Here is a 1,021,553-nt window from a genome sequence, read left to right on the forward strand (position 1 = left end):
GCGTAAGACAGCCCTGCCATCCCAAGAATCAACCTAGTGAATCTACGCTGCACTTCCTCGATTGCCAGAATGTCCTTCCTTAAACCTGGAGACCAAAACTGTACACAATATTCCAGGGGTGGTCTCACCAGGGCCCTGTACAAATGCAAAAGGACATCCTTGCTCTTGTACTCAATTCCCCTTGTAACAAAGGCCAACATTCCATTTGCCCTCTTCACTGCCTGTTGCACTTGCTCTTTCACCTTCATTGACTGGTGAACTAGGACTCCTAGGTCTCTTTGCATTTCTCCCTTACCTAACTCTACACCGTTCAGACAATACTCTGCCCTCTTGTTCCTGCTTCCAAAGTGGATAACTTCACATTTATTCACATTGAATGACATCTGCCAAGTATCTGCCCACTCACCCAGCCTATCCAAGTCTCCCTGTATTTTCCTAACTTCCTCTTTGCATGTCACACTGCCACCCAGTTTAGTATCGTCAGCAAACTTGCTGATATAGTTTTCAATGCCCTCATCTAAATCGTTGACATAAATCGTAAAGAGCTGTGCTCCCAATACAGAGCCCTATGGTACCCCACTAGTCACCTCCAGCCAGTCCGAGAAACACCCATTCACTGCTACCCTTTGCTTTCTATCTGCCAACCAGTTTTCTATCCATGTTGAAACCCTGCCCCCAATGCCATGAGCTCTGATTTTACTCACCAATCTCCTATGTGGCACCTTATCGAATGCCTTCTGAAAATCTAGGTACACAACATCCACTGGCTTACCCTCGTCTAACATCCTTGTTACACCCTCAAAAAACTCCAACAGATTAGTCAAGCATGATTTGCCCTTGGTAAATCCATGCTGGCTCGGCCTAATCCTATTTCTGCCATCAAGATGTGCCACTATTTCGTCCTTAATAATGGACTCAAGCATCTTCCCCACGACTGACGTTAGGCTAACAGGGCGATAGTTCTCCGTTTTCTCCTTCCCTCCCTTCTTGAAAAGTGGGATAACATTAGCCACTCTCCAATCTTCAGGAACTGATCCTGAATCTAAGGAACATTGGAAAATGATTACCAATGCATCCGCAATTTCCTGAGCCACCTCTTTTAGAACCCTCGGATGCAGACCATCTGGACCCGGGGATTTATTAACCTTCAGTCCTACCAGTCTACTCATCACAGTTTCTTTCCTAATGTCAATCTGTCTCAATTCCTCTGATATCTTATGACCCTGGCCCATCCATACATCTGGGAGATTGCTTGTGTCCTCCCTGGTGAAGACAGATCTAAAGTACGCATTAAATTCTGTTGCCATTTCCCTGTTTCCCATAACAATTTCTCCCAATTCATTCTTCAAGGGGCCAACATTGTTCTTAACTATCTTCTTTCTCTTCACATAGCTAAAAAAGCTTTTGCTATCCCCTTTTATATTCCTGGCTAGACTGAGCTCATACCTGATTTTTTCTCTCCGTATTGCTTTTTTAGTTAAGATCTGCTGTTCCTTAAAACTTTCCCAATCATCTGTATTCCCACTCATCTTAGCCCTGTCATACTTCTTTTTCTTTAATGCTATACAATCTCTGACTTCCTTTGTCAACCACTGTGGCCCCTTCCCCCTCTTTGAATCCTTCCTTCTCATTGGAATGAACTGCTTTTGCATCTTTTGTATTATCCCCAAGAATATCTGCCACTGCTGATCCACTGTCTTTCCTGCCAGGGCATCCGCCCATTTAACTTTGGCCAGCTCTTCCCTCATGATCCGCAGTCTCCTTTATTTAATTGCAACACTGACACCTCTGATCGGCCCCTATCCCTCTCAAATTGTAGATAAAAACTTACCATGTTGTGATCACTACTTCCTAATGGCTCCTTTACTTCAAGATCACTTATCAATTCCTGTTCATTACACATCACCAAGTCCAAAATAGCCTCGTTCCTGGTTGGCTCAAGCACAAGCTGTTCCAAAAATACATCCCTTAGACACTCCACAAACTCCCTATCCTGGGGTCCAGCACCTACCTGATTCTCCCAGTTCACCTGCATGTTGAAATCTCCCATAACGACTGCATTACCTTTAGCACATGCTAATGTTAACTCCCTAATCAACTTGTACCCAATATCCACGCTACTGTTTGGGGGCCTGTACACAACACCCATTAGGGTCTTTTTACCCTTACTGTTCCTCAGCTCAATCCACACAGACTCTACTTCCCCTGTTCCCAAGTCACCTCTTGCTAAGGACTGAATCTCATTCCTCACCAACAGGACCACCCCACCCCCTCTTCCCATATTTCTGTCTCTACGATAGCACGTATACCCTGGTACACTCAATTCCCAGGCCTGATCCCTTTGCAGCCATGTCTCCGTTATCCCAACAATATCGTAGTTCCCCATTTTCATCTGAGCTTCAAGCTCAGCTGTCTTATTTCTGACACTACGCACATTCAAGTATAGAATTCTGAGCCCATTCCTCCTCTCTTTGCTTAAAACACTGTCTACTCCTTGAACTTCCATCGGGCTAATTGCACCCTGAATTTTGATGACCTTCTCAAGATCACCCAAACCTTCTACACATTTAACCCCATGCTCCTTCTGACCAACCCTAAATGTTACAAACTATTGGCTTGTTAATTGAAATCTGCTTTGGCTAAACATCAGATTATTAAAATTCCTAAACGAGATGGAACTATGATGGTTGATCATGATGAGATAAATAAACCTTTTCAAGAATTTTACACCTCCTTATATCAATCAGAATTTCCTGATGACCCCACTATAATGCACGAATTCTTAAGGAAATTGAATGTTCTGATATTATCACCTAATGAACATTTAGTATTAGATGCTCCTATTACAGAACAAGAAATAAAAGATGCTTTTTCTTTGATGAATTCAAGTAAAGCACCTGGCCCAGATGGCTATACAGTAGAATTTTTAAAATCCTTCTTTACTATACTTTCTCCCTGGATATATAGAATCTTTAAGGATGCATTATTTATAGGTAAAGTACCACAATCTTTTTATGGTGCCTCTATTTCCTTAATTCTTAAAAAAGATAAAGATCCCACTGAATGTGCATCATATAGGCCTATATCCTTATTGAATGTTGATTCTAAGATCTTTTCTAAAATATTGGCAACTAGATTGGTGAATATATTGCCTCAAATTATTTCGATTGATCAGACTGGATTTATTAAAACCCGATATTCGTCCTTTAATATTAGGAGATTAATGAATATTGTTTATGCTCCTTCATCTAGAACTCCAAAATGAGTCATCTCATTGGATGATGAGAAAGTGTTCAGTAGAGTTGAATGGCCATACTTATTTAGCACACTTGAGAAATTTAATTTTAGCCCACAATTTATATCTTGGATTAAATTGACATACTATACCCCTATGGCTTCGTACTTACCAATAGTATAAGATCTCCATTTTTCCAGTTGTTTCATGGCACTAGGCAAGGCTGTCCTCTTAGTCCATTGTTATTTGATATTGCCCTGGTTCCTTTACCTTTTGCTGTTCGTGACTCACCTACTATATTTGGCATTTCCCATGGGAATGTGATACATCAGTTATCATTATATGCCGATGATTTGTTACTGTATATTTTGAATCCTGAGAAATCCATTCTTGCTGTTAAATCCCTGCTTGTTCAGTTTTTCTGGTTACAAACTAAATCTTAATAAGAGTGAACTTTTCCCTTTAAATATGCAAGTTTCAATTTACAGACGTTTACTATTTAGATTGGTTACGGATCACATTACTGATCTAGGTGGTAAAATTACTAAAAAAAACCATAAGGATTTATTTAACGTCAATTTTTTACCTTTAATAGACCAGGTCAAACAATCGCTTACTAAATGGTCCTCACTGTCTATATCACTGATTGGTTGAATTAATGCTGTTAAGATGATTATTTTACCTAAATTTTTACATCTTTTCCAAGTGGTACCAATCTTTATTCCCAAATCCTTGTTTGATACTATTGACTCTAAAATTTTGTCTTATATATGGCAGAAAAAAAATCCTAAGTTAAGGAAAAAAAGTACTTGCAGAAATCCAAAAAGAATGGTGGCCCGGCACTGCCAAATTTAAGGTTTTATTACTGGGCAATTAATATTCAATATTTAAGATTTTGGACACAAGATGTGGATATTAATGTCAGTCCACAATGGGTTAATCTTGAATGTAATTCTGCACAAGGATTTTCATTGCTTTCCAGTTTAGGGACTTCGCTTCCCTTTGTTCTTTCTAAATTGAATAAACAAGTGGTTAATCCAATAATTAAATATACATTATGAATATGGGTTGAATTTTGTAAATTTTTTGGCTTGAGTAAATTTATTTTATCAAGTCCTATTATATCTAATTTTTACTTTCAACTCTCTGTCATGGATCAAGCCTTTTTGGTATGGAAAATGAAGGGTATAATATGTTTTCGTGATTTATTTTTGGATAACTGTTTCATGTCTTTTGAACAATTGAACAAATATAATTTGCCCAGATCCCATTTTTTTTAGATATTTACAGATCAGAGATTTTTTGAATACGGAACTACCTACTTTTCCAACTTCATATCCAACCAATATCAGGGCAAAAAATTTAGGCTTAAACCTCAAAAGGGTTTAATAGCAATCATTTATGATATGATTATGAAAATACAGTCAGATATATCCAATAAAATTAAAAATGAATGGGAGGAATTTCAACTTTCTTTACCTATAGAGAAGATCACAAGATCACAAGACAAAGGAGCAGAAGTAGGACATTCTGTCCATCAAGTCTGCTCCGCCACTCCACCATGAGCTAAACTATTCTCCCATCTAGTTCCAATTCAAGCTTTTTCCCCATATCCCTTGATACCCTGACTAATTAGATACCTATCAATCTCCTTAAACACCCTCAATGATTGGGCCTCCACAGCTGTATGTGGCAACGAATTCCATAAATCCACGACCTTCTGGCTAAAAAAATTTCTCCTCATCTCTGTGTTAAATGGGTACCCTCTAATTCTAAGACTGTGACCTCTTGTCCTGGACCCACCCACCAAGGGAAACAACCTTTCCACATCTACTCTGTCCAACCCTTTCAACATTCGAAATGTTTCTATGAGATTCCCTCTCATTCTTCTGTACTCTAATGAATACAATCCAAGAGCCGACAAACTCCTCATATGTTAGTTCCTGCATTCCAGGAATCATCCTCGTGATTCTTCTCTGAACTCTCTCCAACATCAGCACATCCCTTCTAAGATAGGGGGCCCAAAACTGCACACAGTATTCCAAATGGGGTCTCACCAGTGCCCCATAGAGCCTCATCAATACCTCCTTACTCTTATACACTATTACTCTTGAAATGAATCCCAACATAGCATTCGCTTTCCTTACTGTCGATCCAACCTAGTGGTTAACCTTTAGGGTATCCTGCACTAGGACCCCCAAATCCCTTTGCACTTCCGGTTTTTGAATTTTCTCCCCATCTAAATAATAATCTGCCCAATTGTTTCTTCTTCCAAAATGTACAACTGTACATTTCTCAACATTGTATCTCATCTGCCATTTCTTTGCCCACTCTCCTAAACTGACCAAGTCTCTCTGCAACCTTTCCGCTTCTTCAACACTTCCTGCTCCTCCATCTTTCTTGGTGTCATCCACAAACTTAGCCACAAAACCATTTAATCCATAATCTAAATTGTCAATATACAGTGTAAAAAGAAGCGGCCCCAACACCGACCCCTGCGGAACACCACTAGTAACCGGCAACCAACCAGAATAGGATCCCTGTATTCCCACCCTTTGCTTTCTGCCTATCAGCCAATGCTCCACCAATTCCAATATCCTTCCTGTAATTCCATGGGCTCTCATCTTATTAAGCAGCCTCTTATGTGGCACCTTATCAAAGGCCTTTTGGAAATCCAAATATACAACATCCACAGCCTCTCCCTTGTCAATCTTATTTGAGATTACCTCAAAAAATTCCAATAGGTTGGTGAGGCAGGATCTTCCCTTCATGAAACCTTGGGCCTATTTTGTCATGCACCTCGAGGTAATTCATAACCTCATCCTTGAGGATCGACTCCAGTAACTTTCCAACTACTGATGTCAGACTAATTGGTTTGTAATTTTCTCTTTGCCGCCTCCCCCCTTTCTTAAACAACTGTTGTGATGGAAAATAACTGGTTCTTTGAGTCTCAACAGCAGAGGCCTGGACACACACAGTTATAATAATAAGGAATTTATTTACAAGGGGAAGTCAGGTCAACACAAGAAACTACAATATTCTAACAAAAAACGCTTAGGGTTAGCACAGGTGGGGAAGGTCGGGTCGGCTATACAATACACAGGAAGCGGTGTGGGGACAGGGTACAGTTACACATACAAAGAACAAGGGAAAAGCACTACGACAGCTATCCCCCTTGACCTTGGATAGCTGTGGCTCCCTTAACAGAACATACGATAAACCTTTCCAAACATAGATCAATGCACTTACCTTCAATGAGGTGGTCTGTAAGAGAGAGCGAGCCAGGCACATGTCTCACCTTTTATAGCATGGGGCTGGGTGAGATAATCCAATTAAGGTGACCAATAATTTAAGTGTACATTGATTAGTTGGGAGGGGCCAAATGTTGATTGGCATGTGGTGTGTCCTCCAACCAGCCAGGTGGCAGTGCGTCTGTCACGTGGACGGTATCTCTGGATACAACAACAGAACTACATTTGCAACCTTCCAGTCCTCCGGAACCGTGCCAGAGTCTACTGATTCCTGGAAGATCATTTCCAATGCCTCCACAATCTCCAAAGCCACCTCCTTCAGAACCCATGGATGCACTTCATCCGGTCTGGGAGACTTATCTATCTTCAGTCCATTTAGCTTTCCAAGCACTTTCTCTCTAGTGATCTTGACTGTACCTTATTCTATTCCCTGAGACCTCTGGCTATCAGGTATGTTGCTAATATCTTCCACTGTGAAGACTGATGCAAAATACTCAGTTAGTTCCTCAGTCATCTCTTTGTTACCCATTATAATTTCTCCAGCATCATTTTCAATCGGTCCTATATCCACCCGTGTCACTCTTTTACTCTTCATATATTTAAAAAAAAACTCAGTATCTTTTTTTTAATGTTAATTGCCAATTTCCTTTCATAATTCATCTTTTCTTTCCTAATGACTTTTTTAGTTTCCTTCTGTAAATATTTAAAATTCATCCAGTCCTCAGTTTTCCCACTAATTTTGTGTGGGCCATACTCCTCGCTCCTGCCACCTGGTGTTGTGTGGGCAGTACTGCTGGTTCCTGCCAGCTGGTGTTGCTTGGGCAGTCCTGCTGGCACCTGCCACCTTGTGTTGTGTGGACCATACTCCTCGATCCTGCCACCTTGTATTGTGTGAGCAGTACTTGCTGGTTGCTTCTACCTAGTGTTGTGTGGACAGTTCTGCTGTCTCATGCCACCTAGTGTTGTGTGGACAGTTCTGCTGTCTCATGCCACCTAGTGTTGTGTGGACAGTTCTGCTGTCTCATGCCACCTAGTGTCGTGTGGGCAGTACTGCTGTCTCATGCCACCTAGTGTCGTGTGGGCAGTACTGCTGCCTCCTGCCACCTAGTGTTGTGTGGGCTGTACTCCTCACTCCTGGCTCCTGCCACCTAGTGATGTGTGGGCAGTTCTGCTGGTCTCTGCCACCTGGTATTGTGTGGGTAGTACTGCTGGCTTATGCCACCTAGTGTTGTATGGACCATACTCCTCGATCCTGCCACCTGGTATTGTGTGGGTAGTACTGCTGGTTCCTGCCACCTAGAGTTGTGTGGGCAGTACTGCAGGCTCCTGCCAACTAGTGGTGTGTGGTCCATACTCCTCGGTCCTGCCACCTGGTGTAGTGTGGGCAAAACTCCTCGCTCCTGCCACCTAGTGTTGTGTGGGCTGTACTCCTCCCTCTGGTTCCTGCCACCTAGTGATGTGTGGGCAGTTCTGCTGCCTCCTGCCACCTGGTGTTGTGTGGGCAGTACTCCTCGCTCCTGCCACCTAGTGTTGTGTGGGCTGTACTCCTCCCTCTGGCTCCTGCCACCTGGTGTGTGGGCAGTACTGCTGGTTCCTGCCACCTAGTGATGTGTGGGCAGTCCTGCTGGCACCTGCCACCTTGTGTTGAGTGGACCATACTCCTCGATCCTGCCACCTTGTATTGTGTGGGCAGTACTTGCTGGTTGCTTCTACCTAGTGTCGTGTGGGCAGTCCTGGTGGCTCCTGCCACCTAGTGTTGTGTGGACAGTACTGCTGTCTCATGCCACCTAGTGTTGTGTGGGCAGTACTGCTGTCTTCTGCCAACTGGTGGTGTGTGGGTCATACTCCTCCGTCCTGCCAGCTGGTGTTGTGTGGGCCATTCTCCTCCATCCTGTCACCTGGTGTTGTGTGGGCTGTACTCCTCCCTCTGGCTCCTGCCACCTGGTGTGTGGGCAGTACTGCTGGTTCCTGCCACCTAGTGTTGTGTGGGCTGTACTCCTCCCTCTGCCTCCTGCCACCTAGTGTTGTGTGGGCTGTACTTGCTGGTTGCTTCTACCTAGTGTCGTGTGGGCAGTCCTGGTGGCTCCTGCCACCTAGTGTTGTGTGGACAGTACTGCTGTCTTCTGCCAACTGGTGTTGTGTGGGCCATTCTCCTCCATCCTGCCACGTGGTGTTGTGTGGGCCGTACTCCTCGCTCCTGCCACCTTGTGTTGTGTCAGCAGTACTGCTGCCTCCTGCCACCTAGTGTTGTGTGGGCTGTACTCCTCCCTCTGCCTCCTGCCACCTAGTGTTGTGTGGACAGTACTGCTGTCTTCTGCCAACTGGTGTTGTGTGGGCCATTCTCCTCCATCCTGCCACGTGGTGTTGTGTGGGCCGTACTCCTCGCTCCTGCCACCTTGTGTTGTGTCAGCAGTACTGCTGCCTCCTGCCACCTAGTGTTGTGTGGGCTGTACTCCTCCCTCTGCCTCCTGCCACCTAGTGTTGTGTGGGCTGTACTCCTCCCTCTAGTTCCTGCCACCTGGTGTAGTGTGGGCCGTACTTTTCGCTCCTGCCAGCAAGTTTTGTGTCAGCCATACTCCTTGCTCCTGCCACCTGGTGTTGTGTGGGCAGTTCTGCTGGTTCCTGCCAGCTGGTGTTGCTTGGGCAGTACTGCTGCCTCCTGCCACCTAGTGTTGTGTGGGCTGTACTCCTCACTCCTGGCTCCTGCCACCTAGTGATGTGTGGGCAGTTCTGCTGGTCTCTGCCACCTGGTATTGTGTGGGTAGTACTGCTGGCTTATGCCACCTAGTGTTGTATGGGCCATACTCCTCGCTCCTGCCACCGTGTGTTGTGTGGGCAGTACTGCTGGCTCCTGCCAACTAGTGTTGTGTGGGCTGTACTCCTCACTCCTGGCTCCTGCCTCCTTGTGTTGTGTGGGCCATTCTCCTCCATCCTGTCACCTGGTGTTGTGTGGGCTATAATCCTCCGTCCTGCCACCTGGTGATGTCTGGGCCGTACTCCTCTCTCCTGCCACCAAGTGTTGTTTGGGCTGTACTCCTCGCTCCTGCCACCTAGTGTTGTGTGGGCTGTACTCCTCCCTCTGGCTCCTGCCACCTGGTATTGTGTGGGCAGTACTGCTGGTTCCTGCCACCTGGTATTGTGTGGGTAGTACTGCTGGTTCCTGCCACCTAGAGTTGTGTGGGCCATACTCCTCGGTCCTGCCACCTGGTGTTGTGTGGGCAGTACTGCTGGTTCCTGCCACCTAGTGTTGCTTGGGCAGTCCTGCTGGCACCTGCCAACTTGTGTTGTGTGGACCATACTCCTCGGTCCTGCCACCTAGTGTTGTGTGGGCAGTACTGCAGGCTCCTGCCAACTAGTGGTGTGTGGTCCATACTCCTCCATCCTGCCACGTGGTGTTGTGTGGGCCGTACTCCTCACTCCTGCCACCTTGTGTTGTGTCAGCAGTACTGCTGCCTCCTGCCACCTAGTGTTGTGTGGGCTGTACTCCTCCCTCTGCCTCCTGCCACCTAGTGTTGTGTGGGCTGTACTCCTCCCTCTGGTTCCTGCCACCTGGAGTTGTGTGGGCCATACTCCTCGGTCCTGCCACCTTGTGTTGTGTCGGCAGTACTGCAGGCTCCTGCCAACTAGTGGTGTGTGGTCCATACTCCTCCCTCCTGCCACCTTGTGTTCTGTGGGCAAAACTCCTCGCTCCTGCCACCTAGTGTTGTGTGGGCTGTACTCCTCCCTCTGGTTCCTGCCACCTAGTGATGTGTGGGCAGTTCTGCTGCCTCCTGCCACCTGGTGTTGTGTGGGCAGTACTGCTGGTTCCTGCCACCTTGTGTTGTGTGGGCTGTACTCCTCCCTCTGGCTCCTGCCACCTGGTGTGTGGGCAGTACTGCTGGTTCCTGCCACCTAGTGATGTGTGGGCAGTCCTGCTGGCACCTGCCACCTTGTGTTGAGTGGACAGTACTGCTGTCTCATGCCACCTAGTGTTGTGTGGGCAGTACCGCTGTCTTCTGCCAACTGGTGGTGTGTGGGTCATACTCCTCCATCCTGCCAGCTGGTGTTGTGTGGGCTGTACTCCTCCCTCTGCCTCCTGCCACCTAGTGTTGTGTGGGCAGTCCTGGTGGCTCCTGCCACCTAGTGTTGTGTGGACAGTACTGCTGTCTTCTGCCAACTGGTGTTGTGTGGGCCATTCTCCTCCATCCTGCCACGTGGTGTTGTGTGGGCCATTCTCCTCCATCCTGCCACGTGGTGTTGTGTGGGCCGTACTCCTCGCTCCTGCCACCTTGTGTTGTGTCAGCAGTACTGCTGCCTCCTGCCACCTAGTGTTGTGTGGGCTGTACTCCTCCCTCTGCCTCCTGCCACCTAGTGTTGTGTGGGCTGTACTCCTCCCTCTGGTTCCTGCCACCTGGAGTTGTGTGGGCCATACTCCTCGGTCCTGCCACCTTGTGTTGTGTCGGCAGTACTGCAGGCTCCTGCCAACTAGTGGTGTGTGGTCCATACTCCTCCCTCCTGCCACCTTGTGTTCTGTGGGCAAAACTCCTCGCTCCTGCCACCTAGTGTTGTGTGGGCTGTACTCCTCCCTCTGGTTCCTGCCACCTAGTGATGTGTGGGCAGTTCTGCTGCCTCCTGCCACCTGGTGTTGTGTGGGCAGTACTGCTGGTTCCTGCCAGCTAGTGTTGCTTGGGCAGTCCTGCTGGCACCTGCCAACTTGTGTTGTGTGGACCATACTCCTCGGTCCTGCCACCTAGTGTTGTGTGGGCAGTACTGCAGGCTCCTGCCAACTAGTGGTGTGTGGTCCATACTCCTCCGTCCTGCCACCTGGTGTAGTGTGGGCAAAACTCCTCGCTCCTGCCACCTAGTGTTGTGTGGGCTGTACTCCTCCCTCTGGTTCCTGCCACCTAGTGATGTGTGGGCAGTTCTGCTGCCTCCTGCCACCTGGTGTTGTGTGGGCAGTACTGCTGGTTCCTGCCACCTAGTGTTGTGTGGGCTGTACTCCTCCCTCTGGCTCCTGCCACCTGTTGTGTGGGCAGTACTGCTGGTTCCTGCCACCTGGTGTTGTGTGGGCAGTACTGCTGGTTCCTGCCAGCTAGTGTTGCTTGGGCAGACCTGCTGGCACCTGCCACCTTGTGTTGTGTGGACCATACTCCTCGATCCTGCCACCTTGTATTGTGTGGGCAGTACTTGCTGGTTGCTTCTACCTAGTGTCGTGTGGGCAGTCCTGGTGGCTCCTGCCACCTAGTGTTGTGTGGACAGTACTGCTGTCTCATGCCACCTAGTGTTGTGTGGGCAGTACCGCTGTCTTCTGCCAACTGGTGGTGTGTGGGTCATACTCCTCCGTCCTGCCAACTGGTGTTGTGTGGGCAGTACTCCTCCCTCTGGCTCCTGCCACCTGGTGTGTGGGCAGTACTGCTGGTTCCTGCCACCTAGTGATGTGTGGGCAGTTCTGTTGCCTCCTGCCACCTGGTGTTGTGTGGGCAGTACTGCTGGTTCCTGCCAGCTAGTGTTGCTTGGGCAGTCCTGCAGGCACCTGCCACCTTGTGTTGTGTGGACCATACTCCTCGATCCTGCCACCTTGTATTGTGTGGGCAGTACTGCTGGTTCCTGCCAGCTGGTGTTGTGTGTGCTGTACTCCTTGCTCCTGGCTCCTGCCACCTGGTGTTGGGTGGGCAGTACTGCTGGTTCCTGCCAGCTGGTGTTGTGTGGGCCATACTCCTCGCTCCTGGCTCCTGCCACCTTGTGTTGTGTGGGCAGTCCTGCTGGCTCCTGCCACTTGGTGATGTGTGGGCCATACTCCTTGGTCCTGCCACCTTGTGTTGTGTGGGGCATACTTTTCGCTCCTGCCATCTCGTGATGTGTGGGCAGTACTGCTGGCTCATGCCACCTAGTGTTGTGAGGACAGTACTGTGGGCTCCTGCTGCCTAGTGGTCAGCATAGGCACCACTGCTCCTTTTTCCAGAAGGGGATTTCCCTTCCTCCATTATTGATAATGCTTTCATCCACATCTGCATTTCCTGGACATCTGCCCTGATTCCATCTTCCTTCTGAGTTTACAGGAATAAAGTTCCTCTTGTTCTTACCTATCACCCGAAGTCATTATGTGCAACTTCTGCCAATTTCTCCCTCACAGTTCCCTCTTCTTCAATACCCTACTCTGGCTCACCTTTTACCTTTTCCTTGCCTGCCTATAACCTCCCCCTAGTTCCCATTTTCTTTCCTTTTCTCGCATGTTCAACTTTCCTCTCCTATTGGGTGCCATGGTAGTACAGCAGTTAGCATGATGCTGTTCCAGCTTGGGACATTCTGGAGTTTGGAATTCATTTCTGGTGCCATTCTGTAAAGCATCTCTGTACAACCTCCCTGTGGAATGTGTGGGTTTTCTCCAGGTCCTGTGGTTTCCTTCTACAATCCAAAGACATATGGGGTAGGTTAATTGGTCATTGTAAATCATCCCTTGATTAGATTCGGATTAGTCAGTTTGTCAGCAGTTGCTGGGACCGCGTGGTTCAAAGGACCAGAGAGGCCTACTCCCTGATGTATTGTTAAATAATAAATCAGATTCTCCCAGGCCTTTGTGTTTTCTTATCCCTGCTTCTTACTTCATCCCCATTCCCCACCCCCCCCCCCCCCCCCCCCCCCCCCCGCCATCTGCTTCCCCTGCCACCTGCTGGCTTTTACTCCTTCTGCTCCTGTCACCTAGTGGTCAGCATTGGTACTGACTCTCTCATGCCACCTGGTGGTCAGTGCAGGCACTCTATTCCCTCCTGCACCTGGTGATCACAGTGGGAGTATTTATTTCAGTTTTGTTTTTATTTAGTGATACAGTGTGGAACCATTGAGTCACACCACCCAGCAGTATACTAACTTAATGCTAGCCTAATCACAGGACAATTTACAATGATCAATTAACCTAAGTCTTTAGACTATGGGAGGAAACCCACACATACACACACAGGAAGAACGTACAGACGCCCCAAGCTGTAATCATGTCATGCATTTGACATTCCACGCTGGTCCCTTTGATCGCTCCTGCCACCTGCTGGTCAGTTAGGGCACTGCAGCTCCCTCATGCCACCTGGTGGTCAGTCAAAGCCTCAGATCACAGAGTCTTACAGCAGAAACAGACCCCTTCGACCCATCTCGGTGTATTTACGTGATATATCTGGGTGTCATGCAAAGCAAAGGTTTTCACTGCATCTCAGTACATGTGACAATAAAAGCATAAAACTGTCCATATTGCCATCTCAAAGACTTTGGGAGAAATCTGGAGATTATCATCTTCAAACATACAAAATGCTGGAGGGCCAAACTGTCCAGGGCCATCAGAGGGGCAAAGCGTGCACACGCCCAGCTAATCCACAGTTACTTCCAGGACAGCGGTGACACGAAGCGCATGTGGAAGGGCATCCAGGACATCACCAATTACAAGACAACATCAGCTGACTGTGCAGGTGATGCTTCCCTCCCAGATGCGCTGAATAACTTCTACACCCAGTTGTAGGCGGAAAATGACGTGGCAGCGAGGAAGTCCACCCCTTCTATAAATGACCAGGTGATGTGACTCTCCGTGGCCGACGAGAGAAGAACCCTGTGCAGGGTCAACCCACGGAAGGCTGCTGGACCAGACAACGTCCCTGGTAGAATGCTCAGAGGATGTGCAGACCAGCTAGCAGATGTTTTCACTGACATCTTCAACATCTCCCTGAGCAGCACCACCATTCCAATGTGCTTTAAGGCCGCCACCATCATCCCCGTGCCAAAGAAGTCTTCAGTGTCCTGCCTGAATGATTACCGTCCCATTGCACTTACACCCATCATCATGAAGTGTTTCGAGAGGCTCGTCATGAGGCATATCAAGACCCTGCTGCCCCCCTCACTGGACCCCCTGCAGTTTGCGTACCGTCCCAACCACTCAACAGACAACGCCATTGCCACCACCCTCCACCTGGCCCTAACCCACCTGGACAAAAAAGACACATACTTTCGATTGCTGTTCATATACTGCAATTCAGCATTCAACACAATCTTCCCTCAGAAACTGATTGGAAAGCTGAGCCTACTGGGCCTGAACACCTCCCTCTGCAACTGGATACTAGACTTCCTGACTGGGAGACCTCAGTCAGTCCGGATCGGGAGCAGCATCTCCAACACCAACACACTGAGCATGGGGGCTCCCCAGGGTTGCTTGCTCAGTCCACTGCTGTTCACTCTGCTGACCCACGACTGTGCTGCAACACACAGCTCGAACCACATCATCAAGTTCGCCAATGACACGACCGTGGTGGGTCTCATCAGCAAGAATGATGAGTCAGCTTACAGAGAGGAGGTGCAGTGGCTAACAGACTGGTGCAGAGCCAACAACCTGTCTCTTAATGTGAACAAAACAAAAGAGATAGTTGTTGACTTCAGGAGGGCACGGAGCGACCACTCCCCGCTGAACATCGACGGCTCCTCGGTAGAGATCGTAAAGAGCACCAAATTTCTTGCTGTTCACCTGACGGAGAACCTCACCTGGTCCCTCAACACCAGCTCCATAGCAAAGAAAACCCAGCAGCGTCTCTACTTTTTGCGAAGGCTGAGGAAAGTCCATCTCCCACCCCCTCATTCTCATCACAGTCTACAGGGGTTGTATTGAGAGCATCCTGAGCAGCTGCATCACTGTCTGGTACGGAAATTGCACCATCTCGGATTGCAAGACCCTGCAGCAGATAGTGAGGTCAGCTGAGAAGATCATCAGGGTCTCTCTTCCTGCCATCATGGACATTTACACTACATGCTGCATCACAAAGGAAACAGCATTATGAAGGACCCCATGCACCCCTCATACAAACTCTTCTCCCTCCTGCCATCTGGGAAAAGGCTCCAAAGCATTCGGGCTCACGACCAGACTATGTAACAGTTTCTTCCCCCAAGCTATCAGACTCCTCAATACCCAGAGCCTGGACTGACACCTTGCCCTGTTGTCCTGTTTATTATTTATTGTAATACCTGCACTGTTTTTGTGCACTTTATGCAGTCCAGTGTAGGTCTGTAGTCTAGTGTAGCTTTCTCTGTGTTGTTTTTTTAATTACATAGTTCAGTCTAGTTTTTTGTACTGTGTCATGTAAACCATGGTCCTGAAAAACGTTGTCTCATTTTCACTATGCACTGTACCAGCAGTTATGGTCGAAATGACAATAAGAGTGACTTGACTTGACTTGAGGTCAGGCAACATCTGTGGTAAGGAATAAGCAGTTGATGTTTTGACCAAAGGCACTTCATTCAGTGTTTGCATTTATGATTTCCTGCTTTTAAACCTCCCACTCACATCTACAGTGATGAAATGCTTTGAGAGGCTGGTCATGACCAGACTGAACTCCTGCCTCAGCAAGGACTTGGACCCACTGCAATTTGCCTATTGCCACAATAAGTCAATGCCAGATACAATCTCAATGGCACTTCACAAACACCTACGTCAGGATACTGCTCATCGACTATAGCTCAGCATTTAGCACCATCATTCCCACAATCCTGATGGATAAGTTATAGAATCTGGGCCTCTGTACCATCATCTGCAATTAGATCTTCGACTTCCTAACCAGAAGACCACAATCTGTGCAGTTTGGTGATAATATCTCCTCCTCACTGACAATCAACACTGGTGTACCTCAGGGGTGTGTGCTTAGCCCACTGCTCTACTCTCTCTATACCCATGACTGTGTGGCTAGGCATAACTCAAATACCATCTATAAATTTGCTGATGTTACAACCATTGTTGGTAGAACCTCAGGTGGTGATGAGAGGGCGTACAGGAGTGAGAAATACCAACTAGTGGAGTGGTGTTGCAGCAACAACCTTGCACTCAACGTCAGTGAGACGAAAAAGCTGATTGTGGACTTCAAGAAGGGTAAGACGAAGGAACACATACCAATCCTCATAGAGGGATCAGAAATGGAGAGAATGAACAGTTTCAAGTTCCTGGGTGTCAAGATCTGAGATCGAACCCATTCCCAACATATCGATGCAGTTATAAAAAAAGCAAGACAGTGGCTATACTTCATTTGGAGTTTGAAGAGCTTTGGCGTGTCAACAAATACACTCAAAAACTTCTATAGATGTACTGTGGAGAGTATTCTGCATCACTGTCTGGTATGGGGGATGAAGCTGCACAGAATGAAGCTGCAGAGGATCATTAGTTTAGACAGCTTCATCTTGGGGACTAGCTAAACAAAGTAGCCAGGACATCTTCAGGGAGCGGTTTCTCAGAAAGGCAGCGTCCATTATTAAGGACCCTCAGCACCCAGGACATGCCCTTTTCTCACTGTTACCATCAGGTAGGAGGTACAGAAGCCTGAAGGCACACACTCAGCGATTCAGGAACAGCTTCTTCCCCTTTGCCATCCGATTCCTAAATGACATTGATCCCGTGAGCCGTGCCTCACTTTTTAAATATATATTCTTTCTGTCTTTGCACAATTTAAATCCATTCAATATACATATACTGCAACTGATTGATTGATGGATTTTTCTTCTAGATTATGGATTGCATGGAACTGCTGCTGCTAAGTTAACAAATTTCACAACACGTGCCAGTGAAAATAAACCTGATTCTGGTTCTGCATTCACTCTGTAGGGCATCATCTCTTTCTACCTCAATCGTTGGTAGTAATGTGCACCACAACTCTGGCTGCTCACTGTCTCCTTGGGAATATTCTGCAATCACTCAGAGACATCCTCAACCCTGGCACCCAGGAGAAATGGCCACAGAATCTCCTGATTGTCCTCCTAATTAGGCCTCTATTACTCTAGTTCTCATCTCCACTCTCCTCGACAATGCATCTGAATCAGTCGCTGATACACTTGTTAGAGAGGGAAATGGCCACGGGGAACCCTGTGCTCTCTTCCTTACTCCATAGAACTACAGAACATTACAGCACAGAAACACTTCTTGGCTGTGCTGAACCATTTTTCTGCCTAGTCCCACTGACCTGCACCAGGACCATATCCCTCCATACACCTCTCATCCATGTACCTGTCCAATTTTGTCTTAAAAGTTAAAAGTGAGCCCACATTTACCACTTCATCTGGCAGCTCATTCCACACTCCCACCACTCTCTGTGTGAAGTAGCCCCCCCCAATGTTCCCTTTAAACTTTTCCCCCTTCACCCTTAACCCATGTCCTCTGGGTTTTCACTACCCTAGCCTCAGTGGAAAAAGCCTGCTTGCATTCACTCTATCTATACCCATCATAATTTTATATATCTTTATCAAATCTCCCCTAATTCTTCTACTGTCCAGGGAATAAAGTCCTAACCTATTCAACCTTTCTCAACCTGGAATGTATGCGGGATGGTTTTCTGAACCAACATGTCGAGGAACCAACCAGAGAACAGGCCATTCTAGATTGGGTATTGAGCAATGAGGAAGGGTTAGTTAGCAATCTTGTCGTGCGAGGCCCCTTGGGTAAGAGTGACCATAATATGGTGGAATTCTTCATTAAGATGGAGAGTGACATAGTTAATTCAGAAACAAAGGTTCTGAATTTAAAGAAGGGTAACTTTGAAGGTATGAGATGTGAATTAGCTAAGATAGTCTGGCAAATGATACTTAAAGGGTTGACAATGGATATGCAATGGCAAGCATTTAAAGATCACATGGATGAACTACAACAATTGTTCGTCCCAGTTTGGCAAAAGAATAAACCAGGGAAGGTAGTGCACCCGTGGCTGACAAGGGAAATTAGGGATAGTATCAAGTCCAAAGAAGAAATATATAAATTAACAAAAAAAAGCGGCACACCTGTGGACTGGGAGAAATTCAGAGACCAGCAGAGGAGGACAAAGGGCTTAATTAGGAAAGGGAAAAAAGATTATGAGAGAAAGCTGGCAGGGAACATAAAAACTGACTGTCAGAGCTTTTATAGATACGTGAAAAGAAAAAGATTGGTCAAGACAAATGTAGGTCCCTTACAGTCAGAAACAGGTGAATTGATCATAGGGAACAAAGACATGGCAGACCAATCGAATAACTACTTTGGTTCTGTCTTCACTAAGGAGGACATAAATAATCTTCTGGAAATAGTAAGGGACCGAGGGTCTAGTGAGATGGAGGAACTGAGGGAAATACATGTTAGTAGGGAAGTGGTGTTAGGTAAATTGAAGGGATTAAAGGCAGATAAATCCCCAGGGCCAGATGGTCTGCATCCCAGAGTGCTTAAGGAAGTAGCCCAAGAAATAGTGGATGCATTAGTGATAATTTTTCAAAACTCCTTAGATTCTGGATTAGTTCCTGAGGATTGGAGGGTGGCTAATGTAACCCCACTTTTTAAAAAAGGAGGGAGAGAGAAACCGGGGAATTATAGACCGGATAGTCTGACATCAGTGGTGGGGAAAATGCTAGAGTCAGTTATCAAAGATGTGGTAACGCCACATTTGGAAAGAGGTGAAATCATTGGACAAAGTCAGCATGGATTTGTGAAAGGAAAATCATGTCTGACGAATCTTATAGAATTTTTTGAAGATGTAACTAGTAGAGTGGATAGGGGAGAGCCAGTGGATGTGGTGTATTTAGATTTTCAAAAGGCTTTTGACAAGGTCCCACACAGGAGATTAGTGTGCAAACTTAAAGCACATGGTATTGGGGGTATGGTATTGATGTGGATAGAGAATTGGTTGGCAGACAGGAAGCAAAGAGTGGGAATAAACGGGACCTTTTCAGAATGGCAGGCAGTGACTAGTGGGGTACTGCAAGGTTCAGTGCTGGGACCCCAGTTGTTTACAATATATATTAATGATTTAGACGAGGGAATTAAATGCAGCATCTCCAAGTTTGTAGATGACATGAAGCTGGGCGGCGGTGTTAGCTGTGAGGAGGATGCTAAGAGTATGCAGGGTGACTTGGATAGGTTAGGTGAGTGGGCAAATTCATGGCAGATGTAATTTAATGTGAATAAATGTGAGGTTATCCACTTTGGTTGCAAGAACAGGAAAACAGATTATTATCTGAACGGTGGCCGATTAGGAAAAGGGGAGATGCAACGAGACCTGGGTGTCATTGTACACCAGTCATTGAAGGTGGGCATGCAGGTACAGCAGGCGGTGAAAAAGGCAAATGATATGTTGGCATTCATAGCAAAAAAATTTGAGTACAGGAGCAGGGAGGTTCTACTATAGTCGTACAAGGCCTTGGTGAGACTGCACCTAGAATATTGCGTGCAGTTTTGGTCCCCTAATCTGAGGAAAGACATTCTTGCCATAGAGGGAGTACAGAGAAGGTTCACCAGATTGATTCTTGGGATGGCAGGACTTTCATATGAAGAAAGACTGGATTGACTAGGCTTATACTCACTGGAATTTAGAAGATTGAGGGGGGATCTTATTGAAACATATAAAATTCTAAAGGGATTGGACAGGCTAGATGCAGGAAGATTGTTTCCGATGTTGGGGAAGTCCAGAATGAGGGGTCACAGTTTAAGGATAAAGGGGAAGCCTTTTAGGACCAAGATGAGGAAAAACTTCTTCACAAAGAGAGTGGTGAATCTGTGGAATTCTCTGCCACAGGAAACAGTTGAGGTCAGTTCATTGGCTATATTTAGTTAGATATGGCCCTTGTGGCTAAAGGGATCGGGGGTATGGAGAGAATACAGGTACAGGGTTCTGAGTTGGATGATCAGCCATGATCATACTGAATGGCGTTGCAGGCTCGAAGGGCCAAATGGCCTACTCCTGCACCTATTTTCTATGTTTCTATGTTTCTCTGTAACTCAGCTTCTCAAGTCCTGGCAACATCCTTGTAAACCTTCTCTGCACTCTTTCAACCTTATTAATATCCTTCCTGTAATTCAGTGACCAAAACTGCACACAATACTTCAAATTTGGCCTCACCAATGCCTTATACAACTTCACTATAACAGTCCAACTCTTATATTCAATACTTATAAAGGCCAATGTACCAAAAGCTCTCTTTACTACCCTATCTACCTGTGATGCCAGTTATAGGGAATTTTGTATCTGTCTTCCCAGATCCCTCTGTTCTACTGCACTCTTCAGTGCCCTACCATTTATCTTGTATGTTCTACCTTGGTTTTTCCTGCCAAAGTGCAATACCTCACACTTGTCTGTATTAAACTCCATCTGCCATTTGTCAGCCCATTTTTCCAGCTGGTCCAGATCCCTCTGCAAGCTTTGAAAACCTTCCTCACTGTCCACTACACCTCCAATCTTTGTATCATCAGCAAATTTGCTGATCTAATTTACCACATTATCATCCAGATCATTGATATAGATGACAAATAACAATGGACCCAGGACTGATCCCTGTGGCACACCACTAGTCACTAATCACAGGCCTCCACTCACAGAAACAATCCTCCCCTACCACTCTCTGACTTCTCCCGTTGAGCCAATGTCTAATCCAATTTACTACCTCACCATTATACCTAGCGACTGAATCTTCCTAACTGACCTCCCATGCGGGACCTTGTCAAAGGCCTTACTGAAGTCCATATATACAACATCCCTTCATCCACTTTCCTGCTAACCTCTTCGAAAAACTCTAATAGATTTGTTAAACATACAAAGCCGTGTAGACTCTACCTAATAAGTTTCTGTCTATCCAAATACTTGTAGATCCTATCTCTTAGTACTCCTTCCAATAATTTACCCACTACCGACGTCTAACGCATCGGCCTATAATTTCCCAGATTACTTTTAGAGCCTTTTTTAAACAACAGAACAACATGAGCTATCTTCCAATCCTCTGGCACCTCAACCGTAGATACCGACATTCTAAATATATCAGCCAGGGCCCCTGCAATTTCAACACTAGTCTCCTTCAATGTCCGAGGGAATACCCTGTCAGGTCCTGGGGATTTATCTACTCTGATTTTCCTCAAGATAGCAAGCACCTCCTACTCTTCAATCTTTATAGATTCCATGACCTCACTACTTGTTTGCTTTATTCCTATTGACTCCATGCCAGTTTCCTTAGTAAATACAGATGCAAAAAACCTATTTAAGATCTCCCCCATTTCTTTTGGTTCCATACATAGCCGACCACTCTGATCGTCAAGAGGACCAATTTTATCTCTTACTATCCTTTTGCTCTTGATATACTTATAACCATATAACCATATAACAATCACAGCACAGAAGCAGGTCATCTCGGCCCTCCTAGTCCATGCCGAACTCTTAATCTCTTGTAGAAACTCTTTTGATTATCCTTCACCTTGACTGCCAAAACAACATCATGTCTTCTTTTAGTCCTCCTGAATTCTTTCTTAAGTATTTTTTGCACTTTTTATACTCCTCAAGTACCTTATTCGCTCCCTGTTTCCTATACATGTCATACATCTCTCTCTCTTCTTCTTTGTCAGAGTTCCAATATCCCTAGAGAACCAAGGTTCCTTATTCTTATTCACTTTGCCTTTAATCCTGACAGGAACATACAAACTCTCCACTCCCAAAATTTCTCCTCTGAAGGCCTCCCACTGACCAACGATATTCTTACCAGAGAACAACCTGTCCCTATCCATGCTTTTTAGATCCTTTCTCATTTCTTCAAGTTTGGCCTTTTTCCAGGAGGAGGAGATGCTGTTCCTAAAGCATTGAGTGTATGGTTGAGGGCCCAGTACCTCCTCCTTGATGGTAGCACTGAGACGAGAGCATGTCCTAATGCTGAGGGTCCTTCACGATGTATGCCGCATTCTTCGGGCATTGCCTTTTTAAAGATTTCCTCTTCTAAGGTCGTTTAAACTAAATACAGGATTGATCATTTAAATGAGGCGTGTTGGAGCAGAGGCTTAAGGAGACCAGCTCCCTACAGCTATTTAAAGAAGTAGGTACATTTTTGAATGATCAGTACAATGAGGGTGGTGGTGAACTGGTACAGTGGGGAGGGGCCGGGGGCAGTTCAGCCATAATCACATTTAATGGACACAGAACACCATAGCACACCATTCCACCCATCTAGTCTCTACCAAACTATTAATCTGTCTAGTCCCTGGTGGGCAGAATGGCCTGCTCCTGCTCCAAATTCCTTTTGATTTTATTTCCTATTTCAGATCAGGCTGATGGGGCTTGTTAGCCATGATTGGCAGCTTGTCTAGGAGAAGGAAAAACTCTAATCACAAATCTCTGTTGCGTTGCAACTATTCATACTCATGGAGAAGGCTCTGGGAGTTAACCCCGAGGGAAAAATCGGGAGCTGAAGTCCTACTTTATGTTCAATGCTGACTGGCAACTCGTGTGATGCTGCTGGTGCCAAACTGCATTGGTCTTTGGATTCGTAGAGGGGAGCCTGCTACGTGGGCAACAGCTTGCTTTCCATATTGTACTGTCCTGGCTAGTGCATGGTCGGCCTATTACGGAGAGCCTATTACAAATGTTATCAATGCACCATGGAAAGCAGCAGCTCTGTCTGCGGCCACCACTGGTCACCGGCAGCCAATCAGAAGAGACTCCTTTTACTCTCACTCTTTGCCTCCTGCCAATCAGCCACTGCTTTCCTGTAAAACCATGGGCTTGTAGCTCGTCAAACGGCCTCATGTGTGACACCTTGTCAGAGGCCTTCTGAAAATCCAAGTGCACAACATCCACCAATTCTCCTTTGTCTATCCTGCTTGTTATTTCTTCAAAGAATTCCAGCAGATTTGTCAGGCAAGATTTTCCCTTGAGGAAACCATGCTGACTACGGACCATTTTATCATCAGCCTCCAAGTACCCTGAGACCTCATCCTTAACAATCAACTCCAACATCTTCCTAGCCACTGAATCAGACTAATTTCCTTTCTTCTGCCTCTCTCCCTTCTTTAAAAGTGGAGTGATATTTATAATTTTCCAGTCTTCCAGAACAATTCCAGAATCTAGTGATCCTTGAAAGATCATTACTAATGCCTCCACAATCTCTTCAGCCCCCTCTTTCAGAACCCTGGGGTGTACACCATCTGGTCCAGGTGATTTATCTACCTTCAGACCTTTCAGTTTCCCAAGAACCTCTCTCTGGTAATGGTAACTTCACCCACTGTCACTACGGTCAGATATGGCCCAAGTGTGGAGTGAGAGACACTGAAGCAGGTCGATGGTTCACAGATTTTAATGTGAACAGAGCTAAAGGGAAAAGAAAACAATAAACGCTAGGCCAAACAGGGCCGTTAACTAAAACTCTCACATGTTTAACGAAGCCAACACTGCAGCTGAAAGGAATAACTAAATATAAAACAAATACCGCTGGCTTCAGAGACAGTTGGCTCGACAGTCCAATATCCGAGGCAAGGCCGAATACAAGCAGACAGCGGAACGATGCTGTGCTTTGCTCAAGTCTTGACAAGCACTATGACAAAATGAGTGGAGTTAAATACCATCACAATAAAATAATAATTAGCTGACACGTGCATATTCACAAGCACAATTGCTGTATCTGCTGTATTGCCGAATCTGTGGTTGTGAAAATCACTTCATGACCCCTGACACCTGGAACTTCGCCTAGTGTCTTCCACAGTGAAGTATGATGCAAAATACTTATTAAGTTCACTTGCCACTTCCTTGTCCCCCTTCACTATTGCTCCAGCATCACTTGCCAGCAGTCTGACATCCACTCTTGCCTCTCTTTTACACTTCGTATCTGAAGAAACTTTTGGTATTCACTATATTATTGGCGAGCTGACCATCTTTATGTTCTTAAAGAATTTTTAGTTGCCTTCTGTCAATTTTTATGTAACATGCTGTAGGGTTTCACTGATAGTGTAATGGTTTCTCTGTAGCAGCAATGTTTGGGTTCTGACTAGAGATAACGGGGTTTGGAAAGCTGTTGTTCTTTCTTGTGAGTCTGGAAGACAGATTTTCACGATCTTTTGCCTTGGAGAGTTGAGGAGAGAAGACGCGAATGGAGAGAGTTGTTAGACCGCCGGACAGGGTGGACTCGGAGCGAGGGTCCGAAGGGCAGCGATGATCGGAGGAGGTCGATGGTGGGCAATCGGCTTGTCAGTGAGATCCAACATTGTGCACAGATTGCTTCATAAGATTTGGCCCTTTTTCTTATATTTAGTTTTCTTTACTAGCCATATACTGTAGTCAAAGTAAGAAATATAAAGCTTAATCGTTTAATTGCATATTGTGAACTGTTAGTTATTTTGTGGTACTGATTTGTAACAAGGGACACATTGCACAGCATCCCACCAAACCAGATTTCTAACAGTTTGGCCGGGCCGGGGGCTATCACCCCCTATATTTAACCACTAGCCGAAGCGAGAGTTACATTTAAAAGCTTCCCAATTGTCTAACTTGCCACTAATCTTTGTATTATATGCCCACTCTTTAGCTTTCACATTGTCTTTGTCTTCTCTCATTAGCCACGGTTGAGGCATCTTTCCTTTAGAATACTTCTTCCTCTTTGGGATGTATATATCCTGTGCCTTCTGAATTGTTTCCAGAAATTCCAGCCATTGCTGTTCTGCCGTCATCCCTGCCAGTGTTCTTTTCCGATTAACTCTGGCCAAATCCTCTCTCAAGCCTCTATAATTCCCTTTACTCCACTGTAATAATGTTACATCTGACTTTAGCTTTTCCTCAAATTTCAGTGTAAATTCGATCATATTATGATCACTTTCCCTAAGTGTTCTTTTTCCTTCAGCTCTCTACTCAATTCTGGTTCACTGCACAACACCCTCTCCAGAATAGCTGATACCCTTGTGGGCTCAACCATGAGCTGTTCTAAAAAGCTATCTGGTAAGCTTTGTAGAAGTCCCCCTCTTGGAATCCAGCACCAACCTGATTTTCCTAATCTACCTGTATATTGAAATCTCCAATGACTATTGGAGCATTGCCCTTTTGGCATGCACTTCCTATCTCACATTTTAAATTGTAGACCACATCTGTACTTTTGTTTGGGGGTCTGTATACAACTCCCATTAGAGTCTCTTTACCCTTGCAGTTCCTTAGCTCTATCCACAATGAATTAACATCTTCCAATCCTGTGTCACCTCATTCTAATGATTTAATGTCATTTTTTACCAAGCCTGTCCCCTCTGCCTGCCTGTCCTTTCAATACACTACACGTGCCTCTCCTCACTACACATTGCCTCTGTTTATAAACCAGCTACCTCATCTGTAGCACTATCATCTACCTTTCCTATGATACTTCTTTCATTGAAATATAGGCAGCTCAGAACACTAGTCACACCATGCTCAACTTCTTGACTCCTAACTTGTCATGGTCTTACCAACATTTATCTCCACAACATCTCCACTAACTGTTCTGACACTCAGTTTCCCATCACCCCACCATGTAGCACTAACAACCCTTCCCACGATGATCACCCTACAACTCTAGTTTGAACCCCACCATGTAGCATTAACAAACCTTCCCACGATGATATTAGTTCAGGTGCAAATGGACTGTACAGGTCTCACCGTCCTTGAAAGAGAGCCCAATGATCCAAAAATCCTATGACCTCCTTCTCTCACCAACACCTTAGCCACATATTAAACTGTATAATCTACGACTGAGAAGGTGCTCAGGAGGCTTAATGGTCTGAGGGTGGATAAATCTCCCAGACCTGATGGAATGCACCCTCAGGTTCTGAAGGAAGTAGCTGGAGAGATTACAGAGGCATTGACAATGATCTTTCAAGAATCGATAGATTCTGGCATTGTACCGGATAACTGGGAAACTGCAAAGGTTACTCCACTATTTAAGAAGGGTGGAAGGCAGCAGAAAGGAAACTATAGACCTCTTAGCCTGACATCAGTGATTGGGAAGCTTTGGAATCAATTGTTAGGGATGAGATTATGGAATACCAGGAGGCACATGACAAGATAGGCCAAAGCCAGCATGGTTACCTGAAAGGAAAATTCTACCTGACTAATCTACTGTAATATTTTGAGGAAATTACAAGCAGAGTAGACAAAGGAGATGCAATAGGTGTGATCTACTTGGATTTTCAAAAGGCCTTTGACAAAGTGCCGCACATGAGGCTGCTAAACAAGATAAAAACCCATAGAATTACAGGGAAATTACTAGCATGGGTGGAGCAGATAACAGAGAGTGGGAATAAAGGGATCCTATTCTGGCTGGCGGCCAGTTACCAGTGGAGTTCCACAGGGGTCAGTGTTGCGACCACTGCTTTTTACAATGTATGTCAATGATTCACTGATGATACAAAGATAGGTGGAGGAACGGGTAGTGTTGAGGAAACGGAGAGCCTGCAGAGAGACTTAGATAGTTTAGGCGAATGGGCAAAGAAGTGGCAAATGAAATACAATGTTGGGAGGTGTATGGTCATGCACTTTGGTGGAAGAAATAAATGGGCAGACTATTATTTAGATGGGGAGAGAATTCAAAATGCAGAGATGCAAAGGGACTTGGGAGTCCTTGTGCAAGATACCCTAAAGGTTAACCTCCAGGTTGAGTCAGTGGTGAAGAAGGCGAATGCAATGTTGGCATTCATTTCTAGAGGTATAGAATATAAGAGCAGGGGTGTGATGTTGAGGCTCTATAAGGCACTTGTGAGACCACACTTGGAGTATTGTGTGCAGTTTTGGGCTCCTTATTTTAGAAAGGATAAACTGACATTGGGGAGGGTTCAGAGAAGGTTCACGAGAATGATTCCAAAAATGAAAGGGTTACCATATGAGGAATGTCTGGCAGCTCTTGGGCTGTATTCCTTGGTGTTCAGGAGAATGAGGGGGTAACTTCTAGAAACATTCCGAATGTTAAAAGGCCTGAACAGATTAGATATGGCAGAGTTATTTCCCATGGTAGGGGAGTCTAGGACAAGAGGGCATGACTTCAGGACTGAAGAACATCTATTTAGAACAGAGATGTGGAGAAATTACTTTAGTCAGAGGGTGGTAAATCTGTGGAATTTGTTGCCACGAGTAGCTATGCAAGCCAAGTCATTGAGTGCATTTAAGGCAGAGATAGATAGGTTCTTGATTAGCCAGGGTATCAAAGGGTATGGGGAGAAGGCAGGGAGTGGGGATGACTGGAAGAATTGGATCAGCCCATGATTGAATGGCAGAGAAGACTCAATAGGCCGAAAGGCCTACTTCTGCTCCTACATCTTATGGTCTTATGATCTATCGGCCTTTAGCTTCTCCCTTTCAAATTGCAGGGTAAATTTGATCATATCATAATCACTATCTCATAATGCTTACTTTACCTTAAGCTCCCTATGGTATGACCCACATAGACCATGGGCAAACATCCTCCTTCTCTGAAAATTTTCAATGTTTCCAGATTTCTGCCCACTTAACTTGATCATCTTTGTGTTTTCACAGTTGAGATCTTTCCCACTATTGATCACAGGCCATGTCTCACGCCTTCTTGGTTTAAATTCATATCTTCAACATTTTATCCTGTCACTTCTATTATCAGTCCGGAAATGCAATCATGAAATACTGGACAGTAATTTTCACAAGTTAATTGAAGAGAAATTTCTCCGGTGCTCAGTGGCATTCGTAGAGAGTGGAACTGACAAGGGAATTTTTCACAGAGCCAGTGGGTTGAAGAGCCTCTGGGCTGTACTTCCCTCATGTTGTTATTTGCATTGCTGTCTTTGCTGAAGGGGTGAACTCGGCTAATCAGCTCCTCACTCAGTGACACACACATAGTGCTGGAGGAATCTGACATGCCAGTTAGCATCTATGGAGGAAAATGGACAGTTGACATTTGTGGGTTGAGACCCTTCATGTGAGCTGAAACAAAACATCAGGCCGGCCATTTCACTCCACGTATGTTGCCTGATCTGCAGCACTCTGTGAATTGAATCTGTAGTCTGCTGTGTCTCCAGCTCTACCTGAAACCTGGCCCTACCCCGTCTACACTGATACAACCCAAAAGGGTGCTCTGTTCTGGTTAATGAGCCATTTTCTCAGCATTGCCAATTCCCTTGGTTGCCCCTCCCTTGTAACTCAACAACTAACTGCCTCTAAAGATAACATGCCTGTTTATTTTACAGAACAAATGTCATTCCTTAAACTTGAGTAGATTTTCCTTTGATGAACTTTAACAAGTTCTGTTAATTGTATGTTAAAAAAAACACAAAAGATTTGCAGAGGCACTTGAGCTGGAAGATGAAGTGTGGCCCTGGTCCGAAAGATTTTAGTTTCATTGTGAGTCAGGCTCCCTTTCTGTGTTTTGCCTTAGCGTGACTGTAAAAGGATCCTCCAGCTCAGAACTCATTCAGGTGACAGGGAGTGTCCTGGCCCTCGAGACCTGCTTGAATCCGATGGTCAGTGATGAATCACAGAGCAAGTAATGATATCGCTCTTCCTTTCTCCCTCCCATCTCTAGGTTAAATCTCAAAGGAGCCTGAAGACACACACTCAATGTTTTAGGAACAGCTTCTTCCCCTCTGCCATCAGAATTATGAATGGACACTGAACCTATGAACACTACCTCACTATTTTTGCTATCTTTTTGCACTAATTTATAGAAACACTGACAAAATGCAGGAGGAACTCAGTAAATCAGGTAGCAACAATGGAAATGAATGAACAGTCGGCATTTTGGGCTGAGACCCTTCATCAGGACTGGAAAGAATGGGGGAAGATATCAGAACAAAAATGTGGGGAGACGGGAAAGAGGATAGGTGAAGACAAGTTGGTGGGAAAGGTAAAGGGCTAAAGAGGAAGGAATCTGATATGAAAGAAGAGAAAGAGGAGGAGGGGACTCAGGGGGAGGTGATAAGCAGATGAGAAGAAGTAAGAGGCCAGAGTAGGAGGTAGACAGAGCAGAGGAGGGAATTTTTTTTAACAGGAAGGGGAAATTGATGTTCATATCATCAGGTTGGAGGCTACCCAGATGGAATATAAGGCGCTGCTCCTCCACCCTGGGGGTGGCAGAAGAGGAGACCATAGACCAACATGTCAGAATGAGAATGGGACTAGGAATTAAAACATTTGGCCACCAGGAAGTTTCATTTTTGGCAGATGGACGGAGATGCTTGATGAAGCAGTCCCCCAATTTATGAGGGGTCTCACCGATGTAGAGGAGGCTGCATAGGGAGCACCAGACAAACGAGACAACACCAGAAGATCCACAGGTGAAGTGTTGTCTCGCCTGGACGGACTGTTTGGAACCCTTGCAGTTGAGAGAGGAGGTAAATGGGCCAGTGTAGCACTTTATCCACTTTGGATAAGTGCCAGGAGGGAGATTTTTGGTAAGGGACAAGGGAATCATGGAGGCAATGCCTGCAGAAAGTAAAGATATGTTTGGTGGTAGAACCCCTTTTGTTGTGTCTGTGCAATCACATATCAATTAAATAAAAGCACGCACACTGGAGATGGGTTTAACTGGTGTATGCACATTGCAGAAAGAGAGAGAGCAGATCAACTGCATGCGCAGACAACAGATCAATATGTGTAGGTAAATTTTCTGTCCAGACGTGTATCTAACGGGAGTCACTGACTTAAAAGTAATAGATCCATATCTTACAGCGTTGGAAATGGCAGAAGTTGCAAAGGCTGATGTGTTGGATGTGGAGGATGATGGGGTGTTAGGAAAAGACAAGAGGAACTCTATCACTGTTAAGGCAGTGGGTGTTTGGAAAAAGAAGGAGATGCAGATACTACTTATTTATGTTTTTATATATATTTCTTATTGTAAGTTATATTATATTGAAATGCACTGCTGCCACAAAACAACAAATTTCAGGACATATGTCAGTAATAATAAACCTGATTCTGCTGATCTTGGGTTACCAATTCATTGCATCAGACAACTGCAGAATGTCTCTGCAGACCAGAGGTGTCAAAACCAAAATGGTTGAGGTTTATGAGGTATCTGAAGTGATGGTGGAGACAGGAACCCTCAGTACATTTAACAAGTATTTAAACGAGTACTTAGCCAGCCAGTGCTGCAGTGGCATTGGCACTGGACTTCGAAGTGAACGGTCCCAGGTTTGAATCCAGCTGGCCCCTTGCACGCTATCCATTCATGCTGAGTTGAGCATCGAGCTAGCAACTTGGCCTCAAAAAAACAAACAAATGCTGAGGAAATGGCAAAAATGCCACTCAATGCACCACAAGTTGAAAAGGAACAACAAATGAGTACTTGAATTCCAGCATATAAAAACCTGTAGGCTAAGTGGCGGTAAATGGAATTAGTATAGATCAAAGTTCGAAGTAAATTTATTGTCAAAGTGCATGCACGTCCCTATACACTACTCTGAAATTCCTTTTCTTGTGGACATTCACAAAAAATACAAAGAAACCCCGTAGAATCAATGAAAAACTGCACACACCAAAGATGTACAAACAACCTATGCACAAAAGACAATAAACTTTGTGTGCTACTGAAAGAAAGAAAAAAAATATCGATCAGTGAGCAGAGAGCATGGTCTGGACAGTGGGAGCCCTTGATGATAGATCCTGCTTTCTTGTGACAGTGCTTCTTGTAGACCTATTTTTCTATGTTTCTATAGATATGCTCAATGGTGGGGAAGGCTTTACCCATGTTGGACTGGGCTGTATCCACTACTTGTTGTAGGTTTTTCCGTTCAAGGGCATTGGTGTTTCCATACCAGGCCATGATGAAACCATCGTAATTTTTTTTATCTTAAAAAATTTAAACTTCATAGTTTCATTTATCAAAATTATTTTTTAAGCCTTCTTTGAGTGCTTTAATTCTTTTTTGGATCTATTTAAAGAAGATAGACTGATGTGTTTTGAACAATTAGTTGATAAATATTCTCTTTCATATTCACACTTTTTATAATACCTCCAAATTAGACATTTTTTACAAAAATACTTAAGTAATTTTCCTTACATATTGGATGCCGACCTGTTAGATACTATTACGAGTATGAACCCTTTGATGAAGGGGTCCACTGGAAGAACTTATAATTTACTATTACAATGGGATAAGTGTCCTTTATTTAAGATTAAACAAGATTGGGAAAAGGAACTCAATTTGACTTTTACGATGGAGGACTGGACACGGATTCTGAAGTTGGTTAACTCTTCTTCAATTTGTGCTAGTTATTCACTGATTCAATTTATAATTGACAAAGGAAAGATTGCCTAAAATCTTTCCTAATGTTGATAGTTATTGTGATGGATGTAAAACTGAGACAGCTACACTGACACATGTTTTGGTCTTGTTCTATACCGGAACAGTTTTGGAAGTCAGTTTTTTCTACAATTTCTAAAGCACTTAAAATTAATTTACAGCCTAACAAATTAACTGTGTTTTTTGGAATAATTCCTCAAAATGTTTGTGGTATTTCTCTGTCTGACCAACATGTTATTGTGTTTGTTACATCGATAGCTAGGTGGGCCATTCTGTTGAAATGGAAAGATACGTCGGCTCCCACTCTGTCACAATGGTTCACTCAAGTGATGTTATGTCTTAGTTTGGAGAAAATTAGAAGTCAAACCTATGTTTGATTTTGAGAAAAGATGGGGTTCATTTGCTCATTACTACCATTTGAGTTAAGTGATAGATTTCCTCCACGATCTAATTGTAAATGTTGGTATTTTTTTGCTGGCGGTTTGATGTTTATCTTTAGAAGCTTTTTGTATGACACATGGCTCCGGGGTTGAACACCCAATGGGGTTTTTTTCTCTCACTTATCTTTGCTTTAGTAGGGTTTTTTTCTTTTTTTTGTGTCACCGTATTTTTCAATCTTTAAAACATTATTTTTTTCCTTTGAGACGTTGTAAGAACCATAGAACTATAGAACATTACAGTACAGAAACAGGCCTTTTGGCCCTTCTTGGCTGTGCCGAACCATTTTTCTACCTAGTCCCACTGACCTGCACCTGGGCTATATCCCTCCAAACCCCTCTCATCCATATACCTGTCCAAGTGTTTCTTAAATGTCAAAAGTGAGCCTGCATTCACCACTTCATCTGGCAGCTCATTCCACACTCCCACCATTCTGTGTGAAGAAGCCCCCCACCCCTAATGTTCCCTTTAAACTTTTCCCCCTTCACCTTTAACCCATGTCCTCTGTTTTTTTTCTCCCCTGGCCTCAGTGGAAAAAGCCTGCTTGCATTCACTCTATCTATACCCATCATAATTTTATACACCTCTATCAAATCACCCCTCATTCTCCTATGCTCCAGGGAATAAAGTCCTAACCTATTCAACCTTTCTGTGCAACTCAGTTTCTCAAGTCCCAGTAAACATCCTTGTAAACCTTCTCTGCACTCTTTCAACCTTATTAATATCCTTCCTGTAATTCAGTGACCAAAACTGCACACAATACTCCAAATTCAGACTCACCAATGTCTTATACAACCTCACCATTACATTCCAACTCTTATACTCAATACTTTAATTTATAAAGGCCAATGGCCCAAAAGCTCTCTTTATAACACTATCTACTTGTGACGCCACTTTTAGGGAATTATGTATCTGTATTCCCAGATCCCTCTGTTCTACTGCACTCCTCAGTGTCCTACCATTTACCTTGTATGTTCTACCTTGGTTTGACCTTCCAAAGTGCAATACCTCACACTTGTCCGCATTAAACTCAATCTGCCATTTTTCTGCCCATTCCTCCAACTGGTCCAAATCCCTCTGCAAGCTTTGAAAACCTTCCTCACTGTCCACTACAATCCAATCTTTGTATCATCAGCAAATTTGCTGATCCAATTTGCCACATTATCATCCAGATCATTGAGATAGATGACAAATAACAAAGGACCCAGCATTGATCCCTGTGGCACACCACTAGTCACAGGCCTCCACTCAGAGTAGCAATCCTCCACTACCACTCTCTGACTTCTCCCATTGAGCCAATGTCTAATCCAATTTACTACCTCTCCATGTATACCTAGCGACTGAATCTTCCTAACTAACCTCCCATGTGGGGCCTTACTGAAGTCCATGTAGACAACATCCACTGCCTTCCCTTCATCCACTTTCCTGGTAACCTCCTTGAAAAACTCTAATAGATTGGTTAAACATGACCTACCACACACAAAGCCATGCTGACTCTTACTAATAAGTCCCTGTCTATCCAAATATTTGTAGATCCTATCTCTTAGTATTCCTTCCAATAATTTACCTACTACCGATGTCAAACTTACTGGCCTATAATTTCCCGGCTTACTTTTTGAGCCTTTTTTAAACAACAGAACTGCATGAGCTATCCTCCAATCCTCTGGCACCTGACCCGTGGATATCGACATTTTAAATATTTCTGTCAGGGCCCCTGCAATTTCAACACTAGTATCCTTCAAGGTCCGAGGGAATACCCTGTCAGATCCTGGGGACTTATCTACTCTGATTTGCCTCAAGACAGCAAGCACCTCCTCCTCTTTAATCTGTATAAGTTCCATGACCTCACTACTTGTTTGCCTTGTTTCCATAGACTCCATTCCAGTTTCCTTAGTAAATACAGATGCAAAAAACCCATTTAATATCTCTCCCATTTCTTTTGGTTCCATACATAGCCGCCAACTCTGATCTTCAAGAGGACCAATTTTATCCCTTACTCTTTGCTCTTAATATACCTGTAGAAGCTCCTAGGATTATTTTTCACCCTGACTGCCAAAGCAGCCTCATGTCTTCTTTTAGCCCTCCTGATTTCTTTCTTAAGTATTTTCTTACTCTTTTTATACTCCTCAAGCATCTTATTTCCTCCCTGTTGCCTATACATGTTATACATCTCTCTCTTCTTTATCAGAGTTCCAATATCCCTTGAGAATCAAGGTTCCTTATTCTTATTCACTTTGCCTTTAACCCTGACAGGAACATACTGACTCAGCACTCTCAAAATTTCTCCTTTGAAGGCCTCCCACTTACCAATCACGTCCTTGCCAGAGAACAACCTGTCCCAATCTACGCTTTTTAGATCCTTTCTCATTTCTTCAAATTTGGCCTTTTTCCAGTTTAGAACTTCAACCCGAAGACCAGATCTATCTTTATCCATGATCAAGTTGAAATTAATGACGTTATGATCACTAGAACCAAAGTGTTCCCCGACACACACTTCCGTCACCTGTCCTAACTCGTTTCACAATAATAGATCTAATATTGCATCCTCCCTAGTTGGTACATCTATATATTGATTTAGAAACTTTCCTGAACACATTTCACATACTCTAACCCATCTAGACCTTTAACAGCATGGGAATCTCAAACAATGTGTGGATAATTAAAATCCCCTACAATCACAACTTTCTGTCTCCTGCAGTTGTCTGTTATCTCTCTGCAGGCTTGCTCCTCCAATTCTCACTGACTATTAGGTAGTCTATAATACAACCCTGTTAATGTGGTCATACTTTTCCTGTCTCTCAGCTCCACCCATATGGCCTCGGTAGACAAGCCCTCTAATCTGTCCTGCCGAAGCACTGCTGTAATATTTTCCCTGACTAGCAAAACCACCCCCCACCCTTCATCCCTCTGCCTCTATCACGTCTGAAACATCCGAACCCTGGAACATTGAGCTGCCAGTCCTGCCCCTCCTGTAGCCAAGTTTCAGTAATGGCTATGATGTCATAATTCCCTGTGTCAATCCACACCCTCAGCTCGTCTGCCTTCCTCACAATACTCCTCGCATTGAAATATACACACCTCAGAAGATTATTACCAGCACACACAACCTTACTATTTGTGACTTTGCATGAACTACTAACATCATTTACTTTTACCCCCATTCCACTACCTACTCTGGCACTCTGGTTCCCACCCCCCTGCAAATCTAGTTTAAACCCCCCCCCCCCAATAGCACTAACAAACCTCCCTGCAAGGATATTGGTCCCCTTGTAGTTCAGGTGTAACCCGTCTCTCTTGTACAGGTCCCACCTGCCCCAGAAGAGGTCCCAATGCTCCTGAAATCTGAAACTCTGCCCCCTACACCAGCTCCTCAGCCACGTGTTCATCCTCCAGAGTATCCTACTCTTACCCTCACTGGCACGTGGCACAGGTAGCAATCCTGAGATTACCACCCTCGAAGTCCTGCTTTTCTACTTCCTACCAAGCTCTCTGTACTCACTCCTCAGGACCTCCTCACTCTTTCTTCCTACGTCATTGATACCGATGTGTACCACAACATCTGGCTGATCACCCTCCCACTTCAGAATGCTGTGCACGTGATCAGAGACATCCCTGACCCTGGCACCCGGGAGGCAACAAACCATCCGGGAGTCTCTGTCACGACCACAGAACCTCCTGTCTGTACCCCTGACTATGGAGTCACCTATCACTACCGCTCTCCTCTTCTTCCTCCCTCCCTTCTGCGCTGCAGAACCAGACTCAGTGCCAGAGATCCGGCTGCTGCAGCTTGTCCCAGGTAAGCCACCCCTCCCCCCCCAACAGTATCCAAATCGGTATACTTGTTGTTGAGGGGAATGGCCACAGGAGAACCCTGCACTACATACCCTTTCCCCTTCCCTTGCCTGACAGTAACCCTATTACCTGTGCCCTGTTCCTTAGGTGTAACTACCTCCCGGCTGCTACTATCTATAAACTGCTCAGTCTCCCGAATGATCCAGAGGTCATCCAGCTCCTGCTCCAGTTCCCTAACGTGGTCTGTTAGGAGCTGCAGCTGGATGCACTTCTTGCAGGTATCGTTGTCAGGGACACCAGAGGTCTCCCTGACTTCCCACATCCTGCAAGAGGAGCATTCCAACATCCTGCCTGGCGTATTCCCAAGTCTAAACAAAAAAAAAGAAGAAAAACAGAAACTTACCGGAACCTACCGTCGCCTCTGCCTGTTTCTCACTGAAGCCTGTTGAGCCAAAGCCGTCCCACTCTGACTCCATCCACTCCAACGATGGCCACTGTATTTGGCAGTCCTTCTTTTAAACCTTGGTGCGCTATGTCACGCGCCTGCGCAGTAGAGCCTCTTTTCCCCGATCAGTTAAAGAAAAGAAAACTGACCTTCCCTCCACGATACTTCATCTTCCACTCTCAGCCTCCTGCTTTGATTGTAAGTGTTACGTACTTCGATGTACACTTGTTGTTTTGGATAATGATAGTAAAAAGATTTGAAAAGAAAAGAAACCATCAGTATTGCCGTGCATCTATAGAATATGGTTAAAGTTTTAGATGACATGCCGAACCTCAGTAAACTTATAAGATTCTTCTAAAACTGGAAAGTAGAGGCACTGCTGTTCTTTTTGCATAATGGCACTTCCGCGCTGGGTGCAGGACAGATCATCTGAAATGATTACACCAGGGAATTCAAAGTTGTTGGCCCTCACCACGTCTGATCCTTTAATGAGAGCTGCTGACTCATGGACTTCCTGTAGATGAGTAGTTGATGCTTGGCATGGACAAAACAGCCTGGTTTTGTTTGATTCTACATTCACACAACACTTCAGACTGGACACAGGAACCACAATCCAAGGAGATAGAAGAACCATAGTGTGAGGAAATTCCTGATGTGCAGAAGGTATATTAGACCATTACAGAGACCTTTAAATCTTTGCTGTCCACTAGTGTGGTGTTAGGTAACTGGAAGACCATTAAGCATGGCTTACATCATAAAACCATAAGATATAGGAGCAAAATTAGGCCAGTTGGCCCATCAAGTCTGCTCCACAATTTCATCTTGGCTGATCCTGCCTTTTCCCCGTATCCTTTTTGAGATTGGTTTCCCTGTTTGAGAAAGGGAACAGGGACAATTATAGGTTACTGAGGCTAATGTGTGGACATTACAGGGGCAAGAATGGTCCACACTTAGAAAGATTGGAATTAATCAAAGATGGTCAAAATGGTTCGTTACAGGGAAGCTTCTGACTGGACATTACTTCAGTGACTGGAACTTTAAGACCAGTGGTGTAACGCAAGGGTCAGTACTAGACTCTACATCGATTCAAAACGGGCAGCACAGCCAAGGCAGCCACCAGAGTGAGCAGGGCTGGTGTGGTGGGCTGAGCAATAGAGGGACAGGATTGGAAAGGTTAGGGTGATCAAGGAGTCAGCCTGATATCATAGAGTGGACAGCACTGAAACTGTACCTTCAGCTCATCTAGTCCATAGAAACATAGCAAACCTACAGCACAATACAGGCCCTTTGGCCCACAAAGTTGTGCTGTACATGTCCCTACCTTAGAAATTACTAGGCTTACCTATAGCCCTCTATTTTTCTAAGCTCCATATACCTGTCCAAAAGTATCTTAAAAGACCCTATCGTATCCACCTCCACCGCCGTTACCAGCAGCCCATTCCACGCACTCACCATTCTCTGTGTAAAATACTTACCCCTGACATCTCCTCTGGACCTACTCCCCAGCATCTTAGACCTGTGCCCTCTTGTGGCAACCATTTCAGCCCTGGGAAAAAGTCTCTGACTATCCACATGCTCAATGCCTCTCATCATCTTATACACCTCTACCATGAAAACTAACGTGCCTTCCTGAGCATGTGCTTTGGCCCATGGTCATTATCCTTTCCTATCGATGTACCTGTCCAAATGTCTTTTAAACATTGTAATCATTGCCCTGCTTTACTTTCCCAAAATCACACTTGTCTGGGTTGAAAGCGAAGGACATGGGTAAAGACCTAATGAGTACTTTACGTTAGTATTTACCAGACAGAAGGATGATGAGAAGAGGGAGAACAGTGCTGAGTGTATAGATACAGAAAAGTACAGCACAGAAATGGGCCCTTCGGCCTATCTAGTCTATGTCAAACTATATAAACTGCCTATTCCATCAACGTGCATGGGACCATAATCCTCCAGACCTCAACCATACATGTACCACTTGTGCTGGTGGCTTGTTCCACACTCTCACGACCCTCTAAATTAAGAAGTTTCCCCTCATGCTCTCCTTAAACTTTTCACCTTTCATCCTTAAGACATGGTGTCTGGTTATAGTCCCACCCAAACTCAGTGGAAGAAGCTGCTTGCATTTACCCTTTCTATACCCCTCATAATTTTGTATACCTTTGTCAAAATCTCCTCTCGATCTTCTACTGTCCTAATCTATTCAATCTTTCCTTCTAACTCAGGTCCGCTAGAGCCGGCAACAACCGTGTAAATTTTCTCTGCACTCATTCAAACTTATTGACAACTTTCTTGTAGTTAGGTGACCAAAGCTGCATGCAATACTCCAGACTGGGCCTCACCAATGTCTTATACAACTTCAACATAACATCCTATCTCCTGTACTCAGTACTTTGATTTTTAAAGACCAATGTGCCAAAAGCTTTCTTTATGACCCCATCTACCTGTGACATCACTTTCATTGAATTTTAAAACTCCTCAGTGCCCAGCCGTTCACTGTATAAGACCTATCCTGGTTGGTCCTACCAAAACACCTTGATCTTTACTGTATTACATTCCATCTGCTCATTTTTCCAGCTAGTCCAAATCCCACTGCAAGCCATGATAGTCTCCTGCACTTTCTACTGCATCTCCAATCTCCGTGTCATCAGCAAATTTGCTAATCCTTTTAACCTCATTATCATTCAGATCATTGATATAGATGACAACAATGGACCCAGCAGGGATCCCTGCAACACTCCACTAATCACAGGCTTCCAGTCAGAGAGGCAACAATCTATTACCACTCTCTGATTTCTCCCACAAAGCCAGTGTCTAATCCAGTTTACTATCTTATCTCAAATGCTGAGTGACTGAACCTTCCTGATCAACCTCCCATGTGGACCTTGTCAAATGCCTTCTCAGGTCTGTGTAGACAACCTCCATTGCCTTGCCTTCATCAACTTCCCTGGTAACTTCTTGAAAACCTCAATAAGATTGGTTAGACATGACCTACCACATACTAAGCCATGCTGACTATCCTAAGTCAGTCCATGTCAATCCAAATACAGATATATCCAGTCCCTCAGAATACTTTCCAATAACTTTCCCACTGCTGATGTCAGGTTCACCTGCCTATAATTTCCTGGTTTATTTTTAGAGCCTTTCTTGAACAACATTGGCTATCCTCCATTACTCTGGTACCTCATCTGTTGCTAAGGATGATTTAAATATCTCTGCTAGGGCCCCAGCAATATAGAAACATAGAAAACCTGCATCACAATACAGGCCCTTTGGCCCACAATGCTGTGCTGAACATGTACTTACTTTAGAAATTACCTAAGGTTACTCATTGCCCTCTATTTTTCTAAGCCCCATGTACCTGTCCAGGAGTCTCTTATAAGACCCTATTGCATCTGCCTCGACTACCGTTGCTGGCAGCCCATTCCATGCACTCCCCACTCTCTGCATAAAAAACTTACCCTGACATCTCCTCTGTACCTACTTCCAAGCACCTTAAACCTGCGTCCTCTCGTGCTAGCCATTTTAGACCTGGGAAAAAGCTTCTGACGATCCACATGATCAATGCCCCTCATCATCTTATACACCTCTATCAGGTCATCTCTCATCCTCCGCTGCTCCAAGGAGAAAAGGCCGAATTCACTCAACCTATTCTCATAAGGCATGCTCCCCAATCTCCTTGTAAATCTTGTAAATCTCCTCTACACCCTTTCTATAGTTTTCACATCCTTCTTGTAGTGAGGCAACCAGAACTGAGCACAGTACTCCAAGTGGGGTCTGACCAGGGTCCTATATAGCTGCAACATTACCTCTCGGCTCCTAAACTCAATCTCATGGTTGATGAAGGCTAATGCACAATATGCCTTCTTAACCTCAGAGTCAACCTGCGCAGCTGCTTTGAGCGTCCTATGGACTCGGATCCCAAGATCCCTCTGATCCACCACACTGCCAAGAGTCTTACCATTAATACTATATTCTGCCATCATATCTGACCTACCAAAATGAACCACTTCACACTTATCTGGGTTGAACTCCATCTGCCACTTCTCAGCCCAGTTCTGCATCCTATTGATGTCCTGTTGTAACCTCTGACAGCCCTCCACACTATCCACAACTCCTCCAACCTTTGTGTCATCAACAAATTTACTAACGCATCACTCACTTCCTCATCCAGGTCATTTATAAAAGTCACAAAGAGAAGGGGTCGCAGAACAGATCCCTGAGGCACTCCACTGGTCACCGACCTCCATGTAGAATATGACCTGTCTACAACCATTTTGCTTTCTGTGAGCAAGCCATTTCTGCACTTGCCTTCCCCAGGGGCCCAGGGAACACCTTGTCATGCTCTGGGGATTTATCTCAGGGCAGAAAACCCCTCCTCCACTGTAATTTGTCAAGGGTCAATGAAGTTGATGCCGCTTTGCCTCACTTCTATAGACTCTGTGTCAGTCTGCTGAGCAAATGCAGATGCAAAGAAAATCCATTTAAGATCTTCTCCATCTCTTTTGGCTCCATGCATGGATTACCATTCTAATTTTCCAGTGGACCAATTTTGTCCCCAACAGTCCTTTTGCTCTTAACATACCTGTAGAATCCCTTAGGATTTTCGTTCACCTTGTCTGCTGCAGCAACCTCATGCTTTCTTTTAGCCCTCCTGATTCCTTTCTTAAGTGTTCTCTTGCATTTTTTATACTCCATAAGCATCTGGTTTGTTCCTCCCTGTTATGCACCCCTTTTTTCTTAACCTGGGCTTTAATTGTTACAAGCGGGCATTGGGAACGGACCCAAGTGCAGGACACAGACATAGAAGTAGTATAAAGAGAACAGTATTTATTGATAGTTACGAGGGAGGTCAGGGAGTGAGGACAAAATGTCAACATGGATGTAAACGTTGGATAAGAAACCGTTAAAACCTGGAATAGGACTTGGTCTTGTACTTGCATCCCATGAGGCGAGGTGAGGCGGCACGGCATGGCAGCAGCAGCCTTTCAGACCTGGTATTACTTTAATTTAATTTTCTGTTTTAAGTTTGATACACAATTTTCGATTAGGGCACATGGATAACAGAGCGGCTATCTACCATCGCCAGATACTACTACAACACAGAGATCGCCCAAAAACAAACCTTCACAAAAATCTGCTGGCTGAATTACGCTACGTCGGCTTGCTGAGGGGAATGGGCCTACAATCCTCGGACTTGCCTGATGTTGGGAGCCGGAGATGGAGACGTCGAAAGCGATGTGCGAGGAAGCAGAAGCGAGGCAAACGGGCAGGGGTCCGTGCCAGGCTAAAAACAAACCCTAGCCGGCTTTCCCGTCCATTCTGCTCTCCAATGTCCGCTCCCTGGATAATAAAATGGACTACATCCAACTCCAAGGTAATACTCGGCGGGAGTACAGAGTTTGTCTTCACAGAGACCTGGCTCACTGATGGGATTTCGGACGCTGCCATCCAGCTAGACGGGCTCGCTTTGTTTCGTTTGGACAAAGATGCAGCTCTCCGGTAAGGTCCGCGGTGGCGGTGTCTGTGTTTACATCGACACGGAATGGTGTAAGAACTCTGTGCTGGTTTCCAGTCACTGCTCATCGTTAGTGGAGTTTGTGGCAGTTCGATGCAGACCATTTTATTTGCCTTGGGAATTCACCTCTGTCCTTATATTCGATGTCTACATTCCCCTCTGTCCTTATATTCGGTGTCTACATTTCCCCCAGCGCTAATGCTAAGGAGGCGCTCTGTGAACTGTACGGGGCTATTAGCGAACAGCAGAACGCACACCCTGATGGTCTGTTTATTGTCACCGGTGATTTTAACCATGCGAACCTTAAGTCAGTGCTCCCCAAATTCCATCAGTATGTGGACTTTGCAACGAGGGGGAGAATACCTTGTTTACACAAACATCCCCGACGCGTACTGGGCGGAGCCCCACCCCCACCTCGGATACTCAGACCACATCTCTGTTATGCTAATCCCAGCATACAGACCGCTCGTCAGGCGCTCCAGACCAGTTCAGAAGCAGGTGAAAACCTGGCCAGCAGGAGCCATCTCTGCTCTTCAAGACTGCTTTGAGCACACTGACTGGCACACGTTCAGGGAGGCTGCAACTGATGGCGACTCTACCAACTTAGAGGAGTACACGGCATCAGTGACCAGCTACATCAGCAAGTGCACTGATGATGTTACTCTGTCCAAGACCATCACTACATGCACTAACCAGTAGCCATGGATGACCGCGGAGGTGCGTGTGCTGCTGAGGACCCGTGACTCCACCTTCAGAGCAGGCGACAAGGCAATTTTAACAACAGCGAGGGCCAAACAGTCCCCAACCATCAGAGGGCCAAAGCATACACATGCCCAGCTAATCCACAACCACTTCCAGGACAGCGGTGACACGTGGCGCATGTGGAAGGGCATCCAGGACATCACCACATACAGGACAGCATCACCTGACTGTGCAGATGATGCCTCCCTCCCAAATGCGCTGATTGACTTCTACACCTGCTTTGAGGCGGAAAATGATGTGACAGCGAGGAAGTCCACCTCTCCTGCGAATGACCAGGTGCTGTGTCTCACCGTGGCCGACGAGAGAAGAACCCTGTGCAGGGTCAACCCACGGAAGACTGCTGGACCAGACAACATTCCTGGTAGAATGCTCAGAGGATGTGCAGACCAGCTAGCAGATGTTTTCACTGACATCGTCAACATCTCCCTGAGCAGTGCCACCATTCCAACGTGCTTCAAGGCCGCCACCATCGTCCCCGTGCCGAAGAAGTCTTCAGTGTCCTGCCTAAATGACTACCGTCCCATTGCACTTACATCCATCATCATGAAGTGTTCCGAGAGGCTCGTCATGAGGCATATCAAGACCCTGCTGCCCCCCTTCACTGGACCCCCTGCAGTTTGAGTACCGTCCCAAACGCTCAACAGACAACGCCATTGCCACCACCCTCCACCTGGCCCTAACCCACCTGGACAAATAAGACACGTTTGGATGCTGTTCATAGACTTCAGTTCAGCATTCAACACAATCTTCCCTCAGAAACTGATTGGAAAACTGAGCCTATTGGGCCTGAACACCTCTTTCTGCAACTGGATCCTAGACTTCCTGACTGGGAGATCTCAGTCAGTCCGGATCGGGAGCAGCATCTCCAACACCATCACACTGAGCACGGGGCCCCCCCAGGGCTGTGTGCTCAGTCCACTGCTGTTCACTCTGCTGACCCACGATTGCGTTGCAACACACAGCTCGAACCACATCATCAAGTTCGCCGATGACACGACTGTGGTGGGTCTCATCAGCAAGAACAAGTCAGCTTACAGAGAGGAGGTGCAGCGGCTAACGGACTGGTGCAGAGCCAACAACCTGTCTCTGAATGTGAACAAAGAAAACAGATGCTTGTTGACTTCAGGAGGGCACAGAGCGACCACTCCCCACTGAACATCGACGGCTCCTCGGTAGAGATTGTTAAGAGCACCAAATCTCTTGCTGTTCACCTGATGGAGAATCTCACCTGGTCCCTCAACACCAGCTCCATAGCAAAGAAAGCCCAGCAGCGTCTCTACTTTCTGCAAAGGCTGAGGAAAATCCATCTCCCACCCCCACCCCCCCCCCCCCCCCCCCATCCTCATCACATTCTACAGGGGTTGTACTGAGAGCATCCTGTGCAGCTGCATCACTGCCTGGTCCAGAAATTGCACCATCTTTGATCGCAAGACCCTGCAGCGGATAGTGAGGTCAGCTGAGAAGATCATCGGGGTCTCTCTTCCCGCCATCACGGACATTTACACTACACACTGCATCCACAAAGGAAACAGCATTATGAAGAACCCCATGCACCCCTCACACAAACTCTTCTCCCTCCTGTCATCTGGGAAAAGAATCCGAAACATTCGGGCTCTCACGACCAGACTATGTAACAGCTTGGACTTGGACCATGCCAAAAACAGAATACCCAACTTGGAGTAGCAGCAAACGGCTGGACCTACTCAGCTGGAAGGACTTGGACAACAAGGAGACAAAACCACACAACGACAGTCCGTACATAGAAAAATAGAAACATAGAAAACCTACAGCACAATACAGGCCCTTCAGCTCACAAGGTTGTGCCGAACATGTCCCTACCTTAGAAATTACTAGGCTGACCTATAGCCCTCTATTTTACTAAGCTCCATGTACCTTTCCAAAAGTATCTTAAAAGACCCTATTGTATCCGCCTCCACCACCATCACTGGCAGCCCATTCCATGCACTCACCACTCTCTGTGTAAAAAACTTACTCCTGACATCCTCTGTCCCTTCTTCCAAGAACTTTAAAACTGCGCCCTCTCACGTTTGTCCAGATGGTGTACTGGAAAAAGTACCCCTGACATCTCCTTTGTACCTACTCCCCACACGTTAAACCTGTGTCCTCTTGTGGCAACTATTTCAGCCCTGGGAAAAAGCCTCTGACTATCCACATGAACAACGCCTCTCATCATCTTATACACTTCCATTAGGTCACCTCTCATCCTCCATCACTCCAAGGAGAAAAGGCCGAGTTCACTCAACCTATTCTCATAAGGCATGCTCCCCAATCCAGGCAACATCCTTGTAAATCTCCTTTGCACCATTTATATGGCCTCCACATCCTTCCTGTAGCAAGGCGACCAAAACTGAGCACAAAACTCCAAGTGGGGTCTGACCAGGGTCCTATAGAGCTGCAATATTATCTTTTGGCTCCTAAATTCAATTCCATGATTGATAAAGGCCAATACACCATACGCCTTCTTAACCACTGAGTCAACTTGCGCAGCTGCTTTGAGTGTCCTATGGACCAGGAGCCCAAGATCCCTCTGATCCTCCACACTGTTAAGAGTCTTACCATTAATACTATATTCTGCCATCATATTTGACCTACCAAAATGAACCACTTCACATTTATCTGGGTTGAACTCCATCTGCCACTTTTCAGCCCAGTTTTGCATCCTATCAATGTCCCTCTGTAACCACTGACAGCCCTCCACACTATCCACAACACCTCCAAACTGTGTCATCAGCAAATTTACTGACCCATCCCTCCACTTCCTCATCCAGGTGATTTATAAAAATCACTAAAAGTAAGGGTCCCAGAACAGATCCCTAAGGCACTCCACTGGTGACCGACCTCCATGCAGAATATGACCCGTCTACAACCACTCTTTGCCTTCTGTGGGCAAGCCAGTTCTGAATCCACAAAGCAATGTCCCCTTGGATCCCATGCCAAAGATACGTATCTTTGCTTGAAGCTGCAGCAACCTACCACAAGTCTCTGCCAGCCATGACAACTACAGAATTTGGAGCAAGAGGCTGAGAATGTAGGAGTAAGGAATCTCGGAGAGAAGCCATTTTCTTTTACCTGCTCGGGGAAAAGAGGTTAGACTGCACAGGCGCGTGACATAGAGCGCCAAAGGTTTGAAAAGGCAACTACCATATCCAGCAGGCAGTGGAGTGAGAGGGAGCAGAGTGGGACAGCTTTGGCTCAACAGGCTTTGGCGTGAACAGGCAGAAGCGAGGATAGGTTATGGTAAATTTTGGTTTGTTCATTTAGAGTAGAGAGAATGCCAGGCAGGAGGTTGGAATGTTCTTCTTGCAGGTTGTGGGAAGTCAGGGAGACCTCTGGTGTCCCTGACAATGACACCTGCAAAACGTGCATCCAGCTACAGCTCCTGACAGACCGCGTTAGGGAACTGGAGCAGGAGCTGGATGACCTTCAGATCATTTGGGAAAATGAGGAGTTTATAGATAGTAGTTTCAGGGAGGTAGTTACGCCAAAGGGGCAGTGCGCAGGTAATTGGGTTACCGTCAGGTGAGGGAAGGGGAAAGGTCAGGCAGAGCAGGGTTCCCCTGTGGCCATTCCCCTCAACAACAAGTATGGATACTGTTTGGGGGGTGGGGGGAATGACTTATCCGGAACAAGCTGCAGCAGCCGGATCTCTAGCACTGAGTCTTGTTCCGCAGCGCAGAAGGGAGGGTGGAAGAAGAGGAGAGCGGTAGTGATAGGGGACTCGATAGTTAGAGGTACAGACAGGAGATTCTGTGGTCGTGACAGAGACTCCCAGATGGTTTGTTGCCTCCCGGGTGCCAGGGTCAGGGATGTCTCTGATCTCGTGCACAGCATTCTGAGGTGGGAGGGTGATCAGCCAGATGTCATGATACACATCAGTACCAATGACATAGGTAGAAAGAGTGAGGAGGTCCTGAGGAGTGAGTACAGAGAGCTTGGTAGGAAGTTGAAAAGCAGGACTTCGAGGGTGGTAATCTCAGGATTGCTACCTGTGCCATGTGCCAGTGAGGGTAAGAATAGGATGCTCTGGAGGATGAACACGTGGCTGAGGAACTGGTGTAGGGGGCAGGGTTTCAGATTTCAGGATCATTGGGACCTCTTCTGGGGCAGGTGGGACCTGTACAAGAGAGACGGGTTACACCTGAACTACAGGGGGACCAATATCCTTGCAGGAGGTTTGTTAGTGCTGTTGGGGAGGGTGGGGTTTAAACTAGATTTGCAGGGGAATGGGAACCAGAGTGCCAGAGTAGATAGTGGAGCGGGGGTGAAAATAAATGATGTTAAAGGTTCATGCAAAGTCACAAATAGAAGGTTTGTGTGGGGTGGTAATAATGTTCTGAGGTGTGTCTATTTTAATGCGAGGAGTATTGTGAGGAAGGCTGATGAGCTGAGGGTGTGGATTGATATGGGGAATTATGACATTGTAGCCATTAGTGAAACTTGGCTAAAGGAGGGTCAGGACTGGCAGCTCAATGTTCCAGGGTTCGGATGTTTCAGACGTGACAGAGGCAGAGGGATGAAGGGTGGGGGTGGTGGCATTGCTAGTCAGGGAAAATGTTACAGCAGTGCTCAGGCAGGACAGATTAGAGGGTTTGTCTACCGAGGCCATATGGGTGGAGCTGAGAAACAGGAAAGGTATGACCAAATTAATGTCCTGACGAAGGGTCTCGGCCCGAAACGTCGACAGCGCTTCTCCCTATAGATGCTGCCTGACCTGCTGTGTTCCACCAGCAGGTTGAGTCAGTGGTGAGGAAGCATTCATTTCAAGAGGTCTAGAACATTAGCAGGGATGTAAAGCTGAGGCTTTATCAGGCAGCGCTGAGGCCGCAGCTTGAGTATTCTGAACAGTTTTGGCCCCTCATCTTCAAAAAGATGAGCTGGCATTGGAGAGGGTTCAGAGGAGGTTCACAATGATGATTCCGGGAATGAAAGGTTTATCATACTAGGAACGTTTGATAGCTTTGGGTCTGTACTCGCTGGAAGTTAGAAGGATGAGGTTGGATCTCATTGAAACCTTTCGAATGTTGAAAGGCCTGGACAGAGTAGATGTGGAAAGGATGTTTTCCATGGTGGGGGAGTCTAGGACAAAAGGGCACACCCTCAGGATAGAGGAGTGTCCATTTAAAACAGAGATGCGGAGAAATTTCTTTAGCCAGTGGGTGGTGAATTTGTGGACTTGCTTCCACAGGAAGCTGCGGAGGCCAGGTCGTTGGGTGTATTTAAAGCAGAGATTGTTAGGTTCTTGATTGGACATGGCATCAGAGGTGACAGGGAAAAGGCTGGGGAATCGGGTTGAGGAGGGCAGTAAAGGATCAGCCATGATTGAATGGTGAAGTAGAAGGGCCTAATTCTACTCCTGCGTCTTATGGTTTTAAACAACCCATGTTTGACCAGTCTCTCCTTATAGTACACACCCTCAAATCTTAGCAAGATTTATATGATTATGAGCGATATACTAGATAAATAGCCAGTATCTTTTTACCAGGGTTGAAATGTACAATGCTGGAGGGTTGAGTTCAAATGAGAGGTGTGAAGCAAGTTTGTTACACAGAGAATAATAGGTGTGTGGAATGTACTGCCGGGGTGGTGGAGGTAAGTACGACAGAGATACTTAGATAGGCACGTGGGTATGCAGGAGAGATATGGATATAGTGTAGACAGAAGGGATTAATTTATTTGAGGATTGAGCATGGTGAAATGGCAGAGCAGACTTGATGAGCTAATAGCCTAATCCTGCTCCTAAGTCTTATGGTCTTTTGATTATTACTTTAATCAGTTTGACACAACATTGTGGATCAAAGGGCCTGTTCGGTATTGTGTTCTGTTTATACTGCAGGGAGATCCACAAACGTTTGTAGATCAGGAATCTGATCTACCACTGAAACACCACTGGATTAGGGATGTCCACAGTCCGGGGAAAATCCTGCAGAAAACAGAATAGCTAGTCACCTAGTAAAGGTATAGAAGCTGGTGTACAGTGAATGTATCTTATTTCAAAACTCTTTGACCATGTCATAACATTCAGGATTGAATTCATCTCTCAGGAGTTGGTCCAGAGCCAAGGTGACAGGACTGTGTGTGGTATAGCTGTATGAGTATGGGGTTGGACTGCAAGAACTATTGTGGTTGGAGATTTGATACTAAGGGACAGACAGATGAATTATATGTTACCAACACTTGGGGGTTTGTAAGGGAAGAACGTGTGTGATTTAATTGGAAATCACTGAACTCCAAGCACCAACATAGGCGTAACAGTCTCCTGAGGTTCTCCCACACCTTTGCTCCAGATATTCCCATGCAGGTCTTTGACAGTGTTCCACTTCCCACAACAATTCTACCCAGCTCCTGTTACAATCTCTCCTTTCTGCCCCATGGACCTTCATCAACTGACAATGGAGCTCTGGTAATGACCTACCAACACCCCAGCACTTTCTCAGTAACTCAAGCCTCAGCCACTCTATCAACCAGCTCCCCATGGAGTCTTTACATTCACCTTGAAACAGATGCTCTATTTCATATTCATATTTTCATAAATAGCGACAACAGTACAATTGTTGCCAAATGTATCAAATACTTCTGCAACACTGTAAAATGTTCCCTCTGAGGACAGGTTGAATATGTTGTACTCCTTGGAAAACAGGAGTCCGACAAGTGTAGATCGTGAAAGGTTACAGAGTCCCTCGTTAGGGTGGTCAAAAAACAGACAGGGAAACAATCCTGGCTCCCACCCCTCTCTGTGTGAAAAAATCTGTACCATATATATCTCCCTTAAACTCCCCCCCCCCCACACACACCTTAAATGTATGTCTCTATTACTTGAATGGGAGATTGTTATGTTGACCATTTAGGACTGACATGAGAAGAAAGTTCTGCACGCAGAAGTTGTGAACTTTTGTTTGTGTAGTTGGTCAACAAACACACTTAAGGGGGAGGCAGATGGACTTCAAGAGTCAGAGTGCATCAGTCAAGGTCATTTTGAATGGGAGAGCAGTGTCACTGCCTCCATGTTTCTAAAGTACTGAGAATATTCAGTCGGTCAGATCAGTGATGCTTTTTCAGAACTAGAGAAGTGAATAACCAGGTGAACATTAAGTGGTGGAGAGGAAGCCGGGTGGAAGGACTAGGAGATGTACCTGATGGTGTAATCTTGTTCACTGTTTTGGAAAGGATAGTCTGTCTGTTGAAGTGGGAACTGGCAGGATGAAAAGAGAGGGCCAAGGAATCTCATGCTTGCCAGCAGGAGACCAAGGAGTACAGAGTAGCGACCAGACTACCAATGCAGCCAGAGGATCCAGTGCTGCCCTCATTGGCAGGAGCCGGTCACCATACCTTCACAGAGACCCACAACTTGGCGGACACAGTCCTACCATCATACAGCGTGGAAACAGGCCTTTGGCCTATACGATCCATGCCAACCAAGATGTCTTTTCCAAGCTAGTCTCATTTCCCAACATTTGGCTTGTAACCTTCTAAACTTTTCCGATCTATGTACCTTAGCCCATAAGACCATAAGATATAGGAGCAAAATTAGGCCATTTGGCCCATCAAGTCTGTCCTGCATCATGGCTGATCCATTTTTCCTCTCAGCCCTAATCTCTTGTCTTCCCCTCATATCCCTCATGCTCTGACCAATCAAGAATTTATGATACTCTGCCTTAAATATACATAAAGACTTGGCCTCCACAGATTCCACAAAATACTGGAGGAACTCAGCAGGCCAGGCAACATCTATGGAAAAGAGTACAGTCAACATATTGGGCTGAGACCCTTCAGCAGAACTGGAAAAAAAATTCTGAGGTTGTGTCCTCTGTTCTTCAACTCTCCCACCATAGGAAACATCCTCTCCACATCCACTCTATCAAGGCCTTTTACCATTCAATAGGCTTCAATGAGGTCACCCTTCATTCTTCTGAATTCCAGTGAATACAGGCCCAGAGCCATCAAACACTCTTCATATGACATGCTGTTCAAACCTGGAATCATTTTCGTGAAACTCCTTTGAACCCTCTGCAGTTTCAGCACATCCTTTGTAAGACAAGGGGCCCAAAACTTCTCACAATACTCCAAGTGAGGTCTCACCTGTGTTTTATAAACATATCTCAACATTGTGGGAGCTAGGGCTTTACTCTTTGGAGAGAAGGAGGATGAGAGGAGACATGATAGAGGTGTACAAGATATTAAGAGGAATAGACAGAGTGGACAGCCAGCACCTCTTCCCCAGGGCACCTGGGAGGGAAGTTCAAGGGGGATATTAGAGGAAGGTTTTTCACTCAGAGAGTGGTTGGTGCATAGAATGCACTGCCTGAGTCAGTGGTGGAGGCAGATACACTAGTGAAATTTAAGAGACTACTAGACAGGTACATGGAGGAATTTAAGGTGGGGGTTATATGGGAGGCAGGGTTTGAGGGTCGGCCCAACATTGTGGGCCGAAGGGCCTGTAATGTGCTGTACTATTCTATGTTCTATGTTCTATTACATCTTTGCTTTTATATTCTAGTCCTCTTGAAATGAATGCTAATGTGGCATTTGCCTTCCTGACCACAGACTCAACTTGTAAATACCTGTTCAACTGTCTTTTAAAGTTGTTATCGTACCTGCCTCTGCCATTTTCCCTGGCAGCTAATTCCACCGATTAAATCTCTCCCTCTCACCTTAAACCCTCTAGTTCTTGATTCCACAACCCTGGGAAAAGACTGAGTGCATTCACCATAGTTATACCCCTCTTGATTTTATTCACCGCTTTAGTTACTGCCTCCCTGTATATTCACCACCTTCCAGTTTCCTACACTACAAGGAAAACAGTCCTGGCCTATCCAACCTTTCCCTATAACTCAGTCCATCAAGTCTTGGCCTATCCATTTTCCCTCTAGCCCTAATCTTCTGCTTTTGCTGCACTCCATCCAGTTTAATAACACCTTTCTTACTGTAGAGTGACCAAGTCTGAAAGCAGTTCTCTAAACATGGCCTAACCGGCATCCTGTACATCTATACTAGATTGTATACTTTCAGACAGTTTACGATGTCCAATGTCATCTCTGAAGTGACGCAAATTATCTGCAAGACATCCGCATCGACTTTCTTTAGTTCTGAATTTTTCATGGTAAAAACAAAAGAGAAATATTCATCAAGGATCTCATCTATTTCCAGCAACTCCACACAATGATATCCACATTAGCCTTCAAGGAGTCTTATTCTCTTCCTAGTTATTCCTTTTCCCTTAATAGCCACAAAAATCTTTTAACTCTGCTTAATTAATATTATCTGCAATAGCCACCTCTTCCCCTCCTCCCATGCCATTCCAATTTCCTTCTTGAGTACCCTCATATATCCCATATCTTCTTCCAGTGATCCATATCAAAGTTCAAAGTATTTATTATTAAAGTACATATATGTCACCTCATGCAATCCTAAGATTCATTTTCTTGCAGGCATCCTCAAATCCAATAACATAATTACCACAAATCCAATAACCACAAGTTAGAGAAGTGTTTAATTGGAGTAAGGGGAATTATGAGGCTATCAGGCAGGAAATTGGAAGCTTAAATTGGAAACGGATGTTCTCAGGGAAAAGTACAGAAGAATTGTGGCAAATATTCAGGGGATATTTGTGTAGAGTTCTGTGTAGGTAAGTTCCAATGAGACAGGGAAGTTATGGTAGGGTACAGGAACTGTGGTGTACAAAGGCTGTAATAAATCTAGACAAGAAGAAAAGAAAAGCTTACAAAAGATTCAGAGAGCTCAGTAATGTTATCTAGAAGATCATAAGGCTGCTAGGAAGGAGCTTATGAAGGAAATTAGAAGAGCCAGAGGGGTCCATGAGAAGGCCTTGGCAGGCAGGATTAAGGAAAATCCCAAGATATTCCACAAATATGTTAAGAGCAAGAGGATAAGACGTGAAAGAGTAGGACCTATCAAATGTGACAGTGGGAAAGTGTGTATGGAACTGGAGGAAATAGCATAGGTACTTAATGAATGCTTTACTTCAGTATTCACTATGGAAAAGGATCTTAATGATTGTAGTGATGCCTCGTAGCAGACTGAAAAGCTTGAGCATGTAGATATTAAGAAAGAGGATGTGCAGGAGATTTTGGAAAGCATCAAGTTGGATAAGTCGCTGGGACCAGACAAAATATGTCCCAGGCTACTGTAGGAGATGAGGGAGGAGATTGCTGAGCCTCTGGCGATGATCTTTGCATCATCAATGGGTCAGAGAGAGGTTCCTGAGGATTGGAGAGTTGTGGATGTTGTTCCTTTATTCAATAAAAGGGAGTAGAGATAGCCCAGGAAATTATAGACCAGTGAGTCTTACCTCAGCGGTTAGTAAGTTGATGGAGAAGATCCTGAGAGGCAGGATTTATGAACATTTGGAGAGGTACTGTATAATATGATTAAGAATAGTCAGCATGGCTTTGTAAAGGGCAGGTTGTGCCTTACGAGCCTGATTGAATTTTCTGAGGATGTAACTAAACACATTGATGAGGGAAGAGCAGTAGATGTAGTGTATACGGATTTCAGCAAGGCATTTGATAAGGTACCCCATGCAAGGCTTATTGAGAAAGTAAAGAGGCATGGGATCCAAGGGGACATTGCATTGTGGATCCAGAACTGGCTTGCCCACAGAAGGCAAAGAGTGGTTGTAGACAGGTTATATTCTGCATGGAGGTCGGTCACCCTTGGAGTCCCTCAGGGATCTGTTCTGGGACCCTTACTCTTCAGGATTTTTATAAATGACCTGGATGAGGAAGTGGAGGGATGGGTTAGTAAGTTTGCTGATGACACTAAGGTTGGAGGTGTTGTGGATAGTGTGGAGGGCTGTCAGAGGTTACAGCGGGACATTGATAGGATGCAAAACTGGGCTGAGAAGTGGCAGATGGAGTTCAACACAAATAAGTGCAATGTGGTTCATTTTGGAAGGTCAAATATGATGGCAGAATTAATGGTAAGACTCTTAGCAGTGTGGAGGATCAGAGGGATCTTGGGTCCGAGTCCATAGGACACTCAAACCAGCTGCACAGGTTGACTCTGTGGTTAAGAAGGTATATGATGTATTGGCTTTCATCAATCGTGGAACTGAATTTAGGAGCTGAGAGGTAATATTGTAGCTATATAGGACCCTGGTTAGAGCCCACTTGGAGTACTGTGCTCAGTTCTGGTCACCTCACTACAGGAAGGATGTGGAAGCCATAGAAAGGGTGCAGAGGAGATTTACAAGAATGTTGCCTGGATTGGGGAGCATGCCTTATGAGAATAGGTTGAGTGAACTCGGCCTTCTCTCCTTGGAGCGAAGGAGGATGAGAGGTGACCTGATAGAGGTGTACAAGATGATGAGAGGAATTGATTGTGTGGATAGTCAGAGGCTTTTCCCCAGGGATGAAATAGTTATCACAAGAGGACACAGGTTTAAGGTGCTGGGGAGTAGGTACAGAGGAGATGTTAGGAGATGTTTTTTACTCAGAAAGTGGTGAGTGTGTGGAATGGGCTGCCGACAACAGTGGTGGAGGCGGATACAATAAGGTCTTTTTAGAGGCTTTTAGATAGGTACATGGAGCTTAGTAAAATAGAGGGCTATATGTAAGCCTAGAAATTTCTAAGGTACTGATGTATTCAGCACAACTTTGTGGGCCGAAGAGCCTGTATTGTGCTGTAGGTTTTCTATGTTTCTATAATAGAATCAATGAAAGACAATACCTACAGGGCAGACAACCAGCGTGCAAAAGACAACAAACTGCAAATACAAAAAGAATAAAAGAATAATAATAAATAGGTAATAAGTATCAAGAACCTGAGATCAAGAGTCCTTGAAAGTGAGTCCATAGGTTGTGGGAACATTTCAATGATGGGGCAAGTGAAGTTAAGTGAAGTTTTCTCCTTTAGTTCAAGAGCCTAATGGTTGAGGGGTAATAACTGTTCCTGAACCTGGTGGTGTGGGTTTTGAAGTTCCTGATGGCAACAGCAAGAAGAGAACGTGGCCTGGACAGTAGGGGTTCTTGATGATGGATGCTTTCCCTGAACTGGGCTGTATTCAATACTTCTAGCAGGATTTTCCATTCAAGAGGCATTAGTGTTTCCATACCAGGCCATGATGCAACTATCAATATAATCTCCACTGCACATCTATAGAAGTTTGTCAATGTTTTAGATGACATGCCAAATCTTTGCAAACTTCTAAGGAAGTAGAGGCACTGTTTTGCTTTCTTTGTAATGGCACTTACATGCTGGACGCAGTTCTGAAATGAAAACACCAAGAAATTTAAAGTTGCTGACCCTCTTGAGGACAGGCTCATGGACCTTTGGTTTCCTTCTCCTGTTCTCAGTAACCAGCTCCTTGGTCTTGCTGACGTTGTGGCACCACTCAGCCAGATTTTCAATCTTCCTTCTATGTGCTGCTGCATAACCACATAACCATTTGGCCTACAACTTTGTGGCATTGTCAACAAACTTAACTATGGCATTAGGGCATTAGTGGGGGTAGTGGAGATTTAATTTGTCCATTTGTGCTGATCACCCCATCCTTGACTAAGCTGTTCCACCATGAACACTATCTGTTCTGAGTCACCATGATGCTATCAGATCAGGTCATGCAAAGCACACACCTCCGCCGCACTGCTCAGCTGTATTTCTGGGGTACAGGGGCTAGTGACCCTTCTGCCTGTTCTATGTACTTGCTATGAGTTATAAATCTAAACCTCGAACGGACAGATCTAAATGGAAATGACCCACGCCTACCCATCGACTACGTGATAAAGGATTGCGGACATGGGGGGTAAACATACGTGGACTCTAATCAAATATAGGTGAACTTGCCAACCTGTGCACTAAAGAGAAAACTTCCATCATTATTGTTGTTGAAACATTCCTCGACTCATCAGTCCCAGGTGGAGCGGACTGCATTACCATCCCTGGCTACTCAGTGTGTTGCCGCAGAGATCGGGAGGGAACATCAGGAGGTGGCATTGCTGTTTACTGTTTGGAGGGTATTGCGATACCCCATAACCCTAGGAGAGATCCGAAAGACCTTGAACTCGTGGTTCAGCGTGGCTCTTCAATCACAGAAACTACTAATTGGTGCCATCTACCGACCACCTAGTGCGAACAATGACATCCTCGAATACCTAGACAGTAACACCTTCCCCAAGTTGGCAGAGTTCAGTGCACACTCTGTGATGCTTATAGGGGACTTCAACGTGCATCACCAAGACTGGCTGGGCAGCAGAACAACAGACAATGCTGGCCGGCGCACACCGCAACTAGCTGATAGTCTTGGTCTGCAGCAGATTGTGTCAGACCCAACAAGGGGGTGAGTATATCCTTGATCTTGTAATGACGGACCAACCTATTAAGGCAACAACTATGGCTCAAGTGGGTTCTTCAGACCATAACCCCGTGCTAGTGAAGTTGGATGTTCCAGTTTACCGTGACCAGCCATACAAGAGGAAAGCTTGGTGTTATGACAAAGCCAACTTTTGGGCTATGCGTGGTCATCTTTCATCAACTGACTGGTCTAGCATTCTCGAAGACAAGGACCCTGAGAAGGCTTGCACCAAGCTTACAGAATTATATGTGAGGCCATGGACATTCACATTCCCAGCAAAATTGTTACTAAAGGCTGATTTATACTTGTGTGTACGGGCTACGCCGTGGCGAGCATGCATTGGTGTGCGCCAAAGTGCTAGTTGGTGATGGGGTTTCTATGCCACTGTGTTGAGTTTCTTCGTGAGAGAAATGGACGAGGAAATGCATTTCAAACATTTTCACATGTCGGCAGGTAGATTTGACAATTTGGTTCATCTGTTTCACATCGGTGTACAGACATGGCGGAGAAGAAGCAACTGGAAACGTGTAGGAGGAAATGCGATGCTACCAAGCAGACCAATCACAGTTATTGCATCTGCGTCGCTGCGATGCATGAGTTACTTTTTTGGGGAGGTGCACGTCATCCTACGGTATAGGGTACGTGGTACCTACGGCGTAGATGCGACACACAAGTATAAATCAGCCTTTAGAAGATTGGTGATAAAGTACGGTTTGATGACAAGTGCAGATGAGCAGCAAAGAAGAAACATCATCACTACCACTATCTAAAGAAGTGCAACGCTCCTGCTAATAAGGAGAAGTTTGCACAGGCTAGGCAATCATATAGTCGAGCAGAGAGACAGGCCAAAAGAAACCATAACATCAAACTCAGAAATGACTTAACCAGTGGTAACCTTAGCAGCAAGAAGTGGTGGAATGTTGTGAACTCCCTCTCTGGAAGAAGAGGACACCCTGACATCCCTGTCATGGAGCACAATGGGTCTGTACATACAACAGCAAAGGATAAGGCCAATGTGTTCTGTCAGGCTTTTGCAGATAAATGTCAGCTCACAAATGCTAATGACCAGCCACCAGATGTCAAGCAGCTTACTACCACCTCGCTGAACAAAATCATATTCAAACCTAAAAACATCAGGAGAATTATGCAACAGCCTCAGCCTAATAAAGCATCTGGTCCTGACCAGATTCCATCTAGGGTCTTAAAGGAATGCAGTGTAGAACTTGCAAGTCCTCTCTGCCGCCTCTTATAGCTATGCTTCTCAAGTGGTGTATTCCCAGAACAGTGGAAAATAGCATCAGTAACACCAGTACACAAGCGGAATTCCAGAGCTGGTCCTACAGATTACTGCCCCATATCCTTACTCAGTGCCCTTACTATGGAGCTATGAGGGAGGAGCTGGCCAAAGTTCAATGGAGCAATACCCTAGCAGGGAAGACAGTGGAACAACAATGGCAGGTATTTCTGGGAATAATGCAGGAGGTGCAGGATTGGTTCATTCCAAAGAGGAAGAAAGATCCTAAGGGGAGTAAGGGGCGGCCGTGGCTGACGAGGGAAGTAAAGGGCAGTATAAAAATAAAAGAGAAGTATAACATAGCAAAGATGAGCAGGAAACCGGAGGACTGGGAAGCTTTTAAAGAGCAACAGAAGATAACAAAAAAGGCAATACACCAAGAAAAAATGAGGTACGAAGGTAAACTAGCCAAGAATATAAAGGAGGATAGTAAAATCTTCTTTAGGTATGTGAATAGCAAAAAAGTAGTTAAGGCCATTGAAGACAGAAATGGGTGAATTTATTATGGGGAACAAGGAAATGGCAGATGAGTTGAACAGGTACTTTGGATCTGTCTTCACTAGGGAAGACACAAACAATCTCTCGGATGTAATAGTGGCCAAAGGAGCTAGGGTAAAGGATGAAATGAAGGAAATTTATATTAGGCAAGAAACGGTGTTGGATAGACTGTTGAGTCTGAAGGCTGATAAGTCCCCGGCACCTGATGGTCTGCATCCCAGGGTACTTAAAGAGGTGGCTCTAGAAATCGTGGTTGCATTGGTAATCATTTTCCAATGTTCTATAGATTCAGGAACAGTTCCTGCTGATTAGAGGGTGGCAAATGTTGTCCTACTTTTCAAGAAAGGAGGGAGAGAGAAAACAGGGAATTATAGACCGGTTCGTTTGACGTCAGTGATGGGAAAGGTACTGGAGTCAATTATAAAAAAGGAAATTACGACACATTTGGATAGCAGTAGAAGGATCAGTCCAAGTTAGCATGGATTTATGAAGGGAAAATCATGCTTGACTAATCTTCTGGAGTTTTTTGAGGATGTAACTATGAAAATGGACAAGGGAGAGCCAGTGGATGTAGTGTGCTTGGACTTCCAGAAAGCTTTTGATAAAGTCCCACATAGGAGATTAGTGGGCAAAATTAGTGCACATGGTATTTTGGGGGCAGAGTACTGACATGGATTGAAAACCGGCTGGCTTACAGGAAACAAAGAGTAGTGATTAACGGGTCCCTTTTGGAATGGCAGGTTATGACCAATGGGGTACCGCAAGGTTCGGTGCTGGGACCGCAGCTGTTTACAATATACATTAATGATTTAGATGAAGGGATTAAAAGTAACATTAGCAAATTTGCTGATGACACAAAGCTGGGTAGTAGTGTGAAATGTCAGGAGGATGTTATGAGAATGTAGGGTGACTTGGACAGGTTGGGTGAGTGGGCAAATGTATGGCAGATGCAGTTTAATATGGATAATTGTGAGGTTATCCACTTTGATGGCAAGAACAGGAAGGCAGGTTACTATCTAAATGGAGTTAGGTTAGGAAAAGGGGAAGTACAACAAGATCTAGGTGTTCTTGTACAGTCAATGAAAGCAAGCATGCAGGTACAGCAGGCAGTGAAGAAAGCTAATGGCATGCTGGCTTTTATAACAAGAGGAATTGAGTATAGGAGTAAAGAGGTCCTTTTGCAGCTGTACAGGGCCCTGGTGAGACCCCACCTGGAGTATTGTGTGCAGTTTTGGTCTCCAAATTTGAGGAAGGACATTCTTGCTATTGAGGGAGTACAGTGTAGGTTCACAAGCTTAATTCCCGGAATGGCGGGACTGTCATATGTTGAAAGATTGGAGCAACTGGGCTTGTATACACTGGAATTTAGAAGGATGAGAGGGGATCTGATTGAAACATATACGATTATTAAGGGATTGGACACACTGGAGGCAGGAAGCATGTTCCCGCTGATGGGTGAGTCCAGAACTAGAGGCCACAGTTTAAGAATAAGGGGTAGGGTATTTAGAACAGAGATGTGGAAAAACTTTTTCACCCAGAGAGTTGTGGATATGTGGAATGCTCTGCCCCAGAAGGCAGTGGAGGCCAAGTCTCTGGATGCTTTCAAGAGAGAGTTAGATAGAGCTCTTATAGATAGCGGGGTCGAGGGATATGGGGAGAGGGCAGGAACGGGGTACTGATTCTGTATGATCAGCCATGATCACAGTGAATGGCGGTGCTGGCTAGAAGGGCCGAATGGCCTACTCCTGCTCCTACTGTCTATTGTCATCAGCAAGAATTCCAGAGCTGATCCTACAGATTACTGCCCCATATCCTTACTCAGTGTCATCAGCAAGAAAATGGAAGCAGCAGTCCACAAACAAGTTCAGAACTACCTACTCCGTAACAACTTAATTTCAAGTAGGCAGTATGGATTTAGACCTGATCACAGTACAGCCAATCTCCTCACCACCTTATCTCAAACGTGGAACACCTTCTTAGACAAAGGTGGAGAAGTGTGTGTCATAGCGCTGGATATCAAAGGAGCATTTGACAAGGTCTGGCATAGTGGACTCCATGTTAAGCTGAGATCCAAAGGAATACCTGGAAAGCTGCTTAGATGGCTGCAGAGCTACTTTCACGGACAGACCATCAAAGTTGTTATCTCTGGTCAGGCTTCTGATTCTTCAACCATCAATGCATGGTAAATGGTAGGACATTGAAGAATGCAGTAGAACAGAGTGATCTAGGAATAATGGTGCACAGTTCCCTGAAGGTGGAATCTCATGTGAATAGGGTGGTGAAGAAAGTTTTTGGTATGCTGGCCTTTATAAATCAGAGCATTGAGTATAGGAGTTGGGATGTAATGTTAAAATTGTACAAGGCATTTGTAAGGCCAGATTTGGAGCATTGTGTACAGTTCTGGTCACTGAATTATAGGAAAGATGTCAACAAAATAAAGAGAGTACAGAGGAGATGTTACCTGGGTTTCAGCACCTAAGTTACAGAGAAAGATTGAACAAGTTAGGTCTTTATTCTTTGGAGTGTAGAAGGTTGAGGGGCAACTTGACAGAGGTATTTAAAATTATGAGGGGGATACATAGAGTTGACATGGATAGGCTTTTTCCATTGAGAGTAGGGGAGATTCAAACAAGAGGACATGAGTTGAGAGTTAGAGGGCAAAAGTTTAGGGGTAATATGAGGGGGAACTTCTTTACTCAGAGAGTGGTAGCTGTGTGGAATGAGCTTCCAGTAGAAGTGGTAGAGGCAGGTTCGATATTGTCATTTAAAGTAAAATCGGATAGGTATATGGACAGGAAAGGAATGGACGGTTATGGGCTGAATGCTGGTCGGTGGGACTAGCTGAGAGTAAGCGTTCGGCGCGGACCAGAAGGGCCGAGATGGCCTGTTTCCGTGCTGTAATTGTTGTATGGTTTCTGACGATTTAGTTGATGCATGCAGTAATGAGTTATACGCTGTATGCGTATACCTGTGCGCTGATGACTCCACACTATTTGCACCAATTAGAGCAGGAGAGAGTAATACAGTGGCAGCAGGCCTTGAATAGGGATCTTGACAGGATGAAAGCCTGGGCAGATGACTGGAATGTCACCTTTGAGCCTACTGAGTGCTAGGTGATGTGATGTCCAGGAAGAGGAATCCATCTAACCCTGACCTGTGTTTTGGGAACCGCAAGCTGGATTTAAAGAAGGAGCTAGTAATCCTTGGTGTTAGTATTGACACCAAGTTGGTGTGGGATAAACACCTTTCCACTATTTCAAACAAGGCTGGACAAAGGCTTGGAGCTCTGTGGAAAGTAGCATCCAAACTAGATAAAAGAGGGGAGAGCCACGGTTCACAAAGCACAGGTACGAAGTATCATAGAGTATGCCTCACAGAGTGTCCACAGCCAGCTTGATTCCATTCAAAGAAAGGCTCTCGGGATTATAGGTGTAGGTGAAGCCACAGCTCGTGAGAAGCTAGCCATCAGTAGCTTACACCACAGATGATAGGTTGCTGCAGCTACTGTGCTATACAAAATGCACCAGCCACAGTCCTGCAGAGCTTCGTGCCATGCTGCCTTCAGCTTATGAAAGACGGCGCACCACACTATCAAGTTTGTCTATGCCTGCTCATGCTGTTTCTATGCCTGATGTGAGAACCTACATACTGGATAGAAGCTTCCTTCACTGTGCTATCAGAATTTGGAACAGCCTTCCAGATGCTGTGGTTGGAAACATCTCCGACGATGGGGTCCAAGACTTCAGGAGTCGAGTGCACAAACACCTCTCATCTCTGGGAGGGAGTCACATGCTTCTTCATAAACTATGAAGGGGACCAGGATGGCAATGCTTGGTTGTTGGCAGGTAGGGTTAATACCCGACTTTCAAGAGCACTTGTGAGTTATGTTCCGGCTGGACTTAGTCCGTAAACTGCTGGAGAACAGTGTGGAAAGATCAGGTGCTGTTTTCTCCCGGTAGGGATTAGTTTTTAGTTTCCAGTGTTCCTGCCACATTTTGTCACCCTCCAACCTTATCCTTCAATCTCTCTGAATTATGGAGGACAGTGTGTGTATAAATGTCTCTCTCATCAGACTTCATCATGATCATCATGACTCCAGTATTTCCATTTTTTTACTGTTTCTTAATTGTACATATGATTTTTTTGTGTTCTATCGCTGAGCAGCAGTGAACCATCTGACTGGCCTATCAGAGTTCTCTTTGGGAACTGGTTGACTTGATCAGCGTTTCTGATCTGGCCATTGTTCACGATTGCACTTAATAAAAAAAGGGCAGTGCATGGCCTCACAATTATAAAGCCAGAAAAGCTGGCTAAGTGGCAAGCCACTCGCATGGGCCACTGGACTGCAGGTGATATGCCATGTGGTGATGTAGCCTAACACTGAGATTCTGGGCCACCACAGCCCAGAGGTTTGAAATGAATTGGGGATTGCTGTCAGAGAAAGTATCAGATGGGCTGCCGAACAGGGCCACCCAGGTGCTGAGGGATAAGCTCTAGCATGGTAAGAAGGTTCATGAAACCATAGGACAGGGGAAGAGGACCAACAAGGTCCCATTGACATGGTTAAACCATCGCTCAGGGACCTCAAAAGATACCAGTGGCACCCAAACATGACAGTTAGTTTTTTTCCCGCTGACACTCCACAAAAGTCCCATCACGTATGTCCTTTCTGGAATGAGGAGGAATGATGCACTGCTGCCTAGCTAAGTATGGACTATCAGCCATTTTAGCAAGCTCCCCATAGTCCTTTACAGGTGCATTAACAAGGACAATGCGAATTTGATAAGGCATTTGCTGCATGAAGAGTTCGTTAAAAATAAAACAAGGTTAGCGGTTTCCCAGGAGAGACAGTTTGTGGTCCATTAGCTCCAAAGGCCTGGAATCACCCAGACTGGGTAAAGAGAGCAACTGTTTGGAGCGCTCAGACACCTATAGTTTACAGCAATCAGCATTTATCTTGTTCAGGCGGGTGTTCAAGCAGAATCACCATTCTCGCAGCCGCGGAATTGGTGAGCAATGCGACTACATATCATCCACGGAGATTTCTCGCAGAATGAACAAACTCAGCGACGACATTTTGCTCCCAAAATTCTGGCAGTTTCAAAGCCACTGCATTGACCAACATGTTCAATAACTTTGGAATCGTCTTAGAGCATCAGGGTCACCAATGTAGGTTTTTGCAAATAAAACAAAGTGAGGCGTTTTATGTTTAATGAAACCTGTTACCACGTTTTATGGAACTCTAAAACCTACACACAAAAGCGTGCTAAAGATCTTTATGTAACAACATCACCATTCAGTGTCAGTGGTTGTGAATTATGTACATTTCCCCCAGTTACATTACCCTACACAGTTAGGCAGGTGAACTTGGAACATGGACCTGAACGTGGAATTATGATGTAGCCATTAATGAGACTTGATTACAGGAGGGAGGGTTTTCAACACGATTGAGGAGGGGATATCAAAGGGGAAGAAATTGCACTACTAGTCAGGGAAAATGTCATGGCAGTGCTCAGACTGGAGGGCTCATCTAATGAGGTTATCCGGGTGGAAATGTGGAATAAAAAAAGGTTGGCCTCCTAGTATCTCCACGATCCAGGGGAGCAAATTTGTAAAGAGATCTCAGATTGCTACAAGAAATATAAAGCTGTGATAGCAGATGATTTTAACTATACACAAATTGACTGGGACTCACATAAAGCGAAAGAACTGGATGGGAAAGAGTTTGTCAATGTATTCAGGAAAGTTTCTTTAATCAATGAGTAGAGATCCCAACTTGAGAGTCAAGTCAAGTCAAGTGAAGTCAAATATGAGGAAATCTGCAGATGCTGGAAATTCAAACAACACACACAAAATGCTGGTGGAACACAGCAGGCCAGGCAGCATCTATAGGAAGAAGCACTGTCGACGTTTTGGGCCGAGACCCTTCGTCAAGTGAAGTCACTTTTTATTGTCATTTTGACCAAAACTGCTGGTACAGTACACAGTAAAAATGAGAGAACATTTTTCAGGACCATGGTGCTATAGGAAACAGTACAAAAACGAGGCTGAACTACGTAAAAACAACACAGAAAAAAAACTACACTAGTCTACAGACCTACCCAGGACTGCATAAAGTGCACAAAACAGTTCAGGCATTACAATAAAAAGTAAACAAGACAACAGGCACAATAGAGGGCAGTAAGTTGATGTCAGTCCAGGCTCTGGGTGTTGAGGAGTCTGATGGCTTGGGGGAAGAAACTGCTACATATTTTGGTCATGAGAGCCAGAAGGCTTCAGAGCCTTTTCCCAGATGGCAGGAGGGAGAAGAGTTTGTATGGGGTCCTTCATAATGTTGTTTACTCTGCAGATGCAGCGTGTAGTGTAAATGTCGGTAAAGGTGGGAAGAGAGACCCCGATGATCTTCTCAGCTGACCTCACTACCTGCTGCAGGGTCTTGCGATCTGAGACGGTGCAATTTCCGTACCAGGCAGTGATGCAGCTGCTCAGGATGCTCTCAATACAACCCCTGTAGAATGTGATGAGGATGGGGGGGTGGGAGATGGACTTTCCTCAGCCTTCGCAGAAAGTAGATACACTGCTGGGCTTTCTTTGCTATGGAGCTGGTGTTGAGGGACCAGGTGAGATTCTCCGCCAGGTGAACAGCAAGAGATTTGGTGCTCTTAACAATCTCTACTGAGGAGCTGTCGATGTTCAGTGGGGAGTGGTCGCTCTGTGCCCTCCTGAAGTCAACAACTATCTCTTTTGTTTTGTTCACATTCAGAGACAGGTTGTTGGCTCTGCACCAGTCCGTTAGCCGCTGCACCTCCTCTCTGTATGCTGACTCATTGTTCTTGCTGATGAGACCCACCACGGTCGTGTCGTCGGTGAACTTGGTGATGTGGTTCGAGCTGTGTGTTGCAGCACAGTCGTGGGTCAGCAGAGTGAACAGCAGTGGACTGAGCACGAAACCCTGGGGAGCCCCCGTGCTCAGTGTGATAGTGTTGGAGATGCTGCTCCCGATCCGGACTGACTGAGGTCTCCCAGTCAGGAAGTCTAGGATCCAGTTGCAGAGGGAGGTGTTCAGGCCCAGTAGGCTCAGCTTTCCAATCCGTTTCTGAGGGATGATTGTGTTGAATGCTGAACTGAAGTCTATGAACAGCAATCGAACGTATGTGTCTAGAGAGTGTGATACTGGATTCCTCTTAGGGAATAAGACAAGGCAAGTGACCGAAGTGAGTGTCAGGAAATACTTTAGATCTAGTGATTATAATTCCATTAGTTTCAGGATAATTATGGAGAAGGAAAGGACTGGTCCTCAGGCTAAGAGTCTAAATTGAAGAAAGACCAATTCTGATGGCAGCAGAAAGAGTCTGGCAGACGTGGCTTGGGACACGTAGTTTTCTGCCAGAGGTGCTTAGTAAGTGGGTCCTTCAAAAATGAAATATGGCAGTACAGAATTGTTATGTTCATGTTATTGTAAAAGGCAAGGCTAACAGGTTTAGGGAACCTTGGTTATTGAGGGATATTGAGACTCCGGTAAAGAACCATTGAGAACAATTTCAAAAGGCAGCATTCATCATCTTCACCATCATGGAGGTGCTCTCTTCTCATTACTACCATTAGGGAGGAGGTTCAGGAGCCTTAAGACACAAACACTCAATATCTTAGGAACAATATCTTTCCCTTGGCCATTAGGTGTATAAGAGATGAGAGGCATTGATCATGTGGATAGTCAGAGGCTTTTTCCCAGGGCTGAAATGGCTAACACGAGAGGGCAGTGTTTTAAGGTGCTTGGAAGTAGGTACAGAGGAGATGTCAGGGGTAAGTTTTTTACACAGAGTGGTGAGTGCGTGGAATGGGCTGCTGGTGGAGGCAGATACAATAGGGTCTTCAAAGAGGCTCCTGGACAGGTACATGGGGCTCAGAAAAATAGAGGGCTATGGGTAACCCTAGGTAATTTCTCAGGTAAGGACATGTTCGGCACAGCTTTGTGGGCCAAGGGGCCTGTATTGTGCTGTAGGTTTTCTGTTTCTATTAAATGCTCCATGAATCCATGCAAACTACCTCCCTGTTTTGTTTTCTTTTTTCACTACTGCTTTTTTTTATATTGCTTATTGTAAGTTGTAGAAATTTTTCATGTATTGCACTCTACTGCCTCTGCAAAACAGCAAATTTCCGAGAGTGATAATTAACCTGATTCTGAAGGAGCGAGCATGTACCAGGTGTAGGTAGTTCAGATCAAATGAGGCCCCTCAGGGGAAAAGGAAATGTAAGAGAAGACGAGAGAATTCAGGTGGGCTCAAAGAGGACATGAAGTTGCTCTGGCAGAGGGCTTTTACTGATATATTGAGAGCAAATGGACAGAATTGGTCTTCTTGTTATTTATGCATGGACCCAAAAGAGATAGGGCAGATGGTAAATGGAAATTTACCATCTGTATTTACTCAGGAGAGTAAATATGGACATATATAAATACAGAGAGTATTTACACAGTGTCTATAGAACTGAGGCAAAAGAGCAGCAAGGTCATGGACCACACACAGATTTCAGAGGAGGAGGTGCTTGCTGTCTTGAGACAAATTAGGGTGGGTCAATCCCCAGGACCTGACAAGATGTTCCCTCGGACCCCATGGGAATCTAGTGTAGAAATTGCAGAGGCCCTCGCAGAGGTATTTAAAATGTCTTTAACCTCTGGTGAAGTGCTGGAAGATGGAGCATAGCTAATTTTGTTCCATTGTTTAAGAAAGGCTCAAAAACTAACACTAAAGGCTCTAAAACCAGTGGTCTGCCATCAGTTTTGAGTATATTATTGCAAGATATTCTAATGGACAGGATATATCAGTATTTGGAGAGACAGGGCCTGATAAGGGATAGACAATATGGCTTAGTGCATGCTAAGTCATCTCTATAAAAACGGAGGTTGCTAAGAAGATTGATGTAGGGAAGGCAGTGGGCATTGTCTATGTGGACTTCAGCAAGGCTTTTGACAGGGCCCTGAATGGAAGGCTGGTCCAGAAGGTTAAATCTTTTGGCATTCTGTATGAGACAGTAAATTAGATTTAGCATTGGTTTAGTGGGAGAAGCCAGAGAGTGGTAGTTGATCATTATCTCTCTGACTCCAGGCAGGTAGCTAGTGTGCCGCAGGGATCAGTGCTGGACTGTTGTTGTTTATGACCTATGTTAATAATTTGGATGATAATATGGTAAATTGGATTAACAAACTTGTGGATTACACCAAGACTGGGGGTGCACTGGACAGTGAGGAAGGCTGTCATGGCTTGCAAAGTGATTTGAACCAGCTGGGAAAATAAGTGACAAAATGGCAGAAGAATTTAATGCAGGTAGATGTGTTGTTGCACTTTTGGAGGGAAAACCAGTTCAGGACTTATACCTACCTTATAGCAGAAATGTTGCATTTATCCCTGCAAGTGATAGAAGTGCTACACCTGCCCATTCACCTCCTCCATCACCTCCATTCAGGGCCCCAAACAATCCTTCCAGTTGAGGCAACATTTCACCTGTGAAACTACTGTTTTTGCTCCTGATCTGGACTCCCGACAGAGATCAGGGTCCTCTTTGTTCAGCACTTTAGCTCCATCCATATAAAGCAGAATTTCTTTGTGGCCAATTCCACAATTTCAATTCCTATCGCCACTGCGTTTCCACATGTCCATCCAGGGCCTTCTCTCCTGCCTTGAAGAGGCCACTCTAAGACTGCAGGAGCAAAACCTTGCTGTCCAGCATAAAATAGTACAGCGTAGGAGCAGACCTGCTAAAAAGCAAATCAAAAACATGAATCCCTCCTACACTTAACACACAGGCACTATGTCCATATCCTTCCATCCTCTTATATCCATGTACCTTTCCAAACATATCCTATTTGCCTCTACCATCATACCAAACAGTGCATTCCAGGCATCCACCACTCTCTGAGTAAAAAACTTACCCCTCACATCCCCCTTGAACCTACCCCCTCTCACATTCAAAATGTGTCCTCTGGTAGTAGACATTTCTACAGATACACTATCTGTGCCTCACAATCGCATAAACCTCTATCAGGTCTCCCCTCAGTCTCCGACACTCCAGAGAAAACAACTCATCTATACAGCCTCTCATGAGAGATTGCCCATGCCCTCTTAATCAGGAAGCATCGTGGTAAACCTCTTCTGCATTCTCTCCAAAGCCTCAACATCCTCCCTATAGTGGGGTGACCAGAACTGTACCCAATACTCCAAATGTGACCTTACAGAAATTTATAAAGTTGCAACATAATCTCCTGACTTTTGAACTCAGTGCCTTGACTAATGAAAGCAAGCGTTCCATAAGCCTTCTTAACCACCTTATTGATCTGTGTAGTCACTTCCAAGGAGCTATGAACTTGGATTCCAAGATCTCTCTGCTCAGCAGCACTATTAAGGACCTTGCCCTTAAACAGTGTACTGTCTCCCTGCATTTGCCCTACCGAGGTGCAGCACCTCACATTTATCTGAGTTAAACTCCATCTGCCAGTTCTCAGCCCATATCTGTAACTGATCTATGTTGTGCTGTATTCTTTGCCAGTCTTCTACACTATCCATAACTCCATCAATTTTAGTATCATCTGAAAATTTACCCATTCACCCATATAAATTTTCATCCTGGTCATTTATATAAATGACAAACAACAGAGGTCCTAGCACAGATCCTTGCAGAAATCCACTAGTTACAGTCCTCCAGCTCTATCAGTCTCTTCAACCACTTCCCTCAATCTGCAAGCCAATTCAGAACCCAGACAACCAATTCACTGTAGATTCAATGAGGGACATTTTCAAACGCCTTACTAAAATCCATGTGGAGAACATCCACTGCCCTAACTTCATCAATCTCTCTCGTCGCCATATCAATAAACTCGATCAAGTTGGTAAGCCACGACCTGCCCTGCACAAAACCACGCAGGCTCTAGCTAATGAGGTCATGGGTTTCCAAATGCTCATGTATCCTATCCCTAAGAATGCTCTCCAACAATTTCCCTACAACTGATGTGAAACTCTCTGGTCCATAGTTCCCAAGTCTTTCCTTTGTTCCCTTCTTAAATAGAGGTACATTAGCCACTCATTAGTCCTCCAGGACCTCCCCTGTGGCTAGAGAGGACATAAAGATACTCGTCAAGGGCCCAGAAATCTCGCCTCTTGCCTCCTTCAATAACCTGAAGCAAATCCCATCAGACCTATCCACCTTAATAATTCTTAGGAGGCCCAACACTTCCTCTTCCCTGACCTCTAAACACTTAACATATTTATACACTCAGCACTGATCTCCTGGTCCTCCCTATTCTTTTCCTTGATAAATACTGAAGCAAAATATTCATTAAGTACCTCACTCACATTCTCAGCATCTAAGCAAATTACCCCCCTTTTATCCTTGAATGGTCCTACCCTCTCCCTAGTTATCCTTTTACTCCTGATATATGTATAGAGTGCCTTGGGATTCACCTTAATCTGATTTGCCAAGGACTTTTCATGGCCCCTCCTGGTTTTCCTAATTCTCATCTTCAGTTCTTTTCTTGCTTCTTTATATCCTCATGTGCTTTGTTTGATCCTGACTTCAGAAGCTTTACATACTTTTCCTTTTTCTTCTTGATTAAATTCATCACTTCCCTGGACATCCAAGATTCTCTTATCTTTCCATCTCCGTCCTTCCCTCTAACTTAAGACCATATGATACAGGAGCAGAAGTAGGCCATTCGGCCCATCGAGTCTGCTCCACCATACAATTGCGGGCTGATCCAATTCTTCCAGTCAATCCCACTCCCCTGCTTTCACCCCATACCCCTTGATGCCTTGGCTAATCAAGAACCTATCTATCTCTGTCTTGAATACACCCAATGATTTGGCCTCCACAGTCGCTCGTGGCAACAAATCCACAGTCAAGTCAAGTGAAGTCACTTTTATTGTCATTTCAACCATAACTGCTGGTACAGTGCATAGTAAAAATGAGACAACATTTTTCAGGATCATGGTGTTACAAGTTACAGTACAAAAAGTAGACTGAACTACATAAAAAAACACAGAGAAAGCTACACTAGACTACAGACCTACACAAGACTGCGTAAAGTGGATAGAGAATTGGTTGGCAGACAGGAAGCAAAGAGTGGGAGGAAACGGGACCTTTTCAGAATGGCAGGCAGTGACTAGTGGGGTACCGCAAGGCTCAGTGCTGGGACCCCAGTTGTTTATAATATATATTAATGATTTAGACGAGGGAATTAAATGCAGCATCTCCAAGTTTGCGGATGACACGAAGCTGGGCGGCAGTGTTAGCTGTGAGGAGGATGCTAAGAAGATGCAGGGTAACTTGGATAGGTTAGGTGACTGGGGAAATTCATGGCAGATGCAATTTAATGTGGATAAATGTGAGGTTATCCACTTTGGTTGCAAGAACAGGAAAACAGATTATTATCTGAACGGTGGCCGATTAGGAAAAGGGGAGATGCAACGAGACCTGGGTGTCATTGTACACCAGTCATTGAAGGTGGGCATGCAGGTACAGCAGGCGGTGAAAAAGGCAAATGGTATGTTGGCATTCATAGCAAAAGGATTTGAGTACAGGAGCAGGGAGGTTCTACTGCAGTTGCACAAGGCCTTGGTGAGACCACACCTAGAATATTGTGTGCAGTTTTGGTCCCCTAATCTGAGGAAAGACATTCTTGCCATAGAGGGAGTACAGAGAAGGTTCACCAGATTGATTCCTGGGATGGCAGGACTTTCATATGAAGAAAGATTGGATCGACTAGGCTTATACTCACTGGAATTTAGAAGATTGAGGGGGGAATCTTATTGAAATGTATAAAATTCTAAAGGGATTGGACACGCTAGATGCAGGAAGATTGATTCCAATGTTGGGGAAGTCCAGAACGAGGGGTCACAGTTTAAGAATAATGGGGAAGCCTTTTAGGACCAAGATGAGGAAATCTTCTTCACACAGAGAGTGGTGAATCTGGAATCCTCTGCCACAGGAAACAGTTGAAGCCGGTTCATTGGCTATATTTAAGAGGAAGTTAGATATGGCCCTTGTGGCTAAAGGGATCAGGGGGTATGGAGAGAAAGCAGGTACAGGGTTCTGAGTTGGATGATCAGCCAGGATCATACTGAATGGCGGTGCAGGCTCAAAGGGCAGAATGGCCTACTCCTGCACCTATTTTCCATGTTTCTATGTTTCTAAATGCACAAAACCAGTGCAGGCATTACAATAAATAATAAACAGGACAATAGGGCAAGGTGTCAGTCCAGGCTCTGGGTATTGAGGAGTCTGATAGCTTGGGGGAAGAAACTGTTACATAGTCTGGTCGTGAGAGCCTGAATGCTTTGGACCCTTTTCCCAGATGGCAGGAGGGAGAAGAGTTTGTATGAGGGGTGCATGGGGTCCTTCATAATGCTGTTTCCTTTGTGGATGCAGCATGTAGTGTAAATGTCCATGATGGCGGGAAGGGAGACCCCGATGATCTTCTCAGCTGATCTCACTATCTGCTGCAGGGTCTTGCGATCCAAGATGGTGCAACCACCCTCTGACTAAAGTAATTTCTCCGCAACTATGTTCTAAATGGGTGCCCTTCAATCATGAAGTTGTGGCCTCTTGTCATAAACTCCACTACCATTGGAGATAACTTTGCCATAACTACTCTGTTCAGGCCTTTTAACATTGTTTCTATGAGATCCCCTCTCATTCTCTTGAACTCCAGGGAATACAGCCCAAGAGCTGCCACATGTTCCTCATACAGTAACCCTTTCATTTCTGGAATCATTCTCATGAATCTTTTCTCAACCCTCTGCAATGTCGGTACATTCTTTCTAAAATAAGGAGCCCAAAAATGCACACAATACTCCAAGTGTGATCTCATGAGTGTCTGATAGAGCCTCAACATCACACCCCTGCTCTTATATTCTGGAAATGAAAGCCAACATTGCATTCACCTTCTTCACCACCGACTCAACCTGGAGGTTAACCTTTAGGGTATCTTGCAGAAGGACTCCCAAGTCCCTTTGCATCTCTGCATTTTGATTTCTGTCCCCATCTAAATAATAGTCTGCCCATTTATTTCTTCCACCAAAGTGCATGACCATACACTTTCCAACATTGTATTTCATTTGCCCATTCCACTAAACTATCTAAGTCTTTCTGCAGGCTCTCTGTTTCCTCAACACTACCCGCTCCTCCACCTATCTTTGTATCATCGGCAAATTTAGCTGAAAATCCATTAATCCCACCATCCAAATCATTGAAATACATTGTAAAAAAGCAGCAGTCCCAACACTGACCCGTGGAACTCCACTGGTAACCGGCAGCCAGCCAGAATAGGATCCCTTTATTCTGACTCTCTGTTTTCTACTGATCAGCCAATCCTCCATGCATGCTAGTAATTTCCCTGTAATTCCATGGGCTCTTATCTTGCTAAGCAGCCTCATGAGTGGAACCTTGTCGAAGACCTTCTGAAAATCCAAGTACATCACATCTACGGCATCTCCCTTGTCTACCCTGCTTGTAATTTCCTCAAAAAAATTGCAGTAGGTTTGTCAGACAGGATTTTCCTTTCATGAAACCATGCTGGCTTTGGCCTATCTTGTCATGTGCCTTCAACATACCTTTCCTGTACTCTGTGCAGTTGAACTTCAAACACCTTCCACATGTCTGATGTGGACTTGCCAAAGGTGTTCCAAATTAATGCTTCTAAGTTCCTGCCTAATGCCTTACTCCAATTTAAAGCTCTCCCACGAGGACCATACCATACCTACCCTTATCTATAGCTGTCCTAAAAGGCAGTTGAAAGGCCATCACCTGGCCAGGCTCGTTGCCCAACACCAGGTCTAGTATGGCCCCTCCTCTCATTGGACTGTCCACAAATTGATTTAAGAAATCTTCCTCGATATACTTAACCAATTCTGCCCCATCTAAACCTCTTGCACTCAGAAACTATTAGGGAAGTTAAAATCCCCCATGACAACAACCCTATTATTGTTATACATTTTCCTCATCTGATTACATATCTGTTCCTCAATGTCCCATTGACCATTCGGGGGTTTGTAATACAACCCCATCAGTGTGATTGTGCCCTTCTTATTCCTGACTTCTACCCAAATGGACTCGATGTCTGACTCCTCCATTATGTCTGCTCTGAGTGCAGCTGTGATATTGTCCCTCATTAATAGTGCAATATCACCCCCCTCTTTTATCTCTTCCTAAATTTTTTCTAAAACATTAAAAACCTGGTACATTAATCACCCATTCCTGCCCCTCTCGCAAACAAGTTTTAGCAATGGCCACAACATCGTAATTCCATGTACTGATCCATGCTTTAAGTTCATTACTCTTATCCATAATATTCCTAGCGTTAGAAATATAGAAAACTTATAGCACAATACAGGCCCTTCAGCCCACAATGCTGTGCCAAACATGTACTTATTTTAGAAATTACCTAGTGTTACCCATAGCCCATTGAAATATACACATTTCAAACTATCCGACCCATCATACCTGTTATCTTGATTTTGCCTTTCAATACTTTTCCTGCTATCTACCTTCCAGTCTGTTCCTTCTGTTACTGATGTCCCCCAGCAAAACTAGTTTAAACTCTCCTGAGTAGCACCAGAAAACTTTCCGACTGGGATATTAGTTCCCCTCCAGTTTAGATGCAAGCTGTCCCTCTTGTACGGGTTACCGCTTCTCAAAAAAGGTTCCAATGAAAGACTTTGAAACTCTGTCCCCTGCACCATCTCCTCAGCCACTCATTCACCCATGCTATCACCCCATTCCTATCTGCACTAGCCCGTGACACAGGGAGTAATCCAGACATTACTACCTTGCAAGTCCTTCTCTTCAGCCTCTTTCTCTAACTCTATATACTCACTGTGTAGGACCTCTTCTCCTTTCCTGCCTATGTCATCAGAGCCAATCTGCACCATGACCTCCAGCTGTTTCCCTTTCCCCTTGAGAATATCCTGCAACTGCTAAGATACATCATGGACCCTAGCACCTGGGAGGCAACACAACATCCTGACCTCTCTTTTGCAGCCACAGAATCTCCTTTCTGTCCTCCTTATTGAATTCTCTATAGCTACTGAACTTCCTGATTTTATCTTTCCCCATCGAGGCTCAGAACAGGCCTCAGTGTCCCAAGCCTGGCTCCTGCTGCCATGATCAGATGGGCCATCCCCTCAGCAGCATCCAAAGGGGTATTGTTGTTGCTGAGGGGACTGGCCACAGAGGAACCCTGCACTGGCTTCTTAATCCCTTTGCCTCTCCTGGTGGTTACCCATCTACTGCCTGAAATCTGTACTCTGGGTGTGCTATCTCTTCAAAGGTCTTGCCTATAATATCTTCAGCATCCCGAATAATAATCAGTACATACAACTCCAGCTCCAACTCCTTAACCTGGCCAGTCAGGCAGTGAAGTTGGGTGCACTTTGCACAAGTGGAGTCATCAGGGAAACTGTGAGGTATTTTGAATTCCCACATCTGACAGGAGGAACATTCCATCCTGACTACTCTACACCAAAAAAGAGAAAGGTTTGCCTCTTTTTAACTGTGCCAATGCCTGTTCATGCTGAAGCCTATTAAGCCGGAGCCTCCACGCTCTATCACTGGTGCACTCCGACAATGGCTTCTCCACTTGAGCCGACTCTCCTTTTATTTGCAGCTGAGGTTAGGCCACTTATATCAACACTTCCTGTGCCTGCACCTTTCCCAAAAAGACTGGCCTTACCCAAATCTGCTCTTTTATCCTTTCTCCCGACTTCCACAGCGATCTGACCCAATATACACACCTCTTACCTGAGCTGCCAAAAAAAGGTAGGCTCCAACCTGATGGCACGGTCATCTTTTTCTCCAACTTCTTCCCCTACCCCTACCCTCTTCTTTATTTCCCTACTCTGACCTTTAACCTCTTCTCCTCACTTGTACCCTCCTCCTTCCCTTTCTGCTATGGTCCACTGTGGTCAGATTCCTCCTTTACCATTTCTACTCCCAGCTCCTTAGCTTATCCACCTCCACCACCCATCTGGCTTCATCTATCACCTTCTAGCTTGTCCTCTTCCCCTCCCCCACCTTCTTATTCTGGCTTCTTCCCCCTTCCTTTCCAGTCCTGATGAAGGGTCTCAGCCTAAAACATCAACTGTTTATTCATTTCCATAGATGTTGCCTGGTTTGCTGAACTGTTTGTGTGTATTGCTCTGGATTTCCAGCATGTGCACGATCTCTTGTGTTTATGACTTATTTAGTGAATGGTAAGTTACTGAGGAATGTGTTAGAACAAACGGGCCTAGGAATACAGACACATAATTCCTTGATTGTGGCATCACAGGTCAAGGTTGTAAAGAGCTTTTGGAACCCTGATCTTCATAAATCAAGGCACTGACTGCAGGAGATGGGATGTTATGTTGAAGTAGTACAAGACATTGTTGAAGCCAAATTTGGAGCACTGTGTGCAATTCTGGTCATCTACCTACAGAAAAGAGGTCAAAAAGCTTGAAAGAGTGCAGAGAAAATTTACAGAGCTGCTGGGACTTGAGGACTGTAGTTAAAGAGATAAGATGAATAGGTTACGACAGAGGGATGCAAGATTATAAGGGGTATAGAACTTGTGAACGCAAGCAGGCTTTTTCCCCTAAGGTTGGGTGAGAGTAGAACTAAAGGTAATCGGTTTAGGTGGAAGATGAAATACTCAAAGGGAAGATTTGGGAAACTTTTTTCACTGAGAGGGTGGTGAGAATGTCAAACAAGCTGCCAGCGGAAATGGTGGATGCAGGTTCAATTGTAATATTTAGGAGGACCTGGATGAGAAAAGTACGGAGAGTTATGGTTTAGGTGGAGATGGGACTAGGCAGTAGACCAGGCTGGCATGGACTAGATGGAGTGAAGGGCCTGTTTCTGTGCTGCAGTGTTCTGTGACTCAATGTAATGAAATGGCCTGTATGGAGAACAGGCAAAAGCCTTGACTTTTTCACTGTACCTTGGTACCTATGGCAATAATAAACCAATTTATCATATTTCAATCTTTGTCAGCACATCATTCCACTTTGCTACTAACTTATTTTACCCAGTATACAATGCATGTAAAATCAGCTCTTCTATGTGTTTTAAAATTCTTATTTATTATAGCCATTACTAATACTACAATTATTATGTGGCTTGTAAGTACAAGGCAGTTAGAAAATATATTGATTGACTCCTCTCTTCTTTCTCACTCCTATTCTACTACATCCTGTACACCCCTCACTCCATCCTCCATCCTTTTTCCACTTACGCCCCTAAACGTCTGTCCCTCCATGCCATCATCCATTTTCTCTCTTCTTTCCCAGCTCCCTCTTTCACTCACTCTTCTCCTCCCTCCCTTCTCCACCTCCCAACCTCCTCTCCCCTCCCCATGTCCTCACCACCCTCCCCTACCCTTCCACTCTTCCCCTCCTTCTCCTATCGCCCACCCCTCCCCAGCCCCTCCACTCCCCTCCTCCCTTCCCATTCACCATTCCACCAACCGTGTTTCCTTCCCCCCCCCCCCACCGTCCTGCTTCCTTTATCCTCCCGATACCCCCACCGTGAAGCTTCTCTTTCTCACCTCTCCCACCCACCTCCGGCCCCTCCCCAGTCCCGCCTCCCGCCTTCCCTCCGTCCGCAGTCCGAGCGCGGGAGCAGGGCGTTCAGGTGAGCTGCTGCGGCTCTGCCTTTCCGCGGGGTCAGGGCGAAGGGTCTGAGGAGCAGGGGGCAGAGAGTAGGGTGAGGGTGAGGAGGCAGGGGCAGAGTGTGAAAGTGAGAGGTTACAGGATCCCATCGCCAGAACCAATGCGACCAGAATGGCTCAGAAAGAACCCTTCAGCCCGTAAGTTTCACGTTACTTCGCGCTCCGCTAAAGCTGTTTCCTCAGCCCCTTTCCCTGAGGACGCAACCCCTCTGCCACTGATCTAAATGCCTTTTCCACGTCTAGACTTCAGTTCCTTTGCCCTTCCTGGCTCTGAGATCCAGATCTAAACTTGGATTCCTCTATTTCTTATCTTGTTTTCTCAATTATGTTACCTCCTTAAAAAAAGACGTTCACAGAAAGGTGCTCAGACAGGTTAGATAGTAGGAAACTTTTTCCATGGCTAAAGTATCTGAACTCGTAGCCACAAGTTCAAAACACATCTGAAGAATTTTTTCACCAGAGGATAGGTGTGAGCTAAAACACACTTTCCCAAGGGTGGTGGAGGCACAGACTGGCACCATGGTTAGAGCATTCACTTGAATCGGCAAAGTAGGATTGGTGTAGATTGGAAATTGATGGAAGTGCTGTTTATGAACCAGTCTGTGTAACCAATATAAAGTTTCTCTGTTGCATCTTTTGTCCCAGATTTTGTAACTGTGCCTCTCGTTCTTGAAGTGCCTGCTTTTGGAGGTTTATCTGCATCAGTTCCAGGACTGCCACACCATTTCCAAAGTGCAGCCACCAGAATTCTTTCAACAGCCAGAGAAAGCAGTGTCCACAGACTAATGATTGGTGAGTTCACGACTTTACTATTGTAACAGAACTAAATTGAATAAATAATAATTTTATGGTAGGTGAAAGGATGATGTTTCAATGGACAAAGATCGGGAAAACATACTGTAAAGTGTGAACATGAGCAATTGTTTATTTTGGCAGGAAACATTTAAAAATGTCATCTGAACAGAGAGGTTGCAGGGCTGTGTGACAGAGTGCTGGAGTACCTGACTCACTAAAGGTGCAGTTCAATGAGAGTAGGCAGTTTAAATAGTTCGGCATGGGCTCGATGGGCCTTAGGGTCTGTTTCTGTGATGTACTTTTCTATGGCTCTGTGACAGCGATGGCAAAATACTGGGAAAGCTAATGGTGGAATTTTGCGCTGAGGAAGGTCAGAAGCAAGAGTTATGTTATTGAATAAAACAAAATTTATTTATTTATTAAATAAATAAAGGCTGCACTTGGAATAAGACCATAAGGTATAGGAGCAGAATTAGGCCATTTGGTCCATTGAGTCTGCTCTCCCTTTTCATCATGGCTGATCCAATTTTCCTCTCAGCCCCAATCACCTGTCTTTCCCCATAATCCCTTCACGCCCTGACCAGTCAAGAATCGATCTGCCTCTGCTTTAAACATTCATAAAGTCTTAGCCTTCTCAGCCACCTCTGGCAATGAATTCCATGGATTCACTACTCTCTGGCTAAAGAAATTTCTCCTCATCTTTGTTCTAAAGGATGCCCCTCTATTCTGAGACTGTGTCCTCTGATCTTAGACTCTCCCACCAGAGGCAACAACCTCTCCACATCCACATATCAAGGCAGTCATCCCCCAATCTTTTGATTTCTGGAGCGGCCCAGAGCCATCAGATGTTCTTCATATGACAAGCCATTCAATCCTGGAATCGTTTTTGTGAACCTCCTTTGAACCCTCTCCAGTTTCAGCACATCCTTTCTAAAATAAGGGGCTCAAACCTACTCACAATACTCCAAGTGAGGTCTCACCAGTAGTTTATAAACTCTCAACATTACATCCTTGCTTTTATATTCTAGTCCTCTTGAAATGAATGCTAACAATGCATTTGTCTTCCTCACCACAGCCTCAACCTGCAAATTAACCTTTAGGGAATCCTGTACAAGAACCTCTAAGTTTCTCTGCGCCTCAGTTTTTGTATTTTCTCTTCATTGAGAAAATGGTCAATGCTTTCATTTCTTCTACCAAAGCACACGACAATACATTTCCCAGCACTATTCCATCTGCCGTTTCTTTGCCCATTCTCCTAATCTGTTTAAGTCCTTCTGTAGCCTTCAAAACTACCTACCTCTCCACCTATCTTCATATTGTCTGAAAACTTTGCACCAAAGCAATCAATTTCATCTTCCAAATCATTAACGTATAATGTAAAAAAAAATCAGTCCCAACACAGACCTCTGTGGAACACCACTGTCACTGGCAGCAAACCAGAAAAGCTCCCTTTATTCCCACTCTTTGCCTCCTGCCAATCAGCAACTGCTTTATCCATGCTCGAGTCTCTCCTGTAATACCATGGGCTTGTAGTTTGTTAAGCAGCCTCATGCATGGGCACCTTGTCAGAAAACTTAGGTACACAGCATCAACCAATTCTCCTTTGTCTCTCCTGCTTGTTATTTCTTCAAAGCATTCCAACAGATTTGTCAGGCAAGATTTTCCCTTGAGGAAACTGTGCTGACAATGGCCCATTTTATCATATGCCTCCAAGTACCCTGAAACCACATCGTTAACAATTGACTCCGACATCTTCCCAACCACTGAAGTCAGATTAAATGGCCTATGGTTTCATTTGATATAATGAGGCAGCCTACAGGGAAGAAGTCATCTCTCTGACACAGTGGTGTCAAGAAAACAACCTCTCCCTCAAAGTCACAAAAACAAAGGAGCTGGTTGTGGATTACAGGAGGAATGGAGACGGGTTGACCCCTATTGACATCAATGGATCTGGGGTTGAGAGGGTTGAGGAAATTTGGTATGGTCCCCCAAATCCTAAGAACTTTCTACAGGGACACAATTGAGAGCATCCTGACAGGCTGCATCACTGCCTGGTATGGTAACTGTATTTCCCTTAATCGCAGGATTCTGCAGAGAGTGGTGCGGACAGCCCAGTGCATTTGTAGTTGTGAACTTCCCATGATTCAGGGCATTTACAAGGACAGGTGTGTAAAAAGCACCCGTAGGAACATTGGGGACCCAAGCCATCCCAACCACAATCTATTCCAGCTGCTACCATCCGGGAAGTGGTACGGCAGCCTAAAAGCCAGGACCAACAGGCTCTGGGACAGCTTCTTGCACCAGGCCATTAGACTGATGAACTCATGCTGACCTGAGTGTACTCTGTATTACATTGACTGTTCTATTTATTATAAATTACTATGATTGCACATTGCACATTTAGATGGTGATGTTATGTAAAGATTTTTACTCCTCATGTATGTGAAGGATGTAAGAAATAAAGTCAATTCAATTCAATTCAATTCAATTCTTCTGCTTCTCTCCCTTTTTGAAGAGTGGAGTGACATTTTCAATTTTCCTGTCTCCGAAACCATTTCAGATCTAGTGATTGTAGAAAGATCATTCCTAATGCCCCTACAATCTCTTCAGCTGCCTTGTTCAGAACGCTGGGGTGTACACAAGAATCAGAATCAGGTTTATTATCACTGGCATGTGACATGGAATTTGTTAACTTAGCAGCAGCAGCTCAATGCAATACTTAATCTAGAAGAGAAAACCAATCAATCAATTACAGTATACAGATATAGAATCGATTAAAAAGTCGTGCAAAAAAATGAAATACTACATATTAAAAAAGTGAGGTAGTGTTCACGGGTTCAATGTCCATTTAGTACTTGGATGGCAGAGGGGAAGAAGCTGTTCCTGATTCGCTGAGTGTGTGTCTTCAGGCTTCTGTACCCCCTACCTGATGGTAACAGTGAGAAAAGGGCATACCCTGGGTGTTTAATAATGGACGCTGCCTTTCTGAGACACCACTCCCTGAAGATGCCCCAGGTATTTTGTAGTCTAGTGCCCAAGATGGAGCTGATTAGATTTACAACCCTTTGCAGCTTCTTTCGGTCCTGTGCAGTAGGCCCTGCATGCCAGACAGTGATGCATCCTGTCAGAATGCTCTCCATGATACATCTATAGAAACTTTGAGTGTATTTGTTGACATGTCAAATCTCTTTAAACTGCTAATGAAGCATAGCCACTGTCTTGCCTTCTTTATATCTACATCAATATGTTGGGACCGGGTTAGATCCTCAGAGATCTTGACACCCAGGAACTTGAAACTGTTCACTCTCTCCACTTCTGATCCCTCTATGAGGATTGGTATGTGTTCCTTTGTTTTACCCATATGGTCCAGGTGACTTGTCTACTTTCAAACCTTTCAGTTTCCCAAGAACCTTTTTATCAACAGAACAAACACCACTTTCTCTGCCTTCCTGCCTGTCCTTTCGATACAATGTGTGTCCTTGGACTTTAAGCTCCCAGCTATAATCTTTCAGCCATGATTCAGTGATGCCTGCAACATCATACCTGCCGATCTGTAACTGTGCCTCAAGTTCATCAACCTTATTCCGTATACTACGGGCTTTCAGATACAACACCGTCAGTCCTGTATTCACCCTTTTTGATTTTGTCACACCATGTTCAACCTTTTGACTCCTAACTTTGTCTGAGTGTTGCAATGGGTTGTAAGGAGTGGATCCAAGAGCAGGACAACAAATAGGAGGAGCTCGGACATGGAGCCTGGACTTGGACTTGGACACTGAACCGACAACACCATACAATGACAGACAATTCGTATCGCGGCTCCGAGCAGCAGCAAACGGCCCACAATACTCAGCCGGACCCAGGAGCTGCGGACCACAGGCTCTCGACTCGACCTAGGAGCTGCGGACCACAGGCTCTCGACTCGACCCAGGAACTGCGGACCACAGGCTCTTGACTCGACCCAGGAACTACGGACGGCAGGCTCTCGACTCGACCCAGAAGCTGCGGACCACAGGCTCTCGACTCGACCCAGGAACTATGGACGGCAGGCTCTCGACTCGACCCAGAAGCTGCGGACCACAGGCTCTCGACTCGACCCAGGAGCTGCGGACGACAGGCTCTCGACTCGACCCAGGAGCTGCGGACGACAGGCTCTCGACTCGAACCAGGAGCTGCGGACGTCAGGCTCTTGACTCGACCCAGGAACTGCGGACCACAGGCTCTCGACTCGACCCAGGAACTGCGGACCACAGGCTCTCGACTCGACCCAGGAGCTGCGGATGACAGGCTCTCGACTCGACCCAGGAGCTGCGGACGACAGGCTCTCGACTCGAACCAGGAGCTGCGGACGGCCGGCTCTCGACTCGACCCAGGAACTGCGGACCACAGGCTCTCGACTCGACCCAGGAGCTGCGGATGACAGGCTCTTGACTTGACTCATTCTCAGCAGTCTGGAACGAGCATAGCCACACTGCCGAGGTGACGAATCAGCAGCGAGTAGATGTAAGTCAGAGTTTTCATGCTGCCGGTTTGAATGAGGATCAGGTGCCCTAAGCAAGGAGCCCAGTGGAACACAGGGAAAAGGGAATTAACTGAAATGAGGAGTCAATGGACTGGACCATGAGACTGAGGTCTTACCAACATCTGTTCTGGCATTCTGGTTCCCATCCCCCAGCAACTCGAGTTTAAACACCCCATTAACAAACCTTCCCGCTAGGATATTAATTCCCCTCCAGTTCAGCGTCCCTTTTGTACAGATCCTGCCTGCCTTCTCTGGAAGAGAGCCCAATGATCCAAAAACCTGATGACCATGTTCCTTCACCAACTCCTTAGCCACGTATTAAACTGTATAATCTTCCTAGTTCTAGACTCACTAGCAAGTGGCACAGGTAGCAATCCTGAGATCACAATCCTGGGGGTCTCACACTTCCACTCAGCACCTAACCCTCTGAACTGCCCATGCAGAACCTCGTCACTTGTCCTACCCATGTCCCTGGTATCCACATGGACTAGGACTTCTGGCTGTCCACCCTGCCTGATACAGTTCTATTTCTGTGCTGTAGTGGTCTATGACTATGAGGGCATGTGGAAAAGTTCAAAGGAGATGTTTAAAGGGGAAGTTTAACTGACTGAGGCACTTTGGGAGCAGCAACCATTGTTTTATGAGTTATGGAAAGGGACCGATCTAGTCCACAAGATAAAGTTCTAAATTGAGGCATGGCAGATTTTGACAGCACTTGACAGAAATTTGCAAACATTGTTTCCAGTGGTAAGCCCAATATCTGTGGTAGATTGTGAGGGTGAAGATAAGCATGCATTTGGAAAGACAGAGTTGAATGGTTTTGTGCATGGGAGATCATGTCTCATGACTTTGATTGAGTTTTTCAAGAAGGAATCATATTGGTTGATGAGGATGGGGCAGCAGGTGTGGTCTAAATGACAGGTACATGGATAGGGAATGTTTAGAGGGATATTTACCAAACATGGACAAATGAGACCAGCTTAGATGTGAATTTTGGTCAGCATGTTGGGCCAAAGGGCTTTTTTCAGAGCTGTATGACTCTGTGGGGTAAGTTCTTTTAACTACAGAGTGGTCATAATCAGAATCAGAATTATTTATTATCACTGACATGTCAAATTTGTTGTTTTGCAGCAACAGTACATAAAATATACTATAAATCTCAAAATATATGTATTGTATAGCATACAATGCCTATAAAAAGTATTCACCCCTTCATGGAAGTTTTCATGTTTTATTGTTTTACAACGATGAATTCAGATTAGATATGGCAAAGTTATTTCCCATGGTAGGGGATTCCAGGACAAGAGGGCACGAGTTCAGGATTGAAAGACGTCCATTTAGAACTGAGATGTAGAGAAATTACTTTAGTCAGAAGGTGGTAAATCTGCAGAATTTGTTGCCACGAGTGGCTGTGGAGGCCAAGTCATTGGGTGCTTTTAAGGCAGAGATAGATAGGTTCTTGATTAGCCGGGGCATCAAGGGGTATGGGGAAGGCAGGGGAGTGGGGATGGCTGGAAGAATTGGATCGGCCATGATTGAATGGTGCAGCAGACTCAATGGGCCGAATGGCCTACTTCTGCTCCTATATCTTGTGGTCTTATGGATTTAATTTGGCTTTTTTGAAAACAATTTTCTACAAATTGGTCTAAATTTATTACAGTTGTTAAACACAAAATAATTAATTGCTTACTCACTCACCCCTTCAAGTCAGTATTTAGTAGATGCACCTTTGGCAGCAATTACAGCCTTTAGTCTGTGTGAACATAGAACATAGAAATTTACAGCATATTACAGGCCCTTCGGCCCACAATGTTGTGCCGACCATACCTACTCCAGAGACTGCCTAGAATTTCCCTAGCACATAGCCCTCTATTTTTCTAAGCTCCACGTACCTATTTAAGAGGCTCTTAAAAGACTCTATTGTATCCGCCGCCACTGGCAGTCCATTCCACGCACCCACCACTCTCTGAGTGAAAAACTTATCCCTGACATCCCCTCGGTACCTATTTCCAAGCACCTTAAAACTATGCTCCTTTGTGTTAGCCATTTCATCCCTGGGAAAAAGCCTCTGGCTATCCGCACGATCAATACCTCTCATCATCTTGTATACCTCTATCAGGTCACCTCTCACCCTCCGTCGCTCCAAGGAGAAATGGCCAAGTTCATTTGACCTATTCTCATAAGGCACGCTCTCCAATCCAGGCAACATCCTTGTAAATCTCCTCTGCACTCTCTCTATAGTATCCATATCCTTCCTGTAGTGAGGTGTCCAGAACTGAACACAGTACTCCAAGTGGGGTCAGACCAAGGTCTTATATAGCTGTAACATTACTTCATGGCTCTTAAACACAATCCCACAGTTGATGAATGCCTACACCTTCTTAACAACACTGTCAACCTGCGCAGCAGCTTTGAGTGTCCTATGGACTCCATGATCTCTCAGATGCTCCACACTGCCAAGGTTCTTATCATTTATATTATATTCTGTCTTCAAATTGGACCTACCAAAATGAACCACTTAACACTTATCTGGGTTGAAGTCCATCTGCCACTTTTCAGCACAATTCTGCATCCTTTTGATGTCCCGCTGTAACCTCTGACAGCCCTCCAGACTATCCACAACACCCCCAACCTTTGTGTCATCAGCAAACTTACTAACCCATCCGTCTACTTTTTCATCCAGGTCATTTATAAAAATCACAAAGAGGAAGGGTCCCAGAACAGATCCCTGTGGAATACCACTGGTCACCAACCTCCATGCAAAATACAAACCATCTACAACCACCTTTTGCCTTCTGTGGACAAGCCAATTTTGATCCACAAAGCAATGTCTCCTTGGATCCCATGTTTCCTTACTTTCTGAATGAGCCTTGTATGGGGAACCTTATCAAAAGCCTCTACCATAGATAGGTGGATAGGTCTCTACCAGCTTTGCACATCTGGATATTGCAAATTTTCCCATTCTTCTTTACAAAACTGCTCAAGCTCTGTCAGATTGCATGGGGATCATGAGTGAACAATTCTTTTCAAGCCCAGCCACAAATTCTCAATTGGATTGAGGTCTGGACTCTGAATTGGCTACTCCAGAACATTAACTTTGTTGTTTTTAAGCCACTCCTGTGCAGTTTTGGCTTTATGCTTGGGGTAATTTTCTTGCTGGAAAACAAATCTCCCTAGTCACAGTCCTCTTGCAGACTGCATCAGTTTCCCCCCGGGATTTCCCTGTATTTTGCTGCATTTATATTACCCTTTACTTTCACAAGCCTTCCAGGGCCTGCTGCAGAGAAGCTTGCCCACAGCATGATGCAGCCACCACCATACTTCACAGTGGGGATGGTGTGTTTTTGATGATGTGCAGTGTTTGACTTGAACCAAACATAGTGTTTAGTCTGGTGGCAAAAAGCTCAACTTTGGTTTCATCAGACCATAAAACTTTCTTCCAGCTGACTTCAGTGTCTCCCACACGCATTCTGGCAAACTCTAGCCAAAATTTCATGTGAATTTTTTTCGACAATGACTTTCTCTTTGCCACCCTCCCATAAAGCTTGACTGGTGAAGCGCCTGGGCAACAGTTGTTGTATGCACAGTCTTTCCCATCTCAGCTACTGAAGCTTGTAACTCCTCCAGATTTGTCCTAGGTCTCATGGTGGTCTCCCTCACCAGTCCCCTTCTGGCACTGCCACTCAGTTTTTCAGAACCGTCTGCTCTAGGTTGATTTACAACTGTGCCATATTCTTTCCATTTCTTGATGATTGACTTAATTTTACTCCAAGGGATATTCAGTGACTTGGAAATTTTCTTGTATCCATTTCCTGACTTGTGCTTTCCAGTAACCTTTTTGTGGAGCTATGTAGAGTGTTCTTTTGTCATCATGGTGTAGTTTTTGCTAGGGTACTGACTCACCAGCAGTTGGACCTTCCAGATACAGGTGTCTCTTTAGCACAATCAATTGAAACACCTTGAATGCACACAGGTCTCCAAAAACAGATACCCATTTAACTAATTACGTGACTTATAAAACCAATTGGCTGCATGAGTGATGATTTGATGTGTCATATTAAAGTGGAATAAACACACATTCAATTATTTTATGGTTTATATTTGCAATTAATTCTCTCTCTCTCTCTCTCTCTCTCTCTCTCTTGCTCGCTCGCTCGCTCTCTCTCTCTCTCTCTCTCTCTCTCTCTCTCTCTCTTCCTCTTCCTCTCTTCCAGCATTTGCAGCCTCCTGTGCCTCCAAAGAAAGACAAATCATTGATTAGTAAAGACTACAGGTTTAAAAAGGAAACTATGCACAAAGGTTAATACAGATACCTCACACAGTGATAGAGAACTGATGCTGGAAATAAGAAAATGGCAGAAAAATTAAATTAAAATTCAGCATAAGTATTCAAGTTGGTTTTATTGTCATGTGCACAAGTTGGCTCTGTAGGTCATATAAAGCACTGTTCAGTCCACAACACAGATCTTGATACCAATTTATACAAAATGTTTGCCTCTATTATCCACACCCCTCCATTCCCTTCATATTCATGTGTCTATCTAAACTTCACTAAACTGCCCCCTTTTTTCACTCTGCTGTGTGATGAACTGAGGCTGTGGGCCTGCTCTTGCTGCACTGGGGTTTGTGTCTATGGACTCACATCCATTCTGCTGTTATACTGCCGCTGTTACTGTTTGCACGATTTGTGTTTCTTCCACTCTCTGCGTGTTGGGTGGTTGTTTTTTTAAAGGGTTCTTTTGTGTTTCTTGTTTTGTGGTTGCCTGTAAGGAGATGAATCTTAAAGTTGTATAATGTATACATGCTTTGAAAATAAATGTACTTTGAACTTTTCTCAGTTCTCTCAGGGAGAAGGTATAGGACCCTGAAGACCCACAGTCAGCATCTTAGGAAAAGCTTCTTCCCATCTGCTATCAGATTTCTGAACAATCTCTGAACTCAGGAACACAACCTCACAGTTCCTCTTTTGCACTTTGTAAAATTTTTATAGTAACTTATAGTCAATTTTAATGTCAGTGATAATAAACCTGATTCTGATTCTGCATGAAGCCCCCCCCCCCCCGGTAACCTTAAAAGGAAATTTCTACCTTATCTATACTCCTAATTTAAAAAAAAATCATTTATCAAGTCAGGTGTCCATATCAGGTCAGGTGTCAGGTCTCTCAGTGGGAGAGCATTTTGGAGATAGTGATCATAATTCTATCTTATTTACAAAAGCACTGGAGAGAGATAGGAACAGACAATTTAGAAAAGCATTTAATTGGAGTAAGGGGAATTATGAGGCTATCAGGCAGGAAATTGGAAGCTTAAATTGGGAACAGATGTTCTCAGGGAAAAATATGAAAGAAATGTGGCAAATGTTCAGGGGATATTTGTGTGGAGTTCTGCATAGGTATGTTCCAATGAGACAGGGAAGTTATGGGTGGGTACAGGAACCCTGGTGTACAAAGGCTGTAATAAATCTCGTCAAGAAGAAAAGAAAAGCTTACAAAAGATTCAGAGAGCTCGGTAATGTTAGAGATCTAGAAGATTATAAGGCTCACAGGAAGGAGCTTAAAAAGGAAATTAGGAGCCAGAAGGGGCCATGAGAAGGTCTTGGTGGGCTGGATTAAGGAAAACCCCAAGGCATTCTACAAGTACGTGAAGAGCAAGAGGATAAGATGTGAAAGTATAGAACCTATCAAGTTTGACAGTGAGAAAGTGTGTATGGAACCAGAGGAAATAGCAGAGGTATATAATGAATAATTTACTTCAGTATTCACTATGGAAAAGGATCTTGGTAATTGTAGTGATGACTAGCAGAGGAGTGAAAAGCTTGAGCATGTAGATATTAAGAAAGAGGATGTGCTGGAGCTTTTGGAAAGCATCAAATTGAATAAGTTTTCGGGACCAAACAAGATGTACCCCAGGCTACTGTGGGAGGCAAGGGAGGAGATTGCTGAGCCTCTGGCAATGATCTTTGAATCATCAGTGGGGACGGGAGAGGCTCCGGAGGATTGGAGGTTTGCACATGTTGTTCCTTTATTCAAGAAAGGGAGTAGAGATAGCCCAGGAAATTATAGACCAGTGAGTCTTACTTCAGTGGTTGGTAAGTTGATGGAGAAGATCCTGAGAGGCAGGTTTTATGAACATTTGAAGAGGTATCATGTGATTAGAAATAGTCGGCATGGCTTTGACAAGGGCAGGTTGTGCCTTAAGAGACTGATTGAATTTTTTGAGGATGTGACTGAAGACATTGATGAAGGAAGAGCAGTAGATGCAGTGTATATGGATTTCAGCAAGGCATTTGATCAGGTACCCCATGCAAGGCTTACAGAGAAAGTAAGGAGACATGGGATCCAAGAGGACATTGCTTTGTGGATCCAGAACTGGCTTGCCCACAGAAGGCAAAGAGTGGTTGTAGACGGGTCATATTCTACATGGAGGTTGGTCACTAGTGGAGTGCCTCAGGGATCTGTTCTGGGACCCTTACTCTTCGTGATTTTTATAAATGACCTGGATGAGGAAGTGGATGGATGGGTCAGTAATTTGCTGATGATGCAAAGGTTGGAGGTGTTGTGGATAGTGTGGAGGCTGTCAGAGGTTATAGCGGACATTGATAGGATGCAAAACTGGGCTGAGAAGTGGCAGGTGCAGTTCAACTCAGTTAAGTGTGAAGTGGTTCATTATGGTAGGTCAAATATGATGGCAGAATATGGTATTAATGGTAAGACTCTTGGCAGTGTGAAGGATCAGAGGGATCTTGGGGTCCGAGTCCATAGGATGCTCAGAGCAGCTGCGCAGGTTGTCTCTGTGGTTAAGAAGGCGTATGGAGTATTGGCCTTCATCAATCGTGGAATTGAGTTTAGAAGCTGAGAGGTAATGTTGCAGCTATATAGGACCCTGGTCAGACCCCACTTGGAGTGCTGTGCTCAGTTCTGGTCGCCTCACTACAGGAAGGATGTGGAAGCCATAGAGAGGGTGCAGAGGAGATTTACAAGGATGTTGCCTGGATTGGGGAGCATGCCTTATGAGAATAGGTTGAGTGAACTCGGCCTTTTCTCCTTGGAGTGATGGAGGATGAGAGGTGACCTGATAGAGGTGTATAAGATGAAGAGAGGCATTGCTCATGTGGATAGTCAGAGGCTTTTTCCCCAGGGCTGAAATAGTTGCCACAAGAGGACACAGAATTAAGGTGCTGGGGAGCAGGTACAGAGAAGATGTCAGGGGTATGTTTTTTACTCAGGGAGTGGTGAGTGTGTGGAATGGGCTGCCTGCAATGGTGGTGGAGGCGGATACAATAGGGTCTTTTAAAGGACTTCTGGATAGCTATATGGAGCTTAGAGGAGGGCTATAGGTAAGCCTAGTAATTTCTGAGGTAGGGGCATGTTTGGCACAACTTAGTGGGCCGAAGGGCCTGTATTGAGCTGTAGATTTTCTATGTTTCTATAACCCTGAGATAACCAGAAATACCCCAATATAACCAACATAACCCTCAGATAACCATAAATACCCTGTGATAACCAGAAACACCCTGAGATAACCATAAATAACCCTGAGATAACCATAAATACACCGAGATAACCATATATACCCTGAGATAACCAGTATAACCCTGAGATAACCATAGATAACCCTGAGATAACCATAAATACACTGAGATAACCATAAATACCCTGAGATAACCAGTATAACCCTGAGATAACCATAAGTACACCGAGATAACCATAAATACCCTGAGATAACCAGTATAACCCTGAGATAACCATAAATACCCCAAGAACTATACATACCCTGAGATAACCATACATAACCCAAGATAACCATAAATACCCCAAGATTTTGGAGAAGGAAGTCAGAGGATCAGAACGGGAGTGCGGTGGGAGCCATTTTGACTTTTTCTTATTCTCATCGGAGTTAAGAGAGGTGGGACTGTGCAGGCATGTGACGTCGGGCAGTGAAGCGGGGAAGATTTCAAAAGGACACAACCTGATACAGCGGGCAGCAGAGTGAGCCGGGAGCAGAGTGAAGGCTTAAGAGCTTTGGCTCAACAGGCTTAGGCGGAAACGGGCAAGGCAAGGTAGGTTGAGGTTTCAGTTTTTCCTGTTATTTGAGGAAAGGGGGAAGTATGAGTGTGAGGGCAGCTTGTTGTTCTCGGTGTCGGATGTGGGAGGTCCTGGAGTCTCCGAGCCTCCCGGACGTCCATATCTGCGCCAGGTGTGCCGAGCTGCAGCTCCTAAGGGACCGTGTTAGGGAACTGGAGATGCAGCTCGATGACCTTCATCTGGTCAGGGAGAGTGAGGAGTTGACAGAGAGGAGTTACAAACAGGTGGTCACACCAGGACCACGAGAGGCAGACAGGTGGGTCATGGTTAGGAGGGGGAAGGGGAAGAGGCAGGTACTAGAGAGTACCCCAGTGGCTGTACCCCTTGACAATAAGTACTCCTGTTTGAGTACTGTTGGAGGGGACAGCCTACCTGGGGGAAGCAACAGTGACCGTGCCTCCGGCACAGAGTCTGGCCCTGTAGCTCAGGAGGGTAGGGAAAGGAAGAGGAAGGCAGTAGTAATAGGGGACTTGATAGTTAGGGGGTCAGATAGGTGATTCTATGGACGCAATCAGGAGACCTGGATGGTAGTTTGCCTCCCTGGTGCCAGGGTTCGGGACGTTTCTGATCGTGTCCAAGATATCCTGAAGTGGGAGGGTGAGGAGCCAGAGGTCGTGGTACATATAGGTACCAATGACATAGGTAGGAAAAGGGAAGAGGTCCTGAAAGGAGAATATAGGGAGTTAGGAAGGGAGTTGAGAAGAAGGACCGCAAAGGTAGTAATCTCGGGATTACTGCCTGTGCCACGCGACAGTGAGAGTAGGAATGGAATGAGGTGGAGGATAAATGCGTGGCTGAGGGATTGGAGTAGGGGGTAGGGATTCAAGTTTCTGGATCATTGGGACCTCTTTTGGAGCAGGTCTGACCTGTACAAAAAGGACGGGTTACAGTTGAATCCTGGCAGGGAGACTTTAAACTAGAATGGTTGGAGGGTGGGAATCAATTTGAAGAGACTAGGAGAGAGGAGATTAGTTCACAAATAGAGAAAGCTAGTAGACAGTGTGTGAGGGAGGATAGGCAGGTGATAGAGAAGGGCAGCGCTCAGACCGAAGATGTAAGGGAGAAGGAAGAAAAAGATAATGAAGTTGTTTGCACCATTAGAGATAAACAGAGAGGAAGAGGTGGAGAGTTTCTTAAATGTATCTATTTTAATGCTAGGAGCATTGTAAGAAAGGTGGTTGAGCTGAGAGCATGGATTGATATCTGGAAATATGATGTTATAGCAATTAGTGAAACATGGTTGCAGGAGGGGTGTGATTGGCAACTAAATATTCCTGGATTTCTTTGCTTCAGGTGTGATAGAATCGGAGGGACAAGAGGAGGAGGTGTTGCATTGCTTGTCCGAGAAAATATCACAGCGGTGCTTTGGCAGGATAGATTAGAGGGCTCATCTAGGGAGGCTATTTGGATGGAATTGAGGAATGGGAAAGGTGTAGTAACACTTATAGGGGTGTATTATAAACCACCTAATGGGGAGCGAGAATTGGAGCAGCAAATTTGAAACGAGATAGCAGATATTTGTAGTAAGCACAAGGTTGTGATTGTGGGAGATTTTAATTTTCCACATAGACTGGGAAGTCCATTCTGTAAAAGGGCTGGATGGTTAGGAGTTTGTAAAATGTGTGCAGGATAGTTTTTTGCAGCAATACATAGAGGTACCGACTAGAGAAGGGGCAGTGTTGGATCTCCTGTTAGGGAATGAGAGAGGTCAGGTGATGGACGTATGTGTTGGGGAGCACTTCGGGTCCAGTGATCACAATACTATTAGTTTCAATATAATTATGGAGAAGGATAGGACTGGACCCAGGGTTGAGATTTTTGATTGGAGAAAGGCTAACTTTGAGGAGATGTGAAAGGATTTAGAAGGAGTGGATTGGGACAATTTGTTTTCTGGGAAGGATGTAATAAAGAAATGGAGGTCATTTAAAGGTGAAATTTTGAGGGTACAGAATCTTTATGTTCCTGTTAGGTTGGAAGGAAAGGTTAAAAGTTTGAGAGAGCCATGGTTTTCAAGGGATATTGGAAACCTGGTTCAGAAAAAGAGAGAGAGCTACCATACAAATAGGTAGCATGGAATAAATGAGGTGCTCGAGGAATAAAAAGAATGTAAAAAGAATCTTAAGAAAGAAATTAGGAAAGCTAAAAGAAGATATGAGGTTGCTTTGGCAAGTAAGGTGAAAATAAATCCAAAGGGTTTCTACAGTTATATTAACAGCCAAAGGATAGTGAGGGATAAAGTTGGTCCCTTAGAGAATCAGAGTGGACAGCTATGCGTGGAGCCGAAAGAGATGGGGGAGATGTTGAACAATTTATTTTCATTGATATTCACTAAGTAGAAGGATATTGAATTGTGTAAGGTAAGGGAAACAAGTAGGGTAGTTATGGAAACTATGATGATTAAAGAAGAGGAAGTACTGGTGTTTTTAAAGAATATAAAAGTGGATAAATCTCTGGGTCCTGACAGGATATTCCCTAGGACCTCGAGGGAAGTTAGTGTAGAAATAGCAGGGGCTCTGACAGAAATATTTCAAATGTCATTAGAAATGGTGTCGGAGGATTGGCGTATTGTTCATGTGGTTTCATTGATTAAAAAGGGTTCTAAGAGTAAACCTAGCGATTATCAGCCTGTAAATTTGACGTCAGTGGTGGGTAAATTAATGGAAAGTATTCTTAGAGATGGTATATATAATTAGCTGGATAGACAGGGTCTGATTAGGAACAGTCAACATGGATTTGTGTGTGGAAGGTCATGTTTGACAAATCTTATTGAATTTTTAAAAGAGGTTACGAGGAAAGTTGATGAGGGTAAAGCAGTGGTTGTTGTCTATATGGACTTCAGTAAGGCCTTTGACAAGGTTCCACACGGAAGGTTAGTTAGGAAGGTTCAATCATCGGGTATTAATATTGAAGTAGTAACATGGATTCAACAGTGGCTGGATGGGAGATGCCAGAGAGTAGTGGTGGATAACTGTTTGTCAGGTTGGAGGCCGGTGACTAATGGTGTGCCTCAGGGATTTTTACTGGGTCCAATGTTGTTTATCATATACATTAATGATCTGGATGATAGGGTGGTAAATTGGATTAGTAAGTATGCAGATGATACTAAGATAGGTGGTGTTGTGGATAATGAAGTGAGTTTTCAAAGCTTGCAGAGAGATTTAGGCCAGTTAGAAGGGTGGGCTGAAAGATGGCAGATGGAGTTTAATGCTGATAAGTGTGAGGTGCTACATTTTGGTAGGAATAATCCAAATAGGACATACATGGTAAATGGTAGGGTACTGAAGAATGCAGTAGAACAGAGTGATCTCGGAATAATGGTGCATAGTTCCCTGAAGGTGGAATCTCATGTGGATAGGGTGGTGAAGAAAGCTTTTGGTATGCTGGCCTTTATAAATCAGAGCATTGAGTATAGGAGTTGGGATGTAATGTTAAAATTGTACGAGGCATTGGTAAGGCCAAATTTGGAGTATTGTGTACAGTTCTGGTCACCAAATGATAGGAAAGATGTCAACAAATTAGAGAGAGTACAGTGAAGATTTACTAGATTGTTACTTGGGTTTCAGCACCTAAGTTACAGAGAAAGGTTGAACAAGTTAGGTCTTTATTCTTTGGAGTGTAGAAGGTTGAGGAGGGACTTGATAGAGGTATTTAAAATTATGTGGGGGATAGATCGAGTTGATGTGGATAGGCTTTTTCCATTGAGAGTAGGGGAGATTCAAACAAGAGGACATGAATTGAGAGTTAAGGGGCAAAAGTTTAGGGATAACACAAGGGGGAACTTCTTGTGTTGAAGAGAGTGGTAGCTGTGTTGAACGAGCTTCCAGTAGAAGTGATAGGGGCAGGTTCGATTTTTGTCATTAAAAAAAAATTGTATAGGTATATGGACAGGAAAGGAATGGAGGGTTATGGGCTGAGTGCAGGTAGGTGGGACTAGAACTAGAACTAGGGACTAGTTCGGCACGGACTAGAAGGGCCAAGATGGCCTGTTTCTGTGCTGTAATTGTTATATGGTTATATGATTATAACCATACATACCCTGAGATAACCATACATAACCCGATAACCATAAATACCCTGAGATAACCATACGTACCTCGAGATAGACATACATAACCCCGAGATAGCCATACATACTCTGAAATAACCATAAATGCCCCGAGATAACCATACATGACCCGAGATAACCATACATAACCCAAAAACCATAAATACCCCGATAACCATATGTACCTCGAGATAGACATACATAACCCTGAGATAACGATATATTACCCTGAGATAACGATATATTACCCTGAGATAACCATATATAACCCTGAAATAACCATACATAACCCTGAGATAACCATATATTACCCTGAGATAACCATACATAACCCTGAGATGACCATACATACCCTGAGATAACCATACATATCCCAAGATAACCATGCATACCCTGAAATGACCATACATACCCTGAGATAACCATAAATACCCTGAGATAACCATATGTAAGCCTGAGATAACCAAGCAAATAATATCAACGAGGATACTAAAAGCTTTTTCAAGTATATAAAGAGTAAAAGACAGGTGAGAGTAGATATAGGACTGATAGAAAATGATGCTGGAGAAATTGTAATGGGAAATAAGGAGATGGCAGAGGAACTGAACGAGTATTTTGCATCAGTCTTCACTGAGGAAGAGATCAGCAATATACCGGACATTCAAGGGTGTCAGGGAAGAGAAGTGTGTGCAGTCACAATTATGACAGAGAAAGTACTCAGGAAGCTGAATAGCCTAAGGGTAGATAAATCTCCCAGACCCGATGGAATGCACCCTCGTGTTCTGAAGGAAGCAGCTGTGGAGATTGCGGAGGCATTGGCAATGATCCTTCAAAAGTCAATAGATTCTGGCATGGTTTTGGAGGACTGGAAGATTGCAAAAGTCACTCTGCTATTTAAGAAGGGGGCAAGGAAGCAAAAAGGAAATTATAGACCTGTTAGCTTGACATTGGTGGTTGGGAAGTTGTTGGAGTCGATTGTCAAGGATGAGGTTACGGAATACCTGGAGGCATATGACAAGATAGGCAGAACTCAGCACGGTTTCCTTAAAGGAAAATCCTGCCTAACAAACGTGTTGCAATATTTTGAGGAAATTACAAGTAGGCTAGACAAGGGAGATGCAGTGGATGTTGTGTATTTGGATTTTCAGAAGGCCTTTGACAAGGTGCCACACATGAGGCTGCTAAACAAGGTAAGAGACCATGGAATTACAGGAAAGTTACATACATGGATAGAGTGTTGGTTGATTGGCAGGAAACAGAGTGTGGGAATAAAGGGATCCCATTCTGGTTGGCTGCCGGTTACCAGTGGTGTTCCACAGGGGTCCGTGTTGGGGCCACTTCTTTTTACGTTGTATATCAATGATTTGGATTATGGAATAGATGGCTTTGTGGCTAAGTTTGCTGATGATACAAAGATAGGTGGAGGGGCTGGTAGTGCTGAGGAAATAGAGAGTCTGCAGAGAGACTTGGATAGATTGAGGGAATGGGCAAAGAAGTGGCAAATGAATTACAATGTTGGAAAGTGTACGGTCATGTACTTTGGTAGAAGAAATAAGCAGGCAGACTATTATTTAAATGGGGAGAGAATTCAAAGCTCTGAGATGCAACTGGACTTGGGAGTCCTCGTGCAGGATACCCCTAAGTTTAACCTCCAGGTTGAGTCAGTGGTGAAGAAGGCGAATGCAATGTTGGCATTCATTTCTAGCGGAATAGAGTATAGGAGCAGGGATGTGATGTTGAGGCTCTATAAGGCACTGGTAAGACCTCACTTGGAGTACTGTGTGCAGTTTTGGGCTCCTTATTTAAGGAAAGATGTGCCGACGTTGGAGAGGGTTCAGAGAAGATTCACTAGAATGATTCTGGGAATGAGAGGGTTAACATATGAGAAACGTTTGACTGCTCTTGGACTGTACTCCTTGGAGTTTAGAAGAATGAGGGGGGACCTCATAGAAACATTTTGAATGTTGAAAGGCACGTACAGAGTGGGTGTGGCAAAGTTGTTTCCCATGGTGGGGGAGTCTAGTACGAGAGGACGTGACTTGAGGATTGAAGGGCGCCCATTCAGAACAGAGATGCGAAGAAATTTTTTTAGCCAGAGGGTGGTGAATCTGTGGAATTTGTTGCCACGGGTGGCAGTGGAGGCCAAGTCATTGGGTGTATTTAAGGCAGAGATTGACAGGTATCTGAGTAGCCAGGGCATCAAAGGTTATGGTGAGAAGGCAGAGGAGTGGGACTAAATGGGAGAATGGATCAGCTCATAATAAAATGGCGGAGCAGACTCGATAGGCCGAATGATCGACTTCTGCTCCTTTGTCTTATGGTCTTATAACCATATATAACCCTGAGATAACCATATACCCAAGATAACTATACATAGCCCTGAGATAACCATATACCCAAGATAATTATACATAACCCTGAGATAACCATATACCCAAGATAACTATACATAACCCTGAGATAACAATAAATCCCTCAAGGTAATCATACATAACACTGAGATAACCATATATAACCTGAGATAACAATAAATACCCCGATAATCATACATAACACTGAGATAACCATATATAACCTGAGATAACAATAAATACCCCAAGATAATCATAGATAACCCTGAGATAACCAGATAAACCCTAAGATAACCATATATATCTCAAGATAGCCAAACATAACCATGTGCTAACCACATGTACCCTGTATCATGTACCCCGTGACCGGGTTACTGAACCAGCAGAAATGGAATACAAGTTGGAGTCTGGTATTACTGTAACTAATACAGTACTATAAAATGCAAATGTATGAAACAGGTTAGCAATGATATATACAGAAGTGTGGAAATATGAATCAGAACCAAGTTCTTTCAAAGTCTCGGGGTAAATGGATAGTCTTACGATGGTGAAGAGTTCAGTTCAGTTTAGGTCGAGGTAATTGCTGGTGTACCGTTGGGGGGAGAGAGAGAGAGAGAGCGAGACGTGATGCCGTTGCCGTCAAACCTTCGGTTATCTTCCTATCCTGTTACGGTCACCAAATGTGACCCCGTACGACCGTTCTTCAGTGGTAGACCTGTCACCCAGGCGAGGGTGGACACACAACAAGTCCCCACCAGTTGCACCTTCACACACTGAACCACTGATCGATTCCCCCGAATCGATCCTCCAAACCCCCACCTTCACGTGAGTGCACAAAGCTCTCTCAGTGTCCCGTGGTGTGTCTGCTTGTGTCTTTGCAGACCTGCTTTTTATCTCCCCTCTGCAGGGCACCAGCCATCCATCAGGCCAGTCCCCCCCTTGCTGTATCTGCAAGAATCTAACAAGCAGGCAAAGAAAGTGTCCTTGGAGCAAAGGTAGACTATTAGCTAAGAAGCCATAATATTAAATCATGTCTCTCTCTCTCTCTCTCTCTCATCTGTGCAGGATGCCTCCCCCCTCCCTTCATCTCTCTCCCTCATTAGCAGCATAGTTCACAGGGGGGTCAACTCTGGACCCCATCTCAGCTTGGTTTGCTCATCATACCTGAGATACCATACATACCGTGAGATCCGCTTGTACACAGCCACGAAAGAAAGAAACACCATGGAGCCCATTCAAAATAAAAATAAGTTACACTGGGTGATAAAAAATGCCTGCCAAAGGGGCAATGTTGCAATAGTCATGGGGGACTTCAATATGCAGGTAGATTAGGAAAATCAGGTGGGTGGTTAATTACAGGAGGGAGAATTCCTGGAGTCCCTACGAGATGGCTTTTTAGAGCAGCTCGTGGTTGAGCTCTATAGGGGATCAGCTATTCTGGATTGGGTGATGAATTGAATTGAATTGACTTCTTACATCCTTCACATAAATGAGGAGTAAAAATCTTTATGTGTCTCCATCTAAGTGTGCAATGTGCAATCATTGTAATTTATAATAAATAGAGCAGTCAATGTAACATAGAAATACACTCAAATCAGTCCGATGGCCTAATTGAAGAAGCTGTCCTGGAGCCTGTTGGTCCTGGCTTTTATGCTGCATTACTGTTTCCCAGATGGTAGCAGCTGGAATAAACCATGGTTAGAGGACTCGGGTCCCCAATGATCCTCTGGGCCCTTTTTACACACCTTTCTTTGTAAATGTCCTGAATCATGGGAAGTTCACGACTACAGATGCACTGGCCTGTCCGCACCATTCTTTGCAGAATCCTGCGATTGAGGGAGGTACAGTTCCCATACCAGGCAGTGATGCAGCCAGTCAAGATGCTCTCAATTGTGCCCCTGTAGAAAGTTCCTAGGATTTGGGGCCTATACCAAACTTCCTCAAGCATCTGAGGTGAAAGGGGTGCTGTCGTGCTTTTTTCACGACACAGCTAGTGTGTACAGACCACCTGAGATCCTCGGATGTCAAGGAACATAAAGCTGTTTACCCTCTCAACCACAGATCTATTGATGTCAATATGGGTTAGGCTGTCTCCATTCCACCTGTAATCCACAACCAGCTCCTTCAGTTTTGCAACAGAGAGGAGGAGGTGGAAAATTTCTTAAATGCATCTATTTTAATGCTAGGAGCATTGTAAGAAAGGTGGATGAGCTTAGAGCATGGATTGATACCTGGAAATATGATGTTGTAGCTATTAGTGGAACATGGTTGCAGGAGGGGTGTGATTGGCAACTAAATATTCCTGGATTTCGTTGCTACAGATGTGATAGAATCAGAGGGAGAAGCTTGTCAGAGAAAATATTACAGCAGTGCTCTGGCAGGATAGATTAAAGGGCTCGTCTAGGGATATATTTGGGTGGAATTGAGGAATGGGAAAGGTGTAGTAACACTTACAGGGGTGTATTATAGACCACCTAATGGGGAGCGAGAATTGGAGCAGCAAATTTGTAAGGAGATAGCAGATATTTGTAGTAAGCACAGGGTTGTGATTGTGGGAGATTTTATTCTTCCACACATAGACTGGGAAGCCCATAGTGTAAAAGGGCTGGATGGTTAGGAGTTTGTAAAATGTGTGCAGAAGGGGCAGTGTTGGATCTTCTGTTAGGGAATGAAATCGGTCAGGTGACGGAGGTATATGTTGGGGAGCACTTCGGGTCCAGTGATCACAATGCCATTAGTTTCAATATAATTATGGGGCAGGATAGGACTGGACCCAGGGTTGAGATTTTTGATTGGAGAAAGGCTAACTTTGAGGAGATGCGAAAGGATTTAGAAGGAGTGGATTGGGACAATTTGTTTTCTGGGAAGGATGTAATAGAGAAATGGAGGTCATTTAAAGGTGAAATTTTGAGGGTACAGTACCTTTATGTTCCTGTTAGGTTGAAAGGAAAGGTTAAAAGTTTGATAGAGCCATGGTTTTCAAGGGATATTGCAAACTTGGTAGAGGAAAAAGAGAGAGATCTACAATAAATATAGGCAGCATGGAGTAAATGAGGTGCTCGAGGAATATAAAGAATGTAAAAAGAATCTTAAGAAAGAAATGAGAAAAGCTAAAAGAAGATACAAGGTTGCTTTGGCAAGTAAGCTGAAAATAAATCCAAAGGGTTTCTACAGTTATATTAATAGCAAAAGGATAGTGAGGGATAAAATTGGTCCCTTAGAGAATCAGAGTGGACAGCTATGTGTGGAGCCGAAAGAGATGGGGTAGATTTTGAACAATTTCTTTTCATCGGTATTCACTAAGGAGAAGAATATTGAATTGTGTAAGATAAGGAAAACAAGTAGGGTAGTTATGGAAACTATGACAATTAAAGAGGAGTAAGTACTGGCGTTATTAAGGAATATAAAAGTGGATAAATCTCCGGGTCCTGATAGGATACCACTAGGACCTTGAGGGAACTTAGTGTAGAAATAGCAGGTGCTCTGACAGAAATATTTCAAACATTAGAAACGGGGATGGTGCCGGAGGATTGGTGTATTGCTCATGTGGTTCCATTGTTTAAAAAGGGTTCTAAGAGTGAACCTAGCAATTATAGGCCTGTCAGTGGTGGGTAAGTTAATGGAAAGTATTTTTAGAGATGGTATATATAATTATCTGGATAGACAGGGTCTGATTAGGAACAGTCAACATGGATTTGTGTGTGGAAGGTCATGTTTGACAAATCTTACTGAATTTTTTGAAGAGGTTACGAGGAAAGTTGACGAGGGTAAAGCATTGTATGTTGTCTATATGGACTTCAGTAAGGCCTTTGACAAGGTTCCACACAGAAGGTTAGTTAGGAAGGTTCAATCGTTAGGTATTAATATTGAAGTAGTAAAATGGATTCAACAGTGGCTGGATGGGAGATGCCCGAGAGTAGTGGTGGATAACTGTTTGTCAGGTTGGAGGCTGGTAACTAGTGGTGTGCCTGAGGGATCTCATATACATTAATGATCTGGATGATGGGGTGGTAATTTGGATTAGTAAGTATGCAGATGATACTAAGGTAGGTGGCGTTGTGGATAATGAAGTAGGTTTTCAAAGCTTGCAGAGAGATTTAGGCCAGTTAGAAGATTGGGCTGAACAATGGCAGATGGAGTTTAATGCTGATAAGTGTGAGGTGCTACATTTTGGTAGGAATAATCCAAATAGGACATACATGGTAAATGGTAGGGCATTGAAGAATGCAGTATAACAGTGTGATCTAGGAATAATGGTGCACAGTTCCCTGAAGGTGGAATCTCATGTGGATAGGGTGGTGAAGAAAGCTTTTGGTATGCTGGCCTTTATAAATCAGAGCATTGAGTATAGGAGTTGTGATGTAATGTTAAAATTGTACAAGGCATTGCTAAGGCCAAATTTGGAGTATTGTGTACAGTTCTGGTCACCGAATTATAGGAAAGATATCAACAAAATAGAGAGAGTACAGAGAAGATTTACTAGAATGTTACCTGGGTTTCAGCGCCTAAATTAAAGAGAAAGGTTGAACAAGTTAGGTCTTTATTCTTTGGAGCATAGAAGGTTGAGGGGGGACTTGATAGAGGTATTTAAAATTAGGAGGGGGATAGATCGAGTTGATGTGGATAGGCTTTTTCCATTGAGAGTAGGGGAGATTCAAACAAGAGGACATGAGTTGAGAGTTAGGGGGCAAAAGTTTAAGGGTAACACAAGGGGGAATTTCTTTACTCAGGGAGTGGCAGCTGTGTGGGACAAGCTTCCAGTAGAAGTGGTAGAGGCAGGTTCGGTATTGTCATTTAAAGTAAAATTATATAGGTATATGGACAGGAAAGGGATGGAGGGTTATGGGCTGAGTACGGGCCAGTGGGACTAGGTGAGAGTAAGCACTTGGGATGGACTGGAAGGGCCGAGATGGCCTGTTTCCATGCTATAGTTGTTATACGGTTATGTGGTTTAACATTGAGGAGAGGTTGTTTCTTGATATCACTGTGTCAGAGAGATTACTTCTTCCCTGTAGGCCACCTCATTATCGTTTGAATTAAGGCCAATCAATGCAGTATCATTGGCATTTTTAATCAGCAGATTGGAGCTGTGGGTGGCAACACTGTCATGGTTATACAGGGAATAAAGGAGTAGACTTAGTACACAGTCCCGAGGGGCTCCTGTGTTGAGAGTCAGAGGGGTGGAGATGAGGGAGCCCACCTTTACCGCCTGCTTCGATCTGACAGAAAATCCAGGATCCAACTGCACAAGGCAGGGTCAAGGCTGAAGTCTCTGAGCTTCCTGTGGAGTCTGGATGTTGAGTCCAAGAACAGCATTTACACATAAGCATCCTTCTTCTCCAGATGTATAAGGATGGCGTGTAGAGCTATGGCTATTGTGTCGTCTGTGATTCGGTTGTGTCAGTAGGTGAATTGTAGGGGGTCCACTGTGAGTGGTAGCAAGCTGCAGGTGTAATCCTTGACCAGCCTCTCAAAGCATTTGCTTATTAATGAGGTGAGTGCGTGAGGACGGCAGTTGATCAGGCATGTTACCTTGATCTTTTTTGGTGCAGGGATAATGGTGGATAATTTGAAGCAGGAGGTCACTCTACACTGGTACAGGGAGAGATTAAAAATATCTGTAAACACACCTGCCAGTTGTGCTGAGCACATCCTGAGTACTCGCCCTGGGATGCCGTCTGGTCCCGCAGCCTTGCGACTGTCCACTCGTTGGAAACATCTGTGTACCTCAGCCTCAGAGATGACCAGGTTGCAGGTTGTAGTGGTGGCTTTCCTCAGAGGCTCAGGGTCAGTGACATCGAACTGAGCATAAAAGCGATTGAGCTCATCTGGGAGAGAGGCCGCGATGTTGGCGGCACCACTACTTTTAGCTTTGAAGTCTGTGATGGTATGCAACCCTCGCCACAAGTCACGTGTACTATTTGTTGTGAATCTTGACTCAATCTTGTCACTGTATTGTTGTTTGTGTGTTGTGCATTGAACCAGAATTGATCAGAGATATTAAGGTAAAAAAAAACCCTTGGGGTCAAGTGCTCATAAAATAATCAAATTCACACTGAGGAAGGGAAGCTAAAGTCAGATGTATCAGTATTACAGTGGAGTAAAGGGAATTACAGAGGCATGAGAGAGGAGTTGGTCAGGATTGATTGGAAAAGAACACTGGTAGGGATGATGGCAGAGTAGCAATGGCTGGAATTTCTGGAAGCAATTCAGAAGACGCAGGATATATACATCCTAAAGGGTATTTATTCTAAAGGAAAGATGACACAACTGTGGCTAACAAGAGAATTCAAAGTCAACATAAAAGACAAAGAGAGGGCATGTAAAAGAACAAAAATTAGTGGGAAGTTGGAGGATTGGGAGGCTTTAAAATACCAACAGACGGCAACTAACAAGTCATAAAGAAGGTAAAGATGGAATACAAAGTAGGCAAGCCAATAATATTAAAGAGGAGACTAAAAATTTCTTAAGATATATAAAATGTAAAAGAGAGGCGAGAGTAGATATCAGTCCGCTGGAGAGGCAGTAATGGGGAAACAACTAAAAGGTGAAAGAACTGAATAAGTATTTTGCATCAGTCTTCACTGTGGAAGACTCTAGAAGTATGTTGGAAGATCCAGGAGTCAGGGGAATAAAGTGTGTGAAGATACCATAACTAGAGAGAAGGTTCTTGGGAAACTGAAAGGTCTGAAGTTAGGAAAGTCACCCGGACCAGATGGTGTATACCCCAGAGTTCTGAATGAGGTGGCTGAAGAGATTGTGCAGGCATTAGTAATGATCTTTCAAGAATCACTAGATTCTGGAATGGTTCCAGAAGAATGGAAAATTGCAAATGTCACTCCACTTTTAAAGAAGGGAGAGAGGCAGAAGAAAGTCTAACCTCAGTGGTTGGGAAGATGTTCGAGTTGGTTATTAAGGATGAGGTCTCAGTGTATTTGGAGGCTCATGATAAAATAGGCCGTAGTCAGCATGGTTTCCTCAAGGGAAAATCTTGTCTGACAGATCTGCTGGAATTCTTTGAAGAAATAACAAGCAGGATAGACAAAGGAGAATTGGTTGATGTTATCTATTTGGATTTTCAGAATGCCTTTGACAAGGTGCAAACTTGAGGCTGCTTAATAAGTTACAAGCCCATGGTACTACAGGAGAGATTCTAGCATGGATAAAACAATGGCTGATTGTTAGGAGGCAAAGAATGGGAATAAAGGGAGTCTTTTCTGACTGGCCGGCAATGACTTGTAGTGTTCCACATGCGGCTGTGTTGGGACCATTTCTTTTTATATGATACATCAATGATTTGGATGATGAAATAGATGCCTTTGTTGAAAAGTTTGCAGATGATATGAAGATAAGATGATAAGAAGAGAGGCTGCAGAAGGACTGAGACAGATTAGAAGACTGCGCAAAGCAAAGGCTGATGGAATAGAGGGTCAGGATGAGTATGGTCATTCACTAGAATTCAGAAGAACGAGGTCTGACATCATTGAAACCTATCACATGGTGAAAGGCCTTGTTAGAGTAGATCTGGAGAGGATGTTTCCTATGGTGGGAGAGGGTAAGCCCAGAGGACTCAGCCTCAGAATAGAGGGGTGTCCTTTTACAGCAGAGATGAGGACGAATTTCTTTAGCTAGAGACTCATGCGTCTGTGGAATTGTTTGCTACAGGCAGCTGTGGAGGCCAAGTCTTTATGTATATTTAAAGCAGAGGTTGGTAGATTCTTGATTGGTCAGGGGATGAAGGGATACAGGGTGAAGGCAGGAGATTTGGGGCTGAGAGGAAAGTTGGATCAGCCATGATGAAATAGCAGAGCAGACTCGATGGGCCAAATAGCTTAATTCTGCTCCTATATCTTGAGGTGTTAAAACATCAAATACCCAACATGCGAAAAACAGAATAAATTGCACCTACAACAAAAAAATGAACAAATTACACACAGAATATTAAATGTTAAACCACAGCCTAGGAATGTTCAGCTTATTTTAGTTCAGTTTAGTGCTGTGTTGTTCATTGACTGCAGGATACAAAGCCAGCCTTTCGGATCTTCCCTTCAAAATGTTACTCTCTAATTCAGATGATATCCCACTAAATCTCCTCTGTACTCTCACCAACATGATCACATCTTTCCTTTGGTAATCAATATTCCAATTGTGACCTAACCAATAGTTTACAAAGTGGCATCTACTTTTTGTGTAATGTGCCACAGCTGATGAGGCTAGCATCCAGAAGCCATCTTCATCAACCTCTCTACCTGCAATGCCACTTTCAGTGCTCGACTTTATCCCAAGGCCCCTCTGATCAACACACTTGTACTTTTGTGTACCCCTCAAAATGCATCACCTTGCACTTGTCAGGATTAAATTGTGTTTTCCAACGCACTGCCCATTTCTGCTGAATTATATCCTGGTACATCTTTAGACAACCTTCAGCTCCACACAACCATCAGTTTCATGTCGCATGCAGACATGCTAACTATACCTCCCTTGTTCACATCCAGATAGTTAACATACCTCACAAACAGCAAAATTCCCAACATCAACCTTTCCATAAGATCATCTCTCTTTCTTCTGCAGTGAAGGTATTTCCAACCACATTCCCCCACGTCAGTCCCTGCTATTCCAATAATCAGTCTTTGTTGTCTCCTTCCATGGGAAAACTCTGCAAATGACCCAGCCATCATTTTGCTTTTGCCACACTGCAAATTTTGGATATAATTTCCCAACCTTCTTTGTATTCCATGGGCTTTTCCTGAACTTCATCCCATGCAAGGTCTTGCTAAAACCCATACAGCCCAAATCCAATGCACAGCCACCAGTGTGGAAAGCATCTTCTGCAGCTGAAGCTACTCACTTACAGTGTGAACTGTACATTGACATAGTGCCTTTCTCTGGTTAACTGACAGGCATTTATCCTTTACGGTCTGCACCAACACTTGCTGCACTAAGTGAGGAATTTCTTGTCAAGTCTCATTGAGAAGCAAACTGTAAAACAGACAGAAGGGGTATTGGCCATCAATGCAATGGAACGAATCCAGAAACGCACCTTAACCAAGTCACGGATTCGGAGGATTACCAGTGACGATGTGAAGAAATTTGGAAAGAACAACGCGTTTGTGCTATTCACTGTGGTGGCTGTTATTGCCGGTTAGTAATGGTGACATCTAAAGATAAGTAGCTTCACTCAGTTTACTTGTACTAACACATGTCTTAGAATATTCAGATCAGCCTTCTTCCAATCCTGAAGCATCATTTCCATCTATCTTTAGAGTTCTTCATAAATTCCCACACTAATCCCATTGCCCTGCTCTCTCCCAATTGCCCTGTCACTAATCCCACTGCCTTTCTCTTTCCCCGCAGCCCTGGGTCAGTCCCCACACTAATTCCACTGCCCCTCTGGCTCCCCACAGCCCCTGGGTCAGTATCATGCTAATTCCATAAGACCATAAAACTTAGGAGCAGAATTAGGCCATTTGGCCCATCGAGTCCGGTCATTTGGCCCATCGAGTCTGGTCTGCCATCAAATCAGGCTGATCCTTCTCTCACCTCCTCAACCCCACTCCCCAGCCTTACCCCCTGTAACCTTTGATGCCACGTCCAATCAAGAACATATCAATCTCTGTCTTAAATACACCCAACGACCTGGCCTCCACAAATTCCACAAGTTCACCAGCCTCTGACTAAAGAAATTTCTTTGCATCTGTTTTAAGTGGATGCTCCTCTATCCTGAGGCTGTGCCCTCTCCTATATCCTCCCATCATGGGAAACTTCCTTTCCACATCTACTCCATCTAGGCCTTTCAACATTCGAAAGGTTTCAATGAGATCCCCCTCATCCTTCTGAATTCCAACGAGTACAAACCCAGAGCCATCAAACATTCCTTGTATGATAAGCCTTTCATTCCCAGAACCTCCTATGGATCCTCTCCAATGCCAGCACATCTTTTCTCAGATGAGGAACCCCAAAACTGTTCAGAATACTTAAGCTGTGGCCTCACCAGTGCCTTATAAAGCCTCAGCATCACATTCATGCTCTTGTATTCTAGACCTCTTGAAATGACTGTTAACATGGCATTTACCTTCCTCACCACCAGCTCTACCTGCAAGTTAACATACCCAAGCCTTTTGCATCTCAGATTTTTGGATTTTCTCTCTAGAAAATAGTCTGCACATTTATTTCTTCCACCAAATTACAGGACCATGCATTTCCAATATTGAATTTCATTTGCCACTTTCTTGCCCATTCTCCTAATCTGTCTAAGTCCTTCTGCAGTCTACCTGTTTCCTCAACACTACCTGCTCTTATACTAATCTTTGTATCATCTGCAAACTTGGCAACAAAGCTTTCTATTCCATCATCTAGATCACTTATATACAGCATAAAAAGAAATGGTCCCAACACTGACCCTTGCAGAACACCACTGGTCACTGGCAGTCAACCAGAAAAGGATCCTTTTATTCCCACTCACTGCCTCCTACCAATCAGTCAATGCTCAAACCGTGCCAGTAACATTGCTGTAATATCATGGGCTCTTAACTTGGTAAGCAGCCTCATGTGTGGCACCTTGTCAAATGCCTTCTGAAAGTCCGAATATACAGCATCCACTGCATCCTCTTTATCTTTCCTACTTGTAATCTCAAAGAATTTCAACAGGTTTGTCAGGTAAGATTTTCCCTTACGGAAACCATGCAGACTTTGTTCTATCTTGTCCTGTGTCACCAAGTATTCCATAACCTTGTTGTTAACAATTGACCTCAACATCATACCTACCACTGAGGTCAGGCTAACTGGTCTATAATTTCCTTTCTACTGCCTTCCTCCTTTCTTCAAGAATGGAGTGACATTTGAAATTTTTCATGCCAGAGTCCAATGATTTTTGAAAGGTTATTGCTAATGTTTCCATAATCTCTAATGCTACCTATTTCAGAACCCTAGGATGTGGTTCATCTGGTCTGGGTGACTTATGTACCTTTTGGTCTTTCATCTTTATGAGCACCTTGTCCCTTGTAATAGTAACTGCACTCACTTCACTTCCCTCACACCCTTCAACATCTGGCACACCGTTAGTGTCTTCCAAAGTGAAGACTGATGCAAAATACCCATTTAGTTCATCTGTCATCTAATTATCTCCCATTATTATTTCTCTGGCCTCATTTTCTAGTGGTCCTATACCCACTCTCATCTCCCCTTTATTGTTTACATTTTTGTAAGAGCTTTTCCTATCCAGTTTGATATTGTTTGCTGGCTTGCCTTCATATTTCATCTTTTCCATTCTAACATTTCTTTTAGATGCTCTCTGTAGGGTTTTAAAGGCTTCCAATCCTTAATCTTCCTGCTAATTTTTGCTTTGTTGTATGCCCTTTCTTTTGCTTTTACAATAGCTTTGACTTCCTTTGTCAGCATGGTTGTACTATTTTACCATTTGAGTATTTTTGGTTTTGGAACACACCTATCCTGCACCTTCCCCATTTCCCCCAGAAATACACGCCATTGCTGCTCTGTTGCCAGCAGCTCGTTCCAGTTTACTTTGACCAACTCTTCTCTCATACCACTGTAATTTCCTTTTCTCCACTGAAATACTGCTACGTTAGACTTTACTTTCTCCCTATCAAATTTCCAGTTGAACACACTCATATTGTGATCATTGGTTACCAAGGGTTCTTTTACCTTAAACTCTCTAATTACCTCCGCTTCATTACATTACACCCAATCCAGTATAGTTGACTCCCTAGTAGGCTCAATGACAAACTGCTCTAAAAAATTATCTTAGGCATTCAACAAATTCACTCTTGAGATCCATTACCAACCTGATTTTCCCAATCAATCTGCATGTTAAAATCTCCCTTGACTATCATAACATTGCTCTTTTGATATGCCTTTTCTATTTCCTGTTGTAATCTATAGTTCGCTTCCCAGCTACTTTTAGGAGACCTGTATACGTATAACTGCCATCAGTGTCCTTTTACCCTTGTAGTTTCTTAACCCAACCTACAAGGATTCAACATCTTCTAATCCAATGTCACATCTTTCTACTGATTTGATGCCATTCTTTACCAGCAGAGCCACACCACTCCCTCTGCCTACCTTCCTATCCCTCCGATACAATGCATTACCTTGGACATTCAGCTCCCAACTACAACTATCCTTTAGCCACAATTCAGTGATGGCCACATCATATCTGACAATCTGTAATACTGGAACAAGTTCATCCACCTTATTTCTTATATTACACACATTGACATTTAACACGTTGAGTGCTGCATTTGCTACTGTTTATGATTCTGTATCCCAAATGTACTGATACTCACCCTGCTGGTTGCAATTATGTCCTATTGTCTGCCTGCCCTTCCTGACAGTCTGACTGCATGGTATTTTTGCTTTTTTACCATCAGTCCTATACTGAGACCCTTCAATCCAGTTCCTAAAACCCTGCCTGAGAAATTAATTTAAACCCTCCCCAGCAGCTCTAACAAGCCTGCCCATCTCCCTCGGGTTCAGGTTCAACCCGTCACTTTTGTACAAGTCAGCTCCCCCAGAAGAGATCCCAATATACAAGAACCTGAAGCCCTGTCCCCTGCACCAATTTCTCAGCCATCCATTAATCTGCTAAATCATCCTGCTTCTAGCCTCAGAAGCATGTGGCACAGGCGGAAATTACTACCCTGGTTCTCAGCTTTCTTCCTAGCTCTCTAAGTTCTCTTTTCAGAACTCTTTGTTTTTCCTTCCTATGACATTGGTACCAATATGTACCAAGACATCTGGCTGGTCCCCCTCCCTCTCCAAACTGTTGTGGATGTGATCTGAGATGTCCCTGACCCTGGCACCTGGAAGGCAACATACCATCTGGGTGTCTCTTTCACATCCACAGAATCTCCTGTCTGTTTCCCTCACGATTGAATCCTCTATCACTCCCGCTCTGTTCTTCTCCCTCTTTCCCTTCTGCACCACGGACCCATGCTCAGTGCCAGTAACCCGGTCTTTGTAGTACTCCCCTGGGAGGTTATCCCCCACAACAGTATCTAAAATAGTGTATTTATTATTGAGGGGAGTGGCCACAGGGGTGCTCTGCGCTAACTGCCTATTCACATTTCCATTTCTCCTGACAGTCACCCAGCAACTCGCCTCCTGCAACTTCGGTGTGACTACTTCCCTGTAACTCTGATTGATGATCTCCTCATTCTCCTGTACAGCTGCTGCTCCAGATCCCTAACACGGTCTTCAAGGAGCTGCAGCCAGATGCTCTTCATGCAGATATTGTTCCCTGGGAGACTCTGGGTCTCTCAGGACTCCAACATCCAGCATGAAGAACACACAACTGCCATTTACTACACTAAGTACAGTAGGGAGAGAGGAAAAAGGGAACCTTATCAGAAACTTACCCAGAGCCAATGCTGCTTCTGAGTCGAAGCCTCCTTTAGCCAAAGCTTGATACTCCTACCCTCGCCACTAACCTACTCCCATCAATGGCTGCCCTGATTGTCCCTTCTGTATTTTTATTCATTTTGCTGTGCTCTGCTCCCACTTCTGAATGGGCCTCTGGAATCCCACTGCCCCACTCTCTCCCCAGAGCTCTGTGTCAGTCACACACTAATCCCACTGCCCCACTCTCTCATCAAGCAACTGCTCTCACTTCTGTCCCCTGACACTCTCAGATTTCTAGTACGCTGCTAGTGTCTTCCACAGTGAAAGACTAATACAAAATACTTCTTAATTTTGTCTGCTGTTTCCTCGTACCGGATTGCTACCTCTCCGGCATTATTTTCCAGCAGTTCGATATCTACTCTTGTCTCTCGTTTACTCTTTATAAATCTGAAAATATAAGTCAACTGGACCAGATGGTGTACACCCAAGAATTCTGAAAGAGGTGGCCAAAGAGAATGCGGAGACATTGGTAATGATCCTTTCAAGAATTAATAAATTCTGGAATGGTTCCGGAAGAATGGAAAATTGTATATGTCACTCCACTCTTCAAGAAGGCAGAAGAAAGGACATTTAACCTGACTTCAGCGGTTGGGAAGATGTTAGAGTCGATTATTAAGGATGAAGTCTCAAGGTACTTGGAGGCACATGATTAAATAGGCTATAGTCATCATGGTTTTCTCAAGGGAAAATCTTGCCTAACAAATCTGTTGGAATTCTTTGAGGAAATAACAAGCAGGATGGACAAAGGAGAATCGGTTGATGTTGTGTACTTGGATTTTCAGAAGGCCTTTGACAAGGTGCCACACAACAAGCTATGAACCTATGGTATTACAGGGAAGATTCTGGCATGGATAAAGCAGCGACTGATTGGCAGGAGGCGAAGAGTGGGAATAAAGGGAGCCTTTTCAGACTGGCTGCCAGTGACTAGTGGTGCTCCACAGGGGTCTGTGTTGGGACCAATTCTTTTTACATCATATGTCAATGATTTGGATTATGGATTGATAGTTTTGCTGAAAAATTTTCAGACAATATGAAGATAGGTGGAGGAGCAGGTAGTTTTGAGTGGCTACAGAAGGACTTAGACTCATTAGGAGAAACGGCAGATGGAATGCACTGTCAGAAAGTGTATTGTCATACACTTTGCCAGAAGAAATGAAAGGGTTGACTGTATTATAAATGGAGACAAAATACAAAAAACTGAGGTTCTTGGGAGTCTTTGTGCAGGATTCCCTAAAGGCTAATTTTCAGATTGAGTCTATGGTGAGGAATGTTAGCATTCATTTCAAGAGGACTAGAATATAAAAGCAAGGATGTAATGCTGAGATTTTGTAAAGCACTGGTGAGGCCTCACATGGAGTATTGTGAGCAGTTTTGGGTCCCTAATCTTAGAAAGGATGTGCTGAAACTGGAGAGGGTTCAAAGGAGGATTATGAAAATGATTCCATGATTGAATGGCTTTTCAAATGAAGAGTGATTGATGGCTCGAGGTCTGTATTCACTCAAATTTGGATGAATGAGAGATGACCTCATTGAGACCTGTTGAATGGTGAAAGGCCTTGATAGAGTGTATGTGAAGAGGGTGGTTCATATGATGGGAGAGTCTAAGACCAGAGGACGCAGCCACAGTATAGAGGGGCACCCTTTTAGAACGAACATGAGGAGGAGTTTCTTTAGCCACAGAGTGGTGCATCTAGTGGAATTCATTGCTACAGGCAGCTGTGGAGGCCAAATCTTTATGTATATTTAAGGTAAAGGTTGATAGATTCTTGATTGGTCAAGGTATGAAGGGATACTGGAAGTAGGCAGGAGATTGGGGCTGAGAGGAAAATTGGATCAGCCATGATTAAGTGGCAGAGCAGACTTTATGGAACAAGTGGCCTAATTCTGCTCCTATATCTTATGGTCTTATGTTCTTATGGTATCCTCTTTGATATTATTTGCATACTGCTTTATTTTTCACTTCTAAAAACTTCACAATCCTCCAACTTCCCACTAATTTTTGCTCTGTTATATGCCCTTTGCTTTTATGTTGCTATGACTTCCTTTGTCAGCCATGGTAGTGTCATCCTGCCTTTAAAATACTTCTGTCTCCCCACACCACTCTATTCAGCACAATCAGTTGACACCCATTTGTTGCTCTCTGTCTGGATAAAGGATGCTCTGTCATTGGTTCCCTCTCCCCAGGTGTCATACTCGGCTTCTGTCTCAGGAAATATCAAATGAGCTTCCGCCAGGTGAAGTACTTCTCCTTCCCGGGAGAACTGCTGATGCGCATGTTACAGATGATGGTGATGCCTCTCATCATTTCCAGCTTGGTCACAGGTATGGGTACTGCTTACATTGGAGCTGGGCTTCAGAGTGACCTGCTTGGCAATCTTCTGTATGTCTGCGGACTGAGCTGGTCAAAATCAGTTCCTTGTGCTAATTTCTAACGGTGGGATGCCCACAATGTAGAGATGGTAAGGTGGTGAAGAAAGCACAAATGATACTTTCCTTCATCAACTGGGGTATAGAAGATTAGTGCAACAATGTCATGGCAGACTTTATAAAACATTTGGTATTGGATGATACCAGGTTCGTAGTACTGTGGATACTGAGGAAGTTTGTCTAAGGCTACTGCAAGGTATGGATCAAATGGGAAGTCAGGCAAAGTGCGGGCAGATGGAATTCATTCCCGATAAAACAACTCAATCCCTTGCAACACAGGAACAGCAGATATTGTAAAAAGTAGGACACTAAGGAGTGTTGATGAACAGAGAAGCAGGTCCACAGTTCCTTGAAAGTTGTCTGTGGACCATGAAATATATGATGGTGAAGATCTATGGCATGCTTGCTTTCACACGTCAGGGCACAGAAATATAGAAGTTAAAATTATGTTGCAACCTTACAAAATACTAGTTAGTCACCCTTTGGAGAACTGTGAGCACTTCTGGTCACTGTGCAATAGGATGCATGTGATTAGCTGGAGAGAGTGCAGAGAAAGTTCACCAAGATTGCAGGAGTTCAGTTATGGGGTAAGATTGGATAGGAGTGAAGGAGGATGAGAGGTATTGATAAGGGTAGGGCATTCACTTGTGAGAAGGAGTTTTAAGGGGATCAGAGGGAAAAGTGTTTTACACTTGAGGCTTGAAGGCCAAATGGCCTACTCGTGCTTCTAGTTCTTTAACGTTTCTACATGTGTGAAGATTGGTGACATGTAAATGCAGTGTGTTTATTAAGTAATTGGAGAATAAACTGTGCTTGTATTCAGTGACTTGCTCAATGAACTGCAGATAACACGTGATCAATGAATAACTTGCCTGAATTTGGTCATGGTGTTGAATGAAATGTGTGTACATATTTGGTGACTTATGAATGAATTATGTGTATTTAGCTAGATGTAAATGAACTGTGTGTATACCTCATCAGTTGCTGTGTATATCTCATCAGTTGTGAATGAACTGTGTGTATACCTCATCAGTTGCTGTGTATATCTCATCAGTTGTGAATGAACTGTGTGTATACCTCATCAGCCGCTGGATAAACTGTCTGTATACATCACGGGACATTGAACCCTCACTACCTCACTTTTTTAATGTATATTTCTGTTTTTGCACAATTTTTAATCTGTTCTATACATATATATACAGTAATTGATTGATTTATTTATTGTTTTTTCTCCTATATTATGTATTGTATTGAACTATTGCTGCTAAGTTAACAAATCTCACGACACATGCCGGTGATAATAAACCTGATTCTGATCGGTTGCTGAATGAATTTCTCAGAACGGTGGCAATGTGGAAAGAGGTTTGTACCGGCTCTCAGCAAGATCCAGTCAAGGTGTTGGGATGTGATGGAACCAGAGAGCCATACAGCATGGTAACAGACCCATCAGCCCAACTTGTCCATGTCAACTGTGTTCACATTTGGCCCGTTGCCCTCTAAATACTTCCTAACACTGCACTTACCATAAGACCATAAGACGCAGGAGCAGAATTAGGCCATTCAGCCCATCGAGTCTGCTCCACTATTCCAGCTGTTCCCGGATTCCACTCATCCCCATACACCTGCCTTCTCACATATCCTTTGCCCTGACCGATCAGGAAACTATCAACTTACGCCTTAAATATACCCAAGCACTTGGCCTCCACTGCAGTCTGTGACAAAGCATTCCACAGATTTAGTACTCTCTGGCTAAAAAAATTCTTCTTTAACTCTGTTCTAAAAGGTCGCCCCCTCAATTTTGAGGCTGTGCCCTCTAGTTCTAGATACCCCCACCATAGGAAACATCCACTCCACGTTCAAACTATCTAATCCTTTCAATATTTGGTAGGTTTCAATGAGTACAGGCCCAAAGTTGCCAAACGCTCCTCATATGTTAACCCCTTCATTCCTGGAAAAATCCTCATAAACCTCCTCTGGACTCTCCAATGACAAAAGATCCTTTCTGAGACATGGGGCCCAAAACTCCAAGTGTAGCCTGACCAATGTCTTATAAAGACTCAGCATTATCTCCTTGTTTTTATATTCTATTCCCCTTAGAATGAATGCCAACATTGCATTTGCCTTCTTTACACCACAGACTCAACCTGTAAATTAATCTTCTGAGAGTCTTGCATGGGGCTCCTAGGTCCCTCTGCACCTTTGATGTTTGAACCTTCTCCCCATTTAGATAATAGTCCACACTATTGTCCCTTTTACTAAAATGTATTATCATACATTTCCCAACACTGTATACCATCTGCTACTTTTTTGCCCATTCTTCAAATTTATCCAAGTCCTGCTGCAATTGCAGTACTTCCTCAGCACTGTGTACCCCTCCACCTATCTTTGTATCACCCACAAACTTTGCCACAAAGCCATCAATTCCATTATATAAAAAGATATAAAAAGGAGAGACTGAGTGAGGTAGTTCTCTTTTGGAAGAGGACAGCGAGGCTTTGAGAGGAAGCACGGGGGTGGCCATTTTCAAATTGTCCAATTGCGTCTCAGATCGGAGTTCTGAGAGGCGGGACTGCGCAGGCGCGTGAGGAGGCCTGGGAAGGAGGGAAGATATAAAAAGAACGCAGCCTCAAGAAGCGGGCAGCTTCGTTTGCGGGCAGCGGAGTGAGCCGGGAGCAGAGTGTAGGGCTTGGGCTCAGGGGGCTTAGGCGGAAGAGGGCACAGTAGGCTTATCTTTTAGTTCTTGTTATTGTCAGTTTTTCGGGAAGTATGAGTGTGAGGGCAGCTTGTTGTTCTCGGTGTCGGATGTGGGAGGTCCTGGAGTCTCCGAGCCTCCCGGACGTCCACATCTGCGCCAGGTGCACCGAACTGCAGCTCCTGAGGGACCGAGTTAGGGAACTGGAGCTGCAGCTCGATGACCTTCGCCTGGTCAGGGAGAGTGAGGAGGTGATAGAGAGGAGTTACAGGCAGGTGGTCACTCCGGGACCACGGGAAGCAGATGGGTGGGTTACAGTCAGGAAGGGGAAGAGGCAGGTACTAGAGAGTACCCCGGTGGCTGTACCCCTTGACAATAAGTACTCATGTTTGAGTACTGTTGGGTGGGACAACCTTCCTGGTGGAAGTGACAGTGGCCGGGTCTCCGGCACAGAGGACGGCCCTGTAGCTCAGAAGGGTAGGGATAGAAGAAAGAGGACCATAGTAATAGGGGACTCGATAGTTAGGGGTTCAGACAGGCGGTTCTGTGGAGGTGATCGGGAGTCCCGGATGGTAATTTGCCTCCCTGGTGCCAGGGTTCGGGACGTTTCTGATTGTGTCCAAGATATCCTGAAGTGGGAGGGTGAGGAGCCAGAGGTCGTGGTACATGTAGGTACCAATGACATAGGTAGGAAAGGGGAAGAGGTCCTGAAACGAGAGTATAGGGAGTTAGGAAGGCAGTTAAGAAGAAGGACCGCAAAGGTAGTAATCTCGGGATTACTGCCTGTGCCACGCGACAGTGAGAGTAGGAATAGAATTAGATGGAGGATGAATGCGTGGCTGTGGGATTGGAGCAGGGGGCAGGGATTCAAGTTTCTGGATCATTGGGACCTCTTCTGGGGCAGGAGTGACCTGTTCAAGAAGGACGGGTTACACTTGAATCCTGGGGGAACCAATATCCCAGCGGGGAGGTTTGCTAGGGCTACAGGGCAGACTTTAAACTAGTGAGATGGGGGGGCGGGAATCAATTTGAGGAAACTATGGGAGAGGAGGTTAGTTCACCAGTAGAGCAAGTAAATAGACAGTGTGAGGGAGGAAAGGCAGGTGATGGAGAAGGGATGCGCTCAGCCAGAAGATGTAGGGGAGAAGAAAGAAAAGGATAATAAATTTGGATGCATTGTTAGGGATGGAAAGAGAGGAGGAGGTGGAGAGTATTTTAAATGTATCTATTTTAATGCTAGGAGCATTGTAAGAAAGGTGGATGAGCTTAAAGCGTGGATTGATACCTGGAATTATGATGTTGTAGCTATTAGTGAAACATGGTTGCAGGAAGGGTGTGATTGGCAACTAAATATTCCTGGATTTAGTTGCTTCAGGTGTGATAGAGTAGGAGGGGCCAGAGGAGGAGGTGTTGCATTGCTTGTCCGAGAAAATCTTATGGCGGTGCTTTGGAAGGATAGATTAGAGAGCTCCTCTAGGGAGGCTATTTGGGTGGAATTGAGGAATGGGAAAGGTGCAGTAACACTGATAGGAGTGTATTATAAGCCACCTAATGGGGAGCGTGAGTTGGAAGAGCAAATGTGTAAGGAGATAGCAGATATTTGTAGTAAATACAAGGTGGTGATTGTGGGAGATTTTAATTTTCCACACGTAGACTGGGAAGCTCATTCTGTAAAAGGGCTGGATGGTTTAGAGTTTGTGAAATGTGTGCAGGATAGTTTTTTGTAACAATACATAGAAGTACCGACTAGAGATGGGGCAGTGTTGGATCTCCTGTTAGGGAATGCGATAGGTCAGCTGACAGATGTATGTGTTGGGGAGCACTTCGGGTCCAGTGATCACAATAGCATTAGCTTCAATATAATTATGGAGAAGGACAGGACAGGACCTAGAGTTGAGATTTTTGAATGGAGGAAGGCTAACTTTGAGGAGATGCGAAGGGATTTAGAGAGAGTGGATTGGGTCAAGTTGTTTTATGGGAAGGATGTAATAGAGAAATGGAGGTCATTTAAGGGTGAAATTATGAGGGTACAGAATCTTTATGTTCCTGTTAGGTTGAAAGGAAAGGTTAAAGGTTTGAAAGCACCATGGTTTTCAAGGGATATTAGAAATTTGGTTCAGAAAAAGAGGGATGTCTACAATAGATATAGGCAGCATGGAGTAAAGGAATTGCTCGAGGAATATAAAGAATGTAAAAGGAATCTTAAGAAAGAGATTAGAAAAGCTAAAAGAAGATACGAGGTTGGTTTGGCAAATAAGGTGAAAGTAAATCCGAAAGGTTTCTACAGTTATATTCAAAGCAAGAGGATAGTGAGGGATAAAATTGGCCCCTTAGAGAATCAGAGTGGTCAGCTATGTGTGGAGCCGAGGGAGATGGGAGAGATTTTGAACGATTTCTTCTCTTCGGTATTCACTAAGGAGAAGGATATTGAATTGTGTAAGGTGTGGGAAACAAGTAAGGAAGTTATGGAACCAATGACAATTAAAGAGGTGGAAGTACTGGCGCTTTTAAGAAATTTAAAAGTGGATAAATCTCTGGGTCCTGATAGGATATTCCCCAGGACCTTGAGGGAAGTTTGTGTAGAGATAGCAGGAGCTCTGACGGAGATCTTTAAGATGTCTGACGGGGATTGTGCCGGAGGATTGGCGTATTGCTCATGTGGTGCCATTGTTTAAAAAGGGTTCTAGAAGTAAGCCTAGCAATTATAGACCTGTCAGTTTGACATCAGTGGTGGGTAAATTAATGGAAAGTATTCTTAGAGATAGTATTAATAATTATCTGGATTGACAGGATCTGATTAGGAGTAGCCAGCATGGATTTGTGCGTGGAAGGTCATGTTTGACAAACCTTATTGAATTTTTTGAAGAAGTTACGAGGAATGTTGACGAGGGTAAGGCAGTGGATGTAGTCTATATGGACTTCAGCAAAGCCTTTGACAAAGTTCCACATGGAAGGTTAGTTAAGAAGGTTCAGTCGTTAGGTATTAATGCTGGAGTAATAAAATGGATTCAACAGTGGCTAGATGGGAGATGCCAGAGAGTAGTGGTGGATAATTGTTTATCAGGATGGAGGCCGGTGACTAGTGGGGTGCCTCAGGGATCTGTTTTGGGCTCAATGTTGTTTGTAATATACATAAATGATCTGGATGATGGGGTGGTAAATTGGATTAGTAAGTATGCCGATGATACTAAGGTAGGAGGTGTTGTGGATAATGAGGTGGGTTTTCAAAGCTTGCAGGGAGATTTATGCCGGTTAGAAGAATGGGCTGAACGTTGGCAGATGGAGTTTAATGCTGAGAAGTGTGAGGTTCTACATTTTGGCAGGAATAATCCAAATAGAACATACAGAGTAAATGGTAGGGCATTGAGGAATGCAGTGGAACAGAGAGATCTAGGAATAACAGTGCATAGTTCCCTGAAGGTGGAGTCTCATGTAGATAGGGTGGTGAAGAAGGTTTTTGGAACGCTGGCCTTTATAAATCAGAGCATTGAGTACAGAAGTTGGGATGTAATGTTAAAATTGTACAAGGCATTGGTAAGGCCAAATTTAGAATATTGTGTACAGTTCTGGTCATCAAATTATAGGAAAGATATCAATAAATTAGAGAGAGTGGAGTGACAATTTACTAGGATGTTACCTGGGTTTCAGCACTTAAGTTACAGGGAAAGGTTGAACAAGTTAGGTCTCTATTCATTGGAGCGTAGAAGGTTGAGGGGGGATTTGATCGAGGTATTTAAAATTTTGAGAGGGATAGATAGTGTTGACGTGAATAGGCTGTTTCCATTGAGAGTAGGGGAGATTCAAACGAGAGGACATGATCTGAGAGTGAGGGGGCAGAAGTTTAAGGGAAACACGAGAGGGTATTTCTTTACTCAGAGAGTGATAGCTGTGTGGAATGAGCTTCCTGTAGAAGTAGTAGAGGCCAGTTCAATTGTGTCATTTAAGGTAAAATTGGATAGGTATATGGACAGGAAAGGAGTGGAGGGTTATGGGCTGAGTGTGGGTAGGTGGGACTAGGTGAGATTAAGAGTTCAGCACGGACTAGGAGGGCCGAGATGGCCTGTTTCCGTGCTGTGATTGTTATATGGTTGTTATATGGTTATTATCTAAATCATTGACAAACCATGTGAAAAGTAGTGGTCCCAATACTGACCCCTGAGGAACACCACTAGTCACTGGCAGCCAAACAGAAAAGGCCCCTTTTATTCCCATTCCTGTCTCCTGCCTGTCAGCCATTCCTCTATCCATGCCAGTATCTTTCCTGTAAAGCCATAGGATTTTATCCTGTTAAGCAGCCTCATGTGAGGCACCTTACCAAATGCCTTCTGAAAATCCAAATAAATGACGTCTACTGCCTCTCCTTTGTCCACCCTGCTTGTTACTTCCTTGTCAGGCAAGATTTTCCTTCACAGAAACCATGCTGACTTTGACTTATTTTATCATTAGTCTCCAAGTACCCTGAAACGTCATCCTTAATAATAGACTCCCAAGTGAACATTACCTAGACTGCTTTTAAATGTTGCCAATGAGAAATCAAGTAGACACGGGAATGAAAGTGTGATGGAGACCAAGGTGAGGTTGTTGGATTCAGGTGTATCAAGGTTGGAATCAAGACATGATGCAGGGCTGAAACAAGAAGAGAATACGAAACTAGATAATGCAAGAGGAACTGATGATTGAGCAGGTGCTCCTTCGATTTTGAAATACTGCCGCCAAAACATGGCTGCCATTTAGTGGGACAGTCCTGAATCCTTAAAGGGGCTGCACTAGCCATCCATACAGCAGAGAGTTAGGGTATCTAAATCCCGGGATCCTGGAAGCTGGTGCAGTTGGGTGCTGGAAAGGGACTCTAATGGGTCAGGCTGGGGTTAGGGTGAATCCAAATTCCATTCAGGTTTATTGCCACTAACTTGTAGGACATAAATTGTATTGTTTTATTACAGCAGTACAGCATAAAGACATAACATTTCAATAAATTACAAACAAATAGATAGTGTAAAGTAAAGAAATTATGAGGCAGTATTCATGGGTTCATAAACCACTCAGAAATCTGATGTGGAGGGTAAGAAGCTGGCTCTAAATTATTGAGTGTGTGTTCCTCCTCCCTGATGGTAGCCATGAGAAGAGGGCATGTCCTGGGCAATGGACGTGCTGCAGGATGTGGGAGATCAGAGAATCTGCCAGTGTCCCATGTGAGTATTCCATTGGGAAGTTTGTCGAGCTGCAGCTCCTAACTGACCACCTCCAGAGGCTGGAGCTGCAGATCGAGTCACTCAGGAGCATCACGTTATAGACAGGAGCTTCAGTAAGGTGATCATGATGGCTAGATGGGTGATCAGCGGGAAAGGTTGAAGGAGTAAGGAAAGTGCATAGTTCCATGGTGGCCATTTTCCTTGCTAATTAGCATTTTGATTTGGATATTGCTGAGGGAGATGGCCTTTTAGAGGAGAGCAGCAGGCAGAAGTGTGGCACAATGACAGACTCTGATGTACAGCTGAGGAGAGTGGAGACAAGGAGAGTTGCAGTGACAGTCAACGGTTAGAAGGACAGACAGGGGAAATCAACAAGAATCCAGGATGATGAGTTGACTCCCAGGTGCCAGGGTCAATATGTCTCTCAGAGGCTGCAGAACATTCCCAAGGATGAGGACAAGCAGCCAAAGGTCAGAGTGCATGATAATACCAACAACATAGTCATAGAGCACTAAAGCACAGTAACAGGCCATTCATCCCATCTAGTCCATGCCAAACTATTAATCTGCCATGTACCATTGACCTGTAGCAAGGCCATAGCTCTCCATACCCCTCTCATCCATACACCTATACAGATTTCTCTTGAAATCAACCCTGCATCCACCAGTTGTGCTGTTAGCTTGTTCCACACTCTCACCATCCTATAAGTGAAGAAATTACCCCCCCCATGATCCTATTAAATATTTCACCTTTCATTCTTAACTCATGACTCACCCAACCTCAGTGGAAAAAGCCTGCTTGCATGTTCCCTGTCTATGCCCCTCATCATTTTGTGTACATCTCCCCTCAGCTGCCGATGAATAAAGTCATAACCCAGTCAACCTTTCACTACAACTCAGGTCATCAATCCTTGGCAACTTCATTGTTGGTGACCAAAACTCAAAGTTCAGAAGTTCAATGTAAAATTAATGAAGTAAATGTATGTCATCATATACATCTCAAAGATTCGTTTTCTTATGGGCATACTCATTAAACCAATAACTATTATAGAATCAATGAAAGACTGCACCAATGGGGCCAACTAGTGACGACAAACTATGCAAATACAAAAAGAAAGAAAACAAATAAACAACAATAATAATACTAAATTTCGAGAACATGAGATGAAGTCCTTGAAAGTGTCCATAGGTTGTTGGAAAAGTTCAATGTTGGGGTGAATGAAGTTATCCCCTTTGGTTCAGGAGCCTGATGGTTGAAGGGTAATAACTGCTCCTGAACCTGGTTGTGTGAGTCCTGAAGGCAGCAGCGAGAAGAGAGCATGTTCTGGGTGGTGGGGGTGCTGCTTTCCTGGAACAATGCTCCGTGTAGGTGTACTCAATGGTGAGGGTTTTACCCATGATGGACTGGGTCATTTACTCTCCACTATACACCTGTTGAAGTTTGTCCAAGTTTTAGATATCATGCCAAATCACCCCAAACTCCTAAAAAAGTAAAAGCACTGCCATGCTTTCTTCATAATTGCACTTCCATGCTGGGCCCAGGACAGGTCTTCTGAAATTATAATGCCAAGGCTTCTGCACCTCTGAGGACTGGCTCATTATCCTCCAGTTTCCAAAGACCATGAGATATAGGAGCAGAATTAGGCATCAAGTCTGCTTCACCATTTCATCATATCTGATCCTTTTTCCCTCTCAGCCCCAGTCTCCTACCTTCTCTTCATATCCCTTCATGCCCTGACCAATCCAGAATATATCAACCTCTGCCTTAAATATACATAAAGACTTGGCCTCCACAGCGCCTTTGCCAACAAATTCCACATATTCACCACTCTCTGGCTAATGAAATTTCCCCTCATCTCTGATCTAAATGGACACCCCTCTATTCTGAGGCTGTGTCCTCAACTCTCCAACCACAGGAAACATCCTCCCCACGTTCACTCTATCAAGGCCTTTCAACATGAAATAGGTTTCAATGAGGTCACCCCTCATTTTTCTGAATTCCAATGAATATAGGCCCAGAGTCATCAAACACTCTTCATATGACAAGCCTTTCAATCCTACAATTATTTTTGCAAACCTCCTTTGAACCCTCTCCAGTTTCAGCACATTCTTTCTAAGATAACGAGCCAAAAGCTCCTCAGAATACTCCAAGTGAGGCCTCACCACTGCTTTATAAAGTCTCAATATTACATCCCTGCTTTTATATTCTCGTCCTCTTGAAATGTACGCTAACATGGCATTTGCCTTCCTCACCAGACTCAACCTGCAAATTAACTTTTAGGGAATCCTGTACAAGGAATCCCAACTCTCTTTATGCCTCAGTTTTTTTGTATTTTCTCTCCAATTGGAAAATAGACTATGTTTTTATTTATTCTACCAAAGTGCATGACCACACACTTCCCGACACTTTATTCCATCTGCCACTTCTTTGCCCATTCTCCAAATCTGTCTGTCCTTCTGTAGCCTCTCAGAATCTATCTGCCCCTCCACTATGTTCGTATCAGCTGAAAACTTTGCAACAAAGCCATCAATTCTGTCATCCAAGTCATTAAGATATAATGTGAAAAGAAGTGGCCCCAACACAGTGCCAGGAAGAGCATGACTAGTCATTGGCTGCCAACCAGAAAAAACTCACTTTATTCTTTGCCTCCTGGTGCAAGTGACTTATCTACCTTCAGAACTTTCAGTTTCCCAAGAACCTTTTCCCTAATATTGGCAACTTCACACACTTCTGACCTCTGCCTTCCAGCACACTGCTAGTGTCTTCCACAGTGAAGAGTGATGTAAAATACTTGCAATGCCCACAAAATGCTGAGGAACTCAGCAGGCCAGGCAGCATCGATGGAAAAAAGCGTAGTCAATGTTTTAGGTGGATGGAGTGTGGATGTCAGAACAAGCAAGATCTCTCAGTGGCCACCCATTTTAATTTCACTTCCCGTTCCATTCCAATATGTCCATCCATGGCCTCCTCCCCTCTAGGGATAAGGCCACACTTAAGTTGGAGGAACGACACTTTATATTCTGTTTGGGTAGCCTCCAACATGAATACATGAACTTCAATTTCTCAAACATCCAGTAATGCCTCCACCACCCCCCCCACCATTTCCCATCCACTTTTCCTGCTCTCATCTTTACCTTATTAATGACTTTTTAGTTGCCATCTGCTTTGTTTTTAAAAGTTTCCCAGTCCTCTAACTTCCCACTAATTTTTTCTCTATCCGTGAATGTCAGGGAGCAGGAGTGAGTGCCATTGCTATTACAAAGGAAAAAGTGCAGGCCAAACTGAAAGGTCTAAAGGTAGAAAAATGACCTGGACCTGATGAACTACCTTCTAGAGTTCTGAGAGAGGTTGCTAAAGAGATAACAGATACATTGGCTATGATGATTTCCGGGGGCTGGAAAATTGCAAACGTCACTCCATTCTTTAAGAAGGGAGGAAGGCAAATGAAAGGAAATTATAGGCCAGTTTGCCTAACTTTGCTCATAAGGGGGCCTTTAATGGTTGGTTGCCAATAACTAGTAGTTTTCCTCAGGGGTCAGTATTGGGACCACTACTTTTCACATTGCTTGTCATTGGCTGATTGTCAGAAAACAGATTGGGAATACAGGGATCCTATTCTGGCTGGCTGCCAGTTACCAGTGGAGTTCCACAGGGGTTGGTGTTGGGACCACTGCTTTTTTACAATGTATGTCAATGATTTGGACTATGGGATTGATGGGTTTGTGGCTCAATATGCTGAGGATACACAGTTAGGTGGAGGAGCAGGTAGTATTGAGCCTGCAGAGAGACAGAGAGACCTAAATAGTTTAGGGGAATGGGCAAAGAAGTGGCGAATGAAATACAATGTTGGAAGATGTATGGTCATGCACTTTGGTGGAAGAAATAAATGGGCAGACTATTATTTAGATGGAGAGAGAATTCAAAATGCAGAGATGCAAAGGGACTTGGGAGTTTTTGTGCAGGATACCCTAAAGGTTAACCTCCTCGTAGAGTTGGTGGTGAAGAAGGCGAATGCAATATTGGCATTCATTTCTAGAGGTATAGAGTATAGGAGCAGGGATGTAATGTTGAGGCTCTATAAGGCACTCATGAGACCACACTTGGAGTATTGTGTGCAGCTTTGGGCTCTTTATTTTAGAAAGGATATACTGACATTGGAGAGGGTTGAGGCAGGATTCACGAGAATGATTCCAGGAATGAATGGGTTACTGTATGAGGAAAGCCTGGCAGCTGTTGGGCTGTATTCCCTGAAGTTCAGAAGAATGAGGGAGGGTGATGCACCATCAATAACTCTCTCTGAGATGTGAAGGGAAGATATTGGATTTTATTGACTGGAAGAAAGAACAAGCAGTAGTTGACCACCATACTACATCCTGGAGACTGAGGGCCGGGCTCAGGCCTCAATCGCCTTTATACCGGGGTCTGTAGGAGGAGCCACAGTCAGTGGGAGGGGCCACAGGAGCAGTCAGCAGGGGGCGTGTCCAGACAGGTATATGTAGTTCACCACAGAGGGATCTCATAGAAACATTCTGAATGTTAAAAGGCCTGAACAGTTTAGATATGGCAAAGTTATTTCCCATGGTAGGGAATTCTGGGACAAGAGGGCACGACTTCAGGATTGAGGGCGTCTATTTAAAACAGATGCGAAGAAATTACTTTAGTAAGAGGGTGGTAAATCTGTGGAATTTGTTGCCAGGAGTGGCTATGGAGGCCAAGTCATTGAGTGCTTTTAAGGGTTCTTGATTAGCCAGGGCATCAAAGGGTATGGGGAGAAGACAGGGAAATTGGGATGACTGAAAGAATTGGATCAGCCACGATTGAATGGCAGAGCAGGCTTGATGGGCTGAATGGCCTACTCCTGCTCCTATACCTTATGGTCTTATGGTTTAGATAATGGAATTGATGTCTTTGTGGCAAAGTTTGCAGATCATACAAAGATCGGTGTAGAGGTTAGGTGGTGCTGAGGAAGCAATGCAATTGCAGAAGGACTTGGACGAATTGGAAGAATGGGCAAAAAAAGTGGCAGATGGAATACAGTGTTGGGAAATGTATGATAATGCATTTTGGTAAAAGGAACAACAGTGCGGTCTATTGTCTAAAAGGGGCAGAAAATTCAAACATCAGAGGTGCAGAGGGACTTCAGAGCCCTTGTGCAAGACTTCCAGAAGGTTAATTCACAAGTTGAGTCTGATAAAGAAGGCAAATGTAATGTTGGGATTCATTCGAAGGGGAATAGAATATAAAAACAAGGAGATAATGCTGAGCCTTTATAAAACACCAGTCAGGCCGGACTTGGAGTTTTGTCAACAGTTTGGGCCGCATATCTCAGAAAGGATGTGTTGTCATTGGAGAGAGTCCAGAGGAGGTTCATAAGGATGATTCTGGGAATGAACGGGGTGTATGAGGAATGTTTGGCATCTTTGGGCCTGTACTCACTGGAATTTAGAAGAATGCATGGGGATCTCATTGAAACCTACCAAATGTTGAAAGGATTAGATAGGGTGGATGTGGCGAGGATGTTTCCTATGGCTGGAGTGTCCAGAACTAGAGCAAACAGCCTCAAAATAGAGGGGCGATTCTGTAGAACAGAGGTAAAGAGGAATTTTATTAGCCAGACAGTAGTGAATCTGTGGAATGCTCTGCCACAGACTGCGGTGGAGTCCAACAGCATAGGTATATTTAATGAAAAAATTGATTGTTTCCTGATTGGTTGGAGCATCAAGGAATATGGGGTAAAGGTAGGTGTACGGGGTTGAGTGGGATCCAAGATCAGCCCTGATAGAATGGTGGAGCAGAATCGATGGGCTCAATGGCTGTTTCTGCTGCTGTGTCTTCTGGTCTCATGATCTTATATGCATTCTTTTTGGCTTTGACTCCCCTTGTCAGCCATGGTTGTGTCATCTTGCTTTCTTTTTCTGTGGGAGGTATATATCCTGCGTCTTCCGAATTGCTTGAAGAAATTCCAGCCTTGGCTGCCCAACTGTCATCCCTGCCAGTGTTCTTTTTCAGTCAATTCTGGCCAAATCCTCTCTCATGTCTCTGTAATTTGCTTTACTCCACTGTGCGTCGAGCGCGCACTTTAAAAGGCAGGACTTCTTGTCAGAGCGGGCAGCGGAGTCCGTGGAAGCAGAGTCCTGGGCTTTGGCTAAGTGGGCTTCGGCGTAAGGGGACTTCGGTAAGCCTGTGTGATTGCTCGCTGAGGGGAAGAAGGTAAGGTCGCTAGGTGCTTTTTAGACATTCTATTAATCCAGTTCAGGTATGGGGGAGACAGTCAGAGCAGTGGTGTACTCCGTATGCAGTATGTGGGAAGTCAGGGTCAACACAGTTGTCCCTGATGACCACACCTGCAAGAGGTGCGTCCAGCTGCAGCTCCTATCAGCCCGAGTTAGGGAGTTGGAGCAGGAGCTGGATGAACTACGGATCATTCAGGAGGCAGAGGCAGAGATATCAGGAGTTATCAGGAGGTAGTCACACCAAAGAACCAAGATTTAGGCAGATGGGTGACGGTCCAGAGAGGCAGGGTGAGCAGGCTGAGAGAGCAGAGCACCCCTGCGGCCATTCCCATTAACAATAAGTATACCGTACTGGATACTGTTGATGGGGATGACCTACCAGGAATGAGTTGCAGTGGTTCTGCCTCTGGCACAGAGGTTGAACCCTCAACTAGAAAGGGGAGGAGGGAAGAGAAGAGAGTGATAGTTTTAGGGGATTCTATAGTTAGGGGGGCAGATAGGAGATTTTGTGGGGCAGATCGGGAGTCTCGGATGGTATGTTGCCTCCCTGGTGCCAGGGTCCGGGACATCTCAGATCGGGTGCAGGCTATTCTTGAGAACGAGGGCATGAACCCAGATGTAGTGGTCCATGTAGGGACCAACGATGTAGGTAAGGTGAGTGAGGGGGTCCTGCTTAGAGAGTTCAGGGAGTTAGGAGTGAAGCTGAAAGGCAGGACCTCCAGGGTGACAATCTCGGGATTGCTACCTGTGCCACGTGCGAGTGAGGCGAAGAATAGAATGATTATGCACATTAAAACGAGGCTGAGAGCATGGTGCAGGAAGGAAGGGTTCAGGTTTTTGGATAATTGGTCTTTGTTCCAGGGACATTGGGATCTGTTTCGAAGGGACGGTCTACATCTGAACTGGAGGGGTACTAACATTCTTGCAGGAGTGTTTGCCAGTGCTGCTCGGGGGGGTTTAAACTAGATGTGCAGGGGGCAGGGATCCAGATCCAGAGGGTTGGTCAGAAGGAGCATGGGATTAAATGTATAGAAGGTTTGGGTAATCTTGAGAAGGTCATCAAAATTCAGGGTGCAATTAGCCCGATGGAAGTTCAAGGAGCTGGGTTAGGTACAGTAGACAGTCTTTTAAGCAAAGAGAGGAGGAATGGGCTAAGAATTCTATACTTGAATGCACGTAGTGTCAGAAATAAGGCAGATGAGCTTGAAGCTCAGATGAAAATGGGGAACTACGATATTGTTGGGATAACGGAGACATGGCTGCAAGGGGATCAGGCCTGGGAATTGAGTGTACCAGGATATACGTGCTATCGTAGAGACAGAAATATGGGAAGAGGGGGTGGGGTGGCCCTGTTGGTGAGGAATGAGATTCAGTCCTTAGCAAGAGGTGACTTGGGAACAGGGGAAGTAGAGTCTGTGTGGATTGAGCTGAGGAACAGTAAGGGTAAAAAGACCCTAATGGGTGTTGTGTACAGGCCCCCAAACAGTAGCGTGGATATTGGGTACAAGTTGATTAGGGAGTTAACATTGGCATGTGCTAAAGGTAATGTAGTCGTTATGGGAGATTTCAACATGCAGGTGAACTGGGAGAATCAGGTAGGTGCTGGACCCCAGGATAGGGAGTTTGTGGAGTGTCTAAGGGATGTATTTTTGGAACAGCTTGTGCTTGAGCCAACCAGGAACGAGGCTATTTTGGACTTGGTGATATGTAATGAACAGGAATTGATAAGTGATCTTGAAGTAAAGGAGCCATTAGGAAGTAGTGATCATAACATGATAAGTTTTTATCTACAATTTGAGAGGGATAAGGGCAGATCAGAGGTGTCAGTGTTGCAATTAAATAAAGGAGACTACGGAGCCATGAGGGAAGAGCTGGCCAAAGTTAAATGGGCGGATGCCCTGGCAGGAAAGACAGTGGATCAGCAGTGGCAGATATTCTTGGGCATAATACAAAAGATGCAAAAGCAGTTCATTCCAATGAGAAGGAAGGATTCAAAGAGGGGGAAGGGGCCACGGTGGTTGACAATGGAAGTCAGAGATTGTATAGCATTAAAGAAAAAGAAGTATGACAGGGCTAAGATGAGTGGGAATACAGATGATTGGGAAAGTTTTAAGGAGCAGCAGATCTTAACTAAAAAAGCAATACGGAGAGAAAAAATCAGGTATGAGCTCAGTCTAGCCAGGAATATAAAAGGGGATAGCAAAAGCTTTTTTAGCTATGCGAAGAGAAAGAAGATAGTTAAGAACAATGTTGGCCCCTTGAAGAATGAATTGGGAGAAATTGTTATGGGAAACAGGGAAATGGCAACAGAATTTAATGCGTACTTTAGATCTGTCTTCACCAGGGAGGACACAAGCAATCTCCCAGATGTATGGATGGGCCAGGGTCATAAGATATCAGAGGAATTGAGACAGATTGACATTAGGAAAGAAACTGTGATGAGTAGACTGGTAGGACTGAAGGCTAATAAATCCCCGGGTCCAGATGGTCTGCATCCGAGGGTTCTAAAAGAGGTGGCTCAGGAAATTGCGGATGCATTGGTAATCATTTTCCAATGTTCCTTAGATTCAGGATCGGTTCCTGAAGGTTGGAGAGTGGCTAATGTTATCCCAGTTTTCAAGAAGGGAGGGAAGGAGAAAACGGAGAACTATCGCCCTGTTAGCCTAACGTCAGTCGTGGGGAAGATGCTTGAGTCCATTATTAAGGACGAAATAGTGGCACATCTAGATGGCAGAAATAGGATTAGGCCGAGCCAGCATGGATTTACCAAGGGCAAATCATGCTTGACTAATCTGTTGGAGTTTTTTGAGGGTGTAACAAGGATGTTAGACGAGGGTAAGCCAGTAGATGTTGTATACCTAGATTTTCAGAAGGCATTCGATAAGGTGCCACATAGGAGATTGGTGAGTAAAATCAGAGCTCATGGCATTGGGGGCAGGGTTTCAACATGGATAGAAAACTGGTTGGCAGATAGAAAGCAAAGGGTAGCAGTGAATGGGTGTTTCTCGGACTGGCTGGAGGTGACTAGTGGGGTACCACAGGGCTCTGTATTGGGACCACAGCTCTTTACGGTTTATGTCAATGATTTAGATCAGGGCATTGAAAACTATATCAGCAAGTTTGCTGACGATACTAAACTGGGTGGCAGTGTGACATGCGAAGAGGACGTTAGGAGAATACAGGGAGACTTGGATAGGCTGGGTGAGTGGGCAGATACTTGGCAGATATCATTCAATGTGAATAAATGTGAAGTTATCCACTTTGGAAGCTGGAACAAGAGGGCAGAGTATTGTCTGAATGGTGTCGAGTTAGGTAAGGGAGAAATGCAAAGAGACCTAGGAGTCCTAGTTCACCAGTCAATGAAGGTGAATGAGCAAGTGCAACAGGCAGTGAAGAGGGCAAATGGAATGTTGGCCTTTGTTACAAGGGGAATTGAATACAAGAGCAAGGATGTTCTTTTGCATTTGTACAGGGCCCTGGTGAGACCACACCTGGAATATTGTGTACAGTTTTGGTCTCCAGGTTTAAGGAAGGACGTTCTGGCAATTGAGGAAGTGCAGCGTAGATTCACTAGGTTGATTCCTGGGATGGCAGGGCTGTCTTACGCAGAGAGATTGGAGAGATTGGGCTTGTACACGCTGGAATTGAGGAGATTGAGAGGGGATCTGATTGAAACGTTTAAGATAATTAAAGGATTTGATAGGATTGAGGCAGGAAATACGTTCCAGATGTTGGGACAGTCCAGTACCAGAGGGTATGGATTGAGAATAAGAGGTCAGTTATTTAAAACAGAGTTGAGGAAGAGCTTCTTCTCCCAAAGAGTTGTGGAGGTGTGGAATGCACTGCCTCGGAAGACGGTGGAGGCCAATTCTCTGGATGCTTTCAAGAAGGAGCTAGATAGATATCTGATGGATAGGGGAATCAAGGGATATGGGGACAAGGCAGGGACTGGGTATTGATAGTGAATGATCAGCCATGATCTCAGAATGGCGGTGCAGACTCGAGGGGCCGAATGGTCTACTTCTGCACCTATTGTTTATTGTCTATTAATACTGATACATCTGACTTTAGCTTCTCTAACTTTAATTTCAGGCTGAATTCAATCAAATTATGATCACTTGCACCTAAGGGTTCTTTCACCCTAAGCTCTCAAATGAATTCCAGTTTGTTGCACAACACCCAATCCAGAATAGCTGATCCTCCAGTGAGCTCAACCAAGACCTGCTCTAAAAAGCCATCTCACAGGCATTCGAAATTCCTCCTCTTGGGATCCAGCACCAATCTGATCTTTCCTCATCTACCTGCATAGTGAAATCCCCCATGACTATTGTAACATTGGCCTTTTGACATGAATTTTCTGTCTCCAATTGTAATTTGTTGGCCACATCCTTACTACTGTTTGGAGTCTGTATACAACTCCCAACAGGGTCTTTTTACCCTTGCATTTCATTAGTTCTGCCCACAATGATTCAACACCTTCCAACCCTTTGTCATCCCTTTCTAATGATTTGATTTAATTTTTTACCAAGAACCACCCCACCCCACCTCACCCTCACCAGCTACATGCTGTCTTTTCCATACAATGTCTATCTTTGGACAATAAGCTCCCAGCTATAATCTTCTTTCAGCCATGATTCAGTGAGGCCTACATCATATTTGTCAATCTGTAAGTTTGCTGTAAGTTTATCTACCTTATTCTGTATACTGCAAGCATTCAGATATAACACCTTTAGTCCTGTATTCACCCTTTTCGATTTTGTCCACCTTTTACATTGCAGCTTATCCTGTTGACCGCAATAAGAGTCAACCTAGCAATTATAGGCCTGTAAGTTTAACGTCAGTGGTGGGTAAATTAATGGAAAGTATTCTTAGGGATGGTATATATAATTATCTGGATATACAGGGTCTGATTAGGAACAGTCAACATGGATTTGAGCATGGAAGGTCATGTTTGACTAATCCTATTGAATTTTTTGAAGAGGTTACTAGGAAAGTTGACGGTAAAGCAGTGGATGTTGTCTGTATGGTAAGGCCTTTGACAAAGTTCCATACAGAAGGTTAGTTAGGAAGGTTCAATCATTAGGTATTAATATTGAAGTAGTAAAATGGATTCAACAGTGGCTGGATGGGAGATGCCCGAGAGTAGTGGTGGATAACTGTGTCAGGTTGGAGGCCAGTGACTAGTGGTGTGCCTCAGGGATCAGTACTGGGTCCAATGTTGTTTGTCTGGATGATGGGGTGGTAAATTGGATTAGTAAGTATGCAGATGATACTAAGATAGGTGGAGTTGTGGATAATGAAGTAGGTATTCAAAGCTTGCAGAGAGATTTAGGCCAGTTAGAAGAGTGGGCTGAAAGATGGCAGATGGAGTTTAATGCTGATAACTGTGAGGTGTTACATTTTGGTAGGAATAATCCAAATAGGACATACATGGTAAGTGATAGGGTACTGAAGAATTGTACAAGGCACTGTTAAGGCCAAATTTGGAGTATTGTGTACAGTTCTGGTCACCGAATTATAGGAAAGATGTCAACAAAATAGAGAGAGTACAGAGATTTACTAGACTGTTACCTGGGTTTCAGCACCTTGGTTACAGAGAAAGGTTAAACAAATTAGGTCTTTATTCTTTGGAGCGTAGAAGGTTGAGGGGGGACGTGATAGAAGTATTTTAAATTATGTGGGGGATAGATAGAGTTGACGTGAATAAGCTTTTTCCATTGAGAGTAGGGGAGATTCAAACAAGAGGACATGAGTTGAGAGTTGGGGGCAAAAGTTTAGGGGTAACACAAGGGGGAACTTCTTTAGTCAGAGAGTGGTAGCTGTGTGGAACGAACTTCCAGTAGAAGTGGTAGAGGCAGGTTCGGTATTGTCATTTAAAGTAAAATTGGATAGGTATATGGACAGGAAAGGAATTACGGGTTATGGGCTGAGTGCAGGTCGGTGGGACTAGGTGGGAGTAAGCATTCGGCATGGACTAGAAGGGCCAAGATGGTCTGTTTCCGTGCTGTAATGGTTATATGGTTAATTTTGCCCTATTATCAGGTTCTGTTTGCTAGTAGTCTCTCCACACATTTCCTCTGTTTGTAAATCAACTACCTCATCCTTAGCACTATCACTCCAGTTCCCGCCTCCCGTCAAATTAGGTTAAACCCTCCCAATCATCTCTGGCAAACCTGTCTACAAGGATATTGGACTCCCTCAAGTTCATGAGTAACCCATCCATTTTGTGCAGGTCATACCTTTCCCAGAAGAGATTCCAATGATCCAAAAATCTGAACCCCTGTTCCCTGCACCAGTTCCTCAGTCACACATTCACCTACCAAACCATCCTATTCTTAGGATGCACTAAATAGTCAGCAATCCAGTGATTACTACCCTGAAGGTCTTGTTTTTTGACCCTTCTACCTCGCTCCCTAAAATCTCTCTTCAGGACGTTCTCACCTTGTCATTATTGCCAATATGTACCATTCTAGCTGCTCGCCCTCCCCTTGAGAATGCTTGGACTCGATTTGAGACATTCCTGATCCTGGCACCTAGGAGGCAACATACCATCCGGATGTTTCTATCACCCTTACAGAATTTTGTCTCCGTTCCTCTGACTAAGGAATGTCCTCTCACTGCTGCAGACCTCTTCACTTCTCTGCACCAGACTCAGTAGCAGATGCCTGGTCACTGTATTTCTAATCCCTCCCCAGTAGGCCAACCCCCTCAATAGTATCTAAAGTGGTATACTTATTATTGAGGGGAATGGTCCCCAGTGTACCGGTGTACTTCCCTTCCTTCTCCTGACAGTCACTCAGTTACCTGTCTCCTGCAACCTCGGGTTGACAACTTCCCTGTGGCTCCTGTCCAGCACCTCCTCGTTCTCCCACGTGGATCGAAGGTCATTAAGCTGCAGTTCCAGTTCCCTAATACGCACCTGGTGCAGATGTGTTTATTCGGGAGAATGAAGGTCTCACATCCCACACAGAGTACAGAACACTGCCCCAGAGCCATTCGCATTAAAATACTATGCCCTTATAGATGAGAAATGAACAATTAAGAACAAAATGGGAAACTTACCAGATACTTCACCTCATGCAATCCTGGTCTCGCTGAAGCCTGATGAGCCAAAGTTTGCTAAGCTCTAGCCATTCACAACAATGGCCATTCCGTTTGTATTTATGTTATTTTTATTCATCCTTCCTAATAAATCCTGCTAGGTCCAACTCCGAGAAACTGCTGTGAATCTCTGCCTTTTAAATCTTGATTGAAAAGGTAGCTCTACTTGTGTACACCCACTTGGTGATTGGTGACAGTCCTACTCCTTCTCCTGTAGTCAATAATTAGTTCCTTACAGTTCGCAGCGCTTCAAATTCGGCATCATCAATGTTTTACATAACTTTATCATAACATCCTAACTCCTGTACTCAATAAACACAAGAGATTCTGCAGATGCTGGAAATCCTGAGCACCACACAAAATGCTGGAGGAACTCAGCAGATCAGGCAACATTGAATAAACAGTTAATATTTTGGGCCAAGACCTTTCTTCAGGACTCAATACATTGATTGATGAAGGCCGATGTACCAAAGGCTTTCTCTACGATCCTATATACCTGTGACACCACTTTCAAGGAGGTAAGAGAAGAGGGAGAGTTGGGTTTTTCGTTATGGAGAACATCAAAGTGGTACTTAAAGAGGATATTCCTGCAGAAACATGGGTGGAAGTTAGAAGTAAGAAAGGAATAATCATATTGATGGGATTGCATTATAGATGATGGAAATTAACAAAACAAATATGTAGATTGCAGATAGCTGTATAAATAGCAGGCAATTTCAATTTCCCTTATATGAACAGTGCCTGGCACAGTGAAAAGAGTTGGATGGGATAGAATTTGTTAAATAAGATCATAAGACATAGGAGCAGAATTAGGCCATTCAGCCCATCGAGTCTGCTCTGTCATTCCATCTTGAGTTTAGAAGAATAAGGGGGGACCTCATAGAAACATTTCGAATGGTGAAAGGCATGGACAGAGTAGATGTGGCAAAGTTGTTTCCCATGGTGGGGGAGTCTACTACAAGAGGGCATGACTTGAGGATTGCAGGGCGCCCATTCAGAACAAAGGTGCAAAAAATCAGCCAGAGGGTGGTGAATCCATGGAATTTGTTGCGACGGGTGGCAGTGGAGGCCAAGTCATTGGGGGTATTTAAGGCAGAGATTGATAGGTATCTGAGTAGTCAGGGCGTCAAAGGTTATGGTGAGAAGGCAGAGGAATGAGACTAAAGGGGAGATTGGATCAGCTCATGATGAAATGGTGGAACAGACTCGATGGGCCGAATGGCCAACTTCTGCTCCTTTGTCTTATGGTCTTATGGCTGATTCTGGATCCCATTCAACCCCATACGCCTGCCTTCTCACCATATCCTTTGATTCCCTGCCCGATCAGGAACTATCAACTTCCACCTTAAATATATTCACGGACTTGGCCTCCACTGCAGTCTGTGGCAGAGCATTCCACAGATTCACTACTCTCTAGCTTAAAAGATTCCTCCTTACCTCTCTTAAAAGGTCTCCCTTTAATTTTGAGGCTGTGCCCTCTAGTTCTGGACACCACCACCAGAGAAAAAGCCCTCTCCACATCCACCTTATTTAGTCCTTTCAACATTCAGTAGGTTTCAATGAGATCCCCCTGCACTCTTCCAGATTCCAGTGAGTACAGGCCCTAAGCTGCCAAACACTCCCATATGTTAAACCCTTCATTCCAGGAATCATACTTGTGAACCTCCTCTGGACTCTCTCCAAAGACAACATATCCTTTCTGAGGTATGGGGTCCAAAACTGTTGACTATATTCTTAAGTGTAACCTGACTAGTGTCTTATAAAGGCTCAGCATTATAGAACATAGAAAACCTACAGCACAATACAGGCCCTTTGGCCCACAATGCTGTGCTGTACATGTACTTACTTTTAAATTACCTAGGGTTACCCATCCTTGCTTATCTCCTTTTCATATTATATTCCCCTTGAAATAAATGGCACCATTGCCTTCTTTACCACAGACTCAAACTGTGAATTAACCTTCTGGGAGTCTTGCACGAGGGCTCCTAAGTCCCCTTGCACCTCTGATGTTTGAATTTTCTCCACTTTTAGATAATAATCTACACTATTGTTCTTTTTACTAAAATGTATCATCATACATTTCCCAACACTATTCCATCTGCCACTTTTTTTGCCCATTCTTCCAATTTGTCTGTCCTGCTGCAATTGCATTGCTTCCTCAGCACTACCTACCCGTCCACTTATCTTCATATCACCCATAAAATTTGCTATAAAGCCATCAGTTCCATCATCAAAATCATTGACAAACAATGTGAAAAGTAGCAGTTCCAATTCTGACCCCTGAGGAACACCACTAGTCACCGGCAGCAATCAGAAAAGGGCTCCTTTATTCCCACCCACTGCCTCCTGCCTGTCAGCCATTCCTCTATCCATGCCAGTATCTTTCCTATAACATATAGGGATTTTATCTTGTTAAGTAGCTTCATGTGTGGCACATTAACAAATGTCTTCTGAAAATTCATGTAACTGACATCCACTGCCTCTCCTTCGATTAAGAAATAATGAATGAACTTGTCTACTTCTGTCTACATGATAGTTTTCTCAAATAATATGTAGATGGCCCTCAGAGAAAAGGGACATTTGATTTGTTTTTGGGAAACCAGGCTGGGTGAGTGAGTCAAGTGTCAGTTGGAGAACCTTTGAGATCAGTGACATTCCATTAGCTTTAAAATAGATATGGAAAAAGATAAAATCTGTGCACACAAAGAATTTTAGTGTCATCAGCAAACTGGCTAAACATTCTCATCCAAGTCATTATTATAGACAACAAACAACAGGGTAGCTGGCATCAATCCCTGTGGCACACCACTGGTCACAGGCCTCCAGTCTGAAAAACAACCCACCACTCATATGCTCAGTACAGATATTGTGGGCCAAAGTGCCTATCATGTGCTATACTATTTTATGTTCTACAGCCAGATGCCGTGGTCCATGTAGGGACCAATGACATGGATAGGAAGGTGGAGGAGGTCCTGCAAAGAGAATTTAGGGAGTTAGGTGCAAAGTTGAAGGACAGGACCTCCAGGGTTGCAATCTCAGGATTGCTACCCATGCCACGTGTTAGTGAGGCCAGAAATAGGAAGATAATGCAGCTAAATACGTGCCTAAGGAGTTGGTGCAGGAGGGAGGGCTTCATGTTTCTGGACAATTGGGCTTTGTTCCAGGGAAGGTGGGACCTGTTCCAACGGGATGGTTTGCACCTGAATTGGAGGGGGACTAACATCCTTGTGGGTAGATTTGCTGGTGCTGCTCTGGGGGGTTTAAACTAGATTTGCAGGGGGAGGGGAACCAGAGTGTTAGAGCAGACAGTGAGGTGGAGGAGGATAAAGGTTTTGCGAGGACTGCAAGTATAGACAGAAATCAAAGGTTTGTATGTGATAGAAATGTTCTCAGGTGCATCTATGTCAATGCAAGGAGTATTGTAGGTAAAGCAGATGAGCTTGGAGTGTGGATTGGCATGTGGGATTACGACATTATTGCTATTAGTGAGACTTGGTTGCAGGAGGGGCAGGAGGGCAGTTTAATGTCTGGGATTCTGTTGTTTCAGAAGTGATAGCGGGGGAGAGATGAAAGGGGGAGGAGTGGCATTACTAATCAGGGAAAATATCCCAGTTGTGCGTAGACAGGACAGCCCGGAGGGCTTGTCTATAGAGGACATATGGGTGGAGCTGAGAAACAGGAAAGGTGTGACCACACTAATAGGGTTGTATTATAGATTTCCCAATTGTCAGAGAGAATTGGAGGAGCAAATCTGTAGAGAGATAGCAGACCAATGTAATAAACAGAGAGTTGTAATAGTAGGGGATTTTAACTTTCCACATATTGACTGGGACTCCTACACTGTGAAAGGGCTAGATGGCTTAGAGATTGTCAAATGTGTTCAGGAAAGTTTTCTAAATCAATATATAGAGATACCTATAAGAGAGGATGTAATACTTGATCTCCTATTAGGGAACCAGACAGGTAGGGTGACAGAAATATGTGTAGATGAACATTTTGGGTCCTGTGACCATAATGTCATTAGTTTCAAGTTAATTATAGATAAAGATAGGTCTGGTCCTCGAGCTGAGGTTCTAAATTGGAGAAGGGCCAATTTTGTGGAGCTGAGGAAGGATCTAGGAAGAGTGGATTGGGATAGGTTGTTTTCTGGCAAGGATGTGTTCAGTAAGTGGAAAGCCTTTAAAGGCGAAATTTTGAGAGTGCAGAGTTTGCATGTTCCTGCCAGCATTAAAGGCAAAGTTAACAGGCATAAGGAACCTTGGTTTTCAAGGGATATTGGCGATCTGGTTAAGAAAAAGAGAGAGGTGTATAGCAGGTATAGGCAACAAGGAACAAATGAGGTACTTGAAGAGTATAGAAAATGTAAGAAAATACTAAAGAAGGAAATCAGGAAGGCAAAAAGAAGACATGAGGTTGCTTTGGCAGATAATGTGAAGGTAAACCCGAAGGGTTTCTGTAAGTATATTAAGAGTAAAAGGATAGTAAGGGACAAAATTGGTCCCCTAGAAGATCAGAGTGGTCATCTATGTGTGGAGCCTCATGAGATGGGGGAGATCTTAAACAGTTTTTTTGCATCAGTATTTACTCAGGAAACTAGCATAGCATATATGGAAGGAAGGGAAACAAGCAGTAGTATCATGGAACATACAGAGATTAAAGAGGAGGAGGTGCTTGCTGCCTTACAGTGAATAAAGGTAGATAAATCCCCTGGGCCTGACATGATATTTCCTTGGACCTTGAGAGAGACTAGTGCAGAAATTGCAGGGGCCCTGGCAGAAATATTTAAAATGTCCTTAGCCACAGGTGCGGAGCCAGAGGATTGGAGGGTAGCTTATGTCGTTCCATTGATTAAAAAAGGCTCCAAGAGTAAACCAGGTAATTACAGGCCAGGGTGCCTGACATCAGTAGTAGGTAAATTATTGGAAGGTGTTCTGAGAGACCGGATAAACAAGTATTTGGACAGCCAAGGGCTGATTAAGAAAAGTCAGCATAGCTTTATGCGTGGTAGATCGTGTTTAACGAATCTTGTAGGGTTTTTCGAAGAGGTTACCAAGAAAGTAGATGAAGGAAAGGCTGTGGATGTTGTCCACATGGACTTTAGTAAGGCATTTGACAAGGTCCCACATGGGAGGTTAGTTCAGGAGGTTCAGACACTAGGTATCCATGGAGAGGTTGTAAATGGGATTCAAAATTGGCTGTGTGGGAGAAGACAGAGAGTGATAGTGGATGATTGCTTCTCAGACTGGAGGACTGTGACTAGTGGTGTGCTTCAGGGATCTGTGTTGGGACCATTGTTGTTTGTTGTCTATATGAATGATCTAGATGATAATATGGTAAATTGGATCAGCAAGTTTACTGATGTCACTGAGATTAGAGGTGTTGTGGACAGTATGAGGATTGGTACGTGTTCCTTCGTCTTACCCTTACTGATGTCCAAAATCAGCTTTCTTGTTTTACTGACGTTGAGTGCCAGGTAGGTGCTGCAGCACCGCTCCACTAGTCGGTATATCTCACTCCTGTACGCCCTCTCATCTGAGATTCTACCAACAATGGATGTATTATCAGCAAATTTGCAGATGGTATTTGAACGATGCCTAGCCACACAGACGTGTATACAGAGAGCAGAGTAGTGGGCTAAGCACACACCCCTGAGTTGTGCCAGCATTGTCAGTGAGGAGGATATGTTATCACCAATCTGCACAGACTGTGCTCTTCCGGTTAGGAAGTCGAGGATCCAATTACAGATGGAGGTACAGAGGCCCAGGTTCTGCAACTTCTCAACCAGGATTGTGGGAATGATAGTACTAAATGCTGAGCTATAGTTGATGAACAGTATCCTGATGTAGGTGTATGTGTTGTCCGGGTGGTCTAAAGGATCTGCCGTTGACCTATTATGGTGATAGGCAAATTGCAGTGGGTCCAGGCCCTTGCTGGGGCAAGAGTTCAGTCTAGTCATGACCAACCTCTCAAAGCATTTCATCACTGTCGATGTGAGTGCTACTGGGTGATAATCATTAAGGAAGCCCACTTTATTCTTCTTAGGCTCTGGTATGATTGTTGCCTTTTTGAAGCAAGTGGGAACTTCTGCCCGTAGCAGTGAGAGGTTGAAAATGTCCTTGAATACTCCCACTAATTGGTTGGCACAAGTTTTCAGAGCCTTACCAGGTACTCCATCTGGACCATCTGCCTTGCGAGAGTTTACACTCTTTAAAGACAGCCTAACATCGGCCTCTGAGGCTGAGATCACAGGGTCACAGCTGTAGTTGTGTTCTCCCTTTCAAAGTGTGCAGAGAAGGTGTTCAGTTCATCTGGTAGCGAAGCATCGTTGCTATTGGGTTTCACTTTGTAGGAAGTAATATATTGCAGACCCTGTCAGAGTTGCCACGCATCTGATGTTGCCTCCAACTTCATTTGAAATTGTCACTTCACCCTTGAAGTAGCCCTCCGCATATCATACCTGGTTTTCTGGTACAGGCCTGGGTCGCCAGACTTGAATGCCACAGATCTAGCCTTCAGCAGATGACATACCTCCTAGTTCATCCACAGTCAGAATATCCTTTTTAAAATAAGGAACCCAAAACTGCACACAATTCTCCAAGTATGGTCTCACGAGTGCCTTATAGAAACTCAACATCACATCCCTTCTCTTATATTCTATACCTCTAGAAATGAATGCCAACATTGCATTTGCCTTCTTCACCACCGACTCAACTTTTAGGGTATCCTGCACAAGGACTCCCAAGTTCCTTCACATTTCTACATTTTGTATTCTCTCCCAATCTAAATAATGGCCTGCCTGTTTATTTCTTTCACCAAAGTGCATGACCATACACTTTCCAACATTGTATTTCATTTGCCACTTCTTTGCCCATTCCCCTAAACTACCCAAGTCTCTCTGCAGGCTCTCTGTTTTCTCAACACTACCCACTCCTCCTCTTTGTATCATTGGCAAGTTGAGCCACAAATCCATTAATCCCATAGTCCAAATCATTGACCTACATTGTAAAAAGCAGCGGCCCCAACACCGACCCCTGTGGAACTCCACTGGTAACCGGCAGCCAGCCAGAATATGATCCTTTTATTCCCACTCTCTGTTTTCTGCCGATCAGCCAATGGTGTACCCATGTTAGTAATTTCCCTGTAATTCCATGAGCTCTTAGCTTGCTAAGCAGCCTCATGTGCAGCACCTTGTCAAAGGCCTTCTGAAAATCCAAGTACTGTACACATCTACTGTATCTCCTTTGTCTACCCTGCTTGTAATTTCCTCAGAGAATTGCAGTAGGTTAGTCAGGCAGGATATTCCTTTCAGGAAACGATGCTGGCTTTGGCCTGTCTTGTCATGTGCCTCCAGGTACTCCATAATCTCATCCCTAACAATCAATTCCAGCAACTTCCCAACCACTGATGTCAGGCTAAGAGGTCTATAGTTTCCTTTCTGCTGCCTCCCACCCTTCTTAAATAGTGGAGTAACATTTGCAATTTTCCAGTCATCCGGTACAACGCCAGAATCTATCGATTCTTGAAAGATCATTGTTAATGTCTCCACAATCTCTCCAGCTACTTCCTTCAGCACCTGAGGGTGCATTCCATCAGGTCTGGGAGATTTATCCACCCTCAGACCATTAAGCCTCCTGAGCAGCTTGTCAGTTGTAATTTTCACTGCACAAACTTAATTTCCCTGACACTCTTGAATGGCTGGTATACTGCAGATGTCTTCCACTGTGAATACTGATGCAAAATACACATTCCATTCCTGTGCCATCTCCACGTCTCTCATTACAATATCTCCGGCGTCATTTTCTATTGGTCCTATATCTACCCTCGACTCTATTTTACCCTTAATATATTTAAAAAAAGCTTTTAGTATCTTCTTTGATGTTAGTCACCAGCTTCCTTTCATAATTCATCTTTTCCTTCCAAATGACCTTCTTAGTTTCCTAATGCAAGTTTTTAAAAGCTTCCCAATCCTCTGTCTTCCCACTAGCTTTGGTTCCTTTCTTCTGCTTTTACTTCGGCTTTGACGTCACTTGTCAGCCACGGTAGTGTCATTCTTTCATTTGAAAATTTCTTCTTATTTGCAATATATCTGTCTCGCACTTCCCTCATTTTCACAGGAACTCCAGCCATTGCTGCTCTGCTGTTCTTCCTGCAAGCATCCCTTTCCAGTCAGCTTCGGCCAGTTCCCCTCTCATGCTATTGGAATTTCCTTTATTCCACTGAAATACCGACACTTTGGATTTTAGTTTCTTCTTCTCAAATTTCAAAGTCAGACAGACAGACATACTTTATTGATCCCGAGGGAAATTGGGTTTCGTTACAGCCACATCAACCAAGAATAGTGAAGAAATATAGCAATATGAAACCATAAATAATTAAATAATAATAAGTTAATCATGCCAGGTGGAAATAAGTCCAGGACCAGCCTATTGGCTCAGGGTGTCTGACACTCCGAGGGAAGAGTTGTAAAGTGAACTTGATCATATTGTGATCACAGTACCCTTAGGGTTCCTTAACCTGAACCTCTCTTATCACCTCCAGATCATCGCACAACACCCAATCTTGCGCAGCTGATCCCCTAGTGGGCTCAACAACAAGCTGTTCTTAAAAACCATCCTTTAGAATTAGAATTTCTGCAAATTCTCTCTTGTGGTTCGGTACTCCCAATCCACTTTCATGTTAAAATCCCCAACAATTATCATGACCTTGTCCTTCTGACATGCGTTTTCTATCTCCTGCTGTAATTTGTAATCCACATCTTGGCTGCTGTTTGGAGGCCTGTATACAACTGCCACTAGTGTCCTTTTACCCTTGCCATTTCTTAACTCAACCCATGGAGACTCTACACTTTCTGGTCCTATGTCATCCCTTTCTAATGATTTAATATTATTTCTTATACACAGGGCCACATCATCCCCTCTGCCTACTAACCTATCTTTCCATTAAACCATATATCATAGAAACAGAAAACCTACAGCACATTACAGGCCCTTCAGCCCACAAAGTTGTGCTGAAGATGTCCCTACCTTAGAAATTACTAGGCTTACCTATAGCCCTCTATTTTTCTAAGCTCCATGTACCTATCTAAAAACCTCTTTAAAGACCCTATTGTATCCACCTCCAGCACTGTTGCCGGCAGCCCATTCGACACACTTACCACTCTCTGAGTAAAAACTTACCCCTGACATACCCTCTGTACCTACTCCCCTGCATCTTAAACCTGTGTCCTCTTGTGGCAACCATTTCAGCCCCGGGAAAAAGCCTCTGACTATCTACATGATCAATGCCTCTCATCATTTTGTACACCTCTATCAGGTCACCTCTCATCCTCCGTTGCTCCAAGGAGAAAAGGCCGAGCTCACTCAACCTATTCTTATACGGCATGCTCCCCAATCCAGGCAACATCCTCGTAAATCTCCTCTGTACCCTTTCTATGGGTTCCACATCCTTCCTGCAGTGAGGTGACCAGAACTGAGCACAGTACTCCAAGTGGGGTCTGCCCAGAGTCCGATATAGCTGCAACATTACCTCTCGGCTCCTAAATTCAATTCCACGATTGATGAAGGCCATTACACCATGTGCTTTCTTAACCACAGAGTCAACCTGCTCAGCTTCTTTGAGCGCCTATGGACTCGGACCCCAAGAACCCTCTGACCCTCTGATCCTCCACACTGCCAAGAGTCTTACCATTAATACTATATTCTGCCATCATATTTGACCTACCAAAATGAACCACTTCACACTTATCTGGGTTGAACTCCATCTGTCACTTTGCAGCCCAGTTTTGCATCCAATCAATGTCCTGCTGTAACATCTGACAGCCCTCCACACTATCCACAACAACTCCAACCTTTGTGTCATCAGCAAACTTACTAACCCATCCCTCCACTTCCTCATCCAGGTCATTTATAAAAATCACAAAGAGTAAGGGTCCTGGAACAAATCCCTGAGGCACTCCACTGGTGACCGACCTCCATGCAGAATATGACCTGTCTACAACCACTCTTTGCTTACTGTGGGCAAGCCAGTTCTGGCTCCACAAAGCAATGTCCCCTTAGATCCCATGCCTCCTTACTTTCTCTGTAAGCCTTGCATGGGGTACCTTATCAAATGCCTTGCTGAAATCCATGTACACTACATCTTCTGCTCTTCATTCATCAATGTCTTTAGAGACATAATCAAAAAATTCAATCAGGCTCAACCTGCCCTTGACAAAACCATGCTGACTACTCCTAATCATATTATACCTCTCCAAATGTTCATAAATCCTGCCTCTCAGGATCTTCTCCATCAACTTACCAACCACTGAAGTAAGACTCACTGGTCTATAACTTCCTGGGCTATCTCTACTCCATTTCTTGAATAACGGAACAACATCTGCAACCCTTCAATCCTCTGGAACCTCTCCCGTCCCCATTGATGATGCAAAGATCATCGCCAGAGGCTCAGCAATCGCCTCCCTCGCCTCCCACAGCCTGGGGTACATTTCGTCCAGTCCCAGAGACTTATCCAACTTGATGCTTTCCAAAAGCTCCAGCACATCCTCTTTCTTAATATCTACATGCTCAAGCTTTTCAGTCTGCTGCAAGTCATCACTACAATCACCAAGATCATTTTCCATAGTGAATACTGAAGTAAAGTATTTATGAAGTACTCTCCTATTTCCTTCAGTTCCATACACACTTTCCCACTGTCACACTTGATAGATCCTATTCTTCCATATCCTTGGATGGTCAGCTCCCAATGGCAGCCATCCTTTAGCCAAGTTTCAGAGATGGCCGCAACTTCATACTTGCCAGTCTGTAGTTAAATTTCGAGATCGTCCATTTTATTTCTTATGCTGTGGGCATTCAAATATAACACTTTCAGTCCAGTATTTGTTGCTTTCTGTTTTAACTGCAGCACGCCTCTATTGCCCTGTAACTCATACCACTGGCTGTGATTATGCCTCATCTCCTCCCTGTCCTTTCTATCATCTCTGTTGCATGCTATCTTTGATTTATTTCTGTTTTCCCCTTCCTCAGCCCTGTCACTCTGGTTCCCATCCCCCTGCCAAATTAGTTTAAACCCTCCCTAACAGCTTGATTAAACTTGCTTGGACGTTGGACCCCTTTGGGTTCAGATGTAACTCATCCTTTTTGTACAGGTCGTACCTCCCCCAGAAGATGCCCCAATGATCCAGGAACCCAAAGTCCTGCCCCCTACACCAGTCTCTCAGACACAGATTAATATGCCTGATCATGCTATTCCTATGCTCTTTGGCACGTGGTACAGGCAGCAATCCTGAGATTACTACCCTGGAGGTCCTGCTTCTCAGCTTCTTTCCTAACTCCCGGAAATCTCTCTTCAGGACCTCCTCCCTTTTCCTCTCTATGTCATTGGTACCAACATGTACCAAGACAGCTGGCTGCTCGTCCTCTCCCTTCAGAATATTCTGGACCCGATCTGAGACATCTCGTACCCTGACATCTGGTAGGCAACACACCATGCTTGTATCTCGATCAGGCTGACAAGTACACCTGTCTAGTCTCCTCACTATGGAATCCCCCGTGACTACCACATTCCTCATCTTCCTCTCTGCCTTCTGCACCATGGAACCAGGCTCAGTGCCAGAGACACGATTGCTGTGGTCATCCTCTGTCGGGTCACCCGCCCCCCACCACCCCCCAGTCATATCCAAAACAAGATAACGATTACTGAGGGGGATGGTGACAGGGGTGTTCTCTACTCTCTGAGCTCTTCCCTTCCCTTCCCTGACAGTCACCCACTTATCTAACTCCTGCAGCCTCAGGGTGATCAACTCCCTGTAGCTCCTATCTATCTCCTGCTCACTTTCCCTAATAAGCTGTAGGTCATCAAGCCACAGCTCCAGATCCCTAAAGCTGTTCACCCTCTCAACCCCAGATCCATTGATGTCTATTGCGGTTAGCCTATCTCCATTCCTCCTGTAATCCAGCTCCTTTGATTTTGTGACATTGAGGTAGAGGTTGTTTTCTTAACACCACTGTGTTAGGGTGATGACTTCTCTGTAGGCTGCCTTATTATTATTTGAGATTAGGCCAATCAATGTAGTATCACCAGCAAATTTACTTTGCAGTGGGTGGGGACACAGTCATGGGTATACAGAGAGTAAAGGAGGGGGCTTAGGACGCAGCCCTGAGGGGTATCTGTGTTGAGGGTCAGACATGAGGAAGTCCACTCTTAGCTCTTGCTGGCGATCTGACAGGAAGTCCAGGATCCAGTTACACAAGGCAGGGTGAAGGCCGAGGTCTCAGAGTTTCTTGTTGAGCCTGGGGGGAATTATGGTGTTGAATGCTGAACTGTAGTCAAAGAACAGCATTCTCACATAAGCATCCTGCATTTACACAGTTTGTGGTCCATTGATCCTGTTTACAGTTACTGTTCTGTAGATTTCCCACAGAAAAAGATACTGAGTGTTGTATGTGGTGATATACGTGTACTCTGATAATAAATTTTACTTTGAACTTTATGTGCCTGAGAAACCTTTGGTTTGCTCTTTAATATTATTGGGCAGCTTTCTTTTGTATTCCATCTTTACGTTCTTAATGACTTTTTTAGTTGCCTTCTGTTGGTTTTTAAATGCTTCCCAATCCTCTAACTTCCCACTAATTTTTGCTCTATTATATGCCCTCTCTTTGGCTTTTATGTTGGCTTTGTCTTCTCTTGTCAGCCACAGTTGCAAGGTGGAGATGACTGGGAATTAAATATCCAAGGGTGTCAGGTAATATGGAAAGATAGGCAGGAAGGCAGAGGAGGTGGGGTGGCACTCTTAATTAAGGATGACATCAGGGCGATTGTGAGAGATGATATAAGATCTATGAAGCAGAATGTTGAGTCCATCTGGGTAGAGATTAAGAATAGTAAAGGGAAAAGAATCACTGGTGGGTATTGTCCATAGGCTACCTAATGAAAATATTGCAGTGGCCGAGGTGATTAACTAAGAAATAACTGAAGCTTGTAGGAACGGATCAGCAGTTGTCATGGGGGATTTTAACTTCCACATAGATTGGGTGAATCAGGTTCGTCAAGGAAGTCTTGATGAGAACTTCATAGAATGCATCCATGATGGCTTTCTTGAGCAGCATGTTAGTGAACCTACAAGGGAAAATACTATCTTAGATCTAGTCCTGTGCAATGAGACAGGTAATATCAACGATCTTGTAGTCAGGGATCCTCTTGGAAAGAGTGATCATTGTATAATCCAATTTTGCATACATATGGAGGATGAAGTAGATCTAAAACTAGTGTACTATGCTTGAACAATGGGATGAGGGAGGAGTTGGCTAATGTGGATTGGGAACACAGGCTATTTGGTAGGACAATTGAGGAACAGTGGAATACTTTCAAAGAGATTTTTCACAGTGCTCAACAAAAGTATATTCCAGTCAAAAGTAAGGACAGTAAGTGTGGGGAGAGCCAGCCTTGGACAACTAAGGAAATCAAAGATAGTATCAAATTAAAAGCTCATGTGTACAAAGTCGCGAAGAGTAGTGGGAGACAGGAGGATTGGGAAAACTTTAAAAAGCAGCAAAGAACAACTGAACAAGAAATAAGGAAAGGGAAGATAGAGTATGGAAGTAACTTAGCACAAAATATAAAAACAGATAGCAGAAGTTTTTATAAATATATAAAGCGGAAGAGGGTGGCTAAAGTCAATGTTAGTCCCTTGGAGGACAAGAAGGGGTTATTGATATTGGGTGACAAAGAAATGGTTGAGGCATTGAATGACTATTTTGTGTCAGTCTTCACGGTGGAGAACACGTCTAATATGCCAAAGAAGGATGTTATAGATGAAATGGGAGGTGAGGACCTCGATAAAATCAGTGTCATTAAAGAGATAGTGATGAGCAAACTTGAGGGCCTGAGGGTAGATAAGTCCCCTGGTCCTGATGGGATGCATCCCAGGATGCTGAGGGAGTTTGCGAAGGTTATATTAGACACATTGGTAGTCATTTATTAAAACTCTCTAGACTCTGGGCTGGTCCCAGCGGATTAGAAGACAGCAAATGTCACACTGCTTTTTGAAAAAGGATGTAGGCAAGACGGGGAACTATAGGCCAGTTAGCTTAACATCTGTAGTGGGAGAAATGCTTGAAGCTGTCATTAAGGAAGAAATAGCGAAAATTTAGAAAGGAGTGGTTCCATTAGACAGATGTAGCATGGATTCAGAAAGGCAGGTCCTGTTTGACAAACTTACAGGAGTTCTTTGAAGACATAATGAGTGCAGTGGATAAAGGGGAACAGGTGGATGTCGTATACTTGGATTTCCAGAAGGCATTCGATGAGGTGCTGCTCAGGAGACTTATAAATAAAATATGGATGCATGGAGTCAGAGGAAGTGTATTGGCATGGATATTGGATTGGTTAACCAATAGAAGGCAGAGAGTTGGTATAAATGCGTGTTTCTCCTGTTGGCAGTCACTGGTGAGTGGGGTGTCGCAGGGGTCGGTGCTGGGCCCACAGTTGTTTAGCATTTACATTGATGATTTGGAAGAGGGGACTGAGTGTAGAGTAGCAAAATTTGCTGATGACACTAAACTGAGTGGAAAAGCAAATTGTACAGAGGATGTGGAGAGTCTGCAGAGGGATATAGATAGGTTAAGTGAGTGGGCCAAGGTCTAGCAGATGAAATACAATGTTGGTAAATGCAAGATCATCCACTTGAAGGAATAATAGAACAGCAGATTATTATTTAAATGGTGAAAGATTAGAGCATGCTGTTGTTCATAGGGACTTGGGAGTGCTTGTTCATGAATCGCAAAAAGATGGCTTGCAGGAACAACAGGTTATTAAGAAGGCAAACGGAATGTTGGCTTTCATTGCTAGAGGGATCGAATTCAAAAGCAGGGAGGTCATGCTGCAACTATATAGCGTACTGGTGAGGCTGCACCTGGAGTACTGTGTGCAGTTCTGGTCTCCATACTTGAGGAAGGGTATACTGGCTTTGGAGGCAGTGCAGAGGAGGTTCACCAGGTTGATTCCAGGGATGAAAGGGTTAACCTATGAGGAGAGATTGAGTCGCCTGGGACTGTACTCTCTGGAATTCAGAAGAATGAGAGGGGATCTTATAGAAACATACAAATTTTTGAAAGGGATAGATAAGATAGAAGTAGGAAAGTTGTTTCCACTGGTAGGTGAGACTAGAACTAAGGGACATTGCCTCAAGTTTCAGGGGAGAAGGTTTAGGACGGAGATGAGGAGAAATTGTTTTTCCCAGAGAGTGGTGAATTTGTGGAATTCTCTGCCCAGGGAAGCAGTAGAAGCTTCTTCAATAAATATATTTAAGAAACAGTTTTTACATGGTAAGGGAATTAAGGGTTATGGGGAAAGGGCAGGAAGATGGAGCTGAGTTTACAGACCGACCAGCCATGATCTTATTGAATGGCAGGGCTGGCTTGATGGCCTATTCCTGCTCCTATTTCTTTGGTTCTTATGTAGTTGTGTCACTTTGCCTTTAGAATACTTCTTCCTCTTAAGGATGTATATATTCTGCACCTTCCAAATTGCTTCCAGGAAATCCAAACCATTGCTGGTCTGCCATCATCCCTGCCAGTGTTCTTTTCTAATCAATTCTGCCCAACTCCTCTCTCATGCCTCTGTAAATTTCCTTTATTCCACGGTAATACTGATACATCTGACTTTAGCTTCACCTGACTTTAATGTCAGTGTGAACTTGATCATATTATGATCACTTTCCCCTTTGGGTTCTTTTATCTTAAGCCCTCTGATCAATTCTGATTCAATGCACAACACCCAGTCCGGAACAGCTGATCCCTTAGTGAGCTTAACCATGTGCTGCTTCAAAAAAATCATCTCGTAGGCATTCTAGAAATTTCCCCTCTTGGGATCCAGCACCAACCTGATTTTCCCAATCTACCTGCATAATAAAATCCCCCATGACTATAGTAACATTGCCCTTTTGGCATGCATTTTCAATCTCCCATTGTAATTTGTAGACCACATCTTGCTACTGTTTGGGGTCTTTATACAACCCCCATCAGGGACTTTTTACCTTTGCATTTCCTTAGTTGTACCCACAACAAATCAACACCTTCCAACCTTTTGTCATCTCTTTCCAATGATTTGATTTAATTTTTTTTTACCAACAGAGCTACCCGATCCTCTCCAGTCTGTCCTTTCAATACAATGTGTATCCTTTAACAAAAGCTCCCAGCTATAATCTTCTTTCAGCCATAATTCAGTGATTCTTACAACATCATACTTGGCAATCTGTAACTATGCTTCAAGTTTATCGACCTTATTCTATATACTGTATGTATTCAGATGTAATACCTTTAGTTCTGTATTCACCCTTTTCAATTTTGTCCACCTTTTACATTGCAAGTTATCCAAAAAGCTCCAAACAGCTGCAGTGATGTGGACTACAAATTACAACAGGAAATAGAAAAGGCTTGCCAGAAGGGCAGTTTTATGATAATTGTGGGGGATTTTAACATGCGAGTGGATTGGGAAAATCAGGTCGGCACAGGATCTCAAGAGAGAGAACTTGTAGAATGTCTACGAGATGGCTTTTTAGAACAGCTTGTTGTTGAGCCAACTAGGGGATCGGCTGTAGTGGATTGGGTATTGTGTAATGAACCAGAGGTGATTAGAGAGAGATGGAAGTGAAGGAACCCTTAGGAGGCAGTGATCACAACATGATTGAGTTCACTGTGAAATTTGAGAAAGAGAAGTGGAAATCCGATGTGTCGGTATTTCAGTGGAGTAAAGGAAATTACAGTGGCATGAGAGAGGAGCTGGCCAAGGTAGACTGGTAAGAGGCACTAGCGGGAAGGACGGCAGAGTAGCAGTGGCCAGAGTTTATGCGAGAAGTGAGGAAGGTGCAAGACAGATATATTCCAAAGAAGAAGAAATTTTCGAATGGAAAAAGGATGCAACCATGGCTGACAAGAGAAGTCAATGCCAAAGTAAAAGCAAAGCAGAGGGCATACAAGGAAGCAAAAATTGGTGGGAAGACAGAGGATTGGGAAGTTTTTAAAAGCTTACAAAAGGAAACTGAGAAGGTCATTAAGAGGGAAAAGATGAACTATGAAAAGAAGCTGGCAAATAATATCAAAGAGGATACTAAAAGCTTTTTCAAGTATAGAAAGAGTAAAAGACAGGTGAGAGTAGATATAGGACCAATAGAAAAGGATGCTGGAGAAATTGTAATGGGAGATAAGATGGCGGAGGAACTGAACGAGTATTTTGCATCAGTCTCCACTGAGGAAGACATCAGCAATATACGGACATTCAAGGGTGTCAGGGAAGAGAAATATGTGCAGACACAATTACGACAGAGGAAGTACTCAGGAAGCTGAATAGTCTTAAGGGTAGATAAATCTCCCAGACCAGATGGAATGCACCCTCGTGTTCTGAAGGAAGTAGCAGTGGAGATTGTGGAGGCATTAATGCACATCAATACGAGGCTGAGAGCATGGTGCAGGAAGGAAGGGTTCAGGTTTTTGGATAATTGGTCTTTGTTCCAGGGACATTGGGATCTGTTTCGAAGGGACGGTCTACATCTGAACCGGAGGGGTACTAACATTCTTGCAGGAGTGTTTGCCAGTGCTGCTCGGGGGGGGTTTAAACTAGATGTGCAGGGGGCAGGGATCCAGATCCAGAGGGTTGGTCAGAAGGAGCATGGGGTTAAATGTGTAGAAGGTTTGGGTGATTTTGAGAAGGTCATCAAAATTCAGGATGCAATTAGCCCGATGGAAGTTCAAGGAGCTGGGTTAGGTACAGTAGACAGTGTTTTAAGCAAAGAGAGGAGGAATGGGCTCAGAATTCTATACTTGAATGCACGTAGTGTCAGAAATAAGACAGATGAGCTTGAAGCTCAGGTGAAAATGGGGAACTACGATATTGTTGGGATAACGGAGACATGGCTGCAAGGGGATCAGGCCTGGGAATTGAGTGTACCAGGGTATACGTGCTATCGTAGAGACAGAAATATGGGAAGAGGGGGTGGGGTGGCCCTGTTGGTGAGGAATGAGATTCAGTCCTTAGCAAGAGGTGACTTGGGAACAGGGGAAGTAGAGTCTGTGTGGATTGAGCTGAGGAACAGTAAGGGTAAAAAGACCCTAATGGGAGTTGTGTACAGGCCCCCAAACAGTAGCGTGGATATTGGGTACGTTGATTAGGGAGTTAACATTGGCATGTGCTAAAGGTAATGCAGTCGTTATGGGAGATTTCAACATGCAGGTGAACTGGGAGAATCAGGTAGGTGCTGGACCCCAGGATAGGGAGTTTGTGGAGTGTCTAAGGGATGTATTTTTGGAACAGCTTGTGCTTGAGCCAACCAGGAACGAGGCTATTTTGGACTTGGTGATGTGTAATGAACAGGAATTGATAAGTGATCTTGAAGTAAAGGAGCCATTAGGAAGTAGTGATCATAACATGATAAGTTTTTATCTACAATTTGAGAGGGATAAGGGCAGATCAGAGGTGTCAGTATTGCAATTAAATAAAGGAGACTACGGAGCCATGAGGGAAGAGCTGGCCAAAGTTAAATGGGCGGATGCCCTGGCAGGAAAGACAGTGGATCAGCAGTGGCAGATATTCTTGGAGATAATACAAAAGATGCAAAAGCAGTTCATTCCAATGAGAAGGAAGGATTCAAAGGGGGGAAGGGGCCACAGTGGTTGACAAAGGAAGTCAGAGATTGTATAGCATTAAAGAAAAAGAAGTATGACAGGGCTAAGATGAGTGGGAATACAGATGATTGGGAAAGTTTTAAGGAACAGCAGATCTTAACTAAAAAAGCAATACGGAGAGAAAAAATCAGGTATGAGCTCAGTCTAGCCAGGAATATAAAAGGGGATAGCAAAAGCTTTTTTAGCTATGTGAAGAGAAAGAAGATAGTTAAGAACAATGTTGGCCCCTTGAAGAATGAATTGGGAGAAATTGTTATGGGAAACAGGGAAATGGCAACAGAATTTAATGCGTACTTTAGATCTGTCTTCACCAGGGAGGACACAAGCAATCTCCCAGATGTATGGATGGGCCAGGGTCATAAGATTTCAGAGGAATTGAGATAGATTGACATTAGGAAAGAAACTGTGATGAGTAGACTGGTAGGACTGAAGGCTAATAAATCCCCGGGTCCAGATGGTCTGCATCCGAGGGTTCTAAAAGAGGTGGCTCAGGAAATTGCGGATGCATTGGTAATCATTTTCCAATGTTCCTTAGATTCAGGATCAGTTCCTGAAGGTTGGAGAGTGGCTAATGTTATCCCACTTTTCAAGAAGAGAGGGAAGGAGAAAACGGAGAACTATCGCCCTGTTAGCCTAACGTCAGTCGTGGGGAAGATGCTTGAGTCCATTATTAAGGACGAAATAGTGGCACATCTTGATGGCAGAAATAGGATTACCAAGGGCAAATCATGCTTGACTAATCTGTTGGAGTTTTTTGAGGGTGTAACAAGGATGTTAGACGAGGGTAAGCCAGTGGATGTTGTATACCTAGATTTTCAGAAGGCATTCGATAAGGTGCCACATAGGAGATTGGTGAGTAAAATCAGAGCTCATGGCATTGGGGGCAGGGTTTCAACATGGATGGAAAACTGGTTGGCAGATAGAAAGCAAAGGGTAGCAGTGAATGGGTGTTTCTCGGACTGGCTGGAGGTGACTAGTGGGGTACCACAGGGCTCTGTATTGGGACCACAGCTCTTTACGATTTATGTCAATGATTTAGATGAGGGCATTGAAAACTATATCAGCAAGTTTGCTGACGATATTAAACTGGGTGGCAGTGTGACATGCGAAGAGGACGTTAGGAGAATACAGGGAGACTTGGATAGGCTGGGTGAGTGGGCAGATACTTGGCAGATGTCATTCAATGTAAATAAATGTGAAGTTATCCACTTTGGAAGCAGGAACAAGAGGGCAGAGTATTATCTGAACGGTGTAGAGTTAGGTAAGGGAGAAATGCAAAGAGACCTAGGAGTCCTAGTTCACCAGTCAATGAAGGTGAATGAGCAAGTGCAACAGGCAGTGAAGAGGGCAAATGGAATGTTGGCCTTTGTTACAAGGGGAATTGAATACAAGAGCAAGGATGTCCTTTTGCATTTGTACAGGGCCCTGGTGAGACCACACCTGGAATATTGTGTACAGTTTTGGTCTCTAGGTTTAAGGAAGGACATTCTGGCAATTGAGGAAGTGCAGCGTAGATTCACTAGGTTGATTCCTGGGATGGCAGGGCTGTCTTACGCAGAGAGATTGGAGAGATTGGGCTTGTACACGCTGGAATTGAGGAGATTGAGAGGGGATCTGATTGAAACGTTTAAGATAATTAAAGGATTTGATAGGATTAAGGCAGGAAATATGTTCCAGATGTTGGGAGAGTCCAGTACAGGAGGGTATGGATTGAGAATAAGAGGTCAGTTATTTAAAACAGAGTTGAGGAAGAGCTTCTTCTCCCAGAGAGTTGTGGAGGTGTGGAATGCACTGCCTCGGAAGATGGTGGAGGCCAATTCTCTAGATGCTTTCAAGAAGGAGCTAGATAGATATCTGATGGATAGGGGAATCAAGGGATATGGGGACAAGGCAGGGACTGGGTATTGATAGTGAATGATCAGCCATGATCTCAGAATGGCGGTGCAGACTCGAGGGGCCGAATGGTCTACTTCTGCACCTATTGTCTATTGTCTATTAGCAATGATCTTTCAGAAGTCAATATATTCTGGCCTGGTTCCAGAGGACTGGAAGATTGCAAATGTCACTCCACTATTTAAGAATGGGGCAAGGAAGCAAAAAGGAAATTATAGACCTGCAACACACACAAAATGCTGGTGGAACACAGCAGGCCAGGCAGCATCTATAAGGAGAAGAACTGTCGACGTTTTGGGCCGAGACCCTTTGTCAGGACTAACTGAAAGGAAAGATCGTAAGAGATTTGAAAGTAGTGAGGGGAGGGGGAATAGACCTGTTAGCTTGACATCGGTGGTTGGGAAGTTGTTGGAGTCGATTGTCAAGGTTGAGGTTACGGAATACCTGGAGGCATATGACCAGTTAGGCAGAACTCAGCACGGTTTCCTTAAAGGAAAATCCTGCCGACAAACCTATTGCAATTTTTTGAGGAAATTACAAGTAGGCTAGACAAGGGAGATGCAGTGGATGTTGTGTATTTGGATTTTCAGAAGACCTTTGACAAGGTGCCGCACAAAGTGCTAAACAAGATAAGAGCCCATGGAATTATGGGAAAGTTACATACATGGATAGAGCATTGGTTGATTGGCAGGAAATAGAGTGTGGGAATAAAGGGATCCCATTCTGGTTGGATGCCGGTTACCAGTGGTGTTCCACAGAGGTCTGTGTTGGGGCCGTTTCTTTTTACATAGTATATCAACGATTTGGATTATGGAATAGATGGCTTTGTGGCTAAGTTTGCTGATGATACAAAGATAGGTGGAGGGGCTGGTAGTGCTGAGGAAACAGAGAGTCTGCAGAGAGACTTGGATAGATTGAAGGAATGGGCAAAGAAGTGGCAAATGAATTACAATGTCGGAAAGTGTACGGTCATGCACTTTGGTGGAAGAAATATACGGGCAGACTACTATTTAAATTGGGAGAGAATTCAAAGTTCTGAGATGCAATGGGACTTGGGAGTCCTTGTGCAGGATACCCTTAAGGTTAACCTCCAGGTTGAGTCGGTAGTGAATAAGGCAAATACAATGTTGGCATTCATTTCTACAGGAATAGAGTATAGGAGCAGGGATGTGATGTTGTGGCTCTATAAGGCACTGGTAAGACCTCACTTGGAATACCGTGTGCAGTTTTGGGCTCCTTATTTAAGAAAAGATGTGCTGACATTGGAGAGGGTTCAGAGAAGATTCACTAGAATCATTCCGGGAATGAGAGGGTTAACATATGAGGAATGTTTGACCGCTCTTGGACTGTACTCCTTGGAGTTTAGAAGAACGAGGGGGGACCTCATAGAAACATTTCGAATGTTGAAAGGCATGGACAGAATGGATGTGGCAAAGTTGTTTCCCATGGTGGGGGAGTCTAGTACGAGAGGACATGACTTAAGGATTGCAGGGCGCCCATTCAGAACAGAGATGCGAAAATTTTTTTTAGCCAGAGGGTGGTGAATCTATGGAATTTGTTGCCACGGGCGGCGGTGGAGGTCAAGTCATTGGGTGTGTTTAAGGCAGAGATTGATAGGTATCTGAGTAGTCAGGGCATCAAAGGTTATGGTGAGAAAGTGGGGGAATGGGACTAAAGGGGAGATTGGATCAGCTCATGATGAAATGGTGGAGCAGACTTGATGGGCCGAATGGCCAACTTCTGCTCCATTGTCTTATGGTCTTATCCTATTGACTGCAATTTTGCTCTATTATCAGCCTTTGTTTCCTAGGAGTCTGTCTACACATTGCCTTTGTTTGTAAACCAACTACTTCATCCTTAGCACAAGGAGGGTTTAAACTAATTTGTGCGGGAGATGGGAACTGGAGTGATTGTGCTAAGGATGAAGGACCACAAGGATATTGGGCCCTCTTGAGTTCAGGTGTAGCCCTGACCTTTTCTACAAGTCATACATCCCCTAGAAGAGATCCCAATGATCCATAAATCTAGACCCCTGCCCCTGCACCAGTTTCTCAGTCACACATTCACCTGCCAAATTATCCTATGTTTACCCTCACTGGTGTGTGGCACTCACTGGCAGCAATCCAGGATTACTATCCTGAAGGTCCTTCCTTCAGTTTTCTACCTTAGCTCCCTGAAATCTCTCTTCAGGACGACAAAAACTTCTGGTTGCTCACCCTCACCCTTGAGAATGCCATGGACCTGATGCACGACATCCCTGACCCTGGCACCTGGGAGGAAACATGTCATCTGGGTGCCTCTATCACACCAAGAGAATCTTGTTTCTGTTATTCTGACTATGGAATCTCCTATCTGCACTGCAGTTCTTGTCACCTCTCTGCCCTATTGAGCCACAGCACCAGAGGCCCTGAGACTGTGCCCCCCCACCCTGCTTTAGTATCTAAAATTTTATAGTTGGTGTTGAGGGAAATGACCACAGGAGTACATTTCCTGTCCTGACAGCCAGCCAGTCTGTCTCCTGCAATCTGAGGGTTACTATCTTCCTGTAGCTCCCGTTATCACCTCCTCATTCTCCTGTATGAGTTGAAGGTCATTGAGCTGCAGCTCCAGTTCTTTGTTCCATCCTCTCAGAAGCTGCAGATGTGTTTATTCCAGGAGACTTCCCCCATCCCACACACAGTACAAAACACTGCCCTGGAGCCATTTTCACTACACTACTCTGCCCTAACAGATAAGAAATGAACAAATAAGAAGAGGAGGAGTGAAATTTCCCAGATATTTTACCTTGCCCAAGCCACTCTAAATCTGACTCACTCCAAAGAATAGCCACTCTGCTGCACTTGAGTTACCCTTTCTAATGAATCCCTCTTGTTGAATGGTCACTCTGAAAATCCAGAGAAACTGCCACGAAGCTTTGCCTTTTAAATCTCGATTGCGGTCTTGATTGAAAAGTAGCTCTTTTTATGCAACCCCTGATGTTGATGGTCCAACTGGTCGAGAGGATATGTCACACATGGGGTCCAAGGTACAGCATAGACTTGGTTGAAGAATGGTAGTGCAGGGTTGTGTATTTATTTTATCTAGCACAGAGTAAGCCCTTCCAGCTCATTGAGCAGCACTACCCCACTGTGAGCAATTGACAATTAAACTACCCAGTAGGTTAATTGGACTATGGAGGAAACTGGAGGACCCAGGGAAACCCCAAGCATTTCACGTGGAGGATGTAGAGACTCCTTGCAGAGAATGCTGAAATTGAACTCTGAGCTCTGACACCCCGAGCTGTAATAGTGTTGTGTTAACCGCTGTGCTATCATGGAGACCTGTGTCCAGTGGTGTACTGGTGGAATCGATGCTGCTCCCTTGGTTGACACACAGTATATATCAATGATTTGGATAAAGATGTAGTTAGTAAGTTTTAAGATTACACTAAAATTGAGGACATTGAAGACAATTGTGTAAGATTACAATAGGATCTTGACGTGGGCCAAATGAATGGCAGACGGTATTTAACTATGACAAACATGATGGGTTGCAATTTGGTAAGTTAACAGGGGCAGGAATTGCACAGTAAAATAAGGCCCTGGAGAATGTTGTAGGACAGAGGAACTGAGGTGTACAGAAACATAGCTCTCTAAATTTGGACAGAATGACTCCAAAGAAAACAGATGTGCAGTCTATCAAATTTCTCGTGATAACTCAGACCCTCCAATGTTACAAACAACTAATGACCATTGGTACACCATTTTTTTTACAGATGTCTAGTCAGAGAAACACCATCCACCACTACTCTCTGCCTCCAAACACCAGGCCAATATTGGATTTACTTCATCAGGAAACCTTGGATCTCTTATAACTGTTTGCATTGACTGTGTTTAATTTTGTTTAAACTTCCTGTTTCCTTAACAAGGCATGGCCGCTCTGGACAGCAAAGCCACTGGGAAGATGGGATTGCGAGCAGTGATATACTACACCACTACCACTGTCCTGGCCGTGATAACTGGGATCATTATGGTGTTGATCATTCACCCTGGAGGAGGAGGCAAGGACAAGATGCATCGGGAGGGCAAGATCGAAAAAGTGCACTCAGCTGATGCATTCATGGATTTAGTCAGGTTTGGAACATACTCTCGATTCAATTCTCCCTCAGAGCCTGCAGTGACTTCAGATCACTCTACTATGGACACACACTCACACTTACTATAGACTAACATAGAAAACTTACAGCACAATACAGAGCCCACAAAGTTGTGCTGAACATGACTCTACCTTAGAAATTACTAGGGTTACCCATAGTCCTCTACTTTTCTAAGCTCCATGTTAGAAGTCTGTTAAAAGACCCCTATCATATCCGCCTCCACCACCGTTGCCAGCAGCCCGTTCCATGCAGTCACCACTCTCTGAGTAAAAAACTTACCCCTGACATCTCCTCTGGACCTACTCCCCAGCACCTTACACTTGTGTCCTCTTGTGGCAACCATTCCAGCCCTGGGGAAAAAGCCTCAATGCCTCGCTTCATCTTATACACTTCTATCAGGTCACCTCTCATCCTCTGTTGCTCCAAGGAGAAAAGGCCGAGTTCACTCAACCTACTCTCATAAGTCATGCTTCCCAATCCAGGCAACATCCTTGTAAATCTCCTCTGCACCCTTTCTATGGCTTCCACGTGAGGCGATCAGAACTGAGCACAGTATTCCAAGTGAGGTCTGACCAGTGTCCTATATAGCTGCAACATTACCTCTCAGCTCCTAAATTCAATTCCATGATTGATGAAGGCCAATACACCATACACTGTATGTGCATATACATTCATGCTTTTGGGGAGGAGTGTAACTAGGACAAACAGAATTTATGCTTGGAGCCAGGGTAATGGGAGAGGTGCAAAACGAGCTCTCTGTGCCGGTATTTACCAAGCAAGGCATGTTAATATGAAGCAGGTGGTGTTAGGTCGCTTGAAGAGCAGTGAGGTGGATAATTCCCCAGAGCCTGATATTCTCTATTCCAGGTTATTGAGAGAGGACATTGCTGAATCCTTTAAAGAGATCTTTGTATCCTCTAGGCATGGATGAGGTTCCAGAGGACTGGAGAGCAGTCACAATTGTTCCTCTGTATACACCATGGAAACAACTGATCCATGCTGACCAAGGTTCCCACCTAACCTAGTCACATTTAGACAATAGGTGCAGAAGTAGACCATTCGGCCCTTCGAGCCTGCATCGCCATTCTGAGATCATGGCTGATCATCTACTATCAATACCCGGTTCCTGCCTTGTCCCCATATCCCTTGATTCCCCTATCCATAAGATACCTATCTAGCCCCTTCTTGAAAGCATCCAGAGAATTGGCCTCCACTACCTCTCTGGGAGAAGAAGTTTTTTCCTTAACTCTGTCCTAAATGAGCTACCCCTTATTCTCAAACTATGCCCTCTGGTACTGGACTCTCCCAGCATCTGGAACATATTTCCTGTCTCTATCTTGTCCAATCCCTTAATAATCTTATATGTTGCAATCAGATCCCCTCTCAATCTCCTTAATTCCAGCGTGTACAAGCCCAGTCTCTCTAACCTCTCTGTGTAAGACAGTCCGGACTTCCCAGGAATTACCCTTGTGAATCTACGCTGCACTTCCTCTATAGCCAGGATGTCCTTCCTTAACCCTGGAGACCAAAACTGTACACAATACTCCAGGTCACTTTCCCTCTAAAATCTAAATTTTCCTATCCATGTACCTGTCTAAATACCTTTTTAGGTGTTATTTTTTAAGATAGGAAATTGAGACAAACTAGGAAATTACAGGTCAATTATCCTCTCAGCAGCCCTCACAATTCTTTGTAGGGTCTTGCAGTCAGCTGCTTTGCAATTCCAATACTGGACTGTGATGCAGCTTGTCAGAACACTCTCAATGGTACTCCTGGAAAATTTGGTTAGAATAGAAGGGAGGAGCCTTGCTTGCCTTAGTCTCCTCAGGAAGGGGAGGCTTGATGTGGTTTCTTGACTAAAGAGGTGGTGTTGAGGGAACAGGTGAAGTCCTATATCAGCTGGATATAGGCTGGTTGGAAATGTGGGCACAGAAATGGCTGATGGAGTTTAACCTGGAAAAATGTGAGGTGCTGCACATTGGGAAGTTAAGCATAAGTTTGATGTTTCAAATTTTTTGAAAGGGTTGCTTCCATGGTTCTTTGTTTCGTGACTGTCTGTGGGGAAGGTGAATCTCATGTTGTGTCCCGCCAACATACTTTGAATCTTTGAAAGTGTTCAGAAAATGGCAGGAGCACTGATATACAAAGGGATTTTGGGGTGTAAGTCCCATTGTTCCCTGAAAGTGGCAACACAAATAGATAGAGTTTTTTCTGTGTTGTACTGTTAACTGTTCTATGCTTTCCCTTTCTATTTTTTGATTAGGGGTACCTGCATTCCATTTCTCAGTACAGCTGTCCCTTATACCTCAAGCCTAGCCCAGGTGATCAAAACAGAAGAATACAGGAGAGGGAATGATTATGATCTCTGACAATAAAGTGATCACTCTGTAATACTCTCATTTATTTTCTTCACAGGAATATGTTTCCCCCAAATCTGGTAGAGGCTTGCTTCAAACAGGTAAGACAGGTCATCAAAGAGAGAATCTAATTTCTTGACATTCAATAGCATTTTGGTTCCCCCCCCCCAATCAATACACTAGAGGGGGGGAAATGCCATGGCTACCAGAGCAGATCACGGGCTGGGGTCCCTGCAGCTGATAACACACTTCTGCATCACATACAAGGAGTAAGTCAGGTGTTTGATAGAACAGTCTTTGGCCCACGCTGACTGTGCTGAGCATGAAACCAATTTAAGTGGCACATCTATCTGCTTGTGGTCTGTATCTCTCCATACTCCACTTGTTATAAACTTATACTGTATGGAAACAAGCTCTTCAGCCCAACACATCGAAGTTGACCAAGATTCTCATTTAAGCTAGTCCCATTTGTCTATGTTTCTCCCATATCTCTCTAAACCTTTCCTATCCATGTACCTGTCCAAATGTCTGTCTTTCGAAAGTTGTTATTGCACTGTTTCAACCACTTTCTCTGGCAGCTCGTTCCACATAATCACCATACTCTGCATGGAAAACTTCCCCCCATGGGTTCCTGTTAAATCTCTCCCCTCTGACCTTCAGCCTATGCCCTCTAGTTCTTGAATTCCCAACCCTGGGAAAAAGACTGAGTACCTGCATGCCTCATGATTTTAAACACCTCTATGAGATCTTCTCTCAGTCTCCTATAGTCCAAGGAATAAAGTCCTAGCCTCTAAAGCATCTCCCTAAAACTGAGTCCTTATCTGGGGGACATGTCCACAGATCACAGGTAGATAGGGTAGAGAATTGTCGAAGATTGCAGTGTGGTAGTGTGGAGGAGCAGAGGGATCTGGGGGAACATGTCCACAGATCACAGGTAGATAGGGTAGAGGATTGTCGAAGATTGCAGTGTGGTAGTGTGGAGGAGCAGAGGGATCTGGGGGAACATGTCCACAGATCACAGGTAGATAGGGTAGAGGATTGTCGAAGATTGCAGTGTGGTAGTGTGGAGGAGCAGAGGGATCTGGGGGAACATGTCCACAGATCACAGGTAGATAGGGTAGAGGATTGTCGAAGATTGCAGTGTGGTAGTTTGGAGGAGCAGAAGGATCTGGGGGAACATGTCCACAGATCACAGGTAGATAGGGTAGTTAAGGAAGCTTATGGGGTGTTAGCTTTCATAAGTTGAGGGATAGAGTTTAAGAGATGCAATGTAATGATGCAGCTCTATAAAACTCTAGTTAGGCCACACTTGGAGTACTGTGTCCAGCTCTGGTTGTCTCACTATAGGAAGGATGTGGAAGCATTGGAAAGGGTACAGAGGAGATTTACCAGGATGCTGCCTGGTGTAGAGAGTATGGATTATGATCAGAGATTAAGGGAGCTAGGGCTTTACTCTTTGGAGAAAGGGAGAATGAGACGAGACATGATAGAGATGTACAAGATATTAAGAAGAATAGACAGAGTGGACAGCCAGCACCTCTTCCCCAGGGCACCACTGCTCAGTACAAGAGGACATGGCTTTAAGGTAAGGGGAGGGAAGTTCAAGGGGGATCTTAGAGGTAGGTTTTTCACTCCAAGAGTGGTTGGTGCGTGGAATGCACTGCCTGAGTCAGTGGTGGAGGCAGATACACTAGTGAAGTTTAAGAGACTCCTATACAGATATATGGAGGAATTTAAGGTGGGGGGTTATATGGGAGGCAGGGTTTGAGGGCCGGCACAACATTGAGGGCCAAAGGGCCTGTAATGTGCTGTACTATTCAATGTTCCATGTTAGGGTCCTAGCAACATCCTCATAGATCTGTTCTGCACTCTTTCCAGCTAAATGGCATCTTTCCAATGGCAGGGTGACCAAAACTGAATACCAGCTCATGTGTCTGTCTAAATGCCTTTTAAATAGCTTATCTGCTTCCACCACCACCTCTGGCAGCATGTACCTGGCATCCACCACCCCCTGTAGAATGAAAACTTCTTTTAACTTTCCCCTTCTCACCTTAAACCAATCATTTTGATATTTAGTTCCCCTTCCCTGGTAAAAGACGTTGTGTGTTCACACTGTCTATGCAACTATCAATTATATATACCTCTAAAGGTCACCTGTCTGTCTCTTACATTCCATGGAATATAGTCCTACCCTGCCCATCCTATCCCTATACCTCAAACCCTTGTAAATTTGAAAAGTGATTTCACCAATGTTTTGTTCAACTGCACCATAACATCCTAACTTCTAAACTCAATATCCTGACTTAAGGCCAGCACGCAGAAGCTTTCTTCACCATGCTGTCTACCTGTGACACCACTTTCAACAAACTATGCACATATACCCCTAAGTTTCTCTGTTCTACAACATTACACACAGCCCATCAATCACCATCTGAGTCCTACACTTCTCAAAATGCAACACTTCATTCTCATTCAAATTGAAAGCCCCTTGCCAATCCTCAGCTCACTTACCCAGCTGATCAAGATTGACCTGTAATTTTAACAATCTCCTTCACTGTCTACGATACAACCTATTTTAATGTCACCCTCGCCATTGATATAAATTATAAACAGAAAAGGTCCCAGCACCGACCCCTTGTGGCAGATGACTAGTCACAGGCCTCCTGTCTGAGAAACAAACTCTATCAAACTCGGTTTACTACCAACGGACTCATTGTGAATCCAATTAGCTATTTCTCCCTGATCCTTTGCAACTTAACTTTCCAGACTTTCTGTCAGGCAGAATCTATCAAGGTCCTTGTTGAGGTCCAACAAGCAAAACCCTACCCACATCTGCCTCCTGAATACCTCTTTAAAAAAATCCATAAGATTAGTCAGACACAATTTCCCATGGACAAAACCATACTAACTATTCCAAATTAGGCCTTGTCTACCAAGTGTTGATCGATCCTGACCTTCAGAAGCCTCTCCAGTAACATTCACTACTGCTGTCAGACTCACAGGCCTGTAGTTCCTTGGCTTGTCTTTGCTGCCCTTAGAGCATAGAATAGTACAGCACAGAACAGGCCTTAGAACATAGAATAGTACAGCACATTACAGGCCCTTCGGCCCACAATGTCGTGCCAACCCTCAAACCCTGCCTCCCATATAACCCCCACCTTAAATTCCTCCATATACCTGTCTAGTAGTCTCTTAAACTTCACTAGTGTGTCTGCCTCCACCACTGACTCAGGCAGTGCATTCCACGCACCAACCACTCTCCGAGTGAAAAACCTTCCTCTGATATCCCCCTTGAACTTCCCTCCCCTTACCTTAAAGGCATGTCCTCTTGTACTGAGCAGTGGTGCCCTGAGGAAGAGTCGCTGGCTGTCCACTCTGTCTATTCCTCTTAATATCTTGTACACCTCTATCATGTCTCCTTTCATTCTCCTTTTCTCCAAAGAGTAAAGCCCTAGCTCCCTTAATCTCTGATCATAATCCATACTCTCTACACCAGGCAGCATCCTGGTAAATCTTCTGTACCCTTTCCAATGCTTCCACATCCTTCCTATAGTGAGGCGACTAGAACTGGACACAGTACTCCAAGTGTGGCCTAACTATTTTATAGAGCTGCATCATCACATTGCATCTCTTAAACTCTATCCCTCAACTTATGAAAGCTAACACCCCATAAGCTTTCTTAACTACCCTATTTACCTGTGAGGCAACTTTCAGGGATCTGTGGACATGTACCCCCAGATCCCTCTGCTCCTCCAGACTACCAAGTATCCTGCCATTTACTTTGTACTCTGCCTTGGAGTTTGTCCTTCCAAAGTGTACCACCTCATACTTTTCCAGGTTGAACTCCATCTGCCACTTCTCAGCCCACTTCTGCATCCTCTTAATGTCTCTCTGCAATCTTCGACAATCCTCTACACTATCTACAACACCACCAACCTTTGTGTCGTCTGCAAACTTGCCAACACACCCTTCTACCCCCACATCCAGGTCGTTAATAAAAATCACGAAAAGTAGAGGTCCCAGAACAGATTCTTGTGGGACACCACTAGTCACAACCCTCCAATCTGAATGTACTCCCTCCACCACAACCCTCTGCCTTCTGCAGGCAAGCCAATTCTGAATCCACCTGGCCAAACTTCCCTGAATCCCATGCCTTCTGACTTTCTGAATAGGCCTACCGTGTGGAACCTTGTCAAATGCCTTACTAAAATCCATGTAGATCACATCCACTGCACTACCCTCATCTATATGCCTGGTCACCTCCTCAAAGAACTCTATCAGGCTTGTTAGGCACGATCTGCCGTTCACAAAGCCATGCTGACTGTCCCTGATCAGACCATGATTCTCTAAATGCCCATAGATCCTATCTCTAAGAATCTTTTCCAACAGCTTTCCCACCACAGACGTAAGGCTCACTGGTCTATAATTACCTGGACAATCCCTACTACCTTTTTTGAACAAGAGGACAACATTCGCCTCCCTCCAATCCTCTGGTACCATTCCCGTGGACAACGAGGACATAAAGATCCTAGCCAGAGGCTCAGCAATCTCTTCCCTCACCTCGTGGAGTGTGTCAGATTAATTAGTAATCAAATGCCCAATCCCTTCTGTCTACACAACATCCATATTCTTCCATTTCCTGCAAATTCAAGTGTAAAAGAGCATCTTAATTGGTTCCATTTCCTTTGAACTGCCCTCTCTCACCTTGGATGCATCCCCTCTGGTAGTAGACATTTCAACCCTAGGAAAAGGATACCGACTATCTACTCCATCTATGCCTCTCATAATCTTACAGACCTCTATCAGATCTCCCCTCAGCCTCTGTCAGTCCAGAAAAAAAATCGAAGTTTGACCAATCTCTCCTTATAGCACATGCCATCTAGGCAACATCCTGATAAACCTTTTCTGCACCCTTTGCAAAGCCTAATGAATCCTTCTCACCTCCTTCCAACCAGAATTTAAATACTCCAGATGTGGCCTCATTACATTTTAAAAAGCTGCAAAGTAACTTCCTGAGTTTCAACTTAATTCCTCAACTAATAAACACAAGCATGCCATATACCTGCTTAATCACCCTATCAATCTCTGTAGCCACTTTCAGGGAGCTATGGACTTGCACTCCAAGATCTCGCTGCTCCTCAACAATATTAAGGCTCTTGCCATTAACAGTGTATTGTCTCTTTGTGTGTGACCCACTAGGGTGCATCACTTCACAATTGGTCCAGTTAAACTCCATCTGCCATTTCTCTGCACAGATCTACATCTGAACTATATCCCGCCATATCCTTTGCCAGACTTCTATACTATGACATCTGTAAATTTACTAACACATTCATGTATATTTTCATTCAAAATATTTATATCTATCACAAACAGCAGAGGTTCCAGTATGGATCCCTCAGGAAAACCACTAGACAGAAACCTCAAACCAGAATAAATCCCATCTACCACTACCCTGTGTCTTCTCTGGGCGAGCCAGTTGTGAATCCAAACGGCCAATTCATTAGGATGAGTCTCCCACGAGAGATCTTGTCAAACACATTTCTAAAATCCATGTTGACAACTCTACCTTTAGTAATAAACTCTTCAAAAAAATTCCATCATTAGTAACACACAACTTGCCATGCACAAAATCATACCATAGTGTTCCAATAGTTCATAAATATTATCACTCAGGATCCTCTCCAGTAACCTTCCTACCACTGACATGATCACACAGTTTAATATGTGGCCAAGGATTTGGTGTAGGAGGAATAGCTTAAGATTTCTGGATCATAGAGCTCCCTTCCAAGGAAGGTTGAACCTGTATAGAAAGGACAGTTTGCACATGAATTGGAGGGGAACAAACATCCTACCATAAAGGTTTGTTAATTGTGCACAGTGGGGTTTAAACTAGAGTTGCAAGGGGTGGGAACCAGAGTGCCAGTACAGTTATTAGAGAGGTTGTGGAGCCAGATGTTCGTAAGACCTTAGACAAAGTTCGAAAGTGCTGAAGATGAGGTAGCTGGTTTACAGAGGCAATGTGTAGTGAGGAGTGGCTGTTGATAGGGCAAAATTGCAGTCAACAGGATGAGATGCAACGTGAAAGGTGGAAATAATTGGAAAGGGTGAACAGAACACTGAAGGTGTTACATTTGAATGCACACACTATATGAAATAGGTAGATAATTTGTATCACTGTTGTATATTGGCATATATGATATTGTAGGCATCACTGAGTCATGGCAGAAAGAAGATTATAACTGGGAGCTTAACGTCAAAGGATATACATTGTATCAAAAGGATGGGCAGGAAGTCAAAGGGGGCAGTGTTGTTCTGTTGGTAAAAAATGGGATCAAATCATTAGAAAGAGGTGACAAAGGGTTGGAAGGTGAATCATTGTGGATAGAGTTAGGGTGCTGCTAGGGTAAAAAGACCCTGATGAAAATTGTATACAGACCCCAAACAGTGTAGCCTACAAATTACAATAGGAGATAGAAAATGCATGCCAAAAGGGCAATGCTCCAATAGTCATGTCTGATTTCAATATGTAGGTAGATTGGGACAATCAGGTTGGTGCTGGATTCCCAGAGGGGGAATTTCTAGAATGCCAATGAGGCGGCTTTTTAGAGCAGCTCAATGTTGAGCCCACAGGGGGATCAGCTATTCTGGATTGGGTGTCATGCAATGAACCAAAATTGATTAGAGAGCTTAAGGTAAAAGAGCCCTTAAGGGAAAGTGATCATAATATGATCAAATTCACCCTGAAAATTGAGAAGGAGAAGCAAAAGTCAGATGTATCGTATTACAGTGGAGTAAAGGAAATTACAGAGGCATGAGAGAGGAGTTGGTCAGAATTGATTGGAAAGGAACACTGACAGGGATGATGGCAGAACAGCAATGGCTGGAATATCTGGAAGAAATTCAGAAGGCACAGAATGTGTACATCCCAAAGAAGAAAGTATTCTAAAGGCAAGTTGACACAACTGTGGCTAACAAGAGAAGTCAAAGCCAACATAAAAGCCATAGAGAGGGCATATAAGAGAGCAAAAATTTGTGGGAAGTTACAAGATTGGGAAGCATTTAAAAACCAACAGAATGCAACTAAAAAAATCATTAAGAAAGAAAAGTTGGAATACGAAAGTAAGCTTGCCAATAATATCAGAAAGTACACCAAAATTTTCTTCAACTACATAAAGTGTAAAAGAGGGGTGAGAATGGATATCAGACCACTGGAAAACAGTGCTGGACAGGTGGTAATGGAGGACAAGGAAATGGCAGATGAACTGAATAAATATTTTGCATCACTTGTCACTGTGGAAGGCACTAGCAGTACGGTGGAAGTTCCAGGTGTCAGGGGTCATGAAGTGGGTTAAGTTACCATGACTAGGGAGAACGTTCTTGGGAAACTGAAAGGTCTGAAGACAGATATGTCACCTGGACCAGATGTTGTACACCCCAGGCTTCTGAAAAAGGTGGCTGAAGAGATTGTGGAGGCATTAGTAATGATCTTTCAAGAATCACTAGATTCTGGAATGGGTCCAGAAGACTGGAAAATTGCAAATGTCACTCCACTCTTTAAGAAGGGAGAGAGACAGAAGAAAAGAAACTACCTCTGTGGTTGGGAAGATGTTGGAGTCGATTACTAAGTGTGACGTCTCAGGGTACTTGGAAGCACATGATAAAATAGGCTGTAGTCAGCATGGTTTCCTCAAAATCTTGCTTGATAAGTCTGTTGGAATTCTTTAAAGAAATAACAAGCAGGATAGACAAAGGAGATTTGGTTGATGTTGTGTACTTAAGGCTTTCAGAAGACCTTTGACAAGGTGCTACATGAGGCTGCCTAACAAGCTACGAGCCTATGGTATTACAGGAAAGATTCTAGCATGGATAAAGCAGTGGCTGATTGACACTGTGGAGGCAAAAAGTGGGAATAAAGGGAGTCTTTTCTAATTGGCTGCATGTAACTAGTGGTGTTCCATTGGGGTCCATGTTGGCACCGATTCTTCTTATGATATACTTGGATGAGCTAGAGATGGTTTACTGGACTGATAACTGGAATCAGTTCACTGTCCTATGTGGAAATATTGGATGCACTAGGCCTGGAAGAGTAAGGAAAACTCAACTGAAACATATGAAATAGTGGGCACAAGGTAGAATGATGTGTGACTGTTAAAAATAAGAGTTTGCCAATTTACTACACAAGTTTTGCCTCTCAAAGTGATAGAGTCTTTGAGAATCTTCCTCACAGGGCAGTGGAAGCAGAGGTTTTGAAGGCAGAAAGATTCCTGATAAGCAGAGTGGGAGTTTATCATGGGCAGAGGGGAATGTAGGGTTGCGATCATGATCAGACCAGCCTTGTGCGGAACAGTTCAGTTAACTCCAACTACTGACACTGGGGTGGTTTACGGTAACCAGTTAACCTAACAACCTGCCCATTTTGATGCGGGAGGAAACCCGTGTGGTGACAGAGAGCAAGGGAGCATGCAGGCAGCACTGGAGGGCACTGAACCTTGGAGATATGAAGCTGCAGCACACTGCCTCCCTGATCCTGTTGAATCCTGGCTGACAGCTGCATGTTCTTTACTTTTAGTTTAAAACTGACTATAGCACAAGAAAGGTCACTCCGGTCATTGTGGAGAATGGAACTCTAAGCCCGCCCATGGTGATCAGCAATGTCACCCAGGCTGTGAAACTGCTCCTGGAAGCCACAGAAGAGCTGATCCCTGTCCCAGGATCTGTCAATTCTGTCAACGCCCTTGGTCTTGTCGTCTTCTCCATGAGTTTTGGACTTGTGATTGGAGCAATGAAGGAAGAGGGAAGAGCACTTGGAGAATTCTTCAACTGTCTGAATGAAGCAATTATGCGTTTGGTGGCTGTGATCACATGGTACGAAGCTACAGTTAATGGAAATATAAACTAATTAATGCAAATATAGACTAGCTGATGCAAATGTAGATTGGTTAATGCAAATATAAACTGCAGAAACTTTGATTCTTTTACCTGGGTCTGGAAGGATGTAGTTATGTTTTGAATGATCTTCTGGATGGCATGCAAACAAAAGATTTTAACTGTATCTTGGTACCTGTGACAATAAAGTTATTACAATCGTCCATGAGACCTTGCTTGAAATTTACTAGGCTCAACTGTATGTTTCTGTTCTGTGCACCTCTCCAGGGCATTAGCTCCAGCATGTCTAACTGTACAAATATGTACTTGTATGTTCTCCTGTGTGTATGTGTGTAGTAATTGAGTTAATATTCTCATATGTACAGAGATACAGCAAAAAGCTTTTGTCTGCATCCCATCTAGACAGGTCATTGCATACATCATTAGTACATCAGAGTAGTAAAAAGGAAACAGAATGTAGAATATTGCATTACAGTTACAAAGAACAGCTGGACAAGGTGCAAGGGTCACAAAGAAATAGATTTGAGGTTCAATTCATCTTTATTGTATGAGGGGTCTACTCAAGAGCCTTATAAACTTTGGATAAAAGCTTTTCTTGAAACTGGTGGTATATGCTCCCATGCTTTTATATCTTCTCCCCAAGGAAAAGAGAGGAGAGGTAGGAAGTGGGGAGTGGGAGAGGTGGGAAGTGGGAGGGTGGGGTGTGGGGAATGGGAGAGGTGGGAAGTGGGATGAGAGGGGTGGGATGTGGGGAGTGGGAGGGGTAGGACTTGGGACGTGGGGAGTGGGAGAGGTCCTTGATTATGTAATGTAAGGCAGTGGGAAGTGTAGACAGAGCCCACAGCTTCTTGTGGTCACAGGCAGAGCAGTTGCTGTACCAAGCACTGATGTATTGAGAAGGGATTTTTTTACGGTGCACTTGTAAATATTGGTGAGTGTATCTATGCCATTCCGTTTTTGTGTCAACGTCTGTATGATTCTGTGTGTTTGTGCATTTGTTTGTCAGTGTGTGCATAGCTGTGAGTGTGTATGTGTCTGAGTGTGCGTGTGTGTCTTTGAGTGTGTCTCTGTGCGCGCATATGTATGTATCTGAGTGTGTGTGTCTCCCTTTGAATGTGTGTCTCTTTGTGAGTGTGTGTGTATGTGTGTTTTTGAGTGTGAGTCTAACTGTGACTGTATGTGTCTGAGTGTGCCTCTCTGAGTGTGTGTGTTTTTGAGCATGTGTATATATGTCTGAGTGTGTCTGTTACTGAGTGTGAGTGTGTGCATGTCTGTGAGTGAGTGTGTGTCTCTGCATTTGTGTGCAAGTTTGTGAGTGGGTATGTGTGTCGTTGAGTGTGTGTGTGTAGATTGAAAGATGCACTGAGAGCTTCCTTGAGAACTTGTACCATCTTTACTGACTCCTGTGAGTGTCTGCCCACATCCACTCCGAGTAGTGTCAGGGTGGGATTAAGAGCCTTGAATTGGTGTGTAAATGGGGGAAAGAGTGGACAACCTCAGAAATCCCCAGCAAGCCAGTCTGTGGTGTCAGGTACTTGTCACACCTCTGGAGGGTACAGGTCTTAAAATGGTCTAATTGGTCACCTCAGACCTACTGAACCAGAGGGAAAACAACTCAGGAAAGGTACTTGGCTCACAGATGACTCAACATTTGTCTGCTGGGTGCGTGTTCCCCATGTATTCAGGTACCTGTCTCACTGTTGAGTGCCAGTGGGGTATTTGTCTGTCTGTTCATGCATGGCTCTCCATCACTTGCTTGTATTTCTCTGATGTTTGAGAATGGAGACAGAGGGATGGGGTCATGGGAGGGGGAGTGGAAAGAGGGGACAGGGAGGAGAGGTTTACAAAGTGGGAGAGGAGGGAGTTAAGAGAAGGAGAGGAATGGAGTGGGTGAAGGAGGAAGTCATAGGGAGAGAGGAGGGGGACAGGGAGGGGAATGGAGCAGGAGGAGAGAGGGAAGTGGGGTGAATGGGAAGGAAGAGGTGGAGAGGGATGGAAGAGGAGGGGATTGGTTTATAGAGCTGTGGGAAAAGAACGCAGATACAATGGGCCAAATAGCCTGGCTGTGTGTCCAGGAATTCAGCCCCAGTAACTCATCCTGACTACTTTCTTTGTTTCCAGGTACGCTCCAGTGGGGATCCTGTTCCTGATTGCGGGGAAGATTGTGGAGATGGAAGACATGAGCATAGTGGGTGGGCAGCTGGGAATGTACACAGTGACAGTGATTACTGGCCTGCTTATCCACGCCCTGGTGGTGCTACCTGCCCTCTACTTCTGCATCACACGCAAGAATCCCTTCGTCTTCATCGGTGGATTGATGCATGCGCTGGTTACGGCTCTTGGAACATCTTCCAGGTGAGACATGTCCCTCAAATGTGTAACATCCCCCAGGTGAGACGTGTCTCTGAAATGTGTAACATCCCTCAGGTGAGACCAAAGGAGCAGAAGTCGGCCATTCGGCCCATCAAGTCTGTTCTGCCATTTAATCATGAGCTGATCCATTCTCCCATTTAGTCCCAATCCCCCACCTTCTCACCATAACCTTTGAGGTCCTGGCTACTCAGATACCTATCAATCTCTGCCTTAAACACACCCAATGACTTGGCCTCCACTGCCTCCCGTGGCAACAAATTCCACAGATTCACCACCCTCTGGCTAAAGAAAAAATTCTTCACATCTCTGTTCTGAATGGGCACGCTTCAATCCTTAAGTCATGCCCTCTCGTACTAGACTCCCCCACCATGGGAAACAACTTTGCCACATCCACTCTGTCCATGCCTTTCAACATTTGAAGTGTCTCTATGAGGTCCCCACTCATTCTTCTAAACTCCAAGGAGTACAGTCCAAGAGCGGTCAAACATTCCTCATATGTTAACCCTCTCATTCCCGGAATCATTCTAGTGAATCTTCTCTGAACCCTCTCCAACGTCAGCACATCCTTCCTTAAATAAGGAGCCCAAAACTGCACACAGTACTCCAAGTGCAGTCTCACGAGTGCCCTATAGAGCCTCACCATCACATCCATGGTTTTATATTCTATAACTCTCAAAATGAATGCCAACATTGCATTCGCCTTCTTCACCACCGACTCAACCTGGAGTTTAAACTCAAGGGTATCCTGCACGAGGACTCCCAAGTCCCATTGCATCTCAGAACTTTGAATTCTCTTCCCATTTAAATAATAGTCTGCCTGTTTATTTCTTCCACCAAAGTGCATGACCATATACTTTCCGACATTGTATTTCATTTGCCACTTCGTTGCCCATTCTCCCAATCTATCCAAGTCCCTCTGCAGACTCTCTGTTTCCTCAGCACTACTGGCCCCTCCACCTATCTTTGTATCATCAGCAAACTTAGCCACAAAGCCATCTATTCCATAATCCAAATCGTTGATATACAACGTAAAAAGAAGTGGCCCCAACATGTCCCCTGTGGAACACCACTGGTAACCAGCAGCCAACCAGAATGGGATCCCTTTATTCCCACTCTCTATTTCCTGCCAGTCAACCAACACTCTATCCATGTATGTAACTTTCCCATAATTCCATGGGCTCTTATCTTGTTTAGCAGCCTCATGTGCTGCACCTTGTCAAAGGCCTTCTGAAAATCCAAATACACAACATCCACTGCATCTCCCTTGTCTGGCCTACTTGTAATTTCCTCAAAATATTGCAACAGGTTTGTTAGGCAGGATTTTCCTTTAAGGAAACCATGCTGAGTTCTGCCTAACTGGTCATATGCCTCCAGGTATTCCATAACCTCATCCTTGACAATCGACTCCAACAACTTCCCAACCACCAATGTCAAGCTAACAGGTCTATAATTTCCTTTTTGCTTCCTTGTCCTCTTCTTAAATAGCGGAGTGACATTTGCAATCTTCCAGTCCTCCGAAACCATGCCCAGAATCTATTGACTTTTGAAGGATCATTGCTAATGCCTCCGCAATCTCCACAGCTACTTCCTTCAGAACACAAGGGTGCATTGCATCTGGTCTGGGAGGTTTATCTACCCTTATACTATTCAGCTTTCTGAGTACTTTCTCTGTCATAATTGTGACTGCACACACTTCTCTTACCTGACATCCTTGAGTGTCTGGTATACTGATGTCTTCCTCAGTGAAGACTGATGCAAAATACTCATTCAGTTCCTCTGTCATCGCCTTATCTCCCATTACAATTTCTCCAGCATCCTTTTCTATTGGTCCTATATCTACTTTCACCTGTCTTATACTCTTTATATACTTGAAAAAGATTTTAGTATCCTCTTTGATATTTGCTAGCTTCCTTTCATAGTTCATCTTTTCCCTCTTAATGACCTTCTTAGTTTCCTTTTGTAAGCTTTTAACAACTTCCCAATCCTCTGTCTTCCCACTAATTTTTGCTTTCTTGTATGCCCTCTGCTTTGCTTTTACTTTGGCTTTGACTTCTCTTGTCAGCCATGGTTGCATCCTTTTTCCATTCGAAAATTTCTTCTTTTTTGGAATATATCTGTCTTGCACCTTCCTCACTTCTCGCATAAACTCCAGCCACTGCTGCTCTGCCATCCTTCCCGCTAGTGTCCCTTTCCAGTCAATTTTGGCCAGTTCCTCTCTCATGCCACTGTAATTTCCTTTACTCCACTGAAATACCGACACATCAGATTTCGGCTTCTCTTTCTCAAATTTCACAGTGAACTCAATCATGTTGTGATCACTGCCTCCTAAGGGTTCCTTCACCTCAATCTTTCTAATCACCTCTGGTTCATTACACAATACCCAATCCAGTACAGCTGATCCCCTAGTGGGCTCAACAACAAGCTGTTCTAAAAAGCCATCTTGTAGACATTCGACAGATTCTCTCTCTTGAGGTCCAGTGCCAACCTGATTTTCCCAATTTATTCGCATGTTAAAATCCCCCACAATTATCATAACACTGCCCTTCTGGCAAGCCTTTTCTATTTCCTGTTGTAATTTGTAGTCCACATCACTGCAGCTGTTAGGAGGCTTGTAGATAACTGCCAACAGGGTCATTTTACCCCTGCGATTTCTTAGCTCAACCCATAAAGATTCTGCACCTTCCGATCCTATGTTACCTCTTTCTTTTTCAATCTTTTTATTAATATCAACATGATAAGATTAATACATAGTTATTGGGATTACAAAATTACAAAATTAAAATGAACATAAAAGGATACACAAGCAATAAGTACAATATAGTTAAGTCTTCCCAAATCATGAATGATACAACTATCATATAAAGAAAACAACAACAAAAAACTAGGTATATCATGTTGAAAAAAACAGAAAAGAGAAAAAAAAATTATTGCCCTAAGAAAAACTAATCTAACAAACTAACCACTAACTAATAGAGGGAGAAAAAAGGTAAAAAGGAAGGAAAAAAATGGGCTGGTTATAGTATCTATAAAAAGACAAAGAATCATCAGTGTCCCCAACTCCAATCCTCTCAACATACATATAATCAAAACCGGAAAAACAAATAGGATTGGAACAGGGTCAAATTACATCATGTGAAAATATTGAATAAATGGCCTCCAAGTCTTTTCAAATTTAATAGAAGGGTCATATATGACACTTCTAATTTTTTCCAAATTTAGACATAACATAGTTTGAGAAAACCAATGAAATATGGTAGGGGGTTTAATTTCTTTCCAATTCAACAAAATAGATCTTCTAGCCATTAATGTAAGGAATGCAATCATCTGACAAGCAGAAGATAAATTAATTGACTCTATCATTGGTAAACCAACAAAGATTGCAGTAATAGGATGAGGTTGTAAATCAATGTTCAATACCGTGGAAATAATATCGAAAATGTCTTTCCAATATTTTTTCAAAAGCGGACATGACCAAAACATATGAGTTAAAGAAGCTATCTCAGAATGACATCTGTCACATATAGGATTTATATGGAAATAAAAATGAGCCAATTTATCCTTGGGCATATGAGCCCTGTGCACTACTTTAAACTGTATCAATGATTGTTTAGCACATATAGAGGATAAATTAACTAATTGCAGAATTTTATCCCAATTCTCAATAGGGATAGTAAGGTTAAGTTCTCTTTCCCAATCATTTTTAATCTTATAAAAAGCCTCTGAATGTATTTTCATAATTATGTTGTAAACATTTGATATTACACCTTTCTGAAAAGGATTTAGTTCAAACTGGTTTTATTAAAAATTGCTATTTTTTCAATATTAGGAGATTATTGAATATTGTTTATACTCCTTCACGCAGTACCTCAGAATGTGTCATTTCATTAGATGCGGAGAAAGCATTTGATAGAGTTGAATGGCCATATTTATTTACTGTGCTTGAGAAGTTTAATTTTAGTCCGACATTTATATCCTGGATTAAATTGATATATCATACTCCAGTAGCCTTGGTTTTTACTAATAATCAAAGATCTTCCTTTTTTCATTTATTTCGGGGTACCAGACAAGGCTGTCCTCTTAGTCCATTATTATTTGATATTGCTCTGGAACCTTTGGCAATTGCTATTAGAGAATCACCTAACATTTTTGGCATTACTCGCTGGATAGATATACATAGGTTATCATTATATGCAGATGATTTGTTATTATACATTACTGATCCTGAGATATCCATTCCTGCAGTTATATCATTATTGGCTCAGTTTAGTAATTGTTCCGGGTATAAATTGAATCTTAGTAAGAGTGAATTGTTCCCCTTAAATAGACAGGTTCCAATTTATGGAAATTTACCTTTTAAATTAGTAAATGACTTTTTTATATACGGGGATTAAAATTACAAAAAATCATAAGGAGTTATTCAAGGTTAATTTTTTACCCTTAATTGATCAGATTAAATGTTTGTTTACTAAATGGTCACCATTGTCTTTATCTCTGATAGGTTGGATTAATGCTATTAAGATGATTATTTTACCCAAGTTCTTATATCAATGTAACCCCCTGGGTCGCCTCAGGCTGGCTCAGCTTGTTTCGTCTAGGGGAGCAGCCTTCGGCCCCGCCAAACTGGGTAATCAGCTGGTGTGGATACTGTGTGATGTCCCTGCCTCGCCCACAAACAGACAGTACACCATATGCGATTAAATGAGTACAATTTATAAAGGTTACTATAACTAAGTGATTAATAACGATACAGTATATATGAAGAGAAAATTAAAGAAAAGGCGCCAAACTTATCAAAGTCCAAACCACTTCATGCACAGCCGTTGGAGCTCAATTACTGAAGTCTTCTGGCCACCATTCGATCCCCTCTGAACTCCTCGACTCTCCAAACAGCTCAGGACCCTCCGAACTCCTCGACTCTCCAAACAGCTCAGGACCCTCCGAGTGGTCAACCAAGCACATCTAGCTTCATCCCCCCCCCCCTCGGAGAATCTCCCGGCCTTGGACCCCCCTTTGGGGTCCGATCCTCGCCCAGCTTAGAGCATTGCGTCCTCTCTCTCGACCCCCTCGCGCCGATCTCCCCAAAAGCCCGTCAACAAAAGCTTACAGACTCAAAAGAAAGAACATTAATCCCCATTTGGTTTACAAAGGAATACCATTCTCGTTATCAGTAAATTAGCATTCCTGCTAGTTAACAAAAAGAAACCCTTTCCCAACAGTAAAGAAAAAAGAAGAAACCCTCTTTATACTCTCCCTCCACCAAATAAAAGTCATGTCCTCATGACTACTAAATAACTCGCCACCTTTCCTGCCATCACACCGTAACCCAAGCACAAACAGTGACATCTCCTCCCCACACAGTAACCCTCACGCCCTGTTCCTCAGGTGCTACTTAGGCCAACTATCTGGGAGTTCCCTAACCCTTCTGAGGCCTCCGTACCCCCTCACCTAAACCCTTCAGGCTCGGACACAACTGGGGATACCTTGGGCCCACTACCAACTCCTCTCTCAACCTCTCACTCATGCCCCACACTGCACACAGCTAACCCTCCCCGCTACACCTGACTCAATGGGAGAAGGGCCAAAGGTCTCTTCCTCAATCGAGGGAAAGTCAGCAAAAGGCAGCATGTACCACACATCCAGCACATCATCCATCAAATCTGTATTCTTCCTCATTCCTGTGATCGGTAGCTGCTGTTTGATCTTCTCCAAACGGAAGCACGTGGCCTGCACTGCTCCCGCAGTCTCTTCAGCCTCCTGTTCAGTATTCACTGCACTTCTCTCCAGATTTTTCTTCCTCATGACTTCTTCCAGATCAACTTTCAGGTTTTGCACTTCATTTGAACTGTCAATGGTCATCTTCAGGTTCCCTTCAAGCTTCCGCTTCTCTCTTCTGAGATTCATCTGTAATTTCTTCACCTCCGCAAACTCCCCTCTCCGGGTTCTCAGTTTGCTATTACCCTCAGTCAGACAACTTTCTTCATTCTCTCCAACTTGTAAGTCTTCCGACTGGTTCCAGATCGCTTTCTCCAGTTTCTCCGTCTTCATTTCAAACTTGATTCCGTAGAGACAGTCACTCACGAGCTGCGACCTTCGCCAGCCCTGGCACGTGTCCAGAAAACACTTTAACTCGGTAGTTCTCAGTTGCTCCTGCAACGACCTCACTTCATATTCTCCTGAGGCAAATCCAAATACCAAGAGATCATCCACATACACCAAAACTCCAAACGCCTCCATATCCCCTATGGTCTTCCACCTGCCCCGCAGGAAGGTTGCAAGGGCTCCAGATATGCCCTGTGGCATCTTTTCGGACCCGAAGACTCCTAGTGAATTTATAACGGCTGTCTTCTCCTTGTCGGCCTCACTCATCGGGATCTGGCAACATCCACTCCTCAGATCCAGCACCTTAAACCACATCGCACCATTCAGACAGGTCATCGCCTCTCCAGCCCTCAGGGCCATATTCTGGTCACTGACAGTGTGCCTCTTCAACGCAATACAATCCACACACATGCTGCCTACGTCTTCCACGGCTTCAGGGGCCAGTCGCCGCAACCTCTCTCTCTCCGAGGTGTCTTCAGCAGTCAACTCCCCTCTCTCGTGGTATTTCACAGCGTCCACTAAGAGGGTCTCACCCTCAGATACTTCCCCCAGGCCGTACCACCACTGGCTCTTGTTTGAATTCGGTATCAGCCCAATGCTGCTACACACGTCCGCACAAGCAGCTCGAAACTCTGGGTGCATCGACAATGCCTCCAAACAACGCTCACCCGCCTCCTCCGGGCAGGCCCCCAAGTGCACCAGCAGGATATTGGTTCTCTCTAGAACAGAAACGCTGCCTGTCTCAACAGGGTCCGGACACATCAGCATTAACGATTCATGAACCTCAGTCTCCTCCACATTTGCCTCTAAGAACTCCATTTTCACTGACCAACAACTGTCGTCTGGATAATCACCGGCACTGGTACCCCGAATCTCCAGAGTCCTCAATGTCGTCAAGGGTAAATGCTTCCAATAACGGTTATGAAACAAACTGTACAGCAACTTAACCGGCGCCCCGGTGCCGAGGATGGCTTTAACTTGACTTCCATCCATCCGTAACAACACCTGTGCGCGTGGCCCCTCTAAACCTTCAGGAATAGAGTCTGCTCCTTTCGGGATTTCCTTGGTACATTGCTGGGAACGTGCTCCCCCAGAGACCCCAAGCCGTTCCCCCACTGGGCCTCCTCTAAGTTTCCCGACACCTCTCGAATCAACGGAACAACTGATCCCCTTGACAGATCCCCTTGGCACCACAAGCAATTTATCTGCCCCCCTAGGCAAAAAGGGATACCCTAAAAACTTCCCACCAATCTCCTGCCATGGGTATGATAAGCCCCCCAGCTGCGGCATTTGACTTCCAGTCGAACCACACGCATTTTCCCACACTTTCCCAGAACCGGCAGCGGTCACTTCGAGGTAATTGCGCCTGACAGTTCTAACAAAGTCACCAGCCCGCCTACTCAAACTTTCAACTCGTCCCTGTCGCTTTTCCTCAGCCAGGTACTGCCACTCACCCAATAACTGAGGGGTCCGTTCCGCCCACGCTTCCGCCCCTTTAGGGCTGGACATTATTAGGGGTCTAGGGGTATGATTCTCGCTTGGGGTGCGAGAGGTCCCGGGTTCAAATCCCGGACGAACCCCCACAATGTAACCCCCTGGGTCGCCTCAGGCTGGCTCAGCTCGTTTCGTCTAAGGGAGCAGTCTTCGGCCCCGCCAAACTGGGTAATCAGCTGGTGTGGATACTGTGTGATGTCCCCACCTCGCCCACAAACAGACAGTACACCATATGTGATTAAATGAGTACAATTTATAAAGGTTACTATAACTAAGTGATTAATAATGATACAGTATATATGAAGAGAAAATTAAAGAAAAGGCGCCAAACTTATCAAAGTCCAAACCACTTCGTGCACAGCCGTTGGAGCTCAATTACTGAAGTCTTCTGGCCACCATTCGATCCCCTCCGAACTCCTCGACTCTCCAAACAGCTCAGGACCCTCCGAACTCCTCGACTCTCCAAACAGCTCAGGACCCTCCGAACTCCTCGACTCTCCAAACAGCTCAGGACCCTCCGAGTGGTCAACCAAGCACATCTAGCTTCATCCCCCCCCCCTCGGAGAATCTCCCGGCCTCGGACCCCCCTTTGGGGTCCGATCCTCGCCCAGCTTAGAGCATTGCGTCCTCTCTCTCGACCCCCTCGCGCCGATCTCCCCAAAAGCCCGTCAACAAAAGCTTACAGACTCAGAAGAAAGAACATTAATCCCCATTTGGTTTACAAAGGAATACCATTCTCGTTATCAGTAAATTAGCATTCCTGCTAGTTAACAAAAAGAAACCCTTTCCCAACAGTAACAAAGAAAAAAGAAGAAACCCCCTTTACATATATTTCAAGCGGTACCAATTTTTATTCCAAAATCCTTTTTTGACAATGTTGATTCAAAAATTTCTTCATATATATGGCAGAATAAAAATGCTAGATTAGGTAAAAGATACTTACAGAAGTCAAAGAAGGAAGGTGGATTGGCATTGCCTAATTTTAGATTTTTTTATTGGGCAATTAATATTCGATATTTGAATTGTTGTTTAAGGGATTTGGATTTATGTCCTAGCTCTCATTGGGTAAATCTGGAAACTAAATCTGTACAAGGATTTTCATCAGGTTCTATTTTAGGGACTTCTCTTCCCTTTGCTCTTTCTAAATTACATAAACGAATTGACAATCCGATAGTCAAACACACTTTACGTATATGGTTTCAATTTCAGAAATTTTTTGGGTTGAATCAGTTTGTTTCAGCAATTCCTATTGTATCCAATTTCTATTTTCATCCCTCTATTATGGACCAAGCTTATTTAGTTTGGAAGACTAAAGGTATACTATGATTTTCTGATTTATTTTTGGATAATTGTTTTATGTCTTTTGAACAATTATCTAATAAATATAATTTGCCTAGATCTCTTTTTTTTTAGATATTTACAGATTAGGAATTTTTTAAACACTGTAATTCCTACCTTTCCAAATCTTGTTTCTTCGGGTATTTTGGAGAAATTGTTAGAACTAAATGTCACCTCTTTCTAATGATTTAATATCATTTTTTACCAATAAAGCCACACCACTCCCTCTACCTACCTGCCTATCCTTCTGATACACCATGTATCCTTGGATGTTCAGCTCCCAGAGACATGCATCCTTTAGCCATGTCTCAGTGATGGCTACAATATCATACCTGCCAATCTGTAGCTGTCCGACAAGATCATCCACCTTATTCCTTGTGCTGCGTGCATTTAAATATAACACCTTAAGTCCAGTATTTGGTACATTTTGCTTTGATTACATTGCAACTCATTCCAATGGCTGCAAATTTGCCCCATCACCAGCCGGTCCTCCCTGACATCTTTACTGCTCACTATCTTAAGATTTATTTTTGTTTTCCCCCTCCTCCGCTCCATCATTCTGGTTCCCATCCCCCTGCCAAATTAGTTTAAACCCTCCCTAACAGCTCTATTAAACCTTCCCACTAGGATATTGGTCCCCTTCGGGTTCAGGTGTAACCCGTCCTTTTTGAACAGGTCATTCTTCCCCCGGAAGAGATCCCAATGATCCAAGAATCTGAAGCCCTGCCCCCTGCACCTGTCTCTCAGCCACGCATTCATCTGCCTGATCCTACTATTCTTGCCCTCGCTAGCACCTGGCACAGGTAGCAATCCTGAGATTACTACCCTGGAGGTCCTGCTTCTCAGCTTCCTTCCTAACTCCTGGAAATCTCTCTTCAGGACCTCCTCCCTTTTCCTCTCTATGTCATTGGTACCAACATGTACCAAGACAGCTGGCTGCTCACCATCCCCCTTCAGAACATTCTGGACCCAATCCGAGACATCCCGTACCCTGGCACCTGGGAGGCAGCACACCATGCAGGTACCTCTATCAGGCTCACAGAATCTCCTGTTTGTTCCTCTGACTATGGAATCCCCTATGACTACCGCATTCCTCTTCTCCCTCCCTCCCTCCTGCACAACAGCGCCAGGCTCAGTGCCAGAGACCCGGTCACTGTGGCCATCCCCTGTCAAGTCATCTCCCTGAACAGCATCCAAAGCGATATACTTGTTGCTGAGGGGGGCAGCCACAGGGGTGCTCTCCACTATCCGGGCATTGCCCCTCCCTCTCCTGACAGTTACCCAGTTTTCTGATCCCTGTAGCCTAGGGATGCCTACTCCCCTGTAGCTCCTGTCTATCACCTCTTCACTTTCCCTAATAAGCAGGTCATCAAGCTGCAGCTCCAGATCCCTAACACGGTCTCCGAGGAGCTGCATCTCGGTTCACCTGGCACAGATGTGGCCATCAGGGAGGCTGGAGGTCTCCCAGGATTCCCACATCTGACACCCTGAACAAAGCACTAACCCTGCAGACATGCTACCTAATTCTACAGGAACGAAATGAGGAAAAATAAGTCTACTCACCCACTTACCTCACCAAACACAGAAACTTTTTAAACTGTTAGCTCGTACCATTACCTGTGTGAGCCCTGCTGTTCCTCTGTCTGTCCGGGCTGATCCACCAAGGTGGAAAAGAGAGATGGTGCCTCGGCCTCGCCTCTTCCCGTTACCGCCTAAGCCCATTGAGCCAAAGCTCTACACTCTGCTGCCCGCTGTATAGGGTGGTCTTCTTTTTAAACTCTCCGTGCTCTGGTGTCTATGTCATGCACCTGTGCTGTCTCGCCCTTCTTGTACTCGAAGAAGTTTTTTTAAAAAACTGCCTTCCTTCAGAATTCAGCTCACGCCGCCCCTCTTGTCCCGATTCAAAAAACAACCGTTGGAAGTCCCCTTCCTTTTTAAACTCTCCACGCTATGCTGTCTATGTCACACACCTGCGCAGTCTCACCCTTCTTGTACTCGAAGAAGTTTTTTTAAAAAACTACCTTCATTCAGAATTCAGCTCACGCTGCCCCTCTTGTCCCGATTCAAAAAACAACAGTGTCCCTGAAATGTGTAGCATCCTCCAGGTGAGATGTGTCCCTGAAATGTGTAGCATCCTCCAGGTGAGATGTGTCTCTGAAATGTGTAACATCCTCCAGGTGAGATGTGTCTCTGAAAAGTGTAACATCCTCCAGGTGAGATGTGTCTCTGAAATGTGTAGCATCCTCCAGGTGAGATGTGTCTCTGAAATGTGTAACATCCTCCAGGTGAGATGTGTCTCTGAAATGTGTAACATCCTCCAGGTGAGATGTGTCTCTGAAAAGTGTAACATCCTCCAGGTGAGATGTGTCTCTGAAATGTGTAGCATCCTCCAGGTGAGATGTGTCTCTGAAATGTGTAACATCCTCCAGGTGAGATGTGTCTCTGAAATGTGTAACATCCTCCAGGTGAGATGTGTCTCTGAAAAGTGTAACATCCTCCAGGTGAGATGTGTCTCTGAAAAGTGTAGCATCCTCCAGGTGAGATGTGTCTCTGAAATGTGTAGCATCCTCCAGGTGAGATGTGTCTCTGAAATGTGTAACATCCTCCAGGTGAGATGTGTCTCTGAAAAGTGTAGCATCCTCCAGGTGAGATGTGTCCCTGAAAAGTGTAACATCCTCCAGGTGAGATGTGTCTCTGAAAAGTGTAGCATCCTCCAGGTGAGATGTGTCTCTGAAATGTGTAGCATCCTCCAGGTGAGATGTGTCTCTGAAATGTGTAGCATCCTCCAGGTGAGATGTGTCTCTGAAAAGTGTAGCATCCTCCAGGTGACACTATAGAGTCTCAGTGGGTGAACCTTCGGAACAGGAAGGGGTCAATAATTTTACTGGGTGTTTTTTATAGGCCACCCAATAGTAACAGGGATATTGAGGAGCAGATAGGGAAAGATCCTGGAAAGGTTTAATAATAGCAGAGTTGTCGTGATGGGAGATATTAATTTCCCCAAGTATTGATTGGCATCTCCTTAAGTCAAGGGGTTTAGATGGGGTGGAGTTTGTTAGGTGTGTTCAGGAAGGTTTCTTGACACAATATGCAGATAAGCATATTTGCATACTTCATTTGGTATTGGGAAATAAACCTGGTCAGGTGTCAGATCTCTCAGTGGGAGAGCATTTTGGAGATAGTGATCATAATTCTGTCTCCTTTACAATAGCATTGGAGAGAGATAGGAACAGACAAGTTAGAAAAGTGATTAACTGGAGCAAGGGGAATTAGGAGGCTATCAGGCAGGAAATTGGAAGCTTATACTGGAAACAGATGTTGTCCGGGAAAAGTACGGAAGAAATGTGAGGCAAATGTTCAGTGGATATTTGTGTGGAGTTCTGTATAGATACGTTCCAATGAGACAGGGAAGTTATGGTAGGGTACAGGAACCATGGTGTATAAAGGCTGTAATAAATCTAGTCAAGAAAAAAAGAAAAACTTATAAAAGGTTCAAGAGCTAGGTAATGTTAGAGATCTAGAAGATTATAAGGCTAATAGGAAGGAGCTTAAGAAGGAAATTAGGAGAGCCAGAAGGGGCCATGAGAAGGCCTTGGTGGGCAGGATTAAGGAAAACCCCAAGGCATTCTACAAGTATGTGAAGAGCAAGAGGATAAGATGTGAAAGAATAGGACCAAACAAGTGTGACAGTGGAAAAGTGTGTATGGAATGGGAGGAAATAGCAGAGGTACTTAATGAACACTTCAGTATTCACTATGGAAAAGGGTCTTGGTGATTGTAGTGATGACTAGCAGCAGACTGAAAAGCTTGGGCATGTAGATATTAAGAAAGAGGATGTGCTGGAGCTTTTGGAATGCATCAAGTTGGATAAGACACTGGGACTGGATGAGATGTACCCCAGGCTACCGTGGGAGGCGAGGGAGCAGATTACTGAACCTCTGGCAATGATCTTTGCATCATCAATGGGGACAGGAGAGGTTCCGGTGGATTGGAGGTTAGCGGATATTGTTCCTTTATTCAAGAAAGGGAGTAGAGATAGCCCATGAAATTATAGAGCAGTAAGTCTTACCTCAGTGGTTGCTAAGTTGATGGAGAAGATCTTGAGAGGCAGGATTTATGAACATTTGGAGAGGTATAATATGATTAGGAGTAGTCAGCATGGCTTTGTCAAGGGCAGGTCGTGCCTTATGAGTCTGATTGAATTTTTTGAGGATGTAACTAAAGGCATTGATGAAAGAAGAGCAGTAGATGTAGTGTATATGGATTTCAGCAAGGCATTTGATAAGGTACCCCATGCAAGGCTTATTGAGAAAGTGAGAAGGCATGGGATCCAAAGGGACATTGCTTTGTGGATCCAGAAGTGACTTGCCCACAGAAGGCAAAGAGTAGTTGTAGACGGGTCATATTCTGCATGGAGTTCGGTGACCAGTGGGGTGCCTCAGGGATCTGTTCTGGGAGCCTTACTCTTTGTGATTTTTATAAATGACCTGGATGAGGAAGTGAAGGGATGGGTTAGTAAGTTTGCTGATGACACAGAGGTTGGAGGTGTTGTGGATAGTAGTCAGTTCCAATTGGCAACATCTACCCCAGAAAACAGCATCCACCACCACCCAGGCCATGCTCTGTTCTCATTGCTGACATCGGGAAGAAGGTACAGGAGCCTCAGGACCTACATCATCAGGTTCAGGAACAGATAATTACTCCTCAACCATCAGGCTCTTGAACCAAAGGAGATAACTTCATTCAGCTTGCCTCATCATTGAAATGTTCCTACAGCCACTTTCAAGGACTCTTGATCTCATGTTTCCAATATTAATTTCTTATGTATTTATTATTACTTCTTTCATTTTGTATTTGCATAGTTTGTTGTCTTTTGCACACTGGTTGTATGCCCAGTTGGTGCTGTCTTTCATTGATTCTTTTATGGTAATTATTCTATTGCGGATTTATTGAGTATGCCTGCAAGAAAATTAATCTCAGAGGTAGTATATGGTATTTGATAATAAATATACTTTGAACTTTCCACTGACAGGAGAAGGGAAAAGGTGGTTTATTGGTGCTTGGAAACCAGTTGCTTCAGTCAGATGGAGCTCGTCAGCTGTGGTTGGCAGCTCTTCTTGGGAGAAGGAAAGCAATGATCTTAAACCTTCACTGCCTTACATCTGTACTCACTCATGGAGGAGCCTTTGGGAGTAAAACTGAGGAAAGCTCTGGAGCTGGAGTCCCTAAGGCAGTCCAACACTGAGTTCAATGCTGACTGACAACTCCTATGACACTGCTGGTACCAAACTGTATTGGCGGTCTCTGCCATTCTTTTGGATTCATAAGCTGCATGGAGAGGGGGAGCCTGCTGTATAGGCAACTGTTTGTTCTCCAGATCACACTGTCCTGGCTTGTGTATCACATAGGTAGTTAGGACACAACATTCCTTGTCAACCCCGAACAACAGAAGGGCCTAATAGATGTAGTTTATGTGGACTGCATAAAGTTCCACATGGTAGACTACATGGAGAGCTATCAAATTGGATGTGCAATTGATTTGATGGTAGGAAGTAGGCAGTAATGGTGGAAGTTTGCTTTTCATACTGGAGGACCATTGATGGCATTAATAATGAAAATGGTTATCAGAATTTTACAGAGGGATCTTGATCAGCTGGGTAAGTGGGCTGAGAAATGACAAATGAGTTTAATTTGGATAAATGTGCAATGTTATGTTTTGGGAGGACAAATGAGGTTTGGCTTTCACAATGAACAGTAGGTCCCTGGGGAGTGCTGTAATCAGACAGACCTACAAGTACAGGTACATGGATCCCTACAAGTGGCATCACAGGTAGACAGGGTGGTGGAAGGCTTTTGGCCTTCATTAGTCAAGGTATTGATATATTTCAGTTTTACAAGACTTTAGTGAAGCCAGATTTGGAATATTTGCTCAGTTTAGATCACTCTGCTATAGGGAAGATGGCATTAACCTGGGAAGACTGCAGAGCAGATCTACAACAATGTTGTCAAGGCTCAAGGGCCTGAATTATGAAGAGATATATATATAAAATCATATCTCTCTGATGATAAAGTGAGGGAACTGGTGAGAGTGAGGGGAGAGGGAGGTCACTGGGTGAAGGATCGAAGAAGATATAGTGAGAAGGAAGGGAGGGGATTGAGGAGGGATTGATGGAGCATGTAGTGGGGAGGGGATTCGTGAGGGATTAAGGAGGATGGAGTGAGGAGGGAGGGATGGTGGTTGAGGTGAGGAGGAGGAAGGAAATTGTTGAAGGATTGAGGAGGATGGAGTGTCATGATATTCTGCTATACCATTTGGGAACAGCCGCAGTAATACAAGGGAACAATGCAGGTCACAGAGCAACACATAGAGCATTGTACATTGGAGAGCACACAGTATGTTCCTCAATTATGCTGCACTTATACTTAGCGCATCTAAATCCTGTATTCCTCAGTTACAACACCTAACCATCTAACTGTATTAGAGACCCGAAAGAAAATGTGTGTGTCCATGTGTGCTTATGTATGTGTGTGTGTATGCATTTGCATTTGTAGAAGGGTGTAAACTGCTAGTGATCAGTGGTTGAGTATGGCAGTGAACTGCATTGCTGGCCTGACATTGACGTGCTAATACCCCTGCAGCTCCGCCACTCTGCCTATCACATTTCAGTGTCTGGAGGACAAGATTGGTCTGGACAAACGAGTCACCAGATTTGTGTTGCCAGTGGGAGCCACGATTAACATGGATGGCACTGCCCTCTACGAGGCTCTTGCTGCTATATTCATCGCACAGGTTAACAACTTCGACCTCAACTTTGGGCAAATCCTCACCATCAGGTAACAGACAATTCCTCAGATAATGAAGTTTACTCAGTCCGGAAATTCCAACTTGGTGATTGAACAATAGGTTCAGAGGCCTCCTCCTGTGGTGTGTCTTTGAGTGTCTGTAGGAAGCAGTGATGTGGGGAGGGATAAAGAATGGCAACTTGAAATTGATTGTTTTTACCATCATACATTTGCAGATAGACTACAAGACATAGGAACAGAATTAGGCCATTTGGCCCATTGAGTCTGCTCTGCCACTCAATCATGGCTGATCCTTTTTTCCACTCCTCAGCCCCACTCCCCAGCCTTCTCTCCGTAACCTTTAGTGCCATGTCCAGTCAAGAACCTATTATGCTCTGCCTTAAATACACCCAACAATCTGGCCTCCACAGCTGACTGTGGTAATAAAATCCACAAATTCACCACCCTCTGGCTGAAGAAATTTCTCTGCATCTCTGTTTTAAATGGGCACCCCTCTATCCTGATGCTGTGCCCTCTTGCCCTAGACTCTCCCACCACGGGAAACATCTTTTCCACATCTACTCTGTCTAGGCCTTTCAAAAAATTTCAATAAGATCCCCCCTCATCCTTTTAATTCCATTGAGTACAGACCCAGAGCTATTAAACGTTCGTCGTATGATAACCCTTTCATTCCCAGAATCATCCTTGTGAACTTCATCTGAACCTTCTCCAATGTCAGCACATCTTTTCTTAGATGAGGAACCCAAAAACTGTTCACGATACTCAAGGTGAGGCCTCACCAATGTCTTATAAAGCCTCAGCATCACATCCCTGCTCTTTTATTCTAGACCTCTTGAAATGAATACTAACATTGCAATTGCCTTCCTCACCATCAAATCAACCTGCAAATTAACCCTTAGGTGTTCTGCATAAGGACTCCCAAGTCTGTTTGCATCTTAGATTTTTGGATTTTCTCCCCATTCAAGAAAATAGTTTGCACATTTATTTCTACTACCAAAGTAAATCACCATGCATTTTCCAACATTGTATTTCATTTGCCACTTTCTTGCCCATTCTCCTAAGCTGTCTTAAGTCCTTCTGCAGCTTACCAGTTTCCTCAACACTACCTGATCCTCCTCACAAATCTTTATATCATCAGCAAAATTGCAACAAAGCCATCTGTTCCATCATCTAACTGAGATGGAATTGGTCCTAATACCAACCCTTGTGGAACACCAGTACTCACTGGCAGTCAACCAGAAAAGGATCTTTTTATTCCCACTCGCTGCCTCCTGCCAATCAGCCAATGCTCTAAGCATGTTAGTAACTTTCCTATAATACAATGGGCTTTTAACTTCGGAAGTAGCCTCATGTGTGGCACCTTGTCAAAGGCCTTCTGAAAGTCCAAGTATAGAACATCCACTGCATCCCCTTTATCTAACCTATTTGTAATCTCCTCAAAGAATTCCAACAGGTTCATCAGGCAGGATTTTCCCTTACGGAAACCATTCTGACTTTGTCCTATCTTATCCTGTAACACCAACTATTCCATAACCTCATGCCTCCATCTTTCCAATTGACTCCAACATCTTCCCAACCACTCATATCAGGCTAACTGGTCTATAATTTCTTTCTGCTGCCTTCCTCTTTTCTTAAAGACTGGTGTAACATTTGCAATTTTCCAGTCCTCTGGCACCATGCCGCACTCCAATGAGTTTTGAAAGAACATTACTAATGCCTCCACACTTCTACTGCTACCTCTTTCAGAACCCTAGTGTGGAGTTCATCTGGTCTGGGTGACTTACGGAAACATAGAAAAACCTACAGCACAATACAGGCACTTTGGCCCACAAAGCTGTGCTGAGCATGTCCTTACCTTAGAACTACCTAGGCTTACCCATAGCCCTCTATTTTTCTAAGCTCCATGTAGCCATCCAGGAGTCTCTTAAAAGACCCTATCGTTTCCACCCCCACCACCGCCACCGGCAGCCCATTCTACATAATCGCCACTCTTTGTGTAAAATACTTACCCCGATGCCTCCTCTGTACCTACTTCCAAGCACTCTAAAAATGTGCCCTCTCATGCTAGCCATTTCAGCCCTGGGAGAAAGCCTCTGACTATCCGCACAATCAATGCCTCCCATTATCTTGTACACCTCTCATCCTCCTTCGCTCCAAGGAGAAAAGGCCGAGCTCACTCAACCTATTCTCATAAGGCATGCTCCCCAATCCAGGTAACATACTTGTAAATCTCTTCTGCACCCTTTCTATGGTTTCCATGTCCTTCCTGTAGTGAGGCAACCAGAACTGAGCACAGTACTCCAAGTGGGGTCTGACCAGGGTCCAATATAGCTGTGACATTACCTCTCGGCTCTTAAACTCAATCCCACGATTGATGAAGGCCAATGCACCGTATGCTTTCTTAACCACAGAGTCAACCTGGGTAGCAGCTTCGAGTGTCCTATGGATTTGGACCCCAAGATCCCTCTGATCCTCCACACTGCCAAGAGTCTTGCTATTAATGCTATGTTCTGCCATCATATTTGACCTACCAAAATGAAACACCTCAGACTTATCTGGATTGAACTCCATCTTCCACTTCTCAGCCCAGTTTTACATCCTATCAATGTCCCGCTGTAACCTCTGACAGCCCTCCACACTATCCACAACACCCCTAACCTCTGTATCATCAGCAAGTTTACTAACCCATCCCTCCACTTCCTCATCCAGGTCATTTATAAAAATCACAAAGAACAGGGTCCCAGAACAGATTTCTTAGGTATGTCAGTTGTTTGAGCACCTTCTCCCTTGTAATAGTAACTGAACCCTCTTCTCTTCTTTCACACACTTCAACATCTGGCACATAACTAGTGTCTTCCACAGTGAAGACTGATGCAAAATACTCATTTAGTTCATCTTCTATCTCCTTGTCCCCTGTTATTATTTATCTGGCCTCATTTTCTACTGGTCCTATATCTACTCTCATCTCTCTTATTTTTTACATACTTGAAAAAGCTTTTACTATCCAGTTTGATATTGTTTGCTAGCTTTTTCCTCTTAATTATTCTAGTTGCTCTCTGTAGGTTTTTAAAAGCTTCCCAATCCTCTATCTTCCTGCTAGTTTTTGCTTTGTTGTATGCCCTCTCTCTTGCTTTTACATTAATTTTGACTTCCTTTGTCAGCCACAGTTGTACTATTTTGCCATATGAGTACTTCGACCATAAGACATAGGAGCAGAATTAGGCCATTCTGCCCATCGAGTCTGCTCCACTATTCCATCATGGCTGATCCCAGACCCCAATCAACCCCACACACCCGTTTTCTCACCATATCCTTTGATGCCCTGACCGATCAGGAAGTGATCAAATTCCACCTTAAAAACACGCATGGACATGGCCTCCACCACTGTCTTTGGCAGAGCATTCCACAAATCCACTACTCTTTGACTAAAAATATTCCTCCTTGCCTCTGTTCAAATGGTCACCCCTCAATTCTGAGGCTGTGCCCTTTAGTTCTGGATACCCCCACCAGAGGAAAGATCCTCTCCACATCCACCCTATCTAATCCTTTCAACATTCAGTAGGATATTGCACCTTACTCATTTTTCCAAGAAACTCATACCATTGCTGCTCTACTGTCATCCCTGCCAGCATCTCCTTCCAATTTACTTTGACCAACTCCTCTCTCATACCACTGTCATTTCCCTTACCCCACTGAAATACTGCTATGTCAGACTTTACTTTCTCCCTATCAAATTTCAAGTTGAACTCAATCATATTGTAATCACTGCCTCCTAAGGATCATTTTACCTTAAGCTCCCTAATCACCTCCAGTTCATTACATAACACCCAATCCAGTTTAGCTGATTGCCCCAGGAGGCTCAAAGACAAACTGCTTCAAAAATCCATCTCAACAAATTCACTCTCTTCATATCCATTACCAACCTGATTTTCCCAATCAACCTGCATGTTAAAATCTGCCATGGCTATCATAACTTTGCCCTTTTGACACGCCTTTTCCATTTCCTGTTGTAATCTGTGCTCTGCATCCCAGCTACTGTTGGGAGGCCTGTATATAACTACCATCAGGGTCCTTTTAACCATGCAGTTTCTTAACCCACAAGTATTCAACATCTTCCGATCCTATGTCACTTCTTTCTACTGATTTGCCATTCTTTACCAGTAGAGCCACATCACCCCCTCTGTCTATCTTCCTATCCCTCTGATACAACGTGTAACCCTGGACATTCAGCTCCCACCTACGAACATCCTTCAGCCATGATTCAGTGATGGAGTGACTAAGAAGGGTTGTGATTGTGTCTGATGGGTACAGATTTCAGAGAGGAGGCGCTGGAATTCTTAATAAAAAAAGAGGTGGCAATTATCTTAGTGGCTTAAAGGTGGATAAATCCTCAGGACCAGATGAGATGTATCCTAGGCTACCATAGGAGGCAAAAGAGAAGATTACTGTCACCCTAATAGATTTTTAAAATTAGACTATTTTAGCACCTCTCTCCACTATATTGATCTCCCTCCCTCCATCTGAGGACACAAACTGTCCCTATTACATTCTTGAACAAAGGCATAACACTTGCTGTTACTACTTCTGTGACCAGTGAGGACCATAAGGCATAGGAGCAGAATTAGACCATTCAGCCCATCTGCTCTGCCATTCCATCATAGCTGATCCCGAATCCCACTCAACCCCACACACCTGCCTTCTCGCCATACCCTATGATACAATGACCGATCAGGAAACAATCAACTTCCACCTTAAATATACCCATGGACTTGGCCTCCACCACAGTTTGTAGCAGAGCATTTCACAGATTCACTACTCTATGGCTAAAAAAAAAATTCCTCCTTACCTCTGTTTTAGATGGTCATCCCTCAATTTTGAGGCTGTGTTCTCTAGTCCTGGATACTCCCACCAGAGGTTCAATGAGGTTCCCCTGTGTTCTTCTAAATTCCAGTGAGTACAGGCCCAAAGCTGCCAAGCACTCCTCATATGTTAACTCCTTCATTCCCAGAATCATCCTTGTAAACCTCCTCTGGACTCTCTCCAATGACACACATCCTTTCTGAGATATGGGGCCCAAAACTGTTGACAATCCTGCAAGTGCAGCCTGACCAGTGTCTTATAAAGGCTCAGCAATGTCTCCTTGTTTTTATAATCTATTCCCCTTGCCAACATTGCATTTACCTTCTTTACCACAGTCTCAGCCTGTGAATTAACCTTCTGAGAGTCTTACAAGAGGACTCATGTCCCTCTGCACCTCTGATGTTGAACCTTCTCCCCATTTAGATAATAGTCTGCACTACTGTTCCTTTTACCAAAATGCATTACCATACATTTCCCAACACTGCATTCCACCTGTCACTTCTTTGCCCATTCTTCCAATTTGTCTAAGTCCTGCTGCAATCACATTGCTTCCTCAGCACTGTATACCCCTCCACTTATCTTCGTATCATCTGCATAGCCCACTGCTCTACTCTCTGTGTGGCTAGGCATAGCTCAAATACCATCTATAAATTTGCTGATGTTACAACCATTGCTGGTAGAACCTCAGGTGGTGATGAGAGGGCGTACAGGAGTGAGATATACCAACTAGTGGAGTGGTGTTGCAGCAACAACCTTGCACTCAACGTCAGTAAGACGAAAGAGCTGTTTTGAACTTCAGGAAGGGTAAGACGAAAGAACACATGCCAATCCTCTTAGAGGGATCGGGAGTGGAGAGAGTGGGCAGTTTCAAGTTCCTGGGTGTCAAGGTTTCTGAGGACCTAACCTGGTCCCAACATATCGATACAGTTATAAAGAGGCAAGACAGATACTTCATTAAGAGATTGAAAAAATTTGGTATGTCAACAAGTACACTCAAAAACTTCTGAAGATGTACCATAGAGAGCATTCTGACAGGCTGCATCACTGTTTGGTATGAGGGGGCTACTGCGCAGGACCGAAAGAAGCTGCAGAGGGCTGTAAATTTAGTCAGCTCCATCTTGGGTACTGGCCTACAAAGTACCCAGGATATCTTCAAGGAGTGGTGTCTCAGAAAGGCAGCGTCCATTATTAAGGACCTCCAGCACCCAGGGCATGTCCTTTTCTCACTCTCAGGTAGGAGATACAGAAGCCTGAAGGCACACACTCAACAATTCAGGAATAGCTTCTTCCCCTCTGCCATCCAATTCCTAAATGGACATTGAACCCGTGAACATTACCTCACTTTTTAAGCATATATTATTTCTGTTTTTTGCACGATTTATAATCTATTCAATATACATATACTGCAAGTTATTTATTTATTATTTTGTTTTGTTTTTTTCTTCTATATTACCTATTGCATTGAACCACTGCTACTAAGTTAACAAATTTCACAACATGTGCTGGTGATAATAAACCTGATTCTGATTCTGATCTCCCAGACTTGTGCTAGCATTGATCACCCCCTATCTTTCCTGATGCATATAGATCTTGTTCCTTAGAATTTTCTTCAGTAACTTACCTACCACAGATGATAGGTTTACTTGCTTATAGTTCTCAGGCAAGGGAAAATTTACAAATACTGGAAATACAAGTAACATACACAAAATGCAGGTCAGGCAGCATCTGTGGAAAAGAGTACATTTGATGATTCGCGCCAATGTCCACTGTACTTTTACCCATAGATGCTGCCTGGCCTGCTGAGCTCCTCCAGCACTTTGCGTGTGTTGCTTATAGTTTGCAGGTTTTTCTTTGTGGCCCTTCTTAAATAAAGGCACAACATTTGCCACCCTCCACTCTTACAGTGCCACACTTGTGACTAATAATGGTGCAGAAACCTCAGCTAGGGCTCCTGCAATTTCTTCTCTCGCTTCTCACAGTGTTCTTGGATAAACCTGGTCAGGCCCTGGAGATTTAAATACCTTCTTACTTTTTAAGACATCTAGCACTTCCTCTTCTGTAATGTGGATTATCCCCAAAGCCTGTTGACTTTTTCCTAATTCCTCCACAGTAAGGCAGGTAAAAACAGAGAAGTATTCATTAAGGACCTTGCTCATCTCATACAATATCACATAAAGATGTCAGCTTTGGGCTTCTCTCTACTTACTTTTTTTCCCTTAATATATTTAAAAATCTTAATGATTCTCTTTCATCTTTTCTGCCATAGCCACCTCCTCATCTTTGGTCGGTGAGGGCACAGAGATCTTGTAAAGGCCCCAGCAGTCTCTTCTTTTGCCTGTTTCAAAACCTTGAGATATATCTCTTTAGCGCCTTGTGACTTATCCACCTTGATGCTCATCAAAAGACTGAGCACTACCTCCTTGCTGATGTCAAAGTGCCATAAACATTTAGTTGCTCTGGTCCTTTTTATGTCACTGTAGAAGCACTTGCATTGGGGGATGAGTGATTCTGCTACATGGTGGAGCAGGTTAAGACACCAGATGGCCCCCTTCTGCCTCAGTTCTTGGGTCTGTCCCGGGTGGTGACGACCGCAAGTGCACTGGTTGGTACGTTGTTTGCACTGGGGGTGGTGTTCACCAGCTGGCCTTTGAAGTGGTTCACACTTCTCCATTGCTTAAACTGTTGCTTTTCTCTTAAACCAGCATCACTGCCACAGCTGCTAGTATCGGAGCTGCTGGAATCCCCCAGGCAGGCCTGGTTACCATGGTGATTGTGCTGACATCGGTGGGACTTCCTACAGACGACATCAGTCTCATCATTGCAGTAGATTGGTTCCTGTAAGTCTGATTTCACATAATGCCAACCAGCAGTAGGCTGTAACAAGAAATTTCTTCACTAATATAAGTGCAGAATTAGGCCATTTAGTCCATCGAGTCTGCTCTGCCATTTCATCACAGCTGATTAATTTTCCTGTCAGCCCCAATCTCCTGCCTTCTCCCCGAATCCCCTCGTGCCCTGACTAATCAAGAACCTATGAACTTCTGCCTTAAACATATCCAATGATTTGGGCTCCACAGCCACCTGTGGCAACGAATTCCACAGATTCACCACTCTCTAGTTAAAGAAATTCTTCCTCTGTTCTAAATGAGCATCCTTCCGTGTGGAGTCACCATAAGAAACATCCTCTCCACATCCAACCAACAACACACACAAAATGCTGGTGGAACACAGCAGGCCAGGTAGCATCTATAGGAGAAGCACTGTCGACGTTTTGGGCCGAGACCCTTCATCAGGTTTTTTCAGAAGGCATTTGATAAGGTCCCACATAGGAGATTGGTGGGTAAAATCAGAGCTCATGGCATCGGGGGGAAGATATTGACATGGATAGAAAACTGGCAGATAGAAAGCAAAGGGTAACGGTGAATGGGTGTTTCTCGGAATGGCAGGTGGTGACTAGTGGGGTGCCACAGGGCTCGGTATTGGGACCACAGCTGTATACGATTTGCATCAACGATTTAGATGAAGGCATTGAGAATAACATTAGCAAGTTTGCTGATGATACTAAGCTGGGTGGCAGTGTGACATGTGATGAGGATGTTAGGAGAATTCAGGGTGACTTGGATAGGCTGAGTGAGTGGGCAGATACTTGGCAGATGCCGTTTAATGTGAATAAGTGTGAGGTTATCCATTTTGGGAGTAAGAACAGGAAGGCAGATTATTATCTGAACGGTGTAGAGTTAGGTAAGGGAGAAATACAAAGAGATGAGTTCTTGTTCATCAGTCACTGAAGGTGAATGAGCAAGTGCAGCAGGCAGTGAAGAAGGCTAATGGAATGTTGACCTTTATTACAAAGGGAATTGAGTACAAGAGCAAGGAAATCCTTTTGCATTTGTACGGGGCCCTGGTGAGACCACACCTGGAGTATTGTGTACAGTTTTGGTCTCCAGGGTTAAGGAAGGACATCCTGGCTGTAGAGGAAGTGCAGCGTAGATTCACGAGGTTAATTCCTGGGATGTCCGGACTGTCTTACGCAGAGAGATTAGAGAGACTGGGCTTGTACATGCTGGAATTAAGGAGATTGAGAGGGGATCTGATTGCAACATATAAGATTATTAAGGGATTGGACAAGATAGAGGCAGGAAATATGTTCCAGGTGCTGGGAGAGTCCAGTACCAGAGGGCATGGTTTGCGAATAAGGGGTAGGTCATTTAGGACAGAGTTAAGGAAAAACTTCTTCTCCCAGAGAGTTGTGAGGGTCTGGAATGCACTGCCTCGGAAGGCAGTGGAGGCCAATTCTCTGGATGCTTTCAAGAAGGAGCTAGATAGGTATCTTATGGATAGGGGAATCAAGGGATATGGGGACAAGGCAGGAACCGGGTATCGATAGTAGATGATCAGCCATGATCTCAGAATGGCGGTGCAGGCCCGAAGGGCCGAATGGTCTACTTCTGCACCTATTGTCTATTGTCTATTGAGTACAGGCCCAGAGTCATCAAATACTCCTTATATGATAAGTCTTTTAATCCTGGAATCATTTTCATGAACCTCCTTTGAACCTTCTCCAATGTCAGCACATTCTTTCTCAGATAAAGTACCCAAACCTGCTCACAATACTCCAAGTGAGGCCTCACTAGTGTGTTATAAAGCCTCAACATTACATCCTTACTATGAGTGAATCTTTGGAATTCTGCTGCTGCGTGAGCTGTGGTGGTCCAGTCCCTGAGAATGTTCTATACAAGGGTATAGGTGTTAAGGGAAAATGACAAGTTACTGCAGAAATGTGGCACCAAGGTATATCAGTTGGAACAGGCTGACAAGGTCAATGGTCTGCCCTGTTTTCAGTTTTAATGTTGTGGACAGTGACTCTCCGGTCACCTGTGTCCTTCAGTTGAAGAAATCTGTCTGGCTGTTGGTGACCATTCACCTCCAGAATGTAGGGTTCATGAGAAATGGTCAATAATTGCTGGCACCACTGGCAACCTATTGTATACTGTTAATAAAAGTCCTAGCAGCCTCCTTCACTTTCCCTCCCTGTGGGTCTTTCTCTTCTTTTCTCCCTTTCACTTCAACTACTACTATGGTAATCATGGGCAGAAGTTGAAGTGCAGTGATCAGTGAACACAGAACAGAAAACACAACAGCAAAGGACCAGGCTTCTGAGCCCACTATAGTTCTGCTGAGCATGATGCCAATTTCAACTGTGTACTAAATCTGTGCCCCTCAGAATCTTATAAACTTCCATCAAGTCTCCCCCAACCTCCAGGAGAAATAACCCAGTTTTGTTCAACCTCTCCATATAGCTCATACACACTAATCCAGACAACATCCTCATGAACCTCACTGCATGCTCTCAAATGGCCTTACATCCTTCCTGTAACACAGCAAGCAGGTGCACACTATACTCCAAATGAGGCTTCATCAAAATTATATACAATTGTAACATGAATCATACTCATTGTAATGACTGAAGGAGACAAGTATGCCATTAGCCTTCTATACACTCTTTCTAGATAAAAGTTGCCTTTTTCAGGGACCTATGCAAGATCTTTCTGTAGATCAATGTCCTTAAGGATCCTAAGAATTTCCTCTTGCAATTGATCTCTCAAAATGCAACACCTCACATTTATCTGGATTATTACTATAGAAAGGGTGCAGAGGAGATTTACAAGGATGTTGCCTGGATTGGAGAGCATGCCTTATGAGACCTTGAGGGAAGGTGGTGTAGAAATAGCGAGGGCTCTGACAGAAATATTTCAAATGTTATTAGAAACGGGGATGGTGCCAGAGGATTGGCGTATTGCTCATGTGATTCCATTGTTTGAAAAGGGTTCTAAGAGTAGACCTAGCAATTATAGGCCTGTAAGTTTGACGTCAGTGGTGGGTAAATTAATGGAAAGTATTCTTAGAGATTGTATATACAATTATCTGGATAGACAGGGTCTGATTAGGAACCGTCAACATGGATTTGTGCGTGGAAGGTCATGTTTGGCTAATTTTATTGAATTTTTTGAAGAGGTTACTAGGAAAGTTGACGAGGGTAAAGCAGTGGTTGTTGTCTATATGGACTTCAGTAAGGCCTTTGACAAGGTTCCATATGGAAGGTTAGTTAGGAAGGTTCAATTGTCAGGTATTAATATTGAAGTAGTAAAATGGATTCAACAGTGGCTGGATGGGAGATGCCAGAGAGTAGTGGTGGATAACTGTCTGATAGGTTGGAGGCCGGTGACTAGCGGGGTGCCTCAGGGATCTGTACTGGATCCAATGTTGTTTGTCATATACATTAATGATCTGGATAATGGGGTGGTAAATTGGATTAGTAAGTATGCAGATGGTATTAGGATAGGTGGTGTTGTGGATAATAAAGTAGGTTTTCAAGGCTTGCAGAGAGATTTAGGCCAGTTACAAGAGTGGGCTGAAAGATGCCAGATGGAGTTTAATGTTGATAAGTATGAGGTGCTACATTTTGGTAGGACTAATCAAAATAGGACATACATGGTAAATGGTAGGGCATTGAGGAATGCAGTAGAATAGAGTGATCTAGGAATAATGGTGCATAGTTCCCTGAAGGTGGAATCTCATGTGGATAGGGTGGTGAAGAAAGCCTTTGGTATGTTGGCCTTTATAAATCAGAGCATTGAGTATAGGAGTTGGGATGTAATGTTAAAATTGTACAAAGTATTGGTCAGGCCAAATTTGGAGTATTGTGTACAGTTTTGGTCACCGAATTATAGGAAAGATGTCAACAAAATAGAGAGAGTACAGAGAAGATTTTCTAGAATATTACCTGGGTTTCAGCAGCTAAGTTACAGAGAAAGGTTGAACAAGTTAGGTCTTTATTTTTTGGAGCGTAGAAGGTTGAGGGGGGACTTGATAGAGGTATTTAAAATTATGAAGGGGATAGATCGAGTTGACATGGATAGGCTTTTTCCATTGAGAGTAGAGGAGATCCAAACAAGAGGACATGAGTTGAGAGTTAGGGGGCAGAAGTTTAGGGGTAACACAAGGGGGTATTCCTTTACTCAGAGAGTGGTAGTTGTGTGGAACGAGCTTCCAGTAGAAGTGGTAGAGGCAGGTTCGATATTGTTATTTAAAGTAAAATAAAATATGGACAGGAAAGGAATGGAGGACTATGGGCTGAGTGCAGGTAGGTGGGACTAGGTGAGAGTAAGCGTTCGGCATGGACTAGAAGGGCCAAGATGACCTGTTTCCGTGTTGTAATTGTTATATGGTTATATATAGAATAGATTGAGTGTACTTGGCCTTTTCTCCTTGGAGCGATGGAGGATGAGAGGTGATTTGATAGAGGTGTATAAGATGATGAGAGTCATTGATCGTGTGGATTGTCAGAGGCTTTTTCCCAGAGGTAAGATGGCTAACACAAGGGGACATAGTTTGAAGGTGCTTGAAAGCAGGTACAGAGGGGGTGTCAGGGGTAAGTTTTACACACTGAGATTAGTGGGTGTGCAGGATGTACTGTTGGTGGTGGAGAGTGATACAATTGGGTGCTTTAAAAAACTCTTGCATAGGTACATGGAGCTTAGAAAAATAGACAGCTATGTGCTAGGGTAATTCTAGGTAGTTTCTAGAAAAGGTTACATGGTTGGCACAACATTGTGTGCCAAAGGGCCTGTAACGTGCTGTAGATTTCTATGTTCTGTGTTCTTAATCTCCCTCTGCCACTTCTCTGCCCACATTTCCAATTGATCAATATCCCCCTTTAACAACCATACTCACTATTCACAACGTCATCATCTGCAAACTTATTTATTCTCACCTACATTTTTGCCCACATCATATCACAAACAACAAATATTCCAATACCAATCCATCCCTGTGGAACTCCCCAGGTCACAGGCCTCCATTCAGAATAACACCCCTTCAGCACTACCCTTTGTTTTCTGAGGGTAAGCAGGTCTTAAATCCAAACTAGCAATTCTCCATGGATCCCATAGTTGTTAACCTTCTGGATCAGCCTATCATGAAGAACCTTGTAAATGCCTTACAAAAATCCATGCAGAAAATATTCACTACCCTTCTCTCATCAGTCACCTTTGTCACTTCTTCAAAGAGCTCAATGAAGTTTGTAAGACTCTCACTCAGTGAAAAGAGTCTGACGGTCCGTCCCACTCTGGCTGGGGTCTGATGGTCAATCCCGCCCTGACCGGGGTCTGACGGCCTGTCACGCACTGACTGGGGTCTGATGGTCTGTTCTTTAGGGATCGACTGCGAACCACAACCAATGTGCTGGGAGACTCACTGGGAGCTGGAATCGTGGAGCACCTGTCTCGTTGTGAACTCCAGGACATGGATGCCGAGGCGGAGGAGCAAGAGATGAAGAAACCTTACCAACTGATGGGTCCAGATCATGAGAACGAGAGGGCCATTGGCAGCGAGACCACCATGTAGAGGTTTCTTGCTGGCTTGGCTGATCTATCATTATGCACTTCACTCCTGTGCCAGCTGATAGTATGTGCCTAACTTCCATCTTTGCCATTTCACAGAATCATAGTCATCCAGCACCAAAACAGGCCCTTTCCTCCAGCCTGTTGATGCTGTCCATCTGTTCTGATCTCATTTGCCAGTACCTGGTCCGTACCTTTCTCTGTCCTCCATGTAGATATTTCATCAACAGGTCTCTGCTTCCACCATGCCCTCATTCCAGATTTAATTCCTCATCAAATGCTCTCTGAACCTCCTCCCATAAACCTCTCTTCTTTAGTTTGAAGTACTGTGACTTTCGGGAAATGTTTCCACCTTTCCGCCCCAATGCCATATAACCAAATGCTAACTTCTGCACCAATGGATACTCCCTTAACTCCCTCCAATTGTTATCGCCTCCTCCCCAATCCCTTCCTCCAGCAACACCTCTCTCCAATTCACTACCTCTCCTGCTCCCTTCCACTTACCTCTCCACTCACCTCCTCTTACATACTCCCTTCCTACTGCTCCCTCTTCTCTCCTCCTCCTCCAGACCACTTCTCTCCATCCTTCACTTCTTCCTGTTTTGAAGTCTCCCTGCTCTCTTTGGCTCCATTCCCCCTCTGATCTCCTTTCCTTTGCCCCTCCAATTTCCTCTCAGTAGAGTTAGCCAGGACAGAAACAGATCGTTTCCTCCAACATGTCCATTCCAACCAAAAAGCCTTCCTGAGCTAGTCCCATTTTTTATACCTTTGGCTTGTATGCCTCTAAACCTTTCTATTCATGCTTTTGACTGTTGCAATTGTACTCACTTCTACTGCTCTCAGTATAATCTCCTCGATATCTTCAGCCCCATCATTTGCTGGTGGGAAGGATAATTAGAGATAGACCCCTCCATTTCCCTTCCTCCTCTCATTTGCTCATCTGTTTATCCCTGTCTCTGTGGGAAGACATTGAGACAACCTTTCCTGACATCAGCAATTCTGTGGTTAGTTCTGGTCTTGAACATTCTGTCCCATCCTTCCCACTTTTGTAGATTGTCCATCGATGTTCCCTCTCTGTTAGTGCTTGCTCAATTCAGTAGACTGAAATAAAAGATTATCACCAGCTCATGTTTCTGCTGCCATTGTTCACTTTATAGTTGGGCATCACATTATACTTGGATGCAACAGCTGACAGGGGCTGAGATCCTGGGAAAGTTTCACGTGTGTATCATGGGGCATTGTCAAAAAATAATGGTCACCTCAACCAAATCAGGGACATGACACCAGAGTACAAAACTACACATGGGTTCAGGAAATGGCAAACGTGGGATGGGCTGCAAGTGTATATCACTTGTTGGGATGAAGATAGACAGAGTCACAAAGTCCTACAGCCCAGAAATAGGCTCTTCAGCTAACTTGACCTTAACAACCATGGTGCCCAACAAGCTAGTCCAATTTGGTTACATTTCAAAGTTCATAAGTTCAAAGTAAATTTATTATCAAAGTACATATACTGTATGTCACCACTGAGATTCATTGTCTTGCAGGCATTTACAGGACAGTAAAGAAATACAACAGAATTTATGAAAAATCATACATAGCAAAGACTGGCTAACAATCATTGGCAAAAGAGGACAAATCATGCAAATATTTTTTAAAGTAAATAAGTAATACTGAGAACATGACCTTGCTTTGCAGATCCAGAACTGGCTTGCCCACAGAAGGCAGAGAGTGGTTGTAGATGGGTCATATTCTGCATGGAGGTCGGTGACCAGTGGGGTGCCTCAGGGATCTGTTCTGGGACCCTTACTCTTCATGATTTTTATAAATGACCTGGGTGAGGAAGTGGAGGGATGGGTTAGTAAGTTTGCTGATGACACAAAATTGGAGGTGTTGTGGATAGTGTGGAGGGCTGTCAGAGGTTACAGTGGGACATTGATAGGATGCAAAACTGGGCTGAGAAGTGGCAAATGGAGTTCAACCCAGTTAAGTGTGAGCTGGTACATTTTGGTAGATCAAATATGATGGCAGAATCGAGTATTAATGGTAAGACTCTTGGCAGTGTGGAGGATCAGAGAGATCTTGGGGTCTGAGTCCATAGGACACTCAAAGCTGCTGTGCAGGTTGACTGTGGTTAAGAAGGCATACGGTGCATTAGCCTTCATCAACTGTAGGATTGAGTTTATGAGCCAAGAGGTTGCAGCTATATAGGACCTTGGTCAGACCACACTTGGAGAACTGTGCTCAGTTCTGGTCCCCTCACTACAGGAAGGATGTGGAAACCATAGAAAGAATGCAGAGGAGATTTACAAGGATGTTGCCAGGATTGGGGAGCATGCCTTATGAGAAAAGGTTCAGTGAATTTGGCCTTTTCTCCTTGGAGTGGTGGAGGATTAGAGGTGACCTGATAGAGGTGTATAAAATGATGAGAGGCATTGATCGTGTGGATAGTCAGAGGCTTTTTCCCAGGGCTGAAATGGCTAATACAAGAGGGCACAGTTTTAAGGTGCTTGGAAATAAGTACAGAGGGGATGTCTGGGGTAAGTTTCTTATGCAGAGAGTGGGGAGTGTGTGGAATGGGCTACCGGCAACGGTGATGGAGGTGGATAAGATAGAGTCTTTTAAGAGACTCCTGGACTGGTACATGGAGATTAGAAAAATAGATGGCTATGGGTAACCTTAGGTAATTTCTAAAGTTAGTACATGTTCGGTACAACATTGTGAGCCGAAGGACCTGTATTGTGCTGTAGGTTTTCTATGTTTAACATGAGTTGAAGAATACTTGAAAGTGAGTCTATAGGTTATGGAGTCAAAGGTGAGTGTAATTACCCATGCTGGTTCAGCAGCCTGATGATTGTTGGTACAAACTGTTCCTGAACCTAGTGGTATGGGACTAAGACCATAAGACAAAGGAGCAGAAGTCGGCCATTCGGCCCATTGAGTCTGCTCCACCATTTCATCATGAGCTGATTCAATTTCCCCTTTAGACCCAATCCCCTGCCTTCTCACCATAACCTTTGATGCCCTGACTACTCAGATATCAATCTCTGCCTTAAATACACCCAATGACTTGGCCTCCACTGCCACCCGTGGCAACAAATTCCATAGATTCACCACCCTCTGGCTAAAAAAAATTTTTGCGTCTCTGTTCTGAATGGGCACCCTGCAATCCTCAAGTCATGTCCTCTCGTACATGGGAAACAACTTTGCCACATCCATTCTGTCCATGCCTTTCAACGTTCGAAATGTTTCTATGAGGTCCCCCCTCATTCTTCTAAACTCCAAGGAGTACAGTCCAAGAGCGGTCAAACAGTCCTCATATGTTAACCCTCTCATTCCCGGAATCATTCTAGTGAATCTTCTCTGAACCCTCTCCAATGTCAGCACATCCTTTCTTAAATAAGGAGCCCAAAACTGCACACAGTATTCCAAGTGAGGTCTTACCAGTGCCTTATAGAGCCTCAACATCAGATCCCTGCTCCTATACTCTATTCCTCGAGAATTAAATGCCAACATTGCATTCGCCTTCTTCACCACTGACTCAACCTGGAGGTTAACCTTAGGGGTATCCTGCACGAGGACTCCCAAGTCCCGTTGCATCTCAGAACTTTGAATTCTCTCTCCATTTAAATAATAGTCTGCCCGTTTATTTCTTCTACCAAAGTGCATGACCATATACTTTCCGACATTGTAATTCATTTGCCACTTCTTTGCCCATTCCCCCAATCTATCCAAATCTCTCTGCAGACTCTCTGTTTCCTCAGCACTACTGGCCCCTCCACCTATCTTTGTACCATCAACAAACTTAGCCACAAAGCCATCTATTCCATAATCCAAATCGTTGATGTACAACGTAAAAGAAGCGGCCCCAACACGGACCCCTGTGGAACACCACTGGTAACCGGCTGCCAACCAGAATGGGATCCCTTTATTCCCACTCTCTGTTTCCTGCCAATCAACCAACGCTCTATCGACGTATTTAACTTTCCCATAATTCCATGGGCTCTTATCTTGTTTAGCAGCCTCATGTGCAGCATCTTGTCAAAGGCCTTCTGAAAATCCAAATGCACACCATCCACTGCATCTCCCTTGTCTAGCCTACTTGTAATTTCCTCAAGAAAATGCACTATGTTTGTCAGGCAGGATTTTCCTTTAAGGAAACCATGCTGAGTTCTGCATATCTTATAATATGCCTCCAGGTACTCCGGAACCTCATCCTTAACTATCGACTCCAACAACTTCCCAACCATTGATGTGAAGCTAACAGGTCATAATTTCCTTTTTGCTTCCTTGTCCCCTTCCTAAATACCGGAGTGACATTTGCAATCTTCCAGTCCTCCGGAACCAGGCCAGAATCTATCGACTTTTGAAAGATCACTGCTAATGCCTCTGCAATCTCCACAGTTACTCCCTTCAGAACATGAGGATATATTCCATCTGGTGCAGGAGATTTATCTACCCTTAGACTATTCAGCTTCCTGAGTACTTTCTCTGTCGTAATTGTGACTGCGCATATTTCTCTTCCCTGACACCCTTGAATGTCCGGTATATTGCTGACGTCTTCCTCAGTGAAGCCTGTTGCAAAATACTCGTTCAGTTCCTCCGCCATCTCCTTATCTCCCATTACAATTTCTCCAGCATCCTTTTCTATTGGTCCTATATCTACTCTCACCTGTCTTTTACTCTTTCTGTACTTGAAAAAGCTTTTAGTATCCTCTTTGATATTATTTGCTAGCTTCCTTTCATAGTTCATCTTTTCCCTCTTAATGACCTTCTTAGTTTCCTTTTGTAAGCTTTTAAAAACTTCCCAATCCTCTGTCTTCCCACTAATTTTTGCTTCCTTGTATGCCCTCTGCTTTGCTTTTACTTTGGCTTTGACTTCTCTTGTCAGCCACGGTTGCATCCTTTTTCCATTCGAAAATTTCTTCTTCCTTAGAATATATCTGTCTTGCACCTTCCTCACTTCTCTTTCTCAAATTTCACAGTGAACTCAATCATGTTATGATCATTACCTCCTAAGGGTTCCTTCACTTTCATCTCTCTAATCACCTCTGGTTCATTACACAATACCCAATCCAGTACAGCCGATCCCCTAGTGGGCTCAACAACCTGTTCTAAAAAGCCATCTCGTAGACATTCTACAAATTCTCTTTCTTAAGATCCAGTGCTGACCTGATTTTCCCAATCCACTCGCATGTTAAAATCCCCCACAATTATCATAACACTGTCCTTCTGGCAAGCCTTTTCTATTTCCTGTTGTAATTTGTAGTCCACATCACTGCAGCTGTTTGGAGGCCTGAAGATAACTGCCATCATGTACCTCCTCCTGATGGTAGTGGGAAGAAAAAAACTGCCCTTTAAGATGGGCGTCCTTGTTGGTGTTGGCTGCTTCATGTGACAGTGCTCCTTGTAAAAGTGCTCAGTGATGGGGAGGGCTTTGCATACGATGAATTGGGTTGCATTCAGCTCTTTCTGTAGACTTTTCCATTCCTGGGCAATGGTGTTTCAAGAGCAGGCCATAATACAACTAATCACTGCCTATCTATAGAAGTTCGTCAATGTTTTAAGTGACATGCCAAACTTATGCAAACTTCTAAGGTAGAGGTGCTTTTGTGCTTCCTTTGTAATGGCATTTAAGTGGCAGCCCCAGCCCCAGCCCCAGCCCCAGGACAGATCCTCTAATATGATAATGCTAAAGAATTTAAAATCACTGACACTGTCCACTTCTGATCCCCCAATGAAGACTGGTTCATGGATCTCCAGCTCCTTCCTCCTGCAGTCAATAATCTGTGCTTTCCTTCTGCTGACATTGAGTGAAAGGTTGTTGCTGTGGCATCAGATTTTCAAGTTTTCTTCTATATGCTGATTCTTCATCAGCTTTGAATCATCCAACAGTGGTGTTATCAGCAAACTCGGAGCTGTACTTAGCCACACAATCATAGGTATAAAGTGAGTTGAGCAAGGGACTAAGCACACAGGCTGGTGGTGCACCCATGCTGATGGTGATTGTGGAGGAGATCTTGTTGCCAATCTGTACTGATGGGTCTACAAGAAAGGAAATCGAGGATTCAGTTGCACGAAGAGTTATTGAGGACTAGGTCTTGGAGCTAATTGATTAGTCTTGAGGAGATAATAATGTTGAATGCTGAGCTGTAGTCAATGAAGAGCACCCTGATATATGCATCTTCACTATCCAGATGTTCCAGAGCTGAGTGAAGAGCCAATGAAATAGCATCTGCTGTTGACCTGTTGTGATGGTGTGCAGATTGGAGTGGATCCAAGTCACTCCTCAGGCAAAAGTTGATATGCTTCATGACCAACCTCTCAAAGCACCTCATCACTGTAGATGTAAGTGCTACTGTACAGGACCATAAAGACATTTACAGCACATCCTTCAATTCATTCCCTATCCATGGACTTATCCAAATGCCAAATGCCTTTTAAATATTGTTAATGCCTCTCCCACTTTCTCTGGCTGTTTGTTCCAAATACTGTCCACCCTCTGCGTAAAGAAGTTAGCCCTTACATTGCTTTCAAACCTTTATCCTCTGGTTTTTAGCTCCCCCTCCTTGGGAAAAAGTGTGCATTCATTCAATCTATGCCCCTCATGATTTTATAACCCTCTAATAAGTTTACCCCTCAAACTCATACACTCCAAGAAGTAATGTCCTAGCCTGCCTAACCTCAGCCCCTAGGAAACAGAAAATGTCAGGCCTCTGTACACCATGGAAACAGACTCTTTGGCACAATTTGTCCATGCCGACTGTTCTACAGCGAGCTAGTCCTATCTGCCTACATTTGACCTATAACCCTCTAAAATACTCTTATCCATAGTCTTATCTAGATGCCTTTTAAATGTTGCTAATAAGTCCACCTAAATGACAAATTCTGGCAACTCATTCCCAATACACACAAAACTTTGCATGAAACAGTTGCCCTGACATTATCCTTGTAAACCTCCCCTACACCATTTCTAGTCTAATCATGTATTTTCTATAACAGGGTGACCAAAACAGTACACAATACTCCAATGTCATGTCATTAACATTTTCTATTACTGCAGGATAACCAACCACCTGCTACACTCAGTGCCCTGACTGATCAAATGCCTTCTTTACCACTGACTGCCTGTAATGCAGCTTTCAGCTACCATGTATTTGTACACCCAGATCTCTCTGTTCCACAACATTCCTCAGGGGCCTGACATTCATTGTGAAAGTCCTCCCCCAGTGTGACTTCTCAAAATGCAACACTTAGCACATCTCTATTGAAAGCCATTTGCTAATCCTCAGCCCATACACCTAGCTGATTAAAATGCCCCTGTAATTTTTATAACCTTTGTCACTGTCTATGATATTACCTATATTATATACAAACTTACTAGCTATGCCTTGTACATTTACAGGTCGACCTTCGCTAATCTGACTACCTGTAATCCGGTTCCTTTGATAATCCGGCACTGATTTCAAATTTTCTGCGCAACTGTAATTTCAAATTTCCCGGGCCACGTACCAATCTGCTGCACATTGTTTTGGTTGTGCTAGATCTGTTACTCTTTAAGCACAGACAGGCGATTCCTGCTTGTTTTCCTGCATTTATTAATATAATTTGCGTGAGGCATGGGCACCCGGCACCCGCCCGCGGCGGGGGAGCTGGGGCGCGCTACGTCGATCTGTCTTCTCACCCACCTGCCGGCAGTCGCGCACTGACCTCCGGCATTGCCTGGCCGGCACACCATTCCCTTCTGCCTACGACCTCAGATCACATGTGGCGACCCACTGAATTTAAGCACATTGCTAAGCGGAGGAAAAGAAACTAACAAGGATTCCCTCAATAACTGTGAGTGAAGAGGGAAGAGCCCAGCACCGAATCCCCGGCCGCCTAGCGATCGCGTGAAATGTGGCGTATAGAAGACCTTTCTCCGACTTCTGCTTCTGCTCGCCCAGATGTGTTGCCACCATCATCAACAGTTTTTGAAGAAACTGTTGTGCCAGTTTCAGCACCAGTTCCTGATGCTTCACTCATTTTTCAAGATGAAGATGTTGATGATCCTGACAACTCCACACTTGCAGATGTATAACTTTGCCTGAAGGTATATTAAATGTCTCACTTTAGAAGTGGGAGTGCTCAACTGTTCTGTATAAGTTAATTCCTGTACATTTACCTGTACCCTTTATTTTAGCTGTGCTTGTACAGTATATTACTTTATTAAAATTTCACTTGCTACTCATTTATTATTTCTGTTTCATTATTATTTAACTTGTACTGATTTACATGTTATTTTATGAGGTGGATAGCTATTGTTAAATGTGATCCTTCTGTAATTTGGCACTTTCACTAATCTGGCACTCCTCAGGTCCCAATGGTGCCGGATTATAGAAGGTCGACCTGTACATCCAAATCAACAAGGAAGGTGCCAGCACCAAGCCCTGTGATGCACCACTAGTCACAGGCCTCCACTTTGAGAAACAACCTTTGAATGTCATCCTCTGCTTCCTACAATTATGAATTCAATTAGCTCTCCCTAGATTCTGCACAATCCAATTTTCCAGATGAGCCCGCCTTACCAAAGCAGGAGAAGAGTTATAAAATCAGACAAAAAATATAGCACAGAAACAAGCCCTTCAGCTCATCTAGTCTGTGCTGAACCATTTAAACTGCCTGCTCCCATCGACCTGCACTCCCATAACCCTCCATACCGCTACTATCCATGTACCAATCTAAACTTCTCTTAAACATTGAAATTAAGCTTGCAAGCACCATTTGTGCTGGCAGCTCGTTCCACACTCTCACAACCCTCTGAGTGAAGATGTTTCCCCTCACTTTTTGCCTTTCACCCTTAACCCATGACATACGGCTGTAGTCCTACCCAACCTCAGTGGAAATAGCCTGCTTGCATTTACCCTCTGTATACCCCTCATAATTTTCTATACCTCTATCAAATCTGCACTGAATCTTCTGCATTTCAAGGAATAAAGTCCAACCTATTGAATCTTTCCTTATGACTCAGATCCTCTAGACCCAGCAACATCCTTGTAGATTTTCTCTGTACCCTTTCAACTTTACTTACATCTTTCTTGTAAGTAGATGACCAAAACTGCACACAATACTCCAAATTAGGCCTCAGTAGTGTCAGTTACAACTTCAATACAACAACTAACACTTTGATTTATGAAGGCCAATGTGCCAAAAACTTTCTTTATGACCCTATCTATCCAAGATGCCACTTTCAATAAATCATGGACCTGTATTCTCAAATCCCTTTGTTCTACCGCACTCCTCAGTGCCCTACCATTCTCTGTGTAAGACCTACCCTGGTGGATCCTACCTTGCACTTGCTTACATTAAATTCTATCTGCCATTTTTGTAGTTGGTCCAGATCCTGCTGCAAGCCCTGATCTTCTTGCTGTCCACTACACCCCCAATCATGATGCCATCTGCAAATTTGCTGATCCAGTTAACCACATTATCACCCAGATCGTTGATGTAGATGACAAACAACAATGGACCCAGCTTCAATCCTGCAACACTCTACTAGTCACAGGCCACCAGTCAGAAAGGCAACCATCCACCACTACCCACTGTGGATGTTCCCATCTCCCGTGTTGTCACTTTCAATTGACTCCTGAATCACTCTGTTCCATTACACTCCCTGGTGCACTACTATTCATAGTACTTTTGTTTGACTTTCCAAATTGTATCACATCGCAATTATCTGTGTTGAAATCCTCAGACTACTTCATGATCCCCCTGTAATCTACAATAGTCTTCTTCACTATCAACAAGATTTCTTAATTTTTATATCCCTGCAATTCTTAGAGATAGTGTTTATAATTATCTGGATAGACAGGATCTGATTAGGTGTAGCCAGCATGGATTTGTGCGTGGAAGGTCATGTTTGACAAACCTTATTGAATTTTTTGAAGAAGTTACGAGGAATGTTGACGAGAGTAAGGCGGTGGATGTAGTCTATATGGACTTCAGCAAGGACTTTGACAAAGTTCCACATGGAAGGTTAGTTAAGAAGGTTCAGTCATTAGGTATTAATGCTGGAGTAATAAAATGGATTCAACAGTGGCTGGATGGGAGATGCCAGAGAGTAGTGGTGGATAATTGTTTATCGGGATGGAGGCTGGTGACTAGCGGGGTGCCTCAGGGATCTGTTTTGGGCCCAATGTTGTTTGTAATATACATAAATGATCTGGATGATGGGGTGGTAAATTGGATTAGTAAGTATGCCAATGATACTAAGGTAGGAGGTGTTGTGGATAATGAGGTGGGTTTTTAAAGCTTGCAGGGAGATTTATGCCGGTTAGAAGAATGGGCTGAACGTTGGCAGGTGGAGTTTAATGCTGAGAAGAGTGAGGTTCTACATTTTGGCAGGAATAATCCAAATAGAACATACAGAGTAAATGGTAGGGCATTGAGAAATGCAGTGGAACAGAGAGATCTAGGAATAACAGTGCATAGTTCTCAAGTAGATAGGGTGGTGAAGAAGGCTTTTGGAACGCTGGCCTTTATAAATCAGAGAATTGAGTACAGAAGTTGGGAAGTAATGTTAAAATTGTACAAGGCATTGGTAAGGCCAAATTTGGAATATTGTGTACAGTTCTGGTCACCGAATTATAGGAAAGATATCAATAAATTAGAGAGAGTGCAGAGACAATTTACTAGGATGTTACCTGGGTTTCAGCACTTAAGTTACAGAGAAAGGTTGAACAAGTTAGGTCTCTATTCATTGGAGCGTAGAAGGTTGAGGGGGGATTTGATTGAGGTATTTAAAATTTTGAGAGGGATAGATAAAGTTGACGTGAATAGGCTGTTTCCATTGAGAGTAGGGGAGATTCAAACAAGAGGACATGATTTGAGAGTTAGGGGGCAGAAGTTTAAGGGAAACACGAGGGGGTATTTCTTTACTCAGAGAGTGATAGCTGTGTGGAATGAGCTTCCTGTAGAAGTAGTAGAGGCCAGTTCAGTTGTGTCATTTAAGGTAAAATTGGATAGGTATATGGACAGGAAAGGAGTGGAGGGTTATGGGCTGAGTGCTGGTAGGTGGGACTAGGTGAGATTAAGAGTTTGGCACGGACTAGGAGGGCCGAGATGGCCTGCTTCCGTGCTGTGATGGTTATCAATGAAGCCTTATGTGTTTGCATCCAAATAATTTATATATATAAAACAAATAACAAGGTCCTAACAGCAACTTGAGTAGAACACTGCCAGTCATCAGTCTCCATTCTGAGAAACAATTTTCAACCACCAACCTCTGCCTCCTTTCTCTGAGCCAATTCTGATAACTAGCTTTCCCTGGATTCCACAGGACCTAACTTTCTAGACCAGCTTACCATGTAGTACCATGTTGAAGGCCTTGCTAAATTCCAAATGGACAACATCCATTGCCCTAGCCTCATCTTCCCTGTTGGTTACCTCTTCAATAAACACTACAAGTTTTGATAAATGTGACTTCCCACATCCAAAGCCTCTGTCTATCCAAATGCTGGTTCAAACACACCCAGGTGCCTCTGAACATCAACAGTCCTGTTCTCTCACCATGTAACAAATACTCCACCTCTGGTTTGTGCACTAAGGTGGGACCTCACAATTTCTCCATGTACTTCATCACGTATTTTCCCAGACTTTATAACACTTTTGAGGCTATTCAGCCCATTGTGTCCATCCAGTACTCAGAGCAGTTCTATTTGCCTGCATATCTCTGGCTATATTCTGTCCCACACACATCAATGAACACTTCACCTACATGAGGGGCAATGAACACATTCTGAGCACCTTTTGGACATGGGATGAAAATTGAGTATTTAGGAAAAACCCAGCAGTCACAGGGAGAATGTGCATGTTCCACACAGACAGCACTGAAGTCAGGATCTAACTTGGCTGTGAGACAGCCATTCCCTCTTATTCAGTCAGCCTGTCTTCCTGGGCTAGAATCATCAGCATGACTCTTACTCTCCTCATTCAAACTAAGTGTTTTATTTTAGGAAGAAGCACTTAATGCACCGAACATGGATTTGGCAAAGACTCCCGCACCGGGGTATAAATGATAAACAACAGGTGGTTTTATAAAAACACAGTCTGGCCACTTCCACAGGCCACCAGAGGGAGCAATAAAAACCACAATCTCACCATCTGTGAAAAGAGTAACAGCACTCACAGGGACACACAGCACGGGTTCAGTGGCAGGAGGCAGCAAGGGAATTGTTCACAGGGATTTTGGTGAGCTGTGGAAAATGCAGTTTTGAAAGAGTCACGTGTCAACTTTACTGCTCCTATGTCTTATGGGTGGAGGAGGAGAAAAAAGCATCATTGAATGGCAGAGCAGTCTCAATGGGCCAAATGGCCTAATTCTGCTCCTATGTCTTATGGGATTTACAATAAAATGATGTGACAGTCCAAATACAAAAGGATCGGAAACACAAGTAGAGACCTTACCGAGTCATACAGCACAGAACTGGGCCCCTTGGCCCATTGTGTCCATGCTGGACACCCCATCTATACTAACCTGATTTATCATCCCTTGTTCATAACCTTTCTAGCCTTCATGATTCAAATGTTCATCTAAATGTTTCATAAATACTGTGAGAGTTTCTGCCTCCACCAGACCCTTAGTTCTTCCACCCTCAAGTTCCCACCAAACCTCCTACTTTTTAATTTAAAACTAGCTCTCTAGTTCCACATAGAAAACTACAGCACAATACAGTCCCTTTGGCCCACAAAGCTGTGCCGAACATGTATTTACCCGAGAAATTACCTGCAGTTACCCATAGTCCTCTATTTTTCTAAGCTCCATGTATCCATCCAGGAGTCTCTTAAAATACCCTATTGTATCCGCCTCCACCACCATCACTGGCAGCCCATTCCACGTACTCACCACTCTCTGTGTGAAAAACTTACCCCTGATAACTCCTCTCTACCTACTTCCAAGCATCTTAAAATTGTGCCCTCTGGTGCTAGCCATTTCAGCCCTGGGAAAAAGCCTCTGCTTACCTACACAATCTATGCCTCTCATCATCTTAAACACCTCAATCAGGTCATCTCTCATCCTCCATTGCTCCAAGGAGAAAAGGCCAAGTTCACTCAACCTATTCTCATAAGGCATGCTCCCCAATCCAGGCAACATCCTTGTAAATCTCCTCTGAATCCTTTCTATGGTTTCCACATCCTTCCTATAGTGAGGCAACCGTAACTGAGTACAGTACTCCAAGTGGGGTCTGACCAGGATCCTATACAGCTGCAACATTACCTCTCAGCTCCTAAACTCAATCCCACTATTGATGAAGGTCAATGCACCGTATGTTTTCTTAATCACAGAGTCAACCTGCACAGCAGCTTTGAGTATCCTTTGGACTCAGTCCACAAGATCCCTCTGATTCTCCACACTGCCAAGAGTCTTACCATTAATACTATATTCTGCCATTATACTCGCCCTACCAAAATGAACCACCTCACACTTACCTGGGTTGAACTCCATCTGCCACTTCTCAGCCCAGTTTTGCATCCTATCAATGTCCTGCTGTAACCTCTGACAGCCTTCTACACTATCCACAACACCTCCAACTTTTGTGTCATCAGCAAATTTACTAACCCATCCCTCCACTTCCTCATCTAGGTCACTTAATTAAAAAATCATGAAGAGTAGGGGTCCCAGAACAGAACCCTGAGGCACACCACTGGTGACTGATCTCCATGCAGAATATGACCTATCTACAACCACTCTTTGCCTTCTGTGGGCAAGCCAGTTCTGGATCCACAATGCAATGTCCCCTTGGATCCCATGCCTTCTTACTTTCTCAATAAGCCTTGCATGGGGTACCTTGTCAAATGCCTTGCTGAAATCCATATACACTACACCTACTGCTCTACCTTCATCAATGTGTTTAGTCAGATCCTCAAAAAATTCAATCAGGCTTGTAAGGCATGACCTGCCTTTGACAAAGGTACGCTGACTATTCCTAATCATATTATGCCTCTCTAAGTGTTCATAAATTCTGCCTCTCAGGATCTTCTCCATCAACTTACCAACCACTGAAGTAAGACTCACTGGTCTATAATTTCCTGGGTTATCTCTACTCCCTTTCCTGAATAAAGGAACAACATCTGCAACCTCCAATCCGACGGAACCTCTCCTGTCCCCATTGATAATGCAAAGATCATCACCAGGGGCTCAGCAATCTCCTCCCTCATCTCCCACAGTAGTTCGGGGTACATGCCTCTGGTTTAGGATAATAATTCCTATTGCCTTCTCTAACTATTCCTCTCATAATTGTGTCTATGTACTCCATAAGACATAGGAGCAGAATTAGGCCATTCAGCTCATCGATTATGCTCTGCTATTCCATCATGGCTGATCCCAGATCCCACTCAACCCTGTACACCTGCCTCCTCGTCATATCTTTTGATGCCCTGACTGTTCAGGAAATGATCAAATTCTGCCTTAAAAATATGCACAGATGTGGCCTCCACTTCAGTCTGTGGCAGAGTATTCCACTGATAAACTACTCTCTGTGTAAAAAAATCCATTCTTACCTCTGTTCAAAAGTGCTGTCCCTCAATTCTGACACTGCCACCATAGGAAACATCCTCTGTACTTCCACCCGATCTAGTCCTTTCAACATTCGGTAGGTTTCAATAAGATTCCCCCCCCACCCCCCAACATTCTTTAACATTCCATTGAGTGCAGGTCCAAAGCTGCCAAATGCTCCTCATTCATTAACCCTTTCATTCCCAGAATCATCCTCGTGAATCTCCTCTGGACTATCTCCAATACATTCTGTATTTCATCTGCAATTTTTTTGTCCATTCTTCCAAGTCCTGCTTCAATCACATTGCTTCCTCAGCACTACCTATCCCTCCACCTATCTTCATATCACCTGCATTCTTTGCCAAAAAGCTATCAATTCCACCGTCTAAATCACTGAAAAACAATGAGAAATGCAGATGTCCCAGTACTGATCCCTGAGGAACACCACTAGTCACTGGCAGCCAACCAGGAAAGGCACCTTTTATTTTCACTTGCTGCCTCCTGCCTGTCAGCCATTCTGCTATCCATGCTAGTATCTTTCCTGTAACACCATAGGATTTTATCTTGATAAGCAGCCTTATGTGTGGCACCTTATTGAATGCCTTCTGAAAATCCAAGTAAATGACATCTACTGCCTCTGTTTTGTCCACCCTGCTTTTACCTCCTGTCCCTTTACAGAAACATAGAAATCTACAGCACATTACAGGCCCTTTGGCCCACAATGTTGTGCCGACCACGTAACTTACTCTAGAAACTGCCTATAATTTCCCTACTGCATAGCCCTCTATTTTTCTAAGCTCCATGTACCTATTTCAGAGTCTCTGAAAAAACCCTATTGTACCTGCCTCTACCACTGTTGCTAGCAATGCATTCTATGTACCTATCACTCTCTGTATAAAGAACTTACCTCTGACGTCTCCTCTGTACCTACTTCCCAGCACCTTAAAACAGTGCCACCTTGTGTTAGCCATTTCAGCCCTGGGAAAAAGCCTCTGACTATCCTCATGATCAATGCCTCTCATCACCTTGCACACCTTTATCAGGCCACTCTCATCCTCCGTCACTCCAACCTTCCTGTAGTGAGGTGGCCAGAATTCAACACGGTACTCCAAGTAGGGTCTAACTAAGGTCTTATAGAGCTATATCATTACCTCATGGCTCTTGAACTCAATCCCACGGTTGATGAAGACTATGTTGACTTTGACTTATAATTAGTCTCCTAGTACCTCTAAACCTTATCCTTAGTAATAGACTCCAACATTTTCCCACCACTGAGGTTAAGCTACTGTCATATAATTTCCTTCCTTTTGTCTTCCTCCTTTTTTAAAGAGACATTTGCAATCTTCCAGTCCTCTAGGAACATATCAAAATCAAGTGATTCTTGAAAGATCATGACAAATGCATCCCTTATCTCTTCAGCAACCTCTCAAAGGACTCTGAGATGTAGTCCATAAGACCATAAGATATAGGAGCAGAAGTAGGCCATTCGGTCCATCGAGTCTGCTCCATCATTCAATCATCGGCTGAACCAATTCTTCCAGTTATCCCCACTCCCCTGCCTTCTCCCCACACCCTTTGAAACCCTGGCTAATCAAGAACCTAACTATCTCTGCCTTAAATGCACCTAATAACATCGCCTTTTACAGCTGCTCGTGGCAACAAATTTCACAGATTTACCACTCTCTGACTAAAGTATTTTCTCTGCATCTCAGTTCTAAAAGGACGTCCTTCAATCCTGGAGTCGTGCCCTCTTGTCCTAGAATCCCCTACTATGGGAAATAACTTTGCCATATCTAATCTGTTTAGGCCTTTTAACATTCAGAATGTTTCAGATCACCCCTCATTCTCCTAAACACCAGGGAATACAGCCCAAGGACCGCCAGACTTTCCTCATACAGTAACCCTTTCATTCCTGGAATCATTCTTGTGAATCTTCTCTCAACCCTCTCCAATATCAGTAATATCCCTTCTAAAATAAGGAACCCAAAACTGCACTCAATACCCAAGTGTGGTCCAATGAGTGCCTTATAGAGCCTCAACATCACATCCCAACTCTTATATTCTATACCTCTAGAAATAAATACCAACATTGCATTGGAGAACAGTACTCCAAGTGGGGTCTGACCAGGGTCCTATATAGATGCAACATTACCTCTTGGCTCCTAAATTCAATTCCACGATTGATGAAGGCCAATACACCATATGCCTTCTTATCCACAGTCAACCTGTGCAGATGCTTTGAGTGTCCTATGGACTCGGACCCCAAGATCCCTCTGATCCTCCACACTGCCAAGAGTCTTACCATTAATACTATATTCTGCCATCATATTTGACCTACCAAAATGAACCATTTCACACTTATCTGGGTTGAACACCATCTGCCACTTCTCAGTCCAGTTTTGCATCTTATCAATGTTCTGTTATAACCTCTGACAGCCCTCCACACTATCGACAACACCTCCAACCTTTGTGTCATCAGTAAACTTACTAACCCATACCTCCACTTCCTCATCCAGGTCACTTATAAAAATCACGAAGAGTAAGGGTCCTAGAACAGATCCCTGAGGCACATCACTGGTCACTGACCTCCTTGCAGAATATGACCCGTCTGCAACCAATCTTTGCCTTCTGTGGGCAAGCCAGTTCTGGATCCACAAAGCAATGTCCCCTTTGATCCCATGCCTCTTTACTTTCTCAATAAGCTTGACATGGGGTACCTTATCTAATGCCTTGCTGAAATTCATATACACTACATCTACTGCTCTTTCATCATCAGTGTGTTTAGTCACATCCTCAAAAGATTCAATCAGGCTCATAAGGCACGAACTGCCCTTGACAAAGCCATGCTGACTATTCCTAATTATATTTTACCTCTCCAAATGTTCATAATTCCTGGCTCTCAGGATCTTTTCCATCAACTTACCAACTACTGAAGTAAGTCTCACTGGTCTGTAATTTCCTGGGCTATCTCTACTCCCTTTCTTGAATACAGGAACAAAATCCGCAACCCCCCCAGTCCACCAGAACCTATCTTATCCCAACTGATGATGCAAAGATCATTGCCAGAGGTTCAGCAATCTGCTCCCTCACCTCCCACAGTAGCCTACAGTACATCTCATCTGGTCCTGGTGACTTATCCAACATGATGCTTTCCAAAAGCTCCAGCACATCCTCTTTAATATCTACATGCTCAAGCTTTTCAGTCTGCTGCAAGTCATCACTACAATCACCAAGATCCTTTTCCATAGTGAATACTGAAGTAAAGTATTCATTAAGTACCTCTGCTATTTCCTCTGGTTCCATACACACTTTCCCATTGTCTCATTTGATAGGTACTATTCTTTCATGTCTTATCCTCTTGCTCTTCACATTCTTGTAGAATGCCTTAATCTTGCCTGCCAAGGCCTTCTCATGGCCCCTTCTCATGGCTCTCCTAATTTCCTTCTTAAGCTCCTTCCTGTTAACCTTATAATCTTCTAGATCTCTAACATTACCTAGCTCTCAACCTTTTGTAAGCTTTTCTTTTCTTCTTGACTAGATTTAATACAGCCTTTGTACACCACAGTTCCTGTACCCTACTATAACTTCCCTGTCACATTGGAATGTACCTATGCAGAACTCCACACAAATATCCCCTGAACATTTGCCACATTTCTTCTGTACTTTTTCCTGAGAACATGTGTTTCCAAATTAAGCTTCCAAGTTCCAGCCTGCTAGCCTTATAATTCCCATTACTCCAATTAAATGCTTTTCTAACTTGTCTGTTCCTATCTCTCTCCAATGCTATTGTTAAGGAGATAGAATTATGATCACTATCTCCAAAATGCTATCCCACTGTGAGATCTGACACCTCACCAGGTTCATTTCCCAATACGAAATGAAGTACAATCTCTTCTCTTCTCCTACATATTGTGTCAAAAAACCTTCCTGAACACACCTAACAAACTCCACCCCATCTAAAGCCCTTGATCTAGGGAGATGCCAATCAATATTTGGGAAATTAAAATCTCCCGTTACAACAACTCTGTTATTATTACATCTTTCCAGGATCTGTTTCCCTATCTGCTCCTCAATATCCCTGTTACTATTGGGCAGCCTATAAAAAATACCCAGTAAAGTTATTAACCCCTTCATGTTCCTAACCTCCACCCACAGAGATTCCGCAGACAATCCCTCTATGGCGTCCACCTTTACTGCAGCCGTGACACTATCTCTGAACAACAGTGCCATGCCCCCACCTCTTTTGCCTCCCTCCCTGACCTTTCTGAAACATCTAAAACCCGGCACTTGAAGTAACCATTCCTGTCCCTGAGCTATCCAGGTCTCTGTAATGGCCACCACATCACAGCTGCAAGTATTGATCCATGCTCTAAGCTCATCTGCTTTGTTCACAATACTCCTTGCGTTAAAATAGACATATCTCAAATCATCGGTCTGAGTGCGTTCCTTCTCTATCACCTGCTTATCCTCCCTCACACACTGTCTCCAAGCTTTCTCTATTAGTGAGCCAACCATCTCTTCCCAAATCTCTTCAGTTCAGTTCCCACCCCCCAACAATTCTATTTTTTTGTAATTTATTTTTTATATTGAAGTTCATCATCAAACAAACATTTCCATAAGATGTATTTCAGACATTAATCATACAGACAATAGGTGCAGAAGTAGACCATTCGGCCCTTCGAGCCTGCACTGCCATTCTGAGATCATGGCTGATCATCTTCTATCAATACCTGGTTCCTGCCTTGTCCCCATATCCCTTGATTCCCCTATCCATAAGATACCTATCTAGCTCCTTCTTGAAAGCATCCAGAGAATTGGCCTCCACTGCCTTCTGAGGCAGTGCATTCCACACCCCCACAACTCTCTGGGAGAAGAAGTTTTTCCTTAACTCCGTCCTAAATGACCTACCCCTTATTCTTAAACCATGCCCTCTGGTACTGGTCTCTCCCAGCATCTGGAACATATTTCCTGCCTCTATCTTGTCCAATCCCTTAATAATCTTATATGTTGCAATCAGATCCCCTCTCAATCTCCTTAATTCCAGCGTGTACAAGCCCAGTCTCTCTAACCTCTCTGTGTAAGACAGTCCGGACATCCCAGGAATTAACCTTGTGAATCTACGCTGCAACTCCTCTACAGCCAGGATGTCCTTCCTTAACCCTGGAGACCAAAACTGTACACAATACTCCAGGTGTGGTCTCACCAGGGCCCTGTACAAATGCAAAAGGATTTCCTTGCTCTTGTACTCAATTCCCTTTGTAATAAAGGCCAACATTCCATTAGCCTTCTTCACTGCCTGCTGCACTTGCTCATTCACCTTCAGTGACTGATGAACAAGGGCTCCTAGATCTCTTTGTATTTCTCCCTTACCTAACTCTACACCATTCAGATAATAATCTGCCTTCCTGTTCTTACTCCCAAAGTGGATAACCTCACATTTATTCACATTAAACATCATCTGCCAACTCACTCAGCCTATCCAAGTCACCCTGAATTCTCCTAACATGTCACACTACCACCCAGCTTAGTATCATCAGCAAACTTGCTGATGTTATTCTCAATGCCTTCATCTAAATCATTGATGTAAATGGTAAACAGCTGTGGTCCCAATACCGAGCCCTGTGGCACCCCACTAGTCACCACCTGCCATTCCGAGAAACACCCATTCACCACTACTCTTTCCTTTCTATCTGTCAACCAGTTTTCTATCCATGTCAATATCTTCCCCCCAATGCCACGAGCTCTGATTTTACCCACCAATCTCCTATGTGGGACCTTATCAAATGCCTTCTGAAAATCGAGGTACACTACATCCACTGGACCTCCCTTGTCTAACCTCCTGGTTACATCCTCAAAAAACTCCAATAGATTAGTCAAGCATGATTTGCCCTTAGTAAATCCATGCTGGCTCGGCCCAATCCTATCATTGCTATCTAGATATGCCACTATTTCATCTTTAATAACGGACTCTAGCATCTTCCCCACTACTGATGTTAGGCTGACAGGATGATAGTTCTCTGTTTTCTCCCTCCCTCCTTTCTTAAAAAGTGGGATAACATTAGCCATTCTCCAATCCTCAGGAACTGATCCTGAATCTAAGGAACATTGGAAAATGATTACCAATGCATCCGCAATTTCCAGAGCCACCTCCTTTAGTACCCTAGGATGCAGACCATGTGGACCTGGGGATTTGTCAGCCTTCAGTCCCATCAGTCTACTCATCACCATTTCCTTCCTAATGTCAATCTGTTTCATTTCCTCTGTTACCCTATGTCCTTGGCCCATCCATACATCTGGTAGACTGCTTGTGTCTTCCCTAGTGAAGTCAGATCTAAAGTACTTATTAATTTCTTCTGCCATTTCTCTGTTTCCCTTAACAATTTCACCCAATTCATTCTTCAAGGGCCCAACACTGTTCTTAACTATCTTCTTTCTCTTCACATACCTAAAAAAGCTTTTGCTATCCTGCTTTATATTCCTGGCTAACTTGCATTCGTACCTCATTTTTTCTCCCCATATTGCCTTTTTAGTTAAGTTCTGTTGTTTCTTAAAAATTTCCCAATCATCTGTCCTCCCACTCACCTTAGCTCTGTCATACTTCCTTTTTTTTTAATGCTATGCAATCTCTGACTTCCTTTGTCAACCACTGTGGCCCCTTTCCCCCCTTTGAATCCTTCCTTCTCCGGGGGATGAACTGATTTTGCACTTTGTGCATTATTCCCAAGAATTATTGCCATTGCTGTTCCACTGTCTTTTCTGCTAGGATATCCGTCCAGTTAACTTTGGCCAGCTCCTCCCTCATGGCTCCATAGTCTTCTTTGTTCAACTGCAACACTGACACCTCCGAGCTGCCCTTATCCTCAAATTGCAGATAAAAACTTATCATATTATATCATATGATAAAACTTATCATATGATATATACAACACAAATCTCCAAAAGTATTTATCTGAGGTACACACTTATAGAAAAGAGTGGAAAGAAAAAACAAGCAAAAGGAAAGAACTATGTACAAGTGGGGGTGATTTTTTTTACAACAGATTCATTGATTTGTGAGAATAAAATCAGGCCTATGAGGCATTATGTAGTTAAACCATTTTTCCCAGTATGAATCAAATTGTTCCAAATTGGATAAAATTCTCTTACGTTTGGTTGGATTTAATAGCCCATTGACATTAAAAGAAATGAATTTTACCTTGTCCACAGCCATCTGCATTTATCTGTCAATGTATCATTGAAATTAGAATAAAACTTAATTGATCTACTCCCTGAACAAATAAGAACCAAGAAATGCAAATAATAACAAAAATGGCAACGAATGTGTGATTCCAAGGCTGAGATCTCTAGTAGATGACCCTGCATTGAGCTAGAAGTAATGTCTAGCTGTGGGGGATAACCCCTCCTACTTGTGAGTTGAGGGCCCCCATTGCAGTATTCATAAAAGTCAGTGAACAAATCCATTACACAGAAAAGATTTCCCTGTGTACTCCTATATATACATATCTATATATGCACACACACAAATATATATATGAAAATGAATTTCCAAGATGGTGGCACGACGCTGCTTGCAGTGGCCACTCTGGAGCTGATTATCTGTTATTTGTGAAGTGGGGTACCATGCGCAATCATAATCAATTGAAAATGGACATGGGAGCACGGAGGAACATCGGGAAATCTCCAGGAAGACCTTCTTCGTTGCTGCTGCTGTGAGGTCCAGGACTCTGCTGGGAAGAACAGGCCCCCAGTCCTTGGGGTCGGGTTGCTGATGACCGTTGGTGGGGCCGTCTTAATATGCTCGGAGAAGCTGTGCCTGAGGGGATGGTTGTCGGCTCGGAGTCCGCTGCAGTCAGGTCGCTTTCAGAGTGTGCTGTGTCTGCGAGGCTGGGTTCGACGGAGCTTTCATTGTGTGCTGCGTCTGCGAGGCAGAGTCGGGCAGCGCCGTGGAAGTCCATAGCGGGGGTATTCCCTTCTGCCGCTGGCAGGAGATGGCGAGTCTGATGGGACCATGGGGACTTGTGGAAACTGTGTGGTGATTTCTTTTGAACTTATAGTCCTTTAACACCTTTGGATTATTTTTACTGTGCCCATGGTCTGTTTTTTTTTTATCAATTATGCTATTGTTTACACTGCTGTAACTATATGTTGTAACTATGTGATTTTGTGCAGGTCTTGTAGCTTTAGTTTTTGGTCTTGTTTGTCTGGTGGATTTGGAGCTCCTTTCCAGGGAACGTGCTAAGATGGTAGTGTGATATTAATACGTGGCAGCCTCTCTGGACTCTGGATTGGGGATTGCCAAACGTCACGTGGATTTTCTGGTGTAGTCTGTTTTGTCATATGCTTTTGTGATATCATTCTGGAGGAACTTTGTCTCATTTTTTAACTGCATTGCATTTGTGGTTTCTAAATGACAATAAACTGAATCTGAATATACACACACACACTCATTACATATATATTCTCATTTTGGTGGGGAAAAAGGAGTAAGTGAGCGAATAAAGAATAACAACTAAGTAATATAAAATCCACATTATAAGTATTTCTTGAGATAGGTATATCACCATTTACTTTTGCTTCCGTTTAGCTTCTCAACATTTTTAAAGTTAGCCAAACCCTATGGTTCTTCTGAAGGGGGTGAGGACTGTCTTTGGGAAACTCCTGGTCTCTTCCTGATATATTTCTCTTGGCCTCCTCCCATCTTCTACCTTCTCAATTCTCGCACTATTTCCCAAGTGGAGCGGGTTAATTCCTCAGTCAGGCTTTCTTTCATTATGGTCATGCTGACAGGCAACCCTCTGGCCTTCATGTCTGTAGTTGCCTCCTCCACTGTCTGGTACAACTGCGTCCCATTGTCATAAAACACTCGAAGTTTAGCAGGGTACGGAGTTTGAAATTTAATCTTTTTTTGCTTTAGTACTCGCTTTACTTCAGCGTATTCTTTGCATTTCTGCAGGACCGCGGGGGGGTGGTAATCTTGGCCGAAATATATTAATTTATCGTCGAAATACACTCTCTTCTTACCCCAGGCCCTTTGTATAATCTCTGCCTTGGTGCTGTACCGAAGGAATTTAATTATTATTGAGCAAGGCTTTCTATCCTGGGTAGGTTTTGGGACTAACGCGTGGTGGGCTCTTTCAACTTCCAGCTTCATAGCTGAGGGAAGATCCAGCGCATCCCGCAGTAACTTTCCAACAAACTCAGTCATAGACGAGCCCTCCGCTCCTTTGGGAACGTTGTAGATTCTGTTATTTTTCCACCGTGATCTTCCCTCCAGGTCAAGCAGTTTACCTTCTTGGTGATGTATTATTTTTATTGTCTTGCTCAGTATCTGTTCCACGTTTTGAGCGCAATCTTCCACCTTCTCAATTCGAGTCTCTGCCACCGCTATTTTTTGATTGACGTTGGCGAGCTCTGACTTACTATCACGGAGCTGCTGCTTTATATCTTTCTGGAACTCCCTTATCTCTTTCAGGATTTCGAAGATATTCGCCGCTTCGCCTAAACAAGGCCCAGCAGCCACCTCGCCAGCACAGGATTGGGTAGGAGAGCTGCTCGCTGCACTCCTCTCGGACGCAGGCTCCACCGTGTTGCTTTTTAAATTTCCATTCCTTTTCCCCATTCTTGCCCCTCTTATCAGTTCAAATATTTTTCGAAAAATATTATATTTGATGGGATAACGGAGCTTAATACGTGTTTTTCTGGAGGAGCTAGTGACCTAACCTGCCATTCTCGACAATGACGTCACTGTAACCCACCCCCCAACAATTCTAGTTTAAACTCTCCCCAGTAGCCTTTGCAAACCTCCCCGCCAGGATATTGGCCCCCTGGAATTCAAGTGCAACCCGTCCTTTTTGTTCAAGTTACACCTGCCCCAAAAGAGGTCCCAATGATCCAGAAATCTGAATCCTTGCCCCTGCACCAATCCCTCAGCCATGCACTTATCCTCCACCTCATTCTATTCCTATACTCACTGTCACGTGGCACAGGCAGTAATCCCGAGATTACTACCTTTTGTGGTCCAGCTTCTCAACTTCCTTCCTAACTCCCTGTAGTCTGTTTCCAGGACCGCTTCCCTTTTCCTACCTACTGTATATTCCGGAGTATAAGCCGACCCCCCCCCCCAACCATTTTCAAGGTTAAGAAAGTGCCTTTTCCTTGTTACCTTTGTATAAGCCGACCCCTTTTGTAGAGGTTTCTGATTTAACCAGAAAAGATCACAAGATTTCACATGCCGGTGGTGGACCTGAGGAGGGCTAAGGCACCGGTGACCCATTTCCATCCAAGGGATCAGTGTGGACATGGTGGAGGATTACAAATACCTGGGGATACGAATTGATGATTGATACACCATCAATAACTCTGAGACGTGGGATAAGTTAGGCTTTTATTGGCTGGAAGAAAGCACAAGCAGCAAGTGACCATCAGACAACATCCTGGAGACTGAGGAAGGGTCTGTGCCTCCAATCGCCTTTATACCGGGGTCTGTGGGAGGAGCCACAGGCGCAGTCAGCGGGGGGGGGGGGGAGTGGGGGCGTGTCCAGACAGGTATATGTAGTTCACCACAACAATAAACTGGACTGGTCAAAGAACACTGAGGCTGTCTACAAGAAGGGGCAGAGCCGTCTCTATTTCCTGAGGAGACTGAGGTCCTTTAACTTCTGCCGGACGATGCTGAGGATGTTCTACGAGTCTGTGGTGGCCAGTACTATCATTATTGCTGTTGTGTGCTGGGGCAGCAGGCTGAGGATAGCGGACACCAACTGAATCAACAAACTCATTCTTAAGGCCAGTGATGTTGTGGGGGTGGAACTGGACTCTCTGACGGTGGTGTCTGAAAAGAGGATGCTGTCCAAGTTGCATGCCATCTTGGACAATGACTCCCATCCACTCCATAAGGTACTGGTTAGGCACAGGAGTACATTCAGCCAGATACTCATTCCACTGAGATGTAACAGAGCGGCATAGGAAGTCATTCCTACCTGTGGCCTTCAAACTTTACAACTCCTCCCTCAGAGTGTCAGACACCCTGAGCCAATAGGCTGGTCCTGGACTTATTTCCACTTGGCATGATTAACTTATTATTATTTAGTTATTTATGGTTTTATATTGCTATTCTTGGTGCGGCTGTAATGAAACCTGATTCCCCTCAGGATCAATAAAGTGTGTCTGTCTGTCTTTGCCGGATCTGGAACCAGGAAATTTTGTGAACCAGTACCTGCTAAGAAAACAGGCCTACACATTGTAGAGCGTTATAAGCGAATTCCAAATCAATAAATCAGGAGGGAAATTTTGGATTAGGTCTCCAATGGTAAAGAATCCTCTGAAATGTAGCTCCCCTCCCCCGTGAAACCATTTAGCACCCATCGTAATCTCGTTAAAACGTAACAAGGGGTGGCGGGATCAGTACGTCTACTCAGTATTGAGTTTGCGACCATCATGTACAAAAGATTAAAACGAATGCGATATGATGCTGGCTCCAAGCTGAAGGTTGTTGACTTTGCTAAAGGTACGAATAATTCTGCAGCTGCTAAGAAGTTTAGTGAAAATGAGAAACAAGTGAGAGAGTGGAGAAAGAAAGAGGACACGCTGAGGGAAATATCAAAGACAAAATGCAAACTGTGGGAAAACATGCCAGTGGCCAGAACTGGAAGAAAAGTTTTAAGAGTAAGTGAATCACCAACGATCGTCTGGATACATCGTTACCAGAGAAATGATTCAAGTTCCAGCTTTGAAATGGGCCGAAAAACACCATGAGGTCAGCGAAAATTTCAAAGCTATGCGAAGTTGGTGCATCCGATTTATGAACAGACGCGATCTTCTGTTGAGACAAAAAAACAAAGATTGCTCAGAAAATTCCCACGGGGTGGTGTTTATGTTCAAGAACGCTGCTGGGTGGACAAAGCCGGTTGCATGAAGTGGGTTAAAGAGGTGTGGCATCGATGTCCTGAAGGTTTCGGGAAGGAAAAGTCACTACTTGTCTGGGACATGTTCAAAGCGCACTTGTCAGGTGAGACAAAAGCAGCACTGAAAGCTGAAAATACGGACATTGCAGTCATCCCCGGTGGTTTGATGTCCGTGCTCCAGCTACTAGATGTGAGTTTAAACAAATCATTCAAAGAATTCATGCATCGACAGTGGAACAAATTTGACTCAAAAACAGCCAATAAATACAACCTGTCTTCCGTGTATTCGTTTTTCCAAAGTTGGCACCCTCTGTATAAGCTGACACCCTAATTTTAGGACCAAAATTTAGGGCCAAATTCTCAGCTTATACACCGGAATTCACGGTATGTCATTGGTACCAACACGTACCATGACCTCTGGCTGTTCTCCTTCCTGCTGCAGGATATCTTGAACACAATCTGGAAACATACTTAAAAAAGCTTTTAGTATCATCTTTGATATTAGTTGCCAGCTTCCTTTCATAATTCACCTTTTCCTTCCTAATAACTTTCTTAGATTCCTTCTGCAAGTTTTTAAAAGTTTCTAAATCCGCTATCTTTCCACTAGATTTGGCTTCCTTGTATGCCATCTCTTTTGCTTTTACTTTGGCTCTGACTTCACTTGTCAGCCACGGTAGCATCCTTCTTCCATTCAAAAATTTCTTATTTGGAATATATCTGTCTTGTACTTCCTTCATTTTTTGCAGAAACTCCAGCCATTGCTGCTCTGCTGTCCTTTCTGCTAGTGTCACTTTCCAGTTAACCTTGGCCAGTTCCCCTTTCTTGTCAAATTAGTTTAATCCCTCCCTACCAGCTCTATTAAACCTGCCTGCTAGGATTTTGGACTCCTTTGGGTCCAGAAGAGGCCCCAATGATCCAGGAACTTGAAGCCCTGCCCCCTACACCAGTCTATCAGCCACGCATTAATATGCCTGATCTTGTACTTGTAAGCACATAGCACATGCAGCAATCCTGAGATTACTACCCTGGAGGTCCTGCTTTTCAGCTTCCTACCCAACTCCCTGAATTCTCTCTTCAGGACCTCTGCCCTTTTCCTACCTATGTCATTGGTACCAACATGTACCAAGACTCCTGGCTGTTCACTTCTCCCTTCAGAATACTCTGCACCTGATCCAAGACATTCCGTACCTGGCACAATGTGGGTATCTCTATCAGGCTGACAGAACCTCCTGTCTGTTCCCCTCACTATGGAATCCTCTATGACTACAGCATTCCTCATCTTCCTCTTTCCTTTCTGCACCACAGAACCAGGCTCAGTGCCAGAGACCCTATCTCGATGGTCCCATCAGGTCACCCCCATCAACAGCATCCAAAACGATTTAACGATTACTGATGGGGATGGTGACAGGGGTGTTCTCCACTATCCGAGCTTTTCCCTTCCCTTCCCTGACAGTCACCCACTTACCTGCAGCCTCGGGGTGACTAACTCTTTGTAACTCCTATCTATTTCCTGCTCACTTTCCCTAATAAGCTGTAGGTCATCAAGTCATAGCTCCAGATCCCTACAATGGTCTCCCAGAAGCTGCACCTCAGTGCACCTGGTGCAGACGTGGCCATCTGGAAAATTCCCAGGATTCCCACATTTGACACCCAAAGCAAAGTACTAACCTTGCAGACATGCTCTCTATTCCTCCAAAAAATATGGAAAACAAACTTAATTCACTTACCCACTTACCTCGCCGAAGCTCGAATGAACCAAAGCTCTACCGCTCTGTCTGAAACTACTCCACGTGGTCCAGGTGACTTATCCATCTTAAGACCTTTGACTTTCCCTCACACATTTTCATTTGTAATAGCAATGGCACTCACTTCTGCTCCCTGACACTCACAGACCTCTGGCACACTGCTAGTGTGTTCCACAGTGAAGGTAGATGCAAAGTACCCATTAAGTCCATATGACATTTCTTTTCCCCATTACTAACTTACCAACAGTACCAGCATAATTTTCTAGTGGTCCAATATCAACTCCCACCTCCTTTTTACTCTTTATATAACTGAAAAAATTTTGGTATCCTGTTTTATATTATTGGCTAGTCTGCCCTAATATTAGATCTTATTCCTTCTTATAGCTTTTAAAGTTGCCTTTTGATGTATTTTAAAAGCTTTCCAATCATCCAACTTCCCACTCACTTTTGCTACCTTATATGCCCTTTCCTTGGCTTTTATGCAGTCCTTAACTTTCTTTGTCAGCCACGGTTGCCTTGTCCTGCCATTTTCAAGCTTCTTCTTCTGTGGGACATATCTATCTTGTGCCTTGTAAACTATTCCCAGAAACTTCAGCCATCTCTGCTCTGTCGTCATCCCATCAGTATCCTCTTCAATCCACCTGGGCAAGCTCCTCTCTCATGCCTCTGTAATTCCCTTTATTTCCACTGAAATACTGATTTATGCTTCTCCCTCTCAAATTGCAGTATGAATTCAATCATTGTATGATCATAGCTTTCTAAGTATTCCTTTAGTTAAGCTCCATAATAAGACTGGGTAATAACCCAGATCTAACACAAAACCCAATCTAACATAGCCTTTCCTCAAGTAGGCTCAACCACAATCTGGTCTGCTAAATATCTGTTAAACAGTCCATATTTGAACATTCCCCAGACACATTTGGAGCAAGAAGGCTGCAAGTGAACAGCTGATTTCATGAGCGAAAGCAGTTTTACTACTTGGGGTACAAGAGAGGCAAGACTGTCAGGTGTGTGACGTCAGCCAGTAGAGCACAAAAGGTTTAAAAAGACCGCCATTTCCAGCAGGCAGCGTCAGAGCAGGCCCCAGAGTGGTAGGGCTTTGGCTCAACCGACTCAGGTGTTAGCGGGATGAAGTGAGGTAGGTTTACCTGTGTTATTTGCGGACAGGAGGAAGTATGTGTGTGAGGCCAGTTTTCTGTGCTCGGTATCAGATGTGGGAGGTCCTGGAGCCTCCCACCCTCCCAGACGGCCATATCTGCACCCGGTGTGTCGAGCTGCAGCTCCTGAGGGGCTGAGTTAGGGAACTGAAGATGCAACTTGATGACCTTTGCCTGGTCAGGGAGAGCGAGGAGGTGATAGAAAGGAGTTACAAGCAGGTGGTCACACTGGGGCCACGGGAGACAGACAAGTGGGTCACAGACAGGAGGGGGAAGGGGAAGAGTCAGGTACTAGAGAGTACCCCTGTGGCTGTACCCCTTGACAATAAATACCCTTGTTTGAGTACTGTTGGGGGCGACAGCCTACCTGGGGGAAGCAACAGTCGCTGTGCATCTGGCACAGAGTCTGGCCCTGTGGCTAAGAAGGGTAGGGAAGGGAAGAGGTGGGCAGCAGTGATAGGGGACTCTGTAGTTAGGGGGTCAGACAGGCAATTCTGTGGACATAGGAAGGAAACTCGGATGGTAGTTTGCCTCCCAGGTGCCAAGGTCCAGGATGTTTCAGATTGCGTCCAAGATATCCTGCAGTGGGAGAGAGAACAGCCAGAGGTTGTGGTAAATATTGGTACCAATCACGTAGGTAGGAAAAGGGAAGAGGTCCTGACAAAAGAGTACAGGGAGTTAGGAAGGAAGTTGAGAAGCAGGACTACAAAGGTAGTAATCTCAGGATTACTGCCTGTGCGAAGCAACAGTGAGAATATGAATAGGATGAGGTGGAGGATAAATGTGTGGCTGAGAGAGTGGAGCACGGCAGGAATTCAGATTTCTGGATCATTGGGACCTCTTTTGGGGCAGGTGTGACCTGTACAAAAAGGACGGGTTGCACTTGAATCCCAGGGGGACCAATATCCTGGTGGGGAGGTTTGCTAAGGCTACTGGGGAGAGTTTAAACCAGAATTATTGGGTGGTGGGAACTGAACTGAAGAGACTGGAGAGGAAAAGGTTGGCTCACAAATAGAGAAAGCTCGTAGACAGTGCGAGAGGGAGAATAGGCAGGTGATAGAGAAGGGACGCGCTCAGACCAAAGGTTTGAGATGTGTCTATTTTAATGCAAGGAGTATTGTGAACAAAGCAGATGAGCTTAGAGTGTGGATCAGTGCTTGGAGCTATGATGTGGTGGCCATTACAGAAACTTGGATGGCTCAGGGACAGGGATGGTTACTTCAAGTGCCGGGTTTTAGATGTTTCAGAAAGGACAGGGTAGGAGGCAAAACATGTGGGGGTGTGGCACTGTTGATCAGAGATAGTGTCACGGCTGCAGTAAAGGTAGACGCCATAGATTGTCTGCGGAGTCTCTGTGGGTGGAGGTTAGGAACATGAAGGGGTTAATAACTTTACTGGGTGTTTTTTATAGGCCGCCCAGTAGTAACAGGGATATCAAGGAGCAGATAAGGAAACAGATCCTGGAAAAGTGTAATAATAACAGAGTTGTCATGATGTCAACTGACATTTTCGTAGAGCAAGGTGCATAGATGAAGTGGAGTTTGTTAGGTGTGCTCAGGAAGGTTACCTGACACAATATGTAGATAAGCCTAAAAGAGGAGAGACTGTACTTCATTTGGTATTGGGAAATGAACTGGGTCAGGTGTCAGATCTCTCAGTGGGAGAGCATTTTGGAGATAGTGATCATAATTCTATCTTCTTTACATTGGAGAGAGATAGGAACAGACAAGTTAGAAAAGCGCTTTGGATACTGTTGGTGGGGATGACCTACCAGGAACAAGTTGCAGTGGTCTTGTCTCTGGCACTGAGGTTGGACCTTCAACTAAGAAGGGGAGGAGGGAAGAGAAGAGAGCGGTAGTGATAGGGGATTCTATAGTCAGGGGGGCGGATAGGAGATTTTGTGGGGAAGATCGGGAGTCTTGGATGGTATGTTGCCTCCCTGGTGCCGGGGTCCGGGACATCTCAGATGGGTGTAGGGACCAACGACGTGGGTAGGATGAGTGAGGGGGTCCTGCATAGTGAGTTCAGGGAGTTAGGTGCAAAACTGAAGGGCAGGACCTCCAGAGTAACAATCTCAGGATTGCTACCTGTGCCATGTGCGAGTGAGGCAAGGAACAGAAGGATTATACAGATTAATACGTGGCTGAGAGGATGGTGCAGGAGGGAGGGCTTCAGGTTTTTAGATAATTGGGCTTTGTTCCAGGGAAGGTGGGATCTGTTCCGACGGGATGGTTTACACCTGAACTAGAGCGGTACTAACAGTCTTGCAGGAAAGTTTGCTAGTGCTTCTCGGGGGGGGGGGGGTTTAAACTAAATTTGCAGGGGGCAGGGATCCAGAATGCGAGAGAGGATAGCGAGATGAAGAATAAAGGAGAGGTGGGGAATACACGGTTCCTTAATATTAAGTGTGTAGTAGAGAAAGGTGAGGCGGAACAAGTGATAAGGAGGACACATGTACAGAGGGATGGTCTGACGGAACATGGAGTTAAATGTGCAGAAAGAATAAGTAAATTTAGGAAGGACAACAAAATTCAAGGGGCGTATAGCCTGATGGGAGTTCAGGGAGCTGGGTTAAGCACAATAGGCAGTGATTTAAACAGAGAGAGGAGAAATGGGCTAAAAATTCTATATCTGAATGCACAGTGTCAGAAATAAGGTGGATGAGCTTGAAGCTCAGGTGCGAAGGGGTAACTATGATGTTGTTGGGATAACGGAGACATGGCTGCAGGGAGATCAGACCTGGGAAATGAATGTACAAGGGTATACGTGCTATCATAGGGACAGAAATGTGGGCAGAGGGGGTGGGGTGGCCCTGTTGGTGAGGAATGAGATTCAGACCTTTGCAAGGGGGGACATAGGATCAGGAGAAGTAGAGTCTGTGTGGATAGAACTGAGGAATAGTAAGGGCAAAAGGACCCAAATGGGTGTTGTCTACAGGCCCCCAAACAGTAGCATGGATATTGGATGCAAGTTGAATAGGGAGTTTACATTGGCATGTGGCAAAGGTAATGTCGCAGTAGTTATGGGGGATTTCAACATGCAGGTGAACTGGAAGAATCAGGTTGGTGCTGGACCCCAGGATAGGGAGTTTGTAGAGTGCCTACGGGATGCATTCTTGGAACAGCTTGTACGAGAGCTGACCAGGGACAAGGCTATTCTGGATTTAGTGTTGTGTAATGAACAGGATTTGATAAGCGACCTTGAAGTAAAGGAGCCATTAGGAGGTAGTGACCATAATATTGTAACACTTACCCAACAGGCTGGTATATGTGTTGGGGAAAAGGAGATCCAGCCACTCACCAACCCCACCTCCCGTACACGCAGATACTGTGAGAATCAAGTTTATGCCGCGCGTACCACACATTATCAAACTCACACCAGATACCGTTACATAATACACTTTAAAGATTTTACTAAAACTAAAAGAATACTATGCAATACAGTATATATGAAGGAAAAGAAAATAAAGCAAAAGGCGCCAACTTATCAAAGTTCAGTCAGATTAGTGCACATCGTTGGAGCTCAACCATCGAACCATTCGACCCCTCTTCACTTGCCTCCGACCTCCACGTCCTCGCACCTGGGACCACCCCGGTGGTCGACCGAGCAATGCAGCGCATGTCCACCTTCCTCGGCGTCTCCTTCCCGCCTCCCCTCAAAAGACCGCGAAACCCCCCAAGCTAAAATAACATTCCCCATTGGTCAGCAAGTTCAAAGCTAAACAACTGCGAGAAAAAAATGCTTATAGACATAAAAGCATTCCTACTCTAGCAAAGCAAAGAAGCCATTTTGATTACATATACAGTACATTGTACAATATGGTAAGTTTTTATTTGCAATTTGAGAAGGATAAGGGCAGATCGGAGGTGTCAGTGTTGCAGTTGAACAAAGGAGACTATGGAGCCATGAGGGAGGAGCTGGCCAAAGTTAACTGGATGGATATCCTAGCAGAAAAGACGGTGGAACAGCAATGGCAGGTATTCTTGGGAATAATGCACAAAGTGCAAAATCAGTTCATCCCCCGGAGAAGGAAGGATTCAAAGGGGCAGAAGGGGCCACAGTGGTTGACAAAGGAAGTCAAAGATTGCATAGCATTAAAAAAAAGGAAGTATGACAGAGCTAAGGTGAGTGGGAGGACAGATGACTGGGAATTTTTTAAGGAACAACAGAACTTAACTAAAAAGGCAACACGAGGAGAAAAAATGAGGTACGAACGCAAGTTAGCCAGGAATATAAAGCAGGATAGCAAAAGCTTTTTTAGGTATGTGAAGAGAAAGAAGATAGTTAAGAACAATGTTGGTCCCTTGAAGAATGAATTGGGTGAAATTGTTATGGGAAACAGAGAAATGGCAGAATAATTTAATAAATACTTTAGATCTGTCTTCACTAAGGAAGACACAAGCAATCTACCAGATGTATGGATGGACCAAGGACATAGGGTAACAGAGGAAATGAAACAGATTGACATTAGGAAGGAAACGGTGATGAGTAGACTGATGGGACTGAAGGCTGACAAATCCCCAGGTCCAGATGGTCTGCATCCTAGCGTACTAAAGGAGGTGGCTCTGGAAATTGCGGATGCATTGGTAATCATTTTCCAATGTTCCTTAGATTCAGGATCAGTTCCTGAGGATTGGAGAATGGCTAATGTTATCTCACTTTTTAAGAAAGGAGGGAGGGAGAAAACAGAGAACTATCGTCCTGTCAGCCTAACATCAGTAGTGGGGAAGATGCTAGGGTCCATTATTAAAGATGAAATAGTGGCATATCTAGATAGCAGTGATAGGATTGGGCCGAGCCAGCATGGATTTACCAAGGGCAAATCATGCTTGAGTAATCTATTGGAGTTTTTCGAGGATGTAACCAGGAAGTTAGACAAGGGAGATCCAGTGGATGTAGTGTACCTCGATTTTCAGAAGGCATTTGATAAGGTCCCACATAGGAGATTTGTGGGTAAAATCAGAGCTCATGGCATTGGGGGGAAGATATTGACATGGATAGAAAACTGACAGATAGAAAGCAAAGGGTAACGGTGAATGGGTGTTTCTCAGAATGGCAGGTGGTGACTAGTGGGGTGCCACAGGGCGTGGTATTGGGACCACAGCTGTTTACGATTTGCATCAACGATTTAGATGAAGGCATTGAGAATAACATCAGCAAGTTTGCTGATGATACTAAGCTGGGTGGTAGTGTGACATGTTAGGAGAATTCAGGGTGACTTGGATAGGCTGAGTGAGTTGGCAGATGATGTTTAATGTGAATAAGTGTGAGGTTATCCACTTTGGGAGTAAGAACAGGAAGGCAGATTATTATCTGATGGGTGTAGAGTTAGGTAAGGGAGAAATGCAAAGAGATCTAGGAGTCCTTGTTCATCAGTCACTGAAGGTGAATGAGCAAGTGCAGCAGGCAGTGAAGAAGGCTAAAGGAATGTTGGCCTTTATTACAAAGGGAATTGAGTACAAGAGCAAGGAAATCCTTTTGCATTTGTACAGGGCCCTGGTGAGACCACACCTGGAGTATTGTGTACAGTTTTGGTCTCCAGGGTTAAGGAAGGACATCCTGGCTGTAGAAGAAGTGCAGCGTAGATTCACAAGGTTAATTCCTGGGATGTCTGGACTGTCTTACGCAGAGAGGTTAGAGAGACTGGGCTTGTACACGCTGGAATTAAGGAGATTGAGAGGGGATCTGATTGCAACATATAAGATTATTAAGGGATTGGACAAGATAGAGGCAGGAAATATGTTCCAGATGCTGGGAGAGTCCAGTACCAGAGGGCATGGTTTGAGAATAAGGGGTAGGTCATTTAGGACGGAGTTAAGGAAAAACTTCTTCTCCCAGAGAGTTGTGGGGGTGTGGAATGCACTGCCTCAGAAGGCAGTGGAGGCCAATTCTCTGGATGCTTTCAAGAAGGAGCTAGATAGGTATCTTATGGATAGGGGAATCAAGGGATATGGGGACAAGGCAGGAACTGGGTATTGATAGTAGATGATCAGCCATGATCTCAGAATGGCGGTGCAGGCTCGAAGGGCCGAATAGTCTACTTCTGCACCTATTGTCTATTGTTTAATTGGAGTAAGGGGAATTATGAGGTTACCAGACAGGAAATTGGAAGCTTAAATTGGAAACTGATGTTCTCAGGGAAAAGTACGGAAGAAATGTGGCAAATGTTCAGGGGATGTTTGTGTGGCATTCTACAAAGGTACATTCCAATGAGACAGGGAAGTTATGATAGGGTACAGGAAGCGTAGTGTATAAAGACTGTAATAAATCTAGTCAAGAAGAAAAGAAAAGCTTACAAAAGGTTCAGAGAGCTAGGTAATGATAGAGATCTGGAAGATTATAAGGCTAATAGTAAGGAGCTTAAGAAGGAAACTGGAGAAGGAAGTCAGAGGATCAGAACGGGAGTGCGGTGGGAGCCATTTTGATTTTTTCTTATTCTCATCGGAGTTAAGAGAGGCGGGACTACGCAGGCATGTGACGTCGGACAGTGAAGCGGGGAAGATTTAAAAAGGACACAGCCTTAAACAGCGGGCAGCGTCATTTGCGGGCAGCAGAGTGTAGGCTTAAGGGCTTTGGCTCAACGGGCTTAGGGTGAAGCGGGTGAGGCAAGGTAGGTTTAGGTTTCAGTTTTTCCTGTTATTTGAAGAAAGGGGGAAGTATGAGTGTGAGGACAGCTTGTTGAATTCGGTGTCAGATGTGGAGGTCCTGTAATCTCCTAACCTCCCGGAAGTCCACATCTGTGCCAGATGCGCCGAGCTTCAGCTCCTAAGGGACCGTGTTAGGGAACTGGAGCTGCAGCTCAATGACCTTTGTCTGGTCAGGGAGAGTGAGGAGTTACAGGCAGGTGGGTTAAGGTTAGGAGGGGGAAGGGGAAGAGTCAAGTACTAGAGAGTACCCCTGTGGATGTACCCCTTGACAATAAGTCAACTGTTTGAGTACAGGTGGTGGGGGTCAGCCTACCTGGGGGAAGCAACAGTGGCCTTGCCTGCGGCACAGAGTCCAGCCCTGTAGCTCAGAAGGGTAGGGAAAGGAAGAGGAAGGCAGTAGTAATAGGGGACTTGATAGTTAGGGGGTCAGATAGGCGATTCTATGGACGCAATCAGGAGACCCGGATGGTAGTTTGCCTCCCTGGTGCCAGGGTTCGGGATGTTTCTGATCGCGTCCAAGATATCCTGAAGTGGGAGGGTGAGGAGCCAGAGGTCGTGGTACATACAGGTACCAATGACATAGGTAGGAAAAGGGAAGAGGTCCTGGAAGGAGAATATAGGGAGTTAGAAAGGCAGTTGAGAAAAGGACCGCAAAGGTAGTAATCTCCAGATTATTGCCTGTGCCATGTGACACAGGAGTGGAATGAGGTGGAGGATAAATGCGTGGCTGAGGGATTGGAGTAGAGGGTAGGGATTCAAGTTTCTGGATCATTGGGTCCTTTTTTGGGGCAGGTGTGACCTGTACAAAAAGGACAGGTTACACTTGAATCCTAGGGAGACCAATATCCTGGCAGGAAGGTTCAATAGAGCTGTTAGGGAGGGTTTAAACTAATTTGGCAGGGGGATGGGAACCGGAATGATGGAGCAGAGGAGAGGGAAAACAGAAATAGATCTAAGGTAGTGAGCAGTGAGGATGTTAGGAAGGACAGCCAGGTGATGGAGCAAATTTGCAGCCATTGGGATGAGTTGCAGTGCAATCAATGCGAAAAGTACCAGATACTGGACTTAAGGAGTTATACTTAAATGCACGCAGCATAAGGAATAAGGTGGATGATCTTGCTGTACAGTTACAGATTGACAAGTATGATATTGTAGCCATCACTGAGATGTGGCTAAAGGATGCATGTCTCTGGGAGCTGAACGTCCAAGGATACACAGTGTATCAGAAGGATGGGCAGGTAGGCAGAGGGGATGGCGTGGCTTTAGTGGTAAGAAATGATATTAAATCACTAGAAAGAGTTGACATAGGATCGGAAGGTTCAGAATCTTTATGGGTTGAGCTAAGAAATTGCAGGGATAAAAGGACCTTGATGGCAGTTATCTATAGGCCTCCAAGCAGCTGCAGTGATGTAGACTATAAGTTACAACAGGAAATAGAAAAGGCTTGCCAGAAGGGCAGTGTTACGATAATTGTGAGGGATTTTAACATGCGAGTGGATTGGGAAAATCAGGTTGGCACTGGATCTCAAGAGAGAGAACTTGTAGAATGTCTACAAGATGGCTTTTCAGAACAGCTTGTTGTTGAGCCAACTAGGGGATCGGCTGTACTGGATTGGGTATTGTGTAATGAACCAGAGGTGATTAGAGAGAGATGGAAGTGAAGGAACCCTTAGGAGGCAGTGATCACAACATGAGTGGGTTCACTGTGGAATTCGAGAAAGAGAAGACGAAATCCGATGTGTCGGTATTTCAGTGGAGTAAAGGAAATTACACTGGCATGAGAGAGGAACTGGCCAAGGTTGACTGGAAAAGGACACTAGCGGGAAGGATGGCAGAGCAGCAGTGGCTGGAGTTTATGCGAGAAGTGAGGAAGGTGCAAGACATATATATTCCAAAGAAGAAGAAATTTTTGAATGGAAAAAGGATGCAACCGTGGCTGACAAGAGAAGTCTAAGCCAAAGTAAAAGCAAAGCAGAGGGCATACAAGGAAGCTAATATTAGTGGGAAGACAAAGGATTGGGAAGTTTTTAAAAGCTTACAGAAGGAAACTAAGAAGGTCATTAAGAGGGAAAATATGAACTATGAAAGGAAGCTAGCAAATAATATCAAAGAGGATACTAAAAGCTTTTTCAAGTATATAAAAAGACAGGTGAGAGTAGATATAGGACTGATAGAAAATGATGCTGGAGAAATTGTAATGGGAGATAAGGAGATGGTGGAGGAAGTGAACAGGTATTTTGTATCAGTCTTCATTGAGGAAGACATCAGCAATATATGGACATACAAGGGTGTCAGGGAAGAGAAATATGCGCAGTCACAATTATGACAGAGAAAGTACTCAGGAAGCATCCGTTAAAAGAAGCAGTCAACGTTTCGGGTCGAGACCCTTCGTCAGGACTGAAGAAGGAGGGGGCAGGGGCCCTGTAAAGAAGGTGGGGGGAGGATGGAAAACCAATCAGAGGAAAGATTAAGGGTTGGGGGGGGGGAAGCAGGGAGGGGATAGGTAGGAGAGGAATCTAAGGGGAAAGCACTATGGGTAGTAGAAGAAGGCAGAATCATGAGAGGTGATAGGCAGCTGGAAGAGGAGAGAGTGAAACTCGGATGGGGGAATGGGGAGGGAGAGAATTACTGGAAGTTGGAGAATTCAATGTTCATACCAAGGGGCTGGAGACTACCCAGACGGTAGATGAGATGTTGTTCCCCCAACCGAAGATAGGCCTCATCATGGCAGTAGAGGAGGCCATGCATGGACATATCCGAATGGGAATGTGAAGGAGAGTTGAAGTGAGTGGCAACCGGGAGATCCTGTCTGTTGTGGCGGATGGAGCGTAGGTGCTCCACAAAGTGGTCCCCCAATCTCCTCTCGTAACTCTGCCTTCTTCTCCTACCCATTACGCTTTCCCCTTAGATTCCTTCTTCACCTCTCCTGCCTATCCCCTCCTCCCCCCCCTTGATCTTTCCTCTGATTGGTTTTCCACCCTCCCCCACCTTCTTTACAGGGCCCCTGCCCCCTCCTTCTTCAGTCCTGACGAAGGGTCTCAACCCGAAACGTTGACTGCTCCTTTCAACGGATGCTGACCGACCTGCTGTGTTCATCCAGCTTTTTTGTATGTTTTGATTTGACCACAGCATCTGCAGTGCACTTTGTGTTTAAGTACTCAGGAAGCTGAATAGTCTAAGGGTAGATAAATCTCCCGGACCGGATGGAATGTACCCTTGTGTTCTTAAGGAAGTAGCTGTAGAGATTGCGGAGGCATTAGCAATGATCTTTCAAAAGTTGATAGATTCTGGCATGGTTCCGGAGGGCTGGAAGATTGCAAATCTCACTCCGCTATTTAAGAAGGGGGCAAGGAAGCAAAAAGGAAATTATAGACCTGTTAGCTTGACATCGGTGGTTGGGAAGTTGTTGGAGTCGATTGTCAAGGATGAGGTTACGGAGTACCTGGAGGCATATGACCAGTTAGGCAGAACTCAGCACGGTTTCCTTAAAGGAAAATCCTGCCTGACAAACATAGTGCAATTTTTTGAGGAAATTACAAGTAGGCTAGACAAGGGAGATGCAGTGGATGTTGTGTATTTGGATTTTCAGAAGGCCTTTGACAAGGTGCCACACATGAGGCTGCTAAACAAGATAAGAGCCCATGGAATTACGGGAAAGTTACATACATGGATAGAGTGTTGGTTGATTGGCAGGAAATAGGGAGTGGGAATAAAGGGATCCCATTCTGGTTGGTTGCTGTTTACCAGTGGTGTTCCACAGGGGTCCGTGTTGAGGCCGCTCCTTTTTACGTTGTACATCAACGATTTGGATTATGGAATAGATGGCTTTGTGGCTAAGTTTGCTGATGATACAAAGATAGGTGGAGGGGCTGGTAGTGCTGAGGAAACAGACAGTCTGCAGAGAGACTTGGATAGATTGGGGGAATGGGCAAAGAAGTGGCAAATGAATTACAATGTCGGAACGTGTACAGTCATGCATCTTGGTATAAGAAATAAATGGGCAGACTACTACTTAAATGGGGAGAGAATTCAAATTTCTGAGATGCAACAGGACTTGGGAGTCCTCGTGCAGGATACCCTTAAGGTTAATCTCCAGTTTGAGTTGGTGGTGAAGAAGGCGAATGCAATGTTAGCATTTATTTCTAGCGGAATAGAGTATAGGAGCAGGGATGTGATGTTGAGGCTCCATAAGGCACTGGTAAGACCTCACTTGGAATACTGTGTGCAGTTTTGGGCTCCTTATTTAAGGAAGGATGTGCTGACGTTGGAGAGGGTTCAGAGAAGATTCACTAGAATCATTCCGGGAATGAGAGGGTTAACATATGAGGAACGTTTGACCGCTCTTGGACTGTACTCCTTGGAGTTTAGAAGAATGAGGGGGGACCTCATAGAAACATTTTGAATGTTGAAAGACATGGACAGAGTGGATGTGGTGAAGTTGTTTCCCATGGTGGGGGAGTCTAGTACGAGAGGGCATGACTTAAGGATTGCAGGGCGCCCATTCAGAATAGAGATGCGAAAAAATTTTTTAGCCAGAGGGTGGTGAATCTATGGAATTTGTTGCCACGGGTGGCAGTGGAGGCCAAGTCATTGGGAGTATTTAAGGCAGATATTGATAGGTATCTGATAGTCAGGGCATCAAAGGTTATGGTGAGAAGGCAGAGGAATGGGACTAAAGGGGAGATTGGATCAGCTCATGATGAAATGGCAGAGCAGACTCGATGGGCCGAATGGCCATCTTCTTCTCCTTTGTCTTATGGAAATTAGGAGAACCAGAAGGGGCCATGAGAAGATCTTGGTGAGCAGGATTAAGAAAAACCCCAAGGCATTCTACAAGTATATGAAGCGCCAGAGGATAAGTTGTGAAAGAATAGGATCTATCAAGTGTGACAGTGGGATAGTCTGTATGGAACCAGAGGAAATAGCAGAGGAACTTAATGAATACTTTACTTCGGTATTCACTATGGAAAATGATCTTGGTGATTGTAGTGATGACTTGCAGCATACTGAAAAGCTTGAGCATGTAGATATTAAGAAAGAGAATGTGCTAGAGCTTTTGGAAAGCATCAAGTTGGATGAGTCCGGATGAGATGTACCCTAGGCTACTGTGGGAGATGAGGGAGGAGATTGCTGAGCTTCTGGTGATGATCTTTGCATCATCCATGGGGACGGGAGAGATTCCAGAGGACTGGAGGGTTGTGGATTTTGTTCCTTTATTCAAGAAAGGGGGTAGAGATAGCCCAGGAATTTATAGGCCAGTAAGTCTTACCTCAATGTTTGTTAAGTTGATGGAGAAGATCCTGAGAGGCAGGATTTATGAACATTTGGAAAGGTATAATATAATCAGGAATAGTCAGCATGGCTTTGCCAAGGGCAGGCCATGCCTTATAAGCCTGATTTAATTTTTTGAGGATGTGATTAAACACATTGATGAAGGAAGAGCAGTAGATGTAGTCTATATGAATTTCAGCAAGACATTTGATGGTACTTTATGCAAGGCTTATTGAGAAAGTAAGGAGGCATGGGATCCAAGGGAACATTGCTTTGTGGATCCAGAACTGGCTTGCCCACAGAAGGCAAGGAGTGGTTGTAGACGGGTCATATTCTGCATGGAGGTCGGTCATTAGTGGAGAGCCTTGGGGATCTGTTCTGGGACCTTTACTCTTCAGGATTTTTATAGATGACCTGGATGAGGAAGTGGAGGGATGGGTCAGTAAGTTTGCTGATGACACAAAGGTTGGAGGTGTTGTGGACAGTGTGGAGGGCTGTCAAAGAGTTTACAGCAGGAGATTGATATGATGCAGAACTGGGCTAAGAAATGGCAGATAGAGTTCAACCCAGTTAAGTGTGAAGTAGAAAGCAAACATGAGGAAATCTGCAGATGCTGGAAATTCAAACAACACACACAAAATGCTGGTGGAACACAGCAGGCCAGGCAGGATCTATATGTGCTGCCTGGCCTGCTGTGTTCCACCAGCATTTTGTGTGTGTTGTTTAAGTGTGAAGTAGTTCATTTTGGTAGGTGAAATATGATGGCAGAATATAGTATTAATGGTAAAACTCTCGGCAGTGTGGAGGGTCAGAGGGATCTTGGGGTCCAAGTCCATAGGATGCACAAAGCAGCTGCGCAGGATTGATTCTGTTGTTAAGAAGGCGTGCGGTGTATTGGCCTTCATCAATCGTGGAATTGAATTTGGGAGCCAAGAGGTAAAGTTACAGTTATATAGGACCCTGGTCAGACCCCACTTGGAGTACTGTGCTCAGTTCTAGTTGCCTCATTACAGGAAGGATGTGGGAGCCAAAGAAAGGGTGCAGAGGAGATTTACATGGACATTGCCAGGATTGGGGAGCTTGGTGAGGCCGCACTTAGAGTATTGTGTTCAATTCTGGTCAACTCATTACAGGAAGGATGTGGAAGCTATGGAGTGGGTGCAGAGGAGATTTACCAGGATGTTGCCTGGTTTGGAGAACAAGTCATATGAAGCAAGATGTACAAAAAAGCTGGATGAACTCAGCAGGTCGGGCAGCATCTGTTGAAAGAAGCTTCTTTCAACAGATGCTGCCCAACCTGCTGAGTTCATTCAGCTTTTTTGTACGTCTGGATTTGACCACAGCATCTGCAGTGTACTTTGTGTTTACATATGAAGCAAGGTTAGCAGAGCTGGGACTTTTCTCTTTGCAGCATAGAATAATGAGAGGGGACTTGATAGAGGTCTACAAGATTATGAGACACATAGATAGGGTGGATAGTCAGTAACTGTTTCCCAGGGCACCAATAGCAAACACAAAAGGGCATATGTACAAAATTAAGGGAGGAAAGTTTCGGGGAGACATCAAGGGTAAGTTTTTTTACGCCAAGAGTTGTGAGTGCCTGGAATGACTTGCCAGTGATGGTGGTGGAGGCTAAAACATTAGGGGTATTTAAGAACCTCTTGGACAGGCACATGGATGAAAGAAAAATGGCGAGTTATGCGGTAGTGTGGGTTTAGTACTTTTTTAAAGGATTTTATGGGTCAGCACAACATGGAGGGCTGAAGGGCCTGTACTGTGCTGTAGTGTTCTATGGTTGCCTTAAAAGAATACGTTGAGTGACTTCGGCCTTTTCTCTCTGGAGCGACGGAGGATGAGAGGTCACCTGATAGAGGTGGAAAAGATGATGAGAGGCATTGATCATGTAGATCGTCAGAGACCTTTTTCCCAGGGCTGAAATGGTTGCCACAAGAGGACACAGGTTTAAACTGTTGGGGAGTAGGTACTAAGGAGATGTCAGGGGTAAGTTTTTTACTCAGAGTGTGGTGAGTGTGTGGAATGGGCTGCCAGTAACGGTGGTGGAGGCGGATACGATAGGATCTTTTAAGAGACTTTTGGATAGGTATATGGAGCTTAGAAAAATAGTGGGCTATAAGTAAGCCTAGTAATTTCTAAGGTAGGGACATGTTCAGCACAACTTTGTGGGCCGAAGGGCCTGTATTGCGTTGTAGGTTTTCTATGTTTCTATACCTTCCTTATTCCAGCATTTCCCCTGTGTACATTGCCTATCACAGTCCATATCCCACCGTTCCCCATACATGGTCTGTAATCCACCATTCTCTCTCTATATACATCCCTCTATTACATATGAACAGTTGCTATCCCTCCATTCCCTGTACACAGTCAATTGTCCATATCCCTCCATTCCCTGTAACTGGACCATCTCCCTCCATTGCATGTACACGGTCCATATCCCTCCATTCCCTGTATATGTTCCATATCCCTCCATTACCTGTACATGTTCCATATCCCTCCATTACCTGTACATGTTCCATATTCCTCCATTACCTGTACATGTTCCATATCCCACTATTCCCTGTACATACTGTAGTCCATATCTCTCCTTTTCCTGTATGTGGTCCAAATCCCTCCATTCCCTGTATATGGTACATATTGTCCTTATTCCTCCCTGTACACAGTTCTTATTCCAGCACTTCCTCTGTGTACATTGCCTATAACACTGCAGACCTGAACATGGTCCATATCCCACCGTTCCCCATACATGGTCCATTATCCACCATTCTCTCTCTATATATATGCTTCCATTACATATGAACATTTGCTATTCCTCCATTCCCTGTACAAGATCTAATTCCCATCATTTCCTGTACCTAGTCCATATCCCATTCTCTGTACACAATCCATATACCACTAGAAATGAATGCCAACATTGCATTTGCCTTCTTCATCAACGACTCAACCTTTAAGATATCCTGCACAAGGACTCCCAAGTCCCCTTGCATCTTAGCATTTTGAATTCTCTCCCCATCCAAATAATGGTCTGCCCATTTATTTCTTCCATAAAGTGCATGACCATACACTTTCCAAAATTGTAATTCATTTTCCACTTCTTTGCCCATTCCCCGAAACTATCTAAGTCTCCCTGCAGACTCTCTATTTCCTCAAAACTACCTGCTCCCTCACCTATCTGTCAGTACCTCCAGTAGAACTTTGTCTTTTTCTGTTTCCTCCCCTAAGATTATTAAGGGATTGGACACGCTGGAGGCAGGAAGCATGTTCCTGCTGATGGGCGAGTCCAGAACTAGAGGCCACAGTTTAAGAATAAGGGGTAGAGTGGTGGGTATGTGGAATGCTCTGCCCCAGAAGGCAGTGGAGGCCAAGTCTCTGGATGCATTCAAGAGCGAGTTAGATAGAGCTCTTATAGATAGCGGGGTCAAGGGATATGGGGAGAGGGCAGGAACGGGGTACTGATTGTGTATGATCAGCCATGATCACAGTGAATGGCAGTGCTGGCTAGAAGGGCCAAATGGCCTACTCCTGCACCTACTGTCTGTTGTCTATAGCTGTCAGTCTGTGGATTTGTATTGCCATGTGCTCTTGTTTGTTTTCATGCCCCATGTGCTCCTGTCCCCACCCCTGCTCTACTCTGTCCCCTGTGTTACTGAGTACTCTGCCTCACACCTGTTTCTCATTATACCTGTATTGCTGCCATTTCTGTCTCATTGTACTCCACCTATCATCTGTCTCTTTGTTTATTGCTCAGTGTATTTTAGTCCTGTGTTTTCACCTGTTTGTTGCCAGATTGTGCCAGTGAGTTTTTCTGAGCCTCTCCAGCATTTGTATCTGAACTTTGGCTGTCTGAATATTGACTCTGCCTGTTTCCTGATTCTGGTTTTTGGACTTCTCTGGAATTTTTGATCTCTGCCTGAACTTTGATGCCAACTTTGTTGCCTGTCTGGATTTATTAATCAATCAGTAAATATCATAGTGTGCACAGTACTTGGTCTGCAATTGGGTCCCTGCTTCAGTGCCCTGGAGAGCTGTCCTGGAACAACAGGGAGTGATGCTGGGGAGTCACCAGAACCAGCTGGACTCCATGTTCAGGGCAGTGGAGTCGCTTTCTGCCAATATAGCTGATCTTGTGGCCCAGACTCAGTCACTCCAGCTGTCCCACAGCACACATCAACATTCTGTGACTGTATTTCCCACTCTGCCCTTTGCATTCTCGCTTACACATCCTGTCCAAGAGCCCTATACCTGCTGCTCTTTCCTTTCCCAGTGCACCCTCATTTTTGAATTACAACCAACAAACTTTCAGACCGATCAAGCCAAGATGGCCTACATCATCACTCAACTGTCTGGTCGGGTGAGAGAATGGGAACAGCCATCTGGGAGGAAGGCTCCCTTGCTGCAGTAGTTTTCAGTTATTTTCTGAGGAGATGAGAAAAGTGTTTGGTCGCTCCAAACATGGGAGAAAGGCTGCCTGTGAAATGCTGCACATGCACCAGGGATGCGGATCTGAATCAGATTACGCCATAGAGTTCAGGACCGTAGCCACCTCCAGTAGTTGGACTTGGAGGCACAATGCAACACCTTCCTGAATGGCCTCTCCGAAGACATCAAAGATGAGCTGGTCACCCAGGACCTTCCTACCACCTTTGAAGCCCTGGTAGATTTGGCCATCTGTATTGACATTCACCTTCAGCAGTGCTGCGGAGGGAGGGGTTCCAGAGGGTCCCTGGGGGCACTGGGTGAGTTGCAAGCTCTTCGTCAGTCTGCATTGCCCTGCTGTTTGCCCCCATCTACAATTCCCGTTCCAGAGGCTGAAGCTGTGAAGGTTGACTGTACCTGCCTGACGCCAACTGAAAGACAAAGGAGAATCAGCACCTGTTCCTGTCTGTACTGTGGCCAACCAGACCACTTCATCTCCACCTCCCTGGTAAAAGCCAAGTGCTCACCAGTAGGACAAGGAGTATTGGTGAGCTTGACTCCTGTCCGGCTCTCCTCGACACCACTCACTCTTATCCCTGCTGCTCTGGCAAGCAGTCTCTGTTCTGGTAGATTCTGGTGTGGAGGGGTGTTTTATCAATTCCAGCTTGGCTGCCCAGTGGGGGTTACCTATGTCTGCTCTCCAGTCACCATTGGTGGCCAATGCCTTGAGCGGTCAGAGACTGGCCAACATCACCCATGTCATGGTTCCAGTAGGTCTCAGTTTATCAGGCATCCATCATGAACAGTTAACCCTTTATGTTATTGACTCTCCTCACGCTCCCATTGTCCTGGGCTATTTCTGGTTAGTTAAACACAACCCCCACATTGACTGGTTCAGTCACAAGATTGTAAGCTGGAGCCCATTCTGTCACTCCCACTGCCTCCGCCATGCACAGATTCTCCCCCCACCCCCCCAAAAGGAATTTCCGGACCTTAGTGCCATCCCTCCTGAATACATGAACATCAAGACTGTGTTCAGCAAGTCCCGGGCCACTTCCCTGCCACCTCATCGTCCGTATGATTGCGCCATTGACCTCTTGCCTGGCACATCTCCCCCCCAGGGGCCGCCTGTATTCCCTGTCCATACCTGAAACAGAAGCCATGAGTAAGTACATGCAAGAGTCTCTGGCTACAGGTATCATCCAGCTGTCTTCCTCCCCTGCTGGTGCCGGTTTTTCCTTTGTTGAAAAGAAGGATGTCTCCTTGCGTCCATGCGTTGATTACCAGGGACTGAATGAAGTCACTGTTAAGAACCGTTACCCTCTTCTGCTCATGACCTCAGCATTTGAACTACTGCAAGGAGTCTTAGTTTTCACCAAGCTTGATCTCCATAACGCCTATTATCTTGTCCCCATCCGCAAAGGGGATGAGTGCAAGACGGGCTTCAGCACCACCTCAGGCCATTACAAGTTTCTGGTCATGCCATTCGGTCTCACCAATGCTCCTGCCGTCTTCCAAGCCCTGGTAAATGACGTTCTTAGGGACATGCTGAACCAATTTGTTTTTGCGTATCTCTATGACATTTTGATTTTTTCCTAAATCCTTTGCTGAACACACAGGTAATGTCCACAGAGTTCTCCAGTGCCTTCTGGAGAACCAGCTCTTTGTGAAGGCTGAGAAATATGAGTTTCATTGCAATAAAGTCTCCTTCCAGGGATATGTAATTTCAGGCGGTTCCATTCAGATGGACCAACAGAAGGTCAAGGCAGTGGTCAAATGGCCCCAACCCTCCACTCGTCAGGAGTTGCAATGATTCTTGGGCTTCGCTAACTTCTATTGCCGTTTCATCAGAAACTACAGTACACTGGCTGCACCATTCATTGCTCTTACCTCATCGGCTGTCAGATTCTGTGGTCCCCTGGTGCTGAAAAAGCATTCTCTGACCTGAAGGAGTGTTTCACCTCTGCCCCCATCCTGATTCATCCCGACACTGACCGGAGGTTCATTGTGAAGGTGGATGTCTCTGACACTGGTGTAAGAGCTGTTCTCTCTGTGCTCGGCCAAGAATGAGAAGGTATACCCCTGCATCTTCTCTCACCACTTCACTTCAACGGAGCAGAATTACGATGTCAGAAACTGGGAGCTGCTGGTTGTGAAGCTGGACCTGGAGGAGTGGAGGTATTGGCTGGAGGGAGCCAAGGTGCCATTCTTAGTCTGGACAGATCACAAGAATCTGGAATATATCTGTACGGTCAAGCATCTCAACTCCCATCAAGCTCGTTGGTCTGTTTCTCTCAAGATTCAATTTTACTTTGTCCTTCTGCCGCCGCCCCCCACCCCCTTCAGTTCCAGGAATGGAAAACCTGATGCCCTCTCCCAAAGATTTCCTTCCTCTGAGACCCCTGAGGTACCTGATGTCATCCTCCCTGCTCACTGTCTCGTGGGTGCAGTGCAATGGGACATTGAAGCCATGGCGCAAGCTGCTCAACAGAGCGAGGCAGCCCCTAGTCAATGTCCCACTAACCGTATTTATGTTCCCAGCTCTGTCCGATCACATCTCTTAGACATTCTACAAATTCTCTCTCTTGAGGTCCAGTAGTGATCACAATATGATCGAGTTCATTCTGAAACTTGTGAAGAAAAATTTAAATTCCAATGTGTCGATATTTCAATGGAATAAAGGAAATTCCAATAGCACGAGAGGGGAACTGGCCAAAGTCGACTGGAAAGGGACACTAGCAGGAAGGACAGCAGAAGAACAATGGCTGGACAATGGTGAACAATGGTGGTTTTCCCAATCCACTTTCATGTTAAAATTCCCAACGATTATCAAGACATTGCCCTTCTGACACACCTTTTCTATCTCTTGCTGTAATTTGTAATCCACATCCCGGCTGTTTGTTTGGAGGCCTGGATACAACTGCCATTAGGGTCCTTTTACCCTTGCCATTTCTTAACTCAACCCAAACAAATCTGCACCTTCTGATCCTATGTCATCCCTTTTAAATATTCTAATATTAGAATATTAATATTTTTTCCATCCCCCCCTTTGCCTACTAACCTATTTTTTGATATACCATTTATCCTTGGAAATTCAACTGCCAGTGGCAGCCATCCTTTAGCCAAGTTTCAGAGAAGGACGCAACATCATACTTGCCAATCTATAGCTGAATTTCAAGATTATCCATTTTATTTCCTATACCATGTGTATTCAAATTTAACTTTCAGTCCAGTATTTGTTGCTTTCTGTTTTAACTGCACCATACCTCTATTGTCCTGTAAATCATCCCACTGGCTGTGCTAATGCCTCATCTCCTACCTGTCCTTTCCATCATCTTTGTTGCATGCTATCTTTGATTTATTTCTGTTTTCTCCTTCCTCAGCCCTATCACTCCAGTTCCCATCTCCCTGCCAAATTAGTTTAAACCCACCCTATTACACCTGCCTGCTAGGGTATTGGACCCCTTTTGACTCAGGTGTAACCCATCCTTTTTGTACAAGTCGTACCTCCCCCAGAAGAGGCCCCAATGATCCAGGAACCCGAAGCCCTGTCCCCTACACCAGTCTCTCAACCATGGATTAATATGCCTGATCATGCTATTCTTATGCTTGTTAGCACATGGCACAGGCAGCAATCCTGAGATTACTGCCCTTAAGGTCCTGCTTTTCAGCTTCCTACTCAACTCCCTGAATTTTCTCTTCAGGACCCCCTCCCTTTTCCTATCAATGTCATTGCTATCAACATGTACCAAGGCTTTTGACTGTACTGTAGCCTCATTTTCTAGCAGTCCTATAACCACTCTCATCCCCCTTTTATTTATATTTTTTTACATACTTGAAAAAGTTTTTACAATCCACTTTGATATTGTTTGCTAGCTTGCTTTCATATTTCATCTTTTCCCTCCTGAGTCTTTTAGTTGTTCTCTGTTGGGTTTTAAAAGCTTTACAATCCTCTTTCTTCCCAATAATTTTTGCTTTGTTGTCTGCCCTCTCTTTTGCTTTTACGTTAGCTTTGACTTCCCTTGTCGTACACAGTTGTTCTATCTCACCATTGACTATTTCTTTGCTTTCGGAATTAACCTATCCTGTACCTTCCTCTTTTTACTTAGAAACACATACTATCTCTACAATCATCCCTGTCAGCATCTCCTTCCAATTTACTTTGGCCAACTCCTCTCTCATACCACTGAAATTTCTTTTATTCCATTGAAAAACTGCTACATCATCTCCCTATCAAATTTCAAGTTGAACTCAGTCATATTGTGATCACTGTCTCCTAAGGGTTCTTTTACCTTAACCTCCCTAATCACATCCGGTTCATTACATAACACCCTATACTGTATAGCTGATCCATAGTAGGCTCATTGACAAACTGCTCTAAAAAGCCATCTTGTAGGCGTTCAACAAACTCACTCTCTAGAGATCCATTACCAATCGACCTGCATGTTAAATCTCCCATGACTATGTAACATTGCCATTTTGACACACCTTTTCTATATCCTGTTGTAATCTGTGGTTCACATCGCAGCTACTGCTGGGAGGCCTGTATATAACTGTCATCATGGACCTTTTACCCTTGTAGTTTCTTAACTCAATCCATAAGAATTCAGCATCTTCTGATCCTATGTCACATCATCTATGGGTTTAATGCCATTCTTTACCAGCAGAGCCATGCCTCCCCATCTGCCTACCTTCCTATCCCTTCGATACAACATTTAGCTCCCAACTACAACCATTTTTCAGCCACAATTCAGTGATGGCCACATCAGACTGGACAATCTGTAATAGATCATCCATCTTATTTCTTATACTTCGTGCACTGACATGTAACACTCTGAGTGCTGCATTTGCTCTCCTTTCTGATTCGGCATCCCTAATGCACTGATACTCACCCTGCTGGCTGCAATTTTGTCTCATCACCTGCGTGCCCTTCCTGACAGTCTGACTGCATGTGATCTTTGCTTTTTTACCATCTGTCCTATCCTGAGTCTCTTCACTCTGGTTCCCAACCCCCTGCCAAATTAGTTTAAACTGTCCCCGACAGCTCTTACAATCTGTCCGTGAGAATATTGGTTCCCCTCGGGTTCAGGTGCAAGCCGCCACTTTTGAAGGGGCCATACCTCCCCCAGAAGAGATCCTAATAATCCAAGAACCTGAAGCCCTGCTGCCTGCACCAGCTTCTCAGCTACACATTAATTTGCAAAATTATCCGGTTTCTACAACAGTCACTTACTACACTAGGTACAGTAAGAGAAAAAGAAAGCCGTAGCCAATGCCTCTTTTGAGCCGAAGCCTCCTTTGAGCCGAAGCCTCCTTTGAGCCGAAGCCTCCTTTGAGCCGAAGCCTCCTTTGAGCCGAAGCCTCCTTTGAGCCAATGCCTCTTTTGAGCCGAAGCCTCCTTTGAGCCGAAGCCCAACACTCCAACTCTCACCACTGGCCTCTCCCAACAATGGCCACCCAGTCCATATCTTTCCATTCACGGTACATGGTTCATATTCCACCATGCCCTGTACATAGACTACATCCCTCCCACTCGGTAGAGAACCCATTTCCTGTCTGAACACGGTCCATATCCATCCATTCTCAGTACTGTCTATATCATTATTTCCCTGTACATGATCCATATCGCTCTATTTCACTGTACATGCCCCATTTTCTTCCCTTCCCCATACACTGTTCATAACCCTCTGTCCCCCGTGGGCGGCCTGTGCCCCTCTATTCCCTGTAGATGTTCCATATCCTTCCCTTCCATGACTGTTGATGCTGCTATGTAAATACTTTCAAATCTCCTTTTCCCACATGAAGATGAGTTTTGGTCTCAAACTTTGACTATTTATTCATTTCCATTGATGCATCCTGAACACCTGGCTCTTGAACAAAGAGAATAACTACACTCACTTGCCCATCCATTTGGATGTTCCCAGAACCAATGATGTCACTTTAAGGACTTTTTACCTTGTTATCTCAGGGTCTTGAAATTTATTGCTATTTATTTACATTTGTATTTGCTCAGTTCTGCATTTTTGTTGATCTTTCCTTGATCCTGCTATAGTTACTATTCTGTTGAATTGCTGAGTATGCTTTCAGGAAAATGAATCTCAGGGTTGTATATGGCGACATATATGTCCATTGTAAATAAAAATATTTTGAACTTTGATCTGCTGAATTACTCCAGCAGTTTGTACATGCTACCCCTTTTACCACCTCTTCTGTTAGTGGATTCTAACGCTTGGTGCAAAATAATTCCCTTCAAAATCTGCTTTAAATATGCTAGGTTCTTCAGTATTTGTCATTTCCACCCTGGGAAAAAGACTCTGGTTGTACAAGACTATATGAAACAAGTATGGAATGAGGCCATTCAGCCTGTCAAGTATGCTCTACTATTCAATCCTGGCTGAATTATTTTTCTCTCAACCTATTCTCCAACCTCCTTCTGTTGACACCCTTACTGACCAAGAACCTATGCATTTTTTTAATATCACATTACTGGTGTCCGCAGGATTTTTTTGCTTTTGAACACATTGTCTGCTTTTGAACTCTTTATTAATATAATTTTCTTTTTGTTTGATGATACCATCTATTGAGTCATTGAGCATTTGAACATTCAAAATAAGCCTTTTGGCCCATCTTGTCTGTTCTGAACTAGTTCCAGTGTCTCACACCTGGCCCAAAGCCTCTCATCTATGTAATTATCCAAACATTCCTTAAAAGTTGCAATTGAACACACATTCAACACTTTCCATACTCTCTGCCTAGATTAGAGGGCATAACAGGATAAGTTGCATGAGCTAGAGGTTTTCTCTTTGCAACAAAGGAGACTGAGAGGTATACAAGATAAGAGACATAGATAGAGTGGAGAACCAGAGTCATAGGCCTAGGGTGGAAATGGTTAAAATGAGGTAGAACAACCTTAAGGTGTTTGAAGCAAAGCACAAGATGTCAGAGGCAGTTTTTTTTTTACACTGAAAGCGGTGGGTGTGAAGAATGTGCTGCAGGGATGGTGGTAGACACAGATACATTAGAGACATTTAAGAGACTCTTAGACATATTATCGGAGGGCTATTCGGGAGGGAAGCATTAGATTAATTTGGAGTAGATTAACAGGTTGGTACAATATCATGTGCCATAGGGCCTGTACCGTTCAGCCATCTTTGGCAATGAATTACAGATTTTCCACCCTCTGGCTAAGAAATTCCTCCTCACCTCTGTTCTAAAGGAACATCCTTTTAATCTGAGCCTCTGGTCCAAGACTCTCCCAGTACTGGAAACATCCTCTCCAGTCCACTCTATCCAGGCTTTTCAATTCTGTACAGTGAGATTCACCCTCATCCTCCTAAACTCTAGCCAGAGCCATCTAACCTTCCTCAGAGAATAATGCACTCATCCTGGGATCATTTTTGTGAACCTTCTCTAGACTGTCTCCAAAACAGCACATTCTTCTTTAGACATGGGACACAAAATTGCTTACAATACTCCAAGTACGATCTGACAGTGCCTTATAAAATCTCAGTGTTGCACCCTTGCTTTCAGATTCTGAAATTCGGTTTCGTTACAGCTGCACCAACCAAGAATAGTGAAGAAATATAGCAATATAAAACCATAAATAATTAAATAAGTTAATCATGCCAAGTGGAAATAAGTCCAGGACCAGCCTATTGGCTCAGGGTGTCTGACACTCCGAGGGAGGAGTTGTAAAGTTTGATGGCCACAGGTAGGAATGACTTCCTATGATGCCGTTACATATACAACTGCAATATGTCCTGATTTTTTTAATACTCAGCATTCCGATTGAAGAAGGGAAGCATACCGTACACTACCTTGACCACTCTATTTACTTGTGTTACCACTTTCAGGGAGCTTTGGACCTGGACCTTAAGATCTTTCTTAATGTTCCCAAAGGCCTTGTCATTTAAACGTACATCTGACCCAGTAACACCTCACGAGCCGTTGCGTGCCTTCAAGCCGAGATGGTCAAGGAGAACCGGGTCCACTCCCAAAGATAGCAAACGGCCGATAGGAAGCAATTCCCGCCAAAAGTGAAGAGGGAATCCGGTCAGCCGCGCACGCGCATTTCTGGGCCTTCGGGTCGCCCGGTGGTGGGACAAGGCGATCTGAAAGCGCGCATGCTCGGACCTCCGGGTCCGGTGCGGGTCTGTGAGCGCGCGGGGGCGCTGCAGCCGGAAGTGGCGTTTGGCGCCTTCATCCTCCCCCCCTCTCCGCTCGTGCTTGTTCGTTCACTTCCGGTCGGCATTTTGTCTGCGAGAGGGGAGTCGCGATCGCCGAGCCCGCGAGTCGGCCGCCGCTCGGGAGGCGCGCACCGCGATAGCGTGAAGAGTAGAGGGCGAGGGGCAGGCCGCTAAGCCCGAGCCGAGGCCGCACAGTGGGCTGGCGGGCGGCAGAGGGAGCGCGCCGCGAGTTCACGTCCCTTCATGTCCGCCGAGTGTTGTTGTTCTGCCCGCCGCCCTGTTTATCGCCGCGGAGACCGGAGGAGACGGCTCGCCTCGGCCGCCGCGTCGACAGCGGCTTATTCCTGAGGTAAAATCTGGGGCGCCGGAGAGAACCCACCTCCGCATTAAGGGTCGACGGGAACGGGGCTGCAGGCGGGCGAGGCCCCGGACTCGGGCCTAGTCGCTGACTTGGTCCGCCCTCGGGCCCTTCCGCTCTCGTTGAGCCGGGAATGATGGCGGTTATGTAGCAGCCAGGCCTACCACAGCGGGGATGAGTGGGTAGGGCGGGAGTGGGTCGAGCCCGACCTTAGGCCGCAAGAGGAAGTGAGGCCTGTTCGGTTTTCGGAGAGTAAAACCGGTCTGGCCCACTGGCCTCACGGGGGAGTGGGCGGGGAGCAGGCAGGACTGAAGGCCTGGGATAGAAGGTGCTGCCGACGATCGGCGCTGTTGGCGGTCGGGTTTCGGCTTGTTAGGGGCAAGGTTTACCTCAGGCCCTGATCAGACACCAGTATTGAGCACTGTGGACACTGGGTCCTGGTCCGAGGAATCCACTGAGTTAGAGCCGATGCAGTTTGGTCCTGATGGCGGTGGGCTGGTCTGATTTGAGGGGGTCATCCCCGGACTGAACCTGCCGACTGTCCGTCTCTCCTTTGTGTTGTTCCGGGACCCGTGAGGCCTCCTGGAAGGCCACGGATTGGCTGCATTGTTCGGCTGCTGTCTCTGGTTGTGGACGGCTGGAATATTTGTTTCATCCACTGAGGCCTAGTCGTTGTGTGTAGTTTGTCTGGAGACCTTGGCTGCCGGAGTATTGAGTGCGGGTGTTTCGTGGCCGTTGTGTGATGTTTGTCATGTGTAATTCATTTATGTTTTGTTAGTGTGGGTTGAAAGCATCCTATCGCTGCCGATGAATATCCGAGTTGTTTTTAATACTTTATGCACGGAGTTTGTGCGTTAAGGACTGAATTTGGTACATTCTCAGGCTTCACACACTTTGAACGAAAGTCTTTTGCAGTGTTTTTAGATATCGGTGCGTAGATCGGCTGATAAATGTAGAACAGCTGTTGCATGTGTTAATGTGATTAATTTTGAAAGGATAACTTCAATTGAAGTGAAAGTGAAACGTTGCCGTTGTTTCATTTGCCTGGGAATATAAGTGCACAGTTGGAACGGTGGTTGAGTCTGTATTAACTAAATTGTTTTGTCAGATATCCAACGTAAATATGCTTTCCTAAAATTTTAGTGTGGAAGTATTCGCATCTGTTGATGGGTGTATACCTAGTTGCACATCTCAATGGCCGGTCGCTAGTGCGTCATCGCTTTACTTGTGTGGGCGAAACTATTGTATCAATATTTGATTCAGTACACTGCAGTGTAAACAGATGCTGAGGCTCATTGTTTGCAAACACGGAAGCTTCATCTTGCCATATTGTATCATCAGTATAATTCTTGCAACTTCAAATACTTGAATCAGTTGATAAATTTAAGCAGGATTTTATCTCAATGGATAAGTTGTACCTAATCGAAATACTGTCGCTATAAATGTCCAGCATTCTAATTTTAACAATCTTATTTCTCATGCTTTGAAAGAATCGATTGGAAGTTTCATTGGCCATATAATGTAATTGATATTCTGACCAATCATGCACGTTGTAAAATATTTAGAAAACTTGCTGCAAATTATTGTCAAAAGGTACTGATGGATTAAACTTTCACTTTGGTCCTCTTATGATTACTAAATTTCCTTGACCTGTGGCAATCTTTGATTAACGTGATTGATATTTAACTCTGGAAAATGCTTTGTTTTCTCACCTGGTATTAAATTCAAAAAGCTCTGACCACTTGGAATTATATTGTCTGATAGTCTGATTTTGACAGTGAAAACTTATGAGTTTAAAAAGCTTTATCAAATTTCAGTCTCAAAAAAAGAGTATCCATGTACTCTGTATCTTGGGATACCTTGGCAGCTGCATGGTTTGAGGATTTATCACTTTTGTTTTAATGTAAAATATCTCTACTACATTATCAAGTGCAAGTGATTTATTTTTTCCTAGTGTATTGAAACTAAAACAATATTGGAAAATAGATTGAGCATAAATGATGAGGAAAACACTTTTGATCAATTATTTTTATCAGGATGTTCATTGTATTAATTATTTCTTATATTTATTTCATTTACAAGGATGGCACAGATTTTGGCTGGCTTGAGATTTCCAGCAAATACAATAATTTTGATTGTATTGATGTTCTGAAGGCTGTTTAGAACAGAGGAAGATGGTTAAATAAAGACCTTTTTTCTTATTTCAGTTTTAAATTTAAGGAAAAAGGATGTGCTTTCTGACAAAATATTAACATGTTTTGCAAGTGCATTTTAATTAGTGTAATGTTAATATTGAGATATTTGGGTTGGAACATCCTACATGGTCAAATCATATAATTATTTTGACACACACTACTTGCTGTGATCTCTATTTTCACTAAGGCGTCATTAAGTGAAATTTATTAACATTGGGTGCACAGTGAAGCACGAGGCAGTGTGGCTGCCTCAGCTTTAGGAACACGGGTGATCTTGACCATGTCTGTGCAGAGTTTGCATATTCTCTCCATGAATGAATGTTTTCTCTAGGCACTCAGGTTTACTTGGATGCTCCAGATATGTGTTGATAGGTTAATTGGTCACTGTAAATTTCTCCTTAACAGTTGACTAAAGGCAAGAATAATCAAGGAAGACCTGATGAGCCTCTAAGATAGAGGATTAGCTGTAAGAAGAGTTGGATAAAGTTGGATTGTTTTTTTTTTGCTGGAGTATTGGAGGCTGAGGGGAGATTTGATCATAAAATTTTAAGCAACATTGATAGTTATTCATTTTCCCAGGATGGAATGTAAAATGGTAGAGGCTTTAAAGAGGACATTTTAAAGGAGTTGCACGAGTCAAATTTTTCACATACATTGGTAGGTGCATGGGACATATTGCTAGGGGAGATAGTACCTGATACAATAAGAGGCAGACTAATTGCAGGCAGATGAAGTTAGTTAACTCGGCATACTTATTGCAGGAATTGGCTCTACTGTTTTTTTTAAGAGCTGCAAGGGTTCATGAAAATAGAAAATGAGGTGAAAATCAGATTGTTCACCTGGAGCTGACATGAACTGTGGACTGAATGACTACCTTCAATGATGTTCTAAGACTGCTATCGCCATCTGGGTGGGCAGAAAGCTCCAGATAGAAGTCAGTGCAATTATTTAAAATAAACTTTGAATTTGAGACTTCTGGCCTTTGAATCTTTTTTTTTCCATTTAAGTGTTACTGACAGTGCCAACATTGGTAATCCTTGGTGCCACTGACTTGAACTGCTGTAGCCCTTTTATTGAACTTTCCAGCATTCAGATCAGTGTTGAAGGAAGAGTAATGATCAAGTTTCAAGTAGTTATTGTTGTACAGCACAGAAACAGTCCTTTCAGCTCATTATGTCCTTTTTGGCCATCAAGACTACTGCCCAAATTTGGACACTACCCTTCTCTCTTGCCTGTCTACTACCCTGTCTAAATGTTTTATCTGATTTAACCACTTCATGCCTGTGCAAATAAAAACTTGGGTCTCTCAAAATTTCTTCCCCTCACCTTAAACCTATACCCAATTGTCTTTGATAATCCTAGCAGAGGAAAATTGATTCTGATTATCTACCCTTCCTTGCCTCTGATTGTCTTATGTACCTCTATCAGAGTCTTCAGCCTCTTCCTCACCAGGGAAATCAAGCACAGCCTCTCCAGTCTCTCTGATATTCAAAGTCCTCCAATCTGGGAAAATACTGGTGAATCTTCTGCGCTCTCCAATACAAGCACATTCTTCCCGTGTGTGGTGATATGACTAGAACTCCCAAGTGCAGCCTAATCTGTGTCTTGTAAAGTTGCAACATCACATCCTGGTTTGTATTCTCTGCTCTGACCTATGGACCTAAGCATGCCATATGCCTCCTTCATCACATGTATCTTGGACAGACTTCCTTGCTACCCATAACACTGTCCACTCATCTGATTGCATTCAGATAGTTAATAAATATCACATGACAAAGTTTTCAGTATTGATCCACGTGATAAACCACTAGTCACACATTTCTAATAAGAGAAATATTCTTCCACCAATACTTCCTGCTTCATATGATATTGCCAGTTGTGACCCCTTTTGTCCTACTTTGGGCACGCTGGCCACCTACACCTATCCTACACACCTAGTTTTAGGCCTGTATGCCTTGCCTATACAAGTACTATCCAAATGCCTTTTAAACATTGTAATTGCATCTGCTCCACCACCTCCCTGGCAGCTTGCTACTGACGAATTCCTAATTGTGGATTCATTTAATGATATAGCCAATTGTGGATTCATTTAATCAGCTTGCATTGGTCACCATGTGTCTTAACCCTCTGAACCTTGCACCTGGAGTCTAACCTGCTCTTGGTGCTATAATATTTACAGAACAAGTCTAGTTGAGCCTTTGGTTAATTGTGTTTGTTGATAGAGGTTCAGGTGGCAGTGTCAACAGGAGATATTTACGTATCCATTGATGCTGATAGTTGTCAACATATTTGCCTTATTTGAAGAGATTTTGTACAGTTACATAAGTTTCATTGAACAGGTAAAGGTCATTGTGGGAACTATATTCTCCACTTGAACTACCTCGTCCTTATCTAAATCTATGAGGTGAACCCTGTATTTCTTGCTATCCCTTACTTAACCTTAAATCTAAAGTCCTTTACCTCTAAAACCATTTTGCGAGATCTCTTTGAGAACCTCTCATGGACCTTTGTTTCTTTCTAAAGTGTATCGAACAGAATTAGTTGTAACTCCAGTTGTGGTTTAAACAATGTTTTGTAATCTCTGCGTTCGTACTCTTTTACCTGCCCTTATTATCTGCGAGGGCTAGAAGCACAGACTTCCTACAGGTACCAATAAGACAGCAGGCAATGATGCAGACTAATAACGTCCTGGTTATCCCCTCTTCGGAGATAAGTTCTATATAGATTTCGGCTTGTCTGAAATAAGAAATAATAAATAATATATGCAATTTATGGCTCCATGGGATCACACTCTGGACCCCAGCTTTGACATTAAAATGTAATCTGTCTTATGGCAAATGAGAATTCTAAACACTGCAGGAAATGGCTCTGGAAATGTTTGCTAACCAGTAATACATGACTGACCACTTGGTTATGGGGTTGTGTGAATAGTAAGGACTTAGTTTATACTACCTAAGATTTCAGTTTTTTTTCCTCTGTTTCCAATATATCCTATCACCCTAAGATTTACAGATATATACTCCAGGTCCCTCTGTTGCTACATATTGTTAGGACCTATGCTGATCTAATCTATTATATTGCTTTGTCCTTTACCAAATTGCATCACTTCCTATTGCTCTGTATTTCATATTCCAGCTGTTTGCTCATTTGAGAGCCATTTATGATCTATTGGCCTTCTCACTTCTTAGCATCCTTCCACATTTGGTGTCATTGTAAGCTTTTCAGAATTTGGCTTGCATGCCGATAGCCACTTGTATATTTTTTGGAGATATGTGCTCCTAGTGCTGAGAACTGGGTGGTAACACTGCTTCCCATTCTTTAAAGTGTGCATCAGATTATTATGACTCTACTTTGTCCATGAGCCAATATCTTACCCATTCTTTTGACCCTTTCATTTCGCCAACCAGATTTTTATGTAATACATAGCCAGATATCTTTTGAAAATCCACATGGATCATATCTATTATGGTGAACCTCTGGAATTTTCTACTCCAGTGGGTTGTGGAGTCTACATCAATAGAGGTATTTAAAGGGTTGGATAAATGACCAGAGAATTTGTGGCAATGACAAACTGGCACAGAAGAAATGAGGCCTGGAGTAGATTAGCATTGATTGTATTGAATGGTGGGCCAGGTAGACTATTTATGTGTTGCGACTCCTTTTTTCTTCTCTATTACTTCTTCAAAAACATTTGTGAGAGACGCTATTTGCCGTTGACAGATTTGTACAAGTTCTTTTTTAACTCATAAACTATGGTGTTTTTTCTGTCTTGATTCAGTGGCTCCATTAGTATAAGTGAACTCATGGATTGTAATTTTAAAATTTGTTACTATATCTGTTTGAACAGTGACATCACATTTGCCAGTTTTTTTGTCCTTTTGTGATATGTCTATCTCTGGAGTATTGGAATTTCACCTTTTTTAACCATTTTATTGCTGACAAGCCCAATAATTTTTACATAGTGGGTCTAATTAATTGGGCCATCAGTTAATTAGGGTAGCTGCTTATTCAGAACAACTTTTAAAGAACAAAAACTAATTGAGAAATTTGTCGGGATTCCCTTCGTTTATTTAGATCACTGTTCTGCCTAATTGGGACAGGAGACTTGCTGAACATTTTAACTCATATCAGTTGCATGCACTTGTGTGGCTGTTGGATGCTACACTGTGCTTAGCATAAGCGGTTTTTAAATAGTCAGCTGCATGTCTTTGTATTCAAAAAACAGTGATTTTTGTCACTGATATTTGGTGGGATGTAAGCAGTAAGACAATTCAGAACTATTTTGCTCACTACTGTTTAAAACATTCAGGCTTGGAGATGCTAGAAATTGCCATGAGTGAAAATGAAACAACGGCACTGCTTCAAGTTAATAACTACGAAGAATTTGAAGGTGTGGACAATAATCTGTGGAAGCCAAGTATTTACCGATATTTAAGGCAGAGTTTGTGAGATTCTTAATTGATCAAGGCATGAAGGGAAATGGGGAGAAGGCAGAAGATTGGGGCTGAGAGAGAAAACGGATCAGGCATGATGAAGCAGACTTGATGGGCCAAATGGCTTAATTCTGCTCCTATGGCTTATGGTCTTATAATCCTGAATGTTACATTGAAAATGAAGATTTGGAGAATGCAGTTGTTGATAGCATTGTACAAAGGCACTTCATTATCTGCACTAGGTGTCTGTGCTGATTTTGTTCATAGTGTACTATTAGGAACTAGTATACAGTGTTCTAATTTCATCTATATTTTATTTAAATGCATCATTTGTAACTCAGTTTATCTTTTTAAAACCTTGACTATTTCCATGAAACTTTGGCTAATTAGGACTGCTGCTTAATTGGGCCAACATGTACTGGTCCTGATGTGTTCCAATCATCTGGAATCCACTTCTTAATTGGTCTTAAAGTTGATCATATGTTGCCTTCTATCATTGCAGTCATTCTGGTTGTAGCTGTTTCCTTGGTACCTTTGATTGTAGAGTTCCACTGTTTAAAGCCAGCAATGAAGGAAAGATAGTTCACTTCCAGTTCAGTATAATCTGTAACTTATAGGACCTCCAGGTGCTAGTGTGCTTTCCTGGCTGGTGTGTGCTTCAGCCCAGCAAATAATCACAATTTAGCCTAGCACTTAATGAGTAGTGTGGTGTCATGGGTATGTATTTCTTGGTTGAAATGTTTTGGTATACAAAATAGTACATTTTGACAGGCCATGCGTTTCTATTTTATTGGAATTTTTCTTATTGTCACACGTACTGAGATATAGTAAAAAGCATGTCTTGAATACTGTTCATATAGATTGTAAAGTTGAATCTATCTTAGTATACTAAGGAACCAGTTAATCTTATAACAGTGGGGTTAGAAGCTGTCCTTGATCCTGGTGGTGCATGCTTTCAGGCTTCTGTTGTTTGCTTGATGGGACAGGGGTAGAAAATACCTGAGGTGGGTGGGGTCTTTGATCTGGGCTGATTTTCTGAAGCATCAAGAATAAACAATGACATAAGATAGTGCAGATACTGGAAATCTAGAGCAATACACAATGAGCTGGAGGAACTCAGCAGGTCAGGCAGCATCTATGGATGGGAAAAAACAGTTGAAGTTTCGGGCTGAGATCTTTCATCAGGACTGATGGAGGGTCTTGGCCTGAAACAGCGACAGCTTATTCCCAGTATTCACAGTCCATAGAGGGGAGGCTGGTGTGTGTATAATTCTGCAGTATCTTGTGCTTAGATGAAGAATAGTTGCCATACCAAGTTTTTGTGCACCAGATAGAATGCTTTTTATGCTGTTTCAATAAAAATTGCTTAAAAACATCTAAATTTCTCAATCTCACACCATTGATGTAGACAGGAACGTGTACATTGCGCCCTCCCTCCCCACCCCCACCTTTGACCAACTCTTGTTTTGCTGATATTGAGGAAAATGTTATTACCATAGTACTAAGCTATCTACTTCCTATTCTCTGACTCATTGTTATTTGAGATGCTGCCCACTGTGGTCGTATCATGGTATCATCTGCACACTCGTACATGGAGCTAGAACAGAATTTGACCACATGTTCACGTGTACAGGGAGCAGGGTAAGGGGCTGAAGACATAACATGGTTGAATAATTGTGACAGAGGTGTCCATGCTGATTGTGGTCTGTTATCAGGAATTCAAGGACCCAGTTGCAGATGGAAACATTGATTCCTAGGACTGAAGTTTGGATAAATTTCAAAGTTCAAAGCAAATTTGTTTCCAAAGTATATATATTGTATGTCACCCTGAGATTAATTTTCTTGCAGGCATTTACAGTACTCAATGAAAATCTATGTAAAAGACTGACAAGGAACCAATGTGCAGAAGAAGACGAACTGCAAATTCAAAACAAATCCAAAAATAATAACAAATAGGTAAATAATACTGAGAAGATGAGTTGTGGAATCCTTGAAAGTGAACACATAGGAATTCAGTGTTGTAAGTGAAATTATCCATGTTGGTTCAGGAGCCTGACGGTTGAAGGGTTAAAAACTATTCCTGAAGCTGGTGGTATGGGACCTATTTCTTCTGTATCTCATTCCTGATAGTAGCAGTAAGAAGAGAAGAGAGCATGACGGGGATGATGAGTGTCCTTGATAATGGATGCTGCAGTGCACTTTGTAGATGTGTACTTGAATTTTCAGAAGATCCTGGACAAGTTATCACATATGAGGCTGCTGAACAAGTTATGAGCCCATGGTATTACAGGATAGATTCTAGCATGAATAAGGCACTGGCTGATTGGCAGAAGGCAAAAAGTGGGGGTAAAGGGAACCTTTCTTGATTGTCTGACAGTGATTAATGTTGTTACATATGGGTCTGTGTTGGGACCAATTCTTTTTAAGTTATATGTTAATGATTTGGATGACAGAATTGATGGTTTAGTTGCAAAGTTTGCAGAGGATATGAAGATAGGTGGAAGGGTAGGTAGTTTTGAGGAAATAGAGAGGCTCCAGATGGATGAGAATGGGCAAAGAAGTGGCAGGTGGAATACAGTGACAGGAAGTGTATGGTCATGCACTTTGCTGGGAGAAATGTAAGGGTTGTCTATTTTCTAAGTGGAGGAGAAAATACTAAAATCTGAGGCTCAAAGGTACTTGGGAGTCCTTGTGGAAGATTCCTTAAAGGTTTATTTTACAGTTTGAATCTGTGGTGAGGGAGACAAATGCAATGTTAGCATTCATTTCAAGAAGACTAGAATATAAAAGCAAGGATATAATGTTGACACTTCATAAAGAATTAGTGAGATCTCACTTGGGGTATTGTGAGCAGTTTTTGGGCCCCTTATGTGCTGAGACAGGAGAGGCTTCAAAGGAGGTTTATGAAAGTGATTCAGGATTGAAAAGCTCTTATGAAGAGCGTTTGTTGGCTTTTGGCCTGTATTCATGAAAATTCTGAAGAAAGAGTGGAGACCAAATTGAAACCTATTAAATGGTGAAAGGCCTTGATAGAGTGGATGTGGAAAGAATGTGTCCTATGGTGTGAGAGTCTTAAGATCAGAGGACACAGTCTCAGAATAGAGCATCCTTTTAGATTGGAGATGAGGAATTTTTTTAGCCAGAGAGTGGTGGATCTACGGAACTTGTTGGCACAGACAGTTGTGGAAGCCAAGTCTTTACACATATTTAAAGCAGGGTTTGATAGTTTCTTGATTGGTCAGAACATGAAGGGATATGGGGGGGGGGGGGGTGCAGAGGGAAGGCAGAAGATTGGGGCTGAAAAGAAAAAATTAATCAGCCATGATGAAATGGCGGAGCAGACTTGGCCCACCGAGTCCATGCCGAAACAATTTAAACTGCCTACTCCCATTGATCTGCACTGGGACTATTGCCCTTTATACCCCTACTATCCAAGTACCTATCCAAACTTCTCTTAAGCATTGAAGTCAAGCTTGCACTTTTGCTCTGCATTCTCATGACGCTCTTTGAGTGAAGAAGTTTCCCCTTGTGTTCCCCTTAAAACTTTACACCTTTCACACTTAACTCATGACCTGTTTGTAGTCCCATCTGACCTCAGTGAAAAAAGCCTGTTTCCATTAACCCTATCTATACCCCTCATAAATTAGAATACCTCTAGCAAGTCTCCTCTCTCAAACTTCTACCTTCTATGGAATATAGGCCTAAACAATCGATCTTTCCTCAACTCAAATGTGTGTGTAGCCGGCAACATCTTTGTAGATTTTTCTCTGTACTACTTCAACCGTGTTTACATATTTCCTGCAGATCAGTGAACAAAACTGTACCGAATACTCCAACTTGGGCTTCACCAAAATTCTTGTACAATGTCAGCATTACATCCCATCTCCTGTACCCAATACACTGATTTATGAAGGCCAACGTGAGAGTAACTGGCTGGTGGCACAGTGACATCAGCGCTGGACTCCGGAGTGAAGGCTCCTGAGTTCGAACCCAGTCGGGCTGCTCCCGGGCATGCTTTCCATCTGTGCTGGGTTGAGGGTCGAGCTCACAACTCAGCCTCATTTTAAAAAAAACCACTCGCAGAATCTTTCCTCCACAACACCACTTGAAAAAAAAGTGGTCGCTGAGGCTCTTGCAGAGTATGGCACACAAAAATGTCAAAATCTATCTTTATGATCCTATCTACCTGTGACTCCACTTTCAATGAATTATGGACCTGTATTCCCAGGTCCCTTTGTTCTACCACACTCCTTGGAGCCCTACTGTGTAAGACCTACCCTGGTTGATCCATCTGCCATTTTTCAGGCCATTTTTCCGCTGCTACCACTCTCCGGCTTCTTCCACAAAGCCAATGTCCAATCCAGTTTACTACCTCATCTTGAATGCTGAGCAACTAAATCTTTTTGAATAACTTCCCATGCAAAACCTTGTCAAATGCTGTGAAGATCAATGTAGACAATGTCCACTGCTTGTCTTCATCCACTTTCCTGTTAATTTCCTCAAAAAGATTAGTCAGGCATGACCTACCATTTCTGAAGTCATACTGATTATGTCTATCCAGTCCATGTCTTTCCAAATACTTCCGTGTCCAGATCCCTTCTAATAACTTGGAATAACTTTACCACAACTGATGTCAGACTCAGCGACCTATAATTTCCTGATTTATGTTTGGAGCATTTTTTAAACAGTGGAACAATATCTTCCAATCCTCTGGTACCTCTCCTGTTGCTAAGGATGATTTACATATCTCTGCTAGGGTCCCAGAATTTCTGCATTTGTCTCCTGTAGAGTCCTTGTCAGTCCTTGGGGACTTACCTTGGGGACTTATCTGCCCTGATTTGCCGCAGGATCGCAAACTCTTCCTCCTCTGTAATCTGTACAGTAGTGGTCGCCAACCAGTCGATCGAGATCAACTAGTTGATCTTTGAGACTTTCACAGTAGATCCCAAAAAAGAAAAAGAAATATACAAGTACATTATGCCTGATAAACCCTTTGATGCAACTGTGTAGTAACTTTGCTTTGAAAAAGGACCACTGGACAACTTCATGCCCAAAAGGAACAACTTTATCTAGGATGGTAAAACGCTATTCGCATACAGAGGTTTTCACTAATGCACACCAGGCAGAAAAGACCGGAAGGAAAACCCCGCAACCCCCGAAACAGTCTCTCTTTACAAGCAGCTTTACCATGATCCTAATTGGTATTAACTTACCTTTATAATGCTCACAGTACAACACTTCTGCCCCTTTAAATTCCAACATTCCCTAAATGTAAAGAAATGGGAAACAAAAACAGTTATTTCATTAACTTGCATACCTCTGAAACTTATACTGATGTCTCAGTAACAGTTTACCAATACCAGAAAAGTTGAGGAGCTGAAGTCGGGGTTGAAGGCTCAGAGGATGTGGATTGCAAGTGTTAATGAACTTGTCACTCTGTGAATATTTTTCACGACAGTTCGATGAATCCCTGGATGTAATGCAAACAGCTCAGCTTGTCGTATTTGTCAGAAAGGCTTTCCTGGACTTTACAACAAAGGAATACTTCCTCACTCTTGCACTTAAAGGAGAGAATGAGAAGAGAGGATATTTACAATGAGTTTAGAAAAAATGTCCATGAAAATGACATCCCCATTCATAAACTGGTGGCTCTAGTAATGCACGGTGTGCGCGTTGATTTTTATAGCACTATGCCGTAATGACCCTGATTTTCCCGACTTCCTGGATTATCACTGTGTGATTCTTTTTGTCTTTTATTATGTCAGTCTTATGATATATATCATTTTATTATGTTGTGCAAGATAGATCTGTTTGTGTGCTTTTGAATAGAATGTTTATGACAAATGTCCTGGAGTGGAATATTTTCTAATGTGCCTTAAACTAGGCTTGCCAGTTATTGTTTGGAAAATTGTTAAGGCAGTTGTGGAGCCTCTGTTTTAGAATTGCAGCCATTTGTTGATGCATAGGGGATGTATTTCAAAGATTGTGTTATACAGCATGGAAACAGGCCCTTTGATCCACTTATTCATATCTACCAAGATGCGTAGCTAATCCTATTTGCCTTGTGGCCAATTTATCTTTAAATATGTGCTATCCACCTGCCCATCCAATGCTTTTGGACTGTGTCTGTTAATCACCACTGGCAGTTTTGATTTGTATATCAACCATCTTCTGTGTGTCGACTTTTTCCTTGGGTTGCTTTAAAATCTTAGCCATCCCACTGTAAACAGACTCCTGTATCCTGGAAAAAGACACTGGCTAGAAGGAAATGGCAAACTGCTGTTTAAAAAAAAATTGCTAAGAATAATCTTTGTCATGTAAAGATCATGATTGTCCACATCATACGATATGGTATGTAATGAATGAACGATCCCGGAAAAGGAATATAGCTATTGACCTGATTGATGACCCTCATAATTCTATTTACCTCTGTAAGGTCATTGTTTGCCATTGCCATCCAATCTATACACTCTTGTCTGTGCCCCATTTCCAATGAATCTTCACTTCACCTTCTCAGGATGACATTCTTCCTATAATAATGGCAACTGGAACTGCACTCAGTACTGTTAAGTGTGGTGTAACTTACAACTGTAATGTGAAATCCCAACTTGTATTCTTCAACTTATGGAGACAAGCATACCATGTGCCTTTTTCATCACAGTTTACTTGTATTTTCAGGAAACTTTGTACTTTTACTGCAAGGTCTCACTGTTAAATAATACTCCCAGAACCTTGTCATTCATTTTGTCATCCCTGGCTTGATATGGCATAACAAAATGAGTGTGATTCAAATTTTACCAGCCATTTCCTTACCCACTTTTCCACTTGATTTAGATCATATTATAACCATCTTCAGTCTACAGGCATTCTGTAGGAAGAACTTAGCAGGTTGAATAACATGTGCATTAGGAAAAGAATTGTTAGTTTTTCAGATCAAAGACCTGACCCAACCTGAAACATTAGTAATTCCTTTTCACCCACAGCTGCTGTTCAATTCACTGAGTTCTTCCTGCTGATTGTAGCTCCATTTTCCAACATCTGCAGTCCTGTATTTTGTTTCTTCACTAATCACTAATCAACTTTGTCATTTTCAAACTTGCTAATCCTGTCCCTTAAGTCCTCTTCCAAATCATTAATGTATACAATAAATCATTAATATATAAAAGACCCAGCACTGATGTTACACTCTACTGGTTAGAACCCTCCACTGCCATTCTCTAGCTCCTTCAGTCAAGCCAATATTTTTTATTCAGTTTATCAGCTGGCCATGTGAGATCATGTCAAAGTCCATAAAGATATTTATCACCCTACCCTATATATGACCAAGACCGGTTTGGTCAAGACACAATTGAAATGGGAGAGTCAATTCTGCCCCTACTGAGCCAAGAGAGACATCAGTGTTGGCAGGAACTGATAGAAAACACAGACATGACCAAGAACAGTAAGAAGGCATGGGCAACTGCTTGGAAACTCAACAATAGACCACCACTGAGAATTGCTGCAGTAACACCCAATCAGGTTGCCCACCAGCTAATACTAAATGGTCGACCAAATAACAAGGAACAGAGGCAAAAGAAAAAGCAACATCAAGAGATTGAATTAACTCTCTCAAACAGGAATAACAACTTCCCACCTCTCACCCTAGAAGAATTAAAGGATGAAGTATCACAGCTAACATCCAACAAAGCTGCTGGCATAGATGGGATTCTTAATGAATTCCTTAAACATCTTGGACCTAAGGCACTCCACTTGCTTCTGTCCCTTATTTATCTGTTGCCTAAGATCATTAAACCTACCTACAAAGTGAAGAAGAACCAAAGTTGTTGCTCTCCTAAAGCCCAATAAAGACCCCAACATTCCTAAAAACTACAGACTGATTTCCTTGCTCTGCACCCTCTATAAACTCTGCGAGAGACACAAGAGACTCATACTGAAAAAAAATCACCCTTAGTCAAAGATCTTCTAACACCAGACCAAGCTGGGTTCAGACCAGACAGCTCTTGCTGCGGTCAAGTCCTGAACTTAACCCAGTGTACTGAGGATGGTTTTGAAATGCAACAAATTACAGGGGCAGTATTTGTTGACTTAACAGCAGCATACGATACTGTGAATCACAGAGGTCTTCTACTGAAATTATCTAAAATGTTAAAGAATGAAACCACAGTCAAAGTAATAAGAAGCCTCCTAGAAAATCGTAGATTTTATGTAGAAATTAATGGAATTAAGGGTAGGTGGCGTCCACAAAAAAAATGGATGACCATAGGGATCAGTCCTGGCACCTCTACTATTTAATGTTTACACAAACAACTGACCAACCTTTCCTAACACATGCAGGTTTATCTATGCAGATGACCTATGCATAGCAACATAAGCTAACTCCTTCCAAGAAGTTGAAATACGACTTACAGCAGCCCTCGAAGCAATGAAGCACTGTTAGGAAAAATGGTCTCTGAACCCAAATCCATCAAAAACTCAAGTGTGTGCATTCCAGCTGAGGAATCGAGAAACAGCTCAGAAACTCAAGATCTTCTGGTGTGAGAAGGAGCTTGAACACTGTCCGACTCCAATTTACCTGGGTGTGACACTGGATAGGACGCTCTCATTTACCACCCAAATCCGAAAACTCAGGGAAAGTTGGCTCTCGCAATTCTCTCTTGAAAAAATTAGCAGGCATGAAATGGGGAGCTAATGCTCCCACACTTAGATCAACTGCCCTAGCACTTTGCTTCACACCTGTGTGGGGCGGGTCAGCCCATGCGAAGAAAATAAACCTGTTGCTTAACAAAGCCTGTGGACTAATCACGGGCACACTGCGCCCCACACCCACTAACATTTACAGACTTGCAGGCATTGCTCCCCCAGAGATCCGAAGACATACTACAACAAAAAATGAAAAGGTAAACAGAACTTGGATCCATGGCACCAACTACATCATCATGTGCCAGTTTCCAACTGCCTAAAATCAAGGAAAGGCTTCGCTACAGTGGAGGAATTGTTGCATGGAACATCTCCCCAAACATACAGGATTGACCTCTGGCAACAAACGGAAGCCAGAACGCCACCAAGCAATACAGTGCAAGCCCCACAGAAATGTTGCCAGATGGGGCACTGCTTGACAGAAATGGTGCACTCTCAACAGAGCGAGAGCAGGAGCTTGTAGGACGGGAGACAATATGGTGAACTGGAGTTTAAAGACCAGCGAATCCTGTGAGTGTGGCGAAAGGGTGCAGAACATTGAACACGTTCTGCGCAACTGCCCACTCTCACCTGATTTAGCTGACACTGACCTGCTCAACATCAACCAAACAACACTAGAGTGGCTGGCTGGCTGTCTGGTGTGACAAGCTATGGTGATGATGATGATGACCACCCTACTGATGTTCTTGATTACCTCAAAAACTCTCAATTAATTTTGTGGAACATGATATCCCAGAATCATAGCCATTGCCTCTGCCTAATTGGTCTTTGTCTTTCCAAATGCGAAAAATCATGCCTCTCCAAACCCCTTACTGTAACTTTCCTAATACATTTGGCCCTCCTTATTCGTGGATTCCGCATGCGCGGATTCAACCAACCGCGGATTGGGAAAACCCGAAAGTTCTCTCTCCAGCACTCGTTTGAGCATGTACAGACTATTTTTTCTTGTCATTATTCCCTAAACAATACAGTATAACAACTATTTACATAGAATTTACATTGTAATAGGTGTTATAAGTAATCTAGAGATTATTTAAAAGTACAGACAGTCCTCGGGTTATGAATGAGTTCTGTTCCTGAGTCCGTCTTTAAGTCGGAACAGGTACATCCAGTATTATTGTCAAGATTCAAGATTCAAAAACTTTATTGTCATTCTAACCGTACATCAGCTCTGCAGGGCAGAATGAGACAGCGTTTCCCAGAGGCAAGTGCAATCATAACATAACAAACGCAACACGAAATAATAAACACAACAATAAGTAGTAAAACACAACAGCCACATGTCAGTTAAAATCAAGTTATAAGTGTCCTGTGCAAGTTAAAAGTGTCCAAAGCAGAGTCAGGTAGACCAGCTATTTAGCAGTCTGACTGCCTGTGGGAGGAAGCTGTTTAGTAGCCTTGTGGTTTTTGTTTTGATGCTCCTGTAATGTTTTCCTGATGGCAGAAGAACAAACAGTTTATGGAGAGGGTGTGAGGGGTCTTTAATGATGTACCGTGTCTTCTGGAGGCATTGACTCTGAAAGAGGTCTTGGACAGAAGGTAGGGAGACCCCAGTAACCTTCTCTGCTCCCCTAACCACCCTCTGCAAGGCTTTTTTGTCAGTAGCACTGCAACTGGAGTACCAGGTTATGATGCAAAAGGTCAGCACACACTCAACCACGCCTCTGTAGAATGTAGTTAAGATGATAGTGGGGAGTGATGCTTGTTTAAGCTTCCTCAGAAAATGCAATCTCTGCTGGGCCCATTTCACAATCCCAGTGGTGTTCCTGGAACAGGTGAGATTGTCTGAGATCTGCACCCCAAGGAACTTGATGTTTTCCACTCTCTCCACTGTGGAGCTGCTGATGCTGAGGGGTGTGTGCTCAGGCTGAGACAGTCTGAAATTATCATCTCCTTGGTTTTGGTAACATTAAGCATCAAGTTGTTTTCACTGCACCAACTCTCTAGGTGTTTGACCTCCTCCCTGTCCATTGTTTCATCATTTTTGCTGATGAGCCCCACCACTGTGGTATCATCAGCAAATTTAATGATCAGGTTCCCCTTGAATCTGGCCGCACAGTCATGTGTTAGTAGTGTAAACAGCAATGGGCTGAGTGCTCAGTGTGATGGAGTCAGAGATGTTCCTGCCAACATGGACTCTCTGTCTCTCTGTCTCTGACTGGTCTCTCTGTCAAGAAATCCAGAATCCAGCAACACAAAGCAGTGTTAAGGTCAAGCAGCGACAGTTTCTCCACTAGTCTCTGCGGGATGATGGTATTGAACTCTGAAATGAAATTAATGTACAGGATTCTGGCCTAAGTGTCTTTGTTGTCCAAGTGAGAGAGAACTGTGTGCAGTGTGGTGGATATTGCATCCTCCGTAGAGGAATTTGCACGATAAGCAAACTATAGAGGATCCAGCGATGAGGGGAGGCTGGCTGTGATATGAGGCTTGACAAGCCGTTCAAAACATTTCATTACTATGGGGGTCAGGGCGACGGGACGGTAATCATTCAGACAGGCTACAACTGATTGCTACATGGATGATTAAGGAGGTTTTGAAGCATCTGGGGACAATGGCTTGACTAAGGGAGATGTTGAAAATGTCTATCAGGACATCTGCTAATACATCAGCACATTTCTTGAGCACACGTCCAGGGATGTTGTTGGGACCTCCCACTTTTTGTGGGTTGACCCTGGCAAGGGTCTTCCGTGTGTGCTCTGAATCAATGATTGGAGCCGGCTGGTCAGATGTTAAGAAGGGACTGGCTCTCCCCCTTGCTGTAATGTTTGATGCTTGGAAGCGTGCAGTTAGTAAAACATTTGTTTTAGTATATAGTATATATTTTACCTTTCTATGCATATACAACTTCAGAAACATATGCATTTCAATAATTAAACCACTGCGTTGCTTAGTAATAACTGTAGCTTTCATCGGGGCAGGGCCTTTCACATGCTCCATTAAAATTGTTCCAATCGTTGACCGACTGTAGCCCAATGCTTTTCCAATGACCGATGGCGTTTCACCTCTTTCTGATCACTTTATTACTTCCACCTTATTTTCAACTGTGATCGTGATTATTTTTTTGAAAAGAAACATTGCGGATTCAGAGCTGCACCAGGTTCTAAAGACCACCACACTGAGACAGGCTAAAGTCCGGGGTTTCGCTAGCTCCTAAAGACCACCACACCGAGCCAGGTTAAATAAAGGGCTTGAGCATATGTGATTTTTGGTATCCGCAGGGGGTCCCAGAACCAATCCCCCGCAGATAAGGAGGGCCGACTGTATTGATTAAAGGCTCACTGGCCTATAGTTTCCTTGCTTGACATTGCTTCCTTTCTTAAGCTACGTCATCTGCCCATCACTCATTGGATTTCTTCCTCCAACTCACTTAATTGATTCCATACTCCACTTTTCTTTCCTATCATATTCCATCATCAGCAGCCCTTTGCCCTACTCCTATCAACTCCCAGCATCTATTGCTATTTTCACTCTCCTTTCTCCACCTGACTCCATCTGTCAATCAACATGCCTCCTGCCCCTACTCCTGACTAGATGCAGGGTCCCAATTGGAAATGCCAGCTGTCCACTTTCCTCTGCTGATAGCTCCCTGACCTGTTGAGTTACTCCAACATGATTTTTTATACAATATAAAGGAATCTCTGCTGGTGAGTGCTCGAGCAATCTCCTCCCTTGTTTCCCACAGCAGACTGTAAAAAAACTAGTCAGGCCCTGGGGATTTATTTCTTTTGTGTTTCAAGCCATCAATACCACCTCCATTGTAATGTTGATGCACTTTCTGTGTTTCACTATTACTTTCCTTAATTCACTAACTTCCACAACCTCCTTTGGTTGGATGAACTCAGCCTTTTTTCTTTGGAGCAACGGAGGATGAGAGGTGACCCGATAGAGGTGTATAAGATGATGAGACCATTGATCGCGTGGATAATCAGAGGCTTTTTCCCAGGTCTGAAATGGCTAACACAGGAGGACACAGCCCCTCTGTTCTGAGAAAATAGCCTGCCCCAATCCCCACTTACCAGGTCCTTTTTGACACCATGAAGATCGGCCTTTCTCCACTTTAGCATCTCAACCCGAAGACCAGATCCTTTTAATTATCCTTTTTCATAATTACTTTGAAAGTAATGGCATTTTGATTACTAGATTTATCCATGGTCATTTACTTCCAAATAGACAGACCTCCAGCGAGATTCTATATTGATCACTGTCCTCTATCTTCAGTGGGCAAGCCGATTCTGAATCCAAATGGCCAAGTTAGTGTGGATCCCATGCATCTCAGTCTTCTGGATGAGCCTACCATGTCTATCCCCTTTGCCACTACAGTAAGGTAGCCAGCATAATCAAAGACTCTGTCCACCCTAGACAGTGTTTCTTCCCTCTCCCATTGAGCAGTAGATACAAATGCCTGAAAGCATGTACCACCAGGCTCAAGGATAACTTCTATCCCGCTGTTATCAGACTTCTGAATGGACTTCTTGTATGATAAGAGAATGCAGAATAAAGTGGAAAAGTTAGAGAAAGTTGACCTTACAACCTACCTTATTATTATTTTTTTACCTTCAATGTACTTTCCACTTTATTTTGCCTTGTTCTACCGCAGTGCACTATGTAATGATCTGATCTGTACGAACGGTGTGTAAGGCAAGCTTTTCACTGTGAAAAGTGAAAAGATGGTTTTGCATACTGTTCATACAGATAAAATCATACTTTCATCTTGGTACATGAGACAGTGTGACAAATAATATGAAGTGCATTAGGGTTATGTGTTTGTGTAAACGCAAAATAATTGATTGCATAAGTATTTAGCCCCTTCAAGTCAGTGTTTAGATGCACCTTTGGTAGCAATTACAGGCTTGAATCTGTATCTATCAGCTTTGCACATCTGGGCACTGCAGTTTTCCCCCATTCTTCTGTGCAAAACTGCTCAAACTCTGTCAGATTGCATTGGGATTGTAAATTAACAGCCCTTTAAAAGTCCAGCAACAAATTCTCAATTGGATTGAGGTCTGTATTCTAACTTGGCCACTCCAGGACATTAACTTTTTTGTTTTTAAGCCATTCCTATGTAGTTTTGGCTATATGCTTGGGGTCATTATATGCTGGAAAACAAATCTTCTTCCAAGTCCCTGTTCTCTTGTAGACTGTATCAGGGTTTCCTCCAGGATTTCCCTGTATTTTGTTGCATGTATTTTACCCTCTACCTTCACAGGCCTTCTAGGGCCTGTTGCAGTGAACCATCCTCACAGTAAGATGCAGCCTCCACCATGCTTCACAGTATGGATGGTTTGGTGTGTTTTTGATGTGTGGTGTTTGACTTACTCCAAACATGGAGTTTGGTCTGATGGCCAAAAAGCTCAATTTTGGTTTCATCAGGCCATACAACCTTCTAGCTTACTTCAAAGTCTCTCATATGCCTTCTTGCAAACTCTAGCTGAGATTTAGTGTTTTTTTTCCCCCGACAGTGCCTTTCTCTTTGCCACTCTCCCATAAAGCTGTGACTGGTGAAACTCCTTGGCAACAGTTGTATGATCAGTCTTTTGGTGACCCGCTCTCTCTCTCTCTCTCTCTCTCTCTCTCTCCCTCTCTCTCTCTCTCTCCCCCCCCACCCCAGTCCACTTCTTGCATGGTCACTCAGATTTTGAAAACGGGTCTAGGCAGATTTACAGCTGTGTCGTATTGGTGATTGACTTAACTGTAATCCAAGGGATACTCAGTGACTTTAACGTTTTCTTGTATCCATCTCCTGACCTGTGCTTTTCAATAACAGTTTTGCTAAGTTTCTTGGAAAGTTCTTTGTCTTCATGTGTAGCTTTTGCCAGGATACTGACTTATCAGTGAGTGGACCTTCCTGATACAGATGCATTTTTACTACTGAAACACCTTGACTGCACATAGCTCTCCAAAAACAGATCTCCATTTATCTAATTATACGACTTGTAAAACCAATTGGCTGCACCATTGATGATCTGTGTGTTGTCAAATTAAAGGAGGTGAATACATATGCAATCAATTATTTTCTGTTTGATAGTCGTAATTAAATTAGATCACTTTGTAGAGATCTATTTTCACTGCAACACGAAAGTCTTTTTCTGTTGATCAGTGTCAAAAAAGCCAAATTAAATCAACCATGATTCAATGTTGTGAAACAATAAAACATGAAAACTTCCAGGGAGGGAGGGGGTGACTTTTTATTGGCTGTGTGTATGTGTGTGTATTGTCTGTTTGTGTTATTTCTTCACCGGTTTGATCAAGGCATGACTGCGCAAGTGCGTAGACGTCAGCCAGTTAGAACAGTGGGAAGAGTTTAAAAGGAGACAGCTTTATAGAGCAGGTGATGGAATAGAAGGAGACAGAGTAGGAGGGCATTGGCGATAACGGGTCGAGGTGGGAAGGTCTGTGCAGAATAGAGACAGGAGTATGTGTGTGAGGCCGGTGTACTTTATTGGGTGTCAGAAGTGGTAGTAAGTCTGGGAGTCTCCCAGCCTCCTGAGCGGCCACATCAGTGCCAGGTGCATACAGCTGCAGCTCCTGTTAGGGACTGCATTAGGGAACTGGAGATGCAGCTCAATGACCTTTGATCAGGGAGAGTAAGGAGGTGATCAGGAGCTGTAGGCAGGTAGTTACACTGGGGCTTCGGGCAGCAGAGAAGTGGGTGACAGTCAGGAGAGGGAAGGACAGGGGTCAGATGCTAGAGAGTACCCCTGTGGCTGTCCCCCTTAATAAGTAATCCTGCGTGAGTGATGTTGGGGGTGATGGCCTACCTGGGGGAAGCAACAGTGTCCGTGTTTCTGGTGCAGTCTGGCCCTGTGGCTCAGAAGGGTAGGGAAATGTTTGTGGATGTAACTAAACACGTTGATGAAGGTAGGTGTAGTGTATATGGATTTCAGCAAGGCATGGGATCTAAGGGGTCATTGCTTTGTGGATCTAGAACTGGCTTGCCCACAGAAGGCATGGGCCTTGGTGACCAGTGGTATGCCTTAGGGATCTGTTCTTGGACCCCTACTCTTAGTGATTTTTATAAATGACCTGGACGAGGAAGTGGAGGGATGGGTTAGTTAATTTGGTGATGACACAAAGGTTGGAGGTGTTGTGGATAGTGTGGAGGCTTTCAGAGGCTGTAGCGGGAGACTCCTCACTCTAGGGAGATGCCAATCAATATTTGGGAAATTAAAATCTCCCACCACAACAACCTTGTTATTATTACTCCTTTCCAGAATCTCTCTCCCTAGCTGCTGCTCAATGTCCCTGTGACTATTGGGTGGTCTTTTTTTAAAAAAAAACACCTAGTAGAGTTAGTGATCCCTTCCTTTTCCTAACTTCCACACACAGAGACTCCGTAGACAACCCCTCTATGACTTCCTCCTTTTCTGCAGCCGTGACACTATCTCTGATCAACAGTACCATGCTCCCAGCTCTTTTGCCTCCTTCCCTATCTGTTCTGAAACATATAAAGCCTGGCATTTGAAGTACTGTAGATTCCGGACTACAGAGCGCACCTGATTAAAAGCCGCACGCTCTAATTTTAGAAAGAAAATCAATTTTGTACTTGTACAGGCCGCACCAGATTTTAAGCCGCAGGTGTCCCACGTTGTAATATGAGATATTTACACAGAAAGATATTACGCGTGAGGATTTTTTAACTTTTAATTAAATCCGTATGGTAACATAAACAAATACATATTGCAAATGCTTTTTTTCAAACAGTGCCTGTAACACAGCTACTTTTAAATATACATATGTATCGGTAACACACAAATTACGTTGCGTATACTTTTTTACTGAACAGTGCACGAACAACATTCCAATATCTCCTAACGACTGGTAAAAAAAATATATATACTGCAGCCTACCAGGAAAAGTTATTGATTGCCTTCTTCATCTTCCTCCTGCGCACTAAAACCATCAAAGTCCGCTTCTTCAGTGTCCGATCTCGTCACTCACTTCAGTCTCTTCGTTGTCGCTCTCACTTGAGCGCACGCGGTCCTCTTCATCACGCAGCAGTCCAGCCTTTCGAAACCCGTTGGTGATGGTGGATGTTGTGACACGGCTCCACGCATTTAGGATCCACTGGCAGACTTGAGTTAAAGATGCTCTTCGCATGCGTCCTGTTTTGGTAAAGGATTTCTCGCCGCTCGTCATCCAAGCCTCCCACTCAACGCGCAGCACCACTTTAAATGCCTGGTTCACGCTGATGTCCAGTGGCTGCAAATACTTCGTGGTGCCCCCAGGAATCACAGCTGGAATTGAGTTTGTACTCTTGATGGCAGCTTTCACTGAACTTTCATTGTCAGCTGCTTAAAAATCACCATCGGTGGAAGCTTTAGTCCGGATGCTGTGCAGCTCAGAACACAAGTAAAATGCGTTCTCTCATGGCCACTTGTTTTCAGTGTGATGGACGAGTCACCTTTTTTATTAACAGTCCGAGTGAGAGCCAGGTCAAACGTCAAAGGTACTTCATTCATATTTATGATATCTGGCCCGATGGAATTCTCCGCTATCTTTGTTTGAGTGAATGTGCGGAAGTTAGCAAGTTTTTCCTCGTGGTCGGGAAGGGAGCTGCTGACACAGAGTCGTGTGTACCCTGACGGACAGGCCTTTTCGTCTCATAAATCTAAAACACCACGATGGCCCACCTCTAAAATCTTCGATTTTCATTTTGGTGGCAATTGCTTTAGCCTTCAGTCTGATCTGCACGGTGGAAACACCGCGGCCGCCTGCTCTCTGTGTGTTAACCCAGTCTTCAAGAAAGTTTTCAAGTTCGGGCCATCTGCTGTGATTACCTCTGAAAGCTTTTGTCGTCTTTTTGCATTGACTCAGTTCTTCACGCTGACGTCTCCACCGTCTCACCATCGATTCATTTATGCCAAGATTATGTGCAGCAGCTCGATTTCCTTCTTCAACCGCCAGATTGATCGCCTTTAACTTAAAAGCTGCATCATATGCTTTTCTTCGAGTGTTTTCCTTGCTGATGAGGGTGAGTACAAATGACTGATATACAATAATTTAATTGTGAAAGTGCGCCTGATTTATCGTACAATTTCATTGGACCTCTGTGAACTACTCATCAATTTTATTGGTCTACTGTTACGAGGCAAAATGTTTTTGGCGGCATGAAAAAAAACATGCATTAGCCGCACCGTAGTATAGGCCGCAGTGTTGCCGCAGTGTTCAAAGCGTGGGAAAAAAAGTAGCGGCTTATAGTCTGGAATTTACGGTAGCTATTCCTGTCTCTGCACCATCCAAGTCTCTGTAATGTCCACAACATCATAGCTCCAAGTGCTGATCCACGCTCTTAAGCTCATACACTTTATTCATGATACTCCTCGCATTAAAATAGTCACACCTCAGACCATTGGACTGTGCTGGTCCATTCTCTATCACCTGCCTATCCTCCCTTTTGCACTGTTTCAAAATTTTCTCTATTTGTGACCCAGCCTCCTCCTCTTCCTCTGTCACTTCAGTTTGGTCCCCACCCCCAGCATTTCTAGTATAAACTCTCCCCAGTAGCCTTAGCAAGCCTCCCTGCCAGGATATTGGTCCTCTTCGGATTCAAGTGTAACCCGTCCTTTTTGTACAGGTTACACCTGCCACAGAAGTGGTCCCAATTATCCACAAATCCGAATCCCTGCCCCCTGCTCCAATTCCTCAGCCACACATTTATCCTCCTCCCTTTTCTTACCTACGTCGTTGGTACCAATATGTACCATGACTTCTGGCTATTCACTTTCCCACTTCAATTTATCGTGGACGGGATCAGAAACATCCTGGACCCAGGCACCTGGGAGGCAAACGACTATCCACGTTTCTTTCCTGCATCCACAGAATTGCCTATCTGACCCCCTAACTATAGAGCCCCCTATCACTGCTGCCATCCTTTTCCTTTCCCTATCCTTCTGAGCCACAGGGCCAGACTCTGTTGCAGAGGCACGACCACTGTTGCTTCCCCTAGGTAGGCCATCCCCGCCAACAGTACTCAAGCAAGAATACTTATTGTTAAGGGGGACAGCCACTGGGGTACTCTCTAGTACCTGCTTCTTGCCCTTCCCTCTCCTGACTGTAACCCACTTCTCTGTCTCTCTTGGTCCTGGGGTGACCACCTGCCTATAGCTCCTCTCTGTCACCTCACTCTCCCGACCAGGTGAAAGTCATTGAGCTGCAGCTCCAATTCCCTAACGCGGCTGCTAAGGAGCTACAACTTGATGAACCTGGTGCAGATATGGTTGTCCGGGAGACTGGGAGTCTCTAGGACCTCCCACCTCTGACACAGCACAGAAAATTGGCCTCGCACACATAATGTCTTTATTTTAAACAGATAACCTACCTGTCCTCGACCTGTTATCATCTAAGCCCCGTTGAGCCAAAGCCTTCCTAATCTGTCGCTCGTTCCTCTGACGCCCTCTCTGTAAATCTGTCTTTTTAAACTCTTCCCGCTGTTCTTACTGGCCGACCTCCATGCACTTGCGCAGTCGTGCCCCTTTCAAAGTACTGAAGAAATAACTGTCACCTTTTCAACTCTGCTGGCTTTTAAACTCTTCCCATTGGCCGACCTCCAAGTGCGGTTCTTCAAAGGTCCTCTGAAAGTTGTTTTGATTGAGATATGGTGCACAAAAACAGATCTTTCTTGAAATGAGTAGGCTCAGTCAGTAACCTGACCCTGTCTTATACAGGTGGCCCCCATTTTTTGAACGTTGGCTGTTACAGAAGACCTACGTCAGTACCTGATTTCGCTAACCAAAGGGGATTTTCACTATTATGGAAAAAAAAAGATGCCTGCTTTATACATGTGTGACCCCGAGAAAGACTACCATGACCGTGAAGCCTTGTGCGGGCAGTTGTGTGCGCATGCATGTACGTGCTGATTTTTTTTTCTCCAAATCAATTTCAGCTCGCAGTCTTCCCGATTTTTGATAAGTGAAACTACACCATACATAAAATATTTCTACTTTATATAGGCCGTATATTTATCATATCATTCCTGCTTTTACTATATTTTCGTGTTATTTGGTGTGATTTGGTAGGTTTTTTTTGGGTCTGGGAATGCTCAAAAAAATTTTCCCGTATAAATTAATGATAATTACTTCACTTTATGACATTTCGACTTACAAATGGTTTCATAGGAACGCTCTACCTTCGGATAGTGAGGGAAACCTGTATATGGCAAGGCAGCTGTACAACTCATACCTCCAATTTCATCTCATTCATTGGAACACCTGACACCAAATAGCTTTTGTACAAGGCATTACCCCAGAGGTTCACATACATTTTCAAACCTAGGGTGTGATTGTTAAATGGTGTACTCAGTACTGACAAAAAAAATAGTTGTTTGTGTCTCATTAGTTTAGGCAGATTGTGTTTGTCTATTAAGATCAGATCACATTATATCTTCCATCTAAACTGGAGGGACATTAATGTCCTAGCAGAGGGGTTTGTTGTTGATGGAGGTTTGGTGGGGTTTTAACTAGAATTGCAGGGTGATATAAAAACCAAGAAAGTAATGTTGAGACTTTATAAAGCACTGCTGAAGCCTCACTTGGAGTCTTGTGAGCAGTTTCGGGCCCCTATTAGAAATGATGTGCTGAAACTGGAAGAGGTTTCAAAGGCCTTAATAGAGTGGATTTGGAGAGGATGTTTCCTGTGATGGGAGAGTCTAAGACTAAGACAGAGGACACAACCTCAGAATAGAAAGTCGTCCTTTTAGAATAGAGATGAGGAGGAGTTTCTTTAGAGGGTGGTGATTATGTGGAATTCATTGTCACAGGCAGCTGTTGAGCCCAACTCTGTATTAATGTTAAAGGCAGAGGTTGTTAGATTCTTGATTGGTCAGAGCATGAGGGGTTGTGGGGGGAAGGCAGGAGATTAGGGCTGAGAGGAAACTTGGTCTAATTCTGGTCCTATATGTTAATGGTCTTATGACTAATGTGTGTGCGTGCGCGTTTATGTATATGTGTGTGTATATATGGTATACATGTGCACACGCACACACCCACCCAAGACATTTGCATAGTGCTGTATTTGTGAATGTGGAGTGGAAAGTGAGTTTGTCAATCTGGTGGGAACAAAAGATGTTGAGAATGTCGAGGGTGGAGTGACATGGGAGAGGTGTGATGGAGGATGTGTACCAGGAGCACTGTGCAAAAGTCACATAAAAATTTTTTGTAAAGCAAGGATGTTTTCAAAAGTAATGAAATGAAAAGTGTCTAAATATCGAAAATTAGTTAAAAGAGCATAAACAGTAAAATAACTAAATAAAATCATTATTTTTGTTGGACCATCCTTTGCCTTTAATCAGCATGAATATTCTTGGGTACATATGTGCAGTTTCTTCAGAAAGTTCCACTATTCTATCATGGCCGATCATGGATCCCACTCAATCCCATACACCTACCTTCTCACCATACCCTTTGATGCCCTGACCAATCAGGAAACAATCAACTTCTGCCTTAAATATATCCCCGGACTTGTCCTCTAATGCAGTCTGTGGCAGAGCATTCCACAGATTCACTACTTGCTGGCTAAAAAAAAATTCCTCCTTATTTTTGTTCTTAAAGTTGTCCCTCAACTTTGAGACTGTGCCCATGAGTTCTAGATACTCCAGCCAAAGGAAAAATCTTCTCCACCTCCACCCTATCTAGTCCTTTCAACATTTGGTAGGTTTCAAAGAGATGCTCCTGCTGAATTTGAAGTTATTGTGTGTAGTTCTGGTCAACTATATACAGGAAAGATATCAATAAGCTTGAGAAAGTTTACAAAGATATTGGCAGGACTTGAGGACCTAAGTTATAAGGAAAGTTTGAATGTTAGGACTTTATTACTTAGAGTGCAGAGGAATGATAAGAAGATCTGATAAAGGTATACAAAAATATGATGGCATAGATAGGGTGAGTAGATGCAGGCTCTTCTCCATCAGGTTGGGGAAGACTATAATCATTCATTGCCTTAGAGTGAAAGGTGAAATATTTAAGGGGAATATGAAAAGGTACTTTACTCAAAAGGTAGTGCGAGTGTAGAAAGAGCTGCCAGCAGAAGTTGTAAATGTTATTTCAATTGTAACATTTAATAGAAATTTGGATAGGTACAAGGATGAGAGGGAATAGAACATTACAGCACAGAAACAGGCCCTTCGGCCCTTCTTGGCTGTGCTGAACCTTTTTTCTGCCTAGTCCCACTGACCTGCACCTGGACCATATTCCTCCATACCCCTTTCATCCAAGTTTTTATCAAACGTTAAAAGTGAGCCTGTATTTACCACTTCCATCTGGCAGCTCATTCCACACTCCCACCACTCTGTGTGAAGAAGCCCCCCTGCTAATGTTCCCTTTAAACTTTCCCCCCTTCACCCTTAACCCATGTCCTCTGGTTTTTTCCTTCCCTAACCTTAGTGGAAAAAGCCTGCTTGCATTCACTCTATCTATACCCATCATAATTTTATGTACCTCTATCAAATCCCCCCTCATAATTTTGTGCATATTTATCAAATCTTCCCTCAATCTCCCAAACTACAGGGAATAAAATCCTAACCTATTCAACCTTTCCTGGAGGTCCTCATGTCCCAGCAACATCCTTGTAAATTTTCTCAGCATTCTTTCAATCTTAATTTACACAGTACTCCAAATTAGGCTGTACAACTTCAGCATAACCATCCTACTTAATGACGGCCAATGTGCCACAAGCTTTCTTTACGATCTGTTGTTCACCATGCAAGTCCTACCTTGTTTTGCCCTTCTGAAGTGCAATACCACACACTAGTTTGCATTAAATTCCGTCTGTCATTTTTCCAGCTGGTCCAGAACCGTCTGCAAGCTTTGATAGTGTTCCTCACTGTCCACTGTGCACTTAATCTTGGTGTCATCCGTAAATTTGCTGATTCAGTATACCACATTATCATCCAGATTGTTGATGATAAACAATGGACTCTGAATTGAACCCTTTGGCACCAGTAACGGGCCTTCAGTGAGAGAGGCTACGATGTACTACCACTCTCTGGTTTCTCCCGCAAAGCCAATGTTGAAAATCCAATTTACTACCTCATCCTGAATATCAAGTGACTGAACCTTCTTGACCAATCTTCCATGTGGGACCTTATCAAAGGCCATGTAGACAACATCCACAGTCTTGCCCTCATTAACTTCCCTCGTAACATCCTCAAACAACTATATAAGATTTGTTAGACACTACCTACCACACACAAAGCCATATTAACTATTCCTAATCAGTCCCTGTCTATCAAAGTGCACATATATCCAGTCCCCTAGAATAACTTTCAAGAACTTGCCTGCTACTGATGACAGGCTCACTGGCCTATAATTTCCTTTCTTATTCTTTAGGGCCTTTCTTAAACAATGTAACCACATTAGCTATATTCCAATGCAACGACACCTCACCAGTCGTTATGCATGTTTTAAATATCTGTGCTTGGGGCGCCTGCAATTTCTGTTCTTGCTTCATACAGAGTCTGTGGGAATGCATTGACTGGGCTAATTTGCCTTACTTCTGTAGATTGTGACTGTCTCCCAAGTAAATGCAGATGCAAAAAAATCAATTTTAAGATCTTCATCTCTTTCGGCTCCATGTATAGATGAGCACTCTGACCTTTCAGAGGAAGCTATCTTTTGCCCCATGCTATCCTTTTGCTGTTAATATATCTGTAGAACCCCTTGAGATTGACCTTTACCTTTTCTACTAGAGCAGCCTCAAACCTTTTAACTCTCCTGATTTCATTAAGTGTTCCCTTGCATTTCTTATACACTTCAAGTGGCTCATTGGCTCGTTCTTCTCTGTACCTGCTGTGCACTTTTCTTAACTAGGGCCTCAATATTTCATTTTAAAAAAATGACCTGCCTTTTAGTTTGATAGGAACATGTAAACACTGTAACTCATAAATTTGTGGTTTGAGACAGAGGGAGAAAAATGGAGACAAGCTTTTTTTAAACTCAGAGGTTATTTATCTTTCACATTTCCTCTGCCCTAGAAAAGATCCCAATGTTCCAAAAGACTGAATCTCGCCAGCCTGTACCAACTGTTCAGCCTTTTCCTGTTTTCTAGCGTCTGACATTGGAGTAATCCATAGATTACCGTCCTAAATAAAGGCCCTACATTTTTGTTTGTGGGAAATGTTTTATTAATTAAAATTTTGTAAGTTGAACTGTTTGCTCACTCCTGTGTATTATATTGCATGGAGACTGGTTAGTGAAATTTAGTTGATACATTATAGTGAAAAATCATAAATTAAATTATTGTAATTTGAGGAATTGTATATGCAATTTGTATTTGTGGCAGGTATAGCAGAGGAATGCATTTCTAACATTGCCTGCAGAAAAGGGAACATGAGTTTTACTTCTCACCACAAGTTGTGTTTAGAAACATCTTTGTGTAATAAAATAGTTCATTGTTATTGCTTCATGCATTAACTTCCATCTAAGTGACTGGTAGGTCTATGTAATATGCAAAACAATCTTTCACTACCCATTGTTCACTACATTTATTTTATAGAGTCGCAGAATTGTGGAGTTAGGAAGTGGATCCTTTGGCAGCCATGTTTATGCCAACTCTTCCCCATCTGCTGTAATCCCATTTGTTCACATTGGGATCTTCCATGTCTTGACTATCAAATGTCTGTCTAAATGTAGCTTAAACATAATGATTGTATCTGGTTCCACCACTATTTGGTAGCACATTCCTTTAAAAAAAACCTTCAGACCCCTTTAAATTCTATCTCACATTCTGTCTGTTGTATTTTGTATACCTCTACCATGGGAAAAAAAATTCTGACTATCTATGCAGGGTGACAACGGATAATACAAGAGGATGCTCTTTTAATGTAATTGGAGGAAGTAAAGGGAGATGTCCCGCAGCTTTTTTTTCACAGAGTGGTAAGTGCCTGGAATATACTGTCAGTGGTGTTGGTAGAAGCAGATACGTTAGGAATATTTAAGAGACTCATTGATGGGCATGGACGAAAGAAATATGGAGGGCTATGTAGGATAGAAGGGTTAGATTGACTTCCAACTCAGGCTACATCCAGGTGAGTCTCCTCTGCACTGTGCCCACAGTCTTCATATAGCAGATACCTGAATTACCAGTGAATAGTAAATTTTCAACCTGATATTTCAATTATTGTGGTTTTTAATGTTCCAATGGACAGAAGGCCTGTAATCTATCCCAAAGACTGTCTTCACTGCCCTGCTTTTACTTTTAAGGAACTGTGGACTAGGACCCCCAGGTTTCTTTGTTCACGATCACTCCTTCGTTCCCTACCATTTAATGTATACTGCATGTCCTAACCTCACTTGACTTCCCAAAATACATACCTTGTGTTAGTCAGGACTATCTTCTGTCTGCCAATTCACTGACCAACTGCACCTGAGTCGTAACAGAGATTGGTGTGCAGGCAGGATTTGTGTCAAAGGTAAATTCTCTGGAACGTTACTGCATTTGTTGCTAATTACATGAGATTGTACTAGGCATTTTGATTCCCTGGACAATTATTTCAAATCAGAACCAGGTTTCTGATGAAAAATATTTTTGTGAACTTGTGTTGCCTTGGATTTTCAGCATCTGCAGAATTTCTTGAGTTTTGTGAAATTTGTTTTGTGCCAACGGTATAGTGCAAGACATAAAAATTGCTGTAAGCTACAAATATAAATAGTGCAAGAGAGGAATAGTGAGATAGTATTCACGGACTGTTCATAAATCTGATGATTGAAAGAGAGAAGATGTTTCAGAGGAGGCTGTGCTTTTATCATCTGCATCATCTGTGATCCTGTGCATTGTGGTCTCCAGACCAGGCCATGATGCAACCAGTCCAAGTGTACTCGACTGTACAACTGTAGAAATTTGCAAGATGCTTTTAGTGACACAACAAATCTTAAACTCTTCAGGATTGCATCTGTGCATTAACCAAAAGGGTAGATGAAAGTAAGGCAATGGATGTTGTCTACATGCAAGGACTTAAACAAGGTCTTTGACAAGTCCCTCATGACAGTCTAGTCTGGAAATTTTCCCTGATGGAATTCAGAGTCACCTAGATAGCTGGATTCAAAACTCCTGGAAACAGATGATAGTTGAAGATTGTTTCTCAGAATGGAAGCTGGTGTTGGGAACCTTGTTATCCATTATTTGTATATGTGAACGCTGAAGGCTATTGTAGGTTATAGGAGGATCTTGATTGGTTAGGGTAATGGGCTGTGAGCTATCTCACAGATAGCTGTGAGATGATGCATTTTGAACAATCAAACCAGTCTATATCTTAACAGTAAACAATAGGGCACAACAGTGTTGTAGAACAGAGGTACTTGGGAGCATGAGTACACTGAAACCCTATTTAATGCTGAGGATGCATTGCTTGGAGGTGGTATGCTGTGTAAATCAGCGCTCTAAAGGGTTATTGTAACATTACGTAAATGGATATGTATGACTGATGAAGGAAAATCAAGCCCTAGTTAAGTGTACATGATACATTATTTTATGCACACACAATAATTTGTGGAGTAACAACATGCAAATAGCCCTAACCTGTATGTCAGTGGGACAGTAACACATCGTGACAGTAACACATTGCAACAGCAACAGAAGGAAGCAGGTGGTGGATACATCTTAGAGGAGGGACCAGGATGTGGGTCTTCTAACTTTGGCTTCTTCAAGTAGGTGTCAAGATTTGACTCCCTTTTCTTAAGCTTCCTCTCATGAAACAGTCCTTGTAGCAGGAAATCACATCGAGAACACCTCTCTTTGCCCTGTTGCTTCGCTGTCAGTCAGGGCCATTGTCGATGAACTAGTCTGTGACTTGCGTGATCGTGGTGATAGTGCTGGGGTTTCTTGCTGGTGTTTTCTCTTCTCCATCTGTGTCCTAAAATTCACCAGGATGCGTTGTTCTGCCAATTCTCGAAGCTCTTTGTTATTAAGACTCTCACGATGAGAATGCAGTAACTCTTCAACATTGCTAACATCCTCTCATCCTGCTTCATTGTCCAGTTCAGTGATGTTTTAGACGACTAATTCAACCTGAAATCCTAGGATGTCATTGCATGCTTCTGGCCTAGATTCTTCCACATTCCGTTTATGGATTTTGAAGTTACTCTGATGTCGAGCACTACTTTCATGATGTCGTAGTTTTTCCAAAATTGCCTGATGGATTGTTTGTGTTGTCATTTTTTTTATCTCTATAAGTTGCTTGAATGTCACTTTAAAATACTATATTGCTCCATTGGTTGGAGTAATGAAATGGTGTTGGGTGGAAGGTAAACTACTTCTACAGGAATGCAAGTCCTCAGGGTGGCTTGGGGCATTATCAGCACCAATGATGCTGTAGGTTCAAGGTCATGCTCCCTAAATACCACATCACTGCTGGAGAAAAATGTGAAACAATCCATTTTTGGAAAATACCAATTGCAACCCAGGTTTTCTTGTTTGATTTCCTAATTACTGGTAGACTTGATTTTTAAAATGCCTTTCATTGCTCGTGGTGTTTCAGAGTGATGCACAATCATTGGTTTTATCTTAATGCCACCTAGCAATGGCTCCTAGCAAGAGAGTTGACTGGTCCTCTGCAGCTTTGAACCCAGGTACACATTTTTCTTCTCGGGAGATGAAAGTATGAGGAGGAATTCTTTTCCAAAATAGGCCCATTTCATCCACATTACTCCATGAGTGGTAGCGGTCTTTTCTTCAGGGTAGGGAGCATAAATAATGGGGTGAGAGGAGAAAGATGTAAAAGGACCCGAGGGACAACTTTTTCTTGCACTGTGTGTTATGTGGAATGAGCTGCCAGAGGGAGTGGTTGAGCAGTTGTAGTAGTTTTGTTGAAGCGCTTGTATAGATTCATGGGGATGGAGGGATGATTGAGCTTGGTGGGTACTGTGATTGGCATGGACTGGTTGGGCCTATATCCTCTGTATTGCTCTACGACTCCCAAGAATTAAATTCTGCATTCTTTTCAATTTGTTAGCTCATGTTTGTGTTGCGAAGCATTTAATCTATAGTTTTAAGATTTTGATTTGAGTTGAATAACGGCATTCTGCTATAGTAGAGTACAATGACATTATTCTAAGCCACTAATAAAATTGCAAAAAGGCAGCAAAGTCTGTAGGGCGAACTTGTGTGCAAATGAAGTTCTGGTAATGTGGGGCTAACTCTAAAACATGCAATCAGTTGGGAATAAAACTTCAGTTTGGCATTTTTTTGCTGTTGTTAAAGAAGTGTGCTATTATCCCTTGGTCTCTCATGCCAATCACTAAATTGAAAGGATTCATGGTAATTTGGATTCAGAATTGGCTTGCCCATAGAAGACATAGGGTAGTGGTCGGCAGACTTTATTCTGTGATTTGTGGTAGTTTACAGATCTCTCTTCTGGGACTTCTGCTGTTTGTGATCATTTGTAAATGGCATGGTGGGTTAGTAAACTCAAACACAATTATTAGTATTATGCATTGTGGAGAAGATTGCTGAAGGTTAGAACAGGATATAGATCAGTTGCAAAAATAGATGGAGAAATTGCAGATGGAGTTTAGACTGTCTAGTTCTGAGATGCTGCACTTTGGGAAATCAAATATAAAGGAATAGTACAATGATAAAAGGAAGGCCCCTTAAAGGGTTGATGTACCATGGAGTCTCCGTAGCTCCCTGAAAGCAGCTGCACTAGTTGATAGGGTGAGAAAGAGCGCAGATGACTTGTTTGCCTTTATTGACCATTGAGTCCAAGAATTTTGCAGCCTTATAAAACTAATTAGGCTGCACCTGTAATATGCATTTAATTTTGGTTGCATTATAGGAAGGATGTCGAAGCTTTGAAGAGAATGCAGAAGAGCTTTACCAGGATTCAACCTGGATTAGAGAGCATTGGCAATGATGTGAGGTTAAACAAAAGTTTGTTTTCTCGAGAGTGGCAGAGGCTTTGGAGAAATCAGAGCCAGAAAGCTAATTCAACAGAGCATTGATTTAAAGTGAGAGGGTATAAGGTCAAAGGAGATGTATGGGATAGGTGCTTTTGTTTTACACTGGTGAGTCCCTGGAATGCATTGCTAGGTGTTTTAGTGATGGAAAATATAATAGAAGCATTTAAAAAGTTTTTCAACTCATCAGCATCTTATAAAGTTGTCTTAGTGAGCAAGGGCTTTTCTACACGAGAGGTGTACAAGATGATAGGAGACATAGATTGAGTAGATACCCAGTCACTTTTTCCCCAATGTGTACTTTTAAGTTGATTGTAGGAATGTATAGAGAAGATGATGGGAGGTTAGTTAGGAAGGTTCAATCGTTAGGTATTAATATTGAAGTAGTAAAATGGATTCAACAGTGGCTGGATGGGAGATGCCAGAGAGTAGTGGTGGATAACTGTTAGTCAGGTTGGAGGCCGGTGACTAGTGGTGTGCCTCAGGGATTTGTACTGGGTCCAATATTGTTTTGTCATATACATTAATGATCTGGATGATGGGGTGATGAATTGGATTAGTAAGTATGCAGATGATACTAAGGTAGGTGGCATTGTGGATAATGAAGTAGGTTTTCAAAGTTTGCAGAGAGATTTAGGCCAGTTAGAAGAGTGGGCTGAACGATGGCAGATGGAGTTTAATGCTGATAAGTGTGGGATGCTACATTTTGGTAGGAATAATCAAAATAGGACATTCATGGTAAATGGTAGGGCATTGAAGAATGCAGTAGAACAGAGTGATCTAGGAATAGTTCCCTGAAGGTGGAATCGCATGAGGATAGGGTGGTGAAGAAAGCTTTTGGTATGCTGGCCTTTATAAATCAGAACATTGAGTATAGGAGTTGGGTTGTAATGTTAAAATTGTACAAGACGTTGGTAATGCTGAATTTGGAGTATTGTGTACAGTTCTGGTCACCAAATTATAGGAAAGATATCAACAAATAGAGTACAGAGAAGATTTACTAGAATGTTACCTGGGTTTCAGCACCTAAGTTACAGGGAAAGGCTGAACAAGTTATGTCTTTATTCTTTGGAGGGTAGAAGGTTGAGGGGGGACTTGATAGAGGTATTTAAAATAAAGAGGGGGATAGATCGAGTTGACGTGGATAGGCTTTTTCCATTGAGAGTAGGGGAGATTCAAACAAGAGGACATGAGTTGAGAGTTAGGGGGCAAAAATTTAAGGGTAACATGAGGGGGAATTTCTATACACAGAGAGTGGTAGCTGTCTGGAATGAGCTTCCAGTAGAAGTGGTAGAGGCAGGTTCGGTATTGTCATTTAAAATAAAATTGGATAAGTATATGGACAGATTATGGGCTGGGTGCAGGGCAGTGGGACTAGATGAGTGTAAGCGTCGGCACAGACTAGAAGGGCCAAGATGGCCTGTTTCCGTGCTGTAATTGTTATATGGTTATATGTCAAGTTAGTTTTTTTTCCTAAGTGACTGTGTGGAACGTGTTGCCAGGGGTGGTGTTAGAGGCAGATACATTAGGACAGGGGTCGGCAACGTTTACCACTGAAAGAGCCAATATGGACCCATTTCCCACAGAAAAGAAATCACTGGGAGCCACAAAACCCGTTTGACATTTAAAATGAAATAACACTGCATACAATGGTTTTATTTTTGCCTTTATGCTATGTATAAACAAACTATAATGAGTTGCATTTATGAAATTGATGAACTCCTGCAGAGAAAACGAAATTACATTTCTGCATGCAAGAAAAACATTTTGAACTCCGAAAAAAAAGACGTTGGGTTGAAGGTTACTCTATAGTTAGCCTACCTTGGATCGAAGAATTAAAAGAAAGCGCGCACTGGTGGGTGTCAGGCATTGGCAGTGGTGTTGTATATTAATAGCGATAAAAAAACACGTTGTAGCGGTGTGCTACACGCAGCGCTAAAATAACGACACTGCAGTCAAAGATAACTTTATTCGAACTAAACAGCCTTGCTTTAAAGCCTCCCTCAACCCGTCCCCGTGGGCGCGGATGCTCCAAAAGACACGTACTCACAAACCTCCGTAGGCTATCTCCCTTAGCCGGAACGGTGGCTAATTGTGAGCCGGTTCGGATGTGCCAGGAAATGGGGTCTCCACAACGTTTTATTTAGATTGTACAAGATCACCATAATATTCAAATTTCGAATTACATTTCAAAAACTAACAAACCACGGGGAGCCGCAGCACAGAGATGAAAAAGCTGCATGCGGCTCCGGAGCCGCGGGTTGCCGACCCCTGCATTAGGATGTTTAAGAAACTCCTAGATAGGTATTTGGATGATAGAGGAAGGGAAGGATTAGATTGATCTTTGAGAGGTTAAAAGGTTAGCACAGCATGGACTGAAGGGTTTGTACTGTGCTGTAATGTTCTATGTTCAATATACAGAAAATGGAGGTGGTTAGACATTGGTTAGTTTAGTTACCATTTAATTACTAATTGGCTTGGCACAATGTACTGGGCTGAAAGACCGTTTTTTGGGCTGCAATGGTCTGTGTTTAGGTTTTATATTAGACTTTTTTGTTTAGGAACCAAAGCATTTGCACAGTGAAATATACTCAGTAGCCAGTTTATTAGGAGTGTACCTAATAACATGGCCACAGGTGTGGAACCTTGTGTAGTCTTCACACCAGTAGCGTGTAGCTATTTAAGTAACTGTGGCCTTCCTGTCAGCTTGAACCAGCCTGGTCTTTCTCCCCTGCCCTCATTAACAAGATGTTTTTGCTTGCAGCCCTGTTGCTTATTGGAATGTTCTGATTTTTGAATCATTCTTGTAAACTCTAGAGTAGTGGTCGCCAACCCGTCGATCGCGATCGACTGGTTGATCTTTGAGACTTTCCCAGTAGATCCCGAAAAAAAAAAAAGAAAGAAAAATAAATACACAAATACTGTTGTGAGATTGTTTCTGTGTTGCAGGGTTTTAGTTTGGTTCTTTCTGCACAGTGTACTTCAGTGGTCCCCAACCACCGGGCCGCGAGGAAACAATATGAGTCAGTTGCACCTTTCCTCATTCCCTGTCGCGCTCACTGTTGAACTTGAACCCATGCGAAGTCATCAGTCGCCTAAATCCAGTGATGCCCTAGTGCCAGGGATCACTGGTTGGCCTCGGGTGGCTGGCGGGAAATGCTGTTGTTACTGGCCTAGAGCGCAGACAGATGGGCGCTGCCTCTAAACATGTTAACCACACCGAATGTTTGTGGGGAACCCGGTACTGAAATATTCGCAGACGACCTAATTCAGGCTCGGGGTTTTCTAAGTAGCAGAGCAGCAACCTTGCTGCGATCTACTGAAAGTCATCCCTTCAGCCAAACTTTTATCGGCCGATAGATCCTACCTACCTACGGGGTAGGTACCTACCTACTTCGCTTGCTTGGTCGCTCTCTCCGGACTGCAACAGCCTTGGCCCTGGCGCAGGGACTTCCGGCCCTGACCTTGTCCTCACACCCCACTCACGACCAGCCGCACCTGGCCAAGGTGTCTGTCCGCGGACGGGCAGGAAGTTGAAGTTCGAGCCTGGAGACTGTCTAATGAGGCAATGAAGCCCTCAAAACAGCTTCGGCAGCTTGAGTCCAAGCACCCTGCACTTAAAGACAAACCCACTGAGTTTTTTCAGCAGAAAAAACGTGAGCAAGAAGAACAGAAGCAAGTGCTGATAGCAACGTAAACTAAATTGAACTAAATTGCGGAATAGATTGGACATGCCCGAGAATTGCTGTATTCCGGTCATGTTTAAAACCCCCCCCCCCCCCCCCCCACCTCTTGACTGGTCCGCAAGAATATTGTCAATATTAAACCAGTCTGCATTGCAAAAAAAATGGTGGTGACCCCTGGTGTACATACATTATTTCTACTTCCGGGTTGCGGGGTTTTACTTCCAGTCTTTTCTGCCTGGTGCGCATGCGTGTAACTAATCGATTTGTGGTCAATCTTGCCGTTCACTAAGGCCGAGGTAGGGATTCTTGGGTTTAAAAAGGTTGGCGACCACTACTGTAGAGACTTGTGCGTGAAAATCCCAGGAGATCTTAAACCATGCCATGTGGTACCAACAGTCATTCACTCACATTACATTTCTTTTCACATTCTATTTGGTCTGAACATCAGCTGAACCTGTTGACCTTGTCTGCATGCTTTTATGCATCGAGTTGCTGCCACATGATTGGCTGATTAAGTACATTAATGAGCAGGTGTACCTGATAAAAGTGGTAATTGAGTATATGTGCTAATGTAATATGAGCAAATGCCAGAACTGCTCAGCAGGTTAGGAAGCATCTGTCGAGAGAGGGAGAGAGAGAGATACAAGTTAATGTTAATGTAAAAGATAAAGTCAATGACATTTCAGAAGAAGAGCAGTGGAACTTAATTTTAATGGTATGTTTTAGTTTTTGAGGTGCACTCTACATTTCTATCATTAAAGATCGTCCTTTCAATCCCCAGTGATGTGAAATGCTTTGAACTAGATGAGGTACTGTTTTCAGTGACACCAAATAGGTGTTTTGTTGTAAAGTCTTGTACATAGATGCTCCCTATAAAACTGCAGCTGGTATTAAGGTGCAGCTAGAAAAAGTTTGCAAAACTTGTAAGATTTTTTTGTAGTATGGTATTTCAATATACTCTTCAATTAATAAATAAAATAAAAAGTTGTGATTTATTTCAGTTTTCATTCTACCTGTTCATAGTATGCATATTAGAAAAAAAACATTTTTCTAGGCAGTGTAGAAGTTTCTTTCTCAGAGCAATTTCTTGCTCAGGTCTTTGTAGCTGTTTAACAAAAAAATAGAGCGAGCGTTGCACATTGAAACAGGCCATTCAGCCTACCACTTCCATGCTGATCCGCGGGTACCCATCTATATTAATCCTGTTCTATAATCTACTTTATATAATTGCACTGCTGTTTAATAAAACACTGGTTATGTCAGACTTAGGAGTATTCTATGTAGTTCTGGTCATCAAGCATAGGAAGGATTGATTGCACTGGAGATGGTGTCAAGAAGAATCAGAATCAAGTCTAATATCACTGGCATATAACCATATAACAATCACAGCACGGAAACAGGCCATCTTGGCCCTCCTAGTCCGTGCCGAACCCTTAATCTCACCTAGTCCCACCTACCCGCACTCAGCCCATAACCCTCCACTCCTTTCCTGTCCATATACCTATCCAATTTTACCTTAAATGACACAACTGAACTGGCCTCTACTACTTCTACAGGAAGCTCATTCCACACAGCTATCACTCTTTGAGTAAAGAAATACCCCCTCGTGTTTCCCTTAAACTTCTGCCCCCTAACTCTCAAATCATGTCCTCTAGTTTGAATCTCCCCTACTCTCAATGGAAACAGCCTGTTCACGTCAACTCTATCTATCCCTCTCAAAATTTTAAATACCTCGATCAAATCTCCCCTCAACCTTCTACGCTCCAATGAATAGAGACCTAACTTGTTCAACCTTTCCCTGTAACTTAATTGCTGAAACCCAGGTAACATCCTAGTAAATCGTCTCTGCACTCTCTCTAATTTATTGATATCTTTCCTATAATTCGGTGACCAGAACTGCACACAATATTCCAAATTTGGCCTTACCAATGCCTTGTACAACTTTAGCATTGCATCCCAACTTCTGTACTCAATGCTTTGATTTATAAAGGCCAGCGTTCCAAAAGCCCTCTTCACCACCCTATCTACATGAGACTCCATTTTCAGGGAACTATGCACAGTTATTCCTAGATCTCTCTGTTCCTCTGCATTCCTCAATGCCCTACCATTTACCCTGTATGTTCTATTTGGATTATTCTTGCCAAAATGTAGAACCTCACACTTCTCAGCATTAAACTCCATCTGCCAACGTTCAGCCCATTCTTTTAACCGGCATAAATCTCCCTGCAAGCTTTGAAAATCCACCTCATTATCCACAACACCTCCTACCTTAGTATCATCGGCATACTTACTAATCCAATTTACCACCCCATCATCCAGATCATTTATGTATATTACAAACAACATTGGGCCCAAAACAGATCCCTGAGGCACCCCGCTAGTCACCGGCCTCCATCCCGATAAACAATTATCCACCACTACTCTCTGGCATCTCCCATCTAGCCACTGTTGAATCCATTTTATTACTCCAGCATTAATACCTAACGACTGAACCTTCTTAACCAACCTTCCATGTGGAACTTTGTCAAAGGCTTTGCTGAAGTCCATATAGACTACATCCACCGCCTTACCCTCGTCAACATTCCTCATAACTTCTTCAAAAAATTCAATAAGGTTTGTCAAACATGACCTTCCACGCACAAATCCATGCTGGCTACTTCTAATCAGATCCCGTCTATCCAGATAATTATAAATACTATCTCTAAGAATACTTTCCATTAATTTACCCACCACTAATGTCAAACTGACAGGTCTATAATTGCTAGGCTTCCTTCTAGAACCCTTTTTAAACAATGGAACCACATGAGCAATACGCCAATCCTCCGGCACAATCCCCGTCAGACATCTTAAAGATCTCCGTCAGAGCTCCTGCTATCTCTACACAAACTTCCCTCAAGGTCCTGGGGAATATCCTATCAGGACCCAGAGATTTATCCACTTTTAAATTTCTTAAAAGCGCCAGTACTTCCACCTCTTTAATTGTCATTGGTTCCATAACTTCCTTACTTGTTTCCCACACCTTACACAATTCAATATCCTTCTCCTTAGTGAATACCGAAGAGAAGAAATCGTTCAAAATCTCTCCCATCTCCCTCGGCTCCACACATAGCTGACCACTCTGATTCTCTAAGGGGCCAATTTTATCCCTCACTATCCTCTTGCTTTGAATATAACTGTAGAAACCTTTCGGATTTACTTTCACCTTATTTGCCAAACCAACCTCGTATCTTCTTTTAGCTTTTCTAATCTCTTTCTTAAGATTCCTTTTACATTCTTTATATTCCTCGAGCAATTCCTTTACTCCATGCTGCCTATATCTATTGTAGACATCCCTCTTTTTCTGAACCAAATTTCTAATATCCCTTGAAAACCATGGTGCTTTCAAACCTTTAACCTTTCCTTTCAACCTAACAGGAACATAAAGATTCTGTACCCTCATAATTTCACCCTTAAATGACCTCCATTTCTCTATTACATCCTTCCCATAAAACAACTTGACCCAATCCACTCTCTCTAAATCCCTTCGCATCTCCTCAAAGTTAGCCTTCCTCCATTCAAAAATCTCAACTCTAGGTCCTGTCCTGTCCTTCTCCATAATTATATTGAAGCTAATGCTATTGTGATCACTGGACCCGAAGTGCTCCCCAACACATACATCTGTCAGCTGACCTATCGCATTCCCTAACAGGAGATCCAACACTGCCCCATCTCTAGTCGGTACTTCTATGTATTGTTACAAAAAACTATCCTGCACACATTTCACAAACTCTAAACCATCCAGCCCTTTTACAGAATGAGCTTCCCAGTCTACGTGTGGAAAATTAAAATCTCCCACAATCACCACCTTGTATTTACTACAAATATCTGCTATCTCCTTACACATTTGCTCTTCCAACTCACGCTCCCCATTAGGTGGCTTATAATACACTCCTATCAGTGTTACTGCACCTTTCCCATTCCTCAATTCCACCCAAATAGCCTCCCTAGAGGAGCTCTCTAATCTATCCTTCCAAAGCACCGCCATAAGATTTTCTCGGACAAGCAATGCAACACCTCCTCCTCTGGCCCCTCCTACTCTATCACACCTGAAGCAACTAAATCCAGGAATATTTAGTTGCCAAACACACCCTTCCTGCAACCATGTTTCACTAATAGCTACAACATCATAATTCCAGGTATCAATCCACGCTTTAAGCTCATCCACCTTTCTTACAATGCTCCTAGCATTAAAATAGATACATTTAAGATACTCTCCATCTCCTCCTCTCTTTCCATCCCTAACAATGCATTCAAATTTATTATCCTTTTCTTTCTTCTCCCCTACATCTTTGGGCTGAGCGCATCCCTTCTCCATCACCTGCCTTTCCTCCCTCACACACTGTCTATTTACTTGCTCCACTGGTGAACTAAACTCCTCTCCCATAGTCTCCTCAAATAGTCTCCCGCCCCCCCCCCCCCATCTTACTAGTTTAAAGTCCGCCCTGTAGCCCTAGCAAACCTCCCTGCTAGGATATTGGTCCCCCCACGATTCAAGTGTAACCCGTCCTTCTTGAACAGGTCACTCCTGCCCCAGAAGAGGTCCCAATGATCCAGAAACTTGAATCCCTGCCCCCTGCTCCAATCCCACAGCCACGCATTCATCCTCCACCTAATTCTATTCCTACTCTCACTGTCGCGTGGCACAGGCAGTAATCCCGAGATTACTACCTTTGCGGTCCTTCTTCTTAACTGCCTTCCTAACTCCCTATACTCTCGTTTCAGGACCTCTTCCCCTTTCCTTCCTATGTCATTGGTACCTACATGTACCACGACCTCTGGCTCTTCACCCTCCCACTTCAGGATATCTTGGACGCGATCAGAAACGTCCCGAACCCGGGCACCAGGGAGGCAAATTACCATCCGGGACTCCCGGTCACCTCCACAGAAACGCCTGTCTGAGCCCCTGACTATTGAGTCCCCTATTACTATGGACCTCTTTCTTCTTACCCTACCCTTCTGAGCTACAGGGCCGTCCTCTGTGCCGGAGGCTCGGCCACTGTCACTCCCACCAGGTAGGCTGTCCCCCCCAACAGTACTCAAACATGAGTACTTATTGTCAAGGGGTACAGCCACTGGGGTACTCTCTGGTACCTGCCTCTTCCCCTTCCTGACTGTAACCCACCCATCTGCCTCCCGTGGTCCCGGAGTGACCACCTGCCTGTAACTCCTCTCTATCACCTCCTCACTCTCCCTGACCAGGCGAAGGTCATCGAGCTGCTGCTCCAGTTCCCTAACTCGGTCCCTCAGGATCTGCAGTTCTGCATTGTTGTGCAATGTGTTGCTTTGCCAGCAGTACATTGCAGTACATAATGTAAGAAAGCTAAATTAAGATAAGAACATATAAGACTGCATTTTATGAGTGATTAATGCAGAAAAATGGGTAATAGCAAAGGTTTCACAAACTTTCTTGCAGCTGTATGTCAGTCATTCAGCTTGCTTTTACTATTAAGTGCTGATCACTCTGCATGTAGTGTTGGCATACAAATATCTGAAGTTTAGATTTACTTTTGATTAGAATGATCTGGACAATAGAGAAGGATTAGAACTTTTTACAATGACTGGAGTCATGAAAGAATATTTTTGTAATTGGATACATACAGATGGACTGCTTTGTCACAAACCATTCATCAGTTTTAATAGAAAAATAGATAAATAACCAAAAAAGAAGATTGAAGTGCTGTGGGGTAGGCATCGCAGTTTTTTTTAACATGGAGCAAATGTAAATGTAAAATTAGTGTAAGATTCTGCAGATGCTGAGAGTTACACACAAAATGCTGGAGGAGTGTCCATGGAAAGGAATAAAGAGTTGACATTTTGGGCTGAGACCTTTCATCAGGTCTTGGTGCTGTTGTTTTATAATCTCTAGTTCTATATTTCCATCTTGGATAGAATCTGTTTCATGATATTGATGGTACCATTTTTTTCTTTGTAGTGTCTGGGAGATGTGAAATAAAGCTCGCTGGGACTTAAACTGAACTATCTGTGCATATACTATCTCTACAACTTCAGGATGAATGGGGATATGCCTCATGTTCCCATCACCACGCTTGCTGGGATTGCTAGCCTCACTGATTGTAAGTACTATTAATTTCTGATGTTTATTGTACTATGTTTATAAAAGTGTAGCATTTTGATCCTCAGTTGGGGTATAAAGTACTTGATTGGCTTTAAATTTTGCTAGCGGCACCCAGAATCAACGTTCTTGATGGGAATGTGTCAAATTGAGACTAAAAACATTTGGTTGAAATGTATTTTAATGTATGATAGTATAGTCCTGCTTATTGGAAAATAATTTTTTACTGGTATATTTTTGCTCAATTTCTTTCTATTGGTGCAACATTGTTGCATAAATATATAGGGTTACCTAACATCCTGTTTTTTGATGCATCAGCTTCTGTTATTACTCCTTGATGAATATATTGATGTGAGCTTCTATCGTGTGAAGGACAGGCTCTTGTGTTTTGAATGGTCAAGTTGTATCACAGATTGCAGTTGGAGAAGGTTCTTGCAGGTACTGATAAATTTCCCCATAGGTGATGTTACTTTAGAGCTTATGTCAAATCATTTTTGATCCTTGAATTAGGCAGTCATAGATGTTTTGCAAAAAGTAATAAGTTAATTGATTTTAGTGAGTACTGTACTAAATGTCAAAGTTGAACCTTTTATCTACATTAATAAAAGTTGCTGTGTTTTGCCTTTGTGTTGGTCTTGCTCTTTTCCCGTTGGTTAATCGAATGTGGCAGCCAATTGGCTTTTGATATTGAATTAATGAGATCTGACTCCCAAGCAAAACAGGATCCGATAGTAAATATTCCTGAATAAAGATGTTTAGGGAAGAAGGGTTAAGGTAACTTTGATGATAATGACAGGCTGTATTGGTTAAAGAACATCTTGCAGTGCTACAGACTATATATTCTTCTGAGTTAAAAAGACCTGATTTAATCAACTTAAAAAACACAGTTTAAATGAAAGTGGAGTCACAAGTAGATAGGTTCATAAAGAGAACGTTGGGCACATTAGCCTTCATAAATCAGGACATTGAGTATAGGAGATGGGATATTATGTTGAAGTCGTAAAAGATTGGTGAGATCATATTTGGAGTATTGTGCATAATTCTGGTCACTTTAGAGCAAAGATATCAATAAGATTGAAAGTACAAAAAATTTACAATGTTATTATGAGGACTTGAGAACTTGAGTTACAGGGAAAGGTTGAATACGTTAGGACTTTATTTTCTGGAGTGTAGGAGATTGAGGAAAGATTTGATAGAGGTATAGAAAATTGGGCATAGATGAGGTAAATGCAAGAAGGCTTTTGCCACTGAGGTTGGGTGAAACTACTAGAGGTCAAAGGTTAAGAGTGAAAGGTGAAATATTGAAGAGGGGCTTGGGGGAAACTTCACTTAGAGGGTGGTGCAAGTGTGGAACGAGCTGCCAGAGGAAGCAGTGGATGCAGTTTTGGTTGCAACATTTAAGAGAAGTTTGGGCAAGAAGATGAATGGGAATATTATGAAGGGCTGTGGTGCAGGTGTACATTGAATGGACTGGGCAGTGTATAGGCATAAAGTATAGCGGTTGAAGGGCCTTTATCTATGCTGTCATGTTAGTGTAGTTTGCAACTTGGTGGCATGAGCATTAAATTCTCATGTTCATGAATTCTGGTAACTGATTCTGGTCTCTATATTCTCTCCCTTCATGATCTATCTGCCTTCCCCCAGCCATTGCCTCATCACCTTCTTTGGCCCTTTGCACTTGTCCATCACCCACATTCCTTCCACTCCTTGACTACTACTCCGTGATATTACAAACTAAACATCTGTTTCTGAGACGCTTGGATTTTCTGGCATGTTTGCTGGTGTCTTCCACAGTGAAGACTGACACAGTATTTATTCATTTTGTCTGTTGCTTCTTTGTTCTGTATTACTACTGCTCCCATGTCATTTTCCAGTGGTCTGATAGTTACCTCTTATATGCCTCTTTTACTCTATATATGGAAAAAAAAGCTTATATAATTGGCAAGCTTTCCTTTACTTTTCATTTTTCCCCTTTTTGCTTTTTTTTAGTTTTTAGTTTTTTTAAAACTTTGCCAGTTGTCAAAGTGAAGAGGTAACAGATGCATTGGTCCTAATCTTTCAAAAATCACTCCATTCTGGCATGGTCCCAGGGGACTAGAAGACTGCAAATGTCACTCCACTCTTTAAGAAATGAGGAAGTCAAAAGAAAGGAAATTATAGGCCAGTTAGCCTAACTTCAGTTGTTGGGAAAGTCTTGGAATCTATTAATGAGGATGAGGTTTCAAGACACTTGGAGACTAATAAAATAAGTCAAAGTGAGCATGGTTTCTATGAAGGGAAATCTTCCCTGCCAAATCTGTTAGTTCTTTGAGGAAGTTACAAGCAGGGTGGACAAGGAAAGGCAGTGGATGTCATTTATTTGATTTTCAGAAGATGTTTGCTAAAGGGCCACACGTGAGGCTACTTGACAAGATGAAGTCCTATGGCATTACAGGAAATATACTGGCATGGATAACAGAATGGTTGATATGCAGGAGGCAGCAAGTGGGAATAAAAGGAGCCTTTACTGGCTGGCTGCAGGTGACTAGTGGTGTTCCTCCGGCCAGAATTGGGACCGCTACTTTCACATTGTTTGTCAATGATTTGGATAATGGAATTGATAGCTTTGTGGCAAAGCTTGCGGATGATACGAAGATAAGTGGAGGGGTATACAGTGCTGATGAAGCAATGTGATTGCAGCAGGACTTGAACAAATTGGAAGAATGGGCAAAAAGTGGCAGATGGAATACAGTGCTGGGAAATGTATGATAATGCATTTTGGTAAAAGGAACAATAGTGCAGACTCTTATCTAAGCGGGGAGAAGGTTCAATACAGAGGGATTTGAGAGTCCTTGTGCAACACTACCAGAGGTTAATTTACAGGTTGAGTCTGTGGTAAAGAAGGTAAAGCAATTAGGCATTTATTTCAAGGAGAAGGAATATAAAAGCAAGGACATAATGCTGAGGCTTTATAAGACACTAGTCAGGCAGCACTTGTTGTCAGGCCTATATCTCAGAAAGGCTGTTTTGTGATTGGAGATGGTCCAGAGGAGATTCACAAGGATAATTCTGAGAATGAAGGGGTTAACATATGAGGAGCATTTGGTAGCTTTGGGCCTGTACTCACTGGACCTTAGAAGAATGTGTGGGGCTTTCATTGAGACCTACCAAAAGTTGAAATAACTAGATAGGGTGAATGTGGAGAGGATGTTTCCTATGGTGTGGGTCTCCAGAACTAGCGGGCACAGCTTCAAAATTGAGGGACAACTGTTTAAAACAGATGTAAAGAGGAATTTTTTTTTTAGCTGGAGAGTAGTGAATCTATGGAATGTTCTGCCATGACTGCGATGGAAGCAAAGTCCATGGGTATATTTAAGGCAGAAGTTTGATCATTTCCTGTTTGGTCAGGGCATCAAAGGCTATGGCAGGAAGACAGATGTATGGGGTTGAGTGGGATCCTGGATCAGCCTAGATGGGAGCAGAAGTAGGCCACTTGGCCCATCCAGCCTGCTCTGCCATTCTATGTCTTATGGTTTGGCTTCTTACTAATTTTTGCACTATCATTTACCCTCTTGTTTTTATGCTGTTTTTAACTTCTTGTGTTAGCCATAGTTGTCACATCCTCCCTTTAGAATGCTACTGCTTGTTTGTGATGAACTGATCCTGCATCTTTTGAATTAGTTCCAGTGACTTCTGTCATCGCTGCTCTGCTGTACTACTGTTAATCCCTGCTAAGATGCTCCTTTTTTTGTAATTTATTTTGTATTGAAGTTTATCATCAAACATTTCTGTAAGATGTATTTCAGATACTGTACACATATATATCATAAAATTGTGGCGACCCACTTCCCAGCGCACTCGAACCGGCTCACAAAGTGGCGTGTGCCGGCATTGAAGTCGGTCCCAAAAAGGGCGCTAGGCCTTCTTCAGCAGCAAGGGGAAGAGCCTGCGCGTGGGACAGGACTGTGAATATGCGCCCCCTACAGCATTCCTGCCCAGGGAGGGCGGGAACAGGAAGGCTTCAAAGCAAGGCTGCAAAGTTTGAATAAATCTCTTTTGCAACTGTAACTCACTCACTGCGTGTCGTTATTTCAGCGCTGTGTGTAGCACACTGCTACAATTAGTGACTCCGACAGCCCAAATGATATTTGGACCAGAGATGAACGACGCCGCATCTGTTCATGCAGTTTCGTTAAAACTGCCAAGCTTCTGGACGCTGCGACCTCACCTATGGTTCCAGCAAGCAGAAGCCCAATTCCACATTCGGCAGATAACCATGGATTCCACACGTTACTCTTACGTGGTGAGCTCCCTCGACCAGGAGACAGCCGCCCAGGTTGGGGAGTTCATACAGTCGCTCCCGGAGGACGGCAAATACACAGAATTCAAAGCCTTGCTCATAAGGTCTTTAGGACTATCACGGCGTGAGCGAGCTGCCTGCTTACTGCACCTGGATGGTTTGATGAACAAGATGCTGGCCCTGGCTGGAGGACACAAGCCCTGCCTCATGTTTGAACAGGCGTTCCTAGAGCAGCTGCCCGAGGACATACGCTTGCTGCTGTCCAACGTGGATTTCAGTGACCCCCGAAAGGTGGCAGCCCAGGCAGACGTGCTGTGGAAAGCCAAGAAGGAGAGTGGGGAGTCTGTCGCACAGATCACCAAGCCACGCTCCCAGCAGCAGACCAGACCAGGCCCGGCTGCAGAGCCCACTAACCTCAGAGGCAGGAGTGAGAAGACCAACAAACAATGGTGCTTCTACCACCAGCGGTGTGGCGCAGAAGCCCGCCGCTGTAGCCCACCCTGCAAGTTCCCGGGAAATGCCAGGGCCAGCCGGCGCTTGTCTGGGACAAGCAGTCAGGACGCCGCTTTTCGATTGACACCAGAGCCGAGATCAGCGTCTTACCTCCAACGAGTTACGACCCCCGCAACAGAGAATCGGGTCCCACCCTGAGGGCTGCAAATGGCAGCACAGTAAGGACCTGTGGCACCCGTACGGTGCGGCTACAGTTTGGCTCCAGCCGGTTCATGTGGGACTTCACATTGGCCACCGTAGCCCAACTGCTCCTGGGGGCGGATTTTTTGTGAGCTCACAGCCTACTGGTCGACCTGCAAGGGAAGAGACTGGTCCACGCCGAGACCTTTGAAACGTTCTCCCTGGGTGAAGCCCAGTTGCCGGCCCCAAACCTAAACTCTATCATGCTGTCCGACAATGACTTCACCAGACTCCTGGTGGATTTCCCATAGGTTCTGGCACCGCAGTTCACGGCAGCCATGCCTGGACACGGAGTACAGAATCACATCCTGACCCAAGGACCACCCCTCCATGCCCGTGCTCATAGGCTTCCCCAGACAAGCTCCGACTGGCGAAGGAGGAGTTCAAGAGAATGGAGGAACTGGGGATCATATGGCGGTCCGACAGCCCATGGGCCTCCCCCCTGCACATGGTGCCCAAAGCGACAGGGGGCTGGAGACCATGCGGTGACTACCGCAGGCTGATCGAGGCTACAACAACAGACCGCTACCTTGTACCGCAAATTCACGACTTTGCAGCAAACCTGCACGGTGCACAGACCTTCTCCAAGGTAGACCCCGTCCGGAGATGCCATCAAATCCCGATGCATTCGGACGACGTCCTCGAAACGGCACTCATCACCCCGTTCGGCCTTTTCGAGTTCCTCCGCATGCTGTTCAGCCTAAAGAATGCCGCACAGACGTTCCAGCAGTTAATGGATGCAGTGGGACGCGACCTGGACTTCGCTTTCATCTATTTGGACGACATCCTCATAGCCAGCAGTAGTCATTAGGAGCGTCTGTCCCACCTCCATCAACTCTACGCCCGACTGAGTGAATACGGTCTAACAATCAACCTGGCCAAATGCCAGTTTGAGCTCAACACCATCGACTTCCTGGAACACAGGATTACTAAAGATGGGGCAACCCTTCTGCCTGCTAAGGTAGACGCGGTCTGTCACTTACCTGACCCAACACAATCAAAGGCCTGCAGGAATTCACGGGTATGGTGAATTTCTACCACCGCTTCCTCCCCTCAGCAACCCGAATCATGCGTCCCCTGTTCGCCCTGATGTCGGGTAAGGGCCAGGACATTACCTGGTACAAGGAGTCCGCAGCTGGTTTCGTTAAAACCAAAGAATCCTTGGCAAACGCTGTGATGCTAGTGCACCCCAGAACGGTCGTCCCTACCGCCCTCACAGTGGACGCATCCAACACGGCAGTTGGTGGAATACTGGAACAACTCAACGAGGGTCACTGGCAACCTCTGGCGTTCTTCAGCAAACACCCACGACAACCCGAGCTCAAATACAGTGCTTTCGACCGGGAACTGTTGGCGCTATACCTGGCAATCTGGCATTTCAGGTACTTCTTAGAAGGTAGGCCCTTCACCGCGTTCACGGACCACAAACCGCTTACCTTTGCGTTCACGAAAGCGTCCGACCCCTGGTCGTCCCGCCAGCAGCGACATCTGTCCTACACCTCTGAATACACAAAGGATGTTCAGCATGTCTCAGGAAAGGACAATGTCGTGGCGGACACTCTCTCTAGACCTAACATCCAAGCCCTGTTCCAGGGGGTAGACTATGAAGCGCTGGCGGTGGCTCAGCAGGCAGACGAGGAGATCCCTAGTTACAGAACTGCAGTCTCCGGTTTGCAGCTCCAGGACTTCCCCGTAGGCCCAGGTTAGAGGTCCCTACTCTGTGACTTAACCACTGGCCAACCACACCCCATCGTCCCGGACGCCTGGCGTAAGGTACTCTTCCAATCAACTTTGGGAGCTCCCCTTTCATCCCCTATAGCTACTTATACTCAATTGCACTTACAATACATTTGATTTTTCTCGGTTTCCTCTCAAGCTGCAGGGTGGATTTAATTATATTTTGATCACTTCAAGTTCATTGTCATTTGACTTTACATATATACAAGCAAGGGAAACAATGTTTCTCAGGACCATAGTGCACCCACAAAACATATATAAACAATATTACCACAAATAAGTTAATAAAATATAATTCAAAATGTTTGGACTGCACAGCACAGACAAACAGTACAGTAAACAGGTTTTTGCTCTAGTGATGAGACCTCAGTGATGGCAGGGTATTTACTAGCCTCACAGACTGAGGGAAGAAGCTCTTGCCCAATCTGATATTCCTGGTCCTGGGCTTCTGTATCTCCTTCCTGACAGTAGTTGGTCAAAGAGATTGTTGAATAGATGGTAGGGTTCCTCAACAATGCTTTGGGCCTTTCGCTTGCAACACTCTTGGTAAAAGTCATAAATGGTGGGGGGGAGGGGAGAGTCCACGATGATCCTCTCAGCAGTTTTTACTGACCTCTATAGCTTCTTGCAATACAATGCTTTGCAGCTTCTGTACTGCACAATGTTGCAGACAAACTCCATTTCCGATGTTGCTTCTGTAGAAAGTTGTTAGAATGGGGCAGGAAGCCTCAGTTTCAAAGTGGAGGTGCTATTGTGCCTCCTTAATTAATGAAGAGGTGTTGTGGGGTTAGGTTAGTTATTCTGTTCTGTGCACACCAAAGTTCCTTGTGCTCTTCACTCTCTGTACAGCACTACATTGATGTGCAAAGGAGTGTGGCTGACCGTACTTTCCTGAAGTCCACAATAATCTTTCTTTTGTCTTGTCCATGCTGAGACTGTTGTTTTCACACCATATATCAAGCCTCTCTACCTTGCTCCCTGTATGCTGACTCACCATTGTTGCTGATGAGGATAACCTCTGTATCAAGAGCGGGTGATGCAAGATGGTGCTGGTGAAACATGGCAATGTGTTGTGGGCAGCTTAAAAACTGCAGTGTACTTCTGAGCTATTCTCACTACAATTTGCAGCCTGTAATTTCTCTTTAAATAAAGTACTTTTGAACCGTCTTTACGAACTAGTAATTTCAGAATCTTCTGAGCAACACTTAATTCTCAAGCATGCAGGTCTGACACCTTTAAGTGGAACTTTAAGTATATTGCCATGGCTGAAAGGAAGGGAGTCCGTGGAGTCAGACTGAAACACTGGGGAATGAAAATTCCTCTACCCAGCAACTTGTTAGTATTGTTCTCCAGTGACTGTACATTTGCTGAGGACCTAAGGGGAAGATCGGAGGGAAACAAAGAATTACTGCGTTTTGTGTTTCATGGAGACATGCCAGATACATTGGTAAGACCTGATGGCTTCTCGATACAGCTGCTGATTCAGAGAAGGCAAAAGGTGGGTATCCATGCTTCGTGATTAACTGCTTGTGTTGTTTTGATAACTTTTGTTATCCTGACCTGGAACATCTAATGATTAAGTGCTGACTGTTCTACTTGCCAAGAGCGTTCTCTGTAATCCTGACTGTAGTTTACATACTGCCAAAGGACAATGTTTTGTAGGCCCTCAGTGTACTGAGTGACTGCATCAGCAAACAAAAAAAAACAGCCTACCCCTGATTTATTTAAACTTTGGAAAACATTGATGGGGACTTCAATCAGGCTTGTTTGAAGAAATCTCCGCCCAGTTAGTCACCTGCAGCACCAGGGGTCCCAGCACACTCAACCACTGCTATATTGCAATTAGGAATGCCTATCGTTCCATGCTTCACTCTATTCTTTAATGCCATATTTAAGTTTGCAGGCAACATCATTGTTGTTGGCCAAAACAAGGGCGGTGATGAATCAGCATATATTCGGAGATTGAAAATGTGGCATTAGGGAAGTGGAGAGGATTGAGAACTTATTTCCTTGTTATTTCAGAGGACCTGTCCTGGATCTAGCATGTTAGTGACATTATGAAGAAAGCATGACAGTGCCTCTGCTTTCTCAGAAGATTGAGACAATTTGGCATGTCATTTAGAATTGTTATAGTTGTGTCATGAGAATATTGTCTGGTTGCATTACCGCCTCATATGGAAACACTAATCCCCTACAAAAGTAAGTGGATACGGCCCAGTTCATCATTGATAAAGCCTTTCCCTCCATTGAGCACATCCACACAGAGTGTTGCTGCAGGAAAGCAGCATCTATCATCAAGGACCCCCACCACCCATCCAGGCTATGCTCTCTTCCGGCTGTTGTCATCAAGAAGTTGTTATAGGAACTTCAGGAGCTCCAGGTTCAGGAACAGTTCTTCCATCAGGCTCTTGAAATAGAGGAGATTATTTTACTCAACTTTGCTTGCCCCATTACTGAACTGTTCCACAAGCTATGGACTTCAAAGGACGCTGCATCTCATGTTCTCCATTCATTGCTTATTTCATTCATTTTCTATTTGCACAATTTATTGTCTTTTGCACATTAGCTGTTTGTCCATTTTGTATCTTTCATTGATTCTATTGTGCTGCTTGTATTTGCTCCGATTGCCCATAGGAAAATGAATCTCAGGGTTGTATATGGTGGCGTATATGTACTTTGATACATACTTCAAACTTTGAACTTGGAACGATGTGGTTTGAGCTGAATCTGGCAGTACAGTAGTGAGTCAGCACCATGAAGAGCAATGGGTTCAGCACACTGTCCTAGTGCCAGTGCTCAGCATTTTGAAACAGAAATAATAAACGTGAGGTAGTGTTGAGTTCAATGTTCATTTAGAAATTGGATGGCAGAGGGAAAGAAACTTCCTGAATTGCTGAGTGTGTGCCTTCAGACTTCTGTACCTGTTTCCTGATGGTAACAATGAGAAGATTCAGATAGAGTTTATTGTCATTTAGAAACCACAAATGCAATACAGTTAAAAAATGAGACAACGTTCCCACAGAATGATATCACAAAAGCATATGACAAAACAGACTACACCAGAAAATCCACGTAACGTTTGGCAATCCCCAATCCAGAGTCTGGAGAGGCTGCTGCATATTAATATCGCACTACCATCTAGCACGTTCCCTGGAAAGGAGCTCCAAATCCACCAAACAAAAAACAAGACCAAAAACTAAAGCTACAAGACCTGCACAAAACCACATAATTACAACTTATAGTTACAACAGTGCAAACAATAGCATCATTGATTTAAAAAAAACAGACTATGGGCACAGTAAAAATAGTCCAAGATGTTAAAGGACTGTAAGTTCAAAAGAAATCACCAGTTTCCACAAGTCCCCAGAGTCCTGACAGACTCGCCATCCCACGCCGGTGGCAGAAGGGAGTGCTCCTGCTATGGACTTCCGCGGCGCCGCCCGACTCAGCCTTGCAGACGCAGCACACACTGAAAGCGACCTGAGTCCGTCGAATCTCCCGAGCCGACGACCATCCCCTCTGGCACAGCTTCTCTGAGCACCATCCTCTGCCGAGTGTATTAAGACGGCCCCGCCAACGGCCATTGGCAAAGTGACCCCGAGGACTAGGGGCCCGTTCTTCCCAGCAGAGTCCCGGACCTCACAGCAGCATCGAAGAAGGTCTTCCTGGAATTTCCCAATGTTTCTCCGTGCTTCCACGTCTGTTTTCAATCGATTATGATTGCGCACGGCACCCCACTTCACAGATAACAGATAATCAGTTCTGGAATGCCTACTGCAAGCTATGTCGTGCCACCATCTTGGATCTTGGAGAAGGGAGCATATCCTGGGTGAAGAGAGTCCTTAATGATGGATGCTTTCTGAGACACCGCCCCTTGAAGATGTCTTGGGTACAGTGGAAGCTAGGATCCAAGGTGGAGCTGACTAATTTTACAACTTACTGTCACTTCTTTTGATCCTGTGCATACCAGCTAGTGTGCAGCTTATCAGAATGTTCTCCACTGCATATCTGCACAAGTTTTTGAGTGTTTTAGGTGACAAACCAAATCTCCTCGAACTCCTAATGAAATATAGCTGCTGTCTTGTCTTCTTTATATCTGCATTGATACGTTGGTACCAGGTTAGATAGTCAGAGATCTTAACACTCAGGAACTTGAAATTGATCACTCTATCCACTTCTGATCCCTCTGGGTTGGTTTGTGATCCCTTGTCCTATCTTTTCTGAAGCTTATGATCACCTTTTTGGTCTTACTGATGTCGAGTTGCATGGTTGTTGATGCTACACCACACAATTGGCTGGTATATCTTGTTTCTGTACACCCTCTGGTTTCCATCTGAGATTCTGCCAACAACGGTTGTATCATCAGCAAATTTACAAATGGCACTTGAGCTATGCCTATCCACACAGTCATGGGTATAGAGAGAGTAGAGAAGTGGTCTAAGCACATATCCCTGAGGTGCACCAATGTTTGTAGTCAGCGAAGAGAAGTTATTAATACCAGTCTGCACAGATTGTGGTCTTCGGGTTAGGAAGTTGAGGATCTAGTTGCAGACAGACGCCCTTGTTTTCTGTAGCTTATCGTTCAGAACTGTAGGAATGTTGGTGTTAAATGCAGTGGGTAAGGTCCTCGCGAGGCAGGAGTTGACTCTGCTCATGACCAACCTCAAAGCAATTCATCGCTGTAGATTTGAGTGCTGCTGAAAGATAGTTATTAAAGCAGCTCACACTACTCTTCTTGGGTACTGATATAATTGTTATCCTTTTGAAGCAGGTGGGAACTCCCAACCGTAGCAATGAAAGGTTGAAAATGTCCTTGAATACATTTAAGAGTTTTCAGAGCCTTACCAGTTACTCCAAAGGGGTCTGCTGCCTTATGAGGGCTCACCCCTTTGAAAGACAACCAGATAGATCTCGGAGACAGAGATCTTAGGGTCACCAGGTGCAGCAGGGATCTTCACAGCTTTGGAGTTTGGTATGTTGCTGCCAACTCAGACTGACCAGGGTCTTTGCTTCAAGAAGTCCAAGATCCAGTTACAGAGAGGAATGTCTCAATGAGGACAGTTTCCCCACCCCCAGCCTCTGAGGGATGATAGGCAAACTTTGCCGAGCTGAAATTGATGGACAGCATTAGGATATGAGGCATTGTGTTCTAGGTGGGACAAGATGGAGTGGAGAATCAGGGCTGTGGCACCATCAGTGGACAGGTTTGAATGGTAGACGAACTGGAAAGAGTGCAATGTGGTTGGAAGGTGGGGTTATATACAGTCGATTACCAGCTGCTTAAAGCACTTCATGATTGTTGAAATCAGTGCCACTGGAGAGTAATTGTTTACGCAATTACTGTTGCTCTCTTGGACACCTGAATTATGGTGGCTGCCTGGAAGCATGCAGGGACAGTGGACTGATTCAGATATTGAAAATGTTTGTTAAGTACTCTGTTATCTGGACCGCACAGTCCCTCAAAGCCTGTCCAGGTATGTTGTCCAGCCCCACAGCTTTGCATGAGTTTACCTGGGCTATGACCCTTCTTACCTCAGCTGTGGTTAGACTCTCCCTGGGGAGAAGGAGCTTTTATCGATGTCACACCATTCAACACATCAAATTGTGCATAGAAGACATTCAGCCTATCAGGAAGGAAGCTGTCACTGTCTTGACGCGCAGTACTTGGTTTTACTTTTAATCACTTCCAAAAAGTCAGCAACTATCTACTCTAATCTCACATCTATCTGATATATCTTCATTTTTTTATGTTTAAGTTGCAGCTGTTTTCCCATCAAATGGAAAATTGGGTAATCCAAGATGTGGGGCGCAGATCATGTGTCAGTAGAAAACTGAGCAAATGAATCTGAAAATGAATCTCTGGGTTGTATTTGGTGGCATGTAATTTACTTTGAGCTTTGAGAGCTAGTCTGATTACAGAAGATGAATTGAGCAGTAAGAGAGCCTGTGATTGAAATTCATCTGATCCAGAATATCATAATGTATATAGAAAGGAAGGTGTCAGGTAGAGGTCTGATAAAATAGAAACAAAATGGAGTCCAGCTGTTTGGAGGCACTGGTATTACAAGAAATTGGCTTGGGAGTACAATCATGGTGAATTTTTTTTCTTGGAGTTGAGGAAATCAGTGGTGTCTCGGAGTGAGAATCCCTGCTTTCTTAATACATGTTCATAACTTGGAATTGGAGACAATTTCAAAATTTACAAGTTTTAAAAAAAAGTTGGATCTAAGAAGTAGGTGAAGAGAGTGGAGATAGTATTCAAAAGAGTCAAGTCAGATAGACTGGATGCATGGGAGAAGAATCTTTGTGTAAAGAAGTGTATAGTGATACAAGACCAGAAAACTGTAAGATATAGGACTAGAATCACCCAATGACCTGGTCGCCACAGCTGCCTGTGGTGATAAATTACTCAAATTCATCATCATCAGGCTAAAGAAATTTCTCCTCATCTGTTTTAAATGGATGCCCCTTTACCCTGAGGCTGTGCCCTCTTGTGCAAGACTCCCCCACATCTGTCTTACTAGACCTTTCAACTTTGGAAATGTTTCCATTACCTCGTTGCTCTTGTACTTAATTTGAGTCATAGTCACAGGAAAGTACAGCATAAAAACAGGCCCTTCTGCTCATCTAGTCTGTGCCTAACCATTTAAACTGCCTACTCCCATTGACTGGCACCAGGACCATAGCCTTCCACACCCCAACCATCCATGTATCTGTCCAAACTTCTCTGAAATGTTGAAATCAAGCTCTCGTGCACCACTTGAGCTGGCAGGTCATTCCACACTCTCATGACTCTCTGAGTGAAGAAGTATCCCCTCATGTTCCCTCAAACTTTTCATCTTTCACCTTTAATGCATGGTTGTAGTCCCACCCAACCTCAGTGGAAGAAGCTTGCTTGCATTTACCTTATCTATACCCCTCGTAGTTTTGTATCAAATCTCCTCTTAATCTTCTATATTCTGAAGAATACAGTCCTAGACTTTTAATCCTTTCTTATAACTCAGGTCCTCCAGACCCAGTAACATCCTTGTAAATTTCCTCTGTACTCTTTCAACCTTATTTATATCATTCCTGTAGGTAGATAACCAAAACTGCACACAATAGTCTCAACACACAAAATGCTGGAGGAGCTCAGCACACCAGGAAGCAGCTATGGAAAAGAGTAAACAATCTATGTTTCAGGCTGAGATCCTTCAAAAAGACTAGGGAAAAATTAAAAGTCAGAGTAAAAAGGTGGAGGGAGGGAAGGGGGAAGAAGTACAAGGTGGTAGGTGCTTGTATTTAAGATGTTGCCTGGATTGGAGAGTGTGCCTTATAGGAATAAGTTGAGTGAACTCAGCCTTTTCTCCTTAGAGCGATGGAGGTTGAGAGGTGACTTGATAAAAGTGTATAAGATGATGAGAGGCATGGATCGTGTGGATAGCCAGGGGCTTTTCCCCCAGGGCTGAAATGGCTAACATGCAGGGGCATAGTTTTAAGGTGCTTTGAAGCAGGCAGGGGTAAGTGTTTCACATGCTTAGTGGTGGTTGTGTGGAATGCACTGCCGGTGACAGTGGTAGAGGCAGATACAAAGAGCATTTTAAGAGACTTTTAGATGGGTACATGAAACTTAGAAAAATAGAGGCTATGCTATGTGGTAGGGTAATTCTAGGCAGTTTCTAGAGTAGGTTACATGGTCGGCACATTGTGAGCTGAAGGGGCTTGTAATGTGCTGTATTTTTCTATGCTGAGTGAAACTGGGAGGGAGAGAGGGTGAACTAAAGAGCTGGGAAGTTGATTGATGAAAGAGATAAAAGGCCTGGAGGAGGGGAAATCTGATAGAGGATGGAAGACCATGGAAGAAAGGGAAGGTGGAGGAGCACCAGAGGGAGATGATGGGTAAGTAATGTGATAATGGAGAGAGGGAAACAGGAATGGTATTGGAGAGGTGGGGAGGGGGTAATTACCGGAAGTTCAAGAAATCTGTGTTCATGCCACCTGGTTGAAGACCAACCAGATGGAATATAAGGTGTTGCTGCTCCCATCTGAGTGTGGCCTCATTACAGCAGTAGAGGCTGTGATGAGGCCAAACACAGGTTGGAGGAGCAACACTTTATGTTCTGTCTGGGTAGCCTCCAACTTGGTGGCATAAATATTGATTTCCTGACCTTCCTGTTATTGCACCCACACCTCCACACCTCCCCTTCACTATTTTTGTTTCTCTTTTCTCACCTATCTCCTTATTTGCCTATTACCTCCCTCTCTGGTGTTTCTTCCTCTTCCTTCCATGGTCTTCTATCTTCCCCTATCAGATTTCCCCACCTTTATCTGTTTCACCATCTCTCTGGATTACTCCCTGCAGTATTCACTTAGCTGTGTAGAGATGATGCATGAGGTGAGGGTTTCCTTAAGGGAAAATCTTACTTGACAAACCTGTTGGAATTCTTTGAGGAAATTACACTTCAGATAAATAGAGGGGATGGAGTGGATGTTGTGGAAGGTAAGTTTTCTAGTGTTGAGAGGGTCAGTGTTGGGACTGCTTTTTGTGCTGTATATCAATGATTTGGATGATTGAATAGATGGATTTGTTGCCAGGTTTGCAAATGATATGAAGATTTGTGCAGGGGCAGGTAGCATTGGGAAAACGGGTAGGATGCAGAAGGACTTAGATTAGGGCAATTAGGTGAGTAGCAAACGAAATACAATGTTGGAAAATGTATTGTCATGCACTTTGGTAGTAGAAATAAATAAGCAGACTATTTTATAAACGGGGAGGGGGGTGAGATCCAGAAACCTGAGATGCAAACACCCTCATGCAGAAAACCCTCAAGATTGACTTGCAGGTAGAGTTGGTGGTGAGGAAGGCAAATGCAATGTTAACATTCATTTCATGAGGTCTAGAATATAAGAGCAAGGGATGTGATGTTGAGGCTTTATAAGACACTGGTGACACCTCACCTTGAGTATTGTGAACAGTTTTAGTCACCTCACCTAAGAAAAGATGTGCTGTCATTGGAAAGGGTTCAGAGGAGGTTCACAAGGATAATTCTGGGAATGAAAGGGTTATCATACAAGGAATGTTTGAAAGCTCTGGGTCTGTATTCGTTGGAATTTAGAAAGTTTGGAGTGGGGGAATCTCATTGTAACCTTTCAAATGTTGAAAGGCCTAGGCAGAACAGATGTGGAAGGGGTGTTTCCCATAGTGGGGGAGTCTAGGACAAGAAGGCACAGCCTCGGGATAGAGGGTTGACCATTTAAAACAGTGATGTGGAGAAATTTCTTTAGCTTGAGGGTGGTGAATTTGTTACTACAGGCAGCTGTAGAGGCTTTGTTGTTGAGTGTATTTAAGGCAAAGTTTGATAGGCTCTTGATTGGACATGGCATCAAAAGTTACGGGGAGAAAGCTGAGGATGTGATGGGCCAAATGGCCTAAGTCTGCTCTTATGTCTTGTGGTCTTTTAAACTAGTAGGGCATTGCAACCAGCCCTGGTAAAGGTGGAGGCTGTGTCAACTTCCCAGACCAATATACTTTAAGGGTAGTTTTCCAGTGTTACAGAGGTTTTAAACTAATTTGAGATTTGGTAAGCTGAATATAGTTTAAAAATTATCATTGAACTGAATATTGTTTAGATGTTAAACATAGAAAATAGGTGCAGCAGTAGGCCATTCGGCCCTTCGAGCTTGCACTGCCATTCAGTATGATCATGGCTGTTCATCCCAACTCAGAACCCTGTAACTGTTTTCTCTCCATACCCCCGATCCCTTTAGCCCCGCATATTCCTGTTGTCAGCAAATTTGCAGATGGTATTTGAACCGGCCTCAACTGTTTCCTGTGGCAGAGAATTCCACAGACTCACCATTCTCTGTGTGAGAAGTTTTTCCTCATCTCGGTCCTAAAAGGCTTCCTCTTTATCCTTAAACTGTGACCCCTCGTTCTGGACTTCCCCAACATCGGAAACAATCTTCCTGCATCTAGCCTGTCCAATCCCTTTAGAATTTTATACGTTTGAATAAGATCCCCCCTCAATCTTCTAAATTCCAGTGAGTATAAGCTTAGTCGATCCAGTCTTTCTTCATATGAAAGTCCTGCCATCCCAGGAATCAATCTGGTGAACCTTCTCTGTACTCCCTCTATGGCAAGAATGTCTTTCCTCAGATTAGGGGATCAAAACTGCACACAATATTCTAGGTGTGGTCTCACCAAGGCCTTGTACAACTGCAGTAGAACCTCCCTGCTCCTGTACTCAAATCCTTTTGCTATGAATGCCAACGTACCATTTGCCTTTTTCACCGCCTGCTGTACCTGCATGCCCACCTTCAATGACTGATGTACAATGACACCCAGGTCTCGTTGCATCTCCCCTTTTCCTAATTGGCTACCGTTCAGATAATAATCTGTTTTCTTGTTCTTGCAACCAAAGTGGATAACCTCACATTTATCCACATTAAATTTCATCTGACATGAATTTGCCCACTCACCTAACCTATCCAAGTCACCCTGCATACTCTTAGCATCCTCCTCACAGCTAATACCGCCGCCCAGCTTCGTGTCATCCGTAAACTTGGAGATGCAGCATTTAATTCCCTCGTCTAATTCATTAGTATATATTGTAAACAACTGGGGTCCCAGCACTGAGCCTTGCGGTACCCCACTGGTCACTGCCTACCATTCTGAAAAGGTCCCGTTTACTCCCATTAAAGAGGGTGCCATTCATGGCAGTGTTCTGTGGACTATGTACAATACTTGTAAATGCACCTCTTGAATTATTGTCACTACAATCTGCAGCATGTAATTTCGCTTTAAAAGTAGTTTTAAATCGACAATGAACTATAGATTTCATAATTTCCTGAAGGACTCGGCTGACTTAACTCTCAAGCAAGCCTTTAGGTGGGCAAAGGTTCATCGCCATGGCTGGAAGAAGGCATGGTGGGGCAGAACTTCAAAAGCCAGGCTGAAACAGGAGTGAGACCCCTCTACACCAGCATATCTTGTTAGCAAATGCGCTGTCTCTGAAGAAAATATTTTGAGGGTCTCAGAGCTAGGTTGCTGTATTGGAGGGAAATGAGAGATTGTTTTGTTCTATGTGTGTTGGAGATGTTGCTTACCCCCAGCATGCCAGAAATGGATGTCAGACCCAGTCTTCTCAATTCACAGGATGGACTGAACTGTTTTGGAAAATGCAAAAGGTGTAGGTGTATGTTTCATGATAAACTCTTGGTGGTGCTCTGATTTAGTGGTTTTGTTGAACTGGTGTTCCACTGAGCTTGAACACCTGATGATCAAATGCTGTCTGCTTTATTTACTTAAGGAGTTCTCCTCTACAATTCTGACTGCGGTTCATGTACCATCAGTGGCTGAGTAGAATTAAGCCCTTAATGTCTCTAAACAAGAAACAGTCCATCCCAATGCATTTCAAATCATAGTTGGGGATCTCAACTAAGCTTGTTTGAAGAAAACACTGCCCAGTTACCATTAGCATATAACCCGTAGCACCACTGGTCACAATAAACTAGACCAAAGTCTACTGTTCCATGCCCAGACCACATTTTGGTAAATGTGATCACTTAGCTGTCCCTCTACCTGCATCCAGGTAGAGGCTAAAGAGCAAAGCTCCAGAGATTAGGACAACAGAGATGGGTGTGTGAGGCAGAGTAGCAACAGGATTGTTTCAAGTCGAACTGCACTGTGTTCAAGAACTCATCTGTGGATCTGAATGAATTTCACGGACTTTATTAAAGCAGTTGTAGACAAGTGTGTTCCCACAAAATCATTCAAAGTATTTGCCAACCAGCAGCTCTGGATGAACCATGATATCTGCAATCTGCTGAAGGCCAGGTCAGAGACATTCAAGTTTAGTGACCAAGAGAGATACAAGAGACCCAGATATGATCTCTGGAATGCTCACATGGGCAGTGGCAAATCTGGACTAATCTTGAATCAACGAAGGATGCTTGACAGCTGTGGCAGTACTTCAATGCTATCACCTCTTATAAAGTAAAATCAAATTATATGGGGGACAGCAGAGGTTTGCTTGCAGGTGAGTTCTTTGACCATCAAAAACATGGAGGAACCATCACAAACTCCCGAATCCCCCAATGATCCTGTGACATCAGTTTCTGAGGCTGACGTGAGAGCATCCTTCAGGAGGGTGGACCCATGAAAAGCATCTGGCACAGGTGGGGTACCTGGCCAAATGCTAAGGAGCTGTGCTGAGACCTTTAACATCTTACTTTGGTTTTCTGAGGTACCCAAGTGCTTCAGGTATTCTTCACTTACAACGGTGCCTAAGAAGAACTTGGTAACCTGCCTCAATGACTGTTGTCCAGTAGTACTTACATCCATGGTGCTGAAGTGTTTTGAAAGGTTGGTGATGAAACATTATCTTTGCCTGCCTGAGAAGTGACTAGATCTGCTCCGATTTGCCTACTGGAGTAAAAGGTCCAAAGCTAGTTGTCATCTGATTGGTTCATTACTTAATGTTGGAGCATCTAGACAGCAGATGTTATGGATCTCCTTATGGACTTCAATTCACTCTTTATTACCATCATTCCCTTCAAACTAATCAATAAGGTTCAAGACATTTGTCTCAAGATCTCCTTGTACAGTTGTATCCTTGATTTCCTTACTTGCAGACCCAGTCAGTCCATATTGGCAACATTTCGTCCACAATCTCCATCAGCACAGGTACACCACAAGGCTGTGTGCTTTAACCCCTGCTCTACTCATTTTACATTTATGGCCACTCCAATGTCATATTTAAGTTTGCTGGCGACATTACTGTCATAGGCTGTATCATAGGTAGTGACAAATCAACATATAAGAGGAAACTTGAAATCTGGTTTAGTGGTACTACAACAACAACCTCTTACTCAAAGTCTGCAAGACCAAGGATCTGATTATTGACTTCAGGAGGAGGAAACAAGAGGTCCATGAGGCAGTCCTCATTGGAAGATCAGAGGTGGAGAGGGTCAGCAACTTCAAATTCCTCGGTGTTATCATTTCGGAGGACCTATCCCGGGCATTTACAAAGAAAGCATGGTGATTCAGCATGACATCTTAAAAATTTGACAAGCTTGTATAGATGTCTGGTGGTAAGTATATTGACTGGCTGCGTCATAGCCTGGTATAGCTAATGACACGGGGGACAACAGAGCTTTGCTTGCAGATGAGCTCTTTGACCATCAAAACATGGAGGAACCATCACAAACTCCCGAAGCCCTTAATGATCATGTGATAGCAGTTTCTGAGGCTGATTGTGAGAGCATCCTTCAGGAGGGTGAACCCACAGAAAGCATCTGGCTTATTCGTAGCCCTTGAGCAGAAAATCCTGCAAAACTTGATCGGACATGGCCCATTCCATCATGCATAAAGCCTTCCCCATCATTGAGCACATTTACATGAAACGTTGTCACAGGAAATCAGGATCTACTATTAGGGACACAACCACCCAGAACATGTTCTCTTCTCACTGCTGCCATTAGGAAGAAAATATAGGGGCCTCAGAATTTACACCACCAAGTTCAGGAACAGTTATTACCCCTCAACCATCAGGCTCTCGAACCAAAGGGGATAATTTCTCTCAACTTCATATGCCCCGTCATTGAAATGTTCCCATAACCTACGGACTCACTTTCAAGCACTTTGGGTCTTGTGTTCTCTATTTATTGTTTATTATTATCATTAGTATTATTATTTCTTTCTGTATTTACAGTTTATTGTATTTCAAATGCCCAAGTTAGTGTGGTTATTATTTTGTTGTGGATTTATTGGGTATGTCTGTTTATAAAAAAAAAAGAAGAAAGAATCTCAGAGTTGTATGTGGTGACATAGATGTACACTGGTAATTTACTTAGAGCACTTTGAACATAAAAGGCAGGAAGCTAGTGAGATTTTAGAAGTCAGAGCAAGCAAAGATTTGAAAAAATATTTGGTGTGCTTGATGGTCTTCCTTTGGTTGTGGGTGACCATGGATATTGTGTCTTAGCTGTCTATGTTGAAGGCCATGTGCAAGACAGGGCAGTATGATATTGAGACCAAGCTATTACCCATGTAACAGCTCCCTCTCTCCATGCAGGTGATAAATCCAAAGGCATGACAGAGGCTGATACAGTGTGGCACCAGCAAGGGTTGATTTTGAACTCAGGGACTGGCTTGGGGACACCAGCTCTGGGTTTTTCCTCTGGGTTTTCTCCTGAATGTAAGGCAGCAGAGGTTTGAGATCAGAGTTTGGTGTGCCGAATTGTGTGTATACTGTCTATAGAATCTCAGAGCAGTGTGGCACCAGCTCTGGGTTTTCTCCTGAATGTAAGGCAGCAGAGGTTTGAGATCAGAGTTTGGTGTGCCGAATTGTGTGTATACTGTCAATAGAATCTCGGAGCATTGTGATTAAGTCACATGAACAGAAGGTAAAAATGAGTGTATATATGCAGTCTATGCTGTGGCCTCATTTGTACTCTCAAAATACACCACAAAGTACATGGATCTGTTGCTGCCTTAGTACATTTGCCAGGATCTGTCTGCCATTTCTGTGCTCCTGAACTTTACAAGCTTACTGGAAAATTAGAATACTTAAAATTCTATAAAGAGGTTAAAGTTGCTGGATTATGAATGTGAGTAATTTTTAGTAGAATGGAAAGTCATGTTGTTGAAGGAGCAAGTCCTCACTGTTAAGATTTGGTGAGTTTATTCAGATTTTTCACATTCCTTGAAGATGATGATTTCAGTTTATATATGGGACTGTGCATGTACTTCTCAGAGATAATGCTGAGTTTCATTAATTTCTCAATGACAAATTTTAGAACTTGAATAGGGATATCATCTCTCAGAGGTCTGTTGTTTCTTAGCTAATTTGTGGCCTCTTCAGCCTTGTATTGATCTTGGGTGTTGGCGGGATTTTACTGGATTCTGTGCTGTGGTATGAAGCTATGATTACTTCAGTGAAGGATGGTGTCACTTAACTAGTTGGATGTTTGTACTCATTGTTTATCCATCCTTGATGAGCTCTCCTCTGATTTTGGCATGTAATGGGATCAGGCATGGGTGTTAAGTGCATTGTTGGTCTAGGTGTCTGAAGATTTCCATATGGGCACAATTGAGAGCATCCTGACGGGCTGCATCACTGCCTGGTATGGGAACTGTATTTCCCTCAATCGCAGGATTCTGTAGAGAGAGGTGCAGACAGCCCAGTGCATCTATAGATGTGAACTTCCCATGATTCAGGACATTTACAAAGACGGGTATGCAAAAAGGGCCAAAAGGATCATTGGGGGCCTGAGTCACCCCAACCACAAACTATTTCACTTGCTACTGTACGCAAAACAGTACCGTAGCATAAAAGCCAGGACCAACAGGCTCCAATTCAGCTTCTTCCACCAGGCCGTCAGACTGTATTTCTATGTTATGTTGAATCAGAATCAGGTTTATTGTCACTGGCATGTGACGTGAAATTTGTTAACTTGGCAGCAGGAGTTCAATGCAATGCATAATCTAGCAGAGAGAAAAATAATAATAATAAATAAAATAAAATAAAACATAAACAAACAAGTAAATCAATTATGTATATTGAATAGATTTTTTAAAAAATGTGCAAAAACAGAGATACTGTGTATCTTTTTTAAAAAAAAAAGTGAGGTAGTGTACAAAGCTTCAATGTCCATTTAGGAATCAGATGTCAGAGGAGAAGAAGGCTTCTGTATCTCCTACCTGATGGTAACAGTGAGAAAAGGGCCATGACCTGAGTGCTGGAGATCCTTAATAATGGACGCTGTCTTTCTAAAACATTGCTCCCTAAAGATATCCTGGGTACTTTGTAGGCATCATTATGTTGAGACCAGGTTAGATCCTCAGAGATCTTGACACCAAGAAACTTGAAGTTGCTCACGCCACTTCTGACCCCTCTATGAAAATTAGTATGTGCTCCTTCGTCTTGCCCTTCCTTAAGTCTACAATCAGCTCTTTAATCTTACTGACGTTAAGTGCCAAGCTGTTGCTGCGGCACCATTCCTCTAGTTGGCATATCTCACTCCTGTACGCCGTCTTGTCACCACCTGAGATTTTACCAGCAATGGTTATATTGTCAGCAAATTTGCAGATGGTATTTGAGCAATGCCTAGCCACACAGTCATGTGTATACAGAGAGTAGAGCAGTGGGCTAAGCACACACCCCTGAGGTGTGCCAGTGTTGATCGTCAGCGTGGGGGATATGTTATCACCAATCTGCACAGACTGTCGTCTTCCGGTTAGAAAGTCAAGGATCCAATTGCAGAGGGAGGTACAGAGGCCCAGGTTCTGCAACTTCTCAGTCAGGATTGTGGGAATGATGGTATTAAATGCTGAGCTATAGTCAGTGAACAGCATCCTGACGTAGGTGTTTGTGTTGTCTTGGTAATCTAATGCTGTGTGGAGAGCCATTAAGGCTACATCCACACTACGCCTGATAAATCCGTAACCGAAGCTTTTTCTTTTCGTTTTTACCCTCTGTCCACACTAAAATGGCATTTCCGTCTCCTGAAACCGGAGCTTTTCAAAGTGGATATTTTTGAAAACACTGCTCGGGCAGATCAGTGTGGACAGCGTAACTGGAGACTTGTGAAAACGCTATCAGATGGCAGCGCACTATTTCATTGTTTTCTTGAACGCAACCTAACAATTTCAGAACAGATGGCAATGAGACTGAAGCCAGAAGGGTTAGAAATGTATTCACCAAATACTTTGACCCATAACTTACTGATTAAATAAGTATACTGTACTCACTTTGCCCTGTTTTCTGTCCTTGTTCGTATGAAGGTTGTTTACCTATTTATGCAAGTACTTCTCTGACAATAGATGTATAACAGCTTAATGTAACCACGTATGGAAATACAAGATAACACTGATGCAGACATGTTTTATAACAAGGGGCTTTATTAATGCAACAGAGTTGGTCAGTTTTTCCAATGTTCGTCGTCAGCCGGGTTAATCTGTCCATGAACTCCCTGTCGGTTGCTGCCATATGCTCCAGTATTTGTTTGTTTTAGTTTTAAGTTCTCCTGCGTGAGAGCCAACAGCTGTCTGTCATTTTAAGTTTTTCTAGTCTGTAACTACACAAACGTGCACTTTCACAGCGAGATTCGACACCAAACATTTCGCTTGTTTTCGGTAGATGTGACCTGCGCATGTGCAGCAGGAGGAGATTTGCCGAAATCTCCGTTTCAGTGTGGATAGAGATATTTTCAAAAATGCATAGTGTGGACACCTATTGTTTTTATGTGAGACCAGCGTTTTCAAAATTATGCGGTCTAGAGTGGATGTAGCCTAAGATTGAGTGTGCTGTTGACCTATTGTGGCAATAGGCAAATTGCAATGGGGCCAGGTCTGTGCTGAGGCCAGCATTGATTATGCTATTGATTATAAATGACTATAAATTGCATATTACATATTTAGACAGAATTGTAACATAAAGACTTTTACTCATCGTGTACATGAAGGATGTAAAATAATAAAGTCAATTCAATTAGGGATTGTAGCAGTGAGTGCAACAGTATTACAGTTTCGGATGTTGGAGTTCAATTCTGACATCATCTGAAAGGAGTCTGTATGTCCTCCCCATCGAATGCATGGGTTTCTCCGGGTGCTCCGGTTTCTTCACATAGGCCGCAGATGAACCCATTAGTAGACCAAAAGATATAGGAGCAGAATTAGGCCATTTGGCCATCGAATCTGCTCCACCATTTAATCAAGGGTGATCCACTTTTCCCTCTCAGCCCAATCTCCTTCCTTCCTCCCCTTATCCCTCTGGTCAGGAATCTATCAACCTCTGCCTTAATTATACATACAGTCTTGGCCTCAACTGTGTGTGACAAGTAATTTGATAGATTCGCCATTCTTTAGTTTAAAAAAAACTCCTTCTCATCTCCACTCTAAAACAGCACATCTCTATTCTGAAGCTGTGCCCTCTGGTGGACTCTTTGGACTCTTCCATCACAGGAAATATCATTGGGATCGAAAAAAACCCCCGAAGTTCTCTCTCCAGCACTTGTTGTTTGAGCATTTACAGTCTTATTTACAGTCTTATTTTTCTTGTCATTATTCCCTAAACAATACAGTATAACAACTAATTTACATAGCATTTATTTTGTATTAGGTACTATAAGTAAGTTGGAACAGGTATTATTTAGCGTCAGTCAAATGTTTGTCTTAGTATATAGTATATATTTTACTTTTCTATGCATATAAAACACTTAAGAAACATATGTATTTCAATAATTAAACCACTGAGTAGCTTAGTAATAATTGCAGCTTTCATCGGGGCAGGGCTTTTCATGTGCTCCATTATTCTCACTTTATCCTTTAAAATTGTTCCAATCGTTGACCGACTGTAGCCTAATGCTTTTCTAGTGACCGATGGCATTTCACCTCTTTCTGATTGCTTTATTATTTCCACTTTATTTTCAATCGTGATCATTTTCCATCAACGGAACAGGAACACTGCGGATTCAGCAGCAGTCAAGGGTGGTGGGTCCCAAGCTCTGCTGGGTCCTAAAGTCCACCACATTGAGACAGGTTAAATAAAGGACTTAAGCATCTTCATTTTTTGGTATCTGCTGGGGGAGATGGAGGCAGATAAGGAGGGCCGACTGTAGTACAGGTCATCAAATCCTGACAACATCCTTGTAAATTGTAAAGAAGGCATCAAACTAAAAGCTTGTGTATACAAAGTTGCCAAGAGTAGTGGAAGACTGGAAAATTAAAAAGCAACGAAGTACCACTAAGTGATGAATATAGAAAGGGTAGCTAGGTTATGAAAATGAACCAGCACAAAATAGAAAAACAGATAGTAAATGTTTTTATAATTGTATAAAGCAGAAAAGGGTGGCTGAAGTGAATGTAACCCTTCGAGGAGAGAAGGGGGAATTGATATTGGGTAATGAAGAAATGGCTGAGGCTTTGAATGACTATTTTGTGCCCGTCTTCACGGTGGAGGACACATAACATGCTGAAGAAAGGTGTTTTGGATGCAGTGGGAGGTGAGGACCTCGATACAATAGCTATCACTAAAGAAGTAGTGCTGAGCAAACTTGTGGGCCTGAAGATAGATTGAATGCATCCCAGGGTATGGAAAGAATTGTCAGAAGTTATAGTAGATGCTTTGGTGATAATTTACCAAAATTTTCTAGACTCTGGGGAGGTCCTGGCAGATTGGAAGACAGCAAATGTCATGCCACTGTTTTAAAAAAAAAACAGGTGTAAGCAAAAGGCAGGTAACTATATGCTAGTTAGTTTAACACCTGTAGTTGAGAAAATCAGAATCAGGTTTATTATCACTGGCATGTGTTGTGAAATTTGTTAACTTAGCAACAGCAGTTCAATGTAATAAATAATATAGAGGAAAAACAAAATAAAATAATACATAGGTAAATCAATTTCAGTATATGTATATTAAATAGATAAAAAATCATGCAAAAACAAATAATATATATTTTTAAAAAAGTGAGTGTCCAAGAGTTCAATGTCCATTTAGGAATCTGATGTCAGAGGGGAAGAAGCTATTCTTGAATTGCTGAGTGTGAGTGTCTTCAGGCTTCTGTATCTTCTAACTGATGGTAGCAGTGAGAAAAGGGCGTGCCCTGGGTGCTGGAGGTTTTTAATAATGGACGCTGCCTTTCTGAGACACCGCTCCTTGAAGGTGTCCTGGCTACTTTGTAGGCTAGTACCCAAGATGGAGCTGACCAAATTTACAAACCTCTGCCATTTCTTTCGGTCTTGTGCAGTAGCACCCCCCCTCCACCCCACAATACCACACAGTGATGGAGTCTGTCAGAGTGCTCTCCACGGTACATCAGTAGAAGTTTTTGAATGTATTTGTTGACATACCAAATCTCTTCAGACTCCTGTTGAAGTATAGTTGCTGTCTTGCCTTCTTTATAACTGCATTGATATGTTGGGACCAGGTTAGAACCTCAGAGATCTTGACACCCAGTAACTTGAAGCTGCTGTCTGTGTCTTTGTCTCTCTCCACTTCTGATCCCTCTGAGGATTGGTATGTTTTTCTTCATCTTACCCTTCCTGAAGTCCACAATCAGCTCTTCTGTCTTACTAACGTTGAGTGCCAAGTTGTTGCTGTGACATCACTCCACTAGTGCTTGAATCTATCGTTAAAGAAAAAAATAGCAAGGCACCTGGAAAGAAATGAATCCATCAGGTAGACACATGGATTCAGCAACGGCAGGTCCTGTATAACAAACTTACTCAAGTTCTTTGAGGATATAGCGAGCACAGTGCATAGAGGGGAACAAATGGATATTATTTACTTGGATTTCCAGATGGCATTCAATAAGGTGCCACATAACATATCCATAAGGTAAGTATGCATAGAGTTGGGATGATTAATTAGCATGGATAGAGGATTGGTTACTAATAGAAAGCAGAGAGTTGGGATACATGGGTGTTACTCTGGTTGGCAACTAGTGACGAGTGATATGCTGCAAGAGTCTGTGCTGGGCCTGCAACTGTTCACAATATACATGAACGATCTGGAAGAGGGGACCGAGTGTAGTATATTTAAGTTTGCCAATGATACTAAATTAAGTGTAAAAGCAAATTGTGCAAAAGATATTGAGTCTGCAGAGAGATATAGATAGACTAAGTGAGTCGGCAAGGGTCTAGCAGACTGAGGACAATGTTGGTAAATGCGAGGTCATCTGCTCTGGAAGGAAAAATGGAAGACCAGATTATTACTTAAATGGTGAAAAATTAGCATGCTGCTGTGCAGAGGGTTGGGTGTGCTTGTGCTTGAATCACAAAAGGTTGGTTTGCAGGTGCAGCAGGCTATCAAGAAGAATGTTGGCCATCATTGCTAGAGGGATTGAATTTAAGAGCAGGGGGGTTATGCTGCAACTGTACTGGGTACTGGTGAGGCCGCACATGGAGTACTGTGTACAGTTCTGGTCTTCTTACTTGAGGAAGGATATACTGGCTTTGGAGGCAGTGCAGAGGAGTTCACCAGGTTGATTCCAGAGATGAGGAGGTTAGATTATGAGGAGAGATTAGGACTGTACTCGCTGGAATTCAGAAAAATAAGAGGTGATCTTATGGAAACATATAAAATTATGAAAGGGATAGACAAGATAGAGGCAGGAAAGTTGTTTCCACTTGTAGGTGTGACTGGAACTAGGGGACATAGCCTCAAGATTCGGGGGAGTAGATTAGGGCAGAGGTGAGGAGTAATTGCTTTTCCCTAGAGAGGCCTGAATCTGTGGAATTCTCTGCCCAATGAAGGGTCCCTCGGTAAAGATATTTAAGACTAGATTGGATAGATTTTTGCCTAGTATTAAGTATTATGAGCAAAATGCAGGTAGGTGGAGATTCCATGATTTTATAGAATGGTGGAGCAGGCTCAATGGGCCAGATGGCCTACTCATGCTCCTATTTCTTATGTTCTTATTTTCTCTGTACTCTTTCAATCTAGGATATCCCCTTAATATCTTTCCTGACCAAAACTGCAAACTGTATTTAAATTGGGCTCCATTAATGACTTATATTGTCTTAACATAACATCCCAACTGCTGCACATTGATTTATGATTATGAAGGAAGGCCAATGTGCCAGAACCCTTCTTTATGACCCCATGTACCATCTTGAGGAATAATGTATTCCCAGATCCCTCTGTTCTACTGCACTCCTTGGTGCTCTATGGTTAACCTGGTTGGTCCTCCCAAAGTGCAACACCTCACACTACATTAAATTTCATCTGCCATAAATAAGTAAATTACTAGTCCTTTTTAATAACTTACCTCTAATGATGTCAGGCTTACTGGCCTTTCATTTCCTGGCTTATTCTTCGGAACCTTAAACAACGGAACAGCATTAGGTGCCCTCTGGCACCCCACCCATGTCTAAGGATGTTTTAAATATCTTTGCAGGGCCCCTGCAATTTCTGCAGTAGTTTCCCACAGGATCTGAGGGAACACATTGTCAGGCCCTGGGAATTTACCCACCCTAATTTGTCTCAAGACAGCAAGCACCTCCTCTCTGTAATCTGTATATGGTCCATGACTTCACTGCTTTGTGTCTGTCTATCAAGAAAATTCAGATTAAAAAAATTATTTAAGATCTACCCCATATCTTGGCTCTACATATAGATTACCACTGTCATCTTCCAGAGGACTACTTTTATCCCTTGCTATCTGTTTCTTCTGATTATATCTGTGGAAGCCCTTAGGATTCTCCTTCACCTTCTGTGCTAGAGCAACCTCATGTTGTCATTTATTAGCCCTCCTGATTTTCTGTTGCATTTCTTATTCCCAAGTACCTCACTTGTTCCTGCCTCCCTTTACCTGCTGTACACTTCTTTCTGTTTCTTAATCTGTCAAAATTCAGATTCAGTTTATTGTCATTTAGAAACCACAAATGCAATGTAGTTAAAAAATGAGACAACGTTCCTCCAGAATGATATTACAAAAGCATATGACAAAACAGACTACACCAGAAAATCCACACGACGTTCGGCAATCCCCAATCCAGAGTCCAGAGAGGCTGCTGCATATTAATATCACGCTACCGTCTTAGTGTGTTGCCTGGAAAGGAGCTCCAAACCCACCAGGCAAAACAAGACCAAAAACTAAAGCTACAAGACCTGCACAAAACCATATAGTTACAACGTATATTTACAACAGTGCAAACAATAGCATAATTGATAAAAAAAAACAGACCTGGGCACAGTAAAAATAGTACAAAGATGTTAATAGTCTGTAAGTTCGAAAGAAACCACCACACAGATTCCACAAGTCCTCAGGGTCCTGATTTGACTCGTCATCCCACACCGGCGCAGAAGGCAATACCCCCCCGCTATGGACTTGCACGGCGCCGCCCGACTCAGCCTCGCAATGACACAATGAAAGCTCCGTCGGGCCCAGCTTCGCAGACGCAGCACACACTGAAAGCGACCTGACTGCAGTGGACTCCGAATCCCTCGAACCTCCGAGCCTCCGACCATCCCCTGTGGCACAGCTTCTCCGAGCAACATCCTCTGCCGAGCATATTAAGACGACCCCGCCAATGGCCATCGGCAACACGACCCCAAGGACTGGGGGCCTGTTCTTCCCAGCACAGACCTGGACCTCACAGCAGCAACGAAGAAGGTCTTCCTGGAGATGTTCCTCCATGCTCCCATGTCCGTTTTCAACCGACTATGATTGCGCATGGCACCCCGCTTCACAAATAACAGATAATCAGCTCCGGAGTGGCCGCTGCAAAGCTGCGTTGCGCCGCCATCTTGTCAGGTACTGTCAAAATCTGTCAAGTACTTCAATATCTGTCAAAAACCAAGGATCCCAAAATGTGTGATCCTTGCCTTTGATTCTAACAGGAACATACAAGCTCTACTCTCAGAATTTCACTTTTGTAGGTCTCCAACTTACCAAACACACCTTTGCCAGAAAACAACCTGTTCAAATTCCACATTTGCCACCATTAAAATTGGCCCTTCTCCAATTTAGAATATCAACCCAAGGATCAGATGTATCCTTTTCCATTATTATCTTGAATCTATAGGCCTATGATCACTAGATGCAGAGTGATCCTGTACTCTAACTTCTGTCATGTGCTCTGCCTCATTCCCTATTAGCAGATCAAGTATCTAACACTCTTGTTGAGACTTCAATGAACTGATGAAGAAAACTTCCATGAACATTTGACAATTTTTTTTCCATTTGGCCCCTTTACAGTATGGAAGTTCCAGCCAATATGTGGGCAATGTGGAAATTGGCCTGCTATCACAACCCTATGTTTCTTGCAATAGTACACCCCAAAAGCACCCATCTCTAGGCCACTCCTGGAGATATTGAAAACATGACCAATTAGTGACCTCCTAGGGTGGGAACACTTTGCCGTCTTGTATTGCATTTTGAGGTCGACTGTAGATCACAGGCTCCAACAGGACTCCAGCCACCTTGAAAAGGAAAACAAAGACATTAGTAGAAGCATTTAAACTTGATGGGCCGGGAGAAGTTGTCCCCTGGCACCATCTTTTTGGGAGATCTAATGTAAAGGATGGTACACAGTAATGGCAAGAACCTGAAGTGTTGATATACAGAGGGATCAGTGGGTTGTTGAGGTGACCAGGAGTGAGATTGGCTGGTTGAGAAGTGTCACAACAACAACCTTGCACAATTGTCAGCAAGACCAAGGACTTCAGGATGAAGTCAGGAGAGCACACACCAGTCCTCATTGAGGGTCGGCAGTGGAAAGAGTAAGCAGCTTCCAAGTTTTTGGGTGTCAACATCTCAGGGGATCTCAGAGAGATGCAATCAAAAGGGCAGAATGCAGTCAGCTCTATTTTGTTAGGAGGAGTGTGATGCAATTCGACATGTCACCAAAAGACATAGAAATTTCTATAGATGTGGAGAACTTTCTGACCGCTTGCCTCACAATATAGAGGCCCCAGTGCACCAGATTGCAAGAGGCTGCAGAGACTTACTAACTCAGCCAGCTCCATCATGGACACAATCTTCCCCACCACCTGTAAGTGTGTTGTATCAAGAAGGTGGTATCCGCCACTAGGAACCCCACTACTGAGGAGATTTTTGAGAGGGGAGACCTCAAGAAGACAGCATCCATCATTGGGGGCACTCACCACCCAGGACTTGCCGTCTTCTCATTAATATCATCAGGGAGGAAGTACAGAAGCTTGAAGACTCCTACTTAATGATTCAATATCTGCCATGATTTCTTAGTGGCTCATGAACCTGCGTGTTGTTTGTTTTTTTTTAAAGTTGTTTTGAAGAACAGCAAATTTCATGGAATACATTTACTTTGAGAGAATAAAATTGATTCTAATTCTTCGTGGTAAAGGTGATGTATGGCTGACTTGCTTTTATTAGTCATGGCATTGTGTTCAAGTGTTGGGAATGTTGCAGCTTCATAAACTTTTTTTGTCTTCATCTGGATATTGCATTCAGTTTTGGTTGCCTCATTATAGGAAGGATGAGAGGCTTCAGAGGGGATGAAGAGGTTTAACAGGGCATGTGATTATAAGGAAAGGTTGAGCAAATATGGGTTGTTTTTGCTGGACTGATGGAGGCTGAAGTTTATAAGATTGAGTATAGATTGAGTAGATTCATGCCATCCAAGATTCTCATCTAAGCTATTCCCAGTCTATATGTCCACATATAACCCCTATCACTTTAAATTATCCCTACCCAGGTGTCTACCCAAGTGCCATTTAGAGTCATAGAAAAGTACAGCACATAAACAGATCCTTTAGACCAATTAGTCTGTGCCGAACCATTTAAACAGCTGGGTCCTATTGACCTGCACCCAGACCATATTCCTCCATACCCCTCCTATCCATGTACCCATCTAAACTTCTCTTGAAATGTTGTTGAAATCAAATCAAGCTCGCATGCACCACTCGCACTGGCAGATCATTCTGTTTCTCCACTACAACCCTTTGCCTTCTATCACCAAAGTTCAAAGTTAATTTATCATCACAGTACATACATTGCCATGTACTACCTTGAGGTTGTTTTTCTGGCGGGTATTTACAGGAAAATAAATATAACAGAATTTATGAAAAAATTACAAAGACAACCAATGTGCAAAAGAAGACAACTGCAAATAATAAAATGTATAAATAATAGTGAGCTGTAGAGTCCTTGAATGTGAGTCTGTTGGTTGGGGAGTCAGTTCATCATTGGGGTGAGTGAAGTTATGCATACTGGTTCAGTAGCCTGATGGTTGTAAGGTTAAAAACTGTTTATGAACCTGGTAGTATGGGACCTAAGGCTCCTGTGCTTCCTGATGATAGTAGCATGAAGAGCGAATGGCCTTGATGATGTGACTCCACGATGATGGGTGCTGCCTTTTTTTGTGGCAACATGCATGGTAAATTGCTCAGTGATGGGGAAGGCTTTGTTTGATGGTCTGGGCTGCATCGAGCACTTTTTGTAGATATTTTCTGCCTGGGCAATGGTGTTTCAATGCCTGACTGTTACGTAACCAGTCAAGATACTCTCTACCATGCATCTGTAGAAGTTCGACAAGATTTTAGATGACATGCCAAATCTCAAATTTGCAGCAGTCTGTGATCTCACAAAAAATTTGTTCCCCTCAATTCCTTGGACTGTTGGGTGGTCTGTAATATAGCCCCATATTGTGGTCATACCTTTATTATTCCTCAGTTCCACCAATAATGCCTCACTAGACTGACTGAGCATTGCTGTGGCATTTTCCCTCACTAGTAACGCCATCCCTCTGGCTCTGTCACGTCTAAAAGAATGGAATATTGAGCTGTCAATCCTGCCCCTCCTTCAACCAAGTCTCACTAATGGCTATAATATCATTATTCCACATGCTAATCCATGCCCTGAACTCATCTGCCTTTCCTACGATACTTCTTGCATTGAAATATATGCAGCTCAGGACATTTGTTGCATCATGCTCAACCTTTTGATTCTTGACTGAGGTCTTAATAACATTGTATTGATGGAAATTATATACACATGGCGATCTTTGAAATTGTTATAATAGGTTTATTTTTCATTAATTAAGCGAGTTTTGTCAAGTTAAAAATTTGGTTTTCCACTTATACCTGACCGGCATACTACGTTTGTGTTTAAGATATGACAAAATGCAGCACTAGTGCCCCACAGATGACTTTATTGTCTCCCTTCCTGTTTACTCTATATATTCTGGATTTTAGATACAACACTGGGTCATGTCATCTGCAGAAATTCTGATGACTCAGCAATAGCTGGGTATATAATGGGAGAATGGGATACAGAGCCCATGGAGGACTTTGTCAAATGATGTAAGCTAGATCTTCTGCAGCTGAGTAAGGCAAACGAGATGGTGATGGACCTGAAGTCTAAAGGCTGATTTATACTTATGCACACAGGCTACACCGTAACCCTGATTTTCACTTCTGCGTCGCTCTACGATAGTGGTCACCAAGCTTTTTAAGCCCAAGATCCCCTACCTCGGCAATCAACCCCAGATCGATTAGTTACACGCATGCGCACCAGGGCAGAAAAGACTGGAAGTAAAACCCTGCGGGGGGTGGGGGGCGTGTATGTGTTAAACATGACTGGAATACAGCGATACTCGAAGCAGGTTCCTTATGTCCAGTCTATTCCTCAATTTAGTTTTCGTGGCTCTCTACACTTAGCTTCCGTCCTGTGCTGCTCACGTTTTTTCTGCTGAGACAAACTCTTAAGTGCAGGGTGCTTGGACTCAAGGTGCCAAAGCAGTTTTGAGGGCTTCACTGCCTCATTAGATAGCCTCCAGCCCACCCGCCGCCAGACGCCTTTGCCTGGTGCAGCTGGTCGTGGGTGGGGTGAGAGGATGAGGTCAGGGCTGGAGGTCCCCGTGCCGGGGCCGCGGCAGTTGCAGTCCGGAGAGAGCAACTGACTGAGTGAGGAGTGTGACAGGACGCGCGCCCACCTGCCCCCCTTGTAGAATCTATTGGCTGGCTAAAGTTTGCTTCAGTAGATCGCCGTGAGATAGCTGCTCTGCTACTTATGAAACCCTGAGCCTGGATTAGGTCGTCTGTGAATATTTTAGCACCGGCTTCCCCATTTGGTGTGCTAAACAGGCTTAGAGGTGGCGCCCATCTGTCCGTGCTCCAGGCCAGAAGCAACGGGTCTTCCTGTCGGCCGTGCGAGGCCAACCAGTGATCCCTGGCACGAGGGTATCACTGAGTTTAGGCGACAGGTGACCTCGCGTGCATTCAAGTTCACTACTTTACGCCGTAGCAAGCATGTGTTGGTGTGCGCCAAAACGGTGGTTGGCAGTGAGGTTTCCATGCCGCTGTGTTGAGTTTCTTCGTGAGAGACATGGACGAGGAAATGCATTTCAAACATTTTCACATGTCGGCAGATAGATTTGACAACTTGGTTCATCTATTTTGCATTGGTGTACAGACATGGCGGAGAAGATGCAACCGGAAATGCGTAGGAGGAAATGCAATGCTACCAAGCGGACCAATCACAATTGTTGTGGTCTGCGTCGGCATGACGCGTGAGTAACTTTTCTGGAGAGGTGCACGTCACCCTACAGCGTAGAGTACATGTTACCTACAGTGCCAATGTGACGCACAAGTATAAATCAGCCTTAAGCCTGCACTGCTTCCTGTTACTATTGATGGTGAGGATGTGGATTTGGTGAGGACTTACAAGTACCTGGGTGACCTTGGATGACAGACTGGAGTGGAGGACTAACACAGGCTATGTAAAAGAGATTTCAAAGGTACAATTAATATCAGAGAAATGTATACAATATGCATTCTGAAATGCCCTTTCTTCACAACCATCCACAAAAATAGAGGAGTGCCCCAAAGAATGACTGACAGTTAAATGTTAGAACCCCAATGTCCCCTACCAGCTTCCCTCACTCGCGTAAGTGTCAGCAAGCAATGATCCCCCCCACCCTGGCAAAAGAAGGATCAGCACCCACCACCAAGCAGTCAAGTGTGCAGCAAAGACACAGACTTGCAGTACTCCAAAGACTGTGTTCACCTGGCATTCGACATACCACAGCTTTTCTCTCTCTCCTTAATAATGTAGAAACAGGTGTCTCTGTTTCACAGCGAGAGGGGAGACATAACAAACAACTTGCTGGTTTATGATGTTAAGTGCATTTCTTTTTCCAAGCTCTAAGCCCAACGATCTCAGGTCTCTGGACCCACAGCCCAAGATCTTCCAGCTCCCACGACACAGCAGTCTGTTGGGACTGGCCTTCGATCTGCCTGTCTCCCAAGACTCAATATCCTAGGCCTCCAAAGGCAAGCCAAACTCTTAGGCCGTGCTCTTGGCATGTCGAATAATGGCCAGTCATAAAACGTCGAGAGTGGTTCCCATTTCTGCTAAGAACCAAAGTCAACATGTAACTCCAGTTCAGGGTTTTCAAAAGAACCCTGAAAGGGAAAAATAGAGATATTTAAAGATGGAAATAGAGCTGTTTCTGAAGATGCAAGGAAAGGAGTCGCCGTTTAGTGCCATCTTAACTAAGCTCTGTCAAATTCACTCTACTTTCTGAGACAGAAGACCTTTGGCGTATGCAGGGCTCTCTTTTACACATCCCACCAGTCTTGCCTGCAGTATGTGGTGATGTGCTGGGGCAATGGCATCAACACGGGTGAGGTCAACAGGCTCAATAATTCTGATCATACTGGAGGTTGTGGTACCCTACGGAAAATCCTGGCAATCCTGGACAAAGTTTCTCCCTTTCTGTATTTCACTTTGGCTGAACTGAGGAGCATTTTTAGTGATAGAATAAACCAACTGCACTGTCCCAAAGAGTGCTCTATGAGGTCTTCCTTACCCTCTCCAGTAGGCTCTATAATGACCCCTCCCCGTTAAGACTGTTTGAGGTAACTTATTTTTTCTTTCTTTTAATATTTGTATATCTGTGCACTTGAAATACTACTATGACACTGTAACTTCCTTTGGTATCAATGAAGTATCTAATGATACATGAAGTCCTTAGATGCTGAGCTAAGTTTGTTCCACTGGAGGGAGTGCTAACAGTTTCCAAAGGATTTTTAGTCTTTGGTAAATGATTATTTCAGCAGAATTGCTGCGTTTTATTTTGACCAGTTGACACTTAATGGAATTCTCTTGAGCAGTCTGAACTACAGATTTTTGAATTTCAATTTTGCAAATATTGTGCATCCACCAGAATGTAGGAGTTACAAATTGCTTACATAACGTTGCATCACTAGAAAAATAACTGGCACTGTTATTTCTCACACAACATTTCAGCTAAGAATAGTGCATTTTTTTTGTGGGCCACCATGGTGAGTCAAGATTACTGAAAATTTTACTTTTATTGAAGCTTGATTGAGAGCAAATTTGATAGAGGCATATGAAATTGAGGTGTATAGGTAGTGTAAACGCAGTCTGCTTTGTAGCTGTGACTACAACTAGTGCTCATGGGTTTAAGGGTGAAAGGTGAAAAGTTTAAGGGGAATATGAGGCAGAACGAGCTGCCTTCACAAGTGGTATATACGAATTCTATTTCAACAGCAAAGTTTGAATAGGTGCATGTATAGTAGGAGTATGGAGGACTATGTTCCTGGTGCAGTGGGAGTAGGCAATTCAAATGGTTTTGACATGGACTAGATGGGATGAAGGGCCTGTTTGTGTGCTGTACTTCTCTATGACTATGCTTAGCCATGCTCCAGGTTGAGGGGTTATTTTAAAAAGTGAACAGGCCATGGCTGAATACGTAGTCTGGAGAAGCACATAAATATTTGAATACAAAAGTATATACTCATCTATCTTTTCTGTACATTGCGGCAGAGCATTTCAATTTAACTCTGTTATCAGACAGTGGATAATTATGCCATTTGATCACAGCTGTTAGATTTGCTCATTGATTGAATCAGCATTGATCAAATTTTTAAGCCAGAAGTTCTGCATTTAAATGCACTGTTACAATGATGACAAGTAGTTTCAAAAGAGAACATAAGATCCATGATATTTTGAGAGTGCAAAGTTCTGACTAGACTAGGTAGTTTTCTCATGCACGTACCTGTTTACTTCCATGACTTAGAGGTGGTGGAGGATATATCATTTAGATTTCTTTTCTGCTCTGATTTTGCTGAATAGATTGTAATTATTGGGCTTTGTGCAAATGTTTTCATAATTTTCATGTATAATTCCTACTGAATGCTATTCTTGTAAAACTGGAGTTGAAGAATATATTTGATTAACCATTTAAATGACTTAGAGTTTGTCTATATTTTGAGTTTTCAAAGTTAAATTAAGAGTTACAGTGAACCTTCCTTAAACAAATAAATAATATTTGCCACCCACCTATATTGTAGCTAGTAGGAATGTATAAGTCATCGCCAAAGGAGCAGCGATCTCTTCCCTTGCTTCTGAGTAACATGGTGCATATCCCATATGGTCACAGGAACTTGTCTATCTTAATGTTTTAGCAAAAATTCCAGCACATTATTTTCCTTAACCTTGACATAGAATCATAGAATACTGCACCTCAGAAACAGGGTCCGTCAGCCCATCTATTTTGTGCTTGACCATCAATATGTCTTGTCACATCTGGACCATAACCTTCCACGCACCCCACCCATCCACGTACCTATCCAAATTGTTAAAATCAGCCCCACGTTCAGTATTTATGCTGGTAATTCTTTCCACACTCTCACTGCCTTCTGAGTAAAGATGTTCCCCTTAAATATTTTTGCTTTCCCTGTTAACCCATGACCTCTAGTTGGAAGTCTCAAACAGTCTCAGTGGGAAAACGCCTGCTTGCATTTACCTTATCTAAACTTCTCATAATTTTGTATACTTCTAACAAATCTCCTCAATCTTCTATGTTCTGGGAAATAAAATCCTAACCTATTCAAACCTATTGACCTATCCTAACCTATTGACTCAGTTCCTCAGCAATATCTCTGTAAAATTTTTCTGTGATGTTTCAATGTAACATCCCTAGATCCATACTCAATACATTGGTTTATGAAGTCCAGTGTGCCAAATACTTTCTTTAGGATCTTCTCTACTTGTGATACAATTTTGAAAGGAATTATGGGTCTGTATTCCCACTCCACAGAGACCTACTGATTACCATACCTTGGTTGGTCCTCCCAAATGCAACACCCCATACTTATATGCATTAAATTCCATCTAGCATTTTTCATCTAGTTCAGATCCCGCTGCAAGACCATAAGAAACAGAAACAGAATTGGGCCATTTGGCTCATTGAGTCTGCTCCACCATTTCATCACGGCTAATCCATTTCCCTTTCAGCCCCAGTGTCCTCCCTTCTACCTGTATCCCTTCACAGCCTGACTAATCAAGAATGTATCGACCTCTGCCTTAGGTATATCCAATAACTTGGCCTCCACATCCACCTGTGGCAACGAATTGTACAGATGGTCAGCACTATCTAGCTAAAAAAAATTCTTCCTCATCATTCTAAATTTACATCCCTCTATTCTGAGGCTTTGTCCTCTAATCCAAGACTCTCCCACCAGAGGAACATCCTCACTATGTCTACCCTTTTGAGGCTTTCAATATTTGATAGATTTCAATTAGATCACCCCTCATTCTTCTGAATTCCGGTGAGTACAGGGCTAGAGCCATCGAACACTCATATGATGAACCTTTCAATCCTGGGGTCATTCTTGTGAGGCTCCTTTGAGCCTTCTCCAATTTCAGCACATCCTTTCTTAGATAAAGGTCCTAAAACTGCTCGGAATACTCTAAATGAGGCCTTGGAAGTACCTTATAAAGGCCTCAAGAGTACAATCTTTTATAATCTAATTCTCTTGAAAGAAATGCTAACATTGAATTTGCCTTCCTCACCACAGACTCAACCTGCAAATTAAACTTTAGGCAATTCTGCGTGAGGACTCCCAAGTCCTTTTGTTCCTCAAATATTTGAATTTTTTTCACCCTTTAGAAAAATTATTTACACTTTTATTTCTTCTATCAAATGGTATGACCTTATACTTCCCAACACCATATTCCATTGACCATTTCTTCTAAGGCCTCCTGTAGCTCCTCTACCTCAACACTACTGCCCCTCCACCTATCTTTGTATCATCTACAGACTTCCAGCAGGCAGGGTATGCACTTTTCTCACTGTTACCTTCAGGTAGGAGATACAGAAGTCTGAAGGCACACACTCAGTGATTCTGCCATCCGATTCCTAAATGGACTTTGAAGCTTTGGGCACTGCCTCACTTTTTTTTAATATACAGTATTTCTGTTTTTGCACATTTTTAAATAATATTTTTTAAAAATCTTTTTATTCATTTTCAAACAGGCATAATAATAATAGTAATACAGGGAGATTGGGAATACATAGTTAATAACAGTATAAGCTATAGATAACACAAATGTATTAAGCCCTCCAAACTTAATTAACATGATGGGAAAAAAACATGCCCAAAAAACCCCTTTGAATTAGAAATAAAAAAACACTAAACTAAGCAAAGCTGGGCTATTATATTACAACAGATATAATCAATAATGTCAATAACTCCGCTCCTCTTTCCAAATATTTAAGGATAATAAAAAGGATTTGGAAAAAGTCAAGTTACATCACATGAAAATGTTGAATAAATGGTCTCCAAATTTCTTCGAATTTAACCGAAGGGTCAAAAAAGACACTTCTGATTTTTTTTAAATTTATAGTTTTCTAAAGATATATTTTGGGAAAACCATTGGAATGTAGTAGGAGGATTAATCTCTTTCCAATTCAATAAAATGGATCTTCTAGCCCAGGCATGGGCAAACTACGGCCCGGGGGCCATATGCGATCCGTTAAGCTTTTTAATCCGGCCCGCAGAACTTGATGAAATTATATTAATAAACCTTGTTAATGTTTTTCCCCTGCAATTCTGGCGTTTTCCCAATAGATGACGCACTCTATATACATTGACCTTTGTTGAGGTGCAGCGTATTACTCCACATTTGCGCTTTACTCTTTGTTCGGCTCGACCTATTTGTGTGAACAGGCGTTCAGTGTCATGAACATCAACAAAGCCAGCCACAGATCCAAGTTAACTGACCAACACCTCAGATCCATCCTGAGAATCGCCACAACAAAACTAAATCCAGACTTTGATGCGCTGGCTAAAAAGGGAGACCAACAACACTGTTCCCACTGAAATTAAAAATAAGTTTCTTTGTTGTGCTATGTAAAAAATGCATTTGAAAATATTTTTTTCAATAAGCCTTACATGTTACATGTCATTTCTGTTAAGTGATGGACATGAGTAGTGCACAGGTGCACGTACGTTCTCAAAATAAAAAATGCGCTCCAGATCAAATAACGCGCTCTGCATACTGGCGCGCTGTCACTGTTCTCTCCTTGTGCTGGTCGTTGTTGAGTTTTGGCACAGGGGACAATTGAATAAGAAGGAGCAGGACAAGTAGACCTGCATCTCCTACCGTTTTTGAAATAAAGACAGTCAGGAGGAGAGTGATGATGATAATATCTTGAAGGATAACAGAATTTTCAGTGCTTTAAAATAATAACTGTTACTATTAAAAAAAACCTGTATTTTATTCATTTAATTTTCAGTGTTTTAAAAGTCATTTCAATAAATAGCTAAATACCATGGGACTTCAAAGACAGATATTTTGTTGTAATGCATTTGTTCATTTTCAATTGAAATTAAAGCACATGTTTTCTACATATCCCATGATATTTTATTTTCTCTTATGAGGTGTATTACCAAAACACTCCGTCCATCTGCTCCTGGTCCGGCCCCCCTGTCAAATTTTAGAACCCTTTGTGGCCCACAAGTCAAAAAGTTTGCCCACCCCTGTTCTAGCCATTAATGTAACAAATGCAATCATCCGACGAGCTGAAGAGGATAAAACTGTTTTCCACCATTGGTAAGCCAAAAAATGGAGTAATAGGATGAGGACGTAAATCAATGTTCAAAACAGTTGAAATAATATCAAAAATATCTTTCCAGTATTTCTCCAAAAAAGGGCAAGACCAACACAGTTGAGTCAAAGAGGCTACTTCTGAATCACATCTGTCACAGATAGGATTTATGTGGGAGTAAGAACGAGCAAACTTATCTTTAGACATGTGGGCCCTATGCACCACCTTGAATTGTATCAGCACTTGTTTAGCACATATAGAGAAAGAGTTAACTAATTGAAAAATTTTCTCCCATTTCTCTGTAGGTAAGGAAAGTTGAAGTTTTTTCCCATTCATTCTTAATTTTATCTGATATACCTGACTGTATTTTCATAATCATATCTTAAATAGTTGCTATTAAACCCTTCTGATAAGGGTTTAAACCTAAATTTTTTTCCGTGATATCAGTTGGGTATGAATTGGAAAAGTCTGTAACATATTATTCAGAGAATTTCTAATTTGGGACCTAGGTAAATTATATTTATTAGACAACTGTTCAAAAGACATGAAACAGTTATCCAAGAATAAATCACGAAAACATATTATACCCTTTGTTTTCCATATCAACAAGGCTTGATCCATAACAGAGGGTTGGAAAAAGAAATTAGATATAATAGGGCTTGAAAGAATAAACTTATTCAAGCCAAAAAATTTAAGAAATTGAAACCATATTCCTAATGTATATTTAATTATTGGATTAACCATTTGCTTACTCAATTTAGAAAGAGCAAAGGGAAGCGAGATCCCTAAGAAAGAAGCCAGTGAGAACCCTTGTATAGATTTACATTCAAGGCTTACCCATTGTGGACTTTGAATTACATCCAAGTCCTGTGTCCAAAATATTAAATATCTAATATTAATTGCCCAGTAATAAAACCTTAAATTCGGCAATGCTAAACCACCGTCCTTTTTAGACTTCTGTAAATATTTTTTACTTAACCTAGGATTTTTATTCTGCCATATATATGAAGAAATTTTAGAGTCAGTGATATCAAAAAAGATTTAAAATCAGTGATAAAGACAATGAGGACCAGTTGGTAAACAATTGTTTAACCTGATCAGCTAAAAGTAAAAAATTGACCTTAAATAAATCCTTATGTTTCTTAGAAATTTTAACACCGAAATAAGTGAATAACTAAAATTGTCTGTGACTTAATTTAAATGGTAAATATTTATAAATTGCAACTTGCATGTTTAATGGGAATAGTTCATTCTTATTAAGATTCAGTTTGTAGCTGGAAAAGTTACTAAAGATAAAACTGCAGGAATGGATTTATCAGGATCGGAAGTATATAGTAACAAATCATATAGTGCATAGTTTGTATGTCCCATTGCATATAGTGATAGCTCGTGTGTCCTATTCCCATGGGTAATGCCAAAAATGTTGGGTGAATCACGAATTACAATAGCTAAAGGTTCCAAAGCAATATCAAATAATAAAGGGCTAAGAGGACAGCCTTGCCTAGTACCCACGAAACAACTGAAAAAAGGAGATCTTTGATTATTGGTAAATACCGAAGCCAAAGGGGTATGGTATATCAATTTAATCCAAGATATAAATTTTGGATTAAAATTAAAACTCTCACGTATACTAAGTAAATATGGCCATTCAACTCTATCAAATGCTTTCTCGGCGTCCAGTGAGATGACACACTCTGGAGTTCTAGGTAAAGGAGTGTAAACTATATTAATTAATTTCCTAATACTAAAAGATGAATAACGATTTTTAATAAATCCAGTCTGGTGAACAGAGATAATCTGAGGTAATATGTCTCCAATCTAGTTGCCAAAATTTTAGAAAAAAATCTAGGAGTCCACATTCAGCAAGGATATAGTCCTATATGATGCACATTCAATAGGATCTTTATCTTTTTTAAGGATCGGAAATAGTGGCTTTGTAAAAAGATTGCGGTAATTTACCTATGGTTAATGCCTCCTTAAAATTTACATAATCAAGGAGAGAGTATAATAGAAAAGGATTTAAAAATTCTTCTGTGTAACCGTCCCGACCAGGTGCTTTACCTGAATTCATAGAAAAAATAGCCTCTTTTATTTCTTCTTCTGTAATAGATGCATCTAATGTTAAGCATTCATTGGATGATAATTTCAAAATATTCAGTTTCCTTAAAAATTCGTGCATTATAGTGGGGTAGTCAGGGGATTCTGATTAATATAAAGAATTATAAAATTCTTGAAAAGATTTGTTTATCTCATCATGATCAACTGTCAGGGTACCATCTCGTTTACGAATCTTGATAATCTGGCATTTAGCCAAAGCAGTTTTCAATTGATTAGCCAGTAATTTACTAGATTTATCACCATGAATATAAAACTGGGTAATAGTTTTACTTAATTGATTTTCAATCGAAGAGGTTAATAGACTATGCTCCATTTGAAGTTCAACTCTCTTTTTATAAAGCTCCTTACTAGGAGCCGTAGAATATTTCTTATCAATTTCTTTAATCTTGTCAACCAGCATAAGTATTTCACTATTGATTCGTTTTTTCACTCCCGTAGAATATGAAATAATTTGTCCATGATTATATGCTTTAAAAGTGTCCCATAATATCCCTGTGGAAATTTCTTCTGTAAAATTTGTAGAAAAGAAAAAATCAATCTGTTGACGAATAAAGTTGACGGAGTCTGAGTACTGAAGTAGAGTAGAGTTGAACCGCCATTGTCCAGCACTAGAAAATGTATCCATTATCTTCATAGATAGTTTCAAGGGCGCATGGTCAGAGATGGCAGTGGAATCATAGTTACAGTCAATAATGGATGGAATTAAACTTTTTAATAATCTATTAAATATGCGTATACCTGTGTGCCTTACAGAAGCCTGAAGGCACACACTCAGCAATTCAGGAACAGCTTCTTCCCCTCTGCCATTTGATTCCTAAATGGACTTTGAAGCTTTGGACACTACCTCAACTTTTTTTAATATACAGTATTTCTGTTTTTGCACATTTTTAAATAATCTATTCAATATGTGATAGATTTACTTGTTTATTATTCTCTCTCTCTCCCCTTCTCCCCTCCCTCTCCTCTCTCTCACCCCTCTCTCTCCCCCCTCTCTCTCCCCCCTCTCTCTCCCCCCTCTCTCTCCCCCCTCTCTCTCCCCCCTCTCTCTCCCCCCTCTCTCTCCCCCCTCTCTCTCCCCCCTCTCTCTCCCCCCTCTCTCTCCCCCCTCTCTCTCCCCCCTCTCTCTCCCCCCTCTCTCTCCCCCCTCTCTCTCCCCCCTCTCTCTCCCCCCTCTCTCTCCCCCCTCTCTCTCCCCCCCCAGATTATGTATTGCATTGAACTGCTGCTGCTAAGTTAACAAATTTCACGTCACATGCTGATGATAATAAACCTGATTCTGATTCTATCATTCACAGCATTGATATGTACAGGTTTCCCCTGCTATTCGAAAGCAGGGTGTTCCTGTGAAACCCCTCGTAAGCCGAAATTGCGTAAAGCGAAGAAGCAATTACCATTAATTTATATGGGAAAATTTGAGTGTTCCCAGACCCAAAAATACCAAGTCATTACCAAATAACACATAAAATCTAAAATAACACTAACATATAGTAAAAGCAGAAATGATATGATAAATACACAGCCTATATAAAGTAGAAATAATGTATGTACAAACACGAGGAAATCTGCAGATGCTGGAAATTCAAACAACAACAACACACAAAATGCTGGTGGAACACAGCAGGCCAGGCAGCATCTATAGGGAGAAGCACTGTCGATGTTTCGGGCTGAGACCCTTTGTCAGCACTAACCGAAAGGAAAGATAGTAAGAGATTTGAAAGTAGTTGGGGGGAGGGGGAAATGCGAAATGATAGGAGAAGACCGGAGGGGTTGGGTGGGATGAAGCTAAGAGCTGGAAAGGTGATTGGCGGGAGAAGGGAGAGGATCATGGGATGGGAGGCCTCAGGAGAAAGGGGGGGGGGGGAGCACCAGAGGGAGATGGAGAACAGGCAAACAACTAAATATATCAGGGATGGGGTAAGAAGGGGAGGAGGGGCATTAACGGAAATTAGAGAAGTCAATGTTCATGCCATCAGGTTGGAGGCTACCCAGCCGGTACATAAGGTGTTGTTCCTCCAACCTGAGTTTGGATTCATTTGGACAATAGAGGAGGCCATGGATAGACATATCAGAATGGGAATGGGACGTGGATTAAAATGTGTGGCTACTGGGAAATCCTGGTTCGACAGCGCTTTGCCCTATAGATGCTGTCTGGCCTGCTGTGTTCCACCAGCATTTTGAATGTATGTACAGTGTAGTTTCTCTTATGGAGGCAAGTTCAACGCATACACAATGTCTTTATTCCTTGCTGCTCGGGGCGCTCTGCTCTGCTCTCGCTGCTTTTTAAAAATATATACAAAATTTTCTTTATTACAAATTCCATGCTATACAGTATATACAAATAGACAATACACATTAAACCAAAATGTTTCCATCTCTATCACTGATGGTGATTACACCCCACGGAGCCCAACGATCCCGGAACGCCGCTAAGGTCACCGTGGACTGTGTGTGTTCCTTTTCAATATTTGTCCCAAGTTCATAACCTGGGGACTGCCCGTAAACTCCTACGGTGTTACAGGACAGATACTGTCATGGATAGAGGAATGGCTGACAGGCAAGAGGCAGCGAAGTAAGAATAAAAGAAGCCTTTTCTGGTTGGCTGCCAGTGACTAGTGGTCAGTATTGGGACATCTACTTTTCACATTGTTTCTCAATGATTTGGATAGTGGAATTGATGGCTGTGTGGCAAAATTGAGGATGATCCGAAGTTAGGTCGAGGGATAGGTAGTGCATTCAGGAAACAATGTGATTTCAGCAGGCTGAAGACAAATTGGAAGAAAAGGCAAAAATATGCAGATGGAATACCATGTTGGGAAATGTATGATAATATATTTTGGTAAAAGGAACAATAATGCGTGCTATTATTTAAATAGGGAGAAGTTTCAAACGTCAGAGGTGCAGACAGACTTGTGCAGGACTCCCAGGAGGTTAATTTATAGGTCAAGTCTATGGCAAAGAAGGGAACTGCAATGTTAGGATTTAGTTCAAGGGGAATAGAATATAAAAGCAATGAGATAATTCTGAGAGACAGTAAGACCCAGATCGGCCACGCTTGGAGTATAGTCAACATATGTCAGAAAGGATGTGTTGTCTTGGAGAGAGTCCAGAGGAGATTCAAGAGGATGATTTTGGGAATGAATGGGGTTAACATATGAGGAGTGTTTGGCATCTTTGGGCTTGTACTCACTGGATTTAGAAGGGTGCGAGTGGATCTCATTGAAGCCTACCGAATGTTGCAAGGACTTGATAGGGTGGATGTGGAACAGATGTTTCCCATGGATGGGGGTATCCAGAACAGAGGGCACAGCCTCAAAACTGAGGGGCAATATTTTACAACAGAGGTAAGGAGGAAGCTTTTCAGCCAGCGAGTAGTGAATTTGTGGAATGTTCTGCTACAGAATATGGTGGAGGCCAAGTTCTTGTCTATATTTAAGCTGGAAGGAGATAATTTCCCGATTGGTCTGGGCATCAAAGGATATGGCGACAAGACAGGTGTATGGGACTGAGTGGGATCCAGAATCAGACATGATGAAATGGCGGAGCAGACTCGATGGGCCAAATGGCCCGATTCTGGAAAGATGTTATCTCACAAGAGTAAGAAATACTCCTCAATGATTAAAGCTTTAGTCATGAATGAGACTATTTAAAATTTACTGTGCTATAGATGTATGTATATAGAGCTGTATTGTATAATATACTGTGTATATAGTTGAGATAGAAACATAGAAAACCTATAGCACAATACAGGCCCTTAGGCCCACAATGCGGTGCCGAACATGTACTTCAGAAATTACCTAGGGTTACCCATAGCCCTCTATTTTGCTAAGCTCCATGTACCTATCCAGGAGTCTCTTAAAAGACTTTACCGTAGCTGCCTCCACCACTGATGCTGGCAACACCACTCTGCGTAAATAAACTTACCCCTAACATTTCTTCTGTACTTACTTCCAAGCACCTTATAACTGTGCTCTCTCATGTTAGTCATTTCAGTCCTGGGAAAAAGCCTCTGACTATCCACATGATCAATGCCTCTCATCATTCTTCTCTGTCCTTTCTGAAACAACGAAAGCCTGGCACTCAAAGAAACCATTCCTGCCCCTGAACTATCCAAGTCTCTGTAATGGCCACAACATCATAGCTCCATGTACTGATCCATGCTCTGAGCTAATCAGCTTTGTTCATAATACTTGCATTAAAATAGACACATCTCAAACCATCAGTCTGAGCGTGTCCCTTCTCTATCACCGTCTATTGTCCCTCTTGCACTGTCTTCAAGCTTTCTCTATTTGTGAGCCAACCACCTCTTCCTCTGTCTCTTCAGTTCAGTTCCCACACCCCAGCAAGTCTAGTTTAAACTACCCCCCCCCCCCCCAGTAGCCTTAGCAAACCTCCCCATCAGGATATTGGTCCCCCTGGGATTCAAGTGTAACCCATCCTTTTTGTATAAGTTACACCTGCCCCAAAAGAGATCCCATTAATCCAGAAATCTGAATCCCTGTTCCCCTGCTCCAATCCCTCATCCACGCATTTATCCTCCACCTCATTCTATTCCTATACTCACTGTCACGTGGCACAGGAATAGTCCCAAGATTACTACCTTTGTGGTCCTGCTTCTCAACTTCCTAAGTTCCTGTAGTCTACTTGCAGGACCTCCTCCCTTTTCCTACCTATGTCGTTGGTACCAATATGTGCCACAGCCTCTGGCTGTTCTCCTTCCCACTTCAGGATGTTGTGGATGTGATCAACGGACCCTGGCACCTGGGAGGCAAACTACCATCTGTGTTTCTTTCCTGTATCTACAGAATTGCCTGTCTGACCCCCTGACTTTTGAGTCCCCTGTCACTGCTGCCATTCTCTCCCTTTCCCGACCCTTCTGAGCCACAGGGCCAGACTCTGTGCCAAAGGCATGGCCACTGTTGCTTCCCCCAGGTAGGCTGTCGCCCCAACAGTACTCAAGCAGGAGTACTTATTGTTAAGGGAGACAGCACGGGGGTAGTCTCTAGCATCTGTCTCCTGTCCTTCCCTCTCCTGACTGTTAACCAGTTATGTCTCCCTAGGCCCCAGTGAGACTACCTGCCTATAGCTTCTAACTATCACCTTTTCACTCTCCCTGACCAGACGAAGGTCATCAAGCTGGATCTCCAGTTCCCTAACGTGGTCCCTAAAGAGCTGCAGCTCGATGCACCTAGTGCAGATGTGGCCGCCTGGGAGGCTGGGAGTCTTCAGAACTTTCTGCATCTAACCCCGAACACAGAACACTGGCCTCACCCACATACTTCCTGTCTGTATTCTATGCAGATAACCTATCTGGCCTCGATCCATTATCACCGAAGCGCAGTTGAACCAGTCCTCCTACTCTGTCTCCCTCTGCTCTGTTGCCCACTCCTTGAACACCCACTTTATAAAGCTGTCTCATTTTGAGCTCTTCTCACAGTTCTAACTGGCTGATGTCCACAACCCAGTTGTATATTGGCTTTAGACTTCTCTTGACAGCCACGGTTGTGTCATCTGCTTGTAGAATACTTTTTCAGTAAGATGTATCTATCCCATGCGTTCTGAATTGCTCCCAGAAGCTCTAGCTATTGCTGCTATGCCAGTATCCTTGCTGGTGTTTCGTTCTATTAAATTTAGGCTAGCTTCTTTCTCATTGCTTCCCGGTCACCAACATCATGGATGGCCCTAATGGCAGCGCTTATTGAAAACGATGGAAAGCATCAAATATTCTTGTTTTAGCCTGCAGTGGCTGAGAGCCATAACTGCATCTATGATGTGTACAGTCAGTGATGAAATTCCAATGTGATTGAGTAATCCATTGCTGCTTAAAACCGACAGAAAAAGAATTTCATGATGTATATTGTATGCATTTCTCTAACATTAAATGCACCTTTGAAATCGCCCAGATTGTTCCTTGCACAATGCCCCTTTAAGAACACATGAAAAGTTAGTAATCAAAAATGGCAGAGTTACTGGAAGTAGTTTGGTGGAATCTCTCCTTCAACAGCCTTAGACCACTTAGCTGATGTAGATACCCATGTCTGGATGCCGTTTTTTGACTATAGACTGTAGCTTAGCATTTAACACCATCATTCCTACAGTCCTGATTGAAAAGGTACAGACCCTAGGACCCAGAACCATCTGGGTAGCCTCCAACCTGAATCTTGAATTTCTGGTAATGTCCCTACCCCCACCCCCGCCATTCACCATTCTCTATCCCCTTTTCTCCCTCTCACCTGATCTCTTTGCTACCCTATCGTCTCCCTCTGGTGCTCCTCTTCCTTTTTCCATGGCCTTCTGTTCCCTTCTGTAAGACTCCCTCTTCTTCAGCTCTACATCTTTCACCAATCAACTTCCCAGCTCTCAATTCTTCCCTAACTTTTCCCCTTCAGGTTTACATATCACCTTGTGTTTCTCTGTCCCCTTCCCAAACCTTTAAAATCTATTCCTGCTAATTAGCTCCAATCTGCTAATTAAATTTGCTGATGATACTCCATTGATTGGCCTAATATCAAACAATAACAAGTTGGCCGACAGAGAAGCCATCACCCTGACACAATGGTGTCAAGAAAACAACCTTCTTCCTCAATGTCGCAAAACCAAGGAGCAGGTTGTGGACTACAGCAGGAATGGAGACAAGCTAACCCCTATTGACGTCAATGGATCTGGGATTGAGAGGGTGAACAGTTTTAAGTTCCTCGGCACACAGAGGATCTAGTGGCTGTGTGGTGAAAAAAAGCTGAATGAGAATGGCGCCTCTTTCAAATCCCAAGAACTTTCTACATGGGTGCTGTCGAGAGCATCCTGACTGGCTGCATCACTGCCCGGTATGGGAACTGTACTTCCCGCAATCGTAGGACTCTGCAGAGAGGGGTGCGAACAAGCCAGCGGTTCTGTAGACGTGAACTTCAGGATCTTTACAAAGGTGTGTAAAAAGGGCCCGAAGGATCATTGGGGACCTGAGTCTTCCCAATCACACTTCATGCACTGTCTGGGTAGTCTTCAGCCCCTTGGCATGAACATTGAATTCTCCAACTTCCGGTAATTCCCTCCCTCCCCCTTCCCAGTTTCACTCTGCCTCCTCTTCCAGCTGCCTATCACCTCTCTCATGATTCTGCCGCCTTCTACTACCCATACTGCTTTCCCCTTACATTCCTTCTTCACCTTTCCTGCCCCACCCCTTGATCTTTCCTCTGATTGGTTTTTCACCTGGCACCTACCAGCCTTCTCCTTCCCACCCTCCCCTCACCTTCTTTATAGGGCCCCTGCCCCCTGCCCGAAACGTTGACCGCTCGGATGCTGCCCGATCTGCTGAGTTCCTCCAGTTTGTTTGTACATGTTGATTTAACCACAGCATCTGCAGTGTACTTTGTGTCTTCCCAATCACAAACTGTTCCAGCTGCTATCATCCAAACGGTACTGAGTGTATATGCCAGGACTAACAAGTTTTGGGACAGCTTCTTCCACCAGACTATCAGACTGATTGATTCATGCTGATACAATTGTATTTCTGTAATATAGACTGTCCTGCTTTAGATATTATTTATTACAAATTTCTATAACTTGCACACTTAGACACTAACTGCATTTACGTGGTATCCACTGCTTATTCTTTGTCACAGTCTCTCTACATGTTGCAACTACCTGTACTTCAAGTGCTCCATCCTCTGACCTATCACTCTAGTTTGCATTCCTCTGCCAAGTTTGTTCTCCCCATCAGATCTAGCAAACCTGCATGGACATTGCTCTAGCATGGGCATTGACTACTCTGTAAATTCAGGTGTAACCCGATCCTTTTGTACAGGCCATAGCTTCCCTGGAAGAATTCCCAATGATCCACATATTTGAAACCCTGTCCCTTAGATCAATTCATCTGTAGTATCATCCTATTTGTACCCTCACTGGCACATGACAAAAGGTAACAATCCAAAAGTTACTACCCCTTGAGGTCCAACTTTTCAGCTTCCTGCCTAGCTCCCTGTATTTGCTCAAGACCTTGACTCTTCATAATGAGGGGCATTGATCATGTGGGTAGTCAGAGGCCTTTCCCCAGGGCTGAAATGGCTAGCACAAGAGGGCATAGTTTTAAGGTGCTTGGAAGTAGGTACAGAGGAGATGTCAAGGGTAAGTTTTTTATGCAGAGAGTGGTGAGTGCGTAGAAGGGGCTGCCGGTGGCAGCGTTGGATGCAGATATGATATAGTCTTTTAAGAGACTCCTGGATGGCTACATGGACCTTAGAGAAAGAGGGCAATGGGTGAAGACTAAGTAATTAACCATATAACCATATAACAATCACAGTACGGAAACAGGCCATCTCGGCCCTCCTACTCCGTGCCGAACTCTTAATCTCACCTAGTCCCACCTACCCACACTCAGCCCATAACCCTCCACTCCTTTCCTGTCCATATACCTATCCAATTTTACCTTAAATGACACAACTGAACTGGCCTCTACTACCTCTACAGGAAGCTCATTCCACACAGCTATCACTCTCTGAGTAAAGAAATACCCCCCTCGTGTTTCCCTTAAACTTCTGCCCCCTAACTCTCAAATCATGTCCTCACGTTTGAGTCTCCCCTACTCTCAATGGAAACAGCCTATTCACGTCAACTCTATCTATCCCTCTCAAAATTTTAAATACCTCGATCAAATCCCCCCTCAACCTTCTACGCTCCAATGAATAAAGACCTAACTTGTTCAACCTTTCTCTGTAACTTAATTGCTGAAACCTAGGTAACATCCTAGTAAATCGTCTCTGCACTCTCTCTAATTTATTGATATCTTTCCTATAATTCGGTGACCAGAACTGCACACAATATTCCAAATTTGGCCTTACCAATGCCTTGTACAACTTTAGCATTACATCCCAACTTCTGTACTCAATGCTTTGATTTATAAAGGCCAGCGTTCCAAAAGCCTTCTTCACCACCCTATCTACATGAGACTCCACCTTCAGGGAACTATGCACTGTTATTCCTAGATCTCTCTGTTCCTCTGCATTCCTCAATGCCCTACCATTTACCCTGTATGTTCTATTTGGATTATTCCTGCCAAAATGTAGAACCTCACACTTCTCAGCATTAAACTGCATCTGCCAACGTTCAGCCCATTCTTCTAACCGGCATAAATCTCCCTGCAAGCTTTGAAAATCCACCTCATTATCCACAACACCTCCTACCTTAGTATCATCGGCATACTTACTAATCCAATTTACCACCCCATCATCCAGATCATTTATGTATATTACAAACAACATTGGGCCCAAAACAGATCCCTGAGGCACCCCGCTAGTCACCGGCCTCCATCCCGATAAACAATTATCCACCACTACTCTCTGGCATCTCCCATCTAGCCACTGTTGAATCCATTTTATTACTCCAGCATTAATACCTAACGACTGAACCTTCTTAACTAACCTTCCATGTGGAACTTTGTCATATTCTAAGATAGGGGCATGTTCGGCATAGCTTTGTAGGCCAAAGGGCCTGTGTTGTGCTGTATGTTTTCTATGTTTCTACCTCTTAACTGTTCCTAGCTTTATCACTGGTACCATGTGGCTGAGAGACTGGTGTAGGGGGCAGGGCTTTGGATTCCTGGATCATTGGAGTCTCTTCTGGGGGAGGTATGACCTGTACAAAAATGACTCATAATAAATTTACTTTGATCTTTGAACAAATTCGTAGGCCAAAGGACTTGTTCTGTGCTATTCTTTTTGATAATGTGCTTGGAATTTGCTCCACTCTTTTCCTGATTCCCAGGGCAAAGAATTAGTTCTATTATCACTGGTATGTGATGTGAAATTTGTTAACTTAGCAGCAGTTCAATATAATACATAATCTAGCAGAGAGAGAAATAAATAAATAAATAAAATGAAGCATAATAAATAGATAAGTAAATCAATTACATATATTGAATAGATTATTAAAAATGTGCAAAAACAGAAATAAAAAAAGTGAATTTAAAAAAAAGAAGTGAGTTAGTGTCCAAAGCTTCAAAGTCCATTTAGAAATCAGATGGCAGAGGGGAAGAAGCTGTTTCTGAATCGCTGTGTGTGTGCTTTCAGGTATCTCCTACCTGATGATAACTAAGAAAAGGGCATGCCCTGGGTGCTGGAGGTCTTTAATAATGGACACTGCCTTTCTGAGACACCGCTCCTTGAAGATGTCCTGGGTACTTTGTAGTCTAGTACCCAAGATGGAGCCGACTAAATTTACAACCCTCTACAGCTTCTTTAGGTCCTGTGCATTAGACCCTCCATACCAGACAGTAATGCAGCCTGTCAGAATGCTCTCCACGGTACATCTATAGAAGTTTTTGAGTGTATTTGTTGACATGCCAAATCGCTTCAAACTCCTAATAAAGTATAGCTGCTGTCTTGCCTTCTTTATGACTACATCAATATGTTGGGATCAGGTTAGATCTTCAGATTTTGACACCCAGGAACTTGAAGCTGCTCACTCTCCACTTCTGATCCTTCTATGAGGATTGGTATGTGTTCCTTTGTCAATTGGCTCTTTTGTCTTACTGGCTCTGAGTGCAGGGTTGAAATAAACCAAAGATAGTGTGCAACAGAGAGGATAGGAAGGACAGGCAGGGAATGAGGTATAATCACAGCCAGTGGGATGATTTACAATAGAAAGCAACAAATACTGGACTGAATGCACGCAGCTTAATAAATAAGATGGACGATCTTGAAATTTGGCTGCAGATTGGCAAGTATGACGTTGTGGCCATCTCTGAAACTGGCTAAAGGATGGCCGCCATTGGAAGGTGAACATCCAAGGATATACAGTGTATCGGGGCTTAGTAGGCGGGGGGGGGGGGGGAGGTGGTGTGGTCCTGTGTATAAGAAATAATATTAAATCATTTGAAAGGAATGGCATAGGATTGGAAGCTGTAGAGTCTCTATGGGTTGAGGTAAGAAAACAGCAAGTGTAAAAGGACCTTAATGGCAGTTGTTTACAGGCCTCCAAACAGCAGCTGGGATGTGGATTACAAATCACAGGACAAGATAGAATAAGTGTGTCAGAAGGGCAATGTCATGATAATTATTGGGGATTTTAACGTGAAAGTGGATTGGGAAAACCCGGTCAGTACTGAACCTTGAGATAGAATTTGTAGATTGTCTAAGGGATGGCTTTTAGGAACAGCTTGTTGTTGAGCCCACTATGGGATTGGCTGTGCTGGATTGGGTATTGTGCAATGATCTGGAGGTGATAAGAGAGTTTAAGGTTAAGGAACCATAAGGGAACAGTGATCGCAATATGATCGCGTTCACTTTGAAATTAGAGAAGGAGAGACTAAATTCCATTGTGGTATTCACCGAAACTAAATTTCAGTGGAATAAAGAAAATTACAATGGCATGAGGGGAACTGACCAAAGTTGACTGGACAGGGACACTAGCAGGAAGGACCACATTGTGAAAAATGAGGGAAGTGCAAGACAGTTATGTTCCAAATAAAACATTTTATCCCAATAACATTCCCAATATAGAAAGAAAAAAATAAGTAGATCAATTACAATAAGTCTATGTATATTAAGTAGATTAAAAAGTGCAAAACAGAAATAATTTTTTTTAAATGGGGGTCATGTTCATGGGTTCATTGTCCTTTTAGGAATCAGATGGCAGAGGAGAGCTGTTTCTGAATCACTGAGCTGAGTTCCTTCAGGCTTCTGTACTTCCTGCCTGATGGTAACAATGAAAAGAGGGCATGACCTAGGTGATGGGGTCCCTAATAAAGGATCCTGGCTTTTTCTAAGACAGCGCTCCTTGAAGAGGTAGTACCCAAGATGGAACTGACTGATTTTACAGCCTCTTTCAGTCTTGTGCAGAGCTCTCCCCCCCCCCCCCCCCCCCCAATATCCAGACATATCCACCATATCCATATCCAGCAGGCAGCGTCGGAGCAAGCAGCAGAGCGAGAGGGTGCAGAGTGATAGGGCTTTAGCTCAACTAGCTTAGGTGGAAATGGGAAGAGGCTTCCTGTGACCGTTGAGTCTTATAATAAAGGGGTAAGTTACAGGTTTATTTATTTAGTAATAACAGTAGCATTAGAGGTGTGCATCTAGGATTAGTGTTGTGCTTGAAGTGCCAGATGTGGGGACCCTGGGAGACTCCCAGCCTCCCCAAGGATTACATCTGCACCAAGTGCATTGAGATGAGGCTCCTTAAGGACCATGTTCAAGATCTGGAGCTGCAACATGATGACCTTCAGCTAATTGGGGAAAGCGAGGAGGTTATTGATAATATCTATAGAGAGATAGCAGATAGCACCACTGTGACAGTCCTCCTCAGAAATTGATATATCATTTTAGATATTGTTAGAGTGGTTGACCTGACACAGGAAGACTACAGTGAACGGGACTCTGGCACTCTGCCCAGTGCAATGATCAGGAGAGCAAGGAGAGATGCGGCAGTTATAGGGGATTCCATAGTGAGGGGAACAGACAAGAGATTCTGCGAGCCGGTCAAGGATACCTGGCTGGGGTGTTGCCTCCCTGGTGCCAGGATACGGGATGTCTCAGATTGGGTACAGAGTGTTCTGAGGAGAGAAAGTGAGCGGCCAGAAGTCTTGGTACATATTGGTACCAATGAAATAGACAGAAAAAGAGAGGAGAGGTCCTGAAGGAAGATTACTGGGAGCTGGGAAGAAAATTGAAAACCAGACCTCCAGAGTAATAATCTCAGGATTACTGCTGAGCCACGAGCTAATGAAGGTAAGAATAGCAGAATTAAGCAGATGAATGTGTGGCTAAGTAACTGGTGCAGGGGGCAGGGCTTCAAGTTCTTGGATAATTGGGATCTTTTTGGGGGAGGTATGACTTATACAAAATAGATGGGTTACAGCTAAACTCAAAGGGTACTAATATTCTGGCGGGATTGTTTAATGTCGCTTTTAGGGGGGGGTTTAAACTAAGTTGGCAAGGGGAAGGAAACTAGGGTGTTGGGGTTGAAGAAGAGGAAAATAGAAATAAGTCAAAGATACTGTGCAGCAAAGGTGGCAAGAAGAACAGGCAGGCAAATAGGCAGGGTAATTTGCTGTGTGATAGAAATATAGCAAAATCAGTAACAGCTACTGATCTAAATGTACTGTACTTAAATGCATGCAGCATTAAAAATAAAGTGGATGACCTCGTTGTACAGCTACAGGTTAAAAGATATGACATTGTGGCCATCACCGAGTCATGGCTAAATGATGGATATGATTGGGAGCTGAATGTCTGAGGATACACAGTGTATAGGAAGGTAGGTAAAGGGGGTGGCGTGGCCCTGATGGTAAGCCACAATATCAAATCACTAGAAAGAAGGGACGTAGGATCAGAAGAGGTAAAATCCTTATGGGTCGAGTTAAGAAATGACAAGGGTATAAAGACTCTAATAGCAGTTATATACAGGCCTCCAAACAGCAGCTGGGATGTGGACTACAGGTTACAGCTGGAAGTAGAAAAAGCCTGTCAGAAGGATAATGTTAAGATAATTATGGGGGATTTTAATATGGAAGTGGATTGGGAAAGTCAGGAAGGCACTGGATCTCAGGAGAGGGAGTTTGTAGAATGCCTCTGGGATGGCTTTTTAGAGCAGCTTATTCGTAAGCCCATCAGGGGAATCGGCTGTTTTGGATTGAGTGCTGTGTAATGAACCTGAGGCGATTAGGGAGCTAGAGGTAATGGAATCCCTTGGAAGTAGTGATCATAATATAATTGAGTTCAGTTTCAAATTTGGAAAGGAGAAGCTGGTATCAGCTGTATCGATATTTCAGTGGAACAAAGGAAATTACAGTGGTATGAGAGAGGAACTGGTTGATGGGAAAAGTAAGCTAGATGGAGGGTCAGTAGAGGAGAATTGGATGAAATTCCTACAAGAAATAAGGAATGTGCAGGAAAAATATATTCCAAGAAAAAGAAAATCATGAATGGAAAATGGCACATGTGGCTAACGAGAGAGGTTAAGGCTGAAATAAAAGCAAAAGCGATGGCATACAAGGAAGCAAAAATTAGTGGGAAAACTGAGGACTGGATGACTTTTAAAAACTTACAGAAGGAAACTAAGAAAGTCATTATGAAAGAAAAGATGAATTATGAAAGGAAGTTGGCAATTAACATAAAAAAGGATACTAAGAGTTTTTTTAAATATATGAAAAGTAAAAGAGTGACACGGGTAGATATAGGACCGATTGAAAATGATGCTGGAGAAATTATGATGGGTAACAAAGAGATGGCAGAGGAACTAAATGAGTATTTTGCATCAGTCTTCACAGTGGAAGACATTAGCAACATATCTTGATAGCCAGAGGTCTCAAAGAATAGAATTAGGTACAGTCAAGATTACTAGAGAGAAAGTGCTTGGAAAGCTAAATGGACTAAGGATAGATAAGTCTCCTGGACCGGATGAGATGCACCCACAGGTTCTGCAGGAGGTGGCTTTGGAGATTGTGGAGGCATTGGAAATGATCTTCCAGGAATCAGTAGACTCTGGCACGGTTCCGGAGGACTGGAAGGTCGCAAATGTAGTTCCGCTGTTTAAGAAAGGAGGGAGGCAGCAAAGAGAAAATTACAAACCTATTAGTCTGACATCAGCAGGTGGAAAGTTATTGGAGTCGATCCTCAAGGATGAGCTTGTGAAATATCTCAAGGTGCATGACAAAATAGGCCCAAGCCAGCATGGTTTCATGAAGGGAAGATCCTGCCTCGCCAACCCATTGGAATTTTTTGTGGTAATCTCAAATAAGATTGAGAAGGAAGAGACTGTGGATGTGTATTTGGATTTTCAAAAGGCCTTAATAAGGTGCTGCATAAGAGGCTGCTTAATAAGATGAGAGCCCATGGAATTACAGGAAAGATATTGGAATTGGTGGAGCATTGGCTAATAGGCAGAAAGCAAAGGGTGGGGGGGAATAAAGGGATCCTATGGTTGCCGGTTACTAGTGGTGTTCCGCAGGGGTGGGTGTTGGGGCCGCTTCTTTTTGCACTGTATATCAATGATTTTGATTATGGATTAAATGGTTTTGTGGCTAAGTTTGCGGATGACACCAAGATAGGTGGAGGAGCAGGAAGTGTTGAAGAAACTGAAAGGTTACAGAGACACTTGGTCAGTTTAGGAGCAACACACACAAAATGCTGGTGGAATGCAGCAGGCGAGGCCCGAAACATCAACAGTGCTTCTTCCTATAGATGCTGCCTGGCCTGCTGTGTTCCACCAGCAGTTTATGTGTGTTGCTTGAATTTCCAGCATCTTCAGATTTCCTTGTGTCAGTTTAGGAGAGTGGGCAAAGAAATGGCAGATGAGTTACAATGTTGAGAAATGTACAGTTGTACATTTTGGAAGAAGAAATAATTGGGCAGATTACTATTTAGATGGGGAGAAAATTCAAACATCATTCAAACACTTTGCTCTTTGGTCTCCCTGACATTGAGTGCAAGGTTGTTCTTGCAACAGCAGTCAACTGTGGAAGTCGAATCTGGATAAAGTCACTCAGAGACTGTATAAATACAAACTCTTTATTCAAAGCCTCCGGGGCACTTCAGTTAGTCGCTCAAACGGGAACAGTCAGTGACTGTTCCTGCTTGGTCCACCAACTAACTGGCAGTTCCTCTTGCAAGATAGATATAGTTGCTCACATACACCCACACAGGACAGGCTGGAGCCGGTCTTATCTATGTGCATGACTGACTGCACAAAGAGACAAGGACCTTCAAGCACTAACTGTCTAACTACAAAAAAATACTGCTCAGCATTGAATAGCAAGATTAGCACATCTGTTGATCATCAGTGGTTTCTTGCAGAAAACAGGCTGCTATGTTTAATGACTTGTGTTGACCCTTTATATACTTTATCACAAGTTGTTCTCTCTCTCTTCTTTATGCTGTCTCATCTCCATCTGAGATTCTACCAACAATGGTTGTGTCATCAACAAATTTATGGATGGCATTTGAGTTATACCTAGTGACACAGTCATGGGTATGGAGGGAGTAGAGGAGTGGGTTAAGCACACATCCCTGAGGTGCACCAGTGTTGATTGTAGGTGTAGGTTGATCAAAAATGTAGATGTTGTGTTTAGTAAGTTTGTGTAAGTTTAAATAGAGGAGGAAAGAATACAGTGAATGGCAGGATGCATGAGACCATTGATGTACACTAGGATTTTTGGGACTAGTCCTATTTCTCTTTGCAGGGACTAGGTGATGAAAAAGGCACACAGCATGCTTACCTTTATTGATAAAGGCAGTGAGTATCAAAGTTTGCATGTCCTGTCCGGGCCAAAATCTTTACTTAAGCTTCCTCCTTCCTCTTTGGGACTGTGGCAACAAGGGAAGTCAAAACCAATATAAACACCTAAGAGAGGGCATATAATAGAGCAAATATTAGAGGGAAGTTAGAGGATTGGGAAGCTTTTAAATACCAAAAGAAGGCAACTTAAAAAGTCATTAAGAAAGTATACATGCAATACAAAAGTAAGCTAGACAATAATATTAAAGAGGATACCAAAAGCTGTTTCAGATACATAAATTGTAAAAGAGAGGAGAGAATGGATATTGGACCACAGAAAACCTTGCTGGAGAGGTAATAATGAGGGACAAGGAAATGGTGGACGAACTGAAGTATCTTGCGTCAGTTGTCACTGTGGAAGACACTAGCAGTATGGTGGAAGTTCCAGGTGTCAGGGGTCATGAAGTGTGAGAGGTTACCATTACTAGGGAGAAGTTTCTTGGGAAACTGGAAGGTCTGAAGGTAGGTAAGTCACCCGGACCAGATGCTGTACACTCCAGAGTTCTGAAAGAGGTGGCTGAAGAGATTATGGAGGCATTAGCAATGATCTTTCAAGAATCACTATATTCTGGAATGGTTCCAGAAGACAGGAAAATTGCAAATGTCACTCTCCTCCTGAAGGGAGAGAGGCAGAAGAAAGGAAATTATAGGCCAGTTACTCTGACCTCGGTGGTTGGGAAGATGTTGGAGTCGATTATTAAGGGTGTGGGGAGGTGTATTGTCATGCACTTGAGCAGAAGAGATGAGAGTATAGACTATTTTCTAAATGCAGCAAAAGGGCAGGGGTCTGGGGTGCTAGGGAGATTTGGGAATCCTTGTGCCGGATTCCCTGGAGGTTAATTTGCAGGTTGAGTCTGCGGTGCTGGCATTCCTTTCAGGATTGCTTGGAGTGTAGGAGCAAGGATGTAGTGCTGAGAATTTGTAGAATGCTGGTGGAGCCTCGCTTGGAGTGTGGTGGGCAGTTTTGGGCCCCTTGGAGGGGATGTGCTGAGGCTGGAGAGGGTTCGAGGGAAGATCACAGTGATTCTGGGATTGAACGGCTCGTTGTGTAGGGAGAGTTTGGTGGCTCTGGTCCTGTGTTCACTGGAGTTTGGAGGAGTGGGGGTGACCTCGTTGGAGCCTATCCAATGGTGGGGGGGCATTGATGGAGTGGATGTGGAGAGGATGATTCCTGTGGTGAGGGAGTCTGGAATCTGCAGATGTTGCCTCAGGGTAGCAGGGTGTCCTGCTGGAGCGGAGATGAGGAGGAATTTCTCTCTTATCTGTAGAATTATCTGCCCGACGAAGCAGTGGAGGCTACCTCCGTAAATATTTTTAAGACAAGGTTGGGTAGATTTTTGGATTGTAGGGGAATTAAGGGTTACGGGGAAAAGGCAGGTCAGTGGAGATGAGTCTATGGCCCGATCAGCCATAATCTTATTGACGGTGGAGCAGGCTCGACAGGCCAGATGCCCTACTCCTTTTTGTTATGTTCTTATGTAATTTCTTTGGTCAGGGAGTGGTGAGTCTGTGGAGTTCTTTGCCACGGGCGGCTGTGAAGACGAAGTCTTTGTGTTTGGGATGGGGTTTGTTGGATTCTTAGTTGGTCGGGGCATAGGGAGGAGGGCTGGAGATTGGGGCTGGGAGGAGGAATGGATTAGCCATGCTGGAATGGCGGATCGGACTCTGGGCCAAGGGGTCTAATTCTACTCCTATATCTTATAGACTTATGGCTTCCATTGATATATTCAGAGCAAAGGGACAGCAAGGGTTACCTATGTATTCGCTGAAAGAGATGGTGGCGTTTGAAATGAATTTTTTTTGCATCTATATTTACTCGGGAGACAGACACAGAGTCTATAGAGGTGAAGCAATGAAGCACTGAGGTCATGTGACCGTTTACAGATTATGGAAGATGATGTGCTTGCTGTCTTGAGGGATTCAGGATGGATAAGTTTTCAGGGCCTTATGAGGCTTTCCCGTGGGAAGTTCGTGCAGAAATTGCAGGTGTCCTAAAAGGGATATTTAACTGGAGGATAGGAGGATAGCTAATGTCCCATTGTTTAAGAAAGAACTGGAGGATAGGAGGATAGCTAATGTCCCTTTGTTTAAGAAAGACTCCAAAAATAATCTGGGAAACTATAGCTGGTGAGTCTGACTTCAGCAGTGGGAAAGTTATTAGATTGTATTCTAAGGGTCTAGATATATAAGTAGCTGGATAGACAGATTGTTTAGGGATAGTTAACATGGTATGGTATGTTGTATCTAACCAAACTAATAAGGCTTCTCGAGGAGATTAGATGATGAAGGCAAGGCAGTGGGTGTTGTCTGTATCTACTTTGGATGGATATGGACATGGTGTAGGTTAGGGTACAACATTGTGGGGCGAAGGGCCTGTTCCTGTGCTGTAACGTTCTGTGTTCAAATATAATTTTAATTACATTTTAGTATTGTGTGCAGTTCTGTTTGCTGAATTACAGGAAAGATGTGGAGGCTTTGGAGGGGGTGCAGAAAAGCATCATGAAAATGTTACCTGGTTTGCATTATAAAGTTGTACAGTGCAGAACAGTGGCCTTCTGTCCTGCTCATTTGTGTCAATCAGGTTGCCTGACTGAGCTAGTCCCATTTTCTGCTTGTCCAGATTCCTCTAAACCTTTCCTATTCAGTAACTGTCCAAATAGCCGCCTTAAATGTTTTATTTCTACCCACCTCTATCACTTCCTCTGTCAGTTCATTCCATATACACCCTATCTTCATTATATGCGGGGATACCTTCCTCGCAGCCAACACATAATGTGAAGTCGCGTAATGTGAATAATTATTTAAATAGAGAAAATAAGTATGCGTTCCAGAGGGCTTCCTAAATATGTTTTATCTGTAATTTATTCACATTTTCATACCAATATGACACAAAAGCAGTACCACAAGGCACATTTGTATTATATATCAATTTAGGGTAATATTCAATGTAATAAATCATAGAAAATTAACATACTAGGGTTTACAGTACTCACCAACAGGGGCAGGTGTGTTCACTCTGGGAGATGAGTGGTTGTTCTGGTGTCGGGCAGCTTTACGTGGATAAGGTGCATGGATGGTTGTGGTCGTCAGGATCATATCAAGCACAGCAAGGGGTGAAGGAAGACTCACAGAACTCTTAGAACTGCCAGCACCAGTTTGAAGAAAGTGGTGAGGGTTGTTTGCTTGGCAGAATTTTGTTTTTCAGCATAAATTTGCTTGTAAGGAAGAAGGGTTGATGGCAGGTAATGACTGAAATGCTAACTCTGTTCTAAACTTGGGTCCATGTCCATTGGCATTTGTGCTAAGTGTTCTGACTTCCACCATTCCCTCACAGTTGGTAACCTCCTGGGATTTTCAAAATCGTCTGTTGCTTGCAGCATCTGAGAGATAGTTTACCGTAAAAAAAACCCTTGAATGTGGATCACACCTTGGTTGAGTGGTTGAATCAGCAATGTTGTGTTAGGTGACAGGAAACGCACTGTCATGTTAGGATGAATGCTGTCCAAATGTTTAGGATGGGCTGGCGCATTGTCAAGCAACAAAAGAACTTTAAAGGCAAGATTCTGTTCCTGGCAGTAGCATCCCAGAGCTGTGTTACCTTCACCTGATGCCGCGCTATTTATAATTTCCAAGTTTTTTTCAAGTGTTAAAGTGGTTCTCGGCTGATGGCCCAGGACATGACATTGGACTCTTAGGAGGCATAGTTAAATATATCAAGCACAAAATCACTGCACCGTAGGTAAAACCAACAAAAGTTTAAGAGTGTAAGATCGCACATCCACACCTTGCCAAAACCAATGCGAGACTGGCGGGAGTGAGACTGTGAGGCGTGTGCACCTGACTTGTATTGGCAGGAAAGCGGCGCTTCTCATCCCAAAAGTGAGACTGTGAAGCATGCGCACGTGACTTACATTGGTGGGAAAGCAGTGTTCCTCACATAACTAAGTTTTGTACGCATATAAGGAGACATTGCTAGAAATAGGTTCTTGGCGTAATTGTGAATCTGCATAGTCTGAAGACGCATATAACGAGCCTAGGGTGTATTAACTATGTTTGTGTGTATGGGGGGAGTGGTGGAACTATTCCACATGTCTTTTTTAAATTCTTGCCCTTATTTTAAAACAGTTTTTTAGTTTTGCACTCTAATATCTTGGGGAAAATGCTTTGGCTATTTGCCTTATCCATGCCTGTCATGATTTTCTACATGCCCAAGTTCACCCCTCAGCCTCTTGCATTTTGGAGTGGGTGCAGTGGGGTTGCAGAACTATGAGAGGCATAGATATCGTAGATAGTCCTTTTAATAAGGATTTGAAATGTTATTGTAGAGGTCACAACTTTCAGGTGAGGGGGAAAGTTGAAGTAAATTTGTGAGGCAGGCTGTTTTTTTTACAGAGTGGTAGTGGGGAGCATTCTGTCAAGTTGCATCAATGCACTGGATTACAAGGCTGTGGAGGGTCCTCATCCTCTTGAATGTACTCTCTTCTCAATCAGGGAGGTGGTACCGGAGTGTGAAGATCCTCACTCAACATTTCAATGCTCCCATTTCTTGTCTTTTGCACCTCTTTTTTTTGTATCTTGAACTGTTCTGATGCTGTAATACAAATTTCCCAGCATGTTGGTGATAATAAACTGATACCGATTCTAACAGGTTACGTGAATTCCACGTTGCTGCACATTGTCTGTATCCTTCTATTTCCCTGTCTCTTTATCTGGAGGCTGCTGGAGGAACTCTTCAACGAATTCTAACAGATTTGTTGGACAAAACTGTGCTGACTTCACTCTAGTTTGTCATGTACTTTCAAGTATCTTGAAATCTCATTAATAATGAACTCTAAAATTAACCAACCATTAGGTGAAGCTAACTAGCCTGTAACTTTGTGTATTTTGCTTCCCTCTCTTATTAAACAAGAATGTCACATTATAGTTTCCCCGTCCTCTGGGATCCTCTCTAATTCCAGAGATTCTGGAAAGATCGTTGCTAATGCTTCTGCTACCTCTTTCACAAGTCTGAGGTTTTATAGAAACATAGAAAACCTAAGCACAATACAGCTCCTTCAGCCCACAATGCTGTGCCGAAGATGTACTTACTTTAGAAATTACCTAGGGTTACCCATAGCCCTCTATTTTTCAAAGTTCCATGTACCTATCCAGGAGTCTGTTTAAAAAACCCTATCGTATCCACCACCACAGTTGCCAACAGCCTATTCCACGCACTCACCACTCTACCCATGACATGTACCTACTTCCAAGCAGCTTAACACTATGCCCTCTTGTGTTAGCCAGTTCAGCCCTAGGAAGAAGACTACCCACATGATGATAGCCAGAGGCTTTGTCCTTTTGGTTTTGGTGATTAATCTATCTTAAGGCCTTTCAGCTTCCCCAGCACCTTCTTTGTAATAGGCTTGAATTGAATTGAATTACATCCTTCATATACATGAAGAGTAAAAGTCTTTATGTTATGTGTTTATTCAAATGTGCAATTATAGTAATCTATAATAAATATTATGTACAACAGGGTAGTCTATATAAGATAGAAATACAATTGCGCCAGCATGAATTAAGTAGGCTGATGGCCTGGTGGAAGAAGCTGCCCTGTTGGGCCAGGCTTTTATGCTGTGGTACTGTTTCCCAGATGGTAGCAGCTGGCACAGTTTGTGGTTGGGGTGACTCAGGTCTCCAAAGATTCTTTTTACACACCTGTTTTTGTAAATGTCCTGAATAGTGGGAAGTTCACATCTACAGATGCACTGGGCTGCGACTGAAGGAAGTACGGTTCCCATACCAGGCAGTGATGCAGCCATCCAGCTAGTGGTGTGCCACAGGGATTGTTGTTTGTATGACAGTGTTGTTAACATGGTTAATAAGTTTGCAGTTGAAACAAAAAAAAAGTATGCTATATTGGACTACGAAGAAGGTTATCAAAGATTACAGCAGGATCCAGATGAACTGGAGAAGTGGACCAAGGAATGGCAGAAGTTATTTAACTTGGATAAGTGCAAGGTGTTGCATCTTGGTCAGCTGAAGCAGGGTACATTCAGTGGCAGGAGCATGGAGATATTGATAGAATAGAAAGTGAAAACACAGATGGACAGTAGTGATTCAGGCCTTTGCCACACTTGGTTTCAATGGTCAGGAGATTGAGTACAGAAGGTGAGTTGTCATGTTGCATCCACATTTGGAATACTGTGCACAGCTCTAGCAAGTATAAGTGTTCCCCGCTTTACAAATGTTCACTTTACACCACTTTGCTTTTGCAAAGGACTTACTTAGTAACCTGTTTTTGCATTACAAAGAGGATTTTTGCTTTAACGAAAATTTTTCTAATATAAGTTAATGGTTCTTCGCTTTATGCCATTTTGGCTTAAGAAAGGTTTCATAGGAACACTGTGCCTTTGTAAAGGGGGTGGGGGAGACCTGTATGTTATTAACGTGGAAAGGATGTAGAAAAAGTTAGCAAGGATTCTACTGGACCTGGAGAGGTAAAATTGTGAGAGGCAGGATAGGGTGGAGATTTTTTCACTGGAGTACAGGATGCTGAGGAGTGATCTCGATGTTTATAAAATTATGGGGGGCATAGATATGAGGATAGCCATTGCCTTTTCCCAGGGTTGGGGAGTCTTAAAATGAGAGGGCATAGATTTAAAGTGTGTGTGTGTGTGTGGGGGGGGGGGTAATGTTCCCCTAAGATTTAAAAGCAACTTTTGGGGAAACTTTTTCAGAGTGAGTGGTGGGTATATGGAACAAACTGATGGAGGAAGGTTCAGCAGTGGGTGCAGTTATGTTTATAAGCCATTTGGATTAGAAGGGTTTGGAGGGATATTGGTCAAAAGCAGACAAATGGAACAAGCTGGCTGAAGATGCACACCCTGAGCTGAATGACGCTAATTGTGTTGCAATTAAATATTGTCTGCACTATAACCAATTGTTTTGCTGTAAAATGTTTGAACACTTGTTCTTTTTCTCCGAACAGTATTGAATCAACTTCCACTTCCCTCTCCCCTGCCTGCTACCACCACCAAAAGCTTACTGTTTGGAGGGAGAATTGCAGAAGATGTAAATTGCCTCATGGGCTGTCGAGATGAGAGCCTTGTCGCACAGTTAGTACATAGCCTCAGTCAAGTCTCCACAGATCATATGTAAGTACAATTGTATTATTTTCTGATTGGCAAAGGGGGTTTAAAAACATATTTTTCTGAGTGCTTTGCCAGGTAACCATGGCACAACACAAGAATGACTAAAGAGCATTTTAGTCATCAAGACTTGTGTATTCAGCAACTTAACCCCAGAAATGAAGTGCTGCTGCAGAAGTGAAGCGGTGTGTGCAAGGTGGGGGCAGCATTTTATTGAGAATGTCCATCTCTTGTCAGTTATTGCAGCCAACTGTTTCTCATTCAACTATTTCAAAAATTTTTGATGCTACCATTTACCTGATTGTTATTTGAGGCTTATTCCTGCAGAATTAATTGTATTACATAGAACATAGTAAGGCTTCCTGGCCCATGATATTGTGCTGTCCTTGTAATTTACAAATTACAAAAAGATCAATTTAGCCCTGCTCTGCTACATCGTCCTTCATTTTCTTATTTAAAAGTTTCTCAAATGCCCCTATTGTATCTGTCTGTACCACCACCCTGGTAAGACATTACATGGATCCACCACTCTGTAAAAAGACACATACACATCTTTCTTCTACCAGCTTCCCTAAACTTTCTTACATTCATCTTAAAAAGGATATCCTCTGGTATCGTTCATTGCTGCTCTGAGAAATAGGCACTGGCCATCCACTCTTGTCTGCACCTTTTATCACCTTATGCTCTTCCATCATGTCACTGTTCATCCTCCTTTGCTCCAAAGAGAAAAGCCCTTGCTTGCTCAGCCATTCTTTATAAGACACACTCTCTAGTCCAGACAACATCCTGGTTAAGTCTGTTCTGCACCTCTCTAAAACTTTGACATCCTTCTTATAGAGAGGTGACCAGACTGAACACAATATTCCAACTGTGGTCTAAGCAGCGTTTTATCAAGCTGCAACATTTACATAGTGATCTTCAACTCGATCCCATAACTAATGATGGCCAACACACTGTATGCCATTTTAACAACCCTAAAAACTTGCGTAGGGTTTGGGATCTATTGTGGGATCAATGGATGTGGATCCAAGATTCCTCTGTTCCTTCACACTGCTAAGAATCCTACCATTAACCTTGTATTTTACTCTCAAATTCAACTTTTCAAAGTGAATCACTACAGACTTTTCAGGGTTGAACTAAATCTGCCCCTTCTTAGCCCAGCTCTGCATAATGTCAATGACCTGTTGCAACTAATGTCCCGAGGTAGAGGGTGGTAGTGGAGAGAATTTTTGATTGCAGGCATGTAACCGGTATTAAATAGTATAGTAGAACAGTGGGGCAGTCCTTTTGATCCACACTTCTAAGCAAGACAACAAATTAAACTAAATCTCTTCTGTCTAACAATGTTACTATCATATCTTCTACCGCTTGCTTGGCATCCTGTTCCAGGCATCCATCATCATTATTTAAGAAAATGATATTGCCCTGTGTATCTTTTGCACTTTCCCACTGTTATCTTAAATGCATGTCTTCTAGTGCTTGTCATTTGTACTTGGTGTAGAAATACAATGGGTCCTTAATTAATCGTCCTACATGTTAATGATTTGGAATATAATGTAGGTGGCGTGATAAGTAAAATCGCAGATACTATATATATTTGTTGTTGATACAATCACGGTTGGTAGAATCAGATGGAGAGAAGGCAAATGGGAACGAGATATGCCATCTAGTGGAGTGGTGTCGCAGCAACAACCTTGCACTCAATGTCAGTAAGATGAAAGAGCTGATTTTATGAAGAGTAAGACTAAGTAACACTTACCAATCCTCATAGAGGGATCAGAAATGGAGAGTGTGAGCAGTTTCATGTTCCTGGATGTCAAGGTCACTGTCTGGTATGGGGGGGGGGGGGGTGGAGGGCTACTGTACAGGACCAAAAAAGTGGTAGAGAGTTGTAAATTTAGGTCAGCCCCATCTTGGGTACTAGCCTACAAAGTACCTAGGACAGTGGTCCCCAACCACTGGGCTGCGAAGCATGTGCTATCGGGCCGCAAGGAAATGATATGATTTGGCGATATGTAACGATATGAGTCAGCTGCACTTTTCCTCATTCCTTGTCACACTTACTGTTGAACTTGAATGCATGCGAGGTCATCAGTCGCCTAAACGCAGTGATACCCTAGTTCCAGGAATCACTGGTTTTCCTTGGATAATTGGCCGCCTTGTGCAGCCGGCAAGAAGTGTGGTTGCTACTAGCCTGGAGCCTGGACAAATGGGCACCGCCTCTAAACCTGTTTAGCACACCGAATGTTCGTGGGGAACCCGGTGCTAAAATATTCACTGACGACCTAATTTGGGCTCAGGGTTTCGTAAGTAGCAGAACAGCTACCTTGCTGCGATCTACTGAAAGTCATCCCTTGAGCCAAACTTTTGTCAGCCGATAGATCCTACCTACCTACAAGGAGGGCGGGCATGCACCCTGTTGCATTCCTCGCTTGGTCGGTCGCTCACTCTGGACTGCAACCGGCGTGGCCCTGGCATGGGGACCTCCGGCCCTTACCTTGTCCTCTCACTGGTGTACTGCAATGATCTTATAAGTTCCTATGAGGAAAATATACGTTATGTGTTTAATATCCAATTATTAAGGACCTCCAGCACCCAGGGCATGCTCTTTTCTCACTGTTACCAACAGGTAGGGCAGGGGTCACCATCCTTTTTTGCACTGCGGACCGGTTTAATATTGACAATATTCTTGTGGACCGGCCGACCGTTGGGGGGTGGTGGGGTGTTATTCAAGAACGGAATATAGGTGATAAGTCAACTAGAAGTCATTTATAAGTGGCTAATACACTCAATTTCATTTCTAAAAGAGTTTATCTAATGAAATCAATATTAAACACACAGCGCATATTTTCCTCACATGAATATACTGATAGTCAAGTATATCTCACTTATAGCATCATAACATTTTAAGTAACGTTTGGATATTACACACACAGCGCGTATTTTCCTCATGTGAACATATAAAATCATTGCACCAGTGAGAGGACAAGGTAAGGGCCGGAGGTCCCCATACCAGGGCCGCAGCAGTCGCAGTCTAGAGAGAGCGACCGACAAAAGTTTGGCTCGAGTGACTTTCAGTAGATTGCAGCATGGTTGCTGCTTTGCTAGTTATGAAACTGTGAGCCCAAATTAGGTTGCCTGTGAATATTTTAGCACCGGGTTCCCCACGAACAATCAGTGTGCTAAACAAGTTTAGAGGCGGTGCCCATCTGTCTGCGTTTCAGGCCAGTATCGCTGGCCGCGTGAGGCAGCTGGTTACCTGAGGCCAACCAGTGATCCCTGGTGCGAGGGTATCACTGCGTTTAGGCGACTGATGACCTCGTGTGCGTTCAAGTTCAACAGTAGGTGTGACAGGGAATGAGGAAAGGTGCAGCTGACTCATATCGTTTCATATTGCCAAATCATATCGTTTCTTCATGGCTCGGTGGTTGGGGACCACTGAGGTAGGAGGTACAGAACAGCTTCTTCCCGTCTGCCATCCAATTCCTAAATGGACATTGAACCCGTGAACGCTACCTCACTTTTAAAATATATATTATTTTTGTATTTTGCATGATTTTTAATCTATTCAATATACTTATACTATAATTGATTTACTTTGTTTAATAAATCTGTTAGAGATTTTTGAGGTGGTTACCAGGAAAGTGGATGAAGGGAAGGCAGTGGATGTTGTCTACATGGACTTCAGTAAGGCCTCTGACAAGGTCCTGCATGGGAGGTTAGTTAGGAAAATTCAGTCGCAAGGTATACATGGTGAAGCAGTAAATTGGATTAGACATTGGCTCATAGGGAGAAGTCAGAGAGTGGTAGTGGAGGATTGCTTCTCTAAGTGGAGGACTGTGACTAGTGGTGTGCCACAGGGATCAGCGCTGGGTCCATTGTTATCTGTCATCTATAGCAATGATTTGGATGATAATGTGGTAAATTAGATCTGCAAATTTGCTGATGATACAAAGATTGGAGGTGTGGAAGGTTTTCAAAGCTTGTAGAGGGATCTGGACCAGCTGGAAAAATGGGCTGAAAAATGGCAGATGGAGTTTAATACAGACAAGTGTGAGGTATTGCACTTTGGAAGGACAAACCAAGGTAGAACATATAAGGTAAATGGTAGAACACTGGAGTACAGTAGAACAGAGAGATCTAGGAATACAGATACAAAATTCCCTAAAAGTGGAGTCACAGGTAGATAGGGTAGTAAAGAGAGCTTTTGGTACATTGGCTTTTATAAATCAAAGTATTGAGTATAAGAGTTGGAATGTTATGGTGAGGTTGTATAAGGCATTGGTGAGGCTAAATTTGGAGAATCGTGTACAGTTTTGGTCACCTAATTACAGGAAGGCTATTAAGGTTGAAAGAGTTAACAGGTTAAAGGTTAACAGAGGAGGTCATGCTGCATCTATACATGGTACTGGTGAGGCAGCACCTGGAGTAATGTGTACAGTTCTGGTCTCCATACTTGAGGAAGGATATAGAACATAGAATAGTGCAGTACATTACAGGCCCTTCGGCCCACAATGTTGTGCCAACCCTCAAACCTTGCCTCCCATATAACCCCCCCCCCCACCTTAAATTCCTCCATATACCTGTCTAGTAGTCTTTTAAACTTCACTATTGTATCTGCCTCCACCACTGACAGGCAGTGCATTTCACACACCAACCATTCTTTGAGTGAAAAACCTTCCTCTAATATCCCCCTTGAACTCCCCTCCCCTTACCTTAAAGCCATGTCCTCTTGTACTGAGCAGTGGTGCCCTGGGGAAGAGGGCTGTCCACTCTGTCTATTCCTCTTAATATCTTGTACACCTCTATCATGTCTCATCTCATCCTCCTTCTCTCCAAGAATAAAGCCCTAGCTCCCTTAATCTCTGATCATCATACTCTCTAAACCAGGCAGCATCCTGGTAAATCTCCTCTGTACCCTTTCCAATGGCGACCAGAACTGGACAGTACTCCAAGTGTGGCCTAACTAGAGTTTTACAGAGCTGCATCATTACATCACGTCACTTAAACTCTATCCCTCGACTTATGAAAGCTAACACCCCATAAGCTTTCTTAACTAGCCTACCTACCTGTGAGGCAACTTTCAGGGATTTGTGGACATGCTCCCCCAGATCCCTTTGCTCCTCCACACTACCAAGTATTCTGCCATTTACTTCGTACTCTGCTTTGGAGTTTGTCCTTCCAAAGTGTACCACCTCACACTTCTCCAGGGTTGAACTCCATCTGCCACTTCTCAGCCCACTTCTGCATCCTATCAATGTCTCTCTGCAATCTTTGACAATCCTCTACACTATCTACAACACCACCAACCTTTGTGTTGTCTGCAAACTTGCCAACCCACCCTTCTACCCCCTCATCCAGGTCGTTAATAAAAATCACGAAAAGTAGAGGTCCCAGAACAGATCCTTGTGGGACACCACTAGTCACAACCCTCCAATCTGAATGTACTCCCTCCACCATGACCCTCTGCCTTCTGCAGGCAAGCCAATTCTGAATCTATCTGGCCAAACTTCCCTGGATCCCATGCCTTCTGACTTTCTGAATAAGCCTACCGTGTGGAACCTTGTCAAATGCCTTACTGAAATCCATGTAGATCACATCCACTGCACTACCCTCATCTATATGCCTGGTCACCTCCTCAAAGTACGCTATCAGGCTTGTTAGGCACGATCTGCCCTTCACAAAGCCATGTTGACTGTCGCTGATCAGACCATGATTCTCTAAATGCCCATAGATCCTATCTCTAAGAATCTTTTCCAACAGCTTTCCCAACACAGACATAAGGCTCACTGGTCTATAATTACCTGGACGATCCCTACTACCTTTTTTGAACAAGGGGATAACATTTGCCTCCCTCCAATCCTCCGGTACCATTCCCATGGACAACGAGGACATAAAGATCCTAGCCAGAGGTTCAGCAATCTCTTCCCTTGCCTCGTGGAGCAGCCTGGGGAATATTCTGTCAGGCGCCGGGGACTTATCCGTCCTAATGTATTTTAACAACTCCAAACACCTCCTCTCCCTTAATATCAACATGCTCCAGAACATCAACCTCACTCATATTGTCCTCACCGTCATCATGTTCCCTCTCAGTGGTGAATACCGAAGAGAAGTATTCATTGAGGACCTTGCTCACTTCCACAGCCTCCAGGCACATCTTCCCACTTTTATCTCGAATCGGTCCTACCTTCACTCCTGTCATCCTTTTGTTCTTCACATAATTGAAGAATACCTTGGAGTTTTCCTTTACCCTACTTGCCAAGGTCTTCTCATGCCCCCTTCTTGCTCTTCTCAGCCCCTTAAGCTCCTTTCTTGCTACCCTATATTCCTCAATATCTGATCCTTGCTTCCTAATCCTCATGTATGCTGCCTTCTTCCACCTGACTAGATTTTCCACTTCACCTGTCACCCATAGTTCCTTCACCCTACCAATTTTTATCTTCCTCACTAGGACAAATTTATCCCTAACATCCTGCAAGAGATCCTTAAACATTGACCACATATCCATAGTACATTTCCCTGTAAAAACAGTCTATATACTGGCTTTGGAGGCAGTGCAGAGGAGGTTTGCCAGGTTGATTCTAGGAATGAAGGGGTTTACCTATGAGAAGAGATTGAGTCGCATGGGACTATACTCTCTGGAGTTCAGAAGAATGAGAGGGGATCTTGTAGAAACATACAAAATTTTGAAAGGGATAGATAAGATAGAAGTAGGAAAGTTGTTTTCATTTGTAGGTAAGACTTGAAATAAGGGACATTGCCTTAAGATTTAGGGGAGAAAATTTAGGATGGAGATGAGGACAAACTGTTTTTCCCAGAGAGTGGTGAATCTGTGGAGTACTCTGCCCATGGAATCAGTTCAGGCTTCTTCACTAAATATATTTAAGTTACAGTTAGATAGATTTTTACATTGTAGGGGAATTCAAGGTTATGGGGAAAAGGTAGGTAGATGGAGCTGAGTTTACAGACAGATCAGCCATGACCTTATTGAATGGCGGGGCAGGCTCAATGGGCCGGATGGCCTACTCCTGCTCCTATTTCTTATGTTATTAACAGGGATGTTGCCGAGACTTGAGAAACTGAGTTATAGAGAAAGGTTGAATAGGTTAGGACTTTATTCCCTGGAGTGTAGAAGAATGAGGGGAGATTTGATAGAGGTGTATAAAATTATGATGGGTTTTGATAGACTGAATGCAAACAGGCTTTTTCTAGTGAGGCTAGGGGAGAAAAAAACCAGAGGTCATGGGTTAAGGGTGAAGGGGGAAAAGTTTAAAGGGAACATTGTGGGGGGGGGCTTCTCACAGAGAGTACTGGGAGTGTGGAATGAGCTGCCTGATGAAGTTGTAAATGTGGGCTCATTTTTAACATATAAGAAAAACTTGGACAGGTACGTAGATGAAAGGTGTATGGAGGGTTATGGGCCAGGTGCAGGACAGTGGGACTAGGCAGAAAAATGGTTCGGCATAGCCAAGAAGGGCCAAAGTGCCTTTTCTGTGCTGTGATGTTCTATGGTACTTACTTATTTATTATTATTCCCTGAAGGTGGAATCTCATGTGGATAGGGTGGTGAAGAAAGCTTATGGTATGCTGGCCTTTATAAATCAGAGCATTGAGTATAGGAGTTGGGATGTAATGATAAAATTGTACAAGTCATTGATAAGGCCAAATTTGGAGTATTGTGTACAGTTCTGGTCACCGAATTATAGGAAAGATGTCAACAAATAGAGAGAGTACAGAGGAGATTTACTAGAATGTTATCTGGGTTTCAGCACCTAAGTTACAGAGAAAGGTTGAACAAGTGAATAAATGTGAAGTTATCCACTTTGGAAGCAGGAACAAGAGGGCAGAGTATTGTCTGAACGGTGTCGAGTTAGGTAAGGGAGAAATGCAAAGAGACCTAGGAGTCCTAGTTCACCAGTCAATGAAGGTGAATGAGCAAGTGCAACAGGCAGTGAAGAGGGCAAATGGAATGTTGACCTTTGTTACAAGGGGAATTGAATACAAGAGCAAGGATGGTCTTTTGCATTTGTACAGGGCCCTGGTGAGACCACAACTGGAATATTGTGTACAGTTTTGGTCTCCAGGTTTAAGGAAGGACATTCTGGCAATTGAGGAAGTGCAGCATAGATTCACTAGGTTGATTCCTGGGATGGCAGGGCTGTCTTACGCAGAGAGATTGGAGAGATTGGGCTTGTACACGCTGGAATTGAGGAGATTGAGAGGGGATCTGATTGAAACGTTTAAGATAATTAAAGGATTTGATAGGATTGAGGCAGGAAATACGTTCCAGATGTTGGGAGAGTCCAGTACCAGAGGGCATGGATTGAGAATAAGAGGTCAGTTATTTAAAACTGAGTTGAGGAAGAGCTTCTTCTCCCAGAGAGTTGTGGAGGTGTGGAATGCACTGCCTCGGAAGACGGTGGAGGCCAATTCTCTGGATGCTTTCAAGAAGGAGCTAGATAGATATCTGATGGATAGGGGAATCAAGGGATATGGGGACAAGGCAGGGACTGGGTATTGATAGTGAATGATCAGCCATGATCTCAGAATGGCGGTGCAGACTCGAGGGGCCGAATGGTCTACTTCTGCACCTATTGTCTATTGTCTATAAGTTAGGTCTTTATTCTTTGGAGCGTAGAAGGTTGGGTGGGGGACTTGATAGAGGTATTTAAAATTATGAGGGGGATACATTTTGTCGTGGATAGGCTTTTTCCATTGAGAGTAGGGGAGATTCAAACAAGAGGACATGTGTTGAGAGTTAAGGGGCAAAAGTTTAGGGGTAACACGAGGGGGAACTTCTTTACTCAGAGTGGTAGCTGTGTGGAATGAACTTCCAGTAGTAGTGGTAGAGGCAGGTTTGGTATTGTCATTTAAAGTAAAATTGGATAGGTATATGGGCAGGAAAGGAATGAAGGATTATGGGCTGAGTGCAGGTCAGTGGGACTAGGTGAGAGTAAGCGTTCGGCATGGACTAGGAGGGCCGAGATGGCCCATTTCCGTGCTGTAATTGTTATATGGTTATTATTATTTATTTTTTTCTTCTATATTATGTATTGCATTGACCTACTGCTGCTATGTTAACAAATTTCACGACACAAGCCAGTGATAATAAACTTGATTCTGAAGATCTCTGCGGACCTAAGTTGGTACCAACATATTGATACAGCTACAAAGAAGGCAGGATAGGGTCTATACTTTATTAGGAATTTGAAGAGATTTGATATGTCAACAAGTACACTCAAAAACACCTATAGATGTACCATGGAGACCATTCTGACAGGCTGCATCGCTGTCTGTTATGGGGGGGGGGGGGGGGGCTACTGCACAGTACCAAAAGAAACTGCAGAGGGTTGTAAACTTAGTCGGCTCCATCTTGGGGACCAGCCTACGAAGTACCCAGGACGTGTTCAGGGAGCGGTGTCTCAGAAAGGTAGCATCCATGATAAAGGACCCCCAGCACCCAGGGCATGCCTTTTTCTCACTGTTATCATCGGGTAGGAGGTACAGAAGCCTGAAGGCACACAGATCAGTGATTCAAGAACAGCTTCTTCCCCTCTACCATCCGATTCCTAAATGGACATTGAACTTGTGAACATTACCTCACTTTTTTAATACATATTAGTTCTGTTTTTGCATGATTTTTAATCTATTCATTATATGTATACTGTAATTATTTATTATTTTTTCCTTCAGTATTGTGTATTTAATTGAACTGCTACTAAGTTAACAAATTTCACAACATATGCCGGTGATAATAAACCTAATTCTGATTCTGCAGGAGGAATCTTAGGGGAGGAGAGTGGGCCATGAGAGAGGGGAGAGGAGGATGACGACTTGGGATGTTTTTGTTACAATTGTATGAATCATTGGTTACACTGCACTTCAAAGATCAAAATAAATTTACTATTTAAGTTACATACAGTATACATCATGATATACTACCTTGAGATTAATTTTCTTGAAGGCGCTCACAGTAGGACAAAAGTCGCTCAATTATAGCATTCTGGAGGGAGTGCAGGAAATGTTGACAGGAATGTTACCTAGGCTGGGTGGGGAGATCGTGTCTTAGAAATTTGATTTTATTTTTGATAAGATGAGAAAAGTTGGGGCAGTGGTTGTTAAATAAATGAATTTTTATCAAACTTTTGACAAGGGCCCTCGTGGTAGGTTCATCCAGAAGATTCAGGTAAAAGGGATCTATGGAGATTTGGTAGCCTAGACAGAGTTGAGGTAGTAACTCTGAAGCCAAAGTCTGAATTCTCCACTCTTAAGAGTGACCCAGTGTCACTGTCACAGTCACCACTCTACTTAACCTTGTTCTGTCATTGCTTAAAATGCCCTCTAATTAGCCAGTCAGTGAGACCTGCTTTTATAAAGGTTCCCACTCTCACTCTTAAATAAGATAGGGGCAGGAGGTGTAGGGTGGGTGTAGTTACCTCTCTTTACCAAGTCAGCAGAGTTCAAAATGAGGGCATTGATTTCAGGTTGCAATGTTCTACAGCAGGCAACTAGACTCTTCAGCTGAACACATCCATGACGACCAGATTTCTTATGTGAGCTAGTCCCATGACCAATGTCCCTTTAAATCTTTCGAATCCATTACCTGTTCAAGTTTCTTTTAAATACTGTAATTGTACTTGCCTCTACCAATTCCTCTGACAGCATGCTCCACCACCCTCTTGTTCTAGATTCTCATCCCTACGCGACTTCCCTGTCCATTCATCCCTCCCCACTGATCTCCCTCCTGGCACTTTTCCTTGCAAGCGGAACAAGTGCTTCACCTCCCCTGACACCTCCACCTTCACTACCATTCAGGGCCCCAAGCAGTTCTTCCAGGTGAGGCAATTATTCAACTGTGAGTCTGTTGGGGCCTTGCTGTACTTGGTGCTTCTGGTGTGGCCTCTTGTACATCAGTGAGGCCCGACGTAGATTGGGAGACTGCTTCGCTGAGCATCTGCTCTCTGTCAGCCAGAACAAGTGGGATTTTCCAGTGGCCACCCATTTTAATTCCACTTCCCATCCCCATACCAATATGTCCATCCATAGCCTCTTCCAGATGAGATGTTGGGAGAAGGCCACACTTAGGTTGGAGGAACAACACCTAATATTCTGTTTGGGTAGCTCCAACCTGATGACATGAACTTCGATTTCTCAAATTTCCAGTAATGCTAACATCCAAGACCCCTTCACCATTTCCCGTCCCCTTATCCCTCTCTCATGTTATCTCCTTGCCCACTCATTGCCTCCTCTGGTGTCTCCTCCCCCCCCTTTCTTCCATGACATTCTGTCTCTTCCACCTATCAACTTCCTAGCTCTTTGTTTCATCCCTTCTGTTTTAAATTTCACCTATCTCCTGGTCAATACCCCTCTTAAGCTTTTCCAACTTACAAATCTACTCCTCAGCTTTTTTCTCCAGTCGTCTTGACTGTACTTTTTCCCATAGATGCTGCCTGACCTGTTAAGTTCCTTCAGCATTTTGTGTGTGTGTTGCTCCCTGTAGAGTATTTTACAACATGATCTTCCAGCTCCTGTATTCAGTGCTTTGATGATGAACATGTTCTTCATCAGATGAACCTGTGTCAGTAATCTAGGTACTTGTACCTTTAGGTCTCAATGTTATATACTCACTGCCACTTTTATTAGGTACAGGAGTGGAACCTGTTGTGGTCCTCTGCTGCTTCAAGTTCTAATGTGATGTATGTTCAGATATGCTTTTCTGTACACCACTGTTGTGGCACATGTTTATTTGAGTTACTCTTGCCTTCCTTTCGAACCAGTTTGGCCATTCTCCTCTGACCCCTCTCATTAAATAGGTGTTTTCACCCACGGAACTGCAGCTTGCTGGACGTTTCTTGTATTTAACACCATTCTCTGTAAACTCAAGACTTGTGTGTGAAAATCCCAGGGGATTCTGATGCTTGGTCTTGACCACGCTTTTATACATTGAGTTCTGCCACATGGTTGGTTGATTAAAGAGCTAGTGTACAAGTATACCTGATGAGGTGTCTACTTATCCTCTGCAATCCTGCCATTTACTGAGATGTGCCTGCTCTGGTGAATGCCTTGAAAATTTAACATTTAGTACTTGTCTGAGTTAAATTCTATCTGGCATTCTTTGGGTCACTGTGCAGTTGATGAAGATCATTTTGTAATCTGACATAAATAGGAGTATTATGTGCAGTTCTGGTCACCTCCTTACAGGAAAGAAGTAAATAAGGTAGAAGGGCTACAAGAAAAATTATAAGGAGGTTGCAGCGTCTGGAGTTGAAAGGAAGGATTGAATCGGTTAGGATTTTATTCCTTGGAACATAGACTGAGAGATTTCATAGAGGTATACAAAATTATGAGGGGTATAGATAGGGTAGATACAAGCAGGCTTTTTCCCACTGAGTTTGGCTGGGACTTCAGCCAGCACAAATGGTGCATGCGAGCTTGATTTCAATATTTAAGAGAAGTTTTTATAGGTACATGGATGATACTTGTATGGAGGCTATTCCCAGTGCAGGTTTATGGGAGTAGGTACTTTAAATAGTTTGCCATGGACTAGATGGGCTGAAGGGCTTATTTCTGTGGCTGTGACTCCATAACATTCAATACCCATGACATCAACAATTTGTGTGGCACCAGCAGATTTACTACTTCCTGAGCTCACTTAACTGCTGGACAAAGTACAAATGCAGTTAATTTTGTCTGTAGAATTTGCTCTTCTAAGGCAGGGGTTCTCAACCTGGTGGCCACAGACCCTTCAATTAATTGTAGGGGTCCATGGCATAAAAAACGTTGGGAATCCATATTCTAATATATCACTATTATTTTTAAAAATAGTAAAAGTAAAATTGAAAGCTAAATTGTTTAAAGGGATTTGTTCTTTTTATAGAGAGCTGAAGGATAACCTTGGCAGTGATGATCCAGAGGGTGATATTCCAGTTCTTCTGCAGGCTGTGCTGGCCAGAAATCCCAATGTCTTCAGGGAGAAAAGCATGCAGAACCGATATGCAGTGCCAACGGGTGAGTAGTTTATATAAAGAAAACTCTGGATATGTTGCTGATTCAAGAAAACTTTTTTATCCGTGCATAGGATTTTAATTAGGAATTATTGTGATTCCATTCAGTAATTCAATTTTTTCATCAATTATTCAGACATGCTGAATAATTAAAAACCTTTATGTAGCATTTCTTATTTCTAGATTGGTAATGAAATTTCACTGTTTGGTACACCTTGGAATGGAACTTTTAACTGTCTTTAGTCTTCAAAGAATGGGGTCAATTAGTAGTTATATCAATGAGAGGGGGTTGGGGAAAATTTAACCTTCATATTTGAAGTTAGCTGCTGGATGAGCAGTTCTCTGAGGTCTGCCCAAATTATGATACCAGATTGTTATAACAAGGGATACATGGTCATTTGAACATTGTTAAATTAATGGCAACACGAGTGAATCTGCAGATGCTGGAAATAAATAAAAACACAAAATGCTGGCATAACTCAGCAGGCCAGACAGCATCTATGGGAGAAGGTAGTGACGACATTTCGGGCCGAAACTCCTGATGATGTAGAAGTAGTAGAGGCCAGTTCAGTTGTGTCATTTAAGGTAAAATTGGATAGGTATATGGACAGGAAAGGAATGGAGGGTTATGGGCTGAGTGCGGGTAGGTGGGACTAGGTGAGATTAAGGGTTCGGCACGGACTAGGAGGGCCAAGATGGCCTGTTTCTGTGCTGTGATTGTTATATGGTTATATGGTTGTCACTACCTCCACCCATAGATGCTGTCTGGCCTGCTGAGTTCTGCCAACACCTTGTGTTTTTATTGTTAAATTAATCACTTGTTAAGACATTGCATAGTTGGAATTGGAAAATTCCTGTGGATTTAAAATTACTTAAACTTAATGTGGCACATAATTTAGTACCAGTTTTAAAAATAAATTGGATTAAATAATTGATTAACACAACCAAGCTGTAGGGAAAATCTGTGGGATCTGCTACTGTTGGATTTTTGATGATCTCCCTAGCATGTGTCAGTTGACTGAATGGGAGCAACAATCTGCAAATTCTAGTTGGGAAATTTTAGATTGTGCTATAGAATCTACTGAATTGTCAAAAACTTGTTCACTGATGTCCATTAGGGAGGGAAGCCAAATGGATCTTATCCGGTATGGCTGATGGCTATTTAATTCCAGGGCAGTAATCGCTGGCTTGACCAGCATTGCCGATGTGAACAAAAAAAGAAGTCCTGTTCAATCATCATTTCGTTTTAAGACTTGAATCATATGTTGACAGTCTCCTCTCTGAAGCTGATTATTTAAAAAAAAATCACATCAGATTAGTTCTTAATGTCCTGACAATATTTATCCTTCATTAAAGCACTTTGTTGATTTTTTGGATTGTGCAATGTACAAATTGGCTATCTAGTTTTCCTGCAAAATGCATAATTCCATTGCTATATGTAATGCACTGGGATTAAAACTGTTTTGGACATCCTGAGGTCATGAAAGGTGCTTTATAATTGAGAGTTTGTGTGGCTTCACTGTATGAACATGCTGTGTTTCAGGTATCATGCAGCAACAGATCATCCAACAGTACAAATTACCCCAGAATTCAATTCATGGAAGCCCTGCATCCTCCACATTTCAGCAGTCCACAATCTCACACAGTCCTTCCAGGTAATGTGCATCATGACACTAGAATCTCCAGGTCTTATAGTGACTTATTTAAAAAATTACATTTTAATGGTTGTGTGCAATTTTCATTCATAACATGAATAATAGAAACAGAGCAGGCTACATGGCCCTTTTGAGCCGGCTTCATCAGATCAGTCAATACAATCATAACTGAACCTCCACCTCATCCACTTTCCTGATAGGTCCCCATAACAATCCAAAAATCATCTTATCCTAGCCTTGAATACATGTGACAATTGGGCATGACTTCCATCAATTTATAACATTCAGTTCAAAAAGCTGGCCTTCACCCCCCCACTTAATCAGAAAGGCAGCAGTACACCATTCCCACCCCCATATTATCCAACCAGAGTGCCATACAGCACAGAGACAGGCCATTTGGCCCACTGTATTCTTCTCAAAATATCAAGTGCTTATCTATATTAATTGCATTGCCCATCACATTTTCTGTAGCCTTCTAGGCTTTGGCATTCAACTCTCTAAGTACTCGAGAGCTTCTGCTTACATTGTTCACACAGTGCTTCCAACTATCTTTTGGGTTAAAAAAAAATCAGATCTGCTCTAAATCTGACTCTTTATCCATAACTTTAATCCAATGTCGGTAGGAAATAATTCCTCATTGCATGGGTGTCTAAAACTAACGATTTTCCTACTGTCTGGCTATGTCTGTCATAATTTTGTATACTTCTATCAGAATTGCCAGCTTCCTTCCCTCTGAAAACACATCCATCCTATCCTGTTTTTTGAAACTGAAATGTTCCATTGAGACAACCTGGTTAATCTCCTCTGCTTTTCCTCCTGTGCAGCTACGTTCACCTACTGTGGTGACCAGAACAACTCAGCGCTCCAGCTATGACCCAAGAACTACTTTATAAAATTATTTCATACCCTCAATCTGTGTGCCCCAGCTGCCATATGTGTCCCAAATGCTGTCTTTGTCACCTTATCTGCCTATGCTGCTGCTTTGAGGAATCTATATATTATACATGAGGGTCTTTCAATTCCACAGTGTTTCCTTGTGTCCTCCCATTCATTGTGCACATCATCTCAGATGCATGACCTCGCACTTAGCAGAATTAATTTCCACCTGCCCGTCTTGTCAATAAATCGGTATAATCCTGTAGGCTACTAATGTCCTCGTTATCAACATCATCAGTATTCTTTATGATTTGCAAATTTAATGATCATATCTCTGACATACAAAACAGAATTGGTAATGTAAAGCAGTAAGGGTAGCACATTGCTTGCTACCCCAATCATGGTCCAAAAACAACCTTTTACCACAGCTTTCTATCTCCAATCAACTTTGGGGCTTTAGATCCAATTTGTCGATGTGACCTGGATTTCTTGGGCTCTAACCTGTCACTGTAGGGGTCCTTGTGGGGCCATGTCAATGTATTACTGAAATCTATGTGGACTTCATTGACAACATTGCCGTTTATTATGCATAATGCATTTTTAGTCATTGATCAGGTCCTCTTCATAGCAAAATCCCACTGACTACCTTTAATTAATCCCAGTCATTCCAATATAGATTAATAATGGGTTTTTTTCCCCCAATAACTTCCATACCATTAACATTAGTTTCACGGGATCACAGTCCTGTAATTATTTGGTTTTCTTGTACCTCCTCATGATTAAAAGTTTAACATCTACTGTCCTCCTGTCATTCAGTCCCTTTGTGTGGCTAGTTAATATTTAAAACTGTGTTGGGGCCTGGATGTCTCCTTCCTTTTTCCTTATAGCTGCCTGATGCACGTCCATGCAGAAAACCTTTTGGTATCTGCCTTCTGTGATCCCGTATATCTGAGTTCACTTTGCCCTGATGCACTTTAGTGCATGTAGGCCAGTTTTGGACCTATCCTGTGAAGAAGAAATTGCATATTCATTCACGGATGTAGAGACCAGAAGTTGTTTCATCAAAGCTCTATAAAATCTCAGCAAGACATTTTCCTCTTTTTCTATTCCAGGGCCCTGCAAAATAAGACACGGTATCATCAGGCTTTTGATATGTTCCTGAATCTTTCTGCACTTCAAAATTTGTGCACCCTATTTTCTGAGCACCAGAGTTTGCAAGGTTCTATTACCAAAATAAGTAACCTTTGATTTCCCACATTTTACATTCGGTGTCTTTTAGTATGCTTACTTAACCCTTCTGTGCCTCTTCACAGCTCACTTCCCACTTGGTTTTGTCATATCAGAAACCTAGATATGTTATGCCTTTTTATACAAGTCATTAGCATGAATCTTAGATATTTTGAGGGCCAAGTACCTATCGATGTTGGATCAGTAATAACGATGTAGTAATCTAAAAAACCTGAAGACAGTTGATCATCCTGCAGTGACTCAAAAATCTACCCTACTGATGATCTCCTCAAAAGTGTTTCTTAGACTTATCAAACACCTTTCCTCCTATCTTTGCTGTTTAACCTCTAGATGGAACTAAGGTTTCATCAACTTTCAAAGTTTTGCTACCCCACCTGAAGATTCTGGTCAAGCTTGCAGATTCTCCTGAGTTCAGTGACTGTAGATTTCTCTCTAATGACAACGGTGGGGGGGGGGGGGGGGGAGTGAACAGAAGTTTTGCTTCCTTCAGCTGCGCACAGGCCATTAAATCTTTTTGTATTTACTATGTTTACATTGTCAGAGAGTTAAGGACTTGCTTTTCTTTCTCAAACTCCCTGTAATGACTTTTATAATTAATTAGTGTAATTCCCTTGATTTTTTTTTGGGAAAGTTTATTTCTGATGAATACTTTTCACTATACAAACTTACTGCACCATTCTGTTCCCACCACCACCACCACCACTTTGGTTAACAAGAATAAAATTTAAACCCTTTTGGGAGTAGTCTCTCAACTTCTCAAGTCTTGATTGTGTGGAATGGACCCATGCAATGTTATTGGAAATGTACAAGAAAAATGCTTTCAAATTTTGTGAACTGTTTAGAGCTGTGTTTCAGGATTCTATTCCCAGTTGCGAGGCAGTATTCATACAATCATAGTCTCATATCATCACCTTTGACCTATACCAGCTTTATACATGGAACACGCATAGCCAAGCAGATAACAGATGTGCATGTTTCCTGCTTCTGTATCATGTAACAATAATACTTCTTAAAGTGTGTTGCCTCCCCTTTATAAAATTTACCATTTGGTGACATGGTTTCACTTAGTTTGCATTCTCTGCATGTAAGCCCTCCCCATCACTCACACTCCCTGCCAGTCATCACTCCCCACCAGAGTCTCGTAGACTCTGATTATCCATTCATTGCCTGCTGCTTGCTCGGACTTTATCATCTGGCTCCCATGCTTCATAAACATTAATAAAAAGATATTCATTCTCTTACTACCCATGTCTTTGAAACTCCACTGAAAGTCTTTCAAAAAATCTTGTAAACTGTGTTTAGCCACTTAAAATTGCTTAGCATCATTTAAAACCCTGATACATTTAACTTTTAATCTCATATTAGAGTAAGTGCCTACCATCCCCTTCTACTGCTCATGTTTGATTTATAGTGAGGTACTTCAATATGGACTGTCCAGGAACAACTAAATTTAATCCTTCACCCTGACTTAAATGTAAACCTTCCTGAAACTATGCTGCACTTTCTGCTGGGTGCAGAAGCCAATGGCCATTTCTTTACAAAATTTCAGTCAGACTGCAACTTGATCACAATCTAACTAGATGCAACTTGGATAAAGGCAAATTCGCTGAAAATCTGAAGTTTAAAGAAAATATATGGTTTACTGTGGTTTGTTGAATATGGTATTTTGATTTTTTAAAAATTTAATAAGATTGAAACCCCAAGTGGAAGTACTTGAGTCCAGCTAGTTTTAGAAATAACAAAACATTGAAGGTTAGTGATACCAAATGGCTCTGTAGGAAGAAAGTGAGAGCAATGCACTTGGTCTCAGTAGAAGTTCTCTCTGGGAGCACTGATCTCAGTTTGTAAACAGTTTGTCTCCCTCCTACTTACTAAAAAGAAAGAGAAAGAAACCTAACATTTCTTGTGGGGAAATGGTGTTCAATTAAGCATGGAGTGGCTGAACTCTTAGTGGTTTTTCAGTTGATCAGTGAGGCTGAGTATGGATTTGTAATGAGCCAACTTAACAAAGTTGGATATTTTTGGAGAGGTAATTGAAATATTGCTAAGGGCATTTCTGTAGGTATTGGTTATTTGGATTTCAAGAGGCAAATTTTATAAAGTCCCTTGTAAGGATATTGGTGCCTGCATTTGAAACTTCAGGAGTTGTTCTGACTTCTATGATATGTATCGGAAATCAGCCATGATAGTGTAGAATGACAGAATTGCCCCCAGAAGCTTAGTGGCCCCCTGACATTAGACTCACAGGCTGGCTTATTCCTGCTGCCCCTCATAATTACAGGTTCAAGATTTGTGGCTTTGTTTCTTCCTATCTTTTTGATTTGATGGGTATGGTAAAAGCAAATTATGTTTGTTTATTTTTATGCTGAGTTTAGTCTGCATAAAACAACTAACGCTATTTTATTTGAAAAGTTCCAGAGTGGTTAATAGTGCAGAAGTTGTGAAATTGCAGCAGCTATCTTTTGGTAGTTAATGTTTTGAAGTAAGCAGTACTCATGGACCTTATGGAAGAGAAAAAGATACATTTCCTATGTGGGCTGAGTTACTTGTACCAGTCATCGTATAGAAGTTCAGAGAATAGTTTAGCCTGAAATAGGCAGGCAAATAACCTAACAGCTAGCTCGATGTTATTGAGATTAGGATGTGGAGTAAAAGGGCACTCTTGTAGAATTGTCGAGAGTACAAGAGATGGGCTTTTAACCTATAAAATTGATGCCAGCTATTAGCAGAGTAAAGCTTTTGGCTCGGAGTCCCTCTGTTATCCATTTCTTTCTTCCTACTACCGTTACACAGAGTGAATCTGTCCTTTTATTGTTGAACATTTGCTAGTGGGGAGGGGCAGTAGTTCTCTGGTTAGCTTTTTGAAATATGTCTTGATCTTGTTTTTTTCCAACCACATTTGTTCCAAAGAAATTCAGTAGCATCTTCTCCAATTAGCTTTGTAGCTGAGATCATCTTTCTTAGTCAGTTGAGAGCAATGCATCAATACAGTGAAGAGAGGTAATGCAAATAGCAGAGGAAAGAGTTCAGCAGTGAATAGTGAACTTTGAACTAGTTACTGTTTTATGAAGACAAAACCACTTGCTATTTGATTTTGCAGCTGCTTGCTATGGATGAGCTGCATAAATGTGGGAATTTGGGTAAACAATGCTTTCTATTTGTCTACAGTCGGTTTGCACCACCTCAGTCAAGTTCTACCAACAGATACATGACTCAACAGAACAGTCCTGTGCCCAGTCCATATGCTCCTCAGAGCCCTCCTGGTTACATCCAATATCCTCAGCATCCTCCAAGCTACACACAGCATCAGCAAATTCAGCAAGGTAAGCACAGAGAGAATTTTCGTTATATTTAGTAACATGCAAGCATGTATGTGTTAATACAAATGCATTGTTTCTCCACAACTGATCAGTAGGAACTGTTTTCCCACCTTGCATCGCTGGTTAGAATCTTTGGGTTATCTGCCTGCACAAATTAAAAATTTTATGAAGGAAAATTTAATTCCTAACCAGGATTCTAGATGGGTTGGATACTACGTCATACTTAACTAACTCTTGATACTGTAGTAATGGTGCATTCATGGCGCTTTTCCAGATAGAAGGTAGTCAGTGTGTAAATGAACCTTAAGGATCTCACAATTGGACCATCTGAAGGGCTCCCATATGTCCCACACACAAAACCCATGTTTCCATAGAGTTGGTGTGTTTTCTCTTCATCTACAGATTCTCTTAGAGTTGGTTAAAAGCTTTCCCCATGACTGCTTCCTCCAACTTCTCAGCAAGACAGTTTCTTCCTAAGCAGCCTGTCTTCGCTGTGCTGTCTGAATCAACAGGAAGATACTTTAAAGAAGCCCAATTTTAACAACTCTTATTTTAGATAGACAATATTGTTCCTACCTGCATTTAAGGTGAAATTTTCTGGGCTGGGTGGGTGAGAGAAGAATGAGATAGGTCATAATTCTTGCTCAGTTCTGAATTCTTGTTTTTCCATCCTTAGAGTTGCATGGTTCCCCTCTGGTATCAGGTCCTACATATTCTGGGAGTCCTCAGAGACCTGTGCAACCCTGTCTGATAGTCCAGGCTCCGCCTTCTCCTCAGCAACAGCAGTCAACTTCCACATTAGGTAAAGAATGCACCATTTCAGTTGTCCTGCATAATTCTAGCAGGGCGTGAAATAAGTGGAGAAGTGTGGCAAATGCTTGTGCAATATCAAGAGCTGACATTAAAATACACAGCTTATTTGGGGTAGGAGAAGCAAGTGGAACACACCAATTCTATCTCCTGATGAGTTAGAATATTCTCTACAAATGTGTACTGATGCTTCATTTAAAAATGAGTACAAATTCCTGGCAGTTGACACATTCCTGTCATTGCATTAATTAGCTTGTTTACTTTGGAGTATCTTTGGTTTAATTTAATTTGCCAGTTAAAGTCACCTTGAGATCTTTTGGTTAACTAGTGTTTTAGTGAAATTTAGCTTAGTTCCATTCCCCAAGAGTTGCCCAGTGCAGAATCATGTCGTTCAGCGCCAACTTGTCCATGCCAACAAAGTTGCCTATCTAAGCTAATCTTCTTTGCCTGTAGTTTGTCCATATCCCTCTATTGCATCTGCTGTTACCACTTATTCTGGTAGTTTGTTTCATATGTCTACACCCTGTGTGTAGGAAATCCTTGCCTATCAAGGCCCCCTTTCAATTGTTCTGTTCATAAAATAAATCTGTAGACTTTACCATGCTGAAAAAATACCAATCAAACCCATCCAGGTAAAAATGCTCTGAACCTATCCAGTTTATCCTTAGGACTCGGGCCCTCTGGTCCTCACCCTTCCTACAAAAAAGTGATTAGAACCCCAGGTGCAATCTCATCAAAGGCTAGTACATCTATAACATGATGTCCCAACTCTTGTACTCGATTCTCTGATTGATGAAGGCAAATGTGCTGTCTTCACTACCTTGTCTCTCCATGTCACCATTTTTAGGGAAATATTTACTTATAGCCACAGGTGACTATGTTTAACAGCAGTAACCAGGACCCTGCCATTTATATGTCCTGCCCTGGTTTAATTTCCGAAAATGAAACACTTTGCACTTATCCAATTTTAAATTGCATCTGCCAATGCATTGCCCACTTTCCAAATTAATGAATAACCACCTTCACTGTCCATTATGCCATCAACTTTGTTGTCATCCACAAATCATCCAGATACCATCTGCATTCTCTGCCAAATTATTAATATTGATGAATACAATGTCAATGTGTTGTCAGTAAGACGAGCAACAAAGCAACAGTCTGAATTTTTTAAATATATTTCAAGTAGATGTAATGAAAAGCAAACTCATGGTTAGTAACACATTCCAAGTGAGCTTATGTCATGGATACATTATATAATTAAAACTATCTTTTGGTGGTGTAGTTATAGTCAAATTGGTGTAGGAAAAAGAGGTCCTGGAAAAAGAGATTTTAAAAAAAGGAGCTTTCGCGGGATTTCGACATTTTTCGGCATGCTGTTGCAGTCAAATTAGTGGATGAGGCCTCACGCAGGGGTTGGGGGGTTGGCAGAGATTTTAAAAAAGGAGCTTTTGTGGGTTTATAGTGGTGCTCTTCCAGTCAAATTGACAGAGGAGGCCTCATGCAGATCCAGAAGAGAGAGAGAGAGACTTTTTAAAAAAAATACTTTTTTGGGATTTTGGTGGCTTATTCACAGTTGAATCAGGGAGGATGCCTCGTGCAGCTCCCGGAGAGAGATTTGAAAAAGGAGCTTTTGCAAGATTTACAGGTGAGTCACAGTCGAATTGGCAGAGGAGACGTTACGCAGGTCCATTGAGAGAGATTTCAGAAAGCAGCTTTTGTGGGATTTCAGTGACACGGTCATAGTTGAATCAGTGTAGGAGGCTTCACGCAGGTCCGGGAGAGAAAGATTTACAAAGGAAGCTTTTGTGGCATTTTGGCTATTTTTGGTGGAGCTGTCACTATTTATTAGCATGGGCAAATAAAAATAAAGCAGCGACAAGTGAAGCGGCCAATTTTTTGGAGCAGCCATTGTGAGAGTAGACCATGGTTAGATTAGGGAAGTTTTGGCTCATCAGGCTTTAGTGCGAACAAGATTGGGTGAGGTAAGTATTTGGTGAGTTTCATCTTCTTTGTTCTTCATTCTTCATCTGTTAGTGCATAGTTAGAGCTGTGAGAATGGGCTGTATTTTCTTCTTTGTGTGAGATGTGGGAATTCTCAGAGACCTCCATCTCCTCAGAGAACCTGTTAAGCAACTAGAGCTGCAGCTTGATGACCTTCAGCTTGTGTGGGAAACTTAAGGAGATGATGGATAAGAGCTACAGGGAAGTAGTCAAGTAGGAGGAGGGAGGTAAATGGGTGACTGTTAGAAGAAGGAAGGGAAATGGCAGCCAATACAGAGTACCTCTATGACTGTTCCCTTCAATAATAAATTTAGCATTTTCAATATCTTTGAGAGGGATGACCTACTGGTGGTGGGAGCTGCAGTGACTAGTTCTCTGATGCTGTGGCTCAGAAGGACGGGTGAGGAGAGGACTGCAATAGTGATAGGGTTTCCATAGTTAGAGGAGTGGATGTAATAGAGACACCCAGATGGTATGTTGTCTCCCAGGTCAGGGACATCTTGAATTGGGGCCACAACATTCTAGAGAGGGTGGGTGAGTAGCCTGAAGTCTTGGTACATGTTGGCACCAATAACATATAGGAAAAGGGTCCTGAAGAGAGAATTTAGGGAGTTAGGTAGCAAGCTGAAAAGCAGGACCTCCAGGGTAGCAACCTCTAGATTGTTGCATGTACCAGGAGCCAGTGAGGGTAAGAATAGGATGATTTGGCAAATCAATGTGTAGCTGAGAAACTGTTTCAGGTGGTAGGGTTTCAGATTTCTGGATCATTTGGATCTCTTCTGGAGAACACATGACTTGAAAAAAAGGGGTGGGTTACACCTGAACCTAAGGGGGAAACCAATATCCTTGCAGGCAGGTTTGCTAGAGCTATTAAGGAGGATATACACTAATTTGGCAAGGGGTTGGGAACCGATGATAGGGCTGTTGGTTTACAAGTGGAGGTAGTAGGTAGTAAGACTGTCAAGAAGAACAGGCAGATGATGGGGCAGAATAGCAGTCAGTGGGATGAGTTGCAGTACAGAAGGATGACAATCTAAAAGGCTGACAGATGCAGGTCTAAAGATGTTAATTTTGCATGCATGCATTATATGGAATAAGGCTGATGATCTTGTAGCATGTTAGAGATTGGCAGATTGACTGAGTCATGGCTGAAAGAAAATTATAGCTGGGAGCTTAACATTGAAGGATATACATTGTATCATAAGGGTAGGCAGAGAGGGAGGCATGACTGTTGATAGTAAGAAATCAAATCCTTAGGTGATTTAGGATTGAAAGATGAAGAATCCTTGTGGGTAGACTTAAGCAAACAGCAAAGATAAAATTGCCCTGATGGGAGTTATACACAGGCCTCTCTCCAAACAGTAGCCAGGATGAGCTACAAATTACAACAATAGAAAAGGCATGCCAGAAGGACAATGTTAAAATTGTCATAAGGGATTTCAATATGCAAGTAGATTTTGGAAAATTAGGTTGGTGCTGGATTACAAGAGGGGAAATTTCCAGAGTACCTACGAGATGGCTTATTTTGAGCATCTTGTTGTTGAGCCCATTAGGGAGTCAAACTATTCTGGATTGGGTGCTGTGCAACGAACCAGATGTAATTAAGGTAAAGGAACCCTTAGGGGTAATTGACCATAATATGTTAGGAGATTGGGAAACTTTAAAACCAACAGAAAGCAACTAAAAAGCCATAAGGTGGGAAAGGACGAAATATAAAGGTAAGTTAGCTAGGTAAGTTTCTTCAGATACATCAAATATAAAAGAGGCGAGTGTTTGGACCACTAGAAAACGATCCTGGAGAAATAGTAATGGGGGAGCAAGGAAATGGTGAACAAACTGAATATGTACTTTACACCAATCTTCACTGTGGAAGACGCCAGCAGTAGGCCAAAAGATTTAGCGGGCAGAAGTGAGTGTCATTGCTATTACTAGTAAAGATGAAAGGTCTGAAGATAGATCAGTCACCAGACTTGATGAGTTCTGAAAGATGTAGCTGAAGGGTAGAGTCACCTGAATGCTTTGAAAGATGTAGCTGAAGATATTATAGAGGCATCAAAAGATTCCGACATGATTCTGGAGAACTTGAAAATTGCAAATGTTGTTCCACTCTTAACAAAGGAGCAAGGCAAAAGGAAGAAAATTATAGGTCAGTTAGCTTGACTTCAGTGGTTGGAAAGATGTTGGAGTCTATTGTTAAGGATGGAGTTTTAGTGTACTTGGAGATAGATGATTGAATAGGCCATTGTCAGGGCAAATCTTGCCTGACATATCTGTTGGAATTCTTTGAAGAAATAACAAGCAGGATAGACAAAGGAGATCAGTGGACATTGTGTACTTGGATTTTCGGAAGGCCTTTGATGAGACTGGTAACAAAATAAGAACCCATAGTATTACAGGAAAGATACCAGTATGAATGAAACAGTGGTTGATTGGCTGGAGGTGAAGAATGGGAGTTATGGGAGCCTTTTCTGACTGGCTGCTGGTGACTAGTGGTGTTCTATGAGTCTGTGTTGGGACCGATTCTTTTTGTTATATGTCAATGATTTGGAGGACAGAATTGATGACTTTTGGCCAGGTTTGTTATAAATCAAGAAGAGAGCAGGAAATGAAAGGAAATTATAGACCAGTGAGTCTTTGTTTAGTAGTGGGCAAGTTCTTGGAGAAGATCCTGAGAGGCAAGATTTATGAGCATTTGGAAAGACATAATCTGATTCGGGATAGTCAGCATGGCTTTGTCAAGGGCGGGTTATGCCTTACGAAACTGATTTAATTCTATGAGGAGGTAACAAAATACATTGAAGGTAGAACGATGAATGTAGTGTATATGGATTTCACTATTTGATAAGTTACCCCATGCAAAGCTCATTCAGAAAGTAAGGAGATCCAGGGAGACCTTGCTTTGTGGATCCACAATTGGCTTGTCCACAGAAGGCAAAGGGTGGTTGTAGATTGGCTCGTGTTCTACATGGAGGATAGTGCCCAGTGGTGTTCTGCAGGGTTCTGTTTTGGGACCCCTCCTCTTTTGTGATTTTTATAAACTACCTGGATAAGGAAGTAGAAAGCTGGGTTAGTAAGTATGCTGATGACACAAAGGTTGGGGGTGTTGTGGATAGTCTGTGGGATGGCCTGAGGTTACAGCGGGACGTTGATAGGATGCCGAACTGGGCTGAGAAGTGGCAGATGGAGATCAGTCTAGATAAGTGTGAAGTGATTTATTTTTGTGGGTTAAATTTGAAGACAGAATATAAGTTAATGGTAAGACTCTTGGCAGTGTGGAGGATCAGCAGTATCTTGGTCCGTGTTGATAAGACACTCAAAGCTGCTGCGCAGGTTGATGGTATTGATAAGAAGGCATGTGGTGTGTTGGCCGTCAGCAATCGTGGGATTGTGTTCAAGCCATTTAAGACCTTGGTCAGACCCCACTTGGAGTACTGTGTTCACTTCTGGTCATCTCACTACGGGAAGGATGTCGAGTGCAAAGGAGATTTACAAGGATGTTGCCTGGACTGGAGGGTGTACCTTATGAGAATATGTTGAGTGTACTTGGCCTTTTCTCCTTGGAGCGACGAAGGATGAGAGGTGACCTGATAGAGGTTTATAAGATGATGAGAGGCATTGATCATGTAGAGTATCAGAAGCTTTTTCCCAGGGTGGAAATGACTAATGTAGTGGGGGGGGGGGCATAGTTTTAAGGTGCTTGGAAGTAGGTACAAGGGGGATGTTAGAGGTAAGATTCTTCACACAGAAAGTGTTGGGTTTGTGAAATGCACTGCTAGCGATGGTGGTAGAGGCAGATATGCAGTAGCATGCAAAAGTTTGGGTACCCCTGTCAAAATTTCTGTTACTGTGAATAGCTAAGCGAGTAGGAGATGACATGATTTCCAAAAGGTATAAAGTTAAAGATGACACATTTCTTTAATATGTTAAGCAAGATTACTTTTTTATTTCAATCTTTTACAGTTTCAAAATAAAAATAAAGGAAAAGGGCCTGGAAGCAAAAGCTTGGGCACCCTGCATGGTCAGTACTTAGTAACACCCCCTTTGGCATGTATCACAGCTTGTAAATGCTTTCTGTAGCCAGCTAAGAATCATTCAATTATTATTTGGGGGATTTTCACCCATTCTTCCTTGCAAAAGGCTTCTAGTTCTGTGAGATTCTTGGGTTGTCTTGGATGCATTGCTCTTTTGAGGTCTATCCACAGATTTCGATGATGTTTAGGTCGGGGGACTGTGAGGGCCATGGCAAAACCATCAGTTTGCGCCTCTTGAGGTAGACAATGTGGATGTTGAGGTGTGTTTAGAATCATTATCCTGTTGTAGAAACCATCCTCTCTTCATCTTCAGCTTTTTTACAGATGGTGTGATGTTTCCTTCCAGAATTTGCTGGTATTGAATTGAATTCATTCTTCCCTCTACCAGTGAAATGTTCTCTGTGCCACTGGCTGCAACACAAGCCCAAAGCATGATCGATCCAGCCCCTGTGCTTAACAGTTGGAGAGGTGTTCTTTTCATGAAATTCTGCACCCTTTTTTCTCCAAATATACCTTTGCTCATTGCCGCCAAAATGTTCTATATTAACTTCATCAGTCCACAGGACTTGTTTCCAAAATGCATCAGGCTTGTTTAGATGTTCCTTTGCAAACTTTTGACACTGAATTTTGTGGTGAGGATGCAGGAAAGGTTTTCTTCTGATGACTCTTCCATGAAGGTCATATTTGTGCAGGTGTCGCTGCACAGTAGAACAGTGCACCACCACTCCAGAGTCTGCTAAGTCTTCTTGAAGGTCTTTTGCAGTCAAACAGGGGTTTTGATTTCCCTTTCTAGCAATCCTACAAGCAATTCTCTCCGAAAGTTTTCTTGGTCTTCTGGACCTCAACTTGACCTCCACTGTTTCTGTTAACTGCCATTTCTTAATTACATTACGAACTGAGGAAATGTTTACCTGAAAACACTTTGCTATCTTCTTATAGCCTTATGCTTTGTGGGCATCATTTATTTTAATTTTCAGAGTGCTAAGCAGTTGCTTAGAGGAGCCCATGGCTGCTGTTTGTTGGGACAAAGTTTGACAAGTCAGGGTATTTATAAAGCTTTGAAATTTGCATCACCTGGCCCTTTCTAATGATGACTGTGAACAAGCCATAGCCCTAACAAGCTAATTAAGGTCTGAGACCTTGTTAAAAATTATCTGAGAGCTGAAATCTCTTGGGGTGCCCAAACTTTTGCATGGTGCTCCTTTCCTCCCCCCCCCCCCCCCACCCTAAAATAGTACAAAAGAACTCATAGAGTATTGTGTTCAATTCTGGTCACCTCATAGAGCAGGCATGGGCAAACTACGGCCCGGGGGCCATATGCGGCCCGTTAAGCTTTTTAATCTGGCCCGCTGAACTTGATGAAATTATATTAATAAACCTTGTTAACGTTTTTTCCCCGCAATTCTGGCGTTTTCCCAATAGATGACGCACTGTATATACATTGACCTTTGTTGAGGTGCAGTGTATTACTCCACATTTGCGCTTTACTCTTTGTTCGGCTCGACCTATTTGTGTGAACAGGCGTTCAGCGTCATGAACATCAACAAAGCCAGCCACAGATCCAAGTTAACTGACCAACACCTCAGATCCATCCTGAGAATCGCCACAACAAAACTAAATCCAGACTTTGATGCGCTGGCTAAAAAGGGAGACCAACAACACTGAAATTAAAAATAAGTTTCTTCGTTGTGTTATGTAAAAAAAATGCATTTGAAAATATTTTTTTCAATAAGCCTTACATGTTACATGTCATTTCTGTTAAGTGAAGGACATGAGTAGTGCACAGGTGCACGTACGTTCTCAAAATAAAAAATGCGCTCCAGATCAAATAACGCGCTCTGCATACTGGCGCGCTGTCACTGTTCTGTCATTGTGCTGGTCGTTGTTGAGTTTTGGCACGGGACAATTGAATAAGAAGGAGCAGGACAAGTAGACCTGCATCTCCTACCGTTTTTGAAATAAAGACAGTCAGGAGGAGAGTGATGTTGATAATATCTTGAAGGATAATGGAATTTTCAGTGCTTTAAAATAATAACTGTTACTATTAAAAAAAGCTGTATTTTATTCAATTAATTTTCAGTGTTTTAAAAGTCATTTCAATAAATAGCTGAATACCATGGGACTTCAAAGACAGATATTTTGTTGTAATGCATTTGTTCATTTTCAATTGAAATTAATGCACATGTTTTCTACATATCCCATGATATTTTATTTTCTCTTATGAGGTGTATTACCAAAACACTCCATCCATCTGCTCCTGGTCCAGTCCCCCTGTCAAATTTTAGAACCCTTTGTGGTCCACAAGTCAAAAAGTTTGCCCACCCCTGTCATAGAGTATAGTGTTCAATTTTGGTCACCTCATTATAGGAAGGATGTGGAAGCTGTGGAAAGGGAGAAGAGGAGATTTACCAGGATGTTGCCTGGATTGGAGAACAAGTCATATGAAGCAAGGTTAGCAGAGCTTGGACTTTTCTCTTTGGAGCGTAGAAGAATGAGAGGGGACTTGATAGAGGTCTACAAGATTATGAGAGGCATCAATAGGGTGGATAGTCAGTACCTGTTTCCCAGGGCACCAATACCAAACACCAGAGGGCATGTGTACAAAATTAAGAGAGGGAAGTTCAGGGGAGACAACAGGGGAAAGTTTTTTTACACAGAGGGTTGTGAGTGCCTGGAATGACTTGCCAGGGATGGTGGTGGAGGCTAATACATTAGGGGTATTTAAGAGCCTCTTGGACAGGCACATGGATGAAAGAAAAATGGAGGGTTATGGGGCAGTGTGGGTTTAGTTACTAAACCTATATATTAAGGATTATATAGTCAGCACAACATGGAGGGCTGAAGGGCCTGTACTGTGCTGTAGTGTTCTATGGTTAAAACAAAAATAATACACTAGTCTTGCTTAAGATGTTGAAAAGAATGTTTCATCTTTTAACTTTGACTTTTGGAGATCAGTTCATCTTTTACTCACTTAACTATTTACAGTAACAGAAATTTTGAACAGGGGTGCCCAAACTTTTGCATGCTACTTTATTAGGAATTTTAAGAGACTCATAGATAGGTGCATGGAGCTTGGGAAAATAGAGGGCTGTGCAGTAGAAAAATCCTAGGCAGTTTCTTGAGTAGGTTAAGTGGTCGGCACAACATTGTGGGCTGAAGGGCTTGTAATGTGCTGTGGATTTCTGTGTTTCCATGAGAGACATTTTACTCAAATTTATTCCTCCTCCTCTTGCAGAGAAAACTATTAGTTGTAAAGGAAAACCTTTGCCATATATTTTTCTTTATTTTGTGCTCTCAAAGGAGGATTGTTTTATTTTGATTCAGTGCATATGAACACTAATATTAATACTCATCAATCAGATTTGATATCACCGATATGTCATGAAATTTATTAACTTTACGGCAGCAGTACAATGAAATACATGACAAATGAATATAGAGGAAAAAGTGATACATTAAGTATGTATGTGTGTCTATTAAATAGGTTAAAATGACTTATGTGAAATAACAGAAATAAAAAAAAGTAGCAAGGTAGTGTTCATAGATTTAATATCCACTTAGAAATTGGATGGCAGAAGGGAAGATGATGTCCCTGAATCACTGAGCATGTGCCTTCAGGCTTCTGCACCTCCTTCACGATGATAACAATATGAAGAGGGCATGCCCCTGGTGGTTGGGATCCTTAATGATGGATGCTGCCCTCCTAAGGCACTGCTCCTTTTAGACATCTTGGATACTATGGAGGCTAGTACCCATGACAAGAGCCAACTCATTTTACAAGTTTCTGCAACTTCTTTCAACCTTGTGCAGTTATCCCTTCATACCAGATAATGATCCAACCAGTTAGAATGCTCTTCAAGGTACGTTTGTAGGTGTTTTCGAGTGATTTAGTTGACAAACCAAATATCCTCAAACGTTTAATGAAATATAGCCTTTGCCCTGCCTCCTTTATAGCTGCATTGATATGCTGGGACCAGATTAGTCCTCAAGGATTTGACATCCATCAGGGATTTTTTCTCTGTTGTTTTTTACGTAGTTCAGTCTAGTTTTTGTACAGTGTAATGTAACACCATGGTCCTGAAAAACATTGTCTCCATTTTACTATGTACTGTACATAGCAGTTATGGTTGAAATGACAATAAAAGTGACTTGACTTGTGAGAGGGAGAGAGATTGATTCACCGAATACAGCTGAACCGCTGTTCACGTGCGCCCTTGGGATATTGAGAAATGGCCAGTTAGTGAGCACCAAGAGCGGGAACCATTGCCGTAAGAGCCAAAGTTTGGTGTAGCTATGGGTCAGGGAGTTCAGTAGAACCCTATCCACCTTGAAAAGGAAGAACAGAGACATTAAAGGTAGAAATTAAGCTGTTTCCACAGATGAGCCAGAAGAAGCTCTGCCGCAGTTTTCATTCCAGCTTCGATTTTAAAATTTGTATCTTCCTGGAATTATGTATAAATCAGTTATTTATGCACTATATTATGTCAAAATTTATTGAAATTAATTTGTGTAAAATAATTTAGTTCCCTAATTTGTTGCTACTGCATCAAAATCTTTATATTTACAAAATTATAGTCACCAAGAAGTACATCATATAAACAGACCTTTTGGCCCATTTAGTCCATGCTAAACCATTTAAACTGCCAACTCCAATTGACCTGCCCACAGACTATGTTTCCCAAAACCCCTACCATTCATTTACCTATCCAGCTTCACTTAAATGTTGAAATCGTGGTTGCATATAGCACTTGCAATGGCAGCTCATTTCACATTCTTGTAACTCTGAGTGAAGAAGTTTACACTCCTGTTCCTCTTAAAGTTTTCATCTTTCAACCTTGACCCATGACCTCTCCACCCAACTTCAGTGGAAAGAGCTTGCTTGCATTTACCCTTTGTATACCTCTACTAAATCTCCCCTCAATCTTCTACGTTCCAGGGAATAAAGTCCTCACCTATTGAATATTTCCATATACAGGCAGTCCCCGGGTTACGAATGAGTTCCGTTCCTGAGTCCGTCTTTAAGTCAGAATCGTACGCAAGTTGGAATAGGTACATCCGGTGTTATTTAGCATTAGTTAGTCATTAAATAATGATGCTAAATAGGATGCTAAATACTCTAGGATTGGAAAATGTTACGGCAGTGCTCAGGCTGGACAGACTAGAGGGCTTGTCTATCGAGGCCATATGGGTGCAGCTGAGAAACAGGAAAGGTATCACCACATTAATGGGGTTGTATTATAGACCACCCAATAGTCAGTGAGAATTGGAGGAGCAAATCTGCAGAGAGATAGCAGACAACTGCAGGAAACATAAAGCTGTGATAGTAGGGGACTTTAACAGTATGGGAGTCCCAATCAATATGTGGAAAATTAAAGGTCTAGACCAGGGGTCAGCAACCTTTACCACTGAAAGAGCCACTTGGACCCGTTTCCCACAGAAAAGAAAACACTGGGAGCCGCAAAACCAGTTTGACATTTAAAATGAAATAACACTGCATACAACGTTTTGTTTTGCCTTTATGCTATGTATAAACAAACTATAATGTGTTGCATTTATGAAATTGATGAACTCCTGCAGAGAAAACGAAATTACATTTCTGCATGCAACAAAAACATTTTGACCTCCGAAAAAAAGACGTTGGGTTGAAGGTTACTTTTAAGTAAAATACTCAATGTCTATTTGAGTCCTTCTTGTATTTATGAAAAACGCCAAACTTAAATTTGCCGCCAGCAGCAAACCAAAAATAACGTCAGCCAGCTGTCAACCTGAAAAATAAAAGGACTATTTCACTGAACAATGAAAACATATGAATATACGCAAAATAATAGGCAATTAAAATATTTATCATCCTTGTTCAGGTTGACTCACACCTGACAATGCAGTCGTATTCAGTAGGGATGGATCGATGCTTAGGGGAGTGACCGGGAAGGATAATGTGTTTTTTTCCTCTCTGAACTCACAGAAGCGTTTCCCAAACGATGTTTGCATTGCGATGATTGCAGAATGTAAATACTCCGAATTTATCAAGTCGTGACCTTGTTTGAACTCTCTCAAATTGGGGAAGTGAGACAATGTGCCTTTCTGTAAATCTCTGGCAAGCACTGTCAACTTGCGCTCGAATGCCAAAACATCCTCCAACATGTGCAGGGCTGTACGTCCTTACCCCGTTGAAGAGCTGTGTTCAGCGTGTTCAGGTGCGCTGTCATGTCTACCATGAAGTGTAGCTTTTCCAGCCACTCTGGCTGTTCCAGCTCAGGAAAGGTGAGCCCTTTGCTGCCCAGGAAAGTTTTCACTTCTTCCAGACACGCGACAAAGCGTTTCAGCACCTTCCCTCTGGACAGCCAGCGATAAAAACACGTTGTAGCGGTGTGCTACACGCAGTCAGTAAACTGCAGTCAAAGATAGCTTTATTCGAACTAAACAGCCTTGCTTTTAAGCCTCCCTCAACCCGCCCCCCATGGGCGCGGATGCTGCAAAAGACACGTACTCACAAACCCCCGTAGGCTATCTCCCTTAGCCTGAACGCTGGCTAATTGTGAGCCGGTTCGGATGTGTCAGGAAATGGGTCGCCACAACGTCTTATTTAGATTGTACAAGATCACCATAATCTTCAAATTTAGATTTACATTTCAAAAACTAACAAACCAACATAAAATACATTTTAATTAAATACTGACCATGTAGCGGTGTGCTACACGCAGCGCTAAAATTACGACACGGAGTCGGTAACTGCAATCGAAGGAAAAAACTTTATTCGAAATCTTCAGCCTCACTTTTAAGCCTCCCTCAACCTGCCCCCATGGCGCAGAGGCTCCAAAGCTCTGTGCTCGCAAACCCCCGTAGGCTATCTAATTGTGAGTCGGTTCGGATGTGCCAGGAAAAGGGTCGCCACAACCAATTATTTCTCAAAGCAACAGGGAGCCGCAGCACAGACATAAAAGAGACACATGTGGCTCCGGAGCCGCGGGTTGCCGACCCCCGGTCTAGATGATTTAGAGTTTGTAAAATGTGTCTAGGAAAGTTTTCTAAATCAATATATAGAGGTACCAACTAGAGAGAATGTAATATTGGATCTCCTATTAGGAAACAAGTCAGGACAGGTGACAAAAGTGTGTGTAGGGGAGCACTGGTACCAGTGATCATAACACCACTAGTTTCATCATGATCATGGATAAAGATAGATCTGGTCCTCGGGTTGAGGTTCTAAACTGGGAAAAGGCCAAATTTGAAGAAATGAGAAAGGATATAAAAAGCGTGGATTGGGACAGGTTGTTCTCTGGCAAGGATGTGAGTGGTAAGTGGGAGGCCTTTAAAGGAGAAATTTTGAGAGTGCAGAGTTTGTATGTTCCTGTCAAGATTAAAAGCAAAGTGAATAAGAATAAGGAACCTTGATTTTTGAGGGATATTGGAACTCTGATAGAGTAGAAGAGACAGATGTATGACATGTATAGGAAACGGAGCAAATAAGGTGCTTGAGGAGTATAAAAAGTGCAAGAAAATACTTAAGAAATCAGTAGGGCTAAAAGAAGACATGAAGTTGCTTTGGCAGTCAAGGTGAAGTATAATCGGAAGAGCTTCTACAGATATATTAAGAGCAAAAGGATAATAAGGGATAAAATTGGTCAATAGACAATAGGTGCAGAAGTAGACCATTCGGCCCCTCGAGTCTGCACCGCCATTCTGAGATCATGGCTGATCATTCACTATCAATACCCAGTCCCTACCTTGTCCCCATATCCCTTGATTCCCCTATCCATCAGATATCTATCCAGCTCCTTCTTGAAAGCATCCAGAGAATTGGCCTCCACCGTCTTCCGAGGCAGTGCATTCCACACCTCCACAACTCTCTGGGAGAAGAAGCTCTTCCTCAACTCAGTTTTAAATAACTGACCTCTTATTCTCAATCCATGCCCTCTTGAAGATCAGAGTGGTCGGCTATGTATGGAACCAAAAGAAATGGGGGAGATCTTAAATGGGTTTTTTGCATCTGTATTTACTAAGGAAACTGGCATGAAGTCTTTGGAAATAAGGCAAACAAGTAGTGAGGTCATGCAACCTGTACAGTTTGAGGACGAGGTGCTTGCTGTCTTGAGGCAAAACAGAGTAGATAAATCCCTAGGACCTTGAAGGAGACTGGTGTTGAAATTGCAGGGGCCCTGGCAGATATATTTAAAATGTCAGTATCTACGGGTGACGTGCCGGAGGATTGAAGGATAGCTCATGTTGTTCTGTTGTTTGCAAAAGGCTCTAAAAGTAATCCGGGAAATTATAGGCTGGTAAGTTTGATGTCAGTAGTAGGTAAATTATTCGAAGGAGTACTAAGAAATAGGATCTACAAGTATTTGGATAGACAAGGACTTACTAGGGAGAGTCAACATGGCTTTGTGCGTGTTAGGTCATGTTTAACCAATCTATTAGAGTTTTTTGAGGTGGTTACCAGGAAAGTGGATGAAGGGAAGGCAGTGGATGTTCAGTAAGGCCTTCAACAAGGTCCCACATGCGAGGTTAGTTAGGAAGATTCAGTCAGTAGGTATACATGGAGAGGTAGTAAATTGGATTAGACATTGGCTCAATGGGAGAAGTCAGAGAGTGGTAGTGGAGGACTGCTTCTCTGAGTTGAGGCCTGTGACTGGTGGTTGCCATAGGGATCAGTGCTGGGTCCTTTGTTATTTGTCATCTATAATCAATGATCTGGATGATAATGTGGTAAATTGACTCAGCAAATTTGTTGATGATACAAAGATTGGAGGTGTAGTGGACAGTGAGGAAGGTTTTCAAAGCTTGCAGAGGGATTTGGACCAGCTGGAAAAATGAGCTAGCAAATAGCAGATGGAGTTTAATGCAGACAAGTGTGAGGTATTGCACTTTGGAAGGACAAACCAAGGGAGAACATACAAGGTAAATGGTAGGACACTGAGGAGTGCAGTAGAGCAGAGGGATCTGGGAATACAGATACATAATTCCCTAAAAGTGGTGCCACAGGTAGATAGGGTCATAAAGAGAGCTTTTGGTACATTGGCCTTTATAAGTATTGAGTATAAGAGTTGGAATGTTATGGTGAGGTTGTATAAGACATTGGTGAGGCCGAAGTTGGAGTATTGTGAGCAGTTTTGGTCACCTAATTACAGGAAGGATATTTATAAGGTTGAAAGAGTGCAGAGAAGGTTAACAAGGATGTTGCCGGGACTTGAGAAACTGAGTTACAGAGAAAGGTTGAATAGGTTACGACTTTATTCCCTGGAGCATAGAAGAATGAGGGGAGATTTGATAGAGATATATAAAATTATGATGGGTATAGGGAGTGAATGCAAGCCGGCTTTTTCCACTGAGGCTAGGAGAGAAAAAAAACCCAGAGAACATGGGTTAAGGGTGAAGGAGGAAAAGTTTAAAGAGAACATGGGGCGGGGGGTGCTTCTTCACACAGAGTAGTGGGAGTGTGGAATGAGCTGCCAGTTGAAGTAAATGTGGGCTTACTTTTAACATTTAAGAAAAACTTGGACAGCAACATGGATGAGAGGTGTATGGATGGATATGGTTCAGGTGCAGATCAGTGGGACTAGGCAGAAAAATGGTTCGGCACATTCTGTGCTGTAATGTTCTATGGTTCTAAGTGGAAAGAACCTACTCGCATTTACCCTGTCTATACCCCTCATTTTGTAAACCTCTATCAAATCCACCCTCCTTCTTCAACGCTCCAAGGAATAAAGTCCTAATCTGTTCAATCTTTCCCTCTAACTCATCTCGTGAAGGCCTGGCAACAACCCAGTAAATCTTCTTTGTACTCTTTCAATCTTACTGATGTCAGAGAAATGTATGCAATGTAAATACTGAAATTATTTTTCTTTGCAAACATCCACGAAAACAGAGGAGTGCCCCAAAGAGTGAATGACAGTGAAACGATAGAATTCCAAAGCTGCGCCTGCTCTGGCTTCCCCCTCCCATGCATAAGCAGCAGCAAAGGAAGGATCCCTCTCCTCCCTCACCACCAAAAAAGCAATGGCAACCCTCCCCTCAACCGAGCACTCGAGTGTTCAGCAAAGCATCAATAAGACGCAGACTTATTGTATCCCAAAGACGACTCATTCATCTGGTAATTTGACTTACTACAAGATCTCTCTCGCCCTGATAAAAGAAAGAGGTTTCCCCATTTCACAGTGAGAGAGGAAGACATAACAAAATAGCTTACTGATTTATGCTGGTAAGTCTGCTGTGTCACTTTTACTGAGCTCTGTGCCCAATATATCTCGGGTATCTGGGCAGACAGTCAGCTCGTTACTTAGGATCTTCTGTCTCCATGGCACCCGTCTTAAATCTGCCTGCCTCCAGAGTCACGAAAATCCTGCACCTTGAAGGCATGCTAGTCTTCTAGGCCGCATCCTTGTCATATCAAAAAGCGGCCAGCCATGAGGCCCTGAGTCAGCGTGTTTACTGCATGTTAGGGTCTTAAAGGGAAAATAGATCTCAAAGATAGAAATAGAGCAGTTTCTGAAGATGAAAGCAAAGGAGTCACCGTTAGGTACCATCCTCCTCCTAATGTCTACCTAGTAGTACATAGAACATAGAATAGTACAACACAGTACAGACCCTTTGGCCCACAATGTTGTGCCAACCCTTAAACCCTGCCTCCCACATAAACCCCCACCTTAAATTCCTCCATTTACCTGTCTAGTAGTCTTTTAAACTTCACTAGTGTATCTGCCTCCACCACTGACTCAGGCAGTGCATTCCACGCACCAACCACTCTCTGAGTGAAAAACCTTCCTCTAATATCCCCCTTGAACCTCCCTCCCCTTACCTTAAAGCCATGTCCTCTTGTACTGAGCAGTGGTGCCCTGTGGAAGGCGCGCTGGCTGAACACTCTATTCCTCTTAATATCTTGTATACCTCTGTAATGTCTCCTCTCATCCTTCTTCTCTCCAAAGAGTAAAGCCCTAGCTCCCTTAATCTCTGATCATAATGCATACTCTCTAAACCAGGCAGCATCCTGGTAAATTTCCACTGTACTCTTTCCAGTGATTCCACATCCTTCCTATAGTGAGGCGACCAGAACTGGACACAGTACTCCAAATATCACCTAACCAGAGTTTTATAGAGCTGCATCATTACTTTGCAACTTTTTAACTCTATTCCTTGACTTATGAAAGCTAACGGCCCATAAGCTTTCTTAACTATCCTAACTATCTTTCTGAACTACCCTAACTATCTGTGAGGCAACTTTCAGGGATCTGTGGACATGTACACCCCGATCCCTCCGCTCCTCCATAGTACCAAGTATTCTGCGATTTACTTTGTACTCTGCCTTGGAGTTTGACCTTCCAAAGTGTACCACCACCCACTTCTCCAGGTTGATCTCCATCTGCCACTTCTGCATCCTATCAGTGTTTTTCTGCAATCTTCGACAATCCTCTACGCTATCCACAACACCACCAACCTTTGTCGTCTGCAAACTTGCCAACCCACCCTTCTACCTCCACATCCAGGTTATGAATAACAACCACGAAAAGTAGAGGTCCCAGACCAATCCTTGTGGGACACTACTAGTCACAACCCTCCAATCCGAGTGTACTCTGTCCACCTTGACCCTCTGCTTTGTGCAGGCAAGCTAATTCTGAATCCACGTGGCCAAACCTCTCTGGACCCCATGCCTTCTGACTTTCTGAATAAGCCTTCTGTGTGGAACCTTATCAAATGCCTTACTGAGGAGACTGAGGTCCTTTAACATCTGTCGGACGATGCTGAGGATGTTATACGAGTCTGTGGTAACCAGTGCTATCATGTTTGCTGTTGTGTGCTGGGGCAACAGGCTGAGGGTAGCAGGCACCAACAGAATCAACAAACTCATTCGCAGCGCCAGTAATGTTGTGGGGGTGGAACTGGACTCTCTGACGGTGGTGTCTGAAAAGAGGATCCTGTCCAAGTTGCATGCTATCTTGGACAATGTCTCCCATCCACTCCATAATGTACTGTTTAGGCACAGGAGTATATTCAGCCAGAGATTCATTCCACCGAGATGCAACACTGAGTGTCAGAGGAAGTCATTCCTGCCTGTGGCCATCAAACTTTACAACTGCTCCCTCGGAGTGTCAGACACCCTGAGCCAATAGGCTGGTCCTGGACTTATTTCCACTTGGCATAATTTACTTATCATTTAATTATTTCTGGTTTTATTTTGCTATATTTCTACTCTATCATTGGTTGGTGCATCTGTAACGAAACCCAATTTCCCTCGGGATCAATAAAGTATGTCTGTCTGTCTAAAATCCATGTAGATCACATCTACTGCACTACGCTCATCTATATGCCTGGTCACCATCTCAAAGAACTCTGTCAGGCTTGTTAGGCATGATCTGCCCTTCACAAAGCCATGCTGACTGTCCCTGATCAGACCATGATTCTCTAAATGCCCATAGATCCTATCTCTACAGATCTTTTCCAACAGCTTCCCCACCACAGACGTAAGGCTCACTGGTCTATAATTACCCGGACTATCCCTACTACCTTTTTTGAACAAGGGGACAACATTTGCCTCCCTCCAATCCTCAGGAACCATTCCCGTGGACAACGAGGCCATAAAGATCCTAGTCAGAGGCTCAGCAATCTCTTCCCTCACCTCGTGGAGCAGACTGGGGAATATTCCGTCAGCCCCCAGGGACTTAACCGTCCTAATGTATTTTAACAACTCCAACATCTCCTCTCCCTTAATATTAACATGCTCCAGAACTTCAACCTCACTCAAATTGTCCTCACCATTATCAAGTTCCCTCTCATTGGTGAATACTGAAGGGAAGTATTCATTGAGGACCTTGCTCAGTTCCACAGCCTCCAGGCACATCTTCCCACCTTTATCTCTAATCGGTCCTACCTTCGCTCCTGTCAACCTTTTGTTCTTCACATAATTGAAGAATACCTTGGGGTTTTCCTTTACCCTACTCACCAAGGCCTTTTCATGCCCCTTTCTTGCTTTCCTCAGCTCCTTCCTAAGCTCCTTTCTAGCTTCCCTATATTCCTCAATAGACCCACCTGATCCTTGCTTCCTAAACCTCATGTATGTTGCCTTCTTCCACCTGAATAGGTTTTCCACCTCACTTGTCACCCATGGTTCCTTCACCCTACCATTCTTTATCTTCCCCATTAGGACAAATTTATCCCTAACATCCTGCATGAGAACCCTCAACATCAACCATGTGTCCATAGTACATTTCCCTGGATAAACATCATCCCAAATCACACCTGCAAGTTCTAGCCTTATAACCTCATAATTTGCCCTTCCCCAATTAAAAGTTTTCCTGTCCTCTCTGATTCTGTCCTTTTCCATGATAATGTTAAAGGCCAGAGAGTGGTGGTCACTGTCCCCTAGATGCTCACCCACTGAGAGATCTGTGACCTGACTGGTTCATTACTGAGCTCTAGATCTACTCTTACACAACTTCAACATATCATTTTATTTCCAGTGCTCAATAGTCTGATTTATGAAGGCGAATGTTGCAAAAGCTTTCATTATCTGCCTGTGACATCACTTTCAATGAATTATTGACCTGTATTCCCAGATGCCTTTGGTTTGCCCACTTCTCAGTGTCCTTCTATTCACTGGGTAAGACCTACCCTAGTTGGTCCTACCTAAGTGTAACACATTGCACTTTTCTGCATTAAATTCCACCTGCCAGTTTTCAGCCTATTTTCCCAGTTATTCCAGATCCTTCTGCAAGCCATGATAGCCTTCCTCGCCATTCACTACACCCCTGATCTTGGTGTCATCCATAAATTTGCTGAGCTGGTTAACCACATTATTATCCAGATCATTAATACAGATGACAAACAACAAAGGACCCAGCACCGATCCCTGTGGCAGTCCATTAGTCACAGGCCTCCAGTCAGAGAGGCGATGTCTAATCCAATTTACTCACTCATCTTGAATGCCGAGGGACTGAACCACTTGACTAACCACCTCTGCAGAAATTTTTCAAATGCCTTGTTAAAGTCTTAACCACTGTCATGCCTTCAACTTTCCAGGTAACTTCCTCAGAAAACTCTTAAGATCAGTTAGACACGATCTACCATGCACAAATCCATGCTGGCAATCTGTCTATCCAAATACCCATATATCTGGTCCCTGAGAATATCTTCCAATAACTTCCCTGCTACAGGCTCTCTGTTTTGTAGTTTTCTGCTTTATTTTGGAGCCTTTCTTAAATAGCTGAACATTAATGGCTATCCTCCAATGGTGCGGTACCTTACCTGTTCCTAAGGATGATTTGTGTTGAGTTATGTGAGCAACGCATGGAGGATATTAACAGAATGACTGGTTGTATCACCGACTGTATTAAATTCTCTGAGAACACAGTCTTTTCATCAGGATAGTATGCCCAACAAGCCCTGGATCATTAGAAACCTGAAGAACTTCTGAATAATAAGAAGAAAGCCTTCAGGTCTGGAGATAGACAGGTACTGAAGCAAGTACAGAGTGAACTAAGGGTAAAGCTGAGGTGGTGCAAAGAATCCTACAAGAGGAAGCTAGAGTATAAGCTCCTACAGAATAGCTTAAGGGACGTGTAGTTTGGCATGAAGCAGATCATTGCCTTTATGGTTAATCAAAGGAAGATCAAGGGCTGCCTGGATCGAGCCAAAGAACTGAGTTTGTTTTTCAACAGTTTCAGCATGGGACTTCTCACTCCACCCTTCTCCTCTGGTGAGTGCTTGTGTTTCCCCCCCCCCAACTTTGGAGTATCCTGCATGCATTTGAGGACCACCCTCCCCTGGAGAGACTACATCAAGACAAGGCTGCTGGATTGGATGGTATCAGCCCCAGGGTATTGAAAGCCTGTGTGAACCAGCTGTATTTTGCTGCACCCTTACAATCTGAGTCTGAGGCAGAAATGGATATGGAAGACTTCATGCTTGATTTCTGTGCTCAAGAAGGTGACTGCATCTGAAATTAATGACTACAGACCAATTGCTGTCACATCTCATGTGATGAAGGTGCTGTAGAGGCTGGACCTGACTTAACTTGGGCCGTAAGTGAGATCTTCATTGGACCCTTTACAGTTTGCCCACCAAGCTTATGTGGGAGCTCGTTGTGGCATTGTATGAATCACATTTTTGGATTTCTCTAGTGCTTTCAATACAATCCAGCTATTACTTCTGAGTGAGAAGCTCCAAAAGATGGGCATACACAAATGCACTGTCTCCTGGTTTACTTAATACCTGATAGCTAGACCCCAGTTTGTACAGCTGGGTAGTTCTCTGTTGGAATTGGTGGTGAGTGACACTGGAGTGACATACAGGACTGTCCTGTCTCTGTTTCTGTTCACTCTGTACATCTCAGACTTGCAGTACAAATGTGAGTGTTGTGACTTGCAGAAGTTCTCTGCTGACTCTGCAGTGGTTGGATTTATCACAGATGGCAGAAGTCAGAGTACAGAATGTGACCAAAAGCAGGGAGATGGTGATTGATTTTAGGAGGAAGAGGACTGTGAGTCCTGGATACATTCTGAGAAAAGTTGCGGTAGTGGAGGTGTGCAGGTTTTTGGGTGTTCACCTTAACAACAGACCTGACTGGAAAACCGACACCAAGGCTGTTTAGAAGAAGGGGATGAGCGTACTCTAGTTTCTAAGGAAACTGAGATACTTCAATATGTGCAGCAGGACATTGGAAATCTTTTACCTGTCTGTTGTAGTGAGTGTGGTCTTCTTTGCAGTTTTTTTGGGGGAGTTGCATCAGTGCTGGTGATGCAAAATGACTAAATATACTCATTAAAAAGGCTGAATCAATTCTTGGCTACAACCCAGTCTCTCCTGAGTTAGTGGTGGAGATGAAGTCAGTAAACAAACTGTTATCCATTATGGGCAATCTGGCACATCCTCTCCATGACCTACTGAATAAGCAGCGGAGCATCCTTTGGAATAGGATCATTCAGCTTTGCTGTCACAAGAATTGTTACAGAAAATCTTTCCTATACAAATGCAATAAGTATATACAACAGTTCGTCTCTGTCCAACAGGAGAACACACATCATAGTACAATAGTCTGTTTTATTATTTCATACATTATTATTGCACATTGGTAAATTATTGTGTATATTATTATTCTGTAATTTATTATTAAGTCTGCACACTGAGAAGTGTTTTTAAATGTTATTGCTGTAACAAAAGAATTTCTCACTTGGGAACACTAAAGTATTTTTTATTATTATCATCATTATGTGTCTCTGTTATGCCCCTGGCAATTTCCTCCCACAAGGTCCAAGGGAATGTCTTGTCAGGCCCTGTGGATTTATCCACCCTAGTTTGCCTCAAGACAGCAAACATTCCTGCCTCTGTAATCTGTATAGGGTCCATGAATTGACGCCACTTTGCTTTACTTTTATGAACTGTTTTAATCTGAGTAAATAGAGGTGCAAAAATATATTTAAGATCTTCCCCCATATCTTGGCACCACACATGGATTATCGTTCTGGTCTTCCAGAGGATCAGTTTTATCCTTTGCAATCCTTTTGCTTTTAACGTATCTGTGGCATCTTTTAGGGATTCATCTTCACTTTGTCTGCTAGGGCCCTCTTTTAGCCTTCTGATTTCTTTGTTTTCTTGCAGTTCTTGTACTCCATAAGCACCTCATTTGTTCCTACTTTCCTGTAAATGTAATGTACCCACATTTATTTTGTTAACCAGGGCTTCACTGTTTCTAGAAAACCAAGTTTCCCTATACCTGTTATCTTTTATTCTAGCAGGTATAATGTGCTTTGTACCCTCAAAATTTCACTTTTGAAGACATCACACTTACCAAGTATACTTTTGCCAGAAAACAGCCTGTCACAGTCTACATTTGCCAGATCTTTTGTGATACCATCAAAATTAGTCCTCTCCAGTTTAGTCATGTTTTTGCTCGTTAGTATTGACTGTATGGTAACTGGAGTTGCAAACATATTGTGTGAAATTGTATCTGTCCCTGCTTCTAACATTGTTCATTGAATCAACCAACTGCATGCATGGAAGCAGTTGCTGAAAATATCTGCTGTGATTCTCCATATGCAGTAATATCCTGGTGTACTGTATGTTGTCTTCTCCTTTTCTGGCTTAATGACATATCTTCCTGGAGCCATGGTGTCCAGACCTCAATACAAAATTGCACGTGTGGTCTTATCAACATACTATTGCAAATTGATGTTCTGAATACCTTGATTGATGAAGGCAGGTGTGCGCAATGTCTTCACCACCATGTATACTGGAGTCTTCACTTTCAGGGAGTTATGTGCTTGTACCTTTGGCCATCTATTATTCTGTTCAGTCTCCTACCATTTACCTCATATGTTCTATCTTGGTTTATCTGTATTTGCATGAATAAGAACTGGTGTACGGACACTTTATAAGTGGCATCCTACTGTTTACCGATAATTGAGGTCATTTTTGTGAAGTGCAGACAGTTTTATATTCTGAGGGAGTTCACTAGAATTGTGTTTGTGGCTGTATATTTTCTCCTTCTCTGCTAATACCGGTGAGGCACTGTGTGAGCTCTACAGCGTCATCAATAACTTTGATGGTATCTTCAATATCACAGGGTATTTTAACCATGCAAATCTAAAAACAGTCCTTTCTAAATTCCACCAGCATAATTATTTTGCTACCAGAGGTGAAAATACTAGAGCTGGTATATACTAACATACCAGTTGCGTATAAATCTGTCCCTACACCCAATATTGGACTTCTCAGATCACTTTATCTGTAATGTTAATTCCAGCATGCAAACTCTGATCAAACAAACCAAATCAGTTCTAAAGGTGATTAAAACTTGGCCTAAGGTGCATCCTCCTGAAGGGTCTCGGCCCAAAATGTCAGCTCTACTCTTCCATAGATGCTGCCTGGCCTGCTGAGTTCCTCCAGCATTTTATGTGTGTTGTTTGTACTGCAGGACTACTTTGATAAAATGAACTAGAGAACATTCAAGGAGACCGCTACCTATGGCAACCATGTTATGGATTATGTGAATTCTTGACCAGTTACATAGAAATTGTACTAAGGAAGTTACCATCATGAAACACAACTGGTGAGGGCAAATCAGAAGCCATAGCTTACTATAGAGGTCTATGCATGGCTGAGGGATTGAGATTTTGTGTCTGTTGCTTGGATTTCCAGCATCTACAGGTTTTCTCTTGATTATGAGATGCTCTGGCTGGTCATGGAGCACATTGAAGCCTTTGTTCTGGCTACATTAGACCCCTTCCAGTTTGCTTATCGCTCAAATCGAGGCACTGATGATACAGTAGCCTTTGTCCTGTATTCTCTCCTGACTCACCTGAAAAATGGGGTCTCAAATGCAAAACTGCTATTTGTAGACTTCAATTCGGCATTCAACACCATTGCACAGAAACTGGCGGTGAAACTGCCCTCGCTGTCAATACCTTCCTCTGGATACTGACTTCTTAACAGTAAAGCCACAGTCAGTCTCTGTTGGCAGCAAAGTCTCTAATCCCATTACGTTGAGCACTGGCGCTCCTTAAGGCTGTTTGTTCAGCCAGCTGCTCATGCAGCTCTGTGTTGTAGAATCTATCTGAAACCATATTATCAAGCTTACAGATGACACAACAGTGGTTCGCCCCATCAAGAACAATTACGAGATCGGTTATAGAGAGGAAGTGAAGCAGCTGGTGCATTTGTTGAGAAGAACAGCCTAAGCCTGAACATGGAGTTGACAAAGGAAATCATTGTGGATTTCAGGAAGGTATAGATGAACCATTTCCCTCTGTAAATACTTGGCTCTTCTGTAGAGAGAGTTAAGTGCACCAAGTTTCTGGGAGTTCACATCATGGATGACCTCCCCTGGTCCCTTAATACCTTCTCCCTGAACAAGAAGGTGCAACAGTGCCTCCACTTCCTGCGAAGACTTGAGATGGGCAAGGTTTCCCACCTCTCCACATGCACGCGCACCTTAACTGCGTTTTACAGGAGCATCATTGAGAACGTCCTGATAACTTGCTCCTCTATCTGGTAGGGGACCAGAAGTCCCAACAAAGGGTTGTGAGAATAGCTGACAGGATCATAGTGGTCTCCCTAACATCCATTAGGAACATTATCAGGAGTTCTGTATATGCAGTGTCCTTAGTATTGTTAAGGATCCTGTGCATCCATTCAGCATCCTCTTTGACTTGTTGCATAAAAACAAGAACGATCAGGATGAGAAACATTTTTCCTCCATGCCACTAGGCTCTGAACCCCCTGCCGCTTCATATTTGAAGTGTCACTGGTTAATCTGTTCCGTACTTTATAATATTTAATATTACTGTACTTTGCTTTGTAATTTGTGTGATTCATCTGTAAATTTTTATCCTTGCCTTCATAAGTTACTGTGTGATATGTGTATTACTGTGCCTTACACTCTTGTGAAACCTTGTTTCTTTTCTATAGACATTATATGGTTATATATGTTTTATTCATGTGTATAGTTAAATGACAATAAACTTGAATTGACTTGCCAAAATGTAACACTTCACATTCCATTTGTCATTATTTGACTCACTTTCCCAGTTGATTCAAGATTGTTTATTTTTATTCTTCAGTACTAGAGTTTAAAAGACAATGAGTAATTGTTACTCAGGAACCAGTGAAGCATAAAAATAAACACAATAAGCAGAATACACCTAATGGGAGTGGACAAATAGTCCATGAGTTAGGGTGAGTGGGATCTGGTGGTATGTTGGGCAGTTTTAGCCACCCATTGTAGAGTCCTTTTGTCTACTGCAATGCAGCTTCTGTACAACATAGTTTGCAGCATGTTAGGATGTTCTCCGCTGCAAATCTGTAGAAAGTTGAGAGTTTCGGTGTAAATAGACCAGCTCTTTTCAGCTTCAGAAAGTAGAGCAAAGACAGGATCTTGGCCTGTTGTAACCTTAGAAACCCCTCTTCATTGCCCAGTATAAAATGAATTTTAGTGACATCTGCAAACTAGATCCTGTTAAGATCCTGCCTAGGTCCAGACAACTTCAGACATTTTGACAGGTACATGAACAGGAAAAGGTGTAAGTGGATATAGGCCAAGTTCAGAAAGACAACTTGAGGTTGACTTGGGGAATTGAAGCAAAGACCCATTTATGTGCTGACATTGGTACAAATTCTTGGGTAAGAGCCTGACATCAGTGGTGGGGAAGATGCTGAGGTCAATTATAAAAGATGAAATAGCGGCACATTTGGATAGCACTAACAGGATTGGTCCAATTTAGCATGGATTTACGAAGGGAATCATGCTCGACTAATCTGGAAATTTTTGAGGATGTAACTATGAAAATGGACAAGGGAGAGCCAGTGGATGTAGTGTAACTGGACTTTGAGAAAGCCTTTGATAAGGTCCCACATAGGAGTTTTAATGGGCAAAATTAGAGCACATGGTATTGGGGGTAGGGTACTGACATGGATGGACAATTGGTTGGCAGACAGGAAACAAAGAGTAGGGATTAATGCGTCCTTTTCAGAATGGCAGGCAGTGACTAGTGGGGTACTGCAAGACTCAGTGCTGGGACCCCAGCTGTTTACAATATACATTAATGATTTAGATGAAGGGATTAAAAGTAACATTAACAAATTTGCAGATGACACAAAGCTGGGTGACAATGTGAAATGTGTGGAGGATGTTATGAGAATGCAGGGTGACTTGGACAGGTTGGGTGAGTGGGCAGGTGCATGGCAGATGCAGTTTAATGTGAGGTTATCCACTTTGGCGGCAAGAACAGGAAGGCAGATTACTATCTGAATGGTGTCAAGTTAGGAAAAGGGGAAGTACAACGAGATCTAGGTGTCCTTGTTCATCAGTCACTGAAAGTAAGGCATGCAGGTAAAGTAGGCAGTGAAGAAAGGTAATGGCATATTGGCCTTCATAACAAGGGGAGTTGAGTACAGGAGCAAAGAGGGCCTTCTGCAGTTATACAGGGCCCTGGTGAGACCACACGTGGAGTTTTATGTGCAGTTTTGGTCTCCAGATTTGAGGAATGACATTCTTGCTATTGAGAGAGTGCAGTGTAGGTTCTCAAGGTTAATTCTCGGGATGGCGGGACTGTCATATGTTGAAAGATTGGACTGACTGGGCTTGTATACACTGGAATTTAGAAGGATGAGAGGGGATCTGATTGAAACATATAAGATTACTAATGGATTGGACATGCTAGAGGCAGGAAACATGTTCCCGATGTTGGGGGAGTCCAGAACTAGAGGCCACATTTTAAGAATAAGGGGTAGGCCATTTAGAACGGAGTTGAGGAAAAACTTTTTCACCCAGTGAGTTGTGGATCTGTGGAATCTGAGGCTCTGCCTCAGAAGTCAGTGGAAGCTAATTCTCTGGATGCTTTCAAGAAAGAGTTAAATAGAGCTCTTAAAGATAATGGAGTCAAGGGATATGGGGAGAAGGCAGGATCGGAGTACTGATAGCGGATGATCAGCCATGATCACAGTGAATGGTTGTGCTGGCTTAAAGGGCCGGATGGCCTACTCCTACACCTATTGTTTATTGAGACCAAACAGTACTCCATATATAATTATACGGAGGTGCCTGTATTCTTCGATTCTAATCTTACAATAATGACAAACATTCTGTTTAACGGTAGACTGTTACAGCATACATAGTACAGCATAAATAGAAGAGATTCTGCAGATATTGGAAATTCAGAGCAGCAGCATGCCAGTGTAGGGTCTTGGCCTGAAATGTTGGTTCTTTGTTCCTCTCCACAGATGCTACCTGACCTGTTGAGTTCCTCCAGCATTTTCTGTGTGTTTCTTAGGCCCATGGTGTTGTGCTGACTTTTAAACCGACTCTAAGATCAATCGAAGTCTTCTCTCCTAGTTAGCCCTGTATTTTTCTATCTTCCATGTGTTTATCTAAGAGCTTCTTAAATGAACCTAATGTATCTGGTTCAACCACCTTGCTCCTGGAAGGGCATTCCGTATACCTACCATTCTGTGTAAACCTCTGACATCCTCCTTGTACTCCATATCCTCCAATCATTTTTAAATTATTCCCCCTTATTAGCCATTCTGTACTGAGGAAAAAACCCTCTGGCTGTCCACTCTAACTATGAATCAAATTGGTCCAAATTCATAGTTCCCTGAAACACCAGGGTCAATAGGGTAATAAAGAGTGTACATGGTATGCTTACTTAATTTGGGTGTATAGAATGCAAGTATTAGGATGTTACATTGCTACTTTACAAAGAAGTCAAACTTGGAAGATTGTTTGCATTTCTGGTTGTCACACTACAAAGAGAATGTGATTGTACTGGGCCAGAGGTCGGCAACCTGCGGCTCCAGAGCCACATGCGGCTCTTTGATCTCTTTGATCTTTGGTAAACGTTGCCGACCCCTGTACTGGGCAGAATGCAGAGAATATTCACCCGAACATTGCTTGAAGTTGAGGACCTGTGTTAGACCATAAGACATAGGAGCAGGATTTGGCCTTTATCCCATCAAGTCTGCTCTGCCATTCCATCATTGCTGATCTCAGATCCTTTTCAACCCCTGTAAAACTATGCTGACCTTAAATTATTTTATCATTTGCCTCCAAGTGCCCTGAAACCTCATCTTTCATAACAGACTACTACACTTTCCCAGTGTAGTAGCTAACAGACCTATAATTTCCTTTCTTCTGCCTTCCTCTCTTCTTGAAGACTTTTGCAGTTTTCTAGTCCTCCGGGACCATGCCAGAATCAAATGATTCTTGAAAGATCATGACCAGTGTATCTGTTACCTCTTCAGAAACCGCTCGCAGGGCTCTGGGATGTAGTCCATTTGGTCCAGATAACATCCACCTTAAGACCTTTTGAGTTTACTGTGCACTTTTTCCTCTTTAATAGCAATGACACTCACTGCTTCTCCCTGACATTTATGGACCTTTGGCACACTACTAGTGTCCTCCACAATGGAGACAGATGCAATGTACACATATGGTTCATTTGCAATTTCTTTGTTCCCTGTTAATACCTGCATCATTTTGCAGTGGTCCAATATCAATTCTCACCTCCCTTTTTATTCTTTAGATATCTGAAAAAGACTTTTTAGTATCCTTTATATTATTGGCTAGCTTACCCTCATATTTGATTTTTTCCCTTATAGCTTTTTGAGATGCCTTTTGTTGGATTTTAAAAGCTTTCCAATCATCCACCTGCCTGCTCACTTTGGCTTCCTTATATGCCCTTTCCTTGGCTTTTATGCAGTCCTTAATTTCCTTTATCAGCCACAGTTGCCTACCCCTCCATTTGAAAACTTCTTCCTCATTGGGACATATCTATCCTGTACCTTGTGAACTATTCCCAGAAAAGTTGATGAAGGTAAGGCAGTGGATATTATCTACACTGACTTTTGTGAAGCATTTTCAAAGTCCCACATAGGAGATAGGTTAAGAAGGTTTCGGTTGCTCGACAATCAGGATGAGGTAGTAAATTCGATTAGACATTGGCTCTGTGGGAGAAGCCAGAGAATGATGGTAGATGGTTACCTCTCTGACTGTAGGCCTATGACTAGTGGAGTCACAGGGATCGGTGCTGGGTCCATGGTTCTTTATCATCTTTATCAACTATCGAGATTATGTCGTTAATCGGATCACCCACTTGCTGTTGACACCAAGATTAGTGGTGTAGTGGACACGAGGCAGGCTATCATGCCAATAGAATGCAGTAGGACCAAGAGTAGGTCTTACACAGCAAATAGTGGGGCACTGATGATCAAGTAGAACAAAGGGATCTAGGAAAATACAGATCCACAATTTGTTGAACACTGATAGGGTTGTAAAGAAAGATTTTGACACATTAAATCAAAGTATTGAATACAGGAGTTGGGATGTTAAAAGACCATAATAGAAAGGAGCAGAATTAGGCCATTTGGCCCATCTAGTCTGCTGTACCATTTCACCATGGCTGATCCATTTTTTCTCTCAGCCTCAGTCTCCTGCCTCTCTTGCCCCCCCACCCCACCCATATCACTTCATGCCCTGACCAATCAAGAACCTGTGAACCTCTCCCTTAAATATACAGGCAGTCCCCGGGTTACATACGAGTTCCGTTCCTGAGTCCGTCTTTAAGTCAGATTTGTACGGAAGTCGGAACAAGTACATCCGGTATTACTTAGCGTCCGTTAGTCAAATGTTTGTCTTAATATATAGTTTATCTTTCTATGCATATAAAACACTTAAGAAACATATGTATTCCAATAATTAAACCACTGCGTTGCTTAGTAATAATTGTAGCTTTCATCGGGGCAGTGATTTTCACATGCTCCATTATTCTCACTTTATCCGTTATCCTTTAAAATTGTTACAATCGTTGACCGACTGTAGCCTAACGCTTTTCCAATGACCGATGGCATTTCACCTCTTTCCGAATGCTTTATTATTTCCACTTTATTTTCAATCGCAATCGCTTCCCGTCAATGGAACAGAAACACTGCGGGCGGCAGCTCCCAAGGTCTGCTGGGTCTTAAGGACCACTGCATTGAGACAGGCTAAATGGGACAAGTGGGGGCTGTGCTGGGTTTGGGTATTTGATCATCCACAAAATTCCACGTGGGAATTTAAAGTGGAGGTGGCAGTGTTTTTTTTTGAGGTCGAGTTGCAAGCTCGACATCAACCCAGCACTGATGGCATGGGAGTCACTGGATCAACATCAACTCGGCACAGAACGGTCTATCACTGGTTCGAACTCAGGAAACTCTGTTCTCCAGCCCAGCGCTGATCTCACTGTGCCACCAGCCAACCGGAACGGGGGAGGGGGGAAGCGCAGGGTCAGGGTGAATCTTATTAAGAAAAATTTAAGTCAAATACAAAGTTAAACACTCAACACAGTGTCAACAGCAACAACCTAAAATGACGGACAGCGTTCTCCTTCCTCGGTTCATAAGTGCGAGATGTTTGTAACTCGGGGACTACCTGTACATGAAGACAAGGCCTTCATAGCTCCCTGTGGTAATGAATTCCACTCTCAGGCTAAACAAATTCCTCCTCATCTCTGTTCTAAAAGAATGCACCCTTATTCTGAGACTGGGTCTTAGGTTCTTACACTCTCCCAGCATGGGAAACCTCTCTTTCAAGGCCTTATACCATTCAATAAGTTTCAATTAGTCACCCTTCATTCTTCTGAATTCTAGTGAATACAGGGCCAGAGCCATCAAATGCTCTTCATAGGAGAAGTTTCAGTCCTGGAATCATTTTGCATCATGTACCTCCTTTGAACCCTCTCCAGTTTCAGAATGTCCTTTCTAAGATAGGGGGCCCAAAACTGCTCACAATACCCCAAGTGCAGCTTCACCAGTGCTTTCTAAAGTTTCAATATTACATCCTTGCTTTTATGTTCTACTCCTCTGGAAATATTAACATTGAATTTACCTTCCTCACCACAGACTCAACCTGCAAATTACCTTAAAGAAATCCTGCACAAGAACTCCCAAGTCCCTTTGTACCTCAGATTTTTGTATTTTCTCTCCCTTTAAAAAACCCTTTGCATGACCATACCCTTCTTGATACTGTATTCCATCTGCCACTTTGTTGCTAATTTTTCTTATCTGTCCAGTTTGTTCTTTAGCCTCACTACTACCTCAAAAGTACCTGCCTCTCCGCCTATCTTCGTATCGCCTGCAAAATTTGCAACAAAGCTGTCAATTCTGTCATCCAGATCATTGGCATATAATGTAAAAGAATAGGTCGAGGCATAGACCCATATGTTGGGTGGGATTTCAACTAGAGGTCATGGGTGAAGGGTGAAAGGTGAAAAGTTTAAGGGGAATGTGTGGAACAAACTGGTGCAAATGGTGCAAACATACTCAAGTTCAATCTTTCAGAGGAGTTGTACAAGACAAGAAATCAGGGCCCCTTTGGTAACAGCTAATTTGGAGTATTGGTCACCTACCTACAACAAAGATGTATGTAAGTTTGAAAGAATGCAGAGACACCTTACAAGGTTTAAAATGTTAAAGGATGTTGCTAGGTCTGGAGGACTTGATTTATATGGAAAGATTGAATAGGACTTTATTCCTTGGAACATAGAAGATTGAGAGGGGTATTATGAGGAGTATAGATGTTGGATGGGACTACAACTGGAGGTCATGGGTTAAGTGTGTAAGCTGAAAAGCTTAAGGGGAACATGGGAATCTTCATTCAGAATTCTGTGTGAGTGCAGTACGAGCTACCAGTGCAAGTGGTGCACGCAAACTTGATTTCAATGTTCAAGGGAAGTTTTGATAGGTACATTGGTAGAAGGGGCATGTTCCTGGTATAGGTTAATGGGAGTTTAAGTGTTTTGGCACGATTGGATGATAATCTGGTTCTCCTTAGCCACGTGTTAAATGTGTAATCTTCTTATTTCTGACCTCTAACGTGGCACGGGTTGGAGTCTCATGATCATGACCATAAGACGAAGGGGCAGAATTAGGCCATCTAGCCTATCAAGTCTGCTCCACCATTCAATCATGGCTGATCATTTTTTTCTCTCCTCCTCAACCCCAGTTCCTGGCCTTCTTCCCATAACCTTTGATGCCATGTTCAATCATGAACCTATCAATCTCTGCCTTAAGTACACTGAACAACCTGGCCTCCACAGCTGTACGTGGCAACAAGTTCCACAAGTTCATCACCCTTTGGCTAAAGAAATTTCTCTGCATCTCTGTTTTGAATGGGCGCCCCTCTATCCTGAGGCTCTGCCCTCTTGTTCTAGACTCTCCCACCATGGGAAACATCCTTTCCATATCTACTCTGTCTAAGCCTTTAAACATTCGAAAGGTTTCAATGAGATCCAACCTCATCCTTCTGAATTCCAGCACGTACAAATCCAGAGCCATCAAACTCTTAAAATATGTTAACCCTTTCATTTCTGGAATCATCCTTGTGAACCTCCTCTGGAGCCTCCCCAATGGCAGCACATCTTTTCTAATATGAGGGGCCCAAAACTGTTCACAATTCTGAAGGTGAGGCCTCACCAGTGCCTTATAAGGCTTCAGCATCACATCCCTGCTCTTGTATTCTAGACCTCTTGAAATGAATGCTAACATTGCATTTGCCTTCCACACCATCGACTCTACCTCAAGTTAACCTTCAGGGTGTTCTGCACAAAGACCCCCAAGTGCCTCTGTATCTCAGTTTTCCAGATTTTCTCCCTGTTTAGAAAATAATCTACACATTTATTTCTACTACCAAAGTGCATAACTGCATTTTTCAACATGGTGTTTCATTTATCAGTTTCTTGCCCATTCTCCTAATTTGCCTAAGTCTTTCTGCAGCCTACCCATTTCCTCAACACTACTTGCTCCTCCACCAATCTTTGTATCAACCCGTATCTTGTCGTGTGTCACCTCATTCTTAACAATTGACTCGTAACATCTTCCCAACCACTGAGGTCAGGCTAACTGATCTATAATTTCCTACTTGCTTCTTTCCTCCTTAAAGAATGGAGTAACATTTGTAACTTTCCAGTCCTTTAGCACCATGCCAGAGTTAAGTGATCTTTTTTGAAAGATCATTTCTAATGCTACCACAATCTCTAACACTACCTCTTTCAGAACCTTAGGGTGCAGTTCCTCTGGTCTGGGTAACTTATGTACCTCTAATTTAAGTTTTTGAAGCACCGTCTCTCTTGTAACAGTGACTGCACCCACCTCTCTTCCTTCACACACTACAACATCAGGCATACTGCTAGTGTCTTCCACAGTGAAGACTGACGCAAAATGCAGTCGGCCCTCCATATCAGTGGATTCAACGAATTGTGGATCAAAAATATTCGGAAAAAAATACCAGGAAGTTCCAAAAGTAAAACTTGAATTTGTCACGCGCCGAGCACTATGCTGAATCCACACAAATGAAGTGATGTGTAGGCATACCCTACTGTAGCCTCCCACCATTTCACAGATCCTCAGTCTTTCTCCAGCATTTGTTGTTTGAGCATTGTTTGCCGCACGTCTCATTCATTTGCTACTTGTGAACAAGAGGAAGGCCAGTAAGGTTTGGCTGGCTGGCTATGTAAAGCACTACAGCCTCAAGAACTTAAAGATCACGGGAGAATCAGCATCAACATTCCCAGAAGAGCTACGATGGTTGTGTCTGTACTGAACATGTACAGACTTTTTTTCTTGTCATTATTCCCTAAACAATACAGTATAATTATTTACATAGTATTTACATTTGTATTAGGTATTATAAGTATTAGGTATTACAGGTATTATAAGTAATCTAGAGATGATTTAGGATGTGCGTAGGTTATATGCAAATACTGAGCGATTTTATATGAGGGAATTGAGCATTCGTGGATTTTGGTATCCAGGGGCAGTCCTGGAACCAATCTCCCGCTGATACTGAGGGACCACTGTACTCATTTAGATTATCAGCCATCTTGTCTCCCATTATTATTTCTCCTGCCTCATTTTCTAGTGGTCCTATATCCACCCTCAATTCTCTTTTATTTTTTACTTGAAAAAACTTTTACTATCCCCTTTGATGTTATTTGCTAGCTTGTATTCATATTTCATCTTTTCCCTTCTAATGATTTTTTTAGTAGCTCTCTAGGTTTTAAAAAATTTCCCAATCCTCTATCTTCCCACTAATTTTTGCTTTGTTGTATGCCCTTTCTTTTGCTTTTACAATAGCCTTGACTTGTCAGCCACGGTTGTACTATTTTGCTATTTGAGTACTTCTTCATTTTTGGATTACACATGTGCTGCACCTTCCTCACTTTTCCCAGAAACATCCTGACATCCTTACCAGCAGCTCCTTCCAATTTACTTTGGCCAATTTCTCTCTCATACCATTGTAATTTCCCTTACTCCACTGAAATACTGCTATATCAGACTTTACTTTCTCCCTATACTGCCTCCCCCAGAAGATATCCCAATCATCCAAGAACTTGAAGCCCTGCCCCCTGCACCAGCTTCTCGGCCACGTGTTTATCTGCCAGATGATTCTGTTGCTACCTTCACTGGTACATGGCCCAGGCAGCAATCCAGAAATTACTATCCGGGAGGTCCTGCTTCTCAGTTTTCAACCTAGCTCTCTAAGTTCTCTTTTCAGAATCTCATTGCTTTTCCTTCCTATATCATTGTACCAAGATATCTGGCTGCTCCCTCTTCCTCTCCAAAATATTGTAGATACGATTTGAGACATCCCTGAACCTGGCACCTGAGAGGCAACATACCATCCAGGTGTCTCATTCATGTCCACAAAATCTCCTGTCTGTTCCCCTCACTATTGAGTCTTCTATCACTACTGCTCCCTTCTTCCCTTCTTTTTCCCTCTGCACCACAGACCCATGCTCGTTGCCTGTAATCCAGTCCTGTGGCATTCTGCTGGGAGGGTATTCCCCCACAAAAGTATCCAAAGCAGTATACTTATTTTTGAGGGGAATGGCCACAGGGGTGCTCTGCTCTAACTGCCTATTTCCATTTTTCTGACAGTCACCTTGCCTCTTGCAACTTCAGGGTGACTACTTCCCTGTAACTTTGATCAATTATATCCTCACTCTCCTATACAAGTCAAGGTCATCCAGTTGCTGCTCTAGATCGCTGATACAGTCTTCAGGGAGCTACAGCCGGATGCACTTCACGCAGATGTAGTTCCCTAGGAGACTCTTGGCGGGGGGGGGGGGGGGGGTGTCCCAAGACTCCCAGCATCTGCCACGAAGAACACACCACAGCCATTTAAGTGGAGCAGTAAGTGAAGAAAAAGAATTAAAAGGAACCCTCAACAGACGCTTTACACAGAATCATTGCCTCTTTTGAGCCAAGGCCTGTCGCTTCTACTCTTGCCACTGGCCTACTGCTGCCACTGGCCTTTCAGCTTATCACTTCTGTACTTTTATTTAGTTCATAGAGCTCTGACACTGCTGATAGGCTCCATACAATGGGCAAACACCCTCGAAGCTTCCTTTTCAAATAACCACGGCTGACTTACGAGAAATACCTTTTTTGGAGAGCTCTGTGGACGCTGCTGATAGGCCCTGTACAATGGACCCTGAAGGTCCTGCCCTTTAGCTTTGCACCTAACTCACAACTCACTTTGTAGAACCTGCCGTTCTTTCTACCCTTGTCATTGATACCTACATGGACTATAATCTCTAGCTGTTCATCCTCCCACTTAAGAATGCTGAGTAATTGATCTGCGTGGCCGATTTTGCTTTTAGTTTACTAAATATGCTCTAAGTAGCTTGAGCATTACTGGGCATTACATAAACTGGACTGGTCAAAGAACACTGAGGCTGTCTACAAGAAGGGTCAGAGCCGTCCCTATTTCCTAAGGAGACTGAGGTCCTTTAACATTTGCCAGACGATGCTGAGGATGTTCTACGAGTCTGTGGTGTCCAGTGCTATCATGTTTGCTGTTGTGTGCTGGGGCAGCAGGCTGAGGGTAGCAGACACCAACAGAATCAACAAACTCATTCGTAAGGCCAGAGATGTTGTGGGGGTGGAACTGGACTCTCTGACGGTGGTGTCTGAAAAGAGGATGCTGTCCAAATTGCATGCCATCTTAGACAATGACTCCCATCCACTCCATAATGTACTGGTTAGGCACAGGAGTACATTCAGCCAGAGACTCATTCCACCGAGATGCAACACTGAGTGTCAGAGGAAGTTATTCCTATCTGTGGCCATCAAACTTTACAACTCCTCCCTCAGAGTGTCAGACACCCTGAGCCAATAGGCTGGTCCTGGACTTATTTCCACTTGGCATGATTAACTTATTATTTATTTTTTATGGTTTTATATTGCTATATTTCTACACTATTCTTGGTTGGTGCGGCTGTAACGAAACCCAATTTCCCTCGGGATTGATAAAGTATGTCTGTCTGCTGAGTAGAATGTTTTAATATATGTGTGACAAATAAAGCTGATCTCTAGAGTCTAGAGTATATGGGAAGCAGGGTTTAAGGGTCAGCACAACATTGTGGGCCGAAGGGCCTGTACTGTGCTATACTATTCTATGTTCTATGTTGCTGGGTCTGGAAGACCATAAGATATAGGAGCATTAAAAGGCTAGTTGGATCATCGAGTCTTCTCCCCAATTTTCCTCTCAGCCCCAATCTCCTGCTGTCTCCCTGTATTTATATGGACCTGAGTTATAAGGAAAAATTGAATAGGTTAGGATTTTATTTCTTATAACATAGAAGATTGAGAGGAGATTTGATAGAGGCTTACAAAATTTTGAGCAGTATAGATAGGGTAAATGCAAGCAGGCTTTTCCCACTGAGGCTGGGTGGGACAAAAGTCAGAGGTCGTGGATTAAGGGTAAAAGCGAAAACCTTAAGGGGAGACTTCTTCACTGAGTGTGGAATGATCCGCCAGTGCAAGTGGTGCAAATGAACTCAACTTCAATGTTTAAGTGTAATTTGGATAGCTACGTGGAGAGTAGGAGAGTTGGGGTGGGGGGCTGTGGTCCCGTTGCAGGTTAATGGGAGTTGGCAGTTCAAATGGTTCAGCATGGACTAGATGGTCTAAGTGACTTGCTTCTGTGCTGTGTGGAAATAAACAGAACCTTTTCCTGGTTGGCTGTCGGTGAGTAATGGTGTGCCACAGGGGTCAGTGTTGGGACTGCTTTTTATGTTGCATGTCATTGATTGGATGTATGAATTATGAAGATAGATGGATGTCAAGTATTGCTGAGGAAGAAGGGAGTCCACAGAAGGATTTGGACAGATTGGGGAATCAACAAAGAAGTGACGGATGGTGTACAGTGTCGGGAAGTGTATGGTCATATTATTTTCTAAACGGGGAGAAGATTGCAAAGGGACTGACTTGGAAGTCCTCATGCTGGATTCCATGAAGATTAACTTGCAGGTTTAGTTAGTGATAAGGAAGGCAAATGCAATGTTAGCATTCATTTTGAGTGGACTAGAATACAATACCAAGGATGCAATACTGTGTCTTATTATAGCATTTGGACTTGGAGTATTGTGAGCAGGGGGCACAGCCTCAGAATTGAGGGACGTCCATTTAGAACAGATGAGGAAAACTTTCTTTAGACCGTATATAGTGAATCTTTGGAGTTCCTTACCACAGACAGTTGTGCAGGCCGAGTCATTGGGTATATTTAAATCAGAGGTTGATAGGTCTTGATGAATCAGGCTGGAGAATGGGGTTGAGAAACAATATATCAGCTATGATGGGATGGTGGGGCAAACTTGATAGGCCAAGTAGCCTAATTCTGCTCCTAGGTCTTATGGTTGGTTGGAGTGTCTTTTAAAAGTTGTAATTCTACTCACCTCTACCAATTCTGTCATTGTTTCATATTTTTCACATAGATGTTCTGCACTTGGAATGTGCTGGCAGAAGAGTTGATGGACTCGACACAATTATTACATTTGAGGCATTTAGAAAGACACTTAAATGCAATTTCATTCTGTCTGCTTTTGTATGCTTTTTAAAAAAAATCTTTTTGCTCTGCCTTGCCTTGCAAATGCTCTCACAAAGTTTATGGCTTTCATTGTAAATACTGTTTTTCTTTCTTTATAATCTCATTTGTTTAAACCTTTTCTAAAAGCACGATAAAGCCACCTGTGAGCATATTGATCTTAGCCATACTGAGGCATCTCCTGTTGTGTTTGACAGGTTCCACTTTTCAGGATTGGCCTCGTATTGCTATGAAACTGGAATTGAACTGCAACGTGAAGCTAAGATTTCATTCCTGAAGCGCTTATTGAGCTCTAGTGACGTAATACAGAAAGCTGTGGGCAGGGTTCATGAGCACAGAATGTTAAATTCAGGAATAAGTTGCTCTTCTTCAGGGAAGTGTTTTGTTTCTTGGGCAGTAAAAATGGAGTAAGTGAAAGGAGAGTTGCTTGTGAAAGCTATTGAACATGATTGAGGAGTGGGTCGAGATGTCTCCAACACACTCTTACCTGTTTTATATTTGATGATTTCCTCAATCACCATTACCTTTCCATAGTAAATCACTTATTCTTTCACTACTTAGTTTTGTCTTGTAATGTATCCCTTTCATCATTTATTTTTTCAGTAGACGTTACCTTTCTTTTCCATGAGATGTGTAATTTTGAAATGCTTCCTGTATGATAACTAGTTATTGACCAGAAGCTCACTCTCTTCATGGAAGCTTCATAGTCTAGATATGACATTGCTGAAAGGTTAAAGCACAGTAGGAAGTTTAGGTTCATTGAGCTTTTACTGGCTTTTTGTAAGATACCATGCTTGCAGCCATAGCTTGTTAGTATTCACTTTTTAAATTGATAAAGCTTGAATCTACTCCGCCACATGTAAGAGTGAATTCTTTTTAAGACTTTTTAAGTAAAATTACACGTTGCTCCAGTTTGGTTGTGCAACATTGGTGATGTATTCTTCATGAGGCGTGTAGTTTCCCTTAGTTGTAGGGGCTTGGGATTGAAGCACGTTTTAGCACACCAGTCGTGTACTCCATATTTATTTAACATGGTTTATTGTGCTTTTCAGCTTCTGTTTCAAGCCCCATGATTCCCAGTGGCATGCGGAATATTCATGATAGTAAAGTGACAAGTCAGTTGTCGGGCTCTTCATCAAATCACCATTCAGATAATTCCAGACATGGATCAAATGAGGACTACATTCACATGGTTCATCGGCTTGGATCAGAGGTGGGAAAATCAGTCATTGATACAGAAAATTTTGTTTGTTCAAGCCTGAACTGCATTCTGTTCAAGCTGTAGGCTGAACCTTAATATACTTCAAGCATTTGTTGGTGAAATTGCATTTTGGATTTTAGATGAGGTTTATCTTTGAGTAACAAGAGAATTTAGCGAGAATTAGCGATAAATTCCTGATTCAGTTGATGCCGAGGTAATAGCGCTGTGTTACACTACTTTAGATGATAATGCTTAAACTCAGAAGCCTATGCCCTGAAAGCTATGTTTACAAATATTTTGAAATGAAATACTGTTTTGAACTTAAAAATTATGTATTCTCCCTAGGATTTGATAGAGCACGTACATTGCTTGCGCCTACACTGATAAAGGACAGCATGAGTCGGCATATTTAAGTGTTTTGAAAAGCTTAAGCAGACTCCTCGTTATTCAACCAAAATGTAATTTTTTTTTTACTCAATGGGAGGAAATGATATGAATTAATCTTTCCTTAAACTTGAACATAAACTTCATTTATGTCTTGATTTTAAAGTTCTTTTACCTTGCCTCATTTGCAGTTCTACCTTTTCATAGCAGCAGGAACATGGAATCTTAGCTCTGCTTTTGACATAAAAATTATAAGGATTAGCTTTATTTGTCACATGTACATCGATGAAGCATCAAAACATACAGTGAAATGTGTTTGCTTTAATGACTGAACCAGTCCTGAGGGATGTGCTGGGTCAGTCCATAAGTCTCACTCTGTAGTTGGTTGTTAAAGCTATTCATAATCAGTTTTTAAAATCTCTTCTCTTTCTCTCCCCCCACCCCACCTCAACCCCGGCTCGTTCTCTCCTCTCATGCGCCCTCTTCCTACTCGGCATCTCCAATTACTTTCTTAACCCTTCTTCTCTTCTGTATACTTGCCTCCCAGCTTCAGTCCTGCTATAGGGTCTTGACCTGTAATGTTGACAATTTTTATGCACCCACAGTTGTTGCTCAACCCACTAGCTTTCTCCATCAGATGGTTTATTGTTCAGATCCCTGCATCTGAAACCATCTGTCTCCTTTAAACTTTTCTATCACTTTAAACTACTAGTTCCTTGTGATAAAGATTCTGATTAGCTTATCTTTGTCCTTCATAATTTTATAAATCTTCATAAGGTTATCCCTGGGTCCCCTGCATTCCAATGAGAACAAGCCCAGTCTATCTTGCCTCTCCTTATAAATGCAGCCCTTCATTCCAGGTAACGCCCTGGTGCAGATCTTCTGCTCTTTCTCTGTTACTGCCACATCTGTGTTAAGTGACAAGAACTGGTGGTCAAACCTATATTTTGTGCAGCTGAAGTATGGTATCCTAACTCTTCTACTCAATACTCCTTGGGTCCCTGCTGCTTATCTTATATGGCTAGCCAGAATCTGACTTGAAGGCATTTGAAATAAATGGGAAAAAAAGCTAGTAATATTCAGCATTATCATACATTACCTTTGGAGAGAGAAGCACTTCTAAATTCCAGGTTGATGACCACTTATTAGATGTAAAAGCAAACTAAAAGACACTTGGTGGTCAAGTGAAGGAATGGAATGGTGGACAAAATTAAAACCTTTCTACTATGGAGGGGAATATTTGAGTATTTTACAGTTCCACTCAACTGAATGTGAGCGTCTAAGGTGCTCACTAGATTTTCCTCTGCGAGAATTAACAGTTCAGCTGTTGAAACTACCCAATGGGCTCTGAAATTGATTAGTATAAATGGTTCACCAACTAATGCTACTGTCTTATTGCTCCAGGGAACTAGGTTAGATCCTACCCTAGAGTGTTGTCTATTTTAGGGCACTTTCTGCATTTGACTATATAGGTTTCCCCAGATGCTCCAGTTTATTCCTAAGGGAGTATGTCACCTCACAATCCATCTGTATTGCCAAGAGCCTCCTGTTTCACCTCTGGCTAAATCTGTAAATCGTACATTGGCTTTACTAGTTATCTCAGAATCAAGAGTTGGAGTGAAAGCAAGACATGCCCAGTCCTTGGGAAGTAAGAAATTGGAAAAAATCTTAAGTTGGAAGATAGGTTGATTTTATAGAATGGCGATGAAAAGCTTTCATAATAGCTATATGAGCAGGTGCGGTTATAGTCAGCCCATGGAAATCAGAAATACAAATAGCTAAGTATTGTTTGTTGTTATTATCATCATACTGGGAAAGACTGATGTTCCACAGGTATTAAGATCCTTTGTTAGGGAAGAATCAGGGATGCACTGAATGATGGTCTGGGAAAGGCAGAACTTGATGGTAAAGTTGAAGGAGCAGACATGTTGAAGTACATTGTTTGTAAGCTTTCTATGCCTGACTATAGATAAAACATTAGTAGGGAGATCCAGTAATGTCTTTTCAGCATTGTCTTTCTTCTCACATAGATGTTAGAAAAGCAGATTGTCCCCTTATTCCAGAGTTCACAGCGGATATTAAGACCTTATTTATAGAATGAAATTCAATATTCCTGGTAAATCTAAGCAATTTGCACACGTAAACGTGTTTTATCCAGAGGGTGGTGAATCTGGAATTTGTTGCCACAGGCGGCAGTGGAGGCTGGGTCATTGGGTGTATTTAAGGCAGAGATTGATAAGTATCTAAGTAGCCAAAGGTTATGGTGAGAAGGCAGGGGAGTGGGACTAAATGGGAGAATGGATCAGCTCATGATAGAATGGCGGAGCAGACTCGATGGGCTGAATGGCCCGCTTCTGCTCCATTGCCTTATGGTCTACATATGATTCTTATGAAATGTGTGTATGGGTAAGTTCAGAAATGTAATCATTGAGAAATAAAATCATTTTAGTTTATTTTTTCTCAACATATTTTGCAAGTTTATTTGCAAATATCATCTATCCCAGGAAACACTTCCCCTTTAGTTCTCAGTTGTCTTTTATTTACGCAAATATTTATTTATTCATTCATTCACACCCTATGCCAAAGTATTCCCTCCTGCAGTGAAAAAATGAGGGTAATTTAGGAAAAATAGTTTAGATCAGTTGAACGATGGACTGAACAATGACAGAATTCAATCCTGCGTGTGAGGTAATGTACTTTGAAAGGTTTAGTAAGCTGATATATAAACAATGAATGGTAAGGCCTTGGGACTTATTGAGGAACAGCAAGATCTTTCTGTTCGAGACCAAAGCTCTCTGAAGGTAGCTACGCATGTCGATGAGGTGATAGATAACTATTTGAGACACTTTATTAGCCAAGACATTTAAGAGCAGGGATATTATTGTACCATTTTGTAAAAATTTTGGTTAGGCCACAGCTGGAATACATATTGCACAGGTGGTCACCGGGCCGCTGGAGTATTTAGTATGCTGGTGGTTAGTGGGAGGCTGGAGTATTTAGTGTGATGGTGGTCACTGGGCGGCTGGTACAATTAGTGTGCTGGTGGTCACCACACGGCCTGTGTGTTTAGTGCACTGGTGGTCACCGGTCAGCTGGAGTATTTATTGCGATGGTGATCAGTGGATGGCTGGAGTATTTGTGCACTGGTGGTCTCCGGGAGGCTGAAGTATTTAGTATACTGATGGTCACCGTACTGTCGGAATATTTATTGTGCTGGTGGTCACTGCCTGGCTGGAGTATTTAATTCGCTAGTGGTCACCACACGCCAGGTGTATTTAGTGTGCTAGTGGTCATCGTGTGGACTGTATATTTAGTGCACTCCTGGTCACCACACGACTGGAGTATTTAGTGCGCTACTGGTCACTGGGTGGCTGGTGGTCACCACAGAGCTGGAAAGTTTAGTGTGCAGGTGGTCACAATGCCGCTGGAATAATTAGTACTCTGGTGGTTACCACGTGGCTTACATATTTAATGCGCTAGTGGTCATCACGCGGCCTGTGTATTTAGTGCACTGGTGGTCAGCGGTCAGCTGGAGTACTTATTGCACTACTGGTCACTGGGCAGCTTGTGTATTTAGTGCCCTGGTGCTCATCACATGACTGGAGTATTTAGTGTGTTGGTGGCCACCATTTGGATAGGTGTATTTAGCGCACTGGTGGTCACCGCATGGCTAGTGTATTTAGCGCGCTGGTGGCCACTGGGCGGCTGGAGTATTTGGTGTGATGGTGGTCAGTGGACGGTTAGAGTATGTGAGCGCTGGTGGTCTCCGGGAGGCTGAAGTATTTAGTACACTAATGATCACTGCACTGTCGGGATATTTATTGCTCTAGTGGTCACTGCACGACTGGAGTATTTAATGCACAGGTGGTCACTGCATGGCTGGTGTATTTAGCGTGCTGGTGGTCACTGCACAGCCTGTGTATTTTGTGCGCTGTTGTATCACCTTGCAACTAGAGTATTTAGTGCGCTGTTGTCTTCAGGAGGCTGAAGTATTTAGTACATTGTTGGTCACCGCACTGCTGGAATATTTAGTGCGCTAATGGTTACTGTATGGCTGGAGTATTTGGTGTAATGGTGGTCAATGGGTGGCTGGAGAACTTAGTGCTGGTGGTCACCACATTGCTGGTATATTCAGTGCGCTGATGGTCACCACGCAGTTGGAGTTTTTAGTGCACTCGAGGTCACCGCACATCTGGAGTATTTGGTGTGCAGTGGTCACTGGTCAGCTGGAGTATGTTGTCTTCAGGAGGCTGAAGTATTTAGTGCGCTGATAGCCACTATGCGGCTGGAACATTTAGTGCATTAGTGGTAGCTGGGAGACTGGAGTACTTAATGCGCTGGTGGTCACCACATAGCTGGAGTATTTAGTGTGCTGATGGTTACTGTATGGCTGGAGTATTTGGTGTGATGGTGGTCACCAGGTGGCTGGAGTACTTTGCGCTGGTGGTCACCGCACAGCTGGTGTATTTAGTGCGCTGCTGGTCACCATGTGGCAAATGTATTTAGTGTGTTGATGGTCACTACTTGGCTGGAGTATTTAGTGCGCTAATGGTTACTGTATGGCTGGAGTATTTAGTGTGCTGGTGGTCACCACATCACTAGTATATTCAGTATGCTGGTGATCACCAGACGATTGGAGTATTTAGTGCACTGATGGTCAACCGGCAGTTGATGTATTTAGTGCGCTGGTGGTCACTGGGCGGCTGGAGTATTTAGTTAGTACACTGATGGTCACCACGTGGATGGAATAGTTAGTGTGCTGATGATCACTGGACTGCCGGAGTATTTAGTGCACTGGTGGTCACCATGCGGCTGGAACATTTAGCGTGTTAGTGGTTGCAGGGAGGCTGGAGTACTCAGTGTGCTGGTGGCCAGCAGGTGGCTTAAGTATTTAGTGCACCAGAGGTCACCATGCAGCTGAAATATTTAGTGGTGGTTTCCGGGAGGCTGAAGTATTTAGTAAACTGGTGGTCACCGCACGGCAAATGTGTTGACGGACACCACATGGCTGGAGTATTTAGTGTGCTGGTGATCACTGGGCAGCTAGAGTACTTAGTGCACCAGAAGTCACCAGGCAGCTGGTGTATTTCATGCGCTGCTGGTCGCCGCACGGCTGCGGTATTTAGTGCCCTGGTGGTCACTGGGCTTCTGAGGTATTTAGTGCACTGGTGGTCATCGGCCGGCTGGAGTATTTGGTGTGCTAATGGTCACTGCATGGCTGGTGGTCACCACATGGCCTGTCTATTTAGTGTGCTGGTGGTCACCACGACTGGAGTATTCAGTGCGCTGGTGGTCACCACGACTGGAGTATTCAGTGCGCTGGTGGTCACCACGACTGGAGTATTCAGTGCGCTGGTGGTTACCACGACTGGAGTGTTTAGTGTGCTGGTGGTCACCACGACTGGAGTATTCAGTGCGCTGGTGGTCACCACGACTGGAGTATTCAGTGCGCTGGTGGTCACCACGACTGGAGTATTCAGTGCATTGTTAGTCACCGCACCATTGAAGAATTTAGTACTCTGGTGATCATCACACTATGGGAAGGAGGTTGAACCATATTACTAATGACTTTGTTACTTTACATGCTTTAAGATCATTTGTTAATTTTATCCCATGCACAACAGCAGAAGGTGAATTTTTGTTCATAATCTCAGGCGCTCCAGTCTAGCCAACGTTCCCCTGAATCATTTTGCCCCTCTCTAGCTTAAATACCTTCCAGATCTCTACACAATATTTCCAAGTGCAGCCAAATCAATGTTTTTACAAATGTAACATGACAGTCAAAAACTATACAGTGCATGAGCAAATATGCCTTCTGCTGTTTTCACTGATGTGTCTACAGGTGTAGTTATTTTCAGGGAACCGTTTACCTGTACCACTAAGTCTATTTGATCGACATTATCTTTTCAGGGCTCTGCCATAGTTTAACTTTGCAAAATCCATCACTTTAAATGTATTAAATTCTATTTGTCATTCTCTTAGTGACTTTGCCAGTTAGCATAGGTTCTGTTGTAACCGTAGACAACCTTCACTGTCCACTACATATGTACCCATCTTGAATGCATCCTCAGACAACTCATTGCAGTTACTCACTGCTATCTGTGTAAAGCTGCCTCCCAAATCTGTTAAATGTCTTTCCTCTTATCTTGCACCTGTGTCCTCTCGTTTTGGATTCACCAAATCTGGTGGAAAAGACTATGAATGTCCTTCTTATCCATACCCTTCATGATTGTATATACTTCTTTGAGGTCACCTTGCGTTCTCCTATGCTTGAAGGTAGAAGGTTATAGCATAGCCAATCTGTCTCTATAACTCTCGTCCAATAAGTGCCCTGAAAAATTTCCAGTGCACTCTCCAGCTTAATGTCTTTCTAACAGCAGCTGAAACTATACAATACTTCAAGTAGATGTAGTGTATATGGATTTTAGCAAGGTATTTGATAAGGCACCCCATGCAAGGCTTATTGAGGAAGTAAGGAGGCATGGGATCCAAAGGGGCATTGCTTTGTAAATCCAGGATTGGCTTGCCCACTGAAGGTAAAGAGTGGTTGTAGATGGGTCATATTCTGCATGGAGGTTGGTGACCAATGATGTGCCTCAGGGATCTGTTCTGGGACTTTGGAAGTCAAATCTGGATAAAGTCACTCAGAGATCATATAAGTACAAACTCTTTATTCAAAACACCTGGTGTTTACTCAGTTAGTCGCTCAAACAGGAACAGTCTATGACTGTTTCTGCCCGATCCACCAACTAATTAACAATTCCTCTCACAACAGAGATATATTCGTCCAGGTACCCCCCCTACACAAGACAGGCTGGAGCCAAAGTTATCCCCTACATGACAGGTCCGAAAGGCAAATTACAAAATAGGCATAATGGCTCAAACATGAAACAGACCGGAGCTGTCCTATCTCTACATATGACTACACAAGACGATAAACATCCTAAAACCCTAGCTGGCTATCTTCAAGAAGAAATAGTGCTCTAATATAATTCGCACATCTGTTGATCATCAAGGTTTCTTGCAGAAAAAACAGTATGTTTAATGACTATGTTAACCTTTTACATACTTTATTAGGACCCCTACTCTGTGATTTTTTTAAAAATGACCTTGATGAGGAAATGGAAAGATGGGTTAGTAAATTTGCTGCTGATGACACGGAGGTTGGAGCTGTTGTGGATAGTGTGGAGGGCTGTCAGAGGTTACAGCAGGACATCAATAGGATGCAAAACTGGGCTGAGAAGTAGCAGATGGAGTTCAATCCAGATAAGTGGGAGGTGGTTCATTTTGGTAGGTCAAATATGATGGCAGAATGTAGTATTAATGGCAAGACTATTGGCAGTGTGGAGGATCAAAGGAATCTTGGGGTCCGAGTCCATAGGACACTCAAAGCTGTTACACAGGTTGATTCTTTGGTTAAGAAGCCTACAGTGCATTAGCCTTCATCAATCGTGAGATTTAAAAGCCGAGAGGTAATGTTGCAGCTATATAGGACCCTGGTCAAACCCCACTTGGAGTACTGTGCTCATTTCTGGTTCCTCACTACAGGAAGAACATGGAAACCATAGAAAGGGTGCAGAGGAGATTTACAAGGATGTTGCCTGGATTGGGGAGCATACCTTATGGGAATAGGTTGAGTGAACTTGGCCTTTTCTCCTTGGAGTGACGGAGGATGAGAGGTGACCTGTACAAGATAATGAGAGGCATTGATCGTGTGGATAGTCAGAGGCTTTTTCCCAGAGCTGAAATGGCTGGCACGAGAGGGCATAGTTTTAAGGTACTTGGAAGTAGGTACAGAGGAGATGTCAGGGGCAAGTTTTTTACTCAGAGTGTGGTGAGTGTGTGGAATGGGCTGCCGACGGTGGAGGCGCAGATGATAGGGTCTTTTAAGAGGCTCCTGGATGGATACACGGAGCTTAAAAAAATAGGGCAATGGGTAAGCCTAGGTAGTTCTAAAGTAAGGACATGTCCGGCACAGCTTTGTGGGCCGAAGGGCCTGTGTTGTGCTGTAGTTTGTCTTGTTTCTAAGTGCAGCTTCATTAATGACTTGTATAACTGCATAATAATGTCATCTCTCCTAATCGCAATGTCCTCACTGATGAAAGCCAGAGTGCTAAGTGCATTCTTCACCATTGTTTACTTGTGAAGCCGCTTTTAGCAAACATTGTACTAGTTTACTCCCAGACCCCTCTGTTCCTCAATACTCTTTGGTGCCCTGCCATTTCTACCTTCTACGTCCTACCTTAGTTTGAATGTCCAAATTACTTCACCTTACACTTAGCTAATTTGAAATTCCTATTTTCTCTCTCTCACCCTTCCTCCTTAACTGTTCAAGATCTTATTGTAATCCATTGTAACCTGCTTCACCATCAGCAAGATTCCTAGTATCAGCAAGCTTATCATGCAGTGTACATGGATGTCAAAATTATTTATAGAAGTAATGAATAACAGAGTTTCCATCACTGAACCCTGGGGTTCAGTCATATGCCTCTAGTTGGAAAATTAACCTTCAACCATCACCCTCTGCTTCCCATTACTTACTTTACTAGCTCCACCTGATTCCTATGTGACCTAGCCTTCCAGATCAGCCTGCTATGTCAAAGGCCTTATTGCAGTCCATACAGACAACATCCCCTGCCTTACCTTCATCTATCCCCTAAGTTACCTCTTTGCAAAACACGGAAAAGATTCATCATACATGACCTCCCATGCACAAAGCCACAGTGATTATTCCTCATCAGGCCTACATAATCCAAATGATGGTAGATTTTATCCCTCAGAATTCCCTCCAGTAACTGCCCTGCAATTGAAGTCAGGCTCACTGAGGTGTAGTATGACCCATTATGTCCTTGATACCCTTGAACAGTGGAACAGCATTAGTCACCCTCGAGGCTTATGGAATTTCACCAGTGGCTAAAAATGAAGCAAATAAGGCCCTTGGTTTCTTATAAGGTCCGGGAATGCACTTAATTGGGGATTTGCCCATCTTAATGTGCTCCAAGGCTGCAAATACATCCTTCCCCATGATATGCATATGTTCCAAAACCTCATCACTTGTAGCATGCAAAACACTTTCTTTGCTATCCATGATGTTCTCAGGAGGGAAATAGAAAAACAGTCATTAAAAATCTTGGCCATCTCCTGAGGGTGCACATATAGCCCTGATGGTCTTTAAGAGGACCTAATCTCACCTTGTGTACCCTTTTACTGTTTTATAACTGAATAACCTCTTGGGATTTTCATTGACATTGCCTGTCAAACCTATCTCATCCCTTCCTGAGTTCCCTCTTAAGCTTGTTCTTAAACATTATATATTCATCAGGGGATTCTTTTCTACCCAGCTGCCTAAGTATGATGCAAGTTTCCCTTTTCCTGAACAGAGCCTCGATATTTCAACACCTCTGTCTCATTTATTTCTGATAACATTCCTATCTTTTTGCTTTACCCTTGGATGCAATTTCACTTTGTTTTGCTTTTTTCCACTTGAACACATGATTTTGGAGGTGCTGTTCTCTACCATCTTGTGCATGCAAGGGATCACCTGGTACTATTCTGGGAAGATCTGGAATGTTTTCTTCTGCACAGGCCAATTTTTGTCCCTTCAGTGAAAAAAGATTAACTGGGCATTGCTGTTTGCAGGACCTTATTTTGCATTTTTTTAATATAGCAGTAGCTATAAAACTATTTCATTTTATTGAAGGATGGTGTTAAATTTTCAAAATTCAAACAGAATATGCTGCAAACACATTTCAGGCAGAAATCATAGATCTGAATTGCCAAATGTTTCTCTCTACGCAAATGCTGCCCAATCTGAATTTGTCTAGCATTTGGTTCTTTTTCCCATCTGCTGTCTTTTGATTTTTCATTTGTTGTTAAAACCAAGGTTTTCTCCTTCAGCTGGTTATATTGGATTTGCTTAGTTATAGAATGTTTTAGGCTAATTTTTTTTAAATCATTTTTGTTATAGGATGGTGATTCTTCATTGAGAAATGCCTCCTTCCCTTTAAGGTCCCCACAGGCAGTGTGTTCTCCCGCGAACAGTGATGGGACCCCAAAAGGTACTTTTATAATGATGCACTTATGTATATTGTGTATAGAAAAATAGATATGTAACTAATTACAGAGAGAGATTAGCTGAATTTGTCACATGTAGATTGAAACATAAAGAAATGCGTTGTTTGCATCAATGGACAACACAATCTCAGGATGTGCTGGAGGCAGCCTATAAGTGTTGTCTTGCTTCCTGCCTGGAGAATGTATGCCCGCAACATACTATTGTGGAAGGAACTGGAGCACAGAGTGGAAACCCACATGGTTATGGGGAGAATGTAAAACTCCCTACAGACAGCGGTGGGAATTACACCCCTATGACTGCTACTGTGTTACCCTAATGTAGCAGCAATGTAATTGAGATGTGATCTGATATTAGCTTTGAAAATGATTATTTACTGATACATCTTTTCGTCCCTAAATTTTGATAATTATACTGATTGAATGTTTCATGTTTTTAGTCTGTAGTCTGGGTTTTTTATGCATAATGGTTATATTGCAAAATTTGTTCTCTCCCAATTCAAATATGTTAAATATGCTAAATTGTCAGGGGTACTGGGGGTGAAGTTGTCCACTTTTGATCTACAATGGTGAAATCTAAAGCTGAAGTGGAGCAATTTCCAGGAATGGCTGTTGGGAGGAGTACCAACAGTTTGCCTATTGAAAATATAGTTGGTTGTGAAAATAGCACTCCTATCTTGCTATCTTTCTATTACTCCATGACTATAAGCTTACCATTGAGGATCAGCATCTGTTAGTTGCTAGACAGTTCTGTATGACCTTATTTGATTTGTGGCTGTTAGGTTTGAGGTGTAGCTATATAAAGAGGATTCTTTGGTGGAAATTGTTTAATCAAGATGATAGATTTAAGTGAATGAGTACATGTGTTTGATAGCTGAATGTCTTTATATTAGTTATACTTAAAACAAAATGCTGGATATTAGCAGATCAGACAGCATCTGTGAAAACAAGAATAGACTGGTTCAGCTTGTTTATATTTCAACAGAAGAGTTGGTCATCTTGAGACATTAATCTGTTTCTCTACTGGTGCTGCCTAATCTGAGAATTGGATGTTCAAGAATATAAAAGCAGGTTGTGTATTCTGTCAGTTTAAATTATCAGTAAAGATGTTTGTGGGTTAAACCTGTACCTGCTCAGCTGACTTTGTAATTTTGATATTATTCTTGCATCAAGCATGTACAATACTGAAGCTTATCTTTACACCTGGATGTTCAAAATGTCCTTTGAAATTCCTAGCTCTGGGTTGTAAGAATCTTGCAACCTGATTTCATGTATCTTGAGCCCTCATTCTTGATGTTCTTCAACTCCAAATGAAAGCAGTACCTGTAGGCAACAGAGGATGTACAAACCTGACTTTCATTTAGCTTTCATGTTATCTATACTTTCATCAGTGTATGAGTACTAAGCTTATGATTCAATCCAAAACCTGGTAATGTCATTTTCACTTTGCTTACCAGAACTGGAGTGCTAAACTTAAATTTGTTATGAAGATTCTACGTCGTTTTTACAACTTTCCTTATGGGGTGTATTGTAGTGAGTATGTCAAGCCATGAGGGAAGAGGCAGTCTTATCAAATAATGAAGCCTATCTATAAACAAGGATGGTGCTTCCATTGTATTCCTTTTGCTTCTAAGATCATTATTAACAGTGCATTCTCTGAAGAATTGTGGTTACTAAATCTCAGGTTTTTGCAGAACTTTAAATGGCTGCTTTCAGGTACTTGGTAATTGCTTCCATCTCATTGTGCATCAACCAGAAATGTACAGTGACACCTTAAGCTGAAATTGAAGTAGTAGTGATTCCCACTAGAGCTCGAATTGTCTTTCTCTGATGGATGAGACCTTCTTGGTCCAAGAACAAATAAACTTATCTCTCAGTTCACCTTGAATATATTGGAAGTGTTTAGCAATATGCAAGTGAATTGCTTCCAAAGGAATTTGCATATATTATTGTCTTAATCTCGAGCAATCATTGACTTTCTGCCCAATGCTCTGAATAGGTTTTCCAAAATGTACTCTAGGAACACATGCAAGTTCATCAACCTGCCCTTGACTCATTTTTAAGTAATGAACTTTCATCACCTCAGACTTTGGGCTCTGGAATCAGCAAACACCCTGGCTCGCAGGAAATAAGATTTCGGCCATTGGAGATGAGCAAGTGAATCACTCTTGAATGTTATGTACCAGTTCACTGGAAGAAATTTTTCATCCTGTCTTTTTTCAGCGCCGAACTTGCACAAGTATTGGTAACCTTTGAGACTTAACAAAGTGACCTTCGTGGGCTAAAGACAGAATTAGTTAGCCTTAGGTATACTTCCACCACGAGCAAAGCTGTAGCAGAATCATCAGGTTGCTCTCAGCAGCAAGTTTTTCCACTATAAAGTAGTTCCCTTTAATTTGTTAACCACATCTGATGCAGTCCTGTCAGCACCAGTTGTTTAATATTCCTTTGGTTTACACCAACATGTATTTAGCAAGCAGTTAGTTAATGAGGACTGAACAACTGGAGTAGAGGAGAAATGAAAGAGAAGAACATTAGTAAATCTAAGAAAAACTTCCAGAAAATTAGTATACAGCACAGTGTATTAAAAACCTTAGTTGATCCTTATCTGAAAGCTTGTATATATATAAAACCTACTATCATCCAGTATTCAGATAGTATTTTTGTTGCAGCTGCATATTCTCAAAGGATGACATCTTTTCACTCTTGGTCTAGTCACAGTTACCTTCACTTGATTTTCTTTGTAGCTGTTTCAGTAATGCTACTGCTTTACATGAGGTTATTGTAGGCTTATTTTCACTTCACTTAACAGATCTTGGTAAGGAGTTCATCGAGCAGGACATTGCAACTGGACGATCTTAGTTGGCCTCAGTCAGAAAGATCACAGTTCTTTCCCCAGAGTTCACAATCTGAAGTGCAGTTTGTGTGATTATTGTAGGAAGAGGGGATTATATGCAGACTTTGTCCTGGGTCAGCTGGTCAGATACAACACCCATGTTTGGATGAGGTTATTTTGATAAAATAACCTTTTTATTTTCCATGGTTATTGTCTTTGCCAGTCTGTGGCACACCATGACTTTGGTGTTTACTTGTTAATTATTAGTAATTAATCCTCCTTAGATTGTTAGCTGAGTTATGGAAATGTAACAGGGGTTATATATCAGTATATTTAAAACTAGGGGGTTGAAGAATTATACTTATAAAGCTATTTCGCACAAGTTAAAATGCTGTTTAGAAGTTTTATAGCCTGCAGTCCATGCGCTAGATTTGAACTCTACCTTTTTTGTGCTGACAGCATCCAGGCCGCCTCTGATCTTGCAGTCGCCGCCTCCTTACACCTCTCCCAGAGATGCCCCACCTGATATTCTGCTGGACTCCCCAGACAGGATGGGAAGCAAGAAGAAAAATAAAAAGGCTAAGCTCACCAAGGAGGATAAAGAACAGGCAGATAAGACTGCTATGTATGACATTGTCAGCTCTCCATCTAAAGACTGTACAAAGCTTACTCTGAGGCTGACTCGAGTTCGAGATCAGCAGGATGATATGCTCCTAAACATGGACAGCAGTACAGAGAATGAGGCAGAAATGAACAGTATGCAATTCCCAGAACAGACTGCAAAGCAGCCAGGGACTCCTAATGATATCCATGGCTCAATGACCGTTTCTGGGCAGTGTGTACCACAACAGGAGCAGGCCTTTCTTCAAGCACAGCAGGTCCCTGTCTTACAACAGAACACTGCAGTTGGAACAGTGAAAACAACACAGTCACAGTTGCAGCCACTGCAGCAACCATCACAACAGCAGACTATGACACCATACGATGAGGTAGAATTGGATGCTTTAGCAGAGATTGAACGGATAGAGCGAGAGTCTGCAATGGAGAGAGAGAGATTTTCCAAGGAGGTACAGGATAAAGGTGAGATTTTAATGTGTTCAAGAGAATCTTGTGGTTTTTTAAAAAAAAGGAAAACTGAGGTATCAAGTTACTCTTCCCTTTAGCCTTCCCTGTTCTTCCCTTTCCACCCCAAAGGAAAGTTCAGCTCACCAGTGATGACAGAGACTGGCAAGGAGCTTGTTGTCAGTGCTGTTGTATCTTGCAGCTAGGAGGTCCTGTTTGTACTTTTGTGAAGGGCTGCTGCTGTTGGTGAGTTTTGGAATACTTTTGAAGGTCCTACCAGAGTCCAGTCTCTTCACATTGGTTTGACGATGTAATCGCAATTCAGCAATGTAGAACTTGGACTAAATACTTGCACTGTACTTTTACTGAATTGTTTTGTCAGGTTTAAGTAGATTCCTTTTGTTTTTAGTTAGCTGCTTTTTGGAAAAGACTGAAATGAATACCTGTGCAACATTGAACCTGGTCCTTTATTTTCATCTCTTCATTGTAGAACGGTGACACTTTTTTATTCCATAGATGTTTAGAGAATACATCCAGATGTTAGTTATCAAACAGTAAACCTAGTTGATGTATTATGATGCAGCATAAAATTTAAACCAATGCCTTGGCTTGCCCCTCCAGACTAACAGTGTATGGCATACTAGACAGCAGGAATCATAACAATCTTTATTTCAGCAGAAATGGGTGCCAATTTCCAAAGGTGCACAGTGCCCGTTACATGAGACTTCAAGTTAGATTTGACAGACTCAGGGCATGAGAAGTGCTGGAATTGTTCTTGGTGCTGCTCTATACCATTTTCTTGTGACCATGAAAGCTGTGATACTTCTACATGCACAAATTGCTAATACCGTAAAGTTATTCAAAACTGTTGTGTGCTATTCTCCACGAGCAAGCACTCTTGTAATGTATGGTAGTTGTTTGCATCTTCATTCTTGGGTTACTTAGGAAGTGCGCATTGTATCGGTGCACTCAAGATTACAGGGATTTGACCTTCTTGGTCATTTGCTCCATGTGAATAAATGTAACTATTAATGCCACATCCAGCAGAAGTTCTTGGATGAATCAAATGAATTTATCGCATGTACAATGAAACATACATTGAAAAGTGTCGTTTGTGTTAACAACCAACAAACCCAAGAATGTGCTGGGGGCAGCTCGCAAGTGTTACCACAATCCATTGTCAACAGAGCATATCCACAGTGTTTAACAGAACAACACAAGCAGCAACAATAACAGCAGAAGAACAAAAGAAGACAGCAAAATAAGCTCTTTTCTTCTCACCCACTTACATGTACTTCTGGTCTTTCTCGTCTCTGGAATGTGAATTTATGTAATTGTCTTTTGTTTGTATAAGGTGAATGATTTGTGAATGGTAAATTAGCTGTGACTTTAAGCTAATTTTTGATCTATACTTTGCTTATGAAAGTAGCTCTACCTGCCTGTTGCAAGGTCTTGCAGTAAACAGCAGCTCTGAAATGCCTAATTCTGAATCTGCACGTGGCATTGTGCAGTGTAAAACATTGCTGTTCTGCCGTTGATTCTGCTGGATAATTCATTCGTTTGAAATTTGAACTTTTCACCTGAAGAATTGGTGCTCAACAAAATTGGTGTTTTGTTTCCCCAAAGGATGTAACTAGTACTACAGATAACGGAAAACCAATGGATAGAAGTTGGTCGTGGAGTTATATAGCTGTTTGGTCAAACTGGCGCATACTGACTGAGATGCCCATCTAAGTTAGTCCCATTTGCTCATGTTTGACCCATTTTCTTTTCCTATCCATGTATCTGTCCAAATATCTACTGTACTTGCCTCAGTCAGCTCCTAGACAGCTCATTCCATATACTGACCACCCTCTGTGGGGAATGTTGCCCCTGAGATTCCTGTTAAATCATCTTTCTCCTCGACCCCATCCCCTAAGATAAATGTATGTCCCATAGTTCTTGATTCCTTCACCCTACCAGCATGCAAAATTATACATCTGGGATTGGAGATAATATATTGCCATGATTGACAGACATGAAATAAAACAGAGATAGAGCTGAGGAGAGAGTGAGCCAATGTGAAAATAACCATGGTTTCAAATTAGACTCTGTGTAGGATTGGGGAAAGGGCAACGGTGTTTCCTGGTCCAGAAAATTGAGACCAGATGGAAGCCAAGGCAAGTTGACTAATTGGATCCAAAATTGGCTAGGTGATGTGAGGTGATGGGTGAAAAGATGCTTTTTTGATTGCAAGTCTGAGTAGTTTTGCAATTCAGGTTTGTTGCTGGAACCTTCACTGTTTGTGACTTCCATGTTCTTGGATGTGAACGTAAGTGATATGTCTAGTAGGTTTGCAGAATATACAAAAGTTGGATCAAATGGATTTAATGCTGATACATGTGAGGTCATACATTTTGGGAGGTCAATTTTGAATAGAACAAATACAGTATATGGTAGGGGATTAAGTAATGTTGACTTATAGACACTTTTAATATCTAAAATATCCTGACACAGAAGCTGATAATGGAATCAGATTCAATTGAGTTTCCTAGATAGTGGGCTGGTTTTACTCGCTGCAGTACTCAATGCCGCTGACTTGCTATAGTGGCCACATTATGTATGTGACTAGTTTGGTTTCTGGTCAGTGGGAACCCACTGAATATTGATAGTGGGGAGATTCAGTGGTACATTGAATGGTAGGGGGTAGTGGCTAGATTTTTCCCTTGGTGGATATCATCATTGCTTGGCAAGTATGGGACAAATATTACTTGTCACCTATCATTTCAGGTCTGGATATTGTTCAGATATTGCTCTATTCTAAGTATTGTGCAATAATCCCAACATCAACTTCTGACCTTAATGAAAGGAAGTCAAAGCTGGTTGAAGCTTGGACACTACCCAGAGGAACTGTTGCAGAGATGTCCTCTGGCTGAGATAATTGACCACTAATCAGCAAGACCATTTTCCTTAGTGCCAGGTATAATTCCAACCAGCAGAGAGTTTTTGCAGTAATTCCCATTGGCTCTACTTTATCGCGGACAACTTATACTGGAACCATTTGGCCAAAGGTGTGGCAAATTGTGGGACGCATGGCTTCGGTATGATTGCTGGAATGTTGTTTGGGTCTGTAGCCTTGACTGAATCCCATGCCTTTGGTAGATTCTTGATATCAGGTAGATTAAAATGAATTGGCATTATGTTAGGGACCACTGGTACAACTTAGCACTTCTGAAGAGTCTTGTAAATGCTTCAGCTTCCTCTTTTGCACAGATGTGCAGAGCTCCCCATCACTGAAAATAGGAATATTTGTTGGAGTCTCCGGTGACTTTATTCCCTGGCCATTCATGACTATAGAGCTAAAAGGTGATCTACCGGTTCACTGATGCATACTGCTTATGTTGAATGCAAGTGGTTCTGTCTTGTAGCTTCACCAGGTTGATTTCGTGTTCTGAGGTATACCTGGTGCCGCTCCTGATATGCTATTCTGTGTTCTTCACTGTGCAAAATGGATCCCCTGGCTTGATGGTGATGCTAGAGTGGGGATATGCTGGCACAGACTATGATTCAGTACCGTTCTGCTGCTGAATGCCCAAAGCATTTCATGGATGTATAATTCTGAGCAACAAGATCTGTTCAGTCTGTCCTGTTTAACACGGCAGTATGCAATATGATGAAGTATACTTCCAATATGAAGATGAGATTTCTTCTCCACAAGGGCTATGCCGACTGCTGTTGTCATGGAAAGATGCAACTGTGACAGGTAGATCAAGTAGGCTTTTCTCTCTTGATTCCCTCACCCCTGCTGCAGACTGAGTCGAGCAGCCTGGTCAGCGGTGCTAGTGAGCCACTTTTGGTGTGTTCATTAAAGCCTCATCCATGGTGTATTACAAGACCATAAGACATTGGAGCAGAATTAGGCCATTTGGCACATTGAGTCTGCTCCACCATTTTATTATGACCGATCCATTTACCCCTCAACCCCATTCTCATGCCTTCCCGCCGTAACCTTTAACACCTATCAACCTCCGAATTAAGTACACCCAATGACCTGGCCTCCACAGTTGCTTATGGCAATGAATTCCACAGATTCACTACCCTCTGACTAATGAAATTTCTTCTCATGCCTGTTCTAAATGTGTGTCTTTCTTTTCTGAGGCTGTATCGTCCAGTCCTAGATTCCTCCATTATAGGAAACATCCACTCTATCTAGGTGTTTCAACATGCAATAAGTTTCAATGAGATTGGCCCTTATTCTTTTAAATTCTAGAGAGTACAGGCCCAGAGACATCAAACACTCCGCATATGATAAGCCTTTCATTTCTGGAATCATTTTCATGAACCTATTTTCAACCGTCTCCAATGTCATCACATCTTTCATAGAACATAGAAATCTGTAGTACATTACAGGGCTTTCGGCCCAGGATGCTGTGCCGACCATATAACCTACTCCAGAAACTGCCTAGAATTTCCCTAGCACATATCCCTCTATTTTTCTAAGCTCCAAGTACCTAAATAAGAGGCTCTTAAAAGACCCTATTGTATCCAACTCCACTGCTGCCACTGGCAGTGCATTCCATGCTCTGTGTGGGAAAACTCACCCTGACATCCCCTCAGTACATATTTCCAAGCACCTTAAAACTATGACCCCTTGTGTTAGCCATTTCATCCCTGGGAAAAGGCCACTGGATAACAACACAATCAAGGCCTCAGCCTCCGTTGCTTCAAGGAGAAAAGGCCTAGTTCACCCAACCTATTCCCATAAGGCATTCTCTCCAATCCAGGCAACATCCTTGTAAATCTCCTCTGCATTCTATAGCATACACATCTTTTCCTGTAGTGAGGTGACCAGAACTGAGCACAGTATTCCAAGTGGGGTCTGACCAAAGTCTTGTATAGCTGGAACATTACCTCAGGGCTCTTGAACTCAATCCCATGGTTGAAGAATGCCAACACACTATATACCTTCCTAACAACACTGTCAACCTGCGCAGCAGTCTTGAGCGTCCTATCAACATGGACCCCAAGATTTCTCTGATCCTTCACACTGCCAAGAGTCTTACCATTAATATTCTGTCTTCAAATTTGACATGACAAAATGAACTCCTTCACACTTATCTGGGTTGAACTCCATCAGCCACTCCTCAGTCCAGTTCTGCATCCTATCAATGTCCCTCTGTAACTTCTGACAACCCTCCAGACAATCCACAACACCACCAACCTTTGTGTCATCAGCAAACTTACTTAATCTACCCTTCTACTTCTTCATGCAGCTCATTATAAAAATCATGAAGAGGAGTTTCCCAGAACAGATCCCTGCCGAACACCATTGGTTACCACCCTCCATGCAGAATTCCCTTTCTTGAACAAGGGAACAACATCTGCAACCCTCCAATCCTCTGGTACTTCTCCCGTCCCTATTGATGACACACAGGTCATTGCAAGAGATTCAGCAGTCTCCTCCCTCACTTCCCTGGGGTATGTCTCAGCTGGTCCCAGTGACTTATCATACTTAATGCTTTCCAAAAGCTCCAGCACATCCTCTTTCTTAATGTCTATATGCTCAAGCGTTTCAGTCTGCTGTAAGTCATTCCCACAATTTCCAAGATCCTTTTCACTGGTGAATACTGAAGCAAAGTATTCATTAAGTACCTCTGCTACCTCCTCTGGCTCCATGCGCACGTTTCCACTATCCACCTGATTGGTCCTATTCACACAATGCTCATCCTATTGCTCTTCACGTATAGAATGCCTTGGGATTCCTTAATCTTGTTCACCAAGGCCCTCTCATAGCCCCTTCTGTTTCTCCTAATTCCATTCTTAAGCTCCTTCCTAGCAACCTTGTAATTTTCTTGAACTCTTAACAGTACCTAGTTTCATGAACCTTTTGTAAGCTTTTCTTTTTAACTAGTTTTTCTTTGTGCATCATGCCATCCTTTCCCTGCCTCAATGGAACATTCCTATGCAGAGCTCCATGCAAACGTTCCCTGAACGCTGCTGTGCATTTCCCTGAAAACATCTGCTTCCAATTTATGCTCTCAAGTTCCTGCCTACTAGCATCATAATTCCCCCTACCCCAATTAAATGTTTTCCTGAATGACTGCTCCTATCCTTCTCAAGCTCAATGGTGAAGGAGATAGAGTTGTGGTCACTACCTCCAAAATGCTTTCCCACCAAGTGATCTGACACCTGACCAGGTTCATTTCCCAATACTCGATCGAGTACAGCCTCTCCTCTAATTACCTTATCTATATATTGCATCAGGAAACCTTGCTGAACACACCTAACAAACTCCACCCCATGTGCTAAGGAGATGCCAGTCTATATTAGGAAAATTAAAATCTCCTATCACAACTACCCTATTATTATTGCACTATTCCCGAATTTGCCTCCCTAGCTGCTCCTCGATATCCTTGTAATTATAGGGTCTATTAAAACACACCCAGCAGAGTTATTGCCCCTTTCCAGTTTCTGATTTCCACCCATACTGACTCAGTAGACAATCCCTCCATGACTTACTCCTTTTCTGCAGCCATGACACTATCCCTAATTAGCAATGCCACATCTCCACCTTTTTTGACTCCCTCTCTTTTCTGTTTGAAACATCTAAAGCTTGGCACACTCAGCAGCCATTCCTGTTCCTGAGACACCCAAGTCTCTGCATGGCTAGAAAGTCACAATTCCACATATTGATCCAAGCTCTTAAGTTCATCCACCTTGTTAATGATGCTCCTTGCATTTAAATAGACACATCTCAAACCATCAGGCTGAGTGCATCTTTGCTTTCACATCTGCCTATCATATCACCATATAACAATTACAGCACAGAAACAGGCCATCTCAGCCCTTCTAGTCCGTGCCGAACGCTTACTCTCACCTAGTCCCACTGGCCTGCACTCAGCCCATAACCCTCCATTCCTTTCCTGTCCATATACCTATCCTTCCTCACAAACTCGCTACGAATTATCTCTACTTGTGCTCCAACTTCCCCACCCTCTGCCTCTTCACTTCAGTTCCCACCCCCCTGCAAATCTAGTTTAAACCCCCTCTAATAGTATTAGCAAACCTCCCCGCCAGGATATTGGTCCCCCTCGGATTCAAGTGCAACCCATCCTTTTTGTCTAGGTCATACCTGCCCCAGAAGAGATCCCAATGGTCCAAAAATCTAATCTTTGCCGCCGCTTCAATCCTTCAGCCACACATTTATCCTCCACCTCATTCTGTTCCTATACTTACTGTCATATGGCACAAGCAGCAATCCTGTGATTACTACCTTTGAGGTCCTGCTCCTCAGCTTCTTTCCTAACTCCCTGTATTCTGCTTTCAGGGCCTTCACCCTTTTTTTTGTCTCTGTCGTTGGTACGACCTCTGGCTGCTCACCCTCCCATTTCAGGATATTGTGGATGTGCTTGGAAGCAAATGATCACCCTTGTTTCTTTCTCGCACCCACAGAGTCACCTACCTATCCCCCTAACTACAGCATTCCCTATAACTGCTGCCATCCTCTTCCGTTCCATAGGGCCATACTTAGTGCCACAGGCAAGCCACTGTTGCTTCCCCCAGTTAGTCCCCTTCCAACAGCACTCAAAATGGAGTATTTATTGTTAAGGGAGACAGCCACAGGGGATGCTCTCCACTACCTGACACTCTCCCTTCCCTCTCTTGATGGTCACCCACTTATCTGTCTCCTGTCGCTCCAGGGTGACTACCTGCCTGTAGCTCCTATATATCACCTCCTCGCTCGATGCACCTGGCACAGATGTGGCCATCAGGGAGGCTGTAAGTCTCCCGGACATCCCACATTTGACACCCAGAACAGAAAACTGGCCTTGCAGTCATACCTACTAATCTTTTAATGGTGGTTGGGGGGTGGGGGGGGGGAGTAACCTGCTTCGCCAAAGACCTACTACTCTGACTTGCACTATTTCTAAGACCACTCCACTAGGCAATGTCTCTCTGTTATTTAGCAGCTTTCACAGCGTCCTTCCTTCAGTAAGGGCCTGAATCTGCTCAATACTCCAAATGAGGCCTCGCCAGTGCCTTGTAAAGCCTTAGCATTACATCCTTGTTTTTAAATTGTTGTCTTCTTGAAATGAATGCTAACATTGCATTTTCCTTCCTCACCATCAACTCAAACTGCAAGGAAGTACATATTCCAAATGTATTTAACCAGAGTTTTATAGAGCTGCAACATAACCTTGCTCTATTGAAGTCAATCCTCCAATTAATGAAGGCCAACGTATATTCCTCCTTAATTAACCTATCTACTTATGCTGCAACTTTGAGTGGCTTGTGGACATGGATCCCAAGCTCCTTCTGTTTCTCCTCATTGCTAAGAATCTTGCCATTAGCCCTGTATTCTGCCTTCAAGATTGACCTTCTGAAATGAATCACTTCACACTTTTCCAGGTTGAACTCCATCTGCTACTTAGTCTAGCCCTGCATGCTGTCAATATTCCTTTGCAACCTACAGGAACTACTATCCACAACTTCACCAACCTTCATGTCATCCGCAAATCTACTAACTCACCCTTTCACTTCCTCATCAATGTCATTTATAAATAAATCGCAAGGAGCAAGGGCTCTCAGAACACATCCTGTTAAATACCACTGGTCACTGAGCTCCAGATAGAGTACTGTCCATCTACCACCATCCTCTGCCTCTGTGGCCAAGCCAATTCTGAATCCGTGCAGCCAAATTTTCCTGGCTTCCCTGCCTTCTGACTTTTTGATGAGCCTACCAAGGGGAGCTTTGTCCAAAGCCTTACTGATGTCCATAAACACAACATCCACTGCTTGGCCTTCTTTGTCACTTCCTCAAAATAAGTGAAACTACCAGATGATTCTAAAACCTAAGCTGATTCACTTCAGGAAAGGAGATCTGTTTTCCTTAACCAACTCTGATCACTGCAAATTACTTTTAACTATCAGGCACCAAATGCAGGTATCATCAGTGAGACTGTCGCATCACCATTTTTAAAATTACCTTCACCTGTCTCCAAATTGTGGCTCAGTTCATATTCTACCTGTGCACAGTTTTCTTTGTTGCTTTGGTGGTTTCTCTCAAGTTAGAGTGTAACTTCATTAAAATTATTGTCGTTAAAGTTTGACTATGAAGTAACCAACTCTGTTCTAATTGGTGAAATGTTCATGTCAATATATTGTTCCTGAATGCTATCTGTACAATGGTTTGTTCTTGTATTCTGTGCCCTTTTCTGTAAATCACGTTGGCTGAGATATTTTGATTATAAGCACAAAAGAATGGCTAAAATCTGTTTGAAAAGTACTCCATACTTCAGTCTTTATTTCAAATAATGTATTCTTGAATCTTAGAGTTGCCATAGAATTACTGAATAAAACATTGAAACTGGTTCATTTAGACTAAGCTAGTCCAACACTCAGTGTCCACTTTATTAGGTACCTTCTGTAGTTAATAAACTGCCCCCTAAATGTATGTTTTTGGTTTTCTGCTGTAGCCCATCCATTTCAAGCTTGGATATGTTGTATGTTAAGAGGTGCTCTTCTACATATGTAGTAATTTGATTTACTGTTACGTTCTCGTCAGCTTCAACAAGTCTGACCATTCTCCTTTGAGCTTTCTCATTAACAATGGGTTTTTGTCCACAGAAATGCTTGCTGTGTGGTTTTTTTTGCAAAGTTCTCTGTAAATTCTAGAGACTATCTTATGTGAAAATCCCAGGAGATCGGCAGTTTTTCAGATACTCGAATTGCTCCATCTGCCATCAACATTCCACAGCCAAAGTCGCTAGGATCACATTCAACACAAAGATGCACACTTTGGCCTTGTTTTCTCCCCAGTTTCTCTTTTTCCCCTTAATATCCTCAAACATTGTGGGCATAATAGTCAAATATGATTTTAACTTTTACCAGTGTTTAGTCACAATCCAACTGAACAAAAAAACTTTATAATTTCTTGTGCTTGTACTACAATACGAAAATGAAAGTCACCTTTATTTTTTTCATTTTAGATAAGCCCTTAAAGAAACGGAAGCAAGACTCATTTCCTCAGGAGACTGCTGGAGGAGCTGGAGGTGGTGGTGCTGCAAGTAGACCTGCACTTTTGGTCAGTATAGATCTACAACATGCAGGAAGAACTGATGGACAAGCAGTGCCTCCTCTAGATTCAGACGGTGTGAAGAAATCCTTGGAGTTGGTGCGACAGGCCACAGAAGCAACTTTAATTTCACGGCAGGAAGATGCAACAGTGGCATTAAAACCTAAGACAGAAGGTCATTCGGCAGTTCCCAGGAAGAAATCTGAAAACGAGGGCCAAAAGGATGATGGTCAGAAAATTGACAGCCGACCTGATGTCATAAAGTCCAGGTCAGAAACACCAAAACAGAAGAGTGAGAACCAACCAGAGACACCAAAAGCAAAGCATGAAAGTAAACGAGATATTTCTAAATTAACACCAGAAAAGAAACCTGAAATATCAAAACACAGACATGAGGGGAAATCAGATAATACCAAAACAAAAATTGAAAATAAATCAGAAACACAGAAAGCACGGCATGAAGGACGGCAGAGTTCAGACACTCCAAAGGATAAACGAGAGCTACACCAGGAGGTACAGAAACAGAAATTGGATGAGAAAAATGATCCTGAAAGAGGAAAAATGGATCCATCAAAGGTCAGGAGACCAGAAACCCCCAAACTAAGTAAAACTGAATCTGATAATAAACCAACACGAAATGAGCCTGCTAAGCATAACCGGACAGAGTCCTCAAAGTCAGTGCGGATAGAAAGAAAGGTATGTTCTGACGCTGGTGACAGAGGCGAGCGAGGTGACAGAAATGAACGCCGTTCACCAGAAGAGCAGAGGTTGCGATCAGAAAGTCCCAGAGTTAAACAAGATAGTAGAGATCCTGGAAAAATAAAGCCTGATGTGAAAGATCGATTTGGTTTAAAGCAAAGTAGGAGATCAGACATTCCATCTGCATCTTTGAGCAATAAAGAGAGAGATGACCGAAGATCAGATGGGAGCAAAGTAAAATCAGAGACCCCCAAATCCCTCTCTGATGAGAAAGAAAAATTTCCGAGCTATCTGCTGGGAGGAGGAAGGTCTGATGCACTTAAAAACTTTGTTATTCCAAAAATCAAGCGGGATAAGGATGGCAATGTTTGCAATGAACAGAAGGAATTGAGGAAGTCTGTGGATAAGAATGAATTAAAGTTAAAGGTAGAAAAAATAGATCCAGTGGAGGACCTGAAGAAAGTGATCAAGCCTGTTGTGGTTCTCCATAAATTACCTTTTGATAAAGTGCAGAAATTTATCAAAGATAATGAAGACAAAAATGCATCACGAAGCTCCAGCAAGTCGAAGAGTAGACTACCCTCTAAGCCAAGTAAAGGTACTAATTTTACTTTACCTGATGGTTTAATTATAGTAAGCCTGGTGTAGTTGAAAGTATAGTGTGGAGTAAATTTATCTGATCACTCTTAAACATTCAGTAGTGTTCAATAATGCATGCAATACACTCTAGTGGCAGAACCTTTCCACAGCTGTTTACAGAATAAATTTTAAATTGTGCACCTGCAATGTATTTTGAAAAGGAACCAGGCATTGCTCTGTTATTTACTTCCCAGCTAATTTCCCCTCTCCCAACACACAAAAAAAATATCAAATGTTCCTAGTCAGACTCAGTGCTGGAGAAACTCAGCAAGTCAGTCAGTATCAATGGAGAGGAATAAACAGTGGACATTACAGATTTAGACCCTTCATCGGGACTGGAAAGGAGGAGGAAGAAGCCAGAATAAGATGGTGAGGGAGAAGGGAAGGGGTACAACCTGGCAGGTGATAGGTGAAAGAGGTAAAGGGCAGAAGACCATAAAAATTTACAGCATATTGCAGGCACTTCGGCCCACAATGTTGTGCCTACTATGTAACCTGCTCTAGAGACTACCTAAATTTCCCTAGCGCATGGCCCTCTATTTTTCTAAGCTCCTGAACCTATCTAGGAAGCTCTTAAAAGACCCTATTGTATCCACTTTCATTACTGCCGCCAGTAGTGCATTCCACATGCTAATCTCTGTGTGGAAAAACTTACCACTAATATCCCCCCGATAACAACTTCCAAGCACATTGTAACTATTCCCCCACGTCTTAGCCATTTCAGCCCTGGGGGGAAAAGCCTCTGGCTATCCACACGATTAATGCCCCTCATCATCTTATACATCTTCATCAGGTCGCCTCTCATCCTCCATCGCTCCAAGGAGAAAAGGCCATGTACACTCAACCTAGTCTCATAAGGTACGCCCTCCAATGCAGGCAGCATCCTTGTAAATCTCCTCTGTACCCTTTCTATGGCTTCCACATCCTTCCTGTAGTGAGGTAACCAGAACTGAAAACAGTTCTCCATGTGGGGTCTGACCAAACTGTAACATTGCCTCATGGCTTTTGAACTCAATCCCACGGTTGATGAATGCCAACACACCATACCTTCTTAACAACACTGTGCAGCTGCTTTGAGTATCCTATGGACAATAGACCCCAAGATCTCTCAGATCCTCCACACTGCCAAGACTCTTGCCATTTATATTCAGTCTTCAAATTTGACCTACCAAAATGAACCACTTCACACTTATCTGGGTTGAAGTCCGCCTGCCACTTCTCAGCCCAGTTCTGCATCCAATGCAGAAGGAATTTAATAGGAGAGTGGACAATGGGATAAAAGGAGGAAGTGATGGATAGGTGAGGAGAAAAAAATGAGTAAGGGGAGCCAGAGAAATAATGCTTCTGGTATTATAACTGAAATTGTACCCAACACCACTTTAACAATTAAATCGTTTTGCACTGTACACTGTTGCAGTTTCAGCTCTTGAACAGCAGTTCTTCAAAACCTCTTAGAGACATAGTCATAGAAAAATCTAGCTTAAAAGCAGACCTTCAGCCTATTTAGTCCATGCCAAACCACTTAAATTACCTATTCCCATCAGCCTGAACATAATATGATTTGGAACAGTCAGCATGGCTGTATGAAAGGCAGGCTGTGCCTTACGAACCTGATTGAATTTTTTGAGGATGTGACTAAACACATTGATGAAGCAAGAGCAGTAGGTGTAGTGTTTATGGATTTCAGCAAGGCATTTGACCAGGTACCCCATGCAAGACTTTGAGAAAGTAAGGAGGCATGGGATCCAAGGGGACATTGTTTTGTGGATCCAGAACTGGCTTGCCCACAGAAGGCAAAGAGTGGTTGTAGATGGATCATATTTGGCATGGAGATGGTGTACCTCAGGGATCTGTTCTGGGATCCCCTACTCTTCGTGATTTCTATAAATGATCTGGATGAGGAAGTGGTGGGATGGGTGAGTAAATTTACTGATCAGACAGAGGTTGGGGGTGTGGATAGTATGGAGGGCTGTCAGACCCCACTTGGAGTACTGTGCTCAGTTCTTGTCACCTCACTACAGGAAGGATGTGGAACCCATAGAAAGGGTGCAGAGGAGATTTACAAGGATGTTGCCTGGATTGGGGAACGTGCCTCATGAGAATAGGTTGAGTGAACTCGGCCTTTTCTCTTTGGAGCGACGGAGGATAAGAGGTGACCTGATAGGGGTGTACAAGATGATGAGAAGCATTGAATGTGTGGATAGTCATAGGCTTTTTCCCAGGGCTGAGATGGCTAGCACGAGAGCACACGGCTTTAAGATACTTGGAAGAAGGTACAGAGGAGAAGTCAGGGTAAGTTTTTTACGCAGAGAGCGGTGGGTGCATGGAATGGGCTGCCGGCAACTGTGGTGAAGGTGGAAGCAATAGGGTCTTTTAAGAGACTTCTGGATAGGTACATGGAGCTTAGAATAATAGTGGACTATGGGTAACCCTAGGTAATTTCTAAGGTAAGGACATGTTTAGCACAGTTTTGCGGGCCGAAGGGCCTGTATTGTGCTGTAGGTTTTCTATGTTTCTTCAATGATTCTATGGCACTCACCGGGACTATTACCATCCATACCTCTACCATCAATGTTCCAATCCAAAATGCTTTTAAGTGTTGAAATTGAATTTAAATGCACCACTGTTGCTGGCAGCTCATTCCACACTCTCACAATCCTCTGAATGAAGAAGTTTCCCTTCAAGTTCCTCTTTAAGCTTTTCACCTTTCCCCCATAAACCCTTGACTACTGGTTGTAGTCCTGCCCAACCTTAGTGAAGAAAGCCTGCTTGCATTTACCCTATCTATACCCCTCATTGTTGTATACTTCAATCAAATGGCCTCTCATTCTTCCACATTCCAAGGAATTAAGTCCTAACCTATTCAATCTTTCTTTATAATTCAGGTACTCTGGTTCCAGCACCATCCTTACAAATTTTCTCGGTATTCTTTCAACCTTATTTACATGTAGGTAGGTGACCAAAGCTACACACAATACTCCAAATTAGGGTTCACCAACTTCTTATACAACTTCAGCATGTTCCAGGCCCTTCAGCCCACAATGTTGTGCCGACATGTAACCTACTCTAGAAACTGCCTGGAATTACCCTACCGTATAGCCCTCCGTGTACACGTAGAAACATAGAAAACCGACAGCACAATACAGGCCCTTCGGATCACAGTACTGTGCTGTGCATGTACCTACTTTTGAAATTACCCATAGCCTTCTATTTTTCTAAGCTCCATGTTCCTATCTAGGAATATCTAAAAAGACCCTATCATATCTGCCTCTACCACTGTTGCCGTCAGCCCATTCCATGCACTCACCACTCTCTGTGTAAAAAAACAACTTACCCCAGACATCTCCTCTGTACCTACTTCCAAGTACCTTAAAGCCGCACCCTTTCGTGTTAGCCATTTCAGCCCTGAGAAAAAGCCTTTGACTATCCACCCGATCAATGCCTCTCATAATTTTATATGCCTCTATTAGGTCACCTCTCATCCTCCATTGCTCCAAGGAGAAAAGGCCAAATTCACTCAACCTATTCTCATAAGGCATGTCTCCCAATCCAGGCAATGTCCTTATAAATCTCCTCTGCACTCTCTGTAGTATCCACATCCTTCCAATATTGAGGAGATCAAAACTGAACACAGTACTCCAAGTGGGGTCTGACCAAGGTCTTATATAGCTGTAACATTACTTCACGGCTCTTGAACCCAATCCCTAGATTGATGAATACCAACACACCATACGCCTTCTTAACAACACTGTCAACCTGTGCAGCTGCTTTGAGTGTACTATGGACATGGGCTTTAAGATCTCTCTGATTCTCTAGACTGCCAAAAGTCTTCAGTATTAATACTATATTCTGTCTTCAAGTTTGACCTACCAAAATAAGCTACTTCACACTTATCTGTGTTGTACTTCATTTGCCACTTAGTGCAATTCTGCATTTTATCAATGTCAATAGAGACAATAGACAATAGGTGCAGAAGTAGACCATTCGGCCCCTCGAGTCTGCACCGCCATTCTGAGATCATGGCTGATCATTCACTATCAATACCCAGTCCCTGCCTTGTCCCCATATCCCTTGATTCCCCTATCCATCAGATATCTATCCAGCTCCTTCTTGAAAGCATCCAGAGAATTGGCCTCCACCGTCTTCCGAGGCAGTGCATTCCACACCTCCACAACTCTCTGGGAGAAGAAGCTCTTCCTCAACTCTGTTTTAAATAACTGACCTCTTATTCTCAATCCATGCCCTCTGGTACTGGACTCTCCCAACATCTGAAACATATTTCCTGCCTCAATCCTATCAAATCCTTTAATTATCTTAAACGTTTCAATCAGATCCCCTCTCAATCTCCTCAATTCCAGCATGTACAAGCCCAATCTCTCCAATCTCTCTGCGTAAGACAGCCCTGCCATCCCAGGAATCAACCTAGTGAATCTACGCTGCACTTCCTCAATTGCCAGAATGTCCTTCCTTAAACCTGGAGACCAAAACTGTACACAATATTCCAGGTGTGGTCTCACCAGGGCCCTGTACAAATGCAAAAGAACATCCTTGCTCTTGTATTCAATTCCCCTTGTAACAAAGGCCAACATTCCATTTGCCCTCTTCACTGCCTGTTGCACTTGCTCATTCACCTTCATTGACTGGTGAACTAGGACTCCTAGGTCTCTTTGCATTTCTCCCTTACCTAACTCGACACCGTTCAGACAATACTCTGCCCTCTTGTTCCTGCTTCCAAAGTGGATAACTTCACATTTATTCACATTGAATGACATCTGCCAAGTATCTGCCCACTCACTCAGCCTATCCAAGTCTCCCTGTATTCTCCTAACATCCTCTTCGCATGTCACACTGCCACCCAGTTTAGTATCGTCAGCAAACTTGCTGATATAGTTTTCAATGCCCTCATCTAAATCATTGACATAAATCGTAAAGAGCTGTGGTCCCAATACAGAGCCCTGTGGTACCCCACTAGTCACCTCCAGCCAGTCTGAGAAACACCCATTCACTGCTACCCTTTGCTTTCTATCTGCTAACCAGTTTTCTATCCATGTTGAAACCCTGCCCCCAATGCCATGAGCTCTGATTTTACTAACCAATCTCCTATGTGGCACCTTATCGAATGCCTTCTGAAAATCTAGGTACACAACATCCACTGGCTTACCGTCGTCTAACATCCTTGTTACACCCTCAAAAAACTCCAACAGATTAGTCAAGCATGATTTGCCCTTGGTAAATTCATGCTGGCTCGGCCTAATCCTATTTCTGCCATCTAGATGTGCCACTATTGTGTCCTTAATAATGGACTCAAGCATCTTCCCCACGACTGACGTTAGGCTAACAGGGCGATAGTTCTCCGTTTTCTCCTTCCCTCCCTTCTTGAAAAGTGGGACAACATTAGCTACTCTCCGATCTTCAGGAACTGATCCTGAATCTAAGGAACATTGGAAAATGATTACCAATGCATCTGCAATTTCCTGAGCCACCTCTTTTAGAACCCTCGGATGCAGACCATCTGGACCCGGGGATTTATTAGCCTTCAGTCCTACCAGTCTACTCATCACAGTTTCTTTCCTAATGTCAATCTGTCTCAATTCCTCTGATATCTTATGACCCTGGCCCATCCATACATCTGGGAGATTGCTTGTGTCCTCCCTGGTGAAGACAGATCTAAAGTAAGCATTAAATTCTGTTGCCATTTCCCTGTTTCCCATAACAATTTCTCCCAATTCATTCTTCAAGGGGCCAACATTGTTCTTAACTATCTTCTTTCTCTTCACATAGCTAAAAAAGCTTTTGCTATCCCCTTTTATATTCCTGGCTAGACTGAGCTCATACCTGATTTTTTCTCTCCGTATTGCTTTTTTAGTTAAGATCTGCTGCTCCTTAAAACTTGCCCAATCATCTGTATTCCCACTCATCTTAGCCCTGTCATACTTCTTTTTCTTTAATCCTATACAATCTCTGACTTCCTTTGTCAACCACTATGGCCCCTTCCCCCTCTTTGAATCCTTCCTTCTCATTGGAATGAACTGCATTTGCATCTTTTGTATTATGCCCAAGAGTATCTGCCACTGCTGATCCACTGTCTTTCCTGCCAAGGCATCCGCCCATTTAACTTTGGCCAGCTCTTCCCTCATGGCTCCGTAGTCTCCTTTATTTAATTGCAATAGTGACACCTCTGATCTGCCCCTATCCCTCTCAAATTGTAGATAAAAACTTATCATGTTATGATCACTACTTCCTAATGGCTCCTTTACTTCAAGATCACTTATCAATTCCTGTTCATTACACATCACCAAGTCCAAAATAGCCTCGTTCCTGGTTGGCTCAAGCACAAGCTGTTCCAAAAATACATCCCTTAGACACTCCACAAACTCCCTATCCTGGGGTCCAGCACCTACCTGATTCTCCCAGTCCACCTGCATGTTGAAATCTCCCATAACGACTGCATTACCTTTAGCACATGCCAATGTTTACTCCCTAATCAACTTGTACCCAATATCCACGCTACTGTTTGGGGGCCTGTACACAACACCCATTAGGGTCTTTTTACCCTTACTGTTCCTCAGCTCAATCCACACAGACTCTATTTCCCCTGTTCCCAAGTCACCTCTTGCTAAGGACTGAATCTCATTCCTCACCAACAGGGCCACCCCACCCCCTCTTCCCATATTTCTGTCTCTACGATAGCACGTATACCCTGGTACACTCAATTCCCAGGCCTGATCCCCTTGCAGCCATGTCTCCGTTATCCCAACAATATCGTAGTTCCCCATTTTCATCTGAGCTTCAAGCTCATCTGTCTTATTTCTGACACTACGCGCATTCAAGTATAGAATTCTTAGCCCATTCCTCCTCTCTTTGCTTAAAACACTGTCTACTGTACCTAACCCAGCTCCTTGAACTTCCATCGGGCAAATTGCACCCTGAATTTTGATTACCTTCTCAAGATCACCCAAACCTTGTACACATTTAACCCCATGCACCTTCTGACCAACCCTCTGGATCTGGATCCCTGCCCCCTGCACATCTAGTTTAAACCCCCCCGAGCAGCACTGGCAAATACTCCTGCAAGAATGTTAGTACCCCTGCGGTTCAGATGTAGACCATCCCTTCGAAACAGATCCCAATGTCCCTGGAACAAAGACCAATTATCCAAAAACCTGAACCCTTCCTTCCTGCACTATGCTCTCAGCCTCGTATTAATGTGCATAATCATTCTATTCTTCGCCTCACTTGCACGTGGCACAGGTAGCAATCCCGAGATTGTCACCCTGGAGGTCCTGCCTTTCAGCTTCACTCCTAACTCCCTGAACTCTCTAAGCAGGACCCCCTCACTCACCTTACCTACATCATTGGTCCCTACATGGACCACTACATCTGGGTTCATGCCCTCACTCTCAAGAATAGCCTGCACCCGATCTGAGATGTCCCGGACCCTGGCACCAGGGAGGCAACATACCATCCGAGACTCCCGATCTGCCCCACAAAATCTCCTATCTGCCCCCCTAACTATAGAGTCCCCTAAAACTATTGCTCTCTTCTCTTCCCTCCTCCCCTTTCTAGTTGAGGGTTCAACCTCTATGCCAGAGGCAGGACCACTACAACTCATTCCTGGTAGGTCATCCCCATCAACAGTATCCAGTACGGTATACTTATTGTTAATGGGAATGGCCGCAGGGGTGCTCTGCTCTCTCTGCCTGCTCCCCCTGCCTCTCTGGACTGTCACCCATCTGCCTACTTCTTGGTTTTTTGGTGTGACTACCTCCTGATAACTCCTATCTATCTCTGCCTCCACCTCCCGAATGATCCGTAGTTCATCCAGCTCCTGCTCCAACTCCCTAACTCGGTCTGATAGGAGCTGCAGCTGGGCACACCTTTTGCAGCTGTGGTCATCAGGGACAACTGTGTTGACCCTGACCTCCCACATACTGCATACGGAGCACACCACTGCTCTGACTGTCTCCCCCATACCTGAACTGGATTAATAGAATAAGTCTAAAAAGCACCTAGCGACCTTACCTTCTTCCTCTCAGCGAGCAATCACACAAGCTTACCAAAGTCCCCTTACGCCGAAGCCCACTTAGCCAAAGCCCAGGACTCTGCTTCCACGGACTCCGCTGCCCGCTCTGAAAAGAAGTCCTGCCTTTTAAAGTGTGCGCTCGACGCTGACGTCACTCGTGCCTGCGCAGTTCCCCCTCCTCCACAGGTATTGACCAGGTAGGCTTAAATCCTACCTACATGGTCGAATTCTCTGAGCTCCCAGCTGAATCACAAGCTGTAACTTGCTCCCAATTCAATGTCCCGCTGTAACCTCTGACAATTCTCCAGATTCTCCACAACGACGCCAACTTTTGTGCCATCAGCACACTTACTAACCCACCCTTCTACTTCCTCATCCAGGTCATTTATAAAAATCTAAAAGAGGAGGGGTCCAGAACAGGTTGTTGCAAAACACCACTGGATACCGGTCTCCATGCAGAATATGAACCATCTGCAACCACCCTTTGCCTTCACATGGGCAAACCAATTCTTGATCCACAATCAAGGGCTCCTTGATTCCCATGCCTCCACACTTTCTGAATGAGCCTTGCATGGGGAACCTTATCAAGTGCTTTAAGGAAATCCATTTAAGCTACAATCCACTGCTGTGCCATCATCAACGTGATTTTTTTTAACATCCTCAAAGAATTCAGTCAGGCTCGTAAAGCACAACCTGCCCATGACAAAGGCATGCTGACTATCCCTAATCAGATTAGGGTTAGGGTTAGCGTTCCAAATGCTCATACATCCTGCCTCTCAGGCTCTTCTCCCAACAACTTGCCCACCACTGAAGTAAGACTTACTGGTCTATAATTTCCTGGGTTATCTTTACTCCCTTTCTTGAACAAGGGAATAACATTTACAACCCTCCAATCCTCCGGTACTTCATCCCTCCCTGTTGATGATGCAAAGATCATCGCCAAAGTCTCAGCAATCTCCTTCCTTGCTTCTCCCACAGTAGCCTGGGGTATATCTCATCTGGTCCCAGTGACTTACCTAACTTAATGCTTTTCAAAAGCTCCTGCACATCCTCTTTCTTAATGTCTATTACTTTGATTTATGAAGGCCAATATGCCAAAAGCTTTCTTTACAACCCTATCAAAATGTGAATCCACTTTCAATGAATTATGCACCTGTAATCCCAGACCTATAAAAGTGCAAAAACGCACATGTGTGCATTAAATTCCATTTGCCATTTCTCAGCCTATTTTTCCAGTTGGTTTTGAATGCCAAGCTATTGAAACTTTTTGACTGACCTCCCATGCAAGAGTTTGTCAAATGCTTTGCTGAAGTTCATGTAGACAACATCCATTGCTTTACCTTCATCAACTTTCCTGGTAACTTCCTCAAAAAACTATAAAGTTGGTTGACATGACCTACCATGCACAAAACCATGCTGACTATCCCTAATCAATCCCTGTCTATCCAAATACTCATCCGTCCCTTAGAATACCTTCCAGTAACTCGTCTATTACCAATGTCAGGCTCACCAGCCTATAATTTCCTGGTTTTTTTTAGTCTTTCTGAAACAGGGGTACAACATTACCTATTCTCAATTCCTCCTGAACCTCAACTGTCCCAGAGAATAAATTAAATATCTTTGCTGGGGCCTCTGCAGTTTCTGCACTTGCTGCTCAAAGGGTCTGAGGGAACACCTTGTCAGGCCCTGTTGATTTATCCACTCTAATTTGCCTCAAGACAGCAAATACCTCCTCCTCTGTAACCTAGATAAGAATTGACACTGCTTTGTCTTACATCTACGGACTCTGCGTTCATATGAGTAAGTATATATGCAAAAATTGTATTTAAGATCTCCCCTATCTCCTTTTACTCCACGCATGGATTACCATTCTGATCTTAGAGGACCTATTTTGCTTTTGCACTTAACCTATCTGTTGAATCCCTTGGGATTCTCCTTCATCTTGCCTGCTAGGGCAATTTCATGCCTTCTTTTAGCCCTCTTAATTTCTTTCTTAAGTGTTCTCTTGCATTTCTTATATTCCATAAGTACCTCATTTATCTGTCCCTGCCTAGGCCTGCAGTGCACCTCCTTTTTTTTCTTAAGCAGGATCTGAATATTTTTTGAAAACCAACGTTCCCTAAAACAACAGGCACATACAAACTTTGTACTCTCAAGATTTTACTTTTGAAGGCCTTCCATTTACTAAATACACCTTTGCCAGTAAACTGCCTGTCCCAATCCACACTTGACACATTATTTCTGACACTAAATTGGCCTTTCTCCAATTTGGAATCTCAACCTGAGGAACAGACCTGTCCTTTTGCATATTTACTTTGAAACTAATGGCATTATGATCACTAGATGCAAATTGTTCTATGCAAGCTTCTGTCACCTGTCCTGTCTCATTCCCTAAAAGCAGATCAAGTATTGCATGCTCTCTTGTTGGAACTGTTACATACTGATCAAGGAAACTTTAATGATCACATTTGACAAATTCTATTTTATCCAGTCTTCTTACAATATGGGAATCCCAGTCAATATATGGAAAGTTAAAGTCACCTACTATGACAACCTTCTGTTTCGTGCAGCAGTCTGCAACCTCTCTGCAGATTTGTTCCTTTAAGTCCTTTGGAGTGTTGGATGGTCTATGTGGTCATACCTCTTTTATTCCTCAGTTTACTCATGAAGCCGCACTAGATGAGTTCTCCACTAGACGAGCACTGCTGTTCAGTCCCTCCCACTCCATTACATCTAAAACAACAGAACCCCAGAATATTGCCATTCCTGTCCCTCCTGTAACCAGCTCATGATATCATAATTCCATGTGTTGATTTGCCCTGAGCTCATCTGCCTTTCCTATGATACTTCCTTGCATTGATATGTATGCAGCTCAGGACATTAGTCTTAACCTTTTAATTCCTGACTTGGAGGTTTCAGCAACATCAAAGTGAGGTGATAGGATATTGGCAGGTATTCACACCAGAGCCTAGGGAGACAAATAAGTGCATAACAGTGAGGAGAGGGAAGGGCAGGAGTCAGAGGCTAGAGAGCACCCCTGTGGCTGTACACCTTGACAATAAGTGCTCCTGCTTGAGTACTGTTTTGGGTGGGGGGCAGCCTCCCTAGGGGAAGCAACAGTGGCTGTGCCTCTGGCACAGAGTCTGGCCCTGTGTCTCAGAAGGGTAGGGAAAGGAAGAGCTTGGCAGCAGTGATGGGTTAACTGTATAGTTAGGGGTCAGACAGATGATTCTGTGGATGCAGGGAAGAAGCATAGATGGTAGTTTGCCTCTCAGTGCCAGGATCTGGGATATTTCTAATTGCACCCAAGATATCCTGAAGTGGGAAGGAGAACAGCCAAAGATAGTGATATATATTGCTACCAATGACATAGGCAGGAAAAGGAAGGAGGTCCTGAAAGCAGACTACACCACAAAGGTAGTAACCTCGGAATTACTGCCTGTGCCACTTGACAGTGAGTATAGGAATAGAGTGAGGTGGAGGATAAATGCATGGCTGAGGGATTGAAGCAGCGGGCAGGGATTCAGATTTCTGGATCATTGGGACCTCTTTTGGGGCAGCTGTGACCTGTACAAAAAGGACAGGTTGCACTTGAATCCCAGGGGGACCAGTATTCTGGCAGGGAGATTTTCTAAGGCAGTTGGGGAGAGTTTAAGCTAGGATTGCTGGGGCGTGGGAACTGAGCCGAAGGGACGGAGGAAGAGGAAGTTGGCTCACAAATAGAGAAAGCATGGAGACAGTGTAAGGGGGAAGGATAGGCAGATGATAGAGAAGGGATGTGCTCAGACCGAAGGTTTGAGATGTCTATTTTAATGCAAGGAGTATTATGAACAAAGCGGTTGAGCTTAGAGCATGGATCAGTACTCGGAGCTATGATGTTGTGGCCATTACAGAGAGTCGGATGGCTCAGGGACAGGAATGATTACTTCGAGTGCTGGGCTTTAGATTTTTCAGAAAGGACAGGGAGGGAGGCAAAAGAGGTGGGGGTGTGGCACTGTTGATCAGTGTCACAGCTGCAGAAAAGGAGGAAGACATGGAGGGATTGTCTACGGAGTCTCTGTGGGTGGAAATTAGGAACAGAAAGCGGTCAATAACTGGGTGATTTTTATAGAGCACCCAATAGTAACAGGGGCATCAAGGAGCAGGTAGGGAGACAGATTCAGGAAAGGTGTAATAATAACAGGGTTGCCGTGGTAGAAGATTTTAATTTCCCAAATATTGATGGGCATGTCCTGAGAGCGGGGGTTTAGATGGGGTAGAGCCTGTTAGGTGTGTTGAAGAAGGTTTCTTGATACAATATGTACATAAGCCTACAAGAGGAGAGGCTGTACTTTATTTGGTATAATGAACCTGGTCAAGTGTCACATCACTCAGTGGGAGAGCATTTTGGGGATAGTGATCATAATTCTATCTCCTTTAGCACAGCATTGGAGAAAGATAGGAACAGACAAGTTAGGAAAGCATTTAATTGGAGTAAGGGGAATTATGAAGCTATCAGGCAGGAACTTGGAAGCATAAATTGGGAACAGATGTTCTCAGGGAAACGTACAGAAGAAATGTGGCAAACGTTCAGGGGATATTTGTGTGGAGTTCTGCATAAGCACGTTTCAATGAGACAGGGAAAGGGTGGTAGGGTACATGTACCGTGGTGTACAAAGGCTGTTGTAAATCTAGTCAAAAATAAAAGAAAAGCTTACGAAAGTTTCAAAAAACTAGGTAACGACAGAGATCTAGAAGATTATAAGGCTAGCAGGAAGGAGTTTAAGAAAGAAGTTAGGAGAGCCAGAAGAGGCAATGAGAAGACCCTGGCAGACAGGATAAAGGAAAACCCCAGGGCATGAGAAAATAGGACCAATCAAGTGTGACAGTGGAAAAGTGCGTATGGAACCAGAGGAGATAGCGGAGGTACTTAACGAGTCCTTGCTTTCAGTATGGTAAAATATCTTGACAATTGTAGGGATGGCTTACAGTGGACTGTAAAGCTTGAGTATGTAGCATTGAGATGCTGGAGCTGCAATTGGATTCATACTGGAGCATCCGTGATGCTGAGAAAGTCGTGAATAGCACGTTCAGTGAGTTGGCCACACCACAGGTAAAGGCTACACAGGCAGAAAGAGAATGGGTGGCCACTAAACAGCATAGCAGTAGGCAGGTAGTGCAGGAGTCCCCTGAGGTCATCTCCCTGCTAAACAGATATACTGTTTTGGATACTGTTGGGGGAGATGTCTCATCAGGGGAAGGCAGCAGCAGCCAAGTTCATGGCACCATGGGTGGCTCTGTAGCACAGGAGGGAAGGAAAAGGAGTGGGAGAGCTGTAGTGATAGGGGCTTCGATTGTAAAGGGAATAGATAAGAAGTTTCTGCGGCCGCAAATGTGACTCCAGGATGGTATGTTGCCTCCCTGGTGCAAGGGTCAAGGATGTCTCTGAGCGGCTGTAGGACATTCTGGAGTGGGAGGGTGAACAGCCAGTGGTCGTGGTGCACATAGGTACCAACGATATAGGTAAAAAACGGGATGTGGTCCTACAAGGTGAATTTAGGGAGTTAGGAGATAAACTAAAAAGTAGGACCACAAAGCTAATAATCTCTGGATTACTACCAGTGCCATGTGCTATTCAGAGTAGAAATAGGAGGATATTTCAGATGAATACGTGGCTTAAAAAATGGTGCAAGGGGGAGGGATTCAAATTTCTGGGGCAATGGAACCAGTTCTGGGGGAGGAGGGACCAGTACAAACAGGACGGTCTGCACCTGGGCGAGACTGAAACCAATGTCCTAGGGGAAGCGTTTGCTATTGCTGTTCAGGAGGATTTAAACTAATGTAGCAGGGGGATGGGAACAGAGAGACAGAGGGGTGAAAAATGAGGGTAGAAGAAAAAAGTAGTAAGGTGAAAAGTAAAAGTGATAGGCAGGCAAATCCAGGGCAAAAAGCAAAAAGGGTCCCTTTTCAACATAATTGTATAAGGACTAAGAGTGTTGTCAAAACAAGCCTGAAGGCTTTGTGTGTCAATGTGAGGGGCATTCGTAACAAGGTGGATGAATTGAATGTGCAGATAGTTATTAATGAATATGATAATAGTTGGGATCATAGAGACATGGCTGTAGGATGACAAAGGATGGGAGCTCAACACCAGGGATATTCAATATTCAGGAGGGATAGACCAGGAAAGTAAAGGAGGTGGGATAGCGTTGCTGGTTAGAGAGGAGATTAACGCAATAGAAAGGAAGGACATTAGCCTGGAGGATGTGGAATCGATATGGGTAGGCCACCTAACAGTAGTAGTGAGGTTAGGGATGGCATCAAGCAGGAAATTAGAAATGCATGCAATAAAGGAACAGTAGTTATAATGGGTGACTTCAATCTACATATAGATTGGGTGAACCAAATTGGTAAGGGTGCTGAGTAAGAGGATTTCTTGGAATGTATGTGGGATGGTTTTCTGAACCAACATACCGAGGAACCAACTAGAGAGCAGGCCATTCTAGATTGGGTAATGAACAATGAGGAAGGGTTAGTTAGCAATCTTGTCATGCGAGGCCCCTTGGGTAAGAGTGACCATAATATGGTGGAATTCTTCATTAAGATGGAGAGTGACATAGTTAATTCAGAAGCAAAGGTTCTGAATTTAAAGAAGGGTAACTTTGAAGGTATGAGATGTGAATTAGCTAAGATAGACTGGCAAATGACACTTAAAGGGTTGACAGTGGATATGCAATGGGAAGCATTTAAAGATCGCATGAATGAACTACAACAATTGTTCACCCCAGTTTGGCAAAAGAATAAACCAAGGAAGGTAGTGCACCCATGGCTGACAAGGGAAATGAGGGACAGTATCAATTCCAGAGAAGAAACATACAAATTAGCCAGAAAATGCAGCACACCTGAGGACTAGGAGTAATTCACAGTCCAGCAGAGGAGGACAAAGGGCTTAATTAGGAAAGGGAAAAAAGGTTATGAGAGAAAGCTGGCAGGGAACATAAAAACTGACACTAAAAGCTTTTATAGATATGTGAAAAGAAAAAGATTGGTTAAGATAAATGTAGGTCCCTTACAGTCAGAAACAGGTGAATTGATCATGGGGAACAAGGACATGGCAGACCAATTGAATAACTACTTTGGTTCTGTCTTAAGGAGGACATAAATAATCTTCCAGAAATAGTAAGGGACTGAGGGTCTAGTGAGATGGAGGAACTGAGGGAAATACATGTTAGTAGGGAAGTGGTGTTAGGTAAATTGAAGGGATTAAAGGCAGATAAATCCCCAGGGCCAGATGGTCTGCATCCCAGAGTGCTTAAGGAAGTAGCCCAAGAAATTGTGGGTGCATTAGTGATAATTTTTCAAAACTCCTTAGATGCTGGATTAGTTCCTGAGGATTGGAGGGTGGCTAATGTAACCCCACTTTTTGAAAAAGGAGGGAGAGAAACCGGGGTATTATAGCCTGACATCGGTGGTGGGGAAAATGCTAGAGTCGTTATCAAAGATGTAATAACAGCACATTTGGAAAGCAGTGAAATTATCAGACAAAGTCAGCATGGATTTGTGAAAGGAAAATCATGTCTGACGAATCTTATAGAATTTTTTGAAGATGTAACTAGTAGAGTGGATAGGGGAGAGCCAGTGGATGTGGTATATTTAGATTTTCAAAAGGCTTTTGACAAAGTCCCACACGGGAGATTAGTGTGCAAACTTAAAGCACACGGTATTGGGGGTATGATATTGACATGGATAGAGAATTGGTTGGCAGACAGGAAGCAAAGAGTGGGAGTAAACGGGACCTTTTCAGAATGGCAGGCAGTGACTAGTGGGGTACCGCAAGGCTCAGTGCTGGGACCCCAGTTGTTTACAATATATATTAATGATTTAGACGAGGGAATTAAATGCAGCATCTCCAAGTTTGCGGATGACACGAAGCTGGGCAGCGGTGTTAGCTGTGAGGAGGATGCTAAGAGGATGTAGGGTGACTTGGATAGGTTAGGTGAGTGGGCAAATTAATGGCAGATGCAATTTAATGTGGATAAATGTGAGGTAATCCACTTTGGTTGCAAGAACAGGAAAACAAATTGTTATCTGAATGGTGGCCGATTAGGAAAAGGGGAGGTGCAACGAGACAATAGACAATAGGTGCAGAAGTAGACCATTCAGCTCTTCGAGCCTGCACCACCATTCTGAGATCATGGCTGGTCATCTACTATCAATACCCGGTTCCTGCCTTGTCCCCATATCCCTTGATTCCCCTATCCATAAGATACCTATCTAGCTCCTTCTTGAAAGCATCCAGAGAATTGGCCTCCACTACCTTCCAGACCCCCACAACTCTCTGGGAGAAGAAGTTTTTCCTTAACTCTGTCCTAAATGACCTACCCCTTATTCTCAAACCATGCCCTCTGGTACTGGACTCTCCCAGCATCTGGAACATATTTCCTGCCTCTATCTTGTCCAATCCCTTAATAATCTTACATGTTGCAATCAGATCCCCTCTCAATCTCCTTAATTCCAGCATGTACAAGCCCAGTCTCTCTAACCTCTCTGCGTAAGACAGTCCAGACTTCCCAGGAATTAACCTCGTGAATCTAAGCTGCACTTCCTGTATAGCCAGGATGTCCTTCCTTATCCCTGGAGACCAAAACTGTTCACAGTACTCCAGGTGTGGTCTCACCAGGGCTCTGTACAAATGCAAGAGGATTTCCTTGCTCTTGTACTCAATTCCCTTTGTAATAAAGGCCAACATTCCAATAGCCTTCACTGCATGCTGCACTTGCTCATTCACTTTCAGTGACTAGATCTCTTTGTATTTCTCCCTTATCTAACTCTACACCATTCAGATAATAATCTGCCTTCCTGTTCTTACTCCCAAAGGGGATACCCTCACACTTATTCACATTAAATGTCATCTGTCAAGTATCTGCCCACTCACTCAGCCTATCCAAGTCACCCTGAATTCTCCTAACATCCTCATCACATGTCACACTGCCACCCAGCTTAGTATCTTTCTTTCTTTTTCAATCTTTTTATTGAATTTCATATATAAAAGAAACATAATATAATAATAAATAGGTTATAAATGCATAAGACTTGAAATTGAATTAATGGTAGGATAACAATATCCTATTAAAATATCAACAGAAATACATAGTACATTATCAATCAAGTCTATAATAATTATATGAAAAAAATAAAAATAATCATCAAAAGAAAAAGAAAAAATTATAAAAATACAGGCAAAAAATATTAAAAAAATACTAAACTAAACTAACATGGGCAATAATAACAGTTTATTTGTATATGATAGTGCCAAAAACTCCGGAACTCCATACCTGAACAAAAATAAGTAAAGAGAAGGTCTGGAAGAGGCCAAATTAATTCATATGAAAATGTCGAATGAACGGTCCCCAAGTTTCTTCAAATTTAATTGATGAGTCAAAAATAGTGCTTCTAATTTTTTCCAAGCTCAGAAAAGAAATAGTTTGAGAGAACCACTGGAACGTCGTAGGAGGATTTACTTCTTTCCAATTTTGTAATATAGACCTTCTGGCCATTAATGTTACAAAAGCAATCATTCGTCTAATTGAAGGGGAAAACTGATTATCATCCTCATTTGGTATACCAAAAATTGCAGTAATAAAATGAGGTTGTAAATCAATATTCCAAATTGAGGAAATGGTAGCAAATATGTCCTTCCAATAGTTATGTAAAGTGGGACATGACCAAAACATATGGGTCAATGAAGCCACATCTGAATGACATCTGTCACATTGAGGGTTAATATGAGAATAGAATCGAGCAAGCTTATCTTTAGACATATGAGCTCTATGTACAATTTTAAATTGTATTAAAGCATATTTAGCACATATAGAAGAAGAATTAACCATTTGTAAAATTTTTTCCCATTTTTCTATTGATATATTGAAGTTCTTTTTCCCCATTCTTGTTTAATTCTACCTGATATTTCTGGTTGTATCTTCATAATCATATTATAAATAAAAGCCACTAATCCCTTCTGATAGGGATTTAAGGTAAAAATCATACCTAAAAAGTCCATTGAAGTTGAATTGGGGAAGGATGGTAGAATTTTATGTAAAAAATTTCTAATTTGTAAATATCTAAAGAAGTTAGATTTAGGTAACTTAAATTTGTTGGAAAGTTGGTCGAAAGACATCAAACTACCTTCAAAGAAGAGATCACGAAAACATTTTATACCTTTCCCTTTCCATATGCTAAAGGCTTGATCTGTCAAAGAAGGTTTGAAAAAAAAATTAAGTAAAATAGGGCTATCAAGAACAAAGTTTTTCAGAGTAAAAAATTTACGAAATTGAAACCAAATTCGTAATGTATGTTTGACAACAGGGTTGGATATCTGTTTATTGAATTTAACTAAATCGGCAGAAAGAGAAGAACCCAGAACAGAGAATAGAGAATATCCCTGTGCCTCATTGCATTCTAAATTTATCCACTGTGGGCACAATGGTGAATCCAAATCTGATTTCCAATAAATATAAGTTACGAATATTATTCGCCCAATAGTAAAATCTAAAGTTAGGTAGAGCTAAACCACCATCTTTTTTAGATTTTTGTAATTGCCTTTTACTTAACCTAGGATTTTTATTTTGCCACACAAATGAAGAAATTTTTGAATCAATGTTATCAAAAAAAGATTTAGGAATAAAAATTGGTAAAGCTTGAAATAAATATAAAAATTTCGGTAGAATCATCATTTTAATAGCATTAATCCGACCAACTAATGATAAGGATAAGGGAGACCATCTTGTAGTAAGTTGTTGAATTTGGTAAAGCATAGGTAGAAAATTCAATGTAAATAAATCTTTATATTTCTTAGTAATTTTTATACCTAAATAGATAAAGTTATCATCAACAACTTTAAATGGTGTCCTTTCATTCAATAAAGTTTGCGCGTTTAAAGGGAATAAATCACTCTTATCCAAGTTTAGTTTGTAACCAGAAAAACTACCAAATTGAGCCAACAAGTATAAAATAGCGGGAATAGACCTGTCAGGATCAGAAATATATAACAACAAGTCATCAGCATAAAGTGATAACTTGTATAATTTCTCATTACGGGTGATACCAAAAATATTAGGAGATTCATGAATAGCAATGGCTAAAGGTTCTAATGCAATATTAAACAATAAAGGGCTTAAGGGACAACCTTGTCTCGTACCACGAGATAATTGAAAAAAAGAAGATCTGTAATTATTTGTAAGAACAGAAGCAACAGGTTTATGATATATTAGTTTGATCCATGATATAAAATTAGGACTAAAATTAAAATATCTAAGTGTTAAGTAAGTATACCCATTCAACTCTATCAAAGGCTTTTTCAGCATCTAGTGAAATAACACATTCTGGAATTGTGGGTGATGAAGTGTAAATTATATTAATCAATTTTCTAATATTAAAAAAGGAATACCGATTCCTAATAAAACCAGTTTGGTCTTCTGAAATAGTCTATGATTATACCTTTTCTAACCTAATAGCTAAAATTTTTGTAAGAATCTTAGAATCTACATTTAATAGTGATATAGGGCGATAAGATGCACATAAAATGGGATCCTTATCTTTTTTAAGAATTAGAGAGATAGTAGCTTCATAAAAAGACTGAGGTAATTTCTTCTTAACAAATGCATCATTAAAAATTTCACATAGCCAAGGGGAAAGCAAAGAAGAAAAAGTTTTAAAAAATTCTATAATATAACCATCAGGACCAGGAGCTTTCCCTGAGTTCATTGATGAGATGGCCTCTCCTATTTCGGCCAGAGAGATAGGAGCATCAAACAAGCTACGATCTTCATCTGTCAGTTTGGGAATATTCAAATTGTTAAAAAAGTTATCCATCATGGACAGATCGCCGTCAAATTCTGATTGATATAAAGATTTATAAAAATCTTGAAAAGTGTTATTGATTTCTTTATGATCAGTAGTCAGATTTCCGTCTTGTTTACGAATTTTAATAATTTGTCGCTTAGTCGAAATAGCTTTTAATTGGTTAGCTAATAATTTACCAGTTCGATCACTATGGATATAAAATTGGGCCCTGGTCCTAATTAATTGATTCTCAATTGAAGAAGATAATAATAAGCTATGCTCCATTTGAAGCTCAACTCTTTTCTTATAAAGTTCTTTGGTAGGAGTCACGGAATAAATCTTATCAATTTCTTTAATTTTATCCACTAATAAAGCAATATCTAAATTTCTTTGTTTTCTTTTACCGACAATATGAGATAATTTGTCCACGGATAAAAGCCTTAAAAGAATCCCAAAGTATTCCTCTGTCAATCTCTTCTGTATAGTTTGTTGAGAAAAACAAGTCAATTTGCTGTTTTATGTAGGTGATGAATTCTGGATCTTGAAGCAAAGTAGCGTTAAGTCTCTAAGATCTAGTATTATTCGAAAAGTCCGAAATCTTGATAGATAACTTCAAAGGTGCATGATCCGAAATGGCAATAGAATCATATTTACAATCAATAACATCTGTTAATAAACGATGATCAATAAGAAAATAATCAATTCTAGAATAACTGTGATATACATGTGAAAAAAACGAAAATTCTTTATCTTTAGGGTTTAAAAACCGCCATATTTCAGTAATTCCCGAATCAACCATAAAAGAATTAATAAGTGAGGCTGATCTATTCGGAAGAATTCAAATAGGTTTAGATCTATCCATTGAAGGATTCAAACAACAATTGAAATCTCCATCCATTATCAACATATATTCATTTAGATTAGGAAGGGAAGTAAATAAACGTTTAAAAAATTCAGGGCAGTCAAAGTTTGGAGCATAAATATTAACTAGAACCACTTTTCGATTAAAAAGTGAACCAGTTATCAACAAAAATCTGCCCTGTGGATCAGAAATAATTTCATGATGTGTAAACGAAATTGAAGGGTCTATAAAAATAGACACACCCCTAATTTTGGCGGTAGAATTCAAGTGGAATTGTTGACCTTTCCAGAACCTAAAAAAGCGTTGATTATCCTCCCTCCTAATATGGGTCTCCTGTGCAAAAATAATATTAGCATTTAGTCTATGGAATACTTTAAATATTTTTTTACGTTTAATTGGATGATTTAAACCATTAGTATTCCAAGAGATAAAGTTAACAGACTTATCCATCATGCCAATATTAATTGTGTATATCATAAAAGGTTAAAAAGACACATAACCCATAAATCTGGAAGAAGGAAAAATGATTCAGGAGCAACCAGAGAACATGACACCTCAACAATATTAATAATTTAAAGTCGGCCCATAAACTAAAAGCAAAAAAATAAAAAGCAAAAGCGTGAAAGAAGATCCCTACCCCCTCCCCCAACCCCACGGAAAAAAGCCAAGCGGCAGGCGCACAAACTAACACTAATATTACCCCCATTTTCAAGATGGCGACTTCATGAAAAGAAAGAAAAGAGAAACTATATAACACCCAGATATAAATACAGGGTTGTAAACAAAAAGAATATATATCAATCAAAATGAAAAAATAATATAAAAAAGCAAAAAATCATTAATAAAAAAAGGATAACCATTGGAGTTTAAAATAGTGTAATATGCCTTTAAAAAAAAATTCCATATTCAAATATAAGGAAATGACGTTTCAAAAACAAAGACTTATGGGAAGAAGAAACGACATTTTGAAAGGACCATATTACAAAATATAGATGTAAATTCACCAATCTTTTTTTTAAAAAAAGGTTATCAAAATAGAATTTAAAAAGGGTTCAATAACCACTACAATATATATATTAAAAAAGTTCAAAAATTCAAAACATTCGTCCCATTCTCAAATACAGGCAAATAAACGCTTACGGAAAGCAAAGTCTTATGGGAAGAAGAAACGACATCTTAAAAAATAAATCATTATTACAAAGTCTTAACATGTATATCTAATCCAGAGGGGAAAAAAATTAATTAAGAAAAAAGTCATTATAGTGAAGTTAAAAAAGCATCTGTAAATCATGATAATAATAATAAAAAAAACCAGGTCTACGGACCAAAATAAAAAGCTGTACCGCAGCTTCATAAGTTAAAGCCTAAAATGGAATGGCGTCTTCTCTCCAAAAGTTCTTCCACATAACAGATAGTTCAAGTTGTACTAGAAGAGCGATATTCTTCAACAAATTTCTTCGCTTCTTCCGGAGTATTAAAGAAACGCTGACTGTTGTCGCTCAACGTAATTCTGAGATTTGCTGGATATCTTAAAGCTTGTTTAAGTCCAATCGAATGAACCTCCGCCATCACCGGTTTAAAAGCAATTCGCAACCTCATTACCTCGAATGAATAGTCCTCCACAATACGAAACTTGTTGTCTTTGTGAGAAATCATACCTTTCTGACGAGCTAATCGAATTAAAAGCTCTTTCTCCCGAGGATAATGGAGACGGACAATCACAGCTCGTGGCTTGTCTTTCGCAGCCGAAAATCTCGAAACTCTGTGGGCACGATCAATAGTAGGTTTAACCCGCAAAGCGTCCTCGCCAAAAATTTCCCACAATAAATTAGAGAAATATTCAGTTAAATCACCGGACTCGAAATTTTCGGGAAATCCAATAATACGCAAATTCTGTCTGCGAGACCGGTTTTCAAGATCGGTGATTTTAAACTTATACTGCTCCACTATTTTAGCGGTCGATCGTACCTTCTCCTCCAAAGTTTCGATTGTACGTATTTTTTCACAAATTATCTTGTCAAGAGCCGCAAACTTTTCTTCATGGCGTTCAATAACTGCTGCCTGCGATTGAAGCTTGATATCAAATGATTTAACGACTTCTTCAAGCTCCGATATTTTCGCAGTAAGTTTGTTTTCCAGACTTGCAAGTTTAGTATCCAGAAGATTGGAGATTGCATCGAGAGTTATAGGGTCTTTAGACGATTTCTTAGGTACAGACATTTTAAGTTTGAAAAAATTAAATCCAGTGTTATTTTTAAAAAGAAAAATAAATCATAAATATCAACCCATATGATTAAGTACGAAAAGATTTGATTAAAGGGTGATTATAGCTTAAAAAATGAAGAGCGCTTAAAAGGCAGATGTCTACGTCGCCATCTTGAAACTCCACCCCCGTCCAGCTTAGTATCATCAGCAAACTTGCTGATGTTATTCTCAATGCCTTCATCTAAATTGTTGATGTAAATGGTAAACAGCTGTGGTCCCAATACCGAGCCCTGTGGCACCCGACTAGTCACCACCTGCCATTCCGAGAAACACCCATTCACCGTTACCCTTTGCTTTCTATTTGCCAACCAGTTTTCTATCCATGTCAATATCTTCCCCCCCAATGCCATGAGCTCTGATTTTACCCACCAATCTCCTATGTGGGACCTTATCAAATGCCTTCTGAAAATCGAGGTACACTACATCCACTGGATCTCCCTTGTCTAACTTCCTGGTTATATCCTCGAAAAACTCCAATAGATCAGTCAAGCATGATTTTCCCTTGGTAAATCCACACTTGCTCGGCCCAGTCCTATCACTGCTATCTAGATAGGCCACTATTTCATCTTTAATAATGGACTTTAGCATCTGGGTGTCATTGTACACCAGTCATTGAAAGTGGGCATGCAGGTACTAGGAGGGCCAAGATGGCCTGTTTCCGTGCTGTGATTGTTATATGGTTAGGTACAGCAGGCAATGAAAAAGGCAATTGGTATGTTGGCATTCATAGCAAGAGGATGCGAGTACAGGAGCAAGGAGGTTCTACTGCAGTTGTACATGGCCTTGGTGAGACCACACCTGGAGTAATGTGTGCAGTTTTGGTCCCCTAATATGAGGAAAGACATTCTTGCCATAGAGGGAGTACAAAGAAAGTTCACCAGATTGATTCCCGGGATGGCAGGACTTTCATATGAAGAAAGACTGGATCGACTAGGTTATACTCGCTGGAATTTAGAAGATTGAGGGGGGCGTCTTATTGAAACTTATAAAATTCTAAAGAGATTGGACAGGCGAGATGCAGGAAGATTGTTTCCGATGTTGGGGGAGTCCAGAACAAGTGGTCACAGTTTAAGGATAAAGAGGAAGCCTTTTAGGACCGAGATGAGGAAAAACTTCTTCACGCAGTGGTGAATCTGTGGAATTCTCTGCCACAGGGAACAGTTGAGGCCAGTTCATTGGCTATGTTTAAGAGGGAGTTCGATATGGCCCTTGTGGCTAATGGGATTGTGGGTATGGAGAAAAAGCAGGTAAAGGGTTTGGAGTTGGATGATCAGCCATGATCATACTGAATGGTGGTGTAGGCTCGAAGGGCCGAATGGCCTACTCCTGCACCTATTTTCTATGTTTCTACATAGATATTAATAAAGTGGATGTGCAAGAGTTTTTGGAAAGCATCAAGTTGGGTAAGTCACTGGGACTGGACGAGATGTACCCCAGGCTACTATGAGAGGTGAGGGAGGAGATTGGTGATGATCTTTGTATCTTTAACAGTTACGGGAGAGGTTCTGGAGGATTGGAGGGTTGCGGATGTTGCTTGGATTGGGGAGCATGCCTTATGAGAGTAGGTTGAGTGAACTCTGCTTTCTTTCCTTGGAATGATGGAGGATGAGAGGTGACCTGATAGAAGTGTATAAGATGTTAAGAACATAAGAAATAGGAGCAGGAGTTGGCCATCTGGCCCATCGAGCCTGCTCCACCATTCACTTAGATTATGGCTGATCTGTCCATAAACTCAGCTTCATCTACCTGCCTTTTTTCCATAACCCTTAATTCCCTTACTTTGTAAAATCCTATCTAACTGTTTTTTAAATATATTTAATGAAGAAGCCTCAACTGCTTCCCTGGGCAGAGAGTTCCACAGATTCACCACTCTCTGGGAGAGACAGTTTCTTCTCATCTCCATCCTAAATCTTCTCCCCTGAATCTTGAGGCAATGTTCCCTAGTTTTAGTCTCACCTACCAACGGAAACAACTTTCCTACTTCTATCTTATCTAGCCCTTTCAAAAATGTGTATGTTTTTATAAGATCCCCTCTCATTGTTCTGAACTCCTGAATGTATAATCCCGGGTGTTCTCCAGGTAGGCTAACCCCTTCATCCCTGGAATCAACCTGGTGAACCTCCTCTGCACTGCCTGCAAAGCCAGATATCCTTCCTCGAGTATGGAGACCAGAACTACTCACAGTACTCCAGGTGCGGCTTCACCAGTACCCTGTATAGTTGCAGCATGACCTGCCTGCTCTTGACAATCCCTCTAGCAATGAAGGCCAACATTCAGTTTGCCTTCTTAAGGGATTGATCGTATGGATAGTCAGAGGCTTTTTTCCAGGGCTAAAAAGGCTAACATGAGTGGACACAATTTTAAGGCGCTTGGAAGTAGGTACAGAGGAGATGTCAGGGTTAAGTATTTTACCCAGAGAGTGCATGGAATACGCTGCCGGTGATGGTGGTGGAGGTGGATATGATAGGGTCTTTTAAGGGTCTCCTTGTCAGGTATACGGAGCTCAGAAAAATAGAGGGCTATGGGTAACCCTGGGTAATTTGTTAGATTAGGACATTATTTGGCACAGCTTTGTGGGCCGATGGGCCTGTACTGTGCTGTAGGTTTTCTGTGTTTCTCACATCTGTCTCCACAAGCTTTCCACTATCTGTTCTGGCACTCTGGATTTCATCCCATTTTTCCCCTTGCAACTATGGTTAACCCCCCATGCAGCACTAGTAGCCTTTTTTCTCATTTGTTTAGGCACTCATAATTAAAGTGTATGTATTTATGTTTATATTGTTTATATCATGTGTTTATATTATGTTTCCTGTCCCAACAAAATGTAGAAAAAAATCAAAACTAATTACTGGTATAATTTCCTCACATAAACTGGAAACATGGGAGGTTAGTTAGGAAGACTCAGTCGCTAGGTATACATGAAGAGATAGTAAATTGGATTAGACATTGGCTCAATGGAAGAAGTCAGAGAGTGGTGGTAGAGGATTGCTACTCTGAGTGGAGGCCTGTGACTAGTGGTGTGCCACAGGGATGAGTGCTGGGTCCATTGTTATTTGTCATCTATATCAATGATCTGGATGATAATGTGGCAAATTGGATCAGCAAATTTGCTGGTGATTGAAAGATTGGAGGTGTAATGGACATTGAAGAAGGTTTTCAAAGCTTGTAGAGGGATTTGGACCAGCTGGAAAAATGGCAGATGGAGTTTAATACAGACAATTGTGAGGTATTGCACTTTGGAAGGAAAAACCAAGGTAGAACATACAATGAAAAATGGTAGGTCACTGAGGAGTGGAATAGAACAGAGGGATCTGGGAATACAGATCCAAAATTCCCTACAAGTGGCAATACAGGAAGATAGGGCAGTAAAGAGAGCTTTTGGTACATTGGCCTTTATAAATCAAGTATTGAGTATAAGAGTTGGAATGTTATGATGAGCTTGTATAAGGCATTGGTGAGGCCAAATTTGGAGTATTCTGTGCAGTTTTTGTCTCCGAATTACAGGAAGGAGATTAATAAGGTTGAAAGAGTGCAGAGGTTTACAAGGATGTTGCCGGGACTTGAGAAACTGAGTTACAGAGAAAGGTTGGATAGGTTAGGACTTTATTCCCTGGAGCATAGGAGAATGAGGGGTGATTTGATAGAGGTGTATAAAATTATGGGTATAGATAGAGTGAATGCAAGCAGGCTTTTCCCATTGAGGCCAGGGGAGAAAAAAAAACAGAGGTTATGGGTTAAGGGTGAAGGGGGAAAAGCTTAAAGAGAACATTGGGAGGGCTTCTTCATGCAGAGAGTAGTGGGAGTGTGGAATGAGCTATCAGATGAAGTGGTGAATGCGGGCTCATTTTTGACATTTAAGAAACACTTGGACAGGTATATGGATGAGAGAGGTTTTGGAGGGATATGGTCCAGGTGCAGGTCAGTGGGACTAGGCAGAAAAATGGTTCGGCACAGTCAAGAAGGGCCAAAAGGCCTGTTTCTGTGCTGTAATGTTCTATGGTTTTATGGTTCAGTGTACCACCAGAGGGAGACAAAGCCCAATACTTAAAATTTCATTGGTAAAATACTTACAGAATTATAAAACTCTTTTAGTCTCAAGCTATTTTTAAATACTCAAGTTAGCTACTGCGAGTTAACTGGTATAGTATTTACAGAAAGAAGCAGGTAGCTATAAAATCAACCCCTCAGGCCTCCGTTGTCATTACAGTTGATCCAGTCCTGGCTTCAGCAGCACTTCTCTGTTCTCTCTCCATACTGGCATTTTTCTGTAATTTGAATATAAAGCATAGAACACCCCACTTGCCTCTCAATGTGCCAAACTAATTAAATGTGTCAATTTTTTCCTCAGTGGTATGTGAAGAATTGTGTTTTTAAAACTATCATTGTCTGTGACATACAAGAGAAAATGCAGATGCTGGAAGTCCAGGCAACTCTCACAAATAGCTGGTGTAACTCAGCAAGCCAGACAACATCTATGGAAAAAAGTACAGACGACGTTTTGGTCTGAGACACTTTGGCAGGACTGGAGAAAAAAATGAGGAATAGATTTAAATAGTGGGGGGGAGTGGAGAAAGCGAAACACAAGGTGATAGGTGAAACTGTGAGGGGAGGGATAAAGGAAAGAACTGGGAAGTTGATTGGTGAACAAGATACAGACTGGAGAAGGGGGAGTCTGATAGGAGAAGACAGAAGACCATCCAATAAAGTAAAGCAGGGAAGGAGCACCAGAGGGAGGTGATGGGCAGGCAAGGAGACAGGGTAAAGGGGATGTGGAATGGTGAAAGTGGGGGGGGGGGGGGGGGGGGTTGGCGGCATTACCAGAAGTTCGAGAAAGTGATGTTCATGCCATCAGTTTGTAGGCTACCCAGGCAGATTACAAGTGTTGTTCCTCCACCCTGAGTGTGGCCTTATCATCATAGTAGAGAAGGTCGTGGATTGGTATATCAGAATGGGAAGGGGAATTAAAATGGGTGACCACCGGGAGATCCCACTTTTTCAGCTGGATGGAGCGTAGGTGATCGGCAAGGGATGTGCAAAGTTAAGTACCAGGAGGGAGTTTTTCTCTGCCCACTGATCCTTGCAAGTGGAACAAATACTACATCTCCCCCTACACCTCCTCCCTCTCTACCATTCAGGGCCCCAAACAGTCCTTGCAGTTGAGGTGACACTTCACCTCTGTGTCTGTTGGAATCATATACTGTGTCTGGTGCTACTGGTGTGGCCTCCTGTATATCAGTGAGACCCGACGTTTGTTGGGAGACCACTTAGCGGAGCACCTACGTTCCATCTGCCAGGAGAAGTGGGATCACCCAGTGGCTACCCATTTTAATTTCACTTCTCATTACCATTCCGATATGTCAATCCAAGGCCTCCTCTACTGTCAGGATGGGGCTACACTCAGGTTGGAAGAACAGCATCTTGTATTCTGACTGGGTAGCTTCCAACCTGAAGGCATGAACATCAATTTCTTTTACTTTCAGTCATGCCCCCTCTCATTCACCATTCCCCATCCCATTTTCCTTCTCTCTCCTTATCTCCTTGCCTCCCCATCACCTCCTTCTGGTGCTCCTTTCTTCTTTTCTTTCTTCCTTGGCCTTCTGTCCTCTCCTAACAGCTCTCCCTCCTGCAGCCCTGAATCTCTTCCACCAATCAACTTCCCAGCTCTTTACTTTGTACCTCCCACTCCTGGTTTCATGTATCACCTTGTGTTTATCTCTCCTTTTAAATCTACTCATCTTTTTGTCTCCAGTATTACTGAAGGGTCTTGTCGGAAACATTGACTGTACTTTTTTCCATAGATGCTACCTTGACTGTTGAGTTCCTCTAGCATATTGTCTGTGGCGTGCTGTTCAGCATGTGTATATTGCTGTTATTTGCATTTTGTCAGTTCATTGGCATTGTCCATCAGCAGACCTTTTAATTAAAATTTTGCACTTTATTAATAGTGACTGATTATCATGCCTAAGTAGTTGTGGTGGAAAAATATCAATGTTTATATAAAAGCATGTCATCATAAAGGCTGTTGTAAAATGCTGCACTAATTTGAAATTCTAATGCTAAAATATCTCAAGGTGTTGCTCCATGCTTCATCTCGAAGTTGCACAGAAATCAAAATTTGTAATGCCACTAATTATTCACACTTACACGTCTTTCTTTGACCACAGCCCCCGATTCTCAATCTCACTCTCACTAGAGCACACTATCCTCCCCTCTCCAACTTGGTACAGTATCTGTTCTTGATGGTGGTTTAACAGTGGTCAAGTGTGTTCCACAGGTGACAAGACATGTTGTTGGGAGTTAGCCAGAGACAACTTCAAGCTGTGCTGGTTGAAAGGGAAGGCATTAGGGTGGGTTGATTCGAGACTGCTGATCATGATGCTCAGTCCCTCTATTGCCAGCCTGCTGTTGGCTGGTGGAGAATGTACACTGCAACCAGGATGATGAAGAAAGCTCCCTCGGCAGATAACATTGGCGGCACTTGACTAGCAGATGTTCCAGGTTAGGGGACCAAAACTGGGACAGAAATGCTACATTTGTGCAATTGCCATTAGTTTCAAAGTAAGTGCGTAAAAAAGATAGAATGGTCCTTGGGTTGAGATTGAGAAACCTGGTAAGTGTGGATTGGAGCAGGCTGTTTTCTGGCAGAGTTGTATGGTAAGTGGGAGGCCTTCAAAAGTGAAACTTTGAGCATCTACGCTACCTACACCTCCTCCCTCACTACCATCCAGGGCCCTAAACAGTCCTTACCGATGTGGCGAAACTTGTGAGTCTTTTGGGGGTCATTTATTGCGTTTGGTGCTCTGGGTGTGACCTCCTGTATATCAGTAAGACCTAACATAGATTGGGAGACTGCTTTCCCTGGCATCTACACTGTGTCCACTAGAACAAGCAGAATTTCCTAGTGCCCACCCATTTTACTTCCACTTCCCATTCCCATTCCAATATGTCCATCCATGGCCTCCTCCACTGTTGTGATGAGGCCACACTTAGGTTGGAGGAACAACACCTTATATTCCGTTTCGGTAGCCTCCATCGACCTTTCCATTTCCCATCCCCTTTTCCCTCACTCACCTCATCTCATCAATCAGCTTTCCAGCTCTTTACTTCATCCTTCCCCCTCCAGGTTCACTGATCACCTGTTGGTTCTTGCTCCCTTCACCCCACCTTTTAAATCTACTCCAGCTTTTTTCTCCAGTCCTGCCAAACAGTTTCAGCCCAAAACGTCGACTGTACTTTTTTCCATAGATGCTGCCTGGCTTGGTGAGTTTCTCCAGCATATTGTGTGTGTTGCTCAAACTTTGAGAGTACTAAGCTTGCACGTGCTTGTCAGAATAAAAGGAAGTGCATAGCAGGTATAGGCTTGTAGAAAAAATTAGGTGTTTATGGAGTGTAACAAATGCAAGAGAACACTTAACAAAGGGATCAGGAGGGCTAAAAGAAAGTATGAGGTTGCCCTAGCAAGCAAGGAGAAGGATAATCCTCAGGGATTCTAGAGATATATTAAGAGTCAAAGGATTGTATGGGACAAAATTGGTCCTCTGGAGTATCAGAATTGTAATCCAAGTGTGGAACCAAAAGAAAATCTTAATTTTTTTTTTGCATCAGTGTTTGCATCAGACACAGAGTCTGTAGAATTGAGGCAAAGCAGCATTAACCTGTTGGATCCTGTGCAGGTTACAAAGGAGAAAGAGGTGTTTGCTGTCTTGAGGTAAAATAGAGTGGATAAGTCCCCAGGCCCTGACAAAGTGTACTCTCAGACCCTCTGAGAGGCCAGTGCAGAAACTGCTGGGTCCTAGCAGAGATATTTAAATCATCCTTAGTGACAAATGATGTATCAGAGGATTGGAGAATAGCCAGTGTTGTTCTGCTGTTAAAGAAAGGCTCCAGGGAATTATAGGCTGGAGGGCCTGACATCACTAATAGAAAAGTTATTTGCAGGGTATTCTAACGGACCGTATCTAACTATTTATAGAAGTGGACTGATTAGGGATAGCCAGCATGGCTTTGTGCATGGTACATCATGTCTAAGCGAGTTTTTTATTGTGTAAGTTACCTGGAAAGTTGATGTAGCCAAAGCATTGAATATTGTCTTTGTGGACTTACGCAAGGCATTTGACAAGGTCCCTCATACCTCAGTCAGAAAGGTTCAGTCACTTGGCATTCAAGATCGGCTGGAAAAATAGGCTGAGAAATGGCAAATAGAATTGTGTGCAGACAAGTGCAATTCATTGGTCAAGAAGGTTCAGTCATTCGGCATTCGAGAAGAGGTAGTAAGTTGGATTAGATATTGGCTTGTGGCAGAGTAGTAACAAATGGTTGTCTCTCTGACTGGAAATCTGTGGCTGGTGGAGTGCTGCCAAGATCAGTGCTGGGTCTGTTGTTGTTTGTCATCTAGATCAATTATTTGAAAGGTAATGTGCTTAACTGGAGAAGCAGATTTGTGGATGGCACCATGATTGGGAGTATAGTGGACAGCAAGAAAGCTATCATGGTTTGCACAAATGAGTTGATGAACTAATGCAGAATATAATCAAAGATAGTCGTTATATAAATGCCATTACAGAAATATGGCTACAGAGTCCTTGAAGTTCAGACTTGAATATTTCAAGGTATTCAATATCTGAAAGTACAAAGTATGTACAGTCGGCCCTCCTTATCCGCGGGTTCCACGTGTGTAGATTCAACCAACCGCGGATCGGGAAAACCTGCAAGTTCTCTCTCCAGCACCTGCCGTTTGAGCATGTACAGACTTTTTAAATCTTTTTATTATTCCCTAAACAATACAGTATAACAACTATTTACATAGCATTTACATTGTATTAGGTATTATAAATAATCTATACGGGAGGATGTGCACAGGTTACTGCGGATTGGGAATTTTAAAAAATGGAAATTCTCTAAGTCGAAGCAGGCACATCCAGTGTTATTCAGCGTCAGTTAATCAAACGTTTGTCTTAGTATATAGTATATATTTTACCTTTCTATGCTTATAAAACACTTAAGAAACACATATATTTCAATAATTAAACCACTGCATTGCTTAGAAATAATCATAGCTTTCATCGGGGCAGGGTCTTCACATGCTCCATTATCCAATGACTGAAGGTGTTTCACCTCTTTCCGATCGTTTTATTATTTCCATTTTGTTTTCAATCGTGATCATTTTCCAGAACAGAAACACTGTGGGTGGCGGGTCCCGAGCTCCACCAGGTCCTGAAGTCCACTGCACTGAGACAGGTTAAATAAGGTCCGGAGCTCCACCGGGTCTGAAAGTCCACCGATTTGAGCATCCATGTTTTTTGGTATCCACGGGGGGTCCCGGAACCAATCCCCCGCAGATACGGAAGGCCGACTGTATACCATACAAACCATTAAAATTCATCTTCTAGGTAGCCACAAACCAAGATACTATAGAATGTATGAAAAGCCCCATGTCTCCAAAGACAGTCAATTGATTAACAGAAAACATTGTAAATATTATCACATGAGCATAATGTGAGCTGGTTTTTGCAATTCTTCAGTAAATCTGGATGAGGTCAGTATAGATCCTGGTTTCTGCTGTTTTTCAGTAAATATGGATGAGATCAGTACATATGCTGGCTTGTGCTATTTTTCAGTGAGATAGAGCAGTAGATGTAGTGTATATGGACTAGTGACTAGTGCGGTACCGCAAGGCTCAGTGCTGGGACCCCAGTTGTTTACAATATATATTAATGATTTAGACGAGGGAGTTAAATGCAGCATCTCCAAGTTTGCAGATGACACGAAGCTGGGCGGCGGTGTTAGCTGTGAGGAGGATGCTAAGAGGATGCAGGGTGACTTGGATAGGTTAGGTGAGTGGGCAAATTCATGGCAGATGCAACTTAATGTAGATAAATGTGAGGTTATCCACTTTGGTTGCAAGAACAGGAAAACAGATTATTATCTGAACGGTGGCCGATTAGGAAAAGGGGAGATGCAACGAGACCTGGGTTTCACTGTACACCAGTCATTGAAGGTGGGCATGCAGGTACAGCAGGCGGTGAAAAAGGCAAATGGTATGTTGGCATTCATAGCAAAAGGATTGGAGTACAGGAGCAGGGAGGTTCTACTGCAGTTGTACAAGGCCTTGGTGAGACCGCACCTAGAATATTGTGTGCAGTTTTGGTCCCCTAATCTGAGGAAAGACATTCTTGCCATAGAGGGAGTACAGAGAAGGTTCACCAGATTGATTCCTGGGATGGCAGGACTTTCATATGAAGAAAGACTGGATCGACTAGGCTTATACTCACTGGAATTTAGAAGACTGAGGGGGGATCTTATTGAAACGTATAAAATTCTAAAGGGATTGGACAGGCTAGATGCAGGAAGATTGTTCCCGATGTCGGGGAAGTCCAGAACGAGGGGTCACAGTTTAAGGATAAAGGGGAAGCCTTTTAGGACCGAGATGAGGAAAAGCTTCTTCACACAGAGAGTGGTGAATCTGTGGAATTCTCTGCCACAGGAAACAGTTGAGGTCAGTTCATTGGCTATATTTAAGAGGGAGTTCGATATGGCCCTTGTGGCTAAAGGGATCGGGGGGGGGGGGTATGGAGAGAAGGCAGGTACAGGGTTCTGAGTTGGATAATCAGCCATGATCATACTGAATGGCGGTGCAGGCTCGAAGGGCCGAATGGCCTACTCCACCTATTTTCTATGTTTCTATGGATTTCAGCAAGGCATTTGACAAGGTACCTAATGCAAGGCTTCTTGAGAAAGTAAGGAGGCATGGGATCCAAGGGGACATTGCTTTCTGAAGCCAGAACTGGCTTGGTCACAGAAGGCAAAATGTGGTTGTAGACAGCTCATATTCTGCATGGAGGTCGGTGACCAGTGGGGTGCCTCAGGGATCTGTTCTGGGAGCCTTACTCTTCATGATTTTTATAAATGACCTGGATGAAGAAGTGGAGGGATGGGTTAGTAAATTTGCTGATGATGCAAAGGTTGGGGGTGTTGTGAATAGTGTGAAGGCTGTCAGAGGTTACTGCAGGACATTGATAGGATTCAAAGCTGGGCTGAGAAGTGGCAGATGAAGTTCAACCCAGAAGTGGTTCATTTTTGTTGATCAAACGTGATGGCAGAATATAGTATTAATGGTAAGACTCTTGGCAGTGTGAGGATCAGAGGGATCTTGGGGTTCGAATCCCTAGGACACTCAAGGCTGCTACACAGGTTGACTCTGTGGTTAAGAAAGCATATGGTGCATTGGCCTTCATCAATTGTGAGATTGAGTTTAGGAGCCGAGAGGTAATGTTGCAACTATATAGGATCCTGATCAGACCCCACTCAGAGTACTGTGCTCAGTTCTGGTTGCCTCACTGTAGGGAGGATGTGGAAACCATAGAAAGGGTATAGAGGAGATTTACAAGGATGTTGCCTGGATTGGGGAGCATGCCTTATGAGAGTAGGTTGAGTGAACTCTGCCTTCTTTCCTTGGAATGACGGAAGATGAGAGATAACCTGTTAGAGGTGTATAAGATGTTAAGAACATAAGAAATAGGAGCAGTAGTCGGCTATCTGGCCCATCAAGCCTGCCCCACCATTCAATTAGATTATGGCTGATCTGTCCATAAACTCAGCTCCATCTGCCTGGCTTTTTTCCATAACCCTTAATTCCCTTACTATGTAAAAACCTATCTGTTTCTTAAGACCCTGCTGACCCCCTCACTGGACCCATTGTAGTTTGCATACAGTCCCAACCGCTCAACAGGCGACGCCATTGCCATCACCCTCCACCTGGCCCTAACCCACCCGCACAAAAAAGACACGTTCAGATGCTGTTCATAGACTTCAGTTCAGCAATCAACACAATCATCCCTCAGAAACTGATTGGAAAGCTAAGCCTACTGGGGCTGAACACCTCCCTCTGCAACTGGATTCTAGACTTCCTGACTGGGAGACCTCAGTCAGTTCGGACCGGGAGCAGGATCTCTAACACCATCACACTGAGCACGGGGCCCCCCCAGGGCTGTATGCTCAGTCCACTGCTGTTCACTCTGCTGACCCATGACTGTGCTGCAACACACAGCTTGAACCACATCATGAAGTTCGCCGATGACACAACTGTGGTGGGTCTCATCAGCAAGAAAGACTAGTCAGCTTACAGAGAGGAGGTGTAGCGGCTAATGGACTGGTGCAGAGCCAACAACCTGTCTCTGAATGTGAACAAAGAAAACAGATGCTTGTTGACTTCAGGAAGGCATGGAGCAACCATTCCCCACTGAACATCGACGGCTCCTTGGTAGAGATCGTTAAGAGCACCAAATTTCTTGGTGTTCACCTAGTGGAGAATCTCACCTGGTCCCTCAACACCAGCTCCATAACAAAGAAAGCTCAGCAGCGTCTCTACTTTCTGCGAAGTCTGAGAAAAGTCCATCCCCCAACACCACCACCCCCCCCCCCCCCCCCAATCCTCATTGCATTCTACAGTGGTTGTATTGAGAACATCCTGAGCAGCTGCATCACTGCCTGGTTCAGAAATTGCAACATCTCAGATCGCAAGACCATGCAACGGATAGTGAGGTCAGCTGAGAAGATCATCGGGGTCTCTCTTCCTGCCATCATGGGCATTTACACTACATGCTGCATCCACAAAGCAAACAGCATTATGAAGGACCCCACGCACCCTTTATGCAAAATCTTGTCCCTCCTGCTGTCTGGAAAAAGGCACCAAAGCATTCGGGCTCTCACGGCTAGACCATGTAATGGTTTCTTCCCCCAAGCCATCAGACTCCTCAATACCCAGAGTCTGGACTGACACCAACTTACTGCCCTCTATTGTGCCAGTTGTCTTGTTTATGATTTATTGTAATGCCTGCACTGTTTTGTGCACTTTATCCAGTCCTGGGTAGGTCTGTAGTCCAGTGTAGTTTTTTTTTCTCTCTCTGGTGTATTTTCCGTAGTTCAGTCTAGTTTTTGTACTGTCATTTAACACCATGGTCCTGGAAAACATTGTCTCATTTTCACTATGTACTGTACCAGCAGTTATGGTCGAAATGACAATAAAAATGACTTGACTTGAAATATATTTCGTGAAGAAGCCTCAACTGCTTCCCTGGGCAGAGAATTCCACAGATTCACCACTCTCTGGGGGAAAAACAGTTTCTCTCATCTCTGTCCTATATCTCCTCCCCTGAATCTTGAGGCAATGTCCCCTAGTTCTAGCCTCACCTACCAATGGAAACAACTTTCCTACTTCTTTCTTATCTATCCCTTTCAAAATTTTGTATGTTTCTTTAAGATTCCCTTTCATCCTTCTGTATTACAGAAAGTATAGTCCCGGGTGACTCAATCTCTCCAGATAGGTTAACCACTTAATCTCTGGAATCAACCTGGTGAATCTCCTCTGCACTGCTTCCAAAGCCAGTATATCCTATGGAGACCAGAACTGCACATAATACTGCAGGTGCGGCCTCACCAGTACCCTGTTTAGTTGCAGCATGATGCTGCCTGTTCTTGAATTCAATCCCTCTAGCAATGAAGGCCAACATTCCGTTTACCTTCTTAAGGGATTGGTCATATGGATAATCAGAGGCTTTTTCCCAGGGCTGCAATGGCTAGCGTGAGAGGGCATAATTATAAGGCGGTTGGAAGTAGGTACAAAGGAGATGTCAGGAGTCAGTATTTTACCCAGAGAGTGGTGAGTGCATGGGATGGGCTGCCGGTGACAGTAGGGTCTTTTAAGAGTCTTCTTGTCAGTTAGAAGGAGCTCAGAAAAATAGAGGACTATGGGTAACCGGAGGTAATTTCTAAGGTAAGGGCATGTTCGGCACAGCTTTGTGGGCTGAAGGGCCTGTATTGTGCTGTAGGTTTTCTATGTTTCTAAATATGAATGAGATCAGTACTCATGCTTGTTTTGTGCTATTTTCAGTAAATATGGACGAGATCAGTATGTGTGCTGATTTGTGCTATTTTCAGTAAATATGGACGAAAGCAGTACATGTGCTGGTTTGTGTTGAAGTTTAGTAATTTGAAGATCACTAAACATTCATGCAAACACTTACTTGTGCATTTATTTTATGACAGGTGGTGGTGACCAGTCGGTGTTGAATGACCTACCCCCTGATCTCCTTGCAGAGATAGAATCCACCATGCCACTCTGTGAACGAGTGAAGATGAACAAACGGAAGCGCAGTACCGTGAAAGAAAAGCCAAACTATGCAGAAATCAGCTCAGATGAAGGTGACAATGACAGTGACTTTGAATGTAAGTAGTTGTGCTAATAATCGTTCGAGTAATATAATGAAGTAAATGTAAGGTATCTAGGGTGTGGATGGGACCTTATTTGTAAAAGGTAGAAAGGAAAGCTGAGTATAATCACCCAAAGACCCCAGGGTTGTACCTCAAGGGTTTTACAAGCACACCTACAGATGCTGGAAACCTGAAACAAAAACAGAATATGCTGGAAACTGTAGATGAGGAAGTATCTGTAGATAGTATTATAGTTAATATTTTAAGTTGGAGGGAATATGTTCCTTTAAATACCCATCAGCTCTTTCAAAATGTTTCCTTAATTCTGGCAAGCATCTTGTTAGACAGGACTGTTCAGAGCAACTTTTCATTGAAGTGAAATTTAACGTATCAAGTCTCTTAAAAAAAATTGAATCTTATGGCAAGATATCAGTAATCCTAGATTCCAAGTATTGAAGTAAATTGAGATACTGACTGTAGTGGACCACTTGGAAAGATGGCAGATGAAATTCCATATTAGGGGAATATTTTGTGGGAAGAATGAGAAGTAGTAATATAAGTTAGAGGGGGCAATTCTAAATTTCAAGAAGGTAGAGAGATGAAGGAAAGTGGTTCTGCAGTAAAAGATCAGCCATGATCTCATTGAATAGAAGAGCATGTGTGAAGGGACAAATGGCTTATCCTATTTTCTGGTTTTCAAGTTCAATTAATAATTATGCCTGAAGCAGTTAGGAAAAGATAACACCAAGTAATCCATATACAAACCCCATTTCCAGAAAAGTTGGGATATTTTCCAAAATGCAATAAAAACAAAAATCTGTGATATGTTAATTCATGTGAACCTTTATTTAACTGACAAAAGTACAAAGAAAAGATTTTCAATAGCTTTACTGACCAACTTAATTGTATTTTGTAAATATACACAAATTTAGAATTTGATGGCTGCAACACACTCAACAAAAGTTGGGACAGAGTTAAAATAAGATTGAAAAGTGCACAGAATATTCAAGTAACACCGGTTTGGAAGACTCCACATTAAGCAGGCTAATTGGTAGCAAGTGAGGTATCATGACTGGGTATAAAAGTAGCATCCATCAAAGGCTCAGTCTTTGCAAGCAAGGATGGGTCGTGGCTCACCCCTTTGCGCCAAAATTCATGAGAGAATTGTTAGTCAGTTCAAAAGGACCATCTCCCAACACAAGATTGCAGAGAATTTAGGTCTTTGAACATCTACAGTACATAATATTGTGAAAAGATTCAGAGAAATCAGAGACATCTCAGTGCGTAAAGGGCAAGGTCAGAAACCACTGTTGAATGCGCATGATCTTCGAGCCCTCAGGCAGCACTGCCTAAGAAACCGTCATGCAACTGTGACAATTATAGCCACCCGGGCTCGGGAGTACTTCGGAAAACATTGTCACTTAACACAGTCCGTTGCTGCATCCAGAAATGCAACTTGAAACTGTATTACGCAAGGAGGAAGCCATACATCAACTCTATGCAGAAATGCTGGCGAGTTCTCTGGGCCCGAGCTCATCTCAGATGGACTGAAAGACTGTGGAACCATGTGCTGTGGTCAGATGAGTCCACATTTCAGCTAGTTTTCAAAAAAAACGGACGTCGAGTTCTCCGTGCCAAAGATGAAAACGACCATCCTGATTGTTATCAGCAAAAGGTGCAAAAGCCAGCATCTGTGATGGTATGGGGGTGCATCAGTGCCCATGGCATGGGTGAGTTGCATGTATGTGAAGGTACCATTGACTCTGAGGCGTATTTTAGGATTTTAGAGAGACATATGTTGCCATCAAGGCGACGTCTCTTCCCGGGACGTCCATGCTTATTTCAGCAGGACAATGCCAGACCACATTCTGCACGGGCTACAACAGCGTGGCTTTGTAGACACAGAGTGCGTGTGCTTGACTGACCTGCTGCCAGTCCAGATCTATCTCCTATTGAAAATGTATGGTGCATCATTAAGAGGAGAATCAGGCCTAGGAGACCACGGACTGTTGAACAGCTGAAGTCTTATATCAAGCAAGAATAGACAAAATGTCCAATTGCAAATCTACTACAATTCCAAAACAATTAAAAAGTGTTATTAAAAGGAAAGGTGATGTACCACAATGGTAAACATGCCTCTGTCCCAACTTTTGTTGAGTGTGTTGCAGCCATCAAATTCTAAATTTGTGTATATTTACAAAATACAATTAATTGTTGGTCAGTAAAACTATTGAAAATCTTTTCTTTGTACTTTTGTCAGTTAAATAAAAGTTCACATGAATTAACATATCACAGATTTTTGTTTTTATTGCATTTTGGAAAATATTCCAACTTTTCTGGAAATGGGGTTTGTATATTTACTCAATTACAATATCATAAATCTTTTACTCCCAGCTTCCAGGAAGAGACACAAGAAGGATCGAGGGGATGACAAAGCCTGGGAATGCGAAGAACGAGATCGACGGATTCTGAATGAATTGCGGAGGGGCAATTCTGTTGAAGGTCGGAGAAGTTCTGGAAGTAGATATCGGGACCGTAGTCCTGGATCTGAGGAAGATTCACCCCCTCCTAGTCTTAGTGAAAGTACGTGTGCAATTTTTGACATTACAGTAAACCAATACTGCTGAAGATGAGTTGCTTAACTTTGTTACATTGTAAGGGTGTGATTAAAATCATTCTAATTCTTCATATTTAAGTTGAGGTCTTACAGATGTGGAAACCATAGAAAGGGTGCAGAGGAAATTAACAAGGATATTGCCTGGACTGGGGAGCATGCCTCATGAGAATAGGTTGAGTGAACTTGGCCTTTTCTCCTTGGAGCGAAGGGGGATGAATGGTGACGTGATGGAGGTGTACAAGTTGATGAATGAATGGTTATCTACAGTGGGACTCATGACCTCAGAATAAAGGGGTGTTCTTTTATAACAGAGATGAGGAATTTCTTTAGCCAGAAGGTGGTGAATCTGTGGAATTCTTTGCCACAGGCATCTGTGCAGTCCAAGTCTTTATGTATATTTAAGGCAGAGTTGATAGATTCTCGATTGGTCAGGGCATGAAAAGATATGTGGAGAAAGCAGGAAATTGGGGCTGAGGATATTGGGTCATCGTGATGAACTGGAGAGAATTGATGGGCTAAATAGCCTTATTCTGTTCCTACATTTTATGAAACATAGAAAACCTACAGCACAGTAAAGGGCCTTCGGCCCACAAAGTTGTGCCGAACATGTCCCAACCTTTGAAATTACTAGGCTTATCCATAGCCCGCTATTTTTCTAAGCTCCATGTACCTATCCAAAAGTCTCTTAAAAGACCCTGTCGTATCTGCCTCCACCACAGTTGCCGGCAGCCCATTCTACGCACTCACCACTCTCTGAATAAAAAACTTAGTCCTGACATCTCCTCTGTACCTACTCCCAGCACCTTAAACCTGTGTCCTCTTGTGGCAACTATTTCAGCCCTGGGGCAAAAATGCCTCTGACTATCCACACGATCAGTGCCTCTCTTCATCTTATACACCTCTATCAGGTCTTCCGGTCTATTGAGCTGTGCTGCCTAATCACGGCGCAATTTAGAATGACCAGTTAACATACAAACCGGTATGTCTTTGGATTGTGGGAGGTAACCGGAGCACCCAGAAGAAACCCACGCAGTCCAGAGGAGAACATACAAACTCCGCAGTTGCCTGTAGCAACAAATTGCACAGATTCACCACTTTATTGCTGAAGACATCCCTCCTCATCTCCATTCTGACTGGACATCCCTCTATTCTGAGGCTGTGTTCTCTGGTCTTCGACTAAGGGAAGCACCCTCTCCAAATTTATTCTATCAAGGCCTTTTAACACTCGATAGGTATCAAGGAGATCAACCCTCATTCTTCTGAATTCCCATGAGGAAAGGCCCAGAGCCACCAAGCACTCCTCATATGATGAGCTTTTCAATCCTGGAATCATTTTCCTTTGAACTCTCTCCAATGTCAGCACAATGTTTCTTATATAGCGACTCAAAACTGCTCACAATACTCCAAGTGAGGCCATATAAAGCTTTAACATTACACCCTTGTTTTATATCCTGATCCCCTCAAAGTTAATGGGAGTATTGCCTTTGCCTTCCTCACTACCTACAAATTAACATTTAGGGAATACTAAATGAGGATTCCCAAGTCCCCTTGGAGCTCTGAATTTTGAATTTTTTCACTATTTAGAAAATAGTTAAAACATTAATTTTTCTACCTCTCTACTTTCTCAAAACTACCTGCCCTTTGATCTATCTTCATATTGCTGGCCAACTTTGCAACGAATCCATCAATTCCATTGACCAAATCATTAACATATAATGTAAAAAGGCAAGGCAGTAGTTTTATCTACGTAGACTTTACCATGGCCTTTGACCAGGTCTCGTATGAGAGGTTGGTCATTAAGGTTCAATTGCTTGGTATTGAAGATGAGTTAGTAAATTGGTTTGGCCATTGGCTTTCTGGGAGAAGCCAGAGAGTGGTAGCAGATGGTTGCCCCTCTGACAGGAGGCCTGCAGCTAGTGGTATGCTACAGGGATCAGTGCTGGGCTTGTTGATATTTGTTATCTATATCAATAATCTATATAATAAAGTTATAAACTGGAACAACAAATGGTTGAAAACTGCCAGATGGAATTTAATGCAGACAAGTGTGAGGTGTTGCACTTTGTGAGAACAAGCCAGGGTAGGACTTAAAAACAGTAGGCGGCAGGGCACTTATAAGAGTGGTCGAGCAAAGGGATCAGGGAATGCAGGTCTATAATTTGTTGAAAGTAGTATCACTCATAGGTGGGGTCGCAAAGAAAGCTTTTGGAACATTGCCCTTTCCATATGGTAGGTTTATTCAGAAAGTCAGAAGGCATGGGATCCAGGGAAGTTAGGCCAGGTGGATTCAGAATTGGCTTGCCTGCAGAAAGCAGAGGGTTGTGGTGGAGGGAGTACATTCAAATTGGAGGGTTTTGATTAGTGGTGTCCCACAGGGATCGGTTCTGGGACCCCTACTTTTGGTAAATTTTATTAAAGACCTGGATGTGGGGGGTAGAAGGGTGGGTTGGCAAGTTTGCAGACAACACAAAGGTTGGTGGTGTTGTGGATAATGTTGAGGATTGTCAAAGATTGCAGAGAGGCATTGATAGGATGCAGACATGGGCTGAGAAGTGGCAGATGGAGTTCAACTGGGGGAAGTGTGAGGTGGTACACTTTGAAAGGACAAACTCCAAGGCAGAGTACAAAGTAAATGGCAGGATACTTGGTAGTGTGAAGGAGCAGAGGGATCTGGGGGTACATGTCCACAGATCTCTGAAAGTTGCCTCACTAGTAGATAGGGTAGTTAAGAAAGCTTATGGGGTGTTAGCTTTCATAAGTCAAGGGATAGAGTTTAAGAGTTGCGATGCAATGATGCAGCTCTGTAAAACTGGTTAGGCCACACTTGGAGTACTGTGTCTGGTTCTGGTCGCCTCACTATAGGAAGGATGTGGAAGCATCAGAAAGGGTACAGAGATTTTTTCCAGGATGCTGCCTGGTTTAGAGAGTATGGATTATGATCAGAGATTAAGGGAGCTAGGGCTTTACTCTTTGGAGAGGAGGAGGATGAGAGGAGACATGATAGAGGTATACAAGATATAAAGAGGAATAGACAGAGTGGACAGCCAGCGCCTCTTCCTCAGGGCATCACTGCTCAATACAAGAGGACATGGCTTTAAGGTAAGGGGAGGAAAGTTCCAACGGGTATATTAGAGGAAGATTTTCACTAGAGAGTGGTTGGTGCATGGAATGCACTGCCTGAGTCTGTGGTGGAGGCAGATGCAATATTGAAATTTAAGAGACTACAAGACAAGTATATGGACGTATTTAAGATGGAGGGTTATATGGGAGGCAGAGTTTAAGGGTCGGCACAATTTTGTGGGCGGAAGGGCCTGTACTGTGCTGTACTATTCTATGTTTTAAATCAATGTATTGAGTACAAGAGATGGAACGTTATGTTGAAGTTGTATTAGACAATTTGGAGTATTGTGTACAGGTTTGGTCACCCACCTACAGGAAAGATGTAAATAAGATTGAAAGAGTGCAGACAAAATTTACAAGGATATTGCCGGGACTGGAGGACCTGTGTTGTATGGAAAGGTTGAATAGGTCTGTATTCCCTAGAGCAGGGGTCAGCAACCTTTACCACTGAAAGAGCCATTTGGACCCGTTTCCCACAGAAAAGAAAACACTGGGAGCCGCAAAACCCGTTTGACATTTAAAATGAAATAACACTGCATACAACGTTTTGTTTTGCCTTTATGCTATGTATAAACAAACTATAATGTGTTGCATTTATGAAATTGATGAACTCCTGCAGAGAAAACGAAATTACATTTCTGCATGCAACAAAAACATTTTGAACTCCGAAAAAAAGACGTTGGGTTGAAGGTTACTTTTAAGTAAAACACTCAATGGCTATTTGAGTCCTTCTTTTATTTATGAAAAACGCCAAACTTAAATTTGCCGCCAGCAGCAAACCAAAAATAACGTCAGCCAGCTGTCAACCTGAAAAATAAAAGGACTATTTCACTGAACAATGAAAACATATGAATATACGTAAAATAATAGGCAATTAAAATATTTATCATACTTGTTCAGGTTGACTCACACCTGACAATGCAGTCGTATTCAGTAGGGATGGATCCATGCTTAGGGGAGTGACCGGGAAGGATAATGTGTTTTTTTCCTCTCTGAACTCACAGAAGAGTTTCCCAAACGATGTTTGCATTGCGATGATTGCAGAATGTAAATACCCCGAATTTATCATGTCGTGACCTTGTTTGAACTCTTTCAAATTGGGGAAGTGAGACAATGTGCCTTTCTGTAAATCTCTGGCAAGCAAAGTCAACTTGCGCTCGAATGCCAAAACATCCTCCAACATGTGCAGGGCTGTACGTCCTTACCCCGTTGAAGAGCTGTGTTCAGCGTGTTCAGGTGCGCTGTCATGTCTACCATGAAGTGTAGCTTTTCCAGCCACTCTGGCTGTTCCAGCTCAGGAAAGGTAAGCCCTTTGCTGCCCAGGAAAGTTTTCACTTCTTCCAGACACGCGACAAAGCGTTTCAGCACCTCCCCTCTGGACAGCCAGCGATAAAAACACGTTGTAGCGGTGTGCTACACGCAGTCAGTAAACTGCAGTCAAAGATAGCTTTATTCGAACTAAACAGCCTTGCTTTTAAGCCTCCCTCAACCCGCCCCCCATGGGCGCGGATGCTGCAAAAGACACGTACTCACAAACCCCCGTAGGCTATCTCCCTTAGCCTGAACGCTGGCTAATTGTGAGCCGGTTCGGATGTGTCAGGAAATGGGTCGCCACGACGTCTTATTTAGATTGTACAAGATCACCATAATCTTCAAATTTAGATTTACATTTCAAAAACTAACAAACTAACATAAAATACATTTTAATTAAATACTGACCATGTAGCGGTGTGCTACACGCAGCGCTAAAATTACGACACGGAGTCGGTAACTGCAGTCGAAGGAGAAAACTTTATTCGAAATCTTCAGCCTCACTTTTAAGCCTCCCTCAACCTGCCCCCCCCCCCCATGGCGCAGAGGCTCCAAAGCTCTGTGCTTGCAAAACCCCGTAGGCTATCTAATTATGAGTCGGTTCGGATGTGCCAGGAAAAGGGTCGCCACAACCAATTATTTCCCAAAGCAACAGGGAGCCGCAGCACAGACGTAAAAGAGCCACATGTGGCTCCGGAGCCGCGGGTTGCCGACCCCCGCCCTAGAGCATTGGAGAATGAGGGGAGCAAAATTTGATACAGGTATACAAAATTGTGAAGAGCCTCAACAGGGTAAATGCAAGCAGGCTTTTTTCCAAGATTGGGTTATATTAGAACTAGAGGTCATGGATTATGGGTGAAAAGTGAAAGTTCAAGGGGAACATGGCGGGAAACAACTTCCCTTAGGGTGGTGAGTTTGTGGAATGAGCTGTCAGTAGAAATGGTGGGTACAATTTTGATTTTAACATTTAAGAGTTATTTTGGTGAGTATAATGCACGGATCTATTTCTTTTAGAGCTTTGACTCCCCTCAGGATTATGTATTGATCTGTTATCTACGCATGTGCATTGTTTTCTCTATCTCACTATCAGTGAAGCTATCTCCTGTGTGCGTGCTTTTATTTTAATTGATATATAGTTACCTAGACGCAACAAATTGGTGACAGGTACGAACCTGAATGTCAGAGAATATCACCAATTGCAACGACAGTTGTGGGATGAGACAGTGAGAGTTAAACAGTACAAAGACAGTCCCAGATGCTAAACAGGGGAAGCAGTGAAAGATACAACTAGCAAGTGGCTTCAGTCGGTAAAGTTGACACAAAGTACACTGCAGATGCTGGGGTCAAAGCCACATGTACAACAAGCTGGAGGAACACAGCAGGTCGGGCAGCATCCGTGGAAATAAGCAGTCAATGTTTCGGGCCTAGACCCTTCGTTGGGACCAAAGAGGGAGGGGGCAGGGGCTCTATAAAGAAGGTGGGGGGAGGGTGGGAAGGAGAAGGCTGGTAGGTTCCAGGTGAAAAATCAGTAAGAGGAAAGATCAAGCGGTGGGGGAGGGGAAGCATGGAGGGGCTAGACAGGAAAGGTGAAGAAGGAATGTAAAAGGAAAGCACTATGGGTAGTAGAAGAAGGCAGAATCATGAGAGAGGTGATAGGCAGCTGGAGGAGAAGGCAGAGTGAAACTGGGATGGGGGAAGGGAGGGGGAGGGAATTACCAGAAGTTGGAGAATTCAGTGTTCATGTCAAGGTGCTGACGGTATATGAGGAGTTGCTCCTCCAACCTGAGTTTGGCCTCATCATGGCAGTAGAGGAGGCCATGTATGGACATATCCTAGCGGGAATGTAAAGGAGAGTTGGAAGTGGGTGGCAACTGAGAGATCATAGAAAATAGGTGCAGGAGTAGGCTATTTGGCCCTTTGAGCTTGCACCGCCATTCAGTATGATCATGGCTGATCATCCAACTCAGAACCCTGTACCTGCTTTCTCTTCATACCCCCGATCCCTTTAGCCACAAGGGCCATATCTAACTTCCTCTTAAATATAGCCAATGAACCAGCCTCAACTGTTTCCTGTGGCAGAGAATTCCACAGATTCACCACTCTCTGTGTGAAGAAGTTTTTCCTCATCTCGGTCCTAAAAGGCTTCCCCTTTATCCTTAAACTGTGACCCCTTGTTCTGGACTTCCCCAACATTGGAAACAATCTTCCTGCATCTAGCCTTTCAAATCCCTTTAGAATTTTATACGTTTCAATAAGATCCCCCCTCAGTCTTCTAAGTTCCATTGAGTATAAGCCTAGTCGATCCAGTCTTTCTTCAAATGAAAGTCCTGCCATCCCAGAAATCAATCTGGTGAACCTTCTCTGTACTCCCTCTATGGCAAGAATGTCTTTCCTCAGATTAGGGGACCAAAACTGCACACAATATTCTAGGTGCGGTCTCACCAAGGCCATGTACAACTGCAGTAGAACCTCCCTGCTCCTGTACTCAAATCCTTTTGCTATGAATGCCAACATACCATTTGCCTTTTTCACTGCCTGCTGTACCTGCATGCCCACCTTCAATGACTGGTGTACAGTGAAAGCCAGGACTCGTTGCATCTCCCCTTTTCCTAATCGGCCACCGTTCAGATAATAATCTGTTTTCCTGTTCTTGCAACCAAAGTGGATAACCTCACATTTATCCACATTAAATTGCATCTGCCATGAATTTGCCCACTCACCTAACCTATCCTGCATCTTGTTAGCATCCTCCTCACCGCCCAGCTTCGTGTCATCCGCAAACTTGGAGATGCTGCATTTAATTCCCTCGTCTAAATCATTAATATATATTGTAAACAACTGGGGTCCCAGCACTGAACCTTGCAGTACCCCACTAGTCACTGCCTGCCATTCTGAAAAGGTCCCGTTTACTCCCACTCTTTGCTTCCTGTCTGCCAACCAATTCTCTATCCACATCAATACTATACCCCCAAAACCGTGTGCTTTAAGTTTGCACACTAATCTCCTGTGTGGGACCTTGTCAAAAGCCTTTTAAAAATCTAAATATACTATATCCACTGGCTCTCCCCTATCCACTCTACTAGTTACATCTTCAAAAAATTCTATAAGATTCGTCAGACATGATTTTCCTTTCACAAATCCATGCTGACTTTGTCCGATGATTTCACCTCTTTCCAAATGTGCTGTTATCACATCTTTGATAACCGACTCTAGCATTTTCCCCACCACCGATGTCAGACTAACTGGTCTATAATTCCCCTGTTTCTCTCTCCCTCCTTTTTTTAAAAAGTGGGGTTTCTAACAAGGGGATGCAGTGGATACAACAGATCTTGTCTGTTGTGGTGGACGGAGCGGAGGTGCTCGACAAAGCAGCCCCCCAATCTGTGTCGGGTCTTACCGATGTGGAGGAGGCCACACCAGATGCAATAAATGACCCCAACAGACTCAAGTGAAGTGTTGCTCACCTGGAAGGACTGTTTGGGGCCCTGAATGCTGGTAAGAGAGGAGGTGTAGGGACAGGTGTAGCACCTATGCTTGCAGGGATAAGTGCCAGGTAGGAGATCCGTGGGAAGGAACGTGTAGTCCAGGAAGTCGCAGAGGGGAACGATCCCTGCAGAAAGCAGTGAGGGGTAGAGATGGAAAGATGTGCTTTGAGGTGGGATCCTGTTGATGGTGGCGGAAGTTGCGGAGGAGAATATGCTGGATCCAGAGGCTGGTGGGGTGGTTAGTGAGGACGAGGGGAACTCGGTCCCTGTTGTGGTGATGGGAGGATGGGGGTGAGAGCTCAAGTGCGGGAAATGGTGGAGATGCGGGTGAGGGCATCATTGATGATGATAGAAGGGAAACCACGATCCTTAAAGAAAGAGGTCATTTGAGATGTTCTGGAATGGAAAACCTCATCCTGGGAGCAGATGTGGTAGAGACAGAGGAACTGGGAATAGGGAATAGCATTTTTGCATTTGGCAGGGTGGCAAGAGGTATAGTTGAGGTAGTTATGAGAGTCAGTGGGTTAATAGAAGATGTCAGTGGATAGTCTGTCTCCAGAGATGGAGACCGAGAGATCGAGAAAGGGGAAAGAAGTGTCTGAGATGGGCCAAGTGAATTTGAGGGCTGGGTAGAAGTTAGAGGCAAAGTTGATGAAATTGACGAGCTCAGCATGGGTGCAGGAAGCTGCATCAATTTAGCGAAGGAAAAGTTGGGGAGCAGTACCAGTATAGATTTGGAGCATAGACTGTTCCACATAACCATCGAAGAGGCCAGGCATAGCTGGGGCCAATGCGAGTGCCCATAGCTACACCCTTGGTCTGAAGAAAGTGGGAAGAGCCTAAAGAGAAGTTATTAAGTGTGAGTACCAGTTCTGCCAACCGGAGGAGTGTGGTGGTGTTGGGGAACTGGTGAGGTGTATTATCAAGGAAGTAGCGGAGGGTTTTGAGGCCTTCTTGATGGATAAAGTTGACAACTTTGATAGCAGTAATGAAGGTTGGGAGAGGCTGGAACTGTATTGTAATGTGAACAACATGGAGGAACCAAAGGAAGTCCCCATGCTTCTTATCTTATTGGGTCCTAGGATATACCGTCTCTTATGCAACCTAGTAACCCCTGAAAACCAGCAAGCAAGAAATTTGATGAAATTGTGATAATTTCATAAAATTACTTGAGACCTAAACTGCTGGTAATTGCTGGAAGATTTAATCTTTACAAAACAGGTCAGTTAAAGGATGAAAGCATTTCTGAATACATTACAGAACTTCAAACTTTCTCAGTAATTTACAGATGGACTTTCTGTTGCTTTAAGGGACAGACTTGTATGTGGTATGTATAGTCAAAGCACTCAGAAGAGCCTACAGTCAAAAAGAGACCTAACCTTAGAATGAGCATTGGCCATTGCAATATTGTTAGAGACTGCAGCAAAAGATGCAGCAGGGAAGAGAGGCTAGAATGTGAAATGCACAAAATATCCCTGAATGGTGCAAAAAGCCAAACATCTTGGTGATGTTGAAGACCTACAGCGGTGAAGAAGTGTCTCCCAAAGGAAAACTTAGTGAATATGCATCACTATCTGATATGGGGGTGGGACAGCACCAGACCGAGAGAAGCTGTAGAGGGTTGTAAATTTAGTTGACTCCATCTTGGGTACTAGACTACAAAATAGCTAGGACATCTTCAAGGAACAATGTTTCAGAAAAGTAGTATCCATTATTAGGATCTCCAGCACCCAGGGCATGCCCTTTTCTCATTGTTACCATCAGGTAGGAGGTACAGAAGCCTGAATGCACACACTCAGCGATTCAGGGGCAGCTTCTTCCCCTCTGCCATTCAATTCCTAAATCGGCATTGAACCAGTGAACACTACCTCACTTTTTTAATATATATTCTATTTTTTCTTGATTTTTAATCTATTCAATATACATATACAGTAATTGGTTGTTTTTATTTTTTTCTTCTATATTACATATTGCATTGAACTACTACTGCTAAGTTAACAAATTTCACGACATACGCCAGTAATAATGAACCTGATTCTGATTCTGAATGTGATGTATAGAGACCAAACACAGCAGCTGGGACTTTTATGTATTGAAAAGTGGAGGACCAGCACTTTTTGGAAGTGGGTGGTTGAGAAAGTGTGTGGTTGGCACTCAATCATAATTTTAACGTGGCATTAACAGGCAACTGTGGCCCAAATGGTAGCACTAACCAGAGAATGGCACAGTTGCTTAATGCTAATAAAAAGGCGTTCGAGAAGGGTATTGGTAAACTCGAAGGCATGAAGGATGGCCAGCTCATGGTAACCCTATGTTTCCAGAATTCTCAGTGAGAAGCGACCAACAGTCAGTATGTCAAAGAACGATCTTGTTTTGTATTTCCCTCTAAACTGTGTACTAGGGTGTTAGAAAATCTGCATGAAGCACACCCAGGTGCAGTCAAGATGAAGAGTCTCATGTGGATCTAAGTTGGTGGCCGGGAATAGATAAACAGATTGAAGACTTGGCTAAAAAGCTGTTCAGGATGCCAGAATTTCAAAATGCACCCCCACAGGCACTGTTACACACATGGGAATGGCCGTTGTCATCATAGCAAAGAGTACATATTGACTTTGCTGGGCCATTCATGGACTCTGTTTCTGATTGCTGTGGATGCTCATTTGAAGTGACCGGAGGTCATACCCATAAAGTCAACCATCTCCACAAAGACTGTCTCCTGAGAACTATCTTCACCAGAAATGACTTACCAGAACAAATTGTATGTAACAATGGTCCACAATGCATGTCATAGCAGTTCAAAAGAAGAAAAATGGGATCAGACATTTGGAGTCAGCTCCTCACCACCCAGCAACAAATGGCGACACCATAGGTCCAGAGGTACTGCGAGAACATTGTCTTTGACAAGATACCTGCCAACACTGATACAACTCCACAGACCCAGAGGCACTATCCGGAAAGAAACAGAGCGCCACCCAAAAGACTGAATCTTTAGAACTGTGAAATGCATAATGGACTGTTATTGTGAAAGCAGGTTTATTTGAATATGGTTTATGAAAGGCAAATTGTGTGTTTTGTAAATATACAGTCGTGTGTTGCATGAAAGAAAGGAAGAAAAAGGAAGTGTAATGTATGGATCTATTTCTTTCAGAGCAATACTCCCCTCAGCACTACATATTGATTTATTGTCTACGCATGCGTGTGTTTTCTCTCACTCTCACCAAATCCCAAGAACTTTCTACAGGGGTACAATTGAGAGCATCCCACTGGCTATATCACTGCCTGGTATGGGATCTGTATTTCCATCAATCTCAAGACTCTGCAGAGAGTGGTGTGGACAGCCCAACACATCTGTAGATGCGAACTTTCCACTATTCAGGACACTTACAAAAACAGGTGCGTAAAAAGAGCCCAAAGGATCATTCGGGAACTGAGTCTCCCCAATCACAAACTGTTCCAGCTGCTACCAGATGGAAAATATTATCACAGCATAAAAGCTGGGACCAACAGGCTCCGGGACAGCTTCATCTACTAGGCCATCAGACTGTTTAACTCATGTTGACACCAACTGTATTTCTATGTTATATTGACTACCCTGTTGTACATACGATTCATTTCAAATTGCACATTTAGACAGAGATGTAATGTAATGATTTTTAATTCTCATGTATATGAAGGATGTAAGTAATAAAGTCAATTCAATTCAATTCGCACTCTCTACCGCCCCTTCTCACCGTGTCCCGTCCCCCCCCCCCCCCGGCAATGTGAATACACTTTGCCATATCTCAGATGCATCCTTTTATTTTAATTGATATGTAGTTGCACAGACACAACAAGTTACCTTGATGGGAAATGTATGGAGGGTTAAGGTTTGGATGCACGTTGATGGGATTAGGCATTTCTGTCTTTATTTCATACCTTGTCATGCTACTTGTGATGTTATACGCTTCTGGTTAGTGTTTGTGTCTTGTGTATGGACACAATACATTGTGTATACATTGCACTTTTGGCTTTTTTTGTAGTGTGCTTCAACATCCAGTCCTAACTAATGCATTATTTTCATTCAATATCTTTTCTATTTCATGCAGCGGTCTTGATTATAACAGTCTAATTCCAGCTGCTTGGGCTTACCGATGGTAGAAGTTATTCAACTCTATAATTCTCATTTGCAGTTGCCAGGAAGATGAGAAAAAGAGAAAAAATAAGGAAGAGGAAAGCATATGAACCAAAACTTACTCCTGAAGGTAAATTTTCTGTCCCAGATGCTTTACATTTTAGATTGAATGCCATGGGCTTTAACAGTATATTAATCTAGTGGACTGTTTACTTGCTGAGTTGTGACGTGAAATCATTGAGGGCCTGACTCGACTGTCAGGCCTTCCATTAGAAATTTGGGTTAGAAAGATTTGTAAAATGCTTCATTACAAATAATAAATTTCAATGAGAATGATCTTACCTGAACAACCTTATCTTTAAAGCTAAATAACACACACAAAATGGAACTCAGCAGGCCAGGCAGCGTCTATGTGAATAAGTACAGTCGACATTAGGATTAATCTAGTATACCTGAGTCCACTGTTATTTAATATATAATTAACAATATGTCTGAGGATATAGGTAGCATGGTTAGTAAGGTACCAAAATTGGTCATATAGTGAACCATAAAGAAGGCTGTTTAAGGTTACAACATGATTTGGTTAATTGATAAAGTAGGCCTCAGAGTGACAGGTGAATTTAATTCAGGCAAATATGGAGTATTACATTTTGGTAAGGTCATTCACAGTAAACTACAGGGCCTTGGTGAGGGTGTAGAACAGGAGGCCTTGGATGTTCAGTTACTTAGAATGTGGAAAAGCACCAGAAATGCTCTTAGCCCATGATGTTGTACTGACTTTTTAACCCACTCTAAGGTCAATCTAACTCTTCCCTCCCACATATCCCTCCATTTTGATTTAATCTATGTATAAAGAAACTGCCTCTTACATGCCCCCTATGCTTTTCACCAATCATCAGAGAGTGGTAGCTGTGTGGAACGAGCTTCTAGTAGCAGTGGTAGAGGCAGGTTCGGTATTGTCAGTTAAAGTAACATTGGATAAGTATATGGACAGGAAAGGAATGGAGAGTTATGGGCTGCGTGTGGGTCAGTGGGACTAGGTTGAGAGTAAGCGTTCGGCATGGACTAGAAGGGCGGAGATGACCTGTTTCCGTGCTGTAATTGTTATATGGTTATATCTTAAATATGCCTCTCGTATTGGCCTTTCCTCCTTGGGAAAAAGGCACTTACTCCCCACTCTGTGCGTCTTATCACCTTAAGCACCTCTATCAAGTCACCTGTCATCCTGCATGCCAAAGAGAAAAGCTCTGCCTAGCTCAATCTTCACTCATGAGTAATGATCTTTAATTCAGGCACATCCTGGTATATCTCCTCTGCACCTTCTCTAAAGCTTCCACATCCTTCGTATAATGACATGACCAGAACTGAACACGATATTCGCATAAGTATGGCCTAACTAGAGTTTTGTCAAGTTACAGCATTACCTCACGACTCTTGAGAAGCTCACGCATCTCCAGATTAAACTCAGTCTGCCACTTATCAGCCCATTTCTGCATCCTATCAATGTACATTTGTAACCTATGACAACCTTCCATACTATTCAGAACACCTGATGAAGGGTCTTGTCCCAGGATGTTGACTTTCCATAGATAAGGGCATAAGGCATTGGAGCAGAGTTAGGCCATTCGTCCCATTAAGTCTATCATGACTGATTTATTATTTATTATCCCTTTCAGCCCCATTCTTCCCATAACCTTTGATGCCCTTTTTAATCAAAAGCTATCAACCTCTGCATTAAATGTGCCTAATGTCTTGGACTGTGCAGACATCTGTGGCAATGAATTCCAATGATGTGCCATTACTCCTCATCTCTGTTGATTCAGGCCAAATATAACCATATAACGGAAACAGGCCATCTCGGCCCTTCTAGTCCATGCTGAACACTTACTCTCACCTAGTCCCACTGACCCGCACTCAGCCCATAATCCTCCATTCCTTTCCTGTTCATATACCTATCCAATTTTACTTTAAATGACAATACCAAACCTGCCTCTACCACTTCTACTGGAAGCTTGTTCCACACAGCTACCACTCTCTGAGTAAAGAAACTCCCCCTCATGTTACCCTTAAACTTTTGCCCCCTAACTCTCAGCTCATGTCCTCTTGTTTGAATCTCCCCTACTCTCAATGGAAAAAGCCTATCCACCTCAACTCTATCTATCCCCCTCATAATTTTAAATACCTCTATCAAGTCCCCCCTCAACCTTCTGCGCTCCAAAGAATAAAGACGTAATTTGTTCAACCTTTCCCTATAACTTAGGTGCTGAAACCCAGGTAACATTCTAGTAAATCTTCTCTGTATTCTCTCTATTTTGTTGATATCTTTCCTATAATTTGGTGACCAGAACTGTACACAATACTCCAGATTTGGCCTTACCAATGTCTTGTACCATTTTAACATTACATCCCAACTCCTATACTCAATGCTCTGATTTATAAAGGCCAGCATACCAAAAGCTTTCTTCACCACCCTATCCACATGAGATTCCACCTTCAGGGAACTGTGCACCATTATTTCTATGTCACTCCGTTTTACTGCATTCTTCATTGCCCTACTATTTACCATGTATGTCCTATTTGCACCTCACACGTATCAGCATTAAACTCCATCTGCCATCGTTCAGCCCACTCTTCTAACTGGCCTAAATTTCTCTGCAGACTTTGAAAACCTACTTCATTATCCACAACGCTACCTACCTTAGTATCATCTGCATACTTACTAATCCAATTTACCACCCCATCATCCAGGTCATTAATGTATATGACAAACAATATTGGACCCAGTACAGATCCCTGAGGCACACCACTAGTCACCGGCCTCCAACCTAACAAACAGTTATCCACCACTTCTCTGTGGCATCTTCCATCCAGCCACTGTTAAATACATTTTACTACTTCAATATTAATATCTAATGATTGAACCTTCCTAACTAACCTTTTATGTGGAACCTTGTCAGTGGCCTTACTGAAGTCCGTGTAGACAACATCCGCTGCTTTACCCTTGTCAACTTTCCTCGTAACCTCTTCAAAAAATTCAATAAGGTTTGTCAAACATGACCTTCCACGCACAAATCCATGCTGACTATTCCTAATCAGACCCTGTCTATCCAGATATATACCATCTCTAAGAATACTTTCCATTAATTTACCCACCACTGACGTCAAACTGACAGGCCTATATTTGCTAGGTTTACTCTTAAAACCCTTTTTAAACAATGGAACAACATGAGCAATATGCCAATCCTCCGGCACCATCCCCGTTTCTAGTGACATTTGAAATATTTCTGTCAGAGCCTCTGCTATTTCTACACTAACCTCCCTCAAGGTCCTAAGGAATATCCTGGCAAGACTTGGAGATTTATCCACTTTTATATTCCTTAAAACTGGCCAGTACTTCTTCCTTTTTAATCGTCATAACTTCCCTACTTGTTTCCCTTACCTTACACAATTCAATATCCTTCTCCTTAGTGAATACCAAAGAAAAGAAATTGTTCAAAATCTCCCCCATCTCTTCCGGCTCCACACATAGCTGTCCACTCTGATTCTCTAAGGGACCAATTTTATCCCTCACTATCCTTTTGCTATTAATATAACTGTAGAAACCCTTCGGATTTATTTTCACCTTACTTGCCAAAGCAACCGTGTATCTTCTTTTAGCTTTTCTAATTTCTTTCTTAAGATTCTTTTTACATTCTTTATATTCCTCGACCACCTCATTTACTCCATGCTGCCTATATTTAGTGCAGATATTTCTCTTTTTCCTAACCAAGTTTCCAATATCCCTTGAAAACCATGGACTCTCTCAAACTTTTTAACCTTTCCTTTCAACTTAACAGGAACATAAAGATTCTGTACCCTCAAAATTTCACCTTCAAATGACCTCCATTTCTTTATTACATCTTTCCCATAAAACAAATTGTTCCAACCCACTCCTTCTAAATCCTTTCGCATCTCCTCAAAGTTAGCCTTTCTCCAATCAAAAATCTCAACCCTGGGTCCAGACCTATCCTCCTTCATAATTATATTGAAGCTAATGGGATTGTGATCACTGGACCCGAAGTGCTCCCCAACACATACCTCCATCACCTGACCTATCTCATTCTCTAACAGGAGATCTAACACTGCCCCTTCTCTAGTCGGTACCTCTATGTACTGCTGCAAAAAACTATCCTGTACACATTGTACAACCTCCAAACCATCCAGCCCTTTTACAGAATGGGCGTCCCAGTCTATGTGTGGAAAATTAAAATCTCCCACAATCACAACCCTGTGCTTACTGCAAATATCTGCTATCTCCTTGCAAATTTGCTCCTCCAATTCTCACTCTCCATTAGGTGGTCTATAATACACCCCTATAAGTGTTACTACACCTTTCCCATTCCTCAATTCCACCCAAATAGACTGCCTAGATGAGCCCTCTAATCTATCCTGCCAGAGCACCACTGTAATATTTTCTCTGACAAGCAATGCAACACCTCCCCCTCTTGTCGCTCCGATTTTATCACACCTGAAGCAGCGAAATCCAGGAATATTTAGTTGCCAATCACACCCCTCCTGCAACCATGTTTCACTAATAACTACAACATCATATTTCCAGGTATCAATCCATGCTCTAAGCTCATCTTACAATGCTCCTAGCATTAAAATAAATGCATTTAAGAAATTCTCCACCTGTTCCTCTCTGTTCATCTCTAACAGTACAAAGAACTTTATTGTCTTCTTTTTCTTCCTTTTCCCATACATCTGTTCGTACACTCTGGTTCCCCTCCCCCTTGTATCTAGCTTAAATCCACTGGAGCCTCTCTAGCAAACCTACCTGCAAGAATACTTGGCCCCCTCCAGTTCAGATGTAAACCGTCCTGCCGGAACAGGTCCCACCTTCCCTGGAAGTCTGCCCAATTATCTATAAATCTGAAGTCCTCCCTCCTGCACCATGTCTTCAGCCACGTGTTGATCTGCATTATCTTACTATTTCTAAACCCACCTGCACGTGGCACTGGAAGCAATCCTGAGAATGCTATCCTGGAGGTCCTGTCCTTTAACGTCACCTAGCTTCCTAAGCTCACTTTTCAGGATCTCCTCACTCTTCCTACCTATGTCATTGGTCCCTACATGGAGCACGACATTCGGTTGCTCACCCTCCCCCTTGAGAATACTGAGAACTCGATCCGAGATATCGCGGACCCTGGCATCAGGGAAGCAAAAGACCATCCGGGATTCTTGATCTCTTCCACAGAACTTCCTATCTGTCCCCCTAACTATCGAATCCCCTATCACTACTGCTCTCCTCTTTTCCCTCCTTCCCTTCTGAGCTGAAGGTCCAGTCTCAGTGCCAGAGATGCAACCACTGCAGCTTGACTCTGGTAGGTCATCCCCACCAACAGTATCCAAAATGGTATACTTATTGTTGATGGAAACGGCCACAGGGGTGCTCTGCTCTTCCCGTCTATTCCCCTTCCCTCTCTTGACAGTCACCCAACTACCTGTCTCCTGACTCCTTGGGTGACTATCTCCCTGAAACTCCTGTCTATTTCTGCCTCTGCCTCCTGAATGATCCAAAGTTCATCCATCTCCAGCTGCAGTTCCCTAACACGGTTTGTCAGGAGCTGCAGCTGGATGCACCTTTTGCAGGTGCAGTCATCAGGGACAACAGTGCTCGCCCTGACTTCCCACATACTGCAAACGGAGCACTCAGCTGTCCTAACTGCTGCCTCCGTTACCTACTCCTAAAGTAATTAGATTAATTAAAGAAGCTTACCTGGCTGTACCTCACTTGGAGTGAAGCTCGTACTCAGCCTCTGCTCGGTATTTAAATTCTCCTGCTGCCTCACAGGCTGACTTTCACGCGCTTGAGTAGTTATGCCCTGTTCAAACCTTGCCTCTGCCTGTTCTCGCCAAACCTGATTGAGCCAAAGCCGACCCTTTCTGCCTCAGCCCACTCTGACGATGGCTGCTACGGCGATGCTGCACGAACTGTAGAGTTGCTCCAGCGTTTTGTGTGTGTTGTACCACCAGCCATCATGTTATCTGCAACTTACTAACCCACCCTTCCACTTCCACACCCAAGTTATTTATAAAAAGGGAGTGTCCCAGAACAGATCCCTGCAGAACACCACTGCTCCTTGACCTCTAGGCAGAATATTCTCCATTTACTATCCTATCTTATGTGGGCAATCCAGTTCTGAATCCACGCAGCCCAATTTCCATGAATCTAATGCCTCTTGACTTTCTAGATGAGCCTACCATGGGAAGCTTGTCAATGTTTTACTAATCATAATCAAAAGAGAAAATCTGCAGATGCTGGAAATCTAAACAACACACACAAAATACTGGAGGAACTCAGCAGGCTAGGCAGCATCTATGGAAAAGAGTACAGTCGACGCTTTGGGGCAAAAACCTTTGGCAGCACTGGAGAAGGGTTTTGGCCTGCTTTTCCGTGGAAGCTGCCTGGCCTGCTGAGTTCCCCCAGCATTTTGTGTGTGTTGCAATGTTTTACTAAAATTTATATATGACACATCCACTGCTCTAACTTGAATAATTTGTTTTGTCACTTCCTCAAAAATGTCAATCAAGCTCATGAGGCATGACACACAGTCACAAAGCTGTGTATCCCTAATCAGACTATGCTTCTCCAAATGCTCATAAGTCTTTTCTCTCAGAGGCCTCTCCAATAGTTCCCTGAAAATGTGACATGAGTAGAGAAGACCATAAGATATAGGAGCAGAATAAAGCCATTTGAGTCTGCTCCACCATTTGATCATAGCTGATCCATTTTCATCTCAGCCCCAATCTCCTGCTTTCTCCACGCTTCCCTTTATGCCCTGACTAATCAGGAACCTATCAACCTCTGTTTTATACATACCCAGCGACTTGGCCACCACAGCTGTGACAACAAATTCCACAGATTCACCACTTTCTGGCTAAATAAATTCCTCATCTCCATTCTAAATGGATGTTTCTCTCTTCTGAGGCTGTGTCCTCTCGTCTTACACTCTCGCACCATAGGAAGCATCTTCTACGCATCTGCTCTATTAAGGTCTTTCAACATTTGATAAGTTTCAATGAGACTCCCCCCTCATTTTTCTAAATTCTAGTGAGTACAGGCCCAGAGCCATCAAACACTCTAAGCCTTTCAATCTCGGAATCATTTTCATGAACCTCCTTTGAACCCTCTCCATTGTCAGCACGTTGTTTCTTAAACAGGGACTGAAAACTGTTCATAATATTCCGTGATGCCTCACCAGTGACTTATGAAGTCTTATTACATCCTTGCTTTTATATTCTAATCTTCTCGAAATGAATCTTAACATTGCTCTTTGGCCTTCCTCAGCACCGACTGAACCTGTAAATTAGCCATTAGAGATTTTTGCACAAGGACTCCCAAGACGCTTTTGAGTTTTGTCTCCAAATAGAAAATAGTCTGTGCTTTTCTTTCTTCTACCCAAGTGCATGACCATACTTTTCAAAGGTTTCAAATGTACATTTAATGTCAGAGAAATGTATACGATATACATCACACTTTTTCTTCGCAACCATCCATGAAAGCAGAGGAGTGTCCCAAAGAATGAATAACGGTTAATTGTTAGAACCCCAAAGCACCCCCCCAGCTACCTTCTTCCATGCATAAGCAGCAGCAAAGCAACAATTCCCCCCCCCCCACCAGCAAAAAAAGCATCGGTGCCCACCACCGAGCACTCAAGCATGCAGCAAAGGAACTGCAAAGACACAGACTTGCAGTACCCCAAAGATTATTCATTCACCCAGTATTTGACATACCACAGGTGCCCTCTCTCCCTAGTAAGTGAGAAAGAGGTGTCTCCTTTTCCTGACACTATTCCATCTACCACTTCTTTGTCCATTCTCCTGAACTCTTTAGTCTGTCTTCTGTAGTCTCTCTGCTTCCTCAACCTGCCCCTCCAGTCTTTGTATCATGTGCAAACAAAGCCATCAATTCCATCATCCAAATTATTGACAGAAAATGTAAAAAGAAGCAGTCCCAGCACAGACCCCTGTGGTACACCACTTGGTACCGGCAGCTATCCAGAAAAGCCTGCCGTTATTCCCGTTATTTTATGCCTCCTGCCAATTAGGCAATGCTATATAAATTAAAGCATCTTTCCTACAATACCATCAGTTAATAACTCGGTAAGCACCCTCATGTGTGGCACCTTGTCAAAGGCCTTCTGAACCTCCAAGTACACAACATCTACTGGCTCTCCTTTGTCTATTCTGTTTATTATTTCTTCAAGGAATTCCAATGTATTTGTAAGGCAGATTTTCCCTTAAGGAATCCATGCTGACTTTAGTCTGTCTTATCATTTGCCTCCAAGTACCCTGAAACTACATCCTCATCAACAGACCCTTAACATCTTCCTAACCACTGAGGTCAGACTAACTGGCTTATAATGGCCTTTCTTCTGCTGCTCTCCCTTTTCTGAAGAATGAAGAATGACATTTGCAATTTTTCAGTCCTTCGGAACCATGCCAGAATCCATTGATTCTTGAAAGATCATTACTCGTGCCTCCACAATTTCTTCAGTTGCCTCCTTATGAATCCTGGGGTGCACCCCATCTGGTCCAAGTGACTTTTCTACCTTCATTCCTTTCATTTTCCAAAGTACCTTCTCACTAGTAATGGCAACTAAACTTCTAGCCCCTAATTCTCTTGAAAGTATAGCTACTTGCTAGTGAGCTCCACTGTGAAGAATGCTGCAAAATATTTATTCAGTTTGTCCATTATTTCTTTATCCTCGATTACTAACTCTCCAGCATCATTTTCCAGTGGTCCGATATCTACGTTTGCCTGTCTTTTACTGTTTATATATCTGAATAAATGTTTTGATACCTTAGGCAATAAGACATAATGATAAGTAGTCTGCTCCACCATTCCATCATGGCTGATCCTGAATCCCACTCAACTTTATACACGTGCCTTCTCATCATATCCCTTTATGCTCCGACTAATCAGGAATCTATTCAGGGGCAGAATTGAGAACATCCTGGCTGGCTGTTACTGCCTGGTATGGGAACTGTATCTCCCTTAATTGCAGGATTTTGCAGAGTGATGCAGACAGCCCTGCACATCTGTAGTTGTGAACTTCCCATGATTCAGGACATTTACAAAGATAGGTGTTTGAAAAGGGCCCGAAGGATCATTGGGGACCCGAGTCACCCCACCCACAATCTATTCCAGCTGCTACTATCTGGGAAATGGTCCACAGCTTAAAAGCCAGGACCGACAGGCTTTGGGACAGCTTCTTCTACCAGGCCATCAGACTGTTTAATTCATGCTGACACAGTTGTATTTCTATGTTATATTGACTGTCCTGATGTACATAGTATTTATTATAAATTACTGTAAATTGCACATTTAGATGGAGACATAACGTGAAGACAAATGCAAAGTACCCATTAAGTTCATCTGCAATTTCTTAAATCTCACATTACTACCACACCAGCATCGTTTTCCAGTGGTCCGATATAAACTCTCACATCCCTTTTATTCTTTATATAATTGAATAAAACTCTTAGTATCCTGCTTTATATTATGGACCAGTTTGCCCTCATAATTCATCTTCTTCCTGATAGCTGTTTTAGATGCCTTTTGTTGGATTTTAAAAACTTCCCACTTACTTTTGCTACCTTATATACCCTTTCCTTGACTTTTATGCGGTCTTTAACTTCCCTTGTCAGCCATGGTTTCCTAACCCTGCCATTTGAGAACAATTTCTTCTGTGGGGCATATCTATCCTGCATCTTATGAAGTTTTCCCAGAAACTTCAACCACCTCCGTTCTGCCATCATCCCCACCAGCAGCCCCACTCCCACCCACCTGAGCAAGTTCTCCTCTCATATCTCTGTAATTCTTTTTGTTCCATTGTGATACTGTTACATGTGACTTATGCTTCTCCTTCTCACATTGCAATATGAATTCAATCTTCTACATTATTGGCTTCCTTACCTTCCTTATCTTTGTTTACCTTAATGACTTTTTTAGTTGTTCTCTGTTGGTTTTTAAAAGCTTTCCAATCCTCTAACCTCTCAGTATTTTTTGCTCTTTTAAATGCCTTCTCTTTAGATTTTATGTTGACTTTGATTTCTCTTGTCAGCCATGGTCGCATCATCCTACATTTAGAATACCTCTCATTCTTTTGGATGTATCTATCCTACACCTTCTGAATTGCTCCCAGAAATTTTGACCATTACTGCTCTGCTGGTACCTCTACTAGTGTTCCCTTCCCATTAATTTTGGCCAGTTCTCTGTCATGCCTCTGTAATTCCCTTTACTCGACTGATACATCTGAATTTAGTCTCTCCTTTTCAAATTACAGAGTGAATTCTATCATATTATGATCACTGGCTCCAAATGGTTCCTTAAACTCAAGATCTGAGCAATTCTGGTTCATTGTAAACACCCGATCTAGAATAGCTGATCCCCTAGAGAGCTCGAGCAGGAGCTGCTCTAGAAAGACATTTCCTAGGCATTCTACAAAATCTGTCTTCTGGGATATAATTCCCCAAGCCTATCATAACATTGCCCCTTTGACCTTCATTTTCTGTCTTATTATTTGTAAATCACATTTTTGCTGCGGTTTGGAGATCTGTATATTAGTCTCTTGCTAGTAGTATCACTACACATTGCCTCTGTTTGTAAACCAGCCCCTTTTGTGCAGGTCGTATCTTCCCCAGAACAGATCCCAATGATCCAGAAATCTGAACTCCTGCCCCCTGCATCGGTTCTTTGCCATGCATTCATTCATCTGGCAAATACCCTATTCTTACCGTGGCATGAGCAGGAATCCAGAGGTTACTTTCTTCAGGACCTCCTCACCTTTCCTATCTATGTCATTGGTGCCAATATGTACCAAGACTTCTGGCTGCTCCCCCCTCCCCCTTTAGAATGCCGTGGAACCATGTTCCTGATCCTGTCATGTGGGAGGCAATTTACCATTCAGGTGTCTCTATCTTGCCCACAGAATCTCAGCTCTGTTCTTCCAACTGTGGAATTTCCTATCACCACTGCAGTCCTCTTCACTTCTGTTCTCTTCTAAGCCTCAGTGCCAGAGACCCGGTTTCTGCAGCTCTCCCCAGTGGGACCCCTGCCCCCTCCACCCAACAGTAAACAAAGTGGTACACCTAGGAAGGAAAGAGATGGTGAAGAGGGGAACCTGAGGGGGAACTTCTTCACTCAGAGGATGGTGAGAGTGTGTCTGCATAAGTGGTGATTGTGGGTTCAACTTCAACATTTGAGAGAAATTTGGAAAAGTACGTGAATGGAAGGTGAATAGAGGGCTATGTTCAGGTGCAGGTCGATGCACTAGGCAGAAAAATAGTTTGGCATGGACAAGATGGGGCGAAGGTCCTGTTTCTGTGCTGTAGTGCTCTATGACCCTAGGAAGGCATTTGACATGCTTGTTTTCATTGGATAGGGTACTGAATGCTGAATTATGGGCATTGGGTAGTCTGAAGGAATGAGTTTAATTCTTGTGTTTAATGAGCATTATTTCACCATGGCACTTGGGCTCAAAGCACCTGTTCCTGTGCTGCACTGTTCTATGTCCTAAAAGTTGGAATATCATATTACAATTGTACAAAATCTTGTTGAAGCTGTACTTGGAGTTTTGTGTGCAGTTCTTGTTGCCTAGCTATAGGAAGGATGTCATTAACATAGTTCAGTACAGCACAGTTCAGGCATTTTGGCCCATGATGTTATGTCGATTTTTTAGCCTATTTTCATAGTCAACCTAACCCTTTCCTCGTAAACAGCCATAACCCTCCATTTTTCTTTTATCCATGTGCCTATCTAAGATGCAAGAAAGATTCACAAAGATATCAGAAATGGAAATCTTAAATTATAATGAGATATTGGCTTTTTTTGTCTTCTGAAGAGTAGGAGGCTCAGGGTGACCTATAGTATATAAAACCGTGAAGGATATATAATCGGGTGAATGGTCTGTCTTTTCCAGAAGAGGGGGTGTCTAAAACTGGAGCGCATAGGTTTAAGTTGAGAGAGGAAAAATTTCAAAGGACCTGAGGGCCAAAACTTTACACGGAGGGTAGTGAATATGTAGAACAAACTGCCAGATGAAGTGGTAAAGGCGGGTACAATTGCAATATTTAAAAGACATTGAATTCGAAATTTGGATAGAGGAATATAGAAGAAATGTAGACAAATGGGACTAGCTCAAGCAGAGCAGGTGTTGAGGCTTTGAAGAGAGTGCAGAAAAGCTTCACTAGGGTGTTGTTCGTCCTTCGGAGTCAAAGATGACTACGACTTCTGTCAGATGGAGGGTTTGTGATTGTGGGTCGGGTGGTGAATGGTGAGGCCAATCCAGGCCCTGAAAGCTCGCCCACATGTGGGACACATGAGGGTAGGTGCTGCAGTGGAAGTGGAGGTAGTCCGAGCCTTGCGCGCGGCACATTTCCTCTGAGCCTCTGTGGTGTGTCTGATTTCTGCTGCATATACTCCGTTAGTGGCCCTTCTCCACCAGGTTGGGCAGTCCAGAGCAAGTGATTCCCAGCTACTGGGATTGATGTTGAGGTCTTTGAGGCAGTCTTTGAAACGTTTCTTCTGCCCTCCAACTGAGCGCTTGCCCTGGCTCAGCTCTCCATACAGCATCTGTTTTGGTAGTCGACTGTCAGACATCCTGACAACATGGCCAGCCCATCTGGCTTGGGCTTTCTGTAGGAGGGGTAGACGCTGTGGGTGCTAGCCCGCTCCAGGACCTCCGTGTCTGGGACTTTGTCCTGCCATCGTACGTGGAGAAGTCTGCGGAGGCAGCTCAAGTGGAAGTGGTTGAGCTGTTTAGCATGTCTGATGTAGACAGTCCAGGTCTCGCTGGCATAGAGGAGGGTGGTGAGAACCACTGCTCGGTAGACCTTCAGCTTGGTGGTAAGGCTGAGTCCTCTCTGCTCCCAAACATTCTCACGGAGTCTCCCAAAGGCGGCACTGGCTTTGGCAATTCTGTTGCTGATCTCTGCGTCTGTGTTCACTGCTTGTGATAGAATACTGCCCAGATAAGTAAAACTGTCGACTGCCAGTAGCTTCTGTCCCTTTACTGTGATGTGTGGTTCCTTGTAGGGCTTACCGGGTGTGGGCTGGTACATAACTTCGGTCTTTTTGGTGCTGATTGTAAGTCCAAAGTTGTGAGAGGCAGTCCATTTCTCGCTGCATCTTCTGCTCTGTGCTGGCGTTGGGCGCAATCATCAGCGAATAAGAGGTCTCTGACGACGGTCTCCTTTACCTCTGTAACAGCCTGTAGACCCCGGAGGTTGAATAGCCCACCGCCAGTCCTGCATCTGACGTGTATACCATCCTGACAGTCACGGAAGGCATCAATCAGCATAGCAGAGAAGACCATGCTAAAGAGTGTAGGGGCGAGAACGCATCCTTGCTTCACACGGTTCGTCACTGGGAAGGCTTCTGACTGTATCAAATCCCTTGGTCAGATCGACGAAGGTCATAAAGAGGTCACTGTGCTGCTTTTGACATTTTTCCTGAGTTGGCGTGCAGCAAATATCATGTTGACAGTTCCACGCTCTGTGCAGAAGCCACACTGGCTTTCTGGGAGGAGACCTTGCTCAAGGTGTTGGAGAAGGCGATTAAGCAGGACGTGAGCCAAGATCTTCCCAGCTATGGACAGGAGGGAGATGCCTCGGTGATTGTCACAAGACTGGCGGTTGCCTTTCCTCTTGTAGATGTGGACTATGCTGACATCTTTCAACTGTTGCGGGACCTTTCCTTCGTTCCACATAGACTGGAAGAGCTCAGTCAGCTTCTGCATCATGAATGGGCCTCCTGCTTTGTAGACTTCAGCAGGGATTGCATCCGATCCTCGTGCTTTTCTACTAGAAAGTTGCCTGATGGCTTTTCTGACTACTACTTCTGCGGGGAGGTTGTCAAGGTCCAGGTTGATCTCCACCTGAGGTAGGCGAGCAATGGCCTCATCATTGATTTCGGCAGGGCGGTTGAGGACCTGTTTGAAGTGTTCAGCCCATCTCTCCAAAATCTGCTTTTTCTCTGTCAGCAGCCGAGTCCCATCTGCACTGAGGACGGGGGAGGAGCCAGAGGACTGAGGTCCAAACATAGTCTTCAAAGTGTCGTAGAAACGCTTGGTGTCGTGACTGTCTGCGTAGCTCTGGATCTCATCGGCCTTATTGCTGAACCAGATATCCTGCATCTCACGGAGTTTCTTCTGCACTCTCCGTCTTGCACTGGCGAAGGCATCTATCTTTGCTTGTGATGTGGGATCGTTCTGGTGCGCTCTGAACAGTTGCTGTTTCTCTGACAACAGTTCCTGTATCTCCTCATCGATCCAGTCTTGATGTCTACGGATTGCTAGTCCGAGGTGTTCGAGAGCGGTAGAGTATACTGCGTCTCTGAAAGCCGTCCACTGCTCTTCAGTGCTGGTGTGGTCATCCTGGGGTGTGTCAAGCAGCCTGCTATCTAGGTCTTCATGAAATTCTTCTGCAACTATGCTGCTCTTCAGTTTGGAGACATTGAGCCTCTTTGCAGTCTTCTGACCTTGGGGTCTTCTCACAAGCAGGATGCGAAGTTTAAACTTGGACACTATGAGTCAATCATCCGTCCAGCAGTCGGCACCGCACATGACCTTTGTCACTCTCATGTCTTGCCAGTCCCTCTTTCTGGTGATGACATAGTCAATCAGATGCCAGTGCCTAGAGCGTGGATGCATCCAAGATGTCTTGTTGCGGGTGTCAGGGAGAGCTAGTACCTCTGACGGGGAACACGTCATACTCTTCTGAGTAATTTCACTAGGGTACTGAATGGGCTAGAGTACATTAATTATGTTGTGACAGATGTCAGTTGTTTTCTGTAGAGTGGTAGATGCTGAGGAGTCCTGATAGAACTGTATAAAATTGTATAAAGATCGCCACTCATTCTTTTAAGCATCGCTATACTTGTCCATACTATTTCTTCTGACAGCTTGTTCCATATACTAATGAAACTTTCTGCCCCTCAAGTCTCTTTAAATCTTTGCCCTCTCATTAGATCTATGCTAATTGTTAATTATGCCCACTTCTTAAGCCTTACCCTGAGATACCCAGGGAAAAACTATTTTATCTAATTATTCTCCTCCCTCCCCCGCCCCATTACTTGAGCCATCTAATCCCAGTAGCATCCTTGTGAATCTCTTTTGCACCTTCTCTAGCTTAATCACATCCTTGCTATAGTATGGAAACCAAAACTGAAAATGGATGTCTTGTATAGCTGTAACATGACATTCCCGTTTTTTACTCATTGTCCTGACAAATGAAGGCAAGTATGCTATATGCCTTCTTCACCACTTTATCTACCTGTGTTACCACTTACAGGGAGCCCTTATGTATCTTCATTCTGCAGCATTCTTCAACGCTTATGAGCCAAGTTTTTTTTTACACAAAGAGTGATAGGTGCCTGGGTTACACTGCTACGGACGCGGTAGAATCTCATACAGTAGCAGTTTTTTAAAAAGCAGGTGGACACAAGAAAAAGCAGAGAATAGGTGGATATGGATCATGTGGAGGCAGAGTAGATTAGTTTACTTTGGTAGTGTGGTCTGTGCAGATATGGTGTGCTAATGGGTTCATTTTTCATTCGGTTGCCTGTACTCTGAGTGTGTTTGCCTGCTATTGACAAATTGAATTAAATGACCCTATATATTAGTGTAAATTTCTGTGAATGCTGTCCATGATACTAAGACAGTTGACTGGAAAATTTAATTGTGGTCTTAAAGCATTGATACAAATAGAAGTTTTGAAGACGTGCTTGATAATCTTTATAGAGCTTCCAAGTGAAAAGCTTTTTAATAGCAGGCAAGTACAACCGTTTGTAGGTTACCAGAAGCAAACTTAAGGTAATTGACAAAAGAATTTGAGCAAGATGAGAAATCTTTTGTCATGTGAATTGCATGATCTGGAATATGTGTTGGAAATGGATTCAGTGAAAATCTAACAATGAAATTTGGTAAATAACTCGGGGGTGGGGAGAGGAGGGAAATGGAGAAGTGGATGATGGGGTCTGTACAGGAGTAGCTTATGGGGAAAATTGGGAAGATTGCTTTGTGTGATGTATTATTCTGCATTTCAGTGTATGTGGGCAATAGTGATTATTGACAGAGATTTAAGTCATGATTCTTTCAAAATAAACTTCTATATTTATATATCATATCTATATCATATTTACTGTGCTACAGAAATGATGGATTCATCAACATTCAAGCGATTCATGGCTACTGTGGAAAATATCCTAGAGAACCTGGAAGACATGGATTTCACTACTTTGGGTACTGTTAACTTGCATACCAGTAAAAGTCGGGAATGCTTTCGTCAAAAAAATAAACACTAAATTACTAACTATCAGGTTTTCTTGTTGATTTCCAAGTGAGTTAAAAATCAAACAATTTCAGATACTAGAAATTCAAATTAGAAACAGAACAGGCCAGAAATGCTAAGCAGGGATATTCAGCACTGTGCAAAGATATAAATAAAAGAGCGTATGTTTCTTGTCAAAGACCCTTCATTGCAAGGGTTGTTTAGGCTTGTAGTTCCCCTTTGTTAGTATTTGAAATACCTCTGTCAAGTGTCCTTTCATCCTCCTTCACGCCAAGGAGAAAATCCCTAGCTTACTCAACCTTTTTTCATAAGGCATGCTGTCTAATCCAGGTATTTGAGAAGCTTCAATTTCAATGTTTCAAAATTTTCATTTTCTGGAGTTCAAATATGGATTCCAAATTCAGATGTCCTAAATGGAGAAGGTGAAAGTTAGCAGCTACAATTGAACAAAGTTCCCAGCGTAACAGTACCAGAGCCAGTTGGAAGCAGGTACATGCTTAGTGTAGTGGGGACTTATTAACAATCCAGAGGGCTGTCAAGTGAGCAGCAGGGAACAAGATGAAACACTTATCAAAACAGGTTAAGATTGCCTTTCGGGCTTGCAACTCAAACCTGTGTTGAGGGTGAACAGTTAATGCCACTGTGCCCAGATCTTGGAAATAAAGAAAACGAAGTTGCACGCTAGTTTGGAGCAGTGTGTTAACTCCTTTTTTCCCCAATAGGTGAAGATGATGAGCTACCTCAGGAGTTGTTGCTGGGAAAACAACAGCTTAATGAACTGAGTAGTGAATCTGCTAAAATCAAAGCCATGGGCATCATGGATCGGGTATGTATTACACACTAATTACACGCTTCTGTGAAGGGATAATTCAGTAGCCTGACATCTGTAGTTCTGATGAGGGTTGAAGTATGCATTTGCAAATTAAAGATTTGGCTTAAAATTTGACTTTAGTACCTGGAAAAGACATATGAACAAGCTTTTGGACAATTTATCAAGTGTCAGTTAGTAGATAGCTGGTCCTGTAATGAAAATACACCACCATAGCAAATACATGTTGTATTTGGAGAGTTTGATAGAATGTTGATTGGTCTGGACATAAAGAGATATGGGGGGAAGGCAGAAGATTGGGGCTGAGAGGAATAATAAATAGATCAGCCATGATGAAATGCTGGAACAGTCTTGATAGGCCAAATGGCCTAATTCTGCTACTCTATATTATGGTCTTAAGGTTGGAGCTCTATCAGAAACTGTTAGTTTGTTTATGGAAGATAGATGCCAAATGATTAATTTTTTTCACTTTGTGTAGCCAAAATCTTAAGGTGTTAATTTTAACAGATTGATGCCTAAATTTTAATGTTCTTCCATACTTAATTTAATAAAGACTCCTTGGCAATGATAATTGATTGATGTGTTAAACTGGTGCCATACACTCACAATGGAGAGGAGTGATGAAACCATCTCCATATGAACTGAATGGTCACTTCTAACTATACTGACATGGACAGTGAATTTGTTACATTTAGATTGGCACGAGCTAGTGCCCAACTTCTTCAGTACAGGTACTTCTACAATGTGACAGTTATGTTCTGAAGAAATCTCATTTTACAAAAAATGTTGTTTTGAAAACAATTTTGTCAATGGGGGAAAGTGGGGTGAAGGACTAGACATTTTTAGACTTTTTTTCTGTGGGATTTTCTGAAGTTTTTTAAATTGCTATGTTTATTTTGATATTGGAACCTGTAAATATTAAAGGCCATATGTTGCCTAGTTCAGTGGAGTATTGTTACACACGTCAGTAGAAACGATTTCCCAAGTAACTTAAGTGGCCTCCCACGGTGAAAGCAGCAATTTTGTTCTTAAACAAAGCTGCCAGATTACTATGGGGCTGTTTCCCAATTAAAGTCATGTTTTAACCAATTCTGCCCACCTGACGTAATAGTGCTTTGTGTTTTATCTAATTCACATTGTGGAAACAGGCGTTATAGCAAAACAACCTGTATTCATTTGTAATTAAGATATTTGATATCAGCTGAGGTAAGGTAAAGAAATATCATCATTACTCCTCTATTTAGGCATTTTTCCAGCAAGCACTGCATTAGGCATTATAAGTCAGGTTATTTGTATACAACATTGTTTAACAGGATTATTTCTTTTGCCCTGCATGGTTATCATTGACTTCAAAATGGTGGTGTTGATCAGCATTTATGACTTAACAGTTCAGTTCACTTTTTCCTCTTTTTGCAGCTTCCAACAGATAAGATGGTAAAGGTGCTAAGTATCTTGGAAAAGAACATACAGGATGGGGCCAAACTTTCCACTTTGTTCAACCATGTAAGTTTTAAAGCCTATTTGTGGTTGTGTTTAGCCAGTGTTCATGTAAGGTAAAGTAATAATGATACTGAACTTAAATATTCCGATGTTGTGATTTAAATTTTCATCTGTTTTGGAATTGAAAATGCATGACTATTGTAAAAAAAAAATCAGCTGTTTCATTTCATGGAATAACATTTGGCTATCTACACCAAAACTTCTGAAGTATATTATTGAGCCTTAATGACCTACGGTTGCCTAAGTAATTGTAAACACTTGCTACCCATTGTCACTATGGCTAAAGACGGTCCCATCAGTCCAATAAGGTAGTACTTGTTGAGTTCTAATGTTCCTAATGTTTGGCACAGCATTGTGGGCTGAAGGGCCTGTGTTGTGTTGAAAGTTTTCTGTGTTGTGTTGAAAGTTTTCTGTGTTTTCTATGTTTCTATATTTTTAAATTTTTAGTCGTAGTCACTGACAGGTGAATAGAAGAACTAAATGAGGTCATTAGTAAAATAGGAATCTGCTGAGAGCTGCTGCCTAAACTGCTGAGCATCTCCAGTATTTTCTGTATTAATTTCAAATTTCCATATATTCATTTCTTTTCACGTCTTTGAAAAATGTCTGCAAAATAGGAGGTAGATGGTTAAACATTGGTGAAGGAGAGTGCTGAAACTTCTGGCAAAGTTAAGGTAGTTAAATCAAAATCAGGCTGAGGTGCAATGTGGTTGCTGAGAACAGGAAGATTAGAAATTTTGAAAATGCTGTTTGTATTCTTGTAATCTTCCCTGGACATGAGGCCAGTGCCAATTGACTGGAGAAATGTAAAACATATTGTCTGGAAACCACTCTTACCCTTGTGTAGAAGCTTCTAGAAGCATGACCAGTGACAATTGAGTAATAATGTGAACGAGTATGGAATAGTAAAGGAAAACTGGTTCAGACCTTTTTAAAAGTTAATCCTCCTGACAGTGGATTTATGATTAGTTCAGAGGAGACAAAAGAGTTAATTTCAGTGTTATGCATGTGAGTGAGCTTCAAGGATTTGTGAGCAAAAGGGTGTGGGGGAGGTTAAGGTGTGGTAGTGCAGAAACAGACGAGGCATTATAGATCTAAAACTGGTTCAGGGACAGAAAATGAAAAAGTCTTGTAATATTTTGTTTCGTCTAGCAGGAAGGTAATATGCAAGTACCTAAGAAGGTAGGGGTTAGGCCATTTGGCTCTCATTTGACAAGATCTTCTACCTCAGACACTAGTTTCTAATGTAGGGTGCTGACCCAAAATGTTGACCATCCCCCTGCATCTGCGAATGTTGTTCCTCCAGCAGTTTGTTTCTGACACCAATTTTCTATCTAGTTCTTAGATTCATCTGTTTTGAATGACATCAATGTCTGAGCCTCCACATTCCCCTAGGAAGAAATACAAAGGTCCATCTCTTTTTGATTATTGAAATAAAATAATATTCCGCATAATTATATGTAATGGTACATTCCCCAAGAGTTAGTACCTTGACCACCATTACAAAAATTATTTGAGCAGGCCACAGTCCGAGGAACTTTCTGTAAGAGGGCAGTGCATGTGAATGCAGCGGCCTCTCAGGGCCAAACAAAGGTGCTTTTCTGTTTGTAAAATTTATTTTTTATGAGCTAAAGACCATTCTACTCCAAGAACATTGGGTACTGCTGGGCTACTCCATCAGTTACCTGCTTATTGATAGGAATAGATGGACTGGTGTCAGTGCATCCGGCCAAGGATAGGATGATGGAAAAGGAGTCAGCTAACATGTTGAAGCATGCTGGGCCCAGGATGGTGGAGAAGGAGCCCATTGGGATGTCAGTTTGTGTACAGGGGAGCTGACTTGGATGCAGACCATGTTGCTGCTTGGTCCTCAGAAGCATCAGAGTTGATGTGGTATAACTGTGGGAGATTGTCTCAGACTTTTAACTTGCGATCGCAAAATTTCTGTTGGATAGTGATAACGTAAGTTGCTGTTATCCTTGTCTGGTGGAGGAGGGACAGTCGACATGGGAGCTTTGTAGCCTCAGTTGTAATGAGAACTAGGCCACAAGCCTCAGGCTTGCCTGTTGCTGTAGTCCAGGTGAATGACATGGCAGCGCTACAGTGGGTTGAACTCAGCTGGGGTTTAGCCTCACCTGTCAGTGCTGTCCTGTGTTTGAATGGAGGAATGATAGGCTGGATTGTGCATGTCTGTACATTGCCAAGTGTCTGTACCATCGATTGCCAAACATTGTTGCTCAGGGTCTTGGACTATATATTTTTTTCCTGAGTGAATTTGTTGCTCGCTCTTTTTTTTTGAATGTTTGCTTACTATTTTTGATTGTTTTGCACCTTGGCCCCTGAGGAACACTGTCTCATTCAACTGTATCTATGTATGGCTTAAATGATAATTAAACTTCTTAAGTTGATTTGATAAAGGTGACTGAAGTGGCAGCTCCAATGAAAACAATCAAATATTCCCGTTTCAAACTGCTACAGCTGAGAGCCACAACTGTATTTGAGGTCTGTACAGTTAGTAACAATATTTTAATGCTTTTAAACAATCTATTGCTGCTCAAAACTGAAAATAGATTGACTGAGCCGGCAGACTATCTCCTTAAGATGGCGGTGGAAACGAGGTTGTTGCGACTTCCAATACCAACTATCTTATGTTGTGGTTTTTTTTAAATAACCAGGAGACGCAGAAGATTCTTCGAGAAGTTTAAGCTTTTATTTGCAAACAAAAGCTGAGACAATTAATGAGCATGTCACTAATTGCCCGCCGAGCCTAGTACACAGTATTCTTTATAGTACTTTCTTATCTCAGTTACATTAGCATACCCTCTTATCACCAGCACATTAGCTTGTCGATTTGCCAACAGTATTTTTTTTGATCAATAGCTTATTTGTTCTACTCTACTCCTTGGAACACGTGTCCTGTTTCCCGGCTTTGACTGGTCCCCATACCATCACACCACTCCATAGCCCATACTTGCTCTAGTCTACTCCCTGGAACACATGTCCCCCTTCCCGGCCTTGACTGGTCCCCAAACCATCACACCACTCCACGATCCTGTCTACCACCGTTATCTCTACATGCTTACTTTCACTGTTAGCTACATTCTTAAGGCACTGATGCGTTCAATAATACAGAGACAATACAGAGATTACATTCTGGCTAATAAACTGGATACATAGTAAATAGCAAACACAAGGCTGGCCATATAGTTCTGGCCACACAGCAACTGATGTAACTTTATTCTCCAATACTTACTGACAAACGTAGTCTCTGGTAAATAAAATTAAAGACCTCAGAGCACGGTGAGGTGCCAGAGGGATGTTAAAAGATGTTGCGTTTTTGTTTCACAGAATCTTGGTTAACCCCTTGCATTCCAGACTCTGCAATTCAGATTGATGGTTCACAATACACTGCTAAGATAGGACTGTTGAGTCTTTTAAAGCTAAAGGGAGTTGGGGGTGGGGGTTGCTTCATGATCAGTTCATCTTGTAGAACGTGGCAGAGCTGTACCAGTCCTATTCATCAGCTCTGGAACACCTCATGATCAAGTGCTGGCTATTTTATCTGCTGCAGGAGATTTCAGTGTCATTTTGGTAGCAGTGTATATTCCACCTCAGGCCAATGTGAAACAGGCTTCAGATGATCTGAGGGACGTAATCAACAGGCATAAAACAATATGCTCTTCCCATAATTTTGGGGGGGGGGGTTGAATTAGGGCCAACTTAAATAATTATTATTTAAATCACTTGTGGTACCAGAGAAAACAGTACACTGGACCACTGTTACATCACCATCCAGAGTGCTTACCGTGCTATTCCACACCTCCCTTTGGAAAGTCTGATCAACTGACTGTACTTAAACCCTGAGTACAGCCATAGACTGAAGATAGCAGCACCAGCAGTGAGGGCCAAGATGGTACAAACAAGGAAGGCCCTGGTGGACTTACAGTTCTGCTTTGAATTTATGGACTAGACTATATTCAGGGATTCTTTTTCAAGTCTGGATGAGTATGCCACTGTTGTCACTGACTTCATCAAAACCTGTGTAGATGGATAGATGGATGAGTGCCTATGAAAACTTACTATACATACCTGAATCAAAAGGCGAACCATAGATTCATAGTCTGCTGAAGGCTAGATCTGTGGCATTCAAGTCTAGCAACGCAGGTCTGTGCAAGAAAACCAGGCCTTGGATCACCTGGATAATACAAATACCCATGTCAGGATGCTGCTTATTGAGTCTAGCTCACCATTGAACACCACCATTCTTGCAGCGCTGATCAAAAAGCTACAGAGCCTTGGCCTTTGTACTTTCCTCTGCAACTGGATCATTGACTATCTACCTAACCAGAAAACCACAATCTGTGCAGATAGGTAATAACATCTTTGCCTCACTGATAATCAACACTGGCGCGCCCCAGGTAGCTCATTGCTCTACTTTCTTTGTACTCATGACTGTGCGGCTTGGGATAGCTCAAATGCCATCTATAAATTTGCTGTTGATACTTCCATTGTTGGCAGAATCTCAGATGGTGGTGAGAGGGCACACTGAAGCAAGATATACCAGTTGAGTGGTATCGCAGCAACAACCTTGCACTCAAATGTCAGTAAGACCAAAGAGCTGATTGTGAACTTCAGAAAGAGCAGAAAGATGAGGGAGCACAAACTAATCCTCATAGTGAGATCGGAAATGGAGAGAGTGAGCAATTTCAAATTTCTGGATGTCAATATCTGGGGACCTAACCTGGTCCCAACATATCGATGCAGCTATAAAGAAGACACAACAGCAGCTATATTTCATTAGGAGTTTGAGGTGATTTGGTTTATCATGTAAAACATTAAAAATTCTACAAATGTACTGTGGAGATCATTCTAACTGGCAGAAGTTTCTTCAGATACATAAAGGGTAAAAGAGAGGTAAGAATGTATATTGGACAGCTGGAATACGATGCTGGAGAAGCAGTTAGGAAGTGGCGGACAGACTGAATGAGTATCTTGCATCAGTATTTGAATAGCTCAGACTCAGCAGAAAGCAGCTGATTGGGCAATCGAGGTCAGGTGACCAAGCAATTTGAAAAGCTCAAGCAAATAAATAGAGGGGTAACTCAAGTGGAACGGCCAGTGAGTGAGTGGGCCAGTGAAGGAGTAGAGCTTTGGGGCTTTGACTCGAGAGGCTTCTACAAGAAGAGGCGGAGGACGAACTTGTTCCCAGTTAGTCTTTACAATGCCTCCTGAGACGGTGATGTGCCTCTCCTATGAGATGTGGCAGTCTTGGGGGAGCTCCCCTCTCCTGCAGAGTCACATCTGCCAGAAGTGCATGCGGCTGGGTGATCTGGAAGACCGTGTGAGGAATCTGGAGCAGCAGCTGGATGACCTTCGGCTCATAAGGATGCTGTTGGTGAGGACGACCGACCAGGTGTGAGCCACGGTGGCAGGGCCTCTGGCACTGAGTCTGACCCTGTGGTGCAGAAGGGTAGGATGGAGAAGAGGAGAACTGTCGTCATTGGAGACTCAATAGTCAGGGGAGCAGACAGGAGATTTGCGGACGCGAGAAGGACACCCACATGGTTTGTTGCCTCCCGGGTGTCAGGGTCCAGGATGTCTCTGACTGGGTGCATGACATCCTGGTACGAGAGGGAAAGCAACCAGAAGTCGTGATACATGTTGGTACCAACGACATAGGCAGGAAGAGGGATGGGGTCCTGATTATGCACATTAACACGAGGCTGAGAGCATGGTGCAGGAAGGAAGGGTTCAGGTTTTTGGATAATTGGTCTTTGTTCCAGGGACATTGGGATCTGTTTCGAAGGGACGGTCTACATCTGAACCGGAGGGGTACTAACATTCTTGCAGGAGTGTTTGCCAGTGCTGCTCGGGGGGGTTTAAACTAGATGTGCAGGGGGCAGGGATCCAGATCCAGAGGGTTGGTCAGAAGGAGCATGGGGTTAAATGTGTACAAGATTTGGGTGATCTTGAGAAGGTCATCAAAATTCAGGGTGCAATTAGCCCAATGGAAGTTCAAGGAGCTGGGTTAGGTACAGTAGACAGTGTTTTAAGCAAAGAGAGGAGGAATGGGCTAAGAATTCTATACTTGAATGCGCGTAGTGTCAGAAATAAGACAGATGAGCTTGAAGCTCAGATGAAAATGGGGAACTACGATATTGTTGGGATAACGGAGACATGGCTGCAAGGGGATCAGGCCTGGGAATTGAGTGTACCAGGGTATACGTGCTATCGTAGAGACAGAAATATGGGAAGAGGGGGTGGGGTGGCCCTGTTGGTGAGGAATGAGATTCAGTCCTTAGCAAGAGGTGACTTGGGAACAGGGGAAGTAGAGTCTGTGTGGATTGAGCTGAGGAACAGTAAGGGTAAAAAGACCCTAATGGGTGTTGTGTACAGGCCCCCAAACAGTAGCGTGGATATTGGGTACAAGTTGATTAGGGAGTTAACATTGGCATGTGCTAAAGGTAATGTAGTCGTTATGGGAGATTTCAACATGCAGGTGAACTGGGAGAATCAGGTAGGTGCTGGACCCCAGGATAGGGAGTTTGTGGAGTGTCTAAGGGATGTATTTTTGGAACAGCTTGTGCTTGAGCCAACCAGGAACGAAGCTATTTTGGACTTGGTGATGTGTAATGAACAGGAATTGATAAGTGATCTTGAAGTAAAGGAGCCATTAGGAAGTAGTGATCATAACATGATAAGTTTTTATCTACAATTTGAGAGGGATAAGGGCAGATCAGAGGTGTCAGTGTTGCAATTAAATAAAGGAGACTACAGAGCCATGAGGGAAGAGCTGGCCAAAGTTAAATGGGCGGATGCCCTGGCAGGAAAGACAGTGGATCAGCAGTGGCAGATATTCTTGGGCATAATACAAAAGATGCAAAAGCAGTTCATTCTGATGAGAAGGAAGGATTCAAAGAGGGGGAAGGGGCCACAGTGGTTGACAAAGGAAGTCAGAGATTGTATAGGATTAAAGAAAAAGAAGTATGACAGGGCTAAGATGAGTGGGAATACAGATGATTGGGAAAGTTTTAAGGAGCAGCAGATCATCACTAAAAAAGCAATATGGAGAGAAAAAATCAGGTATGAGCTCAGTCTAGCCAGGAATATAAAAGGGGATAGCAAAAGCTTTTTTAGCTATGTGAAGAGAAAGAAGATAGTTAAGAACAATGTTGGCCCCTTGAAGAATGAATTGGGAGAAATTGTTATGGGAAACAGGGAAATGGCAACAGAATTTAATGCATACTTTAGATCTGTCTTCACCAGGGAGGACACAAGCAATCTCCCAGATGTATGGATGGGCCAGGGTCATAAGATATCAGAGGAATTGAGACAGATTGACATTAGGAAAGAAACTGTGATGAGTAGACTGGTAGGACTGAAGGCTAATAAATCCCCGGGTCCAGATGGTCTGCATCCGAGGGTTCTAAAAGAGGTGGCTCAGGAAATTGCGGATGCATTGGTAATCATTTTCCAATGTTCCTTAGATTCAGGATCAGTTCCTGAAGGTTGGAGAGTGGCTAATGTTATCCCACTTTTCAAGAAGGGAGGGAAGGAGAAAACGGAGAACTATCGCCCTGTTAGCCTAACGTCAGTCGTGGGGAAGATGCTTGAGTCCATTATTAAGGACGAAATAGTGGCACATCTAGATGGCAGAAATAGGATTAGGCCGAGCCAGCATGAATTTACCAAGGGCAAATCATGCTTGACAAATCTGTTGGAGTTTTTTGAGGGTGTAACAAGGATGTTAGACGAGGGTAAGCCAGTGGATGTTGTATACCTAGATTTTCAGAAGGCATTCGATAAGGTGCCACATAGGAGATTGGTGAGTAAGATCAGAGCTCATGGCATTGGGGGCAGGGTCTCAACATGGATAGAAAACTGGTTGGCAGATAGAAAGCAAAGGGTAGCAGTGAATGGGTGTTTCTCGGACTGGCTGGAGGTGACTAGTGGGGTACCACAGGGCTCTGTATTGGGACCACAGCTCTTTACGATTTATGTCAACGATTTAGATGAGGGCATTGAAAACTATATCAGCAAGTTTGCTGACGATACTAAACTGGGTGGCAGTGTGACATGCGAAGAGGACGTTAGGAGAATACAGGGAGACTTGGATAGGCTGGGTGAGTGGGCTGATACTTGGCAGATGTCATTCAATGTGAATAAATGTGAAGTTATCCACTTTGGAAGCAGGAACAAGAGGGCAGAGTATTGTCTGAATGGTGTCGAGTTAGGTAAGGGAGAAATGCAAAGAGACCTAGGAGTCCTAGTTCACCAGTCAATGAAGGTGAATGAGCAAGTGCAACAGGCAGTGAAGAGGGCAAATGGAATGTTGGCCTTTGTTACAAGGGGAATTGAATACAAGAGCAGGGATGTCCTTTTGCATTTGTACAGGGCCCTGGTGAGACCACACCTGGAATATTGTGTACAGTTTTGGTCTCCAGGTTTAAGGAAGGACATTCTGGCAGTTGAGGAAGTGCAGCGTAGATTCACTAGGTTGATTCCTGGGATGGCAGGGCTGTCTTACGCAGAGAGATTGGAGAGATTGGACTTGTACACGCTGGAATTGAGGAGATTGAGAGGGGATCTGATTGAAACGTTGAAGATAATTAAAGGATTTGATAGGATTGAGGCAGGAAATATGTTCCAGATGTTGGGAGAGTCCAGTACCAGAGGGCATGGATTGAGAATAAGAGGTCAGTTATTTAAAACAGAGTTGAGGAAGAGCTTCTTCTCCCAAAGAGTTGTGCAGGTGTGGAATGCACTACCTCGGAAGACGGTGGAGGCCAATTCTCTGGATGCTTTCAAGAAGGAGCTAGATAGATATCTGATGGATAGGGGAATCAAGGGATATGGGGACAAGGCAGGGACTGGGTATTGATAGTGAATGATCAGCCATGATCTCAGAATGGCGGTGCAGACTCGAGGGGCCGAATGGTCTACTTCTGCACCTATTGTCTATTGTCTATTGAAGTGTGAGTTTCGGAAACTAAGCAGAAGGCTGAAAACAGGACCTCAAGGGTGGCGTTCTCAGGATTGCTGCTTGTACTACGTGATAGTGATGGTAAGAATTGGAGGAGATGGCAGTTGAATGCGTGGCTGAGGAGTTGGTGCAAGGGGCAGGGTTTTACACTTGTCCAAGTTGAATTCTGTTTGCCATTCATTGGTCCTCTTCCCTGGTTCATGTTGATCCACTTGTAATCTTAGATACTAATTTTGATGTCATCAGTAAACAACATTAGCCATCCTCTACTCTTCTGAAAACTCAACCATCAATATCCCTTGTCAGCCAGATACCCACGTTAGGGTTGAAGTCTTGACACATTTCCCTCCATCATTTTACAGCTCTGCCTCATCCTGCCATCTTTGCCCTTAACTTTAGCAGAAATCACACTGTCTTTAAACTCCACCAGTCTCAATGTCTACTCTGCTCATGCCTATTACTTTGTAAGTGTCCAGTTATTATAGTCTTCACCATGTCTTTCATGTTGCCTGGATTAGAAAACATGTTCTATGAGAAAAAGTTGACTGAGCTAGGGCAATTCTCTTTGGAGCAATGGAGGTAAAAAGGCAACTTGATAGAGGTGTATAAGAAGGTAAGAGGCATAGATAGAATGGACAGCCAAATGTTGGAGAAAAGTACAGGTGTATGTCAGAGAGGTTTCTTATACAGAGTGGTAAGTGCTCTGGCACATACTGCCAGGGTGGTGGTAGAGGCAGATGCATTATGGACATCTAAGAACTCTAAAATAGACACTTGGATGAAAGAAAAATGAAGGAATATATGGGTGGGAAGGGTTCAATTGATCTTGGAGTAGGTTGACATCGTGGTCGAAGGGCAAGTACTGTGACATAATGTTCTATGCTCCCTGTTCTATTACTTTGCTTTGCATGACATTGATAGTTCCTTGTGCTCTCTCTCACTCATTGCCTACAAGAGGTAGAGAGGTCACATAGCCTGTTCGGCACGTTGTGGGAACATAAGAAATAGGAGCAGGAGTAGGCCATCCAGCCCATCGAGCCTGCCCCGCCATTCAATTAGATCATGACTGATCTGTCTGTAAACTCAGCTTCATCTACCTGCCTTTCTCGCATAACTCTTAATTCCCTTACTATGTAAAAACCTACCTAACTGTTTTTTAAATATATTTAGTGAAGAAACCTCAACTGCTTCCCTGGGCAGAGAATTCTACAGATTCACCATTCTCTGAGAAAAATAGTTCCTCCTCATCTCCGTTCTAAATCTTCACCCTTGAATCTTGAGGCAATATCCCCTAGTTCTAGTCTCACCTACCAATGGGGACAACTTTCCTACTTCTGTCTTATCTATCCCTCATACCCTTTGATGCCCTGGCTAATCAAGAACCTATCTATCTTTGCCTTAAATACACCCAATGACTTGTCCTCCACAGCCACTCGTGGCAACAAATTCCACAGATTTACCACCTCTGACTAAAGTAATTCCTCTGCATCTCAGTTCTAAAAGGACATCCTTCAATCCTGAAATCGTGCCCTCTTGACTTGGACTCCCCTACCATAACTTTGCAATAACTTTGCCATATCTAATTTGTTAAGGCCTTTTAACATTCAGAATGCTTCTATGAGATTCCCCCTTCATTCTCCTGAATTCCAGGAAATACAGCCCAAGAGCTGCCAGAAGTTCCTCACATGTAACCCTTTCATTCCTGAAATGATTCTTCTCTGAACCCTCTCCAATGTCAGTGTATCCTTTCTAAAATAAGGAGCCCAAAACTGCACACAATACTTCAAGTGCGGTCTCACAAGTGCCTTATAGAAACTCAACATCACATCCTCTAGAAATGAATGCCAACATTGCATTCACCTTCTTCACAACTGACTCAACCTGGAGGTTAACCTTTAGGGTACCTTGCACAAGGACTCCCAAGTCCCTTTGCACCTCTTGCATTTTGAATTCTGTCCCCATCTAAATAATAGTCTTCCCGTTTATTTCTTCCACTAAAATGCATGACCATACACTTTTCAACATTGTATTTCATTTGCCACTTCTTTGCCCATTCCCCTAAGCTATCCAAGTCTCTCTGCAGGCTCTCAATTTCCTCAACACTACCCGCTCCTCCACCTATCTTTGTATCATTGGCAAATTTAGCCACAAAACCATTAATACTGTAGGCCAAATCATTGACATACATCATAAAAAGCAGTGGTCTGAACACTGACCCCTGTGGGGCACCGCTGGTAACCGGCAGCTAGCCAGAATTGGATCCCTCTATTCCCACTGTCTGCTTTCTGCCGACCAACCAATGCTCTACCCACGCTAGTAACTTCCCTGTAATTCCCTGTGCTGTTATCTTGGTAAGCAGCCTCATGTGCGGCACCTTGTCAAAGGCCTTCTGAAAATCAAGTACACCACCTCTACTGTATCTGCTTTCTCTACCCTGCTTGTAATTTCATCAAAGAATTGCAGTAGGTTTGTCAGGCAAGATTTTCCTTTTAGGAAACCATGCTGGCTTTGGCCTATCTTGTCATTCCTCCAGGTACTCCGTAATCTCATCTCCAACAATGGATTCCAATGATTTCCCAACCACTGATGTCAGGCTAACAGGTCTATAGTTTCCTTTCTGATATAAAGCATAAATCTCCTGAGCATAAATTTCTTCTGCCCCCTTGTCCAGCATGACAATGTCTTACCTATAACAAGGTGTCACAGTACTGTAAATGTGGCTTCACCAACGATTTGTGTAAACACATTGCCCTGACTGATGAAGGCTAGCATGCTAAACATCATCTTCACCACCCTGTCTCCTTGTGCAGCAATTTTCAATGAACTGTGCTCTTGTACTCCCATATTCCTCTGATCCCACCACACATGTTAGTGCCCTGCTGTTTACTGTATAGGTTCTACTCTGGTTTGAAAGTCCAGACTGCATCAGCTCACAGTTATTAAGTTGAAATCCATTTGTCATTCCTCAGCATATCTCCTTAACTGATTAAGATCTCTTTGCAATTTATTGTAACTTGCTGCTCACTATAAACAAGATCCCACAGCTTGAGTCTCAAGGATTTGTAAGCAGAGCATGCACCATCTCTCAACTATATACAGTCATTTGAGGATTCAAATTTCACTGGCCACAAAATGGCACATGCTTAATTGAAAGGCACACCACAATATTTATTTGTGTTTTTGCCTCTTTACATTCACTTTTCTTTTTTATATGATGGATGATGGCGACCAAATGGTTAAATTACTGGAGTAGTAATCAGACGTCTGGATGTAGAGGCCGAGTTCAATTTTACCATGGCAATAATGGAATTTACTGAAATTCGTAAATAAAAATCAGCACACTAAAGTACTCATGACCTTAAAATCTACAGTTTGTCAATAACGGCTGGCATTGTCAGCAATATCCAAAGTTCAAAAACTTATTTAAAACAAAAATGCAAATCAACTTGCCATTCATAACTACAGCATATTCTGCAGATGCTGAAAACCTTTTCCTCCTTCCCCTCCCCATCTTCTTATTCTGACTTCTTTTTCTTTCCTTTCCATTCTTGATGAAGGGTTTTGGCCCAAAATGTCAGCTGTTTATTCCCCTCCATAGATGCTACCTGACTTGATGAGTTCTTACAGCATTTTTGTGTATGCTTCTCAACTTGTCTTTCATATCAAGATTTATCTCTTCCTGATCTAATTTTCATCACAATTGACACTAATAATCCAAATCAATAACATTCTAGATCCCATTTATTCCTTTTCTTCTCCTCACCTGCATGTCAGAGGGGCTCCTCTGGTGCCCCTCCTTCCCTTTCTTTCCTCTCAGCTACCATCTTCAGCCCTTTGCCTTCTGTGCCTATCAGCTCCCAGCTTCTCACTTCATCCCCTTCGCCACCCTCCCCCACCTACCCCTGTAGCTAGCACCTACCAGCTTGTACTCCTTCCCCTATCCCCACCTTATTTTGGCTTCTTCCCCCTTCCCTTCCAACCCTGATGAAGGGCCCAAAAGATCGACTTTATTCCTCTCTGTAGGTGCTGCCTGACTTGCTGAGACTGCTCCAGCATTTTGTGTGTGTTGCTCTGGAATTTCAACATCCACAGAATGTTTTGCACTAATAATCCAAATACTGAGTCTCGGTGACCTAATATCTTCAGGTTAATTTTCAGGGATAATTTCCCATTCATTATTGGGGCATTGAATGATTTGGATTGTGTACAAATTACAATTTCTATGTACATTTCTGGAACCTGCAATCCCTTTGTCTAGTGTTCCACCTACTGTCAGTTTTTGGAATTGCACCATTAATTTATTGAGATTGTTCAGAACGTAAAACAGTTCAGCACAAGAACAGGCCCTTTGGGCCACAGAGTTGTGCTGAGATAATTAAACACCTAGCTAAGCTACATCCTTCTCCCTACACAAGGTCCGTGTTCCTCCATTCTCTGCATATTCATTCATGTGCTTGTCTAGAACAAATCTATTGAATTTGCCAGCACCACCAACATAGGCAGTGCATTCCAGGCACCTACCACTCTCTGTAGTAAAAAAAACAAGTACTTTACTCTTGCATCTCCTTTGAACTTACCCCATCCTTTAAATGTATATTCTCAGGTATTAGACGTTTCAACCCTTGTCGATGCAGACTCTCTTTTCAATCTCTGCCTCTCATAATCTTACAAACTTCCAAGAAATGCTCTGCTGCTCCAGAGAAAGTAATCCAAGTTAAACTTTCCTTATACTATATCCAAGTTGCATTGTGGTAAACCTCTTCTGTGCTCTCTCTGAAACATCCTCATCCCTCCTGCAATGGGGTGGCCAGAATTGAATGCAATACTCAAGAGACAGCCTAAAAGTAGTTCTATAAAGCTGCAGCTAAGTCTCCTGGCTCTTCTACTTAATGCCTTAACTAATAAAGGCAACCTCTGCCATACACTTTCTTTGCTATCCTATCTTTTTAGGCAGTAATCCTCAGGGAACTACGTACTTGGACCCCAGGATCCCTCTGCACATCAATGCTGTTAAGGCTCCTGCCATTATCAGAGTACTTTCCCATTACCTTTGATCTCCCAAAGTGCAACACCTCACACTTGGCCAGATTAATTTCTGCCTGCCATTTCTACACCCATAACTACAAATGATCTATACCCTGTTGTATTCTTTGACAATCCTGTGCTCTATCAACAATGCCACTAATCTCTGTATTGTCTGAAAATTTAACTCATCCATTCACATTTTCATCCAAGTATTTATCTAAATCACAATGAGCAGAGGTCCCAGTGCAGATCTCTGCAGAACACCAGCGGTCACAGACCTCCAGCCAGAATAATTTCTAACTTCCTAAGTCCTGTCATCAACTGCCCTCAGTTCTATGGGCAAGCCAGTCACATATTCTAACAGCCAAGTCACCCTAAATCCTATGCATCTCAATCTTATGGAGTTTCCTGATTAAGGGTTTTGGCCCGAAAAGTCATCACTACCTCCTCCCATAGATGCTATCTGGCCTACTGAGGTCTGCCAGCATTTTGTGTTTTTACCCATTAGTTTCAAGATATTATGGAGAAGGATAGGACTGATCCTTGGGTTGAGATTCTAAATTGGAGGAAGGTGTGGATCAGGATGTTGTTTTCCGACAAAGAAAATAGTAGTTTAATTCAAAATCTTGAGTTTAATCACAATACATCTGAAAACCTGTAAATGTCATGGCTCATTGTAGTGATTTATGATCAGAACTCAGTTGTCTACTGAGTAGAATTCTGAGACGAAGGAGGATCAGCATTTGAGCGATTTATTATTTTTCAGGACAATGAAACAGAAGATGAAGAGAAGCTTTGGCGAGAACTCATCATGGAGCGAGTAACAAAGTCCGCTGATGCTTGCCTGACTGCACTGAATATTATGACTTCACCCAACATGTCTAAAGCTGTATATATTGATGATGTGATTGAGAGGGTGATCCAATTCACCAAGTTCCATCTGCAAAACACATTGTACCCACAGTATGATCCCGTCTACAGGGTCGACACCCATGGATCAGGTCTGTGACATCTTTTTTAATGCTGCTCCATCAGTCAGCTACTTGACAAAAAGTAGGAGATAATGAGGTTTCAGCAACATTTCACAATTGTAGTAACATTAAAATCAAAATGTGTATTACAGTGGTGCTAGAAAATGTGTGAACCCTTTAAAGCTCTCTATTTCTGCATAAATATGACCTAAAATGTGATCAGATCTTCACATAAGTCCTAAAACTAGATAGAGAACCCAATTAAATAAATAACACAAAAAAATTATAGTTCATTTACTTATTGAGAAAAATTATCCAATATTACATGTATTTGTTGGAATAATTATGTGAACCTCTAGGATTATCAGTTTATTTAAAGGGGAAATTATAGTCAGGTGTTTGAATCAATGGGACGACAATCAGATGTGAGTGTGGGAGACCCTGCCCTATTTAAAGAACATAAACCTGGGTCTTCACTATCAAAGCCTGATCTTCACCACTTAGGTATTTGGGAGTGTGCCTTGCCTCAATCAGAGGAGCTTTCTGAGGACCTCAGAAAAAGTTATTAATGCTCACCAGGCTGGAAAAGGATACAAAACAGTTTCGAAAGAGTTTGGGCTCCACCAATCCACATTTAGGCAGATGGTGTACAAATGAAGGAAATTCAAAACCGTTGGCAACACTGGTTATCGACCACTAGGAGTGGTTGACCAACAAAAATCACTCCAAGAGCAAGGCTTGTAATATTCCAGGAAGTCACAAAGAACCCTAGGGTTACATAAACAGCTACAGGCCTCTCTTGCATTGGCTAATGTCAGTGCTCATGAGTCTACCATCAAGCAACCGCTGAACTATGGTGTGCATGGCAGGTCTGCAGGACAAAGCCACTACTGTCTCAAGAAGAAGATTGCCCGTGTAAAGTTTGTTAAAGACCACATGGATAAGCCAGAAGGCTGTTGGAATAATGGTCTGTGGACAGATGAATCCAAAATAGAACCTTGTGGCTTAAATGAGAAGGGTTATGTTTGGTGAAAAGCAAACGCTGCATTCCAGCATAAGACCCTCATTCCATCTATGAAACACGGTAGTGGCAGTGTTATGGTTTGGCCCTGCTTTACTGCCTCAGGACCAGGATGGCCTGACATCATTGATGGAACCATGAATTCTGATTTATACCAGCAAATTCTACAGAAAAATGTCAGGGTATCCATCTGTGAACTGAAGATCATGAGAAAGAGGACCATGCAGCAAGACGACGACTCTGAACACAAGTCAGTCTACCAAATATGGCAAATCAGAAGAAATTTCACGTTTTGGAATGGTTGAGTCAAAGTCCTGACCTTAATCCTAAAGAAATGCTGTGGAAGGACCTGAAGCAAGCAGTTCATGCAAGGAAACCCACCAACTCCCGGAGTTGAAACAGTTTTGTAAGGAGGAATGGCCTAAAATTCCTCCAAGCCTATGTGTAGGACTGATCAACGTTACTGGAAACGTCTGGTTGAAGTAATTGCTGTACAAGAAAGTCACATGGTTGCCAAAAGCAAAGGTTCATATACTTTTTCCAACAAATAAATGTAATATTGGATCTGTTTATTTTTGCATTATTTTGGTCATTTATGCAGAAACAGAAAATTCTAAAGGGTTCACAAATTTTCCAGCACCACTATACCTTTTACTTTCTATTGATGAAGAATAGAAGCACAGGTTGTTAGGTTTTTAATTTGTTGTGCCATTGTTATCGGGTGGGAGTGTTGCAGTCTATATCTAAACACAGTTATGCAGAACCCACCATTTCCATGCTAATCATAAAGCAGCCATGTAACCTGGTCTAGGAACTGTGACTTTTAGAACCAAGTGTCATCACGATACAGTAATATAGCACATAAGCAAGCCCTTTAGCCCACCAGTTCAAAACCAGCCATCAGATATGCAGTTACAATAATACTGTTGTATTCTCCCCATAGTCCCATTAATTCCCGCTTCCACCCTTCACTCCCCACCACTATCTGTACACAATTGGAAATTAACTAACCAACAAGAGCACATTTAGGACATGCGAAGAAATCAGAACATCCAGAGGAAACCTACGCATTTACAGGGAGAACTTGCAAGCACAGATACCACCAGTGGATTGGATTGAACATACTCTCCTTAATTGTGAGGCAGCAGCTCTACTAGCTGTGTTACTTATAAAATGTTGTCATCGTCCTGCCAGCCTGTGCTTCTGTTCATTGCTCATTAATTGAACTTTTGACAACTTGCACTTGTTTCTCAATGACATTTTATTTACTTGTGCATGATGATAGTTTAGCCCTATCACTAAATTGCTCTAAAACTTAAGCTCATAATTGTCATTTTATGCAATTATTGACCAATTGAAAGTTAGTGTAGTTTTTAATCACAAACATGGGAAAATCTGCAGTTGCTTGGAATTCCAGCATTAGACACAATTTGCTGGAGGAACTCAGCAGGCTAGGTAGCATCTGTGGAAAAAAGTAAACAATCGATGTTTCCAGTTGAGATTCTTCAGCAAGTTGGGGAAAGAAAGATGAGAAGTCAGAGTGAGGAGGTAGGGGAGGTGAGTGAGGAGGTAGTGGTAGGTGATATGTGAAACTGGGAGGGGTAAAGAAAAGAACTGGGAAATTGATGGAAGAGTTAAGGGGCTAGAGAAGGTAGAATCTTATAGAGGGTAGAAGACTGGAAGAAAGGGAAGGGGGAGGAGCACCAGAGGGAGGTGATGGGCAGGTAAGGTGGGAGAGGGAAACAGGAATGGTGAAGGGGAGGGGGGCAATTACTGGAAGTTTGAGAAATTATTGTTCATGCCATCAGGTTGTAGGCTACCCAGACAGAATATAAGTTGTTGACGCTCCAACCTGAGTCTGGCTCATCGTGGTAGTAGAGGAGGCCATGAATTGACATGTTTCTAATCCCTTATTTGCATACATAGAATGGCAATCATGACACGTTCTTCAGTTTTTACTAACCAATGAAACTACACAGCATTCAATCCATTATTTACCTTGAATCTGATCAAAAGTAGCCAGTTATTGATTAGTGAAGTTATAGTCCACTTGAAAGGTGCACTTTTCAGTCTTTCATTGGCATCCTTTTCTTGGTATGTTTGGTGTCCTTGGGTCCCATTGTGCAAAGTGAAGCTATGCCACTCAGCACAGTTGATTGCAAAGGTGGTGTGCAGACACTTTCAGATTCCATCCATCTTGCCTATTGGTTTAACCTTATGCCATCTAGCTGGAAATGTGGATGATTTATTAGTATTATTGTTGATCATCCCATCTGTGTCCACCACAAGCTTGTTTCCCTTAATGAAGTCTCCCCCTAGAGTGGCCTCCACATCAAGGAAACCAAACTGAAAAGCTCCAATCCAGTCAACACCCTGGTTCACCTCCTTTGCACCCTGTAAGATTCTTCTGACAACATGACAACCAAAACAATGCATGGTATTCTTAGCTGTGGCCTAACCAATGATTTTTAATGTTGTACCATAACCTCTCAGCTCTTACACTCTACTTCAGTGAGTGAGAGCATATTACTGCCTTCAGTATCCCGTGCTGCAATCCATAGACAGCATTAGATTTGTAGACCTCAATATTCCTTGATGTTGTACCATTCATTCTGTATATCATGCCCTCATTAGTCCTCCCAAATTGTATCACCTCACAATTAACAGCATTAAAGCCTTTTGCCATTGCTCTGCCTACCTTACCCCCTCATTGAATCATAGACTCGTACAGCATGGAATCAGGCTCTGGCCCAACTGGTGAATACTGATTAAGATACATATCCAAACTGGTCCTATTTAGAGTCAGAAAATATGACAATACAGAAACAGGCCCTTCTGCCATCTAGACCAGACCAACTTGATCTACCTGCACCTGGACCATATCCCTCTAAACCCATCCAAGTTATGTACCATCTAAACTTCTCTTAAATGTTACGATTGAATCACATCTACATTTCTGCTGGCAGCTCATTCCACACTTGCATCACCCTCTGAGTAAAGAAATTTCTTCTTACATTCCCCTTAAGTATTTTGTCTTTCAAGTTAAATCTGTGACTGCTATTCTACTGTCGCCCATCTTGAGTTAGAAAAAACAGCACCAATCCCTGTGGAGCACCACTAATTACAGACCTCCAGTCAGAGAGGCAACCACCTACTACTGCCCTCTGGCTTCTCCTGCTAAGCCAATGTTGAATCCATCCTGAATGACTTTAACCTGCTGGTCCACCCTTCTGCAACAATTCTTGTGAGATGTTTGCTTGCTAGGTATTTTTGCTACGATCCATGTAGACAATGTCCACCACCTTCCTCTTTATCAAGTTTCTTGGTAAACTCCTCAAAAAAACTTAATAAGATTAGTTAGACATAAGTGATGGTGCACAAAGTCATGTTGACTATCACTAATCAGGCCCTGTCTATTCAAATACTTAATATCCTGTCCCTTAGAATACCTTTAAGTAATTTACTCAAGACTGATGTCAGGCTCACTGACCAATTTTTTATATTATTTGTGGACTTGTGAATGAAAGATGTATGATTAACATCTTGTTACTGCATGTAACAAGCAATAAGGGTCCCAGCACAAATCCTTGGGTACACCAATGGTCACAGGCTTCCAATTACAAAAACAACTCTCTTCCATTACCCTCGGCTATCCATGACAATTTTTGAGTCATTTTTAGATCTAGATTTTGACACTTTGGATACCATTTGCTCTTACTTCTTGAACCAGACTCCAATTAGGGACCTAGCTGAATACCTTATTTATGACGGTATAGACTGCATCAATCACACTGCTATCTATATTTAATGCACTTTAGTACCTCATTGAAAAATCCATCAAGTTGTTCAGAGAGTTTGCTGTGTTAACAAAATCATACTATTCATTAATTATTCCTTGAGATACTAAGTGAAGTTGTCTGCCTTATTCTCGCCGTCCTTATTGAATGAAAGTTCCACATTTGTTGCCTTCCAGTTATCAGATAGTTCATTTATAGTTATAAAGCTGTACAGTATAGTATAGAAAAAAAGATCATTCAATCCACCTTGTCCATGCTGCCCACTGCAACAATCTATGCTAATTCCATTTACCTTCTTTTGCCCTGACAATTCAAGTGCTTGTCTAGCTGCTCAGTAAATGTTATGAAAGTATCTGCCTCCATCACCTCCTCAAACTGTACATTCCAGTTCACAACCATTGTATTTATAAATTAAAAACCTCCTCAGATTGCTAAACATGTACCTCCACATAGGCGTAAAAGATTTTTACTATCTATACCCCTCATTGTTTTGTATACTTCTTTTTGGTTACACTTGATTTCCCCTACTCCAGGGAAATTTAATCCATACTATCATGTCTTCCTTAGAGTCGTGGCAAAATCCTGGTGAATCTCCTCTGTACCCCTGGAGTTGCAATCACATTCTTCCTGTAGTGTGGCAGCTATGGCCTAATCTTTCTTCCATGGTCCATTGTCCTCTTCGATCAGATTCTCTTTCTCTTTAGCCTTTTACCTCTTTCACCTATCACTAGCCAGCTTGTTTCTGCCCACACCTCCTTATTCTGACTTCTGCCTCCTTCCAATCCTTTTGAAGTGTCCTGGCCCAAAACATGGTTTGTTTATTTGGTTTGGTTCTGCCTAACTTGCTGAGCTCCTCCAGTATTCTATGTGTGTGGCCTTACCAGTGTTTTAATGTGACATTCCAGCTTTTATTGTCAGTGCTACAATTGTGAAGGACAGCATTACATGTCATTTCTTTACCACCCCAGCTAATTGTATTGCCACTTTCCTGAATTTATGAACTTGTACTCCTCTGTTCATAAATTCTTCCTAGGACCCTGCCATTTACTGTACTGCCCTCTAAACTATACAACCTCTTGCATTTATGAGGATGAAATTCTGTTAACTGTTCTACATCATGTTGTAGCCATAAACAATGCTCCTTGCTACACGTAACACCATCAGTTTTCATGACATCTACAAACAGTAGTTGTACATTCACATCTGAGTCTTTCTGACGATTGAAAAAATCTTGTCAGAGCCCATCAATCTCCTCCCATGGAGACACAGATACCAGAGCTCCTGCCTCAGCTCCAACAATGTAGTTTCAAACTCAACATCTTGTCTCATTTGTGCAGTTTACTGGTTTCTTTCAAGTGCTCCATTTTCCTCCTGCTCCCCAAAGATGTTGATGTTGGTATGCTCATTGGCCACTGTATCCTACCCCTAGTGTACGTGGTGGAAATTGATGGGAATGTGGAGACAAGAAGTTACAGAGAAAATTAGTGTGAATAGAAATGTTTGAGGAAATATCAACATGTATGTTGTCAGGTCCTGGGGCATTTTTCCATTTTTATTGATAACATATTCTTGAAGTTTGCAGTATCCATGTCTAAATTCTCCAACAATGCTGTCCTTCTCATTAGTGAACACTGATGAAAAATATTCATTGAAAACCTCAGCTTTTTCCTCTGGCTTAAAGCACAGATTGCTCCTTTCATCTCAAATGCTCGATTACATGGTTATGCTCTTGGTTTTCATATATTTATTAATACTTTGCCATCTTCATAATAGCATTTCTATTGTTCACAAAGGTATTTATGCTCCCTTAATTTTTTTTTCAAATTAACATTTTTATCTTGTTGGGCTTCCCCTCTTGTTCGTTCTCCATACCAATAGTTCAATAGTTCCATTTATTATCAGAGGATATGCACAATATGCAGCTTGAAATTCTTGCTTCTCACAGACAACAAAAACAAAATACTCAAAAGAATGAGTGACAGTAAGACATTAGAACCCCCAAAGTCCCCTTCTCACTGTCCCCCTCCCCCACTTATTTCAGCAAAAACCATCAGCTGCCACCACCCACCAAGCAATAACAAAGCCCCCAACAGAGACCATGCTCTGCAGTACAACAAAAACTAATCATTCACCCGACAATTTGACATGTGCTCTCCCCTTACTAAAGGAGCAGAGAGGCGTCACTCAGTGAGAAGGCAGCCAAAAACAAAACAACTCACTGATTACAGTGTTAAAGTCTGTTGAGTCCTTTTATTTGAGATCTCTGAGTTGCAAATCGGCTACAAAGGCTGCCCATCAAGGCCTCTGGTAGCCTCTGTGCCTGATATTCCGTTTTCTTCTGCAATGCTTCAGTCAGCAACACCAGCCAAGAATCAACTCATGCACAGGGCCACGAAACCTCAGAACCCTGAAGGTGTGCCCATCTTCTAGGCCGTGCCCCTGTCAATGTGCCCCAGAAGTGGGTCCCATTGCCACAAAGAACCATAGTTTGAGTGAGGGTGCTGGTCAAGGGCACCAACTGAACCCCATTCACCTTGAAAAGGAAAGAAAGAAGCATTAAATATAGAAATTAAGTTATTTCCGCAGATGAGCTCAGTGACGCTGCTCAATATTTCTTGACACTTGGTGTTTCTTGGACTCCTTCACTTACCTTCAATTTCACCTTTACAGGAACACGTTGGCCCTGAAAGCTGATTATTTCACTTTGAATGATTCTCACTTGTTAAAGATACACTTATCTAGAAGTAGTTGCTCCAGTCTGCATTTGCTCAGTCCTATATTACTGAGTTCTATATTTTCCAGTCCATCCTTATCTCTCTCCTTACCAACCTTGCCTATAGGGCTTCATTTATCTACGATCTCTATTAATGATTTGGAGAGAGAGATTTAAAGGGTTAGCAGGACACAGAGTGCAAATCTGAATGTTGAGAAGTTGGTTAATGAAATATAATCTATGAAGTTATCTATGTTAGAAGGAGAATGAAAAAGCAGATTATTATTTATATGGAATACAATAAACTTTTAATTGTAATGGGATCTGAGAGTCCTATAAGTGTGAGGTTTTTAACTAAGATAGAGAAGTTGAAAGATTATTATCTAAATAAAAAGGATAGCAGATGTTCACTGTACAGAGGGATTTAGGTGTACTCATGTATGAATCATAATGTTGGCAGGCAGAAACAATGAGTGGTTAAATGGACAAATGACATGTTGATCTTTATTGCAGAGCAGTTTAGGAATACAGAAGCTTTTAGGACCTTAAGACAAAGCAGAATTAGGCCATCTGGCCCATCGAGTCTACTCCACCATTCAATCAGGGCTGATCCTTTTTTCTATCTCCTCCTCAACCCCAGTTCCCAGCCTTTTCCCCATAGCTTTTGATGCCATGTCTGATCAATAACAAACTGCTTGATTGTTCTTAGTACAATTTGTTTTTGTTACAAACTGCTGGTGAGACTACACCTGGCGTACTGCATACAGCTTAGGTTCCTTTGACAGAATGGAGTAGTACTGGAGAGAGTTCAATGGCAGTATACCAGGCCAAATCCTGATGAGGAAGGTGTTTAGCAGAAAGAGGGGTGATCTTAATGAAACTTGAGGGATGCTAAGGGCCACAAGGTGTTTCCACTTGTGTCAGAGTCGGAACACAATTTCAAGGTAAGGGGCAAGTCATTTAAACTGGGGTACATAAAAATTTCTTCTCTCAGAGAGTGGTGAAGAGTTGTTGAGGCCTTCTTATTGGAAGTATTAACATTGGACATGGATATATTTTTGAAAGGTTGGGGATTGAGTCATATGAAAATCTGGCACAAAGGAGGAGTTGAGATCAAAGGTTGATAAGCCATGATCATATTGACTGCACTTGAGGCGGCAGTGTGGAGTTGAGGCAGCAGGTGACCTCCTGCCACCACAATTTGTGCTTGTGTGTAAGATGGAAAGTTCAGATGCAGCAAATAATTGGGAATGCTGATGAAACATTGTCATTATTAGGAGGGATTGTAAGATACACGCAGGGGAATTTGCCAAATGCTGACAAGACTTCGTGCAGACTTAGTCTCCATACTAAAGGGGAAAGTGCTTGCAATGGAGTTGGTGCAAAGAAGGTTCACTGGGTTGATTCCTGACGAGATAAATCAAGTGTATGTAGGTTGTCAATACACTCATTGGGACTTAGAAGATTGAGTAATCTTAGATTTACTCTAAGGATCTGTGAATGGGATGGTCATTGAACATAAAATAGAGATTAACAAATATTTCAACTGCAAGAAAATCTCAGAGTATGGGGACAGAGTGTAAGAGTTTGTGGACCAATAACGGATCAGCCATGATCTTGCTGTATTGACAGAGCAGGCTTGAGATTAGATTGGTCCTGCTCTGCCACTTTCATTCTATGTTATATGTCAAGATACTGTGAGGAAAGGCATTTATGGCCAGTAATCTCATAGGTATACTCCTTTTATGATGAATTGCAAATTTTATCATAGAACATGTAACAGCACCGGTAACTTGCATCTGCTTACTTCACAGCAACGTCCAAACACCAGGAGGAGAATCGCTTTCATTCAAGTAAGTGAAGTAACCTAGCATCATCACTGAAGAGACAGTAAAGCATAACATTGTGTTGTTTACATGAGCTAAGTGAGTGGGCAAGAGGGTAAATATTTGAGCTCTGGTCCAGTTTAATACTTTACCTGATATTATGTGTATGATTCTGTATGGCGTGCTTGTAATTTTAGTCTTGTGCTGGCTTGGTTTGAAACAAAGGTTTTGTATGTAAACAGTGCTGCAAGGTGTAGTAATGTTATTGTTCACCTATTTATTCTGCTTACAAAGCCCATCGTGTTATGCTAGCTCTAAACATTCCAGTCAATTCCTAACTATGACTAAAAAAAAACCCTGAAATGCTGGCAGAACTCAGCAGGCCAGACAGCATCTATGGGAGGAGGTAATAACGACGTTTCGGGCTGAAACCCTTCATCGGGAGTGAAGTAACATGGGATGGTCGAGGGGGGGATAAGAAGTGGGGGGAGGGATAGAGAGCTGGGAAGTGATAGGCTGGGGGAAGGTGGAGAATTATGGGAAATAAAAGAGAAAGAAAGGTAGGGCTAGGGGGAGAGATTATAGTGAGGGGGAAAAAAGAGAAAGAAAGAGAACCAGACTAAAATAATAGATAGGGATCGGGGTAAGGGTGGGGGGCAGGGGTATCAACAGAGGTCAGTGAGTTGGATGTTCATGCTGGCAGGAGGGAGGCTACCTAGGCGGAAGATACGGTATTGCTCCATCAACCTGCGTGCGGCCTCATCTTGACGATAGAGGAGGCCATGGACAGACATTTTGGAGTGGGATTGGTCTGTGGAATTGGAAGTTTGTGGCCACAGGGAGATCCCGCCACTGCTGGAGGACCGAGCGCCGGTGTTCAATGAAACGGTCTCCCAGTCTGCAGCGGGTCTCCCCAATGTATAAATTGCCACATCGGGAGCACCAGATACAATATATCATCCCAGTTGACTTGTAGGTGAAGTGGTGCCTCACCTGAAAGGACTGTCTGGGGTGTAGGATAGTGGTGAGGGAAGAAGTGTGGGGGCAGGTGTAGCACTTCTTCCATTTGCAGGGATGAGTGCCCGGAGGAGGTCCGTGGGGAGGGATGGGGGAGAATGAATGGACAAGGGAGTTGTGTAGGGAGCGATCTCTGCAGAAAGCCGAGAGTGGGGGGGGGGGGGGGGGGAAGATGTGGCTGGTGGTGGGATCACGTAGGAGGTGGCGGAAGTTATGGAGGATTATGCGTTGGATCTGTAGGCTGGTAGGGTGATAGGTGAGGACCAGGGGGGACTCTATCCCTGGTGGGCTAGCGGGGGGATGGGGTGAGGGCAGAGGTGCATGAAATATGGGAGACGCGATGGAGGGCAGAGTTGATAGTGGACGAAGGGAAGCCCCTTTCTTTAAAAAAGGAAGACTATTTCTATTTTCCCTAACTATGACTTATTTCTTTGTAATCTGTTCTGTCATACATAGAAACGTAGAAAACCTACAGCATAGTACTGGCCCCTCGGCCCACAAGGTTGTGCCGAACATTTCCCTACCCTAGAAATTTCTAGGCTTACCTATAGCCCTCTTTTTCTAAGCTCCATGTACCTATCCAAAAGTCTCATAAAAGACTGCCTCCTCCACCTTTGCTGGCAGCCCATTCCACGCACTCACCTCTCTCTGAGTAAAAAAACTTACCCCTGACATCTCCTCTGTACCACTCCCCAGCATCTTAAACCTGTGTCCTCTTGTGGCAACCATTTCAGCTACATCTACTGCCCTTCCTTAGAACCATAGAACCATTTTTCTGCCTAGTCCCATTAACCTGCACCTGGACCATATCCCTACATGCACCTCTCATCCATGTACCTGTCCAAGTTTTTCTTAAATGTGAAAAGTGAGCCCGCACTTACTACTTCATCTGGCAGCTCATTCCACACTCCCAACACTCTCTGTGTGAAGAAGCCCCCCCCAATGTTCCGTTTAAACTTTCCTCCCTTTACCCTTAACCCATGTCCTCTGGTTTTTTTCTCCCTGAACCTCAGTGGAAAAAGCCTGCTTGCATTCACTCTATCCATACCCATCATAATTTTACATATCTTTATCAAGTCTCCCTACATTCTTCTACACTCCAGGAAATAAAGTCCTAACCTATTCAACCTTTCTCTGTAATTCAATTTCTCAAGTCCCGCCAACATCCTTGTAAACCTTCTCTGCACTCTTTCAACCTTATTAATATCCTTCCTGTAATTAGGTGACCAAAACTGTACACAATACTCCAAATTCAGCCTCACCAATGCCTCACCATAACATTCCAACTCTTATACTCAATATTTTGATTTATAAAGGCCAATGGCCCAAAAGCTCTCTTTACTACCCTACCTACCTATCTATCTATCTACACTTTTAGGGAATTTTGTATCTGTCTTCCCAGATCCCTCTGTTCTACTGAACTCCTCAGTGCCCTACCATTTATCTTGTATGTTCTACCTTGGTTTTTCCTGCCAAAGTGCAATACCTCACACTTGTCTGTATTAAACTCCATCTGCCATTTTTCCAGCTGGTCCAGATCCTTCTGCAAGCTTTGAAAACCTTCCTCACTGTCCACTACACCTCCAATCTTCGTATCATCAGCGAATTTGCTGATCCAATTTACCACATTATTATCCAGATCATTGATATAGATGACATATAACAATGGACCCAGCACTGATCCCTGTGGCACCCCACTAGTCACAGGCCTCTACTCAGAGAAGCAATCTTCCACTTCCGCTCTCTGACTTCTCCCATTGAGCCAATGTCTAATCCAGTTTACTACCTGACAATGTATACCTAGTGACTGAATCTTCCTAACTAATCTCCCATGCGGGATCTTGTCAAAGGCTTTACTGAAGTCCATGTAGACAACATCCGCTGCCTTCCCTTCATCCACGTTCCTTGTAACCTCCTCAAAAAACTCTTAATAGATTTATTAAACATGACACACACAAAGCTGTGTTGACTCTCCCTAATAAGTTCCTGACTATCTAAATACTTGTAGATCCTATCTCTTAGTACTCCTTCCAATAATTTACCTACTACCGACGTCAAACTTACCGGCCTATAATTTCCTGGATTACTTTTGGAGCCTTTTTTAAACAATGGAACAACATGGGCTATTCTCCAGTCCTCCGGCACCTCATCCATAGATACCAACATTTTAAATATATCAGCCAGGGCCCCTGCAATTTCAACATTAGTCTGCTTCAAGGTCCAAGGGAATACCATGTCAGGTCCTGGGGATTTATCTACTCTGATTTGCCTCAAGGTAGCAAGCACCTCCTCCTCTTCAATCTGTATTGATTCCATGACCTGGCTACTTGTTTGCCTTATTTCCGTTGACTCCATGCCAGTTTGCTTAGTAAATACAGACGCAAAAAAAAACCATTTAAGATCTCCCCCATTTTTTTGATTCCATACATAGCCGACCACTCTGATCTTCAAGAGGACCAATTTTATCCCTTACTATCGTTTTACTCTTAATATACCTGTAGAAGCTCTTTGGATTATCCTTCATCTTGACTAGCAAAGCTACTTCATGTCTTTTGCCTCCCTCCCTGTCCTTTCTGAATCTAAAACCCAGCACTTGAAGTAAGCATTCCTGTCCCTGAGCCATCCAAGTCTCTGTAATGGCCACCACATCATATCTCTAGGTACTGATCCACGCTCTAAGCTCATCTGCTTTGTTCACAACACTCATTGCGTTAAAATATTTACATCTCAAACATTTGGTTTGAGCGCGTCCCTTCTTTATCACCTGCCTATCCTTCCTCACGCTCTGTCTCCTGTCTCACTCTATTTGAGAGCCAGATGCCTCTTCCCAGTCTCTTCAGTTTGGGACCTAAGAACATTTCTGTCACATACAAACCTTTGATATATGTCCATACAAGCAGTCCTCGCATAACCTTTATCCTCTTCCATCTCACCATCTGCTCTAACACTCTGGTTCCATTCCCCCGCAAATCTAGTTTAACCCTCCCCCCACCGGCCGGAGCAGCACTGGATAACCTACCAGCAAGGATGTTCGTCCCCTTCCAGTTCAGGTGCAAACCGCCCCATCGGAACAGGTCCCACCTTCCCTGGTGCAAAGCTCAATTGTCCAGAAACATGAGGCTCTCCCTCCTGCACCATCTCCTTAGCCATGTATTTCACTGCATTATATTCCTATTTTTAGACTCACTAGCCCATGGCACGGGGAGCAATCCTGAGATTGCAACCCTGGAGGTCCTGTCCTTCAACTTTGCACCTAACTCCCTAAACTCTCTTAGCAAGACCTCCTCCTTCCTATCCACATTATTGGTCCCTCCGTGGACCATGACAAGTGGCTGCTCACTCTCCATCCTGAGAATACCGAGAACTCGATCCAAGATATCGCGGACCCTGGCACCAGGGAGGCAACAGACCATCCAAAGTTCTCGATCTCTCCCACAGAACGTCTTATCTGTCCCCCTAACTATCGAATCCCCTATCGTTACAACTCTCCTCTTTTTCCTCCTTCCTTTCTGAGCTGAGGGTCCAGTCTCAGTGCAAGAGACGTGACCACTGCAACTTGTCCCTGGTAGGTCATCCGTACCAACAGTATCCAAAATGGTAGGTATACTTATTGTTGATGGGTACAGCCACAGGGGTGCTCTGCTCTTCCTGCCTATTCCCCTTCCCTCTCCTGACAGTCACCCAGCTATCTGCCTCCTGACAGTTAAGGGTAACTATCTCCCTGAAACTCCTGTCTATTTCTGCCTCTGCCTGCCGAATGATCCAAAGTTCATCCAGCTCCAGCTCCAGTTCCCTAACTCAGTTTATCAGGAGCTGCAGCTGGATGCACCTTTTACAGGTGTAGTCATCAGGGACAATTGTGCTGTCCCTGACTTACCACATCCTGCATACGGAGCAGTCATTTGCCCTAACTGCTGCCTCCATTACCTACTCCTAAGTTAATTAAATTAATTAAAGGAACTTACCCGGCCTTACCTCACTGGGAGCAAGCTCATCCTCAGCCTCTGCTCGCCAAAGCCTCAAAGTTCCACTCCTATCCTGAGCCACTCACACCACTGGCCACTCCTCCTCAGTTATCTGTCCTTTTATTTGTCCCTGACAATTATCTCAAGACCCCTTCGCTCCTCCTCTTCCTGCTGCAACAGTTTCTCAATCACACTGTCCCGAATTCCCGTTGCGTGTGCCTTTTTAAAGCATGCTCACCTCAGCTGCTTCCCGGTACTCAGCGCTCTCACAAGCCCTTCGCTCCTCCTCTTCCTGCTGTTATGGTTTCTCGATCATACATGCTTATTAACATCCTCTAGTTCTGCCAGCAGTCATCTATGTTACACTAGCCAATTAATCTAACTACCAGCACAGCTCTGCCATGTAGAAAAACCCCAGAGTACCCAGGAAAATTCCACACACTCTTAGGGACAACTTACAACCTGCACACAAATGAATATTACTGCAGCTGTACATACGTAGCAATTGTGCTTTGTTGGGAAAAAAATTACTGATTTTCTATAAAAGGAAATGGGTCTATTTTGTCTGTATGTGGAAGTCTAATGCATTTGATAAGTTATAACATAGAGTTATAGAGAAGTACAATGCAGAAACGGGCCCTATGGGCCATTTGGTCCATGTCGAAAACCATTTAAACTGCCTACTCTCAATGACCTGCACCAGGACCATAGCCCTCTTTATCGCTACTATCCATGTACGTATCCAAACTTCCTTTAAATTTGAAATAGAGTCCACATGTGCCACTTGCGCTGGCAGCTCATCCCACACTTTCACGACGCTCTGACTGAAGAAGTTTCCCCTCATGTTCATCTTAAACTTCTCACCTTTCACCCTTAACTTATGACCTCTGGTTGTGCCACTCAACATCAGTAGGAAAAGCCTGCTTGCATTAATCCTATTATACCCCTCATAATTTTGGATACCTCTGTCAAACCTCCTGTTAATCTTCTATGTTCTGAAGAATACAGTCCGAACCTGTTCAAACTTTCCCTAAAACTCGGGTCCTCTAGCCTCGGCGCCATCCTTGTAAATTTCCTGTACACTCTTTCAACCTTGTTTACATCTTTCCTATAGGTAGTTGACCAAGACTGCATAGAATACTCCAGATTAGGCCCCACCAATGGCTTATACAACTTCAACATAACATCCCATCTAGGAATAACTGTGCATAATTCCCTGAAAGTGGAGTCTCATGTAGATAGGGTGGTGAAGAGGGCTTTTGGAACGCTGGTCTTTATAAATCAAAGCATTGAGTACAGAAGTTGGGATGTAATGCTAAAGTTGTACAAGGCATTGGTAAGGCCAAATTTGGAATATTGTGTGCAGTTCTGGTCACCGAATTATAGGAAAGATATCAATAAATTAGAGAGAGTGCAGAGACGATTTACTAGGATGTTACCTGGGTTTCAGCAATTAAGTTACAGAGAAAGGTTGAACAAGTTAGGTCTCTATTCATTGGAGCGTAGAAGGTTGAGGGGGGATTAGATCGAGGTATTTAAAATTTTGAGAGGGATAGATAGAGTTGACGTGAACAGGCTGTTTCCATTGAGAGTAGGGGAGATTCAAACTAGAGGACATGATTTGAGAGTTAGGGGGCAGAAGTTTAAGGGAAACACGAGGGGGTATTTCTTTACTCAAAGAGTGATAGCTGTGTGGAACGAGCTTCCTGTAGAAGTAGTAGAGGCCAGTTCAGTTGTGTCATTTAAGGTAAAATTGGATAGGTATATGGACAGGAAAGGAGTGGAGGGTTATGGGCTGAGTGCGGGTAGGTGGGACTAGGTGAGATTAAGGGTTCGGCACGGACTAGGAGGGCCAAGATGGCCTGTTTCCGTGCTGTGATTGTTATTTGGTTATATGTACTCAAAATAGGTTCAACGGTTCATTTATTATCAAAGTATGCAACTCTCCAGATAGCCATGAAACCAAGATAGAAAAGAATGGCAGAATGATTATCATTTCCTAAATTCCTCCTCCCCACACAAAAAAAAAACCAAACAGAAACGTAACAGGCACATTGATCCCCAAAAATCCCCCTCCCTATACAAAAAAGAGCAAGATCGGATGAAAAACATAGAATATAAAAAATTATAAGAATGGAATAAAAGCCCATATTCATATCCAAAACACAAAAAACCTGCGTAACATTCTCTGGCAGTGGCAGCCTTTCTCCTCTCCAGCAGCAGAACAATCCCACCAGCAATCATTGATTTATGAAGACCAAAGTGCCAAAAACTTTCTTTACAACCCTATCTATCTCTGATGCCACTTTCTACGAATTATGTACCTGTATTCCCAGATTCCTTTGTTTGACCACACTCTTCAGTTCCCTACTGTTCACTCTGTAAGACCTTCCCCTCATTATGCAATGTGCAAAACTTAACATTTGTCTGCATTAAATTCCGTCTGCCATTTTTCAGTCCATTTTTCCAGCTAATTCAGATCCCTCTATACCCCATATCTTGGTTTCCTGCACAAATTTTCTAATCCAGTTAGCCACATTATCATCCAGCTCAAGCACCAATCCCTATGGCATGCCAACAGTCACAGGCCTCCAGTCGAAAAGGCAGCTCCGTACAACTTGCTGACTTCTCCTACAAAGCCATTGTGTAATCCAATTTGCTACCTCATCCTGAATGCTGAACAACTGAAACTTCTTGACCAGCCTCCCATGTGGGACCTTGTCAAATGCCTACCAAAGTCTGTGTAGACAACATCAGCTGCCTTGCCTTCATCCACTTTCGTGGTAGCTTCCTCAAAAAACACAAAGAGATTGGTTAGGTATGACCTACCACACCCGAGGACATTCTGACTATCTTTAATGTCCGTGTTTATCCAAATACTTGTATATCCATTCCTTAGAATACCCTCCATTAACTTTCCCACAACTGATGTCAGAATCTCAGGGTTATAATTTCCTGGTTTTTATCTTTTATTTGGACTTCACAGAGCTGGGTGCTAAGTTAAAGGGCAGGACCTCCCGGATTGTGATCTCAGGATTGTTACCTGTGCTATGTGCTCTTAAGGCCAGAACAATAGACAATAAGTGCAGAAGTAGACCATTTGGCCCCTCGAGCCTGCACCGCCATTCTGAGATCATGGCTGATCAACTACTATCAATACCTGGTTGCTGCCTTGTCCCCATATCCCTTGATTTCCCCTATCCATAAGATACCTATCTAGCTCCTTCTTGAAAGCATCCAGAGAATTGGCCTCCACTGCCTTCCGAGGTAGTGCATTCCAGACCCCCACAACTCTCTGGGAGAAGAAGTTTTTCCTTAACTCTGTCCTAAATGACCTACCCCTTATTCTCAAACCATGCCCTCTGGCACTGGACTCTCCCAGCATCTGGAACATATTTCCTGCCTCTATCTTGTTCAATCCCTTAATAATCTTATATGTTGCAATCAGATCCCCTCTCAACCTCCTTAATTCCTGAGTGTACAAGCCCAGTTTCTCTAACTTCTCTGCGTAAGACAGTCCGGACATCCCAGGAATTAACCTCATGAATCTACGCTGCACTTCCTCTACAGCCAGGATGTCCTTCCTTAACCCTGGAGACCAAAACTGTACACAATACTCCAGGTGTGGTCTCACCAGGGCCCTGTACAAATGCAAAGGGATTTCCTTACTCTTATACTCAATTCCCTTTGTAATAAAGGCTAACATTCCATTAGCCTTCTTCACTGGGAAGAACTAGGAAGATAATACTGGTTAACACATAGTGTAGGAGGGAGAGCATAAGATTTTTGGATCATTGGATTCTGTTCCAGGGAAAGAGGGACTTGCACAGAAGCATCTGAGCTGGAGGCGAACAATATCCTAGTTGGAAGTTTTGTTAATGCTTCACCGTGGGGTTTAAACTAGAGTTGTAGGGGGATGGGAACCAGAGTGCCAGAACAATTGGTGGAGAGGTTGTGAAGGCAGATGTTGTTAAGACCTCAAAGTCAGTAATCAAAATGTTGGGCATGGCATCAAATATACCAGCTAGTGTTCTGAGCTGAGTGTATTTCAAAGACCATAAGACATAGGAGCAAAAGTAGGCCATTTGGCCCATCAAGTCTGCTCTGCCATTCAAGCATGGGCTGATCCAATTCTTCCAGATATCCCCACTCCCCTTCCCTCTCCCCATACCCTTTGATGCCCTGGCTAATCAAGAACCTATCTATCTCTGCCTTAAATGCACCCAGTGACGTAGCCTTCACAGCTGCTTGCGGCAACAAATTCCACAGATTTACTACCCTCCTACTAAAGAAATTTCTCCACATCTTAGTTCTAAAAGGACGTCCTCCAATCCTGAAGTCGTGCCCTCTTGTCCTGGACTCCGCTACCATGGGAAATAAATTAGCCATATCTAATCTGTTAAGCCCTTTTAACATTCAGAATGTTTCTATGAGATTCCCCCTAACTCTCCTGAACCCCAGGAAATACAACCCAAGAGCTGCCAGGCATTCCTCATATGGTAACCCTATCATTCCTGGAATTATTCTCATGAATCTTCTCTGAATCCTCTCCAATGTCAGTACATCCTTTCTAAAATAAGGAGCCCAAAACTGCACACGATACTCCCAAGTGAGGTCTCACAAGTGCCTTATAGAGCCTCAACATCACATCTCTGCTCTTAAAATTCTATATCTCTAGAAATGAATGCCAACACTGCATTTGCCTTCTGCACCACCGACTCAATCTGGAGGTTAACCTTTAGGGTATCCTGCACAAGGATTCCCAAGTCCCTTTGCATCTCTGCATTTTGAATTCTCTCCCCATCTAAATAATAGTCTGCTCATTTATTTCTTCCACCAGAGAGCATGACCATACACTTTCCAACATTGTATTTCATTTGCCACTTCTTCGCCCATTTCCCTAAAGCAAGAAATATCGTAGGAATGGCGAATAAGTTCAGTGCATGGATCAGCACTGGAATTATGCCATTGTAGCCAGTAGTGAGTCTTGGTTGCAGGATTGGCACTTCAGCATTCCAGAGTTCCATTGCTTTAGACATGATAGAGTGGAAGGGATTAAAGGAAAAAGGGTGGCATTACAAATCAGAGAAAATATCATGGAAGTGCTCCTTGAGGGTGGATGGAAGAACTCGACAGGTGAGATTTATGGGTGGAACTGAGAAATATTAAATGCATGGCCAAGTTAATAGGGCTATATTACACACCAGCCAACACTCCTAGCAATTTAGAGGAACAAATTTATAAAGAGATCATAGACTGTTGCAAGAAACATACTCTAGTTTATGTTGAAGATGTATATGGTATATGATTTCAACTCTTCACATATTGACTAGAAATCCCATGCTATAAAAGGACTAGATGGGATAGAGTTTGTCAAATGTGTTCAAGTAATTTTCCTTCATCAGTATATAGAAGTTCCAATGGGAGAGCGCATGTTACTTGATCTGCTATAAGGGAATGAGACAGAGCAGGTATCAGAAGTTTGTGTAGGGAAACACTTTGCATCCAATGACCACAGTGCAATTAGTTTCAAAGTAAGTACAGGCAGTCCTCGGGTTACAAATGAGTTCCGTTCCTGAGTCCATATTTAATTCGGTTTTGTACGTCAGTCGGAACAATACGGTATTATTTAGCATCAGTTAGTCAAACGTTTGTCTTAGTATATAGTATATATTTTACCTTTCTATGCATATAAAACACTTAAGAAATGTATTCTCACTTTATCCTTTAAAATTGTTCCAATCGTTGACCGGCTGTAGCTTAATGCTTTTCCAATGACCAATGTTGTTTTACCTCTTTCCAAACGCTTGATTATTTCCACTTTATTTTCAATCGTAATCGCTTCCCGTCAACAGAACAGAAACACTGCGGGTGGCAGGCCCCAAGCTTTGCCGGGTCCTAAGGACCACCGCACTGAGACAGGTTAAATGGGACAAGCGGGGGCTATGCTGTGCTGACAAGTGGGTATTTGATCCTCCACAATATTCCATGTGGGAATTTAAACCGGAGGTGGAGGTGACTTTTTTTTACGAGGTCGAGTTGCAAACTCAACATCAACCCAGCGTGAATGGAGAACGCACTTGGGAGTGGTCTGTCACTGGATCGAAGTCGGGAATCTCCATTCTCGAGCCCAGCGCTGATCTCACTGCGCCACCAGCCGACTGGTAAAGGGGGGCGGGGTCAGGGTGTATCTTGCTAAGAAAAATCCAAGCGAAATACAAAGTTACACACTGAGCACAGTGTCAATGATGACTTAAAATGGCGGACAGCGTTCTCCTTCCTCGGTTCATCAGTACGAGTTGTTTGTAAGTCGGACATTCGTAACTCAGGGACTACCTGTATGCAATAAGATAGGACTGCTCTATGAAGTAGCTTTTCAAAGCTTGCAGAGAGATTTAGGCCATTTAGAAGAGTGGGCTGAAAGATGGCAGATGGAATTTAATGCTGATAACTGTGAGGTGCTATATTTTGGTAGGACTAATCAAAGTAGGACTTACATGGTAAATGTTAGGGCATTGAGGAATGCAGTGGAACAGAGTGATCTAGGAATAATGGTGCATAGTTCCCTGAAGATGGAATCTCATGTGGATTCCATCTCAGGTGAAGAAAGCTTTTGGTATGCTGCCCTTTATAAAGCAGAGCATTGAGTATAGGAGTTGGGATGTAATGTTAAAATTGTACAAGGCATTGGTAAGGTCAAATTTGGAGCATTGTGTACAGTTCTAGTCACCGAATTATAGGAAAGATGTCAACAAATTAGAGAGAGTACAGAAGAGATTTACTAGAATGTTACCTGGGTTTCAGCACCTAAGTTACAGAGAATGGTTGAACAAGTTAGGTCTTTATTCTTTGGAGCATAGAAGGTTGAGGGGGGGACTTGATAGAGGTATTTAAAATTATGAGGGGGTTAGATAGAGTTGACGTGGAGAGGCTTTTTCCATTGAGAGAAGGGGAGATTCAAACAGAGGGCAAGAGTTTAGAGTAACATGAGGGGGAACTTGTTTACTCAGTGAGTGGTAGCTGTGTGGTACGAGCTTCCAGTAGAAATGGTAGAGGCAGGTTCAATAATGTCATTAAAAGTAAAATTGGATAGGTATATGGACAGGAAAGGAATGGAGGGTTATGGGCTGAGTGCAGGTTGGTGGGACTAGGTGAGAGTAAGCGTTTGGCACAGACTAGAAGGGCCAAGATGGCCTGTTACCATGCTGTAATTGTTATATGGTCAGTGGGTTGAGATTCTGAATTGGAGAAAAGCCAATTTTGATGGGATCAGAAATGATCTGGCAAGTGTGGATTTGGAAGGGCTGTTTTCGGGCAAAAGTGTACTTGGAAAGTGGGAGCCTCCAAAAGTGAAATTTTGAGAGTACAAAGCTTGTATATGCTTGTCAGAATAAAAGGTAAAGACAAGTAGAGGAGGGAACCTTGGTTTTCAAAAGATACTGAGGTCCTGGTTATGAGAGAAAGGGGTCCTAGCAAGTGTGGGCAAGTAGGAATAAATGAGGTGCTGATGGAGAATAAGAAATGCACGAGAGCAGTTAAGAAACAAGGAAGGCCAAAAGAAAGCAGGAATTTGCTCCAGCAGATAAGGTGAAAGAGAATCCTAAGGGTTTCTACAGATGTTTGATTGCAAGGGACAGAATTGGTCCACTGGAAGACCAGAATGGTAATCCAAGTGTGGTGCTAAAACAGGTGGGGGAGTTCTAAAATGCAATTTTTGCATCTATATTTACTTGGGAGACCACAGAGAATCTATTAAAGTGAAGATAAGAAAATTGTTTTGATTGGTAGGTGAGACTTGAACTAGGGGACAGAGCCGGAATATTTGGGGAAGTAGATTTAGAATGGAGATGAGCAGGAAGTGCTTTTCCCAGAGAGTGGTGAATCTATAGAATTCTCTGCCTAATGAGCAGTAGAGGCTACCTCAGTAAATATATTTAAGACATGGTTGGATAGATTTTTGCATACTAGGGGAATTGAGAGTTAGGGGAAAGGCAGATAGGTGGAGATGAGTCCATGGCCAGATTAGCCATGATCTTATTGAATGGCAGAGCAGGCTTGATTGGCCACATGGCCTACTCCTGCTCCTAGTTCTAATATTCTGTTGAAGTGAAGTAAAGCGTTTCATGGATACTATACAGGTTACAGGGGAGGAGGTGTTTGCTACCATGAAGCAAATCAGGGCCTTCCAACCCTACGGGAGGTAAGTGCAGAAAATGCCGGAGCCCTAGAAACATAGAAAACCTAGAGCACAATACAGGCCCTTTGGCCCACAAAATTGTGCTAAACACGTCCCTACCTTAAAAATTACTAGGGTTACCTGTAGCCCTCTATTTTACTAAGCTCCAAGTACCTATCTAAAAGCCTCTTAAAAGACCCTATTGTATCCACCTCCACCACAGTCACTGGCAGCCCATTCCACGCACTCACCACTCTCTGAGTAAAAAAAACTTACCCTTGACATCTCCTCTGTACCTACTCCCACGCACCTTAAACCTGTGTCCTTTTGTGGCAACCATTTCAGCCCTGGGAAAAAGCCTCTGACTATCCACAAGATCAGCACCTCTCAACATCTTATACACCTCTATCAGGTCACCTCTCATCCTCCGTCGCTCCAAGGAGAAAAGGCCGCGTTCACTCAACCTATTCTCATAAGGCATGCTCCTCAGTCCAGGCAACATCCTTGTAACTCTCCTCTGCACCCTTTCTATGGCTTCCACATCATTCCTGTAGAGAGGTGACCAGAACTGAGCACAGTGCTCCAAGTGGGGTCTGATCAAGAGAAAGAGTCCTGTAGAACTGCAACTTTACCTCTTGGCTACTAAGCTCAATCCCACGATTGATGAAGGCCAGTTCACCCATACGCCTTCTTAACCGTAGAGTCAACCTGCACAGCTGCTTTGAGAGTCCTATGGACATGGACCCCAAGATCCCACTGATCCTCCACACTGCCAAGAGTCTTATCATTAATAGTATATTCTGCCATTATATTTGACCTACCAAAATGAACCACATTGCACTTATCTGGGTTGAACTCCATCTGCCACTTCTCAGCCAGGTTTTGCATCCTATCAATGTCCTGCTGTAACCTCTAACAGCCCTCCACACTATCCACAACACTTTCCAACCTTTGTGTCATTAGTAAACTTACTAACCCATCCCTCCACTTCCTCATCCAGGTCATTTATAAAAATCATGAAGAGTAAGTGTCCCTGAGGCACTCCACTGGTAACCAACCTCCATGCAGAATATGACCTGTCTACTACCACTCTTTGTCTTCTGTGGGCAAGCCAGTTCTTGATCCTCAAAGCAATGTCCCCTCAGATTCCATGCCTCTTTACTTTCTCAGTAAGCCTTGCTTAGGGTACCTTATCAAATGCCTTGCTGAAATCCTTATACACTACATTTACTGCTCTTCCTTCATCAATGTGTTTAGTCACATCCTCAAAAAATTCAAACTCTCTCGTAAAGCACAACCTGCCCTGTACAAAGCCATGCTGATTACTCCTAATCATATTATACAGTACCTCTCCAAATGTTCATAAATCCTGCCTCTCAGGATCTTCTCCCTCAACTTACCAACCACTGAAGTAAGACTCACTGGTCTATAATTTGCTGGGCTATCTCTGCTCCCTTTCTTGAATAAGGGAACAACATCCACAACCCTCCTCTGGAACCTCTCCCGTCCCCATTGATGATGCAAAGATCATCACCAGAGGCTCAGCAATTTCCTCCCTCGCCTCCCGCAGTAGCCTGGGGGTACATTTTGTCCGGTCCCGGCGACATATCCAGCTTGATGCTTTCCAAATGTTCCAGCATATCCTCTTTCTTTATATTTACATGTTCAAGCTTTTCAGTCTGCTGCAAGTCATCACTACAATCCCTAAGATCCTTTACCATAGTGAATACTGAAGTATTCATTAAGTTCTCCTGTTTCCTCCAGTTCCATACACACTTTCCCACTGTCACATTTGATAGGTCCTATTCTTTCACATCTTATCCTCTTGCTCTTCACATACTTGTAGAATGCCTTGGAGTTTTCCTTAATTCTACCCACCAAGACCTTCTCATGGTCCCTTTTGGCTCTTCTAATTTCCTTCTTAAGCTCCTTCCTAGTAGCCTTATAAGCTTCATTTCCCAATACCAAATCAAGTACAGCCTCTCCTCTTGTAGGCTTATCTACATACTGTGTCAAGAAACCTTCCTGAACACACCTAACAAACTCCACCCCATTTAAACCTCTTGCTCTAGGGAGATGCCAATCGATATTTGGGAAATTAAAATTTCCCATTATGACAACTCTGTTGTTATTACATCTTTCCAGGATCTGTTTCCCTATCTGCTCCTCAATATCCCTGTTACTATTAGGCGGCCTATAAAAAACACCCAGTAAAGTTATTGTCCCCTTCCTGTTCCTAATCTCCACCCACAGAGACTTTGTAGACAGTCCCTCCATGCACCTTTTCTGCAGCTGTGACACTATCTCTGATCAACAATGCCACGCCCCCACCTCTTTTGCCTCTCTCGCTGTACTTTCCAACCAATCCTGTCCCTGAGCCATCCAAATCTCTGTAATGACCACCACATCATATCTCCAAGTACTGATCCACGCTCCAAGCTCATCCGCTTTGTTCACAACACTCCTCGCGTTAAAATAGACACATCTCAAGCCTTTGGTCTGAGCGTGTCCCTTCTCTATCACCTGCCTATCCTCCCTCTCGCACTGTCTACAAGCTTTCTCTGTTTGTGAGCTAACCTCCTCTTCTCCAGTCTCTTCAGTTTTTGGTTCCCACTCCCCCCCCCCCACCCCAACAATTCTAGTTTAAATTAGTAGAGATATTTCAAACATTCTCAGCAACAGAGATGTACCAGAGGATTGGAGGATAGCCAACATAGTTCTGCTGTTCAAGAAATGTTCTAAAAATACACCAGCAAACTAGGGGCTGGTGAGCCTGACATCAGTACAGTAGTGGGAAAATTTTTGGAAGATATTCTGGGTACCAGATATATGTAACTATTTGGATAGACATGGACTGATTAGCATGGTTTCGTGTGTGGTAGGCAAGGCAGTGGGTGTTGTATACGTGGACTTTAGCAAGGCATTTGACAAGATCTCGCATGGGAGGTTGGTCAAGAAGGTTCAGTTGTTCTGCATTCAGGATAAAGTAGTAAACTGGACTAGACTTTGGCCTCGTGGGAGAAGCCAGTGGTGGTAGATAATTTCCTCTCTGATTGGAAGCCTGTGACTTGTGGTGTGCAGCAAGGGAGACTTTCATAGCTTGTAGTGGGATCTGAACCCTGCTGGAATTTAATGCACACAAGTGCATGGTGTTCTACTTCATTCGAATCAACTGGGGGGGGGGGGGGGGAAGATTCTTACTAAGGAGTGTAGAAGAACAAAGGGATCTGGGAATACAAGTCCATAACTTTTTGAAATTGGCGTCACAGGTAGATAGGGTTTCAAAGTAAGCATTGCCACATAAATCAAAGTATTGCGTACAGGAGGCAAGGTATTCTATTGAAGATGGACAAGACATTGGTGAGGCCTAATCTGGAGTATTGTGTGCAGTTTTGGTCCCCTACCTACAGCAAAGAGTACAGAGAAAATTTAAAGGATGTTGCTGGGTCTTGAGGGCCTGAGTTATAAGGGAAGATTGAATATGTTAGGACATGGAAGATTGAGAGGAGATTCGATAGAGGTATCCAAAATTATGAGGGGTATTGATAAGGTTAATGCAAGCAGGCTATTCCCACTGATGTTGGGTAGGACTACAACCAGAGGTCGTGGGTTGAGGGTGAAAGGTGTGGTTTAAGGAGAACACGAGGAGAAACCTCTTCAGTCAGAGGGTTGTGAGAGTGTGGGATGAGCTGCTAGTGCAAGTGGTGCATGTGAGCTCGATTTCAAAGTTTAATAGAAGTTTCCATAGGTACATGGATAGTAGGGATATGGAGGGCTATGGTCCTGGTGCAGGTCAATAGGGGAGGGTAGTTTAAATGGTTTTGACATGAACTAGATGTGGGCGAAGGTCCTGTTTCTGTGTTGTACTTCTCTGTCCCTGTGGTCAAATGGCAGAGCAGTCATGATGGGCAGAATTGTTTAATTCTGCTCCAATATCTTTTGTTTTTATGGTTTGCAAATGGCACAAATGATAGCATGGCTAATCGAAGGTTACAGAATGATCTTGATCAAATGCTGAGTTGGAGAACCAATGGTATTTAATCCTGATTTATACCATGTATGGCAGGGCCCCGGGGAGATGAGAGATGCTGGCTTTGAGTAGCTGGGGCACAGAAAAATAACAGCATTCATGGCACAGCATTAAGCACTTTGGTTACGTCATGATTGGAACATAGTTTGCAGTTCTGGTAACACATTATAGGAAGGATGTGATTGTATTGGAATGGGAATTGATCAGAATGTTGCTTTGGGTGGAATAGTTTCTCTAAGGATAGTAGACAGGCTGAGTTTGTTTATATTTGGGGTAGAAGAGTTTGTGCAGTGACCTAGTAAAAGTATGCAAAATTGTGAGATGCATAGTTTGTATGGATAGTGATACATTTTTCCCCATAATGGTGACATCTCAAGCTATAGTTCATTGGTTTTAGTTGAGAAATAAGATGATTTGAGGGCATTCTTTTCACTCACAGGGTGGTGACAAACTACAGTGCCTGATCTGATAAAGTGGTGGAGGTAATTTCTCCAGTACAGTTATCTTTGGAGAAAATAACTGAGTTCATGTTTCAGAGCAGTGACATTTGTTAATCATTTACTATATATGTGGCTCACTAAATTAAGGTGGGGACCAATAGAGGGTTTTGCTGATAAAGGAGGAAGCAATGATAGAATGTTGTGGGATAAAGGATCACTATTTAGCGCTAATCCAGAGGATTGTGTACATTTTAGAGTTCTCTATTTTGGAGTACCATTAATGTTCAAGGCTGAGAGTTTGGGCTTTTAAATGACCAAGGAAAGGATTTGAGAATGAAGAAGAAATTATAACAATTCACAGCATAGAGCATATTTTTTTTAAAATTAACTTTATTTGTCTCATGGACATTAAAACACAGTGGAAAGAATTGTGTGTGTTGAGCAATACAGTCCAAATGTGCTGGGGGTAAACCCGCAAATATCACGATGCTTTCGGCACCAACCTGTCATGCCCACTACTTACTAACCCTAACACTTTGGAATGTTGTTTAGAAGGTGGGCAGACTCAGAAACCCTAGCTGTCATTGGGAGAACATAGAAATGCCTCAAAGACAGCAGCAGGAATCAAACCAGGATCTTCTAATTGCTGGCCCTGTAAAGTGTTACACTCAATGCTAGGCTACTGTGTAGACAGCATTATTGTATATGATAGAACAGATAAAGAGTTGAGTGGATTTCACTGCAATTCATTCTTTTGTTCTTATTGGTATTGATTGTAAGCTGGATCACTTTGTTTCTTCCAGAAGGCGGCAGTTCAAAAGCCAAACGAGCAAAGTACTCCAGCCATAAACAGAGGGTAATAGTCATGCTGTACAACAGGGTGTGTGACATTGTGTCCAACATGGCAGAACTACTGGAAATACAGCTGCTCACTGATACCACAATCCTTCAGGTAACTGTTAACTGAGCCATCATTGTGTATATGACATGCTACTCCTTGTTTACAGGCTTTTCTTCCTTTGACTTTAATTTGGGACAAATTTTCTTTCCCAAGAAAAGAATTATTTAGTATAATTTAGAGCTTTCTTTCCTTTAGATGTAGTTTTGAGTGACGGTATAACTAGCCTTGGAAACATAGAAACCCTACAGCACAATACAGGCCCTTCGACCCACAAAGCTGTGCTGATCATGTCCTTGCGTTAGAAATTATCTAGGGTTACCTGTAGCCCTCTATTTTTCTAGTCTAGTAATACAAATCCTCAACATGAGGTTAAATCATCGTGTCCACTACAGACAATCCTTCCTTCCTTCCCCACTGCCCACTCCTCCCACTCTCCCTCCCCACTGGTTTAATGGTGCTGCAATAACAATCTTGCACTCAATGTCAGCAAGACCCAGCAGTTGATAGTGAAGTTCAGGAAGAAGTTGGGAGATGCACATCAGTCCTCATTCAGGGGTCAATGGTGGAAAGGCTGAGCAGCTTTGAGGATCTATTCTCGAGCCAACATATTGATGCATTCACAAAGAAGGCACGCCAGCAGTTCCAGTTAATTAGGAGTTTGCGGAGATTTAAAATGTCGCTCTTGCAAAATTTCTACAAATGTAGAATGAAGAGCATTCCTACTGCTTGCATCATAGGCTAGAATGGATCCCCAAATGCACCGGATTGCACGATACCGTAGAGAGTTGTAGATTCAGCTAGTTCCATGGGGACAGTCCTCCCTATCATCAAAGGCATGTTCAAAAGCAGTAAAGAATCATTACCATTGTTGAGCTGGTACAGGAGCCTGAAGACACATACTCTAAGAACAGCTTCTTTTTGTCTACCATCAGATTTGTGAAGAAGACAAACATGTACTTACGTTTCATGAACACAAACTCCTTATTCATCTTTTCAGCTGTTTATTTTTTTTTGTAAATTATAGTAATTGTGTGTCTTGCACTGTATTGCTGCTGCAAAACAATGAATTTCATGAAATAGGTCAGTAATAATAAAACTGATTCTGAAAAGACATTCTTCCTCATCCCAAGTTTAATTTCATCCCTACTCATTCAGAGAACATTCCACCTATTTCTGACTCACAAGAGAAGACATTATCTCAGCATTAATCCTATACAGCTTCTCAAAAATGTTTCTTTCAATTAGATTGCATTCGTGAAACTCCCAAGTATGGAGAGAAAAATGGAGGGCTATGTTGGAGAGAAGGGTTTGATTGGTATTAGAGCAGGCTAAAAAGTTGCACAACATTGAGGGCCTGTACTTTGTTGTAATGCTCTATCTTCTTAATGATCATTGTGCATGTCTCCTGAAATTTTGTACTTAGTTCACTTTTTTCACTTGTTTAGGTTTCTTCTATGGGGATTACACCATTTTTTGTGGAAAATGTCAGTGAGTTGCAGTTGTGCGGTATCAAGCTGGTGACAGCTGTAAGTATAATTACTTGAAATATTTTTATTCGTTTTGCAGGATGTTGCATCACCACTGAGACTAGCATTCAGTTCCATCACTAGTTACCCTTGACAGCATGTTGGTGACTTGACTAAAAATATTGCACTCCTTCTGACTTGGTGATGGTTATAAGAGTTCCCTGGTTTGCGAGGGAGGACTATGCTGAAGAGCAGACTGGCATAGACTAAGATGAGCTATGGGGCCTGTTTCTGTGCTGTAGTGCTCTATGACTCCATGTTTTGGCCATAACAAAGTCCTGATTGTGGGGGGGGGGGGGGGGGGAGGGTGGAGTTGTCAGGACTGGATGCTAATGTTCCAGGGTTTCAAGGTTTTTTGAAAAAGAGAGGGAAGGAGGTAAAGTGGTGGGGATGGTCCTTGGTGGTAATGAGATGCACTATTAATGGGGGGGGGGGTGCAATATCACACTTGCACTCAGAGGGCACCGGTCTACTGGTGTATATGGGTAGAATTTAAAAATAAGAAAGGTACAATCACTCTCTCCAACAGCCACTGGGCATTGGGCAACAGATATACAGGTAGTTGGGGGAAAGGTGTAAAAATAACAGAGTTGTTGTCTTGGGTGACTTTGACATCCCTAATGTAGACTGAGACTTTCTTAATGCGAAAGGCTTAGATGGGGTAGAGTTAATATGGTGCATCCAGGAGGGTTTCTTAAATCAATTTGTATATAGTCCAACAAGAAAAGCAGCCATACTGAACCTGGTGTAGGGAAATGAGCCTGGCCAGGTGATTGAACTTTCAGTGGGAGAACAATTAGGGAAAGGTGACCACAGCTCCTTAAGTTTTAAGATAGAAAGATTTCCATATGGACCTTATAGGAGTGTATTAAATTGGAGCAGGATAAGTACAAAAGGATTAGGTAGGAACTGGGGTGTGGTAAGCTATGCATACCTGTCTGGACACGCCCCTCTGCTGACTACTCCTGTGGCTCCTCCCACAGACCCCTGTATAAAGGCGATTGGGGCACTGCTGCACCCTCAGTTTTCGACATGTTGTGCTCCCTTTTCGCTGTTAATAAAAGCCTATTGTTCACTTCCAGTCTCCTAGAGTTATTGAAGGTGCATCATAGGGAGAGTTAATTGGGAACAGCTGTTTATGGGCAAATCCACATCTTCAATGTGGAGAATGTTTAAAGACCAACTGCACAGAAACCAGGACTGGTACGTTCAAGTAAGGAGAGAGAAAATGGACAAGGGAACCTTGGAATTTGAGAGAAGTGGTGAGTTTAGTCAAGAAGATAAGGAAGCATGGGCAACATTCAGGAAGCTAAAATCCAATTTAGAGGCATTGATAAGAGGCATAGGTCGTGTAGATAGTCAAAAGCTTTTTACCAGGGCTGAAATGGCTAACACAAGAGGGCACGGTTTTAAGGTGCTTGGAAGTAGGTACAGAGGAGATGTCAGGGAAGTTTCTTATGCAGAGTGTGGTGATTATGTGGAATGGGCTGCTGGTGACTGTGGTGGAGGCAGATTTGACACGGTCTTATCTGGACATTGCAAATTTGATAAGGCATTTGCTGCATGAAGAGTTCGTTAAAAATAAAACAAGGTTAGCGGTTTCCCAGGAGAGACAGTTTGTGGTCCATTAGCTCCAAAGGCCTGGAATCACCCAGACTGGGTAAAGAGAGCAACTGTTTGGAGCACTCAGACACCTATAGTTTACAGCAATCAGCATTTATCTTGTTCAGGCGGGTGTTCAAGCAGAATCACCATTCTCGCAGCCGCGGAATTGGTGAGCAATGCGACTACATATCATCCACGGAGATTTCTCGCAGAATGAACAAACTCAGCGACGACATTTTGCTCCCAAAATTCTGGCAGTTTCAAAGCCACTGCATTGACCAACATGTTCAATAACTTTGGAATCGTCTTAGAGCATCAGGGTCACCAATGTAGGTTTTTGCAAATAAAACAAAGTGAGGCGTTTTATGTTTAATGAAACCTGTTACCACGTTTTATGGAACTCTAAAACCTACACACAAAAGCGTGCTAAAGATCTTTATGTAACAACATCACCATTCAGTGTCAGTGGTTGTGAATTATGTACATTTCCCCCAGTTACATTACCCTACACAGTTAGGCAGGTGAACTTGGAACATGGACCTGAACGTGGAATTATGATGTAGCCATTAATGAGACTTGATTACAGGAGGGAGGGTTTTCAACACGATTGAGGAGGGGATATCAAAGGGGAAGAAATTGCACTACTAGTCAGGGAAAATGTCATGGCAGTGCTCAGACTGGAGGGCTCATCTAATGAGGTTATCCGGGTGGAAATGTGGAATAAAAAAAGGTTGGCCTCCTAGTATCTCCACGATCCAGGGGAGCAAATTTGTAAAGAGATCTCAGATTGCTACAAGAAATATAAAGCTGTGATAGCAGATGATTTTAACTATACACAAATTGACTGGGACTCACATAAAGCGAAAGAACTGGATGGGAAAGAGTTTGTCAATGTATTCAGGAAAGTTTCTTTAATCAATGAGTAGAGATCCCAACTTGAGAGTCAAGTCAAGTGAAGTCACCTTTTATTGTCATTTTGACCATAACTGCTGGTACAATACACAGTAAAAACGAGAGAACATTTTTCAGGACCATGGTGCTACATGAAACAGTACAAAAACTAGACTGAACTACATAAAAACAGCACAAAGAAAAACTACACTAGACTACAGACCTACCCAGGACTGCATAAAGTGCACAAAACAGTTCAGGCATTATAATAAAAAGTAAACAAGACAACAGGCACAATAGAGGGCAGTAAGTTGGTGTCAGTCCAGGCTCTGGGTATTGAGGAGTCTGATGGCTTGGGGGAAGAAACTGTTAATGTAGTTTGGTCGTGAGAGCCCAAATGCTTCAGTGCCTTTTCCCAGATGGCAGGAGGGAGAAGTGTTTGCATGAGGGGTGCGTGGGGTCCTTCATAATGCTGTTTGCTTTGCGGATGCAGTGTGTAGTGTAAATGTCGGTAATGGTGGGAAGAGAGACCCCGATGATCTTCTCAGCTGACCTCACTAACTGCTGTAGGGTCTTGCAATCCAGTACGGTGCAATTTCCGTATCAGGCAGTAATGCAGCTTCTCAGTATGTTCTCAGTACAACCTCTGTATAATGTGATGGGGATGGGGGGGGGGGGGGGAGATGGACTTCCCTCAGTCTTCGCAGAAAGTAGAAACGCTGCTGGGCTTTCTTTGCTATGGAGCTGGTGTTGAGGGATCAGGTGAGATTCTCCATCTGGTGAACACCAAGAAATTTGGTGCTCTTAACAATCTCTACTGAGGAGCCATCGATGTCCAAAGGAGAGTGGTCGCTCCGTGCCCTCCTGAAGTCATAGAAACATAGAAAATAGGTGCAGGAGTAGGCCATTCGGCCCTTTGAGCCTGCACCACCATTCAGTATGATCATGGCTGATCAGCCAACTCAGAACCATGTACCTGCTTTCTCTCCATACCCCATGATCCGTTTAGCCACAAGGGCCATATCTAACTTCCTCTAAAATATAACCAATGAACCAGCCTCAACTGTTTGCGGTGGCAGAGAATTTCACAGATTCACCACTCTCTGTGTGAAGAAGTTTTTCCTCATCTTGGTCCTAAAAGGCTTCCCCTTTATCCTTAAACTGTGACCCCTCGTTCTGGACTTCCCCAACATCGGAAACAATCTTCCTGCATCTAGCCTGTCCAATCCCTTTAGAATTTTATACGTTTCAATAAGATCCCCCCTCAATCTTCTAAATTCCAGTGAGTATAGGCCTAGTCGATCCAGTCTTTCTTCATATGAAAGTCCTGCCATCCCAGGAATCAATCTGGTGAACCTTCTCTGTAATCCCACTATGTCAAGAATGTCTTTCCTGAGGTTAGGGGACCAAAACTGCACACAATATTCTAGGTGTGGTCTCACCAAGGCCTTGTACAACTGCAGTAGAACCTCCCTGCTCCTGTACTCAAATCCTGTTGCTATGAATGCCAACATACCATTTGCCTTTTTCACCACCTGCCCACCTTCAATGACTGGTGTACAATGACACCGAAGTCTCGTTGCATCTCCCCTTTTCCTAATTGGCCACCGTTCAGATAATAATCTGTTTTCCTGTTCTTGCAACCAAAGTGGATAACCTCACATTTATCCACATTAAATTGCATCTGCCATGAATTTGCCCACTCACCTAACCTATCCAAGTCACCCTTCATCCTCTTAGCATCCTCCTCACGGCTAACACTACCGCCCAGCTTTGTGTCATCAGCAAACTTGGAGATGCTGCATTTAATTCCCTCATCTAAGTCATTAATATATATTGTAAACAACTGGGGTCCCAGCACTGAGCATTGTAGTACCCCACTAGTCACTGCCTGCCATTCTGAAAAGATCCCGTTTACTCCCACTCTTTGCTTCCTGTCTGCCGACCAATTCTCTATCCACATCAATACCATGCCCCCAATACCGTGTGCTTTAAGTTTGCACACTAATCTCCTGTGTGGGACCTTGTCAAAAGCCTTTAGAAAATCTAAATATACCACATCCACTGGCTCTCCCCTATCCACTCTACTAGTTACATCTTCAAAAAATTCTCTAAGATTCATCGGATATGATTTTCCTTTCACAAATCCATGCTGACTTTGTCCAATGATTTCACCTCTTTCCAAATGTGCTGTTATCACATCTTTGATAACCGACTCTAGCATTTTCCCCACCACCGATATCAGACTAATCAATCTATAATTCCCTGGTTTCTCTCTCTCCTTTTTTGAAAAGTGGGGTTACATTAGCCACCCTGCAATCCTCAGGAATTAATCCAGAATCTAAGGAGTTTTGAAAAATTATCACTAATGCATCCACTATTTCTTGGGCTACTTTCTTAAGCACTCTGGGATGCAGACCATCTGGCCCTGGGGATTTATCTGCCTTTAATCCCTTCAATTTACCTAACACCATTTCCCTACTAACATGTATTTCCCTCAGTTCCTCCATCTCACTAGACCCTCGGTCCCTTACTATTTCCGGAAGATTATATATATCCTCCTTAGTGAAGACAGAACCAAAGTAGTTATTCGATTGGTCTGCCATGTCTTTGTTCCCTATGATCAATTCAGCTGTTTCTGACTGTAAAGGACCTACATTTGTCTTCACCAATCTTTTTCTTTTCACGTATCTATAAAAGCTTTTACAGTCAGTTTTTATGCTCCCTGCCAGCTTTCTCTCATAATCTTTTTTCCCCTTTCCTAATTAAGCCCTTTGTCCTCCTCTGCTGGTCTCTGAATTTCCCCAGTCCTCAGGTGTGCCGCTTTTTTTTGCTAATTTACATATTTCTTCATTGGACTTGATACTATCCCTAATTTTCCTTGTCAGGCATGCGTGCACTACCTTCCCTGGTTTATTCTTTTGCCAAACTGGGATGAACAATTGTTGTAGTTCATCCATGCAATCTTTAAATGCTTGCCATTGCATATCCACTGTCAACCCTTTAAGTATCACTTGCCAGTCTATCTTAGCTAATTCACATCTCATACCTTCAAAGTTACCCTTCTTTAAGTTCAGAACCTTTGTTTCTGAATTAACCATGTCACTCTCCATCTTAATGAAGAATTCCACCATATTATGGTCACTCTTACCCAAGGGGCCTCGCACGACAAGATTGCTAACTAACCCTTCCTCATTGCTCAATACCCAATCTAGAATGGCCTGCTCTCTAGTTGGTTCCTCGACATGTTGGTTCAGAAAACCATCCCGCATACATTCCAAGAAATCCTCTTCCTCAGCACCCTTACCAATTTGGTTCACCCAATCTATATGTAGATTGAAGTCACCCATTATAACTACTGTTCCTTTATTGCACGCATTTCTAATTTCCTGTTTAATGCCATCCCCAACTTTACTACTACTGTTAGGTGGCCTGTACACAACTCCCCACAGCGTTTTCTGCCCCTTAGTGTTATGCAGCTCTACCCGTATCAATTCCACATCCTCCAGGCTAATGTCCTTCCTTTCTATTATGTTAATCTCCTCTCTAACCAGCAATGCTACCCCACCTCCTTTTCTTTCCTGTCTATCCCTCCTGAATATTGAATATCCCTGGATGTTGAGCTCCTATCCTTAGTCACCCTGGAGCCATGTCTCTGTGATCCCAACTATATCATATTCATTAATAACTATCTGCACATTCAATTCATCCACCTTGTTAGGAATGCTCCTCGCATTGACACACAAAGCCTTCAGGCTTGTTTTTACAACACTCTTAGCCCGTATACAATTATGTTGAAAAGTGGCTCTTTTTGCTTTTTGCCCTGGATTTGCCTGCCTGCCACTTTTACTTTTCACCTTACTACTTATTGCTTCTACTCTCATTTTACACCCCTCTGTCTCTCTGCACTTGTTCCCGTCCCCCTGCCACATTAGTTTAAAGCCTCCTGAACAGCAGTAGCAAACGCTCCCCCTAGGACATTGGTTCTAGTCCAGCCCAGGTGCAGACCGTCCTGTTTATACCGGTCCCACCTCCCCCAGAACTGATTCCAATACCCCAGAAATTTGAATCCCTCCCCCTTGCACCATTTTTCAAGCCACGTATTCATTTGAAATGTCCTCCTATTTCTACTCTGACTAGCACGTGGCACTGGTAGTAATCCAGAGATTATTACCTTTGTGGTCCTACTTTTTAGTTTATCTCCTAACTCCTTAAATTCACCTTGTAGGACCTCATCCCATTTTTTACCTATATCGTTTGTACCTATGTGCACCACGACCACTAGCTGTTCACCCTCCCATTCCAGAATGTCCTGCAGTCAACAACCATCTCTTTTGTTCACATTCAGACAGGTTGTTGGCTCTGCACCAGTCTGTTAGCCGCTGCACCCCCTCTCTGTATGCTGACTCATTGTTCTTGCTGATGAGTCCCACCACGGTCGTGTCATTGGCGGAACTTGATGATATGGTTCAAGTTGTGTGTTGCTGCACAGTTGTGGGTCAGCAGAGTGAACAGCAGTGGACTGAGCACGCAGCCCTGGGTGGCCTCCGTGCTCAGAGTGATGGTGTTGGAGATACTGCCTCCGATCCGGACTGACTGAGGTCTCCCAGTCAGGAAGTCTAGTATCCAGTTGCAGAGGGATGTGTTCAGGCCCAGTAGGCTCAGCTTTCCAATCAGTTTCTGAGGGATGATTGTGTTGAATGCTGAATTGAAGTCTATGAACAGCAATCGAATGTATGTGTCTAGAGAGTGTGATACTGGATTCCTCTTAGAGAATAAGACAAGGCAAGTGACCGAAGTGAGTGTCAGGAAATACTTTAGATCTAGTGATTATGATTCCATTAGTTTCAGGATAATTATGGAGAAGGAAAGGACTGGTCCTCAGGCTAAGAGTCTAAATTGAAGAAAGACCAATTCTGATGGCAGCAGAAAGAGTCTGGCAGACGTGGCTTGGGACACGTAGTTTTCTGCCAGAGGTGCTTAGTAAGTGGGAGTCCTTCAAAAATGAAATATGGCAGTACAGAATTGTTATGTTCATGTTAGTGTAAAAGGCAAGGCTAACAGGTTTAGGGAACCTTGGTTATTGAGGGATATTGAGACTCCGGTAAAGAACCATTGAGAACAATTTCAAAAGGCAGCATTCATCATCTTCACCATCATGGAGGTGCTCTCTTCTCATTACGACCATTAGGGAGGAGGTTCAGGAGCCTTAAGACACAAACACTCAATATCTTAGGAACAATATCTTTCCCTTGGCCATTAGGTGTATAAGAGATGAGAGGCATTGATCATGTGGATAGTCAGAGGCTTTTTCCCAGGGCTGAAATGGCTAACACAAGAGGGCAGTGTTTTAAGGTGCTTGGAAGTAGGTACAGAGGAGATGTCAGGGAAGTTTCTTATGCAGAAAGTGGTGATTGGAATGGGCTGCTGGTGACTGGTGGAGGCAGATACAACACGGTCTCTTAAGAGTGTCCTTGAGTTGCTGAGTCAGACGCAGGCCAGATACCTGATCACTGTGACTTTCCGCTGATTGGTCCTGACTGACTGTCACCCAGTTTCTTGTGTCCTGCACCTTGAGCGTAACTACCTCTTTGTATGTCTTATCTATCTCCCCTTCACCTCCCAAATCATTCGGAGTTCATCAGTTTCCACCAACCAACTCCTTCAGGTAAAGTGTTAGAAGCAGCAGCCGCATGCACTTCTTAGAGGGGTAGTCATCAGGGTCATGACCTTCCCACCTTTCCACATCCTGAAAGAGCAGCATTCAACTATCCTTTTTGCTGTCTCTGCTGTTCTAATTGAATAAGGTTGGTTAGATATCACCTACCGCACACAAAGCCGAGTTTACTGTCCTTAATCAGTCCATGTCTATCCACATATTTATGCATCTGCTCTCTTAGAATATCTCCTAATAACTTTCCCACTACTGATGTGAGGCTTACCTGTTCTGTTGCATTTCTTATAATCCATGAACACTTTGTTCTTACCTGCTATGGGCCTCCCTCTTTTTTCTTAACCAGGCCTCAATATCTCTTTAAAACCAAGGTTCCTTAAGCATATTATCTTTTGCTTTTATTTTGACAGGAACATACAAGCTTTGTACTCTCAAAATTTCAGTTTTGAAGGCCTCCCACTTACCAAGTACACCTTTGCCAGAAAGTAGCCTTTCTCCAATTTAGTATCTCAACCCAGGACCAGCTCTATCTTTGAAATTAATGGCATTGTGATTGCATAATTACAACCATTATAAGAAATTTGAACAGATCCATGGGTCAGAGTTGTGTGGAATGCAATGGTCTGTGTGCAGATTGACAGGACTGAGCAGAATAATAGTTTGGCATGGACTAGATGGGCCAAAGGCCTGTTTCTTTGCTGTTCTACAACTCTATGAAAGGTGAAATATTTAAGAAGAAAGTGAGGAGGAACTACTTCACTCAGAATGGTGCGAGTGTATAAGTGGTAGATGTGGGTTCATTTAAGAGAAGTTTAGATAAGTACATGCATGAGAGGGGTATGATCTGGGTGAGACCTTATTCAAGGATAAAAGGTGGAGCATGTCATCAGAGGCACAAGATGCTCAAAGTTCGAAGTAAGTTTTTTTTCAAAGGTGTACCATCAAAGTAATGTACAGAATACAGCTCGGAGTTTTGTTTTCTCCAGATAGCCATAAAATACAGAACATCACAGAAGTAGTTGAAAGGCATCAGTCCCCACCCCCCTGCCCTCTTGTTGAGATCCCTCCTCACATGAAAAGAGAAAGAAACAAAAACCCACAGTCCTCCGAACTCTGCCAATCCCTCCTCCTCACAAAACCTAGCAAATCACCCACTTGGAAAGCAACAGGAAGAACATCAATCCCCAATCCGCAGACCCTCAGCCCACTGTTGGGCAACAAGAAAGAAGGGGAAAGAACCAGTTTTTAAAAAAACACAGAACTGAAAGAGGCCAATATGAACTGCAGTTAGTTTGAACTACAGCGCAATCCATAAATCTCAGAATTTCGATAACATCTCAAGAGCATAAGCACCCAGTGGCCCCTCCAAGGGCAGCGGCATGAACCAGCTGAGAGCTACTCACTCTCCTCTGTATCTGCCTTGATATTTCAACCTTCCTCATTGCTTAAATTGGCAAGAAATATTGTTGATAATGGCTCCTTGTCTCGTCTTCTCTTTGTGGTAGCTCAGGCTTGCATTTCACTCCTGGAGTTTTCTTGGGGATAGCAGTGCTAGCTCAGTTTATCAAACCACAAACAGTAAGTCACAGGCTCCAACAGTTTCAAAAACTATTATAAGATCAATATAATAAATAGAAGATGTAGAAAAACTGAAATGATTGACTATCTGGAAGATAATAGACAATAGACAATAGGTGCAGAAGTAGACCATTCGGCCCCTCGAGTCTGCACCGCCATTCTGAGATCATGGCTGATCATTCACTATCAATACCCAGTCCCTGCCTTGTCCCCATATCCCTTGATTCCCCTATCCATCAGATATCTATCCAGCTCCTTCTTGAAAGCATCTAGAGAATTGGCCTCCACCGTCTTCCGAGGCAGTGCATTCCACACCTCCACAACTCTCTGGGAGAAGAAGCTCTTCCTTAACTCAGTTTTAAATAACTGACCTCTTATTCTCAATCCATGCCCTCTGGTACTGGACTCTCCCAACATCTGAAACATATTTCCTGCCTCAATCCTATCAAATCCTTTAATTATCTTAAACGTTTCAATCAGATCCCCTCTCAATCTCCTCAATTCCAGTGTGTACAAGCCCAATCTCTCCAATCTCTCTGCGTAAGACAGCCCTGCCATGCCAGGAATCAACCTAGTGAATCTACGCTGCACTTCCTCAATTGCCAGAATGTCCTTCCTTAAACCTGGAGACCAAAACTGTACACAATATTCCAGGTGTGGTCTCACCAGGGCCCTGTACAAATGCAAAAGGACATCCTTGCTCTTGTACTCAATTCCCCTTGTAACAAAGGCCAACATTCCATTTGCCCTCTTCACTGCCTGTTGCACTTGCTCATTCACCTTCATTGACTGGTGAACTAGGACTCCTAAGTCTCTTTGTATTTCTCCCTTACCTAACTCGACACCATTCAGACAATACTCTGCCCTCTTGTTCCTGCTTCCAAAGTGGAGAACTTCACATTTATTCACATTGAATGACATCTGCCAAGTATCTGCCCACTCACCCAGCCTATCCAAGTCTCCCTGTATTCTCCTAACGTCCTCTTCGCATGTCACACTGCCACCCAGTTTAGTATCGTCAGCAAACTTGCTGATATAGTTTTCAATGCCCTCATCTAAATCGTTGACATAAATCGTAAAGAGCTGTGGTCCCAATACAGAGCCCTGTGGTACCCCACTAGTCACCTCCAGCCAGTCCGAGAAACACCCATTCACTGCTACCCTTTGCTTTCTATCTGCCAACCAGTTTTCTATCCATGTTGAAACCCTGCCCCCAATGCCATGAGCTCTGATTTTACTCACCAATCTCCTATGTGGCACCTTATCGAATGCCTTCTGAAAATCTAGGTACACAATATCCACTGGCTTACCCTCATCTAACATCCTTGTTACACCCTCAAAAAACTCCAACAGATTAGTCAAGCATGATTTGCCCTTGGTAAATCCATGCTGGCTCGGCCTAATCCTATTTCTGCCATCAAGATGTGCCACTATTTCGTCCTTAATAATGGACTCAAGCATCTTCCCCACGACTGACGTTAGGCTAACAGGGTGATAGTTCTCCGTTTTCTCCTTCCCTCCCTTCTTGAAAAGTGGGATAACATTAGCCACTCTCCAATCTTCAGGAACTGATCCTGAATCTAAGGAACATTGGAAAATGATTACCAATGCATCCGCAATTTCCTGAGCCTCCTCTTTTAAAACCCTCGGATGCAGACCATCTGGACCCGGGGATTTATTAGCCTTCAGTCCTACCAGTCTACTCATCACAGTTTCTTTCCTAATGTCAATCTGTCTCAATTCCTCTGATATCTTATGACCCTGGCCCATCCATACATCTGGGAGATTGCTTGTGTCCACCCTGGTGAAGACAGATCTAAAGTACTCGTTAAATTCTGTTGCCATTTCCCTGTTTCCCATAACAATCTCTCCCAATTCATTCTTCACGGGGCCAACATTGTTCTTAACTATCTTCTTTCTCTTCACATAGCTAAAAAAGCTTTTGTTATCCCCTTTTATATTCCTGGCTAGACTGAGCTCATACCTGATTTTTTCTCTCCATATTGCTTTTTTAGTTAAGATCTGCTGTTCCTTAAAACTTTCCCAATCATCTGTATTCCCACTCATCTTAGCCCTGTCATACTTCTTTTTCTTTAATGCTATACAATCTCTGACTTCCTTTGTCAACCACTGTGGCCCCTTCCCCCTCAATGAATCCTTCCTTCTCATTGGAATGAACTGCTTTTGCATCTTTTGTATTATCTCCAAGAATATCTGCCACTGCTGATCCACTGTCTTTCCTACCAGGGCATCCGCCCATTTAACTTTGGCCAGCTCTTCCCTCGTGGCTCTGTAGTCTCCTTTATTTAATTGCAACACTGACACCTCTGATCTGCCCTTATCCCTCTCAAATTGTAGATAAAAACTTATCATGTTATGATCACTACTTCCTAATGGCTCCTTTACTTCAAGATCACTTATCAATTCCTGTTCATTACACATCACCAAGTCCAAAATAGCCTCGTTCCTGGTTGGCTCAAGCACAAGCTGTTCCAAAAATACATCCCTTAGACACTCCACAAACTCCCTATCCTGGGGTCCAGCACCTACCTGATTCTCCCAGTTCACCTGCATGTTGAAATCTCCCATAACGACTGCATTACCTTTAGCACATGCCAATGTTAACTCCCTAATCAACTTGTACCCAATATCCACGCTACTGTTTGGGGGCCTGTACACAACACCCATTAGGGTCTTTTTACCCTTACTGTTCCTCAGCTCAATCCACAGAGACTCTACTTCCCCTGTTCCCAAGTCACCTCTTGCTAAGGACTGAATCTCATTCCTCACCAACAGGGCCACCCCACCCCCTCCTCCCATATTTCGCCCAAGATGTCGCCCAAGGAATCGTTGTTCAGTGGCGCCATTTTAAAAGTACATATATGTCACTATATGCAACCCTGAGATTTATTTTCTTATGGGGCATAGGTATAGTTGTAAGAAAAAATTTGTAATCCCTTGCCAACTACCTGATTTTCTGAATTAATTACTCATAAGATGTAGTCTGATCTTCTTCTAAGTCTCAATAATAGATTAACACAATCTGCCTAAGCTAATAACACACAAGCAGTTGCACTGCCTCCCTTCAATACTGAGTACACCATTTAAACTATCACAGTCTAGGTTCAAAAAGGTATGTGAGCCTCTGGGGCAGGGGTCGGCAACGTTTACCACTGAAAGAGCCAATATGGACCCATTTCCCACGGAAAAGAAAACACTGGGAGCCACAAAACCCGTTTGACATTTAAAATGAAATAACACTGCATACAACGGTTTTTTTTGCCTTTATGCTATGTATAAGCAAACTATAATGTGTTGCATTTATGAAATTGATGAACTCCTGCAGAGAAAACGAAATTACATTTCTGCATGCAACAAAAACATTTTGAACTCCAAAAAAAAGACGTTGGGTTAAAGGTTACTCCATAGGTAGCCTACCTTGGATCGAAGAATTAAAAGAAAGCGCGCACTGGCGGGTGTCAGGCATTGGCAGTGGTGATGTATATTAATAGCGATAAAAAACACGTTGTAACGGTGTAGCGCTACACGCAGTGCTAAAATAAAGACACTGCAGTCAAAGGTAACTTTATTCGAACTAAACAGCCTTGATTTAAAGCCTCCCTCAACCCGTCCCTGTGGGCGTGGATGCTCCAAAAGACACGTACTCACAAACCCCCGTAGGCTATCTCCCTTAGCCAGAACGGTGGCTAATTGTGAGCCGGTTTGGATGTGCCAGGAAATGGGGTCTCCACAACGTTTTTAGATTGTACAAGATCACCATAATCTTCAAATTTTGAATTACATTTCAAAAACTAACAAACTACGGGGAGCCGCAGCACAGAGGTCAAAGAATCGCATGCGGCTCTGGAGCCGTGGGTTGCCGACCCTTGCTCTGGGGTAATGCCTTATATAAAAGCTATTTGGCTTCAGGTATTCCAGTCAATGAGGTGAGATTAGAGGTGTGAGTTGTAAAGGTGCCCTGCTATATATGCAAACACACACACAATGTCAGGTTACTGACGGAGCATGCTCCTCTCAAGAATAATCTGTTTACGTACACCATGTCTCGATCAAAACAGCTTTCAGGGGACTTTAGAAGAAGAATTATAGAGACGCGTGAAGCTGGAAACAACTGGAAAAGCTTTTCTAAAGACCTGAGTGTTCATTAGTCCATAGTAAGAGAAATTGATGACAAATGGAGGAAATTCTGTACTATTGCTACTCTCCATAGGAGTGGCTGTCCTGCAAAGATCACACCAAGAGCACAATGTGCCATGCTGAGGGAGGTAGAAAAGAACCCAAGGGTAACAGTAAAAGACCTGCAAGATTCTCTAAAGCTTATTAAAGTCTCTGTTTGTGTGTCCACTGAACAAGAATAGTGTTCATGGAAGATCACAGCGAAAACCAGTGCTCTCCAAAAACAAATGTTGCACATCTCAAGTTTGCAAAAGACCATCAACCAAGATGTTCCACATTGCTTCAGGGATAATATTCTGTGGATGGATGAGATCAAATTTGAACTTTTTGGCAGAACTGTACATGCTGTGTTTGGAGGAGAAAGGGCACTATACACCAACACCAAAACTTCATCCCCCATGGTGAAGCATGGTAGATAGAACATCATGGTTTGGGGCAGCTTGTAATTATTGAGACAATAATGAATTCAAAATTGTATCAAGACATTTTACTGGAGAATGTCAGCGTGGCAGTCTGTTACCTAAAGCTAATAGAAGTTGGTAATGCAACAAGACAATGATCTGAAAGACGAGTAATTCAACAACAGAATGGTTTAAAAAGAAGAAAATGGGTGCTTTGGAATGGCCTAGTCAAAGTTCAGACCTTAACTCAATTGAGGTGCTGTGGCATGATGTGAAGAGGGCTGTTCATGCAATGTATCCCAAAAATACTGATGAATTGGTAGTTTTGTATGGAGGAATTGCCTAAAATTTGTCCTTGCCATTATGGAAGTTTGACCAGCAGCTACAGGAAATGTTTGGTGGAGGTTATTATTGCTGGAGGAGTTCTGCCAGTTATTAAATATAAGGGTTCACATACTTTTTCCAGCCTGGACTGTGAATGATTAAACAATGTATTCAATAAAGACATGAAAAGTACGATTGTTATTAGTTTAGACAGATCGTGTTTGTCTACTATTGTGACTTAGATGAAGATCAGACCATATTTTATGAGCAATTAATCCTGAAAGCCAAGTAATTGCAAAGGATTGACAAACCTTTTCTTACAACTGTAGTTAAATCCAAGAAACACATTAGAATCATTGAAAGCCAACACCTAACAAGACAGATTAACAGTCAATGTGCAACAAACTGCAAATACATAAGAACAAAGTAATAATAAATAAGCAATAAATATTGAGAATATTAGATGGAGTCCTTGAAAATGAGCCCAGTTCAATGGGAATAGTTCAGTGAAGGAGCTCAGAATAGATCTTTTGAAATGATAAGATGTTAAATGATTACTTTGCATTAGTAGTTACCAAGGAGAAGAATAGTGAGATCAGTGTGAAGTTTTTCAAGATGCTGGGGAATTTTAAGACAATGAAGGGAGTGGCAATGTCACAATATACATGTGGTAACTAACATTGGTGAATTGTCCACCTTTATATGCGCCAATACCTTTTAATTAATGTGGATATTGTTACGAACTCCGTAACTGGGTCACTTACCAGCAAGGCTAGAGAGGTCCGTTGAAGTCTGATGATACTATTTCTAACAGTAATAGTAAAAATACACAAAAATAATATCAATGCAAATATACAGATAATATACATCGTCAATACTAAATATAAAAGTGTGGGTATAATAATCAATAAGAAATGAGCTCTATCGTTGTCTAGGGGATAAAGTATTGTCCGATGGAAATATAAAGTTCACTCAGTTCAGGCAGGCTGCAGCTTTTGGGGACCGCTGTGTTGCAATGGTTGGAGAGAGAGAGGGGTTTTGAGAAAAACTTGCCGGCTTTCCTTTTATGATTTCGATCCGTCAGGAGTCTCGTTGTCGTGGCCTTTCAATTGTGGCCTCTCCTTTAGCTAAACCGTTCTTCCGTGATGAGCCCGCCACCCAGGCAAGGGAGGACGCACATGAGCCCTCACCGGCTGTTGCTATTAAACGCTGTCACGGGATCTCTAGCGTTTCTCCTGGTGCGTCTCAAGGGGTTGTTTCCCAGACCCTCTTTTATCCTTACTCACGGGGTCTCAGATGTCAGTCAGGTTGGGATGATGCAATCCCTCAACCAGCCCACTGTGGTTGTCCCCTGAGGGGTTTCAATGAATAGTACAGTACTCAATACACAATTCCTTCTGCAAGAGACAATGGCCGTTATCAGTGGTTCCGTTTCGCTGAGGTCAGGACACATTCCAAACCTTGTGTATTCTGGATATCTCTCTCATTTCCTGGGTCTCAGACCCGATTTAATAGCGATCTTGCGATTCTCAAAAAGGAGGGGGCGACTTTGTACCCTCTGGCCCCTCAGTTGCGTCACATTCGTAACACCCCCTTCCTTCTAAGATTTTTACCACAGGTAAAAATTAATTAATACAGAGTCTTACAGGATTTCAGAATCTAACACAATACAAAAGAGTTTTTTTTTCACTACAGAGTAATACAGTTATACATTCAATTCAGCATCTAAACAGTTAGCGATTGCATTGTCACTTCCTTTAATATCTTAACATCTTGTACCCTAATAAATTCTTGTAGCATCAGACTCCAATTTAATAACCACCTATTTTTATTCCTTTTTCTTCAGCAAAGCAAAACTAAAGGGTTGTGATCTTAGCTTACGTGTATACTACAAAAGTTCATGCAAACACTAATCTTTATTTTACTTTCAAACTTAACAGTCAATCTTCCATGGGGTTGCCTTTATTAGTTACATGCTTTGTCGAAATCCCTTAAAACCGGATCCTGTAATTTAAAGTGGCATCCCGTCAACCCTCGCCCCTTTTCCAGTTAACTCCCACGTGGTTAACTTGTGCACCAGTGTGGAATAGGCTTTTGCATGCTTCTTTCATAGGAGTTATTTTATCAACAAGGTTTCCCAAACGTAGCCCATTTGCTGAATTTTCACCCAATTCTTTATTTTTAAGCAAGTCATTAATTTTATCTTCAGGACTCTTCATTCTATTAGTTTTCAATTTAAGATTTGCAAGCGACCCCTCTTTGTCCAAACAGCATTTCAAATTCTGCCTCTTCACAGCACACTCTTGAATAACAATAGCGCGTGGGGCACCTTTACATTCCAAATCAACCTGTAATTGATTTGCAGGCCCCGTGTTACCAAGCCATTGTCCCTTCAGCCTGGTTACTGCTTCTGACATCAATCCAGACTTTAAATTTTCTTCATTCAATTTAGGAACTGCACTTTTCCCTTTCCCTTCAATAATAATATTCACCTCACCACCTTTTATCTCCTCACTAACTTTTAACACACCTTCAAACACAAACAACTGGGAATTCTCACTTCCCACTAGTACCACGGTTAACCCTTTCTTCACTGAACCAAATCCACAAGGACTGCATTCCTTTTCAACTGAATCAAATACCTCAGACTTTTTCTGAGTTCCATTACTAGGTTCAGTACCACGTGCATCCACATCTTGAACATACTCAAACGGGACATCTGCCTCTTCCAGGCTTTCAATACCCGTACCTTTTTCAAATTCTAAGTTCCCCTGATCCTCCCAGTTACTCTCTGGGCCACTCCCTTCCAGAGTAAACTCAACCCTGCGGGCTGAAACAACCTCATCTGCCAACCCAGCAGACTTCTTCAAGGTAATGGCATCCTTTTCATCTAGGACTGCCCTCATTTCATTATCGGGAACACATTTAATATTGTCAACTTCTTCAAACAGTTCTGTCAAACCAGGCAGATCATCCATGTCCAACCCTGGACCTTCTAACAGCCTTATCTGTTTCTCATTTTTACTCCGTGCCTCTATAAATTTCCTCCTGGTTAAGGGCAGGACTACCTCCTCTCCCTTACTCTCTTTCACCTCCCTATTCTCCGTTTTTACCACCCTCTAACCCCTCTTGGTACAGGCTCGGTAAAAACGTCTCAGCCAAATCAATACTGACCTCTTTCTCAGCTGCTTTTCTCGACATGCTGCGAGTGCTCGCGCATGCGTAATAGATCTTGGAATCTAGGGGTGGGTCCTCAACACTTACAGGCTGGCTCGTCAGTTCCATGGCCGACCAAACATCACCACTAGCTAAATCGTTACCCAGAAGAATGTCTACGTCAGTTCTTGGGAATTCTGATCGCACCTCTATTTCAACTGGTCCAGATACCAGCTCACAATTCATAATGATCCTATGCAAAGGCACAGCTTCCGTCCTTTTTCCTATGCCTCTCAAAGCTACCTCTCCAGTCTTGGGGCCAAAATCTAGTACCGTACTGCGAATCAATGACAGCTCAGCTCCATTGTCTCTCCAGATCCACGTTGGAACTGGTGTGTCTCCCTCTTTCACAGACACGGTTCCTTCTGAAATAAATTTCTCAGGCCCCTCTCGTATTCTGTCTACCTGGGGCTTTCTGGTCGATTTACTGATCACCACAATACATCCTGTAGGGACTGCTGCTTTCCCTTTTCCTTAATCCTTCCTCGGAGCAAGGCACTTAGATGCAATATGACCCACCTTTCCACAATTAAAACAGGTCAAGCCAGGACCTCTCCTGCCGTCTTGCCTTTCCTCCTCCTTAGTTTTACCACTAGCTCCCGGCTGGATCTCTGCCTCAGCCGGCAGGCTTTCTCTACCGTTCCCACGGTCTCTCTGGTAACTTTTATTCGAGGAAAACTTTGTCTTGTGGGTTAGGGCATATTCATCTGCGAACCTAGCAAATTCGGATATGGACTTATTCGGCTTCTCGTTCAAATACATCTGGATATGATCCGAAACACAACCTTTAAATTCCTCAATCAGAATTAATTCCCTGAGACGCCAAAAATCTTCTTCCACCATTTCTGCTGCACACCAACGATCCAAGAGCACACCCTTCTCATAGGCAAACTCTGCATACGTCTGATTCCACCCTTTCTTTAAATTTCTGAACTTTTGTCTATAGGCTTTAGGTACCAATTCGTAGGTCCGAAGAATGGCCTCCTTTACTTTCTCATAATTCTCAGACTCCTCCTCCTTCATGGACAACGCCACATATGCCTGTTGTACCTTCCCTTTTAACACACTTTGTAACAACACCACCCACTGATTTTTGGGCCACTTCTGACTCACTGCCACCTTTTCAAAATGCAAGAAATAACTATCAACATCCATCTCCTCGAACAGAGGTACTAATCTAAACTCCCTACTAACATTAAACCTCTCCTCTCGGTCTGACCCTTGAGCTCTTCGCTCTTGCCTTAACTTCTCCAGGTCCAAGTCATGTTGCCTCTGTTTCTCCTTCTCCCTCTCCTTTTCAGCTCTTTCCCTCTCCTTTTCATCCCTTTCCTTCTCTTTTTCAGCTGCTTCCAGCTGTTTGAACTTAATTTCATGCTCCCTCTGCTTCTCAGCTCTTTTTCCTTTTCGGCTGCTTCCAGCTGTTTTAACTTAATTTCATGTTCCAACCTTAATTTCTCCATCTCTAACTGAGCTGTCCCACTAGCTGGTGCCTTTTCAGGGTTATTTTCCAATACCTCAGCCGAAAACACATTCTTCACAATATAAAACTGAGTTATGGCCCTCTGCACCTCCCGCTTTTTCATTGACAACCTCACCTCTGCGAGGTTTAGCCCTTTCGCAATATTTATCAAGTCTGACTTTGTGGCAGCCTCTAGCGCCTCCAGAGTCGGGTTTTCTATGAATTCGTCTACGTCCATCTTTGCTGGTTTCCCGTCTGGTTACCCACGCAACCAGATCCAAGTTTGGACTTAAAAGCCCAGTTTACTGGCCCTCCAATTTGATATCAAATCTCGAGACGAGGCCCCACATTGTTATGAACCCCCTAACTGGGTGACTTACCAGCAAAGATGGAGACATCCGTTGAAGCCTGATGATACTATTTTTAACAGTATTTATTAGTAAAAATACACAAAAATAATATCAATGCAAATATACAGATAATATTCGTCGTCAATACTAAATCTAAAAGTGTGGGTATAATAATAATCAATAAGAAATTAGCTCTATCGTTGTCTAGGGGATAATGTATTGTCCGATGGAAATATGAAGTTCACTCAGTTCAGGCAGGCTGCAGCCTTTGGGGACTGTTGTGTTGCGATGGTTGAAGAGAGAGAGAGAGATTTTGAGAAAAACTTGCCGGCTTTTCTTTTATGATTTCGATCCGTCAGGAGTCTCGTTCTTGTGGCCTCTCCTTTAGCTAAACCGTTCTTCCGTGATGAGCCTGCCACCCTGGCGAGGAAGGACGCACACGAGCCCTCACCGGCTGTCGCTATTAAACACTGTCCCGGGATCTCTAGCGTTTCTCCTGGTGCGTCTCAAGGGGTTGTTCCCCAGACCCTCTTTTATCCTTACTCACGGGGTCTCAGATGTCAGTCAGGTTGGGATGATGCAATCCCTCAACCAGTCCACTCTGGTTGTCCCCTGAGGGGTTTCAATGAATAGTACAGTACTCAATACACAATTCCGTCTCCAAGAGACAATGGCTGTTATCAGTGGTTCCGTTTCGCTGAGGTCAGGACACATTCCAAACCTTGTGCATTCTGGATATCTCTCTCTCTCTCTCATTTCCTGGGTCTCAGACCCGAATTAATAGCGATCTTGCGATTCTCAAAAAGGAGGGGGCAACTTTGTACCCTTTGGCCCCTCAGAGTTGCGTCACATTCGTAACAATATGTTCCAGCATATCATTATTCATAATCGCTTAATTACTTAGCTTGCATTATCTCTACATTGTATCTGATGCTACTGTAAATGAATAAATCTGACATAGTGTGTTAATTTTGTTTAGTTTAAAGTAATGATTTTTAGAAATACTTTTGCTATTGATACTGCTAATGTACTGATAGAGCTGCCTTATTACAAGCTTAAAATAGCCTGTTCTGACTGCCTGTGCCTTTTTTTTTGTAAAAGTCTAAGGAAACTGTTTTCACAGGTGTTCTCAAGATATGAGAAGCACAGGCAGTTGATACTGGAAGAGATGTTTGCCTCCCTTGCAAAACTCCCAACAAGTAAGAGGAGTTTACGAAATTTCAGGTAACACAGTTAATTCTTCTTGTAACTACAGTAGAATTGGAATATCATGCTCCCTAGCCATCCTGTATCCTTTCAGTTACTAAGTTATCAGACAAGTTGGTTCCGATGTCTAACGCAGGACGCAGTTTTATTTCTTGCTGTAACTTTGTAACTAGCACATGCAAGACTTTTAAATTTTAATCTAAAGCATTGAATTGTCTCTAATGCCTAAACCAGATATTCAGAATTCAGTGTGGCTGAGAGTACATTTCATGGTTCAGTTATTGAATTTCAGCTACACATTAGAACTCTTAATGTTCATTTTGCAACCTTCTTCCACTGTTTTGTTTATATGTCACAAAACAGGTTAAACAGTAGCGATATGGATGGAGAACCACTCTTTATTCAGATGGTAACAGCCTTAGTCTTGCAGTTGATCCAATGTGTTGTACACCTGCCAGCTACAGAGAAGGATTCTAATACTGATGAAGAAGGAGAAAAGAAGGTAGGAAATATCACCTTGATCACAAGTTGGTAACTTGTAAACTGCTTTTGAAATGTACTAGCATCATAACAGTGAGATGCTGATGTGTGATTTTCAGCTGATCAGTAAACAATGGAAATTCCAAAAACATGTCATTCCATAACACCATTGAAGTTATAACATGCATGAACCGGCCGATCATATTGAGACACCCCAGACTATTGTTGAATTATCCATAACCTTACATTAAAACTTCATTTATCAGACTACAGTTAGAAAATGCTGTGATGTCAACGATATTTGATTCAACCACTCCTGGTGGGAATGTTATTCATACATATTGTGGCATCTCTTAACCTTTGGTTCTCTCTCTTGTTGACAATTTTAAACTGCTGATATTTCCCCCATGCATCATCAAAAATTCAGTTTTAAATGCTTCTTTTTAAATTGCCCTTAAATGACTTTGGATGTAGGCTGAGTATCTCATGCCTGTCCTTGAAACTGAAGTCTCACATGGAGACAAATTACACAGCAGGCAAACACTCTTTGGCTCTCCTTCAATACCTGTAGTCCCATAGTGGGAAAATGCAATGAAGAGATGAACCATGATCTTATTATGTGGCAGGTTAGTTTGAGGGATCTGGTGGCTTATTCCTGCTCCTGTTAACAAAACATTCAAACAAATGTAAATGTGCTGTACTATTAAGAAACAGAACCTGGAAATTTATCTAGGTCCTAAATAGCCATTCACAAACGAGAAAATCTGCAGATGCAGGAAATCCAAATAAGACAGACAAAATGCTGGAAGAACTCAGCAGACCAGGCAGCATCTATAGAAAAAGTACAGTCGATGTTTCGGGCTTAGACCTTTTGGCAGGACTGCTGAGTTCTAAATAGCCATATCATATTTTGAGACCATGACCCTTGCTTCCACATCTAACTACCAAGATCAGTAGAATATAATCCGTTTGTTAAAATATATAACTTGTGCACTGAGGGATAACGGCTAGATAAACTGGTTGCATCACTGCCTGCTATGGGATGTTGTAAGCTCAATCAGATCCATCATAGGCACAACCCTCCCTGCCATCAAGGGTATTTTCAAAAAGGGGAGCCTCATGAAGGTAGCATCCATCACTAAGGCCCATTCCCATCCAGGACATGCTCCCTTCTCATTACTGCCATCAGGGAGGAGGTACAGGGACCAGAAAGTGTGCACTTAATATTTTAGCAGCAGCTTCTTCCCCTCTGCCATCAGATTTCTGAATGTCTTAGAAGCATAGAAACGTAGAAAACCTACAGCACAATACAGGCCCTTCGGCCCACAATGTTTTGCCGAATGCATACTTACTTTAGAAGTTACCTAGGGTTACCCATAGCCATCTATTTTTCTAAGCTCCATGTACCTCTCCAAGAGTCTCTTAAAAGACCCTATAGTATCCGCCTCCACCACTGTGACCAGCAGCCCATTCCATGCACCCACCACTCTCTGCATTTAAAAAAAACTTAGCCCTGACATCTCTGTACCTGCTTCCAAGCACCTTAAACCTGTGTCCTCTTGTGACAACCATTTCAGCCTTGGGAAAAAGCCTCTGACTATCCACAAGATCAGTGTCTCTCATCATCTTATACACCTCTATCAGGTCACCTCTCATCCTCCCATCGCTCCAAGGAGAAAAGGCCGAGTTCACTCAACCTATTTTCATAAGGCATGCTTCCCAATCCAGGTAACATACTTGTAAATCTCCTCTGCAGCCTTTCTATGGCTTCCACCTCCTTCCTGTAGTAAGGCAACCAGAACTGAGCTCAGTACTCCAAGTGGGGTCTGACCGGGCTCCTGTATAGCTGTAACATGACCATGAACAGTTCCTCACTGTTTTGCTCTATTTATTTATTACATTTCTTATTGTGACTTAAAATACTTTTTATGTAATGTACTGTACTGCTACTTCAAAACAGCAAATTCACAATATATGTCATGATAATAATCCTGATTCTAATTGTAATCTGTCTGAATGTTCAGATCAGCTTAATGTTTAATGTCTCTTCCAGGGTTAGATCTTGAGTTGGTGGTCTTCACTTGCTCCCTTTCACATTCAAAAGTTCTTTGTTTAACTCCTTTTCTCATTTTTCAGGTTGATCAAGATGTTCTAATTACCAACTCATATGAAACAGCAATGAGAACAGCCCAGAATTTCCTCTCAGTCTTCCTCAAAAAGTGAGTTCATGGTAGATAACTGCATGCCTTAAAGTGGGTTCTTGCTGTCAATACTACTACTCTTTTTTGGGACTTTTTGTATCTTGTGCCTTGCACTGTTCCCCTATTTAGTAAGCAAGTCATACATGTTGTCTTATATGCGCTTCAACCAGATAAGCTAGAGATGATGAGAATTCTTGCTGGTAGAACCTCTCCTTTTAGTTCATTTTAATGAAATACAGGCCTTACTGTGATATGTGTATGGTTAGTGTTGAGGAGGTCAATAATAAATTCCTTCTTGGTTCTTGTAGGTGTGGAAGTAAGCAAGGTGAAGAAGATTACAGACCACTGTTTGAAAACTTTGTACAGGATCTCCTTTCTACAGTCAACAAACCAGAGTGGCCAGCAGCAGAATTACTGCTGAGCCTCTTGGGAAGACTACTGGTAGGAATGTGTTTTCCAAATGGAAGAAGTTGCCATCTAATTAAGAAACCAATAACATAAGTTAAATATTCAACTGGATATTTCCAATCTGGATCATTCCCTTCTCATCCTAAATCTGTACCCTCTAGTTTTAATTTCCCCTACTCTGGGGGAAAACTCTTACTATTAACCTTAATCTATGCCTTCCATAACTTTAAACATGTATATAAGGTCACCGGCGTTCCAAGGAATAAAGATCTAGTCTGGCCAACTTCTTCCTATAACTCAGGCTCTCTAGTCCTCGTAAATCTTTTCTTCACTCTTCCCAGCTTAGCCACAGTAATGTAGCAGTTAGCTGACGCTATTACTGCTTGGGCATTTTGTGGTTCAATTCCAGCACCAATTCTGTAAGGCATCTGTATATCCTCCCCGCTAAATACATCGATTTCCTCTCTCAGTCCTAAGATGTACCAGGTAGAAACATAGAAAACCTACAGCACATTACAGGCCCTTTGGCCCACAAAGCTATGCTGAACATGTCCTTACCTTAGAAAATACCTAGTGTTACCCATAGCCCGCTATTTTTCTAAGCTCCATGTACATATCTAGGAGTCTGTTAAAATTGTATCCATGTCCACCACCGTCATCATTTTGGCTTTTTTGGCATAGCAAAAGGGTTTGAGTGCAGGAGCAAGGAGGTTCTACTCCAGTTGTACAAGGCCTTGGTGAGACCGCACCTAGAATATTGTGTGCAGTTTTGGTCCCCTAATCTGAGGAAAGACATTCTTGTCATAGAGGGAGTACAGAGAAGGTTCACCAGATTGACTCCTGGGATGGCAGGACTTCCATATGAAGAAAGACTGGATCGACTAGGCTTATACTCACTGGAATTTAGAAGACTGAGGGGGGATCTTATTGAAACGTATAAAGTTCTAAAGGGATTGGACAGGCTAGATGCAGGAAGATTGTTTCCGATGTTGGGGAAGTCCAGAACGAGGGGTCACAGTTTAAGGATAAAGGGGGAGCCTTTTAGGACTGAGATGAGGAAAAACTTCTTCACACAGAGAATGGTGAATCTGTGGAATTCTCTGCCACAGGAAACAGTTGAGGCCGGTTCATTGGCTATATTCTTTCTTTCTTTTTAAATCTTTTTATTCATTTTTAAACAAATATAAATGAAACATGAATACAAAGTGTTTGAGAGTACATACTTGATAGTATAAGTAGACATTCAAATATATATAGCCTCCCAAACTCATAGCATTCATGAACAAAAGAAACAAAAAGAAAAAAAAACACCCCCAAAAAAGAGAAGAAAAAAAACACTAACCAACATGGGCCGTTGCATAATGTTAAATATATATAGTAGTGCCAATAACTCCGAACCTCCATGCAAATAATTAAGGATAATAAAAGTAAGGTTTAGGAAAAGACAATTTAACTCGTATGAAAATGTTGAATAAATGGTCTCCAAGTTTCTTCAAATTTAACTGAAGGATCAAAAACAACGCTTCTAATTTTTTCTAAGCTCAAACAAGAGATAGTTTGAGAAAACCACTGAAATATAGTTGGAGGATTAATTGCTTTCCAATTCAATAAAATAGATCTTCTAGCCGTTAAGGTAACAAATGCAATCATTCGTCGAGATGAAGAGGATAAACAACTATTATCCACCATTGGTAAACCAAAAATTGCAGTAAAAGGATGCGGTTGGAAATTGATATTCAGAACTCTTGAAATAATACTGAAAATATCTTTCCAGTAATTTTGTAAACAAGGGCAAGACCAAAACATATGGGTCAATGAGGCAACATCAGAATGACATCTGTCACAGGTTGGATTAACATGAGAATAAAATCGAGCAAGTTTATCCTTAGACATATGAGCTCTATGTACAACTTTAAATTGTATTAGGGCATGTTTAGCACAAATAGAGGACGAATTAACTAATAGTAAAATTTTCTCCCACTGCTCAGTGGATATAAGACAATGAAGTTCTTCTTCCCATTCCTTCTTAATTTTTTTCTGATACATCTGGCTGTATTTTCATGATCATATTATAAATGACAGCTACTAAACCCTTTTGACAAGGATTCAGAGCTAAAATTCTTTCCGTAATGTCCAATGGACATAGTTTCAGAAAAGACTATAACTCATTATACAAAAAATTCCTAACTTGCAAATATCTAAAAAAATGGGTTTTAGGTAAATTATATTTATTAGATAGCTGTTCAAAGGACATAACGCTATCATCCAAAAACAAATCACGAAAACATGTTATACCTTTTGTTTACCATAAGAGAAAAGCTTGATCCATAAAAGAGGGCCAAAAGAAATAGTTAGATATTATAGGGCATGATAAAATAAACTTATTCAAACCAAAAAATTTATTAAATTGAAACCAAATTCGCAATGTGTATTTGACTATAGGATTAGTTGTTTATTCAATTTCGATAAAGAAAAAGGAAGTGAAAATCCTAAGATTGAAAACAATGAAAAGTCTTGTACAGATTTACATTCCAAATTTGCCCATTGTGGGCAAGCAGCTGTAGTCAATTCTTGTGTCCAAAATATTAAATATCGTATATTAACTGCCCAATAGTAAAATCTCAAGTTTGGCAAAGCCAAACCGCCCTCCTTCTTGGGCTTCTGTAAATATTTTTTGCCTAGTCTAGGATTTTTATTCTGCCACAGATAAGAAGATATTTTGGAGTCAATAATATCAAAAAAAGGATTTAGGAATAAAAATTGGTAATGCTTGAAATAAATATAAGAATTTGGGTAATACCATCATCTTAGTAGCATTAATTCTACCAACCAATGACAAAGATAGTGGAGACCACCTGATAGCAAGTTGCTTAATTTGGTCAATTAAGGGTAAAAAGCTGGCTTTAAATAAATCTTTATGTTTTTTAGTAATTTTAATACCTAAATAAGTAAAATAATCTGTAACAACTTTAAATGGTAAATGTTTATAAATTGGAACTTGCATATTTAATGGAAATAATTTGCTCTTATTAAAATTCAATTTATAACCAGAAAAGTTGCTAAGCTGAGCAAGCAAGGACGAAATAGCAGGAATAGATCTTTCAGGGTCAGATATGTATAGTAACAAATCATCAGCATATAATGATAACTTATATGTCCCCTCCCCACGAGTAATACCCAAAATATTAGGTGATTCACGAATGGCTATAGCCAAAGGTTCTGAAGCGATGTCAAATAGTAAAGGACTTAAAGGACAACCTTGCCTTGTACCACGGAATAACTGAAAAAAAGGAGATCTTTGATTATTGGTAAAAACCGAAGCCAAGGGTTTATGGTATATTAATTTAGTCCATGATATAAATTTTGAACTAAAATTAAAATGCTGCATCGTATTAAATAAATATGGCCATTCAACTCTATCAAATGCTTTTTCAGCATCTAAAGAAATGACACATTTTTGAGTGAAGGAGTATAAATAATATTAATTAATTTTCTAATGTTAAAAGACGAATAGCGATTTTTAATAAATCCAGTCTGATCTTCAGAAATGATTCGAGGTAATATATTTTCTAATCTAGTAGCCAAAATTTTACTAAAAATCTTAAAATCCATATTCAGCAAGGATATAGGCCGATAGGATGCACATTCAATAGGGTCTTTATCTTTTTAAGCATTAAAGAAATAGAAGCTTTCTAAAAAGATTGTGGCAATTTGCCTATAATTAACGCATCTTTAAAAATTTTACAAAGCCAAGGAGAAAGTATAGAGGAAAAAGATTTTAAAAATTCTGCAGAATAACCATCTGGACCAGAAGCTTTACCGGAATTCATTGAAAAAATAGCCTTTTTTATTTCAGTTTCCGTGATAGGTGTATCTAAGAATACACTATCCTCTACTGTTAATTTTGGAATATTCAATTTCCATAAAAATTCATTTATTATAGAAGAATCCTCAGCAAATTCTGATTGATATAAGGAATTATAAGAATCTTGAAAATCTTATTTATCTCTTTATGGTCGATCGTCAGAGTGCCATCTTTTCAATTGATTAGCCAATAATTTACCAGACTTATCTCCATATACATAAAACTGGGTTCTAGATTTAATTAACTGATTTTCAATCGAAGAGGATAATAACAAACTATGCTCCATTTGAAGTTCCACTCTTTCTTTATAAAGTTCTTTGCTGGGGGTCACTGAATAAATCTTATCAATTGCTTTGATTTTATCAACCAATGTTAATATTTTAGAATTAGTTTGTTTCCTAACTCCAGCAGAGTATGAAATAATCTGTCCACGAATAAATGCTTTAAAAGTGTCCCATAAAATTCCACTACAGATCTCTGCTGTAGAATTTGTTGAGAAAAACAAATCAATTTGTTGTTTGATAAAATTGACAAAGTCTAAGTCCTGCAATAAAATAGAGTTGAACCTCAAAGATTTAGCATTAATGGATGAGTCCATTGTCTTAATAAATAACGTCAAAGGTGCATGATCAGAAATGGTAATAGAGTCATATTTACAATCGATAACATCTGTAAGTAAATGGTGATAAATGAAAAAGTAATCAATTCTTGAATAATTATGATAAACATGAGAAAAGTATGAAAACTCTTTGTCACTGGGGTGTAAAAAACGCCAAATTTCGAAAATTGCTGAATCAATCATAAAGGAGTTGATAAGAGAGGCCGATTTATTGGGAAGAACTTGGGTGGGCTTGGATCATTGGCTATATTTAAGAGGAAGTTAGATATGGCCCTTGTGGCTAAAGGGATCAGGGGATATGGAGAGAAAGCAGGTACAGGGTTCTGAGTTGGGTGGTCAGCCATGATCATACTGAATGGCGGTGCAGGCTCGAAGGGCCAAATGGCCTACTCCTGCACCTATTTTCTATGTTTCTATCAACAGCACATTCCACGCACTCACCACTCTCTGTGTTCAAAAAAAAATTACCCCTGTTATCTCCTCTCTACCTAAAGCACCTTAAAACTGTGCCCTCTGATGCTAGCCATTTCAGCCCTGGGAAAAAGCCTCTGACTATGCACATAATCAACGCCTCTTAACTTATACGCCTCTATCAGATCGCCTCTCGTTCTCCATCACTCCAAGAAGAAAAGGCCGAGTTCACTCAACCTGTTCTCATAAGGCATGCTCCCCAGTCCAGGCAACATCCTTGTAAATCTCCTCTGCATACTTTCTATGGTTTCCACATCCTTCCTATAGTGAGGAGAGCAGAACTGAGCACAGTACTCCAGGCGGGGTCTGACCAGGGTCCAATAACTGCAACATTACCTCTTGGCTCCTAAATTCAGTCCCTCGATTGATGAAGGCCAATGCACCGTATGCTTTCTTAACCACAGAGTCAACCTGCGCAGAGGCTTTAATTGTCTTATGGACTTGGACCCCAAGATTCCTTTGATCCTCCATGCTGCCAAGAGTCTTACCATTAATACTATATTCTGTTATCATATTTGACCTACCAAAATGAACCACCTCACACTTATCTGTGTTGAACTCCATCTGGCACTTCTCAGCCCAGTTTTGAATCCTATCAATGTCCCGCTGTAACCTCTGACAGCCCTCCACACTATCCACAACACTCCAACCTTTGTGTCATCAGCAAATTTACTAACCCATCCAAAATGCAAAAATTGCAAAAATGCTATCCCCTTCTCACAATTCCTCTGTCTCTGCCGCATCTGCTCTCAGGATGAGGCTTTTCATTCCAGGACGAAGGAGATGTCTTCCTCTTTTAAGCAAAGGGGCTTCCCATCTTCCACCATCAACTCTGCTCTCAAATGCATCTCTCCCATTTCCCACACATCTGTCCTCACCTACCACCCCACCAGCCTCCAGGTCCAATGTATAATTCTCCGAAACTTACACCACCTCCAACGGGATCCCACTACCAAGCACATCTTCCCCCCTCGCTCGCTACGCGACTCCCTTGTCCACTCGTTCCCCCCCCCCCCCCCCCCCCCCATCCCGTCCCACCAATCTCCCTCCTGGCACTTATCCTTGTAAGTGAAACAAGTGCTACATCTGCCCTTACACTTCCTCCCTCACCACCGTTCAGGGCCCCAGACAGTCCTTCCAGGTGAGGCGACACTTCACCTGTGAGTCGGCTGGTGTGGTATACTGAGTCCGGGGCTCCCAGTGTGTCCATTTATATATTGGTGAGACCCGACACAGACTGGGAGACCATTTCGCTGAACACTTCAGTCCGCCAGAAAAAGCAGGATCTCCCAGTGGCCACACATTTTAATTCCACGTCCCATTCCCATTCTGATATGTCTATCCATGGCCTCTTCTACTGTCAAGATGAATCCACACTCAGATTGGTGGAACAGCACCTTATATACCGGCTGGGTAGCCTCCAACCTGATGGCATGAACATTGACTTCTCTAACTTCCACTAATGCCCCTCCTCCCCTTCTTACCCCATCCCTGACATATTTAGTTGCTTGTTTCATTTCTCTCTCTCTCTCTGCCCATCACCCTGCCTGTTCTCCATCTCCCTCTGGTGCTCCCCCCCCTCCCCCTTTCTTTCTCCAGAGGCCTCCCGTCCCATGATCCTTTCCCTTCTCCAGCTCTGTATCACTTTCGTCAATCATCTTTCCAGCTCTTAGCTTCATCCCACCCCCTCAGGTCTTCTCCTATCATTTCGCATTTCCCCCTCCCCCCACTACTTGCAAATCTCTTAGTATCTCTCCTTTCAGTTAGTCCTGACGAAGGGTCTCGGCCCAAAACATCGACAGTGCTTCTCCCTATAGATGCTGCCTGGCCTGCTGTGTTCCACCAGCATTTTGTGTATGTTGTCACTAACCCATCCCTTCACTTCTTCATCCAGGTCATTTATAAAAGTCACGAAGAGTAGGGGTCCCAGAACAGATCCCTGAGGCACACCACTGGTGACCGACCTCCATGCAGAATATGACCCATCTACAACCATTCTTTGCCTTCTGTGGGCAAGCCAGTTCTGGATCCACAAAGCAATGTCCCCATGCCTTTTTCCTTTCTCAATAAGCCTTGCATGGAGTACCTTGTCAAATGCCTTACTGAAATCTATATACACTACCACTGCTCTACTTTCAGCAATGTGTTTAGTCACATCCTCAAAAAATTCAGTCAGGCTGGTAAGGCATGAACTGCCTTTCACAAAGCCATGCTGACTATTCCTAATTATATTATGGCTCTCCAAATGTTCATTAATCCTGCCTCTCAGGATCTTCTCCATCAACTTACCAACCACTGAAGTAAGACTCACTGGTCTATAATTTTCTGGGCTATCTGGTCCCTTTCTTGGAGAATGGAACAACATCTGCAACCCTCCAATCCTCCAGAACCTCTTCTGTCCCCATTGATGATGTAAAGATCATCACCAGAGGCTCAGCAATCTCCTCCCTTGCCTCCCACAGTTGCCAGTCTCGTCCGGTCCCAACTTGATGCTTTCCAAAAGCTCCTGCACATCCTCTTTCCTAATATCTATGCTCAAGCTTTTCAGTCTGCTGGAAGTCATCCCTGCAATCGCCAAGATTCTTTTCCATAGTGAAAACTGAAGCAAAGTACTAACTAACTACTCTGCTACCTCCTCTGGTTCATTCACATTTTTCCACTGTCACACTTGATTGACCCTGTTCTCTCATGTCTTATCCTTTTGCTCTTCACATACTTGGAGAATGCCTTGGGGCTTTCATTAATCCTGTCTGCCAAGTCTTCTCATGGCCCCTTCTGGCTCTCCTAATTTCTTTCTTGAGCCCCTTCCTGCTAGCCTTATAATCTTCTAGCTCTCTGTCATTACCTAGCTTTTTGAACCTTTCGTAAGCTCTTCTTTTCTTTTTGACTAGATTTACAGCAGTCTTTGTACACCACAGTTCCTGTACCCTACCATCCTTTCCCTGTCTCATTGGAACATACCTATGCAGACATCCACACAGATATCTCCTGAACATTTGCCACATTTCTTCCGTACATTTCCCTGAGAACATCTGTTACTAATTTATGCTTCCAAGTTTCTGCCTGATAGCCTCATATTTCCCCTTATTCCCAATTAAATGCTTTCATAACTTGTCTGTTCCTTTCCCTCTCCAATACTGTGGTAAAGGAGATAAAATTGTGATCACTATCTCCAAAATGCTCTCCCACTGAGAGATCTGACACTTGAACAGGTTCATTTCCCAGTACCAAATCAAGTGCAGCCTCTCTTCTTGTAGGCTTATGTACATATTGTATCAAGAGACCTTCTTGAACACTTAACAAGCTCCACCCCATCTAAACCCCTCGCTCTCAGGACATGCCAATAGATATTTGGGAAATTTAAAATCTCCCACCACGACAACCCTGTTACTATTACGCCTTTACAGAAACTGTTTCCCTATCTGCTTCTCGATGTCCCTGTTACTATTAAGTGGTCTATTTAAAAAAAAGTTAGGTTGATTGGTCGTTCTAAGTTCTCTCATGATTAGGTTAGGTTTTATCAGGGTCGCAGGGTTACTGGGGTGACGTGCCTTGAACAGGCAGAAGGACCTAGTCCACACTGTATGACTAAATAAAATAAAATAAATAAATAATCATGTCTTTCCTATAACAGGGTAACCAAAACTGCACACATTTCTCCAAATGCAGCCTCAATAATAATTTGGAATGTCCCAACTCCTATACTCTGTTCTTTGACCAATGAAAGCCAGCATGCTAAATGGCTTTATTACCACTCTGTCAGCTTTTGTTGCTTTCAATGATCAATGGAAGCTCCAATATCCTTCTGTTGCGTTACACTACTTAGTGACCTACCATTCATAGCATTAGTCCTAAGCTAGTTTAGCATTCCAAATGTATTACCTCACATTTAACTGTATCGAAATCCTTTTGCCATTCCTCAGCCCACTTCACTAAATAATCAAAGTCCCCTTGTAATCTACAATAACCTTCTTCACTATCAACAACGCCTCCTAATTTTGCGTCATCCTCAAATTTACTGATCAAACCTTGTGCATTTACATACAAATCATTTATATTAATAACAAATAACAAGGGTTCCAACACCAACTCCTGTGGCACACCATGCATCATTGGCCTCCATTCCAAAAACCACCTGCAACCATGACTCTCTGCTTCCATCCTTCAAGCCAATTTTGAATGCATCTAACTGGCTGTCTTTAGATTCCTGATGTCATAGAAGATGACATCTACCATCTACCTTTTTGGTTACTTCTTCAAAAAACTTTAAAAGATTAATCAGACTTTGTCCTTGGTTGAAAGGTTTGTCCTTCTCGGTAAATATTAATGTAAAGTACTCATTTAGAATCTTGCCCACGTACTCCACCTCTATGCACAAGTTATCCTACTCTTTCCCTAGTTGCCCTCTTGGTTTTGATGTACGTGTGAAATATCTTTAGATTCTCCTTAATTCTACTCACCAAGGATTCTTGATTGTCTTTTCTAGCACTCCTAAATTGTCTTCTGGTTCCTTTATTGGCATAGAAAAGTACAATGCAGAACAGGCCCTTCAGCCCATCTGGTCCTTGCCAAAAACACTTAAACTGCCTGCTCCCTCGACTTGCACTAGGACCATAACCCTCCCTTTCCCTACCATCCATGTACCTATCCAAACTTTGCTTAAAGATTACACCACTTGTGGTGGCAGCTCATTCCACACTCTCATGACAGTCTAAATGAAGAAGTTTCCCTTTGAACTTCTCACTTTCTAACTCAAAAACTTATATAGATATACCGTGGAGAGCATTCTGACAGGCTGCATCACTGTCTGGTATGGGGGGGGGAGGGGGGCAGGGTGCAGGGTGCTACTGCACAGGACCAAAAGAAACTGCAGAGGGAAATAAATTTAGTTGGCTCCATCTTCACCAACATCTAATACAACTTCAATATGACATCCATCTCCTGTACTCAGTCCATTGATTTATGAATTTACAATGTGTCAAAAGCTTTCTTTATGACCCTGTCTACCTGTGACACCTGTCAACAAATTGTGCACCTGTATTCCCAGATCCCTTTCTTCTACTCAGTGCAACACCTCGCAGTTGTGTGCATTAAATTCCTTCTGTCTTTTTCAGCCCAAGTTTTCAGCTGAGCCGGATCCCTCTACAAGCCATGATAGCTTTCCTTGCTGTCAACTACACCCCCAATCTAGGTGTCATCCACAAATTTGCTGATCCAGTTAACCACATTATCATCCAGACCATTGATATAGATGACAAACAACAATGGGCCCAGCACTAATCCATGCAGCCCTCCACTAGTCACAGGCCTCCAGTTTGAGAGATACTTGTCTACTACAACTTCCATCACCTGCCCTATCTCATTACTTAATAGCAGATCTAGTCTCGCTCATTCTCTCTTTGGGATTTTTACATACTGATTAAGGAAATTTTGCTGAACACATGACAAACTTTATCTCATCTTTTAGAGTATGGGATTACCACTCAGTATGTGAAAAGTTAAAATCACCTACAACCTTATGTTTCTTGCAAAAGTCTGCGATCTCTGTACAAGTTTGTTCCTCTAATCCCTGTGGACTGTTTTGTGGCCTATAATACAGCTCTATTAGCCTGGTTAAACATTTCTTATTTCTCAGTCCACCCACAATGCCTCACTAGGTAAATTCTCCCGTCTGTCCTAACTGAGCATTGCTGTGATATTTTCCCTGACTAAACGCCATCCCTTCTCCTTTAGTTCCTCCCACTATGTAGTGTCTAAGACAATGGAACCCTGGAATACTGAGTTGCCAGTCCTGCCCCTCCTGCAACTAATTTTCTATAATGGCTACAATATCATAATTCCATGTGTTGATCCATGCCCTGAGCTCATCCACCTTTTCTACAATACTACTTGCATTGAAATATACGCAGCTGAGGACACTAGTCACACCATACTCAACCCTTTGATTCCTGCCTTTGTCTGAGGTTTCCACAACCCTGCCAGCCCCTGCTCAGTTCCAGCCTCACATATGTTCCTTTTGGCTTGACTAAATTCACCACCTCTCTCATCACTCTTGTTTCCTTGCCTTGCCGTCCTTGTCCCTCTGTCGTGCTGGAGCATACCAGTCATCAACTCTGTGCAGTTGGTCATTAAGCAACCTCTGATGTAAGATATGGATTTACCTAAATTAACTCTCCCTCATTCCTATTTGATGTCATATGTCACAAAACAACAAATTGCACAACATATGTCAGTGATGGTATCCCTGATTCTGGTGCCCTCACAGTTTCTCAAGTATTTATCTACTGAAAAGTTAGTGTCCTGGCCAGATTCATTCACCAGCATGAAATTCATTGTAGCCTCCCATCTAGCAGGACTATCCACAAACTGCTTCAAGAAACCCTCTTGACATCCCTGACAAATTCTGTCCCATCCCCATCTAAAACTTTTTACACTAAGGAGTTCCTCTTTTAGTAAAAGAGGAGTTCCAGATTCCAACATCAACCTCCTTTCTATATTGTGACATCCAAAACTGCACACAGTATTTCAACTGTGGCTTCACCATCATCATATAAAGCTGTGCTAAAATCTTCCTGCTGTTATATACTCTTTCCCCTAGCTAATGAGGGCCAGCGTCTTATATACCTTCTTTCCCATCTTATCAACGTGTGCTGCCACCTTCAGGGACTGTTACACCAAGGTTCATCCGTTCCTCAATTCTTCTTCTGGACCTACCATTAATTGTGTGTGTTCTATCCTATTTGACCTTCCGAAGTGTATTCCTTTGCATTTATCAAGATTAAATTCAATCTGCCAAAAGTTCTTAGCATAAGCATTCTTGAACCATTATGATGAAGTATCTCTAATCCAATTACCTGGGTTATCACTGTCGCCACATAGAATCATAGTCATTCAGCATGGAAGTAGATTGCCCAGCTCTCATGTTTATGACAAGATGTGGGTAAATATCTATATTATACATTTATGTGTAATTTTATTAATCCAGCACCATAGTGTCAACCTATATTTGTGCCTCTCAATCATGCTGTGTGTATTGGGTGTGATGAAAAATGAGGGGCTGAGGGAACTTGTTTTGGACATGGAGTATTAATTAGCTAATCAACTGGGGCATACTATTTCAGAATGTTCACAAGTAATTTGTTCAAAATTATGGAGTTTGTAGATTTTGAAAGAAAGCTTAAAACAGGAAAGTAGGCAGTTTGCATCCATTGTTTCAAGCACTCCATTCTTCTACCTCAAAATACAGGTTCACCAGTTCAGTAATAAGTCAACGGAGATGGCTTTGCGAGTAGCTTCACTTGATTATCTCGGAACAGTAGCGGCACGGCTAAGGAAAGATGCTGTTTCCTGCAAGATGGATCGGGAGTCAATTAACCGGATACTGAAACAGGTGGGAGAATAAGTCATGGTCTTTCATGAATGAGGAATGAATAAGCAGTTCTGAGGTCTGAGAGATCAACAGTGATTGGGATCAGTGGAGACGTTGGGTGATTTGTGTTGAAAGGGGAACTGTCTACTACAGTGGTCCCCAACCACTGGGTCGCGGACCGGTACCGGGCTGCAAGGAAACGATATGATTTGTCGATATAAAATGATATGAGTCAGCTGCACTTTTCTTCATTCACTGTCATGCCCACTGTTGAACTCGAATGCACACAAAGTCATTACCGACGCGAGGTCATCAATCGCCTTACCCTCGCGCCAGGGATCACTGGTTTGCCTCAGGTAACCAGCCGCCTCGCATGGCTGCCGGGAAGTGCCAATGGTACTGGCCTGGAGCACGGACAGATGGGTGCCGCCCCTGAACCTGTTTAGCACATTGAATGTTCATGGAGAACCTGGTGCTAAAATATTCGCAGACGACCTAATTCGGGCTCAGGGTTTCGTAAGTAGCAGAGCAGCTACCTCACTGCAATCTACTGAAAGTCATCCCTCAAGCCAAACTTTTGTCAGCTGATAGATCCTACCTACCTACAAGGCGGGGAGGGCACACGCCCTGTCGCACTCCTCGTTCGGTCGGTCTCTTTCTCCGGACTGCGACCACTGCGGCCCCACTACAGGGACCTCCAGCCCTTACCTTGTCCTCTCACTGGTGTGTTGCAATGATTTTATATGTTCATACGAGAAAAATATGCGCTGTGTTTAATATCCAAACGTTACTTAAAATGTTATGATGCTATTGACTTATAAGTGAGTTATAATTGACTTATCACTATTTTCATGCGAAGAAAATATACACTGTGTGTTTAATGTTAAATTCATTAGATAAATCCTTTTAGAAACGAAATTGAGTGTATTAGCCACTTATAAGTGACTTATAGTTGACTTATCACCTATATTCCGGTCATGATTTACACCCCCACCACCCCCCCCCCCCCCCCCCCGTCGGCCGTTCTGCAAGAATATTATCGATACTAAACTGGTCCGCGGTGCAGGAAAGGTTGGTGACCCCTGGTCTACTAGACAGACTAGTAATTCCTTCATTGAAGTAATTCATCTCCGAAATTTATATAATCTCTTGAAATTACATAAAAGAGATTAAAATTATTTGAGGGAAGGAGGAAATATGGGAAGTTCCTCTTGAATAAAATGTTACTGAGGCCACATTTGGAACACTGAGTTTAGTTTTGCCTCACCCTGCTATTGGAAAGGCGCAAAGCTGGAAAGAGTGCAAAAGTGATTTACAAGGGTTTTACCAGGACTCAATGGACTGAGTTATAGACAGAGGTTGAGAAGGTTGGGATTTTATTATCGGAACATGAAGGAGGGAGTAGTGATATTATAGAGGTGTATACAGTTATGAAGGACATAGATAGGGTAACTGAACAGAGTCTTTTTCCCAGGGTTGGAAAATCAAGAACCAGAGAGCATAGGTTTGAGGGGAGAGTTTAGGAATCTGAGGGGCAACATTTTTCTGGACTGATCTGCCAGAGGAACTGAGCGAGGCAGGTAGATGAACAGCATTTAACAGGTACTTGGACAGGTACAAGGATGGAAATGGTTTAGAGGGATATGTGACTATCTTGGATAGGAACCTTGGTCAGTTGGGCCAAAGGATCTGTTTCCATGTTCAATGACCCTTACGCCCTCAACTCCTCCAAGGATTACCAACAAGTGTTCAAGGACATCTTAGACTTGAATTTCTTACAACAGTCTATAGTTAGAAGTAGATAGATCTGAATGTAGTGAGATACTTCATAAAATTCAGAAGATCTTCACTGTTCCAGAAGAATTTTTTCTAAATATCAATTCTAGAGCTGGCCTTGTACAATTTCAGATAGTGATCCAAAAGCAAATTGTGATTCCTGGGCCTATTTGAACAAGCTGTCAGCTCGAACACAGTCTGTTTTTATAATAGATTATCCCAGCTTCTGTCTTTAAGTTAAGCAATTTGCAGCTTTCCAGAATCAATGCTGAGTTCACAAACATTTTTCCAGAACATTGCTGTTCTCATTTTTTACCTGTTTTTTTCTTCTTAAAATCTCCCTTTGCATCTATGGTATTTTAGAGAGTGTATCTTTAAAGAGATTCAGGTGAAAAAGGAGCACAGTATCACCTGTGGGGAAAAAAATTAAGAAAAATCCCAAAGCAAAAGCAAGAAAAGGCCATAGGGATTCAAGGGGATATAGGTGAAATCTTGTGTGCATATTTACATAATAGAAAGAACAGTACAGCGCAGGAACTGGCCATTTCGCCTACAATGTTGTGCCAAACCAAATGGCCATCTAAACTACTCCCTTATGCCCACACTATGTCCATATCTCTCCCTTTTCCTCACATTCAGGTGCCTATCTAAATGTCTCCTAAAAGTTTCTGCATCTACTGCCACCCCAGGTAGTGCATTGCAGGTGCCCAAGTCTATCTACTGTAAGCCTCTCATAATCTTATACACTTCTATCAGATCTCCGTTCCAATTCAGTAAAGAGAAAAAATGATGTAGTTAAAGAATTACTGGATTGGTGTGTGGATATTTAAAACTAATTTAGGAGGCTCTAGATATCTTTGGTGGTTAAGTCTACAGAGCATGAAGAGATGAGTCCCAGGCTGCCATGGAGGCAGTAGAGGAATACTGAAACTCTGACTGAAATTTAGCCACATGAGAAGTGTCAGATATTAAGTTAATATATATATTATTATTATTATTATTATATATATGTTACTTTCAGATTTTCCCTCAGCCTCCATTGCTCCAACAAAAACAATATGAGTTCATCTAACTTCTCCTTACAGCTAATACACTCCATTTGAGGCAACATCCTGGTGAGCCCTCGCCAAAGTTTCTTCATCCTTTCTGCAATGCATTTACCAGAACAACAAAGCTATGTTTAGGACACATTTGGAGGATTGTGTACAAATCTGGTCACCCCATTACAAAAAGAATATCGAGGCTTATCAGGAAGCCTGGATGAGAGGGTATGTGCTGTAAGAAGAGATTAGACAAACATGAGTATTTTCTCTAGAGCGATGGAGGCTAAGGCCAGAAGCTTATAACATTATGAGAGGCATAGATAGGGTAAATCACAAAATGGCTCTAGATAAAGAAGATACTTTGCTGGCAACTAACAGTAAAAAAGATACACACAAAGAATACTGCAGATGCTGTGTTCAAATCAACACGTACAGATACGCTGGAAGATCTCAGCAGGTTGGGCAGCATCCGTGGAAACGAGCAGTCAACATTTCGGGCCGAGACCATTCATCAGGACTGAAGAAGGATGGGGCAGGGGCTCTATAAAGAAGGTGAGGGGAGGGTGGGAAGGAGAAGGCTGGTAGGTGCCAGGTGAAAAATCAATCAGAGGAAAGATCAAGGGGTGGGGGAGGGGATAGGCAGGAAAGGTGAAGAAGGAATGTAAGGGGAAAGCACTGTGTAGTAGAAGAAGGCAGATTCATAAGAGAGGAGATAGGCAGCTTGAAGAAGTTGTATTGAGAACATCGTGAGCAGCTGCATCACTGCCTGGTTCGGAAATTGCACCATCTTGGATCGCAAGACCCTGCAGCGGATAGTGAGGTCAGCTGAGAAGATCATCGGGGTCTCTTCCTGCCATTACAGACATTTACACTACATGCTGCATCTGCAAAATAAACAGCATTATGTAGGACCCCACACACCCCTCATACAGACTCTTCTCCCTCCTGCCATCTGGGAAAAGGCACTGAAGTATTTGGGCTCTCACGTCCAGACTATGTAACAGTTTCTTCCCCCAAGCCATCAGACTCCTCAATACCAAGAGTCTGCACTGACACCAACTTACTGCAGCTTTCTGTGCCTATTGTATTGTTTACTATTGATTGTGATGCCTGCGCTGTTTTGTGCACTTTATGCAGTCCTATGTCTGTAGTCTAGTGCAGTTTTTTCTGTGTTTTTATGTAGTTCAGTGTAGTTCTTGTATTGTTTCATGTAGCACCACGGTCCTGAAAAAGACTCATTTTTACTGTGTACTGTGTCAGCAGTTATGGACGAAATGACAATAAAAAGTGACAACTTGACTTGACAATCACTTGAGACCTGAGAGCAAAAATTGCTTTATCAGAGAGCTTTGAGGGACAGCTGTGACCTATGTTTCACAGAGACTTGGCTCACCCCCAACTCTCCTGAAATGGCACTCCAACCTGTGATCCACTGCATGGACTAGACTGCAGCATCAGGTATGGGAAAGTGTGGCATCATCTGCTTTAAGATAATCTTATGTGTTCTCAGATGCAGCAGTCCTATTCCTGTCTTAAAACATTTGACTTAAGTGCTGAATTCACCGCCGTCATCCTGACTGCAATTTACATTACACCTCAAGCAGATGTCAAGCTAGCACTTGAGGAACTACTTGCCCTAATCAACAGAGCAAAGCAACGTAACCTGACAGCGGTTCAAAGCATCACTTGTAGCACTAGAGGACCCAATACCCGTGACCACTGCTATACCAACATCAGGAATACCTTCTCACTCCATCCCTTGCTCTCACTTTGATAAATCTGACCACTTGGCTGTGCTGCTTCTGCGTGCATATTGACAGAGACTGAACAGCATAGTACTGATGAGGAAGACTACAAAGAGCTGAATGGAAGAGGCAGAGTATTGAACTAAGGGTTGCCTCGATTCAGTGGATTAGACCGTGTTCAAGAATTCCATGCAGACTTAAGTACTTATGTGGATACGTATGTACCCACAGAAACATTCTGAGTCTTCCCCAACTAGAAGCATAGAAGCCCTTACCTACAGACTGAACCAAGAGATTTATGAGCATTAGATCTGTGACTTTAAGCTGTATGACCCAGAGTCACGTCACAAGGCCAAGTATGGGTTCCAGAAGACCATTGTGAGTGTTAAGAGTAAATTTCGGACTAAACTGGAATACAAATGGAACTTGGCAGCTGTGGCTGTATTACTTCCTACAAGGCAAGATTGGTTAGTTTAAGTGGCAATGACACAACTCCCAAGTGAATTCAATGCCTTTTATGCATGCTTCAGATAGGGAGAACTATGACACCCAAACAAGTTCCCACATCTCCAATTAACCCCATAATCTCGGTTTCTGAGGCTGACATCTTAGCATCCTTGAGGGTAGTGCAGACCAATTAGCTGGGGTATTTATGGACATATTCAACCTCGCATGTCTGGTTCCCACTGCTTCAAAAAGGCATCTGTTGTACCAGTGCCCAAGAAGAGCATTCAATCATGGCTGACCCTTTTTCCCCCTCCTCAACCCCACTCTCAGGCCTTCTCCTATAACCTTTGATGCCCAGTCCAATCAAGAACATACCAAGCTCTGCCTTAAATACACCCAACATCCTGGCCTCCACAGCTGTCTGTGGTAATAAATTCTACAAATTTACCACCCTCTGGCTAAAGAAATTTTTCTACATCTGTTTTAAATGGACACCCCTCTATCCTGAGTCTGTGCCCTCTTGCCCAGTCTCCCCTACCATGGGACTCATCCTTTCCACAGCTATTCTGTCTAGCCCTTTCAACATTCGAAAGGTTTCAATGAGAATCCCCCTTAATGCTTCTCAATTCTAATGAGCATAGACCCAGAACTATCAAACTTTCCTCATATGATAACCCTTTCATTCCCGGAATCATCCTTGTGAATCTCCTCTGGACCCTCTCCAATACTAGCACATCAGTTCTTTGATGAGGGGCCCAAAACTGTTTACAATACTCAAGGTGAGGCCTCACCAGTGCCTTATAAAGCCTCAGTATCACATCCCTGCTCTTATATTCTACACCTCTTGAAATGAATTCTTACCACTGACTCTCCTGCAAATTAACCTTCAGGTTGTTCTGTGCAAGGACTCCAAAGTCCCTTTGCATCTCAGATTTTTGGATTTTCTCCCTGTTTAGAAAATAGTCTGGATACTTATCTCTACTACCGAAGTGGATGACCATTCATTTTCCAACATTGTATTTCATTTACCATTTTCTTGCCCATTTTCTTAATGTGTATGTTCTTCTACAGCATTCCTGTTTCCTCAACACTTATCTCCCTCAACCAATCTTCATATCATCTGCAAACTTGGCAACAGTCATCTTTTCCATCATTTAAATCATTGATATACAGCATAAAAAGAAGCAGTCTCAATGTCGAACCCTGCGCAACACCATTAGTGTCTGGCAGCCAACCAGAATAGGATCCTTTTATTCACACTCACTGCCTACTCCCAATTAGCCAATTCTCTAATCATACCAGTAGCTTTCCTGTAATACCATGGGGTCTTAACTTGATAAACAGCCTCAAGTGTTACACCTGCCCCTATACCTCCTCCCTCACTACCATTCAGGGTCCCAAGCAGTCCTTCCAGGTGAGGTGACACTTTGCCTGTGAGTTTGTTGTGGTCATGTACTGTGTGGCCTCCTGTATATTGCTGAAACCCAGCGTAGATCAGGAGACTGTTTTGCGGAGTACCTATGCTCCATCTGCCAGATGAAGGAGGTCCTCCCAGTGACCACCTATTTTAATTCTGCCTTCCATTACCATTATGATAATGTGAATCCATGTCCTCCTCTACTGTCATGATGAGGCCACTCTCAGGTTGGAGGAGCAACAGCTTATACCCTGTCCTGGTAGCCTCCAACCTGATGGCATGAATATCAATTTCTTGAACTTCATGCAATGCACTGCAACTCCCCCCCCCCCCCCCACCCTTCATTCCCCATCCCCTATTTTTTATTAGTTTCTACTTAGAAGAATACAGAGTCAAAGAAAGTATATATAAAAGATCAGAAAAGATAAAAACAATTACGAGTTACATTATAAAAAACACAAAATGCTGGCAGAACTCAGCAGGCCAGACAGCATCTATGGGAGGAGGTAATAACGACGTTTCAGGCTGAAACCCTTCATCAGGAGTGAAGTAACATGGGATGGTCGAGGGGCGATAAGAAGTGGGGGGAGGGATAAAGTAGAGAGCTGGGAAGTGATAGGCTGGAGGGAAAGGGGCTGGGGGAAGGTGGAGAATTATGGGAAATAAAAGAGAAAGAAAGGTAGGGCTGGGGGGAGAGATTATAGTGAGGGGGGGAAAAAGAGAGAGAAAGAGAACCAGACTAAAATAATAGATAGGGATGGGCTAAGGGTGGGGGGCAGGGGTATCATCGGAGCTCAGTGAGTTGGATGTTCATGCCGGCAGGAAGGAGGCTACCTAGGCGGGAGATAAGGTATTGCTCCATCAACCTGCGTGTGGCCTCATCTTGACGATAGAGGAGGCCATGGACAGACATGTCGGAGTGGGAGTGGTCTGTGGAATTGAAGTGTGTGGCTACAGGGAGATCCCGCCACTGCTGGAGGACCGAGCGCCGGTGTTCAGCGAAACAGTCTCCCAGTCTGCGGCGGGTCTCCCCAATGTATAAATGGTCACATCGGGAGCACGAGATACAGTATGTCACCCCAGTTGACTCGCAGGTGAAGTGGTGCCTCACCTGAAAGGACTGTCTCGGGCCTGGGATGGTGGTGAGGGAAGAAGTGTGGGGGCGGGTGTAGCACTTCTTCCGTTTGCAGGGATGAGTGCCTGGAGGGAGGTCCATGGGGAGGGATGGTGGGGATGAATGGACGAGGGAGTCGCGTAGGGAGCGATCCCTGCGGAAAGCCGAGAGTGGTGGGGGGAGGGGAAGATGTGGTTGGTGGTGGGATCACGTAGGTGGTGGCGGAAGCTACGGAGGATTATGCATTATGAAGAGTTATGAGGCACCACTTCACCTGCGAGTCAGCTGCTGAGTTCTGCCAGCATTTTGTGTTTTTTATTTATTTCCAGCATCTGCAGATTCACTTATGTTACCAGTTACATTATATCTGTTCATAATAACAATTACATTACCTGGTATTCATATAAGTTAATCAATAGTTATATTGAACTATACTAATTTATTACAAAAGAAAAAAAGAGTCTAACCCCTACCAAAACCAAAGCTGTTCATTAAGGAGAAAAGAAGGTAAATACCTTATATAATAAAAATTAATAATAGCCAACATCTGAGTTTAAATAATGAATTGGTTTTGAAAATAATTCAGAAAAGGTCTCCATAATGTTTGAAAGTCTTGACAAGATTCAGAAATTGAACAATGAATCTTTGAAATCTGCTCATCTTTTTTACCCTCCAGTCCTGTTGAAGGGTCTCAGCCTGAAACGTTGACTTCTGTACTTTTTCCATTCATGCTGCTTGGCCTGCTGAGTTCATCCAGCATCTTGTGTGTGTTGCTTGTGTAACCTTCAGTTCGGCTAGCGGCTTAATCTAGGGGATGATAGCCCCCAGCCCAGCCAAACTTAAGAAATCTCGCTTGGGTGGATGCTGTGCGATGTGTCCCCTGTTACGAATCAGTACCTCGAAATAACAACAGTACACATTATGTGATTAGATGATTGAGCTTTATAATTCTTAATTTGACTATATGGTCAGTAAAGAAAAGGGCCCAATCTCATGAAACAGTCTAATGCGCAAAGGTTGGAGATCATAGTTTCGTCCATTTGTTCCCGTCGTCCTCCGGGCGTAGCTGACCCTTGGACCCTCGCTCCGCAGTCCACTCCGTCCAATGGTCTATCAGCTCTCCATTAGCATCCTCTCTCTTCTCTCCCTGACAAGAGTGCGAAAATCCATCTTCCAGACCCACAAGAAAGAACAACACCCTTCTCAATGGGTAACATACATACCAAAATCCCTACTATCTCTAAGACATAACACAAACATTGCTGCTACATAGAAACCATTACTTTAGCCTTAGTAGTAAAACATTACAGAGAGGCCATTACATTAGCAGTGAAACCTTACAGTGTGTTACACTTGGATATCCAGCATCTGTAGATTTTCTCTTGTCATGTGTGTCACCTTGTCAAAAGCCTTCTTAAAGTCCAAATGTACAATATCCACAGCGTTCCCTTTATCCATCCTATGTGTAATCTCCTCAAAGAATTCCAGTAAGTTTGTCAGGCAGGAATTTTGCTGAAGGAAACATAGAACATAAAATAGTACAGCACAGTAAAGGCCCTAAGGCCCACAATGTTGTGCTGACCCTAAAACCCTGCCTCCCATATATCCCCCCCACCTTAAATTCCTCCATATACCTGTCTAGTAGTCTCTTAAATTCCACTAGTTTATCTGCCTCCACCACAGGCTCAGGCGGTGCATTCCTTGCACCAACCACTCTCTGAGTGAAAAAACCTTCCTCTAATATCCCCCTTGAACTTCCCACCTCTTACCTTAAAGCCATGTCCTCCTGTATTGAGCAGTGGTGCCCTGGGGAAGAGGCGCTGGCTGTCCACTCTATCTATTCCTCTTAATATCTTGTATACCTCTATCATGTCTCCTCTAATCCTCCTCCTCTCAAAAGAGTAAAGCCCTAGCTCCCTTAATCTCTGATCATAATCTATACTCTCTAAACCAGGCAGCATTCTGGTAAATCTCCTCTGTACCCTTTCCATTGCTTCTACATCCTTCCTATAGTGAGGCGACCAGAACTGGGCACAGTTCTGCAAGTGTGGCCTAACCAGAGTTTTATAGAACTGCATCATTACCTTGAGACTCTTAAACTATGTCCCTTGACTAACACCCCATAAGCTTTCTTAACTACCCTATCTACCTGTGAGGCAACTTTCAGGGATCTGTGGACATGTAGCCCCAGATCCCTCTGCTCCTCCACACTACCAAGTATCCTGCCATTTACTTTGTACTCTGCCTTGGAGTTTGTCCTTCCAAAGTGTACCACCTCACACTTCTCCGGGTTGAACTCCCATCTGCCACTTCTCAGCCTACTTCTGCATCCTATCAATGTCTCTGCAATTTTCGACAATCTTCTACACTATCTACAACACCACCAACCTTTGTGTTGTCTGCAAACTTGCCAACCCACCCTTCTACGCCCACATCCAAGTCATTAATAAAAATCACGATAAGTAAAGGTCCCAGAACCGATCTTTGTGGGACGCCACTAGTCACAACCCTCCAATCCGAATGTACTCCCTCTGCAGGCAAGCCAATTCTGAATCCACCTAGCCAAACCTCCTTGGATCCCATGCCTTCTGCCTTTCTTAATAAGCCTACCATGTGGAACCTTGACAAATGGCTTACTAAAATCCATGTAGCCATACCATATTTTCGACCATGACCCTTGCTTCCATATAGATCACATCCACTGCACTACCCTCATCTATATGCCTGGTCACCTCCTCAAAGAACTCTAATAGGCTTGTTAGACATGATCTGCCCTTCACAACGCCATGCTGACTGTTCCTGATCAGAACACGATTTTCTAAATGTCCATCGATCCTATCTCTAAGAATCTTTTCCAACAGCTTTCCCACCACACACTGGTCTATAATTACCCGGACTATCCCTACTACTGTTTTTTGAACAAGGGGACAACATTCGCCTCCCTCCAATCCACTGGCACCATTCCCATGGACAATGAGGACAAAAGATCCTATCTAGAGGCTCAGCAATCTCTTCCTTTACCCTACTCGCCAAGGCCTTCTCATGCCCCATTCTTGCTCTCCTCAGCCCCTTCTTAAGCTCCTTTCTTGCTTCCCTATATTCCTCAATAGCCCCATCTGATCCTTGTTTCCTAAACCTCATGTATGCTGCCTTCTTCCACCTGTCTCGATTTTCCACCTCACTTGTCACCCATGGTTCCTTCACCCTACCATTCTTTATCTTCCTCACTGGGACACATTTATCCCTAACATCCTGTAAGAGATCCCTAAACATCGACCACATGTCCAAAGTATATTTCCCTGCAATAACATCATCCCAATTCACACCAACAAGTTCTAGCCTTATAGCCTCATAATTTGCCCTTCCCCAATTAAAAATGATCCTGTCCTCTCTGATTCTATCCTTTTCCATGATAATGCTTAAGGCCAGGGAGCGGTGGTCACTGTCCCCCCAGATACTCACCCGCTGAGAGATCTGTGACCTGACCCGGTTCTTACCTAACACTAGATCTAGTATGGCATTCCCCCTAGTCGGCCTGTCAACATACTGTGACAGGAATCCGTCCTGGACACACTTAACAAACTTTGCCCCATCCAAACCCTTGAAACTAATCAGGTGCCAATTAATATTAGGGAAGTTAAAGTCACCCATGATAACAACCCTGTTATTTTTTGCACCTTTCCAAAATCTGCCTCCCAATCTGCTCCTCAGTATCTCTGCTGCTACCAGGGGGCCTATAGAATACTACCAATAGAGTAACAGCTCCCTTCCTGTTCCTGCCTTCCACCCATACTGACTCAAAAGAGGATCCTGCTACATTACCCACTCTTTCTGTAGCTGTAATCGTATCCTTGACCAGTAATGCCACCCCTCCTCCCCTTTTTCCCCCCTCTCTATCCCTTTTAAAACACTGAAATCCAGGAATATTGAGAATCCATTCCTGCCCTGGTGGCAGCCAAGTCTCTGTAATGGCCACTAAATCATAATTCCATGTATGTATCCAAGCTCTCAGTTCATCAGCTTTGTTCCTGATGCTTCTTGCATTGAAGTACACACACTTTAGCTCTTCTACCTTACTACCCTTACATCCTTTATTTTGCTTCTCTTTCCTCAAAGCCTCTTTAGATGTTAGATCTGGCTTTACTCCATGCACTGTACTTGCAGTTCTCCCATGACCTTTATCCTTCTCCACCTCACTATCTGCTCTAACACTCTGGTTCCCCCTCACCCTGCAAATCTAATCTAAACAACCACCCCCCCCCCCCCCGGACCCCTGGAGCAGCACTAGCAAACCTTCCCGCAAAGATATTAGTCACCTTCCAGTTCAGGCGCAACCCGTCCCATCGGTACAGGTCCCTACCTTCCCTGGAACAAGGCCCAATTGTCCAGAAACATGAAGCCCTCCCTCCTGCACCAACTCATTAGCCACGTATTTAGCTATATTATCTTCCTATTTCTAGCCTCACTAGCACATGGCACTGGTAGCAATCCTGAGATTGCAACCCTGGAGGTCCTGTCCTTCAACTTTGCACCTAACTCCCTAAGCTCTCTTTGCAGGGCCTCCTCTTCTTCCTATCCACGTCATTGGTCCCTACATGGATCACGACATGTGGCTGCTCACCCTCCCTCTTGAGAATACTGAGAACTGGATCCGAGATATCGCGGACCCTGGCACTAGGGAGGCAACAGACTATCTGAGATCTCGATCTCTCCCACAGAGCCTCTTAACTGTCCCCCTAACTATCGAATCCCCTATCACTGCTGCTCTCCTCTTTTCCCTCCTTCCCTTCTGAGCTGAGGGTCCAGTCTCAGTGCCAGAGACGTGACCACTGCAACTTGTCCCTGGTAGGTCGTCCCCACCAACAGTATCCAAAACGGTATACTTATTGTTGATGGAAACGGCCACAGGGGTGCTCTGCTCTTCCTGTCTACTCCTCTTCCCTCTCCTGACAGTCACCCAGCTACCTGTCTCCTGACTCTTAGGGGTGACTATCTCCCTGAAACTCCTGTCTATTTCTGCCTCTGCCACCCGAATGACATCCAGCTCCAGTTCCAGTTCCCTAACTCGGTTTTTCAGGAGCTGCAGCTGGATGCACCCTTTGCTGGTGTAGTCATCAGGGACAATTGTGCTCGCCCTGACTTCACACATACTGCAAACGGAGCACCCGACTGCCCTAACTGCTGCCTCCATTACCTACATCTAAGCTAATTAGATTAATTAAAGGAGCTTACCCAGCCTTAACTGACTGGTTGAAAGCTCGTCCTCAGCCTCTCGAGCCAAAGCCTTCCAGCTCTGACTCCCACTACTCCATTGCCCGCTCCGTTTAATCTGCTTGCTTTTTAAACTCTCCTGCTGTCTCAGAGGCTGACCTTCACGCGCTTGTGCAGTCGTGCCCTATTCAAACTGCTGAAGAAATTACTTACCCCCTCACAAGCTACTTGCTTTGTAAACTGTCCAGCTGTCTCAGAGGCCGACCTTCACGCACTTGCGCAGTCGTGCCCCGTTCAAACTGCCGAAGAAACCATGCTGACTTTGCCCTATCTTGTCCTGTGTCACAAACTCATCCTTGACTCCAGCATCTTCCCAACTACTGAGGTCAGGCTAACTGGTCTATAATTTTTTTTTCTGCTGCCTTCCTCCTTTCTTAAAGAGTGGAGTGACATTTACAATTTTCCAGTCCTCTGGCATCATGTCAGACTCCAGTGATTTTTGAATGATCATTACTTCTGTTCCACAATCTCTACCCTTCTTGATGACCATAAACTCAGGTGCATCTCAAGGCTGATAGCTTCGACTCCTACTCCCTATGTATGCAGCTCCTATGCCATGTGCAAATTTATCAATCAAGTCAAGTTTATTGTCATTTCGACCATAAACTGCTGGTATGGTACGCAGTAAAAATGAAACAACGTTCCTCCAGGACCCGGTGCTACATGAAAGAACACAAAAACTACACTAGACTATGTGAGACAGCACAAGGCCAGACTAGACGACATAAAACAGCATAAAAACTGCACTAGACTACAGGACTGCATAAATTGCACAGAACAGTGCAGGGCAGTACAATAATTAATAAACAAGACAGTAGGCACAGTGGAGGATAAATGATAATAATAAATTATGTAGATGTCAGTCTAGACTCTTGAGTATTGAGGAGTCTGATGGCTTGGGGGAAGAAACTTGCACAGTATGGTCGTGAGAGCCTGAATGCTTCGGTACCTTTTGCCAGATGGCAGGAGGGAGAAGAGCTCGTGTGAGGGGTGCGTTGGGTCCTTCACAATGCTGTTAGCTTTGCGAATACAATGACACCTGGACAAATCACAGCTGGTGATGAGTCTGCACAGGGATGAGAGAAGATACCTGTATATTCCAAAAATCAGAGGACAAATTGAAAATGGTAGAAACCTGGAACAATAAATGCCCTCAGACTTTTGCCACCTTGTTAATTAATATTATTTTCAAGTTTTGCTTTCCCCATAGTCTGAGCCTATGTGCGATCATAGTGGTTGACCCTCTGTGTGTGAGTTTATCATTCTGAGTTTTGCCAATAATGGTTTAAATCCTACAGGTTTCAGGGATTGAGGATGAAGTGCAACAGCTACAGAAGGCGTTGCTGGATTACCTAGATGAGAATACCGAGACTGACCCCTCACTAATGGTAAGTGAAATCTAGTTCAAAATAGAATTGAATTGAGAACAGACATGTTTTCCCGGTCCAGAAGTGAGAGGGAGAAGCTTTGAGAGGGATAAAACATAGAACAATGCAGCACAGTACAGGTCCTTCATCCCACGTAGCTGTCCTGATTTGTATACTTGTTCCATCATCAGTCTAACCTTCCGTCCTACATAATAAGTCCTATCTGTGTCTCTTAAATGTCTCTATTGGGTCAGCCTCGACTACCACCCCAGCACTACATTCCAGGTACTTACCACTCTTTCTGTAAAAACAAACATCATACTTCTGACATCACCCTAAACTTTCCTCCACTTGCCTTAAGAATGTCCTCTGCTGTATAACTTTTTTTTTTGCACAGTGTGTAATACTTGGAATACAAAGCCAGAGGAAGTAGTGGAAACAGGTGCAATCACCATATTGGAAAGGCATTCAGCTAATCACTTCAATAGGCAAAATATAAAGGATACAGACCCTACCTGGGTAAATATAAGGGCAAACAGGTCTTCATAGATCTAATGGGCCAAAATACCCATTTTCATGCTATGTAAGTCAGAGGCTGTTATGACTTTATATTCTTCATTAGAGCATAGAACAGTAGAGCACAAGAACAGACCCTTCTGCCGAACCAAATAAATTTATAATTAAAAAAGGCCACCTAATCTAATCTCATCTGCCTATGCAATGTCCATATTTTACATAGATTCTCATCTTAGCCATTCTGGCCTGCTGTATGGTTTCTATCTTGAAATATAATAATGTGACATGGTCGCATACAAGAACATAGTTCAGCACAGGAACAGGCCTTTTGATATTCCTCCATTCCTTGGTTATATATATATATATATATATATATATATATGTGTCTAAATTACTTTTAAATATTTCTGTTATACCTGCATCCTTCAATTCCACTGGTAGTGTATTCCAGTCACATGCACTCTGTATAAAAATAAACTTGTTTCGTAATCTCCCTTAAACTTTTCCCTTTTTCTATGGTCAAGCCAATTCTGAATTAAATCTACCAAGTTTCCTTGGATCCCTTGTGCCTTAGTTTTCTAGATTACCCACCATGATGGCCCTTGTTAAAAGCTTTCCTAAAGTCAATGTAGTCTTGACTATCTATAATAAATACATGCTTTCTGAGAAGTGAGTAGACCCAAACCTTCAGAATCTTCTCCACTAATCCCCCTACCACTGATTTAAAGGTCAACAGCCTATAATATTCTGGTGGTCCACTGCCCTTCTTAAACAGAGGAATAATATTAGCTATTCTCGGGCAGTCTTCTTGGATTTCTCCTGTGACTGAGTAGAATACAATGATCTGTCACGACGCCAACAATCTCCTTTCCTGCCTCTCTTGCATTCCATAAAGCCCTTGAGATACAGCTACCTTCCTGCTCTTCAAGAAACTAAAGCTGAAGGGCCTGAACTCTTCTATGTCCTATCTACTCTTCCTCAATATCAACATGCCCTACAATATCCAAATATTTCTCCCTCATCTTGCTCTCCTCCATGTTTTTGTCCTTGGTGGATATTGATTCAAAGTGCTTGTTTAATACTACCCATTTCCTTTGTAACTTCTCCATAGTTACCCTCTTGTATGTAATGCAAATATAAAATGCTTTGGGATTCTCTTTAATCCCACTTCCCAAGGATATTCTATGGATCTTTTTAGATCACCTGATTCTTGTTTAAGTTCTTTCCTGCTTCCTTAAAAGGTCCTGTCAGATTTCAGCATCATAAATCTTACAAATGCTTGCTTTGTCTTTTTGCATGTTTAACATCATTTGTCATCTAGAGTTCCCAATCCTTGCCATTTTTGTCATTCTTCCTCAAAGGAGCATGTTGACCCTGTACTCTGACCAGCTGGTATTTAAACAACTCCTATATGTCAATCTTAACATAGTATTTATTTAAGGACAGTAGCTACATGGAATTCCTGAACTACCTGTTACCCTTGGTGGCTTTTCATTCCCTTCCTTCCTGTGCAGTCATTACCTGAAGTCTGACTATTTTACTAAACATGTTACCCATGTATAGCTCAGCATCGTAGGCACTCGCTAGTAAATCCATATTGCAGCTCCACAATTATCAGCTGAATCCACTTCCTGCACATGTGATCACTATGGAAATGTCCCTAACTTTCTACTTTGTTTGTGTATAGCTCTGAGTTTCACCTTCAGGTTTCCCTTATGATTGAAAGCTTTTCATGTTGTTTGAAATTAGCCCAAGTGTTTTCCAAGGTGTCGTCCACAGTGAAGACAACCTAAAAATGATGTCACATGTCTGCTGCTTCATTTCCTGTTATTTAGTCACCAGTCTTATTCTCCAGAGGTTCCACACCAACCTTAGTAGCCTTCTTCCTCTTTACACATCCGTAGAGCTTCTTACTGTTTGTTTTGATACTGCAGTCAAATTTTCTCAAAATAGTCAGTTTAGGCCCTTCTGAACTAGTGTAAGGTTGCTAATTGCTCTGGATGATCCTGCAATAAGTGTGTATGTGTGTTTTCAAGTTTGCTAGGAAATTTTACATTGCACAATGGTTCCGTGACACTACAATGGAGACAGAAAAAGCAATGAAGTCACAGAATCAGAAGGATGATGACTCCTCAGATGGGACACAGCATGCCAAGGAACTTGAATCCACAGGAGAGATTATGCAAAGAGCAGAAAAACGCAAGAAGTTCCTTCGCTCTGTCATCAAAACTACCCCAACTCAATTTAGCACCCTGAGGTAAGGTACAACGCGCCACATTTTTGGGAGAATTTTGTATATGGTACAGGACGATCCATTTATGAAATACTTTCTTCATAGAATAGGTGCTTCTCATTCTTTCTTTGATGCAGGCTTAGTCGTGAAAGTCAGAATGTAGGTGGGTGTAATTCGTGGCAGCATTATGATTCTGTTTGTTGATATATGTGTGTGTGTTTGTTAGTGCAGTGCAATATTCTGCACAGAAAAATATGTCCAGACAAGTTTCTACATTTAAGACCTGTAAACTGAAGGTTTAATGATTTCAAACCTAAAAAATGCTACTTTTTAACAGTTTCTAATTGTGGTACCTCTTGTGTCAGTGAAATAACTGGCCAAGTGGGTAACATTAGGCTGTTTAATAAATTGTTCCTGAGGTGGGCTACTCATCATGCCTTGCCTGACTTCCTTTTGCACCCACAGAATGAACTCTGCTAACGTGGACTATGAAGATGCCTGTTTGATTGTCCGATACTTGGCCTCTATGAGGCCGTTTGCACAGAGCTTTGATATTTATTTGACGCAGGTATGTGTTACTGATTGCAAAAAAAAACTGATGGATACTAGTTGAAAAAAGCCTTTGATGAAACGAGATACTTATAAAGTCGTTTAGTTTTTGGATTATGAACAAAGCATAGAGCTTTATCAGTGGGGATAGGGGCAACAGCATTATAGTCCATGTGAATTGTGGAAATTCACATTTGTGGAAATTGTGGTCTTTTCCTCTATTCTTCAAAGCCAATATATATCACAGAATGGAGATAGTGTTCTGGTTTACATAAAAATGTAAAAAGGGCCCAAGGTATCATTGGGGACCCAAGTCACCCCAACCACAAATTGTTCCAGCTGCTACCACCTAGGAAACAGTACCGCAGCATAAAAGCCAGGACCAACAGGCTTCGGGACAGCTTCTTCCACCAGGCCATCAGACTAATTAATTCATGCTGACATAACAGTATTTCTATGTTATATTGTTGTGCATATTATTTATTATAAATCACTATAAATTGCACATTTAGATGTAAAGATTTTTACTCGTGCGTATGAAGGATGTAATAAAGTCAAAATCAATTCAATTCAAATTCATTTCCTCTCCCACTTCACTTACAAATTCAAGACACCAATTTGGTTTATAGGCATTTCTTCCATTTTAGAGTGATCCTCTATTAAATTCTATGCCATAGACTTCATTACTCTAATTTCATTGCAAGAAGTGCTGCATTTTAGTTGTTAGCAATTTGCACATGCGATATTCAATTAAATTCCAGTGACTTCTACAGGTGCAATAATTCTAAAGGTGGGAGGTGGAGTTTTGTCTAGCCTTGTGTTTTTTAAAGATGCAATGTGGGGAAGATTAATCAAATTAAATACTCAGTTATGTCTAGATGTCAAAATACATCAGGATGTTGCCTGGATTAGAGAGGATGGGCTATAAGGAGAGGTTTAACAAACTTTGATTGTTTTTCTCTGGAGCGTCAGAGGCTGAGAAGGCAACTTGATATATGCTATTTCATCATGGCTGACCTATTATCCCTCTCAACTCCATTCTCCTGCTTCTCCCTATAACTTTTGAAGCCCTGACTAATCAGGAACCTGGTACTTAATGGTACCAATGACATGGGTAAGAAAGGTGAGGAGATCTGGAAGAGAGATTTTAAGGAGCTAGGTAGAAAGCTGAAAAGCAGGACCACCAGGGTAATAATCTTTGGATTGCTGCCGGTGCCACTTACTAGAGAGGGTCAGAATAGGAGCATTTGGCAGATAATTGTGAGGCTGAGGAACTGGGGCAGGAATTCAGATTTGTGGATCATTCAGCTCTCTTCCAGGGAAGGTACAACTTTTACAAAAGTGGCACCTGAACCTGAGGGGAACCAATATCCTTATGGACCTGTTTGGGAGGGTTTAAAGCAATTTGGTAGGGGAATGGGAACCAGAATGATAGAAATGCGAATGGGGCAGTTGGTTTACAAAGAGAGGCAGTGTGTAGTGAGACTGCTAGCAAAGACAGGCTGATGAAAAGGCTAAATTGCAGTCAGCGGGAGAGTTACAATGTAAAGGGAGGACAAAATCAAAAAGGGTGATTGAATATAGGACCAAAGGTCTTATATTTGAATACATAGAGTATATAGCATAAGGTATATCAACTTGTAACACAGAGAATGGTGAGTACGACATTGTGGGCATCACTGAGTCATGGCTGAAGGAAGCTTATAGCTGGGAGCTTAACATCAAAGGATACTATTGTCTCGAAAGGACAGGCTGATAGGCAGAGAGGTGGGGTGGCTCTCTTGGTTAAAAATGAAATCAAATCCTTAAAAGGAGGTGACATAGGGTCTGATGGTGGAGAACCTTTGGGGGTAGAGCTAAAGTACCGTAAGAGTAAAAAGATCCTGATAGGAGTTATATACAGGCCTCCGAACAGCAGCAAAGATGTTTATAAATCAGAGCATTGAGTATAGGAGTTGGGATGTAATGTTAAAATTGTATGAGGCATTGGTGAGGCCAAATTTGGAGTACTGTGTACAGTTCTGGTCACCGAATTATAGGAAAGGTGTCAACAAAATAGAGAGAGTACAGAGGAGATTTACTAGAATGTTACCTGGGTTTCAGCACCTAAGTTACAGAGAAAGGTTGAACAAGTTAGGCCTTTATTCTTTGGAGTGTAGAAGGTTGAGGGGGGACTTGATAGAGGTATTCAAAATTATGAGGGAGATAAATACGAGTTGAGGTGGATAGGCTTTTTCCATTGAGAGTAGGGGAGATTCAAACAAGAGGACATGAGTTGAGAGTTAAGGGGCAAAAGTTTAGGGGTAACACAAGGAGAAATTCTTTACTCAGAGAGTGGTAGCTGTGTGGAACGAGCTTCCAGTAGAAGTGGTGGAGGCAGGTTTGATATTGTCATTTAAAAAAAAATTGGATAGGTATACGGACAGGAAAGGAATGGAGGATTATGGGCTGAGTGCAGGTCAGTGGGACTAGGTGAGAGTAAGCGTTCGGCATGGACTAGAAGGGCCAAGATGGCCTGTTTCCATGCTTTAATTGTTATATGGTTTTATGTGGTTTACAAATTACTACAGGAGATAGAAGAGGTATGTCAAAAGGGCAATGTTATTGGGATTTCAATATGCAGATTGATCGGTAAAATCACATTGCTGCTGGATCACAAGAGGGGGAGTTTGTAGAAGTCTGCAGGATAGCTTTATAGTGCTGAGCTTTTGGTTCAGGCCATTCGTGGAGCAACTATCTTGGATTGGGTATTGTGCAATAAACCTGATTTGATTAGGGAGTTTAAGGTAACAGAACCCTTCGGGTGGCAGTGATCATAATTTGATAGAATTCACCCTGCAATTTGAGAGGGAGAAGCTAAAGTCAGATGAATCAGCAAAGTAAAGGGAATTACAAATGCACGGGAGAGAAGCTAGCCAAAGTTGGTTGGAACAGATGACAACAAATCTGTATTCCGTCTGGGTAGCCTCCAACCTGATGGCATGAGCACTGATTTCTCGAACTTCCAGCAATGGGCCCCCAAACTCCTCCCCCCCTTCACCCTTCCCCATCCCCTTTTCCTTCTCTCAACTTATCTCCTTGTCTGTCCTTTGCCTCCCTCTGGTGCCCCTCCATTGCCTTCTGTCCTCACCCATCAGACTCCCCCTTCTCCAGCTCTGTATCTCCTTCATAAGTCAACTTCCCAGCTCTTTGCTTCATCCCTCCCCTCCCGATTTCACCTATCCCCTTCTGTTTCTTTCTCCCCTTTTAAATCTACTCCTCAGCCTTTTTCTTCAGTCCTGCCAAAATATTTTGGCCCAAAGCATCATCTACTTTTTTCCCATAGATACTGCCTGGCCTACTGAGTTCCTCCAGCATTTTGTTTGTGTTGCTTGGATTTCCAACATCTGCAATTTTCTCTTGTTTGTCCTTGTAATAATGAACAGTGTGGCACAGAGAGAGAATCTGTATTTACCCAGAAGTACCTTTATTGTCTTAACAAGTATGTGAATTCATACACTAAATACCTTGTGTGTACATCTGCTGAGTTTCCTGACTATCCTGAATATTCAAAAAATAGCAGAGGTATTACCCAGGCAAAGGAGACTGTGCTAGCTGGCCAGGCATTCCTGGGAGTCTCGATTCGCTTGCCATGTGTTCCATGCTCATGTAATGGTTATTTTTTGAAGTTTCCGCTGCCAGCACACACAAAGCGCCCACTTTTATATCCATTCCTTATCAATTCAAATATTTTATTCCAGTATCATTGCCCACAGGCGATGTGTCTGACCATTAACACCTTGTTGTTGGCTCTGCTCCAAGGCAGCATCCATGTATTGTTCTCTTTCCAGCAAATGACAGTCGATAATTTACAGCTGTATGTCCTCTAATCAACAACAAGCTATATTCACACAGAACAGATAATAGTCCGTAAGCCAGTAGGGTTGGTCGGTACCATCTGAGGGGAATAGTGCTCATAGTGATTTTTGGCAAGGTATACATCTCTAGAGTTAGAAAATATGTAATTGTATCGGTGTGCTACACGCAGCCCTAAAATAACGACACGGAGTCGGTAAACTGCAATCAAAGATAATTTTATTCGAACTTCACAGCCTTGCTTTTAAAGCCTCCCTCATCCCGCCCTCCCCGGGTGCGGACGCTCCAAGAGACACGTGCTCACAAACCCCCCCAGGCTTTTCACCCTTTGTTGCAGGCCTGGCCTTTGTGCCCTCACGCTAGCTAATTATGAGCCGGTTCGCGTGTGCTAGGAAGTGGGTCGCCACATAATAGCATTGCACCCGTGGTAGCTTTATGTGTGCTATCATGCATTTTATAATACTACCCCAAAATAAGCATTTCTGAAAAGTGGCCAATATAAAGTACAACATATATATTCAACCTAGTGGTATTTTGTCATCAGTGATCCCTCAACATTCAAATTTGTCACAATGATAGCTGAGTTCAAGCAGTTTTCATCAAATGTTATAAAATTCTACATTGAAAACTACGTCATTGGTGGCTCTCGCAGTACAGTGCCCAATTTCAGTAGAGTAAATCATTTCTTTTTTAGAAAAATATTTGTATTTTATTTTGGAAAAGTCAATAAAAACCCTAGGACGCATATAATCACATGGATTTGTAGGGAATTTATTCAGGAATTCAAATAGGTAATCAGTTTTTGTATATATTCCATATTAACATCAGTACAGCAGAAAATGTTACCCCACCCCCACCCCCAAAACATAAAAAACCTCATTTGGAGAAATTTCTGGAGTTCTGTCAATGTCAAGATATTTTCCATATTGTTTCAAATCAAAACAATCTTACGCTTTTATCAGAGCATATAGAATTACAGTACAATAATTCAAATGTGGGGTTCCACACTGCCATAGCGTAGGCCCCATTTGGTTGTAAAATATATTTAATCAAAGACTGCTTTCCATACTTTGTTTTCTATACTTTCATAGCCTATTAATAATCATAATAATTTTCCAAGTCTTCCACATCTGAACTTTCTACACTCTCTGAGGTGGATTCCTGATTCTCACAGTCTGCCAGTCTACACATGTCAGTACACCTGAGGCCATTTGCAACACACATACATCTTGGGAGTGAACATTTCATGTGCTTTCTGGCCTTCCATGCAGTGCACCACCAACTGTTCAGCTTCCTCTTCTTTCTCCATTTTCCATCCTCTGCCGACAGGGCTTGGCACTTATGGGTCCTTCTCCAAACATCTCCATATACCAACATGGTAGTTGGCTCGCTGTGCATGTTTTGTTAAGCAGTCCTTGCATGGTGGGAGTTGATTACTTTCGATTTCACCATTTTGGGTACAGGAAAGGCGATACCTGAGCTCATTGACCTTGGTGGTCGATGCTTTTTTGGCATACAGGAGACATGTAAATGCCTCCAGTTTGTCCAGCAGTTCTGGGGAGAGTTCCTATTCCTCCACCTCTAAGAATGTGTCCTGAGTTTCCCCTTTGCTGGTCAGACGTTTTAGGGCACTTATCTTCCCTTTGCCTGCAAAAGTGCTTACAGTGTCACATCCTGTATATGTGTGCAACCCAAAGAGAGCCCTACAAACCTCTATGCCAACAGTGGCAGCAACCTTCCTGATGTCTACAAGCCTTGTAAGGGTTCTATTGCCACACTTCTGGAACAATGGGGCTTCAATCTTGTCACAAAATGCTGAAGTCTTGACAAAATGCTGTGTCTTCTGAGCAAATCACTACAGATTGGTATCCCTCTCTTGTGGCATAGGTAGCATGGAGAAGTAGGTGGCCATCTGCTTTTTGTTGACACTGAAGAGCAGACACCTCACTGTCTTGAGATGTGATTCTGTAACATTTGTCATTCACAGTTGCATACAGAATCTTCTCCTGTAGCTTTACTCTGTAATCCGCCTTCCTCCATTCATGGACTATGAAGCTAATGAGACTACTTTTGTTACTGACTTTGGTCAGGAAGCTCCTCCATTGCCGCACCATCTGCGAGCCTGTGATACCTTGCAATTTATGACCAGTCTCTCCACCCCGTAGAGATCTTTAACTGTTCTTGATAGAGTTCTCCTTGTATGTGTTGAACATCTGTTCTGCTACTCTGACAGCCTTCCCTCAGAGCCATACCCAGAACTGTTGTGACAACATCTCTGAAAGTAACTTGATCACTTTTCATTCTTTGGACCAAGTTAATTCCATCAACCACTGTAGCAGAGTTTCCTGGGAGTTGCTCTTTTACTGCTACATTTTTCTGCAAGGTTGTGGCTAAAGTAGCTTTATTTGTCTTTCTCAGCAATCCTTCTGGTGTGGACAGGGCCCAGGGCAGTGATCCAAGGGGATGAGAAAGGATATCCTCCACACGTAGACTGCGTCCAAACAAAGACCTGTCTGCTTTCAAGATGATCGCTCTTCCATTTGATTTCACTTCTCTCTTCTTACACATGTCACTGAATGTTTTCAGCTTGTTGGTTTTCATTGGGTCATGGAGTTTCTTTGCTGGTGGGTCTTCCTCTAGTCATTCATTCTTGAAGGTTGCATAGTATTGCTCACCAATCTCATATGCCTTCATCAGGCCAGAGGCAATGTCGGGGGCTGCCTTTGCCGTAGAGATGCAAATGAGGTCCCGCTTCTCTGCAAATGGATTGACCCAGTCACATATGAGGCTAACCACTGCTGAAACTGCTTCTTCATCTTTCTAGATTCTTGGCCGCTGTAGCTCTGCATAACAAAGCTCTGATTTGTTGCCTTGCACCATCTCCCTTAACTGTCCCAGGAATGCAATGCGGTGCTCAGCTGTTATGTAGCTCCAGCATTCAGGCTGAACCGTGATGTGCCTCCAGAAGTCTGTGTGTCTTTGTTCACTGTGGCTTCAATAGCCTGGTCCACAGGGATCTGCCCAAAGGGGTTGTTACTTGACAGCTGCACTGAGAATTGGCCTGTCTTGAAGGCCTCATATACAGAGGGATTCTTCTGTGGGAGGTTCATCATCTGAGCAAAGTAAGGGGACAGGTACCTGGCATAATTCATCTTAGCATAGGCAAAGCACCATGGGATCATGGTTCTTACAGCATGGAAGTGCAACTCCAAGTCTCCCTCACGAGAGGGCGCAGAAGCCCAAGTACTACATTCTCTACCATGTCAATGTATGATATCCAGAATGCGGAAAGGTATATGGATGGTAGGGGTATGGAGGGCAATGGTCCTGGTGCAGGTCGATGGGAGTAGCCTGGACTAGATGGACCAAGGGGCCTGTTTCTGCACTGTACTTTACTATGATTTTATGATATCCTTTGACAGCATGTTCGCCTGTCCTGCAAGACCCCACTCACTGGTTAATACTGAAACAAATTATTCAGAACTTAATGCATTACTCTATATACAGCCTATCTAGAGTTTTATAAACCTGCAACATAACTTACTTTCTCTTGAACTCATTGCCTCAGCTGATAATGGCAAAAATGCTATACACCTTCATTTCCTCCCTATCAAACTATCCTACCAAGTTCAGGGAGCTAAAATCTCTCTGTATATCAACACCATTAAGGGGCCTGCCATTAACAGTGTATCCAATAAGCTACTGAAATTTTCTTGTACTGTGTAATGGATGTGATCTTTTTCATTTCTAGATTCTACGTGTTTTAGGAGAAAGTGCGATTGCTGTACGAACAAAGGCCATGAAATGTCTATCTGAGGTTGTTGCTGTGGATCCTAGCATACTTGCAAGGGTAATGATTTTTATTTCTTTATGATATTTTTCATTTCCCTCTATAGAAATGTGTTTCCCCATCACCTTCAGGGTCTAGTTTTCAGGCTATTATTTCACTGATACATTTTCAAAGACAGTTTGTCATTGTGCGATCTTGGAATTTGTAAAGCTTGACTTGAGAGATGATCTCTGAGGGCTTCCAGTGTCGGAGAATTCCATGCATCAAATGGAAATGAATGCTGAGTCTGTTTCTCTTGCCATGTACTCTGTCACACCCATCCATGTCCCAACTCTTACCCCATAGCCTTCTACTCCTGGGCAGTTCAAGTGCCCATCTAAACAGCTCTTAAATGATGTGTAAGTAAATACTGCTCCCACCACTCTCTCCAGATACTTTGCATTCTTGCAGTTTAAAAAGAACCATATAATGGTCTGTGTCCTAACCTCATTAGTGTTCTCAAAATGCATCACCTCTCTTTTATCCAGATTAAATTTCATCTGGCATTTCTCAGTCCATGTCACCAACATATATCAATATCCTGTGGCATAGGACCACTCTCCATCCGTAAACAACCTCACCAACCTGAGTGTGTTTTGTGAACTTGCTCATCACACCACATACAAATCATTCACATGTTTTTAAAACAATTATGTTACATTGTTTATTCTTGGCACTTTGCTGCTGAATCTTATGGCTGTTGTCTGTTTTATTTACAGTTGGATATGCAGCGTGGTGTTCATGGGCGCCTGATGGACAACTCCACGAGTGTGCGTGAAGCAGCTGTGGAATTACTGGGTCGCTTTGTGCTGAGTCGTCCTCAGCTTACAGAGCAGTATTATGACATGTTAATTGAGAGGATATTGGTACGTCCATTTCTTGACTGGTACAGAAGGCCCAGTCTCACCCAGTAACATAGGCTATCAATGTCATGAGTTGGGGAGTACAGCTGAATAGACCAAGTGCACTTGACTTGTGTGAAATTGCCTGACCTGTGTTAGACATCCAAGTCCTCAGAAGATTATTCAGCACCTTTTGGTCATTGTTCAAGGGATAACGTTTTGTTTGATTATCGCTTCACTGATGTGGCTGGTGTATTCCCAGCACTTGCAAGATATTTTGTTTAAATATTTAAACTTCTGCAACTGAAGAGTCCATTCAGAATGTGACAGTCTATGAAATTGTGAGAACAGATGACATTTTCAAGCAGAGTGGAAGATCATTCAACCTACTATGGCATGCTGACCAGAAATTGATTTAAAGTTAATACTATTCAGTTAGAAGCTTCATCTTTTATTTAATCATGATATGTGAGCTTTGCTGACAGTACTTTTGTTTGAGAGTGAGACTAGGTAAATCAGAGGCACCATGGAATGTGTGTTTATGCATCCAAGAGGCTGTGAACTGTAGAAGTGCACTGTTTCTGCTTTCCATACTTGTGAAACAAAGCTGCTTTTTGTATAGCAATGTCGAAGTGTACAATGTCAACCTGTGTGTAGGTTTCCCCAGTTGTTGTTCACAGTCAGACTTCATATAACTTTCCAACTTTCATATAATTTTCCAGCACACAACTTCAGTCCATCATCTTTGTTTGAATCTTTGAATGAGCGCTGCCTTTGGTTCCAGTAAGTCCATCGATCGGGAGCTGCACATAGGGGCAGAATTAGGCCACTCAGTCCATTGAATATGCTCCACCATTCCATCTGATTTATTATCCCTCTCAAACCCATTCTCTTGCCTTTTTCCCGTAACCTTTGACACCTTCTGACTAAACAAGAACCTATATTTATGATATTTACGCTGTGTTTCTCAAATTAATGGACAGATCTTATAGCTCAGGCCTTTTACTGTGTCTTGGCTTAATGTTAAGAGCAATGTCAAAAGTGAAAAATATATAGGCACTGGACCAGAACTGAAATATTAACCCAGGTCTTCGCTCACCTTCTTTGGTGATTAGAGAACTGTAGAATGATAATCATGGAATAGTTACATTGTTGAAAAGGCTCATTTAACCAGTCCAGCTGATTACTTTTGGATACTTGTCCATCTTCACTTTGCAATTAAATCTGCCTTGTATATTAAAACTGAAAATCAAAGAAAAATTGATGTGCTGGAAATCTGAAATAATAGCAGAAGATGCTGGTAAAACTCAGAAGGCCAGGCAGCACCTGTGGAAAGAGAAACAAGTTAACTTTCTTTTTCAACTGATGCTGTCTGATTTACTGAATGTGTGCGGCATTTCCTATGTTTGTGCTTCAATTTTTACCTCAGAACTGCATTCCAGACATAACCATTTGCCATATTTGAATAAAATCTCTCATCAAATCACTTTTTGTTCTTTTGCCAGCCACCTTAACTCTGTCTCCTGTTAGTCACAAAGAGATGCAGCACGGAAACAGGCACTTTGGTCCTCCAAGTACGTACTGACCATCAATCACCCATTTATCAGAATTAGAATCTGATTTATTATCACTGACATATGAAGTGAAATTTGTTGTTTTACAGTCGCAGTACAGGGCAAAGACATAAAAATCATAAATTATAAACATCAAAGATGTAAAATAATCACTTTTTTATTCTCCCATCAATTTTTTTTCTCCCCTACCCCCCCCCACTGCCACACCACATGAAAACCCAGCCCCAAGATTTTACTACTCAGCCACTTACTAGGGGCAACTTAGCATGGCCAACTAAACTACCAGTGCGCACCTTGGAACGTGGAAAGAAATTAGAGCACCATGGGTGTGTGAACTGGCAACTATTTTTCTTTCCACATTTGCTTCTTGACCTGCTAAGTGTTTCCAGCATTTTCTGTTTTTCGTTTCAGATTTCTGCAGTTTCTTTGACTCCATTATGATATAGTTATCCCTGTAAATCTCAACATGACACTTACATTAAAAATGTGCCATAAATTCAGCCTCGTAAGTAATGCCTACATCCAGGGGCAAATAATTTTCTGAAATCTTTGCCCTTTGCATCATTAATCCATGGTATCATTTAAACAAAATCCTTTAAAATCTTTTACAAACCTCCACTAAATTTTCCTTTTAACTATCTGTGCTCTGAAGAATACAATTTATAATTCTCCTGTTTCTTTTATAATTAAAGTTACAGGGTTATGGTGATTGATAAAAGAACTACTGGAGAAATTATATTTTGTTTTACACAAGAGGTTATTGCAGTGTCTAGATAGTATGCTGTGATTAAGGCAGAAGGGATTCAAGGCATACTAGATGCAAAATTGACTTAAAGATTGGAGGCAAAGTGTGGTACTGGAAGGATACTGCAATGATTGGTGCCAGAACTTTTATTTGTAAAATGTAATACTTGGATGAGAATGTGGCTGTGGACGTAAAAATTGATGAAGATGGCATGAAAGGTTGTCTTAAGATTACAGAAGAAATAGATCAGCGGAAAAGTTAGGCAGAGAGGTGACAGATCAAATTTAATGCAGGCAGTTGTGAGATAATGCTCTTTGGGAAGTCAAATTTTAGTGAGACATATAGCACTCTCCTTAGAAGATTGATGTACAGAGGTACCTTGAGTGAAACTTTATAGCTTGCTGAAAGCGAGAACATGAGTGCATAGAGTAGTGAGGATCCTCATGGGTCAAGGCATGGAATGAAGGGATATTGACCATGTGTAGAATAATGGAATTAGTTTAAATTGGCATAATAGTACAAACATCATGGGTCAAAAGGCTTTTTCCTGTGCTGTGCTGTACTGTCCTGTGTTCTGTGAGTATTGTGTATATTTCCAGTCACCATCACACAAGAAGGATGTGATGGTAATAAAGAGAGTGAGAGGAGATTCACCAGATGCTGCCTAGATTGCAGGGCATTGTTTTAAGGAGAGATAGGATAGGCTGTGTATGTTCTCATTGAAATGTTGAAGACTGAGGGATAAACTTATGAGGACCATAGGTTGGATAGATATAAGGAATGAGGCCCTAGGTTTATGTTCTCGTTGGAATGTTGATGGTTGAGCGATGAACTTAAAAAGGCCAGAGGGATGATGGTTAGTCGCTTTCCCAGGTAGGTAAGTCCATAAATAGAGGCCTTAGGTTTAAGATGAGAGAAATTCCATTGTAGATCTGTCAGAGAGTCACCACAGACAAGATGGGACATATTCTGTGTTACACCTCTGTACTTGTTTTGGGTTTGTTTGTTTCAGAATGAAAGAGAGCTATGCCAGAATCCCTATGTTTATTAAAAGAAGTGATTTTAACGAGATCCATTACTTGAAATCTACACTGCTCTTGCCTTGCATTCTGAGAGCTCTCTTCTTCCTTTAACAAGTAATCTCTTGCAGGACACTGGTATCAGTGTGAGGAAGAGAGTGATCAAGATTCTGCGTGACATCTGTATTGAACAGCCAACCTTCTCCAAAGTGACGGAGATGTGCGTGAGAATGATTCGCAGAGTCAATGATGAAGAGGGCATTAAGGTAAAATTGCACAGCTCATCTGTGGAAAATGCTACCATGCTTTCTAAAGAAGGAACTTAAATTAGTATAAACATTTAAAAAGCTGCATTCTACAGAAGTATCTTGTAATTGACCTCAGACTAACCTAGGCTGAGGTTGGTGTGGTGGCTTTTTATTGACAGTGTGGTTGTTGTGTGCAAAGTTTGCAAGAATTGGAGAAGCATTGAGAGTTTGACTTCAGTGCAGTAACTGAGTGTTTATGGTTAATGTGAGACAGGAATTTTGCTGATTTTGGGAGCAGAGGGCACTGTCAGATTGATGGTGAGAGTGTGGAGAATTAAGGGGTTGGAGTGTGCAAAGTTGGTGTTGGTATACAGAGTTGCAGGATGTCAAGAATTTGGAGATATTTCAGGAGGTGCGGAAATAGAGTTTGAGACCAGTGCAGTTGGGGGGGGGGGGGCAAAAATGTGAAAAGTCTTGGGTTAATGAACTGGTTTAAGAATATGGAGAGTATAGAGTTAGCAGATAGGACAAAGGATGTGGAATTAATTTGGTGATGGCGTTTGTGAATAGTTGTGGGGTATGGAGTGTTTGGGGTTCTGTAAACAAGTGAAGTTGGGCATTATTTTCTAATACAGTGAGCCAGACAGGACCCAGATGGTAAGTTATTTCCTTCCCTGAAGGAATTTTGTGAACTTTTTATTTTAATAGTATACAATCATCTTGGTTAATTTCAAATTTACAGTGGTGGGGTTTGAATCTAAGACCTCTGGTTTGCTGATTCCTCAGCTTGGGGATCTGGAATACTTCAACAGTGAGTGAAAATGTTAATAATAATATAGACAGTTCCCTTCACTATTATGACTTGTATGTTGCTGCTATTTGCTAAACATGCCGTGGAAGTGAAATAGATTTGCATATGGTAGAAACATAGAAAACTTACAGCACAATACAGGCCCTTCGACACACAAAGCTGTGCCAAACCTGTCCTTACCTGAGAAATAACCTAGGGTTACCCATAGCCCTCTGTTTTTCTGAGCTCCATATTCCTGTCCAGGAGTCTTTTAAAAGACCCTATCGTATGTGCCTCCACCACCATCGCCAGCATCCCATTCCACACACTCACCGCATTCTGTGTAAAAGAACTTACCCCTGATATCTCCTTTGTACCTACTTCCGAGCACCATAAAGCTGTGTCCTCGCATGCTAGCCATTTCAGCCCTGAGAAAAAGCCTCTGACTATCCACACAATCAATGCCTCTCATTATCTTGTACACCTCTATCAGGACACCTCTCATCCTCTGTCGCTCCAAGGAAAAAAGGCCGAGTGCACTCAGCCTATTCTCATAAGACATGTTCCCCAATCCAGGCAACATCCTTGTAAATCTCCTCTTTACCCTTTCTATGATTTCCACATCCTTCCTTTAGTGAGGCAACCAGAACTGAGCACAGTACTCCAAATGGAGTCTGACCAGGGTCCTATATAGTTGCAACATTACCTCTCAGCTCCTAAACTCAATCCCGTAATTCATGAAGGCCAATGCACCATATGCATTCTTAACCACAGAGTCGACCTGTGTAGCAGCCTTGAGTGTCCTATGGACTTGGACCCCAAGATCCTTCCAATCCTCCATACTGCCAAGAGTCTTACCATTAATACTATATTCTGTCATCATATTTGACCTACCAAAATGAACCACCTCACACTTATCTGGGTTGAACTCTATCTGCTACTTCTCAGTCCATTTTTGCATCCTATCAATGTCCCACTGTAACCTCTGACAGTCCTCCACACTATCCACAACACCTCCAACCTTTGTGTCATCAGCAAATTTACTAACCCATCCCTTCACTTCTTCATCCAGGTCATTTATAAAAATCACAAAGAGTAGGGATCCCAGAACAGATCCCTGAGGCACACCACTGGTGACCAACCTCCATGCAGAATATGACCCGTCTACAACCACTCTTTGCCTTCTGTGGGCAAGCCTGTTCTGGATCCACAAAGCAATATCCCCTTTGATCCCATGCCTCCTTACTTTCTCAATAAGCCTTGCTGAAATCCATGTACACCACATCTACTGGTCTACCATCATCAATGTGTTTAGTCATATCCTCAGAAAATTCAAACAGGCTCACAAGACGTGGCCTGCCTTTCACAAAGCCATGCTGACTATTCCTTATCATATTATGCCTCTCCAAATGTTCATAAATCCTGCCTGTCAGGATCTTCTCCATCAACTTACCAACCACTGAAGTAAGACTCACTGGTCTAAAATTTCCTGGGCTGTCTTTACTCCCTTTCTTGAATAATGGCACTTATCCAATGCTACATGCTCAAGCTTTTCAGTCTGCTGTAAGTCATCCCTACTATCACCAAGATCCTTTTCAGTTGTGAATACTGAAGCAAAGTACTGATTAAGTACCTCTGCTATCTCCTCCAGTTTCATTCACACTTTTCCACTGTCACATTTGATTGGTCCTATCCTCTCATGTCTTATCCTCTTGCTCTTAAGATACTTGTAGAATGCCTTGGGGTTTTCCTAAATCCTGTCTGCCAAGACCTTCTCATGGACCCCTCTGGCTTTCCTAATTTCTTTCTTGAGCTTCTTCCTGCTAGTCTTATAATCTTATAGCTCACTATCATTACCTAACTTTTTGAACCTTTCGTAAGCTCTTTTCTTCTTGACTAGATTTACAACAGCCTTGGTATACCATGGTTCCTGTACCCTACCATCCTTTCCCTGTCTCATTTCTTCTGTACATTTCCCTGAGAACATCTGTTTCCAATTAATTTTAGACAATGCATGGCTTAAGAAAGTGTGCAGTTGGAAAATTGTATACTGATAACAAAAAAGGGGTATTCACCTCATTGTGCTGTACTGACTCTTCGAAAAACCTATTGAAATCCATCATGACTCTATATTAAAATTGACTATTTTCACAATACTCCCAGGAAATGCATAAGGATTTTTTTATTACTAGCCCAGATTTCCTGTCGTTATATTCCTCGTGTTGCTGACTAAGCCAGAATTTATTGCACATCCGTAATTTTTCCTTGAATGGGGTGATAGCTGTTTTCTTAAACATTTTGAGTCTATGTGAAGATATTCCCAGTTTTGATGGAACCTTGTGATGATGAAGAGATGATCATAAATTTCCATATCTGTCCAGTAAACCAGGAACTTGGTGCCTGGCTTGATCTTGAAATGTTCTTTTCCTCAGTGAGCTTAAAGTCTGTGCTGTCACACTGGAAGTAGTGGTGCATATCCTCATGGCAATCTGCCTTTGCTGTATAATGTCTCTCGAGATCAGGGAAATTGATGGGGTCTTGTAGGCCTGTATGCCAGAGCATTTTTTTACAGTGGGACCAGTTTGGTAGAGGACCTTTCAGTCATAGACCACATCCATACTGACATTTTGTTCATTTACATTATCCCATTTGCCCATATTAAGTCCATAACCCTCTATGCATTGTGTATTTACGTAGCTGTCTAATTGTCTTCTAAAGATAGCGATTATACCTGATTCCACCACCTTTCTCACCCAACCTTACTGGAAAAAGCCAGCTGCATTTACCCTATCTATAACACTAAAAATATTACATACCTCTATCAAATCTCCCACACTCCTGTGAATAAAATCTTAACCTATTCAACCTATCCCAATAACTTAGGACTTTTAAGTCCTGGCAACATCCTTGTAAATATTCTCTGTACCTCAGCATTAGACAAGGTCCTGCATGGGAGTTTGATCAAGAAGGTTTAGTTATTTGGCATTGGATTTGACATTGGCTTCATGGAAGAAACCAGAGATTGATAGTAGCGAGTTGCCTCTGAGTGGAGACCCGTTACTTGTGGTGTGCTGCGGGGATCAGTGTTGAGTCCATTGTTGTTTGTCATCTATATCAATGATTTGGATGATAATGTTGTAAACTAGATCAGTAAATTTCCAGATGACAGCAAAATTGGGGGCATTGTGGATAACGAGGAAGGCTATCTTAACACAGCAGAATCTGGACCAGCTGGAAGAATGCCAGATGGAATTCATTGCAGACAAGTGTGTAGTGTTGCACTTTGGGAGGACAAACCAGGGTATGGCTTACACAGAGAATGGTAGGGTACTGAGGTGTGTTGTAGAACAGTGGGATCTAGAAATAAAGATCCATAACTCCTTGAAAGTAACCTCTCAGGTAGATAGGGTAGTAAAAAGAGCTTTGGGTGCATTGACCTTCATTAATCAAATTATTGAGTACAAAAGTTGGGATATTATGCTGAAGTTGTATAAAACGTTGGTGAGGCCTATTTTGGAGTATTGTGTACATTATGTCACCCTTCTACAGGAAAAATGGCATTAAGGTTGAAAGAGTACAGAAAAAAATTACAAGGATGTTGCTAGGACTTAAGGACCTAAGTTATAGGGAAAGGTTAAATAGGTTAGGATTTTATTCACAGGAGTGTGGGAGATTTGATAGAGGTATGTAATAATATCAGTGGTATAGATAGGGTAAATGCAGCTGGCTTTTTTCACTGAGATTTCACTGAGACTAGAACTAGAGGTCATGGGTTAACAGTGAAGAGAAACATGAGGGGTACCTTCTTCACAGAGGATGGTGTGAAGTGAGATGTGATGTGAAATGAGCTGCCAGTGCCATTGGTGAATGCAGGATTGATTTCAACTTTTGAGAGAAATTTGGATAACTACATGGATGGGAGGGGTATGGGGGCATAGGTCAATGGGACTAGGCAGAAGGGCCTGTTTCTGTTCTGCAGTGCTCTGACTATTAAGTACATTTTTGCACCAACTGCACTATGTTCATCATCCTCTGCACCCTAAGAAATTAATGAGATTAATCTGACACCAGCAAGAGAAAATCTGCAGATGCTGGAAATCCAAGCAACACACATGAAATGCTGGAGGAACTCAGTCGGCCAATCAGCAGCTATGGAAAAGAATATGGTCGCCATTTTGGGCCAAGATCCTTTACCAGGACTGCAGAGAGAAAGATGATGAGTTGAGCTAGGGTGGGGGGGGAGAAACACCAGGTGATAGGTGCAACTGGGGGGGGGGGGGGGGGCGGTGAAGTAAAAGACCTGGGAAGTTGATTGTTGAAAGAGATATAGGGCTGGAGAAAGGGAAATCTGATAGGAAAGGACAGAAGTCCTTGGGAGGAGGGCACCAGAGGGAGGTGATGGGCAGGTAAAGAGGTAGGAGAGGAAAGGAAAGGGAATGGGGAATGGTGAGAGGAGGGGGCATTACTGGAAGTTCGAGAAATTATGTTTATGCCATCAGGTTGGAGACTATCCAGAAGGAATATAAGGTGTTGCTCCTCTGACCTGAGTGTGGACTCAGCAGAGGAGGCCATGGACTGACATGTTGGAATGGCAATGGGAAGTAGAATTGAAATGACTGGCCGCTGGGAGATCCTGCTTCTTCTGGCCGATGGATCATGGGTGCTCAACGAAGCGGTCTCCCAATCTGCGTTGGGTCTCACCTGATAAACAGGAGGCCACACTGGAAGCCCAAATACAATAGATGACCCCAGCAGACTCACAGCTGAAGTGTTGCCTCCATCGCTGCTACTAGGTTCCCCATTTCCAGTTTATCCAGTGTGTGAATAAAAGGTAGTGAGAGACATAAGCTGTTCTAATTTTGTGCTTGCTGATAGCAGTGGCCAGATGAACTTTATTAAGTAGATGGCAATATAACTTGAGTTTGTCCCTCTGCAGAAACTGGTCAATGAAACATTCCAGAAACTCTGGTTCACTCCAACACCTTCTCACGATGCTGAAGGAATGACTCGGAAAATCTTAAATGTCACAGATGTGGTAAGTAAAAGCCTGCTTTCTCTCCCTGTGTAATGTGCTTTGCATTATGGTAAAACATTTCTGGAAACAGTTACTGCAAATCTTGACAATAAGTATTTCTGTCTCAGTTCTGTTGGTGGGGGGGGGGGGGGGGGCAGCCTACCTGGGGGAAAGCAGCAGTGGCCGTGCCTCCGGCTCAGAGTCCAGCCCTGTAGCTCAGAAGGGTAGGGAAAGGAAGAGGAAGGCAGCAGTAATTGGGGACTCGATAGTTAGGGGGTCAGATAGGCGATTCTGTGGACGCAGTCAGGAGACCTGGATGGTAGTTTGCCTCTGTGGTGCCAGGGTCCGGGATGTTTCTGATCGCGTCCAAGATATCCTGAAGTGGGAGGGTAAGGAGCCAGAGGTCAATAGACAATAGGTGCAGAAGTAGACCATTCGGCCCCTCGAGTCTGTACCGCCATTCTGAGATCATGGCTGATCATTCACTATCGATACCCAGTCCCTGCCTTGTCCCCATATCCCTTGATTCCCCTATCCATCAGTTATCTATCCAGCTCCTTCTTGAAAGCATCCAGAAAATTGGCCTCCACCGTCTTCCGAGGCAGTGCATTCCACACCTCCACAACTCTCTGGGAGAAGAAGCTCTTCCTCAACTCTGTTTTAAATAACTGACCTCTTATTCTCAATCCTATCAAATCCTTTAATTATCTTAAACGTTTCAATCAGATTCCCTCTCAATCTCCTCAATTCCAGCGTGTACAAGCCCAATCTCTCCAATCTCTCTGCGTAAGACAGCCCTGCCATACCAGGAATCAACCTAGTGAATCTACGCTGCACTTCCTCAATTGCCAGAATGTCCTTCCTTAAACCTGGAGACCAAAACTGTACACAATATTCGTGGTACATTTAGGTACCAATGACATAAGAAAAGGGAAGAGATCCTGAAAGGAATATAGAGGGATTTAGAAACAGAAAGGAAGCGAGTTGAGAAGAAGGACTGTAAAGGTAGTAATCTCGGGATTACTGCCTGTGCTACGCGACAGTGAGAGTAGGAATGGAATGAGGTGGAGGATAAATGCGTGGCTGTGGGATTGGAGCAGGGGGCAGGGATTTAGGTTTCTGGATCATTGGGACCTCTTGTGACCTGTACAAAAAGGACGAGTTGCACTTGAATCCTAGGGGGACCAATATCCTGGCGGGGAGATTTGCGAAGGCAACTGGGGAGAATTTAAATTACAATGGTTGGGGGGGGGGTGGAAATCAAATTGAAGAGACTAGGGAAGAGGAGGTTAGTTCACAAATAGAGAAAGCTAGTAGACAGTGTGTGAGCGAGGATAGGCAGGTGATAGAGAAGGGGAGCGCTCAGACCGAAGATGTAGGGGAGAAGGAATAAAAAGATAGTAAAGTTGTTTGCACTGTTAGGGATATACAGTAAGAGGTGAAAAATTTCTTAAATGCATCTATTTTAATGCTAGGAGCATTGTAAGAAAGGTGGATAAGCTTAGATCATGGATTGATACCTGGAAATATGATGTAGCTATTAGTGAAACATGGTTGCAGGAAAGGTGTGATTGGCAACTAAATATTCCTGGATTTCATTGCTTCAGTGTGATAGAATCGGAGGGGCAAGAGGGGGAGATGTTGCTCTGCTTGTCAGAGAAAATATTACAGTGGTGCTTTGGCAGGATAAATTAGAGGGCTTGTCTAGAGAAACTATTTGGGTGGAATTGAGGAAAGGGAAAGGTGGAGTAACATTTATAAGGGTGTATTATAGACAACCTAATGGGGAGCGAGAATTGGAGGAGCAAATTTGTAAGGAGATAGCAGATATTTGTAGTATGCACAAGTTTGTGATTGTGGGACATTTTAATTTTCCACACATAGACTGGGATGCCCATCCTGTAAAAGGGCTGGATGGTTTGGAGGTTGTACAATGTGTACAGGATAGTTTTTTGCAGCAATACATAGAGGTACCAACCAGAGAAAGGGCAGTGTTGGATCTCCTGTTAGGGAATGAGATAGGTCAGGTGACGGAGGTATGTGTTGGGGAGCACTTCGGGTCCAGTGATCACAATGCCATTAGTTTCAATACAATTATGAAGAAGGATATGTCTGGACCCAGGGTTGAGATTTTTGATTGGAGAAAGGCTAACTTTGAGGAGATGTGAAAGGATTTAGAAGGGGTGGGTTGGAACAATTTGTTTTATGGGAAGGATGTAATAGAGAAATGGAGGACATTTAAAGGTGAAATTTTGAGGGTACAGAATCTTTATGTTCCTGTTAGGTTGAAAGGAAAGGTTAAAACTGGTGTGGGAGAAGTGAGTTTTGCTTCTTGGGACACTGGCACCAGTACTGGGACAGGAGAGAACTGTTCCGGAGGGACGGGCTTCACATGAACCGGGCTGGGGTTAGTGTCCTGGCGAATCATATAACTAGGGCTGCAGAGAGGTCTTTAAACTAACTAGTGGGGGGGAGGATTCTAGAGAGCAAATAATTAAAAAGACAATGGAGACGGTAATGGATGTAGGTAAAAGTGGAGGAATGAAAAGACAGAGTGTGTCAGGAGGGGAAAGAATGTACAGAGATAAGCGTAAAGTTGTACAAAAGGAAAAGGTAGGAAATAAGTGTCAAACATATTTGAAAGTCCTTTATTTGAATGCACGTAGTATTAGGAATAAAATTGATGAGTTGACGGTACAAAAATTACGTATGGTTATGATATTGTGGTAATTACGGAAACATGGCTGCAGGTTGACCAGGACTGGGAATTAAACATACAAGGGTATTCGACAATTAGGAGAGACAGGCAAGAAGGAAAAGGAGGTGGGGTGGCTATGTTAATAAAGCAAGAAATCACTGCAATAAAGCAAAATGATATTGGTTCAAAGGATCAGGATAACGAAACAATTTGGGTAGAAATAAGAAATAGTAAAGGGAAAAAAGCAGTGGTGGGAGTAGTCTATAGGCCTCCAAACAGCTGTAACTCAGTTGGTCGGAGCATAAATCAGGAAATAGTTGGGGCTTGTAATAAGGGAACAGCTATAATTATGGGGGATTTTAACTTTCATATTGACTGGACTAATCAAGTTGGACACGGCAGCCTTGAAGAAGAGTTTATTGAGAGTATTTGGGATGGGTTCCTTGAACAATACGTTACTGAGCCAACAAGGGGGCAAGCAGTCTTAGATCTGGTCCTATGTAATGAGACAGGACTAATAAAAAATGTCCTAGTAAAGGATCCCCTTGGAATGAGTGACCATAACATGGTTGAATTCCATATTCAATTAGAGGATGAGAGGGTTGGATCTCAAACAAGCGTACTGAGCTTAAATAAAGGAGACTATGATGGTATGAGAGCAGAATTGCTTAAGATGGATTGGGAAAATAGATTAAAGGGTAGATCGGTACTTGATCAGTGGTGTATATTTAAGAAGTTATTTTACAACTATCAAGAAAAATATATTCCACTGAAGAAAAAAGGGTGTAAAAGAAAAAATAGTTATCCGTGGCTAAGTAAAGAAATAAAGCAAAGTATACGACTAAAAAGAAAGTTATATAAGGTAACTAAATCTAGTGGGAAGATTGAAGATCGAGAAGCTTTTAAAGATCAGCAGCAAATAACAAAAAGATTGATTAAGAAGGGGAAGATAGATTATGAAAGTAAATTGGCAAAAAACATAAAAGCAGATAGTAAGAGTTTTTATAGTTACATAAAAAGAAAAAGGGTGGCTAAAGTAAATGTTGGTCCCCTAGAAGATGAGACCGGGAAATTAATGGTAGGGGACATGGAGATGGCGGAAACGCTGAACAAGTATTTTGTATCAGTTTTTACAGTAGAGGACACTCAAAATATCCCAACACTGGATAAACAGGGGGCTCTAGGGGGAGAGAAGCTAACTACGATTCAAATCACCAAGGAAATGGTACTTGTTAAATTAATGGGACTGAAGGTGGATAAATACCCTGGACCGGATGGCTTGCATCCTAGGGTCTTAAGGGAAGTGGCGGTCGGGATTGTGGATGCATTAGTGATAATTTTTCAAAACTCGCTGGACTTGGCAATGGTCCCAGCAGATTGGAAAAATGCTAATGTAACTCCTTTATTTAAAAAGGGCAATAGACAGAAGGCTGGGAATTATAGGCCAGTTAGCCTAACATCTGTGGTTGGCAAAATGTTGGAATCGATAATTAAGGAAACAGTAACAGGGCATTTGGATAAACATAACTTAATAGGACAAAGTCAGCATGGCTTTACAAAAGGGAAGTCATGTTTGACAAATTTGTTGGAGTTCTTTGAGGACATAACATATAGGGTCGATAAAGGGGAACCAGTGGATGTGGTGTATTGGGACTTCCAAAAGGCATTTGACATGGTGCCACACCAAAGATTATTACTTAAAGTAAAAAAATATGGGATTGGGGATAATATTCTTGCATGGGTGGAGGGTTGGCTTTCTAATAGAAAACAGAAAGTTAGGATAAATGGTTTATTCTCAGACTGGCAGTTGGTGACTAGTGGTGTTCCGCAGGGGTCGGTGTTGGGACCCCAACTCTTTACAATCTCTATTAATGATTTGGAGAAAGGGACTAAGTGCAACGTATCGAAGTTCGCTGATAACACAAAGATGGGAGGGAGTGTAATGAGTGCGGAGGACATTGAAACCCTGCAGGGGGACATAGATAGGCTGAGTGATTGGGCAGACATTTGGCAGATGAAATATAATACTGACAAGTGTGAGGTCTTGCACTTTGGCAGGAAAAATAATAGAGCAAGTTGTTATCTAAATGGAGAGAAACTGGAAAGTGCTTCTGTGCAAAGGGATCTGGGGGTCCTGGTGCAGGAAACACAAAAAGTTAGTATGCAAGTGCAGCAGGTGGTCAAGAAGGCCAATGGAATGCTGGCTTTTATTGCTAGGGGGATGGAGTATAAGAACAGGGAGGTCTTACTGCAGTTGTACCGGGTATTGGTGAGACTACACCTGGAGTACTGCGTGCAGTTCTGGTGTCCATACTTAAGAAAGGACATACTGGCTCTCGAGGCAGTGCAGAGAAGGTTCACTAGGTTAATTCCAGGGATGGGTGGGTTGATGTATGGTGAGAGGTTGAGTAGATTGGGACTCTACTCATTGGAGTTCCAAAAAATGAGAGGCGATCTTATTGAAACATATAAGATTGTGAAGGGGCTTGATCGGGTGGATGCGGGGAGAATGTTCCCAGTGATGGGTGAAACTAGGACTAGGGGGCATAATCTTAAAATAAGGGGATGCCATTCCAGGACTGAGATGAGGAGAAATTTCTTCACTCAGAGGGTAGTGGGGCTGTGGAATTTACTGCCCCAGAGAGCTGTGGAAGCTACTACACTCAATAAATTCAATACAGAGATAGACATTTTCCTGGATAAAAATGGCATTAGAGGATACGGTGAGCGAGCAGGTAAGTGGACATGAGGCTAGGTTTAGATCAGCCATGTGATCTCCTGGACCAGTTTTTGAAAGCCTGGATGGGTCGGAGAGGAATTTTCCAGATTTTTCCTCCTCAATTGGCAAATCGGTTTTTATTTTCCTCGGGTGATCACATGGGTTTGGGTGGGATGAATAATAAAATAAAATGGGCGGCATGGTGCCCTGTTGGTTGACACTGTTGCCTTGTGGGATTCGGTGAAAACTAGAGTTAAGATTGGATCAGCCATGATCTTGTTGAATGGCGGAGCAGGCTTGAGGGGCCAATTGGCCTACTCCTGCTCCTATCTCTTATGTTCTTATGTAAAAGTTTGAGAGAGCCATGGTTTTCAAGGAATATTGGAAACTTGGTTCAGAAAAAGAGAAATATCTGCATTAAATATAGGCAGCATGGAGTAAATGAGGTGCTCGAGGAATATAAAGAATGTAAAAAGAATCTTAAGAAAGAAATTAGAAAAGCTAAAAGAAGATGTGAGGTTGCTTTGGCAAGTAAGGTGAAAATAAATCCAAAGGATTTCTACAGTTATATTAACAGCCAAAGGATAGTGAGGGATAAAATTGGTCCCTTAGAGAATCAGAGTGGACAGCTAAGTGTGGAACCAAAAGAGCTGGGGGAGATATTGAACTATTTTTTTTCTTCAGTATTCACTAAAGAGAAGGATATTGAATTGTGTAAGGTAAGGGAAACAATCAGGTAGTTATGGAAACTATGATGATTAAAGAGGAGGAAGTACTGGCGCTTATAAAGAATATAAAAGTGGATAAGTCTCTGGGTCCTGACAGGATATTCCCAAGGACCTTGAGGGAAGTTAGTGCAGAAATAGCAGGGGGTCTGACAGAAATATTTCAAATGTCATTAGAAACGGGGATGGTGTCGGAGGATTGGCATATTGCTCAAGTGGTTCCATTGATTAAAAAGGGTTCTAAAAGTAAACCTAGCAATTATCGGCCTTTAAGTTTGACGTCAGTGGTGGGTAAATTAATGGAAAGTATTCTTAGAGATGGTATATATAATTAGCTGGATAGACAGGGTCTGATAAGGAACAGTCAACATGGATTTGTACGTAGAAGGTCATGTTTGACAAATCTTATTGAATTTTTTAAAGAGGTTACGAGGAAAGTTGATGAGGGTAAAGCAGTGGATATTGTCTATATGAACTTCAGTAAGGCCTTTGACAAGGTTCCACACGGAAGGTTAGTTAGAAAGGTTCATTCGTTAGGTATTAATATTAATGAAATGAAATAATATTGAAGTAATAGAATAGATTCAACAGTGGCTGGATGGGAGATGCCAGAGAGTAGTGGTGGATAATTGTTTGTCATGTGCATTAATGATCTGGATGATGGGGTGGTAAATTGGATTAGTAAGTATGCAGATGACACTAAGATAGATAGCGTTATAGATAATGAAGTAGGTTTTCAAAGCTTGCAGAGAGATTTAGGCCAGTTAGAAGAGTGGGTTTAAAGATGGCAGATGGAGTTTAATGCTGTTAAGTGTGAGGTGCTACATTTTGGTAGGAATAATCCAAGTAGGACATACATGGTAAATGGTAGGGCATTGAAGAATGCAGTATAACAGTGTGATCTAGGAATAATGATGCATAGTTCCCTGAAGGTGGAATCTCATGTGGATAGGGTGGTGAAGAAAGCTTTTGGTATGCTGGCCTTTATAAAGCAGAGCATTGAGTATAGGAGTTGGATGTAATGTTAAAATTGTACAAGGCATTGGTGAGGCCAAATTTGGAGTATTGTGTACAGTTCTGGTCACTGAATTATAGGAAAGTTGTCAACAAAATAGAGTACGGAGATTTACTGGAATGTTCCCTGGATTTCAGCACCTAAGTTACAGAGAAAGGTTGAACAAGTTAGATCTTTATTCTTTGGAGCATAGAAGGTTGGGGGGGACTTGATAGAGGTATTTAAAATTATGAGGGGGATAGATAGAGTTGACGTGGATAGGTTTTTTCCATTGAGAGTAGGGGAGATTCAAATGAGAACATGAGTTGAGAGTTAGGAGGCAGAAGTTTAGGGGTAACACGAGGGGGAACTTTACTCAGTGAGTAGTAGCTGTGTGGAACAAGCTTCCAGTAGAAGTGGTGGAGGCAGGTTCGATATTGTTATTTTAAAAAAAAATTGGATAGGTATGTGGACAGGAAAGTAATGGAGGGTTATGGGCTGAGTGCAGGTTGGTGGGACTAGGTGAAAGTAAGCATTTGGCACGGACTAGAAGGGCCGAGGTGGCCTATTTCCGTGCTGTAATTGTTCTATGGTTATAAATCAACGGAATGAATTGTCCTAGAGAAACAGATTCTGAGCAGGTTGAGTATTCGTTACCTCCAACCTGTTCTGTAATTGAAATTAATAATGGACATGTAGTGGACAGTGAGGAAAGCTATCATAGTATGCAAAGTTATTTCAACCAGCTGTAAAAATGGGCTGAAAAATGGCAGATGGAACTTAATGCTGACATGTGTGAGGTGCTGCATTTGGTAAAGACAAATCACAGGTATGCATGTTTCAGGGCATGGTGGGGCATTGAGGTGTATAGGTGTATACAAAGAGACCTGGAATTGGTCCACAGTAGATGGCATCTCATTGACTCTTCATTCACCAGTGGAATATCTGGACAGCAAAGATGCATGCATCAGGATAGTCTTTTATCAACTGCAGCTCAGCATTCAGTACCATCAACCCCTCAAAACTAATCAACAAGAACTTGGCCTCAGTACCTCCTTCTGCAGTGGATCCTCAAGTTCCTCACTTACAGACCCCAGTCAGTTCAGATTGGCAGCAGCATCTCTACAATCTCCATTAACACAGGTGCACCACAAGGTTGTGTGACTGAGCACAGCTCCAATGCCATATTCATGTTTGCTGACACCACCACTGTCATGGGCCAAATCAAAGGTGGTGATAAAGCAGCATATAGGAGGGAGATTGAAAATCTGGCTCAGTGGTAACACAGCAACAACCTCTTACTCAACGTCAGCACAACCAAGGTGCTAATTATTGACTACAGGAGGAGGGAACCGGTGTTTCATGAGCCAAAACCCTTCAGAGGATCACACATGGAGAGGGTCAGCAACTTTAAATTCCTTATTGTTATCATTTCAGAGGACCTGTAATGATTTCCAATTACAAAGGAAGTACGACAGTACTGCTACTTTCTTGAGAGTTTGCAAAGATTCAACATAGAACCATACCATAGAACATTACAGCACAGAAGCAGGCCTTTTGGCCTTTTTTCTGCCTAGTCCCACTGACCTGCACCTGGACCATATCCCTCCATACACCTCTTATCCATGTACCTGTCCAAGTTTTTCTTAAATGTTAAAAGTGAGCCCACATTTACCACTTCATCTGGCAGCTCATTCCACATTCCCACCACTCTCTGTGTGAAGAAGCTCCCCCAATGTTCCATTTAAACTTTCACCCTTAACCCATGTCCTCTGGTTTTTTTTCTCCCCTAGCTTCAGTGGAATAAGCCTGCTTGCATTCACTCTATCTATACCCATCATAATTTTATATACCTCTGTCAAATCTCCCCTCATTCTTCTATGCCTCAGGGAATAAAGTACTAACCTATTCAACCTTTCTCCGTAACTCAGTTTCTCAAGTCCCGGCAACATCCTTGTAAACCTTCTCTGCACTCTTTTAACCTTATTAATATCCTTCCTGTAATTTGGAGACCAAAACTGCACACAATACTCCAAATTCGGCCGCACTCATGCCTTGTAGAACCTCACCATAACATTCCAACTCTTATACTCAATAACACACACAAAATGCTTGGTGGAACACAGCAGGCCAGGCAGCATCAATAAGGAGATGCTGCCTGGCCTGCTGTGTTCCACCAGCATTTTGTGTGTGTTGTTTGAATTTCCAGCATCTGCAGATTTCCTTGTGTTTGCTCTTATACTCAATACTTTGATTTATAAAGGCCAACATACCAAAAAGCTCTCATTATGACCCTATTTACTTGTGATGCCACTTTTAGGGAATTCTGTATCTGTATTCCCAGATCCCTCTGTTCTACTGCACTCCTCAATGTCCTACCGTTTACCTTGTATGTTCTACCTTGGTTTGTCCTTCCAAAGTGCAATACCTCACACTTGTCTGCATTAAACTCCCATCTGCCATTTTTCGGCCCATTTTTCCAACTGATCCAAATCCCTCTGATTATTGAGACCTTCATGTTCTTTGCAGTTCCTAACTTGTTGAAGTAGTGAAACTGCTTCATTTTCAGAATTGGCTGTTGCTGGAATATACAAGTCTGAATGCTTGAAACCACAGTGAGCAAAACAATTCTGAATTGTCTTGCTGCTTATTTCACACCAAATGTCAGTGACAAAATAGCATTGATTTTTGAGCAGAAGTGCACACAAGTGCAGACACCAACAGAATCAACAAACTCATTCGTAAGGCCAGTGATGTTGTTGGGGTGGAACTGGACTCTCTGACTGTGGTGTCTGAAAAGAGGATGCTGTCCAAGTTGCATGCCATCTTGGACAATGTCTCCCATCCACTCCATAATGTACTGGTTAGGCACAGGAGTACATTCAGCCAGAGACTCATTCCACTGAGATGCAACACTGAGCGTCATAGGAAGTCATTCCTACCTGTGGCCATCAAACTTACAACTCCTTCCTCGGAGTGTCAGACACTCTGAACCAATAGGCTGGTCCTGGACTTATTTCTATTTGGCATGATTAACTTATTATTGTTTAATTATTTATGGTTTTATATTGCTATATTTCTACACTATTCTTGGTTGGTGCGGCTGTAACGAAACCCAATTTCCCTCGGGATTGATAAAGTATGTCTGTCTGTCTGTTTAGAATCTTCATTCTGAGCACAATGTAGTGTCTAATGACCACACAAGCAGCCCTAGGGTACATTAACGCACAAATTTTTGAAAGTGGCAGGAATTGTGGTTTCCATGGAAATTCATGGAGCCTTTAGCTTTAGTGATAGAGATAATGAATAAAAGAAATGCTGGTTACCCTCCCACTGGAATATGGCATTCATTTCTGGAAAAGTGACAAAAGGGACTGGCAACACACTTCAGGAAGTCACAGAGAGAGCTTGAGGGATATTTGTAGGAATAAACCCAGAGTTGAAGTGAAGTGCAGGATTCACAAGACAAAGGAGTGGAAGTATACTATTCAGCCCATCGAGTCTGCTCCGCCACTCCACCATGAGCTAAACTATTCTCCCATCTGGTTCCAATTTCCAGCTTTTTCCCCATATCTCTTGATACTCCGACTAATTAGATACCTATCAATCTCCTTAAACACCCTCAATGATGGGGCCTCCACAGCTGTATATAGCAACGAATTCCATAAATCCACGACCCTCTGGCTAAAAAAATTTCTCCTCATCTCTGTTTTAAATGGGTACCCTCTAATTCTAAGACTGTGGCCTCTTGTTCTGGACTCACCCACCAAGGGAAGCAGCCTTTCCATATCTACTCTGTCCATCCCCTTTAACATCTGAAATGTTTCTGTGAGATCCCCTCTGATTCTTCTATACTCTAATGAATACAGTCTAAGAGCGCGACAAATGCTCCTCATATGTTAGCCCCTGCATTTTAGGAATCATCCTCATAAATCTTCTCTGAACTCTCTCTAACATCATTACATCCCTTCTATTCTGCCATTTCTTTACCCACTCTCCTAAACTGAACAAGTCTCCCTGCAACCTTTCTGTTTCTTCAACATTTCCTGCTCCTCCACCTATCTTGGTGTCATCCACAAACTTAGCCACAAAACCATAATCTAAATCATCGATATACAGTGTAAAAAGAAGCAGCCCCAACACCAACCCCTGCAGAACACCACTAGTAACCGGCAACCAACCAGGATAGAATCCCTTTATTCCCACCCTTTGCTTTCTGCCTATCAGCCAATGCTCTACCGATTCCAATATCTTTCCGGTAATTCCATGGGCTCTCACCTTATTAAGCAGCCTCTTATGCAGCACCTTATCAAAGGCCTTTTGAAAATCCAAATACACAACATCCATGGTCTCTCCGTTGTCAATCTTATTTGAGATTACCTCAAAAAAAATGTGGGATGGTTCACCTTGGAGTAGTGATATTCTCAGATTTATGAGAGGGGTTTGAATCAGAATGGTGGTTAAGGAAACATGCTTAAGGCATTTGGCAAAGAACCTAGAATTGAAAATGATGTATTATTGTCACAAGTACCAAGATGAAATGCTTTTCTTTGGTGCCACATAGACAGGACATTCCATACATAAATTCATCCAGTTGGTAAAAAAAGGAAAACAGTGCAGAATAGTGTTACAGTTGGAGAGAAAGTACTGCGCAGTCAGACAAATAAAATACAGTAGCGACAGTGAGGTTGATTGGGAGGTTAAAAGTTCATCTCATATAAGATTTCTGTTCAAAAGTCAGGTAACAGAAGAATGCAAGCTGTTCTTAAACCTGCTGATACATACTCTCAAACTCTTGTATCTTCTCCCCAACAGGAGAGAAGAGAGAATGACCAGGGTTCTTGATTGTGTTGACTGCTTTCCTGAAGCAGCAAGAAATGTAGAGAGAGTCAATTGAGGGGAGGCTTGCAATGATAGTTTTAGTCGATAGTCAGGTTAAATAAACCTCAGATAAGAATATGAAATTGTACAATGCTCTAGCGAAAGAAGGTAATGGATCCAAATAGAACATACAGAGTAAATAGTAGGGCATTGAGGAATGCAGAGAGAACAGAGAGATCTAGGAATAACTCTGCATAGTTCCCTGAAAGTGGAGTCACATGTAGATAGGGTGGTGAAGAGGGCTTTTGGAACGCTGGCCTTTATAAATCAAAGCATTGAGTATAGACGTTGGGATGTAATGCTAAAGTTGTACAAGGCATTGGTAAGGCCAAATTTGGAATATTGTGTGCAGTTCTGGTCACCGAATTATAGGAAAGATATCAATAAATTAGAGAGAGTGCAGAGACGATTTACTAGGATGTTACCTGGGTTTCAGCAATTAAGTTACAGAGAAAGGTTGAACAAGTTAGGTCTCTATTCATTGGAGCGTAGAAGGTTGAGGGGGGATTTGATCGAGGTATTTAAAATTTTGAGAGGGATAGATAGAGTTGACGTGAACAGGCTGTTTCCATTGAGAGTAGGGGAGATTCAAACTAGAGGACATGATTTGAGAGTTAGGGGGCAGAAGTTTAAGGGAAACACGAGGGGGTATTTCTTTACTCAAAGAGTGATAGCTGTGTGGAACGAGCTTCCTTTGGAAGTAGTAGAGGCCAGTTCAGTTGTGTCATTTAAGGTAAAATTGGATAGGTATATGGACAGGAAAGGAGTGGAGGGTTATGGGCTGAGTGCGGGTAGGTGGGACTAGGTGAGATTAAGGGTTCGGCACGGACTAGGAGGGCCAAGATGGCCTGTTTCCGTGCTGTGATTGTTATATGGTTATATGGTTATCTTATTGGATAATACTGTCAAGAAGCAGTACAGGAATTATGGACTAACTGGCCCTGTATATAACCCACACAAAATGCTGGTGGAACACAGCAGGCCAGGCAGCATCTGTAAGGAGAAGCACTGTCAACGTTTCGAGCTGAGACCCTTCGTCAGGACCCTGACGAAGATGAATGGTCGCAGCCCGAAACGTCAACAGTGCTTCGCCTTACAGATGCTGCCTGGCCTGCTGTGTTCCACCAGCATTTTGTGTGTGTTGTTTGAATTTTCAGCATCTGCAGATTTCCTTGTGTTGGCCCTGTATATAACCTGGATAATAGACTGATTCCTACCTAAAATGTCAGTAGTTGGAGCTAAAGATTTTGTGTAGTTGCTGATGGCTTCTTCCTTTTGGTGCTTCTGTTCATGCTTATCTTTTGCTTATTTTGCAGGTTGCTGCTTGCAGGGATACTGGATATGATTGGTTTGAGCAGCTTCTTCAGAATGTAAGTACAATGTAGCCTCTGGTCACCTTTGCCTGAACATATAACTTCACCTCCTGAAGCAGTGCATTAAATGGATAGTTAAACACCTCATAACTTGCTAGGTAGGGCCTTAGCAGAGAATACTCCCTCACGAGGAGAATTTAATTGGAAGAGTTTGTGAGAGCTTTCTCATGTGACAGAATAAAATTCACTGTAACTAAGGTGGGCTGGATGTGAATTGGAAGTTGTGTCAAGAAATTACTAACAATAATTAATATCTTGATAAAGTCATTTATAATCTTGAAAATCTATTAATTATTTTTCTGCTTTAAACCCACATACCCAGTAACAACAACTCTCATTTAGGCAACTCTTGGGATTGAGGATGACTTCCTTCCTCTCTTGTCCTTTGGGTTTTGAGGTGGCTGATTAGGCTACTATGAGGCTCTCAAACTGCCACAGATGAGGGAGAGATGCATGAGAGGACAGCGAGTTAGGTTGGGAGGTGGTGCCTACACTAATGTGTGTTTCTGAAACAGTGATTTACAATTCTCAGTGCCACTCCAGGTGCTGTTCCACCATTTCTGTTGAGGGATGTTATATTTCTTGAAGGAGGCAATCATTGTGACCTTCCCAACATAATATAAATAGGACCTCAAAGCAAGAATGTTAAGAACTTAGGAAACTGGGAGATCAGTAGTAGACCACTTGGCTCCTCATTCTTGCCACATGATTCAATATGACCATGGCTTTACCTCCTGTATCACTTCCCATTAGCCCTCAATTCCTTGTTCTTTCAAAAAGTGCCATTCTGATGTAGTCTTCTCAACTTCCGGGTTGGGGGGGGGGTGCGGGGAGAGAATTTCAGAAATTCACTGCCGTGTGCAAAAGTAAGTACCTGAACACCTCAGTTTTAAATGACCACTCACTAATCTTTTAACTGTAAACCCCTTCATTCAAAATTCTCCAATTTATAGAAACATTTTTATTTTCATAATAAATACTTCTTTTCGGTGTTCACCAGAGAGAAGCAACTTGATGTGACCATTGCATGGAACAGGCTAATGTGCTACACATTTCGAGGTTAGACTCGTTAGTTAGGGGGACAGACAGGAGGTTCTGTGGCCAAGAAAGGGAAGCCAAGGTGGTGTGTTGCCTCCCAGATGCAGTGTCCAGGATGTCTCGGAGTGGCTGCAGAAGGTTCTCAAAAGGGAGGGTGAGCAGGCAGAGTAGAGATGCACAGTGGCACTAGTGACATAGGTAGAAAGGAGGAAGAGGTCCTAGGGAGCTGAAGAACAGGACCTCCAAGGTCGGATTACACCCAATTCCACATACTAGTCAAGTGCAGGAATAAGGTGATTGTACAGATGAGGAGGTGGTGCAAGGGGAAGGTTTTCGGGTTTCTCAATCATTGGGATCTCTTCTAGGGAAGCTATGACCTTTACAAAAAGGACAGTTTATACCTGAACCCGAGGACGAACAATATCCTTGCTGGAGCTGTTGGGGCATATTTAAATTGGCGGGGGTATGAGAATTGGAGTGATAGGACTAAAATTGGGGCAGTTGGTATACAAGTTGCAGCAGTGTGTAGTGAGAGTGTGAGGATGGATATGTAGATGACAAGGCAAAATTGCGTACAGTGGAATGAGGTGAAATGTAACATTGGGAAAAATCAAAATGGGAGATGAATACAGGATTGAAGTTGTTATATTTTAATGCACTGTTACGTACCCTGTAACGGGTTAAAAGAACCAGCAGAAATGGAACACACCTGGAGTCTTGTTTTGCTATAAACTAAACAGTATTTATTTAGTACCTACCAATAATAGTAAACTTAAAACCAGATAAACCAAGGATTAACGGTGTTAGGCATATATAAGCATATTCTCAAACTCATTCAAGTTTAGGTAGTAAGTGATACAGTCTTACAGTGGTATAGGAATGAAGTCAGTTCAGTTTGTGATATTGAGGAGAGAGAGAGAGGTGATTTGTTTTCCAAGTAAGCTGATGCCATCGATTCTTCCCACGTTGTCCTCCAAAGTTCTGTTAAGGTCATCGACTGTGACCTCACAAAAGGGTACTGTCTTCATGTGGTAAAACTGTCAACCCAGGCAAAGGTTAAACACACCGATAGCTTTCCACTGGTCACTCACTTTACCACACTGCGAGCAAAACCCACCCTTTCGTGGGCACTCAAGGCTCATCCAGTGTCTGTTTCTTCTGTGTCTCCCGTGCGTCTGTCTGAAAAGCCAGCTGTCCATTATATAGCTCCGCCCTTCCGTAATCATGGCAACTCATGAGCCGTTCGGTGCTCTCGCGCTCTCTCTGAATCAGTGCACACACTCTCTTTTTAAAGGCAACTCCATATTGAATAAACCTTAGGATCTCGTCACAGCACATAATTTACGGAATAAGGTAGATGATATTATAGCGCAGTTATAGATTGGCAGGTATGAAGTTGTAGGAATTACTGACTCATGGCTGAAAGAAATTCATAGTTGGGAGCTTAACATTCAAGAATACATGTATTAAAAGGACAGGCAAGTAGGCAGAGGGGATGGGATGTTTCCATTGGTGAAAAAGAAATCAAATTCTTAGAAAGAAGTCTCTTAGAATTGGAAGATACAGAATCCTTGCAGGTAGAATTAAGAAATTACAAGGTAAAAGACCATCATGGGAGTTATATACAGGACCCTGATCAGTAGCCGGGATGTGGGATATAAATTTCAACTGGAAGTAGAAAAGGTGTGTGATATGGGCAATGTTATTGTAGTCATGGAGGATTTCAATACGCAGGTGGATTGGGAATATCAGGTTGGTGCTGGATCCCAAGAGGGAATTTGTAGAATTACTACAAAATGCATTTTTAGTGCAGCATGGGTTTGAGCCCACTTGGGGAACGGCAATTCAGGATTGGGTGCAGTGTAATGAACTGGATTTGATTAGGGAGCTTAGGGGAAAGGAAGATTTAGGAGGCAGTGATCGTAATATGATAGAATTCACCCTACAGTTTGAGAGGGAGAAGATGAAGTCAGATAAATCACTTTTACAATGGAGTAAAGGGAATTACAGAGGCATGAGAGAGGAGCTGGCCAAAGTTGATTGGAAGGGGACACTAGCAGGGATGACGGCAGAACAGCAATGAGTAGACTTTCTGGCATTTGATAAGCTGCCACACATGAGGCTGCTTAACAAGATAAAATCCTGTGGCATTACAGGAAAGATACTGGCATGGATAGGCAGGAGGCAGCGAGTGGGAATAAAAGGGGCCTTTTCTGGTTGGCTGCCAGTGACTAGTGGCACCTCAGGGGTCAGTATTGACACCAGTATTTTTCATATTATTTTTCAGTGATTTAGATAATGGAATCGATGATTTTGTGGCAAAGTTTGCAGATGATATGAACATAGCTGGAGTGGTAGGTAGAGCTGAGGAAGCAATCCAATTGTAGCAGGACTTAGACAAATTGGAAAAACGGGCAGAAAAATAGCAGATGGAATGCAGTGTTGGGAAATGTATGATAATGCATTTTGGTAAAAGGAGCAATAAATAACAAAGAACAATACAGCACAGTACAGGCCATTCGGCCCACAATGTTGTGCCAAACCTTAAACCCTGCCCCTCCCCCATATAACCCCCCACCTTAAATTCCTCCATATACCTATCTAGTAGTCTCTTAAACTTGGCTAGTGTATCTGCCTCCACCACTGACTCAGGCAGTGCATTCCACGCACCAACCACTCTGAGTTAAAAACCTTCCTCTAATATCCCCCTTGAACTTTCCTCCCCTTACCTTAAAGCCACGTCCTCTTGTATTGAGCAGTGTTGCCTTGGGGAAGAGGCACTGGCTGTCCACTTTACCTATTCCTCTTAATATCTTGTATAGTGCAGATTATCTAAATGGGGAGAAGGTTCAAGTATCAGAGGTGCAGAAGGTCTTAAGAGTCCTCATGCAAGACTCCCAGAAGGTTAATTCACAGGTTGAGCATGGTAAAGAAGGCAAATGCAATGTTGGCATTTATTTCAAGGGGAACAGAATATAAAAACAAGGAGACGATGCTGAGTCTTTATAAGACACTAGTCAATCCACACTCAGAGTATTGTCAGCAGGATTTATGAGCATTTGGAGAAGCATAGTCTGATTATGGATTATCAATATAAAGGCCAGGTTGTGCATAATGAACATATGAGTATAATTGAGTTTTTCCAAGGTGACAAACCAAATTGAAGGTAGAGTGGTGAATATAGCATACAGGGATTTTAGTATGACACTTGACAAGGTACCCCATGGTAGGCCCATTCAGAAGGTTATGAGGCATGGATCCATAAAAACTTGGCTGTATATGTTCAAAATCAGTTTGCCCATGGAATGCCTTTTATCAGATCTCCCCTTAGCCTCAACTGCTCCAGAGAAAACCCAAATTTGTCCAGCCTCTCCTTATAGCACATGCCTTCTAATGCAGGCAACGTTCTGGTAAACCTCTTCTTCATCCTCTCCAAAGTCTCGACATCCTTCCTACAATGGGGTGACCAGAATTGAATGTAATACTCCAGATACAGCCTAACTAGATCTGCAACTGATCCTATATCCCATTGTATTCTTTGCCAGTCTTCTACCCTATGCACTACACCACCAATCTTCGTATTATCAGCAAACTTACTAACCCATCTACATTTTCATCCAAGTTATTTATATACATCACAAAGAGTACGTTGAAGAAGGCAAATAACCAGCTACAATGTGCTTTTAGGTGATGTATTTAGAATTGTAGAGTACTACAGCACAAAAACGGGCCCTCCGGCCCACTTAGTCCACACCAATCTGTTAATCTACTTTGTCTCATTAACCCGCACAATAACTTTCATACTCCTTCCGTCTATGTACTTACCCAAACTTCTCATAAATGTTAAAATTGAACCAGCATCCACCATTTCCACTGACAGTTTATTCAGCACTCTCACCGCCTTGAATGAGGAAGCTCTCCCAACAGGTTCCCTTTAAATATTTTACCTTTCACCCTTAACCTATGGCCTCTAATTCTAGGAAAAACCTGCTTATGTTTACCTTATCTATACCCCAGTGTTTATGTGCATTGAAATTTGGGTGAGCTTTGGATAGTGAAATACACTAAACACATTTTGCTTCGTGCTTTCAGCTGTTGAAGACTGAGGAAGATGCCTCATACAAGCCTGTGAAGAAAGCCTGCATCCAGATAGTGGATAATCTAGTAGAACACATTCTGAAATATGAAGAGTCATTAGCAGGTAACTTTTGTGGGAGGGAAGGGTTAGATTGATCTTGGAGAAGGTTAAAGGGTCATCAGAACATCGTGTACTGAAGGGCCTGTATTGCTCTATGTTCTGTTGTAAATTTTAGAATATAGAATGGTACAGCACAGGAACAGGCCATTTGGTGCACAATGTCATGCCAAACCAGCTAAAAGGCAAATCAAAAACACTTAAACATTAATCACTCCTACCTACACAATCTCTATATCCCTCCAGCTTCCTGTCATCCATGTGTCTATCCATTTGTCTGTTAAAAGCCCCCTAATGTATTCGGCTCTACCACTATACCAGGCTGTGCATTCCAGGCATTTATGAGAGTTAAAAAAAACTTGTCCCTCACATCCCCCTTGAACCTACCACCTCTCACCTTCAATGCATGCCCTTTGATTTTAGACATTTCAACCCTGGGGAACAAATATTCCCTGTCTACTCTATCTATGCCTCTCATAATCTTATACAGGTTTCCCCCGTTATCCGAAGGTAGAGCATTTCCATGAAACCGTTTTTAAGCCGAAATGTCGTAAAGCCAAGAAGCAATTACCATTAATTTATATGGGAAAAATTTTTGAGTGTTCCCAGACCCAAAAAATAATCTATCAAATCATACCAAATAGCACATAAAACCTAAAATAACTCGAACATATTTTAAAAGCAGGAATGATATGATAAAGACACAGCTATATAAAGTACAAATATTGTATTACGGTGTAGTTTCACTTATTCAAAATCGGGAAGACAGTGAGCCAAAATCGATTTGGGGAAAAAAACCGGCACGTACACACATGCGCACACAACTGCCTGCACAAGGTTTCATGGTCATGGTAGTCTTTCTCGGAGTAAACACACGTATAAACCAGGTGTCTTTTTTTCGTAAAAGCGAAAATCCTCCTTGGTTAGTGAAAACAGGTACTAATGTAGGTCTTTCGTAACAGCGAGCTATTGTAAAGCGAACGTTCGAAAAACGGGGGCCACCTGTAATCCTCAATCAGATCTTCCGTCAGCCTCTGGCACTCCAGAGAAAACAACCCAGGTTTATACAGCCTCTCATAAAAGTACATGCCTTTGAACCAGGCAGCATCCTAGTAAACCTCTTCTGCACTCTCACCATACCCTCAGCATTCTCCCTATAGTGAGGCACCAGAACTGTATGCAGTACTCCAGATGTGACATAACCTCTTGACTTTTAAACTCAATGGCTCGACTAATGAAAATGAGCTTTCCATTAGCCTTCTTAACTATGTTATAGACCTGTGTAACCAATTTCAAGGAGCTAGAAAGTTTGATCCCAAGATCTCTCTGCTCAGCAGCACTGTTCAGGATCTTGCCCTTAACAGTGTACTGTTTCATTGCATTTGTCATAACAAGTTGCAGCACCTCACATTTATCTGGGTTAAACTCCATCTGCCATTTCTCTGTCCATGTCTGCAACTGATCTATATTGTGCTGTATTTTTTGCCAATCTTCTACATTATCCACAACTCCCAGTCTTGATAAAATCTGCAAACTTTTTAACCCATCCACATTTTCATTTAGGTCATTTATATACAGAAAAAGAAGTTTGTGAACCCTTTGCAATTACCTGGCTTTCTGCATTAATTATTCATAAGATGTGGTCTGATCTTCATCTAAGTCACAATAATAGCCAAACACGATCTGTTTGAATTAATTACACACAAACAATTGTCTCATGTCTTTATTGAGCATTGTTTAATCATTCACAGTCCAGGCTGGGAAAAAGTACATGAACCTTTGCATTTAATAACTGGTAGAACCCCCTTTAGTAGCAATAATTTCCATCAAATGTTTCCTGTAGCTGCTGATCAGACTTGCACAATGTTGAGGAGGAATTTTCCTCCATACAAAACAGAATCAATATTTCTGGGGTATCTTGCATAGAAACATAGAAAACCTACAGCACAATACAGGCCCTTCTGCCCACAAAGTTGTGCTGAACACATCCCTATCTTAGAAATTACTAGGCTATTTTACTAAGCTCCATGTACCTATCTAAAAGCCTCTTAAAAGACCCTATCATATCCACCTCCTCCACCGTTGCTGGCAGCCCATTCCATGCACTCACCACTCTCTGAGTAAAAAACTTAACCCTGGCATCTCCAAAACATGAACAGTCCTCTTCACATCATGCTATAGCATCTCAGTTGGGTTAAGGACTGGACTCTGACTTGGCCATTCCAAAGCACAAATATTCTAATTTTTAACGCATTCTATTGTTGACTTACTCTTATGTTTCAGATCATTGTCTTGTTGCATCATCCAACTTCTATTAACCTTCATATGATGGACTGCTACCCTGACATTCTCCTGTAAAATATCTTGATACAATTTTGAATCCATTGTTCCCTCAATGATTGCAAGCTGTCTAGGCCCTGAGGCAGCAAAGCAATCTCAAAGCATGATGCTCCTTCCACCATGCTTCACAGTCAGGATGAGGTTTTGTTGTTGGTATACAGTACCTTTTTTCCTCCAAACATAGTGGTGGGTATTTCTGGCAAGAAGTTAAACTTTTGTCCGTAGAACATTATCCCAGATGTGTTGTGGAACGTTCTGATGGCCTTTTGCAAACTTGAGACATGCAGCAATATTTTTTCTTGGAGAGCACTGGTTTCCTCCACGGTGTCCTTCCATGGACAGAGACTGTAGCAAGTTCTAGAGATTTCTGCTGTTGCCCTTGGGTTTTTTTTCCACCAAACTTCAGCATTGCATGTTGTGCTTATGTTTGCGGGGTGCCCACTCCTAGAGAGAGTGGCAACAGTACTGGATTTCCACCATTTCTGGTCATTTTCTCTTACTGTGGACTGATGAACTCTCAAGTCTTTAGAAATGCTTTTGTAGCCTTTTCCAGTTTGATGCTCCTCTACAATCCAGTAGGTACATTTAATGTCAGAGAAATGTATACAAGATACATCCTGAAATTCTTTTTCTTCATAGACATCCACAAAAACAGAGGAGTGCCCCGAAGAATGAATGACAGTTAAAACTTTAGAACCCCAAAGTGCTCCCCCAACTCCCCCTCCATCAAAAAAGCATCAGCAGCCTCCACTGAGCACTCAAGCATGCAGCAATGCATCAGTAAAGCCACAGACTTGCGGTACTCCAAAAATTACTTGTTCACCCGATAATTCAACGTGCCACAGGCTGGCTGGCTGGCTCGCGTTCCCTCTCACTCACCCCCTCCCCCTCCCCCCTGCTCCCTCTCCCTCTCCCCCTCCATCTCTCTCTCTCTCCTCCCCATCCTCCTCTTCCCCTCTCTCCCTAATAAGGGGAAAAAAGGTGTCCTCATTTCACAGCAAGAGAGGAGACATAACAAACAACTCGCTGATTTACAATGTTAAGAAGTTGCATTTTCCAAGCTCTGCGCCCAGAAAACCCCAAAAACATGCTGCTGTCTCGACACACAACCAACCCCCAGCAGGTAACTCGCTGCTTCCGATGTTCTGTGTTCTCCCGCGGTGCTTCAGTTAGGGGCACTGGCCTAGAATCAGCACGTCCCCAGAGCCACAAAATCCCAGAACACCGAAGGTGCACTCCTCTTCCAGGCCACATCCTTGGGATATAAAAAAAGCCGGTCACGAGGCCCTGAGAGCAGGTGCCTTTTCCGCAAAGAACCAAAGTCAGAATGTATCTCCAGGTCAGGGTCTTCAAAAGAACTCCACACCTCGAAAAGGGAATGGGAAATAAGAGATATTTTCCAGATGTAAGCAAAGGAGTCGCCATTTAGTACCATCTGGACTTCGCCTTGTCCCTTCTTCCAAGGTCCTCTGAAAGCTGTTTTGGTCGAGGCACGGTGCACGTAAACAGATCTTTCTTGAGAAGAGTTGCCTCTGTCAGTACCTGACTTTGTGTGTCTTTATTATAGGGCAGGACACCTCTACAACCCACACCTCCAATCTCACCTCATTGATTGGAACACCTGACTCCAAATAGCTTTTGTAGAAGGTATTACCCCAGAGGTTCACAAAATTTTTTGAACCTTGTCTGTGATTGTTTAAAAGGTATACTCAGTATTGACGAGAAGTTCAATTGTTTGTGTGTTATTAGTTTAGGCAAATTGTGTTCATCTATTTTTATGACTTAGATGAAAGATAAGACCACTTTTATGAGTGAGTAATGCTGAAGATCAGGTAATTGCAAAGGGCTTGCAAGCTTTTTCTTGCAACTGTACATCAAAAGCAGCAGAGGTCCCAGTACAGATCATGGGACGGGAGGCCTAAGGAGAAAGAAAGGGGGAGGGGAGCACCAGAGAGAGATGGAGAACAGGCAAGGAATTCCCATTCCCATTCTGGTGTGTCTATCCATGGCTTCCTCTACTGTCAAGATGAAGCCACACTCAGGTTGGAGGAACAACACCTTATATTCCATCTGGGTAACCTCCAAGCTGATGGCATGAACAATGATTTCTCTAACTTCCGTTAATGCCCCTCCTTCCCTTCTTACCCCATCCCTTATTTATTCCCCCCCTTTTTTCTCTCTCCCCTTTTTTTTCCTCTCTGCTCCTCTCACAATCACTCCTTGCCTGTTCTTCATCTCCCTATGGTGCTCCTCTTCCCTTTTACTTTCTCCCTAGGCCTCCTGTTCCATGATCCTTTCCCTTCTCCAGCTGTATATCCCTTTTGCCAATCACCTTTCCAGCTCTTAGCTTCACCCCTCCCCCTCCTATCTTCTCCTATCATTTCAGATTTCCCCTCCCCCCCACTTTCAAATCTCTTACTATCTTTCAGTTAGTCCTGACGAAGGGTCTTGGCCCGAAACGTCGACAGCACTTCTCCCTATAGATGCTGCCTGACCTGCTGCGTTCCACCAGCACTTTGTGTGTGTTGTTTGAATATCCAGCATCTGCAGATTTCCTCGTGTTTGCTCCATTAATTACAGATCTCCAGCTCAAATAAGCCCTTTAAATCCTCTGTCTTCAATGAACAAAACAGTTCAGAATCCAGTCAATTTGCCTCGGACTCTATGCATCTTAATCTTCTGGATTAGCCTCCCATGAGGGACTTTGTCAGACACCTTACTAAAATCCACGTAGACAACATCCATAGCCTTACGTTATCAGTCTCTTTCATCGCCTGTCAAAGGACTCAAAGCAAGTTGGTAAGACATGACCTGCCCTGCATAAAACCATATTGGTTCTCTGTAGTTAGGCCATGGGTTATATCCTATTGCTAAAAATGTTTTCCAACAATTTCCCTACAATTGACATGAAACTCACCGGTCTACAGTTCCCAAGGTTTTCCCTTGTTCCCTTTTTAAACAGAGGTACAGCATTAGCCGCTCACCCATCCTCATGGACTTTGCCTGTGTTGAGAGAGGACTTGAACATACTGGTCAAGGCCCCAGCAATCTTTTCTCTTGCCTCCTTCAATAATCTGGAGTAAATCCCATCAGGCCCTAGGGACTCAGCCACTCATTAGAAGGCCCAATACTTACTCCTCCTCAGCGTCAAAATGACATATTTATACACTCAGCACTGATCTCTGGGTCCTCCATATCCTTTTCCTTGGTAAGTACAGAAGCAAAGTACTCATTAAGTACTTCACTCACGTTCTGTGCATCCAAGCAAATGTTTCCCCCCATTATCCTTGAGTAGCCCCACCATCTCCCTAGTTACGCTTTTACTCTTGATAAATGTATAAAATACCTTGGGATTCACCTTTAATCCTGCTTGCCAAATACTCTTCATGGCCCCTCCTAATTTCCTTCAGTTCTTTTCTGTCTTCTTTATGCTCCTTATGTACTCTATTTGATCCTGGCTTCCAAAGCTGTACATTTCTTTTTTCTTCTTGATTAATTCATCACCTCTCTGGATATCCAGGGTTCTCTTATCTTTCCAGCCCATCCTTCCTTTTAACAGGAACATAACCTTTACTGTATTACTGTGCAAGTGCAATTAATCTTTAAACACTCTCCACCTGTCCAGAGAAACAGTGTTCCCAGTTAACTCTTCTTAGTTCCTACTTAATGCCCTTGTAATTTGCCAGACTCCAATTTAAAACTCAGGGTTTTATGCTGGGTTTGTTCCTTTCATACTTCATCTGTAGAATTGTTTTCTTCAGCATCTGCTCTTACTGATTATATCATGACCATTTTCCTTGAATACTTGCTTAATGATAGTTAGTGCTAAAATTAATTTATTGTGATCTATTTTAATATTTGCAGTTATTGCATAGTGAATTAGCAGACCTGTTTGCAAATGTTGAGAACAACATCAGAGACCCATGGTTTTCAATAATTTTCCAGAATGTTTTGAGCCACCTTTCCTTCAATGCAAAGCTCCTTTCATGATTCAGAAGATTCCAACCTTCCATGATATCCAAATTCACTCATTCCATGGTCCACCCACTTACGAGGATAAGTTGGCTTTTCTCTTTAGAGTGAAGGAGGCTAAGAGGTGACTTAAGATTGGTACAAAATGAACAGAGGCATAGATTAAGTGGATATACAAAGGCTCTTTCTAAAGGTGGAAATGTTTAATGCATAGAGACATAATTTTAAGGTGACTGGGGGTATCAGCAGTAAATGTTTTACACAGAGTAATAGGTGTGTGGGTATTAAAGTAATTCTTAAATAGGCACATGGATGATACAAAAAAATGGAGGGTTATGCAGCAGGAAAAGGTTAGATTGAGTAAATTATAAGGTCAGCATAACGTTGTTGACCAAAAGGCCTTTACTGTGCTGTAGTGTTCTTTGTTCAACTGAAGTAGTTGTATCACCTTTATATCACTTTTATTTTGCTCAATATTACCTCTGTACCTTGTTGAATATTTCTAATGGCAGACAGTGCTGATTATCTACTGCCTCAAAATAGGGACTGCGTTTCATTTGACTCCTGTCAAGCCTTTTCCCTATTCTTGGTCCTACTCATTCATGAAGATGTTTAGTGGTGTGTGAGCCAAACACAGGCAAGTGGGTTTGGAACATAGAACAGTTTACATAAGATCAGGCCGTTCATCCCTGATCCTGACACCTGGGAAGCAACATACCATCCTGGCATCTCCTTTATGACCACAGAATCTTTTGTCAGTCAATTTAGTATCAAGTCTCATGTCACTATTGGTTTGTTTTTGCCAGTTCCTGCTGACCCTCAGAGCTGGTACTGTGCCACCAACCTGGGTGCTGCTGCCATGCACTGAGAGGTCATCTCTCCAAAGTGTCCAATGACATGTAGAGTCATAGAGAAATACAGCACAGAAACGAGCCCTTCAGCCGATCTAGTCCATTCCGAAACCACTTAAGCTGCCTTCTCCCATCAACCTGCACTGTGTCCATCTACTATCCATGTATCCTATCTGATGCACCATCAATAACTCTGAGATGTGGGTTAAGGTAGGCTTTTATTGGCTGGAAGAAAGCACAAGCAGCAAGTGACCATCATACAACATCCTGGATTCTGAGGAAGGGTCTGTGGCTCCAATCGCCTTTATACCGGGGTCTGTGGGAGGAGCCACATGAGCGGGGGGGGGGGGGGGGGGGGGGTGCGTGTCCAGACAGGTGTATGTAGTTCACCACACTATCCAAACATGTTGCTGAGGGGGAATGATCCTGGCAATCCTGCTCTGACTGCCTGCTCCCTCTATCTTTCCAGTTAAACCCATCTATCTTCCTCCTGCTTCTTGGGTTTGATCACTTCATTAATAAACCAAACCAAACCAAATCAAATCAATTTACTAAACTTGCTAATAAAATTCTTGCCTTTGATGCTCTCAGTATCCAGGATGGTGCAAAGTATATTCAACCCCAGCACCAGTTTCTCAGTTATGTTTGTCGGGACCTGTAACTGGTCACACTTTCAAACAGGTGTAGTCCTCAGCAAACAAAGTTACAGGTGGAATGTTTAGTTCCAAACTCTCCAATTACAAGAGATAACCACATGGTATCATTACAGCTCCTCTCTCAGAATTAGAGAGTTTAACTTGAGATCATTTTATTTTTTTAATTGTTAAGAACACTGCTGCTCTCTTGTCTCCTCAAAAGGCAGTCTGTTTCTTCCAGATGCTTTGGTTATGATGGTTAACTCCAGTTTGTTTCTCCCTTCAGATTCAGATAGTAAAGGCATGAATACCAACTGTCTGGTAGCCTGCTTAATCACCTTATACCTGTTCAGCAAAATCCAGCCTCATCTGATGGTGAAACATGCAATGACACTGCAGCCATATCTTACCACAAAGTGCAATGTAAGTATCTAACCTCAGTGGCAGCAATCAAATCAAATCAAGTTTAATTATTGTTCAAATCATACATTGATGCAGCTGAACGAGACTGCGTTCCTTTGGGACCAAGGTGCAAACATCAAAATGGCAAGTAATATAATTAAAAATAGTGGGCAAAGAAGCATGTTCACTCAAGGGAAAAAAAACATATATAGTTCAAGAACCTGAGCAACAATGTCCGGCAATCAGTTGGTCAGTCCCAGCGGTGTGCGGAGGCTGTCATTCCACCGTTTGAACACCAGAGGGCAGCAATGAATGGAGCGGCCAGGCCCCAGCCCAGCACCGACACCATCTCATCTGGTCTGCAGCAGCAGGCAAGCCTGAAGCTTGAGGGCTAGTCCTCACTACAACTTAGGCTACACAACTGTCCCTCTACCAGACAAGGATAACAGGCCTGTGGCAACTTAAATTATCACTGTGCAACAGAGTCAAATGAAACGTCCAAGACAATCTCCCAGGGTAACACTGCACCAACTGCGATGCTTCCAGGTAGCAGGCAGCTACATAGTCTGCAGCTAGCTCAGCCTTTCCATACCTAAACTGGCTCCTCCAATATCCTGACTGTCTCCTTTCCTGATATTCCGACAAGCTCCTTGACACCTCAGCAGACTCTTTCTCCAACGTCAGAGCTGGCCCCTTTGACACTTCTGCCAGCCCCTTTTGACACCTCAGCTGGCTCAGATGCTGACAGCAGTCCAGCTACTCCAATCAACGAGCAGCCTTGCAATCCTTGATATTCTTGGAGTCAAATTGTCTTTGCATTATTAAAAAAACAAATTTTACAAAGAAAACAGCACCTTTAGTTGGTCCCTGAGAGGCCGCTGTATTTACACGCATTGCCATCTTACTGGAAGATATTATTTGGGGGGGGGGGGGTTTCTGAGCAATGAGTCGGTCTGCATTTAGAACAAGCATATTAATAGATGATGGCCAGCGTATCTGTGTTAGGAAAGATCCTGTCTGTCCATTTGATTAAATTTTTCAAATATACAGTGGTTAATTGGGTCGCATCAGGACCAGTACATTTTGGCCCAATTAAGTGGCTCCCCCATGTAGCTGAAGTCACAAGGAAATGATTAAAAAGGTGTATAAAAAAAGACAAAGAACTGAAAGAAAGATATAGTGCCTGAGAAAAGTTTATAAGACAAAGTACCGCTTAACAGTAAAAATTATATATTTAAATGAATACAGAACAAATCAGAACACTACCAATATTACTACATTGCTATAAAACTGTATGTTTCTGATAGTTATCAATGGAGGAATTCATGCAGTGTGCGCTTCCATGTTCTTTTATTGACTGGAAATGAACAAAATCAGCACAGAAACCCAGTGCCTCATAGTGTAGATAATAAACTGTTCTCATATAATGCCTTCGATGATTGCATCCTCCAAATCTTCATTTTCATTGTCATATCAAGATGATTGTCTAGACTTTCGAATTCTTTGTAGTTCATAACTTGTTGAAATACTGAAATCATGTAATTTTCACTTCTGGCCCTTTCTGGCATCTCCAAGCCTGAATACTTTAAACCGTAGTTAACTATTAGTGACAAAAATCAGTGCTTTTTGATCAGAAACACACGCAACAGACACTGTTTAAAAATGGTTCTCTTTAGGCACAGTGTAGTGACTAATGGCTGCACAAGTGCACGCAACTGATGCTAGTTAGAAACTGTTTGACAAGTCTTCTGTCCCAAATAAGTGGCTGTCGATTTCACTGATGGCCCAATTAACCGAATCCACTGTATTGATGAGGGCAGCATGCTTACTGTGGTCTACATGCACTTCAATGAGGTCTTCAGTAATTCAGCTCAGAACAGGAATTGTGTAAATTGTCCTGTGTGCATTATAAATTGGCATATTTAATTCATAATAGTGATATTGCAGAAAACAAACAAAAAGCTGGAAGGACTTAGTGGTTCAAGTAACAGCTGTAGAGTCAACATTTCAGGTTGAGGTGCTGGATCAGGACTTGAGAGAAAAGGAAGGATGGCCAATATATAACAGTACATAAGATTAATAGGTTATAGTGGACCATATGAGGAGGATTGACTGGCAGATGCAGTCAGGTGAGCAGCAGTGGGAGAAATGGGAAAGGAAACAGGTGAGTTTGCATGGAAGGTAAACATGGGAATTCGTATTGATTAGCCAAAGTTAGAAAAATCAATGTTCATACTATTGGCCTGTAAGCTCCCTAAGCAGGAGATGAGATGTTCTTCTAATATGCATTCGGCCTTGCTATAACAATGGAGAAGGCTGAATACAGGTAGGTCAGTGTGGGAATGGTAAGAAGAGTTCAGGTTCCAGATGCTCAAGATGACCATTAGGAATAATCTCGTAGTCTAAAGTTGGTTTCTGTGTTGTATCTTTGCATGAAGGGATGTAAGGAGAAAGTAGGAGATTGGGGCTAAGAGGGAAAATGGATCAACCTCTGAGTGAAGAAGTTTTCCCTCATGGTCCATTTAAACTTTTCACCTTTCACCTTTAAACCTATGACCTCTAGTTGTAGTCTATCCAACCTCAGTGGGAAAAGGCTGATTGCATTTACCCTAACTATACGTCTTATAATATTCTATACCTCTATCAAATCTCTCAATCTATTGTGTTCTTAAAAAATACAGTCCTAACCTATTCAAGGCAATGTGGTAAAAGATTTCTTTACCTGTGACATTACTTTAAATGAACTTTGGACCTGTATTACCAGATTCCTTTGTTCTACCACACACCCTGGTTAGTCCTACCAAAATGCTAAACCTTGTACCTGTCTGCATTAAATTCCATCTGTCATTTTTCCAGCTGATGCAAATCCCTTTGCAATCCATGATAGCCTTTCTCACTGTCCACTACACTCCCAATCTTGGTGTCATCTGCAAATTTGACGATCAAGTTCACATTATCATCCAGATGATTGATAGAGATTATGAGCAACAAAGGACCCAGCACCAACCCCTGCAGCACGCCACTAGTCACAGGACTCCAGTTAGAAAGGCAACCATCTACTGCCACTCTCTGACTTCTCCCACAAAGCCAATTTCTAATCTAGTTTATTACCTGATCCTGAGCGCAGTGTGACAGAACCTTCTTGACCAACCTCCCATGTGGGACCTTGTAAAGTGCCATGTAGACAATATCCACTGCCTTCATCCATTTTCCTGGTAACTTACTTGAAATTTTAAAATTGGTTTGTCATGACCTATCATACACAAAGCTAGGCTGACTATCCTTAATCAGTCCTTGTCTATCCAAACGCTTATATATCCAGTCCCATTTGCCATCATTTGGCCCTTAACCTTCAAAACCTTTCCAATCCATGGACCTGACCAGTTGTCATTTAAAACTGTATCTGCCTCAACCACTTCTTCTGGCATCTCATTCCACATGCATGTGTAAAAATAAAAGTTGCCCTGCAAATTCCTATTAAAACTTCCCCTCTCACTTCTAGCACCTTATGTCCTCTAGTTCTTTCTTCCCCAACCCTGTGAAAAAGTCGTGCATCCTTTCTAATCCCCTCATGATTTGTAAACTTCTATAAGAATATCACTGTTTCCTACACTTCAAAGAATAAAGTCCTAGCCTGTCCAACCTCTCTCTTTTAACTCGTTGCTCAAATCCTGGCAACATCCTTTAAATCTTTTCTTTACTCTTTTCCAGTTTAACAATATCTTCTTTGTAGTAGGCTGACCAAAACTGAACATAGTACTTATGTGGCCTTACCAGATCTAGTACAACCTCGCCATGACCTTCAATGTTTATACTCAATGCCGTGACTGTGAAACCACCTTCACCACCCTTTCTACCTGTGACTCCACAATCAGGGAACCGTGTACTTGAACTCCAGGTCTTTCTGTTTAACACCATTCATTCACTGTAAAACTTTGACTTGACTTTCACGCTGATCAATATTTAACTTCCTTTGCCATTATTTGCTCAGCCAATCAAAATCCCCAGTTATATTTGATAATCTTCACTGTCTACTAAGCTAGCTATTTTGGGTCATCTGCAAGGTTACTGGCACCAATTCGTGAGACACAAACCCTAATCACAGCCTCTAGTCTGAGAAACAACTTTCGGCCACATCCTGTTAGTATCCACAGCTAGCTTAATGGTAGGAGATGTGCAGAGCAGACTCGATGCACCAAATAGTCTAATTCTGCTCCTATCTCTTGTGGTCTAATAAGATTACAGATAATGCAAAAATTGGTGGTGTTGATATTAAAGAGAAGGCTACAGGATATTCTCGATTTGTTGGTAAGGTGGGCAGTGCAGTGGTATGTGGAATTTAATCCCAATGAGTGTGAGGTGAGCCATTTAGAGTTAAGCTCAAACAAATGTCGAGTATTGAGGAACAAAGGGAGCTTGGTGAAGCAGGCATTTGGCAACTTGCCTTCATTGTGCAGAATGATGGTGAGAGCTCACTTGCAGTATTTGTATATGTTCTGATTCCCAACTATGAGAAATGTCACTAAATTAGAAAAGCGTACAGAAAAGGTTCACAAGGGTGTTACCAGGACTGAAGGCTCAAATTATAAAGAGAGACTGGATAGGCTGTGTTTTTTCCCCTGGAATGTAGGAGGCTAAGGGATACCAGAGACGTGGTAGGGTTGGCTGCAATTATATTTAAAAAGCTACTTGTACAGGTACATGGATAAGAAAGGTTTGGAGGTAAATGGGACTAACTATGAGATACCTTGGTTTTGTGGATGAGATGGGCCAAAAGAACCTGTTTTCATGCTGCAATGTTCCTTGCTATCCAAGGGTCTATGAAAATTGGTGGAAAGCTGGATAAGGTGGTGAAAAAATATATGGTTATATGTTGTTCTTCTCTATTTCCTATTTGATCTTTTCATTTCTAGACACAGAGTGACTTCCTTGTCATCTGTAATGTGGCAAAGATTTTGGAACTAGTTGTTCCGTTGATGGAGCATCCAAGTGAGACCTTCTTGGCCACTATAGAGGAAGACCTCATGAAACTTATCCTCAAACATGGAATGACGGTAAGAATCTAGGGTGGATATAAGTAAACAGGTTTGAACTACAAAATTTGGTTTCTGCAATGTGATGAGCTATACTGCAGAAGTTAATACAAGTCATGAGTACTAAAGCTTGCAAAGCAAATATTTTGTGAAGTTGAGATTCCTATCAATAATGAGAGGATGAATGGCTTAATCTTGTTTCTAAGTTGGTCAACCACTGTAAAAAATGAAAAGAGAGATCAAATGCAGTTCAGAGTGTACTGCGCCTGAACTGGAAGGTAACTTTAGAGAAATGAAGGAGATTTGCTGGTGTTTGCAAAGTTGGCCTAGTGGCTGATGTCTTTGTATGGTCAGTGATTGGAAAGAGGCTCTTTGCTTAATAGGATTGCTCTACTTTTTCTTAATGATAGTGATCTAAACTTGGGTATGTGTAGTTGTCATGATCATTGATTTCAGATCAGGCAAACAGGTCAAATTTCACCCTCAAAAATGTAGGTGGTATAGGAATAATGGAGAGCTAGTATAAACTAAAAGCTGCAATTTTAGCAAGATGTAGGAATTGAGACAGAGTCTAAATACTTAAGTCTTCAAGAGAAACAAAGCACTTTGATGCTTTTTATTTTAAAGATTTTAAATTAATTTTATTGTTTTATTTAAGTATATCTTAATAAAAATGAAACCTTTAAAACAAAGGGCTAGAATCATAGAAAATTTATGATAGGGGAAGAATCTGGGCCCTCACAAGAAAATTGGAACAGGACTAGGTCAGCAGGCTCTTCAAGTCTGGTGCTCCATTCACTGAGATCGTAGCTATCCTTGCTTACAAATCTCCCTACTGCAGGAACTACATCTTTCCTTTAGCCATCTCTAGTTCTCACAATTCTGTACCCTTTACTTATCCCAAAAAAACTGTCTAATTCTTTAGCATAACTACAAGTTTCAGCCCCTGTTACATCCTCTTAAATTTCTTCTGCGCCAACCCCAGTGGAAACGCATCTACCCTGTTATGTGCAGACCGGAACTCTACACAGTACTCAGGCTGTAGTGTATTTGAAATGGTTTACAGTTCCAGCGGAAGCCCTGCTTCAACTATTAAGAGCAACATCCCATATTCTTTGTTAACCACTTTATTGACCTTTTCAATGTTGTTTAAAATCATTTCCTATACAAACGTATAAAGGAGAAAGAAATTGTAAAATAAAAATAAAGAACAAATAATAATAAAAACGCAATAAATACAGATACATAACATAGCTTGATTTTATGTCCATGATGTGGTGCTAAGCTGTACATAAGGTGACACAGGAAATAGTAAAGTAGTGGTGGAGTTAGTGGGTGGAGGTGTTGATCAGCCTTACTACTTGGGGAAATTAACTGTTTATGAATACCTAGCCTTCTTCCAGATGTAAGCTGGATGAACAGTCCATGAGCAAGGTGACTGGGATCCTTCATGATGTTGTTGGCCTTTTTCTGACGCCTTTTGAAAATCTGTGGACATATAATCCAAAGTCCCATTGTGTTGTTCCTCCACCCCACTGAGTACTCTGCTGTATCCCTCTACATTTTTGCACATTCTAAGTTGCATTATCTTGCGCTTCTCTAGATTAAATTTCATTTTCTGTGTGTTTTCGTGTTTCAACCAGTGAAACAGTCTCTGTCTTGCTGCGGTCTAAAGCCTGATTTATACTTGTGCATTGCATCGACGCCATAGGTATCGCATACCCTACACTGTACCCTACACAGGGTGACGTGCACCTCCAGAAAAGTTGCTCACGCATCGCGGCGACGCAGATTGCAATAACTGTGATTGGTCCGCTTGGTAGCATCGCATTTCCTCCTACGCATTTCTGGTTGCTTCTTCTCTGCCATGTCTGTAGGCTGTGCATATACCGATGCGAAGTAGATGTACCAAATTGTCAAATCTACCTGCCAACATGCAAAAATGTTTGAAATGCATTTCCTCGTCCATGTCTCTCACGAAGAAACTCAACACAGTGACATAGAAACCTCACCAACAACTAGCGTTTTGGCGCACACCAACACTTACTCGCTACGGCATAGAGCGATACAGAAGTGAAAATCAGGGTTACGGCGCAGGCTGTGGTGTAGCCCCTATGCACAAGTATAAATCAGCCTTTAAGCTTGCTTTGTACATGGCCAACTTTTGTACCTGGCCAACTTTTGTACCATCATCTTACTCCTCTCTTATGTATGTATGTTTTAGTCTAAGTTATTCATATATATAAGGAAAGTATTGGGCCAGTTACTGAGCTTTGTGGAACAACCCTCCACTCACAGAAGAATTGCTCATGCAGTGCCTTTGCTTCCTGCCACTGATTCCATTTTGGAACCAGTTGCTCATGGTTTGCTTCGGAACAATCATGCCAAAAAGAGCAAGGAATCTGCAGAAGCTTTTGATTCGGAACAAGAAGGCAGTGGGAAAGCACCTAAGGATTTCCAGTAAGAAGACATTTTGAGTTCTCGGGGGAAAAGAGAGGCCAGACTGCGCAGGCGCGTGACATGAGCCAGTTGAGTGCAAACAGTTTAAAAAGAAGGTAGCCATATCCAGTGGGCAGCGGAGTGAGAGGCAACAGAGTGAAACGGCTTTGGCTCCATGGAACAAGGTGAGGCAGTTGTTGGTTGCAAAAGGAGGTAGTATGTGTATGAGCCCAGTTTTCTGTGGTTGGTGTCAGATGTGGGAGGTCTTGGAGTCCCCCAGCGTCCCGGACGGCCACATCTGCACCCAGTGCATCGAGATGCAATTCCTAAGGGACCGTGTTAGGGAACTGGAGCTGCAGCTCGATGACCGTTGTCTGGTCAGGGGGAGTGAGGAGGTGATAGAGAAGAGTTATAGGCAGGTGGTCACGGGAGATAGACAAGTGGGTCACAGTCAGGAGGGGGAAGGGGAAGAGTCAGGTGGTAGAGAGTACCCCTATGGCTTTACCCCTTGACAATAAGTACTCCTATTTGAGTACTGTTGGGGGGGGGGGGGACAGTCTACCTGGGGGAAGCAACAGTGGCCAAGCCTCTGGTGCAGAGTCTGGTCCTGTGGCTCAGAAGGGTAGGGAAAGGAAGAGGAAGGCAGTAATGATAGGGGACTCTATAGTCAGGGGTTCAGACAGGCAATTCTGTGGACGCAGGAAAGAAACTCGAATGGTGGTTTGCCTCCCAGGTGCCAGGGTCCGGGATGTTTCTGATTGCATCCAAGATATCCTGCGGTGGAAAGGAGAACAGCCAGAGGTCGTGGTACATATTGGTACCAATGACATAGGTAGGAAAAGGGAAGAGGTCCTGAAAGAAGACCACAGGGAGTTAGGAAGGAAGTTGAAAAGCAGGATCTTAAAGGTAGTAATCTCGGGATTACTGCCTGTGCCACACGACAGTGAGAATAGGAATAGAATGAGGTGGAAGATAAATGCATGGCTGAGGGATTGAAGCAGGGGGCAGGGATTCAGATTTCTGGATCATTGGGACCTCTTTTGGGGCGGGTGTGACCTGTTCAAAAAGGACAGGTTGCACTTGAATCCCAGGGGACCAATATCCTGGCTGACAGGTTTGATAGAGCTGTTGGGGAGGGTTTAAACAAGTTTGGCAGGGGGTGGGAATCAGAATGTGAGTGCAGGGATTAAGCTAGAAGGACAAGGGCATGATGCTAAAGAGTTCTGAGTTGATGAGGAAGGACAGGCAGGGGACAAAACATAATTGTAGCCAGTTACAGGGGTTGAAATGTGTCTATTTCATTGCTAGGAGTATTAGGAACGAGGAGGATGAACTTAGAGCATGGATTAGTACGTAGAACTACGATGTTGTGGCCGTTACTGAAACTTGGTTAGAGGAAGGGCAGGATTGGATGATGCAGGTCCTGGGGTTCAGGTGTTTTAAAAGGAATAGGGTGGGAGGTAGAAAAGGAGGGGGGTGGTATTGCTGGTCAGGGATAGTATCACTGCTATAGAAAGGGAGGACGCTGCAGAAGGAGTGTCCAAGGAGTCAGTCTGGGTGGAAGTCAGAAATAGGAAGGGATCAATCACTGTGCTGGGAGTAGTCTATAGGTCCCCAAATAGCCCTCAGGACACTGAGGAGCAGATAAGCAGGCAGATTTTAGAATGGTGCAGGAAATATAGGGTAGTAGTTATGGGTAATTTCTACTTCCCTCATATTGACTGGCACCTCCTGAGTGCAAGGGGGATAGATGGGGCTGAATTTGTCAGGTGTGTTCAAGAAGGATTCCTGACACAGTATGTGGACCGGCTGACGAGAGGAGAGGCTATACTGGATCTAGTTCTGGGTAATGAACCTGGTCAGGTAACAGACCTCTTGGTGGGGGAGCATTTTGGTGAGAGTGACCACAACTCCCTTAGCTTCAGCATAGCAATGGAAAAGGATGAAATCAGACGAAATGGTAAAGTGCTTAACTGGGGAAAGGCTAACTTTGAAGGGATGAGGGAGGAACAAGCGAGAGTAAATTGGAAACAGATGTTCAAAGGGGAAAGCACAGAAGTAATGTGGGAGAAGTTTAGGGACCGCTTGAGCTGGGTTCAGGATAGGTTTGTCCCACTGAGGCAAGGAAAAAATGGTAGGAAAAAGGAACCATGGCTGATGAAACATGTGAGGCAACTTGTCAAGAGGAAAAAGGAAGCAGGATGTAGGAGGGGCTTATGAGAAATATAGGGTAGCCAGGAAGGAGCTAAAGAAAGGACTTAGGAGAGCTCGAAGGGGGCATGAGAAGGCCTTGGCATGTAGGATTAAGGAGAACCCCAAGGCGTTCTATGCGTATGTGAAGAATAGGGGGATGAAGAGAACGAAGGTGGGACCGCTAAAGGATAAAGAGGGCAACATGTGCCTGGAAGTGGAGAAGGTTGGGGAGGTCCTAAATGAATACTTTGCTTCAGTGTTCACAAGTGAAAAGGATCTTGATCAGGATGAGGTTGAAGTAGAGCGGGCCTGTGTGCTGGACAATGTTGAGATTAAGGAAGAAGTGCTGGATCTTCTTAAAAATATTAAGATTGATAAATTCCCCAGGGCCGGATATGATATACCCCAGGTTGTTGTGGGAATTGAGAGAAGAGATTGCAGGAGCATTAGCCATGATCTTTGAATCCTCTTCGGCTGCAGGGGAAGTGCCGGAGGACTGGAGAATGGCAAATGTAGTTCCCTTGTTTAAAAAAGGTAATAGGGAGAAACCTGGGAACTGTAGACCGGTGAGTCTTACATCGGTGGTCTGCAAACTACTGGAAAGGATTCTTAAGGATAGGATCTACGAGCATTTGGAGAAGTGCAGTCTACTCATGGATAGTCAACATGGCTTTGTGAAGGGAAGATCGTGCCTCACAAGCCTTATTGAGCTTTTTGAAGAGGTAACAAAAGAAATTGATGAGGGTAGGGCAGTGGATGTGGTCTACGTGGACCTTAGCAAAGCATTTGACAAGGTCCCTCATGAGAGATTCATCCAGAAAGTCATGAGGCATAGGATAAGTAGAACCTTGGCTGTTTGGATAAAAAATTGGCTTAAAGGAAGAAAGCAGAGGGTAGATGTGGAAGGAAAGTATTCTGCCTGGAGGTCAGTGACTAGTGGAGTGCTGCAGGGATCTGTCCTGGGACTCCTGCTATTTGCAATTTTTATAAATGACCTGGTTGTAGAGGCAGAAGGATGGGTGAGTAAGTTTGCAGATGACACGAAGATTGGAGGAGTTGTGGATGGAGCTGTAGGTTGTCGAAGGTTACAAGAGGATATAGACAGGCTGCACAGTTGGGCAGAAAAATGGCAGATGGAGTTCAATCCGGACAAGTGTGAGGTGATGCATTTTGGAAGGACAAACCAGAAGACTGAGTGTAGGATTAATGGTCAGTTACTTAAGAGTGTGGATAAACAAAGGGACCTTGGGGTTCAAATCCATACATCCCTCAAAGTCACTGTACAGGTTGATAGGGTAGTTAAGAAGGCCTAGGGGATGCTAGGCTTCATTAACGGGGGATTGAGTTCAAGAGTTGAGAGGTCATGTTGCAACCCTACAAATCTCTGGTGAGACCACACTTTTGTGTTCAATTCTGAGTATTGTGTTCAATTCTGGTCACCTCATTATAGGAAGGATGTGGAAGCTATGGAGAGGGTGCAGAGGAGATTTACCAGGATGTTGTCTGGTTTGGAGAACAGGTCATATGAAGCAAGGTTAGCAGAGCTGGGACTTTTCTCTTTGGAGCGTAGAAGAATGAGAGGGACTTGATAGAGGTCTACAAGATTATGAGAGGCATAGATAGGGTGGATAGTCAGTACCTCTTTCCCAGGGCATCAGTAGCAAACACCAGAGGGCTTATGTACAAAATTAAGGGAGGGAAGTTTAGGGGAGACATCGGGGTAAGTTTTTTACACAGAGTGTTGTGAGTGCCTGGAATGACTTGCCAGGGATGGTGGTGGAGGCTAAAACATTAGGGGTATTTAAGAGCCTCTTGGACAGGCACATGGATGAAAGAAAAATGGAGGGTTATGGGGTAGTGTGGGTTTAGTACCTGTTTTAAAGGATTATATGGGTCAGTACAACATGGAGGGCTGAAGGGCCTGTACTGTGCTGTAGTGTTCTATGATTTTATCCTTTTATCTTTTTGACCAGCTTTCCACATGCAATCTTGTAAGAAGCCTTGCTATTATCAGCCTTTTTGATGTTATTGCTCTTGTCACTCATCATTACCTGCTCATAGAAAGGCCACATTAGTCAGGCATGATCTTCCCTTAACATATCCATGCTGACTGTCCCTGATTACCCTGTGTCTTTCTAAATGTAAGTTCTTTCGAACGAATTGCATTAGATTGTCCAACAACCTGTTTTTTGTTTTATCCCATCCATCCTTTCTAAGCAAGGCAAACAGTTGTCTACTCCTGTGGTCCCAATCCTGTAACCAGGAAGTGTTGAAAAATGGCATTCAGGGTTCTGCAGTGTCATCGTAGCCTGGAATTATTTCATTCAGGTCGACAAATTGCCTGCATTCAAGCTAATAAACCACCTCTCTTACTATGTTTATTTCACTTTGTTTCACATTCATCTTTATTTAACTGTAACAAAGGCATGATTTTGTTCTTTTGTGAACACAAAGTCAAAATATTCTTGAAGAACTTTATCCTCATCCTCCAGCTCTACCCTCTTTGCAGTGTACTGCTGATGCAAAATAACAAATTTCAAGAAATATAAGACAATTATAATAAATCTGATTCTTAATTCTTATTTAGCACTGTTTTAGTTATCCTCATGGTCCTTATGAACTTATAAAGGAAAGCCTATTTAAGACGGAGATGAGTAGGAATTTCATCACTTGGAAGGATTCACCACATAAAGCTGTAAAGGTGGAATCATTCAAAACAGAGTTTGACACACATTTGAATTATAAGAGTATTAAGGAGCATTGGGAGAAACTGGGAAAGTGGTGTTTAAGCCAAGATTTTGGAGCAGTCTCAGGAGGCCTGTTTGCCTGCTGTTACTGTTTATTCTTTAGATTTTTTAATCTTACCTGTTGTTATTTTATTATATTCTCTCATTGTTTTTAAGGAATTTCCATGTTTAATTTCATTGCTGTATTTTTGATACTCTTTTTTGGCTGTCTGATATATTATTTGTATCCCACCTAAGCTTCTCTCATACAATTTATCTCACCTACTTTGTGGGAAAGTGCCCCACGTTGCTCTGACAGTGACTTACTGTATATAACTGTTCCCATTAAGCTCTGACAAATAAAAAATCACTTTATTTTAGTTTAGAACTTTCACTCCTATTTCATCTTGATCCTTTTCTGGTATATTTATCTATCACGTGTGTTCTTTTCTGAAATGCCAAATCTAATTGTGTTATGGTCACTTCCTGAGAACAGCTCTCATAGAGACTTATAACACTACAGTAATCTGCCCAGTTCCATTGACCTGCACCCTCCATACCCTTCTTGTAACCATATAACAATTACAGCACGAAAACAGGCCATCTCGGCCCTTCTAGTCTGTGCCGAACACTTACTCTCTCCTAATCCCACTGACCCGCACTCAGCCCATAACCCTCCATTCCTTTCCTGTCCATATACCTATCCTATTGTGCTTTAAATGACAATACCAAACCTGCCTCTACCACTTCTACTGGAAGCTCATTCCACACTCTCTGAGTAAAGAAATTCCCCCTCATCTTACCCTTAAACTTTTCCCCCCTAAGTCTCAACTCATGTCCTCTTGTTTGAATCTCCCCAACTCTCAATGGAAAAAGCCTAACTATCCCCCTCATTATTTTAAATACCTCTATCAAGTCCCCCTCAACCTTCTACGCTCCAAAGAATAAAGATCTAACTTGTTCAGTCTTTCCCTGTAACTTAGGTACTGAAACCCAGGTAACATTCTAGTAAATCTTCTCTGTACTCTCTATTTTGTTGACATCTTTCCTATAATTCGGTGACCAGAACAAGAAATATTCTAATTCCCTGACCAGGAATCAAACCTGGGTCATGGCGGTGAGAGCGCCGAATCCTAGCCACTAGACCACCCGGGAAGCTTTGTATGTATCCAAATTTCTCTTAAATGTTGAAATCAACCCAGCATCCACCACTTGCACTGGAAGCTTGTTCTACATTCTTGCCATCCTCTGAGTAAAGAAGTCGTTCCCCCCACCGGTTCCCCTTAAGCATTTCACCTTTCACCCTTAACCCATGACCTGTAGTTGTAGTGTCATTCAACCTTGATGGAAAAAGCTTACTTGCATTTACCCTATCTGTACTCCTCATAATTTTGTATCAGATCTCCCCTCAATCTTCAATGTTTCAGGGAATAGTGTCCTAACCTATTCAACCTATCCCAGTAACTCAGGTCCTCAAGTCCCAGCAACATCCTTGTAAATTTTTTCTGTAGTCTGGAAGTCTTATTTACATCCTTCACACTGATACTCTTTACATCTCAGCGTAATTCTCTAAGAATTCTGATTTATAATTTCCACTATCTCGCACTTTTTGAGCTTACTACAAAGATAACAATCTGAAATCCATGTCAACTTCCCAGCACCATAAAATGCACCCCTCCCCATGTCCACATCCCCAGTCATGCCTCCCCTCCACGTGTGCCTGCACACACAAAAAATGTCCGGGCTGACTTTAAACCTTGCTTTTGAACAGAACCATCAAATCTCTCTGAGGGTGTGTGTTCCTGTCTGTGGAATTGCCACCTCTCTGGCCCACCCAGGTCCCACCTCTCCCATAACAGCTCTTGGTATCATAAAATCCTGAAGCCTTCCATCCTATAATGCCTTTCTAACCATACCTTCATCTGCACTGTCCTGCTATGATGTACCATGGCACAAAGAATCAGGAGTGCCTTGATCTTGATTTGGCATGAACTGGGCAGCATGTTTTCTGAAAACATCAATAGATTTGGAGAAAGTGTGAAGAAGTTTTACTATCGAGAAAATCTGAGCAATACGTACAAGTTTTACTATATAATATTGACAGTAAGAGACTTAAGTAACATGGAAATAATTAGGTTTCAACTGTTTATCCACTCATATATCTGCACAATGGTTAAAAAAAGCTGTATTTATTGCCCATCTCTTGTCTTGGCTGTCAGAGTGTGGGGTGACCTCCTTGAGCTTCTGAGGTCTGTGTGGTGAAGGTATTTGCATGGTGCTGCAGACTGTGATTTTCGAGATTTAGAGCCAGTATTAATTAAGGAGCTATCAGGACACTTACTAATCTGGAGGGGGCAAGGTCTGCAAGTGGTGATGTTCCATGCTCCAGCTGTGCTTGGCCTTGTGTGTGTGGGAGGTGCTACTGGAGTGATGAAGAAGGATAACTAGTGCATTTAAAAATGGTACTCACTAACCAAGGTGTACTAGTTTTTGAAGGAGTAAATATTTAAGATAATAAAAGTGCTGCCAAACTAGATGTTGTTGTGCATTTTTTTCAGGCAGTGAACAATATTACACCATGCTTCTAACTGATGCCTGGTGAAAAGGTTACATTGAACTTTTTGTGAAAAAGAACTAGATTGGCTATAGCTGTGGTATTGTATCTAATCAGAGTATAGCACTTTAGAAAGGGTCAAGGGTTCTTGAAGGTACAGAAAGAACAGCAATAGGAATAAAGGTTTTCAACTACAAGATTATCCAGGAGAAATTGAATCTCCTCTTCATGGAGCAAAGACAGTTAAAGTCAGTTTAATATAGAATCAAGTTGCATAAGAGAAAGGGGAGTGTTTCCATGGATGTTTCAAGAACTGGAGCAAAGATTAAAGAGAATGAAAGACACTTGAAGTTATGAGCATAAATACACATACCCATCTTGGTGACAATCTGGAGCAGAAGGATACAAGTCAAGGGTTTATAAAGAGAATCAGGTAGACATTTGAGAATGATCTCGGCTACACATTCAGCTACTTTTAGTTCTGGGCAGCCTTTGAGAAATTGGGAAGAAATTGGAGGGAAAGAAAACTGATGATACTAATACTAAATAGATTGCTCCATAAGGAGTCAGTATGTACACATGGCCAGTTAATATCCTATGCTATAATATTTTTGTTATATGATGGAGGGTTATTAGTGGGAGAATATCAACCAGCGATTTCCTGACCAGATGTTTGACCTAAGCCTTGATACTTCATGATGTCCAGAATTGATATTGAGGGATGCTAGGGCTGTTCTCAACAGCTTGTATATTATTTCTGATGTGTCATCTGTCCTGCCACTGAGAAAAGAAGTACGCAGCAATTATGAAGGAAGAGGACTAAGTTGTAGTGATCATTTTCTGAGAGTGGGATTGTACTGATCTCTTCTTAACTAGTCTGGTATAGCCCCTCTCCCCATTCCAATTTAATATCTAGTACAGATTTTCTCATGAGTAGAGTTCATTATTTGGCTGGCCTGTTGATACTCTTTATTGAATCAATTTTTTTTTATCAGGAGTCTGTCTACAAAGTGGCATTGTAGAGGTCATAGGCAGTTGTCTATCGTAGTGCTGGTGAAGGTCAGCATTGAAACGTATCAGAACAAGTCTATTTTAGATCCTCAGGTTCTTCTGCAATTAATTCTCAATATGACTAATCTGTTTTCACACTTTACCCATGTCTATCTCATATTCCTCAATTACATTCTCTAATAAAAATCTGTCTCGGTCATGAAAGTTCCAGTTGACTCACTGCTCTTTAGGTGGCTTGTTGGAAGTGATGGTAAGATTTTCAGGGAAACTCATATAAATAAAATCTTTTGAAGATCACAAAGGACAATAGGGTATGTTGAGGTTGTGTTTTTAACCAGCCTGGAGTATGAAATGTTGTGTTTGGCTAGTGCCATCCACACTTCTTTGGAAGAGGGCTGATCATTTATTACTGGGTAACTTGAAGAAAGCTGTTCCCATTTACAAATGCTTCAAAAATTTAAAATTTTGGGTTTAAAAAAAAAAGTTGTACAAGGCATTGGTAAGGCCAAATTTGGAATATTGTGTGCAGTTCTGGTCACCGAATTATAGGAAAGATATCAATAAATTAGAGAGAGTGCAGAGACGATTTACTAGGATGTTACCTGGTTTCAGCACTTAAGTTACAGAGAAAGGTTGAACAAGTTAGGGCTCTATTTATTGGAGCGTAGAAGGTTGAGGGGGGATTTGATCGAGGTATTTAAAATTTTGAGAGGGATAGATAGAGTTGACGTGAACAGGCTGTTTCCATTGAGAGTAGGGGAGATTCAAACTAGAGGACATGATTTGAGAATTAGGGGGCAGAAGTTTAAGGGAAACACGAGGGGGTATTTCTTTACTCAAAGAGTGATAGCTGTGTGGAATGAGCTTCCTGTAGAAGTAGTAGAGGCCAGTTCAGTTGTGTCATTTAAGGTAAAATTGGATAGGTATATGGACAGGAAAGGAGTGGAGGGTTATGGGCTGAGTGCGGGTAGGTGGGACTAGGTGAGATTAAGGGTTCGGCACGGACTAGGAGGGCCAAGATGGCCTGTTTCCGTGCTGTGATTGTTATATGGTTATATGGTTAAAAAGAGGTTTTCCTGTTTCTCTGCAACTTGCTACTTATAACAGTGGTGCCACAGTGGTGTGGTTAATAGGACCGCTGCCTCAATTTTCATTCCAAATCGAGTTTACATATGACTGCCTGGGTTTCCCCCGTGCTCCAGTTTCCTTCATAGCCAAAGTGTAGGTTAATTAGCTATTACAAATTGCCAGTAGTATCAAAGGGAATTGTGAAATTTAGGGAAATCTGATAGAAGTATGGAAAGAATAAAATGAGAACTCGATAACTGGTATGGACTTGGTGGACCGAGTATCCTGTTCCTTGCTGATTAGCTGTGGTGGAAGTGGTCATTCGGAGCCTTTAACCAGGAACTGACTGGCATTTGAGGAAAACGAATTGAGCTGTGGGGATAAAGCAAGTAATGACGTGGGCCGGAGGGCCTTTAATGTCTGTAGAGTTCTATGTAATGTAATTTCCAAAGTTTGCATTACTCGATGGGCTGTATGGCCACCTCCTGTGGCATGACCGTATTGTGATTCTCACTTGAGTTGCTTGTATGCTCACCCTACGGATCTTTGCCCTGTCTTGCTACTAATGTCATTTCCACAAATGCTGTGCAAAGCAGAGCAGCCCTATCTTTGTTCCGTAGGTTCTCCCAACATGCTGACTTATAAAACTTTACTATTTACAGTGTTGAGGATCTGCAGTGTCTTGCTTTTGTAAAATGTTTTTCCGTCTTTAACTCTGCAACAACTTATTTATGTGAAGGTTGTACTTTGTTCAGTTTGAACAGTAATAATAAACATTTCAGTGCTACTATAGAGCAGAGTCCATTCGATGACTTGTCGTGTACATGATGACTATTAAGAGTTGGTTTGTTTAGTACTTTTGTGTAATGGTATTCATCTTGTTTTCTGACAGGTCGTGCAGCATTGTGTGAGCTGTCTGGGAGCTGTAGTGAACAGAGTAACTCACAACTACAAGTTTGTCTGGGCCTGTTTCAATAGGTATTATGGTAAGCAGGCTTACTGAACCAGAGGTTCTCCTCAGTAGCATATGTATGGTCAGTGCAGTAACATTTCCACCTTATTCAGCCAAAATTAATTTCAGTAGATTAAAGTACTGTTCTTGCACCTCTGCTAATAATTTATATTGTTATTTTGCCATTCTACTTGTTTGGTCTATACACTAATGGTTCTAATTTACCCAAGCCATTTCCCAGCCTTTTTAATCTAATTTCCACAATTTATCTTTTTAATCTATTGCTCCTCATAATTATCAAGCTTTGCTCATTTGCTGTTCTGCACCTTACCCCATCTTCTCGTGCAGTCAATCCTCATTATCTATCGAGGTAGGAGCACAAACTTGCTATGGGTAATATAAGGCACAGATACTACTGGACCCTCTCCTTCATACCTAATATACCCTCAAATAAAAAGTAAAAATATGGCCTATTATATTCCAAAGTATTAGCACATTGGTACCTAAAAAGAAGTTACTTCAACTTAAAAATTACTTCCATTGAAACTTGGAAACGATGATCAGTTTTGAAGTCACAAAGTAAGCTCTCTAAACAAAGGCATGAGTACATAACAGGTAGCCACTTGGCACAGTGATCTACAGACTGAAATCTGTACTTACACAGTGAGTGATTAGTACCTTATAGAGCTCAGGCATGAATAGCAAAACAGCAGCTAAAGAGGACTGGGTGTATTACACCTTATTTGCGGTATGTGGAATAGTTAACTGGGCCAAGCTTACCTAAGTGGGCCTGCAACCCTAGTGAGGGTCCTCCCAAGCAGCTTCTATGTCTTTTACTAGTAGAACAGTACAGGACAAGAACAGGTCCTTCAGCTTGTCGTGCCTGTGCCAACCATGATGCCAGTCTAAACTAATCCCATCTGCCCACTCTGCTCTCTGCCTGGTCATGCATCAATCTAAATGCCTTTTAGTCATTATTATTGTATCTACTTCCACCACCTTCGCTGATACTGCATTCCAGGCCCCGCCACTCTCAGATGATAGGTTAACATACCTAGAATTTCCTTGCTTCCCGGTTTTATTATTCTTAACAAATGATTGGCAAACACTTTTGCATTTTAGTTGAGCAGTTTCTAATTAGTGAAAATTTTCAGGGACTATATTTATTGCTTTATTGTTCATGCTGCCAGCCCATGAGCCAACTGAGTGGATGTCAGCTGTCCATTTATACTGATGTACATACACTAAACCCATCTTTTCCCATCTTCCTATTCCTTCCCCATACGCCTCCAGACTGTACCTCTCACATACACAACAGCCAATGAACCTCCACATGGTATTGGGTTAAGGGTAGAAACTGAATACCCACACAACTACAAGGAAAGCATGCTAACTCCAATAAATGGCACCAAAACTCATGATTGAATCTGGGTCACTGGAGCTGTAAGGTAACAACTCTACCAGCTGCATTAGTCTTCTGCCCAGGGCTTTCCTATTGCTTTAAAACAGCTGCTGCTGCAAGCTATCTAGTCTTAGAAATTTGTCAATTTCATTCCTTTTTTGTGGTTGCAGTTTCATTTTCCAAATTGGCATTAGTTTCCTTGGGATATCTGGCCAACAAACTTCCAGCCTTATTCTGTAATGTTACACTTAAACACATTAATTATGTGGCATATTTGCATATCCTTCTTACATTGCATTTTAATATCACTATTATTAATTTTCAAGGTACCTTCATGTTCTCTGCCATTCTATTTTTACTAACTGTAAAACTTTTGTGCTTGTCGTTGTATCCTTGCAAGCTTATTTTCATACACTCTTTTTGTAGCTATTATTACTTGTTTTGTCATCTTTTGCTGTTCTCCAGTTGCCTGGATTTTGTATTTATATATATATTTTTTAATTTTAGCTTAATATTGTACTTATTTATTTAATCCCTGCTATAATTTTATGCAAGTAGGCTGCTTTTTCCTCAGGGGTATAAAGTGGTTCGATATACTAATTTAATTTTTAATAGTATTTGCTATTAGTTGATTTACACCATATACTGTTGCTAAAGTCTCATCATGTGGAAGTCAACAAATCTAGAATCTTGGTTGGCATTTTGCGTTCCATTGCTTTGAGCAAAACCTTGAACTTAATCATGTGATCACCATTAGATAAATGTTCATGTACTGTTAGACTGTTAACTAAATCTGGCACATTGCTGGTTATTAAATCTTATATGGTCTGTCTCGTTGCTTCTAGGGCATAGTGTACAGAAAGGTATCCAGAATATGTTAAAGAAATTCTGCCCTGAGATAGTCTGCTTATCTAAATCAAAATGAATGTTAAAATCCCATATTAAAACCATGTGCCTTTGTTCCATGTTTATCTTCTAAATTCTATATTTTTACATTCTAACACTTATGCCACTGGGAGCCTACACATAGAGCTTGAATCTTTTTGTTTTTTTACTTTGGTGATCAATATTGGTTAATTTTGGTTGTTAAAAATCGTCAGTCAATAAAGCATCAACTTTTGGTATCTTTCGACTTTTATAAGCTCAACTTAATCAAAATAAAAAAGTCATGGCTGATGTGATATTTCTGTGCACTGATTCTGCAAGCTACATGGTGAAGCTGTTCTGTGATACGAAATCTGCTTACCCTGATTGTAGAGAAACACCCATGCAGGACACCAGATAGACACAGTGATAAAGTCTGGCCTTAACTCTACTTTGTTTAAGAAGGTAGTGGAATTCATCTTTCATACAGACACTGACTTCAGCACCCAAGTATATATGATTATAGTAAACTTTGCAATCTGTCAGGCCACGATTTATGATCAAATGTGATTTCAGCAGTTGAAATATCTCATTGATTTGCTTTACTAAAGCTATTAGCTGCTTGAATACTGGAGACCCATTCACAGAATTTATCCTAGGTGACACAGGCATTGGAGAAAAACCTGTGTGAACATCCTCTGCAAAATCACTATCTTTCTTACCCATCCCATTGCTGCCCACCCCAAGTTTCTGGATTCTCATGCCTGACCTCAGTGACAAATACATTGGTCAGTAGCATAGTGTAATTTTGAAAGCCATGTGAAGGGTTTTGAAAGTAGATTCTGCATGGTTGCTAATTATTGCTGAAAGTTGGGTTCAGTAAGGATGTTCTTTATTTCTTGCCAGTTAAACCTGAAAAACCAAAGTCCAATTCATACCCAACCCACTACCATTTCTTAATTTTGTGTTTATAATCATGATAGCTTGCACACCTCTTGATATATTCTCTCTGATAGTTGATATAAATTATATACTGATGTTTATTTCTAAATAATAGAAGCAGAATTCCACCATTTGGCTGATCTGCTTCCTCAGCAAGACTGTTGTCACTAACCACCTGTCCCTTGATCCTTTTAGTAACCAACAATCTATCAGTCACTGTTGTGATTGTATTCAGAAGCTAGTTTCCATAGCTTTGCATGGTGAATTACAAAGATACACTACTCTTAGAGCGAAAAAGTTCTCATTTGTGTTCTAAGTGACCAATCTTTGGTTCCAGGCACTTCAGCAAAACATTGTTTCTGCACCTACCCTGTCACATTGTATAAGAAATTGGATCTTTCAATAGCAGGGAAGCAGTCATGGTTCAATGTCAAGGTTAGGAATCATAGAACATAGAATAGTACAGCACATTACAGGCCCTTCAGCACACAATGTTATGCCAACCCAAACCCTGCCTCCCATATAACCCCCCCCCCACCTTAAATTCCTCCATATACCTGTCTAGTAGTCTCTTAAACTTCACTAGTGTATCCGCCTCCACCACTGACACAGGCAGTGCATTCCACGCACCAAACACTCTCTGAGTTAAAAACCTTCCTCTAATATCCCCCTTGAACTTCCCTCTCCTTCCCTCAAAGCCATGTCCTCTTGTACTGAGCAGTGGTGCCCTGGGGAAGAGGCATAGGCTGTCCACTCTGTCTATTCCTCTTCATATCTTGTACACCTCTATCATGTCTCTTCTCATCCTCCTTCTCTCCAAAGAGTAAAGCCCTAGCTCCCTTAATCTCTGATCATAGTCCATACTCTCTAAACCTGGCAGCATCCTGGTAAATCTCCTCTGTACCCTTTCCAATGCTTCCACATCCTTCCTAAACTGAGGTGACCAGAACTGGACACAGTACTCCAAGTGTGGCCTAACTAGAGTTTTATAGAGCTGCATCATTACATCGCGTCTCTTAAACTTTATCCCTCGACTTATGAAAGCTAACACCCGATAAGCTTACTTAACTACCCTATCTACCTGTGAGGCAACTTTCAGGGATCTGTGGACATGTACCCCCAGATCCCTCTGCTCCTCCACACTACCAAGTATCCTGTCATTCACTTTATACTCTTCCTTGGAGTTTGTCCTTCCAAAATGTACCACCTCACACTTCTCTGGGTTGAACTGCATCTGCCACTTCTCAGCCCACTTCTGCATCCTCTTAATGTCTCTCTGCAATCTTCGACAATCCTCTACACTATCCACAACACCACCAACCTTTGTGTCGTCTGCAAACTTGCCAACCCACCCTTCTACCCCCACATCCATTCAGCTGTTTCATTTGAGGCACTGTACATGGATCTGTCACAGCATGCATTCGATATGCGTAAAATGTGACTTCAGTAACGGACTGTTAGTTATATTACTTGTAGATCTGATGGTCTCACGTTCACAAGTGCTAAGAGTTGTCTAAGTTTTTCTTGCAAAGTCAACGACTTCATTGCTTGTATCATTTACCAGGTCGTTGATGATGCTTAGGGTTTTTAAGGTCTTTTGGAGTGTTTCATTGGTGTTCATGTTGCAGATTTCAGGAAATTCAAAGTAGGGCTTGCACATGGAGCTACTCAAGCTATGCCAGCTTTGCTCATTGCTTTACAACTGATCCTCATGGCATCCTGGAAATGGAAATTGTGATTGGGTTTCTGAACTTAAGTTGAGCATTAGAATTCTGCTGTTTGCAAATAAAGAACTGCATAACACGTTGGCTCGTTAGCCAAGAGGTACCCAAGAGTTTCTAAGTGAGATTTGCTTTGGTTTTAACCTTAGTTTCACTATTCTGCAAGTATTGCAGTAAGTCATGATGCAGTCAAGAGCATGCTTGTAAAATTCATTTAACTAAATAATTTCACTGTCAGCAGCTAAAAGTTCATTGTGCACCTCATATATCAAATTAGCCAACAAAGGAAAATCTGTTATGGCCTTCCACTGGGGTCAGTCGCAGTACTAGCCCCTTCTGTACATTGTATATGCTAATGATGTGTCTCACTCAAAAATGTGGTTCTTCACTTATATTAAGAATCTAGTTTCAGTTTGCTCACGATGATGGCACCTGATGTTTTCCTTATTTGTTTGTGAGGTGTGGATATCACTGGAAATGTTAGAAATTTTGTGTCTCCCTAATTGGCCCTGAATTTGTGCAGCACTTCAATGACAGGCTTAGAGTCCATAAGAGCAGAATTAGACCATTCATCCTATTGTCTGCTCTGCCATTCAACTGTGATTGATTTTTTTAACCCTCTCAACCCTAGTCTCCTGCCTTCTCCAGTGGCCATGCCTCTGATACTGAGTCTGGCCTTTGGCTCAGAAGAGTAGAGAACTGAAGAGGGTGGCAGCAGTAATAGGGGATTCTATAGTCAGGAGAACATTTAGATGATTCTGTGGGCACAAAAGAGAAAACAGGGATTGTAGTTTGCTCCCAGGTGCCAGGGTCCAAAAGGGTCCAAAATGTTTCAGGGCATGTCCATGATATTCTGAAAAGGGAGAGTGAGCAGCCAGAAGTTTTATATATTGGTATCAACGACATGTATCAGTATCACAATGAAATAAAGGGTATTACCAAGGGAAGAGAGAGGAGCTTGCTCATATGGATTGGAGGAGGATGCTGGCAGGGATGAGGGCAGAGCAAAGGTAACTGAAGTTTCTGTTAATAGTTCACAAGGCGCAGGATAGATATGTCCCACAGAGGAAGAAGTTCTCAAATGGCAGGGGAGGCAACCGTGGCTGACAAAGTTAAGGACAGCATAAAAGCCAATGAAAGGGCATATAAGCAAAAGTGAGTAGGATGTTGGATGATTGGAAAAATTTTAAAATCCAAAAAAAAGGCAGCTAAAAAAGCTTCAAGAAGATGAAATATGAGGGCAGACTAGCCAATGATATACAGTAGGATACCAAAAGTTTTTTTCAGTTATATACGGAGTAAAAGGGAGGTGAGAGTTGATATTCGACCACTGGAAAATGATGCTAGTGAGGTAGTAATGGGGGACAAAGAATAGGCACTTTGCATCTGTCTTCACTGTGGAAGACACTGGCAGGCAGAGGTCCATGAGTGTCAGGGAGCAGGAGTGAGTGCCATTGCTATTAAAGGAAAAAGTCCCAGACAGACTCAAAGGTGTTAAGGTGGATGAGTCATCTGGGCCAGATAGACTACATACCAAGTCCTGAGAGAGATTGCTGAAGAGATAACAGGTGCATTGGTCATGATCTTTAGAATCTCTTGATACCAGCATGGTCCCGGAAGATTGCAAATTGTCATTTCACTCTTTAAGAAGGGACGAAAGCAAAAGAAAGGAAATTATAGGCCAGTTAGCTTAACCTCAATTGGTGGGAAGTATTGGAATCTATTTACAAACAAAATCTGCAGATGCTGAAAATCCAAGCAGCACACACCAAATACTGGAGGAACTCAGCAGGCCAAACAGAATGTTCCTATGACCTAAGCGTGGCCTCCTCTACTGCGTGATGAGGCCACACTTAATTTGGAGGATCAACAACTCAAGAACTTGTATTCCGTTTGGGTAGCCTCCAATCTGATGGCATGAACATCCATTTCTCAAACTTCCAGTAATGACCCGCCGCCCCTTCCTTCACCATTTCCCATCCACTTTTCCCTCTCTCACCTTACCTCCTTGTCTGCCCATCGCATCCCTCTGGCTTTCCACCACCCCCCCCCCCCCCCACCCCTCCATGGTCTTCTGTCTTATTCACCAACTTCCCAGCTCTTTACTTCATCTTTACTCCAGGTTTTACCTATCACCTTGTGTTTATCTCTCCTCTACCCTCACCTTTGAAATCTGCTACTCAGTTCTTTCTCCCATTCTGCCAAAGAGTTTCAGCCTGGAACGTTAACTACTCTTTTCCTGGATGCTGCCTGGCCTGCTGAGTTCCTCCAGCATTTTGTGTTTTTTGGAGTCTGTTATTAATGATAAGGTTTCGAGATACTTGGAGACTAGTGACAAAAAGAAAGTTAAAGTCAGCATGGTTTCTGTAAAGAAAATCTTGCCTGACAAATCCATAAGACCATAAGATATAGGAGCAGAAGTAGGTCATTTGGCCCATTGAGTCTGCTGCACCATTCAGTCATGGCTGATCCAATTCTTCCAGTCATCCCAACTCCCCTGCCTTCTCCCCATACCTTTTCATGCCCTGGCTAATCAAGAAGCTATCTATCTCTGCCTTAAATACACCCAGTGACGTAGCCTCCACAGCACTCGTGGCAACAGATTCCACAGATTTACCACCCTCTGACTAAAGTAATTTCTTCGCATCTCTGTTCTAACGGGACGTCCTTCAATCTTGAAGTCGTGCCCTCTTGTCTAGACTCCCCTACCATGAGAAATAACTTTGCCATCTCTTCAGGTCTTTTAATATTCAGAATTTTTCTAGCAGATCCCCCCTCATTCTCCTGAACTCCAGGAAATACAGCCCAAGAGCTGCCAGATGTTCCTAATACAGTAACTTTTTCATTCCTGTAATCATCCCAGTGAATCTTCTCTGAACCCTCTCCAATGTCAGTATATCCTTTCTAAAATAAGGAGCCCAAAACTGCACGCGGTATTCCAAGTGAGGTCTCACGAGTGACAGACAGACAGACGTACTTTATTGATCCCGGGGGAAACTGGGTTTCATTATAGTCGCACCAACCAAGAATAGTGTAGAAATATAACAATATAAAACCATAAATATTTAAATAATAATAAGTAAATTATTCCAAGTGGAAATAAGTCCAGGACCAGCCTATTGGCTCAGGGTGTCTGACAGTCCGAGAGAGGAGTTGTAAAGTTTGATGGCCACAGGCAGGAATGACTTCCTATGACGCTTAGTGTTGCATCTCGGTGGAATGAGTCACTGGCTGAATGTAATCCTGTGCCTAACCAGTACATTATGGAGTGAATGGGAGACATTGTCCAAGATGGCATGCAACTTGGACAGCATCCTCTGTCCAAGTGTCTTATAGAGCTTCAACAAAACATCCCTGCTCTTATATTCTATACCTCTAGATCTGAATGCCAACATTGCATTCGCCTTCTTCACCACCACCTCAACCTGGTGATTAACCTTTGCTCCACCCATGCTAATAACTTCCCTGTAATTTCATGGGCTCTTGCTATCATGTGCAGCATCTTATCAAAGGCCTTCTGAAAATCCAAGTACACCACATCTACCACAACTCCTTTGTCTACCCTGCTTGTAATTTCCTCAAAAAATTGCAGTAGGTTTGTCTGGCAGGATCTTCCTTTCAGGAAACCATGCTGGCTTTGGCCTACCTTGTCATGTAGGTACGCTGTAATCTCATCCGTAACAATCGATTCCAACCACTGATGTCAGGCTAACAGGTCTATAGTTACCTTTCTGCTGTTTCCTACCCTTCTTAAATAGTGGAGTAACATTTGCAATTTTCCAGTCATCCGGTACAATGACAGAATCTATTGATTCTTGAAAGATCATCATTAACGCCTTCACCATATCTCCAGCTACTTCCTTTAGAACCTGAGGGTGCATTCCATTAGGTCCAGGAGATTTATCCACCCTCAGACCATTAAGCTTCCTGATCAGCTTCTCAGTCGTAATTTTCTCTGCACATACTTCACTTTCCTGACACTCTTGAATGTCTGGTATGCTGCAGATGTCTTCCACTGTGAATACTGATGTAAAATGCACATTCAGTTCCTCTGCCATCTCTGCATCGTTCATTACAATATCTCCAGCGTCATTCTGTATCGGTCCTATATCTACCCTGGACTCTCTATGACCCTTTATATACTTATAAAGGGGCTGCTTAACAATATAAAACCTATGGTGTTACAGGAAAGATGTGGCACGTATAGTGGGATGGCTGACAGGCAGGAGGCAAGGAGTGGGAATAAAGGGGGCCTTTTCTGGTTGGCTGCCAGTGACTAGTGATCTTCCTCAGAGTTTAGTATTGGGACTGCCTCTTTTCACATTGTTTGTCAATGATTTAGGTAATGGAATTGATGGCTTTGTGGCAAAGTTTGCCGATGCTCAGAAGATCGATGGACGGGTAGGTAGTCCTGAGGAAGCAATGTGTTAGCAGCAGGACCTAGACAAATTTGGAAGAATGGACAAAAAAGTGATAGATGGAATACAGTGTTGGGGAATGTATGATAATGCAGTTTGGTAAAAGTAACAGAAGTATTAACTATTATCTAATGGGGAGAAGGATCTAGCATCACAGGTGCAGAGGGACTTAGGAGTCCTCATGCAAGACTCCCAGAAGATTGAGTCTTTGGTAAAGAAGGCAAATGTAATGTTGGGATTTATTTCAAGGAGAATAGAATATAAAAGCAAGGAGATGAGCCTTCATAAGACACTAGTCAGGCTGCACTTAGTGTATTGTCAACCGTTTTGGGCCCCATATCTCAGAAAGTATGTGGTGTCATTGGAGAGAATCCAGCAGAGGTTCACAAGGATGAAGTAGTTAACAAGAGGAGCATTTGGCAGCTTTAGGCCTGTACTTGCTGGAATTTAGAAGGATGCGGGGTGGGGGGGGGAGGGTTCTCATTGAAACCTACTGAAAGTTGAAAGAACTAGAAGGGGCAGCCTTAAAAATTGAGGGGTGAGGTAAGGGGGAAGTTTTTTAGCCAGAGAGTAGTAAATCTGTGGAATGCTCCGCCACAGGCTGCAGTGGAGACCAAGTCCAAACATATATTTAAGGCAGAAGTTGATCTTTTACTGGTTGGTAAGGTCATCAAAGGATATGGCAAGAAGGTGTATGGGGTTGAGTGGGATCTGGGATCAGCCATGATGAAATGGCAGAGCAGATTCGATAAGTGAAAGGCCTCATTCTGCCCCTATGTTTTATTTTCTTATAACTTCTGAGGTCCTGACTAATCAATAACCTATCAATCTCTTCTTTGAATATACCAAATGATTTCGTCTGCACAGCCATTTGTGGAAATGAATTCCAGATTCACCAACCTTTCACTAAAGGAATTCCTTCTCATCTCTGTTCTGAATGGGTGACCCTCTATTGTGAGACTCTGCCCTTTGGTTTTAGTCTCCTTCATTGTAGGAAGCATCCTCACCACATCCACTCTTATCAGGCCTTTCAATATTCAGTTATTATCAATGAGATATTCTATGTTCCCCAAACGAGTTGCATGTAGACTAATCAGGATGGCAGGTTTCCTAATCTGAATGTCAGGGGTGGACCAAATAAACTTTTACAACAATATATTAGTTTTATTTTTACCTCTACTGTAAGCAATTTTAATTGCAGATTTATTTAATTGTTTAAATTTAACTTTCCCAGCTGCCATGGTGGGATATGAAATTGGGTCTCTGGATTACTGGTTCTGGGCAGAGGATACAGATTCAGCAACTTGACTGCTATGTTGTGTATCTTTATGAGGATTCCAGTAGAAGCATTCTGGTTGGTGATAAATATAGGGACAGATGTGGCCTTTGCTGGGGCTTTCTGCTCCATTTCCAACTCTCCCGAACTAGACTTGCACGTGAACTACAGAAGAAGTCTTTTGGCTTATTCTAGTTCTACAGTTGTCTTAGTTGCTCATATTTCCTAATGACATAAAATAAAGTACTTGAGCCAGCCTTCCCTTTTCTATCCCAATAACATTTCTCTGAACTTCTGCGTAATGACTGGTTGGTATGGACCAGATAGGCCAAAGGGCATATTTCTGTACTGTAGTGTTGTATGCCTAATATGCAGTGGCATGCAAAGGCTTGAGCATCCCTGGTCAAAATTTTTGTTACTGTGGATAGTTAAGTGAATAGAGGATTTACTGTTTTTTTTACCAATCGGGGAAAAGAGGCTAGACTGTGCAGGTGCGTGACATAGCACGCCAAAGGTTTAAAAAGGAGAGGGAATTGTTAAAGGTCTTTTTAAATCAAAGCAAGAGGCTGAGAGTGAAGGGCTAAAGACACCTCGGAGAGAAGCCTTTTTTTTTACTGATCGGGGAAAAAAGTCTAGACTGCGCAGGTGCATGACGTAGCACGCCAAAGGTTTAAAAAAAGACTGCCATATACGGCGGCCATCGTCAGAGTTGGAATGAGTCAGAGTGGGACGACTTTGGCTCAACAGGCAGAGGCCAGGGTAGGTTCTGGTAAGTTTTGTTTTTGTTCGTTTAGAGTAGAGAGAATGCCAGGCAGGATGTTGGAATGCTCCTCTTACAGGATGTGGGAAGTCAGGGAGACCCAACAGCTGCAAGAAGCTGCATCCAGCTGCAGGTCCTAACAAACCACATTAGGGAACTGGAGCAGAGCTGAATGACCTCTGGTCATTCGGGAGAATGAGAAGTTTATAGATAGTAGTTTCAGGGAGGTAGTTACGCCAAAGGAGCAAGGCACAGGTAATTGGGTTACCGTCAGGTGTAAGAAGGAGAAAGGGCAGGCAGAGCTCCCCTATGGCCATTCCCCTCAACAAGAAGTATACCGATTTGGATACTGTTGGGGGCGATGACTTACCTGGGACAAGCTGTGGCAGCCGGATCTCTGGCACTGAGTCTGGTTCTGCAATGCAGAAGGGAGGGAAAAGAAGAAGAGAGCGGTTGTGATAGGAGACTCGATAGAGGTACAGACAGGAGGTTCTGTGGTCATGACAGAGACCCCCGGTTGGTTTGTTGCCTCCCAGTTGTCAGGGTCAGGGATGTCTTTGATTGCATGCACAGCATTCTGAAATGGGAGGGTGAGCAGCCAGATGTCATGGTACACATCGGTACCAATGACGTAGGAAGAAAGAGTGAGGAGGTCCTGAAGAGTGAGTACAGAGAGCTCGGTAGGAAGTTAAAAAGCAGGACCTCGAGGGTGGTAATCTCAGGATTGCTACCTGTGCCACGTGCCAGTGAGGGTAAGAATAGGATGCTCTGGAGGATGAACACGTGGCTGAGGAGCTGGTTTAGGGGGCAGGGTTTCAGATTTCAGGATCATTGGGACCTCTTCTGGGGCAGGTGGGACCTCTACAAGAGAGACAGGTTACACCTGAACTACAAGGGGACCAGTATCCTTGTGGGGACGTTTGTTAGTGCTATTGTGGGGGGGTTTAAATTAGATTTGCAGGGGAATGGGAACCAGAGTGCCAGAGTAGATAGTGGAGCGGGGGTGAAAATAAATGATGTTAAAGGTTCATGCAAAGTCACAAATAGAAGGTTTGTGTGGGGTGATAATAATCTTCTGAGGTGTGTCTATTTCAGTACGAGGAGTATTGTGGGAAAGGCTGACGAGCTGAGGGCGTGGATTGGCATGTGGAATTATGACATTGTAGCCATTAGTGAAACTTGGCTAAAGGAGGGGCAGGACTGGCAGCTTAATGTTCCAGGGTTCCGATGTTTCAGACATGATAGCAGCAGAGGGATGAAGTGTTGGGGGTGGCATTGCTAGTCAGGGAAAATGTTACAGCAGTGCTCAGGCAGGACAGACCATATAACATATAACCACGTAACAATCACAGCACGGAAACGGGCCATCTCGGCCCTCCTAGTCCATGCTGTACTCTTAATCTCACCTAGTCCCACCTACCACTAGAGGGCTTGTCTACTGAGGCCATATGGGTGGAGCAGAGAAACAGGAAAGGTATGACCACATTAATGGGGCTGTATTATAGACCACCCAATACTCAGTGAGAACTGGAGGAGCAAATCTGCAGTGAGAGCAGACAACTGCAGGAAACAAAGTTGTGATAGTAAGGGATTTTAATTTTCCGCATATTGATTGGCACTCCCATACTGTTAAAGGTCTAGAAGGAGAAATTTTGAGAGTGCAGAGTTTGTATGTTCTGGTCAGGATTAAAGGCAAAGTGAATAAGAATAAGGAATCTTGGTTCTCTAGGGATATTGGAACTCTGATAAAGAAGACGAGAAAGATGTATGACATGTATAGGAAACGGAGCAAATAAGGTACTTGAGTATAAAAAGTGCAAAAAAAAAACTTAAGAAAGAAATCAGGAGGGCTAAAAGAAGATGTGAGGTAGCTTTGGCAGTCAAGGTGAAGGATAATCGAAAGAGCTTCTTACAGGTATATTAAGAGCAAAAGGATAGTAAGGGATAAAATTGGTCCTCTTGAAGATCAGAGTGGTTGGCTATGTATGGAACCAAAAGAAGTGGGGCAGATCTTAAATGGGTTTTTTGCATCTGTATTTACTAAGGAAACTGGCATGAAGTCAATAGAAATAAGGCAAACAAGTAATGAGTTCATGGAACCTATACAGATTGAAGAGGAGGAGGTACTTGCTATCTTGAGGCAAATCAGAGTAGATAAATCCCCAGGACCTGACAGGGTATTCCCTCAGACCTTGAAGGAGACTAGTGTTGAAATTGCAGGGGCCCTGGCAGATACTATTTAAAATGTCGGTATCTACGGGTGAGGTGCCGGAGGATTGGAGGATAGCTCATGTTGTTCTAAAGGGTCTAAAAGTAATCTGGGAAATTATAGGCCTGTAAATTTGACGTCGGTAGTAAGTAAATTATTGGAAGGAGTACTAAGAGATAGGATCTACAAGTCTTTAGACAGGAACTTATTAGGGAGAGTCAACACGGCAAAAGTTTGGGCACCCCAGGAGATTTCAGCTCTTGGATAACTTCTACCATGGTCTCAGACGTTAATTAGCTTGTTAGGGCTATGGCTTGTTCACAGTCATCGTTAGGAAAGGCCAGGTGATGTGAATTTCAAAGCTTTATAAATTCCCTGACTCCTCAAAACTTGTCCCAACAATCGTCAGCCGAGGGCTCCTCTAAGCAGCTGCCTAGCACTCTGAAAATTAAAATAAATGATGCCCACAAAGCAGAAGGTTGTAAGGTAGCCATTTCCTCAGTTCATAATGTAATTAAGAAATGGCAGTTAACAGGAATGGTGTAGGTCAAGTTGAGGTCTGGAGGACCAAGAAAACTTTCCGAGAGAATGGCTCGTAGGATTGCTAGAAAGGCAAATCAAACCCCCCCCCCCCCCCTCCATTTGATTGCTAAAGACCTTCAGGAAGATTTGGCAGACTCTGGAGTGGTGGTGTACTGTTCTACTGTGCAGCGACACCTGCACAAATATGACCTTCATGGAAGAGTCATTAGAAGAAAACCTTTCCTGCATCCTCACCACAATATTCAACATCAGAAGTTTGTAAAGGAAAGTCTAAAAAAAGCCTGATGCATTTTGTAAACAAGTCCAGTGGACCGATGAAGTTAAAATAAAACTTTTTGGCCGCAATGAGCAAAGCTATGTTTGGAGAAAAAAGGTGCAGAATTTCATGAAAAGAACACCTCTCCAACTGTTAAGCACGGGGGTGGATCGATCATGCTTTGGGCTTGTGTTGCAGCCAGTGGCATGGGGAACATTTCACTGGTAGAGGGAAGAATGAATTCAATTCAGTACCAGCAAATTCTGGAAGCAAACATTACACTGTCTGTAAAAAAGCTTAAGATGAAAGGAGGGTGGTTTCTACAACAGGATAAAGATCCTAAATACACCTTAAAATCCACAATGGACTACCTCAAGAGGCACACGTTGAAGGTTTTGCCATAGCCCTCACAGTCCCCTGACCTGAACATCATCAAAAATCTGTGTATAGACCTCAAAAGAGCAGTGCATGGAAGACGGCCCAAGAAGTTCACAGAACTGGAAGCCTTGTGCAAGGAAGAATGTGCGAAAATCTCCCAAACAAGAATTGAAAGACTCTTAGCTGGCTACAGAAAACTACTTGCCAAAGGGGGTGTTACTAAGTACTGCAAATGCTGGAAATTCAAACAACACACACAAAGTGCTGGTAGAACACAGCAGGCCAGGCAGCATCTATAAGGAGAAGCACTGTCGACGTTTCGGGCCGAGACCCTTCGTCAGGACTAACTGAAAGAAGAGATACTAAGAGATTTGAAAGTAGTGGGGGGAGGGGGAAATGCGAAGTGATAGGAGAAGACCGGAGGGGGTGGGATGAAGCTAAGAGCTGGAAAGGTGATTGGTGAAAGTGATAAAGAGCTGGAGAAGGAAAAGGATCATGGGACGGGAGGCCTCGGGAGAAAGAAAGGGGGAGGGTGGAGCACCAGAGGGAGATGGAGAACATGCAGGGTGATGGGCAGAGAGAGAGAAAAAAAAACAAACAACTAAATATGTCAGGGATGGGGTAAGAAGGGGAGGAGGGGCATTAACAGAAGTTAGAGAAGTCAATGTTCATGCCATCAGGTTGAAGGCTACCCAGCCGGTATATAACGTGTTGTTCCTCCAACCTGAGTGTGGATTCATCTTGACAGTAGAGGAGGCCACGGATAGACATATCAGAATGGGAATGGGATGTGGAATTAAAATGTGGGGCCACTGGGAGATCCTTCTTTTTCTGGTGGACCGAGCGTAGGTGTTCAGCGAAACGGTCTCCCAGTCTGCGTCGGGTCTCTCCAATATATAAAAGGCCACACCGGGAGAACCAGACGCAGTATACCACACCAGTCGACTCACAAGGGAAGTGTTGCCTCACCTGGAAGGACTGTCTGGGGCCCTGAATGGTGGTGAGTTAATGCCCCTCATCCCCTTCTTACCCCATCCCTGACATATTTAGTTGTTTGTGTTTTTTTCTGTCTCTCTGCCCATCACCCTGCCTGTTCTCCATCTCCCTCTGGTGCTCCCCCCTCCCCCTTTCTTTCTCCCAAGGCCTCCGGTCCCATGATCCTTTCCCTGCTCCAGCTCTGTATCACTTTCGTCAATCACCTTTCCAGCTCTTAGCTTCATCCCACCTCCTCCGGTCTTCTCCTATCATTTTGCATTTCCCCCTCCCCCCACTACTTTCAAATCTCTTAGTATCTCTCCTTTCAGTTAGTCCTGACAAAGGGTCTCGGCCCAAAACTTCGACAGTGCTTCTCCTTATAGATGCTGCCTGGCCTGCTGTGTTCCACCAGCATTTTGTGTGTGTTGTTACTAAGTATTGACCATGCAGAGTGCCCAAACTTTTGCTTCAGGCCCTTTTCCTTTTTTGTTACTTTGAAACTGTAAAAGATGGAAATAAAAAAGTAATCTTGCTTAAAATATTAAAGAAATGTGTCATTTTTAACTTTGTCTTTTGGAAATCAGGTCATCTTTTACTCGTTTCGCTATTCACAGTAACAGAAATTTTGACTGGGGTGCCCAAACTTTTACATACCACTGTATATGGAATTTAGTAAGGAATTTGACAAGGTCCCTTATGGGAAGCACGTGGATGCATGTGATCCTCGCTGACTTGACAATTTGTATTCAGAATTGGACTTACCTGTAGAAGACAGAAGTGGTCAATGGGGCTTATTCTGGCTGAAGGTCTGTAACTAGCAGTGTTCATACGGATCCATACTGGGACCTATGTGATTTGTGGCAAAACTGGTGTTGTGGATAGTGTAGGAAACTGGCAAAGGATATAGTGGGATGTGGGTTAGTTGTAGATTAGAGTGGAGAAATGACAGAGTTCAATATGGCCAAATGTGGGGTGTTGAACTTTCGAAGATCAAGTATAAAGGGATAGTACACTCTTAAATGGCAAGATGAAGTCCAAGTCATTATCTTCCTGAAAGTGACTGTTCAGTGACTGGATGCTGAAGAAGGCATATAGCATGCTTGCCTTTATTAGTCGAGGCACTGAGTTTGAGTCAGAAAGTTATATTCAACTTCGTAGAACTCTAATTAAGACAAATCTGGAATATTGCATTCATTTATGGTTGTCCATTATAGGAGTGATGTGGAGGCTTTGCAGAGCCTGCATGAGGGGTTTTCCAGGATGTTGCCTAGTTTAGAGAGCATGTGCCGTGAGAGGATGGGTAAATTTGGATTGTTTGCTCTGGATGGCAGAATCTCAAGGGAGACCTGGGAAGGCTAAGATTACGAGGGGTATAGATAGAGCTATAGAGTACTTTGGCCTATCTAGTCCACGCTGAACTGTTACTCTGCCTAGTCCCATCGACCCGCACCTGGACATACCCCTTCATACTCCTCCCATCCATATACTTAACCAAACCTCTTAAAAGTTGCAATTGAATCTGCATGCAGCACTTCCACTGGAAGCTCATTCCACACTCACACCATCCTCTGAATGAAGAAGTTCCCACCCTCAGGTTCCTTTTAAATATTTCATGATAATAATTCTGACCCAACCTCAATTCTTTATCCTAACTATACCCTCTCATAATTTTGTGTACCTTTTATCAAATCTCCCCTCATTCTCCTACACTCCATGAAATAAAGACCTAACCTATTATTCAGTCTTTCCCTATAACTTGGGTCCTCAAATCTTGGCAATATACGTATATATTTTCTCTGCAGTCTTTGAATCTTATTGATATCTTTCCTATTGGCAAGTGACCAAAAATGCGCACAATACTGCAAATGTGATGTTTTAAGCAAGTGTGCAGGGAATGGAGAAATACGGGCATTGTGTACGCAGATGGGATTAGATTAGTTAAGCATTGAATGAGTAGTTTAATCAGTTTGAACAACTTGGTGGTCCAAAAGGCCTTTTCCAGTGCTGTACTTCTGTATTCTATGTAATGGTTGCAGTTAACTCAGCTTTAATTTCCAGACCTAAGTGTGGAATTGTCTTAAAAAAGTTCTTTCCCACCACTCAGATCTTTTGAGATTTTCTGAGGTACATCAACCTAGTTTTCCTTTTTGTAATTTGTGAGTGATCACACATAGAGTAAACCAGACAGTGGTGACCATATTTAAAAAAGGGTGTTAATGCATTGAAAGCTGAGTATGCTTAAGATGGAGATCAATAGGCTTTTGGTTATTACTGAAATCAGAGGACATGGGTGTAGTTGCAGAAAGCCGTGCTGAGTTAGGAAATAACCACAATCTTATTGAATGACAGCATAGGCACAATGGGCTGAAAGGTTTGCTGTTGTTTCATCTCTTATGTTCTTAAGAAAACCTCTGTGGAGTTAAGAACTCATGAGAATAAAGCTATGTAAAATATTTTGTGTGCCTTCTCTTGAGTATACTAGTTGGAATATATAGTATGGGAACCCCATTTGAAATCTGTCTCCCTCTGGAAACTGAGAGATGTCATCACATTTATCCCCACTTACCCTCATGAAAAGTGGCCTTTATGTGCATTTGGTGAAAGTTCTTGTGTATAGGTTGGAAGGACATTGTATCTGTTAGGAGATAAAAGCCAAACGAAAGCAGAATATTTGCATACTGTTATTCCACTGGGGAAAAATTTACTCTTTCTATTCAAGCAAGCCACATGGCGCCTGCAAAGGAAATCTCAAATTGTACCCTCCTTCTAAGGACTTCGTGATCTTAGTGGATTTATGCTAGAAACTGGTGAGGTTCTGTATACATTGTTATTACAGAAAATGTAATAAACTATTTTTTTTACTAATGTGGCAGGTGCTCTAACTAAGTTGAAGGCACAACATCAGGAAGATTCCAACAGCACCACTCTGGTTGGCAATAAACCTGCTCTCCTTCGTTCCCTTTTTACCGTTGGTGCACTGTGCCGTCATTTTGACTTTGATCAGGAGGAGTTTAAAGGCAACACTAAGGTAATTGAATTGACTTCATTACTTACATCCCTCATATACATGAGTAAAAATCTTTACATCTCCATCTAAATGTGCAATGTGCAATTTATAGTAATTTGTAATTAATAGTATGTACAACAGGATAGTCAATATAAAATAGAAATACAGTTGTCAGCATGAGTTAAAACAGTCTGATGGCCTGGTGGAAGAAGGTGTCCCAGAGTCTGTTGGTCCTGGCTAAAACAAATGCTTAAATAGTTTAATTTACTTTCGAAACAGATTAAATTTTAGTTTTATTCTTGTCACTACAGTATGTGACTCAGTCAAGACAATCAATGGTTATGGATTTCATTGGTAAATAAGTAATTGGTAAATAGTTTTTGGACTTCTTTTTCTCTTTAACGTTTCTTCACAGTATGTGCAATCTGTTTTGCAATGGATTAACAACCACACTTTATTAACTCCCATCTCCCCATCCTATCAATCTGGTACCTTGCTCAACCTTCCTTTCTTAATAGATTCCATTATCTGCAGCCCATTGTTGCCTTATCTATCAGCTTCTCTCACCTTCCAGGTGAGGTGACACTTCACCTGTGAGTCAGCTGGATTTGGTATACTGCGTCTGGTGCTCCCAGTGTGGCCTTTTATATATTGGTGAGACCCGGCGCAGACTGGGAGACCATTTCACTGAACACCTATGCTCTGTCTGCCAGAAAAAGCAGGATCTCCCAGTGGCCACACGTTTTAATTCCACATCCCATTCCCATTCTGATATGTCGATCCATGGCCTCCTCTACTGTCAAGATGAATCCACACTCAGGTTGGAGGAACAACGAGTTATATACCAGCTGGGTAGCCTCCAACCTGATGGCATGAACATTGACTTCTCTAACTTCCATTAATGCCCCTCCTCCCCTTCTTACCCCATCCCTGATATATTTAGTTTTTTTCCCCCTCCTTTTTTTTCACTCTTTTTGCCCATCATTCTGCCTGTTCTCTATCTCCCTCTGGTGCTCCCCTCCTCCTTTCTTTCTCCCTAGGCCTCCCGTCTCATGATCCTTTCCCTTCTCCAGCTCTGTATCCCTTTTGCCAATCATCTTTCTGGCCCTCAGCTTCACCCTACCCCCTTCGGTCTTCTCCTATCATTTTTCATTTTCCCCTCCCCCTCCTACTTTCAAATCTCTTGCTATCTTTCCTTTCAGTTAGTCCTGATGAAGGGTCGTGGGCTAAAAGGCTCAAAACGTCGACAGTGCTTCTCCCTACAGGTGCTGTCTGGCCTACTGTGTTCCACCAGCATTTTGTGTGTGTACCTTCTCTCTATGATCTCTTCTCAAACCCCCCCCCCCCCCCATTCACTTGGAACAACCAATCACTTGCTAGCTTTTACTACAGCCCTTCCCCCCACCTCTTTGTAGTAGCTATCTCTATCTTTCAGTCCAGATGCAGGGGCTCAGCCTGAGACATTGACTGCATATTTCCCTCCATGGAGGCCCACCTGACTCGCTGAATTCTTCCAGCAGTTTGTTTTTTGCTAGTGTTATTGAAGTGTTTCAAAAACAAAATATAGTTGTTCAGAAATGGAAAGTTTAATTGGGACTGCCTCTTGGGATCAGAATGAGGCTTATGGCTGCTGAAGTGTTAGATGCAAAGCTGAGTTAACCTTTGAACACTGGCATTTGGCATTCTGATGTACCATCCTGGTCAAAGAAAATTCTAAAGAGAAAGGTTACGTCTTGTTCAAAATATATTTTTAATGTGTTTAGATGTTGAAAGTGAGAGGATTTACACAGTGACACTTCTGTTCCCTTTACATTCAGGTGATTATAAAAGAGAAGGTGCTTGAACTTCTGCTCTACTTCACAAAACACGAAGATGAAGAAGTTCAGACCAAAGCAATCATAGGCTTGGGTAAGTGGTTGTATTGGGGTTGGACACGGTAAAGGAGGTGATTTGGAAAGTGTTCCCATCATGGAATTTGTTGCCAAATCTGTAATGAAATAAAAATTTTGCAAATAATGGAAACAAACAAAAACCAGTATTCAAAAGTACTCAAGAGTTGGGCACAGCCTGTGCGGAAAAAACAATTAAAGCTTTGGCCTTCAGTCAACATCAGCAAATTTGCTGATGATACTAAGCTGGGTGGCAGTGTGACTTGTGATGAAGATGTTAGGAGAATTCAGGGTGACTTGGATAGGCTGGGTGAGTGTGCAGATACTTGGCAGATGACTTTTAATGTGAATAAGTGTGAGATTATCCATTTTGGGAGTAAGAGCAGGAAGGCAGATTATTATCTGAACGGTGTAGAGTTAGGTAAGGGAGAAATACAAAGAGATCTAGGAGTCTTTGTTCATCAGTCACTGAAGGTGAATGAGCAAGTGCAGCAGGCAGTGAAGAAGGCTAATGGAATGTTGACCTTTATTACAAAGGGAATTGAGTACAAGAGCAAGGAAATCCTCTTGCATTTGTACAGAGCCCTAGTGAGACCACACCTGGAGTATTGTGTACAGTTTTGGTCTCCAGGGTTAAGGAAGGACATCCTGGCTATAGAGGAAGTGCAGCGTAAATTCCTGGGATGTCTGGACTGTCTTACGCAGAGAGGTTAGAGAGACTGGGCTTGTACATGCTGCAATTAAAGAGATTGAGAGGGAATCTGATTGCAGCATATAAGATTTTTAAGGGATTGGACAAGATAGAGGCAGGAAGTATGTCCCAGATGCTGGGAGAGTCCAGAACCAGAGGGCATGGTTTGAGAATAAGGGGTTGGTCATTTAGGACAGAGTTAAGGAAAAACTTATTCTCTCAGAGAGTTGTGGGGGTCTGGAATGCACTGCCTCGGAAGGTAGTGGAGGCCAATTCTCTGGATGCTTTCAAGAAGGAGCTAGATAGGTATCTTATGGATAGGGGAATCAAGGGATATGGGGACAAGGCAGGAACCGGGTATTGATAGTAGATGATCAGCCATGATCTCAAAATGGCGGTGCAGGCTCGAAGGGCGGAATGGTCTACTTCTGCACCTTTTGTCTATTATTAACTCTGCTGGATTATTTGACTGGACAATTGGTGGTTAAGAATGATCAGGCAGCCAGTCTTTGGAAGGAGAAATGTTTAACTGAAAAACAGATGTTGAAAACCTGAATTATAAACAGAATGCTTGGAACTATTGAGGCCAGCATAAACTGTGGAAGATCAGAGATGACATTGGAGCTCGAAGATCTTTCAACAGAAATAAAAACTGACAAAGGAGAAATATTGGAAAGAATGAAGGGTACACCTGTGATTTGATCTTCATCTTAGTGCAAATGAAAGCAGATATCCATCTTTACTCAAATAGAGAATATTTTGTTTCTTGAATTGACGAATTGATATGCAGCTGGAATAAGAACAAATGCTGGAAATACTCTGGGTCAGGCAACATCAGTGGGAAAAGCAGCCAATGTTTCAGATTGGAGACCCTTCATCAGAACTGGGAAAGAGAGAAAAGAAACTTGTTAAACTGCAGGGTGAACATGCAAACTTTTAACAAAGTTATCTGGTTATTGATTGAATGGGAATACTTTGAGAGTGAGAGTGCAGGCAAAAGAATATAGGAGAGAATGCAGAACAGGAGGATGTGCTCAACAGGTAAGGCTGTTGGTAAGACATGAGAGAAATAAAAAGAAAAAAATCATAAACTGTTCAGCTGTTGTCACAAATGGACAACTGATACAGACCAAGAAATCATGTTACTTCAAGTTGTAGAGTTCCATGCTAAGTCCAGAAAGCTGCAATGTACCCTGATTTATCAGACTGTCACATATGATTTATTTATCACATTAACATCAAAGCATGTGATGAAATGCATTGTTTGCATTAACAACCACCACACCCAAGAATGTGCAAGTGTTGGCACCCATTCTGCAACCAATATAGCATGCCCACAGTGTTGCACGGAACAAGCAGCAAAACAATCCCCTTTCCCACCCTTCCCGTCACCTGCCCATTCACACGCCCAGGACGGGCCACTTTTGGTGACCTGAGCTCTCGTGACTCATTCAGTCTTCAACCTCCAGCTTTGCTCTCCAGACTTCACCAGTTTCAACCTTCTGGTTTGGACTTTGGACTTTGGTCTCATGTGGAGCTCTGACTCCAGTGACTCAGGCGCTTACCTGGGATTTGCCACCCATATGAACTTCCAACTCAGGACCAGTCTCCAACTTGGAAATCACTGTTACTGTGCTCTGCACCTGCAAATGACTTCCAGGATTAATGATGAGATGCTGTTCCTCAAACTTGTGTTGGGTCTCATTGTAACACAGACCTATAGGAGTTAACATGATGGGTAGTCAGAAGCTCAGGGTCACTGCTTCAGACTGAATGCAGGTGCTTCTCAGAGTAGTCACGCAACGTGCACTGGATTCAGTACACTACACCAACTATAGTGCAGATTAGAGACAGTGCAGGTAAATCACTGCTTTGCCAGGAGAGACTGTTCAGATCCTTAGGCCGGTGGCGAGAGAAGAAGCAACAGACTCAAAGGAGGCCGGTTCTGTGTAAAGCGTCTGTTAAGGTTTCCTTTTTGTTATTTTCCACCCTCTCCTACTGTACCATCTAAATGGCTGTGGTCTGCTCTTCGTACCGGATGTTGGAGAGCTGGAAGGTCATTCCCCAAAGTCTCCCGGAAACTACATCTTTGTGAAATGCATCCGGCTGCAGCTCCTTGAAGACTATGTTCGGGATCTGGAGCAGCAACTGAATGACCTTCAGCTTGTACGGGAGAGTGAGGAGATAATTGATCTAAGTTAACAGGGAATTAGTCACCACGAAGTTGCAGGAGATGAATAGCTGGGTGAATGTTAGGAGAAATGGAAATAGGCAGTTAGAGCAGAGCACCCCTTTAACTATTCCCTCAAAAACAAGTGTGCCACTTGGGATACTTTTGTGGAGGATGAACTCCCAAGAGAATGCCACTGCATCCGGATTACAAGTGTCGAACGTGAGTCCATGGTGCAGAAGGGAAAGAGAGAGCAGAATGGATCAGTAGTGATAGGGGACTCTAATGAGGGGAACAGTCAGGAGACTCTGGTTGTGAACGGGACACCTGGATGGTATGCCATCTTGGACAATGTCTCCCATCCACTCCATAATGTACTGGTTAGGCACAGGAGTACATTCAGCCAGAGACTCATTCCACCGAGATGCAACACTGAGCATCATAGGAAGTCATTCCTACCTGTGGCCATCAAACTTTACAACTCCTCCCTCGGAGTGTCAGACACCCTGAGCCAATAGGCTGGTCCTGGACTTATTTCCACTTGGAATAATTTACTTATTATTATTTAATTATTTATGGTTTTATATTGCTATATTTCTACACTATTCTTGGTTGGTGTGACTGTAACGAAACCCAGTTTCCCTCAGGATCAATATAGTATGTCTGTCTGTCTGTCGCCTCCTAGGTGCCTAGATCAGGAACGTCTTAGATCGCGTCCACAACATTTTGGAGAGGGAAAGGGGAGCAGCCACATGTCTTGGTACATATAGGTACTAATGACATAGGAAGGAAAAGTAATGCAGTCCTGAAAAGAGAATTTAGAGAGCTAGGTAGAAAGTTGAGAAGCAAGACCTCCCGGGTAGTAATTTCTGGATTGCTGCCTGTGCCACCTGCCAGTGAAGGTAGAAATAGGATGATTTGGCAGATAAATGTGTGGCTGAGAAGCTGGTGCAGGGGGCAGGGCTTCAGGTTCATGGATAATTGGGATCTCTTCTGGGGGAGCTGAGTGACAGGTTGCACTTGAACCTGAGGGGGACCAATATTCTTGCAGGCAGCTTTGTTAGATCTGTTGGGGAGGGTTTAAGCTAACTTGGCAGGGGGTGGGAACTGGAGTGAAGGGACCCAGGATAGGATGGATGGTAAAAAGGTAAAGATAGCGGGCAGAGCCTACTGGGGGATCAGCTATACTGGATTGGGTGTTATGTAATGAACCGGAGGCGCTTAAGGTAAAACGACCCTTGGTAACCAATGATCACAATATGATTGTGTTCAACTTGAAATTTGATAATGAGAAAGTAAGGTTTAATGTAGCAGTATTTCAGTGGAGTAAGGGAAATCACAGTGAGAGAGGAATTGGCCAAAGTAAATTGGAAAGAGCTGCTGGCAGGGATGACAGCAGAGCAGCAATGGCATGTGTTTCTGGGAAAAATGAGGAAGGTGCAGGACATGTGTATTCCAACAGTGAAGAAATACTCAAATGGCAAAATAGAACAACTGTGGCTGAGAAGGCAAGTCAAAGCAAAAGAAAGGGTATGCAACAAAGCAAAAATTAGTGAGAAGATAGAGGATTGGGAAGTTTTTAAAACCTTAGAGAGAGCAACTAAAAAAAATCCATTAGAAGGGAAAAGATGAAATATGAAAGCAAGGTAGGGAATAATATCAAAGTGGATAGTATAAGTTTTTTTAAGTATGTTAAAAATAAAATAGAAATGAGTAGATATTGGACTGCTAGAAAATGAGGCAGGAGAAATAATAACGGGGGAGAAGGAGCTGGCTGATGAGCTAAATGAGTATTTTGCATCAGTCTTCACTGTGGAAGGCACTAGCAGTATGCCTGATGTTATAGTGTGTGAAGGAAGAGAAGTGGGTGCAGTTACTGTTACAGGAGAGAAGGTGCTCAAAAAGCTGAAAGAATTAGAGGTACATAAGTCACCCAGACCAGAGGAATTGCACCCTAGGGTTCTGAACGAGGTAGTATTAGAGATTGTGGTGGCATTAGAAATGACCTTTCAAAAATCATTGGGTTCTGGCATTGTGCCAGAGGAATGAAAAATTGCAAATGTTGCTCCACTCTTTAAGAAAGTAGGAAGGCAGCAGAAAGAAAATTATAGACTAGTTAGCTTTAACCTCAGTGGTTGAGAAAATGTTGGAGTCAATTGTCAAGGATGAGGTGATGGAGTACTTGGTTGACACAGGACAAGATAGTATAAAGTCAGCACAATTTCCTTCAGGGAAAATCCTGCCTGTCGAACCTGCTGGAATTCTTTGAGGACATTACAATTTGGATAGATAAAAGGGATGTAGATAATGTTGTATATTTGGACTTTCAGAAGGCCTTTGACAAGGTGCCACACATGAGGCTGCTTACCAAGTTAAGACGCCATGGTATTACAGGAATGGTACTAACATGGTTAGAGCATTGGCTGATGGGTAGGAGGTAGCGAGTGGGAGTAAAAGGATCCTTTTCTGGTTGGCTGCCAGTGGCTAGTGGTGTTCTGCAGGGATCGGTGTTGGGACCACTTTTTTATGCTGTATGTAATTGACTTAGATGACGGAATAGATTGCTTTGTTGCCAAGTTTGCAGGTGATATGAAGATCGGTAGAGGGGCAGGTAGTGTTGAGGAAACAGGTAGGATGCAGAAGGACTTAGACAGATTGGGAGAATGGGCAAGAAAGTGGCAAATGATATACAGTGTTGCAGAACACCCCGGAGGTTAACTTGCAGGTTGAGTTGGTGGTGAGGAAAGCAAATGCCATGTTAGCATTCATTTCAAGAGGTCTAGAATACAAGAGCAAGGATATGATGCTGAGGCTTTATAAGGCACTGGTGAGGCTTCGAAAGGTTTCAATGAGATCCCACCTTGTCCTAAATTCCAGCGAGGACAGACCCAAACCATCAACGTTCCTCTTATGATAACCCTTTCATTCCTGGAATCATCCTTGTGAACTGCCTCTGGATCCTCTCCAATGCTAGCACATCCTTTCTAAGATGAGGGGCCCAAAACTCTTCACAATAGTCAAGGAGAGGCCTCACCAGTGCCTTATACAGCCTCAGCATCACATCTCTGCTCTTGTACTGTCGGCCTCTTGAATGCTAACATGACATTTGCCTTTTTCAAACATAAAGAAAGTTTCATTCTCTCATGAAACTGCCATTTTTCTGTGCAATAAGCAGAGACTGGAATGCAGCATATTATCAATCTCTGCGTTTTTTGTTGATACCTCTACTTATATAACCATATAACAAATAACAATCACAGCACGGAAACAGGCCATCTCGGCCCTCTTAGTCCATGCCGAACTCTTAATCTCACCTAGTCCCACCTACCCGCACTCAGCCCATGACCCTCCACTCCTTTCCTGTCCATATACCTATCCAATTTTACCTTAAATGACACAACTGAACTGGCCTCTACTACTTCTACAGGAAGCTCATTCCACACAGCTATCACTCTCTGAGTAAAGAAATACCCCCTCGTGTTTCCCTTAAACTTCTGCCCCCTAACTCTCAAATCATGTCCTCTCGTTTGAATCTCCCCTACTCTCAATGGAAACAGCCTATTCACGTCAACTCTATCTATCCCTCTCAAAATTTTAAATACCTCGATCAAATCTTCCCTCAACCTTCTACGCTCCAATGAATAGAGACCTAACTTGTTCAACCTTTCTCTGTAACTTAAGTGCTGAAACCCAGGTAACATCCTAGTAAATCGTCTCTGCACTCTCTCTAATTTATTGATATCTTTCCTATAATTCGGTGACCAGAACTGCACACAATATTCCAAATTTGGCCTTACCAATGCCTTGTACAATTTTAACATTACATCCCAACTTCTGTACTCAATGCTTTGATTTATAAAAGCCAGCATTCCAAAAGCCTTCTTCACCACCCTATCTACATGAGACTCCACCTTCAGGGAACTATGCACTGTTATTCCTAGATCTCTCTGTTCCACTGCATTCCTCAATGCCCTACCATTTACCCTGTATGTTCTATTTGGATTATTCCTGCCAAAATGTAGAACCTCACACTTCTCAGCATTAAACTCCATCTGCCAACGTTCAGCCCATTCTTCTAACCGGCATAAATCTCCCTGCAAGCTTTGAAAACCCACCTCATTATCCACAACACCTCCTGCCTTAGTATCATCGGCATACTTACTAATCCAATTTACCACCCTATCATCCAGATCATTTATGTATATTACAAACAACATTGGGCCCAAAACAGATCCCTGAGGCACCCCGCTAGTCACCGGCCTCCATCCCGATAGACAATTATCCACCACTACTCTCTGGCATCTCCCATCTAGCCACTGTTGAATCCATTTTATTACTCCAGCATTAATACCTAACGACTGAACCTTCTTAACTAACCTTCCATGTGGAACTTTGTCAAAGGCCTTGCTGAAGTCCATATAGACTACATCCACTGCCTTGCCCTCATCAACATTCCTCGTAACTTCTTCAAAAAATTCAATAAGGTTTGTCAAACATGACCTTCCACGCACAAATCCATGCTGGCTACTCCTAATCAGATCCTGTCTATCCAGATAATTATTAATATTATCTCTAAGAATACTTTCCATTAATTTACCCACCACTGATGTCAAACTGACAGGTCTATAATTGCTAGGCTTACTTCTAGAACCCTTTTTAAACAACGGAACCACATGCCAATCCTCCTGCACAATCCCCGTTTCTAATGACATCTTAAAGATCTCCGTCAGATCTCCTGCTATCTCTACACAAACTTCCCTCAAGGTCCTGGGGAATATCCTGTCAGGACCCAGAGATTTATCCACTTTTAAATTTCTTAAAAGTGCCAGTACTTCCACCTCTTTAATTGTCATAGGTTCCATAACTTCCTTACTTGTTTCCCACACCTTACACAATTACTTAAATTACTTAAGTAAGAGATTTTCTGGTTTTACTTACAGTTGGGTATGCTTGATATAGTATCCTGCTCATGTTCTGACTCCTTTAAAATATTGTGGATTGTTCTGTGCAAGAGGAGATGATATTGCACTCCATTTGTAGCTTCATGATACTTTGAATTTAGTGAAGTTGCATGCCAGTTTTATTCAATACTTCACCATCTCCAGTTCACATTGTAAAGGCAAAAAGAATCCAATACCAAATCCCATGACTGGAAAAGCCTGTGATTGAATTTTGTGCAACTTTTCATTTTACAGGTTTTGTTTTTATTCAACATCCGGATCTCATGTTTGAGCAAGAAGTGAAGAATTTGTATAACAATATTCTTCGAGACAAAGAAGCCTCAATTGGCCTGAAAATCCAGATCCTGAAGAATCTTCAGACATACTTGCAGGAGGAAGATTGCCGCATGCAACAAGCAGATAAAGATTGTAAGTATTGTGTTTCTTCCTAGAGTGTTTTCTATTTTTGTTAATAAGAATATCTCTACCAAAATAGACTTCACGGAAAATCTAGATTTAACTTTTTATAAAGAAAACCTTACGCACTTGTCCCAAAGTTTACAAACTGACCAGCCATAATGAGTACTAGCCTACATAGTATCCAGGACATCTTCAAGCAGCAGTGCCAAGGGAAAGTGGCATCCATCATTAAAGGCCCCCACAACCCAGAACACGCTCTCGTCTCATTTTTATCGTCAGAAAGGAGGTATAAAACCCTGAGCGCTCACGCTCAGCAATTCAGGAACAGGTTACCCCATGCCTTCCAATTTCGAAATGGACACTGGATCCACAAACACTACCTCACTACTTTTTAAAAATTATTTCTGTTTTTGAACTACTTATTTTAACAGAACTATTCAATATACATATATATAATCTATGTAATCCAGTTTTTTCTCTATATTTATCATGCATTGCATTATATTGCTGCTGTAAAGTTAATAAATTTCATGACATATGCTGGTGGTATTAAACCTGATCCTGATGAGTTTATTTTGTAACCGGAGGTGATGGAATCAATGATACGGGTCATATTCTGCATGGAGGTTGGTGACCAGTGGTGTGCCTCAGGGATCTGTTCTGGGACTCTTCGTGATTTTTATAAATGACCTGGATGACGAAGTGGAGGGATGGGTTAGTAAGTTTGCTAATGACAGAAAGGTTGGGAGTGTTGTGGATAGTGTGGAGGCTGTCAGAGGTTACAGCGGAATAGCGGATAGGATGCAAAACTGGGTTGAGAAGTGGCAGATGGAGTTCAACCCAGATAAGTGTCAGGTTGTTCATTTTGGTAGGTCAAATATAATGTAGACCCAAGCACAAGCTGCTCTAAAAAGCATCTCATGCATTCAATAAATTCAGTCTCTTGCGATCCAATGCCAACCTGATTTTCCCTATCCCCTTGCATATTGAAGTCCCCTGTTGCAATTTTGTAATTACCCTTATTACATGCCTTTTCCAACTCCCAATGCAATTTCAAACCTACATCTTAGCTACTATTTGGAGACATATATGTGATTCTGATAAAAAAAAATTTAGCCTTGCAGTTTCTTAAACTCCACCCACAGAAATTCAACATTCTCTGACTATACGTCATCTCTTTCTAAAGATGTAATTCCATCACCTATGCCTTCCTGTCTTTCCTTTAGATACAAAGTATATCCTTTGATGTTAGGCTCCCAACTATAGCCGCCTTTCAGTCACGACTCAGTGATGCCCACGGCGTCATACCAATTATGCCCCAATTTCGTCACCTTATTTCAAATGCTATGTCCATTTAAATACAGTGCCTTCAGTCCTACATTCTTCGCCCTGTTGAATTTTGTCTCTGTAGTACAATCTTAACTCTTTGATTTGTCTGCATTTGTACGCCATCATTGGCTTGTCCTTCCTTACATTCATTTTACACCTGTCATTTACTTGTAAACCTGCTCATTCATCTTCAGCTTTATCATCCTGGTTCCCATCCCCCTGTCATATTAGTTTAAGCCACTTCCAACGGCTCTAGTAAACTTGCTACAAGAATATTGGTCCCTCTTGGATTCAAGTGCAACCTGTCCTTTTTGTACAGGTCCCACCTGCACCAGATGTTTTCCCAGTTATCCAGAAATCTGAATCCCTGCCCTCGCTCCATCTTTTCAGCCACACATTTATCTGCCATTGAAATTCTATTCCTATCCTCACTGTCGCATGGCACAGGCAGCAATCCCGAGGTTACAACCCTTGAGGTCCTGTCCTTCCTAACTCCCTGTATTCTTTTTTCAGGACCTTCTCCCTTTTTCTACCTACATCGTTGGACCAATATGTACCTTGACTTCTGGCAGCTCACCTTTCCTTTTCAGGATATTATGGGGTGAGGAGGACGACCTACCTGGGGGAAGCAATAACGACCATGCCTCTGGCATTGAGTCTGGCCCTGTAGCTCAGATGGGTAAACTGCCACCCGTGTTTCCTTTTCACATCCACAGAATCACCTATCTGTCCCCCTGTCTATGGAGTCTCCTATACTGCTGCCATCCTGTTCAGTTCCCTACCCTTCCTGAACTTTCTTGACCAACCTCCCTTGCAGGTCTGTGTCAAATACTTTACTAAAGTCCATGTAAACAATATCCACTCCTTGCCTTCATCCAATTTCCTTGTAACTTCTTTGAAAAACTCGTTAAGATTGTTTAGACAAAGCCATGCTGACTATCCCTAATCAGTCTGTCTCTAACCAAATACTGATATATCCAGTCCCTTAGAATACCAGCAATAACTTTTCCACAATTGATGTCGGACTCACCCAGCCTATGTTTTCCTTGTTTTTGTTTAGAACCTTTCTTAAACCATGTAACAACATTGGCTACCCTCCAATCTTCTGGTACCTCTCCTGTCACTAAGGATGATTTAAACATCTCTGCCAGAGCCCTTGCAATTTCTGCAATTGCTTCCTGCATGGTCCAATGAGCACCTTGTCAGGCCCTGAGGATTTATCTACCCGGATTTGCCTCAGGACAGCAAACACCTCCTCTATAATCTGTCAAGAGTCCATGAATTTGATGCCGCCTTGCTTCATTTCTATAGACTGTGTATCCATCTCTTTTGGTGGCACACATGTATTACCATTCTGACCTTCCAGAGGTCCAGTTTTCTCTTTTGCATTCCTTTTGCTTGTAACATATCTGTAGAATCCCTTGGGATTCTCCTTCACTGCTAAGGCAACCTAATGCCTTTTTTTGGCTGTCCTGATTTCTCTCTCAAGTATTCTCTGGCATTTCTTATACTCTATAAGCACCTCATTTGTTCCTACCTGCCTTTACCGATAATGACCTCCTTTTTTCTCTTACCAAGGCCTCAATATCACTTGAAAACCAAGGTTCCCTACATTTGTTATTTTACCTTTTATTCTGACAGGCACATACAAACTTTGTACTCTCAAACTTTGGAAGGCCTCGCCCTCACCAAGTACACCTTTGCCAGAAAACAGCCTGTCCCAGTTGACACTTCACAGATCATTTCTAGTACAGTCGGCCCTCCTTATCCACGGGGGATTGGTTCCGAGACCCCCCCCCCCCCTCCCACGGATACCAAAATGCGGATGCTCAAGTCCTTTATTTAACCTGGCTCAGTGTGGTGGTCTTTAGGACCCAACGGAACCCCGGACTTTACTTAACGTGCTCAGTGGACCTGGCGGTGCAGCTCTGAATCCGCGGTGTTTCCGTTCATGAAAATAATCACAATCACGATTGAAAATAAGGTGGAAGTTAGAAAGCGATCAGAAAGAGATGAAATGCCATCGGTCATTTGAAATGACCATTGGAAAAGCGTTAGGCTACAGTCAGTCAACGATTGGAACCATTTTAATCAAGCACGTGAAAGGGCCTGCCCCGTTGAAAGCTACAATTATTACTAAGCAATGCAGTGGTTTAATTATTGAAATATGTGTGTTTCTTAAGTGTTTTATATGCATAGAAAGGTAAAATACGTACTATATACTAAGAAATACGTTTGACTAACTGACGCTGAATAATACCATATATACCTTTTCCAACTTAAAATCCGACTTAAAGACGGACTCAGGAATGGAACTCATTCATAACCCGGGGACTGCCTGTACTTTTAAGTCATTTCTAGATTACTTATAATACCTAATACAATGTAAGTAGTTGTTATACCGTATTGTTTAGGGAATAATTACAAGAAAAACTAGTCTGTACATGCTCAAACAACAAGTGCTGGAGAGAGAACTTCCGGGTTTTCCCGATCTGCGTGTGTGGAATTCGCGGATAAGGAGGGCCGACTGTACTATCAAAGTTGGCCTTTCTCCAATTTAGAATCGCAACCCGCGGACCAGTCCTATCTTTTTGCAAATTTACTTTGAAACTAATGGCATTGTGATCACTAGATGCGAAGCGTTCTCCTAGACATCCTTCTGTCACCTGCCCTGTCTCATTCCTTAATAGCAGATGAAGTATTGCACACTCTCTCACTGGGACTTATTAAAGAAACTTTCCTGAATACATTTGACAAACTCTTATCTCATCTAGTCCTTTTACAGTATGGGTGTCCCGGTCAATATGTGGAAAATTAAAATCACCTACTATAACAATCTTATGTTACTTGCAACAGCCTGCGATCTCTCTGCAAATGTGTTCCTCTAAATGTCTCAGACTGTTGGATGGTGTGTAGTATAGCCATATTAGCATTCCACTACCCTGTCTGGTATCTCTACTGTTCTAACTGAGCATTAAATAGAAATAGAAGCATAGAACATAGAAAATCTGAAGCACAATACAGGCTCTTTGGCTCACAATGCTGTGCCGAACATGTACTTACTTCAGAAATTACCTAGGGTTACCCATAGCCCTCTATTTTTCTAAGCTCCGTATACCTATCCAGGAGTCTCTTAAAAGACCCTATCCTATCTGCCTCCACCACTGTCGCCAGCAGCCCATTCCATGCACACACCACTCTCTGGCTTTAAAAACTTACCTCTGGCATCTCCTCTGTACCTTCTTCCAAGCACCATAAAACTGAGCCCTCTCGTGTTAGCCAATTCAGCCATGTGAAAGAGCCTCTGGCTATCCATATGATTAATGTCTCTCATCATCTTATATATGAGTTCAACCCAGGTAAGTGTGAAGTGGTTCATTTTGGTAGGTCAAATATGATGGCAGAATCTAGTATTAATGGTAAGACTATTGGCAGTGTGGAGGATCAGAGGGATCTTGGGGTTCAAGTCCATCTGACACTCAAAGCTGCTGTGCAGGTTGACTCTGTGGTTAAGAAGGCGTACTGTGTATTGGCCTTTATCAATCGTGGAATTGAATTTAGGAGCTGAGAGGTAATGTTACAGCTATATAGGACACTGGTCAGACCTCACTTGGTGTACTGTGCTCAGTTCTGATCGCCTCACTACAGGACGTGGAAGCCATAGAAAGGGTACAGAGGAGATTTACAAGGATGTTGCCTGGATTGGGAAGCATGCCTTATGAGAATAGGTTGAGTGAACTCGGCCTTTTCTCCTTGGAGTGACGGAGGATAAGAGGTGACCTGATAGAGGTGTATAAGATGATGAGAGGCATTGATTGCGTGGATAGTCAGAGGCTTTTTCCCAGGGCTGAAATGGTTGCCACAAGAGGACACAGGTTTAAGGTGCTGGGGAGCAGGTACAGAAGAGGTGTCAAGGGTATGTTTTTTACTCAGAGAGTGGTGAGTGCGTGGAATGGGCTGCCTGCAACGGTGGTGGAGGCGGATACGATAGGGTCTTCTAAGAGACTTTTAGATAGGTATGTGGCGCTTAGTCAATTAGAGGGCTATAGGTAAGCCTAGTCATTTCTAAGGTAGGGACATGTTTGGCACAACTTTGTGGACCGAAGGTCCTGTATTGTGCTGTAGGTTTTCTGTGTTTCTATACCTCTCATCCTTCACCCCTCCAAGGAGAAAAGGCCAAGTTCACTCAACCTATTCCCATAAGCATGCTCCCCAGTCTGGGCAACATCCTTGTAAATCTCCTCTGCATCCTTTCTATAGTTTATATATCCTTCCTGTAGTGAAATGCCCAGAGCTGAGCCCAGTACTCCAAGTGTGGCCTGACTAGGATCCTATATAGCTGTAACATTACCTCTCAGCTCTTAAACTCAATTTCACGGTTGATGAAGGCCAATGCACCGTATCAAGTCAAGTCAAGTCAACTTTTATTGTCATTTCGACCATAACTGCTGGTACAGTGCATAGTAAAAATGAGACAACGTTTTTCAAGACCATGGTTTACATGACACAGTACAAAAAACTAGACTGAACTACATAATAGAAAAAAAAACACAGAGAAAGCTATACTACAGACCTACACTGGACTGCATAAAGTGCACAAAAACAGTGCAGACACTACAGTAAATAATAAACAGGACAGTAGGGCAAGGTGTCAGTCCAGGCTTCGGGTATTGAGAAGTCTGATAGCTTGGGGGAAGAAACTGTTACATAGTCTGGTCGTAAGAGCCCGAATGCTTCGGAGCCTTTTCCCAGACGGCAGGAGGGAGAAGAGATTGTGTGAGGGGTGCATGGGGTCCTTCATAATGCTATTTCCTTTGCGGATGCAGCATGTAGTGTAAATGTCCGTGATGGCAGGAAGAGAGACCCCAATGATCTTCTCAGCTGACCTCACTATCCACTGCAGGGTCTTGCGATCCGAGATGGTGCAATTTCCGAACCAGGCAGTGATGCAGTTGCTCAGGACGCTCTCAATACAACCCCTGTAGAATGTGATGAGGATGGGGGGTGGGAGATGGAATTTCCTCAGCCTTCGCAAAAAGTAGAGACGCTGCTGGGCTTTCTTTCCTATGGAGCTGGTGTTGAGAAAACAGGTGAGATTCTCCGTCAGGTGAACACCAAGAAATTTGGTGCTCTTTACGAACTCTACTGAGGAGCCGTCGATGTTCAGCGGGGAGTGGTCGCTCCGTGCCCTCCTGAAGTCAACAACCATCTCTTTTGTTCACATTAAGAGACAGGTTGTTGGCTCTGCACCAGTCCGTTAGCCACTGCATCTCCTCTCTGTAAGCTGACTCGTCGTTCTTGCTGATGAGATCCACCACGGTGGTGTCATTGGCGAACTTGATGATATGGTTTGAGCTGTGTGTTGCAGCACAGTCGTGGGTCAGCAGAGTGAACAGCAGTGGACTGAGCACGCAACCCTGGGGAGCCCCCATGCTCAGTGTGATAGTGTTGGAGACGCTGCTCCCGATCCGGACTGACTGAGGTCTCCCAGTCATGAAGTCTAGTATCCAGTTGCAGAGGGAGCTGCTCAGGCCCAATAGGCTCAGTTTCTGAGGGATGATTGTGTTGAATACTGCACTGAAGTCTATGAACAGCATCCAAACGTATGTGTCTTTTTTGTCCAAGTGGGTTAGGGCCAGGTGGAGGGTGGTGGCAATGGCGTCATCTGTTGAGCGGTTGGGACGGTACTCAAACTGCAGGGTGTCCAGTGAGGGGGCAGCAGGGTCTTGATATGCCTCATGACGAGCCTCTCGAAACATTTCATGATGATGGATGTAAGTGCAACGGGACGGTAATCATTTAGGCAGGACACTGAAGACTTCTTCGGCACGGGGATGATGGTGGCGGCCTTAAAGCACATTGGAATGGTGGCGCTGCTCAGGGAGATGTTGAAGATGTCAGTGAGAACATCTGCTAGCTGGTCTGCACATCCTCTGAGCACTCTACCAGGGATGTTGTCTGGTCCAGCAGTCTTCCGTGGGTTGACCCTGCACATGGTTCTTCACACGTTGGCCACGGAGAGACTCAGTACCTGGTCATTCACAGGAGGGGTGGACTTCCACGCCACCACGTCATTCTCCGCCTCAAACCGGGCGTAGAAGTTATTCAGCGCATTTGAGAGGGAGGCATCACCTGCACAGTCAGGTGATGTTGTCTTGTAATTGGTGATGTCCTAGATGCCCTTCCACATGCACCACGTGTCGCCACTGTCCTGGAAGTGACTGTGGATTAGCTGGGCATGTGCACGCTTTGCTCCTCTGATGGCTCAAGACAGTTTGGCCCTCGTGGTTGTTAAAGCTGCCTTGTCGTCTGCTCTGAAGGCGGAGTCGCGGGACCTCAGCAGCGCACGCACCTCTGCGGTCATCCATGGCTTCTGGTTGGCATGTGTAGTGATGGTCTTGGACAGAGTAACATCATCAATGCACTTGCTGATGTATGCCTTCTTAACCACAGAGTCAACCTGCACAGCAGCTTTGAGTGTCAGATGGACTTGAACCCCATGATCCCTCTGATCCTCCATACTGCCAAGAGTCTTACCATTAATACTAGATTCTGCCATCATATTTGACCTACCAACATGAACCACCTCACACTCATCTGGGTTGAACTCCATCTGCCACTTCTCAAGCCAGTTCTGCATCCTGTTGTTGTCCTGTTGTACCTCCACACTATTCACAACGTCCCCAACCTTTGTGTCATCAGCAAGTTTACTAACCCATCCCTCCACTTCCTCATCCAGGTCATTTATAAAAATCACAAACAATGTTCTGGGACCCCTTCTCTTCGTGATTTTTATAAGTGATCTGGATGAGGAAGTGGAGGGATGGGTTAGTAAATTTTCTGATGACACAAAGGTTGGAGGTGTTGTGGATAGTGTGGAGGGCTGTCAGAGGTTACAGCGGGTCATTGATAGGATGCAAACTGGGCTGAGAAGTGGCTGATGCAGTTCAACCCAGAAAAGTGTGAGGTGGTTCATTTTGGTAGGTCAAATATGATGGCAGAATCTAGTATTAATGCTAAGACTCCTGGCAGTATGGACGATCAGAGGGATCTTGGGATCCGAGTCCATAGGACACTCAAAACTGCTACGCAGGTTGACTCTGGCTAAGAAGGCACACGGTGTACTGGCCTTCATCAATTGTGGGATTGACTTTAAGAGCCAAGAGGTAATGTTGCAGCTATATAGGACCTTGGTCAGACCCCACTTGGAGTACTGTGCTCAATTCTGGTCACCTCTTTATAGGAAAGATGTGGAAACCATATAAATGGTACAGAGGAGATTTATGAGGATGTTGCCTGGATTGGGGAGCATGCCTTATGAGAATAGGTTGAGTGAACTTGGCCTTTTCTCCTTGGAGCAATGGAGGATGAGAGGTGACCTGATAGAGGTGTACAAGATATTGAGAGGCATTGATCATGTGGATAGAGGCTTTTTCCCGAGGCTGAAGTGGCTAGCACAAGAGGGCATAGTTATAAGGTGCTTGGAAGCAGGTACAGAGGAAATGTCAGGGGTAAGTTTGTTTTTACGCAGAGTGGTGAGTTCACAGAATGGGATGCTGGCGGTGGAGGCGGAAAAGGTCTCCTGGATGCGTACATGGAGCTTAGGAAAATAGAGGGCTATGGTAAGCCTGGCTAGTTCTAAGGTAAGGATGAGTTCGGCACAGCTTTTTGGGCCGAAGGTTCTGTATTGTACTGTAGGTTTTCTATGTTTCTAGATCTCTGAGGCACACCACTGGTCACCAACCTCCATGCAGAATATGACCCGTTTACAACCACTCTTTGCCTTCTGTAGGCAAGCCAATAATGGATCCACAAAGCAAAGTCCCCTTGGATCCCATGCCTCTTTACTTTCTCAATAGGCTTTGCATGGGGTACCTTATCAAATGCCTTGCTGAAATCCATATACCCTACATCTACTGCTCTACCTTCATCAATGTTTATAGTCACATCCTCAAAAAGTTCAGTCAGGCTCCTAAGTATTTCCTCCAGTTCCATACAAACTTTCTCACCTTCACACTTGATAGAGGTCCTATCCTTTCACGTCTTATCCTCTTGCTCTTCACATACTAGTAGAATGCCTTGGGGTTTTCCTTAATCCTGCCTGCCAAGGCCTTCTCATGGCCCCTTCTGGCTCTCCTAATTTCCTTCTTAAGCTTTTCTTTTCTTCTTGACTAGCTTATTACAGCTTTTGTACACCATGGTTCCTGCACCCTACCGTAACTTCCCTGTTTCATTGTAATGTACCTATGCAGAACTCCACACAAATATCCCCTGAACATTTGCCACATTTCTTCCATACTTTTCCCTGAGAAAATCTGTTTCCAATTTAAGCTTCCAATTTCCTGCCTGATAGCCTCATAAATCCCCTTACTTCAATTAAACGTCTTTCTAACTTGTCTGTTCCTATCTCTCTCCAATGCTATTGTAAAGGAGATAGATTTATGATCACTAAATGACACCTGATCAGGTTCATTTCCCAATACCAAATCAGGTACATCCTCTCCTCTTTTAGGCTTATCTACGTATTGTGTGTAGAAACGTTCCTGAGCACACCTAAGAAACCACCCCATCTAAACCCCTTGCTCTAGGGAGATGCCAGTCAATATTTGGGAAATTAAAATCTCCCATCATGACAACTCTTATTATTACACTTTTGCAGGATCTGTTTGCCTTTCTGCTCCTCGATATCACTGCTACTATTGGGTGGCCTGTAAAAAAAAACACCCAGTAAAGTTATTGACCCCTTCTTGTTCCTAACCTGCATCCACAGAGACTCCGTAGACAATTCCTCCCTGGCATCCACCTTTTCTGCAGCTGTGACACTATCTCTGATCAACAGTGCCACGCTCCCACTTCTTTTGCCTCCCTCCCTGATCTTTCTGAAACATCTAAAACCTGGCATTTGAAGTAACCATTCCTGTCCCTGAGCCATCCAGGTCTCTGTAATGGCCACCACATCATAGCTGCAAGCACTGATCCACACTCGTAAGCTCATCCATTTTGTTCACAATACTCCTTGCGTTAAAATGGATGCATCTCAAACCTTCTGTCTGAGTGTGCCCTTTCTCTATTTCCCTCTACCTGCCTATCCTCCCTCTCGCACTGTCTACAAGCTTTCTCTATTTGTGAGCCAACCTCCTCTTCCCTGGTCTCTTCAGTTTGGTTCCCAACCCCCAACAATTCTAGTTTAAACTCTCCCTTGCAGCCTTGGCAAACCTCCCCGCGAGGATATTGGTCCCCCTGGGATTCAAGTGCAACCTGTTCTTTTTGTACAGGTCGCACCCGCCCTAAAAGAGGTCCCAATGATCCAGAAATCTGAATCCCTTCCCTCTGCTCCAATCCCTCAGCCACACATTTATCCTGCACCTCATTCACCTCATAAGGGAGAAGAGGTGTTGGAGTTGTTAAAATACAATAGTATGGATAAGTCCCCAGGGCCTGATGGAATATTCCCCAGGCTGCTCCACGAGGCGAGGGAAGAGATTGCTGAACCTCTGGCTAGGATCTTTGTGTCCTCGTTGTCCACGGGAATCGTACCGGAGGATTGGAGGGAGGCGAATGTTGTCCCCTTGTTCAAAAAAGGTAGTAGGGATAGTCTGGGTAATTATAGACCAGTGAGCCTCACGTCTGTGGTGGGAAAGCTGAAAAGATTCTTAGAGATAGGATCTATGGGCATTTAGAGAATCATGGTCTGATCAGAGACAGTCAGCATGGCTTTGTGAAGGGCAGATCATGCCTAACAAGCCTGATAGAGTTCTTTGAGGAGGTGACCAGGCATATAAATGAGGGTAGTGCAGAGGATGTGATCTACATGGATTTTAGTAAGGCATTTGACAAGGTTCCACACGGTAGGCTTATTCAGAAAGTCAGAAGGCATGGAATCCAGGGAAGTTTGGCCAGGTGGATTCAGATTTGGCTTGCCTGCAGAAGGCAGAGGGTCGTGCTGGAGGGAGTACATTCAGATTGGAGGGTTGTGACTAGTGGTGTCCCACAAGGATCTGTTCTGGGACCTCTACTTTTCATGATTTTTATTAACGACCTGGATGTGGGGGTAGAAGGGTGGGTTGGCAAGTTTGCAGACGACACAAAGTTTGGTGGTGTTGTAGATGGTGTAGAGGATTGTCGAAGATTGCAGACGAGACATTGATAGGATGCAGAAGTGGGCTGAGAAGTGGCAGATGCAGTTCAACCCGGAGAAGTGTGAGGTGGTACACTTTGGAAGGACAAACTCCAAGGCAGAGTACAAAGTAAATGGCAGGATACTTGGTAGTGTGGAGGAGCAGAGGGATCTGGGGGTACATGTCCACAGATCCCTGAAAGTTGCCTCACAGGTAGATAGGGTAGTTAAGAAAGCTTATGGGGTGTTAGCTTTCATAAGTCAAGAGATAGAGTTTAAGAGACGCGATGTAATGATGCAGCTCTATAAAACTCTAGTTAGGCCACACTTGGAGTACTGTGTCCAGTTCTGGTCACCTCAGTTTAGGAAGGATGTGGAAGCATTGGAAAGGTACGGAGGAGATTTACCAGGATGCTGCCTGGTTTAGAGAGTATGGATTATGATCAGAGATTATGGGAGCTAGGGCTTTACTCTTTGGAGAGGAGGAGGATGAGAGGAGACATGATAGAGGTATACAAGATATTAAGAGGAATAGACAGAGTGGACAGCCAGCGCATCTTCCCAAGGGCACCACTGCTCAGTACAAGAGGAAATGGTTTTAAGGTAAGGGGAGGGAGGTTCAAGGGGGATATTAGAGGAAGGTTTTTCACTCAGAGAGTGGTTGGTGCGTGGAATGCACTGCCTGAGTCAGTGGTGGAGGCAGATACACTAGTGAAGTTTAAGAGACTACTAGACAGGTATATGGAGGAATTTAAGGTGGGAGGTTATATGGGAGGCAGAGTTTGAGGATTGGCACAACATTGTGGGCCGAAGGGCCTGTAATGTGCTGTACTATTCTATGTTCCTCTAAGGGCAGTATACCTAAGAATAGCCAAAACCATAATTTAAAATTAAATATTGGTGGGCTCAATGGCTAGGAAGGGGAGAAGAGCACAGGAGAGGTTATTAAAGACTCCAGAATATAAAACAGGACAGAGTTTTGAAAGAGTCTAGCTTAAGGCAACAGAGGGATGACTTTGAGAGGAGAAGCAGTGACTGCAACGTGGACGGTGTTGTATTTAAATACAGTAAATGTAACAAGTTAAATGTGTTTATAGCACCAATCAAAATTGGTGTATGCAATGTCATGGACACCACAAATTTTCTTTCTCATCCTGATTACTCCGCCTTAACCCTCTTACTAATCACGAACCTACAATTTTTGCCTTAAATACAACCAAAGACATGATCATTACTGTTTGAGCACAAATAGACATTCCCCTAGTGATTCTGCTGCTGCTCTTAACTCTACCTGAAGTGATTCTACTTCATGGTTTTCAAACCCAAGATCCTTTCTCTCTACTACTTTTATTATAAGGACTGTACCTTTTCTTTTTACATTTTATGCATCTCTTCTAACAGTTACGTGTATTAGAAGTTCAGTAGTTTCAGTTTTGATAGGATATTTATTTTCCATATTTATTTAATTATTTGATTTTAAATTGCTTCACTGGGGTTCATTATGGTGTGTCTGAGTCAGTAGTGAGATAATGTAATCATAGTGCTACAGTCCTGGCATGGAATTCAGCCATGATCTGTTTATGAATAGTGAGTGATGCTGACCTTTGAGTGGGAAAACAATTTAACAGCAACGTTTCAATGACAGGCTGTGGACAATTAACGGAAATCTCAATAAAAGGAGAAATATAATATTGATGTAAGATATCTACTAGACTTTGCATTTAGATTTACAGAGCCATAGACCAATACAGCACAGATTGAGTTATGTATTTTATTCCTGCAGGGAAGAAAGTGGCCAAGCAGGAAGATCTGAAGGAAATGGGTGATATTTCCTCAGGAATGAGCAGTTCCATCATGCAGCTCTACCTCAAACAGGTTCTGGAAGCATTTTTCCACACACACTCTCCAGTTCGCCACTTTGCACTTAATGTCATCGCTTTGACGCTAAACCAGGGACTCGTCCATCCTGTTCAAGTAAGCTGTCTTTGTATATTGCATTGTAATTAAATGCTAGGTTCTGCATTTAAACATTAGCCACTAAGCCTATAATTGTGGTCATCTATTACACTAGTTTGTATTTAATCACTCAGCGGCTTTGGGCTATTGCATCCCTATTGGTATAAAGGAAATCTCTTTAAATATCTCTTATTTCCATGCTGTCATCTCTCATCCATGTAGGTTGACTCTTCGAGTGATGTCTGGCTTCTTTTAAATATGAGGTCTGGGACTCAACAAGTTCAAAGTAAATCTATTATCAAAGTACATATATGACACCATATACAACACGTTTCTTGTGGGCATACTCAATACATCTGGGGGTACATGTCCACAAATCCCTGAAAGTTGCCTCACAGGTAGATAGGGTAGTTAAGAAAGCTTATGGGGTGTTAGCTTTCATAAGTCGAGGGATAGGGTTTAAGAGACGCAAGGTAATGATGCAGTTCTATAAAACTCTAGTTTGGCCACACTTGGAGTACTGTGTCCAGTTCTGGTCGCCTCAGTATAGGAAGGATGTGGAAGCATTGGAAAGGGTACAGAGGAGATTTACCAGGATGCTGCCCGGTTTAGAGAGTATGGATTATGATCAGAGATTACGGGAGCTAGGGCTTTACTCTTTGGAGAGGAGGAGGATGAGAGGAGACATGATAGAGGTGTACAAGATATTAAGAGGAATAGACAGAGTGGACAGCCAGCGCCTCTTCCCCAGGGCACCACTGCTCAGTACAAAAGGTCATGGCTTTGAGGTAAGGGGAGGGAAGTTCAAGGGGGATATTAGAGGAAGGTTTTTCAGTCAGAGAGTGGTTGGTGCTTGGAAAGCACTGCCTGAGTCGGTGGTGGAGGCAGATACACTAGTGAAATTTAAGGGACTACTAGACAGGTATATGGAGAAATTTAAGGTGGGGGGGGGGTTATATGGGAGGCAGGGTTTGAGGGTCGGCACAACGTTGTAGGCAGAAGGGCCTGTAATGTACTGTACTATTCTATGTTCTATAACACTGAGGAATTTAAAGTTGCTGACCCAGATGACGACTGGCTCATGGACCTTTAATCTCCTCCTCCAGAAGTCTATAATCAGCTCCTTGGTCTTGCTAACGTTGAGTAAGAGGTTGTTATTGCAGCACCACTCAGTCAGATTTTCAATCTCCCTTATATACATTGATTTGTTACTACCTTTGACTCGTCCTATGACTGTGTGTCATCAGCAAATTTAATATGGCATTGAATATGGACCCAGCAACCCCTGATTTAACCCTAGCCTAATCACAGGACAATTTGCAACAGTGACAGTGAGAAAAGCTATCATGGCTTGTAGCAGGGTCTGGACTAGCTGGAAAAATGGACTAAAGAATGGCAGATGGAACTTAATGCAGTCAAGTGTGAGGTATTGCACTTTGTTGGAGCCAACCATTGTAGGTCTTACACAGTGAACGGTAGGGCACTGAGGAGTGTGGTAGAACAAAGGATCTGGGAATACATGTCCATAATTTGTTGAACGTGGCACCACAAGTAGATAGGGCCATAAAGAAAGTTTTTGGCTTATTGGCCTTCATAAATCAAAGTATTAAGTACAGGAGATGTGATGTTATGTTGAAGTTGTAGTAGATACTGGTGAGGCCTAGTTTGGAGTATTGTGTGTAGTTTTGTTCACTTACCTACAAGAAAGATATAAATAAGGTTGAAAGAGTGCAGAGAAAATTTACAAAGATATTGCCTGGTCTGGAGGACCCAAGTCATAAGGAAAGATTGAATAGGTTAAGACTTTATTCCTTGGAACAGAGAAGACTGAGGAGAGATTTGATGGAGGTTTACAAAATTATGAGAGGTATAGATACTGTAAGTGCAAGCAGACTTATTTCACTAAGGTTGGATGGGACTACAGCGAGAGGTTTGCCAAAGTAAATTAGCACGTTCCTCAGTTTTTCCAGAAGCTCACACCATTGTTGCTGTCTGTCATCTGTGCCAGCAACTCCTTCCAATTTACTTGACCAACTCCTCTCTCATACCAGTGTAATTTCCTTTACTCCACCGAAATACTGCTATGTCAGACTTTACTTTGTCCCTATCAAATTATCAACCCATCCCTTTTGTGCTGGTCATATTTCCCCCAGAAGAGATCCCAATAATCCAAGAACCTGAAGCCCTGTCCCCTGCACAAGCTTAGCCACGCATTTATCTGCCACATCAGTGTTTTTTTATCCTCACTAGCATGTGGCACAGGTAACAATCCAGGAATTTGCACACCAAATCTTCACTGGTGCAGCCAGGTTTTAGAAGTCACATAATTAGTTAAATGGAGATCTGTTTTTTGAGACCTGCGTGCAGACAATAAATTGTTTGTACCAAAAATACACCCGTATCTGGAAGGTCCAACTGCTGGTGAGTACTGACTGCAAAAATTATGAAAGCAAAAGAACACTGCAAGCAACTCCACAAAATGGTTATTGAAAAGCACAGGTCAGGAGATGGTTACAAGAAAATTTCCAAATCACTGATGAATATCCCTCAGAGTACAGTTAAGTCAATCATCAAGAAATGGAACAAATATGGCACAGCAGTAAATCAGCCTATTAAACCTCTTCAAAAACTGAGTGACTGTGCAAGAAAGGGACTAGTGAAGTAGGCCAACAAGAGACATATGACAACTCTGGAGGAGTTACAAGCTTCAGTGGCTGAGATGGGAGACTGTGCATACAACTGTTGCCTGGGTGTTTCACCAGTTGCAGCTTTATGGGAGGGAGAGTGGCAAAGAGAAAGCCACTGTTGAAAAATACTCACATGAAATCTCGGCTAGAGTTTGCCAGGTGGTATTTGGGAGATTCAAGTCAGCTGGAAGAAAGTTCTGTGGTGCGATGAAACCAAAATTGAGCTTTTTTGGCAATTACACTAATCATTATGTTTGTTGTAGGCCAAACACCACATCATCAGAAACACACCATCCATAACATGAAGCCCTGTAGGGATGCTTCATTGTCGCAGGTTCTGTAATGCTCGTAAATTGAATTGAATTGACTTTATTATTTACATCCTTCATGTACATGGAGGAGTAAAAATCTTTACGTTACATCTCCGTCTAAATACGCAATATGAAATTATAGTAATTTATAATAAATATTATGTACAACATATTTGTCAGTATAATATAGTAATACAGTCATGTCAGCATGAATTAAGCAGTCTGTTGGTCCTGGCTTTTAGGCTGCCGTAGCATTTCCCGGATGGTAGCAGCTGGAACAGTTTGTGGTTGGGATGACTCAAGTCTCCAATGATACTTGGGGCCCTTTGTTTTTGCGACATTGAGGGAGAGGTTGTTTTCATGACACCACTGTGTCAGAGATGACTTCTTCCCTGTAGGTCACCTCATTATTGTTTGACATTAGGCCAATTAATATAGTATTGTCGGCAAATTAAATTAGCAGATTAGAGCTGTGGGTGGCAACACAGTCATGGGTATACAGTGAGTAAAGGAGGGGACTTAGTACACAGCCCTGAGAGGCTCCTGTGCTGAGAGTCAACGGGATGGAGGTGAGGGAGCTCACTCTAACCACCTGCCGGCGATCTGACAGGAAGTCCAGGATCCAGCTACACAAGGCAGGGTGAAGGCCGAGGTCCCTGAGCCCAGGGGTGTGGGGGTGTTTGATTATGGTGTTGAATGTTGAACTGTAGTCCAAGAACAGCATTCTCACATAAGCGTCCCTCTTCTCCAGATGTGTAAGGACGGTATGTAGAGCTGTGGTTATTACGTCATCTGTCAGTTGGTTGTGTTGGTAGGCAAATTGTAGGGGGTCCATTGAGGGTGGTAGCATGCTACAGATGTAGTCTTTGACCAGCCTCTCAAAGCATTTACTTATTTTTGAGGTGAGTGTGACAGGGCGCCTGTCGTTCAGACATGTCATTCAGACATACCATGGTCTTTTTAGCTACAGGAACAATGGTGGATGTTTTGAAGCAGAAGGGAGAGGAAGAAATTAAAAATGTCTGTAAACGCACCTGCCAGTTTTGCCATGCACATTCTGAGTACTCACCTTGGGATGCCGTCCAGTCCTGCGGCTTTGCAACTGTTCACTTGTTGGAAACACCTGCATACTTCAGCCTCAGAGATGACCAACCTGCCGGTCACATCATCTGCAGGTCTCCTTGGGCTCAGTATTAGCGACATCGAATCAAGCGTAAAAAAAATATTTTGCTCATCTGGGAGAGAGGCAGCGATGTTGGAAACTCCACTGTGTTTAGCTTTGAAGTCTACGTTGGGGTGCAGATCTTGCCATAAGCTGTATGTGTTGTTGGTGGAAAGATGTGTCTTGTCCCTGTATTGTTGTTTTGCTGTCTTCGTGACTTTGTGTAGATGGTAGCTGCGTATCTTGAGCTCTTGCTGATAACCAGCAACGTAAGCTCTGTGTCGCGCAGTAAGTGCTGCTCGCAGAGAACTGTTGATCCAGGGTTTCTGGTTTGGATAGACCCTGACAGATTTCTGGGGAACAACATCCTTGATGCACTTCCGATGCAACTCGTGATCCCTTCCGTGAAAGACATCCTCATCATTCCAGTCATTGTCATCAAAACAGTCCTGTAGCATGAAGGTAGAGAGTAAAATGAATGCAGCAAAATACAGGGAAATCTTGGCGGAAAACCTAATTTGGGAGAAGATTTGTTCTCTAGCAGGACCAGGACCCCAAGCAAAAAGCCGAAACCACACAGGAATGGCTTAAAAACAACAAAGTTAATATCCTGGAATGGCCAAATCAAAGTCCAGACCTCAACTTAATTGACAGTTTGTGGCTGGACTTGAAAAGGGCTGTTCACTCATGATTCCCATGCAATCTGACAGAGCTTGAGCATTTTTGTAAAGAAGAATGGGGAAAAATTTCATTGTCCAGATAGAGACCTATCCACTCAGACTCAAGGCTATAATTACTGCCAAAGGTACATCTATTAAATACTGACTTGAAGGGAGTGAATATTTATGCAATCATTTATTTTGTGTTTTATGTTTGTAATTAATTTAGATCATTTTGTAGAGATCTGTTTTCACTTTGACACAATAAAGTCTTTTTCTGTTGATCAATGTCAAAAAAAGCCAAATTAAATCCATTGTGATTCAAAGTTGTAAAATGAAAAAAATTAGAATTTCTGGGAGTAAGAGTGCATTTTATAAATTCTGTATCTAGTTAGTCTACGCTTTCCTTCAAAGTCTTCTACTGATTACATAAATCATAAAAATTTGAGGTTCCAGTTCTAATCACTGGTGCGCAGCTCACCAACCTGAAAAAGAGCCACTTGTACCTGGTCTATTTCCTCTTGGCCAGCAAATCTGGTATTCATGACAGTAAGTTACATCTTACACCTTCAGCTTGTCCTTAATTCTTGTAGAATTTTGCAGGATTTCCACTCGGCATTATGTTACCATTTTAGTCTGTGTCTTCAATTTTAGTCTTACATTTTTAATATTATTTAGCATATTTCTTAATATTGTTAATTTTCTTTTTAAATTTCACCATTGCACTTGTACTTTCCTAAACTTCCTATGGGGTTGAGATCTACGTCTGCCATTTTGCCTTATCCTATCCATTAGCTTCTTGACATACAAGGGCATGTAGATGCAGGAGTTCTCTGATTTTCTTTCCTGGCATATATTTTGTCTGAATCTTCAATGATTTGAGCAGTCTGCAATATCATCAGCATAGAATCTGGTGGGTTTGTTGGAAGAGAGTCTAGTGAAAGGCATGTTGATGTGCTGGGATAAAGGATCATCCAGCTGTGCTCCTAGTCACTAAGACTGAAACACTATGTTGTGGGCCAAAGGCTTTTGACAAGGTTCTGCACAGAAGGTTAGTTAGGAAGGTTCAATCGTTAGGTATTAATATTGAAGAAGAAAAATGGATTCAACAGTGGCTAGATAGGAGGTGCCAGAGAGTAGTGGTGAATAACTGTTTGTCAGGTTGGAGTCTGGTGACTAGTGGTGTGCCTCGGGTATCTGTACTGGGTCCAATGTTTGTCATTTACATTAATGATCTGGATGATGGGGTGGTAAATTGGATTAGCACGTATGCAGATGATACTAAGATAGGTGGTGTTGTGGATAATGAAGTAGGTTTTCAAAGCTTGCAGAGAGATTTAGACAAGTTAGAAGAGTGGGCTGAAAGATGGCAGATGGAGTTTAATACTGGTAAGATTGAGGTGCTACATTTTGGTAGGAATAATCCAAATAGGTCATACATGGTAAATGGTAGGGCATTGAAGAATACAGTAGAACAGAGTGATCTAGGAATAATGGTGCATAGTTCCCTGAAGGTGGAATCTTATGTGGATAAGGTGGTGAAGAAAGCTTTTGGTATGCTGGCCTTTATAAATCAGAGCATTGAGTATAGGAGTTGGGATGTAATGTTAAAATTGTACAAGGCATTGGTAAGGCCGAATTTGGAGTATTGTGTACAGTTCTGGTCTCCGAATTATAGGAAAGATGTCAACAAAATAGAGAGAGTACAGAGAAGATTTTCTAGAATGTTACCTGGGTTTCAGCACCTAAGTTACAGAGAAAGGTTGAACAAGTTAGGTCTTTATTCTTTGGAGCTTAAAAGATTGAAGAGGGACTTGATAGAGGTATTTAAAATTATGAGGGGGATAGATAGAGTTGACGTGGATAGGCTTTTTCCATTGAGAGTAGGGGAGATTCAAACAAGAGGACATGAGTTGAGAGTTAAGGGGCAAAAGTTTAAGAGAACACGAGGGGGAATTTCTTTACTCAGAGAGTGGTAGCTGTGTGGAACAAGCTTCCAATAGAAGTGGTAGAGGCAGGTTCGGTATTGTCATTTAAAGTAAAATTGGATAGGTATATGGATAGGAATGGAATGGAGGGTTATGGGCTGAGTGCGGGTCAGTGGGACTAGGTGAGAGTAAGCATTCGGCACGGGCTAGAAGGGCGGAGATTAACTGTTTCTGTGCTGCTATGGTTATATGCTTAAAGGCCTATACAGGTCTATGTTTTGAGTTAACCAATGCACAACACTCTTCCTTTCAATCAGAAGGTGGTGGACCTTTGCCTTCACCATCTAGAGGGATCAGGTGATTTATAAGCTCCAAACCATCCTGAATTGGAAATACAATTTTGTTCCATCATCCTTGGAGTGTATAAGATTGAGAGGAGATCGGATAGAAATATACAAAATTCTGAGTGGTATAGATAGAGTAAATGCAAGCAGGCTTTTTCCACTGGGGTTTGGTGGGTCTATAACTAGAGGTCATGAGTTAGGGGTAAAATGTGAAACGTTTAAGGGGAACATGAAGGGGAAATACTTTCAAAGGTTTGTATGAGAGTGGAAACAAGCTGTGAGCACAAGTGATGTCAGTAAACTCAATTTCAACATTTAAGAGAAGTTTGAGTTGGTAGGTAAATGTTTTGGGGTATGTAGGGTAATTGTCCCATTGCTGGTTGATGAGAGTTTAAATGGTTCAGCACAGACTAGATAGGAGGACAACCACTGGGTCTAAATCTATTTTAAAGGCAGCTGGGATGGACATTTCTGCCAAGTTTGCCAGTAGCAGTCATACCTTCAGTGATTTTTGTTCTAAAAAAGACCAGGTGTCATTAGTGCTTCCCACAGAAGCAATTTAAAGATATTGATCAAATGATGCTGGAAGATATTGCAGATCTACAGTTAGATATATTGTGTGTTTGGAGGAGCCAATGTTCACATGACAGTGCTAGTTCCTTTGGTTGTGTTATCGGGGCGGGAGGTACTTTTAAAGTAATACTGATGAGCTGCTACACTACATCCTTTGCTACTCATGTTTTTCTTTTGTTCCTTTTACACAGTGCGTGCCATATCTGATTGCCATTGGAACAGATCCAGAATCTACAATGCGTAACAAATCAGATCAACAGCTGGTGGAAATAGATAAAAAGTACACTGGATTTGTACATGTGAGTTATTTTCTCTCAATGCCAGGTTCCTGTCAATTAGGTGTCAGATGTGGCTCAGATGTAAGATTCTGAAAAACTTGCATGGTTGATGGGAGAGCACTATGACGTCTGGTCAATGGCAGAGTAGTATTGAAATTACCTTGATGAGTTGCTGCAGTCTGAAAATGGAGCCTGACTTGTAATAAAACATCTTTTTCCAGAAGGAGGGTCGTCAAATCTGGAACCATTTTATGAGTGACAGTTGATAAGAACCTGATAAATAGGAGTAGGCCACTCAACTTCTCAAGCCTGCTTCTTCATTCAATAAGATCATGGTTGATCCGATCTTGGCCTCAACACTGCTTCCCTGTTTTCGTGCCTTACAGTTCAAATATATCACTCTCCACTGCAGAAGAGCTGACTCTAACCTGTACCCTCATTGATTCACGGTCAGAGGATTTGCTGATGACACTAAATTAGGTGTCTAGTGACAGTGAAGCTGATTACAAAGAGATTCTGATTGGTTACGCAGATGGGCTGAGGATTGTCAAATGAATTTCAGCTTAGGTAAGTGTGAGGTGATGTATTCTGGACATTCAGACAAGAGTAGGACCCACACAATGAATAGCAGGGCACTAATGAGTGTTGTGGGACAGAGGGAGTCTGGAGTACAAGTATATTATTTACTGAAAACCTCCATGCAAGTGGACCAGGTGGTGAAGGTGTTTAGAATGCTGACCTTCATTAGGGCATCAAGTTTAAGTTGTTGTCTCAAGATAGCGGAATGCATGGACACAGCAGCCACTCTAGTTTCCACCAACGGTGAAATTTCTTGTCCTGTTCATCTTTTCTATGACAGAAAAGATGAACCTTAAGAACACTAAAATCTGCATTTAATAAGATCATGGTATACAGTAAGAACAAAGGTATACAAACCATAATAGGTTGTAAGTCAACCTTGCATATCAACAGCTGCAAAACCTCCCTTCCTGATAGGTTTGAATGCTTTCTAAGTAGTATTTGATCAGTTGAATAATGTGATATTGGAAAGTCCTTCTCTTCCTGAGGAACAAGAGCCCTGTCTGGCTGCTGCCTGGGTGAGGAAGACCCTACCCAGGGTAAACCCATGCAAAGCTGCAGGAGCTTTCACTCTCTCCATGGCAGTCATAGATATGCATTGGAGAATAGTCCTGAAGTCCACAGTCATCTCTTTTGTCCATGTTGAGAGTCAGGTTGTTGTTTAACAAGCCTCCTTACGCAACCAATTGAACACACAGCCCTGGGGAGCATTGGTGCTCAGTGGTGATGTAGGTTGAGATGTTGCTGCCAACTCTGACTGATTGGGTCTTTCCATCACGAAATCCAAGGTCCAGTTACAGAGGGGGGTGTTAAGTCCCTACGAGGACCAGGCAACATACCTGGTCAGGTCCTGAGGAACTTTGTGGCCCAGCTAACAGAGGTCTTAATGGATATCTTTAATATCTCCCTGAAACAGCCCACTATTCCTGCAGACTTCAAGGCAGCCAACATCATTCCGGTGCCAAAGAGAGCAATGGTAATTGGCCTAAATGATTGCTTCCCAGTGGCACTAATTTCACCAGTCATGAAATGCGTTGAATAGCTGATAATGGATTGTATAAAATCCCACCTTCCAGCCTTTCCAGTTTACCTACCGCTCAGGCCAGTCCACTGATGATGACAAAGCCTCAGTCATCCACTCCATCCTGACCCACCTCGTAAACAATGCCTCATTTACAAGGATATTGTTTGTTGACTTCAACTCAGCATTTAACACAATCATCCCTCAGTGATTGGTGGGTCTTCTTTGGGACTCAACATCCCTCTCTGTAACTACATCTTGGGACTTCTTTACCTCATCAGCAACAATAATGAGTTGACATACAGAGAGGAGGTAAAGAGGCTTGTCAAATCTGAGTCTCAATGTGGGCAAGACAAAAGAAACACTGAGGACTTCAGGATCACTCTCGATTGCATATCAATATCTGCCGTGGAGAGAGTGAAAGTTCCTTGAAGTGCATATTATGGATGATCTAACCTTGACCCGCAACACTAGTCAAGAAGATACAGCAGTGTCTACACTTTAAGGAGATTGTGGTGTGCAAAGCACCCCGCCTTCTTTTTAATAACTTTCTACAGGTACAGCATCAAGCATGTCCTGTCTGGCTGCATCATTGTCATATGGAAGCTGCAATGTATCGGCCCGCAAGACCCTACCGAAGATGGTAAAGACCACCAAGAGAATTATCGGGGTCTGTCCCTCTCCTTCCTCAACACCCACCCCATTTGTGACATTTACTGGGAGTGTTGTAGACAAAGGTCCTGAAGCATTGTTGGGATCTTTACCACCCATACTATAATCTCTTTGACCGTTTACCATCAGGAAGAAAATACAGGAGCATCTGGACTAGGACTACCAGACTGGGTAACAGCTTCTTCACTCAGGCTTGAGATTAATGAATACTCTGCTCCCACTGAGGTCTCATCGCTAGGACAGCAAGTTGTTTGCTGAACTATTTACTGTTTACCTGTGCTGCACTTTGCCACATGTATTTTGAATTATATTATTAACTTATTTATTATATAATAATTTGGTTTATATGCTGTGTGTGATAAATGTTGTGCAGATTCACGGTGGTCCGAGAAATGTTTCCTTTGGTTGTGTGTATGTAGAGGACAAACTTGAACTTGAAGACATTATCCAGATTGTTGATGAGGCTGCACTTGGAGTATTGTGCCAGGTCCAATCCTGACCTTGGATGCTCTCTGTATGAAGTTTTCCGTGTGACCCTACAGCTTGCACCAACGTCCCAAAGTTCAAGTCCCTGAAAGTGGGTGTATCTCACAAACAAGTGAAAATCAGCAGATGCTGGAAATCCAAGCAACAAAAAAATACTGGAGGAACTCAGCAGGCCAGGCAGCATCTAGGAAAAGAGTACATTTGACATTTTGGGCTGAAACCCTTCGCCAGGACTGGAGAAAAAAGCTGAGGAGCAGATTTAAAAGGTGTGGGGAGGGAACCACAAGGTGGTAGGTGCAACCTGGAGGGGGAAGGATAAAGTAAAGAGCTGGGAAGTTGATTAGTCTCATTCATGTACCAATCCAAAATTCTATTAAACATTCAAATCGAGATTTTCATGTGCCACTTGCACTGGAAGCTTGCTCCACACTCTTATGGCCCTCTGAGTGAAGAAGTTTTTTTTCATGATCCCCTTAAACTTTTCACCTTTCACCCTTAACCCATGAACTCTAGTTACAATCCCACCCAACCTCAGCGGAAAAGGCCTGCTTGCATTTACCCTGTCTGTAACCCACATCATTTTGTATACCGCTATTAAATCTCGAATCTTCTACATTCCAAGGAATAAGGTCCTAACTTTTCAATCTTTCCATGTAACTCAGCTCCTCCAGACCCAGCAACACCTTTGTAAATTTCTTCTCTGCTCTTTCAACCTTATTTCTGTCATTCCTGTAGTTAGGTGACCAAAACTACACACAATACTCCAAATTAGGCCTCACCAATGTCTAAACAATTTCAACATAATATCCATCTCAGTACTTTGATTTATGAAAAACAATGTGCCAAAAGCTTACTTTACAAACCTAGCAACCTGTGATGCCACTGATAATGAATTTATGAATTTGTATTCCCAAATCCCTTTGTTTTACAACATTCTTCAGTGCTGTACTGCTCTACCGTGGTGGATCCTCTCAAAGGTCCTCCTTCACACTTGTATGTATTAAATTCCAGCTGCCATTTTTCAGCCCATTTTTTCAGCTGGTCCAGATCCTGCTGTAATCTTTGATAGTCTTCCTCACAAATCCAGTTAACCACATTATCATCCAGGTAGTTGATATGGATGACAAATAAAAACAGCACTGATCTCTGCGGCACTCCATTGGTCACAGGCCTGAAGTAAGAGAGGCAACCATCTACTATCACTCTCTGACTTCTCCTGCAAAGCCAGTGTCTAATCTAATTTACTGTCTGAACCGTCTTGACCAACCTTCCATTTGGAACCTTATCAGATGCCTTGCTGTAGACAATATCCATTGCCTTATGTTCATCAACTTTCCTGTTAACTTCCTTTGAAAGCTATAAATTTGATTAGACGTGACCTACCACACACAAAGCCATGCCGACTTTCCCTAATCAGTCCCTGTCTATCTGAATACTCGTATATCCAGTTCCTTAGAACAGGGTCACCAATCTTTTCTGCACTGCGGACCGGTTTAATATTGACAATATTCTTGCGGTCCAGTCGACGGGGGTGGGGTGGGGGGGGTTGTTAATCACGACCAGAATATAGGTGATAAATCAACTATAAGACACTTACTTGTAAGTGGCTAATACACTTAATTTTGTTTCTAAAAGGGTTTATCTAATGAATTTAATATTAAACATACAGCGCCTATTTTCCTCGCATGAATATAGTGATAAGTCAATTGTAAGTCACTTACAAGTCAATAGCATCATAATATTTTAAGTAACATTTGGATATTAAACACAGTGCATATTTTCCTCATATGAACGTATAAAATCATTGCAACACACCAATATCGTGGAATCAGTGGGAGCCCTGGGCTTGTTTCCCTGCAACAAGACAGTCCCATCGAGGGGTGATGGGAGACAGCGATACTCGAAGGGGGTACCTTATGTCCAGTCTATTCCCCAATTTAGTTTTCGTTGCATTCATTGCAGAAAACCCCGCTTCGCAGAGATATGATGTTGGAAATAGAAGCAACGTTTTCAGTGCTTTCGTGGCTATCTCAGGATATTCAGCCTTGACTTTGATCCAGAATGCTGGCAGAGATGTTATGTCAAACATACTTTTTAACCCACTGTCATTTGCAAGCTCGAAGTGTTGATCTTCTTCCCACGCTGACATGGATGATTCACTGGGGACATTCACAAATGGGTCATGGACCCATTCCTTTGCATGTCTTGGGTCATTTGCGGTTGGGAAGTAACACTCGAATTCTGTCAACAGTGAAGATATGTAATCGTACACCAGCTGTGAGAAGGACAGTGCAGCCTCAGTCTCTCCCAAAATCCCAGCTAATGTTGGGGACATGTCAAATATGCCCTGTCCACTCGCCATCCCCACAGTTCCAGTTTGGCTTTGAAAGCAGACGCTTTATCTGCCAACTTGAAGACAATTGTCATTCTCCCCTGAAGTGACAAATTGAGTTCATTGAGCAGGTTGATGTCACACAGATAAGCGAGTTTTGCTATCCACTCCTCATCACCGAAGTGTGCTGCCAGTGGTGACTTTTTTCCTGAAAGAAATCTCTGTAGCGGCTCTTTTAACCCAAAAACCCTGGCCAGGGCTCTGCCCCTTGATAGCCTCCTGACTTCAGTGAGTAAGAGATGGCATTTATGCTCTGCATCCATTTCCTCGCAAAGCTGCTCAGACATAAGTTAAAGGTTTTTGCTTTGATAACTTCAACAACGTCCCTCAATACGCTGTTAAGATCAGGTGACATTTTTCAGCAAGCAAGCATTTCCCTGTGTATGACACAGTGTGTAGACTGGCATTCAGGGGCAACCTCTTTGACTCGGGTAGTGAAACCAGTCAGCCATCCAGTCATAGCTGCAGCCCTGTCTGTGCATACTCCAACACAGAATGACCAGTCCAGTTTGCCTGACATGTAGTCATTCAAAGACTTGAATAGTTCTGCCTCAGTTGTGTTAGTTGGCAGCGGCAGTGCACACAACATATCCTCGTGCACGTAGCCTTGAAATATATATCGCACATAAACCAGCAGTATCACCTTGTTGTCAATATCAGTAGACCCATCGACCTGGATGGCATACCATGGTGACTCGTTAAGCCGTTCCAACAGCTGTGCTTCGATGTCCTCCGCTATGTCATCGATTCTTGAAATTGTGGTAGCTGAAAGAGAAACCTGTGCCATCTTGTTAGCTGCAGCTTCTCCCAACAGTTCACAGCACATGTCCTTGGCAGCAGGCGGAATGAATTCTTCACCAACAATGAAAGTCTTCTTAGTCTTAGTAATATGGCTAGCCACTAAATAAGATGCTCTCAGAGCAGCAGCATTTGTGGAGGTGGTGGCTCTCAGCACTTACTTCTGTCCCAATTGCTCACGTTTTTTTTCCGTTCAAAAAAACTCAACAGGTTTGTCTTTAAGTGCAGGGTGCTTGGATTCGAGGTGCTGGAGCAGTTTTGAGGGCTTCATTCCCTCATTAGACAGCTTGTCGCCACATATCACACACGGGGCTTGGAACGTGCGAGTCACCGGTCGCATTAAAGCCATATTTTATGTACAACTTGTCGTATTTTCTGTTGAAGGAAGATTTTTTTTTGCAGTCTCAGCCTCAGCTGTCTGCGTTATCATCATAGTTAGGCCTTTTATGTCCCCTACCACCTCTTCCAAAGAAACTCTCAAGCAACATTTGTTTTTTACTCATCGAGTAGTTGTAGGTTAATGACCGACTGATATCCTCGTGTGCGTTCAAGTACAACAGTGGGTATGACAGAATGAGGAAAGGTGCAGCTGACTCATATTGTTTCATATCACCAAATCAATATCATTTCCTCATGGCCCAGTAGCACATGCTCTGCGGCCCGGTAGTTGGGGACCACTGCCTTAGAATACCTTCCAATAACTTTCCCACTGATAATGTCAGGCTCACTGGCCTAAAATTTCCTGATTTATTCTTGGAGCCTTTCTTAAACAGTGGAACAACATTAGCTATCCTCCAATCCTATGGTACTTCACCTCATAAAGATGATTTAAATATCTCTGTTAGGGCCCCTGCAATTTCTGCATTTGCCTCCCACAGGGTCTGAGGGAAGACCACATCAGGCCCTGGGGATTTCTCTACCCTCATTTGCATCAAGACAAAAACACCTCATCCTCTGTAATCTGTACAGCATTCATGATCCCATTATAGGTGGCATTACCTAGAGAATGCACATTAAAACTGATTCTTCCCCCCGCCCCCGGAAAAAAAAACAAGGGGAAACCAGGAGGGGTTATCTTGAACAGCAAGTTCTTGTTTTCTAAAGTAAATTTCAGTCGTAATTTTCAAAAGGCATGAAATGGAAAATAAAAATGGAGAGGAAGGGTAGTGGAATGGGGCTCATTGTGAACCATGCAGTTTTAAGTTGCAGTCAGGCTTTTCAATGTGTCATAAACTTGTATGTAAAATAATGTGATGATTTTAATTAGTGTTTGTTCTAATTGAAAACTTGTTTGAAAGACAATAAGAGGTATTAATGTGTTACATACTATTTTTCCAGATGAAAGCAGTAGCAGGGATGAAGATGTCATACCAGCTTCAACAATCCATCCACTCTGAAGTAAAGGAAATAATCCGTGGCTTCCGACAGGAGGAGAACGTGACAGCTTTGTGTTCACATCTCTACTGCATGATCCGAGGAAACCGACAACATCGACGCGCCTTCCTCATTGCCTTACTCAACTTATTTGATGACAGTGCAGTAAGTTAACAATACCCATGGAATTACAATGATGAGCTTCATTTTTGTTAACTGTGTGATTTACTAAGATTGTGCATGTCAATGCTGAAATGGCTAGCACAAGAGTTTTAAGACACCGTTTTAAGGTACTTAGAAGTAGGTACAAAGGGGATGTCAGGGATAAGTTTTTTATGCAGAGAGTGGTGCGTGTGTGGAATGGGCTGCTGGCAACTGTGGTGGAGGCGGTTACAATAGGGTCTTTCAAGAGGCTCTTGGATAGGTACATGGAGATTAGAAAACTAGAGGGCCATGGGTAAAACTAGGTAATTTCTAAAGGAAGTACATGTTTGGTACAGCATTGTGGGCTGAAGGGCCTGTATTGTGCTGTGGGTTTTCTATGTTTCTAACATCAGTCAGGTATCCCATCACTTAATTATTTGAGCAACACACACAAAGTGCTGGAAGAACTCGAGTCCAGCCAGCACCTATGGAAAAAAGTACAGGCTACATTTTGGGCCGAGACCCTTTGACAGGACTCTGCTGTATAGTCTAAGGGTAGATAAATCTCCTGGACCAGATGGAATGCACCCTCGTGTTCTGAAGGAAGTAGCAGCGGAGATTGCGGAGGCATTAGCAATGATCTTTCAAAAGTCAATAGATTCTGGCTTGGTTCCAGAGGACTGGAAGATTGCAAATGTCACTCCGGCATTTAAGAAGGGAGCAAGGAAGCAAAAAGGAAATTATAGACCTGTTAGCTTGTCATCGGTGGTTGGGAAGTTGTTGGAGTCGATTGTCAAGGATGAGGTTACGGAGTACCTGGAGGCATATGACAAGATAGGCAGAACTCAGCATGGTTTCCTTAAAGGAAAATCCTGCCTGACAAACCTAGTGCAATTTTTTGAGGAAATTACAAGTAGGCTAGACAAGGGAGATGCAGTGGATGTTGTCTATTTGGATTTTCAGAAGGCCTTTGACAAGGTGCCACACATAAGGCTGCTAAACAAGATAAGAGACCATGGAATTACAGCAAAGTTACATACGTGGATAGAGCGTTGGTTGATTGGCAGGAAAAAGAGAGTGGGAATAAAGGGATCCCATTCTGGTTGGCAGCCGGTTACCAGTGGTGTTCCACAGGGGTCCGTGTTGGGGCCGCTTCTTTTTACGTTGTGTATCAACGATTTGGATTATGGAATAGATGGCTTTGTGGATAAGTTTACTGATGATACAAAGATAGGTGGAGGGGCCAGTAGTGCTGAGGAAACAGAGTCTGCAGAGAGACTTGGATAGATTGGGGGAATGGGCAAAGAAGTGGCAAATAAATTACAATATCGGAAAGTGTATGGTCATGCACTTTGGTAGAAGAAATAAACGGGCTGACTATTATTTAAATGGGGAGAGAATTCAAAGTTTTGAGATGCAACGGTACTTGTGAGTTCTCGTGCAGGATACCCTTAAGGTTAACCACAGGTTGAGTCGGTGGTGAAGAAGGCAAATGCAATGTTGGCATTCATTTCTAGAGGAATAGAGTATAGGAGCAGAGATGTGATGTTGTGGCTCTATAAGGCACTGGTAAGACCTCACTTGGAATACCGTGCGCAGTTTTGGGCTCCTTATTTAAGAAAGGACGTTAGAGAGGGTTCAAAGAAGATTCACGAGAATGATTCCGGGAATGAGAGGGTTAACATATGAGGAACGTTTGACCGCTCTTGGACTGTACTCCTTGGAGTTTAGAAGAATGAGGGGGGACCTCATAGAAACATTCCGAATGTTGAAAGGCATGGACAGAGTGGATGTGGCGAAGTTGTTTCCCATGGTGGGGGAGTCTAGTACAAGAGGACATGACTTGAGGATTGAAGGGCGCCCATTCAGAACGGAGATGCGAAAAAAAAAATTTAGCCAGAGGGTGGTGAATCTGTGGAATTTTTTGCCACGGGCGGCAGTGGAGCCTGGGTCATTGGGTGTATTTAAGGTAGAGATTGATAGGTATCTGAGTAGTCAGGGCATCAAAGGTTATGGTGAGAAGGTGGGGGAATGGGACTAAAGGGAAGATTGGATCAGCTCATGATGAAATGGCGGAGCAGACTCAATGGGCCAAATGGCTGACTTCTGCTCCTTTGCCTTATGGACTCCTTCCGAAGGGTCTTGGCCCAAAGCGTTGACTGTACTTTTTTCCATTGGTGCTGCCTGGCCTGCTGAGTTCCATCAGCATTTTGTGAGTGTTGCTCAGAGTACATTAGAAGATGTAATTCTTGAATAGTTCCAGTGGACTGGACGGTAGTATTGAACAACAGGATTTCAAATATAGAAGGGAGGAAGCCACAGAAAAGATGGATGGAAATGCAAAATAAAAGTAGAATAAAATTAACAACTGCTACGAATTCTCATGAAAATGATACTGGTTTATTGAATAGCATAAGGATTAAGTTATTAGGAGAAAATTATTCCAATCCTTCCAAGGAAGCTGGGGAAACTAGGCCATTTGTGAGTCTGCTCTGCCAATTCCTCATGGCTGATCCATTTTTCCTCTCAGCCCCAATCTCCTGCCTTACCCTATATCCCTTCATGCCCTGACCAATCAAGAATTTGTCAACCAGTGCCTTAAATATACATAAACGGTTGGCCTCCACAGTTGCCTATGATAACGAATTCCACAGATTCACCATTCTTTGGCTAAAGAAATTTCTCCTCATCTAAAAAAGCGCATTTCTATTCTGAGGCTGTGTCCGATGGTCTTAGACACTTCCACCATCGGAAATATCGTCTTCACGTCCACGTTATTAAGGCCTTTCATCATTCAGTAGTTTTCAATGAGATCACCCCCATCTTTCTGAATTCCAGTGAATGCACGCCCAGAGCCATCAAATGCTCTTTCTGTGACAAGCCATTCAATTCTGGAATCATTTTTATGAACCTCCTTTGAACCTTCTCCAGTTTCAGCATATCTGGGGCCCAAAACTGTTCACAATATTCCAAGTGAGGCCTTACCAGTGCTTTATAGAGTTTCAACATTACATCTTTGTTTTTATATTCTAGTCCTCTTGAAGTGAATGCTAACATCACATTTTCCTTCCTCACTACAGGGTTAACCTGCAGATTAACCTTTAGGGAATCCTACACAAGGATTCCCAAGTCCCTTTGCACCTCAGGGTTTGTATTTTCTCTCCATTTAGAAAATAGTCAGTCCTTTCATTTTGTCTTCCAAAGTGCATGGCCATACACTTCCTGACACTGTATTCCATCCACCACTTATTTGCCTTCTCCAAATCTGTCTAAGTCCTTCTTTAACCCCTCTACTTCCTAAAGCTACCTACCCTTTAACCAATCTTCACATCTTCTGCAAACTTTGCAACAAAGCCATCAATTCCATCATCCAAAACATTGAGACATAATCTAAAAAGAATCAGTCCCAGCACAGAACCCTGTAGAACACCGCTCATCACCTCAGCCAACCAGAAAATGCTCCCTTTATTCCCACTCTTTGCCTCCTGTCAAGCAGGTACTGCTTTATTCATTCTAGATTCTTTCCTGTAATACCATTTAGCTTGTTAAGCGGCCTTGTGTGGCACCTTGTCAAAGACCTCCTGAAAAACCAAGTACACAACATCAACTGATTCTCCTTTGTCTATACTGCTTGTCATTTTTTCAAAGAATTCCAACAGATTTGTCAAACCATGCTGACTGTGGCCTATTTTATCATGTGCCTCCAAATACCCTGAAACTACATCCTTAACAATTGAGTCTAACATCTTCCCAACCACTGAGGTCAGACTAACTGGCCTATTGTTTCCTTTCTTCTGCCCCTCTCTCTTCTAAGAGTGGGGTGACATTTGTAAAATTCCATTCTTCCAAAACCATTCCAGAATCTAGTGATTCTTGAAAGATCACTGCAATGCCTCCACAATCTCTTCTGCCACCTCTTTCAGAACGCTGAAGTGTACACCATCTGGTCCAGGTGTCCTCTACCTTCAGGTCTTTCAGCTTCCCAAGAACATTCTGTCTTGTAATGGAAACTTCACACACTTCATGACCCTGGAACTTTTTCCATACTTTTTTCATAGTGTCTTCCACAGTGATGACTGATGCAAAATGCCTACTCAGTTCATCTGCTATTTCCTTGAACCTCGTTACTACCTCTCCAGCATCGTTTTCCAGCTGGTCTGGTATCCACTCTATCCTTAATAACTTTTTTTAGTTGCCTTCTGTTGGTATTTGAAAGTTTCCTAATCTTCTAACTTCCCACTAATATTTATTATATGTCCTTTCTTCGGTTTTTATGTTGGCTTCGACTTTTTTCAGCCACAGTTGTGTCATCCTGCCTTTAGAATGCTTCCTCTTTGGGATTTATATATCCTGTGCCTTCTGAATTGCTTCCAGAAGTTCCAATTATTGCTGCTCTGTCGTCATCCAGTGTTCTTTTTCAATCAATTCTGGCCAACTCCTCTCTCATGTCTGTAGCTCCCCTTTTTCCACTAATACTGATAACACCTGACTTTAGCTTCTCCTTCTCAAATTGTAGGGTGAATTCAATTATGTTATGATCACTAGCCGCTATGGGTTCTTCTACCTTGAGCTCTCTAATAAATTCCAGTTTATTGCACAACACCCAGTACAAAATCACTGAGCCCCTTGTGGGCTCAACCTCAAGCTGCTCTAAAAAGCCATCTTGTAGGCATTCTGAGAAATCCCCCCTTTTGGAATCCAGCACCAACCTGATTTTCCTAATCTATCTTCATATTGAAATCCCCAAAGACTATTGAAACACTGTCCTTTTAGCGTGCATTTTCTATCTCCCATTGTAATTTGTAGACCACATCTTTACTGCTGTTTGGGAATCTGTGTATAACACCCATCATGGTCTTTTTACCCTTGCAGTTCACAATGCACAATGGTTTAACATCTTCTGACCCTATGTCACCTCTTTTTAATGATCAGATTTCATTTTTTTACCAACAGAGCAATGCCACCCCATCTGCCTTCCTGCCTCTCCTTTCAATACAATGTGTATCCTTGGACATTAAGCTCCCAGCTATAATCATTTTTCAGCTATGATTCAGTGATGCCTACATGCCACTCTGTAACTGTGCTACAAGTTCATCGACCTTATTCCGTAAACTGATATACTGTGTATTGTTCTGTTTTAATATCGTTTTGGTTCATTGCAAAGGAACATTTTTGCCCATATCTAATCCAACCTGTGTGTAACTGCAGACCAGAGTTTTATAATAGGCTTTTAAACCCTGAAATACTCAATGGGTGGGAATAGATGAAGTTGGAAGTGTGGACCAGAACATGATGGAGAGTGTAGTATCTTTGGAATGTTGGAAAATGAAGATATAGATGGTGTTGGCATCTCACTGATGTAGGAAATTGTAGGATCATTAATATCCGCCAGAGCAACAGAGCCTCTTGTTTTATCAAGAATTCAGCATGCACCAGACTTTTGGTTTTGAGTCTGCAGAGCAGATTTTGAATGCCGAGCATTCTGATCTAGAGTAACCTTTCCCGTTATGTTTGCTACCTATTCTGATGGTAGAATTTGCATAAATATAGAAAGCTGTTCTAGTATTAAATAGCTTACCCAAGATCTGAAATAGGAATTTAAACCTGGTCAAACTTTGCTTTCCTCCTATGTAGAAAACTGAGGTGAATCTGCTGCTGTATATAGCGGACAACTTGGCATGTTTCCCTTTCCAGACGCAGGAGGAGCCTCTGTTTATTATGCACCATATTGATATTACCCTCTCTGTCTCTGGAAGTAATCTACTGCAGTCCTTCAGGGAGGTGAGTTTGACTTATGGGATCAACATCAGTTACAGCTCAACAAAACCCAGACCTGAAATTGAAATGATGTCTGTTTATGAGGATCCTAGCAATAACTTTTTAAACAGCTATTTAAAGCAGTTGACTGACTATTTAATCTGTAAACCAACTGTGATTTTCAGTCTCTGTTGAAAGATACGTTGCCGAAGGATAAAGCATCTGCAAATTCGGAAGACAGTGGGAGTGAGGATGAGTCACCACGGCCTCGCAGGCACAGAAAACGATACAACTCAGACTCAAGTGATGATGAGGATGATCTGGAAGATGTGCTCTCTCGGTTACCTCCAGACTCAACCCCTCTCCTGGAGTTTGTCAATGCTTCTCAGGGAATTCTCTTGTTGCTAGTCCTGAAGCAACACCTGAAGAATCTTTATGGCTTCTCAGACAGGTACAAGGATAACTTTAAACAGTGACTGTAGTGTGCATATTCTTTCCTTTAGGTTATTCACCCAAATCTTGTTTATTTTTACAGAATTGAAATAATGAACAATTTCCCAAGCACTAATATTAATTCTGTCTTTTCAACGGTTTCAAAGGTACATTTAATGTCAGAGAAATGTATACAGTATTCATCCTGAAATGCTTTTTCTTCACAACCATCCATGAAAACAGAGGAGTGCCCCAAAGAATGAACGACAGTTAAATATTAGAACCCGGAAGTTCCCCCCGGCTTCCCTCCCTTCCATGCGTAAGTGGCAACAAGCACAAACCCCCCCTTCCCCCATCGGCAAACAAAAAGCATTGGCACACACCACTGAGCACTCAAGCATGAGCAAAGCAACAGTAAAGACACAGACTCTAATGGCATCTCCGAAGATTCTGCCCCTGTAGACGACAAGTGGTTTGAGCAGGTCTTTTATTCACATGAACAGAGGACCATTTAATTTCTCTGCCATTTTATCAGATTACACTCAATCTGTCCTTGCATTCCTCTGTACCTGCTTTTCCTTTGAGGCCAAGTAATAAATCTGTGTACTTTTCCTTGTTTCTGGTTGTCCTGAGGCATTTCATAATTCTTTTCCATGTTGTTCCCAGTCTCACTTGTCTCTGTCCTCTGGAAGTCTCTTTGAATTTATGTTTCCAAGCTTGCTGATAATGTAAAATCGAGTGAGAATGTGAGTAGTGATGAGGATCAAAAGGGTCTTCAAACAGAAGCAGATATAAGCAAAACGACATGGCACATAGTACTATACGAAAAACATAAGTTACTTACTATATTAGATTTATTAATTGAAATACAGCGCGGAATAGGCCCTTCAAGCCAAGCTGCCCAGCAAAATCCTGATTTAATTCTAGCCTAATCACGGGACAATTTGCAATGACCAATTAACCTACCAACTGGTCTGTGTCTGGACTGTGGGCAGAAGCCCATGCAGTCATGGGGAGAACATGCAAACTGCTTACAGGCAGCGATGAGAATTGAACCTGGGTTATCTGTACTGTAAAGCATTGTGCTAGCCACTACCCTACCATGCTGCCCTTAATAGATAATAGGACATTGTGGGTACATCTTAAAAAGGTGAACCATTGGGGAAAATGATGTTCAAAGAGACCTGATTTTTCTTTACCCCGAGTTACTGAAAGCTAGCTTACAGGTGAAGCTGCCAGTTAGGAAGACAAATGATGGTTTGGCCTGAATTGGGAAAGAAAAATTATCACAAAGGTAAAGCTGCTTTATTACTATCTCACCTGATGAAGGATGGACTTCCAATAGACAGATGCAGTGAAGGCCACCAGAATGGCTTCTATGATGGTAGGTTTGTCAGTGGAGAGAATAAATGGGCTAGATGTCAGCTGTGTAGAGTTCAGAAGAATTGGAGGTGACAGTCTTGAAATGGAAATGAGGATTTCTTCTTTCAACTATATAGGACCTTGCTAAGGCCACACCCTGATCTTTGTATGTTTTTTGGGGTCTCTTTCTGAGGATGCTCATGCTATAGAGGTAGTATTAATATTTTGATTAAAGATTGGGTCAACTAGGCATATTCACTCAAGTTCAAAATAATGAGAAATTATCTTGCAAAATGTAAAAGAATTCTGACAAATGTGGATTTCCTTCTGTTCCTGGTGTCTGGGTCCAGTGGATACACCCATTGGGCCAAACGGCCTGCTCCTGTTCCTCATTTCTACCATTTTGTGAAATGTAGATAATTCTTGAGAGGGTTTTAACAGAGTAGATACAAGGGAAATGATTTCCTGATGGAGAACTATAGAACCAGGACAAATCCAGTCTGGCTCAATACTGCCTAATCAGTTAAGTTTAAGCCATCAGCAAAGAGATAGAAAGTGTCATGGACAAGTTTACAAGCTTCATTAACATATCCATAATTTGCTCACATTGGGGTTTTGACTGGGCCACTGGGCACCAGATAACACAGCCTTCATTCCAATGAGTTGAATTCCAGAAGTGAGGTACCCTGTTAAACTGAAATCAGCAGGCACCAAAGGAGCAGCATTCCAGTGGCTGGACCTTGCTCAAAGTAAGGTGCTTATTCATTTAAGCTGGAGTTGCAGGAGGGTGAGAACCAAAGTGCATGAACAGTTGGGAGAGGCTGTGGGGTAAAATGGTTTTAAGAACTCAGACAAGACAGGAACCAAAAGTTTGAGCATGATGCGAGAGGCAGATGAGCTCAGGACATGGATCAACACCTGGAATTATGATATATAGCCATTAGTGAGACTTGGTTGCAGGAGAAACAGGACTGGCAGCCCAATATTCCAGCATTCTGTTGTTTTAGACGCAACAGAGCAGGAGGGATTAAAGGAGGAGAGGTGGCATTACTAGTCGGGGAAAATGTCACAGCGGTGTTCCATCAGGACAGACTGGAGAAATTATGAGGAACTGAGAAATAAGAAAGGTATGAGCATGTTAATAGGCCTATATTGCAGACCACCCAACAGTCTGAGGGAGTTAGAGGAACATATTTGCAGAGAGGTCATGGATAGTTGAAGAAACAAAGTTGCTACAATAGGTGACTTTAACTTTCCACATGAGACTCACATACTGTAAAAGGACTAGATGGGATAGAGTTTGTCAAATGTGTTCAGGAACTTTTTCTTAACCGATGCAAAGGAGTCACAATGAGAGTGTATGATACTTGATCAGATATTAAGGAATAAGGTGGGGTAGGTGACAGAAATTTGTGTAAAGAGGCCTTCAAAAGTGAAATTTTGAGGGTACAACAGATTGTAGGGATATCAGTCCTGTCGAAGGGTCTCATCCCGAAACGTCAACAGTACTTCTCCTTATAGATGCTGCCTGGCCTGCTGTGTTCCACCAGCATTTTGTGTGTGTTGTTTGAATTTCCAGCATCTTCAGATTTCCTCGTGTTTGCTCTTTGCTGCTGACTTGTTCCTTCACTCCAAATTTCTCCTTTTCGTAGCTGTAGATCAGGTCGCCCATCTTCTCCAACTTCTTTTCTGCTGATCCCTTGATGCCACTTAAGATCAGGCTCACATCTGCATTGATCATTTCCCACTCCTTGCTGTTAGACTTTGGCCATTTCACCAACGGCTTATGTCCTTGCATGTTCTCCACTTTGCGATGCGCTGTGTCTTGGACTGCTGCTTGTGCCTGAAACTTCTTCCACATCCCGTAGGGTGCTAATACTCTGCGAACTGTGGGTTTCTTCCTGCTGCTGAGTTTCATCGGACTGATTTGACCTTCCTCTTAACAGAATCTGGTCAATGTGGGGCCCTAGGTTGGAGATTTTCAAGCATTTCTTCCGTCCTTGATGTATTTTAAGACCACAAGTTAATGTTACTTTAGTCCAGCCACACCCACAGGTCTGAAGAACATGTCCAGCTGCGGGTTTCTTAAGAGTATTATATTGCCACTTTCTTGATTTATTGTTATGCCCATGCCAAGGTTGGTTATTGAGAGGTCAGTCAGAGAATCTAATTGCTCTCGTAGACTCTGGGGGTATACTTCTCTTTAAACTTTCCATAGCCAAGTGAGGGTGGCTCTTGTGCCCTGACAAGGTGACAGAGCCTGCTGTTATGGGTAGCTAGCCCATAACAGGCCCGTTGGAGTCTATTTCCTCCTGTCATCTGTCTCTCCAGCTGTCACACGGTCTTCCCCTTGTTGTCAGCTACACTTTCACAGCAGTCACTGGTTTTCTTCCAGAAGATCAGTAGAGCTAATAGGACTTGATGTTTCAATCCCTATGATAAAGTTGGCACTCTTGATGTTGGCAGTAGGCTTGGGAGTGGTGATGAGGAGGGTAACTAGAAGAGATATTTAAATTATCCTTTGTGACAGATGGGGTGTTGGATCACCAGTATTGTTTCACTGTCCAATAAAGGCTCTAAAAATAAACCGGGAAATTATAGGCCAGTGAGCCTGACATCTGTAGTGGGAAAATTATTAGAATGTATTCTGAGGGACCGGATTTATAAGTATTGGATAGACATGGACTGATTAAGGATAGTCAGCATGGCTTTGTGCGTTATAGGTCATGTCTAACTAATCTTACAGTTTTTCAAGGAAGTTACATCAGGAAAGTTGACGAAAACAAGGCAGTGGATGTTTCTTACATGAACTTTAGTATTTGACAAGGTCCTGCATGGGAGGTTGATCAATTAGGTTCAGTCGCCCAACATTCATTATGAGGTAATAAATTGGATTAGAGACTGGCTTTGTGGGAGAATCCAAAAAGTGGTGGTCCTGACGAAGGGCCTTGGCCTGAAACGTCGACAGTGCTTCTCCTCATAGATGCTGCCTGGCCTGCTGTGTTCTACCAGCATTTTGTGAGTGGTGGAAGAGGGTTGCCTCTTTGACTGGAGGCCTGTGGCTAGTGGTGTGTCACAGGGATTTGTGCTGGGTCTGTTTATATCAACGATCTGGATGATAATGTGGTTAACTGGATCAGCAAATTTGTAGATGATACCAAGATTGGGCATTTAGTGGAGAGCAAGGAAAGTTATGATGGCTTGCATCGGGATTTAGACCAGCTGAAAAAATATCAGATGGAATTTAATGCAGACAGGTGCAAGCTGTTGCACTTCGATGGGACCAACCAGGGTAAGTCTTACACAGTGAATGGTTGGGCACTGGCAAGTGTGGTAGAACAAAGGCATCTGGGAATATAGGTCCATAATTCCTTGAAAGTAGCGTTACAAGTAGATAGAGTCGTAAAGAAAGCTTTTGCCATATTGGCCATAAATCAAAGTATTGAGTACAGGAGATGGGATATTATGTTGAAATTGTGTAAGGCATTGGTGAGGTCTACTTTGGAGTGTTGTGTGCAGTTTTGGTCACCTACTTACAGGAAAGATGTAACTAAGGTTGAAAGAATACAGAGAAAATTCACAAAGATGTTGCCAAGTCTGAGGCGCCTGAGTTATAAGGAAAGCTTGAATAGGTTAGAACTTTATTCCGTGGAACGTAGAAAATCGAGAGGAGATTTGACAGAGGTATACAAAATTATGAGGGGTATAGTTAAGTTAAATGCAATCAGGCTTTTTCCACTGAGGTTGGATGGGACTACAATCAGAGGTCATGGTTTAAGGGTAAAAGGTGAAAAGCTTAAGAAGAATATGAGGGAAAACTTCTTCACTGAGAGGGTCCTGAGAATGTGAAATGAGCTGACTGCACAAGTGGTGCAGCTCAATGCAAAGTTTGGCTAGGCATATGGATGGGTATGTTACCTGTGCAGGTCGATGAGAGCAGGCAAATTAACTGGTGTAGCACACACTAGATGGACCTAAGGGCCTGTTTCTGTGCTGTAGTTCTCATAAGATTGGTCAATCCTTTCTTTATGAGGGCATCGCTGCAGCATTTCCTCTGAGTAGTGGCTAATGCCTAACCATCTTCAACTGGTATTCAAAGACTTTTAAGACCATAATGTTATAAGATAGTATGGCATGCACTTAAGGTGAGGGGTTAAGTTTAAAAGAGATGTGAGGAGCAAGCCTTTTACACAGAGAGTAGAAGGTGCCTGGAATGTGCTGCCATGGTGGTAGTAGAGGGAGTTTAGGGACTTTTAGATAGGCCCATAATTGTAACTGGAACTGGAAGAATATGAACGTTGTGCAGTATAAGGAATTAGTTTAGAGGCCATTTGATTACTAATTAATTTGGTTTGGCACAACGTTGTGGGCCAAAGTGCTTGTTCCTGTGCTGTATTGTTCTATGTTCTATTTGAAGTGTACTCAGATGTGGTATAACCTCAGTTTTCTAATGCTACAACTTAACGTCCTGATTCTTGAACTCATTGTCTTGACTAATAAAGGCAAGCATATCACCCTATCAACCTATGCAGCTACTCTCAGGGAGCTTTTGATTTGCTTAATACTGTTTAAATACATCAACATTATTAAGGGTCCTGCCATTAAATGTGTATTGTCCCTTTACATTTGAGCTCCCAAACCTACTCATAAATTTCTGTACCAAGATCTTTCTGCTGGAAAAATAGCCAGTATATCCTGATTTATGTAAACTTTCTCCCTCTCTGCCTTCATCTGGTCAACACTGACCAAGAGTACCTAGACAGTGGTAAAATTTGTGTTGTGTGTGCAGTTGTGGTCACTGAGGAAGCCGTTATTAACCTAACTTGCATGAAAGACCATAAGATATAGGAGCAGGAGTAGGCCATTTGGCCCATCGAGTCAGCTCTGCCGTTCAACCATGACCGGATGCAATTCTTCCAGTCATCCCCACTCCCTGCCTTCTGCTCATACCCTTCGATGCCCTGGCTAATCAAGAACTTATCTATCTCTGCCTTAAATGCACCCAATGACTTGGCCTCAAATTCCACAGATTTACCTCCCTCTGACTAAAGTAATTTCTCTGCACCTCTGATCTAAGTGGACATCCTTCAATCCCGAATTCGGGCCCATGGAATCTACTTTGCCATTTCATCATGGCTGATCCAATTTTCCTTCCAGCCCCAATCTCCTGCATTCTCACCGTAATTCTTCGTGCCCTGACTAGTCAAGAATCTTTCAACCTGTGCCTTAAGTATACATAAAGACTTGACCCCCACAGCTGCCTGTGCCAAAGAATTCCACAGATTCACTAGTCACTTGCTGAAGAAATTCTAGCTGATCTACCATAGAAAAACTCCTCTCCACATCCCCTCTGTCAAGGCCTTTCACCATTTAATAGGTTTCAATTAAGTCACCACTCATTCTTCTGAATTCTCATGAATACAGACTGAGAGCCAACAAGTGCTCTTCATATGAGAAGCTTTTCAATCCTGAATCATTTTCATAAACCTCCTTTGAACCCTCTCCAGTTTCAACACATTAGGCTAAAGCCTACTCACAAAACTCTTAAGTGAGGCCTCACCAGTGCTTTATAAAATCTCAGCATTATATCCTTGATTTTTGAAATTGTGTCTTTAATCTCTGAGAAATTTAATTTTCACAGAAAAATGTAGGGGGTTTGAAATACCACAATCTCCGATTAGTCAAGTGACTTTCTAGAATTATTGTGAATATTTGATCAGGTTCCTGTTTCATTTCCACTGTTGTCTGATTATTGTTATCTTGCCAAGTTGACAACAATGCTACTCACTCCTTAGGTTTTAAACCTTCATCAACATATAAAAGCCGCTGTTCAGTAGTTTTATCTGTTTCATTCCCCAGTAAAATCCAAAAGTATTCTCCATCTGAATCTGCGAAAGTGTATGACAAAGCAGTGAACCGGAAATCAGGAGTGCACTTTAACCCCAGGCAGACGTTGGATTTCCTGAAGAATGGAGTAGGACATGCGGAGATCACAGAATCAGTAAAGAGGAGTATCGTCAAACAATACTTAGATGTAAGTTGAAATTGGTGAAACTTTTTTTTGGGGGGGGGGGGTTAAATTTCAGCATTGCAACAGATTTGGAAAAAACATTGTTCTCGTGACCAATAGATTTATTTGGTCTGTGGTGTTCTCAGTCCTGTGCAAAACAGGCTAGGTACAGGATCATCATGAGCATTTACAAAGTCAAGGGTAGAATGTGTGTAGCTGGAAGATGGGAGACCGCTACCTTGCACTTCAAATTATAAACGGAGGCACTTAATCCTGTTTTTGACTTTCAGGGTCTTTGCCTCAAAGCAGTTGACAAGAAATAAACGATATTTGCACAAATACTGTGAGGTACAGTACAATGGGAAATATTTGCAGCAGCCTCACAGGTGTGTTCATGCAGACAACACACAGGAACTTGGATGGCGGAATTATGGCTTTGTGGCCAAGTTTGTGGATGATACAAAGATAGTGGAGGGGCAGATACTTTTGAGGAAGTAAGGAGGCTACAGAAGAACTTAGGTGAATGGGAGAAGAAGTGGCAGATGAAATACAGTGTTGGGAACTGTGTGGTCACGGATTGGTAGATAAAGTAAAAGCATAGACTTTTTTAATTGGAGTAAATTCAAAAATTTGAGTCGCAAAGGGACTTGGGAGTCCTTGTGCACGATTCCCTAAAGTTAATTTGAAGGTTGAGTCAGTGATGAGGAAGACAAATGTGATGTTAGCACTATTTCAAAAGGACTGCAATATAAAAGCAAGGATGTAATGTTGAAAATTCATAAAATACTGGTAAAGCTTCACTTGGAGCATTGTGAGCAGTTTTTGGTCCTTTATCTAAGAAAGGATATGCTGACACTGGAGAGGGTTCAAAGGAGGTTCACAAAAATGATTCCAGATTTGAACAGCTTATCATATGAAGAGTGTTTGATGGCTCTGGGCCTGTATCCACTAGAATTCAGAATAATGAGGGGCGACTTCATGAAAACCTATCGAATGTTGAAAGGCCTCAATAAAGTGGATGTGGATAGGATATTTCCTATGGTGGAGGTGTTGTAACCAGTGGACGCGTGGAGTGGAGTTCATTGCAACAGATGGCTATAGAGCCAAGTGGGTATACTTAAAGCAGAGGTTGGTAGATTCTTGATTAGTCACGGCATGAAGGGAGAAGGCAGGAGATTGGGGTGAGAGGAAAAAATGGACAGACTCGATGAGGCAAATGGCCTGATTCTCTGGGTATATCTTTTGGTCTTGTGATCTTAGTATAAATTACACTATATAATGAAAATAAACTGTAAGAAAGGAAGACTTTAATGCAAAAAAAATCAAAGTTTAGAGTGCCACTTGTGAGGAACTAATGCATGAACAAGATAAATTGTGTCAGTGGCTATGGTCAATGAACTGCTGACAGAAATTATTCTGATATTTCTGTCGGCCGATCTTCACTGCATTCCTAAACTGAAACATTCCTTTGAAGAGGTTCTAGTCGTCTTCAGCAAACCTGAGCTTTCAGAGATTCTATCAGTTAGTGATCACAACTCCTTACGTTTTAAGATGGTTATGAATAAGTATGGAAGGAATTAAATTGCTATAAAGTATTAAATTGGAGCAGGGTAAATTACAAGAGTTAAGTGTGGATTAGGAACTACTGTTTTTGGGCAAGTTTGCATCTAATGTGGAGGATGTTTCAAGTCCAACTGCACAAAGCACAGGAAGAAGTTCCATGATGTACAGGGGGACTTGGGATCTGAACGCATCACTCCTGAAAATGACTGCACAAGTTGATAGGTGTGTCACATGCTTGCCTTTATTAGTCAAGACATTGATGTTATTATTGTACAAAATTCTGGTTAGGCCACATTGGACATATTATATTCCATTCTGGTTGCCCCATTATAGGAAGGATGTAGAGGTGTCAGAGAGGTTTACCAGGATGTGCCAGGAATAGAGGGCATGTATGAGGTTGGACAAAACAAGGGGTTTTTTTTCTCCGGAGCACCAGAGAATCAGCATCAGAATTAGCTTCATTCTCACTGATATTGTCATAAAATTTGTATTTTTGCAGCAGCAGTATAGTGCGATAGATAAAAAATACTGTGGCGAACATTTGGTCCATAACAACAGACGAAGAAGCTTGTTAAACTCAAAATAGACTGGTCATAACCCAGAAAGAGAACCCACTCAGTCACATACAGATGGGGGAGGTGGCAATCTCACACCCTGGTTTCAGTTAGGGTGACCCACAAATACACAAGCGAATAACTCTATAACTTAATAACAATAAATGAACTGGAACTTCCCACCATAATCCCACAAAAGCATTTAAACACGAGAACCATAGACAGTGCTGTCATTAAAAATGTGGGGTCAGGCTCCACTCCCCCCAGCCCTGAGCATCACAATATTAAACATTACAATAAGAAATATGAAAAATAAATATGTACAAAACAGAGCAAAATAGTGAGGTTGTGTTCACACACTGTTCAGAAATCTGAAGGCGAGGGGAAGAGACTGTTCCCAAACTGTGGAGTGTGTATCTTCTCCCTGATAGTAGTAATAAGAAGAGACCATGTCCATAATTCACTGAAAGTGGTGTCACAGGTAGATAAGGTTGTAAAGAAAGCTTCACACGTTGGCCTTCATAAATCAATATATTGAGTGCAGGAGATGGGATGTTATGTTGAAGTTCTATAAAACATTGGTGAGGCTTAGTTTAGATTATTGTGTGTAGGTTTGGTCACCTACCTACAGGAAAGATGTAAATAAGATAGAAAGAGTACAGAGAAAATTTATAAGGATGTTGCCGGGATGGGAGGACCTGAGTTGCAATGAACGATTGAATAGGTTAGGAGTTTATTCCTTGGAACGTAGAAGATTGTGGGAAGATTTGAGGGGTATAGATATAGATAAGCAGGATTTTTCCACTGAAGTTGGGTGAAACTATCACTAGGTCAGGGGTTAGGGTAAAGGATTAATGTTTGAAGGGAACATGAGGGGAAACTTCATTCAGAGAGTCATGCAAGTGTGGAGCGAGCTGCCAGCGCAAGTGATGCATGCAAGCTGCAAGATAGGTGAACTTGCCAACCTGTGCACTGAAGAGAAAACTTCCATCATTATTGTTGTTGAACCATTCCTCGACTCATCAGTCCCAGGTGGAGCGGACTGCATTACCATCCCTGGCTACTCAATGTGTTGCCTCAGAGATCGGGAGGGAACATCAGGAGGTGGCATTGCTGTTTACTGTTTGGAGGGTATTGCGATACCCCATAACCCTAGGAGAGATCCGAAAGACCTTGAACTCGTGGTTCAGCGTGGCTCTTCAATCACAGAAACTACTAATTGGTGCCATCTACCGACCACCTAGTGCAAACAATGACATCCTCGAATACCTAGACAGTAACACCTTCCCCAAGTTGACAGAGTTCAGTGCACACTCTGTGATGCTTATAGGGGACTTCAACGTGCATCACCAAGACTGGCTGGGCAGCAGAACAACAGACAATGCTGGCCGGCGCACACCGCAACTAGCTGATAGTCTTGGTCTGCAGCAGATTGTGTCAGACCCAACAAGGGGGTGAGTATATCCTTGATCTTGTAATGACGGACCAACCTATTAAGGCAACAACTATGGCTCAAGTGGGTTCTTCAGACCATAACCCCGTGCTAGTGAAGTTGGATGTTCCAGTTTACCGTGACCAGCCATACAAGAGGAAAGCTTGGTGTTATGACAAAGCCAACTTTTGGGCTATGCGTGGTCATCTTTCATCAACTGACTGGTCTAGCATTCTCGAAGACAAGGACCCTGAGAAGGCTTGCACCAAGCTTACAGAATTATATGTGAGGCCATGGACATTCACATTCCCGGCAAAATTGTTACTAAAGGCTGATTTATACTTATGTGTACGGGCTACGCCGTGGCGAGCATGCATTGGTGTGCGCCAAAGTGCTAGTTGGTGATGGGGTTTCTATGCCACTGTGTTGAGTTTCTTCGTGAGAGAAATGGACGAGGAAATGCATTTCAAACATTTTCACATGTCGACAGGTAGATTTGACAATTTGGTTCATCTGTTTCGCATCAGTGTACAGACATGGCGGAGAAGAAACAACTGGAAATGCGATGCTACCAAGCGGACCAATCACAGTTGTTGCATCTGCATCGCTGCGATGCGTGAGTTACTTTTTTGGGGAGGTGCACGTCCCCCTACGGCATAGGGTACGTGGTACCTACAGCGTAGATGCGACACACAAGTATAAATCAGCCTTTAGAAGATTGGTGATAAAGTACGGTTTGATGACAAGTGCAGATGAGCAGCAAAGAAGAAACATCATCACTACCACTATCTAAAGAAGTGCAACGCTCCTGCTAATAAGGAGAAGTTTGCACAGGCTAGGCAATCATATAGTCGAGCAGAGAGACAGGCCAGAAGAAACCATAACATCAAACTCAGAAATGACTTAACCAGCGGTAACCTTAGCAGAAAGAAGTGGTGGAATGTTGTGAACTCCCTCTCTGGAAGAAGAGGACACCCTGACATCCCTGTCATGGAGCACAATGGGTCTGTACATACAACAGCAAAGGATAAGGCCAATGTGTTCTGTCGGGCTTTTGCAGATAAATGTCGGCTCACAAATAGAAACATAGAAAATAGGTGCAGGAGTAGGCCATTCGGCCCTTCGAGCCTGCACCGCCATTCAGTATGATCATGGCTGATCAACCAACTCAGAACCCTGTACCTGCTTTCTCTCCATACCCCCGGATCCCTTTAGCCACAAGGGCCATATCTAACTTCCTCTTAAATATAGCCAATGAACCGGCCTCAACTGTGTCCTGTGGCAGAGAATTCCACAGATTCACCACTCTCTATGTGAAGAAGTTTTTCCTCATCTCGGTCCTAAAAGGCTTCCCCTTTATCCTTAAACTGTGACCCCTTGTTCTGGACTTCCCCAACATCCGAAACAATCTTCCTGCATCTAGCCTGTCCAATCCCTTTAGAACTTTATAGGTTTCAATAAGATTCCCCCTCAATCTTCTAAATTCCAGTGAGTATAAGCCTAGTCGATCCAGTCTTTCTTCATACGAAAGTCCTGCCATCCCAGGAAGCAATCTGGTGAACCTTCTTTGTACTCCCTCTATGGCAAGAATGTCTTTCCTCAGATTAGGGGACCAAAACTGCACACAATATTCTAGGTGCGGTCTCACCAAGGCCTTGTACAACTGCAGTAGAACCTCCCTGCTCCTGTACTCAAATCCTTTTGCTATGAATGCCAACATACCATTTGCCTTTTTCACTGCCTGCTGTACCTGCATGTTCAATAACTGGTGTACAATGACACCCAGGTCTCGTTGCAGCTCCCCTTTTCCTAATCGGCCACCGTTCAGATAATAATCTGTTTTCCTGTTTTTGCAACCAAAGTGAATAACCTCACATTTATCCACATTAAATTGCATCTGCCATGAATTTGTCCACTCACCTAATCTATCCAAGTCACCCTGCATCCTCCTAGCAATCCTCCTCACAGCTAACACCGCCGCCCAGCTTCGTGTCATCCACAAACTTGGAGATGCTGCATTTAATTCCCTCGTCTAAATCATTAATATATATTGTAAACAACTGGGGTCCTACCACTGAGCCTTGTAGTACCCCACTAGTCACTGCCTGCCATTCTGAAAAGGTCCCATTTACTCCCACTCTTTGCTTCCTGTCTGCCAACCAATTCTCTATCCACATCAATACCATACCCCCAATACTGTGTGCTTTAAGTTTGCACACTAATCTTCTGTGTGGGGCCTTGTCAAAAGCCTTTTGAAAATCTAAATATACCACATCCACTGGCTCTCCCCTATCCACTCTACTAGTTACATCTTCAAAAAATTCTATAAGATTCGTCAGACATGATTTTCCTTTCACAAATCCATGCTGACTTTGTCCGATGATTTCACCTCTTTCCAAATGTGCTGTTATCACATCTTTGATAACCGACTCTAGCATTTTCCCCACCACCGGTCAGACGAACCGGTCTATAATTCCCTGGTTTTTCTCTCCCTCCTTTTTTAAAAAGTGGGGTTACATTAGCCACCCTTCAATCCTCAGGAACTAATCCAGAATATAAGGAGTTTTGAAAAATTATCACTAATGCATCCACTGTTTCTTGGGCTACTTCCTTAAGCACTCTGGGATGCAGTCCATCTGGCCATGGGGATTTATCTGCCTTTAATCCCTTCAATTTACCTAACACCACTTCCCTACTAACATGTATTTCCCTCAGTTCCTCCATCCCACTAGACCCTCGGTCCCTTACTATTTCCGGAAGATTATTTATGTCCTCCTTAGTGAAGACAGAACCAAAGTAGTTATTCAATTGGTCTGCCATGTCTTTGTTCCTGTTTCTGACTGTAAGGGACCTACATTTGTCTTGACCAATCTTTTTCTTTTCACATATCTATAAAAGCTTTTACAGTCAGTTTTTATGTTCCCTGCCAGCTTTCTCTCATAATCTTTTTTCCCTTTCCTAATTAAGCCCTTTGTCCTCCTCTGCTGGTCTCTGAATTTCTCCCAGTCCTCAGGTGTGCCGCTTTTTTTTTTGCTAATTTATATATTTCTTCTTTGGACTTGATACTATCCCTAATTTCCCTTGTCAGCCACGGGTGCACTACCTTCCCTGGTTTATTCTTTTGCCAAACTGGGATGAACAATTGTTGTAGTTCATCCATGTGATCTTTAAATGCTTGCCATTGCATATCCACCGTCAATCCTTTAAGTATCATTTGCCAGTCTATCTTAGCTAATTCACGTCTCATACCTTCAAAGTTACCCTTCTTTAAGTTCAGAACCTTTGTTTCTGAATTAACTATGTCACTCTCCATCTTAATGAAGAATTCCACCATATTATGGTTACTCTTACCCAAGGGGCCTCGCATGACAAGATTGCTAACTAACCCTTCCTCATTGCTCAATACCCAATCTAGAATGGCCTGCTCTCTAGTTGGTTCCTCGACATGTTGGTTCAGAAAACCTTCCCGCATACATTCCAAGAAATCTTCTTCCTCAGCACCCTTACCAATTTGGTTCACCCAATCTATATGTGGATTGAAGTCGCCCTAATGCTAATGACCAGCCACCAGATGTCAAGCAGCTTACTACCACCTCACTGAACAAAATCATCTTCAAACCTAAAAACATCAGGAGAATTATGCAACAGCCTCAGCCCAATAAAGCATCTGGCCCTGACCAGATTCCATCTAGGGTCTTAAAGGAATGCAGTGTAGAACTTGCAAGTCCTCTCTGCCGCCTCTTATAGCTATGCTTCTCAAGTGGTGTATTCCCAGAACAGTGGAAAATAGCATCAGTAACACCAGTACACAAGCGGAATTCCAGAGCTGATCCTACAGATTACTGCCCCATATCCTTACTGAGTGTCATCAGCAAGAAAATGGAAGCAGCAGTCCACAAACAAGTTCAGAACTACCTACTCCGTAACAACTTAATTTCAAGTAGGCAGTATGGATTTAGACCTGATCACAGTACAGCCAATCTCCTCACCACCTTATCTCAAACATGGAACACCTTCTTAGACAAAGGTGGAGAAGTGTGTGTCATAGCGCTGGATATCAAAGGAGCATTTGACAAGGTCTGGCATAGTGGACTCCATGTTAAGCTGAGATCCAAAGGAATACCTGGAAAGCTGCTTAGATGGCTGCAGAGCTACTTTCACGGACAGACCATCAAAATTGTTATCTCTGGTCAGGCTTCTGATTCTTCAATCATCAATGCATGGTAAATGGTAGGACATTGAAGAATGCAGTAGAACAGAGTGATCTAGGAATAATGGTGCACAGTTCCCTGAAGGTGGAATCTCATGTGAATAGGGTGGTGAAGAAAGTTTTTGGTATGCTGGCCTTTATAAATCAGAGCATTGAGTATAGGAGTTGGGATGTAATGTTAAAATTGTACAAGGCATTTGTAAGGCCAAATTTGGAGCATTGTGTACAGTTCTGGTCACTGAATTATAGGAAAGATGTCAACAAAATAGAGAGAGTACAGAGGAGATGTTACCTGGGTTTCAGCACCTAAGTTACAGAGAATGGTTGAACAAGTTAGGTCTTTATTCTTTGGAGCATAGAAGATTGAGGGGGGACTTGATAGAGGTATTTAAAATTATGAGGGGGATAGATAGGCTTTTTCCATTGAGAGTAGAGAGTCAAACAAGAGGACATGAGTTGAGAGTTAGGGGGCAAAAATTGAGGGGGGACTTCTTTACTCAGAGTGGTAGCTGTGTGGAATGAGCTTCCAGTAGAAGTGGTAGAGGCAGGTTCAATATTGTCATTTAAAGTAAAATTGGATAGGTATATGGACAGGAAAGGAATGGACGGTTATGGGCTGAATGCTGGTCGGTGGGACTAGCTGAGAGTAAGCGTTCGGCGCGGACCAGAAGGGCCGAGATGGCCTGTTTCCATGCTGTAATTGTTGTATGGTTTCTGACGATTTAGTTGATGCATGCAGTAATGAGTTATACGCTGTATGCGTATACCTGTGCGCTGATGACTCCACACTATTTGCACCAATTAGAGCAGGAGAGAGTAATACAGTGGCAGCAGGCCTTGAATAGGGATCTTGACAGGATGAAAGCCTGGGCAGATGACTGGAATGTCACCTTTGAGCCTACTGAGTGCTAGGTGATGTGATGTCCAGGAAGAGGAATCCATCTAACCCTGACCTGTGTTTTGGGAACCGCAAGCTGGATTTAAAGAAGGAGCTAGTAATCCTTGGTGTTAGTATTGACACCAAGTTGGTGTGGGATAAACACCTTTCCACTATTTCAAACAAGGCTGGACAAAGGCTTGGAGCTCTGTGGAAAGTAGCATCCAAACTAGATAAAAGAGGGGAGAGCCACGGTTCACAAAGCACAGGTACGAAGTATCATAGAGTATGCCTCACAGAGTGTCCACAGCCAGCTTGATTCCATTCAAAGAAAGGCTCTCGGGATTATAGGTGTAGGTGAAGCCACAGCTCGTGAGAAGCTAGCCATCAGTAGCTTACACCACAGATGATAGGTTGCTGCAGCTACTGTGCTATACAAAATGCACCAGCCACAGTCCTGCAGAGCTTCGTGCCATGCTGCCTTCAGCTTATGAAAGACGGCGCACCACACGACCAAGTTTGTCTATGCCTGCTCATGCTGTTTCTATGCCTGATGTGAGAACCTACATACTGGATAGAAGCTTCCTTCACTGTGCTATCAGAATTTGGAACAGCCTTCCAGATGCTGTGGTTGGAAACATCTGTGACAATGGGGTCCAAGCCAAGAGTTGTTGGTAGGTAGGGTTAATACCTGACTTTCAAGAGCACTTGTGAGTTATGTTCCGGCTGGACTTAGTCTGTAAACTGCTGGAGAACAGTGCGGAAAGATCAGGTGCTGTTTCCTCCCAGTAGGGATTACTTTTTTAATTTCAAGTGCTCCTGCCACGTTTTGTCACCCTGCAACCTTATCCTTCAATCTCTTTCAATTATGGAGGACAGCACATGTATAAATGTCTCTCTCATCAGACTTCAACATGATCATCATGACTCCTGTATTTCTACTTTTTTTTTACTGTTTCTTAATTGTACATATGATTTGTTTGTGTTCTATCGCTGAGCAGCAGTGAACCATCTGATTGGCCTATCAGAGTTCTCTTTGGGAACTAGTTGACTTGATCAGCGTTTCTGATCTGGATTTTTAAAAAAGCTTAATTTCGATGTTTAAGAGAAGCTTGTTCATGGATGGGTATGAAAGGCTATGGTCCCGGTGTAGATGGATGGGAGTAGGACTGGATAGGCCAAAAGGCCTGTTTCTGTGCTGCACTTTTCTATGACTCAATGTTCCGTTCAGTGAAGGTCATTAATGATGGATGCTGGCTTCTCAAGGCAGTAGTAAAGATGTGGTTTACAAATTGCAACTGGAGACAGGAAATGCATGTCAAAAGAGCAGTGTTAAAATAGTCATGGGGGATTTCAATATGCAGATAGTTTGGGAACATTAGATTGGCGTTGAATAGAACATAGAAAACCTACAGCACAATACAGGCCCTTGGACCCACAATGCTGTGCCAAACATGTACGTACTTTAGAAATTACCTAGGGTTATCCATAGCCCTCTATTTTACTAAGTTCCTATCCAGGAGTCTCTTAAAATACCCTATCGTAACTGCCTCCACCACCGTTCCCAGCAGCCCATTCCATTACCACTTACCACTCTCTGTGTAAAATACTCTGTACCTACTTCCATCCACAAGAGGGTAACAAAGTTTTTTCAGATATATAAAGAGTAAAAGAGACGAGAGTAGATCTTGGACCACTGGAAAGTGCTGATGGAGAGGTAGTAATGGGGAACAAGGAAATGACAGGTGAACTGAATAAATATGTTGCATCAGTCTTCACTGTGTGGAAGACACAAGCAATATGCTGGAAGTTGGAGTGTGTCAGGAAGCAGAAGTGGGTGAAGTTGCCAGTACTAGGGAGAAGGTTGTTGGGAAACTGAAAGGTCTGAAGATAGATGAGTCACCTGGACCAGATGGCTTTTTACTGCGGCAAAGATACAGGGAATGTGTGTGTTGGTGCTAGAGCGCTACAGAAATTGGGGATGAGGGAGTAGAAAAGGAGCAGATTTGGGGTAAGGTCTGTCTTTCTCAGTTGTATAGGTGCAGTAAGTATCAGCGTCAGAAGCCTAAACTCAGCTGTAAATTAAAGGAAGGTGGGGTTAAGTGGAGTGGCCATTGTGAGAGTGTGCCTGTGATGGAGTAGGAAGGCTTTGGGTTAACAGGCTTCAGCGTGAAAAGGCAGTGGCACAGTTAAGAGGTAAGCTTTTTTTTTCCAGTACAGTGTAGTCAGGAATGGAATATTCCTCCTGTCAGATGTTGCAATTCAGGAGACCTGTCTGTTTCCATGATGATTACATCTGCAGGAAGTGCACCCAACTTCAGTGTCAGACGGACCAAATCAAGGAGTTGGATATACTCCGGAGTATTTGGGAGGCTGAAGATATTATAAACAAGACTTTTGAAGAGGTGGTCACACCCAGAGTGCAAGCTTTGGAGTAGATGGGTGACCACCAGGAGAGGTAAGGGGATTAAGAAGTCACAGAGTTCTGGTGTGGCCATTTCCTCCTTGGATACTGCTAGGGGAATGACCCATCAGAGCGCAGCAGCTGCAGCCAATCTGGTGCACTGTAGTTGGCTCTGAGGTTCAACAGTCAGGCAATGTGGTAGTTATAGGGGACTCAATAGTTAAGGGGACAGAAGGGAGATTCTGTGGATGCAAAGGGGGTGCCAGGATGGGGTGTTGCCTCAATGCTAGGATCCAGGATGTATCAGAGTGGCTGCGGAATATTCTCAAGAGGGATTGTGACCAGCCAGAGGCCATGGTGCATTTTGACACCAATGACATAGGCAGAAAAGGAGAAGAGGTCCTATGCAGTGAGTATACAGAGTTAGGAAAGAGGCTGAAGAGAAGGACCTCCAAATTAATGACCTCTGGATTACTCCCTGTGCCACAAGCTAGTGCACATAGAAAAAGTGAACAACAAGTACAGCTCAGAAATGGGCCCTTGGCCCACCACTGAAACTGCCTACTTCCATTGACCTGCACCAAGACCATAGCCCTCCACACTCGTACTATCCATGTACCTATTCAAACTTCTCTTAAGTGTTGAAACTGAGATTACATGGATCACTTGGCAACTCTTTCCACATTCTCATGACCCTCTGAGTGAAGTATTTTCTCCTCATGTTAGAAACATAGAAAACCTACAGCACAATACAGGCCCTTCAGCCCACAATGCTATACCGAAAATGTACTTACTTTAGATTTTTCCTAGGGCTACCCATTGCCCTCTATTTTTCTAAGCTCCATATACCTATCCAGGAGCCTCTTAAAAGACCCTATCGTATCTGCCTCCACCACCATTGCTGGCAGCCCATTCCATGCACTCACCACTAAAAAACTTAACTCAACATCTCCTCTGTACCTACTCCCAAGCACCTTAAAACTGTGCCCTTTCGTGTTAGCCATTTCAGCTCTGGGAAAAAATCCTCTGTCGCTCCAAGGAGAAAAGGTCGAGTTCACTCAACCTATTCTCATAAGGCATGCTCCCCAATCCAGGCAACATCCTTGTAAATCTCCTCTGCACCCTTTCTATGGTTTCCATTGCCTTCCTATAGTAAGACAACCAGAACTGAGCACAGTACTCCAAGTGGGGTCTGACCAGAGTCCTATATAGCTGCAACATTACCTCTCGGCTCCTAAACTCAATCCCACTATTGATGAAGGCCAATGCACCGTATGCCTTCTTAACCACACAGTCAACCTGCGCAGCAGCTTTGAGTGTCCTATGGACTCGGACCCCAAGATCCCTTTGATCCTCCACACTGCCAAGAGTCTTACCATTGATACTATATTCTGCCATCATATTTGACCTACCAAAATGAACCATCTCACACTTATCTGGGTTGAACTCCACCTGCCACTTCTCAGCTCAGTTTTGCATCCTATCAATGTCCTGCCGTAACCTCAGTAGACCATACCTCCATGACTTCCTCTTTTTCTGCAGCCGTGACACTGTCCTTAATTAGTAATCCCCTGCTTCCATCTCTTTTGTCTCCCTCTGTTCTTTTTGAAAAATATAAAACCTGGCACACTCAGCAGCCCTTCCTGCCCCTGAGACATCCAAGTCTCTGTAATGGCCACAATGTCACAGTTCCACATATTACCTCATGCTCTTAAGTTCTTCTGCCTTGTTTATGATACTGCTTGCTTTAAAATAGATACATCTCGAACATCAGGCTGAGTCCGTCTTTGCTCTAACATCTGCCTATCCTTCCTCACAAAGTCCCTACATACTGTCACTACTTGTGCTCCAACCTTACTTCCCACTCCCCTGCAAATCTAGTTTAAGCCCTTCCTAATAGAATTAGCACACCTGCCCAGGATATTCTCATAGGCAACTTTGTTAGAGCTGTTGAGGAGGGTTTAAACTAATTTGGCACTGGAGTGCAGGGACTCAGGATATGACGGATGTAAAAAAGCAAAGATAGGGTGCAGTCAGACTGTCAGGAAGGGCAGGCAGACGATAGGACATAACTGCAGCCAGCAGGATGAGTATCAGTACATTTGGGGTGCAAAATCAAAAAGGGTAGCAAATGCAGCACTCAAAGTGTTATATCTCAATGCATAGAGTATAAGAAACAAGGTGGATGAACTTGTTGCACTATTACAGATTGTCAGGTATGTTGTGGCCATCATTGAATCACAACTGAAGGATGATTGTTGTTAGAAGCTAAATATCCACGTTGTATCAGAAAGATAGAAAAGTGGGTGGAGGGGTGGCATGGCAAATGAAAAACAATGTTGGAAAATGCATGGTCATGCACTTTGGTAGTAGAAATAAGTGTGCAGACTATTTCCTAAATGGGAAGAAAATCCAAAAATCTGAAATGCAAAGGCCCTTGTGCAGAGCAATGTAAAAGTTAACTTGCAGGTAGAGCCAGTGGTGAGGAATGCAAATACAATGTTAACATTCATTTCAAGAGGTGTAGAATACAAGAGCAGGGATTTGATGCTGAGGCTCTATAAGGCACTGGTGAGGCTTTACATTGAGTATTGTGAAAAGTTTGGGCTCCTCATCCAAGAAAAGATGTGCTGCCTTTGGGGAGGGTTCAGAAGAGATTCATGAGGATGATTCTGGGAATAAAGGGGTTATCGTACGAGGAACATTTGATAGCTGTGGATCTGTACTCACTGGAATTTAGAAGCATGAAGAGGGATCTTATTGAAATCTTTCGAATGTTGGAAAGCCTAAACAGAGCAGATGTGGAAAGGATATTTCCCATAGTGAGAGAGTCTGGACAAGAGGGCACAGCCTCAGGATAGAGGAGCATCCATTTAAAAGAGATCAGAGAAATCTCTTTAACTAGTGAATTTGTGAAATTTATTACCACAGGCAGCTGTGAAGGCCAGCTCATTCAGTGTATTTAAGGCAGTGCTTGATAGGTTCTTGATTGGATGTGGCAAAGGTTATGGGAAGAAGGCTGGGGAGTGGGGCTGAGAAAGGGGGGAAAGGGATCAGCCATGATTAAATAGTGGAGCAGACTCGATGGTCCAAATGATGTAATTCTACTTCTATGTCTTATGGTCTAAGTCACATCAGGCCCTGGGGACTTAACCACCTTAACACTCATTAGGAGGCCAAACGCTTCCTCCTCCTTGACCTCTAACATATTTATACACTCAGCACTGATTTCCTGGTCCTCCATACCCCTTTCCTTGGTAAATACTGAAAGCAAAGTACTTATTAAGTACCTCCCTCACATTCTCTGCATCCAAGCAAACGTTCTCTTTATCCTTTTCCATCCTCTCCCTAGTTATCCTCTTGCTCCTGATGTATGTACAGAATACATTGGGATTCATCTTAATCCTACTTGCCCTCCTGGCTTTCCCAAATCCTCTTATTTCTTTTCTGGCTTCTTTATTCACCTCATGTGCTTCATCTGAGCCTGACTTCTGAAGATGTATTCCTTTTTTTCCTTGACTAAATTCATCCCCTCTCTGAACATCCAAAGATCTCTTAGCTTTCCATCCCTGTCCTTCCTTCTAACCAGAACATACCTTTCATGTACACTGCACTTGATCGTAAACACCCTTTGTGTCTGATGTGGAATTGCCAGAGAAAAGGTGTTCCCAATTAACTCTTCTTAGTTGCTCGTAATTTATCCTCCTAATTTAAAGCTCTCCCACAAATTGTGCCCCATCTAACCCCCTTAAACTAAGAAGGTGCCAGTTTATATAAGAAAAGTTGAAATCCCACATGACTACAACCCTATTGTTATAACATATTTTCTTAATCTGATTATACATCTGTACCTCAACATCCCGGCGGCTATTGGGGGATCTGTAGTAGAACTCCATCAGAGTGATTGCACCTTCCTGTCCTGTGACTGGTACCCAAATTGATTCACGTCTGACCTCTCCATGATGTCTCCTCTGAGAGCAGCTGTGGTGTTGTCCCTGATTAGTAGTACACCCCCCCACACACAAGTCTTTTATACCTCCTCCTCTCATCTTTTCTAAAACTTTGAAAAGCTGGTACATTAATCACCCATTTCTGCCCCCCCTCTCAACGAAGTTTCAGTAATGGCTACAATGTCATAGTTCCATGTGCTGATCCATGCTCTAAATTCATCACCCTTACCTATAATACTCATAGCATTAAAATAAACTATCCAACTCATCATACCTGTTATTTCGAAGTTGCCTTACATTATTTGCCTGACATGTATCTTCTGGTCCGATTCTTCCCCTACTGACCTGGGGCTCCAGTTCACAAACCCCTGTGAACCTCTCCCAAGTAGCATTAGCAAATCTCCTGGCCAGGTTCACTTCCAGTTCAGGTGCTGCCCATCCCTCTTGTATAGGTCACCCTTTCCCCAGAAAAGGCTCCAATGATACAAAAACTGGAAACCCTGCCCTTGCACCATCTTCTCAACCACTCATTCATCTGTGCAATCATCTCAAGGTAAATGCAAGCAGGCTTTTTCCGCTGAAGTTGAGTGGGACTCCAAGCAGTCATGGCTTAAGGGTGAGAAGTTTAAACAGAACAATACTTGGAGCTATGATGGTGTCATTAGAGTCTTGAATGGCTCAGGGGCAGGAATGGTTACTTAGAGTGCCAGGCTTTAGACGTTTCAGAAAGGACAGAGAGGGAGGCAAAAGAGGTGGGGGCATAGCACTGCTGATCAGAGATAGAGTTACAGCTACAGAAAAGGAGGACATCATGGAGGGATTGTCCACTGAGTCTCTGTGGGTAGAAGTTAGGAACAGGAAGAGGTCAATAACTACTGGGTTTTCTTTGTAGACCACCTAATAGTAACAGGGACATCGATGAGCAGATAGGGAGACAGATTCTAGAATGGTACTGTAGCGGTGTGCTACACGCAGCACTAAAATAACGACACGGAGTCGGTAAACTGCAGTCAAAGGTAATTTTATTCGAACTTCACAGCCTTGCTTTAAAGCCTCCCTCATCCCGCCCTCCCCGGGCGCGGATGCTCCAAGAGACACGTACTCACAAGCCCTCGCAGGCTTTCTCCCTTTGTTGCGGACTTGGCCTTTTCACGCTGGCTAATTGTGAGCCGGTTCGAGTGTGCTAGGAAGTGAGTCGCCACAGTACAATAATAACAGGGTTGTTGTGATGGGGGATTTTAATTTTCCCAATATTGCTTGGCATCTCCCTAGAGTAATGGTCACCAACATTTTTAAGCCCAAGATCCCCTACCTCGGCCTTAGTGAAAGGCAAGATCGGCCCCAGATTGATTAGTTATACGCATGTGCAACGGAGCAGAAAAGACAAGAAGTAAAACCCCACGGCCCGGAAGTAGAAATAATGTATGAACACCAGGGGTCACCACTTTTTTTGCACCACGGACCAGTTTAATATTGACAATATTCATGTGGACCGGTCGACAGGGGGGGTGTTACACACGACCGAAATACAGCGATACTCAAAGCAGGTTCCTGATGTCCAGTCTGTCCCACAATTTAGTTTATGTGGCTCTTAGCGCTTAGCTGCTGTCCCGCTTGCTCACGTTTTTTTCGCTGGATAAAAACTCAACAGGTTTATCTTTAAGTGCAGGGTGCTTGGACTCAAGGTACCGAAGCAGTTTTGAGTGCTTCATTGCCTCATTAGATAGCCTCCTGCCTGCCCACCGCCAGATGCCTTGGCCAGTGAGGCTGTTCCCGTGCCGGGGCCGCGGCGGTCGCAGTCCAGAGAGAGCAAGCGAGGGGTGCAACAGTGCGTGCCTGCCCCCCTTCTAGGATCTATTGGCCGACAAAAGTTTGGCCCAAGGGATGACTTTCACTAAATCACAGCGAGGTAGCTGCTCTGCAACTTAGGAAACGCTGAGCCCAAATAAGGTGGTCTGCAAATATTTTAGCACCGGGTTCCCCACAAACATTCGGTGTGGTAAACAGGTTTAGAGGCAGCACCCATCTGTCCACGCTCTAGACCAGTAGCAACGGCACTTCTCACCGGCTGTGCGAGGCGGCTGGTTACCCGAGGCCAACCAGTGATCCCTGGCGCGAGGGTGTCACTGCGTTTAGGCCACTGATGACCTCGCGTGTGTTCAAGTTCAACAGTGGGCATGACAGGGAATGAGGAAAGATGCAGCTGACTTATATCGTTCCCTTGCGGCCTGGTGGTTGGGGACCAGTGCGTGGTGGGGGAGCTACACGCATGCGCACTGGGCAGAAAGAACGGAACTAAAACCCGACAACCCGGAAACAATCTCTCAACAGTATTTGTGGGGGGGTTTTCGGGATCTACTGGGAAAGTCTCAGATCAACCAGTCGATCGCGATCGACAGGTTGACGACCACTACCCTAGAGCAAGGGGTTTAGATGATGTGGAGTTTGTTAGGTGTGTTCAGGAAGTTTTTCTGACACAGTATGTAGATAAGCCTACAAGAGGAGAGGCTGTACTTGATCTGATATTGGCAAATGAACCTGATCAGGTGTCAGGTCTCAGTGGGAGAGCATTTTGGAGATAGTGTTGACAATTCTATCTCCTTTACCATAGCATTGGAGAGGGATAGGAACAGACAAGTTAGAAAAGTGTTTAATTGGAGTAAGGGGAAATATGAAGATCTCAGGCAGGAACTTGGAAGTATAAATTGGGAACAGATGTTCTCAGGGATATGTACAGCAGAAATGTAGCAAATGTTCAGGGGATATTTGTGTGGTGTTCTGCTCCAATGAGACAAGGAAGGATGGTAGGATACAGGAATCATGGTGTACAAAGGTCGTTGAAAATCTAGTCAAGAAGAAAAGCTTACAAAAGGTTCAAAAAAACTAGGTAATGATAGAGATCATAAAGATTATAAGGCTAGCAGGAAGGAGCTTAAGAATGAAATTAGGAGAACCAGAAGGGACCATGAAAAGGCCTTAGCAAGCAGGATTAAGGAAAAGCCCAAGGCATTCTACAAGTATGTGAAGAGCAAGAAGATAAGACATGAGTGAATAGGACCAATCAAGTGTGACAGTGGAGAAGTGTTTATGGAACCAGAGGAGTCAGCAGGGGTACTTAATGAATACTTTTCTTCAGTATTCACTACGGAAAAGGATCTTGGTGATTGTAGGGATGACTTACAGCAGATTGAAAAGCTTAAGCATATAGACATTAAGTAAGAGGGATGTGCTGGAACTTTTGGAAAGCATCAAGAGGGATAAGTCTCTGGGACCAGATGAGATGTAACCCAGGCTACTGTGGGAGGCAAGGAAGGAGACAGCTGAGCCTCTGGCAATGATCTTTGTATCATCAATGGGGACGGGAGAGGTTCCGGAAGATTGGAGGGTTGCAGATGTTGTTCCCTTATTCAAGAAAGGGAGTAGTGATAGCCCAGGAAATTATAGACCAGTGAGTCTTACTTCAGTGATTGGTAAGTTGATGGAAAAGATCTTGAGATGCAGGATTTATGAACATTTGGAGAGGCATAATATGATCAGGCATATAATAGTCAGCATAACTTTGTCAAAGGCAGGTCGAGCCTTACGAGCCAGAATTAATTTTTTTGAGGATGTGACTAAACACATTGAAGGTAGAGCAGTGGATCTAGTGTATATGGATTTCATCAAGACATTTGATAAAGTTCCCCATGCAAGGCTCCTTCAGAAAATAAGATGGCCTGGAATCCAAAGAGAACTTGCTTTGTGGATCCAGAATTGGCTTGCCCACAAAAGGCAAAAGGTGGTTGTAAATGGTTCATACTCTGCATGGAGATCGGTGACCAGTGGTGTTCTGCATGGATTCTGGGACCCTTCCTGTTTCTGGTTTTTATAAATGACCTGGATGTACAAGTAGAAGGGTGGGTTAGTAAGTTTGCTGATGACACAAAGATTGGGGGTGTTGTGGATAGTCTGGAGGGTTGTCAGAGGTTACAGCAGGACATCAATAGGATGCAGAACGAAGCTGAGAAGTGGCAGATGGACATCAGCCCCAATAAGTGTGAAGTGGTTCATTTTGGTAGGTCCAATTTGAAGAGAGAATATAATATAAATGGTAAGACTCTAGACAGTGTGGAGGATCTGAGAGATCTTGGGGTCCATGTCCATAGGACACTCAAAGCTGCTGCGTAGGTTGACAGTGTTGCTAAGATGGCATATGGTGTTTTGGCATTCATCAACTGTGGGATTGAGTTCAAGAGCCGTGAGGTAATGTTACAGCTATATAAGACCTTGGTCAGACTCCTCTTGGAGTACTGTGCTCAGTTCTGGTTGCCTCACTACAGGAAGGATGTGGAAGCCATAGAAAGGGTGCAGAGGAGATTTACAAGGATGTTGCCTTGATTGGAGGGTGTACCTATGAGAATAGGTTGAGTGTACTCAACCTTCTCTTTGGAGTGAAGGAGGATAGGAGGTGACCTGATGGAGATGTCCAAGATGATAAGGGGCATTGATCATGTGGACAGCAGAGGCTTTTTCCCAGGGCTGAAATGACTAACATGTGGAGACATAGTTTTAAGGTGCTTAGAAGTAGGTATTGGGGGGGTTGTCAGAGGTAAGTTTTCCCACTCAGCAATGCACTGCCAGTGGCAGTGGTAAATGTGAGTACAATACAGTCTTAAGAGAATAGAAACATAGAAAACTTGCAGCACAATACAGGCCCTTTGGCCCACAAACCTGTGCCAAACATGTCCTTACCTGAGAAATTACCTAGGGTTACCCATAGCCCTCTATTTTTCTGAGTTCCATATACCTGTCCAGGATCCTATCATATCTGCCTCCACCACCATTGCCAGCAACCCATTCCACACACTTACCACTCTCTGCGTAAAAGACTTATGCCTGACATCTCCTCTGTGCCTACTTCCAAGCACTTTAAAACTGTGCCCTCTCAAGCTAGCCATTTCAGCCCTGGGGAAAAAGTCTCTGACTATCCACACAATCAATGCCTCTCATCATTTTATACACCTCTATCAGATCACCTCTCATCCTCCATTACTCCAAGGAGAAAAGGCCGAGTTCACTCAACCTATTCTCATAAGGCATGCTTCCCAATCCAGGCAACATCCTTGTAAATCTCCTCTGCACCCTTTCTATGGTTTCCATTGCCTTCCTATAGTAAGGCAACCAGAACTGAGCACAGTACTCCAAGTGGGGTCTGACCAGGGTCTTCTATAGCTGCAACATTATCTCTCAACTCCTAAGCTCAATCCCACTATTGATGAAGACCAATGCACCGTATGCCTTCTTAACCAGACAGTCAACCTGCGCAGCAGCTTTGAGTGTCCTATGGACTTGGACCCCAAGTTCCCTCTGATCCACCACACTGCCAAGAGTCTTACCATCAATACTATATTCTGTCATCATATTTGACCTACCAAAATGAACCATCTCACACTTATCTGGGTTGAACTCCATCTGCCACTTCTCAGCCCAGTTTTGCATCCTGTCTATATCCCACTGTAACCACTGAATCTTAGCCATTTGAGCCCCGGGAAAAAGCTGACTCTCCTCACAAATCTCAGTTAGGTACACAGAGTTTAGACAATAGGTGCAGAAGTAGACCATTCGGCCCCTCGAGTCTGCACCGCCATTCTGAGATCATGGCTGATCATTCACTATCAATACCCAGTCCCTGCCTTGTCCTCATATCCCTTGATTCCCCTATCCATCAGGTATCTATGTAGCTCCTTCTTGTAAGCATCCAGAGAATTGGCCTCCACCGTCTTCCGAGGCAGTGCATTCCACACCTCCACAACTCTCTGGGAGAAGAAGCTCTTCCTCAACTCTGTTTTAAATAACTGACCTCTTATTCTCAATCCTATCAAATCCTTTAATTATCTTAAATGTTTCAATCAGATTCCCTCTCAATCTCCTCAATTCCAGCGTGTACAAGCCCAATCTCTCCAATCTCTCTGCGTAAGACAGCCCTGCCATCCCAGGAATCAACCTAGTGAATCTACGCTGCACTTCCTCAATTGCCAGAATGTCCTTCCTTAAACCTGGAGACCAAAACTGTACACAATATTCCAGGTGTGGTCTCAATAGGGCCCTGTACAAATGCAAAAGGACATCCTTGCTCTTGTACTCAACATTCCATTTGCCCTCTTCACTTGTTGCACTTGCTCTTTCACCTTCATTGACTGGTGAACTAGGACTCCTAGGTCTCTTTGCATTTCTCCCTTACCTAACTCTACACCATTCAGACAATACTCTGCCCTCTTGTTCCTGCTTCCAAAGTGGATAACTTCACATTTATTCACATTGAATGACATCTGCCAAGTATCTGCCCACTCACCCAGCCTATCCAAGTCTCCCTGTATTCTCCTAACGTCCTCTTCGCATGTCACACTGCCACCCAGTTTAGTATCATCAGCAAACTTGCTGATATAGTTTTCAATGCCCTCATCTAAATCGTTGACATAAATCGTAAAGAGCTGTGGTCCCAATACAGAGCCCTGTGGTACCCCACTAGTCACCTCCAGCCAGTCCGAGAAACACCCATTCACTGCTACCCTTTGCTTTCTATCTGCCAACCAGTTTTCTATCCATGTTGAAACCCTGCCCCCAATGCCATGAGCTCTGATTTTACTCACCAATCTCCTATGTGGCACCTTATCGAATGCCTTCTGAAAATCTGGGTATACAACATCCACTGGCTTACCCTCGTCTAACATCCTTGTTACACCCTCAAAAAACTCCAACAGATTAGTCAAGCATGATTTGCCCTTGGTAAATCCATGCTGGCTCGGCCTAATCCTATTTCTGCCATCAAGATGTGCCACTATTTCGTCCTTAATAATGGACTCAAGCATCTTCCCCACGACTGACGTTAGGCTAACAGGGCGATAGTTCTCCGTTTTCTCCTTCCCTCCCTTCTTGAAAAGTGGGATAACATTAGCCACTCCAATCTTCAGGAACTGATCCTGAATCTAAGGAACATTGGAAAATGATTACCAATGCATCCGCAGTTTCCTGAGCCACCTCTTTTAGAACACTCGGATGGAGACCATCTGGACCCGGGGATTTATTAGCCTTCAGTCCTACCAGTCTACTCATCACAGTTTCTTTCCTAATGTCAATCTGTCTCAATTCCTCTGATATCTTATGACCCTCTCCCATCCATACATCTGGGAGATTGCTTGTGTCCTCCCTGGTGAAGACAGATCTAAAGTACGCATTAAATTCTGTTGCCATTTCCCTGTTTCCCATAACAATTTCTCCCAATTCATTCTTCAAGGGGCCAACATTGTTCTTAACTATCTTCTTTCTCTTCACATAGCTAAAAAAGCTTTTGCTATCCCCTTTTATATTCCTGGCTAGACTGAGCTCATACTTGATTTTTTTCTCTCCGTATTGCTTTTTTAGTTAAGATCTGCTGTTCCTTAAAACTTTCCCAATCATCTGTATTCCCACTCATCTTAGCCCTGTCATACTTCTTTTTCTTTAATGCTATACAATCTCTGACTTCCTTTGTCAACCACTGTGGCCCCTTCCCCCTCTTTGAATCCTTCCTTCTCATTGGAATGAACTGCTTTTGCATCTTTTGTATTATCCCCAAGAATATCTGCCACTGTTGATCCACTGTCTTTCCTGCCAGGGCATCCGCCCATTTAACTTTGGCCAGCTCTTCCCTCATGGCTCCGTAGTCTCCTTTATTTAATTGCAACACTGACACCTCTGATCTGCCCTCTCAACCCTACCCTAACCCTCTCAAATTGTAGATAAAAACTTATCATGTTATGATCACTACTTCCTAATGGCTCCTTTACTTCAAGATCACTTATCAATTCCTGTTCATTACACATCACCAAGTCCAAAATAGCCTCGTTCCTGGTTGACTCAAGCACAAGCTGTTCCAAAAATACATCCCTTAGACACTCCACAAACTCCCTATCCTGGGGTCCAGCACCTACCTGATTCTCCCAGTTCACCTGCATGTTGAAATCTCCCATAACGACTGCATTACCTTTAGCACATGCCATTGTTAACTCCCTAATCAACTTGTACCCAATATCCACGCTACTGTTTGGGGGCCTGTACACAACACCCATTAGGTCTTTTTACCCTTACTGTTCCTCAGCTCAATCCACACAGACTCTACTTCCCCTGTTCCCAAGTCACCTCTTGCTAAGGACTGAATCTCATTCCTCACCAACAGGGCCACCCCACCCCCTCTTCCCATATTTCTGTCTCTACGATAGCACGTATACCCTGGTACACTCAATTCCCAGGCCTGATCCCCTTGCAGCCATGTCTCCGTTATCCCAACAATATCGTAGTTCCCCATTTTCATCTGAGCTTCAAGCTCATCTGTTTTATTTCTGACACTACGCGCATTCAAGTATAGAATTCTTAGCCCATTCCTCCTCTCTTTGCTTAAAACACTGTCTACTGTACCTAACCCAGCTCCTTGAATTTCCATCGGGCTAATTGCACCCTGAATTTTGATGACCTTCTCAAGATCACCCAAACCTTCTACACATTTAATCCCATGCTCCTTCTGACCAACCCTCTGGATCTGGATCCCTGCCCCCCTGCACATCTAGTTTAAACCCCCCCCCCCCCCCCCCCCGAGCAGCACTGGCAAACACTCCTGCAAGAATGTTAGTACCCCTCCTTAGAGGGCTATGCAGTAGGGTAATTCTAGGCTGCTTCTAGATTAGGTTACATGGTCAGTACAACATTGTGGGCTAAAGAGCCTGCAATGTGCTGTAAATTACTATATTCTATTATTGGTTCCCCTTGGGTTCAGGTGCAGCCTGTCACTTTGAACAGGTCACACCTCCACAATAAGAGATCCCAATGATCCATGAACCTGAAGCCCTACCCCCTGAACCAGCTTCTTAGCCATGCATTAATTTGCTAAATCATCCTGTTTCTACCCTCACTGGTGCGTGGCACAGGCAGCAATCCAGAAATTACTACCCAGGAGGTCCTGCTTCTCAGATTTCTGCCTAGCTCTCTAAATTTTCTTTTCAAGACCTTTTCGCTTTTCCTTCCTATGTCATTGGTACCAATAGGCTGCTTCCCCTCCCTCTCCAAAATGTTGTGGATGAAATCTGAGACATCCCTGACCCCAGCACATGCCATCCAGGTATCCTGTTCATGTCCAGGAATCTCCTGTTTGTACATCTCACTATGAGTCCCTTATTACAACCGCTCCCTTCTTCCCCCTCTTTCCCTTCTACACCACAGACCTGTGCTCAGTGCCAGTAATCAGGTCTCTGTGGTATTCCCCGGAAGGTCATCACCCACAACAGTCCAAAACGGCACACTTGTTTCTGAGGGGAATGGCCACAGGGGTGCTCTGCGCTTACCGCCTATTCGCATTTCCATTTCTTCTGACAGTCACCCAGCTACTCGTCTCCTGCAACTTCAGGGTGACGCCTTCTCTGTAACTGATCGATTATCTCCTCAAGGTCATCCAGCTGATGCTCTAGATTCCTAACATGGTCTTCAAGGAGCTGTAGCTAGATGGACTTCATGCAGATGTAGTTTGTTGGGAGACTCTGGGTCTCCCAGGACTCCAAAGTCCGGCATGAAGAACACATAGCTGCCATTAACTACACTAGATACGTTAAGAGAAAACAAAAAGGGAACCTTAACAGAAGCTTACCCAGAGCCAATACTTCTTTTGAACTGAAGCCTGCTTTGAGCCAACGTCTGACACTCTCCTCTCACCACTGGCCTCCTCCTCCTCCTCTCAACAATGGCCGCCCTGCTTGTCCCTTCTTTATTTTTTAAACAAGCTTCGCTGACCTGCAGGCAACATCGTCACAGTGCCCTGCTGTTGCCACCGATTGGGCTGTTGGATTTATCCCAGGTTATTAAAGGAGACAAGACAAGATTGCTGGGGCATTGACCAGTATCTTTGTGTCCTCTGTAGCCACAGGCAAGGTCCTTGAGGGGCTAATGCTGTACCTCTATTTAAGAAGGGAACAAGGGAAAATTATGTGAAGTATAAATGAGTGAGTTTTACGTCAGTTATAGGGAAATTGCTAGAGAATATTCTTGGGAATAGGATATGTGACCGTTTGGAAACCCATGGCATAGCCTTCTGTGGAGCAGGTTATGTCTTACCAACGTAATTGAGATGGATAGGTTAGTTAGTTTGCAAATGGTACCAAAATTGGCAGAGTTGTGGATAGTGTGGAAGACTGGCAAAGAATACAATGTGATAAAGATCATTTGCAGATATGAATAAAGAAATGCAAGATGGAGTTTTACCCGATAATATGAGGTGTTGCACCTCAGTAGGGCAAATGCAAGGAGACAGTGCACTGTTGAGGACAAGATCTTTAACATTGTTGCTGAACAGAGAGATCCTGGGATCTAAGTTCATGGCTCCTTGAAAGTGACTACACAGGTCGATAAGATTGATAGGAAGGTTTACAGAATGCTTACTTTAGTCAATGTATTGAGTTCAAAAGCCAAGAGGTTATGTTACAGGTCTATAAAAGTCTGGTGAGGCCACATCTGGAGTATTGTGTACAGTTCTAGTCACTCCACTATAGGAAGGATGTTGAGGCTTTGGAGAGGGTGCAGAAGAGGCTAACTAGGATGCTGCCTGCTCTAGAAGACATGTGCAATCTATCATGAGAGACTTGTATTGTTTTCTCTGGCTGAGGGAAGACCTAATGAGGTTTATAAGATTAAGAGGTATAGATGAGTAGACAGTGAGTATGTGTTTCCCAGGTTTAAAATATCTAATACCAGAGGGCATGCATTTAAGATGAGAGGGGAAAGGTTCAAGGGGGATGTGTGGGGGAAGTTTTTTTTTACTCAGAGTCATGGATGTCTGGAATGTGCTGCCGGGCAAATACATTAGAGACTTTTAAGCGACATTTGGATAGACTTATGGATGTAAGGAAGATGGAGGGATATGAGCATTGTGTAACTAGGAGGGATTAGTGTTTTTGATTTCCTTTTAATACAATTTGATAGAACTTTGTGGGCAGACTGGTCTGTTCCTGTGTTGTACTGTTGTTTGTTTACAGCCCAGGTGGCTGAAGAGATTGTAGAGGTATTACTAATGATTTCCCAAGACTCCATTGATTCTAGCATGGTTCCAGAAGACTGTAAAATGCAAATGTCACCTCACTCTTCAAGGGTGGAGAGAGGCAGAAGAAAGGAAATTATAGGCCAATTAGTAATTAGGAAGATTTTGGAGTCAAATGTTATGGATGTGTTTTTGGGGTACTTTGAGGCACATGATAAGTAGGCAGTAGTCGGCCTGGCTTCCTCAAGGGAAAACCTTGCCTGACAAATCTGTTGGAATTCTTTGAAGAAATAACAGGATAGACAAAGGAGAATCAGTGGATGTTGTATACTTGGATTTTCAGAAAAGCTTTCACAAGGTGCCACACATAAGGCTGCTTAACAAGCTATAAGCCCATGGTATTATAGGAAAGATGCTAGAATGGATAGAGCATTGACTGATTGGCAGGAGGTAAAGAGTGGAAATAAAGGGAACCATTTCTGGTTGGCTGTCGGTGACTAGTGGTGTTCCACAGGGGTTTGTGTTGAGACTGTTTCTTATTACGTTATATGTCAATAGTCTGGATTACAGATTGGATGGCTTTCTGGCCAAGTTTGCAGATGGTAAAAAGATAGGTGGTGGGGCAAGTAGTTTTGAGGAAGTAGGTAGGCTTCAGAAGGACTTAGATTAGGAGAATGGGCAAAGAAGTGGCAGATGGTAAGAGTGTATAGTCATGCAATTTGTTAGAAGATATAAAAGTGAAGGCTGTTTCTAAATGGAAAGAAAATTCAAAACTGAGGTGCAAAGGGATTTGGGAGTCTTCATGCAGGATTCCTCAAAGGTTAATTTGCAGATTGAGTCAGGGGTGAGGACAGTAAATGCAGTGTTAGCATTTATTTCAAGAGTACTCGAATACAAAAGCAAGTATGTGATGCTGAGGATTTATAAAGCACTGGTGAGGCCTCACTTGGAGTACTGAGAGCTGTTTTAGGCCCCTTCTCTAAGGAAAGATGTGCTGACATTGAAGTTTCAAAGGAGGTTCATGAAAATAATTCCAGGATTAAATGGCTTGTCATATGGAGAGCTTTTGATAGCTTTGGGCCTATATTCACTGGAATTCAGAAGAATGAAGGATGATCTCATTGAAACCTTTGGAATGTTGAAAGGCTTTGATAGAGTGGATGCGGAGAGGATGATTCCTATGGTGGGAGAGTCTAAGACTGGGGAAACAGCCTCAGAATAGAGGGATGTACTTTTAGAATGGAGGTGAGGTGGAATTTCTGACATCAGAGAATGGTGAACCTGTGAAAGCAAGTCATTGGGTATGTTGCTGGGTTCTTGATTAGTCACAGCATGGGGAGAAGGGAGGAAGTTAGGGATGAGAAGGAAATTAGATCAGCCATGATGAAATGGCAGAGCAGATGCGATGAGACAAATGGCCTAATTCTACTCATATATTTTAAGGTCTATAACAATGTATCTCTCCACACTTTTCTGCATTGTGTGGGGAGGATGCTTCCTATAGTGGGAGAGTCTAGGACCAGAAGGCACAGCCTAATCATATAAAGACATTCCTTCAGAGCAAAGATGAGGAATGTTATAGCCAGAGGGTGGTGAATCTGGAATTTATTGTCATGGAGGCCATGTCATTGGGTATATTTAAAGTGAAGGTTGATAAGTTCTTGATTATCAGGGGTGTCAAATGTTATGGAGGGAAGGCAGGAGAATGGGGTTGAGAGAGACATTGAGTCAGCCATGATAGAATGGCGTTTTAAGACTTGATGGTCTAAATATCCTAATTCTGGTCTGATGTCTCAAGGTCTTATTAAATTTCAGCTGCCTTGTGTCTGCCCAATAGCTTGCCGATGTCTGTCCACTTTAAGTTGGTTGCTGTCCTCCTTATGTCAGGAGACTTACAAAGATTTTCTGTGGAGCCAGACTCTGTTCATTGGTGAGATATTCATTAATTTGTTCCTGGTGGCTTTCAGTTCAAAACACTGATGGAACATCTGGATCCAGATGAAGAGGATGAGGATGGAGAGGTGTCTGCCAGCACAGCTGCCCGAAACAAAGCCATCAATGCACTGTTGGGAGGCAGTAGCCCGAAAAACAATGCAGAGACAGATGAAGAGGAGAGTGATGGCGAGGAGCGAGTGGGTGGAGGCGTTTCAGGGGTAAGAGCAGGTTGCTGATGTTTGTTAACTTTAACAGCTAAAAATGGATTAATCCTTTTGAAATTAATTTCTGCTCATTCACCTTTTTAAATTTACTCACTTGTACTAAAGAAAACAGCAGTGACTCTAGGCCTGTCTAGAATCTGCAAGAATTAAACATCTGAAATTAAAGCAGGGAACTGATTAGTCCTCTGTCCCAGTAAGATGATGGCCATCTCTGATATTACCAGCAATTTCGCAGTGACCCACACTGGCAGTATCCCCTACCATGGCTCCAGAGCTTTCTCCTTTGGTTTTGGTTGTACTTAAAATATTTTGAACCTTCTATTGAAATGTAGTAGCACTAAGTTTGTTCATTGGTGTCTGTCCCCTTTAGTACTGTGGTGTAAAGCGTTTTTACCATCTTTATTCCTGATGCTAACCAAATTCATTGTCATAACTTTTTAAAATTCTATCAGATTCTTGCTTAGGCTCAGACACTCCAATGAACACAGTCCAAGCTCTCCTTATTGTTGGTACTCTCTAATCCAGACAGTATCCTGGTGAATACTTCTATACCCTCTCCAAAGGCAAAGTCCTCATCTCTGCGGCTCTTGCCCAATACTGTTCTAATTAGTCTTTCAACAATTTAACATTTTACCCTGAGGTCCAGTCTTATCTTTACCCATAACCATCTGAAAACTTAAGAGTTATAATCACAGTTGCCAAAATACAAGTCTAGTGTGGCCTAGTCATTGTTTGGACTAACAAAATGGTGTCAAGCAGGTCTGCAGAGCACACCAGACAAATTCTGCCCATCTAAGCTTTTGGCACTAAATCCCATTCAATATTGGGGAAGTTCACTATAGCAACCCTGTTTCTTTTTTGTATAAACCTCTAGTATAACCCCAAAATGTTTGCACCTTTCTTATTCCTGAGTTCTGTGTTACCTCTGAGTGAGCCTTGCTGTATGTCCTCTGAGTGTAACTGTGACATTATCCCTGATCACTCATACAGTTCCTCCATTGAACATAAGAGAATGGCACAGGCACCCATCCTACCCTGATCCAGTACAATTTTATCACCCATTTCTGGAATTGACCCTGCCTAGAGTCCCTAGTGAACTGTCCAGTATTCAGAGGCTCCTTTTTTTTAATGCTTTCATCCATCTGTCGTTGTTTGGTTGTACTGCTGTCATTCCCTTGCCATTGTTTTGTTGTACTGCTCTCATCTACAAGTGGTTACCTGTCATTGTCCAGTTGTACTGTTCTGATCCACATATGATTGCTTCTCTCTTTCAAATTCTTGCTAGGCCACCAGAAGATCGAAGCGACTGTCGGAAGCTGGGGACCCGGGCGCACAGATGCACGAGGCGGTGGAAGTGATGGATGTGATTGCCATTTGCTGTCCAAAGTATAAAGACAGGCCTCAGATTGCCAGAGTTGTGGAAAAGACTAGTAGTGGTTTCAGTGTACATTGGATGGCTGGTTCATATAGCGGTTCTTGGACAGAGGCCAAACGGAGAGAGGGCCGCAAGCTGGTGCCTTGGGTTGATAGTATCAAAGAGACGGACATCATTTACAAGAAAATAGCCCTGACAAGTGCAAATAAGCTGACTAACAAAGTTGTTCAGACTCTACGATCGCTGTATGCAGCAAAGGAAGGCTCTTCCTGCTAACATAACTAACACTGCAGCCAAACACAGCAGTGAGAAAGAATAAACTTGGGGCTAAAAGACCACATTCTGGCAACACTTACAAATCGGATGGTATCACAGTTGGAGTAACTCTGTACTGAGATCTGCACACACAGACAGATGGAAACAGGCGAAAGGAAGGAGCGATTGTCAGATACCATTTTCCTGTGGGAGCTTCCTTCGCTGTTGTACAGCCAAATCATCTTGATTGATTTTAAACTCCCACTGTATTATAGTTTAACAAAACAAAAATTGTTTATATCTTGGAAAAAGAATTCTGTTTAAAAATAAAAGTTAAGTGAATGTTGGAATTTAGTCTGTTAATGTTCTTAATAAAGTGTTCTTGGAGTTTAACCTAGCAGCGATGGCTTTCTTTAGTGTAGAAGTTCCAGAGAGAAGTTATTTTACAGGATGTACAATGCCAGACTGTGCTGGATATAATTTATTCTAATGAAAGCATGCAGTATCTGTGACCTGCACAGGACGAGATTTTATTTGATTTTTTTTGTTTTGTAAATGTAGATTTTAAATGTATTAGGGTCACTCGGGCAAAACAAGAAAAAGGGATCCCCAGCAAAAACAACTGGCGGAACAAATACTGCAATAAATTTTTTACCTCTCTTTGTTACCTGTCTGTTTCCAGTTGGTTGTGTTTTTCATGTCAAGTGGATGTGCTGGAGGTTTGCATTTCCTCAGTGCTGCTGAGAAATTCTGCCATAAAAGCTGACCACTCAGGCTTGTTCATTAGCCTCCTTAATGAAAATCATTAAAACAATAGCCACTGACTGCACCAGACTGGAATCATGTTGGATTTGATAGGCAGTGGGTGAGGAAATTGGAACCTTTGCACATCTCACATTCTGAGCACAGTAGATGTTAATGTAATGTTTGCTTATCAGGCAGGGATGGTATCTCTGCAAGTCATGGCTCTGCCATTGTCAGAACCAGTGTGTTATTCTCAGTGCAGCTCTACCCAGCCACTGGCACACTGCTGCTGGACTGTTTCAGTATGGAGACCTTCCTCTCAACATAGAATTGTTACATTTCACGAGGCAATTCAATCCATCGTGACCCTACAGCTCCGTAGCAGAACTTTCTGCTGGTGCCACACCCAGCCCTCCTGCATAGCCCTGCATGTGTTTTCTCGTACATCCGAGCAAACATAAATCTCCTTTGAACCCTCCCCAGTGCTCACACACTGATAATACCATAAGATATAGGAGCAGAAGTTGGCCATTTGGCCCATCGAGTCTGCTCTGCCAGTCAATTATGGGCTGATCCAATTATTTTAGTCATCTCCACTCCTCTGCCTTCACCCCGTACCTTTTGATGCCCTGGCTAATCCAGAACCTATCTCTGCCTTAAATACGCCCAAAGACTTGGCCTCCACAGCCACTCATGGCAACAAATTCCACATATTTACCACCCTCTGACTAAAGTGGTTTCTCTGCATCTCAGTTCAAAATGGGTGTCCTTCAATCCTGAGTTCATGCCTTCTTGTCCTAGAATCCCCTACCATGGGAAATAACTTTGCCATATCTAACCTGTTCAGGCCTTTTAACATTTGGAATGTTTCTATAAGATTCTCTTCCCCCCCCCCCCCCCCCACTTCTCCTGAACTCCAGGGAATACAGCCTAAGAGCTGCCAGATGATCCTCATACAGTAACCCTTTCATTCCTGGAATCATTCTCTGAACCCTTTCCAATGTCAGTATATCCTTTCTAGAATAAGGAGCCCAAAACTGCACACAATACTTAAAGTGTGGTCTCATGAGTGCCTTATAGAGCCTCAATATCACATCCCTGCTCTTATATTCTATACCTCTAGTAATGAATGCTAACATTGCATTCACCTTTTTCACAACTGACTCAACCTGGAAGTTAACCTTTAGGGCATCTTGCACAAGGACTCCCAAGTAATGTGATCAGAAGTGAACACAACACAGTTGAAGCTTGATTGATAAAGCACAGAATTGCGTTTGCTCTATTAATCACTTTCTCAACTTACCCTGCCACTCACCCATTTTAGAATTATCCTTTATTCTTCCTAACCTTTTTCTTCATACTGAAGTGCATTTCATCAGCCATGATGCTGCTTATTTATAACCTCATGCAGTTCACAATGCTGTCAAAATGAAGGAATTGGATTTATTTCATTTTTATGTTCCCAAATCTTCACATAAATGCCACATGACCACAGTTTGGGTATGCTGAAAATCAAATCAATCATACAAAGGGCTGGAGATCTAAAACAGGTCTTAAAGAATACTCATCTGGTCAGGGTTCATTTCAATCATTCTCCACTATAGAATTGCTGAACTTTTTTTAGTTGATTGTGGCCACATTGGCCAGGAAAAAGCCAATGCCACTTCTGGACAACAAGGGAAACTATCATCCTAGAACTAAATCTGCACTTTCTGTTTCACACCTTGATTCTGGGTTAATAAAAATTGCAACCTTGCAGCACATTAATGTGGGTAAATTCCCCAAGGCTTGACTTAAGTGCATCCTCAGATTCTGTAACAGGCTACAGGAGAAATTGTGGAAGCCCTTGCAATTGACTTCATTGTTAGCCACTGATGAAGCTGTTGAAGATGATTAATGTGACTCCATTGTGAAAGGGGGGGTGGCAAGGACAAGCCAGGAAACTACAGCCTAGTGAGCCTGATATCATTAGTGGGAAAGTTACTGGAAGGAATTTTAAGGGGCAATCAAGCAGCATCTGGATAGAGTCGATTAAGGAGTCACTGTGACTTTGTACATGGGAGGTCATGCTCAAACCTTTTTTTGAAGTAGTAATCAAAAAAAGATGACCCCCATGCTGATTCTCTCTCATTCTTTCTCACCCATCCATCTTCCTCTGGTTCCCCTCTTCCTTTTATTCCATGGTCCACTGTTCTTTCCTGTTAGATTTCATCTTTAGTCACTACCTCTTCCATCTATCACCTACTATCTTCTTAATTCATTCCCCCATCCCACCCACCTTTCCCCTCACCTATCACCTGCCAGCTTATATTCCTTCTGCCACACCCACCTTATTCTGGCTTCTGCCTACTTCCTTTCCAGTGCTGATGAAGGGTCTCGGCCCAGTGCATTGACTATTTACTCCCCTCCATGGATGCTGCTGACTTGCTGAGTTAAGAGTCATAATAGTCCATGCCGAACTATCAATAAGCCTAGTCCCATCAACCTGTTCCTGGACCATAGCCCTCCATAACACTTATGTCCGTGCACCTATCCAAATTTCTTAAGTATTATTGAAATTGAACCCACATCTAATCAGAAAAGGTTCCCTTTGTTCCCTCCCTTTGCCTTCTGCCAGTCAGCAGTGTTCTGTTCATGCTAGAATCTTTCCTATATTACATGGGCTCTTATCTTGTTAAGTAACACCATGTGCAGCATCTTGTCAAGGCCACCTCAAAATCTAAGTACACACTACAGCACAGAAAACAGGCCATTTGGTCCTTCTAGTCTGTGCCGAAACTTTATTCCACCAGTCCCATTGACCTGCACCCAGTCCATAACCCTCCAGACCTCTCCCATCCATGAATCTATCCAATTTATTCTTTAAACTTAAGAGTGAGCCCACATTTACCACGTCAAATCCTCCCTCATTCTTCTACACTCCAAGGAATGAAGTCCTAACCTGTTCAATCTTTCCCTGTAATTCAACTCAACTCCTGAAGACCCAGCAACATCCTAGTAAATCTCCTCTGCACTCTTCCAATCTTACTGACATCCTTCCTATAGTTAAGTGATCAGAACTGCACACAATACTCCAAATTTGGCCTCACCAATGTCCTATACAACCTCACCATAACATCCCAACTCCTATACTCAATATTTTGATTTATGAATGCCAGGATGCCAAAGGCCTTCTTTACAACCCTGTCTACCTGTGATGGCACTTTTAGGGAATTATGTATCTGAACTCACATATCCCTTTGTTCCTCCGCACTCCTTAGTGCCCTGCCATTTACTGTGAATGTCCTACCTTGATTTATCCTTCCAAACTGCAACACCTCACACTTGTCTGCATTAAATTCCATCTGCCATTTTCTGGCCCATTTTTCCATTTGATGCAGATCCCCCTGCCAGCTTTGAAAGCCTTCCTCACTGTCCACAACACCTCCAATCTTAGTGTCATCAGTAAACTTGCTGATCCAATTTACCACCTTTTCATCTAGATCATTGATATAGACAACAAACAACAATGGTCCCAACACAGATCCCTGAGGCACACCACTAGTCACAGTCCTCCAGTCTGAGAAGCAATCATCCACTATCACTCTGCCTTCTCCCACACAGCCAATTTTGAATCCAGTTTACAACTTCTCTATGGATACCTAGTGTCTAAACATTCTGAACTAACTTCCCATGTGGGACCTGGTCAAATGCCTTACTAAAGTCCATGTATACAACATCCATAGCCTTTCCTTCATCTACCTTCTTGGTAACCTCCTTGGAAAAACCCTACAAGATTCATTAAACATGATCTACCATGCACAAAGCTATGCTGACTATCCTTAATCAGCCCTTGGCTGTCCAAATACTTGTATATCCAGTCTCTCTGAACACCTTCCAATAATTTACCTACTACTGATGTCAGGCTCACCAGCCTGTAATTACTTGGTTTACTTTTGGAACCTTTTTTAATCAATGGAACGACATAAGCTACCCTCCAATCCTCTGGCTCCGCACCTGTGGCTAAGGACATTTTAAATATTTCTGCCAGGGCCCCTGCAATTTCTGCACTAGTCTCTCTCAAGGTCCAAGGAAATATCATGTCAGGCCCGGGGGATTTATCTACCTTTATTCACTGTAAGGCAGCAAGCACCTCCTCCTCTTTAATCTCTGTATGTTCCATGACACTACTGCTTGTTTCCCTTCCTTCCATATAGGCTATGCCAGTTTCCTGAGTAAATACTGATGCAAAAAAACTGTTTAAGATCTCCCCCATCTCATGAGGCTCCACACATAGATGACCACTCTGATCTTCTAGGGGACCAATTTTGTCCCTTACTATCCTTTTACTCTTAATATACTTACAGAAACCCTTCGGGTTTACCTTCACATTATCTGCCAAAGCAACCTCATGTCTTCTTTTTGCCTTCCTGATTTCCTGCTTTAGTATTTTCTTACATTTTCTATACTCTTCAATTACCTCATTTGTTCCTTGTTGCCTATACCTGCTATACACCTCTCTCTTTTTCTTAACCAGATCGCCAATATCCCTTGAAAACCAAGGTTCCTTATGCCTGTTAACTTTGCCTTTAATGCTGGCAGGAACATGCAAACTCTGCACTCTCAAAATTTCGCCTTTAAAGGCCTCCCACTTACTGAACACATCCTTGCCAGAAAACAACCTATCCCAATCCACTCTTCCTAGATCCTTCCTCAGCTCCACAAAATTGGCCCTTCTCCAACTTAGAACCTCAACTCGAGGACCAGACCTATCTTTATCTATAATTAACTTGAAACTAATGACATTATGGTCACTGGACCCAAAATGTTCATCTACACATATTTCTGTCACCTTACCTGTCTGGTTCCCTAATAGGAGATCAAGTATTGCATACTCTCTCGTAGGTATTTCTATATATTGATTTAGAAAACTTTCCTGAACACATTTGACAAACCCCAAGCCATCTAGCCCTTTCACAGTGTAGGAGTCCCAGTCAATATGTGGAAAGTTAAAATCTCCTACTATTACAACTTTCTGTTTCTTACATTGGTCTGCTATCTCTACAGATTTTCTCCTCCAATTCTCTCTGACAATTGGGAAATCTATAATACAACCCTATTTGTGTGGTCACACCTTTCCTGTTTCTCAGCTCCACTCATATGTCCTCTATTGACAAGCCCTCCGGGATGTCCTGTCTACACACAACTGGGATATTTTCCCTGACTAGTAATGCCACTCCTCCCCCTTTCATCTCTCCCCCTGCTATCACTTCTGAAACAACAGAATCCCAGACATTAAACAGCCCTCCTGCCCCTCCTGCAACCAAGTCTCACTAACAGCAATAATGTCATAATCCCACATGCCAATCCACACTCCAAGCTCATCTGCTTTACCTCCAATACTCCTTGCATTGACATAAATGCACCTGAGAACATTTCTATCACATACAAACCTTTGATTTCTGTCTATACTTGCAATCCTCGCAAAACCTTTATCCTCCTCCACCTCACTATCTGCTCTAACACTCTGGTTCCCCTCCCCCTGCAAATCTAGTTTAACTTCCCCCCCCCCCCCCACCGGAGCAGCACTAGCAAATCTACCCGCAAGGATGTTAGTCCCCCTCCAATTCAGGTGCAAACCATCCTGTCGGAACAGGTCCCACCTTCCCAATTGTCCAGAAACATGAATCCCTCCCTCCTGCACCATCTCCTTAGCCACGTATTTAACTGCATTATTTTTCTATTTCTAGCCTCACTAGCACATAGCACTGGTAGCAATCCTGAGATTACAACCCTGGAGGTCTTGTCCTTCAATTTTGCACCTAACTATCTAAACTCTCTTTGCAGGACCTTTTCCTCTTTTCCATGTCATTGATCCCTACATTGTCCACAACATCTGGCTGCTCACCCTCCCTCCTGAGAATACCGAGAACTCGATCCGAGATCTCGTGGACCCTGGGACCAGAGAGGCAACAGACCATCCAGGGTTCTCGATCTCTCCCACAGAACTTCTCATCTGTCCCCCTATCGAATCCCCTATCACCACTGCTCTCCTCTTTTTCCCTCCTTCCTTTCTGAGCTGAGAGTCTTGTCGTGGTTCCAGAGACAACCACTACAACTTGTCCCCAGTAGGTCTTCACCACCAACAGTATCCAAAACGGTATATTTACTGTTGATGGGAACAGCCACAGGGGTGCTCTGCTCTTCCTGTCTATTCCCCTTCCCGCTCCTGACAGTCACCCAACTACCTGTCTCCTGACAGTTAGGGGTGACAAAACTCCTGTCTATTTCTGCCTCTGCCTCATGAATGATCTGAAGTTCATCCAGCTCCAACTCCAGTTCCCTAACTCAGTTTGTCAGGAGCTGCAGCTGGATGCACCTTTTACAGATGTAGTCATCAGGGACAATTGAGCTGTCCCTGACATCCCACATACTGCATACGGAGCAGTCATCTGCCCTAACTGCTGCCTCCATTACCTAATCCTAAGTTAATTAAATTAATTAAAGGAACTTACCCAGCCTTACCGCACTGAGAACAAGCTTATCCTCAGCCTCTGCTCGCCAAAGCCTCAAAGCTCCACTCCTACCCTGAGCCACTCACACACTGGCCACTCCTATTCAGTTACCCCTCCTTTTATTTGTCCCTGCCAATTACCTCATGTACTCACTCCCTCTAATCAGCTAATCAACACTCTGTTTAACCCTTCTGTTGCCCTCCGCACTCCTTTTAAAGCACACTCACCTCAGCTGCTTCCCAGCACTCAGCACTCTCCCAAGCCCCTTGCTCTTCCTCCTGCTGCAATGGTCCTGCGATCACACTGCTAGCCAAGATATTTCCTTCAGGAAACCATGCCGATTTGGCCTGTTTTATTATATGCCTCTAAGCACCCTGATGCCCTCCTGTTATTATGTGCCTCTAAATACCCCAAAGCCAACAGCTAACTAACATATAATCTTTTTCTTCTCCTTTCCCCTCCCTCAAAAGAGTGGAGTGACATCTGCAATTTTTCAGTCTTATGGAAACATGCCTGAAGATATTGATTCTTGAAAGGTCATTACAAATACTTCCACAATCTCTTCAGCTAATTCTTTCAGAACCATGGGATTGTAGTCCATCTGGTCCAACTGACTTCTCTATCTTCAGAATTCTCACTTTCCCAAGCACCTTCAACTGCATTCACTTCTGCCCCCTGACAGTCTTGAACTTCAGGCATACTGCTAGGGTCTTCCACAGTGAAGACTGGTGCAAAATACTTAATTAGTTCCTCCACCATTTCCTTGTCACCCATTACTACCCCTCTAGCATCATTTTTCAGGAATCCAGTATCTACTCTCGCCTCTTTAAAAACCTGAAAAAAAACGTGTGATATCCTCTTTGATAATATTGGCTAGCTTACCTTCACGTTTCATCTAATCCCATCTCAAGGCCTTTTTAGTTAACTTAAGTTGTTTTTTAAAAGCTTCCCAATATTCAAACTTTGCACAAGTTTTTCTATTATATGCCTTCTTCTTTGCTTTTATGTTGGCTTTACTTCTCTTGTCAGCCATGGTTGCATCATCCTGCCTTTTGAACACTGCTTCTTTTGGATGTACCTATCCTGCACCTTCCGAGTTGGTCCCAGAAACTCCAACCATTACTGCTCAGCCGTCATCCCTGCTAGTGTCCCAATCAACTTCGGCAAGCTCCTCTCTCATGCCTCTAATTCCCTATACTCCACTGTAATACTGATACATTTAACTTTAGTTTTACCCTCAAATTGCAGGGTGAATTCGATCATATGATCACTGCCTCCTCAAGGTTCCTTTACCTTAAGCTCCCTATTCAAACCTGGTTCATTACACTACACCCAATCCAAAATAGCTGATCCCCCAGTGGGCTCAACCATGAGCTGCTCTAAAAAGCCGCCTCAGAAACAGCCCATGCTGAAACCATTTAAACTGTTTAATCCCATCAACCTGCACTGAGACCATAGCTTTCCATGTCCCTACTATCCATGTACCTATCCAAGCTTCTCTTAAACATTGAAATTGAGCTCACAAGCACCACTTGGCTGGCGCTTCATTCCACACTCTCATGGCCCTCTGAGTGAAGAAGTTTTCACTCATGCTTAAACTTCTTCCCTTTCACCTTTAAGCCAACCTCTGGTTGTCGTCCCACCCAACCTCAGTGGGGAAGGTCTGCTTGCATTTACCCTAAGTGTACCTCTATCAAATCTCCTCTCAATCTTCTATGTTATAAATAGTACAGTCCTAACCTATTCAATCTTTCCTTATAACTCAGGTCCTCCAGACCTGGCAACATCCATATAAATTTTCTCTGTACTCTTTCAACCTTGTTTATGTCTTTCCTGCAGGTAGATGACCAAAACTGCACACAATACTCCAAATTAAGCCTCACCAATGTCTTATACATCTTCAACATGCATACCATTTCCTGTACTCAATACTTTGATTCATGAAGGCCAGTGTGCCAAAAGCTTTCTTTATGACCTATGTACTTCTGACACCAATTTCAACAAATTATAGACCTGTATTTCCAGATCCCTTTGTTCTATTATATTTTTCAGAGCCCTATTGTTCACTGTGTAAAACCGACACTTTGGTCTTACCAGAGTGCAAAACCACACATTAGTCTGCATTAAATTGCATCAGCTGGAAAAATGGCAGATGCAGATCCCTCTGCAAACCATGACCTTACTGTCCACTACACCGCCAAACTCAGTGTCATCCGCAGATCTGTTGATTGAGTTAATAACATTATCATCCAGATCATTGATATAGCTGACAAACAATCCCTACTGCACACCACTCATCACAGGCCCCAGCACCGATCCCTACTGCACGCCACTCGTCACAGGCCCCAGCACCGATCCCTACTGCACTCCACTCGTCACAGGCCCCAGCCCCGATCCCTACGGCACCCCACTCGTCACAGGCCCCAGCCCCGATCCCGACTGCACTCCACTCGTCACAGGCCCCAGCCCCGATCCCTACGGCACTCCACTCGTCACAGGCCCCAGCCCCGATCCCGACTGCACTCCACTCGTCACAGGCCCCAGCCCCGATCCCTACGGCACCCCACTCGTCACAGGCCCCAGCCCCGATCCCGACTGCACTCCACTCGTCACAGGCCCCAGCCCCGATCCCTACGGCACCCCACTCGTCACAGGCCACAGCACCGATCCCGACTGCACCCCACTCGTCACAGGCCCCAGCCCCGATCCCTACTGCACACCACTCATCACAGGCCCCAGCCCCGATCCCTACGGCACGCCACTCGTCACAGGCCCCAGCCCCGATCCCGACTGCACCCCAGTCGTCACAGGCCCCAGCCCCGATCCCTACTGCACCCCAGTCGTCACAGGCCCCAGCCCCGATCCCGACTGCACCCCAGTCGTCACAGGCCCCAGCCCCGATCCCGACTGCACCCCAGTCGTCACAGGCCCCAGCCCCGATCCCGACTGCACCCCACTCGTCACAGGCCCCAGCCCCGATCCCTACTGCGCTCCACTCGTCACAGGCCCCAGCCCCGATCCCTACGGCACCCCACTCGTCACAGGCCCCAGCCCCGATCCCTACTGCTCTCCACTCGTCACAGGCCCCAGCCCCGATCCCTACTGCACCCCACTCGTCACAGGCCCCAGCCCCGATCCCTACGGCACTCCACTCGTCACAGGCCCCAGCACCGACCCCTACGGCACGCCACTCGTCACAGGCCCCAGCCCCGATCCCTACGGCACTCCACTCGTCACAGGCCCCAGCTCCGATCCCTACGGCACGCCACTCGTCACAGGCCCCAGCCCCGATCCCTACGGCACTCCACTCGTCACAGGCCCCAGCCCCGATCCCTACTGCACTCCACTCGTCACAGGCCCCAGCCCCGATCCCTACTGCACTCCACTCGTCACAGGCCCCAGCCCCGATCCCTACTGCACCCCACTCGTCACAGGCCCCAGCCCCGATCCCGACTGCACCCCAGTCGTCACAGGCCCCAGCCCCGATCCCGACTGCACCCCACTCGTCACAGGCCCCAGCCCCGATCCCTACTGCGCTCCACTCGTCACAGGCCCCAGCCCCGATCCCTACGGCACTCCACTCGTCACAGGCCCCAGCCCCGATCCTGACTGCACCCCACTCGTCACAGGCCCCAGCCCCGATTCCGACTGCACCCCACGCGTCACAGGCCCCAGCACCGATCCCTACTGCACGCCACTCGTCACAGGCCCCAGCCCCGATCCCTACTGCACCCCACTCGTCACAGGCCCCAGCCCCGATCCCTACGGCACCCCACTCGTCACAGGCCCCAGCACCGATCCCTACGGCACCCCACTCGTCACAGGCCCCAGCACCGATCCCTACTGCACTCCACTCGTCACAGGCCCCAGCCCCGATTCCGACTGCACCCCACTCGTCACAGGCCCCAGCACCGATCCCTACTGCACGCCACTCGTCACAGGCCCCAGCCCCGATCCCTACTGCACCCCACTCGTCACAGGCCCCAGCCCCGATCCCTACGGCACCCCACTCGTCACAGGCCCCAGCACCGATCCCTACGGCACCCCACTCGTCACAGGCCCCTGCACCGATCCCTACTGCACTCCACTCGTCACAGGCCCCAGCCCCGATCCCTACTGCACCCCACTCGTCACAGGCCCCAGCCCCGATCCCTACGGCACCCCACTCGTCACAGGCCCCAGCACCGATCCCTACGGCACCCCACTCGTCACAGGCCCCAGCACCGATCCCTACTGCACGCCACTCGTCACAGGCCCCAGCCCCGATCCCGACTGCACCCCAGTCGTCACAGGCCCCAGCCCCGATCCCGACTGCACCCCACTCGTCACAGGCCCCAGCCCCGATCCCTACTGCGCTCCACTCGTCACAGGCCCCAGCCCCGATCCCTACGGCACCCCACTCGTCACAGGCCCCAGCCCCGATCCCTACTGCTCTCCACTCGTCACAGGCCCCAGCCCCGATCCCTACTGCACCCCACTCGTCACAGGCCCCAGCCCCGATCCCTACGGCACTCCACTCGTCACAGGCCCCAGCACCGACCCCTACGGCACGCCACTCGTCACAGGCCCCAGCCCCGATCCCTACGGCACTCCACTCGTCACAGGCCCCAGCTCCGATCCCTACGGCACGCCACTCGTCACAGGCCCCAGCCCCGATCCCTACGGCACTCCACTCGTCACAGGCCCCAGCCCCGATCCCTACTGCACTCCACTCGTCACAGGCCCCAGCCCCGATCCCTACTGCACTCCACTCGTCACAGGCCCCAGCCCCGATCCCTACTGCACCCCACTCGTCACAGGCCCCAGCCCCGATCCCGACTGCACCCCAGTCGTCACAGGCCCCAGCCCCGATCCCGACTGCACCCCACTCGTCACAGGCCCCAGCCCCGATCCCTACTGCGCTCCACTCGTCACAGGCCCCAGCCCCGATCCCTACGGCACTCCACTCGTCACAGGCCCCAGCCCCGATCCTGACTGCACCCCACTCGTCACAGGCCCCAGCCCCGATTCCGACTGCACCCCACTCGTCACAGGCCCCAGCACCGATCCCTACTGCACGCCACTCGTCACAGGCCCCAGCCCCGATCCCTACGGCACCCCACTCGTCACAGGCCCCAGCACCGATCCCTACGGCACCCCACTCGTCACAGGCCCCAGCACCGATCCCTACTGCACTCCACTCGTCACAGGCCCCAGCCCCGATTCCGACTGCACCCCACTCGTCACAGGCCCCAGCACCGATCCCTACTGCACGCCACTCGTCACAGGCCCCAGCCCCGATCCCTACTGCACCCCACTCGTCACAGGCCCCAGCCCCGATCCCTACGGCACCCCACTCGTCACAGGCCCCAGCACCGATCCCTACGGCACCCCACTCGTCACAGGCCCCTGCACCGATCCCTACTGCACTCCACTCGTCACAGGCCCCAGCCCCGATCCCTACTGCACCCCACTCGTCACAGGCCCCAGCCCCGATCCCTACGGCACCCCACTCGTCACAGGCCCCAGCACCGATCCCTACGGCACCCCACTCGTCACAGGCCCCAGCACCGATCCCTACTGCACGCCACTCGTCACAGGTCCCACCACCGATCCCTACTGCACGCCACACATCACAGGCCCCAGCACCGATCCCTACTGCACGCCACTCGTCACAGGCCCCAGCACCGATCCCAACTGCACTCCACTCGTCACAGGCCCCAGCCCCGATCCCTACTGCACTCCACTCGTCACAGGCCCCAGCACCGATCCCTACGGCACTCCAGTCGTCACAGGCCCCAGCACCGATCCCTACTGCACCCCACTCGTCACAGGCCCCAGCACCGATCCCTACTGCACCCCAGTCCTCACAGGTCCCACCACCGATCCCTACGGCACTCCACTCGTCACAGACCCCAGCCCCGATCCCTACGGCACTCCACTCGTCACAGGCCCCAGCACCGATCCCTACGGCACCCCACTCGTCACAGGACCCAGCCCCAATCCCTACTGCACCCCACTCGTCACAGGCCCCAGCCCCGATCCCTACGGCACGCCAGTCGTCACAGGCCCCAGCCCCGATCCCTACTGCACCCCACTCGTCACAGGTCCCACCACCGATCCCTACGGCACTCCACTCGTCACAGGCCCCAGCACCGATCCCTACGGCACCCCACTCGTCACAGGCCCCAGCCCCGATCCCTACGGCACGCCACTCGTCACAGGCCCCAGCCCCGATCCCTACGGCACTCCACTCGTCACAGGCCCCAGCCCCGATCCCTACGGCACGCCACTCGTCACAGGCCCCAGCCCCGATCCCTACGGCACCCCACTCGTCACAGGCCCCAGCCCCGATCCCTACGGCACCCCACTCGTCACAGGCCCCAGCCCCGATCCCTACGGCACCCCACTCGTCACAGGCCCCAGCCCCGATCCCTACGGCACCCCACTCGTCACAGGCCCCAGCCCCGATCCCTACTGCACGCCACTCGTCACAGGCCCCAGCCCCGATCCCTACGGCACGCCACTCGTCACAGGCCCCAGCCCCGATCCCTACGGCACCCCACTCGTCACAGGCCCCAGCCCCGATCCCTACGGCACCCCACTCGTCACAGGCCCCAGCCCCGATCCCTACGGCACCCCACTCGTCACAGGCCCCAGCCCCGATCCCTACGGCACCCCACTCGTCACAGGCCCCAGCCCCGATCCCTACGGCACGCCACTCGTCACAGGCCCCAGCCCCGATCCCTACTGCACCCCACTCGTCACAGGTCCCACCACCGATCCCTACGGCACTCCACTCGTCACAGGCCCCAGCACCGATCCCTACGGCACCCCACTCGTCACAGGCCCCAGCCCCGATCCCTACGGCACGCCACTCGTCACAGGCCCCAGCCCCGATCCCTACGGCACTCCACTCGTCACAGGCCCCAGCCCCGATCCCTACGGCACGCCACTCGTCACAGGCCCCAGCCCCGATCCCTACGGCACCCCACTCGTCACAGGCCCCAGCCCCGATCCCTACGGCACCCCACTCGTCACAGGCCCCAGCCCCGATCCCTACGGCACCCCACTCGTCACAGGCCCCAGCCCCGATCCCTACTGCACGCCACTCGTCACAGGCCCCAGCCCCGATCCCTACGGCACGCCACTCGTCACAGGCCCCAGCCCCGATCCCTACGGCACCCCACTCGTCACAGGCCCCAGCCCCGATCCCTACGGCACCCCACTCGTCACAGGCCCCAGCCCCGATCCCTACGGCACCCCACTCGTCACAGGCCCCAGCCCCGATCCCTACGGCACCCCACTCGTCACAGGCCCCAGCCCCGATCCCTACTGCACGCCACTCGTCACAGGCCCCAGCCCCGATCCCTACTGCACGCCACTCGTCACAGACCCCAGCCCCGATCCCTACTGCACCCCACTCGTCACAGGCCCCAGCCCCGATCTCTACGGCACCCCACTCGTCACAGGCCCCAGCCCCGATCCCTACTGCACGCCACTCGTCACAGGCCCCAGCCCCGATCCCTACTGCACGCCACTCGTCACAGGCCCCAGCACCGATCCCTACGGCACCCCACTCGTCACAGGCCCCAGCCCCGATCCCTACGGCACGCCACTCGTCACAGGCCCCAGCACCGATCCCTACTGCACTCCACTCGTCACAGGCCCCGGCACCGATCCCTACGGCACCCCACTCGTCACAGGCCCCAGCCCCGATCCCTATGGCACCCCACTCGTCACAGGCCCCAGCCCCGATCCCTACTGCATGCCACTCGTCACAGACCCCAGCCCCGATCCCTACTGCACCCCACTCGTCACAGGTCCCACCACCGACCCCTACTGCACCCCACTCGTCACAGGCCCCAGCCCCGATCTCTACGGCACCCCACTCGTCACAGGCCCCAGCCCCGATCCCTACTGCACGCCACTCGTCACAGGCCCCAGCCCCGATCCCTACTGCACGCCACTCGTCACAGGCCCCAGCACCGATCCCTACGGCACCCCACTCGTCACAGGCCCCAGCCCCGATCCCAACTGCACTCCACTCGTCACAGGCCCCAGCCCCGAACCCTACTGCACGCCACTCGTCACTGGCCCCGGCCCCAATTGCTACGGCACGCCACTCGTCACAGGCCCCAGCCCCGATCCCTACGGCACGCCACTCGTCACAGGCCCCAGCCCCGATCCCTACTGCACGCCACTCGTCACTGGCCACGGCCCCAATCGCTACGGCACGCCACTCGTCACAGGCCCCAGCCCCGATCCCTACTGCACGCCACTCGTCACAGGCCCCAGCCCCGATCCCTACGGCACCCCACTCGTCACAGGCCCCAGCCCCGATCCCTACGGCACACCACTCGTCACAGGCCCCAGCCCCGATCCCTACGGCACTCCACTCGTCACAGGCCCCAGCCCCGATCCCTACTGCACTCCACTCGTCACAGTCCCCAGCCCCGATCCCTACTGCACTCCACTCGTCACAGGCCCCAGCCCCGATCCCTACGGCACGCCACTCGTCACAGGCCCCAGCCCCGATCCCTACTGCACCCCACTCGTCACAGGCCCCAGCCCCGATCCCTACGGCACCCCACTCGTCACAGGCCCCAGCTCCGATCCCTACGGCACACCACTCGTCACAGGCCCCAGCACCGATCCCTACTGCACCCCACTCGTCACAGGCCCCAGCACCGATCCCTACTGCACCCCAGTCCTCACAGGTCCCACCACCGATCCCTACGGCACTCCACTCGTCACAGACCCCAGCACCGATCCCTACGGCACTCCACTCGTCACAGGCCCCAGCACCGATCCCTACGGCACCCCACTTGTCACAGGACCCAGCCCCAATCCCTACTGCACCCCACTCGTCACAGGCCCCAGCCCCGATCCCTACGGCACGCCAGTCGTCACAGGCCCCAGCCCCGATCCCTACTGCACCCCACTCGTCACAGGCCCCACCACCGACCCCGACTGCACCCCACTCGTCACAGGCCCCACCACCGACCCGTACTGCACCCCACTCGTCACAGGTCCCACCACCGACCCCGACTGCACCCCACTCGTCACAGGCCCCAGCACCGATCCCTACTGCACTCCACTCGTCACAGGCCCCAGCACCGATCCCTACTGCACTCCACTCGTCACAGGCCCCAGCCCCGATCCCTACTGCACTCCACTCGTCACAGGCCCCAGCCCCGATCCCTACGGCACACCACTCGTCACAGGCCCCAGCCCCGATCCCTACTGCACTCCACTCGTCACAGGCCCCAGCCCCGATCCCTACTGCACTCCACTCGTCACAGGCCCCAGCCCCGATCCCGACTGCACGCCACTCGTCACAGGCCCCAGCCCCGATCCCTACGGCACTCCACTCGTCACAGGCCCCAGCACCGATCCCTACGGCACCCCACTCGTCACAGGCCTCCAGAGTGGTGACCATCTGCTACCCCACAAAGCCAATGTCTAATCCAATTTACCACCTCATCTTGAATGATCTTATAGGCATTCTACAAATTCTCTAGCACCAACCTGATCTTCCGACTCTATCTGCATACTGAAATCCCCCTTAACTATTGTAACATTGTCCACTTGACATGCCTTACCTATCTCCCATTGTAATTTGTATACCACTGTTGAGAGGCCTGTATCTAACTCCCATCAGGGTCTTTTTCCCTTGCAGTTTCTTAACTCTATCTGCAAGGATTCTACATCTCCCAATCCTCTGTCACTTCTTTCGAAGGACTGATTTCACTTTTTGCCAATAGAGCCACAACATCCCTTCTGCCTACCTGTCTGTCCTTTTGATGCAATCTATCCTTGGATGTTAAACTTACTGCTATAATCTTCTTTCATCCACAACTCAGTAATGCCCGCACATCACACCTGTCAATTTCTAACTCTGCTACAAGTTCACCTACCTTATTCAATATACTGCGTGCATTCAAATATATATAAAACACCTTCAGTTCTGTATTCATCAACTTTTTTGATTTTGACCCCCTGGTATCCTGCAGCTCATTCCACTGTCTGCAATTTTGTATTGTTGTCTGCCTGTCCCTCGCGACAGTCTCTGCTTGTATACCTGTGGTGAACTACGTGTGCCTGTCTGGACACTCCCCCTGCTGACTGCTCCTGTGGCTCCTCCCACAGACGCCGGTATAAAGGTGATCGAGGCCTGAACCCGGCCTCTCAGTCTCCAGGATGTAGCATGGTGGTCACTCACTGCTGGTTCCTTCTTCCAGTCAATAAAAGCCGATATCTCGTCTTTACGTCTCAGTGTGAGTTATTGATGGTGCATCAATACCAACTGACCCAACCTCAGCTTTATCAGTCCAATTCCCGTCTTCCTGCCAAATTAGTTTAAACCCTCCCCAGCAATTCTAGCAAACCTACCCAAGAATATTGAACCCCCTCAGTTTCAACTGTAAGCTGTCCCTTTCCCAGAAGAAATCCCATTGATCCACAAATCTGAAACCCTACTCCTCAGGCACGCATTCACCTGGCAAATCACCCTATTCTTAACCTCACTGGCACATAGCACAGACAGCAATCCAGAGATTACTAACCTTGAGGTCCTCATTTTCATCTTTGTGCTTAGTTCCCTACTTCTCTATTCAGGACCTCCAAGCTTTCTCTACTTATGTTATTGATGCCAATTTGTACCAAGGCTCCTGACTGCTCTCTCTCCCCCTTTAGAATATCATTTCCCCGATCTGAGATGTGGCATTTGGGAGACAGCATACTATCCGAATGTTTCTATCACATCCACGGAATTCGTGTGTACTCCCCTATTTCTGGAATCTTCTGTCACTTCTGCACTCCTCCCATCTTCCCTTCTAAACCACAGCACTGGACATAGTGTCAGACTACCAGTTGCTACAGCTGCCCTGGTAGTCGTCTCACAAACGGTATCCAAAGCTGTATACTTATTATTGAGGAGACGGTCACACAGGTACTCTGTACTGGCTACCCATTTCCTTTCCTTCTGACAGTCACCCAGATACCTGCCTCCTGCAAGTTTAGGGTGACTATGTCCCTGCAGCTCCTATCTCTCATCTCCTCACTTTCCCAAATATATAGAAGGTCCTCGAGCACCTGGTGCAGTTGTGGCTATCCAGGAAGCTGGAGGTCTCCCAGAATTCCCACACCTTACAACACAGCTGCCGGAGCCATTCTTGCTGCACTTACTTTGCCCTTACAGGCAAAGAATGAAGAAGATATTTACTTCGCCTGAGCCTAATTGAGCCAAAGCCTCCCCACTCTAACACAGACCCACTCACACAGCAGTTCACTTTTTTCTATTTGCTCTTGCTAACAAATTACTGGAGTCTCCAAGCCTCCCGGACGTCCACATCTGCGCCAGGTGCGCCGAGCTGCAGCTCCTGAGGGACCGAGTTAGGGAGCTGGAGCTGCAGCTCAATGACCTTCGCCTGGTCAGGGAGAGTGAGGAGGTGATAGAGAGGAGTTAGAGGCAGGTGGTCACTCCGGGACCATGGGAGGCAGATGGGTGGGTTACAGTCAGGAAGGGGAAGAGGCAGGTACTAGAGAGTACCCCGGTGGCTGTACCCCTTGACAATAAGTACTCATGTTTGATTGCTGTTGGGGGGGACAGCCTACCTGGTGGAAGTGACAGTGGCCGAGCCTCCGGCACAGAGGACGGCCCTGTAGCTCAGAAGGGTAGGGATAGAAGAAAGAGGACCATAGTAATAGGGGACTCGATAGTCAGGGGTTCAGACAGGCGGTTCTGTGGAGGTGATCGGGAGTCCCGGATGGTAATTTGCCTCCCTGGTGCCAGGGTTCGGGACATTTCTGATCGCATCCAAGATATCCTGAAGTGGGAGGGTGAGGAGCCAGAGGTCGTGGTACATATAGGTGCCAATGACATAGGTAGGAAAAGGGAAGAGGTCCTGAAAGGAGAATATAGGGAGTTAGGAAGGCAGTTGAGAAGAAGGACCACAAAGGTAGTAATCTCGGGATTACTACCTGTGCCACATGACAGTGAGAGTAGGAATGGAATGTGGTGGAAGATGAATGCGTGGCTGTGGGATTGGAGCAGGGGGCAGGGATTCAAGTTTCTGGATCATTGGGACCTCTTTTGGGGCAGGTGTGACCTGTACAAAAAGGACGGGTTACACTTGAATCCTAGGGGGACCAATATCCTGGCGGGGAGATTTGCTAGGGCTACAGGGCAGACTTTAAACTAGAATGGTTGGGGGGTGGGAATCAATTTGGAGACTAAGGGAGAGGAGATTAGTTCACAAATAGAGAAAGCTAGTAGACAGCGTGTGAGGGAGGATAGGCAGGTGATAGAGAAGGGGAGCATTCAGACCAAAGATGTAGGGGAGAAGGAAGAAAAAGATAATAAAGTTGATCGCATCATTAGGGATAAACAGAAAGGAAGAGGTGGAGAGGTTCTTAAATGCACCTATTTTAATGTTAGGAGCATTGTAATAAAGGTGGATGAGCTTAGAGCATGGATTGATACCTGGAAATATGATGTTTTAGCTATTAGTGAAACATGGTTGCAGGAGGGGTGTGATTGGCAACTAAATATTCCTGGATTTCGTTGCTTCAGGTGTGATAGAATCAGAGGGGCAAGAGGGGGAGGTGTTGCATTGCTTGTCAGAGAAAATATTACATCGGACATAGAACATAGAATAGTACAGCACATTACAGGCCCTTCAGCCCACAATGTTGTGCTGACCCTCAAACCCTGCCTCCCATATAACCCCCCACCTTAAGTTCCTCCATATACCTGTCTAGTAGTCTCTTAAACTTCACTAGTGTATCTGCCTCCACCACTGATTCAGGTAGTGCATTCCACGCACCAACCACTCTCCGAGTGAAAAACCTTACTCTAATATCCCCCTTGAACTTCCCTCCCCTTACCTTAAAGCCATGTCTTCTTGTACTGAGCAGTGGTGCCCTGGGGAAGAGGCACTGGCTGTCCACTCTGTCTATTCCTCTTAATATCTTGTACACCTCTATCATGTCTCCTCTCATCCTCCTCCTCTCCAAAGAGTAAAGCCCTAGCTCCCTTAATCTCTGATCATAATCCATACTCTCTAAACCAGGCAGCATCCTGGTAAATCTCCTCTGTACCCTTTCCATTGCTTCCACATCCTTCCTATAGTGAGGTGACCAGAACTGGACACAGTACTCCAAGTGTGGCCTAACTAGAATTTTATAGAGCTGCATCATTACATCGCGTCACTTAAACTCTGTCCCTCGACTTATGAAAGCTAACACCCCATAAGCTTTCTTAATTACCCTATCTACCTGTGAGGTAACTTTCAGGGATCTGTGGACATGTACCCCCAGATCCCTCTGCTCCTCCACACTACCAAGTATCCTGCCATTTACTTTGTACTCTGCCTTGGAGTTTGTCCTTCTAAAGTGTACCACCTCACACTTCTCCGGGTTGAACTCCATCTGCCACTTCTCAGCCCACTTCTGCATCCTATCAATGTCTCTCTGCAATCTTTGACAATCCTCTACACTATTTACAACACCACCAACCTTTGTGTCATCTGCAAACTTGCCAACCCACCCTTCTACTCCCACATCCAGGTCATTAATAAAAATCACAAAAAAGTAGAGGTCCCAGAACAGATCCTTGTGGGACACCACTAGTCACAACCCTCCAATCTGTGTACTCCCTCCACCACGACCCTCTGCCTTCTGCAGGCAAGCCAATTCTGAATCCACCTGGACAAACTTCCCTGGATCCCATGCCTTCTGACTTTCTGAATAAGCCTATAGTGTGGAACCTTGTCAAATGCCTTACTAAAATCCATGTAGATCACATCCACTGCACTACCCTCATCTATATGCCTGGTCACCTCCTCAAAGAACTCTATCAGGCTTGTTAGGCACGATCTGCCCTTTACAAAGCCATGCTGACTGTCCCTGATCAGACCATGATTCTCTAAATGCCCATAGATCCTATCTCTAAGAATCTTTTCTAACAGTTTTCCCACCACAGATGTAAGGCTCACTGGTCTATAATTACCTGGACTATCCCTACTACCTTTTTTGAACAAGGGGACAACATTTGCCTCCCTCCAATCCTCTGGTACCGTTCCCATGGACAATGAGGACATAAAGATCCTAGCCAGAGGTTCAGCAATCTCTTCCCTTGCCTTGTGGAGCAGCCTGGGGAATATTCCGTCAGGCCCCGGGGACTTATCTGTCCTAATGTATTTTAACAACTCCAACACCTCCTCTCCTTTAATATCAACATGCTCCAGAACATCAACCTCACTCATATTGTCCTCACCGTCATCAAGTTCCCTCTCAGTGGTGAATACCGAAGAGAAGTATTCATTGAGGACTTCGCTCACTTACACAGCCTCCAGGCACATCTTCCCACTTTTATCTCTAATCAGTCCTACCTTCACTCCTGTCATCCTTTTGTTCTTCACATAATTGAAGAATGCCTTGGGGTTTTCCTTTACCCTACTCGCCAAGGCCTTCTCATGATCCCTTCTTGCTCTTCTCAGCCCCTTCTTAAGCTCCTTTCTTGCTACCTTATATTCCTCAATAGACCCATCTGATCCTTGCTTCCTAAACCTCATGTCTGCTGCCTTCTTCCACCTGACTAGATTTTCCACTTCACTTGTCACCCATGGTTCCTTCACCCTAGCATTCTTTATCTTCCTCACCGTGACAAATTTATCCCCAACATCCTGCAAGAGATCCTTAAACATCCATCACATGTCCATAGTACATTTCCCTGAAAAACATCATCCCAATTCACACCCACAAGTTCTAGCCTTATAGCCTCATAATTTGTCCTTCCCCAATTAAAAATTTTCCTGACCTCTCCCATTCTATCCTTTTCCATGATAATGCTAAAGGCCAGGGAGCGGTTGTCACTGTCCCCCAGAAGCTCACCCACTGACAGATCTGTGACCTGACCCGGTTCATTCCCTAATACTAGATCTAGTATGGCATTCCCCCGGTCGACCTGTCAACATACTGTGACAGGAATCCATCCTGGACACACTTAACAAATTCTGTCCCATCTAAACCCTTGGAACTAATCAAGAGCCAATCAGTATTAGGGAAGTTAAAGTCACCCATGATAACAACCTTATTATTTTTGCACCTTTCCAAAAGCTGCCTCCCAATCTGCTCCTCAGTATCTCTGCTGCTACCAGGGGGCCTATACAATACCCCCAGTAGAGTAACTGCTCCCTTCCTGTTCCTGACTTCCACCCATACTGACTCAAAAGAGGATCCTGCTACATTACCCACCCTTTCTGTAGCTGTAATAGTATCCCTGACCAGTAATGCCATCCCTCCTCCCCTTTTTCCCTCCTCTCTATCCCTTTTAAAGTACTGAAATCCTGCAATATTGAGAATCCATTCCTGCCCTGGTGCCAGCCAAGTCTCCGTAATGGCCACTACATCATAATTCCATGTATGTATCCAAGCTCTCAGTTCATCACCTTTGTTCCTGATGCTTCTTGCATTGAAGTACACACACTTTAGCCCTTCTACCTTACTACCTTGACATCCTTTATTCTGCTTCTCTTTCCTCAAAGCCTCTCTATATGTTAGATCTGGCTTTACTCCATGCACTTCTTTCACTGCTCTATCGCTCTGGGTCCCATCCCACTTGCAAATTAGTTTAAACCCTCCCGAACCATGCTAGCAAACCTACCAGCAAGGATATTGCTCCCCCTCTAGTTCAGGTGCAACCCATCCAATCTGTACAGGTCCCACCTTCCCCAGAAGAGGTCCCAATGGTCTAAAAATCTAAAACCCTGCCCCCTGGACCAACTCCTCAGCCAGGCATTCAACTGCCATCTCCTCCAATTCTAACCATCACTATCACATAGCACTGGCAGCAATCCTGAGAACGCCACCCTTGAGGTCCTCTTCTTCGGCCTTCTGCCTAGTTCCTGAAACTCACACTTCAGGACCTCATCCCTCTTCCTGCCTATGTCGTTGGTCCCAACATGTATCACGACTTCTGGTTGCTTTCCCTCTCGTACCAGGATGTCATGCACCCGGTCAGAGACATCCCGGAACCTGGCACCCGGTTGGCAACAAACCATGCGGGTGTCCTTCTCACATCCACAAAATCTCCTGTCTGCTCCCCTGACTATAGAGTCCCCAATGATGACAGCTCTCCTCTTCTCCGTCCCATCCTTCTACACCACAGGGTCAGACTCAGTGCCAGAGGCCCTGCCACCGTGGCTCACAGCTGGTCAGTCGTCCTCGTCAACAGCATCCAGGACGGTAAACTTATTATCCAGGGGAATGGCTACAGGGGTGTTCTGCACTACCTGTCTACTCTCCTTCGCTTTCCCTCCTTGGACTGTCACCCAACAACCTGCTTCCTGCAGCCTAGTTGTGACTACCTCCCTGTAGCTCTCATCTATGACTGCCTCGATCTCCCTTATGAGTCGAAGGTCATCCAGCTGCTGCTCCAGATTCCTCACACGGTCTTCCAGATCACCCAGCCACAAGCACTTCTGGCAGATGTGACTCTACGGGAGAGAGGAGTTCCCCCAAGTCTGCTACATCTCACACGCAAATTTGCAAGGAGATAGCAGATATTTGTAGTAAACACAAGGTTGTGATTGTGGGAGATTTTAATTTTCCACACATAGACTGGGAAGCCCATTCTGTAAAAGGGCTGGATGGTTTGGAGTTTGTAAAATGTGTGCAGGATAGTTTTTTGCAGCAATACATAGAGGTACCAACTAGAGAAGGGGCAGTGTTGGATCTTCTGTTAAGGAATGAAATAGGTCAGGTGACGGAGGTATGTGTTGGGGAGCATTTCGGGTCTAGTGATCACAATGCCATTAGATCAATATAATTATGGAGAAGGATAGGACTGGACCCAGGGTTGAGATTTTTGATTGGAGAAAGGCTAACTTTGAGGAGATGCAAAAGGATTTAAAAGGAGTGCATTGGGACAATCTGTTTTATGGGAAGGATGTAATAGAGAAATGGAGGTCATTTAAAGGTGAAATTTTGAGGGTACAGTATCTTTATGTTCCTGTTAGGTTGAAGGAAAGGTTAAAAGTTTGAGAAAGTTATGGTTTTCAAGGGATATTGGGAACTTGGTTCGGAAAAAGAGGGAGATCTACAATAAATATAGGCAGCATGGAGTAAATGAGGTGCTCGAGGAATATAAAGAATGTAAAAAGAATCTTAAGAAAGAAATGAGAAAAGCTAAAAGAAGATACAAGGTTGCTTTGGCAAGTGAGGTGAAAATAAATCCGAAGGGTTTCTACAGTTGTATTAATAGCACAAGGATAGTGAGGGATAAAATTGGTCTCTTAGAGAATCAGAGTGGACAGCTATGTGTGGAGCCGAAAGAGATGGGGGAGATTTTGAACAATTTCTTTTCTTCGGTATTCACTAAGGAGAAGGATATTGAATTGTGTAAGGTAAGGGAAACAAGTAGGGAAGTTATGGAAACTATGACGATTAAAGAGGAGGAAGTACTGGCACTTCTAAGAAATATAAAAGTGGATAAATCTTCAGATCCTGACAGGATGTTCCCTAGGACCTTGAGGGAAGTTGGTGTAGAAATAGCAGGGGCTCTGACAGAAATATTTCAAATGTCATTAGAAATGGGGATGGTGCCGGAGGATTGGCGTATTGCTCATGTGGTTCCATTGTTTAAAAATGGTTCTAAGAGTAAACCTAGCAATTATAGACTTGTCAGTTTGATGTCAGTGGTGGGTAAATTAATGGAGAGTATTCTTATAGATGGTATATATAATTATCTGGATAGACAAGGTCTGATTAGGAATAGTCAGCATGGATTTGTGCATGGAAGTGACAAATCTTATTGAATTTTTTTTGAAGAGGTTACGAGGAAAGTTGACAAGGGTAAAGCAGTGGATGTTGTCTATTTGGACGTCAGTAAGGCCTTTGACAAGGTTCCACACAGGTTAGTTAGGAAGGTTCAATCGTTAGCTATTAATATTGAAGTAGTAAAATGGATTCAACAGTGGCTGGATGGGAGATGCCAGAGAGTAGTGGTGGATAACTGTTTGTCAGGTTGGAGGCCGGTGACTAGTGGTGTGCCTCAGGGATCTGTACTGGGCCCAATGTTGTTTGTCATGTACATTAATGATCTGGATGATAGGGTGGTAAATTGGATTAGTAAGTATGCAGATGATACTAAGGTAGGTGGCGTTGTGGATAATGAAGTAGGTTTTCAAAGTCTGCAGAGAGATTTAGGCCAGTTAGAAGACTGGGCTGAACAATGGCAGATGGAGTTTAATGCTGATAAGTGTGAGGTGCTACATTTTGGTGGGAATAATCCAAACAGGACATACATGGTAAAGGGTAGGGCATTGAAGAATGCAGTAGAACAGAGTGATCTAGGAATAATGGTGCATTGTTCCCTGAAGGTGGAATCTCATGTGGATAGGGTGGTGAAGAAAGCTTTTGGTATGCTGGCCTTTATAAATCAGAGCATTGAGTATAGGAGTTGGGATGTAATGTTAAAATTGTACAAGGCTGAATTTGGAGTTTTGTGTACAGTTCTGGTCATTGAGTTATAGGAAAGATATTAACAAAATAGAGAGAGTACAGAGAAGATTTACTAGAATGTTACCTGGGTTTCAGCACCTAAGTTACAAGGAAAGGCTGAATAAATTAGGTCTTTATTCTTTGGAGCATAGAAGGTTGAGGGGGAACTTGATAGAGGTATTTAAAATGATGAGGGGGATAGATTGAGTTGACATGGATAGGCTTTTTCCATTGAGAGTAGGGGAGATTCAAACAAGAGGACATGATTTGAGAGTTAGGGGGCAAAAGTTTAAGGGTAATATTTCTTTACTCAGAGAGTGGTAGCTGTGTGGAACGAGCTTCCAGTAGAAGTGGTAGAGGCAGGTTCGGTACTGTCATTTAAAGTAAAATTGGCTAAGTATATGGACAGGAAAGGAATGGTGGGTTATGGGCTGAGTGCGGGTCAATGGGACTAGGTGAGAGTAAGTGTTCGGCACAGACTAGAAGGGCCGAGGTGGCTTGTTTCCGTGCTGTAATTGTTATGTGGTTAAATCGCAATGTGACAGGGTACCAGGAAGCACCAAAGGTTCCACAGTCACACTTTTCCAGATTGAACTCCATCTGCCACTTCTCAGTGCAGTTCTGCACCTCTCACTGTCCCATTGTCTCCACTGTCCTCTACTCCAACCTTTGTGCCATCTGCTAACTTACTAACCCTCCCTTCCATATCTTCATCCAAGTCATTTATAAAAATCAGTAAAGGCTAGCGGTCCCAGCACAACTCCATGTGGAACACCGCTGGTCACCGATCACGACCTCCAGGCAGAGTACTGCCCATCTGTCTTCCATAGACAAGCCAGTTCATATTCACAGAGCCGAGTATGCCTGGATCCCACGCACACCTGCTGACTTTCTGCTTGGGCCTACCATGGGAAACCTCATCAAATACACAGTTCTCATTTCACTAATGTACTTTGTCACATTTTCAAAGAATTCAACCAGGTTCCTGAGGCATGACCTGCCTCTTACAAAGCCATGCTGACTATCACTAATCAGACTATGCCTGCCCAAATACTTGTAAATCCCTGTCTCGAAGAATCTTTTCCCAATAGTTTCCCCACCACTGGTCTACAATTCCCAGGGTTATCCCTACTCCATTTTTTGAAATGATGAATGATTGCCATCCACCAATCATCCAGTACTATTCCTGAGCCCAGTGAGGATGCAATAAACATTGCCAAAGGCTTGGTAATCTCTTCCCTCACGTACCGTCTATCTCATCTTTTCTATCCTCATGGTATTCAGAAGTTCCAGCAGATCCTTTTTCTTAATGTTGACATGTTTAAGTACATCAACCTTGTTATCCTCACAAACATCAATGCCCTTCTCACTGGTGAATATTGAAAGTACTCATTAAGATCGTCACTTTCTTTCTCTGACTCCAGGCACTTTTCCTTTTCTATCCCTGATTGGTCCTACCCTCACTCTAGTCATCCTCCTGTTCTTCACAAATGTGCAGAATGACTTGGAGTTTTCCCAAATCCTGCTCACCATCGACTTCACACGACCCTGCCTTGCTCTCCTAAATCCATTAGCTCCTTCCAGGCTACCTTGTAACTCAATAGAGCCTTGTCTGATCCTTGCTTCCTACACCTCAAGTAAGCTTCTTTCTTCCTCTTGACTAGATGTTCCACATCTTGTCAACCATGGTTCCTTCACTCTACCATCCTTTCTCTGCCTCAATCGGACAAACCTACCCAGAACCCCCAATAAATGCTCTGTAACCCATCTTTGTTGTGCATTTCTCCGAGTATATCTGTTTCCAATTTATGCTACAAGTTTCTGCCTAATTCCATAATAATTTCCCCTCCCCCAATTAAATACTTTCCCCAACTGTATGCTCCTATGCCTTTCCAGGACCTCGGTAAAAGTCAGGCAGTTGTGGTCACTGTCTCTAAAATGCTCTCCCATTTTGGTTCCTTGCCTAGCACCTAATCCAACATGGCCTCTCCACTGGTCAGCCTATGTACATATTGTGTAAGGAATCCTTTCTGGACACACCTGTCTGGACCGTTTCAACACTATTTCCCTACAGACCCTGATGAACAAACACCTCGTCCTCAATTTAAATACACTGCTGTGCATCTGTCATACGGGAGTGTTGTACCAGGACGCAGACACTGCAGTGCTAGGAACAGGGCAGGACGAGGGACTGGGAACTAGGAGCCTGGGGTGGACTCCGAGCCCGAGACTGGACAAGGACCCAGAACCTGGGTCTTGCCTCGGGTTCGGATCCCCAAACCCAGGCGAGGACGTGACGAGGCTTGGCTAGAGACTAGGAGGCAGACTAGGAACTGTACATAAACAGAGCCGGGACTTCTCCTTCGACAAGCCGGGACTCAACTTTCACTCCACACCAAGGTGGGGCAGGACCGTCCGTCAGGTAACGGCAGAATGACTGGACTTAGCCGACGGAGACAAAGACAGGACAAGAAGATTTCCCCCGCAGGGCCACAGCAGAGTGGCCTGACTTACCCAAAAGGCGAGGTCAAGGCAAGACAGAATATCCCGCAGGGCAACGGCAGAGCTGCCTGACTTACCCCACGGAGGCAAGGACAGGAAGAGACAAACACCGAAGAACAACAGACAGTTCCATCTCTGCTCCGAGTCACAGTTACGGCCGGCAGCCTTGTCTGGCTATGGAAACAACCGGATCCCTACCTAGCTCGGAGTGGCTGACGGCCACCCAGCTGGCCCGGGAAACGGCCGAATCCATATCGTAATGACAGCAACAGTTCTTCAACGCAGCCTAAAGATGGCAAGTGGCCGTACCAGCCAGGAAAGCTTGACAAGACAACCCCCCTCAACCACACTCAATTCCAGGACCATTTATATTCCCAGCCAACAAGATGAGCATCAGGTGTTTGTGGTTTAGTCCAGCTGAAACAAGGGACAGCCGGAGGACCTGGAGTCCGGAGTCCCCGGACCGGACCACGACAGCATCTGGGTGTTGGACTTTCTAACGAACTTATTTCAAATCGTCAGGATGCAACAAGTGTCCTTCCCTCTCCATCATCCTCACATGGATGCCCCCCAGGGGTTTCTTTTATGGTTTGGAGACAGGGCAGGTTGCTTTTGAGTCTGAGTGGGACCAATATCCTGGCAGAGAAGTTTCCTAGCGCTGTAGAGAAGGGTTTAAACTAGATTTGCAGGGGGAGGGAAATGAATTGAAGAGGCAGAGGATGGGGAGGTTGGAGAACAATAGAGACAGCTTGTAGGGAGTTTGTGGGGAAGGATGGGCTGATGTTCGAGCAAAGATACACTCAGCCTGATGGTTTGAGATATGTCTACTTTAATGCAAGGAGTATCATAAACAAGGCAGATGAACTTAGAGTGTGGATCAATACATGGAACTCTGATGTGGCCATTACAGAGACTTGGATGGCTCAGGGGCAGGAATAGCTACTTAGAGTGCCAGGCTTTAGATGTTTCAAAAAGGACAGAGAGGGAGGCAAAAGAGGTGGGGCATGGCACTGCTGATCAGGAATAATGTCACAACTGGTGAAAAGGTAAAGTCAGGGAGGGATTATCTATGGAGTCAGTGGGGTGGAAGTCAGAAACAGGAAACGGGCAATAACTCTACTGGGTGTTTTTATAGACCACCCCCACCCCAATAGAAACAGAGATATCAAGCAGTAGGTGGGGAGGCAAATTCTGGAATGGTGCAATAATCATAGGGTTGTTGTAATAGGAGATTTTAACATTCCTAATATTGACTGGCATCTCCCTAGAGCAAGGGGTTTAGATGGGCTGGGGTTTGTTAGGTGTGTTCAGGAAGGTTTATAACCATATAACCATATAACCATATAACAATCACAGCACGGAAACAGGCCATCTCGTCCCTCCTACTCCATGCCGAACTCTTAATCTCACCTAGTCCCACCTACCCGCACTCAGCCCATAACCCTCTACTCCTTTCCTGTCCATATACCTATCCAATTTTACCTTAAATGACACAACTGAACTGGCCTCTACTACTTCTACAGGAAGCTCATTCCACACAGCTATCACTCTTTGAGTAAAGAAATACCCCCTTGTGTTTCCCTTAAACTTCTGCCCCCTAACTCTCAAATCAAGTCCTCTAGTTTCTTGACACAATATGTAGATAAGCCTACAAGAGGAGAGGCTGTACTTGATCTGGTATTGGGAAATGAACCTGGTTAGGTGTCAGATCTCTCAGTGGGAGAGCATGTTGGAGACAGTGATCATAATTCTATCTCCTTTACCATAGTATTGGAGAGGGTTAGGAGCAGAGAGTTTAGGAAAACATTTAATTGGTGTAGGGGGGAAATATGATACTATTAGGCAGGAACTTGGGAATATAAATTGAGAAATTTGAAAACAGAATATGATATTAATAGTAAGACTCTTGGCAGTGTGGAGGATCTGAGAGATCTAGGGTCCGAGTCCATAGGGCACTCAAAGCTGCTGCGCAGGTTGACAGTGTTGTTAGGAAGACATATGATGTGCTGGCATTCATCAACCATGAGATTGAGCTCAAGAGCCAAGAGGTAATGTTACATCTATATAAGACCTTGGTCAGACCCCACTTGGAGTACAGTGTTCAGTTCTGGTCACCTCACTACAGGAAGGATGTGGAAACTATAGAAATAGTGCAGAGGAGATTTACAAGGATGTTCAAACAGCACAGAGAAAATGCTGGTAGAACACAGCAGGCCAGGCAGCATCTATAGGGAGAAGTGCTGTCGACGTTTCTGGCCGAAACCCTTCGACAGGACTAACCCAAAGGAAAGATAGTAAGAGATTTGAAAGTAGTTGGGGGAGGGGGAAATGCAAAACGATAGGAGAAGACCGGAGGGGGTGGGATGAAGCTAAGAGCTGGAAAGGTGATTGGCGAAAGTGATACAGAACTGGAGAAGGGAAAGGATCATGGGACGGGAGGCCTCAGGAGAAAGAAAGGAGAGGGGGAGCACCAGAGGGAGATGAAGAACAGACAAACAACTAAGTATGTCAGGGATGGGGTAAGAAGGGGAGGAGGGGCATTAACGGAAGTTAGAGAAGTCAATGTTCATGCCATCAGGTTGGAGGCTACCCAGCCGGTATATAAGGTGTTGTTCCTCCAACCTGAGTTTAGATTCATTTTGACAATAGAGGAGGCCATGGATAGACATATCAGAATGGGAATGGGACGTGGATTAAAATGTGGGGCCACTGGGAGATCCTGCTTTTTCTGGCAGACCGAGCGTAGGTGTTCAGTGAAATGGTCTCCCAGTCTGCGTCGGGTCTCTCCAATATATAAAAGGCCACACCGGGAGCACCGGACGCAGTATACCACACCAGCAGACTCACAGGTGAAGTATTGCCTCACCTGGAAGGACTGTCTGGGGCCCTGAATGGTGGTGAGGGAGGAAGTGTAAGGGCAGGTGTAGCACTTGTTCCGCTTACAAGGATAAGTGCCAGGAGGGAGATCGGTGGGAAGGGATGGGGGGGACGAGTAGACAAGGGAGTCGCGTAGGGAGTGACCCCTTCGGAAAGCAGAAAGAGGTGGGGAGAGAAAGATGTGTTTGGTAGTGAGATCCCATTGGAGGTGGCGGAAGTTACGGAGAATTATACGTTGGACCCGGAGGCTGGTGGGGTGGTAGGTAAGGACAAGGGGAACCCTATCCCGAGTGGGGTGGCGGGTGGATGGGGTGAGGGCAGATGTGTGGGAAATGGAGAGATGCGTTTGAGAGCAGAGTTGATGGTGGAAGAAGGGAAGCCCCTTTGTTTAAAAAAGGAAGACATCTCCTTCGTCCTGGAAAGAAAAGCCTCATCCTGAGAGCAGATGCGGCGGAGACGGAGGAATTGTGAGAAGGGAATAGCATTTTTGCAAGAGACAGGGTGGGAAGAGGAATAGTCCAGGTAGCTGTGAGAGTCTGTAGGCTTATAGTAGATATCAGTAGATAGGCCGTCTCCAGAGATGGAGACAGAAAGATCAAGAAAGGGGAGGGAGGTGTCGGAAATGGAGCAGGTAAATTTGAGGGCAGTTTGAAAGTTGGAGGCAAAATTAATGAAGTCGACGAGCTCAGCATGCGTGCAAGAGGCAGCACCAATGCAGTCGTCGATGTAGCGAAGGAAAAGAGGGGGGTGGATACCCGTGTAAAGGGGGGTTTCTTCTTTTTCTTTGTTACTGTGTATGTATAAAAAGGGCTTCTTTGTTTTGTTAAAAGTAGGAATGCTTCTTTGTTGCGAGAGAGTGCTGGAAGCTTGTTTGGGTTAAAATTTACTGATAACGAGAATTGTATTCCTTTGTTAACCAATTGGGATTAATGTTGTTCTTTCTTCTGAGTCTGTAAGTTATCGTTGGTGGGCTTTTGGGGAGATCGGTGTGAAGGGGTGAGAGAGACAGGACGTGATGCTGTAAACTGGGCGAGGGACGGACCCCAACCGGGGGTCCGAGGCCAGGAGGTACTCTGAGGAGAGGAGATGAAGCTAGTTGACCACTTTGGATGGTCCTGAGCTGAGAGTCGAGGAGTTCGGAGGGGATCGAATGGTGGCCAGAAGACTTCAGTAATTGAGCTCCAACGGTTGTGCATGAAGTGGTTTGGACTTTGATAAGTTTGGCGCCTTTTCTTTATTTTCTTTTCCTTCATGTATACTATATCGTAATTAATTACTTAGCTACAGTAATCTTTATAAACTGTAATCATTTAATCGCATATGGTGTCTTGTCTGTTCTTTGGCGAGGTGGGGACATCACACAGCGTCCACACCAGCTGATTACCCAGTTTGGCGGGGCCGAAAGCTGCTCCCCCTAGACGAGAACGAGCTGAGCGAGCCTGAGGCGACCCAGAGGGTTACATTGATCCTGGATGAGCCCCCACAATGTAACCCCCTGGGTTTCCTCAGGCTCACTCAGCTCGGGATAGGGTTCCCCTTGTCCTTACCTACCACCCCACCAGCCTCCGGGTCCAACGTATAATTCTCTGTAACTTCCGCCACCTCCAACGGGATCTCACTACCAAACACATTTTTCCCTCCCCCCCACTTTCTGCTTTCCGAAGGGGTCACTCCCTACGCGACTCCCTTGTCCACTCGCCCCCCCCCATCCCTTCCCACCGATCTCCCTCCTGGCACTTATCCTTGTAAGCGGAACAAGTGCTACACCTGCCCTTACACTTCCTCCCTCACCACCATTCAGGGCCCCAGACAGTCCTTACAGGTGAAGCGACACTTCACCTGTGAGTCGACTGGTGTGGTATACTGTGTCCGGTGCTCCCGGTGTGGCCTTTTATATATTGGCGAGACCCGACACAGACTGGGAGACCATTTCGCGGAACACCTACGCTCAGTCCGCCAGAAAAAGCAGGATCTCCCAGTGCCCACACATTTTAATTCCACGTCCCATTCCCATTCTGATATGTCTATCCATGGCCTCCTCTATTGTCAAAATGAATCTAAACTCAGGTTGGAGGAACAACACCTTATATACCGGCTGGGTAGCCTCCAACCTGATGGCATGAACATTGACTTCTCTAACTTCCGTTAATGCCCCTCCTCCCCTTCTTACCCATCCCTGACATATTTAGTTGTTTGCCTGTTCTCCATCTCCCTCTGGTGCTCCCCCCCTCCTTTCTTTCTCCTGAGGCCTCCCGTCCCATGATCCTTTCCCTTCTCCAGCTCTGTATCACTTTCGCCAATCACCTTTCCAGCTCTTAGCTTCATCCCACCCCCTCCGGTCTTCTCCTATCATTTTGCATTTCCCCCTCCCCCCAACTACTTTCAAATCTCTTACTATCTTTCCTTTCGGTTAGTCCTGACGAAGGGTCTCGGCCCGAAACATCGAAAGCGCTTCTCCCTATACATGCTGCCTGGCCTGCTGTGTTCCACCAGCATTTTGTGTGTGTTGTTTGAATTTCCAGTGTCTGCAGATTTCCTTGTGTTAACAAGAATGTTGCCTGGATTGGGGAGCATGCGTTATGAGAATAGGTTGAGTGAACTCTGCCTTTTCTCCTTGGGCGACGGAGGATGAGAGGTGACCTGATAGAGGTGTATAAGATGATGAGAGGCATTGATCGTGTGGATAGTCAGAGGCTTTTTCTCAGGGCTGAAATGGCTAGCATGAGGGAGCATAGCTTTAAGGTGCTTCGAAGTAGGTACAAAGTGGGGCGGGGGGTTGTCAGAGGTAAGTTTTTCACACAGAGAGTGGTGTGAACATTGCCAGCGACAATGGTAGATGTTGATATAATAGGGTCTTTTAAGAGAATCTTAGATAGGTACATGGAACTTAGAAAAGTAGAGGGCTATGCGCTAGGGAAATTCTAGGCTGTTTCTAGAGTAGGTTACAGGGTCAGCACAACATTGTGGGCTGAAGGGCCTGTAATATGCTGTGTTTTATGTTCAAAACATAACACTAGTATTGAGGTAATTTGAAATGAACCGGAGACAACTACCTACCTGTTGAAGTGCAGTGTTCAACTTTTTAAAAGTGCCGCAAGAAACAGTCAAGTAAAAAATCGACGCATCATAGAAGGGACAAAGTCGAGTTTAAAAAAAAGACAGAAAATGGACACATCCATGGGTCTCTTATCAGTGAGTATTGGGTGAAAATAATCATAAATTTTTAAAAAAGCAGAAATGGCTGGCAAGATCAGAAAGATAGACATACTCAATTGTAGAAAAGGTAACTGGGTGACATATACTGAGTGAACTGAACAGTATTTTAAAGAAAATGGAATAGCAGATGAGAAATGAGTGCCAATTTTGCTGAGTGCATTAGGTGGAATAGCATACAGTCTAATTAGAAGTTTAACTGCTCCAACCAAACCAATGAGTATTGCTAATAGTGTGAAAGTAACGCAGGAACATTTAGAACCAAAACCATTGTTGATTGCAGAACACTTCAGGTTTTACAATCCATATAACCATATAAAAACCATATAACAATCACAGCACGGAAACAGGCCATCTCGTCCCTCCTACTACATGCCGAACTCTTAATCTCACCTAGTCCCACCTACCCGCACTCAGCCCATAACCCTCCACTCCTTTCCTGTCCATATACCTATCCAATTTTACCTTAAATGACACAACTGAACTGGCCTCTACTACTTCTACAGGAAGCTCATTCTACACAGCTATCACTCTCTGAGTAAAGAAATACCCCCTCGTGTTTCCCTTAAACTTCTGCCCCCTAACTCTCAAATCATGTCCTCTTGTTTGAATCTCCCCTACTCTCAATGGAAACAGCCTATTCACGTTAACTCTATCTATCTCTCTCAAAATTTTAAATACCTCGATCAAATCCCCCCTCAGCCTTCTACGCTCCAATGAATAGAGACCTAACTTGTTCAACCTTTCTCTGTAACTTAAGTGCTGAAACCCAGGTAATATCCTATAAATCATCTCTGCACTCTCTCTAATTTATTGATATCTTTCCTATAGTTCGGTGACCAGAACTGTACACAATATTCCAAATTTGGCCTTACCAATGCCTTGTACAATTTTAACATTACATTCCAACTTCTGTACTCAATGCTTTGATTTATAAAGGCCAGCGTTCCAAAAGCCTTCTTCACCACCCTATCTACATGAGACTCCACCTTCAGGGAACTATGCACTGTTATTCCTAGATCTCTCTGTTCCTCTGCATTTCTCAATGCCCTACCATTTACCCTGTATGTTCTATTTGGATTATTCCTGCCAAAATGTAGAACCTCACACTTCTCAGCATTAAACTCCATCTGCCAACGTTCAGCCCATTCTTCTAACTGGCATAAATCTCCCTGCAAGCTTTGAAAACCCACCTCATTATCCACAACACCTCCTACCTTAGTATCATCGGCATACTTACTAATCCAATTTACCACCCCATCATCCAGATCATTTATGTATATTACAAACAACATTGGGCCCAAAACAGATCCCTGAGGCACCCCGCTAGTCACCGGCCTCCATCCCGATAAACAATTATCCACCACTACTCTCTGGCATCTCCCATCTAGCCACTGTTGAATCCATTTTATTACTCCAGCATTAATACCTAATGACTGAACCTTCTTAACTAACCTTCCATGTGGAACTTTGTCAAAGGCTTTGCTGAAGTCCATATAGACTACATCCACTGCCTTACCCTCGTCAACATTCCTCGTAACTTCTTCAAAAAATTCAATAAGGTTTGTCAAACATGACCTTCCACGCACAAATCCATGCTGGCTACTCCTAATCAGATCCTGTCTATCCAGATAATTATTAATACTATCTCTAAGAATACTTTCCATTAATTTACCCACCACTGATGTCAAACTGACAGGTCTATAATTGCTAGGCTTACTTCTAGAACCCTTTTTAAACAATGGAACCACATGAGCAATACGCTAATCCTCCGGCACCATCCCCGTTTCTAATGACATCTTAAAGATCTCCGTCAGAGCTCCTGCTATCTCTACACAAACTTCCCTCAAGGTCCTGGGGAATATCCTGTCAGGACCCAGAGATTTATCCACTTTTAAATTTCTTAAAAGCGCCAGTACTTCCACCTCTTTAATTGTCATAGGTTCCATAACTTCCTTACTTGTTTCCCACACCACAATTCAATATCCTTCTCTTTAGTGAATACCGAAGAGAAGAAATTGTTCAAAATCTCTCCCATCTCCCTTGGCTCCACACATAGCTGACCACTCTGATTCTCTAAGGGGCAAATTTTATCCCTCAGTATCCTCTTGCTTTTAATATAACTGTAGAAACCTTTCGGATTTACTTTCACCTTATTTGCCAAACCAACCTCGTATCTTCTTTTAGCTTTTCTAATCTCTTTCTTAAGATTCCTTTTACATTCTTTATATTCCTCGAGCAATTCCTTTACTCCACGCTGCCTATATCTATTGTAGACATCCCTCTTTTTCTGAACCAAATTTCTAATATCCCTTGAAAACCATGGTACTTTCAAACCTTTAACCTTTCCTTTCAACCTAACAGAAACATAAAGATTCTGTACCCTCATAATTTCACCCTTAAATGACCTCCATTTCTCTATTACATCCTTCCCATAAAACAACTTGACCTAATCCACTCTCTCTAAATCCCTTCGCATCTCCTCAAAGTTAGCCTTCCTCCAATCAAAAATCTCAACTCTAGGTCCTGTCCTGTCCTTCTCCATAATGATATTGAAGCTAATGCTATTGTGATCACTGGACCCGAAGTGCTCCCCAACACATACATCTGTCAGCTGACCTATCGCATTCCCTAACAGGAGATCCAACACTGCCCCATCTTTAGTCGGTACTTCTATGTATTGTTGCAAAAAACTATCCTGCACACATTTCACAAACTCTAAACCATCCAGCCCTTTTACAGAATGAGCTTCCCAGTCTACGTGTGGAAAATTAAAATCTCCCACAATCACCACCTTGTGTTTACTACAAATATCTGCTATCTCCTTACACATTTGCTCTTCCAACTCACGCTCCCCATTAGGTGGCCTATAATACACTCCTATCAGTGTTACTACACCCTTCCCATTCCTCAATTCCACCCAAATAGCCTCCCTAGAGGAGCTCTCTAATCTATCCTTCCAAAGCACCGCCATAAGATTTTCTCGGACAAGCAATGCAACACCTCCTCCTCTGGCCCCTCCTACTCTATCACACCTGAAGCAACTAAATCCAGGAATATCTAGTTGCCAATCACACCCTTCCTGCAACCATGTTTCACTAATAGCTACAAAATCATAATTCCAGGTATCAATCCACACTTTAAGCTCATCCACCTTTCTTACAAAGCTCCTAGCATTAAAATAGATACATTTAAGATACTCTCCACCTTCTCCTCTCTTTTCATCCCTAAGAACGCATTCAAATTTATTATCCTTTTCTTTCTTCTCCCCTACATCTTCGGGCTGAGCACATCCCTTCTCCATTACCTGCCTTTCCTCCCTCATACACTGTCTATTTACTTGCTCTACTGGTGAACTAACCTCCTCTCCCATAGTTTCCTCAAATTGATTCCCGCCCGCCCCCCCCCCATCTTACTAGTTTAAAGTCTGCCCTGTAGCCCTAGCAAACCTCCCTGCTAGGATATTGGTCCCCCCAGGATTCAAGTGTAACCCGTCCTTCTTGAACAGGTCATGCCTGCCCCAGAAGAGGTCCCAATGATCCAGAAACTTGAATCCCTGCCCCCTGCTCCAATCCCACAGCCACGCATTCATCCTCCACCTAATTCTATTCCTACTCTCACTGTCGCGTGGCACAGGCAGTAATCCCGAGATTACTACCTTTGCGGTCCTTCTTCTTAACTGCCTTCCTAACTCCCTATACTCTCATTTCAGGACCTCTTCCCCTTTCCTACCTATGTCATTGGTACCTACATGTACCACAACCTCTGGCTCCTCACCCTCCCACTTCAGGATATCTTGGACGCGATCAGAAACGTCCCGAACCCTGGCACCAGGGAGAAAAATTACCATCCGGGACTCCCGATCACCTCCACAGAACCGCCTGTCTGAACCCCTGACTATCGAGTCCCCTATTACTCTGGTCCTCTTTCTTCTATCCCTACCCTTCTGAGCTACAGGGCCGTCCTCTGTGCCGGAGGCCCGGCCACTGTGACATCCACCAGGTAGGCTGTCCCCCCAACAGCACTCAAACATGAGTACTTATTGTCAAGGGGTACAGCCACTGGGGTACTCTCTAGTACCTGCCTCTTCCCCTTCCTGACCGTGACCCAGCTATCTGCCTCCAGTGGCCCCGGAGTGACCACCTGCCTGTAACTCCTCTCTATCACCTCCTCACTCTCCCTGACCAGGCGAAGGTCATCGAGCTGCAGCTCCAGTTCCCTAACTCGGTTCCTCAGAAGCTGCAGTTCGGTTCACCTGGCGTAGATAGCGTAAATCCACAAATCCCATTTCCAGAAAAGTTGGGATATTTTCCAAAATGCAATAAAAACAAAAAGCTGTGATATGTTAATTCATGTGAACCTTTATTTAACTGACAAAAGTACAAAGTTCCGGAACATTAAGTGTGTAGTAGAGAAAGGTGAGGCTGAACAAGTGATAAGGAGGACACATGTACAGAGGGATGGTCTGACGGAACATGGAGTTAAATGTGTTGAAAGAATAAGTAAATTTAGGAAGGACAACAAAATTCAAGGGACGTATAGCCCAATGGGAGTTCAGGGAGCTGGGTTAAGCACAATAGGCAGCGATTTAAACAGAGAGAGGAGAAATGGGCTAAAAGTTCTATATCTGAATGCACAGTGTCAGAAATAAGGCGGATGAGCTTGAAGCTCAGGTGCGAATGGGTAACTATGATGTTGTTGGGATAACGGAGACATGGCTGCAGGGAGATCAGACCTGGGAAATGAACGTACAACAGTATACGTGCTATCATAGAGACAGAAATGTGGGCAGAGGGGGTGGGGTGGCCCTGTTGGTGAGGAATGAGATTCAGTCCTTTGCAAGGGGGGACATAGGGTCAGGAGAAGTAGAGTCTGTGTGGATAGAACTGAGGAATAGTAAGGGCAAAAGGACCCAAATGGGTGTTGTCTACAGGCCACCAAACAGTAGCAAGGATATTGGGTGCAAGTTGAATAGGGAGTTAACATTGGCATGTGGCAAAGGTAATGTCGCAGTAGTTACGGGGGATTTCAACATGCAGGTGAACTGGGAGAATCAGGTTGGTGCTGGACCCCAGGATAGGGAGTTTGTAGAGTGCCTACGGGATGCATTCTTGGAACAGCTTGTACGAGAGCCGACCAGGGACAAGGCTATTCTGGATTTAGTGTTGTGTAATGAACAGGATTTTAAAAGCGATCTTGAAGTAAAGGAGCCATTAGGAGGTAGTGACCATAATATAAGTTTTTATCTGCAATTTGAGAAGGATAAGGGCAGATCGGAGGTGTCAGTGTTGCAGTTGAACAAAGGAGACTATGGAGCCACAAGGGAGGAGCTGGCCAAAGTTAACTGGATGGATATCCTAGCAGAAAAGGCAGTGGAACAGCAAAGGCAGGTACTCTTGGGAATAATGCACAAGGTGCAAAATCAGTTCATCCCCTGGAGAAGGAAGGATTCAAAGGGGGGAAAGGGGCCACATTGGTTGACAAAGGAAGTCAGAGATTGCATAGCATTAAAAAAAAGGAAGTATGACAGAGCTAAGGTGAGTGGGAGGACAAATGATTGGGAAGTTTTTAAGGAACAACAGAACTTAACTAAAAAGGCAATACGGGGAGAAAAAATGAGGTACGAATGCAAGTTAGCCAGGAATATAAAGGAGAATAGCAAAAGCTTTTTTAGGTATGTGAAGAGAAAGAAGACAGTTAAGAATGATGTTGGGCCCTTGAAGAATGAATTGGGTGAAATTGTTATGGGAAACAGAGAAATGGCAGAAGAATTTAATAAGTACTTTAGATCTGTCTTCACTAGGGAAGACACAAGCAATCTCCCAGATGTATGGATGGGCCAAGGACATAGGGTAACAGAGGAAATGAAACAGATTGACATTAAGAAGGAAACGGTGATGAGTAGACTGATGGGACTGAAGGCTGACAAATCCCCAGGTCCAGATGGCCTGCATCCTAGGGTACTAAAGGAGGTGGCCCTGGAAATTGCGGATGAATTGGTAATCATTTTCCAATGTTCCTTAGATTCAGGATCAGTTCCTGAGGATTGGAGAATAGCTAATGCTATCCCACTTTTTAAGAAAGGAGGGAGGGAGAAAACAGAGAACTATCGACCTGTCAGTCTGACATCAGTAGTGGGGAAGATGCTAGAGTCCATTATTAAAGATGAAATAGTGGCATATCTAGATAGCAGTGATAGGATTGGGCCGAGCCAGCATGGATTTACCAAGGGCAAATCATGCTTGACTAATCTATTGGAGTTTTTCGAGGATATAACCAGGAAGTTAGACAAGGGAGATCCAGTGGATGTAGTGTACCTCGATTTTCAGAAGGCATTTGATAAGGTCCCACATAGGAGATTGGTGGGTAAAATCAGAGCTCATGGCATTGGGGGGAAGATATTGACATGGATAGAAAACTGGTTGGCAGATAGAAAGCAAAGGGTAACGGTGAATGGGTGTTTCTCAGAATGGCAGGTGGTGACTAGTGGGGTGCCACAGGGCTCGGTATCGGGACCACAGCTGTTTACGATTTGCATCAACGGTTTAGATGAAGGCATTGAGAATAACATCAGCAAGTTTGCTGATGATACTAAGCTGGGTGGCAGTGTGACATGATGAGGATGTTAGGAGAATTCAGGGTGACTTGGATAGGCTGAGTGAGTGGGCAGATACTTGGCAGATGGGGTTTAATGTGAATAAGTGTGAGGTTATCCACTTTGGGAGTAAGAACAGGAAGGCAGAATATTATCTGAAAAGTGTAGAGTTAGGTAAGGGAGAAATACAAAGAGATCTAGGAGTCCTTGTTCATCAGTCACTGAAGGTGAATGAGCAAGTGCAGCAGGCAGTGAAGAAGGCTAATGTAATGTTGGCCTTTATTACAAAGGGAATTGAGTACAAGAGCAAGGAAATCCTTTTGCATTTGTACAGGGCCCTGGTGAGACCACACCTGGAGTATTGTGTACAGTTTTGGTCTCCAGGGTTAAGGAAGGACATCCTGGCTGTAGAGGAAGTGCAGCGTAGATTCATGAGGTTAATTCCTGGGATGTCCGGACTGTCTTACGCAGAGAGGTTAGAGAGACTGGGCTTGTACACGCTGGAATTAAGGAGATTGAGAGGGGATCTGATTGCAACATATAAGATTATTAAGGTATTGGACAAGATAGAGGCAGGAAATATGTTCCAGATGCTGGGAGAGTCCAGTACCAGAGGGCATGGTTTGAGAATAAGGGGTAGGTCATTTAGGACAGAGTTAAGGAAAAACTTCTTCTCCCAGAGAGTTGTGAGGGTCTGGAATGCACTGCCTTGGAAGGCAGTGGAGGCCAATTCTCTGGATGCTTTGAAGAAGAAGCTAGATAGGTATCTTATTGATAGGGGAATCAAGGGATATGGGGACAAGGCAGGAACCGGGTATTAATAGTAGGTGATAAGCCATGATCTCAGAATGGCAGTGCAGGTTCGAAGGGCCGAATGGTCTACTTCTGCACCTATTGTCTATAAAAGATTTTCAGTAGTTTTACTGACCAACTTAATTGTAAATATACACAAACTTAGAATTTGATGGCTGCAACACACTCAACAAAAGTTGGGACAGAGTTAAATTGAGATTGAAAAGTGCACAGAATATTCAAGTAACACCGGTTTGGAAGACTCCACATTAAGCAGGCTAATTGGTAGCAAGTGAGGTATCATGACTGGGTATAAAAGTAGCATCTATCAAAGGCTCAGTCTTTGCAAGCAAGGATGGGTCGTGGCTCACCCCTTTGCGCCAGCATTCATGAGAGAATGGTTAGTCAGTTCAAAAGGAACATTTCCCAATGCAAGATTGCAGGGAATTTAGGTCTTTCAACATCTACAGTACATAATATTGTGAAAAGATTCAGAGAATTCAGAGACATCTCAGTGTATAAAGGGCAAGGTCGGAAACCACTGTTGAATGTGCGTGATCTCCGAGCCCTCAGGCGGCACTGCCTAAGAAACCGTCATGCTACTGTGACAATTATAGCCACCTGGGCTCGGGAGTACTTTGGAAAACAATTGTCACTTAACACAGTCTGTCGCTGCATCCAGAAATGCAACTTGAAACTGTATTATGCAAGGAGGAAGCCATACATCAACTCTATGCAGATACGCCGGTGAGTTCTCTGGGCCCGAGCTCATCTCAGATGGACCGAAAGACTGTGGAACCGTGTGCTGTGGTCAGATGAGTCCACAATTCAGCTAGTTTTCAGAAAAAAATGGGCGTCGAGTTCTCCGTGCCAAAGATGAAAACGACCATCCTGATTGTTATCAGCGAAAGGTGCAAAAGCCAGCATCTGTGATGGTATGGGGGTGCATCAGTGCCCACGGCATGGGTGAGTTGCATGTACATGGAGGTACCATTGACTCTGAGGCATATATTAGGATTTTAGAGACATATGTTGCCATCAAGGTGGCGTCTCTTCCCGGGACGTCCATGCTTATTTCAGCAGGACAATACCAGACCACATTCTGCACAGGCTACAACAGTGTGGCTTTGTAGGCACAGAGTGCATGTGCTTGACTGACCTGCTGCCAGTCCAGATCTGTCTCCTATTGAAAATGTATGGTGCATCGTGAAGAGGAGAATCAGACAACGGAGACCACAGACTGTTGAGCAGCTGAAGTCTTATATCAAGCAAGAATGGACAAAATTTCCAATTGCAAATCTACTACAATTAGTATCCTCAGTTCCAAAATGATTAAAAAGTGTTATTAAAAGGAAAGGTGATGTAACACAATGGTAAACATGCCTCTGTCCCAACTTTTGTTGAATGTGTTGCAGCCATCAAATTCTAAATTTGTGTATATTTACAAAATACAATTGTTGGTCAGTAAAACTACTGAAAATCTTTTCTTTGTACTTTTGTCAGTTAAATAAAGGTTCACGTGATTTAACATATCACAGATTTTTGTTTTTATTGCATTTTGGAAAATATCCCAACTTTTCTGAAAATGGGATTTGTATTTCTATGTACTGATTCAAGGACTAAGTTCATCATCCTTGTTCCTAGTATTTCTTACATTGAAATGGACACACATCAACCCATCCACAGACCTCTCGAAGTTACTGTGCTGGTTGACAGGGTGCTTAAGAAAGTGTTTTCAAGATACAAGGTGGCACTGGTGCTAGCATTTTAAGATACAAGATGGTGATGCTCACAAAATATTTATGTCATCTTCTTTGGAACTGCTATTGCTGCAATTTGCAGCATGTACTTTTCCTTTAAGTTACAAACTTCTGAACCATCTAAACAAACCCATAAGTTAATAACTCGTCGGGGTGATTGATAAGTTTGTGGCCTAAGGTAGATGGAGGTGAACTTCAAACTTTCTGCATAATCACTCAAAGAGTTGAACTGCTTGTGCATGTAACTCCTCTCCTTCTACCTTAAGCCATGAACTTATCAATTACCCATGCTGTGGACACTTTCTGGAGATCCAAGATCTGTATGCTCCATGACCGCTGGACTAAGTATAAATGTAGGAGGGGATTATGTTGAGAAATAAATGTGCTAGTTTTCTAAAATTGACTCCTATCTTAGGCCACAAACTTATCAATCACTCCTCGTATATTGCCTCAAAATCATTCAGAATCTTCCCCAATCAGAAATACAGGAAGCCTGGCTACAATCTCCAAAAAGCCATCTCATGTATGAAGCGGCGATTCTAGAACAGACTGAATCACTGAAGGATGCTTGACAGCCAAGGAAAGGCTTGAATGCTATTGTCTCTTACAAAGTGAAACCAAGCAACGTAGGTGACAAGGCTTCGCTTCCAGATGAGCTCAGTGCCTTTTATGCTCGCTTTGACTGACAAAACTTGATGAACTCCCACTGCCCACAAAGACTGTAATTTTGGACACTGAGACCCATGTGAGAGCATCCATAAAAAGCATCTAGCCCATGGGTAACCTGGATGAGTACTGAAGACCTATGCTAATCAACTGGCTAGAGTGTTCACTGATATCTTTAACCTCTCAATAGGCACTCTGGTTTTTCCGGTGACGTCATCGTCGAGAATGGCAGCTTAAGTCACCAGCTCCTCCGGAAAAACGCGTATTAAGCCCCGTTAACCCATCAAATATAATATTTTTTGAAAAATATTTGAACTGAAAAGAAGGGCAAGAATGGGGAAAAAGAATGGAAAAAAGTGACACTGCGAAGCCTGCGGCCAAGAGGAGCGCAGCAAGTGGCTCTCCGACCTGACCGCGTGCTAGCGAGGCGGACACTGGGCCTCGTTCAGGCGAAGCAGCGAATATGATTGAAATCCTGTAAGAGATAAGGGAGTTCCAGAAAGAAATAAAGCAGCAGCTCCATGATATTAAGGCAGAGCTCGCCAGCGTTAATCAAAAAATAGCGGTGGCAGAGACTCGAATTGAGAAGGTGGAAGATCGCGTTCAAAACATGGAATGGATACTGAGTAAGAAAATAAATACACTAAATCATCAAGAAGGTAAATTGCTAGACCTGGAGGGAAAATATCAGAATCTACGATGTTCCCGAAGGAGCGGAGGGCCCGTCTATGACGGAGTTTGTCGAAAGGTTGCTAAGGGATTTGCTGGAGTTTCCCTCGGCTATGGAGCTGGAAATTGAGAGGACGCATCACACATTAGTCCCGAAGTCTACCCAAGATAAGCCACATTCAATAATAATTAAATTCCTTCGGTACAGCACCAAGGTGGAGATTCTATGAAGGGCCTGGGATAAGAAGAGGGTGTTTTTAGACGATAAAGTAATATATTTCAACCAAGATTACCCCCCCCCCCCCCGTGGTCCTGCAGAAATGTAAAGAATACTCTGAAGTAAAGCGAGTATTAAAGCAAGAAAGGATTAGATTTCAAACTCCGTACCCTGCTAAACTTCGAATGTTTTATGACGACGGGACGCAGTTGTACCAGACAGTGGAAGAGGCGACTACAGACATGAAGGCCAGAGGGTTGCCCGTCAGCATGACCAAAACGAGGGAAAGCCTGGCTGAGGAATTATCCCGCTCCGCTTGGGAAATAGTGCGAGAATCGAAAAGGCAGGAGACGGGAGGAGGCCGAGAGAAATATATCAGGAAGAGACCGGGAGTTTCCCAAAGACAGTCCTCACCCCCTTCAGAAGAGCCACAAGGTTTGGCTAACTATAAAAATGTTGAGAAGCTAAATGGAAGCAAAAGTAGACGGCGATATACCTATCTCGAGAAATACTTATAATGTGGATTTTATATTACTTAGTTGTTATTCTTTATTCATTCACTTACTCCTATTTACCCACCAAAATGAGAAAAAATATAACTGTGTGTGTGTGTGTGTGTGTGTGTGTGTGTGTGTGTTGTTTCTTATTTGTTCAGGGAGTAGATCGATTAAGTTTTGTTCTAATTCAATGATACATTGACAGATAAATACAGATGGCTGTGGACAAGGTAAAATTCATTTCTTTTAATGTCAATGGGCTTTTAAATCCAATCAAACGTAAGAGAATTTTATCCAAAATGAAAAAAGAACAAGCCCATGTAGTAGATTTACAGGAAACTCGTTTAAGTGATAATGAGCATAAAAAACTAAAGAGAATGGGCTTCACTAATCTGTTTTTCTCCTCATATAAATCAGGACATAGGACAGGAGTTGCTATTCTTATCTCAAGCAACCATATAACAATCACAGCACGGAAACAGGCCATCTCGGCCCTCCTAGTCCGTGCCGAACTCTTAATCTCACCTAGTCCCACCTACCCACACTCAGCCCATAACCCTCCACTCCTTTCCTGTCCATATACCTATCCAATTTTACCTTAAATGACACAACAGAACTGGCCCCTACTACTTCTACAGGAAGCTCATTCCACACAGCTATCACTCTCTGAGTAAAGAAATACCCCCTCGTGTTTCCCTTAAACTTCTGCCCCCTAACTCTCAAATTTAGTAAGCTAAATTTTGAAAAAGTATTTGAAATGGGAGATAAGGAGGGCAGATATATTCTGGTAAGGGGGAATATAGACGGAAATTCAGTTACTCTATTGAATATATATGCACCCCCAGGAAGTGATATTGGTTTCTTTCAGAAAATTACTGATATTATGGTAATGGAAACAGAAGGTCTCCTGATATGTGGGGGAGACTTAAATTTACAATTACAACCAAACTTAGATTCTTCCAATGGAAAAACCTACGAAACAAAATCCTTACATAAGAAAGTTAATATACTTTTTGAGGATGTTGGTTTAATTGATATATGGAAGGATCTTTTCCCTGACAGAAGGGATTACACTCATTATTCTGCTCCCCATTCTGTATATACAAGAATAGACTATTTCATAACATTTGGAAAAGACAAAGGCATAATAAACACCTGTGGAATTGGGACAATAGATGTAAGTGACCATGCACCTATATATTTATCTGTTGATTTTGACCTACAACCAAAGAATACTGTTTGGAAACTAAATGCAAGTCTACTCAATGATCCATACTTTAAGGAACAAATTAAAAAAGAAATTGGTCTCTACTTAGAATTTAATGATAATGGAGAGGTTTCACCTCCCATTCTATGGGATACTCTGAAGGCGGTCTTAAGAGGGAAAATTATAGTGATATCTTCATATAAGAAAAAAAAATAAGGAATAAAACATTAGAGGAATTACAAAATAGGCTGAAGGAACTAGAGAAAAAACACAAATTGAATTTGGCACAGGATACATTAGGGGAAATTAAAAGAATTAGGAATGAAATTAATAGTTTGGCTATGCAAGAAATCAGGAAAAATTTAATGTTTCTGAAACAGAAACATTATGAAAGTGGATCAAAATCTATGAAAATACTGGTATGGAAACCGAAAAAAAAGCTGCAGAAAATACAATTCATAGAATTAGGGACCCAAGAATGAAAATGATAAAAAATAAGCTAAGTGAAATTCAAGAAGCTTTTGAAGTGTTTTACAAAACTCGATATTCCGAAGTTCCAGGGGTAAGCATAACCCAAATTGACACCTTCTTGAATTCTCTAGAGTTACCTACTTTAAGCGAAAAACAAAATAGAACGATGACTGCTGACATAACTGAAATTGAATTAAAAGCTGCAATTAGTAGGCTTAAATTACACAAGTCACCTGGATCAGATGGGTATAAGTCAGAGTGGTACAAATAATTTAAAAATGAGTTAATTCCTGTTTTACTCCCCACACTGAACTGGGCTCTAAAAAAGGCACAAATGCCACCCAATTGGAAGGAAGCAATAATCTCAGCTATACTGAAAGAAGGCAAGGATAAAATGGAATGTGGGTCATTTAGACCAATATCCGTTTTTAATGTAGATTTACCTCCATCGTGGCCAAATGATTAGAGGAGTTTCTACCCATACTGATATGTAACAATCAGACAGGTTTTATACGACAACACCAGACACAAGACAATATATGAAGGACACTTCATTTTATGGATCATATACAAAAAAATAAAATCGAAGCAATAGTGATAAGCATGGACACTGAAAAAGCATTTGATTTGGTTAATTTTTAATTTTCTTTACAGAGTTTTACATAGATTTGGTTTCCAAGACACAATTATTAAAACTATACAGACAGTATATGACAATTCTACTGCTAGGATTAAAATCAAAGGATATTTATCAAATAGTCTTACCCTAGAAAGGGGCACGAGACAGGGTTGTGCATGGTCACCGCTACTCTTTGCGTTATATCTGGAACCATTAGCTCAATACATCAGACAAAATGAAGATATCAGGGGAATTACTATTAAAGGTACAGAGCATAAATTGTCTTGTTATTGTTATGCCTGCAGCCCCCTCCTTTGTGAGAATCGCAAGATCACTATTGGGTTGGGTCAGGGGGCCCAGGAAATAAGAGAGAGACGTGCGGAATGTCTCGTTTCCCCGGCAATGTACAGCTACGGGTCATGGCCATTGTCTCCGGAAGGCGAATTTGTGGATTGGAGACTAGGCTACGTGGAAGCCCTCAGGCAAAGTGGGCTGGTTGAGGGAGAGATTGCATCACCCCCAACCTGATTGACATCTACGACCCTGCGAGTCAGGATAAAAGAGGGTCTGTGGGAACAGCCCCTCAGACGCACCAGAAGAAATACTATCGCTCCCGTAATAGCGGGAAGCCATTTGAAGGAGGCCACGTGCATTCAGTTCCGTTGCCTGGGACTGGTGGCTGGTACCACTGAAAACAGCTTTTAGCTAACAACGGGGAAACCCACACCCCCAACTCAAAGGATTGGCATCATAAAAGACTGGGCAAGTTTAAACCGTCTCTCTCTTAAACCCAAAACGCTGCAGCTTCAATGAACTAACAGTGACTTTTATATTTCCATCAGACAATACATTATCCCCTAGACAACGATAGAGCTATTTCTTATTGGTTATTATTATACCCGTGCTTTTAGATTTAGTATTGACGACGTATATTATCTGTATGTTTGCATTAATCATATTTTTGTGCCCCTTTATCAATAAATATTTTTAAAAATAGTACCATCAGACTTCAACGGACCTCTCTATCTTTGCTGGTAAGTGACCCAGTTATGGGGCTTCGAAACATTATGCGGATGACATTTTGATCTATCTAGGGCAACCAGCATACTCTTTACCTAATTTGATGCAATCCTTTGAACAATATGGTCAATTATCAGGATACAAGATCAACATAGTTAAAACCCAATTACTTTCATATTACTACAGTCCACCGAGAAATTGAAAGTCAATACCCCTGGGCATGGCAAACCGAGTCTTTCAAATATTTGGGCATCATTATGCCGAAAGATTTGGCAAAATTATCAGAATGTAATTATCACCCTTGATAAAAAAAAATTAAGGAAGATGTGGCAAGATGTAACCTTTTTTCAGTCTCAGTTCAAGGATTGAGTATATTGAAATAAATATACTGCCCAGACTGTTATATCTCTTTCAGACCCTATCAATAGAGATCAATCAAAATCAATTCAATGAATGGAACAAGATGTTATCAAGGTACATTTGGCAGGGTAAAAGGCCTAGAGTTCATCTCAAAACTTTGCAATTAGCAAAGGAAAAGGGGGGATGGGGCCTACCTTCTCTTAGAGATTATTATTTTGAAGCACAGTCGAGAGCTGTGATATGTTGGTGCAACCCATCATTGCTGCTCAGTTCTACACTGCAGTCATTGAGTCTGTCCTGTGCACCTCCATCACTGTGTGGTTTGGAGCCGCCACCAAGCAGGATAGAACCAGACTACAGCTCACAGTGAGGACTGCCGAGCGCATCATTGGAGCCTCCCTGCCCTCTATTGTGGACCTGTACGCTTCCAGGTTGAAGAAGAGGGTAGGGAACATCATAAAGGACTCCTTCCATCCTGCGCACGGACTGTTTGAACTGCTTCCGTCTGGTAGGCGCTTCAGATCCCTCCAGACTAAGACTAATAGGCACTGGAGAAGTTTTTTCCCTACTGCGGTCACTTTGTTGAACAGCTAACTGCCGGTTAACTGTCGGCTAACTATTACTTGGATTGCACTACCTGTATGTATAATCTATAATTTCATTTATATTTATTATTATTATTATTGTTATGAGCAGAGAGACAACATCTGCCAGAAGTAAATTCCTTGTATGTGCACAGGTACTTGGCGATTAAAGTCTGATTCTGATTCTGATGACGCTCAATGGAAAAACATTGAGGAGGAGATACTTCCCATCCCCATACAGGCAATTTTGGCTGATAACAACCTGCAAAGGTACTTAAATACTATTGATAACCCATGGGTGAAATTGATTCTTAAAATATGGAAAATTACTATAAAAGAATATAATCTAGAGGGAGATATTGCAATTCTTAAATGGTGTGCATATGACTTGGATTTTACACCAAATAAATTGGATGCTAGATTTAAGGACTGGACAGCTAAAGGAATAACAGTTCTTTGCAACATAATGAAAGAAAGAACACTGTTCAGTTTTGAAATGCTTAAAGAGAAACACTTATTAGAAAAACAAGATTTATAAGTATTTACAGATGCGACAATGTGATAAGACACTTAAAAATGTAACCAAGGCAAGTACATGCTTGACAGAGCTCTTTAGAAAAGCATACAATTCAGATAACAGTAGTAGAATCATTTCAAGCATGTATAAGGGGTTGTCAAATCTTAAAACACATTCGACTTCATACATTAAAACAAAATGGGAGAAGGAAGGAGGGATCTGAGGAAGAATGGACAACAATATGGAGGTATCAATGGAAGTGTACCAGTTCACAGAAATGGAGGGAGTTTGGATGGAAAAACTTCATAAGATATTTTATTACACCCTCTCAGAAATCCCGTTATGATAGTAACCTCCCTGTTTGCTGGAGAAATTGTGGAAATTAAAATGCAAACCATTATCATATTTTTTGGGACTGCCCTGTTATCAAAGACTATTGGAGGGGGATACACAATGCCCTACAAGACATCTTTAAATGTGAAATACCCTTAGAGAGTAAGACCATATATTTTGGATATATACCTCAAGAATGGTTGAAAAGAGATAAATATTTAATGAATATACTGCTGGGGGCTGGTAAAAAGACTCTTACTAGGAAATGGTCATCACAGGAGAGCCCAACTTTAAATACATGGATGGAAATTACAATGGACATTTACAAAATGGAGAAGATAACAGCATCTGTTAATCATAAGCTGGAACAATTTGATTCATACTGGGAAAAATGGTTTAACTACAAAATGCCTCATAGGCCTGATTTTATTCTCACAAATCAATGAATCTGTTGTAAAAAAACAAGATCACTCCCTACTTGTACATAATTCTCTCCTTTTGCTTGTTTTTTCTTTCCACTCTTTTCTATAAGTGTATACCCCAGATAAGAACTTTGTGGAGATTTGTGATATATATGATTATATGATATATATGTACAATGTCTGAAATACATCTTATGGAAATGTTTGTTTGATGATGAACTTCAATAAAACAAATAAATTACAATTTTTTTTCCAATAGGCACCCTGAAGTAGCCACCTGCTTTAGTTATAGCAGAAGAACCTGCTGACCTTTCTCAGTGATTATATCCGCAGTGGTGAAGGGAGGGTGATGGTGAAACCTGGATCCACTCCAATCTGCAACAGGACAACAGCAGATGCCATTTCATTGGCTCCTCACTCAACCCTGGAACATCTGGACAGTGAAGATGTGTATTGATTATCATTGTTGTGTGTAGCTTTTATCTGAATCTATTGTTTCCTTGCATTGACTGTCTGCAAAAAATGAATTCCAGGGGTGTAGATGGTGATGTATATGTCCTTTGAAAATAAATTAACTTTGAACGTTGGATGGCGTTAGTCGGAGGGATTGAGATCCAGAGCAATGAGGTAACATTGCAGCTCGATAAAAGCCTGATTAGACCATGCTTGGAGTATTGCATTCAATTCTGGTCACCTCATTGTAGGAAGGATATGAAAGCTTTAGGGAGGGTGGAGAGGACATTTACCAGGGTGCTCCTTGAAATGGAGAACATGTCTTATGAGGAAAGGAGAAGCAAGCTAGGGCTTTTCTCTTTGGAGCAAAGAAGGACAAGAGGTGACTTGACAGAGGTGTACAAAATGATAAGAGGCATTGATTGACTGGATTGAAGAGGCATTTCCTCAATGGCTAATATGAGGGTTAGGCAAGAAGAGGCAAAGACTGCAGGTAAGTTTCTCTGGAGCAGTGAGAATCTGTTGAGAGTTAGTGGTGTGTTCTTTGTGTGAAATGTGGAAACTCTGGGAGCCAACCACTTTGGCTATTGTTGGGGGGAGGGTGAAATGACAATGAGTAAGTCTCTGGCATTAAGTCTAGCTCTGTGGCTTAGACAAGAAGGGGAGAAGAGGAGTGGAGCACTGATAGGGGATTCACAAATTTGAGGAGCAGACTGGTGACTCTGTGGATGTGAAAGAGATATCCAAGTAATATGTTGCCTCCCAGATGCCAGGGTCAGGCTGTCTCAGATTGGGTCACAACATCCAAAGGGGAGCCAGAAATATAGCAAAGGTAAAGAAAGAGGATGAGATCCTGAAGAGAGAATATCGGGAGCTAGGTAGATTGCAGAAAAGCAGGACCTCAACAGTATTAATCTCTGGATTGCTGCTTATGCCACAAACCAGATAGGGTATGAATAGGATGATTTGGCAGATGAATGTGTGGCTGAGGAATTGATGTAGTGGACAGGATTTCAAATTCTTGGATCATTGGGATCTCTTCTGGGGAAGGTATGACCTGTACAAAACTGATGGGTTACATCTGAACGCAACGGGGACCAATTCCCTTGCAAGCAGATTTGTTAGGGTTGCCAGGAGGGCTTAAAATAATTTGTCAGAGGAATGGGAACTAGAGTGATAGGACAGAGGATGGGGCAGTTGGCTTTTTGGAGCTGCTTGTGGTTGAGCCCTCTAGAGAAAGAGGAATTCTGGATTGGGTGCTGTATAATAATATAATCAGACTTGATTTGGGAGCTTAATGTAAAGGAGCCCTCAGGAGGCAGTGATCACTCTGAATTCACTCTGCAGTTTCAGACGGAGAAGATAAAAAGAGGAGAAGGTTCAGGTGCAGAGGGACTCAGAGTCCTCGTGCAAGACTCCCAGGTTCATTTACAGGTTGAGTCTGTGATAGAGGTGACAAGTGCAATGTTAGCATTTATTTCCAAGAGGAATAGAACATAAAAGCAAGGAGATAATGCTGAGGCTTTAAAAGACACCAGTCAGGCTGCACTTGGAGTTTTGTCAACAGTTTGGGCCCCATATCTCGGAAAGGATGTGTTGTCATTGGAGAGTCCAGAGGAAGTTCACGAGGATGATTCTGGGAATGAAGGAGTTAACATATGAGGAGCATTTGGCAGATTTGGGCCTGTACTCACTGGAATTTAGAAGAATGAACGGGGGATCTCATTGAAACCTACCAAATGTTGAAAGGACTACACTGGGTGGATGTGGAGAGGATGTTTCCTATGGTAGGGGTATCCAGAACTAGAGGCAGAGTCTTCAAATTGAGGGGTGACCTTTTAGAACAGAGTGAAGGAGGAACTTTTTTTAGCCAGAGAGTAGTGAATCTGTGGAATGCTCTGCCACAGACTGCGGTGGAGGCCAAGTCCGTGGGTATATTTCAGGCAGAAGTAGATTGTTTCTTGATCAGTCAGGGCATCAAGGGATTTAGCGAGAAGGCAGGTGTGTGGGGTTGAGTGGGATCTGGGATCAGCCATGATGGAAATAGCAGAGCAGACTTGATGGGCCGAATGGCCTTATTCGGCTCCAATATCTAATCGTTTTATGGTCAGGAGTCAGAGTACAGATGACTGGTGGATAAGTTTGTGGAATGGTGCGAGAGGCCAAAAGCAGGGAGATGGTGATTGATTTTAGGAGGAAGAGGACTGTGAGTCCTGGATACATTCTGAGAAAAGTTGCGGTAGTGGAGGTGTGCAGGTTTTTGGGTGTTCACCTTAACAACAGACCTGACTGGAAAACCGACACCAAGGCTGTTTACAAGAAGGGGATGAGTGTACTCTAGTTTCTAAGGAAACTGAGATACTTCAATATGTGCAGCAGGACATTGGAAATCTTTTACCTGTCTGTTGTAGTGCGTGTGGTCTTCTTTGCAGTTTTTTTGGGGGAGTTACATCAGTGCTGGTGATGCAAAAAGACTAAATATACTCATTAAAAAGGCTGAATCAATTCTTGGCTACAACCCAGTCTCTCCTGAGTTAGTGGTGGAGATGAAGTCAGTAAACAAACTGTTATCCATTATGGGCAATCTGGCACATCCTCTCCATGACCTACTGAATAAGCAGCGGAGCATCCTTTGGAATAGGATCATTCAGCTTTGCTGTCACAAGAATTGTTACAGAAAATCTTTCCTATACAAATGCAATAAGTATATACAACAGTTCGTCTCTGTCCAACAGGAGAACACACATCATAGTACAATAGTCTGTTTTATTATTTCGTACATTATTATTGCACATTGGTAAATTATTGTGTATATTATTATTCTGTAATTTATTATTAAGTCTGCACACTGAGAAGTGTTTTTAAATGTTGTTGCTGTAACAAAAGAATTTCCCACTTGGGAACACTAAAGTATTTATAATTATTATTATTAGTGACCTTAATGCCATTAGTTTCAAAGGAAATATGCAAAAAGATAGGTCTGGTCCTTTGGCTGATATTCTAACCTGGAGAAAGGCCAATTTTGATTATATCAGAAAGAATCTGGCAAGTGTGGATTGGGGCAGGCTGCTTCCTGGTAACTGTGTACCTCGTACGTGGGAGAACTTCAAATGTGAAACTTTGAGAGTACAAAGCTGTATGTGCCTGTCAGAATAAAAGGTAAAGATAACAAGTTTAGGGAATCCTGGTTTTCAAGAGAGATGGAGGTCCTGGTAAAGAAAAAATAGTTTTGTTGCTGGTACAGGCAGGTAGAAAGAAATGAGGTGCTTGAGGAGTATAAAAAAGGCAAGAGAACAGTTAAGGAAGAAAGCAGGAGGGCCAAAAGAAGGCGTGAGGTTGCCTGAGCAGATAAGACGAAGGGGAATCCTGGGGGATTCTACTGATATGTTAAGAGCAAAAGGATTGCAAGGGACAACATTGGTCCTTGGGAAGATCAGAATGGCAATCCATGTGTGAAGCCAGAAGAGTTAGGGGCAATTTTAAATAATTTTTTTGCATCTGTATTTACTTGGAAGTGAAGCAAAGCAGCACCCTCTTCATGGACCCTTGACAGATTATAGAAGAGGAGGTGTTTGCTATCCTGGGGCAAATCAGGATGGATAAACCCCCTGGGACTGACAAGATGTTCCCTCAGACACTACAGGGGCAAGTACAGAAATTGCTGGGGCCCTTGTGTATAAATTTAAATCATCCTTAGCAACGGGAGAGGAACTGAAGGAAAGCCAATGGTGTTCCGCTGTTTAAGAGACAAACTAAAGATAAATCAGGACATAATAGGCCGTTGAGCGTGACATCAGTTGAGGGAATGTTATTGGAAGGGACTGGATATATGAGTATTTGATAGACATGGACTGATGACGGATTGTCTACGTGGCTTCATGTGTGGTAAGTTGTGTCTAGCCAATCTTATACAGTTTTTCAAGGAAGTTAGCGCGGAAATGGACGAAGGCAAGGCAGTGGATATTGTCCATGTGGACTTCAGTAAGGCATTTGACAAGGTTCTGTGTGAGAACTTGGTCAAGAAGGTTCAGTCGCTCAGTTCAAGTTGAGGTAGTATATTGGATTAGACATCAGCTTTCTGGAAAAAACCAGAGAGTGGTAGTAGAAGCAACACACACAAAATGCTGGAGGAACTCAGCAGACCAGGCAGCATCATGGAAAAGAGTACAGTCAACATTTTAGGCTGAGACCCTTCATCAGGACTGGAAAAAAGAGCTGAGGAGTAGACTTAAAGGGTGGGGGACAGGAGAAAGAGACAAGGGTGACAGGGGAAACCTCTCTCCCAGTTTCACCCGTCAACTGTGTCTCCGCCCAAAATGTCAACTGCTTTTTTCCATAGATACTGCCTGGCCTGCTGAGTTCCTCCAGCAATTTTTGTGCATGGCTCGGATTTCCAGCATCTGCAGATATTCTCGTTAGTGGCAGTAGATAATTGTCTCTCTGACTGGAGGCCTGTGACTAGTGAAGTGCACAGGGATTGGTGCTGGCTCCTTTGTCGTTTGTCATCAATATCAATGATCTGGAAAATAAAGTAGTTAACTTGATCAGCAAATTTGTGAACGACACCAAGACTGGGGGTGTAGTGAAAAGTGAGGAAGCTATCGTGGCTTGTAGAGGGACCTGCATCAGCTGGAAAAATGGGCTGAAAAATGGCAGATGGAATTTAAGCAGACGAGTTGTGCACTTCGGTAGGACCAACTAGGGGATATCTCACACAGTGAATAGTGTGGCCCTGAGGAGTGTAGTAGACAAAGTGATTTAGCAATGCATCTCTATAATTCACTGAAAATGGTGTCACATGTAGATCGGGTCATAGAAACATAGAAAACCTACAGCACAATACAGGCCCTTCACCCAGAATGCTGTGCTGAACATGTCCTTACCTTAGAAATTACCTAGGGTTACCCATAAGCTCCTATCCAGGAGTCTCTTAAAAGACCCTATCGTAGCGGTCACCAACCTTTTTAAGCCCAAGATCCCTTACCTCTGCCTTAGTGAAAGGCAAGATTGACTCCAAATCGATTAGTTACATGCTGCACACCAGGCAGAAAAGACCGGAAGTAAAACCCTGCAACCTGGAAGTAGAAATAATGTACGAACACCAGGGGTCACCACCCTTTTTTTCCGCACCGTGGACCGGTTTAATATTGACAATATTCTCAGAGACAAGCCGACGAGGGTGGGGGTGTAAAACACGTCTAGAATACAGTGATACTCGAAGCATGTCCAGTCTATTCCGCAATTTAGTTTACGTGGCTCTCTACACTTAGCTGCTGTCCTGTGCTGCTCACGTTTTTTCCGCTGAAAAAACTCAGCGGGTTTGTCTCTAAGTGCGGGGTGCTTGGACTCAGGGAACCGAAGCAGTTGTGAGGGCTTCACTGCCTCATTAGACAGCCTCTGCCCGCCCGCCCGCCCTGGTCAGGTGCGGCTGTCCCTGTGCCGGGGACCCGAGAGACCGACCGACCGACCGACCGAGCGGGGACCCGACAGGGCGCACGTCCGCCCCCCTTGTAGGGTCTAAAAGTTTGTTTCAGTAGGACGCAGTGAGGTAGCTGCTCTGATACTTACAAAACCCTGAGCCTGGATTAGGTCGTCCGCGAATATTTTAGCACCGGCTTCCCCACGAACATTCGGTGCGGTAAACAGGTTCAGAGGCGGCGCCCACCTGTCCGCGCTCCGGGCCGGTACCAACGGCACTTGCCGCGCGAGTCCGCGCCCACCTGTCCGCGCTCCGGGCCGGTACCAACGGCACTTGCCGCGCGAGGCGGCGCCCACCTGTCCGCGCTCCGGGCCGGTACCAACGGCACTTGCCGCGCGAGTCCGCGCCCACCTGTCCGCGCTCCGGGCCGGTACCAACGGCACTTGCCGCGCGAGGCGGCGCCCACCTGTCCGCGCTCCGGGCCGGTACCAACGGCACTTCCCGCGCGAGGCGGCGCCCATCTGTCCGCGCTCCGGGCCGGTACCAACGGCACTTGCCGCGCGAGGCGGCGCCCACCTGTCCGCGCTCCGGGCCGGTACCAACGGCACTTGCCGCGCGAGGCCGCGCCCACCTGTCCGCGCTCCGGGCCGGTCCCAACGGCACTTGCCGCGCGAGGCCGCGCCCACCTGTCCGCGCTCCGGGCCGGTCCCAACGGCACTTGCCGCGCGAGGCCGCGCCCACCTGTCCGCGCTCCGGGCCGGTACCAACGGCACTTGCCGCGCGAGGCCGCGCCCACCTGTCCGCGTTCCGGGCCGGTACCAACGGCACTTGCCGCGCGAGGCCGCGCCCACCTGTCCGCGTTCCGGGCCGGTACCAACGGCACTTGCCGCGCGAGGCCGCGCCCACCTGTCCGCGTTCCGGGCCGGTACCAACGGCACTTGCCGCGCGAGGCCGCGCCCACCTGTCCGCGCTCCGGGCCGGTACCAACGGCACTTGCCGCGCGAGGCCGCGCCCACCTGTGCGCGTTCCGGGCCGGTACCAACGGCACTTGCCGCGCGAGGCGGCGCCCACCTGTCCGCGCTCCGGGCCGGTACCAACGGCACTTGCCGCGCGAGGCCGCGCCCACCTGTCCGCGTTCCGGGCCGGTACCAACGGCACTTGCCGCGCGAGGCCGCGCCCACCTGTCCGCGCTCCGGGCCGGTCCCAACGGCACTTCCCGCCGGCCGCGCGAGTCCGCGCCCACCTGTCCGCGTTCCGGGCCGGTACCAACGGCACTTGCCGCGCGAGGCCGCGCCCACCTGTCCGCGCTCCGGGCCGGTACCAACGGCACTTGCCGCGCGAGGCCGCGCCCACCTGTCCGCGCTCCGGGCCGGTACCAACGGCACTTGCCGCGCGAGGCCGCGCCCACCTGTCCGCGTTCCGGGCCGGTACCAACGGCACTTGCCGCGCGAGGCCGCGCCCACCTGTCCGCGCTCCGGGCCGGTACCAACGGCACTTGCCGCGCGAGGCGGCGCCCACCTGTCCGCGCTCCGGGCCGGTACCAACGGCACTTGCCGCGCGAGGCCGCGCCCACCTGTCCGCGCTCCGGGCCGGTCCCAACGGCACTTGCCGCGCGAGGCCGCGCCCACCTGTCCGCGCTCCGGGCCGGTCCCAACGGCACTTGCCGCGCGAGGCCGCGCCCACCTGTCCGCGCTCCGGGCCGGTACCAACGGCACTTGCCGCGCGAGGCCGCGCCCACCTGTCCGCGTTCCGGGCCGGTACCAACGGCACTTGCCGCGCGAGGCCGCGCCCACCTGTCCGCGCTCCGGGCCGGTCCCAACGGCACTTCCCGCCGGCCGCGCGAGTCCGCGCCCACCTGTCCGCGCGAGTCCGCGCCCACCTGTCCGCGTTCCGGGCCGGTACCAACGGCACTTGCCGCGCGAGGCCGCGCCCACCTGTCCGCGCTCCGGGCCGGTACCAACGGTACTTGCCGCCGGCCGTGCGAGGCAGCCGGTTACCGAGGCCGACCAGTGATCCCTGACACGCTTGGGTAATGACCTCGCGTGGGCTGAGGTTCAGCAGTGAGCGCGATAGGGAATGAGGAAAGCTGCAACTGACTCCTATCGTTTCCTCGCGGCCCGGTGGTTGGGGACACTGTAGTGCATGGAGGGGGGAGCTACACACATGCGCACTGGGCAGAAAGAACGGAACTAAAACCCTGCGACCCGGAAACAATCTCTCAACAGTATTTGTGTATTTATTTTTCTTTTTTTTTCAGGATCTACTGGGAAAGTCTCAAAGATCGACCAGTCGATTGCGATCCACAGGTTGGCGACCACTACCCTATCGTATCCGCCTCCACCACCATCGCTAGCAGCCCATTCCACACACTCACCACTCTGAGTAAAAAACTTTCCCGACATCTCCTCTGTACCTACTCCCCAGCACCTTAAAACACTGCCCTCTCGTGCTAGCCATTTCAGCCCTGGGAAAAAGCCTCTGACTATCCACATGATCAATGCCTCTCATCATCTTATACACCTCCATCAGGTCACTTCTCATTCTCCCGTCGCCCAAGGAGAAAAGGCTGAGTTCACTCAACTTATTCTCATAACGCATGCTCTCCAATCCAGGCAACATCCTTGTAGATCTCCTCTGCACCCTTTCTTTGGCCTCCACTTCCTTCCTGTAATGAGGCGACCAGAACTGAGCACAGTACTCCAAGTGGGGTCTGACCAGGGTCCTATATAGCTGCAACATTACCTCTCGGGTCCTAAACTCAATTCCATGATTGATGAAGGCCAATACATTGTACGCCATTAACCACAGAGTCAACCTGTGCAGGTCCCCAAGGTCCCTCTGATCCTCCACACTGCTAAGAGTCTTACCATTAATACTATATTCTACCGTCATTTTTGACCTACCAAAATGAACCACAGGCTGTCATCAGTACTGACATCTTCAACATCTCCCTGAGCAGCACCACCATTCCAACGTGCTTCAAGGCCGCCACCATCGTCCCTGTGCCGAAGAAGTCTTCAGTGTCCTGCCTAAATGACTACCGTCCCGTTGCACTTACACCCATCATCATGAAGTGTTCCGAGAGGCTCGTCATGAGGCATATCAAGACCCTGCTGCCCCCCTCACTGGACCCCTGCAGTTTGCATACCGTCCCAACCGCTCAACAGATGACGCCATTGCCACCACCCTCCACCTGGCCCTAACCCACTTGGACAAAAAAGACATATTCAGATGCTGTTCATAGACTTCAGTTCAGCATTCAACACAATCATCCCTCAGAAACTGATGGGAAAGCTGAGCCTACTGGACCTGAACACCTCTTTCTGCAACTGGATCCTAGACTTCCTGACTGGGAGACCTCAGTCAGTCCAGATCGGGAGCAGCATCTCCAACACCATCATACTGAGCACGGGGGCTCCCCGGGGCTGTGTGCTCAGTCCACTGCTGTTCACTCTGCTGACCCACAACTGTGCTGCAACACACAACTTGAACCACATCATCAAGTTCACCGATGACACGACCATGGTGGGTCTCATCAGCAAGAACAAGTCAGCTTACAGAGAGGAGGTGCAGTGGCTAACGAACTGGTGCAGAGCCAACAACCTGTCTCTGAATGTGAACAAAACAAAAGAGATGGTTGTTAACTTCAGGAGGGCACGGAGCGACCACTCCCCACTGATCATCGACGGCTCCTCGGTAGAGATCATTAAGAGCACCAAATTTCTTGGTGTTCACCTGGTGGAGAATCTCACCTGGTCCCTCAACACCAGCTCCATAGCAAAGAAAGCCCAGCAGCATCTCTACTTACTGCGAAAGCTGAGGAAAGTCCATCTCCCACCCCCCATCCTTATCACATTCTACAGGGGTTGTATTGAGAGCATCCTGAGCAGCTGCATCACTGCCTGGTACGGAAATTGCACCATCTCGGATCGCAAGACCCTGCAGCAGATAGTGAGGTCAGCTGAGAAGATCATCGGGGTCTCTCTTCCCACCATTACCGACATTTACACTACACACTGCATCCGCAAAGCAAACAGCATTATGAAGGACCCCATGCACCCCTCATACAAACTCTTCTCCCTCCTGCCATCTGGGAAAAGGCTCCGAAGCATTTGGGCTCTCATGACCAGACTATGTAACAGTTTCTTCCCCCAAGCTATCAGACTCCTCAATACCCAGAGTCTGGACTGACACCAACTTACTGCCCTCTCCTGTGCCTATTGTCTTGTTTATGATTTATTGTAATGCCTGCACTGTTTTATGCACTTTATGCAGTCCTGGGTAGGTCTGTAGTCTAGTGTAGTTGTTATTTTTCTGTTTTTTTTTTACGTAGTTCAGTCTAGTTCTTGTGTCATGTGACACCATGGTCCTGAAAAACATTGTCTCATTTTCACTGTGTACTGTACCAGCAGTTATGGTCGAAACGACAATAAAAAGTGACTTGACTTGACTTGAAACTTACAAACCCATCCCTCCACTTCCTCACCCAGGTCATTTTTTAAATTTATATTTTCACTGAAGGAATGACACAATACAGAATACATAATGGATTACATTTTCTTCCATTTTGCTTTTATATCTCACCCCCAAACAAACCTCCCCTCACCCTCCCTCCCCGAGCATACCATGGCAGCTCATGTATTTACAATACAACACTTCACAAATACAAGTGTGGACATTTCACAGCCAAACCCCCACACTACTTCAAGACGAAGGCCCACACACATCCACAACATGTCAGATGATCCAGAATATACTCATATTACATTGCATCAACCACCCGTGAGGTGAACCATATGCGTGTAAAAAGGGAGGCAACTTCCCAAGTACAATCAAATGCCCTCAACTAGTAGGTAATTCCTTAAGACTCCCAAAATATGACAAGAAAGATCCCCATTTCGAATAGAACTTTTTCACAGACCCCCTCAGAGTGAATTTAATCTTGTCTAATTTCAGAAAAAAACATTATGTCCTTTAACCAAGCAGCAGCAGATGGGGGAGTGGCAGATTTCCAGCCCAGCAAGATTCTCCTATGGGCCAAAAGCGATGTAAATGCAACGATATCTGACTGGTTTGCACTTAAACCCAAAGCATTATCCGCCACACCAAATATAGCGATAAGCGGGCAAGGTCTGAGTGTCACCCCCAAAACCTCACTGATAATTTTAAAAACCAGTGCCCAATAGCCATCAATCCGAGGGCAAGACCAAAATGCATGCACTAAACCAGCCGGAGAGAAGGAACACCTGTCACAGCCAGCGTCTGTATGTATGAATTGTATGAGCTCCAATCTAGCACATGATGATGAGGAATGAACCCTATTCAGTGCTTTTGCCCAATATTCCTCAGCCAGATCCACACCAAGGTCATCCTCCCATCTATAACCATATAACAATCACAGCACGGAAACAGGCCATCTTGGCCCTCCTAGTCCGTGCCGAACCCTTAATCTCACCTAGTCCCACACACCCGCACTCAGCCCATAACCCTCCACTCCTTTCCTGTCCATATACCTATCCAATTTTACCTTAAATGACACAACTGAACTGGTCTCTACTACTTCTACAGGAAGCTCATTCCACACAGCTATCACTCTTTGAGTAAAGAAATACCCCCTCGTGTTTCCCTTAAACTTCTGCCCCCTAACTCTCAAATCATGTCCTCTAGTTTGAATCTCCCCTACTCTCAATGGAAACAGCCTGTTCACGTCAACTCTATCTATCCCTCTCAAAATTTTAAATACCTCGATCAAATCCCCCCTCAACCTTCTACGCTCCAATGAATAGAGACCTAACTTGTTCAACCTTTCTCTGTAACTTAATTGCTGAAACCCAGGTAACATCCTAGTAAATCGTCTCTGCACTCTCTCTAATTTATTGATACCTTTCCTATAATTCGGTGACCAGAACTGCACACAATATTCCAAATTTGGCCTTACCAATGTCTTGTACAACTTTAGCATTACATCCCAACTTCTGTACTCAATGCTTTGATTTATAAAGGCCAGCGTTCCAAAAGCCCTCTTCACCACCCTATCTACATGAGACTCCACTTTCAGGGAACTATGCACAGTTATTCCTAGAATAACTAGTCTTAGTTTTGTTTAAATCTTGAACTCCCAAAGACATCAGCTGAGAATATAGAACAGAGATCAGCCCTTTATCATTAAAGCTGAGAATGAGTTTGTCCCACAACATAGCAGGTGGTAGATCAGGAAAAGAGGGAAACTTTTCCTTGACAAAGTGGCAAATCTGCAGGTATTTAAAAAAATGATTATGCGGAAGGCCATATTTACTGCACAGGTTATCAAAACTATCAAATATATTATCAGTGATCGAGGTCATTTATAAAAATCATAAAGAGTAGGGGTCCCAGAACAGATCCCTGAGGCACTCCACTGGTCACAGACCTCTATGCAGAATGTGACCCGTCTGCAATTACTCTTTGCCTTCTGTGGGCAAGCCAGTTCTGGATCCACAAAGCAATGTCCCCTTGGATCCCATGCCTCCTTACTTTCTCAATAAGCCTTGCATGGGGTACCTTATCACATGCTTTGCTGAAATCCATATACGCTACATCTACTGCTCTTCCTTCATCAATGCGTCTAGTCACATCCTCAAAAAATTCAATCAGGCTCATAAAGTTTCTGGTATATTGGCCTTCATAAATCAAAGTATTGAGTACAGGAGAAGGGATGTAATGCTGAAATTCTACTTTGGAGTATTGTGTGCAGTTTTGGTCTTTTAGTTACAGAGAAATGTTGAATAGGTTAGGACTTTATTCCCTGGAGCGTAGAAGAATGAGGGGAGATTTGATTGAGGTATATAAAATTATGATGGGTATTGATAGAATTAATGCAAGCAGGCTTTTTCCACTGAAGCTAGCGGAGAAGAAAAACCAGAGGACATGGGTTAATGGTGAAGGGGAAAAAGTTTAAAGGGAACATTCGAGGGGGCTTCTTCATGCAGAGAGTGGTGGGAGTGTGGAATGAGCTGCCAGATGAAGTGGTAAATGTGGGCTCACTTTTAACATTTAAGAAAAACTTGGACAGGTACATGGATGAGAGATGTATGGAGGGATATGGTCCAGGCGCAGTTAGTGGGACTAGGCAGAAAAATGGTTTGGCACAGCCAAGAAGGGCCAAAAGGCCTGTTTCTGCGCTGTAACGTTCTATGGAAAGATGTAAATAAAGAGTACCGAGAAAATTTACACGGATTTTGCTGGGTCTGGAGGCCTTGAGTTATACTGGAAGTTTGAATAGGTTAGGTAGGGATCTATTCCTTGGAATGTAGAAGACTGAGGGGAGATAGAGGTGTACAAAATTATGAGCAGCATAGATAGGATAAATGCAAGCAGGTGTTTTCTACTCGGGTAGGGTGTGACTCCAACCAGAGGTAATGAATTAAAGGTGAAAAGTTTAAGGGGAACAGGAGGAGAAACTCCTTCAGTCAGAGGGCAGTGAGTGTGGAATGAGCAGCCAGCACAAGTGGTGGAAACAAGCTTGAATACAAAGTTTAAGAGAAGTTTGGGAAGGTACATGGATGGTTGGGGTATGGAGGGCTATGGCCCAGTGTTGCATAAGGCTCTGCATAGAAGGTTAGTCAGGAAGACTTAAACAGTTCAGCACAAACTAGATGGGCTAAAGGGCCTGTTTCTGATCTGTACTCTATTAATCTATAATATGAGGACACCAAATGTTTTTTTTCCTGGTATATAAACAGTAAAAGAGAGAGAGGCAAGAATGGGTATCAGACATGGGAAATGATGTGGCAGTTTTAATAACTGAAGACAAAGAGGTAGCATATAAATTGAATATGTATTTTGTGTCAGTCTTCACCATGGAAAACACCAGCAGTATGCCAGAAATTCGAGACTGTCGGGGGCAGAAGTGAGTGCAGTCCACAGTTCCGTCCCTGAATCGGTGTTTCTGTGCGTAAAGCTGTCGTTGAGCTGCACGGGTGTACAGCCACGCACTGACAGGTGTTTCTGTACGTACAGATTTTGTTGCCACAAAGCTGAAATGTAGTTTTCAGGCCGTCTGAAAAACCTGCTCAGGGCAACAGCTACTCTCTGCAGCTGTTAAAAAAAGAGGGAACATCGGTATTGCCGTATCACAAGGAGAAGGTACTTGAGAACCTGAAAGGTCTGAAGGTAGATAGTCACCTGGACCAGATGTGCTGCACCCTAGGGTTCTGAAAGAGATTTTGGAGGCATTAGTAATGATCTCCAGAACCATTGGAGCAGTTTCAGAGGAAAATTGTAAAGGCCACTCCACTGTCTGAGGAGGAAGGGAGGCAAAAGGCAGGAAATAAGATACCAGCTAGCCTGACCTCAGAAATCTTTAAGATGTTAGAGTCTGTTATTAAGGATGAAATTTCGCAGAACTTGGAGGCAAATGACAAAATATGCTAAAGTCAGCATGGTTTCCTTAAGGGGGAAATCTTACTTGATAAATAGTTCGGAATTCTTTGAGGAAAAAATAGGGTAGACAAAGGAGTCAGTGGATGCTCAGAAGGCGCTTGACAAGGTAAGAACCCATGGTTTACAGGAAAGGTACTCACATGGATAGAAGATTGGTAGTCCATGGTTTTAATGGACTTTATTAAAAACAATTGTAGATGAGTGTTCCCACAAAATCCCTGGATGACCCATGAGACTGGTAATCTGCTGAAGGTCAGGTCAGAGGTATTCAAGTCCAGTGACCAAGAAAGTTACCAGAGGTCTAGGTATGATCTCTGGAAAGCCATCCCATTGGCAAAGTCACAGTTCTTTATTAAACTTGAATTAACACTCAACAATTGTGACCGGGGAGGGGGGGCCTTGAATGTTATCACCTCTTATAAAGACAAGCCTAGTGATAAAGCTGACAATAGGGTCTCGCTTCCAGTTGAGCTCAATGCCTTCTATATTCACTGTGATCGTCAAAACATGGAGGAACCATCACAAACTCCCGAAGCCCCCAATGATCCTGTGACATCAGTTTCTGAGGCTGATGTGAGAGCATCCTTCAGGAGGGTGGACCCATGAAAAGCATCTGGCACAGGTGGGGTACCTGGCCAAATGCTAAGGAGCTGTGCTGAGACCTTTAACATCTTACTTTGGTTTTCTGAGGTACCCAAGTGCTTCAGGTATTCTTCACTTACAACAGTGCCTAAGAAGAACTTGGTAACCTGCCTCAATGACTGTTGTCTGGTGATGAGGTGTTTTGAAAGGTTGCCAGAGAAGTGACTTAGATCTGCTCCAATTGGCTTACCAAAGCATCACACCCACAGCAGAGGCCATCTCGTTGGCTCTGGCCTGAATATCTGGACAGCAGTGATGTATTCATCAGGATGCTCTTTATTGACCACAACTCAGCATTCAATACTATCATCTGCTCAAAACTAATCAATTAGCTCCAAAACTATGGACTCAATACCTCCTTGTGCAATCCTCGATTTCCTCACTTTTGGACCCCAGTCAGTTCAGATTGACAACATCTCCACCAGCATAGGCGCACCACGAGGCTGTGTGTGTAGCCCTGTCCTACTTGCTTGACACTGATGACTGTGTGGCCAAGCAGAGCTCCAATGCCATGTTCAAGTTTGCTGACATCACCACTGTTGTTGGCTGAAGCAAAGGAGGTGAAATAGGAGGGAGATTGAAAGTCTGGCTGAATGGTGCCACAACAACCACCTCTCACTCAATGTCAGCCAGACCAAGGAGCTGGTGATTGACTTTAAATACCTCACGGTTATTATTTCAGAGGACCTGTCCTGGGCCCAACACTTACATGCAATTACTAAGAAAGCATGGTAGCATCTCTACTTCCTTAGGAGTTTATGGAGATTTAGAATGCCAGCTAAAACTTTGACAAACTTCTATGGATGCATAGTGGAGAGTATATTGACCGGCTGCATCATGGCCTGGTATGGAGACACCAATGTCCTTGAATAGAAAATCCTACAAAAAGCTGCAGCCATGCATCATGGGTAAAGCCCTCCTCACCACCGAGCCCACTTACATAAAATGCTGTGCATTAGGGTTACATTCAACATCACTGACCCTATGCTCTCTCAGATCACAAGATACAGGAGCAGAATTGGGCCATTTGGCCCATCAAGTGTGTTCAACCATTTCATCAAGGCTGATCCAATTTTCTCTCAGCCTCAACCTCTTGCCCTCTCCCCATACCCCCTCATGCCCTGACTAATAAAGAATGGATCAACTTCTGCCTTAAATATATCTAATGACTTGGTTTTCAGAGCTGCCTATGGCAAAAAAAATTCACAGGTTCTCCACACTCATCTAAAGAAATTCTCCTTCTCTCCACTCTATTCTGAGGTTGTGTCTTCTGGTATTAGAATCTCCCACCATTGGAAACAACCTGAGTGGTGCCATAACAATAACCTCTCCACTCAATGTCAGCAAGACCAGGGAGCTGATGACTGACCAGAGGAGAAAGCCCAGAGGTCCATGAGCCAGTCACCAGAGGAGAGGGTCATTTTGGAGAGCCTACCCTCCACCCAGTGCATGTGAAGACAGCACAGCAGTGAAACAACACAGACAAGATGCAGACAACTCTCCACCAACAACACACACAGCTAATGCCAAGGTCTACACACCGCTGCAGACTTCAAAGCTAAACACAGTGGAGTTTCCAACATCGCTGCCTCTCTCCCAGATGAACTAATTTGTTTCTTTGCTCTGGATTCAATGTCGCCAATACTGAGCCCCTGAAGTGACCTGCACCCAGGTCATCTCGCAGGCTGAAGTACACAGGTGTTTCTAACGAGAGAACAGTTAAACTTGAATTTGAGGCTCCGGGACTGCATGGCATCCCAGCGCAGATATTCAGGATGTGTGCGGCATAACTGGCAGGTGTGTTTACAAACATTTTTAAGCTCTCCCTCTCCCAGTGCCCTCCTGCTTCAAAACATCCACCGTTGTCCCTGTACCTAAAACAACCAAGGGAACATGCCTGAACGACAGGCGCCCTGTCACACTCACCTCATTAATAAGGAAATGCTTTGAGAGGCTGGTCATAGACTACATCTGCAGCTTGCTACCAACTACACAGGACCCCCTACAATTTACCTGCCAACACAACTGATTGACAGATGACACAGCTCTACACACCTGGAAAAGAGGGATGCTTATGTGAGAATGCTGTTCTTGGACTACAGTTCAACATTCAACACCATAATCAAACACCCCCACACCCCTGGGCTCAGGGACCTCGGCCTTCACCCTGCCTTGTGTAGCTGGATCCTGGACTTTCTGTCAGATCGCCGGCAGGTGGTTAGAGTGGGCTCCCTCACCTCCATCCCGTTGACTCTCAGCACAGGAGCCCCTCAGGGCTGTGTACTAAGTCCCCTCCTTTACTCTCTGTATACCCATGACTGTGTCGCCACCCACAGCTCCAATCTGCTAATTAAATTTGCTGATGACACTACACTGATTGGCCTAATCTCAAATAATAATGAAGCAGCCTACAGAGAGGAAGCCATCACTCTGACACAGTGGTGTCAAGAAAGCCACTTCTCCCTCAATGTCACAAAAACAAAGAAGCTGGATATGAGCTACAGGAGGAACAGAGACAGATCCACCCCTATTGACATCAACGGATCTGAGGTTGAGAGGGTGAACAGCTTTATGTTCCTCAGCATCCACATCTCCGAGGATCTCACGTGGTCTGTACACACCAGCTGTGTGGTGAAAAAGGCACAACAGCACCCCTTTTACCTCAAACAGTTGAGGAAGTTTGGTATGGGCCCCCAAATCCTAAGAACTTTCTACAGGGGCACAATTGAGAGCATCCTGACTGGCTGCATCACTGCCTGGCATGGGAACTGTACTTCCCTCAATCCCAGGACTCTGTAGAGAGTGGTGCGGACAGCCCAGTGCATCTGTAGGTGTGAACTCCCCACTATTCAGGACATTTACAAAGACAGGCGTATAAAAAGGGCCAGAAGGATCATTGGAGACCCAAGTCACCCAACCACAAACCATTCCAGCTGCTACCATCCGGGAAACGGTACCGCAGCATAAAAGCCAGGACCGCAGCTTCTTCCACCAGGCCATCAGAATGAATAATTCATGCTGACTCAACTGTACTTCTATGTTAAATTGAACTACTGTCTGTTGTACATACTATTTATTGTAAATTACTATGATTGCACATTTAGACAAAGACGTAACGTAAAGATTTTTATTCCTCATATATGTGAAGGATGTAAGAAATAAAGTCAATTCAATTCACTGGTTGTACGCCCATGCTGGTGTGGCATTTCATTGATTCTAATTGGATTTATTGAGTACGTCTGCAAGAAAATGAAAGCACATGGTGACATAATGAACGTTGGCAATAAATTCACCTCGAACAGAATGCTAGATGCTATTGGGGTACCTGTGACAATAATAAAGCTAAAGAAAGACAGGAAACAGGCAGCCATTTATTAGACACCCAATAAATTACAGTGATTCTCTACATCAGGGCAATGAATACAATAATCACAGCACAAGCCAACATACCCCCTACATTCCACAGCAAGAAAGTGCAGCACGCGGCCAGGGGCAGGGTTGCCTGCCGCTGGTCACACAGACTGGGGACTCCCTCGCGGCCAGGGTCCCTGGTGCTGGGCAGCAGGTCGGGAACTTGCTGTTGGGGGAGCAGTCCTGAATTCAGCTGAAACCCTTCCACCAGCAGTAGGAAACGTCCAATCACTCGAGTAGTGTTGAAGAGAACAGCCTCACTGTGAGAGGAGGGTGGGGGACAATGGGGAGAATGGGTAGGGTGGCAGAATGCAGTCACCCACAGGAACCGGACATGTTGGGGTTCCAGGGCAAGGGGGACCAATACTCAAACATCATCGAAAATCCTGCTGCGGGACATGGAAAGATACCTCCCCATCGGCTGGTACCTGCAGGGGAAGGGAGAGGAGGTGGGAGTGCAGGAGGGAAGGAGAGAAGGCCAATGGGGGGTGGAAGGAAGAGGGTGGGGAGAGACATTAATTAGCAGACAGCAGCACCATTCAATCCCCAGATCTAATTCTGTGCTTTGGGCCATACACCCTACCTCACCCCACCTGGCAGCCCTCACAAGCCCAGCTGGTCCCCTCCCCTGGGGTTGTTGCCCCACCTTCTGGACCTTACCTGCCCAGCTGGGTGTTCGGCTCACTGTCAGCAACAGGGTCAGCAGTGAAATCTGTGCAGTCAGAATCCGGCAGCAACTCCGTCCGGTCCGAGTCTCGCTGGGGGGGTGCTGCAGAGACACCATCGTCAGGGCAATCGCACAGAGGGAGGGCAAGGAGAAGGGTTGAGGGGGAGTGTGGAGGGATGTATCTGAGGGGGAGAGGGGAGGGATTTATCTGAGGGGGAGTGGGGAGGGATGTATCTGAGGGGGAGAGGGGAGGAGTTCTCACTCACCCCGGGCTGGGTTCAGCGACGAGTCTGGGGAGTCAGAATGGTTGCGATTTCTCACTGGTTCAGAGTTCTGGTTCCCGTAACGTTCCTTCCAAACCTGGAGAGAGGCAGAGGTTGATGAGGGGGAGAGAGAGAGAGAGAGAGGTGGTAAACAGCGAGTGGGAGAGGGAGAAAGATGTGGGGGAACAGCAGGGGACAGGGCTGGTGTCACTCCCCCAGCGGGTGGAGGAGGATGCAGGGCAATTGGGAGGGGTATAAGGATGTGGGGGAACAGGGGGCAGGTGTCACTCACTCTGCGTCGTGTTGTTCCCTCCTCCTGTCGCTGACGTTTCCTCTTCTCTGGAACAGACATGTTTGATTTAATGTTGTAATTTTATCAGCCTCTTTGGAAGGTAATTCCATATACCCACCACCTTCTGTGGAAAAACTTGTGCCTCAGGTCCCTTTAAACTTGCTGCCCCCACATTCAACCAATGCTTTCCAGGTTTGGATGCCTACCCTGGGGGCAAGTTATCTTTTATATCTTTCTCTAAGGTCACCCCTCAGCCTCCAAAGCTGAAAAGTCTAGTCTCTCCATATAACCAAACCTGTGCAGTCCCAGTGAGGTAGAAAAGTCCAGTCCAGTCTCTCCATATAACCAAACCTCTGCAGTCCCAGTGAGGTAGAACACAGTCCAGTCCAGTCTCTCCATATAACCAAACCTCTGCAGTCCCAGTGAGGTAGAACACAGTCCAGTCCAGTCTCTCCATATAACCAAACCTGTGCAGTCCCAGTGAAGTAGAACACAGTCCAGTCCAGTCTCTCCATATAACCAAACCTCTGCAGTCCCAGTGAAGTAGAACACAGTCCAGTCCAGTCTCTCCATATAACCAAACCTGTGCAGTCCCAGTGAAGTAGAACACAGTCCAGTCCAGTCTCTCCATATAACCAAACCTGTGCAGTCCCAGTGAAGTAGAACACAGTCCAGTCCAGTCTCTCCATATAACCAAACCTGTGCAGTCCCAGTGAGGTAGAACACAGTCCAGTCCAGTCTCTCCATATAACCAAACCTCTGCAGTCCCAGTGAGGTAGAACACAGTCCAGTCCAGTCTCTCCATATAACCAAACCTCTGCAGTCCCAGTGAAGTAGAACACAGTCCAGTCCAGTCTCTCCATATAACCAAACCTGTGCAGTCCCAGTGAGGTAGAAAAGTCCAGTCCAGTCTCTACATATAACCAAACCTGTGCAGTCCCAGTGAGGTAGAAAAGTCCAGTCCAGTCTCTCCATATAACCAAACCTGTGCAGTCCCAGTGAGGTAGAACACAGTCCAGTCCAGTCTCTCCATATAACCAAACCTCTGCAGTCCCAGTGAGGTAGAACACAGTCCAGTCCAGTCTCTCCATATAACCAAACCTGTGCAGTCCCAGTGAAGTAGAACACAGTCCAGTCCAGTCTCTCCATATAACCAAACCTCTGCAGTCCCAGTGAAGTAGAACACAGTCCAGTCCAGTCTCTCCATATAACCAAACCTCTGCAGTCCCAGTGAAGTAGAACACAGTCCAGTCCAGTCCAGTCTCTCCATATAACCAAACCTGTGCAGTCCCAGTGAAGTAGAACACAGTCCAGTCCAGTCTCTCCATATAACCAAACCTGTGCAGTCCCAGTGAGGTAGAAAAGTCCAGTCCAGTCTCTCCATATAACCAAACCTGTGCAGTCCCAGTGAGGTAGAAAAGTCCAGTCCAGTCTCTCCATATAACCAAACCTCTGCAGTCCCGGTGAGGTAGAACACAGTCCAGTCCAGTCTCTCCATATAACCAAACCTGTGCAGTCCCAGTGAGGTAGAACACAGTCCAGAACAGTCTCTCCATATAACCAAACCTGTGCAGTCCCAGTGAGGTAGAACACAGTCCAGTCCAGTCTCTCCATATAACCAAACCTGTGCAGTCCCAGTGAGGTAGAAAAGTCCAGTCCAGTCTCTCCATATAACCAAACCTCTGCAGTCCCGGTGAGGTAGAACACAGTCCAGTCCAGTCTCTCCATATAACCAAACCTCTGCAGTCCCAGTGAGGTAGAACACAGTCCAGTCCAGTCTCTCCATATAACCAAACCTGTGCAGTCCCGGTGAGGTAGAACACAGTCCAGTCCAGTCTCTCCATATAACCAAACCTGTGCAGTCCCGGTGAGGTAGAACACAGTCCAGTCCAGTCTCTCCATATAACCAAACCTGTGCAGTCCCAGTGAGGTAGAACACAGTCCAGTCCAGTCTCTCCATATAACCAAACCTGTGCAGTCCCAGTGAGGTAGAACACAGTCCAGTCTCTCCATATAACCAAACCTGTGCAGTCCCGGTGAGGTAGAACACAGTCCAGTCCAGTCTCTCCATATAACCAAACCTGTGCAGTCCCAGTGAGGTAGAAAAGTCCAGTCCAGTCTCTCCATATAACCAAACCTGTGCAGTCCCAGTGAGGTAGAACACAGTCCAGTCTCTCCATATAACCAAACTTGTGCAGTCCCAATGAGGTAGAACACAGTCCAGTCTCTCCATATAACCAAACCTCTGCAGTCCCAGTGAGGTAGAACACAGTCCAGTCCAGTCTCTCCATATAACCAAACCTGTGCAGTCCCAGTGAGGTAGAAAAGTCCAGTCCAGTCTCTCCATATAACCAAACCTGTGCAGTCCCAGTGAGGTAGAACACAGTCCAGTCCAGTCTCTCCATATAACCAAACCTGTGCAGTCCCAGTGAGGTAGAACACAGTCCAGTCCAGTCTCTCCATATAACCAAACCTGTGCAGTCCCAGTGAGGTAGAACACAGTCCAGTCCAGTCTCTCCATATAACCAAACCTCTGCAGTCCCAGTGAGGTAGAAAAGTCCAGTCCAGTCTCTCCATATAACCAAACCTCTGCAGTCCCAGTGAGGTAGAACACAGTCCAGTCCAGTCTCTCCATATAACCAAACCTCTGCAGTCCCAGTGAAGTAGAACACAGTCCAGTCCAGTCTCTCCATATAACCAAACCTCTGCAGTCCCAGTGAAGTAGAACACAGTCCAGTCCAGTCTCTCCATATAACCAAACCTGTGCAGTCCCAGTGAAGTAGAACACAGTCCAGTCCAGTCTCTCCATATAACCAAACCTGTGCAGTCCCAGTGAAGTAGAACACAGTCCAGTCCAGTCTCTCCATATAACCAAACCTGTGCTGTCCCAGTGAGGTAGAACACAGTCCAGTCCAGTCTCTCCATATAACCAAACCTCTGCAGTCCCAGTGAGGTAGAACACAGTCCAGTCCAGTCTCTCCATATAACCAAACCTCTGCAGTCCCAGTGAAGTAGAACACAGTCCAGTCCAGTCTCTCCATATAACCAAACCTGTGCAGTCCCAGTGAGGTAGAAAAGTCCAGTCCAGTCTCTCCATATAACCAAACCTGTGCAGTCCCAGTGAGGTAGAAAAGTCCAGTCCAGTCTCTCCATATAACCAAACCTGTGCAGTCCCAGTGAGGTAGAACACAGTCCAGTCCAGTCTCTCCATATAACCAAACCTCTGCAGTCCCAGTGAGGTAGAACACAGTCCAGTCCAGTCTCTCCATATAACCAAACCTGTGCAGTCCCAGTGAAGTAGAACACAGTCCAGTCCAGTCTCTCCATATAACCAAACCTGTGCAGTCCCAGTGAGGTAGAACACAGTCCAGTCCAGTCTCTCCATATAACCAAACCTCTGCAGTCCCAGTGAGGTAGAACACAGTCCAGTCCAGTCTCTCCATATAACCAAACCTCTGCAGTCCCAGTGAAGTAGAAAAGTCCAGTCCAGTCTCTCCATATAACCAAACCTCTGCAGTCCCAGTGAGGTAGAACACAGTCCAGTCCAGTCTCTCCATATAACCAAACCTCTGCAGTCCCGGTGAGGTAGAACACAGTCCAGTCCAGTCTCTCCATATAACCAAACCTGTGCAGTCCCAGTGAGGTAGAACACAGTCCAGTCCAGTCTCTCCATATAACCAAACCTGTGCAGTCCCAGTGAGGTAGAACACAGTCCAGTCCAGTCTCTCCATATAACCAAACCTGTGCAGTCCCAGTGAGGTAGAACACAGTCCAGTCTCTCCATATAACCAGACCTCTGCAGTCCCGGTGAGGTAGAACACAGTCCAGTCCAGTCTCTCCATATAACCAAACCTGTGCAGTCCCAGTGAGGTAGAACACAGTCCAGTCCAGTCTCTCCATATAACCAAACCTGTGCAGTCCCAGTGAGGTAGAACACAGTCCAGTCCAGTCTCTCCATATAACCAAACCTCTGCAGTCCCGGTGAGGTAGAACACAGTCCAGTCCAGTCTCTCCATATAACCAAACCTGTGCAGTCCCAGTGAGGTAGAACACAGTCCAGTCCAGTCTCTCCATATAACCAAACCTCTGCAGTCCCAGTGAGGTAGAAAAGTCCAGTCCAGTCTCTCCATATAACCAAACCTCTGCAGTCCCAGTGAGGTAGAACACAGTCCAGTCTCTCCATATAACCAAACCTGTGCAGTCCCGGTGAAGTAGAACACAGTCCAGTCCAGTCTCTCCATATAACCAAACCTGTGCAGTCCCGGTGAGGTAGAACACAGTCCAGTCCAGTCTCTCCATATAACCAAACCTCTGCAGTCCCAGTGAGGTAGAACACAGTCCAGTCCAGTCTCTCCATATAACCAAACCTCTGCAGTCCCAGTGAGGTAGAACACAGTCCAGTCCAGTCTCTCCATATAACCAAACCTCTGCAGTCCCAGTGAGGTAGAACACAGTCCAGTCCAGTCTCTCCATATAACCAAACCTGTGCAGTCCCGGTGAGGTAGAACACAGTCCAGTCCAGTCTCTCCATATAACCAAACCTCTGCAGTCCCAGTGAGGTAGAACACAGTCCAGTCCAGTCTCTCCATATAACCAAACCTCTGCAGTCCCAGTGAGGTAGAACACAGTCCAGGCCCTTCAGCTCTGGAAGGAAACTCTAACCAAAAGCAGTGGGTACGGCCCAAAGAATCCATCACAGGTGGAGCCCTGCCCACTCCCGAGCACATCAGCAGAGTGTGGCTGCAGGAAGCTGCATCCATCATCAGTACCCAGGCCACGGGAAAGCACGGGAGCCTCACCACCCACACCACAATTTTCAGCAACAGTTACTCCCCATCAACCTTGAACAAAAGGGGATAACTTCACCCAACTCCACTTGCCTGATGTCTGAAATGTTCCCACAATCTATGGACTTGTTTTCAAGGACTCTTCATCTCATGTTGTCGATAGTTTATTGGTTATTTATTTATTAGTATATTTTCTGTATTTGCACAGTTTGATGTCTTTTGCAAGCTGGTTGAATGCTGTCTTTCTATTATGATTATTATTCTTTTATTAAGTTATTGAGTATGCTCACAAGAAAATAAACCACAGGGTTGTATATGGTGACATGTAGGCCTCCGTTAGTCTCGATAGACCATGGATTCGCACCTTGGAAAGTTTCTGGGGCACAAACCTGGGCAGGTTTTTTAATGGAAGACTGGCAGTACTGGCATCTAGATTGGAGAAGGTATTACCCAAAATTATTCCAGATGATCAAACTGGTTTTATTAAAAATCGTTATTCTTTTTTTAACATTAGGAGATTGTTGAATATTGTTTATACTCCCTCACATGATACTTCAGAATGCGTGATTTCATTAGATGCGGAGAAAGCATTTGACAGAGTTGAATGGCCTTACTTATTTAATGTGTTGGAGAAGTTTAATTTTAGTCCGATATTTATATCATGGATCAAATTGATTTATCATACTCCAGTAGCCTCAGTGTTTACCAATAATCAAAGATCTCCCTTTTATCGCCTATTTCGGGGCACTAGACAAGGATGTCCTCTTAGTCCATTACTATTTAACATTGCCTTAGAACCTTTGGCAATTGCCATCAGACAATCACCGGATATTTTGGGTATTAATCGTGGGACAGATATTCATAAGTTATCTTTGTATGCAGAGGATTTATTACTATTCATTTCTAACCCGGAGAAATCCATTCCAGCAGTTTTATCATTATTGGCTCAATTTAGTGAGTTTTCTGGGTATAAGTTAAATCTTAATAAAAGTGAATTGTTTCCGTTGAATAAACGGGTCCCAATTTATGGAAATTTACCTTTTAAATTAGTTAATGACTCTTTTACTTATTTAGGGATCAAAATCACAAAAAACCATAAAGATTTATTTAGATTTAATTTTTTACCCTTAATTGATCAGATTAAAGGTTTGTTTACTAAGTGGTCACCTTTATCTTTATCCCTAATAGGTAGGATTAATGCTATTAAGATGGTTATTTTACCTAAGTTTTTATATATTTTTCAAGCGATACCAATTTTTATCCCGAAATCTTTTTTTTTACTAATGTTGACTCTAAAATTTCTTCATATATATGGCAGTATAAAAATCCCAGGTTAGGTAAAATATATTTACAGAAGACAAAAAAGGAAGGCGGGTTAGCATTACCTAATTTCAGATTTTACTATTGGGCAGCTAATATTAGATATTTGTTATGCTGGTTGAAAGATGGGGGTGGATCTTTTGGCCCTTGTTGGGTGAGTTTAGAAACTAAATCGGTATCAGCTTATGCTCTGGGTTCTATTTTAGGGACTTCTCTCCCTTTTGCTCTTTCTAAATTGCCGAAACGAATTGACAACCCGATAGTTAAACATACATTGCGTATATGGTTTCAATTTCAGAGATTTTTTGGGTTAACTCAATTCGTTTTAAATAGTCCTATTGTATCTAATTGTTTTTTTTCACCCTTCCATTATAGATCAAGCTTATTCGGCTTGGAAAACTAAGGGATTACTAAGATTTTCTGATTTATTTTTAGACAATTGTTTCATGTCTTTTGAGCAATTATCCAACAAATATAACTTGCCTAGATTTCATTTTTTTAGATATTTACAGATTAGACATTTTTTAAGTTCTGTACTCTCTACGTTTCCAAATTTTGTGCCTTCAGATATTTTGGAGAGTTTATTTGAATTAGACCCTTTTCAAAAAGGGCTTATTTCAAAACTTTATAATATAATTATGAAGATACGTTCAGAGCCTCTTTATAAGACTAAAAAAGGATTGGGAAAGAGAGCTTAGTCTTAGTATTTCTGGTGAGAATTGGGATAGAATTCTTCAATTAGTTAATACATCATCGTTATGTGCCAAACATTCATTAATACAATTTAAGGTCGTACATAGGGCCCATATGTCCAAGGATAAATTAGCTCATTTTTACTCTCATATTAGTCCTATTTGTGATAGATGTCATTCTGAAATTGCGTCTTTAACTCATATGTTTTGGTCGTGTTCATTTTTGGAGAAATATTGGAAAGATATTTTTGATATTATTTCTGCGGTTTTGAATATCGATTTACAACCTCATCCTATTACCGCAATTTTTGGTTTACCAATGTTAGACTCACTGCATTTATCTTCTTCTGCCCGTCGAATGATTGCATTTCTAACTCTGATGGCTAGAAGATCTATATTGTTGAATTGGAAAGAAATTAATCCTCCCACTGTATTTAATTGGTTCTCTCAAACTTTGTTATGTTTAAATTTAGAAAAAATTAGAAGTGGTACTTTTGAGACTTCTATTAAATTTGAAAAGTTATGGAGACCATTTATTCAACATTTTCATATGATGTAATATGACCCTGTGCCAAGTTCATTTGATTTCCCAGCTTTTAGCTTATGTATGTTGAGAGGACTGGAAGTGACAGCATTGATGAATACTTATTTTTGTGAGATATTATAAACAGCCCCCTTTTTTTTCTCTCTTTTTTTTTGCTTCTTTTTTCTTCTATATTAGTTATTAGTTATAGTTATTAGATTAGATTAGCTAGTTTTGCATTATATAATTTTTTTTTCTTTCTTTTTTCTGTTCTCTTTATATCATACATTATGAAATATTTAGATTTACTATGTTCATACAGATATCTTATGGCTTATGTCTTGGTAAACTCATTTATATTGTAACTATTATGTATGTTTTTTTTCATATGTAATGGAATTTGTATGTTGGTAATTTCTTTAACAATATATCATTTGTATTCTGTCCATATTACTAATATTAATAAAAAGATTTAGAAAGGAAGACTGGCAGTTGCCCAAGCCGCAAGTCTCCCCTCTCCATGTCACTGATGTTGTCCAAGGGAAGGGCATTAGGACCTGTACAGCTTGGCACCAGTGTTGTCACAGAGCAACGTGTGGTTAAGTGCCTTGCTCAAGGACACACCACGCAGCCTCAGCTAAGGCTCAAACTAGAGACCTTCAGATCACTAGACGAACGCCTTAAGCACTTGGCCACATGCTAGCACAATGGTGACATACATGTACTTTGATAGTAAATTTACCTTGATCTTTAACTTTATTCTGCTGACTTTTTAACCTAACCATTCCATTCCCACATTGCCCCTCCTTTTTCTATCACCCAAGATTTGTTTAAATGCCTCACACACCACCCCTGGCAGGGCATTCCAGGCACCCACTCTAAAAACCTTAGCTCTGACATCTGCCCTATACTTTCATCCAATCACCTTAAGATTAAGCCCACTCATATTTGCCACTTTCACCCATGAAAAAATCTCCTTGATGCTAAAATACAGATTAGAGATGGAGAGGTGGAGGGGCAGCTAGTGTTGAATCTGCAGAAGATTTAGACAGATTAGGTAAATAATTTGCAGATGGAATACTGTATCAAGTAGTGTACGGTCATGCACATTGGTAGAAGGAATAAAGGGTAGACTATTTTCTACACAGGGAGAAAATTCATGAATCGGAGATGCAAGGGGCCTTGGGAGTCCTTGTGCAGGATTCCATAAAAGTTAACTTGCAGGTTGAGTCTGTGGTGAGAAAGGCAAATGCAATGTTAGTATTCATTTTGAGTGGACTAGAATATAAAAGCTAGGATATGATGCTGAGACCTTATAAGGCACTGGTGAGGTCTCACTTGCAACATCGTGAACAGATTTGGGCCTCTATCTAAGGAACGATGTGTTGGCATTGGAGAGGGTTCAGAGGAGGCTCTGCAGGATCATTCAGGGTTAATGCACCAAGACTCTGGGCCTGCACTCGCTGGAGTTTAGAAGAATGGGGGGGGACCTCATTGAAACATATTAAGTAATGAAAGGCCTCGATAGAGTAGATGCGGAGAGGATGTTTCCCATAGTGAGGGGAGTCTTGTACCAGAGGACACAGCCTCAGAACAGAAGAACATTTACTAATAACAGATGAGGAGGACTTTCTTTAGCCAGAGAGTGGTGAATCTGTGGAATTCATTGCCTTAATGTTAAGCTATTGGGTACATTTAAAGGTTGCTAGGTTCCTGATTAGTCTGGGCATCAAAGGTTACAGGGAGAAGGCAGGTGGACCAGACTCGATGGGCTGAATAGCCTAGTTCTGTTCCTATGCCTTTGCTTGACACATGTATAGCGAAACATTAAAACATACAGTGAAGTACGACCAACGTAACCTACTAACCCCTAAGCTGTACGTCTTGGGGTGCCGCAGCAGCATGACGCAATTACAGCTCGGGCATTTGTACCTTCTCTCTGTAAATGTGCGGGTTTCCTCCAGTTTCTTTGCTCATTCCAAACAGATGCTGGTTAGCAGGTTAACTGGTCACTGTAAATCATCCTGTGATTAGACTAGGGTTAAATTGGTGGCTCGTTGGGCCTATTCCACACTCCATCTCTAAATTAAAATAAAGCAATGTTTGGAATGTTGGATTTGTATATCTCCTGATTCTGGACACCTCAGCCAAGGGAAACTAGCTCCTACTGTGTTGGGCTGTGAGCAGTTTGCACTCGTTCAGCATGAAAGCATGCCTTTTGGCACATTGTTTCTACATCACTGATCTCATACTCCCCCCAGATTCCAACAACAGGGAGAATTCAAAGCAGCCAGCTAACACGCCAGCCCGTCTCACTGTGCATGCAGGTGAGGACTGATCCTACGAGGGAGCAGAGTTATCAGCTGCATCATTGCTGTCCACAGTGGGTCAGTGTGTTCAGTAAACCACACTGGTAACTACACTCTGATCAACCCTCCATACAGTCTCAAACTTCATTCACCTCTTTTAATCAGCTCCTTTCCTTCATCCACAAGGTCAGAGGTCATCTCATTGTCCCCCATGAACTGCTGGAACCCAAGGAGATTCAGGCAGCGAGTACCGAGGCTGTTGGGGAGAAACGGTCAGTGTCATCTGCTGAACTGTTTTTAAGGTGCCCTTCACGGTCAGAGCCAGCTTTGAGTTACCCATTCCTCTTGGCCTCACAGCGCCAGTGAGCTGCCTTTTTGATGCACTGTGGTCCTGTGAGGTGAGGGAGAAGTTCCAGTGATGGTGAAGGAACGGCCATTGATTTACTCTTTTCCATAGATGCTGCCGGACCTGCTAAGTTCCTCCAGCATTTTCTGTGTGTCTTGCTTTGGATCTGCAGATTTTCTCCTGCTTGTGTCGTCATTGCTCATCTCTTGATACTGCACCTTTCAGAGTCTGTGAGATGTGCGTCCCCTGTTCCTCAGTACTCCCAAGGTCCTAATAACTCATTGCCTGTGTGCATTATTCATATTAGCCCTCCCAAAGTGAAGGCCTTGTCACTTTTACAGACGTTAGTCGAAGTCTGACCCCGGGAGTGTGTGACGGGGTGGTGTGGAGGGAGTGTGTGACAGGGTGGTGTGGAGGGAGTGTGTGACAGGGTGGTGTGGAGGGAGTGTGTGACAGGGTGGTGTGGAGGGAGTGTGTGACAGGGTGGTGTGGAGGGAGCGCCACCTAGTGTCTGACCCCGGGAGTGAGAGACGGGGTGGTGTGGAGGGAGTGCGTGACGGGGTGGTGTGGAGGGAGTGCGTGACGGGGCGGTGCGGAGGGAGTGCGTGACGGGGCGGTGCGGAGGGAGTGCGTGACGGGGCGGTGCGAAGGGAGTGCGTGACAGGGCGGTGCGGAGGGAGCGCCACCTAGTGTCTGACGGAGGGAGTGCGTGACGGGGCGGTGCGGAGGGAGTGCGTGACGGGGCGGTGCGGAGGGAGTGCGTGACGGGGCGGTGCGGAGGGAGTGCGTGACGGGGCGGTGCGGAGGGAGTGCGTGACGGGGCGGTGCGGAGGGAGTGCGTGACGGGGCGGTGCGGAGGGAGTGCGTGACGGGGCGGTGCGGAGGGAGTGCGTGACGGGGCGGTGCGGAGGGAGTGCGTGACGGGGCGGTGCGGAGGGAGTGCGTGACGGGGCGGTGCGGAGGGAGTGCGTGACGGGGCGGTGCGGAGGGAGTGCGTGACGGGGCGGTGCGGAGGGAGTGCGTGACGGGGCGGTGCGGAGGGAGTGCGTGACGGGGCGGTGCGGAGGGAGTGCGTGACGGGGCGGTGCGGAGGGAGTGCGTGACGGGGCGGTGCGGAGGGAGTGCGTGACGGGGCGGTGCGGAGGGAGTGCGTGACGGGGCGGTGCGGAGGGAGTGCGTGACGGGGCGGTGCGGAGGGAGTGCGTGACGGGGCGGTGCGGAGGGAGTGCGTGACGGGGCGGTGCGGAGGGAGTGCGTGACGGGGCGGTGCGGAGGGAGTGCGTGACGGGGCGGTGCGGAGGGAGTGCGTGACGGGGCGGTGCGGAGGGAGTGCGTGACGGGGCGGTGCGGAGGGAGTGCGTGACGGGGCGGTGCGGAGGGAGTGCGTGACGGGGCGGTGCGGAGGGAGTGCGTGACGGGGCGGTGCGGAGGGAGTGCGTGACGGGGCGGTGCGGAGGGAGTGCGTGACGGGGCGGTGCGGAGGGAGTGCGTGACGGGGCGGTGCGGAGGGAGTGCGTGACGGGGCGGTGCGGAGGGAGTGCGTGACGGGGCGGTGCGGAGGGAGTGCGTGACGGGGCGGTGCGGAGGGAGTGCGTGACGGGGCGGTGCGGAGGGAGTGCGTGACGGGGCGGTGCGGAGGGAGTGCGTGACGGGGCGGTGCGGAGGGAGTGCGTGACGGGGCGGTGCGGAGGGAGTGCGTGACGGGGCGGTGCGGAGGGAGTGCGTGACGGGGCGGTGCGGAGGGAGTGCGTGACGGGGCGGTGCGGAGGGAGTGCGTGACGGGGCGGTGCGGAGGGAGTGCGTGACGGGGCGGTGCGGAGGGAGTGCGTGACGGGGCGGTGCGGAGGGAGTGCGTGACGGGGCGGTGCGGAGGGAGTGCGTGACGGGGCGGTGCGGAGGGAGTGCGTGACGGGGCGGTGCGGAGGGAGTGCGTGACGGGGCGGTGCGGAGGGAGTGCGTGACGGGGCGGTGCGGAGGGAGTGCGTGACGGGGCGGTGCGGAGGGAGTGCGTGACGGGGCGGTGCGGAGGGAGTGCGTGACGGGGCGGTGCGGAGGGAGTGCGTGACGGGGCGGTGCGGAGGGAGTGCGTGACGGGGCGGTGCGGAGGGAGTGCGTGACGGGGTGGTGTGGAGGGAGCGCCACCTAGTGTCTGACCCCGGGAGTGTGTGACGGGGTGGTGTGGAGGGAGCGCCACCTAGTGTCTGACCCCGAGTGTGATGGGATGGTGTAGAGTAGAGGTCACCAACCTTTTTAAGCCCAAGATCCGCTAACTTGGCCTTAGTAAAAGGCAAGATCGACTCCAGATCGATTTACACATACACGCATGTGCACTGGGGCAGAAACGACTGGAAGTAAAACCCCGCAACCCGAAAGTAGAAATAATGCATAAACACCAGGGGTACCCACTGTTTTTCTGCACCGGGGACCGGTTTAATATTAACAATATTCTTGCGGACTGGCCGATGGGGGGTGTTAAACATGACTGGAATACAGCGATACTCGAAGTGGGTTCCTTATGTCCAGTCTATTCCTCAAATTCGTTTTCGTGGCTCTCTACACTTAGCTGCTGTCCTGTGCTGCTCACGTTTTTTCCGTTGAAAAAACTCAGCGGGTTTGTCTCTAAGTGCGGGGTGCTTGGACTCAGGGAACCGAAGCAGTTTTGAGGGCTTCATTGCCTCATTAGACAGCCTCCAGGCCCGAACTCCAGCCTCCCGCCCGCCCGCCGCCAGACGCCTTGGCCTGGTGCAGCTGGTCGTGGGTGGGGTGAGAGGACAAGGTCAGAGCCGGAGGTCCCCGTGCCAGGGCTGCGGCGGTCGCAATCCGGAGAGAGTGACGGACCAAGCGAGGAGTACAACAGGCCCGCACCCGCCCCTCTTGTAGGATCTATCGGCCGACAGAAGTTTGGCTCAAGGGATGACTTTCAGTAGATTGCAGCGAGGTAACTGCTCTGTTGCTTACAAAACCCCGAGCCCGAATTAGGTCGTCTGCGAATATTTTAGCACCGGGTTCCCCACGAACATTCGGTGCGGTAAACAGGTTTAGAGGTGGCGCCTATCTGTCCACGCTCTAGACCAGTAGCATTGGCACTTCCCGCCGGCCGTGCAAGGTGAACACTGGTGCGAGGGTGTCACTGTGTTTAGGCGACTGATGACCTCGCGTGTGTTCAAGTTCAACAGTGGGTGCGACAGGGTATGAGGAAAGGTGCAGCTGACTCATATCGTTTCAGTGGTTGGGGACACTGTAGTGCATGGAGGGGGAGCTATGCGCATGCGCACTGGGCAGAAAGAACGGAACTAAAACCCTGCAACCCGGAAACAATCGCACAACAATATTTGTGTATTTCTTTCTTCCTTCTTTTTTTTGCCCGGGATCTACTGGGAAAGTCTCAAAGATCGACCAGTCGATCGCGATCGACGAGTTGGTGACCACTATTGTAGAGGGAGTTTCACTCTGCATCTGATCCTGGGAGTGTGTGATGGGACAGTGTAGAGGGAGTTTCACTCTGTGTCTGACACCAGGAGTGTGTGATGGGACAGTGTAGAGGGAGTTTCACTCTGTGTCTGACACCAGGAGTGTGTGATGGGACGGTGTAGAGGGAGCTTCACTCTGTGTCTGACCCCTTTTTTCCTACAAAATTCCTTTATTACAATTGTCAGTGCTATACAATATGTACAAAACAGTGACTAACACAATTACTAAACTACAAACAGCCAATAGACATTACACCAAAATGTTGCCATCTCCATCAATGATGGCATTTACACCCCGCAGAGCCCAATGGTCGCCGTGGACTGCGCGTGTTCCTTCTCAATATTGACCCGGGCACCAACATACCCTCTAAATGTTGCCAGGCAGTCTACCCCGGCAGATCCTCCCGCCACCCGTTTCCAAGACCTACGGATGGCGGATTTCGCCAGCCCCAGGAGCAAGTTAACAACGACATCCTCGTCCCTCCATGCCCCCCTCCTCACTGGATGACCATATATAAATAGGGTGGGGCTAAAATGCAATCAGAAGGCGAGAAGCAGCCCACGCAAATACACAAAAAGAGGCTGCAGCCTCACATATTCCAGGTACATGTCGTAAACTGTCTCCTCTAGCCCACAGAAATGACATGTGGGTGGGAGATCTGTGTACAAACTGAAGAACTTATTGCAGGGCACCGCTCTATGCAGTACCCTCCAGTCGAGATCCCCCAGGTGCATGGGAAGAACCCCCTCGTAAAGGGACTTCCAGTGGGGACCCTCCTCACCTCTGGGTGGAAAGACCGACCGCCATGGCGTGTCGGGACGGTGGACAAGGGTGGGGAAGTGGAGGGTGTGGAGCAGCAGCCTATACAGATACCTCCTACTTGCATCCCTGAATGGGACGGTGGGTGTCAAGGAGAGAATGCTCAAGTTGTGTGGACTCTGCTCTTGGAGAAGATTGCGGGGCCTGGGCCCAACAAGCAGCTCAGCCTGAGTCGGTCCACACACCTGAGCCGTACCGACACCCACTGAGGTAGGACAAGGGTCGGCCAGGACCCTGCCCTCTGCCAGAGGAGGGGATTCCCGGCCTGAGGCAACCATGTTCCAGACTCTCAGTAGGTCCTGATAGAAGCCGGGCAGACTCTGCAAAGCAGAACGGCTGACGCCCACCGGTGGTAGCTGCATATCTTCGTCAAGACAGCAGCCCCTCCGGAGGGAGAAAGTCGCCAACATGTGCCACCTGGGAGGGTGCTCAGTGTCAAGGAATCTGCAGAGTCCTGAGGCGGAGAGCCGCCAGTCGCGTACGTACACACACCAACAACTGTCCGCCCTCTCCAACTGGGAGTCTCAAGACCGCTGCAGAGACCCAGTGTTTCCTGTTGCCCCAGAAGAAGTCCACTAACTTCCTCTGGATTCTCACAACAAACGGGGTAGGAGGGGCCAAGGTGACCATCTGATACCACAACATGGAGGCCACCAGCTGGTTTATGACCACCACCCTGCCTCAATAGGAAAGCACACTGAGAAGGCCTGAACTGCACCCCAGCTGGGCCATGACTTTCGTCTCCAGGTCCTGCCAGTTCGCCAGCCAGGTCTCCCCAGAAGGACTCAGGTAGACTCCCAGACAGAGGAGACGCCTAGTACTCCACTCAAAAGCCCTCATCTCCTCCGGCAGGGAGTCCACCTGCCACTGACCCACTAAGAGTCCGGAACATTTCGCCCAGTTGATCCTGGCGGAGGATGCTGCTGAGAAAACTTCTTGGCACTCGCGCATCCTCCGCAGGTCATTGGGATCTGTCATCATGAGGAGTACATCATTGGCGTAGGCCGAGAGGACGACCTCCATGTCTGGTTCACGCAGAACCAGACCTGTCAGCCTTCACCGAAGAAGGCTCAGGAATGGCTCTAAACAGATCGTGTACAATTGACCGGACATGTACCCTTGACGTACTCCTCTCCTGAAGGGAATGGGCGCTGCCAGTGATCCATTGATCTTAGCAAGGCACTCTCACCAAACACACACTCCCGGGGTCAGACACAGAGTGAAACTCCCTCTACACTGCCCCATCACACACTCCCGGGGTCAGACACGGAGTGAAACTCCCTCTACACTGCCCCATCACACACTCCCGGGGTCAGACACTGAGTGAAACTCCCTCTACACTGACCCATCACACACTCCCGGGGTCAGACACAGAGTGAAACTCCCTCTACACTGTCCCATCACACACTCCCGGGGTCAGACACAGAGTGAAACTCCCTCTACACTGTCCCATCACACACTCCCGGGGTCAGACACAGAGTGAAACTCCCTCTACACTGTCCCAACACACACACCTGGGGTCAGACACAGAGTGAAACTCCCTCTACACAGTCCCATCACACACTCCCGGGGTCAGACACAGAGTGAAACTCCCTCTACACTGTCCCAACACACACTCCCTGGGTCAGACACAGAATGAAGCTCCCTCTACACTGACCCAACACACACTCCCGGGGTCAGACACAGAGTGAAACTCCCTCTCCACTGTCCCATCACACACTCCCGGGGTCAGACACAGAGTGAAACTCCCTCTCCACTGTCCCAACACACACTCCCGGGGTCAGACACAGAGTGAAACTCCCTCTACACTGTCCCATCACATACACCTGGGGTCAGACAGAGTGAAACTCCCTCTACACTGTCCCATCACACACCCCCAGGGTCAGACATAGTGAAACTCACTCTACACTGTCCCAACACACACCCCCGGGGTCAGACAGAGTGAAACTCCCTCTACACTGTCCCATCACACACTCCTGGGGTCAGACACAGAGTGAAACTCCCTCTCCACTGTCCCATCACACACTCCCGGGGTCAGACACAGAGTGAAACTCCCTCTCCACTGTCCCATCACACACTCCTGGGGTCAGACACAGAGTGAAACTCCCTCTCCACTGTCCCAACACACACTCCCGGGGTCAGACACAGAATGAAACTCCCTCTACACTGTCCCATCACACACTCCTGGGGTCAGACACAGAGTGAAACTCCCTTTACACTGTCCCATCACACACTCCATAAAGTACTTTGGAGATGACCAGATGGTTATCTTGGCCCCACCTACACTCTGTCATGAGAATGCAGAGGAAGTTAGTGGACTTCCTCTGGGGTAAAAGGAAACACTTTGTCTCCACAGTGGTCTTGAGTCTCCCAGTGGGAGATGGCAGTCAGTGGTGTGAGTGGTAAGCCTTTTCTCCCCAGTGCTGATGAAGGCTCTCGGCCTGAAACACTGACTTTACTCATTTCCATTGATGCTGCCTGACCTGCTGAGTCGTTGCAGCATTTTGTGAGTGTTGTTAAGAAGACACACGTGAACAGGGCTATGAAAGTAAACATGGAGACGGTGTGGAGTGAAGGATAGTGATTTGGTGGGGACTGTACTGGAGGGTTGCCGATGGGGTGATGTGGGAATACTGCAAATGGGTGCTTTCCTCAGCACTGAGGTGAGGGGTGAACACCACATGTCAGGATTCCGCAATCTGCCACCTCATTCCCGGCTGCCATTCGAGGCCAGTAAAGTTTAGTGAAGAGCCACACAGTGCAGGTCACCCGAGTGATCGGAAGCACGCTGTCTGAAAGGGAAGAGGGAGGGATCGGTCCAGCATACCTGAAGTATGTGGCGATACAGAGGATCAGCACCAACATGGGGTAGTAAATGTAGAAGCCATCAGCGATGAACGGTATCACTTTCATTGAGCCCATGATCTGTGGCAAACGAGCGGTCAGTGACAGCCACCAGTTCAGGAACCCTCAACCCCTACCCCCTCCCCAAACACAAACCCAGCCCCCATCCCTACTTGGAGAAAGGCTATCTTAGATTGGGTGTTGTGTAATAACCCAGATCTATTAGGGAGCAATGTAAAGGGACCTTTAGGAGTCAGTGATCATAATATGATTGAATTTATGCTGCAATTTGAGAGGGAAAACTCACATGTCAGTATCACAATGGAATAAACGGAATTACAGAGGGACTTGACAAAGTGGACTGGAATGGGCTACTGGCAGGGATGACGGCAGAGCAGAGGTGGCTGAAGTTTCTGGGAATAGATGATAAGATGCAGGATAGACATGCCCCAGAGGGAGAATTTCTGAAACGGCAGGGGTAACTGTGGCAGTTAAAGTGGGTAAGTCACCTGGACCAGATGGACTACATCCCAGAATCCTGAGAGAGGTTGCTGAAGAGATAACGGATGTATTGGTCATGATCTTTCAAGAATCACTTGACTCTGGCATGGTCCCGAAGGACTGGAAGATTGAAAATGTCACTGTAGAGGGAGGTAGGCAAAAGAAAGGAAATTACAGGCCAGTTAGCCTGACCTCAGTGGGTAGGAATGAGTCTATTATTAAAAATGAGGTTTCAAGGTACTTGGAGACTAATGATAACATAACAAAGTCAGGGTGGTTTCTGTGAAGGGAAATCTTGCCTGACAAATCTGTGAGAGTTGTTTGAGGAAGTAACAAGCAGAGTGGACAAAGGAGAGGTAGTGGATGTCATTTATTTGGATTTTCAAAAGGTGTTTGACAAGGTGCCTCACAAGAGGCTGCTTAACAGGATAAAATCCTATGGTGTTACAGGAAGGATACCGGCATGGATAGAGGAATGGCTGACAGGCAGGAGGCAGCAAGTGGGAATAAAGGGGCCTTTTCTGGTAGACTGCCAGTGATTAGTGGTGTTCCTCAGGGGTCAGTATTGGGACCACAAGTGTTCACACTGTTTGTCAATGAGTTAGATGATGGAATTGATGGCTTTTTGGCAAAGTTTGCGGGTGATATTAAGATAGGTGGAGGGGTAGGTGGTGCCGAGGAAGCAATGTGATTGCAGCAGGACTTAGACAAATTGGAAAAATGGACAAAAAATAGCAGATGGAATACAGTGTTGGGAAATGTATGATAATACCTTTTGGTAAAAAGAACAACAGAGCGGACTCTTATCTCAATGGGGAGAAAATTCAAACAAAGGGATTTAGGAGTCCTTGTGCAAGACTCCCAGAAGGTTAATTTACAGGTGGAGTCTGTGGTAGAGGCGGCACATGCAACGTTGGCATTTATTTTAAGAGGAATAGAATATAATTTTCTTCGTCATTTTAACGGGGGCATGACTGCGCAAGCGCGTGTAAATCGGACTGTGAGGCAGCGGGAGTATTTCAAGAGAACAGCAGACAGAGCGGGTGACGGAGTAGAGGAAGACAGAGTAGGAAGGCTTTGACTCGAGAGGCTGAGGACAAGCTTCACTCCAAGTGAGGCAAGGCCGGGTAAGTTCCTTTAAAAGGAGAAAGTTTCAAAAGTTGAGGCAAGTATTGGGTAGGTCATGGCAGCTGAGATCGGCCCCGTGGTTTGTTCATCCTGCAGCATGTGGGAAATCAGGGATACTTCCAGTGTCCCTGACGACTATGTGTGCAGGAAGTGTGTCCAACTGCAGCTTCGGGCAGACCGCATTGAGCGTCTGGAGCTGCGATTGGATTCATACTGGAGCATCCGCGATGCTAAGAAAGTCGTGAATAGCACGTTCAGTGAGTTGGCCACACCAAAGGTAAAGGCTACACAGGCAGAAAGGGAAGGGGTGGCCACTGGACAGATAGCAGTAGGCAGGTAGAGCAGGAGTCCCCTGAGGTCATCTCCCTCCTAAACAGATATACTGTTTTGGATACTGTTGGGGGACATGTCTCATCAGGAAGGCAGCAGCAGCCAAGTTCATTGCACCATGGGTGGCTCTGCGGCACAGGAGGGAAGGAAAAGGAGTGGGAGAGCTGTAGTGATAGGGGATTCGATTGTAAGGGAAATAGATAGGCGTTTCTGCAGCCACAAACAAGACTCCAGAATGGTATGTTGCCACCCTGGTGTAAAGGTCAAGGATGTCTCTGAGCGGCTGCAGGACATTCTGGAGTGGGAGGGTGAACAGCCAGTGGTAGTGGTGCACATAGGGACCAACGATATAGGTAAAAAATGGGATGTGGTCCTACAAGGTGAATTTAAGGAGTTAGGAGATAAACTAAAAAGTAGGACCACAAAGGTAATAATCTCTGGATTACTACCAGTGCCATGTGCCAGTCAGAGTAGAAATACGAGGATATTTCAGATGAATACGTGGCTTGAAAAATGGTGCAAGGGGGAGGGAGTCAAATTTCTGGGGCATTGGAACCAGTTCTGGGGGAGGTGGGACCGGTATAAACAGGACGGTCTGCACCTGGGCTGGACTGGAACCAATGTCCTAGGGGCAGCATTTGCTACTGCTGTTCAGGAGGATTTAAGCTAATGTGGCAGGGGGATGGGAACAAGTGCAGAGAGACAGAGGAGTGTAAAATGAGGGTAGAAGCAAAAAGTAGTAAGGTGAAAAGTAAAAGTGGCAGGCAGGAAAATCCAGGGCAAAGCAAAAAGAGCCACTTTTCAACATAATTGTATACGGGCTAAGAGTGTTGTAAAAACAAGCCTGAAGGCTTTGTGTGTCAATGTGAGGAGCATTCGTAACAAGGTGGATGAATTGAATGTGCAGATAGTTATTAATGAATATGATATAGTTGGGATCACAGAGACATGGCTCCAGGGTGACCAAGGATGGGAGCTCAACATCCAGGGATATTCAATATTCAGGAGGGATAGACAGGAAAGAAAAGGAGGTGGGCTGGCATTGCTGGTTAGAGAGGAGATTAATGCAATAGAAAGGAAGGACATTAGCCTGGAGGATGTAGAATCGATATGGGTAGAGCTGCATAACACTAAGAGGCAGAAAACTCTGTTGGGAGTTGTGTACAGGCCACCTAACAGCAGTAATGAGGTTGGGGATGGCATTAAACAGGAAATTAGAAATGTGTGCAATAAAGGACCAGTAGTTATAATGGGTGACTTCAATCTACATATAGATTGGGTGAACCAAATTGGTAAGGGTGCTGAGGAAGAGGATTTCTTGGAATGTATGCGGGATGGTTTTCTGAACCAACATGTCGAGGAACCAACTAGAGAGCAGGCCATTCTAGATCGGGTATTGAGCAATGAGGAAGGGTTAGTTAGCAATCTTGTCGTGCGAGGCCCCTTGGGTAAGAGTGACCATAATATGGTGGAATTCTTCATTAAGATGGAGATTTGACATAGTTAATTCAGAAACAAAGGTTCTGAACTTAAAGAAGGTTAACTTTGAAGGTATGAGACGTGAATTATCTAAGATAGACTGGCAAATATACTTAAAGGGTTAATGGTGGATATACAATGGCAAGCATTTAAAGATCGCATGGATGAACTACAATTGTTCATCCCAGTTTGGCAAAAGAATAAACCAGGGAAGGTAGTGCACCCGTGGCTGACAAGGGAAATTGGATAGTGTCAAGTCCAAAGAAACATATAAATTAGCAAAAAAAAGCGGCACACCTGTGGACTGGGAGAAATTCAGAGACCAGCAGAGGAGGACAAAGGGCTTAATTAGGAAAGGGAAAAAAGATTATGAGAGAAAGCTGGCAGGGAGCATAAAAACTGACTGTAAAAGCTTTTATAAATATGTGAAAAGAAAAAGATTGGTCAAGACAAACGTAGGTCCCTTACAGTCAGAAACCAGTGAATTGATCATAGGGAACAAAGACATGGCAGACCAATTGAATAACTACTTTGGTTCTGTCTTCACTAAGGAAAACATAAATAATCTTCTGGAAATAGTAGGAGACCGAGGGTCCAGTGAGATGGAGGAAATGAGGGAAATACATGTTAGTAGGGAAGTGGTGTTAGGTAAATTGAAGGGACTAAAGGCAGATAAATCCCCAGGGCCAGATGGTCTGCATCCCAGAGTGCTTAAGGAAGTAGCCCAAGAAATGGTGGATGCATTAGTGATAATTTTTCAAAACTCCTTCGATTCTGGATTAATTCCTGAGGATTGGAGGGTGGCTAATGTAATCCCACTTTTTAAAAAAGGAGGGAGAGAAAAACCAGGGAATTATAGACCGGTTCGTCTGACATCGGTGGTGGGGAAAATGCTAGAGTCGGTTATCAAAGATGTGATAACAGCACATTTGAAAAGAGGTGAAATCATTGGACAAAGTCAGCATGGATTTGTGAAAGGAAAATCATGCCTGACAGATCTTATAGAATTTTTTGAAGATGTAACTAGTAGAGTGGATAGGGTAGAGCCAGTGGATGTGGTATATTTAGATTTTCAAAAGGTTTTTGACAAGGTCCCACACAGGAGATTAGTGTGCAAACTTAAAGCACATGGTATTGGGGGTATGGTATTGATGTGGATAGAGAATTGGTTGGCAGACAGGAAGCAAAGAGTGGGGCTAAATGGGTCCTTTACAGAATGGCAGGCAGTGACTAGTGGGGTACTGCAAGGCTCAGTGCTGGGACCCCAGTTGTTTATAATATATATTAATGATTTAGACGAGGGAATTAAATGCAGCATCTCCAAGTTTGCAGATGACACAAAGCTGGGTAGCGGTGTTAGCTGTGAGGAGGATGCTAAGAGGATGCAGGGTAACTTGGATAGGTTAGGAGAGTGGGCAAATTCATGGCAGATGCAATTTAATGTGGATAAATGTGAGGTTATCCACTTTGGTTGCAAGAACAGGAAAACAGATTATTATCTGAACGGTGGCCGATTAGGAAAAGGGGAGATGCAACTAGATCTGGGGGTCACTGTACCCCAGTCAATGAAGATGGGCATGCAGGTACAGCAGGGGGTGAAAAAGGCAAATGGTGTGTTGGCATTCATAGCAAAAGGATTTGAGTACAGGAGCAGGGAGGTTCTACTATAGTTGTACAAGGCCTCGGTGAGACCGCACCTGGAATATTGTGTGCAGTTTTGGTCCCCTAATCTGAGGAAAGACATTCTTGCCATAGAGGGAGTACAGAGAAGGTTCACCAGATTGATTCCTTGAATGGCAGGACTTTCATATGAAGAAAGATTGGATCGACTAGGCTTATACTGGAATTTAGAAGATTGAGGGGGGATCTTATTGAAACATATAAAATTCTAAAGGGATTGGACACGCTAGATGCAGGAAGATTGTTTCCGATGTTGGGGGAACTCCAGAACGAGGGGTCACATTTTAAGGATAAAGAGGAAGCCTTTTAGGACCGAGATGAGGAAAAACTTCTTCACGCAGAGAGTGGTGAATCTGTGGAATTCTCTGCCACAGGAAACAATAAACAATAGGTGCAGAAGTAGACCATTTGGCCCCTCGAGTCTGCACCGCCATTCTAAGATCATGGCTGATCATTCACTATCAATTCCCAGTCCCTGCCTTGTCCCCATATCCCTTGATTCCCCTATCCATCCAGAGAATTGGCCTCCACCGTCTTCCGAGGCAGTGCATTCCACACCTCCACAACTCTCTGGGAGAAGAAGCTCTTCCTCAACTCTGTTTTAAATAACTGACCTCTTATTCTCAATCCATGCCCTCTGGTACTGGACTCTCCCAACATCTGGAACATATTTCCTGCCTCAATCCTATCAAATCCTTTAATTATCTTAAATGTTTCAATCAGATCCCCTCTCAATCTCCTCAATTCCAGCGTGTACAAGCCCAATCTCTCCAATCTCTCTGCGTAAGACAGCCCTGCCATCCCAGGAATCAACCTAGTGAATCTATGCTGCACTTCCTCAATTGCCAGAATGTCCTTCCTTAAACCTGGAGACCAAAACTGTACACAATATTCCAGGTGTGGTCTCACCAGGGCCCTGTACAAATGCAAAAGAACATCCTTGCTCTTGTATTCAATTCCCCTTGTAACAAAGGCCAACATTCCATTTGCCCTCTTCACTGCCTGTTGCACTTGCTCATTCACCTTCATTGACTGGTGAACTAGGACTCCTAGGTCTCTTTGCATTTCCCCCTTACCTAACTCGACACCATTCAGACAATACTCTGCCCTCTTGTTCCTGCTTCCAAAGTGGAGAACTTCACATTTATTCACATTGAATGACATCTGCCAAGTATCTGCCCACTCACCCAGCCTATCCAAGTCTCCCTGTATTCTCCTAACGTCCTCTTCGCATGTCACACTGCCACCCAGTTTAGTATCGTCAGCAAACTTGCTGATATAGTTTTCAATGCCCTCATCTAAATCGTTGACAGTTGAGGTCAGTTCATTGGCTATATTTAAGAGGAAGTTAGATATGGCCCTTGTGGCTAAAGGGATCAGGGGGTATGGAGAGAAAGCAGGTACAGGGTTCTGAGTTGGATGATCAGCCATGATCATACTGAATGGCGGTGCAGGCTCGAAGGGCCGAATGGCCTACTCCTGCACCTATTTTCTATGTTTCTACAAGCAAGGAGATATTGCTGAGCATTTATAAGACACTAGTCAGGCTGCACTTGGAGTCTCATCAACAGTTTTGGGCCCCATATCTCAGAAAGTATGTGTTGTCATTGGGGAGAGTCCAGAGGAGGCTCACAAAAATGATTCCAGGAATGAAGGGGTTAACATATGAGGAGCATTTGGCAACTTTGGACCTGTACTCACTAGATCGGGTGGATGTGGGGAGGGTGTTTCCTATGGTGGGGCCATCCAGAACTAGAGGGCACAGCCTCAGAAGTGAGGGGCGACCCTTCAGAAGAAAAGCAAGGAGGAATTTTTTTAGCTAGTGAGTGGTGAATCAGTGGAATGCTCTGCCACAGACTGCTGTGGAGGCCAAGTCCGGGGGTATATTTAAGGTGGAAGTTGATCGTTTCCTGATCGGTCGGGGCATCAAAGGATATGGCGAGAAGGCAGATGTATGGGGTTGAGTGGAATCAGCATGATGGAATGGCAGAGCAGATTCGATGGGCTGAATGGCCTAATTCTGTTTTTATGTTGAGGTCTTTTCCTCATGCCCAGGGAAACACTGCCTCCTCTTCATATACAGGGAAATCCCACACACAAACCCTGCCCCCTCCTCGTAAGCAGAGAATCCCCACCCCTTTTCATTTACAGGGAAATCCCACACACAAAGGCTAACTTTGAGGAGATGCGAAAGGATTTAGAGAGAGTGGATTGGGTCAAGTTGTTTTATGGGAAGGATGTAATAGAGAAATGGAGGTCATTTAAGGGTGAAATTATGAAGGTACAGAATCTTTATGTTCCTGTTAGGTTGAAAGGAAAGGTTAAAGGTTTGAAAGCACCATGGTTTTCAAGGGATATTAGAAATTTGGTTCGAAAAAAGAGGGACGTCTACAATAGATATAGGCAGCATGGAGTAAAGGAATTGCTTGAGGAATATAAAGAATGTAAAAGGAATCTTAAGAAAGAGATTAGAAAAGCTAAAAGAAGATACGAGGTTGGTTTGGCAAATAAGGTGAAAGTAAATCCGAAAGGTTTCTACAGTTATATTAAAAGCAAGAGGATAGTGAGGGATAAAATTGGCCCTTTAGAGAATCAGAGTGGTCAGCTATGTGTGGAGCCGAGGGAAATGGGAGAGATTTTGAACGATTTCTTCTCTTCGGTATTCACTAAGGAGAAGGATATTGAATTGTGTAAGGTGTGGGAAACAAGTAAGGAAGTTATGGAACCTATGACAATTAAAGAGGTGGAAGTACTGGCACTTTTAAGAAATTTAAAAGTGGATAAATCTCTGGGTCCTGACAGGATATTCCCCAGGACCTTGAGGGAAATTTGTGTAGAGATAGCAGGAGATCTGACGGAGATCTTTAAGATGTCATTAGAAATGGGGATTGTGCCGGAGGATTGACATATTGCTCATGTGGTTCCATTGTTTAAAAAGGGTTCTAGAAGTAAGCCTAGCAATTATAGACCTGTCAGTTTGACATCAGTGGTGGGTAAATTAATGGAAAGTATTCTTAGAGATAGTATTAATAATTATCTGGACAGACAGGATCTGATTAGGAGTAGCCAGCATGGATTTATGCGTGGAAGGTCATGTTTGACAAACCTTATTGAATTTTTTGAAGAAGTTACGAGGAATGTTGACAAGGGTAAGGCAGTGGATGTAGTCTATATGGACTTCAGCAAAGCCTTTGACAAAGTTCCACATGGAAGGTTAGTTAAGAAGGTTCAGTCGTTAGGTATTAATGCTGGAGTAATAAAATGGATTCAACAGTGGCTAGATGGGAGATGCCAGAGAGTAGTGGTGGATAATTGTTTATCGGGATAGAGGCCGGTGACTAGCGGGGTGCCTCAGGGATCTGTTTTGGGCCCAATGTTGTTTGTAATATACATAAATGATCTGGATGATGGAGTGGTAAATTGGATTAGTAAGTATGCCGATGATACTAAGGTAGGAGGTGTTGTGGATAATGAGGTGGGTTTTCAAAGCTTGCAGGGAGATTTATGCCGGTTAGAAGAATGGGCTGAACGTTGGCAGATGGAGTTTAATGCTGAGAAGTGTGAGGTTCTACATTTTGGCAGGAATAATCCAAATAGAACATACAGGGTAAATGGTAGGGCATTGAGGAATGCAGAGGAACAGAGATCTAGGAATAACAGTGCATAGTTCCCTGAAGGTGGAGTCTCATGTAGATAGGGTGGTGAAGAAGGCTTTTGGAACGCTGGCCTTTATAAATCAAAGCATTGAGTACAGAAGTTGGGACGTAATGTTAAAATTGTACAAGGCACTGGTAAGGCCAAATTTGGAATATTGTGTACAGTTCTGGTCACCGAATTATAGGAAAGATATCAATAAATTAGAGAGAGAGCAGAGACCCTTTACTAGGATGTTACCTGGGTTTCAGCACTTAAGTTACAGAGAAAGGTTGAACAAGTTAGGTCTCTATTCATTGGAGCGTAGAAGGTTGAGGGGGGATTTGATCGAGGTATTTAAAATGTTGAGAGGGATAGATAGAGTTGACGTGAATAGGCTGTTTCCATTGAGAGTAGGGGAGATTCAAAATAGAGGACATGATTTGAGAGTTAGGGGGCAGAAGTTTAAGGGAAACACGAGGAGGTATTTCTTTACTCAGAGAGTGATAGCTGTGCGGAATGAGCTTCCTGTAGAAGTAGTAGAGGCCAGTTCAGTTGTGCCATTTAGGGTAAAATCGGATAGGTATATGGACAGGAAAGGAGTGGAGGGTCATGGGCTGAGTGTGGGTAGGTGGGACTAGGTGAGATTAAGGGTTCGGCATGGACTAGGAGGGCCGAGATGGCCTGTTTCCGTGCTGTGAATGTTATATGGTTATATGGTTATACAAACCCTGCCCCCTCCTCGTACGCAGAGAATCCCCACCCCTTTTCATACACAGGGAAAACCCACCCCCTCCCTGCACAGAAGGAAAACCTGCCCCTCCTCATATACAGAAAACCCATACACAATCCCCCCCCCCCACATTGTCCCCTCCCCGTACACAGGCTAACTCCGGCACTTCTCCCCATACACCGGGACTCCCTCCCACCCCCTCCCTGAGGCATTCCCTGTCTCTGCCCTCTCACCGATGTGTATGCCGTCTGCTCGCGGGCCTGGTGTGAGATTGCAGAATCCATGTGGATCAGCCCCAGGAAGTTGAGACACAGCGGTGGGGTCAGTCGACAGAACAGCCTGCAAGGCAACAGGGTCATAAATCATCACACCATTCAGCAGCCAGCTGCCCAGAGGGAGGAGGGTTTGGAAGGAAAGAGGAGGGTATTTGTAATCCAACAGACGGTGAAGGAGGATATCTGTAACTGAGACAGTAGGTGAGGGAACCGCAAATGGATTTTAATTCAGAGAGGTTTTGTTACTGACAGTGAAGATGATTTACTGAGGGATGTTCATCTGCTGGGTTAATGATCTGAGGAATGGCAAATGGAGTTTAATTGAGCTGTCACACACAAAATACTCAATGGGCCAGGCAGCATCTATGGGGAAAAAAAAGAGTACTGTCGATGTTTCGGGCCGAGACCCTGAAGGATCTGCAGATTTGCTCTTGATTGTGATATAAGTGAGGTATTGAACTTTAGGAAAACTAATGAAGATAGGACTTTCATGATGAACCATTGAGCTCTGGGGAGTTCTGCAGAGTCGAGGGATCTGGCTCCTTGAAAGTGGTTGTACAGGTAAACAGGGAGGAGGAGGGTGCTGGCTTTCACCAGTCAGGACACCGAGTGGGGAGGTCATGGTGAGATGGTATAAGATGCTCATTTTGGTCACCCTGAAGTAGGAAAGTTGGAAACGGTGCAGAGATTTACAAAGATCCTGCTTGGACTCAAGGGAATGAAGATGAGCAAGTTTGGACTTTATTCACCGGAGGAGAAGAGAATGAAGGTGAAAGCAGAGTCATATTTTCCTTGGTTGAGTAATCAAAAACTAGAGGAGAAAGGTTTAAAGTGAGAGAGAAGAGACTGAATAGGAACCCGAGGGGCAATGTTTTCATCCAGAGGGTGATCTGCATATGGAATGAGCAGGTACATTAACAACTTTTAAAAAGTACTTGGACAGGAAAGGTTTAGAGGGAAATGGGCAAAAAGTGAGAAGAGAGGACTGGCTCAGACGTGGCTCAGACCAGATGAGCCAATGGACCTGTTTCTCCACTGAATGACCATGACTAAAGTGCTTAGTGTTGCACTTGGGGAAGATAAACCAGGGCAGGACGCCATGTTACCGCTGGACAGGTCACTGGTGAAGGCAAGCACAGAAGGTTGCCAGGAGCCGCTCCATGGAGAGGGGATGCGGTAAAGCCAGAGGGGTCAGTGACCCACAGGGGAGTGGGTCCGAAGGGGATGGGGTAAAGCCAGAGGGGTCAGTGAGCCACAGGGGAGTGGGTCCGAAGGGGATGGGGTAGAGCCAGAGGGGTCAGTGACCCACAGGGGAGTGGGTCCGAAGGGGATGGGGTAGAGCCAGAGGGGTCAGTGACCCACAGGGGAGTGGGTGCGAAGGGGATGGGGTAGAGCCAGAGGGGTCAGTGACCCTCAGGGCAGTGGGTCCGAAGGGGATGGGGTAAAGCCAGAGGGGTCAGTGACCCACAGGGGAGTGGGTCCGAAGGGGACGGGGTAGAGCCAGAGAGGTCAGTGACCCACAGGGCAGTGGGTCCGAAGGGGATGGGGTAAAGCCAGAGGGGTCAGTGACCCACAGGGGAGTGGGTCCGAAGGGGATGGGGTAGAGCCAGAGGGGTCAGTGACCCACAGGGGAGTGGGTCCGAAGGGGATGGGGTAGAGCCAGAGAGGTCAGTGACCCACAGGGGAGTGGGTCCGAAGGGGATGGGGTAGAGCCAGAGGGGTCAGTGACCCACACAGGAGTGGGTCCGAAGGGGATGGGGTAGAGCCAGAGGGGTCAGAGACCCACAGGGGAGTGGGTCCGAAGGGGACGGGGTAGAGCCAGAGAGGTCAGTGACCCACAGGGCAGTGGGTCCGAAGGGGATGGGGTAAAGCCAGAGGGGTCAGTGACCCACAGGGGAGTGGGTCCGAAGGAGATGGGGTAGAGCCAGAGGGGTCAGTGACCCACAGGGGAGTGGGTCCGAAGGGAATGGGGTAAAGCCAGAGGGGTCAGTGACCCACAGGGGAGTGGGTCCAAAGGGGATGGGGTAGAGCCAGAGGGGTCAGTGACCCACAGGGGAGTGGGTCCGAAGGGGATGGGGTAGAGCCAGAGGGGTCAGTGACCCACAGGGGAGTGGGTCCGAAGGGGATGGGGTAGAGCCAGAGGGGTCAGTGACCCACAGGGGAGTGGGTCCGAAGGGGATGGGGTAGAGCCAGAGGGGTCAGTGACCCACAGGGAAGTGGGTGCGAAGGGGATGGGGTAGAGCCAGAGGGGTCAGTGACCCACAGGGGAGTCGGTCCGAAGGGGATGGGGTAGAGCCAGAGGGGTCAGTGACCCACAGGGAAGTGGGTCCGAAGGGGATGGGGTAGAGCCAGAGAGGTCAGTGACCCACAGGGGAGTGGGTGCGAAGGGGATGGGGTAGAGCCAGAGGGGTCAGTGACCCACAGGGGAGTGGGTCCGAAGGGGATGGGGTAGAGCCAGAGGGGTCAGTGACCCACAGGGCAGTGGGTCCGAAGGGGATGGGGTAAAGCCAGAGGGGTCAGTGACCCACAGGGGAGTGGGTCCGAAGGGGACGGGGTAGAGCCAGAGAGGTCAGTGACCCACAGGGCAGTGAGTCCGAAGGGGATGGGGTAAAGCCAGAGGGGTCAGTGACCCACAGGGGAGTGGGTCCGAAGGGGATGGGGTAGAGCCAGAGGGGTCAGTGACCCACAGGGGAGTGGGTCCGAAGGGGATGGGGTAGAGCCAGAGAGGTCAGTGACCCACAGGGGAGTGGGTCCGAAGGGGATGGGGTAGAGCCAGAGAGGTCAGTGACCCACAGGGCAGTGAGTCCGAAGGGGATGGGGTAAAGCCAGAGGGGTCAGTGACCCACAGGGCAGTGAGTCCGAAGGGGATGGGGTAAAGCCAGAGGGGTCAGTGACCCACAGGGGAGTGGGTCCGAAGGGGATGGGGTAGAGCCAGAGGGGTCAGTGACCCACAGGGGAGTGGGTCCGAAGGGGATGGGGTAGAGCCAGAGGGGTCAGTGACCCACAGGGGAGTGGGTCCGAAGGGGATAGGGTAGAGCCAGAGGGGTCAGTGACCCACAGGGGAGTGGGTGCGAAGGGGATGGGGTAGAGCCAGAGGGGTCAGTGATTCCCCCGTCCCTCCCCCCACACACTCACATGCCACTGAAGAGCAGGCTGTAGGCGTCAGTCTGGTGGTGTGCAGCCAGGTAGTAGTAGTTAAATACCCGGATGCGGAACACCGTCCAGTAGATACAAATGCTCAGGAAGGCGATGCTGATGAAACAGGCCATCTGATGGGGAGAGGGTGCAATATCAGAGCCCGACTCCTGACCTCCAGCCACCACCCCTGCAAGGCCCACCCACAACCATCGGGTTTCCCCCACCTTGGCGAGCTGTGACACCTCTCTGGATCCACCACATTACCAGTGAGCCAGGTTCAATTCCCACTGCTGTCTGTCGTTTCCCCATGATCAGGAAGGTTTTCCCTGGGTGCAGCAGTCCATAGACAATTGGTTAGCAGGTTAATTGGTCATCATAAATTGTCCTGTGATGAGGCGAGGGTTAAATTGTCAGTTGTTGTGTGGCTCAGCCTGAAGGATCTGTCCTGTGTGGTATCTGAATAAACTCACCCCATGCACCATGACACCCTCTCCCAGCCCAAAGAACCTGTCCTGTGTGGTATTTGAATAGATAAAGGTGACCCTCCCATCCTCCGGACACTGACCTGAATGTGCAGGTAGTTGTAGGTGGACTGGGCCAGGCTGATGAAGATGGCGAAGGGTGAGAGAACGGGGCTGGTGCTGAAGAAGGTGCACTCAGACCAGACCACCAGCACCGAGAAGGCAGCCAGTACCAGAGCGAGAGCTCGGTAACACCATCCGCGAAGCACGCACTCCCAGTACCACTCTGCATAGAAAGGCAAACGGCACGTTCGTCACATGGCACCCGCCACGCTCGTCACCCGGCACCCGCCACGCTCGTCACACGGCACCCGCGTCACCCGCCACACTCGTCACACAGCACCCGCCACGCTCGTCACACAGCGCTCGTCACCCGCCACGCTCGTCACAAGGCACCCGCCACGCTCGTCACCCGCGTCACCCGCCACACTCGTCACACGGCACCCGCCACGCTCGTCACGAGGCACCCGCCTCGCTCGTCACAAGGCACCCGCGTCACCCGCCACGCTCGTCACAAGGCACCCGCGTCACCCGCCACGCTCGTCACGAGGAACCCGCGTCACCCGCCACGCTCGTCACGAGGAACCCGCGTCACACGCCACGCTCGTCACGAGGCACCCGCGTCACCCGCCACGCTCGTCGCACGGCACCCGCGTCGCACGGCACAGAAGAGGGGAGTGGGGTCACTGGGGTCAGGCTTTGCCAGGACTGCAGACGTTACGTGTTCGGGTAGGACCTACTTGGGAGAGGTGCATGGTAAACAGGGGTCACGTGGTTGGGGGCAGAGGTCGGGAGGGGCTGTGAGTTTCACAGGGGTTATGGTGTCAGGTCTGGTGGTGGGGTTTGGGCCCGGGTGCAGACTCACCCACACGGGGGGTGTAGACGTAGTGCATGAACCAGCCCCTGGACTCGCAGCTCTGCAACCCCAGGACAAAGTGTCGGCTGGTGCTGCCCTGGTTCCGCGCCACATCCTCCAGGTGGAAGGCCTGTCCGAGCAGCATGTCCCATTGTACCCGGGTCCGCTGGTATCGCTGGACAGCGTAGATCACCTACAGACACACACATGGAATGAGGGCAGGGAAAAGTCACACACTCCTGACCCCTGTCCCCACCCACCACAACACTGTGCCCCTGTCCCCACCCACCACACTCTGACCCCTGCCCCCACCCACCCAGGGATCCCCACCCACTACAACACTGTGCCCCTGTCCCCACCCACCACACTCTGACCCTTGTCCCCACCCACCACACTCTGACCCCTGTCCCCACCCACTACAACACTGTGCCCCTGTCCCCACCCACCACACTCTGACCCCTGTCCCCACCCACCACACTCTGACCCTTGTCCCCACCCACCACACTCTGACCCCTGCCCCCACCCACCCAGGGATCCCCACCCACTACAACACTGTGCCCGTCCCCACCCACCACACTCTGACCCCTGTTCCCACCCACCACAATACTGTGCCCCTGTCCCCACCCACCACACTCTGACCCCTGTTCCCACCCACCACACTCTGACCCCTGCCCCCACCCACCCAGGGATCCCCACCCACTACAACACTGTGCCCCTGTCCCCACCCACCACACTCTGACCCTTGTCCCCACCCACCACACTCTGACCCGTCCCCACCCACTACAACACTGTGCCCCTGTCCCCACCCACCACACTCTGACCCTTGTCCCCACCCACCACACTCTGACCCCTGTCCCCACCCACTACAACACTGTGCCCCTGTCCCCACGCACCACACTCTGACCCCTGTCCCCACCCACCACACTCTGATCCCTGTCCCCACCCACCACACTCTGACCCTTGTCCCCACCCACCACACTCTGACCCCTGCCCCCACCCACCCAGGGATCCCCACCCACTACAACACTGTGCCCCTGTCCCCACCCACCCAGGGATCCCCACCCACTACAACACTGTGCCCGTCCCCACCCACCACACTCTGACCCCTGCCCCAACCCACCTAGGGATCCCCACCCACTACAATGCTGTGCCCCTGTCCCCACCCACCACAACACTGTGCCCCTGTCCCCACCCACCACACTCTGACCCTTGTCCCCACCCACCACACTCTGACCCCTGCCCCCACCCACCCAGGGATCCCCACCCACTACAACACTGTGCCCGTCCCCACCCACCACACTGACCCCTGTCCCCACCCACCACAACACTGTGCCCCTGTCCCCACCCACCACACTCTGACCCTTGTCCCCACCCACCACACTCTGACCCCTGTTCCCACCCACCACACTCTGACCCCTGTTTCCACCCACTACAACACTGTGCCCCTGTCCCCACCCACCCAGGGATCCCCACCCACTACAACACTGTGCCCGTCCCCACCCACCCACCACACTCTGACCCCTGCCCCCACCCAGGGATCCCCACCCACTACAACGCTGTGCCCCTGTCCCCACCCACCACACTCTGACCCTTGTCCCCACCCACCACACTCTGACCCCTGTCCCCACCCACCACACTCTGACCCTTGTTCCCACCCACCACACTCTGACCCCTGTCCCCACCCACCACACTCTGACCCCTGCCCCCACCCACCCAGGGATCCCCACCCACTACAACACTGTGCCCCTGTCCCCACCCACCACACTCTGACCCCTGTTCCCACCCACCACAACACTGTGCCCCTGTCCTAAAGACCTGGGAACCCCTAATCCCAAATACCCTGCAACCCCCACCCACCCAGGGATGCTCAAGCCACAGATTGTCAGCCCTGTTCCCACCTACACAGTTACCCCGTCGTCACCCGTCAGTCACCCACCTGTTTGTGCAGCTTCACCAAGCTCCTTTCACTCGGGTAGCTGTTCGTGTTCTCATCAAAGTCCTCGTAGTCATCCATATTCCTGCCCATCCTCTCCTGGTACTCTGTGGGGCACTGACATACAGCAGCACTCACTAATGCAGCAAACCAGCAGCTCTCAGTGTATATTACAACCAAACCATACCTCCCCCACCCAAAACCAGCAGCTCCCTGTACCTCCCCCACCCAAAACCAGCAGCTCCCTGTACCTCCCCCACCCAAAACCAGCAGCTCTGGGACAAACATCTACCTGGAACCTCTGAATCCTCATCCCTGATGTAATTCTGCTGAACGCCACAGTTCCTGAAACATAGTGAGGCAACCCCCCCCCAAACAATGTCCCCACTCACCTTACGGAGAATGGTGTCCACAAACTTCCTCAGGGGGTGGTTGTATTTGATGGTGTCATTCAGCTTCCTCACCTCCTGTGGGAACAGGGCACAGGCAGATATCATCACCCAGCAATGTTACTGGAGGGAGGGGCAAAGGTGGAGGATGCGGAGCAGGTGAACAGGAGGGGCATGTGTTCCAGAGGGGGCTGAATATGGACAAACACAAGATAATGGAAATCTTGAGCAGCAACACAAAATGCCTGGTGACCATCCTGACCCTGACCACAGGGTGACCCTCCCTGGTAACACCATCCCTGACGTAGGCCTCAGGGTGACACTCTCCTGTGTCTGGGGTGAGGGACACACTGGAGGGGAAGATGCTAGTCCAAGCTCAATCTCCCCACACACACTTTGTAACACAGCAAACATCTGAATAACAAACTGGTGACTGACTTCAGGAAATGGGGACATGCTCTGCCCTTATACTCCCCCTCTACAGGAAACATCCTCTCCACATCCACTCTATCTGTGTCCTCTGGTCCTAGACTCCCCCACTATAGGAAACATCCTCTCCAATCCACTCTATCTGTATCCTCTGGTCCTAGACTCCCCCACTATCGGAAACATCCTCTCCACATCCACTCTATCTGTGTCCTCTGGTCCTAGACTCCCCCACTATCGGAAACATCCTCTCCACATCCACTCTATCTGTGTCCTCTGGTCCTAGGCTCCCCCACTATAGGAAACATCCTCTCCACATCCACTCTGTGTCCTCAGGTCCTAGACTCCCCCACAACAAGAAACATCCTCTCCACATCCACTCTATCTGTGTCCTCTGGTCCTAATCTCCCCCACTATAGGAAACATCCTCTCCACATCCACTCTATCTGTGTCCTCTGGTCCTAGACTCCCCCACAACAAGAAACATCCTCTCCACATCCACTCTATCTGTATCCTCAGGTCCTAGACTCCCCCACAACAAGAAACATCCTCTCCACATCCACTCTATCTGTGTCCTCTGGTCCTAGACTCCCCCACTATAGAAACATCCTCTCCATATCCACCCTATCTGTGTCCTCTGGTCCTAGCCTCCCCCACTATAGGAAACATCCTCTCCACATCCACTCTATCTGTGTCCTCTGGTCCTAGACTCCCCCACTATAGAAACATCCTCTCCATATCCACTCTATCTGTGTCCTCTGGTCCTAGACTCCCCCACTATAGGAAACATCCTCTCCACATCCACTCTATCTGTGTCCTCTGGTCCTAGACTCCCCCACTATAGGAAACATCCTCTCCATATCCACTCTATCTGTGTCCTCTGGTCCTAGACTCTCCCACAACAAGAAACATCCTCTCCACATCCACTCTACCTGTGTCCTCTGGTCCTAGACACCCCCACTATAGGGAACATCCTCTCCACATCCACTCTATCTGTGTCCTCTGGTCCTAGACTCCCCCACTATAGGGAACATCCTCTCCACATCCACTCTATCTGTGTCCTCTGGTCCTAGACTCCCCCACAACAAGAAACATCCTCTCCTCATCCACTGTATCTGTTTCCTCTGGTCCTAGACTCCCCCACTATAGGGAACATCCTCTCCACATCCACTCTATCTGTGTCCTCTGGTCCTAGACTCCCCCACAACAAGAAACATCTTCTCCACATCCACTGTATCTGTTTCCTCTGGTCCTAGACTCCCCCACTATAGGAAACATCCTCTCCACATCCACTCTATCTGTGTCCTCTGGTCCTAGACTCCCCCACTATAGGGAACATCCTCTCCACATCCACTCTATCTGTGTCCTCTGGTCCTAGACTCCCCCACTATAGGAAACATCCTCTCCACATCCACTCTATCTGTGTCCTCTGGTCCTAGACTCCCCCACTATAGGAAACATCCTCTCCACATCCACTCTGTGTCCTCTGGTCCTACACTCCCTCACTATAGGAAACATCCTCTCCACATCCACTCTATCTGTGTCCTCTGGTCCTAGACTCCCTCACTATAGGAAACACCCTCTCCACATCCACTCTATCTGTGTCCTCTGGTCCTACACTCCCTCACTATAGGAAACATCCTCTCCACATCCACTCTATCAAGGCCTTTCACCATTTGAAAGGTTTCAAGGAGGTCACCCCTCATTCTTCTGAATTCCCCTGATTACAGGCCCAGAGCCATAAATGATCTTCATATGACAAGCCATTCAATCCTGGAATCATTTTTGTGAACTTCCTTTGAACCCTCTCCAGTTTCAGCACATCCTTTCCAAGATGAGGGGCCCAAAACTTCTCCCAATACTCCAAGTGAGGCCTCACCAGTGCTTTATAAAGTCTCAACATTACATCCTTGCTTTTATATTCTAGTCCTCTGGAAATGAATGCTAACATCACATTTATTGCCCACACCACTGACAATATGCAAACTAACCTTTAGGGAATCCTGTACGAGGACTCCTGGGGTGCTTTGTGCTTCAGTTTTCTATATCTCCATTCAGAAAATAGTCAACTATTTTATTTATTTTACCAAAGTGCACGACCAAACACTTCCCGACACTGTATTCCATCCACCATTCCTATGCCCAGTCTCCTGACCTGCCTAAGTTGTTCTGTGGCATCTCATTCCTCAAAACTACCTGCTCCTCCACCAGTCTTCATATTGTCTGCAAACTTTGCAACAAAGCCATCAATTCCATCATCCAAATCACTGACATATAACATAAAAAGAATCCGTCCCAAACCTTGTGGACCATCACTAGTCACCGGCAGGCTCCCTTTAGTCCCTGCCTTATTCTTTGCCTCCTGCCAATCAGCCACTGCTCTATCCAAGCCAGAGTCTTAAATTAGACACCATGTTAAACAACCTCATATGTGATATCGTCAGAGGCCTTCTGAAAATCCAAGTACACAACATCCACCGATTCTCCTTTGCCTATCCTGATTGTTATTTCTTCAAAGAATTCCAACTGATTTGTCAGGCAAGATTTTCCCTTGAGGAAACCATGCTGACTACGGCCTATTTTATCATCAGCCTCCAAGTACTGTGAATCCTCATCCTTAATAATAGAGTCTGTTTAGTTTCCTTTCTTCTGTCCCTCTTCCTTCTTGAAGAGCGGAGTAACATCTGCAATTTTTCAGTCTTCTGGAACCTTTGCAGGATCTAGTGATTTTTGAAAGATCATTACTAATGCCTCCACAATCGCGTTAGCCACCTCTTTCAGAACCCTGGGGTGTACAGCATCTGGTCTGGGTGATTTATCTAACTTTAGACCTTTCAGTTTCACAAGTACCTTCCATCTAGTTATGGTAACTTCACACACTTCATGTCCCTCAACACTTGGACCTTCCACCACACTGCTATTGTCTTCCACAGTGAGGACTAATGGAAAATATTTAATTAGTTTGCCCACTATTTCAACACTCCCCCCACCATTATTAGCTCTCCAGCAATGATGCAATGACCTGGCCACCACAGCTGTCTGTGGTAATAAATTCCACAAATTCACCAACTTCTGGCTAAAAAAATTTCTCCGCATCTCTTTTTTAAATGGACGGCCCTCTATTCTGAGGCTGTGCCCTCTTGTCCTAGACTCCCCCATAATGGGAAACATCCTTTCCACATCTACTCTGTCCAGGCCTTTCAACATTCAAAAGGTTTCAACGAGATCCCCCCTTCACCCTTTTAAATTCCAATGAGTACAGATGCAGAGCTATCAAATATTCCTCATACGATTATCCTGTCATTCCCGGAATCATCCTTGTGAACCTCCTCTGAACCCTCTCCAACGCCAGCACATCTTTTCTAAGATGAGAAGCCCAAAACTGTTCACAATACTCAAGGTGAGGCCTCAGCGGTGCCTTATAAAGCCTCAGCATCACATCCTTGGTCTTGTATTCTAAACCTCTTGAAATAAATGTATCTCAGATTTTGGGATTTTCTCCCCATTTAGAAAATACTCTGCACACTTATCTCTACTATCGAAGTAGGTGACTAAGGCATTTCATTTGCCACTCTTGCTCACTCTCCTAATCTGTCCTTCTGCAGCATACCTGTTTCCTCAACACTACCTGCCCCTCTGCCAGCTATTCCATCAGATAAATCACTTATATACAGCAGAAAAAGCAGTCCCAACACCATCCCCTGTGGAACACCACAAGCCACTGGCAGCCAACCAGAAAAGGATCACTGTCTCCTACCCATCAGCCACTGCTCTCACCATAGAACACTACAGCACAGTACAGGCCCTTCAGCCCTCCATGTTGTGCTGACCCATATAATCCTTAAAAAAATACTAAACCCACACTACCCCATAACCCTCCATTTTTCTTTTATCCATGTGCCTGTCCAAGAGGCTCTTAAATACCCCTAATGTTTTAGCCTCCACCACCATCCATGGCAAGTCATTCCAGGCACTCACAACCCTCTGTGTAAAAAAACTTACCCCTGATGTCTCCCCTAAACTTCCCTCTCTTAATTTTGTACATATACCCTCTGGAGTTTGCTATTGGTGCCCTGGGAAACAGGTACTGACTATCCACCCTATCTATGCCTCCCATAATCTTGTAGACCTCTATCAAGTCCCCTCTCATTCTTCTATACTTCAAAGAGAAAAATCCCAGCGCTGCTAACCTTGCTTCATATGACTTGTTCTCCAATCCAGGCAACATCCTGGTAAATCTCCTCTGCACCCTCTCCATAGCTTCCACATCCTTCCTATAATGAGGTGACCAGAATTGACCACAATACTCTTAAGTGCGGTCTCACCAGAGATTTGTAGAGTTGCAACATGACCTCTCTACTCTTGAACTCAATCCCCCTATTAATGAAGCCTAGCAACCCACAGGCCTTCTTAACTACCCTATCAACCTGTGCAGCGACCCTGAGGGACGTATGGATTTGTTAGTAACATGGCTAGTAACCACGTTAGTAACTTTCCTGTAATACCACGGGCTCTTAACTTGGTCAGTAGCCTCTGGCACACTGCAAGTGGCAGAGATGAAGAAGTGAGTTCATAGGTTGTAGGAACAATTCAGTGACCCAGGCTGTGCTAGTCCACGTGGCCTCCCACCCTCACTAGGAGTCAAAGACCTGACCCCTGGATCCAGTCCCACCATTGCAACCCTTCCTTGAGCCAGCGACCACCCGCTTTACCCTCACCCACCCTCAGCACATTCTCACAGGACCAGCCTGGATCCCACAACACCCTCACTACCGGGCTCATCAACCACCTCCCCATTCACTCAACAACCTTAACTTCCCTTCCCCTCTCATTTCATCTGGTCCGGTTGATTTATGTATCCTTGGGTCTTTCAGCTTTTTGAGCACCTTCTCCCTTGTATAGTAACTGCACCCACTTCTCTTCCTTCACACACAACAATATCTGGCACACTCCTAGTGTCTTCCACAGTGAAGGCTGATGCAAAATATTCATTTAGTTCATCTGCCATTTCCTTGTCCCCCATTATTATTTCTCCGGCCTCATTTTCTAGTGGTCCTATACCCACTCTCATCTCTCTTATTTTTTACATACTTGAAAAAGCTTTTACTATCCACCTTGATATTGTTTGCTAGCTTGCTTTCATATTTCAAGTTTTCCCTCCTAATTATTCTTTTAGTTGCTCTCTGTAGGTTTTAAAAGCTTCCCAATCCTCTACCTTCCCACTAGTTTTTGCTTGTTGTATGCCCTCTCTTTTGCTTTTACACTGGCTTTCACACAGCTGCACTATTTGCCATTTGAGTATTTCTTCGTATTTGGAACACACATGTCCTGCACCTTCCTCATTTTTCCCAGAAACACACACCATTGCTGCTCTGATGACATCCCTGCCAGCAGCTCCTTCCAACTTACATTGGCCAACTCCTCTCTCATACCACTGTAATTTCCCTTACTCCACTGAAATACTGCTACGTCAGACTTTACTTTCTCCCTATCAAATTTCAAGTTGAACTCAATCATATTGGGATCTCTGCCTCCTCGGGTTTTTTAAAAAAAAACTTTAAGCTCCCTAATTAAACCTATTCATTGCAAAACACCCAATCCAGTATAGCTGATCCCCCAGTAGACTCAACCACAAACTGCTCTAAAATGCCATCCCGCAGGCAATCAACAAACTCACTCTTGAGATCCATTTCCAACCTGATTTTCCCAATCGACCTGCATGTTAAAATCTCCCATGACTACCATAAACTTGCCCTTTTGACTCGCCTTTTCCATTTCCTGTTGTAACCTGTGGTCCACATCCCAGACACCGTTGGGAGGCTTGTATATAACTGCAGTCAGCGTTCTTTTACCCTTGCAGTTGCTTAACTTGACCCACAAGGATTAAACATCTTAGAACATAGAACAATACGGCACAGTACAGGCCATTCGGCCCACAATGCTGTGCCAACCCTTAAACCCTGCCTCGCATATAACCCTCCACCTTAAATTCCTCCATATACCTGTCTAGTAGTCTCTTAAACTTCACTAGTGTGTCTGACTCAGGCAGTGCATTCCACGCACCAACCACTCTGAGTGAAAAACCTTCCTCTAATATCCCCCTTGAACCTCCCTCCCCTTACCTTAAAGCCATGTCCTCTTGTACTGAGCAGTGGTGCCCTGGGGAAGAGGCACTGGCTGTCCACTCTGTCTATTCCTCTTAATATCTTGTACACCTCTATCATGTGTCCTCTCATCCTGCTTCTCTCCAAAGAGTAAAGCCCTCGGTCCCTTAATCTCTGATCATAATCCATACTGTCTCAACCAGGCAGCATCCTGGTAAATCTCCTCTGCACCCTTTCCAACGTTTCCACATCCCTCCTACAGTGAGGCGACCAGAACTGGACACAGTACTCCAAGTGTGGCCTAACCAGAGTTTTATAGAGCTGCATCATTACCTCGCGTCTCTTAAACTCTATCCCTCGACTTATGAAAGCTAACACCCCATAAGCTTTCTTACCGAGGAGCAGATTGGGAGGCAGATTTTGGAAAGGTGCTAAAATAACAGGGTTGTTATCATGGGTGACTTTAACTTCCCTAATATTGATTGGCACTTGATTCGTTCCAAGGGTTTAGATGGGGCAGAGTTTGTTAAGTGTGTCCAGGATGGATTCCTGTCACAGTATGTTGACAGGCTGACTAGGGAGAATGCCATACTAGATCTAGTATTAGTTAACGAACCGGGTCAGGTCACAGATCTGTCAGTGGGTGAGCATCTGGGGGACAGTGATCACCACTCCCTGGCCTTTAGCATTATCATGGAAAAGGATAGAATCAGAGAGGACAGGAAAATTTTTTAATAGGGGAAGGGCAAATTATGAGGCTATAAGGCTAGAACTTGTGGCTGTGAATTGGGATGATGTTTTTACAGGGAAATGTACTATTGACATGTGGTCGATGTTTAAGGATCTCTTGCAGAATGTTAGGGATAAGTTTGTCCCGGTGAGGAAGATAAAGAATGGTAGGATGAAGGAACCATGGGTGACAAGTGAAGTGGAAAATCTAGTCAGGTGGAAGAAGGCAGCATACATGAGGTTTAGGAAGCAAGGATCAGATGGGTCTATTGAGGAATATAGGGTAGCAAGAAAGGAGCTTAAGAAGGGGCTGAGAAGGGCAAGAAGGGGGCATGAGAAGGGCTTGGCGAGTAGGGTAAAGGAAAAGCCCAAGGCATTCTTCAATTACTTCTTCAGAACTAAAGGATGACAGGAGTAAAGGTAGGACCGATTAGAGATAAAAGTGGGAAGATGTGCCTGGAGGCTGTGGAAGTGAGCGAGGTCCTCAATGAATACTTCTCTTCGGTATTCACCACTGAGAGGGAACTTGATGACAGTGAGGACAATATGAGTGAGGTCGATGTTCTGGAGCATGTTGATATTAAGGGAGAGGAGGTGTTGAAATTGTTAAAATACATTAGGACAGATAAGTCCCCGGGGCCTGACGGAATATTCCCCAGGCTGCTCCACGAGGCGAGGGAAGAGATTGCTGAGCCTCTGGCTAGGATCTTTATGTCCTCGTTGTCCACGGGAATGGTACTGGAGGATTGGAGGGAGGTGAATGTTGTCCCCTTGTTCAAAAAAGGTAGTAGGGATAGTCCAGGTGATTATAGACCAGTGAGCCTTACGTCTGTGGTGGGAAAGGTGTTGGAAAAGATTCTTAGAGATAGGATCTAAATGGGCGTTTAGGGAATCATGGTCTGATCAGGAACAGTCAGCATGGCTTTGTGAAGGGCAGATCGAGTCTAACAAGCCTGATAGAGTTCTTTGAGGAGGTGACCAGACATATAGATGAGGGTAGTGCAGTGGATGTGATCTACATGGATTTTAGTAAGGCATTTGACAAGGTTCCACACGGTAGGCCTATTCAGAAAGTCAGAAGGCATGGGATCCAGGGAAGTTTGGCCAGGTGGATGCAGAATTGGCTTGCCAGCAGAAGGCAGAGGGTCATGGTGGAAGGAGTACATTCAGATTGGAGGGTTGTGACTAGTGGTGTTCCACAAGGATCTGTTCTGGAACCCCTACTTTTTGTGATTTTTATTAACAACCTGGATGTGGGGTTAGAAGGGTGGGTTGGCAAGTTTGCAGATGACACAGGCCCTGGGAACTTACCCATCCTAATGCATTTTAACAACTCCAACATCTCCCTTAATATCAACATGCTCCAGAACATCAACCTCACTCATATTGTCCTCACTGTCATCAAGTTCCCTCTCATTGGTGAGTATCGAAGAGAAGTATTCATTGAGGACCTTACTCACCTCCACAGCCTCCAAGCACATCTTCCCACTTTTATCTCTAATCGGTCCTACCTTCACTCCTGTCATCCTTTTGTTCTTCACATAATTGAAGAATGCCTTGCGGTTTTCCTTTACCCTACTTACCAAGGCCTTCTCATGACCCCTTCTTGCTCTTCTCAGCCCCTTCTTTCTTGCTACCCTATATTCCTCAATAGACCCATCTGATCCTTGCTTCCTAAACCTCATGTATGCCTCCTTTTTCCACCTGACTAGATTTTCCACCTCACTTGTCACCCATGGTTCCTTCACCCTACCATTCTTTATCTTCCTCACCGGGACAAATTTATCCCTAACATCCTGCAAGAGATCCCTAAACATCGACTACATGTCCATAGTACATTTCCCTGCAAAAACATCATTCCAATTCACACCCGCAAGTTCTAGCCTTCTAGCCTCATAATTTGCCCTTCCCCAATTAAAGATTTTCCTGTCCTCTCTGATTCTATCCTTCTCCACGATAATGCTAAAGCCCAGGGAGCGGTGGTCACTGTCCCCAAATCTGTCATCTGTCACCCACTGAGAGATCTGAGATCTGACCCTGTTCATAACCTAATACTAGATCTAGTATAGCATTCCCCCTAGTCGGCCTGTCAACATACTGTGTCAGAAATCTGTCCTGGACAGACTTAACTCTGCCCCGTCTAAACCATTGGAACTAATCAGATGCCAATCAATATTAGGGAAGTTTTAGGAATTATAGGAAAGATGTCAACAAAATAGAGAAAGTACAGAGGAGATTTACTCAACTGTTACCTGGGTTTCAGCACCTAAGTTACAGGAAAAGATTGAACAAGTTAAGCATTTATTCTTTGGAGCGCAGAAGGTTGAGGGGGGACTTGATAGAGGTATTTAAAATCATGAAGGGGATAGATAGAGTTGACGTGGATAGGCTTTTTCCATTGAGAGTAGGGGAGATTCAAACAAGAGGACATGAGTTGAGAGTTAGGGGGCAAAAGTTTAAGGGTAACAAGAGGGGGAATTTCTTTACTGAGAGAGTGGTAGCTGTGTGGAACGAGCTTCCAGTAGAAGTGGTAGAGGCAGGTTTGGTATTGTCATTTAAAGTAAAATTGTGTAGGTATATGGACAGGAAAGGAATGGAGGGTTATGGGCTGAGTGCAGGTCAGTAGGACTAGGTGAAAGTAAGCGTTCGGCACAGACTAGAAGGGCCGAGATGGCCTGTTTCCGTGATGTAATTGTTATATGGTTATAAGTTAAAGTCACCCATGATAACAACCCTGTTATTTTTGCACCTTTCCAAAATCTGCCTCCCAATCTGCTCCTCGGTGTCTCTGCTGCTACCAGGGGGCCTATAGAATACCCCCAGTAGAGTAACTGCTCGCTTCCTGTTCCTGATTTCCACCCATACTGACTTCAAAGAGGATCCTGCTACATTACCCATCCTTTCAGTAGCTGTAATAGTAAACCTGACCAGTTATGCCACCTCTCCTCCCCTTTTACCCCCCATCCCTTTTCAAGCACTGAAATCCTGCAATATTGAGAATCCATTCCTGCCCTGGTGCCAGCCAAGTCTCCGTAATGGCCACTACATCATAATTCCATGTATGTATCCAAGCTCTCAGTTCATTACCTTTGTTCCTGATGCTTCTTGCATTGAAGTACACGAACTTTAGCCCTTCTACCTTAAGACCTTTACACCCTTTGTTCTGCTTCTCTTTCCTCAAAGCCTCTCTATATGTTAGATCTGGCTTTACTCCATGCACTTCTTCCACTGCTCTATCGCTCTGGGTCCCATCCCACTTGCAAATTAGTTTAAACCCTCCCGAACCATGCTAGCAAACCTACCTGCAAGGATATTGCTCCCCCTCGAGTTCAGGTGCAACCCATCCAATCTGTACAGGTCCCACCTTCCCCAGAAGAGATCCCAATGATCCAAAAATGTAAAACCCTGCCCCCTGCACCAACTCCTCAGCCATACATTCAACTGCCATCTCCTCCAATTCTTACCATCACTATCACGTAGTACTGGCAGCAATCCTGAGAACGCCACCCTTGAGGTCCTGTTCTTCAGCCTTCTGCCTAGTTCCTGAAACTCACACTTCAGGACCTCATCCCTCTTCCTGCCTATGTCGTTGGTCCCAACATGTATCACGACTTCTGGTTGCTTTCCCTCTCGTACCAGGACGTCGTGCACCCAGTCAGAGACATCCTGGACCCTGGCACCCGGGAGGCAACAAACCATGCGGGTGTCCTTCTCACGTCCCCAAAATCTCCTGTCTGCTCCCCTGACTATTGAGTCTCCAATGATGACAGCTCTCCTCTTCTCCGTCCCATCCTACTGCACCACAGGGTCAGACTCAGTGCCAGAGGCCCTGCCACTGTGGCTCACACCTGGTCGGTCATCCTCGCCAACAGCATCCAGGACAGTAAACGTATTATCCAGGGGAATGGCTACAGGGGTGCTCTACACTACCTGTCTCCTCTCCTTCGCTTTCCCCCCTTGGACTGTCACCCAACGACCTGCTTCCTGCAGCCTAGTTGTGACTACCTCCCTGTAGCTCTCATCTATGACTGCCTCATTCTCCCTTATGAGTCAAAGGTCATCCAGCTGCTGCTCCAGATTCCTCACACGGTCTTCCAGATCGCCCAGCCGCAAGCACTTCTGGGAGATGTGACTCTGCGGGAGAGAGGAGTTCCCCCCAAGTCTGCTACATCTCACAGGAGAGGCACATCACTTTCTCAGGAGGCATTGTAAAGACGAACTGGGAACAAACTCGTCCTCCACCTCTTCTTGTCGAAGCCTCTCGAGTCAAAGCCTCAAATCTCCACTCCTTCACTGGCCCACTCACTCACTGGCCGCTCCGTTTGAGCGACCCTTCTATTTATTTGTTTGAGCTTTTCAAACTGCTTGGTCACCTGACCTCACTTGCCCAAACAACTGCTTTCTGCTGAGTCTGAGCTATTCAAATCTTGGTTGTCTAATCCAGATGAGGTATGTTTTCCAGCAGGCGGCGGGGCACGGCCTTTCGGACCTCGTGATACTTGAATTTAATTTTCTAATTTAATTGAGGCACAATTTTTGATCAGGGCACATGGATAACAGAGCAACTATCTACCATCGCCAGATACTCCTACAATACAGAGATCGCCCAAAAACAAACCTCCACAAAGATCTGCAGGTTAAACTACGCGACCTCAGCTTGCTGAGGGGATCGGGCCTGCAGTCCTTGGAGTTGCCTGATGCTGCTGGCCGGAGGTGGACCATAGATGTACCTTGTAAGCGATGTGCGAGGAAACGGAAGCGAGGGGTCCATGCCAGGCAAAAAGCAAACCCTAGCCAGCTGGCTTTCCCGTCCATTCTGCTCTCCAATGTCCGCTTCCTGGACAATAAATTGGACTACATCCGACTCCGACGTAACACTCAGCGGGAGTACAGCGTCTGCTGTGTGTATGTTTTCACAGAGACATGGCTCACTGACGGAGTCCCGGATACCGCCGTTCAGCTGGATGGGCTCGCTTTGTTTCGAGCAGACAGGGATGCAGCTGTCTCCGGTAAGACTCACGGTGGTGGTGTCTCTGTTTTCATCAATACAGAACTCTGTGCTGATTTCCAGACACTGCTCATCGCTAGTGGAGTTTGTGGCAGTTCGATGCAGACCATTTTATTTGCCTTGGGAATTCACCTCTGTCCTTATATTCGGTGTCTACATTCCCCCCAGCGCTAATGCTAAGGAGGCGCTCTGTAAAATGTACGGGGCTATTAGCGAACTGCAGAACGCACACCCTGACGGTCTGTTTATTGTCGCCAGAGATTTTAACCAATGCTCCCCTTAAGTCAGTGCTCCCCAAATTCCAAAATGTGGACTTTGCAACGAGGGGGAGAATACGTTGTACCTTGTTTACACAAACATCCCCGACACGTACCGGGCGGAGCCCCACCCCCACCTCGGTTACTCAGACCACATCTCTGTTATGCTAATCCCAGCATACAGACCGCTCGTCAGGCGCTCCAGACCAGTTCAGAAGCAGGTGAAAACCTGGCCAGCAGGAGCCATCTCTGCTCTTGAAGACTGCTTTGAGCACACTGACTGGCACACGTTCAGGGAGGCTGCAACCGATGGCGACTCTACCAACTTAGAGGAGTACACGGCATCAGTGATCAACTACATCAGCAAGTGCACTGATGACATCACTGTGTCCAAGACCATCACTACATGCACTAACCAGTAGCCATGGATGACCGCGGAGGTGCGTGCGCTGCTGAGGACCCGTGACTCCACCTTCAGAGCAGGTGACAAGGCAACTTTAACAACAGCGAGGGCCAAACAGTCCCCAACCATCAGAGGGCCAAAGCGTGCACATGCCCAGTGAATCCGCAACCACTTCCAGGACAGCGGTGACACGCGGCGCATGTGGAAGGGCATCCAGGACATCACTAATTACAGAACAACATCACCTGACTGTGCGGGTGATGCCTCCCTCACAGATGCCTGAATAACTTCTATACTCGTTTTGAGGCAGAAAATGACATGGCGGCGAGGAAGTCCACCCCTCCTACAAATGACCAGGTGCTGTGTCTCACCATGGCCGATCTGCAGGGTCAACCCACGGAAGACTGCTGGACCAGACAACATCCCTGGTAGAGTGCTCAGAGGATGTGCAAACCAGCTAGCAGATGTTCTCACTGAAATCTTCAACATCTCCCTGAGCAGTGCCACCATTCCAACGTGCTTCAAGGCCGCCACCATCATCCCCGCGCCAAAGAAGTCTTCAGTGTCCTGCCTAAATGACTCCCATCCCGTTGCACTTACACCCATCATCATGGAGTGTTTCGAGAGGCTCGTCATGAGGCATATCAAGACCCTGCTGCCCCACACACTGGACACCCTGCAGTTTGCGTACCGTCCCAACCGCTCAACAGACAATGCCTTTGCCATCACCCTCCACCTGGACAAAAAAGACACGTACATTCGAATGCTGTTCATAGACTTCAGTTCAGCATTCAACACAATCATCCCCCAGAAACTGATTGGAAAGCTGAGCCTACTGGGCCTGAACACCTCCCTCTGCAACTGGATCCTAGACTTCCTGACTGGGAGATCTCAGTCAGTCTGGATCAGGAGCAGCATCTCCAACACCATCACACTGAGCACGGGGGCTCTCCAGGGCTGTGTGCTCAGTCCACTGCAGTTCACTCTGCTGACCCACAACTGTGCAGCAACACACAGCTCAAACCACATCATCAAGTTCGCCAATGACACCACCGTGGTGGGTCTCATCAGCAAGAACGACGAGTCAACTTACAGAGAGGAGGTGCAGTGGCTAACGGACTGGTGCAGAGCCAACAACCCGTCTCTGAATGTGAACAAAACAAAAGAGATGGTTGCTGACTTCAGGAGGGCTCGGAGCGACCACTCTCCGCTGAACATCGAAGGCTCCTCGGTAGAGATCGTTAAGAGCACCAAATTTCTTGGTGTTCACCTGGCGGAGAATCTCACCTGGTTCCTCAACACCAGCTCCATAGCAAAGAAAGCCCAGCAGTGTCTCTACTTTCTGCAAAGGCTGAGGAAAGTCCATCTCCCACCCCCCATCCTTATCACATTCTACAGGGGTTGTATTGAGAGCATCCTGAGCAACTGCATCACTGCCTGGTACGGAAATTGCACCATCTCGGATTGCAAGACCCTGCAGCGGATAGTGAGGTCAGCTGAGAAGATCGGGGTCTCTCTTCCTGCCATTACGGACAATTACACTACACGCTGCATCCGCAAGGCAAACAGAATTATGAAGGACCCCAAGCACCCCTCATACAATCTCTTCTCCCTCCTGCCATCTGGGAAAAGGCACCAAAGCATTCGGGCTTTCACAACCAGACTTTCTTCCCCCGAGCCATCAGACTCCTCAATACCCAAAGTTTGGACTGACACCAACTTACTGCCCTCTACTGTGCGTATTGTCTTGTTTATTATTTATTGTAATGCCTGCACTGTTTTGTGCACTTTATGCAGTCCTGGGTAGGTCTGTAGTCTAGTGTAGTTTTTTTCTGTGTTGTTTTTACATAGTTCAGTCTAGTTACTGTTATATGTAGCACCGCGGTCCTAAAAACGTGTTCTCGCTTTTATTGTGTACTGTACCAGCAGTTATGGTCGAAGTGATAATAAAAAGTGACTTGACTTGAACTGCTTTCTGCTGAGCTATTCAAATCGTGATTGACTTGATTGCACAGTCCAACTGCCAAAACTGCCAGAATCTCTCGAGTCAAAGCCTCAAAGCTCCACTCCTTCACTGGCCCACTCACTCACTGTGGGATCTATAATGTGTAACCTTGGACATTCAGCTCCCAATTACAACCATCTTTCAGCCACAATTCTGTGACGGTCAGAACATTACATGTGGCAATCTGTAATATTGCAACAAGATCTTCCACCTTACATCTTGTACCACGCGCATTTCGATACAACACCTTGAGTACTATATTTGCTATCCTTTCTGATTCTACATCCCCAATGATTTGATATTCAGCCTTTGTCAGGACTAACTGAAAAGAAAGATAGTAAGAGATTTGAAAGTTAGTCCTGACGAAGGGTCTTGGCCCGAAATGTCGACAGCGCTTCTCCTTATAGATGCTGTCTGGGCTGCTGTGTTCCACCAGCATTTTGTGTGTGTTTGAATTTCCAGCATCTGCAGATTTCTTCGTGTTGATATTCAGCCTATTGGCTGCAACTAAATTCCATCACCTGCCTGCCCTTCTTCACAGTCTGACTGCATGCTATCTTTGCTTTTTTACCATCTGTCCTATCCTGAGTCCCTTCACTCTGGTTCCCACTCCCCTGCCAAATTATTTAAACCCTCCCCAACAGATCTCACAAACTTGCCTGCAAGAAATTTGGTTCCCCTCAGATTCAAGTGCAACCCATCACTTTTGTATAGGTCATACCTCCCCCAGAGAGATCCCATTGATCCCATTGATCCTGCTCACTGCACCAGCTTCTCAGCCATGCATTTATTTGCCAGATCATCCTGTTTCTACACTCACTGGTGTGTGGGAGAGGCAGCAATCCAGAAATTACTACCCAAGAGGATCTGCTTCTCAGCTTTCTACTTAGCTCTCTAAATTCTCTTTTCAGAATTTCTTTGCTTTTCCTTCATATGTCATTGTACCAAAATGTACCAAGACAGCTGGCTGTTTTGACTTCCTCTCCAAAACGTCCCTGATCCTGGCAACTGGGAAGCAACATATCATTCAGGTGTCCCATTCACATCTATAATCTCCTACCCTTGACCATCGAGTCCCCATCACCACTGGCCTCTCTTCCTCTTTCCCTTCTACACCACGAACCCCAGTAACTCAGTCTCTGTGGCATTCCCCTGGGAAGTCATCCCTCCCAACAGTATCCAAATACTCATTTCTGAGGGGAATGGCCACAGGGTGCTCTGTGCTAACTGCCTATTCACATTTCCATTTCTCCTGACAGACACCCAGCAACTCGCCTCCTGCAACTTCAGGGTGACAACTTCCCTGTAACTCTGATCGATGATCTCCTCACTCTCCCGTACAGCCGAAGGTCATTCAGCTGCAGCTCCAGATCCTCAACACGGTCTTCAAGGAGCTGCAGCTGGATGCACTTCATGCGGATGCAGTTCTACATGAAGAACACACAACAGCCATTTAGTCCAGAAAGAGAAAAAAGGGAACCCTTCTAAAGCTTACCTAGGGCCCACACGCTTTCAACCAGAAGCCTCCACCACTGATCTACCCCTGACAATGGCCGCACCGCTTGTCCCTTCTGTATGCTTAACCGTTGCTCATCTGCAAAAACCATGTCACTGAGACCTGCTCCAGCCACTGATTTGGCCGTTGGAATGTTGAACTGTAGTTGAGTGCAGATGACCTCTGTACCCCCAACCCCACCATACACTCTCACCTCCGTACCACCAAACCCACCATACACTAACACTCACCTCCTTACCCGCAAACCGACCATACACTATCACTCACCTCCGTACCCCCAACCTAACATACACTAACAATCACCTCCGCACCCCTAAACCCACCATACACTACCTCTCACCTCCGTAGTCCCAAACCCACCATACACTAACAATCACCTCCGTACCCCCAAACCCACCATACACTAACAATCACCTCCGCACCCTCAAACCCACCATACACTAACAATCACCTCCGTACCCCCAACCCCACCATACACTAACAATCACCTCCGTACCCCCAAACCCACCATACACTAACAATCACCTCCGTACCCCCAAACCCACCATACACTAACAATCACCTCCGTACCCCCAACCCCACCATACACTAACAATCACTTCCGTACCCCCAAACCCACCATACACTAACAATCACCTCCGTACCCACAACCCCACCATACACTAACACTCACCTCCGCACCCCCAACCCCACCATACACTAACACTCACCTCCGTACCCACAACCCCACCATACACTAACAATCATCTCCGTACGCCCAACCCCACCATACACTACCAATCACCTCCGTAACCCCAAACCCACCATACACTAACAATCATCTCCGTACGCCCAACCCCACCATACACTACCAATCACCTCCGTACCCCCAACCCCACCATACACTAACAATCACCTCCGTACCCCCAACCCCACCATACACTAACAATCACCTCCGTACCCCCAACCCCACCATACACTAACAATCACCTCCGTACCCCCAAACCCACCATACACTAACAATCACCTCCGTACCCCCAACCCCACCATACACTAACAATCACCTCCGTACCCCCAACCCCACCATACACTAACAATCATCTCCGTACGCCCAACCCCACCATACACTAACAATCACCTCCGTACGCCCAACCCCACCATACACTAACAATCACCTCCGTACGCCCAACCCCACCATACACTAACAATCACCTCCGTACCCCCAAACCCACCATACACTATCACTCACCTCCGTACCCCCAACCTAACATACAGTAACACTCACCTCCGCACCCCTAAACCCACCATACACTAACAATCACCTCCGTAGTCCCAAACCCACCATACACTAACACTCACCTCCGCACCCCTAAACCCACCATACACTAACAATCACCTCCGTACCCCCAACCCCACCATACCCTAACAATCACCTCCGTACCCTCAAACCCACCATACACTAACAATCACCTCCGTACCCCCAACCCCACCATACACTAACACTCACCTCCGTACCCCCAAACCCACCATACACTAACAATCACCTCCGTACCCCCAACCCCACCATACACTAACAATCACTTCCATACCCCCAACCCCACCATACACTAACAATCACCTCCGTACCCCCAAACCCACCATACACTAACACTCACCTCCGTACCCCCAAACCCACCATACACTAACAATCACCTCCGTACCCCCAACCCCACCATACACTAACACTCACCTCTGTACCCCTAAACCCACCATACACTAACACTCACCTCCGCACCCCCAACCCCACCATACACTAACACTCACCTCTGTACCCCTAAACCCACCATACACTAACACTCACCTCTGTACCCCTAAACCCACCATACACTAACACTCACCTCCGTACCCCCAAACCCACCATACACTAACACTCACCTCTGTACCCCTAAACCCACCATACACTAACACTCACCTCTGTACCCACAACCCCACCATACACTAACAATCACCTCCGTACCCCCAAACCCACCATACACTAACACTCACCTCCGTACCCCCAACCCCACCATACACTAACAATCACCTCCGTACCCCCAACCCCACCAGACACTAACAATCACCTCCGTACCCCCAACCCCACCATACACTAACACTCACCTCCGTACCCACAACCCCACCATACACTAACAATCACCTCCATACCCCCAACCCCACCATACCCTAACAATCACCTCCGTACCCCCAAACCCACCATACACTAACAATCATCTGCATACCCGCAACCCCACCATACATTAACACTCACCTCCATACCCCCAAACCCACCATACACTAACAATCACCTCCGTACCCCCAAACCCACCATACACTAACAATCACCTCCGTACCCTCAAACCCACCATACACTAACAATCACCTCCGTACCCCCAACCCCACCATACACTAACACTCACCTCCATACGCCCAACCCCACCATACACTAACAATCACTTCCATACCCCCAAACCCCACCATACACTAACACTCACCTCTGTACCCCCAAAGCCACCATACACTAACAATCACCTCTGTACCCCCAACCCCACCATACACTAACAATCACCTCCGTACCCCCAACCCCACCATACACTACCTCTCACCTCTGTACCCCCAAAGCCACCATACACTAACAATCACCTCCGTACCCCCAACCCCACCATACCCTAACAATCACCTCTGTACCCCTAAACCCACCATACACTAACAATCATCTGCATACCCCCAAACCCACCATACACTAACAATAACCTCCGTACCCACAACCCCACCATACACTAACACTCACCTCTGTACCCCTAAACCCACCATACACTAACAATCACTTCCATACCCCCAAACCCACCATACACTAACAATCACCTCCGTACCCCCAACCCCACCATACACTAACAATCACCTCCGTACCCACAACCCCACCATACACTAACAATCACCTCCGTACCCCCAACCCCACCATACCCTAACAATCACCTCCGTACCCCCAAACCCACCATACACTAACAATCATCTGCATACCCGCAACCCCACCATACACTAACACTCACCTCCGCACCCCCAAACCCACCATACACTAACACTCACCTCCGTACCCCCAACCCCACCATACCCTAACAATCACCTCCGTACCCCCAAACCCACCAGACACTAACAATCACCTCCGTAACCCCAAACCCACCATACCCTAACAATCACCTCCGTACCCCCAAACCCACCATACACTAACAATCATCTCCGTACCCACAACCCCACCATACACTAACACTCACCTCCGTACCCCCAACCCCACCATACCCTAACAATCACCTCCGTACCCCCAACCCCACCATACCCTAACAATCACCTCCGTACCCCCAAACCCACCATACACTAACACTCACCTCCGTACCCCCAACCCCACCATACCCTAACAATCACCTCCGTACCCCCAAACCCACCATACACTAACACTCACCTCCGCACCCCCAAACCCACCATACACTAACACTCACCTCCGTACCCCCAACCCCACCATACACTAACAATCACCTCCGTAGACCCAAACCCACCATACACTAACACTCACCTCCGTACCCCCAAACCCACCATACACTAACAATCACCTCCGTACCCACAACCCCACCATACACTAACAATCATCTCCGTACCCCCAACCCCACCATACACTAACAATCACCTCCATACCCCCAAACCCACCATACACTAACAATCACCTCCGTACCCCCAAACCCACCATACACTAACAATCACCTCCGTACCCCCAAACCCACCATACACTACCTCTCACCTCCGTAGCCCCAAACCCACCATACAGTAACAATCACCTCCGTACCCCCAACCCCACCATACAGTAACAATCACCTCCGTACCCCCAACCCCACCATACAGTAACAATCACCTCCGTACCCCCAACCCCACCATACACTAACACTCACCTCCGTACCCCCAACCCCACCATACCCTAACAATCACTTCCATACCCCCAAACCCACCATACACTAACAATCACCTCCGTACCCCCAAACCCACCATACACTAACAATCACCTCCGTACCCCCAACCCCACCATACAGTAACAATCACCTCCGCACCCCTAAAACCACCATACACTACCTCTCACCTCCGTAGTCCCAAACCCACCATACACTAACAATCACCTCCGTACCCTCAAACCCTACCACTCACCTCCATCACATCCTCTAGCGTTTCCTCTGCATCCACCTTCTCGGTCATCAGCTTGGCCGCCTTGAACTGGGCCTTTGCCAGTAGGTGTCCTCGTTGTGCCGCCTTCCAGTAGGAGCGAGGCAGTTCCACCAAGCCATATCCCAGCAGGAGCACCAGCAGGAAAAGGCCCCAGGTATTGGCAGCCGTGATGCCTATGGTTTGCAGCTGGTACCTGTGGTAGTGGTGGACGAGAGCCAGATGCAATGGCATCAGACCACCATTCCCAGAAACCCATCTATTAAGGCCCACATGCTGAAGACCATCTGTTCCTCCTTATCCACTGGTGTGGCCACTTTCAGGGAGCTATGGGCTTGGACCCCTGGACATCGAAGCTGTTAACGACCCTGCCATTAACTATCAACTATCCCCTTACATTTCATTTTCCAATGTGCAACACCTCACAATGATCTGAAATTAACTCTAGTTATCATCTCTCCAGTTACATTTTCATCTGACCTATATCCTGCTGAATTCCTTGACACCTGTCCTCAGTAATCTGCCTGCCTGTAGTTTCATCCAGGTCACTTATATACATCAAACAGCAGAGATCCCAGCAACCGTCCATGTGGTCACAGATCTCCAGGTAAAATTAACACCCTTCCACCATCAGCCTCCCAAGCCAATCTTACATCCACTTTACCAAGTCTCTGCACGGATCCTCAATCTTCTGGATCTGCCTACCATGAGGGTTGCTATTGAAATCCAAGCCAACAACTGCCCAATCATCTGCACCACTGCCACAAAAGCACGACCTCCCCCCACGCAATGCCATGACGACTTTCCCTCTCTGCAAGGCCCAAGCGTACAGAACATTGAGCACCTGGAAAGAACAAGTCACTTTGCCAGTAGGTCTCTAACTGATCAAGGAGTAAAGAGGACGTTCACAAGATTGATCCTGGGAATGAAAGGGTTAACATATGAGGAGCTTGCTGGAGTTGGGGAGGATCTCATTGAAACCTGTTGAACACTGAAAGCTCTAGATTCTATGGATGTGGGGGACTCTAGGACCAGAGGACACAGCCTCAGGACAGAGGGACATCCACTTACAACAGATGAGCAGGAATTTCTTTAGTTAGAGGGTGGTGAATCTATGGAATTCATTGCTACAGACGGCTGTGGAGACCAAGTCCTTGGGTATATTTATAGTGGAGGTTGATAGGTGCTCGATTAGTCAGGGCATCAAAGGTTCCAGGGAGAAGACAGGAGAATGGGATTGATAGATCAGCCACGGTGGAATGGCACAGCGTACTCAATGGGCTAAATGCTCCTGTCTGTAACAGTTTTTAAAAAATTGGCAGCTGAGGTAGGTGATATTTCAGTCTGTCCCCTGCCTTAGGACAAGTGCAGAGAGGCTGCATCTTTCCACTGTGAAAGTACAACTCCACACTCTGAAAGGTCATTGACAGGCCATTCGGCCCTCAAACACTCTGCTATTCAACAACATCAGAGCTGACCAGATTTCCAGTCCACTCTTCAGAAATTCCTCCTGCCAGGCAGTTCCCTTGTCATCGTCATCTCATTGTCCGTAGCAGTCCCTACACCGCTTTACAGGGGAGGCCTCTGTTCCTCATGCACTTCCACCCTCTTACACACCCTCCCCAACCATCATACCTCTCCACTCACACTCCCCCAATGGACCCCATCTCTCCCTCCCCCCAGCCACACCATCCCCTCCTCCCTCCCCACTATCAACTCCCCTTCCTCCCTCCTGCCCCATTATCTTTTCCCCTCCTTCCCTCCGGCCCCATTATCCCCTCTCCTCTGGCCACACTATCCCCTCCCCCCTCCCTCTCACCTCCCCTCCTGCCACACTATCCCCTCCCTCCCTCTGGCCACACTATCCCCACCCCTCCCTCCACTCTGGCCCCACTATCCCCTCCCCTCCCTCCCTCCGGCCCCACTATCCCCTCCCCTCCCTCAGCACCATCCCCTCTGCCTCCATCAGTGTAGGGTACACTCACCAGTCGAGTCTCAGCCCAGGGTGAACTGCCACATAAATTAAGAGTGCTCCGAATATCAGCAGGTAGGTTCCGTAGTAGATGGCATTCTCGATCAGAGCTGTTTTAATCTTTCCAGTGATGGAGAAGTCGCCTGAGCGAGCGTAGGACTGCATGAAGGGCAGCAGGATCCTGTAGTGCAGGTAACACACGTCAGGCCTCTGGCTGTCCGGGCTGAGGCCTGAGGGTTATACACGTCAGGCCTCTGGCTGTCCGGGCTGAGGCCTGAGGGTTATACACGTCAGGCCTCTGGCTGTCCGGGCTGAGGCCTGAGGGTTATACACGTCAGGCCTCTGGCTGTCCGGGCTGAGGCCTGAGGGTTATACACGTCAGGCCTCTGGCTGTCCGGGCTGAGGCCTGAGGGTTATACACGTCAGGCCTCTGGCTGTCCGGGCTGAGGCCTGAGGGTTATACACGTCAGGCCTCTGGCTGTCCGGGCTGAGGCCTGAGGGTTATACACGTCAGGCCTCTGGCTGTCCGGGCTGAGGCCTGAGGGTTATACACGTCAGGCCTCTGGCTGTCCGGGCTGAGGCCTGAGGGTTATACACGTCAGGCCTCTGGCTGTCCGGGCTGAGGCCTGAGGGTTATACACGTCAGGCCTCTGGCTGCCCAGTCCTGGGGTGAGGGTAATACAGGTGTCCCCCGCTTTACAAATGTCCACTTTACAAAAGGCCTACATTAGTAACCTGTTTTCACATTACAAAGAGGATTTTCGCTTTTACGGAAATTTTTCCCACATAAATTAATGGTTCTTCACTTTACGCCATTTCAGCTTAAGAAAGGTTTCATAGGAATGCTCTATCTTTGTAAAGGGTGGGGTGGACCACGGGGGGGGGGGGGGGGGGGTATACATCAGGCCTCTGGCTGCCCAGTCCTGGGCTGAGGTGTAGGGGTGGAGGTAACACACGTCAAGTCATAGGGTGAGGGGTGAGGGTAACACCCAGATACACACTCCCACCAAGGAGATCCCCTCAGGTTCCCCTTAAACATTTCACCTTTTGCCCTTCACCCTTAACCTATGACCTCTAGCTCCCATCCCTCCCGTTCTTGGTGATAAAAGCATGTATACCGCTGAGAATCTGGTGTTCCATTATCAAATCTCATCCATGCTGCCCTGAGCTTGCCCAATTGACTCACATCATTTTAACCTTTCCTGTCCAACTGTCATCTTGCCGAGTCCTGAGGCACTTACCAAGTCAGAAATTGGGATGTCCAATAAACCACACGCCAAAAGACAGGCAGGATTCCACTGGGAATGTAACTCCAGGGTTTGAAGCATTCCTGAGGCAGCTGGGCACTGGGAAAGCAGGAGGAGGAAGGTCACATCAACACCAACCTGCCTTGTCTATCTGATGCCAGCAGCAGGAAACGAGAACATAAGCAACGTCCTTTCACACAGAAGGCTCACTGAAAGGACGTTCCAGCAGATGGCCAGAAGGGGAACACCGCGGAGGAATGGGAAATTACACAGGGAATTCCAAACCTTGGCAGCCGAGTGAAGTAGTGGGGCCAGAAGGAGATGCGCAGGAGTAACTGGGTGGGTGAGAAATGGTCAGTCATCAACACAAGGAGGGCAGCAACATGGTAGCACAGTGTGACGCTGTTACAGCTCCCATGTTCAGACTGCAACCCTGACGCTGTCCATAAGGAGTCTCTGTATGATCTCCCTGTGGAATGCATCACTTTTCCTCCCGTGTTCCAGTTTCCTCCCACAGTCCAAAGATGTACTGGGTAGGTTCACTGGTCTTTGTAAAGTGTCCTTTGGGGATTGCCGGGGCGACGTGACAGGAAGGACCGACTATGTCGAGTCGTTAGGCAAGTAAATAAAAAGTTGAAGTTTAAGGGAATGAGAGGGTGCCGGAGGCATGGGTGGCACAGGGCGTGAGGGGGCAACGAGCAGGAGGCACGACTGATGCACAGCAGGGGACGGGTAGGTGACATGGACAACGCAGAGTGGTGGATGAGCGGTAGGCGTTCAGGAGATGGCAGGGAAACAATGCCTTACCTGAGGGAGGAGTTGGCGGTGTTCACGATAAATGCCTTTGTGGAATTGGAGGCTGCCGTGGGTAAAATCTTGGAATTGTTGACTTTACATTGTCTGTAAATGGTCTGAAACACAGAACAGGCGAAGTGTCTACCTCACCATCCAACCAGTCTGCCATCGCGCTCGGCCACCCCAAACCACCCCACACCTTCACCAGCACTCATGTCAGGGAGGGCTACCACCACGTGGGTCACTGGACCCTCTTCCAGGGCCAGGAGGGGAGGGGGTCTCATGTTGCACCTGAAATGGAGGGGAACCAATATCGTCTCATGGCTGATACTACTCAGGAGGGTTTACACCAGAGCAGGGATCCAGGTGAGGTTAGAGGGTCTAACAAGCAAGACTGAAGGGAAGGACTATACATGCATGAGAAAAGGAACGAGCAGATCAACACTCGAGGGTTTCAGTATTTCAGATGCAATCGAGAGGGAGGTGCAGAGTGATCAGAGAAAGAGTGTCAGTGGGAACACCAGCCACTTGGGGGGGGGGGGGAACTGGGGGTGGACACCAGCCACTGGAGGGAAGTGGGGGTGCCAGTGGGGATACCAGCCATGGGGGGAGTGGGGGGGGGATAACACACCAGCCACTGGGGGGGGGGGGGGGGTCCTGCATGGTTACACTACAGGCCTCCAGGAGATAGAGGGGCAGATAGGCAGATTAAGGAAAAGTATTAAAACAACAGGGTTGTTGTGGGAGACTTTCACATCCTCAATACTGACTGGGTCTCCTCCAGTGACAAATGCTTAGATGGGGCAGAATTTGTTTGGTGAACTCGGCAGGGTTACTTGGATAGTCCAACTAATGGGTCCATACCAGAGAAAAGTGATTGACGAGGTCTTCCAGTAAACATACCCCAAAAATTACGGCCCATGTGATCTGTGGTGAATTGGCCATATGGATTCAGAACTGTCACACCCACAGAAGACAGAGGGTGCACTTGCTCCAGCTGGCGTGTGTGATCTGTGGTGCTTCGCAGGGATCTGAACTGGGACCTCTGCTCTTTGTGATGCATGTCAGTGAACTAGATGGAAATGTAGCTGAGTGGATCAGTCAGTTTGCAGACAACACAGAGATTGGTGGAGTTGTGAACAGAGTAGGTGGCCGTCGAAGGATACATCAGGCAGAGAACTGAGAGATGGAGTTTGAATTGTACCTCGGGACAGTCAATGGCAGGTCCCTTAACTGCACAGAACTACAGAGCGGTCTTAGAGTCCAAATCTGTACTCACTGAAAGAAGACCTCTAGAAGATGGTGTGGTAAAAGCAGTACAAGTCAGGCTCGTCAGGGCATAGAAGAGTCAGTACTTAGATTATTGTGGACAATTGTGGGTCCTCATAACACAGTAATGAATGCAGAGGCTGCAAGAAAGATCAACAAGGACAAAGATGGCAGAAGCAACACTACGTAGGAAGTGCCTGGTCACGGTCATGCCTTTTGGCGAAGGTACCAGTTGTGCAGCAATACTGCAACACTATTACAGATCTGGGCCTACTCAAGTTTGGAGTTCAATCCCAGCACCGTCCTGTATGACTACTTGGAATGAGTGAGTTTTCTCCAGGTCCTCTGATTTCATCCCACAGTTCAAAGACATAAGGTGGGTAGGTTAATTGTCCCATGAATTGGTTAGGGTTAATTGGGTTTGTCTGAGGCTCGAAGAGCCGACTCAAACTGTATCACTAAATAAAAATTAAATTATTAAAAGGGTTCACTACTTTCTAAATGGGGAGAAAATTTGAACAGTGTGAGGCACAAGTGGGCTCGGCAGTCCTTGTGAGGGCTTCCTTAAAGATCAGGGTAAACTGCAAGTTGAGTCTGTGGTGAGGGAGACAAATGTGATGTCAGCATTCGTTTTGAGAGGACGAGAATATAAAGGCAAGGATGTAATGTTCAGACTTTATAAAGCACTGGTGAGGCCTCACTTGGAGTAATGTGAACAGTTTTGGGCCCCAGAAAGCATATGCTGAAACTGGAGAAGGTTCAAAGGAAGTTTATGAAAATGGGACTGAAAGGGTTAACATACGAGGAGCATTTGATGACTGTGGGCCTGTACTTGCTGAAATTTAGAAGAATGAGAGAGATCTAATTGAAAAGTCTGCATATGGTGAATGAGGAGAGGATGTTTCCTATAGCGGGAGAGTCTAAGACCAGAGGACACAGCCTCAGAATAGAGGATTGTCTATTTAGAACAGAGATGAGGAAAAATTTCTTTAGCCAGTGGGTGGTAAATCTGTGGAATTCATTGCTAAAGACAGCTGTGCAGGCCAAGTCATTGGGTATATTTAAAGTGGAGGCTGACAGATTCTTAACTCATCAGGTCAGTGGTTATGGGGAGAAGGCAGGAGACTGGGGTTGAGAGGGATAATGTATCAGCCACGACGGAATGGCAGAGCAGAGTCAATACGCTCTTGTGACTTGACGTTTCATGGACATTCACAGCGAACCAATCAATTGGGGGAGAGGGATTCGCACCTGTTGGGGAGGAGAGTTTAAAAAGGAGCATTTCACAGGGCTTGGCGATTTAGCAGCGGACCAATCCCAATTCCGGATTCATTAACAAGAGCAAATAGAAGTAAAGCAGAGCGGCCATTGTGTGAGGGGACAAGAGCAGCAGTGGGAACGAGGCTTTGGCAGGGAGGCACGGGTGAGCAGCAAATAAGGCTTTTGTAGTAGTTGAAGAAAAAGTCACCAAATTACAGCTAATTAAATGATGCAGGATCGGGTGATGTGCTGTAGCTGCATGCTGTGGGAGCTGGTGGACCCCATCGTGGTTCCTGGTGACCATATCTGCAGCAAGTGTCGGCTGCTCGAGGAACTCAGGCTCAAAGTTGATGACCTGGAATCTGAGCTTCAAACACTGCGACACATCAGGGAGGGGAGGGTTCCCTGGATTCTCTGTTCCAGGAGGCAGATTAGCTGCCTCAAATTCAGTCTGTGGTCAGGGACAAGAGGGTGTGACTGCGAGTGAAGGAGGTAGTGGGATCCAAGAGACAATGCTGGAGGAAGGGGGTAAGAAGAGAAATGTAGTGGCAATTTGGGGATAGTATTGTTGAGGGAATAGACAAGTTCTCTGTTGCCAGGATACAGAGTTCGAAGGCCGTGTTGCCTGCCTGGTGCCCGGGTTTGGGATATCTCATCTGACCCGCAGGGGAATTTGAAACGGGAGGGAAAAGATCCCGTTGTTGTTGTCCATTTGGGTACCAATGACATGGGTGGAATGAGGAAAGAAGTTCTGTTAGGGGAATTTGAGCAGCTCGGGACCAAATTAAAAGGCAGAACCAAAAAGGTGGTAATCTCTGGATTACTTCCTGAGACACATGCAAATTGGCACAGGGCCAAGCGGATTAGAGCGATAAAAGCGTGGCTCCAGGATTGGTGTGGGAGAAGTGGGTTGGAATTCATGGGAAATTGGCACCAGGATTGGGGAAGGAGGGAGCTGTACCATTGGGATGGGCTCCATCAGAACTGTGATGGGACCTGGATCCTGGCCAATCACATAACTGGGGCTGTGGATTGGGCTTTAAACTAAATAGTAGGGGGGGGGGGGCTCAACAGATTGGAGAAGGAAGTACAGATAAAGTAAAAGAGAAAACTATGGATAAAGGGTAAAGAAAAAACAAAATATAAAAAAGAGAAAGCAAGACTGGAGTAAAGAAAAGTCAAGTGAAAAAGAGAAAATGATTACAAGATTTTAAAAGCAAATTGAGTGTAAGGTCATTTATCTGAATGCCCGTAGTATTCGAAATAAGGTCAGTGAACTTGTGGCACAAATCAGGAGGAAGGGGAATGATTTAGTGGTTGCAGGGTGGAGAGGATTGGGATTTAAATTTTCAAGGATACCAGGTAATACGGAAGGATAGGCAGGAAGGTAAGGGAGGTGGGGTACCACTCTAATTAAGGATGAGTTCAGGGCGATAGTGAGAGATGATATAAGATCCAAGGAGCGGAATGTAGAATCCATCAAGGTAGAGATTAGGAACGGTAAAGGGAAGAAATCACTGGTGGGTGGGAGTTGTCTATTGGCCACCAAATAATAACATTACAGTGGCACAGGCAATAAACAGAAATATCTGAACAACACACACAAAATGCTGGTGGAACACAGCAGGCCAGGCAGCATCGATAGGGAGAAGCACTGTTGATGTTTCGGGCCGAGACCCTTCGTCAGGACTAACTGAAAGGAAAGATAGCAAGAGATTTGAAAGTAGTGGGGGGAGGGGGAAATGCGAAATGATAGGAGAAGACCGGAGGGGGTGGGATGAAGCTAAGAGCTGGAAAGGTGATTGGCGAAAGTGATACAGAGCTGGAGAAGGGAAAGGATCATGGGTCGGGAGGCCTAGGGAGATAGAAAGGAGTGGGGGGGAGCACCAGAGGAAATGGAGAACAGGCAAACAACTAAATATGTCAGGGATGGGGTAAGAAGGGGAGGAGGGGCATTAACGGAAGTTAGAGAAGTCAATGTTCATGCCATCAGGTTGGAGGCTACCCAGCCGGTATACAAGGTGTTGTTCCTCCAACCTGAGTGTGGCTTCGTCTTGACGAGGAGGCCATGGATAGATATATCAGAATGGGAATTGGTGGGAGGGAAAGATGTGCTTGTTAGTGGGATCCCGTTGGAGGTGGCGGAAGTTACGGAGAATTATACATTGGACTTGGAGGCTGGTGGGGTGGTAGGTAAGGACAAGGGGAACCCTATCCCAAGTGGGGTGGTGGGTGGATGGGGAGAGGGCAGATGTGCGGGAAATGGGAGAGATGCGTTTGAGAGCAGAGTTGATGGTGGACGAAGGGAAGCCCCTTTGTTTAAAAAAAGAAGACATCTCCTTCGTCCTGGAATGAAAAGCCTCATCCTGAGAGCAGATGCGGAAGATGGAGGAATTGTGAGAAGGGGATAGCATTTTTGCAAGAGACAGGGTGGGAAGAGGAATAGTCCAGGTAGCTGTGAGAGTCTGTAGGCTTATAGTAGATATCAGTAGATAGGCCATCTCCAGAGATGGAGACAGAGAGATCAAGAAAGGGGAGGGAGGTGTCGGAAATGGAGCAGGTAAATTTGAGGGCAGGGTGAAAGTTGGAGGCAAAGTTAATGAAGTCAACGAGCTCAGCATGCGTGCAGGAGGCAGCGCCAATGTAGTCGTCAATGTAGCGAAGGGAAAAGAGGGGGACAGATACCCGTACAGGCTTGGAACATGGACTGTTTCACAAAGCCAACAAAAAGTCAGGCATAACTGGGACCCGTACAGGTGCCCATGGCTACACCCTTGGTTTGGAGGAAGTGTGAGGAGCCAAAGGAGAAATTATTGAGAGTAAGAACTAATTCCGCTAGACGGAGGAGAGTAGTGGTAGAGGGGAATTGGTTAGGTCTGGAATCCAAAAAGAAGTGAAGAGCTTCGAGACCATCTCGGTGGGGGATGGAGGTATATAGGGACTGGACGGCCATGGTGAAAATAAGACAGTGGGGGCCAGGGAACTTAAAATCATTGAAAAATTCAAAGCGTGAGGAGTGTCACGAACATAGGTGGGAAGAGATTGAACAAGGGGGGATAAAACAGTGTCCAGGAATGCAGAAATGAGTTCAGTGGGGCAGGAGCAAGCTGAGACAATAGGTCTACCTGGACAGGTAGGTTTGTGGATCTTGGGTAGGAGGTAGAAACGGGAAGTGCGGGGTGTGGGAACTATGAGGTTGGTGGCAGTGGATGGGAGATCCCCAGAGCTGATAAGGTTGGTGACGGTATAGGAGACAATGGCCTTAGTGGAGTCATGATCAAGGGGTAAATAAGAGGAGGTATCAGAGAGTTGTCGCTGTGCCTCGGCCAGGTAGAGGTCAGTACGCCAGACAACAACAGCTCCCCCTTATCAGCGGGTTTTATAGTGAGGTTGGGATTGGTGCGGAGGGAGCGGAGAGCAGAGCGTTCGGAAGGAGTTAGGTTGGAATTGGAACAGGGTGTGGTGAAGTCGAGACGGTTGATGTCCCATCGGCAATTAGCAATAAAGTGATCCAGAGCAGTCAGAGTGGGGTGTCCACGAAGAGGAGGAGGGTTGAAGACGGGAGAAGGGGTCATCAGTGGGGGTAGGAGACTCTGAGGCATGCAAGAATGGAACAGCAGTTATCGTGGGGGACTTTAACTTGCACATAGGTTGGGTGAATCTAGTTAGTCAAGGCAGTCTTGAGGAGGTCTTCATAGAATGCATCTGTGATGGCTTTCTTGAACAGCATGTTAGTGAACCTACAAGGGAATGTGCTATCTTAGATCTGGTCCTGTGCAATGAGACGGGTAAAAATCAGTGCTCTTGTAGTTGGGGACCCTCTTGGAAAGAGTGACACAGCATGACTGAGTTTCTCATACAAATGGAGGGTGCAATAGTTCAATCTAAAACCAGTGTATTATGCCTAGATAAAAACACAAAATGCTGGCAGAATTTAGCAGGCCAGACAGAACTATGGGAGGAGGTAGTGACGACGTTTCGGGCCGAAACCCTATGCCTAAATAATGGAGACTACAATGGGACGGAGGAGGATTTGGCAAGTGTAGACTGGGAACACTGGCTGTATGGTGGGACAGTAGAAGACTTACAAAGAGATTTTTCATGGTGCTCAAAAGTTTATTCAGTTAAAAGCAAGAACAGTCAGGGTGCGGAAAGCCAGCCTTGGATAGCTAAGGAAATAAAAAAAGACATCAAAGTCGCCAGGAGTAGCGGGAAACTGGAAGATTGGGAAAACTTTAAAAGCAACAAAGAACCACAAAGCAAGCAATAAAGAAAGGGAAGATAGATTAATGAAAACATACTAGCACAAAATATAAAAACAGATACTAAGTTTCTATATTATATAAAGCAGAAAAGGATGGCTAAAGTGAATGTAGGTCTCTTGGGGGTTGATAAGGAAGCGTTGATATTGGGTAATGAGGAAGTGGCGGAGGGTTTGAATGACTACTTTGTGTCAGTCTTTGAGGTGGAGGACACGTCTAACATGCCGCACAGAGATGTGATGGGAGGTGAGGACCTCAATACAATAGCTATCACTAAAGAGCTAGCACTGAGCATACTTGTGGGCCTAAGGATAGACAAGTCCTCAGTTCCTGATGGAATGCATCCCAGAGTACTGAAAGAAATGGCAGAAGTTATAGAAGTGGCTTTGGTGATGATTTACCAAATTTCTCCGGACCCTGTGTGGGTTGGAAGACGGCGAGTATCACACCACCATTGAAAAAAGGATATGGGCAAAATGCAGGTGACAACAGACCAGCAACACACACAAAATGCAGGTGACTATAGACCAGCAACACACACAAAATGCTGGAGGAACTCAGCAGGACAGACAGTGTCTATGGTCAGAGCAACACACACAAAATGCAGGAGGAACTCAGCAGGACAGACAGTGTCTATGGACAGAGTAACACACAAAATGCTGGAGGAACTCAGCAGGACAGACAGCATCATGGAAAAAAGTACAGTTGCCGTTTCGGGCTGAAACCCTTTGGCAGGACTGGAGGACAAAAACTGAGTAGATCTGAAGGGGGGAGAGAAACGGCAGGTGATAGGTGAAATGCAGGGAGAGGGATGAAGCAAAGAACTAGGAAGTTGACTGGTGAAAGAGATAAGGCCACTGAAGAAAGAAAAAAGAGGGGGGGGGAGTGCTTCAGAGGGAGGCGATGGGCAGGCAAGGAGATAACATGAGAGAGGGATAAGGGGAAATGGTGGGGGGGGGGGGGAGAGAAAGGAGCCATTACTGGAAGTTTGGAGAAATCAATGTTCATGCCTCCCAAAATGCTTGAGGAACTCAGCAGGCCAGGCAGCATCTCTTGTTTGTGACTATAGGCCAGTTAGTTTAACATCTGTAGTTGGGAAATGCTTGAAGCTGTCATTAAAGAAGAAATAGTGAGGCATCTGGAAAGAAATGGATCCATCAGACAGACACAGCATGGATTCAGCAAAGGCAGGTCCTGTTTGACAAGCTTACTGGAGTTCTTTGAGGATATAATGAGCGCAGTGGATAGAGGGGGACAGGTGGATGTTATTTACTGGGATTTCCAGAAGCAGAAGAAACCCCACAGCAGGCCGTTCGGCCGACAATGCTGTGTGGAACATGTCCCTACCTTAGAAATTACCTAGGGTTACCCCACAGCCATCTATTTTTCTAAGCTCCATGTACCTGTCCAGGAGTCTCTTATCTATTGTATCCACCTCCACCACCGTTACCGGCAGCCCATTCCACACACTCACCACACTCTGAGTAAAAAACTTACCCCTGACATCTCCTCTGTGCCTTCTTCCAAGCACTTTAAATCTGTGCCCTCTCGTACTCGCCATTTCAGCCCTGGGAAAAAGCCTCTGACTATCCACACAATCAATCCCTTTCATCATTTTATACACCTCTATCAGGTCACCTCTCATCCTCCGTCGCTCAAGAAAAAAAGGCCAAGTTAACTCAACCTGTCCTCATAAGGCATGCTCCCCAATCCGGGCAACATCTTTGTAAATCTCCTCTGCACTCCTTCCTGCTAGCCTTATAATCTTCTACTGTTTTTGTACTGTGTCATGCAACACCATGGTCTTGAAAAACATCTCATTTTTACTACGTACTGTACCAGCAGTTATGGTCGAAATGACAATATAAGTGATTTGACTCTAGATTTCTATCGTTACCTAGTTTTTTTGAACCTTCCGTAAGCTCTTCTTGACTAGATTTACAACAGCCTTTGTACACCACGATCCTTGCAAATATCCCCTGAACATTTGCCACATTTCTTCCATACATTTCCCTGAGAACATCTGTTTCCAATTTATACTTCCAATTCCTCGCCGGATAGCCTCATATTTCCCCTTACTACAATTAAACGCTTTCCTAACTTGTCTGTTCCTATCCCTCTCCAATACTATGGTAAAGGAGATAGAATTATGATCACTGTCTCCAACATGCTCTCCCACTGAGAGATCTGACACCTGACCAGGTTGATTTCCCAATACCAGATCAAGTACAGCCTCTCCTCTCGTAGGCTTATCTACATATTGTGTAAGAAACCTTCCTGAACACACCTAACAAACTCCACCCCATCTAATCCCCTTGCTCTAGGGACATGCCAATCTATATCTGGGAAATTAAAATTTCCCACCACAACAACCCTGTTATTATTACACCTTTCCTGAATCTGTCTCCCTACCTGCTCCTCAAAGTCCCTGTTACTATTGGGAGGGCTATAAAAACACCCAGTCGAGTTTTTGACCCCTTCCTGTTCCTAACTTCCACCCACAGAGACTCTGTAGACAATCCCCCCATGACTTCCTCCTTTTCTGCAGCCGTGACACTATCTCTGATCAACAGTGCCATGTTCCCACCTCTTTTGCCTCCCTCCCTGTCCTTTCTGAAACATCTAAAGCCTGACACTCAAAGTAGCCATTCCTGCCCTGACCCATCCAAGTCTCTGTAATGGCCACAACATCATAGCTCCAAGTGCTGATCCACGCTCTAAGCTCATCCGCTTTGTTCAGGATACTCCTTACATTAAAATAGACACATCTCAAACCATCGGTCAGAGTGCACCCCCAGGTAGGCCGTCTCCCCCAACAGTACTCAAGCAGCAGTACTTATTAAGGGGGACAGCCACTGGGGTACTCTCTAGCATCTGCCTCTTGTCCTTCCCTCTCCTGACTGTTACCCACTTATTTGTCTTCCCAGGCCCCGGGGTGACTACCTGCCAGTAGCTCCTCTCCATCACCTCCTCACTCTCCCTGACCAGCTGAAGGTCATCGAGCTGCATCTCCAGTTCCCTAACACTGTCACTAAGGAGCTGCAACTAGATGTACCTGGTGCAGACAGTAGGTGCAGGAGTAGGCCATTCGGCCCTTCTAGCCAGCACCGCCATTCACTGTGATCATGGCTGATCATACACAATCAGTACCCCGTTCCTGCCCTCTCCCCATATCCCTCGACCCCGCTATCTATAAGAGCTCTATCTAACTCTCTCTTGAATGTATCCAGAGACTTGACCTCCACTGCCTTCTGGGGCAGAGCATTCCACATATCCACCACTCTCTGGGTGAAAAAGTTCTTCCGCATCTCTGTTCTAAATGGCCTACCCCTTATTCTTAAACTGTGGCCTCTGGTTCTGGACTCACCCATCAGCAGGAACATGCTTCCTGCCTCCAGCGTGTCTTATATGTTTCAATCAGATCCCCTCTCATCCTTCTAAATTCCATGTGGCCATCCGGGAGGCTGGGAGTCTCCCAGACTTCCCACATCTGACACTTAACAGAACACTGGCCTCACACACATTCTTCCTGTCCATATTCCACACAGACAACCTACATTCTCTCAACCTGTTATGATCTGAGCCCCATTGAGCCAAAGCCTTTCTACTCTATCTCCCTTTACTCCGTCACCAGCTCTATAAGGTGTCTCCTTTTAAACCCTTCTCACTATTCTCACTGGCCAACGTCCACATGCATGCACAGTTGTGCCCCGATCAAATTAACCTTTATTGCTAAAGGGATTGAATTTAAGAGCAGGGAGGTTTTGCTGCAAATGTTCAGGGTACTGGTGAGGCCGCACATGGAGTACTGTGAGCAGTTCTGGTCTCCTTACTTGGAGAAGGATATACTGGCTTTGGAGGCAGTGCAGAGGAGTTCACCAGGTCGATTCCAGAGGAGGAACAGCTTTTCCCAGAGAGTGGTATTTAAGACAAGGTTGGATAGATTCGAGTTGGAGGACAAGAGTTAAATGGGAGAGACTGGACAGGCTGGCACTGTTTTCCCTAGAGCAAAGGAGTCTGAGGGGGGAAATCTCACACAGGTTTATAAAATATTACGAGGCATGTATAGGGTAGATAGTCAGAGTGTGTTTACCAGGGTAGGGGCGACTGAATGATTAAGGTGAGAGGGAGAAGGGGAGGAATGTTATTTTCACATACAGAGTAGCTGGCACCTGGAATGAGTTGCTAGACAGTAACAACATTTAAAGTGTATCTGGACAGGGCACAGGGGGATATGGCATTAACGAGGCAGTGGCGATAGTATAATTGGCCCTGATGGTCACAGAGATGCGAGGCTGAAGCTTCCAGTCAACTCTTCCAAGGACATTGAAATAGATTTTTCCCCAATCCATGGAATCGGTCGGTGGTCAAGCACAGAAACCACACCCATGTCCACATTGTTACCCTTCAGATCCCCTTTAAAATCCTCCTCTCACCTGAATCCAATGCCCTCTTGTCTCCGATACCATGGGGGTGTGATTTAAGACTCTCTCTTCTTGCATAATCTTATACATTTGTTAGTCACAGGCAAGGTTCTGAAAGACTAGTGGCCAACTAATGCTGTACCTTTAGTTAAGAAAGGTTGGAGTGACAAGCCAGAGAACTATTATTCTCAAAGGATAGCAGGGAACTACAGGCCAGTGAACCTTCCTCCTACAGGATTCCCTACATTTGCAGGTTGAGTCTGTGGTGAGGCAGGCAAATGTGATGTTAGCATTCATTTTAGGAGGGCTGAATATAGAAGCAAGGATGTAAAGCTGAGGCTTTATGAGGTACAGTGAGCAGTTAGGGCCCCTTGTCTCACAAAAAGTGTGGTGGCACTAGAGAGGGTTTAAAGGTGGTTTACGAAATTCTGATATTTAAAAGATATCTGGACGTGTAGGAAAGGTTTTCAGTGATATAGGTCAACACAAGAACACACAATGACTCCTGGTGAATCCACCTCAGCAAGGGCCTGAGCTCTCCGAGGGCTGTCTGGCTGTCACAGCAGACTCACCGTGGTGACGTCCAGTGGTAGGGTAGGGGTTGGGGTTGGGGTTGGGGTTGGGGTTAGGGCCCGCATTAGGGTTAGGGTTAGGGTTAGCCTGAGCTCTCCGATGGCTGGCTGGCTGTCACAGCAGACTCACCGTGGTGACGTCCAGTGGTAGGATGATAACGATGAGGAAGCAGAGGTACCAGGCCAGGAGTGTGGCAACAATCACCAGGCGGTGCTGCTTCCTGAAGTCAGCGTAGCGATAGAGAACGAGCAGCGCCAGGAAGAAAACGGCCACGATATCGATGCCCAAAGCCGCCCCACTCATGGTTAACCTGGTGGAAGGGAAAACGGGTACGGGGTGGGGAGGGTGGGCACTAGAGAATGGGTACGGGGTGGGGAGGGTGGGGCACTAGAGAATGCGTACGGGGTGGGGAGGGTGGGGCACTAGAGAATGGGTACGGGGTGGGGCACCAGAGAATGGGTACGGGGTGGGGCACCAGAGAATGGGTACGGGGTGGGGCACTAGAGAATGGGTACGGGGTGGGGAGGGTGGGGCACCAGAGAATGGGTATGGGGTGGGGAGGGTGGGGCACTAGAGAATGGGTACAGGGTGGGGAGGGTGGGGCACTAGAGAAAGCGTACGGGGTGGGGAGGGTGGGGCACTAGAGAATGCGTACGGGGTGGGGAGGGTGGGCACCAGAGAATGGGTACGGGGTGGGGCACTAATGGGTATGGGGTGGGGAGGGTGGGGCACTAGAGAATGGGTACGGGGTGGGGAGGGTGGGCACTAGAGAATGCGTACGGGGTGGGGAGGGTGGGCACTAGAGAATGCGTACGGGGTGGGGAGGGTGGGTCACTAGAGAATGGGTACGGGGTGGGGAGGGTGGGGCACTAGAGAATGGGTACGGGGTGGGGCGGGTGGGGCACTAGAGAATGGGTACGGGGTGGGGAATGGGGCTCTAGAGAATGGGTACGGGGTGGGGAGGGTGGGCACTAGAGAATGAGTACGGGGTGGGGAGGGTGGGCACTAGAGAATGGGTACGGGGTGGGGAGGGTGGGCACTAGAGAATGCGTACGGGGTGGGGAGGGTGGGCACTAGAGAATGCGTACGGGGTGGGGAGGGTGGGTCACTAGAGAATGGGTACGGGGTGGGGAGGGTGGGGCAGTGAGGGAGGAGAACCTGCTGTTCAATCACGGGTCACTAACAGGAAACCTTTGGGGAAAGAGAGGATGCACAAGCTCAGTGCAAATGGAAAGAATATATGGTGTAAGAATCAGAACACTACAAGACAAACTGCATGAGCAGAATTAACCCACCGAGTCTGCTCCACCATTTATTATCCATTTCAACACCATTCCCTGTAACCTTTGATGCCCTAACAGAACCTCCATTCTTGCATTTTAAATATACTGAATGACTCGGCCTCCAGCTCACTCAGCTGCCCACATCCGCGATGACCAGAGGACAACAAACTTATTTATCCATCCCAGCCTCTGTACTCAGCTGATCCAGACGATACCTAACTGCTCTCGGTGACTTTGGCTCGGGCACTGAACCCCAGCTACTCCCGCTCGATAAAGGACCCCTCGAAATCTCCTGGCTCTTACCCTGACCCTTGTCTCCTAGGTTATAATAATAATGTAGTAAGCGGAATAGCTTCTTGCGGTCATTTACTACCACAATGCTAAACACTTGTCATTTCCCCTCTTTACTACTGCACTCCAGGGAGCAGAGACGTATGTTCTCCAGTCAGCACCCAGCGAATCTGTTCCCCCTCCATCACTCTCACATCCTTCCTAAGAGTTTCTGTCCCAGCTAAGATAAATATTTACCCCGGGTACCTGGTCACACTTACCCACGAGATGCTGAAGTCAGGGGGGAGGACAGCCAAGGTTTTGGGTCAATACCTTCACCTAAAGTTGCTCACTCAACCCTCCAATCGACACGTACAGCTCGCTGGAGGAACTCAGCAGGTCGGCCCGGATGCTGCCCGTCCAGCGTGTTGTTTTGACCCCAGCATCTGCAGTGGACTGCGTTTACTCAACCCTCTGCTCGTTCACCTCTCACCACCCTCCCACTCCCGACACTTTCAGTTCTTCCCTCTACGCGAGCCCCGGTACTTACCACAACCCTCTGGTGTTTTACCCTCCCTACACAGTCACTCACCCTCCTCAAACCCTACTCCGGCTTCTTTCACCATTCCAAGCTCCCATTTCCGCTTCTTGCAACGTCAGCTCCGGGACCTCCCCGTGCGGCTGCGCGGCGCAATGGCTCATGGGCCGTGTAGTCCAGCGGTCTCCCTGCCTCCCATTACGCATTGCGGCAGGAACCTCCCGGCGACGGGAGCGGGCCGATCCCATTTGCACCAATCAGATCCCGCTTACGCGAGTGCGCGCGGATATTGAACTTCCCGCCGCAGTGTGGCGCCGAAACGGAGCGGGTGAGAACAATGTCCATATGAGGGGCTCTGGGGGGGAGTAAGTTCGCAGGTGATTTGGTGAGTGATCGAATGGTGTGCGGTCTGGGGAGGCAATAGGCGGAGGGTGGGTGAGGGTAAAGTGGGTGGCCACTGGCTCGGGGAAGGGTTGCAATGCTGGGACTGGATCCAGGGGTCAGGTCTTTGGTCCCTGGTGAGGGTGGGGGCATGTGGACTAGCACAGCCTGGGTCACTGAATTGTTCCTTCGACCTATGAACTCACCTTTAATCTCTGACACTAGCAGTGTGCCAGATGTTGAAGGGTGTGAGGGAAGAGAAGTGGGTGCTGAAAGAGCTAAAGGTACATAAGTCACCCGGACCAGATGAACTGCACCCTGGGGTTCTGAAAGAGGTGGCGGTAGAGATTGTGGAGGCATTAGTAATGATCTTCCAAAAATCATTGGACCCTGGCATGGTGCCAGAGGACTGGAAAATTGCAAATGTCACTCCACTCTCTAAAAAAGGAGGAAGGCAGCAGAAAGGAAATTATAGACCAGTTAGCCTGAACTCAGTGGTTGGGAAGATGTTAGAGTCAATTGTTAAGGATGAGGTGATGGAGTACTTGGTGTCACAGGACAAGATAGTACAAAGTCAGCACGGTTTCCTTCCGGGAAAATTCTGCCTGACAAATCTGTTGGAAATCTTTGAGGATATTACAAGTAAGATAGATAAAGGAGACATAGCGGATGTTAGATATTTGGACCTTCAGAAAGCCCTTGACAAGGTACCACACATGAGAGAGCTTACCAATTTAAGAGCCCATGGTATTACAGGGAAGTTATTGGCATGGTTGATTGGTAGGAGGCAGCGAATGGGGATAAAGGATCCTTATCTGGTTGGCTGCCAGTGACTAGAGTTCCACATGGGCCAGTATTGGGACCATTTCTTTTTATGCTGTATATAAATGGTTTAGAGGATGGAATAGATGGATTTGTTTCGATCCAACGCATCGACTTTACTGTTTTTCCATAGATGCTTCCTGGCCTGCTGAATTCCTTCAGCATTTTGAGTGTGTTGCTCGGATTTCCAGCATCTGCATATTTCCTCTATTTTTTGTAGATGGCCATATTGCCAAGTTTGCAGATGATACGAAGATTGGTGGAGGGGCAGGTAGTGTTGAAACAGGTAGGCTGCAGAAGGACTTGGACAGATTAGGAGACTGGGCAAAATAGTGGCAAATGAAATACAATGTTGGAAAATGCCTGGTCATGCACTTTGGTAGCAAAATTAAATGTGAAGACTATTCTCTAAATGGGGAGAAAATCCAAAAATCTGAGATGCAAAAGGACCTGGGAGTCCTTGTGCAGAACACCCTCAAGGTTGGTGAGGAAGGCAAATGCACTGTTAGCATTCATTTCAAGAGGTCTGGAATACAAGAGCAGGGATGTGATGCTGAGAGTTTATAAGGCACTGGTGAGGCCTCACCTTGAGTATTGTCAGCAGTTTTAGACTCCTCATAAGAGAAAAGATGTGCTGGCATTGAGAGGGTCCAGAGGAGATTCACAAGGATAATTCCAGAAATGATAAGGTTATTATATGAGGAACGTTTGATGGCTCTGGTGGAATTCAGAAGGATGAGGGGGATCTCATTGAAACCTTTTGAATGCTGAAAGGCCTAGACAGAGTAGATGTGGAAAGGATGTTTCTCCTGGTAGGGAAGGCTAAGATAAGCGGGCACAGCCTCAGGATAGATGGGAGTCCATTCAAAAGAGATGCAGAGAAACTACTTTAGCCAGAGGGTGGTGGATTTGTGGAATTTGTTACCACAAGTCCACAGGCAACTGTGGAGGCCTAGTTGTTGTGTGTATTTAAGGCAGAAATTGATAGGTTCTTGCTTGGACACAACATCAAAGGTTGCGGGGAGAAGGCTGGGGAGCGTGGCTGAGGAGGAAAGAAAGATCAGCCTGACTGAATGGCGGAGCAGACTTGGGCCAAATAGCCTAATTTTGCTCCTTTATGTTGTGGTCTTCTGTTCTGGATATTTATTATTATCATTTCTTTTGTATTTGCACATTGGTTGTTTGTCCTGTCGAGTGTGGCCTTTCTTCGTTTTTATTGTGTTTCTTGTATTTAGAAACCCACATGTAAATGAATCTCAGAGTTGTTTATGGTGACATACCTGTACTTTGATAATAAATTTACTTTGAACTTTGATGTGGCTATGGTCAGTCCAATATGAACCTGTTTCACTTATGGTGTGGGCCACATTGTGTCTCATCGTCTGCAATCAGGGCAGTTGTTTTTCCCCATTCCCTCCCAATCAGAGACTTTGATTCTCCATTTAAGTTTGGGAGGATCAGTGCGTCTCCCATTGCGAAGAGGACAGGCTGGAGAAGGTTCTTGTGTCCCAGAGTTAGAGTGGACTGACGTTGAGTACTATTGAGGGTCATTCCTTGCAGCTACAATCACCGAGTGGAGGTTTACTTCCCTTTGGTTTCCCTTCCAGAAGATGTAAGACAGCATGGGAACCAGCCCTTTGGCCCAGCTGGATGCCCCGTCCTAGCTAGTCCCATTTGCTAGTGCTCGGCGATTACTCTCTGAACCTTTCCAATACATATTACTGTCCAACTGTCTGTTAAAAGTTGTTCTTGAATCTGCCTCGAACTCTCATTGGCAGCCCTTACCACCCTATACGTGAAAAAGTTGCTCCTTGGGCTCCTATGAAATCTTTTGCTCTAAATCTATACCATCTAGTTCTTGATTTCCCCAATATTTGGGGAAGAAAGGACTCGTTCTCCCTACCAATGCCCTTTGTTTCTTCGTCTTCTATGGCCCAATTTCGCCCTAAAACTTGGTTCCTCGAGTAGCAACATCTTTGTGAGTCTTTTATTCACTCTTTCCAGTTTAATAACATCTTGTCTATAGCAGAGAACTAAAAATGAACACAGTATTCCAAGGGCAGCCTTGCCTGTGCACTGTACAACCTCATCTCTCACTTATCTAAATTAAGCTTAGTTTCTCATTCCTCACCTGTTTATCCAAATGAACAAGGTTCCTTCGGAATTTGTGATAACCTTCCTCCCTGTCCCATCACTCCATTTGCAAACCGTGCCTTGTATGTTCTTATCCAGATCACTGAAATAGGTGGCAGAGAGCAGTGGGCCCTCTGACTCCAAGCATAGATTCCCTCATTACGCTTGAGAGTCTCTCCCTAGTTACCATTTGTTTTAAATGGAAATATAAAATGTGTTCGTGATTCTCTTTAATCCAATTTACTGCTACTGAGGACATTTCATGGCCACTTTTGGTCTTTATTTACTGAGGTATTTACCCCTATCCTTACCTGCCTCAGGTCTTGCTGCATCTGCTAAAGGGATTGATATGGAGCCGCACTAGGATCACCCCACCTTCTGATGGAGGGAATGTCATTGACGAAGCAGCTGGGCCCAGAATACTGTCCAGAAGAACTTCTGTAGTGATGCCCTGGGCTGGGATGGTGGACCTCTGACAACCACAGTCACCTTTGTGCTCACAATACCTCAAGTGAGGCCTCACCAGTGCTTTATAAAGTCTCAACATTACATCCTTGCTTTTATATTTCAGTCTTCTTGACTCAACCTGCAAATTAACCTTTTGGGAGTCCCTGGTGCCTTTGCACCTCAGTTTTGTATTTTCTATCCATTTAGAAAATGGTCAATCCTTTAATTTCTTATACCAAAGTGCATGACCTTTCACTTCCCAAGAGGTATAGGAGCCTGAATTGTGTGTGTAGATCACGTGTAGTACGAGAGGAAATAACCACTGTCAGACTATCATCAAGAATGCCTACCATGCTATCCCACGCCCACACTTCAGAAAGTCTGATTGCCTGGCTGTACTTCTACTTCCCCAATATATGCATATATACATATTGGCGCGTGGCCACGTGGTTAAGGAATTCGTCTAGTGATCTGAAGGTTGCTAGTTTGAGCCTTGGCTGAGGCTGCGTGGTGTGTCCTTGAGCAAAGCACTTAACCACACGTAGCTCTGTGACAACACTGGTGCCAAGCTGTACGGGTCCTAATGCCCTTCCCTTGGACAACATCAGTGACATGGAGAGGGGAGACTTGCAGCTTGGGCAACTGCCGGTTTTCCATAAAATAAACCTTGCCCAGGCTTGCGCTCTGGAATCAAGGCACAAATACATGGTCTGTTGAGACTAATGGAGGACAAAACACATGCATATAAAGACTGAAACAGCACTTACAGAACTGCTTTAAATTGGTGGACTAGACTGTATTTAGGGATGTATCTTTGAACCTGGATGAGTACACCGCTTTTGTGACCCTGTGCTTTCTGTCTTGGAGGTTGATGTCAGGCGGTCTTTCAGGAGGGTGAATCTCGCATGGCGGCATGTAGTGTCTGGTAAGGATCTGAAAACCTGTACCATTTCAAGGACGTTTTCAACATCTCTCTGCTGTGGTTGGAAGTTCCCATCTGCTTAAAAAAGATACCAATTATGCCAGTGTCTAAGAAGAGTAAAACTGTAAGATAGGAGCAGAATAGGCCATTCTGGTCCAATTATTTTAGTCATCTCCACTCCTCTGCCTTCACCCCGTACCTTTTGATGCCCTGGCTAATCCAGAACCTATCTCTGCCTTAAGTACGCCCAAAGACTTGGCCTCCACAGCCACTCGTGGCAACAAATTCCACATATTTACCACCCTCTGACTAAAGTGGTTTCTCTGCTTCTCAGTTCTAAATGGACGTCCTTCAATCCTGAAGTCATGCCCTCTTGTCCTAGACTCCCCTACCACGGGAAATAACTTTGCCATATTTAGTCTGTTCAGGCCTTTTAACATTTGGAATGTTTCTATGAGATCCCCCCCCCCCCCCCCCCCCCATTCTCCCGAACTCCAGGGAATACAGCCCGAAAGCTACCAGATTTTCCTTATACAGGAACCCTTTCATTCCTGGAATCATTCTCGTGAATCTTCTCTGAACCCTCTCCAAAATCAGTATATCCTTTCTAAAAGTGCACACAGTACTCCCAAGTGTGCACTGCCTTAATGATTATCATACAGTAGTGCTTACATGTACGGTGATGAAATGGTTTGAGAGGTTGGTCATGGCTAGAATCAACTTCTGCCTCAACAAGGACCTGGACCCACTGTAGTTTGCCTATTGCCACAATAGATCTATGGCACACACAATCTCAATGGCTCTCCACACGGCCTTGGATCACTTGGAAAAATACAAGCACCTATGTCAGGGTGCTACTTGTTGACTATAGCTCAGTGTTTTAACACGATCATTCCCACAGTCCTGTTCGATAAGATGCAGTTTTTGGGCCTCTGCACCTCCCTCTGTATTGGATCCTCGACTTCCTAACCGGAAGACCACAATCTGTGTGGATTGGTGATAATATTGCCTCCTCGCCAACAATCAACACTGGCACACCTCAGTGATATGTGCTTAGCCCACTGCTCTACTCTCTCTATACACGTTACTGAGTGGCTCAAGTACCATCTATAAATTTGCTGATGACACAACCATTGTTGATAGAATCTCAGATGGAGAGGAAAGGGTGTACAGGAGTGAGATATACCAGCTAGTTGAGTGGTGTCACACAACAATCTGGCACTCAATGTCAGACGAAAGATCTGATTGCGGACCTCAGGAAGAGTAAGATGAGGGAACACGAACTGATCCTCAGGGTTCAGAAGTGGAGAGAGTGAGCAATTTCGAGTTCCTTATCTTAAGATCTCTGAGGATCTAACCTGGTCCCAACATACTGATGCAGCTGTAAAGAAGGCTAGACAGTGGTAATATTTCATTAGGATTTTGAAGAGATTTAGTTTGTCACCTAAAATGCTCAAACTTCTATAGATTTACAGTGGAGAGTATTCTGACAGGTTGTATCACTGTCTGGTATGGGGGAAGGGGGAACCTACTGCACAGTATCAAAAGAAGCTATAGAAAGTTGTAAAATTAGTCAGCTCCATCTTGGGTACCAGCCTCTGTAGTATCCAAGACATTTTCAAGGAGCAGTGTTTCAGAAAGTTGGTGGTCATTATTAAGGAACCCTATCACCTAGGACATGCCCGCTTCTCATTGTTAACGTCAGGAAGGAGGTAGATAAGCCTAAAGGAGCACACACTCAGTGATTCAGGATTCACTCACTTCTGCACTCTGACATTTCTGAATTTCCAGCATTCTGCTAGTGTCTTCCACAGTGAAAACAGCTTCTTCCTCTCCGCTATCCAATTACTAAATGGGCATTGAACACGTGAACTCTATCTCACTTTTTAAATTACTATTTTGGATTTGCACCATTTGTAATCTAAAATTTAATATACATATATACTTGCTGTAATTTAGTTTTTCTTTCTATATTATCATGTATTGCATTGAACTGCTGTTAGCAAATCTCACCACACACATCGGTGATAATAAACCTGACTCTGATGGAGATGTATATCTATCAGTATATACAATATAATTGTTCATTTCAATAAGCAGTGCAGAAAGAGGGTAAAGAATTAGTTAGCCAGTCGGCAATCAAAAGGTTGAGCTTGGTGGGACTCACATTCTGAGCTGCATATATTTCAATGCAAGGAGTATCGTAGGAAAGGCAGATGAACTCAGGGCATGGATCGTGAATGCTAACATCACATTTATCTTCCTCGCCACCGACTCAATCTGCAAACTAACCTTTATGGAATCTTTCATGAGGACTCCCAAGTCCCTGAGCAGCTCACCCAGAGTTTTGAATTTTCTTTCCATTTAGGTAATAGTCTACTCTTTCATATCTTCTACCACAGTGCATGACCATATACTTCCTGACACTATTCCATCTGTTTTCTTTGTGCATTCCCCTAATCTGGCTAAGTCCTTCTCTAGCCTCTATTTTCTCAAAATTACTTGACCCTCCGTCTACCTTCGTATCATCTACAATCTTGGCCACAAAGCCATCAATTCCATCATCCAAAACATTGACATATAATGTAAAAGGAAGTGGTCCCAACACAGACTCCTATGGAACACCATTAGTCACCAGCAGCCAACCAGAAATGGCTCCTGTTATTTACACTTTTTGTCTCTTGACACTCGGTCAGTTCCCTATCCATGCTAGCGTATTTCCTGTAATACCATGGTCTCTTAACATGTGAATAGCCTCCTGCAGCACCTTGTCAAAGGCCTTCTGAAAATACAAGTACACACCATCAACCAATTCTCCTTTCTCTAACCTGCTTGTTATTTCTTGGAATTCCAACAGACTAGTCAGTCAAGATTTTCCCATGCTGACTATAGCCTATTTTGTCATGTGTCTTAACTACATCTGTAAAAATCAACATCTTTCCAACCACTGAGGTCAGACTAACTGGCCTGTAATTTGCTTTATTCTGCCTCTCTCACTTGAAGAGTGGAGTGACATTTACAATTTTCCATTCCTCTGGAACCATTCTAGAATCAATTGATGCGTGAAAGATCATTACTAATGCCTCCACAATCTCTACAGCCACCTCTTTGAGAACCCTGGGATCTACACCATCTGGTCCATATGACTTATCTACATTCAGAGCTTTCAGTTTCCCTGGAACTTGTAATGGCAGCTTAACTCACTTCTGCCCTCTGACACTTATGAATTTCCAGCACTCTGCTAGTGTCTTCCACAGTGAAAACTAATGGAAGTACTTATTCAGTTCATCCACCATTTCCTTGTCCCCCTCTACAACCTCTGACTTTCTCAAATTGTATGAATTCGATCATGTTATGTTCACTGATCCCCTTGGGGCTCTCTGATCAATTCTGGTTCATTGCACAACATCCAATCCAGAATAGCTGAACCTTTCGTGACCTTAACCACGAGCTGCTCTTAAAAAGCCATCTTGTAGGCAATCTAGAAATTCCCCCTCTTGGGATCCAGTACCTGCCTGATTTTCCCATTCTACCTGAATATTGAAATCGCCTATGACCATTGCAACATTGTCCTTTTGGCATGAATTTTCTATCTCCCATTGTAGGCCCATCCTTACTACTGTTTGGGGGTGTCTATACAACTCCCATCAGGGTCTTTTTACCCTTGCAGTTGCTTAGCTCTATCCACAATGATTCAACACCTTATTATCCTATGTCACCTCTTTCTTATGATTTGATTTCATTTTTTTTTACTAATAGAGCAATGCACTCCTCTGCCTTTCTGCCTGTCCTTTCGATACAATGTGTGTCCTTGGACTTTAAGCTCCCAGCTATAATCTTTCAGCCACGATTCAGCAATGCCCACAATATCAAAGGTTTCAAAAGTACATTTAATGTCACAAATGTATACAATATACATCCTGAAATGCTTTTTCTTTGCAACCATCCACGAAAACAGAGGAGTGCCCCCAAAGAATGAATGATAATTAAATGTTAGAACCCCAAAATCCCCCCGCCCCAGCTACCCTCCTGCGCGTAAGCAGCAGCAAGCAATGATCCCCTCCCCCCACCAGCAAACACAAAGCATCAGCACCCTCTACCGAGCACTTAAGCGTGCAGCAAAGCAACAATAAAGACACAGACTTGCAGTATCCCAAAAACTACTCATTCACCCTATTCGACATGCTACAGGCGCTCTCGATCTCCCTTTTAATTGGGGAGAAAGAGATGTCTCCGTTTCAGAGTGAGAGGGGGGAGACATAACAAACATACCTGTCAATCTGCAACTGTGCTGCATGTCACCTACCTTCTTCCATATTCAAGATTAACACCTTCAGTCCTGTATTCACCCTTTTCGATTTTGTCCACTTTTTACATTGCAGCACATCTTGTTGACTGCAATTTCATCCTTTTGTTGGCTGCTCCTTGTTAGCAGCCTCATTTCATACTGCCTCTGTTTGTAATCCGACTACCTCATCCTCAGCACTATTCAAAGAGTGCAGAGAAAATTTACAAGGTTGGTATGGGGGGGATGCTAAAGTCCATGGGTTAAGGGTGAAAAGTGAACTATTTAAGGGGAACATGAGGGGGATCTTCTTCACCCTGAGGGTGGTGAGAGTGTGGAACGAGCTACCAGTACAAGTGGTGGATGCAGGGCTGATTTCAACCTTTAAAAGAAAGTTGGTTAGTTTGTATAGTAGGGGTATGGAGGGCTTTGATCTATGTGTAGACCGATGGGACTAACCATGAATGGTTTGGCACAGACGAGATGGGCTGAAGGGCCTGTGTGCTGTAGTGTTCTATGACTACACAGTGGATTCTGATTAATTAGAACACATCCCAATTAGCTGAAGTTTCATGGAAATATTTTTAAAAGTACTTTTTAAAAAAAAACAAACTACTGTTTAACTGAGTGGAAAATTGTGTATTCAAATGAAATACAGGACAAATTAGAACACTACCAATATTACTTGTGGTTGTCCGACAATGATAGGAGACTTGTGTGAGAGTTTTTAGGTGGAAAAGCCATTGTGCTGGGGCAGTTCCACTCTCAACTTTGGAAGTGTGGGTCACAACTCAGCCCTTCCCTGGTTGCACTTTTGTGCCTTGTCATATCCTTCAATCTCCTTATAGCTTTGCAGAACTGCCTTCCTGGCTGTTGGATCTCACTTTAGCTCACATCCATCCAGCCTGCTGGAGCTGACCACTTATGTCCCTATTCCTCTGGGGTACAAGACCAGCTGGCTCTCTTCACCTGACTCGGAGGCACAAGTGAGAGCTGAGCTTCTGGAGGGGACTAAAGGTGACGTTCAAGATGATTCAAGTTCAAAGTAAATTTATTATCAAAATACATACATGTCACCATATACAAACCTGAGATTAATTTTCTTGTGGTCATACTCAATAAATCTATAGAATAGTAACCATAACATGATCAAAAAAAGACTGCCCAACTTGGGTGTTCAACTAGAGGGCACAAGACAACTATAAAAAGAAAGATATTGATAAGTAAATAAGCAATAAATATTGAGAACATGAGATGAAGAGTCCTTGAAAGTGAGTCCATTGGTTGTGGGAGCATTTCAATGATGGTGTAAGTGATGTTCAGCAAAGTTATCCCCTCTGGTTCAAGAGCCTGTTCGTTGAGGGTTAGGTTGGGATAACAGTTTTAGGTTATTGATATCTTCAATTTCATTGTAATTGCTAACTTGTGGTAGTGAAATTGTTTAATTTTCACTCCCCTCTGTTTCTGGCATTACCAGTTCTGAATGCTTGAAACTGCAGTGAGCAAATGATCAACTAATGATCAACTATCAGTGACAAGAATCTGAATTTTAGACAATAGACAGTAGGTGCAGGAGTAGGCCATTCGGCCCTTCTAGCCAGCACCGCCATTCATTGTGATCATGGCTGATCATACACAATCAGTACCCCGTTCCTGCCCTCTCCCCATATCCCTTGACCCCACAATTTTGAACACAAATGCACAACTGATGCTATTTAAAATCTGTTCACTCTAACCACGGTGTGTTGTCTTAACGACACTAGTTAGAGAATGTTCAACAACGGTCTCTTGCCCCAATTAAGCAGCATACTGTCCCAATTAAGAACAGGGAATCTGAGCTATTTTCTTGATTTGATTTTCTTGTTTTTTAAGAGTTATCCCAAATAAGTGGCTGTCCTGATTAACCAGATCCAGTTAAACAAATCCACAGTATATAAATGTTGTAATTTCTGATTTGTGACGTGCTGCTGGCACAAAACAACAATCAGGGTGACTGGTACGAAGGTACGAACACGACTATAACTGCTCCCTGCCCAGTGGACTGTGTGTTGGGGAGCTGGGTGATCAGTCCAGGTCACAGTGTGTCTGTTCTCATTGATTTGTCTGACAGAACCATGCGTCGGGAGGACAGAGGCTGCAGCTCTGCTACGTTGACTTGGAGCTGGGACTCTGTGGAAACGGACTCATTGATGACCGTGATGGGTGTCCGTCTGATTGAGGACAACGTGAATGCTGCAGGGGAGGACGCTAATCACTCTCCTCCCAACAAACGGCCCAGGCCCTGCCAAGGGAAGGAGAACCAGCCACACAGCTTCCTGGTGTCAAGGAGGTTTCGCAAGGCAGACTGTTCATCAGGTAAGAGGGATCTGATCTGTACGTACATGCTTTCTCCAGACTGGCCTGTTCTGGATGGTTCAATAACTTCCTGGCTGCCATGGATGGTTTGGAATCCGTGACCAATGCTGGCCCAGCCTGTGAGTCCTTCTCCAAAGCTCCATGGTCCCGTGTCCTAGGGGCGCCTCTTCCCACACCACGCTCTGCCACTGGTAGAACACAGAAAACCTCCAGCACAATACAGGCCCTTTGGCCCACGATACTGTGCCGAACATGTACTTACTTTAGAAATTACCTATTGGGTTACCCATGGCCTTTTATTTTCCTAAGCTCTATGTACCTATCCAGGAGCCTCTTAAAAGACCCTATCATATCTGCCTCCTCCACCGCCACTGGCAGCCCATTCCACGCACTCACCACTCTCTGCATAAAAAAACTTACCCCTGACATCTCCTCTGTACCTACTTCCAAGCACCTTCCTTAAAAACTCTGCCCTCTCGTGCTAGCCATTTCAACCCTGGGAAAAAGCCTCTGACTATCCACGCGATCAATGCCTCTCATCATCTTATACACCTATCAGGTCACCTCTCATCCTCCATCGCTCCAAGGAGAAAAGGCCGAGTTCACTCAACCTGTTCTCATAAGGCATACTCCATTATCCATGTCCTATTATCTAACCTTGCATCACTCACCAATACTATAGCACAAAATAGGGTTAGACCATTCAGCCTATCGAGTCTTCATCGCCATACTATCATAGCCAGTTTATTATCCCTCTCAACCCCATTCTCCTGCCATTTCACAGTAACCTTTCACACTTTGATAAATCATGGAACTATCAACCTTCGCTTCTAATATACCCAAGGAGCTGTCTGTGGCAATGAATTTCACAGATTCATTACCCTCTGGCTAAGAGAATTCTTCCTCATCTCTTTTTCAAATGGACGGCACTCTATTCTGAAGCTGTACCCTCAGGTCCTAGACTCCCCCACTATAGGAAACATCCTCTCCACACCCACTCTATCTGTGTCCTCTGGTCCTACACTCCCTCACTATAGGAAACATCCTCTCCACATCCACTCTATCTGTGTCCTCTGGTCCTAGACTCACTCACTATAGGAAACATCCTCTCCACATCCACTCTATCTGTGTCCTCTGGTCCTACACTTCCTCACTATAGGAAACATCCTCTCCACACCCACTCTATGAACCTCCTCCGGACCCTCTTCAATGCTAGCACATATTTTCTTAGATAAGCCTGGTTCTAGTTGATCTCAAATCTGAATAACAGTAGCAATGATGCAGGGACTGCAGCTTCCAAGCCCTGCCCTCTCCCCTGTGACTGGCTGACTGACCCTGCTCTGGACTACCCCCAGGCCACATTTCCACCACAGTATTGGTACCTCATTGTACCCTGAACAGGCTAGTAAGCTGCTGAGAACTGTGTCTGTCCTCCTGGCTAACCCCTCTGCAGCTGCTGAGCTCAACCAACCCTCTGCCCTTGTTCCACTGAGGGTCTGATCCTCCATCCTGTGCTGATTCGTAGCTACAAGTATCTAAATTTCATTCTCCAGTGCTGGGACCCCTGCTTCCACTCTTGGTATCCTCTGTCTCTCTGACAGCTCCTGCTTGGATCGGCGCAAAGCTGGGACCCCCGCTCCTGGTCTGTAATCTCAGGCTGTCTGCATTGAACTCTCTCCCTACAGGTGTGAGCCGGTCCTGGGAGGAGCTGCCCGATGAGCTGCTGTTGGTTATTTTTCACTCTCTGTCAATGCCTCAGTTGTTGAAGGTTTCGCAGGTCAGCAGGCGATGGCATCGACTGGCGTGAGTACCAGCTCCTCCTCTCTCAACTTCTCAAAGTGGTCACAGCTAGGGTACAGACAGCAAAAAGTTAAGTGCTCACCAATAAAGATCGAGGGAGCAGACAGGCAATGCAGGATCCGTTCCCCTCAACAACAGGCACTCACCTTTGGATACCACTGCAGAGATGATTATCAGGGCATAGCTACAGCAGCCAAGTCAGTGGCTCTGAGGATCGGTAGGGACGGGCAAAGTCAAGCAGTGCCATGGTGATAGGGTACAGACAGCACGGGGTGTTGCTGCCTGGGTACCAGGGTCGAGGATGTCTCAGTGTGAATGCAGAACATTCCCAAGGGGAGGGTGAGCGTACAAAGATTGTGGTGCATGTTGGCACAATACAAGTAGAAAGTGGGAAGCTGTTGTGTGCAGTGAGTACAGAGAGCTAGGCAAGAAGCTGAAAAATGGGAATTTCTGGATGGCTGCTCGTGCCACATGCTGGTCAGGGCAGGATAGAACAAGCAAATATGTAGCTGGAGAGCACATGCAGGAGGCAGGTTTCAATTTCATAAATCATTGGAACCTCTCCTTGGGCAGGGTGACCTGTACAAGGGGGGGTAGGTTGCACTTTAACTGCAGAGGAACCAAAATTGGCCAAAATCAGAATGGTTTCCTTAAGGGAAAATATTGCTTGCTTAACGGGAAAGATACCAGCATGGATGGCAGGAGTGGGAAAAAAGAGGGGAGGTTCCTTTTCTGGTTGGCTGCCAGTGACTGGTGCTGTCTCACGGAAGTCTGTGTTTGGACTGCTTCCTTTTACCATAAGATCATTAGACATAGGAGCAGAATTAGGCCATTCAGCCTATTGTTTCTGCTCCACCATTTCATCATGACCGATCCTGGCTCCCATTCAACCACATAAACCTGCTCACTCACAATATCTCTTGCTGCCTTGACCAATCAGGAATCATATCAACTTCCGCTTTGAATATACCCACAGACTTGGACTCCACTCTAGTCTGCGGCAGAGCATTCTACAGATTCAACATCCTCCTTCTGTTTTGAAAGGTTGCCCCAGAATTTTGACAATATGCCTTCTAGTTCTATATACCCCTGCCAAAGGAAACATCCACCCTATCTAGTCCTTTCAACATCCTGTAGGTTTCAATGAAATCCCCCTGCACTCTTCCAGATTCCAGTGAGTACAGGCCCTAAGCTAAAATATTTCTTATGTTAACCCCTTCATTCCTGGAATTGTCCTCGTGAACCTCCTTTGGACTATCTCCAATAACTACTATAGATCTTTTCTGAGATGAGGGGCCCAAACTGTTGAGAGTTCTCTAAGTGCAGCCTGACTGGAGTCTTATAACTTCAGTAATATCTGCTTGTTCTTGTATTCTATTCCCCTTGAAATAAATGCCAATATTGTATTTGCCACCTTTACCAAAGACTCAACCTATGGACTAACCTTATGGGAGTCTTGCACGAGGACTCCTAGGTCTTCCAATTTGTCTAAGTCCTGCTGCAATCGCATTGCTTCCTAAACACCACCTACCCCTCCATCTATCTTTATGTCATCTGCAAACTTTGCCACAAAGCCATCAATTCCATTATTTCTTCAGCGGTTTGAACGGGGCACAATTGCACAAGCACGTGGAGGTCAGCCAGTGAGAACAGCAAGAAGAGTTTAAAAAGAAGACATTTATACAGCAGGCGTCAGAGTGGAGGGAGACAGTAGGAAGGCTTTGGCTCAATGGGGCTTAGGCGATAAAGGGTCGAGGCGAGGTTGGTTATCTGTGTAGAATACAGACAAGAAGTATGTGTGTGAGGCCAGTTTTCTGTACTGGGTGACAGATTTGGGAGGCCTGGGAGACCCCAGCCTCCCGGATGGCCATATCTGCACCAGATGTGTCAAGCTGTAGCTCCTTAGGGACCAGTTTAGGGAACTGGTGATGCAGTTCGATGACCTTGGTTTGGTCAGGGAGAGTGAGGAGGTGATAGAGAGGAGCTATAGGCAGGTAGTTACTCTGGGCACTGGGGAGACAGATAAGTGGGTAACAGTCAGGAGAGGGAGGGAAGGAGTCAGATGCTAGAGAGTACCCCAGTGGCTGTCCCCCTTAACAATAAGTACTCCTGTTTGAGTACTGATCACAATTCTATCTCCTTTACCATAGCATTGGAGAGGGATAGGAACAGACAGGTTAGGGAAATGTTTAATTGGAGTAAGGGGAAATATGAGGCTATCAGACAGGAACTTGGAAGCGTAGATTGGAAACAGATGTTCTCAGAGAAATGTACAGAAGAAATGTGGCAAATATTCAGGGGATATTTGTGTGGAGTTCTGTATAGGTACGTTTCAATTAGACAGGGAAGTTATGGTAGGCTACAGGAACCGTGGTGTACAAAGACTGTTGTAAATCTTGTCAAGAAGGAAAAAAAGAGCTTACAGAAGGTTCAAAAAGCCAGGTAATGTTAGAGATCTAGAAGATTATAAGGCTAGAAGGAAAGAGCTTAAGAATGAAATTAGGAGAGCCAGAAGGGGCCATGAGAAGGCCTTGGCAGGCAGGATTGTACGAGTATGTGAAGAGCAAGAGGATAAGACGTGAGAGAGTAGGACCTATCAAGTGTGATGGTGAGGAAGTGTGTATAGAACCAGAGGTGCTTAATGAATACTTTGCTTCAGTATTCACTATAGAAAAGGTTCTTGGCAATTGTAGGGATGACTTACAGCAAACTAAAAAGCTTGAGCATGTAGATATTAAGAGGATGTGCTGGAGCTTTTGGAAAGCATCAAGTTGGATAAGTCACTGGTACCAGATGAGAGATACCCCAGGCTACTGTGGGAATCGAGGGAGGACATTGCTGAGCCTCTGGTGATGATCTTTGCATCATCAATGGGGACTGGAGAGGTTCTGGACGATTGGAGGGGTGTGGATGTTGTTCCTTTATTCAAGAAAGGGAGTAGAGATAGCCCAGGAAATTATAGACCAGTGAGACTTACCTCAATGGTTGGTAAGTTGACGGAGAAGATCCTGAGAGGCAGGTTTTATGAACATTTGAAGAGGCATAATATGATTAGGAATAGTCAGCATGGCTTTGTCAAAGGCAGGTCGTGCCTTACGAGCCTGATTAAAGTTTTTGAGGATGTGACTAAATACATTGAAGGTAGAGCAGTAGATTTAGTGTATATGGATTTCAACAAGGCATTTGATAAGGTACCCCATGCAAGGCTTATTGAAAAAGTAAGGAGGCATGGGATCCAAGGGGACATTGCTTTGTGGATACAGAACTGGCTTGCCCACAGGAGGCAAAGAGTGGTTGTAGACGGGTCATATTCTGCATGGAGGTTAGTGACCAGTGGAGTGCCTCAGGGATCTGTTCTGGGTCCCCTATTCTTTGTGATTTTTATAAATGACCTAGATGAGGAAGTGGAGGGATGGGTTTGTAAACTTGCTGATGACACAAAGGTTGGAGGTATTGTGGATAGAATGGAGGGCTGTCAGAGGTTACAAAACTGGGCTGAGAAGTGGCAGGTGGAGTTCAACCCAGATAAGTGTGAGGTGGTTCGTTTTGGTAGGTCAAATATGATGGCAGAATATAGTATTAATGGTAAAACTCTTGGCAGTGTGGAGGATCAGAGGGATCTTGTGGTCCGAGTCGGTAGGACACTCAGAGCAGCTGCGCAGGTTGACTCTGTGGTTAAGAAGGCATACGGTGCATTGATCTTCATTAATTGTGGGATTGAGTTTAAGAGCCGAGAGGTAATGTTGCAGCTATATAGGACTCTAGTCAGACCCTACTTGGAGTACTGTGCTCAATTCTGGTCGCCTCACTACAGGAAGGATGTGGAAGCCATAGAAAGGGTGCAGAGGAGATTTACGAGGATGTTGCCTGGATTGGGGGGCATGCCTTATGAGAATAGGTTGAGTGAACTCGGCCTTTTCTCCTTGGAGTGACGGAGGATGAGATGTGACCTGATAGAGGTGTATAAGATGATGAAAGGCATTGGTCGTGTGGATAGTCAGAGGCTTTTTCCCAGGGCTGTAATGGCTAGAACGAGAGGGCATAGTTTTAAGTTACGTAGAAGTAGGTACAGAGGAGATGTCGGGAAAGTTTTTTTACACAGAGAGTGGTGAGCGCATGGAATGGGCTGCCGGCGTTGGTGGTGGAGGTGGAAACGATAGGGTCTTTTAAGAGACTCCTGGACAGGTACATGGAGCTTAGTAAAATCGAGGGCTATGGGTAAGCCGAGGTAGTTCTAAGGAAAGGACATGTTCGGCACAGCTTTGTGGGCCGAAGGGCCTGTATTGTGCTGTAGGTTTTCTATGTTTCTACTATCTACATCATTGACAAACCATGTGAAAAATAGTGCTCCCAGTACTGACCCCTGAGGAACACCACTATTTAATTGGAACCAACCAGAAAAGGCCCCCTTTAATCCCACTCACTGCCTCCTGTCTGTCAGCCATCCCTTTATCCATGCCAGTGTATTTCCTGTAACACCATAGGACTTCATCTCGTTAAGCAGCCTCATGTGAGGCACCTCATCAAATGCCTTCTGAAAATCCAAATGAATGACATCTACTGCCTCTGCTTTGTCCACCCTGCTTACTACTTCCTCGAAGAATTCTAACAGATCTGTCAGGCAAGGTTTCCCTTTGTAGATACCATGCTGACTTTGACTTATTTTATCATTAATCTCCAAGTACCGCAAAACCTCATCCTTAATAATGGACTCCAACACTTTCCCAACCACTGAGCTTTGGCTAACTGGCTAACTTCCTCTCTTTTGTCTTCCTCCCTTCTTAAAGAGTGGAGTGACATTTGCAATCCGAGTCTTCCAGGAGGACCACGGAAGAGTCGAGTGATGTTTGGAAGATCATGACGAATGCATCTGTTAACTCTTCAGCAGCCTCTCTCAGGACTCTGGGATGCAGTCCATCTAACTTATCCACCTTATGACCTTTCAGTTTGCCTAGCACTTTTTCCTTTGTAATAGCAATGGCACTCACTGCTGCTCCCTGACACTGGGACCTCTGGCATATAGCTAGAGTCTTCCATGGTAAAGGCTGAAGCAAAGTGCTTATTAAGTTCATCTGCCATTTCTTCGCCCCCCCCCCCCCCTTCACCAGCATCATTTACCAGAGGTCCAATATCAACTCTCTCTTCCCTTTTATTCTTTATAATTGAAACAAAAACTTTTGATATCTTGCTTTATATTATTGGCTAATCTGCCCTCATATTTCATCTTTTCTCTTTTTTTTTGCCTTTTATTGGATTTTAAAAGCTTCCCAATCGTCCATCTTCCCACTCACTTTTGCTACCATATATATGCCCTTTTATGCAGTCCTTAACTTCCCCTGTCCATGGTGGTCGCCTAGCCCTGCCACTTGAGTACTATGTCTTCTGTGGGACATACCTATCCTGTACCTGGTGAATTATTCCCAGAAACTTCAGCCACTTCTGTGTTGTCATCCCCACCAGTATCCACCTGGGAAGGCTCCTTTCTCATGCCTCTGTAATTCCCTTTATTCCATTGCGATACTGATACATTTGATACGTTCTTCTCCCTCTGAAAGGTTCAATTTAATGTCAGAGAAATGTATACAATATACATCCTGAGATGCTTTTTCTTTGCAACCATCCATGAAAACAGAGGAATGCCCCAAAGAATGAACGACAGTTAAATGTTAGAACCCAACGTCCCTGCCAGCTCCACCCCCCACCAGCTCAGTGGCAGAGCATCGGCACTGCCATTGAGCACTCAGGTGTGAGCAAAGCAACAGCAAAGACACAGACTTGCAGTTATCCCAAAGACTTCGCATTTCACCCAGCATTTGACATACCACAGGTTATCTCTCTCCCTAATAAGGGAGAAAGAGGTGTTTCCATTTTCCCAATGAGCAGGAAGACATAAGAGACAACGCACTGGTTTATGATGTTAAAAGTCCGTTACGTCGCTTTGTTCGAGCCGTGCCTGAAGACCTCAAAGATCTTGGGTCTCCAGGCACATAGCCATAGATATTTCAAATCCTTTGTTGACACATGAGTCTCCTGTCGTGAGTCTGACCATGTCTCCAGAGCCCCGAGATCCTAGGCTTCTGAATCCGAGCCGGACTCTTGCACTGAGCCTTTGGCATACCGAACAACGGCCAGTTATGGAACCCTGAGAGCAGGTCCCATTCCCGCAAAGAACTGTAGTCAGTGTATAACTCCAGGTGAGGGTCTTCAAAAGAACCCTGGAAGGGAAAAAGTGCACAATGAATTTGATCATATTATGATCTCTGCCTCCTAAGGGTTCCTTTACGTTAAGTAAAGAATCTAAGATAGTCTTCCCCTAGTATGCTCAAGTACAAGCTGCTATATAAAGCCATCTTGTAGGCATTCAACAAATTCCCTCTTTTGCGATCTGACACCAATGTGATTTTCTCGATCCCCTTGCTCATTTCAGTAAGGCCTTGGACAAGGTTCCACACGGAAGGTTAGTTAGGAAGGTTCAATCGTTAGGTATTAATATTGAAGTAGTAAAATGAATTCAACAGTGGCTGGATGGGAGATGCCAGAGAGTAGTGGTGGATAACTGTTTGTCAGGTTGGAGGCCGGTGACTAATGGTGTGCCTCAGGGATCTGTACTGGGCCCAATGTTGTTTGTCATGTACATTAATGATCTGGATGATAGGGTGGTAAATTGGATTAGTAAGTATGCAGATGATACTAAGATAGGTGGTGTTGTGGATAATGAAGTGAGTTTTCAAAGCTTGCAGAGAGATTTAGGCCAGTTAGAAGACTGGGCTGAAAGATGGCAGATGGAGTTTAATGCTGTTAAGTGTGAGGTGCTACATTTTGGTAGGAATAATCCAAGTAGGACATAGATGGTAAATGGTAGGGCATTGAAGAATGTAATAGAACAGAGTAATCTAGGAATAATGGTGCATAGTTCCCTGAAGGTGGAATCTCATGTGGATAGGGTGGTGAAGAAAGCTTTTGGTATGCTGGCCTTTATAAATTAGAGCATTGAGTATAGGAGTTGGGATGTAATGTTAAAATTGTACAAGGCATTGGTGAGGCCAAATTTGGAGTATTGTGTACAGTTCTGGTCCCGAATTATAGGAAAGATGTCAACAAAATAGAGAGAGTACAGAGAAGATTTACTAGAATGTTACCTGGGTTTCAGCACCTAAGTTACAGAGAAAGGTTGAACAAGTTAGGCATTTATTCTTTGGAACGTAAAAGGTTGATGGGGGACTTGATAGAGGTATTTAAAATTATGAGGGGGATAGATTTGACATGGATAGGCTTTTTCCATTGAGAGTAGGGGAGATTCAAACAAGAGGACATGAGTTGAGAGTTAGGGGGCAAAAGTTAAGGGTAACACGAGGGGGAGCTTCTTTACTCAGGGAGTGGTAGCGTGTGGAACGAACTTCCAGTAGAAGGAGGAATGGAGGGTTATGGACTGAGTGCGGATCGGTGGGACTAGTTGAGAGTAAGCGTTCGGCACGGACTAGAAGGGCCGAGATGGCCTGTTTCCATGCTGTAATTGTTATATGGTTAGTGAAGTCCCCCCTACAATTGTGTCATTACCCTTATTACATGTCCTTTCCAGCTGTCCTTGCAATCTCAACCACATATCTTGGCTACTATTTGGAGGCCTATATCTGATTCTTGTAATGGTTTTTTTTTACCCTTGCAGTTTCTTAACTCCACCCAGAAAGATTCAACATTCTCTGACCCTGTGTCATCACTTTCTAAAGATGGAATTCCATCTCTTAACCAGTAGACACACCACCACCAATGCCTTCCTCCCTGTCCTTTTGATACACAGTATTTTCTTTGTTAAACTCCCAATTATGATCTTCTTTCAACCACGACTCAGTGATGCCCACAACATCATACAACCAATCTCTAATTGCGCTATGTCCGCCTTATTCCAAATGCTACATGCACTTAAATAGAGTACCTTCAGTCCTGCCTTCTTTGCCCTTTTGAATTTTGCCTCTGTCGTTCAACTTTTTGCTATACTGCATTTGTACACAATCATTGGCTTGTCTTTCCTTACATTCATATTACACCACCCACTTGTAAACCTGATGGCTTGTCCTCAGCTCTATCGTATTAGTTTAAATCACTCCAACTGCTCTAGTAAACCTGGCTGCAAGAATATTGGTCCTCCTTGGATTCGAGAGCAATCTGTTCCTTTTGTACAGGTCACGCCTGCCCTGAAGAAGTCCTAATGATCCAGTAATATGAATCTCTGCCCCCGCTCCAATTCTTCAGCTACGCATTTATCTGCCACCTCATTCTATTCCTATCCTCACTGTTGTGTGGCACAGGCAGCAATCCTGAGATTATTACCCTTGAGTGTGTGCTTCTCAGCTGCCCTCCTAACTCCATGCTTTCTGTTTTCAGGACCTCCTTCCTTTTTCTAACTCTGCCATTGGTACCAGTATGTAGCACAACTTCTGGCTGCTCACCCTCCCTTTTCAGGATATTGTGAAATGTTTTATGTTTTACATTATATGTCAATGATTTGGATGATGGAATTGATGGCTTTGTGACCAAGTTAATGCACAATATGAAGACTGGTGGAGTGTCAGGTAGTTTTGAGAAAATAAGAGTGGCTACAGAAGGTCTTAGACAGATTAGGATGATACAAAGATTGGAGGAGGGGCAGGTAGTGTTGAGGAAGCAGGGTATCTTCAGGAGGACTTAGATTTGGGGATGGGCAAAGTAGTGGCAGATGGAATATAGTTTAGGGAAGTGTATGGTCATGGACTTTGGCAGAAGGAATAAAGGTGTGGTCGATTTTGTAAATGGGGAGAAAATTCAAAAATCAGAGGTGCAGAGGGACTGTGGGGTCCTCGAGCAGGACCCTAAAAGTTAACTTGCAGGTTAGAACAGAGAAGCATACAGCACAGAAATAGGCCATTCGGCCCATAGTGTTGTGCCGAAACAACTAAAAGGCAAATCAAAAACACCCAAACAGCGATCCCTCCTATCTACACCGTGTCCATATCTCTCCGTCCCTGTGCCCATCCAAGTGTCTCTTCCACCACACCAGGCAGCTCATTCCAGCATCCATGATTCTTAGTAAAAAAAACTTGCCCCTCACGTCCTCCTTGAGCCAATCACCTCTCACCTTTAATACATACCCTCTGGTATTAGACATTTCAGCCCTGGGAAACATCCACTCCGTCCACTCTATCTATGCTTCTCTCAGCCTCCGATGCTCCAAAGAAAACAACCCAAGTTTATGCAGCCTCTCGTGATAGCACTCTAAACCAGGCAGTATTCTAGTAAACCTCTTCTGCGCCCTCTCTAAAGCCTCAACATCCTCCCAATAGTGGGGTGATTGGAATTGTACACAATATGTGGCCAAACCAAAGTTTTATACTCAATGCCTCGACTAATAAAAGCAAGCATTCCATAAGCCTTCTTAACTACCTCATTGATCTGTGTAGCCACTTTCAAGGAGCTATGAACTTGGATCCCAAGATCTCTCTGCTCAGCAACACTGTTAAGGACTTTGCCCTTACAGTGTACTGTCTCCTTGCATTTGCCCTACTGAGGTGCAACACCTCACATTTTTCTGGGTTAAACTCCATTTGCAGCTGATCTATATCTATATTCTTTGCCAATCTTTCACACTGTCCACAACTCCAATCTTAGCAACATCCACAAATATAACCCACCCATCTACATTTCATCCGGCTTATTTGTATACATTACAGAGGTCCCATCAACTACTATCCTCTACTCCTTGTGGAACTCCAATAATTACAGACTTGCAGCTCAAATAAGTCACTTCAGCCACTACAACACACACAAATGCTGGAGGAATCTATGAAAAAAAGCAATCGATGTTTTGGGCTGAGACCCTTCAGCAAGACTGGAGAGAAAAGGCTGAGGAGTAGATTTGAGGGTAGGGAGAAACACTGGGTGATAGGTGAAACTTGGAGGGGGAGGGATGAAGCAAAGAGCTGGGAAGTTGATTGATGGAAGAGACAAAGCCATGAAAGAAAGAAAAAAAAAGGTGGAGAGGAGTACCAGAGGGAAGTGATGGGCAAGGAGATAAGGTGAGAGGGGTAGAAGAGGATAGGGCATGATGAAGGAGGGAGTTGGCATCACTGGAAGTTTGAGAAATCGATGTTCATGCCATCAGGTTGGAGGCTACCCAAAAGGTATTGTTCCTCCAACAATGGTGGAGAAGGCCATGGATGGACATGTCGGAATGGGAAGTGGAGTTAAAATGGATGGCCACTGGGAGATCCCGCTTGTTCTGGCAGGTGGAACGTAGATGCTCGGCAAAACGTTTAACCACTACCCTCTGTTTTCTATGCACAAGCAGTTCTGAATCCAAACAGCCAATTTGCAGTGGACCCCATGCATCTTAATCTTCTGGATTAGCCTCTCATGAGGGACTTTGTGAAACACCTTACTAAAATCCTTGTAAACAACATCCACTTCCCTAACCTCAGCAATTACTCTAATCAACTTGTCAAAAAACTCAATCAAGTTAGTAAGGCACGACCTGCCATGCTGGCTCTCCTAATTAGGTAATGGGTTTCCAAATTTTCAAGTATCTTATCCCAAAGAATTTTCTCCAATAATTTCGCTATAACTGACATGAGACTTGTCAGTCTATAGTTCCCATGATTTCCCCTTGTTCCCTTCTTAAACAGAGGTACAAGATTAGCTACACACCAGTCCTCCAGGGCCTTGCCTGTAGCTGGAGAGGGCACAAAGATACTGGTCAAGAGCCCAGAAATCTCGTTCTATATCTCCTTCAATAACCTGAAATAAATCTCATCTGGCCCTGGGGACATATCTACCTTACTACTCATTAGGAGGCCCAACACTCTCCTCAACCTCTAAATGCCCTAACGTATTTATACACACAGCACTGATCTCCTGCTCCTCTATATCTGTTTCCTTGGTAAATACTGAAGCAAAGTACTCATTACATACCTTGCTTGCTTCTCTACTCCAAAGCAAATGTTCCCCCTTTATCCCTGAAGGTCCCTAGTTACCTTTTTACTCTTGATGTATGTATAGAATACCTCGGGATTCAGCTTAATCCTACTTGCCAAGGACTTTTCATGGCCCCTCCTGGCTTTCCTAATTTTCTTCAGATCTTTTCTAGCTTCTTTATACTCCTCATGTGCTTCATTTGATCCTGACTTTGAAGCCTTACATAATTTTCCTTTTTTCCTTGACTAAGTTCAGCACTTCTCTAGACATCCAAGGTTCTTCTATCATTCCATCCTTTCCTGTACTCTGTAATTGATCTTTGAACACCCTCCACGTGTCTAATAGACCTGTCAGAGAAAAAGTGGTCCCAATTAATGCTCCTTAGTTCTTGCCTAATGCCTCCATAATTTGCCCTGCTCCAAATTCAAACTTTCCCACAAGGACCATACCTATCCTTATCTGCAACTATCCTGAAAGTTAGGAAGTTGTCACTGTTCACTGACTGAAGGGTCATTACACACCAGGTCCAGTACAGCCCCTCCTCTCATTGGACCATATACATACTGATTTAAGGAACATTCCTGGAAACATTTAACAAATTCAGCCCCAACTAACTCTTTTGTACTAAGATGGTCCCAGTTTCTATTAGGGAAGTTAAAATTTCCCACAGCATCAAACCTGTGTTTTCTTCATCTGATCACACTTCTGTTCCGCAATGCCCTGGTGGCTATTCATTGGTCTGTATTACAATCCTATCAGCGTGATGACACCCCTGCTATTGCTGAGAGTCCCACCCAAACAGACTCCTTGTCTGAGCCCTCCATTATATCTGCTTTGAGTGATCCCCTCGCCACCTCTAAAACTTGTACAAGTTTCAGTAATGGCTACGATATCATAGTTCCATGTTCTGATCATCACCCTTACCCATAGCACTCCTAGCATTGAAATATACACACTTCAAGCTATCTGACCCATTACACCCGTTGGTTTGGTTTTGCCTTTCAATACTTTCCCTGACATTTTCCTTCAGGTCTGATCCTGACCTGAGGTTCCGGTTCCCAGTCCCCTACAAACTTTGAGTCAATGGTGAGGATGGCAAATGCATTGTTTGCATTCATTTTGAGAGGGCTCAAATTCAAAAGCAAGGATGTAAGGCTGAGGTTTTATAAGGCATTTGTCAATGGAGGAGTTTAGGACCAGAAGGGACAGCTTCAGTATTGTGGGACAACTTTAGCCAGAGGGCAGTGAATCTTCTTTGCTTCAGGCAGCTGTGAAAGCCAAGTCATTGGGTGTATTTAAAGCAAAGGTTGATAGGTTCTTGATGAATCGGCATCAAATGTTATGAGAAGGCAGGAGAATGGGGGGGGGGGGGGGTGATGGAATGGTGCAGCATTCTGCTTCTATCTCCTATGGATTTGGGGTTATATTGAAAATGAGACTGCCAGTCGTGAGTTACAGGCAGGGATATACTTCGAGAGTTTATCACCAAGGGTGGAGATGAACTGATCCCCAGGAGTTATTTTTTGAGGTATAGCACAGAATAGGCCCTTCCACCTCTCCGAGTCATGCCCGTGGGCCAAAACACCCACTTCCTTCCTGTATAACAGTGACTAACCTTGTGCTTCTAAACACAAGGCATTCCAGATGTTGCTGGAAATTCAGAGCAACACATTCAAAATGTTGGAGGAACTCGGCAAGTCAGGCAGCATCTGGAGAGGAACATTGTATGAGGTTGCCGCCTCATAGGAGGAATGTGGGTGTGCTGGCAGATTCACCCTGGGGTGGAGGGAGGAAAGATTAGATAGGTTGCATTTGTTCCAGGAAGCCGAGGGGTTATCTTATGTAGGTGTAAAATAAGAGGCTTAGATAGGGGAGATAGAATCTTTTTCCCCATGGTTGGGGTGTCAGAAACAAGAGGTGAGAGGGGTTTTAAAGGAGATCTGAGGAGTAAGTTCTTTACTCAGAGTAATGCTGGAATGTGGTACAGAAAGTTACAAAAATCAGGAGTTCCAGTGAGTGAAACAGGATTGGTGCAGAGGGGGCTGAAACTGCCCTGGGGAGCCGGTTCTGTGCTGTGGGCGACACGTTGCTGGTCTGATCTTGGTGTTTGTGTTGTCTGACCCTGCGTGTCTGTCGGGCAGGTTTGACAAGTCCCTGTGGTACAGTGTGGATCTGAGCAAGGCAAGTCTGCCCTCGGGCACTCTGGGCCGAGTGTTGGGGGCTGGAGTGGTGGTCCTCAGGAGTCCTCGCTCCTTCCTTGGAGACCCCATGTTCAAGGATGACAGGTGAGCATCATCTCTACCAGAGGTAAAGGTGGGGTCTGGGAGAGTGTGGGTGCTCACTGCCTCAGTCAGTAGATCAGGGCTGTTACAGGCCCTCCTGGCCCAAAGAGTCAGTGCTACACATTATACCCATAAGACCAATTAACCTACTAACCAATGTATCTGTGGGATGAAACTGGAGAAAGCCACCCGGTCACAGGGAGAACAGATGGTGGTGGGGGGTGAACCCTTATCCATGGCTACCGTGACATCAGTGTAAACCACCCCTCTGAATGGCGAATATCGAACAGTACCGCACCGGAATAGGCCCCTTGGCCTCCAAAGTTGTACCTAAAGAATGAAAATGATGGTGAGATCTAAATAATTATTAATTAAAGGGGCTGTGTCCACACACCTATCCACCACCCTAATCCTGTTCTGAGCTAATCTATGCTTTTGTATTGTGGGGTAAGTGTGGCCCTGCCTGTGACCCCTGGGCTGGGGGCAGTGAGTCCTTTCCTGCAATAGGAGTGGAGCCCGGGCTGGACTGAGCTCATGGTGCCACTCTCTCTCCAAAGAGTGCTCTCTGCATTGGGAAGTGAGGCTGGGCTCCGCTCATGTGCTGCTCTCTCCCCGCAGAGTGCTCCCTCTGCAGCAGCTCGACCTGTCTCACTGTGTGACCAGCTCCTCTGCCATCCTGCAAATCCTGCGGCGCTGCCACCAGCTCCTGGGGCTCAGTCTGGAGGGGCTGTTGCTGTCCGACGATGTCATCAGGTGAGGAGCTGGTGCGGGTGGGGAGGCTTGGGGGTCGTTGTCGGTGCTCGGGCTGACTTGCTGCTCACTGTTTGTTTGTAGGGCTGTTGGCCACAGCGAGAAACTGCTCCGGCTCAATCTCTCCAGCTGTTCCCGGTTTGGGTCTGACTCCCTCAACCAGATGTTGAACAGCTGTCCCAGGTAAGTGTGGCAGGGGAGAAGCCTTAAGAACTAAGTTGGAGTGGTGTGGTGGGACTGTGAGAATGCGAGTTGATTTGGTGGGTTGGGGACTGATGCTGCACCCCCACTGTGAGAATGCGAGTTGATTTGGTGGGTCGGGGACTGATGCTGCACCCCCACTGTGAGAATGCGAGTTGATTTGGTGGGTCGGGGACTGATGCTGCACCCCCACTGTGAGAATGCGAGTTGATTTGGTGGGTCGGGGACTGATGCTGCACCCCCACTGTGAGAATGCGAGTTGATTTGGTGGGTCGGGGACTGATGCTGCACCCCCACTGTGAGAATGTGAGTTGATTTGGTGGGTCGGGGACTGATGCTGCACCCCCACTGTGAGAATGCGAGTTGATTTGGTGGGTCGGGGACTGATGCTGCACCCCCACTGTGAAAATGCGAGTTGATTTGGTGGGTCGGGGACTGATGCTGCACCCCCACTGTGAGAATGCGAGTTGATTTGGTGGGTCGGGGACTGATGCTGCACCCCCACTGTCTGAGACACAGGTTTGATCCAGACCTCAGGTGCCTGTGTGTGCGGAGTTTGCACATTCTCTGTGACACTGTGGCTTTTTCCATCAGCTTTGATTTCCCCCACATCCCATGAATGTGGGCCCCATCCTGTGGCAGGTGTTAGATTCTGGGGGTGGGGGGGGGGGAAGAAGGAATATGGGGCCAAGGTGGGAGGGAGTAGGTATGATTGTATCCCCTCACTTTCTGTGCCCTCTTCCCAGGCTGGATGAGCTGAATGTCTCATGGTGTGAGTTTGGGCTGGAGCATATACAGGTGCTGGTCACACACGTACCCAGCACCGTGACACAGCTCAACATCAGTGGCCACAGGCACTGCCTCCGGAATGCTGGTAGGTGACAGCCCCAACCCCTCCGGCACAGCTCTGCACCACTGTTCAACACACTTAGACCTTTCGGCTCACCATATGTCTGTGCCAAATTAAACTAATCTTCTGCCTGCGTGTAGCCAGTACTCTTTCATTCCTTGCCTGTTCATGTCTCTGGTTCAATGGTTGCATCACCCTGGTATGGAGGGGTTGCTGCACAGGATCGGAAAAAGCTGCTGAAATTCAGCTCCATCATGGGCACTAACCTCCCCAGTTACCAGGGCACCTTCAAAAGGTGATGTCTCAGAAAGGCATCATTAAGGACACCATCAACCAGGACATGCCCTCTTCTCGTTGCTACCATTGAGGAGGAGGTAGGAACCCCAAGACACACAGTCAACATTTCAGAAACAGCTTCTACCCCTTTGGCAGTTAGTTTTTTGAATGGATAATGAATCCATGAACACAACCTCAATTGCCCCCCCTCTCTTTTTACACTAATATTGTAATTTATAGTTATTATGTATTGCAATATACTGCTGCTGCTAAACAAATTTCACAACATATGCCAGAGATACCAATTCTGATCCTCTCTTAAAAGCCTCTTATACACCCATATCATATCTGCCACCGACATCTGTTCCAGGCACCCCCCCCCCCCACCCCGCCCCCACTGGTTTGCGATTCTCACCTTAACACTATGTCATCTAGTATCTGACTTTTCAACCGACTCTGTTTCTGCTCCAGTTTTATAAACTCCATCAGGTCTCCACTCAACCTCTGAAGATCAAGTTATCCAACCTCTCCTTATAGCACATGCCCTCTGAACCAAGTCCAGGTGGACTTTCACACCCTCTCCAAAGCCTCCACATTCTTCCTCCAACAGGGCAACCAGACCTGTACTTGATTGGGGTGGGGGTGCAAGGTGTGATCTGCCAGTTGCTGACGTCTTTGCTTTGTGCCTAGATGTGGAGGTTCTGTGCCAGCGATGTCCACAGATCACCAACCTGGACATGAGGTGAGTCACTGCTGTTCACCGCACTTCCTAGGTTGCCTCCACCACTTTCAGCATCTAACTGTGCTCTCTCCCTCAGTGACAGCACGATGCTCACGCCGGAATGTTTCCCTGCTCTCCGTCAACTCTCTCACCTCCAGCACCTGGGCCTCAGCAGATGCCATGAGATCCCTCCAGCAGCTCTTGTGTAAGTGTAGGGGCTTCTCACTGTCTGTTAGTGGCTCAGCCACACAGCAACAAAACCCCACACTCAATGCTGAGTTCTCTCCTTTAACTTGGTTAGAGGGAGGGGAAAATTGGCCAGGGCTCTGTAAATCCTGTTTGGAAGGCTGCCAGTAGTGCAGTGCTGTGGAAGTGTTGTCACTTGCTGATTTGTTTGCCTGTTGTGTGCAGGGAGCTGAGGGAGATCATCTCCCTGAAAACGCTGAGTATTTATGGGCTGGTACGAGACTCCACACTCAACGTGAAGGAGCTGATTCCTCAGATTAAGATCAACGCCTTTCCTCTGACAAGCATCGCTCGGCCAACTCCAGGCCATGGCAAAAGTCGGACCATCTGGGGCATTACCTGTAGGCTGGAGATGCGCACCCTCTGAGCACTTGGACCATTCTAACGCACACTACAGCAGAGATCCCAGGGCCTGGGATTGGCTCCCATGTTTGATGGGATGGATGCCACCTGGACAGAGTAGCAGGAGCTTGTGTTAACCAGGAATTGGGAAGTAAAAGGTTGTACAGGAGCTACCGAAGCAGGCAACTGAAACTTGACAGGGACTACAAGGCACAGGTAGTGTAGGTGCCGAGTTCTGCGAGAAGCCCAACGTACAGGACAGGGTGAGAGAGCACACAGCTGTCACCGGAATGGAGTTGGAGAAAAGATCTGTCCTGTGTCGTGAATGAGCACCGTGCCTGCACTGTCAGCCCCTCGTGTACAGACTGCAGTGGTTACAGTTCCTGTTTCATATGTAAGTCAATAAACACATGGAATGTTTGTTTATCTGTGGAAGAAATGTGGCATTAAGTAGTTCTTCCCTCCCTAGTCTGGGAGGGAAGAGGAGGGTATGGTGTCAGTGGTCCAGACTGTGGGACACTGGAAGTAGAAACTGAATTATAGTCATAGAGCACTGCAGCACAGAAACAGACCTTCAGAACATCTAGTCTATGCCCACCTATTAATCTGCCTCGTCTCACCCACCCTCACCTGGTCCAAATCCCTCCCAGCAAGGTACCTATCCAAATTTCTCTTAAATGTTGAAATTGAACCCACATCACCAGAATGCTGGCAGCTTATTCTACACTCACCACCCTCTGAGTGGAGAAGTTACCTCTAAACATTTTACCCATGACTTCTAGTTCTAGTCTCACCCAACCTGAAAAAGCTACTTACTTTTACTGTATCTATAAACCTCAATGAATTCCTTTATCAAATCTCCCTTCATTCTTCAATGCTCCAGGGAATAAAGTCCTAATCTATTTAAGCTTTCCCTACAACTCAGACTCCTTGTAAATTTTCTCTCCCTTTTTCAATCTTATTGACATCTTTCCTGTAAGTAGGTGACCAGAACTGCACTCAATACTCCCAACTGTGGTCGTAGCAACGTTGGTATAGCTGCATCATGACGTCCCAGACCCTGACTAATACAGACAAGTTTGCTAAACAGTTTGTCAACCTGTATTTCAACTTACAGGGAACTGAGATACACATCCTGTCTGCCAGAACATGCCTCAGTAGACAACCCTAACCCAAGACTATACTGCTGCAATACACAGTTCTGCAAATTCCTTCCTGGATCTCCTTCCTCTTACTACTGGTCTATAAACCAGCCGTGGTTCTATTCTTCCTAACCTAAAACAGATTGGGGCCTTTGCTTACTAGGCACCTGTCTCTCCAACTATGCCATATTCTCCTGAACACTATCACAGGCTGTACAGTACTTGCAGCTCCCTGACCCAGCTTGTTGGAGCAGGAGCCTGAACGTCTGGTGTTTCCAGGGAGGGTCATCTGAAAGCCACAGACCACATGAGAGAGTTAAAGACGAGTGGCTCTGCAGCAGCTCAGAGTTGGGAGAACAGAGCAAAAGTTTACAGCAAACTCACTGAAGATGCCAGAGAGTATTTAAAAATAATGCTTTATTCAGCTTCCTTTTTGATGGCTCCAGTCCCTCCCTCTGCTTAGGTCAGTGAATGAGGTAAAGGCTCAGTCCAAGCTGATAAAATATTTCCTGTCCAGACAGGGCACAGCTCAGGAGCGGTGTAAATGGCACACACCTGCCAGTGAGCTTCTTGCTTAGGGTCAAACCCACACTACACCAAACCACCCTGGCTCCAGGTCAGGCAAGCACCACACAATCCAGGTTCAGTAGTCCCATCCTTTGGCAGGGATTCACTCTTCCAGCAGCACTGTGCACAAAGCGTCCTCCTCCTCCACAGTTAAAGTGGCAACTGCTCCATCGTTGAACTCGAACGAGGTCCCTCCATCTACCACCATACAGGCATCCCAGCACCTGGAGCGAATCGACATTCTGGAGGAGGAGCAGAGCAAAGGCTGGGACCTCAGGTTTGTGCAGCACTCAGACACCATCCGACACTCAAAGGCTTTGCCACCCCAAAACCTCAACCATTTCTCCCCCTCTCAAAAGCTGCCTGACCTGCAGAGCTTTCACTGGAATGATGGGTCGTGAACAAAGGAATTGGGGTCCTCACAGTAGCCTGGTTGTTTGGTGGCAGGGCAGGGTGAAATGCACCCAAGTACTGTTTATTGTTCAAGGCCATTAAATTGCAGTCTCCACACCCGCTCAAGTTAAATTGCATCTGCCATTCCTTTGCTCACTGCCCAGTCCTACAGCTGTGTGCGCAAGGTAACACGTTTATACAGGAAGATCCCACTCAGGGTCAACATTTGTAGAAGGGAAAATCTGACAAGCTCTTCAACAGTAAGACTGCAGCTGAAAGAAGCCCAGAGACATACGCACTTGCTGGTAAAGCCGCGATGCAGGGTGCTGGTGAACACTCTGTTTACGATGGGCTCCCGAATGCTAAAGAAAAGCCTCGGCTCCTCGGGGGAGAAGATCAGCGAATCATTGTAGTGGTCGGTGACTACAAAAGAAAGCAAAAGGTAAATTCAAACCATGCGCAGTTGTCTGTGAGGATATTCTGCTTTGTGTCATGCTAGCCACTTCCCACACAGTACACAACCCTGGGGATAACTGCGCTGAATTCAGAGGGACCCCTCCATCTGTTAACTGACAGACCTGACCCAAGCCGAGCCTTCTGCAGCACCAGTCCGTCACTGCGGGATTTCACAACAGGAGGGGTGGTACTGACCTGGTCAGTCAGAATGGCTCATTGAACCCAGGCCTCGAGATACCTCGCAGGACAGGGTCCCACACAATACGAGCTGCCTACCATGCCCTTCTGCGACGCGCCAAGGAGATCATTGTACAGGAAGGTGTTGCACAGGGCAGGACCGTGCAGTAGGTTTTTAAGTGAGTTCACTGACAACCCTTCTACTTGTTCATTCTCTGACATATATGGAGTAGGAGGGGTTGCAGCCCCTGTTTGAATATCTGAAGGTGATGCTCCTCAGGTTCTGGTTATATTTCAGTCCCATTCTCCTGCCATATGGGCACCCAGTACAGAAGAAGGTGGATTGCTTGCAGGATTTAATGGTGGGTTTGCTCTGGGCCTGGCCAAAATGGCCATTCACAGGTCCAGGCAGTGGCAGGACAAAGGCTCTGCCAAGGCTGACTGGCCCTCTTCCAAGGATATGTTCACGCCCAGCTGTCCTTGCAGAGGGAGCACGCAGTCACGATAGGTATGGGGGGGGGGGGATTTCTGCGGTGGTGGTCCCACCCGAGTATAGACAGTAATGATACTTATATTTTTGTAAAATGGAGCAGTATCTGGGTGACGGGGAGGGAGGCATACTGGTGGGGGGGGGGGGGGAGAGTGGAGAAGAGAGATAAAACAAACAGCACTCACCTTGTTCCACAGAATCTCGATCCATCTGCAGGGCCACGTGGCCTCTCTCCTGTGCTGAAGGGCAGAGGGAAAGGGAGGTCACATTAACACCCAGTTCGCAAGCAATCTGCTCTCCGTCTCTGAGGTATTGCAGCAGCGATTACCACGCCAAACTAAGCTGCTGGTGTAGGAGATAACACTAACCCTGACAAGGGGTTAGCAGGAGCTGGCAAAATGTGATGAATGAAAACTAGATCAGCTGAACCAAAGATTTGTTTGTGCAGAGGCAAGCTCGACAGTATGTTAAAACGACAGTTATGTGGGCAGGTTCACTGAGGGACAGAGTGATGTGGGAAAAGTGAAAAGGCTGTGATCTGGAGTCTGAATGAGGGTGGGGGGGGTGGAATGGAGATGGATATGGGTGTAGGAGGTTGTAGGTGTGGATTTCTAAGTATAGTAAGTAGTGAGCGCTTCGTATTCAGGGTGCAGGGTGTGTTTGTACCACACTTGTGCTCCTCTGGTCAGTTTGAGTCTGTTGAGGGCCGGACCACACCAGTGAGGGACAAATCTGGGCAAACCCAGGCAGCCAGCACTTCACTGGCTCAAACTGTTCTGCCAGTTAGACAGCCCAAGCCCTCCAATGTTCAGTGTCAAATCAATGTAGTGTAATGGCACCATCTCAGAGTCATAGAGCACAGAAACAGGCCATTCAGCCCATCTGAGTAAGTACCATTTGTTCAAGTTTGATGCAAATCTTTTGCTTCCCAAGGACCTGGCCAAAACTCTTATTGTAATTCAACGCACCTCAGCCACTTCTCCGGCAGCTCATTCCATAATTCCACCATCCCCAGTGTGGAAAAAATTGTCCCACAGGTCCCCTTCGAATCTTTCTCCTCCCATCTTAAACTCATTTACCTGTACTCCTCTGTTCTGGTTCACCTTACCAAATTAGGGCACCTTGCAACTGTCCAAGTTAAATGCTATCTTCCAGTGAGCTCGGTTCTCCTCATTCCCCGACTCTGAGCTGGAACTAACCAGGACTGGTAACTAGCCACAGGGTCCTTGCCTATTCTGCCCACTGTTGAGAACATCTTTACAAACAGTTGCCTCCCGAAGACAGCATTCATCATCAAGAACTTTCTCTATTCAGGACATGTCCCACAGAACATGACAGCACAGAAACAGGCCTTTCGGCCCTTCTGGGCTATGCTGAACTGACCTGCACCTGGACCATACACTTCTCATCCACGTAACTGTCCAAGTTTTTCTTAAATGTTAAAAGTGAGCCTGCACTCCCACCATTCTCTGCGTGAAGAAGCCCCCCCCCAATGTTCCCTTTAAACTTCCCCCCTTCACCCTTAACCCATGATCTGTTTTTTTTCTCTCCGCTAGCCTCAGTGGAAAAAGCCTGCTTGCATTCACTATCTATACCCATCATAATTTTATATCACCTCTATCAAATCTCCCCTCATTCTCCTACGCTCCAGGGAATAAAGTCCTAACCTATTCAACCTTTCTCTGTAACTCAGTTTCTCAAGTCCCGGCAACATCCTTGTAAACCTCTGCACTCTTTTAACCTTATTAATATCCTTCCTGTAATTAGGTGACCAAAACTGCACACAATACTCCAAATGCAGTCTCATCAATGTCTTATACAACCTCACCATTACATTCCAACTCTTATACTCAATACTTTGATTTATAAAGGCCAATGTACCAAAAGCTCTCTTTACAACCCTATCTACCTGTGACGCCACTTTTAGGGAATTATGTATCTGTATTCCCAGATCCCTCTGTTCTACTGCACTCCTCAGTGTCCTACCATTTACCTTGTATGGTCTACCTTGGTTTGACCTTCCAAAGTGCAATACCTCACACTCGTCTGCATTAAACTCCATCTGCCATTTTTCAGCCCATTCCTCCAACTGGTCCAACTCCCTCTGCAAGCTTTGAAAACCTTCCTCACTGTCCACTACACCTCCAATCTTTGTATCATCAGCAAATTTGCTGATCCAATTTGCCACATTATCATCCAGATCATTGATATAGATGACAAATAGCAATGGACCCAGCACTGATCCCTGTGGCACACCACTAGTCACAGGCCTCCACTCAGAGAAGCAATCCTCCACTACCACTCTCTGACTCCTCCCATTGAGCCAATGTCTAATCCAATTTACTACCTCTCCATGTATACCTAGCGACTGAATCTTCCTAACTAACCTCCCATGCGGGACCTTGTCAAAGGCCTTACAGAAGTCCATGTAGACAACATCCACTGCCTTCCCTTCATCCACCTTCCCGGCAACTTCCTTGAAAAACTCTAACAGATTGGTTAAACATGACCTACCACGCACAAAGCCATGCTGACTTTTTCTAATAAGTCCCTGTCTATCCAAATACTTGTAGATCCTATCTCTTAATACTCCTTCCAATAATTTACCTACTACCGATGTCAAGCTTACCAGCCTATAATTTCCCGGCTTACTTTTTGAGTCTTTTTTAAACAACAGAACTGCATGAGCTATCCTCCAATCCTCTGGCACTTGACCCGTGGATAAAGACTTTTTAAATATTTCTGCCAGGGCCCCTGCAATTTCTACCATCAGGGAGTGTGTGCAGGAGCCTGAAGACTCCTGTTTTCTGGAACAGCACCATTAGATTTCTGAGCAGTCCATTAACATCTTCATTCCTTTTTTTTTATAATTTTATCTTTGCTGCTGCAAAATTACAGATTTTAGGCCATGTCAGCGACAATAAATCTGATTCTGAGCTGTGCATCATACTCACCGATCAGTAAAAGATCTTCCACCTCTTGACTGGCCAACTTGTTAATGTTGTAAGACCTGAGAGAGAGTGGGAGCGAGTCACAAAATGCAACTCAACCACCAAACTGACCCTGACGCAAGATAGTTCCATATCCCTCTAAACCTTTCTAATCTATGTACCCATCCAACTGTTTTTAACAGTTCATTTCACTTCCATGTCACCCTTTATGTAGCTCGCACCCTCAGTTTCTTGTTAAATATCTCCCCTTAGTTCTTGATTTCCCGAATCTGGAAATAATGCAATGAGTATTCACCCTATCTGTCCCCTCTATATTGTCACCCCTCAATCTCCTATGTTCCCTTTAACTTCGCCCCTAAAGTCCTGCCAACATCCTTGCAAATCCCAGTTGCTTGAAAGTGGTGTCACAGGTAGACAGGTGAAGTGCAGTAAGGGTGTCAAAGATTACAGGGAGAAGGCAGGAGAGTGGCATTGACAGGGATAATAAATCAGTCATGATTGCCACAGTTGCTACTGCACCTGTCTGTGATGAATACAGGGGGTGGAGACAGGACCACAGTATAACCCAATATGGGGGAGGGGGCATGGGTCCCATAGGCCTGGTGACTTCGACAGTCTCAACCCTCAGTGAGGGGGTGTTGATCAGGAAATTCTGTCTGCAGTTCAGATACATCCCCAAACCCCACCACCATACCAGGCCCTGGATCCAGTCCCGGTGCAGACATTGAGACCAGAATTCTTGTGCTTCTCCCAGGGTCCATTGTCAATGGAGATCTCATAGTACGATGGCCTGGGGGGGGGAAAAAAAGAGGACAGCACTGTTGATATACTGTCGGAAGGAGGAAGGGACGAGGAAGACCAACCACACATGGGTGAGTGCAGACTGGAGTAGACCCACTGAGGTGGTGGTTAGGGGGTTGGAGCCGCAGTGGGCGTTCGGTAACTCACCGGGATGACAGCGATTCTCCCACAAACACCTCATTGAGAGCCCTGACTGGCAGCAGCTTGGACTGATCACTGACCCGACTGCCCACACCTGTTGGGACCAGACCAGATTCAGTAACACAGGAAATCCAAAACAACACAACACAAAATACTGGAGGAACTCAGTGGGTCAGGCAGCATCTATGGAAAAAAGTAGTCGGCATTTTGGGGTGAGAATCTTCATCCGGACTGGAAAGAAAGGAGGAAGAAATACAAGGTGGTATGTGATAGGTGGAGGGGGGGTGAAGTAAGAGCTGTGAAGTCAATGGTGAAAGAAATATAGGGCTGGAGAAGGGGATCCTGATAGGAGAGGGCAGAATACCATGGAAGAAAGGGAAGGGGGAGGAGCAACAGAAGCAGGCGATGGGTAGGGAAGGAGATGAGGTGAGAGGGAGAAACAAGAATAGGGGATGGTGGGGGGGGGGGGGTGTGAATTACCAGTTTAAGAAATTGATGTTAATGCCATCAGGCTGGAGACTACCCAGATGAAATATAAGGTGTGGCTCCTCCAACCTGAGTGTGGCCTCATCAGAATCTGTACGTTACCAATGTCGCAAACTACAAACCCTGTATGTAACCCGGTATCACTGTTTCAGACCCCACATGTCAGCAGTATCAGTTTCAGACCCCACTCATTACCCAGTGTCGCCATACGACAGATTCCATACGTTACCGGTAGCAATATGTGTCGGACCCCATACATTACCATTGTTCGTGGCCTTGCGATGGGCCGTAGTGTGCTGCTCCAGGCTCAGCTGCTGTTCATGCAGGTCCACAGGGGTGGCATTGAACCCCACCCCTTCCAGGCAAATCCTGATCCTCTGCCTCCACTGCCACCTGCAGGGAGAGGAGACAGTCAGTGAGTGGGGCTGTGCTGCGTCTCTGTCCCCACTCCTATATAGGGTCAGCAACAATGTCCCTTCACTGAAGCAGAATACGAACCTTCTCCAACAGCTTCCCGGATCACTGGGCGTTCTCCCAGGGCAGGTGGCATGTAAACACACAAGAAACCCATATCCTCACACAGAGGGTTTGTGCTAATGAGACATTTCCTCATTATTACCATCATGAAGATATTCAATGTTTTACGAACAAGTTCTTCCCCTTTGCCATCAGATTTCTGAATGTACAATGAACCCCTCAACACTATCTCAGTATTCCTTTGTTTTTGTACTATTAGAATAATATATCTGCCACAAAACAACAAATCTCACATCATTCAAGTCAGTGATAAACCAGATTCTGATTCCACAGTAGTGGGATGGGGGCCAACAACAGTACCATGTCAGCAAGAGGAAGGGTTGAAAAGACAAGGGCTTCTGAGGAGAAGGACAGACAGGCCCATGTTAATGAACACGAGGACACTGATGGGCTAAAGTGTGTTTATTTCAACACAAGGAGTATGATGGATAAGACAATTGTACAATGTCCTGTGTATGTTACTCAGAATGGCCTCTTTGGTTTGTTACAAGTAGGAATGCTTCTTTGTCGGATAAGTGTTTCTCTCACCGTTGTTTCACTTTAGAATGGCTGATATGGTAATTGTATTCATTTGTTAATCAATGGGGAATGTTATTGTGTCTTGTGATGCTGGGAATTTGGGGGAGGGGTTTTTTCACGGGTTTTTGGCGGAAGGAGGAGGCCGAGGAAGGTGGACGTGTGCTGGACTGCGCGTAAGACCACCGGGGTGGTCCCAGGTGCGACGGCCGGATGGGTCGATTGGTTTGTTGATTGAGCTCCAACGAGTGCACTAAACAGACTGAACTTTGATAAGTTGGCGCCTTTTGTTTTTTTCCTTGTGTGTATATATATATATATATATATATGTTGTATTGCCTACTACTCTTTTAATTTTAGTAAACTCTTTAAAGTGTATTTCATAACGGTAGTTGTTGTGGGTTTGATACTGTTGGCGGGCGCGAGGCATTAACTCGATTCTCACAGCACCTGCGTGTACGGGAGGTGGGTTGGAGAGTGGCTGGAACTCAGTTTTCCCCTAGACCGGGGGTCGGCAACCCGCGGCTCCGGAGCCACATGTGGCCCTTTTACGTCTGTGCTGCGGCTCCCTGTTGCTTTGGGAAATAATTGGTCAGTATTTAATTAAAATGTATTTTATGCTAGTTTGTTAGTTTTTGAAATGTAATTCTAAATTTGAAGATTATGGTGATCTTGTACAATCTAAATAAGACGTTGTGGCGACCCATTTCCTGACACATCCGAACCGGCTCACAATTAGCCAGTGTTCAGGCTAAGGGAGATAGCCTACGGGGGTTTGTGAGTACGTGTCTTTTGCAGCATCCACGCCCATGGGGGGCGGGTTGAGGGAGGCTTAAAAGCAAGGCTGTTTAGTTCGAATAAAGCTATCTTTGACTGCAGTTTACTGACTGCGTGTAGCACACCGCTACAACGTGTTTTTATCGCTGGCTGTCCAGAGGGGAGGTGCTGAAACGCTTTGTCGCATGTCTGGAAGAAGTGAAAACGTTCCTGGGCAGCAAAGGGCTCACCTTTCCTGAGCTGGAACAGCCAGAGTGGCTGGAAAAGCTACACTTCATGGTAGACATGACAGCGCACCTAAACACGCTGAACACAGCTCTTCAGGGGAAAGGACGTACAGCCCTAAACATGCTGGAGGATGTTTTGGCATTCGAGCGCAAGTTGACAGTGCTTGCCAGAGATTTACAGAAAGGCACATTGTCTCACTTCCCCAATTTGAGAGAGTTCAAACAAGGTCACGACATGATAAATTCGGAGTATTTACATTCTGCAATCATCGCAATGCAAACATCGTTTGGGAACCGCTTCTGTGAGTTCAGAGAGGAAAAAAACACATTATCCTTCCCGGTCACTCCCCTAAGCATCGATCCATCCCTACTGAATACGACTGCATTGTCAGGTGTGAGTCAAGCTGACCAAGTATGATAAATATTTTAATTGCCTATTTTACGTATATTCATATGTTTTCATTGTTCAGTGAAATAGTCCTTTTATTTTTCAGGTTGACAGCTGGCTGACGTTATTTTTGGTTTGCTGCTAGCGGCAAATTTAAGTTTGGCGTTTTTCATAAATACAAGAAGGACTCAAATAGACGTTGAGTATTTTACTTAAAAGTAACCTTCAACCCAACGTCTTTTTCTCGGAGTTCAAAATGTTTTTGTTGCATGCAGAAATGTAATTTCGTTTTCTCTGCAGGAGTTCATCAATTTCATAAATGCAACACATTATAGTTTGTTTATACATAGCATAAAGGCAAAACAAAACGTTGTATGCAGTGTTATTTCATTTTAAATGTCAAACGGGTTTTGCGGCTCCCAGTGTTTTCTTTTCTGTGGGAAACGGGTCCAAGTGGCTCTTTCAGTGGTAAAGGTTGCTGACCCCTGCCCTAGACATATACCAGCCTGTTGGGTAAGGGTTACACAATGAATTTAGTCTGGATCAGTAAAGGGAACTGATGAAGTGACCTTTACACGGACTTGGTTGCGAGGACAAGAACAGCAGATGCAAGAGGTGAGGGTATTACATCACTCAGAGAGGACATCTACTGAGGCAGTATGGGTAGAGCTTGGGAATGCGGTGTAGGTACAATCACTCCAGTGCGGTTTGACTATACGCCTCCCAAAAGTCACTGAGAGTTTGAGGGACAGATCACAGACATATAAAAGCAAGGTTGTCAAGAGTGACCAACGTCCTGTCATCATCAGGAACTCCCTAAGTGCCAGAGGTTAGATGTGTCCACATTGACACAGTCTAGCCAGGGAAGGGGCCCTACTGAGCCTTGTCACGGGAAACGAGCCTGGGCAAGTGATTGGAGTTTTGGGGAGGGGGTGGCATTTTGGGAACTGAGATCATAACTTGATAAGTTATCAGAGAGTAATGGAAAAGAATAGATTGGACGTCGGGAGAAAATGCTAAAGTGGGGAAAAGCGGTATTAGACAGAAACCTGGCACTGCAAATTCACAGCACTGTTGGAAGGCCCAGTCAGTATAAGATCAGCTGGACTGAATTCAGGACCGACATGTTTCCATGGGAAAGAAAAACATGGCTGGCAATGTTCAGGAACTGCGGATGATGAGATATGAACGCTTAGTTTATAAAGTACAAGGATAGTGTGAGGTTTTGGAAAGTCAGGCAGACCTTCGAGAAACGTAAAGGAAGTAGGAAAGACTTACAGGGAATTCCGTCGCCTAAAAAGAAAATTATTTTTATTTCAAGTTTCAGTACATTTACTGGCCCTTGCCACGTCACACCAATGTGACCAATTAAGTCGTATGTCTATGGAATGTGGAGGAAAATGGAGCAGAGGAAGCACACGCTGTCACAGGGAAAACACCCTTACAGATAACAGAAGGAATTAATCCCAGGTCAATAGCATTATGCTAACTGCTACACTACCACCCACAAAAATGTCCTTGGTGAATAAGATTAAGGAAAATGCTATGCCATTTTAAATGAGGGCAGCTATGGAGAGGGTAATACAGGGCAAGGATAAGGGAGGTATTTTTTTCCTGAAGCCAGAGGACACAAAATAGCTGGTAGCGCAGACAACAATGAAGGTTATCAAAAATCACAGGGATTGTGATCAGCTAGGAAATGTACTGAAATATAAATTGTAGGCCCTTTGGCCCACAAACCCAACTCTAAGATCAATCTAACCCTTCCCTCCATTTTTCTATCAGCTATGTGCCTAAGAGTTTCTTAACTGCCTGTAATGTATCTGCCTCAACCATCCCACACCCACCCATCATGTATAAAAAAGGAATGAAAGGGTTACTGTAAGAGGAACGTCTGGCAGCTCTTGGGCTGTATTCCCCGGAGTTCAGGAGAATGAGGGGGAATCTCAGAAACATTTCAAATGTTAAAAGGCCTGAACAGATTAGATAAGGCAAAGTTATTTCCCATGGTAGGGGGAGTCCAGGTCAAGAGGGCACGACTTCAGGATTGAAGGACATCCTTTTAGAACTGAGATGCGGAGAAATTACTTTAGTCAGAGGGTGGTAAATGTGTGGAATTTGCTGCCACGAGCAGCTGTGGAGGCCAAGTCATTGGGTGTATTTAAGGCAGAGAGAGATAGGTCCTTGATAAGCCAGGACATCAAAGAGTATGGGGTGAAAGCAAAGAAGTGTGGATGACTGGAAGATTTGGATCAGCCCATGGTTGAATGGAACACTCGATAGGCCGAATGGCCTACTTCTGTTCCTATATCTTATGGTTTGAAAAAACCTCTCCCCCATTTGCCTTAAAATAATGCCCTTTTCGTATTAGCCATTTCCACACTGGGGAAAAGTCTCTGGCTGTCCACTTGATCAATGCCTCTTATCATCTTGTACACACTGATCAAGTCATTTCTCATCCCTTTTTACTTCAAAGAAAAAAGCCTTAGCTCACTCAGCTTATCCTCTTAAGACAAGATCTCCATTAATACCAATTCCATTTACTGGCATCTTTCAGTCTAAGACTAAGGAGCTGGTGGTGGACCTGAGGAGGGCTAAGGCACCGGTGACCCGTTTCCATCCAAGGGGTCAGTGTGGATATGGTGGAGGATTACAAATACCTGGGGATACGAATGGACAATAAACTGGACTGGTCAAAGAACACTGCGGCTGTCTACAAGGGGCAGAGCCGTCTCTATTTCCTGAGGAGACTGAGGTCCTTTAACATCTGCCAGACGATGCTGAGGATGTTCTACGAGGCTGTGGTGGCCAGTGCTATCGTGTTTGCTGTTGTGTGCTAGGGCAGCAGGCTGAGGGTAGCAGACACCAACAGAATCTACAAGCTCATTCCTAAGGCCAGTGATGTTGTGGGGGTGGAGCTGGACTCTTTGACGGTGGTGTCTGAAAAGAGGATGCTGTCCAAGTTGCATGCCATCTTGGACAATGACTCCTATCCACTCCATAATGGACTGGTTAGGCACAGGAGTACATTCAGCCAGATACTCATTCCACTGAGATTTAACACTGAGCATCATAGGAAGTCATTCCTGCCTGTGGCCATCAAACTTTACAACTCCTCCCTCGGAGTGTCAGACACCCTGAGCCAATAGGCTGGTCCTGGACTTAATTCCACTTGGCATGATTAACATATTATTATTTAATTATTTATGGTTTTATATTGCTATATTTCTTCACTATTCTTGGTTGGTGCGGCTGTAACAAAACCCAATTTCCCTCGGGATCAATAAAGTATGTCTGTCTGTCTGATCACAGTGGACTTTTACTATCCATTTTGATATTGTTTACTAGCTTGCTTTCATATTTCATCTTTTCCCTTCTAACTTCCCAATCCCCTGTTTTCCCACTAATTTTTGCTTTGTTGTATGCCCTCTCTTTTGCTTTTCGATTAGCTTTGACTTCTCTTGTCAGCCACGGTTGTACTATTTTGCCATTTGAGTATTTCTTTGTTTTTGGAATACATCTATCCTGCACCTTTCTTATTTTTCCCAGAAACTCAAGCCAATTTACTTTGGCCAACTCATCTCTCATATCACTGTAATTTCCTTTACTCCACTGAAATACTGCTCCATCAGAATTTAACTTGCTCCCTATCAAATTTCAAGTTGAAATCAATCATATTGTGATCACTGCCTCCTCAGGGTTATTTTACCTTAAGCTCGTTAATGAGCTCCGGTTCATTACATAACACCCAGTCCAGTATAGCTGACCCCCCAGTAGGCTCAACAACAAACTCAAAAAGCTATCTCATAGGCATTCAACAAACTCACTCTCCAGAGATCCATTTCCAACCTGATTTTCCCAATTGACTTGTATGTTGAAATCTCCCGTGACTACATAACATTGCCCTTTTGACGTGCCTATTCTATTTCCTGTTGTAATCTTAAGTTCACATCCCAGCTACTGTTGGGAGGCCTGTATATAACTGCCATCAGGGTCCTTTTACCCTTGTAGTTTCTTAACTTAACCCACAAGGATTCAACATCTTCCAACCCAATGTCACATCTTTCTGCTGATTTGATGACATTCTTCACTAGCATAGCCGCACCATTCCCTCTGCCTACCTTCCTATCCCTCCGATATAATGAGTAACCTTAGACATTCAGCTCCCAACTACAACCATCCTTCAGCCATAATTCAGTGATGGCCACAACTTCACACCTGACAATCTGTAATACTGGAACAAGTCCATCCACCTTATTTCGTATACAACACACAATGATACCCACCCCTGCTGGATGCAATTATGTCCAATCATCTTCCTGCCCTCCCTGACAGTCTGACTGCATGCTATCTTTGCTTTTTTTACCATTTGTCCTATCCTGAGTCCCTTCACTACACTACCCACCCTCTGCCAAATTAGCTTAAACCCTCACCAACAGCTCTAACAAACCCGCCAGCGCGAGTATCGGGCCCCCTCGGGTTCAGGTGCAAGCCGTCCCTTTTGAACAGGTCATTCGCCCCCAGAAGAGATCCCAATGATCCGAGAACCTGAAGCTCTGCTGCCTGCACCAGCTTCTCAGCCACGCGTTAATTTAACAGATCATCCTGCTTCTCAGGTTTCTACCCAGCTCTCTAAATTCCCTTGAGGACTCATAGTTTTTCCTTTCTGGAGCCACATTTCTGCAAGAGCAAGTATGCAGTAGTTCCTCATCAGTCGCTCGTGCAGCCGCAGATAAACACAATGCAGTTCATGAACTTTTATCTTCTGAATCAACCAAGCACAAGGGACTGTGTCAAGGCCAACTTTGTGCACTAAAGCCCACCTCACCTGAACTCTCCCTGTTGAAGCTTCCTGAGTGCATCAGAAAAGCAGTGAGTGTACTTCAGTGGAAGACACAGGTGTCCCAGAGACCTACAAAGACAGCAGTCAGCACTTAGTGATAGCCAGGGAGACAGCCATTACAGACACACGGCAACACCAGGGAGACAGCCATTACAGACACACGGCAACACCAGGGAGACAGAGCCATTACAGACACACGTCAACACCAGGGAGACAGCCATTACAGACACACGTCAACACCAGGGAGACAGCCATTACAGACACACGGCAACACCAGGGAGACAGAGCCATTACAGACACATGACAACACTAGGGAGACAGAGCCATTACAGACACACGTCAACACCAGGAAGGCAGAGCCATTACAGAACACACGGCAACACCAGGGAGACAGAGCCATTACAGACACACGTCAACACCAGGAAGGCAGAGCCATTACAGACACACGTCAACACTAGGGAGACAGAGCCATTACAGACACACGTCAACACCAGGAAGGCAGAGCCATTACAGACACACGACAACACTAGGGAGACAGAGCCATTACAGACACACGTCAACACCAGGAAGGCAGAGCCATTACAGAACACACGGCAACACCAGGGAGACAGAGCCATTACAGACACACGTCAACACCAGGAAGGCAGAGCCATTACAGACACACGTCAACACCAGGAAGGCAGAGCCATTACAGAACACACGGCAACACCAGGGAGACAGAGCCATTACAGACACACGTCAACACCAGGAAGGCAGAGCCATTACAGACACACGTCAACACCAGGAAGGCAGAGCCATTACAGAACACACGGCAACACCAGGGAGACAGAGCCATTACAGACACACGTCAACACCAGGAAGGCAGAGCCATTACAGACACACGTCAACACCAGGAAGGCAGAGCCATTACAGAACACACGGCAACACCAGGGAGACAGAGCCATTACAGACACACGACAACACTAGGGAGACAGAGCCATTACAGACACACGACAACACTAGGGAGACAGAGCCATTACAGAACACACGGCAACACCAGGGAGACAGAGCCATTACAGAACACACGGAAACACTAGGGAGACAGAGCCACGACAGACACACGGCAACACCAGGAAGGCAGAGCCATTACAGAACACACGGCAACACCAGGGAGACAGAGCCATGACAGACACACAGAAACACCAGGGAGACAGAGCCATTACAGACACACAGAAACACCAGGGAGACAGAGCCATTACAGACACACGTCAACACCAGGAAGGCAGAGCCATTACAGACACACGTCAACACCAGGGAGACAGCCATTACAGACACACGGCAACACCAGGAAGGCAGAGCCATTACAGACACACGGCAACACCAGGAAGGCAGAGCCATTACAGAACACACGGAAACACCAGGGAGACAGAGCCATTAGACACAGGTCAACACCAGGGAGACAGAGCCATTACAGACACACGGCAATACCAGGGAGGCAGAGCCATTACAGATACACAGAAACAGCAGGGAGACAGAGCCATTACAGACACACAGAAACACCAGGGAGACAGAGCCATTAGACACACGTCAACACCAGGGAGACAGAGCCATTACAGAACACACGGAAACACCAGGGAGACAGAGCCATGACAGACACACGTCAACACCAGGGAGACAGAGCCATTACAGAACACACGGAAACACCAGGGAGACAGAGCCATTACAGAACACACGGAAACACCAGGGAGACAGAGCCATTAGACACAGGTCAACACCAGGGAGACAGAGCCATTACAGACACACGGCAACACCAGGGAGGCAGAGCCATTAGACACAGGTCAACACCAGGGAGACAGAGCCATTACAGACACACGGCAACACCAGGGAGGCAGAGCCATTACAGATACACAGAAACAGCAGGGAGACAGAGCCATTACAGACACACAGAAACACCAGGGAGACAGAGCCATTACAGAACACACGGAAACACCAGGGAGACAGAGCCATTAGACACACGTCAACACCAGGGAGACAGAGCCATTACAGACACACAGAAACACCAGGGAGACAGAGCCATTAGACACACGTCAACACCAGGGAGACAGAGCCATTAGACACAGGTCAACACCAGGGAGACAGAGCCATTACAGACACACGGCAACACCAGGGAGACAGAGCCATTACAGACACACGGCAACACCAGGGAGACAGAGCCATTAGACACAGGTCAACACCAGGGAGACAGAGCCATTACAGACACACGGCAACACCAGGGAGACAGAGCCATTAGACACACGTCAACACCAGGGAGACAGAGCCATTAGACACAGGTCAACACCAGGGAGACAGAGCCATTACAGACACACGGCAACACCAGGAAGACAGAGCCATTAGACACACGTCAACACCAGGGAGACAGAGCCATTAGACACAGGTCAACACCAGGGAGACAGAGCCATTACAGACACACGGCAACACCAGGGAGACAGAGCCATTAGACACAGGTCAACACCAGGGAGACAGAGCCATTACAGACACACAGAAACAGCAGGGAGACAGAGCCATTACAGACAAACAGAAACACCAGGGAGACAGAGCCATTACAGACACACAGAAACACCAGGGAGACAGAGCCATTACAGACACACAGAAACAGCAGGGAGACAGAGCCATTACAGAACACATGGAAACACCAGGGAGACAGAGCCATTAGACACAGGTCAACACCAGGGAGACAGAGCCATTACAGACACACAGAAACAGCAGGGAGACAGAGCCATTAGACACACGTCAACACCAGGGAGACAGAGCCATTACAGAACACACGGAAACACCAGGGAGACAGAGCCATGACAGACACACGTCAACACCAGGGAGACAGAGCCATTACAGACACACGTCAACACCAGGGAGACAGAGCCATTATAGACACACAGAAACAGCAGGGAGACAGAGCCATTACAGACACACAGAAACACCAGGGAGACAGAGCCATTACAGACACACGGCAACACCAGGGAGGCAGAGCCATTACAGACACACAGAAACAGCAGGGAGACAGAGCCATTACAGACACACAGAAACACCAGGGAGACAGAGCCATTACAGACACACGTCAACACCAGGAAGGCAGAGCCATTACAGACACACGTCAACACCAGGGAGACAGCCATTACAGACACACGGCAACACCAGGGAGACAGCCATTACAGACACACGTCAACACCAGGAAGGCAGAGCCATTACAGACACACGTCAACACTAGGGAGACAGAGCCATGACAGACACACGGCAACACCAGGAAGGCAGAGCCATTACAGAACACACGGAAACACCAGGGAGACAGAGCCATTAGACACAGGTCAACACCAGGGAGACAGAGCCATTACAGACACACGGCAACACCAGGGAGACAGAGCCATTACAGACACACAGAAACACCAGGGAGACAGAGCCATTAGACACAGGTCAACACCAGGGAGACAGAGCCATTAGACACACGTCAACACCAGGGAGACAGAGCCATTACAGACACACAGAAACAGCAGGGAGACAGAGCCATTACAGACAAACAGAAACACCAGGGAGACAGAGCCATTACAGACACACAGAAACACCAGGGAGACAGAGCCATTACAGACACACAGAAACAGCAGGGAGACAGAGCCATTACAGAACACATGGAAACACCAGGGAGACAGAGCCATTAGACACAGGTCAACACCAGGGAGACAGAGCCATTACAGACACACAGAAACAGCAGGGAGACAGAGCCATTAGACACACGTCAACACCAGGGAGACAGAGCCATTACAGAACACACGGAAACACCAGGGAGACAGAGCCATGACAGACACACGTCAACACCAGGGAGACAGAGCCATTACAGACACACGTCAACACCAGGGAGACAGAGCCATTATAGACACACAGAAACAGCAGGGAGACAGAGCCATTACAGACACACAGAAACACCAGGGAGACAGAGCCATTACAGACACACGGCAACACCAGGGAGGCAGAGCCATTACAGACACACAGAAACAGCAGGGAGACAGAGCCATTACAGACACACAGAAACACCAGGGAGACAGAGCCATTACAGACACACGTCAACACCAGGAAGGCAGAGCCATTACAGACACACGTCAACACCAGGGAGACAGCCATTACAGACACACGGCAACACCAGGGAGACAGCCATTACAGACACACGTCAACACCAGGAAGGCAGAGCCATTACAGACACACGTCAACACTAGGGAGACAGAGCCATGACAGACACACGGCAACACCAGGAAGGCAGAGCCATTACAGAACACACGGAAACACCAGGGAGACAGAGCCATTAGACACAGGTCAACACCAGGGAGACAGAGCCATTACAGACACACGGCAACACCAGGGAGACAGAGCCATTACAGACACACAGAAACACCAGGGAGACAGAGCCATTAGACACACGTCAACACCAGGGAGACAGAGCCATTACAGAACACACAGAAACACCAGGGAGACAGAGCAATGACAGACACACGTCAACACCAGGGAGACAGAGCCATTACAGAACACACGGAAACAGCAGGGAGACAGAGCCATTACAGAACACACGGAAACACCAGGGAGACAGAGCCATTAGACACAGGTCAACACCAGGGAGACAGAGCCATTACAGACACACGGCAACACCAGGGAGGCAGAGCCATTACAGATACACAGAAACAGCAGGGAGACAGAGCCATTACAGACACACAGAAACACCAGGGAGACAGAGCCATTACAGAACACACGGAAACACCAGGGAGACAGAGCCATTAGACACACGTCAACACCAGGGAGACAGAGCCATTACAGACACACAGAAACACCAGGGAGACAGAGCCATTAGACACACGTCAACACCAGGGAGACAGAGCCATTAGACACAGGTCAACACCAGGGAGACAGAGCCATTACAGACACACGGCAACACCAGGGAGACAGAGCCATTACAGACACACGGCAACACCAGGGAGACAGAGCCATTAGACACAGGTCAACACCAGGGAGACAGAGCCATTACAGACACACGGCAACACCAGGGAGACAGAGCCAATAGACACACGTCAACACCAGGGAGACAGAGCCATTAGACACAGGTCAACACCAGGGAGACAGAGCCATTACAGACACACGGCAACACCAGGGAGACAGAGCCATTAGACACACGTCAACACCAGGGAGACAGAGCCATTAGACACAGGTCAACACCAGGGAGACAGAGCCATTACAGACACACGGCAACACCAGGGAGGCAGAGCCATTAGACACAGGTCAACACCAGGGAGACAGAGCCATTACAGACACACGGCAACACCAGGGAGGCAGAGCCATTAGACACAGGTCAACACCAGGGAGACAGAGCCATTACAGACACACGGCAACACCAGGGAGGCAGAGCCATTACAGATACACAGAAACAGCAGGGAGACAGAGCCATTACAGACACACAGAAACACCAGGGAGACAGAGCCATTAGACACACGTCAACACCAGGGAGACAGAGCCATTACAGAACACACGGAAACACCAGGGAGACAGAGCCATTAGACACAGGTCAACACCAGGGAAACAGAGCCATTACAGACACACAGAAACAGCAGGGAGACAGAGCCATTACAGAACACATGGAAACACCAGGGAGACAGAGCCATTAGACACAGGTCAACACCAGGGAGACAGAGCCATTACAGACACACAGAAACAGCAGGGAGACAGAGCCATTAGACACACGTCAACACCAGGGAGACAGAGCCATTACAGAACACACGGAAACACCAGGGAGACAGAGCCATGACAGACACACGTCAACACCAGGGAGACAGAGTCATTACAGACACACGTCAACACCAGGGAGACAGAGCCATTATAGACACACAGAAACAGCAGGGAGACAGAGCCATTACAGACACACAGAAACACCAGGGAGACAGAGCCATTACAGACACACGGCAACACCAGGGAGGCAAAGCCATTACAGACACACAGAAACAGCAGGGAGACAGAGCCATTACAGAACACACGGAAACACCAGGGAGACAGAGCCATTAGACACAGGTCAACACCAGGGAGACAGAGCCATTACAGACACACAGAAACACCAGGGAGACAGAGCCATTACAGACACACGGCAACACCAGGGAGGCAGAGCCATTACAGACACACAGAAACAGCAGGGAGACAGAGCCATTACAGACACACAGAAACACCAGGGAGACAGAGCCATTATAGAACACACAGCTCAGCGTGGGGCAGAGATCGGGAAGATTAAAAATTGTTTTATTACATCCTGAGGACTGAGGAGAGAGTAGACACAGATTCTGGGGTCTGAGTGGGGGGGGGGGGGGGGAACACCCTGTGGTGAGAGCAGAAACACAGGTTCTGGGGTCTGAGTGGGTGGTACACCCCCTGGGGAGAGCAGAAACAGAGGTTCTGCGGTCTGAGTGGGGGGGTACACCCCGTGTGGAGAGCAGAAACACAGGCTCTGGGGTCTGAGCGGTGGGTACACCCTGTGGGGAGAGCAGAAACACAGGTTCTGGGGTCTGAGTGGGGGGAACACTGTGGGGAGAGCAGAAACACAGGTTCTGGGGACTGAGTGGGGGGTACACCCCGTGGGGAGAGCAGAAACACATAGTTCTGCGGTCTTAGTGGGGGGAACACCCTGTGGGGAGAGCAGAAACACAGGTTCTGGGGTCTGAGTGGGGGGTACACCCCGTGGGGAGAGCAGAAACACAGGTTCTGGGGTCTGAGTGGGGTTATACCCCGTGGGGAGAGCAGAAACACAGGTTCTGGGGTCTGAGTGGGGGGTACACCCCGTGGGGAGAGCAGAAACACAGGTTCTGGGGTCTGAGTGGGGGGTACACCCCGTGGGGAGAGCAGAAACACAGGTTCTGGGGTCTGAGTGGGGGGTACACCCCGTGGGGAGAGCAGAAACACAGGTTCTGGGGTCTGAGTGGGGGGTACACCCTGTGGGGAGAGCAGAAACAGAGGTTCTGGGGTCTGAGTGGGGGGTACACCCCGTGGGGAGAGCAGAAACTCAGGTTCTGGGGTCTGAGTGGGGGGTACGCCCTGTGGGGAGAGCAGAAACACAGGTTCTGGGGTTTGAGAGGGGGGAACACTGTGGGGAGAGCAGAAACACAGGTTCTGGGGTCTGAGTGGGGGGAACACTGTGGGGAGAGCAGAAACACAGGTTCTGGGGTCTGAGTGGGGGGGTACACCCTGTGGGGAGAGCAGAAACACAGGTTCTGGGGTCTGAGTGGGGGGAACACTGTGGGGAGAGCAGAAACACAGGTTCTGGGGACTGAGTGGGGGGTACACCCCGTGGGGAGAGCAGAAACACAGGTTCTGCGGTCTTAGTGGGGGGAACACCCTGTGGGGAGAGCAGAAACAGAGGTTCTGGGGTCTGAGTGGGGGGTACACCCCGTGGGGAGAGCAGAAACATGGGTTCTGGGGTCTGAGTGGTGGGTACACCCTGAGGGGAGAGCCGAAACACAGGTTCTGGGGTCTTAGTGGGGGGAACACCCTGTGGGGAGAGCAGAAACAGAGGTTCTGGGGTCTGAGTGGGGGGGGTACACCCCATGGGGAGAGCAGAAACACAGGTTCTGCGGTCTGAGTGGGGGGTACACCCTGTGGGGAGAGCAGAAACATGGGTTCTGGGGTCTGAGTGGTGGGTACACCCTGAGGGGAGAGTCGAAACACAGGTTCTGGGGTCTTAGTGGGGGTAACACCCTGTGGGGAGAGCAGAAACAGAGGTTCTGGGGTCTGAGTGGGGGGGTACACCCCATGGGGAGAGCAGAAACACAGCTTCTGCGGTCTGAGTGGGGGGTACACCCTGAGGGGAGAGCAGAAACACAGGTTCTGGGGTCTTAGTGGGGGGAACACCCCGAGGGGAGAGCAGAAACACAGGTTCTGGGGTCTGAGTGGGGGGTACACCCCGTGGGGAGAGCAGAAACACAGGTTCTGGGGTCTGAGTGGGGGGTACACCCCGTGGGGAGAGCAGAAACACAGGTTCTGGGGTCTGAGTGGGGGGAACACTGTGGGGAGAGCAGAAACACAGGTTCTGCGGTCTGAGTGGGGGGTACACCCTGTGGGGAGAGCAGAAACATGGGTTCTGGGGTCTGAGTGGTGGGTACACCCTGAGGGGAGAGCAGAAACACAGGTTCTGGGGTCTTAGTGGGGGGAACACCCCGAGGGGAGAGCAGAAACACAGGTTCTGGGGTCTGAGTGGGGGGTACACCCCGTGGGGAGAGCAGAAACACAGGTTCTGGGGTCTGAGTGGGGGGAACACTGTGGGGAGAGCAGAAACATGGGTTCTGGGGTCTGAGTGGTGGGTACACCCTGAGGGGAGAGCAGAAACACAGGTTCTGGGGTCTTAGTGGGGGGAACACCCTGTGGGGAGAGCAGAAACAGAGGTTCTGGGGTCTGAGTGGGGGGTACACCCCGTGGGGAGAGCAGAAACACAGGTTCTGGGGTCTTAGTGGGGGGAACACCCTGTGGGGAGAGCAGAAACAGAGGTTCTGGGGTCTGAGTGGGGGGGTACACCCCATGGGGAGAGCAGAAACACAGGTTCTGCGGTCTGAGTGGGGGGTACACCCTGTGGGGAGAGCAAAAACATGGGTTCTGGGGTCTGAGTGGTGGGTACACCCTGAGGGGAGAGCCGAAACACAGGTTCTGGGGTCTTAGTGGGGGGAACACCCTGTGGGGAGAGCAGAAACAGAGGTTCTGGGGTCTGAGTGGGGGGGTACACCCCATGGGGAGAGCAGAAACACAGCTTCTGCGGTCTGAGTGGGGGGTACACCCTGAGGGGAGAGCAGAAACACAGGTTCTGGGGTCTTAGTGGGGGGAACACCCCGAGGGGAGAGCAGAAACACAGGTTCTGGGGTCTGAGTGGGGGGTACACCCCGTGGGGAGAGCAGAAACACAGGTTCTGGGGTCTGAGTGGGGGGAACACTGTGGTGAGAGCAGAAACTCAGGTTCTGGGGTCTGAGTGGGGGGTACACCCCGTGGGGAGAGCAGAAACACAGGTTCTGGGGTCTGAGTGGGGGGTACACCCCGTGGGGAGAGCAGAAACACAGGTTCTGGGGTCTGAGTGGGGGGTACACCCTGTGGGGAGAGCAGAAACAGAGGTTCTGGGGTCTGAGTGGGGGGTACACCCCGTGGGGAGAGCAGAAACTCAGGTTCTGGGGTCTGAGTGGTGGGTACGCCCTGTGGGGAGAGCAGAAACACAGGTTCTGGGGTTTGAGTGGGGGGAACACTGTGGGGAGAGCAGAAACACAGGTTCTGGGGTCTGAGTGGGGGGAACACTGTGGGGAGAGCAGAAACACAGGTTCTGGGGTCTGAGTGGGGGGAACACCCTGTGGGGAGAGCAGAAACACAGGTTCTGGGGACTGAGTGGGGGGTACACCCCGTGGGGAGAGCAGAAACACAGGTTCTGCGGTCTTAGTGGGGGGAACACCCTGTGGGGAGAGCAGAAACACAGGTTCTGCGGTCTGAGTGGGGGGTACACCCTGTGGGGAGAGCAGAAACATGGGTTCTGGGGTCTGAGTGGTGGGTACACCCTGAGGGGAGAGCCGAAACACAGGTTCTGGGGTCTTAGTGGGGGTAACACCCTGTGGGGAGAGCAGAAACAGAGGTTCTGGGGTCTGAGTGGGGGAGTACACCCCATGGGGAGAGCAGAAACACAGCTTCTGCGGTCTGAGTGGGGGGTACACCCTGAGGGGAGAGCAGAAACACAGGTTCTGGGGTCTTAGTGGGGGGAACACCCCGAGGGGAGAGCAGAAACACAGGTTCTGGGGTCTGAGTGGGGGGTACACCCCGTGGGGAGAGCAGAAACACAGGTTCTGGGGTCTGAGTGGGGGGAACACTGTGGGGAGAGCAGAAACACAGGTTCTGCGGTCTGAGTGGGGGGTACACCCTGTGGGGAGAGCAGAAACATGGGTTCTGGGGTCTGAGTGGTGGGTACACCCTGAGGGGAGAGCAGAAACACAGGTTCTGGGGTCTTAGTGGGGGGAACACCCCGAGGGGAGAGCAGAAACACAGGTTCTGGGGTCTGAGTGGGGGGTACACCCCATGGGGAGAGCAGAAACACAGGTTCTGGGGTCTGAGTGGGGGGTACACCCCGTGGGGAGAGCAGAAACACAGGTTCTGGGGTCTGAGTGGGGGGAACACTGTGGGGAGAGCAGAAACATGGGTTCTGGGGTCTGAGTGGTGGGTACACCCTGAGGGGAGAGCAGAAACACAGGTTCTGGGGTCTTAGTGGGGCGAACACCCTGTGGGGAGAGCAGAAACAGAGGTTCTGGGGTCTGAGTGGGGGGTACACCCCGTGGGGAGAGCAGAAACACAGGTTCTGGGGTCTTAGTGGGGGGAACACCCTGTGGGGAGAGCAGAAACAGAGGTTCTGGGGTCTGAGTGGGGGGGTACACCCCATGGGGAGAGCAGAAACACAGGTTCTGCGGTCTGAGTGGGGGGTACACCCTGTGGGGAGAGCAGAAACATGGGTTCTGGGGTCTGAGTGGTGGGTACACCCTGAGGGGAGAGCCGAAACACAGGTTCTGGGGTCTTAGTGGGGGGAACACCCTGTGGGGAGAGCAGAAACAGAGGTTCTGGGGTCTGAGTGGGGGGGTACACCCCATGGGGAGAGCAGAAACACAGCTTCTGCGGTCTGAGTGGGGGGTACACCCTGAGGGGAGAGCAGAAACACAGGTTCTGGGGTCTTAGTGGGGGGAACACCCCGAGGGGAGAGCAGAAACACAGGTTCTGGGGTCTGAGTGGGGGGTACACCCCGTGGGGAGAGCAGAAACACAGGTTCTGGGGTCTGAGTGGGGGGAACACTGTGGTGAGAGCAGAAACTCAGGTTCTGGGGTCTGAGTGGGGGGTACACCCTGTGGGGAGAGCAGAAACACAGGTTCTGGGGTCTGAGTGGGGGGTACACCCTGTGGGGAGAGCAGAAACACAGGTTCTGGGGTCTGAGTGGGGGGTACACCCCGTGGGGAGAGCAGAAACACAGGTTCTGGGGTCTGAGTGGGGGGTACACCCCGTGGGGAGAGCAGAAACACAGGTTCTGGGGTCTGAGTGGGGGGTACACCCCGTGGGGAGAGCAGAAACACAGGTTCTGGGGTCTGAGTGGGGGGTACACCCCGTGGGGAGAGCAGAAACACAGGTTCTGGGGTCTGAGTGGGGGGTACACCCCGTGGGGAGAGCAGAAACACAGGTTCTGGGGTCTGAGTGGGGGGTACACCCCGTGGTGAGCAGAAACACAGGTTCTGCGGTCTGAGTGGGGGGTACACCCCGTGGGGAGAGCAGAAACACAGGTTCTGGGGTCTGAGTGGGGGGTACACCCCGTGGGGAGAGCAGAAACACAGGTTCTGGGGTCTGAGTGGGTGGTACACCCCGTGGGGAGAGCAGAAACACAGGTTCTGGGGTCTGAGTGGGGGGTACACCCCGTGGGGAGAGCAGAAACACAGGTTCTGGGGTCTGAGTGGGGGGTACACCCCGTGGGGAGAGCAGAAACACAGGTTCTGGGGTCTGAGTGGGGGTTACACCCCGTGGGGAGAGCAGAAACACAGGTTCTGGGGTCTGAGTGGGGGGTACACCCCGTGGGGAGAGCAGAAACACAGGTTCTGCGGTCTGAGTGGGGGGTACACCCCGTGGGGAGAGCAGAAACACAGGTTCTGGGGTCTGAGTGGGGGGTACACCCCGTGGGGAGAGCAGAAACACAGGTTCTGGGGTCTGAGTGGGGGGTACACCCCGTGGGGAGAGCAGAAACACAGGTTCTGGGGTCTGAGTGGGGGGTACACCCCGTGGGGAGAGCAGAAACACAGGTTCTGGGGTCTGAGTGGGGGGTACACCCTGTGGGGAGAGCAGAAACACAGGTTCTGGGGAGAGCAGAGAGCTGAGACGTAGGTTTCGTAAAGTCCAGTGTTAGTTTCAATGAGGAATGGAGAAAGCTCCCAGAACATGAGTGTTCCAGCTGAGTAGCTGACTTTGTTTCAGTGACACTTGGCTTTGCCAGGACCACAGCCGGTCACACTACCGTGCTCTGGAACAATTCTGAGTGGGCTCTCTGGTCTATGAGCTGAGAGGGGCTTGTTTTTGGGGAAAGGTTAGACAGGCTAGGCCTATACTGCTGGAATTTAGCTGAGAGGTGTGAAGGACATTAGCAGAACCATAGTGTTGGGATAGTCTAGATGTCGTAGTTTGAACATGAAGGGTTAAATGAGTGAGAGGTCAGGTCAGCTACAATAACAATGTTTAAGCAACCTATGGGTAATACGGGGAAAGGAGGGTTTACAGGAACATGGGCAATGGGTCTAGTTGGGCCAAGGGACCTGTTTCAGTGCTCTACGACTGACATATGACAGAGGGGAGTGTGTGGAACTCTCCTGCTGAAAGGGAGGTGGACACACCTCTGAAATATAGGTAGGTTATGGACAGGTGCGAGGTGAGGGGTAGGGGAGCTAGTCAGGTCAAGCAGGATTTCACTGAATTGTAGGACAGTTTATATTTCTAACTCACGGCCCACAGTATCCCACACGTGTCAACTTCACCTCTCTGGGTCGGTGTTCACTCCAATGACGGGTTTGAGCCGGCCAAACACTTTACTGGCTGTGAGCAACATCGTCCCATCACCTGCGGGTAAGCAGAGGGGATAGTGAGCTGAAACCCCGAAGGCCTGACCCACCCTCCAATCCCAGCTCCACCTTGCTGAGTTCTCCAGCATTTTGTGTTTGTTATGTAGCCAACTGGAATCCTGGGTCAGTGGGATAGTTAGACCAAAGGCCCTGGTTATGTGCTGCATGATCATAAAACAAGGGGGATGAGGCTGCTCTGAATGGCCACCTTGGCCAGCCCCAGCAGCAGACCGACCCCTCCATTGAGTCTCCGGGGCATAGGTCTGAGACCAGCCGTGCACTGTGGCGCTGCGAGAATGGCTGAGGAGCCACTGACCACTGCCGTTACACTCGCTGATGGTTCTGTACCCCACAGTGACAAATGGTTAATGGACGCCTATCTGCAGGATGGACAACACCACAGGGGTTGGACAAACCACCAGCCTGATGGATGCACTGATAACCCAAATCTGCAGTAAACGGCATTGGTGAGGGGAGACAAAATATCAAACTTACAATAGTATAGACAGGAACAAACCATAACCCATGATCTCTGTGCCAAATTAAACTGAGTCCTTTCCAGTTGTACATGATTCACACGCCCCTGATCCCTGCACAGTCACGTGTCCAACAAGCTCTTGAATGCCTCTACCACTAGTCCCGATAACCTGCTCCAGGCACACACTGCCCTCATGTCACACAAAGGAGGGCTATATGGAAGGCAACTGTCAAATTGCTCTTGGAGCATCTTGTTGACAAATATACAGTCACTGGAGAACAAGACTGAGGACCCTTGAATCGAAGGGAAATGAGGAATTGCTGTGTTCTATGTTGCAAGGAGACATGGCTCACTCGAAATGCACTGGATACTTCGGTAATCCCTGAAGGCTCCATACACAGGTGATTCAGAGAAGGTAAAAGGTGAGGGTCTGCGTCTTATGATAAACCGTGGATGCCTACCATTAACCGAGAGGCCCATGATAAACTCTGTGGTGCTCAGACACAGGAGTCTTATTGCACTCACTTCCCCTATCTGGGACATCTAATGATTAAGTGTCGACCATTCTACTTACCAACAGAGTTCTCCCTGATTCTGAATGCAGTTTATATACAACCAAATGCCAATGCTAGGCTGGCATGTGAGGTATTGAGTGCTGCGATCAGAATACAAGAAACAGCCCGATGTCTTTCAAATCAATGTCAAAGACTTCAATCAGCCTTGTTTGAAGAAATTTCTGCCCAATTATCATCAGCGTATGACAGCAGCACTGGTGGGTCCCAACACACTCACCCACTACTATACTACCATCAGGAATGCCAATTGTTCCATCCCTAGACCACACTTTGGGAAATCTGATCACTTGGCTATCGTCCTCCTACCTTCCTACAGGCAGAGGCTAAAGAGCAAGGCTCTAAAGATAAAGACAACAAAGAGGAGGTCATGGGAGGCAGAGTAGTGGCTGAGATTGGACTGGGCCATATTCAAGGACTCATCTGTGTAGGCATCCATCAGTCTCAAGAGACCATGGAGTTGCGCCCTTGAAAAATCTAATCACGGTAGTCTGCAGCATCGATTGTGACTGAAGAGGCCCAGCAGGGAGTGACAGTCCTTGCCGCATATAGCACAAGTGTGATCAGTGTCCTGTAGGTCCACCTCTTGACGTTTCTGCTTTCTGCATATGCGCCCCTCCTCAGCCATCCGCCTCAGCGTCTCTTCACATCTTTCGAGATCTTGGTGGAGTTCCTGCCTCCATCTGCTGTGATCATCTGCTAGCTCTTCCCAGCTATCCACACTGACCTCCATGTCTTTCAGGTCTCCCTCGCAAACATCCCTGAAGCACAGATGGGGCCGTCCAGTTGGTCGATTGCCAGAGGCAGCTCCCCATATAGGATGTCTTTTGGTGTTCTTCCATCCTCCATCCTGTGGACGTGCCCCAGCCACCGCAGTCTACACCGACTCAGTGGACGTGCCCCAGCCACCGCAGTCTACACCGTCTCAGTGGACGTGCCCCAGCCACCGCAGTCTACACCGTCTCAGTGGACGTGCCCCAGCCACCGCAGTCTACACTGTCTCAGTGGACGTGCCCCAGCCACCGCAGTCTACACTGTCTCAGTGGACGTGCCCCAGCCACCGCAGTCTACACTCTCAGTGGACGTGCCCCAGCCACCTCAGTCTACACTCTCAGTGGACGTGCCCCAGCCACCGCAGTCTACACTCTCAGTGGACGTGCCCCAGCCACCGCAGTCTACACTCTCAGTGGACGTGCCCCAGCCACCGCAGTCTACACTCTCAGTGGACGTGCCCCAGCCACCGCAGTCTACACCGTCTCAGTGGACGTGCCCCAGCCACCGCAGTCTACACTCTCAGTGGACGTGCCCCAGCCACCGCAGTCTACACCGTCTCAGTGGACGTGCCCCAGCCACCGCAGTCTACACCGTCTCAGTGGACGTGCCCCAGCCACCGCAGTCTACACCGTCTCAGTGGACGTGCCCCAGCCACCGCAGTCTACACTCTCAGTGGACGTGCCCCAGCCACCGCAGTCTACACTCTCAGTGGACGTGCCCCAGCCACCGCAGTCTACACTCTCAGTGGACGTGCCCCAGCCACCGCAGTCTACACTCTCAGTGGACGTGCCCCAGCCACCGCAGTCTACACCGTCTCAGTGGACGTGCCCCAGCCACCGCAGTCTACACTCTCAGTGGACGTGCCCCAGCCACCGCAGTCGACGCTGTCTCAGTGGACGTGCCCCAGCCACCGCAGTCTACACTCTCAGTGGACGTGCCCCAGCCACCGCAGTCTACACTCTCAGTGGACGTGCCCCAGCCACCGCAGTCTACACTGTCTCAGTGGACGTGCCCCAGCCACCGCAGTCTACACTCTCAGTGGACGTGCCCCAGCCACCGCAGCCTCAGGAGAGTAGTTGTCGATGCTGACTGCTGGAGGCTGAGTGACATTCTGACCTAGAACGTTTTCTTTTGGAGAAGGAAGTCGGAGGATCAGAACGGGAGTGCGGTGGGAGCCATCTTGAATTTTTTAAATTCTCATTGGAGTTAAGAGAGGCGGGACTGCGCAGGGGAGTGACGTCGGGCAGTGAAGTGATGAAGATTTAAAAAGAACACAACCTGATACAGCGGGCAGCAGAGTGAGCCGGGAGCAGAGTGTAGGCTTAAGAGCTTTGGCTCAACGGGCTTAGGCAGAAACGGGTGAGGCAAGGTAGGTTTAAGTTTTAGTTTTTCCTGTTATTTGAGGAAAGGGGGAAGTATGAGTGTGAGGGCAGCTTGTTGTTCTCGGTGTCGGATGTGGGAGGTCCTGGAGTCTCCGAGCCTCCCTGACGTCCACATCTGCGCCAGGTTCGCCGAGCTGCAGCTCCTAAGGAACCGAGTTAGGGAACTGGAGCTGCAGCTCAGTGACCTTCGCCTGGTCAGGGAGAGTGAGGAGGTGATTGAGAGGTGTTACAGGCAGGTGGTCACTCCGGGACCACGGGAGGCAGATGGGTGGGTTACAGTCAGGAAGGGGAAGAGGCAGGTACCAGAGAGTACCCCAGTGGCTGTACCCCTTGACAATAAGTACTCCTGTTTGAGTACTGTTGGGGGGGACAGCCTACCTGGGGGAAGCAACAGTGACCGTGCCTCCGGCACAGAGTCTGGCCCTGTAGCTCAGAAGGGTAGGGAAAGGAAGAGGAAGGTAGTAGTAATAGGGGACTCGATAGTCAGGGGTTCAGACAGGCGATTCTGTGGACGCGATCAGGAGACCCAGATGGTAGTTTGCCTCCCTGGTGCCAGGGTTCGGGATGTTTCTGATCGCGTCCAAGATATCCTGAAGTGGGAGGGTGAGGAGCCAGAGGTCGTGGTACATGTTGGTGCCAATGACATAGGTAGGAAAGGGGAAGAGGTCCTGAAAAGAGAATATAGGGAGTTAGGAAGGCAGTTGAGAAGAAGGACCACAAAGGTAGTAATCTCGGGATTACTGCCTGTGCCACGCAACAGTGAGAGTAGGAATGGAATGAGGTGGAGGATAAATGCGTGGCTGAGGGATTGGAGTAGGGGGTAGGGATTCAAGTTTCTGGATCATTGGGACCTCTTTTGGAGCAGGTCTGACCTGTACAAAAAGGACGGGTTACAGTTGAATCCTAGGGGGACCAATATCCTGGCGGGGAGATTTGCGAAGGTTACTGGGGAGACTTTAAACTAGAATGGTTGGGGGGTGGGAATCAATTTGAAGAGACTAGGGGAGAGGAGGTTAGTTCACAAATAGAGAAAGCTAGTAGACAGTGTGTGAGGGAGGATAGGCAGGTGATAGAGAAGGGGAGCGTTCAGACCGAAGATGTAGGGGACAAGGAAGAAAAAGATAATAAATTTGATCGCATCATTAGGGATAAACAGAGAGGAAGAGGTGGAAAGTTTCTTAAATGTATCTATTTTAATGCTAGGACATTGTAAGAAAGGTGGATGAGCTTAGAGCATGGATTGATACCTGGAAATATGATGTTGTAGCTATTAGTGAAACATGGTTGTAGGAGGGGTGTGATTGGCAACTAAATATTCCTGGATTTCGTTGCTTCAGGTGTGATAGAATCGGAGGGACAAGAGGAGGAGGTGTTGCATTGCTTGTTTGAGAAAATATCACAGCGGTGCTTGGGCAGGGTAGATTAGAGGGCTCATCTAGGGAGACTATTTGGGTGGAATTGAGGAATGGGAAAGGTGTAGTAACACTTATAGGGATGTATTATAAACCACCTAATGGGGAACGAGAATTGGAGGAGCAAATTTGTAAGGAGATAGCAGATATTTGTAGTAAGCACAATGTTGTGATTATGGGAGATTTTAATCTTCCACATAGACTGGGAAGCCCATTCTGTAAAAGGGCTGGATGGTTTGGAGTTCGTGAAATGTTTGCAGGATAGTTTTTTGCTGCAATACATAGAGGTACTGACTGGAGAAGGGGCAGTGTTGGATCTCCTGTTAGGGAATGAAATAGGTCAGGTGACGGATGTATGTGTTGGGGAGCACTTCGGGTCCAGTGATCAGAATACTATTAGTTTCAATATAATTATGGAGAAGGATAGGACTGGACCCAGGGTTGAGATTTTTGATTAGAGAAAGGCTAACTTTAAGGAGATGCGAAAAGATTTAGAAGGAGTGGATTGGGACAACTTGTTTTATGGGAAGGATGTAATAGAGAAATGATCATTTAAAGGTGAAATTTTGAGGGTACAGAATCTTTATGTTCCTGTTAGGTTGAAAGGAAAGATTAAAAGTTTGAGAGCGCCATGGTTTTCAAGGGATATTGGAAACTTGGTTCGGAAAAAGAGGGAGATCTAAAGTAAATATAGGCAGCATGGAGTAAATGAGGTACTCGAGGAATATAAAGAATGTAAAAGGAATCTTAAGAAAGAAATTAGAAAAGCTAAAAGAAGATACGAGGTTGCTTTGGCAAGTAAGGTGAAAATAAATCCAAAGGGTTTCTACAGTTATATTAATAGCAAAAGGATAGTGAGGGATAAAATTGGTCCCTTAGAGAATTAGAGTGGACAGCTATGTGTGGAGTCAAAAGAGATGGGGGAGATTTTGAACAATTTCTTTTCTTTGGTATTCACTAAGGAGAAGGATATTGAATTGTGTAAGGTAAGGGAAAGAAGTAGGGAAGTTATGGAAACTATGACAATTAAAGAGGAGCAAGTACTGGCACTTATAAGGAAAATAAAAGTGGATAAATCTCTGGGTCCTGACAGGATGTTCCCTAGGACCTTGAGGGAAGTTGGTGTAGAAATAGCAGGGGCTCTGACAGAAATATTTCAAATGTCATTAGAAACGGGGATGGTGCCGGAGGATTGGCGTATTGCTCATGTGGTTCCATTGTTTAAAAAGGGTTCTAAGAGTAAACCTAGCAATTATAGACCTGACAGTTTGACATTGGTGGTGGGAAAATTAATGGAAAGTATTCTTAGAGATGGTATATATCTGGATAGACAGGGTCTGATTAGGAATAGTCAGCATGGATTTGTGCGTGGAAGGTCATGTTTGACAAACCTTATTGAATTTTTTGAAGAGGTTACGAGGAAAGTTGATGAGGGTAAAGCAGTGGATGTTGTCTATATGGACTTCAGTAAGGCCTTTGACAAGGTTCCGCACGGAAGGTTAGTTAGGAAGGTTCAATCTTTAGGTGTTAATATTGAAGTAGTAAAATGGATTCAACAGTGGCTGGATGGGAGATGCCAGAGAGTAGTGGTGGATAACTGTTTGTCAGGTTGGAGGCCGGTGACTAGTGATGTGCCTCAGGGATCTGTACTGGATCCAATGTTGTTTGTCATATACATTAATGATCTGGGTGATGGGGTGGTAAATTGGATTAGTAAGTATGCAGATGATACTAAGGTAGGTGGCATTGTGGATAATGAAGTAGGTTTTCAAAGCTTGCAGAGAGATTTAGGCTAGTTAGAAGAGTGGGCTGAACGATGGCAGATGGAGTTTAATGCTGATAGGTGTGAGGTGCTACATTTTGGTAGGAATAATCCAAGTAGGACATACATGGTAAATGGTAGGGCATTGAAGAATGCAGTAGAACAGAGTGATCTAGGAATAATGGTGCATAGTTCCCTGAAGGTGGAATCTCATGTGGATAGGGTGGCGAAGAAAGCTTTTGGTATGCTGGCCTTTATAAATCAGAGCATTGAGTATAGGAGTTGGGATGTAATGTTAAAATTGTACAAGGCATTGGTGAGGCCAAATTTGGAGTATTGTGTACAGTTCTGGTCACCGAATTATAGGAAAAATATCAACAAAATAGAGAGAGTACAGAGAAGATTTACTAGAATGTTACCTGGGTTTCTGCACCTAAGTTACAGGGAAAGGCTGAACAAGTTGGGTCTTTATTCTTTGGAGCATAGAAGGTTGAGGGGGGACTTGATGGAGGTATTTAAGATAATGAGGGGGATAGATCGAGTTGACGTGGATAGGCTTTTTCCATTGAGAGTAGGGGAGATTCAAACAAGAGGACATGATTTGCGAGTTAGGGGGCAAAAGTTTAAGGGTAACACGAGGGAGAATTTCTTTACTCAGAGAGTGGTAGCTGTGTGGAATGAGCTTCCAGTAGAAGTGGTAGAGGCAGGTTCGGTACTGTCATTTAAAGTAAAATTGGATAGGTATATGGACAGGAAAGGAATGGAGGGTTATGGGCTGAGTGCGGGTAGGTGGGACTAGGTGAGAGTAAGTGTTCAGCACGGACTAGAAGGGCTGAGATGGCCTGTTTCCGTGCTGTAATTGTTATATGGTTATATGGGCCAATGGGACTAGGTGAGAGTAAGTGTTCAGCACGGACTAGGAGGGCAGAGATGGCCTGTTTCCGTGCTGTGATTGTTATCTGGTTTGTTTTCTTCAGGCTTATGTGAGACCAAAGGCCTTGCTTGCCTGAGAGAAGCCGTCCATCAGTCTTTGGAGCTCTTCTGAGTGAGTTGGCACAGCAACATCACCCGCAAACAGCATGTCACGGATTAGGGCTTTTCGCACCTTCGACTTGACCTTCTCTTGCGAGACTGAACAGTTTCCCGTTGGATCTTGTGTGCAGGTAAAGTCCTCTGTTGAATTCCCAAAGGCTTGTTTCAGGAGCACTGCAAGAAAGACCCCGAAGAGAATTGGGGCAAGCACACATCCTTGCTTGACTCCGCTTTTGATGCTGAAGGCGTCTGAAGTTGATCCATCAAACTGGACTGTGCCTTTCATGTCATCGTGAAAAGGTTGAATGAGCTTTAGCAGCCTCGGGGGACAGCCAATTTTGTGGAGGACCTGGAAGAGCCCACTTCTGCTAACCATGTCAAACGCCTTGGTGAGGTCGATGAAGGCGATGTACAAGGGCTTCTTCGGCTCTCTGCACTTTTCCTGAAGCTGTCTCAGGGAGAAGATCATGTCGGTGTTTGATCTTTCAGCACAGAACTGGCACTGTGATTCTGTGTAGATCCTCTCGCCGACCTCTTTCCAGTGACGCTAAGGAGTGAAATGCCGCAGTACCCACAGGACATGTGGGATGCCAACATTGTAACTCTGTACAAGAACAAGGGAGACCGAAGTGACCGTGGCATTTCACTCCTTAGCATCACTGGAAAACTGTTTGCTCGTGTCATCCTAGGAAGGCTTCAAGAGGTCACCGAGAGGATCTACCCACTCATCTGTGGATCTGAACGAATACACCACGGTGGTCACGGACAGTCATAGACGAGTATGTCCCCACAAAATCATTCAGTTTTACCCAACCAGAAGCCTTGGATGAAAATTGAGATCCATAATCTGCTGAGGGCCAGATCAGTGGAATTCAGGGCTGATGACAAAGGTCCAGGTATGATCTCCGGAAAGGCATCTTACATAAAGAACGGCGATTCTAGAGCAGACTGAATCACTGAAGGATGCTTGACAGCCAAGGAAAGGCTTGAATGCTATTGTCTCTTACAAAGTGAAACCAAGCCATGTAGGTGACAAGGCTTCGTTTCCAGATGAGCTCAGTGCCTTTTATGCTCGCTTTGACTGACAAACATGAAGGCAGCTTCATGAACTCCCTTAGCCCCCGAAGATCCTCTGATTTCAGTCTGAGGTTGACATGAGAGTAGTCTGTAGTGAACCCACAGAAAGCATCTGGCCCAGACAGGGTACCTAACCTAAAGACTTGTGCCAATTTGCCTACCAGATCAACAGGTCCACAGAAGATGCCATCTCATTGGCTCTTCACTCAACCCTGGACCATCTGGACAGTGAAGATACATACATCAGGATGCTCTTTATCGACTACAGCTCCGCATTCAATACTATCAACCCCTCAAAAGTAATCAATAACCTTCAAGACCATGGCCTGAATACCTCCTTATGCAATTGGATCCTCGATTTCCTTACAGACCCCAGTGCGGATTAGCAACAACATCGCCTCTACAATCTGTATCAGCACAGGTGCACCACAAAGCTATGTGCTTCTCCCCTGCTCTTCTTGCTTTAAACTTTTAACCATGTGGCTAAGTACAACTCCAATATGATATTTAAGTTTGCTGACAACATCACCACTTTAGGCTGAATCAAAGGTGGTGATGAATCAGTATGTAGGGGGGAGATTGAAAATCTGTATTTGCCACAACAAACACCCCTCACTCAATGTCAGCACTGCCCTTGCATGGAAAATCCTACAAAAGTCGTGGATATTGCTCAGTCCATCATGGATCAAGCCCTCCCCACCATTGAGCAGATCTACACAAAGCATGGTCGTAGGAAAGCAGCACCCGTCATCCAGAGAGGTAACTTCACTCAATTTCACCCACCCCATCACTGAACTGTTCCCACAACCTACGGATCCACTTTCAAGGACTCTTCATTCACGTTCTCAATATTTATTGCTTATTTATTTTTCTTCTTTTTTTGTATTTGCAGTGTTTGTTTTGCACACGGGTTGCTTGTCCGTCCTGTTGGGTGCGGTCTCTCATTGATCCTATTTCATTTCTTATGATTGCTGGCAAGAAAATGAATCTCAGGGTTGTACATAGTGATATATACAGTACTATACAAAAGTCTTAAGCACGCGGAAAAGAAATCTGTAAAGTGAAGATGCTTTCAAAAATAATGAAGAGTTTGTAAATCAAAAAATTACTCTAAAGAGCAGAAAGCAGTGAAAAACGAAATCAAATCAATATTTGGTGTGACCACCCTTTGCCTTTAAACTGCTTCAGTTTTCTGTGGTAGCTTGTTCCAAGCAGTTCACCACAGTTCCTCTGCAGACTTTGACTGCCTCGCTTGCTTCTGTCTCTCCAGGTAGTCCCAGACAGCCTCGATGTTGTTCAGATCAGGGCTCTCTGGAGTCCGTACCCTCTGAAACCATTATAAAACAAATCTAGGGTGCCTAAGACTTTTGCACAGTACTGCATGTACATCGATAATCAATTTACTTTAAACTTTGAAAAGGTCTGCACTTAGTGAGCTGCTCTGTGTTGAACTGTTCTATGTTCAATATCTCTTAAACTTCTTCTTTCACCTTAAATGAACACCCTCCAGAAATTGACATTTCCATCCAGGGAAAATGTTCTGATTGTGCATCTAATCCATGCCCTAGGTGAATGTAGAGGGGAGCTTCTCCAAGTCTCACCCCTGACCCCAGAGGTGTGTCATTGAACGGTGTGACGGCAGCTTCATTCTGTGTCTGGCCCTGGGGAGTGTGTTTAGGTATGGTACAGAGGGAGTTTCACTCCATATCTGACCCCAGGAGTGTGTGATGGGATGGTGTGGAGGAAGCTTCATTCTGTGTCTGGCCCTGGGGAGTGTGTTTAGGTATGGTACAGAGGGAGTTTCATTCCATATCTGACCCCAGGAGTGTGTGATGGGATGGTGTGGAGGGAGCTTCACTTTGGACATGTTGGGCTGATGGGGAGGATGTTCGTGGATGTGTCCGACAGCCTGAAGGAGGTGGCCTGTCCAGTGTGAGGGAGAGGACAATGGTGCTCCCTGTTCCCAGGACACGGGTGCCATCCAGGCCCGGTGAACCCCACTTGCAGCAGGGTGTGCCTCAAGCATCCTGTTACCTCCAGCAGAGACAATGGCGTCTGCCCATTGCACCGTCTCATCAGTGTAGTCTCTGCGCTTCACCAGGCGAACCTCGATGCCTTCCTTGCTGAGGAGAGATGGAGAGAGGGTCACTCAGAGATTGACAGCCTTTGTTACAAGCAGAGTCTGAAGAATACAGCATAGAGAGACCCTTCAGCCCAACTCAGACTGTAAATGCTTCCTATCCATGAAGCTAACCAAATGTTTTAACTTCCACCTCTACCACTGGGGAGCTCATTCCACATGCACAGAAAATCTTGACCCTCACATCCCTTCTGGATCTTTCCCCTTAAACCTGTGCCTTTTAGTTTTAGATTCCCCTAGCCTGGGCAAGAGACTGTGACCACTCACCTTATCTAGCCCCCTGATGATTTTATAAACACCCTTAAAAGTCACCCTTCAGTCTCCAGTGAGAACAGACACAGTCTGTCTGATCCCTCCAGACCGGGCAACATGCTGGTAAATCCCTCCTGCACCCTTTCAACAGTGTGTAGTGACTAAAGCCACACATCATCCACCACACCTGGCTTGACCAGTGTTTTGTACAATGGCAACACAACATCCCAACTCTGTACTCAATACCCTGCCGAGGAAGGTTGCTGTAGCTGGGATGGTAATGGGGATAAGCTCCCCCTACTTATTAAATGCTCCCAAAGGCACACATCTGAAACAGCTTTTGACAGTCTCCTGGACTTCACATGTGGCTTTGCTCATGTGGAACCATTTCTACTGACAGAACAAACAAAAGCAGGTTAAAACCAGTGCCTCCATGCAGACTGGACTTTGGGCTATAAACTTGCAACCCAACTTTCTGCTGCACATCAATACTCCTCAGCCCCCCTGCTCCTCATGTAGATGGCCCTCAATCCATTAGCCCACTTGTATGCATTAAATTCCATCTACACCACTCCCCCACATTTCCACTAAAATCTGTCCATCTATATCCCAAGACAGCCCTCCTTGTTGTTAGTGACTTTCTTCTCACACCATGGCATTCTCATCCAAGACATGTCCACCACTGGTTACAGACTTCCCCCCACTACATCCTTCTGTCCCCATGTCACCCAATGTTGGATTCAGTTTGCCACAGCACCTGAAATCCTGCATGTCCTAACCTTTCAGACCAGCCTACCATGGAAGACTTTGCCAAAATGTTTATGTAATGCTTTGCAGTACCAGCGATTTCCCTGTGAACACATGGTCTTCCTCTGGGTGCTCCAGTTCTTCCTAGATTGGAGTATGTGTTGTCAGTCTAAGTTGGTACCAGAAATGGAGTGACAATTACAGGCTGCCTCCAGCACATCTTCTAACTGCGTTGGTCATTAAGGCATCGTATGCTTCAATGTATATGTGACAAATAAAGCTAATCTTTGAATTTCCTGAACTCCATGTCTACCAGCCCCCTCAGGGATGAAGATACAAAAACCTGAAAGCACGTACCACCAGGCTGAAGCACAGCTTTTGTGCTATTGCAGGAAAGATAGTAGCATAGACAGAAGCAGGAGGCAGAGTGGGAATAAAGGGACCACTTCTTTTTATGTTGTACTTCAAACTTTGTGGCCAAATCTGCAGATGATATGAAGGAGATAGAGGGGCAGGTATTATAGAAGAGGCTGCAGAAGGACTTGGAGGGATTAGGAGAATGGGCAAAGTAGCCGATGGAATACAGTATCGGGAAGTGCATGGATAATGAAGGAGCTGAATCCTGTGCTGATTTTAGATGATGGTGGGCAGCTGGAGGAGTGGGAAATGTGAACAGGTGAGTGTGTTGAGTAAAGCACTGGGGGAGGAGGGACGTGGAAAATTACTTGACACTTGTACCATTCAGTCGCAAGGTTCACAGTGCACAACAGATGATGTCACCACCAAACCTTCAGCAACAGTGAGAAGTGCACACTCCCAGCTAACAATGTTGAAAAACAGAGTGAGTGTACAGGGATGGGAAGCGTACTGACTGACGTCTCAGGACAGGGCAGGAGCAATGTCACAGGGTGAAGGACAGAACTGGTTTGGTTTGAGTTGTGGAATAATTTCGAAGCCACAACCCTAGGTTCATTTTATGGGGAGGGTAAACTATGTAAATTTACAAGGACTTTGTTCAGAGAAGACTGAACTGATAACACGAGATATGAATTAGCTTAAACTAGATTGTGATAACAGCAGAGGACAGGGAAGGTGAACACTTGTAAACTATAGAATATACAGGAGTGGGAAACCACTCTGCCCATCAAGTCAGTTCCAGTATTCAACAGATTGCTGCCGATTCAGTCTTGGCCTTTACTTTCCTTAGCAGGGGCATACAAGAGCAACAATGGTACTGTATGACATTGGGCTACAGCTAGCCTACCATGTGCAGTTCCGAGATGGATATGAGGATGCAGAAGTGGTTCACCAGGGTGTTAGCTGTTTTGCTGTGTTCAAGTTATGAGGAGAGGCCAGAGAGTTAAGGCTTGTTTTCCATGGGTCAGAGACAATGAAGGAGCAATGACTTTGACAACCTCGGGTCACTTGTAAACACAGTAGATTTTGGAAATCCAGAGCAACACATCAAATGCTGGAGAAACTCAGCAGGTCAGGCAGCATCTATGGAAGTGAATAAACAGTAGATGTTTCCAGCCAAGACCTTTCTTCAGGACAATGCTGCCTGACCTGCTAAGTTCCTCACCATATTGTGTGTGTTGCTCAGATCTCTTGCAGACATCTGGTGGGAATCGTCTGCTTACCGGAGACTATCCAGCACATGCTGAACGTTCACAGTGTGACGGTGGTGTCGCTCCAGCAATCCACAGTAACTGGATCCCTTCGTAGCAAGCTGCAAACACACAACACAGCCAGGTGAAGGCAGGGCACACCAGGAACAAGGATTCACCTACATCATGCCAGGGCAAGCAAGACTTAGAGGCTCCTTCGGAAGGTAGAGAGAGGAGGCAAATTAACAAAGTATATAATTGACAGCAGAGGCAAAGGGAGAATGAAGCCTGGAATGCAAACACCAATGCCCTTGAACAGAAAATCCTACAAAAAGTATAAGATATGGCCCACGAGTAATGCCCTCCCCACCATTGTATTCACTATACAGAGCCCTGTCACAGGAAATCAATCATCAGGGACCTCCACTGCCCAGGACATGTCCTCTTCTCATTGCTGCCATCAGGAAGTGGGTACAGGAGCCTCAGGACTCACACTTCCAGGTCCAGGAACAGTTATTACCCCTTAGCCATCAGGAAAGGAGTACAGGAGCCTCAGGACTCACACTACCAGGTCCAGGAACAGTTATTACCCCTCAGCCATAAAGAAGGAGGTACTGGAACGTCAGGACTCACACTATCAGGTCCAGGAACAGTTATTACCCCTCAACCATCAGGTTCCTGAACCAGAGGGGCAACCTCACTCACCCTCACGCTGAACTGATTCCACAATCTATGGACTCACTTTCAAGGACTTATCATTTCATGTTCTCAATATTTATTCCATATTTATTTATTTGTTTGTTTTTACTTTGTACCTACAGTGGATGCCCACAAGAAAGTGAACCTCAGGGTGTACAGTGTATGGTAATATATATATTTACTTGAACTTTAGCAAGGCAAGATGAACAGATGCAACAGACTTATAAGTGCAACCCTCTCACCAGGGTTCGTACCCCAACTTGGCTCATTAGCTACTCTAACAGCCACGTGACTTAACACCTTTCATAAACAATACATGTCTAAGGATTTGGGGTTCAACCAAACAGGAATATTGGGATGTTCTTATTAAAGGAATCTTGATTTGAGTGAATGCTGTGTAAATACTGGCCATACACAATTATCAGTAGCCCAGAACTGACAGGTCATACACCAGCAAGGTATGTAGTTTTCAACTTCATCAGTTAACAGAAAGAAAAAAGTGCCCATTAATTAAGCCAGCTGAAATGTTCAAGTAAGCATTGGGGCATATTTCCATAGTCATTGTGTGTGTCACTTCACTCACAGCACAGAATTCTCATTACCAACCGCAGGGAGAACTTCCCTTCTTAGAATCTCCTGACTTGTGAAGCACTCCTTGGATTAGGGTCACCCCTTCAAATGGAATCCTCTAGGTATCTTCCCTGGTGCTCTTCTCCGTCACACCTCTCACCAAAAGACCCCAAACCAGACCACTGTCCTTCAGAAATCTGGCCGCCCAGCTCTCTCGAGCCGTCTCTCAAGTCCCACAACACAACATTCCTAAGTTGGACAACGTGGCTCCTTATCTTTAGCTGAAGCCAAAACACTCTTACCTGCAGGATATACTGCTTTTACATAAAACTGCTAAAATAAAATACCTCCCAACATAGCAGTAGAAAGCAGAGTATTGCGCAAGGTAAGAAGTTTCAGTCATTAACTTTTAGGATGAGCTCACTGACAGAATTGTGTGTCCTTGAGGAGGGAGATCCAACATTCAGACCAAGTGATGGAGGAAGATGGGCAAGTCAGGACATTGGGTGAATTAGCAGGGAAGCTGTAGGTAGTGTTCCACAGTGCTTGCTGGCCTACTTCCTGCTGCTTTAATGCTATCACCTCCCACAAAGTAAAACCAAGCAACGTACTTGACAAGGTTTCACCCCCGGACAAGACATGGAGGTACCTTCACAAACTTCCACAACGCCCGATCACCCTGTGATTTTAGGGTCTGAGCCCAATGTACTTTCGGAGGGTGAACCCACAAAGATCATCTGGCCCAGACAGTCACTGAGATCTTTAACCTCTCTCTTTGGCAATCTGAGGACCCCAGCTGCTTCAATTGTACTGGTGCCTAAGAACGTGGTAACCTGCCTCATTGACTATCATCCAGTAGAATTTATATCCACATTGAAGAAGTGTTTTGAAAGGTTGGTGATGAAACATATCAACTCCTGCCTGAGGAACAACTTGGATCTGCTCCAATTTACCTACCGGAGCAACAGGTCCACAGCAGATGCCATCTCAACTCCAGAACGTCAGGATAGTGAAGGTGCACACATTCCGATGCACTTTCTCACTACAGTTCGGCATCCAACACCATCATACTTTCAAAACTAACCAATAAGCTCAAGACCTTGGCCTCACTATCTCCTTGTGCAACTGGATCCTCAATTTCTTCACTTGCAGATCCCAGTCAGCTCTGATTGGCAACATCTCCTCCACAATCTCCCTCAGCACAGGGTCACCACAATGCTGTGTGCTTAGCCCCTGCTCTACTCACTTTACACTTATGACTGTGAGACTCACCTGAGTGTGGCTTCATCTTGACAGTAGAGGAGGCCATGGATAGACACATCAGAATGGGAATGGGACGTGGAATTAAAATGTGTGGCCACTGGGAGATCCTGCTTTCTCTGGCAGACAGAGCGTAGGTGTTCAGTGAAACGGTCTCCCAGTCTGTGTCGGGTCTCACCAATATATAAAAGGCCACACCAGGAGCACCCGACGCAGTATACCACACCAGCCGACTCACAGGTGAAGTGTTGCCTCACGTGGAAGGACTGTCTGGGGCCCTGAATGGTGGTGAGGGAGGAAGTGTAAGGGCAGGTGTAGCACTTGTTCCGCTTACAAGGATAAGTGCCAGGAGGGAGAGATCGGTGGGAAGGGATGGGGGGGGGGGGGGGGTGGGGGAGAGACAAGTGGACAAGGGAGTCGCGTACCGAGCGATCCCTGCGGAAAGCAGAAAGAGGGGGGTCCCATGCAGTAGCCTCTACCCCCATACCAGACAGTGATGCAGCCTGTCAGAATGCTCTCCATGGTACATCTATAGAAGTTTTTGTCGACATACCAAAGTTTAAAGTATAGTCGCTGTCTTGCCTTCTTTATAGATGCAGCAATATGTTGGGACCAGGTTACGTCCTCAGAGATCTTGACATCCAGGACCTTGAAACTTCTCACTCTCTTCACTTCTGATCCCTCCATGAGGATTGGCATGTGTTCTTTCATCTTACCCTTCCTGGTCCACAAACAGCTCTTTTGTCTTAATGACGTTGAGATCTGCCTTGCCACACAGTCATGGTTATAGAGGGAGTAGAGCAGTGGGCTAAGCACACACCCGAGGTGCACCAGTGTTGATCACCAGCAAGGAGGAGATGTTATCACCAATCCACACAGACTGGGGTTTTCCGGTTAGGAAGCTGAGGATCCAATTGCAGAGGTTGGTACAGAGGCCCAGGTCCTATAAATCTAGCTGCAAGGTGCCATATAACCACTTCTTACTCAATGTGAGCAAGACCAAGGAGCCAACTATTGACTTCAGAAGTCCATGATACAGTCCTCATCAGGGGAGGAGAGGGTCAGTGACTTTAAAATCCTTGGCATTCCTTGGGGAAGAGGAGGTTGGCTCACAAATAGAGAAAGCTTGTAGACAGTGCGAGAGGGAGGATAGGCAAGTGATAGAGAAGGGATGTGCTCAGACCAAAGGTTTGAGATGTGTCTATTTTAACGCAAGGAGTGTTGTGAACAAAGTGGATGAGCTGAGAGTGTGGATCAGTACTTGCAGATATGATGTGGTGGCCATTACAGAGACTGGGATGGCTCAGGGACAGAAATGGTTACTTCAAGTGCTGGGTTTTAGATGTTTCAGAAAGGACAGAGAGGGAGGCAAAAGAGGTGGGGGTGTGACACTGTTGATCAGAGATAGTGTCACGGCTGCAGAAAAGGTGGACGCCGTGGAGGGATTATCTGTGGCGTCTCTGTGGGTGGAGATTTGGAATAGGAAGAGGTCAATAACCTTACTGGGTGTTTTTTATAGGCCGCCCAATAGTGGCCTATTCCAATAGGCCTATAGTGGCCACCATTCTCAAAATGGCGGTGCAGGCTCGAAGGGCCGAATGGTCTACTTCTGCACCTATTGTCTATAACAGGGATATCGAGGAGCAGATAGGGAAACAGATCCTGGAAAGGTGTAATAATAACAGAGTTGTCATGATGGGAGATTTTAATTTCCCAGATATGGATTGCCATCTCCCTAGAGCGAGGGGTTTAAATGGGGTGGAGTTTGTTAGGTGTGTTCAGGAAGGTTTCTTGACACAATATGTAGATAAGCCTACGAGAGGAGAGGCTGTACTTGATTTGGTATTGGGAAATGAACCTGGTCAGGTGTCAGATCTCTCAGTGGGAGAGCATTTTGGAGATAGAGATCATAATTGTCTCCTTTACAATAGCACTGGAGAGAGATAGGAACAGACAAGTTAGAAGAGCATTTAATTGGAGTAAGGGGAATTATAAGGCTATCAGGCAGGAAATTGGAGGCTTAAATTGGAAACAGATGTTCTCAGGGAAAAGTATGGAAGAAATGTGGCAAATGTTCAGTGGATATTTGTGTGGAGTTCTATATAGATACGTTCCAATGAGACAGGGAAGTTATGGGTGGGTACAGGAACCATGATGTATAAAGGCTGTAATAAATCTAGTCAAGAAAAAAAAGTTTACAAAAGGTTCAGAGAGCTAGGTAATGTTAGAGATCAAGAAGATTATAAGGCTAATAGGAAGGAACTCAAGAAGGAAATTAGGAGAGCCAGAAGGGGCCATGAGGAGGCCTTGGTGGGCAGAATTAAGTAAAATCCCAAGGCATTGTATAAGTATGTGAAGAGCAAGAGGATCAGACGTGAAAGAATAGGACCTATCAAATGAGACAGTGGGAAAGTGTGTATGGAACTGGAGGAAATAGCAGAGGTACTTAATGAATACTTTACTCGGTATTCACTATGGAAAAGGATCTTCGTGATTGTAGTGATGACTTGCAGCAGACTGAAAAGCTTGAGCATGTAGACATTAAGAAAGAGGATGTGCTGGAACTTTTGTAAAGCATCAAGTTGGATAAGACACTGGGACCGGATGAGATGTACACCAGGGTACAGTGGGAGGTGAGGGAGGAGATTGTTGAGCCTCTGGCAATGATCTTTGCATCATCAATGGGAATGGGAGAGGTGCCGTAGGATTGGAGAGTTGCAAATATTGTTCCTTTATTCAAGAAAGGGAGTAGCCCAGGAAATTATAGACCAGCGAATCTTACCTCAGTGGTTGTTAAGTTGATGGAGAAGATCTTGAGAGGCAGGACTTGTGAACATTTGGAGAGGCATAATATGATTAGGAATAGTCAACATGGCTTTGTCAAAGGCAGGTCGTGCCTTACGAGCCTGATTGAATTTTTTGAGGATGTGACTAAACACATTGATGAAGGAAGAGCCATAGATGTAGTGTATATGGATTTCAGCAATGTATTTGATAAGGCACCCATGCAAGGCTTATTGAGAAAGTAAGGAGGTATGGGATCCAAGGGGACATTGCTTTGTGGATCGAGAACTGGCTTGCCCACAGAAGGCAAAGAGTGGTTGTAGACGGGTCATTTTCTGCATGGAGTTTGGTGACCAGTGGGGTGCCTCAGGATCTGTTCTGGGACCCTTACACTTTGTGATTTTAATAAATGACCTGGATGAGGAAGTGGAGGGATGGGTTTGTGAACTTGCTGATGACACAAAGGTTGGGGGTGTTGTGGATAGTGTGGAGGGCTGTCAGAGGTTATAGCGGGACATTGATAGGATGCAAAACTGGGCTGAGAAGTGGCAGGTGGAGTTCAACCCAGATAAGTGTGAGGTGGTTCATTTTGGTAGGTCAAATATGATGGCAGGATATAGTATTAATGATAAGACTCTTGGCAGTGTGGAGGATCAGAGGGACCTTGGGGTCCGAGTCCATAGGATGCTCAAAGCAGCTGCGCAGGTTGTCTCTGTGGTTAAGAAGGTGTACGGTGCATTGGCCTTCATCAATCGTGGAATTGAATTTAGGAGCCGAGAGGTAATGTTGCAGCTATATAGGACCCTGGTCAGACCCCACTTGGAGTACTGTGCTCAGTTCTGGTCACCTCACTACAGGAAGGATGTGGAAGCCATAGAAAGGGTACAGAGGAAATTTACAAGGATGTTGCCTGGATTGGGGAGCATGCCTTATGAGAATAGGTTGAGTCTCCTTGGAGCGAAGGAGGATGAGAGGTGACCTGATGGAGGTGTACAAGATGATGAGATGCATTGATTGTGTGGATCGTCAGAGGCTTTTCCCAGGTCTAAAATGGTTGCCACAAAAGGACACAGGTTTAAGGTGCTGGGGAGTAGGTACAGAGATGTCAGGGGTAAGTTTTTTACTCAGAGAGTGGTGAGTGCGTGGAATGGGTTGGCGGCAACGGTGGTGGAGGCGGATACAATAGGGTCTTTTAAGAGACTTTTGGATAGGTACATAGAGCTTAGAAAAATAGAGAGCTATAGATAAGCCTAGTAATTTCTAAGGTAGGGACATGTTCGGTACAACTTTGTGGTTTTCTATGTTCTATATCATTTAAGAGGATCTGTCCTGAGTGCAGCACATATTGTCACTACAAAGAAGGCACGACATTGCCTCTACTATCTTAGAAGTTTGCAAAGATTTGGCATGTCATCTAAAACACTGACTAACTTCTATAGATGTGCAGTGGAGTATTGCATAATGGTCTGGTATGAAACACTTGAATGGAAATATCTACACAAGATATTGAATACTGCCCAGTCCATCAAGGCAAAGCCCCTCCCCACTACTGAGCACATCTGGAAGGAATGCTGTGGCAGGAGAGCAGTGTCCACCACCAAGGACTCCCACCATCCAAGCTATGCTCCCTTCTTGCTGCAGTCATTAGGAAGAAGGTACAGGAGCCTGAGAACTCACACTACCAGGTTCAGGAACAATTATTACGCCTCAACCATAAGACCCTTAAACCAGAGGAGATAACTTCACAGAGCTCTCAGCAACCCCATTCTCATAAGGACCAAGCAGCCCCCCCCCCCCACCCGAAACATTTTCACAATTTCTAACACTGAACTGATTCCACAATCTATGGACTCACTTTCAAGGACTCTAAAACTGCTGTTCTCAATATTTATTGCTTATTTATTTTTATTTTGTTATTTCTTTAGTTTTGTATTTGCAGTTTGTTGTCTTTTGCACATTGGCTGTTTGCCTGTCTTTGTTGTGCTCAGATTTTCATTGTTTCTATTGTGTTTCTTTACAGTTACTGTGAATGCCCACAAGAAAACGAATATGGTGACATACATGTACTTTGATGATAAATTTACTTTAAACTTTGGTGTAGAGGTCATACACTTAGGGGTTCTATAGTCATCTGAGTGAGATCTGGCACAGATCAAGACCAAGGCATATGATTTAGTGGCTATTACAGAAGCCTGGTTGCAAGGGGGAGATGACTTGGAATTAAATATCCAAGGGTATCAGGTAATACCTGATAGGCAGGAAGGCAGAGGTGGTGGGATGGTGCTCTTGATAAGGGTGATTGTGAGAAATGATATAAGATCTACGGAGCAGAATGTTGAGTCCATCTGGGTAGAGATTAAGAATAGTAAAGGGAAACTGGTGGGTGTTGTCTATAAGCCACCTAATAAAAATATTGCAGTGGCAGAGGTGATTAACCAAGAAATAACTGAGACTTGTAAGAACGGAACAGCAGTTGTCATGCAGGATTTTAACTTCCACATAGATTGGGTGAATCAGGTTGGTAAAGGAAGTCTTGAGGAGAACTTCATGGAATGCATCTGTGATGGCTTTCTCGAGCAGCATGTTAGTGAACCTACAAGGGAAAATACTATCTTAGATCTAGTCCTGTGCAATGAGACAGGTAATATCAACGATCTTGTAGTCACTCTTGGAAAGAGTGATCGTAGTATGATTGAATTTTGCATTCAGATGGAGGACGAAATAGATCTAAAACTAGTGTATGATGCTTGAACAAGGGAGTCTACAACAGGATGAGGGAGGAGTTGGCTAATGTGGATTGGGAGCACAGGCTATTTGGTAGGGCAGTTGAGGAACAGTGGAATACTTTCAAAGAGATTTTTCACAGTGCTCAAAAAAAGTATATTCCAGTCAAAAGTAAGGACAGTACGTGTGGGGACAGCCACTAAGGAACTAAGGAAATCAAAGATAGTATCAAATTAAAAGCTCATGTGTACAAAGTCACAAAGAGTAGTGGGAGACTGGAGGATCGGGAAAACTTTAAAAAGCAACAAGAACAACTAAACAAGAAATAAGGAAAGGGAAGATAGAGTATGAAAGTAAATTAGCACAAAATATAAAAACAGATAGCAAAAGCTTTTATAAATATATAAAGTGGAAGAGGGTGGCTAAAGTCAATGTGGGTCCCTTGGAAGACGAGAAGGGGAAATTGATATTGGGTGATAAGGAAATTGCTGAGGCATTGAACGACTATTTTGTGTCGGTCTTCATGGTGGAGGACACGTCTAATATGCAAAAGAAGGATGTTATGGACGAAATGGGAGGTGAGGACCTCAATAAAAACACTGTCACTAAAGAGATAGTGATGAGCAAACTAGAGGGCCTGAAGGTAGATAAGTCCCCTGGTCCTGATGGGATGCATCCCAGGGTGCTGAGGGAATTGGCGGGGGGTTATAGTAGACACGTTGGCAATCATTAATCAAAACTCTCTAGACTCTGGGCAGGTCTCAGTGGACTGGAAGACAGCAAATGTCACGCCAGTTTTTAAAAAAGGATGTAGGCAAAAGATGGGCAACTATAGGCCAGTTAGTTTAACATCTATAGTCAGGAAAATGCTTGAAGTTGTCATTAAGGAAGAAATAGCGAAACACTTAGAAAAGAGTGGTTCCATAGACAGATGCAGCATGGATTCAGAAAGATCCTGTTTGATAAACTTACTGGAGTTTTTTGAAGACATAATGAGTGCAGTGGATAGAGGGGAACAGGTGCATGTCGCATACTTGGATTTCCAGAAGGCGTTCGATAAGGTACCGCACAAGAGACTTAAATAAATAAGAATGGATGCATGGAGTCAGAGGAAGTGTATTGGCATGGATAGTGGATTGGTTAACCAATAGAAGGCGGACAGTTGGCATAAATGGGTGTTTACCATTTACATTGATGATTTGGAAGAGGGGACTGAGTAGCGTAGCAAAATTTACTGATGACACTAAACTGAGTGGAAAAGCAAATTGTACAGAAGATGTGGAGAGTCTGCAGAATGATATAGATAGGTCAAGTGAGTGGGCCAAGGTCCGGCAGATGATACAACGTTGGTAAATGAGAGATCATCCACTTTAGAAGGAATAATAGAAGAGCAAATTATTATTTATAACCATATAACAATCACAGCACGGAAACAGGCCATCTCGGCCCTCCTAGTCCGTGCCGAACTCTTAATCTCACCTAGTCCCACCTACCCGCACTCAGCCCATAACCCTCCACTCCTTTCCTGTCCATATACCTATCCAATTTTACCTTAAATGACACAACTGAACTGGCCTCTACTACTTCTACAGGAAGCTCATTCCACACAGCTATCACTCTTTGAGTAAAGAAATACCCCCTTGTGTTTCCCTTAAACTTCTGCCCCCTAACTCTCAAATCATGTCCTCTAGTTTGAATCTCCCCTACTCTCAATGGAAACAGCCTGTTCACGTCAACTCTATCTATCCCTCTCAAAATTTTAAATACCTCGATCAAATCCCCCCTCAACCTTCTACGCTCCAATGAATAGAGACCTAACTTGTTCAACCTTTCTCTGTAACTTAAGTGCTGAAACCCAGGTAACATCCTAGTAAATCGTCTCTGCACTCTCTCTAATTTATTGATATCTTTCCTATAATTCAGTGACCAGAACTGCACACAATATTCCAAATCTGGCCTTACCGATGCCTTGTACAATTTTAACATTACAAGTGAAGAAGCCTCAACTGTTTCCCTTGGCAGAGAATTCCACAGATTCACCACCACTCTCTGGGAAAAACAGTTTCTGTTATAAATCTTCTCCCCTAAATCTTGAGGCAATGTCCCCTAGTTCTAGTCTCACTACCAATGGAAACAACTTTCCTACTTTTATCTATCCCTTTTAAAATTTTGTATGTTGCTATAAGATCCCCTCTCATTCTTCTGAACTTCACAGAGTATAGTCCCAGGTCTGACCACCACCCTCCCTCTTGCCCCTGACCCCGGGACAAGGACCAGGATCAGGTCTGACCTCCCTCCCTCCCTCCCTCTCACCCCCGACCCCTGGACCGGGACCAGGTCTGACCTCCACCCTCCCTCTCGCCCCTGACCCCGGGACAAGGACCAGGACCGGGTCTGACCTCCCTCCCTCCCGCCCCCGACCCCTGGACCGGGACCAGGTCTGACCTCCACCCTCCCTCTCGCCCCCTGACCCCGGGACCAGGTCTGACCTCCACCCTCCCTCTCGCCCCCTGACCCCGGGACCAGGTCTGACCTCCCTCCCTCTCGCCCCTGACCCCGACCACGGGACCAGGTCTGACCACCACCCTCCCTCTTGCCCCTGACACCGGGACAAGGACCAGGACCGGGTCTGACCTCCCTCTCTCCCTCCCTCTCGCCCCCGAACCCTGGATGGGGACCAGGTCTGACCACCACCCTCCCTCCCTCTCGCCCCTGGACGGGGACCAGGTCTGACCACCCTCCCTCCCTCTCGCCCCTGGACCAGGACCAGGTCTGACCACCACCCTCCCTCTCGCCCCTGACCCCGACCCCGGGTCCAGGTCTGACCACCACCCTCCCTCTCGCCCCTGACCCTGGGACAAGGACCGGGACCAGGTCTGACCACCACCCTCCCTCTCGCCCCTGACCCCGACCCCGGGTCCAGGTCTGACCACCACCCTCCCTCTCGCCCCTGACCCCGGGACAAGGACCGGGACCAGGTCTGACCACCCTCCTTCTTGCCCCTGATCCCGACCCCGGGACCAGGTCTGACCACCACCCTCCCTCTCGCCCCTGACCCCGGGACAAGGACCGGGACCAGGTCTGACCACCCTCCTTCTTGCCCCTGATCCCGACCCCGGGACCAGGTCTGACCTCCCTCCCTCTCGCCCCTGACCCCGACCACGGAACCAGGTCTGACACCACCCTCCCTCTTGTCCCTGACACCGGGACAAGGACCAGGACCGGGTCTGACCTCCCTCCCTCCCTCCCTCTCGCCCCCGAACCCTGGACGGGGACCAGGTCTGACCACCACCCTCCCTCTCGCCCCTGGACCAGGACCAGGTCTGACCACCACCCTCCCTCTCGCCCCTGACCCCGACCCCAGGTCCAACCACCACCCTCCCTCTCGCCCCTGACCCCGGGACCAGGTCTGACCACCACCCTCCCTCTCGCCCCTGACCCCGACCCCAGGTCCAGGTCTGACCACCACCCTCCCTCTCGCCCCTGACCCCGGGACCAGGTCTGACCACCACCCTCCCTCTCGCCCCTGACCCCGGGACAAGGACCAGGACCAGGTCTGACCTCCCTCCCTCCCTCCCTCTCGCCCCCGACCGCTGGACCGGGACCAGGTCTGACCTCCCTCCCTCCCTCCCTCTCGCCCCCGACCGCTGGACCGGGACCAGGTCTGACCACCCTCCCTCCCTCCCTCTCGCCCCCGACCCCTGGACGGGGACCAGGTCTGACCACCACCCTCCCTCTCGCCCCTGACCCCGACCCCAGGTCTGACCACCACCCTCCCTCTCGCCCCTGACCCCGGGACCAGGTCTGACCTCCCACCCTCCCTCTCGCCCCTGACCCCGGGACAAGGACCGGGACCAGGTCTGACCACCCTCCTTCTTGCCCCTGATCCCGACCCCGGGACCAGGTCTGACCACCACCCTCCCTCTCGCCCCTGACCCCGGGACAAGGACCAGGACCAGGTCTGACCTCCCTCCCTCCCTCCCTCTCGCCCCCGACCCCTGGACCAGGACCAGGTCTGACCACCACCCTCCCTCTCGCCCCTGACCCCGACCCCGGGTCCAGGTCTGACCAGCACCCTCCCTCTCGCCCCTGACCCCGGGACAAGGACCAGGACCAGGTCTGACCTCCCTCCCTCTCACCCCTGACCCGGGACCAGGTCTGACCTCCACCCTCCCTCTCGCCCCCGATCCCGGGACCAGGTCTGACCTCCCTCCCTCTCACCCCTGACCCGGGACCAGGTCTGACCTCCCTCCCTCTCACCCCGGGACCGGGACCAGGTCTGACCACCACCCTCCCTCTCGCCCCTGGACGGGGACCAGGTCTGACCACCACCCTCCCTCTCGCCCCTGACCCCGACCCCGGGTCCAGGTCTGACCACCACCCTCCCTCTCGCCCCTGACCCCGGGACAAGGACCGGGACCAGGTCTGACCACCCTCCTTCTTGCCCCTGATCCCGACCCCGGGACCAGGTCTGACCACCACCCTCCCTCTCGCCCCTGACCCCGGGACAAGGACCGGGACCAGGTCTGACCACCCTCCTTCTTGCCCCTGATCCCGACCCCGGGACCAGGTCTGACCTCCCTCCCTCTCGCCCCTGACCCCGACCACGGAACCAGGTCTGACCACCACCCTCCCTCTCGCCCCTGGACCAGGACCAGGTCTGACCACCACCCTCCCTCTCGCCCCTGACCCCGACCCCAGGTCCAACCACCACCCTCCCTCTCGCCCCTGACCCCGGGACCAGGTCTGACCACCACCCTCCCTCTCGCCCCTGACCCCGACCCCAGGTCCAGGTCTGACCACCACCCTCCCTCTCGCCCCTGACCCCGGGACCAGGTCTGACCACCACCCTCCCTCTCGCCCCTGACCCCGGGACAAGGACCAGGACCAGGTCTGACCTCCCTCCCTCCCTCCCTCTCGCCCCCGACCGCTGGACCGGGACCAGGTCTGACCACCCTCCCTCCCTCCCTCTCGCCCCCGACCCCTGGACGGGGACCAGGTCTGACCACCACCCTCCCTCTCGCCCCTGACCCCGACCCCAGGTCTGACCACCACCCTCCCTCTCGCCCCTGACCCCGGGACCAGGTCTGACCTCCCACCCTCCCTCTCGCCCCTGACCCCGGGACAAGGACCGGGACCAGGTCTGACCACCCTCCTTCTTGCCCCTGATCCCGACCCCGGGACCAGGTCTGACCACCACCCTCCCTCTCGCCCCTGACCCCGGGACAAGGACCAGGACCAGGTCTGACCTCCCTCCCTCCCTCCCTCTCGCCCCCGACCCCTGGACCAGGACCAGGTCTGACCACCACCCTCCCTCTCGCCCCTGACCCCGACCCCGGGTCCAGGTCTGACCAGCACCCTCCCTCTCGCCCCTGACCCCGGGACAAGGACCAGGACCAGGTCTGACCTCCCTCCCTCTCACCCCTGACCCGGGACCAGGTCTGACCTCCACCCTCCCTCTCGCCCCCGATCCCGGGACCAGGTCTGACCTCCCTCCCTCTCACCCCTGACCCGGGACCAGGTCTGACCTCCCTCCCTCTCACCCCGGGACCGGGACCAGGTCTGACCACCACCCTCCCTCTCGCCCCTGGACGGGGACCAGGTCTGACCACCACCCTCCCTCTCGCCCCTGGACGGGGACCAGGTCTGACCACCACCCTCCCTCTCGCCCCTGACCCCGACCCCGGGTCCAGGTCTGACCACCACCCTCCCTCTCGCCCCTGACCCCGGGACAAGGACCGGGACCAGGTCTGACCTCCCACCCTCCCTCTCGCCCCTGACCCCGGGACAAGGACCGGGACCAGGTCTGACCACCCTCCTTCTTGCCCCTGATCCCGACCCCGGGACCAGGTCTGACCACCACCCTCCCTCTCGCCCCTGACCCCAGGACCAGGTCTGACCTCCACCCTCCCTCTCGCCCCTGACCCCGGGACCGGGACCAGGTCTGACCTCCCTCCCTCCCTCCCTCTCACCCCCGACCCCGGGATCAGGTCTGACCACCTCCCTCTCGCCCCTGACCCCAGGACCAGGTCTGACCTCCACCCTCCCTCTCGCCCCTGATCCCAGGACAAGGACCGGGACCAGGTCTGACCTCCACCCTCCCTCTCGCCCCTGACCCCGGGACATGGTCTGACCACCACCCTCCCTCTCGCTCCCTGACCCCGGGACCAGGTCTGACCACCACCCTCCCTCTCGCCCCCTGACCCCGGGACCAGGTCTGACCTCCACCCTCCCTCTGCCCCTGACCCCGGGACCAGGACCAGGTCTGACCTCCCTCCCTCTCGCCCCTGGACCGGGACCAGGTCTGACCTCCACCCTCCCTCTCGCCCCTGACCCCGGGACCAGGTCTGACCTCCACCCTCCCTCTCGCCCCCGACCCCGGGACCAAGTCTGACCTCCCTCCCTCTCACCCCGGGACCGGGACCGGGACCAGGACCGGGTCTGACCTCCACCCTCCCTCTCGCCCCTGACCCCGGGACCAGGTCTGACCTCCACCCTCCCTCTCGCCCCTGACCCCGGGACCAGGTCTGACCTCCACCCTCCCTCTCGCCCCTGACCCCGGGACCAGGTCTGACCTCCACCCTCCCTCTGCCCCTGACCCCGGGACCAGGTCTGACCTCCACCCTCCCTCTCGCCCCCTGACCCCGGGACCAGGTCTGACCTCCACCCTCCCTCTGCCCCTGACCCCGGGACCAGGACCAGGTCTGACCTCCCTCCCTCTCGCCCCTGGACCGGGACCAGGTCTGACCTCCACCCTCCCTCTCGCCCCTGACCCCGGGACCAGGTCTGACCTCCACCCTCCCTCTCGCCCCCGACCCCGGGACCAAGTCTGACCTCCCTCCCTCTCACCCCGGGACCGGGACCGGGACCAGGACCGGGTCTGACCTCCACCCTCCCTCTCGCCCCTGACCCCGGGACCAGGTCTGACCTCCACCCTCCCTCTCGCCCCTGACCCCGGGACCAGGTCTGACCTCCACCCTCCCTCTGCCCCTGACCCCGGGACCAGGTCTGACCTCCACCCTCCCTCTCGCCCCCTGACCCCGGGACCAGGTCTGACCTCCACCCTCCCTCTGCCCCTGACCCCGGGACCAGGTCTGACCTCCACCCTCCCTCTCGCCCCTGACCCCGGGACCAGGTCTGACCACCACCCTCCCTCTCGCCCCTGGACCGGGACCAGGTCTGACCTCCACCCTCCCTCTCGCCCCGGGACCAGGTCTGACCTCCACCCTCCCTCTCGCCCCGGGACCAGGTCTGACCTCCACCCTCCCTCTCGCCCCGGGACCAGGTCTGACCACCACCCTCCCTCTCACCCCGGGACCAGGTCTGACCTCCACCCTCCCTCCCTCTCACCCCGGGACCAGGTCTGACCTCCACCCTCCCTCTCGCCCCGGGACCAGGTCTGACCTCCACCCTCCCTCTCGCCCCCTGACCCCGGGACCAGGACCAGGTCTGACCTCCCTCCCTCTCACCCCGGGACCAGGTCTGACCTCCACCCTCCCTCTCGCCCCGGGACCAGGTCTGACCTCCACCCTCCCTCTCGCCCCTGACCCCGGGACCAGGACCAGGTCTGACCTCCCTCCCTCTCACCCCGGGACCAGGTCTGACCTCCACCCTCCCTCTCGCCCCGGGACCAGGTCTGACCTCCACCCTCCCTCTCGCCCCTGACCCCGGGACCAGGACCAGGTCTGACCTCCCTCCCTCTCACCCCGGGACCAGGTCTGACCTCCACCCTCCCTCTCGCCCCGGGACCAGGTCTGACCTCCACCCTCCCTCTGCCCCTGACCCCGGGACCAGGTCTGACCTCCACCCTCCCTCTCGCCCCTGACCCCGGGACCAGGACCAGGTCTGACCTCCCTCCCTCTCACCCCGGGACCAGGTCTGACCTCCACCCTCCCTCTCGCCCCGGGACCAGGTCTGACCTCCACCCTCCCTCTCGCCCCTGACCCCGGGACCAGGACCAGGTCTGACCTCCCTCCCTCTCACCCCGGGACCAGGTCTGACCTCCACCCTCCCTCTCGCCCCGGGACCAGGTCTGACCTCCACCCTCCCTCTGCCCCTGACCCCGGGACCAGGTCTGACCTCCACCCTCCCTCTCGCCCCTGACCCCGGGACCAGGTCTGACCTCCACCCTCCCTCTCGCCCCTGACCCCGGGACCAGGTCTGACCTCCACCCTCCCTCTGCCCCTGACCCCGGGACCAGGTCTGACCTCCACCCTCCCTCTCGCCCCTGACCCCGGGACCAGGTCTGACCACCACCCTCCCTCTCGCCCCTGGACCGGGACCAGGTCTGACCTCCACCCTCCCTCTCGCCCCGGGACCAGGTCTGACCTCCACCCTCCCTCTCGCCCCGGGACCAGGTCTGACCTCCACCCTCCCTCTCGCCCCGGGACCAGGTCTGACCACCACCCTCCCTCTCACCCCGGGACCAGGTCTGACCTCCACCCTCCCTCCCTCTCACCCCGGGACCAGGTCTGACCTCCACCCTCCCTCTCGCCCCGGGACCAGGTCTGACCTCCACCCTCCCTCTCGCCCCCTGACCCCGGGACCAGGACCAGGTCTGACCTCCCTCCCTCTCACCCCGGGACCAGGTCTGACCTCCACCCTCCCTCTCGCCCCGGGACCAGGTCTGACCTCCACCCTCCCTCTCGCCCCTGACCCCGGGACCAGGTCTGACCTCCACCCTCCCTCTCGCCCCGGGACCAGGTCTGACCTCCACCCTCCCTCTGCCCCTGACCCCGGGACCAGGTCTGACCTCCACCCTCCCTCTCGCCCCTGACCCCGGGACCAGGACCAGGTCTGACCTCCCTCCCTCTCACCCCGGGACCAGGTCTGACCTCCACCCTCCCTCTCGCCCCGGGACCAGGTCTGACCTCCACCCTCCCTCTGCCCCTGACCCCGGGACCAGGTCTGACCTCCACCCTCCCTCTCGCCCCTGACCCCGGGACCAGGACCAGGTCTGACCTCCCTCCCTCTCACCCCGGGACCAGGTCTGACCTCCACCCTCCCTCTCGCCCCGGGACCAGGTCTGACCTCCACCCTCCCTCTCGCCCCTGACCCCGGGACCAGGACCAGGTCTGACCTCCCTCCCTCTCACCCCGGGACCAGGTCTGACCTCCACCCTCCCTCTCGCCCCGGGACCAGGTCTGACCTCCACCCTCCCTCTGCCCCTGACCCCGGGACCAGGTCTGACCTCCACCCTCCCTCTCGCCCCTGACCCCGGGACCAGGACCAGGTCTGACCTCCCTCCCTCTCACCCCGGGACCAGGTCTGACCTCCACCCTCCCTCTCGCCCCGGGACCAGGTCTGACCTCCACCCTCCCTCTGCCCCTGACCCCGGGACCAGGTCTGACCTCCACCCTCCCTCTCGCCCCTGACCCCGGGACCAGGTCTGACCACCACCCTCCCTCTCGCCCCTGACCCCGGGACCAGGACCAGGACCAGGACCAGGTCTGACCTCCACCCTCCCTCTGCCTCTCACCCCTGACCCCAGGACCAGGTCTGACCTCCACCCTCCCTCCCTCCGGCCTCACCCCGGGACCAGGTCTGACCTCCACCCTCCCTCTCACCCCTGACCCCGGGACCAGGTCTGACCTCCACCCACCCTCCCTCCGGCCTCACCCCGGGACCAGGTCTGACCTCCACCCTCCCTCTCGCCCCCTGACCCCGGGACCGGGACCAGGTCTGACCTCCACCCTCCCTCTGCCTCTCACCCCTGACCCCGGGACCAGGTCTGACCTCCACCCTCCCTCTGCCCCTGACCCTGACCCCGGGACCGGGTCTGACCTCCCTCCCTCCGGCCTCACCCCGGGACCGGGTCTGACCTCCACCCTCCCTCTCGCCCCTGACCCCGGGACCGGGACCGGGTCTGACCTCCACCCTCCCTCTGCCTCCACCCACCCTCCCTCCGGCCTCACCCCGGGACCGGGTCTGACCTCCCTCCCTCTGCCCCTGACCCTCACCCCGGGACCGGGTCTGACCACCCTCCCTCCGGCCTCACCCGCTGCCGCAGCGCCGCCTCTCGCTCTCCGCCCCGCTGCTGCTCGAATTCGAAGCGGGTGGTTTTGGCGACCACGGCCACGCGTTGGGGCTGGAAGGGTCCGGGTCCGGGGCCGGGGCCGGGTCCAGAGCTCCGGGCCCTCCCTCCGGCCAGCAGCGCAGCCGCCCGGCCCCCACGGAGCAGAGCCAACGCCATGGGCCCAACCAGGCCCGCTGCGCGTGCGCACTGGCGTCTACCTCCCATTGCACGCCGGGATCTGTAGTCTTTATGGCGACGTCTGATCAGCACCAGTCAGAATCAGATTTAACCCCACCGGCATATGTCGTGAAATTTATTAACTTTGCGCAGCAGTCTAATGCAATATATATAATAATAGAAAAGAAATAAAACCAAGGATTTCTAATATGTGTTAAATTAAATTAGTGCAAAAATAGAAATAAAAATGCAGTGAGATAGTGTCCATTCAAAAATCGGATGGCAGAGAAGAAGCTGTTCTTGAATCGCTGAGTGTGCGCCCTCAGCGTTCCTGTACCTCCTCCCTGATGGTAGCAATGAGTACAGGACATGTCATGGGTGATGGGGTCCTTAATGCCGTCTTTCTGAGGTACCGCTCCTTAAAGATGTTTGGGTACCAGGGAGGCTGGTGCCCATGATGGAGCTGAGTAAGTTTACAACTCTCTGTAGCTTACTCCAATCCTGTACAGTTAACCCCCCCATGCCATAACAGGCGGTGGTGTAGCCCAGTTGGAATGCTCTCCACGGTACATCTGAAGAAACTTTTGAGTGTTTTATGTGACATACCAAATCTCCAAAAACTTATAAATAAAATATCAATACAGCTTCTATATGTTGAGCCCAGGTTAGATCCTCAGAGATTTTAACACCCAGGAGCTTGAAATTGCTCATTTCTGATCCCTCAATGAGGACTGGTGTGTCTTCCCTTTCTGAAGTCCATGATCAATTCTTTTGCCAGCCAGTGGTGGATGACATTTGTACTGGAATTCAAGGCGAGTGGTCCCAGGTTCGAAACCGGCCATCTCCTTGCATACTTTCCATCTGTGCTGGCAACTTGGCCTCAAGAAACAAATGCTAAAGAAATGGCAAGTTTGCCATCCAAAGAGAAAAACAACAATCAGACAGTAAAACAATGTCTTACAGACATTGAGTGCAAGATTGTTGCTGTGCCACCACACAACTAGCTGATGTATCTCACTCCAGTACACCCTCTCTGCCAACAATGGTTTATCAGCAGCAAGTTTATAGATACACATGATTTCTCATTGGCTCTTCATGAGGCCTTGGATCATCTGAAGAAAACAAATACCTATGTCAGTATTGACTACAGCACAGCGTTTAACATCATTGTTCCTACAATTCTGGTCAAAAAGCTCCAGAACTTGTCTCTGTACCTCCCTCTGCAACGGGACCCTCGTATTTCTAAACGGAAGACCACAATCAGCAGATTTATAGATGGCATTTAAGCTGTGCTTAGCCTCACAGTCATGGGTATAGAGAGAGGAGAGCAGTGAGCTAAGCGCCCACCCCTGAGGTGCACCAGTGTTGACTGTCAGTCAGGAGGAGAGGTTATTTCCAATCCACACAGATTCAGGTCTTCCATTTAGGAATACAAGGGTCCACAGAAAACTACTGCACAATACAGGCTCTTCAGCCCACAAAGTTGTGCTGAACAAGTCTCTACCTCAGAAATTACTAGGGCCGGCTGGTGGCGCAGTGCCGGACGATGGAGCGAAGGTTCTCGAGTTCAAATCCAGTCGGAACGCTTTCCATCCTTGCCGGGGTTGAGGGTCGAGCTCGCAACTCGGCCTCGTAAAAAAAAACTGCGCTGTGAGAAGGATGTGGGGGACCACTCGCAGAATCTTTCCTCCAAGACAACCACTTGAAAAAAAAGTGGCCGCTGAGGCTGTGGCAGAGAATGGCACAGACACACAAAAAAACATACAGCCCTCTGTTATCCCATGTGTGCCTCAGGGATCTGTACTGGGTCCAAGGTTGTTTGTCAGATACATTAATGATCTGGGTGATGGGGTGGTGAATTGGATTAGTAAGTATGCAGATGAGACTAAGATAGGTGGCGTTGTGGATAATGAAGTCGGTTTTCAAAGTTTGCAGAGAGATTTAGCCCAGTTAGAAGAGTGGGCTGAAAGATGGCAGATGGAGTTAAATGCTGATAAGTGTGAGGTACTACATTTTGGTAGGAATAATCCAAATAGGACATGAATGGTAAATGGTAGGGCATTGAGGAATGCAGTAGAACAGAGTGATCTAGGAATAATGGTGCATAGTTTCCTGAAGGTGGAATCTCATGTGGATAGGGTGGTGAAGAAAGCTTTTGGTATGCTGGCCTTTATATATCAGAGCATTGAGTATAGGAGTTGGGACGTAATGTTAAAATTGTACAAGGCATTGGTGAGGCCAAATTTGGAATATTGTGTACAGTTCTGGTCACCGAATTATAGGAAAGATGTCAACAAAATAGAGAGAGTACAGAGGAGATTTACTAGAATGTTACCTGGGTTTCAGCACCTAAGTTACAGAGAAAGGTTGAACAAGTTAAGCCTTTATTCTTTGGAGTGTAGAAGGTTGAGGGGGGACTTGATAGAGGTATTTAAAATTATGAGGGAGATAGATCGAGTTGATGTGGATAGGCTTTTTCCATTGAGAGTAGGGGAGATTCAAACACGAGGACATGAGTTGAGAGTTAGGGGGCAAAAGTTTAAGGGTAACACGAGGGGGAATTTCTTTACTCAGAGAGTGGTAGCTATGTGGAATGAGCTTCCAGCAGAAGTGGTAGAGGCAGGTTCGGTATTGTCATTTAAAGTAGAATTGGATAGGTATATGGACAGGAAAGGAATGGAGGGTTATGGGCTAAGTGTGGGCTGGTGGGACTAGGTGAGAGTAAGCGTTCGGCATGGACTAGAAGGGCCGAGATGACCTGTTTCCATGGCTGTAATTGTTATATGGTTATATTTTTCCAAGCTCCATGTACCTATCCAAAAGGTTCTTAAAAGACCCTATCGTATCCACCTCCATCACCATTGCCAGCAGCCCATTCCACGCATTCACCACTCTGAGTAAAAAAAACTTACCCCTGACATCTCAGTATCCACTCACCAGCACCTTAAACCTGTGTCCTCTTGTGTTAGCCATTTCAGCCCTGGGAAAATGCCTCTGACTATCCACACAATCAATGCCTCTCATTGTCTTGTACACCTCTATCAGGTCACCTCTCATCCTCCGTTGCTCCAAGGAGAAAAGGCCAAATTCACTCAACCTATTCTCATAAGGCATGTCTCCCAATCCAGGCAACATCCTTGTAAATCTCCTCTGCACCCTTTCTATGGTTTCAATAGACAATAGACAATAGGTGCAGAAGTAGACCATTCGGCCCCTCGAGTCTGCACCGCCATTCTGAGATCATGGCTGATCATTCACTATCAATACCCAGTCCCTGCCTTGTCCCCATATCCCTTGATTCCCCTATCCATCAGATATCTATCCAGCTCCTTCTTGAAAGCATCCAGAGAATTGGCCTCCACCGTCTTCCGAGGCAGTGCATTCCACACCTCCACAACTCTCTGGGAGAAGAAGCTCTTCCTCAACTCTGTTTTAAATAACTGACCTCTTATTCTCAATCCATGCCCTCTGGTACTGGACTCTCCCAACATCTGGAACATATTTCCTGCCTCAATCCTATCAAATCCTTTAATTATCTTAAACATTTCAATCAGATCCCCTCTCAATCTCCTCAATTCCATGTCCTTCCTGCAGTGAGGCGACCAGAACTGAGCACAGTACTCCAAGTAGGGTCTGACCAGGGTCCTATATAGCTGCAGCATTACCTCTCGGCTCTTAAACTCAATCCCACAGTTGATGAAGGACAATACACCGTATGCCTTCTTAACCACAGAGTCAACCTGCGCAGCTGCTTTGAGCGTCCTATGGACTCGGACCCCAAGATCCCTCTGGTGCTTTTTGACCAGGATTGTAGGAACGATGGTGTGAAACACTGAGCTGTGGTCAATAAACAGCATCCTGACTTTGGGATTTGTTTTGTCCGGGTGATCCAAGGCCACGTGAAGAGCCAATGAGATTGCAGCCACTGTAGAACTATTGTGGTGACAGGCAAATTGCAGTCCTTGCTAAGCAGGAGTTGATTCTCGCCATAACCAACCTCTGAAAGCACTTCATCACCGTAGATGGAGGAAAGTACAGCCAGGTGGTCAGACTTTCAAAATGTGGAATTGGGATAGCACAGTGAGCACTCTTGCTGGTGGTGTAACAATGGTCCAGTACAACAAGTGATTTGTTGATGATAGTTACTGAGAGACTTAATTATGTAGAGGCATTAATCTGTAATTTTATTTTGTTATACATTTAAATGTAATTAAACAGATTTAAATAGTAATTGCAAAGTCACAGGTCATTAGTTTGAAAGATTGAACATTGAAGAACATTGATGGTGAAAACCTGGAATAAAAACATTTTGTGGCAGGAGCAGTCATCAGGGTAGGCTGTGTGCGGGGGGAATCGGTTCTGGTTCTGGTCAATCGGGGATGAGAAAGGGAGACACAAGGAGTTTCCAGTTGCCAGGATGTCTGTGTGCAGGGGGATCGGTTCGTGGTTCTGGTCAATCGGGGATGAGGGGAGAACCAGTTACTGGGAGGATGTGTAGAACAAAGCAAAACACACCAGTCAGGGTAAGACCAGGAAAATTTGGCAGTGAATGCATGTCTGGTGCAGGGGGCAAGGGTTCAGATTTCTGGATTATTGTGATCTCTTCCGGGGAAGGTACGACCTGTACAAAAGGGTGGGTTACACCTGAACCCAAGGGGGCCAGTATCCTTACAACAGGTTTGCTGGTGCTATTTGGGAGGGTTTAAACTAATTTGGCAGGAGGTGGGAACTGGAGTGATAGTTCTGATGATGGTGTAGTTGGTTTACAAACAGAGGTGGTGTGTAATGTGATTCCTACACATTGGAGAGGCTGAGGATAGGGCAAAATTAAAGACTCTTAATTAGAGATAATTACATGGAGCTCAGAAAAATAAAGGGCTATGCATTAAGGAAAATCTAGGCAGTTTCTAGAGCAGGTTACATGGTCAGCAGAACACTGTGGGCCGAAGGGCCTGGAACGTGCTGTAAGCTTCCATGTTTCTAAGTTAACAGCATGAGTTGCATTATAAAGGGCGGACAAAATCGGAAAGGATGAATACAGGACTGAAGATGTTATATTTGAATGCGGGTAGTATATGGAGTAGGGTGGGTGA

General features: G+C 44.4%; 5 protein-coding genes across 14 annotated transcripts; 3 read left to right on the forward strand and 2 right to left on the reverse strand.

Moving 5' to 3' along the window:
- The first annotated feature begins 105,034 nt into the window (after positions 1 to 105,034).
- Positions 105,035 to 200,403, forward strand: LOC132396488 (excitatory amino acid transporter 1-like). Of its 2 annotated transcripts, XM_059974032.1 has the most exons (9): positions 105,035 to 105,161; positions 111,621 to 111,758; positions 157,556 to 157,760; positions 160,199 to 160,241; positions 168,713 to 169,008; positions 171,151 to 171,384; positions 186,973 to 187,167; positions 194,700 to 194,834; positions 200,214 to 200,403. In XM_059974032.1, exons 1-9 carry the CDS (start codon positions 105,038 to 105,040, stop codon positions 200,401 to 200,403), a joined length of 1,560 nt encoding a protein of 519 aa, XP_059830015.1. In that variant the 5' UTR covers positions 105,035 to 105,037. The 2 variants fall into 2 exon arrangements, with proteins under 2 accessions (XP_059830015.1, XP_059830014.1); XM_059974031.1 differs by lacking the exons at positions 105,035 to 105,161; positions 111,621 to 111,758 and having other exon boundaries at positions 157,558 to 157,760; positions 160,199 to 160,250; positions 168,740 to 169,008.
- Positions 200,404 to 254,304: 53,901 nt separating this feature from the next.
- Positions 254,305 to 785,514, forward strand: LOC132396489 (nipped-B-like protein). Of its 5 annotated transcripts, none has more exons than XM_059974034.1 (49): positions 254,305 to 254,621; positions 299,499 to 299,640; positions 366,021 to 366,186; positions 379,058 to 379,188; positions 380,728 to 380,839; positions 386,132 to 386,286; positions 386,960 to 387,085; positions 426,522 to 426,682; positions 437,022 to 437,112; positions 440,421 to 441,041; positions 450,992 to 452,374; positions 489,429 to 489,608; positions 491,988 to 492,176; positions 504,296 to 504,367; positions 520,434 to 520,523; positions 521,295 to 521,398; positions 522,818 to 522,904; positions 537,676 to 537,910; positions 547,226 to 547,264; positions 565,669 to 565,817; positions 567,212 to 567,292; positions 588,111 to 588,211; positions 588,557 to 588,695; positions 590,810 to 590,892; positions 591,183 to 591,315; positions 603,484 to 603,627; positions 617,718 to 617,807; positions 620,339 to 620,559; positions 621,001 to 621,103; positions 628,691 to 628,789; positions 629,488 to 629,634; positions 633,080 to 633,214; positions 638,923 to 639,021; positions 652,334 to 652,387; positions 657,521 to 657,629; positions 665,708 to 665,844; positions 670,737 to 670,877; positions 683,740 to 683,833; positions 702,417 to 702,571; positions 704,368 to 704,458; positions 712,496 to 712,669; positions 725,890 to 726,080; positions 733,918 to 734,025; positions 741,291 to 741,491; positions 747,105 to 747,251; positions 747,413 to 747,678; positions 754,881 to 755,055; positions 783,024 to 783,209; positions 784,501 to 785,514. In XM_059974034.1, exons 2-49 carry the CDS (start codon positions 299,577 to 299,579, stop codon positions 784,864 to 784,866), a joined length of 8,325 nt encoding a protein of 2,774 aa, XP_059830017.1. In that variant the 5' UTR covers positions 254,305 to 254,621; positions 299,499 to 299,576; the 3' UTR covers positions 784,867 to 785,514. The 5 variants fall into 5 exon arrangements, with proteins under 5 accessions (XP_059830017.1, XP_059830018.1, XP_059830019.1 ...); XM_059974035.1 differs by having other exon boundaries at positions 489,480 to 489,608; XM_059974036.1 differs by lacking the exon at positions 386,960 to 387,085.
- Positions 785,515 to 854,176: 68,662 nt separating this feature from the next.
- On the reverse strand, positions 854,177 to 926,290 carry lmbrd2b (LMBR1 domain containing 2b). The gene is made up of 17 exons (XM_059974039.1): positions 925,739 to 926,290; positions 913,834 to 913,937; positions 913,021 to 913,125; positions 911,793 to 911,960; positions 909,793 to 910,003; positions 889,169 to 889,243; positions 888,780 to 888,893; positions 886,853 to 887,036; positions 886,032 to 886,213; positions 885,464 to 885,597; positions 882,287 to 882,392; positions 872,553 to 872,650; positions 865,242 to 865,345; positions 855,459 to 855,505; positions 855,170 to 855,263; positions 854,897 to 855,005; positions 854,177 to 854,664 (listed from the first exon to the last, which is right to left on the reverse strand). The coding sequence occupies exons 1-17, from the start codon at positions 925,910 to 925,912 to the stop codon at positions 854,604 to 854,606; spliced, it is 2,070 nt and encodes a 689-aa protein (XP_059830022.1). The 5' UTR covers positions 925,913 to 926,290; the 3' UTR covers positions 854,177 to 854,603.
- Positions 926,291 to 927,760: 1,470 nt separating this feature from the next.
- Positions 927,761 to 958,111, forward strand: LOC132396491 (S-phase kinase-associated protein 2-like). 5 transcript variants are annotated; one of them, XM_059974040.1, is made up of 11 exons: positions 927,761 to 928,028; positions 932,351 to 932,408; positions 938,801 to 939,045; positions 940,731 to 940,848; positions 953,931 to 954,074; positions 954,690 to 954,824; positions 954,906 to 955,004; positions 955,769 to 955,896; positions 956,839 to 956,890; positions 956,967 to 957,074; positions 957,281 to 958,110. In XM_059974040.1, the coding sequence occupies exons 3-11, from the start codon at positions 938,805 to 938,807 to the stop codon at positions 957,480 to 957,482; spliced, it is 1,227 nt and encodes a 408-aa protein (XP_059830023.1). In that variant the 5' UTR covers positions 927,761 to 928,028; positions 932,351 to 932,408; positions 938,801 to 938,804; the 3' UTR covers positions 957,483 to 958,110. The 5 variants fall into 5 exon arrangements, with proteins under 5 accessions (XP_059830023.1, XP_059830025.1, XP_059830027.1 ...); XM_059974041.1 differs by lacking the exon at positions 927,761 to 928,028 and adding an exon at positions 928,059 to 928,085; XM_059974043.1 differs by lacking the exon at positions 927,761 to 928,028 and adding an exon at positions 929,174 to 929,189.
- Positions 958,112 to 958,996: 885 nt separating this feature from the next.
- On the reverse strand, positions 958,997 to 1,016,489 carry nadk2 (NAD kinase 2, mitochondrial). Its single transcript, XM_059974045.1, has 12 exons — positions 1,016,266 to 1,016,489; positions 998,265 to 998,353; positions 995,520 to 995,608; positions 984,913 to 984,994; positions 972,335 to 972,418; positions 965,324 to 965,454; positions 964,582 to 964,669; positions 964,328 to 964,423; positions 963,637 to 963,692; positions 960,868 to 960,921; positions 959,859 to 959,982; positions 958,997 to 959,408 (listed from the first exon to the last, which is right to left on the reverse strand). The coding sequence occupies exons 1-12, from the start codon at positions 1,016,458 to 1,016,460 to the stop codon at positions 959,270 to 959,272; spliced, it is 1,227 nt and encodes a 408-aa protein (XP_059830028.1). The 5' UTR covers positions 1,016,461 to 1,016,489; the 3' UTR covers positions 958,997 to 959,269.
- Positions 1,016,490 to 1,021,553: the final 5,064 nt, after the last annotated feature.

Source organism: Hypanus sabinus, chromosome 7 (genome assembly GCF_030144855.1).
Source record: "Hypanus sabinus isolate sHypSab1 chromosome 7, sHypSab1.hap1, whole genome shotgun sequence".
Taxonomy (NCBI): Eukaryota; Metazoa; Chordata; class Chondrichthyes; order Myliobatiformes; family Dasyatidae; genus Hypanus; species Hypanus sabinus.

Excerpts from the sequence above, each read along its gene's own strand:
- LOC132396489 (XM_059974034.1), top strand. The coding sequence starts at position 299,577 with ATGAATGGGGATATGCCTCATGTTCCCATCACCACGCTTGCTGGGATT. Across the intron at positions 591,316-603,483 it reads GCCTCTTGGGAAGACTACTG|GTTCACCAGTTCAGTAATAA; the intron begins GTAGGAATGTGT and ends CTCAAAATACAG. Across the intron at positions 670,878-683,739 it reads TCCTCAAACATGGAATGACG|GTCGTGCAGCATTGTGTGAG; the intron begins GTAAGAATCTAG and ends GTTTTCTGACAG.
- nadk2 (XM_059974045.1), bottom strand. The coding sequence starts at position 1,016,460 with ATGGCGTTGGCTCTGCTCCGTGGGGGCCGGGCGGCTGCGCTGCTGGCC. Across the intron at positions 995,609-998,264 it reads CATGTGCTGGATAGTCTCCG|CAAGGAAGGCATCGAGGTTC; the intron begins GTAAGCAGACGA and ends ATCTCTCCTCAG. Across the intron at positions 964,424-964,581 it reads GGAGAATCGCTGTCATCCCG|GCCATCGTACTATGAGATCT; the intron begins GTGAGTTACCGA and ends TCCCCCCCCCAG.
- lmbrd2b (XM_059974039.1), bottom strand. The coding sequence starts at position 925,912 with ATGAGTGGGGCGGCTTTGGGCATCGATATCGTGGCCGTTTTCTTCCTG. Across the intron at positions 889,244-909,792 it reads CGCTAGAGGATGTGATGGAG|GAGGTGAGGAAGCTGAATGA; the intron begins GTGAGTGGTAGG and ends CTGTTCCCACAG. Across the intron at positions 885,598-886,031 it reads ACAACTACCTGCACATTCAG|ATGGCCTGTTTCATCAGCAT; the intron begins GTCAGTGTCCGG and ends TCTCCCCATCAG.
- LOC132396491 (XM_059974042.1), top strand. The coding sequence starts at position 938,805 with ATGCGTCGGGAGGACAGAGGCTGCAGCTCTGCTACGTTGACTTGGAGC. Across the intron at positions 940,849-953,930 it reads AGGCGATGGCATCGACTGGC|GTTTGACAAGTCCCTGTGGT; the intron begins GTGAGTACCAGC and ends TCTGTCGGGCAG. Across the intron at positions 954,075-954,689 it reads CCCATGTTCAAGGATGACAG|AGTGCTCCCTCTGCAGCAGC; the intron begins GTGAGCATCATC and ends CTCTCCCCGCAG.
- LOC132396488 (XM_059974032.1), top strand. The coding sequence starts at position 105,038 with ATGGAACGAATCCAGAAACGCACCTTAACCAAGTCACGGATTCGGAGG. Across the intron at positions 160,242-168,712 it reads TAGAGGCTTGCTTCAAACAG|TTTAAAACTGACTATAGCAC; the intron begins GTAAGACAGGTC and ends CTTTACTTTTAG. Across the intron at positions 169,009-171,150 it reads TTGGTGGCTGTGATCACATG|GTACGCTCCAGTGGGGATCC; the intron begins GTACGAAGCTAC and ends CTTTGTTTCCAG.